Below are 1,153,433 nucleotides of genomic sequence, written 5' to 3'. Positions count from 1 at the left end.
GCTGTGAGACTCCATTGCTCCATTGCTGTATGTCAACATTACACAATAGCTGTGGGACTCCATTCTTCCATGGCTGTCTGAGCCCATTACTCTATTGTTGTGTGACTCCATTACTCCATGGCTGTGTGACTCAATTACTCCATTTCTGTATGACTCCATTACACCATTATTCATTGATACCTTTATTCCATTGCTGTCTGACTGCGAAACACCATTGCTGTGTGACTCCATTCCACCATAACGGTGCGAGTCCATTATTCCCTGGCCATGTGAATTCATTACTCCATGGCTGTGTGAATCCATTACGCCGTTGCTGTGTGACTCCATTATTCCATGGCTGTGTGTGTCCATTACTGCATCGCTCTGTGACTCTTTCACGCCATTGCTCTGTGATGCCATTATGCCATTGCTTTGTGATGCCATTACTCCATTCCTGTTTGAAGGCATTACTCCGTTGCTGTGTGAAACCATTACTCCATTGTTATGTGAATCCATTACAGCAAGGCTGCGTGACTCCATTACTCCGTAGCTGTGTGACTCCATTACTCCATTGCTGCGTGACTCGATAACTCCGTAGCTGCGTGACTCCGTTGCCCCATTGCTGTGTGATTCAATTACTCCATGGCCGTGTGACTCCATTAATCCATGGCTCTGTGAATCCATTACACCATTGCTGTGTGACTCCATTACGCCGTTGCTGTGTGACTCCATTATGCCGTTGCTGTGTGACTCCATTACTGCATTGCTCTGTAACACCATAACGCCATTGCTCTTTGACACCATTAAGCCATTGCTGTTTGATGCCATTACACCGCTGATGTGTGAATCCATTCCTCCATTGCTGTGTGACTCCATTAATCCATTGCTCTGTGAATACATTACTCCATTGTTATGTGAATCCATTACAGCATGGCTGCATGACTCCATTACTCCATGGCTGTGTGACTCCATTACGCCATTGCTGTGTGACTCCATTACTGCATTGCTCTGTAACACCATAACGCCATTGCTCTGTGACGCCATTACACCATTGCTGTGTGAGGCCATTACTACATTGCTGTTTCATGCAATTACTCCGTTTGCTGCGTGACTCCATTACTCCATGGCTGTGTGACTCCATTACTCCATGGATGTGTGACTCCATTACTCCATGGATGTGTGACTCCATTCTCTGTTGCTATGTGCCTCCATTACTCCATTGCTGTGTGTCTCCATTACTCCATTACTGTGTGACAACATTACTACATTGTTGTGAGACTAAACTACTCGATTGCTGTGTGAGTCTGTTACTACATTACTGTGTGACTCTATTACTCCATTGCTGTGTGGCTCCATTACTCCATTGCTGTGTGACTCCATTACTCCATGGCTGAGTGTCTCCATTATTCCATGGCTGTCTGACCCCATTAGTCCAATCTTCTGTGACTCCGTTATTCCATAGCTGTGTAACTGCATTACTACATTACTGTGTAACTCAGTTACTCCATTGCTGTGTGACTCCATGATTCCATTCCTCTGTGACTCCATGATTCCATGCCTCTGTGACTCCATTATTCCATGGATCTGTGACTCCATTATTCCATGGCTCAGAGATGCCATCACTACATTGGTGTGTGACTCCATTACTCCATGGCTGTCTGACCCCATTACTCGACTGTTGAGTGACTCCATTACTCCATTGCTTTGTTTCTCCATTACAGCACGGCTGCCTGACTCCATTACTCCATTGCTGTCTGACTCAATTACTCCATGGCCGTGTGACTCCCTTACTCCATGGCAGAGAGACTCCATTACTCCGTTGCTGTGTGAAACCATTACTGCATTGTTATGTGAATCCATTACAGCAAGGCTGTGTGACTCCATTCTCTGTTGTTGTGTGACTCCGTTTCTCCATGGGTGTGTGACTCCATTCTCGGTTGCTGTGTGACTCCCTTACTCCGTTGCAGTGTGACACAATTACAACTTTGTTGTGAGACTCCACTACTCGATTGCTGAGTGACTCAATTACTCCATTGCTGTGTGACCCCATTACTCCAATCTTGTGTGACTCCATTATTCCATAGCTGTGAGACTGCATTACTACATGGCTGTGTAACTCTATTACTCCATTGCTGTGAGACTCCATGATTCCATTACTTTGTGACTCCTTGATTCCATGCATCTGTGACTCGATTATTCCATGGCCCTGAGATGACATCACTACATTGCTGTGTGACTCCATGAGTCCATGGCTGTCTGACCTCATTACTCGATTGTTGTGTGACTCCATTACTCCATGGCTGTGAGATGCCATTATCCATTGCTGTGTGACTTCATTACTCCATTGCTGTGTGACTCCTTTACTCCATGGCTGTGTGTCTCCATTACTCCATGCATGTGTGACTCCATTCTCCGTTGCTATGTGACTCCATTACTGCATTGCTGTGTGACTACATTACTCCATGGCTGTGGGTCTGCATTACTCCGTTGCTGTGGGAAACCATTACACCATTGCTGTGAGAGTCCATTATTCCATGGCTGTGTGACACAATTATTCCGTTGCTGTGTGTCTGCATTACTCCGATGCTGTGTGTCCCCATTACTCCATTGCTGTGTGACTCCATTACTCCATGGATGTGTGACTCCATCCTCCATTGCTGTGTGACTCCATTGCTGTGGGACTCCGTTATTCCATTGCTGTTTGACACAATTACTCCATTGTTGTGTGACTCCATTACGCTGCTGCTGTGTGATTCCATTACTCCGTTGGTGTGTGACTCCATTACTGCGTTGCTCTGTGACGCCATTACGCCATTGCTGTGTGACTCCATTACTCCATTGCAGTGTGAATCCATTACACCATGGCTGTCTGACTCCATTACTCCGTTGCTGTGTGACTCCATTACTCCATTGTTATGTGAATCCATTACACCATGGCTGCCTGACTCCATTTCTCCATTGCTGTGTGACTACATTCTCCGTTGCTGTGTGACTCCATTACTGCATTGCTGTGTGACACCATTACTCCGTTGCTGTGGGAATCCATTACTACATTGTTGTGTGACTCAATTAATCCATGGCCGTGTGACTCCATTACTCCATGGCTGTGTGTCTCCATTACGCCATTGTTGTGTGACTCCATTACTCCGTTGCTATTTGATCCCATTACTCCATTGCTGTGCGACTCCATTAATCCATTGCTGTGTGACTCCATTAATCCATTGTCGTGTGACTCCATTATGCCATTATTGTGTGACACCATTATTCCATGGCTGTGTGACTCCCTTACTCCATTGCTGTGATACGCCATTAATCCATTGCAGTGTGACTCCATTACTGCATGGCTGTGTGACTCCATTACTCCATGGCTGTGAGACTCTATTGCTCCATTGCTGTATGTCAACATTACACAAGAGCTGTGGGACTCCATTCTTCCATAGCTGTCTGACCCCATTAGTCTATTGTTGTGTGACTCCATTACTCCATGGCTGTATGACTCAATTACTCCATTTCTGTATGACTCCATTACACCATTGTTCTGTGATAACTTTATTCCATTGTTGTCGGACTCAGTTACTCCATTGCTGTCTGACTGTGCTACAGCGTTGCTGTGTGACTCCATTCCACCATTACGGTGCAAGTCCATTACACCATGGCTGCCTGACTCCATTACTCTGTTGCTGTGTGACTCCATTACTCCATTGTTATGTGATTCCATTACACCATGGCTGCCTGACTCCATTACTCTGTTGCTGTGTTACTCCATTACTCCATTGTTATGTGAATCCATTACACTATTGTTATGTGAATCCATTACACCATGGCTGCCTGACTCCATTTCTCCGTTGCTGTGTGACTACATTCTCCGTTGCTGTGTGACTCCATTACTGCATTGCTGTGTGACTCAATCACTCCATTGCTGTGTGACACCATTACTCCATGGCTGTGTGTCTCCATTATGCCATCGTTGTGTGACTCCATTACTCCGGTACTTTGTGACACTGTAACGCCATTGCTCTCTGACGCCATTACGCTATTGCTGTGTGACGACATTACTCCGTTGCTATTTGATGCCATTACTCCGTTGCTGTGCGACTCCATTAATCCATTGCTGTGTGACTCCATTAATCCATTGTTGTGTGACTCCATTATACCATTATTGTGTGACACCATTATTCCATGGCTGTGTGACTCCCTTAATCCATTGCTGTGATACGCCATTAATCCATTGCAGTGTGACTCCATTACTGCATGGCTGTGTGACTCCATTACTGCATGTCTGTGTGACTCCATTACTCCATGGCTGTGAGACTCTATAACGCCATTGCTCTGTGACGCCATTATGCCATTGCTGTGTGATGCCATTACTCCATTCCTGTTTGATGCCATTACTCCGTTGCTGTGTGAAAACATTACTCCATTGTTATGTGAATCCATTACAGCATGGCTGCGTGACTCCATTCTTCCTTAGCTGTGTGACTCCATTACTCCATTGCTGTGTGACTCCATAACTCAATGGCTGTGTGACTCCATTACTCCATGAACGTGTGTCTCCATTTTCCATTGATTGGTGACTCCAGGACTCCTTTGCTGTGTGACTCCATTACTGTGTTCCTGTGTAACCCTATTACTGCGTTACTCTGTGACTCCATAACACCATTGCTCTGGAATGCCATTATGCCATTGCTGTGTGACGCCATTACTCCATTGCTGTTTGATGCCATTACTCCGTTGATGTGTGAATCCATTCCTCCTTTGCTGTGTGACTCCATTAATCCGTTGCTGTGTGAATACTTTACTCCATTGTTATGTGAATCCATTAGAGCATGGCTGCGTGACTCCATTACTCCGTTGCTGTGTGACTCCATTACTACATTGCTGTGTGACAACATTACTACATTGCTGTGTGACTCCATTACTGCGTTGCTCTGCGACGCCATTTCACCATTGCTGTGTGACGCCATTACTCCATTGCTGTTTGATGCCTTTACTCTGTTGATGTGTGACTCCATTACTCCATTGTTGTGTGACTCCATTACACCCTTGCTGTGTGAATCCATTACACCATGGCTGCCTGACTCCATTACTCCGTCGCTGTGTGACTACATTCTCCGTTGCTGTGTGACTCCATTACTGCATTGCTGTGTGACTCAATTACTCCATTGTTGTGTGATGCCATTAGTCCTTTGCTCTGTGAATCCATTACACCATTGTTATGTGAATCCATGACACCATGGCTACCTGACTCCATTTCTCCGTTGCTGTGTGACTACATTCTCTGTTGCTGTGTGACTCCATTACTGCATTGCTGTTTGACTCAATTACTCCATTGTTGTGTAATGCCATTACTCCGTTGCTGTGTGAATCCATTACTACATTGTTGTGTGACTCCACTACTCGATTGCTCTGTCACTCTGTTACTCCATTGCTGTGTGACTCAATTACTCCATGTCAGTGTGACCCCATTACTCCATGGCTGTGTGACTCCATTACGCCATTGCTGTGTGACTCCATTACTCCGTTGATTTGTGACACCGTAATGCCATTGCTCTCTGATACCATTACGGCATTGCTGTGTGACAACATTACTCCGTTGCTGTGTGACTCCATTAATCCATTGCTGTGTGACTCCATTAATCCATTGTAGTGTGACTCCATTATGCCATTATTGTGTGACACCATTATTCCATGGCTGTGTGACTCCCTTACTCCATTGCTGTGTGATGCCATTAATCCATTGCAGTGTGACTCCATTTCTACATGGCTGTGTGACTCCATTACTCCATGGCTGTGAGACTCCATTGCTCCATTGCTGTATGTCAACATTACACAATAGCTGTGGGACTCCATTCTTCCATGGCTGTCTGAGCCCATTACTCTATTGTTGTGTGACTCCATTACTCCATGGCTGTGTGACTCAATTACTCCATTTCTGTATGACTCCATTACACCATTATTCATTGATACCTTTATTCCATTGCTGTCTGACTGCGAAACACCATTGCTGTGTGACTCCATTCCACCATAACGGTGCGAGTCCATTATTCCCTGGCCATGTGAATTCATTACTCCATGGCTGTGTGAATCCATTACGCCGTTGCTGTGTGACTCCATTATTCCATGGCTGTGTGTGTCCATTACTGCATCGCTCTGTGACTCTTTCACGCCATTGCTCTGTGACGCCATTATGCCATTGCTTTGTGATGCCATTACTCCATTCCTGTTTGAAGGCATTACTCCGTTGCTGTGTGAAACCATTACTCCATTGTTATGTGAATCCATTACAGCAAGGCTGCGTGACTCCATTACTCCGTAGCTGTGTGACTCCATTACTCCATTGCTGCGTGACTCGATAACTCCGTAGCTGCGTGACTCCGTTGCCCCATTGCTGTGTGATTCAATTACTCCATGGCCGTGTGACTCCATTAATCCATGGCTCTGTGAATCCATTACACCATTGCTGTGTGACTCCATTACGCCGTTGCTGTGTGACTCCATTACGCCGTTGCTGTGTGACTCCATTACTGCATTGCTCTGTAACACCATAACGCCATTGCTCTTTGACGCCATTAAGCCATTGCTGTTTGTTGCCATTACACCGCTGATGTGTGAATCCATTCCTCCATTGCTGTGTGACTCCATTAATCCATTGCTCTGTGAATACATTACTCCATTGTTATGTGAATCCATTACAGCATGGCTGCATGACTCCATTACTCCATGGCTGTGTGACTCCATTACGCCATTGCTGTGTGACTCCATTACTGCATTGCTCTGTAACACCATAACGCCATTGCTCTGTGACGCCATTACACCATTGCTGTGTGAGGCCATTACTACGTTGCTGTTTCATGCAATTACTCCGTTTGCTGCGTGACTCCATTACTCCATGGCTGTGTGACTCCATTACTCCATGGATGTGTGACTCCATTACTCCATGGATGTGTGACTCCATTCTCTGTTGCTATGTGCCTCCATTACTCCATTGCTGTGTGTCTCCATTACTCCATTACTGTGTGACAACATTACTACATTGTTGTGAGACTAAACTACTCGATTGCTGTGTGAGTCTGTTACTACATTACTGTGTGACTCTATTACTCCATTGCTGTGTGGCTCCATTACTCCATTGCTGTGTGACTCCATTACTCCATGGCTGAGTGTCTCCATTATTCCATGGCTGTCTGACCCCATTAGTCCAATCTTCTGTGACTCCGTTATTCCATAGCTGTGTAACTGCATTACTACATTACTGTGTAACTCAGTTACTCCATTGCTGTGTGACTCCATGATTCCATTCCTCTGTGACTCCATGATTCCATGCCTCTGTGACTCCATTATTCCATGGATCTGTGACTCCATTATTCCATGGCTCAGAGATGCCATCACTACATTGGTGTGTGACTCCATTACTCCATGGCTGTCTGACCCCATTACTCGACTGTTGAGTGACTCCATTACTCCATTGCTTTGTTTCTCCATTACAGCACGGCTGCCTGACTCCATTACTCCATTGCTGTCTGACTCAATTACTCCATGGCCGTGTGACTCCCTTACTCCATGGCAGAGAGACTCCATTACTCCGTTGCTGTGTGAAACCATTACTGCATTGTTATGTGAATCCATTACAGCAAGGCTGTGTGACTCCATTACTCCATAGCTGTGTGACTCCAATACTCCATTGCTGTGTGACTCCATAACTCAAAGGCTGTGTGACTCCATTACTCCATGAATGTGTGGCTCCATTCTCCGTTGATTGGTGACTCCATTCTCTGTTGCTGTGTGACTCCGTTGCCCCATTGCTGTGTGACTCAATTACTCCATGGCCATGTGACTCCATTAATCCATGGCTCTGTGACTCCATTACGCTATTGCTGTGTGATTCAATGACGCCATTGCTGTGTGACTTCATTACTCTGTTGCTCTGTGAATCCAATCCTCCATTGTTATGTGAATCCATTACAGCAAGGCTGTGTGACTCCATTACTCCATAGCTGTGTGACTCCAATACTCTATTGCTGTGTGACTCCATAACTCAAAGGCTGTGTGACTCAATTACTCCATGGCCATGTGACTCCATTATTCCATGGCAGAGAGACTCCATTACGCTATTACTGTGTGATTCCATTACGCCGTTGCTGTGTGAAACCATTACTCCATTGTTATGTGAATCCATTACAGCAAGGCTGTGTGACTCTATTACTCCATAGCTGTGTGACTCCAATACTCCATTGCTGTGTGACTCCATAACTCAAAGGCTGTGTGACTCCATTACTCCATGAATGTGTGGCTCCATTCTCCGTTGATTGGTGACTCCATTCTCTGTTGCTGTGTGACTCCGTTGCCCCATTGCTGTGTGACTCAATTACTCCATGGCCGTGTGACTCCATTAATCCATGGCTCTGTGACTCCATTACGCCGTTGCTGTGTGACTCCATTACTGCATTGCTCTGTAACACCATAACGCCACTGCTCTGTGACGCCATTACGCCATTGCTGTTTGATGCCATTACACCGCTGATGTGTGAATCCATTCCTCCATTGCTGTGTGACTCCATTAATCCATTGCTCTGTGAATACATTACTCCATTGTTATGTGAATCCATTACAGCATGGCTGCTAGACTCCATTACTCCATTGATGAGTGACTCCATTACTCCATGGATGTGTGACTCCATTCTCTGTAGCTGTGTGATTCTGTTTCTCCATGGCTGTGTGACTCCATTACTCCATTGCTGTGTGCCTCCATTACTCCATGGCTGTGTGACTCCATTACTTCGTTACTGTGTGACAACATTACTACAATGTTGTGAGACTCCACTACTCGATTGCTGTGTGACTCCGTTACTCCATTACTGTGTGACTCTATTACTCCATTGCTGTGTGGCTCCATTACTCCATTGCTGTGTGACTCCATTACCCCATTGCTGTGTGAAGCCATTACTCCATTGCTGTGTGACTCCATTACTGCATGGCTGTGTGACTCCATTACTCCATGGCTGAGTGTCTCCGTTATTCCATTGCTGTGTGACTCCATGATTCCATTCCTCTGTGACTCCATGATTCCATGCCTCTGTGACTCCATTATTCCATGGATCTGTGACTCCATTATTCCATGGCTCTGAGATGCCATCACTACATTGGTGTGTGACTCCATTACTCCATGGCTGTCTGACCCCATTACTCGATTGTTGAGTGACTCAATTACTCCATTGCTTTGTTTCTCCATTACAGCACGGCTGCCTGACTCCATTACTCCATTGCTGTCTGACTCAATTACTCCATGGCCATGTGACTCCATTATCCCATGGCAGAGAGACTCCATTACGCTATTGCTGTGTGATTCCATTACGCCGTTGCTGTGTGAAACCATTACTCCATTGTTATGTGAATCCATTACAGCAAGGCTGTGTGACTCCATTACTCCGTAGCTGTGTGACTCCAATACTCCATTGCTGTGTGACTCCATAACTCAAAGGCTGTGTGACTCCATTACTCCATGAATGTGTGGCTCCATTCTCCGTTGATTGGTGACTCCATTCTCTGTTGCTGTGTGACTCCGTTGCCCCATTGCTGTGTGACTCAATTACTCCATGGCCGTGTGACTCCATTAATCCATGGCTCTGTGACTCCATTACGTCATTGCTGTGCGACTCCATTATGCCGTTGCTGTGTGACTCCATTATGCCGTTGCTGTGTGACTCCATTACTGCATTGCTCTGTAACACCATAACGCCATTGCTCTGTGACACCATTACGCCATTGCTCTTTGATGCCATTACACCGCTGATATGTGAATCCATTCCTCCATTGCTGTGTGACTCCATTAATCCATTGCTCTGTGAATACATTACTCCATTGTTATGTGAATCCATTACAGCATGGCTGCGTGACTCCATTACTCCATTGCTGTGTGACTCCATTACTCCATGGCCGTGTGACTCCAATTCGCCATTGCTGTGTGATTCCATTACGCCGTTGCTGTGTGACTCCATTACTCTGTTGCTCTGTGAATCCATTCCTCCATTGTTGTGCGATTCCATTACTCCGTTGCTGTGTGAAACCATTACTCCATTGTTACGTGAATCCATTACAGCAAGGCTGTGTGACTCCATTACTCCGTAGCTGTGTGACTCCATTACTCCATTGCTGTGTGACTCCATAACTCAATGGCTGTGTGACTCCATTACTCCATGAATGTGTGGCTCCATTCTCCGTTGATTAGGGACTCCATTCTCTGTTGCTGTGTGACTCCGTTGCCCCATTGCTGTGTGACTCAATTAATCCATGGCTCTGTGACTCCATTATGCCATTGCTGTGCGACTCCATTACGCCGTTGCTGTGTGACTCCATTACTGCATTGCTCTGTAACACCATAACGCCATTGCTCTGTGACGCCATTACGCCATTGCTGTGTGAGGCCATTACTATGTTGCTGTTTCATGCAATTACTCTGTTTGCTGTGTGACTCCATTACTCCATGGCTGTGTGTCTCCATTACTCCATTGATGTGTGACTGCATTACTCCATGGATGTGTGACTCCATTCTCTGTTGCTGTGTGATTCCGTTTCTCCATGGATGTGTGACTCCATTCTCCGTTGCTGTGTGCCTCCATTATTCCATGGCTGTGTGACTCCATTACTCCGTTACTGTGAGACAACATTACTACAATGTTATGAGACTCCACTACTCGATTGCTGTGTGAGTCTGTTACTCCATTGCTGTGTGACTCCATTACGCCATTGCTGTGTGACTCCATTACTCCATTGCTGTGTGACACCGTAACGCCATTGCTCTCTGATGCCATTACTCCGTTGCTGTGTGTCTCCATTACTCCATTGCTGTGAGACTCCATTAATCCATTGTTGTGTGTCTCCAGTACGCCATTGCTGTGTGACACCATTATTCCATGGCTGTGTGACTCCCTTACTCCATTGCTGTGTGACGCCATTAATCCATTGCAGTGTGACTCCATTACTGCATGGCTGTTTGACTCCATTACTCCATTGCTGTTTGACTCCTTTGAACCATTGTTGTGTGACACCATTATTCCATTGCTGTCTGACTCAGTTACTCCATTGCTGTCTGACTGCGCTTCACCATTGCTGTGTGACTCCATTACAGTGCGATTCGATTATTCCATGGCTATGTGACTTCATTACTCCATGGCTGTGGGTCTCCATTACTCCGTTGCTTTGGGAAACCTTTACTCCATTGCTGTGTGAGTCCATTGCTCAATGGCTGTGTGACGCAATTACTCAGTTGATGTGTGTCCGCATTATTCCGTTGCTGTGTGTCCCCATTACTCCATTGCTTTGGGAAACCTTTACTCCATTGCTGTGTGAGTCCATTGCTCCATGGCTGTGTGACACAATTACTCCATTGATGTGTGTCTGCATTATTCCATTGCTGTGTGTCCACATTACTCCATTGCTGTGTGACTCCATTATTCCATGGATGTGTGACTCCATTCTCCGTTGCTGTGTGACTCCATTATTCCATTGCTCTTTGACTCCATTACTCCATTGTTGAGTGACTCCATTTTTCCATGGCTGTCGGATCCCATTACTCTGTTCCTGTGTAAATCTATTACTCCAAAGCTGTGTGACTCCATGACTCCATGGCTGTGTGACTCCATTACTCCATTGATGTGTGACTGCATTACTCCATGGATGTGTGACTCCATTCTCTGTTGCTGTGTGATTCTGTTTCTCCATGGATGTGTGAAGCCATTACTCCATTGCTGTGTGACTCCATTACTGCATGGCTGTGTGACTCCATTACTCCGTTGCTGTGTGACTCCATTACCCCATTGCTGTGTGAAGCCATTACTCCATTGCGGTGTGACTCCATTACTGCATGGCTGTGTGACTCCATTACTCCATGGCTGAGTGTCTCCATTATTCCATGGCTGTCTGATCCCATTACTCCAATCTTCTTTGACTCCATTATTCCATAGCTGTGTGACTGCATTACTACGTGGCTGTGGAACTCCGTTGCTCCATTGCTGTGTGACTCCATGATTCCATTCCTCTGTGACTCCATGATTCCATGCCTCTGTGACTCTATTATTCCATGGCTCTGAGATGCCATCACTACATTGGTGTGTGACTCCATTACTCCATGGCTGTCTGACCCCTTTACTCGATTGTTGTGTGACTCAATTACTCCATTGCTTTGTTTCTCCATTACAGCACAGCTGCCTGACTCCATTACTGCATGGCTGTTTGACTCCATTACTCCATTGCTGTTTGACTCCTTTGAACCATTGTTGTGTGACACCATTATTCCATTGCTGTCTGACTCAGTTACTCCATTGCTGTCTGACTGCGCTTCACCATTGCTGTGTGACTCCATTACAGTGCGATTCGATTATTCCATGGCTATGTGACTTCATTACTCCATGGCTGTGGGTCTCCATTACTCCGTTGCTTTGGGAAACCTTTACTCCATTGCTGTGTGAGTCCATTGCTCCATGGCTGTGTGACACAATTACTCCATTGATGTGTGTCTGCATTATTCCATTGCTGTGTGTCCACATTACTCCATTGCTGTGTGACTCCATTATTCCATGGATGTGTGACTCCATTCTCCGTTGCTGTGTGACTCCATTATTCCATTGCTCTTTGACTCCATTACTCCATTGTTGAGTGACTCCATTTTTCCATGGCTGTCGGATCCCATTACTCTGTTCCTGTGTAAATCTATTACTCCAAAGCTGTGTGACTCCATGACTCTATGGCTGTGTGACTCCATTACTCCATTGATGTGTGACTGCATTACTCCATGGATGTGTGACTCCATTCTCTGTTGCTGTGTGATTCTGTTTCTCCATGGATGTGTGAAGCCATTACTCCATTGCTGTGTGACTCCATTACTGCATGGCTGTGTGACTCCATTACTCCGTTGCTGTGTGACTCCATTACCCCATTGCTGTGTGAAGCCATTACTCCATTGCGGTGTGACTCCATTACTGCATGGCTGTGTGACTCCATTACTCCATGGCTGAGTGTCTCCATTATTCCATGGCTGTCTGATCCCATTACTCCAATCTTCTTTGACTCCATTATTCCATAGCTGTGTGACTGCATTACTACGTGGCTGTGGAACTCCGTTGCTCCATTGCTGTGTGACTCCATGATTCCATTCCTCTGTGACTCCATGATTCCATGCCTCTGTGACTCTATTATTCCATGGCTCTGAGATGCCATCACTACATTGGTGTGTGACTCCATTACTCCATGGCTGTCTGACCCCATTACTCGATTGTTGTGTGACTCAATTACTCCATTGCTTTGTTTCTCCATTACAGCACAGCTGCCTGACTCCATTACTCCATGGCTGTGTGACTCCATTACTCCATGCATGTGTGACTCCATTCTCCGTTGCTATGTGACTCCATTACTGCATTGCTCTGTGACTCCATTACTCCATTGCTGTCTGACTCAGTTACTCAACTGCTGTCTGAGTGCGCTACACCATTGCTGTGTGACTCGATTATGCCATTACGGTGCGATTCCATTATTCCATGACCATGTGACTTTATTACTCCATTACGCCATTGCTGTGTCAATCCATTACGCCGTTGCTGTGTGACTGCATTACTCCGTTGCTGTGTGACTCCATTACTCCATTGTTATGTGAATCCATTACAGCATGGCTGCATGACTCCATTACTCCTTAGCTGTGTGACTCCATTACTCCATTGCTGTTTGACTCCATAACTCTTTGCTATGTGACTCCATTACCGCATTGCTGTGTGACTCCATTACTGCGTTGCTGTGTGACTCCATTACTGCGCTGCTCTGTGACTCTATAAAGCCGTTGCTCTGTAATGCCATTATTCCATTGCTGTGTGACGCCATTACTCCGTTGCTGTGTGAATCCATTACTCCGTCACTGTGTGACTCCATTATTCCATTGCTGTGTGACTCCATAACTCCTTTGCTGTGTGAATCCATTACTCCGTTGCTGTGTGACTCCATTACTCCATTGCTGTGTGACTCCATTACGCCGTTGCTGTGTGACTCCATTACACCGTTGCTGTGTGACTCCATTTTTCGACGGCTGTCTGACCCCATTACTGTATTGTTGTGTGGCTCCATTACTCCAAGACTGTGTGACTCCATTACTGCGCTGCTCTGTGACTCTATAAAGCCGTTGCTCTGTAATGCCATTATTCCATTGCTGTGTGACGCCATTACTCCGTTGCTGTGTGAATCCATTACTCCGTCGCTGTGTGACTCCATTATTCCATTGCTGTGTGACTCCATAACTCCTTTGCTGTGTGACTCCATTACTCCGTTGCTGTGTGACTCCATTACTCCATTGCTGTGTGACTCCATTACGCCGTTGCTGTGTGACTCCATTCTTCGACGGCTGTCTGACCCCATTACTGTATTGTTGTGTGGCTCCATTACTCCAAGGCTGTGTGACTCCATTACTCCATGGATGTGTGACTCCATTCTCTGTTGCTGTGTGACTCCATTACACCGTTGCTGTGTGACTCCATTTTTCGACGGCTGTCTGACCCCATTACTGTATTGTTGTGTGGCTCCATTACTCCAAGACTGTGTGACTCCATTACTGCGCTGCTCTGTGACTCTATAAAGCCGTTGCTCTGTAATGCCATTATTCCATTGCTGTGTGACGCCATTACTCCGTTGCTGTGTGAATCCATTACTCCGTCGCTGTGTGACTCCATTATTCCATTGCTGTGTGACTCCATAACTCCTTTGCTGTGTGACTCCATTACTCCGTTGCTGTGTGACTCCATTACTCCATTGCTGTGTGACTCCATTACGCCGTTGCTGTGTGACTCCATTCTTCGACGGCTGTCTGACCCCATTACTGTATTGTTGTGTGGCTCCATTACTCCAAGGCTGTGTGACTCCATTACTCCATGGATGTGTGACTCCATTCTCTGTTGCTGTGTGACTCCATTACTCCATTGCTGTGTGACTCCATTACTGCGCTGCTCTGTGACTCTATAAAGCCGTTGCTCTGTAATGCCATTATTCCATTGCTGTGTGACGCCATTACTCCGTTGCTGTTTGACTCCATAACTCCTTTGCTGTGTGACTCCATTACTCCGTTGCTGTGTGACTCCATTACTCCATTGTTGTATGACTCCATTACGCCGTTGCTGAGTGACTCCATTACTCCATTGCTGTGTGACACCGTAATGCCATTGCTCTCTGACGCCATTACGCAATTGCTGTGTGACACCATTACTCCATTGCTGTTTGATGCCATTACTCCGTTGCTGTGTGTCTCCATTACTCCATTGCTGTGAGACTCCATTAATCCATTGTTGTGTGTCTCCAGTACGCCATTGCTGTGTGACACCATTATTCCATGGCTGTGTGACTCCCTTACTCCATTGCTGTGTGACGCCATTAATCCATTGCAGTGTGACTCCATTACTGCATGGCTGTTTGACTCCAGTACTCCATTGCTGTTTGAGTCCGTTAAACCATTGTTGTGTGACACCATTATTCCATTGCTGTCTGACTCAGTTACTCCATTGCTGTCTGACTGCGCTACACCATTGCTGTGTGACTCCATTGCAGTGCGATTCCATTATTCCATGGCCCTGTGACTCAATTACTCCATGGCTGTGTGACTCCATTACACCATTGCTGTGTGACTCCATTACGCCGTTGCTGTGTGACTCCATTTCTCCGTTGCTGTGTGACTCCATTACTGCATTGCTGTGTGACGCCATTACTGCATTGCTCTGTGACGCCATTACGCCATTGCTGTGTGTCTCCATTAATCCATTGCTCTGTGAATCCATTACACCATGGCTGCCTGACTCCATTACTCCATTGCTGTGTGACTCCATTACACCTTTGTTATGTGATTCCATTACACCATGGCTGCCTGACTCCATTACTCCGTTGCTGTGTTACTCCATTACTCCATTGCTGAGTGACTCCATTATTCCAGTGTTTTGTGAATCCATTACACCATTGTTATGTGAATATATTACTCCATGGCTGCCTGACACCATTACTCCATTGCTGTGTGACTATATTCTCCATTGCTGTGTGACTCCATTACTACATTGTTGTGTGACTCCACTACTCGATTGCTCTGTCACTCCATTACTCCATTGCTGTGTGACTCAATTACTCCATGGCCATGTGATTCCATTACTCCATGGCTGTGTGTCTGCATTGCGCCATTGCTGTGTGACTCCATTACGCCGTTGCTGTGTGACCCCATTACTCCGTTGCTGTGTGACACTGTAACACCATTGCTCTCTGATACCATTACGCCATTGCAGTGTGATGACATTACTCCGTTGCTGTTTGATGCCATTACATCGTTGCTGTGTGATTCCATATATCCATTGCTGTGTGACACCATTATTCCATGGCTGTGTGACTCCCTTACTCCATTGCTGTGTGACGCCATTAATCCATTGCAGTGTGACTCCATTACTGCATGGCTGTGTGACTGCATTACTCCATGGCTGTGAAACTCCATTGCTCCATTGCTGTATGTCAACATTACACAATGGCAGTGGGACTCCATTACTCCATTGCTGTTTGAGTCCGTTAAACCATTGTTGTGTGACTCCATTCTTCCATGGCTGTCTGAGCCCATTATTCTATTTTTGCATGACTCCATTACTCCATGGCTGTGTGACTCAATTACTCCATTTCTGTATGACTCCATTACACCATTGTTGTGTGATACCATTATTCCATTGCTGTCTGACTGCGCTACACCGTTGCTGTGTGATTACATTACGCCATTACGGTGCGATTACATTATTCCATGGTCATGTGACTTCATTACTCCATGGCTGTGTGACTCCATTACTCCGCTGCTGTGTGACTCCATTACTGCATTGCTGTGTGACTCCATTACAGTGTTGCTCTGTGACTCTATAATGCCGTTGCTCTGTTACGCCATTATACCATTGCTCTGTGACGGCATTACTCCGTTGCTGTGTGACTCCATTATTCCATTGCTGTTTGACTCCATTACACCATTGTTGTGTGACTCCATTCTTCCATGGCTATCGGACACCATTACTCTATTTTTGTGTAACTCCATTACTCCAAAGCTGTGTGACTCCATTACTACAATTCTCTATGACTCCATTCCACCATTGTTGTGTAACACCATTATTCCATTGCTGCCTGACTCCATTACTCCGTTGCTGTGTGACTCTATTACTCAATTGTTATGTGATTTCATTACACCATGGCTGCCTGACTCCATTACTCCGTTGTTGTGTGACTCCATTACTCCATTGCTGTGTGACTACATTACTCCATTGTTATGTGAATCCATTACACCACTGTTATATGAATCCATTACTCCATGGCTGCCTGACTCCATTACTCCGTTGCTGTGTGACTACATTCTCCGTTGCTGTGTGTCTCCATTACTACATTGTTGTGTGACTCCACTACTCGATTGCTCTGTCACTCCGCTACTCCATTGCTGTGTGACTCAATTACCCCATGGCCATGTGATTCCATTACTCCATGGCTGTGTGTCTCCATTGCTCCATTGCTGTGTGACTCCATTACGCCGTTGCTGTGTGACTCCATTACTCTGTTGCTGTGTGACACCGTAACGCCATTGCTCCCTGACGCCATTACTCCATTGCTGCGTGACTCCATTAATCCATTGTTCTGTGACTCCATTACGCCATTGATGTGTGACACCATTATTCCATGGCTGTGTGACTCCCTTACTCCATTGCTGTGTGACGCCTTTAATCCATTGCAGTGTGACTCCATTACTGCATGGCTGTGTGACTGCATTACTCCATGGCTGTGGGACTCCATTACTCCATTGCTGTTTGACTCCATTACTCCATTGTTGTGTGACTCCATTCTTCCATGGCTGTCTGACCCCATTACTCTATCGTTGTGTGACTCCATTACTCCATGGCTGTGTGACTCAATTACTCCATTTCTGTATGACTCCATTACACCATTGTTGTGTGACACCATTATTCCATTGCTGTCTGACTCAGTTACTCCATTGCTGTCTGACTGCGCTTCACCCTTGTTGTGTGAATCCATTACGCCGTTGCTGTGTGACTCCATTACTGTGTTGCTGTGTGACTCCATTACTGCGTTGCTCTGTGTCTCTATAACGCCTTTGCTCTGTGTTGCCGTTGCTGTGTGACGCCATTACTCTGCTGCTGTTTGATGCCATTACTCCATTGATGTGTGACTCCATTACTCCTTTGCTGCGTGAGTCCATTACTCCATTGCTGTGTGAATCCATTACTCCATTGTTATGTGAATGCATTACAGCATGGCTGCGTGACTCCATTACTCCGTAGCTGTGTGACTCCATTACTCCATTGCTGTGTGACTTCATAACTCCATGGCTGTGTGACTCCATTACTCCATGGATGTGTGACTCCATTACTCCATGGCTGTGTGACTCCATTTATCCATGGCTCTGTGAATCCATTACGCCATTGCTGTGTGACTCCATTACTGCGTTGCTCTGTGACTCCATGATTCCATGCCTCTGTAACACCATTATTCCATGGCTCTGAGAAGCCATCTCTACCTTGCTGTGTGAGTCCATTACTCCATGGCTGGCTGACCCCATTACTTGATCGTTGTGTGACTCCATTACTCCATGACTGTGAGATGCCATTACCCATTGCTGTGTGACTCCATTACTCCGTTGCTGTGTGACTCCATTACTCCATGGCTGTGTGACTCCATTACTCCATGCATGTGTGACTCCATTCTCCGTTGCTATGTGACTCCATTACTGCATTGCTGTGTGACTCAATTATTCCGTTGCTGTGTGACTCCATTACTCCATTGTTGTGTGACCCAATTACTCCATGGCTGTGTGACTCCATTTCTCCATTGCTGTATGACTCCATTAGTCTATGACTTTGACACTACTATCCTTCATCTGCTACAAAGCTCCAATGATGTCCAATCTATACCCAGGAAACAGCATTACTTTTCTTGTCTAAGTACAAGTCAAAACTTGGGGCTAAGTATTGAGTTTAACAATTTGAAGTAATAGTATATTTTTGTGCTCTTTTCACAAACAAGGCTGTATATTACTGTTTCAGTTTGTACCTCTTTTATTTGACTCTGTCTTAAGCTGTATATTTCTGAAGTAATTGTTTACTTGACAACTTTGTTCTGCACGATATCACAGAGAAATGTTCTCTCAAGCACTCCTGCTGGTTTACAAGTAGAACCGAGATATACAGTAGATAAACAATATGAATTAACACTGGCAAGATATTAATGTTGCAACTGACCATTAGGGAACTTTTCATAATTCACTCATTGTTGATAACATCTCAAAATAACAGAATGATGTATGGAAAGTGGATTGATAGTTCCTGGGATACTGTCAGAGTATGATGCCATGATGCCATTGAATCATAGTACTTTTTAATCTCTCTGATAACCGTGGAAAACATTCTCTGTAATTTGGTCCTTTCCACTCTCCTTCTGTGATGGGGTTAAGACAAAACTATGCTCTCTTCTCACTGCTGCCATCAGGAAGGAGGTACAGGGACCTTAGGTCCCAGACTACCAGCTCAGAAACAGTTAGTAGCCCTCAAGCATCAGACTCTTGAACCAGAGTAGATATCTTCAGTCATTCCAACACTGAACTGATTTCACAACCAATAGAGTCACTTTCAAAGACTCTTACAACTTCAGTTCTCAGTATCTATTTATTTATTTGTTTGTCTGCTTGTTCATTTATCCATCCGTTTGTTTTTTTGCTTATTTATTTATCTATCTATTTATTTATTTATTGTTTGGTTGGTTTTGTTGTTTGTTTACTTATTCATTTATTCTTTTTTGTATGTGCAGAATTTGCTGTATTTTGTAACTTGGTTGTTTGTATGTCATTGTGTGCAGTTTCTCATTGACTCTGTTGTGTTTTTTGCATTTACTGTGCACAAAATTGAATCTCAAAGTCCTACATGGTGACATATATATTCTTTGAAAATTTACTTTGAACTTTGAATATCTGTGGTCACATGCATTCCACTGGAAGGTGTAGAACAGTTGGAGAAGGTCAGTATAATGAAGAGACATCATAAGGCAGAAGGATAAGCAGCGGAGGTAGATGGATTAATGGAGATGTTATGAAAGATGCAAATATGAAGAATGAATGTGAATGGAGTGTATATGGGTTTGTGGAGTTCTGCAACAGATTTTGCTCAACCAGGCAAAATGGTGGAGGTGGGTGAGTGAATGCATACTGAAAGGTTTAAGGACATGAGCAATATTGTATGTCTTTCTTAGCCAAACAGGGTCCTTACTGTACTAAATTCAGGAATATGGTATAATCTGCTGCCAGCTGAACACTGGTCATGTTTTGTTTATCACAACAGCAAGTTTCCCAACCCTTTGCCATGAAAGGTATCTCTGACTCACCATATCTCAATGATATCCTATAAATATCCTTTTGATGATCATCTTTCATTCCGTGCCAAACCAATTATTTGTGGTTTGTGTATCAATTATCAAACACCTGTAAGGGCATTTAGACCTCAGCCTGTGAGCACCCTGATCACATTTAAACACTGGCCATTTCGTTGTTACCCTTAACACTCCTCCAATCTCATTTTTTTAATATTCCAGTTAAAAGTGCATCATATGGGTTTGTATCACATCCATTGCTGTCTTCTGACAAAAGACCTGGAGGTAACATTTTAATAAGTTACTTGCATTAACATTCCATGGGCAAGTGCACTGAAATTAAATTGAATTTCCTAAGGGAGCAAAATATTTGATCCATTACCAACCACAAGTGCCACCAAAAGAAATTTAAAAAATATAAAACTTAGTCTCAGGTGGAATAGCAGAGAGCTCCAGGACACTTCAGGAGAAGCTACAGAAGTATTTGACGGGTGAATTGAAACACTGAAATTTTGAGACAAATGAGACAAATAAATTGGGCGTTTGTGTTTGGGACATGTATGTTGGGATTAACAATCTTTTTTCTGTGTTATAAGTTCCACATAATTCCATGCAAGTTTTTGTATCAATGAGAAATCATATATCCTGCAAAAATGGCAACTTTTATGCATAGAGATGCCATCTGGAAAGTTAACTGCTCAGCCACGTTTTTTGATATACAACTGGTGTTCTTCCCAAATCTCTAACTCTTGACAAAATATTTGTTACATGCTTGCATGTATATTATATGCACACACCGAATGTCTATAGTACAGTCAGTTAGAAATATCAAATCCTGATGTACAATTGCTGTGATTTTTGCTGTTGACACTGGGTCGAACCCATTTTGCTGATCTCCTCTCAGAACCATGTGTGCTCTCAGCAGTATTCATCCATCTACTCAGTCAGCTGGAGTTTATTATGTATTGGATAGGTTGTCAGGTCATTCATTGGGGCTGTGGTGTTTAGTATTGATCAAGGAAAATAAAGAAACAGTATCAGAGGACCTTTCCCAAGCAGAAATGGAAAAGCATTTGTGGTCCCATTTGATCTCTGTCGTTACTGAGGAGGAGGAGATAAACAAGGAGAAAAGGCTCAATAAAGCAAGGAGATTCTGCCAGGAAGACTAAACTGGAGAGGGAAAAAAATTCTGTCATGAAGCGGCTTCAGAGAGAAGAGGCTCCAAGGGTCTTCAGAGAGCAGAAATGTTGGACGAATTTTCCACTGCCGCAAAATCATTGTCCTACTGTCCCTAAAACATGCTGAATGTTCCAATATAGTCCCCAGTGCCATCTACTCAAGTACTTCAGTCTGGATAAGTGCAACCCAAGGGCTGTCTCAGCAGGGGTTAATTGTAAGCAAAATAAAAAAAAACAGAGGGTATTGAAGGATGCATATCAAATTAATTGCAGTAGAGAGCCTATGAAAAGAATATTTAAAAAGACCATGTTGCCTGAGTTAGCATTACCATTTTCAGATCATAAAGCGAATGAATTTCAAAGACGAGAGGATACTACTGTGAGTAGGAATAGCAGAGAAGATAAACACCAGGGAAGAATATTTTACTTGAAGTTGTCAACAGAGAACAATCAAAGTAGGGCAGAACTCAAGACAGTGCTATTATTGTGATTGTAGCAAGCCTTACAAAGTGGAATGCCCTGCTGAGTGAATGCATTTGCAGGTCATGTGGAAAACTCAACTTCTGAAAGATTTTGTCACTCAGCAAACTCAGTATGTCAGTTCCTATCAGATTCTACAGTAAGTGTCAATGCCAATGTAGAGGTCAACAAGCATTTTAATAACCTTGAGCACATATTTCTATTCACCCCACTCACCAGGTTAGCCAGTCACAGATACAGTAGATGTGATTTGACATTTTGGCTTATACAGCTGCATTTGTTAATATGAGAAATGGTCAAACCTTCAACAATCGTTCCTGTTGTTCCACTCTGTATCAGCCAAGAGATGCCAGGGCCTTTTCCTGAAAGTAGTTTTCCGTGTTTGACAGTTCCAGAAATGCTTTCATTATAAATTACATTCAAGTATAAAGGTATATTCTCTGTAAGCTCAGATGATCATGATACTCCTATCCATTTTGACAGTCTCAGCTCTTCATGTTGTGGGCATCACATGTGTTGTGCCTATAATTGACTTAAATAGTAAAGAAAGAAAAGTCAGTAATAGCATACTGACTCTGAAGAATGAAAACATTGTCTGAAATTATGGTACACAGCAAAACTGAAGCTGCAACGAAGCAAGATCTTGTTCTTCCCTTACGTATAACAATAGTTTAATCACAAAAATGGAAAAAGATCGTAGATGTACCCACTATTGATGTTGCAAGGGCTTTGAAACAGTTGTATAAATTTTGTGATGAGTTTGTAACTGGATGTACTGCAATTCTAGTGTAACAAAGTGATTGTATTGTTATCCTATAGTTGTTATTGGAACACATTAAACTTATGGCTTAGGAGACCCTTTAAGGAACTGAAAAAATATACTAAGCAATAGTTATAGAAAAAATTATAGTCCCTTGGAAAAAGTCAAAGGCAATGGTTGAGCTTAATGTCATATGCACATGTACTGTATATGTGCACATAGGTACAAGGAAAAACTTACTTGCAGAATCAGGTTAAATATCACTGGCATATGTCAGGAAATTTGTTGTTTTGCAGCAGCAGTACATTGCAATACGTAATAATAAAAACTAACTATACAATAAAAAATATATTGGAAAAAATGATTAAATATGTAGTGCAAGAAGAGAGCAAAAAAACATTTTTGTTTTTTTTTTACAAGCTGTTCTGAAAATGTTGGGTGTGAGTCTTCAGGTTCTTGTACTGAGAACATGTCTTGAGTGACAGGGGTCCCTAATGATGGATGCTGCTTTTTTGAGACATTGCCTTTTGAAGATTTCTTTAATGCTGGGGAAGGTAGTACCCATGCTAGAGCTGGCTGAGTTCATAACTTTCCACGGTGTTTTCTGTTCCTGTGCAATGACTCCTCCGTACCAGATTGGTGATGCAACCAGTTAGAGTATTTTCCATGGTACATCTGTATAAAATTGTTAGTCTGAGGTGACATAACAAGTTCCACAAACTCCTAATGAAATTTAGCTGTTCTCATGCCTTCTTTGTAATTGCATCAATCTGTTGGGCTCAGGATGGATCTCCAAGGACGTTGACACCCAGGAGCTTAAAATTGCTCAGCCTTTCCATTGTTGGACCCTCGATGAGGACTGATGTGTGTTCCCCTGACTTCCCCTTCCTGAAGTCGATAATCAATTCCTTGGTCTTATTAACACTGAGGGCAAGGTTGTTGTTAAGGCTCCACTCAACCAACTGATCTACTTAAATCCTATGTGCCTCCTCTTCACCATCGGAAATGATGACAACAATAGTCAAATTGGCAAATGGTGTTTGAGTAGTCATGGGTGTAGACAGAATAGAGTAGGGGGCTAAGCAAACATTCTTGAGGTGTTCTATTGTTGATTGTTAGGGAGGAGGAGATGTTATTTCTGACTGTGGTGTCCCAGTGAGGAAATCAAAGACCCAGTTGCAGAGGAAGGTGCAGAGGCCCAGGTTTTGGAGCCTATTGATTAATACTGATGGTATGGTATTGTTGAAGGCTGAGCTGTAATCAATAAACAACAGCCTGACGTAGGTATTGCTATTGTCTAGGTGACCCAAGGCCCGGTGGTGAGCCACTGAGATTGCATCCGCTGTAGACCTATTGTGGCAATAGGCAAATTGCAGCAGGTCCAGATAGTTGCTCAGGCAGGAGTTCATTCTTGCCATGATCAATCTCTCAAAACACTTTATCACAGTCAATGTGAGTGCTACTGGGCAATAGTCATTGAGGCAGTTCACAGTGCTCTTCTTGGGTCTTGGTATGAAGCTGCTGGAAAACTTTGACTGCAGCAAGCAGAGACTGAAGCACTCCTTGAGCACTCCTGCCAGTTGGTTGGCACAGGTTTCCAGAGCCCTCCCAGGTACAACCTCAAGGCCTGATGCTTTGCAAAGTTTCACCCTCTTGAAAAATGTTCTGACTTCGGCCTCCGAGACTGAGATGACAGAGTCACCAGATGCTGCAGGATTCACAAAGGTGATGTTTCAAAGTGTGCATAAAAGATGCTGAGTTCATCTGGGAGTGAAGCATCACAGCCATTCCTGATGTGGGTTTTGCCATGTTCTAGGAACTAACAGCCTGGAGACCATATCAAAGCTGATGGGTATCTGATTCCGTCTCTAACCTCAATTGGGATTGTTTTTTCACTCTTAATGTAGCCTTCTGTAGGTCACACCTAGACTTCTTGTATAGTTCTGGATCACTAAGCTTGAGTGCCACAGATCTACCCCTCAGCAGAATTTTGGTTTGTCCACAGATTTTGGTTTGAGTATGACCAGTATATTCTCAACAGCACACAGTCATCCACACGGGTCTTGATGAAGTCAATGACAACTGTGTTCATTCATTCAGATTTGAAAATGAATTCCTGAATATTGCCCAGTCCACTGACCCAAAGCAGTCCTATAAGCATTCCTCAGCCTCCCTTCACCATATCTTCTTGGTCCTCAGCAGTGGCTGTGGTCTTTAGTCCCTGCCTTTACACTGGGAATAGAAGTACAAGCAGGGTGATCAGACCTACAAAAGTGCAGACATGAAATAGCACTGTAAGCTTTTTTTAATAGTAGCATTACAGTGGTGAAATCTGGTTCCACAGGTGATATGTCAGTCGCAGTTGTTCAGCAACTTCTTCAAGTGGGCCTGTTTGAAATCCCCCACAATGATAAGGAAGGCATCAGGGTGTGCTGTTCTGTGATTACTGATCATGGTGAAAACCTTCTGAATATCTGGATGATTATAACAAAATGGAATCAAAACTAAGATATGCAGCATGTATGTTTAATCTAATTTAACATCAGTTGGGTTAGAGCGTTCTTATTTTTTTCACAGATCTCCGTTTCAAGAACACTTTGTGTATGTCTTCTTTAAAACATTACATTTTCCTAAGGATGTAGAGTACCTAGGGTCTGGTAATCAAGAAAGCAGCCATTGTTCTACACGTTACTGCAATGAGTCTGTTTAATTAATTACATATTTCAGAGATTTACCAGTCACAGTTCACAATGACTACCTTTACAAAGGTAGTTGGGGATGATAATTAAGTAGGGAATTACCAGAGATATTTACATTCCATGAGTGGAAAATGATGAAGAGGAAGTAATTTCCTAATTTCCCATCACACCAAAGTTCCCTTAGCTTTCATCTGTCACTGATCATCTTGGCAATGTTAGACTACCAACTGTGAATACAAGATCCATATCAGTGTGCCAAGAGACACCTAAAAGCATAGAAATACTGATTGCTTGATGTTTTTTTCAAAGCCATTAATTCTTATTCACTCAATTCTCATATTCCTTCTCTTTTTATCTCATCCTCTCTCTCTCTCTCTCTTTTTAACTTTCTCTTAATCTCTTTCTCTGCAGAGATCATCTGCTGAGCAGTGCTGGAGATCAGGGAAGTGGAGACTTTGATTCACAGGGACAGTGTATAACACTATAGATGTAAGAGGATTATCATTCACAGATGCAGATTTGAAAAAGCGTTCACTTCCTGAATTACAATAAAGTTCAGAATATTTTTATTTTATTATTTTGCATAGGTTTATATTTCAAATTTGCTAAGAATTATGCTATTTTGTTAGAGAGGGAATCCACTTTGACTACACACAAGCACTTTATGTTCAACACTAATTTACTTGTTTAAGTGATACCGTATCCCACCCACCCACATACCCACACATACAAATAGTCCTCCAGTCGTACAACAGGCCATTTTTGTCCTCCAGCCTCCAGGCCTTCGACTTCCCCAATGGTCGCGCAGAGGTCCATACACTCAGAACTGTGGCATAGGGCCTTGACTTCCAAACATTTGTCTGCTGGGCCAAAATGTGACTGCGCATGTCCTTTGACATGCATCTTCTTCACAGACCATCAAACGCAGAACATGGGGAGCAGAGCAAAGGACTAGAGTCTGGCCTCTCCACTAACTCCCCCATGACCTTGTCCCTAAATGCAAACCTGGCTCTTAACTCTCCTCTCTGATCTCAAAACCAACCCACAAACCTAAAAAAACAACTAGAACACTGTTAAGGCTGAGCCACAACCTCGCAGAGAATGCAGCCTCAGCTTCATCACAGCTTCAGTCCTCTACCTCTTTCATTTACCAGCTCCCAGCTTTCTCTTTATTGCCCCCTCCTCCACACACCCGCCTTCCTCCTCACCTGGTCTCATCCATCAGCTGCCACTTTGTGCCCTCACCTTCCCCTTACCATTTTTTTTCTGGCTTCTGTTCTCTTCTTTTCCAATCCTGAAGGAATGTTGATTGTTCATTCAACAACATAGATGCTGCCTGAGCTGTCATGTTCGTCCAACACTTTGTGCATGTATTGCTCTCTTTTTTACTGATACAGTGTCTTCAGTTTGAAGCATGTACAATTTTTCTTCCACAGGTGTATTTCTACTATGTTTATTTTATTCTTCATCTTCTTTTCTTCCTATTCACCTTCTTGCAGGCTTTTAGAAGCTGTTTGCTACAGTCACTTGTCCTATTTATGACCATTAGGCTCTAGGTAGATACTCAGAAGAAATTTTAGGTGGATGCAAGTTTTGGAGGGAAAATAACAGGCGCATTTGACGCACCTTGCTGACAACACAAATTTTACATCTATGTGGATTTAAAAAGTAAAAACAAAACACATAAAAATTAAATCAATAAATTTGTTCATTGGTTTCAGATGTGCCTAGGTAGTGTGAAAAACTATTCTTTTGCATACCATCCCTTCATTTGACTACAACAGTGCATTTAAGAAGTACAAGTGAAAACAATAATAAAATAACAGTCTCTGGCACTGAGTCCGATGCTGTAGCTCAAGAGAAGAGAGGTGAAGGGGACAGCAGTGGTGATAGGAGATTCCAGAGCCAGAGGAACAGAGACAAGATTCTGTGGGCAGAATAGAGATGCCCAAATGGGACGTGGCCTCCCAGTTGCCAGGGTCAGAGGTGTCTCGAATCGGGTCCATGCATTCTAAAAGAGAACATGAGAAGCCAGACGTCTGACATACAGGGGTAGGAAAGGTGAGGAGGTCCTGAAGAGAGGTTATAGGGATCAAGGTAGAAAGATGAAAGACAGGACCTCCAGGGTAGTAATCTGTGGATGTCACATGCCAGTGAGTGTAAGGATAGTATGATTTGGCAGGTAAGTGCACGGTTGAGGAACTGGTGTAGGGGCAGGGGTTCAGGTTTATGGATTATTGGGATCTCTTTTGGGGAAGGTACGAACTGTGCAAGAGCGATGGGTTTACCTGAATCAAAATGGACCCACCTTGAGGGTGGGTTTGCTAGAGTTGTTCAGGATGGTTTAAACACATTTGGCAGAGGGATGGGTGCTGAGGATGAGGTAGCTTTTTACAAACAGAGGCAGTGTGCAGTGAGACTGCTAGCAAGGAGAGGCTGCTGACACGGCAAAACTGCAGTGAACAGGATGAGTTGCAATGTAAAAGGTGGACAACATCGAAAAGGGTGAATACAGGACTAAAGGTGTTATATTTGAATGTATGCATTACATGGAATAAAGTAGATGATCTTGTAGCAAAGTTAGAGATTGGCAGGTATGATATTTTGGCATCACTAGGTTGTGGCTGAAAGAAGATTATAGCTGGGAGCATAACATTGTATCAAAGGGACAGGCATGTAGGCAGAGAAGGTGGCCTGGTTCTATTGGTAAAAAAATGAAATCAAATCATTAGAAAGAGGTGACACAGGATTTTAAGGTATTGAATAATTATAAGTAGAGCTAAGGAACTGCAAGGGTAAAAAGACCATGGTGGGTGTTATATATAGACACCCCCAAACAGTAGTACGGATGTGGTGTACAAATTACAATGGGAGACAAAAAGTGCATGTCAAAAGGGCAATGTTATGATAGCCACAGGGGATTTCAGTGTGAGTAGATTGGGAAAATCAGGCTGGTGTTGAATCCCAAGAGAGGGATTTCTAGAATGCCTATGAGATGATGGTGTGTGGTGAGTGCGTGGAATGTGCTGCCAGTGATAGTTGTAAAGGTGGATACAATAGGGTCTTTTAAGAGACTCTTACATGGAGCTTAGAAAAATAGAGGGCTATGCAATAGGGAAATTCTAGGCAGTCTCTAGAGTAGGTTACATGATCGGCACAACATTGTGGGCTGAAGGGCCTGTAAAGTGCTGTAGATTTCTATGGCATTTTAAGAGCAGCTCATGGTTGAGCCCACTAAGGAATCAGCTATTTTGGATTGGGTGTTGTGCAATGAACCAGAAGTGATTAAAGAGCTTAAGGTAAAGGAAGTCTTAGGGGCAAGTGATCATAATATGGTAAAATTCACCCTGCAATTTGAGAAGAAGAAGCTAAAGTCAGATGTATCAGTATTATAGTGGAGTAAATGGAATTACAGGGGCATAAGAGAGGAGCTGGCCAAAATTTCCAACAGGACTGACAGCGGAATAGCAATGGCTGGAATTTCTGGGAGCAAATTGCAAGATGCAAGATATATACATCCCAAAGAAAAAGAAATACTATAGAAGTAGGATGGCATAACCATGGCTGACAAGAGAAGTCAAAGCTATCATAAAAGCCAAAGAGAGGGTATGCAATGGAGCAAAAATTAATGGGAAGTTAGATGTAGAAGCTTTCAAAATCCAACAGAAGGCAACTAAAAAAGTCATAAAAAAGGAAAAGAAGTAATATGAAGGTAAGCAGCTAATAATATTAAAGAGGATACTAGAAGTTTCTTCGGAAAAATAATGTGCAAAAGAGGGGTGAGAGTGGATATTGGAAAATGGAAAATGATGCTGGGAAATAATAATGGGGGGAAAGGAAATGGTGGATGAACTAAGTAAGTCTTTGCATCATCTTCACTGTGAATGACACTAATAGTATGCCAGAAGTTTGAAAGTGTCAGGGGATAAAAGTGTGTGAAGTTGTCATTACTAGGGAAAAGATTCTTGGGACTGAAAGGTTTGAAGATAGATAAGTCACCTGAACCAGGTGGTATACACCCTAGGTTTTGAAAGAGGTGCATGAAGAGGCTGTGGATGCATCATTAATAATCTTTCAAGAATCAATTGATTCTGGTATGGTTCTGGAGGAATAGAAAATTGCTAATGCCACTCCACACTTCAAAGAGGGAGAAAGGCAGAAAAAAGGAAATTATATTCCAGTTAGTCTAACCTCAGTAGTTGGGAAAATGTTGTAGTCAATTTTAAAGGATGTGGTTTTTGAGTACATGGAAACACATGATAAAATAGGCCACAGTCAGCATGGTTTCCTTAAGGGAAAATGTTACCTGACAAATCTGTAGGAATTCTTTGATGAAATAACAGGCAGGATAGACAATGGAGAATTGGTGGATGTTGTATATTTGGATTTTCATAAGACCTTTCACAAGGTGCCACACATGAAGCTGCTGAACAAGTTAAGAACCCATGGTATTACAGGAGAGATACTAGCATGGATAGAGCATTGGCTGATGGGCAGGATGCAAAGAGTAGGAATAAAGGGAGCCTTTTCTGCTTGGCTGCCAATGACCAGTGATTTTCCACAGGGTCTGTGTTGGGACCACTTATTTTAATGTTATACAATATGTCAATGATTTGGATGGCTTTGGGGCCAAGTTTCTGGACGTTATGTGAAGTTACATGGAGGAGCAGATAGTTTTGAGGAAGTGGAGAGGCTGCAGAAGAACAGAGATAGATGAGGAGAATGTGTCAAGAAGTGGCAGATGGAATACAATGTCAGGAAGTGTAATGTCATGCACTTTGGTAGGAAAAACAAACATGTAGACTATTCACTAAATGGAGAGAAAATTCAAATATCTGAGGTGCAGACTGACTCTGGAGTCTGTGTAGGATTTGCTAAGTTAACAAATTTCACGTTACATACCAGTGATGATAAACCTGATTCTGATTCTGATTCTGAATCTGAAGGTTAATTTGTAGACTGAATTGGTGATGAAAAAGGCAAATGTGATTTTAGCATTCATTTCAAGAGAACAGAAAATAATCAGAATCAGAATCACTATTAGGTTTATTATCATTGGCATGTAATGTGAAATTTATTAACTTAGCAGCAGAAGTTTAATGCAATACATAATCTAGCAGAGAGAGAGAGAAAAAAGTAATAATAAATAAAATAAAACATAATAATAATTAAACAAGTAAATCAATTACATGTATTGAATAGATTTTTTTTAAATGTGCAAAAAACAGAAATACTGTATATTTTTTAAAAAGTGAGGTTGTGTCCAAAGCTTCAATGTCCATTTAGGAATTGGATGGCAGAGGGGAAGAAGCTGTTCCTGAATCGCTGAGTGTGTGCCTTCAGGCTTCTGTACTTCCTACCTGATGGTAACAGTGAGAAAAGGGCATGTCCTGGATGCTGGAGATCCTTAATAATGGACACTGCCTTCTTGGGACACCGCTCCCAAAAGGTGTCCTGGGTACTTTGTAGGCTAGTGCCCAAGATGTAGCTGACTAGATTTACAACCTTCTGCAGCTTCTTTCAGTCCTGTGCAGTAGCCCCTCCATACCAGATAGTGATGCAGCCTGTCAGAATGCTCTCTACGGTACATCTATAGAAGTTTTTGAGTGTACTTGTTGACATGCCAAATCTCTTCAAATTCCTCATAAAGTATAGCCACTGTCTTGCCTTGTTTATAATGACCAGGTTATCTTGACACCGAGGAACTTGAAGCTGCTCACTCTCTTCACTTCTGATCCCTCTACGAGGATTGGTATGAGCTCCCTCAATAAAAGCCATGGATGAATCAGGAGGTGCATTGTCTGCTGGAAGGTAGATTGGTGGCGTTCAAGTCTGGCAACCTAGACTTGTATCAGAAAACCAGGTTTGACTTGTGGAGGGCTATTTCAAGGGCAGAGAGAAGATTTCAAATGATGTTGGAGGCGATATCAGATGCATGGCAACTCTGGCAGAGTCTGCAAGATATTACTTCCTACAAAGCAAAACCCAATAGTATGAATGGCAGCGATGCTTCACTACCAGATGAACTTAATGCCTTCTATGCACGCTTTAAAAGGGAGAAGATAACTACAGCTGTGAAGATCCCTGCTACACCTGATGACCCTGTGATCTCTGTCCCAGAGGCTGATGTTAGACTGTCTAAAAAGAGAGCAAACTCTCGCAAGGCAGAAGGTCCTGATGGAGTACCTGGTAAGACTCTGAAAACCTGTGCCAACCAACTACCAGGAGCATTCAAGGACATTTTCAGCCTCTCACTGCTATGGGCAGAAGTTCCCACTTGCTTCAAAAAGTTAATAATGATACCAGTGCCTAAGAAGAATAATGTGGTCTGCCTTAATGACTATCACCCGGTAGCACTCACATCAAGTGATGAAATGCTTTGAGAGGTTGGTTATGACTAGGCTGAACTCCTGCCTCAGCAAGGACCCATTACAATTTGTCCATCATCAGAATAGGTCAACAGCAGACTCAATCTCAATGGCTCTCCACACGGCTTTAGACCACCTAGACAACAAAAATACCTATGTCAGGATGTTGTTTATCGACTATAGCTCAGCATTTAATGGCATCATTCCCACAATCCTGATTGAGAAGTTGCAGAACCTGGGTGTCTGCACATCCCTCTGCAATTGGATCCTCGACTTCCTAACCAGAAGACCACAGTCTGTGCCGATTGGTGATAACACATCCTCCTCGCTGACGATCAGCACTGGCACACCTCGAGGTGTGTGCTTAGCCCACTGCTCTACCATTTCTATACCCATGACTGTGTGGCTGGACATAGCTCAAATACCATCTATGAATTTGCTGACGATACAACCACTGTTGGTAAAAACTCAGGTGGTGACGAGAGGGTGTACAGGAATGAGGTATGCCAACTCGTGGAGTGGTGCTGCAGCAACAAGTGTTGAGGCATTCCCTGAAGTGCTGTGAACCATTTTGGGCCCCTGGAGTGGTAAATCTGTGGAATTCTTAGCCACAGATGGCTGCGGAGGACAAGTCATTGGATTTATTTAAGGCAGAGGCTGATGAATTCTTGATTAGTCAGGGCATGAAGGGATACACTGAGAAGTCAGAAGATTAGGGCTGGGAGGGAAAATAGATCAGCCACGTTGAAATGATGTAGCGCACTCGATAGGCTAATTTGCCTAATTCTGCTTCTGTATCTTATAGTCTTAATACAGAGCAATGAGTTACAGTTATAGAGAAGGCATAATGCAGGAAGGCAATGAGGTGCAAGTCCATAACTGAGGTAAATTGTGAGGTCAAGAGTCGATATAAAAGGAAACCATTCAATAGTTTTTTTAATAGCATTATAGAAGCTGTCATTGAACCTGGTGGTATGTGCTTTCAGTCTTTTCTATCTTCTGCCTGATTGAGGGGAAGACGAGATAATGTTCAGAGTGAGTGTGGTGTTTGATTATGTGCCCCTTCACTGAGGCAGTGACAAATGCAGTCAGAGTTAATGACCATCTCCTGAAGTCAACAACTAGTTATTTTGATTTGCTGACATTGAGGGAAATGTCATGACACCATGTCATTAAGCTCTCTATTTCCTTCCTGTTCTTGTTATTTAAGATTCTGCACAGTACACTGGCATCACCTGTAAACTTGTAGATGGATTGAGATCACATTGTCATGAGCGTATGGGAAGTAGAGTAGGGCTCTGAGGATGCAGTGTTTTGGGGATAACGGTGGCAGAGGTGTTGCTGTCTAACCTTATTGATTGTGGTCTGTTGGTCAGGAAGTCAAGGATTCCATTGCAAAGGGAGGTGTTGAGCCCCAAGTCTAGGAGCACAAATTAAGAGCACAAGTTTTCCCCTTACCAAGATGGCTGATCTGATTGTAAGCTCAACTCTGCATTCTTGTCCACTTGCAGTAACCTTTCAATCCCTTGTTTATCCAGAAAATATCTACTGTAATTTTACCTTAAAAATACTACTGATCTAGGATAAATAACATTTCAAGGACTCATGAAACTCCAAGTTAAGTTTTAAATCATTGCTATTTTAAATGTTTTTAAATTATTTTAAATTATAATTGTAAATATAAATTATGAGCTATTTTTAAACAATAACCCTACTTCTTAATTTTCCCAGAAGTGAAGCATTCTCTCTTGCATTCACCCTGTAAAATTCCTCAAGAATATAATAGGTATCAGTGAAATTATCTCTGGATCTAAACATGTTCCTCTAAGTTATTAAGGTTGGATTGGAATGGCTAGATACCCATCTCTTCTCACCAAGAAGAAAAAAAGCAAAGAGTTAGGTATTTGTAACTGATAGCAAATACCATTTAAGAAAATTAGAATTAATTTGACAGTAAGAAATTCTTATCCAGTTTCTGACTAATATTCCTATACTTCAATTTTTTGCAAGGTTAAGTGGGTTCAGAAACTACTGTGCACTTTGGGAAGACTGTTATTCTTTGTTGCAAACTATGATTGAACTGAACTTCCATAGCAGAGGAAATATCAAGTTTAAGGCAACCCAAATATATCAAATACAAATTGTTGCCTTTCATCTTAAGAATAGATACAGGGCATGAAAGATTTTAACATCTTTCTGCATTTACAATTAAAAATACATTTTGACAGGTCGAAAGGCCCAGTAGATAGGAGTCACCACAGATCTGTTCCTTTTTGGTCTTAATTGGCATTACATTTGGCAGGGGATGTGATTTGGAGTCTGTGAGATGAAAGTGTCATTTTAGTGGAAAGATACTGCACAACTACAACTGGAGACAAATCATATGTAATTAAAAAATGAATAGTTTGTATTGTTAAGAGAGTTCTGTATTGTAGATGAATAATGTAATTACTGACCTGTTTTGTGTGATGCTGATAATATGCAAAGTGGAACGAGACGTTCTGTTCTTCAGTACTGCTATCTTGTGCTTTAATGAGCATTCAGTGCTGATATATGGACTTTTTCAAAAGGGGCAGAAAAAGATTCAGAAGAAAATTCTCAGTAGAGAATCGTTAACACTTTTTATCGTCAATGTAGTTTCAGAATAGCCGATAGTTTGCAGATGCAGAAGTAAGTAAAATACCATTTTTAAATCAATTAATTGACTCTAACCTTACCACAACAAACTCACATAGGAAACATATTGACCACAATCATGCACACAAGCTAACAAGGTTCAGAGAGCTGAAATTGGGTTCAAGTTCAGGCATAAAAGATAAATAACATCTTATTTTATTAGCTGGTCAGGTGATATCTCAGAATATCTCAGAACTTTCCTATTGTGAATTTCATCTAAAAATCGACACGATAGCAAATTATGCTAAGAATAATCAACTTATCCATTATTTCACTGCTGTTAAATGGATGGTATTGTAATTGACATTTGGATTCTGAAAATCAGGTACGCCTTCATCTGATATATCACTCTGTGCCCAGAGAGCCCTGGGAAATCCACATCATCCTGAACAGAGATATACTGCACATCTGGCTCTTTAACCTTAGGTCTGCCATTTATTGTAGTGCAACCCCATTCAGCACATTTAATGTGGTTGATGATCTTCATTAATATTATCATTTTTGCTAAGATATTAGCTTATACTGTTTTTATTTGTCTATGTATGTTTTATTTAACGTATTTACTTTTTTGAAAGGTTATGTCAGGGTCCCTTCTGGCACCTGGCTGGCTTACTCAGGAATTGGGCCTTTAATACCTTATTAGTTCCCAATCTATTCCCAGGCTCCAATAATTATGAACACCTGCATTCCATCAAGCAGTAGTATAAGAGTCCTGTGACCATTACTAGAAGGTGCCAGTTGTTTGATCAGTTCTTGTATGAGGCTTTGTTCCCTGTTCTGATGAGAACCAGTAGTTCTAAGTTCTGATCTTGTTTCTAGAGAGTCCTTGTGAATCCTGTCTCCTTGTCAAGATCCCTCTGGTTTCCTGCTCTACATTCAGGTCTACACCAGACTCTCCAATTGAGTTGACGTGCTGGTGTCCTCTATTTGGGTTCTCCTCTGTTGCCCCCGTGTAACAGGTTATTATTTCAATAATTTTTTGAATTATCTAAATTTATTTCAACTGTTTGTAATCTATGACCAGCAGAGACAATGAAAAGCATTTCTAAAGAACTTTGGTAGCATAATATGTCACAAGCTCACTAGGATGCCCTGGGTTAGTTAGACCTGAGATTCCACTGCCTGAGTGGAATAGTGAAATATGTGGAGCACTCCCATTTCTGTAACACCCACAGTGGTGATGCTGTCAATAAGTGTACAGAGAAACTAGATGTCAGCACTGCTAACTTGTGCTTTTCAGAGTGTTCTCAGTCATTGGGATCCAAGCAACTGTAAAAGGCTGATTGCACGGTGTGAATATGGTGAGGGGAGGGGAGAATCCACAGTAACAAATATAATTCAGGTGATTATCTCATCATCCTTAAAGTACATTCAGGGTTCCTAGATGTAAATTGGAAGTTCTAAAATTAAGTTTATATAATTCCAACCATTCCTACAGGCTGTGGTTAACATTTTTGACAGCATTTTGTTAAACATGACTCTTGAGAAAATAAATTCAAAAAGAAAAGGAAGATCATACCAGGGAGAATCTCAAGGACACACTGGGATGGCAGAGAATACAGCAAAAGCATACATTTGGAGTGAAGCAAACAAGCTGGTTGATCTGCAGGCACATAATGCTACATCATATTAAGATGGCTAACTCGTATAAAAGGACATAAGAAATAGAAACAGCAGCAGATTTTTTCATCTCCTTGTCCCTCTTTTTCTCTTTCAGTATCTTTGCCAACCTTTTCAGCAGCACCTCTTTCCTCTTCTGAAGCATGTCTGGCCATTTTAGAATTATTCACCAATAACAGATATAAATAAGGGGGAGCACGTATCCTCATAGAGATCAAGGGTAAGCTGAGTAAAGAGCAATTGTAGTAAGGATTTGTGTAGAGAAGAATTTTCTTCTGTAGGTGGTTCAAAGAATGTGACAAGTGGAACATTTCTAGGGAGATAGGAGCAACAATATCAAAAATCATATTTATGAAAAGGAGCAAAGACAATAAATATTTAACTAGAAGAGGCTGAATTTAAGGGAGTTAATAAAGAATTTCGCTTAAACACAAGAAGAGGCAGAAGAAGGACAACAAAAGCCAGAATTCATGGTTGACAATTGTTACGGAGAATAAAATGACAGAGCAGAAACAAACCCATGATGAATATTAGGCTAATGACCTGACAGAGAACCAAATATGTAGCAGATAGTGTCGCATGAAAGGAGAAGGTTACAGGCTGAAAAATTCATCTTGTTTTGGAACACAACATGATGTGAGGCTCATGATTCACACGGTGCATCATGAAAGTAAGAAAATGTAGAAAATCAAACAGTGGCAATTATAGATTTAACCCTCAGGTTCTGTTGGCTGTGTAAGTCTCAGGAAGACGATCTCTGTCCACACCAGACGTGTGAAACTGAGGTGTCAAACCCCCTGTTTGTGTGGTTGGTGTGTGATTTGTTCCCCTATTGCAAAGCAGTACCACAAAATAACAGACAGTACACCATATGCAACTAAATGATTTAGCTGTATAATTCTTAAGTTGATAAAGGGTTAGTAAAGAGAAACGAACAGAAAAGGACCCATTTTAATGAAACAGTCTTATGTGCACAAGTTGAAGCTCATGGTTTCCCCTTCACCAATCCTCCTTTAATTTCCCTGGGCTTTGTCCACTGCTGGCTCCACTCCAAGTCCACACCTTTCTGGTGTCTATGACCTCTCCTTTCTGGCATCTTCCGCTGAACAAAGGACCCAGATCACCTCAGTGTCAGGCACACAGCACAAAAACACACTCTCCTCATTGGACGGCTCACATTCCAAAGCATCCATTATCTCTAACCATAACCCAAACACTACCTCTACAGAAAGACCATTACATTACCTGTAAAACCTTTCCCAGGGTGTTACATAGGTAAAGTACATGCACATACAATGATAGCATTTCCTAAGGTAGAAATATCATCTAGCATAGACTAGACAGGTCCTATTCTGCTGACATGTATAATGTTGTCCCTCCTGCCTGGACCTACCCCGCTCCTCAAACTCACCACCGTCCATACAGTATACTTAAAATAATTGTGAATTGTATAAAAAAATTGGAAGCTAATTTTCTTTTCCAATAGTTTCCTGAGCAGGACTAAGTCACTGTTGAAAATATGTAAACTGTATAAATGCTGAAGCTGGATAATTAGAACATGACAGAAATAATAGAAGTCAGAAAGAGAACAAGAGATAAAGTTTCTGTTCAAAAATACACCTTCAATGCAACTTCCTTCACTACATTTTCTTTGTTTCTTAACAAATGTATCTGACCTGTTGAGTATTTCCAGCAATTTCTGTTTTTATTTGTGAAGTCACTTTTGAATATAGATACATTAGTTTGGACCTTTGTCATGATTTAAAAAAATCAAGGATATTCCCTTCAGAAATACTGTGCATTGGTTCTGCTTTAACAATTCTTTGCTTAACTTCAAGAATATTTTCAACTTGATATTTTTCATGCTTCCACTTGGTACTGTGCACTAGAAGCAAGCCATCTGCAGACATTTCCCTAACACTCTACAAATTTTTACATGAATTTCTGAAAACTATGGATAGGTCAACTTCCCTCAATATAACTTCATCTATTTTTGACCTGCAGGATGGTTTCAGTGGAACTCGTTTCCTTGTGGCTTGTGATGCTGTTGTTTGAACTGCTGTTCATTGGGCTGGGAGTTACTCAGCCATGCTCTGACACTCCTTTGCATTAGCAGTGCTGATGAACTCTATCCCGTTTTGGGGTGTGTCATTGTTTATAACGCAGGAGTAAGTGCTGCAATTTATGCTTTATTGTGGTGTTCAATTGACCTCTGATGATCTGCTGTCATCATTAATTATTTATTGTGCAATCTGACCATCTCTTTTGAAACTGTATGGTAAGGAATGAAATGGTGCTTAATTCTCCTGATGAAGGGTTTCAGCCCGAAACGTCGTCACTACCTCTTCCCATAGATGCTGTCTGGCCTGCTGAATTCTGCCAGCATTTTGTGTTTTTATTGGTGCTTAGTTCTATTGCTTTTCATAAATTGTACTAACTGGGTTGTTATCTTCTGGAGTCCTGTCTGAGAAAGACAGATTTTAGCTCCCCATTGTGCATTCTGCTGTTGTATGTAACCTTATGTTTTACTTATAATCACTGAGAATGTTTTTTAATTAATATTACAAATGCATACAAACCTCTTTCACAATAACATACATGAATGTGCTGCGAGAAATTGAAAGCTATATCCACACCTGCTGAGTTTAGAGATAGTGTTCTGCAGTCCTGGCATGCTGCATATTTACTAGCTGTGTCTTGTAAATCATTGACTACATAATGCCAGCAAACAAATGCTCAAGACACTTAATTCATATTTGCTATGCCGAAAAGTGGTATATGGAATTCTTACATAATCTGGCTAAGCAATTCCTTCAGTATCACTATTCTATGTGTCCAGTTTATGCATCTTTGGATTGCGGTTAATTTAAAGCATATAGAATGGAAGAGTGTCGTGACTTCATTCCACTTCAAGTGTGTTCATATTCTTGCCTCAATTCTGACCATTTTATATGTATCTGGCTATTTCCAGTAAAGTGAAAGCAAAATTGTTTTCTACAGCTTGTAATTTTGTTGTGTTCTGTTCCTCCTTCATAATCATAAGAATTTGTCTGCTGCAGCAATTTTGTTTGATGTTATAAATGTTTTGCACGGACTGGTGGCTTGTCTCTGAATTCTTGGCTCTGCCACAATGGGGGAGGTGGGGGCAAATGAAACTCTAGAATGGCCAACAAATTCTTGTGCGTAGTATCTGGTGGGAACCAATGAGAACTGGCAGATCCTTTTAACTCCATATGGAATTGTAATGCTTCATTCTCCATGCACAGCTTTTGTTTCTTTGCCGGCACATATAAGAATTTAGCAATAGGTTTCTTGTGGCCATTGTCCAAGACATGTCTAGTCACTGTTTGAACTCTCATATTAGAAGCTTTGGAAAACCAGTTTTATGAAACAGATGTTGGTGTAAAGCAGTAGAATTCACCGCTGAGATTTTTTCTTGCCCAGAATGGCTTTTGCTGACCTAACTCCACAGTTGTGGCTCCTTTTCCCGTAAGTTATGATAAAGTGCAGTTAACACTGAAATTATAACAATACACTAAATACACAACCAATGCAAAACTGCTGGCAACATCTTATAAATTTTTTGCTTAATATTTTTATCCCACATGAGATTGTGTTTATATTGAAGTACTTGGGGACTTTAGTTGTCAGGTATTGATAAATTTCTTCAGCTGGGCATAAGTTTTATTTCGGCGATGACATTCATTCCTACTTATTCAGACTGCAAGTGTTGAGAAGTGGGCAGAGGATACTGTGCCCCTCAGTTATGGATGACTTCATGGCCTTCACAGAAATGCTTATCATTATAAGATGGAGGAAGGCCATTCTGCTGATCAGGTGCTTACCATCTCCCAGAAGAACAATCCCATCAGTGCCATTCACCCTCTCCTTACTTCCCTGTAGCCCTGGATCTCATATACCCATCATCTCACCTTTAATTATTTCTACTACTTACTTACCCACTCTGAGGGGCATAGTTAGCAATTTATCTACTTGCACGTCTTTGGGACACAGCAGTTTCTTGAGCAGTGAGGTTTCACTGAGGTTGTTGTAGAGGAACCTGCCAAAAGCATCAAGTTGGATTTTGCCCAGTTAGTCTATCATAATTTCACCAATATATCATCCCATTTCAATTTGGCTATGCTTTTCTTGGCTTTCAACTCACTTAGGTCTCAGTCTAGGTTTAATACTTTTCTGTGACGGGTGCTTCTTAATGGCTGTGCGTGCATTCTTATTTAAGCATGGTTGTGATCATGTTTTTTCTAAATCCATTCTGATCAATTTCAGCTGATCTATCCCTGAAGTGTTATTTTGTTTGCCATTAGCCACTATAATCTTGAGACTTGTCCATGACAGAGGACTTTATATTCTATTTGTCCTAATATTTCCAATATCTCTGTGGAATACATTCTCATCATTTGTATGCGCCGTTTTCTGCAAATCTTGTAATCACAGGCATTTTCTTCCATAGTAAAATACCCATTTCCTGTTTCAATGCCCAGACCAATATATTGATTTTTAATCTTCAATTATGAAATTACTATTTTCTTGTTGATGCTAGTTGCATATATAACACTTCAAATATACTCTATACTTAAGTTTTGCACTGTTATGTGAAGTTTCTTTCAAGAGTTTTCTACTGTAGCTGTTTCTGTGGAACACTATATGGCTGCTACTAATCTGGCTTGTGGTTCTTTTTTGCCACTGCAAGCTTTTGTTTCCTACATCTTGTCATTCTGACTTCAGCTGATTGACTCGGGTTGCAATGGAGGTGAAGACTCTAATCTCATGCCAATCACATGTAAAAGACTCAGAACTGATGTTATATCTCTCACCCGTACTCCATTATTGGTCTGTAAGCTTCACCTACTCTAATGTTCCATATCATTCAATATTGTTTCACATTTTAATAGGCCACTTCAATAGATATGTGAATCTTGTGTATCCATTTGAATGGTGTCTCTAGCATGTTTGATAATTTATGTATTAATCCAAATGTTCTTGGCAAAACCAATTGAAGAATACATCAATGATGCATTGCCACCATAAATTTATCAAGATGACTGCATAATCACTAATCGTCTTTCCTGACTTCATGGGTAAGTACATAGTGTTACGAACCCCGTAACTGGGTTACTTACCAGCAAAGATGGAGACATCTGTTGAAGTCTGATGATACTATTTTTAACAGTATTTATTAGTAAAAATACACAAAAATAGTATCAATGCAAATATACAGATAATATACGTCGTCGATACTAAATCTAAAAGTGCGGGTATAATAATCATCAATAAGAAATAAGCTCTATTGTTGTCTAGGAGATAATGTATTGTCCAATGGAAATAGAAAGTTCACTCAGTTCATGCAGGCTGCAGCCTTTGGGGACCGCTGGGTTGCAATGGTTGGAGAGAGAGAGAGATTTGGAGAAAAACTTGCCGATTCCTTTTCTGATTTCGATCCGTCGGAGTCTCGTTGGTGTGGCCATTCACTTGTGGCCTCTCCTTTAGCTAAACTGTTCTTCCGTGATGAGCCCGCTACCCTGGCAAGGGAGGACGCACACGGGCCCTCACCGGTGTTCGCTATAAAACGCTGTCACTGGATTTTCAGCGTTTCTCCTGGTGCGTCTAAAGGGGTTGTTCCCCAGACCCTCTTTTATCCTTACTCACAGGGTCTCAGATGTCAATCAGGTTGGGATGATGCAATCCCTCAACCAGCCCACTCTGGTTGTCCCCTGAGTGGTTTCAATGAATAGTACAGTACTCAATACACAATTCCGTCTCCAAGAGATAATGGCCGTTATCCGTGGCTTTGTCTTGCGGAGGCCAGGACACATTCCAAAACCTTGAGGATTCTCTCTCATTTCCTGGGTCCCAGACCTGAATTAATAGCGATCTTGCAATTCTCAAAAAGGAGGGGGCGACTTTGTTCCCTTCGGCCCCTCAGAGTTGCGTCACATTCGTAACCAGCAGAGGGTGGGGACCATAGTCAAAACAGCAGTGCTCATTACCTAACAGCAAATGATCTCAGGAACATTCAGAAGGAATTGTCATCATTTTCATCCAATTAAGGATAAGACTTTTAACAATGTTGATTGATGGTGCTGTACCATGCCCAACAGCCCCTGTGCCTGAACTCATTATACTCACATAATGAGATTTTCCAAACAGTAGTGTGTATTTAGATATGGCACATAAATATGTTATAGAAGTTCCAACCCAATAATTTTCATAAAGAAATTTCTATTATGTTCTGATTACCTTTTTCTCCTACGAGCTCAGTTTATGGGCATACTTCAGAATTCTTCTCAGTATACTTGCCGAAGTACCACAATTTAAAGCTGAAATTGAATATAGGGCTGGAGCAGTGAAGACTATTTCTAAATTTAAGCAATTAATCTGAGTTCTGCATACTTAGGATTTCATTACTGCCTAGCACTATGATGCATAATGTGCACAGATGGTAAATTTATGGGTGAGTTGCAGTACAAGATCTATTCAGAGCTGCAAATAGTCTTTTTCAGCTTTCTTATGAACTCGTGGTGGAGTTCATTGCAAGCATTCAGGAGAGAATGGTCAGCTTCCATGGAGAACTGAGCGAGTAATTGATTGCAAACCTCAGATGGAGAATACTGAATCCAGCCTACCCTTCCAACACACCATATTCTGTCTCTTATGGTTTATGTAATGCTTGCAGTGTACAAAGGATTTTATGGCTAATACTGAGACTAAACATTTCACAAAGTATTATGGGCCTGTGATGGTAGCAGATGTGTGATTAACACATCTGAATGGCTTTCCTCTGTCTATTATTTATTTTTATGTAGGTTAAGCTCATTATTAAAATACTGAACAGATGAATGCCATGCAACCATATAAATCATTCATTTACAAATTTGACCAGTATTCTTTTATGGCTTCATGTGCTAAAGTAAGTTTGAAATGGACAGCTGTTCCAACCATTTCCAAAAGGAGAAAATAAAGATCAGTGTTTGAATGTGACCCTTCAGCGGAACTTAGTTCTAATTTGACTTCAATAATATTGACTCAGTATTGGTTCGGCAGCAGCTTGAGACTGAAAGTGATGTGTTCAAGACTGATTACAATGATTTAAGTACATGATTCAGAGTGGTGCACTACTGAAAAAACTTTTCAACTTTTAATACGACTTACATGAATGCTATAAAATCCATTAAAATCTTCAAGGGTTCATATTTGGGCTCAAGAATTGTAAGATTTTTGGGGCAAAGTTCAAGAAAATTTTAGCCTACCAAAATGCGATTGAAATCCAAATGTTTTTTTTTAAACTCTTTACAGAACAGATTCCATCATTAGTGCATTGACTATAGATTATATATCTTTTTTAATTACAACGGCTGAATAGTGAACATCTAAGTGGAAGCTATCCTGAAATATCCAGAGAAAAATGGAAGTGGACACATACAGGAGAATAGGCAAACGTAAGGAACAATTTTATTACTTTCTATACCAAAAATTTTAAATTCTATAACTCCTCTGAAGACTGAGTTTCTATGTTAAATTTTATCTTTTCATATTGTTTAGACGATCCTCTGGCCAACATCTATTCTTTCTGCTGAAGGCAATCTATGTAGTTCATAAGCTTACCAAGCATGGCAGTTATTCTTTTCCCAGGGTCCAAAGGATTTTCTGCTATTTAAGGAACTGAAACAAGATGTGACAATCAAAGCACGATTGTCATCTTGACATCAGATGATAAATCCTATCTGGAGCAAGCTAAAATACCGGATTATAATAAGGAAATTTTCCAAGTGTATTCACCTGTCACTGTATACTTATCTCTAGCTATCAAGCATGCCATACAAATTATTGTAACAGTCCACTTTTCTTTACTGCTACTAATTACTCTAAAGAATCTTTAGAGGTGATGTTGAGGACCGAATTCAGTAATGCCAGATAGCACGTATAAGATGATCAGCATCCTTGAATTCTAGTGCCAGAACAAAAGGATTAAGAACTATTCTAAGTTCTTTTGTATTTGAATGCAAGGGCAAATTAACTGGATTGATTTCTAACATGTAAATTAATATCTCCTTCTAACTCCATGCCTCAATTTTTTTATATTTGCCATTATTTTAGGGAGGAAGTTTCACAATATGTCATTAATCCTTTGAAATATTGGTTTCAGATGTTGTGTTTTGGTGATCCTTTGAGATCAATAATGATTTACATTCTGAACTACTGATGAATGCTATATATCAATAGACTTTGTCACAGGTAGGGCAAGTGGTGTTGGACAAGAGAAGTGGATAGATGGCTTGTAGACTTATTTTGCTGTTTGCTGTCAGATTATTTTAATTTCTTCAACACTATTACTTTACCATTTAACCTTCTGTACTTTAGGGTATGCAGTGCTAGCTGTACAAGATATAAAATATATAATCCTTCTCAAATTCTCCAAAATTTGACCTAAACTGCTCCCTCTCGTCCAGCAGCTGCTCCCACACCTGCCACCAAGATGAATAAGGGAAACAATTTTGAAAGACTGGATTCAGGGGGAAAAGTACACTTGTCCTGAGGAGTGTGGTGTGTTGATTGGTGTTGTGGGGGGGTCACAAAATTAATTTACATTATTTATAAATAAAATTCACAGCCATTTAGGACTGAGATGATGAGTATTTTCTTCACCCAGAATATATGGTGAATCTGTTGAATTCTTTACCATATTCACCAATGTGTAAGGTGTGATGTCTAGAACTGTGTGCTGTTTTCTGACCCTGCGCAGCTGTAACACAACTTCAGTGCCTTTCATAGCCTTCTTAAATAAAGTCAAGTATGCTATCAGATATTTTAATTATGATTTTGTAGCTGACCACTCGCACTTAGAGATTTCTGTTCTTACACCTCTAATTTCATCATTAATTCTACTGCTGCCACAAACAGCAAATTTCACATCATGTGCTAATGAACCTTACTCTGTTTCTGAAATTTAAAAAAGCTGATTTGTTTTTTTAGTTGCAAAATACATGAGCTTACATTTTCACATTTTAATTTTATTTTTTGTTTGTCACAGTTTTGTACATTTAACTAATCTATTTCCTTTGAAACTTTTTATTTGCATATACACTTCATGTTGTCAAACTGAGATATGTAGTAAAATTCTCTATTCCTTTGTTACAGAACAACACAGTCATATCTTGTCATTATGGGCACATACACATTATTGTACCTCTCCATCTCTTTCCTTCTGATCAATTTTGAACTCAGCAGATTACATGCAATTCCATGTGCATCATTTTTGTTTTTGAAGGGTTTCGGCCTGAAACGTCATCACTACCTCCTCCCATGGATGCTGTCTGGCCTGCTGAGCTCTGCCAGCATTTTGTGTTTTTATTGTTTCTCTTTACTTGTTTTTTCATATCTGGGAATGGGTGGCAAGGCCAGCACTTATATGCACAATTCAAATTGCCCTTGAAAGTGATAGGGTACCATTGCCTTGCACCACTTTTTGCTGAAGGCTGGAGGACAATATATTTTCAGTATTTATGCAATTCCTAATCAGTAATGTCTGTAACTGATGGAAACCTGCTGATAGTAGTGTTCCTATGCATTTGTTGCCTTTGCTGTTTTTGGTGATAAAGGCTGTGTATTTGAGGGATGTTGTCAGAGAAGTTTGCATGAAAAATGCAATGCATTGGGAGATGGTATCAGTGATGAATGTTCAGAGTGCTTGATGAGATGTCAGTCAAGTGGATTGCCTTTCTTGAGTGGTGTCACACATCTTCAGCATTGTTGAAGGTGCACTTGGCTTGGCAAGTAAAGACTTGTTCATCATGCTTATGACTTGTGCCTTTTGCGAAGACTTCATGGTGTCATAAGTGAGTCATTTACTACGGGATACAGGATAACTAATGTGTTCTAGTAGCACTGGTATTTAATTGATTAGTCTGTTTGAGTTTTTGGTCAATGGTGACTTGTAGTTTATCAATGGTGAATACTCAAAATGGTAATACTGTAGAATGTCAAAGGCTGGAGGTAAAATCTTCTTGCATTTCAGCTGTGTGAGAGTTATTTGAATAGTGTCCAGATCCTCTTACCCAGAATTTAGCTTTGCAAGCAAATATAAATAAAATACTATTCCTTATCCACCATCTTATTTATATATCTAAAATTCAACCAGGCATTTTTTAGAAAGTATTTACCTGTTACATATTTATGCAAGCTCCATCTGATCAGCTCCTATTCATACAATTATTAGTAACATTGTCCTTAATAATAGATTATAATTTTTTTCACAGATCATGTACACAAACAAAGCAAGGTAGTTTCAAAGTTTACAAAAGATGGATGCAAGGTGTAATGTAGAAACTAAGATTTACAAAAGACAAAGCAGACATGCAGAAAAATCCAGTGCCTGCTGTTGAACAATTGTGCCAGTCTAATGCTCCCCCCAGCAAGGAATTTTTCAGTAATGTCTGGGTGTGAAAATTGCCCAAAGTACCATAGCACAGTGAGTTATTCAAATAGAGGGTGAATAAATAAATACAATAAACATAGAAGAAATCCTAGCTGGAGGTGGGGGTAGGGGGGGTGGGGACACAGATGTTGTCCTCTATTGTTAGGACAGAGTATTGTCTGCCTAGTGCTCAGATTAAGGATATGACTTCTGAGTTGGAGAAGAACTTGATATGAGAGAGGAAGGATCCATTTGACATGGTGCATGTGGGCACTAATATAAATAGGACAAGAAGAGATGTTATAAAAGGGAATTTGTAGAGAATGGGGTAAAATTTAAAAGGAGAATCACAGGTGTGATAATATTTGGATTATTACCTGAGACATGTCAAAGGTTATAGAATAGGCAAATATGTGGCTCAAAGCATGATATGGTAGAAAAGTGTACCAATTAGAGCCATAGAGCATTACAGCACAAAAACAGGATCTTTGTCCCATCTAGTCTCTGCCAACCTGTTTTTCTACTTCATCCCATTTCTACACTCAGGCCGTATGCCTTCTGTCCACCTCCCATCTTTGTACCTATCCAATTTTCTCATAAATGTTGCATTTGAACCCACATCTACTAGTGCCACCAACTTATTCCACACTTGCACCACGCTCTGACTGAAATAGTTTCCCTTCAGGTTCCTCGTAAATATTTCACCTGTCACCATAAATCTATGACCTCTTGTCCTAGTCTCAACCAAAGCCTTGCAAGCTTTCACCCTATCTGGAGCCCTCATAATTCTGCAAATTTCTGTAAAATCTCCCCTCATTCTCCTATGCTCCAGTGACACTGGAGAAGGACTGAACTTTTCAACTGGGATGTGCTTTACTTGAACTGTGCTAGGACCAGTGTTCTGGAAAATTGCATCAGTAGAATTGTAGAGTGGGCTTTAAAATAAATAGCAGGGAGAAAGGCTCCAAAAAATGAATTATTTAATGCAGTGGTCGCCAACTCGTTGATCATGATCGACTAGTCAAGCTTTGAGACTTTCCCAGTAGATCCTGGAAAAAAAAAAGAAAAAAACACACACAAATACTGTTGAGAGATTGTTTCCGGGTTGCAGGGTTTTAATTCTGTTCTTTCTGCCTAGTGTGCATGCGTGTAGCTGCCCTGCACTACACAGTGTACTTCATTGGTCCCCAAGCACTGGGCCATGAGGAAACGATATGAGCCAGCTGCACCTTTCCTCATTCCCTGTCACGCCCACTGTTGAACTTGAACCCACGTGAGGTCATTACCCAAGCGTGTCAGGGATCACTGGTTGGCCTCGGGTAACCGGACACTTCTTGCAGCTGGTGGAAAGTGCTGTTGCTACCAGCCTGGAGCACGGACAGATGGGCACTACCTCTAAACCTGTTTAGCACACCAAATGTTTGTGGGGAACCTGGTGCTAAAATATTCACAGACCTCATCCGGTCTCAGGGTTTCATAAGCAGCAGGGCAGCTACCTCACTGTGATCTACTGAAACAAACTTTTGTCGGCCGATAGATCCTACAAGGGGAGGGGGGGCGGGCAGGCACCCTGTCGCGGTCCTCGCTCGGTTGGTCACTCTCTCCGGACTGCAACCGCTGCGGCCCCTGGTACGGAGACCTCCAGCCCTGACCTTGCCCTCTTACCCCACCCACAAGCAGCCATACCTGGCCAAGGCGTCTGTCAGCGGGTGGGCGGGAGGCTGGAGCTCAGGCCCAGAGGCTGTCTAATGAGGCAATGAAGCCTTCAAAACTTCTTCGTTACCCTGAGTCCAAGCACCCTGCACTTAAAAACAAACCCGTTGTGTTTTTTTCTAGCAGAAAAAACGCAAGCAAGCAGGACAGAAGCTGAGAGCCACGTAAACTAAATTGCGGAATAGACTGGACAAGTTGACAAGAATTTCCTTTGTCTTGTTGACATTGAAGAAAAGGTTATTTGCTTGGCACCAGGCCTTGTGCTCTTCTACTAATTCGCTGAAACCTGTGTTATCATTATTGGTGATGAATCCACCACTGTCGTATCATCGTTGCACTTGAGAACGTGTTTACTCAGGTGTTTGGCTGTGCGGTCGTGTGTGAACAGTATGTACAACAATGGGCTCAGCACAGAGCCCTGGGAGCACCCATGTTGAGGATGATGAGGAGGCAGGAATGGTTGATTTCTATCAGTGCTGCTGGTTGGTAGTCATTTAGTTCTAAAGGTGTAGAGTTCTTTGGTGCAGGGATGATCAAGTCAAGTCACTTTTTATTGTCATTTTGACCATAAACTGCGGGTACAGTACAAAGTAAAAATGAAACAACATTCCTCCAGGACCTCCTCCAACAATCCTGCAGGGCAGTACAATAATTGATTAACAAATAAATAATTAATAAACAAGACAATAGGCACAGTAGAGGACAAATTTCAATATAATAATAAATGATGTAGACTCTGGGTATTCAGGAGTCTGATGGCTTGGGGGAAGAAACTGTTGCAGAGTCTGATCGTGAAAGCCCAAATACTTTGGTAACTTTTGCCAGATGGCAGGAGGGAGAAGAGTTTGTATGAGGGGTGCATGGGGTCCTTCATAATGCTGTTTCCTTTGCGGATGCAGCGTGTGGTGTAAATGTCTGTAATGGCAGGAAGAGAGACCCTGATGGTCTTCTCAGCTGACTTCACTATCTGCTGCAGGGTCTTGCGATCCGAGATGGTGCAATTTCCGAACCAGGCAGTGATGCAGCTGCTCAGGATGCTGTCAATACAACCCCTGTAGAAAGTGATGAGGATGGGGGGTGGGAGATGAACTTTCCTCAAACTTTGCTGAAAGTAGAGACGCTGCTGGGCTTTCTTTGCTCTGGAGCTGGTGCTGAGGGACCAGGTGAGATTCTGGTGCTCTTGTTGTCTTGGTGCTCTTAACGATCTCTACTGAGGAGCCGTCAGTGTTCAGCGGGGAGTGGTTGCTCTGTTCCCTCCTGAAGCCAACAACCATCTCTTTTGTTTTGTTCAGATACAGGTTGTTGGCTCTGCACCAGTCCATTAGCCGCTGCACATCCTCTCTGTATGCTGACTCATTGTTCTTGCTGATGAGACCCACTATGGTCATGTCATCAGTGAACTTGATGATGTGTTCGAGCTGTGTATTGCTGCACAGTCATGGGTCAGCAGAGTGAACAACAGTGGACTGCGATTGGGGGGGCCCCCTTGCTCAGTGTGATGGTGTTGGAGATGCTGCTCTTGATCTGGACTGACTAAGGTCTCCCAGTCAGGAAATCTAGGAGCCAGTTGCAGAGGGAGGTGTTCAGGCCCAGTAGGCTCAGCTTTCCAATCAAGTGCTGTGGAATGATTGTGTTGAATGCTGAACTGAAGTCTATAACAGCATTTGAATGTACGTGTCTTTTTTGTCCAGGTGAGTGAGGACCAGGCGGAGGGTGGTGGCGATGGCGTCGTCTGTTGAGCAGTTGGGACAATATGTGAACTGCAGGGGGTCCAGTAAGTGGGGTGACAGGGTCTTGATGTGCCTCATGATGAGCCTTTCGGAACACTTCATGATGATGGATGTGAGTGCAATGGGATGGTAGTCATTGAGGCAGGACACTGAAGACTTCTTTGGCACGGGGACAATGGTGGCAGCCTTGAAGCACTTTGGAACGATGGTGCTGCTCAGGGAGATGTTGAAGATGTCAGTGAGAACATCTGCCAGCTGGTGTGCACATCCTCTGAGCATTCTGCCAGGGATTTTGTCTGGTTCAGCAGCCTTCCGTGGGTTGACCCTGCATAGAGTTTTCCTCACATTGGCCACGGTAAGACACAGCACCTGGTCATTGGAAGGAGTGGTCTTCCTTGACACCACGTCATTTTCTGCCTCGTGATGCGCATAGAAGTTGTTCAACACATCTGGGAGGGAGGCATCACGAACACAGGCAGGTGATATCCTGAACGCCCTTCCACATGTGCCACTTGGATGCTGGTGGCTGATTTGAAGCATGTGAGGACAGAAAACTGGATGACTGAAGTGTTGATGATGTCCTTGGAGACATCAGTTAACTGTTTGAAGGGAACCAGTTTGAATTGCCATGAAACTCTTAATCTCTATTTTGATTGGATGAACCAGACTAGCAATGGTATTACAGAAGAATTTATAGAGTGCATCAAGAATCGCTTCTGAACAATTGCTCCTCGGGCCTGTTTCATCATTACATATAGTCACAGCTGTTCTGTGCTGGCCTCAACTCCACCGTGTCAACTATCATAACCATCAATAACCAGTTATCATTTCCTTGTCTCAGGAAATACCCCGGTGAATCCTGTCAGCTGCCTCCAATGTTAGGTAAGAACACCAGACTGTGCAGAATTCAGCTGTGGTCTCACCAACATTCTGTACGTTGGACAAAATGTCTCTATTCTTAAACATAAAACCCTTCGCAATGAATGCCAACATGCCTCTTAGTTGTTTGTTGAACCTGCCAGCTAAGTTTCTTTTATGATTAATGTATCAGAACACCTACAGTAAATCCCTCTGAATTTCACTCATTTTGTGTCTATCCTCTTGAATAGCAATCTACCTTTTGATTTCTCTTACCAGAAGACATGACCGCACACTTCATTACATTCAACACCACTTGTAAAGTTTTCTCCCTATCACTTAATCTATCTATATGCTGATATAGAATAATAAAGTCTACATCACAACAGGCCCTTACACCTATTTTCTTATCTTCCGTATACTTGGAATACTTACATTTCATTCATTCCTGCAGGTTATTAATATAAATAGTAAACAATGGAAGACCAAGGGATGATACTGGTGTACTCCATTAGTTACGCCCCCTCAGACAGTTAAGGACCCATTTATTATGACTTTGTTTTCTATCCAACAGCCAGTTCATGCTATTTATGCTAACCTACCTCCCTGCCCCAATACCTCAAGTCTCTTAATTTATGCACCTGTCTCTTGTGTGTCAGCTTGTTTGATGCAATTTGCAAACTTAAGTACATTACTTCTACATGTTCTCTTCTATTAACTCTGTCACAAAGAATTCAATCAAGTTTGTCAAACGAATTTAGCTTTCATTAAATCACATTAGCCAAGTTTTTAGCTTTCCTAAATTACCCAAAGTTCAAAACCATTGTTATGCTTTGTTATGAGCTCTTTAGTCTTTCACAGCTGGACTTCACAGTCTTCTGGCCTATGCCCAGCCTTTGCCACTTGTCCCCAGTAACCTTCTTTGTTAACCACAGATTCTGTTTCTTTCTTATGGAATCCCTCTTTGTTACTGGGGTAAATCCCTTCTGAGTATTATGGACTGTTTGTACAAGTCATAATTCATTTAATGACTTGTTTCTTTTCCCTATACCTCTTATCATAATAATTGTCCTTAGTTAATTTGAAGATGATAGTTACCAAAGGAGTTCACCCTCAAACACATGTCTGAAATTCTAACATATTGTTTTCACTACTTCTGAGGGGATCACTAACCACATCACTCTTCCAAATGCTTTCTCATTACTCATCAACAAATCATAAATAGCCTGTTTCTGGGTAGGTTCTGTTGCATATTGCTGCAATTGTTCAGAAGTGATTCTTGATGCACTCTTATAAATTCTTTCTTCTTTCCTGGGAGTGTAGTGTCTCTTGAATTCAGGTCAGCAAGCAATATCCAGTTCTCTATGAATCAGTGAGGTCTGATTTCACTGCTTCAGGCCACAGCACAGAAAAGTAATAACCCCTTGTGCCACACTCCAGACATCTTACCAAAAGACCCCAAACCAGACTATTGTCCTTCAGAAAACACTTCCCCACAGCTTTTCCGAACCTTCTCTCACAGCCCTCATTCCTGCTTGGCTGACCCAAATTCTTAAGTTGGACAACATGGCTCCTTATCTAAGCTGAGGCCAAAATACACTTTCTAACATGGCCCACTGCTTTTACAGAAACTTCTGATATAAACTACCTGGGCATTACAGATGTTTCAAAAAGGACAAAGGCATTTCCCTTCTTAGTGTTGAGTCACCTGTGCAGCAAAGAATGTGATTCATCTCCTGGACCACTGACCAATGAAATACCTGTGTAACTCGGCATTCATTTTCTCCATCCCATCCTGACATCAGTGATGCAATACCCTAAAAATATGCTGCATCATCTCAAATCCTGTGAAATTTGGACTTTTCCTGCACCACTGTGATCCTATCCCTTACATTAGGAGCTTCCAACCTTTTTTATGCAATGGACCTATACCATTAACTGAGGAGACCATAAAATCACAAGACATAGGAGCAGAATTAGGCCATCTGGCTCATTGAGTCTGCAATTCCAGTCCATCTTGGCTGATCCTTTTTCTCTATCTCCTCCTCAACCCCAGTTCCTGGCCTTCTCCCTGTAACCTTTGATGCCATGTCCAATCAAGAACCTATTCATCTCTGCCTTAAATACACCCAATGACAGCTGCATGTGGCAACAAATTCCACAAATTCACCACCCTTTGGCTAAAGAAATTTCTCCACCGCTCTGTTTTGAAAGAGTGCCCCTCTATCCTGAAGCTATGCCCTTTTGTCCTAGGCTCTCCTACCATGGGAAACATCCTTTCCACATCTACTCTGTCAAGGCCCTTCAACATTCAAAAGGTTTCAATGAGATCCCCCCTCATCTTTCTGTATTCCAATGAGTACAGACCCAGATCCATCAAACATTCCTCGTATGATAACCTTTTCATTCCTGGAATCATCCTTGTGAACCTTCCCTGGATCCTCTCCAATGTCGGCACATATTTTCTAAGATGAGGGGTCCAAAACTGTTCACAGTACTCAAGGTGAGGCCTCACCAGAGCATTATAATGTCTTAGCATCACATTCTTGCTCATGTATTAGACCATTTGAAATAAATGCCAACATGGCATCTGCCTGCCTCACCACCGACTCAACCTGCAAGTTAACCTTCAAGGTGTTCTGCACAAGGACTTCCAAATCCCTCTGCATCTCAGATTCCTGGATTTTCTCCCCGTTTAGAAAATAGTCCACACATTTATTTCTACTACCAAAGTGCAGGGCCATGCATTTCCAACATTGTATTTCATTTGCCACTTTCTTGCCCATTCTCCTAATCTGGCTCAGTCCTTCTGCATCCTACCTGTTTCCTCAACACTACCTGGTGCTCCACTAATCTTTGTATCATCTGCAAAACTGGCAACAAAGCCATCTATTCCATCATCTAAATAATTTATATACAGCACAAAAAGAAGCAACTCCTGCAGAACACCACTAGTCACTGGCAGCCAACAAGAAAAGGATCCTTTTATTTCCACTCGCTGCCTCCTACCAATCAGCCAATGCACTAACCATGTTAGCAACTTCCTTGTATTACCATGGACTCCTAACTCTTAACTTATGTGTGGCACTTTGTCAAAGGCCTTCTAAAAGTCCAAAATATAAAACATCCACTGCATCCCTTTATCTATCCTACTTGTAATCTCCTCAAAGAATTCCAACAGTTCATCAGTATTTTCCCTGAAGGAAACCATTCTGACTTGGTACGATCTTGTTCTGTGTCACCAAGTACTCCATCACCTTATTCTTAATGAATGACTCTAACATCTTCACAATCACTGAGGCCAGGCTAACTGGTCTATAATTTCCTTTCTGCTGCCTTCCTCCTTTCTTAAAGAGTGGAGTAAGATTAGCAGATTTCCAGTCCTCTGGCACCACATCAGAGTCCAATGATTTTTGAAATATCATTTCAATGGTACCACAATCTCCAACTCTACCACTTTCAGAATCCTAAGGTCTAGTTCCTCTGGTCTGGATGGCTTATGTACCTTTAGATCTTTCAGCTTTGAGCACCTCCTCTCTTGTAACAGCAACTGCACCCACTTCTCTTCCTTCACACACTACAATATCAGGCATAGTGCTAGTGTCTCCCAGTGAAGACTGATGCAAAATACTCATTTAGTTCATCATCAATCTCCCTGGCCCCCGTTATTATTTCTCCTGTCTCATTGTTTAGTGATTGTATCTCCACTCTCATTTCTCTTTTATTTTTAACATACTTGAAAAACGTTTACTATCCACTTTGATATTAGTTGCTAGTTGAGTCCATGGATGCCTGGTTGGGAACCCCTGCTCTACAAAATCCTCCTGACTAATATACACAAAATTTGCACTCTTTCAAATTCTCTGTGCCATTTGATTATACAAACAAATATACCCTGCAAAATTTGGGCTTGCAATCATTTGCAGGCATGGAAATAGTTGACACATTTAGAAGGGGGAGGGAGATGAAAATATAACTTGACAAGGCTAACTTACCCTGTTTTCGTCAGGTCACTGAATATCTTCTCTCACTGGTCTGACAAAGATGGAGATGCAGTTCAAATCAAGTCAAGTCACTTTTTCTTGTCATTTCGACCATAACTGATGGTACAGTACATAGTAAAAACGAGACAACATTTTTCAGGACCATGGTGTTACATGACACAGTACAAAAACTAGACTGAATTATGTAAAAAAAAACACAGAAAAAAACTAAACTAGACTACAGACCTACCCAGGACTGCATAAAGTGCACAAAAACAGTGCAGGCATTTCAATAAATAATAAACAAGACAATAGGGCAGTCAGATGTCAGAGCAGACTCTGGGTATTGAGGAGTCTGATAGCTTGGCAGCGTGTAGTGTCAATGTCTGTAATGGAGGGAAGAGAGAGCCTGATGGTACTTTTATGCAACTAAGAAAACTGAGAGCTGACTAAATAATGAGGCTTGCATATCATGGGAAGCCTTGATGGAGAAAACAAGAACTTATTATTTTTAGATAGGAAGCTAATAAGAAGGAAATGTAGATTTGATAATTGGAGAACAATCAGAAGGGAATTAAGGAAAACCTGGAACTCATTGCCTGAATGAATGATGGACTCAGCACACTTAAATACATCTGGATTTGCAGCTGAAGAGATATAATCTAAAGTTTGGAAACCAAGAGCTTGAAAGTTGGAATTTAAAGAGCAACAGCTTTTGTTGTGGTTTCATCTGTACTGTAAACATCCATGATTTCAACACTCGGTGTCTCTGTAAACATTGAAGAATGAAATTTCCTTTCATCTCTCCACTGACTGTACAAAATTAGTTTCACAGTGAGAAGCTGAGCAGTTTGATCCATCTTCCTTCATCTCATCCAGGAATGTATGAACTCGCATGTCATGACATTTAAGGCCATCTTCTTTGTAATGTTCTGCTGTGAGTCTGTTATCAGTTTGAAGAGAAGAAAATGGAATTGTAGAAGCTTGGCAAAGAACAAGGGTACTATTGATTAGTTTTATGCTACAACTTACTTTCCATTGACCACCCTCATTTCACACAAGCAACCCCCCCCCCCACCCTTACATGCAGTAATCTCTGTCTCAGAATCTTGAGGCTGCACTAGCTGCATTTCAATTAATTTAAATCTAAGTTCATCAGTTACATTATTTTGTCTATGTATATGTTCCAACATATTCTGTAAATGAAATTGACAACTAACATGACCATAAAATGGTATGAGCATAACGAACATAGGAGTGGACATTGGTTTCAATCAAACTTCTAGCCCAACGTCTGTTGGAAATCCCAGGCCAGCAGTTATACAAGAAAGTTACATTTCTCTGGTCTGATGATTAATTAGTCTCCTTTAAGATTTATAGGTATCATTATGGTTGATTGACAGTGTTAATTTCAAATTGTTAATAATCCCCAGTCTGGAGATAAAACAAACACTAACTGACAGCTAGCATAATTAAAACTGCTTAAAAACTGGCACCAGGTAACTAGCTTTTAAATTCAGTGCTATTTGCTACATTCCTAGAAAGCATTCATGACAATCAGTTCAATATACTGCCAAATTTGTTACTTCTAATATATACAAATTAAAAACACGTGCAAACCCTGGACAACATAGGACTTTATTGATAATATCTTAATATTTCTACAAGTGTAACTAAGATCTGTCAAAGTAATGTTGTGTCCTTACCATTAATCACTTATGTCCATTGCAATGTTTGAAAATATTCAGAGGCAAAGAAACATAAATTCTTAAAGCAATTTGAATGTTGAATTATTTCAGGTCAACATTCTCTTGGCAGTATTTCTCAATTTGTTGCATTATTTTTACATCTACAAACAAATTTGAAGTAAAAGTTGACTCTCAGCCTCTTAAGCCTGCTTCATTAGTCAATGGCTGATAAGTTCATGATACATGAATATCACCAGCAAGCTCTATATTCAATGCTCTGTACCAATGACTCTTGAGCTGAACAGTCTAGTTAGCTATTTAAGAGATAATCATGTTGCTATTTAAGAGATAAATGTGAACTGGAATCTCATTTATATCTGACGGTGTCAGAAAGGCAGATTTCTTTCCTAAAAGGACCATAGTGAGAAAAATCTTCTTAAATACTAAAGTGATTACTTTACATTCCCCATTACCTAAACTTGCTTTATAATTCCGATCTTATTTAATTAACCAAGTAAGATACCCAAACTGTTGCAATGGGATTTGAACTAATACATCCAGGACATAATTACCTTTGAAGATTACCAGCTGAGCAATTAACTATAGTGCCATAACTCTACTTCCTTGCCTGAGCTTTTTCTTCTTAGCTTTCTCTGCTTTGTTACCTTTTACTCATATTCCAGTATTCAGGCAGTTAGTTTCAGGTTCACATTCTGGTGGGCTGCAAGACCAGCCTCACTCAAGGCCGATACACCTGGCGGCACAACCAGGTGCTCTGGTGTCTTACAACAGTGCTGGAAAGTTGGCGGATGAACATCAACGCTCTCCCTCCCCCTTCATCCTGCTGGCCGTTAATAGTATTTGTCTGGGAGGGTGAGGGTCAAGCCAGATTTTCGACATCAAGACCAGACACTGGGCGGCTCGGTGGGGCACGTGATTGGAAGATGGTGGCAGACTTGGGCCAGAGACTCTGCTTCCCAACTGAAATCGCAGAAACCAACCTCACACCAGTCCTGTGCTCTGGTCGGCCTCACTCCATTTTGTTTACATCAGCGAGCTTACCGTGCCCTGGGAGGATGCAGTGGAGGAGGCCTATGAGCACAAGGAGCTGAGATACGCTGAGCTTGCAGCTGAAGTGCAGCAACGTGGCTGGAAAGCAAGGGTGCGGCCGATCGAGGTAGGCTGCAGAGGATTTGTAGCCACATCAACATCAAGGCTTCTCCAGGAGCTGGGAGTGTGAGGGAAAACACACTGACAAGCAGTCAAAGATCTCCCCAGAGCTGCTGAAAAGAGTAGTCTCTGGCTCTGGATGAAGATAAAGGATTCCATCTGGGCCCCCAAGTGAGTGAATGGCATCCAGGGGTGAGCCCAGGAAGCCAGGATTCATTGCTGAACCCTCTGGAGGTGTCATGGGCCTACCAGGAAAACACTGAGGAAAGAGGGTGCTCACTTGATAACCCAGGAGATGCCACCACTCATTTGGCTACCTTGCAGAGTTTAGACAGCATGTCGCAGGTGTGAAAATAAGGGATATTAACATCTAGTCCTACATAAGATACCATTCTCTATTCCCCTTGAGAGTGTGCATTTTTGCATCAGCCAAGATCATTTCCCTGGAAGGTCAGACTGTGTCTGTGGAAACCACTGCAGTCTGTATATAATGTTAGTTCACTTGACAGCCATTATCCTTTTGAATGTAAGCTAAATCCATGTCCAATCAGGCATTTTTCATTAATTAATGTAATCCCAATTTAAACCCCTCGAAGAATCTTATGCCAAGAAACTTCCATAATAGTGCTAGACTTAATGAATTTACTTTGATTCCTTTAACCTTGATTGGCTTTTGGAAATTCTGCAATATCAGATTTTAGCAAGTTTGCTGGAAGGTATCTCCATACCATGGCACTCAATATTAATTATAACTAAGTTATTACTGTAATTCTAGTTGGGCAGTTGTATGATGTTGTGACAGTCTCCAGCTGGAGAAGCATGTTTATCATCTGTTACAAGTGTGAACCTCAATAATAGTGATTTGTTACGCACAGAGAGAATCTGTGTTTACTGACAAGTACCTTCATTGGGTCAGTTCAAAATCAGATGAATTTACACACCTGAACACCTATGTGCATACCCCATAGATTTCCCTAACCCTTCATTGTCAGTCAAAGAAGAGAGAAGTTAGTAACTGGGAAAAGGAGAAGGCACTGGCCAGGTGTTATTCTTGATCCCAAAGTAATCTTCACTTTTCCAATATGGGGTCATCTATTTCTGTAATGGTTGGCCATCACAGAGTTGCTGCTGCCTTTTCTCCCAAAATTCTCCATTCTTATTCTTTTCCTTATCGGATCAATTACCTTTCAATTTTGATGCCTCAAGATCATCTACCTGATGTGTGCAAGTTTTGTTTTACTGGATCTGACCCAAGAATACAAGCAGTATTACTTTACGCCTCTTTCTTCAACCTTTTGCCTCAGTTGACTTCTCTTACATAAAGTGGTTCAAACCAATCTAACCAGTTCAGCCAAATACTGACCCGATAACAGGCTGTTCCTTCTGCAAGCCTGCTACTTTATATAATAAAAACCTGCCTAACTGTGAATGTACACAGATTTAGCGGATAACAGCAGTAAACATTGTGATCACGTTCAGTTACTCTGATTAAGTTGTCTTTCAGCAGGAAACAGTTCACAAAATGGCAGCTTCAAAAACAGTCTCACAAAATGGTTATCTCCATTCTGCAACTACATAGCAAGAACAAAGACTTTTGCTTTGTCTGTTTCACTGCTTTGCCTCATTCCTGTTCACTAATTTGTAGATAGTGGTTCTTTCTGGCCAACACATTAAAAAACTAAAGCAATTTCACATTATCCCCTGCTATTTAATTGTGCCACATCGATGGATTTAATATGGTATCATTTCAGTTCCTTCTTTACAGCAAGGCCATTATTTTTTGTCTACTGGTACCTATCCCCAGAACTAGATGGATTGTTCAACTATTTCAAAGGGCAGTCATGAGTCAACTATCTTAGTGTATCTGGGGCTACATTTTTGATTTGCTGGGTAAAGATAGATAGATTTCCTTCCGTGAGAGAATATTAGTAAGCAAAGTGAATTTTTATGACAACGTGGTCACCATTACTGCAAAAGATTTCTAATTCTAGACTAATTGATTCAATCAAATTTAAATCATTGGTGGGATTTTAACTCAGTTCTTAAACAATAATCCAGCCTTAATTACCACTGAGCTATCATACCCTATCTGTTGTATGCCAAAAGAATGGAAAGAATGAATCAGGATTAAAGATCGTGATTTAATATTAAACTGAATTTATATTTAACATTGTCTTAGGCTTTAAGTATGTAATATATATTCTGTGTATTGTAACCAAATGGCTCAAAATGCTAAATTCATGTCTTTGACATTGAAAACCAAAGGTTCCACGCACTGGTCAAATGGTGTTAATGGTTACCATTGACTTCACAAAATGTAAGAGTTTTCCTTCATGTTAAATTTATAAATGTGTGTTTCAAGGTGAGAAAGGAGACACAATCAGATTTCTTGTTGATTGGGTTCCCAGAGAATCATCATGATTTACAGTACAGGAGAAGTTCTGCTATCAGCGCGCACCATTAGGGTGTACTTGGTGTTGATTTAATTCTCATTTGATGTCTGATGACAGATTTTTGGAATGCTGAGACAGCAAGAAGCCCTTTTGAATAATGGTGCACAACAACAAGGAGTCTGTTCTCTCCCCCCCCCCCCACCCCCAAACCCATCACTGTCAGAAATTCAGTGACTTCTGTTTGTGTTGAACCGGAAATTGATGTGGCATGGGAGGGATTGATTGGAGAAGCAACTGAATCCTGAGAAGTCTAGCTGCAGGGAATTGTGTCTACTGGTACACTGGAGATGACTCTCAAGGAGCAGAGCCATTAACTAATGCTGGAGAATTCCTCATCATCTCAACTCTTATCAACCTCACTCATACACTTCTGCCAGTTTCAGTTTCAATGTTAAGAAATGCAGCTGTGTTGACAGTCCTGTAGACTGTACTTTTGGAAATTATTAGGTGGCCTACAGGGAAGAAGTCATCTCTCTGACACAGTGGTGCCAAGGAAACAACCTCTCCCTCAATGTCGCAAAAACAGAGGAGCTGGTTGTGGATTACAGGAGGAATGGAGATGGGCTAAGCCCTATTGACATCAATGGATCTGGTGTTGAGATGGTAAACAACTTTCTCGGTGTCCACATCACTGAGGACCTCACATGGTCTGTGTACACTAGCTGTATGGGGAAAAAGGTACAACAGTGTGTCGTTCACCTCAGACAGCTGAGGAAGTTTGGTATGGGCCCCCATATCCTAAGAACTTTCTACGGCAGCACAACTGAAAGCATCCTGATTGGCTGCATCACTGTCTGGTATGGGAACTGTACCTCCCTGAAATGCAGGATTCTGCAGAGTGATGTGGATAGCCCAGTGCATATGCAGTTGTCTTCTTCCCATGATTCAGAACATTGACAAAAACAAGTGTGAATAAAGGGCTTGTAGGATCACTGAGGACCCAAGTCACCCCAACCACTATCTATTTCAGTTGCTACTGTTACATATCCCATAACTGGATAATTTACCAGCAAAGATAGAGAGGTCCGTTGAAGTCTGATGTCACTATTTTCAAACGTTTTTATTTATAAAGGGGCACAAAGTAAGGTTAATACAAACATTCAGATAATGCACGTCATCAATACTCAATCTAAAGCGCGGGTATAGTAATAATCATCATTAAGAAATAATCTCAACTGTTGTCTAGGGGATAATATTTTGTCCGTTGGAAATATAAAAGTCACTCAGAAGTCTGCAGACTTTAGCCTTTCGGGGAATCGTTGGTTTTCACGTGTTTTAGAGGGATCAGTGAAAAACAAAAAAAACTTGCCTGGGTCTTTATGAACCCACTCCGTAAAATCAGGGGAACATTGTTTCCCCGTTGTTAGTTCAAAGTCCTTCTTGGTATTATCAGCCACCCACTCCCCAGGCAAAGGAGTTAGGAGCACACGTGGCGTTGAGTGGCTTCCAGCTATTACGGAAGCACACTGAGCGAGGGTGTCCTTCTGGTGCGTCGCTTGGGTACTGCCTCCTGCAGTCCCCTTTTATCTTGACTTGCAGAGTTGTAGATGTCCATCAAAGTAGGGTGATGCAATCCCCACCCCCACATTGCCCGAGGGTGTCCATATCCATGGTAGCTGTCACGTAGCAGGGACATGCACGTCACACAGGTGCCTCTAAGAACAATGGCCAAAACCATTGCATTGTCTCTCACTTCCTGGGTCCGAGGCCCGAATTAATAGCGATCTTGCGATTCTCCGGAAGGAGGGGGCTGCTCCCGCCCCTTCGGCCCCTCAGAGCTGTGGTACATTCATAACACCTCCCCTCTAAAAACAGCGTTTTTTACCAGCAGTTAAAAACGGAGTTGTACAGTGTCTTACAGGATTTTTAATCTAACACAATACACAGAATACTACCGTTATACATTCAAGTCAGTATCTAAATAGTTAATGATTACAGTGTCCCTTTCTTTAATATCTTAACATCGCGCACCATACTAAAGTCTTGTAGCATCAGACTTCAATTCAATAACCACCTATTTATTTTTTTTTGCAACAAAACTAAGGAGGTGTGACCTTAGCTTAGGTGCATTTACAAAAGTTTATGCGAATACTGATCATTTCAGTTGTTTTACATAACCGGCAGGTCTCCAAAGGGGCTGTCTTTATTATTCACAGGCTTTGGCACAAACCCGTTCAACCTGCTTGGCTGTTTAACAATGGCATCTCCATTAACCGTCGCCTCTTTTCCGGCGAGCCCCCCCGTGGGGAACTTGAGTAATTTTTCATGGTGAACTCACACCAGCCTCGTTCATCGGGGTTATTTTAGCAACACCATGCCCCAAACTTAGACCATTTCCACCCAATTCTTTGATTTTACCCAGGTGGCTGGCCCTTTTATCAGTCCCCTTCAGGCTATTGGTGTTTGATTCGAACTCTTCACTCAAGTAGCATTTCGAAAGTGGCCCCTTCACACCCCATCCTGGCATAACAATAGAGTGGGGGGCCCCGCTATCTCCCGGCTCACTCTGTAAGCGATCTGCCAGGTTTAAGATTTCTTCCTTCGACTTGGAAACTATAGACTTTCCGTCTCCTTCAATAACAATCCTCATCCCCCCATTCTTAAATTCTGCGTTAACTTTGAACCCACCTTCGAGTACAAATACCGGGGAACTCACACTTCCCCGGTTACCAAGGTTAACCCTTTTCCCACTGAACCAAGTCTATCTGACCCACAAGGACGGCCGCCCTGTTCCACTGAATCAGATACCTCAGACTTCTTCTGAGCTCCGTTACCAGGTTCAGCACCCCATGCATCCCCATCTCAGACACACTCAAACGGGACATTTGCCTCTTCCAGGCTTTCAACACCCGTACCTTTTTCAAATTCTAACTTCCCCCGATCCTCCCAGTTACTCTCTGGGCAGCTCCCACCCGGGGAAGGCGCAACCCTGCGAGCTGAAACAACCTCCTCGGCCCTTTCAGCAGACTCCTTCGAGGCAAGGGTACCCTTTCCATCTAGGACTGCCCTCACCTCATTATCGGGAACACCTTTAGAACTCTCAAGTTCTTCAAACAATTTTGCCAAACCAGACAGATCATCCATGTCCAACTCTGGACCTTTCAACAGCTTTATCTGTTTCTCATCTTTATCTCCTATCTTTAGGACCTTTCTCTTCGCTAAGGGCAGATCTATCTCCTCTCCCTTACCCCCTTTCACTTTACTACTCTTTGTCTTACCACCCTCTAAACACTCGTGGCACAGGGTCAGCAAAGACGTCTCGGCCAAGTCAAAACTGGCCAGATTTAAACTGCTCTCATTTTCAGCTGTCTCTCTCGACAGGCTGCGAGTGACCGCACCTGCGAGATAGTCCTTGGGCGCTAGGGGCGGGGCCACCACACTCGCCGGTCGCCAGGTCGGCAGCATTGCTGACCAAACCTTACCCCCTGCTAAGTAGTTTCCCAGCAGGATGTCCACGTCATCTCTCGGGAATTCTGATGGCACCCCTATTTCAACTGATCCATACACCAGCTCACAATCCAGAATGACTTTATGTAAGGACACCATTTCTATCCTTTTATTTATTCCTTCCACCTTTACCATGCCCGTTTTCCGACCAAATTCTAGTACCTCACAGCTAATCAGAGTCAGCTCAGCCCCCGTGTCTCTCCAGATTCGTACGGGAACTGGTGTGTCTCCCTCCGTCACAGACACCGTTCCGTGGGAGAGACAACTCTCAGAGCCTTCTCGTACTCTGTCTACCCTCGGCTCTCTGGTCGATTTACTGATTACCACGGCACACCTGATAGGGACTGCGGCTTTCCCTCTTCCTATCTCTTTCCTCGGAGCAAAGCATCGAGATGCAATGTGCCCCTCCTTTCCACAATTAAAACAGGTCAAACCCGGAAACCTCTGGCCGTCTTGCCTTTCCCCCTCAACCTTACCGCTAGCTCCCAGTGGGTCCTCTGCCTCCCTCGTCAGACTTTCTCCATCGTTCCCACAGTCTCTCTGGGGACCTTTATTCGAGGAAGCCTTTGTCTTGTGGGTTAGGGCATATTCGTCCGCAAACCTGGCAAATTCTGAAATGGACTTATCCGGCTTCTCATTCAAATACATCCGGATCTCCTCCGGAACACAACTTTTAAATTCCTCAATCGAAAGTAACTCCCTGAGATGCCCATAATCCTCGTCCATCCTTTCCGCGGTGCACCAACGGTCCAAGAGCACCCCCTTCTCATGGGCTAGCTCGGTATACGTTTGATTCCACCCTTTCCTTAAATTTCTAAACTTTTGTCTATAGGCCTCAGGTACCAATTCGTAAGTCCGGAGAATGGCCTCCTTTACCTCATCATAATTCTCCGCGTCTCCCTCCTCCAGGGACAACACCGCATATGCGCGTTGGGCCTTCCCCTTTAACACACTTTGTAACAACGCCACCCACTGCTCTTTTGGCCACTTCTGATTTACTGCCACCTTTTCAAAAAGCAAGAAATAACTATCGACATCTGTCTCCTCAAACGGGGGCACCAATCTCAATTCCTTACTAACATTAAACCGCTCCGCTCGGTCTAACCCTGGATCTCTTTGCTCGTTCCTCATCTTCTCAATTTCCCGGTCATGTTGCCTCTGTTTCTCTTTCTCGGCCCGTTCCCTCTCTTTCTCAGCCTGTTTCCTCTCTTTCTCGGCCCGGTCCCTCTCTTTCTCGGCCCGTTCTTTCTCTTTCTCGACTGCTTCTATCTCCATTAGCGGAATTTCATGCCGTCTTTGCCTCTCAGCCGCTTCCAGCTCTTTTAACTTAATTTCATGTTCCAACCTTAATTTTTCCACCTGTAACTGAACCGTCCCACTTGATGGTACCTTTGCAGGGATATCGTCCAATACCTCAGCTCCAAACACATTCTTCCCAATGTAATACTGAGTTATGGCCCTTCACACCTCCCGCTTTTTCATGGACGACCTCACTTCTGCGAGGTTCAACCCCTTTGCCAAATTTAACAAGTCTGATTTGGTGGCCGCCTCTAGCGCCCCCACCGTCGGGTTTTTCATAAACTCACCCACGTCCATCTTTGCTGGTTTCCCGTCTGGCTACCCGCGTAACCAGATTCAAGTTTTGGACTTACAAGCCCGATTCACTGGCCTCCCAATTTGGTGTCAAATCCCGAGACGAGAAACCCAAGTTGTTACGTATCCCATAACTGGATAACTTACCAGCAAAGATAGAGAGGTCCGTTGAAGTCTGATGTCACTATTTTCAAACGTTTTTATTTATAAAGGGGCACAAAAGTAAGGTTAATACAAACATTCAGATAATGCATGTCATCAATACTCAATCTAAAGCATGGGTATAGTAATAATCATCATTAAGAAGTAATCTCGATTGTTGTCTAGGGGATAATATTTTGTCTGTTGGAAATATAAAAGTCATTCAGAAGTCTGCAGACTTTAGCCTTTCGGGGAATTGCTGGGTTTCACGTGTTTTAGAGGGATCGGTGAAAAACGGAAAAACTTGCCCGGGTCTTTATGAAGCCACTCCGTAAAATCAGGGGAACATTGTTTCCCCGTTGTTAGTTCGAAGTCCTTCTTGGTATTATCAGCCACCCGCTCCCCAGGCAAAGGAGTTAGGAGCACACATGGTGTTGAGTGGCTTCCAGCTATTACGGAAGCACACTGAGCGAGGGTGTCCTTCTGGTGCGTCGCTTGGTTACTGCCTCCTGCAGTCCCCTTTTATCTTGACTTGCAGAGTTGTAGATGTCCATCAAAGTAGGGTGATGCAATCCCCACCCCCACATTGCCCGAGGGTGTCCATATCCATGGTAGCTGTCACGTAGCAGGGACATGCACGTCACACAGGTGCCTCTAAGAACAATGGCCAAAACCAATGCATTGTCTCTCACTTCCTGGGTCCGAGACCCGAATTAATAGCGATCTTGCGATTCTCCGGAAGGAGGGGACTGCTCCCGCCCCTTCGGCCCCTCAGAGCTGTGGTACATTCATAACATTACCATTCGAGAAACAGTATCGCAGCAAAAAAGCCAAGACTAACAGGCTCCAGAACAGCTTCCCCCACCAGACTATCAGACTGATTAACTCACGCTGATTTGACTGTATTTCTATGTTATATTGACTGTTCTATTTAATATTAATTATTATAAATTACTATGGTTGCAAATTGCACATATGTGTGAAGGATGTAAGAAATAAAGTCAATTTAATTCAATATGCCACTATCAACCATCTTGAGAGCAGTATAAGTAAAAGAGGTTTCATTTTCTTGCAGGCATTCACAGGAAAACAAAGAAATACAATAGAATCAGTGAAAAGCTACATAGACTAAAGACTAACAATCTGTAAAAGAAGACAAAGTTGTCAAGTAAATAAATAGCTAAATTAATAAATAAACAAATACAGACATGTGTAGATATATACATAAATAACACTGAGAAGGTGAGTTGTAGAGACCTTGTGAGTCCATAGGTTGTGGAAACAGTTTGGAGTTGAGGTGAGTGAAGCTACTTCTTAGTTCTGGCATGCTAAGAGAACAAAGTGCATGTATTATTATTAAAGTATGTATGCAGTATACAACTATTCACTATCCCTGTGTACAGCCACAAAATCAACAAAAACCATGAAATCCATTCAACGAAAAACATCAAACCCCCTCCCTGCCACGAGCAAAAAAAAAATCAAATAGTGCAAACTGCAGTAAAAAGAGCAAAAATACAGAATACAGAACAGAAAATCAAAGCAGTCCAGGCATATTCAGTTCAGCTCTGGGTTTATTATCTGTAGGCTGCACCAATTCAAAATCGCCCAAAATAGCATTAAAATAGGAGCTACCAGAAACACATTATTAGAAACATAGAAAATCTACAGCATAATACAGGCCCTTCACCACAAAGCTGTGCTGAAAATGTACTAACCTTAGAAATTACCTGGGGTTACCACAGTCCTCTATTTTTCTAAACTCCATGTACCTATCCACGAGTCTCTTAAAAGACCCAATCGTATCAGCCTCTACCACTGTTGTTGGCAGCCTATTCCATGCACTCACCACTCTCTGTGTAAATAAAAAAAAACTTACCCCTGACATCTCTTCTATACCTACTTCCAAGTACCTTAAATTGTGCCCTCTCGTGCTAGCCAGTTCATCCATGGGGGAGAAGCCTCTGACCATCTGTATGATCAATGCCTCTCATCATCTTATACACCTCTATCAGGTCACCTCTCATCCTTCGTTTCTCCAAGGAGAAAAGGTTGAATTCACTCAACCTATTCTCATAAAGCATGCTCCCCAATCCAGGCAACAACCTTGTAAATCTCCTCTGAATCCTTTCTATGGTTTCCACATCCTTCCTATAGTGAAGCAACCAGAATTAAGCACAGTACTCCAAATGGGGTCTGACCAGGGTCCTACATAGCTGCAACATTACCTCTTGGCCCCTAAATTCAATTCCATGATTGATGAAGGCCACAGAGTTTTAGCAAAGTTTAATTGTTTAAAAGTTAACCACAGAGTCAACCTGCATAGCAGCTTTGAGTGTCCAATGGACTCAGACCCCAAGATCCCTCTGATCCTCCACACTGCCAAGAATTTTACCATTAGTAATATATTCTGACATCATATTTGACCTACCAAAATCAACCACCTCACACATAACTGGGTTGAACTCCATCTGCCACTTCTCAGCCCAGTTTTCCATCCTACCAATGTCCTGCTGTAACCTCTGACAGCCCTCCACACTATCCACAACACTTCCAATCTTAGTGTCATCAGCAAATTTACTAACCCATCCCTCCACTTCCTCATTCAGGTTATTTATAAAATTCATGAAGAGTAGGGGTCCCAGAACAGATCCCTAAGGCACTCCACTGGTCACTGGTTTCCATGCAGAATATGACCTATCTACAACTACTCTTTGCCTTCTGTGGGTAAGCCATTTCTGGATCCACAAAGCAATTATTATGTGAACTATCGAGTCTAAGCCACAAACCGCACCAATTAAACTTTGCTAAAACTCAGAGCTCTTACACTAGCCTCCAACACTATTGAGGGAGAAGGGAATTATTCAAACAAAGGGACTCATTTCCACTCGCATTCCACACTTGCCTCAATGATTTCAATCTTCCTCAATGCTTTAATCAGCGAGATCAGTGAGAAATGTAGTCAATCATGGGCACTCCAGGTTTCTTGATCTTGAGGCTGCCTCACAGAATTTCCTTGGAGACAGCAAAGTGCCAGATCATTCAATCAGCCCAAAAAAACATAATCAAAATGTAGATCACAAACTCCAACAGTAGCAGAACCACATTTGAAAGAAAAGGAAGAAGTGAAAGAAGCTGTTTCATGAACTGTTTGGAGGATGTTGTTACTGGTCACTTTGTTCACTGGCATTTTGCTTACCCAATCCTGGATGTCAATGGTGATCAACACTGATGGAACCCAGGTCTAAGTTAAACATGGACAAGAACAAAGGGAACAGATAGATCTCGTTGTTCAGATCTTGAATGAATGTCTGCTTGAATGATCAACTAGTCCTGGGCTGGGGTACAAACAAAGACAGCCTTCAGAACATTGGAGGAATCTCATTAAGAAGAAGGAACTTCAAGCATACCAGCAGTAGCAAGCTGGAAACAACCCACTCAAGGGGGAGCTCAGAGAAAAGGGAACTTCAGTAGAGTGAAACTGGCCAGTTTCATTTCACAGTATTTAAATCAAATCCAGGAGTTTTGTGGTTTAGTCTAAGAAGTAGTAAGTTGGAAAAACAAATCAAATGTGAAATTATTAGGAATCAGTGTCATGCATGCATGCTTAAGTAATCCAGGTATTAATGACAGTTAAATTGTAGTAAAGTTTGGTTTATAGGCTCTTTGTTTGACATGTCAGTTGATGCATTAAGAGTTAACAAGGTCAATACCACATACACACCATCCCAAATCCAATTAACGCCTGCTTCAGTGTGAATGGCCATGACCATCAATTTTTTTTGATGGCATGATATTCTTTAATTTTCTTTTTTTGGCTGAACTGTTGCAGCACTCCACTCACGGAGTCTATTTTTGGGAACTGTATCTATAGCTGCAATGTAGAGCTTAATATTTGTCAAGTCTACAGGACAGTCAACTTATCTTACAATGAAGTAATTCTAAAGAGTAATCACTGCTACTTTGTGAAAACACTGAACTTTGGAATTCATATAACGAGATGTGGCAAACAGCAGTGATAGAATGGCTGCACAGTAAATGTTTGTCAGGATTCTAGGCAGAGACAGCTTCCCTTTTTACAAAACTGCTATTGCAGCTTTCTTTAATTAATTTACCCATCCCTGCATGTCACTGTTCTCACTGATCCTTGTCCGCCAATGTTCTTGTCAATCTCTGACCAAGAACTTTCCTACCAACCTCTGACAACAAATTTTTCTACAAATCCTAGCCCATCAGTACTTCCATTTTTCACTCAATACTAGCGCAGCTGATACCCCTGAGAATCTCAAATTTTTAAATAAATATATTATCAAAGTATATATATGTACACCACTGTATACAACCCTGAGACTCATTTTCTTACGGGCATACTCATAAAATGTATAGAATAATAACTATAACACAATCAATGGAAAACTGCCCCAACTAAGGTATTCAAACAGAGTGCAGAAGACAATAAACTGCACAGATACAAAAAGAAGCAATAATTATAAATAAATAAGAAATAAATATTGAGAACATGAGATGAAGAGTCCTTGAGTCCCTGAAAGTTAGTCCATTGGCTGTGGGAACATTTCAATGAAGGGGCATTTGAGGCTGAATGAACTTATCCCCTTTGGTTCAAGAGTCTGATGGTTGAGGGTAGCAACTGTCCCTGAACCTGGTAGTGCAAGTCCAAAGGCTGATGGCAGCAGCAAGAAGAGAGTATGCCCTGGGTGGTGCAGGTCCCTGATGACGGATCCTGTTTTCCTGTGCCATTGCTCCATGTAGACACTCAGTGGCTGTAAGGATAAACTCATGATGGGCTGGGCCGTATCTACCACTTTTTGTAGGATTTTTCACTCAGGGCATTGGTGTTTCCATACCAGACCAAGATGCCACTAGTCAATATACTCTCCACAACATATCTATAGAAGTTGGTCAAATTGTTAAATGTCATGCCAAATCTCTACAAACTCCTAAGGAAGTAGAGGTGCTGTTGTACTTCATGATTGCACTTATATGCTGGGCTCAGAACAGGTCCTCCAAAATAATAACACCCAGGAATTTAAAATTGCTAACCCCTCCACCTCTGAACATCTGAGGTAAACCCTTGTAAGCTGACAGACTCCAATGGAGTACCTAATAAGGCTTTGAAAATTTGTGCCAATCAAGTGACGGGAGTATTCAAGAACATTTTCAACTTCTCACTACTATGGTCAGAAGTTCCCATCTGCTTCAAAAAGGCAACACTTATACTAGTGCCTAAGAACAGTAGTGTATAGTACCTTAATGTCTATCATCCAGTAGCATTCACATCTATGGTGATGAAATGTTTTGGGAAGTTGGTCATGTCTATAATGAACTTCTGCCTCAGCAAGAACCTGGAGCCACTGAAATGTTCCTATCTTATGGATCTCTCTATAATCAGCTCCTTGGTCTTTTTTACACAAATCCTTTCCTATGATCTCAGACCACCATTTCCTCAGCCTATTACAGCTCACTCTCATTGCTGTCTTTATCCCTGGTAAACAATGCCTTTTCAAATATATATAACCAAATCTCCCTTCTACTGTCTGCCTAATGAATCCTACTCCCACTCAAAGATGATGTCACCATCCACTTCCAAATACCTTACCATATCTATCCCTTGAGACACAAAATGAGACTTACCAGATTTCCTGTCCTGCTCCAAAGACAAAATTTCTACAGAAAACAACGTTGTTTCTGCATTTTAAGTTTTGGGCCTCATGAGTTACTGTACTTTTCAGCAAGACCTCTCAAGCATTGCCCTGCCATAAAAGATTCTTTTCAATTTCTCATTCTTGCAACATTTCTTTCAAAACTACAATGGAGTAAATTCTTTGTGCAGTGGAGTCACAATTAGCAATGGATACCACTGAATCAAAGCTGATAGAAGAGGAAAGTTTCTTTTGAACACATTGATACAATTATACAGTGCTGCTGCAGCAAAACAAGAAATTCACAGCATAGTTCAGCGATAAGAAACCTGATTCTGATTTTAGAGAGTACATATGTGATCTTTTAATTTAACATATCGCTTGAAAAACTTTTCAGGGACGCAGTGTTAAGGTTACAAATTTTGTCCAACGTAGGTATGATATATGACGTGAATTTTGGTGAGCAATGATAAGATGTGTTTGATCAGCATCAATGCAACTTGGAAGACAATTCTATACCAGGATTAGATTTGAATACTACCTATCATTAGAACTTTTGGATTTGGAAATATTATACTGAAATGATATTGTTGAGGAGTTGCTTTTCTGTGCTTTAAGTAAAAGTAAATATATGACAGAGAATTCACTGTATTATGCAATGATTGGTAATGTTAAAATACAGATCTGAAATGTTCTTTCATATAGGAAAAAGAGTTTTTAAGTTAGAATATATATACAGGATTCTCTCCTTATTGTTACAAGGAGTGACAGGGGGCAAACCCAAATGCTGGACACAGACACGAAGACAGGTTTGAGAGGTGCTTGCACAGTCACGAACGTGGAACAGATAACCAGGTAGAATCTTGACACGGAGCTCTCATATAGAATCTTGACACGGAGATGGGGTTTTCATGCAATAACTTAAAACTGGAACGGGAAATGAGGTTAACACATGGGAATCAACCAACGAACTGGCGACCCATGGTTGTGACATCAGAATTCTTATCCTGCAGTCTTTGATGGAAACCATGTGTGCTGTAATTAAGTGAATTAGCAGCTTGAGTCAAACCGTCATGGGGTTGATAATACTTTCAATCTCGAAAGGTCCCAGGGAGCAAGGTGCAAGCTTCTTGTGCTCATTCTTGAGAGGAATGTCTTTAGACGAGAGCCACACCTTCTGCCCGGGTCGATACTCAGGTGCAGGAGTCCTATGGCGATTGGCACTCCTCCGGTTGCAGTCGGCTGAGCGGAGCAGGGCCTTGCACATGTCTTCCCAGACCTTGCGGCACTGGTGGATGTGGGCCTGAACAGAAGGCACCGCAATATCCTCTTCCTGAGCGGGAAACAGCGGGGGTTGGTAACCAAGAGTAATTCAAAAGGAGATCTTCTAGTGGTGGTGCTGACCAGACAGTTGTTGGCATACTCTACCCAGGTGAGGTGGTTGCTCTGGGTAGACGGGTTTTTGGCTGTTATGCGATGTAGCGCCACCTCCAAATCCTCAAAGTCTCTCAGCACATTGTTAATCAAGGCTTGAAAAACAGCGGGAGCATTGGTGAGGCCAGTTGGCATGACCAAGTATTCGAAATGCCCTAGGGGGGTATTAAATGCCATCTTCCACTCGCCCCCCCCCCCTATTCTGACCAGATGGTAGGTGCTTCGTAGGACCAACTTCGAGAAGATGGTGGCTCTGTGAAGTGGTTCAAACACCTAATTTATGAGGGGCAGTGCTTACTTTTTAACGGTTCTTAAAGCCCCGGTAATCGATGCAGGGGTGTAGTGACCCATCCTTCTTCCCTGAAACAGGAACCCTGCATCCACCGGGAAGGATGAGGGCCGAATAATGCCCACCGTGAGAGACTCACTGATATACTTCTCCATGGCTTCTCTCTCAGGCTGGGACAAGTTATACAACTGACTGGTGGGTAACGAGTCCCCAAGGAGAAGGTCGATAACACAGTCTTATGGTCATTGTGGGGGCAGGGAAAGAGCCTGTTGTTTACTAAATACCTGTCCCAGGTCGTGGTACTCTGCTGGAACTCTGGGCAAGTTGGGGGGGGGGGGTGCGGGTTTCCACGACAGGCGAGACTGCAGTGACCTCCCCAATGGATAGGGCCGACTGAAGACAGATGGAGTGATGAAACAGGCTCCAGCTGACTATCCTCCCAGTAGACCAGTCCATGTGGGGACTATGGTGGCTCAACTGGGGTGTCCCAGAACTATAGGGGCTTGTGGAGAATGGATTAGATTAAATTGTACCCACTCCTGATGGTTTCCAGACAGAATCAAAGTCAGGGGTGGCGTACAGTGGGTGACACGGGTGAGAAGTATTCTGTCCAGTGCCCAGGATTCCAGAAGTACTTAACGGTTCCCGTGGAACTCCAGCCCGGGAGGCTACGTCCTCAGCCGACAGATTTCCCTTGGCACCAGAGTCTACCAAAGTGGATAGAAACAGGGACCGTTGGTGGTAGTTCCCAGTAGCTTGGATCTGCATCTGGGTTTGGGCAACTGAAGGGAGTGTCATCTGGCTCACCAGGATCGTGGAAACAGTCAGAATGGGATCTATGCTAGGAGTGGAAGGGGGAGAGAGTTTGGGGCTGGTCAAAGATGATAAAACAGGCCGTGGGGTGACCAGAGGAATTGGGCAACCAGTTTTCTCTCTCTGACATTGAGTCGGTTATCTATCCTGATGGCTAGAGAAACCAAAGAGTCCAAGCTGTTTGTGTCATCCCGCGCCACCAATTCATTTTTTATCCTGTCACAGAGGCCTTGTCAAAACTCTTCCCGGAGTGCCTCGTCATTCCACCCCGAGTCAGCTGCTAGTATCCGGAACTCTATGGAATATTCCGCTACACTTTGTGAACCCTGACAGAGAGTCAGCAGGCGTGTCAGCGGTGTCCTTACCATGAATGGGATGTTCAAAAGTCTTCCTCATTTCAGAGGTGAAGGTAGGAAAAGAAGAGCAGGTCTCTGACTGGTTATCCCACATCGCAGTGGCCCACACTAAGACATTCCTTCGCAACAACCCCATGATGTACACCATCTTTGATCTGTCCATGGCGTACGTATATAGCTACTGCTGAAAAACCAAGGAGCATTGCAGTAAGAAAGCCCGGGACTTATCTCGGTCCCCAGTGTAGGGTTCCAGTTCGGGTATGTGTGGCTCTCTTGGTGATCGTGTTGTTGGCCCATCAGGCATTGCCATCCCAGGCTGTGCGGGTTGGTCAGACCCGGTTCTCGGAACGGCCAGAGTAAGAGGAGCGGATATTCAGTTGATCTGCTCACTGACCTTCTTTACATTCTCGGAACAGGGCATGGAGATTCTCCATGACATCTCTGAGCAATTGATCATGTAGGCTCAGTCGGGAACCCTGGCTGGCGAGGGCCTGTTGCAGGGGTTTGTTTCTGCTGGGTTCATTCTTGACCAGTTTGTTCTGTTACACAGAGCGACTGGGGCCAAACCCAAGTGCTGAATACAGACATGGAGACAGGGTTGAGTGGTGCTTGCACAGTCGCAAACGTGGAGCAGATAACCAGGAGGAATCTTGACGCTTGAATCTTGAATCTTGACTCTGATATAGAGTCTTGACACAGATGGGGTTTTCATGGAATGACTTGAAACTGGAGCTGAACTTAGAACTAACGTTTCTAAGTGGTCAGGAAACAAAGTTATCACATCGGAATAGACCAACAAACTGGCGACCCGTTGTTGTGACACCCGAGTTCTTATCCTGCAGTCTCTGATGGGAACTAGGTATGCTGTAATTAAGTGAACTAGCAGCAATTGGGAATCAGACGACTGGAATTAAGGCATAATCAATGAGATAGGACTGAGATGGGGAACAGCCAGTTGGGACCATGACAGCTCTCCAAAAGTAGGGTCCTATGAAACCTTTCATAAGCTGAAGTGGTGTAAAGTGAAGAAGCAATTACCATTAATCTGTATGGGAAAATTTTTTGAGCATTCCCAGACCCAAAAAAAACTGATCAAATCATACTGAATAGCACATAAAACCTAAAATAACACAAACATATAGTAAAAGCAAGAATGATATGACAAATACACAGCTTATATAAAGTAGAAATAATGTATGTACAGTGTAGTTTAACTTACCAGAATCAGGATTTAGCCAAAAACTGATTTGTAGAAAAAAATTGGCACGTACACACATGCGAACACACCTGCCCGCACAAGGCTTCACGGTCATGCTAGTCTTTTTCAGGGTAAACACAAGGTTAAAGCAGTCGCCTTTTTTCGTAAAAGCGAAAATCCTCTTCGGATATCTTTTGGTTAGTGAAAACAGGTACTAATGTAGGTCTTTCATAAAAGTGAAGTGACTGAAAGTGAACTTTCATAAAGTGGGGGACACCTGTATCGGCAATCTGAGATAATTATAATCTTGTTCACTCAGTACAGCTGTGATTTTGTATTTAGACTGATAGCTAGAAGCATATATCCTATTTTCAGCAACTAAAAGAACATTCACTTGGAGCCAAGCAATGAAATATACTCCTCAGAGACAAATGGGTTGCAAAAGACATAGCACAAGACCATCTATGACATTTCAAAGGTTTCAAAGGTACATTTAATGTCAGAGAAATGCATACAATATACATCCTGAAATGCTTTTACTTTGCAACCATTCACAAAAACAGAGTGCTCCCAAAGAATGAATGACAGTTAAATGTTAAAACGCCAAATGCTTTCTATTTTTCAAGACAAGCAAACAAAACTGCTATATGCAGCGATGACAAACAATTAGATGAATCGAAATATCAGTTTCAACTATGTTCACAACATTTAAAAATGATTTTATAATATTGTATTATACTTTAACTTGGGTTTCAATCTCTTCTTCAAAAGATGACCATCAACATTATTTTTAGAAAATAGTTAAAATGGCCACATCATGAACCCAATTGTATTTCATCAGTGTTTTATTTTTCACAAAAATACCATTCTTAAACTTATCAGATAATTAGTGAAATGAATTGGACTAATCATCCAGAGATTGAAGTCCAAATTCCATTTTGGGAACTGAAGAATTTAAATACTATTAATTAAAAAACAGAACAAAAGTGAAAGAGCTGATTTCAGTAATGGTGATCATAAAACACAGGATTTTTGTTAAAAACTCATCTGATTTATTCATCTATAGTACCTGTTGGAAGAAAGTCTGCCAGCCTTACCTGGCCAATGTGCAATTCCGGACCTCCTCCATTTTTTGGTTGATTACTAATTGCCCTCTGAAATTGCAAGCCATTCAATTATATCAGGCTGAACAGAATTTGATTGCACAGAAGCACAATAAAAATGCATATGGACTCTGAGAACAAATGAAGGTCTGCTTCAGACAGCAAAGGCACCTGAACAGAAGGCCTTACAAATTTCTCCTCACAAACATCTGCATCTGCTCTCTAGACTGAAAGTTTTGCCCTATTTATCAAGCCATTGTCAGAAATACTCACCTTCACAAAAATGTTGCTTTCTGTACATTTTCCTTATTCTACATCACGATTCCAAGCAGTGTCCTGTCCCATCGAAAGGCTCCATCCATCGGAGGTATCATCATGGTAGTATCCTGATACAAAGACAATTTCCAGTAATGGCCAAGACTGATAATAAATTAAAGGAAACTTCATTTCTTAATAATGGTTATCAATATGGGCTGAAACCAGTTGTATCTGCACAGAATCACAAGGGGCTGCAGAAGGTTGTGTATTCGGCTAACTCCATCATGGGCACAACCTATCTTACTATAGATGACATCTTCAAGAGGTGATGACTCCTGAAGACTCCCTCCATCACAAAGGAACCTCAGTATCTTGGACATGCCTCCTTGTTAAAGAAGAATGACAGAACCCTTTGTACATTGGCTGTTTGTCAGTTTTTGTTCGTCTGTAGTTTTTCATTGTTTCTATTGTATTTCTTTATTTCACTGTAAATGCCAGCAGGAAAAAAATCTTGAAGTTGTAGATGCTGAGCAATACATACTTCAATAATAAATTTGAATTTTGAAAACATCTATTCAACAATTAAGTAGCAGCTTCGTCCCCTCTGTCATCAGATTTCTGAACAGCACATGAACACTGCCTCTTTATTGCTTTTTCTGCACTATATAATTATTTTGTAATTCAGTGATTTTTTGTCTTTGCACTGTACTGCTGTCATAAAACACCAAATTTCACATCCTGTAAGATAGTATTTTCTTAGTGATATTTGCCTTCTGCTTGTAATATGCTTAGATTAGGAATATACAGTCGGCCCTCCTTATCTGTGGGTTCGGCATGCGCGGATTCAAGCAACCACAGATCGTGAAAACCCGGAAATTTTCTCTCCAGCACTCGTTGTTTGAGCCAGTACAGACTTTTTTCTTCTAATTATTCCCTAAACAATACTGTATACCAACTATTTACATAGCATTTACACTGTATTAGGAATTATAAGTAATCTAGAGATGATTTAAAAGTACAGGCAGTCCTCGAGTTATGAAGGAGTTCTGTTTCTGTGTCCATCTTTAAAACGGATTTGAAGTCAGAACAGGTACATCTGGTATTATTTAGCGTCAGTTAGTCAAACCTTTGTCTTAGTATATAGTATATATATTACCTTTCTATGCACATAAAACATTTAAGAAACGTATGCATTTCAATAATCAAACCACTGCATTGCTTAGTGATAATTGTAGCTTTCATCTGGGCAGAGCCTTTCACATTATCCATTAAAATTGTTCCTATCGTTGACTGACTGTAGTCTAATGCTTTTCCAATGACCAATGACCTCTTTCTGATCTCTTTATTATTTTCACTTTATTTTCAATCATGATCGTGATTATTTTTGTGAACAGAAACACTGCAGATTCAGAGCTGCACTGGGTCCTAAAGACCACTGCATTGAGACAGGTTAAATAAGGGACTTGAGCATCCACATTTTTTGGTATCTGCAAGGGGTCCCGGAGCCAACCCCTGCGGATAAGGAGGGCCGACTGTAGAACGCTTAATGTTAAGCTTTGCCCTTTATACAAAAGTGCACAAAACTTAAGGATGAATGAACTATTCCGTATTATTTTAAATGGCCAAATATGGTTTATCATACCCTTTAAGTATATATTAGGAGATAACCCACCCTGAAGATTGAAGCTATTTAAAATAAATCTGTTAATTTATTCATTCTGACTTTGCTTATTGCTTAAAAAATCTGAATATGTAGTTTTATTTTGTTTATTGAATATATATCTGTATATTTTCCTATTCCATAAAATCTCCCAGTATATTATCAATTTGGTAGTTTTCTGTGGAATGAGCGAGATAAGGAAAAATACATTTACAGACTTGTTAAGTACAGTATCAAAATCTTTTCAGTTTAAGCTATAATGGATTTTTGATGGTTAGAGATCATGAGAAAATATTCTTTATAATGCAGATGCAAGGCATAAAAACAATCTACTCTTCCAATTATTTCTTTTTATCAAAACCATTTTTCAAAATGAGTTCACAGTGCATAGCAACACACACAAGATGCTGGTGGAACACAGCAGGCCAGGCAGCATCTATAAGGAGAAGCACTATCGACGTTTCAGGACTGAAACGACAGGACCGAAACGTTGACAGTGCTTCTCCCTATAGATGCTGTGTTCCACCAGCATTTTGTGTGTGTTGCTTGAATTTCCAGCATCTGCAGATTTCCTCATGTTCACAGTGCATAGTGACTGATCTATCAGAGTACTGAAGAGTTCACAGCTGTGTTGACCCAGAAACTGGTGCTCTGGATCAAGTAAGAAAGCAGGAAATTTGTCTGCATACATTTTAAAAGATGTAAAATAGTAAGACAGTGGTTTTACAAATTTACATCAAGGAACAAGATATGTTACACCTCAAAGAATTTTTATTATAGTTATGACTCTCAACTCTCATAAAGACAAGTAATTCCACAATCAGGCACGATGTAAATATTATTCAGATATCCACTGTCGCAGTCTCTGTGGTTTCATTTTCTACAATTCAACAATAATAGGTGCGATTTAGATAGTGTACAAATTTTTAACGTCCAAGATTTTATCACTGAGGCACTAGCAGGGAATAAGGAAAAATGGAGTTGGTGTTTGACAGTAATAATAAAGTGGGGAAACTGTGCCTGGTTGATATGAAACTGCTTTCATGTTATAATTTACCTTCAAAATGTGGTATTGTTAATTCCATTAAAAGTGAAGATCAGGTGTGGAGTACAATACATAAATTTAGCACATGTGACTCAGGGCAAATTTCTACCCTAAGTACAAACAAAATAGACTTTAATATCATTTCTTTCATCTATTTTTCCCTGATCTTTATGCACTGAATATTATTCAAGGACTCTGCCCAAATTCATTCTTTTCAAATTCATTCCAATTGGAAGTGATACATTTTGCAACTGATTCATCAAAGAACAAATTAGCATTAGCTTCCAACCATTTTGTATTTTCCCTTCCGATTTAAATTGATTAAAATAATCAAAATGTACAAGTCAAGTATCCTTGCTTTGTTTTTAAAGCGCCTTTCGTTTTGTGATGAAAAAATGATCTACAAATAGAGTTCAGAGACAGATATTTCTATGAAAAGCTTTCTGCACCAGCTGATTATTAAGAAAAAGATCATTACAAAGGTTTATAGATTAATTGCATCGATAATTCTCTCTCTTTGATCTGTAAAGTATGTACGAATCATGTTAATGCATGTTGGATATTCAGTAGGCAATTAATTCCCACAGTGGATGGGTATCAGTTGAAAACATTTGAAAGTTTGAAATTCAGACAAATTTCAAAGAGTTTGGATGAAAATGTGGAACATTCGTTTGAATATTTTATCATGACATGCGCCTCAGATTTTATCAGCATCTAAAATCAGATTTAATCCAGTATGGATATCTTGCCTTGTTAAAGTTCAAGGACTTGAATGGTTCTCAGAAATAATATACACCCAGTTGGCTACCTTATTAGGTACACTTGCTCATTAATGCAGAAAACTAATCAGCAACTAAAAGTGGTAGAAACTCCATATATAAAAAACATGTAGAAGTAATCAAGAGATTCAGTTGTTGTTCAGATCAAACATCAGAATGGAGAAGAGATGAGATCTAAGTGATATTAACTGACGAATGATTGTTGGTAGTTTGAGTATCTCCAAAATTGCTGATCACCAGGATTTTCACCCATAACAGTGTCCAGAATTTACAGAGAATGATGCAAAAATACATGCAGTGAGCAGTAATTCCGTGGGTGAAAACATCTTGTTAATGAGAGAGGTCAAAGGAAAATGGCTAGGCTAGTTCATGCTGCCAGGAAGGCAACAGTAACTCAAAAAAAAACACATATTACACAGTAGTGTGCAGAAGGGTACCTCTAAACACACAACACATCGAACATGGGCATGGGCTCCAGCAGCAGAAGATCGCACAAAGATACAGAAATTCTCTCGGGGCCACTTTATTAGACCGAACGTACCTAATAAAGTCACCACTGAGTATATTTGATGAATCAAAAGGCAAAATAAATCTATCAGGACAGGTGGAATATATTTATTTTATGTACCTAGACTGATTAATAAAGTATCTAGATGCCTAATGATAGTTGTTTTTGATGCTACCTTAAAAATGGATTATAACTTCTCTTCTTTAACTAAAATTTAAGCCTTTATGATAAAATGAACTTGCTCAGCTGTATGTCCTGCTCTAAACTTCTATTTTGTGCAAGTTGAAAAACCTTCATTATTTTTCTGAGAAGATTCTGTAAGTGGGATGAAGGTCATTAGATAAAATTTTCTAAGAGCCTGTTTTATGGACAGGCATTCTGCATGCAGAAGGAATTACTGAAAAAACAGGGTTTGCCGCTCATGATTTTCAAAACACCAAGGAACTGTCACAGTCAAGGAGATTTTTACGACATCAAGACGCTACAGACTACTCGAAGTAATATGATGGCTCTTATAGTGTGACAAATATTTGTTATGATGCGTCTGGTGTGGTACTATAAGTGGGTAGTACTTGTCGCTCTTGCCACAGGCTAGTGGTCTTGCAAAAAGGAGAGCTGAATGTCTAAGTCTTTCCTTGCCAGTACATTGGTCCCCGAGAGACAGCCTCATGAAGTGCTTCCTCGTTGGTGAATCACGGAAGCTGAACACCTTTTTGACTCAGGCTGAAATGCCCTGGTGCACACAAACCACATCCCCAGCTAAGGGTAAATAGTTGCTCTGACTTGTGGAGAGCCTTGGGAGAGATGAAGGCTATGGGAGTACACCCAGTCAGAAAATCCAGAGTGGACAGCCCCAGGGTGATTGGACGTCATGAACATCCTTCTGCTAGCTGATGCCTAACATATTGCTTTTCTTTCCTTTTGACTACACTGGTGAGGCCAAGAGGGGGATCTTGATAACTGTGCATCCCAGGATCTCCATAGCTTCTGCCCAGACTTGTGCCCTGGAGATGCCAACAATCAATAGTGTTATCCAGCAGCCCCGGTTCAGATGTCTTAAACAAGACACTTTCACACAGCTTTTAAAACTACTGCAATTTAAAAACCTAGGTTTGTACTCATGCCTAGTGAATTACAAATATCAGTTTCACTCTACTTCATAAAAGTAAACATGAATTCGCAAAAAAAAGATCTTATTTAGTAATTCAAAGTTTCATATAACCATATAACAATCACAGCACGGAAACAGGCCATCTCGGCCCTCCTAGTCTATGCTGAACTCTTAATCTCACCTAGTCCCACCTACCCGCACTCAGCCCATAACCCTCCACTCCATTCCTGTCCATATACCTATCCAATTTTACCTTAAATGACACAACTGAACTGGCCTCTACTACTTCTACAGGAAGCTCATTCCACACAGCTATCACTCTCTGAGTAAAGAAATACCCCCTCGTGTTTCCCTTAAACTTCTGCCACCTAACTCTCAAATCATGTCCTTTCGTTTGAATCTCCCCTACTCTCAATGGAAACAGCCTATTCACGTCAACTCTATCTATCCCTCTCAAAACTTTAAATACCTCGATCAAATCCCCCCTCAACCTTCTATGCTCCAATAATAGAGACCTAACTTGTTCAACCTTTCTCTGTAACTTAAGTGCTGAAACCCAGGTAACATCCTAGTAAATCGTCTCTGCACTCTCACTAATTTATTGATATCTTTCCTATAATTCGGTGACCAGAACTGCACACAATATTCCAAATTTGGCCTTACCAATGCCTTATACAATTTTAACATTACATCCCAACTTCTGTACTTAATGCTTTGATTTTTTAAAGGCCAGCGTTCCAAAAGCCTTCTTCACCACCCTATCGACATGAGACTCCACCTTCAGGGAACTATGCACTGTTATTCCTAGATCTCTCTGTTCCTCTGCATTCCTCAATGCCCTACCATTTACCCTGTATGTTCTATTTGGATTATTCCTGCCAAAATGTAGAACCTCACACTTCTCAGCATTAAACTCCATCTGCCAACGTTCAGCACATTCTTCTAACTGGCATAAATCTCCCTGCAAGCTTTGAAAACCCACCTCATTATCCACAACACCTCCTACCTTAGTATCATCAGCATACTTACTAATCCAATTTACCACCCCATCATCCAGATTCAAAGTACATTTATTATCAAATAATGTATAAATTATATAACCTTAAAATGTATTTGCTTACAGGCTGGCACAAAATAAAAATTGGAAAAAATCCACATAATAAAAAATAAAGGCCAACACCCAATGCACACAGAGAAAGAGAGAAAAAAAACTATAAATCATGCAAACAATAGAAGCAAGAAACAGCATTCTGAACCAAATTGAGGCCTTGGATCTGGATCCCTGGAGCAGCCCGGAGTAGACTCAAGCCTCGGTCTCAGTTCATCACATTAGTGGGCAAATTGCCCCAATGCTCACAGACATGAAGCACAGCAGCTGGGACAGTCTCAGAGCCTTAGCATTGTGGAGAGAGGAGTGAGCATCATGGCAAAGTGAGTGAAATCAGCCTGACTCTCGCCTCCAGTCTCAACACCCCTGCCTTGCCAATCTATCTGGGCCAGTTTTTAAATTGTTCAAACAGTGGATTGTGCTTCCCATTAGGTCCTAGGCCCCACTGCAGTGTAACACTCTGGGCAACACCATCCAACCCAAAACCTCCAACATGGCTCAGCACTTAGAGCTATCCAAACTTGCACCCAATTTTGCAACGCACTAGTGAATTTGCTCTCCACTTCATTGTTTGCAGTGATAGTTTGCCACAATTTACTTCAGAAAATGTGGTGTTAATAATGCTTTCAGTTGAATTTCTTGCCTTTTGGACTACCTCAGTTGTCACTCGCCTCAGTAGCACCATCTTAAACTAGAAGTTTTTATAAACGTTATGCTACTCAGACAATGCACATAAGAATGAAATGTAGCTAGAATGATTATGTACCACTACATTGTAGTTCTCAACGTTAGAAGTAAAAACACAGATGAATTTTAATTTGCTGTAAGTCGCAATGATCCCTTTGGGATCTGCTTAATATTCAGATTATCAATGACTGGATTCCAGCTGTGCTGAGTTTCTGATATAACGACTTTCAATTTCTTTTGTTCGTAGACAAAAGAGCAAGACTGAACAGTCTTGGAAAACATTATTTACATTTTGCTGTATTTTTAGCATGTTTGTTAAAATGCACAAAATAAATTGGCTTCAGTAGATATTCTGTTGTGAATTTAACTCCTATCCAAGGGAAAAAAGTTCATGCCACATTTTTTATGATCAGACTGTCACAATATTCATCTTAGATGTGAAACTTTGTGTGTTATTTACAGTGATCTAGATATGCTACTATGCTAGATAAGCTAATACTGGATATCAGAGAGATTTCTTTGCAGTAACAGAGCTTTTTTCACTGTGACACATTATGCCACATAAAATGTTACAGCACAAGATCAAGGTTAATGGTATTAAGATAGCAGAATGGGTAGAGGGCTTGCTATCTGCCAGGAAGCATTGAGTAAGGTTATTTCCAAATTGATATTTGTAAACAGTGAAATAACTCAGGGGTCAATGCTGGGAGACAGCTACTTACAATCTACATTATATTAATTATTTTAATAAAGGGTCTGGGTGTTTTCTATCCAAGGTGACTGAAAGAAAGATGAAATGTAAGTTGTGAAACATGAATCAAAAGTCTACAAAAGGATATAAACAAGAGAAGTACTTGGATTTTATAAGTGGTGATGCAATACGATGAGAGGAAATGTGAAGTAGTCAACTTTGGAAAAAGAATATAAAAGTATAATGTGATTTAAGTGGTATGAAGCATACCACTTTTAGTGCTTAGAAAGATCTGAGTGTCCTCCCATAAAAAAGCACATGAAGTTGGCACAGTAGTACTGCAAATAATTAGGAAGGCAAATATTGGTCTTTATTCCAAGGAGTTTAATATAAATTTTACAGAACAGTACTGAGCTCATAACTGCACGTCTGCATATTAGTTTGTTTTCTTTATTGAGAGTCTGAGAAGGGCTGCTGAAGGCTTGTAATGACTGCAGATGCTCGACAGGGTAGTTCTTCTATCCACTCCCAATTTTTTTAGGTCTCTTTTGTGTTCCTTCACCAGCGGCAACAACGATCTGTGGATGAAATAAACGCTTGTCAAATAGGCAAGAGCAAAGCATTTCCAGAAGTCAGAAGACAAATGTGGAACAGAGGATAAGTTATTGGTGTGGAACACTTCATCCATTTCCACAGCATCACTGGAGGAATCCACTGTTGGAATATGAACGGTGAATAGCGATGTACAAATGTAGAATTTTCATATTTGTGCACGTATTCATAGAAGCTCAATTATTCAATGATTCAATTTTAATATTAGAGAATGTATATTGTATACGATTTGAAATCCTTGCTCTTTGCAGACGTCCACAAAATAAAGAGAAAAACAGAGAATGAATGGCGGAAAAATGTTAGAATCCAAAGCCAACCTCCTTCCACACACAAACAGCAGCAAAAGCTTTAACCCTTCCCCCTCTCACTCCCCCACTCCTGATTTTCTCAAGCATCAGCCCCTCCATCACTTACCATGCAATAACAAACTCCCACGCACCATGATCTAAAAGTCCATCAAAGACTACTGTCTATCATAACACTTTGACATCACAACAAGCTCTCTCACTCACTAGTAAGGGAGAGGGAGATAGCACTCCTGCCACAGTGAGAGAGGAGACCAACAACTGGCTGTTTTGATGTTGCAGTCTGCAGCATTGATCTCCCATAATGGTTCAGTTGGTGACATCGCAAGGAATTGGGTCATCCACAGGGCTGCACAAGGCCACACCCTGAAAGCACACACCTTCCTAACCGCTCCTGCAGATAGCAAAGCACAAGCCATTTAGTGTGTTTCAATGACTGAGAACCTTCCATTGGTGAAGAACAGAGTTTGAGCAAAGCTGCAGATCATGGACTCGACAAGACCCCACCACCGTGAAAGGGAATAATGAGACATGAGAACAGAAAATTATCGCAGGTGAACTTGAACAGGTTGCCCAGTTCCACAAAAACAGCTGGCACAGTCATTAGTCCCAAATATGCTGGCATTTCTCTGCAAAATCATGACCAAATGTAAGGATTTCATCACCTTGTATTCTTGATGCCTAAGAATTCTTGATGTATTCTTGTATTCATGATTCAACTCATGGACAGCACATTTCTAGAACTGTGCTTCTAGTTCTCATCTCAATGCACTTTTAGGTTCTTGATTTCCACTCTTAAAGTGGACATAGAATAAAATGATATTCAAATCCAAGTGCATGCACTGGATTAGTCTGCAGTCAGCTCTTCTCTGATATCTTCATCTGCCTATCACACCACAGAAGAATAGAGTGTGCAGAAGGTCAGATGCCAACACACCTGACATCCTGCTCTATTAAAAGGGAAAAACTCAAAGATGAAGCTGAGTTTGCTGAACAGAAGGTTAAAAGGCATTTTACATTTGGCCCCTACAGTCCATTTGAGAGAGGCACTAACCGGGATGAAAATTGTTTCTTATCAGTTGGATGTGTTGTAAAGATTTTTAAATATATTTTTCAGTAATTTAAAAATATCTTAGTTGTTTTTTTAAAAAAATTATTTAGTGAGAGGCATTTAAAGAACAGCTAATAAGGCATGCTAAGTCAGCCTGAGTGTAAGGCCACATGATGTGCTGCCTGAGGCCTTGTTACAGCTCATGGACTATCACTTGTTAGAGTTGCAATATCTACAGCTTATTGAATCTGTAGGGCCATGAAGAGCTAATACATTTATGGCAACATTTCCAGAGAGTGAGGATAAGACAAGATCACGAGAAGAACTGCTTATCTTCAGTAAATGTCTGACTTATGATGGAATGATAATATCTATCTGAAAATGTAGGACTTTCTCCTCATTCACCTTGAAATGTGTGTCACTGTTGAAAAGGTACAGCTTGCCAGAGCTTGTTGATCAAGATTAATAGGGAGACTGCCCAGTCTAAATTGCTAGAAGAGACTTTGGCATACCTTGAGAATTATTGCAGATATTCCATAAATATTTAACCATTATATTCTGCATTATCTTTGATGCATCAGAGTTCAACACTTTTACTGATTTCAGATCCAACTGCTACACAATAGGCTTCACATTGAGAAACCTACTTTGCATGATTTATGTCCTTAAGGAGGAAGAAAAACTGCAGGCATCTATTAGTGAAGCCAGATTAATCAGCCAGCACCAGCTAAGAAATGGATCATTCTAGCCACACATATATATACTGAAGCAGTATATATAGACCCAAGTACCCTATTCAAGACCTTTTCTGTGAGTTTTGTCTCAAGAGGCCATGCTTTGATTATGAAGTATTTGAAGAGCTTCAAAGCTCCTGCGAGTTTTAAAATCAATATACTTCTGACTACAGTTGAAAAGTGACTGACACTAATGCTGCAATTTGATTTCATGAAATTTACATGTTTTTTTTTTGCTTTTAGATTTGATTCCTAATATTTATAGAAAAAGTCCACTTAACCTACATAAAATTTCTGAAATGCCAAAGTTCCATCTTGTTCTGTGTTCATCCTAATTCTTAGAAGCTTTTATTCTGATATCCTTCTGGAGGCTGTGTTAACTATCACCCTTCACAGTACTTGAAATCATGAAGTAGGATTCCCACCATTGTCTCTTGGCAGACATTGCCCTGTCCCCCTTTAGTATAAATATGCTGCAACACTTACACCTGTTGTCCCTATCATCCTACACTTGGGTTCATGGATTGTACTTCAATAGAAAGATGTCCAATATAATCCAACTATTAACACCCTGATGCCCAGATCCTTCTCTACATCAATATTTACCATTGTCTTACCTTTTTGAAAATACTCAATGTTATATTATTCCAAATAAAATGAATACCTCACACTACACTATACAATTTCTTATCAGGTTCTTTTGTAGACTCTATGTGCCCTTTCCACAAAATACTTTCTGTCACAAAGTTATGTGGCACAGAAACAGGGTCTTCAATTCACCTCATTCATGACAATGTTTTTGCCTTTCTACACAAATCTCATTTCCTCACGCATCCTTCCAAGCATTTGCTTATTTAAGCGCCTATTTTAAATGCACTGCACTTATGTGATTCCACCACCTCCTCTGGCAGTGAGTTCCAAATATCAACTACTCTGTGTTGAAAAAAAAAACCCTCAAGTTCCTTTAAAACTTCTCCTCATTTTAAATCAATGTCCTTTTTTTTGCTACCTCATTTAAATTTTCATTGTTAAAAACGTGCATAATTAATTCCTGTATTTTTTTCAAATACATTGTTAATTTAATTTACCAAAGAAGTATCTCAGGATCTGAGATGACTCTCCTCAGTTCTGTGGGTTGTAAGGTGACAGATGAAGCCAATATGGAATCCATTGCCTCTACCATAGACAAAGAAGAAGGTGCCTGATGGGATGGGCAGATAAATGGCATGTGAAGTGATGTAATGTTGCCTTTATGCTGGTGGGGTGGTAGGAGAACTAAGCCTACACTGGTGTCAATCCCCCACTTTTCATATGCTACGTTGACAACTGCAATGGTGCCCAACATAGCTAACAGACATTTGGCAGAACTGGTACTTGTCCAGGGAAAGTTTTAACCCTTCAGCTTTCAGGCAGCCCAGCACCTTTATCAGCCTCACTTCATGTTCTTTCAAGGTGGATCCAAACACTCTGAGTTCATCCAGCAAGTTCAGAACTTCTAGCAAGTTCATATCCCTCACTGTTTTCTCCATGACCCGCTGGAAGGTTTCAGGGGCTCCTGAGATGCCTTAGGGCATCCTTTTGAACTGGAAAAATCCCAGGGGACATATAAATGCCATCTCCTCTTTGCCGGCCTCACTCATGGGAATCTGGTAATATCCATTCCTCAAGTCCAGCACACTGAACGACTTTGCACTGCTCAGGCAGGCCAGCGCATCTTCAAACCTTGGGATGGTATACTGATCAGGAATAGTGTGCCTGTTCAGAATCCTATAGTCCACACACATCTGTACCATCCCATTCTTCTTTCGGGCCACTACTATTGAGGTCGCATAGGGGCTTCAGGACTCAGTCATGATCCCAGTTTCCTTCAACTTACACAAATGCTGCTGAACATCCTTCATCTCTGCAGGGCCCAGTCTCCACAACCTCTCTCTAAACGGGGTGTCTTTGGTCACCTGGATAGTGTGATGAGTGTTCTTGGAGCAACCCACGTCAAACTTGTTGATAGAAAAGATACTTTTCAGCTTCAGCATCTTCTCTAGCAACCTCCTCTTCCAAACCACAGGAACTGGGGAGCCCCCGAAGTTGAATGACTCAGTGGTCAACTTTCCCCCTTTTTCCAGCAGTTTCTCCCTGGCTTGTCTCACAGGGACACTAATCACTACCGTCACTGGGAACAAATGTGCCAGGGGCATCCCCCCTTTGAAGGTGACTTCTCTCTTCCTAGTGTTCCTGACAATCACTGCCATCCTGTATGCCTGTACAACTGAGGGCTTCTGCAATTTGGGCCTCACCAGTACCCAGCAGAAAATCCCGTCTCCCCCTCATGGTCTTCCAGAGTGTCCACTAAGCTGGCCTTGCCCTCAGGCAATCCGGGAAATTTGGGGGTCGGTCCGTGAACAACACAGTCCCTCATCTAAATTCGGTACCGGCCTAATGTAGCCACGCACTTCCTCTAAAGCAATGTGAAACAATGGGTACACAAACAATGTTCCCAGTAAGCTCTCACCAGCCATCTCCTTGCAGGACCCATGAGCCTCCTCACAAGAGGGATGTCGGTCCCCACCAGAATTGAAACACCACCCTTGTCAACAGGGTCTGGGCAAATCAGCACCAAAGTATCAAGGACCTCAGGCACTCTCACATCAGCCTCCGAGAACTCCAACCTCACTGACAAATAACCATCGTATGGATAATCACTAACACTAAGCCCCCAGATCTCCAGTGCTCTGAATGGGGTCAATGATAAATGCTTCAGATACCGGTTGTAAGAACGAATAGTACAACAATTTGACCTGCGACCCTGTGTCGAGTATGGCTTTAGCATAAATACCCTCTATCCTTAGTGACGCTCTGGAGCAGGGTCCCATGAAGCCTTCAGGAATTGGGCCTTTTGCTTTTGGGGATTCCTTGGTACATTGCTGGGAATGTGTTCCCCCAGAGACACCAGGCCGTTCCCTCACTGGGTCTCCTCCAAGTTTTCCCAACGACTCTCCCTGCTGAGGTACCCAGAGGCTCACTTTCCTTCTGGCCAGCTGTCTTCCGCATTGTTCGTCCCCCTGGGGAATCTGCCCCCCCCCATCAGCTTCATCATATGGGGGGGGGGGTCACACCTGCTGATAACAGCCGACATATCTCCATTCTCAACTCTGCCACAATCTCCTCTGCTGCTCCCCGGGGTAGGCTATCTGTGGTCACTTCACCACAGGGGATTACTACCGAGGACTGTACCCTGCTGACTGAGTCCTCCCGCACCTCCGATACATTCTCCTCTTCCCATACATCTCTGATCAGCTAAACAAAAGATGGAGGGGGGTGCGTCTTATGAGACTGTCGGAGACCCCACGCAATCTGGTCATGGGACTGGGTGCTCCTGGCTACCTGGTCCACTCTTAACTGATCCACTCCAGCCACTTGAATGACCCCTCTGCGCCGCAAGCAATTTAGCTGTCTCTCTGGCAGAAAGCTCCCCCTTCTAACACGTGTTCTGAAACCCCTCCATGAGCTCCACTGGGCTTCCTTTTGGGCCAAAAGCATTGTCCAGTGCTTGCAGATAACTGATAGCTGTCGCTATGGGAAACCGCAACCTGACAGCTCTTACAACATCAGCCGCCTGCCCATTCAAACTTTCAACCAACCTCTGGCGCTTTATGTCATCAGAGCACTGCCACTCATCTTACAACTGGACGTCGGGTCCACCCAAGTTTCATACTCCTCTTCCCCTTTAGGGGTGGGTGTTATTCCAGAGAATAGGTGACGTCTACCATAGCTGGGACTTTCAACCTGGGCATTTCTCCCTTTGATTGTGTGGCACATGGCCAAGTGGTTAGGGTGTTCGACTAGCGACCTTGAGGTCATGAGTTCAAGCCCAGCCAAGGCAACGTGTGTGTCCTTGAGCAAGGCACTTAACCACACAATGCACCAGTCTAGAAAAATGGGTACTGGCAAATGCTGAGGGTCAACCTCGCGATAGACTGGCGTCCTATCCGAGGGTGAGTCTCGTTCTCTCAGTCGCTTCACGCCACAGAAACTGGCATAAGCACCAGCCTGATGAGTCACAAAGGCTTGGGACAGGACTTTGACTGATTTGTCCCTTTATTCACCAGAGAGATACTACCTCAGAATTCTCTCTTCTCCCTGGGGGACTAACTACTCTTTCCAAATCTGACCACTCATTCCCTTCACTCCTCAGAAATGATAGAACCCTATCTTTGAAACCCTATCTTACGGCTACCTCAGCGCTGCTCTGCATTAAAACCAGCTGCACCCGCCATTTTATCAAACCTCCACCCACAATCACAACTTTAACAGTACTTAACAGGTGAATTAACAATTCATCCGGAGTATGAATATCTACCCCACTGGTTCAATGCTCAGGATAATCACACAGCATCCAACAGAATCAATCCCAAACGTAGTCTCCCACAATTCTAATTCTTGGTTTGGTTAGCAGCTTAATCTTGGGAATGATAGACCCCGGCTCGGTCAAACTTAAGAAATCTCTTTTGGGTGAATGCTGTGCAATGTGTCCCCTGTTACAAATCAGTACCATAAAATAACAAACAGTACACAATATATGATTAAGAGATTGAGCATTATAATTCTTAATTTAACTATATGGTTAGTAAAGAAATAAAACAAACAAAAGGGCCCATTTTCATGAAACAGTCTAGTGTGCAATGTTGGAGCTCGCTGTACAGTCCGGTGGTTTCCTGTCTTCTCTTCTGCTCTCTCCCTGGCAAAAGACTGCAAAATCCCTTCTCCCAGACGCACAACAAAGAATAACACTCTTCTCATTGGCTAACATACATTCCAAAGTCCCCATTACCTCTAGTCATAACCCAAATGTTGCTGCTACAGCAAAACCATAACCTTAGCCTTAGCAGTGAAACATTACAGAGAGGCCATTACATTAGCAGTGAAACCTCACAGCATGTTACATGCACATCTGCTCTTATCCCATACTCCTGTCACCCAAGCAGGGATAGAGTTCCTCTTGTCCTCATCTACCACCTGACCAGCCTCACTGTCCATCATGTAATTCTCTGGACCCTCTGCCATCTCCAATGGGAACCCACCACTGAGCACATCTTTCCTTCCCCCCCTTCCCACTTTTTGCTTTCCACAGGGATCCTCCCTCCTGACACTTATCCTTGCAAGCGGAACACGTGCTACACCTATCCCTACACCTCCTCCCACACCACCATTCAGGGCCCCAAACAGTCCTTCCAGGTGAGGCGATACTTCACCTGTGAGTCTGTTGGGTCATATACTGTGTCCGGTGCTCCTGGTGTGGCCTCCTGTATATTGGTTAGACCCGGCGTAGATTGGGAGACCATTTTGCTGAGCACCTGCGCTTCATCCACCAGAAGAATTGTGACCTTCTATTGGCCACCAATTTTAACTCCACTTCCCATTCCCATTCCAATATGTCAATCCATGGCCCCCTCTACTGGCACAATGAGGCCACACTTAGGTTGGAGGAATTTCACCTTCTCTTCCGTCTGGGTAGCCTCCAACATGGTGGCACGAAAATCGATTTCTCAAACTTCCAGTATTACCCCCCCCACACATCTCCTTCACCATTCCCCTTTTCCCTCTATCACTTTATCTCCTTGCCCACCCATCACCACCCTCTGGCGCCCCTCCCTCATTTTCTTTCTTCCATGGCCTTCTGTTCTCTCTTATTGGACTCCCTCTTCTCCACCCCTGTATCTATTTCACCAATCAACTTCCCAGCTCTTTACTTTATCCGTACCCCTCCTGGTTTTGCCTATCACCTTGTGTTCATCCCTCCCCTCCCTCACCTTTTAAATTTACTCCTCATCTTTTTTCCTCCATTCCTACTGAAGGATCTCAGCCCAAAACGTTGATTGCACTTTTTTCCATAGATACTCTGGCCTGCTGAGTTCCTCCAGCATTTTTCATATTTTACAATTGCCCAATAAACCATTCTTCAAATGCTCTTTCCCTCAATGGACTAAATCTGTGCAGATGTACTGAAAACAATGGTGAATTTCCTGCTCAGCATCTGTCTTCACTGAGAGAAGGCTCCCTACATGTGGGAAATAGTCCCATATTTTCTGTTCTCTGGTCCTGGACCATTACTGTCAGCAATCAACATTGTATGGCAAGGGCAGTATGGTTAAAGATCTTTGTCTTTTGGATATTAATTATACTCTTTTGTATTTTTCAGTGAAAAAATCAATGATGACATGGACTTTGTTTGCCAAGGGCACATTCTTGAAGTGTTGTCTGTCAACTACAGTTTGACTACTGAAGCTCAAGTAACCTAGGATCTGGTATGCAGTATTTAACAGTTCACCATTAGACCAGTAGTGGGAAACTTGCTGCAGGGAAGTACAGCTTTGTTGCTGGAAAGTGTGAAAAAAGTGAAAAAAGTGTTACAGCCTGGCCTGACATGTTCTTCACTGTAACTCGCTCTGTGGTAGACCAGATGCTGAGGCAAAATTGGACAGTCGAAGTGGAATTTCAAAATTTGGAAGTCGATAACCGAAACATATATGAACAGAACAGAGGGGTCTTAGCAGGTTGAATGTGCAGAGGATATTTCTTTTGTGCAAGAATTGCATTGTATCACACTTGGTATCTCAGATAACCACTGGACTAACTATTGCTTAACCTGTTCTTTACTTCCATCGACCTGGGCCGAGAACTCTAATATCAATGGAGATTTTGCTGAAAGATGATCAATGTTAAAGCTTCAAAAGACCTCACAAAGGTAATTCTTTCTAGACAGTGGTAGCTGCAGAGTATATTTAACATACTAATGTCTACATGATTAACAGCTTCAGAGAGAAATTGGCCAGCCTCAATGAGAATGACCAGAGATCTAGGAGCTAATTAACTCAAGACATTGGCTATTCAAGAAACGATTATCTATCACCTATGGTGATCCTTAAAATGGATATTAGCAGTTATGATGGCATTGGTGAAGCACAGCAAAGCCTTGCTGGCAGCAAACAAAACTACTAACAACTATGAATCACAATTTCCCTGGAAAACGATCTCTACAATCAATAGCTTGTAACTTCCTTTTCGGAGTTGAGCTTTTTTAAAATTAATTTTCTTTATAAGTTTCTACAATGCAACAAAAAAACAATAAAAGAAGAGGCTTATACAGTGCAAAACAAACGTATCAAATGTACAGTTCATAACAGTTAAGGAAAAGCACCCACAGTAGAATCGTATAAAGTTAGTTACCACCCCACCCTCCCACTACCCAACTCCAAGCCAACCTTGCAATATATAAAAAAGTTAATCAGAACTTTATGACCACAGAGCTGTATTTATAAAAAGAACGTATATTGCCTACTACCTGAGCTATAATATGTTTACACATTAAAAAAAATGTAAATCTTAACCAAAAGAAGCTGAAAGTAAGGGATTTAAATGCAAAAGGAAAAAAAGGAGAGATGAACCCTTAATCTAAGCGTAAATTATAAAAATATCCAAGAAAAGGTCCCCACACCTTTTGGAACTTTATGTCTGAATTAAGAAGTTAAGAATGAGCTTTTGAACTGCCTGTATGACCTGGCACTTCTGTGGTGTGAACTGAAGTCTGGAAGGTGCAGAACAATTGAGACATGACATTGTGGACTGAATTGGTGCGGCAGGGCCCTTGCTACCATTGCTAGAGCAGGTTTGGAGCTAATTTGAAATAGCAGGTGAAGTGAGGCAGTGGGGTCCAGGGCCAAGAGCAAGGAAAAAACCAATGTTCCACCAATTATGCACGGGGCCTGATTGGAAAGGTTGGGGACAGTTTGAATTGAGGCGGTGGAGCCCAGGCACTAGAGCATATCAAAATGGCAGGACCTGGGTCTAAGAGTGAGGACCGACTTGAGGTTTGGCTGATTTAAGCACTAGACCAGATTGACAAGGTTAGGGTATTGGGGTCAGAGGTGAGAGACAGGATAGTGTTCAGCTCACTGCTTGGCGAGGCTTACTCATCTCTGCCCTGAACTGAGGTTGTGGCCTGCAGCTAATAGGCTCCTGGACCAGCAGCAGTGATGACTTAGGATTATGGCTGTGAACTCACTTTTGTTAACTTGTGTTCTAAATATGATTTGCTTACTTTTTATTGTCTGCAGTTTGGGTGCTTGACAGTCTTCTGTATTTTATAGGTTCTATTAGGTTCTGTGGCTGCCTATAAGTAAGCTAATACTAAGGTTGTATATAGTATACATTCTTTTGAGAATAAATGTACTTGAACTTTGAGCTTAGAATTAGCATGCCCTTTCCTCTTGTTGGAAGTGACCATCTTCAGCTTCTTTAATACCCACTGTTTCAACTCGTTGCACTCAGCTTAGAAGTTTCTCAAGGGCTACAGCACAACCTTATTGTAGCTGTTTTAATGTAACTTTAGTGGGTAATTCAATGCTTGCAGTGGTGCTTGGTGAAGTAATTCTCCCTAAACGTAACTGAGTCACTATCGTAGAGTTACACTTTGAGAGATAGAAGTCAAGGCAATGTCTCAGCATATGCTGGTGGCGTACAGATTATAAAAACTAGCGTTGAAATCAACTTTCTCTCAAATTAGAGGACTAATTCAATAATCAACTCTAGTTCTTATTTTTTTTGTTTAGTTTGTACCATTTGGAGGTATTTTACATTATTTTCCTATCTGTTTTACTTTTATGTCAATCGCTCTTTAAATTCATGTTAGTTTTTTTCTATAACAGGCACCAGTTTAGAAGAATAAAGAGAACCTGAGCATTAATATAGTGAATATGTTAGCATACAATATGTTAAATTTGATTTGATTAAATGCACAATAGGTCTCTCACTTTCCAGTACATCTGCTCTCCTTGCAGGTTCTCTTCTGTAATATTAGGACTGGTGCAACTTCATTGCAGGCTGAAAAAATACCTCTGAGTTACAGTATTCTTGTACCTGTAAGTGCTTTTTAATGAGGGTTAGTTTTAAAGCTCCAAATATTCTGTGATTCATTGATGCATTGATACTGCTGACAGGTCTGTTGAAACTGATGGAAGTAAACCAGCACACAGCCAAACAAATACTTAAATCCAAGGAGAATTCTTCAGTCAAGGGTAATGGAAAATGTAGGGTAAGACTTTAAAGTTATGACAGTGAAATATCCTTGCAATTCTTTGGACTCAAGTATGGCAAAAGTGTCTGCAATCAGACTGAGTTTGCCAGTGTCCATTTACCCTTGAGCAATGACCCTGGCAAGTTGTATGCTTTAAACCGTGACGTACTTCTTCAAGGGCAGATGAGACAGAAGAAGTCTTGAAAAGTGAGTGGATAATGTAATTTTTAAGTGCTTGATGATATTTAGGTGTAACAGTGCATTTACAGTTTAACTTGGCTTCCACTGGAAACTCATATTCCTTCAAAAGTGAAATTCTCTATTTATAACTTCCCCAATCAAATGATTTTAGGATCTCATATTTAATACAAAGAGAACAGATACATAAAAAAAAACAGGGCATTTCTCATTTTTCTATGCACTTAATAAGCACCTGGCTGCTAACACTATAAAAACAGAAAAACAAATCTATGGGTATCACAGAAGTATTTTTGTCCAAACATCTAAAATCAACCAGTGGACTGATAGCTTAGCTTTACTGAAATTTTACAAATATCAAAGCAAGGCGGTGTGTACAAGAAGCAAGGAAATTTATGAGATAAATACCACTGGACTATAACTTTAACCAAGAATAATTCCAGATCTACAATCACTGGAGAACAAATCTGAGCACCCCAGTGCCCGATTACTGTATTGGAAGGAAACGAAGGAACATAGACACATAGAAATCTACAGCACATAACAGGCCCTTCAACCCATAATGTTGTGCCGACCATTTAACCTGCTCTAGAAACTGCCTAGAATTTCCCTAGCACATAGCCCTCTATTTTTCTAAGCACCATGTACCTATCTAAGAGGCTCTTAAAAGACCCTATTGTATCCGCCTACATCACCGCCACTGGCAGTGCATTCCATGCACCCACCATTCTGTGTGTGAAAAATTTACCCCTGGCATCCCCTTGGTACCTATTTCCATGCAACTTAAAACTATGACCCTTCATGTTAGCCATTTTAGCCCTAGGAGAAAGGCTCTGGCTATCCAAAAGGTCATCATCTTACTCACCTCTATCAGGTCATCTTTCATCCTCCGTTGCTCCAAGAAGAAAAGGCCAGTTCACTCAACCATTGATGCATTCTGTGTTTCGTGGAGCTATGGCTCACTCTGAACATGATGGATTCAGCGATCAGACTGTAGGGCTTCTCAATACAAAGGATGGAACAAACTGCTGATTCAGAGAAGGCAAAAATGGGTATCTGTGATTCATGATAAGCTTTCTGTGGTGCTTGGACACACCAGTCTTGGTCTTGCTGCATCATCTTCCACCAGCCTGGAACATCTAATGATGAAGTGCTGACCATTCTACTTACTAAGAGAGTTCTCTGCTGTGATCATGATCACAGTTTACATTCTGCCAAAGGCCAACATTAACCAGGCACTCGATCACCAACTAAGAAACTTCCCACCCTGATGCAGTTCAGATCACAAACAGGGACTTCAGTCAGGCTTGATTGAAGAAATCTCTGCCTAATTATCCTCAGCACATAACCTGCATCACCAGAGATACCAACATACTATACCATTACTATACTATGATTAGGAATGCCTACCATTCCATGCCTAGACGATATTTCATAAAATCTGACTACTTGTTTGACTTTCTCCTTCCAGCATTCAGGCAGAGGCAAAAGATCAAGGTTCCAGAAATAACAGTAACAAAGAGGTGATCGAAGGAGACAAAGAAAATGGATTGCTTCAAGTCAGTGGACTGGACTGTGTTCAATGTATTTATCTCATTGAAGAGATTCACTATCTACTGAGGGCCAGATCAGTGGCATTCAGATCTGGTGACCAAGTAAGATACAAGAAGACCAGATACAATATCCAGAAAGCCATCCCACGTGCAGTGGCAATTTCATACCAAGCGTGAATCACTGAAGGGTGCTTGACAGCTATGGCAGGGCTTGAATGCTATTACCTCTTACAAAGTGAAACCATGTGACATAGATGACAACAAGGCTTTACTCCCAGACGGGCTTCTATGCTCTCTTTGACCATCAAACCATGGAGGAACAGGCACAAACTCCCACAGCCCCTGATAACCTTGTGATTTTAGTCTCTGAGGCTGATGGGAAAGCATCTTTTAGGATGGTGAACCATGGAAAGCATCCAGCCCAGATGCTGTATCTGTCCGAGTCCTAAAGGCCTGTACTAATCAACTGGCTGGAGTGTTCATCTTTAACCTCTCACTTTGGCAATGTGAGGTACCCACCTTTTTCAAGCAGGCTTTAATTCTAGTGGTGCCTAACAAGAACATGGTAACTTGCCAATGACTATTGTCCAGTAGCACTTACATCCACTGTGATGATGCACTTTAAGATGTTGGTGATGAAACATATCAACACTTGCCTGAGAAGCGACTTGGATCCACTCTAATTTGTCTACCAGTGCAAAAAGGCCAAAACAGATGCTATTTCATTGGCTCTTCACTCAAGTCTGGAACACCTAGAGTGAAGATCCATACATCAGGGTGTTCTTTATTGACTAAAGCTCTGCATTCAATACTATCATCCCATCAAAATTAATCAATAAGCATCAGAACCTTGATCTCAATACCTCCTTGTGCAACTTGATCCTGTATTTCCTCACTTGAAGACCCCAGTCACTTCAAATTGTCAAAAACATCTCTGACACAACACCCATCAGCACAGGTGCACCACAAGGCTGTGTGCTTAGTACCCTGCTCTGCTCACTTGATATTTATAGCTGTGAGGCTAAGCACAGCTCCAATGCTGCATTGTTGTGACAAATCAGCATATAGGAGGGAGACTGAAAACCTGGCTAAATGGTGCCACATACCAACAACTTATGCAATGTCAGTAAGACCACGGAGCTGATTTTTGACATTAGGAGGAGGAAACCAGAGGTCCATGAGCCACTCCTCATTGAAGGATAGGAGGTGGAGAGGGTCAGCAACTTTAAATTCCTCAGAGTTATCATTTCAGAGGATCTGTTCTGGGTCTGTATGTAAGTGCAATTATGAAGAAAGCATGACAATGCCTCTACTTCCTCAAAGTAGAGGCATTCCTCAAAGTAGATGCAAAGTTTTGGCATGACATCTAAAACTTTGACAAACTTTTATAGGTGTGGTGGAGAGTTTATTGACTATTTGCATCACAGCCCGACAAGGAAACCCCAATGCTTTTGAATGGAAAATCCTACAAATAGTAGTGGATACAGTCCAGTCTATCACAGGTAAAATCCTTCCCACCACTGAGCACATTTACACAGTGCACTATCATGGGAAAGTAGCATTCATCTTCAAGGACCTAGGCCATGCCTTCTTATCACCACTGCTAACAGGAAATGGTACAGGAACCTCAGGACCCACAGCACCAGGTTCAGGGACATTTCACATGTAATATTACTTTATTCTGCTATATTGAAATTTCACCATGGATTAAAGAACAGTTTTTCATTTTGTCACATAACATGAATAAATCTTCAGAAATGTAGAATCATTACAGCATAAATAAAGATTGGTGGACCTATTAAATTTATGCCCAGCCCTTTGCTCCGTTTGTCCCATTTTCCTGCACTTATAGCTAAACCTGCAAATTATTTTCCATAACTCCCTATCCAAACTCCTTTGAGAAGACTTATGGCAAACTGAAAACAACCAACATCTGTTGGTCAATTACCAACCAATCCCAGGCTGATTTTCTCTGATTGGTTGTTGTTTTGGACAATGTCTAGAATTTTGTTGGTAATAGTCATTGTCTGGTTGCACTGTTGAGTTTAGCTGAGTGGTTTGTTGAATAAAGTTTCATTCCATATTCCAGCTTTGTTCTTCCTCAGCTTCAGGGTTTCATCAGTAGTTTTAGGGAAGCAAATGCAAAAAAAGATTCAGTTTAATCTATTTCCATTGATGTTGCCTATTTCAGTATTTTCCTCTGCCTGCATACATACTGCAGATCACCCTCTGAGCCCTTAATTGGCCCCAGCCCTTCACTCACGATACACTTAACATTTACGTGGTAACACAATACTTTTGGGATTTCTTTTCTGCTCATGGCTATTCTTCTACTCTCCCTTTGCCTGCTCTTATTTTTTTTCATCTCTGCTCTTGACTTATATTTAATCTTGTTATCTTTTGAACAATTCAGTTGACAGGCATTTTATCATATTCTCCATCTGCTTTTCCTATAAATGAGATTTGGTTTTGGCTCCACCTTTTCCTTTACCTTTTCCTATCATAAATTTATTTGGGCCATACCCGGCATATTTCAACTTGCAAGGGGGTTTCAATAGAAGAGCAAAAATGTCATCCTGTAGTAACTATAGGGCTCTGGGAAGGGAACGTATTGAAGATCCACTAGAATGATTTCTGAGGAAGCATGCTTGGAGCAATCTGTTCCAAAACTCTCTTAAATTTAGAAGAATAAGATGTGACCTGAACATATTAAAGGGCTGAGAGTCACTATTCAGACATTTAAGATATGGAATAAAATTTGCTTTTTCTGCATGGAAAAAGATAAATTAATCAACATAAAATGCAAAAAAACATTTTATCTATTTTTATTTTTATCAATTTACATTTCTTGACCCAGGCACAGTTAATGTGGAGACAAAGGATTCTGCAGAGTCTGGTTATCTTGAGCAACGCACATAATGTGCTGGAGGACCCAACTGTTCAGTATGCACGGAGAAAAATAAACAGTCAACATTTTGGACCTCGACCTTTCATTGTCATGGGAAATCAAGGGGGCAGAGGCCAGAATAAAGTGCTGAGGCCAGACCTTCAGGAAATGGAGGAGATTTGGGAGAGGGCAACGTCAGTGGCAATCACCAGGAAACCCATTTTCTGGAAAAAAAGAGGAAATTTTTGGATGTCCTACAATGGAAAACCTCATTCTGAGAATAACTGCAGCAGAGGAACAGAGAGAAAGGAATCGCGGCTATCCAAGTGATGAAGACAGAAAGGTTACGAAATGGACGAGAGGTATCAAAAAAGGATCAAATAAATTTGAAGGCAGGGTAGACATTGGAAACTGTGGTGATTTGTTGGTGTAATAACTTTAGTTTTCTGTTTGGCAGTTTATTTTCAAGACTTCTCTGTGTTACCTACCCTCAAAGTGCCTGAAACAGGAACATAGCAAAGTTAAGTGCAAGTTGTGAACCTAAGTGACCATAGTTAGGAATTCCACTGGATATAAAACTTAATATTTTACAAAGTTTTGACATTGGAGTGAAATTTAGTGCAATGGTTTAAACTATGGATTTGCTTGAGTCTCCAAATACAACTGCTGGCTATTTAAGAGCTTTGCTTTAGAAACTGACAAGGCAATCTCATAAGTGGCTCCAACCATGAACCTGTAGCTGTGGTACTAGCAGTACCATTGAGATTTAAAAAAAAAACATCCTTTAGGAATAAATCTGCACTTATAGCATGGGATTCAATGAAAAATTGTTTAGTTCGATGGAAATGTGGATACTATACAGACAGTGCAGGGGAAATTTACAAGGATGCTTCCTGGATTATGAGACTAAGTTGAGTGAACTTGGCCTTTTCTCCCTGGAACGATGGAGGATGAGAGGTGACCTGATAGAGGTGTATAAGATGACGAGAGGCATTGATTTTGTGGATAACTGGAGGCTTTTTCCCAGGGCTGAAATGGCTAACATGAGTGGCATAGTTTTAAGGTGCTTGGAAACAGGTACCGTGGAGATGTCAGGGATAACTTTTTCACACAGATAATGGGTACGTGGAATGCACTGCCAGCAACAACGGTGGAGGTGGATACAATAGGGTATTTTAAGAGCCTCTTAGATAGATACATGGAGCTTAGTAAAATAGAGAGCTCTGCACTAGGGAAATTCTAGGCAGTTTCCAGAGTAGGTTACATGGTTGGCACAACATTGTGGGCTGTAGGGCCTGTAATGTGCTGTAGATTTCTATGTTCTTTGCTCTATAAAATCTGTAATGAGGACTTTTCTCTAGGAACACAAACCTTCCAGAACTCAGGATTACCTCTATTTACTGTATTTAGTTTCTCTATTTCCTGCTATCTATGCTGCCTAAGCTTTTATGTTCCTGTTTCTTACACTCAATTGGCTATTAGTTCCCTTGCTGGTTACAGTAACTTTTAATTGTCTGCTTCACAGATTCTCACTTTCCCCCTATTCTGACTGTTAGGGTTTATTTGTACATCTTTAGGAGTTATGGAATAGTGAAGCAGCTAGTTAATTTAAACAATCATTCCACTGATATCTTAAGTCTAATTAAAGCAGTCATCGAGTGCAGGATATTTTGATTCTGTACTGCTGTAACTATAACAGGGATGAAAATAAATTAATTTCTGTTAATTGGCCCTCATTGAAAACCCTGAAATGAGATCATAGAAGACATTCTGAGACTATTTTCTATAAAAGCATATCATTAAAGACATAGCCCTACCACTTTGTGTACATATAACGGTATGTCTGCTTAATCATATAACTTTTGATAGTGATATATGTAAATAACTTGGATGAAAATGTAGATGGGTTAGTTAATAAGTCTACAGGTGACACAAAATTAGTGGGCCGTGGACAGTGAAGATGGTTGGCAAAGGATAAAGCAGGATAGAAATCATTTGCAGATATGGGTAGAGAAATATGGGGTGTTTCATTTCGGGACATCAAATGTAAGCAGAAGGTATGAAGTTACTGACAGGGCTTTTATCAGCACTAATAACAGAAGGATTTTGGGACCCAAGTCAATATTCACTGAAAGTAGTAACACAAGTAGTTGGGGTATTAAGTATATGAGTCAAAAAGTCACAAGTTGATGGTGGACTTCAGGAAGAGTAATTTGGGGGAACACTCACCAGTCCTCATTTATGCATCAGCAGTGGAAAGGATGAGCACCTTCAAGTTCTTGGGCATTATCGTCTCAGTGGATCTATCCTAGGCAATAACAAATAATGCATGGTAATGGCTCTGCCTCATTAAAGATTTGAAGAGTTTTGGTACGTCACACAAGACTCTTCTCTTTTGCCATCAGATATCTGAATAGTCCTTGAATACTATCTCACTATTCCTCTTTCACATTATCTATCTATCAACAAAGTAATTTTTATATCTTGCAATGTATTGCCACAAAACAACAAATTTCACAACATATGCCAATGGTTATAACCCTGACTCTGATTTTAATTCTAAGTTTGCAGTTTTATAAATCTTTGGTTAGGCTGTTTGATGGAGAAGTATAATAGATTGATTCTAAGCAAATGTTAAACATTCTGGGGAGGACTTCGTAGACATTATCAGGGTTCAATAGACATAGTATTTATGTTACACCTATGAACAAGTTTTTATAACAGTTGTGTGTGTTAAGATGCTTTGAATGAAAGATCACCACACAGTGTAAATGAGCTGAGAGTGATCATTAAAATAATTTGAATTACCATTGCCTCTTAAAAAGAGAATGTTATCTCCTGGAAAACAAAGATAAGTCTTAGATATTTTGGCTATGGATCCATTTTGACAGTGAATCATGATCTTTTGGATAACAAGGCCCAGAGGATAAGATAGCACAGCAAATGAAATCCTAAATCCACAATCTCATGGTCCACATCTGGGAACCCAGCAATGCAGTATTCGTGACCATCTTCAAGAAAGGAAATTTGTCCAGATGTGCTGACTAAAGCAAGGTCATCTTCTACACGGAAAGTCATCGCTATAATTTCATTCCTTCTCCCAATGAGCCAAAGATCTACTCTAAGAAATACAAGGAGGATTCCACACAATATAAAGACATTCATGAACATGATTTTACCATATGCCAATGTCAAGAAAAACATAGATCTACCAATTATACTGTACATCACGGCCTTCATCTTTGCTAAAGCCTTCATCTCCATCAGTCAAGAGTGACTGCGACACCCTCCTCAGATCCACTTGCCCACAGAAATTCATCTCCATCTTTCTTGTGGTTCACAACAGCATACAAACACTAATAACTAACAATGGACCTAATCTCAATGAAGGGCAACATCAGTCAATTTTCTCAACCCTAACTGACACTGTGTTGCACTTAACCTTCAACAAACTCCCCATAGGATTGGAGTTGATCTCTAGAACTAGGCTGAGCTCCAAGATGTCACTGACATGTTCATTGAAGTGCACAAGAGTTTATTCATTACACTCTGCATTTCCAAGGCATGTCCCTATTGCCTCACACTAGAAACTTTACCTTTATATGTGCTTTGCTTTATGTTATTACTCAATTCAAGAGTGAGGCAGTTGCATATCCCTCTCTCCCAGTTTCATTGCTTTCTCTGCTTCTCCTTTTGGAAGTAATGATTAGGAATATGTTTAAAGTTCAATGTAGATTTATTATCAAAGTACACATACAAAGTACACATCAAAGTACACCAGCTAGAACCCTGAAATTCATTTTCTTGTGGGCATACTCAATAAATCTATAGAATAATAACCATATGAGAATCCATGACAGACAGCACAACTTGGGTGTTCAACCAAAGTTCAGAAGAAACTGTGCAAGTACAAAAAGAAAGAAATAATAATAGTAAGTAAATAAAAATAAGTATCAAGCACATGAGATGAAGAGTCTTTGAAAGTGAGACCATTGGTCGTGGGAACGTTTCAATGATGGAACAAGTGAAGTTGAGTGAAGTTTGGTTCAAGAACCTGATAGTTGAGGGATAGTAACTGTTCCTAGACCTGGTAGTGTGAGTCCTGAGGCTCCTATACCTTCTTCCTGATGACAGCAGTGAGAAGTGAGTGTTGCCTAGGTAATGAGCTCCTTGCACATGAATGCTGATTTCCTGCAAAAGCACTTCATGTGCTGAATGGTGAGGAGGGCTGTACCCATGATGGACTGGGCCACATTCACTACTTTTTGTTGGATATTCCATTCAAGGGCAATTGTGTTTCCATACCAGGCTGTGATGCAACCAGTCAATAAACTCTCCACCAAACACCTATAGAAGTTTGTCAAAGTTTTAAATGTCATGCCTATTTTCTGCAAACTTGCAAGGAAGTAAAGGTGCTGCTGTGCTTTCTTCATAATTGCATATACATGCTGTGCACAGGACAGGTCTCCTGAAATAATGACACCGAGAATCTTAAAATTGCTGACCCTCTCCACCTCTGATCCTCCAATCTGGACTGGTTTCTGCACCTCCGGCTTCCTTCTCCTGATGTCTATAATCAGCTCCTTTATGTTATGGAGTGAATGCCAAATAAGGTGCAGTGGAGTGCAATGTTCTGATGAGCAGGCATGAAAAGCAAGGGAGGAAGGAAATGGTAGTGTTGGGGCGATAGCAGGTGGTTTAGTTTTCAGCGCATTGCAAACAATTCGGGAATATGAATTTTACCTTCAAAGCTCTGCCAGACTTAAAACTGTCAAGTTTTAATGCATGTAGGATTATTATTGCCACTGTAGTTTGCCCTTACTAGGAAGGGGAGATACTTTGAGAGATAAAGTTATATTTTAGCTACAGTACTCTGAAAAAAGACCCAATATTTGCCACACCAAACCACATCTCTTATGACAATTGTAATTTGCCTTTAAACAGCAACAGACCCTGCCAACATTGAATGTTTGCCTTAAGTAAAGTAAAATTAGCACCATTGGGTGTAGATTGACTATTAATCCCAAATATTGCAAATCTCGCCCTCCATGTAGGTTGTTCTTCTTTTTGGTCCAATCCCTTTTCGATGCCTTTTTCTCCAGGCTCCGTTTTCTGTACTTTTGAACTCTCCTTGCGATTCATAGGATTGGTTAAATCAAAGAAAAATGAAGTGATATATTGCTATGTGCTTAATATTCAATGCCCATCTGGATTTCATTATTCTCTCTACATCTTTTTAACTGACTAAAATAATTATCTGTCATTTGTAAAACAAATTGTTCAATTAAGAGTCAAATAAATAAGGTTAATTGCATTTGTCAGTAATCAGAAAAGGAAAGAACTCATTATGGATAATATACTTAGATGTGATTAGCACTCCAAGAATTCATTTTTGCAGCTTGTATAAAAAGTGGACACATTGCATTTCTAACAAGTTATGAGATTTGATTGTGTAAATATCATTGACTTTGGAGCATAAGTACCTTAACTTGTCATAGTCTTTGCATAAAAGTTGAAAGTAAAATTTTCATAGGACAATATTTCAAAGGTTATTAACAATTTGATAGATTCTCCTGATGCCCGGAGACATGATATAAATGCTATCATTTTCCTTAATGGGTTACCTAATTGAATTTCAACATGATCACTGTTATCTTATGCCACCCTTCAATAATTAGCGCTGTTACGTTGTCATCAAACTAGTTTCACCTGTAGCAACAATTACAACCTATTAAAATTAATTTTTAAGACTTTTTTTTTGAAATTTGGACATTGCTGACTAGGCCAATATTATTTTCTTTGAATTGTTGCTGACTGGTTGCCTCCTTAGTGTAGTGATGATATTCCTACAATGCATAAGGTATACAGTTGCTGAATTTTGAGCCAACAGCAATGAATGAAAAGCAGTAGTTAACCAAGTTAGAGTACTCTATGGGTTTGAAGGAAATTTGGAAGTGACCATACATCTGAGAACCTGCAGACTTTGTCATTCTAGGTGTGGAACTCATGGTCTTGGCAGATATTGTTTAGAAAGTCTCAGTGTCTGAAGCTAGCACCATAAAACCATTAGATAGAGGAGCAGAATTAATCAGTTAGACCTATTAAGTCTGTTCTACCATTCTGTCATGGCTGATTTATTATCCCTCTCCACCCCATTCTCCTGCTTTCTTTCCATATACCATTGCTAATCAAGAACCTATTGATCTCCACTTTTAATATACCCTTGGCTTTTACAGACATCTGTGGCAATGAATTCCACAGATTTATCAGCTTCTGGCTAAAGAAATTCCTCCTCATAGAACATGGAACGTAACAGCACAGTACAGGCTTTTCAGCCCATGAAATTTTGCTGACCTTTGAAAATAAGATCAATCTAACCCTTCCTTCCTATATAACTTTCCATATTTCTATCACTCATATGCTTATATAAGAGTTTCTTAAATGCCCCTAATGTATCTGCTGCTATCACCACCCCTGGCAGGATGTTCCACATACCCACTACTCTCTGTTTAAGGAACATACTTCTGACATCCCCCCCCACTATATTTTCCCCCAATTATCTTAAAATTATGCCCCCTCGAGTTAGTGATTTTTGTCCTTGGAAGATATCTCCAGCTATCCACTCTATCAATGCCTAATCATTTTGTACACCTCTATCAAGACATCTTTTCTCCTCCTTTGCTCCAAAGAGGAAAGCTCCAGCTCGCTCAATCTAACTTCATAAAACATATCCTCTAGTCCAGGCAGCATCCTGGTAAATCTCCTCTGCACCCTCTATAAATCTTCAATATAATTCCTATAACAAGGGACTCAGAATTGAACACAATAACTCAAATGTAGTCTAACCAGGATTTTATAGAGCTGCAACATTATCTTGAGGCTCGCGAACTCAATATGTTGACTAACGAAGCGCAACTCGCCATGCACTCTCTGAATCACTCTATGTGCAGCAAATTTGAGGTATTTTTCTTTTTGCCCATTTACACAGAATCCTACTTTGGCTGCTTTTTAGCAACTAACGTAGCTCAAAGAACATAGGATATGCACACACATGGATCACAATTGAAGCATAATAATATGACTAACTTTCTCTTTTGTTCTCCTTGTTCTATAGCACAAACCAATAAGGAATCTTACTAACACTTCTTCTCTCTGAGTTGGTGAAGAGAATTTTCCTCCTTCTAGGCATTGGAATTCCATAGACCAGACTCTCTGCTGCAAATTGTATAAAAGCTAAGCAAGTATATCTGGAATCTTTAGTGTGCCTATAGCTAGTCTCTGGATACTTTCCAGTCCAGTCTTGGCCCGAATCATCCACTATCTAGACTTTTCCACAAAAACTACCTGACCTACTGAGTTCTTCCAGCATCTTGTGTGTGTTGATTGGATTTCCACCATCTGTAGATTTTCTCTTGTTTGAGCTGAAGCCTAGATGAATGATCTTGACCAGAAATATTGACTGTCCAGTTCCATCCATAGATGCTGCCTGACCTGCAAAATTTCTCTTTTAGTGGTTCGGATTAGTAAGAAACCAGCTGTGTGCATCCTCTTTCAGCAAGATATTGGAGGAGAAGATTAGGAGTGGGGTGATGAGGTCAACCAAATCAAAGGCTCCTGAAATAAGAAAATGTGGAATAGTTTATTATGGTTCCATCAAATGGGATGTAATTTTTGACAAGCATAAGAGCATCTTTATTATTGTTGCAAGAGCAAAACCCAGCTTTACAATCCTGGAAAAGATGGACACAAATTTTGGAGCTGATAATGCTTTCATGTGTTTTAACAATGTGTGATGTTAATCTAATTGGAAACTGCGGCAGGGCAAAAAATTAACAATTAAAAAAAACCCTCTCAGAGCTCAGCCAAGATGATATCATAAGGTGGAAAGCCACATTTAGCATTAAGTCAATTCCAGTTAATCCATGAGATGCAGGGTTGCCTGAGAGGTGATGACTAATCTTACTAATGGAGTCTGAAAAATTAAGAGACTGAAATGTGTGATAACATGATCAAGTCATACAAAGAACATATCCCTTTAAAACAATATTTCAAGTAGACTTGGAAGACGAGATTCCACACAGTTTCTCCACCAGAGGAGGACAGTAGCTGTGAGTAATAATACCTTTTGAAATATATATTTAGTTTCTTTTTTAGCTGAAGTTAGAAGTTAAAATCCCAAAATAACATTTTTTTTTAAATCCAGGGATGTGGATGTTTTTCAAGACCACTCTCTCAAATCCTCCACGATTAAAACATATCATTTCAGCATATTTGATCCTGGTATCATGGTTCCTAAGAAAAACAAAGAGAGTTGTATTATTATTTATGGTCATAAGAGCAGTGCATTGTCAAGTCACTATCTGGCTAATGATTTTAAGAAAATACTGAATAACTAGTTTGCAATCAATTTAGTGCTGGGAGTCAGTATTGCGTTTACTATCAAACAGTGAGACTCAAAATTGCGAGTGTAATTTCAATTACACCTTTGGAATAAGCTTCTGACATCTGTTGTCCTTGCTAAGGTAACTCTTCTATTGAAAAAATGACATTGTTCTGCAACTTGTTGTCAAAGGAGATTTCTTTTATATAAATTGCTGTAACTGGTAGGCACAGGGGCACTGATCATTTCTGAGTAGAGTAAGACTAACTTAGTTTCATAGAAACAAGGTTTTGTAGAGTTGTCTTTCAGTCGTTGCACAACATGGTGACACATTAGCTTCAGGAAAACCCAGGTTTGATTTTGACCTCAGATGCAGTCTATGTGGGGCTTGCCTCTTCTCCCTGTGATGGTATGGGTTTCCAAAGCAGCACAAACAAAATGCCAGAGGAACTCAGCTGGTGAGGCCTGAAGTATGGTCTCGGGCTTGGAACGCTGACTGTTTACTCTTTTCCATAGATGCTGCCTGACCTGTTGAATCCCTCTAACGTTTTGCATGTGTTGCTTTGGATTTCCAGCTTCTGCAGGTTTTCTCAAACATGTGATCCAGTTTCCTTCCAAGTCCCAAAAATATGCCAGTAAGTTAACTGATATGTAGAAATTACCTCTTAGTGTAGGCAAGAGGCAAATGAACCAAAGTGAAATTGATGGGAAAAGGATTAATAGATTTTTCAGCTAGAAGCTGACAAGAATCGGGGTAAAATGGTTCCATTCTAGTGGAACAATTAAAATTCACTCATTAACAAGGTAGAGCAAACTAAACACTATTTTCAGCAGTTGGGCAGAGTAGCACCATGCAAACAGGATGCAAGTTGTAAATTAGAATGCTTTGTGAGATTTTCCACCCTAAGAAAGGAGGAGACATGTTATAGCCTATGCTGTACATTGAATGATTATCAAAAACTAGCAAGTGACAGTGGCCATTAGCTAAACAATATACACATTATGAATCTGTATGGACCAAGGTAAGTATAGCATTTTGGTAAGACCTAGTGGTAGATGCATTCTTAAAAAAATTTACTTGTGGAGACAATGTGTTGAATTCAAGCAGCTATTCAATAGTTCTGTTGTTATACTGACTGAGCTGGCCTGATGACAACTCACAAAATTTTCAATTGCTTTTCCAATTTTACAGGTTCCAGCCTACAGAAATATAAATAAAAGGTACACATTTCTTTTCATTTCTGAAATCAGCACATTGACACTAAGAATGAATAAACCATGCTTGCTTTGCTCTAGACGGCTATAAAATAACCAAGTATTTAATTTATCTGAACAAATGTCTCTGAAATTGAATTTATTGTATATGTTTAATTAAATATATCTCTTTTGCACTTAATATTTAATAATATAATTGGAATTTTATTGTAAATTCTACAAATGTTCACAGTAATTATTTCAGTAGCGATTGATTTACTTTTTAATCAAAGAATCATGGAAAGATTGTGCCTCACTGAGTGAGCAATCCAATTAGTCCTATTTCCTGGCTCTTTCCCTAACTTGCACATTGGATGACATTATCACTCATGCAAAGCTTCTTTAGAGCATCTCCTGAGTAATTAGGTTACATTGTTGTGAGGAGGTGGATTGTTAGGCACTCCCTGTAGAACCATATTTTCATTGCACTTTTGCTACTTCAGTAAGCCCGATTAAAGGGAGCCCACTTGGACAGGTCCCAGAGAAGTGCTAACAACCCCACTCACATATATTCTCCTTTCATTATGTATAACTTGCCTCCCGTCTGACCACAGTGAGCTCCTAATAACCACAGAGCCATGTACCTTCCAATGACCTCCCACCAGCTTCAATCTGTGATCAACTGCTCATGAGGCTCCAGTCTACGGTACAACATTACCCAACCTCCATCCCAACATGCAACATTCAGACCCTCAGCTTTTACCTCAGGCTTCCCAAGGCTGTGATTTCCAGGAATATACTGCCGGATTTTAAAGAGGGCTTCAAGTTGGAGCATTCCTTCCCAGTTGTTAAACTTTATATCTTCAAGCCTTGTCTGAGAGATGAGAGCTTTTCTGTGTGAATTCGTGCCATTGGCAATGCATGAAAGAAATGATGCAAAGCTAAATTAAAACTGTCTGAGGTCACTAATAAGTTTTACAGCAGTCAGTCCCTGATCAGAATTATCACTGGAATGTTGCAAAATGTCCTTTTTTTGTGCAAAATGATTTCTAGTTTCCTTCTTTTGGTAGAAAATGGATCATCTTGAATCTGCTATTGTTGTCATATTTGCCACAGGTTTGCATATTTGGTTAATTTATTAATATTTCTTGCGTTCATCAGTCCTGTAAATATTGTTGTGCAAGAGAGAGTGTGTGAACTTCTTGCAATTAATGTGGTAATGAAACAGGGAAATCAGCTCATTCGATGGTATGATGGGTAGTGGCATCATCTAGTTCCTTTCTCCTAAAAAAAAGTAATTTTTAACCATTACTAAACTAGGTAGGATCTATAATTCTGATGTTATAAACTAATAGGTTTGCCCCACTTCTGAAGGAAGTACCAATGATAGTAATAGGGAACAAACTAATTTACATGGCTTTTTAGAAGAAGAACAATAGCCCTTCACTCAGCAGTGGAGTTATCGGAGAACTGCCATGACAGTGTTTCCCTAGCAAGCTATTCTTGTTTTTACAAGGCCGAGTTGCTAGTTCAACACTCAGCTGGACTTGGATTTGAACTCAGGAACCTTCGCTCCAGAGTCCGGCGCTGTTATTATTGCACCACCAAGCGGGACAAGGTTTTATAAGCATTCACTATTTCTGCCTTTCTCAGGATTATGCTTTGAGATATTAAGTCGTCTCAGTGCTAAGTTTGATAATTAAAATTCAAGAGGATTTGGATTATAAATTTTCCATGCAGAGTCTGATACCCACTTTCTCGAAATAGAGAATTCTGATTTGGTACAAAAATATAAACACCAGAATCTAACTGTAGTTGCAGATTTTTTGACCTCTTATTGCCTATTATATGATTGTTGCCATTATGTATTTGACATTTACTTACCTGGAAGTGGAGCTGGGAGGATCAGGAGTGCTCATGCTTGTAAAAGGTTAGTTTGTGTATATCGCAGAGCTCCTCTGGAACAGTGAAGGCTATAGAAAGATTGCTTGTACAAGGTTATTGTATTACAATGTTAGTTTTGACAATATCAAACTCCCAATGTGGTTCTTCAACTATATGTGGGTTCTAAAGAGATTCTGCTTCAAGGATGGAATGATTTTTCCTCAGATTTTTCCAGTCTTCAAAATGGGCTGGATAAACTTAAAAACTGGACAGTGAACTAGCACTAGATTTTTAAATCTTTGCAGGCCACAGGCAATGTGGCTGATTATTGGAGGATAGCAAATGTGGTACCCAAATTCTGGAAGGGTACAAAGAATAAGTTAGGTTATTACATGACTGCGAGTACAGTGAACCTGATGGAAAAATAATCTGAGAAACATAATTCATCTGCATTTGGAAAGGCAGTGATTAATCAAAGGTAGTCAATATAGTTTTATGGGGGAGATCCTGCTTGACTGATTTGATACAATTTTTTGAAGAGATAATAAAATGTATCAATGAGGTCAGGGAACTGAAGGAATCTGCATGCATTTTAGTAAGGTATTTGACAAAGTCTTTGATGGGAGAATGATCCAAATAGTTACAGTTATTGGAACCAGAGCCAGTTGGTGAATGGGATTGAAAATTGGCTTGCTAATAAAAGAGTATCGGTAGTGGGTTGCTTTTGGGGTTGGAAGTCTGTAACCAGCTACTGTATGTATCAAAAGGATGAATGCTGGGACCCTTACTGTTTATTATATACATTAGTGATGCAATATGAATGAAAGAGGTATGGATCATTGCAGATAACACAAAGTTGATAGAAAGATAGTCACAGGCTATATAATGGTACTGATCAATTATTAAGGAAATGTTAGCCTGAGAAATGCTCAATAATGAATTTTGGAAGGACATGAGGCGTCTAGATAAACTGAAGAATGTAGTGTCCTGGTTAAAGGTGAAAAAGAGGCATATACAATATGTTTCTTCATTAGCTAAAGCATGGCATATAAGAGTAGGGAAGTTACAATACAAGTTTATGAATCATTGGCTAAATCACAATTAAGTAATTAAACATTTCTGGTCAAATTCACTACATGAAATATGTGTTTGAATTAGAAGGTTTGCAGCGGAATTCACCTAGATTTTACCTTGGATTTAGTGTTTAAGGTATAAAGAGAGACAGTACAGGCTGGGCTTGTTTCTCTTGCTTCCTTGGAGAAGAGAAGGCTCAGACAGAGACCGATGGAAGTGTACACAATTATGAGAGGCATAGAAAAGCTAAGCAGGAACAAACCTATTCATAACAGTAACCCCTGAAACTAGAGAATATTGGTAGAGGGAAAGTCATTAGAAGTTCTAATTGATTTGAGGAAGAACTTTTTCATGCTAAGGATAGTTGAAATCTGGAATGTAATGGCAAAGTGGAGTCAGCATTGTCCAAGTGATCACTGCAAAAACATTTTCAATTATCTAGAGCTAAAGAGAAGTGTATGTAACTATTAATTAAAGCTTAAGGGTAGCTTGCACAGAAAATGTGGACAACAGTATTCCTCTACACAAATGGATATGAACTTCAAGTATTCTGATGTTGGAGTTGCTTCAGGGAGAATTATGTGAAGTTTCTGTGTAAGGTCATGTAAGTACCAAGAACATTGTAGAACATAGCATTTTTTTTTTTGTTTGGTAGGTTCCTTCCATACATTACACTGTTAGTGGAGCTTGATTTTATTTTTGTAATCTCTTAAATTTTAAGAGTTCTGTGTTGTGGTGTTCAGAACTTTGACAAGGCCAAACTCAAAACTATATGTGTAAGAAAGAATAAGTTACACTTAATGGAGATTTTTTTTTCAATCAGCAGCATTTCTATGGAATCTATCTGTGAAGAATGATCTTAACGAGGATGGTTAGGACCAATTGCTGGAGTGTCTGAGGCTGGAATTGGGACACAATATATGATAGAAATCGAAACTGAGTATTTAACTAGACCATAATCCAAGTAGAGTTCACAATTGAGCAGTGAAGCCCTGTTCAGAAATTCTTTAAATACTGAATTCTTGTTGCCAAAGCATGATTGCCAATTAGCAAGATGGTCCTGAACTGTTAGAGGGGCTGCTCCAGCAATCAATACACTGGAGAGTTAGAGTGTCTAAACCCCGGAAGCTGGTGTGGTTGTAACAGGAACCCTTCCCCCAAGATCAACTCCTGATATCCCTGCAACACACACAAAATGCTGGAGGAACTCAGCAGGCCAGGCAGCATCTATGGAAAAAAGTGCAGTCAACGTTTTGGGCTGAGACCTTTCGGCAGGACCCTCCTGATAACCCTGGCTGCTCAGAGAGATGGTGGTGATTGTTGTGGATGAGAGCCGGATCCAAGAATCGGATCAGGCACCCAGCACCTTTTCTCAGCTCCGAATCCTTCCAAGTCCATGACGTTTTGTTGAACACCCCAAACAGTTCATGAGTCCAAAATTATTCTTACCGTGAAGACTTGTTATCCATCACTAAACCTGGATGGTGGTGGGGCTAAGGGGCTGGTGCTGACAGATTTTAATTTGGAGACATGGAAGGTGGGATTGATTTGCAGGGTCTTGGGGAGCTGCAAGATATAAGCCACCAGATTTACTCTCCTGAGGACCTTGAAGGGTCTAATGAACTTGAATGTCCACTTTTTAGACTCCATCTTGAGAGGTAAATCCTGAATGGGCAGCCAGACCTGTTGACCAGGCTGCAAAGCAGTTCCCTGCCTTCTCCTTTGGTCTACTTTGGTTTCCATTCTCCAGGTAGAAACCAGCAAAAGCTCCCTTGCACTAATCCATTTTTGCATGTAGCATTGAATGAAATCTTCGGCCACCAGAACCCCAAACTCGGCCTCCTGCTCAGGAAAAGGTGGGTAGGGAATACCTAAGTTGGCACTTGAACAGTGGCATCCCATCTGCTGAATACTGTAAGGTGTTTTAGGCAACCTCTGCCCATGTCAAATGGTCCCACCATTCATCTTGTTTTTTCCAAGGCTAGGCATCTAGGGGTTGATCCAAATCTTGGTTGACCCACACTGTCTGCCTGTTGGGCTGTGGGTGAAACCCAGAAGAAAGACTCACTTTTTCCCCAATCAGTTTACAAAATGCTCTCCAAAAACATGATGTGAATTGTGAACCGTGATCCGTGACTATGTCCACTAGAAAATCATTGATTCTGAGGTCCTGGTCTAGGACAATTTCAGTCATCTCCATCACAGATCGTAGCTTGTCCAAGGAAATAAATCTGCAGACCATTGTAAACTGATTGAGAATTACCATGATGACATTCTTCCTCTTGGAAGGCAGAAGACCCATGGAGATGTGTGCCCATCGTCTGTCTGGAACAGGCAGAGGATGGAGGAGCCCTTGAGGTTGGATGCAGGGCTTCTTGTTCCAGCACACACCTCACATGCCTACACATATTGTCAAACCTCTTTTGCCATTCTGGGTCAGAAATACCTTCTCTTGGTGAACTTGAGGTTCCTAGTAATCCCAGTGTGAGTGGTCATTCTCGATAACTGTCCCCACTGGAGTAGCTGTGACCCATGCCAGTATCTCTCCTGTAGTGCTGATAACCCAGGAAGAGGCTCAATTGTCTGCATTTAGGAGCCTTCCCTTTAGTTGGTACATGGCGACTGGATCCCCTGGGCTTCGGAATACCTCGCACTGAAGTCTGTCCCCTTGTTGGTTAATGGTCATGGGAGAGTCTGTGGGTCAGAACTACATGCTGCAAACATACCCTCTTACAATCACTGGACCAAACATGGTTCTCCCTTCTCCCCAGTCTACAGACGGGTTATGCTGGAAGAGCCAAGGGTATCCATGGATCAGGGGTGTGAGTGGTGAATCAGTGATGTAGAGACTAATGTCTTCTACAAGATCCTCAGTCTTCATCTGCAAAACCACAGTCTGTTGCTGGATATGGCCAGAATCCAGTGGGCGGCCGTCCAAGTCAGTTGTGGGCATGGTCTGGCTAAACTCTTGCAGTGGTATGTCAAACTGACGGGCATTTCCTAAGTCCAGAAAATTATCTGCTGCTCCAGAGTTCACAAAAGCCTTCACCTGCCTTGAGTTCTTAATCCAGGTGAACTTTGCATTCAGCACAACCAGAATCTGTGCGATTGGGAGTAGTATCTTCTACCGTCACAGTCCCCCCTACACTGGATGGTCGTAATGGTTCGCCAGGTGGCCGCAGCTTTGGACATTTGGCCCACAGGTGACCTACTTTCCCACAGTAATGGCAGCAGCCTTGGTTCCGACACTGGGTCCTCTCATCGGTAGAGAGCCTCATGGAACTGATCTGCATGGACTCGACAGAGTCCTGAGCATGAGATGGACTGGTCATAGTCTGAATGGGGGGGTTGTAGAACCACAATGGGATGAGGCCTGGCTTGGGCTAGTGCTCTTTGGCCTCATGATATGGTCCCTCTTATGGTCTGCCAGATGATTGTCAAGGTGGATGGACCGGTTGATGAGGACCTCTAAGTCCACTGCTGGCTCTCACCAGGTGAGGGCATCCTTTCGTTCATCCTGGAGTTTGTGGTGGTATAGAGCAGCCAAAGCTTCCCATTCCAACTACTCTCTGGAGCCGAAGTTCAGAACTTGATAGCATAGTTGTACGGTGACCTATTTCCTTGATGCAGATTCATTAGACTATCTGAAGCTCTGTTTGCAACAATGGGATCCAAATTTATGCAAATCTCCGACCTTCATTCCCAATGTGCAGTGACCCACAGTCTCCCAGTCAGGAAAGAGATCATGAAGGTTACTGTTCTGTGCCCCAAAGGGAAACAGGGTGGCTGGAGTCTGAACCTCAATTATCACTAAGTGAAGAAGCTACGGCAAGGATCCGAGTCTCCATTGAATCTCTCCAGGGTCAGAAGCTATACTGGCTCTGCAGAAAAACTGACAGCCTCATGAGATCAATTCTGCCATCTTCCTTGCAATAGCTGGTGCACTGTGGCCTGAAGGTTATGTACCTCCAGGTTCTGTCTGAAAATCCTCTCACCGTGGCTGGCCATGGATGCCGAGAGACTCTGATACCCCACTGGAGCCATATTGGCTCAACCATCCTGGGATGAAAAACTTGATTTGCACCCAAGTGCTGCAGTATCTGAGGCTGGAATCGAGACGCGATACTAGATAGAAATGGGAACTGAGTACTTAAGACACTAGACAATAATCCAAGCAGAGTTCACAATTGAGCACTGAGGTTCTGATCAGGATCTCTTTAAATACTTAATTCTTCGTGCCAAAACATGATTGCCAATTAGCGAGATGGTCCAGAACACTTTAAAAGGGCAGCACCAACTATCGATACCCAGAGAGTGAGGGCTTCTAAACCCCAGAAGGTGGCATGGCTGGGTGCATCTCGTAACACCCTCCATTTGCCATTTTTGAAATGTGAGTATTTTGGAAGGGATTTCACTGCCACGCAATTGGAATGCTTCCTTCCATTCTGAGTTTTCATGCATCCTTCTTACTGGTTGAAGTGAGTTTTAAGGTTGTATCGGAGCAACCTGGGTCATTTCTTCAGTGCAGAAATGGAAATAATACACAATGCAGCTAAAGAATAAATCTGAGCCAACAATTCTGGCAGCAAAACAACTCACTTGCTTCCATGGGTGCATTGGGAGAAGAGAAGTTTATGTACATTAACTTCTGGTGTGTTCTATAACAAGAGAAAGCAATACCATCTGGAGACCCTAGAGGACTTTGCTTGATGTCATTTTGATAGATCTGTCTTTTCAGATCTATAGTTTAACATTTACGCTATGAGGTTTCCATATCATGCTATTGGTTCTGTGAACCTTTAAAAGCCTTTACATTAACTCTTACTTTCAGAGTATATTCAGACCTGTTTCTCTATTTCATTCACACTGTTTGCAGAATTTTCACATAAAACAACTAATTTCACCTTTCTAGTATAGCTCTACTTTACTGATCCTGCTTCAGTGATTTGATTAATTATTGTGAGCTTTACTTTGATCTAGCACAAACTTAGCAATTCCATCCTTGTCACATCCTTGACCTACAGATCCAAATCCAACAACTATATAGCTTTTTTCCCATTTCTGCTACCACACATTCTTATGACCATTCAAACAAAAAATTTTGAACCTGACCTTTCTGCCTCTCAAATATCTTATGACTATGCTCTTTCTACGCTAATTTCCTGATAGAGTATTCTATTATTTTCTCGGGAATTCGTTTACACAATCTAGGAAAGATTCCAGATGTCCCTATTTTTGAAATATAATTGCCAAAATTATTAGAATCCACTAGAAAATAGACACATGATTGGGACCACAAAGTGAAAGATATCAATAAATATCAAAATAAAGATATCAAAAAGATAAATAAAGATATCAATAAATTAGAGAGAGTGCAGAGACAATTTACTAGAATGTTACCTGGGTTTCAGCAGTTAAGTTACAGAGAAAGGTTGAACAAGTTAGGTCTCTATTCATTGGAGCGTAGAAGATTGAGGGGGGATTTGATCGAGGTATTTAAAATTTTGACAGGGATAGATAGAGTTGACGTGAATAGGCTGTTTCCATTTAGAGTAGGGGAGATTCAAATGAGAGGACATGATTTGAGAGTTAGGGGGCAAAAGTTTAAGGGAAACACGAGGGGGTATTTCTTTACTCAGAGAGTGATAGCTGTGTGGAATGAGCTTCCTGTAGAAGTAGTACAGGCCAGTTCAGTTGTGTCATTTAAGGTAAAATTGGATAGGTATATGGACAGGAAAGGAGTGGAGGGTTATGGGCTGAGTGCGGGTAGGTGGGACTAGGTGAGATTAGGAGTTTGGCACGGACTAGGAGGGCCGAGATGGCCTGTTTCCGTGCTGTGATTGTTATATGGTTATATGAAAGAAGTTTATTTAGGTTATGTCATTCACCTGCTAGAAATACAATCAATACTTTTGCCTGGATGACTCAGTCCCTTACATTATTTTATTTTTACTGATCCCCAACATTGCTGGCATTTACTCCATATAATTAAACCAACCTTAGAGTAACAGTGTATCCATAGCAACTATTGATTTCAGGGCATGACAGCTTCAGATTGTCATCTTGCTGGTTGATTTCTGATCTCAAGTCCACTTGTCATATTGGCTTGGAAAGGATGAAATATTGGCCTTCTCTTACTGGTCTCCAACTAAAGTTTTGTTCAGGTGTTGTTGATGTCATTGGGCCTTTACATAGAAACATAGAAAACCTACAGCACAATACAGGCCCTTCAGTTGGCAATCCTGTGCTGAACATGTACTTACTTTAGAAATTACCTGGGGTTACCATAGCCCTCTATTTTTCTAAGCTCTATGTACCTATCCAGGAGTCTTTTAAAAGACCCCATTGTATCTGCCTCCACCACCATCGCTGGCAGCCCATTCCATGCACTCACCACTCTTTGCATAAAAAACTTACCCCTGACATCTCCTGTGTACCTACCTCCAAGCACCTTAAAACTGTACCCTCTCATGTTAGCTATTTCAGCACTGGGAAAAGCCTTTGACTATCCACAGTGATCAATGCCTCTCATCATCTTATATGCCTCTATCAGGTCATCTCTCATCCTCTGTTTGTACTAGGAGAAAAGATTGAGTTCACTCAACCTATTCTCATAAGGTATGCTCCCCCTCCTTGCAACATCCTTGCAAATCTCCTCTGCACAGTTTCTATAGTATCCACATCCTTTCTGTAGTGAGGTGACCAGAACGGAGCACAGTACTCCAAGTGGGGTCTGACCAAGGTCCTATATAGCTGCAACATTACCTCTTGGCTCTTAAACTCAATCCCATGACTGATGAAGGCCAATACACTGTACGCTTTCCTAACCACAGAGTCAACCTGCATAGCAGCTTTGATTGACCTATGGAATCAGACCCCAAGATCACTCTGATTCTCCACACTGCCAAGAATCTTACCCTTGATTCTATATTCTGCCATCATATTTGACCTACACACCTCACACTTATCAGGGTTGAACTCTGTCTGTCATTCTCAGCCCAGTTTTGCATCCTATCAATGTCCCGCTGTAACCTCTGATAGCCCTCCACACTATCCACAACACCCCCAACCTTTGTGTCATCATCAAATTTACCAACCCATCCCTCCACTTCCTCATTTATAAAAATCACGAAGAGAAGGAGTCCCAGAACAGATCCCTGAAGCACACCGCTGTTCACCAGCCTCCATGAAGAATATAACCCATCAACAACCACTCTTTGCGTTCTGTGGGCAAGCCAGTTCTGGATCCACAAAACAATGTCTCCTTGGATCCCATGCCTCCTTATTTCCTCAATAAGCCTTACATGGGATACCTTATCAAATGTCTTGCTGAAATCCATATACACTACATCTACAACTCTACCTTTATCAATGTGTTTAGTCACATCCTCAAAAAATTCAGTCAGGCTCATAAGGCACGACCTGCCTTTGACAAAGCCATCCCTACTATACCTAATCATATTATGCCTCTACAAATGTTCATAAATCCTGCCTCTCAGGATCTTCTCCATCAACTTACCAACCACTGAAGTAAGTTTCACTGGTCTATAATTTCCTGGGTGATCTCTATTCCTTTACTTGGATATGAGAATATCTGCAACCTTATAATCCTCCAGAACCTCTCCCATCCTCATTGATGATGCAATGATTACTGCTACAGGCTCAGCAATCCCCTCCCTCACTTCCCACAGTAGCCTGGGGTACATCTTTTAAGGTCCCAGTGACTTATCCAACTTGATGCTTTCCGAAAGCTCCAGCACATCCTCTTCCTTAATGTCTATATGCTTAAGCTTTTCAGTCCACTGTAAGTCATCTCTACAATTGCCAATGTCCTTTTCCGTAGTGAATACTGAATCAAAGTATTCGTTAACTTACCTCTACCATCTCCTCCAGTTCCATACACACTTTCCCACTGTCACACTTGATTGGTCCTATTCTCTCATATCTTATCCTCTTGTTCTTCTCATAATTGTAGAATGTCTTGGGGATTTCCTCAATCCTGCTCACCAAGGCCATCTTATGTTCCCTTCTGGCTCTCTTAATTTAAATAGATCTTACAGCAGGTGCCCCCCTTACGTACTGGGAAGAGGAGACCAACATTATAAACTTTGGGAAGGATATAGGTACAAAGCTACAAAACTGTTTTATTTGTTCAGTTCCTGCTTTTAAACAGTGAATACACTAAGCTGCAGGCTGTATATTTCCATAGTTCCGCCTTTAGGGAATAGATTTGCAATTTGAAATTTCATTTTTGGAGAACAAACAATTCAATTTACATTTTAACATGCTGCAACATTGAGTGGTACTGAAAGTATACTGCAGCAGAGAGGAAAGCTCTACACTGGGTAGTCAAAACTGCCCAAAGCATCACTGGCACCAACCTACCCACCATCAAGGACCTACAGTACGAGGGGTGATTGATACGTTCGTGGCCTAAGGTCGAAGGAGTCAGTTTTAGAACACCTAGTGTAAATGTAGGAGGGGACTATATCGAAAAATAAATGTGCTAGGTTTTCTAAAATTGACTCCTTCTTCCGTAGGCCACAAACATATCAATCACCCCCGTATATACAGAAAGGTGCTAGGAAAAGGTCTGTGCAGCATGAAGAATTTCACCCTCCCTGCTCATGGACTGTCTGTCCCACTCCCATTAGGATGGAGGCTATGTAGCATCCATAGCAAGACCACCAGACTGAAAAACAGTTACTTTCCCTAAATGGTAAGGCTGATCAACATCTCAAACTATTAGCCCAGTCCACCACCTCATCCCAATTATTACCACTACTTTACCATTTACTGTCGGAGTCACCTTATGTACAGATACTCCTGTACCTAGTGTCACTTTATGGATATATAATCAGTCTATGTATATAAGCTATCTTATGTATTTGTTTTACTATGGTTATTGTGCTCTTTGTTTCAATGTGTTTCATTTGGTACTACGTTCGATCCAGAATAACAATTATTTTGTTCTCCTTTACATTGGAAGTGACATTAAACAATCTGGAATCTCAGACTTTAAAATTGAGTAAAATATATTTTACCATTACATGTTGCCCCAACACCAGATGCCCATCATTCTGCAATACTCATTTTCTTGAAGCAGTTTTGGAGATGTCCATTTTACAAACTTCCAGATAAAAATAAACAATAGTTAAATGACAGTCAGAAATCAGCATCTCAAAATGTCAGTAAAATTTTTTGTACTTTTCCTTTTGATCTTTGAGTATCAAAATGATCGTGCACTTTCTTCTTGAAGTAAAACAATGCAGTTTTGCATGTTCAGTTGTAATGGGTATTTGCTTGCATCTTTGGCACATTGTATCGGCATCAAATACTGAGTCAGAATCGCAACAGATAATACACAAGTTAAGTTTTTACTTGCCTGCCTTTCTCCAACATCTCAGCTCCATAATGATGGTGTTTCTTATTTAACACAGAGGTAATCTTCTTGGCCTATGCACAAAATGTTTAATTTAATTCTGAATTAAGTATAACTTTAGCTGTTGGCACTAACCTGAAAAACTGAGTTGGAACTGCAACAGAGAAAATCAGACTACAAACATTTTTGATTCCAGCCCCAAAGATGAAAGTCAGTGTATTATTCACTGTGCTGTTTGTAATCTTTGAAGCTTCAAATGGGAGAAAATTACTTCTTGGAAATGACAAAAGAACATGCACATATTAGCAACATAACATCTTGTCACAATCAAACTTAAGCTCCTGAACTGGCATGGATAACATCATAAAATGCTGATATCACTATACACAAAGAGCTAATGTAGCCTGGAACATTTCCTTCCTCTAAAGATTTGAGATTTATTTCCACATTTTGTTTGTTTTGTAAGCAAGAATATTTTGCATAAATAATTTTATGCAAAACAACACATAAGTTGACAAAGAATGGCAGACAACCAATGTGCAAAAGTAGACAAACTGTGCAAATAAAATAACACTGAGAACATGAGTTGTAAGTCTTTGAAAGAGAGCCTGTAGGTCATATCATCAGTTCAGAGTACTGATGAAGGATGTTATCCATGCCAGTTCAGGAGCCTAATGGTTCTAGCGTAGTAACTATTCCTGAACCTGATGCTGTAGGACCTAAAGCTTCTGTAGCATCCTGCCTAATAGTATTAGGGAGAAGATGGCCTGGCCTATATGGTGGGGTCTTAGATTATGCATGCTTCTTTCTTGAGGCAGTACTCCATATAAATGTACTCAATGGTGGGAGGGGCTTTGCCTGTGGTTGACTGGGCTGGATCCATCACTTTTCTGTAGTCTTCTCAATTCCTGGGGACTGGTGCTTCCATACCAGACTGTGATAACCATCTAACAATTACAGCACAGAAACAGGCCATCTCAGCCCTTCTAGTCTGTGTTGAACGCTTACTCTCACCTAGTCCCACCGACCTGCACTCAGCCCATGACCTTCCATTCCTTTCCTGTCCATATACCTACCTAATTTTATTTTAAATGACAATATCGAACCTGCCTCTACCACTTCTACCGGAAGCTCATTCCACACAGCTACCCACTCTCTAAGGAAAGAAGTTCCCCCTAGACGCAGGGGTCAGCAACCTTTACCACTGAAAGAGCCACTTGGACCCGTTTCCCACAGAAAAGAAAACACTGGGAGCCGCAAAACCCGTTTGACATTTAAAATGAAATAACACTGCATACAACGTTTTGTTTTGCCTTTATGCTATGTATAAACAAACTATAATGTGTTGCATTTATGAAATTGATGAACTCCTGCAGAGAAAACGAAATTACATTTCTGCATGCAACAAAAACATTTTGAACTCCGAAAAAAAGACGTTGGGTTGAAGGTTATTTTTAAGTAAAATACTCAACGTCTATTTGAGTCCTTCTTGTATTTATGAAAAACGCCAAACTTAAATTTGCCGCCAGCAGCAAACCAAAAATAACGTCAGTCAGCTGTCAACCTGAAAAATAAAAGGACTATTTCACTGAACAATGAAAACATATGAATATACGTAAAATAACAGGCAATTAAAATATTTATCATACTTGTTCAGGTTGACTCACACCTGACAATGCAGTCGTATTCAGTAGGGATGGATCGATGCTTAGGGGACTGACCGGGAAGGATAATGTGTTTTTTTCCTCTCTGAACTCACAGAAGCGTTTCCCAAACGATGTTTGCATTGCGATGATTGCAGAATGTAAATACTCCGAATTTATCATGTCGTGACCTTGTTTGAACTCTCTCAAATTGGGGAAGTGAGACAATGTGCCTTTCTGTAAATCTCTGGCAAGCAACGTCAACTTGCGCTCGAATGCCAAAACATCCTCCAACATGTGTAGGGCTGTACGTCCTTACCCCGTTGAAGAGCTGTGTTCAGCGTGTTCAGGTGCGCTGTCATGTCTACCATGAAGTGTAGATTTTCCAGCCACTCTGGCTGTTCCAGCTCAGGAAAGTTGAGCCCTTTGCTGCCCAGGAAAGTTTTCACTTCTTCCAGACACGCGACAAAGCGTTTCAGCACCTCCCCTCTGGACAGCCAACGATAAAAACACGTTGTAGCGGTGTGCTACACGCAGTCAGTAAACTGCAGTCAAAGATAGCTTTATTCGAACTAAACAGCCTTGCTTTTAAGCCTCCCTCAACCCGCCCCCCATGGGCGCAGATGCTGCAAAAGACACGTACTCACAAACCCCCGTAGGCTATCTCCCTTAGCCTGAACGCTGGCTAAATGTGTCAGGAAATGGGTCGCCACAACGTCTTATTTAGATTTTACTAGATCACCATAATCTTCAAATTTAGATTTACATTTCAAAAACTAACAAACTAACATAAAATACATTTTAATTAAATACTGACCATGTAGCGGTGTGCTACATGCAGCGCTAAAATTACGACACGGAGTCGGTAACTGCAGTCGAAGGAAAAAACTTTATTCGAAATCTTCAGCCTCACTTTTAAGCCTCCCTCAACCTGCCCCCCCCCCCATGGCGCAGAGGCTCCAAAGCTCTGTGCTCGCAAACCCCCGTAGGCTATCTAATTGTGAGCCGGTTCGGATGTGCCAGGAAAAGGGTCGCCACAACCAATTATTTCCCAAAGCAACAGGGAGCCGCAGCACAGACGTAAAAGAGCCACATGTGGCTCCGGAGCCGCGGGTTGCCGACCCCCGCCCTAGAGTTACCCCTAAACTTTTGCCCCTTAACTCTCAATTCATGTCCTCTTGTTTGAATCTCCCCTACTCTCAATGGAAAAAGCCTATCCACGTCAACACTATCTATCCCCCTCATAATTTTAAAAACTTCTATCAAGACACCCCTTAACCTTCTATTCTCCAAAGAATAAAGACCTAACTTGTTCAACCTTTCTCTGTAACTTAGGAGCTGAAACCCAGGTAATATTCTAGTAAATTGTCTCTGTACTCGCTCTATTTTGTTGACATCTTTCCTATAATTTGGTGACCAGAAATGCACACAATACTCCAAATTTGGCCTCACCAATGCCTTGTAAAATTTTAACATTACATTCCAACTCCTATACTCAATGCTCTGATTTATAAAGGCCAGTATACCAAAAACTTCCTTCACCAGCCTATCCACATGAGAATCCACCTTCAGGAAACTATGATGTCTGGTTCCATTTGGAACCACTACTCTCTGCTGTGCATCAATACATGTTTGTGAAAGTTTTTGAAGACATGCCAAATCTATGTAAATTCTAAGAAAGTAGAGGTGCTGCTGTTCATTGTGACAGCACATACACATGTGCTGGGAGGAAATCACGTTATTTGTCACTTCCAAGTAAATTTAGGACCTAGACACAAAAACTGAACTGGACAGTTCTTGTCAGAACTAATCATGTGGTATCTGATACAGTATATTCCCATAATCATTCATGGGTGTCATAATGAACACAGAACACTTTTATGATTAACAACTTTGGACTAGATATTGCAATTTCCCTCCCCCCCCCCAGGAAAAGCCATAATTCATAACGCACAGATTTGTATTTTTTATGCTTAAAATTATGTTGAAGTAATTTTCCACATGAGTATAACATTTTCCCTCCTCTGTGACTCTGTTTAAGACGTCAAACTGATTGCACCAACAGTGTTTGGCCATCTTCAGTCAGTATCCTGTCTTATATTTAGGCAGGTGATTAACCCCAGACAGTAACTTAATACGAGTTTACACAATTCATTTATTTTCTAGTTTATGGTAATGCTATATCCTTGCACTGAAATGCTGTTGTAAAACAACAAATTTCACAACACATCAGTGATAATAAACCTGATTCTGATTATCATACATTGTGGGAATTATTGCCAATTGTTGACTTCCTTCAACTATATAAAGCTGGATGTCACACAATTATTGAGGCATAGACAAAGAATTTTGCTCAACATTATAAGCGTGGGATGGCAAATACTGTATTTTCTGAATTTTACCTAAACTCACTTGAATGGAATAAAAATTAGTCAGGAATACAAAACAGTTCAACTCAGTGTTCTTTTCTTCATTTTTTTCACTTACAAATGCCATACAACTATTAATCTGGTATCTTCTGTAATTGTAAAGGTGAGAAGGTGGTGTGGCAGGAACTTTTACAATATTTAAGATGAAGCTATTGGAGTACTTGAATTTGATTTGTTTATTTTTATTTAGAGATACAACATTGTAATGGACCCTTTCATCCCAACGAGCCCACACTGCCCAATTACACTCATGTGACCAATTAACCTACTAACCCACTCAACTTTGGAACTATGGATTGTGGGATGGAGCCAGACTACCCAGAGGAAACCCATGTCAACATGGTGAGAACGTACAAATTCTTTACAGACTGTGGGAGGAGTTAAACCTGGGTCACTGCCACAGAAATAGTCTTATGCAAACCGCAGTGCTACTGTGCTTGCCAAGGCATAGAAGGATATGAACCAATGGTGGTAACTGGGATTATTATTCTGGATCAAACGGCTTGTTGCTGAGCTGAAAGCTCCTTGACACATCTACAATGCAGAAAGACACAACAAAAATTGTAATAAACACAACAAAGAATGAGTAAAAATTAAAAAGGAGGGACAAATTAGAGAATGAGTTAAAGCTACCCAAATCTTTGAAAACAATAATAAAGTGTTCTTTAGATGTGTTAAAGTTAATGAAGTCAGAAGGTGAATCTCTGGGGACTTAATGGAAAATTAGGACATAGCAGATGAATTGCAGATAATTTTGTTTTGGTCTTCACTATGAAAAATAAAGATAACATCCTGAAAAACTAGCTGAAGTACTTGAACAATACACACAATGTGCTTCAGGAGCTCAGCAAGTCAGGCAGCATCTATGGATGGGAATAAATAGACAACGTTTCGGGCTGAGACCCTTCATCAGAACAGGAAGTACTGGAAATCAGTAGGGAGAGAGGGAGGAACTGAGGAAAGTTACTATCACTAGGGAAATGGCACTGAAGAAACTATGCGTCTGGTGCTCCAGGTGTGTTATTTTATATATTGGTGAGACCCGACGCAGACTGGGAGACCGTTTCGCTGAACACATACGCTTGGTCCGCCAGAGAAAGCAGGATCTCCCAGTGGCCACACATTTTAATTCCATGTCCCATTCCCATTCTGATATGTCTATCCATGGCATCCTCTACTGTCAAGATAAAGCCACACTCAGGTTGGAGGAACAACACCTTATCTACCAGCTGTGTAGCCTCCAACCTGATGGCATGAACATTGATTTCTCTAACTTCTGTTAATGTCCCTCCTCCCCTTCTTACCCCATCCCTGATATATTTAGTTTTTCCCCCCTCCTCCTTTTTTTCTCTCTTTCTGCCCATTACTCTGCCTGTTCTCCATCTCCCTCTGGTGCTCCCCTCCCCCATTCTTTCTCCCTAGGCCTCCTGTCCCATGATTCTTTCTCTTCTCCAGATCTGTATTCCTTTTGCCAATCACTTTTCCGGCTCTCAGCTTCACCACACCCCTTCCGGTCTTCTCCTATCTTTTTGCATTTTCCCCTCCCCCTCCTACATTCAAATCTCTTACTATCTTTCCTTTCAGTTTGTCCTGACGAAGGGTCTCGGTCCAAAACATTGACAGTACTTCTCCCTATAGATGCTGCCTGGCCTGCTGCATTCCACCAGCATTTTGTGTGTGTTGAAGAAACTATGGGCTGTGTTTTCACCAAGGGTCTTAGGTGACTCTTGAAAAGGTTGATGGGGTGGTTTCAATTTTCCAAAATACTAGAAGTTCAAATAAGGTTCTATGAGGAAAGCAGCAAATAGAAACCTTGAAACTCTTCTCAGCCTTCCAGTTGGGTACAAGTATCAATTATAACGGACGTTTTGATGACAAACCCACATCAAGGAGCACAGGAGGTGTATCCATTTGGTTATCTGGAGAAAACAGCAGCTGCAGAACACTGCATTCACTATGGCTATAGGATTGACTTTGACAGCACAAAACTACTATTACATGCCAATAGCTTTTGGGACTGCCTGGTAAAGGAAGCCATTGAAATAAAGCTCGAGGAAAAAAAAATTAACAAAGGCAAAGGTCTTGCTTTAAGTAAGACTGGAATTCGATTGTAAGGAAGGTGGGAGAGTGAAAACCTGAATGGATGAGGACTAACTGATCAGGAGGGATGGAATACAGGGGTATAAATACCAGTGGACTAGACATAATCAGGAATCATCCTTTAAAAATGTAGCAGAGTTTGTCATCGAAATGTTGGTCATAATTGATACGTACCCAGCTGGAAGCCCAAGAAGAGTTTATTCATCATAAATACTCGGATAGCACTAGGTCCTTTTTCAAATATAAACCTTTCATTCAAAAACGGAGGGAGACAGAAAGCAGGAAACCATATGCTAGTTAGTTTAACATCTGTCATGAAAATGTTGGAAGCTATTTTTAAAGGAATTATGACAACACACTTGGAAAAAGATGAAGACAACCAAACAGTCAACATGATTTAAGGAAATGCAAATCATGGTCAACTAGTTGAACAAAGTGTAACATGTGTTATTGATAAAAGGATATCAAAGGATGTACTAAGATTTCCAGAAGGCATTTGTCATATCAAAGATTATTGTCGAAAATAACAACTCATCGTGTAGGAGGCAATATACTGGCAAGGATAGAACATTATCTGGCACAAAGCAAACAATATACTTAAATGTTTTTGTTCTGCATGGCCAAATGTAATTAATGCTGTGGCACAGGGAACAGTGCTGGGCCTTGACTTTTTACTTGGGTAAAGACACTGAGGCTATAGTTGCTGAATTTGGATAGGTTGGATAGCAAGGAAATTCAGTCATTGAGAGGGCATAGATATAGATGTCAAATAAGCGAGCTTGGATCTAAAAATATTGAGAACAATGTATGAAAATGTTCAGTTATAGAAGCAACAAAAACCATATTGTGGCAAGCATTTGGTACATGATGACAAACAAGAAGAGCTTGTCATCTCAACTGCCATTTTTATTGTGATGAGCACTTAACAGACAGGGTGCCATTGCTCAGTGAGAACCCACTCATCACGTACAGACAGGAGGTGATTATTACACACCCTGGTTACAGTCAGGGTGGCACACAAATGCACAAGTGAACAATGCAGCCACACCTGATATACCACATAGGAAATTCGGTCGAGCACCTCTGCCGGCCCCTTCCACTGGCTTCTAAGTTTGGGGGATAGTCCTTTCTTCTGGGTGGGGCAGTAAACCTATTGTGGGACCCCCACAGGAACTGCTGCATTGGTGCCCTAGACTGGCATCCTGGCCCCTTCTGGGACGTAGAAGCATCACAGCAGTGCACAAACAGCTCCACGTGCTGCCTGCACCCAGACCATTAGAAGCATTCTTGCATCTTGCCCAACAATTTTGCAGCCCTGAAATAGCCTGTCCCCACCAGCACTGTGGTGTGGAGTCCCCGGGAGGCCACGAGCAGCAGGAGATGTCTGTTGTTGTTGGAGAATGGCCACGGCTGGAACAGCAACCTATCATGCCCCACTGAGAGTATAGGGCTTGTTCTCTGGATCCAGGGTGGAGACATTTGTCCTCTCTGGTCAGCGTCCCACGCTCAACCATTTCCTCACCTGGGCCAGCACAAATTCACTCTCCTGCTTGCTGCCCAGCTGCTGGTGATCAAGGGTGGGGAGGTCTACCTCACCACCGGCTGCCACCTGAAGCATCAACACCATTGCTTGCTTCTGAATCTTGGATGTTGTGTTGGGTCACAGCGAGGTGTGTAGCACTGTGGTGGGTTTCTGAGAGACCGATGCGCCGGGTCTGGTCAGCTTCCTGGAGCTGCCCTGCCGGAGAGCCACGGCTTCAACACTGAGGAAGAGTGTTGCTCCTGGTACATCCACGTGGCTACCCCCACCCCCTCCCAGCGGAACAGCAGGATCCAGGTCAATGAAGCTTGAGGCCTGAATGTTGGCAAGCCACTCCTCATTCTCCACCATGTTTTCCCCACTGCAATGCACAGCCACCTCTTCCCTCTCATTGCCTCACACTCACAGGTGACCGTAGCCGGCTGGACCACCATTGTTGTCCACCCAGGTGGGGATGTCTGGTCCGTGTTGGGCAGGACACCCAGACTGATGATGGTGATGATTGACCCCATGTCCACCAATTCACGGCATCTGATGCCCTCCACCACACAGCCCACATACAGCATAAGCCTTGCTCTTCACCCTAACAGTCCAGCTGGAGAAGCAACAATGGAGGGACTCTGTTGGAGGTCTCGGGCAGCGTTGCCTGCTTGGCATTTCCTAACAGCCGCACTGGTTGGTTTGTGGCATGGTGCTGATGTGAGGCTGCTCAAGGCCATATGGCCTGCTCCATCACACCAGGGTACACGGTGGGGCCAGCCTGGCTGTGGTCATCCCTCAGCTCCTCCCCGTCACTTTCTTCTTCCACCTCAGTGACACAAGCCCGGGCTTCCGGCGTGCGGGGCGACATTGGACTGTACTGGGTGTTAAAATTGCTTCTTCCCTTTCTGCCTCTGCCAGTGCCTCAGCCGAAGACGTTGATGTTAGACAAACATGCGGCCGAAGGCGCTCCAGCGTCAGTGCCTTTACAGAGCAGTGGAGGGCAAGCACTTCCTGGGCCGCTGCAGGGAACTGGGAGTAGGCTTTTCTCCACGTGGCACCATCTGCTGCCCAGCTGTGCCCTCACTGCTTCCTCCAATGGTCTCTGCTTGAATTGGCCTCCAGTGCTGCTGTGGGCCCTGTATTCATGCTGCTCAGCCAGTGTTAGATCGAGGAGGGTGCACAGGGCAAACCCTCCAGCACCAGGGCAAGGTTCACCACTGTCTCGCTGGTGCTCCTCCCATTGTGTCATGCAGGGCTTGCACCAGGGAACTCTCTGGGTAGCTGGTAACATTGTATCTGGGAGCTTCAAGTTGGTCTTTGTGGCATTAATTGCTTGGGCCTGCTGGTCCTCACCTTTCTCCAGCGGTGTTAGTGGTGCCTGTTCTGCCATGGCTGGGTGGCATCTCGGCTTCCCCGGTGCAGGCTACGAAAAAAGCCGCTGGTGCACTCCGCCGTGTACCCCAGGTACACGGATGAGCCTCCATGTTGGCATCCTATCTTCAGACGCACAGCCCAGGGGTTCGGGGGGACGCAAACTGCTGAGTCCTTCAACTTATTCTCTGGCTGTTAAGGTGCTCCATCCGAAGTCGTAGTTCCTCAATTTCACTGTCAATTTTTAACCCCACTCCTGAACATTTAGTCCTTGATGACAGACAAGAAGAGTTCATTTATCTCAACTGCTGTTTTTATTGCAAGAAGCACAATAACAGACAGTGCCATTGCTTGTTGAGAACCAACCCAGTTACATAACTGGGGAGTTGATTATCATACACCCCAGTTACAGTCACAAACGAACAACTGTATAATTTGAGCTAAAATAAGTGAACATATACATCTTACCACAACTCTACTGACACACACCACACTTTTTATAACAAGAACAATAAGTAGTGCTCCCCACTAGGAATACTGGAGCAAGCTGCCGACCATATCCCCAGAGTGCCGAAATATTATCTAATTGCTGAGTCTTCACATAGCTCAGAGACGCTGCGTGACCTGTGTGTTCTTGTACATGATTTATGAAATGCTGTTGTGCAGGTATGACAAGAAAGTATAAGAAAGCAAACAGATTGAGATAGTTTATTGCTGGAGTGGGGAGCACTGATTGCAAAAGTAGAGAGTACTTCAACTACACAAAGCAGTGGTTAGACCATGAGTGAAGCTTTGTGGGTTGTTTGGGTTCCCTTCTTTTATGGATGATGTCTGATTCAGAAAGATTTAATAGTATTATACCTGGAATGTGTGGGTTGTCTTGTGAAGAAAGGTTAGCCAGCTTAATTTTGTATCCATGAGGGTATGAATATTTTAGAAGTAATGTATAAGAACCTGAGGGGTATATTGTTGAAAGCAAAAATGATAGTTTCTCTTTTGGGACAATCTAGAACTAAGATATATACTCTCTATAAGATATTATTTAAGAAAACAATGAGAGATATTTTTTCTCTAAGAGAGTCACAAATATCTATCTATCTAGATTAGTATAAAACCCAACATGGAACAAAATAAAATCTGATTGCAGATGTAAGTGGCAGGTGACGAGGAGGGGGATCTTCCTAATCCATTTAATCCCCCCCACCATCTTCAGTCTCCAAGCACCACCTGTCCCTTTCCCCCACCCATCAAACACCCCCTCACCTGGTTCTACCAATCATTTGCCTTACCCTGCCTCACCCCTCCCTCTGCAATCTAAATCCTGATGCAAGCTCTCAACCCAAAATGTCAAATATTGCTTGGTCTACACAGGTTCTGCTTGACCCATTGAGTTCCTCCAATAGAACATAGAACAGTATCGATGAGTATGGGCCCTTCAGTACATGATGTTGTACCAGTCTATGTAAAGCTACTCTAGGATCAATCTAACCTTTCTTTCCTACACAATCCATAACTCTTAATTTTCCTTACAAAGTTTTTTTAAATGTTCCCAATACAGTATATCAGCTTCTACCACTACCATTGGCAGTGCATTTCAGACACTCTCTGCTCTCTGTATTAAAAAATAAATACCTCTGACATCTCCTCTGATCTTCCCCCCACTCACCTTCAATACATGTTTTCTGAAATTGACCTTTGCCTTCCCAGGAAAAATATATTGGCTGTCCACTTATTTCTCCAACTAATGAAGACTAGCACATCAACAGTCTGCTTAAGCACCCTATCAATGAATGGCAATTTTGAGAGATCTGTTGATTTGGACTGCAAATTCCCTCTGTACCTCCATGCTGCTAAGAATCCTACCATTGTCCTTGTATTCCACCTTCAAGTTTGTTCTTACATAATGTAGAATATAGAACATAGAATAGTACAGCACAGTACAGGCCCTTTGGCCCACAATGTTGTGCCAATCCTTAAACCCTGCCTCCCATATAACCCTGCACCTTAAATTCCTCCATATACCTGTCTAGTAGTCTCTTAAGTTTCACTAGTGTGTCTGCCTCCACCACTGACTCGGGCAGTGCATTCCACGCACCAACCACTTTCTGTGTAAAAAATCCTTCCTCCAATACCCGCCTTGAACTTTCCACCCCTTACCTTAAAGCCATGTCCTCTTGTATTGAGCAGTGGTGCCCTGGGGAAGAGGCACTGGCTGTCCACTCTGTCTATTCCTCTTAATATCATCTCACACTTCTCTGGATTTTAACTGCATCAGCTTCTTCTTCTGCCCATCTATCCAAGCTGTCTATATCCTGTTGAAGCCTATGAATACCATCTACACTATTCATAATCCTTCCAACCTTCATGTCATTTGCAAACTTACTAACTCATCCCTCCACTTCCAAATCATTTATAAAAATCGCAAAGAGTAGAGGCCCCAGAACATCTAACAGGTAACACTAATAGTCACAAATCACCTGGTGGAATTTACTCCATCTACTTCAGCTTACCATCCTTTCCCTGCTTCAGTGGGATGAACCTATTCAGAACCCCATACAAGCATCCCTAAACAATCTCCACTATTTGCTTCACACTACATCATTTGTTGTCCCTGTGCCTCTAAAGCTTACCTCCTGTGTCCCTATATAACTAATTACTTCTGCATGTTGTTCAACTTACAGTCTGTTAAAATGAAAAGCATTTGAAAATCCTCTTGATTTTTTGTTGGGATATAATTTTGGATCAATCCCATGGAGATATGAAACTTGCTTTCCAGCACAACTGCCTTACAGATTTAATGACAGTTTTCTTTGAGTTAAGTGTATTTATTTTGTTCCATGTCTAGCTATGTTATCTACCACTCCTTTAAGAGCTACTATAATCTCCAGTGAGCTGAACCAGCTTACTTGCTCTATCACAGTCGCTGTTACTCAGTTACTTTGTGACACATTCACCAATCCCCTTTGTGGGTTGTATTTTAAATTTGTAGGTGTACAATAGATTTGTTTGACATTTGCTTTGATACATATATGAGCTTGGCACCCTTCAACAACCATGCATAAATTTTTAACATATTTTCAGATTATTTCAGAAGCTCCGTTAAACATGGCTATGAGGTATTCTGGCTAAGTATTCTTTCCATTGCATTGGTTTGTTCACATAAACAGCCACTATAATTAGCAGCTTTGATGATTGCCTCTGTGTTGAGGACTACGTAATCTAACATTCTCAGGGTCTCACCAGTTTTGGTTAACTTTAATATGCTTCTTGCTAATGGCATTTTCCTGAAACTTTAATTAAACATTACTTTCTTATAGATGGAAGTGTCTGGAGCTGTTTAAGTATGCATATCAATTCCTTAGCTATTCTTAACTTTAATTCTGGAAATAATTTTTAGCTAACACCATTACTGGCATACAGTATACACTATTTCAATGCACTCCTCTCATTGCTTGTCCTTAACCATGTTAAATGAATCTTTTTCCTAGTTTTGTTCTGTAATTATTTCTCATCAGGAGGGACATTGATTAATGTTTGTCACCTTGACTTGCTAGAGGTTCTCCCAGGTTAGGAACAACAAAGTTATGAACACCCCAAATATATAAACAAGTACACAGGAGACTGGCAGGCTGGTTGGGAATGGATTAGCCAGCCACTGTGAGGCTACAGGCATCTTCCACCAGATGAGAACAGGGAATTTTTCAGGTGACTTTTCTCCATTCCCACCCGTTCTATCCTCAACTCTTACCTGAGCCAGGATAATTGGAAGCTGGGTCAAGTCAAGCAAAGCTGGGCGCCCTGAACAAACTCAGTTGTTTGTTTGGTTAGTGAGGCCAGCAGGCAACCTCTTTTCTCACATCCACTCACTTTCCTATCACAACTGTTTGGGTATCTTCCCCCACACAGTAATTTTGTTCATTTCCAGCTTATGAAGTGCTCAGGTTATGATTAGCTTTCAGGAAGGTGGGGTTTGCCTGTGTTCTTTGTTACTGTATGTCTTGTATACAGAGCACAAGTCCTTGCTTTCTACAAGTGAAATATCCTGCAACTCTGAAATGACACTTGTGCCTTTCAGTGGTAGCAGAGCCTCTTGACATGTATACGTGTGAGTCATTTACAGATGTGTGAGCCAGACTCATTGGAGCTCCTGCCATTCACCTAGCAAGAGATTGATCTGCATACCAGTTTTTTGGAATATCGCTCAGTGCCAGCCAAAGATTTATTTTGCATATTTGAGTTTTTGACTGAAATGTCCATGGATACAAGTATCTAGCATGACTGTACAAATGTTAGATTTTGTTGCTTTGGTAATTTGACCATCATGCAGTTCAATAGCATATTGAAATAACATCACCACAAAAGATTTGATAGATCAATCATGTAATATTTTATTATTTTTCCTGATCTCTGAGCATGGAATTCTGTAATAGGCATTATGGAGTGCGAACTTTTAACTCTGTACCATCGTAAGTTTGAAATAGTTTTCTAACTTTCTGATTACTTTGTTAAATTCAAAATAAGTTTCCCTACAGTGCACAGATAAAGCTGATTCTGCATCTGACCCTTTTTCTTCTGAAAGGCATTTTCCCAGGGCTGAAATGGCTAACACGAGGGGCCATAGTTTTAAGGTGCTTGGAAGTAGGTACAGAGGGGATTTCAAGGTAAATTTTTCACACAGAGTTTGGTGGGTGGTAGAAGTGGATACAATAGGGTCTTTTAAGAGTCCTTTAGATGGGTAATGGAACTTGGAAAAAATAAAGGGCTATGCTCTAGGGAAATTCGAGGCTGTTTGTAGAGTAGGTTACATGGTTGGGGCGAAGGGCTTGTAATGTGCTATAGATTTCTATGTTCTATGTTCTACATGGACTAATATAGAGGATACACAAAGAACTCAAACAAAATGCATGTATTTTAATGAAGGACCCTTCATAGCATGTTGTTAAATATTGTTTTAACTTTGTTTCAACCCAGCCCAGACACAATTATTGAAATTATTTTTCACAACCAAAAATACATAACCGGTTGCCATTTCAAAATGGCTAAGAAGTGTTATCGTAACCAATACAGTAACAGACTGTCAACGCAATGTTATGAATAAAGTGTTAACTTTAGAACATTACATGGTGTTAGTTATCGCTGATCTTTTATTTTGTCATTATTTTATGCTCTACCTCCATACCCCATGATTTTCCTGAATAGCTCAATCTCAGTCTTGAATGGAATGAATAACTCATTCTTCATAGCCATCCAAAGGTGAAGAATTCTAAAATCTCACTATCCACTTAGAAAAGAAACATCTCACACAACCCTCATTCTAGGTGTCTGACCCGTGATCCTAGATTCTAGACCCTTCTGATAATGAGAGCATCATCCCTGTATCTACTATGTCAAATATCCTAGGTATTTAGGACATTTGATTAAGGTAACCCTTCACTCTTCTGAACTATAAAACATACAGATCTAGCTTACTCAATCTACCCTCAGTTGACAGAGCTGACACCACAGGGACTAGTTTACTAAATCTTTAATACATTTTTTCTACGGTAAGTATATTTGTTTTTGGAGAGGGAGGTCAGATTTGTAATCAGTAGATATGACATGATCCCACCAAGACCCTATAAGACACCTCTAATCTTATACATATATTTGTAAGAAAGAAGTCTAGCATACAATCAGCTTTCCTAATTGCCAACTATACCTGAAAATTAGCAAGAGACAGCCAGATCCCATATTCCTATCTGTCGACTAACTAGAATAATCTCACATTAATCCACTCTATCAATAAGCTGTCACTCACCTTACTTGTCTGTTACTTCTTGGGGTCTCTTTGTGTCCATATTACTACTCACATTCCTACTTTGTTTCATGTCATCAGTGAGAATTTGATCTCTCAGCTAATGTGAACAACTGGATCCCAAGTACCAGTCCTTAAGGTACCACACTGGTCTGTCATCCTGAGAAAATTTATTCCAAACCTTTATAACATATCAATTAATCAATTTCTAACCCTCTTTAGTGGGTTATTCTCAGTTCCTTGTGCTTGAACTCAGTTCAGCAATATCACTTATGTGGACCTTATCAAAAGACTGAAAATCCATATACACCCCATTCTCTAATTCCTGCTTACTAACATCATTATTTGGTATGTTTCTGTGAACTCCATATAACACCACATTTTCTAATTCCAGCTTATCACTTGAGACGTTTTCAATAAATTTCAATAGATTAAGCAAACTTAATATCTGTACATTATAAATTCTGTTGATTATTATAATTTGAATTGTTAATATTATCATTACTACTAGTAATCAAAACACAGTGAAAATGTAGTTGCTTTTTTCTTATGAATGGCAGAAGTATGCCTATAGCATACGCATAGATTTTTGTCCTGAAACAGTTGTACACAGAGGGGATTCATGCCTCCCTAGTTTTATGCACCTGCTCATGTCAACGTAGATACTTACACATGGGTGGAATCATTAGGTTTTTAACTGGTAACTTGCACTACACAAATGATCAAGAACAGATGGTAGTGATGGGGTAGCAATGGAAAACTATATCAGGGCATAGAGTTTTGCCAAGCATTGTTCAGATGGACCCAGATGTCAGTGAATAGCAAAGTAATTAAGCGGCAAACAGCAGTGATGCAACATTAGGTTTTGAAACATTATTTCAAGGTTTGAAACATTACCTATAGGTTGAATATGAGACAAGGCCAATCAGGAGAAGGTGAATCTGGTCATCATTAGTTATCTTAGTTTTAGGTCTAGCTACAAAGTCTGCCTTCCAATTCTAAATGTAGTGAGCATCTCTAAAGTAGGGAAACATAACTGAACTGTGTCCATCCCCCAATCAGTTTGTCATTATTATTCAAGAAGGGAAATAGGGATAATGCTGGAAACAATGGACCAGTAATTCTCACATCAGTTGTAGAGAAGTTACTGGAAAGGAATCTTAGGGATAGGATCAATGAGCAATTGGAAAACCATGGCCTAATTAGGGACAGTCGCATGGCTTTGTGCAGGATGCCATGTCTTACCAATTTGATCAAGTTTTTTGAAGAGTTATTGAAGATTATTAATAACATAAGAACATAAGAAATAGGAGCAGGAGTAGGCCATCCAGCCCATCGAGCCTGCCCCACCATTCAATAAGATCATCTGATCTGTCCATAAACTCAGCTCCATCTACCTGCCTTTTCCCCATAACCCTTAATTCACGTACTGTGTAAAAACCTATCTAACTGTATCTAAATATATTTAGTGAGGAAGCCTCAATTGCTTCCCTGGGCAGAGAATTCCACAGATTCACCACTCTCTGGAAAAAACAGTTTCTCCTCATTTGGGTCCTAAATCTTCTCCCCTGAATCTTGAAGCAATATCCCCTAGTTCTAGTCTCACCTACCAATGGAAACAACATTCCTACTTCTATCACTGATAACGGTATATCAGTGGATGTTGTCTACATTCACTTCAGTAAGTGGTTAACCAAGGTTAAGATGCATGGGGTCCAAAGTGAATTGGCCATTTAGATTCACAATTGGTTCATTCATAGAAGCCAAAGGCTGGTGGTGCTTGCAACTAATTCTGGATAAAGGTTTGTGGCTAGTGTCATTCTGCAGGGAACGATACTGGGACCTCTGCTTTTTGGGAGATCAAATCTAAAGACACAGTTCACTGTTGATTTGAAGAGTGTTAACAGTGCTTTTGTGCAGAGGGATATTAGGATCCACGTCCATAGCTCCCTGAAAATGGCTGCACAGGATGGTGGCATGGTAAAGAAGGCATTTGGCATGATTGCCTTCATTAGTTGAGGAATTGAGTACAAGAACCAGGAAGTTATGTTGCAGCTTCATAAAACTCTAGTTAGACAGCATCTGGAATATTGTATTCAGTTCTTGTCACTCCAGCCCTTTTCACACACCTCTCTTTGTAAATGTCCTGATTACTGGAAAGTTCACATCTGCAGATGCGCTGAGCTGTCCGCACTACACTCAGCAGGGTCCTGCAACTGAGGAAAGTGCAGTTCCCATACCAGGCAGTGATGCAGCCAGTCAGGATGCTCTCAATTGTGCCCATTGTAGAAAGTTATTAGGATTTGGGGCCCCTTATCAAATTTCTTCAACCAGCTGTGGTGAAAGTGGCACTGTTGCGCCTTTTTCACCACACAGATGGTATGTACAGACCAGGTGAAATCCTTGTTGATATTCATGCTGAGAAGCTTAAAGCTGTTCACCCTCTCAACCCCAGATCCATTGATGTCAATAGGGGTTAGCCCGTCTCCATTCGTCCTGCAGACCACAACTAGCTCATTTGTTTTTGCGAGATTGAGGGAGAGGTTGTTTTCTTGACACCACTGTGTCAGGGTGATGACTTCTTCTCTGTAGGCTGCCTCATTACTACTTGAGATTAGGCCAATCAGTGTAGTATCATCAGCAAATTTAATTAGCGGATTGGAGCTGTGGTTGGCAACACAGTCATGGGTATACAGTGAGTAAAGGAAGGGACATGACAAAGCTCTGAGGGGCAACTGTGTTGAGCGTCAGAGGGGCAGAGATGAGGGATCCAACTCTTACCACCTGCCAGTGATCTGACAGGAAGTCCAGGATCCAGCTATGAAAGGTAGGGTGACGGCCAAGGTTTCTGAGCATCTTGTCAAGTCTGGAGAGAGTCATGGTGTTGAATGCTGAACTGTAGTCCAAGAACAGCATTCTCACATACGCATCCTTCTTCTCCAGATGCATAAGGATGGTGTGTGATGCTGTGGCTATTGCATCATCTGTTGATTTGTTGTATTGGTAGGCGAATTGTAAGGGGTCCAGTGTGGGTGGTAGCATGCTGCAGATGTAATCCTTGACCAGCCTCTCAAATCATTTCCTTATTATTGAGGTGAGTGCGACAAGAGGCCAGTCATTCAGATATGTTACCTTGGTCTTTTTAGGTACAGGAACAATGGTGGATGCTTTGAAGCAAGAGGGCACTACACTGGGAGAGGGAGAGATTAAAGATGTCTGTAAGCACAACTGCCAGTTGTGCCGCGCACACTCCAGATACTTGCGCTGGGATGCCATCCAGTCCTGCAGCCTCGCGACTGTACATACATTGGAAACATTTGTATGTTCCAGCTTCAGAGATGACCAAGCTGCACGTCACTTCAGCTGTAGGTCTGTTGGCAACATCGAATCCAGCGTAAAAAAAGATTTAGCTCATCTGGGAGAGAGGCAGCAATGTTAGAAACTCCACTGCATTTATCTTTGAAGTCTGCAGTAGTGTGCATCAGATTAGTCAAGAAAGTCCAGTCGCTCAGCATTCAAGATGAATTGGATTAAGCATTGGCTTCATGGGTGATGCCAAAGAGTGAAATTAGGTGGCTGGCTCTCTGACTGGAGGCCTGTGACTAGTAAGGATTGGTGCTGTGTCCATTGCTGTTTGTGATCTATATCAACAATCTGGATGATAATGTAGTAAACTGGGTCAGTAAATTTGCAGATGACATCAAGATTGTGGGCATGGAGGTCAGGGAGGAAAGCTATCATGGCTTGCAGCGGGATACGGACCAGCTGGAAAAATGGGATGAAAAATTGCAGATGGAATTTATTGCAGCCAAGTGTCACACTTCAGTAGGGCCAACCAGGGTTGGACTTACACAGTGACCAGAAGAACACCGAGGAGTGCAGTAGAACAGAGGGATCTGGAAGTACAGATCCATAATTCCTTGAAAGTGACATCACAGGTAGATACAGTCATAAAGAAAGTCTTTAGTACATAGGCCTTCCTTCATTAGTCAAAGTATTACGTACAGGAGTTGGGATGTTATGCTGAAGTTATCTATAGACTTTAGTAAGGCCTAATTTGGAGTATTGGGTACAGTTTTGGTCACATACCTATAGGAAAATTGTAAATAAGATTGAAAGAGTGCAGAGAATATTCACATGGATATTGCCAGCACTTGATGACCTGAGTTATAGGGAAAAGTTAGGACTTCATTTGCTAGAGTGTCGAAGAATGAGGGGAAATTTGTAGAGGTCTACTCAATTATGAGGGGTACAAATAGCATAAATGCAACAGGCTATTTCCACTGAGGTTGAGTGAGACTAGAATTGGAGGTCATGGGTTAGGGGTGGAAGGTGAAATGTCCAAGGGGAACGTGAGGGAGAACATCTTCACTCAGAGGGTGCTGAGAGTGTGGAATCTGCTGCCGGTGGAAGCGGTGGATCTGCATTTGATTTCAACATTTAAGATCATTTGGATAGGTACATGGATGGGAGGGGTATGGAGGGCTATGGCCTGGGTGCAGGTTGATGAGATTAGGCAGATTAATAGTTCGGCATGGACTCGAGTGGTCAAGGAGACTTTTTCTGTGCTGTAGTGTTCCACAACTCTTTGAATATGTGTGGGGTATTTTTTTTTACATAGAGATTGGTGGGTGCCTGGAATTTGCTGCCTGGGAAAGTGGTGGAAGCAAATACAATAGGGGTATGTGGCAACCCATTTCCTGGCACATCTGAACTGGCTCACAATTAGATAGCCTACGGGGGTTTGCGAGCACAGAGCTTTGGAGCCTCTGCGCCATGGGGGGGCAGGTTGAGGGAGGCTTAAAAGTGAGGCTGAGGATTTCGAATAAAGTTTTTTCCTTCGACTGCAGTTACCGACTCTGTGTCATAATTTTAGCGCTGCGTGTAGCACACCGCTACAATTGGTGACCCCGACGGTCCAAACGATTTTTGGACCAGAAATGAACGACGCCGCCTCTGTTCATGCGGTTTCGTTGAAACTGCCGGGTTTCTGGACACAGCGACTGAACCTATGGTTCCAGCAAGCCGAAGCCCAATTCCACGTTCGCCAGATCACCTCAGAAGACACCCGCTACTACTACGTGGTGAGCTCCCTCGACCAGGACACAGCGGCCCAGGTCGCGGAGTTCATACAGTTGCCCCCGGCAGATGGCAAGTACACAGAATTCCAAGCCCTGCTCCTCAGGACTTTCGGACTCTCACAGCACGAGCGGGCTGCCCGTTAACTGCACCTGGATGGCTTGGGCGACAGACCTCCTTCGGCTTTAATGAATGAGATGTTGTCTCTGGCCGACGGACACACACCCTGCCCCATGTTTGAGCAGGCATTCCTGGAGCAGCTGCCCGAGGACATACGCCTGCTGCTGTCTGATGCGGATTTCAGTGACCCCCGGAAGGTGGCAGCCCGGGCGGACTTGCTGTGGAACGCCAAAAAGGTGAGTGGGGCGTCCGTCGCACAGATCTCCCAGCCAGGCTCCCAGCAGCAAACCAGTCTAGGCCCGGCCGCAGAGCCCTCCAACCCCCGGCCCAATGAACACTGGTGCTTATACCACCAGCAGTGGGGCGCAGAGGCCCGCCGTTGTCGCCCGCCCTGCAAGTTCCCGGGAAACGCCAGGGCCAGCCGCCGCTGATGGCTACGGCGGCTGGTCATCGGGATAGCCGCCTGTATGTGTGGGATAGAAGGTCGGGACGACGGTTTTTGGTCGACACTGGTGCCGAGATCAGCGTTTTACCTCCGACGAGTTACGACACCCACAGCAGGGCACCGGGGCCCCCCCTGAGGGCCGTGAACGGCAGCACAGTAAGGACCTATGGCACCCGTCAGGAGCAGCTACAGTTCGGCTCCAGCCAGTTCACATGGGACTTTACACTGGCCGCCGTAGCCCAACCGCTTCTGGGTGCGGATTTTTTGCGGGCTCACAGCCTACTGGATGACCTGCCCAGGAAGAGACTGGTACACGCCGAGACCTTTCAGACATTTTCCTTGGGTGCAGCCTAGTTGCCAGCCCCTCACCTCGGCTCCATCACGCAGTCCGACAACGACTTCACCAGGGTCCTGGCGGATTTCCCATCGGTTCTGGCGCTGCAGTTCACAGCGGCCATGCCCTGACACGGCGTACAGCACCACATCCCGACCCAGGGACCACCCCTCCACGCCTGCGCTCGGCGGCTTCCCCCGGACAAGCTCCGACTGGCGAAGGAGGAGTTCCAGAGGATGGAGGAATTGGGGATCATCCGGCGGTCCGACAGCCCATGGGCCTCCCCCCTGCACATGGTGCCCAAAGCGACGGGAGGCTGGAGACCGTGCGGCGACTACCACAGGCTGAACGAGGCTACCACACCGGACCGCTACTCTGTGCCGCACATTCAGGACTTCGCAGCAAACCTGCACGGCGCACGGATCTTCTCCAAGGTAGACCTTGTCCGAGGGTACCATCAAATCCCGATGCATCCTGACGACGTCCCCAAAATGGCTCTCGCCACCCCGTTTGGCCTTTTCGAGTTCCTCCGCATGCCGTTCGGTCTGAAGAATGCCGCACAGACGTTCCAGCGGTTAATGGACGCGGTGGGACGGGACCTGGACTTCGCGTTCATCTATTTGGATGACATCCTCATAGCCAGCAGCAGTCGTCAGGAGCATCTGTCCCACCTCCGTCAACTCTGCGCCCGACTGAGTGAGTATGGTCTTACAATCAACCCCGCCAAATGCCAGTTCGGACTCGATAGCATTGACTTCCTGGGCCACAGTATTACTAAAGACGGGGCAACCTCTCTGCCCACTAAGGTAGATGCGGTCCGCTACTACCCCCGACCCACCACGATCAAAGGCCTTCAGGAATTCGTAGGTATGGTCAATTTCTACCACCGCTTCCTCCCTTCAGCTGCCCGGATCATGCGCCCCCTGTTCGCCCTGATGTCGGGTCCGAGCAAGGACATTACCTGGGATGAGGAGTCCGCCGCCGCTTTTGTTCAAACAGAGGAAGCTTTGGCGAATGCCGCAATGCTAGTACATCCCAGAATGGACGCCCCTACCGCCCTCACAGTGGATGCATCTAACACGGCAGTCGGTGGGGTGCTGGAGCAACTCATCGCAGGTCGCTGGCAACCCCTGGCGTTTTTCAGCAAACACCTGCGGCCACCCGAGCTCAAGTACAGTGCTTTCGACCGGGAACTGTTGGCGCTCTACCTGGCAATCCGGCATTTCAGGTACTTCCTAGAAGGTCGGCCCTTCACCGCGTTCACGAACCACAAACCGCTTACCTTTGCGTTTACGAAAGCATCCGACCCCTGGTCGTCCCGCCAGCAACGCCACCTGTCCTACATCTCTGAATATACGACAGATGTCCGGCACGTCTCGGGTAAGGACAATGTCGTGGCGGATGTGCTCTCTCGCCCTACCGTTCATGCCCTTTCCCAAGGGGTAGACTTTGAGGCACTGGCAGAGGCGCAGCAGGCAGGTGAGGAGATTCCGAGTTACAGAACCGCAGTCTCCGGTTCGCAGCTCCAGGACCTCCCCGTGGGCCCGGGTGAGAGGACCCTACTCTGTGATGTCGCCACCGGCCAGCCCCGTCCCGTCGTCTCGACAGCCTGGCGGCGCCGTGTTTTCGACTCCATTCATAACTTGGCACATCCCTCCATCCGGACGACTGTCTGGATGGTTTTCAGCAGGTTCGTTTGGCACGGACTCTGCAAACAGGTCAGTGAATGGGCCAAAACGTGCATGCACTGCCAGATGGCCAAGGTGCAGCAGCACACCAAAGCACCACCGCAGCAGTTCCATCCCGCCCACCGGCGTTTCGACCACATTCATGTGGATATCGTGGGCCCCCTGCCAGTGTCGCGCGGAGCGCGGAACCTCCTGACTATCGTGGACCGGTTCACAAGATGGCCAGAGGCGGTCCCGCTCACCAACACCACCTCCGAATCTTGCGCCCGAAGGGGCGGGCATCGGCCACCGCTGCAGCGGCCATACGAGGGGCCGTTTATGGTGCTCCGGAACAATGGGTCCAAGTTTGTGCTGGACGTTGGGGGGAAAGTGGAGGTTTTCACAGTAGACCGCCTCAAACCGGCCCATGTGGACCTGGCGCAACCGGCCAAGTTTCCGGCGCCTCAGCGCAGAGGCCGACCTCCCAAGCAGGTTCCGGCCCAGACTGTGGACATCGGGGGGTGTATCGCCGGTTCTGGGGGGGGCTTATGTGGCAACCCATTTCCTGGCACATCCGAACCGGCTCACAATTAGATAGCCTTCGGGGGTTTGCGAGCACAGAGCTTTGGCGCCTCTGCGCCACGGGGGGGTAGGTTGAGGGAGGCTTAAAAGTGAGGCTGAGGATTTCAAATAATGTTTTTTCCTTCGACTGCAGTTACCGACTCCATGTCATAATTGTAGCGCTGCATGTAGCACACCGCTACAGGTGTTCATGAGGCTCTTAGGTATGAAAATTAATATGTAGGAAATTGAAGAATATAGACATTGTATTTGCATTTGATTACTATTTTAATTATCTCGACACAACATTGCGGACTGAAGGACCTGTCCCTCTGTTGTACTGTTCCATGTACTCTTATTATTGCCTGTAGTTCCTTCTTATTATGCAAGAATGAAGAAAACATGCTAATGAGAGGCCAGAAATGTGTTTCACTGTTTGGTTAAACATTTGGCAATGCATCCTATCTCCCCTCTTTGTTGAAAACATAGGGATAATACTTTGACAGCAACTTGCAACATGAGTTGTGTTGAGGAGCCTGATTCCATGCTATATTACTCTTTGACTCAATGAGTTGTATTTGGGATCTTGGGGAAATGGTGTGCAATTTATGTTCATGCTTTATTTTGTGAATGTACTTTATTTAATACCAGGCGCCTGGGATGTTTATTTTATTGCACTTGTGCATATAACAATAAACTTTACCTTGACTTGGATTTTTGACTTTGAGGGTGATGACTGTTTTTCCTGGATTAGGCAGAGTACAATTTACTTCTACATAACTTTAATTTCTGTACTGGCAACCAATTAGTCTCCTATAACATGCAATTAAACTCCTGATCTCTTCCTTCATTCTCAAAAGTTTCTGTTTTTTTTTCCTTGTATTGTATTTAGCTTCATGGTTTCAAATTGCCAAAAACTGCTTCACTTTTCAGAGAAGTCCAATGCAGAATAAAACAGGGTGTTGTATAGTGCTTGCTTTGAAACTCCCTTGGTGTTTAAAGCAAGTGATTGGAACTTACGGAATAAACAGTTTGTTATGTATACAGGCATGCTGTACAATTTGAGAACTAATGGTAGTGATCAATCATATATTGGGCAATTTTGGTTTCCGTTTACCAGTGATTGAATTAAATTTCACTTATGCTTCAGCTGTTTGCTTATGTTATTATTTACATTATTTCCAGAAACATTGTCAGGACTGTTGGTTTAATTATTAATTGACTGCAATTTATTAATTATTTTTATTATTTCTGGATAATTATTAAGATCATCAAATTTTGTTAATGTCTGTCACACCAGTTTTATAGCAGATGATGTTTAATGGGAATATTATATTTAATCTACTGAAGAACCATGTTGAGTAGTATTTTCTGAAAAAAAATTATACTTTTTTTTGATTCTTCAAAACGCATATGCAATTTTTCTATTTTTCATTACATTCAGCATATTCCTATTTCATTCTCCATTATTCTTGCTTCAAACACTAAACAATTCCTGCAGCAGATTTGGTGCATGTTGGGAGGAAATATAGTCACTATCCTTTCTTTTAATTGCTTTAGGTTAGTTTGGAAAACAAGTAAGGATTTGAAAGTCAAATACTGAAGAATGTGTAACCATAAAAGAAAAAAAGAAAAAAAATAGAAATATTTAAGAATATTTAGTAAATCTGTATAGGGAAACTGGATTAATAATTGATGTCATTAACTCTTGCTTTTCTAATCATTGGTCTTGGAAAGCGCTAGGGTTTAACTCTCTATATTTGTACAGTATTTCAGGCTGGATAAGATGCTTATTGGCAGTTGTGAGGACTGAAACTTGGTTCAGTGTGTAATCAGTAGGAATGCAGGATAAGGGAAAAATTGAAAAAAGATTTTGTCTCAAACGGCATGACATTCCAATAATCTCCATATGGTGCTCAATGAGCAGACTTGGTGGCAGATTGAAGGCCTAGAGTCACATTGGACAACAAAGATTGAGTGCAGTTAGAAGTCTCATAGGGAAGGTTTAATGGGAGGGGGAAATCAGAAGCATTGAGGGGAAATGAAACAGAAGAAATTTTGCAGATGCTGGAAATCCAAGCCAACATACAGAAAAAGCTAGAGCAATACAGCAGGTCAGGTAGGATCCATGGAAATAAACAGAACCGTCAAAGGTTCAGGCTGAGACCCTTCTTCAAGGAAAATAAAGCATGGAGAAATTGGCAGGGAAAAGATGGAATGTCTGATTTGTATAATTTTGCAGCATATTTCTTTTACTAACTATTAATTCTGTCACAGCAGTTATTTATTTTTGGTATGTATTCAATGCACAAGTCAGTATAATTGTAAATCAGATGTTTGCCATTAGGTTCAGAATAAGATTCCATTAACCAGAGGGAATAAAACTCTTCTGATTGCTGGTACTTATCTTAAATTTGTTAAACATCTGCTATCTAATTACTGTTGTAATGTTTAACCTTTTACAGATACAATTTTCACACTTGGAATAATCATATTGTCACAATACTAATGCCATTCAATGGCTTAAATAAGAAATTGGTCTTATGAAGAATCATAGAGTAGCTTAATAAGCTGCATATGAAGCTGGATTAAGTATCTGTTTTGTAAATTTTCCAAATCATACCATTTTACAAGACCAAACTCAAAAGAAACACATTTTCCAAATTAATGGACATATTTAGTTATTCATTGTTGAATTATAATTTGTTAACGTAACACAATAGGAAACTATATTGTTATAATTTGTGAAGAAAATAAACATTAATTTCTCTGGTCTTGTCTGTCACCTTGGAATATCCCAATGCAATTCTAAAGCAGAACAATACTGAAATGCAGAAAGATAGTAGCTAGATTGTGTGCAATAAGTTCCCACAAGCAGTGATAAGTTAAATAACCAGATAATCTCTTTTAGTAGAGTTCACTTGAGCAGCAAATAAGTTTTTTGCTACTTTAGACAAAATATCCCAGGTATTTCTTCATATGACAGAAAACCTGTTTGAATTTTCTTATAAACATGAGATCACTCTGAGGCTATTATTTTAAAACCCTGTGTGTTCAGTTTACATCTAATTTCTGAAGAACTCGTTTGAAAATTGATCTCTCCAATCACAAAATTTATAGTCTTTCACTCAACAGATATGAATAAAATGAATGTCCAATTGTAATGTTACTTTCAGACACCAGTAACTTTATTTAAGTTTTTGCAATTCAGTGAGATCCCTTCAGCCTTTTCTCCACATAAAATAGATCCAATCTATCTATTTCTTCATTTCTGAAACATTCCATCCTGGCAATATTCTGGTGAAGTTCCCTTGTCTTTTCTCCAGTGCAATCACAGTCTTCCTACGAAATAGCAACCAGAATTGCACAGTCCTCCAGCTGTATCCTAACTAATGTTTTAAGACCATAAGACCATAAAACATAGGAGCAGAATTAGCCCATTTAGCCTATTGACTCTGCTCCAAAATTTCATCAAGGCTAAACCAATTTTCCTCTCAGCCCCAATCTCCTGCCTTCTCCCTGTATCTCTTCATGCCCTGACCAATAAAGAATCTCTCAACCTCTGCCTTAAATATTCATTAAGACATAGCCTCCACGGCTGCCTGCAGCAAATAATTCTATAGATTCACCACTCTCTGGCTAAGGAAATTCATCCTCATTGCCATTCTTAAAGGATGCCCCTCTATTCTGATGCCGAGTCCTCTGTTAGACTCTCCCACCATAGGAAACATCCCCTCCACATCCAAGGTCTATCAAGGCCTTTCACTATTCAATAGGTTTCAATTAGAACACCCCTCATTCTTCTGAATTCTCATGAATACATGCCCAAAGCCATCAGGTGCTCGTCATATGACAAGACATTCCATCCTGGAATCATTTTCATGAAAATGATTTTGAACTCCTTTGAACCCTCCCCAGTTTCAGCACAGCCTTTCGAAGATAAGGGGTCTAAACCTGCCCACAATACTTCAAGTGAGGACTCACCAGTGTTTTATAAAGTTTCAACATTATATCCTTGCTTTTATATTCTCATCCTCTTGAAATGAATGCTAACATTACATTTGCCTTTCTCATTCCAGATTCAGCATGCAAATTAACCTTCAGGCAATCCTGTACAAGGACTCCCAAGTCCCTTTGCACCACAGTTTTTTGTATTTTATTTCCATTTAGAAAATAGTCAACCATTTTATTTCTTTTACTAAAGTGCATGACCATACACTTCCATCTGCCATTTCTAAGTCCATTCTCCTAATCTGTCCAAGTCTTTCTGTGGCCTCTCTACTTCCTCAAAACTACTTGCTCTTCCACCTATCTTCATATTGTCCGGAAACTTTACAACAAAGTCATTGGTACCCTCATCCAAATCTTGTAGTACCTCAAACTCTGTATTCTAAGTATCCTATCATTATTATTTATAGATTTGGTGATCTACAAAATCCATCAATTCACATTTTTCAGTATTAAACTCCTGTCATGCTCTGCCCATGTTACCAATTCATCAATACCATTTTGTAACTGAAGACTACCCTTCCCAATATCAACAGCAGCATTAACATTCATTTTATCTCCTACACTCATATTCAGATTGTTAATAAATATTAAACTAAATCTCTAACATTGGTGCCTGCAATATACCATTGGTTACAGGCTTCTATTAACAGAGCAAGCTCTCCTTTAGGTCTATCACAAAACCAGTTATGGATCCAGTTTTCCAATTGGCCTTGGATCTTATGGGCTCTTAATACTTGGACAAATTTCAAATGTGAGGCACCATTGAGAAATTTAAGTGTTCTTATTCGTCTCAGGATATTCACCTGTACTATCACAATCTCCAACTTAGCAGAGTAGTAGGTGGCCACTCCAGTAACTATTTTAAAATTTGTTACTCGTATCATCACACAGGTGGTGGAGTGGAGATATGTCTTTGCCAAAGGAGGAATAAGGCACTCCTTCCCTCCACTAGCCTACAGGTCACCCTTGGTCAAAGTGTAGCAGTTGCTTAACTCCCCTGCTCAGGCTCATGTGAAGCCATGGGAGAAGGTGGTGGGTGTTGCATATCACAAGTCCTGGTTATGTGACAGCTGGCATGGACATGAATGAATTAGACCCAAGGGTTCCCAACCTGGTGTCCATGATTCCCTTGCATAATGATATTGATCCATGGCATAAAAAGGTTGGGGACCTTTGCTCTAAAATTTAGAGTGATATAGGCCAAACATTTGAAAATGGGACTAGCTTAGAAGGGAAGTTTGATAGGCCTGGACCAGTCAGGTCAAAGGTTCTGATTCAGTGGTGCATTACTCAATGGCTCTATAACTTGCACAGAACTGAACAAATTTTGATAGATTTTAGCAAACTTAGCATGTAAGTTAAATAAATGAGCTATACCTTTATATTGGAACATATATGAACTGGCTGCATCACAGTTCAGTGTGGAAACATACTGTCCTTAAATGGAAAATCCAAACAGTGGATACAGCCCAGTCCATCACAAGTAAAGTCTAAACACAAGGAAATCTGCAGATGCTGGAAATTCAAACAACACACACAAAATGCTGGTAGAACACAGCAGGCCAGGCAGCATCTATAAGGAGAAGCACTGTTGACGTTTCGGGCCGAGACCCTTCGTCAGGACTAACTGAAGGGAAAGGTACTAAGAGATTTGAAAGTAGTGGGGGGAGGGGGAAATGCAAAATGATAGGAGAAGACCGGAGGGTTCAGGATGAAGCTAAGAGCTGGAAAAGTGATTGGCAAAAGAGACACAGAGTTGGAGAAGGGAAAGGATCATGGGACAGGAGGCCTCGGGAGAAAGAAAGGCGGGGGCGGGGGGGAGCACCAGAGGGAGATGGAGAACAGGCACAGTGATGGGGAGAGAGAGAGAAAGAAACAAACAACTAAATATGTCAGAGATGGGGTAAGAAGGGGAGGAGGGGCATTAACGGAAGTTAGAGAAGTCAATGTTCATGCCATCAGGTTGGAGGCTATGCAGCCAGTATATAAGGTATTGTTCCTCCAACCTGAGTGTGGCTTCATCTTGATAGTAGAGGAGGCCATGGATAGACATATCAGAATGGGAATGGGACGTGGAATTAAAATGCGTGGCCACTGGGAGATCCTGCTTTCTCTGGCGGACCGAGCGTAGGCGTTCAGCGAAACGGTCTCCCAGTCTGCGTCGGGTCTCACCAATATATAAAAGGCCACACCGGGAGCGCCGGACGCAGTATACCACACCAGCCGACTCACAGGTGAAGTGTTGCCTCACCTGGAAGGACTGTCTGGGGCCCTGAATGTTGGTGAGGGAGGAAGTGTAAGGGCAGGTGTAGCGCTTGTTCCGCTTACAAGGGTAAGTGCCAGGAGGGAGATCGGTGGGAAGGGATGAGGGGGGACAAGTGGACAAGTCCTATCATTTTGCATTTTCCCCTCCTCCCACTACTTTCAAATCTCTTAGTACCTTTCCCTTCAGTTAGTCCTGACGAAGGGTCTCAGCCCAAAACGTCGACAGTGCTTCTCCCTATAGATGCTGCCTGGCCTGCTGTGTTCCACCAGCATGTTGTGTGTGTTGCTACAAGTAGTCTTATCACCATTGAGAGCATCAACATGGAGCATTGTTATGGGAAAGCAGCATCCATTACCAGTAATCCCCCACCACACAGGCGAAGCTCTCTTCTCACTGCTACCATCAGGAAGGTACCGGAGCCCAAGGACTTACTCTACTAGGTTTAGGAACAGTTATTACTCCTCAACCATCAGGCTCTTGAATCAATGGGGATAACTTCTTTCAATTTCACTTGTCCCATTTCTGAATTGTTCCCATAACCTATGGATTCACATTCAGGGATGCTTCATCTCATGTTCTCAATATTTAGTGCTTATTTGTTTATTAGAATTATTATTTGTTTTTCTCACTTGTATTTGCATAATTGTATCCAGAGCTGTGCCTGTCATGTGACAGCACTGCCCTCACCTAGTCGGAGGTCACACCACCTGCCAGTCAACATTTCGCCCCTCCCAACTAATCAATGCACACTTAACCATTGGCCACCTTAATTGGATTAACCTGTCTAGCACCAAGCCTTTGGCCCCCTGACCAATAAAGGGTGCTACATGTGCTTGGCTCAGTCTCTTTTGCCATCTTCGAGGGACCACCCTGCTTCACTCCAGGCTGAAGACCGCAGAACAGCACGGGAAACATGTGGGTCGTGGGAGTGTTTATTGTTGTCCCTTTAGCAAAGAGCCGTACTTGCCCTAGCCAAGGGGGGAAGGTATTGTAGTTACTTTTCCCTTGCTTGTATGTGTACTTGTACTCCATCCCCACACCACTTTCCCCATGTACTGTACTACAGACCCGACATTTCCCACACTCCTCTATTCTAAGCACATTTGAGTGAATATTGTAGCAGTTTGTGTTGTTCCCAAGCCTTTTCTCCCCTTGTAAATAAACCCCTTATTATTAAAACTGTGTGTCCAGAGCTCTTGCCTTCGAGACTCAAAGAATCTTTCTCATTTCCATCACAACAATAACATTATCATTTTGCATGTCCTGGTTGGATGCAGTGTTCCACTGATCCACTTCTGGTTATTGGATTTACTGGGTATGCTTGCAAGAAAATGAATCACAATGTTGCATATAGTGACATATATGTTCATTGGTAATAAATTTACTTTGAACTTTGAAATTTATGATTAACTAAGTTACTCAACCACATAAAAATTGTGCTGCTTGAAGCACAATTCTTTGCACAATGCAGAGACAGGAATCCCCATTGTCCAACAGCACTAGCTTTGGTTTGCTTGGATGCCCCATGTTGTATCATGTTTTAATTCAAATTTCTACTTATAATTTAAAATCTTTTATTCCATTGGATTAAAACATAATGTGGATCAAATCTAATTAATTTAATGAATTGTGTAATTTACTAATGCTTATATGAAATGTCCCACATTCAGAATAGAGATCAGAATGCATATATTGTAAATGTGCATGTGAAAACTATCATCTATATTTCATCATGTTACAGAATACCAATTAAAACAAGAATATAATCCACAGAAGTATGTAATGACATCATCCATTAGCTCTAATTAGTCTTGTTCATTTTATGTAGTCAACTTCATTAGCATTGTACTTAATCAGGACATTATTTGGAAAGCGGGCATTCAATAGTGCAAATACAGCATTTAGCTGTATAGAGGGTAAGTGAATTGAAGGATACAGAGTGGGTTCTTTACAGCTATGCTGTTCAACCTGTTTGATCTTTTGATGATCTGTAGTATTAATGTGCAGGTGCTGGAAAAAGTTCCATTCATTTTCAGTGTATTGCTCATAATGCCTCAATAACTCTGCTAATAGACCAATAGACACAATAGCAAAATGGTAGGGGAAATAAAAAGGGTTTTTTTTGCTGTCAATATAGTTAATTTGCTACTTTGTTCTGCATGCAATCAAGAAAATATTAGTCGCTCGATAATGTCTGAAGCACATTTCATAGGACATATTTGACGTGCAGTACAATATTTCCCATTGATATTTATGGTTCAAAATAATCCATGGTGCTCAATATTTATTCATAAGATTCCTTTGTTCATAGCTTAATTCTGCACTTGTTAAACTGATCAGATTTCTTTTGAGAAAGCTGGAATAGTTTGTGATTATTTGTACAGATAAATGAATGCTTTCCTTTGCCTGAAGGCTTCTTTGCAATTCTCTGAAACTCTGTTTATTATAGTCAGCTTTTCTTGTTGTTCCACAATGAGGCCATTAAATCATTTTTGATATTGTAGGGCATTGTGGATTTTCTTGAAATGCTGCACACTGTCTCATATATCAAGCTCCCTGGATGGATTTGCCCTTTCACAATGCAGAGGTAATATAATACCAAAGCAAACATTTCTGAATTTCATGAATTGTTTAATTTGAGCAAATATGTTTGCATCAGTAAAGTGCCTTTGCCATTGTGTTGCTTCTTTATGGCAAATTTTACCATTGCCAACAGCTATTAAAATATATTAGCATACCCAGAGCAATGATGCTGTTCATTGAAGTGAAATAACTGCATCACTGCCACTAATGGTGATGGAACGTTTTGACCCTGATTCTTTTTGTAGGTCCAGAAACAATACATGTATCTTTGACTTTTATATATAAAAAAGTTTCCTAGTCAATATCTTAATGTCTCTACTCAGATGACAGAAATATTTTTACTACAATATAAGCACTTTCAAATCATTAAAATTTTCACTTGTTCTGTTCCATCCTCTTATTCCTTTGTTCTCTGTTAAGGGAATCAAGTAATATGAGATTAGTATCTCTGAAAGAAAAGCTCAATTAGATGAATGAGGAAGCATTGAATTACAAAAGAAAGACAAAATTAAAGGGGAGAAAATATAACAAAATAAAATTAGAGTTAGAAGCAGGCACATGCCATTTATTCTTTCATGTCTGTGCATCTACTTAATGAGATTCAGTCATGAAAGAACAAATGACAAACACCTGCTTCTAACTCTATCTATTGCTATATATTTTTTCCTCTTTAATTCTGTTTTACTTTGGTTATTTAGTATTACCTCCCTCTTCTATATGAACATAACCTTCAATAATTCTGACCCTGTGTGAAGGTCTCTGTGAAGGTAAGATTTTGGATGTGCTACATGGTTTACCCGGGTTTGATCTGCATTTCAGCAATTCTGCAAACTGGCATCATGTTACAATTTGTCAGACTGAATACACCTATTTAGAGTTAACTCAAATTAGAGTTAGGAATGATGTTTGTTGCAGATGTAGCAAGGCCATGGGCACAGGATTTGTGTTGAAGTTAATGGGATTAAGAGTGAGTCTGCTGCTGAAAGATCATGGGCTGAAGTTGGAATTCATATGCTATAGTCATAGGATTGCGGCTGGAGTTGGATTGATGTAATAAGCTCTTGGATTTGGGACTGAAGTTGTAAGGTAATGAGTGGAGTTTGTGGTGATGGATGCTTCCCAATTATGATGGTTTAACCACGATGATGTAGAAAACATTTTTATTTCACTGACCTTCTTTGGTTATGATGAGTTTGCATTGGAAGAGGGGCTTAGAATTTGGATTCTATGTGAGAAATATTGGGAGGGAGTTAAGCAACAATTCCAGTGTTTAGTTTGTGAAGGTTAGGTGACGTTAATAAATTTGTTGTCCACTCCTTACAACAGGGTTGGGTGAGAGAGGGAAATGATTGACAACAACTAAAGGTTTTGAAATCTTAGTATCAAGCAAGTATCTGGGAGTGCAGTTAGATGAGAAGCTAGACTGGACTGCCAACACAGATGCCCTGTGCAGGAAAGCACAGAGTTGACTGTACTTCCTCAGAAGGCTGACATCATTCAATGTTTGTAGTGAGATGCTGAAGATGTTCTATTGGTTAGTTGTGGAAAGAGCCCTCTTCTTTGTGGTGGCGTGCTGGGGAGGCAGCATTAAGAAGAGGGACACCTCACGTCTTAATAAGCTGGTAAGGACGGCGGGCTCTGTCATGGGCACAGAACTGGAGAGTATGAAATCAGTGGCAGAGCGGAGGGCGCTGAGTAGGCTACGGTCAATTATGGAAAACCCTGAACATCCTCTGCACAGCACCATCCAGAGACAGAGAAGCAGCTTCAGCGGCAGGTTGCTGTCAATGCAATGTTCCTCAGACAGGATGAAGAGATCATTACTCCCCAACGCCATTCAGTTCTACAATTCAACCACCAGGGGCAAGACATGCTAAAGTGCCGGGGTTAGGACTGAGCTTAAGTTACCACTCAATGCGCTTTAGTAAACTATTTAAGAACTTTTTTAAAAAGCTATTTATTAATGCTTTTTGGGAGGGTGATTTTAGATGCATATCATAATTATATTGAGTTAAATACTGTATGTAATTAGTTTTGCTACAATAAGTGTATGGGACACTGGAAAAATGTTGAATTTCCCCTTGGGGATGAATAAAGTATCTATCTATCTATTTGGGAAAGTTTGGATGAATGAGATAAGACTTGGTGAGTAGGATGGATATGGAGCCACATTGAGCAAGCAATTGAAATTGATCTGAATCAATACACCATAGTTATAATGGACATTACTAAAACAGTTGCTGACGAGTGTGTCCCCACAAAATCATTCAGCGTCTTCCCCAATCAGAAGCCCTGGATGAACAATGAGATCCCCAATCAGCTGACAGCCAGATCAAAGGCAATTAAAGCTGGTAACCAAGAGTATTACAAAAGGTCCAGGTATGATCTCCAGAAAACCATCTCATGGGTAAAGTGGCAATTCTGGACAAAATGTGAATCAACGAAGGATGCTCTACAGTTGTGGCAGATCTTGAATACTATCACCTCTTAGAAAGCTTAATCAAGTGACATAGGTGACATGGGGCTTCACTTACAGATGCTCAATGCCTTTAATATTTGCTTTGACCATCAAAACATGGAGGAACCATCATAAATTCCCACATCCCCCAATGATCCTGTGATTTCAGTCTCTGAGGCCAATGTGCGAGGATCCTTCAGGAGGATGAACTCATGAAAAGCATCTGTCCCAGAGGGGATGCCTGGCCAAGCACTAAAGATCTCTGCTGATCAACTGGCTGGTGTGCTCACTGAGATCTTTAACCTTTCACTTCGGCAGTGTGTAAAGGTCAATTATACCGATGCCCAAGAAGAATGTGGTGACCTGCCTCAACGATTATTGCCCAGTAGCAATTACATCCACCATGGGATGAAGTGTCTTGAAAGGTTGGTGAGGAAACATGTCAACTCTTGCCTAGGAAGAGACTTGGATCTGCTCCAGTTTGCCCACCAGAGCAACACATCCACAGCAGATGCCATATCATTAGCTCTTCACTCCTGGAACATCTGGACAGTACCGATGCACACATCAGGATGCTCCTTATTGACTACAGCTCAGCTTTCAATACCAGTATCACTATCCCTTCAAAATTAATCAATAAGATCCAAGGCCTGGGCCTCAGTACCTCCTTGTGCAATTGGATCCTTGATTTCCCCACTTACAGTTAAGAAAAAAACATGGCAATGCCTCTGCTTCCTTAGGAGATTGTGGAGATTCAATATGACATCTAAAACTTACACAAACTTCTATAGATGCTGACTGGCTGCACACAGCCTGGTATGGAGACACCAATGCCCTTGAACAGATAGTCCTACAAAAATTAATGGATACGGCCCAGTCCAACACGGATAAAATCCTTCCCTCCACTGAGCACATTTACATGAAATGTTGTAGCTGGAAGGCAAAATCCATCTTCAGGGACCCCCATCACCCATGACATGCTCTCTTCTTGCTGTTGCCACCAGGGAGAAGATGTAGGAGCCTCAGGAATCGCATCACCAGGTTCACCTCTCAATCATCATGTCCTTGAATCAAAGGGGATAGCACTCAATTTCACTTGCCCCATCATTGAAATGTTCCCACAACCTATGGACTCATTTCAAGGACTTTTCATCTCATGTTCTTGATACTTAATTATTTATTATTATTTATTTCTTTTTGTCTTTGCTTAGTTTGTTGTCTTCTGTACTCTGGTTGAATGCCCTAGTTGGCTGGTTTTTCATTGATTCTATTATGGTTGTTATTCCATAGATTTGTTGAGTATGCCCACAAAAAATGAAGCTCAGGGTTGTATATGTGACATATATGTACTTTGATAATAAATTTACTTTTAACTTTGAACTTTGAGTTTTGAAATTGACCATTGAGTTGTCTGTGTAGGAAGACAATTTCAGAGGAATTACTTGTACACCACTGAATAAAATATGGAATTTTAAAATATTTTAATTACATAGCATGTCTTATTACTTCATCCATCTTTGCAACTTAGACTTGATTTACAACTGAGCATTCATAGAACTGAATTTAGGGTATTTAAGGCAGTAATTTCACAATCCTGCCTAGTTCCAAACAACTTCTCACACCTTGGCTCATCGAGAATCTATCCAATTTTGCCTTTAAAAATTTAAACTGGGATACCACCAGGAAGTAAATAATAAAGATCATGGTCCTCTGAGGGAAAACAAAAATCTGCTTTTCTGTGTCTTCAATGGGCAATCTCTTATTTTTAACTGTTTGAAATATTTATTCTACACACACAAAGTGCTGGAGGAACTTAGCCGGGCAGTAGCATCTATGTAAAAGAGGCCCAAAACGTCAACCATACTCTTTTTCATAGATGCTGCCTAGACTGCTGAATTCCAGCATCTACAGATTTTCTCTCGCTTGTAAATATCTATTCTGTTAAGAATCAGGATCATATTTGTTCCTGTTAGGTTGCTGAAACTTCAGTGGATACAAAACCTAGCCTGCCTTACCTTTATTCAGAATACAACTTGCCTATTGCAGATGGCAATCTGATAAAACTTACCAAAAGTGCATCCAAAACCTGTGAATCCTTCTTTCAATAAAGAAACCATCAGACAAAACTATAGATATTGTCCCTGAAGGGCACTGCATAGCTGAATCATGATTTCCTTGTATATATTCAATGCTCTTACAGTAAACAATGTCATTCTGTGAGCTTTATTTAAATTACTTGCTTCATTCATGTTAGGGTTTTGTGAAGCATGCACCTGAGAATTGAGATCCCTCTGCTTCTTAGAACCCTGCAGTCTCTCTGACCATTTAAATAACATGCTCTTTTTCCACCAAAAATGGACAACTTCCATTTACCCAGATAATGCTTGATTTGCCAGATCTTTACTCATTTACTTAATCTCTCTACATTGCAGTTGAGCCTCCTCGGCTTCTTCACAGTTTCACAGCTCCAAGCTATCATTGTCTATGCAAATCCAGCAACCTTATCTTTCATGTGTTTGCTGGTGCTCCTCCACCTCCCTTCTTTCTCCCTACACCTCCAGTCCCGTTATCCTTTCCCTTCTCCAGTTGTGTATCCCTTTTGCCAATCACCTTTCCAGCTCTTAGCTTCATCTATCCCCCTCCTGTCTTCTCCTATCATTTTGGATTTCCCCCTCTCCTTCCCACTTTCAAATTTCTTACTAACTTTTCTTTCTGTTAGTCCTGACAAAGGGTCTCAGCCCGAAACGTCGTCTGTACTTCTCCTTATAGATGCTGCCTGGCCTGCTGCGTTCCACCAGTATTTTGTGTGTGTTGCTTGAACTTCCAGCATCTGCAGATTTCCGCGTGCTTGAGGTGATACTGATGAGTAGTCTATGTGACAGTAATGTAATATAACTGAGGAGAGGTGTATGTGATATCTCACTCTTTTGAAACACAGTTGTCAGATACACCAACACTCAATTTATGTTCAGGAAATAATTTATTTTAACAATGTGTGTTGTGTTGCCTTGTGTTGCCTCTCATGTGTTTGCCTCTTCTCAGAATATCTGGTCCCAACATATCAATGTAATTATGAAGAAGGCAAGAGAACAGCTATACTTCATTAGGAGTTTAAAGCGATTTGGCAAGTCAACAAACTCACTCAAAAACTTCTGTAGTTGTACCATGGAGAGCATTCTGATAGGCTGCTCTCCATGTCTGGTATGGAGAGGCACAGGACTGAAAGAAACTGCAGAAGGTTGTAAATCTAGTCAGCTCCATCTTGGGTACTAGCCTACAGAGTACCCAGGACAAATTTAGGTGTCTCCCTAAAGGCATTATACAGAACCTCCAGCACCCAGGACATGCCCTTTTCTCACTTTTACAATCAGGTAGGAGGCATAGAAGCCTGAAGGCATACACTTGGCGATTTAGGAACAGCTTCTTCCCCTCTGCCATCCAATTTCTAAATGGACATTGCACGTTTTTAAAAATCTATTCAATATACATAATTGATCTACTTGGTTATTTTTTATTTATTATTATTATTATTATTATTATTATTTTCTCGGCTAGATTATGTATTGCATTGAGCTGCTGCAGCTAAGTTAACAAATTTCACATCACATGCCGGTGATAATAAATATTCTGATTCTGAAATAGCTGCAGGCGTTGGCTGACATCTTTGTTGCTTTTCCTGCTGCTCAGTCTCCAAGTCCAAAGGGAGGCCAAAAATATATCTATTATTTCACTGAGAATGAATGAGTGCGATACATACCCCTGGAGAGCTCAACACATAGTGCAGTTAAGATTGCTGCTAGCTCACCAGCATTCATAAACAATTAATCTGAATAAGGATCTATCAAATAACAAGGCGGCATCCTATTTGTTAACTGGATCCCCTCTCTCACATCAGAAAAATATCTATCAGTAGATGAAAACTCTTAGTTCAATAAATCTTGTGTGACAATTGAATTCAATTTAACAACTTGTACATTTGTGGGGAGGTGTGGTGCAGAGGCTGTGCCTGAGAGAAAGTGTAGAAGATATTGAGTGAAAATATCCCACAAATTTATTCCTCTAGGAGTCTACTGTGAAAGCAAAGGAGGGACAGGGGTTTGAATGATTTCATTCAAGTCAATTTTAAGGATTACTTGAATGAGCATGGGGCATTTTTAAGAGATGCTGTTTATAATGTATTTTGACATTTTCAATTTTGGTAATTATGTCACTAGAGAAAACTATATGAATTAGTGTGATACTTTTAATGTAGCCATTATTTTATATGAAAAATGTTACTTCTATTGATATTTGTAGGTAGGTCTCTTTAACAAATTATGGCGGCAGTTGAAACAACCTTAAGGAAATATTTTACGCATGGTGGTTAAGTTCATTATTGGAGATTTATTGTTGGTTCCCAGCTCATAATTAAATATAAATGTTCAGTATTCGCTTTTGTGCTTCTTGCTACCTCCTAATTGTTACTTGGTTCCTGCTTGAGCTGATCAAGACCTTGTCTCTTCAAAATCTGAGTTCTGATTGTATGACCTTAGCTCACATCTTACTTCAAGTCTTTTTATTTGTCTCAGGTGTGATATCCAAATGGTGCTGATAGCCTTTAATATTTGTTACCTTGCATGCTGTTTATATGTGATGCAGACCAAAGGTATCATTGCATTTGAGAAAGCTGAGGTTGAAATTAAAAGTTTGGTGGGCCCATGTTTACTGTTTGAGAGCCGCTTCTAAACCTACGCTAGGTTTTCAGGGGTATAGAGGAGGATATGGTTGGTGGGGAGGGGCATATTTCCACCATCCAGATTGTTTGTCTTATTCTGAGGTGATGCTTGCATTTGGGTATCTTTGGAAAGAAATCCATTGTATTCACTGGAATGCACAAGGATTTCTGCATTAGCAGGATGCCACAGGAAGCCTAGATCAAGATCTTAGTGTATATTTTCAATTACTTAAAATAAATTTACCAAAAAAAATACAAAAAGCTGTGACCAATAGTTGTAGGGATTAAATCTGTAAACTTTCAGTCCTGCATATACGATATCCAATCAAGGCTGCAGAATAGTTTGATTCCCATTGAGGCAGAGCACTGGCAAACATCAGAGTACATTTTTGTATAATAGATAATTAGTTCTTCATTCACTCAATGAGGATGCTACTACCAAAGCTGTCTTGTATGCCTCAGAAATGAGGTGCCCATTAAGGGTCAAATACCTTGTTGATCTGGAATTTCATTTAAGACAAAGTGTACAAAGATGTAAGATTTATTTTAAAGTTCAAAGTACATTTATTATCGATGTATACTATATACAATCTTGAGATTTGTCTCATTACAGTCAAACAAACCCAAAGAAACCACTTAAAATGGAAGATTGTCAAATTCCCAATGTGCATAAAAAAACAAATTGTGCAAACAATAAAAGTAAGAAAATAACAGATAGAACTGAGATTCGTGAAGGTGAGTCCACAGCCATGAAGCCGGTCATCACTACAGCCTCAGTTCATCACAGACAAGTAGACCTCATAGAGCAATGAGCTGAACACCAGTCCGTCCCTTCCCTCCAGCCCCAATATCCTGACCTATTCAATCTGGTCTGGCATTTAAAATTGGCCAAACATTGGATCGATCCTTGCTCTTGGGCCTGGGTCCCACTGCCTGAATTCGACCCATACCCAGCCTTTCCAGTTTGGGCAGGCATTTAAAACATTGTGTCTTTCCTTGCACTTGGGCCTTAGCCAAGGCTCCACTGCCTTAACTCTGCCTTGCCTCGGTTCTGAAAGAAAAAAGTGAATCAGATGGTTTTACTATACATAATTTTAGGTTGCTGACACTATTTTTTTTATTAAATTCCAGATCTGTACTTGAATATAAATTTGAGTCTCCAGATCAAGGGCCTAAAACTCTAGCTGCTGTTCCAGTAAACAAAGTGCATCTTTCCTATTCCCTTACTCACTTAGGATTAAACTGTTTTCTTTTGGTGATGTACACTAGGTAATTTAGATCAAATTAAAAGCAATTTGGAAAACTTAACTTTTTAATCGTGTATTTTCTCTGTCATTGAGGATGGATGATTATTATTACTCTTTCATGTTATAATGAACTCTGGAAGCATTTTAGCATACAATATTTCCTTATCTTCTTTAAAATAATGATCACAAGTTGGCACTAGGTCCCAGTTGCAAGCAGGTTTTATCAGTTTTACTTTCCTAATTAAAATTCCATTCTGTGATATACAGCAAATCCACAGATAGTTTCTTTTTTTCCAGTGAAGATCTGATCATTCCCTTAGACTTAGTCAAACTTGTTATGTAATTTTTAGAAAAATAACAAATTGCATTGAATAGATTGAATCTAAGTGTCTGTAAGGAAACATCTTGATTTCAAATCATCATCACACTGTTTTATTTAATACCTGCTGTTGATTCTTCTCAAGACCTCTGGCTATGCTGTCACTACTGACTGTTACAATGGCAACACTAAACAAGTTACATTATTTTGTTCTGTCCCCAGATGTCTCTTGATCATTTCAGAAAACTAGAAAATAAAACTGAGTATACTGGAGAAAATAATTTAATTATCAAAATTTTGCTCTAAACAATAACAATCACCTAGCTGCAATCTAAATTATTTTAAAACCAGACCATATTATTTTAATACCATAGAACTTAAGCTTTTAGGGTATGTCATATGCCTGTAAAACAAATACTCAAGCACATGGAAAAACCACACAGCTTAAATTTATTTCAAACTAAATCTTGATTTAAGTATCTCAAAGTAATCTACACTTACACAACTGAATATTTCCAACAACAAAGACAAGACTACAGAGGATTGACTTTTACATTACAGAGTGATTATTACATTACACAAACAGTCGCTTCTCTTTAAAGATATGCATTCAAGCAAATATTTATTGGGCAAATATGCAGTCATTCTTTCACACAAACTGTATTATGCTTACTTTCACTCACACACTCTTCATGTTATATTTTTCTTTTACATCTAGATTAAAATAAGACTGAGGGGCAGATTGTGGTGGTGATAATGACCTCTTGGGTATATGTGATCAGTTACCAACTTCATCTTTGTCACTGTCAATCTACTTCTGTTACTTGCTTGATAGCCTCCATCTAAGTGAGCAGGTATATTGCATTTCTTCAGATGATTTACTGTACAGGGAAGGTACAACAAAGGGAAAAAATACCACTTGTGCTGTCCCAGCCTGGGCTAAGGTTATCTGCTCTAATCCTGAAACAAGAGTCCACAGCTGTTCATCTATGTGTTGGACTTCTTTCACGCACTTGGCATGACCCACCTTGAGGGAGGCAGCGGTGTTTCTGGGCTATTTCTCTCACTGTATCTTCAAATGTATATTCAATTGCTCTGGCTGAACTGCAATTTTCTCACTGTAACTGTTCTTTTTGTTTCAAAAGCTATGTATTCACTCATGAGCCATCCAATCCTAACATAATAAGTCAAATTCCTGACCAAATACACAGCTTTTCTATTACCCCTTTTGGTCATTGCAATATTTTAGTGTAGCCACACACACAGCAGCCCACAATACCAGCATCTTTACTTCCATTTAAATCTTCATTGCTGAATGCCATCTGCAGGTTTATCAAGTAGACATTCAAACATTTGCCTCAGCTTCCCATCTCAGAAAGAATTTTAAACTGAATTCATCCCACATTCCATGAGAAAGAATCCCTGCTCAGGCATCTACATTCCTCTGAAAAAAGAACTTTATTCTCTTCTTGGAAACTGGTTCTCTTCAGCCTCCTGATCAACCTTAGACCAAAATGTGACTCCTCTCCAATGGAGAGTTTTACAGTTTTTACACCAACAGTATTTGAAATATTCACTCTTTATTTTCTGAGACTCCAGATGTCTCAACTTGCAGCTTGTTGTCTGAACACACTCACTCTCATCAGTGTGTCAAATGACAAAGTATATTGACTCATGGAAATGTGAAAAACACACAAGAATTCTTATTCTCAATCCTACCCTTGTCACCACTGTACGATGTTCATTCTATCTCATCAGTGAATACCCTGACATGGCTGCAAATTAGTGTGTTTTATTGGATCAACACAGTTACACAAAATAGACAGTTAACACATAACAGATGGAGTTGGATAATGACCGAATTGACTCAGTTGGTGGCATTTTGTAGCAGGAAGATATACAGCCTCATTCAATTGCCTGATCTGTTCTATGTGACTATGAAAGCATGATCTTATGAAAGTAACACCTGCTCTGAATGTGTGAGGCTCTGCCAAGTTGCCAGTAGGTGCCTGTGACCAACTAAAGGATAGGAATTAGTGCTGTGACCACTGCTCCAGCATGAATTCAAAACTGACCCTGCGGGTCATTTGCATGGAATTAGTACACTCACCCTTTAACTATGTTGGTTTCTTTCATTTCTTAAAGAATCAGAATCGGGTTTATAATCTCAGACGTTTGTCATGATATGTATTGCTTTGTGACAGTAATGTGCAAGATAAAAAACATAAACATTGCAAAAGAGGAAAAGCAACTTGATTTCATGGACTATTCAGAATCTGATGGCAGAGCAGAAGAGGTCATTCCTAAAACATTGATTGTGGGTCTTCAGGCTCCTGAGGTTGAAAGCTTCAAGTTACCAGAAGTAAACATTGCCAGTGATCTGCCTTGGTCTAAATACATAAATGCCATGACCAATTGTGCTGATCAAAGTCTCTTTTTCCTTGAGACTAAAGAAATTTGGTATGCCTCTATCACCATTAAACAATTTTAATTAATGCACCATAGAAAACATCATATCTGGATGCATCAGTTTAGTATGGCAGCTGTTCTGCCCGTAAATACAAGAAACTGTAAAGAAATGTGGACACAGCTCAGCAGATCATGAAATCAATATTCTATCCAGGGACGGTGTCTATAATTCTCACTGTTTCAGAAAAGTAACCTGCATAATCGAAGACCATCCATCCCAGACATTCCTTCTTTTCCCCTCTCCCATCATGCAGAAGACACAAGAGCCTGAAAACATGTAACACTGGGCACAAGGATGGCTTTTACTCCAGTGTTATAAGACTAATGATAAGATGGAAACTTGACTTCACAATCTACCATGTTATTATCTTGCATCTCATTGATTACACTTTTTCTGTAGCAGTTAAACTTCATTCTTATTTCTCTAATGCTTTACCTTCATCGACTCATGCACTGTGCAATGATTTTATCTGTATGAAAAGCATGCAGGAAAAGCTTTACCTCTGTGCGTGTGTCAATTATAAACCAATTTCAATTACCTACACCCCGATGGTAGCACGATTTCAAGTTCAAGTTTGATTTTCATTGAACATACATGAATACCCATGAACACAGCCAAACAAAACAACATTTATCCAGGTCATCTTGAACAATGTTCTCACATTGGTCTCCAAGATAGAGATCACAGGGTTACCAGATGCAGTGGGAACTCACACAAGCATAGTGTTATTTATTCTCCATTTCAGCCAGTTACATGAAGGGCATTAATGTAATTGCCGAGTGAAGCACCATGCCATTTTTTGCTGTTAGGTTTAGCCTTATAAGAAGTAATAGCATTCAAGATCTGTCACAGCTGTCATGCAGCCCCTAGGATTTCAAACTTCTCATGGAATTGCCTTTTCACTTTCATGATCCCTTTCTATAGGTCATACCTGAATTTCTTGAAGGGTCTGGATTGCAGGCCTTGACCACAGCAGATCTAGCCCTCAGCTGACTGAGGTTCTTCTGATTCTCTAGGACTTCTGGTGTGGAAAATCTCAGTATGTTCTTGAAGGCACACACACAGTCACATACATCTAGATGAGGTCAGTGATGGCAATGGCATCATTTAGATCTGAATCCTTGGATACGGTCCAGTCTACTGATCCATAGAAGTTCCTTAAATGCACATCTGACTCCTTTGTCCACTCCTTTGTGGTCCTCGCCACTGGTGTTGTGTTCTGCAGTCTCTTGCTGTATGCTGGGAGTAGAAATACAGTCCGGTGATTGGATTAGGCAAAGTTCGTGGCATGGGATGGCTCTGGAGTTATTCTTGATGGTGGTGATTGAGTGTGCAGTCTCCTTTAGTTCCACAGGTGATATATTGGTAAACGTTTTGCCAAGGCTACTTCAAACTGGTCTGGTTGAAATCCACCTCAATGGTAAGAAAGACATCAGGGAACACTGCCTCATGATGGTTGAACTCAGTGCTCAGCCTCTCCAGTACCAGCCTGATGTCTGTCAGGGATGGAATTGTATGCTGATTATTATCCCTTTAAGGTAGGTAAGTGGCAAAAAGGAGTTGTTAGAATGTGAGAGAGAATAATTTGGAGGGAAACATACAAATAAAGAGAAGGGAAACTGGGTTTCATGTGATTGCTCTGATAGGAGCTGTTGGTGACCCAATGGGCCAAATGCCTCCAAAATAAATTTGTATTTGTTAGTTTTATCAACTTGTAAATAACATTAAGACAACAGAGGAAGGGAACTATGGAAGTTTACTGCCCAACTCTTTTCCACAAATGCTATAAATTGCATACAAGAGTGGCACTAGATATGACAATAGACTAAGTTTGCCATTCTCAAGGGGTAAAAAGGAGTTCCATTCACACAATCTGTAGGTTGAATTCTCAGAGATGAATGTCCAACATGCAGGTGCAAGAAGTGCAATTGGCTTAAACATTAAAACTCACCAATTCAGCATATTTCACATAAATATCACATAAATGGATGAATTATTAAAGTCATGGCATATGTTGCTTTTTTTAGACTCATAAATCCACTGTGTGAGTTAAAAACCCTTGAGAGCACTTAAAAAGAAACCCCAAAAAAAGCTGGATGATTCCAAAAAGAATAAACATTTCAGCTTGACAGACATGATTTTCTGGAGTATACACCCCAATCATAAATAGAATCCTAACTGAATGCCATTTCAAAACATTAATGAGAAAACAAGTAAAAATTATGAAGTTAATTCATATTTGCTAGAGCAATTGCATAGTGTGGGGTCTCTTATAGAACAATAAGGTGGATGTTTGAGATATGAGATGCTGGAAATCCAAAGTAACACATTACAAAATGCTGGAGCAAATCAGCAGGCTCAGGAGCATCTGTGGAAAGAAAGAAGACTGTCGAAAGCCAGGGCCCTTCATCAGGACTGGAAAGGTAGTGGGAAGGTGTCAGCTAAAAAGTTGAGGGATCGGATAAAAAAAGTACAAGGTGTAAAATAATGCAGGACTGAAGCTGCTGTATTTAAATGCACACAGTACTCAGAATAAGGTGGATGAACTCATGACACAATTAAAGATCGGTCGGTATGATGTTTTAGGCATCATTGACTTGTGGCTGACAAAAGGTCATAGTTGGGAGCTTAATACTAAAAGATATATCTTGTATCAAAAGACAAGACAGGAAGGTATAGGCAGTGGTGTGTCTGCTGGTAAGAGATGGAATTACATTTTCAGAAAGAAGTGACAAAGGGTCAGAGAATGTCAAATCTTTGCTGGTGGAGTTAAGAAACAGTAAATATATCAAAAAAAAACATTATGGGTATCATTATATAGGCCTCCAAATAGCAGCCAAGACATGGGGCTGAGATTGCAAAGAGAGCTGGAATGGGTATGTAATAAGAATAATGTCACAATTGTAATGGGGAACTTCAATATGCAAGGGAGTTGGTAAAATCAGATGGTGTCAGATCACGAGGGAGAGAATATGTTGAATGCATATGAGATGGCTTTTTAAAACAGCTTCTGCTTCCGCGTACTTGGGGAAAAGGCTAACTTAGATTGGGTGTTGTGTAATCATCCAGATTGTATGAAGGAGCTTAAGGTAAAGGAACCCTTAGGACACAGTGATCATAATATGACTGAATTCATGCTGCAATTTGAGAGGGAGAAGCATAAGTTGAATGTATCAGTATAACAATGGAATAAAGGGAATCACTGAGGCAAGAGACAGGAACTTTCCCAGGTGGATTTGAGGGAGATACTGGAGGGGATGATGGCAGAGCTGGCTGATAGGCAGGTAATCAGGTAAGGGAAGAGAGGGAAACAAATACCCCTGGTGTGGCTTCCTGTTTATTGTTGAGACGATGTAGATTAGGAGATTGCTTCATTAGGAGCTTTCCCAGGTGGATTTGAGGGGGATATTGGAGGGGATGATGGCAGAGGTGGGGGATAGGCATGTAATGAGGTAAGGGGAGAGAGGGAAACAAATACCCCTGGTGTGGCTTCCTGTTCATTGTTGAGAGTTGATGTAGATTAGGAGATTGCTTCATTGAGTATCTTCACTCCATCCACCACAAAAAGTGGGATTTCTCAGTGGACACCATTTCCCATTGCCATTCTGATATGTCAGTCCATGACCTCCTCTACAGCCACAATGTGGCCACACTCAGGTTGGAGGAGCAACACCTTGTATTCCGTATGGGTAACCATCAACCTGATGAGATGAACAATGATTTATCAAACTTCCGGTAATTGTACCCCTCCCCACCTACTTTTCTTCACCATTCCCCATTCCCGTTTCCCTTTCTCACTGTATCTATTTACCTGCCCATCACCTCCCTCTGGTGCTCCTTCCCCTTCCCTTTCTTCCCTGGTCTTCTGTCTTCTCTTATCAGATTCCCCCTTTATTTCTTCCCTCCCCCTCTCCTGATTTCACTTATTATCTGCCACCTTGCACTCCTTCTTAGTCTGACTCCTTCCCCTTCCTTTCAAGTCCTGATGAAGGGTTTCTGCCCAAAACATTGAATGTTTACTCTGCCATAGATGCTGCTTGGCCAGCATTCTGTGTGTGTTGAAGGTGGATAAGTTGCCAGGACCTGATAGGATGTACCTCAGGTTACTAAGAGAGGCAAGAGATGAGATTTCCAGAGCTGCGACTAACATCTTTATATCCACTCTAGCCACAGTAGTTAATGTTCTGGTTTTCACCTAAATGCAGTTAAAGAACAACATGTCAGACTCAGCCTTTCAACTCGATGGGATGACTCTGTTCTGTGTGGATAGGAGCTTCCAGTTGGGGAAATCCAAAGAAGGATCACTCAGCATGTAGATGAACAAAGGTCAGAGCATAAAGATAACTGTAGCTGGTAGTCACCATGGCAAAGGAACATCTTAAGATTAAATACCAGTCGCATTACCTACTTAAGGAGTTTACTGTTGTGTTGATCACCACTGTCTACATCCGCTGAGCACAAATATCATATATAGACTGGGAGAGCTTTACAATATCATTATCTCTTTACAAAACAAGCATCCAGTCAGTCTCGTCATAATTCCAGGGACTTCAATTATGTTAACCTGCAGGACATTTTATCCACATTCCACCAATATGTCACCCTGACCACTGGGGGACAAATAGATTCAGCCATGTTTTTGCAGTGTTACGTACCCGTGACACGTGACAGTGGTACCCTTGTCGTGTGACTGGGGTTGAAGCTATACTGGATTTGAGGTAATGGTCTTGTGTTGGTGGAGTGACATAATTTTCCCGCAAGTAAAGGTCATGTGACAGGTTTTTTTTACAGGGTATAAAAGGAGGACCCCTCCCTGTGAGGAGAGGCAGTTCGTGGCTGGATTTGCCATGTTGACTTCATGCCACTGCGTGATTTAATGTTATGACGCAGTTTAGTTGAAAGATTAAGTTTTATCTAATGCCTAAAATTTAAAAGGTCATTGCCAGCAGTTTCTTTACAATACTGCTAGTTGAGAATCAGTGGAGAGTGAAGATCGGAGTTCGGGGTTAAAAGATCAAGGAGAATCGATTTCGACAGTGAAACAGGTTCAACCTTGTTTGATCCTTATTCGGAAGGAATTTGTTGACTGTTCTCGTGTTAATCCCTGTGAAATAGCAGAAAGGATTGGGAACAGTTCTGTAAAGGAAAGGTCAGTGCCTTTAAGCCATTCCATTTGTCCATCTACGTAAATTCGTCGTGGGAAAAGTTCGATTTGGGAACCGAAGCAACACGACGTGAAAGAGAATTTAAATCATCTTAAAAAGTCTCTCCCTTTAATGGACTGTAAGCATTTTTAACTTTTGCAATACTGCTTTGAAGAACTGTTTTTTCAACATCACCTTAAGAACTGCTTAAGCTGCCGCACAGCAGCTGATTTCCGGTTACGTGAGTGGTTTGTTTACTTTTGGGGGTTTGTTTTAAGTGTTTAATAAACGTGTTATTTGTTATAAAACCCCTGCCTAACTCATATATTTATTGTTGCTTGAATCCGTAACAGCGGACACAGTACTTACAAAACCACCCCATGGTCTCCTCTTGGCCTTTCTGACCTCATCTCCATAATATTAATTCTAACATATCGATAGCTGCGGAAAAAGGAAAATCCAGTCAAAAGAATCATCACTGTATGGACTAATGAGGCAAACTGGATTTCAGGTCGGTTTTTAAATGGACTTACTGGCAGAAGTTCAAGGAGACTGCCACAAATGGACAAGACCTAAGGAATATGCCTCATCTGTCACTGGCTACATCTGCAAATGTGTGGACAATATCAGTACCTCAGGAATGGTTATCTCATGGCCCAAACTGAAAACCTTGCTGAATGCAAAGGGGCACTACCTACTAACAGCCCATGACACCACTTTCAAGTCTGGTGACAGAACATCTCTCAGAGGAGCCAGGAGAAATATCATCCCAGCATCAAGAGGGCAAAGACCACCAATACAAAAAAAAAAATAAGGGAAGTCGTCCGATGACAACCCCTAGCATATGTGGCTGAGCATTAAAGGCATGACTGACTATGCAGGGAAAACAGCATTGACTACACCAGTGAATCCTCCCTCACCGACACTCTAAACAACTTTTATTCATGTCTGAAGCGTGCAATATAACATCAGCCATGAAAGCCACCAGATGTGAGAAGGGCTCTGCAGAGAGTCAACCTCCAATCATAGGTCGAGTTCTCGGAGTGTGCACACCAGCTCACTAACATCTTCATGGACATCTTCAACATTTTACTCATCCAGACTGCTGTTCTCACATACTTCAAATCAGTTACCATCATCCCTGTATTAACAAACTCTACATTTTCAAAACAAATCGAATACTGCCCAATGGCACTGATGCAAAACATCCTGAAGTGCTTTGAATAACTCCATTCCTGTCACACTGGGCACCCACCAATATGCTTACAGACAGAACTGCTCTACGATTGATGCCAGAGCCATGCAGCCTGAACACATGTTGAATCATGAAGGTGGCATTCTCACATGCTGATGGGAGCTTGGGGAGAGCAATGAAGTGGGCAGACTTGGAGAAACAATCACAACAATCAGAATGGTAGTATTTCCATTAGATGGGGGCAGAGCAATGATGAAATCCACCAAGTGGTGGGACCAGGGGCAATGGAACACATGCCGGATACTGGACACAAGTGGGACAGGCAGAGATGAAGTTGTGGACATCCAGAGCGAAAGACGACCACCAAAATAGTCTCCTGATCAATTATAGGGTCCACTGAATTCCTGGATGTCCAACCAGATAGGAGGAGTAACCCCATGAGGACACTCAGTGCTGCACCATGGCAGGGACAAACAGCCAGTTGGGAAGTCCCCCACTGCGCCTAGATCCAACTGTTCAGTGGTCCTCACCTCCCCAATGAACAGGCAAGGAAGAATAGGCTTGGGTTGGCATTGTCCCCAGACATGTCATACTGCTGGGAGACAGCAGCAGCCTTGTGTTCATGCTGTGAGGTCAAAATTAAACCAAATGAAGAAGAAGGTCCAATGGACTTGACAGAAGTTGAGTCCCTTGGGATTCAAAATGTAGAAGAGATACTTGTGACCTGTCCATACCAAAAAGGGTTGTCTACCATCTCCAACCATGGTTGCCAAGCTTCCAGCACCTCCTTGACAGCCAGAAGTAAGCGTTTCTGGTGTAGCTCAGCTCAACAGAAGTCAAGCAATGGGAGAGAAAGCCACAGGAGTGCAGCTGATTAACCACAGAAGAGTGCTGGATGACTACCTGATGCATCCAGCTCGATGATGAATGGACAGAATGGGATGGGTCTGGGTGCTACAGCAGCAGGGCAGTGGTAAATCATCCTTTCATATCTGAGAATGCTTGGTCTGCTTCACTTGTCCACAGGAATACTGCAGAGGTCTTCTTCTTAAGCGCATTATGGGGGTCGCAAAGGAACTCAAGTTGTTAATAAAAGTTTGCAAAACCCATGAAGCACATCATCTTTTTGAACGTAGGTAGATTGGACCACACAATGACTGCCTGAACTTTACAGGGGTCCATTTGAACACTGGAAGAGGTGAGGATATAACTCAAAAATGACACTTGCTCTTTATGGAATTTACATTTCTCTGGCTTGGCATTGAGGTTATTGTTGAGGAGCTGTCTGAGAACCCAGTGGACATATTCCAGGCATCAAAATTTTAAAAAAATGAAAACAATTCCTGAGAAAGTGCTGACATACGACTGGAAAATGTAGAATCGTTGTGGATAGAGTTAAGAAACTGCAAGGATGAAATTACCCTGAAGGGAGTTATATACATACTTCCAAACAGTAGCCTGGCTGTGGGCTGCAAATTACAATGGAAGATAGAAAATGCATGTGAAAAGGGCATTATGATAGTCATGGGGGATTGCAATATGCAGGTAGCTAGGAATCAGTATCTGGTTTATTATCACCAGCATGTGTCGTGAAAATTGCTAACTTAGCAGCAGCAGGTCAATGTAATACATTATAGAGAACAAGAAAAAGTTTAAAAAAATAAATAATTACATCAATTACAGTATATCATATTGGAAATTAAAAATGATGCAAAACAGAAATAATATACATTGAACCCGCAAACACTATCTCATATTTTTCAATGTCCATTTGGGAATTGAATGGCAGAAGGGAAGGAGGTGTTCCTGAATTGCTGAGTGTGTGGCTTCGGGCTTCTATATCTCCTACCTGGTAGTAATGAGAAAAGGGAATGTCCTGGATACTGGAGGTTTTTAATAACGGACAGTGACAAACAGGTGTTTAAAACACCTCTCCATGAAGATGTCCTGAGTACTTTCTAGGCTAATGCTAAAGTTGGAACTGACTAAAATCAGTTTGGTGCTGATTTTTGATCCCAAGGGAGATCATTTATAGAATGCTGACAAGAAGGCTTTTTAGAGCAGCTTGTGGTTGAGCACACCAGGAGATCAGTTATTCTGGTTTGGGTGTTGTGTAATGAACTGGATTTGATTAGGGAGCTTAAGGTAAAGGAACGGTTAAGAGACAGTGATCATAATATGATAGAGTTCACTGTGCAATTGGAGAAGGAGAAGTGAAAATCAGATGTATCAGTAATACAGTGGAGTAAAGAGAATTACAGAAGCATGAGAGAGGAGCTGGACTGAGGTGTTCAGAAGGAGACACCAGCAGAGATGATGGCAGAACAGCAATGGCTGGAGTTTCTGGGAGCAATTAGGAAGGCATAGGAGAGATATATCTCAAAGAAGTGTAAGTATTCTAAAAGGAGGATAACACAACTGTAGCTGACAAGGGAAGTCAAAGTCAACATAAAAGCAAAAGTGAGCAGATAATACAATAAAAATTAGTAGGAAGTAATTGGATTGTGAAGCTTTTAAAAATCAACAGAAAGTAAGCAAAAAAAATCCATAATGAGCAAAAAGCTGAAACATGAAGGTAAGCTATCCAATAATATCAAAGAGGATATCAAAAGATTTTTTTCGATATATAAAGAGTAAAAGAGAGGAGACAATAGAATTTGGACTACTGGAAAACGATGCTGGAGAGGTAGTAATGAGGGACAATGAAATGGCAATCAAAATGAATAAATATTTTGCACCTACCTTCACTGTGGAAGATAGAAGTATGTTCGATGTTCGACAATGTCAGGGGGCAGAACAGATTGCAATTGCTATAGCTAGGGAAAAGGTGCTTATTAAACTGAAAAGCCTTTAGGTAGATATGTCACTTGAACCAGATAGATTACCCCTGCGGGTTCTGAAAGAGGTAGCTGAAAATGTTGTGAAGGCAGTAGTGATGATCTTTCAAAAATCAGAAGTTTCTGGAATGGTTTGGGACGACTTGAAAACTGTGAGTGCAATATCACTCTTCAAGAAGGTAGAGAGTTAATTAGCCTGAATTAGGTGAATGGGAAGAATTGGAGTCAATAGTCAAGCATGACATTTTGAGATACTTGGAGGCACATGATAAAATAAGCTGAGGTCAACATGGTTACATTAAGGGAAAAATCTTGCCTGACAAATCTGTTAGAATTTTTGGAAGAAATAACAAGCAGGATAGACAAAGGAGAATCAGTGGATATTGTGTACTTGAATTTTCAAAAGGCCTTTGATAAGGTGCCATACATGAGGCTACTTAGCAAGCCAAGAGCCCATGGTATTACAGGAAAGATACTAGCATGGATAGAGCATTGGCTGATTGGCAGAAGGTAAAAAGTGGGAATAAAGGGAGCTTTTTTGATTGGCTGTTGATGTCTAGTAGTGTTCCACAGGGTCAGTTTTTGGACTGTTTTTACAATGTATGTCAATGATTTGGATGATGGAATTAATGGCTTTGTGGCCAAGTTTGTGAATGATACTATACTATACTATAGTACTATAGGTGGTAGATTGAGGAAGGAAGAAGGCTACATAAGGTGTTAGACAGATTAGGTGAATAGGCAAAGAAGAGGCAGATGGAATACAGTGTCAGGAAGTGTATGGTCATAGACTTTTGCAGAAGAAATAAAAGGGGAGACTTTTTTCTAAATGAAGAGAAAATTCAAAAATATTAAATGCAAAGGGATTTGGGAGTCCTCGTGCAGGATTCCCTAAAGGTTAACTTGCAGGCTGTGTCAGTGATGGGAAGTCAAATATAATGTTGGTATTCATTTTGAAAAGACTAGAATATAAAAACAAGGATGTAATGCTAAGGGTTGATAAGGCATTGGTGAGGCCTCACTTAAAGTATTGTGAGCAGTTTTGGGCTCCTTATATAAGACAGAATGTGCGTTGGAGAAGGTTCAAAGGAGGTTCACAAAAATGATTCCAGGATTGAAATCCTTATCATATGAGGAACATTTGATGGCACTAACTCACTAGCAGTTAGAAGAATGAGGGGGGAATCTCATAGGAACATAGAAATATAGAAAACCTACAGCACAATATAGGTCCTTCAGTCCACAATGCTGTGAAAATCATGTACTTACTTTAGAAATTACCTAGAGTTACCCATAGCCCTCTATTTTTCTAAGCTCCATCTACCTATCCAAGAGTCTCTTTTTAAAAAAAAATCATATCTGCCTCCATCACCATCGCCAGTAGCCCATTCCATGCACTCATCACTCTCTACGTTAAAAAAAACTTACTCCTGACATCTCCTCTGTCCCTACTTCCTAGCACCTTAAAACTGTGCCCTCTCATGTTAGCCACTTCAGCCCTGGGAAAAGGCCTCTGACTATCCACATGATCAATGCTTCTCATCTTATACATCTCTATCAGATCACCTCTCATCCTCCACCGCTCTAAGGAGAAAAGGCCGAGTTCACTCAACCAATTCTTATGAGGCCTGCTCCCCGATCCAGGCAACATCCTTGTAAATCTCCTCTGCATGCTTTCTATAGTTTCCACATCCTTCCTGTAGTGAGGTGACCAGAACTGAGCACAGTACTCCAAGTGGGGTCTGACCAGGGTCCTACACAGCTGCAACATTACATCTTGGCTCCTAAACTCAATCTGATGGTTGATGAAGGCCAACGCACCGTATGCCTTTTTAACCATAGTCAACCTGTACCGCAGCTTTGAGTGTCCCATGGACTTGGACCCCAAGATCCCTCCGATCTTCCACACTGCCAAAAGTCTTACCATTAATATTATATTCTGCCACCATATTTGACCTACCAAAGAGAACCACCTCACATTTTAAAACGTAAACACGAGGAAATCTGCTGATGCTGGAAACTCAAGCAGCACACACAAAATGCTGGTGGAACGCAGCAGGCCAGGCAGCATCTATTGGAAGAAGTACAGACGACATTTCAGGCCGAGACCCTTCATCAGGACTAACTGAAAGAAAGGATAGTACGAGATCTCTTACTATCTTCTCTTTCAGTTAGTTCTAATGAAGGGTCTCAGCCCAAAACATCAACTGTACATCTTCCTATAGATGCTGCCAGGCCTGCTGCGTTCCACCAGCATTTTGTGTGTGTCACCTCACATTTATCTGGGTTGAACTTCATCTGCCACTTCTCAGGCCAGTCTTGTATCCTATAAATGTCCCGCTGCAACCTCTGACAGCCCTCCACATTATCCACAACACCCCGTAACTTTGTGTCATCAGCAAATTTACTAACCCATCCCTCCATTTCCTAATCCAGGTCATTGATAAAAATCACAAAGAAAAGGGGTCCCAGAACAGATCCCTGAGGCACACCACTGGTCACTGATCTCCATGCAGAATATGACCCATCAACAACCACTCTTTGCCTTCTGTGGGCAAGCCAATTCTGGATCCACAAAGCAAGGTTCCCTTGGATCCCAAGATTTTCAATCGGTTGTAAGTCATCCTTACAATCGCCAAGATCCTTTTCGATAGTGAATACTGAATCAAAGTATTCATTACGTACCTCTGCTACCTCCTTGTATGAAGAGATACCGGCTACGTGACAGACGCACTGCCACCTGGCTGGTCAGAGGACACACCACATGCCAATCAACATTTGGTTCCTCCCAACTAATCAATGCACACCTAAATTATTGGTCACCTTAATTGGATTATCTCGCCCAACCCCATGCTATAAAAGGTGAGACTTGTCCCTGGATCGGCCCCTCTTATAGACCACCGCATTGGAGGGAAGTGCATTGATTAATGTTTGGGAAGGTCTATCGTTTGTCCTGGTAAGGGAGCTGTAGTTATCCAAGGTCAAGCGGGATAGCTGTTGTAGTGCTTTTTCCTTGTTCTTTGTATGTGTAACCGTACCCTGTCCCCACACCGCTTCCTGTGTATTGTAGTTGCTTGTGTTGACCCGACTTCCCCTTTAATAATAAATTCCTTATTATTAAAACTGTGTGTGTCCAGGCCTCTACTGTTTTCCATCACAACACTCCTCCAGTTGCATACAAACTTTTCCACTGTCATACTTGATTGGTCCTACTCGCCTACATCTTATCCGCTTGCTCTTCACATACTTGTAGAATACCTTGGGGTTTTCTTTAATCCTGCTCTCCAAGACCTTCTCATGGCCCCTTCTAGCTCTCCTAATTTCATTCTTAAGCTCCTTCCTGCTAGCCTTATAATCTTCTAGATCTCTATCATTACCTAGATTTTTGGACTTTTCATCAGCTCTTCTTTTCTTCCTGATTAGATTTTCAACAGCCTTTATACACCACAGTTCCTGTACCCTACTATTCTTTCCCTGTCTCTTTGGAATGTACCTATGTAGATCACCATGTAAATATCCTCTGAACATTTGCCAAATTTCTGCCATACATTTCCCTGAGAACATCTGTTTCCAATTATTATTACAACTTTCCAGAATCTGTCTCTATCTGCTCCTCAATGTCCCTGTTACTACTGGGTGGTCTATGTAAAAAAATCAGTAGTGTTACCTGCCTGTTCCTAACTTGCATCCACAAAGACTCAGCAGACAATCCCTCCATGACTTCCTCCTTTTCTGCAGCCGTGGCACTATCTCTGATCAACAGTGCCACACCCCCCACCTCTTTTGCCTCCCTCCCTGTCCTTTTTGAAACATCTAAAGCTTGGCACTCTAAGTAACCATATGCACAAAAACAAATTGATTCCACAGATCCCGGAGCACATTGTTCACCAGGGCTTAAAACATAACAAAGGCCATCATGAGGCCAGTAGAGATGTTGAAGGCTTTCTTCCACTCATCCCCTTCTCAGATATGAATCAGGTTGTCAGCATTGTGCAGATCTACCTTGGAAAATATAATTGCTCCCAGGAGGTGTTTGAATGCAGAGCCGAGCAGGGGAAGAGTGTAGCTTTTCTTTGATGTAATGTTATTGAGGAGCTGGGAATCAATGTAGGGATGGAACTTGCCATCTTTCTTGCTTACAATAAAGAGGCCAGTCTCTGTAGGTGAGGTTGACGGACAGCCATTACCTCCTTGATATACCCTTCTATGGGGACTGTTTCAGGATGACTGAGGGAAAGTGTCAGCCCTAGGGAGGACTAGTCCTGGGTAAGAAGTCAATGGCGCAGTCATATAGCTGATGTGGAAGCAGGAATGTGACCTACTTTTTACTGAAGACCTCAGGAAGGTCAGACAGGTTCACACTAGCAGAGGCTTGAGCTGGACTCCGATAGGTACACGAGCATACCAGCCCCACTCTTGGAGAGCCTTTAGGGAGCAATAAAACTGTGGGTTGTGTCCAGACAATCAGGCAAGGCCAGTCGCCAGTGGCAGTTCAGGCAAAACAGCCATACAGTAAGACAGCTCCTCCTGGTTGCCTTCTAACACAAGTTGAAGGGGTTCTCAGTAAAGGTGGATCTCACCGGTGCTCAGAGGCTAACCACTCGGAGTCTTGACGTCAATATTCTCTCTCGTTTGGCGAGTTGTAACTCCCCTTTGAGCCAGAGAGATATCCATGAGGTTCCCAGTTGCCCCAAAGTAAATAAATGCCTGAAACACATGGGCCTGAGACCCCATGTCAAGGAAGCTGGGAGTATTACCCAATTAGGGGAAGAAGCTCGCAGGGAGAACCAGCCTGCCAGAGCCTCTCTTCCTGCTGACGGGTATCCTCTTTTACTGGGTGACTGGGACATGAAGCCTGGAAGTGTTCTGAATAGCCACAATAGAGACAGGAACCTGTTCTCCTGTGCCAATCTCATTCCTCCTGAGATGGATGCTTGTGCCCTGCCTACATAGACTCCTCCACGGACAATGTACTGGGTGATGTGATGTGGGACAGGGTGCAGACAGACTGTGATTGAAGGAGTAAGAAGCCTGGGGCATTCTTTCTCTGCGCAAATCAGTTGTTGTTTGTCAATGCAGATGGCTATCCATGTCATTAGGTCATCCGGGCTGTCCTGCTTATCGCGCACTGTGATCTTGTGACTGGCCCCTAGGCTCAGTCCCCTTTGGAAGGCAATGATGAGATAGCTCTCGTTCCACCCCATCTCCACAGCAAGCAATTAAAACTTGACTGCATTGTCCCTCAGTGTCCCTCTACCTTGGAACAGGTCTAGGAGTTGGTGGGTGGTGTTCTGACCTCCTAATGGAAGATCAAATGTTCTCTTGCATTCAACAGCAAATTGCTGAAATGACTGACTGCAAGAGAGAGAGAGAAAAGCAAATCAATAGTTCACTGACATTAACAGGAACTGTGCAGAAATACAGAAAAAACAATACTAAACATTAGACATCCAGCCATTAACTAGGACCTTCAAAATAAAGCTAATGCTGAGTAGTAGTAGTAAACCACTCCAGAATAACATCTGTTTAAACAGTGCTCTTCTTTCCCAAAAGTAGGGCAATAGTAAGCAGGGAGCAGTGACATTACTGTTCTTTTGGCCAAATCTTGACAACACTGAAATGAGAGGAAGGGAGTGGAATACCATCACAATGAAACACTAATTGGTTGGAATGTGCATACTCAGGAGTGTGATAGCCAAATCTGTTCCATAGCCTTCCTGTGAGGGTGCACAGACACTGCAGCAGAGTCCATGGTTTTGATACTTGTACAAAGCAGTAAGGCTGATCAACAACTGCACCCAGTAACACACTCACCACACCCCCACCAGCACTACTTTATAATTTCCTGTCCATGTTACCTTGGATACAGACGTTCACTTTATGCACTGTATTAAACATGGCATGTGTTCATCTTCATTGCCTATTTTTATTTTTGTGTTCTTTATTTTATTGTTCTTCATTCTGTTATGATTATAATAACAATTATTTCATTCTCCTTTAGGCTTTTGTGCTGGAAATAACATGATACAACCTTAAGGCTTGAATTTTGAATTGGTGAATCCCATATGACTACAAGAAAAATTATGGTGAAGGTTCCACAAGACAAGAAAGAATTTGCTCCTGAGTACTTTTGAGTGTATCTTACTGATTTCTGGTTTTTGGTTGCTGATCATGAAAATCACCATAAAATTTGTGTCAATTAAAATGTTGCCCACAATGTAATCTATCACATCCAGGCATGCCTGGGCATGTGGCATAGCAGGGCAGGATTTAGAAAGTCTATAAGAGCATCATGCATGCACTGTTCTATGCATTGCGTTTACATGTATATCAGTTTGCAATAACATTGATGTGGATGCTCTGTGCATAGCATATTGGGTGTACTCATACAATAGTACGAGTACTATATACAATAATAAAGTAATTGTATATTCAGGAGTATTCATGATAACAAAATGTCTCGCTAGTGTTGCAACATCACCGATACTTTCTGTTATATTTGTGGCTTAAGTCTCAAAGACAAAGTCTCATGACTCCTCTTCTTACCAAAACCTAGGGTTATGGTGCATGTTGATGGGAGTAGGCAATTTAAATGGTTTTGACATGGACTAGATGGGCTGAAGGGCCTGTTTCCATGCTGTACTTCTCTATGACTCTCTATGAGCTCCACTTTGGTTGTAAAACTGGCAAACAAGGCAAAGCCTTGGCTCCCCACACTTGTGCATCACGTGCTGTCGATCTCAGAGCCTGGCTTAGTGATACGCAAAAATCAATGCTGTTTACTATCCCAATGGTACGATGAGATCATGTGACACATTGTCTGACCAGTGTGTCAGGTTTCTCTGCTAAAAACAAGAAATAAATCGAATACTGCAATTTTCCTTCATCCATGAGACCTGTGCCACATGACATCAGAAAGAGAAAGAGAGAGAAAGAGAAAGAGAAAGAGAGGCAGCAACTGCCAAGAGTTCACACTGGATAAGAGTAAGTACAGAGTTATTATTGTGTTTTCTTGTAGATACCATTTTGTAAATATTGGCAATTTTCTTTTTACTATTTTCACTGAGTCTTGTAAGTTTGATTTTGATGCTCCCCATAAACACCCTTAAACTAAAGTCCTAAACGACTCCAAACAATTTTTCTTTGGTCACAGCCCACATTTCTAACATATGCTATAAAGAAAAGTTGGACAAACATGTGAAACAATCTGGTTCTGTTGGCTGCATAAGCCTAGGGAATGACGAGCCCTCTAAATCCCCCTATTTGTGTGGATGCTGCATGATACTGTGATGCTCTGGGTGGAGGGGGGGGGGGTGGCGCTGGCATAGTCAACAGCCCGCCCCTGTTTTTCTAATGACCAGTACTGTTCGTTGTTCTTGTGTTAAAATGCTTTTGCGGGATTATCACAAGTCAAGTCAAGTCGCTTTGTATTGTCATTTTGACCATAACTACTGGTACAGTACACAGTAAAAATGAGACAACATTTTTCAGGACCATGGTGCTACGTGAAACAGTACAAAAACTATACTGAACTATGTGAAAACAGCACAGGAAAAAAAAACACAAGACTACAGACCTACCCAGGACTGCATAAAGTGCACAAAACGGTGCAGGCATTACAATAAATAATAAAAAGGACAGTAGGCACAGTAGAGGGCAGTAAGTTGGTGTCAGTCCAGTCTCTGGGTATTGAGGAGTCTGATAGCTTGGGGGAAGAAACTGTTACATAGTCTGTTCGTGAGAGCCAGAATGCTTCGATGACTTTTCCCAGATGGCAGGAAGGAGAAGCATTTGTCTGAGGTGTGCATGGTGTCCTTCATAATGCTGTTTGCTTTGCGGATGCAGCGTGTAGTGTAAATGTCTGTAATGGTGGAAAGAGAGATCACAATGATCTTCTCAGCTGACCTCACTATCCACTGCAGGGTAGATGCAGGAAGATGTTGTGTAACATCTACATTTTTTATGTAAAAAAGACTACAGAGCTGGTGATGGACCTGAGGAGGGCTAAGGCACTGGTGACCATTGTTTCCATCCAAGAGGTCAGTGTGGACATGGTGGAGGATTACAAATACCTGGGGTTATGAATTGACAATAAACTGGACTGGTCAAAGAACACTAAGGTTGTCTACAAGAAAGGTCAGAGCCGCCTCTACTTCTTGAGGAGACTGAAGTTCTTTAACATCTGCCGGACAATGCTGAGGATGTTCTACAAGTCTGTGGTGGCCAGTGCTATCATGTTTGCTGTTGTGTGCTGGGGCAGCAGGCTGAGGGTAACAGACACCAACAGAATCAACAAACTCATTCGTAAGGCCAGTGATGTTGTGGGGGTGGAACTGGACTCTCTGACGGTGGTGTTTGAAAAGAGGATGTTGTCCAAGTTGCATGCCATCTTGGACAATGTCTGCCATCAACTCCCTAATGTACTGGTTAGGCACAGGAGTACATTCAGCCAGAGACTCATTCCACCGAGATGCAACACTGAGAGTCATAAGAAGTCATTCCTGCCTGTGGCCATCAAACTTTACAACTCCTCCCTCGGAGTGTCAGACACCCTGAGCCAGTAGGCTGGTCCTGGACTTATTTCCACTTGGAATAATTTACTTATTATTATTTAATGATTTATGGTTTTATATTGCTATATTTCTACACTGTTCTTGGTTGGTGCGACTGTAACAAAACCCAATTTCCCTCGGGATCAATAAAGTATGTCTGACTGTCTGTCTGTCTGAAGATGTCAGTGAGAACATCTGCTAGCTGGTCTGTGCATCCTTTAAGCACTCTACCAGGAATTATGGTGGGAAGTTCCAGTTTGTTTATTGTTACATTTTGGCCTGGGTTAAACAGTTATTTGCTTCTTTATTTATGGGTCACCCTATCCGTAACCGGGGTGTGTGATGGTCACCTCCCCCAGCTGTGTGAGACTGGTTGGGTTCACTCTTTGGGTCATGGTGCCTGGTATTGTGTCTGTTACAATAAAATGGTTGTTGAGTTAAAGAGCTTCTTCGTCTGTCGTTATGGACAAAATGCTTGCCACATTGGTGTCAGGAGTGGGATGCGAGATTGACAACGAGACTGAAGAGCTACAACAGCAGATAAAGTGCCTTAAGGCCCAAGGAATAAGATGAGGGACTGAGCAGCCTCTCCCACACCCTCGGGCAGGGCTTGTACAGACAAGACTCGGAGGGAGGACCTGGGAACCGAGCATTGTGCCTTCCCAGAGAGCCCTGACAAAGCGAGCGTACCCAGGCTCCTCAACCCGGGGGAAAGGGTGGAGCACATCACTCACCTCCGTAGTGATCCGCACTGGAGAAACCTAGATACCGCAACCATGGGAAGATGGACACCATGGCAGATGCCTCGACCAAAGGGCCTCAACAATTTGCTCATCAAGGTCAACCCTGAAGGTCTCCTGATACAATGGTACCAGCTGCCTGGAGCTGTACCTGGCACAAGTAAAATTTGCTGCATGGCATAATGGGTGGAGCCCCACTGAGACGGTGGTGCACCTTGCACTGGCAGTGGAGAGAGATGCCCTGTCGGCCCTTCTCGACCTAGTGCCAGTTGAGCAGAGTGCCTACATGGCCCTCGTAGTAGCACTCAAGTGGCGATTTGAGCAGAGGCTGTGGGCAGAAGCAATGCAGCAGATCTTCGCCACTGTGCTCGGTGTGGCGACCCCGAGTTCCTTCCCGCGGCCCAGGAGGAGCTTGCCCTCCATGCCTTTGTAAAGCTGGTGCACTTTGACAGCATGCTCACCTGACGTTACCATCATAGGCGCTGGCTGAGGCAGAGAGAGCAGAAGTGATCTTAGCACCAAAGTGTTCCAGCATCACCCCACATGCAGCGAACCCGGGCTTGTGTCACTGAGGCGGAGGAGGAAACTGACAAGGAGGAGCCCATGAGACAGGTCCAGCCAGCACCGTGCCAACCCCATCGCGGGCCACGATGCTACCCGTGTGGCGAGGCTGGTCATGTGGCCTGGGACTGCCCCACACAGGCACCACACCACACCTCAGCACAGCCATTGGGAAACGCCGATGGTGCAGCATTGCCTGAGTCCTCCAGCAGAATCCCTCTGTTGTCACCCCTCCGGGTGGGCTGTTTGGGTGAAAAGTAAAGCTTATACGTGGACTGTATCGTGGAGCGCATCAGATGCAGTTTGTTGGTGGATACGGTGGTCAACCATCACTCACATCCATCCCGGTGTTCTCCCCAACAAGGACCAGCCGTCCCTGCCTGGGTGGACAACGGCAGCAGTCCAGTTGGCTATGGTAACCGGCGATGCGAGGGAAGAGGAGGCTGCACATCGCAGCAGGGAGAAACACAGTGGAGCTCGAGGTGCGGCTCATCGACATCCGAGAGTCCTGCATCCTTGGCCTGGACCTGCTGGGGGGCCCCGTGTGGATGTGTCAGAGGCAACACTTTACCTTGGTGCCAAAGCTGTGGCTCTCCGGCAGGGCAGCTCCAGGAAACGGTCCCAGTGGGAGCCACAGCCACTGTCAGTTTCACAGCGGCCCGCAGCACTGCAGCATATCCAGCAGTGGCCCAACGCAACATAGCTGAAACATGGGCAAGCAACACACACAGTGCTTCAGGTGACAACCAGCAATGACCTCCCGACCATGAACCACAAGCAGCTGCACAGTGAACAGGTGAGCGACCCCATGTTGGTCTGGGTGAGGGATTGGCTGACTGGGACAAATGCCGGAGTGGGCAGAGGTCTCCACCCTGGACCCAGAGACCAAAGCCCTGTACTCGCAATGGGGAACGCTTGAGGTTCACGACGGGTTGCTGTTCAGGCGGTGGAAGTCATCTGATGGTGACAGACTCTTGCAGCTGGTGGTCCCCAGGGGCTCCGTGCAGTCGGTGCACAGGCTGGTGGGGGCTGGCCACCTCGGAGCAGCAAAGCTGCTGGGTAGGCGGCGTGAACATTTCTCCTGGCCTGGGTACAAGCAGAACGTGGCACTGTTCGTACACTGCTGCCATGCTTGCACATCCCAGAAGGGACTAGGCCGCCAATCTCGGGTGCCAATGCAGCAGTACATGGTGCGGGCCCCAGTTTGGGTCTAAAACTCCTCACGGAAGAAGGGACTATACCCCTGGTTTGGAAGGGGCCAGAAGAGGTGCTCGACTACATTTCTGATGTGGTATATCGGGTGCGGTTGCCTGAGCAGTGGAAGGTCGTAATGCTGCACTTGGACCGATTGGCACCATGTCAGGCCTTGGCCACCACTAACCCAGCGAGGCTGAAGGAAAGAAGTGACACTCTGGGTCCCCTGGCTCTTGCCTCACACAAATAGGTGAGAGTTTGGATCTCTTCTCTCTGGTGTTTTCTCTCTTCTCCCCAAACATATCCCCAAGCCTAACGTTAGTGTCCCTCACCAGAGAAACCTCCCCCAAATCTGGCCATCCTAATTGGATGGGATACTATTCTCCTATTCCTTATCTTCAACAGTAGCTCAAACAAGCAGCATATGCAGAACAGAACAGCATAACAGAGAAAAACTATGCACCTTTTGAACCAAGGTATTACACTCGAGATGTTTTCTCTGAACAGGAGAGGCTAAGGGGAGATTTGATAGAAGTTTATATGATTATAAGAGAGATAGGTAGAATAGCCAGCCTTTATCATCTCCCAGAATGATGGTCTAATAACAGAAGGAATTCATTTAAGGTGAGATGGGTTAAATTCAAAGGAGATGTGCAAGGTAAGTTTTATTTTACACAGGATGTGCCTGACAAGTGCTGCTTGGTTGGTGGTGGAGGCAAATATGATAGTCCAAGAGGGCCTTAGATAAGTACATGAATGCAAAGAAAATGAATGGATGTGGACATTGTGTAAGCAGAAGAGAATAGTTTAGTTGTGTATCTGTTTAATAATTTAATTGTTTTGTCACTGCACGGTGGGCTGAAGGGCCTGTTCCTGTGCTCTGCTTTTCTATGTAGTTAATGTAATTCCATGTATAATGTTATTTACAATCTCGAGAATTTCATTTTTAGACAGCAAGTTATTCAGGAAACTTTACACAAAAATTCCATGCACACAACAGTTAGTCCTGGGGATGATGGAGAATTTGTGGATGTCAGTTCAAGCTTGGCATTGATTGACATATCATTGAATTGACCTATGTCATTGATGTAAGGGAGCCATGGATTTTCTTCAGAGATTTTTCCCTTCCACTGAATTATGCTCTAGTATTTTGCAGCAGTAGTACTCTGGATCAATTAAATCATACAACGTTTTAACAGTGGAAACACCATCCCTCTCTTTATCTTCTCTGGTAGACTCAGAGGAGTAGTTCAAGTCTGCAGCCAACTGCCTAATTTGATCAAGTTAGCTCCAAAAACTCAGTCACAGGGGGTTGAATGTCGAAAGTTATCAAATATGTTGGAACAACAAGCACTGTCCATTTTTCTTTTTAATGATTGGAAATATAGGAAAATGAATTGTTCTGATTGAGCAAACTGTACCACTCATCATAAACTTTATGTAAATAAACTCACCAATGATCCTTTTAAGATGCTCTTTCAGCCTATCTTCCGGTGGGAGTGGAGATTTCATATGCCGATACATATCAGTTGGAGTGGCTGAATTAAACTGCAATGGTCCCTTGATTAATTAGACATATGTTGGTATGGCACACAAGTTAAATTGCTGAACTAATAACCCTAAGGTTGTGCTCAAATCCTGTCTAGATTAGTTATCAAATTAAATTCAATAAATCCATTCATCTTAGGCCACTACTAGAAAAGCTTGTTCTGAAAATCCAGTCTTTTATTCTTACCCAACGTGGTTTTGATTTAGTTTATAGTTCAAAAAAGTTCCAAGTCATTTTAATGAATCAATTGTAAAAGAAGTTCTCATCAAGAAGGGAGTTATCTGGTCAGTACATCATTAATGAATTGAGCATAGGGTCAGAAGAAAACACAAGCAATCTCTATCTTATCAGCCCTAGATATTCATTCATGTGAATGCTTGAGAGCTGGTATGTAAATTAACAGAATGTCTACCGACTAATGCAGTAGCAGATAGAGGTGATTATCATAAAGTAATATTTATTTCAGATAGACAATTTTGGTAGTTACCTTGTTCTCATTTTGTGATTGTAAGAAGGACAATTCAGAGCTGAGGGTACTGATATATTGAACCAGTAGACAACATAATCTCAGACTCCTTGATGTTTCATGATTTTGTGCTAAATATGCCAAAAGAATTTTGTTGCTTTTCAATAACCATCTCCCTTAAATGACCAGTTCAATCCTATTCTGAAAACCAATTCACAAAAGCTCTGAAGAAAGCAAGGGTACAGAATGTATTCACTGTCGAAAGGGACTTAGTAATGTAGATTTCTACAAATAAAATGACATGAGGTATTTTATGTTTAAGAAAAACTGCAGCAACTCATATACTGAACAACAAAAATTGAACTCAAAACACAGTAAAAAAGAACTTCACATAATTACATCACATCAGACCAGCCTCTTAAAGTGAGCCCCAACTCAATGTCAGTAGTTGTGAATTATGTACGTTCCTCAATTACAGTACCCTACAAAGGCACCCAAAAATACACTAAAACTGGCACTGTAAGCCTGTCCAGAGCTCCGACGAACCACCTGGCTCGGGTCCTGTGTTCCATTGGTAGAGGAACAGCAGGTGCCTCTGGCCCATCCAGAAGCTCTTTGATACGTTCATGGTGATGTTGAGACTGCAGCGGCATTGTAGCAGAATCTTCCAACTCTTACCGCTGGGTTAGTAGCTTGGTCCTTTGCCATACCAGCCTAATCAAGTCCTATGTGTGTGTCCTCAATGGCTGGCTGTGAAAGGCAATGAGCCACGGTATTACTTTTCCCCTTGATATGTTGTATATCAGTTTGGATCTCGGATAGGTAGACCAGGTGGCGTTGCTGCCATGCAGAACAAGGGTCTGACATTTTGGCCATTAAATACACAAGGGGTATGTGGTCAATGATAACCCTCTAGAAGAAAATGAAAGTGGTGGACAGCCAGATAGAGCCTGAGAAGCTCATGGTCAAATGTGCTGTACTTCCTTTCAGGGGGATGGAGGTGCCAGCTGAAAAAGATGATTGGCTGCCACATGCTTCAGATCAACAGTTCGAGCACAGCATAGCCTGAAGCATCAGTGGTTATGGCTATGGGTGTGTTGAGGAGTGGCTACACCAGTAGAATTGCTTTGGAAAGAACTAGTTTGGTAACATTAAATGTTCAGGTCATGTCCACCGAGCAGTCAAGCACTTGACTGGAGGTATTGCCTTTAAGCACAATATAAAGGGAACATAAGTTCAACAGTTCGCAGAATGAAGCGGTGATAGAAATCCACCATACCTAAAAACTCCTGTAGCTTTTAATTGTGCATGACAGTGGGAAATCAATAATAGTGGCTACTTTTGATGGGAGTGTCTTCACACCTTTTGCAAAGATGTGATGGCCAAGAAAGTCAACGGTTGGCAACCCAAACTGGTATTTAGTAGGCTAATAATCAATCCAGGTTGGCTTAAGTGCTTGAACAAACTGCAGAGATGAGATGCATGTTCAGATATGACTGCACTGACAACGAATTTGTCATCCAAGTAAACAAAATGAAAATCTAAGACTTTGAGTACAGAACCTGTCAGCTGTAGAAAGTCTGTGCTGCATTTTTCAGCCCAAATGACACACACACAAACTCAGAGGCTAAATAGAGTTATCACTGCCATTTTGAATCGTTGACAAAGCATACAGGTGACTGGTGCTAGCTCCTAACTACAAATGTAGATCAGCTTTGGGAAAAAAAATAACTTTCTGGCTGAACATGCCAAAAAGGCTTAGATGGGTGGAAATGGGCAACAATCTCGGGGTGATGGCCTTGTTAGGACATAGTAATTGGCACATAGGCAGCAGACATCGGAATTAGGGACCATATGGCTGGGTGAAGCCCAAGGGCTATTCATCCAGTGTCCAGTGCCAAGTCTTTCCATGTTGGCAGATTGAGACTTTTTGGTTGCTAGTTTTTCTGGATCCAGTCTACACGTGTGGTCATGGACTAGCGGGCCAGCTGTGGAAATGTGGTGCTTGACCCTCATGTTTTGTGACTGTCTTGGAGAATGTGGGCTTGGTGAGGTTTAGGAATTCGTCCAGTAGCTGAGTAAGTTCACATGCAGTGGTGCATGAGCTTGACAGAGTCATTGTGGGGAACTTACTGGGTGAGTAGGAAAATGACTCAAAGTCCTTAACGTCCACAAACAGACAGGTTTTAAGATTGACCAATAGTCCTTGGTCACTCAGGAAATCTGCTCCAAGCAGAGGTCTAGCCCCTTTAGTCATGATGAAGTCCCATGTGTAAGGCAGTCGGCACCTCCTAGGATTCGTATCAAAGCTGGCCTAGTCTGTTTCACGGCATTAGCTTGTAGCCTATTGTGTGTGCTTATGTTGGAGGTCTTGCTGACTGGACCTGCTGAGGTAGGGAAAAGTTAAGGAATTATGTACTTCTGTCTGGCTGAGTGGAGACTATCCACCATTTTATCAGGCTCCCTGTAATCCTTCACAGGTGCATTAGTGAGGGCTATGCAAACTCAATCAGGCATTTGCTGCATGAAAATTTCTTTAAAATTAAAACATGGATGATATTTTGCTAAAAGAGACAGCATATGGTCCATTAACTCCAAAGATTTTGCATTGCTGAGGTCAGGCAAGGAGAGCAATTGATTGGTGCACTCACACCCTAATAATCTAAAAGTCTTTAAAAGATGAGTTTTCAGCAAATGTATTTATTGTGTTCATGTAGGTTTTCTAGTAGACTCACCACTCTCGCTATCATGGATTTTCCAAGCAGCACTACCACGTAGTAGAATTTGATGTCATTGATGGTGATTGCTCGCAGTGTGAATTGTGCCTTGGTTTGGACAAATTAAACAACGGTGTTTTGCTTTCAAAACTCTGGCAGTTTCAAAGTGACTGTGTTGGCCAACATGTTCAATAACTCTGGAATTATTCTAGAGCATTGGAGTCATCAATGTAGGCTTTCACAAATAAAAGTGAGGCATCTTATATTTAAGAAAAACCGTAGCAACTCATTTACTGAACTCCAAAAACCTGAACTCAAAATGCAGTAAAAGTCCTTTACATAATTACATCATCACATCAGACCTAACTCAACGTTGGTGGTTGTGAAGTTTGTGTGTTTCCATCAATGACATTATCCTACAGTAATATCAATGATGACCTAGTCCTTAATAAAACAACTGCTACTCAAAATGCTGTTACATGGTGAAGGAACATGATGAAAGAGCAACTGCATATCTTTAACCCTAAACAGAAATATATGTTTATTACATATATTAAATTGTATTTGCTAACCAATCATCACTCCTTTCTATATAATTACCCAGTCTAGCTTTGTTAACTTGCCCCTCCAGTCCCTTTACTTCATTCAAATGTAATAATCTTGTTTTGGCCTTATCAAAATCCGCAATAAAGGCAATTTGAAGTTCTAACATGTTGCGAACACTCTTTCCCAGCTACCCAATAACTGCAGTGTTTTAAATGATTATTTTTCATTGTACGTCTTATTATTGGATATAAGATAGCCAGCTCCTTAATGGATCTTCAGCATTATCATTGAGAAAAATATTCATGAGCTCATTTTCTATAATGTTAGTGCAAATTTGGTAAGCCTAGCCTCTATGAAGATTTAATTGTAGTATATTCACAATACTTCCCTCATTAATTGCAGCTTAATGTCATAATATATCCTACAGCAATCAATATATACATAGTATTAATGGCCTATAAGCTATTCCCATTAATATTTTAAGAATTTTTTTAGTAACAAGATGATATAAGATGAATCTTGGGCTTTCTTCCTATTGCATTTCCTGTGTTTTAGTGCAACAAAATAAATGTTGACTTATTACAATATAATATTTTATCAAGTATACTCATTAATATTGCTATTTATTGAATTATTATGGCATTGATTAGAATATTTTTGAAAAATAATTTATATAAAGTATTTCATCTAATATACTGTATATTTACTAATAAACTAGAGAAAATACATCTTAAAGAATATAGAAAAATTGAATAGAATTGAATTGAATTTCGGTTTATTGTCATTTAGAAACCACAACTGCAATGCAGTTAAAAAATGAAACAACATTCCTCCAAAATGATATCACAAAAGCATACGACAAAACGGACTACACCAGAAAATCCAGAGTCCGGAGAGGCTACTGCGTATTAATATCATGCTACCATCTTAACGCGTTTCCCGGAAAGGAGCTCCAAACCCACCAGACAAAACAAGACTACCCAGACACACCAAGTCAGGAGACCAACTCTACCACCCAACAAACCAAAAACAAGACCTACAAAAACCACATAGTTACAACAGTACAAGCAATACCATAATTGATTTAAAAAAACCGACAATGGGCACAATAAAAAATAGTCCAAAGATGTTAAAAGACTATAAGTTTAAAAGAAGCCACCACACAGTTTCCACAAGTCTTCAGGGTCCCGAAAGACTCGTCATCCCATGCAGGCGGCAGACGGGAATTCCCGCGCTATGGATTTCCACGGCGCTGTCAGACTCAGCCTCGCAGATGCAGCACACAGTAAAAGCACCCCGACCGCAGCAGACTCCACGTCCATCGAACCTCTGAGACTCCGACCATCCCCTCCGGCACAGCCTCTCTGAGCATCAACTTCTGCCAAGTGCACTCGACGCCCCCACCACCCACCGACAACATGACCCCGAGGACTGGGGGCCTGTTCTTCTCATCAGAGACCCAGATTTCGCAGTAGCAACGAAGAAGGCCTTCCTGGAGATTTCCAGATGTTCCTCCGTGCTCCCTCTTACTTTATTAACTTACTTTATTAAAGATTTCTTTTTCAGCAGCAGTTAAAAATCACAGCTGAAGTAACTATTGCCATGATTATTCTGGATAAATATATAAATATATATAGGATAGAAGGAAATTTTAATTTGACAATGGAAAAGATGATAAAAAAGTAAAAATAAGGCATTTGATGGAAGGTAAGGAGGCACTGTGGAACTGTAACTTTTGTTTGAACATTTTCTATTTCTATTACTGCTATTGCTTAATTTTTTTGTGAGCATAACTAAACGAGAATATAATAAGTAGTAATATGACTATGTTCACACTGCATTGTTTTGTATTTCCCAACTACTAAATAATCATAAGGTTCTCATTTCTCAATGTAATTATTTGCAAAATTATTGTGCTGGATGACTAAGCAGAGAAAATAAGTGGAATCAAATTTACCAAGATTTGGAGCTTGCTGAATTGTTAAAGCAAAATTATAATAAATGTCAAGCAAATCCGAAATAGATTCATCGGACTGGTTAATTAGTTCATTGATACTGATGGCACTAATAGTGAAGGTCTTTATCTAATGGATAAATTCATCTTTCCTCTGCATTGTGAGTTAATGTGCTGCCAAACCATCTTCAAAAATCTGCAGATCATACTTTATGTTTAGCATGGCTTCCAGAGGGTGAGATTAGTCAAACATATTAAAATACACAGATATAATTACTTTGCCATTAATACTTTTAAAATGGGCCCAACTATTCACATGCTCAAAACAAGATTAGTTTTATTTTAAGTCCTTTGAGATATATTTTGTGAAACATCAAACACCTGATGAAAGCTGAGCTGCATCACATATACATACCATAGCTTATATATAAGATATCATAGATATACATTATATCTTTGTCTTAATTTTCTCAAGTCTATGCTCCAAATTTTTATTTCATGCTTGTTCGCCTTGTATTTCTTGTATTTACATTGTATTTCTTTATCTTTCTTTGACAATTTGACGGCAAAGCTTTCTTTATACATGGTTAATTGTTTTCCTTATTGAAAGAAATAGTGGCTGACTGCTGAAATAAAAACAAAATTGTAAGTAGATAGCAATTTTGAGTGATCAGTTGTTGCAAAGAAGTCAGAAATATAGAACAGTTAAGTCTAGTTAAAATTAATATCAATAAAGGTATTAAGGCAAAAGAAAGATGAGTTGTAGAACTTGACCACTTAATTGGAGCTAAGAAAAGTTGGAGATTTAATGAGAAAATAAATAAATCATACAAATGCAAACAGGGCAATAAATGTAGCATTTGATCATTAAATTGGAGAGTATAAGAAAAAAATAAGAACAACCAAGCAATCAGTAATTAAATTGGAAATCAAATGAAGGGAAAGGGCCATTAAAAAGTACATTAGCTAAGGTTTAACACAGTTACTGCAAAGTGAAATAAATGTGTCGATAACAATACCAAACGTGGGATCTAAAATATGGTAAAAGATAGTAATAATGATCTTAAATTATCAATAAGAACAACCCTTGTTTTGTTTCAATATAGTTGACTGAGATATTCTAGGTCAATAAAATCATCAAAGAATCTGAGGGCAAATTCACTGGGAAGAATAGGCATTTTAACTGTCTGGATCAGGAAGAAATTAAGTGAGAAATTTTATCCACCGACGTCTACTACAAACCTACTAACTCCCACAGCTACCTAGACTATTCCTCCTTCCACCCTGTCTCCTGCAAAAATGCTATCCCTTTCTCTCAATTCCTCTGCCTCTGCCGCATCTGCTCTCAGGATGAGGCCTTTCATTCTAGGACAAAGGAGATGTCTTACTTTTTTAAAAAAAAGGGCTTCCCTTTGTCCACTATCAACTCTGCCCTCCATCGCGTCTCCCGTACTTCATGCACCTCTGCCCTCACCCCATCCCCCCGCCAGCCCACCAGGGATAGAGTCCCCCTGGTCCTCACCTATCACCCTACCAGCCTACAGATCCAACGTATAATCCTCTGTAACTTCCGTCACCTCCTACGTGATCCCACCACCAGCCACATCTTCCCCTTCCTCCCCCCAACTCTCGGCTTTCCGCAGGGATCGCTCCAAACACGACTCCCTTGTCCATTCATCCCCCCCATCCCTCCCCACCGACCTCCCTCTGGGCACTCATCCCTGCAAACAGAAGAAGTGCTACACCTGCCCCCACACTTCCTCCCTCACCACCACCCCAGGCCCCAGACAGTCCTTTCAGGTGAGGCACCACTTTACCTGTGAGTCGATGGAGCAATACCTTATCTCCTGCCTAGGTAGCCTCCTACCTGGCGGCATGAACATCCGACTCACAGACCTCCGTTGATACCCCTGCTCCCCCCCCTTACCCCAATCCCTATCTATTATTTTAGTCTGGTTCTCTTTGTCTCTCTTTTTTTATTCCCCCCTCACTATAATCTCCCCCCAACCCTACCTTTCTTTCTTTTATTTCCCATAATTCTCCACCTTCCCCCTAGCCTGTTTCCCTCCAGCCTATCACTTCCTAGCTCTCTACTTTATCCCTCCCCCCACTTCTTATCCCCCCTCGACCACCCCATGTTACTTCACTCCTGATGAAGGGTTTTGGCCTGAAATGTCGTCACTACCTCCTCCGATAGATGCTGTCTAGACTGCTGAGTTCTGCCAGCGTTTTGTGTTTTTATTTTTGAGAAATTTTATTTGTCTTTTCTTCCTAACCTAAAGAGAATAGAAACTATGTTAGTTACAGTTGATTTGTTTTTATGCTATTGAACCAATTAGTTGCCTGAATATGATAATTTTCATAGTAAAGTGTAAATTTATTCTGCCACCTATGAAGATCAGAGAATTTCTATGATATCACATCACATTTCACTAGCTATGTGCTAATAAGTTTTCTTGGTTGTAAACTTTGGGTCTGACTTAAAACCCAAACAGTTTTTGCCTCTTATTACAGCCAATCATGCAACCAATATATTTTCAGAAATTCATCAGAAAATAGTACAAGTTCTAGCCCTCATTTTTATCTATTATTGTTACAGAAACAATATTGTCTGGTAGTATGAAGTATATATTTTTGCACCTGATCTGCTGAAATGTCAAATCAGTGATGTTCACCTGTTAAATGTCTGTAGAAATCAAGGGACCAAGCGTATAGAGTTACTTAGGTCATTTTAAGGACACAAACTTTAGTTAAAAGACAATATACCTGCAACATCCTTCATGTGTTTGAAATTTCTCTTCGAGAAGATGGTTTGCAATGGACACGTTACAGATATCCTGAATCGGGATTGTGCAGTACCACATATCTATGTGTTAAGCAATTCAATTTCACTGAGAAATCATCCATAATGGAAAATCATAATTTGACTATGAATTATACAGTCTGAGTATTTCATTCTGTTTATTCCGTGTTTCTCATAGAGTAACATGCAAAGGATCCCATACATGGAGTAACATTTCAAGTTATTTGCTTCAAAAATGATTTTTGTACCTCTCAGATGTCATGTCTGCCCATGGATGGTGTATGCTGTTCACACAGGGTCAGGCCTTGAAAAGTCTTTAGCTTAGTAAAGGAGAATTAAAACAGAAAGTGCTTCAAGGAGACTTGCCTACATTTTCTTCTGAGAACCAGCTATATATCTAAGTCCTATTTAATAAAATATTTACACCTCATAACTGCTCTGTCTCAGACACCCGCTGCCCACAGTGGTTGTAAATCTGCCCATCCAACTAATCCAACTGAGTTATGTTTCCTTCTAGTCTGTGATGTTTAGAATCAGACCTTAATGTTCATCTCATTCTTTATGTTCTTTCATAGAATGAGGTAAACAGTTTGGTCTCATTCTCCACAGTGGGACAGCATATGAACAACCATCTATGAAGGAAGAGGAAGCTTCATTTAGGAAACTTTTAAGACCAAAAATCCCATTAGGGTGGAACAAATAACTGAGGCAGGAAACATAGTGAATTTGAACTCAACTTGACAATAATTGTCACTTGTAATTCACTACCGTAAACCTTAAGATTTAGACGTGATCATTGATTGGATCACCTTGGAGTTTTAGTTCATGAACTTTAGTCATGTGCACAGCAGCACAGTGGTGCAGCTGGTAGCTTTGATGCCTCCTGGCTTCAGCAACACATGCTCAATCCTGTCCTAGAAATTTCTCCTTCTCCCTGTCAGTTCTCCCTAGGTGCTTTGGTTTCCTCCCACATCCTAAAGATATGTGGATTGATAAATTAATTGGCCTCTTCAAATTAAAGGTGTGTAGCTGAATGCTAGAATTTGTGAATAAAATTATATCAGTGACAGATAAGCGACTGTGCTTGATAGCTGATGTAGACTTAAAGAGTTGGGCCTGATTTTGTGCTCAATAGTTCTATAGCTGACCAAGCAACCTGATTCCAATTTCATTGTGTGCAAAAACTGTCTAGTATATCCAGAGGATGTTGTCCAAGAATTAGTCTTGATCAAGTAAAGTTTGGATCACTACAGGAAAGTTCTGGCATCTACTGAACTGGAGATGTTTTTGTCAAGCCTTTCAGATTCGTAGTTTCAACTTCTTTGTAAAACCCTGAGAAAATATGTGACTGATGGGATTCAGCCAAGGAGTCCGATGATTCCTAAAAGGCAATGCAGTTGGACGTGTAATCAGGTCTTGCAGTCCAGCATGAACAGTGCATACAAGTGTCAGCAAATGTGAATAGTTGACAGGTTTCTTGATTGTCTTCACCGATTTGGGCATTCTTCAGTATTCTAATTAGTTTGCTAAGGCTCATTCTCATTGTAGCTGGTTGGTTTGGCAATTTGCCAGTAGACTGCATCTCAAGATTTTAATGCAGAATAGATGAGTACTCCATTTCTCTGGGTCACAGCTGAAGCCATGGAACTGTTCAGCACAGATAAATGCTTTCTGATTCACCACATCCATGCTGATGTTTTTTTTTGCCAATCTGCAATGATATAATTAACCACACTAGATCTCTATCCTTCTTTTCCTTGATAATATAAGAATCTGCCTAAGAGTCTCTTAAACACAGTGATTGTAACACCTCTTCTGGGAGAGATCCAGATATCAATCACTCTCTGTGTGGACATATTTTCTCTTCAAATTCCCTTTAAAATTTCTTCCTCTCATTTTACATATGCCCTCTTATTTTTGATATCCCTGCCATTGGAAAAAGATTCTGACCATCTACCCAATCGATGCCTCTTATAAACTTCCGTCAGGTCACATCTCTGGTTTCTTCATTCCAGGGAAAACGCGTCCAGCATAACCAGTCTCACTCCTTAACATCATTCCAGACATCATCCTGGTTAATTTCCTCTGCACTCTCTCCAGTGTAACAATACCCTTCCTCTCATATGGCAGCCAGAACCAAGTGCAGTTTACCTGTGCTTTGTAAGATTGCAATATCCCCACATTTTTATGCCACAGTCTATGAAGACATACATGCAAAATGTCACCTTCAGCTCCCTTCTTACCCATGTTACTCCTTTAGGAACTATGGAATCGAATCCTAAGATCCCACATTTTGTCAACATTCTTTTGTACACTACCATTTACTGCATGTGTCTTACCCCTATTTGACATCTCAAAATGAAGCACCTCGTATGTGCTGAGATTGAATTTATCTGCCCAAATTTCCATCTCATCTACATTGTCAATAGACAATAGACAGTAGGTGTAGGAGTAGGCCATTTGGCCCTTCTAGCCAGCACCGCCATTCACTGTGATCATGGCTGATCATACACAATCCGTACCCCGTTCCTGCCCTCTCCCCATATCCCTTGACTCCACTATCTATAAGAGCTCTATCTAACTCTCTCTTGAATGCATCCAGAGACTTGGCCTCCACTGCCTTCTGGGGCAGAGCATTCCACATATCCACCACTCTCCGGGTGAAAAAGTTTTTCCGCATATCTGTTCTAAATGGCCCACCCCTTATTCTTAAACTGTGGCCTCTAGTTCTGGACTCACTCATCAGCGGGAACATGCTTCCTGCCTCCAGCGTGTCCAATCCCTTAATAATCTTATATGTTTCAATCAGATCCCCTCTCATCCTTCTAAATTCCAGTGTATACAAGCCAAGTTGCTCCAATCTTTCAACATATGACAGTCCCACCATTCCGGGAATTAACCTTGTGAACCTACGCTGCATTCCCTCAATAGCAAGAATGTCCTTCGTCAAATTTGGAGACCAAAACTGCACACAATACTCCAGGTGGGGTCTCACCAGGGCCCTGTACAGCTGCAGAAGGACCTCTTTACTCCTATACTCAATTCCTCTTGTTATAAAGGCCAGCATGCCATTAGCTTTCTTCACTGCCTGGTGTACCTGCATGCTTGCTTTCATTGACTGATGTACAAGAGCACCTAGATCTCGTTGTACTTCCCCTTTTCCTAACTTGACTCCATTTAGATAGTAATCTGCCTTCCTGTTCTTGCCACCAAAGTGGATAACCTCACATTTATCCACATTAAACTGCATCTGCCATACATTTGCCCACTCACCCAACCTGTCCAAGTCACCCTGCATTCTCATAACATCCTCCTGACATTTCACACTGCCACACAGCTTTGTGTCATCGGCAAATTTGCTAATGTTACTTTTAATCCCTTCATCTAAATCATTAATGTATATTGTAAACAACTGCGGTCCCAGTATCGAACCTTGCAGTACCCCACTGGTCACAGCCTGCCATTCCGAAAAGGACCCATTAATCGCTACTCTTTGTTTCCTGTCAGCCAGCCAATTTTCAATCCATGTCTATCTATACTCTGCCCCAAATACCATGTGCCCTAATTTTGCCCACTAATCTCCTATGTGGGACTTTATCAAAAGCTTTCTGGAAGTCCAGGTACACTACATCCACTGGCTCTCCCTTGTCCATTTTCATAGTTACATCCTCAAAAAACTCCAGAAGATTAGTCAAGCATGAATTTTCCCTTCTTAAATCCATGCTGACTCGGACTGATCCTTCTACTGCTATCCAAATGTGTCATAATTTCCTCTTTTATAATTGACTCCAGCATCTTTCCCACCACTGACGTCAGGCTAACCGGTCTATAATTCCCTGTTTTCTCTCTCTCTCCTTTCTTGAAAAGTGGGACAACACTAGCCACCCTCCAATCAGCAGGAACTGTTCCTGAATCTATAGAACATTGGAAAATGATTACCAATGCGTCCATGATTTCTAGAGCCACCTCTTTAAGTACCCTGGGATGCAGACCATCAGGTCCCGGGGACTTATAAGCATCCAGACTCAACAGACTATCCAACACTGTTTCTTGCCTAATATAAATTTCCTTCAGTTCATCCTTTACCTTAGTTCCTTTGGCCACTATTATAGCTGAGAGATTGTTTGTGTCTTCCCTAGTGAAGACAGATCCAAAGTACCTGTTCAACTCATCCGCCATTTCCTTGTTCCCCATAATAAATTCACCAGTTTCTGTCTTCAATGGCCCAATTTTGGTCTTAACTATTTTTTTGCTATTCACATACCTAAAGTAGCTTTTACTATCCTCCTTTATATTCTTGGCTAGTTTACCTTTGTACCTCATTTTTTTTTGGCGTATTGCCTTTTTTGTTATCTTCTGTTGCTCTTTAAAAGCTTCCCAGTCCTCCAGTTTCCCGCTCATCTTTGCTATGATATACTTCTCATTCTCACTCTCTATAACAGCATCAACTTTTATGTCACCCACAAACTTAGTAATCATTCCTCTTATATTCTCATCCAACTCATTGACACATATCACAAATAACAAGGTCACAGCATTGATCATTGTTTCACACCATTTGTCACAAACTTCCATTTAGTAAAAATATCCTTCCACTATTACCTACTAACTTCAGGACATGTTTGATAATAATATACCTAATTCCAAGTCCTGATCTATGTTCTAAGCTTATCTGGAAGACTCATTGCATCAAAATAAATTCAAGTGAGAGTGCCAACCCTCTCATAAGAATATAACAACTGGGAGCAGGAGTAGGCCATCTGGCCCATCAAACCAGCTGAACTATTCAATAACATCACGGCTGATCTGACCATGGACTCATCTCCACCTACCTGCCTGTTCTCCATAACCTTTAATTCCCCAACAATGACAGAATATATCCAACCTTTGTCTTAAATGTATTTACAGAGGTAGCCTCCACAGCTTCATTGGGCAGTGAATTCCACAGATTCACCACTCTCTGGGGAAAGCAGTTTCTCCTCATCTCCGTTCAAAATTTACTCCCCCAAATTTTGATGCTGTGTCCCTTAGTTGTAGTCTCACCTGCCAGTAGAAACAATTTTCCTGCCTCTGTTTTATCTATCGTTTTCATAATTTTAAATGTTTCTATAAGATCTCCTCTGATTTTTCTGAATTCCAGTAAGTACAGTCCCAGGCCACTCAATCTCTCCTCATAGTCTAATCCATCATCTCTGGAATCAACCTGGTGAACCTCCTCCGTACCACCTCAAAACCCAGTATATCCTTCCCCAAATAAGGAGACCAGAAATGCACACAGTACTCCAGGTGCGGCCTCACCAGCACAGCAGCATGCTGCAATTTTTTTTAACCATTTAAATAATAATCTGCTCTTTCATTTTTTTTGCTTCCAAAGTGGATGACCTCCCATTTACCAACATTGCACTCCATCTGCCAGACCCTTGCCCACTCACTGAACTTATCTATATCTCTCTGCAGACTCTCCGTATTTTCTACACAATTTGCCTGCTAATCAGCTTTGTCCGTCCTGCCCATGAATTTTTTGATTTAGCCTCTTCATTTTTGTCCTCACCTGCTGCACTGCTATTATGCTTTCTGCCCTCATGTCAAATTAGTTTGCTCATGAGTAGTGTGAGTAAATCGCCCCGCAAAGATATTGGCCCTTTTCTAATGAGGATGCAATCTATCCTTGTTCAGATGCCACATACTCTAGAAGTATTTACAAAGATCCAAGCACCAAAAGCCGTTTTTCCTATACCAGTTCTTCAGCCACACATTCATCTGTTCTAATCTCCTATTTCTACCCTCCCAAAGACATGTGTGTCATAGTGTAAATTGACCATTGGAAATTGCTAAAATGTAAGTGGTAGGATTTTGGAACAGTAAGAAAATACAAGATTAGTTTCAATGGGTGTCTGATTATGAGTATGGAATTGATGAGCTAAGTGTTCTAATTCTCTGTGGTATGATTCAACATGGCTATCAGCTCATCAAAACTGTTCAAAAAGCATTTGAACCAAACTGCAGATATTCTTCTGTGAACTCATGCTTTTATCTGAAAGTCTCTTTTTCTACTGCAACTAATTTTCTTTTATCACTAATATCATGCTGCTTATAAGTTTAGCAAGTTAAATTGCTGATTTTGTATAGTTAATAACCTAAATTTTAGTCCATTCTATGGTTGAAATTTTATAAGGTTAAATTGCATCAGTCAGCTGTCCCAGGTTACAGGCTTAAAGTAACTAAATTAAAATATGTTTTAGAGGCATTTTTTATTTGATTTAATGCAAGACAGTTCATTTTAATTTAAGAGGGATGCAGCAATGCATTTTCTTAACTGTTGTCAAGATAATATAAATGACTTTAAAACCTAATTAATTGAAAAGCACTTTGTTTAGAATTGAAGGCCACATCTCATCTATAAAATCTCTTAATTTTTCATAGCTATCAAGAGGTCCCTCATTAAAATAAAGTATGTAGTATTCATAATTAATAACTGTAACCTTTACCCTTGAAAAGTTCTCTCAAGGCTGAGTGAATGATTTAAAATAATAACAAATTAAGGAAAACAAATATCCCTGCATATAATTTAGAATTAATTGTGCATGTAAAAGGTTAGGAACTCTAAACTTCTTCAACTTTCAGGAAGTGCTTCATGGTTATCAACTCACAAAATTTCAAATAACTTTCAATTATCTTTCATGAATAATCAAGGAATAAGGATGAACTTTAATTGTCATGTACTGTACATTTACATGTATTGGAAATTTGCTGTGGTGTACTAGTGCAAAATGCAACAAAAACAAAATTAAGCAATTATAAAGAATAAAGGATTATTTTCAAGTGAGTTGGATTGAAGTACAGATATGGAATAATATGTGCATACTGTAAATATATAAATATTGCTAACTTCACAAATTGTTTTCATTCTAACTACGAAGAATTCTCTCTCTTTTCTCATTCACCCTGTCTTATGTTGCCACTTAGGACAAATTACCAGGCATTTTCTGTGCCAAGCTTCCAGAACAATTTTACAGTTGGCAATTTCTTGGTGAAAATCGTGAATATTAACTTGCGGACTGGTGGCAATGATTTGATGTTTTATAGTCTGTGTTTTTCACTCAGTTTTTGCCATTTGCACCATTAGTTCTGTTTTTTCATATTGGGTGTTGATGTCTTCTTTGAATGGACCATAAGATGAGTTCTAGGAGCAGAATTTGGCTATTTGTCCGATTGACTCTGCTCCACCACTTCATCATGGCTGATTCATTTTCCCTCTCAACCCCAGTCTCCTGTCTTTGCCCTGTATCCCTTCATGCTCTGACCAATCAAGAATTTATCAACCTATGCTTTAAATATACATAGACGTTGGCCTCCACAGCCAAGTGGCAATGAATTCCACAGATTCACCATTTTCTGGCTAAAGAAGCTCCTCCTCATATTCAGTCTAAAGGATCTCGTTCTATTCTGAGACTGTGTTCTCTGGTCCCAGACTCTCCCTCCTTATGGAACATACTCCCCACATATATCGAGGACTTTCAACATTCCATAGCATTCAATGTGGTCACCCCTCATTCTGAATTCTAGTGAATACAGGCCCAGGGCCATCCAAAGCTCTTCATATGACAAGCTGTTCAATCCTGGAATTATTCTCATGAACCTTCTTTGAACACTCTCCAATATCAGCTCATCTTTTCTAAGATAAGGGGACCAAAAATGCTCACAGTACTCCAAGTGAGGCCTCACCGGTGCTTTATAAACCTTCATCATAACGTCATTGCTAGAATAGTCCAGTCCTCTTGAAATGAATGCCAACATCACATTTGCCTTCCTCAGCAAATTCCTAATTAACATTTAGGGAATCCTGCACAATGACTCCTAAGTCCCTTTGCACCTCAGAACTGTGAATTTTCTCTCCAGTCAGCCCTTTTGTTTCTTCCCCCTAAGTGCATGACCATACACTTCCAAAACTATATTCTCTCTGCCACTTCTTTGCCCATTATCCAAATTTGTCTATGTCCTTCTGTAGTCTCTATAATTTCTCAAAACTATCTGCCCCTCTGACTATCTTAGTATCATCCACAAACTTTGCAACATGCTATCAATTCCATCAACCAAGTCATTGACATATAATGTATAAAGAAGTAGTCCCAACACAGGCCCCTGTGAAACACCACTAGTCACCATCAGACAACCAGAAAAGCTTCCTTTATTTCCACTATTTGCCCCCATCTATCAGCTGCTGCTTTATCCATGCTAGCATCTTTCCTGTTTTCTATTTCCTGACTGTGGGAAGATGAATCTCAGGTTTGTATACTGCTTACATATTTTGATAATAAATCTAATTTGAACTTTGAACTTTATAACTGTGGATCTCAGAGCTTCCTATTTTAATATTTCATCTTTCATTTCCAACTATAGCTTATTCTGTGACTGTTCAAGCATCATCAGTAATCTGTCCTTTTAAGATTCCATTTGTATGTGGGTCCTGACAATGAATGTGTCATATATACTGTATATGATTCTTCCTGTTCAATACATGCAAACCCATCTATTCTTTGGGGAAAATATTTTAGTTATACTCTTTTTAAGCAGATTATCCTTTCTTTTGAGATTTTCTTGTCCAATTCAGCATCCTATTTGGATCTTCCAAACTATAATGTTAAACTGTAAAGAGGTGATGAGTGGAAATTCCCCAATGTGTGGAAGAAATAACTCAAGCAGAGAATATAACGAGCTTCAGTCCAGATAAACACACAAAGGTTCAGCACAGCTGCATAGAATTATAGAATATTTATAAAATAGAAGGAGGCCTTCTAGCTCATCTTGTCTATGCCAATCAAATATGTGCTACATAATTCAATTTAAAACACTAGATCGATGATCTTGCAGATCATGGCTCTTTCATTACAAATAAAATAATATTCTTCCTATAGATGCTGCCTGGCCTGCTGCATTCCACCAGCATTTTGTGTGTGTTGCACATAGTCTAGGACAGGTATGTTCCAGTCAGAAGGAAGGACAAGGCCAGCAAGGTAAGAGAACCTTGGATATCAAGAGAAGTGATAAATTTAGAAAAGTTTTAAAAAAAGGAAACATCTGTAAATCTTAGAAAGCTAGCACCAATCAATCAGAGCCCATGGGGATTATAAAGAAGCCAGCAAAGATCTCAAGAAGGGAATTAGGAGGGGCCATAAAAAGCCCTTGGCAAGTAGGATTAAAGAGAATCCCAAGGCAGTCTATGCATACATCAAGAGCAAGAGGATAAAGGGGGAAGGAATAGGATCACTCAAGGATAAAAGGAGAAACATTTGACTAGATATGGAGGATGTGGGTGAGGTACTTAGTAATTACTTTGCGTCAGTATTTAACAGGGAGAAGAACATGGAGGGCAGGGAGATTAGTGCTGAGTCTATTGCTTTGGCTGGGCATTTTAAAGTTGAGAAGCAGGTAGTGTTGGGTCTCTCAAAGAGCATTAAGGTGAATAAGTCCCCAGGGCCTGAAGAAATATACTAAAGGTAATTGAAGGAAGCAAGAGAAAAGATTGTTGGGGCATTGACCAATATCTTTGTGTTCTCTCTAGCCTGATCACCAGAAGAGATCCTGGTCGACTGCCAAGCATCTAGTGTTACATTATTCTGGAATGGAACAAGGGGTAATCCTGGAAACCATACATCAGTGAATCTCGAGTCAGTAGTAAGGAAGCTATTGGAGACAATTATTAGCGATAGCATTTATAGGCATTTGGAAAACCATGGCCTAATTAGGGAGAGTCCGCATTGTTTTGTGTGGGATAAGTCGTGATTTACTAACTTGATTGAGTCACTTGATGAGGTTACAAGGGTGATTGATGAAAGTAGAGCCATGGTTATTGTCTACACAGATTTTGGTAAGACATTTGACAAAGTCCTTCATGGGAGGCTCATTGAGAAGATTAAGATGCATGGAATCCATGGTGAATTAGCTGTATGCAGTTAGAACTGGCTTGCTCATAGAAGGGCAGTGGTCAAAGGAACTTATACAAGCTGGAGGACTGCGATTAGTGGTGTTCTGCAGCAATCAGAACTGAGACTTCTGTTTTTTATGATGCATATAAATGATCTGAATAAAAATGTAGATGGATGTGTTGGTAATTTTAAAGATGATATGAAGATGGTGATGTTGTGGATAGTATAGTAGACTAGTAAAGGCTACAGTGGGATATAGGTCAATTACAGATATGGGTTTAGAAAAGGCAGATGGAGTTTAAACCAGAATAACATGAAGTGTTGCATGGTAGGTCAAATATAAAGTGGCAGTATGTTGTTGAGTGCAAAACCCGTAACAATGGTTGTTCTGTTCTATAACTCTCAAAGCATTAAACTAATCAGAAGGAAAGCAAAAGAGTTGGGAAAGGAAGCCTGACTTCATATTTTACACTATGCAATTTGCACATGCATCACATGGTAGTGTCATGATATATGCAATTCACTTATTTTTACTATAACCTGTAATAAATTAGCTAAGTGAACAAGAAAGTTTAAACAAACAATATACTGTATTTACATTACTCAAATAGTAGTGTATTATTGAATACACACCACTCCTCCCTGCTTAGCCATAGACTCCATAGAGAGTGCATCAGCTATATACACAGTATACTGTATAACACAAGTACTACATACAGATATCCAAGGCATAGTAAGTTTAAATTGTCCCATTCAGGCCGAAAGATTTAATTGCTGTGGAGGCTTTTTTACTCTTGGGGTTACCATCCTTCCTTGCCAGGGGAATCACTCTGCTTGGCAGGTGAGACTTGTGGCTGTAAAGCAATCTCACGTTCTGGGGTCTGGCCTGTGGCAGTTCTAGGAGTTGACTCTGGGACTGCAGGAATTGCAGCTCTGGCCCCCTTTCTTCTCTAACTAATTACTCTTCTCTCCTCAACTGATTGATGTGTTGTCTCCAGATGATATCAGATGCAATTACCTCTGTGTTGGAGAGTGTCCCAGTGCTGCCTTTAATCTTTCTGAGTACTGACTTGTGATCAGCTCTGTAGTCCCTCACTAGGCCTGGAGTGAAACATCGAATCTCCTTGATAATGGAGCTCTCAATTTGTCTCCGCTATTTCTCATGCATACTCTTTCTAAGATAGTGTTTGTAATGATACAAGCATCAATGCAAGAGACAACCCGGGAACTGCTTTGCTGGTGAGTTGTTGATTGTGGAGTGTGATGCATTGAGATATGTAAGAAGGAAGTTGGCAAAGTTCCGATTCAGTGTCAGTGTCGTGTGTTCTGCTGATATGGCTCACAGTGCATTCCTTAGATTCTGAACAAACATTTCTGTCAAACTATTCATTAACAGATGTAATATGTCTTATTCCATTCATTTTCAAAAATGCCTGAAAATGTTCTGCCACAAGCCGTGGTGCTTTGTAACTGAATAAGTGTTTTGGAATGCTAGTCCTTGCAAAGCAGCTTCTCAACGCATCAACGGTGTACGAGGCTGTTCTGGAGACTACTGGTTACACTTCTAGCCATTTTGTAGATGCATTAACTACTACCAAGAAATTCGTGCCCATGAATGTGTGTCCAGCAAAATCCACGTGAATTCTCTTCCAAGGCAATGCAGGCCATTCCCAGGGATGGAAAAGCACTTGTCTTGGCATTTTCTGGATATGATGTCATTCCACACAGTGCATGGCAAGCTGTTCGGTCTACTCATCTGTTATGGGCCCCCAAATCTCTGCGAGCTAATGCTTTCTTTTTAATCACACCTAGCTAAACAGCATATATCTCCTCCAGCACTTTAGCTCTCAGCTCTCATCTCAGAGCTGTTAAAAATGGGGGAAACAGAGTTTCTTCTGGACATTCCAGATGTTTTATGTGGCCATATAGAGTTTAGACAGTGAGGGGGTATTTTCTGCATTCCCTTTGGATTATCTTTACTGTAATAGTGAGACTTTTGTTCCGCATTAGGGAGAATATGTCAAGAGGAGTGTTCTCTTTTGTAAGTATTTCAGGTATTTCCTTTCCCAAAAGTAAACATGGCAATATTTCTGTGTTACCATGCTTAGTCATCCTCTTGAATTTAATTTTTTGAATTGATTCCTCCAAGAAACAAAGACTTTCTCTGCATTTGTGTTTCTTCTGTTAGTGGAATACCTTTCTGTGGAATGAACACTAGTGATTGGTGATCAGTAACAAGGGCAAACTCTCTCCTATACAAGTAATGGTTGAAATGTTTTATACCCTAAAACAGACTCAACAAACTGTCTGCCAATCTGTGCATAATTTTCTCTGCAGCGATAAGAGAATGTCATGTAAAGGTTATGGGGCTGTCATGTCCATCACTGATAACATGTGACATGACTGCACCTACACCATAAGGCAACACATCAAAGGCAAGCTTCACTGGACAATGTGAATCATAATGTGTGAGTGATGTTACCATTTCCTTTTGTTTTTTGAAAGCCCACTCACACTGTTTTGTCCATTACTATTTCTTCCAGATCGGTGGTAATGAGTTCAAGGGGTGTGCGTGGTAAATGATGCTTGGTTTAAGGAGTTAACGCTTGTTGCATTGTTCTCTGAGCCCATAATCTTCTAAACATTTTAACACTGTCTTGCGATTAGGGAAATGTTTTTTATCATCCTTATTGGTGAAAATGAATGCCTGGACAGCCTTGCAGCACCTGGTCCATAGCTTTCTGACAGAATGAGGGTGCAGATGCTGCTCTAAAAATAGGCCTATTATAGCAGTAAAGCTGTTGTGAGTGTTTATAGTGAGAAACACTTTGGACCCTTCCTCGATCTCCATCACTATGTAGGCCATATCTGTCTACTTTGCTGAAGAGTTTCCTTCCAGGAAGGTGTTTGAAGATATCCTCTATCCTGGCCAGAAGGTTTAGATTTACTTTCAGTACTGGGTTGATGGTGACCATGAAATCACCACAGATCCTGATAGACCCATTTTACTTGGCTAATGGGAATATCGATGTTGACCAAGGGCTCCAGTCAACCTTGGAAAGAATTCTTTCAGCCTTCATATGATCTAGATCACTGCCTGCTTTATCATGGATGGTATAAGGACCAGAGAGCTTTGCTTAACCTGGGTGCGGCATTTTCATTTAACAATATTTTACCCTTGATATGTTTGAGTTTGCCAATGCCATCCTTGAACGCTATTGTGTACCATCCAGTTTAAATAGCTTTCACTTGGCTTTTTTGCATGTGGCATGCAAATTGTGGAAAGATTTCCAATCAAGTTGTAGTTGTTTCAGTGACTCATGCCCTCAGAATGCCAGTCCTCCTTTTTTTGTAATGATTTTTGCATGACAGATCTCAGAAAAGTGTATCTGTTTTTTAAGTCTGATGAGTCAATTTTAGCCCTCAATCCTGGGGAAATTGGTCCGGAAGAGGGAAATGTCATTAATTTGCTTTTTCTTCTAGTGAGTTTGGTTAATTTTGAGGAGAGATCAGTGGTGGTAGTTTTTCTGTTCCATAAGATGTCCACTGTAGGCAGTCCAAATCTCAGAAGCACGTCAGCGGACTGTAATCATCGCTGCCTAGTTTTGTAACTGGACTGAAGACTTGATCTGAGCACTGAAGACTGTGCTGTTGCCTTGAAAGTGGTACTGAGTTTCATCAGCAACGTTTCCGTTCACCAAGTAGTGGCTCCTGAGGAAAAGAAATGGTCCCATAATTCCAGAATCCCTCCATGATTGGCGGAGAGCATTTTGCCGTGTTTCATGGTATCTGCAGTGCACAGGATCACAAGAAGCTACAGAGGGCTGTAGACTCGGCCAGTTCCATCATGGGCACAGCCCTCCCTGCCACTGAGAATATTTTCAAAAGTTAGTGCCCCAAGACAGTAGTGTGCATCATGACAGACCCTCACCATCTCACTTATTGTTATCATCACATACTTCCTTCTCATTACTACCATCAGGGAGGAGGTACAAGGGCCAAAGGCCCTGTACTCAATCATTTCCCCTCTGCCATCAGATTACTGAGTTGCCCATGAATTCTTAACACTACCGTATTATTCCTTTTTTGCACTATTTATTTATTCATTGTAATTTATAGATTTTTATGTCTTGCACAACACCACTGCCACAAAACAATAAATTGCACACCATAGATCAGTGATAATAAATCTGATTCTGATCCGAACTTTTCTGATCTGAACTTTTCCTGCTCGAGGGTAATGTGTCAGAGCGGACACAGTTTGATTGAAATCTTTGGAATGAATGTTGAGAATAAAATCCATCCTCTTTTATGCTTCAATGAATGTGTCAACATTGCCATGGAGCTCAGCTTCCAACTATGCTCTGCAGACTCTAGCATAACTGCTGACAAAAGGATGATCCTGGCTTTGGAATGTAATCAGTATAGATTGATCAATTTCTCATTATTTCTGAAGATTATTTCAATGCGTATGGGTAGAGCCTAGGGAGCACAGCACCAGTGGTGTGGATCGGAAAGCAGTGGTCAAGGGAGACAGAGCAGAATTTTCAGTACTGCGTTGAATCAATAGACTGGAAAATGCTCAAGGGATTCATTTTCTAATCGAAATAAATGTGCCACAGCTGTCACTAACCTCATTAAGACTTGTGTGGATGAATGTGTTCCTTCAAGAACATACCGAGTTTTCCCAAAGCAGAAACACTGGAGACCCAGGATATTCACAGTGATCTGAAGGCTAGATCAAAGATTTCAAAGGTACAATTTAATGTCAGAGAAATGTATACAATATACATCCTGAAATGCTTTTTCTTCACAACCATCCATGAAAACAGAGGAGTGCCCCAAGAATGAACAAAAGTTAAATACTAGAACCCCAAAGTCCCCACCCCAAGTTCTCCTCCCTCCCTTGTGTAAGTGACAGCGAGCAACAAACCCCTCCCCACCAGTAAAAATGAAGCACACTCGCTACCAGCACTCAAGTGTGACCAAAGCAATAGCAAAGACACAGACTTGCAGTGGCCCCAAAGACTACATTGTTCACGCAATAACGCTGCAGGCTCTCTCCTAATAAGGAACAAAAAGGTGACTTCATTTTCCAACAAGCAGAGAAACATAACAAACAACTGGCTGGTTTACGCTGTTAAAGGTCTGTTACGTCACTTTTTCGAGCTCTGTGCCTGGAGATCACAAATAATGGCCAATTGTGGAACCCCAAGAGCAGGTCCAATTCCCGCAAAGAACAGGGGTCAGCATGTAACTCCAGGTCAGGGTCTTCAAAAGAACCCTGAAAGGGAAAAAATAGAGATATTAAAGATGAAAATAGAGCTGTTTTTGAAGATACAAGCAAAAGATTCGCCGTTGGGTGCCATAACTACTTAGCTCTGCCTCCTCCAGGTCTGTGGTATTCACAATTAGTGATCTAGACCTACAGGAAATTGAGATATGACCTATGCAAGGGCATCATGTGAGTAAAAAGGCAACACATATAGTTTACCAAAACCAGAAGCCTTGGATGAAGCAGGAAATCTGCAATACCTGGTTATCAAGACAAGCAGTTCAGAAACTCCTCCATCAGATTTCTGAACAGTCCATGAATCCATGAAAGCTAACTTATTATTGTCCCGATGTGCTATTATTTATTTTTGTAGCTTATAATAATTTTTGTGCCTTTTACTGCACTGCTGGCACAAAACAACAAACTATACAACATAGGTCAGTGAAAATAAACCTGAATCTGATTAAGAAGTTCAGGTGGAACCTACAGAAGGTTATTGTGTGGGAATGAAAAGGCAGTATTATGTGAAATTCGAGATACAATTGGATGCATGGATGCTGAGGCAGGGTCTGCCTGCCTTTACTTCCTATAAAGTGAAAACTAAAAGAATAAAGGGCAGTGATACTTCACTCTTGGATGAGCTCAGTGCCTTTTATGCAGTCTTTGAAAGCGAGAATAATGCTATTCCTATGTGAACCCCACAGTATCTGAAGATCCGTAATCTCTCTCAGAAACCAATGTCAGAATATCCTTCAGGAGGCTGCACCTTCATGAGCTCATCAGGTCCTAAAATTATAACTAGCTGGGTACTCAAAACCTCTGTTCTCTAATTGCTTGAACTGTTCAAGAATATCTTCTGCTTCTCAATGCTGTGGTCTAAGGTCTCCACCTGCTTCAAAAGGGCAGCTATCATACTGGTGCCCAAGAAGACAAGGCTGAGCTGCCTCAATAACTAACTAGCTGGTAGCACACACTTCATCCGTAATGAAGTGATTCAAGAGGTTGCTCATAGATAGAATTAACTCCTGCCTGAGCAAGGATCTAGGCTCATTGAAGCTTGCCTACTGAGGCAAAAGGCCTACAGTGGAGCCAATCTCATTGACTCTCCACACTCCTTTGGAGCAACCAGATAACAGCAAAATGTATGTAGAATGCTGCTTATTGATTGCAGCTCAACATTCAATTCCATCGTCACATCAGTATTAATGACCTAGCTTCTAAGCCTGGTCCCCCATTGCTCCCATGGCAGATAGATCCTTGGCTTTCTTGTTGGGAGACTATAGTTGGGAGTGTGACGAGATCTGAAAGATTATTCTAAAGAGGACTGTTCCTTTAAAAAAGAGAGAGAGGGAGCGAACAGCTTGTGTGCTATTTCTTGGAAACTGAAAGGCGGAGCTATATGATAGACAGCTCATGTTCAGCACTTGTGAGATATATACAAGGTCAGTTGGCTTTTTAATCAGACACACCAAAGACACATGACACATCAGAGACAAGGAAGACACTGGTGAACTTTGTGTGCCCACGACAAGGGTAGGGTTGTTGCTCACAGTGTGGACAAAGGAGTGACCAGTGAGGAGTGATCGGTGTGTTTAACCCTTGTCTGGGTTGATAGCTTACTGTGGAAAACTGGCATTCCTCTTTTTGTGGTTACATGTCAGTGATTGTAAGTTTTGGGAGCAGGAGGACGATGTGGAGGATTGGCATCAACATCGGCACTGGGAAGACAAAACAACCCCTGTCTCTCTCCAACTCTACTCAAATCAACTTCCAGAACTAAACTGACTACTTGCCATACCACCGTAAGACTGTATCACCTAACCACCTGAGCTGGGGGAAGCTTGGAAATCTTATTTACTCACTTATATATGCATTTACTCTACTAACCTGTTTAACTTATCTTGTTTTATACCACTTTATCACGTAGTTACTAATAAAATAGAGTTTATAATGGAAGACTCAGATGCCAGGTGTGTCCATTTCTGCCGGTTCTTTTTAACCCGTTACAGGGTATGTAACAGTAGATTAGTGAGAGCATCTCCTCCTCATTGACAAAAACACAATTGCACCTCACGGATGTGTGCTTAGCCCACTTCTCTACTCTCTGTAAGCTCAGGACTGTGTAGCTAAGCACAGCGCAAATGCCATTTATATATTTGCCAATGATACCATTGCTGTTGGTAAAATTCCAAACAGGAATGATGCAGCATGCAGCAGTGAGGTATGCTAGCTGGTTGAATGCTGTTGAAACAATATCGCACACAATGTCAGAAAGTCCAAGGAACTGATTGCAGTTTTAACAAAGGGTAAGTCCAGAGGACATACTCTCCAGTCCTCATTGAGGGGTCAGTAGTGGAAAGCGATAATGTCTATGAACCCATGAACAGTAACTCATTGTCCTTTTTTAAAGAAGATATATTTTGTGATTTATAGTAATTTTGTCTTTTCAGTCTACTGGAACCACAAAGCAACAAACTTCATGTGAACCTGATCCTGATTCACTCCATCTAATAGTTGTTCCTCACCAGTCTGCTGAATACCTTCATCTTATTTGCAGCAGTGTAACAACCAATGTTGCAATGCAGTTGATGGAGAAAGCAAACTCAAGACATCTGCTTTCACCCAGAAATCCTGGAATGTACTTCTAGACATATTGCCAATAAAGCAAGAACTGATATCCAGAAGTCCAGAAATACTGACAAATAGTTATATGAAATCTGTGATTTCATTTTGGAGTTTGGAGCAGACTCGATGGGCCAAATAGTGTAGTTCTGCTCCGATATCTTCAGAATCATTGTGTTATGCATCGTGAAATTTGTTAACTTGTGTAATTTGTTATGGGTAAGCTTATGTTGCCTGTGAGAAACACATCATTTAGAAATATTGTAAAAGCAACAATTTAATTTTTAGGGAGATTGTCAGGACGGGTCCCTTAAATGGTGAGTCCAAAAATGTTGTCAGTAGTGGAAAGGAAGGAAAATGTAAGAGAACTGAAGAAATTGAAAGACTCAGATACTCTCAAGAGAGACGAGAGTGCTAAGCCATATAATGTCTGGTGCTTACTAGTCCAGTCAAGATATTGCCAAGCTGCAGTCTCTCTTGAAACTTAGTTGTCTTTTGTGTATTTTTTAGCCTCGTAGAGTTGGTTTTTGGGTCTGAGAGGGGGTTAGGGATCAGGTAAGGCTTCAGGGTCAGGGATGAAGAGGAGCTGGTGCATAGGCCAGAGTCTAAGCTTCCTCTCCACATACCAAGGCCAGCGATGAAGACATGGTTGGATATCGAGCCAGCAGACCAGCAAGGATGTAGTAGGTGGTTCGTCACAGGTCCGGAAGTCATTGGCATGTTTTTGGAATTGGAATTTCAGGCTTTCAGGAGGCATGAGTAATGGTGAACCCCTAAATATGTGAAACAGTGAGACTGGATTAGAGTCTTAGTGTTTGAGGTTCTGTCATTGGTGAGCCCGGAGTTCAAGTCCTGAAGTTCAGGTCCTCGTCCAGGGTCCTCAGTTTGTTATCATTGGCGAGTCCTCGGTCGATACCAAAGATCGAAGCCCAGAGTACAATCAGAAGTCCAGATCACAGACCAAAGTTCAATTAGCCTAATATGGCACTGCACAAAAGTAATGGTAAAAACCAGAAAGTTGTCAGCAGTATCTACAAAGAAATCATGTAACCACATCTAGAGACATCCATAGAATATACAATGATCAAACCTTTAAATTTGTATTCATTTTCAAGCTAGCAATGCTCATAATTATTGTCAAAGCCTAAAGTTTTCATTAGATTCTCATTAGCAAATATGAAATAAGATTCCCTTGGATTTGTATGGACAGCTCAGCTGCAGTCTAAAAAACAGGATGTAAATGGCTTTTTAGTAAATAATCCACTCATCCAAATAGTTCCTGTAATTTGTATTACATAATTGTAATGTTATTTGCTGAGCCAGAAAAATAAATTGAATTCAGGGCAAAAATGGAACACAAGTCTTTAATGTTAGCTCTCCATTAAAAGAATGTTGTGTCTTGCATATGAAACTGCTCAATTTGGGGCATGTGTATTTAATTGTTAATAGGGATAAAATTGAATTTTTAAATGAATTTTATGCAGTTTTCTCTAAAGCAAATAGTAGAATTCAATTCTTCAGATTCTTACATTTTTCAAAGTAACTGTAGTCATGTGATGCACGTGATGAATAACAGCAGCATTTAAGAAAATGTTATTGTCCACAAGTGGAATACGTCTAAACATGTGAAGATGAGGTTGTTGACTGGCAAGTCTCTGTAAAGTGTATCTGGTGGGGATGACAGTGGGAGCAGTGGGAGCTCAGTTGGTTTGTGATGACTGGGCAGCTTTTGTGTAACGGGGCAGGTGACGGTTTGAGCTGAGAGTTTCGATTGAAAATTGGAAATGGGAGGGAGAGGACACTGAGGGGAGGGAGAAACCTCTTGGCAAGTTAATATTTAATCACAGGACCTATGTGAGGCAGGCTCCCAGCATGAGACTTAGTAGATTTCCATAAAACAAAGACAGTTGTATAAGCAATGTGAAGATCTGCATCAACATTTGTGGCCTGATTGACTTACAGAATCACATAGGTCTAGTTTGATATCTTATTACTGTGCATGTCCAAGCACCTCCTCATGCCCACATATCATATACTCAGAAGACATAGAAGGAAAATTACCAGGTTGTGTAATCCGTGGTAGATCCACCAATCTCCTTTCTTCTCCAGCCCTTGACCTTTCCCACCCACCTGGTTTCACCTATCACTTTATGGCTAGCCTCTTTTCCCTTCCCCACCTTTTTATTCTGGTGTCTTTCCCTCTTCCTTCTCATTCCAGAAGAAGGGTCTCAGCCTGAAACATTAACTGGTTAATCTTTTCCATGGATGCTGGCTGACCTGCTGAGTTCTTTCAACAATCTGCGCATTTACTTTTTTAAATTGATCTTTTCATTGATATTGTTTCACAAGGTGACAACTTGATTTCTAGAGAATATAATTTTACTACTTTTCTCTGGTAGATACAAGTAGCAGTAACCTTTTTTGGCAAACAATGAAATATGAGGGAAAAGAAGAAATATGAGGGCAGACTAGCCAATAATATAAATCAGGGTACCAAAAGTTTTTTCAGTTATATGAAGAGTAATAAAGAGGTATTAGACCACTGGATAATGATGCTGGTGATGTCATAAGGGGGTGTTGGGAGCAGACCCAAATGCAAGACACAGTCACTGAACTACCAGGAACAGGACTAGGCATGAGAAGGAAGCAAGGAAAGTGGGGAAGAAAGGACACTGGACATGACATGGGCCCTGGATGAAACAAGAATTTTGGGCCTGGGCTAGGACTTGACTAGGATAATGGAAGCAGGACATGGAACTGGGAACGAGGAGCCTGGGCTTCGACTCCGAGCGTGAGACTGGACCGGGACCCAGAACCTAAGTCTTGACTCGGGCTCGGACTCCAGAACTAGGCGAGGACATGACGAGGCTTAGGTATGGACGAGGAGATGCAACAGGAATGGAAGTGAGACTCCTGGACAGGACAAGGGAACCCCAGTACAGGATGAGGGAATCCCAGCACCAGGCTGGGCAAAGTACTCCTGGGTTGGGCGAGGCACATGGACAAGACAAGAACACAAAACCATTGTTTGGACAGGACAAGGTTCTTGGACGTGGCTAGGACTGGACGAGACCCCAAAGACTTGATTTGGTCGAGGAAGAGACAGGAACGCAAGGCACAGAGCCGGGACCCTTCCTTGGAAACAGGATGTAGGGCTGGGACTCATCACGCAGAATGCAGAATACAATGAGATGGTTCCCAACACAAGGTAGTGGCAGATGGCCGGACCTACTTAGCGAAGGCGTGGACACAGAAACAGTTTCTTCCCCCAAGCTATCAGACTCCTCAACACCCGAAACCTGGAGTGACACCTTGCCCTATTGTCCTGTTTATTATTTATTGTAACGCCTGCACTGTTTTTGTGCACTTTATGCAGTCCTGTGTAAGTCTGTAGTCTAGTGTAGCTTTCTCTGTGTTGTTTTTTATTTACATAGTTCAGTCTAGTTTTTGTACTGTGTCATGTAACACCATGGTCCTGAAAAACATTGTCTCATTTTTACTATGTACAGTACCAGCAGTTATGGTTGAAATGACAATAAAAGTGATGACTTGACTTCACTTGACAACGAAAGACAGTTCCTATCTTGCTCCGGTGGTAGAACTTGACAGCGGTGAAGGCAAAGCTTCAGGCGAGGCAAGGCAGGGCTCCAGGAGGAAGGTGAAGGGAAGGGATACAGACAGGGAGTCTGGACAGGAAACAATCCAGCCACCAGAGGCTGAATCCTGAAACTATTTATGAAGCCAGCCCAAAGGAGAATCAGCTGCTTCAACAGAAACTGGGGAATACCATAAAACCTGGAATAAGGAGAAGGGATCAGACTGCGAACCGGAATGCAGATTTCACGGACTGGACCATGACAAGTGAGGTAGTAATGGGGGCAAAGAAATGGCAGATGAAATTAACAGGTACTTTGCAGCTGCATTCACTGTGGAAGACACCAGCAGTGTGCCAGAGGTCAGTGAGTATCAGGGAGGAGGAGTGAGCACCATTGCTATTACAAAGGAAAAAGTGCTAGGCATACTCAAAGGTCTTATGGTGGATAAGTCACCTGGGCCAGATTGACTACATCCCAGAGTCTGGAGAGAGGCTGCTGAAGAGATAACAGATGCATGATCTTTCAAGAATCACTTGATTCTGGCATAGTCCCAGAGGACTGAAAGATAGCAAATGACTCTCCATTCTTTAAGAAGGGAAGAAGGCAAAAAGAAAGAAATTATAGGCCAGTTAGCCTAACCCCAGTGGTTGGGAAAATGTTGGAGCCTATTACTAAGGATAAGGTTTTGAGGTACTTGGGGACTAATGATAAAATAAGTCAAAGTCAGCATGGTTTCTGTAAAGGAAAATCTTGCCTGACAAATCTGTTAGAGTTCTTTGAGGAAGTAACACACAGGGTGAACAAAGGAGAGGCAGTGGATGTCATGTACGTGGATTTTCAGAAGGCATTTGATAAGGTGCCACACGTGAAGCTGCTTAACAAGATAAAACCCTATGGTGTTACAGGAAAGATTCTGGCATGGATGGTGGAATGGCTGACAGGCAGGAGGCAGTGAGTGGGAATAAAAGGGTCATTTCAGGTTGGCTATCAGTGACTAGTGGTGTTCCTCAGTGCCAGTATTGGGATTACTGCTTTTCACATTGTTTGTCACTAATTTAGACAATTAAATTGATGGGTTTGTTGCAGAGTTTGCAGATGATAATATGATGAGAGGAGTGGTAGGTAGTGCAGAGGGAACAATGCAATTGCACCAGGACTTAGACAAACTGGAAATATGGACAAAAATGTAGCAGATGGAATACAGTGTTGGGAAATATATGATAATGCATTTTGGTAACAGCAACAATAATGCAGACTATTATCTAAATGGGGAGAAAGTTCAAACATCAGAGGTGCAGAGGGACAATTCCTCATGCAACACTCCCAGAAGGTTAATTTACATGTTGAGTTTGTGGCAAAGAAGGGAAAAGCAATGTTGGCATTTATTTCAAGGGTTATAGTATATAAAAGCATGGAGATAATGCTGATGCTTTATATGACACTGGTCAGGCTGCACCTGGAGTATTATCAACAATTTTGAGGCCCATCCTAAAGGATGTCTTGTCATTGGAGAGAGTCCAGAGGAGGTTCACAAGGACAATTCTAGGATTGTAGGGGTTAACATATGAGAAGCATTTGGCAGGTTTTGGCCTGTACCTACTGGAATTTAGAAGAACACAGGGATTTCATTGAAACCTATCAAATGTTGAAAGGAGGAGATAGGGTGGATGTGGAGAGTATGTTTCCTATGATGAGGGTATCCAGAACGAGAGAGCACAGCCTCAAAACTGAGGGGTGACCTTTTAAAATAGGGGTAAGGAAGAATTTGTTTTAGCCATGGAGTAGCTCTGCCACAGTCTGCAGTGGAGGCCAAGTCCATATGTACATTTAAGGCAGAAATTGATTGTTTCCCAATTGGTCAGGGCATCAAAGGATGTGGCAAGAAGGAAGGTGTATGGGGTTGAGTAGGATCTGAGATCAGCCAGGATGGAATGGTGGAGCAGATTTAATGGGCTTAATGGCCTAATCCTGCTCCTATATCTTGTGATCTTATGATGCTTTGCAATCATAACAATCAGGCAAATGGAGAACCAGAATGAAAAAGGTAGAATAAAGGAGATATAACAGGGAAAGTAAGGCAAGGCAAGTAATTAAAAGATTATGAGATACCATGAAAGGCAATCAGTAAACTGATTGCAAATATAGAAAAGAATCAGGTGCTCAGAGGAACATGCTGTTCACAACAGTCATGAAAATCTTTGGAGGCAAAGCTCAATAACAAATTATCTTAAAGTTGCAGGTGTAGAAGCTTCTGAAGACATTAATCTGAGCCAAAATTACTTTCAATTCAAAAAATCAGGAATAATATATGAGCCAAACTTATTCTGTTTGAGACCACCACTTGATTAAATTTTGTTTGATTGAATGAGGAAGTTGGTTGATGAAGAATGTTAAATTGATGTGTGTTTGGGTTTTCTGCATTTTACTTGACATTATATTATGTTATAAACTTACACGTTAGATTGAAGCCCAGGGAATTTCAACAGCATTTCTGAACATTGGCTGGGAGACAAAACAGAAACAACTGTTTACATTCAAGCTAGAAAGAAGTACAGAGTGGCATCTCCCAGATGGCAACATTAAGGTTACATTTTTTCTTAATATATATCAGTGAAATGGATTTGATGCGTACAGAGATTTGTTTCATAGTTTGCAGATGACACAAATTTTGGAAATAGAAAACATGAGGAGGACATGGACAGACGTGAAATGTGTATAAAGACATGGTAGATACATTTAACATGGAGAATTAAATGTAGCAATTTGGAAAGAAAAATAAGTAATAAATGGATAATATTATAAACAGTTGAAAAAGTAGTGAGATCTAGGGCTCCAGATATAAAAATTGATGAAGGTCTAAGGACTAATTGATGAAGCTTCAAAAATGCATAAAAGTCCCGTGGTTTTATAGAAACTTGGAGTAAAGAAGTAAAGTTAAAATAAACCTTTATGAGTCTCTGCTTGGATCGTAGATAAAGTATCATACTTATTAAAGAAAATTATGATTCAGAAGCATGAACAGAAGAGCTTTGTAACTTCATTATGCTACATGAGGGTTCTGAGATCATAGAATCTTAAAGCAATAAGTACCCAATAGTTGGTAAAGATTGTGAAAGGCCAATATTTGGAAAAACATTTAGTTATTGTAGAAAACAGTTGTTAGACCCAGAGATTGCCCAAGGTCTTTTGATCTATGTGCAACACAAGGCTCTGGTCTAAGAAATGATAATGAGCTGTGAAGATTCTGAACTACAAGTATATGTATGAGAACATTTCATTCAATATTAAATCAGGCAGAGGACTTGAAATAAAATGTGAAAATACAAGATGAGATAAAAGATAATATATATATGCTTAAAGCAATATTTAAACATTATCAGTTTTAAAACTTCCAACAAGGAGGTATCAAAGTCAATATGTAAAATGTATGCTTTCAAAGCTTGAGAGGTCAGGTACCTATAACCAATTAAACATCATTTGTACTTGACTGAATAAGGCTTATCTCTTAGCAGTATGGTCAATGAAGACCTAATTGGTTTATTGCACCATTGAGAGGTTTGTCGAGGTGCACAACAATTACCTGATTTTCTTATTTAACTGTATGAATGCTGAAATTTTCTGTCCAGTTTATTCCATACACATGAGTTCAGATTCAACTGTATTCATGGGCAACTTTAGTCTACATAGTGTGCCTATAAAAACTATTTACCCCCCCCCCCCCCAGTGTATACATGTTTTATTGTTTTACAACATTGAATTGCAATGGATTTAATTTGGCTTTTATGCAAGACTCTTGTGTCAAACTGAAATTAGATTTCAAAAAAGTGATCTAAATTAATTACAGCTATAAAACACAAAATAATTGATTGCATAAATATTCAACCCCTTCAAGTCACTATTTAGTATTTGCACCTTTTGCAGCAATTAGAGCCTGTGTGGATAGGTCTCTATCAGTTTTGCACACTGCAATTTTTTCCCCTTTCTTCTTTATAAAGCTGCACAAGCTCTGTCAGATTGTATGGGATCTTGAGTGAATAGCCCTTTTCAAATCTAGACACAAATTTTCAATTGGATTGAGGTCAGGACTCTGACTTGGCCACTCCAGCACATTTACTTCATTGTTTTATTCTTGTGCAGCTTTGGCTTTATGCTTGGGGTTATTGTCTTGCTGTAAAGCAAATTTTCTTCCAGGTCTCAGTTCTCTTGCAGACTACAACAGGTTTGCCTCCAGGTTATCCCTGTATTTTTGCTACATTCATTTTACCCTCTACCTTCACAAGATTTCTAGGGCCTGCTGCAATGAAACATCCCCACAGCATGATGCAGCCATCACCATGCTTCATAGTAAGGATGGTGTGTTTTTGATGATGTGCAGTGTTTGAATCACACCAAACATAGTTTTTAGTCTGATGGCCAAAAAAAGCTCAATTTTAGTTTGATCAAACCATACAACCTTCTTCCAGCTGACTTCACAATCTCCCAGATGCCTTCCGGGAAACTCTTGCCGAGATTTCATGTGATTATTTTTTCAACAATGGCTTCCTTTTTGCCATAAAGCTGTAACTTGTTAAACACCCCCCCCCCCCCCCAACTCTCCCATCTCAGACACTGAAGCTGTAACTCCTTCAGAGTTGTCATATGTCTCTTGGTGGCCTTCCTCACTAGTCCCCTTCTTGCACAGTCAACAGTTTTTGAGGATGGCCTGCTCTCAGCAGATTTACAGTAGTGCCATTTTCTTTCTATTCCCATTTCTTAACGACAGACTTAAGAGTACTCTAAGGGATATTCCGTGACTTGGAAATTTTCTTGTATCCATTTCCTGTCATGTATTTTTCAATAACCTTTGCACAGAGCTGTTTGGAGTGTTCTTTTGTCTTCACGGTGTAGATTTTGCCAGGATACTGACTCATCAGCCTTTGGACCTTCCAGATACAGGTGTTGTTTTACTACAATCAATTGAAACACCTTGACTGCACATTAGTCTCCAAAAACAGATCTCAATTTACCTAATTATATCACTTCTAAAACTAATTGGCTGCACTAGTGATGCTTTGGTGTGTCATCTTAAGGGGGGTATGAATACTTATGCAATGAATTATTTTGTGTTTAATATGTGTAATTAACAGATCACTTTGTAGAGCTCTGTTTTTATTTTGACATGGAAGAATTTTTTTCTGTAGTTCAGTGTCAAAAAAGCCAATTAAGTCAATGTGATTCTATGTTGTAAAAGAATATGGTATGAAAAATTCCAAGAGGGGTGAATACCTTTTATAGGCAGTGTACATTGGTTAAGTCAATGGAATTGAGTAGGAGGAATCTTTAAAGTATGCATATAGTGTATTTTCTGAGACTAATACATGGAGGAATTAATGAAGGATTGGGTTGTCCTAAACCAGGTATTGTTACAATGAGAAAGGAATAATCAACAATCTTGTTGTGTGTGTGGTCTTTTAGGGAAAAGCAACCAAAAATTCATCATAGAAAAGAGACTGAAGTAGTAGAATCAGAAATCAGAATTCCAAATATGAGCAAAGTAAATCCAAATGGTTTGAGGCACAATATGGCTACAGTAGACTAAGGAACTTTATGGAATGGGTTGATGGAGGATAGCAACAAATATATGAATTACAGCAATTCATTCCTGCATAGCTCTAATCTGTCATGTGAGAAGCTTAAACATGGCTTACAAAGGAAATTACAGAAGCGTTAGATCCAAAGAGAAGGTGTATAACATTACCAAATAAAGCAATAGGCTAGAGGATTGTACATGATTTAGAATTTCAAAGGTTTCAGAGATACTTTTAATGTCACAGAAATGTATACAATATACATTCTGAAATGCTTTTTCTTCACATCCATCCAGGCAAACAGAGGAGTGTCCCCAAAGAATTAATGACAGTTAGATGTTGGAACCCCAAAGTCTGCCCCAGCTCCCCTCCCTCCTGTGCGTAAGCGGCAGCGAGCAACAATCCCCCCCTCCCCACACTAGCAAAAAAAAAAGCTTGGGCATCTGGCACCAAGCACTCAAGCGTGAGCAAGGCAACAGCAAAGGCACAGACTTGCAGTACTCCAAAGACTATATTGTTCACCCGGTATTCGACGTACCACAGGCTCTATCTCTCTCCCTAATAAGGGAGAAAGAGATGTCTTTGTTTCATATCAAGAGGGGAGACATAACAAACAACTCACTGGTTTATGATGTTAAAAGTCCATTGCGTCGATTTTTCTGAGCTACGTGCTCAAAGATCTCCCCCACCATCTCCAGAGCCATGAAAACTCGGTTCTCCAAAGGCGGGCATAGCTCTTAGGCCGAACCTTTTGCATGCCGAACAGCGGCCCATTGTGAAACCCCAAGAGCAGGTTCCATTCCCGCAAAGAACTGTAGTCAGCATATAACTCCAGGTCAGGGTCTTCAAAAGAACCATGAAAGGGAAAAATAGAGATATCAAAGATAGAAATATAGTAGTTTCCGAAGATGCAAACAAAGGAGTCGCTGTTTGGCAAAGAAAGATATAAAGATATCCTAAGAGGAAGAAGACAAATACATATATACAAGTCTGGGAAGACAATGTACATCCATATAGTCAGAAATGGGGAAAATTATAAATGAGAACAAAGAACTGACCAAAAAATTAAACACATATTTTAGCCTTGCTTTCACAAAGATAATCATAATAACCTCCTAGATATATTTGGGAACAAAATTCTAGAGAGAAGAACTGAAGAAAACCAGTAGAAGAAAATGTGCTGGCTAATTAGTCTCTAAATTATTCATAATTATTAATTTCTAATGACATAGAAAGAGGATGTTTAAGTACAAGGACCTTCCCATCAGCTTCGTTCCTCCACTATTTTCCTTGTGTCTTTCTCTTTCATGTGCCCATAACCTCCTCCTGATTCTCCAGTTACTCATGTGGGGTAAGTTATATTTGGTAATTACTAGATAGATAGATAGATACTTTATTCATCCCCAAGGGCAAATTCAACATTTTTCCAGTGTCCCATACACTTATTGTAGCAAAACTAATTACATACAGTATTTAACTCAGTATAAATATATGCATCTAAAATCACCCTCCCAAAAAGCATTAATAAATAGCTTTTAAAAAGTTCTTAAATAGTTTACTAAAGTGCATTGAGTGGTAACTTAAGCTCAGTCCTAACCCCGGCACTTTAACATGTCTTGTCTATCATGTCATGTAGGATGTGGGCGGGAATCAGAACACTGTAGAAAACCTATATTGTCAGAGGGTAAACATGCAAACTTGCTACAGATACCTACAGTATAGGTTGCCTGTACTGTAGTTGTGTGCTCCAGGGGGAGCACATAGAGTCTGGCATTGAGTCCAATGCTGTAGCTCAGAAGAGCAGAGAGGTGAAGAGATCTCCAGTGTTGATAAGAAATTCCACAGCCAGAGGAACAGAGAGGGAGTATGAAAAAGAGTTACCTTTTCAGTCAAGTTTTAGAAGGCAAAGCTTTGTGGCAGTTTCTTTGAGTTGTGTAATGATCATTAAATATATAGGGATTCATAAGAAAGGTCAAGTAAAAGTATTGCAGGTGCAAATGGAGCAGCCATTCATTGAGTGGCAGTTCTTTCAATTGTGCTAGTCTTTAGAATGGCTCTGGCAAATTAGACTTGGATGAGGTAAAGTATCTGGTGACCAACTCTTTTTGTTCTTATTTCTTCATTCCTCGTCTATTAGGGGACAATAGTGTGGTGAGAATGGCTTCGGAGTCAGTGTTTTGTGTGGGTGTGGGAAGTTCGGGAGACTAGGGGTCTCCTGGGTAAACAAATCTGCACCAGGTACACCGAGCTGCAGCTTCTGAGAGAACATATTAAGAAACTGGAGCTGCAGCTTTGATGACCTTCAAGTCATACAGGAGAATGCGGAGGTGATAGATAGGAGATACAGGGAGGTAGTCACCCCTAGAATGCAGAAGGCAAGTAACTGGGTGACTGTCAAGAGAAGGAAGGGAAATACACAGCCAGTGTAGAGTACATCTGTGGCCAATTCCCTCACTAATATGTATACAACTTTAGATACTGTTGAGGTGGACAACACACCAGGGGGAGTACATGAGTCTGTCATTGATTCCAATGCTGTAACTCAGAAGAGCAGAGAAGTGAAGAGGTCTTCAGTGTTGATAAGAAAGTCCATAGCCAGAGGAGCAGATACAAGATTCTGTGGGTGCGGTAGAAACACCCAAATGGTATGTTGCCTCCCTAGTGCCAGAGTCAGTGATGTCACAGATCAGGTGCATAGGGCAAGGGTGTGCAGCCAGAAATCTTGGTGCACTGTGGCATCAAGCACATAGGTAGACAAGGTGAGGAGGCCCTGAAGAGAGATTTTAGGGAATTAGGTAGAAACCTGAAAAACAGGAACTCAAGGATAGTAATCTCTGGATTACTGCCTGTGCCACGTGCTAGTAAGAACAGGATGATTGTCAGGTGAATGCGTGCCTGAGGAACTCATGTCGAAGATATCGGTTCAATTTTATGGAACATTAGGATCTATTCTGAGGAACGTATGACCCGTACAAATAGACGGTTTACACCTGAACCTGATGGATCCAGTATCTTTGCGGGCAGGATAGCTAGAGTTGTCCAGGAGGGTTTAAACTAATTTGGCAGGGGTATTGGAACCAGAATGATAGTGCTGAGGATGAGTTAACAAAGGCAATCTGTAATAATACTCCTAGCAAGGAGAGGCTGATGGCAGGGCAAAATTGCAGGTCAACGAGTTGCACTGTAAAAGGCAGACAGAATCAAAGAAGGAGAATTGCAAGTGTTATTGCAATATGAATATGCACAGTATATGGAATAAGGAAGATGAGCTTGTAGCACGGTTATGTATGATGTTGTAAGCATTACTGAATCATGGCTGAAAAGAGATTATAGCTGAGAGCTTAATATCTAAGGATACACATTGTATCAAAAGAACCGGCAGGTAGGCTGAGGGGGTGGTAAAAATGAAATCAAATCATTAGAAAGAGATGACATTGAGTTGGAAGGTGTTGAATCGTTGTGGGTAGAGCTCAGGAACTGCAGGGTAAAAAAGAGTTGTATACAAACAGTAGTAAGGATATGTTCTACAAATTACAATGGGAGATAGAAAAAAGTATGCCAAAAGGACAATGTTACAATAGCAATGGGAGATTTCAATAAAAGGTTCCAAAGTTCATTTAATATCAAAGTATACAACTCTGAAATTCTTTTTCTTCAGATAGATATGAAGCCAAGAAAGAAAAGAACTAGCATAATCATTAATCCCCAACTCCCTTCTCCCTGCACAAAAAAAATGAACAAAATGGAACAAGGTCATTGACCTGCAAACCCCTTTCCTCCCACACACCAAAACGAGAAAGATCAGGTGAAAAACATAGAATATATTAAAAAAAATTAAGACTGAAAATAAAGTCTATAGTCCAAGTCTATATCCAAAATGCAGAAAACCTGGGCAAAATTCTCTGGTCATGGAGGCATGCCTTTCCCTCTCCAGCACTAGTGGGAAGTTCAAGGATTGGAAAGCTTCCAAAAACCAACAGAAGGCAATTAAGGTATTCATAAGAAGATGGAATATGAAATTAAGCTTGCCAATAGTATTGAGGATAGCAAAATTTTTATCAGATACATAAAGAGAAAAAGAGAGGTGAGTGTGGCTATCAGACTACTGGAAAACAATATTGGAGACGTAATAATAGGTGACAAGGAAATGGCAGACAAACTGAATAAGTATTTTGCATCAGTCTTCACTGTGGAAGACACCAACTATATGGTAAATGTCTTGAGCATATAAAATCTGCTGGAATCCTTTGAAAAAATAACAAGCAGGATAGACAAAGGAGAATCAGTTGATAGTGAGTATATGGATTTTTATAAGATCTTTGGCAAAGTGTCAGACATGAGGTTGCTTAACAAGTTAAGAGCCTATGGTAGTACAAGAAAGATGATAGCATGGAGAGAGCATTGGCTGATTAGCAGGAGGCAAAGAGTGGGAATAAACTGAGACTTGTCTGGTTGGCTGCTGGTGATTAGTGGTGTTCTTTTTACGTTATATGTCATTTTCAACTTCTCACAGCTACAGGAAGAAGTTCCCACTTGCTTCAAAAAGTCAACAATTAAACCAGTGCCTAAGAAAAATAATGTGAACTACATTAATGACTATCGCCCGGTAGCACTCAGATCAACAGTGATGAAATGCTTTGAGAGGTTGGTTATGACTAACTGAACTCCTGCTTCAGTAAGGACCTGGACCCATTGCAATTTGGCTATTGCCACAATAGGTCAATGGCAGACGCAACCTCCATGGCTCCTCACATGGCTTTAGACCACCTAGACGACACGTGCACCTACGTCAGGATGCTGTTCATTGACTATAGCTCCATATTTAACACCATCATTCACACAATCCTGACTGAGAGATTGCAGAAACTGGGCTTTTGTACCTTCCTCTGCAATTGGATCCTCGACTTCCTAACCGGCAGACCACAATCTGTGCAGATTGGTGATAACATATCCTCCTCATTGACGATCATCACTGGCACACCCACTGCTCTACTCTCATGACTGTGTGGCTAGGCATAGCTCAAATACCATCTATAAATTTGCTGATGATACAACCATTGTTGGTAGAATCTCAGGTGGTGACAAGAGGGTGTACAGAAGTGAGATATTCAAGTTAGTGGAGCGGTACTGCAGCAGCAACCTGGCACTCACTGTCAGTAAGACAAAAGAGCTGATTGTGGACCTCAGGAAGGGTAAGGTGAAGGAACACGAACCAATCCTCATAGAGGAACCAGAAGTGGAGAGAGTGAGCAGTTTCAAGATCCTGGGTTTCAAGATCTCTGAGGATCTAACCTGGTCCCAACATATCAATGCAGTTATAAAGAAGGCAAGACAATGGCTATACCTCATTAGGAGTTTGAAGAGATTTGGCATGTCAACAAATACACTCAAAAATTTCTATAGATGTACCAAGGAGAGCATTCTTTCTTACTTTTTAAATCTTTTTATTAATTTTAAACAAGCATAAGAAAAGAAAACATTGATTACGAAGAGCTTGAGAGTACATAATTAATAGGCTAGAGTGCAAATACAATTAATAATTCATATAAAATAGTCTCCCAAACTCACAGTAGGTTGCAAAAAAAGGACAAATAAAAAAAACCCCAAAAAACCCAAAAAAAATCTAACCTAACCAACATGGGCTATTGTATCATATCAAGTATACACAGTAGTGTCAATAACTCCGCACCTCTTTCCAAATACTGAAAGATGATGAGAAAAGAGCATTCTGACAGGCTACATCAGCATCTGGTATGGGGTGCTACTGCACAGGACTGAAAGAAGCTGCAGAGAGTTGTAAATCTAGTCAGCTCCATCTTGGGTACTAGCCTACAAAGTACCCAGGACATCTTCAGGGAGCGGTATCTCAGAAAGGCAGCGTCCATTATTAAGGACCTCCAGTATGAAGGGCATGCCTTTTTCTCACCATAACCATCAGGTAGGAGTTACAGAAGCCTAAAGGCACACTGTCAGCGATTCAGGAACAGCTTCTTCCCCTCTGTCATCTGATTGCTAAATGGACATTGTACCTTTGGACATTACCTTACTTTTTTTTAATATAAAGTATTTTTTTTTTGCATGTTCTTTTAATCTATTCAATATACACATACAGTAATTGATTTACTTCTTTATTTATTATTATGTTTATTTCATTTTTTTCTCTCTGCTAGATTATGCATTGCATTGAACTGAATTGAACTTAGCTGCTGCTAAGTTAACAAATTTCACATCACGTGCTGATAATAATAAACCTGATTCTGATTCTAATTCTGATCCTGACATGGATAATGGAATTGATGGCTTTGTTGCAATGTTTGCAGATGATATGAATATCGGTGGAGGAGTAGGTAATTTGAAGGAAGTAGGCTACAAAACAACTTAGACAGATTAGGGGAATAAGCAAAGAAATAGCAAATGGAGTACAGTGTTGGGAAGTGTATAGTCATGCACTTTGGTAGAAGAAATAAAGTGGGTTGACTATTTTCTAAACGGAGAGAAAATTTAAAGAAAACATTGAGGTGCAAAGAGTCTTGGGAGTCCTTGTGCAGGATTCTCTGAAGGTTAATTTTCAGGTTGAGTCTGTGGTGAGGAAGGCAAATGCATTCATTTCAAGTGGACTAGAATATAAAGCCAGGATGTAACTTTGAGGTTTTATAAGCCCTGGTGAGGCACATGGAGGGTTGTGAGCAGATCTGGGCCCCTCATCTTAGAATGGACGTGCTGACACTGGAGGGTATACAGCAAGTTCATAAAAATGATTCTATATGAAGAGCATTTGATGAATCTGGGCCTGTAGTCACTAGAAACAGAAGAATGAAGATTCTAAACCAAAAATTAATTCTCAGATCCGAACCTTGGAGCAGGCCACAGATGGGCCAAAGGCTTACTTTTCAGTTCATCATATTAGTGGGCACAGAGCACAGCAGTTTCAGTGCCATAGCAATGACCATCATAGAGAATGAGGAATATCACCTCTTGCCCTGACAAACACACTGTCTTTTTAGACTGCCTGGGCTGGCATTTAAATTGACCGAACAACGGAACAGTAAAATGATGAGGTACCCCAGAGAGAGCAGTGAAGATCGCAGAGAGCAAGTGAAATTTTCTCTCAACTCCAATCTGGGCCAGTATTTAAATTGTTTATTGTGCCTTGCACTGGGGCCCAGGCACCGATGCTGCGATAAGCCTCAGGTCTATACCACACTCTCCAGTGACTTGCACTAGTTTTGTAGCCCAGGCCAAAGCTGCTCTCAAAAATTAACTTCCCATCCAAATGTGCCGAAAAGTCTTGAATGTGTAAGGCTGGGTAGCATTTGGGGGTGGTGACCTCGCTAAGGCGCTGGTAATCACCTCATGGACGTCAACTATCATCTGACCCAGGGATCATATGGAAGGATGAAGTCCAGGGACTATTCTGCCATCATACAATGCCAAGCCTTTCCATGTTGGCAAACTCAGCCTTCGCGGTTGTCAGCTTTTCTGGGTCCACTTTAGGTATGCAGGCCAGTTGTGGGAATGTGGTCTTCGACCCCATGTTGTGGAAAATGTAGGCTTGTGAGATTTTGCAATTTGCCCAACAGTCGAGTAAACTCAATTGCGGTGGTATGTACACTTGACAGAATCATTGTGGGGATTTACTGGAGAAGCAGGGTAATGACCTAACATCCTTTTTCCTCCACAAGCTGGCTGTTCTTATAATTGACTAACGATTCTTGGGCACAGATGAAGTCTGCACCAAGTGGGGTGTCTAGCCACTTTAGCCAAGATGAAGTCTCATGGGCAATGACACTCCCTGAAGCAGACAGCCACCCGTCGTAACCCGTGAGTCCGGATTGTCCAGCCACTGGCGACCTCCATTGAGGTTCTGTTGCTCTTGGTCACCTCATCAATAGGCATTGCCACAGCACACTCACTTGAGCACACATGTCACATAAGATGCGTCACTCTAAAAGGGTGTCCGTAATGAACAGGAGGCGATCGTGGCAGCTGGAACCAATGCTGTTCACAGACCTCTGATATCCTGATGTGATGGAACTATTGATACTTCAAGGCAGTCGGCTCTTCCTAGCGTTCCTACCAAAATGAGCGTGGTAAAAGCACAGGCCGGGTCATCTGTTTCACAGCTGTGGGTTTCCTTATGTTGGGGGCCTTGCTGACCAGGTTTATTGAGGTAGAGAAAGGAGGAGGAATAAAGCATAGCTGTCCAACTGAGTGCAGACTATCAGCCAATTTAGCAAGTCCTCTGTAGTCATTCACGGGTGCATTAGCAAGGGCTCCGCGAACTGGATCAGGCATTTGCTAATGAAGAGTTCTTTAAAAATAACACAAGGATGGTGGCTTGCCAGGAGAGAAAGCATGTGCTCCTTTAGATCCGAAGGACTAGCATCGCCGAGACCGTGCAAGGAGAGCAACTGTTTGGCGCACTCAAGTTCCAGTAGTCCAAAAGTCTGTAAAAGGCGAGTTTTCAGTGATTGGAGTTTATCACGTTCAGCCAGGTGTCTAAGCAGACTCACCACTCTTACAGCCGTGGAGTTTCCAAGTAGTAGAAGTTGGTGTTATCAACGGTGATTTCTCGCAGAGCGAACTGGCCTCAACTTGTACGAAAATTTTGCTCCCAAAACTCCAGCAGTTTTAAAGAACTGTGTTGGCCTATATGTTCAATAACTCCGGAATCATCCTAGTGCATTTGCAATGTAGGTTTTCGCAAACAAAATGAAGTGAGTTGTTTTATGTTTAATGAAACCCATAACCTATTTTATTGTACTCCAAACCTAAACTCAAAAGCACCCTCAAAATCCTTATGTAACAATGTCATCACATCAGACCAGCCTCTTAAAGTGAAACCCTAACTCCATGTTGGTGGATGTGAGTTATGTACATTTCACCCAATTACATTAGCCTACACTACAATTGACTTTGCATCTACTGCTTCCATTGGCAGCTCGTTCCACACTCACAACATTGTCTGAGTGAAGAACTTCCATCTCAGATTCCCCTTTAATGCTTCAATTTAAACCTATAACCTTCAGTTCTAATCTCACCCATCCTGAGGGGAAAACGCCTACAAGCATTCACCTTGTCTATACCCTCATAATCTTGTGGTATTCTACTTCTATAAAATATCACCTCATTCTCCTGCACTCCAGGGATTAATGTCCGAACCTATTCAACCTTTCACTATACTGTAACTCAGGTCCAAAAGTATCAGCAACATCCTTGCAAGTTGTGTCAGCACTCAGCAGACTCAAAGACGACAAATGTAACCAGTCTATTTGAAAAAGAAGGAAGAGAAAAACAGAGACTTCCAGACCTGTAAACCTGAAGTGTCGTGCCAATGTTGTTGGAATCTATTACAGAAGATTAAGTAACAGACTGGAAATTATTAACAGGATTAGACAAATTAATTATGTAATTCTTCTGAAGATATAACTAGTAAAATAAAAACTGGAAAACAAAAGGAATGGACGTGTTTGGACTTTCAGAAAGCTTTTGATAATGTCCCACATACTGTATAAGGTTAACCAGCAAAATAAACATGTCAGATTGAGGATAATGTACAGGTCTGGACTGTGATTTATTTGACAGCCAGGAACCAGAATGTAAGAAGGAACTGATTATTTTTCCAGCTGGCAGGTAATGACTGGTGGATGCTGAAAGGAACCAGCCCTTGGGTTTCAGTTACTCATGATGTGTATCAGTGATAATGGATGAAAGAACTAAATGCAGATTCCTGTTTCCTGTAGTGGAGGTTGAGCTGTGGGAAAGATGCAAAGTCCAAGTTTAATGATACAGGCATACATACCCAGTGTATAAATGCCATGGAAATCAGCTGTTTGCAGAAGCATCACTGTACATTACAAACATAGCAAACATACAGTAAATTAACACAAACTTAAATTAATATTACGTGAATTGACAAATTTAAATTTACATAAATTATACATAATACAATGAAGCTATTACTTGATTAAAGCAAGATGGGTGAGTGGACAGAAGTACGGCAAATTGGTTTGGGGCAGATAATTGTGAAGTTATCTCAGCAACAAACAAAAATGCTGGAGGAACTCAGCAGGGCAGGTAGCATCTGTGGAAAAGAGCACAGTCGATGATTTGTGTTGATACCCTTCATCAGGACTGGAGAAATAAAAGATAAGGAGTAGAGTTTAAAGGTGGGGGGGGGAGGTAAGTGAGAAACAGAAGGTGATGGGTGAAACCGGAAGGAAGAGGGGTGAAGTAAAGAGCTTGGGAGTTGATTGGTGAAAGGGATACAGGGCTGGAGAAGGAGGAATCTAGTAGGAGAGGGCAAAAGACCATGGAAGAAAGAAAAGGAGAGAGGAGCACCAGAAGGCAGTGAGGGCAGGCAAGGAGATAAGGTGAGAGAGGGAAAAGGGGATGGGGAATGGTGAAGCAGGGGAACAAGTACCACATCTGCCGCTACACCTCCTCCCTCACTTCCATTCAGGGTCCCAAACAGTCCTTCCAGGTGAGGTGATATTTCACTAGTGATGGGTTTCGGCCTGAAACGTCAACTGTTTATTCATTTTCATAAATGCTGCCTGGCCTCAGAAATAACTAACATGTGGTACACTTTACCACAGACGGCGGTAGAGGCAGAATCATTAAATGTATTCAAGAAAGAGGCAGATATTTTCTTAAAGAAATCAAGAATTTAGCAAGATGGTGAGAAAGAAGCTGAAGTGAACAATCAGCCATGGTTATGCAGAGCACTAGAGCAGCTTGAGTGCTTGAATTGGCTTCCGTCCCTACCTACAATGCTATGCTTTTATGTTTCTCCCATTATTCATAACATACATAATGTTCTGAAATATGGCTAGCAATTTCTATTCTAAATAAGGCATAGATAAAAATATTTTTCCCATTCTAATTGCATCCCTACCTCTTCTGAAACCTGCATCTTCTTTTCAATCTCCAGTTGCTGTGAGCCCTACAGCCTTGTGCACCTGTAATTGTTAATTGTTGCCTTATCTAGATTCATTAAACTCGTGTGTTTTCTATTTAATCTTTTTTCCTTCCTCTCTTTATACTTGCTCAGCTAGGACAGTAGAGGTGCCAGGCAGGATAGTGGAATGCTCCTCTTGCAGGATGTGGGAAATCAGGGAAACCTCCAGTGTCCCTGATTATTGCAACTGTGAGGAGTGCATCCAGCTGCAGCTTCTCGCAATCTGTGTTAGAGATAGAGCTGGAACTGAATGAACTGAATGATTCAGCTGGAACTGAATGATCATTCGGGAGGCTGATGGGGTAATAGATAGGACATATAGAGAGGTAGTTACACAAAGGTGCAGGACACAGGAAACTGGTTGACAGGAAGGGGAAAGGGGTTAAGGAGCCAGTGCAGACTACCCTTTTGGCCATCTCCTCAACAACAGGTATGTCACTGTTGTGGGAAATGAACGAACAGAGGAAAGTCGCAGTGGTCAGGTCTCTGGTACTGAATCTAGCTCTGTGACACAGAAGGGAGAGAGAAGAGACATGTTGTAGTAGGAGAGGATTCTTGAGTTAGGGGAATAGACCAAAGGTTTGCGGCCAAGAACAATATTCCGAGGCGGTATGTTGCCTTCAGCGTGCCAGAATCGGGACACCTTGGATCAAGTCCTCAGCATTCATAAGATGGAATGTGAACAGCCAGACATTGTGGTCCATGCATGTACCAATGACATGGGTAAGATGAGTGATGAGGTTTTGCATAGGGGGTTCAGGGAATGTGGTTCCAATTTAAAGGGCAGAATCTCCAGGGTTGTGATCTCAGGATTGCTACCTGTGTCACATGCTTGTGGGGTCAGAACTAGGAATATTATACAGTTTAGTACGTAGCTAAGGAGTTGGTGTAGGAGGGATGGCATAAGATTTTTGCATCATTAGGGAAGGAGAGACCTGTATAGGACCTGCATTTGAAATTGAGGAAAACTAATATCCTAGCAGGAAGGTTTGTTAAAAAGCTGCACAGTAGAGTTTAAACTAAAGTTGCAGAGGGATGGGAACCAGAGTACTAGAACAGTTAGGCCCTAACTGTTAGGGGACAGATTGTGGAGGCAGATGTTGATAAAACCTCGGACCAAGTCAGGGATCAAAAGGTTGAGCATGGTGCGACTAGTGTCCTGAGCTGCATATATATCAATGCAAGAAGCATTGTCGGAAAGGTGGATGTGTTCAGGGCATGGATCAACACCTGGAATGATGACATTGTAGCCATTATTGAGGCTGGTTGCAGGAGGGGCAGAACTGGCAGCTCAATATTCTGGGGTTCCATCATTTTAAACGTATCAGAGTTGGAGGGACTAAAGGGGGAGGGGTGGTATTACTAGTCAGGGAAAATATCAAGACAGACTGGAGAACTAGTGAGACATTATGGGTAGAGTTGAGAAATAAGAAAGGTATGACCACATTAACGGGACTACATTGTAGACCCCCAACTATCCTAGGGATTTGGAGGAACAAATTTGTAAAGAGATTGCAGTATATTGCAAGAAACATAAGGTTGTTCTAGTAAGTGATTTTAACTTTCTACGTATTGCCTGGGACTCTCATACTATAGAAGGACTAGATGAGATAGAGTTTGTCAAATATGTTCAGGAAATTTTCCTTCATCAGTATGTAGAACTCCCAATGAGAGAGCATGTGATATTGGATCTGCTATAGGGAATGAGAAAGGGCAGGTGACAAAAGTTTGTGTAGGGGAGCACTTTGCAACCAGTGACCACAATACCACTAGTTTCAAAGTAAATATGCAAAAAGAAAGGTCTAGTCTGTGGGTCAAGATTCTAAATTGGGAGGCCACTTTTGATGACATCAGAAATGAAGATTCAGAGGAGATTTGATAGAGCTATACAAAATTATGAGGGGTAGAGTTAGGGTAAATGCAAGCAGGTTTTTTTTCCACTGACGTTGAATGGGATAACAACTAGAGATCATGGGTTAAGGGTGAAAGGTGAGAAATTTAAGGGGAACATGAGGGGAAACTTCTTCACACAGAGGGTCAGGAGAGTGGGGAATGAGCTGTCAGCACAAGTGGTCCATGCAAGCTTGACTTCAACATTTAAGAGAAGTTTAGATAGGGACATGGATAGTAGGGCTATGGTCCCGGTGCAGGTTGATGGGAGTAGACAGTTTAAATTAGTTTGGCACATGCTAGATGAGCTGACAGGCCTGTTTCTGTCCTATGACTCTATTTCTCAGCAATAATAAACCTGATTCTAATTCTCAACTCAGGAGAGAAATAGCTCTCACCTTTCTTAGCAGCAGAATATTCTGCAGGGACAGTGAGAGGAGGATGCTGGTGGATGCTGAAATTCCACTCTACTTTGAAAGAGGTACCCTGAGCAACATGCATAGTCAGTAAGATATAACAGCTGGAAGCATTTCTTAGTAAAAGACTCTTGCACCTCAGGATCTTTTCCTGCACTTACTTCCATCTTTCCTGCACAATGCATGACAAACTATACTCAATTTCTCTCACCATGCTTTTGTCACAAGGTAATCTTGTAATTTTGGATGCTGAAAACATGGTGATACAATGACCAGTTGAAGAAAAAAACACCAGGTTTCTCAATGATACATCAGTCTACATCACGGAAGCAGCTGGTCAATGATCAGCAATGAGCATCCGCCCTGTCTCAGAAAGACTGCACAGAAATTAGCTTGACGTGCTGCAGATGTAGATGTCAGGCTACTAGCTTACCCGAAAGTAATGCTTTTCAGGCTCCACCATGTGAGGGAATTCAGCAGGAATTATCTTGTGGCAACCAGATTCTGAATAACTCTTGTATGAATCTATCATGGATGAATAACTGCAATAAAGAGTGACTTGTAGGAAGAATGCCATTCTATTACAAAATAGACTGATTACAGTGGAATTTGAGAGGGTAGAGTTCTTCCTGTCAGATGATGACAAGGAGCTTCTGTTTCTGGGACAAGCTGTCAGCAAGAAGGGAACAAATGAAGGTAGATGAGCAAACAGCTCCCAATACCTTTGTACAAATGGTAAGCATAAATCTGCTGAGCATTAAATCTATTTGATATAAAATACCATAGATAAATCATCAGAAAATGATGTGTTCCTAATGGTATGTGGAGATTAATATAGCTGACAAAGTGCTAAAACTGAAGTTGGATCATTTTGAAGGACAATAGAAATTCAAGGAGATTGTATTTGATTAACGAGAACAGAACAAATCTAAAAGCTCCTTTCCATCACTTGTTGTTTCCTGCATGAAAACTTCAACACCTCTTTGACATCTGCTGCTGAGCATGAAAATAATATTAGCAAAAATGCAAAATGCTGCTACCATACCTAAGAAGATAGTGAAAAATTTAAACATAAGAGATTTTACAGATGTTGGGAATCCAAGGTAGTACACTCAAAATGCTAGAGGAACTCAGCAGGTCAGGCAGCATCTATGGAGAGGAAAGAACAGTTAATGTTTTGGGCTGAGACCCATCATCAGGACCTTCCTCCTCACCTGGTCAACCTGTCACATGCCAGAAGGTAAAGATGAAATCTGAAAGTAAGCTGGCCGGTAATATTAAAGAGGATACCAAGAGCTTCTTCAGATACATAAAGTGTATAAGAGAAGCAAGAGTGAATATCGGACTGTTGGAAAACAATGCTGGAAATTGAGTAATGGGAGACAAAGAAATAGCAGATGAACTGAGTAAGTATTTTGCATCAGTCTTCACTGTGGAAAACACTTGCAGTATGGTGGAAGTTCCAAGTGTCAGGGGTCTTGAAGTATATGAAGCTACCATTACTTGGGAGAAGGTTCTTGGGAAACTGAAAGGTCTGAAGGTAGTTAAGTCACCTGGACCAGATGGTGTACATCTCTAGGTTCTGAAAGAGGTGGCTGAAAAGATTGTGAAGGCGTTAGTAATGATCTTTCAAGAATCTCTAGATTTGGGAATGGTTCGAGAAGACTGGAAAATTCAAATGTCACTCCACTCTTCAAGAAGGGAGAGAGATAGAAGAAGGGAAATTATAGCCCAATTAATCTGACATCAGTGTTTGGGTAGATGTTGGAGCCGAATGTTGAGGATGTGGCTTTGGACACATGATAAGATGGGCCATAGTCAGCACAATTTCCTCAAGGGAAAATCTTACTTAACAAACCTCTTGGAATTCTTTGAAGAGATAACAAGAAGGAGAGATAAAGGAGAATTGGTTGATATTGTGTGCTTGGTTTTTCAGAAGGCTTTTGACAAAGTGCCACACATCAGGTTGCTGAACAAGCTCCGAGCCCATGGTATTACAGCAAAGATTCTAGCATGGATACAGGACTGGTTAATTGGTTGAAGGGAAAGAATGGGAATAAAGGGAGCCATTTCTGGTGGGCTGCCATTGACTAGTGGCGTTCCACAGGTGTCTGTGTTGGGATTGATTATTTTCACGTTATATGTCAATAATTTGGATGTTGGAATTGATGGCTCTGTTGCAATGTTTGCAGACAATATGAAGATAGGTGGAGGGGCAGGTAGTTTTGAGGAAGTAAAGAGGCTACAAAAGGTCAGACAGAGTAGGAGACTGGGAAAAGAAATGGCAGATGGAATACAGTGTATGGTCATGAGCTTTGGTAGAAGAAATGAAAAGGCTGACTACTTTCTAAATGGAGAATATATATAAAAAACTGAGATGCAAAGAGACTTGAGAATCCTTATGCAGAATTTCCTAAAAGTTAATTTGAAGGTTGAGTCTGTAGTCAGGAAGGCAAATGTAATGTTAGCATTCAATTCAAGAGGACCTGAATATAAAAGCAAAGCTATAATGTTGAGAAATACACACAAAATGTGTAGGAACTCAGCAGACCCTTGCTTACGACAAAAGGCTGAGCAAGGAATAATGGTTGGAAGCTTAACTTACTCATAAACAACTCTTTGACATCTGGAAGAGTCAACTGCCGTATTAGAAAGCTGAATTTGGCAAAAAAAGTCTCAGGCCCTGGACAGTGATTATGTATCGCATCAATAGACCTTCAATGTTGTCATGCAAGATAATAGGGTAGTTAAGAAAGTGTATGGTTTGCTAACCTTCAGTTGGTGGGAGATTGAGTTCAAGAGCAGCAAGGTATTGTGGCAGCTCTATAAAACTCTGGTTAGACCACACTTGGAGTATTATGTTCAGTTCTGGTTACCTCAACATAGGAAGCGTGTGGAAGTTTTAATGAGGGTGCAGAGAAGACTTACCAGGATGTTGTCTCTATTCCAGAAAAAGTCTTACGAGGAAAGATTGAGCAAGCTATCTCTTTAGAGTGATGGAGGATCAGAGGCGACTTGATGGGGTGTGTAACATTATGAGCGACATAGATAAACTGGACAGCCAGCTCCTTTACACTGTTCCCCCAAGGGCTGCAGAGACTAATCCCCGAATGCATCCTTTAAGGTGTGTGGAAGAGATTTTATGGAAGATGTTATGTTCAAGCTAGATTTTAACACAGAATGATAGGTGATGCGCTATCAATAACTCTAGGAGACTGGAAATAGAGTACAAAATGATAGGCTTTTATTAACAGCAAAAACGAGCACGACCATGTTGAAGACTGTGGAAGGAGCAGTGCCCCAATCACCTTTATCCAGGGGTCTGTGGCAGGAGCCACAGGAGCAGTCAGCAGAGGGGTGTGTCCAGACAGGTATACATAGTTTACCACATTCACCCCTCCTTTTTTTTTAAAGCAAGTCCCCACAGGGCGATGCTTCTGACAAGTATATTTACAAGTCAAGCCTATCAGGCGGTCGAGTCCGTTGCTGCGATTTATTATGGGACGGTGGTTGTGCTGGCTCCGGCCTGACTTGAGGTGCCAGCCCATTAGGCATCGGTAACCCCTCATGCATGTGCGTGTGCTTCACACCCAGTATGGGAGTGTTGTGAGGAGTCTGTGTAGGGCTTGGCGTGCGCGCTGTCTTGTGGGTATATACATCGGTGGGTACAGGGTTCATAGTCACCGTGGAGTGTTCGGGGTAGGGGTCTGGTGTTCCTGCGGGCACCAGGTCGCGGATGGAGACCGTGTCCTCCCGTCCATCAGGTAAGACCACATAGGCATACTGGGAGTTCGCATGAAGTAGGTGAACCCTCTCAACCAGCGGAGAGTATTTATTGCTCTTCACATGTTTCCGGAGCAGCACTGGCCCTGGGGACGTCAGCCAAGCCAGTAGGGTTGTCCCGGTGGTCGATTTCCTGGGAAAAGAAAAGAGTTGCTCATGAGGGGTGGCATTGGTGGACGTGCATAACAGGGAGCGGATGGAGTGGAGCACCTCAGGGAGGACTTCCTGCCAGCGAGAGAACGGCAGCCCCTTTGACCTAAGGGCTAAGAGTGAGGCCTTCCACACTGTGGCATTCTCCCTCTCCATCTGTCCATTCCCCCTCTCCATCTGTCCATTCCCTCGGAGATTATAGCTCATGGTCCTACTAGTTGCAATGCCCCTAGCCAGCAGTTACTGGTGCAGCTCGTCACTCATAAACGAAGACCTTCTGTCACTGTGGATATAGCAGGGATATCCGAACAGAGTGAAGAGCTTGCGGAGGGCCTTTATGACAGATGCGGCAGTGGTATCGGGGCAGGGGATGGCAAAGGGGAACCGTGAGTACTCATCGATCATGTTAAGAAAGTACACATTGCAGTCGGTGGAGGGAAGGGTGCCCTTAAAGTTGACACTCAGTTGCTCAAAGGGGTGGGTGGCCTTGATTAGTTGTGCCTTTTCAGGACAGTAGAAGTGAGGTTTGCACTCTTCGCAGACTTGGCAGTCCCTGGTCATCGACCTGATCTCAAGGGAGGAAGGCAGGTTCCGGGCTTTCACGAAGCAGAAAAGCCGGGTGACCCCCGGGTGGCAAAGGTCTGCATGTAGGGTGTATAGCCGGTCGATCTGTGAGCTGGCACATGTTTCCCAGGATAGGGCATTGGGGGGCTCATTGAGCCTTCCAGGCTGGTACAGGATGTCAAAGTTGTAGGTGGAGAGTTCGATTTTCCACCTCAAAATGTTATCATTTTTGATTTTGCCCTGCTGATGGTTGCTAAACATGAACACAACTGAGTGCTGTTCCTCAGCAGGATGAACTTTTTGCCGGCGAGATAGTGCCTCCAGTGCCTAATAGCTTCCACTATGTCCTGGGCTTCTTTCTCCACTGTGGAGTGCCGGTTTTCGGGGCCCTGAAGGGTATGGGAGAAGAATGCTACCGGTCTTCCTATCTGATTGAGGGTAGCAGCCAGCGCAAAGTCGAAGGCGTCACTCTCTACTTGGAAGGGAATTGTCTTGTCCACCGCATGGACTGCTGCTTTGGTAATGTCCCCTTTAATGTGGCTGAAGGCCAAGTGGGCCTCGGCTGAGAGGGGAAAGGTGGTGGACTTGACCAGGGGCAGGCCTTGTCAATGTAGTGAGGGAGCCATTGGGCATAATAGGGGAAGAAGGGAACTCCGTTCTGCACAACATATCCAAGAATAGCAAGTCAGGTGGTTCCGAATATACACTTGTCCCTGTTATAGGTAAGGTTAAAAGCTTTGGCCACCTGGAAAAATTGTTGGAGGTTGGTGTTGTGATCCTGCCAGTCGTGACCGCAGATGGTGATGTTACCCAGATATGGGAACGTGGCCTTCAGTTGGCACTGATCCACCATCCTGTCCATTTCCCTCTGGAAGACAGAAACACCATTTGTGACGCCGATAGGGACGCGCAGGAAGTGATAAAGCCTGCTGTCCACCTCGAAGGCGGTGTATGGGCGGTCCTCCGGGCGGATGGGGAGCTGATGGTAAGCGGATTTTAGGTCTATGGTTGAGTACACCTTGTACTGATCTATCTGGTTGACCATGTCTGCGATGCGGGGTAGTGGGTACGCTTCAAGCTGCATGAACCTATTGATGGTCTGGCTATAGTCCACGACCATCCTATTTTTCTGCCCGGTCCAAACAATGACCACCTGTGCCCTCCAAGGACTTGTGCTTGGCTCAATGATCCCCTCCCTGAGCAGCCGCGGCACCTCTGACTTAATGAAGGCCCTGTCCCCCGCACTGTACCTCCTGCTTTTAGTTGCCACAGGTTTACAGTCAGGGGTCAGGTTGGCGAACAGCAGTGAGGGAGGGATTTTGAGGGTGGAGAGGCAGCAAGTGGCATGGTGTTGGGTGGGATGTGCGTGTCAGTGTGTGTGTGTGTGTGTGTGTGTGTATGTGTGTGTGTGATCAGTAGCAGGGTATGTGATGAAGTCCCACAGAACTGGGGATTTTTGACAGTGATTGGTGGGAGGGGCCCGTCATACTCCATTATCACACTTTTCAGGTGGCTCTGGTAGTTGAGCCCCAATAGCACAGGGACACACAGTTGAGGCATGACCAGCAAGATAAAGTCCCAATATTCTGTGCCCTGCACCACTAGTGTCACTACACAACCCCCCCGGATGTCTGTTGTATGTGACCCAGAAGCCATGGAGACCCTCTGGCTTACCGGCTGTGTCACGAGTCCGCAATGCTGCACCGTGTCCGGGTGAATAAATCTCTCAGTGCTGCCCATGTCAAACAGGCAGCTAGTCCTGCGCCCCTCCACCAGGATGTCCATCATTGACCTTGCAAGCTGGAGAGGAGCGCTTTGGTTGAGGGTCACGGAGGCCAGAGTCGAATTGCCGTCCTGGTCCCACGTGGTGGGTAACCTGGTAAGCACCCATGGGTCGTAGGCATTGCGAGGAGGCGCTGACCGAGATGGCCACCCCCGTGCCCCACACGGGCGCTGCTTGACCCCGCTTGCGGCATGGACTTACAGGCCTTGGCGAAATGGCCCTTCTTTCCGCAGTGCCCCAATCACCTTTATACAGGGGTCTGTGGGAGGAGCCACAGGAGCAGTCAGCAGAGGGGCATGTCCAGTCAGGTATACATGGTTTACCACAATAGGTGCCCAAGTGCACTACTGGGGCTGATGTTAGAGGCTGATACAATAGGGTCGTTTACTGTAAAGGACTGATAGATGGAAGAAAAATGGAAGGCTATGGGCTGAGTAGAAGGACAGGGTTAGATTGAGCATTTTTATTTGGTTGTCACAACAACAAGGAGTTAAGGGCTGATACTGTGCTTTACTGCTCTATGGTCAATAGAAAACATGACGCCACATAGACAAGGAATTTATTTTTAGAAAAAGCCATGCTGATCTCAGTTTTATATGCAGCAATGCTTTAAGACATGTAAATTGATGCAGTTCAATTTCTAGGCACATATCTCTTAACAAAAGCATTTGTCTTCAATAGAAGAAATATTGAAGCAGATCAATGAAAAATCCACTAGTTTAATGATACCTCATTTCCGTTTTCATTTCTTGTTCATCCATTTCTGTATATTGTAAGAGAAAAATATTAGTTTGAAAAATCAAGGTACAGCACTCTCCTTCAAATGGATCTTCACTTCCACACCTTGAGCACTTTCAAGTTCGTCACACATGTCATATACCATGGGCAGCACACTATCATAGCAGTGAGTGCTTCGATTTACAGCACCAGCCAACAATCAGCGACAAGCTGTTAATTCTGCCGTTATCTCTAAGGAGTCTGTCCATTCTCCCTGTGACTGCTGTAGTTTCTTCCTGCATTCGAAAGATGTAAGGTTTAGCATTAGTGATTTGTGGCCATGTTGGCACCGAAAATATCATGACACTTGCAGGTTGCCCAGCACAATCCTTGCTAATTTGATTTGTCACAAATGCATACTTTGGTTGGGGACTGGCCCTTCACACTGGTGCTGCACTCAAGTGTTTGCTCAGCACTGATGTCCAGTGTTCGCTCAGTGGTCTAACAAGCTGGAGCAGGAAAACTTTCCATCAAATCCACTAAGGGGTTTGGGCTATATTATTTTTTCCTTAGTGAATGGATGTTTTTCTTAACTATGTGTGCTATTTGCACAATGTGCTGTTTGCTGTTGATAATATGTTTTGCACCTTGACACCGGAGGAATGCTGTTTTGTTTGGCTATATTCATGTATGGTTGAATGATAATTAAACTTGAAACACCGGAGTCACTACTTTCTTTTATTTCAAGTCACTACTTGTATGTACAGACATACAAGATTTTTTACACTCTATCCCAATTGGTTTCACACTAGTTGGTTGCTTGAGTTTGCCATGGTCCTTTGCTTTCTTGCAATCTGCTGAAAGATCTTTTTGATAGTACAATTAGTTCAAACACATATTTCATGTTTGCATTCCTTAAGACCATAAGACATAGGAGCAGAATTAAACCACTTGGCTGATCATGTCCGCTCCACCATTTCATCATGACTGATCCAATCTTCCTCTCAGCCCCAATCTCCTGCCTTCACTCCATATCTCTTCATGGCCTGACCAATCAAGAAGCTATCAACCTCTGCTTTAAGTATACATAAGGACTTGGCCTCCATAACTGCCTGTGGCAAATAATTCCACAGATTCACCACTCTCTGGTTAAAGGAATTCCTCATCATCTCTATCCTGAAAGGTCACTCCTCTGTTCTGAGCTTGTGTCCTCATGCTAATGTCACGTGTTATCTTAACAATAACATCTCTTTAGGTGGTTATTCCCTTTTTCAAAAATGCATCAGGGGCTAGGCTTCAGATTACGGAGTGATGTTGTATATACATCAATCACTTAACAATTATCTCCTTTGCAAGACAACATTAAATGCTTGTTATTTATTTTTTTCTTACTATGCAGGCTTCATAAATCCACACATTACAGATTTTACAATCTTTTATTTGCGATGAACCCCTAGGTATATCTTGCCGTGGACTGTCATTTTAAAACGTCAGCCGCCAGCTTTCTTGACTCCTATTTAATTCTGACTAACAGAGAGAGAGGGGCGGAACTATTTGACTCTGCAGCTTGTTTTGATTTAAGCAAGGACACTCACTTACACACAGTCAGTTGAAGTTGGAGTCAGACAATGGAAGGAAGCCAGTGACTAAGGGGTCACTGGTTGGAACTTGCGAGTGCCCACAAGGATGGGTTGAGCATCGAAGATAAACCTTTCGCATCAAACTTACTCCCTGAATCCTGTTGAAACAATGAAGGCAAAAAAGTCCCTGACAAGTCATCATCACCTAAATCCCGATTTCAGCTATCCTGGGCATCAGAACTATGCTGCACAGAACCGTCTGCATTTGCAGACTTTTTAGTCATGCTTCATGTTACTGCTCAGGCAGGAAAAATATCAACATCCATCTGTGGGTCATCGGTGGCAGGCTTACTTGTCAGCTGCACTGCTGGATAGACTTCACTCCCTGCTATGTCAGTTCCTAACAACAAAGAAACATCCTTCATCAGTAACTTGGGTTGGACCCCTATCTTGACAGGTTCAGAAAACAATCCAAACTTCAAAATTACCTTATGCAAAGGTACAGAAACAACACCTTTCCCAATACCTTTAATAAGATTTACCTCACCAGTTTTAGTCTCATCACCAAACTTTATAACGCTGTCTAATATAAGTGACTGAGAAGCCCCAGCACTGGTACCAGGGTTGACCCCTCATTCACTGACACCAATCCCTTCTTAACACAGTCTGCCTTCTAAGTCCATAACTGAGCCTCAACAGAACGCTCAGAACCCGATGGGTTTTTAGGTGCTTTGGCATTCTGAACACAGGCATTTGGGACTGCCTCCTTTTCTTTTTCCCTTCTCTTCTTCAGAACAGAAAAAGTAGTCATCATGTGACCAGCTTTCTTACAATAGTAACAAGTAAGACCAGAATATTTCTCCTTCGACTGCCTCCCTTCATCCTTACTTTTGTCACAAGTTCTCAATTTAATTTCTGGTTTAACCTGTGGGTTATCCCTGCTACTCTTTTGGAAGCTCTTATTTGGGGTAAACTTAGCCTTGTGGGTTAAAGCAAATGCATCTGCTAATCTAGCAGACTCTTGTAAATTGGCAGCATCCTTTTCATTTAGATATGTCTTTATATCATCAAGGGTGCACCTTTTGAATTCTTCAATCAAAACCAACTCTTTCAAGCTGTTAAAATAAGCATTTACATTCTTAGATGTGCATCAATGATCAAAATACACAAGCTTCTCATAGGAAAATTCCACATAGACTTCTTTAATTTTCTAAACCTTTGTCTATAAGCTTCTGGAACCACCTCATAAGCTTTAAGTACTGCCCATTTCACAATATCATAATTAGCTGCACCTTCAAGTGATAAGGTAGAATAAGCTTGTTGGGCTTTACCCTTAAATACACCTTGTTACAAAACAGGCCAACTTCGATTCGGCCAATTTTGACTTTGAGCCACCTTTTCAAAATGCAGGAAGTATTTATCAATTTCTGCTTTGTCAAATGGAAGTACCAATTTAACCTCCCTACTGGCACTAAACCCCTCACCAGGGTCTAGCACTAGCCCTCCTTGCTGCAATCTCTCTATCTTTTCCAGATCAAACCACCTCTGTCTTTCTGCTTCCACTGTCTGTTATTCTGCCTCTGCCCTCTGTTTTTTCCCACTTCCAGCCTCTGTTTTTCTGCTTCCTCAGCCTCAGACTGCCTTCATCTGTCCTCAACCTGCCTTTGCCATTTTTCAGCCTCTAACTTTTATAACTTTATTTGTTCTAACTGTAACTGCTACTCAGGGTTAACTGGTTTACTTTCAGGAAACACCTCCAACTCCTCCATTTTAAACACATCCATAGGTACTTAATACTCAGCTATTATCCTCTGAATCTGTGCCCTCCTCATTGTCGATTTCACCTTAGTAAGTTTTAACTTTTTAGTAATACTCAACAACTCAAACCTTCTGGCATCCTCTAATGCCTCAGAGGTTGGCGCTTCCAGAAATTTATCAACATCCGTTGCTGCTAATTTTCACACCCAAGTAAATCAAAAGGGATTTCCCCAATCAAATTGGTATTTGATCAATCAATAAGCCGCCAAATTTGTTCATATCCTGGACGAGTCCCCAATTTTGTTACAAACCTATAATGGTTTAAATGAACCAGCAGCACTAGATCACACCAGGAGTCTAGTTTTGAAGTTAAGACCATTAACTTTATTAGCATCTACTTAATATAGTAACTTAAACAATAATAATCAAAAGTTAATAGTGTTATGAGTATAAATATGTGTAAATATAACTCCAAAAACTATTGAGCTCGGGGGTGGGGACACCAGCTTAAAATCTTGAGATGGTAAGGTATGAAAGTTCAGTTCATCCACAGATTAAATGATGTGAGAGAGATATTTGTAATCCAAGGTGAATGTCGAGAGAAGGAATTTATGTCGTATTCCATAGGTGCCATGATGGTAAAACAGGATAACAATTGGCATAGGTTTTATCCATTGTCGTTCCAAATTCACTTACAAATTTTCACCAATAGCTTATCACAGGGGTACCATCTTCAAAGGGAACTACCACCCAGGCAAGGGTTAACACATAGGTAGATTCCCTAATTTACCCCAATCACACAACGTGATAGACACTTATCTTTGTCTAGGAAGGAGTTTGCAGGAGTTTGCAGCAGAACAAAATCAATATCCTGAGATTGAAGCTTTAAAAGAAACAGATCACTCAGATGGTAAAGTTAAAAAAGTGTCAGTAGGGTACTATCTCAAGGATCAGATCTTGATGAGGAAGTGGTGACCACCTACTGCACCTGTGAATGACGAATGGGCAATTGTTCACCAAGTTGTAGTTCCTAAAGTCTATAGGACTGAAATTTTAACTGTGGCTCATAGTATACCTTTAGATGGACATTTTAGGGTGAATAAAACAATAAACAGGTATAGGAAAGAATCTTACTGGCCGAATCTGAGGAAGGATATTGTGACCTTTTGCAGAACCTGTCACACTTGTCAGGTTGTGAGTGAACCTAATCAAACCATCCCAGTAGCCCCACTTTGGCCTGTAACTGCATTCAGTGAATATTTTACCAAAGTTATAGTGGATTGTGTTGGCCCATTGCCAAAGCCAACAGCTGGTGATCAGTATCTGTTAACCATTATGTGCACTGCATCCAGATTCTCAGAGGCAAACCCTCTCAGAAATATTAAAGCTAAACTGTGGTGAAGGCTCTCATTAAGTTTTTTACTTTGTTCAGTTTGCCTAAAGAAATGCAATCTGATCAAGGCAGTAATTTTACATACATCAGGATTATTCCAGCAGGTAGTTTGTGAACTGGGAGCTAAACAAATTACATCATCTGCATACCATCCAGAATCACAAGGAGCTTTAGAAAGATTTCATTTTACCCTGAAAGCAATGATTAAGACATACTGTATTGAGAATGAAGAAGACTGGGATGAGGGGGTATATTTGCTCCTATTTGCTGTAACAGAATAGGTGCAGGAATCACTGGGTTTTAGTCCACTTGAACTGGTATTTGGTCACAGAATGAAGGGACCTTTGACCTTGCTGAGGGAACAGTGGACTGATGAAAAAGTGCATGTCAACTTGTTAAGCTATGTTTTGGAGTTCAAAAATAAATTACAGCAAGTCTGTAGTCTAGCAAGACAAAACTTGAAGGCTTCTCAAGACAAAATGAAGCGTTATTTTGATAAGCGAGCTCAAGAAAGGACATATCATGTGGGAGACAAAATATTGGTGTTATTTCCAATGTTGACAAATCTACTCCAAGCAAATTTTAGCAAGCCATACAAAATGATCTCTAAAATTGATTCTTTGAATTTTGTTATTAAAACATTCAATCAAAGAAAACCCACACAGGTGGTACATATAATTATAATAAAGCATTATTTTGACCCAGAGGTGCCATCTGTGAGTGTTGTTGTGGAAACATGTGAAACTAGAGGGCCTGAGAATGGGATAACTGACTTGCCTGCGAATTGTAACAAGCCAAATATAGTCTCAATGAGGCTTATGAACTCAAGTTATTTTGGAAAACATTGATAACAAATTGGTCCATTTGCTGTCAAAGCAACAACAACAACTGAAAGAAATAATTCTAAAGTTTGAAGACTTGTTTCCCAATGTACCCAAACAAGCAGACCCAATTAAGCAGCACCCCTATCGCATGAACGTAGATAAGAGTAAATTGGCTGAGCAAGAGATTCAATATGTGCTGAAAAATGGTATTATCAGGCTGTCAACATCAGGTTGGGCTCATACTATGTTATTGTGCCCAAACCTGACGGTAGTGTTAGATGTTATACTGATTATAGAAGGTAAATGCAGTGACAAAGACAAATGCTTACCTTATCCCTGGGGTGGATGATTGCATTGATAAGGTTGGAAAATCTAAATTCCTTACAAAGATTGATCTGTTAGAAGGGTATTGGTTTGTTCTATTGATGGAGAGACGCTGAGAAATCTCTGCATTTTTTGTCACATTCTGAATTGTATGAATATAGCATTTTGCTATTTGGAATGAAAGTTGCTCCAGGAACTTTCAAAAGAATGATTAACTCTGTAATTCGAAGGTTAGAAAATACCGATACCTATATTGATGACTTAGTCATAAAGAGTGACATTTGGGAAGGACATGCCTCGGCAGTAGAAAAGCTGTTTGACAAGCTTTCCAAGGCCAACCTAACAGTCAACTTAGCTAAGATAGAATTTGGCCATGCCACTGCGATCTATTTTGACTATGTAGTAGGTCAAGGCAAGTTGGCTCCTGTTCAGTCAAAAGTCCAAGCAATTGCTGAGGTTCCTGTTCTAACACATAAGAAGGCTCTTAGAAGGTTTTTGGGAATGGTTGGATACTTCCGTAAGTTTTTAAGAACTTTGTTGATATTGCTCTTCCCCTAACTAATCTCCTACAAAAGGGTGAGAAGTTTGTTTGCACCAAGCCTTGTCAGGAGGCATTTTATTGATTAAAAGCTATTCTATGTTGTCAAGCTGTACTCAGAGCACCTGATTTTACAAAGCCATTTTCTATAGTTGTGGATGCCAGTGACAAAGCTACTGGGGTAGTGTTATTACAAAAAATGATGATGATTTTGAACATCCTGTAGCTTACTTTTTGAGAAAATTTAATGAACATCGAAGGAATTATTCCACTATCAAGAAAGAGTTGTTGTCACTCATTTTGGCTTTACAACATTTTGATATCTATGTTTGTCCTGTGCAGAAACCACTTGTGGTTTACACTGATCATAATCCGTTAGTGTTTCTGAGTAAAGCAAATGACAAAAACAGAAGATAGTTAAACCGGAGTCTGATTTTGCAGAAATGTGATATGGTAATAAAGCATGTGAAAGGCGCAGACAATATCATTGCATATTGTCTGTTCAGATGTTGAGCTAAGTTCAAGAAAAAAAAAACTGGTATTTGTATACGCTTCTGCAATGTGTTACATGATAATCACATATATATTGTTTTACACTCTATAGTTTTGTGGTTAAAATTTTCTTTTTGGGGGGCAAGTGTGATGAACCCTTAGGTTTATCTAGCCGTGGGCTGTCATTTTAAGACATCAGCTGCTAGGTTTTTCAGCTGCTGTTTAATTCTGACTGACAGAGAGAGAGGGGCAAAGCTATTTGACTCTGCAGCTTGTTTTGGTTTAAGCAAGGACACTCACTAACACACCGCCAGTCGCAGTTGAAGTCGGACAATGGAAGGAATCCAGTGACTAAGGGGGTCACTGGTTGGAACGTTCGAGTGCCCATAAGGGTGGGTTGAGCGTCGACCCAGCACATCAATAAGTGTCTATCATGTTGTGTGATTGGGGCAATCTTGTGGAACCTACCTATGTGTTAACCCTTGCCTGGATGGTAGTTCCCTTTGAAGACAGTACCCCTGTGATAAGCTACTATTAGTGATAATTCATAAGTGGATTTGGAACAATGACGGATAAAACCTAAGGTGATTGTTATCCTGTTTTACCACCATGGAACCTGTGGAATACGACATAAATGCCTTCTCTCGCTTCTCTCGACATTCACCTTGGATTATAAATATCTCTCTCATATCATTTAATCTATGGGTGAACTGAACTTTCATACCTTACCATCTCAAGATTTTTAGCCTGTTGTCCGCCATCCCTCAGCTCAATAGTTTGGAATTTACATTTATACATTTGTATACTCATAACACTGTTAACTTTTGATTATTCGTGTTTAAGTTGCTATATTAAGTAGATACTAATAAAGATAGTGCTTTTAACATCAAAACCAGACTCCAGTTGTGGACTATTGCTGCTGGTTCATTTAAACCGTACGTAACATATTTAATGTTCATCTTCAGCTCTGGCCATTGATGGAAAAGCCATTTATTACCCATCTATAACTTTCCTTGAAAAAGTAGTGTTCGGCCACATTTTACAACTTTTGCTGTTCCACTGGTGAAAGCAATTTGGGAGTGTTCCTAGAGAGTTCAGGATTTAGACCTTGAATAGGTCACAGGTTTAACTGCAATGTTGTCCTAATCAGGATCAGAACAGTGTCCGACTTGGAGAGGAATGGTACTTGTGGTGGTACTTGTCCTTGTTGGTACTAAAGATTGCACATTTTGGAGGAGATATCAGAGTAGGCTGTAAGACTAAGCACAACACACTTTGTAAATAAAGTCATTGTCATACAGCACAAAATCAGACTCATTGACCCACCAATCCCACATTGAGCAGCAATGCACACTGACTTTGGTTCTTTGCGGAAATGGGGCCCGCTCTCAAGGCCTCACAATGGGCTGCTTTTTGACATGCCAAGGACGCAGTCTGGAAGACTAGTGTGCCTTTAGGGTGCCAAATTTTCATGTGTCTGGAGGCAGGCGGATTCGAAGTTTGTGCTGCCACCTGATGTGCTGTGGAAGTACACAAAGGATTATAGCAGTATACAGGCTGCTCGCTGTATGTCCAGAGACCTGAGTTCTTTGGGCACAGAGCTCAGAAAAGGAGATGCAACAGACTTTCAACACCATAAACCAGCAAGTAGTTCTGGTATGTCCCCCCTCTTGCTGTGAAACAGGGACACTTCTTTTTTTGCTTATTAGTATGTCAAATTACCGGGTGAATGAGTAGTCTTTGGGGCCCTGCAAGTCTGTATCTTTATTGATGCTTTGCTGCTCACTTGAGTGCTCGGTGGAGGGCGCAGATGCTTTTTTGTTGGTGAGGGGGGGTTGTCGCATTGCTGCTGCTTATGTGTGGGAGGGGGAAGCTGGGGGCTTTGGGGTTCTAACATTTAACTGTCATTCATTCTTTGGTGCACTCCTTGTTTTCCATTGATGTTTGCGAAGAAAAAGAATTTCAGGATGTATATTGTATACATTTCTCTGACAATAAATGTACCTATTGAAACCTATTGAAGTGCTCATTTACACTAATCTTACCATGCCTCTTAGTCTCCCACAATTCATATCAATTTCCCTTAAATCTTTGCATATCCACACTCTCAGAACAACTAAGTTTCCAGTCTTCCTACCAACCCATGGATCTTTGTAGTGTAGGTGGAAACCAGAGACACTGGAGGAATGTTGTGGAGAACATGCAGACTCCACACAGGCAGAATTAAGGGTCGGGCTAGATTGAATTCACTGAACCTGTGAGGCAGGAAGTATACGAGCTGTACCGTTGTATCAGCTTTATCAGCTCTACTTGCCATTTACATTTACACCTATTAGTAACTTGCTGTGGCATGTTGGTGCAACATGCGTAAAACACCAACAATTATAATGAATATTGAATTATATAAAAAATAAATTCAGAAATGGGCAAATGAAATAAATGTCCATAATTACCAGCATGTACATACACTGTAAACAGTATTGTAAAAAGTAGCTTGAAGTGTTTACAGTGACTTAGGTAATAGACAGAGAGGATTGTGGGGGGTGTGGTAGTGTTCTAACTAGAATTGCTGATCAGGTTAACTGTCTGGGGATGAATTTTTTAACATTCCATGAAGTTTTTGTTTTAATAGCCCTATAGCTCTATCCAGAAGGGAGTTTTTGAGGAAAAAAGAATCAATTTGTTGGGTGGGTAATATCTGCAATGATATTTCCTGCCCATTTCTTTGTCTTGGACCCATGCAACTGCTGCAGTGATGGTAGTCAGCAGCCAATGATTTTTTCTGCTGTACTTTTGCTGTACTTTTCCTAGATTAAGTGAGGATGGTGCACCAAATCAGACAGTAATGGCTGACATGAGAATGTTCTGTCTGATGGCAATGTAGAATTATACCAATATGTTCTGGGGAAGATGGAATTTTACCAATTGTCCTTGCGGTAGAAGGACTGAATGTTATGGGATGCCAGTCAACCAGCCTTGCTAGTCCATGATGGTCCTGTAGTTCCTCTAAACTTGGACCATTATTTACCTGGTTCAGCATCCGCCTCAAATCTGCAACAACATTTAAGTGTTAATTCTGTCTGATAAAGTTGTGCCATTGAACTACAGGAATGGATGCTTGGAACTTGCTTAAACCAATTCCACAAGTATCTTGCATCCTGGTAGCTGCAGCCAACAAGGCTGCCATCAAATTTTATGTCTGAAGATGGAAACAGAAATAGGTGACACCCTCTGTCTGTCACTTGCAACAAAAAAAACATGGATTTCTTTCAACATATTCCATCCATGGCTCAATTATACTACTTATGAATTGTAACTGTGGCCACTTAACTTGTATTGCAAAATGTACTAACACTACTTTGTCACATGTCATGCCAAAAATGTCACTGGTGACAACCATGATAAAGCAACAGTTCACAGTGTGATTCACATTAATTCTAAAAACTTCTGAGCACAAAGACAAGTCTTGCCAAACATCCTTCTTTTTAACCACAGCTTTGTGAGGGGTAGCCCTTTGGATACACAATCACCCCATGTATTGATTAAAGAAAACAATAGAGCTACCACCATGCTTGGATTGGATTGCTAAATCGAAAAATAGCGGGAGTTCGGAAGTTCCCATAATCCCATTCTGGATTTGGAGATGGAGTCATTCCTTCATCTATGCCACAGATAAACTAACATTTAGGATGTGTAACATTTGGTTCAAATGCCTCTCAGTTCACAGAGCATCATGAAATGTGTTATTTGGTAGCAGCAGCACAGTGCAATACATGATGCACAGTATACAATGAATTATAGACTCCTCGTGGCCTTTCACTTTGAGCCAGGAACCTACTCCCTGCACAGACAATAGTGTTTGTTCAGGTAACTGACACTGTAATCTCAAAAATAATTATTTCATTACATTTATAAGTTTGAAGGCTGGTTCTTTTTATTAATACTTAATATTTCCCAGTTACGAATGTTGTTCCATAACACCCAGTAATCTACTGTTGCACGAGTGATACACACATCTGACTCATACTTGACTGCAGTCACATCACAGCTGGAGGCCTATTTAGAGAACAATCCCTACCACACATTACCTGCTTCCTTGGGCACATCGGCTGTGTTCTCCACTTTCTTTACAATGACCTTTCAGCTGAAGTTCATACCACTCTGTCATCCTAGGCAGAGGCTGCGAATCTTTCATTGATTCTAAAATACCCAAACCTCCTGGCCTTGTGTACAACAGAAATCACCTAAAACCATTTCTTGTTGCACAAGACTCAAGGGAAGTTCCAAACTGTCACGATTTTGCCATTTAGCAATTTAAACGCAGTCATAAGATTCACAGCTCTGGTACTACAACTCAATAAATCACCAACCTGCAATCAAATCCTACCTCATGCAAGGAATAGACTAAGTAACTCTAAATGTCCTTCAGCACACATTGTTCTGTCTTTATTCTGTTTGTTTCTTATAAGCCTGTGAATGGGTCAATTTCGTGAACTAGTCCAATGGAGCAACTGGCCATTAAGCAAGTGTAATTTCATTGATTGTTGTACATATCGACTTACAGATTTCTTGATGGGAAAGGTTCTGGGTTTGTCATTATATTGATTTCTTAATGAATGGATTTCATTTCAACAAGGATATTTCCAAAGGAGTTTTGGTATAAGACCATATCTGGTGGAACGACAGTTGGTACTTTTTTGTGGATTTGCAAGTCTTGTGAATACCTAGACGTCGGGCGTGGGGGTTCTTAATATTACTGTCAGCTCACAATCTGTTTTAAATATTTATGTAGAAGTTCTTCAATACTCAAAACAAGCCAGAACATGAAGTCTTGTTAAATTTTATGTGTGAAGGCCATACAACTGCCTCTGCAGAACAACTATCCAAATTCTTTAAGGTTGATAATCCATTTTAGTTGCAAGCTTGGCTACAGAATGTGTAAAGGTCAGAACAAGTTTCGATCTTAAAAGTATACCAAAGATAAAGATGCAGGCTGGGGAGGATAGAGATCATGATGGAATACAATATAAGCAGGTGACAAAATTGGTTCACTTGAAGATCAGTTCTGCACGAATCAAAAGAGATGGGGGGGGGTGGTGGAGATCTTAAATGGATTTTTGCATGTGTATTTATTTACAAGATAGACACAAAGTTTACAGGAATGAGGCAAAATAGTAGTAAGCTCATGGACTACATTTGGATTACAGAAGAGGAGGTGATTGCTGTCTCAAAGTAGATTAGGGTGGATAAATTCTAGGGCCTGACAAGGAGTCCCCTCAGACCTTGTGAGAGGCTAGTACAAAAATTGCAGGGGCTATGACAGAGATAATTAAAACATTCTTAGTCACGGGTGAATTACCAAAGGACTGGAGGACAGCTAAAAGTGTTGGTTTGCTCAAGAAAGGCTGTAAGAATAAATAAGGAAGTTATTGGCCAGTGAGCCTGATGTCAGTAGTGGGTACATTATTCAAAGGTAGTCTCAGGATATATTTGGATAGATTGAAGTATTTGATTTGATTTAGTCAATGTGGCTTGGTGTGTTGAAGGATATGTCTAATTAATCTTATTGAATTTTTCAAGGAAATAATCAGGAAAGTTGATAAAGGAAAAACAGTAGATGTTGCCTGCATGCAAGGCCTTTGAGAAAGTCCTGCATGGGAGGCTGGTCCAGAAGATTCAGTCATTTTCATTCAGGATGATGAATTAATTAATTGGCCTAATGGGAGAAGCCTGAGAGTGGTAGATGATGCTTGCCTCTCTGACTGGAGGCCTGTAACTGGTGGTGTCACACAGAGATCGGTGATGGGTCCATGCTCACCCCCAACAATTTCTCCTTTGGCTCCTCCCACTTTCTCCAGACTCCAGTGGTAGCCACGGGCCCCAGCTATGCCAACCTTTTCATTGGCTACATAGAAGAGTCCACGTTCCAAGCCTTCCTCGGTAAAGCTCCCCAACTACGCTAATAACTGCAGTGCTACTGCTTCCTGCACCCATGCTGCTCTCATCAATTTAATTAACTTTGCCTCCAACTTCAATCTTGAACTTAAATTCACTTGGTTTACTTCTGACACCTCGCTCCCCTTTTTCAATCTGTCTCCATCTTTGGAGATAAAATGTTGACTGACATCTTTTTTATTGTAATTTATTTTTTATTGAAGTTCATCATCATCAAACATTTTCATAAGATGTATTTCAGATATTGTACAGTCATATATGCCACAAATCTCCACATAATATTTATCTGAGGTATACACTTAAAGAAAAGAGAGGAAAGAACAAACAAGCGAAAGGAGAAAACTATGTACTAGTAGGGAGTGATTTTTTATTTTACAACATATTCATTGATTTGTGAGAATAAAATCAGGCCTATGAGGCATTATGTAGTTAAACCATTTTCCCAGTATGAATTAAGTTGTTCCAGCTTATGATTAACAGATGCTGTTATCTTTTCCATTTTGTAAATGTCCATTATAATATCCATCCATGCACTTAAGGTTGGGCTCTCCTGTGATATCCATTTCCTTGTAAGAGTCTTTTTACCAGCAACCAACAGGATATTGATTAAATATTTATCTCTTTTCAACCATTCTTGAGGTATATACCCAAAATATATGGTCATACTTTCTAAGGGTATTTCACATTTAAAGATGTCTTGTAGGGCATTGTGTATCCCACTCCAATAGTCTTTGATAACTGGGCATTCCCAGAAAATATGATAATGGTTTGCATTTTGATTTCCACAATTTTTCCAGCAAATGGGAAGGTTACTATCATAATGGGATTTTTGAGAGGGTGTAATAAAATACCTTATCAAGTTTTTTTCATCCGAACTCCCTCCATTTCTGTGAACTGTACACTTCCACTGTACACTCCATATTATTGACCATTCTTCCTCAGATATAATTATCCCTCCTTCCTTCTCCCATTTTGTTTTAATGTATGAAGTCGAATGTGTTTTAAGATTTGACAAACCCTTATACTCACTTGAAATGATTCTACTACTGTCATCTGAATTATATGCTTTTCTAAATAGCTCTATCAAACATGTGCTTGCCTTGGTTACATTTTGAACCATTATATTAACATACTGTCGCATCTGTAAATACCGATAAGAGTCTTGTTTTTCTAATAAATGTTTCTCTTTAAGCTCTTCAAAACTGAACAGTGTTCCTTCTTTCATTATATTGCAAAGAACTATTATTCCTTTAGCTGTCTAATCCTTAACTCTAGCATCCAGTTTATTCAGCGTAAAATCTGAGTCATATGCACACCATTTAAGAATTGCAATATCTCCCACTAGTTTATATTCTTTTAGAATAGTTTTCTATATTTTAAGAGTCCATTTCATCCTTTGGTTATCAATAGTATTTATGTAACTTGGTAGGTTGTTATCAGCCAAAATTGGCTGTATTGGGGATGGGAAGTACCCACTCCTCAATGTTTTTCCATTGAGCATCATATGATGGGTTGCACCAGCACATCACAGCTCTCAAGTGTGCTACAAAATAATAATCTCTAAGAGAAGGTAGGCCCCATCCCCCCTTTTCCTTGGCTAATTGCAAAGTTTTGAGATGAACTCTGGGCCTTTTACCTTGCCAAATATATCTTGATAACATCTTGTTCCATTCATTGAATTGATTTTGATTAATCTCTATTGGTAGGGTTTGAAAGAGATATAATATTCTGGGCAGTATATTCATTTTAATATATTCAATCCTTGAACTGAAATTAAAAAAAGGAATTAGGTTCCATCTTGTTATATCTTCCTTTATTTTTTTACTGACATCTTTTTTTTAAAACCTACAGATTACCACAATTATCTTGACTATACCTCTTCCCACACTGTCTTCTGTAAAAACACTATTCTCTTTACCTTTCCTACCCACCTGGCTTAATCTATCACCTTCTAGCTATCCGCCTTCCCTCCCCCCACATTTTTGTTTTGGCATTGTCCCCCTTCTTTTCCAGTCCTGAAGAGGGCTCTCAGCCCAAAATGTCAACTATTCATTCATTTCCATGGATGCTGCCTGATCTGCTGAGTTCCTCCAATATATTGTGTGTGTTGCTTTTGCTCCACTGTTTTTTGTCATTTATATCAATGGTCTGGATGATAATATGTTAAACTGGATCAGCAAATTTGTTGGCGACTCCAAGATTGCGCATAATGGACAGCAAGAAAGCTCATCAGAGATTGCAGTGAAATCTGAACAAGCTAGAAAAATGGCATATAAATTTAAAGCAGGGATGTGTGTGGTGTTGCCCCTTGGGAGGACAGGCTAGAATGGGACATACATAGTGGGCCGTAGGACACAGAAGAATGTGGTAATTCCAAATACAGATGTAGATCACTATTCCTTGAAAGTGACATCATAGCTAAATAGGATCATAAAGTGAGCTTTTGGCACATTAACCTTCATAAATCAGAGTGTTCAGAAGAAGAGCAGGAATGTTATTTTGAAATCATCTAAGATATCAGCAAGGCCAAATTTTGAGTATTATTTGCAGTTTTGGTTCCCTACCAATAGGAAATATGTCAACAAAATTGAAAGAGTACAGAGAGAATTGCAAATTGCAGAGAAAAGGATGCAGTTGGGACTTGAGGATTGATTTACAGGTAAAAGTAGAATAATTTAGGTACTTCTGGTAGGATGACAGTGCACTCCGATGCAGCGGCCACTCGGTCTGTCGTTCATCTTTTAGGTCTCATTTTTGCGACTGCAAGTCACTGCTGGATACCTAGAGCATCAAGTTCTGAAAGGAAATTCCATCAGCAAGTTTCTGAATAGCAATGGAGCTGAGTTATTGCGTATCATTGTTCTGCTGTTGCCCGGACTTGTTGCATACCGTTGCGCCGACACAATGTGCAATCCAACAGACAATGAGTAATCCAACCGGAGCACGTGATTACCTTGGATGTTGTTATTGGGATCATAAAACTGTGTTGGACATCGGTATAGAGATGGACTTACTATGTATTATTGTTGTGTTGTCGCTTGGACATGTTGCGTATTGTTTTGCTGAAACAATCCATGATCCAACAAACCGAGGAAGTGATTATCTTCAAGGCTTTGATTGGTATTGTAAGACCCTGTTGGACATTGATAAAATAATACTGCAAGTCTGTTTATTGGTGAGGCCAACAGCGGGGGAGCTGCTTTGCCTCGACTGTCGCAAGAACTAGGTCTCAGCAATGGGGTTGCCTTGGATGCAGCAACTTGTTGTAGACACCCAGAGGAGAGAGCAGGCACTTCCACTGGTTGCATTGGAATCAGGCTGTGTTGGGGCTGGCCCACCTGTTGGCACTACTCTCTGAGGTTAGCTTGGTTCTGCCATCCCGTGTTCACTCAGTGGAAGAACAAGCTGCACCAACACGAGAACAGTCATGCCATTCAGATACTTGGGCTATATTACTTTATTCTTCTTTTGAAGTCATACCCATGTGTGCCATTTGCAGCTACCTCTGTTCTGTTGGCAATTTACTTTGCACCTTGGTCCCTGAAAAATGCAGTTTCATTTTGCTATATTCATGTAAGGTTGAATGGTAATTAAGTGAACTTAAACTTGATTTTAAACCCTGGAGCATAGGAGACTGTGGGAAGATTTGATAGAGCTGGGAAATGTATAGATAGGGTAACTGCAAGTAGGCTATTTTTACTGTGGTTGGAAGAGACTAGCCTCTAGAGGTCAAAAGTTAATGGTGAAAGATGAAATATTTATGAAGAACTAGCGGAAGAACATTTTCACTCTGAAGGTGGTGTGAGTGCAGATAATGCCGCCAGTAGAACTGGGGGATATGGATTTGATTGCAACATTTAAGAGAAGTTTGGATAAATAGATGGACGAGAGGGGTATGGCCCAGGTGTAGTTCAATGGGACTAAACAGAATAACAGTTTGGCATGGACTACGTGGGCTTAGAGGCCTATTTCTGTGTTGTAGTTGTCTATGACTATGATTCTATGACTCTAAGGAAGTTATTAATATTTCATATACATATAAATCTTACAGAAAGATGGCAATGCATTCAGATTCAGCAGTCTCATCCAGGCCAAACAAAGGTGTTTTTTATTTTCTTTGTTATATTTTTTTTTTATGATTGCAGAAATATACAGGACTCCAAGAACTTTGGGTACTACAGGTCTGCCCATCGGTGAGCTTCTTGTTGATAGGAGGAGCTGGATGGGTTGATGGAGGAGCAGAAAGGAGCATGAGAGGAACTGGGCTGGACTCGGAGGAGCTAGACTGAGTGTTAGAGGAGCTGGACTCAGTGCAGACCATGTTGCTACAAGGTACAAGAAGGCACCGGATTTGGGGCATGAGGGGCACGGGCAGTGTAACCATGGGCGATTGTCTTGGGTGTTTCTCTTGCAATCACATGTTGAACAGTGATTTTGCAGGATGCTGCAAGCCTGCAACCCACTTTTGGCAGGGCAACAGACAGCAGGGAAGCTATGTGGCCTCGGTAGTAGCAAGGACTAGGCCTCGAGCCACGGAATTGCCTGTTGCTGCAGCACAGGAGAGGAGATGCTGGAAGTGGTGGACCACGCTCATTTGGGGGCTTAGATGTCCTGTAGGTGCCGCCCTCTAGTGTTCAATTGATGGAATGACAGGAGGGACTGCAGGGGTTGTGCACTGCCAAGAACCGCACCATCAATCTGCAGGACATGTTGCTCAGGGACTTGGGCTAAGCTATACATGTTTCAGTTTAGCGTGACTATTTTTTCTTTTGCTTTCTATTTTGATTTAAGTGCTGTGTATGTTTTTCACCTTGGTTCCAGAGGAATACTGTCTCATTTGGTTGAATTCATGTATGGTTGAATGCTAATTAAACTTGATCTTGATCCTGATTTGATTGATTACAAATGCCTGTGCAGCTGGGATTCTGAGTGTAATATTAAATTTGTTCTGATATGCTATATAATTACAGGAAATTTTCTTGTTAGCTTGGGGAGGTGCCACTGGACCCTGATTCTGAGAGCTCCTCAAAATATGAAGAAATTTTTTTATCAAAACTTGTTCTCAATTATCCCAGACAAAACAAATATGGTTGTATTGCAGGAAATATTTTGTCAATGAATTGTAATGTTTTTGTTAAGCTCAATTCCAAATTCTCAGTCATTCTGGAAAAAAATCAAGAAATAAACATGTATTTAATAATCTGTCAGTCAACTTCAAACCGTTAGTTTATGGTAATCTTAGCAAATCACTGAAGTATCAAGTAAATTATACTGCAAAGAGCACATGGTGACATATGATGCATTACAACTTTTTCCAGGCTTTTAACTCTTTGTTCTGTTAAAAAAATATAATATTTGATAGCAATTAAACCATCAGCTTGAAGCATAAAGCTTCTCATCCGTGGAAAACACCTTGCTGAGAAAAGCACGCTATTGAACATCTGCTTTTCAAAACCTAATTAGGTGTTCTTGTTGTTACTTATGTGGTCAGGCATAAATAACAATCAATAAATAGATTTGGAACTGTTAGCTACAGAACAGAATTTAGCTTTATTGTGTAAGTGTTTAAATAACTAACAGAACTACAGAATATGCAAATAAATAAGGATCATTTGGCATTAGGAGATGATTGTTGTAATAGGCATTTCTCTTTGCATCAGTGGGTCTAAGTAAGGTTATATGGGATGAAATTATGTGGTGTGCAAGTGAACTCGTGGTGTTTTGTTAATTGTTGGTAGCCAACTTTCTCACAATTTTTATTTTCTCTTATGACATTGTATGTGGTCATTCACCTGCTAGCTGTCAAAACAATTACTCTATTCCATCCTATTTATTGCCTTGTAACCTCGTCTGTCACATGCCCATCAAATTCACTGTGATTCTCCTACCAACTAAGGTAATTTATCAACCAACCAGCAAATTCTTGGGATGTGCACAGAAAGTGGGAAAACTCAGGGGTGGGGGGGGGGAGGGTGTGGAGAAATAAATCACACAGTCAAAGTGAGACCATACAGATTCCACACAGACAGCACTGAAGATTGGCATCAATTCAGGTTCCTGAAAGATAATTAAGTCCAGAGAACTGTGGACGAATACACTCAAGATAGAAACAGAAACATATTAATTAGCATGATTTACAAAAGGATATAGAAAAAGAAATACTTCTGTTTGCAAGAATAAACTGGTGCCTGCCAAAGGAGATTCAATGTGATTAGTCACAGAAAAATGCATTCTGGGCAGAAGAGGCCTCATATTCATTGCTGGAGAACAACTAGGGAATTAGTAAGGGGATGATATCACAACTCAATTCAGCAGGAATAGCAATGAAAGTTAATAAAGCTATACAAAATAAATCAAACTAGGGTTCTTTTCTAGAGGGAGAAAATTGAAAAGCAGAAAACATTTTAAGGTGAAATTGAACATTGTTTAGGGCATGTTGGAGTGTTGTGAACTAGATTCATGAAGTCATAGAGCAATACAACAAAGATACAAGCCTTTCAGCATGAGGCCACACTGACAATGGCACCCATGCAGCTATCCCCAATATCCTGTATTCAACTAATATCGCTCTCAGCCCCAACCCTTCATGTACCTATCCAAGTTCTTCTTAAATGGTAGTATTGCATCTGCTTCAACCACTTGCTCTGCCAAGTCCATATACGGACCACTCTCTGTGTACAGTCGACCCTCCTTATCCGCGGGGGATTGGTTCCGGGAATACCAAAATTTGCGGATGCTCAAGTCCCTTATTCAACCTGTCTCAATGTGGTGGACCTTAGGACCCAGCAGAACCCCAGACCTTATTTAACCTGTCTCAGTGTGGTGGACACTTAAGACCCGGCACCAGAGCTGTGAATCCGCAGTGTTTCTGTTCACGAAAATAATCACGATCACGATTGAAAATGAAGTGGAATAAATAAAGCTATCGGAAAGAGGTGAAATGCCATTGGTCATTGGAAAAGTGTTAAGCTACGTCAGTCAACGATCGGAACAATTTTAAAGGATAAAGTGAGAAAGGCTCTGCCCCGATGAAAGCTACAAAGTTACTAAGCGATGCAGTGGTTTAATTATTGGGTTTGGGGGATTCGGGTTTTTGATCCTCCACAGTGGAGATTCACTCAGAAGCGGTCTGTCACTGGATCGAACTTGGGATCTTCCTGAGCCCGGCGCTGAAACATACGTTCTTAAGTGTTTTATATGCATAGAAAGGTAAAATATATACTATACAGTATACTAAGACAAACATTTGACTAACTGGCACTAAATAATACCAGATGTACCTGTTCTGACTTACTTAGTAAGAGAACATTCATTTTTTTTATCCCAATCCACGATAACCCACGCACATCCTCCCATATACTTTAAATCATCTCTAGATTACTTATAATACCTAATACAATGTAAATGCTATGTAAAAATTTGTTATACTGCATTGTTTAGGGAATATTGACAAGAAAAAAAAGTCTGTACATGCTCAAACAACAAGTGCTGGAGAGAAAACTTTCGGGTTTTTGCGATTCGCAGTTGGTTGAATTCGTGCATGTAGAATTCATGGATAAGAAGGGCTGACAGTAAAGTAATTGCCCCTCAGATCCCATTTTCAGCTTTTCCCTCTTGCCTTAAACCTAAGTTGTTGATTCCCTTTCCCTGGGGGAGAAAAAAAGACTCTGAATTCTCCCCCTCGATGCTCCTTATAATTTTAGACACCTTAATAAGATCACTACTTATTTTCCTAGGCTTTAAGTTAAAAATTCACAGGTAGGCCAACTTCTTCCTACTACTCAAGCACACTAGTCCTAGAAACAGGCTTGTAAATATTTGCTGTATTCTTTGCAGTTTAACCACATCTTTACTATAACAGTTTTGGTGACCAAAACTGTATTCAGTATTCTAAATGTAGCCTTATTGACACCTCATACAACTGCAACATAACAGCCCAACTCCTATACTTAGCACCCTGACCAATGAAGGACAGCATGTTAAATGCTATTTTTACCACCCTATCTACTATGGTGATGCCACTTTCAATGAACTATGCCTAAGCTCCCCTAGTCCATTGTACTCCTTAGTGCCCAACCATTTATAGCACAAGTCCTACCTCAGTTTCCAAAATACATCAATCTCATACTTATCCATATTGAAATCTTTTTGCCACTCCTCAGCCCACTTCCTTAAATAATCAAGATTCCCCTGTAATCTATAATAACCTTCTCCACTATCAACAACATCTCCTCATATTGTATCATCTACAGATTTTCTAATAAAGGCTGATGCCTCCGTATGCAAATCACTTATATAAATATATACAAATTTCTCCATTACTGATGGCAGGATGATCAGTTCTCTGGGTTGACGTTGCCAATAGAAAAACATTAACTACTTTCCAGTCTTAGAGTATGCATGAGGAAGCAAGTATCACTGCAAGGGCCTCTTCTCTAGACTTCCACAAAGTCCAAGGATGCACTCAGTCAAATTTGGGGATTTGTCAGTCTTAATATGCAGCAAGACTGCACATACCTGCTGTATAGTAATATGAATGTCTTCCAAAACTTCTCCAATTGTTTCTCTTTTCTCTTGAGCAACTATAATGTTCTTTTTGGTTAACACAGAAGGTATTTTGATTAAAAATCCCACTCTTCTCATGCAGTGCAAGAAATAGGCAGCCTTGCTGATTTCCAAGGGGACCTGCTCCCTCCCTAGACACCCTTTTACTCTTAATATAGTCATAGAATTGCTTAGGATTTTCCTTAAATTTACCTGCCAGATCTATCTCTTACCCTCTTTGCCTCCTTGATATCACTCTTAAGATTATTCTTAACTTTTTTTTTCTCAACATCAAGGGATTCACTCAATCCCAAGCACCTAAACTCAATGTATGCTTTCTTTTTTTTGATCAGAGCATGAAATAACTCCCATCAGTCAATGTTCCCTAAACTTGCCATGTTTACCCTTCACTCTAACAAGAAGATGCTACGTCTACACACTGTCTATCACACTATTAAAAGCCTCCTGCTTGCCATTCATTCATTTTGCTTCAAGTGGACTCATCCAATAAACCTCTGCTGATCTTTTCTAATCCCACCAAAGTTAGCCCTGTTTATTTTCGGACCTTAACTTGTAGACCTGGCCTGTCCTTTCCATCACTGTCTTAAAAATAATAAAATTGTGGTTGGTAGAGTCAATGTAGTTCTTGACAGCCACTTCAGTTATTTGCCACGACATGTTCACCAAGAGAAGGTCCAGTATTCCAGCCCCTCCCAAAGGGGGGGGGAGGGAGGGAGGGGGGGGGGAGAGAGAGAGAGAGAGAGAGAGAGAGAGAGAAATCCTTCCTGAAGTCTACAATCAATTCCTTGGTCTTACTCATATTGATTGAAAGGTTGATGGTGCAACACCATTCAATCAGATGATCTATCTCTCTCCAATATGCCCCCTCATCACCATCTGAAATTCTGCCAACAGTGGTTGTGTCATGAGCAAATTTATAGATGGCGTTTGAGCTGTGCCTAGCCACACAGTCATGGGTGTAGAGATAGTAGAGCAGTGGGTTAAGCTGTGTTGGTTTTCAGTGAGGAGGAGATATTATTTCCGATCTGCACTGACTGTGGTCTCCCGGTGAGGAAGTCAAGGATCCAGTTGCAAAGGGAGGTACACAGGCAAGGTTTTGGAGCTTGTTGATTTGTACTGAGTACGGACACGCCCGCTGCTTAGGCAGCTGTGATTACCTCCACCAGTTCCTCGGGCCTCTGCTTCAGGTGTATTATGGTGTTAGAGGGTTAATTCTCACCACACATTCTGTAATTTATAAATGCATTTGACACAGAACTAATGCTTCTGATATGAAGGCATGATATAACGATCAGATGCTGTCAGTATCCATTAAAATGCTGACATTGTTACAGCATTCATGTATTGGGTCATAAACCTCACAGGTCATCACTGAGGAACAAGATATCCACAACTTATTTTATTGATTCAAAGGATGCGATCTTTGCAGGCTGAGGCAGCATTTAAATGCCCGTCTCTAGTTGTCCCTCTTTGAGAAGTTGGTGCCGAGTTGCATTACTTGAACAACTGCAATGCTTGAGGTATGCTCACAGGACTGACAGGAAGAGAGGTCCATGTTTCTAACCCAGCAAAAGTAAAGTAAGAATCAAAGACAGAAGGTCCAAGTCAAATTGGTGTGCGTCTTGGAGGGCAATTTCCAGATGGGAGTATTCCCATTCTTTTACCCTTATACCATTATTTAAGGTGGTGACAAAGACATGGAATTTTGCATAGTGGAAGAAGGCTGTGAAAAGTTACGAAGGGACCTTGATCTGCTAGGTAAGTGAACTGAGATATGGCCAATGATTTGCCACTCAGAGGAGTGTGTGATGTTGTATTTTAGAAAAATTAAACCAGATTAGAAATTTCACTGTGAACCAAAGGGCACTGGAAAGTGTTATAGAACACAGGGACTTACGAGTGCCCTGGATGTGGCATCATAGGAGGAATATGTGGTGAAGTAGTGAGTTGACATAATGGCTTTCATTAGTCAAGACAGTGGGCATAGAAGATAGGACATAAATTTGCATATGTACAAGGCATTGATGAAGTAGCACATGGAGTACTGTATACAGTTTTAGTTACCCTGGTATAAGACAGACGTACAGAGTGAATATGATAGGACACTGAGGCATGTGGTAGAGCAAACTTTTAAAACTTAGAGGGAACTTGTTTACTTAGTGGGTGCTGTGAGTGTTTCCTGGAAGTGGCATCACAGTGAAAAAGTGATAAATGTGACCTCACATGTAAGAGAAATTTGACTAGGTACTTGATGAGAGAGGTATGGAGGGCTATGGTCCAGAATGGGACTGGGCAGGACCAAGCTGACACCGCCTAGATGGGCCAAATGACCTGTTTCTGTGCTGTAGTATCTATAACTGAAAAAAAAGTGCAAAAACTTACTACAGTACTGCCAAGACTCAAGGGCCTGAGCTACAGGGAGAGAGAGGGTAGGCTAGGACTTTATCCATTGCAGCATAGGAAAATATAGAGTGATCTTACAAATGCGAATCGAATTCTGAGGGGCATAGGGAGAATTCAGACAGTCTTTTTCACAGTGAAGCAGATTCAAAATCTAGAGTGCATAGGTTTAAAGAGAGGGGAAAGATTTAAAAGAGACATAAAGGACAAATACTTTACATAGTGTGTGGTCTGTATTTGGAGCCATCAGAAGTGGATGAGGCAGGTACAATAACATTGAAATGACACATGGCAGGTCCATGAATAGGAAAGGTTTAGACTGGGAGGTTTACGCTATTGACCCCTCCATTAACTGAGGAGTCCATGGACCGCAGGTTGGGAACCCCTGGTTTAGAAGGATACAGGAAAAATGTGAGCAAATGAGATGATCTTAGATGGTTGTCTTGGTTAGCGTGGACTCATTGGGCCAAATGACCTATTTCTGTGCTGTATTAGCTGATGACTATTTAGTTGAGGACTGCTTCATTATCTACAGAGTCACATATAATGCTGAACATTGTACAATCATCATTAGCTACACTACTTCTAACTTATAATTGAAGGAAGGTCATCAATGAAGCAGCTGAAGATGGTTGGGCCCAGCATTCTACTGCAGGGATAACACACAGTGATGTCCTGGGGCTGATTTCAGAAACTAATGAGCAAGAAACACTTCTGTTCTATTAAAGAGCTGTTTGTGAGTGATCACAAGTGTATCGTTGCTCTATGCCAAGTTTCAATTGAAATGTACCCATTATCATAGAACAGCAGAGATTGGCTAAAGCAGGAGAAAGCACTACTCCCCGCATAGGAGATGTAAGACCTCCCTGCAGTTGCAAAATTTCCAGAGTGACAAAGCATAACTGAGCCAAATGAACCATGACAGTGATAATCAAACGGCCAATTAGTTCTCCACAACAAAGACAGCATTGCATAGGCAAGTGAGAGGCATCACTTCACCGCAGGTATCCATTCAGGTTCAGGCATGGATGTCATGCCATGCTAATAATTATCCCTGATACATGGAGGACTCATATTGAGCACTCCATTCCTGCTGAATGATTCTGGCAAATGCAAAAGCAAAAAACAAGAACATCGCCCTTTATCAATACATTAACGCTCTAATAATGTCATTAAAATTACTGAAATAATCATCGTGTGCAGGCACACAGATAAACTTCCCCACTTGCAGGGTTCATCAATATATCCAAAGTGGACCTAGAGCCCAGATGGGCATATGCAAGTTTCAAATTACAGTCTTTTTTCTCTCTCAAACAGACAATTAGGTTTCAACAACAAAGATAGCATTGCATAGGCAAGTATGAGGTTACACTTCACTGCAGGTATCCATTGTGTTTCATGCATGGTTGTCATGCCATGCTAATAATTATCCCAAATACATGAAGGACTCATGTTGAGCCCTCCGTTCCTGTTTATCATTCTAAAAGAGGATCCCTCCAGGGATGCTTCCTGCTCACCCTGATTAACATTTCCAGCACTTTCTCTTTTCTTCAGTTTCCTGGAACCTATAGATCTTTGGTTTTGATCACCTTTGAAAGTTACTCACGGATTGCCAGCTTCTACTGAGGCAGAACTAAATGTCACAAGAAATGGGCTCCTGTGTGCTGAGATGAGTAGGGTGAAAATAGGTGATAAAACTGAACTCATTGCACGTTACCAGAAAAATAAGGCATTTATCAAAGAATCAATGAAAATCAGGAAAACAGGTTAAGGAATGATTGTAGGAGGCAGAGAATAGACAAGATCAACAGCTACAATCAAAATTTAATTTGTTAATTTGTTTGTATTTGTCAATGGAAGCAAGCAGCTGCCACCATATTTTTTTGTAAAAGCATACAGTATTTCCCTATCCAATCTGTGAGGCATCAAATGACTGTTTTTATTTCACTCAACAAAACTACAAAAATATTTATTTTCTAATAATTATTTCTTCAATTGCATGACAATGGATATTAATTCATTTCAGATCCTCATTTCTCACATTTGTGTGAATGCTAAAAAATTGGAACCAGGTATATTATCACTGACATGTCATGAAATTTGTTGTTTTCCAGCAGCAGTACAGTACAAGACACCAATATATAAATAAATACCCACAGTGATGAAGTGTTTTGAGAAGCTGGTTTGAAGCACATCAGCTTCTGTCTGAGTGGCAAATTGGATCTGCTCCAATTTGACTCCCAAAGTAACAGGTCTACAACAGATGTCACCTCAGCCATTCACACAATGCTGGAACATCTGGACTGCAAAGATGCATACAGCAGGATGCTCCACCTGCACGGGTCCCAGTCATGCCTGCCTTTTTGTTGGCTTTGTGGAACAGTCCATATTCCAAGCCTATACGGGTATCCATCCCCCTCTTTTCCTTTGCTACATCGACGACTGTATTGGCGCTGCCTCCTGCACGCATGCTGAGCTCGTTGACTTCATTAACTTTGCCTCCAACTTTCACCCTGCCCTCAAATTTACCTGGTCCATTTCTGACACTTCCCTTCCCTTTCTTGATCTTTCTGTCTCCATCTCTGGAGATGGCTTATCTACTGATATCTACTATAAGCCTACAGACTTTCACAGCTACCTGGACTATTCCTCTTCCCACCCTGTCTCTTACAAAAATGCTATCCCCTTCTCACAATTCCTCTGCCTCCGCCACATCTGCTCTCAGGGTGAGGCTTTTCATTCCAGGACGAAGGAGATGTCTTCCTTTTTTAAACAAAGGGGCTTCCCTTCTTCCACCGTCAACTCTGATCTCAAACGCATCTCTCCCATTTCCCGCACAGCTGCCCTCACACCATTTGCTCACCACCCCACTAGGGATAGGGTTCCCCTTGTCTTCACCTATCACCCCACCAGCCTCCAAGTCCAACATATAATTCTCTGTAACTTCCGCCACCTGCAACAGGATCCCACTACCAAGCACATCTTTCCCTCAGATGTGAGATTGGGAGACCGTTTCGCTGAACACCTACGCTCTGTCTGCCAGAGAAAGCAGGTTCTCCCTGTGGCCACACATTTCAATTCCACGTCCCATTCCCATTTTGATATGTCTATCCATGGCCTCCTCTACTGTCAAGATGAAGCCACACTCAGGTTGGAGGAACAACACCTTATATACCGGCTGGGTAGCCTCCAACCTGATGGCATGAACATTGACTTCTCTAACTTCCGTTAATGCCCCTCCTCCCCTTCTTACCCCATCCCTGACATATTTAGTTGTTTGTTTCTTTCTCTCTCTCTCTCCCCATCACTGTGCCTGTTCTCCATCTCCCTCTGGTGCTCCCCCCCCCCCGCCTTTCTTTCTCCCGAGGCCTCCTGTCCCACGATCCTTTCCCTTCTCCAGCTCTGTGTCAGCTTTGCCAGTCACTTTTCTGACTCTCAGCTTCGCCCCACCCCCTCCAGTCTTCTACTATCTTTTTGCATTTTCCCTCTCCCTGCTACTTTCAAATCTCTTACTATCTTTCCTTTCAGTTAATCCTGACGAAGGGTCTCAGCCCAAAACGTCGACAATGCTTCTCCTTATAGATGCTGCCTGTCCTGCTGTGTTCCACCGGCATTTTGTGTGTGTTGTTTGAATTTCCAGCATCTGCAGATTTCCTCATGTTTGCTCCACCTGTGTTCACCTTCTCTTCCTTGCACTACTTCCCTGTAATCTTACATCCCTCTCCAGTCCATCAATGGCCTCTGAGCTGTTTCTTAGCAGTTCCCTTACCCTCTCTCTGCTGGCCATTTCACCTATCCACTCTCAGTCCTAAAGCAGGGTTTCAGCTGGAGATGTCATTTCTTTTCTCCCATAAATGCCACTTGACCTGCTGAGATCTTCCAGTGGATTGTGTGTTGTATTCATAATCATGTACAGCAGAAGTCATACCCCTCATCCACCTTGGCTTCCCCCAAGATCCCTAGCAATACAGATGCCAGTATTCAGCCAATTCATTCCCAAGGACTGATGAGAACTTTGAGTGGAGAAGGCAGCTATTCAATCCAGTTGGATCAGTACCAATCCCCAGAAGACCAATCATATTAATCCCATTACTACTCACCTTAATTCCCTGGAAGTCATTTTCTCTCACAAATACACATCAACCCCACTTTGATTGGTACAATCTTTTGCCATTATGAGACAACATGCAATGGACAATTAACTCATCAGCCTATCTGATCGATATATGAAGACAGAAAAGCACCTGATGAATGCAATTTCAACCAGAGAAAGATTTAATAAAGATAACACTTAATGTCAGAATAGATTCTCGATCCCTGAATTCGTGTTGCGCAGGTTTACCAGCAGGGGATCTTGGCTATTGCAGCGGATGGAGCAAAAGCACTGACAGTGAGGCTGGGCACAGCTCAAACACCATCTATAATTTTGCCGATGATGCAGTTATTGTTGGCATAATTTCAGATAGTGCTGACGGAGCATACAGGAGTGAGATAGGTCAGCTGGTTGAGTGGTGTCACAACAACAGCCTTCCACACAACATCAGTAAGATTAAGAAATTGACTGTGAACCAGGAAGAGGAAATCAGGGGAACTCACACCCGTCTTTATCGAGGGATCAGCAGTGGAACGGATGAGCAGTTTCAAGTTCCGGCGTATCAACATCTCTGCAGATGCTGGGTCTAACGTGGTGATGCAATTATAAACAAGGCACAACTGCAGCTATATATCTTTATGAGTTTGAGGAGACTTGGCACGTCATCAAAGGCGGTGGAGGTTCAAAATCAGAGTTTTCTATCTCCAGCAAGTGGTACAATCACAGTATTATACTTACGGCATATCAGCCAGGTAACTCCATCCCCCTTTTGCAAAGTATGGTGGAGGTAGCATCATGCAATGGGGATGCTTTTCAGCAGTCGTGACTGGAAATACAGTCAGGATCGTTGAGAAGATGAATGCTGCTAAATACTGAGAAATCCTGGATAGAAAACTGCAAGCCTCTGCCAGAAAGCTTCAACTGGGGAGGAAATACATCTTTCAGCAGGATAACAACTCAAAGCACACTACATAAGCAACCATGGAGTGTCTTCAAATAAAGAAAATTGATGTCCGTGAGTAGCCCAGTCAGAGTTCTGTCTTTACCATTATCATTTATCTCTGGCAAACCCTCAAGATTGCTGTCCACTGCCTCTCCCCAACTAATGTTGCAAGGAGAAATGGGCAAATCTTGCTCCATCACATTGTGCAAAGCTGATACAGATTTATCCAAAAGGACTTCCAGCTGTAATAGTTGCAAAAGGTGGCAAGAAAGTGCCTAGAAAGCATTCACCCCCTCCCCCGGAAGTTTTCATGTTTTACTACATTGCATCACAGTGGATTTAAAATGACTGTTTTAATACTGATCAACAGAAAAGACTTCCAGGTAAAAGTGAAAAGAAATTTCGACAAATTGGTCTAAATGTATTAATTATTAAAACACAGAATAATTGATTGCATTATTACTCACCTTTTCAAGTCAGTATTTGGTAGATGTACCTTTGGCAACAATTACACAGATGTCTTTAAACTAAGTAGTGGGGGAAGGAGACGAACTGGGAATATAAAGATGGAGTTAAAGGGAAAGAGAGGATAAGAGAAGTTAAGAAAGACAACAGAATTACCGGGGCAGAAAGATCAAGAAGGAATCGAAGAGTATGGTCAAGTGCAATAGGAATCAATGTAAAAGGTGAGGGGAGAAATAGATTAAAAGTATTATATATGAATGCACAAAGTATAAGAAATAAAGTGGATAAGCTTGAGACTCAGTTGGAAATTGGCAAGTATGATGTTGTAGGAATAACAGAGACATGGCTGCAAGTGGACCAGGGCTGGGAAATGAATATTCAAGAGTATACATCCTATCAAAAGGACAGACAGGTGTGCAGAGGGGGTGGGGTGGTTCTGTTGGTGAGGAATGAAATTCAGTCCCTTGTGAGGGGTGACATAGAATCAGGAGATTCAGTATGGATAGAACTGAGAAATTGGAAGGGCAAAAGGACCCTAACAGGAGTTATCTACAGGCTCCCAAACAGTAGCCTGGATATAGGGTGCAAGTTGAATCAAGAGTTAAAATTGGCATGTCGCAAAGGTAATGATACAGTTGTCATGGGGGATTTCAACATGCAGGTAGACTGGGAAAGTCAGTTTGGTACTGAACCACAAGAAAGGGAGTTTGTGGAGTGCCTCCGAGATGGATTCTTAGAGCAGCTTGTACTGGAGCCTACCAGGGAGAAGGCAATTCTAGATTTAGTGTTGTGTAATGAACCGGATTTGATAAGGGAATTCGAGGTAGAGGAGCCATTCGGAGGTAGTGACCATAATATGATAAGTTTTAATCTACAATTTGAGAGAGATAAGGGAAAATCGGAAGTGTCAGTATTACAGTTGAACAAAGGGGACTATGGAGCCATGAGGCAGGAGCTGGCCAAAGTTGACTGGAAAGATACCCTAGCAGGGATGACAGTGGAACAACAATGTCAGGTATTTCTGGGAATAATAAAGAAGGTGCAGGATTAGTTCATTCCAAAGAGGAAGAAAGATTCTAAGGGGAGTAAGGGGCAACTGTGGCTGACAAGGAAAGTCAAGGATAGTATAAAAATAAAAGAGAAGTATAACATAGCAAAGATGAACAGGAAGCCAGAGGATTGGGAAACTTTTAAAGAGCAACAAAAGATAACTAAAAAGGCAATATGGGGAGAAAAGATGAGGTACGAAGGTAAGCTAGCCAAGAATATAAAGGAGGATAGCAAAAGTTTCTTTAGGTATGTGAAGAAGAAAAAATTAGTTAAGACCAAAGTTGGGCCCTTGAAGACAGAAACGGGGGAATTTATTATGGGGAACAAGGAAATGACAGATGAGTTGAACAGGTACTTTGGATCTGTCTCCACTAGGGAAGACACAAATCTCTGGACACTATTACATCTCCCAGATGTAATAGTGACCAGACGACATAGGGTGACGGAGGAACTGAAGGAAGTTCACTTTTGGCAGAAAATGGTTTTGCGTAGACTGATGGGACTGAAGGCTGGTAAATCCCCAGGGCCTGATGGTCTACATCCCAGGGTACTTAAGGAGGTGGCTCTAGAAATCGTGCATGCATTGGTAATCATTTTCCAATGTTCTATAGATTCAGGATCAGTTCCTGTGGATTGGAGGGTAGCTAATGTTATCCCAGTTTTTAAGAAAGGAGGGAGAGAGAAAACAGGGAATTATAGACCAGTTAGCCTGACATCAGTGGTGGGGAAGATGCTGGAGTCAATTATAAAAGATGAAATAGTGGCACATTTGGATAGCAGTAACAGGATCGGTGTGAGTCAGCATGGATTTACGAAGGGGAAATCATGCTTGACTAATCTTCTGGAATTTATTGAGGATGTAAGTATGAAAATGGACAAGGGAAAGCCATTGGATGTAGTGTACCAGGACTTACAGAAAGCCTTTGATAAGGTCCCACATAAGAGATTAGTGGGCAAAATTAGAGCACAAGGTATTGAAGGTAGGGTACTGACATGGATAGAAAATTGGTTGGCAGACAGGAAACAAAGAGTACTAATTAATGGGTCCCTTTCAGAATGCCAGGCAGTGACTAGTGGGGTACTGCAAGGTTCGGTGCTGGGATTGCAGCTATTTATAATATACGTTAATGATTTCGATGAAGGGATTAAAAGTAACATTGGCAAATTTGCAGGTGACGCAAAGCTGGGTGGCAATGTGAAATGTGAGGAGGATGTTATGAGAATGCAGGGTAAGTTGGACAGGTTGGGTGAGTGGGCAGATGCATGGTAGATGCAGTTTAATGTGGATAAATGTGAGGTTATCCACTTTGGTGGCAAGAACAGGAAGACAGGTTACTATCTGAATGGTGTCAAGTTAGGGAGAGGGGAAGTACAACGAGATCTAGGTGTCCTTGTTCATTAGTCACTAAAAGTAAGCATGCAGGTACAGCAGGCAGTGAAGAAAGCCAATGGCATGTTGACCTTCATAACAAGGGTAGTTGAGTATAGGAACAAAGAGTTCCTTCTGCAGTTGTACAGGGCCCTGGTGAGTCCACACCTGGAGTATTGTGTGCAGCTTTGGTCTCCAAATTTGAGGAAGGACATTCTTGCTATTGAAGAAGTGCAGTGTAGGTTCACAAGGTTAATTCCCGGTATGGCGTACTGGGCTTGTATACACTGGAATTTAAAAGGATGAAGGAGATCTGATTGAAACATATAAGATTATTAAGGGATTGGACACACTAGAGGCAGGAAACATGTTTCCGAAGTTGGGGGAGTCCAGAACCAGAATAAGGGGTAGGCCATTTAGAACGGAGTCGAGGAAAAACTTTTTCACTCAGTGAGTTGTGGATCTGTGGAATGTTCTGCCTCAGAAGGCAGTGGAGGCCAATTCTCTGGATGCTTTCAAGAAAGAGTTAGATAGAGCTCTTAAAGATAGCAGAATCAAGGGATATGGGGTGAAGGTAGGATCAGGGTACTGATTGTGGAGGATCAGCCATGATCACAGTGAATGGTGGTGCTGGCTTGAAGGGCTGAATGGCCTACTCCTGCACCTATTGGCTATTGTCTATTGCCTAATTACAGCCTTGAATCTGTGTGGATGGGTCTCGATCAGCTCTGTGAATCTGGACAGTGCAACTTTTTCCATTCTTCTTTACAAAACTGCTCAAGCTCTGTCAGATTGCATGGGCAACATGAGTGAAGAGCCTTTATTAAGTCCAGCCACAAATTGTCAATTGGATTGAGGTCTGGACTCTGACTTGGCCACTCTAGGACATTAACTTTATTGTTTTTAAGCCATTCCTGTATAGCTTTGGCTTTATACTTGGGATCATTGTCTTGCTGGAAATCACATCTTCTCCCAAGTTGTAGTTTTCTTGCATTAGGTTTTCCTCCAGGATTTCCCTGTATTTTGCTGCATTCATTTTACTCTCTATCTTCCTAAACCTTCCAGGACCTGCTGCAGTGAAGCATCCCCACAGCATGATGCAGCCACCACCATGCTTCACAGTAGGGGTGGTGTGTTTTTGATGATGTGCAGTGTTCAGCTTACATCAAACATGGCATTTAGTTTAATGGGCAAAAAGCTTAATTTTGGTTTCATGAGACCATAGAATCTTCTTCCAGCTGATTTCAGAGTCTCCCACATGCCTTCTGGCAAACTTTAGCCAAGATTTCATGTGAGATATTTTTCAACAGTGCTTTCCCTTTACCACTCTCCCATAAAGCTGTGTCTGGTAAAGCACCTGGGCAACAGTACTTGTATACACAGTCTCTCCTATCTCAACCACTGAAGTTTGTAACTCCTCCAGAATCATCAGAGATCTCTTGTTGTCCTTGCTTACTAGTCCCCTTCTTGCTCGGTGACTCAATTTTTGAGGACAGCCTGCTTAGGCAGATTTACAGCGGTGTCATATTCTTTCCATTTCTTGATGATTTCCTTAACTGTGCTCCAAAGGAAATTCAGTGACTTGGAAATTTTCTAGTATCCATTTTCTGACTTTAACTTTTTTTGCAGAGTTGCTTGAAGCGTTGTGTTGTCTTCATAGTGTAGTTTTTGCCAGGGTACTGACTCACCAGCAGTTGGACTTTCTGTATACAGATGTATTTTCACTACAATAAATTGAAACACCTTGACTGTACACAGGATCTCCATTTAACTAATTATGTGACTTCCAAAAGCAATTGGCTGTACCTGTGATGATTTGGTGTGTCATATTAAAAGGGGTGAATACTCATGCAGTCAATTATTTTGTGTGTTATATTTGTAATTAATTTAAATCACTTTTTAGAGATCTGTTTTCATTTCCATGTGAATGGGTCTTTATCTGCTGATGTGTCCAAAAAAGCCAAATTAAATCCACTGTGATTCAATGTTGTAAAACAATTAAACATGAAAATTTCCAGAGGAGGAGGAGGTGGATACTTTTTATAGGTACTGTAAGTACTGAGCAAAGGGGGATGAATACTTTTGAAAGACTAACATTTTAGTTTTGGAATTTTTAGATTTTCACGCTTTGCAATTTTTTCCTGTATTTTGGGCTCTACTGTGAAAAAAGCAGCATGTGACTCATAAATAAAACTTGTTAGTTAAATTGATCAGAATCCCTGATTGTAACATCATATGAGGCGTGATTGATAAGTTCATGGCCTAAGGTAGAAGGAGTGAATTTTAGAAAACCTCGCACATTTATTTTTCAACACAGTCACCTCCTACATTTACACACTTAGTCCAGCGGTCGTGGGGCATACAGATCCCTTCTTGGCATCTTGGACTTCCCGAAATGGTCCACAGCATGGGATGATAGATAAGTTTGTGGCCTAAGGTAGAAGGAGATGAGTTTTACAGCTCTCCTTACATGTACATGCAGTTCAACTCCTTGAGTGATTATAAAGAGAGTTTGAAGTTAATAACTCATCTCCTTGCATTAATTCTCACCAATATAGAGGAGGCAGCACTGGGAGAACCAGATGCAATAATTTAAACCAATGAATTTACATGTGAAGTGCTGTCTCACCTGGAAGGACTGTTTATGACTCTGAATAGTGATGAGGGAGGAAGTTTATGGACAGGCGTTGTTGCAGGGATAAATGCCTGGAGGATGATCATTGGGAATGATGAGCCAACAAGGGCAAATGAGGGAAAAGAAATTCCTGCAGAAAGCAGAGAGTAGAGGAGAGGGAAAGATGTGCCTGATGATAGGATCCCATTGGAAATGTCAGAAGTAGCAAAGAATGACGTGTAGGATGTAGAGGCTCATTGATAAGTAGGTGAGGACAAGGATGAGGACTTATGTTGTATGGGGGAGCGATAGGGTGAGGGAAGATGAGTGGGAGGAGATGCAGGTGAAGGCTGGATTGACAACAGTGAATAGGAATCCCTGGTTTCTGAAAAGACATCCTGAATGTCCTGGAATAGAATGCCTCATCATGAGAACAGATGTAATGGAGATGGAGGAACTGAGAGAAGACAACAGAACCTTTGCAAATGGCAAAGTGAAAAGCACGCTTAATCAAGATAACTGTGTGAGTCAGTAGATTAATAAAAGAAGGTGAGAGCCTGCCTCCAGAGTTGGGGACAGAGAGGCCAAGAACGGGGAAAGAAGTGTAAGAGATGGACTAAGTGAGTTTGAGGGCACGATGGAATTTGGAGACAAAGTGACTGAAATTGATGAGCTCAGCATGTGTGCAGGAAGCAGCAGCAATGCAGTTATACATGTCATAAAAAGAGAGCTGGGGTGTACTCCCAGTGTCAGTTTAGAACATGGACTGCTCCACATAGCTGACAAAAAGGCAGCCATAGCTGGGGTCCTTGAGAGTGCCCACAGCTGGAGAAAGTAGGAGAGGTGGAAAGAGAAAAGTTGCTGAGTCAAAGAAGGTTGGTGGTGGAGGGCAACTGGTTGGGCTTGTTGTTAGGAAAGAACTTAAGAGCTCTCAAACCTTGTTGTTAGGGAATGGAAGTACACAGGGACTGGATTTTCCCGCTAAAAAAAAAGCAGTCAAGGCCTAGAAACTGAAGGTTGTTGATGTGATAGAGAGTATATGAGATGTCACAAGGTCAATTGGAAGGGACTGAACCAAGGAGGAGAAAATTGACTCAAAATATGAGGGCAAATGCTCAATGGGGCAGGAACAAGCAAAAGCAATGAGCTAGCAGGACAGTTAAGTTTGTGGAACTTGGGTAGGTGGTAGAAATGGGGAACTATAAGGTTAGAGGCTCCAGGTGGACAATTCTAGAGGTGATGAAGTCAATGAAGGTGCGGGAGACAATACCTTAATACTTTTCAGTTAGGGGTAAGTAAGTGGAGGTATCTGAGAGCTGTTTTGTTGATAGAAATGAATTATTTCAACCCCTGGACATCACTCCAGGAGTTCTGCAGGGTAGTCTCTAGAACCATCATCTGGTTCTTCAATTATGACCTTCCTTTTTCCATAGTGTCAAAAGTGAGGATGTTGTCCAATGATTTTAAATGAAAATATTTATGACACAGGTGTGCCAGACAATGAGTAGTTCCAAGAGAGAATCCAACTACCTACCCTTGAACTCCCCCACCATCAACATTTTAGGGACCGCCATTGACGAGAAGCTCTTCTGGACTAATTAAGTAAATACTGTGGGAAAGCACTTGCCTGGACAACACATTTTGTATGACATCATCCAGGATGAAGCTACTCAATTGAATGTAATATCCCAGCCATCACATTACATATTCCTTCTCCTCCTTACAACTGCATGGATCCACCCTTGTGTTTTACTTCTAAATACAATAACTGTAATGTTCAAACCCATGACCTCGGCCAGCAAGAAGGATAAAGCTATCTGGAGCATGAGTGTACCACTTCCAAGATACACAATGTTCAAATTCGGAAATATGTCACCATTCCTTCATCATCACTGAGCCTGTCCTAGAATCCAAATCAGATTTATTTTCACTGCCATGTGTCGTGAAATTTGTTAACTAAGCAGCAGCTGTTCAATGCAATACATGATCCTGTAGAAATACAAAGGTAAATAAATCAATCACAGTAAGTATAAGTATGTATATTAAATAGACTGAAAATAGTGCAAACATAGAAATAATATATATATTTAAAAAGTGAGGTAGTGTTTATGGGTTCAATGTCTATTTAGAAATTGGATGGCAGAGGGGAAGAAGCTGTTCCTAAATCACTGAGTGTGTACTTTCAGGCTTCTGTACCTCCTTCCTGATGGAAGCAATGAGAAGAGGGCATGCCCTGGGCGCTGGGGGTCCTTAATAATGGATGTCGCTTTTCTGAGGCACCGCTCCTTGAAAGTGTCTTGGATACTATGGAGGCGAGTACCCAAAATGGAGCTGACTATTTTTACAACTTTCTGCAGCTTCTTTCAGTCCTGTGCATAGGGACCAACTGCCCACACCAGACAGTGATGCATCCTGTCAGAATGCTCTCCACAGTACGTCTTTAGAAGTTTCCAAGTGTTAAATACTGAGCTAGAGTATAGTTAACAGACAGCATCCTGACATTGGGATTTGTATTGTCCAGGTGATCTCAGGCTATGTGAAGAGTCATCGAGATTGCAACTACCATAGACTTATGGTGCCGATAGGCAAATTGCAGAGTGTCCAGGTCCTTGCTGAGGCAGGGTTGACTCTAGCCATGAGCAACCTCTTAAAACATTTCGTCACCATAGATGTGAGTTCTACTGGGAAATAGTCATTAAGGTATTTCACACTACTCTTCTTAGGCACTGATATATTTGTTGCCTTTTTGAGGCAGATGGGAACTTCCAACCATAGCAGTGAGATGTTGAACATTTTCTTGAATACTCCTGCCAGTTGGTTGGCACATGTTTTTAGAGCCTTACTGGGTACTCATTCAGGGCCTGCTGCCTTATGATGCTTCATCCTTCTTAAAGACAGCCTAACATTGACCTTCAAGACAGAGTCACCATGTGTAGCAGGGGATCTTCACATATTCTCCCTATCAAAGTGGGCATAGAAGGCATTGAGCTTATTTTGTAGTGAAGTATCACTGCCATTCATGCAACTTGGTTTTGCTTTGTAGGAAGTAATGTCTCCAAACACTGCCAAGGTTAACATACATTTGATGTCGCTTCCAACCTCACTTGGAATTGTCTCCTCACTCCTGAAATAGCCCTCAAAATATAATTTCTGGTTTTCTTGTACAGACCTGGGTCACAGACATAAATGCTACAGATCTCGCCCTCAGCAGACGATAAACTTTTTGGTTCATCCACAGATTTTGGTTTGGGAATGTACAACGAGTTTTCATAGTTTCCATGGAATTCTCTATCCAATAACATTCACCAGCAAGAATACTGCTCAAGGGCAACTAGAGATAGGTAATAAATACTACTAACATTTCTATCTCAAAAACAGAATAAAGAGTAAAGATTTTTATTGAATATTATGGAAGTATACAGTGTTTTGCCAGTTCTGGAATTTATAATATGTTTTTCTTCACTGTTAGTATAGTCTATGCTCAGTTTCTGTAGATTTTACATTGTTATATCTGATTTTTTTTCTAGTGTTGCTGTTGTCAGCTCAGCTCTACCATATGCTGCCACCACTATGTTGTTCATTGTTTTTTTTTGCAGTTGGTTATTTTGCTGCCAGTTTCTGCATTGACAAATCCTGCATTATTATACAATTAATTGATGTACTTTTGTAAAATGTTATGAAAGGAAACTTATTCAAGCCTTTGGTTCCTCTGAGCACACATAATTTATTTCATCCAATTTCACTTTATAGTACCTGAGGGTTCCACAAACCTGTTAAAACATTTCGTAATTAAATCTGTGTAGAAGCCCAAAATCTTCCCTTTTGTTAGCAATGCTTGCTTTTCTAAAATAAATATTCATTTTACATTTTTTCAACAATTCTATTGGCTCTTCTATTTTCTTTGAACTTAAAATTAAGCTTCATTTTTAATTTAAATTTGGTATTTTTTTCCAGTTGCAACTTGTTCTTCGGATCTGATCTACCATTTCCAAACAGGGAGCTCATTTGAAATACACTGTAGTTATGCTCTTCTTAGGACTAATACTGCACCATGAGAATGCTTTACTTAACGAAGTGGATTCCTTAAACCACCTACAAAGCTGGGAATGGTATTTGTCATTTACTGTTTTTTTAAGTGGTGTTTCCACATACCCTTCTTTTATTGATCTATTGTCTCCGAAGCATCTCAACTTCTTTCATTTTAAATCTAGAATGGAAAATTGCTCAACTAACTTTGGGATAGGTTTGAACTCCAATGCCCACTTAATTCATCATGAAATGAACACCCCATGAATGATTTATTGTTGGTTCTCAGGATATACAATCATATAATTGTCTAAATTATTTTTAATACTGTTCACCTGGTTTTGATGACTCTGTTATTTGAATCATCCTACAGGTGGTTAATATGTCTCATTTTATGCATGTTTTTTCCAAAGACTGGGCAATTTTTGATTCTGTGGCACAATCTACACAATTTTATCTGTTTCTCTGCATCATTTGACAGATTATATTTCAGATTTCTCAGCTGAATGCTTCTTCAGCTTGTTCTTGTACATCAACTTAATGATACTTAATGGTGCACTCTTTGGCCTTCATTTTAATGTTCTTTCTTTATGCTGTCAAATCAAATACAACATATTTTTCTCACGGTTTCTTTTATCTAAGCAAATTGTCTGATTTTTCACAAATGATTCTGTCCTTCACATGTTATTCAGAATTCTTGTTAATTTGTTTGGCTTTAATTTCTGAATGTAAACTTCAGTTGCCAATTTTGGCCTCCAATTTTGGCTAACTTTTCATGTTCATTACAAGCCCAGAGGAATTCAGTATTCTACAAACTATGTATTTATTTAAAAAATCATGACAATGTTTTATTCACAAAACAGGTGCACAGAGAAAGATGTCGAGCTCTAGAAAAGCTGCAAGAGTGAACAGTTTAACTACAATCACAAGACAAATTTAGTGAAATGCCACTGCCAAGACAAGGACTTAATAAGCTAAGCACACTTGTTTCAATGTAGAATGATAGTTTTGATCTACAATTCATCATATAAATACAAACTTAAAGTACTTTCTAAAGCTTTGACACCATTATAATAATGTGCTCTCATGCCTGTTTTATTCTGATTAATTTGACTTTGATTGCAACCATCATAATGTCTTTCAACATTTGCTTTCCAGCGTGAAGTAGTTTAGTCATCTCCACCTGACTTCTTAACATAAAATGTGTCTTTAGTCTTCAAAACAGAATTCAAAATTCAAAATTCAAAAACAGAACATGCTCAAACATCCAGTAAGCCAGGTGCAAACTGTGGGAAGAGAAACAATAGTTAATGTTTTGGGTTGAAGCTCCATCAGAGTGTTTGAATTGAAGAACTAACCATCACAAGAAAACTCTCCCCACCACTGAACACATCTACAATGAGTGCTACCACAAGAAAGCAGCATCCATCATTAAGGACTTCAGTCATCCAGGCCATACTCTCTTCTCATTGCTGCCATTGGGAAGAAGGCACAGGACCCTTAAGTCCCACATGACCAGGTTAATAAACAATTAACCAACTATCAAGCACCTGCTCTAGAATGGATAACTTCACTTACCCCAACACTGAACTAATCCCACAACCCATGGATTCACTTTTATGGACTCTACGACTCATCTTCTCAATATTATTTATGTTTACCTTTTCTCAGCTCAAGCTGCTAAAACCTGAGGTATGGGCATAGCCAAGCACATCATTTCACAATTGCTAGAATTATTGGACTACTCTGGTAATATTTAGTACTGTGGCTTTTTGGAGATTTACATCAATATAGTTTTGTAGACCTAATTATTTAGTGCAATTTTTTTTAGCAATGAAGCAGTGAGAAGGCCACCTTTCACAAAAATTATATGTCATCAAATGTTGTGATGCTCTGGTTAAAGAAAGCTCAATTTGAGCAAATCTTGTGTAAGTACTGCCCATACATCTCTGTCGCATCCCACATAAAATTATAAAGACAGTATATTTACAAATTTCAGCTTTTTCAAACAGTTAAAGGAAAGGGAAAAGAAAAAAGGGCTCACTACAGTTAAACAACTCCAATGTGTGCATAAAGTTGGAGCTAATTCTTGAGTTTTCTTTGCAAACGAGTTGGACCCATGGTCTGAGTGAAAGCACACACCACATTCCAAACTTCGCTCGACATCCATCTTGAACAACTACTCTCTCTTTCAGGAGTACTGGCACTTTCTCCTTGGAGCCATTCATCTGCACCAAGTACATTGTGCAATGGGAACTTGCCTTCCAATGGCATTCCACGGCATCTTCCCTTCTCCACAGCTCTCACCAAAAGCCCCGTGAACCAGACTACCGTCTTTCAGAAAATACTTCCCCACAGCTCTCTAGAAACTTCTCTCACATCCCACAGACCTGATTAGCTGACTCACATTCCTAAGTTGGACAACATGTGTTCTTATATTTAGACAAAGCCAAAACACACTTTCTAGGATGCCACACTGTTTTTACAGATAGCTGCTAATATAAACTATCCTGCAGCTTAGCAGTAGAAATCTTAACCAGGGTATTATAGTACATATCATATAAAGTATATACCTTGATAATAAATTTTAAATTTTCTTTGAATCTTCAATCTGAAATGTCCACTCTGTTTCTCTTTCTGTCTTTAGTTTGAAATATTAACCCCAAAGATGCTGCCTTATAAGCTATAAGCTTTCAGTATTTTCTGTTCATTTCACTTCCATAAATAACTACACCAAACTGAAAAGCAATATTCAGGATCATGACACTTCCAACATAAATATTGGCTCAGTTTTTTATGAAGCAGACATTTGGTAGCTAATTGATGGCACTGTAGTTTCAAAAGGAGATAGACGTCTTGGCCACGATGAGGCTGGGATGAAGGACAGCAGCTGGCAATTGACTACCCCTCTTGTTGTAAGTGGAACAGTGCTTGTTTTACTTTAATCGAAAAACTGCTGGAGGAGCTCAGCAGGTTGAGCATGGAGAAAGAAAGAGCAATGACACACCATGCACTTACTTAGTCTATGGTCAGAATGGGGTAAAACAGTTGCAGAAGGGTAACAGTTTTATCCTAGGCCATTACCATGTATTCATCCATAGAAGACAACAAAAGCAAGACAAGAAAAATGCTGTAAAGGCAGTCTAATCTTTTTCCTCTGTGATGAGGAACATTAGTTCTAGAAGGGGTCATGGATTCCAGTTGCCCGAGATGTTATCACAGCCCCCAATACAATCAAGAGAAAACCATATTCCTGCTCAGATATTTGCTCTCTTACAAGTAGATGATCCATTTCTTTAACTTTGCTTTGAAAGGTTACTCTGGATGTAAAGGGTCTCCTTTGTAACTCCAGCTCACAACATAATCTTGGCTGATCCCTTACCTCAAGTTCACTTACCTATTCAATCCCCATATAACTTGATTCCCTTGGTAACCATTCACTTTAAAATCTCAGCCTTGAATGTACTTAACAGTTGAGTGTGTTCATTGAAATCCCTTTTCTCACCACACCTATCACCAGTATCTTTCCAGTAATGAATCTAAACTAACTATATTGCACCTTCTCTAAAGAATCTATTCTACCTTAGGTACAGAGGACATAGCTGTACCAAGTACTCCATCTTCATACTTATTGAGAGAAATGTCATATTTTGTGTGACTTAGAAAGTGCTCAGAAGAGGTATTCCAGAATCTTAAGTTTTCAATGTTGCAATCTTTCTTTCATTCATTGTGATAGCAGACAGAGCAAAGGAAGATTTCAATAGGGAAAGATCAATAATCAGACCTATGTGAGTAGTATGCCCTTCTGAAAAGTGCAGCGAGAAGGAACTTTGCACAGGGAATATGATGTGTTGGCATCCATCTGTCTCAGAGAACATTGGAGTAGTGGCACTGGAATGACCTCCCCAGGGCACTAGCCTGGGTGGAAACAATGGAGATCCTTCGATATCCAGTCATCAACATCCCCCCCCCCCCCGCCCCTCGGCCTCACCAGTGTAGTCCAAGGGAGAGTGGAACAATACATTTGGCACCAGCTTGGCCGCAGGAGTCTGAACTGTCTGAACTGCAGCTACAAAGTTAGTGTGAAGGTGGCAGAAACTGTCTGCAGCCCTCCAGCTGCGAACAAATTCACACTGCTGGTTTCCCAACTGGTTGCTTGCATATACAGGCTGTGCATAAGCTGCCTGTATGTATACTTCAGAGGACCTGTATATGGGGTTAAGAAGGAATAATATTATTCATCTGAATTTCTTGGCCCATGGATATCTATGTAATATTGGTTTTGCCAGTTAAAATACAAATTATGTCTATTGCTAGAGGATCACTGGTTTTGGATCCAAATCCCTACTACATACACTCATAATTGTTCCCATTTGTCTCTGTTGTTGAGTTCTGCACTTCAAATTTAACACATAAGCTGGAAGTATGAAAAATACCCACTACTCCTGTAGGGAACTGTTTGAATGAATATACAGCAATATTCGAATTCAGGTCATGGGAGATGATTCTCCTGGGTGCCAATGCATATTAAAGACCTAACTGCATTTTCTTCCCAAATTCCCAATATCTTGTGCTGTCTGGAGTTAAGCTGACGATGGGACAATGTACAATATAATGTATTTTGAAATGTCCCTGAATATCACTTGTGGGCTCCCACTGAATTTGAGGTTAAGCTATGTGCAATGCAGCAGCTCATTGATATCAATGGAAAGAGAGAGTTGATAGAATAAGGGAAAGGTTCCCTCCCCTTTCTCAATCTAATTCTGACTCTTCCCTTCCCTTTCTCAATCTCTCTGTCTCCATCTCTGGAGAGAAACTGTCAACCAACATCTTTTATAAACCTACTTATTCCCATGGTTATCTTGATAATAACTCTTCCCACCCTGTCTCCTGTAAAAAATGCTATACCCTTTTCTCAGTTCCTTCGCCTCCGCTACATTGGATCCCAGGATGCAGCCTTCTGTTCCAGGATTTCAGAGATGTCCTCTTTCTTCAAAGAACAGGATTTCCCTTCCTCCACAATTGATGCTTCCCTCACCCACATCTCCTCCATTTCCCAAACGTCCATGCTCACCCCATCTTCCCACCACCTTAATAGCAATGGAATTCCTCTTGTTCTTACCTACCCCCTTATCAACCTCTGTATCCATCACATCATCCTCTGCAACTTCAGCTATCTCCAATGGGATCCCACCACTAAACCTATTTTTTTCTCCCCCTTTCACTTTCTGCAATGATATCTCTCTCCGTGATTTCCTTGTCCATTCGTCCCTTCCCACTAATCTCCCTCATGGCACCTATCCCTGCCAGCAGCCTAAGTGGCACACCTGCCTATACATCCCCTCATTCATCTCTATTCAGGGCCCCAAACCATACTTCTAGGTGAGACAACACTCCACCTGTGAAAATGCTGGGGTTGTCTATTGTGTCCATTTCTCCCAAAGTAGCCTCCCCTACATTGATTAGACCTGCTATAAATTGGGAGACCACTTCATTCAACACCTCCACTCAGTCCACCAGAAGCACAATTTCCCGGTGGCTAAGCATTTCAATTCCAATACCCATTCCCAATCCAACATGTCAGTCCATGGCCTCTTCTTGTGCCACCCTCAAGGTGGAGGAGCAACACCTTATATTACGTAAGGGTAACCTCCAACCTGATGGCGTGATTATCAGTTTCTCGTTCTGGTAAAAAAAAATAACCCCCCCCCCCACCCCGCTCCCATTCTCAACTCCAAACTTTTACCTCTTCTCACCTGCCCATCACTTTCCCCTGGGCCCCCTCCTCCTTCCCTTTCTCCCATGGTCCACTCTCCTCTCCTATCACGTTCCTTCTTCTCCAACCCTTAACCTTGCCCACCCACCTGGCTTTACCTATCACCTTCCAGTTAACTTTCTTCCCTTCCCCTACCTTTGTATTCGGGTGTCCTTCCCTTTAAGTCCTGAAGAAGTGTCTCAGACCAAAATATAGACAGCTTATTCTTTTCCATAGATGTTACCTGACCCGCTGAGTTCCTCCAGCATTTGGTCTGTGTTGCTAAGGTTTTGTATTTGTTGCATGTTAACTTCCTTTTAAACAGAACAAGACATTTCTAATTTATTTTGTTTCTTAAGTGTTTCCAATAGTTTGTGAACATCAAAATTATTCATAAACATCCAATATCAGTGGCAGCTTTGACATTCAGTGAGAGGTAGAACATGGCCTTAGCAGCAAAACCATTCTGTGAGTGCAGCTTGCCAATTATGCTCTGCAATTCTCTGCATTCAGCAACATCTTGCAGATGTGCTGGGCTCCAGGTTTTAATGGAAGACCGCATTTGGCATGAGTCTAGACAGACAGCACCAATATATTACACAAATTTCTCTGCTGTTTTGCAATTTTTTTGATTAATATTTATGAAAATTGTTCTCAGTTGCCATGAGCAGTAAAATGTGATTAAAACAAATTCATGAGAAATTTATTACTAGAACAGTATTAATCACTAATCAACATCAAGAATGTCGTGTTTACTTCCAGTAAGTCCAGCTTTATAATTTCCTAGCTTTTGTGTCAACACCAAACAGTGCAAAATTTAGATGAAAGCTTTATTTTTTCAACAATGTCCATCAATCTTACCCTGAGAAGATTGTTATCAGGTATCCCAATATGACATTTAAAAAATCATGGATATTATCTGTGAAAGAGTGTCAATTAGTGTGGTGCTGATGTTTTTTTCTTTACTTTATCAATATTTTTTATTGATTTCTAACAAAAAAGAATACAGAGTACAGGAGGATGTGTATCATATATCAATTACAATATATGTGAATCACACTTATCATTTCATTACCCCATATTTGTGTAAATTAAATTGAATCGTAATATTGAAAAGTAGTAATTTTATTATTATACAAAAAAATCTAAACCCACTACCAAGAAAAGTTGTTTGTTAAAGAAAGAGAAAGGAAAAAAATCCTTATCATATAGTAAAACATATTATTAGCCAACATCTGTAATTGGTAACAAATCAAAGATTTTAAAAGTAATACAAAAATAGTCCCCACAATGTTATTAAGTCTTGTCTTGATTCAGAAATTGAACAACAAATCTTCTCTAAATTCAAGCATGACATAACATCGCTTAGCCATTGAGCATGAGTAGGTGGTGCAACATTCCTCCCTCCTAGTTCTAAGTGAAATAAAAGCCAAAATGTGCAAATCAGGTGTCTCCAAGATGATATCTTTCCCTCCAACAATACCGAATAAGGCAGTCAAAGGGTTTGGTTTAAAATTTTCTTTAAAAAGCACAAAAAAACTTTGAAATACATCCTTCCAGTATTTTTCAAGGCTCGGACATGTCCAGAACATATGAATTAATGAAGCCTCTCCATTGTCACAATTGACACAATAGGGAGATATATCCAAATAAAAATGAGACAGCTTATCTTTCGTCATGTGGGTCCTATGGACCACTTTAAATTGTAGGAGGGAGTGACAGGCACACAAAGATGAGGTATTAACCAATTTAAAAATTTCATTCTAAGTTTCCTCAGAAATTGAACTTTGTAAATCTTGTTCCCAGAGCTTTTTGATTTTGTCTAAAGGAATAATCCTCATTCCCAACAACATACCATAAATATTTGATATTGATCCATTATGTAAAGGTTTCAAATTAAAAATCACATCTAATAAATTTTTATCAAGACTTTTAGGAAATGTATGTACTTCAGACCGCAAAAAGTCTCTAATATGTAAGTATTGAGAAAAGTGGGTTTTTGATAAGCTATATTTAGTTGACAACTGCTCAAACGAAAAGAGACTTCCTCCAACAAATAGATCCTGGAAGCTTTTAATACCCAGTCTATCCCAATCTTTAAAAATTACATCAGTCATAGAAGGTTTAAAAAACAAATTAGAAAAATGGGACTTGAAAGAGAAAATCTCAGTAACCCAAAATACTTTCTAACTTGTACCCAAATCCTCAAAGTATGTTTAACTACAAAACTGTCAGTTAGTTTACTTAAAAATAAAGGAATTGAGGATCCGAGATGATAGAAAATTTATTAACAGAGTTAGCTTCTAAAGAAACCCAAATGGGGCAGTCCTTTAATATAACCAAATATAACCAAAGCATAAGATTCCATGTATTGACTACCCAGTAATAAAACCTAAAATTTGGTAAAGCTAAACCTTCATTCTATTTTAGCTTTTTGAAGATGAACTTTATTTGGTTAAAAGTGCTTATTTTTTTGGATATATTAAGATATGATAGAATCAAGAGAATCTAAAAAGGATTTAGGAATAAAAACAGGTAAGGCCTGAAAAAGGTATAAAAATTTAGGCAAAATATTTATTTTAATAGAATTAATTCAGTCAATCAAAGATAATGAATGGAGCAACCATTCTGATAGTACCCTTTTTACATAATTCAGCAAGGTAAAAAAAAATTCTTTAAATAAGTATTTAAAATTCTTAGTCATTGTTATACCCAAATAAGTAAATTGATCTCTTACAATATTAAAAGGAAGGTTAGTATTAATTGATACCAATTTTTTCAAAGGAAGAAGTTCACTCTTATGAAAATTTAGATTATTTCCTGAAAACTGACTAAAACAGGATAGTAAAGAAAGTACAAAAGGTAATGAAGTCTCAACATTAGAAATATCAAGCAAAAGATCATCAGCATAAAGCAAAACTTAGTGAATTATACCTCTCCTTAAAATACCAGTGATATCATTAGATTCCTGGAAAGCAATAGCTAAGGGTTCTAAAGCCAGATCAAAGAACAAAGGCCTCAAGGGACAACCTTGTCTTGTTCCACATTGAAGTTTAAATGGTTTGGAATTCTGAGAGTTAGTAAGAACCCAAGTAGAGGGAGATAAATAAAGTAATTTAATCCATTGAATAAAATACTGCCTAAAATTAATTTTTTCTAAGGTTTTAAATAAGTATATTGTTATATGGTTATATGTGGGACTAGGTGAGAGTAAGCGTTCAGCACGGACTAGAAGGGCTGAGACAGCCTGTTTCCGTGCTGTAATTGTTACATGGTTATAAGTAATTCCATTCAACCCGATTGATGTTTTTTAAAATTTTTTATTCAATGATACTAAATTCAAACTAACCAAAGTCATTGAACCTCAGGTATACAGTTGAGGTTGAGAATGGACATTGAGAATCTCTGTTCATCAAAGCTTAACTCATACTGAGTTTTCCAGTTTACGGCACCGTTTGATTTAAAGAGGCTGCTGTTTTCCTAAATGTGTTCGTTGTACAAATTTTAGAGTAATTTTTTCAAGTATATTCTGGTTTGTTGTAAAGGTGCTTCATGCTCCCTGATATTATCTGGGAATTAAAAAAAGTCTGTTAGCTGGAGTTCAGAATCAGTAAAGGGGTATATCAGTGTGATAGTGCTTAGCTAATCCTCCATGAAATTTATTGTTCATTTTGGGAAAAGTTACTTGGTCTCTTCTATTATCCTTCTATTCCCCTTCCACTCCCATAAGTTATGTTAATACCAATAGGAGTGGGATGAACTGTTATACAGCTGTCAGTGATGACATTGAGTTAGGACCAGACTCATCCCCAAGAGTGTATTTAGCAGTTGCATGACCTTTTCTAATCACCTTGGTATCTGCTTAGGTGTTCCAATTACCACTTCAAACCAGCAAGTAAAAGGTTTTCCCCGTTAACATTCACCAGTTTAATGTAACACAACTATTAAACTTATTATCTGGAAAATGTTTATACTTCAAATAATTTGAATTGTTGCAAATACAGTGTTATATATTCCTGAAACTATTTCTTGTAATCTTTGAGTGACTGTGAGTGTTAGATATTGATAGTGAAAAGTGAAATTAATTGTTATTCCTAGCAACAACAGTTTTCAAATCTTTGTCAATCATTTAAAACTTAATTGAGCATTAAAAACTTAATTGAATATTAAAAGAATAGTTAAACATTAATGGCATAACTGAATATTAAAAGAAAATAGAATGAACACTACAAATTAAATGCCATAAGTCCTCTGTTTGAAGTCTTTTGAAAGTAAGTGATAAAACTGTAGGGTTACATTGTTGAAGTATGTTATCCAAATACTGTTGAATGAATTACTAAAACATTAAAGTATGCACTTCTCTGATGAGGATACTCCAAGTTCTATTCAGGTCTGAATTGCTTTCTTTTTGAGGCACCACATTATTAATAAGTACAAAAATTCATTTTTTGTTTCGATTGCCACAAACTTCTAATGGTTTATGGCATTTCACATATCATAAAGTATTACATCATTAAGCTTACGTGCAAACAAAAGCCAGGAGGAAAAAATAAGATTCTGGGATTGTTTGCCTGGCATCAGTGGAGACATAATCACGTAACCCTGATCAGAGGGATCAAGCAGGTGCTATACCTTGTCCAGGGGTGGCCTGCAGACTAGTGGAGGGAAGGAGTGCCTTATGCCACCTTTGGGAGAGATGTATCTCCACCCTGCCCCCAACAGTTATATTATACTATTATGAAGAGCTCATTACAATTATATTGGGACATTGTGACAATATCTTCATTCCTGAAAAAGAATATACTTACCTCAGAGCAGGGGTTCCCAACCTGGGATCCACTGACCTCTTGCTTAATGGTATTAATCCATGGCATAATAAAAGTTGGGAACCCTGGTTTAATGGAATGAAAGGAAAATAATAGATTAATTACTTGGATAGAGAGAAGGTCAAATGGGCTTTTATTAGAAGAATGAAAGTTAATCTTTCTAACACATTTGCAATGCCTAAAAGACTTGAGCGTATAGAAAGATGTTCTCTCCATCAGGTAAGTATAGAATTTGAGGGTGAGTGAAGAGCCTGGGCTGATGTGGAAGTGGAGTCACAGCACATTTTCAAGAAGCATATTTTCATATTTTCAAGCAATTTGTCTTTAAGTGTAAGCAAGGTGAAGTCATAATTCATGTTTAACATTAAAATCTATGAGATTAATAAATTAATTTCCATTTTTGAAATCTGACAAACTGCCAATAAATTATTCACAAACTGCATTTGCACCATTAAAGCCATAAACGATGGTGAATCTCAAAGTGAAAACAAATGGTTGGAGACAATTTGACTCATCTTTCTTGAGCTGGAAGATTAAAGATAGGGAAATGTTTTGAGTGTGGATTCATCTAAAATGAAAAGAGCAAAGGCCTACATTAGTTATTTGCAGGTGGAATGACTTCTAAACTATTTGCTATCAAAGTACATAATAATAGAAAACTTATTAGACCAAACCATAAATCTTAAGTTGATGGAAAAGTATTAGAAGAGCAAAAGAGTCCTGCAACATGGGTGTTTTTTTTACAGGTGGTTTTTCATGATATTTTCAACACTGCAAGGGAAAGATGCTTCTCTTTCTTGGTACTTGCATACAAATGGAATACAAGCAGTTGCACATATATACACATACATACACACTCATGTACACAAATGTCAGGTCTACTATTACAGATTTAATAGTGGTTGCAGGGAGGTGGCGATATTAATCACCAAAAGAATGCAGTTTATACCACCTGATGTAATCAGTGACCCTAATGGTTGCTTTATTATAGTTTCTGGATCTCTCTTTCATTACCTGTCATTTTGGTAAATATTTATGCTTCTAATTGGGACGATGTCTACTTTGCAAATACGGTTTTGTCATTAAAACCTAACCTGAATAAACACGAGCTAATCTTTTCAGGAGATCTGAACTGTGCTATTGACCCACTGCTTGATAGGTCTAGCTCTAGAAGAAAAACTTTTGGTATGGCAAAGGCCTTCTCGATGTTTATGAAACAAAATGGTTATATAGACCCTTGGAGATATTTGAATCTATCAGTTAGGCAATTCTCTTTCTTTTCTCATGTTCACCACTTCTATTCCAGGCTAGACTATGTCTTTATAGATAGCTCCTTGATATCAATGATTAGACAAATTGAGTACACTGCTGTAGTTATATCTGATCACTTACCCGTGAAACTGGACCTATATTTTCCTTTAAACATTAGAGAATGGCCTCTGTGGAGATTTAATCTCCTTTTGCTTTCCAATGAGAAATTTTGTGATTATATATCAGCTAACATTGACACATTCTTCGAGACTAACTAAACTGAGGCAGTATCGTACACTTTACTTTGGGAAACTTTAAAAGCTTATTTGAGGGGTCAAATAATATCTTCTACTTCACATGCCAATGAAGAGCCTAGGAAGGAAATGCAAGTGTTATCACAATCTATTTTGGACCCGGACAGGCAATATTCTGAGGCACCCACTGCGGAATTATATAAAAGCTGGGCTGATTTGCAAGCGAAGTTTAACTTTCTACCTACAAACTTATCAGAACAATTAATTCTTAAGACACATGGCCTCTGTTATGAATATGGTGACAAGACGAGCCGACTTATGGCTCATCAGTTGAAGCGTCAAGCTGCATCACGAGTTATTCCCCAGATAAGAGACACGCAACAAAACTTGACAAGCAATCCAAAAGAGATTAATAACATCTTTGCAACTTTTTATTCCTCTCTGTATACTTCAGAGTTTCCCTCAGATATAACAAATATGGAACTTTTTTTTAGATAATTTGGAACCAGATTTGAACCAGAGGAGGTGGAGAATTTAGATTGGCATCTTGGGTAGGAAGAGATTAAGAATGCCATTATGGATATGCAGAGTGGTAAGTCTGCAGGTCCTGATGGTTATCTGATAGAATTTTATAAGAAGTTTAAGGATAAGCTCATACCAGTTCTTCTAGAAGTGTTTCAGGAATCATTGGAGAATGGTTCCTTACCCCTTACTCTTTCACAGGCATCTACTTCACATCTTCTTAAAAAGGACAAGGACCCGACTCAATGTGGATCATGTTGCACCATCTCACTTTTGAATGTGGATGTAAAAATTTTGGCTAAAGTGCTTGCATGCCCTTTAGAACGGCCCCTTCCCAAGATAATCTCAGATGATCAAACAGGTTTTATTAAAAATCGCCATTCTTTTTTAATATCCATCAACTGGCTGATATGGTTTATTTGCCCAGTGATTCTCTGAGTCCTGGGGTTGTTATCTCCTTGGACATGGAGAAGGCGTTTGATAGAGTGGAGTGGGGATACTTGTATAATGTTTTGGAGAAATTTGGATTTGGCAGAATATTTGTAGCCTGGGTTAAGCTATTATATCACTCGCCTTTAGCGTGTCTACAGACTAATTATTTTCAATCTATTTCCCATTTACACATGACACTCTCCAAGGCTGCCCATTGTCCCCTCTTCTTTTTGCAATTGCAATGGAGCCTCTTTCTATTGCACTTCAGTCAACTACATTATTTCAAGGTGTTCGGAGAAGGGACATGGAACATTGTGTATCCCTATATGCTGACAACCTCTTACTTTATGTTAGCAACCCTGTGGTTAGCAGTTCTGCTATTGTGTCATTATTAGGTAAATTTGGAGCCATCTCTGGCTATAAACTGAACCTTCAAAAATGAAAATGCTTTCCCATTAATAACTTGGTCCTACAGATCCAACAGGAATCTTTGCCTTTTCCTTTATCTCAGAATGTTTTTGTATACTAGGAATACACATTACTTTCTCTGTTTGAAGCTAACTACAGGCCTCAGATTAGCCAAATGAAGGCTGATTTTGAGAGATAGCACAGTGTACCCCTTACTATAGCTGAGAGAATTCAATCGGTGAAAATAACTATATTTCCCAGATTTCTTTACTTGTTCCAGTGCTTGCCAGTTTTCTTACCCGAGTTATTTTTCAAATCGGTCGACCAAGCTATCACCTCCTTTATTTGGGAAAATAAGGACCCAAGGGTTAATAAGCACATTCTCCAAAGAGGTTGTGACGTAGGTGGAATGGGCCTTCCTAGCTTTATTCATTATTGCTGGGCATCAAACATTCAAAAGATATTATTTTGGCTTCACCGGCCAGATATAAACTGGTGCTTGCTTGAGATACGGTCTTGCCACACCTTGTCTCTCCCAGCTTTAGTGTGTTCTTCCTTGCCATTGAGATCCTCTCAATTTACATCTAACCCGGTTGTGCTCTCCACCCTCAAAATTTTTAGTCAATTTCACTGCCACTATAAGTTCACATCAGCTTCAGTTTTGGGTCCCATTCATAGAAACCATCTATTTCTTCCCTCCACACTCGATTCAGTTTTTAGACGATAGGGTTTGAAAAGTCTTCTGCACATTAAGGATTTGTACACTGGTAATATATTTGATAGTTTTGATAACCTGTGCAGTAAATTTGGCCTTCCATGTAATCACTTTTTTAAATATCTGCAGATTCACCACTTTGTCAAGGAAAAATTTCCCTCTTTTCCTGATCTGCCACCTGCTATGTTGTGGGAAAAACTAACTCTTAGCTTTAATAATAAAGGGCTGATCTCTGTACTATACTCTCAGCTGATGTCTTTGGAAGTTCAAGATTTAAATAAAACTAAGAGTAGGTGAGAGGATGACCTTGGTATGGATCTGGCTGAGGAATATTGGCCAAAGCATTGAATAGGGTTCATTCCTCATCATCATGTGCTAGACTGGAGCTCATATAATTTAAAGTTTTACACAGGGTACATTTAAGTAAAGCCAGGATTGCTGACATACACCCCAGGACAGACGCTGGCTGTGACAGGTGTTCCTTCTCTCCGGCTGGTTTGGTGCCTGCGTTTTGTTCTTGCCCTCGGCTTGATAGCTATTGGGCACTGGTTTTTAAAATTATCAGTGAGGCTTTGGGGGTGACACTGAGACCTTGCCCGCTTATAGTTGTATTTGGTGTGGGGGATGATGCTTTGGGTTTAAATACAAGCCAGTCAGATATCATTGCATTTACATTGCTTTTGGCCCATAGGAGAATCTCGCTGGGCTGGAAATCTGCCACTCCCCCATCTGCTGCTGCTTGGTTAGAGGATGTAATGTTTTTTTCTGAAATTAGAAAAGATTAAATTCACTTTGAGGGGGTCTGTGAAAAAGTTCTATTCGAAATGGGGACCTTTCTTGTCATATTTTGGGAGTCTTAAGGAATTACCTACAAGTTGAGGGCATCTGATTATACTTGGGGAGTTGCCTCTCTTTTAACACACATATGGTTTACCTCACAGGGTGGTTGATGAATTGTAATATGAGTATATTCTGGATCATCTGACATGTTGTGGATGTGTGTGGGCCTTCATCTTGAAGAAAAGTGGGGGTATGGCTGTGAAATGTCTGAACTCTGTGCTGGTTTCCAGACACTGCTCATCGCTAGTGGAGTTTGTGGCAGTTCGATGCAGACCATTTTATTTGCCACGTGAATTCACCTCTGTCCTTATATTCGGTGTGTACATGCCCCCCAGCGCTAATGCTAAGGAGGTGCTCTGTGAACTGTACGGGGCTATTAGTGAACTGCAGAACGCACACCCTGATCGTCTGTTTATTGTCGCTGGTGATTTTAACCACACCAACCTTAACTCAGAGCTCCCCAAATTCCATCAGTATGTGGACTTTGCAACAAGGGGGGAGAACGCATTGGACCTGGTTTACACAAACATCCCCGATGCATATCGGGCAGACCCCTGCCCCCACCTCGGTTACTCAGACCACATCTGTGTTATGCTAATCCCAGCATACAGACCGCTTGTCAGGCGCTCCAGACCAGTTCAGAAGCAGGTGAAAACCTGGCCAGCAGGAGCCATCTCTGCTCTTCAAGACTGCTTTGAGCACACTAACTGGCACATATTCACGAAGGCTGCAACCGATGGTGACTCCACCAGCTTAGGGGAGTACACAGCATCAGTGACCAGCTACATCAGCAAGTGCATTGATGATGTTACTCTGTCCAAGACCATCACTACACGTGCCAACCAGAAGCCATGGATGACCGCAGAGGTGCGTGCGCTGCTGAGGTCCCGCGACTCTGCCTTCAGAGCAGGCGACAAGGCAGCTTTAACAACAGCAAGAGCCAAACTGTCCCGGGCCATCAGAGGGGCAAAGCGTGCACATTCCCAGCGAATCCACAGCCACTTCCAGGACAGCAACGACATGCAGCACCTGTGGAAGGGCATCCAGGACATCACCAATTACAAGACAACATCACCTGACTGTGCAGGTGATGCCTCCCTCCCAAATGCGCTGAATAACTTCTACGCCTGGTTTGAGGTGGAAAATGACATGGCGGCGAAGAAGTCCACCCCTCCTACAAATGACCAGGTGCTGTGTCTCACCTTGGCTGACATGAGAAGAACCCTGTGCAGGGTCAACCCACGGAAGGCTGCTGGACCAGACAACATCCCTGGTAGAGTGCTCAGAGGATGTGCAGACCAGGTAGCAGATGTTCTCACTGACATCTTCAACACCTACCTGAGCAGTGCCACCATTCCAACATGCTTCAAGGCCGCCACCATCGTCCCCGTGCCGAAGAAGTCTTCAGTGTCCTGCCTAAATGACTACCATCCCATTGCACTTACATCCATCATCATGAAGTGTTTCGAGAGGCTCATCATGAGGCATATCAAAACCCTGCTGCCCCCTCACTGGACCCCCTGCAGTTTGCGTACCGTCCCAACTGTTCAACAGATGACACCATTGCCATCACCCTCCACCTGGCCCTAACCCACCCGGACAAAAAAGACACATACATTCGGATGCTGTTCATAGACTTCAGTTCAGCATTCAACACAATCATTCCACAGAAACTGATATGAAAGCTGAGCCTACTGGGCCAGCCCTCTGCAACTGGATACTAGACTTCCTGACTGGGAGACAGTCAGTCCGGATCGGGAGCTGCATCTCCAAAACCATCACACTGAGCACGGGGGCTCCCCAGGATTGAGTGCTCATTCCACTGCTGTTCACTCTGCTGACCACGACTGTGCTGCAACACACAGATTGAACCATATCATCAAGTTCGCCGATGACATGAGCGTGGAGGGTCTCATCAGCGAGAACGGGGAGTCAGCTTACAGAGAGGAGGTGCAGCGACTAACGGACTGGTGCAGAGACAACAACCTGTCTCTTAATTTGAACAAAACAAAAGAGATGGTTGTTGACTTCAGGAGGGCACAGAGCGACCACACCCTGCTGAATATCGACGACTCCTCTGTAGAGATCGTAAACAGCACCAAATTTCTTGGTGTTGTTACGTACCCCGTAACTGGGTGTCTTACCAGTAAAGATAGAAGTGTCCATTGGAGTCTGGTACTATTTTCAAAACAGTGTTTATTAGTAAAAATATACAAATCAATATCAACAATGCCTATATACAGATAATACGTGTTAGCAATACTAAACCTAGAAGTGTGGGTATAATAATAATCAATAAAATACAAGCTCCATCATTGTCTAGGGGATATTGAATTGTCATATGTGAGTATAAAGTTCAGTTCAGTTCATAAAGGCTGAGGTAGTTGTTGGTCGATGTGTTGTAATTGTTGGAGAGAGAGAGAGAACGAGCAAACAGTGACAGCTATTGTCTTGCAAACCTTCCTTTACGATCTTGATCCATCGATGTGTTGTTGTGAACATTCAGGTATGACCCCTCTGTCCTTTAGCTAGACCGTTCTTCTATGCTGGACTCGTCACCCAGGCAAGGGTGGACACACACACAAGCCCCCACTGGCCTCGCTATAAACACTGTGATTTAAATTTGACCGTTCCTTCATTCGGTCTCCGATGCCCCACACTTTTCTCGTGGGTTCCAACACTTAAACAGTGCTCACTAGTGTGTCTCTTGGTGCGTCTGAGGGGTGTCTCCTCAGACCTCACTTTTATGCTTACTCACGGGGTCTCAGGTGTCAATCAGTTCTGAATGGCTTAGCCCATCAAACCAGCCCACTCCAGCTGTCCACTGAGGAATTTTAATGAACAGAATAGTACCAAGTAAACAGCCCTCTCCGGAGCCGTGAGTCTTACAGGAGTCATAATATGGTCTCTCTCCCCCGGTGTTATCTCGCCCTTGTCTGAATCAAATGTTCCAGTCCCAGTATGTTTTGTTCCATCTCTTTGTCTCTCATTAACAGCCTGGCAACAGTAACGGTTTGTAATTCTCCCAGGGGAGGGGGACATGGGCAACCTTGCACCCTTATGCCCATCAGAACTGTTCATCCTTCATAACAGTGTACACCTGATGGAGAATTTCACCTGGACCCTCAACACCAGCTCCATAGCAAAGAAAGCCTAGCAGCGTCTCTACTTTTTGCGAAGGCTGAGGAAAGTCCATCTCCCACCCCCTATCCTCATCACATTCTACAGGGGTTGTATTGAGAGCATCCTGAGCAACTGCATCACTGCCTGGTTCGGAAATTGCACCATCTCGGATCGGAAGACCCTGCAGCGGATAGTGAGGTCAGCTGAGAAGATCATCGGGGTCTCTCTTCCTGCCATCATGGACATTTACACAACACACTGCATCCGCAAAGGAAACAGCATTATGAAGGACCCAATGCACCTCTCATACAATCTCTTCTCCCTCCTGACGTCTGGGAAAGGCACCGAAGCATTTGGGGTCTCACAACCAGACTATGTAACAGTTTCTTTCCCCAAGCTATCAGACTCCTCAATACTCGAAGCCTGGACTGACACCTTGCCCTATTGTCCTGTTTATTATTTATTGTAATGCCTGCACTGTTTTTGTGCACTTTATGCAGTCCAATGTAGGTCTGTAGTCTATTGTAGCTTTCTCTGTGTTTTTTTTTATTACGTAGTTCAGTTTAGCTTTTTGTACTGTGTCATGTAACACCATGGTCCTGAAAAATATTGTCTCATTTTTACTATGCACTGTACCAGCAGTTATGGTCGAAATGACAATAAAAGTTGACTTGACTTGACTTGGTTTGACTTACTTGTATTTGTGAATTGTTGTATAGCAAATACATTAGCTGCCATGGTATGTTCGGGGAGGGAGGGTGAGGGGAGGTTTGTTTAGGGGTAATATATAAAAGCAAAATGGAGGAAAATGTAATCCATTATGTATTCTGTATTGTGTCATTCCTTTAATAAAAATATATTAAAAAAATGTACACATACACAAGTACAAGCAGACACACATACACACATAATGTTCTGCATTAATTAAGTAGAATATAAGGGAACATTATAGAAGCTAAAACAGTAACATGAAAGAAAATATGGCAATTATAAAAATAAATAGACCAGGAAATTCAACAATATAGCACATGGTTTTCTTTACATAATACAAATGATTTGAAGTGCAAAATCATCTGTGAAATATAATTACTTATTCCTTGTGATCAATGCAAATTTTATTCATGGCTTTTCCTGTATGTGAAGTCTTTCTCTATTCACGGTCACCACTAAGTGTGCAGCAATGACATCAATCAAAATGCAACACATGATTGACATTGTTGTTGTAATATTAGAGTGTGAGACATACTGAACGAATTCCATAGTTCTCAACTATAAATGCATGCCTTAATGACAGAACATAGGACTACTTGAGCATAATTTAAAAGAGCTATCCTGACATGGGTTAATATCAAGGTGTCACTTATTAAAATCAGCCATAGATTTTTACCAAAGCACTAGGTGACTCCAGCTTCAAAGTAAGGCTTTCTTCTTTCTTAACAGCAGGCCTGGCTATATCAATGCTTCCTTAGACAACCACCTCTGATTATCCTTTACGGATTACTACCTGCTTGCATATGTAACCTCCACAGCTGGTTCAGGAAATGTATTTCAGTACTATAATTAAAGTGGCTGTTTGTATTCAGGACCATTGCTTCAGGACTCCTTGACATAGTGAAGCATAAGACCATAAGACATAGAAACAGAATTAGGATATTCGGCCCATCGAGTCAGCTCCACCATTTATCATGGCTGATCCAGTTCCCTCTCAATGCCATTTCCCGGTCTTCTCCCCGTAACCTTTCACACCCTGACTAATCAAGAACCTATCACCCTTTGCCTCTGCAGCTGCCTGTGGCAGTGAATTCCACAGATTCACCAACCTCTGGCGAAAGACATTCTTCCTCATTGCCACTCTAAATGAACATCCTTCTATTCTGAGGCTGTGCCCTCTGGTCCTAGACTCCCCCACTATAGGAGATATCCTCTCCACATCCATTCTACCTAGATTTTTCATTAGGTTTCAATGAGATAACCCCTCTCTTCTAAGGTCCAGCAAGTAAAGACTCAGAGACGTCAATCACTCCTCATACGATAAGCCTTTCATTTCTGGAATCACTCTCGTGAACCCCTCTGAACTGTCTCCAATGCCAGCACATCCTTTCTTAAATATGGGGCCCAAAACTGTTCACAGTACTCAAAGTGAGTCCTCACCAGTGCCTTATAAAGCCTCATCATTACCCAGTCTAGTTCGCATTTCACCTGGAATTGTGTTCTTCTATTGTGGGTAAGTGAATCAGAATCAGATTATTATTACTGAATTATATGTTGTGAATGTTGTTGTTTTGCAGTTCAAAACTTAAAATGACTACAGCTTACAGAAGTAACGCAAAAGAGGAATAACAATGTTCATGGTTAGTGGAACTTTCAGAAATCTGGTGATGGAGAAGAAGATGCTGTTCTTGAAATGTTGATTGTAGGTCTTCAGTCTTCTGTTCCATTTCCCAAAAGGTAGAACAAGAAGATGGTAGACCCCCAGATGGTGATGCCTCTTAGTGGTGTTTGCTGCTTCTCAAGTTTCCACCTCTTGAAGATGTTCTGAATGGTGGGGAAGGTATTGTCTATGGTAGAGATGACTGAGTCCATAATTCAATGAAGCCTCTTTTGATCCTCCACATCAGAGTATCCATACCAAGCTGTGATGCAGACAATCAGATTGCTCTCCACCTTGCAAATGCAGAAATTTGCAGGAGCCTTTAGTGACATTCCAAATCTCCTTAAACAACTGATAAAGTAGGGTCACTAGCATGCCTCCTTCATGATTGCATCAGTGTGTTGGCCCAGGATAGATCCTCTGAAATGTTGATGCCCAGGAACTCGAAGCTGCTCATCCTTTGCCCTACTGACCCCTCAATGAGGAATGACGTGTGCTCTCCTAACTACTACTTCCAAGGTTCTGAAATTATTTTTTTGGTCTTGCTGATGTTTGTGTCATCAGCATATTTATAGATGGAGTTTATCTAACATAGTCATAAGTTTGAAGTAAATTTATTATCAAAGTATGTATGCTATATCCAACCTTGAAATTCATTTTCTTGCAGGCACCTACAGGAAAATAAAGAAATACAATAGAATTGATGAAAAACCATACATAACAAAGATAAACTCCCAGAAAGTAGGCCTGCTGAAGGGTCTCAGCCTGGAACATCAACAGTACTCTTTTTCATAGATGTTGCCTGGCCTGCTGAGTTCCTCCAGTATTTTGTGTGTGTTGTCATAGGTTGGGTAATCAGTTCAGCGCTGAGGCAAGATCCAGGAGCCGATGCCGATCCAGGAGCCTGATGTTTGTAGGAAAAGAACTGTTCCTGAACCTGGAGGCATGAGCCTCAAGACTCCTGCACATACCATCCGATGGTAGTAGAGGGAAGAGAGGGAGATGGGTCTTACATAGGTAGATGGGTTGCGTGGGGGATCTTGGCTGGCACAGAGTAGTAGGGCTGAACATCAGCAATTTCTACCCTTGGGTTTTAGCACTTTAATCTGCCTCAATGCCCTCTTTTCTGGTGATAGCTGAACTTCCTGTGCTTCAATGTGTCATAACTGCATTCCTGAGAGTCCAGTTTGCCATATCCTTCAGGGGATCATAAAATCATTTTTTCATTTACTCAGATGATTGCAGCGATTGTAGTTCAGAAGAAGTATATCAGATAAAGTGTCTAATAGTTAGACTGTAGAGAGAGTAGAGCAGTGGGGTCTCAGCATGCATCCTTGTGATAAGCCTATGTTGATTGTCAATGAGAAGGAGATATTATTATTGCCAATTTCTACTGGTCTCGGTCTCCTGTAAAGAAAGTTGAGGATACATTTGCAGAGGGAGGTACAGTAGCCCAGGCTTTGAAGCATGTTGATTAGTACTGAGGGGATGATGCTGTTGAACACCGAACTGTAAATGATAAGTTGGAGCCTGATGTATGTTTTGCTGTAATCTAACTGCTCCAAAACCAAGAAGAGAAACAGTGAGATTGTGTCTGCTACAGACCTGTTGTGGCAGGAAGTGAACTGCAGCAGGTCCAGTACCTTGCTCAGGGCAGAGTTAATTCTAAGCATGACCAAACTCTGAAAACAATTCATCGCAGTGAATGTGAGTGATACTGGATGATCGTCATTAAGAACACCCTCCCTGGCCCAATCAAAGGTGATGATGAATCAGCATATAGGAGAGAGATTGAAAATCTGGCTGACTGGTGCCATAAGAACAAACTCTTTCTCAATGTCAGCAAGGCTAAGGAGCTGATTATTGATTTCAGGAGAAGGAAACCAGAGATCCATGAGCCAGTTCTTATTAGAAGATAAGAGGTGGAAAGGGTCAGTACCTTTAAATTCCTTGTTGTTATTCCTCAGCATGCCCTTTTCTCACTGTTACCATCAGGTAGAAGGTACAGAAGCCTGAAGGCACACACTCAGCAATTCAGGAACAGCTTCTTCCCCTCTGCCATCCAATTCTAAATGGACATTGAACCTTTGAACACTACCTCACTTTTTTAGTATATATTATTTCTGTTTTTTACATGGTTTTTAATCTATTCGATGTATGTACACTGTTATTTATTTATTTATTTGTTTGTTTGTTTATTTATTCTGGTTATGTATTGCATTGAACTGCTGCTGTTAAGCTAACAACTTTCATGACACATGCCAGTGATAATAAACCTGATTCTGAATTCTGAATTATTATCTCAGATACCTGCCCTGGGCTCAGCACATAAGTGCAATTATGAAAAAAGCATGGCAGTGCTTCTTCATCCATTGAAGTTTTGCATAGATTTGGCATAACATTTAAAACTTTGATAAACTTCTATAGATGTGTAGTGGAGAGTATATTGACTGAATGCATCACAGCCTGGTATGGAAACACCAATGTCCTTTCTTTTCTTTTACAATATTTTTATTATTATTATTATTAATATCAACATAATAAGATTAATACATAGATAATGGGATTACAAACATACACATTTCAACTGAACATGAAAGAATACATAAGCAATAGTTACAATATAAATGAGTCTTCCCAAATCATGGATGATACAAGTAACATATAAACAAAGCAAACCTAGGTATATTATAATATATATTTTAAAAAAACAAAAAAGAGAAAAAGAAAAAAAATTATGCAAGAAAAACTAATCTAACAATCTAATAACTAATAAGGAAAAAAATTGAAAAAAGAAGAAAAAAAAGGAAAAAAAATAATATGGAAAAAAGGGCTGTTTATAATATCTAACAAGAATACAAAATCATCAGTGTCGTCAACTCTGATCCTCTCAACGTATATAAAATCAAAACTGGAAAAACAAATAGGCTTGGAACAGGGTCACATTACATCATATGAAAATATTGAATAAATGGTCTCCATATCTTTTCAAATTTAATAGAAGTATCAAATACAACACTTCTAATTTTTTCTAAATTTAGACATAACATACTTTGAGAAAACCAATGAAATATGGTAAGAGGATTAATTTCTTTCCAATTCAACAAAATAGATCTTCTAGTCATTAATGTAAGAAATGCAATCATTCGACAAGCAGAGGAGGATAAATGGAGTGAGTCCTTCATTGGTAAACCAAAAATTGCAGTAATTGGATGATGTTGTAAATCAATGTTCAATACCGTGGAAATAATATCAAAAATGTCTTTCCAATATTTTTTCAAAAGCGGACAAGACCAAAATATATGAGTTAAAGACGCTATCTCAGAATGACATCTGTCACAAATAGGATTTATATAGGAATAAAAATGAGCCAATTTATCCTCGGACATATGAGCCCTATGCACAACTTTAAACTGTATTAATGAATGTTTAGCACATATAGAAGATGAATTAATTAATTGAAGAATTTTATCCCAATTCTCAATAGGGACAGTAAGGTTAAGTTCTCTTTCCCAATCATTTTTAGTCTTATAGAAGGGCTCTGAATGTATCTTCATAATTATATTGTAGAGTTTTGATATTAGCACTTTCTGAGAAAGATTTAGTTCAAACAAATTCTCCAAAATACCTGAAGACACAAGATTTGGAAAGGTAGGAAGTACATTATTTAAGAAATTCCTAATCTGTAAATATCTAAAAAAATGAAATCTAGGCAAATTATATTTATTAGTTAATTGTTCAAAAGACATAAAACAATTATCCAAAAATAAATCGGAAAATCATAGTAATCCTTTAGTCTTCCAAGTTGAATAAGTTTGATCTATAATAGAAGGATAAAAAAAGCAATTGGATACAATAGGAATATTTAAAACAAACTGAGTCAACTCAAAAAATATCCAAAATTGAAACCATATACGTAAAGTATGTTTAACTATCAGATTGTCAATTCGTTTCTGCAATTTAGAAAGAGCAAAGGGAAGAGAAGACCCTAAAATAGAACCCAATGAAAATCCTTGTACAGATTTAATTTCCAGGTTCACCCAATGAGGGCTAAAAGATAAATCCCAATCCTTTAACCAACATATCAAATATCGGATATTGACTGCCCAATAATAAAATCTAAAATTAGGCAATGCCAATCTACCTTCCTTCCTTGCCTCCTGTAAATATTTTTTACCTAATCTAGGTTCTTTATTCTGCCATATATATGAGGAAATTTTTGAATCAACATTAGCAAAAAAAGATTTCGGAATAAAAATTGGTACCGCTTGCAATATATATAAAAACGTGGGTAAATTAACCATCTTAATAGCAATAATCTGACCTATCAGAGATAAAGATACTGGTGACCATTTAGTAAACAAACATTTAATCTGATTGATTAGGGGTAAAAAATTAACCTTAAATAAGTCCTTATAATTTTTTTAAATTTTAATCCCTAAGTAAATAAAAGAGTCATTAACTAATTTAAAAGGTAAATTTCCATAAATTAGAACCTGTCTATTTAAAGGAAACAATTCACTCTTATTAAGATTTAATTTATACCGGAAAAATTACTAAATTGAGCCAACAATGATATAACTGCAGGAATGGATTTCTCAGGATCAGAAATAAATAATAATAAATCATCTGCATATAATGATAGCTTATGTATATCCGTCCCACAATTAATGCCAAAAATGTTCTGTGATTCTCTGATAGCAATTGCCAAGGGTTCTAAAGCAATTTCAAATAATAATGGACTAAGAGGACAGCCTTGTCTAGTACCCTGAAATAAACGAAAAAAGGGAGATCTTTGATTGTTAGTTAACACTGAGGCTACTGGAGTATGATATATCAGTTTAATCCAGGAAATGAATGTCAAACTAAAATTAAACTTCTCAAGCACAGTAAATAAGTATGGCCATTCAACTCTATCAAATGCTTTCTCTGCATCTAATGAAATGACACATTCTGAAGTGCTATGTGAAGGAGTATAAACAATACTCAATAATCTCCTAACATTGAAAAAAGAATAGCGATTTTTAATAAAATCAGTTTGATCTTGCGAGATAATTTGAGGTTATACCTTCTCCAGCCTGAATGCCAGTAACTTGGAAAAGATCTTGGAATCTACATTCAATAAGGATATTGGTCTATAGGATGCACAGTCAGTAGGGTCTTTATCTTTCTTCAATATTAACGAAATGGAAAATCTAGAAAAAGATTGTGGCAGATTACCCACTCTAATTGCTTCTTCAAAAACCCTGCATAACCAAGGAGAAAGAGTAGAGGAAAAACATTTTAAAAATTCTACTGTATACCCATCTGGCCCTGGTGCTTTCTCAGAATTCATAGAGGAAATAACCCCTTTAATTTCTGCATCTGTAAAAGGAGTTTCTAATATTGAAAGATCATCTGATGATAATTTTGGAAAATTCAATTTCCCAAGAAAATCACACATGGTATTATAATCATGAGGGAATTCAGAATGATACAGGAAGGTATAAAAATCTTGAAAAGATTTGTTTATCTCATCATGGTTAACTGTCAGATCTCCATTCTGCTGATGAATCTTAGTAATTTGGCGTTTAACCAAAGCAATCTTCAATTGACTAGCTAACAGTTTACCCGATTTATCACTATGTATATAAAAATCAGATCTGGTTTTCATTAATTGATTTTCAATCAAAGATGTAAGTAATAAACTATGTTCCATTTGAAGTTCAACCCTTTGTTTGTAAAGCTCCTTACTAGGAGCAGTCGAATATTTCTTGTCAATCTCTTTAATTTTATCAACCAATAAAAGAGTTTCCTTCTTAATGCGTTTTCTCAAACCAACGGAGTAGGAGATAATCTGTCCACGTATATATGCTTTAAAAGTGTCCCAAAGTGTTCCGCAAGAAATATCATCCATGGAATTAGTTGAAAAGAAGAAATCGATCTGTTCCTTCATAAATTTAATAAAATCCAGATCTTGCAGTAAGTTAGAATCAAATTGCCATTGTCTAGCACTAGAAGCTGTATCCGTAAATTTAATAGAAAGTTTTAATGGAGCATGGTCAGAGATGGCTATAATATCATAATTACAATCAATTACCAATGGAATAAAACAAATCAATAAAAAAATAATCAATTCTCGAGTAAGAATGATAAACATGTGAGAAAAATGAAAACTCTTTGTCCTTCAAGTGCCGAAATCTCCAAATATCAAAAATTCCATTATCAGTCAAAAAAGAGTTAATATAAGTGGCCGACTTATTAGGTAAAGTCTGAGTAGATATAGATCTGTCCAACAAAGGATTTAAACAACAATTAAAGTCACCATCCATTATTAAGCTATATTCATTTAAATTAGGTGGAGAAGTAAATAAAGACTTAAAAAATCGGGATAATCCACATTTGGAGCATAAACATTAACCATAGCAATCTTTTTGTTAAAAAGTAACCCAGTAATTATCAAAAATCTACCATTCAGATCCAAAAAAATATCGTGTTGGACAAATGCAATAGAGGAGTCAATAAAAATTGAAACTCCCTTTACTTTAGCATTCAAATTTGAATGGTACTGTTGATCCCTCCAAAACCTAAAAAAAAAATGATTGTCCTCTTTCCCCACATGAGTTTTTTGTACAAAAATAATATGTGCATTCAGTCTTTGGAATACTTTGAAAATCTTTTTCCATTTAATCGGATGGTTTAAGCCTTTAGTATTCCAAGAGACAAAATGAATGGTCTGAGCCATATTTCTGAAATCAACCCCTTGATACAAAAAGGGTTAACGAAATTATGAACTCATGCACCCGGAAGTGGAATAAAAAATAAGGGGCGGACCCAGAAATGACGACATTGTGATGACATTTTAGTAGTTTAAAATCAGCCCAAATGAAAAAACTAAAAAAAAACTGATATAAAGAACATAAGATTTAGAAAAAAAAACGCACCCCCCACCCAAGAGGAGAAAGTTCCTCCGCAGCCAGGAGAAGGCTGGGAAAAAAGTGAAATGAAACTAAATCTACCCCCATATCAGCAGAAGGCAACTATGTATATAAAGGAAGAAAAAGATCCACCCAAACTCTAAAGAAATAATGATCACTATACTAAAACCAAACTTCTTAATATAATTGCTAATAAAAAAACAAAAAGAATATAATCACTAGTAACTTATAAATTGGGTTAAAACCCAAACAAACCAAAAAATATTTAAACTGTGATAAGAAATGCATTATAGGAAGAAGACAAGAGAAAAAAAATGGTGAAATCAAAAAAAGCCAAAAGTATTTTAGAGAAGAAACTGCCATCTTAGTAAAAAAAATCGCCTTTGAAGGATTAATAATAATGACCAAAGATAAAGTACAGTGATTGAAGTAAGTAAAACAAAAGATTAATACGTCAAAAAAACTTTAACTAGAGTATGAAATATAGACCAATGTCCTTGAATGGAAAATCTAACAAAACGTAATAGATTCCACCCAGCCCATCAAAGGTAAAGCCCTCCCCACCATTGAGCATATCCACATGAAATGCTGTCATAGCAATGCAGCATCCATCATCAAGGACCCCCACCACCCAGGACTCGCTCTTTCCTCATTGCTGCCATCAGGAAGAAGGTACAGGGGCCTCAGGTATATCATTAGGTTCAGGAACAGTTATTATCCCTCAATCATGAGGTTCTTGAATGAAAGAGGGTAACTTCACTCAACTTCACTTGCTCCATCATTGAAATGTTGCTGCAAACTATGGACCCACTTTATCTCATGTTTTTGATATGTGTTGTATAGTTATTATTATTAATTTCATTTTGTATTTGCACAGTTTGTTGTCTTTTGTGCAGTGGTTAAATGCCTAAGTTGATGTAGTCTTTCATTGATTCTGTTATGGTTATTATTCTACTATGGATTTATTGAGTATGCCCACAAGAAACCGAATCTCAGGATTGTTTAAGATGACATATATGTACTTTGATAATAAATTTACTTTGAAGTTTGAGCATGGGTATGACTGCTGATCTTTTTAATGCAGATGGGAATCTTTAACTGCAGGAGTGTGAGATAAATAGCTGGAATTTATAACATGTGTATAATTCCCTCCACTTTTTGCATAATAGATATCAAACATCCCCTATGTGGGTCCATTTTAGCATGCTTTTCAATGTATTATATGGTCCTCTGCCCAGAAATGTAAAATGTATAAAGAAGGCATTCAATTTATTATGGCTGGGCCTGGTCTTTTTAATCATCCTCCCCTACTTTTTTTTAACAAGTCCTCATCCAATTCTCTATGAACATATTGAATGAGTATGCTTTCATTCCCTTTTCAGACAGTGTGAAAATTACTTATTCATTATTTCATAACTGGTCAATATTTTGAGCATGTCTAATGAAATCCTTCTTCATCTTCCATATTCTAAGAATCACTAATCTCTCCATTTAATTGAAGTTGTTAAAGCCTGTTATTTATCTAGTAAATCTCCTCTGTATCCTTATTCACAGAGACACATTGTGAATCATCTGCCCATTATAAGAAACATCTGTTCCTTATTATCATTCAACCATATTGAAATGAGTATCTCTGCTTTTTTACAATGGCAGCAGATTTGCAAAATCAATCACACCGCCAGGTGGCATTTTGAAATTCTATCCCAGAGAATCTATAAGGTTATGGGTAAGGGAAATTGAGAAGGAAGCCTATAAAAGATGGCCAAGTAGAAATTCCAATGGGCATTTCTTTGGAAAGGAAGGAAGTAGACTGGCATTAAGGCAGCCAGATTGGCCTATTTCACCAGTGTAATTTGGTCAACAACTTACTGGTTAGCTATTGAGCAGAGCAGTGGATATTTTACCTTTTACCTTCCTTTCAATAACAGGATTATCTTTTTTTTTCCTCTCTGCACTTTGTTCTTCCCCTCCAATGAAGAAAGAATCACACCTAAATATTTAGCTGTCTTTTTCTTTTGAAAAATTTTACTAAATTTGGTGTTCATTTCTAATTTCATTTTTGATTGCCTGTATATAATAGTTTTTGTTCGTTGAATTCTTAGATTTCTTTCTTTTAATTAATATATCTTGTAATAAAGTTTTACATTGAACAGGCCAAAATATAACAGACAATTGCATATTGAAATAAGTTTGTCATACTGCATTACAATGACCTTGCTGCGATACAAGCTTTAATTGGAGTCTACCCTCTGTGCAGTTACTGCAGTCTTTGGGCTAACAGGATATGCTTCAGTGGCTGCGTTACTATAAGGTACTTTGAATATCACAAATAATTCTATAATACAATGGATTTGTAAAGTTTTATAATGAGTTACTTGGAGAATCAATTGCATAATAATTTTTATACATTGAAATATTTTTTCGTATCTACAGCAAAGAATAATCCTTTTTACCTTCAATCCTTTTGGAGATTGATGACAATGAATTGTATGTAATATTTTGAATTAGCCTAAAAAATATAATTTTGCTATTTTGGAAATAAAATGTGTGCCCTCACCTTCCACCCCAATAGTTTTCACATTCTACCACTTCTATTTTCAATGAGATTCCAAGAACAAAATCATATTGCCTCCTCTCCTTTCAATGAGAGGTTTCCCTCATGAATTACTGGTCTGTTCTTCCAGTTTTCTCCACGGCATATTCCCATATAACATTTAGATATCATTGCCTTTTTATTCCTTGCTCTTACACCATCCAAGTATCTAAACAGTCATTCCAGGTAAGAGAACAATTCACTTGCATTTCTTCCAGTTTAGTTTCCTGTATTCAATGTCATAGATTGAGTAACTGCTTTGTAAAACATGACAATTCTGTCCACAACGGTGAGCCTGAATTTTCAGTTACTGTCTCTTGCATTCTCTGTGCTGCTCTGACTGAGTTCTCTGCCTTCAGTTTCCTGCTCTTCTTCAATGATTGTCCAATGTTGTCTCAAAGAACAACACTCGTCTTTCATCTGAGTATGTTACAGCCCTTGGAAGTAAATATTGATTTAATAATTTCAGGTCATTCTTTTTCATCCCTTTTTTCACAAATATTGCTATATATTTATGTTTTAATTTGTTTCTTTGCTCTCCTGGCTAATATCAATTGCCTGATTTATAGTAAATGCTACCTTCACAACTTTATTTTACACCACTTCATAAGTATTCCCTTTATTCTCTCTAATCTAATCCCCTCTGTAACTTCAAGAACCTTTTGTTTTCCCATTTTTCTAGTTATCCTAAAATGCAAACTTTATTTCCCTATTCATAAATGCTTCTCATGCATCCAGTATATAATGTTTTAGAAATTTCCACCATCTGAAGCTTTTTTTTTCTCCAAGCACACTCAATTTTCCTTGATCACTGCCATCGCAGGGTTCACTTGGCAAAAGTGAAAAAATAAATGCTCCACAAATTAACATCCCAAATATATATATCAAAGAATGCATGTTGCATTAATCACACTGCACCCCACCTCCTCCCCAAAGCTTGCATTTTTTGCAGCTTTGCTAATCCTAGTGTTTCTACACAATGCAAACCTAGGGCTATACTACAGAGTTTCAGTAGAGGAGGCAGCAAATATCAGTGTATGATGATCTCAAACAGGTTTAGCCTAGAGTGGTAGTAGATCACGTAACTCTTGACAAGCAACACAAACATAATGACATGGTGAGGGCTGGAGGATTCCAGAGAGTACAGCAGATTCAAGTTACATGAATCCCTTGAGTGCCCCTTCTCATGTAGGTGCCTTAGCATCCCTGTGATCTACAGGCAGGCAATTTGTGAAGTGCTATCACACATAATGGCTGTGGACCGACAGTATATTGGTTTAATCTGGTCATGCCTGACAGCAGTCTAGCCATATACTGAGACACCGAGATAGTGATGAAAGTTGATGAAAGTTAAGACTTCAGATGTTGAAATTTTAATATCAAATTTAAAAGTCTAAAGAAATGAAACTCCATGCTTATAAAATTTTCAATGACAATGAGGTTAATTGTAAATAACTAAGACCTGAAAGAAAGAAAACAAGCTTAATATGTTTTCCCAACTTGACAAAATACCTTATAAGCAATAAAGAAAGATATGATAACAGTATGTCTTAATTATTAAACATTTCCTTATAATACTCTTTTCAGAAGAAGTACCATAGATGCTGAAAATCTAAAGTAGGAAAATAAATTGGCATGCAGTATCTGTGGAGAAGACATGAATGGAAAGAAATTGGGCTGTGTAATGTCTATAATTTTAAACAAAAATAAGCTTTCTACATTTTTGAGAATGGAATCAAAGTAATACAAACAAATGGAATGTTTATAAAGGGATTTACATTTGGATTCTAATGTTGGAATGAGATGCAGAACATAGCGAGAACATTGACATTGGTCTAAAATAGTGATATTATCCAATCTGCTTCATTTATTAATGCAATGTAATATGTGAAACTTAGATTGTTTATATACTACTGATGTGGAAGTGGCTACTGTGTTAAACAGCATAGTTAAACGTTTGCTGTTACCAAGAATCCAGAGCAGCAGGAAGAATATGTGAATATTGTGTTGCTCGAGAACCCTTTTCTTCTTGATTAATTGAAAGGATTTTCCTTTTAAACTATGGTCATGAGTGGTATTAAAAGCTTTTCATGATTCTTACGTTTGCTGTCACTACGGGTCTCCAAAGAGGGCTATGAGAGTTGAATCAGAGACAGGTTTATTATCACAAGCATAGGTCATGAAAATTGTTGTTTTGTGGCAGCAGTACAGCGCAAAACATAAAGTGCACTAGAAATTACAATAAGATACTACAAATTATAATAAAGTTTTAAAGGGAAAGCTGTTTTCTCTTGTTGATTGTAAAGCAAAGCAATTTTCTCAAGCATTGACTGGATCAGAATCATATTGGGAATAAAACAGTATTTTGCTGCAAATGCCTTCTGGTAACGTGTAAGCAGTCATATTCTGTCAGTTAGTGCAGTACTGCTATTACAGTATTAAAATGACAAACTATCAACTAGAATTCATCTTAACCTTACATTTTTGAATACAGCAATTAACTATATGTAGGAACACTGGGTCAATGCTATTTAAAAAGCTGAAGCACTACTCAAAGGGTGGCTAATAGATTAATTCCTTTAACCCCTGGTGCAATTTGTTGCTATTTTGTAACTGACAAAGGTGGAAGGTTTCTGAGTGCTTTGACATTCATTTTCCTGCAGCAGCGTTTTTGCCATTTTGGGGCCAGGATAACACATATGGCAAAGGCAGTATTTAGCTCAGCAGGTAGTAACACCTGTCAGGACATGAGCGACTGATGCAGAATCTGAATTATGCATGTTAGGGAGAATTGTGGAATTGTGACTTAAAAAGTAACAACATATACATGGGGACAGGGTGGTCTGATCTTTTCCACATATGTTGCCCTAAATGGAACATAACAACACAGCCAAATTCATGAGGTCATGTGCTTGAAATATCCACTTACTTTCATGATGCACAGAAAACATCTCACCCTTTGGCAACATGATTTCCTTGCTCGGTAATCAGCACACCTACTGTATGTCTTGTCTTTCCATGTATAGGTCCCACTTCCGCCCTTTGTTGATCTCTGGCCTGCTGGAACTTGGAGCAGTGTTTCCTCATGCATGTGGGTGTTCAGAGGGGGGACACCAGCTGACATGGAATGATGACTTCAAATAAGATGACAGCTCGGTCTTGCTGGTTGGCGAACAATACAAAAGCACTGGAGTGCCAAGATTTTGAGATTCTGGAAGAGTTCAGCAGCTTCATGTGCTTTTCATTATTTTCTTTCCAGCCCCTCCACTTATTTGCACTCCCTTCCTCCTTCCCTTTCTGGAACAATCCACCCACTCTGCATACACTTCATAATCAGCTTCACCCACTCCCACAACCCGAAATCCATGCCTATTTGTATTTGCCTTAATCCATCTTGCTCAATTAATCACCTTCCTTACTTATCAGGTTCCAGTGCAAAAGCCTGCTGAAGGAATTAAATGGGTCAAGAAGAATCTGTGGAGTGAAATAGACAGTCAGAATTGTAGGCCAAGACCATTCATCAGCATAATGCACTCAGTTTCTCCAGTAGACTGTGTTTGTTTTTGTTTGCCTGAGATTCTAGCATCTGCAGTCACCTGTGCATTTATCAGTGGTCTTTGTGTTGTCTCCATCTCTATCTATCATCCCTGACTCAGTCTAGCAACTCCACCCCTCCGCAATATCACTAAATATCCACTCTGCTTTGAAGTACCTGGGCAACAGCAGTATAGAAGTCGGGCTGCTGTTTATTGATTACAGCTTGGTATTCAACACCATCATCACCTCAGTATTAATTATCAAAACTTTCAAAACCTTCAAGCTTCAAAAGCTGGGCCACTGCAGATGGATCCTCGACATACTCATCACAAGCCCACAGTCAGTGCAAGTTGGTATAACATCTCCACCTCACTGACAATCAACAAGAATGCATGCTTAGCCTGACTCAGTATAGTCTCCACACTCATAACTGTATGGATAAGCACATTTCAAACACCAACTCTAAATTCACCAATGACCCCATTGTTGTTGCTAAAATCTCAAGGTTCAAGGTTTGTTTTCTTGTCAAAGTCTGCATGTCCAATACAACTCTGATATTTGTCTTCTCTAGATAGCCATGAAATGCACATGAAAAGGTAAAGGAAACAAAACTCGTAGACCCCAGAATCCCCTACCCCATCTCTGCAGAAAAATACAGTGGCATTAACAATCGCCAACTCTCTCCTCAACAGGAAAAAACAGCAGCAATAGAATTCCTGAACCCCTCTACACCCCCAGAAAAAAATACCAACAATACCATTCCTGACCACAGGAAAAGTCAGCAACAGTAACAGTCCCCAACCCTCTCCCTGCAGAAAAAAATCAGCAATAATAACAATCCCTGACTTTTTCCCTGCAGAAAAAAACAGACACAATAACAATCCCCAACCCTCGGCTCTACCGAGAAAAAAACAGCAACAAAGCAATCCCCCAAATCCCCACTCACAGAAAAGTAAGTGACAATAACAACACATCCCCAACCCCTCCTCCACAGAAAAAACAGTGACCAACCCCTCACTCGCAATAAAGGATAATGGCAATAGTTTCAAAAATCCCAACCCCACCAACACACAAAGAACGTGTAAATCACCCACCTGCTAATTGGCCACAAGAAAGAAAATGCCAGAAAGCTGAAGGAGACCAATATAAAGTACAACTCAGTCATATAGATCTCAGAATATCGAACAGTCCTTACGCAGTTGAGAATTTAAGCCTAGTCCAAATGGTGGCCTCTGCTGGGAGTGATCACTGACCCCCTGACCCAGTTGGGAGTGATCGTTGACTCTCTAGCCCCATCAGGAGTGATCTCTGACCCTCTGACCCTTTCAGGAGTGATCTCCAACCTTCTGAGCTCGTTGGATGTAGTCTCTGACCCTGTCAGGAATGAACTCCAACCCTCTAGCCCTGTTGGGAGTGATTGCTGACCCTCTGATCCCATTGGGAGCAATCTCTGATACTCTGACCTCTTGGGAGCGATCGCTGACCCCATTGGGAGTAATCTCTGACCCTCTGACAATGTTGGGAGTGATTGCTGACCCTCTGACACCATTGGGAGTGATCTCTGACCCTCTGACCTTGCGGGAGTGATCTCTGACCCTCTGACCCCATTGGGAGTGATCTCTAACCCTCTGGCCCTGTTGGGAGTGATTTCTGACCCTCTGACCCTGTTGGTAGTGATTGTTGACTCTCTGGTCCCATCGGGAGCAATCTCTCACCCTCTGACCCTGTTAGGAGTGATCTCTGATCCTCTGACCCCTTGGGAGTGATCTCTGACCTCATTGGGAGTGATCTCTGACCCTCTGACCTTGCTGGGAGTGATCTCTGACCCTCTGACCCTGTTGGGAGTGATTGTTGACACTCTGACCCCATCAGGAGCGATCTCTGACCCGATTGGGAGTGATCTCTGATCTTCTGACCCTGTTAGGAGTGATCTCTGATCCTCTGACAATGTTGGGAGTGAATGCTGACCCTCTGACACCATTGGGAGTGATCTCTGACCCTCTGACCTTGCGGGAGTGATCTCTGACCCTCTGACCCCATTGGGAGTGATCTCTGATCCTCTGACCTCTTGGGAGCGATCTCTGACCCCATTGGGAGTGATCTCTGACCCCATTGGGAGTAATCTCTGACCCTCTGACAATGTTGGGAGTGATTGCTGACCCTCTGACACCATTGGGAGTGATCTCTGACCCTCTGACCTTGCGGGAGTGCTCTCTGACCCTCTGACCCCATTGGGAGTGATCTCTAACCTTCTGGCCCTGTTGGGAGTGATTTCTGACCCTCTGACCCTGTTGGTAGTGATTGTTGACTCTCTGGTCCCATCGGAAGCAATCTCTGACCTTCTGACCATGTTAGGAGTGATCTCTGATCCTCTGACCCGTTGGGAGCGATCTCTGACCCTCTGACCCCATTGGAAGTGATCTCTGACCCTCTGGCCCTGTTGATAGTGATTGTTGACTCTCTGGTCCCATCGGGAGCAATCTCTGACCCTCTGACCCTGTTAGGAGTGATCTCTGATCCTCTGACCCCATCAGGAGCGATCTCTGACCCGATTGGGAGTGATCTCTGATCCTCTGACCTTGCGGGAGTGATCTCTGACCCTCTGACCCCATTGGGAGTGATCTCTAACCCTCTGGCCCTGTTGGGAGTGATTTCTGACCCTCTGACCCTGTTGGTAGTGATTGTTGACTCTCTGGTCCAATCGGGAGCAATCTCTGACCCTCTGACCCTGTTAGGAGTGATCTCTGATCCTCTGACCCCTTGGGAGTGATCTCTGACCCCATTGGGAGTGATCTCTGACCCTCTGACCTTGCTGGGAGTGATCTCTGACCCTCTGACCCTGTTGGGAGTGATTGTTGACTCTCTGACTGCATCAGGAGCGATCTCTGACCCGATTGGGAGTGATCACTGATCCTCTGACATTGCAGGAGTGATCTCTGACCCTCTGTCCCCATTGGGAGTGATCTTTAACCCTCTGGCCCTGTTGGGAGTGATTTCTGACGCTCTGACCCTGTTGGTAGTGATTGTTGACTCTCTGGTCCCATCGGGAGCAATCTCTGACCCTCTGACCCTGTTTGGAGTGATCTCTGATCCTCTGACCCGTTGGGAGCGATCTCTGACCCCATTGGAAGTGATCTCTGACCCTCTGACCCTGTTAGGAGTGATCTCTGATCCTCTGACCCCTTGGGAGTGACCTCTGACCCTCTGACCTTGCTGGGAGTGATCTCTGACCCTCTGACCCTGTTGGGAGTGATTGTTGACTCTCTGACCTCATCAGGAGCGATCTCTGACCCGATTGGGAGTGATCTCTGATCCTCTGACCTTGCGGGAGTGATCTCTGACCCTCTGACCCCATTGGGAGTGATCTCTAACCCTCTGGCCCTGTTGGGAGTGATTTCTGACCCTCTGACCCTGTTGGTAGTGATTGTTGACTCTCTGGTCCCATCAGGAGCAATCTCTCACCCTCTGACCCTGTTAGGAGTGATCTCTGATCCTCTGACCCCTTGGGAGTGATCTCTGACCCCATTGGGAGTGATCTCTGACCCTCTGACCTTGCTGGGAGTGATCTCTGACCCTCTGACCCTGTTGGGAGTGATTGTTGACTCTCTGACCCCATCAGGAGCAATCTCTGACCCGATTGGGAGTGATCTCTGATCCTCTGACCCTGTTGAGAGTGATCGCTGACCTTCTGACCTTGTCGGGAGTGATCTCTGATCCTCTGACCCTGTTAGGAGTGATCTCTGATCCTCTGACCCGTTGGGAGCGATCTCTGACCCCATTGGGAGTGATCTCTGACCCTCTGACCTTGCTGGGAGTGATCTCTGACGCTCTGACCCTGTTGGGAGTGATTGTTGACTCTCTGACCCCATCAGGAGCGATCTCTGACCCGATTGGGAGTGATCTCTGATCCTCTGACCCCATTGGAAGTGATCTCTGACCCTCTGGCCCTGTTGATAGTGATTGTTGACTCTCTGGTCCCATCGGGAGCAATCTCTGACCCTCTGACCCTGTTAGGAGTGATTGTTGACTCTCTGACCCCATCAGGAGCAATCTCTGACCCCTTGGGATTGATCTCTGACCCCATTGGGAGTGATCTCCGACCCTCTGACATTGCGGGAGTGATCTCTGACCCTCTGACCCCATTGGGAGTGATCTCTAACCCTCTGGCCCTGTTGGGAGTGATTTCTGACCCTCTGACCCTGTTGGTAGTGATTGTTGTCTCTCTGGTCCCATCGGGAGCAATCTCTGACCCTCTGACCCTGTTAGGAGTGATCTCTGATCCTCTGACCCGTTTGGAATTATCTCTGACCCCGCTGGGAGTGACCTCTGATCCTCTGACCCCTTGGGAGTGATCTCTGACTCCATTGGGAGTGATCTCTGACCCTCTGACCTTGCTGGGAGTGATCTCTGACCCTCTGACCCGTTGGGAATGATCTCTGACCCTCTGACCCCATTGGAAGTGATCTCTTACCCTCTGGCCCTGTTGGTAGTGATTGTTGACTCTCTGGTCCCATCGGGAGCAATCTCTGACCCTCTGACCCTGTTAGGAGTGATCTCTGATCCTCTGAACCCCTTGGGAGTGATCTCTGACCCCATTGGGAGTGATCTCTGACCCTCTGACCTTGCTGGGAGTGATCTCTGACCCTCTGACCCTGTTGGGAGTGATTGTTGACTCTCTGACCCCATCAGGAGCGATCTCTGACCCGATTGGGAGTGATCTCTGATCCTCTGACCTTGCGGGAGTGATCGCTGACCCTCTGACCCCATTGGGAGTGATCTCTAACCCTCTGGCCCTGTTGGGAGTGATTTCTGACCCTCTGACCCTGTTGGTAGTGATTGTTGACTCTCTGGTCCCATCGGGAGCAATCTCTCACCCTCTGACCCTGTTAGGAGTGATCTCTGATCCTCTGACCCCTTGGGAGTGATCTCTGACCCCATTGGGAGTGATCTCTGACCCTCTGACCTTGCTGGGAGTGATCTCTGACCCTCTGACCCTGTTGGGAGTGATTGTTGACGCTCTGACCCCATCAGGAGCGATCTCTGACCCGATTGGGAGTGATCTCTGATCCTCTGACCCTGTTAGGAGTGATCTCTGATCCTCTGACCCCATTGGGAGTGATTGCTGACCCTCTGACACCATTGGGAGTGATTTCTGACCCTCTGACCCTGTTGGTAGTGATTGTTGACTCTCTGGTCCCATCGGGAGCAATCTCTCACCCTCTGACCCTGTTAGGAGTGATCTCTGATCCTCTGACCCCTTGGGAGTGATCTCTGACCCCATTGGGAGTGATCTCTGACCCTCTGACCTTGCTGGGAGTGATCTCTGACCCTCTGACCCTGTTGGGAGTGATTGTTGACTCTCTGACCCCATCAGGAGCAATCTCTGACCCGATTGGGAGTGATCTCTGATCCTCTGACCCCATTGGGAGTGATCTCTAACCCTCTGACCCTGTTAGGAGTGATCTCTGATCCTCTGACCCGTTGGGAGCGATCTCTGACCCTCTGACCCCATTGGAAGTGATCTCTGACCCTCTGACCCCATTGGAAGTGATCTCTGACCCTCTGGCCCTGTTGATAGTGATTGTTGACTCTCTGGTCCCATCGGGAGCAATCTCTGACCCTCTGACCCTGTTAGGAGTGATTGTTGACTCTCTGACCCCATCAGGAGCAATCTCTGACCCCTTGGGATTGATCTCTGACCCCATTGGGAGTGATCTCTGACCCTCTGACATTGCGGGAGTGATCTCTGACCCTCTGACCCCATTGGGAGTGATCTCTAACCCTCTGGCCCTGTTGGGAGTGATTTCTGACCCTCTGACCCTGTTGGTAGTGATTGTTGTCTCTCTGGTCCCATCGGGAGCAATCTCTGACCCTCTGACCCTGTTAGGAGTGATCTCTGATCCTCTGACCCGTTTGGAATTATCTCTGACCCCGCTGGGAGTGACCTCTGATCCTCTGACCCCTTGGGAGTGATCTCTGACTCCATTGGGAGTGATCTCTGACCCTCTGACCTTGCTGGGAGTGATCTCTGACCCTCTGACCCGTTGGGAACGATCTCTGACCCTCTGACCCCATTGGAAGTGATCTCTTACCCTCTGGCCCTGTTGGTAGTGATTCTTGACTCTCTGGTCCCATCGGGAGCAATCTCTGACCCTCTGACCCTGTTAGGAGTGATTGTTGACTCTCTGACCCCATCAAGAGTGATCTCTGACCCGATTGGGAGTGATCTCTGATCCTCTGACCCTGTTGAGAGTGATCGCTGACTTTCTGACCTTGTTGGGAGTGATCTCTTACCCTCTGACCCTGTTAGGAGTGATCTCTGATCCTCTGACCCGTTGGGAGCGATCTCTGACCCTCTGACCCCATTGGAAGTGATCTCTGACCCTCTGGCCCTGTTGGTAGTGATTGTTGACTCTCTGGTCCCATCGGGAGCAATCTCTGACCCTGTTAGGAGTGATCTCTGATCCCCTGACCTGTTGGGAGCGATCTCTGACCCTCTGACCCCATTGGGAGTGATCTCTGACCCTCTGACATTGCGGGAGTGATCTCTGACCCTCTGACCCCATTGGGAGTGATCTCTATCCCTCTGGCCCTGTTGGGAGTGATTTCTGACCCTCTGACCCTGTTGGTAGTGATTGTTGACTCTCTGGTCCCATCGGGAGCAATCTCTGACCCTCTGACCCTGTTAGGAGTGATCTCTGATCCTCTGACCCGTTTGGAATTATCTCTGACCCCGCTGGGAGTGACCTCTGATCCTCTGACCCCTTGGGAGTGATCTCTGACTCCATTGGGAGTGATCTCTGACCCTCTGACCTTGCTGGGAGTGATCTCTGACCCTCTGACCCGTTGGGAACGATCTCTGACCCTCTGACCCCATTGGAAGTGATCTCTTACCCTCTGGCCCTATTGGTTGTGATTGTTGACTCTCTGGTCCCATCGGGAGCAATCTCTGACCCTCTGACCCTGTTAGGAGTGATTGTTGACTCTCTGACCTCATCAAGAGCGATCTCTGACCCGATTGGGAGTGATCTCTGATCCTCTGACCCTGTTGAGAGTGATTGCTGACTTTCTGACCTTGTTGGGAGTGATCTCTAACCCTCTGACCCTGTTAGGAGTGATCTCTGATCCTCTGACCCGTTGGGAGCGATCTCTGACCCTCTGACCCCATTGGAAGTGATCTCTGACCCTCTGGCCCTGTTGGTAGTGATTGTTGACTCTCTGGTCCCATCGGGAGCAATCTCTGACCCTCTGACCCTGTTAGGAGTGATCTCTGATCCTCTGACCCTCTGACCCCATTGGGAGTGATCTCTGACCCTCTGGCCCTGTTGGGAGTGATCTCTGACCCTGTTGGGAGTGATTTCTGACCCTCTGACCCTGTTGATAGTGATTGTTGACTCTCTGGTCCCATCAGGAGCAACCTCTGACCCTCTGACCCTGTTAGGAGTGATCTCTGATCCTCTGACCCGTTTGGAATGATCTCTGACCCCGCTGGGAGTGACCTCTGATCCTCTAACCCAGTGGGAGCAATCTCTGACCCAGTTGGGAGTGATCTTCTGACCCTGTTGAGAATGATCGCTGACCTTGTTGGGAGTGATCTGTGACCTTGTTGGGAGTGATCTCTGACCTTGTTGGGAGTGATCTCTGGCCCTGTTGGGTGTGATCTCTGATCCTCTGACCCTGTTGAGAGTGATTGCTGACCTTCCGACCTTGTTGGGAGTGATTTCTGACCCTGTTGGGAGTGATCTCTGGCCCTGTTGGGAGTGATCTCTAATCCTCTAACCCATTGGGAGGGATTGTTGACTCTCTGGATCCATCGGCAGAGCTGGCTAACCAGGTTTGAACGTGTTTACCTCGATGCTTCAATTTTCTTTGCCTCTTCAAGATGGAGTCATTCATGATCATTCATCCCAGTTTTGTTTTTTTTTCCACAAGTCAGCTTGTGTTCTTGGCCCTTTCTGGATTCTTGACTCTGATCTCCACAAGGCATCTCTCTGGACATTACATAGTGCTGGATCCTTTGATCACGATCCAAACTGTAAATCTCAGGCACCAACAGTTTCCCTAACTCAAACAATACAAAATGAACAAGCAGAAGGCATAGAAAAAGTGAAATAATTTAAAATGTTTGCTATCTGACAGATGTCACCCAAGGAATTGCAGATAGTGACAAGGAGGTTTAAAGGGGAGAGTTAGATTAGCTCGTTAAATGATGTCAGAGAACAACTTCACACTCAGTATAAGCAAGACCATGGAGATGACTGTGGACTTCAAGAAGGGAAACTTAGGGACCAGCATTAAGTTCTTACATCCAACGCATTGAGGCAATCAGGAAAAATGGCTGGCCAGTGGCTGTACTTGATGAGAAGTTTGAGGAAGTTTGTTATGTCACCAAATTTCTATATATGTGCAGTGGAGAGCATTCTGACTTAGCGCATCACAACCTAGTACAGATGTTTCAGTGTGCAGGATCACAAGAAGCTGCAGACTGTTGTATATATAGCCAGCTCTATCACGGGAACAACCCTCCACACCATCAAGGGCATCTTCAAGGAGTGGTGCCTCAAAGTGGAGCCATTCATCACTAAGGATCCTCGCCACCCGGGATTGTTTCTTACCATTAGGGAGGAAATACAGTGCAGGGGCCTGAAGATCCATATTCAATGATTCTTTCCCTCTGCCATCTGAACAGTTTATGAACAGCAGGTCAATATTCCTTTTACTGTATTTATTTTTGTAACTTCCAATAATTTAATATCTTTACACAGTAATGCTGCATAACAATACATTTCGCATCAGTGATAATAAATCAAATCCTGACCTCTACTCTACTTGCTAGTCGTGCTTCACCAACTCTTCTCACTAATCAGCTTAGAGCCCCTGCACTGCCAATTATCCTTGTCATTTTATACCTACGATTTCCCCCCGCTTCACTCTCAGTCCTGCTATAGGGTTTTGAACTGAAGCACCTCCTCTGATGCTGCTCAACTGCCTGAATTAATGCAGCACATTTTTTTTTACATTTATTTATTTATGGGAGGTGGGCATTGCCAGCTAAGCCAGCATTTGTTGCCCATCTCTTCGTCAGTCCTGACGAAGGGTTTCGACCCAAAACCTTGACTGCTTCTTTCAACTGATGCTGCCCGACCTGTTGAGTTCATCCAGCTTTTTTGTACGTCTTTGTTGCCCATCTCTAGTTGCCCTTGAGAAGGTGGTGATGAGCGGCCTTCCTGAACTGCTGCAATCACTGATGCGTAGGTACACCACAATACTGTGGAGCGGGAATTCCATGATTTTGACCCATGACAATGAAGGAACGGCGATATGTTTCCAAGTCAGTTTGCTGCTCTACGTTCCAGCATCTGCAACTTCATGTCTCCAATCTTTGAATAGCTGTCTGTATGCATAAAGTGTAAGTTATTGATGTAAGTGGTTTGTAAAGATGAAAGAAAACAGATAATTTTAGAGTCAAAACCTTTAAATGAATTTTCTTGGTAGGTGTTATATTGGATTAGTGAACGCAGCAGCATATCAGCCTAGTCACACAATTGATCTGATGTGCCCTTTGAAGTAGAATCCACCATAATATGATTACATTTCTACATGCAATGCATGTATGTTTCTGGGGTTTTATGTTTGTTGTACTTCCTACTGTTTATTGATTGCTTGCTGATTGACCACTTACCCCACTGATGTTAGTAATCTCCCTCTGTCACCATTTCTTCCACCAAAACTGCAATTACCTGAAAAGTTCAGTATTCAGTCTCTTGAATGATTTTCCATTGCTCAAGAAATAACAGCCCAAAATGACGAAGACTCCTATGATTCCCAAGGTATTGGTCATACTTCATTGGGAGTACTGTGAGCAGTTTTAGGTCCTGTATCTAAGGATGGAGGTGTACGCCATGGAGAAGGTTCAGAAGAATGACCCCAGTAATGAAAGGCTTCGTGTATGAGAAGTGTTTGATATCTCTGTACCTTTACTCGGTGGAATTGAGGAGGATGAGGGGAGATCTCATTAAATCCTTCCAGATATTGAAACCCTTGAACAGAGTGGATGTTAAGAGGATATTTCCATTATCAGGAGAAATTAGGATCTGATGGGCTTGCCTCAGAATAAAGGGACACACTTTTAAAACTAAGATAAGGAGGAAGTCTTCAACCAGTGAATCTGTGGAATTCATTGCTAAAAATGGTTGTTGAGCCCAAGTCATTGAATGTATTTCAGTCAGAGATTGATTGGTTCTTGATTGAAAAGGGGATTAGGGATTACAGGGAGAAGGTGGGAGAATGGGATTGAATGAAACAACACATAAACAGAGCAGATCATAGGAGCAAAATTAGGTAATTCAGCCTATGTCTTATGGACTGCCTTCCCACCAGTGCACTGACATTTAACAAGTACTGGCTACCTTTAAGTAGAAAAGCCTCTCACCATCTTGAGCATGTTGCTGGTGCTGACCACCAATGAGCAGCATGAGAAGTGCTGCAGCAAGCAGCAATTATTTAAGAAAGACAGCACCAATTTACTGCGCTGCTTACAATGCAAAGAGCAGCCACTGTTAATCATGTAACTCACATGATCCTTGCCTTCATTTTGTGGGAAATGGCTTTTCTGTTCATTGAATCTTTTGTTTTCAACTTCAGCAATATTTGCTTCAATAAATTTCAAGGAAATTTGATCCAGATTACAGAGTCTGCAGTCTTTTCTGTCTGCTAGAAAGTTTTGATTGAAATTATGGCATTTTCTGAAATCAACGCAGCATGCATTTTGACGTACTGCTCTAAATTCATTTGAACTTTACGTAGTTGTGCATTTCATGTATTTGAATTACTGTGCATAGTTGATTCCTGTTGTTATTATAACCTTTTTAAAAATCATGCCCATAATCCAATTTTCTCAGTAGCATCCTGCTGACAGTATTATCCTCAGACATATAAAACTAAAACAACCACATATTTTATGCACACAGAGGTTTATAATGATTTAATAAAAATAAACATGATTGAAAACCTTCATTCCATCCACTGTAACAGCCAGGATCTCCTGGCAGCTGGCAATTTTAATTCTACTTCCCATTCCCACAGTGACATGCCTGTCCATGGCCTCGTCTATAGCCTCTTGAACTGTCACACAGATTGGAAGAGCAACCTTGGCATTTTCCACCCTGGCAATCTCCAACCTCACAGCATCAATGTCAATTTCTCTAACTTCTGGTAACCACCTCCATTTGTTTTCCCTGATCCCTGACCGATCAGGCATAAAAGAGGACAGATGTGGAGTTGAAGGAGGTAAGGGAGGGAAGCTCTTAATGAAGACTATCTCATCAGTGAGAGGGACCTTTGTAAATGTGAGATCATCATAGAACAGGCTAATATGCCTGAAGATATGAAGGTTAAGAAAGAGGGTGTGTTGGAACTTTTGAAAAACATTAGGATAAGTCTCTGGGAAGCAAGGGAAGAAATTTCTGTGTCTTTGGAGATGGTCTTTGCATCCTCAGTGGCAGCTGGATTAGGACCAAAAGACTGAGGGGTAGCAAATATTATTCCTTTTGATGAAGAAAGGTAACAGGAAGAATCCTGGGAACTTTAGACCAGTGAGGCTAACATCAATGTTAGGCAAACTATTGGAGGGGATTATTAAAAGCAGGACTTATGAAGATTTGGAGAAGCATAGACTGATTAGGGATAGTTGGCATAGCTTTGTGAGGGGCAAGTCATGTCTCACAAATTCTTCAAGACTGCGATGAAAAATGATGAATGTAGAATGGTGGATGGGCTGTATATTAATTTTAGTAAGGCATTTGACATTATTCACCTTGGTAGAATCATTCTGGAAAATCAGGAGACATATGGTCCAGTGAAAATTAGCTGCATGGTTTCAGAATTGGCTTCTACGAAGAAGGCAGATGGTAGTAGTAGTTGGAGTATATTCTGTCTTAAGGTTCTTTACCAGTGGTGTTCTGCTGGGATCTGTTCTGGGACGTCCTCTATTTGTGATTTTTTAAAAATGACTCATTGACGAAACGGACAGCCAGCACCTTTATCCAGGGCATCAATGGCTATTACAAGTGGGCATTATTTTGAAGTGATTGTAGGGAAGTCCTGGGGTGGGATATCAGAGGCAGGATAGAGTGGTAAATACAGTACATGAAACACACTGATATTGATGTCTTGCACATATTGTCTGCCAGCCTCTGTGTTCAATAGTCAGGATATTGAAAGCTGCATTATTGATTGTCCCTGCACTGTTCAAAGCCGTTTTAAAATGTCACATCAAAGTTTTGCTCTCTGTCCCCTTCATCTTCGCACACCTTGCAATGGCAAGGGACCGCTGGCCACAATGGAATTGGACTGATGGGCTGCCCACACAGGCAAAGGAAATCATCAAGTTTCACCCTGCCCAAATCTTAGCCGATTTCCATGGCAACCTTTTACACAGCTTTTCTACGGCTGCCATGGAGAATTCACCTTTAAATCCTGTCGCTTTTCTTTGTGGTCAGCATGACAATGATTTGGCAGCTGTGAGCTTTACAAACAGCTCCTACTGGGAACTGGTTCAAAGACCTTCGCTGTCAAAGTTTACAATCTCTTTTCGGGTGGTCCAATTGGGCGACAACATGCTCCTTAGATTATGCCTGTTATGCTAATAGAGTGTGAAATCCTAAGGTGTAGGCAAGTGTGTGAGACGTCGGTGCTGAGATAAGGATGTCTCACTGTGTATCTACCATCTGTTCCAACTCCAACTGCAGATTCAGAGCAGAGTAAGGGTCACAGTTCCAACGGCTCGCATGATCAACCTGACTTTCTAGGGAGGGACAGGAGATATACGCAGCAAATCGCTGTTGCATAAATAAGGTCCTTGATACTCTAAATACAAGGAGAACCAGCTTCACATCATTCCCTCTTGCCATAGAGGAGCACATGATTCTAAGGTACAGATGGTGCAGTGGCACAGTAGTCAGTGCTGCTGTCTCACTGCTCCAGTGATCCACGTCCAGTTCTGACCTCTGGTTTTTAATACTTCCCCTGTGACCACAATAGTTTTCCCAGCTGTTCTAATTTCTTCCCAGGACATGCAGTTATATTGGTTGACTGTGTGAATTACCCCCGGAATAACAGAGTAGTAGAAGAATGGGGAATAGTTGATGAATATATGAGAGACAATAGGCTAAAGGGAAATAAAGGGGGAATAGCCTAAGAGGAATGAATCCTGGGGCAGATCAGGTGCCATCGTGTTGAATGGCAGGCAGGACTGAGGGCTCAGGTGGCCTTTTCCTGTTGCAATGAGCCCCAGCTCAAGCTTGGGGAACAACACCTCATCTCTTTGCAGCCTTCAGGAATCAATTGTGAATTTGTCAATATCACGTAGTTCAATCTTTTTTTTTTGCCTGTATTAGAACTGGTTGTTTTGGCCTGCCATTTATTTTAATTCTGATTTTTATTCTTTTGCATGGTTTGCCCTACTGGACCTTATGGTCAGCAATACTTCATATAAAAAAAGGCATTTAATTTGATTTTAACTGCTCTTTAACTGCCGCATTAAGTAGGCTGGTCTCACACTATGAGAGAATCAAATAGCATGGAAACGCTGCTCGACCCATATCGACTACCAACCATGCTTTTTGCACAAGGACTACACTACTCCCATTACTCTTGTAGAGGTTACCATAAAATAAAGGGACTAACCCAGGAGATCAACACTGTATAGCACGCTTCCAAATAACAAAGCTCCACAGTCCAAGAAGGTACTTTTGATACTTTATTATGAAACCAGCAAAGTTGAACAATCTTATAGCAATAAAAAGCTAACGAAACTAAATTTGTAATATTGTGATCATAGCGTTCAAATCAGCATAACTAAGCATTCTAATTAGCAATATCAGAGTTACCATTCAATTTGGCTTTAAGCGAAGTTAGTGATGTAGTTAGTGTTCCAATAATGTCCCGATTATCAGTCGACAAAAAAAATATTTTCAATGGCTCAACCCTTCGCCACCTGATTAAGCTAGACAGTTAAGTAAGCACAAGTGTGAATACGTAGCTATACTTATTTCTACCAAGCCCAATCCATGTGACAGATTACCATAATGAACATGCTGCAAAGTACAACACAGACAGAATATAGATAGATACATGGCTCCAACAAATAGAAAATAGACACATGGCTCCGACAAATGTAATAGATGTTCTCTGTCCAGGGCTGTGGGACATTTTGCAAATTCAACTTTCTAACAATATAGCTAATACTTGTAAAGATTAAAGAGTTGTTTTTGAGTAAGTTAAGTTTTCAACCAATATTCCTTCACAAACAAGTTAATATCTGCAGGTGCTGGAAATCCAAGCAACACACACAAAATGCTGGAGGTCTGTACTCATTTCCATAGATGCTGCCTGGCCTGCTGTGCTCCTCCAGTATTTTGTGTTTATTGCAATCAATATCCCTTATTCAGCTCTTGTTATAAATGGGAGGGCAACTTCAGTTGTTAAAGTAATCAATCCAAAGTTAAAAGGACAGATTTGCAATCAAACAGCACTGTCTATAGAGCAGAGACTAGTGGTCCATAGCACGAGACTTATTGTTTAAGAGATTCACTGTAAGATAATGGGGTTGTGTTCATTAGGCCTGTATCAAGCCAAACAACACTGGCTAAGTTATTTAGTTCAAAGAAGCTGGGAGACCAGATTGACACTATCACTTAGTACATCAAAGTTCAAAGTAAATTTATTTTCAAAGTACATATATGGCACCATATACAACCCTGAGATTCATTTTCCTGTGGGCATACTTAATAAATCCATAATAGAATACTAACTGTATTAAAATCAATGAAAGACTAGACCAACTTGGCTGTTTAACCAGTGCAGAAAGAAACAAACTGTGCAAATAGAAACAGATAGAAATAAAAACAAAAGATAAAAAGCAATAAATATGAAGAACATGAGATGAAGAGTCCCTGAAAGTGAGTCCATAGGCTGTGGGAACACTTCAATAATGGCGTTAGTGAAGTTATCTCCTTTGGTACAAGAGCCTGATGATTGAGGGGTAATAACTATTTCTTATTCTGGAGGTGTGAATCCTAAAGCTCCAGTACCTTCTACCTGTTGGCAGCAGCAAGAAGAGAGCATGAACTGGGTGGTGAGGGTCCTTGATGATGGATGCTGCTTATCTGGCATAGTGTTTCATGCAAAAGTGCTTAGTGGTAGGGAGGGCTTCACTTGCGATGGACTGGGCTGGATACCAGGCTGTGATGCAGCCATTTAATATACTCTCTACTACACATCTTGTTATGTTCCAGTCCGGAGCCCGCATTCTGGTTCTTGATCCGGTCCACGGACTCCTGACTCCGGGTCTTGTAGCCGTCCTTCCTTTCACACTTGAGCCCAAGTAGTCACACCTGTGGATCATCGTGGCTTGTTGGGGATCAAGGAGGCACACCTGATGCCCATTGGCTGGCGGTGTATATAGGGGGCTCTGGGACTGAGTGGAGTTGTCCTGGTTTAGAGTTCTTTGAGTAAGTCTGGTGGTCACCCTAGACCTAGTTCCCGTCCTATCCCTTGCCTCTATTGGGCAAGCCTGGCCAGACTGCTGTTGCCTGGTGGGGGACTCTGCCACTTTCCATCCCTTGCTGCTGATGGGTTGTGACCTGCTCAGGCCCCTGTGTTCCTGCCTAGGAGTTATGCAGCCAGCCCAGAGTACTCTGTCCCTTTCCTATCCCTTGCTGCTGATGGGTTGTGCCTTGCAACCTACCCAGGTGCCCTGTGACCTGTTCAGGTCCCTGTGTTCCTACCTGAGAGATCTGGGCCCTGCCTATGAGTTATGTGGCCTACCCAGGGAACTCCTAGAACATGCCAACACTCTGGGATCCTGCCTTGCCTGCACTCTGGAATCCCACATCGCCTGAAATCTAAGACTCTCCTGGAACCCCAGAATCACCTTGAATGTCACATCCCTCATGCACACCACAGTCACCACATCTTGTCTATCATTTAGTTGTTCCTGTCCTGCCCCTAGTACCTCTGTGCCTGTATCCTGCACTTGGGTCCAGCCTCCTGTCCCTTTATGATGCATCTACAGAAGTTTGCCAAAGTTTTAGAGGTCATGCCAAATCCTCACAAATTGATTGTAGAGGTACTGCTATATATTTCCTTGTAATTGCAGTTGCGTGCTGGGCATTGGACAGGTCCTCCAAAATAACACTGAGGAATTTTAAATTACTGACCCTCTGCATGTCTGATCCCTTGATGAGGAATGGTTCATGGATCTCTGGTTTCCTCCTCCTGAAGTCAATTGGGCTGTTGGGCTTGCTAACATTGAGTAAGAGGTTTCTGTTAAAGCACCAGTCAGTCAGCTTTTCAAACTCCCTCCTATGTGCTGAATCATCAACACCTTTGATTTGTGATGTCATCAACAAACTTGAATATTGTATTGGAGCTGTGCTTACCCACACTGTCATAAGTGTTAAGTGGGTACAGAGGGAACTAAGCCCCTGTGCTGATGGAGATCACAGAGGAGATGTTGTTTTCAATCCGAACAGACTGGGCTCTGAAAGTGAGGAAATCAAGCATCTGGTTGCACCAGGAGGTATTGAAGCCAAGGTCTTGGAGCTTATTGATTTGTTTTAAAGGGATGATGGTATTGAATGCTGAGCTGTAGTTGATAAAGAGTATGCTGATGTATGCATTTTTGCTGTGTGGACATTCTAGGCCTGAGTAAAAAGCCAATGAGATAGCAACTGCTGTAGACCTGTTGCTTCAGTAAGCAAATTGGAGCAGATCCAAGTTACTTCTCAGGCAGGAGTTGATATGTTTCATCACCAGCCTCTCAAAAACACTTCATCACCATGGATGTAACTGCTTCTGGACCATCATCATTGAGGCAGTTACCATATTCTTCTTAGGTACCAGCTAAGAAGCCAGCTTGAAGCAGGTGGATACCTCAGACTTCCAAAGCGAGAGACACCCAAGTGGCAAAAAAACCCAGTATCAGTGTTAGAAAACAATCAGGTTAGTTAGGGATGGTCAAGCAACAGCAAGAAGAGGACCGAAAGCTGGGATGACTAGAATCCATTCCTCTGCCTTCGATCTGCAACTTGCTGGTAAGTCTTTTTTAGCATATAGGAATTGTACCGGTGTTTTGGAAATCTTTCTTGTATTAGAAATAGTTCGTAATTTGGAAATGTTTTATAAGATAAAAACATCCGTGATTTTAAATGTGTTTTAAGAATTTTATCCATGTTTAAATGTTTATCACTAAAGATAAATGAACAGTGTTTAAACTACTTTGTTAGCTGGCGGTATCTTCTCTTTGGTAGGTAGGGGGTCCCTCCACTCAAATAGTGAGCAGCTAAACTCATCATGGAGAATAAACCGGGAAGTGAATTAGTCTTTGAAAAGTAGGTGGCTACAGTACAAACTCCCTTTAGTGAGGGAATGCATAGCTATCTGTATCAGAGATTAGAACCTCAGTCAGTAAACCCATCATCATCACAGTTGGCACTCAAAATGATCACGTTGTACTAAAAGTATTATTTTAGGAAGTATTATTATTTACCAATAGGCCAACTCAGAGAGTTCTCTGCAGTTGTTATGGCATTCCACCTAGTACTTCAACATGGCTAATATCCTAGTTCCAGTCGTGCAGGCAAATGCTGATTGATATTATGAATGTGTTAATAATGTAGCAGAAATATGGGATAACACCCCAAATGCTCCCAAAGATTGACATGGTAAATATTTTGTTCTTTATGTCAGAGACTGGGATGATTAAGGCGTAGAACATAGAATCGGATGCAGATTAAACAGACCAACCTCTGCTGTTTGATCCTGCTGATTTGATACAGATGTAGATATTTCAATGCTAAATTCTGATATTACTCAAGGTGATAAACTAGAGGAGCTGACAGGGAGAACTAAAATTGTAGGCATACATGAAAACAGAAGAACATCCAGCTGATTAAGTTCCTCTGCCAGTTTACGAGATTAAACATTAAACAACTATTCAAGTAGCCATAAAGCCTTTGTGCCAGCTTTCCCCAGATTCTACAAAGCTAGAATTTCTGAACCAATGCTTCTGTTGGCTTTCAACAACCGATGCAAACATACCAGACGAACAAGACATACAAATTCAGAAACAGTTAGACCATCAGGATAAAACCATCAAAGCAAAATTTAAAAATATTTTTACAATATTAAGACTATCTACAAAATCCTAACTGTGGGATGGTAGATACTGAACCAACTAAATTAGGATGCAATCCTTTCCCACACATATTCTCAACCCTAGAGGAAAGCAATAGTTACAGAAAACTGTAGACTCACTCTATAAACAGGATGTTTTGATAAAAGAAAAATCCTTGATTTAACTCACCCATGTTCAGTGTAGGATAACCTCTGGACAATGGCAATTGGTCATCATCTACATTGCCCTGAGTAATCACACAGAACCTAATTCAGCCCAGCTATTTTAACAAATGTTGCAAGAAAAACTCATTTAAAAAGTATAAATCTTACCAATGGCTTCTGGGCATGCCCAATTCTAGATGTGACAGATATTACACAGCCTTTACAGCATCCAATCGCTCACAATATCAGAGGACCAGATTCCCACAAGGTTTTTGGAGAAGTCCACAAATATTTTCTACAGCAGTCACTTGGACCCTATGGGGAATTCCAGACATTTGTGCATATGTTGATGATGTTTACTGCACAAACGACACATTGGACAAACACTTTAACATAGATTGAATCTGTCAAGAAAAGGTTGACAAATCGAGGTTATATAATTAACATAAATATATCTAACTCTGTTGTGCAGAAGTAAATTTACTAGGTAAAACAATTAACACTCAAGAAAATGGTTTAACCCCTGAATTTAGACAAAATATTTCTCAAGTAGGCACATTCAAAGACCTTAAAAGCCTTACAATTAACCCTGTGGTTATCGAAATATGCCAGTGCTTTCATACCTGACTGTGCTTGATTGTCAAGACCATAATACAACAGATGTGCACCAAAAACTGAAACCTTTGATTTTTACCCAACAAGATTATGAGGCACATACTAAGGTAAACAACATCCACATTTTTCCACATGGAAAAATATTTATGAATTATTATTGACACGATCTTTAGTATAGGTTTTAGGCATCCCGAGCTGTACTGCAAGTCACTTACACAACTATGATGATAAACAAGTTGATGAGCAAGCAAAACAAGATGTCAGGATGGACTACTATGGGAGGGGAGTCCAGGATTTTGGTAAGAACTAAGTAACAATTTAAAAAAAAACAAACAAGATGATATTTTATAAACTCAATCCCAAAGGATTTCCAACACAGTACAAATAAGAAGCTGATGGTGAAGGTAAGGTTTGGTCATGTTTCCCTAAAAGAAGATATGAAGCAAATACCTCCCACCTACAAACAAGAAGCACTGACTTAAGAACTCCACCAAGGGTTTGGACATGATCATCATGGTGGATCAGGTAGTTATACAAAATTAGTCATGTTATACTCATGGCCTTGCATTTTGTGTGATTGTAAGCAATTTGTTGCAATTGTAAAGAATATCTGTCCTATAATAAAGGAGCAGTCACAAGACCACCTCCTATAAAATGTACAAAGTCAAATGGACTGTTGCAAATATAGCATTTTGATTATGTATGCCTATTTCCACCCATCCCAAGGCAAATCACCTTATTGAAAACATTATAAGTATATTCTTGTGAGAGTTGTTCTTTGGTCATAAAGTCACAGAATTATAGAAAAGTACAACACAGAAACAGGCCCTTCAGCCCATCTAGTCCATGCTGAACCATCTAAACTGCCTACTACCATCAACCTACACCGGGACCTGAGCCCTCCATATTCCTACAATCCATATATCTATCCAAACTTCTCTTCAACATTAAAATCAAGTCTGTAAGTACCACCTGTACTGGCAGCTTGTTCCACACTCTCACAACCTTCTGAGTGAAGAAGATTCTCCTCATGCTCCTCTTAAACTTTTCACCTTTCACCCTTAACCCATGACCTCTAGTTGTAGTCCCACCAACCTCAATGAAAAAAGACTGCTTGCATTTGCCCTTTCTATATCCCTCATAATTTTGTATACCTCTATCAAATCTCCCCTTAATTTTGTATGTTTCAAGGAATAAAGTTCGAACCTATTCAGTCTCTCCCCATACGGTAACTTAAACCCTCCAGTCCCAGCAATTTCCTTGTAATTTTTCTCGGTGCCCTTTCAATCTAATTTACATCTTTCCTGTAGGTAGTGACCAAATGTGCACACAATACTCCAAATTAGGCTTCAACAACATCTTCTACAACTTCTTCATAAAAACCCATCTCCTGTATCTTATGCTCATACAGGAAAATGGGGAAGTGATACATGGGAACTCTTGGGAGCCAGTCACTCCTAAGATGCAGAAGGCAGGTATCTGGGTGACTGTCAGGAGAGGGGAAGGTTATAATAAGTATATTGCATTGGATACTGTTGGGGGTGGGTAGGAGTAAACTAACGGGGAAGCCACAGAGACCCTGTCTTTGGCACTGAGTCTGACTCTTTGGCTTAGAAGGGAAGAAGGGAGAAGAGGTATGCAATAGTGATCAAGGATTCCATTATTACAGGAGCAGAAAGCAAGTTCTATGTACGTGAAAGAGACAGCCAGGTGCTATATTGCCTCCCAGTTGCCAGGGTCAATGATGTCTTGGATCAAGGCCACTGGGGAGGGTGAACAACCAGATGTTATGGAACCAAAAACGTATTTTGGAAAAGGGAGCCAATCCTAAAGAGAGGATATAGGAGGTTGGGTAGAAAGCTGTACAACAGGACACTAAGAGCGGTAATCTCTGTATTGCTCCCTGTGCCATGTGCCAGTACAAATAGGATGACTTCACATATGAATGAGTGGCTGAGGAACGAGGTTTCAGATTTCCCCAACACTGGGATCTCACCTGAACCTTGAGGGGACCAACATTCTTTCAAGAAGGATTGCTAGAGCTGTGGGGGAGGGTTTAAACTTATTTGGCATAGTGATGCAAACCTGAGTCATAGGGCTGAGGATGGTGCTGGATCACAAGTGAGGGAATTTCTAGCATTGCCTTTGTGACAGCTTTCTAGAGGAGCTTTTGGTTGAGGGGAGCAAGAATTCTGGATTGGGTGTAGTGTAATGATCCAGATTTGAATAGGGACCTTAAGGTAAAGAAACCCTTAGGCTGCAGTGATCATAATATGATGCAATTCACCCTGCAGTTTGAGAAGGAGAAGCTAAAATCAGATGTAGTATCAGATTACAGTGGAGTAAAAGGAATTACAGATGCATGAGGGAAGTGCTGGCCGAAGTTGATTAGAAGGAGACACCGGCTGAATGGTGGGGGGGGGGGTGGGATCTCAATGAAACCTATCAAATATTGAAAGGCCTCGATAGAGAGGATGTTACCAAAACAAGCAGAGTCCAGATGGCACGGCCTCAGAATTGAGGAACATCTATTTAGAACGTAAGACCATAAGACAGGAGCATAATTAGGCCATCTGGCCCATCGAGTCTGCTCCGCCATTCAATCATGGCTGATCCTTTTGGTTCTCCTTCTCAAACCTAGTTCTCGGCCTTCTCCCCGTAACCTTTGATGCCATGTTCAATCAAGAACCTATCAACCTCTGCCTTAAATACATCCAACGACCTGGCCTCCACAGCTGCATGTGGCACCAAATTCCACAAATTCACTACGCTTTGGCTAAATAAATTTCTCCACATCTCTGTTGAGAAATGGTGCCCCTCTATCCTGAGGCTGTGCCCTCTGGTCCTAGACTCTCCCACTATGGGAAACATCCTTTCCGCATCGACTCTGTCCAGGCATTTCAACGTTTGAAAGGTTTCAGTGAGATCCCCTTTATCCTTCTGAATTCCAGTGAGTCCAGACGCAGAGCCAATCAATGTTCCTCATATGATAACCCTCCCATTCCTGGAATCATCCTTGTGAACTTCCTCTGGACACTCTCCAAAGCCAGCACATCTTTTCTAAGATGAAGTGCCCAAAACTGTTCACAATACTCAAGGTGAGGCCTCACCAGTGCCTTATAAAGCCTCAGCATCACATCCTTGCTCTTGTATTCTAGACCTCTTGAAATTAATGCGAACATGGTATTTGCCTTCCTCACCACTGACTTGACCTGCAAGTTAACCTTTAGGGTTTTCTCCACAAAGCTGCTCAAGTCCCTTTGCATCTTAGATTTTTGGATTTTCTCCTCATTTAGAAAATAGTCCACACATTTACTTCTACCGCCAAAGTGCAGGACCATGCATTTTCCAACATTATATTTCATTTGCCACTTTCTTGCCCACTCTCCTAATCTGTCTAAGTCCTTCTGCAGCCTGTCAGTTTCCTCAACACTACCTGCCCCTCCTCCAATCTTCGTATCATCAGCAAACTTGTCAACAAAGCCATCTATTCCATCATCTAAATCATTTATATACAGTATAAAAAGAAGTGGTCCCAACATCAACTCCTGAAGAACAGCACTAGTCACTGGCAGCCAACCAGAAAAGGATACTTTTATTCCACTCGCTGCCTCCTACCAAACAGCCAATCATCTAACCATGTTAATAACTTTCCTGTAGCACCATGGGCTCTTAACTTGTAAGCAGCCTCATGTGTAGCACCTTGTCAAAGGTATTCTGAAAGTCCAAATATACAACATCTACTACATCCGCTTTATCTATCCTACTTGTAATCTCCTCAAAGAATTCCAACAGATCCGTCGGGCAGGATTTTCACTGAAGAAAACCATTCTGACTTTGTACCATCTTGTTCTATGTCACCAAGTACTCCATCACCTCATCCTTAACAATTGACTCTGACAATTGTTAACAAGGTCAGGCTAACTGGTCTATAATTTCATAGAAACATCGAAAACTGATAGCACAATACAGGCCCTTCGGTCCACAAAGCTATGCCAACCCTGTCCTTACCTTAGAACTACCTAGGCTTACCCATAGCCCTCTATTTTTCTAAGCTCCATGTATCCATCCAGTAGTCTCTTCAAAGACCTTATCGTTTCCGCCTCCAACACCACCGGCAGCCCATTCCACGCACTCACCACTCTGTAAAAAGTTTATCCCTGAAATCTCCTCTGTACATACTTCTAAGCACCTTAAAATAATGCTCTCTCATGCTAGCCATTTCAGCCCTGGGAAAATGCCTCTGATCAATGCCTTTTCATCATCTTGTACACCTCTATCAGATCACCTCTCATCCTATTCGCTCCAAGGAGAAAAGGCCGAGTTCACTCAACCTATTCTCATAAGGCATGCTCCCCAATCCAGGCAACATCCTTGTAAATTTCCTCTGCACCCTTTCTATGGTTTCCGGAATTTCTTTTCTGTTTTCTTCCTTTCTTAAAGAGTGGAGTGACATTTGCAATTTTCCAGTCTTCAGCACCATACTAGAGTCCAATGATTTTTGAAAGATCATTTCCAATGCCACCACAATCTCTAACACTACATCTTTCAGAATCCTCGGGTGCAGTTCATCTGGTCCAGGTGACTTAATGTACCCTTAGGTCTTTCAGCTTTTTGAGCACCTTCTCTCTTGTAATAGTAACTGCACCTTCTTCTCATCCTTCACACACTTCAAGATCAGGCATACTGCTAGTGTCTTCCACAGTGAAGACCGATGCAAAATACTCATTTAGTTCATCAGCCACCTCCTTGTCCCCTGTTATTATTTCTTCTGCTTCATTTTCCTAGCGGCCACTCTCATCTCTCTATTATTTTTAGTATACTTGAAAAAAACTTCTACTATCTACTTTGATATTATTTGCTAGCTTGCTTCCATATTTCAACTTTTCCCTTCTCTCTGTAGGTTTTTAAAAACTTCCCAATCATCTAACTTCCTACTAATTCTTGCTTTGTTATATGCCCTTTCTTTTGCTCTTACTATTGCTTTGACTTTGCTTGTCAGCCACGGTTATACTATTTTATCATTTGACTATTTCTTCATTTTTTAAAATCTTATGTCCTGCACCTTCCTTATTTTTCCCAGAAATGTACACCTTTGCTGCTCTACAGACACCCCTGCCTGCAGCTCATTCCAATTTACTTTGGCCAACTTCTCTCTCGTACCACTGTAATTTCCCTTACTCCACTGAAATACTGCTACATCAGACTTTACTTTCTCCCTATCAAATTTCAAGTTGAACTCAATCATATTGTGCTCACTGGTTCTAAAGGGTTATTTCACCTTAAGCTTCCCAATCGCCTCCGGTTCATTACATAGCACCCAATCCAGTATAGCTGATCTCCTAGTGACACACTGCTCTAAAAAGACATCTCTTAGGCATTCAAGAAACTCACTCTCTTGAGATCCATTACCAACCTGATTTTTCCAATCAATCCACATCTTAAAATCTCCCTTGACTATCATAACATTGCCCTTTTGACTTGCCTTTTCTATTTCCTGTTGTAATCTGTGGTCCACCTCCCAGCCCCAGTTGGGAGGCCTTATTTCATCAATGACCTTTTACCCTTGCAGTTTCTTAACTCAGCCCACAAGGATTCAACATCTCCTGATCATATATCACATCTTTCTACTGATTTGATGCCATTCTTTACCAGTACTAACACACCACCCTCTCTGCCTATCTTTGTATTCCTCCGATACAATGTGTAACCTTGGACATTCAGCTCCCAACTACAATCATCCTTCAGCCATGATTCAGTGATGGCCACAACGTCATACTTAGCAATCTGTAATAGTGCAACAAGATCATCTCCCTTATTTCTTATACTACGCGCATTTAGATATAACACCTTGAGTACTGCATTTGCTATCCTTTCTGAGTCTGCATCCCTAATGTTTTGATACACAGCCAGTTGGCTGCAACCCAAGTCCCATCACCTGCCTGCCCCTCCTGACAGTCCAACTGCATGCCATCTTTACTTTTTTTTATCATCTGTCTTATCCTGAGTCCCTTCACTCCGATTCCCACCCTCCTGTCGAATTAGTTTAAACCCTCCTGAACAGCTCTAACAAACCTAGCCACGAGAATGTTGGTCCCCCTTGGGTTCAGGTGCAACCTGTAACTTTTGAACAGGTCAGACCTTCCCCAGAAGAGATCCCAATGATCCAAGAACCTGAAGCCCTGCCCCCTGCAGCATCTTCTTAGTCGTGCATTTATCTGTCAAATCATCCTGTTTGTACCCTCACTGGCACAGTACTGAAATTACTACCCAAGATGTCCTGTTTCTCAGCTTTCTACTTAGCTCTCTCAATTCTCTTTTCAGGACCTCATTGCTTTTCCTTCCCACGTCATTTGTACCAATATGTATCAAGACCACCTGGCTGCTACCTCTCCCTCTCCAAAATGTTGTGCATGTGATCTGAGACATCCCTGACCCTGGTACCTGGGAGATAACATATCATCCAGGTGACCCATTCACGTCCACACAATCTCCTCACTACTGAGTCCCCTATCACTACTGCTTCCTTTTTTTCTCATTTTCCCGACTGCACCATGTTCCCATGCTCAGTGCCTGTAACCTGGTCTCCATGGCATTCTCCCGGAAGGTTATCCCCCACAAAAGTATCCAAATTGGTATACTTTTTACTGAGGGGAATGACCACAGCTGTGCTCTGCTCTAACTGCCTGTTCAGTACAGAGATGGAAAAAGATTTCTTCAGCCAGACGTTAGTGTATCTGTAGCATTCATTGCCACAAACAGTTGTGCAGGCAAATTCATTGGGTGTATTTTATGCAGAGATTGATAGGTTCTTAATTAGTCAGGGTGTCAAAGGTTATGGGGAATAGACAGGAAAATGGGGTTGAGTGGAATAATAAATCAGCCATGATATAATGGTGGACCAGACCATTCAGCTTGATAGGCCGAATAGCCTAATTCTGCTCCTATGTCTTATTGTCTTATTTTTTTTAAAGAAGACTCTTCTACATTGGACAGATATCTCATCACACTTTACCTTTATGACCAACAAGTATATGAACATACCTACTGTAAACATCTCAAACATTTCCTTTTCTCCAACTATGGCTGCTATTTCACTTCATTGTTAAAGGTCAAGGTACCATGACAATTTTCTGCATTACTGGCCTATATTCCAAATGCTTCACCGAAACCCTTGATCAGATTTTTGCATTGGAAGATAAGATGGAAAGACGCACTGAAGCAGATGTTAAAATAAAATGAAAATGTTTATCTCCCTTGTTAACTGAAATTGATAAGTCCAATAACCTTCATGGAGATTGTAGTCCCATAACTAGTGGATCTATCCAGATTTCCTATTTACTCTGAATAAAACAGTTGTGAATAGTTCATTTTGTGCTGTGAATACTACTTTACAGCAAAAATTACTTTCTGTTCCATACATACATTAACAGTGTGGTGGTCTTACATTTCCAATTGACTTCAATTACAAGTTGACAAAAAGAGTAAACAAGCCTATGCCTTGACAGTGCTCATCATAACACTGATGGGATCCTTCAGTTCACCCAGGTGGAGATTTCTAATGAAAAAGGTTGTTTGGACATACACACTTTTAAAGGCTTAGAAAAGAAATGAATCGGAAAGTAATCCAATTGGTCAATTTATATTGTGTATCTCAAGAAATGCAAGTCAATTTTTATAGAACAATTTGGATTTGGTGCAATGAAGAATATTCCAGAAGAACATAATATTCATCAACATGGGCTAGAAGAAACTCAGTCCAATCAAAAGAATAGTTCTCAATATACGAGAGTCTCTGCACTGACACAATCAGATGAATGAGGCACCTCTTTTCACAAGTTTCTTTTGCAGACCCATACCAAGCCCCTGACTGGCAATAGCCAAAACCTTTCCAGCTATGGCAAATATAACTTACACAGCAGCAAATACAGTCCTCTCCTTCACCATTCCCTTGTCCCATTTCCCCCTCTCATTTTATCTCCTTCCAAGCCCATCACCTCTCTTTGATACTTCTCCCCCTTCCATGGCCTCTGTCCTCTCCTATCTGATTCCCCTTTCTCCAGCCACTTGTCTCTTTCACTAATCAACTTCACCCCTCCCCTCTGTTTCACCCTTCACCTACCACCTTGTATTTCTCTCTCCCCTCCCCCACCTTCTTGCACTGACTTCTCACCTTTCTTCTCTAGTCCTGATGAAGGGTCTTGAAAAAAGGTTGAACAAGTTAGGTCTTTATCCTTTGGAGTGTAGAAGGTTGAGGGGGACTTGATAGAGGTATTTAAAATAATGAGGGGGATAGATAGAGTTGATGCGGATAGGCTTTTTCAGTTGAGAGTAGGGGAGATTCAAACAAGAGGACATAGTTGAGAGTTAAGGGGCAAAAGTTTAGGGTTAACGCAAGGGGGAGCTTCTTCACTCAGAGAGTGGTAGCTGTGTGAAATGAGCTTCCAGTGGAAGTGGTAGAGGCAGGTTCGATTTTGTCATTTAAAAAAAATTGGATAGGTATATGGACAGGAAAGGATTGGAGGGTTATGGGCTGAGTGCGGGCCAGTGGGTCTAGGTGAGAGTAAGCGTTTAGCATGGACCAGAAGGGCCAAGATGGCCTGTTTCCATGCTGTTATGGTTATATGGTTATATTTACCAACATTGTACTCCATCTGTTAGACCCTTGCCCACACACTTAACCTATCTATATCTCTCTGCAGACTCTGTGTCTTCTGCACAATTTGCTTTTCTGCACAATTTAGCATCATCAGCAAACTTAGAAACACTACACTCTATCCCCTCTTACTGTTAATGTATGTCATGAACAGTTGTGGGTCCAGCACTGACCCCTGTGGCACACTACTCACCACTGATTGCCAACCAGAGTAACACCCATGTATCCCAACTCTCTGCTTTCTATTAGCTAACCAATCCTCGATCCATCTAATACATCACCCCAACTCTATGCATCCTTATCTTTAAATGATAGGTCTTTTATGTGGCACTTTATCGAATGCCTTCTGGAAATCCAAGTAAATAACATCTATCTGTTCCCCTCTATCCATTCTGCTCATTATATCCTCTAAGAACTTCAGTAATTTAGTCAAACTGGACCTGCCTATGCTGAATCTATGCTGCATCTGCCTAATGGATTCATTTCTTTTCAGAGGCCTCGCTATTTCTTCTTTAATGATAGCTTTAAGTATTTTCCCAATACAGATGTTAAACTAACTGGCCTATAGTTACCTGCCTTTTGCCTACATCCTTTTTTGACTGTTCATTCTTTTCCATTGATCCTGCCTGACCTGCTGATTTCCTCCAGCATTTTGTTTGTGTTGCATGGAACATCAGTAAACTTGAGTGGAAAATTGTACAAAAGTAGTGGATATGGCCCAGTCCATCATGGGTAAAGCAATCCCCACCACTGAGCACAAAAGCATAGAGCGTTGTTGCAGGAAAACAACACCCGTGATCAGGGACCCCCATCACCCAGGTCATGCTCTCTTCTTGCTGCTGCCATCAGGAAGAAGGCACAGGAGCCTCAGGACTCTCACCACCATGTTGAGGAGCAGTTATTTTCTCTCAACTATCAGGCCCTGAATCAGAGTCGATAACTTCACTGAACTGTTCTCACAACCTGTGGAATCATTTTCAAGGATTCTTCACCACATATTCTCGATATTCATTTCTGTGTACTTATTATTATTAGTTTTTTGTATTTGCATAGTTTGGTGTCTTTTGCGCACTGGTTGTCTGCCCTGTTGTTATGGTCTTTCTCTGATTCTGTTATGGTTATTGGACTTATTGAGTATGCCCACAAGACAATGAATCTCAGGGTTGTATATGGTGTCATATATGTACTTTGATAATATACTTACTTTGAACATTGGACTTTCCCTTTAAGAGAGGCAACTGGTTTGAAGAAGGACCGCTGGGTCTTAACTGGCTTTTACTACCCTGTTACTCTCTTCCTGCTGCAACTTGGATGCAGTGAACAGTGTAGTTTCTGCTTACTGCAATTATAATCATATAAGTTCACTGACAACACTAAAGAGGCCAGATGCCTTCAGGCCCATTGTTGAGGGCTATCCAGTGAAGCTCTTTGCATAATTTCTATCCATTGTACAGGCCAGCCTCCAGCTTACAAGACATCTATGTATACAAAAAAACCTCACATAGTGTCTAACTTCAAAATTCCAGAGTATGTGTGTACTGTACATTCACTCCTGTGAAACACAGAGCTCGTTTCTCTCCCTCTCCCTTTCCCTCTCTCCAGTTTTAGCAATTGATATTTCTTATCAGTCTTACGCAATTTTGATACCATTCATTACAACTCTGTGGAGGCATGGTTCCCATTATCAAATAATCTTCATTTACTTTATGGGAGGTATGGACAAAATTGATTTAAGGACGTTTGTAAAAATGGAATCCATTTGTTACATAGGGACATTCTGTAATTGATTTCATGAAAATACAATATTGAAGGATGATGCCCTTTTATTGAGTGAGAAATATTACAGGTTGTTTTGTCATTGTCAAGCATTGTATAATTTGCATGTGCAATCATCATGTCTGGTACAAGTTTACACTGAGTAATGATTCTTATTGAGAATCTTATTTCCATCTGAAATGTAGATTATAGAAAAGGTTGTATGATGATCGGGTCTACCCTGAAGATTATTTGATGTACTGTAAGTTACTTGTTATGTCACTAAGAGAATTCTGCTTAATATTTAGAATGCCATTTGGGTATTGTGTCTAGATAATGACTGTTCTTGTATAATTTTTCACCTGATTTGCATTGAAAATATATTATTTTTGCTCCGTAAATCCCTGGTTCCATGTGTTGAAAGCACAAAAATAACAAGGGATTTCATTTAATTCCTTTCTGAACAGAGATTGATTAAGAAAGTATTGTAAAACTGCCACTTATTTGCGGTTGATGGCATTTCTTCCTTTGCATAATTTCAGGTATACTTAGCAGATTGAAACAGTAGAAACCTTTTTCAATTATACATTTTTGTCAACTAAATGATAAACTTCCTCAGATAAACATAAATAAATTAGAACATCTTGGGTTGTAGCATATACAGTACTTGTGTCATTATCTGTGTTCTGTTTGCATGCTCTATCTTGTTCATGTTCCCTCATATATTTAGTTTTATTGTTGCCTTCATGTTAAACTGTCTCCCAAAGGCATCATTCCTTGTGCTTGCTATTATCAGGTTATGCACCATTTACTTATTTACTACCTTTTGCTTTATATTTCTTTTTCTATATTACACTTGTTCTGCACATTACACTTAGTGTTGAAATTCATCTTTTGTTGTTTGAGTTTTATGCATAAAAGTGTGGGCCACCAATTGTTCTCATCTTAGAACTTATAGCTCCATAAATTTCATCAAGATAGAGTGTTGTGGGATGAGAGCAATGGCAATTAATGCTTATTTGTGTTTAGTGTGGGCAACCAAAGATAATTTTCGCTAGCATTGCATGAAAGGACATTTGGATAAGAAAGGTTTAGAGGGATATAGGACAAATATAGGAAATAGGACTAGTTTGGAGGGGCATCATGGTGAAAGGACCTCTTTCTGTGCTAGAATATCTTATAATACTATCTTCACCTCAGGTTCTTAATAATAATGTAACATCCTCTGAGTTGGTTTGGAAAGGAGCTGGGTAGCACTTTAACTTGGTTATAATAGTAGGTTCAGATTGAAGTGTTTCACAATTAGATTGTTCAGACCCCTGATCCACCAGTAGTAATTAGTCTGCAAGTATGTGACCACCTTTGGTGATGCTTTTTGGCAATTAAAATATGAAAATAATGATTTTCTGGTGACCAACATGCAACAGCTAAGAAACCAGTGTAAGATACTGCTGCAAAATTTTAAAATAAATGCATGGTTGTTGGATATTAAATTGTTAGCAGCATGCTGTTCACCCATGCACACATCTCATTAAGGTTTTAAGCTTTATTCAGCCATTTCCTCCAGATGAAATATGAAGGTAAGATAGCCCATAACATAAGAGTGGGTACAAAAGGTTTCTTTTCAGTTATATAAAGAGTAAAAGAGAGCTGAGAGTGGACTATTGGAAAGAAAGACTTAGAGAGATAGTAATTGGGGACAATAAAATGCCGGATGGACTTAATAGGTATTTTATATCAATCATCGGTATGGAAGATGTGAGAACAATTTCAGAAATGTGAACATGACGGGGGCAGAAATGATAATTTTGATGATAACTCACTTGATGAAAACAATGTGCATGTTTTTGACATGGAGGACAGGTGCTTTGAAAGAGGGGTTTAAGATGCCATCTTTGTCAAACTAGAAAACACATCCCTGAACTGAGGGTGTGCGTTACAACATCAGCTACTTACAATGCAGTCCTAACATCTCTACCCTGGTGACTCCACAATAGTTCACACCTCCATTCATCCAAAGATATGACCCTCATGTGATTGCTATACCTTTAAACAACTCAGAGTTTAGAAGCCAGAAAACTTCCCAACATGGATCAGAACTGAAGAAGCCTCTCAGATGAGAGGTGAAATGTCTTCTAGACAACACAGCAAGTCCAGTAGACTTGCTTTACTACTGCTTGATATATAATGACTTGGCTGACTGAGAACCTTCATAGACACACCAAGGAGAAGCAGGAGAAAATCTGCAGATGCTTGAATTCGAAGTCCTGCTGAAGGGTCTTGGCCTGAAACATCAACTGTACTCTTTTCCATAGATGCTGCCTGGCCTGCTGAATTCCACCAGCATTTTGTGTGTGTTACTTGGATTTCCAACATTTGCAGATTTTCTCTTGTTTCGAGTGTGTTACATACTAAGGAGAAGGTGCTTGGGAAACTGAAAAGTCTGAAGGTAGATAAATCACATGAACCAAATGAACTACATCCCAGGGTTCTGAAAGAGGTAGCTGAAGAGCTTTTGGAAGCATTATTAATGATTTTTCAAGAATCATTAGATTTTGGAATGGTTCTGGAGGATGGGAAAAATGTAAAAGTCACACAACACTTTAAGAAGAGAGAGAGGCAGAAGAAAGGAAATTATAGGCCAGTTAGCTTGACCTCAGTGGCTGGAAAGACGCTGGGGTACTTGGAGGCACTTGATAAAATAGGCCAAATTCTGCATAGTTTCCTTAAGGAGAAATCTTGCCTGACAGATCTGTTGGAATTCTTTGATGAAATCACAGGCAGGATAGATAAACAATTGTCTACTTGGATTTGTATACTTGGATTTTCAGAAGGCCTTTGACAAGGTGCCACACATCAGGCTGCTAAACAAGATAAGAGGCCAGGGTATGACAGGAAAGAATGGCTGCTGGTGACTAGTGGTGTTCCACAGGAGTCTATGCTGAGATCATTTCTTTTCACGGTGTTTGTCACTGATTTGAATGAGAGTGTGTTGCCTTTAATACATTCATTTAGTTTATTGTATTTTTACTTTAGTAATTCATTTGTAATTATTTTCTGGTTAAAGTTAAGGCTGTTGAAAGTAAATTTGTTGTCTGTGATGTATCGCGGCATACAGTGACATCACACCCAGTTTCGCCGCATCTTGTGTGAGAATACCGGTTTGGAGAAAAGGGAAGGAGGGGCTTGTGTGTGCAGGATCAGCACAAGAAAAGTTTCTTTCTACGCACTAAGAAACATCATAGAAGCAACGCCGTAAGTTCATAAGATAATCAATATGTTGAAGTAAAAATATTAACACTGATTCTGTTAAAAGTAATGACGGTTGATAAAGTTTATGTTCTTTGTTATTGAAAGAGTTGCTGGATAGTTTGTGTTGAACTGTATTTAAAGCCAGTTGATGGCGTAAGTAGATTCTGACTGTATGTTGTACTTTAATGTAATATAGTTGTTGTAGTTTTACTTTTGCAAGTATTTATGATGTAAATGTAATGTCAAGAAGGAAACAAATTCTGTATATATTTTGTATTATTTTATCAGCAGTTTTCACCATACGTTAATGTGGAAGAGTGAACAGTAAATGGTTAATCTTACTAGGATCCTGCTTCATTGACTACGGTTTACCTCTGTGTTTAGTTCAGAGTTCTTACACCTGAATGAGAACACTACAGAGAGAATTGATGTCTTTGTGGCCAAGTTTGTAAGCAATACAAGGATAGGTGGAGGTGCAGGTAATGTTGAGGAAGCAGGATATCTACAGAATGACTTGGGCAAATTGGGGGAGTGGGCAAAGAAGTGGGAAAGGGAATATAATGTATGGAAGTGCATAATCATGCACTTTGGCAGAAGGAATAAAGAAGTGAAATATTTTCCGAATGGAGGAAAAAATTCCAATAATCATAAGTGTAAAGGAACTTGGGAACCCTCATGCAAGATTCCCTAAATGTTACCTTGCAGGTTGAGTCAGTGATAAGGAAAGTAAATGCAATATCAGCATTCATTTTGAGAGGATTAAAAAACAAAAGCAAGGTTTAATGCTGGGGCTTTATAAGACATTGGTCTGACTGCACTTGGAGTATTGTGTGCAATTTTGGGCCCCTTGTATAAGAAAAGATGTGCTGGCGTTGTAGAGGGTCCAGAAGATGTTCACGAGAATGACTCCAAGAATGAAAGTTTTAATGAATGAGTAACATTTGATAGCTCTGGGCCTGTACTCACTGGTGTTTAGAGGGAGAATCTCATTGATTCCTATTGAATAGTGACTTGTCTAAATCACGTGGAAGAATACATCTTTGACGTTCATGTGTGTTAAATGTCAAGGAGATTCTTTCTTAGCAATCTGCAATGACTGTGGTCTCCTGCTCATGAAGTCAAGGAATCAGTTACAGAGGCCCAGGTTTTGATTTTTATGTTGATTTGTATTGAAGGGATGATGGTATTGAATGCAGAGCTCTCTTTGGTAAATGGCAGCCTGATGTATGATTTACCATTGTCCAGCTGCTCCAAAGACAAATGGACAGCTGGTGAGATTGAATCCACTGTAGACCTGTGATGGTGATAAGCAAATTGCAGCAGGTCAAAGTCCTTGCTCAGACATGAGTTACTTCCAGCCATGACCAAACTCTCAAAGCAATTCAACACACTAAATGTGAGTGCTGCTGGTTAATAGTCATTGAGGCAGTTCACCTTGCTCTTCCTGGCCAGCCAGTATTATTGCTGCCTTTTGAAGTAGGTGGCAATATCCAAATGAGCAGACAGAGGCTGAAGATGTTCTTGAACATTCCAGCCAGCTGGTTGGCAGAAGTTTTCAGTACCCTGCCATGTACAGAGTCAGGGCCTGACTCCCTGCAAGAGTTCACCCTCTTGAAGGATGTTCTGACTTTGGTCTCTGAGACAGAGTTCTTAGGGTTTCCAGATGCTCTGAGATTTTGCACTGGTGAAATGTTATTTTCCATTTTGAAACACGCATAAAAGTGGTTGAACTAATCAAGGGGGTGATGCATCACTACAATAATTCCGTTAGATTTCATCTTACAGGAAGTAATGAAAACTAATGGAAGCTGGTGTGCATCTGATTCAGAACCTCACACAAAATTCCCTTTTCGGTCATGTTTTTCTTCCATAGGCTATACCTGAATTTCTTCTAGGATTCTGCATAGCTAGTGTCAAACACTACAGATCTAAGCTTTAGCAGACTGTGAAATCTCCTGGTTCATCTAGTGCTTCTGGTTTGATATGTTCTCAAAGACAGTGACACAACTACAAGTTTTGATAAAGTCAGTGATGGCCGTGGTTCATTCTTCAAAATCCAAAGATGAATTCCCAAATGCAGTCCAGTCCACCAATTTTAAAGCAATCCTGTAAATGTTCCTCCATCTCCCTCGGTCCTCATCACTGTCGTTGTGATCCTCAACCCATGTCTATTTGCCGCAAGCAGAAGTACAGCCAGGCAACTGGACTTGGCAAAACATTGGTCTGGGATGGCATGGTTTAGTTGATGACATGTTGGTGATTGTTTGTCCAAGACTTCCTCAAGCTGGCCTAGTTAAACTCTCCCACATTGATCAGGAAGGCATCAAGATACACTGTCTTGTGGCTGCTGATCATGGTTCTCAGCTTCTCCAGTGCCACTTAATGTTTGCCATGGGTGGATTGTATATTGAAATCAGGATAAAGGCAGAGAACTCCCTCAATACATAGAACAGCTGACACTTGACCAACAGATATTCCAGTTTTGGAGAGCAGGTCTGAGACTGAACTGCCATGTCTGCACACCATGATGCGTTAATTATGAAGCAAACACTGCCACCTTTGCCTTTACCTGATTCCACACTTTGGCCAATGTGGTGCGTGGGAAAGTGTTCAGGCTGCAGTGTTGTCTGGATTGCTAGCTGTGAACATATTTCTCTGAAGCAGAGTACACAATAGTTCCTCAAATCCTTCTGGTATTCCAGTCTTGGTCTGAGGTCTTCAATTCCATTTTCCAGAGCCTGTGTACAGTGAAATAGCTAGGTGAGTGGGGGGTAGGGGTTGGTGGTTAGTAGTACGTTAAGTCCCTGTGTTTCAGTTTTACCTGCAGACCTCTCCTGTAATGTTTCCTGAGCTTCCAGCTACTCAACTCTCTCCATGAGTATTCTGGAGTCCCAGGCCTGCAGATTCTGAAGGATGCTAGATATTTTAAATATTTTGAAGCAAAGTTACTTTTGAGCTAAGAGTGTGTGGCTACAGATTTAGCTGTAGTAATTGCAAATAGGAGCATTTAATGATTTCCTTGGGAGCTGCATACAAAATGTCGTCCCTCCCCAGTGATTTTTTCTTTCATGCTTCATTCTTATCATACTGCTAGAGAACAACACTGTGAACTTTGGGGCACGATAATGCAGCACCTATGCCGGTTCTTACCGCTCTGGGCTCAATATTAATCTCTGTTCTCTGTGTAGAGTTTGCACATTTCCTCTGTGACTCTGATTCTCCTCTCTCTGTTGTGGTTGTCTCATATATCCCAAAGCCAGGCACTTTGTGGTTTAATAGCCTACTGTAAATCAGTGCTGGTGTACGGCTGGTGAATCAGGATGAAGTTTGTTGGATAGGAAAGCGTCAATTGTCAATTGTGAAGGAATGGGATTGAAGAAATTACTGTGAGAGTCTGCATGGAAGAAAGGGGCTGAATGTCCTCTTCCTATGTCATAAGAAAATCTATGTGAGTTCAGTGATCCTCCACAATGTGAATGCAGAAGCATCCATTGACCAATGTTAGGTGTGAATCACTTTGCATTCATTCTGCGTGGAAATTACCAGACCCACGTGGATTCATTTGATTGCATTGCCTTATGGTGAGGATGGCAAGCTGCTTTGCCAGAGCCCAGTTAAAATGTTCCATTAGCACATCACTCTGCGGGTGAAAGGGGGTGGGCCGCGTTTCGGTGATTCCCAGCCACCTGCTGAACTCACCAAACACCTGCACCTCAAAGTTGAATCCCTGGTTGCTGTGGAGTTCGTCCGGGATGCCGAAATGGCAGACGAACTCCTCCAAGAGTCTCCCAGTGGTGGTGGTAGCGCTCAAGTCTGGGACCATCATGTAAGCCTCTAGCCGCTTTGTGAAGTAACCAATGGCTATGAGAACGTAGCGGTTCCTGCGTTAGTGCAGGAGAAAGGGCCAAATGTCCATCCCTACACATTCCATTGGGGCCCCCATCAGGTACTGCTGCATTGGTGCCCCAGGCTGGTGGCCCGGCCCCTTCTCGGATCCGCAAGCATCAGTGCATGAACAGCTCCGCATACTGTCTGCACCCAGGCCAATTGAAGTATTCACACAGCTTTCTCGTCGTCTTTGAAACTCCGAAACTGCCCACTCCCACCCTCCCATGCGCTGACCTCAGCACCATGGTGCAGAGCCCCTCGTGGACCACCAGGTTTAGGAGATGTCTGTCACCTTCGGGAAACTGTCACTGTCAGAATAGAACCCAGTCACGCACAGCCAGTGAGCCCACTGAGAGTATAGGTCTTTGCCCTCTGGATCCAGGGCAGAGGCCTCCCCCCGTTCCCTGGCCGCCAACCCACGCTCAGCCATCTCCTCAGGCAGGTCTGCATGGGATCATTCTCCTGCTCACTGAGGTCCACTTCACCTGTGACTGTCACACGACGAGCAGCCACCACCGCTTGGCCCTGGTTCTGCTGTGTGCGTTGGGCTGCTGTGGGTAGCGCTGCGCGGTGGCGGGCCACGGTGAGACCGGTGCTGGTGATTGCTGCAGCCACGTGGTCCACTTTCTGGAGCTGCCCTGCTGGAGAGCCATGGCTTCGGCACTGAGGTGGCGCGTTGGCATCGGCACATCCGCACGGGCCCCCCAGCAGGAGTGCAGGTCCAGCCCAATGACGTCAGCAAGCCACACCTCATGCTCTGCTGTGCTGTTCCCCACTGCGATGTGTAGTCATCACCTCCCCCTCATTACCGCTCAGTCACCGGTGCCCACAGGCAGCTGGATTGCCATTGTTATCCATCTAGATGGTCCGTGTTGGGAAGTACACCCTTACAGATGATGGTGATGGTCCACCCCCTGTGGCAGGGCCAGTGCGCATTGGTCGGAACTGCCTCAGGGGCCCCTCCTCATCAGTTTCCTCCCCCGCCTCAGTGACACAAGCCCAGGCTCACGGCATGCAGGCTGATGCTGGAACGTGGCGGGGGACTAAAATTGCTTCTGCCCTCTCCACCTCTGCCAGCGCCTCATCCAGCGATGGTCAAACATGTTGCCAAAGGCACCCCGGCATCAGAGCTTTTATAAAGGCATGGAGGGCGTGCTCTTCCTGGGCCTCGGGACAGAACTGGGGGTAGCCATGCCGAGCACAGTGGCTGACATCTTCCGCTAATGCCCCCAGACTTTCTCCCATATGACGCTCAAAACACTGTTCCAGCACCACTCCAAGGGCTCTGTGGTCTCGCTGCTTAGCCAGCATTAAGTCGAGGAGGGCCCACAGGGCATTCCCCTCCACCGCCGTCTCATTGGGGCTCCACCCACTGTGCCACACAGCAAATTTGACGTGCCAGATAAGGCTCCAGGTGACTGGTGCCGTTGTATTTGGGGAGCTTCACAGTGGACTTTGTAGCTTTGATTGGTGGGGCTAGTTGGTCCTCCACATTGCCAATCCTCCCATAGCTGCGGCGCCCTGGACCCCTGCAAAGGAGGCAAGTGAGGCGCTCCACCAGGTATGGGGGGCCAGGGTATGCTTGCCCCATTGGGGTTCTTTGGGAAGGCATAATGCGTAATGCTCGTTTCCTAGGTTCTCCTTCCAGGTCATCATCCTGTCTTTGGAAGCCTGGGTCGGGGGTGCAGGAAAGGCATACCACTTGGTCCCTCAACTTGTTTCCTGGTTCTTAAGGTGCTCCACCCAACATCGCAGCTGTGCAATCTCACCATCAATGTGCAATCCCACTCTTGACACCAATGTGGCGAGCATCCGGTCCATGATGACAGACGAGAAGAGCTTGTTTTTCTCAACTGCTGTTTTTATTCTGACAAGCACAATAACAGGCAGAGCTCCATTGCTCGGTGAGAACAGCTCAGATAGGGGAGGTGATTATTACATAACTGGTTAGAGTCAGCGTGACCTACAAACATACAATCAAATAGCTGCAAAATCCAAGCTAAAATGTAACAATAAATGAACTTGAACTTCTTCAGCCAGAGGGTTGTGAGAGTGTGGAATGAGCTATCACTGGATGTGTTAGAAGTGGGTTCAATTGCAGCATTTTGAGAGAAGTCTGGATAGATACATGGAGGGAGAGATATGGAGGACTGTGGCTCACGTGCTGTTAATGGGACCAGGCTGTAAACCAGGCTGGCATGGACTAGATGGGTGAAGATCGGTGGTCTTTGTGCTGCAGTACTCAATGGCTCCAATTTATTTAATTGCAGATGTTATGTGGAATCTCTGGAAAGATGGTCAAAGAATACAGTTGACAGCTCTTTGGGAGTGAGGCTTATAAATTTGTTGCAAATTTTCCAATGCAGTTAAATCATTATTTGATTCATCAGGGGCCCTCATCGTGTGATATCTGTGTCTGTCTAGCCGAGCTCAGCAAGGGTATTGTTATTTCCCACCATCACAGTGTGCTTATTTTTAGTTGTGGATGATGAGCTTTTAGATGCAGATGTAGATGACCACTTCAGCTCTCTGAAGAACGACAAAATGTCAGTTCTCCACCAGAAGCAGCTTGCTCCTTCAAAGGCAGGTTGCTTGAGAAATCCAAAATGGAGGCCAGGAGGCAATGAATGATGTGATTAGTCCTGACTGAGTATGAATTTAGTAATTTACCAAGTGATCATGTTTTCTCACTGAAATCACGTCAACATGACTGAGTATTGTATGTTGTGTGAATCACCTCTATTTTGCCACCTCCTCACTGTGATCACTCCCTTCTCCCTTTGCCAAGAGGTAGAATCCCAATAATCTTCAACAATTTTTCATTTGTACAGTGTTGGTTAGTAAATCTGGGGAAGACTATCTCCATTTGCCTTATTATCATTTAGACATTAATATGCTGCACAAACTTCACATTTATCTACAGAAAGTGCAGGTCGCTGACTTCAATCATGGAAGAGAACTATCAGCCGGGAACGTAAACTGCTTCAGGATCAAAATGAGTGGCTGTAATAGATGGAAAGAAGAAATCATGAAAAAGAATGGAAAAAGAAATTATCAAACTGACAAGTGTGTAGGAGGAGGGCTGTAAATTGCTGAATTTAACAGGTGTTGTAAGGAAAATTGGTTAATGTGCATATTAGTATGTAAATTATTGTGTAATTTTACCCATTTTCCTAATATGCCTAGGCTAATTAATGTAGTCCTCTACTGATTTATTACCATTCTCTCCTACTTTTGCATTAATTGAATCCCTCCACTAATTCTACAAACGTTTGTCCTCAGCTATTTACAATATGTTATTCCCTGATTTTGGAAGTCCGGTGAAGCCTGCAGCTTCCTGACCTGAATTAGATCTCTACTGAGCAATGCCTCAGTTTAAAAATTCTGAATTCAATTCCCTGGATAGGTCTGACTGTCTCTCCATCTTTGGAATCTTTTCTAGACTGATAATTCATATAGATACCATGGTTCATTCAATTTTGGGCTCTTGAATGTCAAAGAATTTAATCATTTCATTTCAGTTCCATGACTCCAAGTGTTGAAATACTCTAATTTTCTGCCTCTCTCTCTTCCATTACAACCTACAAATTAACTTTTTCTGTGGTTTGCAGCATATTTTTTGTTGCTCTGCATTGGAAAATATTTTGCCTTGTGAAGGACTGGCAGTATAGGAGTAGGTACATTTAAAATTCTGAAGCAAAATGGAATACTGCAAGTATTTCCTTAATGCAAGTACAGCAGAGTTTTAAAATTTCTAAAGTAGATCATTATTTCCAATGGGCTTTTATTTTACTGTGATTGTTGTTCAGCTTGTACGAATCATGAACTCAAAGATGTAATCAGCAAGTGTGAGAGATCAAGCCGGATCATCAGTACACATGCACAGAGACAGCAGCAAGAGGTAGAGATGATGGTGGAAAGAAAAGGGAACACTTGTGAGGCCAGAACTAGGAAGATTATACAGTTTAATGCATGGCTAAGGAGATTGTTTAGGAGGGTGGACATAAGATTTTTGGATCATTGGACTGTCTTCTAGGGAAGGTGGGACCTGTGCAGAAGTGATGATTTGCAGCTGAAAAAGCCGGGGACTAAAAACCTAGTGGGAAGTTATGTTAATTCTGCATGGTAGGATTTAAACTCGAGCACCAGAATAGTTAGGAGGCAGATTTTGTTAAGACCCCAGACAAAGTTAGGACTCAAAAGGTTGAACATAGTGTGACTAGTATCCTGAGCTGTGTATACTTCAATGCAAGAAGTATCGTAGGAAAGGCAGATGATAGTGCTGAAGATGAGGTAGCTAGTTTACAAACAGATGCGATGTTTAATGAGGAGAGGCTGTTGATAGGGAAAAATTGCAGTCAACAGGATGAGTTGCAACATAAAAGGCAGACAAGATCATAAGCAGTGAATACAGGATGGAAGGTGTTATATTTGAATGTGCTCAGTATATGGAATAAGGTTAATGACCTTGTACCATAGCTACAGATTGGCAGATTTGATGTTGTAGGCATTGCTGAATTATGGCTGAAGGAAAACTTAGTTGGGAGCTTAACCTCTAAGGATACAAGTTGTATCAAAAGGGTAGGCAAGCTGACAGGGGCCAGCTTTGCTCTGTTCGTAAGAAATGAAATCAAATCATTAGAAAGATGTAACATTGGGTTGGAAGGTGTTGAATCATTGTGAATAGAGCTGAGGAACTGCAAGGGTAAAAAGACCCCGATAGGAGTTGTATACAAACCCCCAAACAGTAGTAAGGATGTTGACTACAAATTCTAATGTGAAATAGAAAAAGCATGCCAAAAGGGTAACGTTACAATAGTCATTGGGGATTTCAATATGCAGGTAGATTGGGTAAATCAGGTTGGTACTGAATTCTGGGAGATAGAATTCCCAGAGTGCCTATGAGATGGCTTTTTAGAGCAGATCTTGGTTGAGCCCATAGGAGATCAGCTATTTTGGATTGGGTATTTTGCAATGAAATAGAAATGATTAAGGAGCTTAAGGTAAAAGAACCCTTAAAGAAAAAAGATCATAATATGATCGAATTCTTCCTAAAATTTGAGAAGGAGGAGCTAAAGTCAGAGTATCAGTAGTGGAGTAAAGGGAATTACAGCAACATGAGAGACAGGAGTTGGCCAGAATTGATTAGAAAGAACACTGGCAGGAATGGTGGCAGAGCAGCAATGGCTGGAATTTCTGGGAGAAATTCGGAAGGCACAGGATATATACGTCCCAAAAGAGAAGAAGTATTCAAAAGGCATGGTGACAAAACTGTGGCTAACAAGAGAAGTCAAAACCAACATAAAAGCCAAAGAAAGGGCATATAATAGAACAAAAATTAATGGGAAGTTAGAGGATTGTGAAGCTTTTAAAAACCAGTAGAAGGTAACTAAAAATGTCATGAAGAAGGAAAAGATTGAATATGACAAAAAGCTAGCCAATAATTAATATACCAAAGAATACCAGAAGTTCCTTCAGCTATATAAAGTGTACAAGAGAAGCAACAATGAATATTGGACTGCTGGAAAATGATGCTGGAGAGGTAATAATGTGGGAAAGGGAAATGGCAGATGAACTGAATAAGTATTTTGCATCAGTCTTCACTGCGGAAGACATTTGCAGTATGGTGGAAGTTCCAGGTGTCAGGGGTCATGAAGCGTGTGAAGATGCCATTACTAGATAGAATGTTCTTGGGAAACTGAAAGGTATGAAAGTCATAAGTCACCTATACCAGATGATATAACCCCATGGCTCTGAAAGTGGAGGCTGAAGAGGTTGTGAAGGTGTTGGTAATGATCTTTCAAGAATCACTAGATTCTGGAATGGTTCTGGAGGACTAGAATATTACAAATGTCACTCCATTCAAGAGGGGAGAGATACAGAAGAAAGAAAACCATAGGCCAGTTAGACTGACCTCAGTGGATGAGAAGATGATGAAGTCAATTGTTAAGGATGTGGCTTTGGGGTACTTGGAGGCACATGATAAAATAAGCCTTAATCAGCATGGTAAATCCATTGGAATTCTTTGAAGAATTAACAAGCACGATCAACAAAGGAGAATTGGTTGATTATATATACTTGGATTTTCAGAAGGCCTTTGACAAGGTGCCACACATGAGACTGCTTAACAAGCTATAAGTCCATGCTATTACAGGAAAGATTCTATCATGGATAATGTTGTGGCTGATTGGCAGGAGACAAAGAATGGGCATAAAGGGAGCCTTTTCTGGTTGGCTGCCAGTGTCTAGTGGTGTTCCACGGGTGTCTGTGTTGGGACTCATTCTTTCTATGTTATATGTTAATGATTTGGAAGATGGGTTTGATGGCTTTGTTACAAAGTTTGCAGACAATATGAAGATAGGTGGAGGGGCAGGTAGCTTTGAGGAAGTAGAGAGGCTACAGAAGGACTTAGATTAGGAGAATTGGCAATAAAATGACAGTTAGAATACAGTGTTGGCAATGAAAGTGTTGACTGTTTTCTAAGTGGAGAAAACATACAAAAAATCTGATGTGCAAAGGGGCTTGGGAGTCCTTGTGCAGGATTACCTAAAGGTTAATTTGCAGTTTGAGCCTGTGGTGAGGAAGGCAAATGAGATACGAGCATTCATTTCCAGAGGAGTAGAAGCACTACTGAGGCCTCACTTGCAGTACTGTGAGTAGATCAGGGTCCCTTATCTTAAAAAAAGGATGTACTGAAACTTGAGAGGGTTCAAAGGAGGTTCATGAAATTGATTCTAGGATTGAATGGCTTGTCATATGAAAAGAGTTTGATGGCTGTGGACCTGTATTCACTAGAATTTAGAAGAATGAGGGGTGACCTCAGTGAAACCAATTGAGAGGTGAAAGGCCTTGATAGAGTGGATGTGGAGAGGATGTTTCCTATGATGGGAGAGTCAAAGACTGGAGGACACAGCCTCAGAATAGAGGGGCATCCTTTTTGAACGGAGATAAGGATTTTTTTTTTAGCCAGAGAGTGGTGAATCAGGAACTCTTTGCCACAGGCAGCTGAGAAGGCCAAGTCTTTGTCTTTATGTATATTTAAGGCAGAGACTGATAGATTTTTGATTGGTCAGGGTATGAAGGGATACAAAGATAAGTCAGGAGATTGGGATTGAGAGGAAAATTGGATCAGCAATGATGAAATTGTGGAAAAGATTTGATGGGCCAAATGGCCTAATTCTTCTCCTAAATGTTATGGATTTATAGCAAATAGACAAACAAACAGAAGTTGTGTCTAGAGGAAGTATACTGTATACAGAGATAGCAGAGTCCCTATGGTTAGTAATCATCTGAAAATATGGGAGCAGTTGTTTTAATCTGAAATGAGTAGAAGAGTCAAATACATTATTAAAGGATACAGCTACATGATGTCTTTGAGCTACATTAACTTTTCTCAAGCTTCTTAAACTACAAAACTTATGGTCTTATTTTATCCCTTCTGCTTTTCACTATTCCTTATTTTTATAATTGTATCATCCTTCATTCCCCATTATTACAGAGCTTCCTCCCTGTTCTTTCTTCCTCCATTCATGCTGAGACTAGAAATTTTAAAATTGCAGATACTGGAAATCTGATAGAAAAATGGAAAATGCCGTTGAAGTTCATTAGGCCAGGCAACATCTGTGGAGAAATATATTGTTTGTGTTTTGTTTGAATGTCATTGATTGGAAGTAGGAAACTGAGAAAGTTAAGAGGGTTTTAATATGCAGACAGGGTGAGGGAGGGGATGTACAAGACAACGGGAATATCTGACATAGATTGAGACCAGGACTGATAAAATGATTAAATACTTAGGAAGCCAGACGAGTAACAGCTTAAGGATGGAAGTTAAGAGGGTCAAAATAAAATTATACAATTCAAATTATGAGGGGGATAGATAGAGTTGACGTGGATAGGCTTTTTTCCATTGAGAGTAGGGGAGATTCAAACAAGAGGACATGAGTTGAGAGTTAGGGGGCAAAAGTTTAGGGGTAACATGAGGGGGAATATCCTTACTCAGAGGGTAGTAGCTGTGTGAAACGAGCTTCCAGGAGAAGTGGTAGAGGCAGGTTCGATATTGTCATTTAAAGTAAAACTGGATAGGTATATGGACAGGAAAGGAATGGAGGGTTATGGGCTGAGTGCAGGTCGGTGGAACTAGGTGAAAGTAAGCATTCAGCACGAACTAGAAGGGCTGCGATGGCCTGTTTCTGTGCTGTAATTGTTATATGGTTATAAAATAACCAAAGGGGTGTATTAAAGCTGTGAAATGCAAATTAGAAACAACATTCAATCTTAAACCAAAAAGAGAATGTTGGAAGTGCCAGGATGTGAAGAGAGAAAATACATTAATATTATAGTCGGACAAACTTGCAGCAGAAATGACCAGTTCTGATACATAAGACTATAATTATGTAAGATACACAAATAGAATTAAGCCATTTAGCCCATTGTGTCTGCTGCACCAATTTGTCATGTGTGATCCATTTCCCCTCTTAGCCTCGGTCTCCTGCCTTCTCCCTATATCCCTTCATGCCCTGACTGATCCAGAATCAATAAAACTTTGCCTTAAATATATCCAATGACTCGGCCTCCATAGCTGCCTGTGGCATAAAATTCCACAGATTCGCCATTCTCTGGCTAAAGTAATTCCTCCTCATCCCTGTTCTAAGAGGATACCCTGATATTCTTCTGAATTTCAGTGAGCAGAACCATCAAACTCTCCTCAAATGAGAAACACCTTCAATCCAGTAGTCATTTTCATGAACCTCTTTCCTTCTTCAATGTCAACATTAGATAAGGGGTCCAAAACTGCTCACAATTCTCCAACTGAAGCATCACTAGTGCTATATAAGACCTTCTCTTCTTGAAATGAATGCTAATATCACATTTGCCTTCCTCAACACTGAACCCACTTGGAAATTGGCCTTTAGGGAATCCTGCACAAGGACTCCCAAATCCCTTTGCACATCAGTTTTTTTAAATTTATTTCCATTTAGAAAATAGACTACCCTTTTATTTCTTCTATCAAATATATGACCATATACTTTCTGACTCTGTATTCCATCAGCCACTTCTTTACCCATTCTCCTAATCTGTTTAAGTCTCTTCACTGACCTTTGTATCATCTGCAAACTTGGCTACAAAGCCATCTATTTCCTCATTCAAATCTCTGAAATACAACATTTAAAACAAGAAGTGGTCACAGCGCAGACCCCTGTGGAAAACCACTAGAAACCAGCGGCCAACCAGAAAAGGCTCCCTTTATTCCTCTTCTTTGCCTCCTGCCAATCAGCTATCCACCTAATCTTTCCAGTAATAGGATATGGGTTCTTAACTTGTTAAGCAACCTCATGTTTGGCACTTTGTCAAAGGCCTTTTGAAAATTGAAGTATTCAATATCAACCAAAGTACTCAATACCAACTAACTCCCCTTTGTCTACCCTGCTTGTTATTTCTTCAAAGAATTTTAACAAATTTGTTAAATTTGATTTGTTAAATTTGTTAGAATGATGCAACATACTTAATGAATTCATCCACCATTTCTTTTCCCCCATTATTGCCTCGCCACCAATATTTGCCAGTGGCCAAATGTCTTCTCTTGCCTCTCTTTTACACTTTATATATCTGAAACTTTTGGTATCCTCTTTATTATTACTGCCTAGCTTACCTTTGTATTAATTTTTTTCCTTCTCTATGGCTTTTATAGTTGCCTTTTGTTGATTTTCAAAAGCTTCCCAATCCTCTAACTTCCTACTAATTATTGTTCTACTTTATGCCCTCTCTTTGGCTGTATGTTGGTTTTGACTTCTTGTTAGCTGTAGTTGTGTTATCCTGCCTTTAGAATACTTATTCCTTTTTGGGATGTATATATATCCTGTGAGTTGCTCCCAGAAATTCTAGCTATTCCTGTCCTGTTGTCACCCTGCTGATGTCCCTTTCCAATCAATTTTGACCAGCTCCTCCCTCATGCATCTGTAATTTCCTTTACTCCACTGTAATATTGATATATCCAACTTTAGATTCTCCTTCTCAATTTTCAGGGTGAATTCTATTGTATTATGATCACTTATCCCTAAGAGTTCCTTTATCTTAAGCTCTCCAGTTTCATTAAACAACCCTAATATGGAACAGCTGATCCCCTAGTAGGCTCAACCATGAGCTGTTCTAAAAAGCCATCTTTTAGGCATTCTAGAAATCCCACTTCTTGGACTCCAGCACCAACCTGATTTTCCCAATCTACCTGAATAATGAAGTTCTCCATGACTACTGTAACATTGCCCAGTTGGCATGCATTTTCTATCTGCAGTTTCAATTCTTAGACCACATCCTTACTACTGTTTTGGAGTCCCATAACTCCCATAAGGGTCTTTACCTTCCTTAGCTCTATCCACAATGATTCAACACCTTCTGACCTTATGTCACCTCCAACGGTTTGATCCTTTTTTCATTTTTGATTTCTTTTTTTTTTCACCAACAGCGCAATGCCACCCCCTCTGCCTTCCTGCCTGTCCTATCAATATAATGTGTACCCTTGGACATTACGCTCCATTGATAATTTTCTTTCAGAAATGATTCAGTGATGCCTACAACATCATACTTGTTAATCTGCAACTAAGCTGCAAGTTCATCTACCTTATTCTGTATATATAACACCTCCAAATATAACACCTTCAGTTTTGTATTTACCCTTTTTGATTTTGTCTGCTATTTACATTGCAACCCAACCTTTTGACAGCAGTTGAAACCCTTTTATCAGCCGCTCCTTGCTAGCAGTCTATACAGAGAAAGTAATTTACCTAAAATTATTGGATTTAGTATTAAAACTTGAAGATTGAAATATTTGCAAACTAATGATGAGTTTCTGTTTCTGAAACTTACATTGAATCTCATCGGAAATGTACACAAGGCCACAGATGCTTAAATCAGTCTGACAGTAGGGTGGAGAGTTAAAGAGACAGGCAAGATTATGTTCAGGGTCATCCCTGCCGGCTGAACAGGGGTGCTCCTCAAAGCTTTCACCCAAGCAGCATTTGATCTCTTCATTGCAGAGGAAACCAACAAATCCAATGTATTATTTTGGAGGAGGTTTAAGTAAATTTTCACTACATCTGAAAGATTGAATGTTTCAAGGTAAAAGCATATCACCTCCTGTGATTGCAGAAGTGCAGCTGGTAGAGATGTTGGAACAAACCAGAGAATTACAAATAAAGTAGCCCCTTGGAATGCTGAAAGGTTAGGAAAAGAGAAGATGTGCTTGGTGATAATATTTCATTGAAAGTTGTAGAAACTGAAAATAACAAACTGTTGTGATTTAAACTGGTATAGAAAGTGAAGATCAGTGAACTATAACTATGCTTTGGCCAGAAGAGGAGGAGATGAAAGGAAATAGATGCAAGGTAATATGAACTCATATTTGTCTCTCTCCCAAGACATTGATTGATGTGTTGGGCATGTCCAATAGTGTTTCAGTTTAAGGCTTGGCATTGGCCCATCTGTATTTCACATCTTTATAATATTCCTTTGTTTCCTTTCCCTCCAACAGCTTTCATGAATCTATTAACCTTTATCACCAGAAACAATAAAATCACCATGGCAACCCTGGCATCATCCTATTACTCTCACTTCCCCAGTTCTGATGAAGGCACTTTGACCTGAAACATAAACTCAGTTTCTTATTCTACAGGCACTTTCTGATCTACTGAGTGCCTGAAGCACTGTTTTTTTTTTCATCTGCCACTTAATCCAATTCAACTGAAAAAGGATTGATGTGAAACACTAAACTCTGCTTCTGCTTCTACAGATGCTTCCTAACCACAGCTTTTTCTAATTACGTAGCTTCTCCCTGGTTTTTGTTGGTTCTGCTCTGATTTAAAATTATTTGGACATTATGTCTCTTAGTTTTAAAATTAATTGAGAACAGTTAATAGAAAAGTCATTTTATCACCATTCAGAACTAGAACGCTTGCTTTTCTCGTGAGCACTTCAAAAATGACTATTATCATAGAATAGATAGAATAATTTATTCTTTAGGTATTGAAACAAAAATAAGCACTAGTTAGAAGAGTCAAAAGCATATTAATCAAATCATGTCCTTGTCATTTTGAAACATCAAACAATTTTCTGTCAATATTAGGAAATGTTGCTGAGCAATCATTCAGCAGATTGGATCTTGGACATTTCCTTAGATTCATATTAACGTAGAGAAGTTTAGTTATAAATGGTGCTTGTGAGTAATGAGTGATGGTGGAGAAGGTTTTCAGCTACGAGAATGCAAAGGAAAAGAAATATAGTTAGTTTATAGCATAGCTCTAAGTTGTATGTCTTTACAGCCAAAGATATAGGTCAGAATGATGTGAACACTTATCCCACAACTCTTTAGTGTCAAACTATGCCACTTATATTGACTATTTGGTGGTACAGGCTTTATCTTAATACCTTGTACATATTTTTCAGCTGCAACTGCAGAAAAAACCACTAACTCAAAAGAAAATGAAGATTGAAAAGGGTCATGTCTCTGTAATGCGAAGGCACTTCTGAGATCTTCAAAAATAAAGTTGACCAAGCTTCTTCCTCGGCATGTAATAAGGAATCAACATGTCATTTAAATAAATTCTTAGCACCATGCTAAGAGTGGACAGGAATTAGTTATACTCAGAAACAGACAGAATGGACTATATACTAACCCAAAGAGTGAGAGTATACACATATATCTGTGTAAGTTTCAAGCTTTGCCTTTCATCTCTTAGCTCTGTGCTCTGGCTGTCTAGAGAGATTGCAAAACCACTGAGAAGTAACAACTTTGGTACAAGTATGGATTTATGCACGAAAGTCTTTGGAATTGTTAATGCAAAGTTAATGCTGGAGTAAATTCCATTCACTAGCCTTTCAAATTATTGATAAAACTAGAATTTTCCCCATTAAATGCTCTTTTATATGATAATAATCAAACAGAAGAAAATCTATTAAAACAAAAACCATCTTTAAAGCTTCTTCCCCCAGGCAGGTAATCTGATCAACCACTCTAGTTAACACTCCCCCATCCCCTCTATCTATTACCTCAGACGCTGCACTGTAAGTAGTTTAGTAATGCTGTTAAGATTGAAAGTTATCTGTATGTTATCTTCAATGTTGCTGCTGAGTTCAATTATGCCAATTTGAAAACAGTTCTGCCAATGTTCTACCAACCATATCAACTTCTCAGCCAGAGGAGGGAATGTATTATACCTGGTTTATACCATGTTCATGGAGCCACAAGGCCATACCCCTCCCTCAGATCACATATCTATTTTGCTAATCTCTGCATACAGTTCACTGGATAAACAAGTCAAATCAGTTCACAGGGAGATCAGGACCTGGACAGAAGGTGCCAATTCAGTACTGCAGGACTGGTTCTAAAGCATGGACTGAAGCATATTCTGGAAGGCAGCTACCTACAACCACCACATCAACACTGGTAAATATACAGAATTGGTAACAGGCTACATAGGAAAGCATTTTGAGGACTTTACTGTGATTAAACATTACATTTCTAGGGCAAACCACAAGGCTGACTGCAGAGGTTTGTGCACTGCTTAAGGATTGGGTCACTGCCTGCAGATCAAGAGACAGATGACCCTAAGATTAGAAAGATTTGTGCTCTCCTGTGCCATCAGGAAGGCAATGCATGAGAATGCACAGGAATCCATGGACATTTTTGTGACACCAGGGACAAGTGGCACATGTGGCAAGGTATACAACCCATAACTGATTATAAGACTACCCTGTGTATCAAAGATAGAGGCAACTTCCTTCCTGATAGGCTGAATGCTCTCTATGTAAATTTGACAAGGTGAATGACATGAGTCCCCTCTCTTCCTGAGAGAGTAAACCAGGGTAAACCCATGCAAACTACAGGGACAGACAAGGTACCTGGTCAGGTGCTGAGGAACTGTGTGGCACAGCCAGCAGAGGTCCTAACAGTTAACTTTAATACTTCTCTGAAACAGTTCTGTATCCTTTCAGGCTTCAAGGTGGTCACCATCATTCTGGTGCCCAAAAGAGCAACAGTAACCAGCCTAAATGATTACCACTCATGGTGTTGACTTCAACAATTATGAAGTGCATTCAGTGGCTGGTAATAGATTGTATAAATTTCAACCTTCAGGCAACATCAGACCTTTTCCAGTTTGCCTACTACTCAACTGGTATACTAATGATGCCATAACCTCTGACCTCCACTACGTCCTGTCCTACCTAGAAACCAATGCCTCATACACCAGGATGTCATTCATTGACTTTAGTTTAGTATTTAACCTGATTATCCCTCAGAGACTGGGAGGTAAAGTGTCCTCTCTGGAACTCAACACCCCTCTCTGTAGCTGGATCTTGGACTCTTTGATGAAAATATTCCAGTCTATCGTAGTTGGCAGCAACATCACAAGCTCCATCAGTCTAAGCATTGGTAACCCCACTGCTGTTTACACTGCTGACTCACAACTGCACTGCCAGATCCAGCTCAAATCACATCATCAGGTTAGCTGATGATAGAACTTAGAAAATCTACAGCACATTACAGGCCCTTCGGCCCATAATGTTGTGCCAACCATGTAAACTACCATTGAAGCAGACAAGGACCACTACAGTGGCAACAATCATGAGTTGGCATACAGAGAGAAGATAGAAATGCTTGTCCAATGGTGTGAGAATAACAATCTGAGACTCAATGTGGACAAGACAGAAGAGATGATTGTGGACTTCAGGAAGGCATAGACTGACCACTTTCCATTGCTCATCAATGGCTCAAAAACCTATACTCACAGCACCTTATCACTAGTCAAGAAGGCACAGCAGTGTCTACAGTTTCTGAGGAGACTGAGCCATTCTAACAACTTCCTGCAGGCGCACCATCAAGAGTGCTTGTCTGGTTGCATCATTGTGTGGTATGGAGCTGTCAGTCATTGGACCACAAGGCCCTACAGAAAACCTGAGAAAATCCTCAGTTGTGAGGATTATCAGAGTCTCCTCCCCACTATCTGTGGCATTTACCAAGAGCTTTGCAGATGAAGGGCTCAAAGTAATGTTGAGGATCCCTACCATCTATCCTGTAATCTCTTTGACCCACTGCAATCAGGAAGGAGGTACAGAAACATCAGAATTAGGACTGCCAGTGTGGTTAACAGCTTCTTCCTTCAGGCTGTGAGACTAATGAATAACCTGCCAGCATGGAGGTCTCATCACTAAAACAGTGACTGTTTATTCTTTATGTGCTGCACTTTACATGCATTTTGAATTATATTTTATAAGCTTATTTAAAGTATAATATTTTGGTTTTGTGCGCAGTGTGTGATATATATTTTATGGGTGCACTGTGGTCCAGAGAAATATTGTTTCATTTGGTTTATATATATAGATATATATATATATACTCTCAGATTACATTAAAACTAAACTTGAATTTTTGTATTATGAACATTTTATCAGAATCAGGTTTATTATCAGCGGCATGTAACATGAAATTTGTTAACTTAGCAGCAGCAGTTCAATGCAATACATAATATAGCAGAGAGAGAAAAATACAATAAATAAACCAGTAAATCAATTACATATATTGAATAGATTAAAAGAAAAAAAATGTGCAAAAACAGAAATACTGCATATTTAAAAAAAAAGTGAGGTACTGTCCAAAGATTCAATGTCCATTTAGGAATCAGATGGCAGAGGAGAAGAAACTGTTCCTGAATCGCTGAGTGTGTGTCTTCAGGCTTCTGTATCTCCTACCTGCTGGTAACAGTGAGAAAAGGGCATGTCCTGGGTGCTGGAGGTCTTTATCAATGGATGCTGCCTTTCTAAGACCCTGCTCCTTAAAGATGTCCTGGGTACTTTGTAGGCTAGTGCCCAAGATGGAACTGATTAGATTTACAACTTCCTGCAGCTTCTTTCGGTCCTGTGCAGTAGCCGCTCCATACCAGACAGTGATGCAGCCTGTCAGACTGCTCTCTATGGTACGATAGAATTTTTGAGTGTATTTGTTGACATGTTAGAAATACAGAAAATCAATCTCTGTCTGTACTTTTAACTTTATTTTCACATAATTATTTTTCTTTATATAATTATTGAATGTTGTTTATTTGTTGCATTTAGCATCAAGACGCCATTGCACATTCTTAATGCATATAAATATTTATGATAGATAAACTTAATCCTTGATACTTTGAAGAAGAATTAAGAGGACGATAGCATTCACTGGAATGAAAAGCACCATTTGATTTAATAGCAAGTAACAAGACTGCTATAATTACACAATAAAAAAGATGGAGAATATATGAATGTGTTTAGTGTCAATCAAATTTTACTGATGTGACTCTCAACTTGTAAAGAAGGAATATACGTGGCAAACGAGCAGCTTGCAAGAGAACTGCAGATGGGATTATCTGTTCACATGGGGAATCTGATTGATCATGTGTGAGTACTGTTCAAAATCATCTTGTATTAAAGAGAATTTTATGTGTAATATTTAACGTTGGAATGGAACTATGTGTCAAAAGGAATAGAAGATTGGGATTTGTGTAAAGTCTGTGAGTATTATAAGCAATTAAAGGAATGCTGAATTGAACTAGTTTCTAAGCCTGGATGAGTGTTGCCTCATCTTTATAGCTCCAGGTCAAATTCAGGAATTATAAATTGGTTGGGAAGTGATAAGTCTTCAACTTATATTATTGTTGTCCACTGCATGTCCAATCAAGGAAAACAGAAGAGAGGATAGGGCAGTGCTGGGCATAAATTCAAGTCATTGCAACTGTTCCCAATTCCTTTAAAAAATGTAGAATCACACATTTTGTATTTACAAATGACAGCTGCAAAGGTGGGCTTTGTTACACCTGAACCCAAAGGGGACCAATATCCTGGTTGGAAGGTTTAATAGAGCAGTTAGGGAGGGTTTAAACTAATTTGGTAGGGGAATGGGGACCAGAATGATAGAGCGGAGGAGGGGGAAAACAGAAATAAATCTAAGATAGTTAGCAGTAAAGATGTCAGAAAAGACAGGCAGGTGATGGGGCAAATTTGCAGCCATTGGGATGAGTTGCAGTGGGAGGGATAGGCAAGTAGGCAGAGGGGGTGACATGGCTTTATTGGTAAGAAATGATATTAAATCATTAGAAAGAGGTAACATAGGATTGGAAAGTGCAGAATCTTTATGGGTTGAGCTAAGAAATCGCAGGGGTAAAAGGATTCTGACGGCAGCTATATACAGGCCTCCTGACAGCTGCAGTGATGTGGACTACAAATCATAACAGGAAATAGAAAAGGCTTGCCAGAAGGGCAGTGTTATGATAATTGTGGGGGATTCTAACATGCGATTGGATTGGGAAAATCAGGTCGGCACTGGATCTCAAGAGAGAGAATTTGTAGAATGTCTACAAGATGGCTTTTTACAACAGCTTGTTGTTGAGCCCACTAGGGGATCGGTTGTACTGGATTGGGTGTTGTGTAATGAACCAGAGGTGATTGGAGAGATTGAGGTGAAGGAACCTGTAGGAGGCAGTGATCATAACATGATTGAGTTCTCTGTGAAATTTGAGAAAGGGAAGCAGAAATCCGATGTGTAGGTATTTCAGTGGAGTAAAGGAAATTACAGTGGCATGAGAGAGGAAGTGGGCAAAGTTGACTGGAAAGGGACACTAGCGGGAAGGACAGCAGAGCAACAGTGGCTGGAGTTTATGCGAGAAGTGAGGAAGGTGCAAGACAGATATATTCCAAAAAAGAAGAAAATTTGGTATGGAAAAAGGATGTAACTGTGGCTGACAAGAGAAGTCAAAGCCAAGGTAAAAGCAAAGGAGAGGGCATTCAAGGAAGCAAAAATTAGTAGGAAGAAGAGGATTGGGAAGTTTTTAAAAGGTTACAGAAGGAAACAAAGAAGGTCATTAAGAGGGAAAAGATGAACTATGAAAGGAAAATAGCAAATAATATCAAAGAGGATACTAAAAGCTTTTTCAACTATATAAAGAGTAAATGACAGGTGAGAGTAGATATAGAACCGATAGAAAATGATGCTGGAGAAATTGTAATAGGAGACAAGGAAATGGTGGAGGAACTGAACCAGTATTTTGCATCAGTCTTTACTGAGGAAGACATCAACAGTATACCGGACACTCAAAGGTGTCAGGGAAGAGAAGTGTGTGAAGTCACAATTACGACAGAGAAAGTACTCAGGAAGCTGAATAGTCTAAGGGTAGATAAATCTCCCAGGCCAGATGAAATGCACCCTCATGTTTTGAAGGAAGTAGCTGTGGAGGTTATGGAGGCATTAGCAATGATCTTTCAAAAGTCAATAGATTCTGGCATGGTTCAAGAGGGCTGGAAAATTGCAAATGTTATTCCACTATTTAAGAAGGGGGCAAGGAAGCAAAAAGGAAATTATAGACCTGCTAGCTTGACATCGGTGGTTGAAGCGTTGTTGGTATCAATTGTCAAGGATGATGTTACGAAGTACATGGAGGCATATGACAAGATAGGCCAAACTCAGCATGGTTTCCTTAAAGGAAAACCCTGCCTGACAAACCTAGTACAATTTTTTGAGGAAATTATAAGTAGGCTAGACAAGGGAGATGCAGTGGATGTTGTGTATTTGGATTTTCAGAAGGCCTTTGGCAAGGTGCCGCACTTGATGCTGCTAAGCAAGATACGAGCCCATGGAATTATGGGAAAGTTATATACGTGGATAGAGCGTTGGCTGATTGACAGGAAACAGAGAGTGGGAATAAAGGGATCCCATTCTGGTTGGCTGCCGGTTATCAGTGGTGTTCCACATGGGTCCATTTTGGGGCTGCTTTTTACGTTGTATATCAACGATTTGGATTATGGAATAGATGGCTTTGTGCCTAAGTTTGCTGATGATACAAAGGTAGGTGGAGGGGCCGGTAGTGCTGAGGAAACAGAGAGTCTGCAGAGAGACTTGGATAGATTGGGAGAATGGCAAATGTAATACAATGTTGGAAAGTGTATGGTCATGTACTTTGGTAGAAGAAATAAATGGAAAGACTATTATTTAAATAAGGAGAGAATTCAAAGTTCTGAGAGGCAATGGGACTTGGGAGCCCTTGTGCAGGATACCCTTAAGGTTAACCTCCTGGTTGCGTCGGTGGTGAAGAAGGCAAATGCAATGTTGGCATTCATTTCTAGAGGAATAGAGAATAGGAGCAGGGATGTGATATTGAGGATCTTTCAGGCACTGGTAAGACCTCACTTGGAGTACTGTGTGCAGTTTTGGGCTCCTTTTTTAAGAAAGGATATGCTGACATTGGAGAGGGTTCAGAGAAGATTCACTAGCACGATTCCAGGAATGAGAGGGTTAACATATGCGGAACGTTTGACCACTCTTGAACTGTACTCCTTGGAGTTTAGAAGAATGAGAGGGGACCTCATAGAAACATTTCAAATGCATAAAGCATGGACAGAGTAGATGTGGCAAAGTTGTTTCCCATGGCAGGGGGAGTCTAATCCAAGAGGGCATGACTTAAGGATTGAAGGGCGCCCATTCAGAACAGAGATGCAAAGAATTTTTTTTTAGCCAGAGGGTGGTAAATCTGTAGAATTTGTTGCCACGGGCAGCCGTGGAGGGCAAGTCATTGGGTGTATTTAAGGCAGAGATTGATAGGTACCTGAGTAGCCAGGGCATCAAAGGTTATGGTGAGAAGGCGGGGGAGTGGGACTAAATGGGAGAATGGATCAGCTGATGATAAAATGATGGAGCAGACTCGATGGACCGTATGGCTGTCATCTGCTTCTTTGTCTTATGGTCTTATGATAAACTTTGTATGGAATCCAAAGAGCAGACCTTTTAGACTGGATGAGGTGAATTTGGCTAAACCAGGCAATATGTTGAGGAAATTGGAAAGTACAGAAGGGATGATCCATTAATAAATATGGCACAAGCAATTCATGGAAAGGAAAACTGCACTGAATGACTGCTTGCAGTTTGTGGCCTAATTATAATGAAAGACAAGCAGGAGTATCACTGAATCAGTTGGCAGGAGACAATCTCCTCTGATGATGAGGAACTCTTTTAACTTGCAGTTAATCAAGTACAAATTTAATTGTTATTCAACCATACTTAAGCACCCATGAATATAGCAAAACAAAATAGCATTACTCCATTGGCAAGGTGCAAAAACATAGTACCACCAGTCTTATATAACCCAAGACACATATAGCACAGGTAAAATAGCAATCATATATAAGATAGCAAGCATGTAAGATATAAATAAAATACAGTCACACAAAAATATATATATAGTCCAAGACACTTTGTCCATGAATGTTGCAGAAGTCTGCAGTTGAACATAATAAGGCTTGTCTTCTGCCGAGCAAACATTGGGAAGCAACACCGTCTCCAGCTTTGACACTGTGCCACAACACCCCCAGCTCTCCAGTATATATCAATGCCAAAACTGGATTTGGGAGACCCAGCTATGGCAGATCTTTGAGCACAATCAATGCTGACCATGTTTTGTGACGATAAACAAGAGGGATAGGAACAGAAGAAGGGAAAAGAGAGGTGCATAAAAAGACAACTCCCTGGTAGGGTGGAGGAGGTGGGAGGCAGTGATGATACAGAGAAGGGAAAATAAAATGCAGGTAACCACCTGGTAAGGAAGGTAGAAATATTGGTCATGTGGTTTACAGTAGCAAGGAACAGGGAAGGATGGAAGTCCTGGAAATGGTGGGTCTCAAGATCTTACAGTACAACTGTCCCAACATTTGGAGAAGATGTCGTTCAGTCTGCTGGTAAACACAAGGAGGCAAATGGTGGGAAAGCTAGGCTATAATGAAGCAAACAACCATCATAGTTTTGCCCACTGATTACAAATGTTACTAAGGATTAACTGTGGATTTAATACCATAAAGAAAGAAAATAAAATAACCTGAAAACTACAGGGATGATGCATGCAATGTTTCATGTAAAGGATTCACAAAAAGATCTTCACTGTAGTGATAAATTTTTTTAGCTTGGAAGGATTGATAAGAAATTTGATGGCTGGTTACAGTATCAAATTCTCTTTCTACATGAATGGGGTTGGTATGCATATTAATAAACTGGGAGAGGGTGGATTAAAAGTCAGGATCAGACTGTATGGAAGTAAATGGGTTAATAAAGAATCTAGTTAATAATGAATCAAGGAAGGACTGTGCTTTCTGCTAGGTGAACAAGAAAAGATATGTGTGATATTTGAAAAGGAGCAATGTGACTCTGGCATGAGGTAAAAGAAACATGAAATGGATAAAAGCCAATATTTAAAAAAAGGAAGCATCTGCTAGATGCCAATAGGAATGTGGCAGAGATTGTGGTAGCCATGTTTTAACCCTACTTAGTGAAGCTATTCAGAGATAGGCAAAGAAACTAACCAAACTAATCAAAGAAGGCAAGCTGTGATTGACCATAGAGTGAAGCAGGGAAAATAGGAAGTTCGAAAGAGGACCAAGCCTGTTGAAGGAGTGTAGGGCAACAAGCCAGCACATCAGATTTGGAGAAACATGAGCAGGCTGAAAAAGCAGAGAGGGTGGAGATCCTGAGGTCTTAAGGAAGACAGAGGGGTGATGGCCAAACTGGACATAAAAGGGAAATGACCAACCAAAAAGGGTAGAGCTCATGTGGACCTGAAAGGAAGATGGCAGCTTCGCGCTCAAGCAGATGTTAAATTGTGATGGGAAGAAAAGGTGTGCATATGAGATGTATGAAAAGAAGAACATGACTCTGAGGCACATGGGCGAAATTAATAACCTGATGTGGAGTAAAGCGAATGTAAAAAGACAGTCATCTGCCAGACACAGACAGGAATGCAGGGGATGGCCAGGAGCAGAGATTCTGGTAGCCATGCTAAACCCCAATAGCAATATAATATCCCCAAAATAGCAGAGGAGGAATGAAGTTAGTGGTATAGTTCTATAAGAATCAAAGTTGGAGTTCAAGTCAACCTAGAGCAAAGAGAACCTGGTGGAGCTCAAACAGGCATGAGAAGGTGGAAAGTATAAACTTGTCATTGGTCTTTAAAGAACAGCAGTGCCAATGGATGTGTCTGCCACAGGGGGTTCCATAATAGACAATCTATATTCCATCAACAAATGCCTAAGTGCTTAGAAGTATTCTCCAACAGAGATAATCCGATTCAGTGTATGGATGACTTATCATTACTCACAAAGTTTGCTAAGGAGCATATGGTGCTGTTGGAAGAGTTGTTACAGCTCCGAATATAACATGGATTAATAAGTAAGTTCTTCAGAAAAAATAAAAGTTCTCAGATAAAGCAAAGGAGCTACAGATTTTTGGGATATCTCCATGTCTTTGATAGCTTATGCAGACATAACAGACTTTACATGCATTGACACAAACACTCAAGGAAATGTATACAAACAGCTTCAGTTGGGAACAGAAAACACCAAACAAAATTTCTGACTAGAATATCTAGCTATGGATTTTACATGTGCTGTACTGTTACAATTGAGGCATCACTAATTCTGGTAGAGTTGGAAGACATCTATTAGCTATGTATTTATTGGTCAGTTAAGCATTTTGCTGTTTTTACATGAATCACTAAGAAGATCTTAACACTTGGTATTCCCTGATGAGATATTGGTGGAGATATTGGGGCAGTGCTTTAATTTTAGTCAATCAACAACTTCCTTGAGATAAAGTTTAATAATGCAGTTAGCCAACCATTGCAGCAAACATTAAGTACATGGGACAGCCACAGCAATGTATAGTAAAAGGCTTGTCAAAAATATAAGAAAGAATTAAGAAGGGCATTTATCTGCATGGATGAGATTTTTGTAGTCATAAAGAAAATGGAGAAAAACAAAAGGGATGTGGAATTTGAGATTTGTGTCACTGGAATCATTTGAGTGCACAACAAGCGAAGTCAGATCTAACGACTCAATTTGGTTCGGAATGATGTTGCTCACATAATTTCTGTATTTTTCTCTTTCTCTGTGCATTGGGTGTTGGTCAGTTTTTAAAATTAGGTTCTTTCAGGTTTCTTGCTTTGTGGCTGTCTGTAAGCAGACAAATCTCAAGGCTGAGACACATACTTTGATAATAAATATACTTTGATACAAAGCCAAAGTGGAGAGGAAATAGGAAAGCAGATAGTTTCACCATTAAATAATTACAAATTGCAGCTGTGAACAAGTTAAAACAGGTAGTTCTTTTATTGGCTTAGTGACTGTTCTGCAAACAAACTTTTAAAAAAAAATTTTTAAAAATTTGGTCAGTTATAATCTGCTTTTATTATATTGCATGCAAATTATAGTAATTTTGATTGATACAAATTGGCATATTTGTTAAAACACAATTTAATTTAGATACTAGGATTTTGTCAAGTGAGGGTAATTGGCAAAATAGATTGATCTGTGAGCAAAATAAAACCTTTATACAAACAAGATTTTGTGCTGAGTCTACTACTAATGAAACACAAGATGCTATGAGCATTACACCTAGAAATAGAAGCTTGCATTGATATATTTGACCGATTCTATAATATGAACATGAAAAAAAATTAGCAAATTTAGTTATGATATTGATTATCTTGAATGGGAAATTCTGGCTAAAATGATTAAGTTACTTACTGCCCATTATGCCTACTGCTGTTTAGAGCAGCAATGATGGTCTTCCATTGGTGGTGTTCAGGACTTCCTTCATTGTGCCATTTGCCTCCTCTTGGTTTCCACAACTGTCGGCCATGCAGGTCCTGGGTGGAGACTCAGGAGCACTGCCACACATAGGAGTGGCAGAATTCTTCGTTGATGTTTCCACAACAGTGTTTTTTTTTTACCAGTCAGTGTTGTTAGCTCTAAGCTAAAGGCCTGAACCTGGAGGACCAGTGGACCACTCTTAGTCTAGATTTTAACCTGTTTGGAATAGGTAACCCTATCAAGAGCCAAAGCATTTAGCCGTGACTCCAGCAAACAAAGCTCTCTGAGTTATTGAGGCAAGCAAGACTCCAAACCACAAACAGGTTGTGGTCCTCTTTGCAAAAATAACTACACTATTAACTGGCTTTGATATGTCCTAACACAAATTAGAAAAAGAGAAAATGAAATGAGGAAAAATGTATTAAATATCAAAATTATTCCATGCCAGTAGAAATAATAGAATTAGGAGATACAGCTGAAGAAATAATTAGATTTGAGTGGAGTCCATGAATTGGTTGTAATCCAATTGATCATTTGTTCTATCTGTTGGTGGCAGGGAAAATGCTGTAAAAGAGGAAACAGCAAAAGTTAATGCATGCAGTCTTAGTTCAACGATGACTGGAGAAATTGATCTGGAAGTGACTGCCTCCCTCAGAAGTCAGGAGTCAAGGTAAAAGCATTTGCTGTGGTTAGGCCTATGACAAGAATGTATCTAACTTGATGAAAACCAACAATGAACTTATCTGGGAGCTTCATGTAAAGGTTGTTTTATGGATTTCACACATTTGACCAACCCTCATTTTCTTGCAGATGGTGAGAAACCAACTGGACTTTTGAATGAGCTTATAGAAACAGGTTGAGGTAAAACGAATGCAGAAGTAACTATACAAACCAAGACCTAAACACAGTAAACTCCATGCTGACTTAAAAAATAATCTGAACACAGAGTGACCTGTATTTCTTTAAAATGAACCCTAGTTTTCTGACTTATAAATCCTTGCAAACTAAGAACCAATGTTCTAAGTCTCAATTTATCAACACCAGCTCTGAGAATTATTGAAGCAAAATCATTTCTCGAGTGAAATCCATTCACTAGCTTTTCAAAATTCTGATGAATCTAGAACTCCTGTTAACATTATGGCAGAAAATGCTAGAAACAGAGACACCTCTTTTTCCCTTATTAGCGACAGAGAGAGCCTGTGGTATGTTGAATTACTGGGTGAATGAGTAGTCTTTGGGGTACTGCAAGTCTGTGTCTTTGTTGATGCTTTGCTGCACGTTTGAGTGCTCGGTGGGGGCACCAGTGGTTTCTTTGCTGGTGGGGGGGGCTTTGGGGTTCTAACATTTAACTGTCATTCATTCTTTGGGGCACTCCTCTGTTTTGTGGATGGTTACGAAGAAAAAGAATGTCGGGATGTATGTTGTATACACCTGTGAAACCTTTGAAACACTCAGGAAGTCAGACCACATCTATGTAAAGGGAAGCAGATTGTGTTTCAGCTGAAAGATCTAGCTTCTGATTTTCTTCCCAGAGTTGTAGTCTGACCTACAGAGTTGTTCTAGTGCTTCCAGTTACTTTATTTTTCCAGCAATTTGAGATTTTATTTTGATTTTTCCCTTCAGAACACTTTTACATGATATTGATTGAGCAAGAAACTGGATTGCCTTCCCTAGAAAAGACGATGGACTAACCAGTCCACTGAGAAATATATTTTCACAGCAGTATAGCATACATAGATGATTAAGATAAAGACAATATGGCCAATGGAAAGATGCATCAATCAAACTGTCACAGCCCACAGAAAGACAAAGTTACATCTTATGTCATAATATTACAATGTATTTTTTGAGATGAGTAACAATGGGATATTTGATTAAGTTTGCTTTTCATACTTCTAGTTTACTTTGCCACTGCTGAGGGTAAGTGACAACTTACCGGTGTTTAACAAAACAAGAAACACAACTAAATATTTATTTGATAACATTTTTTCAGTAAAAATAATATGGTAAATGATCACTGCGATCTCTGAAGAGGGAAAAATGAGCAAGCCCAAGTCAAGGGGCAAAGAGAGCGGGTGCAAGGCAAGGTCGAGCCATGATTGAGGAGAAGTCGTATTCAAGATAAAGTTAGGTCAAGCAGAGCAGAGCAAAGGGAGCAGAAGAGAAGCAGATTTGGGGCCCATCTTCCTAAACCAAGAGCGAGGTTTGATTGATCTAAACGCCAGGCCAAATTGGAAAGTGTGGGTACAGGCCAAAATGTGATGGCGGGGTCCAGGCCCAGAGGGTATCGATGCGACAGGGCCTGGGTCTGAGAGTGATGAACGACCCGATGTTTGGACAATTTAAATGCTAGGCCAGTTGCATTTAAACAGGTGAGGTGTTGGGACCAGAGGCAAGGTTTGGGCTGGTTTTGCTCACTGTTCTGTGCCATTTATCCACTCTTCACAGCACTGTGGCTGAGGCTGTGGCCTGCTATGGGCTTTGTGTATATGGACTCTGTGACACTTACTCCGTTATGTGCTGTACTAAGGCTGAGGCTGTGGGCTTGCTCTAGCTGCTCCGTGCTTTATGTCTGAGGACTTACATCATTCCAATGCTGTTTCCTTACTTCCATTGTTTGTATATTGGGTGTTAGTCTTTTTTTTTATGGGTTCTTTTGGGTTCCTTGTTTTGTGGCTGCCTGCAAGGAGACGAACCTCAAGGTTGCATAATAAATGTACTTTGATTTTTGAACTTCGAAAATTGTTTATTTACCCATAATCAGAGTGACTACTACCTTCAATAGATGAGGCCATTTAGGATACATTTTTAAAACTGAATCAAAGATGGTGTTCTTCAGTCAGTCCCCAGGTCTTGCTACAATTATTTTGATAGTGTATGAAAACTGACTAGGTGATGGATACAGCTAACATTAGACTATAAATTGCATATTGGACATTTAGACCGAGACGTAACATAAAGATTTTAACTCCTCGTATGTGAAAGATGTAAGTAATAAAGTCAGTTCAATTCAATGCTCTGCATTACACCATGGTCCAGGGAAAAGTTTTCATTTGACAGCATACATGTATATAGTTAAATGACAATAAACTTGACTTGACTTTCAAATCCATCCACATCCTTACCTCCAATGTTTTCACTTCTTGACCAATTTAGCCAGTTTTCTGGCTATAAATTTAATTTACATAAGCGTGAACTTTTCCCAATTAATAAAGAAGCACAAGTATTAGCATTTTGTGACCTCCCCTTTAAAGTAGTTTATAATCAATTTACTTACCTTGGTATTACTGTTACAAGGAAGTTTAAAGATCTTTTTCGTGAAAATTTTGCCAATCTTTTATACACTACAAAACAGTCTGTCACAATGGTCACCTCTATCTATGTCCTTGGTAGGTTGTATTAATGTTATTAAAATGTACGTTCTCCCTAAATTTTTATATTTATTTCAATCTATCCTAATTTTTATTTCTAAAACCTTTTTTGATTCCTTAGACTCTATTATTTTGTCCTTTCTGTGGAAGAATAAGCATTCCAGAATTAATAAAGTTTATCTTCAAAATCTAAAAAAGAGGATGGCATGGCATTACCTAATTTTCGTTTATACTACTGGGCAGCTAACATTCGTAGATCTTTTTATCGATAATCACTTCGCATCCTTTCAACAGCTCTCTGCTAAGTTCAATCTGCCTAATGCCCATCTCTTTGGATATCTCCAAATCAGACACTTTATCAATCCATTAATTCCCAACTTCCCTGAAATGCCCAAGAAAAATGCTACAGATTTATTTATTTCTATTAATCCACTGGGTAAAGGCTTAATATCCTTTATCCATGATAAATTAATATCCTCACAGCATGCCCCTGTGGATAAAATTAGAATGGTTTGGGACCAATGCTTAAATATCCCTTTATCTGATGAGATTTGGGACTTGATTCTCAAATCAGTTAATTCAACCTCTCTGTGTGCTCGCCACTGCCTTTTACAGTTTAAGATTGTTCATAGAGCCCATATGTCCAAATCTAAATTATCTTGATTTTACTCTAATATTAGTCCTCTTTATGATAAATGCAAAAGTGGCGAGGCTTCTCTTATTCATATGTACTGGACCTGTCCTAGCTTAGAGAAATTTTGGAAAGATGTTTTTATAACTTTATCCTGTATTCTGAATCACCACTTAGAACCCAACCATTTAATTGCTCTATTTGGTTTCTTGGGTGAGACAGATATACGCTTGAGTTCGACTAAATGTCAAATATTATCTTTTGCTTCTCTCCTGGCTAGACGTCTAATCCTCCTTAGATGGAGAGATGTTGCCCCGCCCACGCATGCTCAATGGTTTAACGATATCATGTCCTGTTTAGACATTGAAAAAATCCATTATTCAATTCTTAATTCGGATATAAAGTTTCATAAGGTCTGGGGACCTTATATTGAGTATTTTCATAGTTTTCCTCTTAATTAAGTTTTTTTTCAGTCCCTTGCTTTCAGTTTTTTTTTGGTAGTAGGCATTATTATCTTCTGTTTTCAAGTGTATTTACAGTTTTGGGGGGGTTGAATATTCTGATTTATATTTTCTCCATTTTGTTTTGGTTGGTCTGGAGTTTTTTTTGTTGTGGGGCTTGGGGAGGTCATTAACTTTACATGACTTCAACTTGGGTGTTTTCTCAATTACCTTATTTTGTATTATATTACTATTGTATGCTTATCTTGCACTGTACTAATTTTCTACTTTGTTTTGGGTTTTTTTTATTTGTAGTGTTGTAGAAAATATGTTAAAAAATCAATAAAAAAAACTTAACTAAAATAAAGTACTGTACATCATGTCCCAGTTTAACACAAGTTTGATAGTCAACACAAAAGACTAGATATAAACATTTTCCTTAAATATTTAATTTCTTTATTCCAGAAGGTTTAATTATATTCAATCCATTGGTGATCTTGAACTAGCATTAATCTTAGAACACCCTGTCAGGAGGCAGCATTGACTCCTGTAGAGTGTTCTACTTTTGTCTCAGAGTTTCAGATCATTTATGAGAAATATACTAATAGGTCTACGTTAATGTAAAATTACAGCAGAGTCCTGCAGTAGATTCCATGAAGGCAAGTTCAACAATAAAAAGTATTTTTTAAGAATGATTTATTTTGCCTTTTAAACCTTAAGGCTCTCTAGAGTAAATGGGTTGTATGAAGTAAATGAAACTTGGAAGTAAATGGAAAATAAGTGCTATTAAAGTTTGTAGATGTTCAGAACATTTCAAGTTCAGAAAAAAAACAGTAAAATCAATTCAGTTTAAATTTGCAAATATTATTTTTCCTTTTTTTTCAGTCATGATTAGATAGGCTATAAACCTACAGGGCAGAGGGCTATAAGGTATAAGGTTAAATGTTTTTCAAGGAAGTGGGCATATCACCTAATTTGAGACTTCAGTGTTTTACCAAGGTATGACAGATTTGTTGTTGTACATTGGATGTATTTGGGTTTAACATCAATGTCTAATGTTAGCTACATCCATTAACACATAACACACAATAACTTAGGAAGGTAAGAATAATATCCACAAATTAATTATGCATAAATAACCAAGTGTATAAATTAAGTATTGTAGGGTACGGAGCAAATTAACTGGTGATATTTTATATTCTAGTCCTCTTGAAGTGAATGTTAACATTCCGTTTGCCACCAGCTCAATCTGCAGTTTAATTTTTAGGGGATCTTGCACAAAGACTCTGAGTCCGTTTGCACCTCTGATTTTTTTTAATTCTCTTCCCATTCAGAAAATAGTCTACACTGTTATTCATTCCACCAAAATGCATGGCCATACAAATCCCTGAACTATATTCCATCTGCCTCTTCTTTGTCCATTCTCCAAACCTGGCTGTCATTCTGCAGACTCCCTTTTTCCTCAGCACTACTTGTCCCTTGTCCCACTATCTTCATATTATCCACAAACTTAGCAACAAAGCCATCAATTCCAAATCATTGACATCTAACGTGAAAAAAGTGGTCCCAATACTAATCCCTACAGAATACCACTAGACACCAGCAGCCAAACAGAAAAGGCCTCCTTTCTTCCCAGTCTTTGCTCTTGTCTAGACTAAAATACTACAGCACAGTACAGGCCCTTCAGCACTCCATGTTGTGCTGACCCATATATCCCTTTAAAAATATACTAAACCCACACTACCCCGTAACCCTCTATTTTTCTTTCATCCCTGAGCCTATCTAAGAGGCTCTTAAATACCCCTAATGTTTTAGCCTCCACCACCATCCCTGGCAAGTCATTCCAGGCATCCACAACCCTCAGTGTAAAAAAAAACTTACCCCTGATGTCACCCCTGAACTTCCATCACTTAAGTTTGTACATATGCCCTCTGGTGTTTGCTATTTGTGCCCTGGCAAACAGGTACTGGCTATCCACCCTATCTATGCCTCTCATAATCTTGTAGACCTCTATCAAATCCCTGCTCATCCTTCTACGCTCCAAAGAGAAAAGTCCCAGCTCTGCTAACCTTGCCTCATGAGACTTGTTTTCCAATCCAGGCAACAACCTGGTGAATCTCCTCTGCACCCTCTCCATAGCATCCACATCCTTCTTATAATGAGATGACCAGAATTGAACACAGTACTCTAAGTGTGGTCTCACCAGAGATTTGTAGAGTTGCAACATGACCTCTCTACTCTTGAACTCAATCTCCCTATTAATGAAGCCCATAGGCCCTCTTAACTACCCTATCAACCTGTGCAGAGATCTTGAGGGATGTATCGATTTGAAACCCAAGGTCCCTCTGTTCATCCACACTCTTAAGTAACCACCCATTAACCCTGTACTCAGCCTTCTTGTTTGTCCTCCCAAAATGCATCACCTCACACCTACCTGGATTGATCTCCATCTGCCACTTTTCTGCCCAACTCTGCATCCTATCTATATCCCCTTGTAACCTTCGACAACCTACAGCTCCATCCACAACTCCTCCAATCTTCATGATATCTGCAAACTTACTCACCCATCCTTCCACCTCAACATCCAGGTCATTTATAAAAATCACAAATAGTAGGGGTCCCAGAACAGATCCTTGCAGCACTCCACTAGTCACCGACCTCCAGTACTACCACTCATTCCACTACTACCCTCTGCTTTCTTCCTTTAAGCCAAATTTTTATCCAAGCAGCCAAGGTTCCATTTATCCCATGCCTCATGACCTTCTGGATGAGTCTCTTGTGGGGGACCTTGTCAAATGCTTTGCTAAAGTCCATGTAGACCACATCCACTGCCCTACCCTCATCAATTTCTTTTGTTACCTCTTCAAAAAACTCAATCAGGCTCGTGAGGTACGACTTTCCCTTCACAAAGCCATATTGACTATCAATGAGTAGACTGTACTTCTCCAAATGCTCGTAGGTCAATAAGACAATAGGTGCAGAAGTAGACCATTCGGCCCTTCGAGCCTGCACCACCATTCTGAGATCATGGCTGATCATCTACTATCAATACCCGGTTCCTGCCTTGTCCCCATATCCCTTGATTCCCCTATCCATAAGATACCTATCTAGCTCCTTCTTGAAAGCATCCAGAGAATTGGCCTCCACTGCCTTCTGAGAAGAAGTTTTTCCTTAACTCTGTCCTAAATGACCTACCCCTTATTCTTAAACCATGCCCTCTGGTACTGGACTCACCCAGCATCTGGAATATATTTCCTGCCTCTATCTTGTCCAATCCCTTAATAATCTTATATGTCGCAATCAGATCCCCTCTCAATCTCCTTAATTCCAGCATGTACAAGCCCAGTCTCTCTAACCTCTCTGCGTAAGACAGTCTGGACATCCCAGGAATTAACCTCGTAAATCTACTCTGCACTTCCTCTACAGCCAGGATGTCCTTCCTTAACCCTGGAGGCCAAAACTGTACACAGTACTCCAGGTGTGGTCTCACCAGGGCCCTGTACAAATGCAAAAGCATTTCTTTGCTCTTGTACTCAATTCCCTTTGTAATAAAGGCCAACATTCCGCTAGCCTTCTTCTCTGCCTGCTGCACTTGCTCATTCACCTTCAGTGACTGATGAACAAGGACTCCTAGATATCTTTGTATTTCTCCCTTACCTAACTCTACACCGTTCAGATAATAATCTGCCTTCCTGTTCTTACTCCCAAAGTGGATAACCTCACACTTATTCACATTAAATGTTATCTGCCAAGTATCTGCCCACTCACCCAGCCTATCCAAGTCACCCTGAATTCTCCTAACATCCTCATCACATGTCACACTGCCACCCAGCTTAGTATCATCAGCAAACTTGCTGGTGTTATTCTCAATGCCTTCATCTAAATTGTTGATGTAAATTGTAAACAGCTGTGGTCCCAATACCGAGCCCTGTGGCACCCCACTAGTCACCACCTGCCATTCCGAGAAACACCCATTCACCGCTACCCTTTGCTTTCTATCTGCCAACCAGTTTTCTATCCATGTCAATATCTTCCCCCCAATGCTATGAGCTTTGATTTTACCCACCAATCTCCTATGTGGGACCTTATCAAATGCCTTCTGAAAATCGAGGTACAGTACATCCACTGGATCTCCCTTGTCTAACTTCCTGGTTACATCCTTGAAAAACTCCAATAGATTAGTCAAGCATGATTTGCCCTTGGTAAATCCATGCTGGTTCAGCCCAATCCTATCACTGCTATCTAGATATGCCACTATTTCATCTTTAATAATGGACTCTAGCATCTTCCCCACTACTGATGTTAGGCAGACAGGACAATAGTACTCTGTTTTCTCCCTCCCTCCTTTCTTAAAAAGTGGGATAACATTACCAATTCTCCAATCCTCAGGAACTGATCCTGAATCTAAGGAACATTGGAAAATGACTACCAATGCATCCACAAATTCCAGAGCAACCCCCTTTAGTACCCTAGGATGCAGACCATCTGGAGCTGGGGATTGGTTAGCTTTCAGTCCCGTCAGTCTACTCATCACTGTTTCCTTCCTAATGTCAATCTGTTTCATTTTCTCTGTTACCATATGTCCTTGGCCCATCCATACATCTGGGAGATTGCTTGTGTCTTCCCTAGGGAAGACAAGATCTAAAGTACTTATTAAATTCTTCTGCCATTTCTCTGTTTCCCATAACAATTTCACCCAATTCATTCTTCAAGGGTCCAACATTGTTCTTAACTATCTTCTTTCTCCTCACATCCAAGGATGTGAAGGATCCTAGCCTTAAGAATTATTTCCAGTAGTTTGCAGACCACCAACTAAAGACTCACTGACCTATAGTTCCCAGGTTTCTCCCTATTACCTTTTTTAAACAAGGGAACTGCATTTGCCATTCTCCAGTCCTCCAGCACATCCCCTGTAGCCAAAGAGGATTCAAAGATCATAGCTACTGCTCCAGCGATCTCTTCTCTCATTTCTCACAGCAAGCTGAAGTATATCACATCTGGCCCTGGGGATTAATCAATCTTGATGTTTTTAAGAAGATCCAACACTTCTTCTTCCTTAATTTCCACATTGCCCAACACACAGGCCTGTTCTATTTTGACCTCACCCTGATCAAGGTCCTTTTCACTTGTGAATACTGAAGAAGTATTCATTTAGGTCCTCCCCAACCTCCTCTGCCTCCAGGCACATGTTGCTTTCTTTATCCTTTAGTGGCCGCAACTTCATTGTTGTCATCCTTCTGCTCTTCACATATGCATAGAATGTCTTGGGGTTCTCCTTAATCCTACATGCCAAGGTCTTCTCATGCCCCCTTCGAACTCTCCTAAGTCCTTTCTTAAGCTCATTCCTGGCTACCCTATATTTCTGATGAGCCCCTCCTGCTTCCTGCTTCTTGTATCTAACATATGCTTCCTTCTTCCTCTTGACAAGTTGCCTCATGTGTTTCATCAGCCACGGTTCCCTTTTCCTACCACATTTTCCTTGTTTCAGTAGGACAAACCTATCCAGACCTAGCACAAGTGGTCCTTAAACTTCCTCCACATTACTTCTGTGCTTTCACCCTTGAACATCTGTTTCCAATTTACTCTCGCTAGTTCCTGCCTCGTCCCTTCATAATTAGCCCTTCCTCAGTGAAGCACTTTCCCATTTTGTCTGTTTTTGTCCTTTTCCATAGCTATGCTGAAGCTAAGGGAGTTGTGGTCACTCTGACCAAAATGTCCCCAACCAAGAGGTCTGTCACCAGGTTCATTACCCAGAACTAGATCCAGTATGGCCTCTCCTCTCATTGGCCGGTCCACATACTGTGTCAGGAATCCTTCTTGAACACACCTGACAAATTCAGCCCCATCTATCCCCCTTGCAGTCAGGAGGTGCCAGTCAATATGAGGGAAGTTGAAATCACCCATAACTACAACCCTGTATTTCCTGCACCATTCTAAGATCTGCCTGCTTATCGTCTCCTCTGTTAGCAAATCAGAGCATCCATGCTTGTATGGAATCCATATTGAATCTATTGTTAAGAAATAGCATTGTAAAAAAGTTCTATTGTGATGAAACATTTAATACAATCAGATGGAAAAGATGAAGAATCTTTTTTCTGCTCCTATATTAACAAGAATGGTTCTTGAACTGTGCAATGTTTGAGTGTATATCTGAGAGTTAAGCTACCATGGAGAACATCACCTTTGAGTCTGTTGTGTAATTCTAGTACATTCACTCACTGAGAATGCAGATTGGGAACCCAGATGAGTCTCTCTCTTTATTATTGAGACCAATCACTATCTAAAGTATATGTGTGGATGGATCTTGGCATCCATACTTGTTCCAAGATATAATGGTAATCACCCTTACCTTGTGATTCAGTGCAGAACCTGTGGTTATTTTCTGTTCCTATTCAAAGTATTGCTCCAGCTTTCTCTCTACTACCTCGTCTCCCTTACCAACTCACCAGCTTCTGCCACTCACTACATTGACCATTGCTTATTCCTAAAAACTCACTTCTTTTACCATTGACTTCACCAAGTTTTTGGTATTGTTATGTACCCCGTAACTGGGTGTCTAACCAGCAGAGAAAGAAGAATCCGTTGGAGTCTGGTGGTACTATATTTAAAGGTGTTTATTAATAAAAATAAGCAAAACCATATCAATAATGCAAATATACATATAAAACAAGTTAGCAGTAATAAACCTAGAAGTGTAGGAATAATAATAATCAATAATAAACAAGCTCTATCGATGTCTAGGGGTAAATGAATTGTCATAGAAAAATATAAAGTTCATTTCAGTTCATGAGTGCTGACGTAGTTATGGTTGTTGTATTGTAATCATTGGAGAGAGAGAGAGAGAGAGAGAGAGAGAGAGAGAGAGCGAGCGAGATGTAACAGCTACAGCAGCCAAACCTTCCTTTGCTTTCTTAATCCGTCGTATCATTGTGGTCATTTAGTTATGACCTCTCCGTCCTTCTGCTAGACCGTTCTTCTGTGGTGGACTCGTCACTCTGGCATGAGTGGAGACGCACACAAGCCCCCACCGGCCCTGCTTTTACACTGGTAGGCTTACTGACTGACCTCCTGGTTCAGTCTTCAAAGCCCCCACCTTTCTTGTGGGTTCCAACACTCAATCAGTGTCCACTGGCGTGTCTGGAGGGTGTCTCTCCAGACCTGTCTTTTATCCCTACTCAGCTATCCATCAATTCTGAATGACTGCGTCCATCAAATCAGGCCACTCCTTCAGTCCACTGAGGAATGTTTATGAGCAAACAATTGTCCTTGCAGCGAAACAGTAATCAATTCAAAAAGGAATCACAATACAGTTAATCAGCAATTTCCCCCCTCTCTTATCTGTCGCAGATGTTCTTGCCTATTTTTCGTCTCTCTTTCTCATGGTCAGGATAGCAACAGTAATAGTTCATGGTTCTCAGGGGGGGGATGGTTAACTCTGTACCCCATTGTCCATCAGGTCTGTTCATCACTCATAACAGTATCCTTGGTATTGAATGAGGATTTATTTCCTCATAACCTAAATATCTACCAGTAGCCTATTATAACATCAGGGATCAATCAAAACCCAATCTGATCTGACTTATAGTGAAGATCTAGAAAAATACTTGCTGGGTAATTCAGTATCTAAAAAAACACAAGTTTGATGTTTTGAGCTTCAACAAAGAGCTCTAAATGGAAGGGCTTCCTGTAAATGCTGTTCAATTCAAATTCTAAATTTCAAGTTCAAAGCAAGGGTGTTGACTTAAGACTCATAAGTTCATTCCCTGAAACTTCACGTTCCAGTAGGAATAACCTTGGAGGGTATAGGCAGCTAAACCTCCTGGGATTGCATAATAACCCTGCAGAGTTTCAGGGTTAAAATGTTAGAAGGAATATGATGCATAACAGCTAAAAATCAATGCCTCAAATACCATCCTATTCCTCTATGCAACGTTATTTCAAACACATGGAAACGAAGTAGGTCATTCTGATCGATACTAAAACCACCCAGCTCTAAAAAGACAATCAGAGCTGTCCCTACTCATGACTAGGGAAAATATTGAATTCTCGATTTAAGGGCATAATCATGAATCAATCATGGTTTTTTATAAAATAAAATATCTGCCATAGGGGTCAAATTTCTGCTTCATAAGTGTAGATCTTCTCAAACCAGCAAGAAGTGCAACATGTTCCTGCAGATCCGTATTTTGATGGACCTTACTAATATTGCAGAGACTTTTACCCTGTTCTGTTTTGCTTCAGTAATGGAATGTCAGGTCAAGCAAAATTGAAGCAAGCACAAGGGAGCATTTAGCATTCCAGTCCCCTGAATGTCTGCCAACTTGTCTGAATAGAAGGAATATTCTAGGTATGTTCTACTGTCCCCTTTATTTGAAATGGATTTGCTGTAACATTATCAATGCCAACCTGTATTTGAACAGTGAGGCCCACAAGTACCAGTAAGGTTGTGACTCCCTCAAATCCTTGATCTTCCAGAAAGTCTCTTGCTAATGTTTCTTTTTTCCAGTGGGGAACCTGATCAAACATCCTATGTCAAGTTAGGCTTGGTACATCCATTTCAATAGAGGAGAGTAGCTGTAATGTTCAATTCGTTTAACTTACCTAATTTATTGCTTTTTTTTTAATCATTCAGAACCATTTCAACAGTCTGAACATATTTAAATGTGTTCTGAATTTTTTTAAATGTTTCGGAATATCAGAAATATTCAAGTGTTTTCTCAGTTTGGCAGCAGTATATTTAGTCCGTTGTCTTGATTTTAGCAGTATCTTTATAGAATCATGAAAAATTATAGCAGAGAAACAGGTCCTTTGGCCCATCCAGTCCATGCTGAACCATTTAAACTGCCTACTCCCATCAACCTGCACCAGGACCATAGCTTTCCATAACCCCACCAACCATGTACCTATTCCAAACTTCCCTTAAACGTTGAGATCGAGCTTGCATGCACCACTTGTGCTGGCCGCTCTTTCCACACTCTTTCCACCCTCTATGTGAAGACATATCCCCTCATGTTTCTCTTAAACTTTTCACCTTTCATCCTTATCCATGACCTCTGGTTGTAGTACCACCCAACCTAAGTGGAAAAAAACCTGCTTGCATCTACTCTAACTATACCCTTCATAATTTAGTATACCTCTATCAAATCTCCTCTCAATCTTCCATGTTCCAAGAAATAAAGTCCTAAGCTATTCAATCTTTCCTTATAACTCAGGTCCTCCAGACCCAGCAACATCCCTGTTAATTTGTTTTGTAATCCTTCAAACTTATTTACATCTTTCCTGTAGGTAGGTGATCAAAACTTCATACAATACTCCAAAGTAGACTTCACCAATGCCTTATACAACTTCAACATAACATCCCATCTCCTCTGTTCAATATAGGCAGAACATTATTCTAACCCACCCTTCCCCCATCAAATTGGAAGAGATGGCTTCATGGATGGTCCTGCTGAGCTTCAGTTGACTGTCTGGTGACTTGTCCTCTGGTGATCAGCAAAACGTTAGCTGTAGAACAAAACTGAGTTTGGGCAGCTTGCTGTAGACTACAGTCTCAGAACAAATGTGTTTTGCCTTCCATTGATGATACTCAGTCAATATGTCCTGCACTTATTTTTTACTCCATGTTTTCAGCTTCAGCAACATTTTAACTTTCCAAAGTGGGTCAGTAATACATCTGCATTTTAGGATTGCTCCCTTGTAGCACATAATGTACAAGACCAACTCTGCATTCTTTTCAGCCTGTTTCACTACAATATTGTACTGCACATCCCAACAATTTCCCCTTGTGAGAGAAGAAAACATAATGTGCAGAAATGTTGGGGAATTGTTGCTTGTGTTTACATCTGCTCTGAGATCTAGAGTCCAAGGCAACAAGAAGATAGCCCTAACAATACAGTCCTTCATCAATCTGATTTTGCTGCACCACGTTGCCCTGGAAAGCACTGATCATTCCCACATTTCAAGAACAACCTTTCACTGAAGGTAGGCATCAATAATGGAATCTCAGTGATTTCAATCTGCTAACATAGATTTGATCAATTGAGAAAAAGGATACCTGAAGATCACGACCTTGGACCTGGCAGCAGTGATACCTACCCTTTCAAATATTTATGAGACCAGGAAAACCTACAGCAGGCACCCCAAGACACTGGAAAATTTGTATTATTCTGTGTTAACAAACTCCTCCAAATTCACTGGAAGGTTAAGTTATCCAATGTGCATGTTTTCTCTCTCAGGCCAACAGTCCCACATTCAGCCGCACTTGGACTGAATTGGCTATGCTGGACAGGCTTCAAAGGAAGAAAGTTGCACCGGCGAACAACACTAACAAGGGTGACATCAAACTGGATCATGAAGCAACTACTTTCACTTTTATGTCTCATTTCTCCTTCAAATATTGTTGTACTACTTTTGGAGCTTGTGATCTGCAGTTCAGCGCCTGTGGTTTACTTTCTGGCAGTAGGTTTTCGAGGCAATTGAGCAGTCTGGAGCTCTGCTGTCTACGAGAGGGATTGATGAATCTTCAACCATGGAAGCTAAGAAGCCTAGAGAAGCCCGTGATCAACTCCATCTTGTTGATTAAAGGGCCGAGGAAGATTAAAATGATCAAGGTGAGTGTCGGAGGCGTTCAAGTGTTCAGTGCCATCTACCAACGTTGAGCTTGCTGCTGCCAGAGGAAGTTGTCTGAGGTGTCTGCGTGTGACAGCCTATCTCTCCTTTCCGCTCGCTGCTCCTGAGGGAAGGTCCTTGCGTTTGAATGATCCCTCTCTCCCTCACTGCTTTCGGAGTTTGGTGCTGGAGCAAGGTTTAATCGACGCTGTTGTGGATTGGACTTTGTAGGTCACGTAATGATGTGTTTCTTGTTTCTGGTCACTTCTTTTCCTGTGGCTATTTTGAACCCAGGCAGTCTGCAGTTATCAAACATGGAGTTGAACTGAAATATGCCTGGAATCTATTGATTTTGTATTTTATATTTCCGTGTTTTTCACTCTATTTTTTTTGTTGGCACTTATGAGATTTCTTTGTCTTTGCTCATGGGGTGGGATGCTGATATTGTTTTTTGAACAGGTACCATGGTTTTTCTTTGCTTCTTGGTGGTTTGTGGGGAGGGCAAATCTTAGGGTTGTATACTGCATTCATACCTTGATAATAAATGTACTTTGAATCTTTGAATCATTTTCATACCAAAACTCCCAAAGCAGATGCTCTGTTCTGAATACGGTCACATGTACCAATATATACCAAGGCACCTGGCTGCTCTCCCTTCCTCTCCAAAATGTTGTGAATTTGTTCTGAACCATCCCTGACCCTGGCACTTGGGAGGCAACATAACAGCCAGGAATGGCGGTGTCTTAGATGATGAGAGGCATTGATCATGTGGATAGTCAGAGGCTTCTTCCCAGGGCTGAAATGGCTAGCACAAGAGGGCACAGTTTTAACGTCCTTGGAAGCAGGTACAGAGGAGATGTCAGGGGTAAGTTTTTTTTACACAGAGTGGTGAGTGCATGGAATAGAGTGCCGGTGATGGTGGTGAAGGTACATGAAGGTCTTTTAAGAGACTCCTGAACAGCTAAATGGAGCTCAGAAAAATAGAGGGCAATGGGTAATCCTAGGCAATTTCTAAGGTAAGGACATGTTCGGCACAGCTTTGTGGCCTGAATGGCCTGTATTATGCTGTAGGTTTTCTATGTTTCTATATGACAAGATTACTGGATGAACAGAGGAAAAAAAAGATTCAAAGATGTAGCCAAAATCCCTTGAAAAAATGTCACATTCTCACTGATTCCAGTGAATGTCTGGCCCATGAAAGCTCAGTGTGGAGAAGGTGCATTAAAAGAATGGCACTGAAGAGCTTAACTCCATGCATCTGCATCACACAGTGATCCTGTGCAACCAGCAGTAGGAGCACAGCATCACCATCTTCCACTCACCCATCAAATACCTTTCTGTGGAAGAGTCCTCTGCTCGTCTATTGGTTTCTTTAGAATCCTCACAACTCCCAAAGCCAGAGTGGATTCTAGTAATCCTCCATCTTTAATAAAGAAATAAGTTAAATACATAAGTAGTTATCTAGCTGTAAATGTAAATTGGATAGATTTTCTGTGTGCAAGACTTCTGAAACGGATAATCTGCCTTTTTCAGAAGTATATTTAGTTCCTTAAATTACAATGAAAATTAATGTGTCAAATCTAAGTTAACAAAAAATTTACAGTCATATTTTGAATGATCTCTAACTAAACTCCTTTCCTATCTGTCTCCCTACAACTAGAGTGCCTGACACTGTGAATTTTCATTATTCTTTCAAAGAGATGTATGGTTTCTGCTTACTAATTCTTTACAGCAGTATGGCTAGCATGCGAACTCAGTTCAACTGAGAACATATTGATTTGACATAAAGGTACTTTTTAAAATGTACCACCAACTATAATTATATACAAAGAGCAGCAAGATTTCTTTTAGAAAGTAATGACAGCATAGCTTCATATTATTCAAACGAATTGGATCTGAGAGACTTCCTCACACTTGTTTCCATCCAAATCTATCAATACATCATTGCGTATATATGAAGTTAACAAGGTGCATTGTGAGGTATATAGCAAGCAGGGTGTAGTTGGCTCTGGCAGCTTATACATGTCCATCCGCCAGGGGTATACTGGATTGAAGGTAGAGGGACATAGTTGATAAGGTATCTTGAATGCACTTAAAGTGAGAAGGACCAAGTTGAAAGGAGACATGTTGGGCAAGTCTTTTATGCATCAAATGGTGGATGCCTGGAATGCACTGCCAATGATGGTAGCATATTCTAGGCACTCACCACTTGCTGTGTAAAAAATGATAGAAGTGTTTAAGAGTTTCTTGCAAAAGCATATGCATGTGTAGGTAATGGAAGCAGATGGGAATTTCATAGGTAGAAGGAATTAGTTTAGTTAGGTACTTAAATACTAGTTTAACTGATTTGGCACTTCATTGTGAGATGAAGAGCATGTTCTGTGTTTTGTAGTCTAAAAGTTGTTGGCTTACTTGTTCCTTGTTTCGGCAAGTATATCTGCAACGTGATATACTTTTTGCTCATTTATGAATATCATTTCAAAAAAATATGCAGTGATCTTCAATCCACCAGTAAAGGAATGAGATTCTCAAGGGTTGTTACATTTGAGTTAAATATAAAATCCTACCCCTTGACAAAAAAAAATCATAAGGCCCTGGAAACTCTGGACCATCTCCTCTATCCTGGGAACCATTGCTCAATGAAGACAAGCACTGATGTTAAAATGCACCATTGTTCCAGTGCATTTTTACACTCTTTAACTATGAAAGAAGAGTTCAATAATCATTATAAACGTGGCACAAAGCTCATGGTCAGTGATTTAAGCATCCCATAGTCTGAGGATGCTTCTGCAAAGTTCTTTGTGTCTACTGAAATAAATGTCAGTGCCCTCTCCCAGCCCAGCATCCCGTCTTAAACCGCTAATTGCATTTAGCTGACTCGGATGGACAGATTACATCATTCACGGACGTGGCCTCTAACTCCCAAACAGGGGTTGTATGCTTACCTCTGTCACCGCAAAAGGTTATTTGGATATTGGAAATGCTTCATGACATTCTCAAATCCTCCTTGATAAAGTGTAACATACTCAGTGACTCAAGGGAGAACCCAGCAGTTACTGCTAAAGATGGAGAAGGTGGAGCAGAACTTCAAGGAATATTGACAGGAGCTTGGAAAGGCCAGGAAAAACTGCAAAAATGTGGCATCACTTCCCACAAGTGGTTGGGAAATACGTTACTACCTTTTAACTACTTTTTTATAACTTTAACAATGATAATTTTGGGATGCCCTAACACAGGGGTGTCAAACTCATTTTAGGTCACGGGCCGGATTGAGAAAAATGCGGCTTCATGCGGGCCAGATCAGTTGTGCATGCGCGAATGCACGCGCGCATGCTCCCACAGCTTTCGTTGCCTTCATTTTTTCAACCTGCTCTAATGTGTCTCAGTCTCTGCTATATCTAAAATTGTTTCACTTTACGAATTTCATTTTTTATGAAGCAGATTGCCTAGCAAGCATTCTTTTTATGATTGGTATTAACTTACAGACATAGATTACAAGAAAGTAGGCAACGAGAAAGAAACAATGCTCTTTCGGCTAAGATTGTTTTGGGAGCCATACCTTTTCCATTAATAAACCGTTTGAAATCAAGCATTAGCAAACACAAATGTAGACTTAACGCAGGGGTGTCAAACTCAAATATACAGTGGGCCAAAATTTAAAAATCGGTACAAGTCGAGGGCCGGACTGGTTCAGTGTTTATTGCAAAACTTATTGAAATGAATTTATTACACATATTAACCTGGAACTAACAAAGCTTAGGTTATTGCCTACAAAAACAACATTGAACATTAAATAAATAAAAAACTCAGTTGCATTTATTTCTTATGGCTTTATCTGCAGCTTTTCCGGAGTAATTTCTAATGAAAACATTTTTCCACAGGCCAACACTCTGTGATCCACACTAGTCTAAGCCAGATACTTGGCATCTCATCTTGGATGCAAGTTCATCAATGTTTGGAGTCAGGCTCTGAGCTGAGGAAATCCTCAGAATTGAGTGAAGGTGTTCATCAGAAAGACGACTCCTGTGTGATGTTTTCTTTATCTTCATCAAAGAGAACAGTTGTTCACACAGATATGTGCTGCCAAACATAGAGAGCATTTGAGCAGCTTGGGTACGTAGCTGGGGCATTGTGTCGGGAATGAAACGTAGAAACTGTGCTGCGCCCACCGAGTCATACTTTGCCTTGAGTGTGTCACTACATTGGAGTTCAATCAGCTCCATTTGTATGTTGGTTGGTGCGCTTTCCACGTCAGCTGCAAATGGATTACTGAGCAGTTCAAACCTGCTTTTTTGGGCTTCAAAGTCGGCAAATTGCCGTGTGAAGTCGGCACCAAGTATGCTAAGTTTTTCAGCAAAGTTTGCACGTGGGAACACTGCGGTAGAAACCTGCTCTTTCATAGTTTGGCAACACGGAAAATGGCTCAAGTTTTCTTGCTGCATCTGCATCTCCCACAGGCGCAGCTTGGTGTTAAAAGCCCTCACTGCAGCGTACATGTCTGTGATCACACGACCCCGCCCCTGAAGCTGCAGGTTGAGTGCATTGAGATGGCTCGTGATGTCACACAGAAACGCCATTTCACAAAGCAACTTTTTATCCCGGAGCTCTGCTGTGTCTTTCCCTTTGCTTTCCATGAACTGACAGATCTCCTCACACAACTCGAAACATCTTTTCAGCACTTTTCCTTGGCTTAACCATCGCACCTCTGTGTGATAGGGCAAATCATTATACTCTGAACCCAACTCCTCCAGAGACAACTTGAACTCGCGGTGATTTAAACCTTTGGCTCTTATGAAGTTAACTGCTCGTGTTATGGTGCTCATTATATGTTCCATTTTCAAGGCTTTGCCACACAACGATTCCTGGAGTATGATGCAGTGATAAGCTGTCAGCTCACCTGCGCTGTTTTCCTCCCGCAGCTTCTCCCGGATCCTGCCCACCAATCCACTCTTTTGACCGCACATCACGGGCTTCTGTTTCTTGTCCAGATGCTTGTATTTGTCGTGGTGTTTCATTTCATAGTGTCGTCTTACGTTATATTCTTTAATTACAGCCACACTGTCTCCACACACAAGACAAACAGGTTTGCCCTTTATATCTGCGAACATATACTCTGCCTCCCACCTGCCTTGAAAACCCCTGTTTTCAAAGTCCACCTTTCGTTCAGCCATTTTTGGGGTGAGGGATAGCTGAAAGTTGACCACACGTGACTAGCGCCATAAGGATGCTGATGAGAGAGTAAGGCAAGCGCGAGCAATGCTCTGGCAGTGCATTGTGGGATTTGTAGTATTAGTGGTGCATGCAATATACCGGCGGGCCAGCTCTAATAGAAAAAAAATTATTCATTAATGATATTCAGGAAATAAACCAGGGAAACCGAATAAACACTAAAAACCCTGAAAACCTGGTACCTGAATAAACTCAGCATTAGCCATATCATACGCCATAGGCGCTTCGATTACTGGGGCCAGCTTTAATAGTAATTAGATATTATCTCGCGGGCCAAAGATAATTCCACCGTGGGCCGGATTTGGCCCGCAGGCCTTGAGTTTGACATATATGCCCTAACACTACGTGGAAGTCCAAAAATCTTCAGTTTGACAGAAATGTTATCAGATGGGTCAATTTCAGCATGTTTTTCCACTATTAATCGATTTCAATTCCTCACAGCTGCAGATATTGAGTGTTGTGCACTTAATCTCTACAAATATCTCTCAAAATTCAATACAAATAAACACACCAATGTGCCTGCTACAAAAGAGTGCTGTTACCAAATTAATTGATATTTGAATAATCAGTCAGAATTGAGAAAATGCTCCAAATATTACAGGTAGATGCACAGGCTGTGATTAACTTCAAATTCAAGTTCAATTGTCATTCAACCATACATGAATACCCGTGAATACTGCCAAATGAAACAACATAATTCAGGGGGTATGGTGCAAAACTCAATACCAACAGTCGTACACAGTAGAAGGTACATATAGCCCATATAAGACAGCAAATATATACAGTTTTAAGATAGCACGCACATATAAGACAGCAGTAAAATACAGTCACACAAAAAATATAGTTCAATTGCCTGTGTCCATGACTCTGCAGTTGATTATAAGACATCTTGAGCGAACACCGTGGGTGGGGGACAGCACAGACTCCAGTAGCTTGAGGCCTCGCCCCTGCTACAACTAAGGCCATGATTAATAGTGTCCATAAGAGACAAATATTTCTGCAAAGGTACTACTGAGAACCACACCCCTTCCCCTCCTCCCCCACAGCGAGAATCAGGTTTTTTCCAATAGAGGGTAGTCAAGGATGTCTCTATGATGGGCTTCAATGTAATCTATAAATGTCTGCATTTTGGGTGTCTGCAATGCAGACAATACTTTGTGTCTGAACCTATGTGAAAAATAGATACAGCAGTAAGCTGAAAACCAGGAAATGTAACAGAGATCTGTGGCAGCACCTTGAAATTCTCCTGAATCTAAGAAACTGAGAGTGAATGTGATGATGAAATTCATTGACAAAGGAATCCAGGCACAGGTGGAGAATGTACAGTTGCGTCCCAGGAGGTTGCAAGTCTTAGTAAGGACTAGGGATGCATTTTCAGCAGTGGCATTTAATTAATTTTATTGAAGAAACTTGGTTGTTCTGCGAGGAAAGAAAAATATTTTTCAGAGTGATCAGGTTGAAAACCTCACCAAAGATTAATTTTCAGTGTAGCACTGCTGTGATGATATTTGAAGGAATGTTATGTTCGAGAAATGAAAATTCCTTCAATGGCGATGGTTCTAACAAGCTGAGAGGTGCCCAGAAATAAATGCTCTATTGGTTGTTTCTGCGTTAGTCTGCTGCATTAGCTGCTCAATATTACTTTCTTTTAAGTTGTGCAAAGGAATTTTTTGACTTACATTTGCTCTCTATCCAGGGACATAGTCTTTTAAAGTTCAAAGTAAATGTATTATCACTCTATAGTATCCGCTATTTACTTGCAGGCATTAACAGTAAATACAAAGAAACACAATAGAATCAATGAAAAACTGCACACAACAAATACAGACAAACAACTACTGCGCAAAAGAAAACAAATTATGCAAATACCAAAAAAGTTAGAATTAAATAAATGGGTTACAGAGAACGTGATTTGTAGTGCCCTTTGGTTGTGAAATCAGTTCAATTTTGTGGTGAGTTAAATTATCCACTCTGGCTCAGGTGCCTGATGGTTGAGGGGTAATAGTTATTCCTGGACCTGGTGCTGTGGGACATAAGGTTCCTGTAGCTCTTTGCTGATGGCTGCAGTGAAAAGCAAGCATGGCCTAGATGGTTGGGGTCCTTGATGATGGAAGCTGCTTTCCTGCGACAGCACTCTTCCTTGCAGATGTGCTTGATTCTGTGAGGGCTTTACCTGTGATAGACTGTGTAATGTTTCTTACAAGCAAGTGTCCATGGGTTCTGCATTCCAAAACTCTGTTGCCACTGGGAGCTGATAAGCTGATTGGGAGCTTACCTGCTGCTGGTAAGGACACAATTTCTCCCTCTACCTACTTCCCTGGAATCCTAGATCATTAGATCAGTTTGGAATCTGTTATTCCCCTCATTTACTGCTGCCATTATGCATAAATTCAAAGTGAAATCAGAAAATCCATCAATGGAGAATACAGCTAACACTGTAGGTCTAGGACCTTTCAACAGAGCAGATTATATTTTAAACCCTTTCCAATAGTTTCTCCTTTGTTCCATTGTTTTAAAAGGGAAATATGGTAACAATGGACTGGTGGATCTCATGAAAGTGGTGCAGAATCTTTTGGAGATAATTCTTACAGGATAGACATTTGGACAGTGAACACTTAATTAAGACATTTAATATTCAATACATACAAAATACTGAAAGTATTCAACAAGTTAGGCAGCATCTCTAGAAAGGAGAGGAAGAAATAGTTGTCATGTGGGGCCGAGACATTTCGTCAGCATGCCTTTATACCTCTTGTACCTAATAAAGTGGTGACTGAATGTATGTTCATGGTCTTCCACTCTGTAGCTTATCCACTTCAAGGTCTTATGCATTCAGAGATAATGTTCTAAACAACAATGTTGTAGTGCATGTTTTTTTGGGGGTTACAGTCGTCTTCCTGTCAGCTGAAACCAATTTGGCTATTCCCCTCTGACTTCTCTCATTAACAAAGCTGTTTTGCCCACAGAGTTCCCTGAATGTTTTTGTTTCGAGTCCCATTCTCTGTAAACTCTAGAGACTGTTACAAGTGAAAATCCTAAGAGATCAACAGTTTCTGAGATACTCAAACCACCCCATCTTGGTACCAACAATCATTCTATTGTCAAAGTCATTTAGGTCACATTTCTTACCCTTTTTGATGTTTGGTCAGAGCAACAACTGAACCTCTTGACCATCTTTGCATGTTTTTATGCATTGAGTAGCTGCAACAAGATTAGATATTTGCATTAATGAGCAGCTGGACAGGTTATAGGGTCATAGAACACTACAGCACAGAAACAGGCCCTTCAGCCCATCTAGTCTGTGACAAACTATTAATCTGCCTAGAGCTTTTGAACTGGATATTCACCATCTATGTACCTATACAAATTAATTCTAAGTGTTGAAATTAAACACCACTTCCGTAGGCAGCTTGTTCCACACTCTCAACACATTCTACGTGAAGATGTTTCCCCTCATGTTCCGCTTAACCATTTCTCCTTTCACTGTTAACCCATGGCCTCCTGTTCTAGTCTCAATGGAAACAGCCTGCTTGCATTTATACTATCTATACTTTTGACGATTTTGTGTACCTTTATCAAATGTCCTCTCTTCCTCCTACATTCTAAGGAATAAATCGCAAGCTACTCAACCTTTCCCTATAACTCAGGTCTTCAAGTTCTGGAACATCCATGAAATTTTCCTCTGTACTCTTTCAATTTTACTGATATCTTTCCTGTAGGAAGGTAACCAAAACTGTAGACATTACTCCAAACTAGGCCTCATCAACATCTTATGCAACTTCAAATTAACATCCGAACTGCTGTACATTGATTTACGAAGGCCAATGTGTCAAAAGCTTTCTTTATGACCCTCTCTACCTGTGATGTCACTTTCAAGGCATTACAGATCTGTATCCCTAGACCTTCTGTTCTGTCATCCAGCTCAGAGCTTTAATTCCTACCCTGGTTTATCTCCAATAGTACAACACCTCACACTTCTCTGAATTAAATTATATCAACAATTTCTCAACCCATTTTTCCAGCTGAGTTAGCAAGCATTGCTAGTCTTCCTTGCGGTCCATTACACCCCCAATACTGGAATCATCTGCAAATTTGCTGATCCAATTTACCACATTTGTTGAAATAGATGACAAACAACAATGGACTAAGCACCGATCCCTGTGGCACTCCACTAATCACAGGCCTCTAGTCAGTGACATAGCCATCTCCTACCACTCTCAGGATTCTTCTGCAAAGCCAGTGCTTAATCCAGTATACTGTTACCTTGAATGTCAAGCAAGTGAACCTTTTTGACCGACCTCTTGTGCGAAGTCTTGTGAAATGCCTTGTTAATCTCCATGTGGACAACATCCACTGTCTTGCCTTCACCAACTTTCCTGGTAACCTCCGCAAAAAAACTCTATCAGATAGTTTAGACATGACCTACCACACACAAAGCTATATTGACTATCCCCAGTCAGTCCCTGTCTATTCGAATATTTATATATCTTCAAGAGAGCAAACACTTCCTCATCTATAATCTGTATATGGTCCATGACCATACTGCTGCTTTGCATCAGTCCTATAAATGTTGTGTCCATTTCTATTGTAAATGCAGTTGCAAAAAATCATCTTATAATCTTCCCCATCTCGTTTGAGCCCATGGATAGATATCCACTCTGATCTTCTAGAGGGCCAATTTTGTCCCTTGCTATTCCTCTAGTCGTAATATATCTGTAGAAGGCCTTAGGGTTCTCCTTCGCCTTGTCTGTTAGTGCAATCTGATGCCTTCTTTCTGCCCTCCTGATTTCCTCCTTAAGTGTTCTCTTGCATTTCTTGTACTCCTAAAGAACCTTATTTGCTCTGTCCTGCTTTTACCAAATATGCAGCTCCCTCTTGTTCTTAACCAGGACATCAATATCTCTCGAAAACAAAGGTTCCCTACACCTGTTATCTTTGCCTTTTATTCTGACAGGAACATACAAAGTCTGTACTCTCAAAATACCATTATCAAAGGCTTCTCACTTACCAAGTACCGTACACCTTTGCCAGAAAACAAGCCGTCCCAGTCCATACTTGTCAGGTCCATTCTGATATCAATTTAGAATCTCAGTCCAAGTATCAGGCCTATCCTTCACCATAATTATCTTGAAACTAATGGCATTATGATCATTAAGTGTACCTAATAAAGTGGCCACTCGGTGTAAATGACTTGGATGGAAATGTGGATGGGTTGGTTTAGAAATTTGCACATGGCATAAAGATTTGTGTTGTTGTGGAGCAAGATTTAAGTTTATTTATTACCTATTCATTGATGAACATCAGTAAGTCATTTTCTTTAATAACAAACACACCTGAGGATGTGCTGGGCACAGTGTGCTGGCGTTGCCACACATTCCAGCACCAACATAGCATGCCCATAACGCTTGGCAGAATAACACTGTCTTGGTGGAAGTCAGAAATAGGAAAGGATCAATCACTGTGCTGGGAGTAGTCTATAGGCCCCCAAATAGCCCTCAGGACATTGAGGAGAGGATAAGCGGGCAAATTTTAGAATGGTGCAGGAAATACAGGATAGTAGTTATGGGTGATTTCAACTTCCCTCATATTGACTGGCACCTCCTGACTGCATGGGGGATAGATGGAGCTGAATCTGTCAGATGTGTTCAAGAAGGATTCCTGACCCACTATGTGGACCGGCCGATGAGAGGAGAGACTATACTGGATCTAGTTCTGGGTAATGAACCTAGTCAGGTGAGAGACCTCTTGGTGGGGGAGCATCTTGGTGAGAGCGACCACAACCCCATTAGCTTCAGCATAGCTGTGGAAAGGGATAAAATCAGAGGAAATGGGAAAGTGTTTAACCGGGGAAGGGATAACTTTGAAGGCATGAGGCAGGAACTAACGAGAGTAAATTGGAAACAGATGTTCAAAGCGAAAAGCACAGAAGTAATGTGGGAGACATTTAGGGACCACTTGAGCTGGGTTCAGGATAGGTTTGTCCCACTGAGGCAAGGAAAAAATGGTAGGAAAAGGGAACCTTAGCTGATGAAACATGTGAGGCAACTCGTCAAGAGGTAAAAAGAAGCATATGTTAGATATAAGAAGCAGGAAGTAGGAGGGGCGTATGAGAAATATAGGGTAGCCAGGAAGAAGCTAAAGAAAGGACTTAGGAGAGCTTGAAGGGGGAATGAGAAGGCCTTGGCATATAGGATTAAAGAGAACCCCAAGGCGTTCTATGCGTATGTGAAGTATAGGAGGATGATGAGAACAAAGGGGGGGACTGCTAAAGGATAAAGAGGGCAAAATGTGTCTGGAAGCGGAGGAGATTGGGAAGGTCCTAAATTAATACTTTGCTTCAGTATTCATAGGTGAAAAAGATCTTGATCAGGATGAGGTTGAAGTAGAGCGGGCCTGTGTACTGGACAATGTGGAGATTAAGGAAGAAGTAGTGCTGGATCTTCTTAAAAACATAAGATTGATAAATCCCCAGAGCTGGATATGATATTCCCCAGGTTACATAGAATAGTACAGCACATTACAGGCCCTTCGGCCCACAATGTTGTGCCAATCTTCAAACCCTGCTTCCCATATAATGCCTCACCTTAAATTCCTCCATATACCTGTCTAGTAGTCTCTTAAACTTCACTAGTATATCTACCTCCACCACTGACTCAGGCAGTGCATTCCATGCACCAACCACTCTCTGAGTGAAAAACCTTCCTCTAATATCCCACTTGAACTTCCCTCCCCTTACCTTAAAGCCATGTCCTCTTGTACTGAGCAGTGGTGCCCTGGGGAAGAGGCGCTGACTGTCCACTCTGTCTATTCCTCTTAATATCTTGTACACCTCTATCATGTCTCCTCTCATCCTCCTTCTCTCCAAAGAGTAAAGCCCTAGCTCCCTTAATCTCTGATCATAATCCATACTCTCTAAACCAGGCAGCATCCTGGTAAATCTCCTCTGTACCCTTTCCAATGCTTCCACATCCTTCCTATAGTGAGGCGACCAGAACTGGACACAGTACTCTAAATGTGGCCTAACTAGAGTTTTATAGAGCTGCATCATTACATCGCGTCTCTTAAACTCTATCTCTCGAATTATGAAAGCTAACACCCCATAAGCTTTCTTAACTACCCTATCTACCTGTGAGGCAACTTTCAGGGATCTGTGGACATGTACCTCCAGATCAATCTGCTCCTCCACACTACCAAGTATCCTGCCATTTACTTTGTACTCTGCCTTGGAGTTTGTCCTTCCAAAGTGTACCACCTCACACTTCCCTGGGTTGAACTCCATCGGCCACTGCTCAGCTCACTTCTGCGTCCTATCAATGTCTCTCTGCAATCTTTGACAATCCTCTACACTATCTACAACACCACCAACCTTTATATCATCTGTAAACTTGCCAACCCATCCTCCTACCCCCACATCCAGGTCATTAATAAAAATCACAAAAAGTGGAGGTCCAAGAACAAATCCTTGTGGGACACCACTAGTCACAACACTCCAATCCGAATGTACTCCCTCCACCACAATGCTCTGACTTCTGCAGGCAAGCCAATTCTGAATCCTCCTGGCCAAACTTCCCTGGATCCCATGCCTTCTGACTTTCTGAATAAGCCTACCACGTGGAACATTGTCAAATGCCTTACTAAAATCCATGTAGATCACATCCACTGCACTACCCTCATCTATATGCCTGGTTACCTCCTCAAAGAACTCTGTCAGGCTTGTTAGGCATGATCTGCCCTTCACTAAGCCATGCTGAATGTCGCTGATCAGACCTTGATTCTCTAAATGCCCATAGATCCTATCTCTAAGAATCTTTTCCAACAGCTTTCCCACCACAGACGTAAGGCTCACTGGTCTATAATTACTTGGACTATCCCTACTACCTTTTTTGAAAAAGGGGACAACATTCACCTCCCTCCAATCCTCCGGTACCATTCCTGTGGACAACGAGGACATAAAGATTCTAGCCAGATGTTCAGCAATCTCTTCCCTTGCCTCATGGAGCAGCCTGGGGAATATTGCGTCAGGCCCCGGGGACTTAACCATCCTAATGTATTTTAACAACTCCAACACCTCCTCTCCCTTAATATTAACGTGCTCCAGAACATCAACCTCACTCATATTGTCCTCACCATCATCAAGTTCCCTCTCAGTGGGGAATACCGAAGAGAAGTATTCATTGAGGACCTCACTCACTTCCACAGCCTCCAGGCACATCTTCCCACTTTTATCTCTAATTGGTCCTACCTTCACTCCTGTCATCCTTTTATTCTTCACATAATTGAAGAATGCCTTGGGGTTTTCCTTTAACCTACTTGCCAAGGCCTTCTCATGCCCCCTTCTTGCTCTTCTCAGCCCCTTCTTAAGCTCCTTTCTTGCTACCCTATATTCCTCAATTGACCCATCTGATCCTTGCTTCCAAAACCTCGTGTATGTTGCCTTCTTCCACAAGACTAGATTTTCCACTTCACTTCTCACCCATGGTTCCTTCACCCTAACATTCTTTATCTTCCTCATTGGGACAAATTTATCCCTAACACCCTGCAAGAGATCCCTAAACATCGACCACATGTCCATAGTACATTTCCCTGCAAAAACATCATCCCAATTCACACCCCAAAATTCTAACCTTATAGCCTCATAAATTGCCCTTCCCCAGTTAAAAGTTTTCCTGTTCTCTCTGATTCTATCCTTTTCCATGATAATGCTAAAGGTCAGGGAGCAGTGATTACTGTCACCCAGATGCTCACTCACTGACAGATCTGTGACCTGACCCGGTTTGTTACCTAATACTAGATCTAGTATGGCATTCCCCCTAATCAATCTGTCAACATACTGTGACAGGCGTCCATCCTGGACACACTTAACAAATTCTGCCCCATCTAAACCCTTGGAACTAATCAAGAACCAATCAATATTAGGGAAGTTAAAGTCAGCTATGATAACAACCCTGTTATTTTTGCACCTTTCCAAAATCTGCCTCCCAATCTGCTCCTCGGTATCTCTGCTGCTACCAGGGGGGCCTATAGAATACCCCCAGTAGAGTAACTGCTCCCTTCCTGTACCTGACTTCCACCCATACTGACTCAAAAGAGGACCCTGCTACATTACCCGCCTTTTCTGCAGCTGAAATAGTATCCCCAACCAGTAATGCCACTCCTCCTCCCCTTTTATCCCCCCTCTCTATCCCTTTTAAAGCACTGAAATCCAGGAATATTAAGAATCCATTCCTGCCTTGGTTCCAGCCAAGTCTCCGTAATGGCCACTACATCATAATTCCATGTATGTATCCAAGCTCTCAGTTCATCACCTTTGTTCCTGATGCGTCTTGCATTGAAGTACACACACTTTAGCCCTTCTACCTTACTACCTTTATACCCTTTATTCTGCTTCTCTTTCCTCAAAGCCTCTCTAGATATTGGATCTGGCTTTACTCCATGCACTTCTTTCACTGCTTTATTGCTCCGGGTCCCATCCCCCTTGCAAATTAGTTTAAACCCTCCCGAACCATGCTAGCAAACCTACCAGCAAGGATATTGCTCCCCCTCGAGTTCAGGTTCAACCCATCCAATCTGTACAGGTCCCACCTTCCCCAGAAGAGATCCCAATGGTCCAAAAATCTAAAACCCTGCCCCCTGCACCAACTACTCAGCCATGCATTCAACTGCCATCTCCTCCAATTCTTACCATCACTATCACATAGCACTGGCAGCAATCCTGAGAACGCCACCCTTGAGGTCCTGTTCTTCAGCCTTCTGCCTCGTTCCCAAAACTCACACTTCAGGACCTCATCCCTCTTCCTGCCTATGTCGTTGGTCCCAACATGTATCATGACTTCTGGTTGCTTTCCCTTTCGTACCAGGGTGTCATGCACCCGGTCAGAGACATCCCGGACCCAGGCACCCGGAAGGCAACAAACCATACGGGTTTCCTTCTCACGTCCACAAAATCTCCTGTCTGCTCCCCTGACTATAGAGTCTCCAATGACGACAGCTCTCCTCTTCTCCATCCCATCCTTCTGCACCACAAGGTCAGACTCAGTGCTAGAGGACCTGTCACCGTGGCTCACACCTGGTCAGTCGTCCTCACCAACAGCATCCAGGACGGTAAACATATTATTCAGGGAAATGGCTGCAGGTTGTTGTGGGAATTGAGAGAAGAGATTGCAGGAGCATTAGCTATGATCTTTGAATCCTCTTTGGCTAAAGGGGAAGTGCTGGAGGTTTGGAGAATAGCAAATGTAGTTCCCTTGTTTAAAAATGTAATAGGGAGAAAACTGGGAACTATAGACCAGTGAGTCTTACGTAGGTGGTCTGCAAACTACTGGAAAGGATTCTTAAGGATAGGATCTACAAGCACTTGGAGAAGTACAGTCTACTCATGGATAGTTAACATGGCTTTGTGAAGGGAAGGTCGTACCTCACGAGCCTGATTGAGTTTTTTGAAGAGGTAACGAAAGAAATTGATGAGGGTAGGGTAGTGGATGTGGTCTACATGGACTTTAGCAAAGCATTTGACAAGGTCCCTCACAAGAAACTCATCCAGAAGGTCATGAGGCATGGGATAAGTGGAACCTTGGCTGTTTGGATAAAAATTTGGCTTAAAGGAAGAAAGCAGAGGGTAGTAGTGGAAGGAAAGTATTCTGCCTAGATGTCGGTGACTAGTGGAGTGCCACAGGGATCTGTCCTGGGACCCCTGCTATTTGTGATTTTTATAAATGACCCTGATGCAGAAGTGGAAGTATGGGTGAGTAAGTTTGTGGATGTCACAAAGGTTGGAGGAGTTGTGGATGGAGCTGTAGGTTGTCGAAGGTTACAAGAGGATATAGACAGGCTGCAGAGTTGGGCAGAAAAATGGCAGATGGAGTTCGATCCGGACAAGTGTGAGGTGATACATTTAGTAAGGACAAACCAGAAGATTGAGTACAGGATTAATAGTCAGTTACTTAAGAGTGTGGATGAACAAAGGGACCTTGGGGTTCAAATCCATACATCCCTCAAGGTTGCTGCACAGGTTGATAGGGTAGTTAAGAAGGCCTATGGGATGCTAGGCTTAATTAACAGGGGGATTGAGTTCAAGAGTAGAGAGCTTAAGTTGCAACTCTACAAATCTCTGGTAAGACCGCACTTAAAGTATTGTGTTCAATTCTGGTCACCTCATTATAGGAAGGATGTGGAAGCTATGGAGAGGGTGCAGAAGAGATTTACCAGGAAGTTGCCTGGTTTGGAGAACAAGTCATATGAAGCAAGGTTAGCAGAGCTGGGACTTTTCTCTTTGGAGTGTAGAAGAATGAGAAGGGACTTGATAGAGGTCTACAAGATTATGAGAGTCATAAATAGGGTATATAGTCAGTACCTGTCTCGCAGAGCATGAATAGCAAACATCAGAGGGCATATGTACAAAATTAAGGGAGGGAAGTTTAGGGGAGATATCGGGGGTAGGTTTTTTACAGAGGGTTGTGAGTGCCTGGAATGATTTGCCAGGGATTGTGGTGGAAGCTAAAACATTAGGGGTATTTAAGAGCCTCTTGGACAGGCACGTGGATGAAAGAAAAATGGAGGGTTATGGGGTAGTGTGGGTTTAGTACTTATTTTTAAGGATTATATGTGTCGGCACAACATGGGTCTGAAGGGCTTGTACTGTGCTGTAGTGTTCTCTGGTTCTATAACACAGAACATAACAGGCAACAAACTGACCACAGCAAAACAAGCATCTTTCTTCCCTCACACTCCATCCTTTAAACCCAGAACAGGCCTCCAGCAGACTCGGACTAGTAGACATTGCGCTTTGACTTCCCCAACAGACTTGAAGAGATTTTCAGATGGGCCTTGACCTATGGACTAATAATTCAACCCTTGGGGATTTGATCCTCGCATCAGGACACATCCATTACCAAACACAAGACCTTGGACTCCAAACTCACTGATAACCTAGAACCTGATCTCCAGTTTTGCTGATTTGCAAACCCAAGGGGTTCAGTGAAATTCAATCCTCCTGCCCACGCAGAATTCTGACTCCAGAACCTGCTGACAACACACTGACTTGGGTGGACCCTTGTCCACTTTCTCCTAGCCTGACATCTGAGATCTGATCATGAATGTCCCACATCCATGTCACTAACCTTTAAATGTGAAGCGGAGGCTTAGACTCTAGACTGACTTTTAATTCCCCTATCTCTGTGTCTCTAAAGCTGAACCTGCCACCTAACTCCCTCTTCTGTCTTAAAGCCTCCTTTACAAATCTAAAATCATTTTTTTAAAAAAAACTAAATCTGAGCTACAACTAAACAGATATTGCAGCTTGGCAGTATATTGCCAGAACTTGTGTTGTGTAGAAGAATGTGAAAGGATGCAATGAGATATAGATCAGTTGCAGATATCAGCAGAGAAATGAAAACTGGAGTTTAATCCAGTCAAGTATGAGATGCCGTACGTTAGGAGATTAAATATAAAGGGACAGTACACAGTTAATAGCAAGACTCTAACAATATTGTTCAGAGGGATCTTGGGGACTGAAGTTCATAGCTTCCTGAAACTTGAGTAAAGAAAGCATATAACATGCTTGCCTTCATTAATTGAGGCATTGAGTTCAAGAGTCAGGAAGTTACGAAACTTAAAAAACTGAGCTATAAAACTCAGGTAGGCCACATCTGGAGTATTGCACTCAATTCCTGTTGCCCCATTAGAGATGTCTTTGGAGACGGTTTACAAGGATGCTGCTAGGATCTGATGAAACATGCTATGAAAATAGGTTGGGCAAGCTTGATTCTTTTTCCTCTAGATCAGCAGAGGCTGAAAGGAGACCTGATCGAAGGGTCAGCAGTGGAAAGGATGAACATTTTCAAAGTCCTCAGCATCAACATGTCAGAAAATCTATCCTGGCTTCAATGTTGTGATTTAATCACAAAGAAGGCGCTCCAACAGCTGTACTTCATTAGGAGTTTGAGGAGATTTGGTATGTTACCAAATGCTCTAGAAATGATCCTGATTCCGATAGAATTTTATAAGATTATGAGGGGCATAGATATACCAGATAATCAGTACAATTTTTCTAGGGGCAAATTGACTTATTCCAGAAGGCATGCATTTAAGCTGAGAAGAGCAAGCTGGGGGTGCAAATTTTTCAAGCGAGGTAGGTGCATGAAACACTTTGACAAAGGGGGTAATAGAGAAAATATGATAGTGGCATTTAAGAGACTCTCAGAGAGGCAGATGGACACACAGAGAATGGAGGCATTTGGAAGTATAGGTAGAAGGGACTAGTTTACTTGGCTTTTTATTGCTAGTTTAATTGTGAGCTGAAGGGCTATTTTCTACTTAATTAATACGGAGCTTGAGTTCAGCTAAAAAGCAATCAATTGGTAACAAAAGATGGTTGAGTTACTTGAATAGAAATAAAATGTTCCTTTGCATAACTTACGCAAGCCAAAAAATGCACAATAGTTATTGGCATAAGAAGTACTGGACATTGATTTCGTAAGAAATGTAAGGTCTGCCTTCTGGAGATACTGTCAGGCCATTTTATTAGGAAACTGCTCTTCCAAATCACATAAAATTGCATTACAGTATTGGCAGTGAGTATTGAAAGTCACAGAGTCCCTCGCATTACTCCCAATAGCTCAGGGGTATTATTGTGATAAAAGATTTGTCAAAGTTATAGTGCAAAATGATTTATTCCTTTAAAGAACTGGGTGCCTCAGGGTTGCACAATCCCCTGGAGATGGATGGTGCTGCATAGAATGGTTTTAAAATGGCTTTAAAGTATTAGAAATTTCTTTATAAGTGTAAACTGTTTGTGAGTTACTTGTCAGTTAGCTGGATGTCAATGGAAACTTGCAGCTGAATAAGCGGTGGCTGCAGTTTATGCAAAATCCATAATGCATGCCTCCACACAATTCAGGTTTACTTACTAATAATGCTTCAGTAATTTTTTTGTGTTTATAAAACTGTTGAGTCATATTTCTGGGAAGAGGAATAAGCCACTTGATTGTCAATCTCTTTTTGATATTTTACAAAACCTGGAAAGCCCATGGACTAGAAATTTCTTGATGCATGAAAAATATTCAATAATTTTATGCAGGGAATCTGTGTCAATCGAAAGTGAGGCTGTGGGGTCATAATTATACATATACTGCACTGGGATGTCTTGAACACAATGAAATTCACAAAGCCCATGTCTCCGAAGTAAACTATGTGCAAAATGGCGGCCAGTAATGAACAAAGCACAAACTCTGCTGTTCAACATCCTATTGTGGCAGGGGCCCTTGAAGTATCAATTCCTCTTGTGAACTATCCCATCACATTAATTGTACCACTTTGGGCCAGATTTTTCCCTTGGTTGATGAGAAGAGAGTATGAGGTTACTTAACACATGCATGCTATGCCGTTGAGGTTATCACATGAACAGAGGTAGGGATAGGGGCACAGGGATCCTGATTGGTAGTGCCACCTGCTAAAGAAATTGCTAAAAATTATGAAAAATTGTGACCTCTGTGCGGATAAAAGTGTTCCATCTTTCCCGACATAAAATCCTTTTTCCTGTGTCTTCAAAGCTTCAGCTGATACCAAGACTTCACACCAGATAAGACTAAGGACCTTGAATAATTCAGGTGCTAAACTTTGTCCAGTTAAGACCTACTGCAGTATTGAAGGTAAATCTACTGATATTCTGCACATGTATTGTAGAATTCGGCAACTATGAAGAAAATCTTTAGCGATACTAAATCTTTAGTGTGTTGAAAATGGAGAAGGTTCAAAAGAGTTCACGAAAATGATTCCAGGATTGAATGGCTTGTCATATGAAGAACGTTTGATGGCTCTGGGCCTGTATTCACTAGAATTCAGAAGAATGAGGGCTGACCTCATTGAAACATATCCAATGGTGAAAGGCCTTGATAAAGTGAATGTGGAGAGGATGTTTCCCATGGTAGGACAGTCTAAGACCAGAAGACACAGCCTCAGAATAGAGGGACATCCTTTTAGAATGGAGATGAGAGGGAATTTCTTTAGCAAGAGAATGATGAATCTGTGGAATTCTTTGCCACAGGCAGCTGTGGAGGCAAAGTCTTTATGTATATTTAAGGCAGAGGTTGATAGATTCTTGATTGGTCAGGGCATGAAGGAATACAGGGAGAAGGCAGGAGATTGGCGCTGAGAGGAAAATTGGATCAGCCATGAAGAGATGGCTGAGCAGACTCGATGGGCTGAATGGCACAATTCTGCTCCTGTATCTTATGGTCTTATGATTCACTGGATTGAAGTTCTTAAGCAATACTCTCAGCATCAGGAATTCAGAAGTCCATTTCTCTGCATAAAGCTCAATGGGACAAAAGTAATAAGATGAGCAAGCAGTGTGTGAATGTGCGATGAAAGAAAAGGTGGTATGAGTTGGGAAGGTTGTGGGTGGTGGAAAATTTTGGAGTAATTACAAGTAATTGTTGTCTGTAGCATGGACAAGACACAGGTGCTGCTTATACATCTACACTTTAACGTGGTTAAATAAAATGAAATGGTGGAAATATAGTGATAGTTGCTGAAAAAAGGATGGTGAGGATAAATATTTTAGGGACAGTTTCTGACAAACATGAGTGAACAGAGTGTTGCTTTGGAAAAGAAAAGAAATAATTGAAAAGAGTTTAAAATAATTCTATACCTTTAACAACGTGGAAAGGTGTGACTAAATGGTATCTCCAGTATATCAATGCCATCCAATATTTTTTTTTGTCAATGGCAAATTCACACAGTCAACAGAAGTTGTCAGCTGGACAGAGAAGCAGCTATGTGCACCTTGTCTCCAATTAAACAATACTCTAATTTTTCTGTTCTCACATTTTCTTATTTCATTGTCCAAGTGCCAGATGAAATCTGATTCATTTGAATAATGTCTGATGATGGAAATTAACCAAGTAGGTGATAATCGAAAGTGTCCTGCTACAAAATCAAGAACACGAACAGAGATTCAGGTTGAGCTGGAGGTTCTTTACAGCCAAAATGTACAGCAGATGGTTATATCTCAGGTGACATGTAGAACAAGTGTTAGAATAAGCTGTAGAAAAAGATTTGCATGATCACAAGGGGTCTGCATGATGAAGCAGCTTTGGAATGATTTTTTTAAAATAGTTATTATGAATTACTGGATTAACTGATGTAAGTACTGATTAGTTCCCTGATAGGACAATAGGGAACAGATATTATTCCAGCGTTCAGCTTCATGATTATGATGTTATAGGACATTATGAGATAAGTAAGGATGACATTTTGGTACTGTAGAGAGGCTGGTGCAATGAAACTACTCCATAATTAACTAAAATTTCAGAAAATTTTGCTGAACACATTCCCTGATGCTGTTAGAGATTATTTTTTCTGCCAGTCCATTGAAACTTTGACTACTGCACCTCTATTGTGGGACCTATTCTTGATAGTAGCAGTTTATTATCAGCATCTTTCACATCTTTCAAGATATCCATCATCAGACATTTTCTGATAAGTACACTGTGGAGTTTACAATTAGCTGCTACAGGTAAGGGATTCAGTGGAAAGGTATGAAAAGTTCTCATTGGTTCTCAGAATATCAAAACTCATATGGAGGAAAATATGTGTAATTGGGCAACAGAAAACTTTGCGTCTGATGTTTAAGATATGAGCTTCATAAAACTGCAGTTGTACAACAAAAAATCCAACAATTGTGGCATTCTGAAAATCAACATTGCACCCTCAAGCACTTACATAGAACGTAGAACAATACAGCACAGCATAGGCCCTTCCACCCACAATGTTGTGCTGACCCTTAAACCCTGCCTCCCATGTAACTCCCCACCTTAAATTCTTCCATATACCTGTCTAGTAGTCTCTTAAATTTCAATAGTGTATCTGCCCCCACCACTGACTCAGGCATGCACCAACCACTCTCTGAGTAAAAAAACCTTCCTCTGATATCCCCCTTGAACTTCCCACTACTTACCTTAAAGCCATGTCCTCCTGTATTTAACAGTGGTGCCCTGGAGAAGAGGTGCTGGCTATCCACTCTATCTATTCCGCTTAATATCTTGTATACCTCTATCAAGTCTCCTTTCATCCTCCATCTCTCCAGAGAGTAAAGCCCTAGCTCCCATAATCTCTGATCATAATGCATAGTGTCAAAACCAGGCAGCATCCTGATAAATCTTTTCTGTATCCTTTCCAATGCTTCACATCTTTCCTATAGTGAGGTGACCAGAACTGGACACAGTTCTCCAAGTGTGGCCTAACCAGAGTTTCATAGAGCTGCATCATCACCCCGCGTCTCTTAAACTCTGTCCTTCGACTTATGAAAGCTAACACCCCATAAGCTTTCTTAACTACCCTATCTACCTGTGAGGCAACTTTCAGGGATCTGTGGAGATTTACCTCCAGATCCCTCTGTTCCTCCACACTTCCAAGTATCCTGCCATTTACTTTGTACTCTGCCTTGGAGTTTGTCCTTCCAAAGTGTACCACCTCACACTTTTCTGGGTTGAACTCCATCTGCCACTTCTCAGCCCACTTCTGCATTCTATCAATGTCTCTCTGCAATCAGAAAATTCTATGAACTAACTGACTCCAAAGAAAAGTGTTGATGAATTCTTTGTACAGTTATTCGTCTTGAATTAGTTGACCCATAAAACTCCTTTGTGGATCTCAGTAAAAGGTGCAGAAAATGTTAAAGCTCTCGAAACATTTTCCAGCATCTTCTGATCATCTGTATTGTGGAGCTGGATGCAGATCAGCTTATACCAATGGGATTAAGCCTATAACATGGTTACAGTCATAAGACCCAATTCATGTAATATTTCCTACAAATTACAGCTAATTGATTTTTAGCATTAGCAAAGGTCTATTTGTCTTCTCAGGTTGTCAAGTTAACTTAGTTTCTGCAACTTTTGCTGTACCTTCACTTCCAAACTACAATAACGAGTAAAATTAAACATTTTAAGTCAAGTCAATTTTTGTTGTCATTTCGACCATAACTGTTGGTACAATACGCAGTAAAAATGAGACAGTGTTTAGCAGCACCATGGTACTACATGAAACAATACAAAAGCTACACTGAGCTACATAAAACAACACAAAAACTACACTGGACTACAGACCTATCCGGAACTGCATAAAGTGTACAAAAAAGTGCAGGCATTACAATAAATAATAAACAAGAACATAGGCACAATAGAGGGCAGTAAGCTGGTGTCAGTCCAGTCTCTGGGTATTGAGGAGTCTGATGGCATGGGGAAGAAACTGTTACATAGTCTGGTCGTGAGAGCCCGAATGCTTCGGTGTCTTTTCCCAGATGGCAGGAGGGAGAAGAGTTTGTATGAGGGGTGCATGGGGTCCTTCATCATGCTGTTTGATTTGCAGATGCAGTGTGTAGTGTAAATATCCGTAATAGTGGGAAGAAAGACCCCGATGATCTTCTCAGCTGACCTCACTATCCACTGCAGGATCTTGTGATCTGTGGTGGTGCAATTTCCGAACCAGGCAGTAATACAGCTGCTTAGGATGCTCCCAATACAACCCCTGTAGAATGTGGTGAGGATGGGGGGTGGGAGATGGACTTTCCTCAGCCTTTGCAGAATGTAAAGATGCTGCTGGACTTTCTTTGCTATGGAGTTGGTGTTGAGGAGACCAGGTGAGATTCTCCGCCAGGTGAACACCAAGAAATTTGGTGCTCTTAACAATCTCTATGAGGAGCCATTGATATTCAGCAGAGAGTGGTCACTCTGTGTCCTCCTGAAGTCAACAACCATTTCTTTTGTTTTGTTCACGTTCAGAGACTGGTTTTTGGCTCTGCACCTGTTTGTTAGCTGCTGCACCTCCACTCCATATTCTGATTCATCGTTCTTGCTGATGAGACCCACCATGGTTGTGTCATAGGCGAATTTGATGATGTGGTTCAAGCCGTGTAATGCTGCACAGTCGTGGGTCAGCAGAGTGAACAGCAGTGGACTGAGCACACAGCCCTGGGGGGACCCCGTGCTCAGTGTGATGGTGTTAGAGATGCTGCTCCCAATCCGGACTGACTGAGGGCTCCCAGTCAGGAAGTCTAGGATCCAGTTGCAGAGGGAGGTGTTCAGACCCAGTAGACTCAGCTTTCCAATCAGTTTCTGAGGAATGATTGTGAAGTCTATAAACAGCATTTGAACTTAAGTGTCTTTTTTGTCTAGGTGGGTTAGGGCCAGGCAGAGGCTAATGACAATGGCATCATTTGTTGAACGGTTGGGATGATACACGAACTGCAGGGGTCCAGTGAGGGGGTAGCAGGGTCTTGATGTGCCTCATGACAAGCCTCTCAAAACACTTCATGATGATAGATGTGATTGCAATGGGACAGTAGTCATTTGAGCAGGACACTGAAGTCTTCATAGGCACGGGGGCGATGGTGGTAGCCTTGAAGAATGTTGGAACGATGGCGCTGCTCAGGGAGATGTTGAAGATGTCAGTGAGAGCATCTGCTAGCTGGTCTGCACATCCCGTAAGCACTCTGCCAGGGATATTGTCTATTCCAGCAGCCTTCTGTGGATTGACCCAACAAATTATAGCTATCAACAAATTGCTCTTTACGTCCGTGGCCTAAGGTAGAAGGAGATGAGTTATTAACTTCAAACTTTCTGCATAATCATTCAAAGAGTTGAACTGCATGTGACTGTAAAGAGAGCTGTATAATTCATCTCTTTCTACCTTAGGCCGTGAACTTATCAATCACCCCTCATATAATATAACAATTAGCAGCCTTTTCTGCAAACTAGATTTTCTATCTTACTCAGTATTTCCTGGCTATTGCATCTGCTTCCAATACTATACAAGGACATGCGTAAAGGTTGAATCACGGAGCTTAGAAAGATGACAAGACCCTGCACTCAACTTGTGACTTGTATGTCCAACTCTACCTGCAAGTTGCCTTCACTTCAGATTTATGCTCTTTCTTGACTAAGGATCTTGGAATTCTAAATTCTGTTACATGCCTTGAGGTGGATAACCTCTTATTTTTCTATATAATATTCTCGGTCATGTTCTTGCCCATTCACTCAGCATGTTCCTATTTCAATAGACAATAGACAGTAGGTGCAGGAGTAGGCCATTTGGCCCTTCTAGCAAGCACCATCATTCATTGTGATCATGGCTGATCATACACAATCAGTACCTCATTCCTTGCCTCTCCCCATATCCCTTGACCCCACTGTCTATAAGAGCTCTATCTAACTCTCTCTTGAAAGCATCCAGAGACTTGGCTTCCACTGCCTTCTGGGGCAGAGCATTCCACATATCCACCACTCTCTGGGTGAAAAAGCTTTTCTGCATCTCTGTTCTAAATGGCCTACCCCTTATTCTTAAACTGTGACCTCTAGTTCTGGACTCACCCATCAGCGGGAAAATGCTTCCTGCCTCCAGTGCGTCCGATCCCTTAATAATCTTATATGTTTCAATCAGATCCCCTCTCATTCTTCTAAATTCCAGTGAATACAGGCCCAATCGCTCCAATCTTTCAACATACGACAGTCCCGCCATTCCGGGAATTAACTTTGTGAACCTATGCTGCACTCCCTCAATAGCAAGGAAGTCCTTCCTCAAATTTGGAGACCAAAACTGCACACAATACTCCAGGTGGGGTCTCACCAGGGCCCTGTACAGCTGCAAAAGGACCTCTTTACTCCTATACTCAATTCCATTTGTTATAAAGGCCAGCATGCCATTAGCTTTCTTCACTGCCTGCTGTACCTGCATGCTTGCTTTCATTGACTGATGTACAAGAACACCTAGGTCTCATTGTACTTCCCCTTTTCCTAACTTGACTCCATTTAGATAGTAATCTGCCTTCTTGTTGGTGCCACCGGTGGATAACCTCACATTTATCCACATTAAACTGCATCTGCCATACATTTGCCCAGTCACCTAGCCTGTCCAAGTCACCCTGTATTCTCATAACATCCACCTGACATTTCACACTGCCACCCAGCTATAATTTCCTCATTATATCCTCCAGAGTATTCAATTCTACTTAGTTCAGTATCATGTTTAGAATGTAAGGTGGTTGTGAAAAGAGGTCTGCTTTTACAGAGTCAGCTTAAGCCTCACTCCTTTTTACTTTCTGATCTAACAAGCCACAGTGACAAACTAAGAGAGCAGCTAAGCCAACATACTCCAGTGCAGTAAAATGGGAGATTTCTATTGTCAAAGGTATCACTTTTTGGATGTGACATTAAGCAAGAATCATGTTTTCTCATTTACATTAATGTAAAAGCTCCTATTGAATCACTGAACATTTTCAAAGTGGAGACAAATAGATCCTTAAATATTAAGTACTTAGAGGGTGAGGGGTAGTTGCAGAGTTGTTGCCAATTAAATGAATTCTAAAAACTCACATTCATTCCTCATTCACACTTCACTTACTTGTGCACAAGAAGGACAGCATGATTCCTGTCACCATGCTGTTCTGAAGTTGAACAAAGAAATACAATTTTATACAGAAATGGACGAGTTTGATACAGATACTGAGCAATTGGTAACCTTCTGCATGTTCAAATTCCCTATTTGAATAAACAACCACCAATCACGCTAACCTAATATAAGGATGAATAACCAATAGAATCTCAAAGTAAAAGTCCAATAATAGTTTAGAATTAGTAAAGTAATAGACTGATAGTGTCATCATAAAACCCTTCGTTTGCATCTTTATCTTGCCTCCGTATGTCAAAAGGCTCAAATCCCCTGCTCTGCAAAGGGAAGTCATGTTTTTCTAAGTCCTTTCTTAGAGTTATAGAGTCATAGAAAACAACAGCACAGGAACAGGATCTTAATCCCATCCAGTCCATGCTGAACCGTAGAAATTGCTTAGTCCATCGAACTGCACCCAGACCAGAGACCTACATACTCTCCTCATCCATGTACCTATCCAAACCTCTTTTAAGTGATGAAATCAAAATTCAATCCACCACTTTTGCTGGCAGCTTGTTCCACACTCTTATCAAACTCTGAGTGAAGAAGTTTCCCCTCATGTTCCCCTTAAACTTTTGCACCTCTAGTTGTAGTCCAACCAACCTCCCATGCATGGAAGGTTGGTCAAGAATGTCATTCGTTTGGCATTCAAGTTGAAGTTATAAATTTGATTAGACGTGTTCTTTGTGGGAGAAGCCAGAGAATGGTATTAGATAGTTGATCTTTGACTGGAGGCCTGTGACTAATGGAGTACTGCAGGGATTGGTGTTGGGTCTGTTGTTGTTTATCATCTACATCAATGATCTAGACGATAACTGGTTCAGCAAATTTGCGGATGACACCAAGAGGATGTAGAGGACAAGGAAGACAATCAAAAGCCTGTAGTGGGAACAGAACGGGACTGAAAAATGGCAAATAGAATTTAATGCAGACAATTGTGAGGTGTTACATTTTGTTAGGATCAACCAGGGTAGGCATTGCACTGTGGTGTGATGTAGAACAAAGGGATCTGGGAATACAGGTCCATAATTCATTGAAAGTGGTGGTACAGGTAGGTATGTTTGTAAAGAAAGCTTTTGGCATATTGAATATCATAAATCAATTTTTGAGTACAGGAGATAGAATGTTATGCTGAAGTTATATAAGACATTGGTGAGACCTAATTTGGAGATTGTGTGCAGTTTTGATTACCTACCTACATGAAAGCTGTAAATAAGGTTGAAAGTGTACAGAGAAAATTTATAAGGATGTTGGTGGGACTAGAGGACCAGAGTTATAAGAAAAGATTAAATAGTTTATGACCTTACGCCTTGGAATGTAGATGATTGAAATGAGATTTGAGAGAGGTATACAGAATTATCAGGGGTATAGATCAGAGGTTTGTGAGAGTGTGAAATGAGTTGCCAGCACAAGTGGCGCTTGCAAGCTCAATATCAACATTTAAAAGAAATTTGCATAGTTACATGGTGGGCTACGGTCCTGGTGGAGGTCAATGGGAGTAGGCAGTTTAAATGGTTTGGAACAGACTAGATGTGCCAAACAATCTGCTTCTGTACTATACTTTTCTGTGACTATGACTATATTCAAAGGGTAGTATATCTTTCATAAAATGAGGTACATAAAGTGATCATGCATTTACCTAACGGAGATCTGATTTTTGCACTATATTACTTCATATTCTAATATTCTAATGAAGTGTTCGGAATCTCATGTCTTCTTGATTTTTCTTTAGATTTGATAAACAGTAATTCATTATGGCATGTAAAAGTGTCCTAGAATCCCTCTAGTCATGAACTTCTGTATTCAGACACTCCTATCCCAGTCCAATAAAGTCTATTTTATTCTGTATATCCTTCCTCAAGTTTTACATCTTCATTTTCATTTTATGAATAGCAACAATTCAGTTTTATCTACCATGAATTTTTAGAGAGCAAATTTGTGAACAATGCCTTTCTCAATGTCTCCGATGGAGTATCTTACTGAATATCTCTTGAAGTACAGTAGGTATGACATTCATTGATCCTTCCTGATTTGCCATTCAACTGACTTTGTAGAAGACAGATCCTACCTTACACAACTATTCCGATTCTTTCTTCAGCTGCTCCTATTCTTTATGAAGATGGATTGTGGTAATTATCTCATTTATTTATTCTCTGCCCGCTAGTTCATTGTAATGTGCTTTGTACATTTCTCCTTTGAGGATATTGTAATATTTGCTACCTTATTGTCTTCTACAAGATCAATCAATTAGTTAACAGTTATGTGGAAAGGAAATTTTTACTCTTATCAATATTTTATTTGACTTTTCTCCCATTTTTTGGAAGATGAGGATTCATGGATCATTTTCATTATGGTGGTGTCATGAATTCTGACCGATTTGACAATACACTTCAACAGTTAACATTTGCAACCTAACGTTACTGATGACATGCTCCTTTTCTGGAATTAATTGGGTTCTGCATCAATAATAAGATAGTTCTGAACAGATGGGAAAGGATTGTGCTACAAATCCACTTAAAAAAAGACAGATTTGTAATCACTCATGTGAATCATCTACTTTCTTTCTCCCCAATTAAGAGGACTATCTGGTAAACAAGTACTGATGTAATGAAGATTCATGTTCCCTGGTGAGCTCAACATAATTACAATTACCTCCAAGAATTAAAAGGATATTATCTCTTGCTATTTTTGGGAAAAAGTTTCTGAAAGAACTAGGAAAAATCTTTTCTAAACAGTCCATTTTATAGCTTGAGGTTCTCTAAAAACACAAAGCCTGCTATGCAGATTTTACTTGTTATAGGAAGAAAGGTTTGATTAGGAATATTTTCCAGACTTGAGCAAATGAATAAAACATGAAGTGTTCAGAAAAATTATAGGAAGGAATTTAAAATTATAGAACCTGCTGAAAGAGCCTTAAGGAAGAGATGAAACAGCAATATGAAATTGTCTTCCAAGACTTGAATGAATGGTGTATCCAGATGAGGGAAGAAACTTCTGCCAGATTTAAGAAAAGCAGCATTGAAAATGCAGACTATCACTCAGAGGGAAGAAAATATTTATATTTAGGCAGGAATGAATTGTTTAAATGCAGACAGGGAGCGGGACATATGCAGTTTGACAGGTGAAGCTGAATAGTTCACAGCAAGGGCATCTGTATAAAATAAAATTATTATGGCAAGAAATTCTCAGGATAGAACTGAAAGCAATGGGAAATTGTGACAGTATAATGGGATGCTAAACTTGATATACAATCGCTTAAGCAAAATACTGAGGTACATTATGCATGAAAAGTCATATAAACCAAAAGATACTTAAAGAGGAACATTTGCAGCTGCAAGATATAAACTGGGCATGATCCCAACACACAAGCATAATAGAAAAATCTTGTTGAACGTCAGTTTGAATGTCAGATCCAACCTGAGGGTTCTGACTTGCATAAAAGATCAGTAGAACAACTACTTTTCCCTTTTCATAGGTCAATCAGAAAATAAATCCCTTGAAGCGTCAAAAAACTCACTTAGAGGACAGGCGTAAAAAGCTGAGAGCAAAAGCCAATTGATTGGTGCTGACATGGAAGATAACCTCTGAAACTAGGCAGGTGTGGCTGGGGAGTCCAAATCACTGCCTGGAGAAATAACACAACTCAAATATAAATATAATTTGATATAATTGACATTTCTTGGCTGCTATACTGTCTAGAACATTAAGTCTATTGTTTCTGCTAAAACAGGCATCATTCCAATTTACTGACGCTTGGTTAATTGAATGATAATTGGCCATTTTAGTTAGGAGCACTTTGCACAATATGACAAATGTTTCTCACTGGACAATTTCTAATGCTTACATGCTTCTTAATTAGTCTAATAAAAAACTGGATTGGTTGAAACGTCTGCAGACTAATTTGTGGGACACAGTTGACTATAATTTGTGATTCTTGGGTCAAGAATCAAAGAAAAAAAAATGAGTTGAAATGCTGGGAAAATGCATGCACCTTTCCCAGTATGTGATCTATCCTGAGCTAGGAACGTTCACAAAACGTTTTACCCGTATTTATTGAGGAGGTGCATTAAGATTTCAGAAGTTCAGGAATGCCGGGACAGGGATGAGTGCTTGATATCCAGGGAGATCAGAAGTTTGTTTGATTCCTGTGAGTGGGTGTTCAGCCTAGATGTTTTGTCTTTTGCCCAGTCTACAGAAGCCAGGGTCATACAATCATCTCTACTCAAGGAATTAAGGGACCCAGGTCAAAAATACAATTTGAAGTAGTTCAAGTTCAGAGAAAGGGGAAGTCATAGAATCGATTCAGGACATTCAAAGACTCTGAAGTTGACTTTCCTTCCAGCAGCTCAAAGAAACAATCATTCCTCACATAAGGTCTGTTCAGTATAACATAATAGCCTTTGGCCTCAAAAATATTCCCAGAGATAGGCTATAAAAAAGATACTCACTGGGCTGCCACGACCAACCTTTCAAATTAGCTCAACAGCCACTGACATTCAGAGTGGGGCAGAGGGAAACCTTCCAGTTACTGGGTGACACTATTGATAATTAATAACTTAAATGTCATCGGCTGCTACGTGTGAAATGGTCGACTTGACTGCTGATAAGCAGACACAGACGCAGTATCCTGCAGGTCACTGAGGGAAAGCCGATTCTCTGTGTTGCCGCACAGCTGTACAAAGAGATTTTCAAAACGTCTCAATGCATTTATAGAGAGACTGATACAGACGAGCTCAAGCATGAGTGGATTGATACCACCTGGCGCATCAGTGATGCATCATACATGGACAGAATGACTAATAGACCTTACTCAAGGTATGATTGTGTCTTTCAGACTTTGGAAAAAGTGTCAGCTTCAGAGCAATTGAGTGTCCTTAATCTATTCTGTGACATGATTTTTCTGAATTCTGACGGCTTCAAATCACATCATTGGCTTGGCTCCTTGTCTATTCAGAGATACAGCACAGTAACAGGTCTTTCTGGCCAACAAGCATATACCACCCAATTACACCCAGGTGACCAACTTACCTACCAACACATATGTCTTTGGGATGTGAGAGGAAACCAGGGCACCTAGTGGAAAGCCACAGAGCCATGGGCAAAACAATAAACAATAGACAATAGGTGCAGGAGTAGACCATTCGGCCCTTCGAGCCTGCACCACCATTCTGAGATCATGGCTGATCATCTACTATCAATACCTGGTTCCTGCCTTGTCCCCATATCCCTTGATTCCTCTATCCATAAGATATCTATCTAGCTCCTTCTTGAAAGCATTCAGAGAATTGGCCTCCACCGTCTTCCGAGGCAGTGCATTCCAGACCCCCACAACTCTCTGGGAGAAGAAGTTTTTCCTTAACTCTGTCCTAAATGACCAAACCCTTATTCTCAAACCATGCCCTCTGATACCAGACTCTCTCAGCATCTGGAACATATTTCCTGCCTCTATCTTGTCCAATTCCTGAATAAATCTTATATGTTGCAATCAGATCCCCTCTCAATCTCCTTAATTCCAGCATGTACAAGCCCAGTCTCTCTAACCTCTCTGTGTAAGACAGTCCAGACATCCTAGGAATTAACCTTCTGAATCTACGCTGCACTTCCTCTACAGCCAGGATGTCCTTCCTTAACCCCGGAGACCAAAACTGTACACAATACTCCAGGTGTGGTCTCACCAGGGCCCTGTACAAATGCAAAAGGATTTCTTTGCTCTTGTACTCAATTCCCTTTGTAATAAAGGCCAACATTCCATTAGCCTTCTTCACTGCCTGCTGCACTTGCTCATTCACCTTCAGTGACTGATGAACAAGGACTCCTAGATCTCTTTGTATTTCTCCCTTACCTAACTCTACACCATTCAGATAATAATCTGCCTTCCTGTTCTTATTCCCAAAGTGGATAACCTCACACTTATTCACGTTAAACGTCATCTGCCAAGTATCTGCCCACTCACCCAGCCTATCCAAGTCACCCTGAATTCTCCTAACATCCTCACTGCCACCCAGCTTAGTATCATCAGCAAACTTGCTGGTGTTATTCTCAATGCCTTCATCTAAATCGTTGATGTAAGTCGTAAACAGCTGTGGTCCCAATACCGAGCCCTGTGGCACCCCATTAGTCACCACCTGTCATTCCGAGAAACACCCATTCACCATTACCCTTTGCTTTCTATCTGCCAACTAGTTTTCTATCCATGTTAATACCTTCCCCCCAATGCTATAAGCTTTGATTTTACCCACCAATCTCCTATGTGGGACCTTATCAAATGCCTTCTGAAAATCGAGGTACAGTACATCCACTGGATCTCCCTTGTCTAACTTCCTGGTTACATCCTCGAAAAACTCCAATAGATTAGTCAAGCATGATTTGCCCTTGGTAAATCCATGCTGGTTCAGCCCAATCCTATCACTGCTATCTAGATATGCCACTATTTCATCTTTAATAATGGACTCCAGCATCTTCCCCACTACTGATGTTAGGCAGACAGGACAATAGTTCTCTGTTTTCTCCCTCCCTCCTTTCTTAAAAAGTGGGATAACATTACCAATTCTCCAATCCTCAGGAACTGATCCTGAACCTAAGGAACTTTGGAAAATGATTACCAATGCATCCGCAATTTCCAGAGCCACCCCCTTTAGTACCCTAGGATGCAGACCATCTGGACCTGGGGATTTGTTAGCCTTCAGTCCCATCAGTCTACTCATCACTGTTTCCTTCCTAATGTCAATCTGTTTCATTTCCTCTGTTACCCTATGTCCTTGGCCCATCCATACATCGGGGAGATTGCTTGTGTCTTCCCTAGTGAAGACAGATCTAAAGTACTTCTTAAATTTTTCTGCCATTTCTCTGTTTCCCATAACAATTTCACCCAATTCATTCTTCAAGGGCCCAACATTGTTCTTAACTGTCTTCTTTCTCTTCACATACCTAAAAAAGATTTTGCTATCCTCCTTTATATTCCTGGCTAGCTTGCGTTCGTACCTCATTTTTTCTCCCCGTATTGCCTTTTTAGTTACGTTCTGTTGTTCCTTAAAAATTTCCCAATCATCTGTCCTTCCAGTCCTGACTAAGGGTCTCAGCCTGAAATGTCAACAGCGCTTCTCCCTATAGATGCTGCCTGGCCTGCTGTGTTCCTCCTGCATTTTGTGTGTTATGAAATCCCGTAACTGGATCACTTACCAGCAAAGATAGAGAGATCCGTTGAAGTCTGATGGTACTATTTTTAAAAGTCTTTATTTATGAAAGGGGCACAAAAATAAGATAAATACAAACATTCAGATAATATACGTAGTCACTACTCAATCTAAAAGAGCGGGTCTAATAATAACCATCAATAAGAAACAGCTCGATCGTTTGTCTAGGGGATAACATATTTTCTGATGGAAATATAAAAGTCACTCAGTTCCTGCAGGCTTCAGCTTTTGGGGACCGCTGGGTTTTCACTTGTTGGAGAGAGAGAGAGATTGGTGAGAAAAGAAACTTGCCCGAGTCTTTTATGAAGCAAATCCATTGAATCAGGGGAGCAGGCTTCCCCATTGTTAGCTAAAAGCGGTTTTCCGTGATTCCAGCCATGGATTCCAGGCACGGAATCCAACGCATGTGGCTTCTTTCAAATGGCTTCCCGCTACCACGGGATCGTTAGCATTTCTTCTGGTGCGTCTGAAGGGGTTGTTCCCCCAGACCCTCTTTTATACTTCCTCATGGGGTCTCAGATGTCAATCAGGTTGGGATGATGCAATCTCTCTCTCAACCAGCCCACTTTGCCCGAGGGCTTGCACGTAGCCTAGTCCCCAATCCACAAACGTGGTCTCCAGGAGACAATGGCCAGGTCTCTCTCATTTCCTGGGTCCTCTGAGCCAACCCAATAATACTCTTGCAATTCTCACAAAGGAGGGGGCTCCCCCGCCCCTTCGGCCCCTCAGAGCTGTGGTGCATTCATAACAGTGTGTGTTGTTGTTTGAATTTGCAGCATCTGCAGATTTCCTCGTGTAAACTGTAGACATAATCATTCCACCCTACTCAGTTAGAATGATCCAATATTTTAGCCCTATTGGTCAATTTCCTATTTACCAGGAACGATACATGGCTCATGGAAAGATGATTACAAACAAGGATGTGCAGGCACTCCAGTTAAAATGGTATCACTTCCCTCCCATTACCTTCCACCAATCCAGCCAACCCATAATTGTTTACTCATTGCCTAATATGCTATCTTAACTCCTCAAAGACCAAATATGTTCTTATACAGCCTCAAATGGAGCCTCTTTGGTAAAGCCTAATCTTATTTTAATATGACATGATTTATAGGAAGATAGGAATTGATTGGAATCAACAGAGTGGGTAGATACTTATCTGCAGAACTGCTTCACTTCACTAGATTTGCTGATGACAGTATGAACTTGTAATGAGAACAAAATAGTGTAAATATAGTGAAGAAAATACATCAGAAGTGGAATTCAAAATGTGCTTATCATCATGTTCTACAACTGCCACTGAAGATGGACTTCCATTAAATGGAATCAAATGCTGTGGTCCACTGAGTTCACAATGACCACTGAACACCTATATACAATCAGTGGCCACCTGGTTAAGTAATTTACTAGGTATGTTCATGGGCTTCTGCTGCTGTAGCCCATCTGTTTCAAGGTTTATCATGTTGTGCATTCAGAGATGCTGTTCTGCACACCACTGTGCTAACGTGGTTATTTGGGTTGCAGTCATGTTCCTTTCAGCCTGAACCAGTATGGCCATTCTCCTATGACCTCTCTTATTAACAAGGCTTTTTCACCCACAGAACTGCCACTCACTTGTTTTTTTTGTTTGTTTTTCACATCATTCTCTACAAACCCCATGGACTGTTTTGTGTAAAAATCCAAAGATATCAGCAGTTTCTGGGGTACTCAAACTACCCCATCTGGCACCGTCCATATGCAGAGTTGCTTATATCCCATTTCTTCCCCATTCTAATGTTTGACCTGAACAACAACTAAGCTTTTTGACCTTGTCTGCGTGCTTTTATGGATTAAGTTGCTTCCACACAATTTGCTGATTAGATATTTAGTATTAGCAAGCAGACATACACTAACAAAGTTGCCACTGAGAGTATATTCATTCCATACTAATCCCTTTTTCCTCTCCTCAAATTCCCATCTACCCCTGCAGATTTTACCTTTCTCCAACATATTGGGGGAATTCCTGTAGCCAATTAACCCACCAAACTTTCATACCTTTGGGATGGGGAGGAAACTAGATCAGACCTAAATGCAGTGAGAATCTTCAAACTCCACACAGATAGTATCGGAAATCAAAATTGATCTAAGGTCAACATTGCATAACCTGCAAAATGTTTCCTTCATTGACATTGCATTCGGCAACTGTGCTTCACAAACCTTGTGATAATATAGCTAGACTTTCTTCGGTACTCAAGGGATATATTGGACTTCTTTATGGCCTTCCCACAATATGTTGCAACCATTGCAATTAGATATTAGCATGAATATATCTGGAAATAAATAGTTAAAATGTCATTCTATTTAATTGTATTATTTCAGCTATTTTTAAAACAATTCTTACTGGTTGAAAACTTAAGAATTAGAAATCTTTCCATGCTATAAATACTACCAAATTATGTACCTACATGAAATCTCCCTACAATAATTCCTCTATAATGCAATTGTTGGCTCACTTCATCAAATCCTAAGATTCAATCCAATTAAAAAGTAAATAATGCTCTTACTATCTTTTAACATTCAAATATTTGATGCAAAAATATTGTTAGAACTTCAGAGAGCTCTAATTGTTCTAATGCATTTGACTGTCATGATCATTTTGAAAGCTTAATAGCAAATTAAATGCATAAACAGCCATAATTGCAGCAATTAAATAATTGTTTTGACTTTCTTTAATTTTTTTAGTCCCTTTCATTTTTTCATCATGTTATCCTTTGGCAAAACAATGAAGTTTATGTTCCAGTTATCATCCTTTCGTAGATCTGTGTCTACTTAGAAAGCCAGCATGGTATTTCCTGTGGCACTTAATTTGATGCTGTTCTGACTTTCCTTTGGAGGAAAAGCCATGTAATACAAAGTAGTTCTGTATACGAAAGGGCATTAATGTGTTTTAGATTAAGATATGGCTTGGCTTCATTGATCTATTCATTTGGACTTGATTCAAAAAAATACTGTCATGGAAATATTAGACATGTGGTCTGGAGTAAATCCATTGCTGTATCTAATGATAGTCAATCAATTTATCAACTACACTGCTATATCATTAACATAATTTATTTCCAGTCATCCAGCTAGATCTAAGTATTTTCAATCTTTCCACAGATATCACTCAAGGTTGAATAGAAAGATAATCAACACCATTGCACTGATGTTGCAACCCGGAAGCAATGATGGATGCAGTTCTGTGATAACCCATGCATGGTCCACAAGTGCCTATTTTAAGGACTGCTGAATTCTTCAACCATTATTGATATTAACAATTAGACTGACGAACTGAAATAATGAAAGCCTTCATTCCGATATTGAAGGTATGGTTCTTTACAATTCAAGGGGCACGTTTTCTAAATTTATTCAGATAGGATGATACTTATGCCATACAATTACTGAATGTTTCCCATTTTGCGCAAGTGCCCTTTAAACCTTAAAGGTCCGGAGATTTACAGTGGTCAGAAATTTGGAGCCCATTAAAGAATCTACTATAAGTAATACACAAAATGCTAGTGAAATTCAGCAGGTCAGGCAGCATCTTTGGAGAGAAATTAAAAGTTGACATGTTGGACTGAAGCCCTTCATCACGACTGAAAAAGGAGAAGTATAAAAGGCCAGAGAGTGGGGTGGGGCAAGAAGTGGCAAGCGATAGGTGAATGCATGTAAGGGGAAAAACAGGTACCATGCCTATAAAAGGTACACAAACCCCCTGGGTTTACATTTTTTATTGCTTTACAACACTGAATCACAGTAGATTTAATTTGGCTTTTTTGACATCAATCAACAAAGAAGACTCTTTCACCTCAAAGTGAAAACTGATCTCAAAAAGGTTATCTAAATTAATTACAAATATAATACAAAAATAATTAATTGCATAAGTATTCAGCTCTTTCATGTGAGTACTTAGTGGATGCACCTTTGACAACAATTACAACATTGAGTCTCTCTGTATAGTTCTCTTAGCTTTGCACATTTGGACACTGCAATTTTTCATCATTCTTCTTTACAAGAATGCTCAAGCACTGTAAGATTGCATGGGGATCATGAGTGAACAGCCCTTTTAAAGTCCAACCACAAATTCTCAATTGGATTGAGGTCTGGACTCTGACTTGGACACTAACTTTGTTGTTTTTAAGTTATTCCTCTACAACTTTGGCTTTATGCTTGTGGAGGGTTGTCTTGCGAGGAAAAAAAATCTTCTCCCAAGTCACAGTTCTCTTGCAGACTGCATCAGGTTTTCCTCCAGGATTTCCCTGTATTTTGCTGCATTCATTTTACCCTCTGCGTTTACAACCCCTCCAGGGCCTGCTGCAGCGAAGCATCCCCACCAGCCACCACCATGCTTCACAGTAGGGATGGTGAGTTTTTGATGATGTGCAGTATTTGGCTGATGTCAAACATAGAGATAAGTCTGCTGGACAAGATGCTCAATTTTGGTTTCATCAGACCATGGAACCTTCTTTCACCTAACTTCAGAGTCTCCCACATGTCTTCTGGCAAACTTTAGCCAAGATTTTATATGAGGTTTTTTTTTCAATCGTGGCCTTCTCTTTGCTACTCTCCCATAAAGGTGCGACTTGTGAAGCACCTGGGCTACAGTTGTTGCATGCACACTTCTCCTATCTCAGCAACTGAAGATTGTAACTCCTCCAGAGTTGTCATAGGTCTTTTGGTGCCCCCCCTCACTAGTTCCCTTCTTGCATGGTCAATCAGGTCTTGAGGATGGCCAACTGAAGGCAGATATACAGCTGTGTCATATTCTTTTCATTTTTTGATGATTGACTTAACTGTACTCCAAGGTATAGTCAGTGACTTGGAAATTTTCTTGTATCCATTTCCTGACTTGTGCTTTTCAATAACCTTTTTGCAGAGTTGATTGAAATGTTTTTTTGTCTTCATGGTGTAGTTTTTGCCAGGATACTGACTCACCAGCTATTGGACCTTCCAGATACAGGTGAATTTTTACTACATTCAATTGAAACACCTTGACAGCAGAGATCTGGTCTCCAAAACCAGATCTCCTTTTAACTAATTATGTGATTTCTAAAACCAATTGCTGAACTAGTGATGATTTGGTGTGTCATATTAAAGGGGGTGGATACTTATGCAATCAATTACTTTGTGTTTTATATTTGTAATTAATTTAGATCACTTTGTAGAGATCTATTTTCACTTGGCCACAGAAGAGTCTTTTTTGATTGATCAATGTCAAAAGAGCCAAATCAAATCATTGTAATTCAATGTTGTAAAACAATAAAACATAAAAACTTCCAAAGGGGTGAATTTTTTTTATAGGTACAATATATGGGGAAAAGGGAGAGTCCGAATAATGTAAGATAGCTGGAAGTGACAAAGGGCTGAAGAAGGTGGAGTCGGCTAGGAGAGGAAATACCATGTACTACCATGGCTAGACCATGTAATAAATGGAGAGTAGTGAAGAGGGGAACTGAAGGAAGGAATAATTGGGTAATGGGAAGATTGAGAAAGCAGGGGAGGGGAAAGAGAAGAGAAGTGGTGATGGGTGGTGGGATAAGTGAAAACAAAGAGAGACCGGGAGGGGGGGGGGAGAGGCTACTTGAAGTTAGAGAAATAGATGTTCATATTCTCAGATTGGAGATGATCAAGGATGAATATCAAGTGTTGTTTCTCCATTCTATGCCTTTCATGTCTTGAAATGGAAGATCAGGAGTGTTCTTTCACCTTCCATATTATGATGATGACAGATTTCCTGCTGGCTGGATAGACTCTTAACAATGATTGAAAACCATTCCTCTTAATAATACTGATTTTACAATATTTCTGTTTATCTTCTTCTACATCAGCTGAATGATTATTAATCTACAGAATTATTCACTCCAGAAATCCATGCTTTGGCTTTGTTTGTACATGCTAACCAAGTTGTCTCCCTGAGCCAATCCCATTTACCTACATTTGGTCTACACCTCTTGAAATATTTCCTATTCATGTACTTATCCATTCCAGTCCCGCCACTTTGATAGGAATCTCAGGAGATTTGGAATGTCACCAAAAACTCCTGCAAATTCCTACAGATGTACAGTGGAAAGGTTTCTAACTGGCTGCATTACAGCCTGATACGGAAGCTCCAATGCACAGGATTACACGAGACTGCAGGGGCTGTAGATTCAACCAGTTCCATCACAGGTACAACTGACCTCTGCATTAGAGGTGCTGCCTCAAGAAAATGACATCATTCATTAAGGACCCTTACCTTCACCATACAGGACATGCCATCTTCTCACTGCTACAATCAGGAAGGAGGTACAGGAGCCTACAGACTCTCACTTAATGGTCTAAAAACAGTTTCATCTCTTCTGCCATCTGATTTTTGAGTTATCCTTGAACCATCACACTACCTCATTATTCCTTTTTAAGTATGTGTTTATTTTTTGTAATTGTAGTAATTTTATGTCTTTATAAATGACTGCTGCTGCAAAACAATAAATTTCAGTTCATTTAAGTTTATAAACCTGATTCTGAAACTGTCTAAATATCCTTTAAAAGTTTTAAACATTGTAATTGCATCCACCTCCGCCACTTACTCTGACAGCTCATTCTTGCCCTGAAACCTATGCTTTCCAGCTTAGACTCCCCTACTGTGGGAAATATTCTCTAACCCTCTATCTCCTCCTCCTCTTCTTCTTCTTCTTCTTCTTCTTCTTCTTCTTCTTCTTCTTCTTTGATTGTCCATTGGAATATGATGACAACATCCACTCCTTTAATGGTGAGATCTTTGATGACAATACAGTCCTATCCTAGACCCACAAGTTCTGTTGCAGGTGGGACATGTATATGTGGTAGTGGTGATAGTGATGGCAACCATGGCTGCATTTCTCCTGGCTCTCTTCTGCTGCCTTCTGGTTGTTCTTTCCATCTCCAGAATATGAACCCTGTCCCTACACAGTTGTCTCCAAGTGTTACAGTCAGCAGCAACACCCTCCAGTTCCTCGGGTCTGATCTTGCAACACCTCCTCTACGCCTCTCATGATTTTATTAGACATCAACACTTTGGGTGTCATCTGTAAAATTACCAATCATGCCAACTGCATTCTCATCCAAATTGCTAATATTACATACATAGTGAATTCTAGTTGATTAGGACAGATTAGAACTAATACATATGGCCCAAGTAAGCAGCTCCCCCAATTAGCCAAATTTTCATGGAAGTAGTTTAAAAGGTATGAAAAAAGATGAACTGAGTCACACATTATGTATTTTAATGAAATACAGAAGAAATAGGAATGCTACCAATAGTATTACAGTCCTGTACCCCTGTGTATTAACAGATATTGATGGATACTGCTGTGTTTTTCTGATTGACCGTAAATGATCAAAATCAGCGCAGACACCTAGTGCAGATAAGGGACTACTTTCATACAATCCTCTCAACAACTGCATGCTCCAAGACCTAAGTTTCATTGAAACATTCAAGGCAATTGTCAAAAACTTCAAATTCTTTGTAGATCATAACCTGCTGAAGTGGTGAAATCTTTTCATTTTCATTCTTGGCCATTTCTAGCATCTCCAAGCCTGAATGCTTGAAACAGCAGTGAGAAAAACAAAACTGCTGAGAATTGTCTTGTGCCTTATTTCTTGGCAAGTTATCAGTGACAAAAATCACTGCTTTTTGAACACAAGCACATACAACTGGCTCTATTTAAACAAGTGTTCGCTCTCAGCACAATATAACACCTAACTACCACACAACATGCACACAATGCAGAAATTGTAGTAAATTCAAAGATAGTTGCTTCCTATGCTTAAATTTATTTGTAAAAATAGCAATACTATTCACAATTCCTTCATCAAATGATTTCCATTTGGATGAAAATACATTATTACAGGGCTGAGATGCAGTAAAATATTGTATTAAATATCAATCATTTAGAACTTTATGAATAACATTCAATCATCCTTGGAATTGTACAAATGTGAAGGAAGGATTAATTGTGGCATTTCATTATAAGTAATAAATATGATTCAATATTGGGATAAAAGTAATAGTAAATTATTTCCACTCTTTTGTGAAAGTTAAATATTTATTCCTGAGTACTTTGTGTATTCAATACTGAAGCCTCGTTGTGTAATCAATCATAAAGCATTGACTTCCATACCTAGTATTAAAAATTCCCAATCAGCAGCTCTTCCTGATATGGCTCTTCCTTGTGTGTGCTGGAAAAATAGATGCAAAGACATTGAATTCTTAATGGGGATTACTTGTAAAAGATGACCTCAAGCATATTTTTGGGTGGCGTATATTTTACCCACACTCGGCTATAAAAGGGCTAGTGTAAATAAAGGTCCATTGCATACTTCAGTGTGATACCACAATTTTCAACCTTCTCTCCATTGTATTTATTCTAACTTACTGCCCATTATGTCACTAGTTTTTAGGGCAGAAATTAATGTCTTCCATCTCTGGTAGTGTTCCTTCATCATGCCAGAAGCATCCTCTCCATTTTCACTGCTGTCAGTCATGCATGTCCTGAGTGGACACTCAGGAATACCATTACTTATAGAAGCAGGATTCTTCATTGCTGTTTCTATAACAACTATGTTTTACCAGTCAGGGTTGTTAGCCCTGAGCTGAACCCCCAAACCTAGAGGACCAGCAGACCACTCTTATTCTGGTCTCTATCCTTTGACTGTTTGATATGGGTCACCATACCAAGAGCCAAATCATAAAGCCCTGACTCCAGCCAATGTAGTACTCCAGGTCATTGAAGCACATAAGCCTCTTACCACGACAAGGTTGTGGTCCCCTTGGAGGATTTATTCTAAAACCTACCATAAATCTGAAGCAAGAAGTACTGTGCCAGCATTATTCCATGCCTGGAATCAGCTTTGTATCTGATTTGTCACTCTATTAGTGATTTTTCTGTTTATTTTGGCTTCCACAGTTGAAAGCACCAAATATGGCAACTTGACAGCCTGGGCATCTTTTCAAAAAAATCACAATTGTGCATCCTAGGTTACCATAATTGCTAGAAGACCAAAAGAGTGAACAACAAGGCTGAAGTTAACTTCAGCGAAGTGGAAAATTGGGAGATAATGATCTTATCCTACTCTTGCAGGACAAGAGATTTCAGTGAGGAGCAGCATATACCTTAACTCTAATTCACCACTGAGGAATCTACCAATTGTTTGTACCCAGCTGTTGAATCAGGTTTCAGATCTCATTTGGTAGAGAGCTGCCACCCCGAATTTCTATGTCAAGGCATAAGCAGCATTGATAAATTTTATGTTCATTCTGAAATCTAACAGTTTATTGATATACTCTTTGCTGAAGTAGATATTTGCATTACATTACAAACTCTACGTCCTCAATTCTTGCAGATTCAGCCATTGTTCAGCACTGATCTCCTTTAGAAGAAAATATAACAAATTACAAAAAAGGATTTAGTTCTTTCCTGGCATATACGACGAATCAACTCTTCTTGGGCTTACAGGTGGATACAGATATCAATTATAACCAATATTTCATTGACATACTCTGCCATCTTCATCAGGGATGATGTCTGGTCCAGTGGTATTTATATCCCTACAGGTTGGTTAGTCCTCATCCAATTATGCTTCTTCTCTCCCACCTTGTCTACAATCAAATTTCAGTTTTTACTTAGAGTGAGATCTCCATCTTTGTTAAAATTCTTTTCCCCGAGCTCTATTTCAACAGCTTCCTTTAGCAGGCCTCTCCTAAAAGCCATTGAAGTGGCACAGTAGTTTTGTGCCATCAAGTTAATCCTATGGCCATTACATATCCAATACTGTACAACTGCCGATTTCTCTGGGTAACCCAAACAGATACACCTCCTGTGGTCCATGGTGTGGGTTTACATTGTACATCCTATCTCGCCAATATACGCTGCTCCACATTCTCAAGGAATCCTGTAAACATCAGCTGACCTGAGTCCCAGTTCATCTTTGACTCACATAAGCTCTGAGTTGAGCTTTCTTAAGGGTTTATGTTGCATCAATAGCTTTTGACACTACCTGGTAAAGAATGCCATTGGAATAAAACTAGAGGAAAATAATTTTAACCAAGACTAAGGTCTTGTTCTAAGTAAGAACTGGAATTCGAATTGTAAACAAGATGGGAGAGCAGAAACATGATTGGATGAGGACTATCCAATCAGGAGGGTTGGTTTCCAGGGGCATAAATGCCATCAGACTAGACACACCCAGGCAACATCCCTGATGAAGATGACTGAGTTTGTCATCGAAACATTGGTTCTAATGGATACCCATGCCTGGCTAGAAGCCAGAGAAGATATTATTCATAACAAATTACCCCCTGATTTGAGTGTCTTGTTAGCTAATTTCAGGGGACAATTAAGAGTCAACCACTTTTTTACACACAAGGATAGTTGTACTTGTTCCATGAATGATATTACTAAACCAAGTAGCTTTCAAGACCCAAACCATCATTCCTGACACCAGACAAGAGTTTATTCAAATACTTGAATTTTATTTCTCCAGCAGCCATTGTGAAATTTGCTCTCATGTCTCTGGACATTGGACCAGGGAAGAGAGGGCTGTATCAGTGAGTGTCACAGAATATGTCTGTGTTCTGTAGCTTTCACAGTAGAATACTGCCAGGATGTATAGACTATGACATGATATGTGTCTGAAATTTGCTCAGTATTTGAGGGTGTGAATAAATGAGTAATCAAGTTCTGATCAGAGAAATCGTTGATAGATGGGTAATGGCAACGATGGGATATTGCGCATTAGTGAGGCAAGTTGCACAGTTGGTAGAACATGGAATTTAATGCTGTACTTACTTAAATATGGCCACTTTTGATATCAATGAATACTCTGGCTCATAACATCAAGGTCTTGAAGTTTACCATCATGATTACCCTGTTCCACTGACCTATGAAAATTCTTCTTAAGCTTTTGTGGTTGCATGTCTTCTCCTCTCTCCCTCCATCACCAAGTCTTCAGTGTCATCAGAAAACCATAGACCACACTCCTTCCCACAATGTGTTCATATTTTTTATGTCAAAATAAATTCCATGAATTCCATCATCTGCTCAAACCTTAAAACAGTCTGGCTTTAAGTTATGTGTGCTGATCATAAACGTGCACCCTGTGCTGTGGTTTACAGCAACATCAGCAGTGTGGATAGTACAGGCTGGATGTTACAATCATATTACATGGATGAGTAGATTGTGTATTGGAAACATAGCATACTTGTTCAATATACATTATGACCTTGCTATCACGTTTAGACTGCAAAGTATTTATGTTTGGCTATTATTGTAGCACTGAATGCCTATTTCACCAAGAACACTATCTATCAAGCTGGACATGAGAACAGCTAATCATTGTATTTGTTTTGTTAAATTATTAAAAATCTGGGAATTGTTATTGCAGCTACAATTAGCTGTGGCATTTTGACTAAATAATAGCCCAATATGAAGCCAGCCCTAGGCTGCAAATTTCTTTGCATTCTTTATCCAGCTTCTGCTTCTATATATTTTTTTCATCATAAATTTAGGATGCAAATCTGGAGTAGCTACATTAATTCCCTAAAGAATAACCTTCAGCTGTTTTAAATTTATTAATTGTATGTTGTAGAGATATTGTCACATTTCAGCTGGCTGGTTGCAGTGCACTTTGAACGTTTCCGATTCTAATTTTCTGACAATTCACCAAACAGGTTTTCAGTCACCTGTAAATTGATTTATATTCAATGCATTTGCATGCCACTATCTATTTAGTTGTGTGCACTTTTAGAAAAAAACAAGCTTATCGTAGAATAGAAAAATGAATACAGTGATATGCAGAATCATTTGAATCATACATATCAAGTTCATCATGTGCAATTTTCTGACTATGTAAGATGATTTGAAAATACACAGAAAATCTATTATATGTGACAATGTTGTAAAATCAAGTATAATATTTTGGTTACAAAGTACATTCAAAGAATTTCCAATCATGTTGCCCACTGATAGTGGTAAGGTATAGTGTTCCAGAAAGATGTTAGACTTATGGAGCATGCTTAGGAGAGGGATTTATATTTCACTGAAAAAATTTGGGAAGGATTTGATAGAAGGTGTTTTAGGAGAAACTGATTCTTGGACAAGAGAAGCCCACTGCATTGAGACAAAGTAAATGTTTTCTCTACGTATCAACTGCACAAATAATTCCTGGCATGCAGTGTAGAAGAGAAGTGCTGCTTTAGGGCTTCTCAGCAGCACACCATTTATCCTCCCCAGAAGAATAATATATGGGATCTTTGTGTGTTTTATTGCTAACCATAAATAGAGAGAATGTCTGACTTGAAAGAGACTGTTGCGATTACACTCAAGATCCACATGTATCACCTGTCTAATACCAGCATAGCAACAGTATGCACCATCTTGTCCAAATCCTGATCTTTCTCTGCAGCACTTAGGTCTTGAGAGGTTTCTGGTTGCGCTAGAGTGGAAGTTGACATGTTGGCCATGAAAGGAAAAATCTGAATATGCATGAGTAGCAATATTAGTTTGTGTATAATAATGCAAAAATATATAGTAAAACTAAACTGTTCTTCTGTCCCCTTATACTTCATTTGTAGAGCTCAAAAAGGCTAGGTGTGCAGGTAAGGAACATGCAGTCAATTAGAATGCTTTCTTACATATGACAGGTATTACAGGAGTACCGAAGTGTCTCCTTTGTGATTAGAGACAACTGTGCAACTATTGGCAGGTAGGTGCAGTGGGAAAGGCACATGGTCCACTTAGCAGTTGAATCCATTGAAGTAGCTGGGTTTTTGTGTCACAGTGAATCCAATTGTTAGGGTTGTCGTGCTAGAAAACTTACCCACAGCTGAACACCTAAATTCCACCTGTATTTCCTAGAAGCCTCATGTCCACCCATGTCTGGAGAATTTTCCATCTCTCCCCTCTTTTTCATCCAACACCTAGGTCAACAGATGGGTTTTCACACTCACCAGTGTTTTACTGCTTCTTATTGCAAGCCAGACTGACCACTTGAATCACCTCATCAGCTCCTGTATCCACAACCTATCCTCCCCACCCCCCAATCCCAGCCATTAAATGGGACTGTCAGGCCTTGATCACCAGCCAGTCACAACACTGAGCCTCAAGGTAATGTTCTGAGTCAATTACAGTTTGAGAGTACCAAACAGCACAGGTTTTGTGCATCACTGTCATAGCCCATGTTTTTCAGTGCCATCCCATTTCCCTCCTATGGAGTGACAATGCACTGAGGAGACGATTCAGGTTTTTGATGAAGCTGGTTTTTGTTATGTAGGACTAGATGTTAATATCCCTTATTTGCACTCCTGTGACATGCTGCCTAGACTCTGCTGGGTAGCCAAATGAGTGGAGGCATCTTCTGGGTGCGCACCCTCTTTCCTCAGTGTTTCGCTGGTAGGCCCATAACACCTCCAGAGGGTTCAGCAGTGAATCCCGGCATCCTGGGCTCACCCCCAGATGACATTCACTCACTTGGGGGCCCAGATGGAATCCTTGCTTTTCATTCAGAGCCACTGACGACCCTTTTCAGCAGCTCTGGAGAGGTATTTTGACTGCTTGTCAGTGAGTCTTCCCTTGCGCTCCCAACTCCTGGAGTAGCCTTGATGTTGATGTGGCTACAAATCCTCTGCAGCCTACTTCGACCGGCCGCACCCTTGCTTTCCAGCCACGTTGCTGCACATCGGCTGCAAGCTCAGCGTATCTCAGCTCCTTGTGCTCATAGGCCTCCTCCACTGCATCCTCCCAGGGCACGGTAAGCTCGATGATGTAAACAAGATGGAGTGAGGCTGACCAGAGCACAGGACTGGTGTGAGGTTGGTTTCTGCGATTTCAGTTATGAAGCAGAGCCTCTGGCCTAAGCCTGCCACCATAAATGGCCTTCTTTTTCACTCTGTTGGGATTTTTATGAGCACAAAGTTCAAACAGAACTAGCAATTTCCCAACCATGACTGGGTGAATTTACATTTGTGATATTAAGGTGCAAAATTGCCTACAAACTCTTTTAGCTGCTAATGAAAAAAAAAGATACACTGAAGAGCTAGTAAAGCTGTTGCTATTTGCATAACAGATATTTGTTTTAATTGTTGGCTTTGTGGCTTCAAGGGAGATGTTGATACAGCCTGGTCAACGGTGTAAGTGGTGGTGCAGGGAGGTTCAAGGGGAAATAGAGACCCTCAGCAAACTGGTGGGAATATTATGCGGAAAAAGGTCAACTAAAATGTATAATGGTAGAGCAATTCAGGATGTTAATATGCAAATAGAGCAGGAAATTAGGAAGATAAATTAGATGATAATTCTTATTCCAAGATGATTTGTATGCAAGAGTAAAATTGTCTTTTTGGAATGGAATACTGTGCACTGGCCTGTTTTCTTTACCTAGAGAAAACATAATTGCAAAATTAGGAGAGCAACAAAGTTTCATCAGATTGATTCTGAGGATGAGGATGGGATTTTTCTCTGAGGAGAACTTAAGTAGACTATAGCCGTTCTCTCTGACTAGAGCGTTCGGATTGAGGTCACCTGTCATTGTTCTGCCGGGAATCTAATTGAAACATACAAGGTTTTTGGGTACTTGTCAGGATAGACGTAGGAAAGGTATTTTCCTTGTTTAGATCTAAGGTCACTGTTGTATATTAAGAGAGTAATCATTCCAACGAAAGATGAAAATTTCTTCATCCAGACCATAATGAGTCTTTGGAATTCTCAGCTCAAGAAGACATTGGAGGTGTATTACTTGAGAATATTGAAATAGAGAATAATGCATTTTGAGTATAATGGAATCAAGGAATATAGACCGAAGAGGAAATGAATTAAATATTGGTGGTCATCTGTGTACTGAAGCAGGCAAAAGGGACCACATGTCCTACTCCTGCTTCTATTGCTCATGTCCTTAAAGGAAAAAGTTCAAAGAAAATAGTTTTTGAAATGAAAGAAATGTCAAAGAAATCTCACAGAAAATATAAAATTGCATGTCCAACAATTACATAGAATAGCCTTCTCATTTTCATTATGTGAAGCTTCAAAAAGAGATTTCTATTAAATATGCTGGACAGAGTTCAGTTCTGAAATAATGACTGCTATCTGTCTTTGTGCTTCAATGGAATGAAGGAATTATATTCCAGAGAATAGTTTATCTGTAGCAGAATCTAAAACAAAGCTATTGAATAAGAAAAATAAGGAAATGAAAATCTGCCATTTTCAGTCTGCAACAGTTAAGAATTATACAGGTTAAAAATAATCTAATTGATTCATGACACATTAAATTTCTTACACCTTTCCTTCCATTGTTGACTACAATTAGTGGAGCTCTTCCCGTCATAAAATTCCTGGACTATACCGTAAGCAGTGAATCAGTTCTGTGACGATGATGCTAAATCAAAAACCATCTGAATATCTGTCTGTAACTTTAAGCAGATAAATCAAATACTTGGAATGAGACTTGATAGACATCAAACGTTTTAAAATGCCTTTATCTGGACATTTAATACCAAGCTTTTTTTCCCATTGTTAATAACAAATTACAACTTAAGAGACTACTGAGAGAGCATTGAACTAAATTGTGATGTAAATCTCAGCAGATGAAAATGCACACAAGTGCTTAGACTGCTCACTGGGGCTGTAGATAACTTCACAATTTATTAGGGAGAGTTTATTTTATAAAAGGAAAAGGACATATACAAATACCTTGAAATGGAAAACTTTCATTAACCAAGTGGAAGATAAGAACGACCAGACATCCAAATTCTCAACTACTTATTATTTATGATTGTAGTTTTTGCCAAATTGGCTTGGTCTCTGTGATTGTGAGTTTAGTCAATTGATGCATTGAAGTCTTGACAGTCATGCCATCTCACATCTGTTATTCATCTTCTGACCAAAATGGTGTCATGGTCCCCACCGTCGATTTCTCATATTCTCCTAATTCCCATTTCCCCGTGTTCTCCCGAGCTCCTTGACTGTGGCACACCTGATTCTCAGCTAAACCTGCAACATAAGTACCTCGGCTCTGCATCCACTCATTGCCAGATCATTGCTTCAGCCAGTGTGGTAGTTCACGTTCCCCGCTGCTTAGAATTGTGTATGCTAAGTTTTGTTTTAGTGTTGTTGTTTGCTTGTGTTAACTCTGTATCTCCGTGTCAAGAGTAGCATTGCCTATCGCCTGCCTTTCCGTTCATCCTCCTGTTTGCCGTTCAGCTCCAGCCACGCTCACGCCCTCGTCTGCATCCCAACTCTACCTCCATGCCAGGGTTCTCCTGTTCGTCTCAGCAGAATGATCTGGCCAACATGGACCTAGTGGACACAAACACCCTCCGACAAGCCCTCGCCAACCAGGGTTCCCTACTGGGGCAGCATGACCAACTCCTCCGGGAGGTCACGGAGAATCTCCGTTCCTCGTCTGCGCCAGATCGGAAATCAGGTGGACCGTGTCTCCACGCATGTCACTTGACCCACACCTGGAACCCAGCCTGGTCACCCCAGACAGCCTATAGCAGCAACTGCCCCAGCTTCACCAACATCCATGCCTCCAAAGGAACCTCACACAGCAGAGCCGGAGCATTACGCTGGAGACCTGGGGAAGTGTCGGGGTTTTCTCCTTCAGAGCTCCCTGGTGTTCGAACAGCAGCCATCGACCTACTCCACAGGTAAGTCTAAAGTTGCTTATGTCATGGGGTTGCTATGGGGGAACACATTAGCGTGGGCCACAGCAGTTTGGGACAACCAACTTGATATCTGCTCATTTGTCAGCTTCATCGTGGAGATGAGAAAGGTCTTCGACCACCCAGTCCAGGGTAAAGACGCCGCCAAGCACCTACTGGTTCTCCACCAGGGCTCCCACAGTGTTGCCAAATATTCAGTGGAGTTCCAGACATTAGTAGCCGACTCGGGGGGGGGGGGAACAATGAGTCACTCCAGGGGGTATCTCAGAATGGACTTTGTGACCTGCTGAAGGACGAGTTGGCAGCAAAAGACGATTCCAAGAGCCTGGATACCCTGATCTCCCTGGACACCAAGCTGGACAATCTGGGAGTGCCGTAGAGAGAGAACTGGTCGTCCACCACCTTTGGCCACTCCTCAGCTCTCTTTACTGCTTCCTGCCAGAACAAGGATCTCTCCACCTTCTGCACCATGAGTTGCTCCCAGCCCTGCCGTTTCGGCCGCCCCGGGAGACAGACCCATACAACTGGGATGGAACTGCCTTTCTCCCGCTGAACATCTCCAGAGAATGAGAGCGGACGAGCGTCTATGTTATGGCCAGTCCAGCCACTTCCTTGCCACCTGTCCCCTTCGGCCAAAAGCGGGGATGGGCTTGCCAGTAGCTGTGGGCACCCTGTGGGGAGCCACACAACCTTCCCTTTTGTTCCCCTGCCCTGGATGCAGCTTCAAGCCACTCTGTGTCTTAATCACCAGTCCTTGCCTCAGTTAGCACTAGTGGACTCCAGCGCAGAGGGAAACTTCAGGGATGAATACCTTTCCCTCCAAGCCGGTATTTCTTATGAGGTTCTATGTACCCCACTGGATGCCAAGGCACTAGACCGTAGACTCCTGGCCTGAGTCATGTACTGCACGGAACCCCTGCTTCTCCTCTCCAGAAACCATCAGGAACAGGTACAATTCAATCTAATCTCCTCTCCTCAAGGTCCTTTAGTTCTCAGCCACCCTTGGCAAAGTCGTCATAACCCCCACATCGACTGGCCCACCGGGAAGAGAGTCAACATGAGCTCGTTCTGCCATTCCTCTTGCCTGCAATCAGCCCTTCCGCAAGTGGAGGTCACTGCTAGCTCGTCCGCCTCTGAGCCCCCTGACTTGTCCACCGTTCCCGTAGAATATCATGATCTTGGAAAGGAGTTTAGTAAACAACGGGCCCTTTCTCTGCCTCCACATCTCCCTTACGATAATGCGATTGACTTTCTCCCCGGAGCCTCATTACCCAGGCTGTATAACCTGTCCCGTCCAGAAAGAGAAGCTATGGAGACGAGCATAAATGACCCCCTCACGGCTGGCCTCACCCAACCCTCACTTTCCCCTGTAGGTGCTTGTTTCTTCTTTGTGGTGAAAAAAGATGGCTCGTTACACCCATGCATCGACTGCTCTGGCCTGAACAACATTACCATAAAGAATAAGTATCCCCTTCCCCTGATCAACTCAGCATTTTAGACCCTTCACGGAGCCACTGTATTCTCTAAATTGGATGTGCGGAATGCCTATCACCTGTTCAGGATACGGGAGGGAGATGAATGGAAAATGGCTTTTAACACCCCCCTCAGCCATTTTGAATACCTGTTTCTGTCTTTCAGCCTGACCAACACTCCCACGGTGTTCCAGGCTCTGGTCACCGATGTCCTTAGGGACTTTTTCAAGTGATTTGTTTTTGTTTATCTGGACGATATCCTAATCTTCTCCCGTAACCTCCAGGAGCACACCCTCCATGTCTGCCAGGTCCTTCAGAGTCTCTTGGAGAACAGACTATTTGTTAAGGCCGAGAAGTGTGAATTCCATGCCTGTTCTGTCAGTTTCCTAGGGTACATCATTGATCCCGAAAAGATCCGGGCAGTGGCAGTGTGGGCCAAACCCACAACACTTAAACAATCCAACGATTTCTGGGATTCGCCAGTTTCTACCATTGCTTCATTAGGGACTACAGCTGGGTGGTAGCGCCCCTTATCCAGCTCACCTCTCCTGCGACCCCCTTCCACTGGACTTCTGAAGTGGACTCAGCCATCTCAGAGCTTAAGAGGCATTTCACCTCCGCTCCCATCCTGGTCCAACCCGACCCATCTCGTCAGTTCATAGTGGAGGTGGATGCCTCCGACACTGTGGTGGGGGTGTTCCTCTCTCAACGCTCCATCCCAGACCAAGAGCTCTATCCCTGCGCCTTCTTCTCTCACAGTCTATTCCCTGCTGAACGGAACTATGACTTTGGGAACCATGAGTTGCTGCCTATCAAACTCCTCTCGGAGGAGTGGAGGCACTGGCTGCAGGGAGCAGAACACCCATTCATCATTTCAATGGACAATAAGAACCTGGCATACATACAGACAGCTAAATGCCTTAATTCCCGCCAAGCCTATTGGGCACTTTTTTGCTTTTTTGGCCGCTTCAATTTCACCTGGTTCCAAGAATGTGAAGCTAGATTTTCTCTCTAGCCAGTATGTCTCCAAGGAGGACCCTTCCAATCATGATACCCTCCTTCCACCGTCCTATGTCGTGGCGCCCTCACCAAGGAGATCAAGTCCGTAGTTAGAGAGGCCCAACAGACCCAGGCAATGGCCCCCACAATCGTCCCATCCTGCCTGATTCTGCCTGTTCTCAGGTTCTCCAGTGGGGGCATACTTCCCAGTTCACCTGCCATCCTGGAATTGGTCGAACCTTGTCCCTTTTGAAGCGACATTTCTTCTGGCCCAACATAGATGCTGACACTCACTCCTTCATCTCCGCCTATACTGTGTGTGCCCTCAGAAAAGGCTCCCTTCAGCCACCTGTTGGGCTGCTTCGTCCCCTACCTGTCCCTGGCCACCTTTGATCCCATATAGCTCTCGATTTCATCACTGGTCTACCCCCTTCACATGGTAACACAGCTATACTTACAGTTGTGGAACATTTTTCCAAAGCCGTGCATTTCATAGCCCTTCCCAAACTCCCAACAGCCTGTGAAATTGCTAACTTCCTTGTCCAACACATCTTCCACCTTCATGGAATCCTCTCCAACATTGTTTCTGACTGGGACCCCCAATTCATCTCCTAAGTCTGGAAATCCTCCTGTCAAGCCCTCGGAACTTCAGAGAGTCTGTCTTCCGGTTTCCATCACAGCCTAACAGTCAGACGGAGCGAGCCAAAAAGGACTTGGAAGCAGCATTGCTTTCCTGTGGCATCTCTCCTTGTCAACACTATGGTTAAAGATCGGATTAGAGGGTGGAGATCCTACAATGATGACTCATCTCTTGACTCACCTCAACACTTCTTTTACCATCAATGAGCTACATTCCTTGAAGAAATATAAAGTTCTCACAGAACTTTTCCATATTTGGATTGTGGCAGTTCAAAATGGCAATCACCACACCCCACACCACTCTCAAGGACAGAGATGGGTGAGGAATGTTTTAAGGCTTTGTCAGCTGTAGAGATGATCCAGCAGTGATAGGAGTTGGAAATTTCATGAGATAACTCAATCCTAAACTACCATCCATGAGCTAGCCCATGCCTTCCTCTACAGCCATGATGAGGCCAAACTCAGGACGGGTTACCAACACCTTATATTTCGTCTGGGTAGCCTCCAACCAAAATCAGATTCAGATGCATGTTGCTTTAACCACATATACATAGAAACATAGAATGAAATGCATCTCTTGTGTTAACAGCCAACACAACCTAAAGATGTACTGGGGACAGCTCACAGACCTCACCACACATCCTGGCACCAACGTAACATGCCAATACTGTTCAGCAGGATAACAGAAACTGCAACAAAGCAATAGCAACAAAACAAAATAAGTCCCTTTCCTCCCTCCCACACACCCACTTGCATTCATCAACAAGCATCCAAACCAAAGACAGTCCACCTACAGTCCTCTACCTGTAGAGGACATGAATATCTCCAATTTCCAGTAATTTCTCCCTGCCCTCCTCTCTTTTCCCTTTCCCCAATATGGTTACCCTCTTACTCCTTCTCATCACTTCAACTACCTATCACCCCCTTCTGGTTCCACTTCTCCTTCCTTTTCTTCTATGGGTCCATTGTCCTCTCCTATTCACTAAAGGATTCTTTACCTTTTTCACCTATCCACATCCAAATTCTTACTACAACCCCCTCCCACACCAGCCCACCTACCTCCTCACCTGATCTCATCTATCACCTTCCAGCTTGTCATCCTTCCCCTCCTCCCACCTTCTTATTCTGGCTTTTTCTCCCTTCCCTGGCATCTCCGCCCAAGTCATTGAATATTTATTCCCTTCCATGGATTTGTATGATTTGTATGCTGAGTTCCTCCAGCATTTTGAATGTGTGTTGCTCAAGATTTCCAGAGTCTTTTGTGTTCCTGAACAGTCATTCAGTCTGCTTGTGAATGAATGTAAGTGGTAAAATTTAAGTATTGGAAAATATTTTAAACAAAACTAATTCACTTAAAAATTTCACTCACTGTCATGGAGATGCCAACATCAAGCGATTGCTTATTTGTCAATTTAAGTGGTTGAGTTCATTGAAAATAACAGAAGCAATAGACCTCAAAACTTCAATGTTGATGACCTATTCAACAGAACTAAACCCTTCCTAGCCAAACTATTCCAGCACAATTATGATATTCATACTGAATGTACCCAGCAAATATTTATAAATGCTTAGGCTACCCTTAGTATGTGAAATTTATGTTTCCAATGAAAAGAAGTAGTTATGGTCAATACATCAGCCAGCACTTGCACACCAATATCTGTTTACAGTATTCAGTTCATTCTCTACAACCATTCAAATCCAGTCCCTAATGCAAGGACTAATATCTGAAGTAAAATGAGAGTAACTACATCTACCTTGTGTTTTATTAATATTTAAGACAAAGTTCAGTTCCTAATTAAATTCTAATTCCAATTGTGAATCACAAATGTCAACAAATTAAATATTAACTGTTGTCTCTGGGGGTTATGGCAATAGTTCTTAATCACATAAACGCAATTATTGCATGATTGAAAAACATCACCAGCCTTGAAGCATTTATTTTATGGTTGATCATTATCTTTCATACATTCTAAAAAATAATACATTGCAGCTGCCACTGGTTTTGCAATGCAGTCTTGCTGACTTTGAAAGTTCAACCCTCAGTGCTGCAATGTAAATGACATAGCATAACTGTAAGCAGAAAAATACAAGACATTTCTCCCTAATCTGATAGAAGCAATGCCATCAACAGCAAAAGAGAATGTTTATTCTTAACGGCATTAAAACAGCAGTCAATATTGTACAGACTTGTGTGAGCTGCAAGTGTACAAATGCTCTTGCTGACTAATACAGTATGTGATCAACTCGGAATTGTTATGGCCCAGTCCGGAGCCCGCATTCCGGTTCTTGATCCAGTCCATGGACTCCGGACTCTGTGTCTTGTAGCCATCCCTCCTTTCACCCTCTCACCCAAGTAGTCACACCTGTGGATCACCGTGGCTTGTTTGGACTCAAGAAGGCACACCTGATGCCCATCGGCTGGCAGGGTATATAGGGGACTCTGGGACTGAGTGGAGTTGGGGGGTTGTCCTGCTTACCCTGTTCCTCTGGTTGCCCTGGCTGGAGTTCCCCTCGTTAAAGATGAGTTCTTCGAGTAAGTCTGGCAGTCACCTTGGACCTAGTTCCCTTCCTATCCCTTGCCTTCATTGGGCAAGCCTGGCCGGACTACCGTTGCCCGGCGGGGGACTCTGCCCCTTTCCATCCCTCGCTGCCGATGGGTTGTGCCCCGCAACCTACCCAGGTGCCCCACAACCTGCCCAGGCCCCCTTGTTCCTGTGTGGGAGGTCTGGGCCCTGCCCAGGAATTATGCGGCCCACCCAGTGTACTCCTAGACCCTGCCTAAACTCTGGGATCCTGTCTTGCCTGAACTCCAATAAAACTTTGAAAGGAAGAGAAAGGATTTGAAAATGCCAGAAATACTTGGCACATCAGGCAGCATCTGCAGCAAAAGAAACAGGGTTAATTTTTAGGGTGAAGTCATTTCCAGGGTGGCTGAGAGCTTCAAGTTCCTAGTTGTGAACATTACCAATCACATTGAAGTCATGGCCAAGAAATCTCACCAACAATTGTACTTCCTCCAGAAGAGAAAAAAATTCAGCATGTCCCCATCGATGCTTACTAATTATTATTGATGCACCATTTGGAAACCAAGCAGTCTGGATGTATAATGACTTGGTATGGCAACTGCTCTGCACGTGACCACAAGGAACTGCAGAGAGTCGTGGACACTGATCAGCACTTTAAAGGAATCAATGTCATCCAGTCCCCCATCTATGGACTCTGTCTATTCTTCTTATTGTCTCAGTAAAGCAGCCAACATAATCAAGCACCTTACCCACAAAGGACATTCTTTCTTTGCCCCTTTCCCATCGGGCAGAAGATACAAAAGCCTGAAAGCATGTTCTGCAGTGTATTTAATATTTCAGTAATATTTGAGTAATATTGTAAACATTCTTTTATTGAGAATTCTTTATTTGTTTACATAATTCATTATAGGTTATATATGTGAGCCCCTCACTAAAGAAACCCAGGTAAGCAAATAACCCAATTCCTGTGTTTTTCTTTTGATTGGGTTTTGGAGTTACAAACATAACATGTAGCACCAGGCTCAATGACAGCTTCTATCCCACTGTTATCAGACTCTTGAATGGACCTCTTGTACGACATGATAGATTCTTGGCCTCTCAATCTAATTTGTTATGATGTTGCACTTCCTTATTAACTTTTTAGTTATTTTACACTTCATTCTGTATTGCTATTGTTTTACTTTGTTCTAGCTCAATGCACTGTAAAAGTATGCAAGACAAGCTTCTCACTGTATTTTGGTACAGATGCGAATAAAACACCAATACCAACACCTTTCATTCTTCAGTACCTGATTTGAATAAGATGGTCCTCACTTTGAGGAATTTGATGATAACAGGATCAAAGGGTGAAGAACAAAGGTAAGCCGTATTGATGAGAACAGCTCAATGCAGCCGTCAATTTGAAAGTGCAATGGTGCAGCTTGAACACTATGTCAGTGATAGGGAAGTAGTTGACTCGTGAATAAGCTAGACAACTACAAGAAGCGTGTCCATTTGTAGCAGCTTGAACTCTGAGTTTGGCGTTGGTTTGACAACTAAAGTCACTGAAGTACTTCTACAAATCTGAATGCTCTGGATAGCTTGTTTAGACAAGTACTCACATAGCAGTTTTTTGAAGTTAATGCACCGAGAGGAAATGGGTGATGGCCAGGCATAATAGGAAGAGCAGAATCCCCAAGCTCATCTTACTCATAAATGGATTTTTGTATTTGGATACTGGTGGTTCCTCAGGGAAGACTGATAGATCACTATAACAGAATGGGTCTGAGAAGAGTGAGAGAGTGGTACTGATTCAGCATTTGATAATTGGCAACCAGATGGGCATTTCTGTGGCATGTAATAAGAGTCCAGTATGAAGAATTGACTTTCTGGCTCTAAGATGTCACTGAACAGTTGCAAGACAGCTGAAGCATATGGGTAAAGTATGAATGACAGAGCTAGAATGAGGGATGTGGTTCTGCCAGCAGATTTTAGTGAGCTAGGGAAGAGATTAAGCGAGGGAAAACCCAAGTGGTTGAGAGTTCAGCATTAGTTCCATTAACAAAGTGCTAAGATGTTCAGAAGCCTGAGAAATTAAACACGAGTCATGGTCCGGATCAGTTCCCCTTTAAATTTACTTAGGTTGCATTATGATCTGAACCATTGACTCCTTGTGCCCTTCTAATTTCCTGTTTCACATGTCCCTCAAGCTTGGCCATTAAGGTAATCTACTCTCGACCAAACCGGCAGTTTATAAACCCCCGGCCTTAGCCGTTCGGGGTGAGCGTGTTAAGGAGCATTGGCAAAGTCACCATCGCTACTACAAGCCAGAGTCATCCAGCTGGAGCTGACTACGTTTCTTGCAGAAGCAAGCCAGGTCCTTTCCCACAGCAGAGTGTCAGCAATTCGCCTTCCCTTGCCAGAGTGGGTCCAGGTAAGGTCAAACTGCCAGAGGTGAGTTAAGAGCTCCCGCAGCTTGGAACTTAACTTGGGTCCAGTGTTCATGTCCTGTGTGTGTATCTGTGCTTTGAAGAAGAGTCCCAGCTTGATGCCTGACCTAAAGGCGGAGTCCCGGCTTGGTGTCCATATTCTGTGTCTGCGTCTGTCCTTTGAAGAAGAAGAGTCCTGGCTCGATGCCTGACCTGAAGGCAGAGTCCTGGCTCGGTGTGTCATGTCCAAGTGTCCAACTTCTGGCTGCGGCGATCCAAGTTCCCAACGTCCAAGTCCTGGCCACGGCGATCCAAGTTCCCAGTGTCCAAGTCCTGGCCACGGCGATCCAAGTTCCCAACGTCCAAGTCCTGGCCACGGCGATCCAAGTTCCCAACGTCCAAGTCCTGGCCACGGCGATCCAAGTTCCCAACGTCCAAGTCCTGGCCACGGCGATCCAAGTTCCCAACGTCCAAGTCCTGGCCACGGCGATCCAAGTTCCCAACGTCCAAGTCCTGGCCACGGCGATCCAAGTTCCCAACGTCCAAGTCCTGGCCACGGCGATCCAAGTTCCCAATGTCCAAGTCCTGGCCACGGCGATCCAAGTTCCCAGTGTCCAAGTCCTAGACGCGGCGATCCAAGTTCCCAGTGTCCAAGTCCTAGACGCGGCGATCCAAGTTCCCAGTGTCCAAGTCCTGGCCACGGCGATCCAAGTTCCCAACGTCCAAGTCCTGGCCACGGCGATCCAAGTTCCCAACGTCCAAGTCCTGGCCACAGCGATCCAAGTTCCCAATGTCCAAGTCCTGGCCACGGCGATCCAAGTTCCCAGTGTCCAAGTCCTGGCCACGGCGATCCAAGTTCCCAACGTCCAAGTCCTGGCCACGGCGATCCAAGTTCCCAGTGTCCAAGTCCTGGCCACGGCGATCCAAGTTCCCAGTGTCCAAGTCCTGGCCACGGCAATCCAAGTTCCCAGTGTCCAAGTCCTAGACGCGGTGATCCAAGTTCCCAGTGTCCAAGTCCTGGCCACGGCGATCCAAGTTCCCAGTGTCCAAGTCCTAGACGCGGCGATCCAAGTTCCCAGTGTCCAAGTCCTAGACGCGGCGATCCAAGTTCCCAGTGTCCAAGTCCTGGCCACGGCGATCCAAGTTCCCAACGTCCAAGTCCTGGCCACGGCGATCCAAGTTCCCAACGTCCAAGTCCTGGCCACGGCGATCCAAGTTCCCAACGTCCAAGTCCTGGCCACGGCGATCCAAGTTCCCAGTGTCCAAGTCCTGGCCACGGCGATCCAAGTTCCCAACGTCCAAGTCCTGGCCACGGCGATCCAAGTTCCCAGTGTCCAAGTCCTGGCCACGGCGATCCAGGTTCCCAGTGTCCAAGTCCTGGCCACGGCAATCCAAGTTCCCAGTGTCCAAGTCCTAGACGCGGTGATCCAAGTTCCCAGTGTCCAAGTCCTGGCCACGGCGATCCAAGTTCCCAGTGTCCAAGTCCTAGACGCGGCGATCCAAGTTCCCAGTGTCCAAGTCCTAGACGCGGTGATCCAAGTTCCCAGTGTCCAAGTCCTGGCCACGGCGATCCAAGTTCCCAGTGTCCAAGTCCTAGACGCGGCGATCCAAGTTCCCAGTGTCCAAGTCCTAGACGCGGCGATCCAAGTTCCCAGTGTCCAAGTCCTGGCCACGGTGATCCAAGTTCCCAGTGTCCAAGTCCTAGACGCGGCGATCCAAGTTCCCAGTGTCCAAGTCCTGGCCACGGTGATCCAAGTTCCCAGTGTCCAAGTCCTAGACGCGGTGATCCAAGTTCCCAGTGTCCAAGTCCTGGCCACGGTGATCCAAGTTCCCAGTGTCCAAGTCCTGGCCACGGCGATCCAAGTTCCCAGTGTCCAAGTCCTGGCCACGGTGATCCACGTTCCCAGTGTCCAAGTCCTGGCCACGGCGATCCAAGTTCCCAACGTCCAAGTCCTGGCCACGGCGATCCAAGTTCCCAGTGTCCAAGTCCTGGCCACGGCAATCCAAGTTCCCAGTGTCCAAGTCCTAGACGCGGTGATCCAAGTTCCCAGTGTCCAAGTCCTGGCCACGGCGATCCAAGTTCCCAGTGTCCAAGTCCTAGACGCGGTGATCCAAGTTCCCAGTGTCCAAGTCCTGGCCATGGCGATCCAAGTTCCCAGTGTCCAAGTCCTAGACGCGGTGATCCAAGTTCCCAGTGTCCAAGTCCTAGACGCGGCGATCCAAGTTCCCAGTGTCCAAGTCCTAGACGCGGTGATCCAAGTTCCCAGTGTCCAAGTCCTAGACGCGGTGATCCAAGTTCCCAGTGTCCAAGTCCTGGCCACGGCGATCCAAGTTCCCAGTGTCCAAGTCCTGGCCACGGCGATCCAAGTTCCCAGTGTCCAAGTCCAAGGTCCGCGTTCCTTCCGGTCTCTAAGTCCAAGGTTCGTGTTCCTCTTTGCCCTCCCTGATCTTCCTGTTTTCCGTGTAGAGAGTAATAAACTCTATTTTATTGAACCCCAGAAAGACGTGTTTGTGTCCTGATTTCGGGTCCTCCTTGAGCATCCTTGCCCCCAACCTTGTAACAACACACGCATGACAGGACAAAAGGTTTCAAATTCTGAGAATTGAGCACACATTCTAGGACTGCTAGAGCCCTGTATAGAGTAGACCGGGATTATCGTGATGGACTGTGGTGGGGGAATTTTGTTTGTGCTTTTGGCAAAAACTTAAAGTACCATGGCTTGTGCCAGAGGCAATTCAAGATGATCAATGCTGGATGTTATACATGTTATAGGAAAAATAAATAGGCAATGGAAACAGGCTGGCAGAAAATACTGTTGACAAACAGGAAAATGTTAGAAACAGATAAAGGTACATCAAATGTGCACACTACTTCTGTAAAGTGGCTCAGGAAATATGTATGTTATGATTGTCATCACAGGTATACATCTTCAAGATGATCAAAGCTCGAAAATACATTCAGCAGGGAATTCAATATCCTGAATGGACTGACAGAGGGGAAAAGGAAGTGCGATAGTACTATCAGTGAGGATGACGTCCACAGTGTATTTATAAAAATCTTGGCTCACAGATTGCCATATAGAAGTTGGGATAATAGAACTAAGAAACAGCAGGGAAGAAATAATATGTGGGAATTGTTAATGTAGCACGCTGGGAAAGGTTTCACTGCTAACATAATGGTCTTTCTATAGAAGCGGTATTTGGGTTATAGTTAGAGATTATGGGTGGTTTGGAATGTCAGCCGTCCAATGGGGGGAATATGTTCTTGTGTTGTGTGCCTGACACCGGTGTGAGCTGGGTCCTTTTGTTCAGTGGGTGATGAAGAGGGAAGACGCTGGGGAGAACCGGTCGTAGGGTATGACCCGGTGGGAGACCCGTTTGTTCGAGATGGATTGCAAACGAGGTTCAGAAGGTGGCGTGTACTTTCACATAGACTAAGGACCCAGCGTGTGAGTGACAGAGAAGTTCAAGATGAGCTCCAACTTGTGCACATTTTACTGTTTAATTAGAATGGGTCTTTTTGTATTGTTCTTTCTTTTCTTTACTACCCCTTTAGTTAAGTAAGATTCATAAATATAATTCCTTTAATCATATGCAGTGTGATGTCTGTTTCTTCTTGGCACTGAGATGTAACAGGATAGCAAATTAGACAGCAGCCACACAAACTTGGGTTTGGGGTGGGAGAGCCATCTGAATCTCATGGGTTTCGCGGGACCAGAGTGTGTTTTCCCTACACTTACGCAGCCAAGGAAACCAGGTGGCTTCATTACAAATCTCCAAATTAGAGTTGTGATGAAGGGAGCAAAAGAATGAATAGCATGTGTAATAGGAATAATAGAGTAACTGTAGGGTACATTAATATTGATTGGCAAATCAAATTGGTACAAAGAGTGCAGAGGGAGAATTTCTTGAAAACAAATGAAATAGATTTCCAGATCAATGCATTGATTAACTGATTGAGCCATTTTAGATCTAGTAGTGTGTGATGAGAAATTACTAATTAATAAACTTGTTCCCTTCAAAAAGATTTCCAGAAGTCAGTGATTATTTGCCACATTGAAAAGTTATTGTGGCAAATGAAAATGTGGTATAAATGATAATATAATGTGGATGAAAAATCATTGGCTGGTAAACACAAAACAAAGAATCCAACAGTGAGTATAAATGGCTCCTTTCTTTTGGCTTGGAAGGATTACAGCTGGGGCCTTAACATTTTATAACTTATACCAATAATTTGGATGAAAGGATTTAAGTAAGCATGTTAAATTTACTAATAACACAAAAACAGGTAGAAAAGCATATCTTGAAGATGACATAAGGTCATAAACAAGTTACAAGAGTGGACAAAGTTCTATGACATAAGCATAATATGGAAAACATGAAGTTGTCTATTTTGCCAGGAAATATGAGAAAAGCATATTATGTAAATAGAGATTTCTGGAGCACACTTGCAATCTCATTCAGAATTCAGAAAAGACTAATATGCAGATAAAACAAATAATTAGGATAGCTGAAACAATATTATTGTTAATTGTTGGGGTAATTGAATAAAATTAAAATAAGATCTTTCTTCAGTGATATAAGTCATTGGTAAGACATCTGTAGGATTGTATAATGCTAGTCATATTTAAGGAGCCATGTTAGTATGTTGGAAGCAGGTCAGAGAAGCATTTTTAAATTAATACCTGGAATGGGCAGGCAGTTCTTTGAGGGAAGCTTGTACAGATTGTGCTATATCTGCTTTACTAAGAGGAACTTTGATTAAGGTATATGGAATGATGAGATGTATAGATATGGTAGGCAATAGGAAACACTTAGATGTGAACAAAACTAGATGTAGATTAAGGGTAAGGGTTAAGAATTTAGAAGAAATCTGAGGGGTACCTTTACACCCAGAAATTAGTGAGTACCTGGAACAGACTGCATTACAGAGTGGTGCTAAAAGAGTTGCTGAAACTATTTAAGAAGTGTCTGGGACAAGCGCTCCTTCTTCCCCTCCACCATCAGCTTTTTGAATGGATCATTAACCCTACCTCATTTCTTGCACTATTTGTTCATACTAACTAGCTGGAGCATAGCAGTTAGCATGGATGCATTATAGTTTGTGGAGTTCAATTCCAAACCATGTATAAAGAGTTTGTATGTCCCTCCCTGTGAATGCATGACATTCATCCAGGTTCTCTGGTTTCCTGCCACATTCCAATGACGTACTGGTTAGTAGGCTATTTGTCATTGTAAAAGTTCCTGTGATTGGAATAGATAATAGTTGGGTTTCTGGGTGGTGTGGCTTGTTGGGCTGGAAGTAATTTTATATATATAGTACTGTACAGCTTTTAATTTTTTAATATATTGTACTGTACTGCTGCAAAACAATAAATCAATAAAACAATAAATCTCATGATATTTGTCAGTAATAATAACCATGATTCTGATTCCAATTCAGCTTCAAGGAAAAGCACACTGCAGGCAAACAATAGTTTGTGAGGTCAAGAGTCCATCTTATTGTACTAGGGAACTATTAGAAGTCTTATTAAGTTGGGTTATAAATGATCATTGAGACCAGTTCTATGTATTTTCAGGCTTTTGTACCTTCTGCATATTGAGAGAGGGGAGAAGGTAGTATTTCCAGGGTGGGTGAGGTCTTTGATTATCCTGAGACAGCAAGAAGAATAGACAGTGTGCATTGAAGGAAGGCTGGTTGCCATGGTATGCGAAACTGTGTCCAAAACTCTCTGCACTTTCTTGCTGTCACATGGAGAAGAGTTACCATACCAAACCATTTGAATGCTTTCTATAAGGCATTGACAAAAATTAGTAAAGGAATTGCTTAGGCATAGAATACTATGTGCCAAGTGCTGGAAGATGGAATTAATAAGAATATGTTCCCACTGATCTTCACGGAAATTAGTAAGTCAAATAGTATACTTTTGTGCTGTATAACTCTAATGATAGCATGCTCTAGCAGAAGTACATTTAAGTATTTTGTACAACATTGATCTGTCTATCTGACAAAGGATTTATTTGGTATTGTTACGTACCCTGTAACTGGGTCACTTACCAGCAAAGATAGAGAGATCCGTTGAAGTCTGATGGTACTATTTTTAACAGTATTTATTGATAAAAATACACAAAAATAATATCAATGTAAACATACAGATAATATATGTCATCAATACTAAATCTAAAAGCGCGGGTATAATAATAATCAATAAGAAATAGCTCTATCATTGTCTAGGGGATAATGTATTGTCCGATGGAAATATAAAAGTCACTCAAGTTCATTCAAGCTGTGGCTTTTTGGCTGGAGAGAAAGACGGAAGTTTAACTTGCCCATTCCTTTTATGATGTCAATCCTTCGAAAGTCATTGGGGGCTGATTTCCCCTTTGGGGTTAGCTAAAGCCGTGCTTCCGTGGTAAAGGCCCACCAATTCCGAGGCAAATGGAAAAGGACACACATGGGCTTTTCCACCGGCTTTCGCTATTACGCTGTTACAGGAGTTCTAGCATTTCTTCTGGTACATCTAAAGGGGTTGTTCCCCAGACCCTCTTTTATCCTGACTCACAGGGTCTCAGATGTCAATCAGGTTGGGATGATGCAATCCCTCCACCAACCCCCCCTCGGTTCATTCCCTGGGGGCTTCGATGAATCATACAGTATTCAATACACAATTCCATCTCCAAGAGACAATAGCCATTATCAATGGTTCCGCCTTTCGGAGTCCAGGACACATTCCAAACTCTTTGTGGATTCTGCATGTCTTTCTCTCATTTTCTGGGTCTCCTGACCTGACTTAATAGTGATCTTGCGATTCTCAAAAGGAAGGGGGCCATGGGTGTAACACCCCCTTTCTTCAACGCGTTTTTTACCATTAGAAAAAAATTAAGTAATACAAAGTCTTACAGGATTTTAGAATCTAACATAACACCAAAGTTCTTTTCTACAGAGTAATACAGTTATACATTCAATTCAGTATCTAGATGGTTACCGATTGCATTGTCACTTCCTTTAATACCTTAACATCTTGTACCTTACTAAAGTCTTGTAGCATCAGACTCCAATTTAGTAACCAACTATTTATAGGTCTTATTTTTCTTTAGCAAACAAAAACTAAAGAGTTGTGATCTTAGCTTACGGGTATACTACAAAAGTTCATGCAAATACTAATTTTTATGTTGCTTTCAAACTTAACAGGCAGGCTTCCATGGGGTTGTCTTTATTATTCACATGCTTTGTTCGAAATCCTGTAAAACCAGCTTTTGCTATTTAAAAATGGCGTCCCCATTAACCCTCGCCTCTTTTCCAGTTAACTCCCACGTCGGGAGCTTGGGCACCCTGGCGAAATAGGCTTTCGTCCACTCCTTCCATAGGAGTTATTTTATCAACAATGTGTCCCAAACTTAGACCAACTTCTGAATTTCCACCCAATTCTTTAATTTTATGCAAGTTGCTAGTTTTCTCTTCAGGACCCTTCAGGCTATTAGTTTTCAGTTCAAACTCTTTGTTCAAACAGCATTTCAAATTCTGCCTTTTCACACCACAGTCTGGAATAACAGTAGCGTATGGGGCCCACAACTCAACCTGTAATTGATTCACAGGCGTTGTGGTACCAAGCCATTGTCCCTGTAGCCTGATTGCTGCTCTCAATATCAGTCCAGCCTTTAAATTTTCTTCCTTCAATTTGGGAACCACATATTTCCCTTTTCCTTCAATAATAATATTCATCTCCCCACTAACTTTTAACACACCTTCAAGCACAAACACCTGGGAACTCTCACTTCCCACTATTACCAAGGTTAACCCTTTCTTCACTGAACCAAATCTATCTGACCCAAAAGGACTGCATTCCTTTTCAACTGAATCAAATACCTCAGACTTTTTCTGAGCTCCATTACTAGGTTCAGTACCATGTGCATCCACATCTTGGACACACTCAAATGGGACATTTGCCTCTTCCAGGCTTTCAATACCCGTACCCCGTCCAAATTCTAAATTCCCCTGATTCTCCCAGCTACTCTCTGGGCAACTCCCTTCTGGAGTAAACTCAACCCCGCGGGCTGAAACAACCTCATCTGCCAACCCAGCAGACTTCTTCAAGGTAATGGCATCCTTTTCATCTAGGACTGCCCTCAATTCATTATCGTGAACACCTTTAGAATTTTCAGCTTCTTCAAACAGTTCCGCCAAACCAGACAGATCATCCATGTCCAACTCTAGACCTTTTAACAGCTCTATCTGTTTCTCATCTTTATTTCCTGTCTCTAGAACATTTCTCCTCACTAAGGGCAGGTCTACCTCCTCTCCCTTACTCTCTTTCACTTTACTACTCTTTGTTTTACCACCCTCTAAACCCTCGTGGTACAGGGTCGGTAAAAACGTCTCGGCCAAATCGATACCGGCGGGATTTAAACTGCTCCCTTTCTCAGCTGCCTTTCTCGACATGCTGCGAGTGATCGCGCATGCGGGATAGATCTAGGGGCGGAGCCTCCACCGGCTGTCTTGTCAGCATCATTGCTGACCAAACCTTACCACCAGCTAAATCATTATCCAGAAGGACGTCCACGTCAGTTCTTGGGAATTCTGATCGCACCCCCATTTCAACTGGTCCAGAAACGAGCTCACAATTCAGAATGACCCTATGCAAGGGTACCATTTCCGTCTCTTTTCCTATTCCTTTCACAGCTACCATTCCCGTCCTGTGACCAAAATCTAGTACCATACTGCTAATCAATGACAGTTCAGCGCCCGTGTCTCTCCAGATCCGCACGGGAACTGGTGGGTCTCCCTCCCTCACAGACACGGTTCCATTTGACATACAAGTCTCAGACCCTTCTCATACTCTGTTTACCTGGGGCTCTCTTGTTGATTTACTGATTAGCACGGCACATCCGATAGGGACTGCTGCTTTCCCTTTTCCTGTCTCTTTCCTCAGAGCAAAGCACCTAGATGCAATATGCCCCCCCTTTCCACAATTAAAACAGGTCAAACCCGGAAATCTCTGGCCGTCTTGTCTTTCCCCCTCAATCTTACCACTAGCTCCCGGCGGGACCTCTGCCTCAGCCGGCGGACTTTCTCTATTGTTCCCATAGTCTCTCTGGTAACTTTTATTTGAGGAAAACTTTGTCTTGTGGGTTAGGGCATATTCATCTGCAAACCTAGCAAAGTCTGAGATGGACTTATTCGGCTTCTCATTCAAATACATCCGGATATCCTCCGAAACACAATAAATTCCTCAATCAGAATTAATTCCCAGAGACGCCAATAATCCTCTTCCACTATTTCTGCTATGCACCAACGGTCCAAGAGCACACCCTTCTCATAGGCAAACTCAGTATATCTGATTCCACCCTTTCTTTAAACTTCTGAACTTTTGTCTATACACTTCAGGTACTAACACATAACTCTGGAGAATGGCCGCCTTTACTTTGTCATAACTCTCCTCCTCTTCCTCCTCCATGGACAATGCTGTATATGCTCATTGTGCCTTCCCTTTTAACACACTTTGTAACAACGCCACCCACTGCTCTTTGGGCCACTTCTGATTCACTGCCACCTTTTCAAAAAGCAAGAAATACCTATCAACATCCGTCTCCTCGAACGGAGGTACTAACCTCAACTCCCAACTAACATTAAACCGCTCCTGTCAGTCTGACCCTTGATCTCTTTGCCCTTGCCTTAACTTCTACATCTCCAAGTCATGTTTCCTCTGTTTCTCTGCCTCCTTCTCCTTCTCGGCCCTCTCTTTCTCTTTCTCAGCTGCTTCCAGCTGTTTTAACTGAATTTCATGCTCTTTGTTTCTCAACTCTTTCCTGCTCCCGTTTCACCTCTAACTCCTTTAGCTGGTGCGCATGCTCCCTTTCTCTCTCGGCCCTTTCTTTCTCCTTCTCAGCTCTTTCTCTCTCCTCTCCCTCTCGGCTCTTTCTTTCTCCTTCTCAGCTGCTTCCAGCTGCTTTAACTTAATTGCATGTTCCAACCTTAATTTCTCCAACTCTAACTGAGCCGTCCCACTAGCTGGTACCTTTTCAGGGATATTTTCCAATACCTCAGCTGCAAACACATTCTTCCCAATGTAATACTGAGTTATGACCCTTCGCACCTCCCGCTTTTTCATTGACAACCTCACCTCTGCGAGGTTTAGTCCCTTTGCCATTTTTATCAAGTCCGATTTGGTGGCCACCTCTAGCACCTCTAGAGTCGGGTTTTCTATAAATTCATCCACGTCCATCTTTGCTGGTTTCCTGTCTGGCTACATGCGTAACCAGATCCAAGTTTGGACTTACAAGCCTGATTCACTGGCCTCCCAATTTGGTGTCAAATCCCGGATGAGCCCCCAACTGTTACGTACCCCATAACTGGGTCACTTACCAGCAAAGATAGAGAGATCCATTGAAGTCTGATGGTACTATTTTAACAGTATTTATTGATAAAAATACACAAAAATAATATCAATGCAAACATACAGATAATATACGTCATCAATACTAAATCTAAAAGCGTGGGTATAATAATAATCAATAAGAAATAGCTCTATCATTGTCTAGGGGAAAATGTATTGTCTGAAGGAAATATAAAAGTCACTAAAGTTTATTCAAGCTGCAGCTTTTTGGTTGGAGAGAAAGACGGAAGTTTAACTTGCCCATTCCTTTTATGATGTCAATCCTTCGAGAGTTGTTGGGGGCTGATTTCCCCTTTGTGGTTAGCTAAAGCTGTGCTTCCGTGGTAAAGGCCCACCAATTCCGAGGCAAATGGAAAAGGACGCACGTGGGCTTTTCCACTGGCTTTCGCTATTACGCTGTTACAGGAGTTCTAGCATTTCTTCTGGTACATCTAAAGGGGCTGTTCCTCAGACCCTCTTTTATCCTGACTCACAGGGTCTCAGATGTCAATCAGGTTGGGATGATGCAATCCCTCCACCAACCCCCCTTGGTTCATTGCCTGGGGGCTTCGATGAATCATACAGTATTCAATACACAATTCCGTCTCCAAGAGACAATAGCCGTTATCAATGGTTCCGCCTTTCGGAGGCCAGGACACATTCCAAACTCTTTGTGGATTCTGCATGTCTTTTTCTCATTTCCTGGGTCTCCTCACCTGACTTAATAGTGATCTTGCGATTCACAAAAGGGAGGGGGCCACGGGCGTAACAGTATAGAGAGTGCAGTGACATTTCATCAGACTGTTTTCTGGAACATTGGATATGACAAATAATGAGGAATGGAGTCAAGGGTTCTATTATCCAGAGTTTAGAAGAGGGGGTGACCTTTTTGAAATGTACCAGACTCTTAGAGGCTTTGACAAGGAGATAGAATAGGGATATTTTCCTTATCTAACTCATCTAGAATGTGGGACCAGCATCTCAAAAATAAGGAGGAAACTAGATGGGTTGAGGTGAAAGTGACAAGGGGGCATAAGGGGTGAGTTAAATCCGCTCACTGAGTGGTGTCACAACAACTTTGCGCTCAATGCCAGTAAGACCAAAAAATTGAATGTGAGCTTCAGGAAGGGGAAGTCGAGCAGTCAGCAGTGGAAATGGGCAACAACAAATCTCACCGCATACACTCGGTGGCCATTTTATTAGGTACATCTGCACAGCTGCTCGTCATGCAAATATCTGATCAGCCAATCATAAGGCAGCAAGTCAATGCATAAATGCATGCAGACATGATCAAGAGTCTCATTTGTTGTTCACACCAAACATCATAATGGGAAAGAAATGTGATCTAAGTGGTTTTGATCATGGAATGGAACATTACACAGTGATATGCAGAAGAGCATCTCTGAATGTACAACATATCTAACCTTTAAATGGGTGGGCTACAACAGCAGAAGGCCACAAACGTACAGTCAGTGGCCAATTTATTAGGTACAGGAGGTGATCATAAACCTGCTTCTGATTCCAAAATGAAACAAAGGGAAATAGCTTCACTCAGATGCCAGGAGATCTTTTGAGCTCTCTATCCCAGATGGCTGTGGAAACTTAGTTATTGACACTATTGAAACATAAAGCAATGGATTCTGTTTGTTATCAGCATAAAGCGATGTTGAGATAGGGCAGAAAAATAGCATTGAAGTAGATTAGACACAAACTTTTTGATTGGTGGAGCATTAAGGGGACAAATGGTGTATTCTTACCCCATTTTCTTACTTTACTATAATGTTTCAGAGCAATAAATATTACAATTTCACTTTCTGGTTTAGAATTTGTATGTTCCAGCAGTTCTTCTGTTTGAATGTTTCTGGATTCATAATTCCTGGTTTAACTATGAAGATCACCACATTGTTCTGACAGTCAGAAAACTGAAAATCACAGGTTAAAATCTCAAAGAATTTCAGTGGGCTAGTAAAATTTAGAAGTTCAGAAGAACTTATTTTCTGCTGATTGCATTATTTGGGCCAAACAAACTTGAATTGTTAATGCCCAGTTGAATTAAACATCTGGTCATTCAGAGCTTATAAAAATTGTTAAAATTTATAGTGTTGTGCAAATAGTCAAATGGTGATGCCGAAAAACTGCCTCAAATAACCCTAACCCTAACAAATTCACGACTATAATATTACCAAGAGGTGACCTACATACAGACAAGTAGAACTAAAAGTCCAAATTAGAAGTAAACAATAAATTATTTGGATCCAGTTTAATGTATAATGAAAAATGATTCAGTTTCTATGTGTGTTGGCATTTTCTAACCACAATGTGATGCAAAAAATATGCAAGGGAGTTTTATGGTAAATAGAAAGAGAAAAGCATTGAGCAGAGAGGTCTGCAAGAATATGTAAAATGGAGAGCATTCATGAAGAAAGCATATCAGCGGCTTTACGTTGTTAGGAGTTTGAAGAGGTTGGTACGTCACCGAAGATTCTTACAAATTTCTATAGATATGCAGTGGAGAGCATTCCGACTGGTTGCATCACAGCCTGGTAAGGAGTCTCCAATGTACATGATCACAAGCGGCTGCAGGGTTTACAAAACATAGCCAGTTCTATCCAGGCACAATCCCTGCCACCATCAAGGGCATGTTCGACAGGTGGTGCTTCAAGAACGTAGCATCCATCACTAAGAGCCCTCACTATCTGGACATAACCTCTTCCTGTTGCTATCATTAGAGAGGAGGTACAAGAGCCCAGAGAAACACAATCAATGATTCAGAAAGAAGCTTGTTCCCATCTGCCATCAGATTCCAGAATGAACTCATGAACAATACTGACTTATTTCTTTTTGTAATTTATACATTTGTATGGCATTGCTCTGTAGTGCTGCTGAAAGCAACAAATTTTATGTCACGTATACAGTATGTATATTAAAAACGAATCTAATTCTGAGTTGTATGGGAAAGTATAAAGAAGAAAGAGTGGGAAAAATATTGGATACAAACTAATACAGTCAATGAGGCAAAACTCTTGAGTTAGAGAGGAACTTATATTTGAGACAAAAAGATATTACTACAAAAAGTCAATTGAGAAGGCAAAGACTTGCAAGGAGAAATATAATACTGTTTTTAAAATTCCACATTATAGAGAAAAGATATATGTAAGTTTCAAAGAGTACCATACACTTAATTATGTTTTAGTAGTTTAATCTCAATCAAAATTGCCAATTTCCAAGAATAGCTCACATCATATTGTTTGGCAATTTTATTTGTTAAGTAAAAGCATGATTGCATTATCTCCAAAGGATAATGCATCATTTAGTTTACTGCTACTGCTTCATTTATTACTGATTGAAGGAAGATAAATATTTTATAAAAATGAGCTATGGATGACCAGTGTTGCTTTTGTATTGCAATGCTTAGTTTTTTTCAAAATAATGTTTTGATAGAATTATATCAGTTTCTTATCATCTTGCAGTCATAAAAGTTATTTATTGATTTTTTTTAAAGAGCTTTCAGTTAAACGGGAAATTTTGACTTTAGTTAAGAGGTATCTTGTGTTTTATGGTGTTTAATTCTAGGATTTAGGGCCATAAGAACAAATGACATTGTTGATACCTAAATAAAAGATCTGCTTTTAAAGTAACACATCTGTTGTAATGACTTCAGGAAATAAACCCATTCAGTTGAGTCAACCAACCAACAAATAAGTTTTGTGGTTTGAATTTCCTTGTACTGATGAGATTGTAGCAAATGTCGTTTTGTTTAACAGATTAATTTAGTTTTAATTCGTAAAAAAGTGGAAATTTGGATTGAAGGCAAGCTTTTATATGAAGGTCGATTTTATTAATTTGAGAAAAGAATAGATAAATTACTAAATATCAAGCTGTACACTTAGTGATTTGTTGTTTTTAAATATAGAAATTTTAGAGCTTGGTCAATTTTGTCCTCCTGCATTTGCAAGTGAATAGTTCAGATAAGTCCCTGTCATGGTCCCTTCTGGCACCTGGCTGTCTTACTCAGGAATTGGGCCTTTAATACCTCGTTAGTTCCCAATCTATTCCCAGGCTCCAATAATTACCAACACCTGCATTCCATCAAACAGAGTCTTGTGAACACTACTAGAAGGTGCCAGTTTGTTGGCTGACTCATGTACGAGTAACCTCACCCCATGGTCTTTAGGACTATCAGTTCTAAGTCAAGGCTTGTTCCTGAATTATAGACCAAGACTCTGTGTAAACCCCCCACCCCTTGGAACCCTTCCCACTCTAGCTACGATGGCAGCGTCTCCCTCCTCAGCCTCCACGCCTGTGTTCAGCACTTGGGTTTGTTCCACCGCCATGTCCTTGCAACAGTCCCTGAGTATTAGTGAGGTGATTTTATTTTGAAGATGATTCTGTAAATATGGTTCTGCACAAGTTGTGTCAGTTTGGTGATATTGTTTCTGTTTATTTTAGGAATTAAACAAAAATAGAAAAAGCATTTATATTCTTGTCTTTTAGGAAGCATAATGTTCTGCATTAATGTAACAATTAATAATGCTAACAAAAATTGCTGGAACTGCTCCACAGGTCAAACAACATCCGTGGAAGAAGATTGAAATAATATTTCAGATCTAAAACCATCATCAGCAAGGTCTGATGGGGGGGGTGGGGTTTGGACACAAAATAATAAGAATGTTTCTCTTTACATTCAAACTGTCTGACCTGCTGAGTGTTTTGAGTATTTTCTGTTTTTATTTAGATCTCCAGCAACTTGACATTCACTATAATACTATCTCGATTAGATATAATAATTAAATACTGTCAAGGTAGCTCTTTTGGATAGTGTAGCCTCTGTTCCTGCACTCTCCCAGATGATGCTATTGTTTTACTTTTATCCCAAATCCCTAATTATATGAATATTAAATATTAAATTTAATATCAGGTTTTTTTCTGTTTGTTTCTTTCTCAGTCCAAAGACCAAACTTTAACCCAGTTGAATAAGCTATCAAGGAAAGTCGAAGTAGAGCCCATGGACCAAGTAGGCTACTAAAGGAAGACAGCTGCAGATCTGATATTTCTTCTTTTGTGCAACTATCAGTTCAAAGCTGCTTTTTTTGCTTAGATTACCTCATTCCACTTTTAAAGCAACTCTAAAGAACAAATACATAGCTTTAAACAAGAAGCACTTCCTAACATGTGATAGCACCCAAATAACCATTCTCCATGACATTTATTTATAGAAAATAAGAGTGAGGCAAATGGAAGAATGAGCATGGAATTATTAATGATGTTTCTCTGATATAAATACAGTATATAGAAAATGACTGATAACAGATCTAGAATAATCATTATTTAATGCACTCAATTTATTTGAAAAAAAATTCTGACTTGCAGAAAAGTTTATAATGATGGAAAAAAAGCATGAGAACTGCTCTAATATTGTATTGTGCATGTATTAGAGAAAAAGGATTGAACAATGAGCTCCTAATTACTGTATATCAATTACTGGGAATTCTGTGAGAGACCCAATTTGAACTACTGTCCATCCTGAAAGAAGGAAGAATTCCCTTTGAACAAAAAAAAGTGTTAAAACAATCTAAACACAAGAAAGTCTGCAGATGCTGGAAACCCAAAGGAAAGCACACAAAATGCTTGAGGAACTCAACAGGTCAGACCGCATCTGTGGAAATGAATAAGCGATTGATGGTTTTGGCAGAGACTCTCCTTCAGGACTTTGAAGGGCTGTCCTGAAGAAGGGTTTTGGCCTGCAATATTGACTGTTTATTCATTTCCACAGGTGCTGTCTGAACTGCTGAGTTCCTCCAGCATTTTTGTATGTTGTTTTAAAAATATTTAAATTTGCTTATAGATTAATTAATGCTAATATCACAACAAGAAATCAGTTGAACAGTTAAATAATTAAAATACAATCAATTTCTGTGAAGTATTAATACATTATCAGATGCGTTTCTTACAAACCTGATGAAAATCAACATTTTGGATGAAACGAGCTGACTATTATCTAACCTTTCAAGTATAGTGTTCAAAGAATTCCTGGCAAAGATGGAGGAAAATTATTCAGTTCTCAACAGGTTGAAACTCCTCAGTAGCAGTATAGTAACTGTTGTATGGACAGAGATCAAAGTCTATCTAAAGATAAAAGAAACACCTATGTTCTTTCATGACCTCAAGGCATTGAATATTGCTTTAGGCCAAATGAAGTATTGTTGCCCTGGTTCACATTTTAATGTATTGCCATCTATATAATGTGTTAATGGTGTGAAGTGATAATGGGATGGCAATAAATCCCAATTAATTTTTCTTCAACAGACCCAAGGGTAGGTCTGTAGAAATAGATGTCAATCATGCAAAATTATTAAACCTATGAATTATTACAAAAATGTCTTCTATGTCACCTAGATTCAGAAACTGCTTGATGTTTTCAACATGTATAATCCTATTTCTAGCTAGAGTTCCAAAAGTTCTGCATTGTTCAATATACTTAGCGACTACAGGTGAGAACAAACCAAAGAAGGGACACACCTCCATCACTCACATGTCCTTCAAAATAAAGCTTTTCTCCCTATACTATTAGGAAAGGAATATAATGACCTTTTAACAAAAGATGAAGTACTCCAGGGGCTCTTGTGAAACTGAAATCTGAATATAAGAAGAGAGCTGGATTTTAGGGGTAAGTTACTAATAATCTCAGAATGCACGTGAGGTATGAAAGTCCTTTCAATCTCATTTACACTCTATAAAGCTTTATCATCCTCTTCCAGTTACAATGCTATCAATCTTTCATACTCTTCCTACTCACTCCCAAGCCAGCATACTACAAAAGTATAATTCATTCCAACTTCTTCTACTTGCCCACAAACATTATAATGTGATGATCAAAGCAGTGCTGTGGCTCTAGTCACATGCAGAGAGTGACAAGGCATCTTCAAGAAAAAGTAATCAATTACTTATCACAGCTAACTTTTCAGAACCAAGAAGACCTGAACCTCAGCAGTTGATTTCCAATGCGTATACAATGCTTGTATTTGTGCATTGGCAAAGACCAAGCTTCAAGCCATTATCAAATTATAACTTGAAACACAGTAGAGTATTTCCCTATGCTGAATATCCACAGGATTAAAAACCCTTTAACGACCTAACCCTGCTATACGGCACAGTTCTCCAACAATAACGGTTCATGGAAAGACCATGGAAAACATGGATAATTTCCCAATTTGTGGAACCTAGTTTTGTCAAATGAAGGTGTCAGTAATTCAGGGCAGTGTGGTGGCATAGCAGCTAGTCTAATGCTCTCCAACACCAGTGAATGGGTTTCAATTCCCACCACTATTTGTCAGGAGTTTGCATGCACTTCCTGTGGCTTTGTGGATTTCCTCCAGATGTTCCAGTTTCCTCCCACATTCCAGGGGTTAATAAGGGTTAGTAAATTTCAGGCATGCTATTGATGCTGGAAGCTCGGTGACACCTGTGGGCTGTCCCAGCATATCCTTGGACTGTATTGGCCATTCATGCAAACAATGCATTTCATTGTATATTCCAATGTTTTGATGTACATACGACAAATAAAGCTTATTTTTAAATCTAATCTCTAAAAATTCACCATATTGTGTCAGTACACTTTTTAGTCAATTGAGGTAGAGGGGATTTAAAGATTAAAGCATCAGACATGGCTCAAAGATGCATGGTTTACCAAGCAGCATTGATCCTGCCCTCTAAGACGTAAATTACTATTATCATCTCAAAGTAGTCAGGGCTCCATCCTTCACCTTTAAGGAGTAGTCCATACACTTACACCTGTTGTATAAATCATGCCATTTTCTAAATATTTTGGAAAGGAGGTATTAGAAGTCTAACAATGTAAAAACTCAGTAGTCACCTCTAACTATTCCAAGGCCTGAAGATATATGTTCAGCTACTTCTGACATCATTTTCATGGAGTGATAATTGTATTCCTTGAATACTTTTGCCCGTGACCAGCATTTTCTCTTCATAACACATTCTTTTGTTTCATTGAATGTATTAGTAACCATTCACATCTGTCTGGTAACAATTTGTGTTCTGTGATCCTCAGGACCCACAGCACCAGGTTCAGGAGCAGTAATTACCCCTCAATCATCAGGTTCTTGAACCAGAGGGGATAACTACATCAAATTTCACTCGCCCATCAACAGAACTGTTCCCCCAACCCATGGACTCAGTTTCAAGAACTCTTCATCTCATGTCCTTGATATTTATTGCTTATTTATTTATTTGTTTTTCTCGTTTTGTTTGCACAGTTTGTTACCTGTTTGCACATTGGTTGTTTGTCTTGTTAGACATGGTCTTCCATTGATTTTTTGGATTTACTGTGTATGCTTGTAAGAAAACAAAGCTGAAGGTTGTATATGTACTTTGATGATAAACTTACCTTAAATGTTAAACTTTTAATTCTAGCCACTGACTTGGGTGATTACCAACAATCCATTTTCTATTCTGTGAAGTCTGACTGTAACCATTGCTTAGAAGCTTCAGTTTTGTCAGGCCTTCTCAATGGTGCACATGGTCAAATATCATATTGCTATAAGGACAGGTATATTTACCACACTTGTTTACTACTTGATTCATATTTTGACCAAGGTTGTGATAACTGGATGGACTCCAAATAAATCCTAACTGGGCAAGTTTAAGAAGTTAGAATTGCTTGATAGAAATGCTATACTGTCAATGATAGTATCTATGATACTGATATTTGAAAGAAGGCTGATTAGGCAGTGATTTACTGGATTAGATTTGTCCTGTTTTTTTTGTGTGAATAGATCTTACCTGGGCAATTTTCCATTTTGTTGTCTGGCAGCATCCACTTTGTCGACTTTATAATTATATTAAAAAGAACAGACTTAATATAGATGCAAGAGAACACCACTATATACCTCTCTCCAGTTTGACCACTACCATTGCTCCTTGATTTCTGAAATAAAACTGAAAAATTCTGGCAATACTCAACAGGTCAGGCAGCATATGTGGAGTTGGAACCAGAGATGCTCACCTATACTGCACCTATTATTTTCAATTCACGAGATTTAATTTGAATAAATTCTATTCTGCTGCTATTTTTCAAATACCTTTGCAAGTCCATGTACTTAAAGTAATCTGAATTACATATAATATACTACCTTTAACAGAATTTAGTCAAGTTAATTTGTTTTTATAAGTCTGTTTGACATCAATTTAATAGTGCATGCATTTACAGATACTAATTAACTGTCTAGGTTTATTGTCATTGGAGTATTGCTTTCACTCTACCTTTTCAAATAATGGTCCAAACCTGTGGTGTCACACTTGACCAGAACTTTATCAGTATCCATGTTTATTTCCCTCAGTAACCTTGGATGTATTCCACTCCAGCCAGCTGTTATTGTCTACTTTGAAGACTGCCAGCATTTTAAATTTTCCAAAGTTGCCCTGGTGCTATGAATAATTATGAAAATAAGATTGCAATGGAGAATTTAATATCATATTTGCATGACCTTTTGGAGAGGATTTGCATCAGTTATCATCTCTAGAGAAATTATTTCAAACTGTACATGAAAATTGATCTACAAGGTCAATTGTGTTGCACAGTTGGCTTTGCTGAATGCTTAGGGAGCTAAATTCAATAGCCCCAGAAAACGAGCACTGAGATAGTGATGCACAATTAACCCACATCAGTTAATTGCAATGTAGGAAACATCATGCTATCTGCTCAGTACAAAGATTTCATCCTCTAGGAAAGGCAAACGATTATTTTAATTAGCTGATTGCATCAGCGAAAGCAGTAAAGGATGGATCCAAATTAGAAAGGTACTATTACACTGATGGGATTAAACCATACGCTCCTCAATATCCGCTAAGAAATGGAGGAATGGTAAGTAGACAGATTATGAAAAGGTGCAGGAACAACAGCTTTGTCATAATGTGTACTTTAACTTCCTTGTATTGATGAGAAGTTCCTTAATCCCAGAAGCTAGGGTGAGGCGGGATTTCTTCAGAGCATTCAAGGGGTTCTTGAAAGAGTATGTTGAGAGTGCAATGAGATGAGAAAACAAATTGGACTTGGTTTTGGCAAATAAGCCAGTCCAGGTGACAGACCTGACAATGCAGAAACATGACCACAATTCATGTTTTAAGATTGCTAAAGGTAAGGATAAAATTGGATCTTGCAGGTAGGAACTAAATTGAGGGACGGAAAATTATGACAGGATGAGACAGGAGCCAAATGTTATTGACTAGGAGAAGTTACCATCAAACAAGTTCACATCTGACATGTGGAAGTTTTTTAAAACTCTGAACTAATCAAAGTTCAGAGTTTACATGTTGGGAAAGGAGAATGGACAAGAACAGTAAGATAAGGGATTAATGGATGACCTAAATCTTGTCTTGTCCATACTGCACCAACCACCGCCACTGGGCTATACTGCAGGAGCAGTGTGTGTTTAAATGCCTTGCTCAAGGACACACATGCTGCCTCGGCTGAGGCTCGACCTAACGACCTTCAGATCGCTAGACCGAAGTCTTACCACTTGGCCACGTGCCAACACACCACTTGGTCATAAGTTTAGTCAGGAAGAAAAAAGAAGCATAGGTTTAGGAAAGTAAAATCACACTGGTCCCTTTTAGAATATAAAGATAGCAAGAAAGTGCTCAATGTAGAAATTAGGAAGGCCAGAAGTGGTTGTGACATGTCTTTGATGAGTAGAATTGAGGAGAATCTCATGGCATTTTATACTTACATTAAGGAAAATGGATAATTAAAGAAAGAGTAAGTCTACTTAAGAATAAAGGAGGAAAATTATGCTTAGAGTTGGAGCAGTCTGAGTACTTTGTATCAGTATTTAGTGAGGAGAAGGGTTTGGAGGATAGTGAAGACAGAGTGGGATATGCTAAGAGGAGGTAATGCTGCACCTTCTAAAAGGCATTAGCGTGATTAGTACCCTAGAACATGATGGTACGCTGTATATCCCAGAATATTGAAAGAAGCAAGTGATGAGATTGCTGGGCTTTGCCAAAGATCTTTATGCCACTACTCGTGCAGACAAGGTCCCAGAGGGCTCAAGAGTGGCAAATGTGTGTTTTGTTCAAGTGACAAAAGAGAGATAATTGAGGTATTAATGTTCACTGAGCCTCACATCAGTTGTAAGAAAGCTATTTGGGGAAGATACAGAGGGATAGGATTTATCCACATGTGGACAGGGATGGGCTGCTTAGGGACAGTCAACATGAGTTTATGCAAGACAGGTCATGCCTTACCAACTTGATTGAATTTCTAGAGGAGGTGACAAAGGAGCATGATGAGGATAAGGTGGTGGATAAGAAAGTTATCTGCATAGCGATTAGAATTAAAACTTGAATTTTATTTCATACTTCCATCTCAAAAGATGAGAGAGTCATTTTTTTATGTTGTGCCTCCATCGCTGTGTTCAAGTGCTAAGGAAGGGAAATGTGAAAGGATATTACCCAATCACTAAGATTGTATACATAATTGTTTTATATACATGTATGTACAGTCTGATATATAATCAGATCAATGTAAATTGATAAATCTGATGGCCTGGTGAAAGAAGCTGTCCCTTAGCCTGTTGCTCCCAGCCTTCATGCTGTGGTACCATTTGCCAGATGGAAGCAGCTGAGGCAGCCTATAGTTGGGGTGGCTAGAGTCCCAGATAATCCTCCAGGCCCTTTTCACCCACCTGCTGCTGTAAATATCCTTAATAGAAGAAAGTTCACACCTACAGATGCACTGGGCTGTGTGCGCTACTCTCTGCAGTGTCCTGTGATTGATTATAGTACAGTTCCTGTACCAGGTGGTGACACAGCCAGTCAGGATGCTCTCGATGGTGACCCTGTAGAAAGTCAATAGACAATAGACAATAGGTGCAGAAGTAGACCATTCGGCCCCTCGAGTCTGCACCGCCATTCTGAGATCATGGCTGATCATTCACTATCAATACCCAGTCCCTGCCTTGTCCCCATATCCCTTGATTCCCCTATCCATCAGATATCTATCCAGCTCCTTCTTGAAAGCATCCAGAGAATTGGCCTCCACCGTCTTCCGAGGCAGTGCATTCCACACCTCCACAACTCTCTGGGAGAAGAAGCTCTTCCTCAACTCTGTTTTAAATAACTGACCTCTTATTCTCAATCCATGCCCTCTGGTACTGGACTCTCCCAACATCTGGAACATATTTCCTGCCTCAATCCTATCAAATCCTTTAATTATCTTAAACGTTTCAATCAGATCCCCTCTCAATCTCCTCAATTCCAGCATGTACAAGCCCAATCTCTCCAATCTCTCTGCGTAAGACAGCGCTGCCATCCCAGGAATCAACCTATTGAATCTACGCTGCACTTCCTCAATTACCAGAATGTCCTTCCTTAAACCTGGAGACCAAAACTGTACACAATATTCCAGGTGTGGTCTCACCAGTGCCCTGTACAAATGCAAAAGAACATCTTTGCTCTTGTATTCAATTCCCCTTGTAACAAAGGCCAACATTCCATTTGCCCTCTTCACTGCCTGTTGCACTTGCTCATTCACCTTCATTGACTGGTGAACTAGGACTCCTAGGTCTCTTTGCATTTCTCCCTTACCTAACTCGACACCGTTCAGAAAATACTCTGCCCTCTTGTTCCAGCTTCCAAAGTGGATAACTTCACATTTATTCAGATTGAATGACATCTGCCAAGTATCTGCCCACTCACTCAGCCTATCCAAGTCTCCCTGTATTCTCCTAACGTCCTCTTCGCATGTCACACTGCCACCCAGTTTAGTATCGTCAGCAAACTTGCTGATATAGTTTTCAATGCCCTCATCTAAATCATTGACATAAATTGTAAAGAGCTGTGGTCCCAATACAGAGCCCTGTGGTACCCCACTAGTCACCTCCAGCCAGTCTGAGAAACACCCATTCACTGCTACACTTTGCTTTCTATCTGCCAACCAGTTTTCTATCCATGTTGAAACCCTGCCCCCAATGCCATGAGCTCTGATTTTACTCACCAATCTCCTATGTGGCACCTTATCGAATGCCTTCTGAAAATCTAGGTACACAACATCTACTGGCTTACCCTAGTCTAACATCCTTGTTACACCCTCAAAAAACTCCAACAGATTAGTCAAGCATGATTTGCCCATGGTAAATCCATGCTGGCTCGGCCTAATCCTATTTCTGCCATCTAGATGTGCCACTATTTCGTCCTTAATAATGGACTCAAGCATCTTCCCCACGACTGACGTTAGGCTAACAGGGCGATAGTTCTCCGTTTTCTCCTTCCCTCCCTTCTTGAAAAGTGGGACAACATTAGCCACTCTCCAATCTTCAGGAACTGATCCTGAATCTAAGGAACATTGGAAAATGATTACCAATGCATCCGCAATTTCCTGAGGCACCTCTTTTAGAACCCTCGGATGCAGACCATCTGGACCCGGGGATTTATTAGCCTTCAGTCCTACCAGTCTACTCATCACAGTTTCTTTCCTAATGTCAATCTGTCTCAATTCCTCTGATATCTTATGACCCTGGCCCATCCATACATCTGGGATTTGGGGACTCATGACGAACTTCTTCACCTGACTGAGGTGAAAAAGGCACTGTTGTGCTTTTTTCACTCCACAGCCAGCATGTATAGTCCAGTTAAGATCGTTGGTTGTGTGTACACTGAGGAACTTGAAACGTTAACAAGGTATTTGATAAATTCCCTCATGGTTAGTTGATTCAGTAGATAAAGATGCATGGGATCCAGGGTGAAATGCAAGTTTGCTTTCAAAATTGGTTTGCCCATAGAAGACAGAGTTGGAGTGGAAGTCTGTTACTCTATGGGGAATCCTATGACCAGTGGTGTTCCACAAGAATTAGTGTTGGAAGCTCTGTTGCTCATGATACATATTAATGATCTAGATGAAAATGTATATGGGTGGATTAACAAATTTGCAGATTATTAGGAATCATTCTAGAGTTATGAAATTATAAATAGCATAATTAGCATAAACAGCATTAAAGAAGAGGAAGTACTGGCGCTTTTAAAGAATATAAAAGTGGATAAATCCCCAGATCCAGACAGGATATTCCCTAGGACCTTGAGGGAAGTTAGTGTAGAAATAGCAGGGGCTCTGACATAAATATTTCAAATGACATTAGAAACGGGGATGGTTCTGATGGTTCTGGAGGATTGGCGTATTGCTCATGTGGTTCCATGGTTTAAAAAGGGTTCTAAGAGTAAACCTAGCAATTATCGGCCTGTAAGTTTGACATAAGTGGTGGGTAAGAGAGATCTAGGCCAGTTAGAGTGGGCTGAAAGATGGCAGATGGACTTTAAGGTTGATAACTGTGAGGTGCTACATTTTGCTAGCACTAATCAAAGTAGGACATACATGGTAAATGGTAGGGCATTGAGGAATGCAGTAGAATAGAGTGATCTAGGAATAATGGCGCATAGTTCCCTGAAGATGGAATCTCATGTGGATAGGGTGGTGAAGAAAGCTTTTGGTATGCTGCCCTTTATAAATCAGAGCATTGAGTATAGGAGTTGGGATGTAATATTAAAATTGTACAAGGCATTGGTGAGGCCAAATTCAGAGTATTGTGTGCAGTTCTGGTCACCGAATTATAGGAAAGATGTCAACAAGTTAGATAGAGTACAGAGGAGATCTACTAGAATGTTACCTGGGTTTCAGGACCTAAGTTACAGAGAAAGGTTGAACAAGTTAGATCTTGATTCTTTGGAGTGTAAAAGGTTGAGGGGGGACTTGGTAGAGGTATTTAAGATTATGAGGGGGATAGATAGAGTTGATGTGGAGAGGAATAAGAATGAGTCTTCAGGAAAAGACATCTGTAGAAAATTTAATGGGACATAATGATTCTGTGCCTTTGAAGTTTCATAGGGGAAGACAATTGATGAATTTTCCTGTTAATAACATAATAGTAAAGGGGTATCCCTATTATAGCACAGATCAGGATGGGTTTGCTTTGTGACTCAACCCTCTGGCTAGTTATATATTCATGCAACTATATTGTGGGTGTCTCCAGTTTCTCTTAGAGGCTTTTGGAACCAGCACCATAATGGGCCCCAGAACCCCATCATAGAGAGCATCGTCAAAAGTTGATGCCTCATAAAAGGTGGCATTCATCATTAAGGATCCTCATCACCCAGAACATTTCTTCTTCTCATTGATATCATCAGAGAGGAAGTGCAGGAACATGAAGACACACACTTAATATTTTAGAAATCGCTTCTTCCCCTCACCATCAGATTTCCGAACAGACGATGAACCAACCCACTACCTCATTATTTTTGTCTTCTTTTTGCCTTTTTTATACTCTTGCTGCAAAACAACAAATATCACAACACAGTGGCATCTGTTAGTCTTGCTAGACCATGGGTCTGCACCTGGAAATGTCATGGTCCAGATCAGTTTCCTTTAAAATTATCTAGGTTGTGTTATGATCCGGACCATTGACTCCTTGTTCCCCTTTAATTCCCTGTTTCATGTGTCCCTTGAGCTTGGTGATTAAAGTAATTTACTCTCGACTGAACCAGCAGTTTATAAGCCCCTGGCTTCAGCTGTTCGAGACGAGAGCGTTATGGAGCATTAGCGAAGTCATCGTAGCTACCACGAGCCAAAGTCATCTAGCCGGAGCCAACTAAGCTTCTTGCCGGAGCAAGCCAAGACTCCTCCCGCAGCAAGTGCCAGCAATTCACCTTCCCTTGCCAGATTGGGTCTGGGCAAGGTTAACCCGCAAGGTGAGTTAAGAGCTCCAGCAGCTTGGAACAATCTTGGATCCAGTGATAATACCGTCCGTTGTTTTGTCGTTGTGTATCCAGCGCAGTAGGCAGGCCGTTTGCTGCTACTCGCATGGTCTGTCGTTGTGTGGTCTCTGTATCCATGTCCTGTCTAAAGAGGGGTCCCGGCCCTGTACCCTAGAAGGGTCCTGACCCCGGTGTTAAAGAGTCCCGGCTGCGTGCCTGGTGTGAGTCCCGGCTCAATGTTTCATGTCCTGTGTCTGAGTCTGTCCCTCGAAGAAGAAGAGTCCCAGCTCCATGCCTGGTGTCTGAAGGCAGAGTCCTGGATCATTGTTTCATGTCCTGTATCAAGTCCTGGCCCTGGTGTTCCAAGTCCAAAGTATCAAGTCTTGGCCATGGCGTTCCGAGCCTCCAAGTCCTGGCTGTGGCGTTCCATGTTCCAAGTCCTGGCCGTGGCCTTCCATGTTCCAAGTCCTGGCCGTGGCGTTCCATGTTCCAAGTCCTGGCCGTGGCGATCCATGTTCCAAGTCCTGGCTGTGGCGTTCCATGTTCCAAGTCCTGGCTGTGGCGATCCATGTTCCAAGTCCTGGCCGTGGCGATCCATGTTCCAAGTCCTGGCTGTGGCGATCCATGTTCCAAGTCCTGGCCGTGGCGATCCATGTTCCAAGTCCTGGCCGTGGCGTTCCGTGTTCCGTCCTGGCTGTGGCGTTCCATGTTCCAAGTCCTGGCCATGGCATTCCATGTTCCAAGTCCTGGCTGTGGCGTTCCATGTTCCAAGTCCTGGCCGTGGCGTTCCATGTTCCAAGTCCTGGCCGTGGCATTCCATGTTCCAAGTCCTGGCCATGGCGATCCATGTTCCAAGTCCTGGCCGTGGCATTCCATGTTCCAAGTCCTGGCCGTGGCATTCCATGTTCCAAGTCCTGGCCGTGGCATTCCATGTTCCAAGTCCTGGCCATGGCGAACCATGTTCCAAGTCCTGGCCGTGGCATTCCATGTTCCAAGTCCTGGCCGTGGCGTTCCATGTTCCAAGTCCTGGCCGTGGCGTTCCATGTTCCAAGTCCTGGCCGTGGCATTCCATGTTCCAAGTCCTGGCTGTGGCGTTCCATGTTCCAAGTACTGGCCGTGGCGTTCCATGTTCCAAGTCCAAGGTCTGTGTTCCTCAAGTCTCCAAGCCCCAGGTTTGTGTTCTATCCTTGCATCACAGTTCCCCCTGTAAAGTGTAATAAATTCTATTTTAGTTAACTTGACAAAAATGTGTTTGCGTCCTGCTTTTGGGTCCTCCTCGAGCACCCTTTCCACCCCACCTTGTAACAGGAAAGTCTACTGGACTGTCCTCTCCAGGGCGCAGGCCTGGGCAAGGTTGTATGGAAGACCAGCAGCTGCCCATGCTGCAAGTCTCCCCTCTTCATGACACCGATGTGGCCCAAGAAAAGGGTGAAGGCTGATACAGCTTGGCTCCGGTGTCATCGCAGGAGTTTCCAGAATGAGGTTGAAGACAACGTCGGACTGCCTTAGAGACTCCAGCACCGGATTTGTCCTCAGGGTTTACTCCCAAATCCTTTCCCATGAGTGGGTATGGCCGCATGGCAGCGGAGGTTTGAAATCAGAGTTTTCCCTCTTTTAGATGGAGTGCCTTCACAAGCTGATGAGCTCCATCTACCTGGGTATCACAACATATGCCAATGAAAAACCTGACTCTGATTCTGAAAGGCCTAGCATTAGAGGATTGTTTGAAGACTCTGGGCCTGTACTCACTGGCGTCTAGAAGAATGGGAGGGGGTTTTCATGGAAACCCATTGAATGTTGAAAGGTCTAGATAGAGTGGACATGGAGAAGATGTTTCTTACAGTGGGGGAGTCTAAAGCCTGAGAGATTAGCCTCAGAATACAAGGATGTTGCTTTAGAACACAGATGAGGATTAATTTTTTTAGCCAGAGAGTGGTGAACCTATGGAATTCATTGCCAGAACAGCTGTAAAGGCAAAATCAGTGGGTATATTTGAAGGTGGATGTTGATGGGTTCCTGATTAGTAAGGCATCAAAGGTTGTGAGTAGGAGGCAGGAGAATGGGGTTAAGAGGGATAATAGATAAAAAAAAATATTTTATATTTCCTTGTTACAGCTTTCATGTAACTCAGTTTTCATCAGTCACAACAATTGGGAGCTCATCCAGCATACATTAATGAGCTACAACATGGCCAGCATTATAGGAGCATCTCAGCATTATAGGAGGTTGAATATTTTTCAGTCTAGCACCCCACACTTAGCTATGTTCAGGTCAATGACCAAAGGATGATCACAAGGTGTCAAAAATTACAGCTGAGAGTTGAACTGGTAGAGATACTGGTAGTTATGATAAAGGATCTTGGCCCGAAACGTTGACTGTTTACTGTTTTCCATAGATACTGCCTGGCCTGCAGAGAGTCCCTCCAGCACTTTGGTGCATTGGTACATATAGAAGTGTGTGTGTGTGTGTGTAGTCATCAGACAGTGATTGGTGGTGACAGAGCCACCAGCTGGGTCAGCAAAGGAGTGCATGTATATTCATTCAGGAAACTGTATAGTAGTATGCTTGTTCATGATTGTTAAGAATAAGCTTGAAACTTTGGGATAACAGAGTTTTAATTGAAAGGGAATACAAAAGGTATTTCTCATGTGTTTTAAGTTTGTACTGTTTTTTTTTATCCTTCCTTTGCTTATGCTTAATATGTAAATTAGAGTGGAAATATTTGAAGGAGACCATCAGGTCTGAATTCTGATGCCACCAGACAGCCCTTGGCCATTGATACGCTGCCATTGTAAATTTGTAATTCTGGAAATTTAACTGACTGTATTCAAAATGCTGAAGTAGGTGATTAAAGCTACTGAAGCTATAGTTAATTGTTTATTATTATCTTTGTCTGGAAGAAGTAAAGAATGTTATATCAAGAGGAGTGAGATATTCTTGGATTCTCCTGGACTCTCACTCTTGGAGATTTGTTGTGTGTAAAAGGACTTTTATATTTCCCATTTGGAACTTGCATGTGACTATTTTTCATTAGTCATAACATTTACCCCTTTGAAAATTCAAATGATACTTAACCCAAAGGAATCTGAGTATAAACTGCAGACACCCTAAATATATCTTTTGTTGTAGTGTTGAAGGACGGCTTCATGAATATAGAACTAACTAGATGTTCCGTGACAAAACAGACCTGTCTTGAGCTATGCACTAAGTGTCACGGATACATCTTCAACAATGTGCTAATAGCAGGACCATTCATCTACTGTCTTCCCCGATGAAGTTCCAACGGGATAGAAACAGAAGGTCCCATTACATTTTGTATAGGATTTATTTCTTAAGACTTTTCTTATTTTGGTTAATCTATAATTATGCTATCCATAATTTCATAACTCCAGATTGATGTATGTTGTGTTTAATATATCAGTAGTGTTTGAGTAATATTTTAAATATTTTGTTTGATTAAACATTCTTGTTTATTTGAATAATTCATTTTGGATTATATGTAAAAATAAGTGAAATGCATACAATGTGCTGTGTACATACCTTGCTTAAAGTAATACCCAAGCTTAGAATTGCATTCTTAGCTCTGTCATTTTTTCGCAATTATTTTACTATCTTGAAGTTAGAAAACAAAACAGTGGTGATGAAATATTTTAAAAACAAACCCAAAATAACCACCAGCCTGTGCAATCACAGTGGGACATTTGAGTTTAAAAAAAAGACACAATCAACTTTTTTTAAAGCAGAAAACAGAAGAACTTATGAGTTCATAAAGAGTGAGCATCCGGTGATAATAATCATAACTAAAAGCAGAAATGGCTAGCTACATTGGAAATATAGATGTGTTCAATTGCTCTTTGGTTACCAGGGTCATGTGTACTGAGCTAATTGAACAGCATTTTGAAGCAAATGAGAAACTAGTACCAATTTATTCTAAATGCATTGGGATTAAAGGCATACAATTTGCTTCAAATTTTAACTACTCCAGCCAAACCAGCTGAAATGAGCTTTGTTGACATTGAGAAAGAAATGCAGGAACATATTGAACCAAAACCATTGTTAATCACAGAAAGCTTCAGGTTTCATAATGGAATCAAAAGGAGGGGAACTCCATTTCAACATCTGTGGCTGAATTAAAGAAATTGTCTGAACATTGTCAGTTTGGTCATGAGTTTAATGATGCACTGAGAGATCATTTGGTTTATGGAATCTTACAAAATCAGCACAACCTATTTAAAAGAGAATTTGAAATCACTGTGTTAATCAAAACTGCAGAGACTCAATTGAATTGTAATTAGAAATGCAAGTGAGCTTGAACAAGGTTGCAACATCCAAATAAAACAAATTGTGTTATCACTGTGGAAGGGCTCACATATACAAGACCAATGCAGATTGAAATGTGAAACTTGCAGCAAATACAACAAAGTAGAACATACAAAGAGCATGTCAGGCAGACAAAAATAAATAGACTGTTCAGGGAAGAGAAAAAATGAAAATTCAAGTTACAGTTTCACAAAGAACACTATCTGCGCGTTGTTGATGAAAAATCTGATAATCATGGAAGTTATTAGGACTGCCTAGACTTGAGATTTATATTTTGAAAACTAACAGGAGACAAGCAATATGGCTTACAGCAGAAGTAAATGGCAAATTAATTAAAATGGATTTGGACACTGGCTCAGCTGTTGCACTCATTCCAAAAAAAATGAGTTTGAACAGTGTTTCAAAGGTATTAAACTAAAACCTGCAGATACCTAACTAAAATCTTGTACTAGAGAAAAGATAATTCCTATAGGAATGACATTCTTACCAGCGAAATAGATTAAGCATCAAGCCACATTGGGCTTGTATGTGAAAACAGGAGGGCCAGCATTTTGGGAGCATGCTTGGCTGCAACCCACAAAAAAAATATATAGCCTAAGTCCCTGAATGACATGTCCTGTATTGATGGTGCATGGGTGTTATTGGCACTAACACTAGCAGTCCACAGATGAACATACGTACAGGTGCAATCCAGCATGTTGTTCTATCAATCTAACGTCCAACCCAGCATGGATGCCGTGCTACACCAGCTCTGATATCTCCTCTCCAGGACTGATGCAACAGATAGAGGCCTAGTCCTGACTGCATCTCTCCACCATCTGTTCCGCCAATAAACAAGGGAAATGGATTTGTAGCATTTTGAATTATTAATATCCAACAGAGTCTTCAAGTGATAAGGGCAACATGCAAGACATTCACTCGCTATTAGACTGCTCTCCACCTTCGTACACTGACTCCAATGCTTTTCTGTAATGGGTAATGACACTGTCCACACAAAGTCCAGTTGCTCCAGCTTCGTAGCTGAGGAACAGCCTGTTGATGGGGTAGACCTGCAGTCCTTGAAGCTCTTCATGTTCAATAATGTCTTATAATCAAAAAAAAAAGTTTAAAAAAGACAAAAACACCTTTGGTTGGCCTCTGAGATGCCGCTGCATCAGAACGTGCTGCAATCTTCCCCAAAGTCAAATGGAAAGAGGTCTAATGGAAGGAGAAAGTACACCATTAATGATGAACCCCTAAGAATATTCAGGTATAGAGGGATTTTGTGTTTCAAATCCATATTTCACTCAAAGTGGCTACACACTTAACCAATGCGGGTAAGAAAAGACAAATGGCATGGTCAGACTATTGAATAATGAAGTGCTGAGTGCTGAGTAAGAGTAATGAAGTCATGCCTCAGCAATATAAAACTTTAGCCAGACCACAGTTGGAATATTATATGCAGTTTTAGTTATTGATTATAGGAAGTGTGGACACTATAAAGAAGGTGCAGAAGAGACCCACAAGGATGCTTCCCGCATTAGGTGGAATAAGGAAAGGTTAGAAAAAATTGGGCTGTTTTCTCTGGAGTTAAGAGAAACCCAATAAAGGTTTTTTTTTACATTACAATGTCTATAAAAAGCTTTCACCCCTCATGGAAGTGTGCATGTTTTATTGTTTTACAACATTGAACCACAGTGGACTTAATGTGGCTTATTGACACTAATCAACAGAAAAATATCCTTTCATGTTAAAGTGAAAACAGAAAAACAGATCTCTGCAAAGTGATCTAAATTAATTGCAAATATAAAACACAAAATAACAGATTGCAGAGGTATTCATCACATTCAAGTCAATATTTAATAGATGCACCTTTGGCAGCAATTACAGCATTGAGTCTGTGTGGATAGGTCTCTATCAGCTTTGCACATCTGTACACTGCAATTTTTCCCCATTCTTCTTTACAAAACTGCTCAAGCTCTGTTAGTTGGCATGGGGATTGTGAATGGACAGCCCTCTTCAAATCCAGCCACAAATTCTCAATTAGATTGAGGACTGGACTCTGACTTGGCCACTCCAGGACATTAACTTTGTTATTTTTAAACCATTCCTGTGTAGTTTCAGCTTAATGCTTGGGGTCATTATCTTGATGGAAAATAGATCTTTTCCCAAGTCACCATTCTCTTGCAGATTTCATCAGGTTTTCCTCCAGGATTTCCCTGTATTTTGCTGCATTTACTTTACCCTCTACCTTCACAACCCTTCCAGGTCCTGCTGCAGTGAATCACCCCAACAACGTGATGGAGCCACCACCATGCTTCTGGGTAGGGATGGTGTATTTCTGATGATGTGCACTGTGATTAGTCTGATGGCCAAAAAGCTTAAAATTTAGTTTTCGTCAGATCATAGCATCTTCTTCCAGTTGGCTTCAGAGTCTCCCACATGACATCTTGAGGGACATTGCCTCAAGATTCAGGGGAAAAGATTTAAGACAGAGATGAGGAGAAACTGTCTTTCCTGGAGAGTGGTGAATCTGTGGAATTCTCTGCCCAGGGAAGCGGTTGAGGCTTCCTCACTAAATATATTTAAGAAACAGATAAGTTTTTACATAGTAAGGCAATTAAGGGTTATAAGGAAAAAGCAGGTAGATGGAGCTGAGTTTATGGACACATCAACCATGATCTTATTGAATGGTGGTGCAGGATCTATGGGCCAGATGGCCTACTCCTGCTCTTTTTTCTTAAGTTCTTAAGTTCCTATGTTCTTCAAGCAAGCTCTAGCCAAGATTTCATGTGAGTATTTTTCAACATTGGCTTTTTCTTTGCCACTCTCCCATAAAGCTGCAACTGGTGAAGCATCCAGGCAACAGTTGTTGTATGCGCAGTCTCTCCCATCTCAGCTACTGAAGCCTGTAACTCCTCCAAACATTGTCATAGGTCTCCCTCATTAGTTTCCTTCTTGCACGGTCACTCATTTTATAAGGACTGCCTGCTCTAGGCAGAGTTACAGCTGCGCCATATTCTTTCCATTTCTTGATGATTGAATTAAATGTACTCCAAGAGATATTTTGCGACTTGGAAATTTTCTTGTATCCATCTCCTGACTTGTGCTTTTCAATAATCTTTTTGCAGAGTGGCTTGGAGTGTTCTTTTGTCTTCATGGTATAGTTTTTGCCAGGATACTAACTCACCAGCTATTGGACCTTCCAGATACAGGTGTATTTTTACTACAATCAATTGAAACACCTTGACTGTATACAGGTTTCCAAAACCAGATCTCCATTCAACTAATTATGTGACTTCTAAAGCTAATTGCTGCAGTACCAAAAAAGCCATATTAAATCCACTTTGATTCAATGTTGTAAAACAATAAAACATAAAAACTTATGGGTGGGGGGAATGAATACTTTTTATAGGTACAGTATAAGAGGCACAGATAGGGGAGACAGTCAGAATCTCTTCCTCAGGGTACAAACGTTAAATACCAGAGGTCATGTTTTGAAGATTAGGGGAGGGAGTTTAAAAGTAATGTGATAGGCAAATTGTTTACAAAGTTTGTGGCAGGCTCCTGTAAAAGGTAGTGGAAGTAAGTTTTTTTGGTGAAGTTCTGGAGACTTTTAGATAGAAACATGAATATGAATAAAATGGAAGGATGTGGATGATACATTGGAAGAGGACATTTAATATAAATTGCCATCTAGATTTGTACAATGCTGAACTTTACAATGCTGAACTGTTCTTTGTTCTAATATTGTGAATGGTTGTCTCAATTTAAAGCTAAACTGCATTAGTTCCCCTTGAAAAATAGGTACATCACCTGGAATATTTGCTGGCAGTTGTTTCACCAATCAGCCTAATCAGAGAAGAGTGGTATAATGTGGAAACATTGGAAGAAGTGGAAAGAAGTAGAAACAACCAATTGCTTCATACATTGTTAAGAACACCAGATGAGTGTGTTGAACTAAATAAATGTGGATGAATCTAGCAGTAATCTTCCACAATTGTTTGCAGAGGAGATTGGATTTCTTCCTTCCCAGTTCTGTCTTGAACTTTACACAGCCAGCCACAATTCAGTATCAGATAAGGGTATAACAGCTTCCATTGCAGCACAATCAGAAACTACCCAATGCCTGGGCATTGTGGTAGAAGTCCAGACCTGCTGTCATTATGGATATCTTGTTCAAATTTTTCTTCTGGTGGCTCAGAATTCAATAAAGCTTATGGCAACTCATAGCTGTGAAGCTTCTTTGCATACATTAAGATTACTGAGCCTCTTCTTGAGGAACGTGAAACCACTATCCTGATTCAAAATGACACCATCCATCTTCGCACTAATGCACATTATCACCCAGCCAACCAGAATTAATACCACCCATAAAAATGCAGTATGCAGTCAGGCATTCAAGGTTAGAATTGATTAGACTATTCTTCACTGCAGTTTCCCAAGTCAAAATTCTTCCATAGTCGCCATGCTACAAACAAGCCATTGTATGACTAAATGAGTATCCTTATATGTTCACTTTTTTTTTAAAGTCCCAGAATATTTCACAACAATGTTTTTGGTTCCAGTTATAAACTTAGTTTGGAATATTTACTTTGTCTTTATTTTTAATTTTGTGCAACCCCCTCACCGGGTTCATATGCAAACTTGGCTCATTAATCAGCTCTGCTAACAGGTATGGTACATAACAGTGAGAAGGCCAAGTTTCATAAACAATATGTATCTAGGGTCAATGACATTTGTGGTTCAGACAAACAGGAACATAGCTTTGTTCCAATTAAAGAAACATCAATTTGAGCGAATACTGCCAACATGCAATTGTCAGTGGGCACCAAATAACAGATCATACACTGTATAAAATTTTTAAAGAAGATATATTTGCAAACTCCAGCTTTATCAAACAGTTAGTAGGAAAAAGAAAAGGAAAAAAAAAGCATAAAAGAACCCATTTCAGTTAACCCTGTGGAAGTGGGCACATAAAGTTGGAACTCATATTGCAGCTGTCGTTTTTACTTTTGTGCTGGATCAATGGTCTATGTGAAAACACACACCACATTCTGAACTTCAATCGAAATTCATCTTGAACCAACAGGCTCTCTCACAGGACTATGGCCCTTCCTCTTGGAGCCATTCAACTACACAAAGCACTTCATGCAACAGGGACACTTCTTTCCATGGCATTCTTAACCATCTTCCCTCCTGTCCTCTCCTTGCCTCCTGCCAAAAAATTATCTCGTGAACCACACTGTCTGTCACAAAATTTCTCTCCACCCCACTCTCTCGAACACTGCTGATTCTACCATCCTGACTGGCTGACACAACTTTCCCAAGTTGAACATCATTGCCCCTTTTCTTTTAGACAAAACAAGAACATCCTATAAGCAGAACACACCACTTTTACAGAACATCTAAAATAAAGTACCCTCAGCATAGCAATGGAAATTTTAACCAAGGTATTACACTCTCCCACCCCAACCAAAAATAATGTCTTCATGACCTTGGAACTTATTAAACCATTATTAATAGCACAGTATTCAAATAAATTGTGTCTTTCCAGGACACTCAATCCATTTGTAAATGGAATTAGCATGCCTCACCATGGGAATGGACATAACATGCCATTTCCCAAGTGTATCATCTGCCAGCCTAGATACGGGTTTGCTAACTCTCAGAGACCCTCTTATCTCATCTTCAGCCTCTCCTGCTTCAACCAATCCTTGTAGTTCTTCCTGTCGACTAGAGGGTGCCTCCTCCTTTTTATCACTCATACCTCCCTGCGGCTCAGGTCCCCTACTCCATGACTGAACTTAACTTCCTTCAGTTTAAGCAGGTGCTGCTGAATAACTTTAACTTCCACTGGTGCTAACCAGTGAGACCTCTCTCTGAAAGAGGTGTCCTCGGTCACTCTACTAGTGTGGTAAGTGGTATTGGAGCATTCCTTTTCCATCCCTCAGGCATCTGTGAGTCACCCAAGTCACACACCCTCGATGTTGATGACCTCGATCCAGGAGACTGCTTCTCTTCCATTTCTGGAAAATTCCTGGAAAACTGGACAATACTATCACAGGGAAAAGAGGGGTAGTCGACACCCCATGTCTGAGGATACCTTTCTCCCTGCGATGTTCCTGACAATCATTGTCGTCTTTATTGCATAGACAGCTGGAGGTTTCTGCAGACCTGGTCTCACTGGCACTCCTGTAGGTAAGCATGACACTTCTTTCTGATCATCAGGAGCATCCATCTGGCTGGCTAGGGTGTTGGGCATTTCAGCAGATTTGGAGGTTCCAGTCACTCTAGCTACTCCTCTTGGTTGTAACATGACAGGTTCGGACTGGGTGTACCACACAGTCCCTCGTTTCGGCTCACTATCCTGCTTAGGAGGAGCTCGTACCTTCTCAAAAGCAGCTCTGAACACAGAGTGAATGTTAAGGTTTTCAAAATGTTCTCTCCATTTCTCTCCTTGCATGCTCCCATGAGCCTTCTCACAACAGAAGTAATTGTTCCCACAAGAAAGGAAGTTCCAACCTTTCCGACTGAATCCAGGCAGACTAATACTTGTGTGGCAATAGTCTCAGTTACTCCAACAACTGCTTCAGAAAACTCCAGTTCCAACAACAACAAAATAATGTACTAAGCCCTCAAATCCCAAGGGTGATGAGTGCTATCAATGGTAAACGCGCCAAATACCAGTTGTAAAAGGATCTATGAAGCAAAGTAACTTGAGAACCTGTGTCAAGTATGGCTCTAAGCATAAACAGCTTCAACTCATATGGATACATCAGAGCTTGGTTCCACTAAACCCTCAGGAGTAGTGTTCTGCACTTTGCCATTTCCCTTGATACACTGAATGGAACATATCCTCTCCAAAATGCCAGACCAATCCTTTACTGGGTCCTTCTATAGTTTTGGTCTCTTTTCTTCTCTGTTTGATGAATCACTGACTTACTTTTCACAGATTTTCCTGACCCCCACAGTCTCCTTGAAAAGTCCATCTTCTCCACAGTTGTAACAGAAAATACCTGTCGTCTCTTTGGTCAAGCAGTACTTTTCAGCAGCAGTCTGCTGTGTCGTAAATCTTAGAGGTGGTTCAGGTTACCCAACGGATGTGTCACGTTACTTCCTCAAATGATCTATCTCCATGGAATCAGGTGCCACTTTAGTAACAGAGGTTACCATTGATGACTCTGCTTGGATTTTAGAAACGTCCCACTTCCAAATCATATTTTCCTTCTCTCTAACTTCTCTGAGTAACTGGGTAAAGATGGAGGAGGGCGCATCTTGCAGGTCATTCAAAGACGTAGAGCAATCATGTCATGTGACAGTGTGTCCTTCACAACTTGCTCCATTCTCAAGCAACTTCACTCAGGCAGTTGAATGCCCCCTTTGCGGCAGAAACAAAACAGCAATTTCTCCAATCTGAAAATGCACACAGACAGCATTTCTCCTTTTCCTGGAATGTGTACCTAAACGTCATCTAAAAATTGGCTGCACTTTCAGCAATGCCAAAAGCATATTCCAGAGTTTGCAGGTAATTAGCTGACATGGCTAATGGGTTTGTGCCTTTTGGAGCCTCACTATATCAGCCACTGGCCCATTTAAACTATCTGCCAGTATCTGTTTTTTTCATATTATCTGAGCACTGCCATTCATCCAGTCATTGAGATGTCTGCTCTGCCCAAGCCTCATATTCTTCTTCCCCATTGGGTGTGGGCTTGACCCCAGAGAACACTCCCAACCTATAATAACTTTGGTTCTCTGGAGAAACAATTCTGCCTTTATCAACCAGTGATGTAATAGCCAAAATCTGCTCAGAATTTAAATGAACCACAATCAGCTCAGAATTTAAATGAAGGATCCTTTAGACCTTTCACATCAGTCAATTCTTTCCACTCACTAAACAGAAATGAGGACAACTTGTCTTTAAAGTCTTCTCCTTCAACTACATGCTCCCCTTCTCTAAAAATATAGACTGCCCATTGCCCCTGCTCTCCAGGGGCTCCCAACCTATCAGGCAGTTATAGTTACCTACACCATAGCAGTAAAAATCTTAGCTGTGACATCATATTTCCATGATGTTAATATTCTGATGTTCAGAGACAGAGAGAAGGGGTTACCTGGAACTGTTAAAGTGAGGAATAGGGAGTTACAATTACTAGTATCAAATTCAAATGAGTTCACACTTCTATATCTACCAGTTCAGCTCTCAGCTGTGTTTTGTGACACTTTGCGATCCTTTGGTCATTGACCTGAGCACCTCTAAGCAAAGGGTGCTATTCTAAAACAAATTCAACCCTTTAGAATGCTGAGGGCACTGCTCATGTTGTGCGTCAATTATTTATGCCGGATGAGCCGGCAAATGCTGTGACTGATGAAAACTGAATCACAAGAAACGTGTATCTGGTATCAAATCCAGATGGCTGGAAAGCTGCTTGGTCCTTGTATTCTGCTGATCAGTGTGTCAGCTGATCATTGCTCTTCATTTGAACGCTGCCTGGGGTTCTTTCCTCCTCGTGCCAAGGATGTGCAGCATGCAGGAGGCAATTGCAACCCTCAGCCCTGATCTGTGAAATACTGATCTATGCTGCCACATTATAGACAACATGCTTCTCATGATACTGCATGTATAGACTACTCATGCAAAGCCTTAAATGGATTAACCAACCTTCAGCTTGCCATGGTAGCTCAAGTGTAGCTGACACACTGGCACAGATGAAGACATCATGACTGCTGTTAGGATACTGGGCGTCAAGGTGCATGTTACATTCCATCAGCGTTCTAAGGAGAGAAATTTAAATCAAGTTTGTTTCTAAAACAGGGCAAAATTAACATTTTACAACTGCTCCAGACATGCCTAGGCATCATCCTTGATGAAGATAGCAGAGATTGTCATCAAAATGTCAACAAAAAACGATACCTGTACCCGGCTGGAAGCCCAAGAAAAGTTTATTCAAATTAGCAGTAACTTTAAGTGTTTTAAAACATTTAAAGGTGCTTTGACTGTGAGGGATCTATAATCCTAGCAAATCTAATTCCCCAGCTTCTTTCTATCAAAAAGACAATAAATATTCTCAGAGCACAGAATACAGAGCATAGGAAAGTGCAACACAGCAACAGATCCATCTGATCTCAATGTCTGTGCTGACCATGATCTCAATTTAAGTTCATCCCATCAGCTTGCTGATGGCTTAACTCCTTCCAAACACTGCCTATTTGTGTGCCTGTCTAAATTCCTCTTAAACTTTCCTATTTTATCTGCTGTACCACATTCCCTGGCAACATATTTCAGGCTCTGTGTAAAAAAACATACTTACCTTATAAATTTCTTTTAAATACTCCCCCCCAACACACAAAAAATATATTCTTTTATATTTGAACATTGTCACCCTGATATAAGGACTGTTTACCCTATGTATGTTTCTCATAATTTTATGAACTTCCATCAGGATGCCCATCAACTTCCAACTCACCAGAAAAAGCAACCCAAGCCTGTCGGAGAAAACATATGCTTGAATCAAGTTTATACGTATTGTGCCAACATTGAAATTATGCTTCCAGGTTAGGAAAATAATCAAGAGTGAAAAAGGATCTCGTGCTTTCCCGGTGTATATGACAAATAAATGGTGAATAAAGCAGTTGAGATAAAACTAGAGAAAAATAACTTCATCAAAGACAAAGGTCTCACTCAAATTAAGAACTGGAAGTAGATTGTAAACAAGGGTGGGACAGCAGAAACCTGATTGGATGAGAACTAGCCAATCAGGAGAAACAGACAGCGGGAGTTAAGTACATATATCACCAGGATGGACATGCTTAGACATCATCCCTAATGAAGATGGCAGAGTTTCTCAACAAAGCATCAGTTAAAATTAATACCTGTACCCGGCCTGAAGCCCGAGAACAGTCTGTTCAAATTAAAAGTAACTTTACTTCCCAAAGTTCGGTTTTCCTAGTAAGATCTTAAAAGTTATTTGGGAATGTAAGCTGTTTTCACTTTGCACCTTTAAGACTGATCAACACAAGTTATTTAATTGTATAATTAAAGTAACTTAACAAAAGTTTACCCTTGTGAAACAGCAGATAAAATGAGTGCAAGTTATTGTAAAATTTATTTTGTCAAGATTAGTGAATCTGAGCAGCATGTGCAATAGGGACTCATCTATCTTTCAGAAATGAAAGATAATGGCACCATTGTATCACAATTATTTCCTTTCTGGCTCTGGTCTTTCGGCTATGAATGTTGTCATAGGTATAAATGTAAATTAAGTTTGTGAGAGAAATAGAACATGGGTTCATGCAAATAATAGGGCCAATGTTCGCCTTATACAAATTGAGATTGTATTGTGGCCGAATAGGATGATTTGAAAGAGAACTGGATCAGTACTTGAAAGAAGTAATTCATAGATTAACAGGGAGAAGTCAGGGGAGTGGGACTGCTGGAAGGCATTCAACACCAACTTGTTGCATTGAATGACGTCCTTCTGTGTTGTACCCTTTGTGCCCTGTTACTCTGTAATTCTATAGCAGGTAGTTCTAAAAGCTTTATTTATTTTAATGTTTGCTGAATATTGGAATGATTCTTTCACTGGAACAGTAGTGAACTTCTGTAATAAATTTGAGAGATGTTAATAATTGTACTCTGTTAATGTGCTGGATCTTGATTTTGTCATTTCCACAGGGACTACTGCATCAAAGTTATTTGAAGATTTGAGGCTGTAAGTATTGAATTGGGAAGAATTTCATACAAAAGAAAAACTAAATAGAATTGCCTTTCAGTTTAGCAGTGATGCTTCATACTGCTTTAAAAAGTAATCAAATTTTTTCAGCATCTTTCACAGTTTTAGATGAATCTCCCCTAAAGGGATCTACCTTCTTTTCAGTTATTCTACAAATATCAATTTATGTATTATTAATAATATCATCTTTGAATTCTACAACTCAGTTCCTTTGTTAGGCTTAGGCACTAAAAGAAATTATTTTGCCATGTATTGGAATCATGCTGATGAAAAGACATGGGAAGGATATTCTGCTTTTGTGCTGGTGAAGTGGATAGGAGTTGAGATTGAGGTTAATGAAATTGGGAATGAAGAAAAAAGATGGATAGTGTTACATACCAGCAGTGATAGAACACAAATGGTGTCTGGTTTTGATGTTAAAATCACTATGTTTATTAGTATCATAGAATATCAAATGAAATAAACAGAAGTTAACAGTGGTGTGTGTGTGTGTGTGTGTGTGTGTGTGTGTGTGTCTCTCTCTCTCCCAAGTCAAGCTTAGGAACAATTATTTAAGTCTTAAGATTCAGACGGCAAAGTAGAAAGGTTCAGTAATCCAAGGAATAAATGATGGAAGAGAGTTATAAATTCATGTTAAAATGTAGAGAGAAGGCAATTACGAAAAATTCCACAGATACCACGCTGGGTAAACAAAATAACAGTCATCGAAGATCTTATCCGTCCAGTTGTTCCGAAAGTCACTTAGAAATATCACAAAGTGACAGTCACTTTAACACAAGTGGTTACTACAGCACACCCAAATCCAGGTAAGGGTTAACAAAAGTGGTCGCCACAGAATACTCCAACAGAATCCACATATGAATCATTCTAAGTGACAGTCACACATTCAGTCTATTAATCAACCCAATCTTTTGGGCATGGGAAGGTAACAAACTTTACCCATTTACAACAAGTGCTGGAGGCACTTGCAGTCCAAAATCTCCTCTCTCTCTCCCTCCCTTCTTACTCAAAGTTGCAGAGGTCCGTTGCAGCTTGTTATACTGACATCATAATCCTGCCTTATCCAAGCGTCCAGAGTGAACAAGACCTGTGGTCACGTAACAATAGCTTGCATAGCCTTCAGCTGGTGATGGACCAAGGTGCTGCAATGTGGTACAACAGAACATTGAGGAGGGGGCATGAACTTCAGACAAACAGAAGAAAGACCTAAAAAGGGAAAAAATAATGAAGCACAGTAGAAAAAAAAAGAGAAGCAGAAAAATGAGAATACCAGAAGTCTATGGAACATGGAGAATGACATTAAAGGAACAGGAACAGAAAATATAAGAAAAAACATGCAGATCACCAGAAATTGTAAAGTGAATTGAAATGGATTAATGTACAGATCCAGAATGCAAAAGTCAATGGGAAGGATGTTGTAGTTTGTTGCCATTAACTGTTCTCATTCCTATTCCATCAAGCTGCCAAGATCTTTCCCTTGTCAAGAAAGGTGTGACAATAGGGATGTTGCAGAAGATGCTAGACTGAGACCAAGAAAATAGAAAGAAAGAAATATAAAATGCAAAAACATCAAGGCCACAAGAAAATGTAAGAATGAGATTGAGCAAATATGATAGAATATCTTTCAAGATACTTCATTAAGCAACAATTCCTTTTGCAATGTAATAACTTTTTTCAGGGACCCACTTGTGCACAAACATCCACAAGTAACCTTGGCAAAATGATCCATTTATCTGTTAATATAAAACATTTCCATTCAAAATAGAACAAAATAAATTGTTCCTACCAAGATAAGTTTTTAAAGATAAAGCCCCAAATATAGAAATTCATAGTTGGGTGAATCAAATGAAGACAGCGACCATACATAATTCTTATAATTTTCTAATGATTGAGACGTATTTGTCAATAATACATAGTAACCTGTGCTACTAGAACTCACCAACCAGTCTATAAAAGTCAGCAATGATAATTTTGTTGACACTTCTATCTGTGGGATAGTAAAGATACAGCATTTTTAGCAATGTGTTTACATTGATCCAAAGATGTGACAGTTCAGACGGCAAATTACCTTCAACACCTTCAAATATCTCTAATGGCTGGAAATATTTAAAAGATATACATATGGAATGAAATCATTCATATTTAATATCTAATAAAGGAGTGCGGGGGGGGGGTGTGGGTGCCTAAATGCACCAGCTTCGGAACTGAAGTGGTTTTGAACATTCATGCTTACTCTAGTACGTACAAGTATGAATATTCATATATTAACTTCCCATCATTATGTTCTCAGTTTTGTAACTCCAGAAATGAGTCAAAAGAAAATACCGGAGCCAGAATACTTGTGTGCTTAGTTTTACTTTTCTTCTTTTAGTGAGGTGCTCAGGTATGATGTGGTGGCATAATAATGTATGCTATTCAAGTGCTTCTGACATATACTCTGCTGGTTACCAGTGGAGTTCCACAGGGGTTGGTGTTGAACCACTGCTTTTTACAATGTATGTTAATGATTTGGACTATGGTATTTATGGATTTGAGGCTAAATTTGCCTATGATACAAAGATAGGTGAAGGAGTGGGTAGTGTTGAAGAAACAGAGAGCCTGTAAAGAGACTTACATAGCTTAGGGGAATGTGCAAAGAAGTGGTAAATGAAATGCAATGTTTTAAAGTGTATGGTCACGCACTTTGCAGGAAGAAATAAACAGGAAGACCATTCTATAGATAGGGAGATAATTCAAAATGCAAAGATGCAAAGGGACTTGGGAGTCCTTGTGTAGGATACCCTAAAGGTTAACCTCCAGGTTGAGTCGGTGGTGAAGAAGGCGAATATAATGTTGGCATTCATTTCTGGGGGTACAGAATATAAGAGCAGGGTTGTGACTTTGAGGCTGTATGAGGCACTCATGAGACAACTCTTAGAGTATTGTATGAAGTTCTGGGATCTTTATTTTAAAAAGGATATACTGACATTGGAGAGGGTTCAGGGAAGATTCACGAGAATAATTCCAAGAATGGAACCGTTACCGTATGAGGAACGTCTGGCAGCTCTCGGGCTGATTTCCTGGAGTTCAGGAGAATGAAGGGGGATCTCATAGAAACATTCCGAATGCCAAAAGGCCTGAACAGATTAGATGTGGCAAAATTATTTCTCTTGGTAGGGAGTCTTGGACTAGAGGGCACGACTTTAGGATTGAAGGACGTCATTTAGAACAGAGATGTGGAGAAATTATTTTAGTCAGGGTGTGGTAAATCTGTGGAATTTGTTGCCACGAGCAGCTGTGAATACCAAAACATTGGGCGCATTTAAGGCAGAGATAGATAGGTTCTTGATTAGCCAGGGCATCAAAAGGTATGGGGAGAAGGCAGGGGACTGGGGATGACTGAAGGAATTGGTTCAGCCATGATTGAATGGTGGAGCAGACTCGATGAGCCGAATGGCTTACATCTGCTCCTATATATTATGGTCTTATGGTCTAATGAAGAAAGTTATTGGCTGAGATTTTTGGTCGTGAAATGTTGACGATGAATTACACAATGGATTGCAAACAGACTTGGAATTTCATTTATCATAAATGCCACTAAACCAGCATGCCAACTTGTCATATATATATCCGTTGCACAAGAAATCATGTTCCTAATTGGAATACTTTTATCCTTCATATACATTTTGATCTTGTCATAGATTGATTCTCCAATGATATGTTCTTTTAACTTTTTACAAAATTTAATCTCTTCATAAACTTACCATTTTTGATAAACTGTACATAAGACATTAGCAATGCCATGTTGTCTTACACAGTTGATTCATCCAGTTGTATCCCAAATTCAGTTTTTTAACGTTCTGTGCCTAGTTGATTCTCAATGTCTTGCCTCATTTCATCAGTATGATGAACTACAGAGTCATTATTCAGGGGAATTGATTTTAAAATACTGGTATCCATTTTGAGAACAGTGGTGAGCACTTCTGGCACAGTAGGTTCACCAATAATCTGAGAATTTCCACACTTTGCTATCATTTTGGAGATGTTATAAGAAACAATGAGATCACTATCAGGGTCATTTTTAGATTCCTTGGCAATTGTCTCAATTGTGCAACACGTTTCAAAAGCTTCTTTCATCTTCTGGAATTGTTAGCATGAGTAGCCTTTTCAGGGTGCCTTTTATGGAAGCGAACATGCAATCTTGATGGTTTTATGCTTGAGTAGACAATATAGCATTACAAATAAGACACATGGGTCATCACTGAATTGATGGGAATGAAATAAAACCATACTCCAGGTATGTAACCTTGTATTGATGCACTTTCTTAGCAGGATTAGAATTCAAGGCTCGATCTGTGCCATGAATCAAGGGGAACTGTTGGGCACCCTGGCTTCTAATCTATACATCCCCAATAATGTCTGTTTGGTTTGTAAGTCAAATGAGATTGCTGAGTTACAGACATGTTGTAAAAGTCACCACCTGGAAAGCTGTAGTTCTTCCTGTGTTCCAGTGTTTCATCCAATTTTTTGGAAGTGCCTGCTCTACTACTGGTAGGTCAGGTCTCATGCCTCAAGTTAGGATGCTGCTTACTGCCCCCAACCCCAATTGCCCACCGATGACTTCTATTTCCCCTAACATCCCCTTTAGACATTTAATGGCACCTTTGGGGGAGTGGTGGTACTGCCCCCATTAGGAATCACTGTATAATAGTCATTGTCAAATCCCAAAAAAAAGGACCACAACTGTAACACATTCTTTGGCCTTGGAGAATCCACCACAGCTGGAATCCGTAGTTCTTGGGTGTCAGTGGTGTGACCACAGTAAGTTATGCTTGGTTTAAGAAATCACATTTTTCCCATGGTGCTCTGAGTCCACAATCTTCTAATATTTTTAACACTGTCTTGAGAATTTGAGATGTTTCTTGTCATCCTCTCCGGTAACAATGATGTCATCCAAGTAACCCTGAGTGCCTGAGCAACTTTGCAACATTTGGTCCCATAGCTTTCTGCCAGAATGCAGGTGCAGATGCTACTCCAAAAGTAAGTCTATTACCGCGATAAAACTTGTTGTGTATTTATGGTGAGAAATACTTTAGACACTTCTCCCATCTCCATCTATAGATAGGTTTCAGCTAAATCTACTTTGCTGAAGTGTTCCCCCCCCCCAGAAAGGTTTGCAACGATATCCGCAACCCTGGGCAGAAGGTATTGATCTAATTTCAGTACTTGGTTGAGGGTGTCCTTAAAATTGCCACAGATCCTAATAGTCCCATCCTTCTTGGATACTGGGACTTGGCATTGCCTATGGGCTCCACTCAACTTGGAAAGAATTCCTTCAGCCACTTGTAGTTAACTGGCTACCTTTTCATAAATCGTATAAGGAGCCAGATAGGGTTTGGAAACCTTGGGTGTAACATTTTCATTTAACACTATTTTACCCTTGGTATCTCTGAGTTTTCCAATCTCATCTTTGAATACAGCTGTGGCATCATCCAGTACCTTTCTAAATTCACTCACAGTTGATTCGTTTGCAGGGAATATGCCATGCAAATGGTGGATGGATCTTCAATCAAGCTGTAGTTGTCTCAGCCAGCCAGTTGGCCCTCCTGTTTTTGCTATATACAAGCCCAATATGGCTTGGTGGTTGTTCTATTTCACTGTAAACATCATTCTCACAGGAGTTGTCACTTCCTAAGCGTAGGTTCTTAGTTGCATATTTGCAGGCTTCTGTTCAGTATCTTTGAAATGCCATTCAAGCTGCTTTTTTTTTAAATGATTGTAACAGCCAATCGAGGGTCCAATTCCATTTTAATTAATTTGTTGTTCTCTCTGTGTAAGCCACATTGCTTGAATAACCATATAACAATTACAGCACAGAAACAGGCCATCTCGGCCCTTCTAGTCCATGCCAAATGCTTACTCTCACCTAGTCCCACTGACCTGCACTCAGCCCATAACACTCCATTCCTTTCCTGTCCATAAACCTATCCAACTTTTTTTGAAATGACAAAATTGAACCTGCCTCTATCACTTCTACCGGAAGCTCATTCCACACAGCTATCACTCTCTGAGTAAAGAAGTTCCCCCTTGTGTTCACCCTAAACTTTTGCCCCTTAACTCTCAACTCATGTACTCTTGTTTGAATCTCCCCTACTCTCAATGGAAAAAAAGCCTATCCACATCAACTCTATCTATCCCCCTCATAATTTTAAATACCTCTATCAAGTCCCCCCCTCAACCTTCTATGTTCCAAAGAATAAAGACCTAATGTTCAACCTTTCTCTGTAACTTAGGTGCTGAATCCCAGGTAACATTCCAGTAAATCTCCTCTGTACTCTCTCTATTTTGTTGACATCTTTCCTATAATTCAGTGACCAGAACTGTACACAATACTCCAAATTAGGCCTCATCAATGCCTTGTACAATTTTAACATTACATCCCAACTCCAATACTCAATGCTCTGATTTATAAAGACCAGCATACCAAAAGGTTTATTCACCACTCTATCCACATGAGATTCCACCCTCAGGGAACTATGCATCATTATTCCTAGATCACTCTGTTCTACTGCATTCCTCAGGGCCCTACCATTTACTATGTATGTCCTATTTTGATTATTCCTACCAAAATGTAGCACCTCACACTTATCAGAATTAAACTCCATCTGCCATCTTTCAGCCCACTCTTCTAACTGGCCTAACTCTCTCTGCAAGCTTTGAAAACCTACTTCATTATCCACAACACCACCTATCTTAGTATCATTTGCATACTTACTAATCCAATTTACCACCCCATTATCCAGATCATTAATGTATATAACAAACAACATTGGACCCAGTACAGATCCCTGAGGCATGCCACTAGTCACCGGCCTCCAACCTGACAAACAGTTATCCACCACTACTCTCTGGCATCTCCCATCCAGCCACTGTTGAATCCATTTCACTACTTCAATATTAATACCTAACGATTGAACCTTCCTAACAAACCTTCCATGTGGAACCTTGTCAAAGGCCCTACTGAAGTCCATATAGACAACATCCACTGTTTTACCCTTGTCAACTTCCTTAGTAACCTCTTCAAAAAATGCAATAAGATTTGTCCAACTTGACCTTCCACACACAAATCCATGTTGACTGCTCCTAATCAAACCCTGTCTATCCAGATAATTAAATATACCATCTCTAAGAATACTTTCCATTAATTTACCCACTACTGACATTAAACTTGCAGGCTGATAATTGTTAGATTTACTCTTAGAACCATTTTTAAACAATGGAACCACATGAGCAATATGCCAATCCTCCAGCACCATCCCCGTTCCTAATGACATTTGAAATGTTTCTGTCAAAGCCCCTGCTATTTCTACACTAACATTCCTCAAGGTCCTGGGAATATCCTGTCAGGATCCAGAGATTTATCCACTTTTATCTTCTTTAAAAGCTCCAGTACTTCCTCTTCTTAATCATCATAGTTTCCATAACTACCCTACTTGTTTCCCTTACCTTACACAATTCAATATCCTTCTCCTTAGTGAATACCGAAGAAAAGACATTGTTCAAAATCTCCTCCATCTCTTTCGGCTCCACACATAGCTGTCCACTCTGATTCTCTAAGGGACCAATTTTATCCCTCACCATCCTTTTGCTATTAATATAACTGTAGAAACCCTTTGGATTTATTTTCATCTTACTTGCCAAAGCAACCTCATATCATCTTTTAGCTTTTCTAATTTCTTTCTTAAGATTCTTTTTTACATTCTTTATATTCCTTGAGCACCTCAATTACTCCATGCTGCCTATATTTATTGTAGATCTCTCCCTTTTTCTGAACCAAGTTTCCAATATCCCTTGAAAACTATGGCTCTCTCAAACTCTTAACCTGTCCTTTCAACCTAACAGGAACATAAAGATTCTGTACCCTCAAAATTTCACTTTTAAATTACCTCCATTTCTCTATTACATCCTTCCCATAAAACAAATTTTCCCAATCCACTCCATCTAAATCCTTCTGCATCTCCTCAAAGTTAACCTTTCCTCAATCAAAAATCTCAACCCTGAGTTCAGTCCTATCCTTCTCCATAATTATATTGAAAGTAATGGTATTGTGATCACTGGACCCGAAGTGCTCCCCAACACATACCTCCGTCACCTGACTTATCTCATTCCCTAACAGGAGATCCAACACTACCCCTTCTCTAGTTGGTACCCTTATGTATTGCTGCAAAAAACTATCCTGCACACATTTTACAAACTCCAAACCATCCAGCCCTTTTACAGAATGGGCCTTCCGGTCTATGTGTGGAAAATTAAAATCTCCCACAATCAAAACCCTGTGCTTACTACAAATATCTTCTATCTCCTTACGAATCTGCTCCTCCAATTCTCGCTGCCCGTTAGGTGGTCCATAATACACCCCTATAACACCTGCACCTTTCCCATTCCTCAATTCCACCCAAATAGTCTCCCTAGATGAGCCTTCTAATCTATCCTGCCAAGGCACCGCTGTAGTATTTTCTTGGACAAGCAATGCAACACCTCCCCCTCTTGCCCCTCCGATTTTATCACACCTGAAGCAACGAAATCCAGGAATATTTAGTTGCAAATCACACTCCTCCTGCAACCATGTTTCACTAATAGCTACAACAGCATATTTCCAGATATCAATCCATGCTCTAAGCTCATCCACTTTTCTTACAATGCTCCTAGCATTAAAACAGATGCACTTAAGAAACTCTCCAACTCTTCCTCTCTGTTTATCTGTAATGGTGCAAACAACTTTATTATCTTATTCTTCCTTCTCCCCTGCATCTTTGGTCCGAGCGCTCCCCTTCTTTATCAGCTGCCTATCCTCCCTCACACACTGTCTACTAGCTTTCTCTATTTGTGAACTAAGCTCATCTCCCCTAGTCTCTACAAATTGATTTCCACCCTCCAACCATTCTAGTTTAAAGTCTCCCCAGTAACCTTAGCAAATCTCCCCACCAGGATATTGGTCCCCCTAGGATTCAAGTGTAACCTGTACTTTTTGTACAGGTCACACCTGCCCCAAAGGAGGTCTCAATGACCCAGAAAATTGAATCCCTGCCCCCTGCTCCAATCCCTCAGCCACGCATTTATCTCCACCTCATTCCATTCCTACTCTCACTGTCGCATGGCACAGGGAGTAATCCTGAGATTACTACCTTTACAGTCCTTATTCTCAACTTTTTTCCTAACTCCCTATATTCTCCTTTCAAGACCTCTTCCCTTTTCCTACCTATGTCATTGGTACCTGTATGTACCACAACCTCTGGCTCCTCACCCTCCCACTTCAAGATATCTTGGAAGCGATCAGAAACTTCCTGGACCATGGCACCAGAGAGGCAAACTACCATCCAGGTCTCCTAATTGCGTCCACAGAATCACCTATCTGACCTCCTAATTATCGAGTCCCCTATCACTACTGCCTTCCTCTTCCTTTCCCTACCCTTCTGAGCTACAGGGCTGAACTCTGTGCCGGAGACAGCCACCGTTACTTCCCCCAGGCAGGCTGTCCCCCACAACAGTACTCAAACAGGAGTACTTATTGTCAAGGGGTACAGGGGTACCTGACTCTTCCCCTTCCCTCTCCTAATCGTGACCCACTTGTCTGCCTCCCATGGCCATGGATCTTATAAGTTTACACAATGTAATTCTCAAGGCTTCTGTGTCACTCATAATTATTGGACATTTTATCAATGGCATGCAGATAGTGCTCTTTTTGAATAGCAACTTGACATTTTATCTTTTTCTTTTCCCTGTGCGGTCCATTTATTTTTGTCTGTCCAATATGCTCCTTATATTGCATGGGCAATTGCATTTTCTGCAGGGTTCACCCTTAAATCTGCTTTGGTCTGGTGTATATGAGCCCCTGGTAACACAAATTGTTCAGCCTCATGAGTTTCTGTTTAGGCACATTGCAATTTTGTTCATGCTCACTTCCATTCCTAACTGTAGCTAAATTGTGTCTCAGTCTGCTGTTTCTATTGATAGAGCATTTTCAACTGCTCTTATAAATGTGAGTTGTGCTTCAGTTAGGAGACATTTTTTAACATTTTCTCGTAAGATCCCACAAACTAAATGATCTCTCAGTATATTGCTAAGTACTTCACTGAACTGACAATGCTCGAACAATTTCTTCAATTCAGCCACATAAGCTGAAATGGACTCCACTCCCTTTTGATCCCATTTATGAAACCTAAGGCGTTCTGCAATCAGCATTGATTTCAGTTCCAAATGTTCCTGCATTATGCTCACAATATCAACAAAGCTTATTTCAACTGGTTTGGTTCGAGCAGTTAAATGTCTAAATAAACAGTATGTTTTCCACATTTTGAACTCAGAAACACAGACACTTGTTTTTCATTGTCTATTTCATCTACTTGAAAATAATGCTCAATTCATTCTGTACACATCATCTAGTTATTTGTTGTACACTTGAACACATCTACCTTTCTGATGTAGCCTGTAAATTCTGCATTTTTATCATTACCATTCTTATCATCTGGTACTCACTCTTTTTGAACCCATCACTGTACTCATTGTTTGTTAATTTCATCCATTTTCTGCCTTTTGTTTTAAACATAAATGTCTCTCTCCCTTTCCAAAGAAAAACGTGCTGAACTTCAGCAGGTATGTAACCATCCAGGTTTCATTTTAGTACTTCCTCATTGCCACAGTTATGTGTTGTAACTCCAGAAACTAAAAACACAGGAGCCAGGATACTTGTCTACTGTGTGTTTCTTTTATTTAATAAGGCGCTCATTAAATATATGCTGCTGTAATGACTTGTGCCATTACAGGAGTAAGTCACCCCAAGTCTGCAGGAGTTAGATAAGTGGGTGATTGTCAGGGAAGGGAAGGGAAGAGCTCAAATAGTAGAGAACACCCCTGTGGCCATCCCCCTCTGTAATTGTTATCTTATTTTGGATGCTGTTGAGAGGGGTGACTTGACAGAGGACAACCATGGCGATCAGGTCTCTGGCACTGAGCATGGTTCCATGGTGCAGAAGGGAGAGAAGAAGGTGAGGAATGCAGTAGTCATAGGGGATTCCATATTGAGAGGAACAGACAGGAGGTTCTGACAGCCTCAAAAAGATACCCACATGGTGGTTGCCTCCGAGGTGCCAGGGTACGGAATCTCTCGGATCGGGTGCAGAGTATTCTGAAGGGAGAGGGTGAACAGCCAGAAGTCTTGGTACACGTTGCTACCACTAACATAGGTAGAAAAAGGGAGGAGGTCCTGAAGATTGAATTCAGGGAGTTGGGTAGGAAGCTGAAAAGCAGGACCTCCAGGGTAGTAATCTTGGGATTGCTCCCTGTGCCACATGCTAACGAGCACAAGAATAGCATGACCAGGCATATTAAAGTGTGGCTGAGAAACTGGTGTAGGGGGCAGGGCTTTTGGTTCCTGGATCATTGGAGCTTCTTCTGGGGGAGGTACAACCTGTACAAAAAGGACTGGTTACTCTTGTACCCAAAGGGGTCCAATATCCAAGCAGGCAGGTTTCATAGAGCTGTTTGAGGAGGGTTTAACCTAATTTGGCAGGGGGATGGGAACTGGAGTGATAGGGCTGAGGAAGGAGTAAGCAGAAATAAATCAAAGATAGCGTACAACAGAGATGACAGAAAGGACAGGTCGGAGATAAGGCGAGTGGCATGAGATACAAGGCAATAGAGGCATGGTTCAGTTAAAACAGAAAGCAACAAATACTGGACTGAAAGGTTAGTATGTAGAGAGGGTGTGGCCCTGTGTATAAGAAATAATGTTAAATCATTAGAAAGGAATGACATAGGATTGTAAGGTATAGAGTCTCTATGGATTGAGTTAAAAAAATGGCAAGGGTAAAAGGACCCTAATGGCAGTTATATACAGGCCTCCAAACAGCAGCTGGAATGTGGATTACAAATTACAGCAGGAGATATAAAGGGCATGTCAGAAGGGCAATGTCATGATAATCGTTGGGGATTTTAACATGAAAGTGGATTGGGAAAACCAGGCCAGTACTGAACCTCAAGAGAGAGAATTTGTAGAATGTTTGACGGATGGCTTTTTATAATAGCTTGGAGATGGTCTGTGCTGGATTGAGTATTGGGCAGTGATCCAGAGGTGATAACTGAGCTTAAGGTCAAGGAACTGTTAGGGAACAGTGATCACTATATGATCAAGTTCACTTTGAAATTTTAAGAAGGAGAAACTAAATTCCAATGTGTCGGTATTTCAGTGGAACAAAGGAATTTACAATACCATGAGAGGGGAACTGGCCAAAATTGACTGGAAAGGGACATTAGCAGGAAGGGCAGCACAGTAGCAATGGCTGGAGTTTCTGAGAAATTAGGGGGGAGTGCAAGACAGACATATTCCAAATAAGAAGAAATTTTTGAATGGAAGAAGGACACTACCGTGGCTAAAAAGTGATCATCTCCCACCTCCCATCCTCATCACATTCTACAGGGGTTGTATTCTGAGCTTCCTGAGCAGCTGCACCACTGCCTGGTTTGGAAATTGCACCATCTCAGATTGCAAGACCATGCAGCGGATAGTGAGGTCAGCTGAGAAGATCATTGGGGTCCTTCTTACCGCTTTTACGGACATTTACACCACATGCTGCATCCGCAGAGCAAACAGCATTATGAAGGCCCCCACGCACCCCTCATACAAACTCTTCTCCCTCCTGCCATCTGGGAAAAGGCACTGAAGCATTCGGGCTCTCATGACCAGACTATGTAACAGTTTCATCCCCCAAGCCATCAGACTCCTCAATACCCAGAGCCTGGACTGACACCAACTTACTGCCATCTACTGTGCCTATGTCTTGCTTATCATTTATTGTAATGCCTGCACTGTTTTGTGCACTTCATGCAGTCCTGGGTAGGCCTGTAGTCTGGTGTAGATTTTTTTACATAGTTTTTACATAGTTCAGTGTAGTTTTTGTACTGTTTCATGTAACACTATGGTCTTGAAAAACGTTGTCTCGATTTTACTGTGTATTGTACCAGCAGTTATGATCGAAATGACAGTAAAAAGTGACTTGACTTGACTTGAAGTCAGAGCCACAATAAAAACAAAAGAGAGGGCATACAAGGAAGCCAAAGCTAGTGGGAAGATAGAGGATTGAGTAGCCTTTAAAAACTTTCAGAAGGAAACTAAGAAGGTCATTAGGAAGGAAAAAATGAATTATGAAAGGAAGCTGACGACTAATATCAAAGCAGATACTAAAAGTTTTTTTTAAGTATATTAAGGGTAAAAGAGAGTTGAGGGTAGATATGGGACCAATAGAAAATGATGCTGGAGATGTTGTAATGAGAGATGCAGAGATGGCAGAGGAACTGAATGCATATTTTGCATCCCTCTTCACAGTGGAAGACATCTGCAGTATATTTGACATTCAAGAATATCAAGGAAGTGAAATATGTACAGTGAAAATTATGACTGAGAAAATGCTCAGGAAGTTTAATGGTCTAAGGGTGGATAAATCTCCAGAACTTGATGGAATGCACCCTCGGGTTCTAAAGGAAGTAGCATGACAGATTGTGGAAGCATTAACAATGATCTTTCAAGAATCGATCGATTCTGGCATTGTACCGAATGACTGGAAAACTGCAAATGTTATTCCTCTATTTAAGAAAGGTGGGAGGTAGCAGAAAGGAAACTATAGATGTGTTAGTCTGATATCAGTGGTTGGGAAGTTGTTGGAATCGATTGTTAGGGATGAGATTGCAGAGTACCTAGAGGCACATGACAAGATAGACCAAAGCTAGCATGGTTTCCTGAAAGGAAAATCCTGCCTGACTAAACTACTGAGAATTTTTGAGGGAATTACATGCAGGGTAGACAAAGGAGATGCAGTAGATATGGTGTACTTGGATTTTCAGAAGGCCTTTGACAAGGTGCCGTACATGAAGCTGCTTAGCAAGATAAGAGCCCATGGACTTACAGGGGAGTTACTAGCGCAGGTGGAGCATTAGCTAATCGGCAGAAAACAAAGAGTGGAAATAAAGCGATCCTATTCTGGCTGTCTGTTGGTTACCAGTGAAATTCCACAGTGGTCAGTGCCGGACTGCTGCTTTTTAGATAGTTTAGGGGAATGGGCAAAGAAGTGGCAAATGAAATACAATGTTGGAAAATGTGTGGTCATGTACTTTGGTGGAAACAATAAACACTCAAACTATTATTTAGTTGGGGAGAGAATTCAAAATGCAGAGCTGTAGAGGGACTTGGGAGTCCTTGTGCAGGATACCCTAAAGGTTAAACTCCAGGTTGAGTCAGAGGTGAAGAAGGCAAATGCAATGTTGGCTTTCATTTCTCGAGGTATAGATTATAAGTGCAGGGATGTGACGTTGAGGCTGCATAAGTCACTTGTGAGTCCACACTCAGAGTATCATGTGCAGTTTTGGGCTCCTATTTTAGAAAGGGTATACTGACATTGGAGAAGGTTCAGAGAAGATTCACGAGAATGATTCCAGGAATGAAAGGATTACCATATGAGGAACATTTGGCAGCTCTTGGGCTGTATTCCCTGGAGTTCAGGAGTTCAGGAGAATGAGGGGTAATCTCATAGAAACATTCCAAATGTTAAAATGCCTGAACAGATTAGATATGGCAAAGTTATTTCTCAAGGTAGGGAGTCTAGGACAAGAGGGCATGACTTCAGGATTGAAGGATGTACATTGAGAACAAAGATGTGGAGAAATTACATCAGTCAGAGGGTGGTAAATCTGTGGAATTTTTTGCCAAGAGTGGCTGTGGAGGCCAAGTCACTGAGTACATTTAAGGCAGAGATAGGTAGGTTCTTGACTGGCCAGGGTATCATAGGGTATGGGGAGAAGGCAGTGGAGTGTGGATGACTGGAAGAATTGGATCAGCCCATGGTTGAATGTCAGAGCAGACTCGATGGGCTACTTCTGCTCCTATATTTTATGGTCTTACGGTCATACGTACTTCTTTCACGAAACCCATAATAATGTAAACACACAAAGAATGATTAATCAAACATCACTAAATATCGAATACACTACAGCCGTGTCTGATTTATTGGTTCTACACATAGCCACAGCTTGTCAGTCAGCTCAGTTCAGCCTTTCATCCTGCATGCTGAATGTGCCCATTATGGTTAATCGCAGGGAAAAATCAATACGCGATAAACTAACACATGATCCTGAATGAGTGTCTGAAAAGCACTGAGGCTATATTTGACCTCTACTTAACCCCAACGGTTAGCAACCTGCAGAGGTTCATGGATTTGAAATATTCACAACAACATCAGGTTAACAAATAATGAAGAAATTATTCTCCATCGTTCTCCAAGTATTACACTGTCCATAAACAATTCTGCAGAAGAAATCTCAATCAGATTTCTTTACCTAATACACTCTTGATTTCCATTTTTCTGCATCACTTTGATTTCATTTATGATTTTGTAACAAAATTAGATTGGCTAAGTTAAGGATGATTACATTAGATTGTGCTGATTAACCTTTTCTGTACAAATCTATACTGACTGCCTTTAATTTCCCTAGCCTTTTAAAATATTTAGTAGCTTAATCTTGTAAAATAGATTCTGCAAATCTACTTGCATTGAGTAAGTATAGGTAACTTAATGAGCTGAATCTGAAATCTCAAAGATAGTTGAGTTCGAGTCACATCAGAGGTTAAACTGGAGAATATCTGAAATTGAAACTGAAACCACCACCCATTTCAAATATTAATACAAGAACATCAAACAATACAGCAAGGGAATAGGCATTTTGACCCACAAAGTCTGTGCAAACCATAATGCCAATTTCAACTAATCCAATCTGCATACATGAGGAAATCTGCATGCACATGGTCTCTTTCCCTTCATCTCTGTCTGTTTTGTGCCTCTCTGAATGCCTCTTAAATTTTGCAATTGTATCTTTCTCCATTGCTGTCCTGGCAGCACTTTCTACGGACCTAGAACTTGGTGTACAGACTTGTTTCACAAGTTTCCTTTAAATATTCCCCATCTCGCACTAAATTTGCGCTCTCTAAGGTTCTTGAGGTAATCGTCCATTGAGGCTGTATGGATAGAACTTAGAGACAAGAAGAGGATGGTCACTTTGACAGGATGTTAATATAGCTTCTCACCCTTCTACTCCCCACAACAATAGTCAGCAGAAATTGAAGAAGCAGGTAAGTAGAGAGACTTCAAATAGTTATAAGAGACAGTGTATTATTAGTGGGACATTGTAAATTACCTCATATTGACTGGGTCTACCATTGTGTAAAAGTCTTGAATTGAGTGGAATTTGTAGAATATGCACAAGAAAGCTTCCTTATCAATATATAGAGTGGATGGAACGCTGGACCTCCACCTGGAAAATGAAGTAGGACAAATGATGGCAGTGTCTGTTGACAAGCATTGGGTCCAGTAAAGTATATGAGTGGCAGGAATGCGGATGGCTATGGTCACGATACATGTCAATGGGACTAGGCACATTAAATGATTTGGGAAATTCCAGCTGACAAAAGGTATTGGGGCTAGTAAGAAAGAAAAGCAACACACAATGCACACAATTGGGAACAATTGAATCTCTTGATAACTATAAAAAATTTAGTAGACAAGCTAGGAGGGCAAAAAGAAGATGTAAGCAAAGTGAGAAAACCCCAAGACAATCTATAGGTATATTAAGAGTAAAAGGGTAGCTCAGGATGGAATAGGTCCCCATAAGGATCAGTATGGCTGTCTGTGTGTGGAACCAAAGGAAATGGGTGGTATTTTTAATGAATATTTCTCTTCAGTTTTTACTGTGAAGAAAATGATTGAAGCTAAGCAAATAATAAAAAAGGAGTAGTTACCTTGTACCACATACAAATTAGGAGGGAGGAGGTATTGGAGGCCTTAAAGTGCATTAAGGTAGATAATCACCATGACCTGAGCTAATGCATTCACAGACCTTGCGGGAAGCTGGAGAAGAAATTGCCAATGCCCTTGCTTAGACTTCTGCTTCAACTCAGGCCACAATTTGAGTTCTAAAGGATTGAGGAGTGGCTAATATGGTACTCTTATTGAAAAGGAGGGAACAAATACATGCCGTGAAACTACAGGCAGTGAGACTGACATCAGTGGCATCAGTAAATTGCTGGAGGAGATTGCGAAGGACAGGATTGATCAACATTTGGAGACACAGTGTCTGATTGATGGGAGACTGAGGGATGACCGGATAGAGGTGTATAAGGTCATAAGGGGTACAGACAGGGTGAAAGCACATTGTCATTTTCTGAAGGAGGGAATACTTCAAACAAGAGTGCATAAGTTTAAGATCAGAGACAAGAGATTTGAAAGGGACGTCAGGGTTAGTTTCTTCACACTGATGAAACTGTGTATTTGAAATGAGCTAACAGAAGTAATGGTTGATATGAGCACATTAGCAACATTTAAGATGCATCTATGTAAGTCCATGGATTGGCGAGGTTTAGACAGTTATGGACCAAATGGGGGGGGGGGGGAAACAGGACCAACTCACTGGGCAACATGAATGACTTGAACTGAAGAGACTTTCATTCTGTATGATTCTATAACTCTGACCATCTACTCCATCTATGCCTCTCATAAATTTAATGATGTCTATCAGGATTCCCCTCATCCTCTGAAACTGCAAAGAAACAATCCAAGTTTGTCTAATCTCTCCTCATAGCTAATACTCTCTATTCCAGGCAAAATCCTAGTTAATCTCTTCTATACCATTTCCAATGCCTCCATATCTTCCCTGTCAAGTAGTGGCCAGAACTGATATGGTACACCAAAGGGGCCCATTCAAAGTTTAATGCAGTTGTAACATGACTTCTCAACTTTTATACTCAATGCCCCAACCAGTAAAGACAAATATGCTTTTGCTTAGTTTAGAACCCCATCAATTTGTATCATCATTTTCAGGGAACTACAGACTTATACCCAAGATCCTTCTGACTATCTCTGCTCCCAAGGGCACTTCTATTTACTGTAGACTATATACTTTCATCTGACATCCTAAAGCACCATTCCTTACATGATATCTCTATAAAACTCTATCTGCTATTTCTTGATCCATATTTCTAGCTGTTCAATATCTTTTATGTATACTTTGACAATGTTCCTCAATAGTCACAACTCCACCAATTTTCATGGCAACTAAAATCAACTTGGGCTACATCATCCACACAGGCCTTTTAAGATGGGAAGGTGACCTTTCCGTTTTTAGGATGCAGTTTGGACCCTTGAATATGACCATGAGGAAGCCCTATTTTCACTTTAACCAATGAACTTTCAGATTTCCACAGCCATAGGAATCCAGAGGATGAAAGCAATATTGACTGTTCTGATAGTCTGCCTTACTGATGTCGGTGTAATCAATTTCAGGACCTATATTGCAGTGTAGCGCATAAAGATCAAATTTCTTCCCATTTTCCCCCCACAACATGCTGAATTGAATGATAATAAATGAATCAGTATTATATGGGATAGCCATGTTTGACATGAAAAAAGTATTTTCCATTATAGTACTGCCACACAGGAGACCAGAAATTCCAATACCGAATACAAAGCTTACTGCGGATTTGAATTCAATTGATTGACTTTGTCACATGTAGCTGATTTGGCAAGGTATGGTTATATATCAGGCTAATGATATGTCCCCATAAAAAGGACCTTCATTGCAAAATATCTCTAAATATAATCTGCTGGACTAAAGAAATGAGTTTGTTCATGTACAATTAGGCACTGAAAGCAGTGAAGTCAGTTTTTCATGCTGCACTCATATTCTTTTAAAATTCAATTTTCATGTTCTTTGGCTGTTCTAATGCATTACTGTCATTCTAATGCATTTACTGCCATTCTTCCAATTTCAATTACAAAATGGACTCCTTCATGGGTATGAACTCCTATCCTTTCTTACCTTATAGTTTTACCTGTTAATTTTTCAATAAAATCCATGTTTTTTGCTTTGCACTAATGCAAGTCATTTGAAAAATTAGACCTATCCATTACACAATGAAATTTAGAAACTCTTCTTCAAACCATGGTAAAGGACTGAAATTTTCTTCTTTCAATGGTAATTGATAATGCTAAATCTAAAATAGTTATCCCTGTATTAATCCAGGCTTTCAAAGAGTAGGGCTCAAGCCAAGTAAAGTACAGTATATGGAGGTAGGTTACAACATAGTGAAGTTCAGATGGTTGAGTTGACAATCTGGATCCAAACTTTGCTTGGCAATAGGAGGTAGAGGATGATGGTGAAGTTTGTTTTGTGATTGGAAGCCATGGATCAGTGGTATATCCCTGGGATTAATGCTGGGAGTCTGACGATTTGTTAATAACATGAACAGTTTTGATGAACCAAAGGGAATAACTTCACTCAACTTCATTGACCCCATTGTTAAAATGTTCTCAAAACCCATAGACTTACTTTCAAGGACTCTTCATCTCATGTTCTCAATATTTATTGCATATTTTTATTATTATTATTGTTGTTGTTGGTATTATTGTTATTATTATTATTATTTATTTGCACATTTTGTTACCTTTTGCACACCAGTGGAATGCCCGAGCTGGCATGGTATTTTACTGATTCTATTATGGTTAATATGGATTTGTTGAGTATGCCCACATGAAGATAAATTTCAGGGTTGCATATGGTGACATGTATGTCCTTTGATAATAAATTTACTTTGACTTTTCAATGTAGGATGTAACATTAGGAAGGCAACAATGTTATTCAGCAGGAATGATCCCTGCAAAAAGCAGAGAGGGGTAGAGAGGGAAAGATGTCCTTAGTGGTGGGGTCTTGTTGAAGGTGGCGGAAGTTGCGGAGGATAATATGCTGGATAATATGCAGTTCCCTCCACAACTGCCTGGTCCACACATCCCTCCCCGCAGATCTCCCAACTGGTACTTATCCCTGCAAACTCAAATGCTATACCTGTCCTGACACCTCCTCTCTTATGACCACTCAGGGCCCAAACAGTCCTTCCAGGTAAGGCAACACTTCACTTGTGAGTCTGTTGGGATCATCTATTGCATCCGGTGCTCTCGGTGTGGCCTCCTCTACATCGGCGAGACCCGACGCAGATTGGGGGACCACTTAATTGAGCACCTCCTCTCCGTCAGCAACAACAGACATGATCTCCCGGTTGCCACCCACTTCAACTCTGCTTCACATTCCCATTCGGATATGTCCATCCATGGCCTCCTCTACTGCCCTAATGAGGCCAAACTCAGGTTGGAGGAGCAACACCTCATATACCGTCTGGGTAGTCTCCAGCCCCTTGGTATGAACATCAAATTCTCCAACTTCTGTTAATTCCCTCCCTCTCCTTTCCCCCATCCCACTTTCACTCTGTCTCCTAGCTTTCACTCTGTCTTCTAGCTGCCTATCACCTCTCTCATGATTCTGCCTTCTTCTACTACCCATAGTGCTTTCCCCTTAGATTCCTTCTTCACCTCTCCTGCCTATCCCCTCCCCCACCCCTTGATCTTTTCTCTGATTGGTTTTCCACACTCCCGCCACCTTCTTTATGGGGCCCCTGCCCCCTCCTTCTTCAGTTCTGGCGAAGGGTCTCGGCCCGAAACGTTGACTGCTCATTTCAACGGATGCTGCCCAACCTACTGAATTCATCCAGCTTGTTTGTACATCTTGATTTGACCACAGCATCTGCAGTGTTCTTTGTGTTAACAATGTTATTGTTAGTGAAGAGGAGATTTAGAGGCTAAAGATGATATTGCCCATTTGTAAGGTGGGCAGACCAATGATATATAGAATTTAATCCTGTTTAAGTACAAAATGATATACCTTAGAAGAATTGATAAAGACAAATGCAACAAATGCTATCTCCTTCAGATTATTGAGAAACAGAGGATTGTAGCACAGGTAGATAAAAGGTGACAAAGAAAGTACATGATATAATTGTCTTCATTAGCTGCATTTTATAAAATGAACAGGAAGAGTATGATACCATTTTATGAAACATTTGGATAGGTCACAGTTGAGTATAATTCTGTTTGCCACACTATGGGAAGGATGTGCTTGCACCAGGAGAGTACAGAAGTGTAATTGGGTACAGCATTTCAGTTATGAGGAGAGACTGGAGAGTCTACGTTTGTTTCCTCTGAAGCGAAAGAAGCCTGGCGGTTACTGGATAGACACACAGCAATTTGAGAGACATAAAGTACATAATTGTATAGCAGGAAAGTCCCCTTCTAAAACTGGAGCATTGGTTAAGGTCATGGGTAAGAGGTTTAGAGGGGACCTAAGGAAGAAACATTTTTAATCAGAGGGTGGTTGGAATCTGGAATACACTGCCAGAGGTAGTTATTGGAGGTAAGTACTCCCACAATATCTAGGTACCTAAATGAACACTTGAATCATCAATGCAGAAAATGCTGTAAAATATTGAAAATGGCAATATGTTTGGTACTTAATGGTAAGATTGAGTAGGATAGCTGAAAGGAACTGCTTCTCTTGCTATGACACAGCCATGATCTTATTAAAGGTAGAACTAATCCGAGGGGCTAAATTGGATTACCCTGTTCTTACGTACTTGAATATTTCCTCCAGGCTATTTATACAATACTGGCAAATGGGAGTAGATTAGATGAACATTTACATTAGCATGGACAAATTGGGCTGAAGAGCATATTTCCATGCTGTATGAATCTGCTTCTTGTCCATATATTTTACCATGATTTTATCATTTCTTAGATATATTATTCTATCCTCCATTTCCTTTTTAATCAGCATTATATTCCCTTTGTCTGGATCAACAGATAATAATAGGTATAGCATTGTGCTCTTCCTTATCTGCCCCTTGTTCTGGCAGCTGGGGTGCTGGATGCATTCCATTCACTTTCTGTTTGACTTTTTTTTTGCAAGTCACTCACTTATCGCACTTTGGTAGCCAAAACTCATTTTGTCAATGCAGTCCAGAAACCAAATGGCTCAATGCTTGTTTTTTTATGTTCAAAATGTGTTTAAATATGACTTTATGTCAGTTAGATCAAGCAAGCAATCATTTCTGGGTGAATTATGGAGAGAGTCAGCAATTCCTCCATGTTAACATTTCAGAGGATCTGTCCTGGGTCCAGCATGTAAGTGCCATTACAAAGAAACCATGGCATCACCTCCAGTTTCTTAGAAGTTTACGAAGATTCAGCGAGCCATCTCAAATATTGACCAACTTATATAGGTGTGCAGTGAAGAGTATATTTGCTGTTTGCATAATGGTCTAGCATGGAAACAACAATGCCCTTGAACAGAAAAGCTTACAAAATGTAATAGGTGTAGCCCAGTTCATCATGAGTAAATCCCTCCCCGCCATTGAGCACATCTACATGCAACGCTTTCACAGGAAAGCAGTATTCATCATCAAAGACCCTCACTATCCAGGCTATGCTCTCTTCTTGCTGCTATCAGGAAGGCAGTACAGGAGCCACAAGACACACACCACCAGGTTCAGGAACAGTTATTACCCCTCAACAATTAGGTTCTTAAATCAGAGTGGATAACTTCACTCAACTTCACTCATCCCATCACTGAACTGTTCCCACAACCGATAGACTCACTTTCAAGGACTCTTCATCTATGTTCTTGATATTTATTGTTTGTTTATTTATTTATTATTATTATTTTCTTTTTTTATTTGCACAGTTTGTTGTTTATCTGCACGTTGGTTGTTTGTTTATCTTGTTGGATGTGGTCATTCATTGTTTCTCTCTGTACTTATTGTGAATGCCCACAAGAAAATTAATCTTGAGGTTGCATATGGTGACATATGTACTTTGAAAATAAACTTCCTTTTGAACTCTTTTGAGCTTTGGATTTTTGAACATTTATAAATTGACCAGGCAGATCAGTGTGCAATTCACATTAACAAATCGTACATCTTCTTGCCATCACTTACACACTAAATAACATCACTGAACATGCACAGCATGTCTCTTCTCTAATCAGCCTAAATTCAAACGGTGAGTGAAACCTCCAATTGTCATTGGGTAGTCACAGAACAGCATGGAGTGCACCACTCTATTTATTCATTCTGCTGCTATTGACAGACCTGACTGTTCAGCTTCAGATGTAACTGCATACAGCTCTAATAATTTGCAAAATTCACAATACTGCCTCCCAAATTTCTCCTTCTTCTTCTTTTAGTGTTGTTTTATAGCGGTTGGCAAACCAGCTTTAAGGTGCATTACCACCACCTACTAGACTGGAGTGTGGATCGCTTGATAAGCAGGAGGAAGGAAAAGGATTGCATTCCCTAAATTGTATATAATAAACCAGCATCGTTCAGATACTTCATGATATAGGTCTGTATTTCTCTTGAACTCCCAACTAAAATGTATTTTATACCCACAGCAGTTTTTTTTGTTTATCTGAAGCGCTCCTATCATCTTCACTCTTTCTCTTTCATACTTCTTACATTTTATCAATACATGTTCAACTGTTTCTGGTTGATTACAGTATTCACTCAACTCAGTTGGATGTTTCCCTATTTTGTATAATGTGTAATTAAGACTTGTGTGACAAATTCTTAAACAACTGATGATCTCTTCTATCTTCCTATGCCCACCTGATACTCTTTGGTATCTGACTTGCCTTTGTATTTTGTACAGTTGTCTCCCTGTTTCACTCTCATCCCAGTGCTTCTGCCATGTCCCCTCAATACACGTTTTTATACTGCTTTTGACTTCTGCTTTGCTTCGAGGGATCTGGACCTCTATGATAGATGATTTGAGTGATTGTTTATCTATAATGTCCACTTTTTCATTACTCTCCACACCACAATGAGCAGGAACCCAAAGGAAGCTTACTTCTACCCCATTTTTGGTCAATATATACAACTTGCTTAGAATCTCCAATAAAATATCGTGTCTACTTTCTGATTTTCTTGATTTGATAGAGATTAATGCAGACAAATTGTCTGAACAAATTACAGCCTTTTTAACATTATTTTCTTCTATCCAAGATAATGCACCCAATATTGCCATTAATTCTGTTGTATACACTGATAAATGGTTTGATGTTCTTTTCCCAATGCTAGTTTTGCTCTGAGGAATGTAGACTGCAATACCAATACTGCCTCCCAAATTATAACCAGCTACTTTTGTAAGCAGATTACTACTGTATTAAGATAATCATTCAATGGATGACTCAGTGGTAATATATGACTCTGTTACAGAAGATGTTATCTGGCTGTGTCTCTCCATGCTGGATGAGTTGAGAAATGTGAGGCTGGAAGTAAAGCCATATTCACCATATTCAGTAGCAAATGCCTACTCCTACAGAGTCAGCAGAGATACCACATCAATCCAGACCTCTCTGAAGAACAGTCCAATTGTGGACTTGTGAATTATGACAGAGAAATGTGGGACAATCTTTAGCCGTACTTTTTGCCTGGACTGTGTTCTCAGTGGAATTCAAGAAACCATCCACTTTCAGCTTCCTCATTACAGAATCTGTCTAAACAGCTGCAACAGATATGTTTTTTTCCTGAAGATCAGTAATCTGCCACAACTACCAATTTGTGCATCAGCAAGATAACCCAATGTATGTGGACAGGATGAGTTAATATATTTGATTTCAGAGGTCACTAATGCCATTTCAGAAGTTTGTATTTGTTTAATTACAAACATCCCACTAGTGCAGGTAACATCGACTGTATTAATGTAACTGTGATGTCCCTTAATTACCCAGACCTTCTCTTGAATGGAAAAGATTTTCCACTCCCACAATGTAGACCATATACAGGTTTTCTCCTCAGCAAATATCATATCACTAGGAACCATGTTTAATGACTTCCTCCTCAGTAAGTCAGAAATGCCTGAGGTTTTCTACAGCCATCTTGCCTTGGGCAACCTTTTACTTCTTTGGCTCCAGCACCAGTTTTTAAGTGCTTCTGTGGATGCTGAGCAGCAATACGTTGGAATCAGTGAAATAGTAGTGGAGAATGCCATTGGTCACACAAAAACAGATTTGCTGAACTTTTAAACAACACACACAAAATGCTGGTGGAACACAGCAGGGCAGGCCGCATCTATAAGGAGAAGCACCGTCGACATTTTGGGCCAGGAACCTTCATCAGGACTACCTGCAGAAACAAAAGTGCAGAACCTTTGACAGGCTGGCATTTCCAGTAGTACACACACAGCAAGTACAGAGGCTTCATCTTTGTGTACTGTATGCTGCACAACCTGGCAATTTATGCAGCTCAGGCCTCGGGAAGAAAAAAAAGGGAAACCAGGAGACTGAGGGACATGAATTGCAGATTGAAGAATGACAGGAGTCAGTGGAATAGGAAAATAAGGAAGATTTCCATTCAAATTCCCAGCAGAACACAAACAGGCTCAATTCCCAGCAGTGGCTGCACACAACATGAAGGGTGATGACAGAGAGACATATTCTATACTGAATCTATAAAGTGATAACCTTCAAACCAGACTGGGTCATCTTCTCCACACTCCAATTCAATGAGCATCCACCTTAGCTCAGAGGGTACAAAACGATCACACTACAGTGAATGAATCTCTGAGCTCACTGTAACTCTTTACAGTGGTGGGCTGTCCATTCTGGTAGAACATGTCTGTGAATGCTTCTGCCCAATCTTGCTCAGGATGTTCTTCTGACTTACTCCTCCTATTAGCTCTTTGTCTACCACCAACGACAGCTAACAATGAGGAACTTTGATCCAATCCATTGGCTGTGATATTACAAGTCTTTTGAATTCTTTACTTTGATGTTTAGCAAGCAGTATTGTGGGTTCACCATATTGGTTTATCATGTCTAGTAACCTATAGCAGGTTTTCTTCTCAAAATGACATTAGTATACCATGTTGATTATTATGATAATCTAGATGCTTTGTCCAGAAACAATTTCATTCCAAGATGGTGAGATTCAAGCTCATGTCTCTGAAGAATTATTCAAAACTACAGTAATGTAACCGTTCATTTATCTTACTCCCTCCTCTTCTTTGATTAGCTTTCATCTTACATTGCTCAAAATCCCTGTCACTATTAACTCAATTGCCCTAAAATGTTCCATCCTTATTTTCCCTTCATATTCAACTGCAACATACACTCAGTGTCAATTTTGTTAGGTACACCAGCGTTTCTGCTCGTTAATGCACATCGCTAATCAGCCAATTATTAGGCAGCAACTCATTGCATAATATCATGCAGATGTTCTCAAGAGGTTCAGTTGTTGTTCACATTATACATCAGACTGGGGAAGACATGTGATCTAAATGACTTTGAGTGTGGAATGATTGTTGGTGCCAATTGGAGAGGTCGAAGATCAGAAACTGCTGACATTCTGGGATTTTCATGCACAACAGCTTCTAGGATTTACAGAGAATGGTGCCAAAACAGAAAAAAAAAAACATCCAGTGAATGATAGTTCTGTGGGTGAAAGCACTATATTAACGATGGAGGTTAGAGGAAAATGGCCAGACTGGTTCAAAATGTGAGGAATGTGGCAATAGCTCAAATAACCACATGCTACAGCAGCAGAAGACCACTGCCATATACTTAATGGCCATTTTATTACATACAGTGGTACCTAATAAAGTAGTCACTCTGTATAGTGTGTGATTTGAATTACACTTTGATAATAAATAACTTTCTGTAAGAGATCATTCAAAACAAAGCAATTGCCTATAGGGACTATATTTTGAATAAACACCATTTAGATTAACAACTGGGTTGGTATTGGATCCTTGTTCAGGAATAAAATTAACAATTTATATACATAACAGTGACAAACGAAGTAATTTGGAAATGACTGCTAAAACTGATGAGATGTCACAAACAAGCAAATTGATAAAAACAAGGCAAATTTCATGCTGGATGAATTATTTTCATTGTGTAAGTGATAGAAGACTTGCGTGAGCAATCAGTATAAGTTGTTTCTGCAACAAAAGGCAATGTAATACAACTGATGTAGAATAATCATCTCATTAAAGCATTACATCTTTACCCTTGCTTTTCACATATAGAAAAAAATGGCTCTCGAAACCAGCCAACATTCTGTGAGCTCCACATTAATTTGAGAAAGTTAATTTAATGTGTTGTATTTCTGAGCTTAAAGAGTAACAACGTGACTTATACCACTTTATACTTGCATATTTATGCCTTCACATCACCATAAATCATTCGCATGAAATAATGGGAAGAATTGCAAGAGCTGCTCAATCTGGCAAAAACAACGTAAACAAAATTTTAAGCAGTGCATTTAATGAAAGCCCATCCACCAGGTAGGCTAAATTTGTGACATTTCATCAGTCTTCACATAAATTGTCTTTACAGAAATGGGTTGAAATTAAAGATGACCTTTAACTTACAGCATGCTTACACCAATCTAAGTTTAATTAAATTACAGTATATATTGAAAAGGCTGACCACTGATTCACTGACTCCTATTCATATCTTGTTCTGAGTTGCTATTCTATTCAGATTATGTCAACACGGCTTAAGTCAATGACACACTCCATCATGAAAGTATTCTCCATGAAATTAATTCCATTGAAAGAAAAATAATAAACTGATACAGTATATCCTTTATTTGTAACTTCTCTCAAAATCTGTACTCCTAATTAATGAGTAAACATACATTTATCTGCAGTTCACTTACCTAGGGCAGTAAAATTCCTTAATCCTGGTAACTTGCCTTTTTAGTCCCCCCTGAAATTGAAATCTGAGAAACTAATTGAATCTCCTGACCATAGCGTTGATTTCACATTAGATCTAATCTATGCTCACACATGCATAACCAAGTTCAAAACTCTGGTGCTTGCCATATCACGAAGCATCTTAAATTAGATAACTGGCTATACTATAAAAGCATATGGGTACTTTAGTCATAAGGCTCAGTAACTCCTGTACATTAATTCAAAGTTCATTTCTAAAGTTTAGTGGCCTCCATCTAGAGCAAGTATCATGTTAAGCCAATTAACAAAATTACACATTATTCTTATAATAACCCCATTACTTATCTGTAATCCATCATTTCTAAGATAATTACTGGAACTTCCTTTGGAAACAACCCATCTTAAAGCTGCAAATATTATATTTCCAATCCTTAATAGCTCAATTTTCTCTACTCTCTGTGTCCTACTGCTGGGACTGTTCTCATAGTCACCAAGTTACTTTCCTATCCAACATATTACTTCTTCTTAATTGCACCATATCCTTTCCCACCCTGACCAAATCCTATTCATGTTCTTCATTCTTATTCAGATTTCTAAAACCTGGTTCAGACCCCACTTGGAGTACTGTACTCATTTCGGGACGCCTCACTACAGGAAGGATGTGGATACTATAGAAAGAGTGCTAAGGAGATTAACAGGGATGTTACTGGGATTGGAGAGTGTGCCTTATGAAATAGGTTGAATGAACTTGGCCTTCTCTCCTTGGAGTGACGGAGGATGAGAGGTGACCTGATAGAGGTGTATAAGATGATGAGAGGCATTGATCATGTGGGTAGCCAGAGGCTTTTTCCCAGGATTGAAATGGCTAACACAAGGAGCATAGTTTTAAGGTGCTTGGAAGTAGGTACAGAGGATATGTCAGGGGTAAGTTTTTCACACAGAGAGTGGCAGGTGCGTGGAATGCACTGCCGACAAGAGTGGTGGAGGTGGATACAATATAGTCTTTTAAGAGACTCTTAGATAGGTACATAGAGCTTAGAAAAATTGAGGGCTATGTGGTAGGTAAATTCTAGGCTGTATCTAAAGTAGGTTACATGGTCGGCCCAGCATTATGGGCCCAAGGGCCTATAATGTGCTGCAGATTTCTATGTTCTATGTTAATCCTTCTGATGCTGTCTGTCCAGCTGCTACTAGTTTAATTGCACGGGCTATCATTCATAGTTCAGAAGCAAGACAGTTGGCAGCTTATAGATATTAAATTCATACAACACTGTCAAAAATTGGAGAGGAACAAAGTGCCAATTGACTGAACAGCTCTCACCTTCCTCGTCAATATTTTACAGAGCCCAAATGTGCTTGGATTTGCATCATTATGCCAAGGGATCCACCTTTGTGATCTTAGATCTGCTAGAGCTGTTGCTGGGTTAGAAACCCCAGTCTTTTCAACTCGGTGTTCCAATAAGCAAATGAATAAGGAAAGGGAAAGTTCATGATTATTATACTTCACAGAAGGACTTTCTATTGGCTCTGAGTTTCATGTTTTCCAAACACTGAAAATTGTTTTAGGTGTCTCAGAATATCAGAGGCATTTTAATAAATCTTGTAAAGTGCCTTATGTATTGATTAGAGCTGAGTCTCTGCTCCCAGCATTGCTCCAAACAAAGGCTACCACGAGGAAATCTGCAGATGCTGGAAATTCAAGCAACACACACAGAGTGCTGGTGGAACGCAGCAGGCCAGGCAGCATCTATATGGAGAAGCACTGTTGATGTTTTGGGCGGAGACCCTTCGTCAGGACTAACTGAAAGGAAAGATAGTAAGAGATTTGAAAGTAGGAGGGGGAGGAGGAAATGCAAAATGATAGGAGAAGACCGGAGGGGGTAGGGTGAAGCTGAGAGCCAGAAAGGTGATTGGCAAAAGGGATACAGAGCTGGAGAAGGGAAAGGATCATGGGACGGGAGGCCTAGGGAGGATGAAAGGGGGAGGGGAGCAACAGAGGGAGATGGAGAACAAGCAGAGTGATGGGCAGAGAGAGAGAAAAAAAGGGGAGGGGGAAATAAACTAAATATATCAGGGATGGGGTAAGAAGGGGAGGAGGGGCATTAACGGAAGTTAGAGAAGTCAATGTTCATGTCATTAGGTTAGAGGCTACCCAGCCAGTATATAAAGTGTTATTCCTCCAACTTGAGTGTGGCTTCATCTTGACAGTAGTGGAGGCCATGGATAGACATATCAGAATGGGAATGGGATGTGGAATTAAAATGTGTGGCCAGTGGGAGATCCTGCTTTCTCTGGCGGATAGAGCATAGGTGTTCAGCAAAATGGTCTCCCAGTCTGCGTTGGGTCTCACCAAGGCTGTAAAGGTTTTGCAGTCTCATGCCTCAGTAGTAATCTGGCTCTGGCCACATTTCGCAGTGAACAGTAAGACCCTGGGGTGTATTGTAAAACAGAGGGAACAAGGAGTACAAACACATGGTGCCCTGAAAGTGGCATCACATGTAGACAGAATGGTGAAGAAGGCATTTGGCAAGATGGCCTTCATCAGCCAGGAATGCTCTGACTGGCAGGAGTTGGGATAGTATGTTGCAGTTGTACGACATGAAAGTAAGGCTATATTTGGAATAATGTGCTCATTTTGGACATCCTACATTTGGAAATGATGCCGTTTGGCTGCAGAGAAGATTAATGAGGACGTCACCTGGACTTGGGGGACTGAGTTACGGAGAGAGGTTGAGCAGAGGCATAGGAGAATTGGGGGTAGGGTGCATTCAAGTTCGATTTCAACGTTTAAGAGAAGTTGGGATAAGTACATGCTGTAGGGGTATAGAGAGTTGTGCTCCTGGTGCAGCTCGAAGGGAGTAGGCAATTTAAATGATTCGGCACAGAGGGTGAGATAGGGTAAGAACCTGGAGCCAACTTTTTCACCCTGAAGATTTCTGTATTTGGAATGAGCTGGAAGAGGTCCGGTTTAGGAAGGTACATTGACAACATTCAAAAGGCATTTGGACATAGAGAGAGGTTAGTCATGCTGGAACTTTATTTCATGGAGCATAGGAGAATGAGGGGTGACCTCACAGAAGTTTATAAAATCATGAATGTTATGGAAAAAGTATATGGTCATAGACTTTTCTCCATGGTTGGAAAATCCAAAGCTACAAGACACAGATACGAGATGCGAGGAGAGAAATTTAAAAGACTTTAGAGTTAACCACATAGAGAAACTTGTGTAGCTGGAATTCCAGAAGGCAGGTGCAATTGCAACTTTTAGGCAAAATTTTAATGGGTACATGCTTGAGGAAGGGGTCGGAGAATTATGGGATTAACATGGGCAACTGGGACAAGCAGAGAGGATGCTGTAGAGGGGTCTGAAGTGTTGGGCTAGACGGCCTATTTCCATGCAGTATTACTTTATGACTCTTTGACACTATGACAGATACATAGATAGGATAGGTTTAGAGGGATATGGGCCAAACAGGAGCAAATGAGACTAGCTCAGCTCGGCATGGTCAAGATGGGCCTGTATCCTCCCTGTTTGATTTTATGATTCGAAGTTTCCACTGCACTTCACTGTATAGGTCATAGATTAGGTGATGAGGGGCAGGAGCCAACTAACAGAAAAAGTTAACAACAGATGTCAGAAGAGTGCACTGTTCTTATATCTTTTCAAAGCATCTGCAGGTCTGCTACTTTATTTCAAAGAGCTGGCAAAGTCATCATCACCCACCACCATCTTCATCTGCCTGAACAAACAGCACTTCCTCTACCTGCACACACTTATTCTTGCTACTTAAAGACTGAAGGGACTTACAACGTTCTTTACTATTGAGCTCTGGAGAAAAGACAACAAAGTTTCTCTCTTGTTATCTCGAGCAAAGATTGCATTTCTGGCAGTTTTTGATGAGTTCTTTTCATGCTTCTCCCTTCATTACTCAGAGCAACAAATGTTTCCCTTTTGTCTGCCTATCCATACAATGAACGACCTTTTTCCACCATTTTCACCCAATTATTAAATGATAGATAGCGATGTAGTGAAAACATATCTAAGAGTATTGTGTATGTAGCCCTCTCTCTGGAGCTTGTATACTGACTTGGTTCATTAAGGAACTCTGCTAACAGCCACGTGACTCAGCAGTCAGAAAGCCACCCTTCATAAACAATTTGATTTTATTTGGGGTTCAACCAAACAAGAATGTTGTGATGTTCCAAATAAAGAAACCGCAATCTGAGCGAGTACTGTGTAAATACTGCCTATACACAGTTATCAGTAGCCCAGAAATGACAGATCATACCCCAGGATAAAATTATACAAGAAGTATATTTACCAAATTTACAACTTAAACAAACAGCTCACGAAAAAGAAAAGAAAAATATAAGACCAAAAGATACAGGAGCAGAATTGGGCCATTCAGCCCATCGAGTCTGCTCTGCCATTTCATCATGGCTGATCCAATTTTCCTCTCAGCCTCAAGCTCTTGCCTTCTCCCCATATCTCTTCATGCCTGACCAGTCAAGAATATATCATCCTCTGCCTTATATATACACATAAATACTTGGCCTCCACAGCTGCCTGTGGCAAAGAATTCTGTTGATTCAGTCCTTTCTGGCTAAAGAAATACCTCCTCATTTCAATTCTAAAAGAATGTCCCTCTATTCTGAGGCCCTGTCCTCTGGTCCCAGAGGCCCATTACAGTTAAATCAGTCCAATGTGCATGTAAAGTTGAAGCTCATACTGGATTAGTCGAATATGTATAAATTTATTCATGCGCTGGACTCACTGTCTGTGTGAGACATTCTAAACTCCCCTGGAAGACCATCTTGAATGAACTAGCTCTCTTGGGAGTATTGGCCATTCTTCCTTGGAGATATTCATCTGCACAAAGCACTTCTTACAACAGGGACTCTTCTTCCAATAGCATTCTGTGCCATTTTCCCTTGTGTCCCACTTAGCAGCTCCCATCAAAAGAGCCCAAACAAGACTATTGTCCTTCAGAAAACTTTTCCCCACAGCTCTCTAGAAACTTCTCTCACATCCCACAATCCTGATTGGCTCACTTGCTTTCAAAAGCTGGACAACAAGGGTCCTTAGCCAAAGCCAAATCACACTTTCTAGCATGGCACACTGCTTCTACAGAAAACTGTTAATATAAATTACCTCACAGCATAGCAGAAGAAATCTCAGCCAGGGTATTTCATGTATAACACAATAGGCAAATGCAGGCTTTGATACTTCGTGTGTGTGCTTGGCTGAGGAGCCAGTACTATGAAACCGCCCCGTCAAACACTGTGATTGAAGTCAGAATCCCTGGTAATCATACCAGGAAATGATGTATTTGCTATAGAGGAAGTAAAGAGAAGATTGAATACACAAGATGCCTGGCATATTAAATGCAGTGAAAGTGACCTCCATTTGCCAGAGTACAGAAAAGCAAGCAGTGGCTTCATTCAAGTGAAAGGCATCCTAGAAGTACTTGACATGAAGATGCAGAGATGATGTTTTCCCTAACTAGAATTGGTCACTTGAAATTGAGATAAGAAGAAATTTCTTCACTCAGGGTGTAGCAAATCTTTGCTCGAGAGGCCCATAGAAACTTAGTCAATGAGTATATTTAAGACTTAAAGAGAAAGACTTTTAGATAATAAAGGAATCAAGAAGATGAATCTAGTGCAGGAAGTTGACACTGAAATAAAAGATCAGCCATAATCTTATTGAATGGTGCAGCAAAACTGAGAGGCCTATCAGCTTACTTCTATGTCTGTTTCCTACATTAGCTCTCTAAAGGACCCACTGTCTCAATCATGCAATTACTCACTCTAATAGTAAACAGATGCCCATAAGACATAGAAGCAGAATTGGATCATTTGGCCCATTAAGTCTGCTCTGCCATTTGATTTTACTCTCTCCTACCTTCTCCCCATCTCCACATAACCTTTGACAGACTGATTAATCAAGAACCTTCAACTCCTGTATTAAATACCCAAAAATATGCTCTCTACTGCCAAGGAATGTCCTTTTATTTTGAGGCTGTGTTCTCTGGTCCTAGGTCCCCCCCCCCCCACCCCGCACTATAGAACAATAGAAAGTTTTGACAAGAACAGGCAATTTGACCCAACAAACTTGCAAACTCCTATACACATAGTGTGTTGAAATTACAATCAAGTTTAGATTTGGATGTCTCTAAGGCACTACTCTTGACTACACAGCCAGGTAGTTTGTTCAATGTGTCCACAACTCACTGTGAAAAGAAATGCTTCCTAATGTTATTCTGAAATCTTCCTTTAACTACTCTCCACCAATGGCCCCGTATCCTCATTGATGAATTATTTTTGAAATAGCAGCTGGCATTCACATTACGTATACTCTTAATGATTCTGAACACCTCTATCATGTTTCCTCTCATTCTATGTCTACTTAGGTTAAAAAGATTTAATTCTTTCAATCTTTCTTCATAGCACACAGCCTGCAGACCTGGAGTGAGTCTCATTGGCCTTCTCTGAACTCTCTCCAGTGCCTTCAAATCCCTCACAAAATTTGGAGACCAACATTATACACAGTACTCAAGGTTTAGCCTCACAAGCACCTTATACAGCTGAAGAAGAACGTCTCTTGATCTGAATTCCAATGGGCAGATGATATAGCCAACATTCTATTAGCCTTCTGAATTTTTTCTGTGCATTGTCTAGATGTTGATAGTGATGAATCTACCCCAATGCACTTTTTAACTCAAGAACCACCCCACTGCATATTTATGTCTAATGTTTCTGCTTCCTATATGTAACATTTTACATTTACTTACATTAAAGTTCCTCTGCCATTGATCTGCTCATGTCTGGATTTTGTTTAGATCTAACTGTAGACTTGTTACCTGTATGTGATCAGCAACCCCCCCCCCCCACCCCGCCCAGCTAATTTTGTGGCTTCTGCAAAGTTTACTAGTTTATTTGTTATGTGCTTATCCAAATCATTCATATAAATAAAAATCCACAATGGCCCCAAAGCTGATCCCTGTGGAACACCATTTTTAATATAGATTTGAAAATGAACCTCTCATCATAACTCATTGTTTTCTGTTTTTTAGTCAATTCTGCACCCATTTGCACACCTTACCCTGAATCCCTACCTCCAGTAATTTTGATTATGAACCTCTTATGGGGTACTTTGTCAAAAGCCTTCTGAAGGTCCAAGTAAATGATATAAACTGCTCTATTGTTATAAATTTTATTCACCTCTTCTTAGAACTCCAGCATGTTAGTAAAATATGATTTCCCCTTTCTGAACCAATGCTGGCTTTCTGCTAACAAGTCTGTTCTTATCATCTACTTTTCCAACTCATTATTCACTAAGGGTACATAAGTCATTTGGGCCATATGAACTGTACCTAGGGTTCTGAAAAAGATAGCGGCAGTAGAGATTGTGGTGGTATTAGTAATGATCCTTCAAAAATCATTGGACTCTGGTGTGAAAATTGCAAAAGTCACACCACTTTTTAAGAAAGGAGGAAGGCAGCAGGAAGGAAATTATAGACCAGTTAGCCTGACCTTAATATTTGGGAAGGTGTTGGAGTCAATTGTTAAGGATGAGGCTACAGAGTACTTGGTGACACAGGACAAGATAGGACAAAGTCTGCATGGTTTCCTTAATGGAAAATCTTCTCTGATGAACTTGTTGGAATTCTTTGAGGTGATTACAAGTAGGATAGATAAAGGGAATGCAGTGGACGTTGCATATTTGGATTTTCAGAAGCCCTTTGACAAGGTACCACACATGAGGCTGCTTACCAAATTAAGACCCATTGTATTACAGGAAAGTTACTGGCATGGTTAGAGCATTAGCTGATTGGTAGGAGGCAGTGAGACCCTTTTCTGATTGACTGCCAGAGACTAATGGTGTTCCGCAGGTGTCAATGTTGGGACCGCTCCATTTAATGCAATATATATCAATAATTAACATGATGGAATAGATGGCTTTGTTGCCAAGTTTGCAGATGATATGAAGACTGATGGAGGGGCAGGTAGTGTTGAGGGAACAGGTAGGCTGCAGAAGGACTTTGACAGATTAAGAGAATGGACAAGAAAGTGTTAAATGAAGTACAATGTTGGAAAATGCTTGGTCATGCACTTTGGTAGAAGAATTAAACATGTAGACTATTTTCTAAATGGGGAGAAAATGAGAAAATCCAAAAATCTGAGACACAAAGGGAGTTGGGAGTCTTAGTGCAGAACAACCTAAAGTTTAACCTGCAGGTAGAATCAGTGGTGAAGAAGGCAAATGCAATGTTAGCATTCATTTTAAAAGGTCTAGAATACAAGAGCAGGGATGTGGTGCTGAGGCTTTATAAGGCACTAGTGAGGCCTTCCCTTGAGTATTGTAAACAGTTTTGGGCTCCTCATCTAACAAAACATGTGTTGGCATTAGAGAAGGTTCAGAGGAGGTTCCCAAGGGTGATTCTGGGAACAAAAGTGTTGTCCCATGGTGGAGGAGTCGAGGACAAGAGGGCACAGCCTCAGTATAGAGGGGCATCCATTTAAAACAGAGATGTGGAGAAATTTCTTTAGCCAGAGGATGGTGAACTTGTGGAATTTATTACCACAGGCAACTGGTTGGGTATACCCAACCACAGGTTGTTGGGTATATTTAAGACACAGCTTTTGATTGGACATGACATTAAAGATTACAGGGAGAAGGCTGGGGAGTGGGGCTGAGGAGAGGAAAAAAAGGATCAGCCATGATTGAATGGTGGAGCAGACTCGATGAGCCAATTGACCTAATTCTGCTCCTGTCTTAAGGTCTTATGGTCTTCATTAATGCTTTCATTATCTTACCTACAATACACATTAAGTTACTGATCTATATTTACCAGAGTCAATGTACTCACCCTTTTTATATACCAGGAGAACGTTAGCTCATTTCCAGTTCTTAGGGATTTCACCAGTCTTCACTGACTTTTGAAAAATACATGTTAGGGATTTGTATATATTATCATGAACCTCTTTGTACCCTTGGTACCAGTGGCCACATGAGCAAATATAGGGGTAGGTAACATTTCTCTCATTCAACAGTTAACAGTAATTAAAAGACGAACATTAGAAATAATAAATAGCACATTAGAGTAGTTTAAAGAAGTTTACAACAAATAGTTAAACCCTCAGTCTTCCTTAAGAAAGAGACCATGAGACTTGCTTTTCTGTTTTAGTTTTGAAAACTGTTTGTGCCTTAGTGTTAATAAAACCAATTATAAGTCTTTACCTTCTGAGCACCCCCCCCCCCCCCACCAAGGAGAAAGGAATAAATCCCACACTCCTTCATTGCTGTATCTACCATAAGAAAAAGTGTTAACTGTTCAAAACTGAGATGAGGCAGACATTCTTCTCTCAATGGCTTGTAAATCTTTGGGATTCTCTTCCCAAGGATTCTGTGCATACTGAGTCATGAGTTATTTCTAAATCAAAAACAGACAGATTTTTGGACTTGAGAGGAACCAAGTGTTAAAGGGATCAGGTAGGAAAATGGAATTAAGGCCAAAGATTTTACTGAAGTGAACAGTAGACCTAAGGGGACTACGCTTACTAATATTAATTCTATATATTTTGCTTTATAGATAAAAATTGCACTTTCTGCTTGTCATCATGCTGGCAGTATTTCTTTCAAAGTGATATCTTATGATTTAATATTGGTATCTCTTCTCTCTACTCCCTAGTTTCATTGCTCATTCTTCATGTACTGCCTATCAGGATCATTCTTTGACCTTTACATCTTTGACTACTTTGTCTCATATTAATTTTTTTATGGTTTCACAATTGTACGCTGCTTCTTCTTTACTGCAATAACTTCTTCCTTGTTGGATTATACAATGTAAACTAGAGGTGAAATTTGTACTGGGTAGTTGGCAGTAGACACATGCTAGAATATTGGCTATTGGTTGCACTCAGCCCTGCACATCTAGTTTTATACATCAAATAGTTTTTTTTTCTCTTCAAAGCATTCATTTGGGATCAAGAAGGAGTCAATTCTACTGCTGTCTTCTGGGTTCTGAGGTCACATGTAAGGCCATAGTAAAAGCAAATGTCTCACTGACGGTCAGAGCTAATGGGATGAGCAGGTAGTTAAATTGTGTGGCGGTCTGCTCATTTCTTACTTATACAGAGCATCTGTCTGGTTTCAATGCATAGCCTTAGATTCTCAATAGCATCTTCAAATGCTGTTTCACCAGTTTGAATAGTCATGGGATAGATATTCAGAAGAGTCAGCTGCGGATTTTACACTGAGATGAGTACAAATAGGGCCAATCCACTCATTTGAATTTAATGGCAGTGATGCAAATTTTGAGCTAAAATGTCTATTACATATCCACGTGCTTAGTGTCATTTACTGTTCACATAGTTCAATCATTCATTTTTAGCTTACAGCTCTCTAAGTTCTTTGTCCTTTATTGCTTATGAGTTTTCTGTGGGAGTTCATTTTTGTTTAGTAAGTGTTTATCTTTTCTCAAATACTGTTGAACACTTGCCTGAGGAGCAGAATAAAACAACACTTTATGAAGTGTTTCGACCAAAGCTTATTCAAGTAATTGGATTACTAATATGTTAATAAAATACTTATTTCACTAGCCTTTCATCACCATCAGCCTGTTTAGAAACCCTTTATTCATTGTGTTCAAACTGGATTTGCTACTCTAATGTCGATATGCTTTGTGCTCACACATATGCATGTTCAGATTTGAGAACCGGCAAGTCAGTGTCCCTCTTATATGCAAGATCACCAGGGTAGAAAATTATTTATCATAGGATATGTACAGCATAATTTCTAAATTATGACTGGAGATAAAAATTTCCAGTTGTTAACCAATATATAGGCCCTGAAATTGCACTCAGTGGTAAAGCAAGATCATTTGTTAATGACCTTGAGGAAAGTTTCCCTGAGAATTCTAGCATTCTTTATGGTCCTTTTCTAATCTGTGCTGCTGCCAAATTCATTTCATAGGATCTCTAGTATTCAGCAGCAGTCATATCATCAACCCATCACATTAAGAATACTTACAGAAGGCAAATCAGAAAGTAAAGAGTATAATCTTAACTTTTGAAGGGAATGCAGTATTAATACATGAGATTATAGGTAAGGCCAATAATTGTAAAATTACACTATTAAAAACCTCACTTGGCATTCTGGGAAAAAAAGAAGAATGATTACAAGGTATTTCACTGCAAAAGCTAGTTCCTAATAATTGAAATTAAGATCAGTTTTTGTTTTGGAGAAGTCGACAAAAAACAATCTGTAAAGATATTATGAACTATTAACACCAGCTTCAGCATTTCCATATTAAATATGCAGACATCCCAGAAATTCTGCTGACCAAGACTGAACACAAAGTCTGGTCCTTAATTTGTAATTGCATAGTTCTAGCCTTTGTTTTGTTGTTATACACTTAAATCCACATTAAACATCTCATGTGCACATCATGAGCTGTCTAATACAGATATAAATATATCATCCCCAGGGTGCAAATTGTAACTCTTCTCTGCTCAAAATACATTGATTCTTGAGGAGCTCAGGTGAATATCAATAGCATTCTGGTATTTGAATTTATAATGGAAGCAGTATGACTTGGAAAATAATAGCACATAGAATTATTGAAATGTAGGTGCTATTAAACTCTCCTTAACTCCATGTGAAGTGAAAGTTCAAATCATCTGAATGATTTAATAAGCATGAAATAATGATTCTGTATCATTGTAATCTTAAGTATAACTGCAAAATAATAAGCAGTGAAAGATAGGTACACGTTTACTTTATTTAAGACAACTGAGAAGTTAAAATAGCAGAATCAAAAGTGAATATAAGTTGACAATGTTATAAACTTTAAGCAGAAGATATTCTGCAGATGCTGGAAATCCAGAGTATCACATACAAAATGCTGGAGGAACTCAGCAGGTCAAGCAGCATCAATGAAAAGGAATAAACAGTTGGCTTTTTGGGCCCAGATTCTTCATCCATCTCAGTAAAGTGTCTCAGCCCAAAACATTGACTATGTATTCCTTTTCCTGAATACTACCTGAAATGCTGAATTCCTGCAGTATTTTGCATTTATTAACTATCCAAATTTTCCTTCGTATCAGGAAATCTCACTTCTGGTACTTAACAACCCTGTATTTGTCCCCTTAGATTTTCAGGTATCTGGATGCCTTTTATTTTGAAATCCATCATCTAAATGCATTTGTAAATCTATCCTATGGGAAATCTTTAACTGAGGGCATAAATAGTTTATGAGTTATTATAATTGTGAAATGTTGAATCATAGAAAAATGCCTTTGCTAAAAACTGTAATGCATGATTTTTTTTTCTCTCAGTAAATTAAAATTATGGATTAAACACAATTTATTTTTAACTTTGTACACAATAATATCAAAATGAATCTTCCCATTGGACTGTCTTTTGTGTCCATTCACCTTAATTAACCTGCTTTCCTCAAACAAATATTTGACTTCGGGGAAGCTACAGAATCTCTCAACTACATCTATGCATTCGGAATATATGCAGGCTTCAGAACTTCTCAAAAAGTAACCTGTTCATTCTGGCAGGCTTCTGTTTGGGGAAGACACTGAATAATGTTGTGGGGCCACAATCGTCTACATCTGACTTTATACAGTTGGCAACAAGCATGGTGTATTTATTGAGGTTTTTTGATGAGTCCTTGAACATGGATAATCTCGTGCCGACAAGCCCAGTCTCATCTGGAGAAACAGGTATTGCCACAGCTGTTCAACAGCTCACCGCAGATCTTTGGAGTCAGATGTCCGTGACTTCCGCTCTCATGGCCACTGTCTGTGAACTCACTGTGGACATCCAGCATCAGCTGACAGCCATTAGCGTTCGTGTGAATGCTGTTCAACAGCCTCTGGCCGCATCAGTCCCACTTGCAGCATCTTGCAGCGCTTCCTTTTCTGCTGCCCCAACAACCTCTACCACTAAAGCTCCCGCTTCTGCACCAAGAACCCCACAGATACCCACATCAGCACTCCTGGAGACTCCTGTTTTTGGACCTCCACAGACTCCCCTGTCCATACAGGAACCACCAGGCAGATCCCAATGGCTGCAGGCATTTTATTACCCAATGTGAGCTGACATTTCAAGCCCAGCCTGGTCATTTTGGTGATGCACAAAAACTGGTGTACATGGTCAATCTCCTAGATGGAACCCCACTCATCATATTCAATGTTTTATGGGAGCAAGGATATCTCACAGCCCAGTTGTTCAAACATTTTGTTGCAGAGTTAAGGAGGGTTTTTGACCTTCCAGTACAGGATCAGGAGTCTGCCCACAGACTCTTGGACCAGCGCCCAGGCAGAGAGACAGAGAGAGCCTATGCAGTCAAATTCCACACACTTGCAGAAGATACAGGATGAAATGAGAGACCTTTTGTCTCTGATTTCCAGTGTAGACTGAACACAGGGGCCTGGCATGAAATTGCTGTCTGTGATGAGTGGGATAGTCTAGATGACCTGATTAATCTGGCTATTGGAACTGACGGCCGGATAACTGAGTAACACAGGGAGGGAATGTCTCAAGCTTTCTATGTTCAGCAACACAGTCCCCTCGAGAGCCTTACATACCCAAGCCCAAACCCTACGCTGAGGACCTTGGGAGGTGCTAGGCACTCCTGTTACAATGCTCTCTGGTCTTTGAGCTGTAGCCACGTACCTACACTTCAGAAAAATCCAAGATTGCATACATCATGGGGCTCTTACGAGGGGATGCCTTGGCTTGGGCAACTGCGATATGGGATAACCAACCAGAGGTTTGTTCCTCCTTCCCCTACTTTGTTGCTGAAATGAGGAAGGTCTTTGAACAACCCATTCGCTGTAAGGACACCGCCAAATGCTTGCTGACTCTCTGTCAGGGTTCGCAAAGCATAGCAAGGTTTTCCATCAAGTTCTGAACCTTAGCCGCAGACTCAGGGTGGAGTTACAAGGCCCTGCGGGAAGTGTTTCGACAGGGCCTCTCAGACAAGATAAAGGATGAACTGGCAGCAAGGGATGACACAGACTGTCTGGACTCTCTGATCTCGCTAGCCACTAGATTAGATAATCGACTTCAAGAATGGCTGAGAAAAAGAACCAGTCACCCTGCTCTTTAGAGAAGCCCATGGTCCACCTTATCAGTCCCAGCCAGCCTACCTTCCCCAGCCACTCCAAGTGTAGCCCCTGCTTCGACAGTCCCCACCACCCTGGGGGAGGAACTGATGCAGTTGGGATGGGACAGGCTCTCCCCAGCTGAACGACTTTGGAGGTGGAGAGCTGGGGTTTGTTTCTATCGTGGCCAGCCAGGACATTTCCGGGATACCTGCCCTCAGCGGCCAAAAGGGAGGGTTCACCAGTGAAAAAGGGGTCCTGGTGAGCTGGACGATACTCCCTTCAGCCGCCCAGACTCGGATGCAGATCCCGGCTACCGCGAATTACCAATGACAGTCTCTGTCCCTATCCACTTTGGTGGATTCCAGTGCTGAGGACAATCTGCTGGACGAAGACATAGCCTCCCAGGCTGGAATACCTCACGAGCAGCTAACTACTCCCCTGGAGGCCAGGGCCCTGGACGGAAAACTGCTGGCTCGGGTGACCCACTGTACGCTGCCCCTGACCTTGATCCTATCCAGCAACCATCGGGAAGAGGTACGATTCAGTTTCATTCGTTCACCTCAAGACCCAGTAGTTCCAGGGTATCCATGGCTGACCCAACACAATCCCCACATCGCTTGGTCTATAAGGAGGATAGCCAAATGGAGCCAGTCTTGCCACGCCAACTGTCTGCAGTCAGCCCCATCTCCCAGGGAAGCTACCGCGATTCCACCTGTCCCGGAACCCTTTGCTTTGTCCCTAGTCCCCACCGAGTATCATGAACTGGGACTGGTATTCAGTAAACAATGGGCCCTTTCCCTGCCTCCGCACCACACATATGATTGTGCCAGTGACCTTCTCTCTGGGGTCTCACTGCCCACCAGTCACCTTTTTAAACCTGTCCCAACCAGACAGAGAAGCCATGGAGAAGTACATCAGCGAGTCCCTCGTGGCGGGCATTATCAGACGTGCATCTTCCCCGGCAGGCGCCGGTTACTTCTCTGTAGGAAAGGGCTGGTCACTTCATCCTTGTATTGACGACAGAGGCCTAAGCAGTATAACCGTTAAGAATAAGTACCCTTTACCCCTCATTAGTTCAGCTTTTGAACCACTGCATGCAGACGCCATTTTTTCATAGCTGGAACTTTGAAACGCATACCATCTGGTCAGGGTGAAGGAAGGGGATAAGTGGAAGATGGCCTTTAATACACCTCTGGGCCACTTCAAATATTTGGTCATGCAGTTTGGCCTCACCAATGCTCCCGCTGTTTTTCAAGCCCTCAGGGACTGAAGGACATTATTAATCAGTTTGTATTTGTTTACCTTGATGATATCCTGATATTTTCTAGCACCCCCCCAAAGAACACGTTCACCACGTCCGTCAAGTCCTCCAGAGACTGTGTGAAAACCATGAAGGAAGGGAAATGTGAGTTCTACGTCCCTTCACTCAGCTTCCTGGGTTATATCATCGAGAGCGGGCAGGTGAGAGCAGACCCCGATAGGATCTGGGCAGTGGGAGAATGGCCTAGGCCCATGACCTGCAAACAACTTCAATGATTCCTGGGGTTTTCAAACTTCTACCGCCGATTTATCAGAGACTACAGTCAAGTGGCAGCCCCCCCTTACCCGGCTTACCTCGCCTACTACTCCCTTCTGTTGGGACTCCGAAGCTGACTCGGTGTTCACTGACCTGAAGAGGTGTTTCACCACTGCTCCCATCCTGGTCCATCCGGACCCAGCCCATCAATTCATTGTTGAGGTGGACGCCTCTGACTCTGGGATAGGAGCAGTCCTGTCCCAATGATCAAGTTTGGATGAAAAGCTTCGCCCTGCGCCTTCTATTCTCGCCGACTGTCCCCTGCCGAGTGGAATTACGACGTGGGGAATCGGGAACTCCTGGCGGTCAAACTAGCATTGGAAGAATGGAGGCACTGGCTGGAGGGGACCGAACAACTGTTTGTGGTATGGACTGATCATAAAAAGCTGGGGTATATTCAGACCGCCAAACGTTTGAACTCTCGCCAGTCCCGTTGGGCGTTATTTTTTGGACGGTTCAAATTTTCCCTCACATACCATCCAGGGTCCAAGAATGGGAAGCCATACGCGCTTTCCCGCCAATATGACTCCAAGGAGGACACTTTCAGCCCAGGGACTATCCTCCCACCATCCTACGTTGTGTAATTGCCACCCTCGCTTGTGAGATCGAGTCCAAAGTAAAAGAAGCCCAGCGTGATGACCCCAACCCCAGCAATGGACCTGGCGATCGCCTATATGTGCCCGCTTCTGTAAGGTTTCAGGTTCTTCGATGGGCCACACGTCTGAGTTTGTCTGCCACCCCGGGAGTGATCGGACCATAGCGCTCCTGAGAGAACACTTTTGGTGGCCGTCAATGGAGGAGGATACTTGTTCCTATGTCTCGGCATGTTCCATCTATGTCTGGGGAAAAGCTTCTCATCAGCCACCTGCAGGTTTACTTCATCCTCTGCCTGTCCCTGGTTATCCCTGGTCACACATCGCCCTAGACTTCATCACCGGTCTACCCCCTTCACAAAGGAACACCACTGTAGACCGGTTCTCCAAGGTGGTGCACTTCGTAGCCCTCCCTAAACTCCCATCCTCTCAAGAAACTGCAGATCTTCTCGTCCGCCACATCTTACACCACCACAGAATCCCCGCAGACATCATCTCCGATCGTAGTCCCCAGTTCGTCTCACAGGTATGGAAGGCCTTCTGTCAAGCCTTAGGTGCATCGGTCAGCCTGTCATCTGGCTTCCACCCCCAGACAAATGGGCAGACAGAACGGGTCAACCAAAACCTGGAGGCGACGCTACGTTGTGTAATGGCAAACAACCCGTCGACCTGGAATAACCACCTCCCATGGGTTGAGTACGCCCACAACTCTGTAGCGAGTTCGGCCATTGGAAGGTCCCCATTTGAGTGTTCCCTGGGGTAACAACCCCCACTGTTCTCTGCGCAAGAAGAGGAGATTGCGGCACCATCCGTTCAGGACCACATCGATCGGTGCCTTAAAGTTTGGGAGGAGACACACACGGTCCTACTCAGATCAGCAAAACACATTAAGAAGACGGCCGACTGACACCGGACTCTGGCGCCTGAGTCCCAAGCAGGGCAGATGGTGTGGCTTTCCTCCAAGGAAATCCCGCTCAAGAATGAGCATAGAAAACTCACCCCTCACTTCCTGGGACCATTAAGGTCAAAACTGTTATCAATCCCACAGCTGTCCGCCTAAAATTGCCAAGATCTAAGCACATCCACCCAACTTTTCACGTTTCCCAACTAAAGACAGTCTACATCAGCCCCTTGTGTCCCCCCGGCTGAGACTCCCCCACCTGCCTGTATCATTGACAACCAGCCGGCATTCACCATCTATACATCAACTACTGGAGGTGTGCTGTGGGGGGCAGGGGTTTCCAATACCTGGTAGACTGGGAAGGGTAAGGTCCAGAAGGGCATTCCTGGGTCCCCCGCTCCTTCATCCTAGACCCTTCCCTCATCCAGGATTTTCATCGGGACCATCCAGACAGGCCTGGAGGCTCCGGTTGAGGGAGGGGTACTGTCATGGTCCCTTCTGCCAATCCCCTACCTTGCTATTTACCTCAGGAATTGGGCCTCAATCCCCTCATTTAGTTTTCAATCATTCCCAGGTTCCACTAACTACACACACCTGCTTTCCATCAGCAAATGCAGGATAAAGGTCCTGTGATCACAACAGGGAGCTGCCAGTTTTTTTTGGTTGACTCCAGTGTGAGTAACCTCAGTTCATGGTTCTCAGTTCTGCCAGCTCTAAGTCTAGCATTGCTCCTGGATAGTGATTCCATGCTTGCTACGTCAATAATGCCTCCCGACACTGTCTCTGTGCCTGTGTTCTGCACTTGGGTTCGTCCACTGCCATACTCATCTAACAGCCTTTTTTGAGGATGTAACTAAACACATTGATGAAGGTAGAGCAGTAGATGTATATGGATTTCAGCAAGACATTTGATAAGGTACCCCATGCAAGGCTTATTGAGAAAGTAGGGAGGCATGGGATCCAAGGGGACATTGCTTTGTGGATCCAGAACTGGCTTGCTCACAGAAGGCAAAGAGTGGTTGTTGATGGGTCATATTCTGCATGGAGGTCAGTGGCCAGTGGTGTGCCTCAGGGATCTGTTCTGGGACCCCTGCTCTTTGTGATTTTTGTAAATGACCTGGAAGAGGAAGTGGAGGGATGGATTAGTAAGTTTGCTGATGACACAAAGGTTTGAGGTGTTGTGGCTAGTGTGGAGGGCTGTCAAAGGTTATCGATAGGGACATCGATAGGATACAAAACTGGGCTGAGAAGTGGCAGATGGAGTTCAACCCAGATAAGTGTGAGGTGGTTCATTTTGTTAGGTCAAATAGGTTGATATAATATTAATGGTAAGACTATCGGCAGTGTGGAGGATCAGAGGGATCTTGTGGTCCGAGTCCACAGGACACTCAAAGCTGCTGCGCAGGTTGACTCTGTGGTTAAAAAGGTATGCAATTCTTTGTCCTTCATCAACTGTGGGATTAAGAGCTGAGAAGTAATGTTACAGCTACATAGCACCCTGGTCAGACCGCATTTGGAGCACTGTGCTCAGTTCTGGTCGCCTCACTACAGTAAGAATGTGGAAACTATAGAAAAGGTGCAGAGGAGATTTACAAGGATGTTGCCTGGATTGGGGAGAATTCCTTATGAGAATAGGTTGCGTGAACGGCCTTTTCTCCTTGGATTGATGGAGGATAAGAGGTGATCTGATATAGGTGTATAAGATGATGAGAGGCATTGATCGTGTCAGCGTCTTTTTCCCAGGGCTCAAATGGCTAATACGAGAGGGCTATTTTAAGGTGCTTGGAAATGGGTACAGAGATGTCAGAGTTAAGTTTTTTATGCAGAGAGTGGTAAGTGCGTGGAATGGGTTGCCGGCAATGGTAGTAAAGGAAAATACGATAGGGTCCTTTAAGAGACTCTCGAATAGGTACATGGAGCTGTGGTGAACTACATATACCTGTCTGGACACGCCCCCCCGCTGACTGCTCATGTGGCTCCTCCCACTGACCGTGGCTCCTCCCACAGACCCAGGTATAAAGGCGATTGGGGCCTGAGCTCTGCCTCTCAGTCTCCAGGATGTAGCATGGTGGTCAATTGCTCCTTGTTCTTTCTTCCAGTCAATAAAAGCCAATATCTCGCCTCACGTCTCGGTGCATCAGGAGCTTAGTGAAATAGAGGGCTGTGGATAACCCTATATAATTTCTAAAGTAAGTACATGTTCTGCACAGCATTGTGAGTGAAAGGCTTGTATTGTGCTGTAGGTTTTCTATGTTTCTGTTGTATGTGTGTTGCTTGGGTTTCGAGCGTATGCAGACTCTCTATTGTTTGTGATTCCATAAAGACCAGGTGTCATTTTTGGTCTATATACTTACCCCATCCAGTGTTCAAATAGACCCTAGTAAAGTTCAGGCAGTCATAGTGGCCCAAACCATCTACAGCTGTATAGGTTTGACGCATCATGGGGTCTTCTAATTTTTATCACCACTTCATTTGGAATTTCAGCTCTATCGTGGCTCCCATAAATGCACTCTCCAGGAAGACCTCTGCAGGATTCCATTGGACGGACAATGGTGACCAAGAATTTTGTGGAGTTGAAGCAACATTTTAACGATTCAACATTTCACCATTGCCCCTGTGGTTTTACCCAGACCCAGCAAAACCATCCATAGTCCAGGTGAATGCATCCAATGTCAGCATTGGAACTGTCCTCTCTAAGCACTCTTCTGTGGAGAGCCAGCTGCACTTTTGTGCCTATCTTTGCTTGACTCTGGCTGAGAGGAACTATGACGTTGGGAAGCTGGAAGTTCTGGCTCTCAAGGAGACCCTAGAGAAATGGTGAAATAGGGCAGAGCATCCTTTCTTAGTGGTTTGGACAGGACACAAGAACTTCTCCTACATGCAGGATGTAAACAGATTCAACTCCTGTCAAGCTTGGTAGGCTCTCTTCTTCACCCAATTTAATCTCATCCTCTCATATCTTCCTGGCAGCAAGAGTACCAAGACCGACACTCTCTCCCACCAGTTCGATAGATCTGTGGAAAATGCTGATCCAGAGCCCATTCTTCCTTGTTCATGTATTGCTGTTCTGGTGATCTGGGGAATAGTGGCAGAGTTGACAATCACCCAATAGTCAGACTCAGGCTCTGGTGTTGGACCTCCCAACCGGCTGTTTGTCCCTGCTGTGGTGCACTCCAAAGTGTTGGCCTGGGGTCACTCCTCCTGTTTGGTCAGATATCCGGGAATTCAAAGGACCCAGGAGTTTATAAAGAGACTATTTTGGTGACCATCTATGTCCCATGATGTCCACGACTTTCTATCTGCCTGTCCCACCTGTGCTCAGAACAAGACATCAGGCCGGTGTCCTGTGGGTCTGCTTTGTCAGCTGCCCCTGGAAACAATTCTCAGTAGATTTCATCTCTGAACTGCCCAAGCCTAATGAAAACACCACCATTTTGGTCATTGTGGATTGATTTTCCAAGATTGCCCACTTCATTGCCCTCCCCAAGCTCCCATCGGCTTGTGAGACTGCCATATTCATGGTTCAACATGTGTTCAGGCTCCATGGTTACTCTCAAGAGATAGTGTCTGATCATTGACCATAGATCACTTCCCACTTTTGGAAGGCTTTCTGCTTTCCTGTCGGAGTCACAGCCAACCTCTTGCCTGTTTCTCATCCCCAATCCAATGGCCAAACTGTAAAAGTGAACCTGAAGTTGGAGATAACCTGCGCTGCCCTGTCTCCTACAACTCCATGTCTTGAAGCTCCCAATTGGTTTGGGTCATGATCGCCCACAATAACCTTCGGTCATCCTCCATGGGTGTGACACCTTAGAATGCCAGAAAGGATTCCAGTGACCAATTTTCCCTGATCAGGAGATTGATGTAGGAGTTCCTGTTGCTGAACAGCTGATCCAGTGCTACAAGTGCACATGGTGATAAGCCAGGGCTTCTCTGAAACAGCATGCCCAGCAGACTGATCGGCTCCCTCGAAAGGCAAGGCCATTCAAGCCAGGAAAGGAGGTCTGGTTGGTATTGACAGATCTTCCCCTGAAAGTCATGAGCTGCAAATTGGCTCCCTTTGTAGTGGAAAAGGCTGCTAACAAGGTCTCATATAGATTATCTACCAGCATCACTGATGACCCACCCAGTATTCCATGTTTCCCAGCTCAAGCCAGTTATGACTTCTCCCCTAGCCCCATTCACCCCACTTCCCCTCCTCCTCACTTGGTCGATGGTTCTCTGGTCTATACTGTATGGTGCCTTCTGGCATCTTGCCGGGTACGTGCTAAGGACCAGAACCTTGTGGATTAGGAAAGATACGGTCTTGGATCCCACTGAAGGACATTTTGGACAAGTCACTCATCCATGATTTCCAGTCGGCACAGGTCTGTGGTGCCTCAGGAGCTGCGCCTAGGAAGGAGGGCGCTGTCACAACCACAGACTCGGCAGCACAGCAGGTTCAAAAATTGTGCTGGTGAAATGTACACGTTAGTTAATTATTATTTTATTATGGTGGTATTTAACTCCCTTCTTTTCGTTGTAGTGCTTGTTGAGACTTGAGCGAAGTACGGCAATGTTGCACTGCATGCCTGCATCTGGCTTTACCTGAGAAAGTGGACTGTCAAGTCAACTGATGCTGAAGACTAGCGGTATTTGTTTTACAAACATGAGGAAATCTGCAGATGCTGGAAATTCAAGCAACACACACAAAATACTGGTGGAATGCAGCAGGCCAGGCAGCATCTATAGGTAGAAGCACTGTCGATGTTTCGGGCAGAGACCCTTCGTCCGGACTAACTGAAAGGAAAGATAGTAAGAGATTTGAAAGTAGGAGGGGGAGGGGAAAATGTGAAATGATAGGAGAAGACCGGAGAGGGTGGGGTGAAGCTGAGAGCCAGAAAGGTGATTGGCAAAAGGGATACAGAGCTAGAGAAGGGAAAGGGTCATGGGATGGGAGGCCTAGGGAGAAAGAAGGGGGAGGGGAGCACCAGAGGGAGATGGAGAACAGGCAGAGAGAGAAAAAAAAACTACATATATCAGGGATGGGGGAAGGGGAGGGGCATTAACAGAAGTTAGAGAAGTCAATGTTCATGCCATCAGGTTGGAGACTACCCAGCCGGTATATAAGGTGTTGTTCCTCCAACCTGAGTGTGACTTCATCTTGACAATAGAGGAGGCCATGGATAGACATATCAGAATGGGAATGGGACGTGGAATTAAAATGTGTGGCCACTGGGAGATCCTGCTTTCTCTGGCGGACCGAGTGTAGGTGTTCAGCGAAACAGTCTCCCAGTCTGTGTCGGGTCTCACCAATATATAAAAGGCCACACCGGGAGCACCGGACGCAGTACACCATACCAGCCGACTCACAGGTGAAGTGTCACCTAACCTGGAAGGTATTTGTTTTATATTTAATTATTCCATTCAGCCACTATGTTGGCATCTAGCTTTCCATTTGAGAGTTTTAGTTCATGACCATCTTTGGCCTAGCATTTATTGTTTTTCCTTTCCCTTAAATCCCTGTTCTCATAAAGTCTCTGAAGTATAGACACACTTTAGTGCCTCTCTCTCCCTCCGCACTTGGGCCATGTTCCAATGAACTGACATCCTGGTCTTTCCAAACTTGGTCCCCCTTTTCAAGTCATGCATACAGTCCTGTCTTTGTAATATATCAGTGCTCCTTCACAGAGTTTTTAGAGGGTAGGGTTCTAAATTAGTAGAGTAGTCCTACAAAAAAACTGTAGCATTTCAAAAAGAACATTTTAGACAATAACTTAAGGCCATTTGGAGCTTCCAATAAATGCTGATGATACCTTTATCATCTGAAATGTTTTATATAATTATATTAAAGAAATAGAAACACTCTTGTCTCATTTTTCTATGATAAATTTAATAATTTACCATGTTGCTGCCTATATCAATGGATGGATGTTCACATTCTCGTTTAAGATCATTCTTCTGCAGGATATAGATCTACTTCAGCGGCATTTTGTGCATGTATGATTGGATGCAAAGGTAAAAGATTTCAGTAGCTGAAATGAAGTAGCCAAAAACAAACTTAAAGATCACACTACTTTGAGTACGTAGATAGAATGCCCCAGGTGTTTTGTATGTAATGATGTACCTTGAAGTGGAATTATTTCTATATACATTAAAAAAGTAATGTTTTCATCGAGCAATTTTGGCTTAAAATATTAAGTTGCTACATTCTAAATCCATAAATGATCATTAATACAAAAGTCAGATTTTGGTCTTTTGGAATTTTAGGAAGATTTATCAAATATTGAAATGGCTAGGCAATAGAACATTCAAGGACATTATAGCTTTGAGAAATAATTTGTTGGATCTTTAAAAGTATGGAATGAAAGCATTAAAATGGTGGGAGAGTTTTGCTGAATGAATCTATAACTTGGCTCATTTAAACCAGCTATCATTGCACTTAATCTGCATGTTCAACTAGAAACATATCTTCCTTACCCATTTCCCTGCCACATCAATCCTTGCATTGTCAGTATTTGACTGTATGTATAAAAAAATCAATGTGTAAAGGGATATTATGAGCAATAACTTCTATTTTCTGAAACAAAATGAATGGTGGGAGCCATGAGGAAGAGGAGGTGGGGGGAGTGGAAGGGGGAGGAGGGAGAGGGATATATATATATATATATATATATATATATGAAACCTTTGTCATTTATGGAAAAGGAGTAAACCTTCACAGAGTGTACACAATTCCTTGATTAGATAATAAGGCCGTAAGTTATTAGACCATTTGGCCCATAAAGTCTGCTCCACTATTTCTTTATGACTGATTCAATTTTCCTCTCAGCTGCTATTTCCTGCCTTCTCCCTGTATCCCTGCATGTCCTCACCAATCAAGAATCTATCAACCTCTGCCTTAAATATACATAAAGTCTTGGCCTCCACAGCTGTTTCTGGCAAATAATTCCACAGGTTTATCATGCTCTGGCTAAAGAAAGACCTCCTGATCTCCGTTCTAAAAGGACACACCTCATTTCTGAGACGGTGTGCTCTAATCTTACACACCACCATTGGAAACATCCTCTCTATGTTCACTCGATCAAGGCCTTTCACTATTCAACACATCTCAACAAGGTCATCATTCATTTTTTCAAATTCGAGTGAATACAGGCCCAGAGCTATCCAACAGTTTTCATATGTCAAGCCATTCAATCCTGAAATCATTTTCATGAACCCCTTTTTGAATACTCTCTAGTTTCAGCACACTCTTTCTAAGATATGGGGTCCAAAGCTAATTACAATACTCCAAGTGCAGCCTCACCAGTGCTTTATAAAGTCTTAATATCACATCCTAGTTTTCATATTCTAGTTTTCTTGAAATGAATGTTAATATCACCACAGACTCAGCTTGCAAATCAACCTTCAGGAAAACCTGCACAAGGTCTCCCAAGTCCCTTTGCACCTCAGTTTTTTGTATTTTCTCTCCATTTAGAAAAAAGTCAATCTTTTAATTTCTTCTATCAAAGTGCATGACCATGCACTTTCTGACACCGCATTCCGTCCACCATTTCTTTGCCCATTCTCCTAATCTGTCTCAGTCCTTCTGTACCATCTCTACTTCATTAAAGCAACCTGCCTTCTGTCCACCACATCTACATATCATCTGTAAACTTTGCAAACAACCAATTCCATCATCCAAATCATCGACATATAACATAAAAAGAATTGGTCACAACACAGACCCCCATGGAACACCACTAGTCACCAGCTGCCAACCAGAAAAGGCTCTTTTTTTCCCACTTATTGCCTCCTGTATATTGCCACTATATATCCATGCTAGAATCTTTCCTGTAATACCATGGGCTCATCGCTCATTAAGCAGCCTCACATGTGACACCTTGTCAAAGGCCTTCTGAAAACCAAAGGACATCAACATATTCTTCTTTGTCTATCAAAAGATTTGTCAGGCAAGATTTTCTCTTAAGGAAACCATGGTGACCATGACCTATTTTATCATGTGCCTCCAAGTACCTTGAGACTTCATCTTTGATAATCAACATAACATTTTCCCAACCACTAAGTCCAGACTAACTAGCCGATAGTTTCCTTTCTTCTGCCTCTCTCTCTTCTTGAAGAATGGATGGAAAATTGCAAATGTCACATCTCTGGAACCATTCTAGAATCTAGTACTTCTTGAAAGATCATTACTAATGCCTCCACAATCTCTTCAGCCACCTCTTTCAAAACTCTGGGATGTACAACCTCTGGTCCAGGTGACTTATCTACCTTCAGTTTCCCAAGAACCTTCTCTCTAGTAATGATAACTTCACACACATCATGATGCCTGACAGCTGGAACTTCCACCGTACTGCTAGTGATGATTCAAAATGCTCATTCAGCTCATCTGCCATTTCCTTGTCCCCCAACCTTCCAACCCTATGCCACCTCTCTCTAATGATCTGATTTCATTTTTTACCAACAGAGCAATGCCACCCCTTCTGCCTCACTGCCTGTCACTTTGATTCAATGTGGACGTTAAACTCTCAACTATAATCTTTTCATCCATGATTCAGTGATGCCAACAATATCATACATGCCAATCAGCTTAAACTTTTGATTCTTAACTTCATCTGAGGTCTAACCAACAACTGCCTTCACAATCTCTCCACTAACTCTTCTGAAACCCTGGTTTCCATCCCCCTGCAACTCTGGTTTAAACACCACTGTGCATTATTAACAAACCTTCCTGTTAGGATATTAGGCTCCCTCCAGTTCTGGTGCAAACCATCCCTTCTATACAGGTCCCACATTCCCTGGAAGATTACACAATGATCTTACCAAAAATCTTATCCCTCCCTCCTATACCAACCACTTAGTCATGTATTGAACTGTATAATTTTCCTGGTTCTAGCCTCACTAGCATGGGGCACGGGTAACAATCCTGAGATCACAACCCTGGATATCTTGCCCTTTAACTCAGCACCTAACTCTCTGAACTGCCTATGCAGAACCTCTTCACCTGTCCTACCCATGTAATTGGTACTTACATGGCCCACGACTTCTGGTTGTACACCCTCCCATTTAAGAATGTTGAGCACTCGATCCAAGATATCCTAGATCCTGGCACCCCGAAGGCGAGATACTATCTATGAATTTTGTTCTTGCCCATAGAACTTCCTGTCCATTCCCCTAACTAACAAATCTCCTATTAACACAGCGTGTCTCTTCTCCGCACCGTCCCTTCTGATTCACAGAGGCAGACTCACTGCCAGAGAGCCAACTGCTGTGACTTTCTTCTTTCAGATCATCCCTGTTGTTGAGGGGGATGGCCACAGGTGTAATTTCTCCTCCTGACTGTCTCCCAGTCCCCTGTGTCCTGCATCTTGAGTGTAACTATCTCTCTATATGTCCTATCTATCACACCCTCAGCCTCCCAAATAATTCAGAGTTCATCCAGTTCCAGCTCCAACTCCTCAACACTGATCTTTGGAAGCTGCAGCTGGATGCACTTCTTGCAGTGTTAGGGCCACTGGAGGTCTCCCTGCCTTCCTACATCCCGCAAGAGAAGCATTCAACTATCCTGCCTTCAGTTATAATCTGTCTACAGAACCAACATCAGGTTTGACCTGCTCAAGGTAATTTCAGTTGAGTATAAATGCAATGAGAGAAGTAGACAAGTTATTTATTAGTTAGTTTACTCCTTAAAATTAATTCTAACAGCATTTTTGGTGTTGAGCCATTTAATTACTGAAAACATTTTCTGATAATATTTCAGTATTTTCACATTTTAATAAGCTGTTTAATTTTTAATAGATCTTATTATGCTTTTGAATTTTTATGCATACTGCAAGCTGTTCCGAACTCCGTAACTGGGTAACTTACCAGCAAAGATAGGGATATCCGTTGAAGTCTGATGATACTATTTTTAACAGTATTTATTAGTAAAAATACACAAAAATAATATCAATGCAAATATACAGATAGTATACGTCGTCAATACTAAATCTAAAAGTGCGGGTATAATAATAATCAATAAGAAATAAGCTCTATCGTTGTCTAGGGGATAATGAATTGTCCAATGGAAATATGAAGTTCACTCAGTTCATGCAGGCTGCAGCCTTTGGGGACCACTGGGTTGCAATGGTTGGAGAGAGTGAGAGAGAGATCTGGAGAAAAACTTGCCGATTTTCCTTTTATGATTTCGATCCGTTGGAGTCTCGTTGGTGTGGCCTCTCCTTTAGCTAAGCCATTCTTCCGTGATGAGCCCGCCACTCAGGCAAGGGAGGACGCACACGAGCCCCCACCAGCTTTTGCTATAAAATGCTGTCACTGGATTTCCAACGTTTCTCCTGGTGGGTTGTTCCCCAGGCACTCTTTTATCCTTACTCACGGGGTCTCAGATGTCAATCAGGTTGGGATGATGCAATCCCTCAACCAGCCCACTCTGGTTGTCCCCTGAGGGGTTTCAATGAATAGTACAGTACTCAATACACAATTCTGTCTCCAAGAGACAATAGCCATTATCAGTGGTTTTGTTTCACTGAGGCCAGGACACATTCCAAACCTTGTGGATTCTCTCTCTCATTTCCTGGGTCCCAGACCCGAATTAATAGTGATCTTGCGATTCTCAAAAAGGAGGGGGCGACTTTGTACCCTTCAACCCCTCAGAGTTGCTCCACATTCATAACAAAGCAAACAAGCTGAAAATCTGTTGCAAGATCTCCAACCTGAAATGTTAAATCTGTTTCTCTTCTCACACATGTGGCCTGACTTGCTGAATATTGCAGCATTTTCTATTTTTCTTTTAGATTTCCTTCAGCTGAAGTGTTTAGTTTTATTTTCATCAAGCCTCTATCACCTGGCTATTTCAATGTGATTGATGATCAGCCAAGTCGTGAGCTGCTCAGGACTGTATCACACAGTCTGAAATCATCTTGCTGAAAAGGTTTGTACTGTGGATTCTGTGGGCATTAGGTTGAATTAGCAGATGGGTGATTAGCAACTGTGGACGGTGGAAATTTTGGGCTAATATATGTGATAAAGCCTTTCTTTTTATTTATTTAGTAATTAGATAGCTGTTATTTTTGCACGCAAGTAACAAAATGTATTGAGAGATGTAAAATGATGCAGGAACAGAACAGTTGTGGAAGTATTCAGAAAAGGAGAATGAATTATGGTAGCATTTTATTCACATGCAAATGCATTAATGATCCTTTAGAGAAATCTAAGAATGTGGTCATTCATAGCCAGCCTCCAAAAAAATAGTATGAAAGCTTTTCCTGCAGATTCAAGTTAACTGTGATTCCCTGGAGTATTAACCTGAGAAACTGCTCTGAAAAGCACAAAATCGGAATAAGCCTTCTGCAGATATTCTACTTAAGTGATTTGGTGACTTGGAATTGGGAGGCTTAATGATAAATGTACAGAGGCTCCTCTTATACCCAACTTTGAGTCAAAGCCAATTCAGGCTGTGTAAGGATAGGATTAAAAAAAAGACAAGATTATGCCTCAGGTCTTCAACTGCACTACATTGCTGGAAAGCAAAGTAAAATCCACACCAACTGGCACATGCACTTTTTTCATTATTACCAGCAGATTGTTTGCTGCTCTAGCTTTCAGAATCTACTGTGTGAACCCATTAGTTAAAGTATACATTTTTCAATGAAAGAATACTTACAGAATATTAGTTTTAAACAAGAACATTTTGATTCTTCTTTGTTATTAAAATTAGTAAATTCAAGCTCTAATGAATGAAATGAACTTCAAAGAAACACAAATCCAGGATTTTTATTTAAAGAAACTGTGTTCTAGCAATAAAGCCTTGTTTGAACATTTAGTTAAGAGGGATGTAGAAAACGTGGATAGTTATAGTCTTCCGAATAGTTGGGGAGTCCAAAACAAGAGGATGCAGATACAAATCAGAGGGGTGAGATTTTGCAAAAAGATCAGAAAGTTATCTTCTTTACACAGAGGACTGTGAGAACTGGAATGATCTGCCAGAGGAATGGTCGAGGCAGGTACAACTACAATGTTTAAGAGCCATTGGGAGTGATACATGGAAGGGAGAGGCAGGGAGAGCTATGGGCCGAATGCAAGCAACTAGGATGAGCAGGGAGGATGCTGTATCCACATGGAGCAGTTCAGCTAAAGGGGCTGTTTCCATGCAGTATTAATATACAAGTAACACCACAGAAGCTGATTATTAGTCAACTGTTTCAACATCAATCTCAAAATTTTTCCAGTGCATCTTCTGATAGTTGTTTTGACTGACACTTAAAAGAACTTTCACAGATCCAACTGAAGTCATGTCTTCAATAAAACATCTGTTAATGGCATTGAAGCAATTATCAGAGGCAGACAAGAGCAATTCATGGATGAACTCAGTTGGGAGGTTGACGTGATAAGCTTGACTTGAAGCATAATCTTTTGCATTAATATATGTGACTTCCAATAGAACATCACATTGTTAATATTAGCAACATGCTCACAAATGAGAGTTATCTATAATGTAATGTACTATAGAGTACAGAAAGTTTGGCAGAGTAATTAGAGATAGTTAACTTTAGTTCAAAGCATTGATTTTAAACTATATGCCTGAAAAGATTCTTTTAAATTTTTTCATTTGTTTGGCTTCTAATAATGCCTTATAATCCAATTGCTTTCTCCACTTTCTCTAATTTTAGATCGACTTAATGAACTATAAGATTTCACAATCTTCTGAAGGACTCAGCAAACTTAACTCTAAGCAAGCAGGTAAGTGAATGAAGGTTAATTGCCATGGCCAGAAGCAAGGCAAGAGGGGGTAACTCCAAGCCAGGCTAAAACACAGAGAAATGCATCCCCCTCTACCCAGCATCTTGTGGTAAATGTACAGTCACTGGAGAACAAAATTAAGGACCTGGGGGGGTGGGGGGGGGGGAAGATTGCTGTATTGGAGGGAAGTGAGAGATTTTGTATTCCTGAACTGATCAGATATGGCAAAGTTATTTTCCATGGTAGGGGAGTCTAGGACAAGAGGGCATGACTTCAGGATTGAAGGACATCCATTTAGAACAGAGATGCAGAGTAATTACTTTAGTCAGAGGGTGGTAAATCTGTGGAATTTGTTGCAATGAGTGGTTGTGGACGCAAAGTCATTGTGTGCATTTAAGGCAGAGATAGATAGGTTCTTAATTAGCCAGAGCATCAAATGATATGGGGAGAAGGTAGGGGAATGGGAATGACTGGAAAAATTGGATCAGCCCATGATCAGAAGCCCCATAAGAACCATGAAATGGGCAATCTGCTGAGGGCCAAATTAGAGGCATTCAAACCTGGTGATCAGGACAGTTACACAAGGTCCAGTTATGATCTCCTGGAAGCCATCTCACAGGTGAAGTGGCAATTCTGGACTATACTTGAACCAATGAAGGATGTTCAACAGAGGTAGCAGGGTTTGAATATTATGCCTCTGATAAAGTAAAATCAAAAGACATAGCCAACAGGGCTTCACTTCCAGATGAACTCAATGCCTTCTATAGAAACAAAGAAAACCTACAGCACAATACAGGCCCTTTGGCCCACAAAACTGTGCTGAACATGTCCCTACCTTAGAACTATCGAGGCTTACACATAGCCCCCTAATTTTCTAAGCTCCATGTATCCATCCAGGACTCTCTTAAAAGACCCTATTGATTCTGCCTCCACCACCGCCACTGGCAGACCATTCCACGCACTCACCACTCTCTGCGTTTTAAAAAAAAAGCAACTTACCTCTGACAACTTCTCTGTACCTACTTCCAAGAACCTTAAAACTATACCCTCTTGTGCTAGCCATTTCAGCCCTGGGGAAAATCCTCTGACTCTCCACATGATCAATGCCTCTCATTACCTTGCACACCTCTATCAGGTCACCTCTCATCCTTCATCGCTCCAAGGAGAAAAGGCCGAGTTCACTCAACCTATTCTCATAAGGCATGCTCCCTAATCCAGGCAACATTCTTGTAAATCTCCCCTGCACCCTTTCTATGGCTTAATTGTGTGTTTGACTGTCAAAACATGCAGGAACTGTCACAAAGTCCCACAGTCCCGAATAATCCTGTGATTCCAGTCTCTGAGATCAAACTGCAAACAACCTTCAGGAAGGTGAACCAACAAAAACGTCTGGTCCAGATAGGGTACTTGGCCAAGTACTAAAGACATGTGATGATTAACTGGCTTGATAGTTAACTAAGATCTTTAACCTCTCACTTTGGCAGTCTGAGGCACCCATTTGCTTCATGCAGGTTTCACTTATACCAGTGCCCAAGAAGAACGTGGCAACCTGCCTCAATGACTATAGTCCAGAGGCATTTACATCCACAGTGATGAAGTGTTTTGAGAGGTTTGTGCAGAAACATATCAAGTGTTGCCAGAGAAGCATATTGAATCTGCTCCAATTTGCCTACAGGTACAACAGGTCCACAGCAGATACCATCTCATTGGCTCTTCACTCAACTCTAGTCTTCTGGATGGCAAAAATGCATACATCAGGATGCTCTTTATTGACTACAGCTCAGCATTCAATACAATCATCTGCTAACCTAATCAATTAGCTTCAAGACCTTGGTCTCAATACCTCCTTGTGCAAATGGATTCTTGATTCCTCACTTGTAGACCCCAGTCAGTTCGGATTGACAACAAAATCATCTCTGTGAACTCCATCAGTACAGTTGCATCACAAGGCTATGTGCTCAGCCTCCTGCTGTATTCACTTTACACTTATGACTCTGGCTAAGCACAGCTCCAATGCAAACTTCCAGTTTGTTTTTTCATCATGGTTGAAGGCTGAAACAAAGGTGGTGATGAGTCAGCATGCAGAAGAGAGATTGAAATGCTAGTTGAGTAGTGCTATCACAAAAACCTCTTACTCAATGTCAGCAAGAGCAAGAAGCTGATTATTGCCTTCCAGAGGAGGAAGTTATAAGTCCATGAGCCAGTCCTCATCAGGGGATCAGAGCTGGAGAGGGTCAGCAACCTTACATTCCTTGGTGCTATCATTTGGAGGCCCTACTGAAGAATTATGAACAAAACACAGCAGTGCTTCTACTTCCTTAGGAGTTTGTGAAGATTCAGCATGATGTCTAAAACTTTAAAAACACCTATTAGATGTGTGGTGGAGAGAGTATATTGATCGGCTGCATTGCCACCTGGTAAGGAAGCACCAATACCCTTGAATGGAAAATCCCCCAAAAACATGTGGATAAGGTCCATTCCATCACGGGTAAGACCCTCCCAACCACTAAGCATATCGACGTGGAGCGCTGTCACAGGAAAGCAGCATCTATCATCAGGGATACCCACACCCCCCCCCCCCCCCTCTCAGGTTGCTCTTATCGCTGCTGCCATAAGGAAGCAGCTACAGGCCTCTCAAGACCAACACTGACAGGTTCAGGAACAGTTATTACCTCTCAACCATCAGGCTGTTGAACCAAAGGGGATAATTTCACCCAGCTTCACTTGGCCCATCACTGAAATGGTCCCACAACTTGCTGACTCACTTTGAAGGACTCTATCTCCTATTCTTGCTTATTTATTGTATTTTTTTAAATGTTACAGTATTTGTTTTTACTTTTGAATACTTTGTTGTCTTTTGAATACTAGCTAAATGCCCTAGTTAGTGCAGCCTTAATTATGGTTATTATCCTATGATGGATTTATTGAGTATGCCCACAAGAAAATGAATCTCAGTGTTGTATATTGTGACGTACTTCGATAATAAATTTACTTTGAACTTTGAACATGATAATATTGTTGACACTGATACATTTAAAATATTAATTGATTTTTGAGGCACTTGTTTCTTGGCTTCTTAATGCAATTGCTCTCCTTTTCTAAATCTCTGACCTCATCATATCTTATAGCTTCTTCAGCCCGTCTATCATTATGTGACTACACATATTCAGCACATTTAAATACTACTTTATGCAATAAAAGTTAATTGCTGGAGAATTGCTCTGGCAATTTAACTTATATTTAACCTTTCTCTGCACTGATCTACAAAATGGTCTATCAATGCAACATACATGTTAATTTAATGCCAAGGTCAAGTTTTATGTCATATGGACATGCTCATATACAAAGTTGTATTGAAAAAAAATTACTTGTGTTTGTGAGTTGTCCACATAGTATCATATAAGCAGCATTCACAAGACAAGCAGAAATTAATCATAAGCTATACATAATTTTTACAAAAATCATAATTAGAAGAAAATAACTCAGTTTTCATAAACAAGAGAAATTCTGCAGATGCTGGAAATCCAAGCAACACACACAAAATTCTGAAGGAACTCTGTAAGTCAGAAAGCATCTATGGAGAGAAAAACTTTGATATTTGGGTGTGAGGCTCTTCAGAACCTGAAAGGAATGGAGCAGAAACTGGAATGAGAAGGGAAGAGGGGAAGGTATACAAGCTGGCAAGTAATAGGTAGAATCTGGTGAGGGGGAAAGGGAGGGGTTGAAGTAGGTGGGTGGGGTAGGGGTTGAAGTAAGAGATGGGTGGGAGAGAGTTTGAAGTAAGAGGCTGTTGGAAAAGGAAAAGGGCTGAAGAGGAAGGAATCTAGTAGGAGAGGACAGAAGAGCAAGGGAGAATAGGAAGGAGGAAGGGAATCAGAAGGTGTTGATGGGCTGGTGAGGAGAAAATGAAGGGTAACCTGGATGGGATTGGAAAAGCAAAGAAGGCGGAGGATAGAGAAACTATCAAAAGTTAGAAAAATCAGTATTCAAGTCATCAGATTGAAGGCTACTCAGATGGAATATGAGGTGTTGCTCCTCCAAGCTGAAATAGCAGACAAGGGAAGTCAGAATGGGAATCGGTTAGCCTTTCCTGCCTTTTGTGCTAGACTGTAGTAATTAGGGAATTACTGGTTGGTTCAAGAACCAACTAATTGAATGGAAATACTTGAAACTGACTAAGTAGGACTTCAGGCTTCTGTGCTTCCTGTGCAATAGTTATAGTGAAAGATGGCGTATCCAGGTTAACAGAATAATTCATGATATATATTGTCACAGGACCAATGATGGGGAGTTTGTGCACATGATGTATTGTGCTGTGTCCACTATTCTCTGCACCTGCATGTATTCCTGCACATTCAAATTGCTGCACCAGTCCATGATGCAACTAATCTGGATGGCTCCAATAATACATCTGTAGAAGTTTGTTGGAGTATTCTGTGACAAGCTGAATCTCCTTAGTCTTCTTAATCAATTAAGGGATTGTAGATGCTGGCACACTTTTCACACAATCTGGGCGCAGGACAGATCCTCCAATATTCTAACACCAAGGGATTTAAAGCTGATGACCTGCTCTAGCTGGGGCGAATGGCTACCCCTTGAGTCTGGAGAAAGAGGGAGGAACTGAAGGAAAAATTGTTGAGGGCGAGGTCCAATTCTGTCATATGGAAAAGGGTGGCAGAAGTATGGATGAAAGCTTCAAGAAAATTTGCACACAGATAAGGGTCATGTTGAATAATACTGTAATGCAAAAAGTAGCTGGTCTTTCAAATACTTCCATAACATTTTCTAGTTGAATGATTGGAAATGCAGGAAGTGTCATTTTACAATGATTTAGAAACTTAGAGGTAAAATTATGCTTTTAATTACCATTGTTACACAACAGTTATGGTATCAGTGTTCCTCAGGCGGTCAGTTCTATGGTAACCTCTTAGTGTTTCTGCCTCAATATGAATTTTTTCCCTTTCATATTTCATCCACATAATAGTGCTCTCACAGTCTTTTCCTTCATGTTATCTATCCCCACATTACTATTTCAATAGTGATAGCAGAATTTCTTAATAGATGTTTTGAGACCATGACACCCTCCTCTGAACATTGAAACGTGTTCCATCTGCTTGCACTGCATTAATTATTAATCCCTCACAGTGTACATATTGACATTCTTACTGTAGCACTTCAGCAGCAACTACCTGAGCAACAAACTGTTCCATCAGCACCTACCAAATGTTGATATCCCGAAATTTAGCAAGTTGAGAAATTATCTGCAAACATTCTTTCTACTATTTTAAACTCAGGCTCACCTTACCTGATTAACAATTCTTTGCGAAACATAAATGAAAAAGCACTTTAAACTTACACTTGTGTTACCAGAATAGAAGCTGATAATGCTGAGAATTTCTGTGATCAGACCACAGAGCCAGATATATGAGATAAAACAATATTACTGCACACAATGATACACATGAGAAACAAAATGGCCCTGTTAAGTTAACATATTGAAGTATATCATCAGAATTTCTCATTTTAATTCATAAAAATGCAAGACATTGATGAGTTCTGATAATTTGTAGACTGTTTGAGAACTTGCATTTCATTGTATGGAAAGTTAGCATCCCAGAAAAGATTAAGGCTCTTTCTATTATTTGTGAATCTCCCTGGGACACTTGGATAGCTTAATGATATTTGCTCGTCTTGAGTAGAACTGGGGAGAGTAGGCAAGATCCAAGATGGTGGCGTGATGCAGCTTGCAGCAGCCATTCTGAAGCTGATTATCTGTTATTTGTGAAGCAGGGTGCCTTGCACAATCATAATCGGTTGAAAACGGACGTGGGAGCACGGAGGAACATCTGGAAATCTCCAGGAAGGCCTTCTTCGTTGCTGCTGCTGCTGTGAAGTCCGGGTCTCTGCTGGGACGAACAGGCCCCCAGTCCTCGGGTTCGCTTTGCCGATGGCCGTTGGTGGGGGCATCTTAATACGCTCGGCAGAGGATGGTGCTCGGAGAAGCTGTGCCGTAGGGGATGGTCGGAAGCTCCGAGGTTCGATGGACTCAGAGTCTGCTGCGGTCAGGGCGCTTTCACTGTGTGCTGTGTTTGTGAGGCTGGGTTCGACGGAGCTTTCATTGTGTGCTGTGTCTGCGAGGCTGAGTCGGGCGGCACCATGGAAGTGCATAGCAGGGGTATTCCCTTCTGCTGCTGGTGTGGGATGACGAGTCAAATTGGGACCCTGAGGACTTGTGGAATCGGTGTGGTGGTTTCTTTCAAACTTATAGTCTTTTAATATCTTTGGACTATTTTTACTGTGCCCATGGTCTTTTTTTTATCAATTATACTATTGTTTGCACTGTTGTAACTATATGTTGTAACAATGTGGTTTTGTGCAGGTCTTGGAGGTTTAGTTTTTGGTCTTGTTTTGTCTGGTGGATGTGGAGCTCCTTTCCGGGGTACGTTCTAAGATGGTAGCGCAATATTAATACGCAGCAGCCTCTCCGGACTCTGGATTGGGGATTGCCAAACGTTATGTGGATTTCCTGGTGTAGTCTGTTTTGTCATACGCTTTTGTGATATCATTCTGGAGGAACATTGTCTCATTTTTTAACTGCATTGCATTTGTGGTTTCTAAACGACAATAAACTGAATCTGAATATAAAGAGGCTTTGAGAAACAGAAAGAGAATGAAGGGTGTAAAGGTAGTAAGGAAGAAGGACTAAAGTGCATGTACTTCAATGCAAGAAGTATCAGGAACAAAGGTGATGAACTGAGTGCTTGGATACATACATGGAATTATAATGTAGTGGCCATTACAGAGACTTGGCTGGCACCAGGACAGGAATGGATTCTCAATATCTCTGGATTTCAGTGCTTTAAAAGGGATAGAGGTGGGGGGGAGAAAGGGGAGGAGCGGTGACATTACTGGTCAGGGATACTATTACAGCTGCAGAAAGGGTGGGTAATGTAGCAGGATCCTATTTTGAGTCAGTATGGGTGGAAGTCAGGAACAGGAAGGGAGCAGTTAATCTATAGTCTCCCTGGTAGCAGCAGGCATACCGAGGAGCAGATTGGAAGGCAGATTTTGGAAAGGTGCAAAAATAACAGGGTTGTTATCATGGGTGACTTTAACTTCACTAATATTGATTGACACCTGACTAATTCCAATGGTTTAGATGGGGCAGAGTTTTTCAAGTGCATCCAGGACAGATTCCTGTCACCGTATGTTGACAGGTCGACTAGGGGAAATGCCGTACTAGAACTACTGTTTGTAGTATTAGGTAACGAACTGGGTCAGGTCACAGATCTCTTAGTGGGTGAGCATCTTGGGGACAGTGACCACTGCTCCCTGGCCTTTAACATTATCATGGAAAAGGATAGAATCAGAGAGGACAGGAAAAATTTTAATTGGGGAAGGGCAAATTACGAGGCTATAAGGCTAGAAATTGTGGGTGTGAATTGGGATGATGTTTTTGCAGGGAAATGTACTATGGACATGTGGGCAATGTTTAGGGATCTCTTGCAGGATGTTAGGGATAAACTTGTCCCAGTGAGGAAGATAAAGAATGGTAGGGTGAAGGAACCATGGATGACAAGTGAGGTGGAGAATTTCTTCAGATGGAAGAAGAGAGCATACATAAGGTACATAAGCATACATAAGCAAGGATCAGATGAGGATAATAGGATAGCAAGAAAGGAGCTTAAGAAGGGACAGAGGAGAGCAAGAAGGGGACATGAGAAGGGCTTGGCGAGTAGAGTAAAGGAAAACCCAAAGGCATTCTTCGATTATGTGAAAAACAAAAGGTTGACAGGAGTGAAGATAGGACTGATTAGAGATAAAGGTGGGAAGATGTGCCTGGAGGCTATGGAAGTGAGTGAGGTCCTCAATGAATACTTCTCTTCGGTATTCACCATTGAGAGGGAATTTGATGATGGTGAGGACAATATGAGTGAGGTTGATGTTCTGGAGCATGTTGATATTAAGGGAGAAGAGGTGTTGGAGTTTTTAAAATACATTAGGACAGTTAAGTCCACGGGGCCTGATGGAATATTCCCCAGGCTACTCCACGATGCGAGGGAAGAAATTGTTGAGCCTCTGGCTAGGATCTTTATGTCCTCGTTGTCCACGGAAATGATACCGGAGGATTGGAGGGAGGCAAATGTTGTCCCCCTGTTTAAAAAAGTTAGTAGGGATAGTCTGGGTAATTATAGACCAGTGAGCCTTACGTCTGTGGTTGGAAAGCTGTTAGAAAATATTCTTAGAGGTAGAATCTATGAGCATTTAGAGAACCATGGTCTGATCAGGGACAGTCAGCATGGCTTTGGGAAGGGAAGATCGTGTCTAACAAGCTTGATAGAGTTCTTTGAGGAGGTGACTAGGCATATACATAAAGGTAGTGCAGTGGATATGATCTACATGGATTTTAGTAAGGCATTTGATAAGGTACCACATGGTAGGCTTCTTCAGAACATCAGAAGGCATAGGATCCAGGGAAGTTTGGCCAGGTAGATTCAGAATTGGCTTGCCTGCAGAAAGCAGAGGGTTGTGGTGGAGGGAGTACATTCAGATTGGAGGGTTGTGACTAGTGGTGTCAGTTCTGGGACCTCTACTTTTCATGATTTTATTAACAATCTAGATGTGGGGGTAGAATGGTGGGTTAGCAAGTTTGCAGATGACACAAAGGTTGGTGGTGTTGTGGATAGTGTTGAGAATTGTCAAAGATTGCAGAGAGACATTGATAGGATGTAGAAGTGGGCTGAGAAATGGCAGATGGAGTTCAACCCAGAGAAGTGTGAGGTGGTACAATTTGGAAGGACAAACTCCAAGGCAGAGTACAAAATAAATGGCAGGATACTCAGGCGTGTGGAGGAGCAGAGGGATCTGGGGGTACATGTCCATAGATCCCTGAAACTTGCCTCACAGGTAGATAGGGTAGTTAAGAAAGCTTAGCTTTCATAAGTCGAGGGATAGAGTTTTTAGAGTCATAAGGTAATGATGCAGCTCTATAAAACTCTGGTTAGGCCACACTTGGAGTACTGTGTCCTGTTCTGGTCGCCTCACTATAGGAAGAATGTGGAAGCATTGGAAAGGGTACAGAGGAGATTTACAAGGATGCTGCCTGGTTTTGAGTGTATGCATTATGATCAGAGGTTAAGAGAGCTAGGACTTTACTCTCTGGAGAGAAGAAGGATGAGAGGAGACATGATAGAGGTGTACAAGATATTAAGAGGAATAGACAGAGTGGACAGCCAGCACTTCTGCCCCAGGGCACCACTGCTCAATACAAGAGGACATAGCTTTAAAGTAAGGGGTGGGAAGTTCAAGGGGGATATTAGAGGAAGGTTTTTTACTCAGAGACTGGTTGGTGCGTGGAATGCACAGCCTGAGTCAGTGGTGGAGGCAGATAGACTAGTGAGATTTAAGAGACTACTAGACAGGTATATGGAGGAATTTAAGGTGGAGGGTCATATGGGTGCAGGGTTTAAGAGTCAGCACAACATCATGGGCTGAATGGCCTGTACTGTGCTGTATTTTTCTCTGTTCTTTTGTCTTCTCAAATTGCTGAAGGAGGGAAGAATGAATTACTGAAATGGTAGGATGTGTCGCATTACATAATAACATTCAGTACCCTACATAGGAAAAAGGAGCAAAAACAAAAAATAATGTGTTGGAAACACTCAATAGTTGAGGCAGCATCTGTGGAAGGAAAAACAGAATAAATGATGGAAGCATTTTGTCAATTTTCAAGTTTGCTGAAATAATACCAAAGATGTGGTGCTTCCTTATTCTTTATGTAAACATGGAAACATTTTCTGAGTGAACATCAGCAATCTGGATTTCCAGTTTAGTTCTTCATGACAAATGCACTATATTCCAAGATTTATATGATCTCCCTAATTTACCATGTTTGTTTGATTTCAGCATACTGTGAACTTCTGATAATGTATCATAATTTCGAGTGGTAGGACTGAAACTCAGGTGGCAGGGTGGAGATAGGTCTCTACCAAAGGAGGGGTAAGGCACTCCTTCCCTTAGCTAGCCTGCAGGACACCTCTGGACAAGGTGTAACACCAGCTTAGCCAACACCCCCTCCGCACCCCAATCAGGGTCATGTGAAACTATATGATGGATGGTCGTATGAGCAGCTGGGGCATATCATAAGTCCGGGTTATGCAATCACTAATGCCAAACAGACAATTTCTGAAGAGTATTGATAATGGCTCCAGTCACCTATCTTGTAAAGTCACTGCCCAGAAGAAGGCAATAGCAAACCACTACTCTGGGAAAAAATTACGAAGAACAATCATAGTCATGGAAAGACCATGATGACCAATGTCCTATGGCATGGCACATAATGAATGAATGAGGCCTGAAATGGATTTCCCAGTCTGGATATGTGTTAAAGATTGAGTATCTACGTTATTGTCAGGTAGTTGGGCATGATAGAATTGAAGAGAATATAAAATCATGAAAACCATACACAAGGGGAGATAATTAGACTCTTTTTCTCAGAGGGGGGTGTCAGGTACAAGAGGACAGAGGTTTAAACAGAGTGGGAAAAAGTTTAAAGGATATTTGTATCTTTTATTTCCACAGAGAGTGGAAGGTACCTGTAACACACCAGCATGGAGGTGGTAGAGGCAGGTATGATAACAGTGCTTAAAAAGTATTTAGACAAACACACATATAGAGGGTAAAAGTCCATGTGGCAGATGGGAATAAAAAGAATGGTATTATGGGCAGCACAACCATGGTGGGCAAAAGGGAAGATTCATGCTTCTGATCTGTACTATGTTCTGTTGTATTTTCATCGATGTACTCCCTGACAGAAGCACTTTAACTTGAGTGACTAGGCTGTCTTCCTTTTATTATGATCTACTCCTGCAGTCAAACTCCATACATATTTTTGAATGGGGCAAAGCACTCCAACATTGTCATTATGCCTACTGTATATTGCACATTAATTGATATTGCTGTTGAGTGAAGTTAGCAACAGCCATCTATATCACCTGAAATTGTTAGTCATATTTCTCAGCGAATTTGGTGATTTAAATCAACTGCATATTACAAAATAATGGTAGTCATATATTAAATTGCAGACTCTTGAATTACCATTAAAATTGAAATCAAAAAAACATTTTAAAATACACAGAATAAAAATTTAAATGTAGCAATTATGCTTTACTGAATTGTAGTTTCACTTTTATGTATTAAATCTTAATTATGTTTTTGTGAAACACTAGCATTGGAAGATCATGAAATTAGCCTTTCTGTCCTGACACATGCAATTGGTGAGGCAAAAATTAACTTGATTAATGAAAAGTTGAAGGGTCTGTCATTTTACACCAAAAGAATGCAGACTTTGGGGAGTTTTGATCCAGGTATTTAAGATAATGAAGGAGACAGCTATGCCCGTTTGGAAAAAAAAACTATGCTGTATCTGGCAGAACCTGGGGATTTCTGTATATGTAATGTAAGCACTAAAGTATATCAGATCCATAATGATAAATGATACATGTTTAATGATATTACATAATTTGTAGTGACATGTTTTATTTGATTCATGTTGTAGTTCCCACATGTCCTTCACCACTTCTCATCTTTAGGTATTATGTCTATATGCCTCAAGGCTCTGAATTTAGGCCCAGGTCAAGGTAAAGCAAATACATTATTCAATCCCGAGACCAGTGATGTTGTTCCTTCTCCTTTTGGTACAGCAAGTTCACTCCCCAAATACCTTTTGCAAACATTCATCATATAATCTACCTTGTCTTAGTTTTTACTCTGAATTTCCAATTCCTCGTCATTTTAAGCCTAAAATATCTAACTTACTGCTAAATTTTGTCACAGCTTTATTTGGAATGCTATTTCAGACCAAAATCAAGGAGTATTTTTAGTTGGGCTTTCCCCAAGGTGCTTGTGGCTAAATAGATTAAAATAAAGCAATGAGGTACAACATTAAAAATATGATTTAACACAAATCTTGAGAAAAATATTATTTAAGTCTGGTTTTCTAAAGTAAATCATTAGATTGAGATCATTCAATGGAACTTTACTGTACCAAAAATATTTAATTTATAGAGGAAATGAGACATGGCTTTCAGAACTACTAATATAGTTAAGGAGTACTATATTTTACAAATCTATTAACACTATCCCACTGTAATTAGCAGAATTAATATAACTGAGTTAAGAGAAGCCAGAACAAAGAGTAATACAATAAATGATGTTCAAAAATGAATATCTAAATACAAAATGGCTCGAAAGATGCTTTAGAAATAATAGTGTGGCTAATGATACAGTTTAAATTGACTAATAACTATAGTCTATTTCATCCATACAATTAAAGTGGTGTGGTTACTTCTCTCATTCAGAAGCTATGCCATAAATGTATCTTGGCATGAGACCCAGCATTGAAACACATACAATGGAAAAAGCTTATTTGAGAACGTGGTTTTTCTACTAAGTTCACCAGAAAGTATTAAAGCTATTCCCCGCCAGTTGAGCTATTTTCCTACATATCAAGTCACTTCCAATCAACCCATCTGTATAAAATTTTAATTACAGTATTTTAAAGCAATATCATTCTATTTATTAAAATATGAATGCAGAATTTTTGCTTGGCACATTGCACACTTCCCTGCTCAGGCAGATCACATAAATAATTCCTATTACCTCCTTACAGACAGACATCCATTTGCAATGTTTTCTGACAGAGGCTAGAAATAACTCACTTACACTTTAAGTAAAACAAACCAAATCTCCAAGCAAAGAAAATTAAGAAAATCTCCCTCCAGATAAGTTCACTTGTACACCTATACAACCCAGAGCAAGGATCATGTCCTATCTTCCTCATCTCACTTACTCCAGAAGATAAAGAATGCAATTTGTAGACATTTTAGAAACAATTTATTCTTAGAATTATTACTAAGCTGCAAATCCCTCTATAGTGTACATCTAAGAATCTTAACTAATTAAGGCATCACTATCATTTGCATATGCTTGGTCCTTTAAGTCAGATTCTTAATTGGTTAGTCCTTCATTACTAAGTGGTATTCCCATTCATCAACAATGCTAAAGCTGAGGTCACTGATTGGACTTCTAAAACGGCTATGTGACTTCACAAAGGGTAACATTATTAATCCATCATGATGTTCAAACATTGCCAGGAAATGTAAGCCAAATCCTGGGAACAGAAGTCCTATGGGGTGTTTCTAACCATGAATGCATTTGAAAATAATGAAGTTAATTCAATCCATTAAGTCAGAATCAGGTTTATTATCATCAGCATGTGACGTGAAATTTGTTAACATAGCAGCAGTTCAATGCAATACATAATCTAGCACAGAGAGAAAAATAATAATAAATAAACAAGTAAATCAATTACATTTATTGAATAGATTATTAAAAAATGTGCAAAACAGGAATACAATATATTAAAAAATGTAAGGTAGTGTCCAAAGCTTCAAAGTCCATCCAGGAATCGGATGGCAGAGGAGAAGAAGCTGTTCCTGAATTACTGAGTGTGCGTCTTCAGGCTTCTCTATCTCCTGCATGATGGTAACCATAAGAAAAGGGCATGCCCTGGGTGCTGAAGGTCTTTTATAATGGGCGCTGCCTTCCTGAGATACCGCTCCCTGAAGGTGTACTGTGTACTTTATAGGCTAGTGGAGCTGACTGGATTTACAACCTTCTGCAGCTTCTTTCGGTCCTGTGCAGTAGCCTCTCCATACCAGACAGTGATGCAGCCCATCAGAATGCTCTCCATGATACAACTACAGAAGTTTTTCAGTGTATTTGTTGAAATGCTGAATCACTTTAAACTCCTGAAGGCTGTCTTGCCTTCTTTATGACTACATCAATGTTTTGGGACCAGGTTAGATCCTCAGAGATCTTAACACCCAGGAACTTGAAGCTGTTCACTCTCTCCACTTCTGATCCTTCTATGAGGATTGGTATGTGTTCCTTCGTCTTACCCTCCCTGAAGTCCACAATCAGCTCTTTCGTCTTACTGACGTTGACTGCCAGGTCGTTGCTCAGGTACCATTCCACTAGTTGGCATATCTCAGTCCTGTACGTGCTCTCATCACCACCAGAAATTCTATCAAAAATGGTTGGATCATCTGCAAAATTGTAGATGGTATTTGAGCTATGCCTAGCTGCGGAATCATGTGTATGCAGAGAGTAGAAGCAGTTGGCTAAGCACACACCCTCTGAGGTGTGCCAGTGTTGATCATCACCAAAGAGGATATGTTATCACCAATCCACACAGTCTGTGGTCTTCCGGTTAGGAAGTTGAGCATCCAATTACACAGGGAGGTACAGAGGCCTAGGTTCTGCAACTTCTCAATCAGTATTGTGGGAATGATGGTATTAAATGCTGAGCTGTAGTCAATGAACAGCATCCTGTTTGTGCATCATGAACAGCATCTTGTTTGTGTTGTCCATTTGGTCTAAGGCCATGTAAAGAGCCATGAAGATTGAATCTGCCGTTGACCTATTGTGTTTGATAGGCAAATTGCAACGGGTCCAGGTCCTTGCTGAAGCAGGAGTTCAGTCTAGTCATAAACAAACTCTTAAAGCATTTCATCACTGTAGAAGTGAGTGCTACTGGGCGATAGTTGTTAAGGCAGCCCACGTTATTCTTCTTTGGCACTGGTTTAATTGTTGCTTTTTTGAAGTAAGTGGGAACTTCTGCCCATAGCAGTGAGAGATTGAAAATGTCCTTGAATACACCAGTTAGTTGCTTGGCACAGGTTTTTACAGCCTTACCAGGTACTCAATCGGGACCTTCTGCCTTGCGACAGCTCACTGTTTTTAAAGACAGTCTAACATCGGCCTCTGAGACAGAGATCAGAGGGTCATCAGGTGCAGCAGGGATGCTCACAGCTGTAGTCATGTTGTCCCTTTCAAAGTGTGCATAGAGGCCGTTGAGTTCAGCTGGTAGTCAAACATCGCCGCCATTCATACTATTGGATTTCGCTTTTTCGGAAGTAATGTCTTGCAGACCCCACCAGAGTTGCTATGCATCTGATGTACCTTCCAACCTCATTTGAAATTATTCCTTCTCCCTTGAAATAGTCCTCTGCAAATCATACCTGGTTTTCTGGTACAGGCCTCATTGCCAGACTTGAATGCCACAGATCCAGCCTTCTGCAGACTTCGTACCTCCTGGTTCATCCACAGCTTTTGGTTTGGAAATGTACAGTATGCATTTGTAGGCACACACTCATCCACACAGGTTTTAATGAAGTCAGTAACAACTGCAGCATACTCATCCAGACTCAAGATGAATCCCTGAATGCAGTCCAGTCCACTGATGCAAAGCAGTCCTGTAGGTGCTCTTGTGCTTCTCTTGTCCAAACCTTCTTGGTCCTCACTGCTGGTACTGCAGTCCTCAGTCTCTGCCTGTACTCAGGAAGCAGAAGTACAGCCAGGTGATCAGACTTCCCGAAGTGAGGGTGTGGAATAGCACGGTAGGCATTCTTGATAGTGGTCTAACAATGGTCCAGTGTGTTGTTTCCTCTGGTATTGCAAGTTATCTGCTGATGGTAATTGCTTAGTGATTTTTTCAGACTGGCCTTGTTAAAATCTCTCAAAACGACAGTGAAAGCATTAGGATGTGCTGTTTCATGCATGTTGATTCCATTGCTCAGATTATCTAAAGCGTGCTTGACATTGGCCTGAGGTGGAATATAAACTGCAACCAGGATGATCCCAGAGAACTCCTGTGATAAGTAAAAAGGACGACACTTTGCTGCTAGATATTCCAGGTCTGGTGAGCAGAACTGGGACAGCACTGATATATTCATGCACCAAGAAGAGTTGATCATGAGGCATACTCCTCCACCTCTGCTTTTGAGAGACTCTATAGATCTACCCTGGCAGTGCATAGTAAACCCATTGATCTGAATTGTTGCATCTGGCACAGAAGGGGTTAACCAGGATTCCATCAAACGAAGGACTCATGTGGTCCTAATGTCCCTCTGATTCAGCACCCTGGCCCTGATGACCATTGATCTTTGATTTGCACGTTTGTCAGCAAGATTGTCAGTATAGGGAGCTTAAAACCCCATTTCATTAAACGCACTTGTAATCCTGATCTTCGCTCATGCTTTCTCCGACGTTTTCTCTGTGGGCCCTTCTGCCCACAGACTGTTGTTTCCATTGGTTTTAAGCAGCAATAGTTCATTTAAGTGCTTTAAAACATCTTTATTATTAATTATTTAACATAAAGCATGATATGCTACATACTGTATAGTCAAGGGAATCATCAGTGAGATATTTAAATTATTTCCTATAGACAATTTTCTGTGACTTCTACCCCAGTACTTAAAAATACCTTGAAGCCCATCCAAGTTCCTGGCTGAGATTATATGAGGCCAAAATGGAAAGATATGTAGATACATTGATGAATTGTTATGATTAGTGGATTGCAATAGTCAAGGGTTTCTTTTAAAATCAAGATATCTATCAATTTTACTTTACATATGAAACTATCTGCAAGTAAATATACTTCATCTCACTGACTACCGTTAAACTTTCTGCATTCACGTACCACTTTTAGAATGCATTTTTGTATGGAGATCCAATGCAATTCTTGCTTTTGAGTAACAAAAGTCTATACTTGGTTGAGTGACTGCAATTCTTGCTGACTGTATAAAATGTAATGGGCAAGAAATACAATCAAATTCATAACTGTTCTAGATATTTTAATTCATTCTCAAAATCTAGGCAACACGAGCAAGGTTTTTGAAGTTGTTGGGAAGCCAACTTCTTGAATCAGTATATACGTTAAACTCTGTTACAGTTGATATAGGCCATGTTAGAGGGCAGAAGGATCAAGCACAGAGATGGGGAATTAAAGTTCCAAGTAGATTTCCATCTCTAAAGGGCATTTGTGAACCAGGTGCATTTTTATAAGAGTTTTATAATAACATTTATTTTAAAAATTGATTTCCAATCTTCAAACTTTCATATTCAGATTTGAGCTCACACTCGGTGTAGTAACTGCACACTCATGAACTGGGACTGGTAAAAACCAAAAGAAATGCAAATATAACAGTCTTTGAAGAATAATGTAGTGACTAACTTGAAATGAGTGTGATTCCAGCATTGACACAGACACAGATTGTTACAGAGAAATTGTGGTGAGTATGAAATATTTAAATGGCCTTTAAAATATTTAAGATATTGAATATATTCTGTGTTTTTCAGAATTTCAAAAGTGAACCTCTAGTTGGAGAATGTAGGAACCCCTGGTTACACTTTTGAAGTACCATCTGACATTATATCTCATTACCTGCTATTTTTCTTCCATGGTTTTCTCACTGATAGCTCTGATTATTCCATTGTACTCTTGTCCATCTTTTATGTTCCACTCAATAAATCTGAACTCAACCTAAAGACTGCTCTCAGTGTTCTCTCTAATTGGGGCTTGTTCACCCAATAAACCTGACCTGATTACCTAAACTGCTCTATGCTAAGTATTGAAGATTTTGTATGCCTAGATTTTGAAAACTTCTGTTTTACAATCTATCTGTCCACTTTGTATGCCTAGATTTTGAAAATTTCTGTTTTACAATCTATCTGTCCGTTTAACTCCCTATACTTATGTCCAGATGCAGGTCAGCTACCATTAAAATGCTCTGTATTCCTTCTGCACTAACCTTTTATGGATTTTCTATCTTAACAACTCCACCTTTGGCAGTGATGCCTTCAGCTGTCAATAGTATTAGAACCCAAATTCCCTGTTTGACTACTTCTCCATATTCACTTTCCTTGCTCAAGATGCTTCTTAAAATCCACTTCTTCGATTTAACCTTTGATCATTGGCATTAAGGACTTTCAGTGTGCTTTGATGTCATACGTTGTCTGCTCGAACTGCTGTGAAATATCCTGGGATGCTTTACTATATTAAAGTGCTAAATAAATTCATAGTTGTTGGTTTTACTCATCTGTCTTTACTCTATGCCATTTCTCAGAGGTGAAGCAAAATACAGTCACGGCATAATCACTCAATATTTAAAAGCAGAACTTAATTGTTGTAACTTAATGAAAATCTGTATTTTCTTTCCATGTTAACACTACATTTGTATGTGTGGCACTTCCTTGGAAGATGTTTTTCCAGTTAATTTTCATTTGCCATAGTTACATTGGTAGAAAGGCACTTATGGACATTGTTATTGTTATATTCTGTGCACAGCTATATATCAATTAAGTAAAAGCACACTCATGGGAGATTGCCTTAACTGGCAAATGCTGGAAACTAGAGCAAAAACAATCTGTTGGAAGAACTCAGTATAGATGAATCATCTGTTGAGGAAAGGAATTGTTGACATTTTGGGTTGACAGTCCTGATGCAGGTTTTTGACAATTCCATTCCTCCCTCAGATGCTGCTCGATCCAGTGAGTTCTTCCAGCAAACTGTTTGATGTTTGATGCTTCTATTTAGTTACATTCATTTGAATAAGTCCTGAAACAAAAGATAGCTTCTTCAATTCTCAAACTGGGAAGTGATTCCCAAAGGACATACATCTTGTAAAACTGCTAAGAAAGACAATTCCAAACCTGCTATTTTGGGACAGTACAATTGATTTTGAAGGACCAAATTTTCATTTTGTTAAAAATGTACATCCACTACCCTTTTCATACTTCGGAATATAAACTCTGACAATGTGTCTTTTTATTAGTTTGTTATAGCTAAATTTTTATCTCTTGCAATATTTTGCATTTTCAATGGAAAACTTTATTTTACGCATAGTCCAAACTTAAATGAGATGACTCATTTAATCTCTGACTCTTGCCTTCCTTTCCTCACCTATCCCATCTCTGCATCTAATGATTGGTCAACAACCAATATTCCCTCCAATCCTACTGATTTCAATCAAACTGAGCACACTTGCTCCCAAACGTCTTATTAGGTCTTTGGCTCTTCCATGCTTTTTCTTTGTCCTTGTTAGGTTAGTACTGATAATACTACCTTCTGTACCAATGTGTTGATTTTTTTTATTCCATCTCTCTCAAATTAGGACTCTGCCACTCTATGTAGTAAGTCCATCAGCTATTCCACTCCACTTTCCTTCTCTTCTCTCCTTCTTTACCTTTCCTCTTAACTACCACAGCCACATTATTGCCCTCACTGACCAACTAACCACCCTGCCTATTAAATAGGTACTCCTCCAGCTGTATAATGCCACCATCAAAAATATTTTCTCCTAGCATTTCTCAATATTCCTTTGTATTATGCCCCTATTGAATGCTTCCAATCAACGTTTACTCAAAAGTATATTAAAAGGAAGTTTTGTCCGGGTAAGCACTCCTCCTGTTCAAATTGTCCAAGGGCTCAAACGTATTTTCCAGGTGAAGACTGATGTACTTACACTTTGGTCATTTTATTAAGCAGTATTTGTTGCCTAGCATATAGTTTATCTGTATAGGAGAGAACTAATGCAGATTACTTTAGAGACTATCTCCATTCACTTCACAATCTTTTCCTTGACCTTCAGTTCTCATATTAATGTGATTTCCTTTCCCATTCATGCTCTGACCTCTTTATTTTCTGCATCCTGTTCTTTCTAGTGAAGCCCAGTGCAAACGCAAAGAATAGCATCTCATGTTCCAATGGCAGATATTATCAGACTGAGGATTCAGCATTTGACTTCAACGATTTCAATTAATACTTGTCTGAGACTGACTAAAAAGAAAACAATTGGTTGTATCCTTGCACTAGGTCAGGGATTGTTTGTTGACTTCTGTGCCAATGTATTGCAACTTGGGAATACTGATACTAGGGTGCACAGAGGTGATGCACAGAACCTCCTGCTCTGCTGCTGCACTTATCACTAGATTGTTTTCAACTGACAGGCAGAATACATTTTGCATCAGTCCCTTTATAATACATGAGACATGGCTAGCAAATGGAATGAGACTTCAGTCTACCATAAACCTGAAGCTGCTGGAATCACAAACAAAAATAGCAAATGTTAGAAGACAAGCAGAATCATTCCAGGATTTTCTGCTTTTTTTTTCTAAAATAAATGGGATCACCAAACTTCATTTTAAGGGTGCAATGAGGAATCTGCTAGGGGAACTCAGCCGGTTGAGCAGCGTTTGTGAGACCTGATGCAGGGTTTTGATTCAAAGTACAATATCAACAATTCCTTTCCTTCCACAGATACTGCTTGACTTTTGAGTTCATCCAGCAGATCATTTGTTACTCCAAATTCCAACATCTAGAGTCTCTTGTGTCTCCATTCAGTGTAAGTGAAAGTTACCTATTTTTGTTTCTTCTCTTTAGTTCACTTTATAATTGTTCTTTTAAAATATTACAGTAGTTTAATGCACTGCAACTAGCTTTTCTATTCTTGTGTTTGATTTTTTTTGAATAAAATAGGTTATATAATTATCATATTTCAACTGCTTATAAATGCTTCTGAGCAATGGAGACACACAGAGACACTGTTGATTAGGCTAAAGATCACTAGCTATAAATATGTTGTTCGGACCATCATTGGACTGGGCCAAAGATTTGATGTCTGAGGCTTAGATTCGCGGCAGCAAAGCCCAAAGGGCATTGGGAACAATACAAATACAAAAGGTAAACATATCCCTGGGACCAATGTAGACAGTTATAATTGTAATTTATCCATGATCATGACAGTTTCTTTTCACCTCCAGTCCTTATCTCAATTTCTTTCCCCTCCATATGCACCATCAACCTTTCCATCATCTAACATTTCTCACTTTTCAAGCTGCCACAAATCCACCCTTTCTTTCTTTCATTACCCTCCCACCACTTACCTATGTCTTAAGACTTCTTCCAGTTCTGATGAAAGATTATCTACTTGAAACATTAACTCTGTTGCTCTTTCAACATTAGCTGACTGAATTGTTGAGATTTTCAAACAGCTTGAAACAGTAAAGTTGTAATAAATGGAGTCATTAAACACTTACCTTTCATTCTTCTGGCAAGATCTTTAAAGCTTTTCTCACACTAAGCTCAGCTATTTCAAAGGTTCATTTTATTATCAAAGTATGTATTCAACATGCAACTCTGTGTCTTGTCTTCTCCAGATAGCTACATAAACAAAGGAAAACCATGGAAGTCATTGACAGAAAAATACCCCCCCCCCCACAAACAATAAGAAACAACCAGAAACTCGCAAACCCTAAACCCCCAGCTCCCTCCCTCACACAAACACTAACAGATCACCCACAGGAAGAAAAAAGCATCTAGACTATCAACTCCAAAATCCCCTAACCCCTCTCTCACACAAAAAAACTATCATATGACTCACAAGGAAAGAGCGAGAAGAACATCAACCCCACCCCCAAACACCTAGTCCCCCCCGCACAAAAAAAGCTAACATATCGCCCAAGCAGAAAACAACTTCAAGGATGTCAAACCCCAAACCCCAACATGCCAATCAGCAACAAGAAAGAAAACACAGAAAACTGAAGGAGATCAATATACTCCAGTTAGTTTTAATTATATTTGAGGTGATGTCACATGGAAATCTTCTGCAATAGTTGTTACAGGCCAAAAAGGGGTTAAAATTCATCTGTGCAGTTTAGGAAATAAAATGGAGAATTAAAAAATAATCCATCTATTACTTTACTACATTGAAGATGCTCTGTATGAAGTATTTATACTACTTTTAACAAAAGCAGCATTCTATATTGATCAGAAAAACAATTGACATAAATTACACCTGTATATCAGATGGAATGCATAAATTGATGGAAATTTAACCAAGATTGAATAGAATTAAGAGAACATAATACAACCCAATGTAAAAAGCAGAGCGTGAGGAGAAGTTCTAGTATTCATATTTAAGACCTGTTCAGTAAAATTAAAAATAAGAACAGCCAGTAGTTCAAAAAGTGTTTATGAAAAGAGATACATAATTAACATGGGAAACCAAATGCAAAAAGAGGGTATATAGTATATGGCAGGACCCTTAGAAACATTAATGTGCAGAGGGATAGTGGAATACAAGTCAATAGCTCTCTGAAAGTGGCACCACAAGTGGATAGGACAGTAAAGAGAATATGAAGCAAGGCCACCTTCTTTGGTCTGGGCATTTAGTATAAAAGTCAGGAAGTCATGATACAGCTTGTATGCATTTTAGTTAGACCCCATTTGGAATATTGTGTGCAGTTCTCGACAGAGGGAAGGATACTGGTGCTTTGAAGAAGGGGCAAAAGAGGTTCCCCTATGAAGTGAGGTTGAACAAACTTGCATTGTTTTCTCTGGAGTGTAGGAGGTTGAAGAGTAGGCTGATATAATTATGAGAAGCAGAAGTAGAGTAGATAAAGATATTTTCCCATGGTGGCAGGAGATATAGATGCCTTAAATCCCAAATGAGCAGGTTCAAACTATTTACTTCAACCATTTTTTCTTCAACCAACCAGTAAAACCCCAATCACTATAGCTTAGCAACACTATTGCCACTTTGCATTAAAATAGACTTTTCTTTTTTAAAATTCTAATTGTACTTTCTTGTAAAGATTGTGTATAAGTTATAATGAATTGATTTTTTGTTCGTTTGAATGCTGCTTATCTGATATGATACACCTGAGAGGCTGCTGCAAGTAAGTTTTTCATTGCATCCGTGCATGCATATGACAACAAACTTGACATTGGACCATGATCAAGCAGCTAGGATGAGTAAGGTTGCAATGATGGTCAATGTAGATGTGGTGGCCCAAAGAGCCTGTTCCTGTGTTATCTTCTACTGGTCTATGTTCCATGTCTTTGTTCTATTTCTGAAATACTTCATTAGAGAAAAAGAGAAAAAAAAATAGTTTTTAATTGACACACACACACACAAAATGCTTGGAGGAACACAACGGGCCAGGCAGCAACTACTGGGGGAATAAATTGATGTTTCACACTGAATTTCAATTGACAGAAGGTTATGAGGAATGGATAGAACAAAGAGAAAAATTCTGATAGGCCGAAATGAAACAGGTTAATGTAGCAGTTAGAACTTCTTTGTTGGTACAGTGTGTTGTTAACAACAAGCTGTGGAACACATCTGGTGAAGAGAGGAAAACTGAGCCAAAATGGTAGATAGATAATTGGTGGAAATGGTTGGTTCTGATATAGACAGAAAGAAGGGTAGAGAATTCACTGTTGAGTAAGGAATGCCGTAATTTTCCCATATGGAAGATAAGACTTTGTTTCTCAAGCTTACATTGAACCCTGTTGTAACAGTGCAGGAGGCCATAGACTGGCAGGTCAGAAAGAGGATAGGATGTTGAATTAAAGTGGTAGATAACCTGAAGATCAGCTCGCTCTTATGGATTGAGAGCATGTGCCCCACATGGTGGTCATTCTATCTACATTTGTTTTCTCCATCACAGAGAAGACTGCATTGTGAATACTGAATGCAGTACTCTAGATTGGAAGAAATATGAAGGAATTGCTGCTTCTCCTGGGAAGACAGGTTGGGTCTCTGGTGGTGCAAGACAAGTGATTGCATGGGAAGTAGCATAAGACTGTGAATAAGACCGTAATACCATACAATATAGGAGCAGAATTAAAACACTTGGCCCATTGAATCTGCTCCACTATTTCATCATAATCCATCTCCCCCCTCCACCCCCATTTCCTGCCTTCTCCCCGTATCCTTCCTTATTGCCATTCTAAAAGGATGCCACTCTATTCTGAGGCTGTCCCCTCTGTTCTAGAGTCTCCCACCAAAGGAAACAACCCCTCCACATCCAATATATCGAGGCCTTTCTATATTTGATAAGTTTCAATTAGACCACCTCTCATTCTTCTGAATTCCAGGGAATATATACCCAGAGCCATCAAACATTCTTCAAATGACAAGCCGTTCAATATTGGAATAATTTATGCAAACCTCCTTCAAACATTCTCCAGTGTCAGTAATCCTTTTTTAGATAAGGAGTCCAAAACTGCTCTCAATACTCCAAAAGAGGACTCACCAGTGCTTTATAAAGCCTCAACATTACATCCTTGCCTTTATTTTCTGGTCCACTTGAAATGAATGTTAACATTGCATTTGCCTTCCTTAGCACTGAGTCAACCAGCAAAATTGAGCTTTAGAGAATCCTGCACAAGGACCTACAAGTCCTTTGCACTTCATATTTTTGAATTTTCTCTCTATTTAGAAAATAGTCCTCCCTTTTATTTCTTCTACCAAAACCCATGACCATACACTTCCTGACACTGTATTTCATCTCCCACATCTTTGCCCATTCTCCTAATCTCTTCAACCCTTCTGTAGCCTCTCTGCTTCCTCAAAACTACCTACCCCAATCTGTATCTTCGTATTGTTCACAAACTTTGCAAAAACACCATCAATTCCATCATCCAAGTCATTGACATATAACATAAAAACAATTGATCCCTACGCATACCCCTGAAGAACACCACTAGTAAACAGCAACCAACCAAAAAAGACTCCCTTTATTCACACAATTTGCCTCCTGAAAATAAGCCAATGCTTTATCATGCTAGAATCTTTCCTGCAATACCATGGGCTCTTAACTTGCTAAGCAGCCTCATGTGTCACAACCTTGTCAAAAGCCCTCTGAAGATCCAAGTACACATCAACCAATTCTCCTTTGTCCATCCAGCTTGCTACTTCTTCAAATAATTGCAACAGATTTATCAGGCAAGATTTTCCATTGAGGAAATATGCTGACTATGGCCTATATATCATGTGGCTCCAAGTACCTGAAACCATATCTTTAACAATCAACTCCAACATCTTCCCAATTATCAAGGTCAGGCTAAATGGCCTATAATTTCCCTTCTCTGGCTCTCTCCCGTCTTGAAGAGTCAAGTGACATTTACAATTTTCCAGTCTTCCGGAACCATTCCAGAAGCTAATGATTCTTGAAATATCATTTAGTAATCCACGATATCTTCAGCCACCTCATGGATGTAGTCCATGTGCTCCAGGTGACTATCTACTGTTACGAAGGATGAACAGCTCTGATGGGCAGAAGGGTACAGAGTTGCCCATAATCTCCCCCCCCCCCCCATTGGGAGAATCACAACCTGTTACTGTTACCACGCTGTTAATGAGAGAGAAAGAGAGACAAAGGGAAAAACATACTGGGACTGGAACATTTGTTTCAGAAAAGGGAGAGATAACACTGGGAGAGAGAGACTTGTTGACCCACCATATTATGACTCCTGTAAGACTTATGGATCCAGAGAGGGCTGTTTACTTGGTACCATTCTGGTCACTAAAATTCCTCAGTGGACAGCCGGAGTGGGCTCGTTTGATGGACTAAGCCATTCAAAACTGATTGACACCTGAGACCCCGTGAGTAGGGATAAAAGTGAGGTCTGAGGAGACACCTCTCAGACACACCAGGAGATGCAACAGGAGACACTAGTGAGCACTGCTTAAGTGTTGGAACCCACGAGAAGGTGTGGGGCATCGGAGACCGAACAAAGAATCGGTCAATTTTAACTCACAGTGTTTATAATGAGGCCGGTGGGGGCTTGTGTGTGTGTCCACCTTTGCCTGGGTGATGAGTCCACTATAGAAGAACGATCTAGCTAAAGGCAAGAGGGGTCATACCTGAATGGCCACAACAACACATCGACGGATCAAGAACGTAAAGGAAGGTTTGACTGGCTGTCACTCTTTGCTCGCTCTCTCTCTCTCTCTCTCTCTCTCTCTTTCCAACAATTACAACACATCGACCAACAACTACCTCAGTCTGTATGAACTGAACTGAACTTTATATTCACATATGACAGTTCAATATCCCCTAGACAATGATAGAGCTTGTTTATTATTGATTATTATTATACCCACACTTTTAGGTTTAGTATTGCTAATGTGTATTATCTGTATATTTGCATTGTTAATATTGATTTGTATATTTTACTAATAAACACTGTTTTTAAAATAGTACCAGACTCCAACGGACACTTCTATCTTTGCTGGTAAGACACCCAGTTACGGGGTACGTAACACTACTTTTAGACGTTTCAGTTTCCCAAGAACCTTTCTATGCAGGAAATATAGGAAAGGCAGATGTGTTCAGGGCATGGATCAACACCTGGAATTATGATATTGTAGCCATTAGTGAGACTTGGTTGCCGAGGGGCGGGACCGGCAGCTCAATATTCTGGGGTTTAAACGAGATAGAGCAGGAGAGATTGAAGGAGGAGGGTTGGCATTACTAGTCAGGGAAAATGTCACAGCAGTGCTCTGTCAGGACCGATGGGTGAGCTCATTTTGTGAGGCGTTATGGGTGGAACTGAGAAATAAGAAAGGTATGATCACGTTCATGGCGCTATATTAAAGACCACCCAACAGTCCAAGGGATTTAGAGAAACAAATTTGTAGAGAGATTGCAGACTGTTGCAAGAAACACAAGGCTGTTATTGTAGGTGATATTAACTTTCCACATTCTGACTGGGACTCCCATGCTATAAAAGGACTTAATGGAATAGATTTTGTCAGATATGATCAGGAATGTTTCCTTAATCATGTATAGAGGTCCCAATGAGAAAGTGTGTGATTCTTGATCTGCTACTAGGAAATAAGACAAGGCAGGTGACAGAAGCTTGTGTAGGGGAACACTTTACAGCTAGTGATCACAATGACATTTGTTTCAAACTAAATTTGGAAAAAGATAGGTCTGGTCCGCAGACTGAGATTCTGAATTGGAGAAAGGCCAATTTTAATGACAAGTCTGGATTGGGACAGGCTGCTTTTTAGCTAAGGTGCACTTTGTACATGGCAGGCCTTCAAAAGTGAAGTTCTGAGAGTGCAAGTCTTGTATGAGCCTGTCAGAATAAAATAAAATGATAACAAGTGTAGGGAATCTTGGTTTTCAATATATTAAGGCCCTGGTTAAGAGTAAAGAGGAGGTGCATTGCCGGTTTAGGCAGGTAGGAACTAATCAGGTGCATCAGAAATGCCAGAGAACACTTAAGAAAGAAATCAAGGGGGCAAAAAGAAGGCATGAAGTTGCCCTAGCAGTCAAGGTGACAGAGAATCCTTAGAGATTCCACACATAAGTTCAGAGCAAAAGGATTGCTAGCGTCAAAATTAATCCTCTGGAAGATCAGAATGGTAATCCACGTGTGGAGCCAAGTAAGATGATAGAGAAATTTAGTTAAAATGTTTGCACCTGTATTTACTATAGAAGTGAGACAAAATAGTGCCAACTTTATGGACCCAGTACAAGTTACAAAGGAGGAGGTGTTTTCTGTCCTGAGGCAAATCCGGGGGGCATGAATCCCCAGAGCCTGACACCGTATTTCCTTGGTTCCTATGGGAGGCAAATTTAGAAATTGTCAGGGCCCTAGCAGGCTAAATTAAAACATCCTTAGTGACAGGAGAGGCACCTGAGGATAAGACAATATCCAATGTTGTTCTGCTGATTAAGAAAGGCTCTAAACATAAACCAGGAAATTATAGACCAGTGAGTCTGAAATGAGTTGTGGAGAAGTTATTGGAAGGTATTTCAAGGGACATGATATATATAAAATATTTGTATAGACACGGACTGATTAAGCATAGTCAGCATGGCTTAGTGCGTGGTAGGTCATGACAAGCCAACCTTACAGCGTTTTTTGAGGAAGTTACCAGGAATGTGGATGAAGGCAAGGCAGTGGATGTTATCTACATGGATTTAGTAAGACACTTGAATCAACAAATTTGTGGATTATACCAAGATTGGGGTTGTAGTGGACAACGAGGAGGGCTATCATGGCTTGCAGAATGATTTGGTTCAGGGTAGGCCTTACACAATGAATGGTAGGGCACTGAGGATTGGGGTAGAACAAAGGGATCTGACAAATACATGTTCATAATTCATTGAAAGTGGCGTCACAAGTAGATAGAGTCATAAAGAAAGCTATTGGCCCTCATATTTCAAAGTATTGAGAACAGGAAATGGGATGTTATGTTGAAGTTGTACAAAACATTGGTGAGTTTTAGTTTGGAGTATTGTGTGCAGTTTTAGTCACCTATTTGCAGGAAAGATGTGAATAAGTTTGAAAGAGTACAGGGAAAATTTACAAGGATGTTGCTGGGTCTGGAGAACCTGAGTTATAAGGAAAGATTGAATAGATTAGGATTTTATTCCTTGGAACATGGAAGGTTGAAAAGAGATTTGATAGAGGTATACAAAATTATGAGGGGTATAGATAGGATAAGTGCAAGTAGGGTTTTCTCCACTGAGGGTAGGTGGGAATACTATCAGAGGTCATGGGTTAAGGGTGAAAGGTGAAAAGTTTAAGGGAAACTTGAGATGAAACTTCTTCACTCAGAGGGTCATGTGAATGTGAAATGAGTTGCCAGCACAAGTTGTGCATGCAAGCTCGATTTCAATGTTTAAGTGAAGTTTGGATAGTTACATGGATAGTAGGGGTATGGAAGGATATGGCCCCAGCACACGTTAATGGAGTAGGCATATGAAATGACTTCATTATGAACTAGACAGGCCAAAGGACCTGTTAGTGTGCTGTACTGTTCTATAACTCTAATGTTCCACCTAGTAAAGGCACACACTTCTGATCCCTGACACACTTGAACTTCCAGCATACTGCTAGTGTCTGCCTCAGTGAAGCTTGATGCAAAATACTTATTCAATTTGTCTGCCATGTACTTTTCCCCCATTCCTCTCCAGCATCATTTTCAAGTGGTCCAACATCCACGCTCAGCTCTCTTTTAAACCTTATGTATCTAAAGAGACTTTTGGTATCCTCTTTAATATCATCGGCTAGCTTACTTTCAGATATCATCTTTTCATTCCTAATTTCAAACTAGATTGGAGGTGACATCGGATGCACGGCAAATCTGGCAGGGTCTGCAAGACATTACTTCCAATGAACTGAAATGGCAGCTATGCTTCACTATCATATGAATTCAAAACCTTCTATGTATGCTTTGAAAGGGAGAACACAACTGTGAAGATCCCTGCTGCACCTGTTGACTGTACTTCATCTGGTATTGGGAAATGAACCTGGTCAGCTGTCAGGTCTCTCAATAGGGAACATTTTAGAGATAGTGATCACAACTCCATCTCCTTTACCATAACATTGAAGAGGGATAGGAACAGACAAGTTAGGGAAACGTTTAATTGGAGTAAGGGGAAATATGAGGCTATCAGGCAGAAACTTGGAAGCATAAATTGGAAACAGTTGTTCTCAGGGAAACGTACAGAAGAAATGCCACAAATGTTCAGAGGATATTTGCCTGGGGTTCTGTGTAGGTACGTTCCAATGAGACAGAGAAAGGATAGTAGGGTACAAGAACCGTGCTGCAAAAAGCTGTTGTAAATCTAGTCAAGAAGAAGAGAAGAGTTTATGAAAGGTTCAAAAAACTAGGTAATACTAGAGATCTAGAAGATTATAAGGCTAGCAGGAAGAAGCTTAAGAATGCAATTAGAAGAGCCAGAAGGGGCCATGAGAAGGCCTTGGCAAACAGGGTTAAGGGAAATCCCAAGGCATTCTACAAGTATGTGAAGAGCAAGAAGATAAGATGTGAAAGAAAAGGACCAATCAAGTATGACAGTGGAAAAGTGTGTGTGGAACCGGAGGAAATATTAGAAGTACTTAATGAATACTTTGCTTCAGTATTCACTATGGAAAAGGATCTTGGCAATTATAGGAATGACTTGCAGAGGAATGAAAAGCTTGCAAATGTAGATATTAAGGAAGAGGATCTGCTGGAGCTTTTGGAAAAAATTAAGTTGGATAAGTCACCGAGACTGGATGGAATGTACCCCAGGCTACTGTAGGAAGCAAGGGAGGAGAATGCTGAGCCTCTGGTAATGATACTTGCATCATCAATGAGGACGGGAAAGGTTCCAGAGTATTGGAGAGTTGCAGATGTTGTTCCTTTATTCAAGAAAGGGAGTAGAGATAGCCCAGGAAATTATAGACCAGTGAGTCTTATGTCAGTGGTTGGTAAGTTGATGGAGAAGATCCTGTGAGGCAAGATTTATGTACATCTGGAGAGGCATAATATGATTAGGAATAGTGAGCATGGCTTTGTGAAAAGCAGGTCGTGCCTTATGAACCTGATTGAATTTTTTTAGGATGTGACTAAACACATCGATGAAGGTAGAACAGTAGATGTAGTGTATATGGATTTCAGCAAGGCTTTACTAAGGAACCCCATGCAAGGCTTATTGAGAAAGTAAGGAGGCAGGGGGTCCAAGGGGACATTGCTTTGTGTATTCAGAATTGGCTTGCCCACAAAAAGCAAAGTGGTTGCAGATGGGTCATATTCTGCATGGAGGTCAGTCACGATTGGTATACCTCACGGATCTGTTCTGGGACCCCTTCTCTTTGTGATTTTTATAAATGACCTGGATGAGGAAGTGGAGGGATGGGTTAGTAAATTTGCTGATGACACAAAAGTTGGAGGTGTTGTGGATAGTCTGGAGGGCTGTCAGAGGTTTCAGCAGGACATTGATAGGATGCAAATCTGGGCTGAGAAGTGGCAGATGGAGTTCAACCCAGATAAATGTGATGTGGTTCATTTTGTTAGGCCAAGTATAATTTCAAAATATAGTATTAATGGTAAGAATCTCAGCAGGGTGAAGGATGAGAGAGACCTTGTGGTCCAAGTCCATAGGACACTCAAAGCTGCTATGCAGGTTGACTCTGTGGTTAAGAAGGCATACAGAGCATTGGCCTTCATCAATCATGTGATTGAGTTTAGGAGCCGAGAGGTAATGTTGCAACTATATAGGATCCTGGTCAGACTGTGCTCAGTTCTGGTCACCTCACTACAGGAATGATATCGAAACCATAGAAAGGGTGCAGAGGAGATCTGCAAGTATGTTGCCTGGATTGGGGAGCATGTCTTGTGAGAGTAGGTTTGGTGAACTTGGCCAAAAGGATCCTCTGAACGATGAAGGATGGGAGATGACCTGATAGACGTGTACAAGATGATGACAGGCATTGATCATGTGGATAGTCAGAGGCTTTTTTCCCTGGGCTAAAATGGCTAGTATGAGAAGGCATAGTTTTCAGGTGCTTGGAAGTAGGTACAGAGGAGATATTGGGGTAAGTTTTTTTTATGCTGAGAGTGGTGAGTGTGTGGAATGGGCTGCTGGTGATGGTGGTGGAGACAGATTAGATAGGGTCTTTAAAGAGACTCCTGGATAGGTACATGAAGCTTAAAATGATAGAGGGGTATGGGTAAGCCTAGGTAATTTCTAAGGTAAGGACATGTTCAATGCAGCTTTGTGGGCCTAAGTGCCTGGTATTGTGCTGTAGGTTTTCTATGTTTCTATGACCCTGTGATCTCTGTCTCAGAGGCCGATGTTAGGCTGTCTGTAAAGAGAGTGAACCCTCACAAGGCAGAAGATCGTGATGGAGTACCTGGTAAGGCTCTGAAAACCTGTGCTCACCAACTAGCGGGAGTATTCAATGACATTTTCAACTTCTCACTGCAATGGGTGGAAGTTCCCAGTTACATCAAAAAAGCAACAATTATAGCACTGCCAAAGAAGAACAACGTGAGCTGCCTTAATGACTATTGCCCGGTAGCACTCACATTGACAGTGATGAAATCCTTTGAGACATTGGTCATTACTGAACTCTTGCCTCTGTAAGGACCTGGACCCATTGCAATTTCTTGTTGCCACAATAGGTCAATGGAAAATTCAAACTCAATGGCTCTTCACATGGCTTTAGATCACCTGGACAACACAAACACATATGCAAGGATGTTGTTCATTGACTATAGATCAACATTTAATACTATCATTCCCACAATTCTGATTGAGAAGTTGTGGAACCTGAGCCTCTGTACCTCCCTCTGCAATTGGATTCTCAGCTTCCTAACTGGAAGTCCACAATCTGTGTGGATTGGTGTTAACATATCCTCTTCACTGACAATCAACACTGGTGTACCTCAGGGGTGTGTTCTTAACCCACTGCTGTACTCTCTATATATACACACGACTGTGTGGCTAGGCCTAGCTCAGATACCATCTATAAATTTGATGATGATACAACCATTGCTGGCAGAATCTCAGGTGGTAATGAGAGGGCGTACAGGAGTGAGATATGCCAACTAGTCGAGCGGTGCTGCAGCAACAACCTGGCACTCAATGTCAGTAAGACGAAAGAGTTGATTGTGGACTTCAGGAAGTGTAAGACGAAGGAACACATACCAATCCTCACAGAGGGATCAGAAGTGGAGAGAGTGAGCAGCTTCAAACTTCTGGGTGTCAAGATCTCTGAGGATCTAACCTGGTGCCAACATATTGATGTGGTTATAAATAAGGCAAGACAGCGGCTGTACTTTATTTGGAGTTTGAAGAGATTTGGCATGACAACAAATACACTCAAAAACTTCTATAGTTGTACTGTGGAGAGCATTCTGACAGGCTGCATCACTGTCTGGTATGGATGGGCTACTGCAGAGGAATGAAAGAAGCTGCAGAAGTTTGTAAATCAAGTCAGCTCCATCTTGGGTACTAGCCTACAAAGTACCCAGGGCATGTTTAGAGAGCAGTGTCTCAGAAAGGCAGCATCCATTATTAAAGACCTCCAGCACCCAGGACATATCCTTTTCTCACAGTTACCATCAGGTAGGAGGTACAGAAGCCTGAAACACACACTCAGTGATTCAGGAACAGCTTCTTCCCCTCTGCCAATTGATTCCTAAATGGACATTGAATTTTTGGACACTACCTCACTTGTTTTTTAATGTACAGTATTTCAGATTTGCATGTTTTTTAATCTATTCAATATATGTAATTGATTTACTTGTTTATTTATTATTATTATTTTATTTATTGTTATTTTATTCTGCTAGATCATGTTTTGCATTCAACTGCTGCTGCTAAGTTAACAAATTTCACATCACATGCCAGTGATAATAAACCTAATTCTGTTCTGATTCTCTGATTCTAATGACTTTTTTAGTTGCCTTCTGTTGGTTTTCAAAAGCTTTCCAATTCTCCAACTTCTCAATAACCTTTGCTCTATTTTATGTCCTCTCTTTGGCTTTCATGTTGGCTTAACTTCACTTGTTAGCCATGGTTATATCATCTTGCCTTCAGATTACTTTTTCCTCTTAGGAATGTATATATCCTGTGCCTTCCAAAAACTCCAGCCATTGCTGCTCTGTCATCATCCCTGGGAGTGTTCTTCTCAAATGAAGTTTAATCAACTCATCTCTCATGCCTCTGTAATTCTCTTTACTCCACTATAATACTCCACTGATACATCTGATTTCACTTCTCCTTCTCAAATTTCAAGGTGAATTCTATCATATTATGATCACGTTTCCCCGAAGATTCTTGTATTTTGTGTTCTCTAATCACTTCTGGTTCATTGCACAATATCCAATCCATAATATCTGATCCCCTCATGGGCTCAAACACGAGCTGCTCTAAAATGCTATCTTGTAGGCACTCCGGAAATTCCTCCTCCAGTAATCCACATTGACCTGATTTTCCTATTCTACCTGCATATTGAAATCCCCCATGACTATTGTAACATTGCCCTTTTGGCATGCATTTTCTATCTGCTGTTGTAATTTGTAGACCACATCCTTACTACTGTTCGGGGATCTCCCAACAGGGACGGTTTACCTTTGCAGTTCCTTAGCTCCACCCACAACGATTCAACACTTTCCGACCATCCTGTCACCTCTTTCTACTGATTTGTTTTCATTTTTTACCAGGAGTCGTGCCTCCTTCCCTGCCTCCCTGCCTGTCCTTTCGATACAATGTATATCCTTGGATGTTAACCTCTCAGCTATAATCTTCTTTTACCCATGATTCTGTGATGCCTGCAACAACATACATGTCTATCTGTAACTGTGCTACAAGTTCATCTAACTTATTCCATCTATTTGGCATATTTAGATTATGAGGACACTCAGTCCTCATTTATTGTCATTTAGAAATGCATGTATGCATTAAGAAATGATACATTTGTAGCCGTATGCTACACGCAGCGCTGAAATAACGACACGGAGTCGGTAAACTGCGGTTAAAGAAGATTTTATTCGAACTTCACGGCTTTGTTTTAAAGTCTCCCTGATCCTGCCCTCCCCGGGCTCGGATGCTGTAGGGGGCACGTACTCACAGTCCTGCGCAGGCTTTTCTCTTTGTTGGTGAAGCAGACCTGGCACCCTTTTGGGACTGTCCTTTATGCCGGCGCGCTGGCTATTTGTGAGCCGGTTCAAGTGTGCTAGGAAGTGGGTCGCCACATAACCCCCCCCCCCCCAGAACCGGCAATACACCCCCCAATGTCCACAGTCTGGGCCGGACCCTGTTTGGGAGGTCGGCCTCTGCGCTACGGTGCCGGAAACTCGACCGGTTGCACCAAATCCACATGGGCCGGTTTGAGTCGGTCCACCACGAAAACCTCCTCTCTCCCCCCCCCAACGTCCAGCACGAACATGGACCCATTGTTCCTGAGCACTGTAAATGGCCCCTTGTAGGGCTGTTGCAGCGGTGGCCGATGCCCGCCCCTTCGTACAAACACAAACTTACAATTCTGCAGGTTTTTGGGTACGCAGGTCAGGTTCTGCCCATGCTGCGAAGTGGGTATGGGGGCCAGGTCACCAAGCCTCTCGTGTAGTCTGCCCAGGACTGCTGCAGGTTCTCCCTCTTGCCCCCTTGGGGCTGGTATGAACTCCCCAGGGACGACCAGGGGTGCGCTGTACACCAACTCAGCCAATGAGGCATGCAGATCATCTTTGGGCGCTGTGCAGATGCCGAGTAGACCCAGAGAAGCTCGTCCACCCAGTTGGCTCCTCTCAGGTGGGCCATGAGAGCCGACTTTCGGTGACAGTGGAAACGCTCCACCAGGCCGTTCGACTGTGGGTGGTAGGCAGCTGTGTCCTCAAAAGGCTGGCCATAGCTGACCACAGGCTGGAGGTGAACTTGGCGCCTCTGTTGGAGGTAATGTGGGCTGGTACACCAAAGCGGGACACCCAGGTGGCGATCAGTGCCCGGGTGCAAGATTCGGAGGTGGTGTCGGTGAGTGGGACCGCCTCTGGCCATCTTGTGAACTGGTCCACGATAGTCAGGAGGTGCTGCGCTCTGCGCGACACTGGCAGGGGGGCTCACGATACCCACATGAATGTGGTCGAAGTGCCGGTGGGTGGGGTGGAACTGCTGCGGCAGAGCTTTGGTGTGCCGCTGCACCTTGGCCGTCTGGCAGTGCATGCACGTTCTGGCCCATTCACTGACTTGCTTGTGAAGACCATGCCAAACGAATCTGCTGGAGACCATCCGGACGGTTGTCCTGATGGAGGGGTGCGCTAAGTTATGAATGGAGTCGAAAACGCCAAGGTGCTGGGACGACGGGACGGGGCTGGCCAGTGGCGACGTCACAGAGTGGGGTCCTCTCACCTGGGCCTACGGGGAGGTCCTGGAGCTGCAAACCGGAGACTGCGGTTCTGTAACTCGGGATCTCCTCGTCTGCTTGCTGTGCCTCTGCCAGCACCTCAAAGTCTACCCCTTGGGAAAGGGCATGAATGTTAGGGCGAGAGAGCACGTCCACCATGACATTGTCCTTACCCGAGACATGCTGGACATCTGTCGTGTATTCAGATATGTAGGACAGATGGCGCTGCTGGCGGGACGACCAGGGGTCGGACACCTTCGTGAACGTAAAGGTAAGCGGCTTGTGGTCCGTGAACGCGGTGAAGTGCCTACCTTCTAAGAGGTACCTGAAATGCCGGATTGCCAGGTATAGTGCCAACAGTTCCCGGTCGAAAGCACTGTATTTGAGCTCGAGCGGTCGCAGGTGTTTGCTGAAAAACGCCAGGGGTTGCCAGCGACCCGCAATGAGTTGCTCCAGAACCCCACCGATTGCCGTGTTAGATGCGTCCACTGTGAGGGCGGTAGGGGCGTCCATTCTGGGGTACACTAGCAACGCGGCGTTTGCCAAGGCTTCTTTCGTTTTAATGAAAGCGGCGGCGGACTCCTCGTCCCAGGTAATGTCCTTGCCCGGACCCGACATCAGGGCGAACAGGGGGCACATGATTCGGGCAGCTGAAGGAAAGAAGCGGTGGTAGAAATTTACCATACCTACGAATTCCTGAAGGCCTTTGATTGTGGTGGGTCGTGGGAAATGGCGGACCGCGTCTACCTTAGCAGGCAGAGGGGTTGCCCCGTCTTTAGTAATCCTGTGGCCCAGGAAGTCGATGGTGTCAAGCCCGAACTGGCATTTGGCGGGGTTGATTGTAAGACCGTACTCACTCAGTCGGGTGTAGAGTTGACGGAGGTGGGACAGATGCTCCTGACGACTGCTGCTGGCTATGAGGATGTCGTCCAAATAGATGAAAGCGAAGTCCAGGTCATATCCCACCACGTCCATTAACCGCTGGAACGTCTGTGCGGCATTCTTTAGGCCAAACGGCATGCGGAGGAACTCGAAAAGGTTGAACGGGGTGATGAGTGCCATTTTGGGGATGTCATCCGGATGCATCGGGATTTGATGGTATCCCTGGACGAGGTCTACCTTGGAGAAGATCCGTGCGCCGTGCAGGTTTGCTGCAAAGTCCTGAATGTGCGGCATAGGGTAGCGGTCTGGTGTGATAGCCTCATTCAGCATGCGCTAGTCGCCGCATGGTCTCCAGCCCCCTGTCACTTTGGGCACTGTGTGCAGGGGGGAGGCCCATGGTCTGTTGGACCGCCGGATGATCCCCAATTCCTCCATCCTCTTGAACTCCTCCTTCGCCAGTCGGAGCTTGTCCAGGGGAAGCCGCCGAGCACGGGCGTGGAAGGATGGTCTCTGGGTTGGGATGTGGTGCTGTATGCCGTGTCAGGGCATGGCTGCCGTGAACTGCGGTGCTAGAACCGATGGGAAATCCGCCAGGACAGGTGAAGTCGTTGTCGGACAGCGTGATGGAGTCGAGGTGAGGGGCTGGCATCTGGGCTGCACCCAGGGAGAACATCTGAAAGGTCATGGCGTGGACCAGTCTCTGCCTCGGCAGGTCGACCAGCAGGCTGTGAGCCCGCAAAAAATCTGCACCCAGAAGCGGTTGGGCTACAGCGACCAGTGTGAAGTCCCACGTGAACCAGCTGGAGCCGAACTGTAGCTGCACTGTACGGGTGCCATAGGTCCTTACTGTGCTGCCATTCACGGCCCTTGGGGGGGGACCCGGTGCCCTGTTGCGGGTGTCATAACTTGTCGGAGGTAAGACGCTGATCACGGCACCAGTCTCGACCAAAAAATGGCGTCCCGACCTCTTGTCCCACACATACAGGAGGCTATCCTGATAGCCAGCTGCCGCAGCCATCAGCAACAGCTGGCTCTGGTGTTTCCTGGGAACTTGCAGGGTGGGTGATGATGGCGGGCTTCTGTGCACCACCGCTGGTGGTAGAAGCACCATTGTTCGTTGGTCTCCCCACCCCTGCCTCTGGGGTTAGCGGCTCTGCGGCTGGGCCTGGACTGGTTTGCTGTTGGGAGCGGGGCCTGGTGATCTGTGCGACGGATGCCCCACCCACCTTCTTGGCGTTCCACAGCAAGTCCACCCGGGCTGCCACCTTCCGGGGGTCGCTGAAATCCACATCGGACAGCAGCAGGCGTATGTCCTCGGGCAGCTGCTCCAGGAATGCCTGCTCAAACATGAGGCAGGGTGTGTGTCCGCCGGCCAGAGACAACATCTCATTCATTAAAGCCGATGGAGGTCTGTCGCCCAAGCCATCCAGGTGCAGTAAACGGGCAGCCCGCTCGCGCCGTGAGAGTCCGGAAGTCCTTATGAGCAGGGCTTTGAATTCCGTGTACTTGCTGTCCACTGGGGGAGACTGTACGAACTCCTCAACCTGGACCGCTGTGTCCCGGTCGAGGGAGCTCACTACATAGTAGTAACGGGTGTCCTCTGAGGTTACCTGCCGAACGTGGAATTGGGCTTCTGCTTGCTGGAACCAGAGGTGAGGTCACAGCGTCCAGAAGCTTGGCAGTTTCAATGAAACCGCATGAACAGATGCGGCGTCGTTCATCTCCGGTCCAAATATAGTTTGGACCGTCAGAGTCACCAATTGTAGCGGTGTGCTACACGCAGTGCTGAAATAACGACACGGAGTCAGTAAACTGCAGTTAAAGAAGATTTTATTTGAACTTCGCAGCTTTGCTTTAAAGCCTCCCTGATCCCACCCTCCCCACGCGCAGATGCTGTAGGGGGCACGTATTCTCAGTCCTGCGCGAGCTTTTCCCCTTGTTAGTGAAGCAGACCTGGCGCCCTTTTGGGACTGGCCTTTGTGGCGGCGCGCTGGCTATTTGTGAGCCGGTCCGAGTGCGCTAGGAAGTGGGTCGCCACACATTTCTATTTAAGTCGAACACGTTCATTTCCACATTCATTCTTTTTGATTGCATCCACTATTTAAATTGCGACTCTTCCTGTTGACTGCAATTTTTTCTTATCATCAGCCTCTCCTTGCTGGCAGTCTCATTACACACTGCCTTGTTTGTACACCAACTACCTCATCCTCAGCACTATCGACCCCCAGCCAAATTAGTTTCTTTTTTTTTCTTTCTAAATCTTTTTATTATTAGTAGTAATATGGACAGAATACAAATGATATATTGATAAAGCAATTACAAACATACAAATTCCATTACATATGAAAAAAACATACATAATAGTTACAATATAAATGAGTTTACCAAGACATAAGCCATAAAATATATGTATGAACATAGTAAGTCTAAATATTTCATAATATATGATATAAAAAAACAGAAAAAAGAAAATAAATTTTAAATATATATATATATATATATATATATATATATATATATAATGCAAAACTAGCTAATCTACTAATCTAATAACTAATAACTAATATGGAAGAAAAAAGAAGCAAAAAAGGAGAGAGAAAAAAAAGGGGGCTGTTTATAATATCTCACAAGAATAAATATTCATCAATGCCGTCACTTTCGGTCCTCTCAACATACATAAGCTAAAAGCTGGGAAATCAAATGAACTTGGCACAGGGTCATATTACATCATATGAAAATGTTGAATAAATGGTCTCCATAACTTTTCAAATTTAATAGAAGTCTCAAAAACACCACTTCTAATTTTTTCTAAATTTAAACATAACATAGTTTGAGAGAACCAATTAAATACAGTGAGAGGATTAATTTCCTTACAATTCAACAATATAGATCTTCTAGCCATCAGAGTTAGAAATGCAATCATTCGACGGGCAGAAGAAGATAAATGCAGTGAGTCTAACATTGGTAAACCAAAAATTGCAGTAATAGGATGAGTTTGTAAATTAATATTCAAAACCGCAGAAATAATATCAAAAATATCTTTCCAATATGTCTCCAAAAATGAACAAGACCAAAACATATGAGTATAAGACGCAATTTCAGAATGACATCTGTCACAAATAGGACTAATATGAGAGTAAAAAATTAGCTAATTTATCCTTGAACATATGGGCCCTATGTACGACTTTAAATTGTATTAATGAATGTTTGGCACATAATGATGATGTATTAACTAATTGAAGAATTCTATCCCAATTCTCACTAGAAATAATAAGGCTAAGTTCTCTTTCCCAATCCTTTTTAGTCTTATAAAGAGGCTCTGAATGTGTCTTCATAATTATATTATAAAGTTTTGAAATAAGCCCTTTTTGAAAAGGGTCTAATTCAAATAAACTCTCCAAAATATCTGAAGGCACAAAATTTGGAAATGTAGGGAGTACAGAACTTAAAAAATGTCTAATCTGTAAATATCTAAAAAAATGAAATCTAGGCAAGTTATATTTGTTGGATAATTGCTCAAAAGACATGAAACAATTGTCCAAAAATAAATCAGAAAATCTTAGTAATCCCTTAGTTTTCCAAGCCGAATAAGCTTGATCTATAATGGGTGGAAAAAACAATTAGATACAATAGGACTATTTCAAACGAATTGAGTCAACCCAAAAAATCTCCGAAATTGAAACCATATACGCAAAGTATGTTTAACTATTGGGTTGTCAAATCGTTTCGGCAATTTAGAAAGAACAAAAGGGAGAGAAGTCCCTAAAATAGAACCCAGAGCATAAGCTGATACAGATTTAATTTCTAAACTCACCCAACGAGGGCCGAAAGATCCACCCCCATCTTTCAATCAGCATAACAAGTATCTAATATTAACTGCCCATAATAAAATGTGAAATTAGGTAATGCTAACCCGCCTTCCTTTTTTTGTCTTCTGTAAGTATATTTTACCTAACCTGGGATTTTTATTCTGCCATATATATGAAGAAATTTTTGAGTCAACATTAGTAAAAAAAAGATTTTGGGATAAAAATTGGTATCGCTTGAAAAATATATAAAAACTTAGGTAAAATAACCATCTTAATAGCATTAATCCTACCTATTAGGGATAAAGATAATGGTGACCACTTAGTAAACAAACCTTTAATCTGATCCATTAAGGGTAAAAAATTAAATCTAAATAAATCTTTATGGTTTTTTGTGATTTTGATCCCTAAATAAGTAAAAGAATCATTAGCTAATTTAAAAGGTAAATTTCCATAAATTGGGACCCGTTTATTCAAAGGAAACAATTCACTTTTATTAAGATTTAACTTATACCCAGAAAACTCACTAAATTGAACCAATAATGATAAAACTGCTGGGATGGATTTCTCCGGGTTAGAAATGAATAGTAATAAATCACCTGCATACAAAGATAACTTATGAATGTCTGTCCCACGATTAATACCCAAAATATCCTGTGATTGTCTGATGGCAATTGCCAAAGGTTCTAAGGCAATGTTAAATAGTAATGGACTAAGAGGACATCTTTTTATAGAGCTTCCATTTCTCTAATATTGAAGAAAGATAAAGACCCTACTAACTGTGCTTCCTATAGACCAATATCTTTATTGAATGTAGACTCCATGATTTTTTCCAAGTTACTGGCATCTAGATTGGAGAAGGTATTACCCAAAATTATTTCAGATGATCAAACCCGTTTTATTAAAAATTGCTATTCTTATTTTAACATTAGGAGATTGTTGAATATTGTTTATACTCCCTCACATGACACTTCAGAATGCGTGATTTCATTAGATGCGGAGAAAGCATTTGATAGAGTTGAATGGCCTTACTTATTTAATGTGTTGGAGAAGTTTAATATTAGTTCGATATTTATATCATGGATTAAATTGATTTATCATACTCCAGTAGCCTCAGTGTTTACCAATAATCAAAGTTCTCCCTTTTTTCGCCTATTTCGGGGCCCAGCCAAATTAGTTTAAAAACACTTAAATACTAGGAAACCTGCCTGCAAAGATTAGTCTCCCTCAGATTCAGAAGTAACTCATTCTTTTTGTACAGTCTTACATTCCCCAGAAGAGATTCTCAATGTTCCATAAATCTTAAACCCTGCCCCCCGCACCAGTTCCTCAGCCATACATTCAACTGCCAAATCATCCTATTCTTACCCTCACTGGTGCATGGCACAGGCAGCAGTCCAGAGGTTACTACCCTGGAGGTCCTGATTTTCAGCTTTCTAGCTAACTCCTTAATTTTTTTTTCTTCAGAACCTCCCCACCTCGTCCACCTGTGTCATTGATGCAAATCTGTACCAAGACTTCTGGCTGTTCACCCTCACCCTTGAGAATGCCATAGGTCCCATCCTTGACTCTGGCACCTGGGAGGCTACATACCATCCACGGGTCTCTATCACGCCCACAGAAGCTCATCTCTGTTCCTTGGGCTATGAAATCTCCTATCACCACTCCAGGAATGATTGGTGAGGGTGGATAGGGAACCAGAGATCATGAAGGGAACAATTCCTTCAAAATGCCGAGAGGGCTATAGGCATCTGTTGGTGGAGAATTGCAAGAACTGGTGGAATGCAGTCATAGAACAACCTCTTACTTGCAAATGCTGGTGGGGAAGATAGGAAACAGGTGAACCCTATTACAAGAGGAGGGAGGGTGAGAGCAGAGATGACGGAAGTAAATGAAATCAGGTCAAGGGCTGTTGATGGTAGATGGGAGATACATAGTCATGGTTCAGGAAATAAAAGTTAGGCTTTGGACCACACAAATCTTGTGCATCACAGATGAGGAGTCCTTCTTCTCGTCTGCCGAGAAGAATATTCTTTCGCCTTTACAAATATCAGTCTTCCTTTTTCTCTTCACTATGTCATTATTTGAATGGGCTGTACACAAAGCACTCTGTCCAGTTGTCTTTCAAAATCTCACTGAGGTTTCATGTACATTATCAGATTCTGATTAGCCCACAGCTAGGATATTCTCACCCCAGCCTGCGTGCAGGAGGTGGGAAGTGGAGTTACCTTAACACCTTACTTACACCAGAAGGAAGCATAAAAATTAGCCTTCTAGGATTTAAAAAAAAGACTAAGATAATCAAAACATAAAACTTTAATCAAAACTGACAGATCAAATACCTGAATGGAATCAGTATTAATAAGTGATGCTTTGGGGAAAAATGTGTCAGTGTGCAAATTGTAGCAAAATGTTAGCACATTTAGAAAGAACAAGGCTCTAATTTCACTGCAGCTACAATATCTAGAGGAGATTTCTTCTGTCAGCCATATCACTACCTATTTTCACAAATACTTTATGTTTTGATAGCTGCAATTCACTTACTGATTAGCAAGTACGAAGTGTTACCGAATAATTTTATGGCTCTCTAGTCAATTAGAAATTCCATTAATATCACAGCATTTAAACACTACTTTATACTGTAACAGAATCTGAAGATCAGTCTTTCATGTTTGTATTATCAAGTGCAAAAATCTGATGCAGGAGTGACTTAAAGTATTAAGACACTGTCATAAATTCTTACTAGTGTAAGGAATCAAATGCACCCTTTGCCCTCTTTCCAGCACCATAGCAACAGTCATTACTTTCCCATGCTATCAAGAGAATAAGGCAATTAATACTATCATAGAACATGTAGCAGATGGACCGAAACAAAATATGTCATAGTAGGTAACCACACTGCCAAACAAACTAGACAATTTTTAAACTATTAATTATATGATTTTCATTTTGGAAGAATCTAGGAAAATCTAGTAGAGCTATGAATATGTATTTGATAATTCATTACTAAAATATATACCGCCAATTTACAAGTGGTTAGCTAAGATAATTATAAAAATGAAAATCTCCAGCAAATGGTAATGCGTCAATATAAACAACACTGTGGGAAAAATAATGAAATCCCTAATAAATGTGAAAATATAAAGAGCATCTAGGTATCAAAAATATAATAATTTCTCATCATGAGTTTCAATAGAAAATAAACTCTCTTGGCCAATTTCATTACATTACCCTAAAAGGCAGCAGATTGTGAACATAGGGATTATTTACATTTCTAAGAAGTCCTCACATGATGAATACTATATAAAAAGAATTAGGTCAGAAGACAAGTAGTGAAATGGATGGCTAACTGGCTGCAGTATAGAAATAAGAAAATATAGCCTTTGATTCATTATTCAGAATGGCAAAAAAAATCAGACGTAATGAAGATCACTGTTGTCTATCATTCCATCACTTAAGCACCTTCTTTATGCATTTTGTAAGATACTCAGAATAGTTGGTAATTGACACTTTCATAACAGAATAATAGTTTTTTAATGGACCAATATCAAACAGAGGCAATGTGTAATGAAGTGAGTTTTTGATAGGGGAAGATTGCAGTCAACAGGATGAGTTGCAACGTCAAAAGCAGACAAAATCGAAAAGGGTGAATACAGGACTGAATGCAGGAAGTATACGGTATAAGGTAGATGAACTTGATGCACAGTTTTAGATTGGTATGTATAATGTTTTAGGCATCACGGAATCATGGCTGAAAGAAGATTATAACGGAGTAGTGTTACTCTGTGGGTAAAAAGATGAAATCAAATCTTTAGAAAGAGGTGACATTGGGTTGGAAGGTGTTGAATCATTGTGGATAGCGCTAAGGAACTGCAAGGATAAAAAGACCCTGAGGGGAGATGTATACAAACCCCCATACAGGAGCAAGAATATGGTCTACATATCACAGTGGGAGATAGTAAACACATGCCAAAAGGACAATATTACAATAGTCAAGGGGAATTTCAATATGCAAGTAGATTGGGGAAATCAGTTTGGTGCTGGATGGCAGGGGGCGGGTGAGGGGGAAGAATTCTAGAGTGCCTATGGGTTGGCTTTCTGGAACAGCTCAAGGTTAAGCCCACAAAGTGATCAGCTATTCTGGATTGGGTGTTGTACAATGAACCAGAATTGATTAAAGACCTTAAGTTAAAAGAGCCCTCAGGGGCAATAGAACATAATATGATTGAATTCACTCTGAAATTTGAGAAGAAGAAGCAAGAGTCAGATGTATCAGTATTACAGTGGAGTAAAGGGAATTTGAGAGGCATGAGAGAAGATCTGGACAGAATTGATGGAAAAGAATACTGGCAGGGATGACAGCAGAGCAGCAATGGCTGGAATTTCTGAAAGAAATTTGGAAGGCACAGGATATATACATACTAAAGTGGAAGAAATATACTACAGGAAAGATGACAAGAGCAGTCAAAGCCAGCACAGAAGTCAAATATGGGGCATATAATTGAGCAAATATTAGTGGGGTGTTGAGAGATTGTGAAGCTTTCAAATGCCAACTGAAGGCAACTATAAAAGTCATTAAGAGGTTAAAGATGGAATACAAAAATAAGTTAGCCAATAATATCAAAGAGGATGCCAAAAGTTTCTTTGATACATGAAGTATAAAAGAGAGGTGAAAGTGGATATCCGACCATGGAAAAACAATGCTGGAGAGCTAGTAATGGGGCACAAGGAAATGGCAAATGAACTGAGTAAATGTTTTGCATCAATCTTCACTGTGGAAGATACTAGCAGTATGGTGGAAGTTCCCGGCATCAGGGATAATGAAGTGTATGAAGTTACCATCACTAAGCAGATGATTCTTGGGAAACTGAATGATTTGAAGTTAGATATGTCACCTGGAGCAGATGGTTCTCTAACAGGTGCCTGAAGAAATTGTGGAGCCATTAGTAATGATCCTTCAAGAATCACTGGATTCTAAAGACTGAAAAATTGCAAATGCCACTGCACTCTTCAAGAAGGGAGAGAGAGAGAGGAAAAGGAAATTATAGGCCTGTTAGCCTGATCTCAGTACTTGGGAGGTTGTTGGAGTCCATTATCAAGGATGATGTCTCGGGGTACTTGGAGGCACATGATAAAAAATAAGCTGTAGTCAGCATGGTGTCCTTGCCTGACAAATCTGTTGGAATTCTTTGAAGAAATAGCAAATAGGATGGACAAAGGAGAATTGGTGGATGTTACATACTTGGAATTTCAGAAGGCCTTTGACAAGGTGCCACATGAGGCAGCTTACAGTAACAAGCTATAAGCACATGATATTAGAAGAAAGATTCTAGCATGATAAAACTGTGGTTGATCAGTAGAAAGGAAATAGTGGAAATAAAGGGAGCCTTTTCTGCTTGACTGCCAGTGACTTAGAGGTGCTCTGCAGTGGTCTATGTTGGGATCAGTTCTTTTTATGTTATATGTTAATGATTTGGATATTGGAATTGATAGCTTTGTTGCAAATTTTGCAGATGATATGAAGATAGGTGGAGGGCCAAATAGTTTTGAGGAAATAGAGAGACTACAGAAGGCATTTGGTTAGAAGAATGGGAAAAGAAATGGCAGAAGGAATACTGTGTTGGGAAACATATGGTCATGCATTTTGCTAGAAAAAAATGAAAAGGTTGACTGTTTATTAAATGGAGAGAAAATACAAAAAAAAAGTCCTTGTGCAGAATTTCCTAAAGGTTAATTTGCAGGTTGAGCCTGTGGTAAGAAAGGCAAATGTAATGTTTTCATTAATTTCAGGAAGACTAGTATATAAAAGCAAGAATGTTATTTTGAAACTCTATAAAGCACTAGTGAGGCTGCATTTGGAGTATTGTGATATTGGGAGAGGCTGTCAGCAATAAGGTGTCCAAGCCTCCAATTTACTTTCAAAAGAGCCACTATTCCCTTGTCTTGAAAGCTTCAACATCTTCATCCCATCTGAACCTGTGTGCTCTTGGGTAGTCAAGAGGGAAGCCCAATGTTCACTTGGTCCTCAGTTCATTCCTCATTCAAAGAATGTAATGAAAACAAACATCTGAATTTATGTTAAACCTCTCACTTCCTTTTCAGAAGATCCTAAAGCATTCTACATTCAATGTAGTCATTGCCGTGAGGAACATATCAAAGCAATTGCACAAATCAGGCTCCAACAACTCCCAATAATAGATAATTGGTAGTTCTTCGGATTCGAAGAAGACAATAATAGATAATATAAACATATATATTAAACAGGAATTTTGATTCAAGGATAAATATTGGCCAAGACACTGGGGATAACTTCCTAATCTTTTTTGGAATAGTACCAATGGATCTTTCAGCTTCCACTAGGAGAGAAAATGAGGCACTGATTTAATAGAGATCGCATTTCCTACAGTGTTACATCTCTCTATACTTTACAGTGGTGCCAGCCTTGATCTTTGTGCTCAAATCTCTCGAGTAGGATTTGAGAAATCAGTTCCCTAATTCAGAGATTACTATCTGCAGTGTGCTGGCCAGAAACATAATAAAATGCTGGATAGTTAAAATTGATATGATTCATTTTGCCAAAGACAGGAAATTAATTCACCAGTGTGGTTTCCCACAAGTCAGAAATTAATTGAAAAACTGTGGCAAGCTCCCATTTTTATCTGCTTAATTTCTTTGTTCAGTCAGATCACCAGACAATCATGACAGCAGTAAAATTCACAAAGATCCTTTTGAGAATTGGAGCACGTCCATAGGCAACCATTAGCTCAGCAGGCTTCTTATGATTCAGACAGCAGCAATAGATTCATATCTGAAAATGGCAAATATTTCTCCATTAACACATCAATTTCAGTTTACACAAATTTAGTAGATAAATTTCCAGATAAACAAGACCCGAGAAATGTCTGTTATTTGCACCTGTGCAATATTTTGCAATCTAAATTGTTGTACTAATCTTATATAGGACAAAGGTTAATTTGTTTTTACCTCAACCTTCAGCATATAGTTTCCATTGACTGAATTATGAACTTATATAATTAGCTGCTGCTTTTCCTCAAAAAAGTTACTGCATTTCTGGAAAGGAACTCAACTCGATGTTGGGCATATTTGCACATAGAAGCAATTTTCTGCACAACAGAATGTGCTAGCAGACCAGTTAGATTCCTGTGCACTGAAATGGATTTGAGTATTTCTGCATGTAATTCACTTTAACATGGCTGATATTTGCCCATTTTCAGTCGCAAACCTAATGACAGCATCACATTGACATCGGTCTCTTGCATTTACTCATGTAAATTGATACATAATGGTGCAGCTTATGATGTTCATTTATCATTTGGAAAACCAAGAGTCAAACCCCAAAGCAGATTGACAATGATGTGAATTAAGGGTCAATAAAACAGCATTAACCTGCAGCCTCTGCCAGACTCAATTTTTATCAGTGGGAATGTAAGCAGAAGCAGCACTTTGTGTTCTCACAGTGAGTGCAGAGCTGCTATGTCACACATCTCAGTGCCAAATGATACACAGCCTGTTGGATTCACCCAGCTCATGTTCATTTGAACATGGAGGCACTCTTGGTGGGGGGAGGAGGAACTGGGGCACTAGATTGTGCAGAAGGTGGGTTTAGGTGTCACCCTCACTGGAAATGTAAGAGTGGCTTAATGCATTTTTTTCCTCAGTTCCTTAACAGCCTTTCCTCAGTTTTTCTGTGTCACAAAGGAAAGTTCTAAGAGTCTGACTTCCTTCCCAGACTTTAGCAGACCAAAACTAAGACAGTTGTCAGTCCTTCATAGAGCTGTTGAGAACAATGCATGTAAAGTTTTTAATACCTGAATCTGGATGGAAACCACCCTCTTAATCATTTTACCTTTGTGTGCCCTATTTTTCAAATTCCTGCAGTTCAACGTTCAAAGTAATTTACTTATCAAAACATGAATATGTCACTATATACACCCTGAGATTAATTTTCTTGTGGGTATTCATGTAAAACAAAGAAATACAATTGAATCAATGAAAAGCTACGCACAAACAAACAACCAATGTACAAGAGGACAGACTGTGCAAACACAAAAAATGCAATAATAATAAATAAATAGTAAATACATAATGCTGAGAAAGACTTGGAGGGTCCCTGAATATGAATCCACAGGTTTTGGAATCAGTTCCGTGTTGTGAGTGAACTATGCATGCTGGTTCAGGGGTTTGATGGTCGAAGGTTTCCTAAACTTTGTGACGTGGGACCCAAGTCTCTTATACATCTTTCCTGTTGGCAGCAGTGAGAAGAGAGCATGGCCTGGATGGAGAGAGTCCTTGATGCTGGATGCCTGATGGACCTGTGTTGATGATGATTATGGGAAGATATTGCCAATCCAAACTGACTGGGATCTACAAGTGAAGAAATCAAGGATGCAGTTGCATAAGGAGTTATTGAGGCCTAGGTCTTGGAGCTTATTGATTAGTTTTGGGGGGACGATAGTGTCACTAAGCAGAGTATCAATGCACTATGTAAGAGTATTAACAAATTTCTAACCAACTTTCTTTAACATTGTCTTTTACAATAGTGTGTGCAATTATTACATGCTTCTTCTTCTTCAGCTCTCCATCGATTTTGATGTTAACTGTGCTGAGAGTTTAGTCTCTGCAGGCATGTTTATGGGCCCCAGAAACTCTACTCCAACACGCCTTGCACAGTAATAAGACAGACCGTGACGTGCCCTCACCATACAGCCTCTCTGGGCTTCCAAATTTGATGCTAAGTGGTACACAGGAGTGTAACAGACTTGGCAGATAAGGAAGCTGCCCCGCAGTGACAACTGACTAGTCTAGTGATGCCATCCATTGACCAGCACGCTGATTCCCTCCGCATAACACCCAGGTGGCTGTACCATTGACAATTATGGATTCACCTCCCACAGACACCATCAGATGCCCTGCTGCCGGCGTCCTGGTTGGGTGCACCCTTTGCCTGAAGAGGCATAACCCACAAAGTAGCAAAGGCATGCTTACCTCCTTGACTTAGCTGGCCATGATCCTACAACTAGAGCTACTCTAGTAGTATACCGATGGATCATCACCTTCACGGCTAGGTTAGACCTGCCAGAGAACGAATCTCTGCCGTACTTCGCTGATGTTCAGCCAGTGTCATTCCTACGCCACAGTGAGGTACCAAGGTAGGATTTTGTAGGAGATTACATGCTTATAGTCATTCTAAATGCAACTTTTACAGCTAAGAGTTTTAATTTAATCCAAAATCATTTTCTAATATAAGATAATTATTCATCTTAGATTTATGAAGAGTCTGAAATATGTTGCCATTGATTATATGGATTGAAATATTGTTGCTAGGTGTGGTTTGAATCTTGGATAATACCTCTGCCTGAACTGTTAAGGTAATAATTGTTAACTACCTAACTGTTTTAAATGCCACGTTTGTGAGATTCAAAAAGAACAGATGTTCATTGTAACAGGGAAATTTTTACAATGCTATAAAATGTAGTTTTCTTTGCAAGTTACATAGAACATAGAATAGTACAGCACAGTACAGGCCCTTTGGCCCACATATTGTGCCGACCCTTAAACCCTGCACCCATATAACCCTCCACCTTCAATTCCTCCAGATACCTGTCTAGTAGTCTCTTAAATTTCACTAGTGTATCTGCCTCCACCACCAACTCAGGCAGTGCATTCCACACACCAACCACTCTCTGAGTAAAAAACCTTCCTCTAATATCCCCCTTGAACTTTCCTCCCCTTACCATAAATCCATATACTCTTGTATTAAGCAGAGGTGCCCTGGGGAAGAGGCCCTGGCTATCCACTTTATCTATTCCTCTTAATATCTTGTATACCTCTATCATGTCTCCTCTCTTCCTCCTTCTCTCCAGAGAGTAAAGCCCTAGCTCCCTTAATCTCTGATCATGATGTATACTCTCAAAACTAGGCAGCATCCTGGTAAATCTCCTCTGTACCCTTTCCAATACTTCCATATCCTTCCGATAGTGAGGCAACCAGAACTGAACACAGTAATCCAAGTGTGACCTAACCAGAGTTTTATAGAGCTGCATCATTACCCTGTGACTTTTAACCTCTGTCTCTCGACTTATGAAAGCTTACATTCCATGAGCTTTCTTAACTACCCTATCTACCTGTGAAGCAACTGTGGACATGTACCCCCAGATCCCACTGCTCCTCCACACTACCAAGTATCCTGCCATTTACTTTGTACTCTGCCTTGGAGTTTGTCTTTCTAAAGTGTACTGTTACGCACCCATGGGTATCTTGTACCTGTCACGTGACCATGATGTAATTGAAGCTATGCTGGGTATGAGATAATGGTCTTGTGATGGGGGAGTGACATAATTTTCCCGCCAGTGAGAGGTCATGTGATAGTTTTTTCCAACCGGGTATAAAAGGAGAAACCCACCCTGTGACGTGGGCAGTCTGTGGTTGAATTTGGTAGTGACTCCATGCTGCTGTGTATTCCGATGTTATGATGCAGTTTCATTTAAAAGTGGTGTTTTACTTTCTGTTTTAAGTCTCAAAATTTAGTGCCGGCAGTTTCGCTATAATACTGCCAGTCTAGTCTGTGGAGAGTGAAGATTTTAAAGGAGTTCGGAAATCCCAAAGGATCAGAAAAGTTGGTGTCAACGGGGAAACAGATTTGATCTTTGTTTAATCTTCGCATGAGGAATTAGTAACCTGTGTCCGTGTTAACTTCTGCTTTGCCAAAAGATCAATGAGTTGGATGCAAAGTTTCATCAAAGAAAGGTCAGTGCCTTTAATCCGTTTTATTTCCTTCGATCATAAATCCTCCGGGGAATAACATACTTCGACTAGGAACAGCAGTAACGCAACGAAAAAGAATTTATTATCAAGGAAAGCCTCTCCTTTAACAAACTGTAAATCATTTTGGACTTTTGCATTACTACTTCTGAGAACTGTTTTTGCATTATCGCTTTAGGAACAGTTCGAGCTGCCGGATTGCAGCTGACTTCCGATTGTTGGTCATTTGTTTACTTTTTGTGTTTTTTTTAGCAGTGTTTAATAAATGGTTTATTTGTTGTAAAACCCTATTTCAAGCATATATTCATTGTTGCTGGATTTTTAACAGTACCACCTTATACTTCTCCGGGTTGAACTCCATCTGCCACTTCTCAGCCCACTTCTGCATCCTATCAATATCTCTCTGTAATTGTCGACAATCCTGTACACTATCCACAACACAATCAGCCTTCGTGTTGTCTGCAAACTTGCCAACCCACCCTTCTACCCCCACATCCAGGTCATTAATGAAAATCACAAAAAGTAGAGATCACAGAACCAATCCTTGTGGGTAACCACTAGTCACAACCCTCCAATCGGAATGTACTCCCTGCACCACGACCCCCTGCTTTCTGCAGGCAAGCCAATTCTAAATCAACCTGGCCAAACTTCCCTGGGTCCCATACCTTCTGACTTTCTGTATAAGCCTACCGTGTGGAACCTTGTGGAAGTTTCACAAATAAATTATTTAAACATATACAAAGCCTAATTTCCTTGCCTTTAAGGTTAATATTGTGTTCTGTTTAATGTGCATTATACTTGCACAATATTATTTTAACAGATGTGGGAGGAAATAAGATACAAATAAGATCTGACCTAAATTGTGAAATTAACTTCAAAAATTATGGCTGAGTTTTGGACTATAGACAAATTTAGTTTTGGTGGTTCCAGTGGTTTAAGAAAAGCCAATAGGCCTACAAGTTTCTGAGGTTATCAGTTTAAACTTTAAAACATTTAAATCATGGCATAAAATCAAGCTTTTAGATTTATTTACCATTATAAGCCGCTTCCTTTCAATAAATATCCTTTGGCATATTGCAATTCATTGCTCCAATCCAGGTGTATGACTGGTTTGCTTTGTCAGGTTTATTGCAGAAATGGTTTCTTCAGGTTTGTTCAGTATTGGGCAGACTGAAGTTCTGTGAGTGACTAAGAAGATCAGAGACCTGAGGAGTGCAGTGATCCCACATTTTCCACAAGCTGGCAAATTAGGTAGTAATACACACAAAATGCTGGAGGAACTCAGCAGGCCAGGCAGCATCAATGGAAAAGAGTACAGTCAACATTCCAACAGGACTGGAGAAAAAAGATGAGGAGTCAGAGTAAAAGGGTGGGGGAGGGGAGGGGAGGGAGAATCACTAGGTGATAGGTGAAACTGGGAGGGGGCAGGGTGAAGTGAAGAGTTGGGAAGTCGATTCATGAAAGAGATACAGGGCTGGAGAAGGGGGGGGGGGAATCTAATAGAAGACCATGGAAGAAAGATAAAGGGGAAGGAGCACCAGAGGGAGACGATGAGCAGGCAAGGAGATAAGATGAGAGAGGGAAATGGGAATGGAGAATACAGAAGTGGGGTGGAGAGGCATTTCCGGAAGTTTGAGAAATCAATGTTCATGCCATCATGTTGGGAGCTAACCAGAAGGAATATAATGTGGTGCTCCTCCAACTGGAGTGTGAACTCATCACAACAATAGAGGACATGTCGGAATGGGAATGGGAAGTGGAATTTAAATGGGCGGCCACTAGAAGATGCTCTTTTTCTGGTGGATGGAGAGTAGATGCTCGGTGAAGTGGTCTCCTGATCTATGTCGGGTTTCACTGCTGTACAAGGATCCACACCGGGAGCACCAGCTACAATAGATGACTGCAAAAGCCTCGCAGGTGAAGTGTCACCTTACCTGAAAGGACTGTTTGGGGCACCTTGGGTTCAGGTATAACCCTTCCCTTTTGTACAGGCTGTGTCTTCCCCAAAAGAGATCTCAAAGATCCGTAGACCTGAATCCTGCTGCACCAGTTCCTCAGCCACACATTCATCTGCCAAATTCTTACCCTAAAATCCTACTCTTACCCTCAGTGGCACATGTCACAAGCAGCAGTCCAGGGATTACTACCTTGGTGGTCCTGTTTCTCTGCTTTCTATCTAGCTCCCTAAAACCGCTCTTCAGGACCTTCTCACTTTGTCTCTCTATGTCATTGATGCTAATAAGTATCAAGACTTCTGACTGTTCACCCTTCCCCTTGAGAATGCCATGGACATGATCCAAAACATCCCTGATCTTGACACCAGGGAGAAAACATACCATTCAGGTGTCCCTATCACACCCACAGATCCTCGTCTTTGTTGCTCTGACTAAGGAATCTCCGATCAACACTGTAGTCCTCTTCAGCCCTCTGCCTCTTCGGAGTCTCCCCCAGGTAGGTCAATAGTATCTAAAGTTACTGTATATAATTATCATTGAGGGGGATGGCTACAGGTGTACTCTGCACTTGCTGCACATTTCCCCTCCTGTCTCCTGCATGCTAGCAGTAACTACCTCCCTGTAGCTCCTGTCTATCACCTTCCCATTCTCCTGAATGAGTCGAAGGTCATCAAGCTGGAGCTCCATTTTCTTAATATGTTCTCTCAGGAGCTGCAGCTGGTGCAAGTCTGTTTATCTGGGAGACTGGATGTCTCCCAGGCTTCCTACATCCCATACAGAGTACAAAACACTGCTCTTGCAGCCATTATCACTAAACTTTTATACCCTAACAGATGAGGAATGAACAAATAAAAGCAGAGAGAGGGTAACTGAAAGGACAATCTACCTCGCCCAAGCCTCATCTCACCTAAACACGATAAGCCATAACCACTCTAAAGACTGGCACACAACAAGAGAATGACCACTCAAAGTATATCTGCTCCAGTTGCACTTGAATTATTCTTATTGGTCCTTTCAAAGGAATCTTTCTTGTTGATTGGTCACTCCACAAATCAGAGAAACCACTGTGAAACTCTGCCATCAAAATCTTGATCACTACCCTGCTTAAAAAGTAGTTCTATTTATACACCCCTGGTGTGGGTTGTCAAACTCAGAGCAAACTGTGTCAACGCTCTGCTTTATAAGTCTTGCACATGTACTTGACTGAAAGGTAGCTCTTTCTACGTATCTCCTCTTGCTGAATGGTCACTCCTCAAATCAGAGAAATTGCCACAAAACTCTGCCTTCAAAATCTCAATCACTTCCCTGATTAAAAAGTAGCTCTTTTTACTGGTGGACATCGTACAATGGCTGAGCAGCAATGGCTGAAATTTCTGGAAACTATTCAGAAGGCATAGGATACATACAGAGCAAAGAGGAAGAAGTACTCAAAAGGCAAGATGACACAACAATTACTAACAAGAGAAGTCAAAGTCAACATGAAAAGCAAAGAAAGGGCATATAATAGAGCAAAAAATGACTGGATTGGGAAGCTTTTAAAAACCAACAGAAGGTAACTAAAAAGTCATAAAGAAGGAAACAATGGAATAGGAAAGTAAGCTAGCCAATAATATTAAAGAGGATACCAAAAGATTCTTCAGATACATAAAGTGTAAGAAAGAGGCAAGAGTAGAAATTGGACCTTTGGAAAACAATGCTGGAGAGGTAGTAATTGGGGACAAGGAAATGGCAGACAAACTGAAGAAATATTTTGTATCAGTTTTCACTGTGAAAGGCACTAGTAGTATAGTGGAAGCTCCAGATGTCAGGGGTCATGACATGTGTGAAAATACCATTACTTGGAAGAAGGGAAACTGAAAGGTATGATGGTAGATAAGTCACCTGAATCAGATGATGTACACCCCAGGGTTCTGAAGGAGGTGGCTGAAGAGATTGTAAAGGCATCAGTAATGATTTTTAAAGAATTACTCGATTCTGGAATAGTTACAGAAGACTGGAAAACTGCAACTGTCATGTCACTCTTCAAAAAGAGAGAGAGGCCGAGAGAAGGAAATTATAGGCCAGTTAGTCTGACCTCAGTGGTCGGGAAGATGTTCATTCATTTTGAAGGGGAGAGTGTGAGACTTATAGTAATGTGGAGCAGAGTAAAGGACACTGGATAACCCCCCTAATTTTCATATATGATGGTCATATTATTTTTATTGCTTTGGTTTGTTATTTTGTTTATTCACAAATTGATTAATTTCAGTTGCACTAGCAATGGTAATATTTTAGTAAGTTAATTGATGGTTACGAGCTGCAAAGCTTATACAGGCAATTGGGGGCAGCTGAGGGGTCCTGTGCGCATGTGATCGAGTATTCCAGAATGGCCCCGCAGCATGTTTGGTAAGCCGATGTGCTTGTGTTCCGGTATTTCCTGAAAGGAAAATAAAGACATTATTTTAAACTTCGGCACGCCTGGAAGTCCCTTTTGTGTCCAAGTGTGCAACAAATTTTGGAGGCACCGCTGGGATTATTAATATCGCGCTCAGTGTGGCAACAACAAGGATACGGATCGCCATTGATTGATAGTGTGAGCGCGCAGCTTTGGGGCGTGGCTATACGAATGGATTCGGAGGAGTTGGCAGAGGCCTTGTCTCAGAGACTATGGCTTTTGCAACTGGATCAGCTCAAAGAGGTGTGTGTGGAAGCTAAGATCCCATGTAAAAGTGTTACCACAAGGTGAATGTTAATTAGACTAATTACTGAATCTGTGGACAATGTAATTAATGAGGAAGGGGAGGAGGTTGTGAAGTATTATCTAAGGACAATGATGGAATCAGTTGAGCAAATGAGAGGAAATACCGGAAACACTGGTAATGGGAAAAAAGCAGACAATACAGCACAAAGCAGCCAGAGAACAGCTGAAGAAACGAGCTTGGCAGAAAAATACAGCTCCAGCTAAATAGTCACGCTCTGCAGGATGAGGTTAGGAGGCTGAATGAAAGAGTGAATAGTGCATCTTCAAGTCAAGCTTCAGCTCCACAAAATGTGTTGCCTGCAGCCGCAAACTGTTCTCCCGGCAGTGACAATAAGGAGAGAATTCAAGATCTGGGTTCAGATCAGGGAAAAAGGAGAGAAGGACAAACTGTCATACACAAACCTAATGCATCAGGTTGACAGGGGCCTGAGTAGGGGATACAGTGAGGCTGAGGTCATGGAAGTGGTGATCAAGTCAATCAGTCCAGGTTTGAGTATTCGTGATATGCTCGTGATAAAAAGTGACCTTACCCTTCCTCGACTGAAGACAATATTAAAGGGATATTTCAATGAGGACAGCTCTATAGATTTATATCACAGACTGGTAAACATAACACAAGACAGTCGTGAGTCTCCCCAAAATTTCCTCTTTAGAGCAATTGAGTTAAAAGAGAGGCTGTTACTTGCTTCAAAAGAAGTAGGATCAGACGAGCTGTACAGTCCCGAGCTCATTCAGTAGAGGTTCCTGAGGTCAGTTAGTACTGGGCTGTCGTGACCATATCAAGTTTCAGCTTAAGCCTTATCTCGACGATCAGAGAGTGACAGATGAAATACTCATGGACAGGATGAATGAAGCAGCCGGTGTTGAATCAGAAAGACAGACCAAGCAGAGAAAGAATACAAGCAGCAGAGTCCTAAAAGTAAATGAGTAATAGACAGAAATGCAGAGCAGTCAGCAGAGTCAGGGTGCAGCCGAAGCCAGAGTGGAGGTTCTAGAGCATGCAGATGAAGTTGTGAAGCCCAAGAGCCATAAAGCACCTGTTATAGCTAGTTCAAGAGACACAGAGCTTGATGAAACAGTCAGGCTGCTGAGAGAAGAAATGGCTGAAATAAGGAAAAGCATAGCTAACTCTCAAGGACCCACCGGGTAAGTAACAGTGAGTGTTAGGAGAGGATGTAAAGCATGTCGGGAGCAGGGTACGGGTGATCAGTGTGAACACTGTTTCAAGTGTGGGCGGGCAGGGCACCTCTCACAAGGCTGTAGACGACAAAGAAGGCTGGCAGGGAAATCTGACGGCAATGTGACAATCCGGCCTGTCACAATCCCAGAACCATCACTCCAAGCCCAGCTGGACCAGATGACAAGGAGCATGAGCTTCTTTGTGAGAGAATCAGGCAGCTGGAGGCGGAGTTAGAGAAAATTGGAAGGGAAATTGGTTTAGGGTGGTTATCCCCATCACTAACAAGAGCAACCATGACATTACTCTCACCCCTTGCACAGTGCTGGGACAGCTACAACAAATTAAGGTTATTTACCCAGTGGATATAAGGCCAGTCAATGCCAGTGTAAACACAGCAAAAACAGCCAGCACTAGTGAAAACACTGCCAGCACAGCCAGCGCTCCTGAGAATCACAAAGAGAAACGCAGACAGCTGGACACATGCAAACATGAGACATGGGACCCTCCAGTGTCTGTTGATCACCTGACTCCAGACCAGCAGGAACAGGTGAGACAGATGCTGTGAGAAGAGTGTGCTGCATTTTCAAAAGATGAGAGTGATGTGGGATGCTTTCCATCTCTGCAGTTAAAAATCAGACTGAGAGACACGACTCCTGTAAGGCGCACCTACACTTCTGTACCCAAACAACTCCACAAGGAGTTGAAGGAGTATGTGGAGGACCTACTGAAAAGAAGATGGATTCAAAAATCCTGGTCCCCATACTCATCACCAATAATCTGCGTTCGTAAGAAGGATAGGAGTTTACGTCTATGCGTGGATTACCTTGAGCTGAACCGAAAATCCATCCCTGACCGTCACCCTGTCCCTTGAGTGCAAGACATGTTGAACAGCCTGAATGGGAGTGTATGGTTCTTGGTCCTGGATCAGGGCAAGGCGTACCATCAGGGTCCCCTTAAGGAGAGTAGCAGACCACTTACAGCCTGAAGGATCCCACTCGGCCTGTCCGCGTCCCCAGCAGAGCTCCAGCACAGTACGGAGGAGTGCCTCGTGGGTTTGAGGGATGAAACATGACAGCCATTTTTGGAATACAATCTTGTCCCCAGCCAGTCTTTTGAAGACCATCTGCGGGATATGAGAGAGGTGTTACGTCGCTATCTAGCACATGGGGTAAAACTGACAGCTATAAGGTGTGAAGAGTTTAAAGACAAAGTGAAATTCCTGGGAAAGATTGTACCCAAAGATGGCTATTGCATGGATCCTGCTGAGAAAGCACCAGTACAAGCACTCAAAGACCGCAAAGCTGAGACTGTGGGAGACCTGAGGAGAATGCTGGGGTTTCTATCATAAAACTGACCATATATCCCAAACTTCTCACGCATTGCCAAGCTGTTGTACAGTCTGTTATCTACCGAGAAGACCCCAGGAAGTAAGGTCCAAGGATCAAGTGTAAGTAGGAGTAAGGGGAAACGCAGGGTGACAGACCAGCTACCCTCATGCCAACTAATCACCTGGACCGAATAACACCAGGAAATATTCTGCCAGCTGTTAGAGTACTTGATGTGCACACAACTCCCAGGTTACCCCGACTTTGAGAAGCCATTTGTGTTGCATTGTGATGCCTCTCAGGAGGGGCTGGGTGCAGTACGGTACCAGAGACAACAAGGCAAGCTGGTCGTCATAGGTTATGGGTCGAGAACACTAACTGCACTAGAATAGAATTACCACCTCCATTCTGGAAAGTTAGAGTTTTTAGCAATGATGTGGGCCATTTGTGGAAGATCTCGTGAATATCTATATTATGTGCCCTCATTCACTGTCTACACTGATAATAATCCTTTAACCTATGTGTTGACCACCGCAAAGCTGAACGCCACACCACACTGGTGGATTGCGGAGTTAGCCGACTTTAATATCTCAATCAAGTATCGGCCTCAGGATTTCCGGTGGCTGTAATGGAGTAGGTTGCAGTAGCTACGTGCTCCGAAATTATTTGCTTACTTTGCTGTTTAAACCTATCTCAGTGAGAGCACCATAAGTAGAAAGCAGTCAAAAAAAGAGACTACTTTAGAGACTTTGACTGAAATGTTTCAACAAATGTCAGAGAAACTCGAAAAATTGGATAAACTGGATGACTTGGAATCCAAGTTTGACTTGTTACAGAATTCCTTCGACCTGGTTAAATCTGAACTGAAAATGCTTAATCGGAAACTTGGAAGTATACAGCAGACTGTGAATGACTATGAAATTCGTATTAAGCTACACGAAGAATCTCTGCCGGTGTTGGAGAAGGATATCGAAGGTTTCAAGAAAATTTCTAAGGAACAATTTAAAAAATACGACATGTTACTGAAGAAACTTACAGATTTGGAGACCAGGAACCGAAGGTGCAATGTCAGAATTCTTGGGCTTCCTGAAAAACTAGAGGGTAATCAACCTATCGATTTTTGTGCTCAAATGGTGAAAGATTTATTCCCTGATATATTATCAGAACTACCAAAACTTGAGCATGTTCACCGAGTTACCCCACCTAATTGGGATCCTGCCAAACCTCACTCTATTATCATCCGCTTTTATGACTATCAGATTAAAGAACAGATCCGTCGTGAATCAAGGAAGAAACGTATATTACAATTTCGTGATCAACAGTTTCAGATCGTTCAAGATTATCCACTGGAAGTTCTAAGAGCTAGATAGGCTTTTAAAGAGGTCATGTCTGATCTTCTTAAGCTTAGCTGTCGTCTTTCTCTCAGAGATCCTTGTAAACTCAAGGTTACTACTTCTGATAATAAGGTTTCTTGGTTTACGAAGCCTGAAGAAGCTAAGAAACTTTTACATATTCTCCTTGCTTAAATTCAACCTTGAGTTGTTTTATGTTAAATGTTTTAATTTCAGGTGTTCAATCAAGTAATTGGCACTTTGTTGATAACAAGGTTTCTTGGTTTTACGAAGTCTTATTCATTTGTTTGATTGATTAACTGGCACCTTGTTATCTTTCAAACTATGAAAAACATGCAGGCAGACTGCATCCATTTTCTCTTTTGCTGTTTTCTGCCTTTATATGGGTCCTCTAATGTTACTTTTTCGCAGCTCTTTTTAAACAATACATTATATTCTCTCAGTGTTATGTTGGTTTTTACCTTCCTTTTAGTAATTTGACTGAAAGTAATTATGTAGGGTGTACATGTAGTAATTACTGAGGAATGAAACTATAGGGTGTTTTGCTTTAAATTAAATTCACTCAGATTTTTCCTATCTTTTGATTATTTATATACCTTTCAGTCTTTTACTGTTTTTCAATAGTATACAATATTCTATATTTCTTATTGCTGGTTTTTGGTTTTTTTCATTATTTTGCCATTTTATCCTTTTTTTTTCTCTCCCTTGAATGCCTTAAATTAGTCATGTAGGAAGCTATCTAAACTGCTTCCCTTTTTAATTATCTTCTATTTGTTTCTTTACACTTTTTTTGTACCCACGAGTATATGCTGTTTTACTTACTGATTTTCCTTATTTGATTTTCCTTATCTGTCTTTCCTTTTTTACTGAGACTAATACTTATATTTTCCCATGGTTTTTTTTGTAATTAGCAAACTTATTTACTTTGATATTTTGTTTTTGTATGTATATATATATATATATATATATATATATATATATATATATACATATTTACAATTGTTTATTCAGCACAGCTATACATATATATTTTCTGGAGCCACCAGAGCCTTAGTCTCCAGCCTCCCTTGGCTGATTTCTCTCTTTGGAGAGGAGGAAGGGGGGAAATGGGGAAATGGGTTCTTCTAAAAAGCTAATAGGATGTTTTTATTGTTTTACTTATTCACTATCTACATGTCTGTGATTACCTTTTATACATTACTAAAGGATACTTGATGGATTCTTTTATTAATATACTCAGTTTTAATGTGAAAGGTCTAAACAACCCTGTTAAATGAAATAAGATATTCTCTTATATCCGGAAACTTAAAACTCATATAATCTTTCTCCAAGAAACCTATACTCGTAAAGATGATAATTCATGTTCTTTCAAAGGATGGAAAGGTATAAGTTTTCACTCACACTCTCAATCTAGATCGAGAGATGTCACTATCCTGTTTGATCAGAGTGTATCCTTTATTCAACATAATGTAATTTCTGATACAAAATGGGCGCTTTGTTATTGTTTCAGGTAGTCTTGAGAATAAACTGATAGTATTTGCGAATGTATACGCTCCAAATACAGATGACTCCTTGTTCTTTGAACGTCTTTTCTCTTTTCTGCCTGATTTGAATCGGTATTGCTTAGTGATGTGTGGAGATTTTAATTTTTGGCTTGACCCTATATTAGATTGCTCTTCAAGTAAAACCCCTGTCACTAATAAATCAGTCCTACTTTTTAAATCTTTTCTATTTCAATGTAGTATTCTCGACGTTTGGCGTTTTTACACCCCCAAGAAAGGAATATTCATATTTCTCTCAGGTTCATCATATGTACTCTCGGATTGATTATTTTTTTATAGATAGAAACTTGCTTCCACTGGTACGATCCTGTGATTATAAGGAGATTGCTTTGTCTGATCATGCACCTGTGCTTCTGGCTTTAAGATTACCTGTTTACTCTGTACCAAATAGAAGTTGGCATTTTAACTTATCATTGTTTTCTGATAAAAATTTTCTAAAGTTTTTGGAAAACCATATTACTTTTATCTTTAAAGAAAATTTTAAAGGAGATACTGCTGGTAATATAGTCTAGGATACTTTTAAAGCATATATTCATGGAGAAATTACCTCTTACTCTACCTATATAAAGAAAAAAGCTGACAAAGAAAGGTCTGACCTAGCAGTTATATTAAAAGATCTTGATCAAAAGTATGCCCTATCTCCAGATCCAAGTATATATAATAAGCATATTGAAATCCAATCCAAGTATAACCTTCAATTGAATGACAGCTATTGAGAGATAAAACTCAATTTTACATTAACGGGGATAGAACTGGTAGTTTATTAGCCAATCGCTTAAAATCTTTTACAGTTAATCGTCAAATCACAGAAATTTTTAAAGATAATGGAACTAAGACATCCGACCATTCTGAACTTAACAATGTATTTAAAGATTTTTACCTTAAGTTGTATCAGTGTGACTCTTCTTCAGATGATACCTATATGAATGCTTTTTTCATTAATATCAACATTCCTACATTGTCTGCTGATAGTCTAACACAGTTAGATCAGCCAATTTCCAATGAAGAAGTTGCTGAGGCTATACATGCTTTACATTCTGGTAAGACCCCAGGACCTGATTGCTTTCCTGGGGAGATTTATAAAACTTTTACTACGTTACTTACACCTTATTTATCCTCTGTTTTATCAGAGTCCTTTAAATCAGGTAAACTCCCTCAATCTTTTTATGAAGTTTTTATTTCTCTTATTCTTAAAAAAATAAAAATCCAGCTGAATGTTCTTCATACAGACCGATTTCTTTATTAAATGTTGATGCAAAAATTTTATCCAAAATCTTAGCTCGAAGACTTGAAAATATTCTACCATCTATTAAACCACATGACCAGACAGGATATAGTTACTCACATTTTAATATACGTTGGTTATTGAATGTGATATATTCACCATCCAAAAAAATATCAAAGTTTATATTATCCTTAGATGCAGAAAAAGCCTTAGATAGGATTGAGTGGAATTATCTTTTTAAGACCTTAGAAAAGTTTAATTTTGGGCCTAATTTTATTCATTGGGTTAAATTAATCTACTTGTCTCCTACCACTCAGGTTATTACTAAATCCCAAATTTCTAAGCCCTTTAAATTACAGCAGGGAACTAGACAAGTTGCTTTAGCTATAGAACCCTTAGCATTAGCACTTCGAGAACCTAAGGACATTTCTGGTATACTAAGGGAAGGTATGTCTCATAAAATTTCATTATCGCTGATGATATTTTACTTTTTATCTCTAATACTGAAACTTCTTTACCTTTGGTTCTTTCTTTAATCTCCCAGTTTAGTTCTTTTTCAGGATATAAGCTGAACCTACATAAAAGTGAGCTATTTCCTTTAAATGACTTAATGTCGTCAAATGCCAAATTTCCATTCTAAGTCGTTACAAGTCAATTTGCATATCTAGGTGTAACAATGACTAAAAACATCAAGAATTTATTTAAAGAAAACTTAAACCCCTTATTGAATTATGTGAAAAAGACACTTTCTAAATGGTCCCCTATTTCTTTATCCCTAATTGGCTGAATTAATTCGATTAAAATGAAGATTCTTCCTAAATTTTTATATCTTTTTCAGGCCTTACGTATTTTTATTCCTAAGATGTACTTTGATTCTTTAGATTCAATTTTAACCTCTTATATTTGGAATAATAAACAAGCTTGTTTAAGTATAGTTTACTTACAAAGAAATAAAGAGATGGGTGGACTAGCCCTACCCAATTTTAGGTTTTACTATTGGGCTGCCAATATTAGGAATATTACTTTCTGGTCCTATTATATTTATCATAAAGATTACCCATCATGGGTCTCCTTAGAAGTTAATTCTGTAAAAAATTCTTCTATTGTCTCTCTTCTTGGATTATATTCTTATTTTTCAGCAAATAAGACAGCACATAACATAATTGTTAAGCAAACTTTAAGGATCTGGTCTCAATTTAGAAAATTTTTTGGTTTATTGAATTTTTCATTATCATCTCCCATTCTCCTTAATTATTTTTTTATCGCTTCCATGACTGACAAAGTCTTTAAAGATTGGGTTGAACTAGGTATTAAGTGTTTTTGGGACCTGTTTATCTCAGGATCTCTTGCTTTATTTGATCAATTGTCAAATAAATTTGCACTCCCAAAATCACATTTTTACAGATACCTTCAAATTAGAGATTTTCTACGTTTCCAATTTGCTACTTTTCCTTTCAGTACTGATAAAAATTTACTGGACAATCTTTTAAATTTAAAACCTTTTGTTAATAGTTCTATTATCGGTATCTATAACTTGTTGATTGATTCTAGACAAGACTTTTTAGATAAAATAAAAAAAGCTTGGGAGGATGACCTAAATTGTCAGATTTCTAATGATAGATTGAATAAAATTCTTAAACGGGTTAATAAATCATCTTTCTACGCTCATCATTCTCTTCTACAATTTAAAGTGGTTCATAGAGCTTGCATTTCTAAACAGAAGCTGTCCAGTTTTTACCCACTTGTTTTTCCACTTCGTAATAAATGCATCTCTGCTGATGCCTCTTTAATTCATATGTTTTGGTTTTGCCCTACAATTGAAAAGTTTTGGCGGGAAGTATTTTTCCTTCTCTCAACTTTTTAGGGTCCAATTTGACCCAAGTCCCCTTACTGCCTTGTTTGGTATTATTCCAAATGAAGATATAACTTTAAATACTCCTAACCTACAGGTTTTAGTTTTCACCTCTCTTTTAGCAAGAAGAGCAATCTTGCTTAAATGGAAGGAGTCTACCCCACCTACACATCTTCAATGGCTACGTGATATTATGTCCTATTTAAACTTAGAAAAGATCCGCCGCTCAGTCTTAAATTTGAAACAATCTTTTTATGATATTTGGGGACCTTTCCTAAATTACTTTTCCAATTTATAAAGTTTAACAGTGCACAGACTTTTATGTATATTTTTATCTTCTCTTCTTAAGTGAATATGTTTTTTTTTCTAATTATCCATTGTCATTCATCAGCTTTTTTCTTTGGTAGTTGGTAGGGGGTTGACTTTTTTTATATAAAACTTTCTTTTATGATGTATGACTTATCTTTAAATTTTTGATTACAGAGTGGTATACCTTTATGTGTTATGCTATAACATTTTGATCAATTTTATTACAATATATGAATGTACACAAGTTATGTTAAGACGTATCTATGTGTTGCACTCTGTAAATCTTGTTTTTTTTTCTTCTGAATAAAAATATTGTAAAAAAAAGTATCGGCCTGGGAAAGTTAACGGAGACGCGGATGGCTTGTCACGGATGCCACTTGATATGGAGCAGTACATCCGCACATGCTCACAGGAAATGGAACCAGAGATAATAACAACTGTCACACAGGCACTCCAACTCAAATCACATGGACATGATCCCTGGTTGTGTCATCACTGCAGCATGTACTGATGTAGAGCAGGAAAGACTAACTTCCACAGTGGCAGAAATCTCCACCAAGAACCTAAAGAAATCACAAAAGGATGATCCAGTCATCGGCAAGGTGCGGGAGTATGTCATGGCAGGACAGTGGCCTCATCAAAGGGGAAGAGACTGGCACCTCTGTTCTGGTAAGGGAGAGAAACAAGTTGTATCTCAATAAAGGCGGCATTCTATACAAAAAGTTAGTGGCTCGAGATCAACTAGTGTTAACCTAAATCATTCCATCAGCTGATATACAAGGAGCTGCATGAGGAGATGGGATGCCTCAGAGTGGAGCAGACACTCAGCCTGATCCGTGATCGATTCTATTGGCCTCATATGCAAAGAGATGTGGACCATTATGTGACCAAGGTGTGTAGCTGCCTAAGGTCCCAGAGTCCAAACAAGCCAACTAGAGCACCACTGGTTAATGTTGTAACCACATGTCCTTTTGAGATGGTTTCAATAGATTACTTGCATCTGGAAAGCTGTAAAGGAGGTTATGAGTATATCCTGGTTGTCATCGATCACTTTACGCGCTTTATCCAGGCATACGCATGTACCAACAAGTCAGCAAAAACTGCTGCTGAAAAGATCTTTGGAGACTTTGCGCTCAAATTTGGATTTCCGACCAAGCTGCATCATGATCAGGGCAAGGGGTTTGAGAATAAGCTGTTTTACAAGCTGGAAGAATACTGTGGCATTCAGGGCTCACGCACAACGCCTTACCACCCGGCAGTAAACGGTCAGGTTGAGAGAGTTAATTGAACACTCCTCTCCATGTTGAGAAACTTGACAGAGGAAGCCAAGTCAGATTGGAAGAGCTCCTTGGCCAAGGTCGTACATGCGTATAACTGCACGCCCAGTGAAGCGACGGGATATGCCCCATACTACTTTCTCTATGGTCGAAGTCCCAGGCTACCTGTGGATATTATGTTTGGCCTGACACCAAGTGACCAGAGCATCTCTCACAGTGAATATGCCAGTAAATGGAGAAAGCGGATGCAAGAGGCATACAGGCTGGCATCACAGACAGCTCAGAGGGAGCAAAATAGAGCAAAGCAGCAGTATAACCGGAGGACTTATGGAGTGGAACTAAAACCAGGGTGTAGAGTATTAGTGTGGAACTTCAGGGACAGAGGACAACCCCAAAAGCTCAGGTCTTATTGGGAGGAGCAAGTCCACATTGTAACCGAGAGGAAGTACAAGGACAGTCCGGTCTACGTCGTACGACCTGAGAGAGGCCCAGGAAAGACTAGAGTCCTACGCAGGAACCTGCTACTGCCCTGTGACTTTCTGCCCGTGGAAGAAGATGAGCAGGGGAAAAGGAAAATTCGAAAGAAAAAGCCAAACCCAGATAAGATGAGTGAAAGGCAGGAAAAGCAGAAGGAGAGAGACCCGTACAGTGGTTCAGAGGATGAGAGTAACTGGAGATTCCTCAACACACAACCAGCAGAGTCATTCGACCCGTTTCGATGCCAGCCGAGAGTGGAAACAGAGGAGTTCCAACCACAAGCCATTGATAGGGAACTGGAGCAAGGCGGAGAGGAAGGTGAGGGTGAGGAAGGTAGGATGGAACCAGAGATGGAGAGTGGAGAAACTGCAGGGGCTGAGCGAGAGGTGTCATCTGATGAAGCAGACAAGTTGGATTTTGAGCAGCGGTCAACTCCAATAAGAAAGTGTCCTTTCCAACAAAGAAACCCAGCCAAGATACTCACTTATAACACATTAAGCCAGCCATCAGTCGAACACAGACCACTGATATATAGAAGGACACTGGAACAGGTGTGGGGCAGACAGTAGCACGTGTGGGTCTGTGTAATGGGTTATGGGGTAGACGTGGGTTAAAACTTTCAGTCCAAGATACATAGCCCTCACAAGTAGCGGAGTAGCACTTGAGATATCATCTGGCCAGTGAGGCTGGTTGCTGATACATGACATAAAGAGGGAGATGTATGTCATGCCAAAGACTGTTGCTGTACAGAGAGTATCTCAAAAGACTAACTCCTTTATAACCTACCACTATAACTCACCAGTTGAAGACATGAGTACCCTGGGAAATCTATCATGTCAGGACGACATTCATTTTGAAGGGGAGAGTGTGAGACTTATAGTAATGTGGAGCAGAGTAAAGGACACTGGATAACCCCCCTAATTTTCATATATGATGGTCATATTATATTTATTGCTTTGGTTTGTTATTTTGTTTATTCACAATTTGATTAATGTTCAGTTGCACTAGCAACGGTAATATTTTATTAGGTTAATGGATGTTTACGAGGTGCAAAGCTTATACAGGCAATTGGGGGCAGTTGAGGGGTCCTGTGCGCATGTGATCAAGTATTCGAGGATGGCCCCACAGCATGTTTGGTAAGCCGATGCGCTTGTGTTCCGGTATTTCCAGAAAGGAAAATAAAGACGTTATTTTAAACTTCTGCACGCCTGGAATTCCCTTTTGTGTCCAAGTGTGCAACAGATATTAAAGATGGAAATAGAGCTGTTTCCAAAGATGCAAGCAAAAGAGTTGTTGTTTAGCGCCAACTTAACTCTGCTTCCATCTCTCCAATTCACACAGCAAGATCCTGAAGCTTCCCGGATACAATAGTACCAGCCGCCTGGACCCTTACCTGGTGCAAGTTACATGTTGCATGGCACAACGGGCGGATTCCCATTGAGAGAGCGGTGTGCATTGTCCCGACACTGGAGGTCGATGACCTGTGGGCCCTCCTCGATCTAACACCGGCTGAGCAGCGTGACTACAGGGCCATCATAGATGTGCTGGAGTAGTGCTTTGAGAAGAGACCATTGGGGAAGCAATGAGGGAAGATCTGGGCAGCAGCCAGTGCTGTGTGGGAGAAAGCCTGGGGGCATTCATAGCAGTTATCCGCCGCTGTTCTCAGTATGGCTACCCCCAATTCCCTCCTGCTGCCCTGGAACTGCTTGCCCTCCACACCTTTGGAAAAGCACGAATGCCGAAGCATGTTCAGCAGCATGTTCTCATGGCATCGCCATTATCGTTGGCTGTGGTGCTGGCAGAGGTGGAGAGGGCAGAAGACATTTTATCCCTTCAAGGCATATCAGTATAGCCCTGCATGCCAGCAAGCCTGGGCATCTATCACTGAGGTATTGGAGGAAACTAATGAGGATAAGCCTGTGAAATTGATCCGACCAGTGCCGCGCTGGACATGTCGTGCTATGAAGCAATTTCTGCTACCGATGTGATGAGGCAGGCCATGAGTTCCGGAACTGCCCTGCACTGGTACCACGCCACAGCCCAGCACTGCCATCGGGAGATGATGAGCGGGCAGCGCCACCTGATACCTCCAACAGAATCCCTCCATCGTCACCTCTCCTGGTGGGCCGTTTGAGTGAAGATCAAGGCTTCTACATGGACTGTGTAATCAGATGCCATGTTTTGGTGGTCCTGGGGTGAACCATCACCATTGTCTGTCTGGGTGTCCTCCCCTACACAGACCAGCCATCCCTACTTGGGCTGACAATGATGGCTGTCCAGCAGGTTGTGGTTTCCGGTGACTTTGCAGCAATGAGAGGGAGGAGGTCGCTGCACATTATAGTGCGGAGAAAAGCAGCAGAGCATCAAGTGTGGCTAGCTGACATCTGGCAGTCCTGTATCCTTGGCTTGGGCCTGGTGTTCCATTGGGGGTCAATGTAGATGTGTCAAGGGAAGCACTCTACCTTGGTGCTGAAGCCATGGCCCTCTGGCCGGGCAGCTCCAGAGAGCAGACCTGCTGGATGCGGCAACAACCTCCATCGGTCTCCCAGCAGCCCACCACGGTGCAGCTCTGCCCGACCCAACACAGCGGAACCAGGGGCAAGCGGCAGTGGCGGTGCTTCAAGTTGCAACCGCTGGCGAGGTAAGCCTCCCCACCATTGACCAGCAGCTGCTGAGCGATCCCGTGCAAGCCCATGTGCGGGGCTGGCTGAGCGTGGTTTGGTGGCCGAAGAGGGCAGAGGTCAACACCCCGGATCCAGAGACCAAAGATTATATTCTCATTGGGGCATGGTGGAGATGCGCGACAGGTTTCTCTTCTGGCATTGGCCATTTTCTGATGATGACAGACATCTCCTGCAGCTGGTTGTCCCTCATTGGCCTGGATGCAGACAAGGATTGGAGCCGTTCATGCACTCCTGTGATGTCTGCATGTCCCAGAAGGGATGAGCCACCAGTCTAGAGTGCCAATACAGCAGTAACTGATAGGGACCCCGGTAGGGGTCTACTGCCTCATTCAGAAGAAGGGACTATCTCCAAACTGGAAGAGGCTAGGAGAGTTGCTCAACCACATCTCTGATGTGTATGTCAGGTGTGGTTGCCTGAGTCATAGAAGGCAATTGTGCTGCAGCAGGACTGGCTGGCACCCTATCGACCCTTAGCCACCAACAACCCAGCGATGCTGTAGGAAGGAAGTGACGCTCCCAGTCAATTTGTCTCTTGACTCAATAAAAGAGTTCCTCCCCTGGGGGAGGGGGTGCTCCAGAAATGCTCCCCCCCCCCCAGCACCTCAGGTGGCAGCCTCAACCACCAACAAAACTTTTGGACTTGGTTGTGGTCTCTGGCATTGCCGGAGGGTGGCTGACTCCTCAGGTGGGCGCAGTATGGCACACTGGGAGGTGAGGTCATCAGCCCAGCCCTGCTTTCCTAATGACTAGTGCTGTTTATTGTTCTTGTGTTAAAATGCACTTGTGGGATTAAGGTGGGAAGTTGAAGTTCATTTATTGTTACATGTTAGCTTGAGTTATACAATTACTCACTTGTGTGTTTGTAGGTAACCTTGACTGTCACCGAGGTGTATAATAATCACCTCCCCCATCTGTATGTGACTGAGTGGGTTCTCTCCCTGAGTCATAGCACCCAGTCTGTGTTTGTGCTTAGCACAATAAAAATGGCTGTTGAGTTAACCTAACTTTCCTTGATTGTCATCATGCACCAAAAGCAAACCATAATATTTTTGGCTTCAGTATGACAAAGACTAAGGCATCTTTAAATAGTTACCAAAGATACTGTGGATAATCGCGTAAAGGCTAAACTATGATTCAGCTTTGGAAGTGTAACTACTTTCCAATCAGTAAATTTTATTGTGTGGTTTATTGGTAATCCCATGCCTTATAGAACAGTAAAAGCCTAGAGTATGATTGTATCTAATCTTGTTTTAAAGATAATGAAACCCCAAGGATTATTCAGCTCCAAATCTGGTTACAAACATCAATACCCATCACTAAATAGAAAACTCTATCCACTACCACCCTTCAGCATGCTAAACATTCTTCCCAAACTATATATAAAAGACTGAACACAAGAAGCTATCAATCAAATCCCATAGGAATGATACATAGTAATAAAAGTGCAAATATCTGATTAATTGATTGACGACTTTTGTTTATGTAGCCATTAATAATACAAAGCCAGAAGAGGTCATCAGCTTCAGTGTGAGTTCTCTAATGTATATAAACTTGGTGGACTGTAAAGCAAACAAGGTCAAAATAAGTTTTACAATATGAGCAAAAACATATCTGCACCAAATATTTGGATGACAGAAACTACATTTTAATGTATAGTAATGAGATGGGCTTAAGTCCCTCAGAGGTTTGGTAGTGAATCAGTAAAAATGTCATGTCCTTTGAAAATTTAATGTATTGGACATTTATTAAAGTTGAAATTTCTTGTTAGATCTCTACGGAGCAATTTTAACTTCTCACCAACAAAAAACACGTGCATAATTAAAATTAACGTACATGACTTAGCATTTCATTTACACCCTTTGGCATCTTAAACAGGTACACTTATTGCATTCCCCAGATGCATACCTGAATTCAGCAAGAGCCTTATAAATATATGCTAAATGGGAATGTACAACACACATGGGAAAGCAGTGATATTTTAGGTCCTAAAAATTATGAATCCTGACAAGATAAAAAGAAAGGACCTTTAAGAGAATTTTTTTTTAAATTCTTAGTGGAGACAGAAAAAGCAGGATGCTTCCCTGTACACCATAAAGGATTCTGTTTCCTCACACACTTCAAGATTCATTTGGAAATTAAACAATGACCGATAGGTGCTTAGGTTTTGACCTTTTCAAACAGAGCTTTTTAACTGTTTCTGTTTATTTACTTTAGGTAGGAAACTGGCTGTTGGGTGTAATGTGCGGATCTATTCCCCCCCCCCCGCCCCCGCCCCCAACCAGCACTACCTATTGATCTGACAGTTACTGGATGAAACAACGAGAATCAAGTGGCATGGGAAGTCCACCCCAGATGCTAACAAACGCATGAGCACAGTGCAGAGCATCAACGAATGACACACTGAATTTAAAGTGAAAATGACTTGGTGATGGCTTCAGTCGGGGAAAGTTGATGAGTTTGATAATGCTAATGAAGGCTGGGAATTGTGTATCAAGAGGGTTGAACTGTATTGTAACGTGAACAATGTACAGGAGCAAAATAAATCCCCTCTGCTTCTTAGCTTGCAAGAACATACACTCTTACGCAAGCTAGTAACCCCTGAAAAGCCAGCGAGCAAGATGTTCAATGAAATTGCTACAATGTTACAAAATTACCTGAGCCCTAATCTGCTGATAATAGCTGAGTAATTTAAATTTTACAGAAGGAACCAGTCAAAAGATGAAAGTATTTCTGAATACATTGCAAAACTGCACAAAGTTTCCAAGTACTGTGACTTCAGAGATGGACTTTCTGATGCATTAACAGACAGGCTTGTATGTGACATACATAGTCAAAGCACTAAAAAGAGACTATTGTCAGAAGGAGACCTAATCTTAGAAGGGGCATTGACCATTGCATTATTGTTAGAGACTGCAACAAAGGATGCAGCAGAACTACAGAAATGGAGGTTAGAAGGTGAAATGCACAAAATGTCCCTGAATGGTGTAAAAAGCCAAAAATGTTATCGATGATGCAAATGCCTGTTGGTTCAAAGAAAAAGACTGTAGAAAGTGTCACAGACAAGGTCACATGGAGACAATGTGCAAAGCAGACAAAAAGCACAATCGGGTGAAAAGTCTCAGACATAAAATTAAGCAAATGCATAAAGATACCAAATATAGAATAGAATCAGACAGCATCAAGTCTGAGAAAGGTAAACTGTCATGCCCAGAACTGCATAGTAAAACTGAAGCAGATCACAAAATCATCTGGATCACAATTGATGTGTCTGATGTAAAACTGAAAATGGAGCTGGATACAGGGTCAGCTTTGTCCATAAATCCAGAGGTTGTTTTATAAGATACCATTAGCGAAGACCTCAGTGATACTAAGGGACTGCACAGGCGAAAAAGTTTCTCCCAAAGGCAACCTGAAAGAGAAGGTGATGTATGGAGGCCAAACACAGCAGAAAGAGCTTTATGTTTTGAAAAGTGGAGTGCCAACACCTTTTGGAAGTGAATGGATGAGAAAAATCTATCTAGACTACATTTAATCAAAGCTCTCAGTGTGGCATCAATAGGCAAAGGCAGCCCAAAAAGTTGCATTAACCAGAGACTGGCACAGCTGCTTAATACTAATGAGAAAATGTTCGAGAAGGGGATTGGTAAACTCAAAGGCATGAAGGCCAGAATTGAACTGAATGTAACAGCAACACTAAGATTCCATAAAACGTATCCAGTGCCTTACTCACCGCATCCTAAAGTGGATGCTGAATTACAGAACTTGGAGGCATTTGGCATTCACTCCAAGGTTGAGTGGAGTGATTGGGCCATGCCCATTGTCCCAATGATCAAGTAAGGGAAGGCCAGAGCTATTTGCATATGTGAGGATTTCAAGGCGAGCATCAACCTGGTTCTCTGTACTGTGCAGTACTCCCTGTCATAAATAGAAGAAATTTTTCCCTCATTGGCAGGTGAGAAGAGATTGACTTGTCACAAGCCTATCTGTAAATGGAGAATGAGGACTCAAGTAGGAATTTCCTCACAATCAACACTCACGAGGGACTGTTCCAGTTTAATCATTTCATCTTTGGCATCAACATCAGCTCCAGCAATATGGAAAAGAGCAATGGACCAAGTGCTCCAAGATAACAGAATGTAACCTTGATGACATCATCGAGACTGTCAAGAATGATGAAAAGCACCTCCAGAATCTTTGTAAAGTGACTACCAAGCTGAGTGTGTATGGTCTGCAAGCAGGGAGAGAAAAATGTGAATTTTTCAACAACGAAATCTCATATTGTGGGCCTGTATTTGACAAACATAGCTTGCATAAGTCACTAAAGAATATTGAAGCAGAACTGCAACCACCTGAATTGGAAAATGTGTCACAACTCTGGTCACATTTGGGCCTTGTAAACTACTATCTCAAGTTTCTCTCAAACCTTGCCACAGTGCTGCACACAGTGAATGCATTGTCACAGACAGGAGCAAAGTGGAAGTGGTCAGAAAGATGTGAAAAACATTCAAGTAAAGAAAGAGACTAATAACATCAGATGAATTACTCACCCATTATGACCCATCAATGGCCATCAGACTGGCATGCAACGTCACACATTATGAAGGTTGGATCTGAATGTCTGATTGCATTTGCTTCAAGGTCATTGATGAGCACAGAACACAACTATGCACAGATCAACTGAGAGGCCTTTAGTCTAGAATGGGGAGCAAAAGAGTTCCACCACTGCCCCTACGGACCAAAATTTACTCTAGTGTAAAATCGCCATCCCCTTGTATCTATCTTCAATCTCAGGAAGGGAATCCCAGTGATATCTGCTACCCAGTTGGAACATGGGGCACTTCTCCTAGGAGGCCACTCTTATGACATAGAACTTAAGGGTACCAGGCAACAGAGCAACGCTGACAACTTGTCACATCTTCCACTATTGGCAACTGAAGAAGAATAGTAATCCTGTTTCCAGAGTTCTCAGTAAGATGAGACCAATTGTTTGAATGTCAAAGGACACTGATATTTGGATGTTGTGTTATGGTTCCTTTGAAATTGCACACTGGACTGTTAGAGAATCTATGTGAAGAACACCTGGGTACATTCAAGGTGAAGAGTTGCACCTGGAGATAAGTGTGATGGCCAGGAATAGATAGACAGATTAAAGACTTGTCCAAAAGATGATCAGGACACCACAAAGTTCAAAATGCACCCCCACAGGCACCTTTACATGAGTGGGAGTGGCTGTCATCACCACGGCAAAGAGTGCATATTGACTTTGCTGGGCCATTCATGAACTCCATGTTTCTGATTGCTGAACATTCTCATTCAAAGTGGCTAGAGGTCATACCAATGAAGTCAACCACCTCAGCATAGACTATTTCTGCTCTGCAGACTAGCTTCTCCACAAATACTTACCTGAATAAATTGTGAGTGACAACAAACCACAATACACATCAGAAGACTTCAGACTATTTGTGAATAAAAATGGCACCACCCAGCAACAGATGGGCTAACTGAAAGGTTTGTCCAAACCTTCAAGAAATCCATTAAGGCAATGGACAAGAGGAATATTTCTTTCCTCCACAAGGTGAACAGCTTCCTTTTTCTATATTGGAATTCTGTTCATGTGACAAATCAAACACCTACAATGCTGTTCATGAGCAGGAATCTGAGATCTCACAAAGACCTCCTGAAACCAGATATATGGAGGTAATTGCAGAATAATAGTTCAGCTAGTTGCCAAGTGAAGCAGTAAGGAACTTCGAGATTGGACAAGAAGTCTTAGCGCATGATTACTAAGAAGACAAGTGGACACCTGATAAGAGAGCTACAATAACTGAATTGCTGATGTACACGGAGGATGTTGGAGACCAAACATGGAGATGTCATGTGAACCAGATACTGAATACTCAACTGAAGAACACACCTGAGTTGATTACATCCAACAAATTGAACACATTACAGTCACTGGACTTTTCTCTCAGTGATGATGTCACTGACAGCAATGTGACACTGGAAACTGAGACATTGTCTTAGGCAAGACATCTACCAAGCCTGATGCCACTCCACATGTCCAGAAGTGTTACAAGAATGTTATTGTTGACAAGACACCTGCCAAACTTGATGCCACTCCGTAGGTCCAGAGGCATCATCCTGAAAGGAATAGAGTGCCAACAAAAAGGCTGAATTGTTTGGAATATGGGTTTATGAAAGGAAATTGAAAGTTTTGTACATAAGCAGTTTTATGTTGCATTAATCTAAAGGGGAAGGAAGTGTAATGCATGGAACTATTTTTTCAGAGCAATCGCCCCCTCTTCTAGTGCTCCATGTTGATCTGTTGTCTGCATATGCGCTGTTATTCTTGCAAGCGCATTGTTCTGTCTCTCTCATTGCAATGTGAATATACCAGTTAAAGCCATCTCCCACATCTGTGCTTTTATTTAATTGATTATGTAGTTCTGCACAGACGCAACACTGGGATATAAATGTTAAAATATGTTAAGTCTGAAAAAACATTGTACTTACATATAGTTGTAGACCTTTGTATTATTCCCTTAAGAATAGTTTATTTTTATTGGTGTTTCACTACACCAGACTGTTTTCAATAGACGGAATGTCAAAAATTCTGGACCTACTTTATGGATAAAAATATCAAAACTAATGATGAACATGCTGCATATACTTTGGCAAGAATTCAAGGCCAGTGCTCAAAAAATGTAAGTGTCAACCAGTAAATGAAATACACTGATGCAAGGGACTTTGGTGCACATAAAAATTGATACCTCTATCTACCACATTTTCCCACTTTAATATTCATGCAGGTCTTAACTATCAACTGCTGTGCTGTTGTTTTTCTTGTTTAAATCTTTACAGATACAAGAACTCACCTTAAACAATAGCGTGAAATTGTAAACTAAGTAATGTAGGACTGTCAGTCTCAAGCTGATCTTGAGCCATTAGTTTTGTTGTGTCCTTATTAACATTTTCCTCCACGGGGATCATTGGGCCTGTGGTGTCTATACTGAAATCAGAACACTTCAGGTGGAGTTTATTATCATCAAAACGACTTTTTTTGCAGAAATTCTTTATTTTTAAATCCTTATTCAAGGAAGGTTGGTTTCCTACACTGAGCTAGTCCTAGATTGGTGCTCTAGAAGCTTGGACTAATGATCCCAGGCATGAATTCAAATACCACCATAGCAACTAGTGACTAATTGCTCACTGTGACACAGAGAGAAGTCAATCAGCCCCAGCAGAGCAATTCCAACATTTCCATTCCCATTTCCTTGTTTCTCTGTTGTGCTGAAACTTATTCTCTCCCATACAACTATCAACTTCCTTTTTATGCTTTTTTCCCCTCACCTACATTGATTGGTAATTAATTTACCAATATATAGGGGAAGAATACCATAGCACCCAGAGGAAGCCATGCAATAATTGGAAGAATGTATATGTTCCACACAGAGAGCACTGATGGTCAGGATTGAATCTGGATCACTGCCACTGTAAGACAGCACCACTACCTTCTGTGCCAGCCCACCAATGAAGTTAAATTCAGTAATTAAATCAATTCTATCAGAGTGTTGTAAAAGGCCAACTGGTTTATTGATGTCCTTTGTAAAAGAGCAATAGCTTTCTTTATCTATTCAGCCTGCACATATCACCAGACCTATAACCCTTGCTTCCTGAAATACCGAAGTAAATCTTTCAGTTCAAGAACAAGTAGGAACTGGCAATAATTGTTGACCTTGCTCGCTTCCTGTAAATTAATAAAATCTTCACAGCATGAAACCCTGCACCTTTTGCACTCCCTGGCAAATCCTAAACACACACAGTGTGCAGAGCTCTTTAGCTGTTTATATTTACTACACCTAGAGGACTAATAATGTTGGATTGTTTGATAGTAATTTTTTTCCTGATTCTCCAGAGCTGTGATTTTTTAAATATCTCGAACCTTCGAAGTCAGTTGCTTGCTCAGTCATCAAGAAGAATCAGAAGAGTATCATGTATTAGATCAAGGAAGACTAGGGGTCCCATTTGGCCCTTACATAGATTTAGGGAAAGCTCACCCCAGAATTCAGCCTTCTGTACAGTATTTTAATGGTAGGATATTTTCAGCCATGCAATTAGTGCTGACTTATAAGCTGTAGCAGCAGCTGTGCAGATTTCAAAATGTTAGAGTGTTAGTAGTTAGAGGCTAATAGCCCATTAGCCACAAGCCCAACTGTTTCCATTACCATTAAGTCTGAGTGGTCAAGCCATCTAGCATTCACCCATAACAGCTATATGGGACCGCTTTTTTTTCAAGCTGCAGCCCTGAGGAACTTTGCTTACAAATAGTAGGTCATCCAAAGACTGCCGGAAGGTTGGCACAAAAAAAAATCTGCAGGGGCAATCACTGTTGTACACTGATGTTATTGAGTGCATGTAGAAGCACATTGTTGCTGTGGAATTTCTTTGTTCCTGATTCGAAACTCTTTACTCAATAGTTCTAATGGGTGTTTGCTGTTACAGGAAGGTCAATATTTGGTGATCGTGCTGTTTCTCTGTTGATAAGGCAATCCCATCCAATAGTTTCAGCCTGTCAAATTGAAAATGACCCTTTCCGAATGTCTCTTGAAATTTTAAATGCACTGCATCTATTGTTTGGCTTCAATCTGTATTGCCAGTCACATCCTCAAAGAACACTAATGAATTTGTCAAAAATGAGTTCCCTTTCTTAAAACCACATTGATAAATTGTGCAATGATTTTTGAAACATCTTGCTACAACTTTCTTAATAATAGATTCCACGCCTTGACTGGTAGAAATTCCGGTCAAGATGGTGCCTGCACTCAATGCTCTTTTGGTCAACATTGTCTGGATAGATCTTGAAACCACAAATTTCACTTCTTTTGTGTATTTTACATTTGTTTATCATCTTGAATGTGATTCTGGAACTGCTGGACTCTGTAATTTGAAGTTTGGAGATTGTTTGGATGCTTCAGTGCTCTGAAGCCTCCGGGAGGATTCCGGGAGACAGAGGCAGCTAGTGCGAACCTTGTGTGGTGAGCAGGATATAGGACAACGTGCAAACCAATGTTGAACTCCATTTCACTGATTAAAACTTCCATTGATCATCGATTAAAGTGCTGAGAGACATTGAAACATTGAGGCAAATGTGAAAGGTGAGTGCTGGCTGTCTGACTTTTGATCGCTAGTGGGATCACTCTGCTATGGGGAGGGGAGACAGCCTTTTGATCGCCGGTGGGATCACTCTGCTACGGAGAGGAAAAGGCCTGCTGCTGGGCCTGGAGAATGTTAGCCAGGTTTTCTGCATTTTGGATATGGACTTAGACTGTTTTTTATATTCTCTGTTTTTTGCCCAATCTTACTCGTTTTTTTTTGTGTGGGTTGGAAAGGTATTTGGGGTCTGATGTGCCTTTTCCATGTTTGCTCGTTTTTTATGCAGGGAGGAAGGATTTGGGGGTTGATGATTGTGCTGCCCTCCTTTTGTTTCTTGGTTCCGTGTCTATATCAAGAAGAAGAATTTCAGAGTTGTATACTTTGATAATAAGTGAATGTTTGAACCTTTTATTGAAATCCCTCATTGCCCTTTTGGCATGCATTTTCTATCTAGTGTTATAATTTGTAGACCACATTGTTTCTACTGTTTAGGGGTCTGTATTCAACTTCTATCAGGGTCTTTTTACCCTTGCATTTTCTTAGCTCTACCCAAGATTCAACATTTTCTGACTTATCATCACAAGCATGGGCAGAAGGTAAGGAGATCCTGACACGTCCAGTCATCAAGATCCTCCTCTCAGCCTCTCTAGTGTCATACAAATGAAAGCTTGTGAAGCCATAAATTTGGCACCAGCTTTGCGGCAGGTGCTGCCAGAAGAATGTTCAGTGATGTCCTGCTGCCTTAGGGGCTCTACTCCAGATTTGCTGTCTGGGTTCACTCCCGTAGCTTTCATCTCTCATGTATTTGCCCACAAGGTAGTGGGTCTGTTTACCCATAGCAGGGGATCTGTTTCACGAGCACCGGGGCATGTACGTGCACCAGTGGGCCTGTGTGCTATGTGTGCAGGGGCCAGACCTCCTCTGTCCTCTTTAGTTCAGTTTGAGACTGAAAGCAGTTTGGTATCTGTGTGTTGCCAGTGAGGAGGCACTATGTGAGATTTGCTGTTGGAGAGGCTATGTACTGGCAGGAAGAGACTTACACATTCGACTCCCCTTTTTGCAAGTCAATGAGCTAGTGGTGGAAGCTGAAAGTGACAGCAACAACCGTTACCCACTACACCACCACACTAGACGCATCACAACAACCATTTTGACACCAGAGTTGTATACTTTGATAATAAATGAACCTTTGAACTTTTGCATTGACAAATGAAACTCTAAGAGAGTTTTTGTGTGTATGTGTGTGTGTGTGCTCTATCTCCCTCTCTTTCTTGTATGGAGCATTACATCTGTAGTTTTTCAGTCTGCTGGTGGATCTTTCCATAATGTGGAAACTTTGGAAACTAATAACCAATCCATCCATTATTCTTTCAGCAATGATTAAGACCTTAGAGTGTAAGTCATTAGATCCAGAGGAGATCTCATTGTTGGTCCAGCCACATCAATTTGCCTAATGCTTTTTCTTGCTAGAGATGATGAATGGTTAAATTTCTCCCTTTTTTTTCTCTATGGATTTTCTACTGTTATAAGAATGCAATTCATTTCTACTTTGAAAGCACACACAAAAAATCTGTTTGCCTTTGCCAGCTCCTTAACAATTTCATTATTAATTTTCTAGTCTCAACTTTTATGGGACCAATGAATACCTTAGCTATTATTTCTCATATATTGTAAAAAAAATCTTCCATTGATGTTATATTAATTGCTATTTTACTCTTATAATTTATGTTTTCACTCTTTATATCATTTTAGAAATCCTTCACTCTTACCTAAAATTTCCTATTTTCTGCCCTATCATATCATTTATCAACACACCCAAAATGCTGGAGGAACTGAGCAGGTCAGGCAGCATCTATGGAGAGAAATAAACAGTCAATGTTTCGGGCCAAGACACTTCCTCAACACTGGAAAGGAAGGGGAACATTGCCTGAATAAGAAGATGGGGGGGGGGTGAGGAAACAGAGGAAAAGCTGCTAGAAGTCAGCTGGGTGGGGAAGCTCGGAGGTAATAGATGGAAAAGATAAAGGACTGGAGAAGAAGGAATCTGAAAGGACAGCAGAATGGACCATGGGAGAAAGGGAAGGAGGTGGGGCATCAGGGCAGATGAGGAAAAAAGGTAGGATGCCAGAATGGGGAATTGAAGAAGAGGGAAGAGGGAGGGAGAAAATGACCAGAAGTTGGACAAATTGATGTTCATGCCATCACAAGTCAAGGCAACATAAACAGTGTGTGACAAGTTGCTTTTCCAACCTGAGAATAGCCTCATCATGGGGATAGGAATTAAAGTAGTTGACCACCGAGAAATCTTGCTTTGAGAATGAAGCAGAGGTGGTGGACAAGATGGTTGCCCAATCTACATCAGGACTCACCAGTGTAGAGAAGGCTGCATTGGGAGCACTGGATACTGTAGAGGACCCCAAAAGATTCACAGGTGAAGTGCTGCCTCACATGGAAAGTCTATTTGGGGCTCTGAATGTAGGTGAGGGAAGAGATGAATGGGCATGTGTAGCACTTCTGTCACTTGCAGGGAAAAGTGCCAGGACAGAGATTAGTAGGAGGGATGAATGTTCAATGGAATCATTGAGGGAGAGATCTCTATGGAAAGCGAAGAGTAATTTTGTTCACATGTGACACCATCCTTAACTATTATAGCCATGATTGACACTTTCTCTTGGCACCTTCATTTCTCAAAAGATGAAAGACTTCCATAATAGTCTGCTGTTACTTATTCAGAGCTGCTGCTTCCAATCTATTTCCTTTGTTATAGCCAGCTCTTTTCATACCTTTGTAACTGCTTTTATTTAAATTAAAGACACATATTTACTGCCCAAGATTTTTACTTCTAAACTCAAAGTGAAGCTACCATGCTTTGATCTCTCTTTCCAGAGAATCTCTTATTGCGATTCTCATTTGATATGTGTCCACCACCTGGCCAACAGTAAAATACCCCATTTCCTGATTGATCTTCATATACGTATTGTCCTTGAATACCCACAAATACACTTTACAGATTCTTCTTCAAAATCATCTTTGTCAATTTAATTTGTGCAGCTATTATGAAGGTTAATATCACCAGTCAACGTTGTGCATTTCTGACAAGCTCACATTATTTATTAATTTTAACACCCTATCCAAACTAGTATACAGGGGCTCCTAGAGTATTCCCAACAGTGACTTCTGATCTTTGCTCTTTCTTACTTTCATCCAGACCTACATCTGTCATCCAAGTCCAGGTTCTTTCACACTACTGCACTGATCTCAGCACTGTCCTCACTGTTCGTCCTCTCTTTGAAAAATGTCAATTATCACAAAATCTTCAGTTGCCAGCACTAGCTCGCACTGTATTAATGTCTTTGTAATGATGATCAAATCATACCTATTTGTTTTCCTTTGCACCTTCAATTCATCTATCTAGTTGAGAGTGTTGTGAGGATTCACATAAAAAAGCTTTCATTTTTGTCCCTTTATCATTTTTTCAGTCATTACATTTCTATGCTCCATCTATTTCTGATGTATGTTCATTGTCATTACTCACTCTACACAATCATCTTGTCCTTTCTCATGTACTAGAAATCCTCTTACACAATCCTCACCCATCAGTACCCCCCAAAACTCCCTCCCCCAAGCCTTTTGCAACAATTTGCAAATATCTCTTCAGTGAATCAGCAATTGATTAATGACTTTATTGAAGGAACATATATAGGTTTGGACCAGGTCATCCTGTGGACAGCCCATTGTGTTGATTACCCTTTAGTAATTCAATTTTGCAAGGAAGCCTTGGATAGCTCATTGCAGCGTGACTAATGCCACCCATACATAGAAATGTGACACTCATCGAATGACCAAAGCAAACTTTTATTGCACTATTAGTTGGCATTCGTGGTTGATGAATGGCTTAGTACTTGATATCAAACTGACAGTACTTCAAAAGAATGCACCATGTAACTGACATTACAGGATAACAGATTGATTCTGGAAAACATTGTAATTTAATTCAACATGTATTATAACACTGTGGCTTCAGACTCTACAAGTTGGTTGAATTAAAAACAGCTTTTGTTTAAAACGTAAGTGCTGAGTATGTGCAGCAATTATGTGTTTTATTGAAATTGATGTAACTTGTGCATCTCCTAATTTTCCCTTTTTGCATCTCCTCATAAGTCCTCATGATATATCTTCTGCATATCATGTGACATTATTCATTGTAATTATTCTTTAAAAACATCTCACTTCTATCTATTGTAACATGTTACATTTTTGAATATATTGTGCAAATGCTGCTTTCTGTTTGAAATGAATGTTAACTTACTGGGCTAGACAAAATGATACAACAGATGAAGTACATATTTAATCTCATGGCCTGAAATATGGCATTTCTTATTGGCTGACGTTGCACTGAGTTACCCCTCAAAATCCTACTTAAAGAGCCAACACTCAAACTGCATTCTTTGTGATCACTCTGATGCCATGTGACCTTATAGCCATGGTGGTCAGGCCATAGGACCATTCCAATTTGCTGCTGACCTCTGCCACATCCATAGATTGGTCCTCACTGCTACATCATCTAAACCCCATTCTTTGTAGTGCACCTGCATTCAGACTGCAAAGGAGACCTTAAGCTTTCATTTATTTATCATTTTAATTCCCCATGCACAGTGACCTATTTGTCTGTGATCTCAAGCTCTGTTTCAATGAGGCACAGTGTAAGATTAAGGAAAAGCAGCTCATCTCCTATCTGGCCATTGTCCACCATTTGGATCTGGATCTAAATGTTGACCTCAACATTTAGAGATAATACACATTGTCCATTGCATTAGAACTGGCTAGTCTGCTGTGAAGTTAGACATCTGTACTATTTGATTAAGGAGCTTGAGGTAAAGGAACCCTTAGGAGATAGTGATCATATTATGATAGAATTCAGCCTGCAATTTGACAAGGAGGACATAAAGTCATGTGTGTCAGTATCACAGCGGAGTAAAGGGAATTACAGAGGCAGGAGGAAAGGAGCTGGCCAAAGTTGATTGGAAGGGGATATTAGCAGGGATGACAATGGTTGGAGTTTCTTGGGCAATTCAGAGTGTACAGGATAGATACATTCCAGAGATGAGGAAGGATTCTAAGGAGAGGATGAAGCAACTGGTGCTAACAAGGGTAGTCAAAGACTGCATAAGAGCAAAACAGAGGGCATTTAATATAGCAAAAAATAGTGGGACATTAAAGGTTCAGGAAACTTTTAAAAACTAATAGAAGGCAACTGAAAGCCATAAGGAGAGAATAGATGAAATATGAAGGTAAGCTCACCAATAATATAATAGAGGATACCAAAGTTTTTTGTAAAAAACATATAAAGAATAAATGAGAGGTGAGATTGATATTAAACCATTGGAAAATAACGCTGGAGAGGTAGCAATGGGGGACAAAGAAATGACAGACAAACCTAATAAGTGTTTGCGTCAGTCTTCACTGTGGAAGATGCTAGTGGTATGCCAGAAATCAAGGATATCAGGGGCCAGAAGTCAGTGTTATCGCAATCATTAAGGAGAAGGTGCTTGGGAAGATGAAAAGTCCGAAGGTAGATAAGACACCTGTAATAGATGGACTACATCTCAGGGTTTTGAAAGAGGTAGCCAAAGAGATCGTGGAGGCACCAGTAAAGATCTTCCAAGAATCTCTAGATTACGGAATTGTTCCATAGACTGGAAAATTGCAAATGTCACAACACCCCTTAAGAAGTAAGAAAGGCCAGTTAGCTTGGCTTCAGTGGTTGGAAAGATGTTGGAGTCCATTATTAAGGATGAGGTTTAGGGATACCTGGAGGTACATGATAAAGTAGGCCAACATCAGCATGGTTTCCTTAATGCATTGATAAGTCAATGGTTCTTGAATAGACAGGGCATTAATGGTTACAGGGAGAAGGCAGGAAAATGGGGTTGAAAGAAATAATAGATCAGCCACGGTGGAATTGCGGAGAAGACTTGATAGGCTGAATGGCCTAATTCTGCTCGTATGTCTTATGGTCTTATATGCTGCTGGGATTCTCCTAGAATGACCTTTTGGTTTCAGATTCAACAGCATCTTTGACTTTCATTTTCAGCTTAATATGTCCCTTTGCTTGTAGTCTGCCCTGCTAACTTTCCTCATTAATCTATTGATCAGATGCTGTAGCTCAGTAAACATTGGAATCATAATTGATCTCTGCCTATCAGAGAAATTTCTTCCATCCCATTCATCCCTCTTCATCCTCTCAGCAACTTTTTTTTTAATTTCCCAGTTCAAATGAAGGGTCTTTGTTTTAAACAGTTACTTTGCAAGGCTTCTGAATGTTTTTGTTTTTTTGTTCTTAATTAAAATTATAGCATTTGTAGTTACTTGATTTTCTATTTAAATTCCTATTTTTCTTCAACAATAATAATCTTAAAAGTCATTCTATTAGCTATGTTTATTTTACTGTAGCATAACCTTTGAAAACACTAAACAAGTCCTTTTACTATGAGCTGCATTATCCAATCATCTAATATCTTATATTACCTATTTCTCCACATGGGAATATGTTCTAAATTTATTTCATCATTCCTGTTAAAATGCACAACATAAATGAGAGGAATTGTAGAAATGTTCCCATGACAACTCCTCAGCTAGCAAAAAATGTGCAATGGAAAGGGAGCTTAAACCATTAATAAGTAAATTCCTTTCAGCAGTCATGACAATAATTTACAAATATTAACAGAGACTGATACCAGCACAACCACTACTTAAAATGAGAAAATTTAGTGCTTGTAAACATAACAATTCCAAAAAAAGATCTTAATGTTTTTTGTAGATATAAAACTGTAGTCTAACATTGCACAGGTAGATTTGGATATTGTAGGAAATTGCATTAAGAGCATGGAAATTTTCATAACATGAAATACCAATGTTCAATATTTGAATAATGGAGATTTTGAGTAGAAGCTGCTTTAGGCTGAGCTATTTTAGACACTTTTAGTAAAGATAAAATGGAATCATGCCTCTGCTAAATTCATCAGGTCTCTTCTCAGGCATCTGGATGACAGCCTCAGAGGCTTACTGCCTGTCTATGTGGTAAAGGACCATAAAACTCCAGTAGTTTGTAACATGCAGTGAAAAAACATCAAACACTCTTTTCAACAGAAGTAAGAAACACAAATAATGTACCTCTATCACTGAGAATAGAGATCACAATCATTGTCTCCCTGTCACTGGGAATAGAGATCAACTTTAACTAATGGTAACTTCAGTCAACCCCTTAGCAATAATACTTAAACTATGACCTCAAAAAGACCCTTAGGGGGCATGACAGGATGGATGTTGAATTGTTTCAACCAGTGGGAGACTCGCAGATAAGTGGCTAAAGTAACAAGCTAAGTGAGCAGCTATTACAAACTCAGGAGTTTCTTCTTGCAGAGGGTGAACCTCTGGAAATCCCTACGCTGCAGAATTATCGAGGATAGCTCAATAGGGGCATTTAGAGAAGAGGTAGATAGATTCGTGAAAAATCAGGTTTTAGAAGATTGTGAATCTGGTGCAATGGATGAGCTGGGATCAGGTTAAGATCACATGGGAAGAAAGGTACTATGGCCTGAGATACTATGTGGTCTTCTCATGCTTTCATTTTCCTTCCAAACCAGGTTCTGAAAGTCACACATTCATAATCTGAAATTATCCATTTCAGAAGAAAGCATGGGGAAATAGATGCTGTTAGCACCAGATCTCATAATTGTGGAGAGTCAAATCAAACCTTGCTCTCACTATACAGTTGTTTCACTATAAGATCTGACCAGGATCTCTGATAGCTGATGTGTTATGGTATTGGGTTTTCTGACAGTGATGTTCTAAACTTTAGTATCTGATATAGAAAGCTACGGGTACATGCACTAAAGGGAGGTTATACTGTAACTATCCAATCTTCAAAGACTAGTTCCATTCCCTGTTCATTCTACATAGTGAGATTAGAGGCCGTACTCACTATTTGAGTAGTGTGTTCTCCCCCACCACCCCCGAACAAGGTGGAGATATCTCCAGCTAACAACTGGAAGTAATAAGTAAACGTAGTTTATTTATTTTTTATTGTTACATGTTTAAATCTAGATAACTTTTTAAAATACATTTAAAACACACAGAGGATATCTGTCCTATAAAAGACTTCCAAATTACAAACTATTTCTAAAACACAAATGATTTGCAAAACACAGGTACAATTCCTATAAGTTAAAATGACATATACATGAGCCCCAAAGACATACACACTAAGACCATTCCTAAAAAGAGTGGGGCTGCTCTCTAAATTTATAAACACAAGAAATTCTGCAGATGCTGGAAATCCAAAGCAACACACACAAAAGGCTGGAGGATCTCAACATGATGTCCAGCAGCATCCATGGAGCTGAACAGTCAATGTTTCAGATCAACACCCTTCTTCAGGACTGGAGAGGAAGGAGGAGAATGCCAGAATAAAAACTTGGGGGGTGTGGAAGAAGGAAAACTAGAAAGTAATAGGTGGTGCCAGGTGGTTGGGAAAGGTAAAATTCTGGAGATGAAGGAATCTGATAGGAGAGTGGACCTTACAAGAAAGGGAAAGAGGTGGGGCACCAGGTGGAGGTGAAAGGCAGGTGAGAAGATGTAAGAGGCCAGTGAGGGGAATAGAAGAAGAGGGGAGAGGGAGGGATTTTTTTTTACCAGAAGGAGAAATCACTATTCATGCTATCAGGTTGGAAGCTATCCAAACAGAATATGAAGTGTTGTACTCCACCCTGAGGGTGGCTGCTTCATGGCACAATACTAGGGCATGGGCCAACATGTCGGAATGGGAATGTTAATTGAAATTGAAATGTTGGGCTGCTGGGAAGTTTTTGGCAGATGGACTGAAGGTGCTCAAGGAAGCAGTCCCCCAGTTTACAATGGGTCTCAACAATGCAGAGGAGGTCACATTGGGAGCACTGGATATAATAGACATCTCCAGTAGATTAGCAGGTCAAGCGCTGCCTCACCTGGAAGGACTGTTTGTGGTCCTGAATGGAGGTGAGGGATGAAGTACATGGGCAGGTGTAGCCACTTGCAGGGATAAGTGTCAGGAGGGAGATTAGTGAGGAAGGACAAATGGACAAGGGAATCACAGAGGGAGTGATACCCTGCAGAAAGCGGAGACCATTGGAGGAGAGGTAAAGCTGTGTCTAGTGGTAGGATCCCATTGGAGATGGCGGAAGTTGCAAGAGAATGATGTATTGGTTTCAATGGCTCATGGGTTAGTAAGTAAGTGCAAGAGAAACTCTATCACTGGCAGGAATATGGATTGAGCGCAGATATCCAGGAAATGGTGGAGATATAGGAGGACAAGTCGAGAGCAATACCAGGAAAGGCTTGGAACATGGACTGCCCTGCATAGCAAACTAAAAGGCAGGCATAGTTGATGTCTGATAGGGTGCTCATGACTCCCACATGAGCCCTAGCTAAATTTATACTGTTTTCCTGCAACTTGGATGACTTCACACTCATGCAATATTTTTTTCAGATATGTACCTTTTAACACAAGTGGTTTAAAAGCTTCTGGAGACAAATTTCCCAGGTACCAATAATTAAACTGACTATTTTGAGTATATAAACTTTCCAAGTATTAATAGTTCAGTGATTGATTTGCTAAGTGATATTACCAGTTCAGTCTGTAAACTTAGCTAACATTGTCTGTTTTGAAACATGCTAAATTAAATAATCCATTGGTTTATATTGCACATCTTGAGCACTTCACCTAGGTGCTGTGGAACTAGGAAGTCTGTGGCTCTATAGACAGTGCTTGTTTGCAACACTATCCTTTTAATTTCAAACTGATTACTGCTTGCTATTTACATATTTACATTCAGAGCTAATGATTGGCCCCCACTTGCCCAATCAGCTAAACAAAGAACACTGGTTTGAAGTTTAGCTTACTCAAAGACAACACTTTGATCTTTAAAAGTTTACAGATGCTGATGAGCTTGGCATAAGAGAAAAAATAGACCCCATGACCCCCGGGACAGTGAATCTATCGCAATTGGTACTTGATTTTCCCATGCCACTATTATGGGGATAAGAAGAAGACTGCAACATACTTCAGCTCCATCTTTCCTTACACAGCGCCTTATCACATCTAATACTACATATCCAACTTTGGACCCTCAAACCATACATTAGAACAGGTGAATTTGCAGCAAAGTTAATATAAAATAATTATTTAACGTAGTGTATGCTGATCTTCCACACATACATGAAAACTGTTCATCTAATGTTCATCACATTCAATGAAAATCAGAATCAATTGGTCTGAGAGTGTCAATTGAAAAGTCTTTAAAATAATTGGTAGCCCTCTTTTTCATGTTGACTATTGCACTTAATTGTTGATGAATAGAAATACTAGAACCATAAGTTCATAATAGATTGTTTTGTTGTTGAAGCCTGACTGTATGTACATTTCAAGTCGAAATTTCTGTCTGGCATCACATTTTGTGAATCAGTTGTTTTAGCACACCTGTCCCACTCTGCTGGAACTTTAACCCAGTTCCCCAGACACAAAAGATCTGATCTATGTTCTCATTAGTCGTTCAGCTGTTAAGATGGATCAACCAACTGGCAGTAATGGAATCACATTGGCGTTGGTTGTAGGGAAATTTGGAGTGATTCTGTAGCAGCAAGTTATACCTCTGTGAGAAAGGAATTAAGAACTGTTAAATTAATAGAGTTGTGATAGCTATTGTAGGAAGGTGTGTAGGTAAATATAAAATGGACACAAGGAATAAGGATAGAGGATAATAACAGAAAATAATTTAACAGAAAGGGCACCACACTGCAAAAAAGCAAACCAGTTGGAGAATATAAGCTAAACCAATTGGAAGGGAAAAGAATGATTCTAATAGCTTTGCTTTAAGTAAAAGAGACAACTTTAAACATCAGAAGATAAAATGCTCTACTCTAGTGCCCTAATTGGCCAAACAAAACAAGGAGAAATTTCATTCCTGTAATGAGAGATGGTGAGTGACCCAAAATTTGCAGTTGTACTGTCAGCAATTACTATCATCTCTCTGTAAAACGATGGAAACCTCTGGTGTCTATACCTGCACACTTAAACCAGAAATATGATGTTATGTTGGTGATATCTACTCCTCCATACAGTGCACCATTGCAGCTTTTGCACATGAAATCAATATATCGTAAGTGATCATACACACACTTCAATAGCTTTAAATTCACTACAAAAGCCTTGAAAATTTTATTTTATTTGAAGAGGTGTAACTGAGGATTTACCAGAATATTAAATATAGTTTAATGAAATGAAATAGAATTTGTAATAACACACGATCATTATGGACATTAGCAACTTCTCTAGTCCTGATAAGCTAATTTTATCAATGTGTAGTGCCACCTTATATTGAAAATGCTCTATAGTTTAAAACAATAAAAATGTCATTTTTGATACTTTTCAAAAAAATTTTCCTAACTTATAGCTTCTACTTTAATCCCATGTGTAAGTACCATTTTTACATTTTACTTTTTATAAAATGATTAAGAAATAATCATAATGAATTATTTTTACTCCCTGATTAATTCTTTCCATCTTTCTGCCTGCCTAGCCTACATAATGACTTCATTATTTCCTGATTTTATAGATACCCTATAAAACCTTAGATAATGGCACAAAGCCAATGAATTATTTATGGACAGCTTTCTCATATTTTCACAAAATGCAGAAAGAGACAATAAAGTCTGTGTAGGTGCTCAGAACAATCCTACTTCCCAACATAATTTCTTGTAACCCATTCTCATTAACATGCACATCAATTCCAGGAAGCTTCTCCTACGACCCATCTATGTCAAGGGGAAATTCCCAAAACAGATTAAGCTACAAACCTGCACATAATATGCAAATCCACACAGACAGAACCAGAGGTCCGGATTGAACCCAGGTCATTGAGACAGCAGCACCTTTCTCTATGTCACTGTGTCACTTGAGATCAGTGATGACTGGTGTCCTTTCATTCACCACTGATCACCAATTTTGCCATAGTTCATTCACCACTGATCACCAATTTTGCCATAGTTCATTCACCACTGATCACCAATTTTGCCATAGTTCATTCACCACTGATCACCAATTTTGCCATAGTTCATTCACCACTGATCACCAATTTTGCCATAGTTCATTCACCACTGATCACCAATTTTGCCATAGTTCATTCACCACTGATCACCAATTTTGCCATAGTTCATTCACCACTGATCACCAATTTTACCAAAGTTCTCTTACCATAGAACAGAAACAGAAACTTGTCTACTGACTAATAAGAGGAAGGTAAGGTAATATTTTCAGGAGTGAAAGGACATATCATGCAATAGTAATATTTAAAAGTAATTCATACCAACCTCTGCCATAAAGTTTGTATGGCTACAACAAGAAATGATGATAGATTTGCCCTTCTCACGGCACTCCCTCCTCACTGCCCCTCCTACAGTGTGAATCTCCTTTCTCACCACTCTTCCCATAACGAAGCACTCACTCATCCTCAGTGCAACATTCCCTCCTCACCACCCCTCCCAGTGCAGCACTCACTCATCACTGCCCACCCCACCTTACCCCCACTCCCACAGTGAAACACTCCTTCCTCATCACCCCTCCAACAGCACGGTACTCCCTTCTCACCGCCCCTCCCACAGCACATCACTCCCTCCATTAGAAAATGAGAAAATCTATTCCATTATGCAAATCTGAGCAATAAATACATAGGATATGACATAATATTCAGACTTAAATTTAAAATAGGCTCGCATATAATAAGGTCAACAATTTGAATGGACCTGTTTAAGAAAAGTGAGGGTGAACTATTTCTGGTGAGGAAGAAAAATATTCTGGCACAGTAATTAAAAATTGGATATTGTTTTTGAAAGCAAATATTATACCTCAGTTTTAGGGTAGCTTTCTGGGACTCTGGATGTGCAAAATGTTTCTTCTCACACTGAATTCTCCGACCAGAATGTGGAAATCACAGCTGCTGAAATAGTTGCTTTTTTCCTTGTTTTTGTGCTACCATTCTTGCAAACTCCATTTGTGCAGTGGCATAAAGGCACCATTGAGAGATTAGATTCAGAGATGATTTGGCTTATCATACTAGACCGCTCTAAACTGACGGAGAGGACCCCTGGAATTGTCTGTGATTGACAGTTACTTTTATGCATTGCTAATAATGTCTTTTATGAGAATTCAGAAGAGTTGCCTACTTGAAAATTACACACTAACAACAGCAGGAAAATCTGGAATTTGTATTCTGAGCAAAATCATTTTAACTCATATTTGAACTTCCAGTACATTTTTTGCTGAAATGGTGTAGTAAATTGTAAAGTTTATTTTTGATTAAACAAAATCCCCTCTGGTTTCTTTTCAATTTATATGAATTTAACACATGCATTAAGATTGATTCTTATCTTTTGAAAAAAATTGCTTATGGAGTCTTGTGTATGTCCACAGTTCTATTAATTGCTTTGTCTGTAACCTAGTTGTTCCTGAAATTAGTTTCCAGATTTTCCGGGCTCATTTTTTTCACATGTGGCCACATTTCTTCATTTGATTTATCTTTAGGATGTTACCTGAAGATAAAAACACTGCAGACGATGGAAATCTAAAAATAAAAACAGATAATAATGGAAATGTTTTGGACATGTCCCAGTCTTGGAAAATATTGGAAAGAAGTTTTTCAAACCTTTTCAAAACTTCAAGCCTGATCCTTTGACTGCTTTATCTGATATTGTTGGAGGAAAGGATATTATTTTGGAGCCATCTGATTTGCACATTTTGGATGTTATGTCTCTTATGACCAGCAGGATGCTTTTGCTTCAATGGAAAGATGTGGCCCCTCCTATTCACGCCCAATGGTTATGTGATGCGATGTCATGTTTAAATTTAGAGAAGATTCAGTGTTCAATCTTTGAATCTAGTAAAGACTTTCAAACATTGTGGGGACCTTTTCTGAATTATTTTCAAAACCTTTGATTTGCTGTTAAAGCGCAGACGATGACTAACAATCATTTTTCTTTTCTACTAATTAGCTTCAGTCTTGGTAGTAGGTTAAATTTTTTTAATATAATAAAATTATTATTTTTCAATGTTACAAACTAATTTTGTACAAATATAGGGTAAGGAGTCTTAATATGTGATTTAGTTTAATGTATTGACATATATATTTTTTCTATTTACTCTGTATTTATATATAATATTTGAAAAGAATAATGAAAATGAGTAAAAGGCCAATGACCTTTCATGAAAACCTGAAAAGATGATGAGTAGTGATTTTTAAACAAACATTTCATTTCTAATGAAGGGCTGTTGATTGAAGCATTGACTCTGCTCTGTTTTCATTGATACCGCCTGACCTGTGTTTCAGGCAATTTCTGTTTTAGTTAGTATTTTACTTCCTCATCCACTATTGAACTTCCCCTAAGCTTACTTTGCTTTCAATCACAATTTGTGTTTCCATACTCCTCCTAAGCTTTTATAATTACCTAACTTACCAGCTGATTAGTTCTATGAAAGTAACTTTTAATTACTTTGTTCAAACATCTATCAATGCTTGGGAGCTGCCATTCAAACTACTATGTAATGATTAGAAGCTGTTTGTTATGCTGTGTCAATTTTGCCAGTGTTCACATACATCAGGAGGTTTTTATTGGCCATAAGCAATTCCCTGCACTGTTTCTGTTGCATTTACCCCATTTTCAAGTTCTCATTCCTGTTAGTGCTCTTTACTTTGGATGCAAGAACAGAATATTAACAGGTTGAATTTGCAAATAATACAGTTAGGAACGAGACTGCATCAACTGAAATATCCACAAATCAGAAATTGTAGAGTCAGTATGTCAATGCAACAGTTAAAGTAGAGACTGGCAATTACTATCCACAGGGGTACTCCACTAAAAGACTGATGCCATTTCAAAGAAAGTATGGTAGCACCACTGTTTTCTTAGAGGTTTTCACACACTTGGCATGTCTTCTGAAATGCTGACAAACTTCTATAGATGCACAGTGGAGAGCATCCTGTCTGGTTGCATTATTGGAAATACCAATGTCCAAGAACAGAAAAGCCTACAAAAAGTGATGGACGCAGCCCAATGTATCACAGAAATAGCCATCCCCACCATTGAGCACATCGACAAAGAGTGCAGCCACAAGAAAGCAGCATCCATCATACATGCTCTGTTCTCTCTGCTACGATCACCACGTCATTACCCTTTAACTATCAGGCTCCTGAACCGTTGTGGACATCATCAACACCCAATTTATCATAGTATACAACCTATGGACTCTACAACTTAAGTTTTTAATATTTATTTATTTGTTTGTTTTTTATTGTTTCTTTTTGCATTTTCCCAGTTTGTCGTCTCTTGCACATTGTTTGCTTGTCAGTTTTTGAATGCAGATTTTTTATTGATTCTATTTTACTTCTATTGTACCAGGTGAGTTGAGCTGCAGCTCCTTAGGGACCGTGTTAGGGGACTGGAGATGCAGCGTGGTGACCTTTATCTGGCCAGGGAGAGTGATGAGGTGACAGAAAGGAGCTATAGGCAGGGAGTCACGCTGGGGACTGGGAAGACAGATAAAGTGGGTAACAGTCAGGAAAGAGAAGGGGAGGAGTCAGAGGCTAGAGAGCACCCCTGTGGCTGTACCCCTTGACAATAAATACTCTTGCTTGAGTACTGTTGGGGGGGGCTACCTGGGGGAAGCAACAGTGGGTGCGCCTCTGGGCACAAAATCTGGCTCTGTGGCTCAGAAGGGATGGGAAAGGAAAAGGATGGCGGTAGTGATAGGAGACTCTAGAGGTAGGGGGGTAGAGGATCAGATAGGTGATTCTGTGGACGCAGGAAAAAAGCATGGATGGTAGTTTGCCTCCCAGGTGCTAGGATCTGGGATGTTTCAGATCACATCCAAGATATCCTGAAGTGGGAAGGAGAACAGCCAGAGGTCATGGTACATATTGGGACCAACAACATTGGCAGGAAATGGAGGAGGTCCTGAAAGCAGATGGCAGGGAGTTTTGAAGGAAATTGGGTAGCAGGACCACCAAGGTAGTCATCTCAGGATTACCTGCATGTGCCACACAACAGTGATAATAGGGATAGGATGAGGCAGAGGATATATGCATGGCTAAGGGATTGGAGCAGGGGGCAGGGATTCAGATTTTTGGATCATTGGGACCTCTTTTCAGGCAGGAGTGACCTGTACAAAAAAGATGGGTTGCACTTGAAGCTCAGGGGGACCAATATCCTGGCAGGGAGGTTTGTGAAGGCTGCTGGGGAGAGTTTAAACTAGGATTGCTGGGGGGTGGAAACAAAACTGAAGAGACAGAGGAAGAGGCATTTGACTCACAGATAGAGAAAGCTTGTAGACATTGTGAAAGGGAGGATAGGCAGGTGACAGAGAAGGGACGATGATTTGAGCTGTGTCTATTTTAATGCAAGGAGTATTATGAACAAAGCAGACGAGCTTAGGACGTTGATCAGTACTTGGAGCTATGATGTTGTGGCCATGGTAGAGACTTGGATGGCTCAGGAGCAGGAATTGTTACGTCAAGTGCCAGGCTTTAGATGTTTTAGAAAGGACAGGGAAAGAGACAAAAGAGGTGGGGGCATGACACTGTTGATCAGAGATAGTGTTGCGGCCATAGAAAAGGAGGAAGTCATGGAGGGATTGTCTATGGAGTCCCTGTTGGTGGAAGTTAGGAACAGTAAGGGGTCAATAACTCTACTGGGTGTTTTTATAGACCACCCAATAGTAACAGGGACATCAAAGAGCAGATAGGAAGACAGATTCTGGAAAAGTATAATAATAACAGGGTTGTCATGCAGGGAGTTTTTAATTTCTCAAATATCAACTGGCATGTCCCTAGAGCAAGGGGTGTTTGTTAGGTGTGTTCAAGAAAGTTTTTTGACACAATATGTAGATAAGCCTATAAGAGGGGAGGCTGTACTTGATCTGGTATTGGGAAATGAACCTGGTCAGGTGTCAGATTTCTCAGTGGGAGAGCATTTTGGAGATAGTGATCACAATTCTTTCTCCTTTACCATAGCATTGGAGAGGGATAGGAACAGACAATTTAGGAAAGCATTTAATTGGAGTAAGGGGAAATATGAGGCTATCAAGCAGAAACTTGGAAGCATAAATTGGAAACAGATGTTCTCAGGGAAATGTAACAAAGAAATGTGGCAAATGTTCAGGGATATTTGCGTAGAGTTCCAATGAGACAGGGAAAGGATGGTAGGGTACAGAAACCGTGGTGTACATGGCTATTGTAAATCTAGTCAAGAAGAAAAGAAGAGCTTACGAAAGCTTCAAAAATCTAGGTAATGATAGAGAGCTAGAAGATTATCAGGCTAGCAGGAAGGAGCTTAAGAATGAAATTAGGAGAGCCAGAAGGGGCCATGAGAAGGTCTTGGTGGACAAGATTAAGGAAAATCCCAAGGCATTCTACAAGCGTGTTAAGAGCAACAGGATAAGATGTAAGGGAATAGGACCTATAAAGTGTGACAGTGGAAAAGTGTGTAAGGAACCGGAGGAGATAGCAGAGGTACTTAATTGGTACTTTGCTTCAGTATTCACCACGGAAAGGGATCTTGGCATTTGTAGGAATGACTTACAGTGGACAGAAAAGCTTGAGCATGTAGATATTAACAAAAAGGATGTGCAGGAGCTTTTGGAAAGCATCAGTTGGATACATCACCAGGACTGGACAAGATGTGCCTCAGGCTACTGTTGGAGGTGAGGGAGGAGATTGCTGAGCCTCTGGCAATGATCTTTACTTCATCAAAGGAGACAGGAGAAGTTCCAGAAGATTGAAGGGTTGTGAATATTGTTCCATTATACAAGAAAGGGAGCAAAGATAGCTCAGGGAATTGTATGCCATTGATTCTTACTTCAGAGGTTCGTAATTTAATGGAGAAGATCCTGAGAGGCAGGATTTATGAACATTTGGAGAGGTATAATATGATTAGGAATAGTCAGCATGGCTTTGTGAAAGACAAGTCATGCCTTATGAACCGGATTGAATTTTCTGAAGATGTGACTAAACACATTGATGATGGTAGAGCAGTAGATGTATTTGTATATGGATTTCAGCAAGCATATGACAAAGTACCCCATGCAAGCTTTATTGAGAAAGTAAGGAGGCATGGGATCCAAGGGGACATTACTTTGTGGATCCAGAACAGGATTGACCACAGCAGGGAAAGATTGGTTACAGATGGGTCATATTCTGCATGGAAGCCGGTGACCAGTGGTGTGTCTCAGGGATCTGTTCTGGGACCCCTACTCTTGGTCATTTTTATAAATGACTTGGATGAAGAAGTGGAGAGCTGGGTTAGTAAATTTGCTGATGACACAAATGTTGGAGGTGTTGTGGATAGTGTAGAGGGCTGTCAAAGGTTACAGCAGGACATTGATAGGATGCAAAAATGGACTGAGACGTAGCAGGTGGAGTTCAACCCAGATAAGTGTGAGGTGGTTCAAATTGGTAGGTCAAATATATTGGCATAATATAGTATTACTGGTAAGACTCTTGGCAGTGTGGGGGATCAGAGGGATCTTGGGGTCTGAGTCCATAGGACACTCAATGCTGCTATGTGGGTTGACTCTATGGTTAAGAAAGTATACAGTGCATTGGCCTTCATCAATCATGGGATTGAGTTTAGGAGCTGAGAGGTAATGTTGCAGCTACATAGGATCCTGGTCAGACCTCACTTGGAGTACTGTGTTCAGTTCTGGTCATCTCACTATAGGAAGGATGTGGAAACCATAGAAAGGGTGCAGAGGAGATTTACAAGGATGTTGCTTAGATTGGGGAGCATGCCTTATGGGAATAGTTTGGGTGAACTCGGCCTTGAGTGCTTAGAGGATGTGCAGACCAGCTAGCAGGTGTTCTCACTGACATCTTCAACATCTCCCTGAGCAGCGCCACCATTCCAACGTGCTTCAAGGCTGCCACAATTGTCCCCATGCCAAAGAAGTCTTCAGTGTCCTGCCTAAATGATTACTGTCCCGTTGCACTCACATCCATCATCATGAAGTGTTTCGAGAGGCTCATCATGAGGAATATCGAGACCCTGCTGCCCCCTCACTGGACCCCCTGCAGTTTGTGTACCGTCCCAACCGTTCAACAGATGATGCCATTGCCATCACCCTCCACATGGCCCTAACCCACCTGGACAAAAAAGACACATACGTTCGTATGCTGTTCATAGACTTCAGTTCAGCATTCAACACAATCATCCCTCAGAAACTGACTGGAAAGCTGAGCCTACTGGGCCTGAACACCTCCCTCTGCAACTGGATCCTAGACTTCCTGACTGGGAGACTTCAGTCAGTTTAGATTGGGAGCAGCATCTCCAACACTATCACACTGAGCATGGGGGCTCCCCCAGGGTTGCGTGCTCAGTCCACTGCTGTTCACTCTGCTGACCCACAACTGTGCTGCAACACACAGCTCGAACCACATCATCAAGTTCACCGATGACATGACCGTAGTGGGTCTCATCAGCAAGAACGATGAGTCAGCTTACAGAGAGGAGGTGCAGTGGCTAACGGACTGGTGCAGAGCCAACAACCTGTCTCTTAATGTGAACAAAACAAAAGAGATGGTTGTTGACTTCAGGAGGGCACGGAGCGACCACTCCCCATTGAACATCAACAGCTCTTCGCTAGAGATCGTTAAGAGCACCAAATTTCTTGGTGTTCACCTGGCGGAGAATCTCACCTGGTCCCTCAACACCAGCTCCATAGCAAAGAAAGCCCAACAATGTCTCTACTTTCTGCGAAGGCTGAGGAAAGTCCATCTCCCACCCCACATCCTCAGCACATTCTACAGGGGTTGTACTGAGAGCGTCCTGAGCATCTGCATCACTGCCTGGTTCAGAAATTGCACCATCTCGGATCACAAGACCCTGCAGCGGATAGTGAGGTCAGCTGAGAGGATCATCGGTGTCTCTCTTCCCGCCATTACGGACGTTTACACCACACGCTGCATCCGCAAAGGAAACAGCGTTATGAAGGACCCCACGCACCCCTCATACAAACTCTTCTCCATCCTGCCATCTGGGAAAAGGCACCAAAACATTCAGGCTCTCCCGACCAGACTATGTAACAGTTTCTTCCCCCAAGCTATCAGACTCCTCAATACCCAGAGTCTGGACTGACACCAACTTACTGCCCTATTGTCTTGTTTTTTATTTATTGTAATGCCTGCACTGTTTTGTGCACTTTATGCAGTCCTGGGTAGGCTGTAGTCTAGTGTAGTTGTTTTTTTTTTCTCTCTGTTGTTTTTTACGTAGTTCAGTCTAGTTTTTGTACTGTGTCATGTAACACCATGGTCCTGAAAAACGTTGTCTCATTTTTACTATGTACTGTACAAAGCAGTTATGGTCGAAATGACAATAAAAGTGACTTGACTTGACTTTCTTCCTTGGAGCGACAGAGGATGAGAGGTAACCTGATTGAGGTGTATAAGATGATGAGAGGCATTGTTCATGAGGATATTCAGAGGCTTTCCAGGGCTGAAATGGCTAATATGAGAGGGCACAGTTTTAAGGTGCTTGGAAGTAGGTACAGTGGAGATATCAGGGGTAAGTTTTTTATGCAGAGAGTGCTGAGTGTGTGGTATGAGCTGCCTGCGACAGTGGTGGAGCCAGATATGATAGCGTCTTTTAAGAGGCTCCTGGACAGTTATTTGGAGCTCAGAAAACCCTAGGTAATTTCTCAGGTAAGGACATGTTTGGCACAGCTTTATGGGTCGAGGGGCCTGTATTGTGCTGTAGATTTTCTATGTTTCTTTGTTATACGGGGAATGCCTGCAAGAAAATGAATCTCAGGGTAGTATTTGGTGACATATGCGTACCTCGATAATAACTTTGTTTTGAATGTTGAAAAGACTATTGGCATCTTGTTTTTTAAATGGCTTGAGTTTAGGTATTAACGCTGAAGCCTGCTTCAACAGAGGCTTGTGCTCCCCCTTGTGTCTATTTTGAGAAGTGACCTTAAAGAACCAATAATTTTTATAACATTTAATATCCAATGTGATGGCCTCTTAGATTTGACCCTACGTCTACTAACTATTGCACTGCTAAACCATAACTTGAAAAAAGTTTGTGTTTAAGAAAACAGAAGTTCTCTTATTTTGAGTAAACAGATCAAGGTCTTAATTTGTAGTCCTTATTGATTCTGTGAACCACCGGCCAGAGAAAAAGTGTTTAAGCTATTTAATGATTTGAAAAGGTCTATCATTTACATCTATAGACTCAAACTGAACATGTAGAAGCCAGATCCCAGCTTGAGAAAAGCAACAGTTATAATATTTTGACCTGTTTTGAACGATTGCACAAGAGTAAATAGTTTGGTATATAAAATACTTTCATAAGGTCATAAGAAATAGCAATAAAATTAGGTCATAGATAACCTTCCATATTAAATCTTATCCTTTGAGTTGTTATATAAATGATGTAAAATGGTTAAACTATAGATTGAATAACGAGCCAGAAAATAAGTGTATCAACATTAAATTCCCCAGAATCAGCTTTAATGGTCAGAATTCCTTCAGTGTTTAGTTTGCTAAAGGATCTACAAGAAAAGCCTGAAATCTTATAAAAATCAGATTACTTACTTATTAAATCAATGACAGAATGCAAAGGATACCATTAAGTCCATGCTAGCTCTAAATGGAGCAATCTCATTGGAACCATTCTCTTTCTTATTACTTTAATTCATGCTTTGAATCAGAGTAAAGTTCACAAATGTTTACAGTCAAACTTGGCATTTCTCATGATGTATTTTAATAGGCTATCCAGTTTTGGCACCCCAGTACAGTTTACTAATTGAATTATCTGCACGTTCTCACCTATAAAATGGTAGAGTTGCAAATAAGAGTTCACATAAATCACCATTTCAACTCTTAATTAATTTCAGGATTTACTTGTGTGTGGCAGAATACATACGTCATTCCAAATGAGGGTTTTGGTATATTCTTCTGAAACACAGAACTATGGATGAAAAATAATACTATAATTGAAGTATGACCTACTAAATCCGAGATTTATTTTGTCCATGAGTTGGCTGTTATGATCTCTTATAGTGCTTATTATATTGTAAATATTACTGGTTATAACACATTTTAAATATTCTCATCTGTACAACGTTCATAAACCCTTTTTATTTGTATTTTCTTAGGAATGGAAACTATAAAAAATATCAACATCTTATAACAATAAAAGTCATGTAGGTGTAATTTCTAGAAATATTATTCAATATAAGATCGTAAGTAGATATGTTCCTTATGCAAGATAACTTTAATTGCGTTTATGAATTCTATGCATCGGGGGGATGCTACTTATGTAATATCTTTATATAGAGATACAAGCATAATTAGAATGGTCATTTTTAATATTTCATCTTCGGGAAAGTGGTTGGAATTAATCTAGCAAGTTTTAAAAATATTTGGTAATGTTTATTACAGCAATGCTGTCTTGAAAACATGGCGATATAAACTTGATAAAGCTCAAACAGTTTAGAGTAAAATTCCTAAAGGATTGACAAGGGTCATTTAAGTGAAGATGACAGTTTTGTTTAAATCTCTGATGGACATCAGATAGCCAGATGGATTTACATGAAATTTAACAGTTCTTTTTCACTTGATCATTCAATCACTGATGCAAGCAATTCTATGGTCACAAAGTCTTTATTTACATCTTTTCAACAAATTTAAATTCTCAAACTGTTGTAACAGAACATGATCTTCAGTTCACTAACTGACTAATCTAGGAAATTGAAAGAATACTTTGATCATATTAAAAGAAGTAAAAGGTTTACACATATCAGTCATCTTGCACAAATGCTTTAGAATTTATGAGATACTTTTGAATTGTAATACTGATGAAAGAGAAAACCAAGTCAATTCAAAATTTTGAAGTTCAAAGTCACACATTACAAGTAGCAAAAAATTGAAGTTTTAAAACAAATAGATAATGAATTTTAAATTATTACTATGGGCCAATATTTCAAGGAGTAATATCCTATTTATCCTTAAATTAATGCTATGAAAGGTGACATGATTGACAGTTTCAAACAATGCATCACTAATAATGCACCACTCCCCTAGAATTGCACCAAAATTTTTTATATTTAAGCCTCTTTAATGGAACTTTGAATGTAATACTATGATTTTCAGCACTTGTTCTGGAGGTCCAAACATCTGGACACATCAGTTGCCAAGGCATGTAGTTTTAACATTATAAAGAAATAATCCACATATTTACATGTTAGGCCTTTAATGATTTTTACTTTATTCTTCCATGATGTTGATTTTTAATTTGTCATTGGCTTTGTCCCTCTTTCTTCAGTTATTCTCTCTTTCTGCCTGTTGATCTCCTTCCCAAAGCTTTTCCAAGGCACACACCTTTAGCCGATTCATCTAATTCCATAAACCTTCTGACTATGTGCTTTTCTCTATTATTAAGCCAGTTGACTCTATAAATAGCTTACCCCATGCAAGCATCACCTGAAAATTCCAAAACTGAAAAAAATCCCTTGAAAGAGCTCATATTAAAAACATTACCCTCAATGCACCTTCTCTCATTCTAAACCTTTGCTGTGCTTTACTATTCAAAGACTCTTTCATGTCTCTCACAGTTTCAATCAGTCCAAGAAAATCTAATTTCTTACCACGCATAGAGATGATGCAAACAAAAGTCATACACAACATTCCTTGGTAACGTCCAATCTCTTCATATCCTGCCTGAACTTCCTTGGTATAATTCAGTACACAATCTTCTTCCAGAAGGCAAGGAGCCCAGAAGCCTTCAATATTCAACTTTAGAGATCCCACTACAGACTGCAAGCTTAATTACTCAAATGTCACCAGAAGCCTCTGCAACAGTACTCCTTTTCCTGAATCTTCTCAGAAAAAAATTGCTCACTTCTGTCCTCATTTCAACATCCGATGCTATTTCTTGTAATGGTTATTTCAATGCTCCATAGATGAATCTACCTTGCACTGCTCCCAACTCCAGCTTACTCAAAGCTCAGTTTCACTCTTTCAATCATACACCATGTTCTGGTGGGCGTTTAATATTGCCATTGTGCATGTGTTGGTCCCCGATCTCCTGTTTAAATTAAAATTTCTATGATCTTATCTATTATCTTGGAACTCTCCATATTTCTAACTCTGGAAATTTGTGCATCCACTCAGCCTTTTATCATTTATTGACAGCCAAATATTGAGCATCAAATATTTTAGCATTTTGTGATGAAATTTCTTCAATAAATCTTCTTTTCTAATCTGGATCTCTTTCTTCTGTAAAGAAATAACATTGAACAAGTTATGGTGATTCCTTTTAATGCCTTGTAACAGTATTAATTTCTTTTTCTTATACATTCATGAATGCTCTTAAGAATTTTGTCTATATTAACTACTATTTGTTATTTGTGCCATTATTCCAGCAATGATAAGCCATACAATTGATTGTGGTTAGATTCTCTCAATTTTCTCCTAATCCTCCTTGAATTGGATTTCTAAGGAAGTCTGATACATAAACACAACTGGATTATCTAACAGAAGACACATACACTCGGAATTAGATACACCACCATCAGGCCTTCCTCACATATTATAAAGAGAAAGAGAAAACCAATCCAGTGGAGGGAGCATGCAAACACTACACTGACAGCAGCTATGCTAATTCTTCCTCACTGCTGCCATCAGAAAGAAGGAACAGGAGCATCTGGACCCCTACCACCAGATTCAGGAACAGTTATTACCCCTCAACCATCAGGCTTTTGAACCAGAGGAGATAATTTCACACATCCCATTACTGAACTGTCCCCACAACCTATGGACTCACTTTCAAGGATTCTTCATCTCATGTTCTCAATTTTTAATGCTTGGGTATTTGTTATTATTATTATTTCTTTTTGTATTTGCACAGTTTGTTGACATTTGAATATTAGTTAGTAGTGGTCTTCCATTGATTCTAAGGTGTTTCTTGTATTTACTGTGAATGCCTGCAAGAAAATGAATTTCAGGGTTGCATATGGTGACTTCATATGTACTTTGATAATAAATTTACTTTGAACTTTGAAATTTGAAAATAATGCATCCAACATATTAAATAACCTAAGAAGGACCATTTTATTGCTTCATGGCTGAAATTTCTTCGTAATTTTTTACTCCCTGAAACTTTTTGTGTTCAAGATATTTTTGAGGTATTGTAAATCATACAATATCTAGAAATCTCACAGTAGAGAAAAGGACCCTTCTGGCCATAATATCCAAACTGGTCTTTTTGAGCTTTTATATTAATCCTATTTATCTGCATAAGACCTATATCCTCCAATACCTTGCCTATATAAGTGTCTGCCTAAATGTATCTTAAACAAGGCAATTGTATCCAATTTCACCAATGTGTGAAATATTTACCCCCTAAGATCTCCTTCATACCTTTTACCTCTCACCTTGAAAAATATGCACTCAAGTTTTTGATACATTTAACAAATATTTATTTATCTGTCAAAGGGAGTTCAACTTTTCTCAGTGGCCCCATTCTCATTTTGTCCAAACTGCTTTATAAACAATATATTCAAAATGTTTTCCCTCATCACTGCATCTCTTCTGCGCTTAATCACCTATGCTGCCAATTCTACATTATGATTCGTGTAGCAGAAGAATACTGGAACTCCTTAGTAGCCTGCATAATTTTAGTCTTTCTGCTATTTTTAGATTATTTTTATTGATTTTTATGTATTTCTACAACACTGCAGCAAAAAAAAACCCAAGACCAAAATAAAAGATTAATGCAGTGCAAGATAATATGATTCAAAATAATAATAAAAAAGCACCAAAACTAAAGTCATGTAAAGTTAGTACTCACCCCCACCACAAGAAAAAAAAAACTCCAGACCAACCACAGAAAAATGTAGGAAATATACATCAGATCATTCAAACCCCCAAAACTGTACATGAAAATAAGAACAAAAGATGATGATGCCTAATACCAAGAAAATAAAGCTGAAAGTAAGGGACTGAAAAAAAAACTTAGTCTAAGGAAAAGTTATGAAAATATTCAAGAAAAGGTCCCTACACCTTATGAAACTTTATGTCCGAATTAAAAAGTGAGTAGTGAATTTTTTCAAGGTCTAAACAGGACATAATATCATTAAGCCATTGAGCATGCATGGGTGGGGCAACATCTCTCCACCTAAGAAGAATTAACCATCTAGCCAGAAGAGAAACAAAAGATAATGTTCGATGTTTAGTCAGACTCAAGTGCATATCTGTCTCAGCCAAAGAACCAAAAAGAGCAATCAGAGGGTTAGTTTCTAAGTGGCAATTCAGAATATGGGATAAGTTTAGGAAAACATCTCTCCAAAATTTCTCTAGACTAGGACAGGTTCATTCCATATGAATAAGAGAAGCATCACCACTTTTGTACTTATCACAAACAGCACTTATGTTAGCGTAAAATCATAACAATTTAGATTTGGACATGTGAGCCCTATGTACAATCTTAAACTGCAAAAGACAGTGGCGAGCATAAAGAGAAGCAATCAGAGGGCATGCAAACTCTACACTGACAGCAGCTATGCTAATTCTTCCACACTGCTGCCATCAGGAAGAAGGAACAGAAGCATCTGGACTCCTACCACCAGATTCAGGAACAGTTATTACTCCTCAACCATCAGAAGGTGGCATAGCTTTACCTAATTTTTGTCTATAATATTGGGCAGCTAATATTAAATGTCTTATCTTCTGGTCCTTTTTTCATAGCCAGTCTGACTGCCCTAAATGGGTAGCAATGGAGTCAAACTCTTCTAAAGATCTCTCTATTTCTGCACTTCTTGGATCTGCACTCCCTTGTAGTTTGCCTAGACTAATTGTTAACCCTCTTGTCAGACATACTCTGCGAATATGGGTCCAGTGTAGGAAATTTAATGGTTTCCATGGTTTTTCCCTTTCTAGTCCTGTTTTACATAATCATCTTTTTTTTTACCTTCTATGCACAATTCAACATTTCATGATTGGTACAGAAAGGGCATTAGGCATTTCGAAGATCTTTTCATTGATAATCGCTTCTCATCTTTTCAACAATTCTCTGCTAAGTTTAATCTACCTAATGCCCATTTCTTTAGGTATCTCCAAATCAGACACTTCATTAATCCTTTATTACCCAACTTTCCTGAGATACCTGAGAAAAACGCTGTGGACTTGTTTCTTTCTATTAATCCACTGGGTAAGGGCTTAATATCTTTTATTCGTGATAAATTAGTGTCTTTACGGAGCGCCCCCTTTGATAAAATTAGAATGGCATGGGAGCATGACTTAAATATTTCCTCATCTGATGTGGTCTGGGACTCAATTCTCAAGTCAGTTAACTCAAGTTCTATTTTTTAGATTATTAAAAGGCGCTAGTTTCTTCGGCCAGGGTCTACCAAGATATTTTCTGGATTTACTGGCCAAGTTGGCTTTTCGGTACAATTCCAAGGTAAAGCAAATCTGGGTAGATTTAAACCAGTTCATTGAATGTGCATATGTGCACGGGTGTCTGTTGAATATTATGGACTACAGAAGAGAAATCCAAAGTTCGTGTTACTCGTTCTTTAACGGTGCCTGAAGAGAGTTTTATCCAGCTTTAACCGGAACGTTGCTAACTCAGTATCAACCGAAGAACGTATTTATATCTCAGGCTGGACTTCTTCCATTTTGTGAGTTATCGCACTGAATTACTTCTGGCTTTGTTTCTCACCTGCCAAATCCATTCAAAGGTATATCATGAATAAATTGTCTTTCATTTGTCTAAATAGTATTTTCAGATGACGTCATGTGAAACGAGATCAATAGAGCAGTCTCGGCTATTGATCCTTCCCCATTGGTGCAACAGAAAATGCCCATTAGTTACTAAGTTTGTTGCTGCCTATTTTAATTAGTGTGCCTTCGTCCCCAAATGACGAGATTGCGACCGCTATATTGCACAAGATTCCTATCGTTGTTTTTTGATCTCTCTGGTTTTTCAATTCGAACTGTAACTCATTCAAGTAAACGCGTATTTTAAATGAGGAACAGTAACACAAACGTCTTCTGGGGGCTAAGCGGTCACCAAAGCATAGAAGGCGTTCAGTGTTTTCAACATGCCCGCTTTGAATGCTGCTAACAACCCATGACGAGTTTCACATGAACCCAAGGCATTTCTGCGTGTCCTATTCCGGAAAATGCTGCATAACGTCAATTTTACTAACGCAAATGGAAGATATTGGCAGTCAGTGCCGCTCATTGCTGTGTGAATGCAAGCTATCTGGCGGCTCATGTTTTTGACCGATTTAAAGCAATGATCTGAGGAGAGAGAGGCGGCTCGTACCTCCGTTTCCTTGCCGAGCTCTCTTCACACAGCACAACGCACGAGAGACGAATAGTCTCTGCAGACGGGCTGCAAGTGGATATTGCACTGTTACTCCGCTCTGGCTGCTCGGATTTCGGGTATCATGGATTTTTCGCCTCTGACTGACATTGAATTTGTAGCAACCAGTTACGGTAAAATACATTTGTTTTGCAACATCGTGAACGGCGAGCAGGGAAGTAACGAAGCTGCCCTTGCTGAATCGCGCAGATTTCAGCTGTAGTTTGGTTTACCCTATCGTCACTTGGTGTTTTCAGTCTTTGGAAGAGTGAAATCGAAGGACACGTTATGTACATGTTATTTATTTTTAAAAATGCAAGCAAAGTTCTAGAAGTGGATTGTCAAGCAAGAAATAGGCCGTTTCAATAGAAGAAAAGGTTTTAATTGATCAATACATTTAGATCACAAGGTTTCGCTTTCATGTTATGTGCTTTATGCAGCGGATATCGGCTGTCTTCAACTGACAGTATAAAGGAAATGGAAGTTTTCGCCGCGCTATTTGTGTCCATCGCTTGGATCTTATGTGCCGACACTGTAGCCAGTGATTCTATCATTCACATAGGTAAGGAAGCACTTTGTTTGTCTTTTTAATGGTGGCAAACGTAGTGAGGCTGCTTTCCACGAGTAGAATGAGCATTTATTTACGTCGTACGTTGCCAGCAATCCAAGATCTAAACTAGCACTGGTCTTTAATACGGATTATAATTTAGTCTGTATGAAAGTCACTGTATCGCCCAATCAACGCACAGACTAATTGATAATTCTGCTTTATAGTTGCTATGTGGAGTTTCAATATTGAGGTTTCTTCGTAAACTTGTGGCAAAATATAGCTATCAGTGTTTTGTGTGTGTGTGTGTTACGTTGTATTTTAGATAAATTGGTAGGTTAAAATATTGAATCAGATTCTGTAGCAGTTCACAGAACGCATTAAAGTGTTGGGAAATCCCCTTGGATATACACTTCATTAATGCGTGTACGTATTCAACGTAGCTGGAAAATAGAATAAAGATCTGGTGCAAGTTGAGAAGGTTAATTTTTCAATGGCTCGTGCTTTACGAGGTGCTGATTGCACAAGGTGAACGGGGCCTGGAGTTTTCCAAACGGAGATCGATAGTCAATGGAGAGCTCTGAATTGAGTAACCGGGCCTCGTCAACTCCATTGCAACTGCCGATCATGCAAACACAAGTCGAAAAGCAAACTGAAGCGGAAAGGAGAGGGAGGAAAAAGCGGGTGAGATTGGAGAGGACTGACGCAGCTGTCTTCTGCTGAGATCGCTGTACATTTTTACAGTAGGCAAAGTAAGCGGCCGGTGCATCTCGCGTTAGAAGTCCGGCGCTTCGGTGAATGCGGGCAATTCAGTGCGAACCCTTGCACAATGAGAGCGGGACAGCGCAGCGTTCAAATCCTCCCTATGCGTACACCGAAAGTGGGGTACAAGTATAATATTTCATAGGAAAAGGGGACCGCTGGCTCTTGTTTTATTCATTCGGTTATCGGCTGTGGATGTCATTGCTGAAACACGGAACCGACCCCAGTTACCCTTGAAGGTGGTGGCTGAGCGGTCTTCTGAACCGTTACGCTCAGCCAGTTTAAGGTATCCAAGCTTAACTTGTTCTGTAGGGGAGAGAGATCGTGGATATAGAATACTGTAAAGGAAAAGCGACGTGATCCAAGTTGGAGAGATTCTGCGAGAACTGATTCAGCGCTGCTGATGTTCTCATGCGCCTTCTGCCCTTTATACTGTTTCTCCGGTGTAGCTTTCAGTTTGCGAAGTGCTGTAGACAAAGCCCAGGAGTTCCGTGTAGTGCATTTAGTGGAAAGTACTGCTGTAATACGAATGCTAACATAATGTTCAGCGATAAAGTTGTAGGTGGAGCTCGGAGTGCATAACAGCCAATTTATAACAGCACGATTTATAATGAGCCGAATTGTCTGCTGTAACCAAACATGCATGAAATGACACTGAGTAAAGGAGAATAAAAAGAGTAGCTACCAGATTTCAGAAATTTAAAATGTCAGACGTTTCCCACTCCAAATGCTACGAGTCGTCGAAAGAAACCAAATGTTTGATGAGTACTTGGTAAATAGTTAAGATTCCATTCTCATCCCCAACGTTTATAACAGTACAGAACTGGAGGTAAAATAATAACAAATGTGGAAAAGGAAAACAAATAATTGTATAAAATAATTAATTGGTTAATTAATGCACGTTAAGGATGGTAAGATAAAGGATGCATCATAGGTGCAACATATGGGAGTTTACAGGTGACTGACTCTGTAATCCAGCGCAAACACCCTTGTGCCACGTCTTTGTGGCCTGAGGGATTTTGCCTTGTAATTGATTGCAAAATACCTGGAAGAGCACGATTCACCTTGATGTTTGGATGGACTTCAATGGGTCTTCTGAGTTCATAAGTGGTTAAGGGGTTTGATTGCAAGTGAAATGGGTAAGAGAACCAAGAGGATAGGATTTGAGCACCTCAGCAATTGCAATGGTCCCAACAGAGTTGAGGTTCTATTGGCTGCAGGGTGGATGAATTGGCTGACCATAACAACACACTGGAGGAAGCCATTGAAGAGGAGAAAAAAACATGACTGTTAGTAAGGTCAGTGTAGGGAGGGGATAAACTCTGTTCTCTGCAGTAAAGAGTAATACTGCAGATGGCCAACCTCCAACCTGTTAGATATTTGCTTAAGTTTGGGGCAGGAAGATCCATTCATGTGCTGCTAACCCCAAGAAAGAGCCTCTGCACAGTTATTATGAAGATCTAGACACCAAAAACAGTGTCAATTCAGATACTTTCTACATTGTGACCTGGCCCATATACAGTTGGCAAAGGAGAATAAGTTGGAGAAAAGGCTGGTGTGGAAATGGGCTTTAGTTCATGGAACATTGGCACCAGTACTAGTGAATGTGGAAGCTGTACAATTGAGATTGTCCATATCATGCTGGGCCAGCACTAGAAAGTCACATAACTAGGGCTGCAAAGGATATCTAACATTTTAAAATAAATGGATCAATGTTGGGATGCTCTCATAAAGTATAAGGGAATGTTAATGCAAAAGAGGAAGCCATTAGGATGGGAAATGATAAAGAGAATTAAACAGGAAGAATATCAAATGTATATATTTCAGCATAATTCAGCAACCAGACTACAAAGATTACAAAAATTAAAGATTAAAGAGTTTGTGCTTTCATTTCATCTGTTCTAAAATAAAACAGATCAAATGAGCGCACAACAGAAAGAAGTATGATCTGATGGCCATAACAAAAAATATGTTTGCAGCATAACATAATTAGGACCTGAATACTGAAGGACACATGATTCTTAAGGGGATGGAAAGTTATAAAAGATGGCAGAGTGGACCTGCCTCACAAAAGAGAAGGATAACCAGAGTTGAAGAAACCAGGATGCAGAAGTGGTTTTAGGTGGGGATGCAAACTAGATCAGTTTAGAAGTTGCTTGTGGGTGTGTTGCATAATAACCTCACTGTAGGTCAGAAGGAAAAATAAGTAAAGATAATTTATTAGAAAGTTAGGACAATAATCACCATCAACTTTGATCTCCACATATACTAATAAAAATTGATGACAAACAAGAGAATATCTGCAGGTGATAGGAATCCAGGCAACACACACCAAATGTTGGAGGAACTCAGCAGGCCAGGCAATATCTTTGGAAAGAATAAACAGTTGACATTTTGGACTGAGACCCTTCATCACAACTAGAGAAAGAAGATGAGGAGTCAGAGTAAGAAGATGGGAAGAGAGGAAGAAATACAAGGTAATAGGTGAAAGGTGAAACTGGGAATGCAGGAGGGGTGCAGTAAAGAGCTAGCAAGTCAATTGATGAAAAAGATAAAGGGCTGGAGAAGGGGGAATCTGATAGGAGATTGATGAGCATGGATAAGAGTTCATAACTAATTTAGATAATTTCGTAGCAGTATTGTAAAATGGCATGAAATTAACTAAAATCTCACAATGAAGGAGTTTGTAGGTAACAATAAAGATAAGATGATTGAATTTTACACTTAGATTGAAAAAGAGGAGAATGTGTCTAAATCTAATATTTTGAGCTTAAATAAGAGCATTTATGAGGCTATATAATCAGAACAAACTGGACAAAATTGGCAGTTTAGGCTGAGAGACTGGTCAATTGAGATGCAATGCAGCCATTTAAGGGGAACTTTGCAAATTCACAGAATAGGTATACAATATTCCTAATTCCATAGCCCATGCATAATTAAAATTTTTAAAGGGAAAGCAGTTATATGAGCTAAATCAGGTGGCAGTCCAATAAACTCTACAGAAAGTAAAAGCAGAAGAGACTGACTAAGAGATTAAAATGGGTGGAAAATTGGAATGAGACAAAGGTGGCCAGAAATCTGAATATTGACAGTGAGAGCTTGTAAATCTTGAGAAGAAGTATCAGAATTGACAATATGAGCTTTGGTCTGAGAGTGTGAGTCTGGGAGAGGAATAATAGAAAACAGTGGGTGAAATAGGTTTGTTGCATCAGTCTTCACTATGGATGACACATGTAATGTCCTAGAGATAACTGTAATTCTGAAATTGGAAGGCAAGAGTACTCAGGACAATTGCAGTTGTTGATTATTTTCACATGTACCAAGCTACAGAGAAAAAGATTGTCTTGCATACATGTCAGTACCTCCAGTTGAAATCTGTTTTTGTGTATTTCCCCCAAGCTGTCAGCCTGTGGTTTTGTATTGCCATGTGCTCCTGTCCCTGCTCCTGCTCTACTCCGGTCCCTGTATTACTGAGTGCGCTGTCTCTCATCTGTTTCTCATTATTACCTGTATTGCTGCCACCTGTGACTCATTGTGCTCCACCTATCATCTGCTTCTCTTCATCTGCTCAGTGGATTCCAGTCCTGTGATTTCACCTGTTTGTTGCCTGAGCCTTTCCAGCATTCAGTTCTGTACTCTGTCCATCTGAATATCAACTCTGCCTCTTTCCTGATTCTGATTTTTGGATTTCTCTGGGTGTTTTGATCTCTGCCTGAACTTTGTTGCTGACTTTGTTTGCACCTCGGGATTTGTTACTCAATTAATATCACTGTGTGCACAGTACTGGGTCTGTGATTGGATCCCTGTTCCAGCGCCTTGACAATACTTCATATAGATCAAATTATTAAGCAGTGCATTGAAGCAATAAAAGGTAAATTAATAACATAATGCAGAAAAAACAGTTACGGATGATGTGCAGTGTAGATGAACTATAAGGTGAAAGATCATAATGAGATTCATTGTGAGATCAATAATCCATCTTAACATGCTAGGGAAACAAAGTTCAAAAGTTCAAGTTGAAAGTAAATATATTATCAATGTAGATACTGCATATGTCATCATATACTACCCTAAGATTCATTCACTTTAGAACAAATCCTAAACTCAATGAAAAGCTACATACACAGACTGACAAACAACCAATGTATCAAGGAAGATTATCTGTACAAGTACAAAAATAATAAACAAACAAATAAATAAATAAATATTGAGAACATGAGTTGTTGAGCCCTTGAAAGTGAATCCGTTATTGTGGAATCATTTCAGAGCTGTGGTGAGTGAAGTTATTCACGCTTATTCAGGAATCTGATCATTGAAGGGTAATAACAGTCCCTGAATCTGGTGCTGTGGGACTTGAGGATCCTGTACCTCCTTCTCGATGCAAGTAGCGAGAAGAGACCAAAGGCTGGATGGTAGAGGGGTCCTTGATGATAGATGCTGCATTCTTGTGGCAGTGCTTCTTGTAGATGTGTTCAAGGACAATAGGACATAAGATCAGAATTAGGTCTTTTAGCCCATCATGTCTGTGCCAAATGGTGAAGAGGGCTTTGCCTGCAATGGATAGATTGGGCTGTATCTCTCAATTTTTGTAGGCCTTCTCATTCCTGGACAATGGTGATTCCAATCTAGACCTTGTTGCAACAGTCAGGATACTCTGCATCTATAGTAGTGTGTCAAAGTCCACATGTACGAAATCTGAGTAAACGTCTAAGAAAGTAGAGGCACTGCCATGCCTCCTTTGTAGTGACACTTACTGCTAGTCCCAGGACAGATCCCAATATGATAATGCCGAGGAATTTAAAGCTGCCAACCTTATCCACCTCCTATCCCTTAATGAGAAATGGGTCAAGGACCTTCAGTTTCTCCCTGCTAATAATCAGCTCTGTGGTTCTGCTGACGTGGGGTGGGAGGTTGTTGCTGCAGTAATCAACCAGATTTTCAAGCTCCCTCCTTTATGCCAGTTCATCATTACCTTTGATTCAGCCACAATAGTGGTGTTGTCAGCAAACCTAAATATGGCATTGGAACTGTACTTAGTCTCAGTCATTGCTATATTGTGAACAGAGCCAGGGGCTAGTTACAAAGCCTTGTGGTGCATGTATACTGATGGTAATTGTGGTTAGAGAATGCATGTTTATGAAGTAAGTAGGAATACTGTCAAAAGGGCTATTGCCAGAACAATTGAATATAAAAGTGGGAGGTTATGCCTCAGTTAGATAGCATTAGTGTCCACACTATGATGCACTGTACAATGATCTTTGTGTTATGGCCATTTGTAGTATGGAAATTTGACCTTACAGAATTCACAAATTGCAGCCTAGAAATCTAAGATATGTTTAAAAATAAACACAGGACAGCAATTTTTTTTGAAAGTGTTGCTTTGTTTTGTTTATGATAGCTTGAAGCGGAACACAAATATAATTTCAGACTACTTGCATCATGTGGGAATTTGAAGAAACAAGAAATTAACTTTTATTGAATATAATGTGTTTAATTGCATTACCACGCTGATGCTTTGCAACAGTTCAACTAAACTAAAAATGTTTTGTTGATGATTTTCACTTGTACTTGGTGCTTGAGGCTTCTCGGTTAAGTGTCCAACAATAATTTGCTTGCATTGATGGATTCCATTTGCCTTGACGCTGTTTCTTCATGATCACAATGCCCTGGTGAAAACTTACACCATACACGTCATTGACAGTGCCAAGATTTGCAGGAATGAAGTCTAAATGGCAATGCAGAAAATCAGTCTTTGGTGACATGTTGCATTTCATGGCTTTGTATGCTTGAAGCATGTTGTCAACCAGCTGCATGTAGTTTGGTGCTCTGTAGTTGCCAAAAAAAAATTCAACAACATCCTTGAATGCCTTTCATGTGATTTTCTCCAGTCCCACTAGAAGTTCTTCAAATTGCCTGTCATTGATGTCCTGTTTGATTTGTGGACCAACAAGATCCTTAATCTTAGCATCAGTTATCTGACTTGAATTATGAATTGAATTAACAAATACAGTTGTTTTTTAAAAAACATAGTGCGTGATAGAGAAATTCCATAGTGATTTTCATGATCAGCAGCCCAAAATCCATAAGATACATGCAGAAGTGTTCAAGAAGCAAAATTTTTGTTTTCCAGTGTAACAAAGTAATAAAATTCACTCTCTTGGAATTTCTGTGGAAAAAAAAAGGAAAACACAAAATTTAACTTTTTACTTACTTCCCTTTCTTGATGCAGTGATGATCCCCAGGTTTGATTTTATGATGGCAAGAAGATCATCAAGAAAGTAGTAGCAGGCGGTCATTCATGTTCATTGCTGATCTGAAATGTATCTATTAAAAAAGTTGTAAGTAAATTTATTATCAAAGTTCATGTATGTCAACATAATAAATCCATAGAATAATAATCATAAGAGAGTTAATGAAACATCGCACCAACTTGTAAACGAAAAAGTCTTCAGATGCTGAAAATCCAAAGCAACACACACACAAAGTACTGGAGGAACGCAGGTGAGGCAGCATCTACTGAAATGAATAAGCAGTCAACGTTTCAGGCCGAGACATTTCTTCAAGACTGGAATGGAAGGGGGAAGATGCTAGAATAAAAAGTTGGAGGGAGGAGAAGGAGGATAGCTAGAAGGTGATAGGTGAAGCCGGGTGGTGACTGGTGACTGGTGAGAAAGGAATCTGATAGGAGAATGGACCATAGGAAAAAGGGAAGGAGGAGTGGACCCGGGGGAAGGGATAAGCAGGAGAGAAGAGGTATGAGCCCAGAGTCAGGTGAGAAGAGGTTAAGAGCCCAGAGTGGGGAGTAGAAAAAGAGGAGGGGGAGAGAAAAATTTCTTTACCAGAAGGAGAAAACAATATTCATGCCATCAGATTAAAGGCTACCCAGATGGAACATAAGGTGTTACTCCTCTGCCCTGAGGGTGGTCTCATCTTTGCACAAGAGAAGGCCTTGGACCAACATATCGGAATGGGAATGGGAATTGGAATAAAAATATTTGGCCACCGGGAACTTCAGCTTTTGGCAGATGGAGCAGAGGTGTTTGATGAAGCAGTCCCCTAATTTATGATGGACCTCATCAATGTAGAGGATGCTGCATCAGGAGCACCGGACACAAAAGAAGATAGCAGCAGATTTGTAGGTGAAGTGTTGCTCACGTGGAAGGACTGCTTGGGGCCCTGAATAGAGATGAGGAAGGAGGTAATTAGGCAGGTGTAGCACTTGGGCCACTTGCAGGGATAAGTGCCAGCAGGGAGATTAGTGAGAGGGACAGATACTCAAGGGAACCATGGAGGGAGGGAAAACGGAGGGGGGAACGTTAAGATATGTTTGGTGGTAGGATATATTTGAAGATGTGGAGAATGATGTGCTGGTTGCAGAGGCTCATGGGGTGTTAAGTAAGGACAAGAGGAACTTTATCACTGTCAAGGTGGCAGGTAGATGGGGTGAGCATGGATGTTTGAGGATTGGAGGAGTTGTGGGTGAGGGCAGCATCAATAGTGGTGGAGGAGAAACTATGTTTGGTAAAGAAGAAGGATGTCTTTGATGACCTGGAAAGGAAAGCCACATTCTGCCAATAGATGTGGTGGAGACAAAGGAGCTGAGAAAAAGGAATAGCAATTTTATAGGAGATAGGGTGTGAAGGGGTATAGTCAAGATAACAGTAAGAATTGGTAAGTTTACAAAAAATGTCAGTTGACATTTTGTCTCCAGAGGTGGAGACAGTGAGATCGAGAAAGGAGAGGGAGGTGTCAGAAATGAAAAAAAGTAAATTTAAGGGAAGGGTAGAAGTTAGAGGCAAAGTTAATGAAATTGACGAGCTCAGCATGGGTATAGGAAGCTATCAGTGTATTAGAGGAAGAGTTGGGAAGCATTACCAGAGGAGGCTCGGATCATGGACTGTTCTACATAAAACCCCACTGCTTTCCTTGGCTGTGTAAATCTAGGGAAGATGCACTCCAGTCCAGTCAAACCTGTGAGATAGAGACGGCTCTCCCACACTAAACACTGGTTTGTGTGGATGCTGTGTAATTTGCTACCCTGTTACAACTCAGTGCCAAGAAATAACAGACAGCATATGGCATACAATTAAAGGAATTATATTTATGATCCTTAACTAAAGAGTTAGTAAAGGAAGAAAAATACAAAAAGGCCATATTATAATTGAACAGTCAAATATGCACAGTTGGAGCTCAACTCTTCTAAAAGTTCTTATTCACTAATCCTCAGTCGACTGTTGCACCTTGCTGCATGGAATTACAGACCCCCACCAGGTCGAATCCTACAACTGGTTGTCTCCAGTGTCTTCACTCTTCATCTCCCGCTGAAGAAAGGACCCCAGCTCACACTGGTGTCAGGCATACTACACAAAAACCCGCTCCCCTGATTGGATGGCTCACATTCCAAAGCATCCATTATCTCTAACCATATTCCAAACTTTGCTTCTACAGAAAAACTATTCTGTGAGCAGTGAAACTCTCCCAGGCTGCTGCATACAGAGCCTACAAAATGGCAGGCATAGCTGGGACCCATGCTGGTGCCCATGGCTACCTCTTGAGTCTGGAGAAAGTTGTGGAGCTGAAGGAAACTTGGGCATCCTACCAGTGTGCTAAAGACAACTAACTGTGCAAATGCAAAAAGAAATAAATAATCAATAATAATAATAATAAAAATAAGCAATAACTATCAAGAACATGAGATGAAGAATCCTGGAAAGAGAGTCCATAGGTGTGGGAACATTGGGGCAAGTGATGTGAGTGAAGTTATCATTTTTGTTTCAAGAGCCTGATAGCTGAGGGGTAATAACTGTTCCTGAACCTGTCAGTATGAGTCCTCGGGCTCCTGTACCTTCCTGTTGACAGTAGTGAGTAGAGAGCATGTCCTGGGTGGTGAGAGCATCCTGGGACAGAGACTATTCATCTCTGTCAGTTAGAACCATCCTCCTTTTGTCTGTTATCACATCAGTTTGTAGAGATTCCTCACCCGAAAGAGAGTGTAATATGCTAAGCAGCAGGGAACTTCCTTGATTATATGAGTTGATATCATGAAATTTCACAAGTTTTTGTAGATGTCCAATGCCAGTTGTGCTCCACTATGTATACTTGGTTATACAAGTATTCTAAAATAGGTGTTTTCGTGCTCAGAGAGAAAAGAGATTAATAACCTGGGGAAAAGCTAGAAATGAGATTGCAATGCACTAATATTTAAAGGAAAGTTGCCTGAGTGTACATGGATGAATATATGAGACAGCTGTAGGGAAAATCTGAGAAAGCAACCATGGGAAAGAGGGAAAATCCTTTGATTGTTCTTTGATAGTAGATGTATGGAACTGTCTGATGTTATTTCAGTTCATGTACTGTTTGTATCTGCATATTGAATCAGGATTCAAGTTGGTTGGTCCCTGAATGTCTTTTTCTTACTACATTTCACGTTCTTTTGTGCATAAAATTCTGTCTTACCTCTGTTGATTGCTTTCTTACTTCTCCTGTGTTCTGGCTGTATTCTCGATATAAATCCCTTTAATGTTTCTCTGGAGTGTAATAGATTTACTCAGCTTTTGAAAAAACTATTACAAATACAGGCCAATGTACTTTGCATTTCAGCCAAATAAATAAATGTGTTCGCTATGCTTTCCAGTAGTCAGACCCCATTCATGTAAAATAAAATGGAATTCTATTAAGTTTCAATAATTGAATGGGTTGATTATTACTGTTAGTGGACAGCTGTTGTGTTCATTAGTTAATTTTTATACTGTTTACATCCTGCAGCACAGAGGCAATGTAGCTGTTGCTTAACAATTCATCTTGACTGGAATTTTTAAGAACTCACCTGCGAATATATTAGATGCTTACTTTAGAAATTGATTCATGTACAGTACAGAGCAAGCTTGATTTACAAACAGAAAGAAGCAGAAATTTAATCTAATAGATCCAAAATCCATTCACAAAAAAATTGACTCTCCAAGGAGTCCTTTTTTGAAGAGCCAATATGGATTACTTTTATATACTTTGGGATTCTATATTATATGTAGATGAAGTGATGCAATTGAACCCATGTCTTCATGGCAGAAGCACTGATTAACGTATACAGTTGAATGTTTGTCATGTAGAAATTGCCTCATTGTAAGATCACTTGTTTAAAAGATGCCAACTTAGCAAAGATATTCTGATGCTGCAAAAAAAAACTGTCATGGTTTTACCTTTGCCTTTTTCACTTTATTCTTGTTTTGGAAATTCTAAAATGAGAATTGCATCAAGGCCAAAACAGTGGGACCACAGCAAGATGTACACTTGTGTTCCACATTTTGGGCATGAAGAGAGTACCTGCTGGTATTTTCTAATCTCTTGTATGTCTAACGGTTTTAGCAAATGGTGAGAGGTTGGAGATTGGTGTTTTAAGTCAGGAAATGTTGACCAGGAGCAAGATACATAAGCTAGTTGAGTGGTGTCACAGCAACAACTTTGCACTCAACACCAGTAAGACTAAGAACTGATTGTGGTCTTCAGAAAGGTTAAGACGAGGGAACATACTCCAGTCCCCATAGAGGAATCAGAAGTCAAGAGAGTGAGCAATTTCAAGTTCCTGGTGTCTATATCTCTGAGGATCTATCCTGGACCCAACATATTGATGCAGCTACAAAGAAGGTATGACAGTAGCTATATTTAATTAGGAGCTTGAGGAAATTTGGTGTGTCACCAAAGATACTTGCAAATTTCTACAGAAGTACCGTGGATAGCATTCTAACTGGCAACATCACTGTCTGGTATTGGCATGGGGGAGCTACTGCAGGGTTTTGTAAACTTAGTTGCATCATGGGCACTAATCTCCATAGTAGCCAGGACATCTTCATGGAGCGATGCCTCATTAAGGACCCCCATCATTCAGGTCATGACTTCTGTGTTCTTGTTGCTACCATCAAGAAGAACGTAGAGAAAGAGCAATGCTCACAATCGTGATTCCGGAACAGCTTCTTCCCTTCTGCAGTCCAATTTCTGAATGGGCATTGAACCTATGAATACTACCTCACTACATTTTTATTTTTTCTATTTTTGCACTACTTATTTAATTTAACTAGTATGTATTTATGTGTGTGTATGTATGTATACACACACACACACACACACACACACACACGCACACATATATATATACACACACACACACACACACGTGCTTTATTTCACACTTTCCTCTATTATTATGTATTGCATTGTACTGCTGCTGCGAAGATAACAAATTTCGTGACATATACTGGTGATATTAAACTTGATTCTGAGGAAGTTAAATATTCAAATTGCTTATCTAAAACACTCCGTAGATGTTCTTTGGTTGAGGTTCTGCTTTCTTGAATGCATCAGTATTGTCCATCTATTCAGGGACGGAATGGAGATGCTTATTTTTTAGAGGTAGATTTGGAATTAATGTATAGGTAATGTAAAACAGCGATTGTGATCTTACATGTGAGGATATATTTATTAGAGAAATAAAGTGTGCTATTAGCTCCTGATTACAGATCCTACTGGATTTTTCCCTGCACTATTGCCATCACAATTCTCAGCAATTTTCATTGCAGCTCTAAAACCAACCACTTTGAAAGGCACCACTGTAAAGTAAACAAACTCCCACTGATGTGATTCAATTACAGCACTTTCATGATTACTCTGATAGTTGTTTAAAGGTACTTGTGTTGATGAAGTAGAATCCTTTGTGTGTTTAAGCCCTAGTACATTTATAGGTGTTGATCAGCATCTAGTAACAAAATCCAACTTGTTTGAAAAACAGTAGGATTTTCATCTTGACCACCTGTTGGAAACATAAGTCTTGGTGCTGACAAACACATCCTTTAATATATACACCAATACTGTTGATTTTATGGTTGCCTGACCTAAAAAAGACTGACTGGCATAGAGGGCAGATGTTACTATCCTTCACTGCTATCATTATTCCAGTAGCAGTGAAGGCTTGGTGAACTGACAGCAAGAAATAGCAAAATCCTGTAGTTGTCTCTCAGCTGTAGCATTAATGGAGACATTGTTCTGCTTCCGTGTCCAGATAAATGTTAGGTGAGTTTTTAACATCTCTTTGTGAGAACAGGGGTAAACAGTGGCCTCTCTAATTTGCTTATGTTTGCCCTGGTGACTGTGCAATTGATCATCTTCAAGTTCTCTGATAAAATCAATATGCATAAAGGTTGTTCAACTTGTGTAAGGGGTGGCTGATGCTGATTGCTATGAAATTCTTGCTGTAATTGATAAAAAAAACAGATAATAAGCAGAAATAAAATGAGTTTGGTGTGTGAATATGGTAGTTCAGTAGCAAGGCTGCTGCACTGATAATCAAAGGAGCATAACTTTATGCCGAGTAGTTGCATTTGTAAATTTGAACTTCTTAAGAAGTTTACTCTTAAGCTGGTACCCATAAATGAAACTTAAGTTGTCTTTTGTAATTAGCAAAAAAAATCTATTGATTGATGTCCATTGTGGAATGGAACCAAATGCTGTTTCTCAAAAATGTCCACATATGACTCCAATTTGTTGGGAAATGTGATCTAACTTGGCTAATTAGACATTTTTAAAACAGTGAGTGATGATAATAAATGTTAGTTTTGCTAATACTAAAATAACATTAATACGTATATAACCATAATGAATAAAGCATACCAATAATAAACAATAAGTCAGATAACATCCAAGGAGGGAAAAACAGCTGATATTTGAGGTTGATGACTTATCAAAAGAATGACAAAGAACAGTCTCAGTTCAGATGAGACTTATCAGGCTGAACCACAAACTGTTTATTTCTGTACGTCTATTGTTTGACTTACTGAGTAGCTGTGGGATTTTCCATTTTTTTTTTCAGGATTCCATCATCTACAATATTTCAAGTGCAGGTGGTAAGGGAAACTGAGGTTCAATGAAGCAATTGAAAATTGCAGTGCAAGTGATGCAATAACAAAGGGAGAAACAAATGCCCTAAAATGAAATGTTATGCATAAAATTGTACATTTGTTATTTTACAGAGAGTGGTGAGTGCTTGTAAACCACTTCCGTGAGTGCTGATGAGGCAGATGCATCAGGGATATTTAAAAGACTTTTAGGAAGGCCATAGATGAAAGAAAAATGGAGGGCTATGTGGGAAAGAAGGGTTTGATTGATCTTGGAGAAGAGTTGATTGATCGGTACTTAATGATGGGCTGAAAGGCCTGCACCGTGCTGTATGTTCTAAATTCTATGAGATGGATTATACTGCTGACTACAGCTTTGTATATATACATTCAGATGTCTTGAAAGGATATGGATGGAATGTGTCATCACTACATTGTGGCATTTGTTTCCCAGCAATTTTTACATGGTCACTAATCACTGGAGTTGTACTTCAGGTGAGAAGTAAAATAACTTGAAGCAAAGTAAGGATTTCTTGTCATGAAGTGGTATGCTGTGCTCTGCAATGTATTGTCTGAAACAATGTTAAAAGAAAATTGAACTGTCCATTTCTAAAGGGAATTGGATATGTACTTGAAAGGAAATAAAATGGCACAATGAAGACAGGCAGTAGAGCTACCATGGTCTATCTTTGATTCTATAATAATAAAAAGGTCCAATCTGCTTATTTGGTAATGCTTCTAGAAAATGGGCATTTTTTAAGTAGTCATATCACTGGTTCCAAGCTTGCCTTTTTATATGCAAGAAATTATTTAAGCATCTTATCACAATATTTCATTGTACATTGGGAATGCACAGATTGCCTGCCTTTTTTCCTAGGCACTGTGCAAGACAGGAGCATAATATGTGTGTCTGTATAAATTAACCAGAAACCATTGAAATGATTTATTCACAACAATCATAACTTTTTTTGGAATAAAAATGAGGCAGCAAGATGGTGCTAGTGAAAATACTACATTTAAAAAATGGAACAACATTATATATGACCGCTAGGCCAAACTTCCTCCAGTGTCTGATAATCACAAGTTTTTCAGGTGAGAATCTTATGTGTGGGTGAGACAGTGCCCTCCTCCCACTAGGTGAACTCTAAATGTCAGCTTCTGAAAAACGGGGGTTTAAAGTTGAACTCTGACAAGGGGGGAGTGATACCTCACGTCTCTCTTTAGTGTCTCTACCATAGAATGCAAATCATAAGATTAAACGAATCTCATGGTTTGGAGGGTAATTATATTTTTCAAATGTATCATTCAGATTGAAGAATATAAATGGCCTTTGGCTGTTCATTTGCTTTGTTTAGTAAGCAAGGCTTAGCCTAAGCCAGTATCATAAAGTGCATTTGGCTTTGTTTTATTTTCTCTCAAAGCTGAAATGCTTTCTTTTATTAACCAATTAACAGAGTTAATTAATTGGGATATCACCCAATGGCAAACTCAGTCACACAGCTCCAGTAATCTGAGTTCAATCCTGACCCGACCGGTGCTGCCCATGCGCAGTTTACATATTGTATGTGGACCTTGGCTTTCCCCTGAGAGGACCAGTGTCCTGCTTAATATGGTATCCAGCTGCAGTAAATAGCATTTAATAAACAGGTGAATGCTAGAACCTGGGGGAGGGGATTATGTTATAAAAATGTGCAAGTATAAAATGTGTGTTGGGGGGTTGGTCTGGATGGTGAGAAAAAGGCCTGTTTCTGTGCTTTGTGTCTACTTGATAGCGTAAGGAGGTTATTCGATTTGCCAAAGAACAATCCAGCCTGTCCCCCTCTCTGCCCTCTCCCCATTGCCTTGCATTTTTTTTACTTTTCAAATTATTTTTCAGCTCTCTTGAACCTGTCTATATACTACTATCTCTGTGATGCACCATCAATAACTCTCCGAGATGTGTGGCGAGATATAGGCTTTTATTGGCTGGAAGAAAGAACAAGCAGCAATTGACCACCATACTACATCCTGGAGACTGAGGCCAGGGCTCAGGGTCCAATTGCCTTTATACCGGGGTCTGTGAGAGGAGCCACAGGAGCAGTCAGCGGGGGGGTGGTGTGGTGGGCGTGACCAGACAGGTATATGTAGTTCACCACACCCTGGCAGTGCAATCCAGATTTTGCTACTCACTGCGTGAAAACAAAACAAAATCCTCATGTCCTTGGCAATTTTCTACCAGTCGCCTTGAGAATGTTTCCTGTGGTTTTAAACCACTAACTTGTAGAGTCACAGAGAGACACAGCATGGAAACAGACACTTCAGCCAGACACTTCAACGCTCCAGGCCTGTGCTAACCATACACCATCCATTTACACCAGTCCTATATGATCTCTCATTTTTTTATCTTCACCACATTCTGTTTAACTCACCCCAGATTTTACCATTCACCCACACTCTAAGGGTAATATATAATTAACCTACTGTCCCATGGGTATTTGGGACTTGGGTGGAAACTAGAATAACAAGTGAAAACCCACATAATCACAGGGAGAATGTGTCGACTTCACAAGCTCAGGATTGAATCTGAGTTTCTGATACTGTGAGGCAGCAGTTCAACTAGCTGCACGATGGTGCGGCACATCGTTGCAATATTAGCTCCCATAAAAATCTGGAGATTAGTGCAACAGTCTTACTACAAAATTATGAGACACTTTAACCTTCAGATTGGTTAAATCAACCTTAATAAGCTGGACAATAAATTTAAACAGCATTGAGGAATTGGTGGGAAGATGGGCTACTTGATTTGTTCACTGAGAGTTTTTAGGTACCGCAGTAAAGGAAAGAGCTGCAAGTGTAGGTCCTTCACAGGAGAATTTGTCAAATTTATAAAATGCCAGATGAATTAAATAATTACTTGAGTCAATCTTTACAAAAGAAGACATGCACAAAGTCCATATATATTAGAGAATTAAGGAACTTCATCAAAAATATGTACTAGAGAAGTTGATGAGTTGGAAAGCGGTTGAATTCAAAGGACCCAGTGACTGACATCACAGAATCTTAAAAGAAGGTAGTTTTAAAGATGATGGAACCTATGGCTGATCATTTTCTAAGAAATAACACTGCATATTAGAAAGAGGATTGAGCAGAGCCAGCTTGGATGTATGAAAGGAAAAATAAAACACCGGTGATTAAACAGATAGCTCTTTGAGGATGTAGAACAGATGAGTTTGAATCAGAGGTTGTGGTGCATTTGGACCTTTGGAAGGCATTTGCTAAGGTCCTAAATAGTAATACATGGAAATGCACTGTCATGGATTGAGAATTGGTTGTTGTACAGAAAACAAATATTGGGAATAAATGTATTGTTTTCAGGTTATTTGGCCATGAATTGCAGAATGCCACAGTGATTGATGCTTGGACCCTAGCATTTCATAATCTCTATCAATGATTTGCCTGAGGGGTCCAAGCTTACTGGCAATAATAAACCAATGGAATTGTGAGTACAGAGAATGTGAAGTGGCTTCAAGGGGATAGAGACAAGCTAATTAATTGGCAAATGGAAAATACTGTTGAAAAATGTGAGGTTATCAACTTCAGTGAAATAGAGTTTTTGTTAAATGGTGAGCGATTTAATAACGTAGGGCTTAATTGCAGGTATAAGAAGTTGTATTATCTTCCACCAGTGAAACCAGTTTCCCTCCATCTACTCGAAGTTTGCTCTTCATAATTTTAAACACATCAGATCCTTCTCATAGCTCCTTCTGTTCTGAGGAAAACAGTCCTAGCTTCTCCAATCTCTGCATTAAAGTCACTCATGCCTCAAATAATTTTACACCTGTTAAAGCCTTTGCACCTTTCCTAAAGTGTTGCATCCAAAAAGGGACATAATATCTATCTTGTGATTGAACTGCATAGTTATATAAAGATTATTCATGACTTCCAAGACTCTGTGCCTCTATTTATAAAGCCAATGATCCAATAGGCTTTATAAGTACTTCAATGACTTGCCCTGCTAATCTGAGCTAGACATATAGTCTCACAGTGCTCTCTGTTCTCGAATCATTTTTTAGTATTGTGCCATCTAGGTTATATTGTGTTTTCTCATTCTTCCTTCCAAGTGTAACACTTCACGAATCTCAGCATTAAATCTATCTGGCACTATTCAGTAAGTCTGTCTGCATCTCCTTGAAGGTTATTATTATTATTCTCCTCACTGTATACACTGTATCCAAGTTTTGCATCATCATCATCATCAGAATTTGAAACTGTGCCCTATACATCCCAGTACAGATCTTTAGCACATATTAAGAAATATGGTAGAGCTAGTACCGACTTCTGTGGAATCCTGCATTCAGTTGCCATGGGCCCACTAAATAACATTTCACTTCTGTTGTTTGTTTCCTGTCCAGCCAATTTTCTGCACAATCCTTTCTATTTCATGAACTATATAACATAAATTATTATATCCATTTTAAAAACAATTTGTAATTAATATCAAATGAGTGTGTTATAGCATCCTTATGATTATAATATTAGAGCTGAAACAGAGTTCAAATTCAACCAGTCAAGTAAGCTGTGGTAGCAGTTTGCTGCAGAAAGTGACACTCTTGGGGTAATAACTGATAACAATAAGGTCTGGTAATGGTCATTTACCAAATAAGAAAATGGAAGAGTTGTAAAAAAAAATTGTAAGATGCAATGTAAGACTTATAGGGTGTGAGAAATTAATAGAATGAATAGGTACATTTAATGTCAGAGAAATGTATACAATATACATCCTGAAATTTTTCTTCTTCGCAAACATCCACGAAAACAGAGTGTCCCAAAGAATGAATGACTGTTAAATGTTAGCACCACAAAACCCCCCTTCCCACACATAAGCATCAGCAAAGCAGTGATCCCTTCCCTCCCCAACCAGCAAAAAAGCATCTGCACCCTCCACCAAGGACTCAAGCATGCAGCAAAGCATCAATAAAGACACAGACTTGCAGTAACCCAAAGACAACTCGTTCACCCAGTATTCGACATACTACAGGCTCTTTCTCTCTCTCCCAAATAAGGGGAAAAGAGGTGTCCCTGTTTCACAGCGAGGGGGGATACATAACAAAGCAACTCATTGATTTATGGTGTTAAAAGTCTGTTGTGTCACTTTTTCCGAGCACTGTGCCCAAAGAACTCGGGTCTCTGGGCACACAGCCAGCAGCCAGCTCACTACATACAAACTTCCATCTCCCACGATGTAGCAGGCGGCAGCAGCACCGGCCCTGAACCCACTTGCCTCCGGAGACATGAAAATCTGGCACGCTGAAGGTGTGCTTGTCTTCCAGGCTGCATCCTTGGCATATTTAAAAAGTGGCCAGTTGTGAGGCCCTGAGAGCGGGTCCCATTTCCGTAATGTAACTCCAGATCAGGGTCTTTAAAAGAACCTTGAAAAGGAAAAAAAGTGATATCAAAGATAGAAATAGAGCTGTTTCTGAAGATGCGAGCAAACGAGTCACCGCTAGACGACCTCGCCATTAATCAAGCTCTGCCCTTGATTAAGGTAATTAAGGTAATTTCTAAGAATAGAGTGTAGAATTTAGATTGGAGACTTGTGTAGGAAATACCTTTGTGCACAATGGGAAAATGCAATGTCTTTTCATCTCTAGGAATATAATTCAAACTCAATTCACATTGATGTACTGAACAGTGGATTTCAGTTAATTGGGACACATCAGGAGCAGTACATTTTGCCCCAATTAAGCGGCTGCCTCGCTTAGCCAAAGTTTCATGGAAGCAGTTAAAAAGGTATAAACAAGGTAGACTGTTGTTTAACTGAGTGAAAAATTAAGTATTTAAATTAGCTACAGAACAAATTAGAATACTACTGATACTCCTACAGTACTATAAAAATATGTATTAGTTCCTGATAGTTATCAATAAAGGAATTCATCCAGTATATGCTGTCACTACACGGTCACTTGATTGACTGTAAATGAACAAAGTTAGAATAGATTAATTGACTGCCTTCATACATTGTTTTCGATGATTGCATCCTCCAAGTATTCATTTTCATTGTAAAATTCAAGATCATTGTTGGTCCCTTCAAATTTTTATAGTTCTAATTTGTTGAAGCAGTAAAGTTGTTTCATTTTCTCCCTTGTCCGTTCCTGCCATCTTCAAACCTGAATAAGACCATAAGACTTAGGAGCAAATTTAGGCCATCCGGCCCATCGAGTCTGCTACGCATTTCAATCATAGCTGACCTTTTCTTCTATCTCCTTCTCAAACCCAATTCCTAGCCTTCTCCCCCTAACTTTTGATACCATGTCCAATCAAGAACCTATTAATCTCTGCCTTAAGTGCACCCAACAACCTGGCCTCCACAGCTGTATCTGGCAACAAATTCCACAAATACACCATCCTTTGGCTAAAGAAATTTCTCTGCATCTCTGTTTTGAAATGGCACCCCTCTATCCTGAGGCTGTGCCCTCTTGTCCTAGTCTTTCCCACCATGGCAAACATCCTTTCCACATCTACTCTGTTTAAGCCTTTCACCATTCAAAAGATTTCAATGAGATCCCCCCTCATCCTTCAGAATTCCAGCAAGTACAGACCCAGAGCCATCAAACATTCCTTGTATGATAACCCTTTCATTCCTGGAATCATCCTTGTGAACCTCCTCTAGATCCTCTCCAACGCCAGCACATCAGGTATATGGAGGAATTTAAGATGGGGGGTTATATGGGAGGCAGGGTTTGAAGGTCAGTACAACATTGTGGGCTGAAGGGCCTGTAATGTGCTGTACTATTCTGTGTTCTATGTTCTATCTTTTCTAAGGTGACTGTCCCAAAACTATTCACAATACTCAAGGTGAGGCCTCACCAGTACCTTATAAAGCTCTTGCTCTTGTATTCTAGACCTCTTGAAATGAATGCTAACATGGCATTTGCCTTCCTCACCACCAACTCAACCTGCAAGTTAACCTCCAGGATGTTTTGCACAAGGACTCCCAAGTCCCTCTGCATCTCAGTGAGCAAAGCAGTTCTGAATTGTCTGACCGCTTACTTCTCACCTACTGTCAATGACAAAAATCACTGCTTTTGAACACAAACATAGCAACTAGTGCTATGTTTAAAAAAGGGTTCACTCTCAGCACAGTGTAGAATCCAACAGTCACACAAGTGCATGCGACTGACGGTAGTTAGAAACTGTTAGGCACAGTCTCTTGTCCCAATTGAGTGCATAGTGTCCCAAATAAACAATGGGAATCCTGACTATTTTCTCAATTAGTTTTTTCCTTTAAGAGTTGTCCCAAATAAACGGCTTCTCCGATTAACGTGAATCCACCAGAATCCGCTATACTAAAAACAAGCACTCTCTTATGCAAGTTTGTTAATTTAGCTCTTAATGCTGATAGTACAAAGTTTCTCCTGGTGAACACGTAAGAATGGGTTGTAAAATTAAGCGCAAACTTAAAGAACAGCTGTAATTCGCTATTCAATTACATAACTATTTCATGATGCGAATGTATTAACAGTTCTGCACACAATCATTATTTGAAATTTTCCATTGAATTACTTTGGTGTTGAGCACTGACACCCGACAAGTGACTGCAATCAAAGGATGTAATGGAAATATCAATAAATCTGCAGATTATATTTCACAAATTTTACATAGATCTTAATGCATCATTGAGAAGAAATACAACTGCAATATATATAACATCATTAACGTTGTAACTGTGCAGTGCATTTTTGTGTAAGACAGCCTTTAAGACTGAATGGCCTTGATAATTTTTTGTGCTGGACACTGCTGTTGGTTGTGAGTTACTGCCTTCAATAAAAGATGTTCTATTGATAGCATCCTATTTATTTATTTGTGCAAGCAGCAAAAAGAAAACTACATCTACTATATTGATGACAAGTTTGAGACGTTTCTGCTTCAAGGAGGAATAATAATCCATAGTAAAGGAAAAAAAGAATGGGGCAATGGATGTGACAGCTACGTCAGTGAGCCAGAGAGGGCTGAGTTAACCCAACCATATAGCTTGTCAGTGGAAATGCTCTCAAGGCAAGTGGTATTGTTGAGGTCCCATGGGAGAATACGGAACAGAGTGATGTTATTTTATATGGGAAGAAGAAGTTGACATTAATGCTGGTCATCCGGTTAAAGATATGAAATTATGTTGAGTCTACTACTGCCAGGAAAACCAGAGGCCCTATGTGAGGATCAGTTGAAAAATAAGTTGGGGTGTTTTATTCCAGGATTTAAAAAAAAATTGAGTGACTCACAGTCTAAGTTTGAAAGGTCCATTCAGCGGCCAGAGAAAGAGATGGTTTGTTTAAAGACTGACAAAAAGTGCAATCTCTGTTATCTATAGACTGGTCAATATTGGGTTAGTAAATGTGCCTATTGGCAAATGGGAGAATTGAGATAAAACTATTTAAAGTTATGGTAATGCTCCCCAACTCTTCCTGCCCTACATTTATCTGGTGCTGCTTTATTTACAGCTTGTCAATTTCATTAAATTTTTCTCCAGCTTTCACTCCATCCTTAAATTCACTTAGTCCATTTCTGATATCTCTCTCTCCCCCTCTCCCCCTCTCCCCCTCTCCCCCTCTCCCCCTCTCCCCCTCTCCCCCTCTCCCCCTCTCCCCCTCTCCCCCTCTCCCCCTCTCCCCCTCTCCCCCTCTCCCCCTCTCCCCCTCTCCCCCTCTCCCCCTCTCCCCCTCTCCCCCTCTCCCCCTCTCCCCCTCTCCCCCTCTCCCCCTCTCCTCCAGGTTATCAATTCCTACCGCTATTTTGACTATACCTCTTCCCACCCTGACTCCTGTAAAAATGCTATTCCCTTTTCTCAGTTCCTTTATCCCCACCACATCTGTTCCCAGGACCTGGCTTTCCTTTCCAGGGCATCAGAGATGTCTTCCTTCTTCAAAGAATAGCTTTCCCTTCCTCCACTATTGATACTGCTCTCACCCGCTCTCCAGTGCTCACCCCATCTTCCCGCTGCCTTAGAGGGATTGAGCTTCTCTTGTCCTCCCCTACCGCAGCATGAGCTTCTGCATCCAACATATTATTCCCCTCAACTTCTAATATTTTCAATGGGATCTTACTACCAAACACATCTTCACCTCCCCCACATTCTCCACGTTTCACAGAGATCACTCCCTCCATGATTCTCTTTTCCATTCATCCTTCCTCACCAATCTCCCAGCTGGGATATAACCTCGCAGGTGACAGATGTGCTACACCTGCCCGTTTACCTCCTCCCTTATATTTATTCAGGCCCCAAACAATCCTTCCAGTTGAAGCAACACTTCACCTGCGAACCTGTTGGGGTTGTCTATTATATGCAGTTCTCCCTTTTCAGCCTCCTGAGCATTGGTGAGACGCAGTGTATACTGGGGGACCACCTTGTCGAGCACCTGAACTCCAGCCGCCAGAAGTGGAAATTCCCAGTGGCCAAACTTTTTAATTCCTATCCCATTCCCATTCCAACCTGTCAGTCCACAACCTCCTCTTCTGCCAAGCTGAGGCCACTCTCAAGCTATCCACATAACCTCAAGCACAATTGCATGAATGATGATTTCTCCTTCTTGTAATTCTTTCCCTCTCCCTTCCCTGTTCTTCTATTCCCCATTCTGGCCTCTTCTTCTCCTCACCTGTCTATCACCACCTTCTGGAGCTTCCTCCTTTCCTTTCTCCTGTGAATCACTCTCTTCTTCTTCTTCTCTAGCCCTTTATCTTCCCACCCACCTGGCTTCACCCATCACCTGGATAGTCCTCCATCTCCTTCCCTACCTTTTACTCTAGTGTCTTCCCCCCTTCCTTTCCAGTCCTGAAGAAGGGTCTTGGCACAAACATTGATTGTTTATTCTTACAGCATTTTGTGTTTGTTACTCTGGATTCCAGCACATGTGTTAATGCTGTGGACATTATTTGAGCAAATAAAATAGCTACAATAATAAAGATAGAGCTTAAAGGTAAGAGGCATCACTGGTCTGGATACACTTCCAAAGTATCATGACAATGTGCAGTTTATTGTTATTCCTGTGACTTGTACGGGTGCCTCAGAATGACACAATCGTTCAAATCTCATGAGTGTACAATGTGGAAGATTGTGGGTTACGTGGGTGCAAAACGTGAGTGTCTCTGCTGTGAGCATTAGTAGAACTACCAAACTATTGAATGACTATTTAAAATGGCACAAAACTACAAATGTCAGAGGGTGGGCCATGATGAACAGGAGATTAAGAGTTTAATAAAGATGTTGTCTTCAAATAGCTCAGAACCAAAGAACAAATCTGTTAGATTATTATACTGTGCTGATGAGAATACTTAATGGTATCTATTACACCTCTGAGGAGATTGATAAATTCACCATCTCTAAAACTACCTTTTTCTTTGATGAAGCATAGATATATGTATTGTCATACATTTTGTGAAGACAAATTACCATTGGCCGGAAAGTGTACCAGAAATGGTTCAACCAATTTCAATTAAGGCAGAGCAAAGTAGTGATGGGTACATAGGCGGGAGGGTTCTTAATAGTTATGAGGAAAAGTAATGAGTTGTGATGGTGGCGGAGCTGAATGAGTCATCTACCATGGTAACAGGATATGAGTGGTATACCTGCAAGCATCGGAGTGGATTGGAATATAGGAACTGTGTTTCTGAGGAACACAATATTAGCACCAAGGAGAACCAGGAGCCATTCCAATTTCAGATTCAGAGAGGCCATTTGTTTCCTTCTGAAGGAATATTCTCTGTCAATATTATTTACTCTCTTTGAAGACCAGTTGTTCAGGTAGACTTGAAGCTGCTAAATGTTCTCCAGATGACAGCAGATGAAAATAAGTCAGAGGCACTAGCTACTGCCTGAGTTGGTTAACTACAGAAAAAGAGTATAATGCAATGATGGTCATGCACCTATAAAGAGCAGTGAAGAGAAAGTACAATCTAAATGAGAAAGCATAAATGCCCCCATGAGGTCAGCTACAGGTAATGTTGCATTTACACCAACACAAGTGTAATATAACAATGGATTCAGATTCAGAAAAACACACAAAATGATGGACGAACTTGGCAAGTCAGGCAGCATCTATGGAGGGAAACAGACAGTTGACGTTTCAGGGCCGAAACACCAGCTGCTTACACTTTATTACATACACCTGTACGCCAGTTCATTAATGCAAATATTGAATCAACCAATCATATGGCAGCAACTCAATGCATAGAAGCAGGCAGACATGGTCAAGAGGTTAATTTGTTGTTCTTACCAAACATCAGAGTGAGGATGGAATGTGATCTAATTGCCTTTGAGCTTGGAGTGATTGTTGGTGCCAGACGGGGTGCTTTGAGTATCACAGAAGCTGATGATCTAATGGAATTATCATGCACAGCATTCTGTGGAGGTTACAGAGAATATAGTGAAAAACAAAAGACACATTCACTAAGCGACCGCTGTATGGGCAAAAATGCCTTGCAAATGAGAGAAGTCATAGGACAGACTGGTTCAAGCTGACAGGAAGGCAACAGTAACTCAAAGAATCACACATTACAACAGTTGTGTGCAGAAGGGCATCTCCGAACGCACATGTTGAACCTAGAAGTGGATGGTCTACAGCAGCAAAATACCACAAATATACACTCAGTAGTTGCTTTATTAGTTTCCTCGTATACTTAATAATGCAGCCACTGTGTGTATTTCCCTTCATAGGTGCTATCTGACCTGAGTTCCTCCATCATATTGTGTGTGTTGCTCAAGATTTCCAGCATCTGCAAAGTCTTTTTTTAAATCAGATTCAGATTGGTTTATGGTCAATTATACCAGGAAGTGATGAAATTCCTTGCTCACATCAAGCTTGCAGAGTAAGCAGTCTACATCATAATAAGAAATACAATAAGTATGGTGACACAGACAAAACAGATCACCTGAATGAAGAAGGTGAAGCTTGGGCTGAAAAGGAATCCAGCAGGTATCTCTAGAAATAAGTTTGCAAAGGGAGCGGATAGAAGGGTACTCCTTCAGAAACAAACGGCACGCTGAGTGCACAAATCCTGTGAGAGTCATATATTTTAGAGTGATGGCTGGCAGTTATGTACTTTAACATGGTTAGCAAGCGGAACCGGTACAGTATCATGAAGGTAGGGAAAGAAGAGAACAACTATGAGTTTGAGCAACAGTCTTTCAAAGCAAAGTTAAAAAAAACTTGTCAGAGAATTAGGTGGGAGAAAATCGCCAGTATAAGACAAACCACCATTAAGGGTTGAGGCAAATGCATGAATTAAACACTGTCTTGGCCATTCATCTCAGAATAATGATGTGATTGATTGCAGTGGCAGGCAGTTTGGAAGATGTGCCAGTAATCTGTGTGCGAGAGAGTTCACGGAGTGCAAGGACAACAAATGTCCCACAAGCAGAAAGCTGAGAATGAGGTGCGGTAACATTGATGCAGTTCAGCAAAGGTGACACTGATAGAGAAGATAAGACAAGGTATGTTGTGGGAAACAGCTCCATATCTACAATGTTGTTAGTTTCTATAGTTTTGCTGGATTGACTGAATCTCTTGGAGATTGCGTGTATATGCTTTGAGAGGGAATTACATTAAAATGTGGGTGAGTTCCAAAGCCTTGAAGATCCTCTGAAGGATATTGCAGTGGATATAGAGTTATTAGTGTCAGCCAAATACATCAAGCAAGCATGCAACAAGAGAGATTGAAAACAATTATGTCAGAATCAAAAAGTCTTAGAGAGGATTCAGAAAAGGAAAGCCAGAGGGGATGACTTTATGACTTCAATGTGACAGTGGAAGCAGAAAATAATGAGTCAGAAAAGCAGTCAGAGTGCAGAGATGAGTGGAAAGAGGGGCAGAAAAGTGGGGATGGCTTTATAAATTAATAAACATAAGTTTCTAGTGCTATCCAAATACAATGTATATTTTTATTTCATTAACAGAATTTACAATCTTAGTTTATAGAAGTAGCTTTTGAAACAGAATGCATCAGGCTGTATCACATTTTGCTTTGCTATACATCCTAGTTAACTCTATTATAATATTATTTTGTTCTTTATTCTGAGCTCTGTCATGTGAAGAGTCCACTAGTTGCACAAAGAACAAGAACTGAGGATCTGTTCAAAGCTTCCCAGAAGTGCAAAGTTCCCACTCATTCCTAGGAACCTTTGGCCTAAGATTGCTCAAAGTGCAAAGGATGATTCAGAACTTTGATGCCATGTATTAGGACTGCACAAACACTCTGTACAAGTGGCAGAATGAATGGACCACTTACAGCTGGCCCATCCATCTGCCACACCAGTCACCTTCTCCATCAGAGGAAGTGTGTGTTGTTCCCATAGTGGCTTCTTCAATCACCTCAAAATCCACAAAAATGGAGAGGAAGTAAGCCTTCTTTGATCTCAAGAGACTGCCTAGTTGGAGGCAGAAGAGGAAGACTGGCTTCAAAGAAGGATTCTTTCTCTTATTTGCTATTGAAACTGTATTATAAAGGAACGTATGGACATAAAGCATGACTTTCAATGAAGATATTTAAGGTTGAACAAGAGAAATGAATTGGATGGGCATACAAAACGTTAGTATGCAAGTGCAGCAGGTGGTCAAGCAGGCCAATGGAATGCTGGCTTTTATTGCTAGGGGGATGGAGTATAAGAACAGGGAGGTCTTACTGCACTTGTACCAGGTATTGGTGAGACCACACCTGGAGTACTGCATGCAGTTCTGGTGTCCATATTTAAGAAAGGACATACTGGCTCTCGAGGCAGTGCAGAGAAGGTTCACTAGGTTAATTCCGGGGATGGGTGGGTTGATGTATGATGAGAGGTTGAGTAGATTGGGACTCTACTCATTGGAGTTCCGAAGAATGAGAGGCAATCTTATTGAAACATATAAGATTGTGAAGGGGCTTGATCGTGTGGATGCAGGGAGAATGTTCCCAATGATGGGTGAAACTAGGACTAGGGGGCATAATCTTAAAATAAGTGGATGCCGTTCCAGGACTGAGATGAGGAGAAATTTCTTCACTCAGAGGGTAGTGGGGCTTTGGAATTTACTGCCCCAGAGAGCTGTGGAAGCTACTACACTCAATAAATTCAAAACGCAGATAGACATTTTCCTGGATAAAAGTGGCATTAGGGGATACAGTGAGCGAGCAGCTAAGTGGACATGAGGCTAGGTTTAGATCAGCCATGTGATCTCCTGGGCCAGTTTTCAATGGCCTGGATGGGTCGGAGAGGAATTTTCCAGATTTTTTCTCCTCAATTGGCAAATCGTTTTTTTTTTCCCCTGGGTGATCACATGGGTTTGGGCGGGATGAATAATAAAATAAAATGGGAGGCATGGTGCCCTGTTGGTCGGCACTGTTGCCTTGTGGGATTCGGTGAAAACTAGAATTAAGATTGGATCAGCCATGATCTTGTTGAATGGCGGAGCAGGCTTGAGGGGCCGATTGGCCAACTCCTGCTCCTATCTCTTATGTTCTTATATTGACATGATGGTACATTGCAATCATACAGACCTGTTATTATTACAAAATGAGCTTGTGATCTTGTGCATTTGATGGCCATAATTACTGTAACAGCTTTGGCAGCCAGTGAGTGAGTGATTCTGGGGTTCTGGTCTTGCCAGAATGTCAGATAGTTCTGAGAGTCCAGTGAGCTGCCTGTTCTACAACAGCACCTACACTGTTCTAGACTGGGCTGAAATACAGGGAACCAGACTTCTAGTGGAAGGTTACACCAGGGTCAATGCTGGAATATTCAGTCTGACATACAATGCTTTTGAGGCAACTAAAAATCCACTGCAATTTTTATTTCACCTAAAGGTATGATTCCAACCTCCCCCGTAGAAAAGATGTAGAGCTCTGCATTCCTTTATTTATGCATTAAGCACTGATAGGGTCTCAGTTACTTGTAAAAAAAAAATCCTCATTTATTTATTTGGGTCTATCAACTTCAGTGAAAATCTGCAGATATAACAACCCCCAGAATCAAAATCGGGTTTATTAACACTGACGTATGTCGTGAACTTGGTTGCTTTGTGACGGCGGTATAATCCAAAACATAAAAATTACTATAAGTTTAGAAAAATAAATAAATAGTGCATAAGAGAAATAACCAGATAGCATTCATTGTCCATTCAGAAATCTTATGGCAGAGTGGAAGAAGCTGTTCCTAAAATGTTGAGTGCGTGTCTTCAGGCTTTTGTATCTTCTTCCTGTTGGTAATAATGAGAAGAGGACATGCCCCAGATCGCATGGGTCCTTATTGAGGCTCTGCCTCTTGAAAAGTTCCTCGATGGTGGGGAGAGTTGTGACTTTGATGGAGATGGCTTAGTCTACAATCTTCCACAGCCTCTTTCAATCCTGCACATTGATGCCTCCATGCCAGGGGTTGATGCAAACAATCTGAATGCTCATCTGTAGAAATTTGCTAGAGTCTTTAATGATACACTAAATGACTTCAAACACTTAATGAAGTAGAGCCACACTTGCCTTCTTCGTCATTACGTTGATATGATGGGCCCAGGATAGACCCCCTGAGATGCTGATGCTCAGGAACTTGAAACTGCTCACCATTTTCACTGATTACCTCGATAAGGATTGGTGTGTGTCTCCCAATTAGCCCTTCCTGAAGTACGCAATCCATTCCTTGGCTGATGTTGAGTGCCAGGTTGTTGTTACAATACCACTTAAGCAACCAATCTACCTCTCTCCTGTACGGCTTTTCATCGCCAACTGAGATTCTGCCAACAACAGTGGTGCCGTCAGTGAATTTATAGATGGTATTTGAGCTGTGGTCAGCCATTCAGTCATTACTGTAGTGAGTAGAGCAGCGGGCTAACAGACATCCTTGTGCTATGCCTGTTTTGATATCAGTAAATACGAGATGCTATTACCAATCTGCATTGACTGTGGTCTCCCAATAAGAAAGTCAAAGATCCTGCTGCAGAGTGAGGTTCAGAGGCACACGTTTTGAAGCTTGTTGTTTGGTACTAAGGTGATGAAGTGCCAAACTTTAATTAATAACTGGGAGACTGTGGCTTAAACTGCTGCATGTCGAAAATATATCTCCTGCTCCTTCCAATGTATGTTTGAACATCTATTTGCCACCTTGTAGAAATAACATTGGCAAGATCTAGGCTGGACTTAATGGTCTCAATAACATTCTAAGCTTTATTTTAATACACTTCCACTTTTATTTCCAACTTTAGTTAATAAAATATAGACCCAATTAAACAAATAAAGCACTTTAACACCACAATTGCAATTAGAAATTGTAACAACACAGTTTGAAATTGTAACACACAGTCAGTGCAGATTGGTAACAGGTTGTCGTGATGGGAGATTTTAATTTCCCCAGTATTGACTGGAATCTCCCTAGAGCAAGGGGTTTAGATGGGGTGGAGTTTGTTAGGAAGGTTTTCTGACACAATATGCAAATAAGCCTTCAAGAGGAGAGGCTGTATTTGATCTGGTATTGGGAAATGAACTTGGTCAGGTGTCAGGTCTCTCAGTGGGAGAGCATTTTGGAGATAGTGATCACAATTCTATCTCCTTTTCCACAGCATTGGAGAGGGATAAGAACAGACAAGTTAGGAAAATGTTTAATTGGAGTAAGGGGAAATATGAAGCTATCAGGCAGGAACTTGGAAGCATAAATTTGGAGCAGATGTTCTCAGGGAAATGTATGGCAGAAATGTGGTAAATGTTCAGGAGATATTTGCATGGTGTTCTGCATAGGTACATTCCCATGAGACAGAAAGGATGGTAGAGTACAGGATAAGAGTGTAGAAAATCCAGTCAAAAAGAAAAGAACTTACGAAAGGTTAAAAGAAATAGCTAATGATAGAGATCTAGAAAATTATAAGGCTAGCAGGAAGGAGTTTAAGAATGAAATTAGGAGAGCCAGAAGGGGCCATGAGAAGGCCTTGGTGAGCAGGATTAAGGAAAACACCAAAAGGCAGTCTACAAGTATGTGAAGAGCAAGACAATAAGACGTGAGAGAATAGGACCAATCTAGCGTGACAGTGGAAAAGTGTGTATGGAACCGGAGGAGATAGTGGATGTACTTAATGAATATTTTTCTTAGGTATTCACTACAGGAAAGGACCTTGGTGATTTTAGGAATGATTTACAGTGGACTGAAAAGCTTGAGCATATAGACATTAAGAAAGAGGATGTGCTGGAGCTTTTGGAAAGCATCAAGTTGGATAAGCCACCGGGACCAGACGAGATGTACCCCAGGCTACTGTGGGAGGCAAAGGAGGAGATTGCTGAGCTTCTGGTAATGATCTTTGCATCATCAATGGGGATGGGAGAGGTTCCGTAGGATTGTAGGATTGCAGATGTTGTTGCCTTATCCAAGAAAGGGAGTAGATATAGCCCTGGAAATTATAAACCAATGAGTCCTACGGCAGTGGTCAGTGCCTGAAAGGCTGGATTTATGTACATTTGAAGAGGCTTTGACAAAGGCAGGCCGTGCCTTATGAGCCTGATTGAATTTTTTGAGGATGTGATTAAACACAGTGATGAAGGTAGAACAGTGGATATAGTGTACATGGATTTCAACAAGACATTTGATAAATTACCCCATGCAAGGCTTATTGAGAAAGTAAGGAGGCATGGGATCCAAGGGGACCTTGCTTTGTAGATCCAGAATAAGCTTGCCACAGAAAGAAAAGAGTAGTTGTAGACAGGTCATATTCTGCATGAAGATTTGGGACCAGTGGTGTGCCTCAGTGATCGGTTCTGGGATACCTCTTTGTGATTTTTATAAATGCCTTGGATGAGGAAGTGGTGGGATGGGTTAGTAAATTTGCTGATGGCACAAATGTTGGAGGTGTTGTGGACAGTGTGGAGGGCTGTCAGAGATTATAGTGGGACATCGATAGGATGCAAAACTGGGCTGAGAAGTGGCAGATAGAGTTCAACCCAGATAAGGTAATTCATTTTGGTAGGTCAAATATGATGGCAGAATATAGTATTATTGGTAAGACTGTTATTTCTTCAGCACTTTGAATGGGGCACAACTGCGTAAGCGCATGGAGGTCAGCCAGTGAGAACAGTGGGAAGAGTTTAAAAAGAAGTCAGATTTACAGAGTGGGCAATGGAGTAGTGGGAGACAGTAAGAAGGCTTTGGCTCAATAGGGCTTCGTCGAAACATGGTTGAGGCGAGGTAGGTTATCTGTTTAGAATAAAGACAGAAAGTGTGTGTGTGTCAGGCCGGTTTTCTGTGCTTGGCGTCAGATGTGAGAGGTCCAGGAGACTCCCGGCCTACTGGAAAACCACATCTGCACCAGGTGTGTCGAGCTGCAGCATCTTAGAGACTGTTTCAGGGAACTGGAGCTGCAGCTCGATGACCATTGTCTGGTGAGGGAGAGAGAGGAGCTGACAGAGAGGAGCTATAGGGAGGTAGTCATCCCAGGACCCAAGAGAAGTGGGTAACAGTCAGGAGAGGGAAGGGAAAGAGGTAGATGCTAGAGATTTCCCCAGTGGCTGTCCCCCTTAACAATAAGTACTCCTGTTTGAGTATTGTTGGGGGAGACGGCCTGCCTGGGGGAAGTCTGGCCCTGTGGCTCAGGATAGGGAAAGGAAGAGGGTGGCAGCAGTGATAGGGGACTCTATAGTTAGGGGTCAGATAGGCAATTCTGTGGACATATGGAAGAAACGCAGATGGTAGCTTGCCTCCCAGGTGCCAGGGTCCATTATGTTTCTGACCATGTCCACGATATCCTGAAGTGGGAAGGAGAACAGCCAGAGGTCGTGGTACACATTGGTACAAAGGACACAGATAAGAAAAGGGAGGAGGTCCTGAAAAAAGACTACAGGGAGTTAGGAAAGAAGTTGAGAAGAAGGACCTCAAAGGTAGTAATCTCGGGATTACTGTCTGTGCCACATTACAGTGAATATAGGAATAGAATGAGGTGGAGGATAACTGCATGGCTGAGGGATTGGAGCAGGGGGGCAGGGATTTAGATTTCTAGATCATTGGGACCTCTTCTAGGGCAGGTAGGGCCTGCACAAAAAAGATGGGTTGCACTTGAATCCGATGGGGACCTATATTCTGCCGGTGAGGTTTGCTAAAGCTATTGGGGAGAGTTTAAACTAGAATTGTTGCGGGGTGGGAACTGAACTGAAGTGACAGAGGAAAGGAAGGTTGGCTCACAAAGAGGGAAAGCTTGGAGACAGTGCAAAAGGGAGGACAGGCAGGTGATAGAGAAGGGACACACTCAGTCTGATGGTTTGAGATGTGTCTATTTTAGTATGAGGAGTATTATGAATAAAGTGGATGAGCTTAGAGTGTGGATCAGCACTTGAAACTATGATATTGTGGCCATTACAGAGACTTAGAAGGTGAAGGGGCAGGAATGGCCACTTCAAGTGCCAGGCATTAGATGTTTCAAAGATGTTTCAAACTTTACAACTCCTCCCTTGGAGTGTCAGACACCCTGAGCCAATAGGCTGGTCCTGGACTTATTTCCACTTGGGAAAATTTACTTATTATTACTTAATTATTTATGGTTTTATATTGCTATATTTCTACACTATTCTTGGTGCGACTGTAACAAAACCCAATTTCCCTCGGGATCAATAAAGTATGTCTGTCTGTCTGGATAGGGAGGGAGGCAAAAGAGGTTGGGGCATGACACAGTTGATCAGAGATAGTGTCACGGCTGCAGAAGTTGAGGAAGTCATGGAGGGGTTGTCTACGGAATATCTCTGGGTGGAAGTTAGGAACAGGAAACCATCAATAATTCTACTGGGGGTTTTTATTGACCACCCAATAGTAACAGGGACATCGAGGAGCAGATAGGGAGACAGATTCTGGAAAGGAGTAAAAATATCAGGGTTGTTGTGGTAGGAGATTTTAATTTCCCAAATATTGATTGGCATCTCCCTAGAGTGAGAGGTTTAGATAAGGTAGAGTTTGTTAAGCATAATCAGGAAGGCTTCTTGGCACAATATGTAGATAAGCCTACAAGAGGAGAGGCTATACTTGATTTGGTATTGGGAAATGAACCTCGTTAGGTGTCAGATCTCTCAGTGGGAGAGCATTTTGGAGATAGTGATCACAATTCTATCTCCGTTACCACAGCATTGGAGAGGGATAGGAACAGACAAACTAGGGAAACATTTAATTTGAGTAAGGGAAATATGAGACTATCAGGCAGGAACTTGCAAGCATAAATTGGAAACAGATGTTTTCAGGGAACTGTATGGAAGAAATGTGGCAAATGTTCGGGGGATATTTGCATGAGGTTTCAAGTAGGTACGTTCCAATGAGACAGGGAAATGATGGTAGAGTACAGTAACTGTGGTGTGCAAAGGCTGTTGTAAATCTAATGAAGAAGAAATGAAAAGCTTACGAAAGGTTCAAAAAACTAGGTGATGATAGGAATCTAGAAGATTATAAGGCTAGCAGGAAGGAGCTTAAGAATGAAATTAGGAGAGACAGAAGGGGCCATGAGAAGGCCTTGGTGGACTGGATTAAGGAAAAACCCAAGACATTCTGCAAGGATGTGAAGAGCAAGAGGATAAGATGTGAGAGAATAGGACTGGTCAAGTGTGACAGTGGAAAAGTGTGTATAGAACCGGAGGAAATAGCTTCAGTATTCACTACAGAAAAGGATCTTGGCAATTGTAGCCATGACTTGTAGCAGACTGAAAAGCTTGAGCATGTAGATATTAAGGAAGAGGATGTACTGGAGCTTTAGGAAAGCATCAAGTTGGATAAGTCACCAGGACCGGACAGGATGTTTGCAATACTACTGTGGGAAGCGAGGGAGGAGATTGCTGAGCCTCTGGCAATGATTTTTGCATAATCAATGAGAATGGGAGAAGTTCCGGAGGATTAGAGGGTTGCAGGTGTTATTCCCTTATTCAAGAAAGAGAGTAGAGATAGCCCAGGAAATTATAGGGCAGAGGGCCTTAGTTTAGCGTTTGGTAATCTGATGGAGAAGATCCTGAGAGGCAGGATTTGTGAACATTTGGAGAGGCATAATATGAGTAGGAATAGTCAGCATATCTTTGTCAAGGCAGGTCGTGCCTTACGAGCCTGATTGAATTTTTTGAGGATGTGACAAAACACATTGATGAAGGTAGAGCAGTAGATGTGGTGTATATGGATTTCAGCAAGGCATTTGATAAGGTACCCCATGCAAGGCTTATTGAGAAAGTAAGGAGGCATGGGATCCAAGGGGACATTGCTTTGTGGATTCAGAAATGGCTTGCCCGCAGAAGGCAAAGAGTGGTTGTAGACGGGTCATATTCTGCATGGAGGCCGGTGACCAGTGGTGTGTCTCAGGGATCTGTTCTGGGACCCCTACTCTTTGTCATTTTTATAAATGACCTGGATGAGGAAGTGGAGGGATGGGTTAGTAAATTTGCTGATGACACAAAGGTTGTGGGTGTTGTGGATAGTGTGGAGGACTGTCAAAGGTTACAACGGGACATTGATAGGATGCAAAACTGGGCTGAGAAGTGGCTGGTGGAATTCAAACCAGATAAGTGTGAGGTGATCCATTTTGGTGGGTCAAAAATGATGGCAGAATATAGCACTGATGGTAAGACTCTTGGCAGTGTGGAGGATCAGAGGGATCTTGGGGTCTGAGTCCATAGGACACTCAATGCTGCTGTGTGGGTTGACTCTGTGGTTAAGAAAGCATACTGTGCATTGGCCTTCATCAATCATGGGATTGAGTTTAGGAGCCGAAAGGTAATGTTGCAGCTATATAATACCCTGGTCAGTCCCCATTTGAATACTGTGCTCAATACTGGTCGCCTCACTACAGGAAGGATGTGGAAACCATAGAAAAGGTGCAGAGGAGATTTACAAGGATGTTGCCTGGATTGGGGAGCATGCCTTATGAGAATCGGTGGAGTGAACTGGGCCTTTTCTCCTTGGAGCGACAGAGGAAAAGAGGGGACCTGACAGAGGTGTAAAGATAATGAGAGGTATTGATCATGTGGATAGTTAGAGTCTTTCCCCCAGGGCTGAAATGGCTAATACAAGAGGATATATTTTTAAGGTGCTTGGGAGTAGGTACAGAGGAGCAGTTAGGGGTAAGTTTTTTAATGCAGAGAATAGTGAGTGCATGGAATGGGCTGCCAACTGCAGTGGTGAAGGCGGAAACTATAGGGTCTATTAAGAGACTCCTGGATGGCTACATGGAACTTAGAAAAATAGAGAGCTATGGGTAACCCTAGATATTTTCTAAAGTAAGTGCTGATTTGGCACAGCATTGTGGGCCAAAGGGCCTGTATTGTGCTGTAGGTTTTCTGTGTTCTATGTTGAAGAGCTGCTGATTGGTAGAGCCTCTGCCAGTTTTTGTCAAGCTTCCCAGGCTGAGATATTCTGTTGCATCCCCTGATTAGTGCATGGTAGATCAGGCATTACACAAAGCTTTTCCTTTCCAATTGCCTACCATTGCAATTAGTGGAATTCCGTGAGGAAGTAATTAACTTTGGAGACAAGATATCATTGAAATGTAGCAGGGAATTGGCAGAAGATAGCAGGATGTGTAGGGTATAGTTCCACACAGACAGAAATAATAGGTTGCAAGTTGGAAAGTTGTGGTTGGGAATTTAGGAAAGCGCTGGTTGGGGAAGGGGCCCGTGAGAACATCAGCACCCAGGATGGATGGATGGATGGATGAGGGACTGATCATAAAGAAAGCAAACCTTAAAAAGGCCATAAGATATAGAATCAGAATTAGACCATTTGAACCATCAGGTCTGCTCCACTATTCGATCATGGCTGGTATATTTTTTTAACCCCTTTTCTACCACCTTCTTCCCTTAACTCTCTTAACAAAGAACCTATCAACTTTTTCTTAAATACACAAAATAATTTGGCCTTTACAGCCCTCTGTGACAACAATTTCCACAGATTCACCACCTTTTTCCAGAAGAAAGTCCTCCTTGTCTCCATTTTAAAGGAATGAGGAAGAGAAGTAGATGTCTCTATCTCTCTGATGGCATTCTAGAAAGGATCATTCCTTTTCTTTGAAGCACTACTGTTAAGAATTCATATGCACAATATGGTTTAGTGTAGTAATGCTACAGTTATTGTTACATGCCACATAACTTAAAGTGCCCACAGTCTCTGTGTGCATGTGTGATATGTGGTGAATTCACACCTGATTCACATTTACCAATTCAGTTCTCTTAACATAAGAATATTTTTTGTTTGCAAGTTAAAAATTAAGCTAAAATTATTCTCTTTTCTGAATATCTGTAAGTAGGACTCATGATAACATCTCTCCTACTGCCTTTCATGTAACTGGAGGCCCTACTGAGTATTGACTGCAAGGCTGCCTGTTCAGAAGCAACTTTTTTTAATATTGTGAAATAAATTATTTTTATTTAATATATCTGAGAAATTATTTTTGTTATTTTATTCTTCTTGTTTTTTGAAGGATGTGGATATTGGAGCACAGGGATTGCTGTGGTGTGTGGGTGTGAGAGTGTGGGATGGAATATTGAGGTAGAGCTGATTTGACTGTATTTTTCAAAAGGACACAGTGAAAAATTGTCAGTACCCACTTGGTATTTCCTCCTATTAAAATAAATAAAAATTTCCACAGTTTGCTTTTGAAAACTTTGCTCCCAACATGATTGCACAATTCTAAACATAGAATTTGTAATGTTGCAATCATGCAATTGGTATGCATGCACAAATGCTGCATGTATCATAAACGATCAGAATCAGGTTTATTATCATCGGCATGTCACGTGAAATTTCTTAACTTAGCAGCAGCAAAGTTCAATGCAATACATGATCTAGGAGAGAAATAAAAATAAAAGTAATAATAAATAAGCAAGTAAATCAATTACAGTAAACATTTATTAAATAGATTTTAAAAAGTGCAAAAAACAGAAATACTGTATATTAAAAAGTGAGGTAGTATCCGAAGGTTCAATGTCCATTTAGGAATCAATGGCAAAGGGGAAGTAGTTGTTCCTGAATCACTGAGTGTGTGCCTTCAGGCTTCAGTACCTCCTACCTGATGGTAACAGTGAGAAAAGGGCATATCTTGGATCCTGAAGGTCCTTAATAATGGTCGCTGCCTTTCTGAGACAATGCTCCCTGAAGATGTACTGGGTACTTTGTAGGCTAGCTCCCAAGATGGAGCTGACTACATTTACAATCTTCTGCAGCTTCTTTTGGTCCTGTGCAGTAGCCCCCTAACCCCCACCATACCAGACATTCTGCCTGTCAGAATCCTCTCCACCGTAGAACTATAGGAATCCTCTCCACCGTAGAACTATAGAAGTTTGCAATTGTATTTGTTCCATAAAACACACAGAAAATGCTAGTGGAACACAGCAGCATCTATAGGAGAAGCACTGTCGATGTTTCGGGCCGAGACCCTTCATCAGGACTGAAAGGAGAGATACTAAGAGATTTGAAATTAGTGAGGGGAGGGGGAAATGTGAAATGATAGGAGAAGACCGGAGGGGATGGGATGAAGCTAAGAGCTGGAAAGGTGATTGGCGAAAGTGATACAGAGCTGGAGAAGGGAAAGGATTATGGGATGGGAGACCTCGGGAGAAAGAAAGGGGGAGTGGGAGCACCAGAGGGAGATGGAGAAATGGCAGGGTGATGGGCAGAGAGAGAGAAAAAAAAACAAAGAACTAAATATGTCAGGGATGGGGTAAGAAGGGGAGGAGGGGCATTAACAGAAGTTAGAGAAGTCAATGTTCATGCCAGCAGGTTGGAGGCTACTCAGCCGGTATATAAGGTGTTGTTCCTCCACCCTGAGTGTGGCTTCATCTTGACAGTAGAGGAGACCATGGATAGGCATATCACAATGGGAATGGGACGTGGAATTAAAATGTGTAGCCACTGGGAGATCCTGCTTTCTCTGGCGGACCGAGTGTAGGTGTTCAGCGAAACGGTCTCCCAGTCTGCGTTGGGTCTCACCAATATATAAAAGGCCACACCGGGAGCACCGGACACAGTATACCACACCAGCCGACTCACAGGTGAAGTGTCGCCTCACCTGGAAGGATTGTCTGGTGCCCTGAATGTTGGTGAGGGAGGAAGAGTAAGGGCAGGTGTAGCACTTGTTCCGCTTACAAGGATAAGTGTCAGGAGGGAGATAGGTGGGAAGGGGTGGGGGGATGAGCGGACAAGGAAGTCGCGTAGGGAGCAATCCCTGCGGAAAGCAGGAAGGGGGGGAGGGAAAGATGTGCTTGGTAGTGGGATCCCATTGGAGGTGGCGGAAGTTACAGAGAGTTATACGTTGTTCCATGGAGCTTTGCACTACCATCATGTTAATTTGAACATATTTGGTTGATAAGCTACTTATATTATTTTGTTTTTTTTTACTTTTGAGGCACTTTGGCACTTTTTCATATTCTGAAAATGATTCAAGACTTCCACAATATTTTCCACATATTTACATGAACCTTGCAATCTGGATGAAACATTTGGCAATGCTTCCAGAAAAATTACTAGAGAATTTGCCATTCCCAATTACTTTTAAGCTTTGAGAATCATTTGTATGCTACATAAGCACAATCTGCTGTTTCAGTAAATGAGGAAGATAACATCAAATTGCAGTCCTATTTAATTTGCTAAATAAAGGAAGAATAAATATGTAGTGAGAAAAATATATAAATCCTCTTTAAAGGAAAAGAGCAGAAGGGGGTGAATATAAATGCCAATCTGCTCCTCTATAAAAAAAACTCCTGTGATACATCACATTATCTCTGTAGAATCTAATCAAAATCTTTAATAAATTGAACAAGCTATGATTGTATTTATACTATATTAACTCTTCTGCTGCCTCTAGATTCATAAGAAATTTATTTGTATATATAACATAAAATGCATCTATTTTTGGCCATTTTATTTCAAAGCATTTTTGGAAAAAATACATTCTTTTAACTAGTAAAATATAGTGTACTCATAAGATTAAATATATGAAACTTTAAGGTACCAGTGAATTAAACAAAGAGATTGTTCCAAATAACAGTAATTTCTATTAATATCTTATCTTGAATGTAGAAACACAAACTCTCAGTGCTTCATAGAGGTGTTAGCAAACAAATGTTGGCTCTGATCCACTGAGGAAATATAAAAAAAAAACAGTGACTAGCATGATAAAGACATGCTGCAACGTGTTTCATTGGAGGAAATAGGATCAGAGGTTGAGAGAAGTCTTAAACAGTGGGAGCTCTCTACAAATTAAGGTTGTTGAAATTGAAGGGATATGTGCCAAAGTATTGAAGGGATGTATGCCATTTTGGATTGGCTGCCAGGGACTCGTGGTGTTCCACAGGAGTTTATATTGGAAATGCTTCTTAAGTTGTATGTCAAAGATTTGGATGTTGAATTTGATGGCTTTGTGGCCATCATTGCAGACAATATGAAGATAGATGGAGGCGCAGGTAGTGTTGAGGAAGCAGAGAGGCTGCAGAAGGACTTAGACAGTTTAGGAGAATAGACAAAGAAGTGGCAGTTGGAATACAGTGTCGGGAGGTGTACGGTCATGCACATAGATAGAAAGAATAAAACCATAGACCATTTTTAAACATGGAGAGAATTAAAAAATCTGAGGTGCAAAGGGATTTGGGAATATAAGGTGTTGTTCCTCCAACCTGAGTGTGGCTTCATCTTAACAGTAGAGAAGGCCATGGATAGACATATCAGAATGGGAATGGGACTTGGAATTAAAATGTGTGACATATCAGAATTCCGTCTGGGTAGCCTCCAACCTGATGGTATGAACATTGATTTCTCGAATTTCCATTAATGCACCTCCTCCCCTTCTTACCCCATCCCTTATCTATCAATTTGTTTATTTATTTATTCCCCACCCCTTCGTTTTCTCTCATTCTTTTTTCCCTCTCTGTCGCTCTCTCAATCACTTCTTGCCTGTTCTCCATCTCCCTCTGGTGCTCCCCTCCCCCTTTCTTTCTCCCTAGGCCTCCCATCCCATGATCCTCTCCCTCTCCAGCTGTGTATCCCTTTTGCCAATCAACTTTACAGCTCTTAGCTTCATTCCACCCCTTCCTGTCTTCTTCTATTATTTCAGATCTCCCCCTCCCCCTCCCACTTTCAAATCTCTTACTATCTTTTCTCTCAGTTAGTCCTGACAAAGGGTCTTGGCCCAAAACTTCGACTGTACTTCTCCCTATAGATGCTGCCTGTCCTGCTACATTCCACCAGCATTTTGTGTGTGTTGCTTGAATTTCCGGCATCTGCAGATTTCCTCGTGTTTGCAAAGTTAACACCGTATCTCCTTTCACACATTATGCCTGACTTGTCATGCCTTTCAATACTTTCTGGGTAATTTTAATTTCTAGCAACTGCAGTTTTTTGAAGTTCAATTTTTGATAGCATATTGCCTAGGCCATTTTTGTTCTTATCCAATTAAAAATGGCCTTTCAGCAACTGCCTAATTTGGAGTAGTCTCAGTACTTTTGTATAGTTTTTTTAAATGTCATAGTATTGTCACAGTTTACTAGCTACTTCCTTAACTATACTTGCTCCATTTGACCTGTTTTTTCCCCTCTTGGAATCAAATCTAGCAATGCCACATTCTTCATTGAGGCAGAAATCTACTGATTAAGAAAGTTCTACTGAGCTCATATTAGAAATACCTCCTTAACTTTATCCCTAATATATTTGCTAAGCAAGTCTGTACAGTATTTGAATAAATAAATTTGTTTTATCACCCTCCCTTTATAGCTTTGTCTATATCACTTTAGATTCAATGATATTTAGCTTTTCAGCATCCCCACACTATTTGGCAGCTTATGGAATAGTCTCAGTAGTATTAGTGATGCTGTATTGTTTTGTAATTTTAAATGTTAGGTACTTACTCTGATTATTTCAGGACATTCTTTCTAGCACGGCAGTATACTTTTCAACCAATAGTACCACTGGTTTTGCTTTCTTCGTTTCCCGAAAACTTTTCATCCGGTGCCATTGAAACTCATTCTTGTACCTTTTATTGTCCAGGTTTGTTTTTGCCATGATGTTTGACCAATGTAGTTTATAGCACCTGTAGTCTACTGTCCTTGTTATAAACATTCCTTGTATTTATGTAAACTTATATTAGATCTTGTTGTACTCTGTCTTAGAATGTTCCTGTTTAGAAACCTATTCCTCGTTCTGGTGTTATTTAAATCCTGTTTTAACTGTTAATCTCTGTTTGCCCATACCCATATCAAATTGGAGGCTGGTGGATCTTCCTGTGATAATACTCTGAGCTGCAGTATGTCCAACACATTGTTTCACATTGTTTCAAGATCAGGTGCTAGGAGAAGCTGCACATTCTAAAGTCTTTGATGCAAAACATGATTCCAAAAGCTTTATTCTCTATTCAGGCATAATTTAATGCAGCATTCATCAATGAGCAGGTTGGAAGAATGGTAAGCTTCTCCTGCCAGTCACTCATTACATGCACTGTATCCTGAATAATCACACCTAACCGCATTCCATGACTTGGTGTCACATTGGACAGGCAGAGCTTCACTACCTAGCTGTGTCTCAATGTTATCATGAGCACTCTGTTACATTCTTGCCTGGTCATATTTTGTTTCTTTTATAAGTGAGAAGCAGCAAATGTATGGTTGCCAAATCTCTCTGAAAATGGAACAGTACAGCACAGGAACAGACCCCTTGGCCCATGATGTTGTGCTGAATTAGTTAGATAATAACACCTAATTCCTCTTGTCTTCACATGGCCCACTTACTTCTCTGCATAGAGGAGCTAATTAAATGTCTCTGTAACACCTCGGTAAAGATTTTACTGCTAATGTTGTAGGGTATTCACATAATAGTTTTCTGTAGAAGTGTGTTCTGCTGGTAGTGTTTGGGTTAAGATAAGGGATGCTTAAGAATGTTGTGGCATTCAATCAGTATTGTCTGTTACAACTGTGGTGAGGAGGGACATTTTGGGCCTGAGTGTGAAGTTAAGGGCGGTGTGAGGTTGGGGGGACATGTTCTGATCAATGTATCAATGAAAATACTAATGTGCAAAAACCCTAATCCTGAAGGTGAAGCTCCAGTGTATGCCCATGGATTGAGGGTATGTATGCGAGAGCCATACTTGACACTGGTTCTCAGGTTACTCTGCTGTACAGAGTATTCTACAACTGGTTTTTGATGTATTTACCATTAACACCACTCAGTGCCCTAGAGCTTTGGGGGCTTAGTACTGCTGACTACCTGTATGATGGTTAATTGTTACTGAAGCTGGAATTTTCAGAGGCAGATGTGGAAGTAACTGAGGTCCTTGGTATGTTAGTGTTGGCCTGTCCAGACCTGGTTGAGGAGGGAGAAGCTTCGATTCTTGTGAGAACAAAATACTCCTATCGTGAGGAGGCTAGTGGGAGCTTTCAAGGGGAGAGCTTTCTGAAAACCTTGTCCATTCACCCTGTGTTCAGAGCTGTTTCTGAGAAAGTGCAAGTCCACCCTAGTCCGGATGATGAGCACAAATCAGGAACTGTGTGGTACATCCAGTCCAAGCCACCAGCCTGGGGAAGTAGCTAGAGTGATGGGAAACCCTAAATTTCCTGGAATGCCTGATGCTGTGGCCCTCCTGGTGGATACACCGGAAGGCCATGGAGGGGAGTCATGCTTACCTGCTGGGGTATTAGTGAGGCTCAAACTGCAGAATCTGTTCGTTGTATGGGTGAGCAGGTTGCCAGTTGTTGTCAGGAACGTCTCTGAGAGGGAGGTCACCCTCAGGCGGGGAATGCTGATGGCACATCTTTTTCTGCTGACTATAATGTCTAGTTCTCCTGTGAGAAAAGCAGGAGAAAGACCACTTCCTGGAAAGGGAAAGGTGACTTCCCAGTACCTGGAGTCTGGAAAAGGAGACAGACAGAGAAGATATTAAATTTTGAAGATGCTCTTTCAATTGATGAATTTGATGTGAGTTGTTCCTAGAGTACTCACTGCACCATCTGAGTGACAGAGGACACCCCTTTCAGAGAAAGGTCTCGGCGACTAACACCCACAGAGGTGGAGGACATTTGGCATCATCTGTTGAAGCTAAAGCAAGCTGGGATTATCACTGAGTCACGGAATCCCTATGCATCACTTATGGTGGTAATGAGGAAGAAGAATGGGAAGGTACGAATGTGTGTTGACCATTGGACACTGAATGGACATACAGTACCTGACTAATATACAGTTTCCTGGATTGAAGATGCTCTGAATAGAGAAAAATGGTTCAGTGCATTGGACTAAAGAGTAAATATTACCAGATACCAATGAGTGCAGTTGACAAAGAGAGGGTGGCATTTACATGTCCAATTGGATTCTTTCAGTTTGAAAGGAAACCTTAGGGCATATCAGAACCTCTGGATACTTTCCAATGTGTCATGAAGAGGACTGTTGGGGATATGAACTTGCTTGAGGTACTGGTGTACTTGGATGATCTTATAGTGTTTGGGGCCACCCTGGAAGAACCCAAGATGAGGCTGCTAAAGGTGTTAGACTGCCTGAAAGCTGAATGGTTAAAACTGTCACTGGACAAATGCCAATTCTGCAAGACATTGTTCAACGACATTGAGCACATAGTCTCATGTGATGGAGTAGCTGTGGATCTGTCAAAGATAGAGGTAGTGACCACATGTTCAAGGCCCCAGAATGTGAGTACTCTACGCTCATTCCTTGATTCTGTGGGTACTGTCAGAGGTCCGTGAAAGACTACTCCAAATTGAGTCACCCTTTGAATCAGCTTCTGTGTGGTTACCCTTCCTTGGGGAAGAAGGGGAGTTGAACAAAAGGAGAAGATGGTAAATTTTATCATAGCCCTTTGGAGCCTTTTGGAGCAAGAAGGGACACAAAATGTAAAGAAGCTGTTTAGTGTTGGCTTTTGCAAACTCCCATTTGCCTTATGTGTTGCATAAAGACCAGCCATGAGTGCATGGGGGCATTCTATATCATGATCAGGGCACAAGGTTAAAATCTATCGCTTTTGTCTGCTGGAGCCTGTCATCTTCTGAGCAGAACTACCCCAAGCACAAATTGGAGATTCTAGCATTGAAGTAGGAAGTGATGGCGAAGTTAAGTGATTACCTATACAGTGCCAAGTTCGAGGTGAGGACTAACAATGATCCATTGATTTATATCCCAACCTCAGCAAAATTGGATGCCACAGGCCAGTGTGGGTTGGCAGTTGTTGGTTGGTTGTCTGCCTATGATGTCAGCCTGAAGTACAGGATGGGGAGTCACAACAGATACAGATGCATTGTCCCAATGTGCACATGAAGGGCTGGAAATGAATGGAGAGTGGGAGAGTGTTCCTGCACTTGGAGTTAAAGTAATGTGGCAGTTTTCTTCCCCAGGGCATTCAGAGGTGAGGCTGGGGCAGGATAGAGCTGTGGATCATTTGGGAGCTTCTGGTTGTGCCATTCCACTAGCTTACTGCAACTTGACTGCTCTGAATACAAAGCAGTTGCTTGCTTTGAGTCATAGGAAGTGGCCGCTGCTCAGCGAGATGACCCTTCTATAGGTACTGTTTGGTCAGCTGTTGTGAAAGGGGATTTGGCCCAAGCTGAAACGACGAAACACTCTGCTATACCTCAACAACTGAGAGAATGTAACAAACTGGATTGAGGAACTAGGTTCTATACTGGGTCTCGTCTCCTCAAGACAGGTCTTGGTGTTCCAGTTGGTTTGGCCTGAGAAGCATTGGACGATTGTATTGAAGTCACTTCATGATGATTCAGGTCATTTGGGCTTTGACAAAATCTATGAATTGGTCCAAGATCAGTTCTACCGGCCCAAATGAAGTCTGGCAATGAAGAGTACTGTAAGTTGTGCATTCAGTGTATTCAGAGCAGGATGCTGCCTACGAGGACTGTTCCTTTATCCCATTTGCAATATGCGGGGCCACTTGATATAGTAATTATGGATTTCTTCTCCATAGTGCCTGATTCCAGTTTCACTGCGAATGCCTTGGTTATTGCTGATCGTTACAGCAGATATACTTAAGCCTTCCCTATAAAGGATCAGAGGGTGTCCACCATGGCTAAAGTGTTATGGGAAAATGATTTTGTTCATAAGGCTTTCCCAGATGGATACACAGTGATCAAGGAAGAGATTTTGAGAGTAGGCTTATACATGAGTTACTGAGCATGTTTGGAGTCGAGAAGTCGAGAACTACACCTTATCACTCTCTGGGCCTGAGAGGTTCAACCAGACATTGCTAGACATGCTTGGAGCCTTGGATATAAGCAAGAAGAGCAAATAGAGTCAGCACCTTGGGCATCTGGTCCACTGCGATAACTGTACACAGAATGAAGCTACTGGATACTTGCCATATTATTTGATGTTTGGGCACAAAGTGAGATTTCCTTTAGACCTCTGCATTGGGACTAGTGGGGAAGACTTACCTTAACTATGTGTTTGACAAGAGGAGGAAACTGCAAAAGGCTTATGAACTAGTAGTGGTCTCTGCTACCAAGGAAAGAAGAGGAGATACAATCAATAGATTGAGTTCTCCTACTGATGCCCAGAGACAAAGTTCTAATAACAAATTTGGGGCTACCAAGGAAGCATAAGGTGGCTTACACTAGGTGGCTATGTCTTACGTAGTGGAGAGTCAGGCCCAAATATTCCAGTTCCTTTTGGTGAAGCCAGAAGACGGGAGTGAGCCTGTCAGAATACTCCTTTGGAAACACCTCTTACCTCTAAGACAAGAAGTATGTGTTGGCTCAGAGCCTGACATGGACCCTACACAAAGTAGGAGGAATCCGTAGTGAAGAAAGACAATTGTACAGCGACCTGAGGGGGACCCAACCCAACCACTGAATATTGTACAGAATTACAGGATGAGGAAATGGGGTTGCAGTATCTGCTACTTTATGCAAACTCCCTAATAATTGATGAAGAAGTGCCTGAACCGCCCCATACTGGGGGTGGGGGCAGGTGGCAATGGACAAGCAGGCTTGTGGCTGGACAATGAAGGGAAACTGGGCTCCTAAATAACTGGGGATGATGCTGAGCTGAGTCGAGTGACAGAGGGACCGGAGTTGCAGGAAGGCACTAGTGATGGACAGAGGGAGGTCCTCCAAGGAGGCAGGAAAGATTCCAGGGAGTGTCTGAGACTGAAAAAGTGGATGATTGGATAAGGAGTTCTCAAAGAGTCAGGAAACCCCCAGATAGGCTGGCCTATGACACATCAGGGAAACAGAGTGTTGTGTTTATTCCCCTAATGAGATATGTCACTCCCATTTACAAGTGGATTGGAGATCCTGACATCATGAAATTCCTTTGAAAACTATATTATTAATAATGGGTTGAATAAATAGGACATGACTATTTTTGGTGGGAGGAGAGTCTTTACTGGTAACGACTTTACTGCTAATGTTGTAGGGTATTTCAAGTAATGGTTTTTTGTAGAAGCAGTGTGTTCTGCTGGTAGTGTTTGGGTTACCGTTAAAAATAAGGTATGCTTAGGAATGTTGCGTCATCCAATTAAGATGGTGGAAATGGGTGAATGTTCCAGAGTACGCTAGAGGAGAGATTTTGTGGCAGCCACTGAGGTGGGGTGAGGGCTTTTTTTGGCGGGGGATGGACAAAGAAGTAGCTCAAGAGAACCAGCTGTAGGATTTGATATGGCAGGAAGGCAAGATACGACAGAGCCCAAGAGGGGGAGTTCTACTAGGGATCGGTGAACAGAAATTGGCACTGTGAGTACCTCGGACACATTGGCTTTTGGGGGATTTGAGATCCAACCTGCGCATGTTTGATTGTTTAATTATGATAGCCCCTTTTGTTTTTTTTTCCCTTTTTTTCCTTTAACAACTGTTTGGTAAAATTAACATTCATACATATAATTACTTTGTAATTGTATGCCGTGTACGGTCTGTTATATCTTGCTGATGGGTGGTTGCATCGGAGTAGTAAATTACACAGTATTCACACAGATCAGGGTTCGGGTGGAAGAGACATCCCAACTTCCCAAGTTTGGTGGGGCCAAAGTCATTTCAACCCTAGATGTATAGAGTCTGACAAAAGGTGGTTCTCCCTGCTGAATCTGGTGGCTCTCAACGAGGAGATAGCAAGCCGCATCTCTGGAGATACACAGTGAAAAGGGGTTTCACCTCTATCATATCTGGCTCCAGCATCACCCAAGGGAACATATTTCTCACACCCACCGCTCTTTGTCTTTTCCTTTTCCAATATTTTTAATAAATTTCATATACACAAATACAGAATTCATAAGGACACTTATTATAAATCAAAATAAGATAGCACAAAATGCACTATATATAAATCACACTGATACAATCACGGTATCCCATATTCATGATCAATCAAATAAAATAAATTGAACTTTGAAATACAATAATAATATGGTTAATTATATTATAAAAAATCTGCACCCACTACCAAGACAAAGCTGGTTGGTAAAATAAAACAAAGAAAAAAAGAGTACTTTACCATATAGTGTTTTATAATAATAGCCCAGATCTATATTTTAATAACAATAGCAATTCAAAGATTTTTAAAATAGTTCAGAAAGTGTCCCCATAGCATTTGAAAATTTTGAGGCTGAATTTGGAGTATTGTGTGCAGTTTTGGTCACCAAATTACAGGAAGGATATTAATAAGTTTGAAAGAGTCGAGAGAAGTTTTACAAGGATGTTGCTGGGACTTGAGAAACTGAGTTACAGAGAAAGGTTGAATAGATAAAAACTTTATCCCCTGGAACATTGAAAAATGAGGGGAGATTTAATAGAGGTGTATAAAATTATGATGGGTATAGATAGAGTGAATGCAAGCAGGCTTTTTCCATTGAGGCTAGGGGAGAAAAAAACCAGAGGACATGGGTTAAGGGTGAAAGGGGGAAAAGTTTAAAGGGAACATTTGGGGGGGCTTCTTCACACAGAGAGTGGCGGGAGCATGGGATGAGCTACCAGTTGAAATAGTAAATGCGGGCTCACTTTTAACATTTAAGAAAAACTTGGACACATACATAGATGAGAGGTGTATGGAGGGATATGGTCCAGGTGCAGGTCATTGGGACTAGGCAGAAAAATTGTTTGGCACAGCCAAGAAGGGCCAGAAGGCTTGTTTCTGTGCTGTAATGTTCTATGGATCTAACAAATCTTCTCTAAATTTAAACATGACATAACATCACATAACCAATGAGCATGTGTGGGGAGGGGCAACCTCCTTCCATTTAAGCAAGATCACCCTCCTAGCCATAAGAGAAATAAAAGCCAGTACCCGCAAATGAGAAGGCTCCAAAATTATAGTTCTTTCCTCAACAATACCAAATAAGGCATCAGATTGGGCTTAAATTTGACTTTATAAAGTATGGAAAAAGTTTGGATACATCTTTCCAATATTTTTTCTAGCTCAAACATGACCAAAACATATGAATTAATGAAGCCTCTCCATTATTACATCTGTCACAAAAAGGAGATATATCTGCAAAAAATGAGAGCGCTTGTCTTTAGACATATGAGGCCTATATACCAGTTGAAACTTTAGGAGGGAATGATGAGCACATATGATGAAGAATTAAAATTTTGAAAATAGCCCTCCAGGTCTCTAAATCATTTTCCCAATCTTTTTAAATTTTCTCTGAAGGAGCCATTCTCAATCCCAACAACAGACCATAAATAATATACTGAGCCATTAGCAATAGGTTTCAAATTAAAAATTACATATATTATGTTCTTATCCAGGCTAGTAGAAAATATACGTAGTTTAGATCTTACTTGTGGGTATTTACTAGGTTATATTTCACTGAGAGCTGCTCAGAAGAAGAAAGAGTCCCTGCAACAAACAGATCCTGAAATTGTATAATGCCTAATCTGTCCCATTCTCTAAAAAATAGATCGGTCGTAGATGGTTTAAAAAAAATTAGAAAAAATAGGACTAGAAAGGGAAAATTGCAATAAACGGAAATGTCTAAACCAGGGGTGTCAAACTCTTTTTAGGTCACGGGCCGGATTGGGCAAAATGCAGCTTCATGCGGGCCGGATCAGTCGGGCGCGTGCGAACGCAGCTTTCATTGCCTCCGTTTTTTCAGCCTGTTCTCATGTGTCTCAGTCTCTGCTATAACTACAAAGTGTTTCACTTCACAAATTCCGTTTCTTATGAAGAAGACTGCTGAGCAAGCATTATTTTTATGATTGGTATTAACTTTCAATCATAGGCTTCGTATCGCCGGGCCATTAATAATTAAAATAATAGGTCTATCTTAAATGATCTCACGGGCCGGATATAATTGTACACCGGGCCGGATATGGTCCACGGGCCTTGAGTTTGACACCTTTGGTCTAAACTGTAGCCAGATCCTCAAAATGTGTTTGACCACCAATTTGTCAGTTAATTTATTTAAAAATAAAGGAAGAGAGGATCCAAGAAGAGATATAATAGAAAATTTTGTATCAGAGTTGGCTTCCGAAAAGACCAAAATTGGACAATCCTCATGGTTAATATAATATAACCAGAACGTAAGATTTCGTATGTTAATTGCCCAATAATATAACCTAAAATTGGGTAGAGCAAGGCCTCCATTCTTTTTAATTTTTTTAAGGTGGGCTTTTTAAATCGAGGTTTTCTGTTCTTCCATATACAGGAAGAAAGAATTGAAGCAAAAGAATAAAAAAAAGACTTAGGAATAAAAACAGGTATGGCTTGAAAAAGGTATATAAATTCAGGTAAAATATTCATTTTAATAGAATTGATTCAACCAATCAATGATAAAGCAAGAGGTGACCAATTAGAAAGTGACTTTTTCACATAATTCATTAAGGTTAGAAAATTTTCTTTAAATAGATCTTTATAATTCTTAGTGATTGTTACACCTAAATATGTAAATTGTTTTCTTACGATTTTAAAAGAAAGATTAATATCGATTGATATCAAATTGTTTAAAGGAAACATTTCACTGTCATGTAAATTCAATTTATATCTTGAAAACTGAATAAAATTAGTCAGTGAAAGAAACATAGAGGGTAAAAGACGTTGTAACATTAGATATAAAAAACAATAGGTCATCAGCATAAAGCGAGACTTCATAAATAGTACCTTTCCTGAAGATACCAGTGATAACTTAAGACTCTCAAAAGGCAAATGCTAAAGGTTTTAATACCAAATCAAAAAGCAAAGGATTCAATGGACATCCTTGTCTGGTTCCATGTTGGAGTATAATTGGTTTAGAAATCTGAAAATTAGTAAGGACCTGAACAGAGGGAGATAAGTGTAAAGGGGTTTCTTCTTTTTTCTTTGTTTCTGTTGGGAAAGGGCTTCTTTGTTTTGTTAAAAGCAGGAATGTTTCTTTGTCGCGAGAAAGTGCTGGGAGAATTGTATTCCTTTGTAAACCAAATGGGGATTAATGTTCTTTCTTCTGAGTCTGTAAACTTTTGTTGACGGGCTTTTGGGGAGATCGGCGCGAGGGGGTTGAGAGAGAAGACGCAATGCTGTAAGCTGGGTGAGGAACGGACCCCAAGCGGGGGTCTGAGGCCAGGAGGTACTCCGAGGGGGGGGGGATGAAGCTAGATGTGCTTGGTTGACCACTCGGAGGGTCCTGAGCTGCGAGTCGAGGAGTTCGGAAGGGATCGAATGGTGGCAAGAAGACTTCAGTAATTGAGCTCCAACGGTTGTGCACGAAGTGGTTTGGACTTTGATAAGTTTGGCGCCTTTTCTTTATTTTTTCTCTTCATATATACTGTATCGTTATTAATCACTTAGTTATAGTAACCTTTATAATTTGTACTCATTTAATCGCTTATGGTGTACTGTCTGTTTTTGGGCGAGGCGGGGACATCACACAGCATCTACACCAGCTGTTTACCCAGTTTGGCAGGGCCGAAGGCTGCTCCCCCTAGACGAGAACGAGCTGAGCGAGCCTGAGGCGACCCAGGGGGTTACATTGTGAGGTGCTCGTCTGGGATTGATTTCTGTGGAAGCTGTGTGATCACCCTCTCTAAATTGTGTCTGTGGCGAAGAGCTGGCGTGCCTTTGTGGGTGTGCGATTGCTGGTTATCACTGCGTGTGTGTTGGGTGGGGTGGCTGCTGTTGGTAGCCTGGAGGTCATTGTTCGAGTTCCGACTAGTGCTGACGAAATGGTGGTGGGAACATGGGCTGTCCGTACTGCTTGGAGAGTGAGGAGTGACAGGTTGGGATGTTTCAGCAGCGGTGAGCTCCGCCTGGTTGTTGGAATAATGTCCAGCCCTAAAGGGGCGGAGGCGTGGGCGGAGCGGACCCCTCAGTTGTTGGGTGAGTGGCAGTGCTTGGCTGAGGAAAAGCGACAGGGATGGGTTGAAAGTTTGAGTAGGCGGGCTGGTGACTTTGTTAGAACTGTCGGGCGCAATTACCTCGAAGTGACAGCTGCCAGTTCTGGGAAAGTGTGGGAAAATGCGTGTGGTTCGACTGGAAGTCAAATGCCGCAGCTGGGGGGCTTATCATATCTGTGGCAGGAGATTGATGGAAAGTTTTTAGGGTATCCATTTTGCCTAGGGGAGCAGGTAAATTGCTTGTGGTGCCAAGGGGATCTGTCAAGGGGATCAGTTGTTCCGTTGATTCGAGAGGTGTCAGGAAACTTAGAGGAGGCCCATTGGGGGAACGGCTTGGGGTCACTGGGGGAGCACGTTCCCAGCAATGTACCAACAAACTCCCGAAAGGAACAGACACTATTCCTGAAGGCTTAGAGGGACCAAGCGCACAGGTGTTGTTACGGATAGATGGAAGTCAAGTTAAAGCCATCCTCGGCACCGGGGCGTCAGTTAAGTTGCTGTACAGTTTGTTTTATAACCATTATTGGAAGCATTTACCCTTGATGACATTGAGGACACTGGAGATTCGGGGTACCCGTGCCATTGATTATCCAGACAACGGTTGTTGGTCAGTGAAAATGGAGTTCTTGGAGGCAAAAGTGGAGGTGACTGAGATTCATGAATCGTTAATGCTGAAGTGTCCGGACACTGTTGAGATGGGCAGCGGTTCTGTTCTAGAGAGAACCAACATCCTGCTGGTGCACTTGGGGGCCTGCCCGGAGGAGGCGGGTGAGCGCTGTTTGGAGGCATTGTCGATGCACCCAGAGTTTCGAGCTGCTTGTGCGGACGTGTGTAGCATTATTGGGCCGATACTGAATTCAAACAAGAGCCAGTAGTGGTACGGCCTGGGGGTAGTATCTGAGGGTGAGAACCTCTTAATGGACACTGTGAAATACCACGAGGGAGGGGAGTTGAATGCTGAAGACACCTCAGAGAGAAAGAGATTGCGGCGACTGGCCCCTGAAGCCGTGGAAGACGTAATGTGTGTGGATTATATTGCGCTGAAGAGGTGCACTGTCAGTGACCAGAATATGGCCCAGAAGGCCGAAGAGGCGATGGCCTGTCTGAGTGGTGCGATGTGGTTTAAGGTGCTGGATCTGAGGAGTGGATGTTGCCAGATCCCAATGAGTGGGGCCGACAAGGAGAAGACAGCCGTTATAAATTCCCTAGGAGTCTTCCGGTCAGAAAAGATGCCACAGGGCATATCTGGAGCCCTTGCAACCTTCCTGCGGGGCAGGTGGAAGACCATAGGGGATGTGGAGGCGTTTGGAGTTTTGGTGTATGTAGATGATCTCTTGGTATTTGGATTTGCCTCAGGAGAATATGAAGTGAGGTTGTTGCAGGAGCGGCTGAGAATTACAGAGTTAAAGTGTTTTCTGGACACGTGCCAGGGCTGGCGAAGGTCGCAGCTCATGAGTGACTGTCTCTACAGAATCAAGTTTGAAATGAAGACGGAGAGACTGGAGAAAGTGATCTGGAATCATTCGGAAGACTTACAAGTTGGAGAGAATGAAGAAAGTTGTCTGACTGAGGGCAATAGCAAACTGAGAACCTGGAGAGGGGATTTTGCGGAGGTGAAGAAGTTACAGACAAATCTCAGAAGAGAGAAGCGGAAGCTTAAAGGGAACCTGAAGATGACCATCAACAGTTCAAATGAAGTGCAAAACCTGAAAGTCGATCTGGAAGAAGTCATGAGGAAGAAAAAGCTGGAGAGAAGTACAGTGAATACTGAACAGGAGGCTGAAGAGACTGCAGGAGCAGTGCAGGCCATTTGTTTCCGTTTGGAGAAGATCAAACAGCAGCTACCGATTGCAGAAATGAGGAGGAATACAGATTTGATGGATAATGTGCTGGATGTGTGGTACATGCTGCCTTTTGCTGACTTTCCCTCGATTGAGGAAGAGACCTTTGGCCTTTCTCCCATTGAGTCAGGTGTAGCGGGGAGGGTTAGCTGTGTGCAGTGTGGGGCATGAGTGAGAGGTTGAGAGAGGAGTTGGTAGTGGGCCCGAGGTATCCCCAGTTGTGTCCAAGCCTGAAGGGTTTAGGTGAGGGGGTACAGAGGTCTCAGAAGGGTTAGAGAATTCACAGATAGTTGGCCTAAGTAGCGCCTGAGGAACAGGGCGTGAGGTTTACTGTGTGGGGAGGAGATGTCACTCTTTGTGCTTGGGTTACAGTGTGTTGGCAGGAAACGTGGCGAGTTATTTAATAGTCATGAGGACATGACTTTTATTTGGTGGGGGGAGAGTGTAAAGGGGGTTTCTTCTTTTTTCTTTGTTACTGTTGGGAAAAGGCTTTGTTTTGTTAAAAGCAGGAATGTTTCTTTGTTGTGAGAGAGTGCTGGGAGAATTGTATTCCTTTGTAAACCAAATGAGGATTAATGTTCTTTCTTCTGAGTCTGTAAGCTTTTGTTGATGGGCTTTTGGGGAGATCGGCGCGAGGGGTTTGAGAGAGAAGACGCAATGCTGTAAGCTGGGTGAGGAACAGACTCCATGCGGGGGTCCGAGGCCAGGAGGTACTCCGAGGGGGGGGGGATGAAGCTAGATGTGCTTGGTTGACCACTCGGAGGGTCTTGAGCTGCGAGTCAAGGAGTTCGGAGGGGATCGAATGGTGGCCAGAAGACTTCAGTAATTGAGCTCCAACGGTTGTGCACAAAGTGGTTTGGACTTTGATAAGTTTGGTGCCTTTTCTTTATTTTTTCTCTTCATATATACTGTATCGTTATTAATCACTTAGTTATAGTAACCTTTATAAATTGTACTCATTTAATCGCTTATGGTGTACTGTCTGTCTTTGGGCGAGGCGGGGACATCACAGAGCATCCACACCAGCTGATTACCCAGTTTGGCGGGGCCAAAGGCTGCTCCCCTTAGACGAGAATGAGCTGAGCGAGCCTGAGGTGACCCAGGGGGTTACATAAGTAATTTAATCCAATGAATAAAATTGGGCCCAAAATTAAATTTTTCTAAGGTTTTAAATAGGTAATTCCAGTAAACTTGATCAAAAGCCTTCTCTGCCTCCAGAGAAATCACACATTCTGATATTTCCTTAGATGGCAAATGCATAACATTTAACAGTTGCCGTATATTAAAATGAGAATATTGATTTTCAATAAATCCTGTCTGATCATCAGATATTATAGAAGGATTAGGATTTTCAAGTCTGTGGGCCAGAACATTAGATAGGATCTTAGCATCAACATTGAGTAAAGAGATTGGTAGAAATGAAGAACATTCAGTGGGATTTGTATTCTTTTTAAGAATAAGTGAAATGCAAGCTTCATAATAAGACTGTGGCAACCTACCCACGTTGAAGGAATCAGTAAGAGTAGAACATAAGTAAGGTATAAGCAATGAAGAAAACGCCTTATAAAATTCTCCAGAGAATCAGTCAGGTCCCGGAGATTTCCCATAATGTAATGAATGTATAGCCTCAGTAATTTCCTCCTGAGTAATAGTTTGATCCAACTGCTTTTGATTATCAAACAAAAGTCCAGGAAAATTTAATTGGTCAAAAAATTGTTCATTGCAGTATTATCTTTAACAGAATCAGAACTATAAAATTTAGAATAAAATTCTCTAAAAGTATAATTTATTTCAAAATGGTTAGTTGTCATATCACCATTGTTTTTGCAAATTTCTTTAATTTCCCATTTAGCTATAGAGGTTTTCAATTGATTAGCCAATAGTTTACCAGTTTATTCTCCATGTATAGAGAATTGGCTTCTATCTTTTAAAAGTTGGCTTTCAATTGGAGATGTTATAAGGAGATCATATTTAGTTTTAATTTCAATGCATCTTTTGTATAATTCAGGGTCTGGTCCCAAAGCATATTTCTGGTCTTATTGTTTTAATTGATTAACTAATTCAGTTCTCTCTTTATTAGTTTTTTTTCTTAATATATGCAGTATAGGAGATAATTTGTCCTCTATTATATGCCATAAAAGCATCCCAAATGATAAGACTAGAAGTCTTTTCCAGCGCATTTTCTTTAAAACAAAGGTGTAATTTGAGTCTCCAGAAATTTTAAAAAGTCCTTATCAGATAACAAAGTTAAATTAAAATGCCAGGATCTGTTCATGTGAGTGAAACCAGGAAGCTTTAAAGATAGAAATACAGGAGAATGGTAGGATAGAGCTATTTCTTTATATTCAGTGGATTGAACTAACTAAATCATTTGACTATCAATAAAAAAAAAATAATCAATCCTGGTATAGGAATGATGGACATGAGAGAAGAATGAATACTCCCTTTCTGCTGGGTGAAAAAAATGCCAGAAATCAATAATATCGCACTTTGTTAGAAAGGATTGAATAAATAAAGCTGTCTTATTAGGTGTTGCTGATTTAAGAAAAGAATGATCTAATACTCGGTCTAGACAACAATTAAAATCTCCTCCCATCACTAAAGAATAAAAACTCAAATCTGGCAGGAATGAAAAGAAACACTTAAAAAATCCTGGGTCATCCACATTAGGTATTAGCAAATACAATTAATTTATTATCTAGTTTCCCTGACACTATGATGAATCACCCATTAGGGTCAGAGACAACTTTATGTTGAACAAAAGAAATTGGTATTATCTATAAAAATCAAGATCCCTTGAGAATTTGCTCTGAATGAGGAATGAAATTGTCGACCACTCCATTGATTTAAAAAGGCATGCGTTATCACAACTATGTACATGCGTTTCTTGTAGAAAAATGACGGGGGCTCTTAACTTTTTAATATAAGCAATAATCTTATTCTGCTTTACAGGATGATTTAACCCTTTCACATTAAAACTAAGTAAATTAATATTTTGATCCATTATATATTCTAATTAACAAATGAGTTAAAAGATCTGACCATAAATTATTAGAACCAGATAATGAACTATAAAATAATTCACTCAAACAGAAAATTTGATGGTAGCCCAACCCAGCTTCCAGAGAAAAAAGAAAAAAGAAACTCCACCCCTCCCCCTCCCAAAGCCAAAAAGATGGCCAAAAACAGTCGGCATGCTAAACCCTAAAGACAACCCTCACAAAGAAATCCCACTGGCAAAAGTCCAATCATCCAAGGTTATTATGTTCCTACCAAGACAAAACAGAAAGTAAACTTAGATCAACAATCCAAAACCATAAGAGGATTCATTTTAACAATTTCAACAAAATATATATAGAAAAAACACAAAGAAAGAATAAAGTAGTAAACAAAATCAAAGAAAATATCATAAAACAAGATATATAAATGGTCAAAATGTAGGCTTATTAAAACCTTATTCAATCCAACATTAAAATGATAATTGCTCTTGTAAGAGATATAACGCAATTAATCTTCTGCTTTCAAAAACTTCTGTGCGTATTCAACCGATCCCAGCCATTTCCGCTCACCGTTTTTCAGAACTATTCAAAGAAATGCGGAGACACAAAGAGAGAGCTTAAATCCTTTATTATAAAGCAGCGACATGACCTCTTTGTACTTAGCACGTTCAGCCATAACCTCCAGTGTATAGTTTTCCACGAATCTGATCATCTTCCCATTGTAATTGATTATTCCTACTTGACGGATATGATGAACTAAAAGCTGCTCAGTATGAAATTCATGAAAACATAAAATAACTGACAGAGGATGCTCTCCCAACTTTGGTTTGGGGGCCAGTAACCGACGGGCGCAGTCCAACTTGGGCACAGACGGCAATAAATCAGGGAATAGCTGCTTCAGAAAATTTGCAAAGAACTCCATGGGGTGGGCACCTTCTATTGATTCTTCAAGACTCAGAATACCTAGATTGTTCCTTCTGCTTTTGCTTTCCAGGTTGGTAATCTACTTTGTTAATTTTTCATTAGATAATGATAATTTTTTTGCAGAGCTTACTCATGTCTTCGAAGTCCACTTCCAGTATCGACAAAGTTCTTTTACTCTCCTTAATTCACTTTTCATTTTTGATTAAAGTTTGTTGAATAGTGTCCAACTTAACAGTAAGATGTTGAACTTTCTCAGATAGTTCCATTCTTTGCTTTTTAAGGAAATCTCCAAATGATTCCAAAATGGTTGAAGAATCATCATCTTTTTCTTTTGCAGAGGATTTTGTCTTTCTCAAAGACATAATAGAGCAATATTAAGGTTTATAATAAGGTTTCAAAAAACTGGTAGGAAACAAAAAGATAGATGAGGTATGAGCAAGTTCAAAAAGATGTTGCCCCATTGGCTGCCTGTAGAGCTGTGTGGCGGCTCTTTCAGGAAAAAGAACACTTATTCCGCACATCTCATTTGAATTTTCCCTGTGAAAAAGATACCAGGTTTCTATCTATAGCTTTCATTTTTTTAAAAACCTCTTTCAGGTCTGATTACAGAATTTTTGTGACTAGTTATTAAATGTATCCATAATATCCTTTGGCCTTAACCATCACATACTTACATGTACTTATTACAGCATTTCAGCGGTAAACCTGACTGTCTTCCTCATGCATATTTGACTTGTGCTTGAGAAAGAAGGTCAGGCTCACACTTGAAACATTGCAATCAGTATCTGTCAGGGTGTGACTGTTAAGGGCAAAGGACGGTATGGATAGATCCTTTCAGGTCTCCCATCAGCACCCACCACTCCAGAGAAAGCATCCCTCATTTGTCCTGTAATGTATTCAATATTTCAGTAATGTTTGAGAAATATTGCAAATGTGTTGTTTGATTAAGCATTGTTTGCTTGTTTACATAATTTATTATGGGTTATACGCAAGAAGTATGCAAACAGCATCCATCATTACACCACCTCATCATAGCTGAGTGCCTCACTAAAAGAAAAACTGAGCGGACAGAATTTCCTGGCTCCCATGTTTTCCTTTTGATTAGTTTCTGGAGTTACAAAACATAACAGTGGTGACAAAAAACTTTTAAAGCTAATCCAAAATGACTACCTACCTGTTGAAGTGCAGCACCTTTTTCTTTGAAAGGAAACAGAACCTCTCGAGTTTAAAAACTAGGGCAACAAATAGCTTGGCAGAAAGGTTTGTGCAGCATCTAAAGAATGTACTTCAATCAATGTCAGCAGAGTAAACTACATTGAATCAGAAGCTCATTGATTTTCTCTTTGCATATTACAGTGTAGCACACTTCACGACCAACCACTCACCAGCAATGCTTCTACTGAGTTGTCCCTTGTGCTTACACTTTGATCTCCTCAAACCCATCTAAGAAGGACTCTGACTGGGCCACTCAAGGGCATCAATTTTCCTCATTTGAAGCCACTCCCTGGTTGCTCTGGTAGTGTGCTTTGGGTCATGGCCCTGCTGAAAGATGAAGTTCGAGCCCATTTAAGCTTTCTGGCAGAAGCTAGCGGGTTTTTATCCAGGATCTCCCTGTATTTAGCAGCATTCATCTTCCCATCACTTCTGACCAGATTTCCATTGCCTGCTGCTGAAAAGCATCCTCCTAGCATGATGCCACCTCCACCATGCTTTACAGTAGGGATGGTGTTACCTGGCTGATGCACAGTATTACATGTACAGTACATGCTACATGTATTACATGCACAGTACATGCTACATGTACTCCTTAGTGTTGAGACTAAAAAGTTCCACATTAGTCTTATCCAACCTTTCACATCTTTACAGAATTTTCTAAGTGAACTTTTGCAAATTCTACACAGTCTAGGTTTTCTTTTTAAGCCTGGGCTTCTTCTTTGCCACTCTTCCATAAATCCCCTTTCTGTGCAAGGCCTTGGAGATTAAGGAGTGGTTGCAGCCACTGACTTTGCAGCTCTTTCAGTGACTGCTGGCATCACAGTAGGTTCTCTTTATAAGTGCCAATTTTCTCTGGGTACAGGGCAGTCTGGCCTAGGCAGTGTGGCTGTGGTTTCATATTTTTCCACTTTTTCATGATGGACTGCACTGAGCTCCAAATTACATTCAGTGCCTTTAGGGTTGTCTAGTACCTGTCCCCAGATTTGCGTTTCTCTATTAGAAAGGAGATGAATACTTTTTCAGACTGGGTTTTGGTTTTTAATAACTAGTAAAATTTTGACAGGTTTTGGAATTTTTCTATTGATTTGACCTGATACACAATGTTTTATAGGTTAGCTCAAAAATCCTACTTCAGTATATCTAAAATTTTGAAAATGAGACAGTAAAATGTGAAAATAGTTGTGGGGGCTGAATATATATGATAACTAGATAGCAATGTATTACGTATTTGAGATGAGATGCATTTTATATTTGGACTTTATAGCTAAGTAGGAGGGAGTGGAGTGCATTCAATATTTCAATATTGGACATTTATTGTTTGATTTGTTTATCTGCATAATTCATTATAGATTATATGTAAGAAGTACATGAATGGCATTAGTCCAGGTTGCATCCTAGTGCAGTTCTTCTAAACTCTCTCCATAGCCTCTACATACTTCCTCTAATGTGGAGACCAGAACTGAATGCCAAAATCCAGATGCACCCTATTTGGCTGCAAAATAACTTCCTAACTCTGAACTTAGTGCCTTGATTTATGAGGCAACCATGCAATATGCTTTCTATATTACCATGTCAACTTGTGTGGCTACTTTCAGGCAGCTATGGGCTTGGATCTCAATATCTATCTGCACATCAACACAAATAAGTGTTTTGCCTTTAACTGTTTCCATTGATATTGCACAGTTCCCAAGAATAACCATGATTTAACCAGTCTCCACTTTTAAGGTCTTTATAAGGGCATGTACTTCTTGTTTAACAGACTGAAAACCAGATGCATCCATTCTTATACCAAGATTATCTGTATAATGTTCTCACTAACGGTGTGGCTACCCATCTCCTCTAGCACACTCTGAAATTTCTCCTCTTCATTACGCACAGCAATCGAGAGACCTTCAAATTACACCAACAACTTTAAAGTGTTATCCTTGGTGTTTAGTGGACAATTTAGCAATAGGAAGTCCTTTATATATGTTGACAGTTATGTATTGTTGATTATAGTGCTGAATGCTGACTAGCATCAATGCATGAGTCTGAGCAAATTTTGTAAATGCCTTTACACCAGTCAGAAAGTATATAAAAAAAATCTGGAAGCTGGAACTCTGAAATAAAAACAAAATGCAGGAAGCACTCAGCAAATTAGTCAGCATTCATGGTGAGAGAAACAGAATGATGCTCCCTCCCAGCTGAAATGCTGACATGGTCTTTCCCCAAACTTGCTGAGCACCTCCACTATCTCCTGCCCTTCTACCAGAACTGGTCAGTATTGACACAAATAAGAAAGCTAGAAATCCAGCGATCCTAGAAAAGTAGACTTTAAAGTTTACCTTAGAAATAGAAATAAATTGCTCTCTGTTAATGTTGCAAAGTAGAATACAGCATGGCTCATTTTAAGAATGTGTTATAATTTATTTCCATCTTCAAAACACTTCTGTTTTCAATTTATTTAGCTAACTGGGGACTCTGGAGACTCCAGATGCTGAAATCTGGGATAAAACCAAATACTGGAGGAACTTATCATGGTGGAACAGCATTGGAAGGGAAGAGAATTGCTGAGGTTTCAGACTGAAACCTAGCAAAGCCAAACATTGCTGTACTTCCACAGATGCTGTTCAACCCACTGAGTTCCTCCAGCAGTTTATTTTTAGCTAGCCAGCTTTAGACTTAGATCTCCCCACAGGTAGCAAATTCAAGGCAGGCAGTCACTTGTACCTTGCATTTTCACCTTTGAAAGAAACATTGTCACTTCCAAACCTGTCAGTGTAAGCTGTGCAGCAGACTCAGTCTGTTGAGCCATTCTTTCTTGTGCAGTTTGAACAGGTGCTGTCATAAGTATTCGTCTGTATGAGGATCTGATGATCACAGTGTTATGGAATCCATGTTGAGTAATGAGAATACACTTCTGAATCTAAATTTTTTACAATTGTCTGTTGTCCATATTTTCCAATCCAGTTTCAACAATACTTCTTAATCCCATAGATATTCCTGTTGCATTGCTAAACCAGCGGGGGCTTCCTCCCTGCTGTTAGTTTGAATGTTTTTTAACCATATAACCATATAACAATCATAGCACGGAAACAGGCCATCTCGGCCCTCCTAGTCCATGCCAAACTCTTAATCTTACCTAGTCCCACCTACCCGCATTCAGCCCATAACCCTCCACTCCTTTCCTGACCATATACCTATCCAATTTTACCTTAAATGACACAACTGAACTGGCCTCTACTACTTCTACAGGAAGCTCATTCCACACAGCTATCACTCTCTGAGTAAAGAAATACCCCCTCGTGTTTCCCTTAAACTTCTGCCCCCTAACTCTCAAATCATGTCCTCTCGTTTGAATCTCCCCTATTAATGGAAACAGCCTATTCACGTCAACTTTATCTATCCCTCTCAAAATTTTAAATACCTCGATCAAATCCCCCCTCAACCTTCTACGCTACAATGAATAGAGACCTAACTTGTTCAACCTTTCTCTGTAACTTAAGTGCTGAAACCCAGGTAACAATCCTAGTAAATTGTCTCTGCACTCTCTCTAATTTATTGATATCTTTCCTATAATTCGGTGACCAGAACTGTACATGATTTTCCTATAATTCGGTGACCAGAACTGTATACAATTGATTTAAAATTGATTTTAATGCAATAAAGTAAGGTGTTGTAGGTATTTTAAATGTAAAATATATCATAAACTGTTAAACACTTTGTTATTCATTTTTGGGATGGAGGGGTCCGAGCAGGGCAAAAATTTATTGCTCATCTCTAATTGCTCTTGTGAAGATTGCAGTGAGCCACATCTTGAATTGCTGGCATCAATTGAGTGAAGTTGCTGCTGTAAATTGCCAGAATGAATGTGTCCTAGTTTTTGAGAGTCGGATATATTGGAGAAATTTACCACAGTGTAGGTTAGAATAGCTCAATTAGAGGTACAGCTGGCTGTGGAGTGCGAATCTATCGCACTGGGATGTTGTTTTGTCCTAGTCTCTCATATCCAGTGTTTTAAAATCACTTTTTAAACTCTTGTGAAGTGAGTGAAATTGGATAAAGATTGGTTGCTGTGGTAATAGGGATCTCAGGAAGAAACCAAGGTGGAACATCACTGGGTACTTCTGGCTGAAGAGTATTTTAAGCACTTCTACCATGTCTTTATCACTTGTGTAGTGGGCCCAAATATCATAGAAGATAGTGATATTTTGGGAGCATCATATTCCCTTTTAGCTGATTAATTGTCAAAGATATTAATGAATGTTAAATATGTCTGAACTTATATGAACAACTTTGTCAGTTTCTCAATGACAGAGGAAGCCTCACTGTTAATGTTATTCTGTGAATTAAACCCACTTTCTGTGATAAAGCAGCCCCAGGCTAAGGCAAATCTCAGCTGGGCTCCCAGTAGAAGCTTGTGTCTGGGTCCAGGCTGTTATTCATGGTGTAGCCCAAAGATAGGGCAGTCACTGATTTCGTGATAATAGAAAATCTGCCCCATTGATTTATTTCATCACCATTATTAAATTTGGCAACTGAACTGCTACAGTTGTCAGTTTTCATGTATTTAATTTCTGTTAGAAAGGTTGGAGCTCTATTGATAACCCATGGGTGAAATGGACTCTTAAAATGTGGAAAACTATTATAAAAGAATATAAACTAGAGGGAGATATTGCAATTCTTAAATGGTGAGCATATGACTCGGATCTAACGCTGAATTAACTGGACGCTAGATTTAAGGACTGGACAGCTAAAGGAATAACAGTTCTTTGTAATATAATAAAAGAAGGAACACTGTTCAGTTTTGAAATGCTTAAAGAGAAACACTTATTAGAAAAACAAGACTCATCGCTATTTACAGATGCGACAGTATGTTAATAGGATGGTTAAAAATGTAACAAAGGCAAGTACATGTTTGATAAAGCTACTTAGAAAAGCATATAATTCAGATAACAGTAGTAGAATCATTTCAAGCGTGTATAAGGGTTTGCCAAATCTTAAAACACATTCGACTTCATACATTAAAACAAAATGGGAGAAGGAAGGAGGGATAATTGTATCTCAAGAAGAATGGACAACAGTATGGAAGTATCAATGGAAGTGTACCTGTACACAGAAGTGGAGGGAGTTTTGATGGAAAAACTTGATAAGATATTTTATTACACCCTTTCAGAAATCCCATTATGATAGTAACATTCCTCTTTGCTGGAGAAATTGTGGAAGTAAAAATGCAAACCATTATCATATTTTCTGGGAATGCCCAGTTATCAAAGACTATTGGAGTGGGATACAAAATCCCCTACAAGACATCTTTAAATGTGAAATACCCGTAGAAAGTAAGAGCATATATTTTGGGTATATACTTCAAGAATGGTTGAAAAGAGATAAATATTTAATCAATATCCTGTTGGTGGCTGGTAAAAAGACTCTTACCAGGAAATGGCTATCACAGGAGAGCCCGACTTTAAACACATGGTTGGAAATTACAATGGACATTTACGAAATGGAGAAGATATCAGCATTTTTTAATCATAAGTTGGAACAATTTGATTCATACTGGGAAAATGGTCTAATTATGTAATACCTCATAGGCCTGATTTTATTCTCACAAATCAATGACTATGTTGTAAAAAAGATCGTTCCCTACTTGTACATAGTTTTCTCTTTTTGCTTGTTCTCTCTTCCCTCTCTTTTCTATAAGTGTATACTTCAGGTAAATATTAAATGGAAATTTGTGGCAAATATGACTATATGATATATATGTGTAGTATCTGAAATACATCTTATGGTAATGTTTGTTTGATGATGAACTTCAATAAAAAATAAATTACCAAAAAAAAAAGAAAGATTGGAGCTCACTGTTTAGAGATTATTGGACATTTGTGTTTTTAAAACTGTGTCCTGCTGTACTAGTAAAATAAATGCCCACTTTAGACTTTGCAACTGAATGCATCAATTATCTGGTAGTATTCAAAATTATTTCTCATTTACCATCTTCCTTGTCCCTCTGGCATTATTAAATGTGAGGCATCCTTAGTTTTCTGGCTTCCCCTGTGATCTGTTAAGTAAATTTGTATTTATTATGTACCTGTTGAGAATAATGCTAATTAAAACCTTGTGATGCACAAGAGTTTGTGATGTAAGGGATGCCCCAAACATTGCACTAATTGGTTTTTATGCCTTTTTTGCCTTTGCTGCATTTGCACCAGGAGGAAGTAATTGGTTTAAGAGAGCTACAGAAAATGCAAACAGATTAATCTTCATAGCGGGTTCAATAGTACCTATGAAAATCTTTATGCATTAAAGTATCTCAAGCTTTTAGCAAACGTGTAGGTAATAAACTAAAGAGGGATTGACTGGAAAGTCTGACTGAAAATTTGATCAAAATTTGATTGATTTTAAGGAGGGAAGGTGATAGAAGAATAGAGAAATCTGGAGCAGATGATCACATGACTAGAAGTGTGGAACTAGGGTCAAACTATTGTTTTGGAAAATGCATATTTGTGGGTCCTGTAAAATGAGGAGGGGCTGTCAAGCAATATTTTTTTCACATGTAGTGGAGAACCTTTAGGTCTGCAGTGCAATGAACAGAGAGCCAGTGCAGTTTGGCTGTGGTGGCAGTGGTACTAATCACTCAATGGAAAACAAAGAGCTGAGATTTTGAACAGTCTGTTGTTTGTGAAAGATGGAAGGCAACTTGGTGAGCTTTGGAGTCAGTCGATGGCAAATGTTAAAGTAAACAGTTACAACAGAGAGGATATTGGGTTGAGAGCACACAGGGATGCAAATATTCCAAATTATTCTGAAAGGGGAGAAAATGAAGCTGAACCAATTTTTTAATGGAGATAATGTTTTCAGCATAATACTCTATGAAAATTCCATGAGAATTCTCAGCATAATATTCCACAAGATTTGTTTCTAACCATATTAATTTGGTTCTGTTGAAGTTGTTTGGCCAGAATTTGGAAGCAGAATGCAACAGTGCATTTACTATCAAGATTCATGTTTAATACTTGTGACTGAATGTACAGTTTTGCTTAGGTATTGCCTACTCTTTAGTGAATAATAGGATGCTGTTACTTCGAGGTTGCAAATTTTAAAAAGTACTGTTGGAGGAATTTAGCAGGGGGCATGGTTGCTATGATATAATTCCATCAGCATAATGGCATCTACCCTCTTTCTGAGCTCTTCCCAAGTTGTCACTGTGGATGTCACTTTAGTGTGTCCTCTCTGAGTACTGCTGTGACATTATGCTTTGTCAGAAGTGCAACCCCTCCCCCTCCTTTACCACCCCCCCATATCACATCTGAAATAACAAAACCCAGGAACAATGAACTGTCAGTCCTGCACCTCTCACAACCAGCTCTCTCTAATTGCAACAACAACTTAATTCCATGTACAGAACCAGACTCTGAATTCACTCTCCTTACCCATAGTACTCCCAGTGATGAAATGAAGACATTTCAGCCCATCAGTCCCACCATTTTTCTTAGCCTATCCCTTACTGTCCTTCCTTTCAGCCTTACTCATCACACCATCTTTCTTGCCCTGTTGCCCTGCTACTGTGGTTCCCATTCACCTGCTACTCTAGCTTAAACACTCCCAAAATAGGGGATTTGTTTCCCTCTAGTTCTGTTGAAAATAATCTTGTTTAAGGAGGTCCACCTACATGGGACAAAAGCCCAATAATCCATAAATCTGTAGCCCTCCCTCCTGTGCCAGCTTATTTACAACATATTGAACTGCACTGTGTATCTATTTCCAACCTCATTGGCACATGACGTGGGTCGAAATCCAGAGATTACAGCTCTGGAAGACCTGCTCTTTTAACCTTTCTCCCTTGCGTCCTAAAGTCACATTTGGACTCACAACTTCTCTTTGCATACTTTATCTCAGTCAATATCTATACAGTTGAAAACCTAAAATATCATTTAGCCTGTCTACAAGTTGTTTTGGAATTAAAAGTTGTTTTGGCATGTAGACCGAGGCACTGAGTACAACAATTGGGAACTCTGCTATATGAGTAGGACAAAATAACAGCTTTCTTCAGAGTTTCTTTGGGTGTTTTGATTCTGAAAGAAAGACTACAGGAGAAATTTATTGTGAAAATGGACATTGGGAAGCTAGTTATATCAGTAGAGAAATGATCTGGATAAAAATGTAAGCGATTTAATAGGTTTGTTGAAAATTATGATGACTTTTGATGATGTAGTCAGGAAAAGAACTTCCATTAGTTTGTGATTTAGCAACTCAGGAATATCCATTTAAGATCATCAAAAATAAAACAAAGAAGAGGTTAAAGGAATTGCCACATTGTGTTATGCCCTATCTGAACACTAATAGCAAAAAAAAATCTTATTTTTGGAAAGTAGACATATTTAATATGTCAGACTTGAGTAATCAGGAAGCAGGTTATTATAAAACAATATGGATTAGAAACATTAAATCTGAAGCCTGATCTGCTGAATATTTTCAGCAAATTTTGCTTTAATCAGATTTCCAGCATGTGAAATATTTTAATTTTAAATTAAACTGTCATTGTGAGTCTGGCAGCAAAAAAATATATATATATATTCCAATTTGTTTGCATGGAACAAGGCAATTTTATTTTCTCAATGAACAGCTCTGCCAATGTACTGCTGAAAGATGTTTGCTCCAGTATCATCCATCAGTGTTTGTAACAAGATACTCTTAAGTAATGAGCATCTAAAACTAGCAGGCACAGGCTGTGAGAATAAAGGAGAGTGTAATAGGTTCTGTGGAAAAAATTTTATCATCCAGAGTGCAGTTGGAATCTGAGTGAGTGGTGGATGCAAGTGCTGTCTCATAAAAGAAGTAGTTGAGTTGCCTTGGTGTGGAAGGCTATAGTTGGTAAAGCAAGTTTATTATTATTTGTCACTGTGTGCTGTATCATATGAAGTGGGCAGTCTCTGTCTTATGACCATGATTGTCCTTGGCGAATTTTTCTGCAGAAGTGGCTTGCCATTGCCTTTTTCCTTACAAGACAGGTGACTCCAGCCATTATCAATACTCTTTAGAGATTCTCTGCCTGGTGTCAGTGATCGCATAACCAGGACTTATGATATGCACCAACTACTCATACGACCATCCACCAGTTGCTCCCATGGCTTCACATGACCCTAATTGGGTGGGGGTGAGCTAAGCAAATGCTACACCTTGCCCAAGGGTGACCTGCAGGCTAGCAGAGGGAAGGAGCACCTTACACCTCCTACACCTCCTTTGGTAGAGAGTTATCTCCACCCTGCTACCGAACTGAATAAGAATAGCTAATACCAATGGTTGGCATGGAAGTGGACCAAGGGGCCTGGTACTATGTTTATGACTCACTCTATGATTCGGAATGATATAACTGAGTATGGAATGACATAAATTCCAATCCTATTCAAAACAAATGCCAGGTTCCCCTAAGTTCAAGGTCCATGGTGAAAGGCCACTGGAGCCTTTTTAGACCATAAGACAGAAGAGCAGAATTAGGCCATTCCATCAAGGCTGATCATTTTCTTCCTTCCTCAGACCCACTCCCCAGCCTTCTCCCTGTAACCTTTGATGCCGTGTTCAATCAAGAACCGATCAAGCTCTGCCTTAAATACATGCAACAACCTGGCCTCCATAGTTGCACAATTCTGTAAAGCGGGCTTTGTCCAGTTTTAATGAAAATCAGTTCCTGTGCACTTTCACAATGTATCGTTACATTTTGTGAAAAAAACAAATTGGCTGTCAGAATTCTGGGTCTCGTGATCAGTGATCACATTCAGGATCAAATATGTGAGGATCAGTAAATGGATACGGTGTAAGGGTCCCTGAAAGAAAGTTATCACAAGGTTAAGTATGGAACTTCAAGGGGGAAGTTAATGAAAAAGGATCGAAGTTCAAAGGTTTAATGGTTTATTTATTATCAAAGTATACAACTCTGACTTTTTCTTCTCCAGAAAGCCACAGAACCAAGAAAGAAAAGAATGCCAGCACATCATCAACTCCGAGATCCTTATTCCCCATTTAAAAAAAACCCACCAAAAACAGAACAGACACATCAACCCCCAAATCCCCCTCATCCCCAGACAAAGAAAAGAGAAAGATTGGGCCACAAAAAAAAACAGAAGTCCACAGTCCGAGTCCACATCCAAAATGCAGAAAACCTGGGCAACATCTCCCTCTCCATAGCAGAATGATGTTACCAGTGATAAAAATGTAGTCTCTGCTCTCTGCAGCAGAGTGATCCCCCAGTGATAAGAAACAGGCACCTGGCATTTCAGTCTCCTTCATTGTTTTAATCAGTGAGCAATTTAAGCTGTAATCAGTGAAATGGAGCCAAACATTAACTCGGTGTCTTCTTGCCAAGAGGTTCCTGCATGCTGCCTCAGCCTCCCAGAATTCCTGCAGAGACTGCAGAGTGTTGAAACAACCAAACAATCTCCAAACTACAAATCACGGGCTCCAACAGTTCAACAATCATATTCAAGGTGATACACCAAAATACAAGGCATAAGGGAAATGAAATATATGGTTTCATAATCTATCCAGAAGATGTAGTTGAAGGAGTATTGTATGCAGGTGCCATCTAAGCCAGAAGCTCAGACTTGAGACCCTTCACTTCAGTTCAAAGTAAATTTATTAGCAAAGTACATTAATATCACCAAATACTACCCGAGATTCATTTGCTTGCAGGCACACTGACTATATCCAATAACCACAAACCAGCGAGCAGACAGACAAAAAACTGTACAAATACAAAAAGAAAGAAAAAAAAGTATTAACAATAAATAAATAAATAAATAAATAAATAATAAAGATCGTATACATGAAATGAAGAGTCCTTGAAAGTGAGTCCATGGGGTGTCGGAACAGTTCAGTAATGGGCCAGGGGAAGTTATCCCCCTTGGGTCAAGAACCTGATGGTTGAGGGATAATAATTGTTCCTGAACCTGGAGGCTCCTGTACCTTTCTCCTGATGGCAGCAGTAAGGAGAGAGCATGACATGGGTGGTGGGGGTCACTGATGATGGATGCTGCTTTCCTACATCATCACTCCATGTAGAAATGCTCATTGCTGGTAAGTGCTTCATCTGTGATGGACTGGGCCATATCCCACTTCTTCCTGTAGGATTTTCCATTCAAGGGCATTAGTGTTTCTATATCAGGCTATGAGGCAGCCAGTCAATATACTCTCCAACACACATCTATAGAAGTTTGTCAGTGTTGTAAATGTCATGCCAAATCTTCGCAAACTCCTAAGGAAGTAGTGGTGCTGCTGTACTTTCTTCATAATTGTAGTTAAATTCTGGGTCCAGAACACGTCCACTGAAATGATAACACTGAGGAATTTAATGTAGCTACCCCTCCCCACCTCTGACCCCCAATGCAGACTGGCTCATGGACCTCTAGCTTCCTCCTCATGAGATCAACAACCGGCTTGTTAATCTTACTGACATTGAGTAAGTGGTTGATATTTTGGTACAATCCAGCCAGATCTTCAAGTTTCCTCCTCTGTACTGATTGGTCATTATCGTTGATTCAGCCTACGACAACAGTGCCATCAGCAAACTCAAATATGACATCGGAGCTGTGCTTAGCTATGGGGTTATAAGTGTAAAGCTAGCAGAGCAGTGGCTATGCACACAGTCTTGAGGTGCACCTGTGTTGATGGAGATTGTGATGGAGGAGTTGTTGCCAATCTGAACTGACTAGGGTCTGTAAGTGAGGAAATCAAGGATCTAATTCCACAAGGAGGTATTGAAGCCAAGGTCTTGAAGCTTATTAATTAAACTTGAGGGGATGACAGTATTAAATACTGAGCTGTAGTCAATAAACAGCATCTGGATGGATGCATCTTTGCTGTCCAAATGTTCTAGGGATGAGTGAACAGCCAATGAAATGGCATCTGCTTTGACCTGTTGCACTGGTAGGCAAATGGGAGCAGATCCTAACTGCTTCTCAGGCAGGAGATGATAGGTTTCATCACCAACCTCTCAAAACACTTCATCACAGTGAATGTAAGTGGTCCTGGGTGATGAGCATTGAGACAGGTAACCATATTCTTCTTAGACACTGGTATAATTGAAGACTGCTTGAAGGAAGTGGGTATCTTTGACTCCCAAAGCGAGAGTTTAAAGTTCTCAGTGAAGACTCCAGCCAGTTGCTCAGTACAGGTCTTTAGAACTCAACCAGTACCCATCTGGACTGGATGTTTTCCATCAGTTCACCCTCCTGAAGGATGGCGACCTCAAAGACTGAAGTCAATGAAGTATCAAAGGCTGTGAAATAACATGATGGTTCCTTCATATTTCTACAGTCAAAGCGAGCAAGAATGCAATGCATTGAGCTCGTTGGGAAGCGAAACCTGTGGCCATCGATGTCACTTGGTCTCACTTTGTAAGAGGTAATAGCATTTAAGCCCTACCACAGGTGTTAAGCATTTTTCATTGATTCAGGTTTAGTCCAGAATTGCCACTTTGCCCATGAGATGGGTTTCTGGGGATCGTACCTGGAACCTTTTGTAAATGCTTATTCACCAGACTTGAATGCCTCAGGCCTGGCCCTCAGCAGATCGTGGATCTCGTGGTTCAGCTCGGGCTTCTGGTTAGGAAAGACCCTGAATGATGTTGTGGAGACCCACTTGTGTATGGCTGATTTTAGTAAGTTTGAGACAACCATGGTTTATTCATCCAGATCCACAGATGAGTCCTTGAACACAGCCACCAACTCAAAGCAATTCCGTAGCTGCTCCTTTGCTTCCTGTGATCACCTCTTTGTTGTCCTTATCCCTGGAGCCTTGTTCTTTAGCCTCTGCCTGTATGCAGATAGGAGAAGGACAGCCAAGTTATTAGATTTACTGCAATGCTGTCTGGGAATGAAATCATATACATCATTTGTGATGGCCACAATAAACTGCGGATTGAGACTTGGTATTGTTGGAGGTTAGGGTCTAGGCATGGGGAGGATTTGTTAGGGTTGGAATGTTGGCACTGGGTGGAGATTTACAGTTTATCTCCATTCCTGATAGAAGCTGTGGAAAAATAGCAAAAAAGGTAAATATGCATCTTTCTTTAGTAGAGGCTCAGTCTGTTCTTTGGACAATCTTTCAAAAAGAAATGTTGAAAGAACTATGATGTCTTTGGATGAGTGGATAATGAAGAAATCACTTCTGACTTGCCAGTGAGATACAGGCTGAGAAGGGTGTCCTTGAACTTCTAGAGTGATATGAAGTGATCTGGAAATGGTCATGATTGTGCTTCACCATGTAGTGAATTCATTCTTGATTTTGTGCTCTGAAGTAAATTGCACCATGCAATCAAACTCTACGTCAAAATCATCTCAACCTTTGCTTTACCTGCCTCTTAAAAATGAAAATTGTATAAAACACACAGTTAAAAATTGCTAGCATCTTTTGCAGTTTAAAGCTCATTGTTTTAATTAGTATAGTTGTTTTTGTTCTAACATGGAAGAGAAAAGATAGCAGGTGCTTGCAGTGTGGTCTAATCTCTGCTTCATTGTCGGGCAAGATGCCAACCAATCACAATATAAATCAAAGTGGAATGAAACAACTGTACAATCTATTGGTTTAGGTTGAGTAGTATAAATAATTGTCAGACTATCAGCAATCAGTTATTGAAGTGAAAGTGGAAGAGCAATATCTGGTAACTGGACGTGCACCATTAAAACACAGTTAGGAGGTTAGTGGTTGACTTGAGAATTGGTCTTCGAGAATATTTCTGTGACGAAAAGCACTCGGTAAATGTACTTCTTACTCATACATCCAAACATCGTCTCGTCATACTGCTGTCATTGCACTGAGTGTGCGTAGTTCAATGCCTTTCCTGGTATATTCTCGTAATGGGTCCTAAACCCAGCTGATGCACTTGGGATGGCTTTGTGTCACCTTTCCTGCAAATACAGTGGAGTATTTAGTAAAAGAGATATGTAACTACATAGACGTTGTTTGTATACCGTATTTAATGTCGATGCTTATGTTCATTTTGTAATATGAATGTAATTACATTGTTGGGTGCATTAGGAGGGGTGATTGATAAGTTAGTGGCCTAAGGTAGAAGGAGATGAGTTATACAGCTCTCGTTACATGCACATGCAGTTCAACTCTTTGAGTGATTATGCAGTAAGTTTGAAGTTAATACTCCAAACTTAATCGCATGAAAGCATTTTGAAACAAGAACAATAAATGATTCTGGCCCCTAGGAATACTGTGGCGGGTTGTCGAGCACTACAGTGGCCCCACCTGAATGGTCAGCCATTCCCTGAGTCCACAACAAACTCCAAAATTCCCAGTAGTGGTCGACACCAACGCCTGGGCACTGTGGAGTGTCAGTAGCCTCCCCTCACAGGAGGCACTGTTTGCTGAGGCAAGAGGCAGGGCACCTGGATTGTCACTCCTTCCTTCAGCTTTACTAGGTCAATGGTGGCCAAGAGCCGATAAGGTGCCAACTGGACCCGTTGCAGCACGACTGCCTTCCACCGCTCAGGAAACCACACCTGGTGTAGCACATCAGAGGTGTGGTCGAGCGCTTCTCCTGGCCACTTCCAATGTCTTCTAAGCTTATGGGATTGTCCCTTCTTCTGGGTAAGCCAGTAGACCCATACTGGGGCCTCCACTAAGTACTGCCTATTGACACTCTAGACAGTTGGTCTGGCCCCTTCTGGGACACGCAGGGGACCGCAACACTGTGATGTGGAGCCCCCAGAGGCTACCAGCTGCTGAGGTGTCTGTCATTGTTGAAAAACTGCCAGCGCTGGAATAGCAACCCATCGGACACCTTCAGCATGCCACAGTGACAGTATCAGGCCTTGGTCTCTGGATTCAGGCTGGACACCTCTGCACACTCTGGCCGCCATCCCACATTCAGCCAGGCCAGCACGGGATCGCAGTCCTGCTCACTGCTCAGCCCCTGGTCATTGGTGGGGAGGTCTGCCTCGCCCCCGGCTGCTGCTTGAAGGGCCGCCACCGCCACTTGTCGTTGGTTCTGCTGCATTGCGTTGGACCTCTGCAGGGTGTGCTGCACTGTGAGACAGGTGGTGCTTGTTACTACTCCTACCAGGTCCACTTCCAGAACTGCCCTGCTGGAGACCCTCGTGTTCCACTGTGTTGTGCTCCACGTCCTTCCTCTCCTTGCCGCACAGTCGCCGATGACTACAGCCAGCTGGCCCGCACAGGCGGGTATGGCTGGTCAGCGTCGGGGAGGACACCCAAACGGGTGAAAGTGATGTTTGATCCCGTATCTGTCATGCACACCATCTGATGTCCTCCACCACTCACTACATGTGAAAGCATTGCCCTTCACCCAAATGGCCCACCCGTATGGGCGACATCGGGAGGGGGGGATTCTGCTGGCAGTCTCAGGAGGCACAGTCAGGTTGGAATTACCTGATGGCTGTGACATGGCACTAGTGCGGGGCAGTTCCAGGCCACATTGCCTGTCTTGCCACACCAGAAGCAGAGATTGCTGCATGGCACACTACAGGTCCAGTACTGTGCTGAACAGACCTATCTCACAAGCTTATCCTCATCAGCTTCCTCCTCTGCCTCAGTGACACAAGCCTGGGCTTGCAGCATGCTGGGTGATACTGGAACACCTTGGGGTCTAAAGTGGCTTCTGCCCTCTTCGCCCCTGCCAGCACCACCACCAATGATAACAGTGTTGTCAGGTAAACGTGCTGCTGATGGCGCTGCAGTGTCAGTGCTATTACAAAGGTGTGGAGGACGAGCTCTTCCTGGGCCACGGAAGGGAAAAGGGGGTAGTCTTGCTGAGCACAGTTGCGGAGACCTACTGCAAATGCCCCCAGACTTTCTTCTCCCATATGGCGTGGTCTGCTGCCCAGATTTTCCCTCATTGCTTCCTCCAACGGCTTCTGCCTGGAACGCCGCTCTAGCTCCACTACAGGGCCCCGTATTCACACCGCTCAGCCGGTGTCAGGTTGAGGAGAACCCACAGGGCAACTCCCTCTGGCACCAGGGCAACGTGCACCACCGCCGCAGTGGGGCTCCACGTATAATGCCATGCGGTAAGTTTGAATTGCACCAGGTAAGGCAAGTGGTGGGGCTGGTTGAGGCCATGATGGCAGTATCCATAGTCCTCTGCCGCTGTGTCTATTAAGAATTGTCGTCTTCATATTCTGGTGGAGTTATGATCGGGTGAGGATTGACCATTTCAGAGTGGTTGATAATTGAGTTGGGCAATGTAATTAGTGCATTGATGTGGCGATCACTCCAAGATCAGAAGTGGGATGAGTATTGGGTGACAAGTGCAGATTGGTGGGGGAAAGTTACAAGCTTTTGAGCAAGACTGTGGGAGGTTAGGGGTCTATGTCAAAGCACAAGGGATCTAACTGAATTGGGTTATCAAAGCTGGATTCAGTATTACAGAGAAAGACTGCTTTCAATATTACTATCTCAGTAATTCTGTCACTTTCTAAAACTTATAAATCTTCAACTTGTAAACACATAAGTAGAGGAGGAAACCGAAGGTCCATGAGCCAATCCTCATTCTGAGATCAGAGGTGGAGAGGGTTAGAAAATTAAAATTCCACTTCAGAGCATCTGCTCTGTATCCAGCACATAGTGCCATTGCAAGAAGGCATGGCAGTGCTTCTACTTTATTAGAAGTTTGCACAGATTGGGCATGCCGTCTAAAACTTGTGACAGACTTCTGTAGAAGTGTGGTGGAGAGTATACTGATTAGTTATAACATGACCTAGTATGAGAACATGAATACTGTTGAATGGAAAATCGTGTAAAAAAAAATAGTGGATACAGCCCCTGCCCATCACAGGTAGGGCTCTCCCCACTATTGAGTACCATTACAAAAAGTGCACTGCAGGACAGCCTCATCCTTTATCAAGGACCCCCACCATCCACGCCATTCTCGCTCCTCACTGTTGCAATCAGGAAGGAGGTACAGGAGCCTTTGGTCCCACACCACCAGCTTCAGGAATGTTTATTACCCCGCAACCAGAGGAAATAACTTCAGTCATTTCAAAACTGAACTAATTCCGCCAACTCTTAAGCACTCTACAACTCATCTTTTGATATTTCCTATTTATTTATCTATTTATTTATTTATTTATTTATTTATTTGTTTGTTTATTTATTTATTTGTCTGTCTATCTATCTATTTATTGATTGATTGATTATTTATTTATCTATCTATCTTTTTTTTGTATTTTCCCAGTTTGTTGTCTTTTACATATTGGTTGCTTGTCAGTCTTTGTTTTTGCCTGGAGTTTTCATTGATTCTATTGTGTTTCTTTGCTCCTATTGTAAAAGCCCACAAGAAAATGAGTCTCAGGGTTGTATATGGTGACATATATACACTTTGATAATACATTTACTTTGAACTTTGAATATAAATTTGAAGAAATTATGCTGAGGTTGAGTTTTATACCTTTCATATCATAGTGAAAATGAATGGTAGACCTTTTAATTGAGGATGGAGTTCATAGATTAGAATTAGTAAACCTAATTGACGTTTGTTGAATTACATTATTATTCTGGCTCACTATTATCAATTAATTAAAACTTAATGTTACATTATTGAAGATTGCCCATATCTTCAAGTGTAAAAGTGCTTTGCATCTCCTTCACACTTTAACCTCATTAATAAATCTGATATTCTTCTTTCTGTATACCTGTCCAGATAACTTAAAAGAAATATAGAATACTTATGAAACACTCTGGTTTCCCCGGCTGTGTAATTCTAGGGAAGATAATCTCTGGCCCCACCAAATGTGTCAGATTCAGGTGGAAGACCACCCCCCCCCCAAACCCTCTGTATGGATGCTGTGTAATTCGCTACCCTGTTACAAAGCACAAAATAACAGACAGCATACGCTGCATATGAATAAGGGAATCATATTTATGAATTTTAACTAAAGGGTTAGTAAAGAATAACCAAAAAAACAAGGACCCATTCTAATTAAACAATCAAATGTGCACAAACTGGAGCTCATCTTGAGTTTCTCTGTCACTCATGCACTGGACTCTCAGTCAATGTAAAAGCATACTTAACCTTCTGAACGTCGCTCGCAATCCATCTCGAAAAAACGGGTTTACCACCAGACTGTGTGCTATGACCAGTTCTCTCCAATGTCTTCTCTCTTTATCTCTTGAACAAAAGCCCAAGGCCAACATTATTGTCCCTCACCAAGAAAACATCCCACTAACTGGATGACACACACTCCACATCATCCCTTATCTTCAACAATAACCCAAACAGGCCGACAGCAGAACAAACAGCTCTTAAAGAGTTGCTAAATGAAATACCAACAGCATTAATGTAAAGGTGTGAACCAGGGCACTGCACTTTTACAATAAATTTTTTTGCCTATTACTGCAGTGTTTGGTCAATGTTTGTGTAAAAATTTATGAGAACAAAGTCACTGAGAGTACAAGTTTTACCAAAATATATCTAATGTTAATATTTATGGTATGTTGTTGGGAATAAGAGAGGCTCCCTTAGACAAAATTAAAAATGCCTGGGAACAAGATTTACAGATTTTATTTTCTGAGGGGACTTGGAATGAATTTTTAAATTAGTTAACACTTCATCACTATGTGTTCGCCACTCCCTTCTACAAATTAAAGTGGAAAAACAGGGCCCTCATGTCTAAAGACAGGCTATCTCGTTTTTATCCGGATATATCTCTCTATTGCAATAGATGTAACAATGCAGAGGCTTCACTAATCCATATGTCTTGGACATGTCCAAGTCTTGAAAAATACTGGAAGGAAATACTCTAAACTTTTTCTGTATTTTTTAAAAATAAATTTTAAGCCTAACCCTTTGACGGCCTTGTTTGGTATTGTTGGAGAAAAAGGCATAACTTTGGAGACATCTGATTTGCATATATTGACTTTTATTTCTCTTATAGCTAGGAAACCACTGTTGCTTAAATAGAAGGATGTTGCTCTGCCTACTGACGCTCAATGGTTACGTGATATTATGTCATGCTTAAATTTAGAGAAGATCCGTTGTTCAATTTCTGATTCTAACCAAGACATTGTGGGGACCATTTTTGAACTACTTTCAAACCTTTGATTTGGTGTTGAAATGCAGTTGTTGGCTAATAACATAAATCACTTTGTGATAAGGATTCCTTTCCATCTTTCTTTCTTTACCAAACAGTTTCAACTTTGGTAGTGGGTTTAGATTCTTTTTTTTTAATAATAAAATTATTACAATTCAAATTACAATTTAATTAATGTACATGTTTGATTATGAATATAGGGTTCTGCGATTGCAAGTGTGATTTAAGTATAATGTATTTGGTACTATTCTATCTTTTTTTGGATTCATAATATATATCCTCATATACTGTGTATTCTACCTTGTGAAAAATAATAAAAATATTGAAAAAGAAAAGGATTATTGTGCTTTACTGTAATTTGAATGCATTAGTTATTATATGCTTTACCTAAGGCGAGGTGATTAAGTAGGTTTATTACTCAGAAAAATTTATCTCTTTTTCTCCCAATTCTCCACCTCATTTAATGGTTGGGTCTTTAATTAATGTAGTAATTGCAACTGTAGTTACTGCTATTGGTAGTTACCCAGAGCAGCATCACCACAAGAACTAAAGCGAGTCAGAAGCTATCTGGATGTAATTGGGCATGTGACTTTTGATTTTTTTCCTCATCTCATAAACAAAGAATTGCTAATGAGATATGCTACTGCCTATGATTATTTATCAAACTCCTGCCTCTGATATTTAACTAAGACTCTGGGTACTCTTAGTTAATTTTTGACCTCCTATTCATTTGTTTAATTCTTGTCCCCTCTGTTATTTATTTGCTGACAATATTTATTTAATTCATAAGCTGCCCACTCCACCCAGGATGTGTCATTGTTGACTTGTTTAGTTTGAACATCTTAGATTAATTACTGTTTTACCTTGACTCGGCAATGGATTAAGAGATTCATGTAACTTTCCTATACTTCAGAATGTAGTGTATCCTCTGACTTCAATATATGCAAAGCCGTGAGGGAGTCCAGTGGTACATATATATATTGAATAGAGAACAAATCTAATCCTTTTACCAATCTCCAAGACTTGCTTCTAGCAATCACAAGCTTGAGAAGGATTTGTTGGCTACTTAATTTTACAGACTGCTATTCAGGTCTATTTTTATCCATACTTCTATCAAATTCTGTATGCCAAGAATCCTAATTACTTTCAATAAATATATTGTGAGATGATTTAGTATTCCTTGAAGATCTATGGAAATGTATTTATTCATTCACTTCAATAATGTATTATATTATTTGCTTCAATAAAGTTCTGTATTGGTCACTAGGCATGACCTCTCTTTGCTTGATGCTGATTCTTGTTTAGCTCAATCCCTCCCACCTACCTATTCATTCCATTTTATCTCTAATTTGTTTAAATATTTAGGATGCAGAGTGGTGTGACTGTTTATTTTTTGCTTGATCATCAGGTTTGCTATCACATCGAATGTCCTTTAGATAAAGCCAAACTGAACAAATAGAAAGGGAAAAAACTGCCAAGAAAGCAGTAAGGAAAATGTAAAACCTCCTTTTGAAATGCCTTGATAATTTTAAAAAGATTACATTTCAGCTAATGGAGATACTGTATAATGAGTGGGCATTGGCTGGCGTAGTCATCAGTGGTGTCTTCCCATGTGTGCTGGCATTCAAAGCAGGGCTTGATTGAGATCTTGAAAGGGAATAAAATTACAGTATGCCCTTTTGGCATGAGTAAACAAAGTGAAAGATTCAGCTCTCTTTCTCCTCCCACCAACATTTTCTGGATTTTTCTTTCATGGCTAAAACTGCTGAAACTGCTGAAGTTTGTCATACAATCAGTCCTTATTTTTGACGATTGAGGAAATGCCAGCTGATGGATAACTGGCTGGATTCTCAAAGAGATTTAAGCAAATATATAACATTTATCATTCTCCAATCTTTTAGCACACTTGTATTGCTTACAAACTTTGAAATTTTGTTCCAATAAAGGCTTTCCCTCTTTATTCTGGCATCTTAATTTTAATAGAATCTTTTCCTGCCTGAGACTTGAATCCTTATCAGGCAATCAAAGGTATTTTTAATAAGTATTTGACTTTCTACCTGTTTCTGCAGCATCTCTTTTTATCTGATTTCAGTTTACTGTTTTATTAAGTACATGTCCTTGTTTGTCTTCTGTAAGTGCAGTGTTTGTTCAACTCTTGCATCTGCCACCATGTTTGGATGAGTTTGAATTGTTAGAGTTATGCAAGAAAAAAAGTGAGTTACACACTTAGAACATCAGATTCTGGTGATGAATTTGTGATTTGTCCTGACGAAGGGTCTCGGCCCGAAACGTCGATTGCGCTTCTCCCTATAGATGCTGCCTGGCCTGCTGCGTTCCACCAGCATTTTTTGTGTGTGTTGTGATTTGCTGACTGGTTTTATGGTGCTGTTACAGAATAGGTGCAGAAAAGGTGAATTCTAGATTTTTTTTTTTGTGGTTCTTCAAATCATGAGCCCATCCTAATACATGGTCTTTCTAACTCAGTTGGTAGTCTTTAGAGCTTCATACTGGGCCAATTCAATCCCCTGAGGTTGTATTGAAGTAGTCATTTTCAATCCCAGGCATCAACAATCTTAAGTGTAAAGTCTGTTTTGCTTCCACAGATGCTGTTTGATTTGCTCTGTACCCACAGCATATCTTGTTATTTCAGCTTTCTAGCATCTGCAGTTATTATTTTTGCAGATAATTAATTCAGTTAAGGTTGGGATTGAAACTGGCCTTTTTCTTTTCATTCTTGGGAATTCAATAATCTGAGTTAATTTTATTTTTTTTTGCTTTTGAAGATGAGATACATGCAGTGTAATGCCTTGAAGTGGCTACCATAGTGGTTAGCATAACACTTTACAGTACTAGTGACCTGGGTCAATTCTCGCTGCTGCCTGTACAGAGATTGTACATTCTCCCTGTGACTATTCTGCTCTGATTCTTGGACTTCCTCCCACGGTCCAAATGCATACCAGTTGGAAGGTTAATTGGTCACTGTAAATTGTTCTGTGATTAAGCCAGGGTTAAATTGGAGGTTGCTGGATTTCGTGGATCGAATGAGAATGTGAAGAGGGTAAGGGGTACGTGTAGAGGGGGTGGGTGAGGGGTAAGTGTAGCAAAATATGTAGACAGGACAAGAGGGAGGTACGTCATTGGGGAAGTAAGGAGAGGTAGCTAAAATAAGGTGCAAGGCCAGATGTGGAGACCACAAGGAAAAGGGAACCTACAACCACAAGACAATGTGCTTGGCAAAATATTTTGAGGATACCTATTTCAAGTGTTTTGAAGTACATCAGTATTAATTCTAGGTATTACGCTTTAACCTTTGCTAAATTCTGAGTATTTCGCATGCTTAGCTAAGCAATAGCCAATCAATTGATGAATTCGAATCGGTGACCATATTTGTGAATGTAGTACCCTGCTTTTGGATATAAGTATGACCTTTGTAAACTGACAAATTGGGAGTTGGCTACATTACGCCCGAAGTGCGTGGGGCTGTGAACTCCTCTCTGAATAAAAACCGTTTTAGAGGTAATTTTGTGTCTCTGGTGTTTTTCCTCAACTGAGCAGGTAACAGTTAGTGATTAGGCCAGGGTTAAATTGGAGGTTGCTGGATTTCGTGGATCGAAGATCTGGAAGACCCTATTTCATGCCGTATCTCAATAAATAAATAAATGAGGTAAAGCGGTGCTTGGTGAAATGTAACCTGATTTTATTACTCCTCACCTTCCAACTCACACTTAAACTTGCACTTCTCTCCAGGCCTTCTCACACTTTTGAAATTAAGCCCAACCATTTCTGATTTAGCAGGGCGCATTGTTTGGTGAAACTGAAGAGCTTAAGACTGGACAGGTAGCTTGATACCTCAGCCAACAGAGAGCTTGTCAAAACACTGGGGAAAATAATCAAACAGAAAGAAATAGTAGCCTCAGAATTGTGAAACAAGGAAAAATAATATTATTTGTAATAACATTGAGCAAATTGGAAATAATAAAGGCCATTGTAGAGAAGTGCAGCCTCAGTTGTAAGTCATTCTGGTGGGTGGTAACAGTCAATGTGTGGAATGTGACCTGATTAACTGAGGAAAAAGTATGGTGCAGAATTTTTGTCCACACTAAGACTTGTACTTACCTATGAACAGTCCCTGAAGTTTTGAACCAAAACTTGTTTGGACTAAATAATCGATTGTCAGCTTCTTTCGTAGAGCATTTGAACCAGTTTGATGAAGGCAAGTAACCAGTCAGGTAGAAGAATCTTCAACAAGCAATCTATGAAACAGGAAATTAGAGCCTGAAAAGGATCGATATTTGGGTACAAGAACACAAATAGAGCAAATTGTATTTACAATGCTTGTGAAAGGTTAATGCCTGATAGATTAGAAATTGTGGATGGAAATGTGGAAAATAAGGTGGGGATCTTAATGCTCATAGTACTATATGGGGTTGTGGTGACAAATGTGAATGGGACAGTGGTGGAAGACTTTCTGGAAGAAAAGTGTTTGGTGAGCTTGAATGGTGCAAGAATAAATCTTAATTACAAACCTGTTTCTGTTATAGACCAGATGCTGGTATTTGAAGATATAACAAGTGAATTAACTGAGAAGTATATAATGATACAACTGTGGGGAGTGATCATTTCCCCATTATCTGCTCAATAGGAATTGATGTGTCTGAGAGGAAAGGTGCTCATATCCCCAGATGGAATTTTTAAAAAGGCGAATTGGGATGTATTTGATAACTTATGTGTAAGTGGATCTCCAGACCATTTGTTTTTGGAGGATATCAAGCTGAGTAATAATACCTTGTGCTGTGTACTTAACTCAATAGCTGAGGAATCAATCATTGGGAGATAATGAAAGGGGAGCTGTTAGCTGATGGATGGATGAATGTAAAAGAGCAGGATAAAGTATTTAGGAAAGTTAGGCAGTGTTAATCCTATTCACCTTTCAATCAATATTTTAAAAAAACTCAATCTATAGTTCAAAATATAGTGAGAAGAGCAAAAAAAATATATTGGAAAACATGCTGTGATAGTATTGGAAAAGGAATCCAGGTGGAAACGATTGGGGTTTCATATGGAAAATGGGAGGAGTTAGAAAACTTGTTGTATTACTGGTGTTGTATTATGCAGAGAAGATTGCAGTTACTGACTCTGAAACAGCAAAATTATTAGCAAAAGCATATGTCAGTGTACATAGTTCAGCCAATTTAAGTGAAAAGGAGAGAAACAATTTTGGCAAGAAATCCTCAGATTGCTGAGAAAAAAAGAATATTCCAGTTCCTGCTTGGATGTTGATTTTACATTGACTGAACTTAAAAGGACTATTAATGATGCTGGTCTGACATCACCTGTGAAAGATTATATTTGTTTGAATATATTTACATGGTTATCATATTTGAAGCTTATGTTGGCTTTGAAATTATTTAATATAATATGGGTTGAAGGGTGACTTACTCCTTCCTGGAAATTAACAGTTGTTATTCCAATATTGAAACCCAGTAAGGATTAATGAGATCCTTCTGGTTAGGAACCTATTTTGCAACATTCAACATGTATGTAAGATAATGGAGCAAGTGGTTAAAGCATGGCATTCTTATTTTGCGGAAAGTAGTGGAAAATTTCCTGCATACTAATCTGGATTTTATAAAGGGAGAATGAACATGCACGCAGTATTAATTTTGGAATCTGATATTTGTAAGGCACAAATTAATAAAGAATCAGTGGTAGCAGTTTTCTTTGATGTAGATAAAGATTATGATATATTATGGACACAAGGGTTGCTGGAAATGATGGGAAAAGGTGGTAGAAAGTTCAGTTAGGTTCAATGTTTTATTGTGGTAGATACAACTTAGGGTGGGAACAACATTCTCTGAGTATGAGAAAGAGAATGATAATTCACAGAGAGTGTGTGCAGCCCACTCCTTTTCAAAATTATAATTAGTGACATTTTCTTAAATGTTGGCTCAGACATTTTCAAATCTGTATAGCTGGTAACTTTGCAGTGTAGACAAGAGGCAGGAATATAAATTATGTAGTTAGGAAAGTGCAGGCAGCTGTTAATGAAGTAGAGGAATGCAGACATCAGTGGGGGTTTAAATTTTCTATAACAAGGACTGAAGTTATTCATTTTTCTAAAAGGAATATTGTATCCAAAATTGATCTCAAGTTATATGAGATCATCTCTTCAGTGGTGATAGGAGATTCCATAATCAGAAGAGTAGAGATGAGATTCTGTGGGTGTGATAGATACACCCAGATGGTATGTTGCATCCATGGTGCCAGGGTCAAGGGTATCTCAGATTAGGTACAGGGCATTCCAAAGGGGGATGGTGAGCAGCTAGAGGTCTTTGTACCTGTTGGCACCAAGGACATATATAGGAAAGGTGAAGAGGTCCTGAAGAGTGATTTTAGGGAGCTAGATAGTAAGCTGAAAAAGTGGACCTTCAGGGTAGTAACTTCTGAATTGCTGCTGGTGCCATGCACCATTGAGATTAAGAATAGGATGATTTGGCAGAGGAATGCGTGGCTGAAGAACTGGTGCAGCGGGCAGGAGTTCAGATTTCGGAATTATTGGTATCTTTTCTGGGGAAGGAACAACCAGTACAAAAGGGATGGGTTGCACATGAACCCGAGGGGGACCAATATCCTTGTAGGCAGATTTGGTAGAGCTGTTTGGGAGGGTTTAAGCTAATTTGGCAGGGGGTTGGGAACTGGAGCAATAGGGGTGAGAATGGGGCATTTGGTTTACAAATGGGGCAGTGTGTAGTGAGACTGCTAGCAAGTTCAGGCTGAGGAGATGGCAAACAGGATGAAATGCAATGTAAAAGGCAGACAAAATCGAAAAGGGTGAATACAGAACTGAAAGTGTTATATTTGAATGCATGCAGTATATGAAGTAAAGTAAATGAACTTGCAGCATAATTTTGACATGTATGATGTTGTTGGCACCACTAAATTGTGGCTGGAAGAACATTGTAGCTGGGAGCTTAATGACGAAGGACATGTTATATTGAAAAGACAGGCAGATAGGCAGAGGGGGTGGGGTGGCTCTGTTGGTAAAAAAAATGAAATCAAATCATTAGAAAGAAGTGACATTGCATCAGAATGTATAGAATCATTTGTGGGTCAAGTTAAGAAACTATAAAGGTAAAAAGACCCTGATGGGAGTTACGTGCAGAACTCTGAACACTCGCAGTTAAGATTTACAAATTATAACTGGATATTAAAAATGCCTGTCAAAAGGGCATTTTCCTGACAATACTCCTGGGGAGTTGGATTGGGAAAATCTGGTTGGTGCTGGATCTCAAGAGGGAGAATTTGTAGAATGCTTATGAGGTCACTTTTTAAAGGTCTTTTAAGAGCTTCTTAGATAGGTACATGGAGCTTAGAGAAATAGCGGGCTCTGCGGTAGGGAAATTCTAGGCAGTTTCTAGAATAGGCTACCTGATCAGCACAACATTGTGGGCCGAAGGAGATGTAACGTGCTGTAGATTTTGATGTTCTATCTTTTAGAGCTGCTCTAGAGGATCAGCTATTCTGGATTGGTGTTGTGCATGATTGATTAGAGACCTTAAGGTAAAAGAACCCTTAGGAGGCAATGATCATAATATGATAGAATTCATCTTGCAATTTGAGAGGGAGAAGCTAAAGTCAAATATATCAGTATTATAGTGGAGTAAAGGGAATTATGGAGACATGGGAGAGGAACTGGCCAAAATTGATTGTAAGGAAATGCTAGGAGGGATAACAGTAGAGCAGAAATGGTTGGAATTTCTGAGAGCAGTTCAGAAGATGCAGGATAGATACACCCTAAAGAAGAAGAACTACTCTAAAGGCAGGATAACACAAGAATGGTTGACAAGAGAAGCCAAAAGCCAACATAAAAGCAAAAGAGAGGGCATAAAATAGAGCAAAAATTAGTGGGAAGCTAGAGGATTAGGAAGGTTTTAAAAAGGCAACTAGAAAGTAATAAAGAAGGAAAAGATGAAATACACAGGTAAGCTAGCCAATAATATTAAATAAGATACCAAAGTTTCTTCAGATATACAGAGTGTAAAAGAGAGGGGAGAGTAGGTATCAGACCACTGGAAAATGATTTTGGAATGGTAGTACTCCAGCAGACGACTGAATGAGTATTCTACAGCATTTTTTTACTGTAGAAGACACTGGCAGTTTGCTGGAAGCTCAAGAGAGCCAGGAGCCATAAATGAGTAAAGTACCACTACTAGGGAGAAAGTGTTTGAGAAACTGACATGTCTGGAGTTAGATAGGGCACTTGGACCTGATGGTCTACACCCCAGGGTTCCAAAAGAAGTTGCTGAAGAGGTTGTGGAGGTATTAGTAATGATCTTTCAAGAATCACTAGATTCTGGCATGGTTCTGGAGGATTGGAAAATTGCAAATATATCTCCACTCTTCAGAAGGGATGAAAGGCAGAAGAAAGGCAATTACAGGATCGTTAGTCTGACCTCAGTGGCTGGGAAGATGTTATAATTGATTGTTAAGGATGTTGTTTCATGATCCTTGGAAGCACATGGTAAAATAGGCCAAAATTTATCATGCTTTGCTTAAGGGAAAATCTTGCCTAAAAAATCTGCTGGAATTCTTTGAAGAAATAACAAGCAGGTTAGACGAAGGAGAAAAGATGAATGTTCTTTACTTGGATTTTCAGAAGGCCTTTGACAAGATGCCACACATGAGGCTGTCTAACAAAATGAAGACCCCATGGTAGTACAGGAAAGATACTAACCATATTGGCTGATTGGTAGGAGGTAAAGCATGGGAATAAGGGTGTTTTTTTTCTGGTTGGCTGCTGGTGACTAGTAGTGTTTCGTAAGACCATAAAAGACATAGGAGCAGTATTAGGCCATTCAGTCCATCGAGTCTGCATCACCATTCCATTCCATCATGTCTGATCCCAGATCCCACTCAACTCCGTACATCTGTCTTCTTGCCATATTCTTTGATGCCCTGACTGTTCAGGAAATGGTCAACTTCCCCCTTAAATATACCCACTGACGTGGCCACCACAGTCTGTGGCAGAGCATTCCACAGATATACTGCTGTCTGGCTAAAAATATTCTTCATTACAACTGTTCTAAAGGGTTGCCCCTCAGTTCTGAGGATGTGCCCTCAAGTTCTAGATCCCCTTGCCATAGGAAGCATCCTCTTCACATCCACCCTATCTAGTCTTTTCAACATTCGGTAACTGTCATTGAGATTCCCTCCCCCCACCCTGCATTCTTCTAAGTTCCAGTGAGTACAGGCCCAAAGCTGTCTAAGGCTCCTCATATGTTAACCCTTAATTCCTGGAATCACCCTCGTGTAAATTCTCTGTACTCTCTCCAATGACAACATACCTTTTCTGAGATCCTGACAGTGTACAGTGAACCCACCAATCTGAATCGCTGTGTCCAGCACGGAAGGTGTCAGCCAAAATTCCATAAAGGAAGGGAGGCGCGGTTCTAATGTCCCTCTGATACAGCACCCTAACTCCGAGGTTGGCAATTTTATTTACCAGAGACAGTAGGTTTGCCATCAAGATGGTCAGTACTGGTAGTCAAAAACTTTGTTTTTTTAACACCGCTTGTGTTAAGCCACAGTCACATTTCCAATAAGCAGTCCTCCTAACAAGGATAGTACAAACACCGTCGTCGTTTCCATCGGTTTTAAGCAGTGATAGATCATTCAGTCATATTAAAACATCTTTATTAACTAAATAGACCTTGGATGCAGTGGTAATTCTCAGCTATAGCAGATTGAAACAGAAAGATTTAATCGTATCCATCAAGCTCGCCACTTCAAGTTTGCCCATGTGAAGATGGCCCAGAAGTAAAGTGTATTTGTAAGATATTCAGTTTTGGGTGGATGGGAAATGAAAGGGCACAAAATCTTGATTCGTTTAATGTGGAATATGATCCCAGTGTACTCCTTCCTGTCACTTTTCCATGGTTTTTCCCCTTTGCCTGTGGTTGATTTAAGCCTTCGGGGAAAGATCAAGATGAAGAGTGATTGTATATCAGTATCTCAGATAGATGAGCAATATTATGGCTTGGTACATATCTGCACAGGTGGTTCAAAAGATCCAGTTACAGGTCATCCTGATATTTCTGTTTATGTTCCAAAATTTCAGGTGACTGTTAAGAAATATTATCAAGCAAAGTATCAGTATTCATGTCTGAGATGGTTGCTATCATTTTAGCCTTGGAATGAGTCGAAGAAGTATGCCCTGAATATATACTTCTGTGTTCTGATTCATTTTCCATTTTGACATCTATTGAAACAGGTATTTCAAATTGCCGGCCAGATATTCTTCTTGAGATTGGACAACATCTGTTGAGGCTGCAGGGTCTAGGCTTCTGAATATATATTTTTTATCAGTCTCTGCCCATGTTGAGGTTCAAGGAAATGAGGTGACAGCCTTTCTAGCCAAGTAATCATTTAAAATTAAGTCTATAAATGTAGTGGTTCCTTTGCATGAAGGGGAGGTGAAAGCCATAATTAAAAAGTCTATTCAATCACTATGGCAACAAAGTTGGGTTAAAGAAAAGAAAGGACGGCATTTATATAAAATTTAGAGGATGATTGGAACTCTACTAGAAGGATACCAAAGGAGGGAAGAAGTTTTACCGTACTTATATGTTTACGTATTGGACATAATAGGTTGAATAATTCCTTTGTCAGGATTTATATGCATGATACAGGCATTCATAGGGAGTGTACTTATCAGAAAATGGTGTAGTATATATTATTTGAAAGCAGTTCCTATTAGGTACAAAGGAAACATCTACTTGCTAAATTGAGATCTTAGGACAGACATAGTTTAGCATGGTAAGTTTGTAAGGATATCACTGCCATAATGTATATGTGATCATATGACTTGCTGAAAAGCATTAAACTTTTTGATATTATCTGAGTATTTTGTGGGGGTGAGGGGTGGAGGGTGAATTCAGTCGGTATACTTATTGTCTCTTTGCGCCACACTCCACTCAGTAGGTGGCGGTAATGAACCTTATGTTTGTCTACCAACTGCCATTAAACTTTACAAGAAGAACAGAGAGAGAGAGAATGAAAGATAGGATTGAGAGAAGTTAAAAAGAGTCAGAGAAGAATAAACAAAATGTATGGCTATTTTAGATTTTACGTTTTTAAGATTCTGTAATGCAGTTAAAAGCTGAATCAATAAGACTTCACAATTTGTAAAATTAATTCTCATTGCCAGGGAGATTGTTTGATAGCAATGTAGAATCCTTAGTGCTGGTCTAGGGAAAGCCTTACACTTACAGTTTTAGTGGAATGTTTCAGATAAATAAAGCAACTACATACTGATTAAATGGGGTGCTTGTCTGCCTCTTCAGAAAATTTATGGAAGAACTGGTTGGCTTTAAGTGTTTTTTTTGGGCTTCTGTCTTTCATTGTTCAACCTGCATGTAAATAAGAAGCAACACACACAAAATGCTAGAGGAACTCAGCAGGCCAGACAGCAGCTATGGAAAAGAGTGTTGTTGATGTTTTGGGCCGGAACCCCAAAACCTGTTGGAGATCCCACCGCCAAGCAACTTCCGCCATCTCCAATGGGATCCCACCACTAAGAACATTTTCCCCTCAGCCCCACTTTCTGCACTCAGCAGGGATCGCTCCCTGTGCAACTCCCTTGTCCGTTCTTCCCTCCTCACTGATCTCCCACCTGGCACTTATCCTTGCAAGCTGAACAAGTGCTACACCTGCCCCTACACCTCCTCCCTCACTACAATTCAGGACCCAAAACGTGCCTTCCAGGTGAGGCGACACTTCACCTGTGAGCCTGTTGAGGTCATATACTGTGTTCGGTGCTCCTGGTGTGGCCGCTTGTATATCAGTGAGGCCTGACATACATTGAGAGACCACTTCATCAAGCATCTATACTCCGTCTGCCAAAACAAGTGGTAAATGCCAGTGGCCATGAATTTTAATTCCACTTCCTTTTCCCATTCTGATATGTCCATCCATGGCCTCCTCCACTGTCAGGATAAGGCAACACTTAGGTTGGAGGAACAACTCCTTATGTTCCATTTTGGTAGCCTCCAACCTGAAGGCATGAACATGGATTTCAGGAACTTCTGGTAATGCCCTCCCCCCCCCCCTTTTCACCATTCCCCATCCCCTCTTCCCTCTCTCACCTTATCCCCTTGCCCTCCTGACGCTCCTCCCCTATTTTCTTTCTTCCATGGCCTTCTGTCTTTTTCACCTATCAACTTCCAAGCTCTTTACTTCAGAATTCACTTTATCACCTTGTGCTTCTCTCTCCCCTCCCCCCACCTTTGAAATCCACTCCTCAGCTTTTTATCTCCAGTTCTGCAGAAGGGTTTCAGCCTGCTACATCAACTATATTCTTTTCCATAGATGCTGCCTGGCCTGCTGAGTTCCTCCTAGCACTTTGTGTGCAGTTGCTTGGATTTCCAGCATCTGCAGCTTTCCTCTTGTTTGTGATGTAAATAACAAGTTATTTTACCTTTGCCCTTAATCTGACAGAAAATTCAGACCAGCTTGTGAAACTGTATTATTGAGAAGTATGTTTTCTCTGGAGTGAGATGTCCCTAAAATTATATGGATGTGGCTTAGACCTAAAATGGTTTGAGTGGAGAATTCCATAGAGTCATGGACCCAAGTAAGTGGTATAAAGAGAGTGGTCCTTTGGTCTATTAAGTCCATATTGACCATCCATTAATACCAATTACCTCATTCCCTATCTTTCCAGCCTACATTCTCAACAGCTGCAGCCCACTTATCTATGTGTAGTAGCTGAGTAATCCACAATTCCACACATCTTTGGGATGTGGGAGGAAGCCACAACATCCATGGTTAACCCACTCAGTCACTGTGAGGATGTAGCTACTCCATACAAATATTACAGGAAGTCTGATGAGCCTGTATCCCTGTGAAGTGGCAGCTCTACCACCTCCTAAATAGAAGCTGATGCCCTTGATGGGATTTGATATGAAAACTGAAGTAGAGGGTAAAAGATTAAAAATATAGAAGGAACAGAATAAAATTAAGTTCACTGCAGAGGTTTTAATCTCATGCACATTTCAGATATCCCTAGTCTTGTAATTAATGGACATGATTGTAAGTTTTCTACATAATTAATATCAAATGCCTTGTTGAAAATATTCAGGTAATTTTTTTCAAAAATACTGCATAGGAATAAATCAATGCACCATTGATATCCTGAGAAGAAAATGGTCAGTGTGACTAAATGTTAACAATTATTGCAAATCAGGCACCATATTTGAATGCTAGTACAGATTGTGTTATCGGTTTCATTCAAATGCATGGAGAGACTGTCAAATTCAGATGCTTAAATTATTTTAAATGTTTCCTATTCTCATTGTCTAATCAGACTCAAATAGATGGGCTTACGTGAATTTGTTTTCCTTCTTCAGGTGCAATTTTTGAGGAGACTGCCAGAAAGGATGACAAAATGTTTCGATTAGCCGTGGCTGAAATGAACATGAATGAAGAAATATTACAGAATGAAAAGATAACATTCTCCGTCAGATTTGTTGATTCCAACAACCCCTTTCAAGCTGTTCAAGAGGGTAAGGCAACAGTTTTTCAGCCAATTATATCAATAGTCTTCTGTTCAGGAAGATTATTCCAGGTTTTGTCATCTTTATTATTGTTACGGTTGCCTATTGTTTGAAATGAACTTTAATAATGGACATAATATCTATGAAGGTTAAAAGTAAACTTCAAACATGAAATTGATGAATTGTTGAAGAAATAATTTGGTTTTGTATGTTTTAGTTTTAGTCTGATTAGTTGAACATTTGGAGTTTGATGATTGAACTACAGGCTTCCATTTTGCTTAATAATATCAATACAACTTTGTGAACCTTTAACCTTAAATTCAACCTTCAGTAATAACTTTCATGTAGATGTTTAGTCTTTCAGATCTTAGTTAAAAACAAGTTCTGTTCCTGAATCGTGATCTGCCTCTTTATCTTTATTTGAAAATATTGTGAAGAGTAAATATTCAAGCTAATTTAACTTAAGATGATATTATTAAAGCTCTCCATGAATTGAGCCCCCCATCCTTAAGTTCCTCCATGCTATGCATAACTGACTGAGAATGCCATTGCTTCTTTTCTTTTAATGTGATTAGTTGTAACAAGAGAATTTCCAGTGAGGGATTTTCTTGTTTCTGTAGTCTTATCAAAAGGATCCTCCCAAAAGTCTGTTTAGATTCATATTTCTGAGCAGCATATTGCTGCTTGCCAATAGTTCAGGAGCCATATGTGAACTTATTCCACTCAGCTCTGCCTCATCAGCAACTCTCCAAGGTGTCTGTCTGTGTTTTCAGGCTGTTTGTCCAGGATCTAGTCACTACTGTGCTGCAGTTTTCTCCAAATGAATGCTGATAGATGTTTGGGTCCAGTGACAAGTTCTGCACTCTTACCTCCATGTTGCTTTTCTCTTCCCTGTTCCTGACTCATAAGAGCAAGAATGATTGCAGTTTGTGGAATTCTATTTGATTTCAGTTGATTTTCTGACCCTATCTCATAGACCATTGTTCATTTCAATCCTCGACCCTATTGCTGGTACCCTCGTGTAATTTCCTGTTACCTCCAGATGCGATTACCCTAATGCTTTTATATTTCCCACAGTCTCCCACCTTCCAATAATTTCAAGTGATCAGAAGTCCCACACATTTTATTGACTCCCAAATATCAAGTCACCCAACTTTCTTAATGTTTTTCACTCTTGAGTTGTTTTTTGTTCCGCTCTTGTGCTCTTATCCAGGCAAATGTGACTCATCAGCTGTGGTTGGCAGCTCATCTAGGAGAAGGAAAGCTCTGATCTCAAACCTCCGCTGTTTTGTGGTTATACTCACTCATGGGGAAAGCTTCGTGAGTAAACTCTAAGGAAAAATCCAGAGCTGGAGTCTCTAACACAGACCTAGCTGAGTTCAACTGGCAACTCCTGCGATGATGCAGGTGTCAAACTGTATCAGTTTGTGACATTCCTTTGGAATCATCCGCTGCATGTAGAGGAGGAGCTTGCTCTACATGTCGTACTGCCTTGGCTTGTGTAGACAGCTAGGCTGCAGCATCGATGGTCAACCCCAACCAACGAAGGATCTCTCCCTCTCACCCTCTCTCCCCTCCTCTCCCCTCCCCCTCTTCCCCTCTCTCTCCCTCTCTCTTTTTTTCTCATCCCTACATGCATTAGCACCTCCTGATTTTCTAACATCCTCCAGTCCCGTAACACATTAAGAACTCTGCTCTGCTCTTGTTCTGCATGCCTAGATTCCTTCATTGGTATTTTGGACCCTCAATAGAAAATTTCTATCTTAAACCTCTTGTCTCCAATTTATAAGACAGCTCTTAAAATTTAGCTCTTCTAATCAAGTTCTTGAAAGCCAGTGTTGCTACCTCTCTCCTTGGGCTAAATGTTATAACACTTCAGCTTAGCCATATGATAGTAACAACCCTTGCATTCTTATATTGCAGAGAAGTGAGGGGGAAAAGAGTTCTCTCCTACACTGATATTGTCACACAAAATCACTTTTCCCTTTGGCATCTTTAATTATAGATATGATATGTATAGAGAAAGAGAGAACTGGTAATTTGTTCAGTAACTGCACTCTGCACAATTTCCCTTATCTTTGAAATTGGAAGTGATGACAGCGAATAAAAGTGCCACTAATTGCTTATACATTCAGACATTCATGTTGTTTCCCCTCCACTGAAAATTTCCACTCTTACTCGTGTATTCCCATACCTGAGGGAGAAAGAAAAACATAGTTTACAGCCAGTGTGGCATGAATAACGACAGAGAAATATAATTGTATCTGGATAAAGATGTGCTGTCCAACTGGTAAAGATGTCTTTAACATCTTTTCAATTGGATTTCATCTCCCACAGCATTTCCACAATAATTAGAGAGTTGTGGGCGGATCTTTAGGCCCACTATGTGCAGGATCATACATTAAAATGATGATTTTAACTGCCAACACAGAGGTGATAGGAGCTGTTGGCATTGCACACCTCAGCAAGCAAATTTTAGCTATTTGTGACCCAGCAATATCAGTGGAAAGCTTATGATGAGCAAAGTCAGTCTGGGTGCCGGGGTGGATTTTACTGGGGCAGGAGACTGAGGAACAAGATGTAAAGGCAATCTGAGGCAACCATCTGAACTTTGCTTGTGAATCCTTTCTGTGGATGGAATGGTTGATCCTGACCCCTACTCAGGTAGCATACTTTATGGAATTCCACATGTAACATGGATCCTTTTTGACCTCTGGCAAAAATAAAGTTTGCACTCTGGTCTGAGATCCAAAGCCTGTTGTTAGCAGATCCAGAGCATCATTTTGTATGTACCGGAAATTCAAATGAAGAAGTTTCTAAGTGGTTGTGGCTATTGTTGGATAAATGCTTCTAGTGGCTTTGTAGGTAAAGGGGATGTGTTTAATATTTCAGATGCTTAGAGTCCTTCAGAGCAAGTACTACCTCTTTATTGAAGACAATAGCATTGTAATTACATATCAAGTGCAATTATGTCATTACATTGAATTCTTATGCATTTCATTTACATATTTCTACACAGATATACCACACTACATTTTCTCTTTGAAAAAGTGCTTCTTAACATGTACAAGAATTTCATTTTTAGTATGTTGGCTGGTTTTGTTAGATTCTTGACAACCAAAACAGTTTTTGGATCTCTGAAATCCATTTCTGTAAAAAGTTTGTGATCACACATTTCTCCAGTGTGTCTCTCACTGTAATCATTTTGTCAGTGTGCTAGCTTCTAGACTTCCTCCCTGCACACCATGCACAAGATATTGTTTATAAAGTGTACAGATCTATTTCTTTTAGCACAATGACTCCCGTTAGCATTAACTATTGACTGATAACTTACCTATGCACATTGATTGGTTGCTCTCATTGCAAAGTCAATATACAAGTGTGTGCTTTTAATTAATCAATGTGTTTGTACAGACACAACAAATTGTCAAAAAGTACGAGCCTGAATGTCAGCAAATATTAGCAACTGCACTGACGATTATGAGATGTCAGACCTCAGAAGATGGGAGAGAGGCAGCAAGACGAAAGAGTGAACCAGTACCGAGAAGGCAGTTCAAATGGTAGCACAAAGTTGTGTGAGTGACAGTACAGAGTGAGAAATGCACAACTAGCAAAGCCGGAGTGAACATAACATGATGATGGCCTTAGTCGGGAAAGTTGCCAAATTTAATAGTGTTAATGAGGACTGGAAATTGTATGCTGAGAGGCATGAATTCTATTGTAATGCCAATGATGTGGAGGAAGAAAAGGAAGTCTCTATACCTCTTAGCTTAATGGCTGCTAAGACGTACAATCTCTTAAGCAAATTATGAACTCCTGAAAAGCCAGAAAACAAGACATTCAATGAAATTGTTGAAATATTACAAAATCACTTGAGCCAAAATCAACTAGTAATAGCTGAAAGATGTGAATTTTACACAAGGAACCAGTCAAAGGATGAAAGCATTTCAGAATGCATTGCAGAATTGAGCAAACTTTCCTAAAACTGTGACTTTGGAGATAGACTTTCTGATGCATTAAGGAACAGGCCTGTATGTGGATGCATGACATACAGGCTTGTATGTCAAAACACTCAAAAGAGACTATTGTCATAAAGAGATCTAACTTTAGAATGGGCATTGACTGTTGCAATGGAGACAGGAGGAAAGGATGCATCAGAACTACAGAAAAAGAGTTTAGAATATGAAATGCACAAAATGTCCCTGAATGGTGCAAGAAGCCAACAATGTTATCCATGTGGCACCTCCTCCCATGATGCAAATGACTCTTGGTTCAAAGACAGATTTTGCAGAAAGTGTGATAAACAAGGCAACATAGACAGAATGTTCAAGTACAGCAGAAAGAACAGCAAAGAGATAAACCACACATAGGAATAAGTTTCAAACACAAAAGTAAGGGAATGCATAAAGTAACTGAATATGAAACTGAATCAGACAACACATAAGTCTGGCAAAGGTGAGTTGTCAGGCCTAGAACTGCATAGCATTACTGAAACAGAATGCAGAATCATATGGATCACAGCAAGATGTGCCTGGTGTAGAACTGAAAATAGAACTGGATGCAGGGTCAGTTTTGTCTATAAGTTCAGAGGCTGATTACAACAGACAGTTTCCCAAGCTACTATTAGAAAAGACCACAATGATGCTAAAGACCTACACAGATGAAAAAGTGTCTCTTAACGGCAAAGTGAAAGTTAATGTGATGCTTGGATGTCAAACACAACAGTTAGAGCTTTATGTGTTGAAAAGTGGAGGGCCAGCACTTTTTGGATGTGAATGGTTGAGAAAAATCCAACTAGAATGGAATACAATCAAAGCTCTCAATGTGTCATCAACAGGCAACTGCAGCCCAAACGTAGCACTAAGCAGATACATCACTGCTGCGTAATATTAATGAGAAGGTACTTGAGAAGGGTATTGACATGAAGTCCAGAATTGAACTGGATGAAGCAGTAACACCAAAATTCCATTAAGCGGTCCAGTGCCTTACATACTATGTCCTAAAGTGGATGCTGAACTTCAAAGCTTGGAGGCATCTGGCATTCTCTCTATGGTTGAATGGAGCAATTAGGCCATGCCCATTGCACTGGTGATCAAGAAAGGGAAGGACAGAGCTGTTCGCATATGCAGCGATTTCAAAGTGAGCATTAACCCTATGCTGTGCACTATGCAGTATCTCCTGCTGTAAATACGTCTTTGCGTCTTGACAGATGGAGAGGGGTTTACAAATACTGACTTGTAGCAAGCCTATCTGCAAATAGAGATTGAGGAGTAAAGCAGGAGATTCCTCACAATGAACACTCAGAAGCTACTGTTCCAGTATAATTGTCTCGTCCTTAGCAGTACATCAGTTCCAGCAATTTGGCAAAGAGCGATGGACCAAGTGCTCCAAGATATCCCAAGAACATAATGTTACCTTGATGATATAACTGTGACTAGCTAAAATGGTGAAGAGCACTTCCAGAACCTTTGTAAAGTGCTTACCAGGCAGAGTGAGTATAGTCTGTGTGCAAAGAGAGAGAAATGTGAGTTTTTAGCAATATAATCTCATATTGTGAGCTTGACATTGACAAGCATGGCTTACATAAGGCATAAGAGAAGGTTGAAGCAGTGCTGCAGACACCCAGACCGGAAAATGCATCACAACTCTGGTCGTACTTGGGCTTTGTAAACTACTACCACTGGTTTCTCCCAAACGTTCCTACAGTGCTGTACCCATTGAATATACTGTTGCAGACAACAATAAAGTGGGAATAGTGGTAAAGATGTGAAAGAACATTCAAGTAAACAAAGAGACTAATAACGTCAGATGATCTGCTTACCCATCTTGACTCATCTCTGCCCATCAAACTAGCGTGTGATGTGACCCCTTATGGTATTGTTGCCGTTTTGTCACACACTATGAAAAATGGATCTGAACATCTGATTGCATTTGCTTCAAGGTCACTAATTAGAGTGAAGAACAGATCAGCCGAGAGGCCCTTAGTCTAGTATGGGGAATAAAGAGGTTTCACCACTACTTTATGGACAAAAGTTTAATCTAGTGACAGAGCAACAGTCCTTTGTGTCTGATTTCAGTTCCAGAAAGGGATCTCAGTGATGTCTGCTACCCAGTTGCAACATGTGCCACTTTTCGTAGGAGCCCACTCTTATGATGTAGATTTCAAGGGTACCAAGTAACACACCAACTCTGACGGCTGGTCACATCTTCCACTGTTGGCGACTGAAGAAGAAAAGTCTTTATTCTGAGACCTGGCAGAAGTGTTCCACACAGCATTTGTGAATCAGCTGCCAGTAACAAATTCTGACATACAAAGAGAAACAAGGAATGACCCAACAATTTCAAAAGTCTATGACATCACTCTACAACAATGGCCTGCTTATGGTAGTCCTATGTTTCCAGAGTTCTCATTGAGATGAGGCCAATTGTTTGTATGTCAAAGAACTCTGATATTTGGATCTCGTGTTGTGGTTCCCTCTAAACTGTGCGCCAGAGTGTTTGAGAATTTGCATGATGGACACCTGGGTACAGTCAAGATGAAGAGTCTCACCTGGAGCCACATATGGTGGCCCGGGATAGATAGACAGATTGAAAAATTCACCAAAAGCTGTTCAAATGCTACAAAGTTCAAAATGTACCCTCACAGGCATCTTTACACCAGTGAGAATGGCTGTTTTCATCATGGTAAAGAGTGCATATTGACTTTGCTGGGCCAATTATGACTCCATGTTTCTGATTGCTGTCAGTACTCATTTAAAGTGGCATGAGGTCATACCAATTAAGTCAGCCTCCTCACAAAAGACTGTTTCTGCCCTGAGGCTATCTGCACCAGAAATGGCTTACCTGAACAAATTGTGAGTGACAACAGACCACAATACATGTCAAGAGTTCAGACATCTCATGAAGTAAAATAGCATCAACATTTGAAGTCAGCTCCTTACCACCCAGCAACAAATGGGTTAGCTGAAAGGTTTGTCCAAACTGGACAAGGAGGACATTTCTCTACCGCACAAGGTGGACAACTTTCTTGTTGTGTATCGGAACTCTGTTCATGTAACGACAAATCAAAACACCTGCAATGCTGTTCATGAGCAGGATTTTGAGGTCTCACATAGACCTTCTAAAACCAGATCTACACTGGGCATGCAGAATAAACATTTTATCCAGTTTCCAGTTAAATTAGCAAGGAGATTCAAGGTTTAATAGAAGTCCTAGCCAAAAAGACAAGTGGACACTGGTAGGATAGCTGCAAGTACTAGACCACAGGAGTAAATGGTGGATGTTTCAGATCATACATGGAACTGTCATGTGGACCAGATACTGGATGCTCTGCTAAACAAAAACGGAGTTACCTGTGTCCTATAAGACAGACTTACCTCTCAGTGAAGATGTCACTGACATCAACATGAAACTTTCAACAGAGAAAGTTGTCTTTGACAAGAGACCTGCCAAGCTTGATGCCTCTCCATAGGTCCAGAGTTGCTCTCCTGAAAGAAAGAGAGTGCCACCCTGAAGGCTGGATCTTTAGTATAGTGAAGTTAGTTATGGATAGTTATTAAAAAGAAAAAAAGAAAAAAATCATGCACTTATTGTGAAAACATGTTTATTTGACCATAGACTGTTAAAGAGAAATTGAATGCTTTGTTACATGAACAGTTTTATGTTATGTTAATTCAAAGGGGGAGTAAGCTTAGTGTACAGACTTATTTCTTTTAGTGCAGTGACTCCCCTTAGTACTAATTATTGACTGATAACCTACCCATACACATTGATTTGTAGTTGTACAGACACAACATTTGAGTCTTTAAGATTTGTACTATTCACCAATATACAACTTTGGCATGTTACACTCGTTTGGCAGTTAGAGTACCTTCAGTTTCTCATGTTGTTGAGCTACTTTACTGTACCTCTTAATGAGTTGGTAGGAGGTAAATCAGGAGTTTATTTTTCTGTTTTACATCCATTCTGGGCTATAGTAACTATCTATGTTCAAATCTGTGATACATCGGCAACTCTCAAAACTGGAAAAATGGAGAACTGCATGAGTTGCAAGGATGTAAGATAGAAAAGATGCAGAAAAGGTTCACAAGGATGTTGCTGGGACGAGAGGGCTTGAGGTATATGGAAGAAAGACTTCTTGGAGCAAAGGAGGCTTAGGGTCACCTTATAAGGTTTTATAAAATCATTAGGAGTTGATTTTTCGGTTTTGTTGTCCCCGGGGAAGCGGAGTCTGAAACTTGAGAGCTTGGACTTAAGATTAGAGGATACACATTTAAAGGGTACTTGTAAAGCAAGCTTATCATACAGAGTGTTGTGGGTATATGGACTGAAGTGCCAGTGGAAGTAGTGGAGGTGGGTAAAATTTGTCAACACCTAAAAGACATTTCATGAATTGGGAAGATTTAAAGGGATATGGCCAAATTGTGGAACTAGCTTAGAAAGACATCCTCATTGGTGTGGATGTTTGGCCAAAGGGCCTGTTTCTGTGCTGTATAACTCTATGACACTAAAGGGGGTCTTGGGTGGTGGTCCTGCTCTCAAGAGAGAGAGTCTGTATTTGTTGTAATGGCACATTCTAGCTCTCTGTCCATAGCTTATGATTCTATGAGCTTATTAGAACTCCTGTCATATTTACTGTACTAAATGTATTCCATCTTAGGGTTCTTTCATGCAGAAATAGAAACAGTAAATGCACGGTATACTCAATGGATCATCAAGTATATATCGAAGGAGAAGGAATGTCCATATTTTAGATTGATGCCCTTTCATCAGAACTGTAGAAGTGAGAGCACGTTTTAAGTTGCAAGAGTTGGGAATGAATAGGAAAAATCTGAGAAAGAATGTATTTTTTGCTCTCATCTATGTTCATTCATCTCCTTCTGATTATACCCTCTCCAGATCAGCTATCAATTATAAGACTTAACCATCTTCTTTCAGACAAAGTGAACAGCAAATTCATTTGATCTCTACCCTATCACAGATCTCCCGTTTGTTCCCTCCATCCATTATCCTTCTTTGAAAAGATAAATCCCAATTCTCTCTCCACTGCCTGACCCAAGTTTATCGTGTATTTTGACGTTTTTCATCAATGGCAGTTTCTTGCTTTCAGACTCCATTTCTCTGAATATTGGAATTTTCCCGCTGTGATCAGTAGATAATGTGTGTCTAAAATAATAGAATTGTTGTGCATCCAAGTTTGGATTGGAATCCATTATTTCAGAATTTGCTCATGGATTCTACTGTGTGAGTTCTGTATCCATGAAGGGAAATATTTTGTCCACCAGCAACAAAGGTATTTTTAAAGAAAAATTCAGGCATTTTCACTAACCACACAGAATTATTGTGCGGCAGTCTGGATAGAACATCTGCTTGGTCAGTAAGTTGCTCAATGTAATGGGCTGCGTTGATCAGACCCAAAAGACCCAAAGCAATTTGCGTGTCCTGAAGATGTGCTAATGAGCACACAAGCACAACTTAAGCCTAATTTATTACCATAAAATAGAAAGTACAAATAAACCACGCAAAATACTACGTAGTAACTTACAAAGATTTCAGGGCTCACAATTCATAGTCTCCAATTGATTGTTCTGTTGTCAGTGGCTTGATTGGTGCTTCTGTCAGCAGAACTCTGAATTCAGACTCGTGAAATCACCCCGGGTCTGCTGTATGCACGAATGATCATGATTCCTCAGTCTAGGTGAAGTCCCAAGAACCAAGCGAAAAGTGCCTCAATAATTAGGGGTTCAATCCACAAGCATAGCAGGACATGCAGGGTCTGATCAACTCTTAGGTCTTTTGTTCTCACAGATAATAGCTTGCTCTCTATATCACACTTTCCCTGGCTTGTGGCGGTTAGGACTCAACATCCATCCTTCTCAGAATCCACTCTAAGAAACAAAGAAAGCTGGAGCTCCACATGAAGAGAGAGGCACGTTTGAAAGAATTCTTGCGCTTCTGATAATGCTTGCAGATCTGGAGCATAAAGAAGGAATGGTGCGTGCATGGATTTATTTCCCTGGAGAGTGTGTAACATAGCTGTTAGACGGAATTACCAATCAACTGCTAAACCTTCACCTTCACCACATTTGTTCATTAAACTGCTTCAAACATAACTCAGAAAGGACATAACTAATGTCAGTCAATTTGTTTTCATGTTTTCAGTCAACTAGTGGCATTTGCAATATTTACTATGGGAAATACATTCATCATTTAAAAGAACAAAACTAGAGAAACCATTTGTATCTGAGATGTGCAGTGATTGCAGACTAACACCAAGTCATTGATGCCATGGTCTGCACACATCATTTTGTAGATGCTGTCGATACATTGCAACTGACTTTATAAATCACAAGGCTCTCTTTTAAAACATACAACCAGTGTATAATGGACAACGGTTATTGATCCTGGATTCGGTCATTAGTTTGAGTTGCTTTATATACTGTATCCATTATACCTTTCTGCTGAAGGAATTTTCATTGTAGAGGGACAGTTGAATGCTGCTGCATGGGGATGAGGGCTAACCTCTTCATTCATGGTTTATATCCTGCCTAGGGAACTCACACATTGCAGTAGACTTCTTATCCATTGTGGATGTTCCACAAACTGCTCCCTAGTTGAATCGGAAAGCCTCAAGACTTTGCCGGATGTTCTGATGAATACAGCTTTCTGTATCTCTATAGGTTGCTCCCCTATTTAGTCTGCAATAAATAAAATCTTCCCTTTAAACTGTTTCAGGCACATTCAGTAGAATGATCGGATTTCTAATCAACAAATTGAATATGGGAAACAATTTACAATGAACTGCTTCAGCTATATGAATGACAAAGGAACTGAAATATGACAGATTCCCTGTCGGTTTTCCTGGGCAGTTATTACTCCCATTCTGTCCATTAGTTGCAAGTTTTATAAAATGATGCCATAAAATGTTTTATCGAATGATTATTTCAGCATTCCTGTCCCCCCACTGAACATTACCCCTTCTGAAGACACTGTCTTCCACTCTGTCTGCACAAATTTCAAACTTAACATCAAACAGCACCAAAAGGGTGCTGTTGTAATGTGGCAGATTGACCTCAACCCTGCAGAGCAACTCTCAGAAACCTCCTCATGCCTACCCTTTGAAGAGAACCCCACTCCTGACCATCAAAAAGTTGTCTCCAACACCATCACTGACCTTATGAACTCTGGGAAACTTACATGTACTGCCACCAAACTCAGTTCCCTTACCCAGTACTGCTCGCTTTTACCTCCAACCCAAGATCCACAAACCTGATTGTCTGGGTAGGCCCATTGGTTCTGCCTGCTCCTGCCCCTCTGAACTTGTGGCCTTATACTTCAACATTCTATTCACCTTGGTTCAGTCCCTTCCTACTGACATCTGTGACCCTTCTCATGCTCTTAATCTCTTCACTAACTTACAATTTCCTGGCCATGCATAATAGAACATAGAAAACCTATAGCACAATACAGGCCCTTTGGCTCACAAAGTTGTGCCAAACATGTCCCTACCTTAGAAATTACTAGCTTACCCATAGCCTTCTATTTTTGTAAGCTACATGTACCTATCCAAAAGTCTCTTAAAAGACACTATTGTATCCGCCTCAACCGCCGTTGCCGGCAGCCCATTCCACACATTCACTACTCTCAGTGTAAAAAAACTTACCTCTGACATCTCCTCTGTACCTTCTCCCCCAGCACCTTAAACCTGTGCCCTCTTCTGGCAGCCATTTCAGCCCTGGGAAAAAGCCTCTGACTATCCACATGATCAATGTCTTTTATCATCTTATACACCTCTATCAGGTCACCTCTCATCCTCTGTCACTCCAAGGAGAGAAGATTGAGTTCACTCATCCTGTTTTCATAAGGCATGCTCCCCAATCCAGGCAACATCCTTGTAAATCTCCTCTGAACCCTTTCTATGGTTTCCATATTACTTCCCGTAGTGACGGGACCAGAACTGAGCATATAACTCCAAGTGGGGTCGCATCAAGGTCCTAGATAGCTGCAACATTACCTCTTGGCTCCTAAATTCAATTCCATGACTAATGAAAGCCAATACACCATATGCCTTCTTAACCACAGATTCAAACTGCACAGCTGCTTTGAGCATCCCATGGACTCGGATCCCAAGATCCCTCTGATCCTCCACACTTCCAAGAGTCTTACCATTAATACTATACTCTGCCATCATATTTGACCTACCAAAATGAACCACCTCACACTTTTCTGGGTTGAACTCCATTTGCCACTTCTCTGCCCTGTTTTGCATCCTATCAATGTCCCACTGTAACCTCTGACAGCTCTCCAAGCTATCCACAACATGCCCAACCTTTGTGTCATCAGCAGACTTACTAACCCATCCCTCCACTTCCTCATCCAGGTCACTTATAAAAATCACGAAGAGTAAGCGTCCCAAAACAGATCCCTGAGGCACACCACTGGTGACCAACCTCCATGTGGAATATTACCCGTTGACAACCATTTTTTTTCCTTCTGTGTGCAAGAGAGTTCTGGATCCACAAAGCAATGTCCCCTTGGATCCCATGCCTCCTTACTTTCTCAATAAGCCTTGCATGGGGTACCTTATCAAATGCCTTGCTGAAATCCATATACATCTACTGCTCTTCCTTCATCAATGTGTTTAGTCACATCCTCAAAAAATTCAATCAGGCTCTTACGGCAGGACCTGCCCTTGACAAAGCCATGCTGACTGTTCCTAATCATATTATACCTCTCCAAATGTTCATAAATCCTGCCTCACAGGATCTTCTCCATCAACTTACCAACCACTGAAGTACAACTCAATGGTCTGTAATTTCCTGGGCTATCCCTACTCCCTCTCCTGAATAATGGAACAACATCCACAACCCTCCAATCCATCTCCTGTCCCCATTGATGATTCAAAGATCATTGACAGAGGATCAGCAATCTTCTCCCTTTCCTCCCACTGTAGTCTGGGATACATCTCGTCTGGTCCCAGAGACTTATCCAACAATGCTTTCCAAAAGCTCCAGAACATCTTCTTTCTTAATATCTACATGCTCAAGCTTTTCAGTCTGCTGTAAGTCATCACTACAATCACCAAGATCCTTCTCCATAGTGAATACTGAAGTACCTCTGCTATTTCCTCCAGTTCCATACACACTTTCCCACTGATACACTTGTTAGGTCTTGCTCTTCACATACTTGTAGAATGCCTTGGGGTTTTCCTTAATCCTGCCTACCAAGACCTTCTCATGGTCCCTTCTGGCTCTCATTGTTTCCTTCTTAAGCTCCTTCCTGTTTGTCTTATAATCTTATAGATTTCTAACATTACCTAGCACTCTAAACCCTTGTAAGCTTTTCTTCTTGACTAGATTTATTACAGCCTTTTTACATCACAGTTCCTGTACTCTACCATAATTTCTCTATCTCATTGGAACTTACCTATGCAGAACTCCACACAAGTATCTCGTGAATATTTGCCACATTTCTTCTGTTTCTTTCCCTGAGAACATCTGTTCCCAATTTAAGCTTCCAAGTTCCTGTCTGATAGTCTCATAATTCCCCTTACTCCAATTAAATGCTTTTCTAACTTGTCTGATCATATCTCTCTCCAATACTATTGTAAAGGAGATAGAATTATGATCACTATCTCCAAAATGCTCTCCCACTGAGAAATCTGACACCTGACTAAGTTTATTTCATAATACCAAATCAAGTACAGTCTCTCCTCTTGTAGGCTTATCTACATATTGTGTTAATAAACCTTCCTAAACACGCCTAACAAAGTCCAGCCCATCTAAACCCCTTGCTCTCGGGAGATGCCAATCGATATTTGGGAAATTAAAATCTCCCATCACAACAACTCTTATTATTACACCTTTCCAGGATCTGTTTCCCTATCTGCTCCTTGATATCCCTGTTACTATTGGGCAGCCTATAAAAAACACCCAGTAAAGTTATTGCCCCCTTCCTGTTCCTAACCTCCACGCACAGAGACACCGTAGACAATCATTCCATGATGACCACCTTTTCTGCAGCCGTGACACTATCTCTGATCAACAGTGCCACACCCCCACCTCTTTTGCCTCCCTTCCCATCCTTTCTGAAACATCTAAAACCCAGCATTTGAAGTAACTATTCATGTCTCTGAGCCATCCAAGTCTCTGTAATGGCCACCACATCATAGCTCCAAGTACTGATCCATGCTCTAAGTTCATCCGCTTTATTCACAATACTCCTTGCATTAAAATAAACACATCTCAAACTGTCCGTCTGAGCGCGTCCCTTCTCTATCACCTCCCTCACACACAGTCTCCAAGATTTCTCTATTTGTGAGCTAACCGCCTGTTCCCCAGTCTCTTCAATTTGGTTCCCACCCTCCAACAATTCTAGTTTAAACTCTCCCCAGTAGCCTTAGCAAACCTCCCCACCAGGATATTGGTCCCACTGGGATTCAAGTGCAACCCGTCCTTTTTGTACAGGTCACACCTGCCCCAACAGAGGTCCCAATGATTCGCATTTCTACCATGGATGTCGAGTCCCTATACATTTCTATTCTCCATCAAGGAGGCCTCAATGCTCTCTGCTTCTTTCTCAAAGAAAGAAGCACCCAGTTCCTCTCCACCATCACCACCTTCCTCTGTCTGGCAAAACTGGTCTTCACACTCAACAATTTTTCCTTCAGCTCCTCCCACTTTCTACAGACTCGAGAGGTAGCCATGAGAACCTGAATGGGCCTCAGCTATGCCTGTCTTTTCTTTAGCTATGTAAAACAGTCCATGCTCCAAGCCTTTCCCAGAAATGCTGCCTGACACTTTCTCCACTGCATTGGTAATGCTTTATGCACCCATTCTTCATCAACTTTCCCTCCAAATTCCACCTTGCCCTTATATTCTCTTGGTCTCTTTCTGACATCTCTTTTCCTTTTATTAATTGCTCTTGTCTTCAGCTCTGGAGACAAAATGTTGGCCAACATCTTTTATAAACCTATTTGATTCCCACGGCTATCTTGACTATACCTCTTCACACCACGTCTCCTGTAAAAAATGCTTTTCCCTTTTCCCTCTTACTTTGTCTCTGCTGCAACTGTTCCAGGAATGTGGCTTTCAATTTCAGAACATCAGGGATGTTGTATGCATTCTCCACCATTCTTTTCTTCCTCCACCATTTATACTGCCCTCATCTGCATCTCCTCTACTTCCCAAACATCCATGTGCACCCCATCTTCCTGCTGCCTTAACAGTCCTAACCTCCCACCCCATAAATCTCTGTATTCAACACCTCTTTCTCCACAACTTCCACCTTTTCCAAAGGGATCCTACCACCAAACAAATCTTTACCCTCCTCACCTTTTTGCAGGGGAATGGAGGTGAGGGAGATGGTGCCCATTCATCTCCACCCTGATCCCCATTCAGGACTACAAACAGTCCTTCCAGGTGAGGCAACATTTCACCTAAAAATATGTTGGGGTTGTAACGGTGTGCTACACGCAGCGCTAAAATAACGACACGGAGTCGGTAAACTGTAGTCAAAGATAATTTTATTCGAACTTCACAGCCTTGCTTAAAGCCTCCCTCATCCCGCCCTCCCCGGGCGTGGATGTTCCAAAAGACACGTACTCACAAACCCCCGCAGGCTTTTCTCCCTTTGTTGCGGACCTTGCCTTTGTGCCTGCACGCTGGCTATTTGTGAGCCGGTTCGAGTGTGCTGGGAAGTGGGTCGCCACAGGGTCATCTACTGCATCCTGTGCTCCTGTTGCCACCTCCTGGACCTGTCATAAATTGGGGAGCTGCTTTGTAGAACACTTCCACTCTGTAAGGCAAAAACATTTTGATCCTGATTCACCTTTCCCTTTCCGACAAGTTGCTCCATGACCTCCTGTTGTGTGATGATGAGGCCACTCTCAGTGTGGAGGAGCAGTACCTTGTATTCCAACTAGCTTGTCTCCAGCCTAATAGCATGAATATCGATTTCTCTTTTCAGTAGAAAAATAATTTCCTCCCCTTCCTCTCTTCTTCTACTCCCCACACTGGTGTCTTACCTCTTCTCACCTGCTTATCACATCCTCCCAAAAACCACCACCACCCCACCCCCACTGGTTTTCTCATCCTTCTCTTTCTCCTGTGGATCACACTTCTCTCCTATCAGATCCCTTTCTCTCCAGCCATTTTTCTTTCCCTCTCACATGGCTTCACCTGTCACCTTCTAGCTATCCTCTTTCCCCTCCCTCAACCTTTTTATTCTGGTGTCTTTCTCCTTCCTTTCCACACTTGAGCTGGAATCTCGCCTGAAGCGTCGATTGTTTATTCATTTCTATGGATGCTGCCTGAGCTGCTGAGTTCCTCCAGCACTTTTTGTATGTTGCTTTGGATTTCCGAAATCTGCAGAACTCCTTGTGCCATAATTATAATCCTACAGGGAACAAAACAAATATTCATAACTGCATGAAGTACATTTTCATGCAGCTAAATCATTTTATTTTTGAAAGTCCTGATGAAGGGTCTTGGCTTGAAGTGTTGACTCTACTTCCTTTCCTTAGTTGCTGGCTGACCTGCTGAGTTCCTCCAGCATTTTGTTTGTGTTACTTTGGATTTCTAGCATCTGAAGGATCTCTTGTGTTTATATTTGAAAGTATTTTGCTCAGACACTTGCATCCTCGTGTTTGATTGCATATACTTTTTTTTCTGTAGGGTTGCTTTGCCATGTTCAATTAGAAACTTAATAGAGAGAGAGAGTTCAATAATAATTGATTTCCTTTTCAGCAGCAGTTCCCTTCTAAGTTATTTTGAAACTGTTTTTATTGAATTATTTTAAAGAGCATTTTAGAAATTGTGAATAGAAATATTATACACATAATTGGAATAAAATAATTCATTTTAAACTGCTTATCTTTCTTTTAAATAACTAAACCTTTTAATCTGTGGCTTTCTTATAGCATTGTTCCAAACTTGAAGTTTTCCTTGAGTGTGCAGTTTTTAAGTTTAAAACATAGAAAACCTACAGCACAATACAGGCTATTTGGCCCACAAAGTTGTGCCGAACATGTCCCTACCTTAGAAGTTATTAGGCTTATACGTAGCCCTCTTTTTTACTCAGCTCCATGTACCTATCCAAAAGTCTCTTAAAAGACCCTATTGTATCCGCCTCCACCAGCATTGCTGGCAGCCCATTCCATGCATTCAACACTCTCTGAGTAAGAAAACTTACTCCTGACATCTCCTCTGTACCTACTCCCCAGCACCTTAAACCTATGTCCTCTTGTGGCAACCACTTCAGCCCTGGGAAAAAGTTTAAATTGCATTCTAGTTCTAAACTGAATTCCCTTTTTCTCATTTGCCCATCTGCTCTTGCACAACATTTTTTAGCATCCCAGCATGTTTATTTTTATATATCTTACAATACAACCAAGTCTTTATCGATTATTGCTTCATTACACATTAATTGTTCCAGAAATCATTCTGATGAATTGGCTTCTGTCTAAAACCAATATGTGCTGCTTATAGTGGGTTGTCAGAATTTTCCTTGTTATTCCTAATGAGCTCAAACCTGTTTTCCAGATAGTGACACTTATATATTCTTGCTTTAAATTCAAAATGAAAAATGCTGAAAGCCCTGTATCCTATTATTGGTTTGTTCCTTGAGTTTAGTGACTCATCCACCTCGAATTCTAAATCCCATTATTCATCTCTACCTCTTAGAATTTCCATTTTATCCCTATTTTAGTCCAAAACTCAGTTCCTTCATCTATTTATGTTCAGCTCAGTAATTTTATCTACTTTGTATACATCTATTCATCTAGCTGATGTCAACAAATATAGGTGATTGTCATTAAATCTTGGAATAATATAAGAAGGAAAGGGATCCCTAGGTCCACCATTTGCTAGTACATAGAAGTCAAGTATTTTTCTGTGCTCCATGCAGAGATACTCTGGCCTCTAGTTGTACATTCCAGATTCCATACACCTACTAGGTAGAAAAAATCCTCTTCCAATTTCCTCTACAAATCTTACTTCGTACATTAAAGCACCTGCAATGAGCAGAAGGCTTGGGACACCATGTTATAATTGTACAAGACATTGCTGTGACCACATTCAAATGTTGTGTGCAGTTCTGGTAGTCATAGTGTAAGAAGAATGTGCTTTAGTCAGTGGATGTAGAGACTATTTACAGAGATGTTGTTGGGAGTTGGGTTGGTGGTGTCAAGGGCACGGGTCCGGTACTTGAGATATAAGGATAGACTAGATAGGCCAGACTATTTTCCATGCAGTGAAAGAGGCTGAGGGGTGATCTTATAAAATCATAAGGGGCAGTGATGAATGGTTACAGTCATGTTTCCCGGGACATGGGAGGTTAAAATCCAAAGGGCCTAGCTTTAAGACGAGAGGGGAAGATATAAGAGGACCCTCACTCAGAGGGTGGTGGTTATAAGGAACAAGCTGCCAGTGGTATATACAGGTACAATTACAACATTTTAAAAGATGTCAGGAAGGTGCATTGATAAGGAGTGTTGAGAACTAGGTAGGCCAAATGCAGTAAAATGGAAATAGCTCAGAAAAACACTTTGGTTGGCATAGATGAGGTAGGCAAAAGAGACCGTTAATAATTGGGATATGAATTTTGAAAGTATGATTAGTAATTTTGTAGATAACATGAAAATAGGTAGTATTTCTAATGAGGAGGATAATCATAGACTGTAGGATGATACTGCAGTTGATACAATGGGCAATGCTGTGACAGATGCAATTTAATTCTATTAAGTGTCATAGTACATAGACACGTATTGCACATTACAGGGCCTTCAGTCCACAACATTGTGCCAGCCATGTAACCCTAGGATCTGCCTTGAATTACCTTCTCTATTTTCTAAGCTCTGTGTACATATCTAAGAGTCTCTTAAAAGACCCTATTGTATTCGCCTTCACCACCGTCACTGGCAATGTATTCCATGCACCCACCACTATGCGTGAAAAACTTACTCCCATAATGTCCCCTCTGTACCTACTTCCAGTTGCTTTAAAACTTGACCAGGTCACCTCTCATCCTTTGTCACTTCATGGAGAAAAGGCCCAGTTCACTCAACCTATTCTCATGAGGCATGCAACATCCTTGTAAATCTCCTCTGCACTCTCTCTATAGTATCCACATCCTTCCTGTAGTGAGATGATCAGAACTGAGCACAGAACTCCAAGTGGGATCTGACCAAGGTATTATATAGGTGTAACATTACCTCAGAGCTCTTGAACTCAATCCCATGGTTGATGAATGCCAACACACCATGCACTTTCTTAACAACACTGCTAACCTGCACAGCAGCTTTGAGTGTCCTGCGGACATGGACTCCCAAGATCTCACTGATCATCCAGACTGCCAAGAGTCTTACATTTAATACGATATTCTGTCTTCAATTTTTACCTACGTCATACTTATCTGGGTTGAACTCCATCTCAGCCCAGTCTTGTATCCTATAGATGTCCACTCTGACAACCCTCCAGACTATCCACAACACCCCGAACCTTTGTAACATCAGCAAACTTACTCACCCATCCTTCTACTTCTTCATCCATGTCATTTATAAAAATCATAAAGAGGATGAGTCCTAGAACAGATCCCTGCAGAACAGCACTGGTCACTGACCTCCATGCAGAATACGAGCCATCATTAACCACTCTTTGCCTTCTGTGGGCAAACCACTTCTGAATCCACAAGGCAAGGTCTCCTTGGATCCTGTTCCTCCTTATTTTCTGAATGAGCCTCGCATGGGGAACCTTAATAAATGCCTTACTGAAATCCATATACACTGCTGTACCTTCATCAATGTGTTTTGTTACATCCTCAAATAATTCAATCAGGCTCATAAGGTTTGACCTGCCCTTGACAAAGCCATGCTGACTATTCCTAATCAGACTATGTCTCCAAATGCTCATAAATCCAGCCTCTCAGGATCTTCTCCAACAGCTTGCCCACCACTGAAGTAAGACTCACCGGTCTATAATTTACTGGGTTATCTCTACTCCATTTCTTGAACAAAGGAACAACATTTGCAACCCTCCAATCCTCTGGTACTTCTCCTGCCCTATTGATGATGCAAAAGTCATTACTAGAGGCTCAACAATCTCCTCCCTCACTTCCCACAGCATCCTGGGGTATATCTTGTCTGGTCCTGCTGAATTATCTAACTTCATACATTTTTTTAAAGCTCCAGCACATCCTCTTTCCCAATTTCTCTACTCTCAAGCTTTTCAGTCCACTGGAAATCAACCCCACAATTGCCAATGTCCTTTTCCCTGGTGAATACTGAAGCAAAGCATTAATTAAGTACCTCCGCCATCTCCTCTGGCTCCATGCACAGGTTTCCACTATCACGCCTGATTGGTCCTATATCACACTGCTTATCCCCTTGCTTCTTCATTGTAGAATGCCTTGGGGTTTTCCTTAATCCTTCTCATGGCCCTCTCTGGTTCTGCTAATTCCATTCTTAAGCTCCTTCCTGGCAACCTTGTAATTTTCTAGAACTCCATCAGCACCTAGTTTCTTGAACCTTTCATAAGCTTTTCTTCTTAACTAGATTTTCCACATCCTTGGTACACCATGTTTCCTTTACCCTACCATCTTTTCCCTGCCTCAGTGGAACATACTTAGGCAGGGAGAGGATGGTAGTGTGAAAAAAAAAACACGGTGGTGCACTTTGGGTATGTCTTACCATTATTAGTATTTGCAGTAAATTTTAGGGCATTATTGAAGAACAGACAGACCATGGTGTGCGAGTCTATGGATTTAGAAGGTGCAGCAGCAAAGGTAGTACAAAGTGTGCATGGGGAATAAACAGGTGTTTGGGCAAATTGTGCGACTGAGGAAGTTCAAAGAAGGGGATGAAGACAACTGGAAGCCTGACAATGATGATCAATATTCCCCACACTCAAAAAAAAAAAAGCAAGGGTCAGTCAGAGGGAAGTTTGGCTTGTGATTACAACAATGGGATTAAAAGCCAGAGTAAATTAAACAGGGCATGGGATGTGGTGAAATAGGGCAGCTACTTCGATAGGCATTTGCTGTTTTATGAGGAGCCATTTGGGCATCTATTAGGGGACCTCATAGAACATTTCCAGTGAAGGACAGGTGGGTAATGGGAGACCTGCTGAAAGTGTAGATTCAATGTTGAGTCTTTCACAAACTCCGTAAGCTTTGATTAAATACAAGAAACTTTCTTGACTTTTTATTTAAGATCTGAGTCTTAATGCTCATTTAACCAGCTTCAGTTCAATTACATCATTGTTTTATTTACTTCTGTTAATTTGTACTCATATTTCTTTTATAAACTGTAAAATGCATTATAATTGTTCATTGATCTTTCAGCCATGCCAAATACCTGTATACTATACATCCTATTATCTCAGTTCTCTGGGTTATAAGCTTGTACCTACAATATAAAGTAGGGTGAGGTATTGAATAAGTGACTAATCCAATTCTTGCAGTTTCCCCAGTGAATGGGTTGAGTTTAAAAATGACTGGCTATTTCTAACTCACTGTGCTAAGTCAATTGTACCTTATTTTTTGAATTAGATTTAAATGGTCTGCTTTAGGCAATACATTTGATTAATGAAAATACTGTATTTCTAATTCATCATCTGGTACTCTTTTTTTATTCGAGGCTGTATGGGACTCAAAATATCTCAGCAACAGCTTTGTAAAATTAAATTTACTACCCTGGTGCCTCTCGTACACTCACCAAGTTCAAATGGAATACACCAGCTGGAAGTTTTAGTTTATCTAGGGGGAGAACCATGAAATTTATCCTAATGTGCATTTGACATTGCAGGTAACAACTGTGCTTACAGTAAAACAACAATAATCCCTGTCAAAGCGTTTGAAAATCCTGATAGCCTGGCAGTGACTGCAAAACGTCCTGATTCCTGCACTCACTTTAACATACACTGAGCCCTTGCTTTCCATAATTGCTTGGAATTCATTGGGACTCTGGTTTTTGTGCTCTTCTGGAAGTTACTTGGTTCAGCATTCCCTTGAAACATGCTAGGGTCACCAGGAACATTTATTATATAATAGTATTATGTAATCATGTAACAAATGTGAATGAAAATAATGCTTAAAATTATCATCCAAAAGACCAGAATCTGCCAGATTGGAATCATAAAAATCCTGAGCCTGCTGGATTAATGCAATTGTTAGTAAAGCAGAAATTTAAAATCTTCTTTAAACAGTGTAATTGCCAACCATAATAGAACTTAGCCATTCATTGAAGTTTCAGATACAATGTATTAATTTATCTGAAAGACCCCATCCATTTAAGAAGTATGGCCATGGATGGCTTCATTCCAAAATGTGAACATTTTTAATATCTATCAATGTGGATCTACCAAGCTGGACAAGACTAGGGATGTTGCGGACACGTGTCGGGACAGAGCGGCATGGAGGGAAATCGTATGCCAACTGGAAATTCCATATGTAACCTAACTATGATCAAAGTGTAGCATGATTTTAAGAGGAGCTCTATTTATTATTTTTCAGTACTATTGGGAACAAAAAACTTTAACAACAGATCTATTTATGCCTATGTATCAAAAAAATTAATGCCGTTTGAAGAAACTTCAGTGATAAATGCACTTTGGACAAACATAGATTTGTGCTCTTGGGTTGCAGTCTTTTTTAGTGTGGGACATGGTCTGTTGAACATAGTTTAGAACCAGTGCAAACATTGGAGAACACCAAACATAGAACATTTTGTCAATGGTGTTTCAAATTCCATTTCTTTTTGCCTTTGTTTAATCCATTCCCTCAGGATAAATTAAAGGTCATAGTAAGTTTATTGAAGTGTGATGTTCTGAAAAGGAAAGCCTCATCCTGAGAACAGATGTGATGGAGGAAAGGAGCTGAGAAAAGAGGTTAGCATTTTTACATGTGATAGGGAGGGAATAAATATAGTAAAGTTTTCTGTGAGTGTCAGTAGTTTATAAAATATATCACTCATCATCATTATGTGCTGTATAACATGGGCAGTTATGGTCTTTCAACAGTCTTTAATCTGAGAAGTTATAATAAACTCTTCAAAACTTTTGCCTGTCCCTTACTTGATGTAACGCGCTGTTGACTGCAAGTATTTCTTCCATCAATTTTTCCCATCACTGCGAGACATTCAAGCTTCTTTACCCTTAGTACATATCCCAGAAGGTCCAGCTGCCATTTCCTGATTGATGATATCAATTCTCTTCTGTTTCGAGCTTTTACCCACACTTCCTCAATGTTACTCTGTCCTTCCATGATATTTTCATCATTCTTCTCAAAAAACATACTTCTGCAGCTTTAATTCTTCCCTCATTTTGCTTTGATAATGTCCAATATTCACCTCCATATGTTAAAGTGGAATGAATGCAGCACCACAACACTCTGTTTCGTACCCATAGAAATTGTATTATTCTTTAATATCTTGCTCAAATGTGCATTTAGCAATCACAATCCTTCTTCTGATTTCAATATCAGCCCTTTCATCAGAATTATCATGCTCCCTAACTAATTGAACTCCCATGTTTGTTCAATTGTTTCGATGCTAACTTTCAGATTACATTTTTGGTATTTATTTCTTCCTTGTGAGAATCATACATTCGTTCTTGCAGTTGGTGGTCAATCTTTTCTTTGAACTTTCTTCAACAACTTTATCTAGTATTTCTTGGAGCTTCATTTTGGAAGTAGCTATCAGCACTGTGTCATCTGGGTATCGTAGGCTATTTAAATTGTATCCACCAATAATCATGCCTAGAATATTGCTGATTTCTATTAGAACCATCTTGCTATAAAGGTTGAATAGGTCTGGAGTGAAAACACAATTCTGTCTGACTCCCCTCTTAATCTGGACAAAATCATTGTCTCATTTTTAACTCTTATTCCTGTCAATTGTTTCCAATAGAAATTTCTGATGATTCTGAAATCTTTCTCATTAGTATCCAGGTGCTGAAAGATTTTTATAAGCTCTTCCTGCTCACCTTATCAAAAGCTTTGGTATAATCAAAAATATGGGTATAGGTCCTTCTGGACCTCTAGGAGATGCTTACAAATCATTCTAAGGATGAAGATTGCATTTCCCATTCAACTATCTTCCACTATTTTCACATTCCACACAGCTCTTGCACAATCTCCAGTTTCATACTTTTTTTTGCTCTCATCATGATGACTTGTAGTAGGACTTTCACAAGATGACTCATCAAGCTAATTATGTGGTGTAACTCTCATTGAATTGCTCTGGGTTTTTTTTTCCAGCAGTGCAATGAATACTGACTTGCTAATTTCATCAGGAATTTCCCCACTATCATATATTTCATTCAACAAATTTGTCAACCTTTCAATCCCAAAATCTACCAGTGCTTGAATCATTTATATAGCAGTGCCATCTGGTCCTAATGCCTTATTTTTCATTCTCCTCGCTGCTGCTTTAAATTCTGATTTCATAATCAGTGGGCTATCCAAGTTCTTAGTAATTATTGGCTTCTCACCTCTGGTATCTTCAAATAAGTTGGCAATGTATTCAGCCAGTCTAGCCAGTATATCTACTTTTCCATGAGTATAAATCCCTCTCTTGCATTCAAACACCCACTAAATGTACAAGAATAAGCACCTGTGAGCATCCTAACCTTCTTGTGCACATTGTCAAAACTTTTCAGTTTTTCCACCTCTTTGCATTCTCCATTTATCCATTGTACTTTCCCAACATTTTTGCTTGATTTCATGGTTCAAATATTTATATTTGTCACTGTTCTTTGGTACGATTTTATGTCTTCCCATCATTAGATCCAGAATTTCATCTGTCATCTATTTTTTTCTTTTTCTCTTTTCTCCTTTTCAGTACCACTTCATCAGACACATCCACCACTAAGTTTTTTTTAAACCAGCTTGCTATGTTCTTCACTGTCAGAGCTTCAAATCTGTCCTTCACTGCTATAGATCTTCATGTCCAGATCTTTCAATCAAGCCAGGTTTAATTTCATTTCACTCTTACCTTCTTTAACCGTCTAAGGTTAACCTTCAGCTTGCTTATCACTGGAACATGATCACTCTCATAGTCCACTCCTGAATATGCCTTGGACTAAAGCATGGCAATCCTGAAATGCTTGTTGATTATGATGTAATCTATTTGAGTGCAGTACTGATCTTCTGGGCTTCTCCCAGTCCACACCTTCCTTATGTGCTGCTTGAACCATCTGTTTGTTATTATCCAATCATTCATATAACACCAGTCTCTGAATTTCTCACCTCAGTTGTTCCTGGTTCCCAACCCAAATAAGCTGACAATATCACCATCTTATTGTTGTCCAACTTTATTTCATATTCCCTACCACCATAATGATACCTTGTGATTTGCAGTGGACCTTTATTTCTTGTAAGATATTATAAAAACGTCTTCACGACTCCCAGCGGTTAGAGCATATATTACTGCGATTGAAAATTTTATAGGTTGCTCCCGGAGTTTCAACGGCAGTACTTTGTCCAATAATGGCCAGATCCTTAAGGCTTTTGCTCCTTTCAGCATCAAGTGTTATTCCTACATTACATTCCTATTTATCACCATCTGAATAGATCAGTTTATATTCATCACAATCCAAACATCCAGTCCTTTTCCACCTTGTCTCACACAGTCCCATGGTGTTGACTTTAAAATGTTCCATTTCTTGCTTCACATCTCTAGCTCTCCAACTTGATCAAGAATTTCCATGTTGCTACTTCGATGGTATCTTTGTTATGAACAGTAGCCTGATGATGGTTGAGTCTCAGCTGTTGTAATGAATGTCTCTGCTGAGCAAGGGAACGTTGCCTGTGAGGAAGATCCCCTTCACGCTGTTGTCCTTATTCTTCCTTGTATCTATCATCATGACTGTTCTTGACAATTTTTTTTGCTGAAGTGGTTTGCCATAGCCTTGTGATGAGCACCAGCTGCTCAAACGACAATCTACCACCTGCTCCCATGGCCTGATCGGGGGTGGAGGGGTCTAAGCAGGTGCTACACCTTGCCCAAGGGTGACATGCAGCCTAATGGAGGAAGGAATGCCTAACACCTCCTTTGGTAGAGATGCATCTTCACCCCGCCACTCAAATCACTAGACAGTCTTTCACATTAAGGTGCTTAAATTTTTGTCAGTACAATGCAAGTAACACTTTGTTTACAATTACAAAAATGCAAATATAGTTTTTTCCTGGAGGTACTAATTTACCCTTTCTATTAGTTAAAACATTGCAGTATTAATTGTCGTATTTTTCTAAATGTAGGACCATAAGACATAGTATAGGAACAAATATAGGCCATTTGGTCCATTGAGACTGATCTGCTACGATGTCATGGCTGATTAATTATGCTCAACCACTGGAGGAAACATTTACTCCTCACCCACTCTTTTGAGGCCTTTCAATGTTTGATATGCTTCAATGATATTCTTCTTCATTCTTTTAAACTCCAATCCAGTACAGGTCTAGAGCTATCAAGCCTACTACAAAATAACCATTTCATATTCAAAATCATTCTCGTGAGCCTCCTCTAGAACCTTTCCAATGCCAGCACATCTTTTCTTGGATAAGGGGCTCAAAACTGCTCACAATACTCTGAATGTAGTCTCAACAATGACTTCTAAAGCCTCAGTGTTACATCCTTGCCTCTTGTATTTTAGACCTCTTGAAATGAATGATAACATTGTATTTCCCTTCCTTACCACTTTCTCAACCTGCAGTCGATCAGTATAGGCCCCTTTTATTCCCACTCATTGCCTCCTGGCAGTCAGCCAATCTTGTATCCGTACTAGTATCCTTCCTGTAATACCATAGGATCTTGTTAAGCAGCCTCATGTGTGACACCTTGTCAAAGGCCTTCTGAAAATCCAAGTAAGAAAGATTCACTGATTCTCCTTTGTCTATCCTGCATGTCATTTCCTCAAAATCAGGTAAGATTTCCTTTCACAAAACCATGCTTACTTTGGCCTATTTAATCTTGTGCCTCCAAGTAGTTGAAACATTTTCCTTATTAATGGACTCCAACACATCTTCCCAACCAATGAGGGCAAGCTAACTGGCCTCTAATTTTCTTTCTTCTACCTTCCTTCTTAAAGACTAAAAAGATTGTATTCTTGAACGACTATTACTAATACCTCCACAATCACTTCAACAACCCTTTGCAGAACCCTGGAATGTAGTATATTTGGTCCAGATGACTTACCTACTTCAGATCTTTCAGATTCCCAAGCACTTTCTCCTTAGTAATAGCCTCTACACTCATTTCTGACCCCTGACATTCCAAAATTTCTGGCATACTGCTAGTGTTTACCACAGTGAAGACGGGCTCAAAATCCTTAATAAGTATAAGTAAGAACTTAATACTTATTATGTTTGAAATATAAAGAATTGGGATCCTCTTCGATATTATTGGCTATCTTACCTTCATATTTCATTTTTTCTCTCATGTGTATTTAGTTACCTTCTATCGAATTTTAAAAGCTTCCCATTCCACTATTTTCCCATTAATTTTTGCTATATTATATGCCCTCTCTTTTCCATTGATGCCGTCCTTGATTGCCCTTGTCTGTCATGATTGCCTCATCCACCCTTATGAATACTCCATCTTGAGTATGTATCTATCCTGTGCCTTCTAAATTGACCCCTGAAACACCTACTATTGGTGTTCTGTCATCCCTGCTGGTGCCAGCTTCCAATCAACTTTGGCTAACTCCTCTCTCATGCCTCTGTAATTCCTTTCACTCCACCATACTACTGATATATCAGAATTTATCTTCTTCTTCTCAATCTGAAGAGTGAATTCCAACATATCATGTTCACTGTCTCTTGAGGGTTCCTTTATTTTAAGCTCCCTAAACAAATTTGTTTAATTACAATACACCCAATCCAGAATTGCCATTCCTCTAGTATGCTCAGTCAAAACCTGCTATGAAAAGACATCTCTTAGGCAAATTCCCTGCCTTGGGATCCAGCACCAGCTTGATTTTCCCAATCTATCTGCATGTTGAAATCCCCCATGATTAGTTCATGTTCAAGCTCAAGTTTAATTGTCATTCAACCATGCATGAATATCCATGGATACAGCCAAGAAAAACAGCATTCTTCTGGGGCCAATTTGCAAAACATAGTACTAACAGTCATACACAGCACAAGACAGATATAGCACATAGAGGACAGAAATACAATATACATTCTTTTTGTTTTAGCATTGCCCTTTTTATGTGCCTTTTCTATCTCCTATTGTAATTTATGTCCCATATCCTGGCTACTGTTCTGAGGCCTGTATATAATTCCCATCAGGATCTTTTTACCTTTGCATTTTTAACTCTACCCACAAGAATTCTACATCTTCTGTTCCTATGTCATCTCATTCTAAGGAGTTGACTTAATTATTTACCTTCAAAGACATATCACCTCCTCTGCTCACCTGTGTGGCCTTTCAATACAATGTGTATCCTTGGATGTTGAAGTCCAAATCATGATTTTCTTTCAGCCAGTACTCAGTGATGCCACGTCATCCCTGCCAGTCTCTAACTGTGCTACAAGGCCTTATCCTGTATACTGTATGTATTTAAATATAACACCTCCAGTCCTATATTCATCACCATTTTTAATATTACCCCCATGCAACACTTCAACTCATCCCACTGACTGCCTGTCCTTTCTCACAGTCTCACTACTCACTGCATCTACTTGTATACCAACTGCCCCATCTTCCACCCCGTTACTCTGGTTCCTATCCCCTACAGATTAGTTTAAATCTTTCCGACAGCTGTAGCAAACCTACCTGCAAAGATATTGGTCCCTCTCAGGTCCAGGTGTAAACCATCCTTTTTGTAAAGGTCATAGCTTCCCTAGAAGTGATCTCAGTGATCCAGAAATCTGAAATGCTGCCCCCTGGCACCAGGTCCTATGTCACTCATTCATCTGTACTATCTTCCTCTTCCTGCCCTGCCTAGCAAGTGGCACATAGATTAACCTTCAGCTCTTCAGCATCTGTACTATCATCTTATTCCCGCCTTGAATAGCATGCAGCACTGGGAGTTATCCAATCTGCTTTCCCAACTCCCTATAGTCACTGCACATGACTTTGTCACCTTTTCTGCCTATGTCATTGGTGCCATTGCTCATACACTTCTTGAGAAGAATATTCTGCAGCTGCTCTGGGACATCCTGGTCCCTCACACCTGGGAGGCAGTGCATTATCCAGGCATCTTTTTCATGGTTACAGAGTCTCCTGTCTGTCCCCCTTCTGAGTTGCCTATCACTAAAGTGCTACATGATCTTACCCTGAACTCCAAGCCAGCTGCAGTGCCATTGGCCTGATTGGTCATACCCACTGCAGTATCCAAAGTGGCATGTATATTTGTAGCTAAGGTAAAGATCCCTGAACTAACTGCTTATGCCATTTACTTCACCTGCTGGCCACACATCTACCTTCTGAAGCCTCTACTCTGGGTGTGACCACCTCAGTAAAAATCTCATCTCGGTGGTTTTTGCCTCCTGGAAGGTTCTGATTACATCCAGTTCTGACTATAGCTCCTTGACCTTTTCAGTCAGGAGCTGAAGTTGGGTGCATTTCCTGCAGGTGTAATCAGTGAGATCATTAGAACCCCTGCAATCCCACATCTCACAGGAGGATATTGCACTGCCCTAACTACCATCCTACCTACGCATTGGCTCTAACTTATTAAGATTAAGTTTTACAAATCAATTAAATGACTCCAAAAGTCTCAGCATCTTTAGCATATGCCTGTTCTCTCCAAAGCCTGACCACTCTAACACTGGTCCGCTCAAACAATGGCCGCTCCCCAGTCGCAGCTCCGTTTGCATCTTTTTTTTTAAATTGGCTCAAATAAGACTCACTTCTGATGAAAATTACTGTTTTCAAATGGCCTCCACCCTGCAAGATGTTGTCATGCCCTTTCTATTCTATTGTATTTTTCACTCATCAACTTGAAATTTGTGTCATCAGTGTAACCCTCTCAGCGGGCTCCTACGCAAACTTGGCTCGATAGCTAACTGCCTCGTGGCTCAGCATTGAGAAGGCCACCTTTATAACAATAAGCATCTACGATTGATATGATTTGGGGTTCAAACAGCAAAGTTGGGATGTTCCTATTAATGGAACCTCGATTTGAGCAAATGCTGTGTAAATACTGCCCATACAGAATTACTGGTTGCTAAGAATGGACAAATCATATACTAGCATGATATTTACCAACTTCAGCTTTATCAAACAGTTATTGAGAGAAAGAAAAATAAATAAATGAAAGTCCCATTAGTTAGACCAGTCTGAATGTGTAAATGACCGTTGGAGCTTATCTCTTCCAAGAGCTGCATATAGTTGTTACAGCACTGAATTTTCATGGCAAAAATTCCCATTCTTAGTTTCTTTTATCTTGTTTTCCTTGCACCAGTGTCTTCCCGTCAGATTGGATCCTACAGGCAGCTTGCCAATCTTCTCTTCTCTGCATCTCTCACCAAAAGACCAGGAACCCAGCACCATTCATCACAAATCTCTTTCTGCCCAGCTCAGTCTGGAACCTTCTCCTGATCCCACCATCCTGACTGGCTGACACAGCATTCCTAAGTTGAACAATATGTTTCCTTATCTTCAGCCAAAACCAAAATGTTTTATCAATGCGAAACATCCTGTTTTTACAGAAAACTACTAAAATGAGATAACTCATAGCATAGCAGAGGAGTTTTAATCAGGGCATTACATTCTCCCCCACCAAAAATAGTATGTCCTCATGACTTTGTAACTTATTAAACCATTACTAATAACACAATAACCAGATGAATTTCATGATTTCAGTACCCTTCCCAATTTATTTGTAAATGGCAGTAACATATCTCACTATTGAAATATATGCAACAGTTTCTTTCCCCAGTATGTCATAAGCCTGTCTATTTGGGGGTTTCCTGGTCTATGAGACCTTCTTATTTCCTCTTCAGCTTCTTCAGCCTCAGGCACACTTTATGACTGTTCCTGATTACTTGGGGATGCCTCTCCTTCCATCACTTGTGCCTTCCGGCAACTCAGGTCCTCCATCACCTGACTGAGCTCAGCTTCATCCACAATTGCATTGGAGCCCATTTTCCCCTCACTTTCTATCATCACATCTGTCTGTTTACTGCTAGTCCTCCCCACTGCATTTGAGTCAAGGTTGGGAGATTCAGAAATCCCTTCATCAATTCTTGGGGAGTTTGCATAAGGTAACATAGAGCACACTCCCATTTCCTCATCCTCTGAGTCCATACAGAATTTATGCGATTGGGTGCTTTTCAAGTGTTTCTGCTGATTGCCTTTCTGTTCTCCTGCTTCTGTGCAGAATTCTCCATCTAGGTGTAGATTCCACGTCAAACTCTGGGTTAACATAACTCTTACCCTATAAGCAAAATGTAATTATGATGGAGAATTTTGACAGGGCCATTCCCATCTTCTGGCTTCACCTCGAAAACTGGCACGTTTAGCATCTGGATTTCCATTACATAAGGCATAGACACCCAGCAGTCAGCCAGCTTATGCTTCCCTGGTAGCCCCTAATATTTTATAAAATCTCTGGCTCCAGTCATCAGTTGAAAGAAGCTAATCTTTTGATCATATTACCTCTTGTTTCCTTGATTTTGCTTGGTAGCAGTAACTGCTGCTAGCTCATAAACCTTTTGCAGTTCTCTCCCCATGTCAGACTCATACTTGAGATAGGTTTTCTGTGGCAGGCCTTCACTGCCGGCTCAGAGATCTACAGGCAACCTCACTTTGAGTATCCGATAGTTTCATTCTAAGTACAGTCGTAGCAGTGGACCAAATGACCAACATGCTGATTCCATTTGTTCCTTTTGCTGATCTCCATGTTTCTGAGCATGTCTGACAATCTCCGGTTGAACTTTTTAGGCTGGAGATCACCCTGAGGGTGATATGACATAGTCCTCGACTTCTCAACTCCAAGCTTGTATTGACCAGTATGTATCAACCGACTTTCAAAATTTCTTCTCTAATCACTGTGTATTCTTCTTGGGAGACCATAATAATCAAAATACTTTTCCCATAACACTTTGGCAGCTGTGGATGCCCTCTGATTCTTTGTCGGAAAGGCTTGAGCATATCTGGTGTAGTGATCAGTGATGACCAGGACATTTGCAGAGTTGCTAGAATCAGGCTTCATGGAGAGGAACTCCACACACACTAAATCAAGGGATCCCACACATTGTAAATGAGATAATGGAGCAACTCTTGTAGGCAGTGTCTTCCATCGAATACGTTGGATGCAGAACAGTACACTTCAACTCAGGCTTCATTTGGGGCCAATAGAAGTAATCTTCGACCAATCCATAGGTCTTATCAAACCCCAAATGACCTGAATCTTCATGCAAGGAATTTAACATAATCCTCCGATGCTTCTTAGTCAAAACCAACAAGGAATGCTGAGTTCTGTCTGGAGGAGACTTGACCTTGTATAAAACCTGGTTCCTCAACTCCATTTTGTCCCCATTCCCTTATCAGTAGGGGTATGGTAGGATTTTTCATCTTTTCCACTTGGGCGGTATCCACTTTGACAGCAGATGACTAAGTGGCATCTATATAAGCCCAGTTGTCTCACTGGGCTGCTACCAATTCTGCAGGGCACATGGCAGGCAACTGCTTAGTATCTAGAACAGTCAAGTTGCAATATGCTTGTGGAATGGCACAACAAGGCACTCCCAAATGATACACAGCTCTATCATGCCATAGCTATGTCTCTGATTTCCCCACTGTAAAAAACTAGCACATTGCTATAACACCAGAGGCAGGAATGCCCTCCCATTCTCTACTTCCAGCACTTCATGCTCAAGGGTGACATACTCTGGAGTAATCCTACATAGATCTCCAGTAGTACCCACAGAATCCGAGGAATGAGCATAAGGCAGTCACCTTCTTGAGCTTTAGCCATGTGGTCACTGCTTCTTTCTTGGTTTTATCTGTTGCTATTCCATGCTGTGACACTATGTGCCTGATGTAGTTGACTGACATCTTACAGAACTGGCATTTGTCTAGACATGGTTTTAAACCTTCAGATCTCAGGCAGTCTAGCACCTTCTGTAGCTTCATCTCATGCTCCTCCAGTACAGACCTGGACACTATGAGACCATCCAACTACACCAGTTCCTCAAGCAAGTTCATGTCCCTAACAGTCGGCTTCATGACATGTTGGAAAGTCGCCAGTGCTTCTAATGTGCCCTGGGGTATTCTTCAAAACTGAAAGGATCCAAGTGGATATATAAATTCCATCTTCTCTTTATCAAGTTCATTCATGGGGTATCTGATGATTCCATTGCTTAGGTCCAATACACTGAACCATTTTGTGCCAGTCAGGCAGGCCATAGTCTCCTCGACCCAGGGAACAGCATATTGATTGGAGACTATACATTGGTTCAGTGTCTGACAGTCAACACACAACAAACTTCCCATTTTCCTTCCACACCACCACTATGGGTGACACATAGGACCTCTGTGACTCATCTTCCTTCAGTTTCAGCACATGCTGACGAACATCTTCCACTTCCACTGGTGCTAACCATCGAGGCCTTTCTCTGAAAGGTGTATCCTCTGTCACTCGGATAGTATGATGAGTCTCTTGGACGAGTCTCTCCATTTCTCTCCTTGCAAGCTCCCTTGAGCCTTCTCACAATGGCAGTATTTGTTCCCACAAGAGTGGAAGCTTTGCCTTTTTCAACTGGATTAGGACAGACTAACAGTAGTATATCAAGTGCCTCAGCTACACCAACATCTGCTTCCAAATACTCCAGCTTCAATGACAAGAAACTATCAGACAGGTAATCATCAGTACAAAACCCCAAGTTTCTAGGGCACTGAGTGGCGTCCATGCTAAGAGCATCAAACACCAGTTGGAAAAGGATCTGTAAAGTAGAGTAACTTGAGAACCTGTGTCAAGTATGGCTCCAGTTTAAGTACCCTCGATCCATATGGATGCACCCCAGCTTGGTCCCACTAAGCTTTCAGGAATAGGGTTTTGTGCTTTAGTGTTTCTCCTGATACATTGATTGGAACATGTTCTCTTTGAGCTGCCAGGCCATTTCATTACTGGGTCTCTCTGAAGTTTACCAACTTCCTTTTCTGCTTAAGTAGCCATTGGGTTACTTTCTGAAGGTTTCCCTGTCCTTCACACACTCGCTTCAAATGTCCATCCTCAGCACAGTTGTAACAGGAAATTCTGAGCTGGCTTCAGCGGTTAAATCACTTTTCTTGACAAGAGACTCCTGTCAGTAGTAGCTCTCTGCTTCGTATGACCTGCTGGTGGGTCTGGTCTCCTATTGCAGTGGTCCGCAACCACCGGGCCGCAAAGCATGTGCTACCGTGCCACGAGGAGATGATATGATTTGTCGACATGAAACTATATGAGTCAGCTGCATCTTCCCTCATTCTCTGTCACGCCCACTGTTGAACTTGAATGCACACGAGGTCATCAGTGGCCTAAACACAGTGACACCCTTGCTGCCAAGGATCACTGGTTGACCTCGGGTAATCGGCCGCCTCACACAGCTGGTGATAAGTGCCGTTGCTACTGGCTTGGAGCGTGGACAGATAGGCGCCACCTCTAAATCTGTTTAACACACCAAATGTCCATGTGGAACCCGGTGCTAAAATATTCGCAGACGACCTAATTCGGGCTCAGGGTATCGTAAGTAGCAGAGCAGCTACCTCGCTGCGATCTACTGAAAGTCATGCCTCAAGCCAAACTTCTGTCGGCTGATAGATCCTACCTACCTACAAGGGGGATCGGGCATGCGCCATCACACTCGTCGCTTGGTCGGTCACTCTCTCCAGGCTGAGACCACCTCGGCCCTGGCACGGGGACCTCCAGCCTTTACCTTGTCCTCTCACTGCTGTGTTGCGATAATTTTATATGATCATACGAGGAAAATATGCGCTGTGTATTTAATATCCAAATGTTACTTAAAATGTTATGATGCTATTTTCTTATAAGTGAGTTATAATTGACTTATCACTATGTTCATGTGAGGAAAATATGCGCTGTGTGTTTAATATTAAATTTGTTAGATAAACCCTTTTAGAAATGAAATTGAGTGTATTAGACATCTATAAGTGACTTATAGTTGACCTATCACCTATATTCCGGTCATTATTAACAACCACACCACCCCCCGTCAGCCAGTCTGCAAGAATACTGTCAATATTAAACCGGTCCGTGGTGCAAAAAAGGTTGGTGACCCCTGTCCTATTGGACTTGTCATACTTGGTGGCAGCACCAGCCAACATCTACTGAGATACCTTTGCTTGCAGGTTTTCACTACATCCTGCAAAACCCCCACTCGTGTGGATCAGGGTTTGCTTCAGCAACTGATCCTGAGGACTTAGTCCTGCTGATGGAGGCCTCCCACTCCTCCATTGTATGTTCCTCCTCTCTTACTTCTGCCATCAGCTCAAGAAATGAGGGAAGGGGATGCGTCTTGTGAGCCATTCGAATGCTTAAAGCAATCATGTCATGTGACAGCGTACCCTTCAGAACTTGCCCCATTTCTCCATTTCTCTCCTGACAATCACTGCCATCCTGTTTACATGTACAGCCGAACGTTTCAGCAGTTCATTGGCTTTATCTCAGCCAATTGAAATGCCCCTTTACAGCACAAGCAATGCAGCTGACTTTCTAGCCTGAAATGCAGGCAGAAAGTTTCTCCCCTTTCTCCTGGAATATGTGCCTCAGCTTCATCATAAGCTCCACCAGGCTATATGTTGGGCCAAGAATGTTTTTTCTAATGCTTGCATGTAGTTCATGGCTGTGACCAATGGGTTTTCTGCCTTTAGGGATCTCACCACATCAGCAGCAGGACCTTTTAAACTCTCTACCAGTCGCTGTCTTTTCATATTATCCTAGTACTGACAATCATCCAGTAACTGAGATGTCTGCTCCACCCAGTCTCATATTCTGCTTCCCCATCAGATGTGGACATGTCTCCAGAGAACATTCTCAGCCTACAATAACTTTGCTTCTCCGCAGGTACACTATGGCAGTAATCAACCAGTGATGTAATTGCCAAAACCAGCTCAGAATTTCTGTCAACCACTGAAGGACCCATTAGACCTTTCATATCAAACAAGTCTTTCCCCTCACTTCACAGAAACAAGAACAACTTATCTTTAAAGCCTTCACCCTCAGCTACATGCCCCCTTCTCAAGGAATATGGACTGCCCATGGCCCTGCCTCTCCAGGTACCCCTATTCTATCAGGTAGCGCAACTTCAGTTTCTTCACTGCCAGTATGGACTAACACAGCATCCTTACCAGCCAATTAATCAAAACACTGTTCATCCAGTTTCCCCAATACTTTTACAGAGCTCAGCACTCAAAATAGCAGTTCATCAGGGCATCTGATATCCACACTGCTCAGAACACATTATTTGTGAATAATTTCTTCGAATCACACCGAACGTTAATCACTGCGGCATCCATAATAAAGTACCTTAGTCACTTCCCTGACACTAATTTAAACACAGGTTTAAACACACAAACCGCACAATCAATTCTTACACAACATTCACTGAAACCCGAAAGGGCATCCCACGAATGTAACGCTCTCACTGGGCTTTCATGCAAAACTGGCTCGCTACCTAACTCGGCCAACAAGCCACATCTAGGATCAGTATGATTTGTTTTCAACCAAACAGGGAAGTTGGGATGTTCCGATTAACAGAACCTTGATTTGAATGGATGCTGTGTAAATACTGCACATACTAGTTGCCAGGAAATGACAAATAACAGAGTTTACCATGGAAAATATCACAAGAATATTTCACAACTGGATGCATTATTGGTTCACCGTGTTGCAGAAAACATTGGGAAATGCAGAGTTGTTTGAACTAATGGCAGATTCCTGATTCATGGTAAAGTTAAACCAATTTAAAGGACAGCAAAAAATGTTGAGAATCAGAATGTCACATCCATGTGCAAATACAGGTCATGTAGTTGTGCCCTACAATTAATTACACTTTCATCAGGGGAATAAGGATGGAGTTAAAAAGTAGAATAGTTACTTTGTTTTAAAAAAAAAATCCAGCCTTCATTTTGAAATTAAAGCTCCAAGAACATCATCAGTCATGGAAACCATTTTGCTTGTCAACTATTCTGTTGATGTTAGCAATATTAGATGCAAGAGCCACTTTAAAATCTCTTGAACATGGGCTGGATGATCACGACAGCTTGTACCTTGTAAGATTTCTGTATAAAATTTCTTGTCATGGTAAAGGCAATGCTTTGAATGCATAGAAAAGATTACAATAAAATTGCATTCAATGATATTGTAGCAAGCCTTATGGAAGAGACTGTTTAAAGCAGGGGTTCCCAAACTTTTTTTATGCCATGGACCAATACCATTAAGCAAGAGGTCTGTGGACCCCAGGGTGGTTTTAAGGTAATAAAATGCTGTTTTAATTGTAACCGTGTGAAATAGGAGCTTAGTGAAGGAAATGAAGTTTATTTATTTACATAATAGAGTATGTTATTTAAAAATATTTGATATCAATAATCTCTGGGAGGTCTGGAATGGAGCCAGTGCAGATAAAAGCAGATAATGGACAGTATAGAAAATGCTGACATGAGGTGAATGGATAAACCGATGAAAATATGATTGGTTAGCTTCTGGAGCCAAATTGCCACCAGGGAAGCAAAGTTATGATCTGCTACAGAAGACAAGAGCCTTTGACTGGCATTGATCCTGAAACACTGGTAATCAATGCTCAACTGGTGCAGTCACTCATATCAGAAATGTGATCAAAAGCCTTACTGTTATGATCATATTGTTGACTTTCCAGTAGCTGTTTTAAATAAAAGTTAAATTGATTTAAAAAAAAGAATATAGGAATGTGTTCCTGACTGACTTGATAGGTATGAAACCAAGTCATATTTATAATATATATTTTGATCAGCATCCATGATATCACTATAATTATCTGCATTACATTCACCTGTGCTGGTTCTTGCTTCAATCAGAAATGGGAATAGGTTGATGATTAGATGTTCTATTTACTTCTGAGAGCAGAAAATGGGATATAATGACAGCTATTTTCATGTCTTTGTACTAACTGTTGAGCTTAAAAGTGAGGACTATAAAAGCAGAAATATCTTCTTAAGTGAACATGGCAATGAACAATTGTGAGCCACTTATTATGATTTTCAGGTTCTTTCTTTCTCATTGATCAAAGTTCCTGCAAAGAAATAGACCGGTGTTTTTATTAATGTATAGCAATGAGGGATGATAATATAATCTTGACACTTCCCATTAGTTTTGCTTGCTTATCTTGCTACTGTTCCTCAGTCTGCTAGTCCATGAATTGTGAAAGTTTGTAGGCAGCCTTGTTTAATGATATTTAAAAGCATCATCATATGATCTTTGACAACTTTGGGACATGTGTCCAAGTAGAAAATTATTCTGCACTGCTAAGAGGAATACTATGATACTCATTTCTATCAATGTCCAGTGTTGCTGAGTATTTTTGACATGCTTAATTCTATATGGGATTTGATTCTGCAAAAGGAAAGGAATGCACAACAGAGGAAATAGAAGCAATTGCAGGGAAACAAAAAAATTCCTGGAAATCTTGGCAATTGTAATAAGGTATTAGATCCTGGTTAACATACTTGCTGTTGCAGAAAAGTTATGGTAATGTTGAAAGCTTTTTTATCCTACTGTCAGCACAGTTGTTCGTTTGGGGTCACTGATGCCTTGTCTAGTCGAGTAGTCATTTTCATACTTTTTCCTATGATCTTCATAATCGTATACTCTTTCTTTGCCAATAATGTCCACTTCTTCTACTGATGTGTCAGTAGGGTGATATAATATCTTATTCCCAACCTCATTTCTGTTGTGTTCCAGCTGCTCCCGTAAAATGTGTGGAAGTGAATTAATGTGGTCATGTTTATGGGTTTCCAAGATTTATGAGGCAGTTTAAGTGCTGCCTCTTCTTTTCATCGTCTACTCTACATTATAGGCCGAATTTAGGCATAAGTGGAAGTAGATGATTTCCTCAGATTTCCTCAAGTTTAAAAAAAAAGAAGTGAAAACTATGCAAAATTGGAGGGTTAAGCAGAGTCTTAACTACATTGTGGCCATTTCTTGAAAATCACAGTGTTGGCATTGACATTTTCTATAGATGTCTGATATATTTATGCACCCAGTCTATATGCTATTTCATCAGAACATTCAGTGAAGAATATTTAAAGTAATTTTTGCTTCTTATTTCTATTGTACATCTCTAAGTAGGTAAATATTGATCCCTGTATATCTTTGCATGTATTCATATTATGATCCCTTTGAGCAGGAGAGCTACCTGGTGTACCTCCTTTTATTAGCTGATACTGCCATAGGCATTCAGTCTACTACCTTAAAAACTCCATGCTGCAGCTGAGGCCAGTGAAATGGACACACAGTACTTTACATCAACAATATCCAACAGGGTCTTCAGATCACAATAAAAATGTCCAAGATAGTCATTTGTTGGATCATGCACCACGTCCTTTTCTTCTACCACACGGTGTGCATCAAGTCCATCTTCACCGTGATTAAGCAACTCACTGGTGGGGTAGACCTGCAGTACTTGGTATTTTTAGTATCTAGCAATATCTTGTGATTGTAAAAAAAAAGACATAAAGAAAGAACAATTATATCTTTCTTTGGACCCAGAGAGGCCACTGTGTCCAAATGTGCCCCCATGCCATTAATGTCTCTTTAATTGGTAAGCTATATCTATTTAACATATTTCACACTGAAATCTTGTTGAATTAAGACAAATTAGATGAAGCTATGAAAATTAAATGTCAATTCCTTCTCATTGCCATGGTACACAATGTTTAATACCTGCTTTGATGTGTATTTCCTAAGTTCATAATTCATTTAATTTAAGTGAAGTGTTAATATTACACTAACCATGCATGTTGAGGTAACATACTGTGAAAGTGTAAAAGTGTAAAAGATATGTTCCATAACATAGCCTTCAGTTATCACACTTACAATTCCTTGCAATTCATTTTCCCATGTAATTAGGCATTTAAGTTACAGTATATCGTACCTGTCTGTTCTACAAAGGCACAGGACTTTTGGAAAACTTGAAAATGGTTAATGATTGATCTTGTTACCTCCTTCAAGGTACAAGAAAAGAAGTGCATAACATCAAGAAATAAATGGTCTTTTGTTTGCAATTACTCTAAGTTGATCAGTAATAACATTTGAAGGAAAATAAGTGGCTACTGGTTACTTCAAATGGGCTGAATTATGTTGGCAGAACTTGTTGACTTCAGTCACTATGTGTGGACAGTGCCTAGATTTCACTTACAGGTATAACTCTGGGACATACTGACTGACAAATGTTACTTTTATTTTGCCCTAAATCCTGTTTTCCTGAGATCTTCTACTACACAAATTCCAGGCCAATCAGTTATTTATATATTTTTACATTAATGTTTTTGATTAGTTCAGTGTTTTAATGTATTATTAATTTTAGTTTTCAAAAGTCCAGAATATTTTTAAATATTTTTTTAATTAAATAGCGTGTTTATTTACTCTTCATTTGCATTCCGGGATTGGAGATTGTAGTATTTCATTAGTCCTGATTGGTTCTGAACCTTTCAAGGCAGATTCCATGAAAGGCTATCAGGGTATTGTGGGATGGGACCTTGCCATTCTGCCTCCTTAGGCATCATCACCATTGAGTTCAGGATGTCCGTTTGATTAGCCTTCCGCATCTGGCCCATTTATGAAAGCTGTCGGGAGACTACAAATGTTGAGTCTCGACAGCTACAGAGCAACCAATTTACGTAATTTTGAAAACCATGCATATGCAGTGAACACTATATGGGATTATATAGTCATATACAGTCAGATATGGAGATGTGGTGCTTGTTCACTGTGTATAAATCAAGGTGATAATTGAGTTCCATGCAATGACTTCGTAAGCAAGGTACAGTAAATTTGACGTTCCAGTAAATGAACAAGGTGTCTTAACAGATGTGCTTTTTGTATTATAAATTGAAAGTATTGAATTCTTCTCCAACAATTTTCTAGCATTACATTTGATGAAATGAGCATTTATCTTTCATTTCAAATTTTGCAGAGATTAGATACTGTCCTTTGAGTAGGTTAATGCAAATTGACTTAAAACATTAAGAAATAGTGGTTTACATTGCTAATGATTGATGTAGAATAATTTGTGAGAAGTATTCATGGGGAATAAACTTGCAACATCTAACTTCATAATACAGTTGTGTACTTCTGCAAGAATAAAAAAAAGTTAACTTGTGAACACAGTATTTATAATGCAGCTTTATAGTCTTATGTACCTTGGTGTGCATTTTTTTATTTTTATTGGTCTTTCAGCTATTTTCTTTAATGCTTTAGGTAACTGTTAAAAGGAACAAATATGTAATTGTGATTTCTAAAATGAAGATATAGATTTGGAATCCTGTAGATTAACAATTTGAATATCCAAATAAATATATCTACCACTCGACAAGATACTTTAAATATACTATGTAATTTCATATCACTTCTTTTACATTTAGGATGTAATGCTAGAAATGGAGCATTTTCATTGCCAGGTTTATGTAACTCTTCAGAAAATTCAATAAACATTCTTGACCAGAAATCATACAACTCATAAAAAATGTACTAAGTCTGTGGAGAATCCATGGTTCATTGCTGTGCAGTCATTGAAAATCATCAAGGCCAAAATAGCAAGTCACTCTGATGAAATTGCAACAAAGATCAAACTTCAGTACAAAGAAGGCAAGTAACAACATCCCAGAGACAGCTCTTAATAGAGAATTGAAAGGGAGGGAGGAATTCAGGAATATTACATTCAACAAGAAGGTTGTTGGAGTTTGGGAAATCTGAGCTGAATAATCTTATGAGTCCTGAAGAAGTTTAGCTTTCAGACATAAAACAAATACTAAGTGAGAATGTTGATGTATTAATTATCTAAAATATCCTACATTTGTGGAGGTTCCATTGAATTAAAAAATTAGCAAATACATGTATAGCTCTTCTATTAAAAAAAGGGAGGGAGGCGGAAAGCAGCAGATTAATCAGTTCACTTAACATCTGTCATAGGGAAGCATGTTAGAAACAATTATTGAACAGATTTTAGAATTATACCTAGGAACGTTCAAAGCAGTAAAGGAAAGTCATCATGGTTTTATGAAAGGGAGGTCATACATGGCCAATTTATTTGAGTTCTTTAAAGAAGAATTTTATACATTCTGTGGATAAATGGTTATTAGTGAATATATTGACCTTAAACTTCCAGATGGTATTTGAACAGTTGGCATGTCAAAATTAAGTTAATGCACAAAAAAAGATTGGCCGATCAGCAGGACACATAGTTTGGACATAACTGGGTCTTTTTTTCTGGTTTGTAAGTTGTGATTTGTAGTATTCCAATGGGATTGATTGTATGGCCTCAAATTCCCAGATTTTAGATAAATGGCATGAATGAAGGTGTAGTTGTTAAATCTGCTGATGACACAAAGGTTATGAGAAAGTAAATTGTGAAGAGAACATAAAGAAGCCACTAAAAGATATAGATGACTGAGAGAGTGGGCAAATGGAATATAGTGAAGAGAGATGTGGAATTGTCTGTCATGGCAACACAAATCATCTAAATGCTGGAGGATTGCGGAGTACTGAGACGCAGGCACATTTCAGCATTCTTTTGTGCACAGGTTGCAAAAGAAAAGTGTATTGGGACAACAACTAATTGGAAAAGTTTAGCAAATGTTGCCAGTTATTGTGAGTAGAATTTTTACACAAAAATAGAGAGGTTGTACTTTGGTAAGACCTCATTGTATTCTGTATTGATGTTCTTATTGAAAATGGTTTGTAATGCATTGGAAGCTGTTTCAGAAAAGATTTACCAGCTTAATAACTGGAAAGGACAGGTTGTTTTGAGGAAAGTTAGACAATTTAGTTTTGCTTACATTGTCATTTAAATAAAGCAAGAGAGACCTTGATTGAACACAAAAGATCCTAAAACATCTTGACAAGGTAGAATGCTGATAGTGAGAAAGCACAGTCTTTTTCCAGAGTTAAGGAAATCCAGAACTAGAGGTCAAAGGTTTAAGGTGAGAGGGAAGAAATTTAATAGTAACCTGAAGGGCTACTTATCCTAGAGAGTAGTCAGTATGGGTAGTGGTCGAGGCAGGTCCATAAACAATATTTAAAAGGTACTTCAGTCAGGGACATGGATTGGACAGTTTTAAAAGATATATGGGCTAAAAGTGGATATATGGTACTGGAAAACATGAACCTGTTGGGCTAAAGAGCCTTTTGTCTGTACTGCATGATTCTATGTGGTGAAGTTAGTACCTCTTATAGGGAATTAGAAATTCTAGAACTGGGGTCATTGTTTCCAAAAAAAAAAAAATAAGGGTTCACTCACTTAAGGCTAAATTAAGTGTTTTTTTTTTAAAGTTAAAGTTCAAGTTCAAGTTTAATTATCATTCAGCCATACATGAATACCTATCAATACAGCAAATGAAACAATGTTTCACTGGAACCAAGATGCAAAACATAGTACCAAGAATCATACCCAGCACAAGGCACACATAGCACATATAAGATAGCGATCAAACACACAGTCACACTAAAATGTATATAAAGCCCAAGTCCCTGAGAGACATATCCTGTACATTGATGGTGCATGGGTGTTATTGGTAAGAACAAGTGGTTCTCAGCAGTCAGCAGACAAATGCACACAACCCAGCTTGTCTTCTACCCAGCAAACACTGGAGGGCAGCACCAACAGGAGGGGCCAACACCCAAATCAGCACAGATGCCATGACAAACCACCTCCAGTGACTTCTCTCTTGGATTGTTGCAACAGGCAAACCTGCGGCTTGAGGCCCAGCAGTTCCTTCACTGACTGTCTAGTCAATTCACTGAGGAAACAGGCATGCAGCATTTTACATTATCAATATCCGACCGGGTCTTCTGATATACTGCCACTGCTTTCATGTATTAACGCCAGCACCTTCCTGTAGCAGGCAGTAGCATGGTCCACACCAAGTCCAGCTTCAAGTCCTAACTACACTCTGAAGATAGTGAATTTTTGGATTTCTCTTCCTGAGGATTAGTGAAAGCATTTTATAATACAGTTTTGATAAGTACAGGGAAAAAAGATTGCCTAGGTTATGTGGAAAAGTGGAGTTGATTTGATAGTTAGATCTTTTGAATAATGGTCATAGTTAGGGAACCAAGTAACACATTCCTGCTTCTAATTCATATATAATGATCAGTGCCAAGTGCCGTATGCCACTGATGTGACCATGATCCCAAAAATTTTGTGTGGCAATGATTAATAATTCTATCTGCCAATAAAAGTATAGTTTTGCTTGCATGGTTACTGGCTGCTTCAAAACGCACATACATTCAGAGGCCACTCTATTAAGTACATGGATGGAAGCTGGTGCGGTCTTCTGCCGCCACTTCAAGGTTTGATGTGTTGTACATTCAGAGATGCTCTTCTGCACACCACTGTTATAATGCGTAGTTATTTGAGTTACTGTTGCTTTCCAGTCAGCTTCACCATACTAGCCATTCTCCTCTGACCTATCTCATTGACAAGACACTCCCACCACAGAACTGCTGCTTACTGGAAAATTTTTATGCTTTTTGCACTGTTCTCTGTGAACTCCAAAGACTGAAGTACGAGAAAATCCCAGGAGATCAGCAGTTTCTGAGATATTCAAACCACCCTGGCTGGCACCAACAATCCATGATCAAAGTTACTTAGATCATATTTCTGCCCATTCTGATACTTGGACTGAACAGCAACTGAACCTCTTGACCACGTCTGTGTGCTTTTATTTATTAAGTTGCTGCCATATGATTGGCTGATTAGATAGTTGCATTAATAAGCAGGCATACCTAATAAAGTGGCCGCAAATGTAAATTTTAGAGATCTCATACTCCTACAGCTATTGAACCATGGCAGCAACTACATCTAGTTTTCAATATTCTTTCCTTTTGCTGGACAAGCCTGTTAGCAGACTTTGAAAGGACCCACCTTTTTCAAAGGCTCATTAATTTGGCAGAAAGGATTAAGCCATGAACAGCACAGCCTCACAGTGAACAACTGAAAATCCCAGTGCACATGAGGTATTTTGAAGTAACCCCACTAGACCTTCTCTCACGTACTTCATAGCGTATTGTGCTATTTATATCATTTAGCAATCCTCCGACACTCATCAGTTCAGATTCACTAGAGACCCACTTGTTAGAGCTCTCCCCATGTGAATCACTGGTGTAAGGAAGATGACGAAACCGTACTGTTACTCCTATCCACAAGCTCAGCTCAGATCCTGGCACCTTGCAGAGCATGGGGGATAATGCAGAAGTACAGCTAGCTTTGAAATGGGAAAACCTATGGCAAAAGTGGGCAGCTGCTGGGCAAGAGAGAAAGTTAGTTCATGCCAGCTTTCTGGAGAATTAAGCTGCAGACCAGTTTGCCACACTGGTGCAGATGTGATGTAATACCTACCCCTTGTGCTTAGCCCCCAACAATATTCTTATGATTGTGTGGCCAAATACAGCCTCAATAGCATATTTATTTGATATGTCACCTCTGTTGGCCAAATTAGAGATAGACATATAGGAGGGAGATTGGAAATCTGGTTGAGTCATGTCACTTCAACAATCTCTCACTCTACATCAGCGAAGTCTAAGGGTTAATTGTTGATGACAGGAAGAAGAGACCAGAAGTCCAGGAGCCAGTCTTCATTAGGGGAATGGAGGTGGAGAGTGTCAGTGGGTTTAAATTCCTTGCTGTCAACATATTAGAGGATATGTTCTGGAACCAGCGCATAAGTGTCATTGCAATTAAGGTGCAACAATGTCTCTATTTTCTTCATAGTTTGCATAGGTTCAGCATATTACCCGAATCTTGGACAAGCTTTTATGTGGAAAGTATCCTAACTGCTCCGCAGCCTGGTATGGAAACACTAATGTGCAGGAAAGGAAAAGGCTCAAGAAAATAGTGGATACAGCCCAGTCCATCACAGATGAAGCCCTCTTCACCACTGACTTCATGACTTGGAATACTAACACAGGAAAGCAACATCCATCATCAAAGACCCCACCCACTTCACCATTCAGACCATCCCTCTTCTTGCTACTAACATCAGGCAGGACATACAGAATCCTTAATTCCCACACCACCAGTTCAGGAATAGTTATTACTCTACAACCATTATAACCACCTGAATTGCTGTGGATAACTTAATTCACCATTACTCTGCATTGATTCGACAGCCTACCGACACACTGTTGAGGACCCTTTAGAACTCATGTTCTCAGTATTTTAATTTGCATTGCCTGACTTCTTTCGCACACTGCTGTTTCTCAGTGTTTGCTTATGTACAGTTTTTCATAAAGCTCTATTGCACTTATCTTTTTCCTGCAAGAAAATGAATCTCAAGTATTATATGGTAACATATATGAAATGCACTTTGATAATAAATTTACTTCAATTAGTATGGCAACTTAAGTAGAAGTTTCATAATGTCTTGTGGCTTTGAAAGCTCAGTCATCTGCCATCTTGGCTCTTCTTTCTGCCAGTTAGGCACTGATTGCTGTCAACTAGCTGGTCAGAAAACTTTGCCAACCATGAACAGACTGCTACTGCAGTGATGCTGGATCCATCTACAAATAGGTGATCACTTCTTGTCAACATTGACTTGGCAACCCTTGCATTGCTTTGCTGAAAGAATGGGAATAGAACATGGCTCTCTGAGGAATGAACTACTTTGGCAAGATGCCTTCATCCCCTTCTCCTCTCTTCTGCTCTGAAAATTCACCTGAATTCAAAACCTTCCTTCTTGTTCTTGATCATCCTGTGGATCAATAAAGGTAAAAACAAAAAAAAAAGTAAAAATACCAATTCACAAGTGTCCATTCTTCTGCTTATTAGTCTGGGTCATCCAACTTTGCTGCAAAAGGCTCTTCAATAAAGTAGCAAGTTATTGATCTACCCCCTCCCCCATTGTAAATAGCACATACTAACAGAATCTGTTTTCTTACACATGCTGTATAACATTGTCTATCAATTGAACTTCCATGATAAATTTTACCAGAGGAGATCCCAATAAGCATTGAATGGGAACAAACATCATCCATGTTTTCACATCATTACCCATGTAACAAATGGCTGATTAAAATTTGTGTTTTAATTGCATTCTCATCATTCTTGTGGGTTACAATGAACTTAGTACAACAAATTACTCACATACCACTTGACAAATGAAGGAATTTCAGTTGTCTGACCACTCCGCAAAGGCATGTGATAATTGTGCTAGAAGCCTGCAATTTGATTTATACAATTGAATATAATCAATGTGTAATTGTGTGCTAAAGGTCCAAGTGTGACTGGAGAGGCATTCTTCATGTTAATATCTTTAAGGTGACAAGACCATAAGACATAGACCAGAATTAGGCAATTCAGCCCATCAAATCTGTTCTATTATTCCATTAGCGCTGACTTATTTTCCTTCTGAACCCCATTCTCCTGCCTTTTCCCAGTAACCTTTGATGTCCTGATTAATCAAGAAACTATTAACCTCCTCTTTAAGCATGCCCAATAATGTGGCCTCCACAACTATTTGTGGCAATGAATTCCTCAGATTGACTACCCACTGGCTGAAGAAATTACTCCTCATCTCTGTTCTAAATGGATGTCCCTCTATTCTGAGGTTATGCCCTCTGTTCCTTGATTCCCCATTGTAGAAAAATCCTCTAGCTCCGTTGACAATTTAACGTACTATGTTCATCATTATTTTGCAGCAGAATATCTTGAATTTCATCTGACAGTACATACATTACCTATGAAATTGTATATTATCTTTAAGGTACAATCATCTTGGATTTTATTGATTTTAGAAAATTGTGAAGTGTGGACTATTTTGCAAGTCGAGCACCCTTGGGAAATAGTTTTTATCTGATTTTATCTGTGTTACTATTATTTCATCTGCTGTTCCCTGATTTTTGATAGATAACTATGCAATCAATGAAAATATTTTAAAAATCATCTTGACCATTTGCTATATTAAATCTCTGCATAGGAAAAACATCAAAACAGACTAGTTTGTCTAAGACTGCCTTGTACCTTCTGCTTTCACGAGTTTGTTTGCAAACACAATGTCGACTGATAACCAGATTGTTGAATAAGCTGCTTCTAGAAGTAATTGGCAACCAAAAATCTAAAATTAATTTTAGAGGTACACAGCAACTCTTTCAAGTATGTGAAATAGAAGGATGTAGATCTGATTTCCATTGTCCATGTACAACAAGTATTATGATTGTTTTGTATAGGCAAAAGTCATTACTGGAGTCATGTAGCATGAAAAAATCCCTTTGGCCCAGCAAGACCCTGCTGAATATCAAGAACCCATTTACACACCCTTCAATAACCATATTTTATTCTGCCCACATTCTAAACAAATCCACCAGATTTTACCAAATGATATACACACTGGGATAAACTTCGAGTGGTCAGTTTGCCTATGAATCCACCAGTCTGTGGGATGCAGGAGAAAACCACATCATTTGGAGCAAACTCTTCATAACCATGAAGGTGAAAACAAACCCAAGTCAGTGGAAATGTGAGACAGCAGCTCCACCGGTGGTGCACCTGATCTTACAATATAGTTTTAAGCACTAAATAAAATTCCAGTATAAAAGGATAATGTTGAATAGTGGTACAAGGTATTGAGAGGGGACATAGCCTTGACCACAACATGCCTGTTCGGCGATTACAGTATATAACTGGAAAATGGTGCATTAAGTGAATAAAATTGTAAAGATCAAAAGAGTTATCTTGGTATCTGGAATAGTATTTAACTCTGAACTTGATGACTAGTGGGCTGCCATGGTAGTGCAGCGCTATTTCACCTTGGGATGTTGGACTTGAAGTTCAATCCCAGCCCGCTCTGTCAGCAGCTTCTACATCTTCCCCAGAACCATGTGGTGCTCCAGTTTCCTTCAATTATCCAAAAACAGTTAGTAAGTTAATTGGTCATTGTAAATTGTCATGTGATTAGGCTAGGGTTAAATCGGGGATTGTTGGCAGCACAGTTTGAAGGACTGGAAGGGCTTACTCCACACTGTATCTCTAAATAAATATATTGTGACATATGACATTTCTAGCATAGATTCTTTCATAATTCCACTCTTGATTGGGCTTCGTATAAAACCATCACAGTTAAGGAGATTACAATGTAGCCCTGTGGCAGTGGCAGACCAGTGGCACTGACCTCACATGTTATAAAATCATTAGAAAGACTGGTCCTGATATACCTCTGGACCATTGTAAATCCATCACTGGATCACCTGCAGTTTGCTTACCAACCACACATTGGAGTCAAGGACACCATTATCTTTCTTCTTCAACAGGCTTACACCCATCTGGATGAGCCAGGCAGCACTGTGAGAATCATGTTCTTTGATTTCTCCAGTGCTTTTAACACCATATGACCTACCTTACTGGGGAGTAAGCTCACGGAAATGTGGGTGGATGCTGCACTAGTGTCCAGGATTACAGACTACCTGTCCAGATAGCCACAGTGTGTGAGATTGCAGAGCTGTGTATCAGATACTGCAGTTGGCAGCACAGGGAACTGCCCTGTCCCCCCTGTTCACCGTCTACACCTCAGAATTCAGATACAACTTGGAGTCCTGCCACCTGCAGAAGTTTTCAGATGATTTGGCAGCTGTGGGCTGTATCAGTTGGGGTCAAGAGTCTAAGTACAGAAGAGTGATGGAAAACTTGTTTGAGTGGTGTGGCTGAATCACATGCAGCTCAACATCAGTAAGACACATAAGTTGGTGGTGGACTTCAGCAAGATGTATAAACCTTGCATTCCATCACCATCAAGGGGCTAGGTGTGGAAGTTGTCCAGGACTAGAAATACCTGGGAACGCACCTGGACAATAAACTGGACTGTACTGAAAATACAGGAGCTCTGTACAAGAAGAAACAGAGTCAACTGTACTTCCTGAGGAGGCTCAGGCCTGTATTCCTGTGCTGCAGATGTTCTACGACGCAGTGGTGGCGAGTATTGTATTCTACGTTGTAGTCTGTTGGGCCATCAGGGTGAGAGCAACTGATGCCAATAAGATTGATAAGCTTGCCAGGAAGACTGGTTCTGTTCTGGGGGTGGAACTGGATTCCCTGGTAGTTGTTTCTGAGAGAAGGAAGCTGCAGAAGCTGTGGAGCATTATGGATAATCCCTCTCACTCCCTTCATGACATACTGGACAAACAGAGGACCACCTTTAGTACGAGACTGATTCCACTGAGGTGCACCACAGAATGCCACAGGAGATCCTCTCTCCCTGTGACTATAAAACTCTACAACTCTCCTCAAGTATATAAGCATATGGTTACATTGCACATCTGTATTTTGCCCTATTAATTCTTAATGCACATTTTTGTACCTCAAAGCTTATATTTTGTACTTTAAAATATATATTTCTGACTAAGCAATCTTGCAACAATAATTTCCTTTGGGATTTTATCTCATCAGTTCTTTGCCTGTTAACGAATTGTCGACAATTATGTGCTATAATTCATGGCATGTAAGCTTAACAAAAACTCTGAAAATCCAAATGTACAAAATACTAACCTAACTCTCTTCAGTGGAACCCTTCAATGGTCTGCAGCTTTTTTTTTTATTGCCTTTGGTGTCCAAATAATGCTATGAAAAATGTTATTACTTGCTCTATAATTAATCACTGCTACTTTTCCCTGCAGCCTTAAGGCTGCTTTAATGGTAAATTTGGTTAAATATAGTTAAATTGAGCAATTTCTTTTTTCCAAGCCTCTCCTATATTAATAAAAATAACCCCAGTGTTTGATTTGCCTTTTTATGGCCTTATTAACCTGAAAATTTACTTTTAATCATTCTAGTATGTGCTGCTTCTAGATACTTAAGCTCTCAGCTGTTTAGGGTTAGAACTTCATCAAAGTCAATGCAATAAAATCATCTAAAGTGCTCTTTGTGCAGTTTCTTTTAAAACAGTTGCTCCCTTTTTGGTGCAACTGTTAATCACCATTTTCTGTCTTGTAGAGTCTTTACCAAGCAGTACATAGATTCCTTCTTATAAGATTGGATGAGATTTTATAGTGTGAGAGCCAAAAATGTTTGACCAGTGTGGGGCAAGAGTGAGACATCTGATCAGTGGAGTGAAGGCATCAAACAGCAGATTGTTTAGGGTGGAGATGTACCGGTGCTAGATTTGTGGTAGACCGTGTTGACCATTCGTCAATGGAAGTAAATTCTTTGAGTTGTACACTGTAGTTCTTTCTGGCCAACAAAATTCTCATGAGAAAGGAATGTGGGGAAGTTAATTTGGAGAGTGTGTGTGGTTGGAAGGGTGTGGGTGGCTGCTAATGAATGAATGTTAGTGTTTGAGACCTGAGAGAAAATTATCTCAATGTTTAAAAATTTTATACTTAGTGTGGGTTCTCAGCACTGCTCTCCAAGGCATGGAACCTATTCAGGAATATCTTATTAAGTAAAGATCTTGCAAGGCTCACAAGTGCCCAAAAGGCATTGTCTGTTATAGAACATTATGTGTTATCCAGAATCTGAGAAGCAATATCCAAACGTTTCCAGGATAATATCCATGGACTTAGTAGTACCTGTAGTAAAGCCATCATGTTCCTTAGTGGATCATTAATGAATCACTAATGGCACAGCAGGTTGCATCATTTAATCCAGTATGTTGGACTTCATACCTGAATACCAAATATGTCAGCTATGTATTTCCAGGGTTGGCAATTTTTGCTTGCCTCTTGTTGTTGGAACTTTCAGTAAGGTCCTGCCATCACTGGTATTCACTCTGTCCATTATTCTAACAGAAATTAGAAGAGTGTGTCAAATAAGTATTCCATCAGAATACTGAGCCTTTCAAAAAATTGTGTGACATGCTACAATATAAAATCATTATATTCTATTTCATTAGTTGTGGGGTCCATTAAACATTTACTGTTCACGTAAAACAGAATATAACATGAAAAATCTAATCCTACAGACACAGGGTCGGTTATTAATTTTTCATTTGTTGAAATTCCATACTCCACTGCTTATTTTGAAGTGGGTCAATGACCTGCAGTATTTCACCTTAAAAAGTGCCAAAACTCAAACTTGCCAATCTAATTTGTGGCAAAATAGATTCTAAAAGAAATTGTATTCTGAATAAGCCACATTAACATTTTATGGAATGATTCTAGTTTTATTAATGTAACATCACAGTACATCTTTTAGCATGTTATTTGTTCTGTAATTGCAAGGAGATCAATTCTAGACCATAAGACATATGAGCAGAATTAGGCCATTCAGCCCATTGTCCCATTCTTCTCAGCCCTATTCCCCAGCCTTCACCCCCGCCCTGTAACCTTATATGCTTACTAATCAAGAAGCTATCAACCTCTACCTAAACATACCCAATGTTTTGGCCTCCAAGGCTGTCTGTGGCAGTAAATTCCACAGATTCACCACCCCTCCTGCGAAATAAATTCCTCCTCATCTCTGTTTTCTAAAGTGATGTCCTTCTGTTCTGAGGCTGTTCCCTCTGGTCGTAGACACCCACACAATAGGAAATATCACCTTCATTTCCACTCTATCTAGGCCTTTCAATATTTGTAGGTTTCAGTGAGATCCCATCTTCTTCTAAACTCCAGTGACTATAAGCCAAGTGAATTTTAACAGTCTTCATATGTTTAAATCTTTCATTCCCAGGAGCATTCTTCAGAACCTCCTCTGTTCCCTCAAGCAGCTTTAATCTATGCAGATCGATCAAATAGAGTACGTTCTGTCCTTTTGATATGACAAGGATATAATTCCACAGTAAGGGCAACTATAGATGGGACATTTTGGTTAAATATTAGTAATAGAATCATAGCTGAGCCAGCTGCATGAAACCCTCTTGCTTCATGAGCAGGTGAAATGTGGGTACGCTGTGGTGAGTAACTCACATCTAAAAACCTGCCCACCATTAACAAGCCACAGACCAGGAGTTGAAGTACTTAACACATTCTGTAATTTTAGATAAGTGCTCTTCAGAGAGTGACTCACCCTCACAAGGGCAGTCAGGCATATCCATCTGTTGGTCCCACCAATGTAGCCCACATCTTGAAAAACTAACAGGTAACCAAAGCCTAATCCTTGCACAGAGTGAATGCATTCAGTATTTTCTCAAAGTCCCAATGAATTCAGATTTCTTTAGATCTTTAGACCCATATTTGGTCCCAATAATATGCAGACATTGGAGTGCATAAATTTCTAAAAAAATTGGTTAAGAAGTTTTATTAAAATGCATTAACCACCATGTCAATCAAGAACACAAATTTAAGTGAAATAAAGAAGAACAAACAAAAATTTCAACTTTTTCAACAAAGACCAGTGAACAGCAGCACCATTAGGAGCCATCACTTCTCAGCCCATTTCTGCCATCTGCATTACATTGCACAGATATGGAAGCTGAAGACATACTAAACATCAGAGGGTGAACCATCATGCATCAGTTCTCCATCCAACCTATGATTAACCTATGGAGCTTTTTGTCTGGGTGTAAGCAGACAATACGATGGCCTAAGCTGTAACAGAAAAATCTAAATGAGATGCAAAATTGAGCTGCAGTACCCTGATAGTAATTGGATACAATGTCTTACGATGTAATTCAAATGCCATATCAATTAAGTTGTATTGTAAAAATGTTCATTTTAATCCCTGATGCAACATGTTCAGTTATTAATTTAAATCTTTTTCTGAAATCTACCTATTAAGTAAATATAAATTGGTCTTAAACGCCCATAACATTAGGACTGGTCCTGCTTAGTGTGTATTACCAACATGAGAAAATCTCCACAGATTATTTAAATATCTGAGATTTGAAATACAGATGGAACGAGCTGGAGGTAATCAGTTTCTTAGAATTCTAGCTGCATTGAAGGCAATTGTGGTGTTAGCATTCATTTCAAGAGGACTAGAATATAGAAGCAAGGATGTAATGTTGAAACTTTACAAAGCACTGGTGAGGACTCAATTGGAGTATTCTGAGCAGGTTTGGGCCCCTTAGGAAGGATGTGCTGAAACTGGAGAAGGTTCAAAGGAGTTTCACGAAAATGATTCCAGGATTGAATGGCTTGTCATATGAAGTGTGTTTGATAGTTCTGGGCCTGTATTGACTGAAATTCAGAAGAATGAAGGATGGCCTTATTGAAACCAATTGAATGGTGAAAGGCCTTGATAGAGTGGATGTGGAGAGGATGCTTCCTATGGTAGAACAGTCTAAGATCAGAGGACACAGTCTCAGAATAGAGGGGTGTCCTTTTAGAACAGAGATGGGGAGGAGTTTCTTTAGCAGAGAATGGTGAATCTGTGGAATTCTTTACCACAGGCAGCTGTGGGGGCCAAATCTTTATGTATATTTAAGGCAGAGATTGATAGATCCTTGATTGGTCAGGGCATGAAGAGATACAAGGCAGGAGATTGAGGCTGAGAGGAAAATTGGATCAGCCATGATGAAATGGTGGAGCAGACTCAATGGGCCAAATGACATAATTTTGCTTCCATATCATATGGTCTTACAATTAACTGGAAATGTTAATTCTTTCTGTTGTTCCTCATAGTTGTTGGCCTTAACTGTTGGGTATTTCAAGTGGAAAATTGTGTTTGTTGTGGTCTATCGCACCATCAGAGACCGCTGTTGTTGTGATTGTTGTTACTGTACAGTGGTTGCAATAATGCAGTTTTATGCTGAAAATAATTCTGATTATAATTTTGATGAGAGACATGACCTGAAACATTAATTATTTTCCTTTCTGTATAGTTGCTGTCTGACCTGTTGAGTATCTCCTGCATTTTCAGATTTTCAGTCTTGCTTGCATTTTGGTTTTCCCTTCTGCAGAATTCTGTTAATGTACATAAAAGGACAATTAACAATTATCTTTGCTCTCATGAGTGGTTCTGCACTGTACCCTGATGTCCTGATTTATGAACTGATCCAGAATTTTATAAATTGATCACAGGGTGCTGTTCATATCAGCATTGCATATTTAAAAATGAATATTGCATTCATTTTTGTGCATTGAAGTGTGATACGACAGCTTCCAAGTCATAGAGTCATACAGTACGGAAGCACATGTTTTGGTTTAACTAGTCCATGCCAACCAAGATTTCTATCCAGACTAGTCCCATTTGCTTGTGTTTGGCTCATATCCCTGTCACCCTTTTCTATCCATGTTCCTGCCCAACTCTCTTTTAAAAGTTAATGTATCTGCCTGAACCACTTTGTCTAGCAGTTCATTTAATATATACACCAACTCCATGTTAATAGAAAGTTGGCCCTCAAGTTTTTAGTAAATCTTTCCTTTCTCACCTTAAGTGTATGCCCTCTAGTTCTTCATTTCCCAATCCTATAAAAAGATTAAGTGTATTCACACTAGTTAGGCTCTCAGGATTTTATGCATCTCTATAGTGTTACCCCTCATTAGTTAGCATAGGAGAAAATCCCAACCTGCTCAACTTCCCTCTGTTGTTGAGTCTCTGAAGTCCAGTCAACATCCTTGTAATTCTCCTGTGCACTCTTTCCAATTTGATGGCATCTTCCCTATAGAAGTGTGGCCAAAACTAAACACAATATTCAGAGTGTGAACTCTCCAATATCTTGTATAACTGCAATATAACATCCTAACTTCTGTGCTCAGTGCCATGACTGATGAAGGCTGGCATTACTAAGGCCTTCTTGCTGTGCCGTCACTGTCAGAATACCTGGTACTTGTGCTTTGTTCCTCTGATCTGCAATGTTCCCATTTACACAGTGTCTTTAAATCCAATTCTGGTGTCAGACATGCATCAAATAACTTCAAATCATGTGTAATACTTGGATGATAGCCAGTCCATCTTGTCCCAAGATTAATCACCAAAGGTCACCTGGGGGAGCTGTCTTTAATTGGGCACTGTTGGATTAAGATTCCACCAATTTAAATCCCATGCTTCTATCCTTTTTCCCCATCCAACATACTGCCAAGATCCTTATTCTTCAACTACAGTAATGCAGTCATGATCCTTTGGGACCCTGGTCCTCCATTTTCTTGGTCCTGTTGCTGAACTGATTACCCCTCACATAGATAGTGAATTTTAATGGTCATGTTCTCTTGCACAGTGGAGAAATAAGTGACATTTTGTTCAAAGTGCATACAATATCTTTTGATCTAAAAGCACAAGTTTGGGTGAGTTATATAATTCCTGATATCAATAATATGATAATACTATGAATATGTCACTAGACATGTCTTAAATTGGGTCTATCCTTTTCAAAGGGGAAGGAACCTCCAAGGGTTTGTTCTTGAGGCAAATCATGATACAATTGACATTATGCTAAGATTATGTTAGGCAAACTTTACCAGGAGCAAATAGGTTTCTTGCCATTTCCAAGTAAATGATTCAATTCAGTAAAATAAATTAGATTGTTGTCAAATCTTCTGCATTTGCTGAGCTTAAAACCATTCACTTTAAAGACAAAATACTTTGTTCTACTCTGTTCATTTTTGTGATTGACGTAGACACTTACTGACAATCCAGTAATGTCAGATAAAATATTGTTGTGGAAGGAAGTTTTAAGCTTGCAGCAGTCTACTTGTCAAATGCTCTTTTCTTGATGTCTTCAATAATTTATCAAAGTTTATTTTCATTTGACATTTACCTAGCCACTAACTTTGAGTCTTCTCTCTGATCTTATTTTTTAGTTTTTCTATACTTGCTCAGTCCAATCTCTAATGTTAACATGCTGAAAGTGTTTTAAACATTGTTTATTTTTGGAGAGATTTGCCTCCACTTCAACATGACCCTTTGTCTCTCCTTCATAATGTTTGTACCTACTGAGAGTGAAAGTGATATTACATGCATATAAAATACCAAGCTACACTAGCAAATTAGCAAGCTTGATAGAAGTTAGAACTGAGATGTATTCATGTATAAATCAGTGTTGAATTATTAATGCACAGTACACCATGATGAAATTTAATTCAGGTAATTGTAATGCAATGTATTTTGGTAGAAAGAATGGAGCAAGTTGGTAGAAATAAGATAGTAAAGCTTCAAAAAAGATACAGGCAAAAAGAGACTTGGAGGTTCAAATATATAAATCTTTGAAGATCGTAAGTTGATAAGCCTATGACATCCTTGGTTTTATTAGTGGAGCTGTTGATTTTATTATTAGTCCCCTTTTCTGAGCAGGAAAGGTTTGTTGAAATGTTAAATAATCACATTAACTAAACATGGCCATAATGAAAGATCGCTTCACTGGCATGATTAAATTGAAACCTTGTGAATTATTTAGGTTAGGGACTGCTGTAGGATTGGATGCTGTTGCATCGGTTTACCCGGTATCAAGAAACTAGGCAGTGTAAAGAAGTAAAAGGATAAGAATCTGCTCAGTGTGGTTAGATCTGAGTCTTCTGGGTATTAATGTTATCAATTATTCACACTGACTCATTTAGTAATCAAAGAAATAGCTTTCAAGAATTCCAAAAGTGATATAATGCTTGTTAAATGAAAGGCTGCTAGACCATAATAGTAGACCATTTAAATATCAGAGAATAAGATCATGCAAATCTTCAGCTTCTAGTCAACAAGAAGAAAGCATTGCTTAGATATTTATTCCTTACTGTGGCACACAAGCTCAAAATACCTCCATGGTAGAGCAAAGTCATTGTACTCCTTCTATAAATATAGGATAGTTTCTGCAAGTATGACTACCAGACTAACCAGGAGCAGAGTCCATTTTTGTCCGCCCGGTAATGTATCAGCTATATCCTTAATATGAACACGCTTGTTGAAGTAGAGAAAAAACAAGGACATTTCTGAGCACGTGCCGACCTGGAATTTCTGTTCAGTGGGCTTTCTGGACTCAGTTATCAACATTGTCCAAATCATATGGCAATTTTATGGTGGTTATCCAAAGATTTTAGATGAAACAGGTTTACTTCATTAATGTTTGTATATTTTCTAGGTGTTCATGAGGCTTATTCTTTGATGTGGAAATATATTGTGTATACCATGATTGCCAAATAATGAGATTGTTATCAAAATCAAAATCAATGGATGAAAGGGTCACCAAGAAAATGCATCTAGATTAGACTGAGACTCAAAACAGTGAGTGGTAATAAATTGCTATTTTAATGATTAAAGTGCAGAGAGGTGTTGAAGGAATTTGGTCCAATCATTATTGAGAGAGAACACAGCCACTTTACTTTGGTCCTTGTTCCCCACACTGATTTAGTAACTAGCAGACTTCTCAATCATATTAACCTGCTGATAAGATCAGAAGGCATAGGGTAGAATTAAGCCATTTGGCCCATGAAATCTGCTCTACTGTTTCATCATGGTTGATTTCTTATCCCCCTTAACCCCATTCTCCAGCATCCTCCCCGTAACCTCTGACACCCTTATTAATCAAGAACATGTCATTCTCCGCCTTAAATATACACAATGATGGCCTACACAGTCATCTGTGGCAATGAATTCTACAGATTCACCACCATCTGGCTAAATAATTTTTTTTCTTTTTCTTTTAATTTTTTTCTTGTTTTTCTGTTTTAAATGCGTTCCCCCTATTCTGAGGCTGTGCCCTCTGGTCCGGGTCTTCCCCACTATAGGAGACCTCATCCCCACATCCACTCTATCTAGGCCTTCCAATAGTCAATGGGTCTCAATAAGATTCCCCCCTCATTCATCAAAACTCCAGCAATTACATGCCCAGAGCCACCAAGTCAAGGCACTATTTTATTGTAATTTTCACCATAACTACTGGTACAGTACACAGTAAAAATTAGACAATGTTTTTCAGAACCATGGTGCTACATGAAGCAATACAAAAACTACACTGAGCTATGTAAAAACAACACAGAAAAAACTACACTAGACTACAGACCTACCCAGGACTGCATAAAGTGCACAAAACAGTGCAGGCATTACAATAAATAATAAACAAGACAATAGGCACAATAGAGGGCAGTAAGTTGGTGTCAGTCCAAATTCTGGGTATTGAGGAGTCTGATGGCTTGGGGGAAGAAACGGTCTTGAGAGCCCAAATACTTCGGGGCCTTTTCCCAGATGGCAGGAGGGAGAAGAGTTTGTATGAGGGGTGCGTGGGGTCCTACATATTGCTGTTTGCTTTGTGGATGCAGTGTGTAGTGTAAATGTAATGGTGGGAAGAGAGACCCCGATGATCTTCTCAGCTGACCTCACTATCTGCTGCGATCCGAGATGGTGCAATTTCCGAACCAAGCAGTGATGCAGTTGCTCAGGATACGCTCAATATAACCCTTGTAGAATGTGATGAGGATGGGTGGTGGAAAATGGAATTTTTTCAGCCTTCGCAGAAAGTAGAGATGCTGCTGGGTTTTCTTTGCTATGGAGCTGGTGTTGAGGGACCAGCTGAGATTCTCCACTAGGTGAATACCATGAAATTTGGTGCTCTTTACAATCTCAACCAAGGAGCCATTGATGTTCAGCAGAGAGTAGTCGCTTCAAGCCCTCCTGAAGTCAACAGCCATCTCTTTTGTTTTGTTCACATTCAGAGGCAGGTTGTTGGCTCTGCACCAGTCCGTTAGCTGCTGCACCTCCTCTCTGTATGCTGACTCATCGTTCTTGCTGATGAGACCCACCACGGTCGTGTCATCAGTGAACTTTATGACGTGGTTTGAGCTGTGTGTTGCAACACAGTCGTGGATCAACAGAGTGAACAGCAGTGGACTGAGCACACAGCCCTGCGGGGTCCCCGTGCTTAGTGTGATGGTGCTGGAGATGGTGTCGGACTGACTGTGGTCTCCCAGTCAGGAATCTATTATCCATTTGCAGAGGGAGGTGCTCAGGCCCAGTAGGCTCTGCTTTCCAATCAGTTTCTGAGGAATGATTGTGTTGAAAGCTGAGCTGAAGTCTATGAACAGCATTTGAACGTACATGCCTTTTTTTGTCCAGCTGGGTTAGGGGTAGGTCGAGGGCGATGGCATTGGTGTTGTCTGTTGAATGGTTGGGATGGTACGCGAACTACAGAGGGTCTAGTGAGGGGGGCAGAGGGGTCTTGATGTGTCTCATGACGAGCCTCTCGAAACACTTCATGACGATGGATGTGAGTGAAACGGGGCAGTAGTCATTGAGGCAGGACACTGAAGACTTCTTTGGTACAGGGACGATGGTGGTGGCCTTAAAGCACGTTGGAATGATAGTGCTGCGCAGGGAGATGTTGAAGATGTCAGTAAGAATATCTGCTATCTGCTCTGCACATCCTCTAAGCACTCTACCAGAAATATTGTCTGGTCCAGCAGCCTTCCATGGGTTGACCCTGCACAAGGTTCTCCTCACATCGGCCATGGTGAGACACAGCACCTGGTCATTTGGAGGTGGGGTGGACTTGCTCGCCCTCACATCATTTTCTGCCTCAAAACTATCATAGAAGTTATTCGGCGCATCTGGGAGGGAGGCATCACCCGCACAGTCAGGTGATGTCCTGAATGCCCTGCTACATGTGCCGCGTGTCACCGCTGTCCTGGAAGTGGCTGTGGATTTGCTGGGCATGTGCACGCTTTGCCCCTCTGATGGCCTGGGACAGTTTGGCCCTCGCTGTTTTTAGGGTTGCCTTGTCGCCTGCTCTGAAAGCGGAGTCACGGGTCCTTAGCAGTGCACGCACCTCCGCTGTCATCCATGGCTTCTGGTTAGCGCATGTGGTGATGGTCTTGGACACAGTGACATCGTCGATGCACTTGCTGATGTAGCTGGTCACTGATGCTGTGTACTCCTCTAAGTTGGTAGAGTCGCCATTGGTTGCAGCCTCCCTGAACATGTGCCAGTCATTGTGCTCAAAGCAGTCTTGAAGAGCAGAGATGGCTCCTGCTGGCCAGGTTTTCAAAAGCTCTTCATGCGATAACCCTGTCATTCCTGGAATTATTCTTAATAACTGCCTCTGGACCCTCACCAATGCCAGCACACCTTTTCTAAGATATGGGTCCAAAACTGCTCAAAGTACTCCAAATGCCTTATAAAGCCTCAGCATTGCATCCTTGCTTTTGTATTATAGTCTTCCTGAAATGAATAACATTGTACTTGCCTTCCTACCAACTGACTCAACCTACAAGATAACCTTTAGGCCTCACTTGTTCCTTCTGCCAAAGTGCACTTTCCTACACTATATACCATCTGCTGCTGCTTTATTCATTCTCCCAATCTGTACAAGTCCTTCTACAGACACTGTTTCCATCACCCCACCTACCTTTGTACTAGATGCAAACTTGGCTGCAAAGCCATCAAATCTGTCATCTAACTCATCGACATGTACCGTGAAAGGAAGCGGTTCCAGTACTGAACCCTGATGATCACCATTAGTCACTGGCAGCCAACCAGAAAAGGCCCCCTATATTCTCATTATTTGCCTCCTGCCAGTCAGCTAATCTTTTTTCCAGCTTATTAAGTGGCCTCATGTGCAGCAGCTTTTCAAGGCCTTTCTGAAAATCCAAATAAACAGCATCCACTAGCTCCCTTCTGTCAATTTATTTGATATTTCGCAAAGGATGTCAGTAGATTTATCAAGTGTAATTTCACCATACTGACTTTGGCCTATATTGTCATATGCCTCCAATTATTCTCAAAGCTTATCCTTAATTATGGACTTTAACATCTTCCTGACCATTGAAGTCAGGTTAACTGGCCAATAATTTCCTTTCTTCTCCTCTCTTACCTCTTTAAGGGTGGAGTGACATTTGCAATTTTCCAGTCATCTGCAATCATTCCAGAATCTTCACTAATCCCTCCACAATCTCTGAGGATATAGTCCATCTGGTGCAAGCAACTTATCTACCTTCAGACCTTTCAGTTTCCCAAGCACATTCGTTTTAGTAGTAACAACCACGCTCACTACTGCCCCATGACACTCATACTTCTGGCATTCTGCTAGTGTCTTCCACAGTGAAGACAGATGTGAAATACTTATTAAGGGAATCCAGCATTTCTTTGTTTCCCCATTACTACCTCTCCAGCATCATTTACCAGAGATCTACTCCTATCTATCTTTTACACTTTATACATGGAGAAAACTTCTGGTATCCTCTTTTATATGATTGACTAGCTTATCTTCATATTTCATCTTTTCTCACACTAAGGCTTTTTAATTGCCTTCTGTTGGTTTTTAAAAGCTTCCCAATCCTCTAACTTCTGATATACTGTTGATGTATTATATGCCCTTTCTTTTCCTTTTATCCTTCCTTTGTCAGCCATGGTTGTCTCATCCTCCCTTCGGAATACTTCTTTTTCTTTGGTATGTATCTTTCCTGTGCCTTCAGAATTGTTCTAAGAAATTTCAGCCATTGCTGTTCTGTCGAAATCGCTGCTATGTCCCCTTTGAATCAAATTTGTCCAGCTCCTGTCTCATGCCTCTGTAATTCCTTTTACTCCACTGTAATACTGATGCATCCAATTTTAACTTTTCTTTCTCAAGCTGCAGAGTGAGTCCTATTATATTATGATCATTGCCTCCTAAGTGTTACTTCATCTTAACTCCCTTATGAAATCCGCGCCATTGTATAATGCCCATTCCAAAACTGCCATTCCCTGGTGAGCTCAAACACAACCTGCTCTAAGATCCTGATGAAGGGTCTTGGCCTGAAATGTTGACTGTACTCTTGTCCATAGCTGCTGCTTGACCTGCTGAGTTCCTCCAGCATTTTGTGTGTTGCTTGGATTTCCAGCTTCTGCAGATTTTCTCTTGTTTTTAAAAAGCAATTTTGTAGGCATACTGCAAATTCCCTCTCTAACCTGATTTTCCCAATCTACCTTTATATTGAAATCCCCCATGACTACTACAACATTGTCCTTTTTACATGTCTTTTCTGTCTCCTATTGTAGTTTGTAGTCCATGTACTGACTACTGCTTGGAGGCCTGTATATACAGTAAGTCACAAGATCTTTTTATTCTTGCAGTTTCTTAACTCTACCCATAGGGATTCTAGATCTTTCATTTCTATGTCACCTCTTTCTTAAAACTTGACTTCATTTTTTGCCAACAGAGACACCCCACCCCCTCTGCCTACCTGCCTACTCTGCCGATACAATATGTATCCTTGGATGTTAAGCTCCCAACTATGATCTTCTTTCAGCCATGACTCAGCAATGCACAAAACTGCCAATTCCTCGGTGCGGTACAGGAGCATCTTTCTTATTCCGTATATTGCGTGCACTCAAGATTCAAGATTCAAAAACTTTATTGTCATTCCAACCATACATCAGCTCTGCAGGGCAGAATGAGGCAGCGTTTCCCAGGGGCAAGTGCAATCATAACATAACAAACGCAACACTAAATAATAAACACAACAATAAATAGTAAAACACAACAGCCACATGTCATTTAAAATCAAGTTATAAGTGTCCAATGCAAGTTAAAAGTGTCCAAAGCAGTCAGGTAGAGCAGCTATTTAGCAGTCTGACTGCCTGTGGGAGGAAGTTGTTTAGTAGCCTTGTGGTTTTTGTTTTGATGCTTCTGTAACGTTTGCCTGATGGCAGAAGGACAAACAGTGTGATGGGTCTCAAATATAACTCCTTGATTTTGGCCCCCTGTTACACTGTAGTTCATTCTATTGACTGCAATTTTGGACCATCACCTGCCTGTCCCTCCTCACTGTCTCACTGCCTACTGCATCTAGTTGTATACCAACTGCTCCATCTTCAGCCCAATCACACTGGTTTCCATTCTCCTGACAAATTAGTTTAAACCTTTCCCAACAGCTCAAGCAAACCTGTCTGCAAAAATATTGCCCCCCACCCCAAGTTCAGGTATACTCGTCCTTTTTTTACAGGACATATCTTCCTCAAAAAAGATCCCAATGATCCATATATCTGAAACTGTGCTCCATGCACCAGTTCTTCATTCACACATTCATTTGTCAAATCATCCTTTTCTTACCCTCACTGGCATATGTCACAGGAATCAATCCAGAGAATACCTCCACGGAGGTCCTGCTTTTCAGCTTTCTACACAACTCCCAATATCCTCTCTTCAGGAACTCATCCCTTTTCTTATAAATGTTGTTGATACCAGTATGTACCACAACTTCCAGTTGGGATCACCAACCCACCAACAATATTACATTGAAATAATACAAAGGTGAAAGAAGAACAGAGTGCAGAATAAATTGTTCATTACGTAGAGATAGTGCAGGTAGTGTACAAGGTCATAACGAGGTAGATTGAGAGGTTAAGCGTCCATCTTATTGTGCTAGGAAACCATTTAATAGTTATAGAACTGCTGAACAGAAGTTGTCCTTGAGCCAGACGGTATGAGCTTTTAGGCTTTTTTTTTATCTTCTGCCTGATGGGAGAGGGAATAAGATTCATCCAGAATGAATTTGATCTTTGATTACGCTGGCTGCTCACACTCTCATCCTTGTCTATCTGGATCCAGTGGCAAGATGAGAGTCAAGACGACTGGAGATAGGTCAGGATGCAGTGGATGACCAGGGTGATCTACATGTCTTGCTGTGCTCTTTGCGCTCCACAATACATGCTGGGACATGCCTTCCCACCCATCTCAGCATGACGTTCAGTGTGATGTTGACTGATTCATTCTGGGGCAGTGATCCTGGATTCCACATCAGATACAGGATGGATGGTAAGCTGTTCAACCAGCACAGGCTTCAAGCTGTTATTTAAGTCAAAAAGGCAGTGCTGAGAGACTTACTGACGACTGTGCTCTCAACATTATTGGCAAATTTTCCACTGCATGTGACAACTTCAGTCTCACCATCAGCACCAAGAAGACAGAAGTCATGCATCAAGCAGCCCCAGATCAAACCTATGTGGAGTCGTCCATCTCAAGGCAGCAGAGGAGTTCACATATCTTGTCAGCACCCGCTCAAGAGCAGTTGACATTGACAAAGTGGTCAGCATCGCCAAGACTGGTGCCAATTTTGGGAAACTAAATGACACTGTTTGGGGCGAAGGGGAATTACTCTGAAGATCAAGCTGAAAGTCTACACATTCTGTCATCCTCCTCTAAGTGTGTGAAATGTGAACTGTGTACATAAGACGTGCACATAGACTGAAGCAGTTCCACTTGTCATGCCTATGGAAGATCATCAAAATCAACTGGCAAGACAGAGTTCCTGACAGAGAAGTGCAGTCTGCAGCAGATGTAATCACCATCCACACCTTGCTGATAAAACATCAAGTCAAGTAGACAGGCCAGGTTGTCAGGGTATCAGATGATTGCATCCCCAAGCAGTTGTTCTTCAGGGAACCGTCCATAGGGAAATTCTTTTGTGATGGTCAGTGAAAAGGATTCAAGGACGCACTCAAGACTTTGCTCAAAGCTTTTGAGATTGATCAGTCTTCTTGGGAACGTACATCCTTCAACCACTCATCCTGGCAGAGCCTTCCCAATAAAGGTTCTACCAAAGCTGAAAAGAATTGTAATGCCGAAGCAAAAAGGAAGCGATAAAAGTGGAAAGAACAAGCAGCTACAGAACCTTCGCACACTTACCCCACATGTGGGAGATACTTCCTAGCACGGATTGGACTCATCAGTTGCCGCTGGAGACACAAATGACAAACACACCCACCCAAGGATGTTGGTGGTCCTTGTGGCTCGTGATGGATGCCCACACACATGCTGGCTGCTTTGACAAGGCAGTGAGGTATAGACAGACGCTATAGAGGTGGAGGGGGGCTCATTTCTGTGTCCACAACTCCCTGCTGTTTCTTGCAGTCATGGGCAGAGCAGTTGACATACCAGAGCCATGATGAATCTAGTTAACGTGGTTTCTGCAGTTCATTGATTAACAATTGGTGAGGGTTAAAGGACATGGAAAATTCTTTTAACCTCCTGAGGAAGTAGAGACACTGTTGAGCTTTCTTGGATGTAGCTCCAACATGTTTTGAGCAGGACAAGCTATTGATGATGTTCACTCCAACGAACCTGAAGCTCAACCCTATCAACCTCATGACCATTGATGTAAACAGGTGCATGTGTACTCCTCCCAGTCCTGAGGTCAGTGACAACAGCTTTTGTTTTGCTGACACTCAGAGAAAGGTAGTTGTTATGACACTATGTCACTCAACCTTCTCTATGCTTCCTGTACTCCAATTCATTTTTATCCAAAATATTATACACTATAGTAGTATCATCTGCACTATTGTAAATTGGAGATAGAGCAGAATCTAGGTGCAGACTCATGAGCAGGGGCTGAGGATGCAGCCTTGTGGGGCACTAGTGTTGAATTAATTCATGGTGGATGGGTGACCTATCCTTGCTGTCTATGGTCTGTTGGTCAAGGATCCAGTTCAAAAGGGAAGTGTTGAGTCTTAGGTCTACGAGTTTGGAGATAAGTTAGCTTGGAATTATGGTACTGAAGGTACAGCTGTAGTTAATGGGAATCAAAATTTTACTGCCTTGCTGTTGGCTTCCACCCAGTCTTCTGAAATTTTGACTTCAGAAATTTATGCTAAATTCTTAGCCCAAACCTAAGCCATGTCTGCTAGTTGTTTCTCTCCTCTTACAGGGTATCCTGATGAAGGGTTGGCCTGAACTGCATCAACTGTTCATCTTTCTCCATAGATGCTGTCTGAACTATGGAGTTCCTTCAGCAATTAGTGTTTTTGTTCAAGCTTTCCAGCATCTGTCAAATCCATTGTGTGTGTGTACCCAGTTTGGGTTATTTTCAACATGCCATGCTAAGTTTTCATTACCAAGCCATTTTTGTAATAGCAGACTCCTCTGTGACTATTGCATTTCAGTACTTCACTATGTGCCATGTATGGTCAGTTGGTCCACAGTCCCATGGATTGGCCACAGCATTGATAGTACCTTCTGAAAATGTTGAAAACCAGTTTGAGTACCACAGTCACAAATCATTCCTCATTTTCTACCTTCTTCCTACTTCTCAGATAGCCAGCCAACCTTACAGTCATTCAAATTTTCTGAAGTTGTACAATAACCAATTCAAGAAATTCTCAGCTGCTCATTTGCTCACAATCTCTAATTTTGAGCCTGAGCAGTCGGAAGCACTTCGCTTCTCTATGATTATCCAGAACATGTGAAGCAATCTGGAGTTTCCACATGCACTGACCTCCTTTCCATATTAAACAAAAACACCTCATTATTTATTATTTGACTACACCACATATAAGATAAATTCAAAGTAAATATATTATCAAAGTAGATATTGTCACCCTATACTGTCCTGAGGTTTGTTTTCTACAAAGAACACAATATGATCAATGAAAAACTACACACAGAGACAGAAGAAAACTAACATGCACAAGACAACAAATTGTGTAAATACAAAAAGAAAAATAACACAGTAATATTAATATATGGTCATTATAAATTGCCTTGTGATTAAGCTAGTGTTAAGTAGATGGGTTGCCTGCTGAGTGGTTCATAAAGCTAAAAGGGCCTGTGCTGTGCTCTATCTCTAAATAAATAGCATGGTGATGGATGGCTCTTGGGAGAACAGGTGGAGGCTCTCAGAAAGTGTCTAGTTTTTTTTCTCCTTCTTTGTCTATTAGTAGATACAGTATCTAGTGTGTCAAGAATGGATCCAGGGTTATTGGTATGTTCTTCATATGAGATGTGGGACCTGTGGAAGATCCCCAGTCCCTCTGATACATTTTGCAGTAAATGCATTCAGTTATCTGCAGCTCCTTAGAGACTGTGTTGAGGAACTGAAGCTGCAGCTGGATGACCTTTGGCTAATGCTGATAAATGAGAAAGTGATACCTAGGAGCTGGCTCCTTAAGGTTGTCATAGCTGGGAGAGGCAGTGGGGATAAGCTCCCACTATATTAAATGCTCCCAATGGCGTATGTCTCAAATAATCTCTGACAACCAAGTCCAGCTCCTGGACTTTATGTATGGCTTAGTTAATATACCTGGTGGAACTGATCCTACTGCCAGGAAAAGGAGCAAAGGCCTTAAAAGAGTCAGTTCATCCAGATGGGGCTCATCAGCCATTGTTGCCAGCTCATCTAGGAGAATGAAAACTCTGATCAGAAACCTCCACTGACTTGCAGCTACACCCACTCATAAGGAAGGCTTTAGTAGTAAACGCCGAGAAAAAATCCGGACCTGGATTCTCTAAGGTAGCCCTGTGTTGAGCTCAACACTTACTCGCACCACCTGTGACATGGCTGGTGCCAAGCTGGATCGGTCTCTGCCGTTCGTTTGGATTCATCATCTGTGTTGGCGGGGGGAGGGGGGGGGGTTGCCTGCTGCATGGGCAACAGCTTGTTCTCCATGTCATATTGCCCTGGCTTGCATTCTGATTGGCATATCACACAGACAGCTGGGACGCAACATCCATAGTCGACTTCGGCCTCAAGATAGGAACTCTAGGAAGGTAGTCACCTCTAAGTTGCAGGAGGAAAGTAGCAGTGTGGCTGTCAGGGGAGGGAAAGGGAATAGTCAGCCAGTGCAAGGTACTCTTGTGGCCATTCCCCTCAATAACAGATATTCTGCTTTGTTTGTGGGGGGACAGGTGTGGAGGATTGACCTAGCAGGGAGAAGCTGCAGTGACCAGGTCTCTGGCACTGAGGCTGGCTCTGTGACAGAAGAGAATGGATGGGTGGAAAGGAGGGGTGCATGAGTGACCGGGGAGTCACATAGATGACTAGACAGGAGATTTTGTGGACATGAAAGAGATACCTGGATGGTATGTTATCTCCCAGGTGTCAGTGTCAGGGATATTCACAGCATTTTAAAGAGGGAGGGTGAACAGCCCAAAGTCATGGTACATATAGGTACCAATGACATGGGTAGGATAAAGGATGAGGTCCTGAAGCGAAACTAGAGGACGTAAGGTAGAAAGCTGAAAAGCGGGACATCAAGGGTAGTCATTTCTGGATTGCTGCCTGTGCCATGCACTAGTGAGGGTAAGAATGGGATGATTTGGCAGATAAATGGATGGCTGAGGAATTGGTGCAGGGAGCAGGTGTTCATATTTCTGGATCACTAGGATCTGTTCTGGGATACGACCTGTCCAAAAACTTACACCTAAGCTTGAAGGACAGCAATATCCTTGTAGGTAAGTTTACTGGACTGTTGGGGAGGATTTAATGGTTCCCAAAGTGTGTGATATCACCTACAGGGGGCAGTGGGGGATTTTAAGGGGGGGGGACTCCCGGGGTCAGACACAGAGTGATTATTCCTCTACACGGTCCCATCAAACACTACCGGGATCAGTGAGAGGGGGTGCACAGTAGCAAGGGGACAGCTAAGGGATTACACCTTAATTTAAGAAATTAATTACTTGTTATAAACATTTTTTCCTCAGTGCCTCATGATTGTTGAAAAGCAATATGACTCTCATGTATTTGGCCTAACTTAGAAATCTGGACTGAAGAAATTGTGTTTTTCCAGGCCCATTCTGTGCATTATTGCCATTCACTAATGTAGTACAGTGTCTGCTGGTATGATTCCCGTAGTCTTAATTACGGAGTGAAGCAACTCCTGTGAATTAGGGAATGACATTCAATGCAGTAAAATTCAGAATCTATCCTTCTAGCCCATGGCTCATTTGAGATATCACTACCCCACCTTCAGGCAGAGAATCAAGTTTTGCCTGGGCTATTATGATGTCAGAACTTTCTCCTTTATTGATCATAGCACTTGAGGTTTGATTTTAACAATAGGCGATTGACTGTGGTCATTAGTCCAAAATGAAAATGACAGAAGCAGACCAAATGAAGAAGAAGTGTAGACAGCATTGTGTGGAGTATCTGTAATATGAATTTATACCAGCACCAAGCAACCAGCAGCAGCCAATGTGTTGTGTGAAAATTGTTTTCAAATAAAGAAAATGAACCATCTAGGCTTCTTGAACATTTGAAGAAAATGCACTTAGATAAAGCAAACAAGAGCTTGGCTTATTTTCAGTTGCTTTGTGAAAACTTTCAGAAATGGAAAACAATTCAAAGCATGTTTGCCAGCACTTCACAACAAAAGAGCGATGGTTTGTGTGCTTTATACAATATTTCATTGTTCATTACTAAATCTAGGAAGCTCCATACAATTGGAGAATTAACTGATTCTGCCAGCAGCAAGAGGGGCTCTGAGTCCGGTTTTTCATCAGCCACCAGTAAAAATGATTAAAGCAATTCCAGTCAGTGAAATTTCTGTTCAAGGAGATATCTGAGAATGTAGTGACTGGCAACAATGTGTCTTCTAATGTAGTACAGTGTCTGCTAGTACGATTCCCATTGTCTTACGTTGGACAAAATAATTTGCTTTCCAGTTGGATGAGTCAGCTCTGCCAGTCAATGAATCTTTGTTTCTTGGTTAAGTTTGCTTCATAAAAGATGAAAGCATGGTTCAAGAGTTGTTATTTCCAAGGGGACTAGAAGCAGATGCAAAGGGGAATTCAATATTTCAGAGAAGGACATTCTTCTCACCAATGTTCTTGGTCGTGAAACAGATAGGTCACCATCAATGGGAGAATGTCACCATGGGGTTATTACTTTCTTGAAAATCATATCAAGACTTTTGGCAGCAGAAATAAATCTCTGAATACTTTCTTGCACTTTGGAAAAAGGTCAATATGTTTTTTATTGCCTTTCCAACATCACATTTAGTGAAGTATGGTTTCAGTGCAGTCACCAAACTTCTTCCAAAGCACTGAAACAGTCTTCAAATTACCGAATGCGAGGTTCTGAGACTCAATCTGAGTGACGTTCAGCCTGATGTTGAGAAGCTGATATCACTGTACCAAGCCCGTCCATCTCATTGAAAGATGAAAGAGCAATGAAGGAGTGAAAAGTTGGACTACTAATGTACACTCTAAAATTGGTGATGAAATGATATTTTACACGAATTAACTGAAGGAATAATTTTATTTGTAGCTATAGATTTGAATATTTTTGGAATTATTAGTCTCTGTGTGTCTCAATGTGGAGGGGCAAAGCTGCTGGAGGAGGACCCAAATTCAGGACACAAACACGTTTTGTAAGGTTAACTAGAGTTTATTACTATTTACAAACAGAGTCGTGACGCAAGGACAGAACAGAGAGAAATCAAGGAGAGCAAAGAGGAAGCAGGAATAGGCATAATGGACAGGGACTCGGGCCCGGGACTAGGCTGAGACTCAGGGTCTGGGGGCTAGGACTTGGAGCTCGGGGATCAGAGCCAGGGCTCGGAACACGGACCTCGGAGCTTGATACTTGATACGTGGAACAACAGAGCCAGGACTTGGAATACCAAACACAGAGCTGGGACCCCTCCTTGGGAACAGGACGTAGGGCCAAGGCTTTACCCAGAGTCAGGTCCCCTCGTTGGGGACAGGACCTAGGGCCAGGACTCGTATATGGAATACAAATGACAGTCCATTCAAGCAGCAGCAAACAGCCTGCCTATTGAGCTGGTTATGAGATGACAAAACAATGTCAGTACACTCGAGTAGCGGCAAATGGCCTGCCTACTGAGCTGGATACGAGACGATAGAACATCAATGGACGGTACTATAACTGGGCCTGAGTTTGCTCTAAGCAGCAGGAGCTCTTGACTCACCCTGGCGGGTTAACCTTACCTGGACCCGCTCTGGCAGGGGAAGGCAGCTTCCTGGCACTTGCCTCAGGAGGAGTCTTGGCTTGCTCCGGCAATAAACTTAGTTGGCTCCGGCTAAATGACTTTGGTTCATGGTAGCTACTGTGACTTTGTTAATGCTCCGTAACGCTCTCGCCCCAAACGGCTGAAGCCAGAGACTTGTAAACTGCCTATTCAGTCGAGAGTAAATTGCCTTTAGTCACCAAGCCCGAGGGACATGGGAAAACAGGGAAATAAAGGGAAACAAGGAGTCAGCGGTCTGGATCGTAACACAAACAAAGTAAATTTAAAGGGAACCCAATCCGGACCATGACACTGTGCTTAATTTGCTTTTCCTGTTTCCATACACTGTACATTGTATCAAAATTCTTTATAGTTTTTTATGTAATGGCAGGAGCGGAAGAAGCAGGTGCTGGGGTTGTGGTCTGTTAGCCATGAGGACGGTAACTCAAAAAGGTTTAGGAACCACCAGTTTAAACTAATTTGGCAGGGAGATGGAAATGGGAATGAGAGGGTTGAGGATACAGCAGTTAATGTAAAAGCAAATGCTGTGTGTAGTCTGACAGTGGGGAAGGACAGGCAGATGACAGGGCAAAATTGCAGTCTATGGAATGAGTTGAAATGTAATATGGAGGCAAAATTGAAAAGGATGATTAAAACAGGACTGAAGATATTGACTGAAGAACAGGACTGTGCATGCACAGGGTATACAGAATAAGGTAGATGATCTTATAGCGCTGTTAGATATTGGCAGGTATGGCATTGTGGGCATCACTGAGTTGCAGCTGAAAAGATCATAGTTGGGAGCTCAGCCTTGAAGGATATGCATTGTATTGAGAGGACAGATAGGTAGGCAAAGAGGCTGGAATGGCACTGTTGGTAAAAAATGAAATCAAATCCTTTGAAAGAGATGACATACGATCAGAAGATGCAGAGCTAAGAAAATGCAAGGTAAAAAGACCCTGATGGGAGATACATGTTGGCCTCCAAACAGTAGCCAGGATGTGGGCTACAAATTATAATGGGAGATAAGAAAGCCATGTAAAAAAGGAAATGTTATGATAGTCATAGATTTCAATTAGCAGGTAGATTGGGAAAATCTGACCGATGTTTGATCCCAAGACAGAGAATTGGTAGAGTGCCTACAAGATTATTTTTTTATAGCAGCTTGTGGTTGAGCCCAATAGAGAAAAGGTAATTTTGGATTAGGTGAAACAGATTTGATTAAGAAGCTTAAAGTAAAGGAACCCTTAGGAGACAGTGATCATAAAATGATAGAATTCGCCCGGCAGTTTGAGAAGGAAAAGCTAAAAGTGGATGTATCAGTATTAGAGTGGAATAAAAGACATGAAAGAGGAACTGGCCAAAGTTGATTGTAAGGGGACACTAGCATGGTTGATGGCAGAACTGCAGTGGCTGGAGATTCTTGGAGCAATTCAGAAGGCACAGGATAGAAACATCCCAAAGAAGAAATAGTATTCATAAGGGATGAAGAGGCAACAGTGGTTGACAGGGCAAGTCAAAGGCAGAATAAAAGAAAAAGAAGGATCTATAAGGGCACATAATAGAGCAAAAATTAGTGGGCAATTAGAGGATTAAGAAATTTTTAAAAATCAAAAGAAGCCTTAAGGAAAGAAACGATGAAATATAAAGCTTAGCTAGCCAATAATATAAAAGAAGACACCAAAATGATTTTCAAATATATCAAGAGTAAAAGAAAGGTGAGAATGGATATTGGACCACTGGATATAACATAGGGCAAGTAGTAATGGGGTAGTAAAGAAATGGCAGATGAACTTAACAATATTTTGTGTCACTGTGGAAAACACCAGCAGAATGCCAGAAATTCAAAAGTATCGGGGGCAAAAGTGAGTGTAGTTCCTTTCATTTAAGGAGAAGGTGCTTGGAAAGCTGAAAAGTCGATAAGTCGATAAGTCACCTGGACCAGATGAACTACACTCTAGGGTTCTGAAAGAAGTATCTGAAGAGATTGTGGAGGCATTTGCAATGATCTTTCAAGAATCACTTGATTCTGGAATAGTTTAGAAAATGGCTAAGTCTGATCATCTGTGTGCACATCTACATCCAGAATATAGGCTGAGTCTAAAGACAGCAGCATCAGTGGTACAGAGCAGGAAGGTATGGTCAAGGGAGATGGAGAACATCTTACACCTTTGATTAAGGACAATATTCAATATTTAAGGATTCATCATGGTTACATCACAGTTGTCACAGACTTCATCAAGATCTGTGTGGATGAGTGTGTGGCTTCAAGAACATACCAGATATATGTACCTAAACCAAAAGCAGGAGATTCATAGTCTGCTGAGTGCTAGATCTATGGCATTCAAGACCTCTGATCCAGAAATATATGCGAAGTTCAGTTATAACCTAGCTATTTTAAGGGGAAGGAAACAATTCCATTTGAGAGTAGAGACAGAATCAAATGCATGTCAGCCCTTTCAGGGTTTGTAGGCCATTATTTCCACAAAAATAAAACCTAACATCATGAATGGCTGCAATGCTTCACTCCCAGATGAGCTCAATGCCTTTTATGCACACTTCGAAAAGAAGAATAAAACTACGTGTGTGCGAATTCCTGCAGCATCTTCTGACCTCGTAATCTCTGTCTTGGAGGCCGACATCAGAACATATTTCAAGAGGGTGAACCCTTGCAAGGCTTCAGACCCTGGTGGGGCTCTGAAAACCTGTGCCTACCAACTGGTGGGAGCAATCAAGGATATCTTCCATGTCTTGCTGCTGCAGTCGGAGGTTCCCACCTGCTTCAAAAGTGCAACAATCACACTAGTGCCCATGAAAAGTAGGTTGAGCTGCCTCAACAACTATTGCCCAGTGGTACTCACATCTACTGTGAAGTGGTTTGAGAGGTTAGTCATGGCTAGAGTCAACTGCTGTCTAAAGAAGGACCTGGACCTACTAGTCAGAATAGGTGTACAGGGGATGCAATCTCCACTTGGCCTTGGATCACCTGGATAATATCAATACTTATGTTAGGCTGTTGTTTGTTGACTACGGCTCAGTGTTCAACAAAATCATAACCACCAAGCTGCAAAATATGGCCTCTATATTTCACTCTGCAGTTGGATCCTTGACATCCTGACTGGGAGACCACAGTCTGAAATAGCATCCCCTCCTCGCTGACAATGAGCACTGGAGCAGCTCAAGGTTGCATGCTTAGTCCACTGCTCTACTCTCTCTACACCCACAAGTGTGTGGCTAGTCAAGGCTCAAACATCATCTATAAGTTTGAATGCTCCAGTTTCCTCCCACAGTCCAAAGACCTACCAGTTGATTGGTTAATTGGCCATTGTAAATTGTCTCATGTTTAAGCTAGGATTAAAATTGCGGGATTGCTGGGCTGCATTGCTTGATGGGCCAGAAGGGCCGATTTCAAACTGTATCTCAATAAATAAATATTTTCTCTACAAAGAAAGCAATTCAGAAACCAAAGATGCAACTTTAGTCCCCTCATGCAGAATGCCTTAAAGGTTAACTTGCAGATGGTAACAAAGGCAATTGCAATGTAAGAATTATTTTTCGGAGGAGTAGAGTATAAAACCAAAGATGTAATGCTGAGGCTTTGTAAGGCATTGGTTAGACCACATTTGGAGAATTGTAGGCAGTTTTGGGCCCTTTATCTAAGTAAAGATGTGCTAGCATTGGAGAGGGTCCTGAGACGGTCACTGAGAATAATTCCAGCAATGACAAGATCACCATACAAGGAACGTTTGATGTTTCTGGGCCTATATTTACTGGAGTTCAGAAGAAGAGGGGTGGGGTGAGGAATCTCATTGAAACCTATAAAATATTGAAAAGTCTAGATAGAGTAGAAGCGGAGAAGATGTTTTCTTATGTGCGGAGTCTACAACCAGAGGACACGGCCTCAGAATAGAGGGATGCTCAATTAGAGAAAAAAAAAGATGAGGAATTTCTTTAATCAGAGAGTGGAGAATCTGTGGAATTCAGTGTCATAGAGAGGTTTGAATGCCAGGTCACTGCATATATTTAAGGTAGAACTTGTTAGCTTTTCATTTCTCCTTGGAGTGACAGAAGATGAGAAGAGACCTGATAAAGGTGTGTAAGATGATGAGAGGCATTGATTGTGCGGATAGCAAGGAACTTTTTGCCAAGGCTGTGATGGCTAACATAAGGGGGCATAGTTTTAAGTTGCTTGGAATTACGTACAAGGAGGATAACAGAGGTAAATTTTTCACACAGAGAGTAATGGGTGAGTGGAATGCATTGCCAGTGAAGGTGGTAGAGGCGGATACAATAGGGCCTTTTAAGTGATCCCTAGATAGGTACATGGAGCTTAGAAAAATAGAGGGTTTTGTGGTAGGGAAATTCTAGGCAGTTTCTAGAGTAGGTTATATAGTCGGCACAACATTGTGGGCTGAAGGGCTTGTAATGTGCTGTAGATTCCTATGTGTCTATGTTTCTATGTCAGGGTGTCAAAGGTTATGGGAGAAGGCAGGAGGTTGGTTTTGAAAGGGACAATAAATCAGCCATGATGAAATTGGGGAGCAGCATCAATGAGCTGAATGTCCTAATTCTGTTCTTATGTCATATGGTCTTATGGATAGATAGATAAATAAATACACAATATCGAGAGCATTTGTAGTGGAGTCCTTGAAAATGAGTCCATAGGTCATGGAATCATTTTATCGTTGGGATGAGATCTCCCCTCTGTTTCAGGATCTCGATGGTTGAGAGGTAATAACTGCTCCTGAACATGATGGTGTGGAACCTTATGTTCCTGTACCTTCAAGCTGATATTAGAGAGAGAGAGCCTGGATGGTGGGCTTACTTGTAGATGGATGTGGCTTGTCTGTGACAGTGCTCCCTGTAAATGTGCTCAGTTCTGGGTGGAGGTGGGGGTGGGCTTTACCTGTGATGGATTGGACTGTATCCACTACTATTTGTAGTGCTTTCATTTAATGTTATTATTTTTAATGGTTAACCGCTTATGGTTTAAAGTAATTTGGATCCGGTTTAATGGTGGTATATTTTGCCTAATTCATTTTGTCTTGATATTTAATTAAATGCTCTAATTATTTGTTTACTGTTGTCTTGTCAATTGAATTAATTCTTGTTATTCTCTGAAATCAATTTCAACTCTCATGAAAATCCACTGACTGTTTTACAATGATTCCCATTTTAATCGCCAACTTCTCTGCTTTACATTTCTCTTCAGACATGATTTTCTTAGCTCTCCACTGCAATCTTTGCAATTCCAATGATATCTGCTGACGATTTTCTGATATTGCTTCCTTAGGCAAAAAATTGTGATGGAACATTTCTTATTGAAAACTATAACTCTTAACTACACAGACATATCTGCCATATTATTACATCAAAATCATATTCATACAACTCTTAAAGATATAAGTACACAAACATCTAATACACTGCTCTCCTTTTAAAATAAAAGCAAGGAACCTTTCAAACAATCATAAAATCTTGGGACCACCAAATATAGAAGCAGAGTTAGGCCATTTGACCCATCAAGACTGCTCCACCATTTCATCATTGCTGATCTATTTCTCTCTCAGCCTCACTCTCCTGCCTTTACTCCATAATACTTTGCGCCCTGACTAATCAAGAATCTATCAACCTCTGCCTCTAATATACCAAATAACTTGGCCTCCAGATCTATCTGTGGCAATGAATTCCACAGATTTGCTGCTATCTGGTTAAATAAATTTCTCCTCATCTCCATGCTAAATGAACACCACTTTTCCAAGGCTGTGCCCTCTAGTCCTAGATTCCCCAACATAGGAAATATCCTCTCCACCTCCACTCTATCAAGGCCTTTTAACATTCAATAAATTTCAAAAATATCTCCCCTCATTCTTCTGAATTCTAGTGAGTACAGACCCAGAGAGATTGAAAGTTCCTCATAAAAGCCTTTCAATCCCAGAATCGTTTTATGTACCTTCTTTGAAACCTCTCCAATGTCATTGCATTCTTTCTCAGAAAACTGTTCACAAACCTCCAAGTGAGGCCTCACCAGTGCCTTATAAATCCTCGACAGTACATCCTATATATTCTAGTCCTCTTGAAATGAATGCTATCATTGTATTTGCCTTCTTCACCACTGAGTCAATCCTCAAACTAATCTTTAGTGAATTCTGCATGATGACTCCCAAGTCCCTTTGCACCTAAGATTTTTGAATTTTCTCCCCATTTAGAAAATAGTCTACATTTCTTTTCCTTCCACCAAAGAGCATGACTTTACACTTCCCAACACTATATATACTCTATCATTTCTTTGCCCATTCTCCTCATCTCTGTAAGTCCTTCTGTAGCCTCCCTGCTTCCTCAACACGACCTGTCATTCCACTTATCTTCATATCATCTGCAAATATGGCCACAAAGCCTTCAATTCTGTCATTGAAATCATTGGCATATAACATAAGAAGAAGTGGTTCCAATATAGACTCCAGAGTAACACTTGTATTCACTGAGAACCAACCAAAAACGACTCTCTTTATTCCTACTCTTTGCCACCTGCAAATTAGCCAATGTTCTATCCATGCGAGCATCATTTATAATTGATAACTAACTGTTGCTAATTATTTATGTACCTGAAATTCTACAGACAGTTAATTATTTACATAAATATGGAGCTGTAATTTAAATGAACTGCAAAATGCTCCATCTCTTGGTATTTTTGTTCTTGTATGCTTCTCTGCAAGCTGCAGCTGACAAGTGCAAAGTGGTCCCAGTGATAACATCTATAGATAATTTTACACATATCTGATCGCATATTCTTTATTGCAGTTGTTGCTTCAAAATAGTTACATTCAAAACTGAATACGTTATATTACATATTTTTGGATCACCATCTTCTTGCTGACTCCAGAACATATAATAAATGTCCAAATGTCACTCACAGAGTTTTGTAGCATTTGTTATTATCTAATGGTGTATTTTGTTACTTATATACTACTGGAAGCCATGAACTTGATAGCTGCAATTTTTACATTGGTTGCTGCTTAAAAGTTTCCATCTTTGTGCTTCTGCTTCATTTTGACTCGCCATTGAGAAAAGACCTTTCCACTCTCTTGGCATTTCATTTAAAATTATGAAATCATCCTCTCTGACTTTAACACCACTGTGATTTTCCAGTGTATTTTGTTGCTAACTGGCTATGCTGCTCTGGACTGACATTAGTCAGTATAATTTATTTTGATATCTAGCAAAGTATATTTGGAGGTTTTCAACTCAATCCATGTTATAACGTGGTCCTTTCAAAGCATACAAATCACTATGCCATTAATTCATTCTGGTCAGCAATTCTGAATGCAATAATCGACTCTAGTATAAATGTATCTCATCAATGCTAGAGGTAATGTCAATTGACTCACCTTGTGATGATTCTTTTGTTTCCTGTTTGTCTGCGGGCACATGTAGTGCCACAGCCATTGTTCTGAAACTCATGAACTAGCTCTCTCATAGCATTGAAACAGATTATGTGACTTCCTCTGAGAGGCTTATTTTTGTTGTTGTTTTTAAAAAATATATATATATATTTATTTATTTATGTATTATATTTTAGAAAATTACAAAGAATAAATGTGATGATAAATAGTGAGAAGAATAATATTAACCCTCCCCCCTCCCCTTAACCCTCCCCCCTTACCCTTATCTAAAGAAAGAAAAAAAAGAGAAAGATTGCCTGGATATCGGAGGATCCCCACATGCTCCATGGAGTTCAAAATAATTTTAATATTTATTTGTTGTTTGTGAATAGACCTGTCCAAGTAATGCCCTTGACTTAAGCTTTTCATGACGGACTGACTCTTATTGGCCTTGGACTCCAAATGTCTTTTCAACTGAGGTGTCATAGACAGATCCAATTCTCTGACCAGCTTGGAATGTTACCAGCTTTTTCCTCAACCTCACAGATGCTCCTGTAATTGACACCATCTGCCCTAGTCATTCATTGCCATCAGGATGCAATAACTGCTTTAGTTGTTGAAGCAGCATGAAAGATGCATGTCTAGTTATTACTAACTTATATGCGCAGCACTGCAAATCTTTGATATTTGAAGAATATATTCAATATTCCTTTGAGGTTTCTAATTTTTCTGAGATAATAATACTCACTATCATTGAAAAATCATTCTGAAGGTGTCACTTTTCCATTCACTGTCAGTGCTTTGTCAGTGTGTCTCCATATTTCTTTCCCTCAATTTCTTAAAATGCGTAATCTTCATATTTGGACAAGGTCTTGTGTTTAACTTCTTACTTGTCCCTTGAGATCAAGCTTCACATTATTATCAGATAGTCTGTTATCAGGTTCCATTTACAATGTTTGTTAATCATTGCTACTCCAATCATCACTCCTGATCTCAAGGAAAGAATAGCCTATAGGCACTCTAATATTAGGATGTACTTCATCACACTGTCTCTGCTAGCTGTATAGTAATAATTGAGCTATCATTTTTCATCTTTATTTCTTAAGCACTACATCTTCTAATCTACATCTGCCTCTGTCAGTTAGTTGAAGAAGTCTCCAAGGCACCAAATCTTACTTGACTAGGGCCAGTGCAAAATGTGAAGGCTCCTGAATTTTCTTGGTGCCCAAGTCCACGATCCTTTCAAAAACCCACTTAGTATGTTGGTCTTGACTTTATCCACTTCTATAATAACAAATGTATACTTGTGGGTGGTATTGTGTATTAGCAACACAATGGTTCACCTACCCTTAAGTCAGTGCCTCTTCAAATCAAAATTATTTTGCACCATATCAGTAGAAAATAAGATACGTATCTTGGCTTATTACAGACTGACATACCACTATATTGATGTACTTAATAACGATTGCTTTCTAAGTTAATGTTCTTAAATGTACAGTACAGTCATAAGTACTTCCCTGGGTGTTCCTTAGATAATGTTTAGCGTATGATAGTTGTTAACCTTGTGGGACATGAGGTCTCATGTTTTGCCAGGCTCACTTTCTAAACACAGGAACTGCTACTTGTAAGATCAAAACAATGCAAATAAACTTCAAACTAATATTGCTTTGTTTAGCTTCTAGTCATAAATGAGAGTCTTTCCTCAGTTCTTAAAATGTAAATGGCAAGTGGTAATCAACTTGACATTGAAACAGATTTTGTTTGTGGCTCATATTATGGAGCTAACTGCTCAAAGAGATGCAGAATAAGAGAATGGGTTATTTCATTTGTGTTGGTTCAAAACCAACCACATTGACTACATTGCTTATTTCAAAGAAGCCTGCAGACAAGATGGGCAGTATAATTTAGCATATAAAATAACTTATCTTTTAATGTTGGGAGTTTCTTGTATTCAAGGATGTTAGCTTTACAGCATGTGAACTGTGAACGTTAAGCTGAGAATTGTGTCCCCGAGATGCTTTTGGACCAGATAACAAAATATCTGGACCTTTTCTGTAGAAAGGGTATCTGATGAAATATTAACTGTGTCTGAAATCACCCAAGTTGGAAAGAAACTGCAGAAATGTGGAGAGCAGTTCATGTTTGTTAAGAATGTGTTAAGGAACATCAAGGATCATAGAAGAAACATGGGGTGAATTAGATCCCATTACTCTGACTTTGATTTCTGCGATGGTTGATTTGTTCATCTGCGTCATTGATATGTCTTTATAGGAATTATACCTGCGTTTTGGAAATCCTTTGACTTTTGTCTTTACAAAATGCTTTGTGTTTTAGAAATGGTTTTTAATTTGGAATTATTTAAGATAGAAGTCCTCTGTGAGTTTTAGATGTGTTTTCAGAATGTTGTCTGAATTTAAATACATATTGCAGAACGTAAGTGAACTGTGTTTTAAGCTGCTTTGGTAGCTGGAAGCAACTTTCCATTGCTAGGGTGAAGGGACCCAACACTTGAATAGTGGGTATTAGCAGCTGAACTCGCCATGGAGAATAAACAGGGAAGAGAACTAGTCTTTGAAAATTGGATAGTTACAGTGTTATCTCCCTTTAGTGAGAGCTCTTGTGGTTATTTATATCTGATAGGGATTAAAGTCTTTGAGTTTAGAACTTTGAGGGTAGTAAATCCAATACCAACACAAGCATTCCCATTTCCACCTCACTATCTACCATGTGTAAAATGCTCCAGCCCAGTGTTCTACTTAACTAGTCCTTTGCATATAAGGCCAGTGGGGATGACTATCTTCAGGAATGTTTACACTTTACCTTGTATTATTCGTTGTACTGGGTCATTTTGAATAAATATTCTGAGCTTTGCAACTTCCATATGGCAAAGTATTTTTACAGACTACTTTTGAACTTTTATCAAATCATATGACCTAGTTGACAATTTGCTAACCCACTGGTAGGATCCAGGTTACTCAACTATTGGAGAACACCACACTACTATTACCAATCAGATGATTTTTATCTGAATTCCATATCAAAATATCCAGCTATCTCTGAAGAATGAACATTCTGTTTTCCAGAATTAATTACCTGTTCAAGAATTTTAGATCCAGGGTATCTAGCAACAGTGATAAAGTCAATTTACTGAGAGTGCAATCATTTTAAGGAAGTCTACCAGACATCAAATCAGAATGCAATAAGCACAATTTAACGTCTATTTTTACGCATTTGGAGAGTGTTAACTAAAACTGAAAATGTCACTAAAGATTAATTGCAATCTAAAATATAATAACCAGTTTATGGAAAGTTATTCTGTAAAATAGTGTATACCATAGATACTTAAAAATATAATGCATCTGCATAACTGAATTTATTAGCTTCAGAGGATGCTTAATATATATGGCTAAGTGTATCATTAAAATGTGCTTATCCTTGTGCTACCAAGTGTAACATTTTTAGGTACATCAACAGTGGTGATGCATCATTACAACCTGTTCTTATCAATCATTCAAGTCCCCTGATTGCACTGGAGACTCTGAAAAATAATGTTTGCTATATGCAAAGTGGGGATCTCTGACATGACATAAATCTCTGAATAATTCTATTTAACTGCACATGCATACTAGAAGTTCCTGTCAGTTTCCGAGCCTGATAATGGTGAACGCTGAATATTTTACCCTCATTAGAGACAAAAATCAGAATATTAGTCCTTACCATTTGTTACAAGCTGCATCTTTCCAGACATTGCCTGTGATTGAATTTATGTTCTGGATCGACACTTTTTTGTTAATGTCCCTTCATTGTTTTCTAATTTGAGCTACAGAACAACTGATTTCATGTAAGTAAACCAGATTGATCAGTATCACTAAGACTTTTTTTAGTGGAGTAGGAGATAGCAGAGAAGTACTGGTTCTGACACAGGAAATCTTTTCATTTGATTTAGTTTCTACATTATTTTGCCATTTTTTGTAAGCTTCAGTGACTTCTTGCTCTATGTATTCACTACTCTGTGCAGAAAATGTTGCAACTTAGGTCCTTTTAAATCTTTGACCTTCCAAGCTAAATATAAATCTATGCTGCCTAGTTTCAGATTCCTCTACCTCAGAGAAAAGACTATTATTGTCCACCTTATAATGCCCATCATAATTTAAACATTTCTACAAGGTCTCCCCTCATTCTCCTATGCTGCAAGAAATAAATACCTTGGCCAACTTCTCCCTATAAATCAGACCCTGTAGTCTTGGTAACATCCTTGTACATCTTTACTACACTCTATCCAGTTTAACCATATACTTCTTATAACAAGGTGGCCAAAACTGTACACATTACTCCAGGTGCACTCTCAACAACTGATAAAATTGCAACATAATGTCCCAACTCCTATTCTCAATGCCCTCACTGATGAAAGCTAGTGTGATAAATGCTTTTCCCATCACCCTGTCTAACTGTGACACTGCTTTAGATTAACTGTACACTTTTCCTCCTAGATTTCTCTGTTCCATTCCATTGTCTAGTGCTGTACCATTCATAGTATAAGTCTTTCTGGTTTGACCTTCCAAAATGCATGACATCACACTTATCTGTATTAATATTTATTTGCCACTCCTCAGCCAACATCCCTAATTTATCAAGATCCCTCGGTATTCAAAAATAACCTTCTTCACTATCAACAACACCTCCTTGCTGTCAAGCATTGTGCCTTTACATCCATATCATTTTTATGTAAATAACGATTAACGAGTGTCCCAACACTGAACCCTGTGGCACATCAGTAGTCACTAGCCTCTACTCAAGAAGCAACTTTCAACCACCACCCTCTGTTTCCTATCTCTGAGCCAGATTTGACACAGGATTCCATGAACTTAACCTTTCAGGCTAACCTACCATGCAGGATGTTGTTGAAGAAGGCCTTGCTGTGGTCCAAATAGACAGCATCCCCTGCCCTACCCTCATCAACCTTTTCTCTTCAAACAAAAATCTCTAAAATATTTGTCAGAAATGACTTCCCGCACATAAACCCATGCTGACTCTTCTAAATCAGACTGTTTATGCAAATGCTGATAGATCCTGACCCTCAGAATTCCCTCTGTAACTTTTCCACTACTGGTGTCAGGCTGATAGTCCTGTACTTGCTACATTTTCAAACCAACTGACACCACATTATTCACCTTCCATTCTTTGGAATATTCACCATTGTCTAATGATGTCACAATTATTTCCATAATGGCATCTGCAATTTCCACACCAGCCTCCACAAAATCCAAGGATGCATTCAGTCAAGCCCTGGGCATTTGACTACCTCAATACGCTGTAAGGTGGCAAATACCTCCTCCCTGGTAATGTGAATGTCCTCCAAAACATCTCCACATGTTTCCCTTATCTCAAGAGCAATCATGATCTTCTCCTCAGTAAACACTGAGGACAGATATTTCTAACAAATATATCTAACTATATTTCTTGTAGTTCAATACATAAGTGAACTCTAAAGGGACCTAGTCTCTCCCTAGACACCCTTTTACTTTTAATATAGCTATAGAACTGTGTGTGATTTTCCTTAACCTTACCTGCCATATCCACCTCATGTCTTTCCTTTGCCCTTCTGATTTCCCTCTTAAGATTTGCTCACTTCCAAACTCCTAAACCCAATGTAATGTTTCCTTTTTTTTCTTGGTGAGAACTTCAGAATCTCCTATAAACCAAAGTTCCATAAGCTTGTCCATATTTACATTTCCCCTTATCAGGAACAAACTGCTTCTGCACTTCTGATATCACATGCATAAAAGCCTTCCACTTGCCATTTGTTCTTTTCCTATCAAATAGTTTCATCCAATCAGTCGCAGCTAGATTCCACCTAGATTCTCTCCAAGTTAGTGGTGCTCCATTTAGGATTCTAACCCATGGACTTGTGGTATCCCTTTCCGTCTTTCTTAAAACTAATAGAATTATGGTCATGAGAGCCAAAGTACTCCCTGATTGCCACTTTAATTATTTGCCATGCTTGTCTGGCCTTGCATCCCCTGTGTATTGACTTGGGAAAATTTCCTGCACACATTTCACAGGTTCCACCTTGTTTAGTTTGTTAATACTGTGGGTGGCTCAGTCAATACTGGAGGAATTAAAATCTCACACGAGTAAAATCCTATTACATTTACTTGAGGAGCAGAGTTACAGAGTGAATTCTTTACACACCTGCTGCTCAAATTCTTGCTTACTGTTAGAGGGTGTCTGTAATGCATGCCACTCAAACAAGTCTTCTTGTTTTGAAGCCTACCCATGTGCTGCACTGGACAATCCATCAAAATTGTCATCTCCAAGTACTATATAACCATATAACAATTACAGCATGGAAACAGGCCATTTGCGGCTCTTCTAGTCTGTGCCAAACACTTACTGTCACCTAGTCCCACTGGCCCACACTCAGCCCATAACCCTCCATTACTTTCCTGTCCAGATACCTATCCAATTTTACTTTAAATGACAATACCAAATCTGCCACTACCACCTCTACTGGAAGCTCGTTCCACACAGCTACCACTCTCTGAGTAAAGAAATTCCCCCTTGTGTTACCCTTAAACTTTTGTCCCCTAACTCTCATGTCCTCTTGTTTGAGTCTCCCCTACTCTCAATGGAAAAAGCCAATCCACGTCAACTCTATCTATCCCCCTCATAATTTTAAATACCTCTATCAAGTCCATCCTCAACCTTCTACGCTCCAAAGAATAAAGATCTAACTTGTTCAACCTTTCCCTGTAACTTAGGTGCTGAAACCCAGGTAACATTCTAGTAAATCTTTTCTGTACTCTCTCTATTTTGTTGATTTCTTTCCTATAATTCGGTGACCAGAACTGTACACAATACTCCAAATTCGGCCTTGCCAATGACTTGTACAATTCTAACATTACATCCCAACTCCTATACTCAATGCTCTGATTTATAAAGGCCAGCATACCAAAAAATTTCTTCACCACCCTGTCCACATGAGATTCTACATTCAGGGAACTATGCACCATTATTCCTAGATCACTCTGTTCTATTGCATTCTTCAATGCCCTACCATTTACGATGTATGTCCTATTTGGATTATTCCTACCAATATGCAGCACCTCACACTTATCAGCATTAAACTCCATCTGCCATCGTTCAGCCCACTCTTCTAACTCGCCTAAATCTCTCTGCAAGCTTTAAAAATCTACTTCATTATCCACAACGCCACCTACCTTAGTATCATCTGCGTACTTACTAGTCCAATTTAGAGGAAATCCAAAGGGTTTTCCTCCTCTTTAATCACCATAGTTTCCATAACTTCCCTCCTTGTTTCCCTTACCTTAAACAATTCAATATCCTTCTCCTTAGTGAATACCGAAGAAAAGAAATTGTTCAAAATCTCCCCCATCTCTTTTGGCTCCACACATAGCTGTCTACTGTGATTCTCTAAGGGACCAATTTTATTCCTCACTGTCCTTTTGCTATTAATATAACTGTAGAAACCCTTCAGATTTATTTTCACCTTACTTGCCAAAGCAGCCTCTTATCTTCTTTTAGCTTTTCTAATTTCTTTCTTAAGATTCTTCTTACATTCTTTATATTCCTCAAGCACCTCATTTACTCCATGCTGCCTATATTTATTGTAGATATCTCTCTTTTTCCTAACCAAGTTTCCAATATCCCTTGAAAACCATAGAATACATACACAACACTGGAAGAACTCAGCAGGCCAGGCAGCATCCGTGCGAAAAGAGTAGCCAACGTTTTGGGCCAAGACCCTTCATTGGGAATGGGGGGAAGAGAGGGCTAAAGCCCAGTACTAGAGATAGGGAAGGGGGTAGGGCTTAGAGGTGCCAGGTGGAAAACCAATCAGAGGAAAGATAAAGGGGGGAGGGGATAAGCATGAAAGAACTGTAGAGATAAAGAAGCAGAAAGTTGAAAGGGGAGAGAGGCAGAGAGGGACCTGGGATAGAGGAAGGGGGAGGGTGAGGAAATTACCAGAAATTGGAGAATTCAATGTTCATACCACCAGGCTGGAGGCTACCCAGACGGTAGATGAGGTTTTGCTCCTCCAACCTGAGTTTGGTCTCATCATGGCAGTAGAGGAGACCATGTATGGACATATCTAGATGGGAATAAGAGGCAGAGTTGAAGTGGGTGGCAACCGGGAGGTCCTGTCTATTGTGACGGACGGAACGTAGGTGCTTGACGAAGCAGTCCCCCAATCTGCGTCAGGTCTCCCCGATGTAGAGGAGGCCGCACTGAGAGCACCGGATGCAATAGACAACTCCAGCAGACTCTCAGGTGAAGTGTTGCCTCACCTGGAAGGACTGTCTGGGGCCCGGAATGGTGGTAAGGGGGGAGGTATGGGGACAGGTGTAGCATTTGTGCCAGGTGGGAGTTCTGTGGGGAGGGACATGTGGACCAGGTAGTTGCGGAGGGAACGATCCTTGCGAAAAGCTGAGAGGGGTAGGGAGGGAAAGATGTGCTTTGTGGTGGGGTCCTGTTGAAGGTGGCGGAAGATGCAGGGGATAATGTGTTGGATCCGGAGGCTGGTGGGGTGTTAGGTGAAGACAAGGGGAACACGGTTCTTGTTGTGGTGACGGGAGGATGGGTTAAGGGCTTAAGTGCGGGAAGTGGAGGAGCTGCGGGTGAGGGCACCTTTGATGATGCCAGAAGGGAAACCACGATCCTAAAAGAGAGAGGATATTTGAGAAGTCCTGGAACGGAAAGCCTCATCCTGGGAGCAGATGCGGCAGAGATGGAGGAACTGCCTGGAACGCTTGCTTGCATCCCTTGAAAACTATGGCTCTCTTAAACTTGTAACCTTTCCTTTCAACCTAACAAGTACATAAAGATTCAGTACCGGCAAAATTTCACCTTTAAATGACCTCCATTTCTCTATTACATCCTTCCCATAAAACAAATTGTCCTTCCACATCTCCTCAAAGTTAGCCTTTCTCCAATCAAAAATCTCAACCCTGGGTCCAGTCCTATCCTTCTCCATAATTATACTGAAACTAATAGTATTGTGATCACCGGACCCAAAGTGCTCCCCAACACATACCTCCGTCACCTGACCTATTTCATTCCCAACAGAAGATCCAAAACTGCCCCTTCTCTAGTTGTACCTCTATGTATTGCTGCAAAAAACTATCCTGCACACATTTTACAAACTCCGAACCATCCATCCCTTTTACAGTATGGGCTTCCCAGTCTATGTGTGGAAAATTAAAATCTCCCACAATCACAACCCTGTGCTTACTACAAATATCTGCTATCTCCTTGCAAATTTGCTCCTCCAATTCCAACTCCCCTTTAGGTGGTCTGTAATACACCCCTATAAGTTTTACTACACCTTTCCTATTCCTCAGTTCCACCCAAATTGTCTCTCTAGATGAGCCCTCTAATCTATTCTGCAAGAGCACCACTGTAATATTTTCTCTGACAAGCAATGCAACACCTCCCCCTCTTGTCCCTCAGATTCTATCACACCTGAAGCAACGAAATCCAGAAATAATTAGTTGCCAATCACACCCCTCCTGCAACCATGTTTCACTAATAGCTACAACATCACATTTCCAGGTATCAATCCATGCTCTAAGCTCATCCACCTTTCTTACAATGCTCCTAGCATTAAAATAAGAGCATTTAAGATATTCTTCACCTCTTCCTCTCTGTTTATCTCTAACAGTATAAAGAACTTTACTGTCTTCTTTTTCTTCCTTCTCCCATACATCTGTTCCTACACTCTGGTTCCCTTCCCCCCTCGTATCAAATTTAAATCCACTGGAGCCTCTCTAGCAAACCTACCTGCAAGAATATTTGTCCCTCTCCAGTTCAAATGTAAACCATCCCACCAGAACAGGCCCCACCTTCCCTGGAAAACTGCCCAATTATCCATAAATCTGAAGCCCTCCCTCCTGCACCATGTCTTCAGCCACGTGTTGATCTGCACTATCTTACTATTTCTAAACCCGCCTGCATGTGGCACTGGTAGCAATCCTGAGATTGCTATCCTGGAGGTCCTGTCCTTTAACTTGGCACCTAGCTCGCTAAACTCATCTTTCAGGACCTCCTCACTCTTCCTACCCACATCATTGGTCCCTACATGGACCACAACATCCAGCTGCTCACCCTCCCTCTTGGGAATACTGAGAACTCGATCCGAAATATCACAGACCCTGGCACCAGGGAGGCAACAGACCATCCGGGATTCTCGATCTCATCCACAGAACCTCCTATCTGTCCCCCTAACTATCGAATCCCCAATCACTACCTCTCTCCTCTTTTCACTCCTTCCCTTGTGAGCTGAGGGTCCAGTCTCGGTGCCAGAGACACAAACACTGCAACTTGCCCCTGGTAGGTCATCCCCATCAACAGTATCCAAAACTGTATACTTATTGTTGATGGGAACGGCTACAGGGGTGCTCTGCTCTTCCTGTCTATTCCCCTTCCCTCTCCTGACAGTCACCCAACTACCTGTCTCCTGACTCCTAAGGGGTGACTATCTCCCTGAAACTCCTATTTCTGCCTCTGCCTCCCGAATGATCCGAAGTTCATCCACCTCCAGCTCCAATTTCCTAACACGGTTTTCCTAACAGGAGCTGCAGTTGGATGCATCTTTTGCAGGTGTTGTCATCAGGGATAGCTGTGCTCACCCTGACTTCCCACATACTGCAAACGGAGCTCTCAACTGCCCTAACTGCTGCCTCCATTACCTACTCCTAAACTAATCAGATTAATTAAAGGAGCTTACCCGGCCTCACCTCACCTGGAGTGAAGCTTGTCCTCAGCCCTCTGCTCGCATTTTAAATTCCCCTGCTGATCTCAGAGGCCAACTTTCACATCCCTGCACGGTCTAGCCTCTTTGCCCTGATCAGTTAAAAGAAAAAACAGCTTTTCTCCGAGCTTCTTTTACCTCTTCCCTCTCCGCCTCTTGCTTCGATTTAAAAGACAGTTGAAAACTTCCTCTCCTTGTTAAACCTTTGGTGTGCTATATCACACGCCTGCGTGGTCTAGCGTCTTTGCCCCGATCAGTTTTTTTTTAAAAACAGCTTCACTCCGAGCTTCTTTTACCTCTTCCCTCTCCACCTCTTGCTTCGATTTAAAGATTTACTGCTGTTAATTCCTCCCTTATCAAAAAGGCTGCATCCCTCCTTGCTAACCTGTACCTCTGATCCCGGCATTGAGCTGCCAGCCCCGCCTTTCTCTCAGCCATGCTTCTGTTATGTCTATAATACCCCACTCCTCAGAGCCAATCCACACTCTGAGTTAGTCTGTTAAGCATTGGATTAAATGGAGTTTTACATGACTATCCATCTGAATGATGTAAATTCAAATCCTGGCACAAATTTGAGTTTAGGTTTATAAAATCTGGAAATATGTATCAATTGTTAAAAAATATAAAAATATGGAGAGAAGTCGAGTGAAAACAGGTTGCTGTACTTTTTCAGTACATATTCAAATGCACCTACAATTCAATTTACATCAACCCACCCCCTCACTTATTTATTAATTACACAACCATTGCAATCTAAGGATCCTTCTCTATACTGTGACTTGTAGAGTTCTTAGTGCTTCTGATTAATACAGCACCTCTACTTTTGTTAAAACAATGTATATTCAGTAAATTAGATAGATATTCAGGAAAATTGGAATGTATTGGAAAAGCACAATTGCAAGTGTAAAGCCTTTAGAGGTCTGGGAGAAGAAAGGGAATCTGATGAATGGTACAAAGGAGTCCATTTTAAAGAAGAAGAGGTAGCATTTCATTGAAGGATGATATTCAAACTCTAACAAAATCACTTACATTTACTTCAGTTATTTGTCTTAGAAATGGAAAAGTATATTTGGTGTACAAACCCCATTTCAAGAAAAGTTGGGATATTTTCCAAAATGCAATAAAAACAAAAATCTGTGATATGTTAATCCATGTGAACCTTTATTTAACTGACAAAAGTACAAAGAGAAGATTTTCAATAAGTCTTACTGACCAACTTAATTGTATTTTGTAAATATACACAAATTTAGAATTTGATGGCTGCAACACACTCAACAAAAGTTGTGGCAGAGTTAAAATAAGATTGAAAAGTGCACAAAATATTCATGTAACACCGGTTTGGAAGACTCCACATTAAGCAGGCTAATTGGTAGCAGGTGAGGTAGCATGACTGGGTATAAAAGTAGCGTCCATCAAAGGCTCAGTCTTTGCAAGCAAGAATGGGTCGTGGCTCCCCCCTTTGTGCCAAAATTCGTGAGAGAATTGTTAGTCAGTTCAAAAGGAACATTTCTCAATGCACGATTGCAGAGAATTTAAGTCTTTCAACATCTACAGTATGTAATATTGTGAAAAGATTCAGAGAACTCAGAGACATCTCAATGTGTAAAGAGTAAGGTCAGAAACCATTGTTGAATGCGCGTGATCTTCGAGCCCTCAGGCGGCACTGCCTAAGAAACCGTCATGCTATTGTGACAATTACAGCCACCTGGGCTCGGGAGTACTTCAGAAAACCATTGTCACTTAACATAGTCAGTCATTGCATCCAGAAATGCAACTTGAAACTGTATTACTCAAGGAGGAAGCCAAACATCAACTCTATGCAGAAACGCCGGCGAGTTCTCTGGGCCTGAGATCATCTCAGATGGACTGAAAGACTGTGGAACTGTGTGCTATGGTCAGATGAGTCCACATTTCAGCTAGTTTTCGGAAAAAACGGGCATCGAGTTCTCAGTGCCAAAGATGAAAACAACCATCCTGATTGTTATCAGCAAAAGGTGCAAAAGCCAGCATCTGTGATGGTATGGGGGTGCATCAGTGCCCATGGCATGGGTGAGTTGCATGTATGTGAAGGTACCATTGACTCTGAGGCATATATTAGAATTTTAGAGAGACATATATTGCCATCAAGGTGACGTCTCTTTCCGGGACGTCCATGCTCATTTCAGCAGGACAATGCCAGACCAAATTCTGCACAGGCTACAACAGCGTGGCTTTGCAGACACAGAGTGCGTGTACTTGACTGGCTTGCTGCCAGTCCAGATCTATCTCCTATTGAAAATGTATGACGCATCATGAAGAGGAGAATCAGACAACGGAGACCACGGACTGTTGAGCAGCTGAAGTCTTATATCAAGCAAGAATGGACAAAATTTCCAGTTGCAAATCTACTACAATTAGTATCCTCAGTTCCAAAACGATTAAAAAGTGTTATTAAAAGGGAAGGTGATGTAACACAGTGGTAAACATGCCTCTGTCCCAACTTTTGTTGAGTACGTTGCAGCCATCAAATTCTAAATTTGTGTATATTTACAAAATACAATTAAGTGGGTAGGTAAAAGTATTGAAAATATTTTCTTTGTACTTTTGTCAGTTAAATAAAGGTTCACGTGGATTAACATATCACAGATTTTTGTTTTTATTGCATTTTGGAAATTATCACAACTTTTCTGAAAATGGGGTTTGTAGATTGATCTTGTGTGGAAAGAAGCAAAAGGGGGTTTGTAGATCTGCGAGGGGGTTTGTGAAAGAGGGGGGTGGGAGAAGGGAGTTCAAGGCTACACAGCAGAAGAGGAGAAAGATTTAGTGTGATGAACAAGACGATGGAAGGAATCAGCAAAGCACACTGAAGGCTCTGTCCGACTTGCTTAATATTAAAAAGTATGCCACATTTGTTTCAAAAATTTGAGTGGGCAGGGTACAGAAGAGGAATTTGCTAGTTATTAATATTCTGTGATTAATACCTTCTTTTGTGATGTGAGACGTGGATTTCTTCATCGGAAGAGCATATTTTTCCTGGGTTGCCTATCTAATCTTCAATCTTATCGAATTTATGGAATAAAGGAGGAGGACTTACTCAGCATTCACTCAGAGGGGGTTGATACAGTAGGGAGTGCCAACATTTGTGAAAGGGAAGCATTATGCCAAGAGTTGGGAGCTTATATTGTTGGAGATCAGGGAATTCAGTATATCAACAGCCACACAGTTGTTAAAATGAATCATAAGCCAAAGCAAGCATGTCAGTATAGTCAATCACAATAAGATAATGGCTGTCACAATCTTGTTTGCAAGTGAGCAGCTTTGTTTGCCCACTATTTTAGAGTGCACTGCCATTAGCCGGCTTCAAAAATATTAATAAATCCTTTCAATGTTGAATGAAGCGTGACATCCAGTCTGCAGCTCTGGTACATCCAAAAGGAAATAATTCCTTCCCTGTCATGTGTGTGCTTGTTTGTGTATGTTTGTGTGTGTGTGTGTGTGTGTTTGCATATATAAAAATAACTAGATAAATAATATAGTTCCTGTGCAAATACTTCCCTTTATGGCTTATTTTGTAATATGGATTGATAGGGTTTGCAATATAGAGCACTGACAGCTCTCTTGTGATTTTTCTCCCAGTTCAACTGTTACTGGTGGTCTCGTGAATGAGTTAAGTTTACTTCAGATCTTTCTAGGATAAAGAGTACACCACCTAGCACTACTGATATTTTCCATACCAGATAAAATTTTATTACTCAGAATCAGAATCAGGTTTAATATTGCCAGCATATGTCTTCGCAATTTTACAGCAGCTGTACAATGCAATATATAATAATAGAAAAAAACTGTGAATTACAATTAGTGTGTGTGTGTGTGTGTGTATAGTGTGTGTACAGTGTGAGTTTAAATTATAGAAGTAGAAATAAAAAAATTGTGAGGTAGTGTCATGGGTGCAATGTCCATTCAGAAATCGGATGGCAGTGAGGATGAAGCTGTTCTTGAACCACTCAGTGCAAGTCTCCTTCCTGATAAGAAGAAGGCATGTTCCGGGTGATGGGCGTCCTTAATGATAGATGCTGCCTTTCTGAGGCATCACTCTTTGAGGATGTCCTGGATACTATGGAGCCTAATGTCCATGATGGAGCTCACTAAATTTACAATGCTCTGCAGCTTATTTCAGACCCTTGCAATAACACCCCACTCCTACCCCCATAATAGATGGTGCTACAGCCGGTTAGAATGTTCTTTATGGGACATCAGTAGAAATTTGTGAGTGTTTTTAGTAAGATACCAAATCTCCTCAAGCTCCTAATGATACAGCCTCTGTCATGCCTTCTTTTAGTCAAGAAGTAGTCTTTTCTAGAATTTAATTAAATTTATTTTTATTAATGAACCACTGTTTTATCATATTATTATTATTGATCAAATAGTGTAAAACATTCAATTTTTAATGTACTTTGAGATTGAAGTTTCTTATATCAACAAAGATTTGATAACATACTCCAAAGATAAATTCTATTCTAATGTAGAATTGATATGAATTGCTAATGGAATTTCCATGTTAGAAGTGAGTAAAATTGGAATGAAGTTTAAATCAGGCACAGAAGATGCATGAAAAAAATGTATGGTCTCAAAATAATGAAAAGACATTCTGGAAACATCTGAAAAGGTACATTCATAATTCAGATTTTTCCCTTCACATTTATTTTCACATAGACTACTTTCATAATATTATAATAATTAGATTATTGATTTCCATCCTGTACATTTCTAAGCTTACAAAGATAAAACTGAAGGCTTTTAATGGATTAATTTATTATCTCCTGATCTGTAATACTAGGAGGAAGCCCTCCATTAGTTGGGGTCAAACATGACTCTGCCATCCCAGCTATCTATGTGATATGCAAGCCAGGGCTGTACGCTCTGGAGAATGAGCTGTTATCCATGTAGCAGGCTCTCACTCTCCAGGCAGCTGATGAATCCAAAGGAATGGCAGAGGCTGATACAGTTTTGCACTAGTATCATCGCAGCAGTTACCAATCAGCAAGGGACTGCCTTAGGGACGCCAGTTCTAGGTTCTTCCTCAAGGGTTTGTTTTGTGGCTGTCTGTAAGGAGACGAATCTCAAGGTTGAAAATAGTATGCATGCTTTCATAACAAGTGTACTTTGAACTTTAAACTTAGAACTTTGAAATTTGAGTGACGCCATACAACGTTCTCAGTACTTGGCTGATGCTGAATTTGAAAGTCATTGGCCAGTCAGGTGATATTGTTTGAGACTGTAACATACAGTATATTCTGTCGATTCATCAAGTACAGGTTTGTGGTAGAAGTAAAGCATTTGAGGGGCCGGACACTGAGTCCCTTTGGGTGGAACTCAAGAATTGGGTGCAATCGTGCTGATGGGATTGTACTGGGGACGTCCTAAAAGCAATCGGGACATTGAGCATCAGATACAGTTCCTATAAAAAGTATTCAGCCCCTTTGGAAGTTGCTTTGTTTTACAACACTGAATCACAGTGAATCTAATTTGGCTTTTTTGACACTGATCAACAGAAAAAGACTCTTTCGTATCAAAGTAAAAACAGATTTCTACAAAGTGATCTAAATTAATTACAAGTATAAAATGCAAAGTAATTGGTTGTGTAAGTATTCATCTTCTTTAAAGTGACACACCAAATCGCCTTTGGTGTGGCTGACTGGTTTTAGAAGTCACATTAAATAATTAAATGGAGATATGTTTTTGGAGACCTATGTGCAGTCAAGGTGTTTCAATTGATTGTAGTAAAAATATACCTGTATCTGGAAGGTCAAACTGCTGGTGAGTCAGTATCCTGGCAAAACTACACTATGAAAACTTCAAGCAGTGCTGCAAAAAGGTATTGTAAAGCAAAAATCAGGAGAAAATTGCAAGAAAACGTCCATCACTGAATATCCCTTGGAGTACAGTTAAATCAATCATCAAGAAATGTGGCACAGCTGTAAATTTGCTTTGATGTGTGCAAGAATAGAACAGCAGTTGTCTTGAGGGACATTAATATGCATGTAGATTGGATGAATCAAGTTGGTTCATGGAATCTTGAGGAGAACTTCATAAAACACACCAGTGATAATTTTCTTGGACAGCATGTTACTGACCCTGCATGAGAACATGCTAGCTTAGATCTGATCCTGTGCAATGAGAAAGGTAAAATTAATGATCTTGTAGTTAAGGATCCTCTTGAAAGATTGATCACAAGGTCATTGAATTTCTCACACAAGCAATAGTTTGATCTAACACTATCAAAGTTGATCTGCTGTAGACAGCAGACACGCTAAACAGCTCAACCACTTCCACTTGAGCTACCTCCGCAGACTTCTCCACATACGATGGCAGGACAAAGTCCCAGACACGGAGGTCCTGGAGCGGGCTAGCATCCACAGCGTCTACACCCTCCTACAGAAAGCCCAAGCCAGATGGGCTGGCCATGTCGTCAGGATGTCTGACAGTCGACTACCAAAACAGCTGCTGTATGGAGAGCTGAGCCTGGGCAAGCGCTCAGTTGGAGGGCAGTTTCAAAGACTGCCTCAAAGTGTTTCTCGAAGACCTCAACATCAATTCCAGTAGCTGGGAATTGCGTGCTCTGGACCGCCCAACCTGGTGGAGCAGGACCTCTAAAGGGGCGTATGCAGCAGAAATCAGACGCACCACAGAGGATCAAAGGAAACGCGCCGCGCGCAAGGCTCGAACTGCCTCCACTTCCACTGCAGCACCTACCCTCATGTGTCCCACCAGGGCCCGGATTGGCCTCACCAGTCACCTCCGGACCCACAGTCACAAACCCTCCACCTGACAGAATTCGTGGTCATCTTCAACTCCGAAGGACGAACAACAAAGAACATCAAAGTTGACCATAGTAGATTGGGAATGCAGGCTATATAGTGAGACAGTGGAAGACTTTCAAAGTGATTTTTCACAGTGCTCAACAGGAGCATATTCCATTCAAAGTGAGGACAGTAAGGGTGGAGAGAGTCAGTCTTGGATTACTGAGGAAATGAAGACATCAAGTTAACAAGCTCATTCACATACAGTCAGCAAGAGATGTAGGAAACTGGAAGACTGGAAAAACTTTAAAAAGTAGCAAAGAATCCAGGGCACCAACACCACTGATGACCTGACCGGCATCTCACATTGAAAATGATGGAAATCGTCAAATGTTCTAGTTTAGCCTGCTTGTGCTGAGGACTGTAACTGCATCAATGATGAGTACAGGCGGCGATGAGGTTTTAATCCCATTGAATGATCTATCGCTGCTTAAAACAGATAGGAACAGACTGGACTGTGGCTGGCACAGTGCCCCTTTAAGAAGCCACTGGCAAAAGAGTGGTCAACGTGCTGGTCTGATGGTGCTTTTTAAAAAAAAAACAAGGTTTTCGACACTCGACACAAACTATCTTGCTGACAAATGTACAATCTCTTGTAAACAAAATTAATGATCTCAGAACTAGGGTGCTATACCAGAGGAATGTCAGGAACACCTGCGTCTCTTGTTTTATGGAATCTTGGTTAACCCTTTCCATACCAGACGCAGTGATTTGAATAGATGGGTTCACGATACACTGGCAAGATAGGTCGGTCGAGTCTCTCAAAACCACAGGTGGAGGTTTATGCCTCAGGATCACCTCATGATCAATTCCTTGTGGTGTACTATTGTGCCGGTGATGTCTCAATATTGCTTACCAGACTTGGAATACCTCACAATTATATGCTGGCTATTTTAGCTGCCACAGGAGATTTCAGCTATCATTTTGCTGTTGGTGTATGTTCCACCTCAGGCTAATGTCAAACAGACTCTAAATAAGCTGAGCGATGTAATCAACAGGCATGAAACAGCACATCCTGATGCCTTCCACATTACTTTGGGGGATTTTAACCAGACCAGCTTGAAAAAATCACTAAATGATTGTTATTAACAAATTACTTGTAGTGCTAGAAGTAACAACACACTAGGCCACGGTCACACTAAGATCAAAAGTGCCTACTGTACTATCTCACGTCCACACTTTGGAAAGTCTGATCGCCTGGCGGTATTTCTACTCCCAGAGACAGAAGACTGCAGCACCAGTAGTGAGGACTGGACCAGCGAGGCATAGGAATGCTTACAGGACAGCTTTGAATCAGTAGATTGGACTGTATACAGGGAGTCATCTTTGAGTCTGGACAAATATGCTATGTTTGTCACCGGCTTCAATTAAACCTATGTGGATGTATGTGTGCTTGCAAAATTTGCTGTGCATTCCCAAACCAAAAGCCATGGATGAGCCAGGAGGTTTGTTGCCTGTTGTAGGCTAGGTCTGTGGTATTTAAGTCTGCTGAGCCAAGTTTCTACAAGAAAACCATGTATGACTTGTGGAGGGCTATTACAAGTACAAAGAAACAATTCCCAGTGTGGCTGAAGGCGACATTGGATGCACATCAACTCTGGTAGAGTTTGCAGGGCATTACTTCCTACAAAACGAAACCCAAAAGCATGGACGGCAGTGATGCTGTACTACCAGACATCTCCAATGCCTTTCATGCCTACTTTGTGAGGATCCCAGCAGCATCTGATGACTCTGTGACCTCTGTCTCGAAGGCAGAAGTCAGGCTATCTTTCAAGAGGGTGAATTCTCGTAAGGCAGCAGGCCCCAATGGAATACCTGGTAAATCTCTGCAAACCTGTTCCAACCTACTGGTGGGGGTATTCAAAGACATTTTCAATCTCTCGCTGCTACAGTGAGAAGTTCCAGCAATTATACTGGTAAACAAGAAGAGCTACCTCAACGACTATTGTTCAGTAGCACTCACATCTACAGCTATGAAACGCTGTGAAAGGTTGGTCATGGCTAAAATCAACACCTCTCTCAGGAAGGACCTGGACTTATCACCCCAATAGGTCTACAGCAGATGTAATCTCAATGACTTGCCACCCAGCCTTGGATGACCTGGACAATGCAAATACATATCCCAGGATGCTGTTTATTGACTATAGCTCAGCATTTAACACCTTCATTCTTACACTACAGATAGAAACTCTACAGAACCTGGGACTCTGTATCACCCTCTGCAACTGGACCCTTGACTTCCTAATCAGAAGGCCACAATCTGTGCGGATTGGAAGAAATATCTCTCCTTCGCTGACAATCAACACTAGCACTCCAGAAGGTTGTGTGCTTAGCCCACTGTTCTGCTCCCTCCACACCCTTGATTGTGTGGCTAGGCAGAGCTCAAATCTCATCGATACATTTGTTGATGAACCATTGTTGGAAGAATTTCAGATGGTGAGAAAAGGGTGAACAGGACTGAGATATACCAGTTTGTTGATTGGTTTTGCAGCAACAACTGTGCATTCAACGTTAGCAAATCCAAAGAGCTAATTGTGGACTTCAGGAAGGGTCAGATGAGGGAATACAAACAAATCATCATAGTGGGATCAGTAGTGGAGAGAGTGAGCAGTTTCAAGATTTTGGGTGTCAATATCTCTGAGGACCTAACCTGGATGCAAAATATTGATACAGCTACAAAGAAGGCAAGACAGTGGTTATATATTTCATTAGGAGTTTGAGGAGATTTGGTTTGTCAACTAAAACACTTGAAAACTTTAATGTACTGTGAAGAACATTATGACTGGCTTCATCACTGTCTGGTGTGGGGGAGCTACTGCACAAGATCAAAATAAGTAGCAGATGCTTGTAAAATTAGTTCCATCATGGGTACCAACTTCCTTCGTATCCAAAACACCTTCAAGGAGCGATGCCTTAGGAAGGCAGCATGGATCTTTAAAGATGCTCTTCATCCAGGACATGCCCTCTTTACACTATTACCACTGGGAAGGAGATACAGATAAAGACACACACAAAGTGATTTGGGAACAGCTTCTCCCCCTCTGCCATCTGATTTCTATATGGACATTGAACCCATGAACTTTACCTTACTACTTTATAGTTCTGTTTATTGCACTAGTTATTTTAACTTAACTATTTTATATATATATATATATACACACACACACACTTAATGTAACTCAGTTTTCTTATGTATATTTATCATATATTTCATTGTACTACTTCTGTAAAGTTAACAAATTCCACAACATATGCCAATGATATTAAGTCTTATTCTGATTTTGAGAATCACTAAGCAGTCAATAAAAGAGGGAAGATAGATTATGAGAGTAAACAAGCCCAGAATTTAAAAAGAGAAATTAAGAATTTTTATATAAAGTAGAAAAGGGTAGTTAATGTGAATGTATGTCCTTTGGAAAATGAGAATGGAGAATTAATATTGGGTAATGTGGGATGGTCATTTTGTCAGTCCTCATGGTGCAGGACACATCTCCTTCATTGTCACAAAAACAAAGGAGCTGGTTGTGGGTGACAGGAGGATTAGAGACAGGATAACCATTTTTGACATCAATGGATCTGGACTTGAGAGGGTGAATGGCTTTAAGTTTCTCAGCATACACATCACCAAGGATCTCAACATGGTCTGTACGTGCCGGCTGTATAGTGAAAAAAGCACAACAGTGCCTCTTTCACCTCAGATGATTGAATAAGTTTGGTATTGGTCCCCAGACACTGAGGACTTTCTAGTGGGGCACTACTGAGAACATCCTGACTGCCTGGTATGGTAACAGTACTTCCCTGAATCGCAGGACTCTGCAGAGAGTGGTGCAGACAGTCCAGTACATCTGTAGATCTGAGCTTCCCACTGTTCAGGACAATTACAGAAACAGCTGTGATAAAAAGGCCCAAAAAATCATTGGCAACCCAAGTCACCCCAACCACAAACTGTTCCTGCTGCTACCATCGGGAAACATTAAAGCCGGAGTCAACAGCTTCTTCCACCAGGCCATCAGGCTGATTAATTCACGCTGATACAACTGTGTTTCTATGCTATATTGACTGTCCTGTTGTACCTACTATTTATAACAAATTGCTATACATTGCACATTGCACATTTAGGTGGAGATGTAACATAAAGATTTTACTCCTCATGTATGTGAAGGATGTAAATAATAAAGTTAATTCAATTCAGTTCAATCTAATATGCCAAATTGAGTAGAAAAGCAAATTGGGCAGACAATGTGAAGAGTTTGTAGAGAGATATAGATAGATTAAATGAGTAGGCAAGGATCTGACAGATGGAGTACAATCTTGGAAAGAAAGTAGATCAGATTGTTATTTAAATGCTGAAATGTTTCAATATGCTGCTGTGCAAAAGGACTTGGGAACAACTCAAATTTCAAATTAAGTTTATTATCAAAGTACATATATGTCACCATATATAACCCTGAGATTCATTTTCTTGTGGGCATTCACAGTAAGTGCAAAAATAGAATCAATGAAAGACTGTACCTAACGGGGTGTACGATCAACCAATGTGCAAAAGACAATGAATTGTGCAAATAAGAAAGAAACAATAAGTAATCAATAAATATCAAGAACATGGGATGAAGAGTCTTAAAAATGAGTCAATAGTTTGTGGGGACATGTCAGTAATGTGACAAGTAAAGTTAGCCCTTCTGGTTTAAAAGCCTGATGTTTCAGCAGTAATAACTGTTCCTAAACCTGGTGTTCTGTGTCCTGAGTCTCCCGTCCCTTCTTTCTGGTGTCAGTAGTAAGAAGAGCATTGTCTGGATGGTTGTGGTCCTTGAAGATGGATACTGCTTTCCTTCAACAGTGCTCCACGTAGAGTGCTCAGTGGTGGTAGGGCTTTAGCCGTGACAGACTGGGTCCTAACAACTACTTTATGTAGGCTTTTCTGTTCAAGGGGATTGGTGTTTCCATTCCACCCTGTGATGCAGCTAGCCAATATACTCTCCACCATACATTTATAGAAGTTTGTCAGTGTTTTAGATGACATGCTGAATCTTTACAAACTTCTAAGAAGATAGAGGCACTGCCATGCTTTCTTTGGAATGACATTTATGTGCTAGATCCAGGACAGATCCCCATATATGACTCGTGAAAGGTTGATGTGCAGGTGCAAAAGGCTATCTAGAAGGTGAATGGAATGTTAAACTTCATTGCTAGAAGGACTGAATTTAGGAGCAGGGAGGTTTTGCAGTAACTGCAGAGGCTGCAGCTGGTTACACATATAGTTGTTGCCTCCTTACTTGAATAAAAGTACACTGGCTTTGAAGGTTTTAGTCTATGTGGAGAGATTGAGTTGCATGGGGTGATATTCTCTGGAATGCAGAAGAATGCGAGAGATATAAATAGGACAGATAGATAAGAATAGATGAGACAGAGGCAGAAAAGTTGTTTCCTCTGGATGAAGGGACATAGTCTCAAGATTCGGAAACATGGGTTTAGGACAGAGATGAGGAGAAGCTGCTTTTCTTCAGAGAGTGGTGAATCTCTGGAATTCCCTGCCCAAGTTAACCACAGAGGCTACCTTGTTAGATGCATTTAAAACATAGTTAGATAGATTTTTGCATAATAGGTGAATTAAGGGTCATGGGAAAAGACGGATTGATGGAGTTTGTCCATAACCAGATCAACTATGACACATTGAGTAGTGGAACTGTCCTGATGGGCCACATGGCCAACTCCAGCTCCTATTTCTTATGTTCTAAAATTAATTTTGTGTTTACTTAAAGCATCACGGGTGGAAACAAAACCTTATTGATTAGTGAATTATAAAACAAGAAAGATCATGCATAATAGGAAGCAATTTAAACACTGCAGCTTGCATCTGACATTTGATCAATTTATTATTCTTAAAGTAGGTATAACCATTACTGCGACTTTTTAATGTAGTTGAATATACAACAAAATAAAATAATGAGGTAAAGAATAAAACATAATTTGTATTAAATTCAATAAATTTACCTGTAAACTTTTTATTAGGGATCACAATAGAAAGATTCAAAGATTGAATACTATCTGTGAGACAACAATAAAGCCAAAATAACTGCATATAAATCTCAATTTTAGAAGTAAAAATAAAGTGAATTGTCAGGCAGTTTACAATAAATGAGACTGTGGATATTTGAATCTTCATATTAAAAAATTATTAAGTAAATTTACAGCATTGAAACAACCTCTATTACTTAGCTAATTTCACTTTCTCTTCCTTTCTCCCTTTTGTACTTACTTATCTTTCCCTTTAATTATATGCAAACACAAGGCTAGAGCTTCTTACATTTTGTAAATTAGGAAAGATCACACAGTTATAGCTCAATTGTTATACAATCATAACATCATAAAATATTACCGTATTTTATCCCCAGTAAATCCACAGAGGATGTCTTCTGCTGAGAATGTATTATTCTGAATAGTTATTATGTCTATATCTTTTATTGCTTGCTCGAAACATACAGCTGGACTTTCAGTATTTGGCTCCTTTGAACTTTGGACTGAACAGAGCATGCATGTGTATGAGTTTAGTATAAGTGATATGTATAACTATAATTTTATAAAATGAGTTAAGTAAAACCTTGTGAAAAAGGAGCATATTCACAAGTTCTGTTGGAGAAAGGACCACTGAATGTTACTGAACTCTGGTAAGCTGTTACAAATGTGGAGTGGAAAATGTAGGCTCACACTGCTGCTGGTACATCAACCACTACTCAGGCAGTCCACTGAAATTACTAATAATCTATCTTCACTACAGTTTTGTGCATCTTGAGGAAGTTATTGTAGAAAGTGCAGATTATTCCATAGTGTAGGTGGGTCGAGGCCACAGGACAGGCAATCAGGGAGTTTGTAAAGTGGTTCACCCCTTTTAATGTTTATGCAATTTCGGTATACTCCCAGTGTATGGCCATGTTTTCTAAATACCAACTAAACGCTTCTCCTCCACTTCCACCAAGACGGTGCTGATGCTGCAGTTCTTTGAGAAGTCTTAGACCAGTTACTTCAAAGGTTTCAAAGGTTTAAAAGGTACATTTAATGTCAGAGGAATGTATACAATAAACACCCTGAAATGCTTTTTCCTCACTACCATCCACGAAAACAGAGGAGTGCCCCCAACGAATGAATGACAGTTAAATATTAGAACCCCAAAGTCCCACCCCAGTTCCCCTCCCTCCTGTGCGTAAGCAGCAGGAAGCAATGGTCCCAATTAGCATCAGCACCCGCCACCGAGCACTCAAACGTGAGCAAAGCAACAGCAAAGACACAGACGCAATACTCCAAAGACTATTAGTTCACCCAATATTTGACATACTACAGACTCCCTAATAAGGGAGAAAGAGATGTCTGTTTCACAACGAGAGGGGAGACATAACAAACAAATCATTGGTTTACAATGTTAAAAGTCTATTGTGTTGCTTTTTCCAAGCTCTGTGCCCAAATAACTTGGGTCTCTGAGCACCCAGCCTCAGATCTTCCATCTCCCATGACACAGCAATCTCCTGCCTGGACCCCGACCTCTGATCCCCCATCTCCAAAGCCTCAAGCTCTTGACCCTCCGAAGGTGAGTGAAGCTCTTAGGCCGTGACCTTGGCGTGTCAAATAACAGCCAGTCGTGAAAATCGAGAGCGGGTCCCATTACTGCAAAGAACCATAGTCAGCATGTAACTCCAGGTCAGGGTCTTCAAAAGAACCCTGAAAGGGAAAATAGAGATATTAAAGATGGAAATAGAGCTGTTTCCATCTTTAATAAATAAAGTGTTGTATAACTGGGGTAAATTGCTCTTTGATGCTTTTCAGCAGTCTCCTGATAGGCACGCTATTCTGTGTCAAACAATTACCAAAAAGATTCAAGAATGGGCTCAAAGCCTCCTTAATAAAAAGTGTAACATTTCACCTGCTTGTGGGTGTCAATGGCCCATTAGAAAACAAGCAGTTATGATGCCACTGAGAACCTTAAATCAGTTTGTTGGGAGCAGAAGCAAGCTTTGCGTAAATAGTGGAAGTAACTCAATTCATATTGTACTACAGAGCTGTCCACGCACTCAAGCAGCTCCTATAGCAGAGACTGTGGGACCTGAACTGGCCTCATTAACCACTTAGGAACACACAGAATTAGAGTGGCAGCATAAAAGGCCAATCACACTCAGCTCAAAGGGACCTGAAAATCAGTCTGTAATGTTTCTAATGTTGGCTTTAATATGCTGTATTCTTCAGTGCTGGCCAAATAATCCCCCAAACCAGACTTGACCACATCTAAGCTGATAATGTCTGCACAGGTTAATACTGTGTTCATTTTCCTAAATGGAAAGTTGTATAGTCGGCCTTCCTCATTCGCGAGGGATTGGTTCTGGGACCCCTCGCGGACACCAAAAAACACAGATGCTCAAGTCCCTTATTTAATGTGTTAATATGGTGGTCTTTAGGACCCAGCGGAACCCCAGACCTTATTTAACCTGTGCCAGTGCGGTGGACATAAGGACCCGACGTCGGAGCTCTGAATCCGCAGTGTATCTGTTCACGAAAATAATCGCAATCACAATTGAAAATAAAGTGGAAATAATAAAGCGATCAGAAAGAGGTGAAACGCCATTAGTCATTGTAATAGCATTAGGCTACGTCGGTCAACAATCAGAACAATTTTAAAGGATAAAGGGAGAAAAGCCCTGCCTCGATGAAAGCTACAATTATTACTAAGCAACACAGTGGTTTAATTATTGGGTTTTGGGGTTTTGAGTTTTTGATCCTCCACATCAACCCGGCACGAATAGAGAGCGCACTCGATAGCGGTCTGTCACTGGATCGAACTCGGGAACTTCCGTTTCTGAGCCTGGCGCTGAAGCATATGTGTTTTATCTGCATAGGAATGTAAAATATATACTGTACACTAAGACAAACATTTGACTAACTGACGCTAAAAAATACTGGATGTACCTGTTCCGACTCACATAGTAAGAGAACTTCCGATTTTTTTCGATCCCGATCCACGATAACCCACGCATATCCTCCCATATACTTTAAATCATCTCTAGATTACTTACAATACCTAATACAATGTAAGTGCTATGTAAAATAGTTGTTATACTGCATTTTTAGGGAATAATGACAAGAAAAAAAAGTCTGTACATGCTCAAACAACAAGTGCTGGAAAAACACTTCCGGGTTTTCTCGATTTGCAGTTGGTTGAATTCGCAGATGTGGAACTCGTAGATAAGGAGGGCCGACTGTAATTTGAAAGTAGGATAAAGCAGTTGTCTTATCTGTTGTCTTTATAGAGTATCTACCTTACGTGAGAGAATGAAGCTACATATTCCAGTCAACAGAGTTCCACAGTAACATAAATTCTACACTTGACTGAGTAATTTTCACATATCAACTTTTCTTATTATCTGTATTAGGTTAAAATTTAAAATGTGAGGTGGTAGCAGCATCAATAATCTTGTACCTGATATAAAAGTAAGAGACGCATCCTGGAGCAATGTGGAAATGAATTACTGCTATCTTACAAGTTTGATGAAAGATTGTTGAGAGCACCACGCACACTGTACCCAGTACTGTTTTATCATATCTGCCTTCTTGCTCAAATTTACATTAGAATAGATAATGTCCATGGTTACTCTACAACTTGCCTTAGGAGGTTTGGCTGTGTTTCAAAAAATCACCACAGTTACAGAGAGGAAAAAAGAATATATATGTATTCTTTTTGTTACTGTTTTGTTATTTTTCTGGATCTCCTTCAGTATTCTGTAATTTCTAAATCTTATTTATAAGGAACACATTATCACACATGCAGCAAGACAAAAACCATAGTCCAGATGAAGGGACTCAAAACATTGAATGTCTATTTCCCTCCATAGATGCTTCCAAACCCACTGAGTTTTTCCAGGACTTTGTGTGATAGTCACACTTCCCTTGTCTTCATGAAGGATTCTAACTGATTAATTTTGATTGCTGACAAAGATGGTCAAAATTTATATTCTGATTTATTTGAGTAGATTAAGCTATTTCTTTTGTTGCTCCTTTTTTGTGCCTTATGGTGCATTGGGTGGCATTTTTGCCGTTTCCATAGTGATTTTTATGAGGCTGAGTTGCTGAGTTGCTAGCTTGATGCTTGACCCAGCACAGGTAGAAACCATGCAAGAAGCTGGACAGATTCACACCTGGGACCATTCACCTTGAAGTCTGTTGCCGATGCTAATACACTACCAACCAGAAGCTATTTGGTTTGGTGAGTGAAAATTAAATCTTGTGAAGAGAGGAATTAGATATTAAATCTAAGATTAGAAGCTGAATATGAATCAGTGGCTTTAATCTGGCTTGAGTATATGATACTATACTGTATGTAGAAAATGCATTCAGGTGAGGCATAATCAAGTTGAATACATTGATCTCTGAGTTGAAAAGCAGTTCATGAATTTAATGTAAGGCATACTGATTTTGTGAGCTTTCTCAAACAGGCCATTAAAGCCATTATCAAGACTACATTAACAACAGATATGAGTTAATAATCTGACATTAAATAGTGGTGTCCAGCACTGAATCTGTGGTAGGCTTTCTTCAGAGGAGTTCTGCTGGTTCTTCAGTCTGAAAGAAAGTTCGGAGAGTATTTGTACAACTCTTCAAATTTCTGTTGCTCACTTCAGCCATTTATAAACTGCAGATTTGTTTATTGCCACATATTTGTTAATGGTTGTCACATATGCAACAACACAGTGCTTACTGGGTGATAGCTGGAATGGACAATGAGAGAAGCTCAAGAAAATCTGGACTGTGTCTAATGGGACACCAGAATGTGAGTCTTCATGGATTTCCACTACATAGGGCACTGTACTTTGCCTAAATACTCTGTACTTCTGTTAGTAATGCAGGTACAAATCACTTAGGAATATTCATTAAGTGGAAATACATAAAGGAGATCTTTACAGAAGTTTGTGCATGTTTCTTCAGTAGTGGCCATGATCGATTTGCCTTGCAGCAAGCTACCTTCCCTGTTGTATTTAGACCTCTAAGCAAAATAGTCTGGCCACTCAATCTAATTATTGACCAGAACATGGTGTCAAAAAGTTTATTTTTATGCAAGTCTGGTCACCAGAAATATAACACTGTGCTTACAGCTATGCAACTACTACTTTCACTTTTCAATGTTGAAGATTCAGTCTGTTCTCAGTTTTGTTTGTACTGTTAACCCATCTTCCACATTAGCATGACCAGTATCAATTTGTGATTTTTGACCTGCCACATAAAGCCTCAGATGTTAATAATGCATGGAAAATCTTAAAATTTTGCTGATAATTTTAGAGTTAATGAAGTGTGACATTGTGCAATTGACCCTTTAATACAATTACCATGGGATCATTAATGTCTCATTGAGGCAGTAGTTGTAAATAATTGTAGCTGCTGATTTATTTTAAACTGAATGAAAAAAATATTGTTGTAGTATTTGAAAACTTTGTAAGATTCCTACTTCTGTAATAAATCAAGGTATAAGATACTATATTGACAACATGAAAATGAAGAGATTGTATTTCCTCTGGTATCAGGCAGCTTTTAATGTTAAAAGGAAAGGAAAGAAATAAATGTTAGCATTTATGTAGCACATTTCATGACATTCCAACCAATGAAAGTATGTAAGGAAGAATCTGTTATGATGAGCCAAAACAACCAATTTCTGTTGGTCAGCTGTCAACCTATACAGGATGACTTTCACTTATAGGTTGTTGTTCCTATCAATATCTCAAATGCTCTTGAGTAAACCATTTAAATAGCTATGCTTTGGGATGTACTGTTGAGTTTTGAGATTATTGTTGAATAAAGATTAGTTTTGTGTTCCAGCTATGTTCTATTTTCTGGCTTGGGATCATTAGTACTTATAGGTGAGCAAACACAACAAATGACAAGCTGCAATATTATGTTGACATGGCCATTTTAGCAGAAGACTTAAGTGCAGTTCTACAACAGCAGCAAGCTAAATTGGGGGCAGCCCAGGTGGAGTTAATCAAAACATTGACCAGCAGGTTATCTGTAAGATAATGACATTGGTGTCAAACACTGAACCGAACTCAAGTGAGTCAGTTGTTGCATCCATTACCAACTTCCAGTTCAATGCCACTTCAGGAGTTACGTTTGTTATGAAGGTACAGTATATTTAGGGTTGAGTTCGCCAGTAAAGACAACTCGTGGAAGGCATGAACTTTGTGGGTACTGCTGATCGTGAACAGTAATTCAACTTCATTCTACCTAAGAACCTTCATAGCCTATCATTTGATGAATCTGTTCAACAGCAAACAAGCATTTTTGAAGAGCAGTCTCCTTTCTTCAGTGTTTGCTACCATTGTTAAACATGATGCCAGTGACTTAATTACATATGCCAGTATCATCAATTGTGAATATGAGAAGTTCAAGCTGGGTAACGTGATTGAATCAGAGTTCAAGTGTCTGATTTTTATTTGAGGAATTCAGACACGTGGTGATGCAGATATTCACAAACAGCTCCTGGTCAGACTGGAGCAAGACTCAGATCTGACTGTACAAACTGTCGCTCAAGAATGTCAGTGTTTGATCAACGTGATACAGGAATGGTAAGATGAAGGAACACATACCAATCCTCAGAAGTGGAGAGAGTGAACTATTTCAAGTTCCTGGGTGTCAAGATCTCTAAGGACCTAACTTGATCCCACCATATTGATGTAGCTATAAAGAAGGAAAGACAACGACTATATATCATTAGGAGTTTGAAGAGATTTGGTATGTCAACAAATACACTCAAAAACTTCTGTAGATGTACCGCGGAGAGAATTCTGACAGGCTGCATCACTATCTGATGTAGGAGGGGTTGCTACTACACAGGTCCAAAAGAAGCTGCAGATACTCGTAAATTTAATTGGCTCCATCTTGGGTACTAGCCTACAGAGTATCCAAGACATCTTCAAGCAGTGATGTCTGGTGTCTCAGAAGGCAGTGTCCATTATTAAGGACCTCCAGTACCCAGGGCATGCCCTTTTCTCACGGTTACCAAACCCTGAAGGTACACATTCAGTGATTCAGGGACAGCTTCTTCCCCTCTGCCCTCTGATTCCTAAATAGACTTTGAGTCCATGAAGACTACCTCACTATTTAAATATTTATTATTTCTGCTTTAGCGTGATTTTTAATCTTTCCAATGCATGTATACTGTAATTGATTTACTTTTTATTTATTTTTGTCTTCTATATTATGTATTGCATTGAACCAGTGCTGTTAAGTTAACAAATTTCACGACAGATGCTGATGAGAATAAACCTAATTCTGATTCTGATTCTGAATCCAATCTGTTCGAACAGGACAATGTCAATACAGTTTCCAATGGCTCTGATATCATCATGCAGCAGGTCCCCAAGTGGCCAAATGCAGCTTGTTGAACTGTGATGTGTGGCATTACACAAGAAATTGCGAACACAAGAAACACATTTGCAGCAGTTCAATAGCTGGTCACAAAGGCCTTCACAGACTCCTAGGCCAGAGGAGCACAAAGGAAGAAGTTTCAAAATCTACAAGGAGTTTAGTGATCATGTTCCAAGTTGACTTTGCCTCCAGGAGAGCATCAACTCTATAAAGTGTCAGACATCACCATTATCTCCAAACTCACATGGCAGGCACGGGTCCCCATCAATCAGATCAGCTCATCACTCCATCTGTAGTGCATCGAGTGAAACACTGCAGCTGATTCGTGAACTGCACTACACGTTGAACAATAACCATGTCAACAGTGTGTGCTAACTACCAGAGAATACCATTGGCATTGACTGGATTGACAAGCTTGATCTCAGGATGAGGTATATACGAGGACATTGGCCATTCAAATCATGTCAGTCGCACTATACGACCATCAATACATGAGAACATTCAACAACTGCAACAGTATTTCAAGAGATCTAGGTTGCTGCATCAAGCTGCAAGTAGAACTCCATTTCCATACAAATACAAAGCAAGATATCTGACCCAAAAGATCGATTCCATGCACAGCCTTATCAATCATGGAGCAAGACCTAGATTGCTTGCAACAAGCTGTTGTGATCAAAGCTGTCAACTACTCACGTTGGGCACCTCCAATATTATTAAGAAAACCATTGGTACAGTTTGGTTGTGTACAGACTTCTCAACTTGTTTCAGTGTGGCTCTGGAGACATTACCGGTTTCAGCAAATCTCTTTGCAAAACTGAATGCTACTTTGCGGAGTTGGCCTTTGCTGACATCTACCTTCAGGTAGAAGCGGCAGAAAATTTACAGGAGCTTCTCACCTTTACCACACAGAAGGGGTTGGTGCCCTTCTTCCAACTGCCTTTTGGAGTAAGGGCAACTCCTTCAATTTTCCAACAGCTTATGGACATCATGATGAGTAGTACTGATGGTGTTGCTCTTACCTCAATGACATCATTGTTATGGGCATGGATTAGATAGGACTATGCCAATGCCTGCACCACATCTTGAACTGACTAAAAGACTTCGGACAGAAAAATCAAGCCCCCCTGACATCTTCAATCATGTAACTGAGATTAATCACATATGATCATAGTTGTCACTGTATTTCAAAAACATCATTGCTATCAGATGTCAGCACTTTATGATTATTTTTGGACATAATCAGTCATTATTCAGCATTTCTGGTAACAATCACCAGCTGAGGGAGCCACTCATTGCCCTACTAAACACATGGAAGTAGTCCAAACAATGCCATGGGGCTTTTGATCAAGTGGAGCATATGCTATCACATGAACATCTCTCATTGCATTTCAACACAGCATTGCCAAGCATCATGGTGATGGAATGGTCCAACTACAGAGTGGTAGCTGTCATATCCCAGACCCTGATGGTTCTGAAAAAGCTGTCATGCATGCAGCCAGATTACTGACTGCAGCAGAAAGGAACTGTGGACAAATCTAGAAGCAAGCCTTGGGTATCACCTTTGTTGTGAAGAAATTCCACAAGGTGTTTTCTGGCAGACACTTCACACTCATTCCCGATCACAAGCCACCATTGTTCATCTTTGGGTTTAAAAAAGGCATCCCGATTTAAACAGCTAACCATTTACAAAGGTGACCATTGATGTACCTAACTTATGAATTTAAAATGAAGCACACATCAACCCAGGAACTTGGTCAGGCAGATGCCCTTTGCAGATTTATGAATTGGCAGGTTACTAAAAATGAAGATGTAGTTATGGCTGTGATTTCAATTGATTGCAAAGTCCACTGGGTTGTAACGGATGTTGCTGAAGATCTTCCTGTCACAGTTGAGAAGATTTAAGCAGAAACAGCTGAAGATTCTTTTCCTCATCATATCTCCAATTACCTTAATGATGACCAGTCAAGATTGAGGAATGCGTTGTATCGTTCTCAACTGGGAACTCCAGCTTAATGTTTGGTGACAGATCAGTGTTTCCATGAACACTTCAACCAAAAGTATTGAAACAATTCCACTGTGGTCACCCAGGCATCAGTCACATGAAAGCCCTGGTAAGAACTTTTGTGTACTGGCCAGGCATAATGAAGATATCACATCCATTTACATGCAGTGTACTCAGTGCTCCATGGCAGCAAAGAGTCGAAGTAGAGCCTATCCACTACCATGGCCTCAGGCTACCAGATCTTGGAGTCAAGTACATATTGACTTCACTGGCCCAAACAATGGATTTCTCTATCTTGGCCTGGTTGACGCCTATTGCAAATGGCCAAAAGATTCATCTTTGAAGTCAACAATGACAGAGGCTACCATTCAAAAGCTGCTGCAGATTTTCAGATGCTTTTGGATGCCAAAAGCTTTTCATGACATTGGCTATGCTCTGGCAGAGCAGTCAAATTATTTACATTTGCTCACCCCACATAATCCAGAGTCCAAAGGCTACTGATTACTGCAAAATTCCATAAGAAGGAAATACCTTATTATGCGACCCCCTCCCATATCAGTCTCCACAAAGCACCTTGTTGTGATGTGCCATTATTTACCCGAATAGCTGGAGTTATGACTTGAGCAGGAGATGCTCCTCGGGACTGTCCCTGCTCAAAGGTGTGGTCTCTCGGATATGGGAGATGGCTATGACTGATGAAGAATGACCATGTCTTCGAATCTGGAATTGGCCATTAAAGAGATCACCTGACAGTTTGTTACCAAGTTCATTAAGAGAGAATGTAAACAGGTATTATTAAGGGGCATTTGTGAGTTTATAATGAAAGCAGCAGTGGGTATATAATTGCAGTATTGTAATGACTGCAGTAGCTTGTACTGCCACTGTCTAGTGTGTGTCTGTTGCTGGAGAACTAGATAAATGTCTGCTCTTGTGGAGATCTTTTTAGTATAGTGATGAGCAGCAAACAAAAATATATCAGACGTTCTGGCCTGAACTCATCCTAGAGCTAGAAGTGAGCTTGACATGGAGGATGAAATAGCCTTTACCTTGATTGTGAGATGGATTAAGCAAGTGATAGAGCTTGTAAATAAGACTTCAGAAGTTTTCAGTTCTCAGTGTTGCCTACCTTGTGGAAGTACAGCCTGCTCCTTCAAGTAAAGGAGACAAATGCACAATGCCATATAAACCTTGGGTGAATAATGTCAGTGATGGGCCTTTGTCTACTTCCCGTGATGGATATGCAAGCATGCTGGGAGATATCTGCTGTTACATCCTTGTCATCTGTTAGGCGTGGTCTATCAAGACAGATCGTCAGTTGAGTTTGCCTTCCAACAGAGATGTAATGAAGGTCGGTCTTTGGGTGAGCAGTGTCGATTGTGAGCTCAAGATTGAGGAGTAAAGGAGAACAATCTGTTTTGAGTGCAGATTGATTTAATTGGCCTTTTAAATATATGTTCCAAGTGATCAACAAGAGGAAAAGCTGATTGGTCTGTGTGTGAATGTTGTGTGACATTTTCAAACTGATGTGTTTAGAAACCTTGCTGATGAGAAAATTATGCTGTTATTATGCATTTCACACAGGCAAAGATCACGTCAGAAGTAAAGTGGTAGTGAATGTGAAAGTCATGCCTAGACGTTACGGTGTGGTGGGGTGCAAAGCTACCTAGAATTGTATATAAACTAGCTTCACTCTGTATTTACCTGGATTTTAACAGCAGTGGTTTGGTTTTGCAGTTGTGTAAATGAACTGTTTGTGCTAATTTCTCCATAGAAACCATGCTTTTCAGGATTTTATTGTCAAGATCTAATAAGAATACTTATGTGTATCTGTGCAGTAATGTTATTGCAGCTTATTTGCTGCAAATCTGTGTTATTTTTTGTAAATGCTTTAAAGTTAATTAAAGGGGATTATTGGAGCATTCATTAGGCAATGGAAAATATCAGTCTCCATTTTGTCATTTTGTTGTTATTTCTCCAATGCTTTTTTTCCACTTTGTTTACAGATCAACTTCACAAGCCATCTGTTTGCTTCATTGTGGGTTGAAAATGGAACTTTTGGCCTTATCAGTTAAATTACAGAAAAATGCCTGGAGCATTGATAGTTACATTGATATGAAACTAACAATACTTGAACCTATGTGACAGCTTGTTAGCGTTTTCATTGAGATTAAAGATTGTCAACATGAGCAATCACATTACTTCGAAGGCACAATTGGATTTTTCAGCAACAATTGAATCAGTTGAAGATTGGGCCTAAAAGCTGCTACAACCGGTGAAAGAGGTGTCATTTTCTCACAAGGTGATTTTTACCGAAACAGGAGTAAAACAGCATTTCCTACCTGTCAGAAATTACTTCCTGTCTTACAGCACAAGTTATTAGGTCTGATATGGATCAGATATTAGCATAATACAATCACTCAGCTTCAACATTTTATGAAAAATGTAATATTAAAATAGATTGTTTTATGCAAGTATAAAGGGATATGAAGCTGAGGTGCCAACAGTGTGGAAGAAATTTTTTGGCTGATTTGTTGCGTAGGACTCGTTTCTGACATGAATAAAGTGGCTGGAATTATAATTTGAATGGAACATTCAGGTGCTGAGGAAACAGTTCTCTTGGCTTCACAGTTTGCCCTGTTATAATCTTGCACTTTATTGTTTATCTGCACTGCATTTTCTCTGTAACTTTTACACCTTATTCAACATTGTTATTGTTCTACCTCAAAGCATAATTTAATGTGCAAGACAAGCTTTTCACTATATCTTGGTGCATGTAACAATAGTAAATCAATGCCATCTGTTCTGTTTACCTCCGGAGCTCTCATCCATGACTTTCACTGGAATTTACGTAACACCAACAGCTGACTATGATCAAGCTCTCACGTTACTGCATGATGTCTTCTTCAAACAAGAAACAGTCCATCCTGATGCATTTCAAATCACAGTTGGAGACATCAACCAGGTTTGAAGAAAACCCTGCCCAATTACCATTAGCTTACAACCTGTAACACCAGATGTCCCAACACACTAGACCACTGTTATACTAAGATAAGGAATACCTTCCATTCTATGCCCAGACTGCATTTCCAAAAATCGGATCAGGAAGAAAGTAAAAGAGCCTTAGGACCTGCACCATCAGATTCAGTAACAGTTACTACCCTCAACCTTCTGGCTTTTGAACCAAATGGGCTAAATCCACTCAATTTTAATTGCCCCATCATTGAAATGTTTCCACAGACTTTCAAGGACGCTTCATCTCATACAATCAATATTTATTGCTTATTTAGTATTATTATTATTATTTTTTGTATTTGCAGTTTGTTGTCTTCTACACTCTGGTTGGACGCCCTTGTTGGGTGGTCTTTCATTGAATCTGCTATGGTCATTATTGTATAAATTTATTGAGTATGCCCACAAGAAAATGAATTCCATATGGTGACATATATGTACTTTAATAATAAAATTACTTAGAACTTTGATTACCAATATCATTTTTGAAGGATTTTAGGCATGATGGTCCCTTTATACTTCATCCTATTTCCACTTTCTTAGTAACATGGCTTTTGTTTATGTCTGACTGGATAAACAATCTCCAGCACTACAATAATGTAGTGGTTAGCACAATACTATTACAGCTTGGGGAATTGGCATTGAGAGTTCAATTCGGGTGTCCACTGTAAAGGGTTTGTACGTCTTGAGGAATGTGTGAATTTCTTCCAGGTGTTCTAGTTTCCTATTCGTCTGTACACTGTTGACCTCGCTCGATCCATTGATTAATAGATAATAGGGAAATGTGCCACCAAGCTTTCTAGCATGGGTAACAGTGTGTATTCCTGAAAACCACGTGACACTGCCCAGCCCTGTTATGGTCCACAGCTCAAACAGTGGAGTGCAGTAGTACTCTCCTGTATGTTGTACTTTTAGTGAAACGTTCTGCAACACTATTTCAACAATGTGCTATATTTAGGACTTTAAGCATTTGATGCAAGGTTTTGCTATTTGCTGAAAAGTTTAAGCTACTTGTGCTTTATGAAATAATGCAGCTCATTCATCTGACGACTTTGTTTGCCATCAAGAAAGTGATGGTGTAAGAATAGGAAAAGATAGAAGACAAGATAGTATGACTCATGTAGCCAGAAAATACCTAATCTATTTATTGTGTCAGCTTGACTACAAATTATCGAACACCATCCACCTATTTCATTTAGTGTCAAAGAAAGTTGTGTTCTCTTTCAGATCACTTGGAAGATTACAACAACACACACAAAATGCTGGGGGAATTGGGCAAGTCGGGCAGCACCTATGGGAATTAATGAACGTTTCAGAATGAGACTCTTCATCAGGATTGGAAGCGAAGGGGGTAGACGATAACATAAGAAGGTGGGGGGGAGGAAGAAGGAGTACAAACTAGTAAATAATAGGTGAAGCTTGGTGGGTGGGGGAAGGGGATGAAGTAAGAAGCTGGGTTGTGATAGATGGAAAAGGTAAAGGGCTGGAGAAGAATGATTCTGATAGGAGAGGAGAGTGTATCATGGGATAATGGAAAGAAGGATGGGTATCAAAGGGAGGTGGTAGGCAGCTGAGAAGAGAAGAGGTACAAGGGAGGCTGGAGTGGGGAATTGAAGAAGAGGCAAGGGTGGGGGAGGGAAATTACAGGAAACTGGAGAAATCAATGTTCATGCCATTAGGTTGGAGGCTACCTAAATGGAATATGAGGTGCTCTTCCAGCCTGAGAGTGGCCTTATCATAGCAGTAGAGGCTGCCAAGGATTAATATGTCAGAATGGAAATGGGTTAACAGCATCTGTTTTAGTCTTCTGTATATCTCTTCCACCAAGTCAACTGCTTTGTCTGTGATTGTGAAAGTGACAATAGCATTTAACATTAATAGGTATGCAGATGTTAGGTGGTATTAATGTCACACATAACTATAGATCTGAAAGGAGCTACAACTTAATGAGAATGTTGCTTAATTTCCCAAAAGGCAGAATGTGAAAAACATACATTGTTTCTTTGTTTCTGAATGGCCACTGCCTGGAGCACATTGTTTACCCGCTAATATTTTAATTAGTCAACCAATGGAGCAAATTTGCCAATCTCTGCTGGTAACTGGGTGTTTACAAGTTTTCTGATGATACAAAACCAGGTGGTGGTGTGTGGAGGGAGTAGGCTGTGAAGAGACTTTAAAAGGACATGAGCAAACTGGAGGAGAGGATCGAAACAGGTGCAATATAATTTGGGGAAAATCTGTGTTGTTATCCTCATTGATGCAAAAACTGGAATAGTGTCTTTCTTTTACTGGTGAGAGAGTCAGTAGTTCTAATGCTTAAACGGATCTGGTTATTTTGGACACAAATTACTGAAAGCTAAAATACAGATGCATCAGAGTCAGGTTTATTGTCATTGACGTGTTATGAATTAGGTTACAAGAATCAATAAATTTCTGGATATGTAGAGTATCAAAGGATACAGTGACAATGCCAGAACATGGTTTTGAGACTTGAAAATCAGCATTTATCTCCATAAATGGAGGAAGCTTCAAGCCCCAACTGGCCAGTTCAGGAACAGTACTCAATTTATTGTGTGGTCCACCTAATATTCAAAAATGGTCAACATTTTGGTCTAGTACATACATCGTTATTTCATTATATTGAAAATGACATAAATGCAGAAACTATACCTTGTTTGTAATTTCATTAAACATTTTCTTACAATGTGTAGAAAAATGGTGATTTCTATGCTCATAAAGGTTACCACAACCACTCTTGGCTAAATAAAGAAGTTCTCCCCTTCAATCACTTATTTTTCTTTTTGTACAGCATCTGTCAAACGTTTTCAATGAATTATTCAGGGGAAGAGTTAAGATTGAAAAATCAATTCTTCCATCCAATTTTGTTCTTTCTCAAGCTTTTTTCTATAGATTTTATTCTCATGTATTGAGTTGACTCCTTTAAAAACAATATGACAAAATATTTCAGTAAACAATGTCATACTGTTGGGAAATTCAATGATAGAAGTGCATGTTTTTTAATATTGCAGTCCTATTTTTCCTGTGTATTTCCGCAGACTTTTTTTTTACCTAGTGTATAAAAAGATTTACAATATAGAGAGGTAAAGTTTTTGAATGGAAAATTAATTTAATTTAATTTGTTAATAGCATTCTGTAGTTATAGTCCATCACTGGTCACTGAAGTAGACTTCACAAGGCATAAAGTCATTTATTTCTTCTCAGGTCTTAATGGACCATAACTTTAAATTGTATTTTCAAACAGAGGCACATGATCAGATTGTTGGAGTATTGAACACACTGCAGCTACATATTGTAAATTACTATGGATGTTAAGCTAGTGCTATAACACAAATTAACCAACAAAAGTAAATTCTCAAATTAAATATGGAAGTGGGATACAAGGGAGTGTATTGATTACACAGAGGTGTCTGTCATCAGAAGAGATCCCAAAAAGGAAATTACTACTTATTTGAAAGTAATAAATTATCCTGGTCACTTATGAGAAAGGATCATTGTATGGCACAGCAGAGAAGAAAGTAATTTGGTTTGTCATACCAGTGTTGGGTCTTGAGCTTTTCAAGTGGCTGTGCTATTATGCTCTCTCCCCGAAGCTCTAATATTTTTTTTATATTACTACTTGTGCCCTATTCTTACAATTGTATCTACATTCATAGCCCTCTTCAGCAGTACACCTATACACTCAGATTGAAATAACTTCAATAATATACTCTACCTTCATATCACTTCTCATCCTTTAACAATCAGTGTCCTCTGACAAATGACATGTCTGCCATTAGATGTCTTTTCCTTTCTTATTTTATTAAAGTCTTTCATGATTTTGAGCACCTGCTCAAACCTCTTCTCAGAACTTCTCTTCCTAATGTGCATTCATCCTGGTTTCGACAGTCTCCACAAAATAAAGGTCTTCACACCAGATCTATTCATAGAACATAGAACAGTACAGCTCTGAACAGGCCATTTGGTCCACAATGTTGTGCTGACCCTCCACTTCAAGATCAATCTAACCCTTCCCTTCCACTTTTCTTTCATTCATGTGACTACCTAATTGTCTTTTAAATGTCCCTAATGTATCTGCCTCTGCATCTTCTATGCACCAAATACCCTGTGTGTGTGTGTGTGTAGTATAATATACAACTTTTTCCGAATCCCACTTTACAATTTACTCCCAACATCTTAAAGCTATGGCCCCTTGTATTAGCCATTTCTGCATGAACAAAAGAAATCACAATCTATGTCTCCTATCTTGCCTCTTATTATCTTGTTTACCTCTAATTCTCCTTCTCTCCAAAGACAAACACCATAGTTCATTCAACCTATTCTTGTAAGACATGCTTTTAAACTGGGCATCATCCTGGTAGATGTCCTCTGTGTTCATTCTAGAGCTTCAACATTATTCCTTTAACAAGCTGACCAGAACAGACCTCATGTAACCAGTGTTTTATAGAGTTTTATGGAATTGCAACATTACCTCATGGTTCTTGATCTAAATCCCATGACTACTGAAGGTCATCCTGCCATATACCTTCTTAACTACCCTATCAAGTTGTGCTGCAGCTTTGAAGGATTGATGGACATGACTCCCAAGATTCCCATTTCTCCATGGTCATAAGAATTCCAAGATTTACCCTATATTCTTCCTTCAAGTTCAAATTTCCAAAGTGAATCACCTCTCACTTTTTCAAATTGAGGTCCATCTACCACTTCTCAACCCGGCCCTGCATCCCATCAATGTCCCATTGTAACATGTGACAACCTCCTACACTATCCACAAGACCACCAATCTTAGTGTCATCTGGAAAATTATTAACACAGCCTTCCACTTCCTCATCTAAGTCGTTTATAAAAATCACAAAGAGTAGGATTTCCAGCAAAACCGATCCTTGCAGAACACCACTGGTCATTGGCTTACAGGAAGAATAAACTCATCTATTACTACCCTCTAGTTCTGTGGGCAAGCGAATTCTGGATCCACGCAGCCAGGTTGGATGGATTTGAGGCATCTTGACTTTCTGATTGAGCCTACTGTGGGGAGCCTTATCAAATGCATTACTGAAGTCCGTATACACCACATTCATCACTCTCCCTTCATCAATTTGTTTTGTCACTTCCACAAAGAAGTCAGGCTCACAGACCTCACAAACCCATGTTGACTATTACTAATCTGACTATGCTTCCCTAAATGCCCATAAATCATGTTATGCAGAATTCTTTCCAATATTTTTACCACCACTGATGTAAGGCTCTCTGGTATATAGTTCCCAGTATTCTTACTATTACCTTTCCTAAGCAAAGAAGCAATATTTGCTGCCCCCACTCCAATCAATCCTCTGACACTACTTGTTTGGCCTGTGAGGACACCAAATGCACAGCAATCTCTTCCCCATTTTCTCCGAGTAACCTGTGTTATCTCCCGTCCGGCTGCAGGGACTTGTCTATTCTAATTCTTTTCAAAAGTTCCAGCACATTCATCAATAAATGTTGACATGCTTCATCATATCATAGCCTGTTCTACACTGACCTCACATTTGTCAAGGCCCCTCTTACTGGTGAATACTGAAGCAAAGTATTCATTAAGGATCTCCCCTACCTCCTGTGACTTCAGGTACATTTCATCTTTTATCCATGATCAGTCCTTTCCTCACTCTTGTCATCCTCCTGTTCTTCACATACAGTCAGCCCTCCTTATCCACGGGTTCCATATGCGCAGATTCAACCAACTGCGGATCGGAAAAACCCGGAAGTTCTCTCTCCAGCACTCGTCATTTGAGCATGTACAGACTATTTTTTCTTGTCATTATTCCCTAAACAATACAGTATAACAACTATTTACATAGCATTTACATTGTATTAGGTATTATAAGTAATCTAGAAATGACTTAAAAGTACAGGCAGTCCCCGGGTTATGAATGAGTTCCATTCCTGAGTCAGTCGTTAAGTCGGATTTGAAGTTGGAATAGGTACATCCGGTATTACTCAATGTCAGTTAGTCAAATGTTTTTCTTAGTATATAGTATATATTTTACCTTCCTATGCATGTAAAACACTTAAGAAACATACGTATTTCAATAATTAAACCACTGCATTGCTTAATAATAATTGTAGCTTTCATTGGGGCAGGTCCTTTCACATGCTCCATTAAAATTGTTCCGATCGTTGACCGACTGTAACCTAACGCTTTTCCAATGACTGATGGCATTTCACCTCTTTCTGATCACTTTATTACTTCCACCTTATTTTCAATCATGATCGTGATTATTTTCGTGAACAGAAACACCGCGGATTCAGAGCTGCACCACCAGGTCCTAATGTCCACCACACTGAGCATGTTAAATAAAGTCCGGGGTTCCGCTGGGTCCGAAGGACCACCGCACTGGAACAGGTTAAATAAGGGACTTGAGCATCTGCAATTTTTGGGATCTCGGAACCAATCCCTCGCGGATAAAGAGGGCCGACTGTGCAGAAGGCTTGAGATTTTCATTAATCCTACTCTCCAAGTCCTTCTTGTGCTCCCTTCTAGCTCTGTTAAATCCATTCTTAAACTCCTTATTGGCTACATTGTAACTCAAGAGCACTATCTGATCTCTGCTCCTTTCTTTCTCTTGACTAGATGTTCCACATGTTTTGTCAACCATAGTTCCTTCAACTTACCATCCTTTTCCCTGCCTCCAAGGGACAAACTTATCCGGAGCCACGTGCAGGTGCTCCCTAAACAAACCCCACATTCCTTTCTGTGTTTCCTTGAGTACATCCATTTTACATTTATGCACCCAAGTTCCTGCCTAATAGCATCATAATTCCCTCTTCTCCAAATAAATTCTTTGCCGTACCATGAGAAAATCTGCAGATAGCTGGAAATCCGAAGCAACACACACGAAATACTACAGGAGCTCCGCAGGCTAGGCAGCATCGATGAAAGATTAAAGAGTCAAAGTTACGACCCAAGACCCTTCATCAGGACTCCCCAGAGTCCTGGGGACTCAGCCTGGCCTGCTGACTCTCCCATACCATCTACCCCAATCCTTCTCTAAGGCTATGGTAAAGGTCAGGGTTCATGGTCACTATCTCCGAAACATTCAAGTCAAGTGAAGTTTATTGTCATTTCAACCATAAACTGGTGGTCCAGTACACAGTAAAAATGAAACAACTTTCCCCCAGGACCCTGGGGCTACATGAAACTCAAAACTACACTAGACAGCACAAGGCTACACAAGACTACATAAAACAACATAAAAAGCTGCACTAGACTACAGACCTGCTCAGGACTACATAAAGCGGACAAAACAGTGCAGGGCAGTACAATATTTCTATAAACAAGACAGTAGGCACAGTAGAGGACAAATTACAATATAACAAATAATGTAGATGTCAATCTGAACTCTAAGTATTGAGGAGTCTGATGGCTTGGGGGAAGAAACTGTTGCACAGTCTGTCTGTGAGAGCCCAAATGCTTTGGTACCTTTTGCCAGATGGCAGGAGGGAGAAGAGTTTGTGTGAAGGGTTTGTGGGGTCCTTCACAATACTGTTAGCTTTGCGGGTGCAGCGTGTGGTGTAAATGTCTGTAATAGCGGGAAGAGAGACCCTGATGATCTTCTCAGCTGAACCCACTATCCGCTGCAGGGTCTTGCGATCCAAGACAGTGCATTTCCCGAACCAGGCAGTGATGTAGCTCCTCAGGATGCTCTCGATACAACCCCTGTAGAATGTGATGAGGATGGGGGGTGGGAGATGGACTTTCCTCAGTCTTTGCAGAAAGTAGAGATACTGCTGGGCTTTCTTTGCTATGAAGCTGGTGCTGAGGGACCAGGTGAGATTCTCCGCCTGGTGAACACCAAGAAATATGGTGCTCTTAATGATCTCAACACAGGAGCCGTCAGTGTTCAATGGAGAGTGGTCCCTTTGTGCTCTCCTGCAGTCAACAACTATCGCTTTTGTTTCGTCACATTCAGAGACAGGTTGTTGGCTCTGCACCAGTCTGTTAGCTGATGCACCTCCTCTTTGTAAGCTGACTCGTCGTTCTTGCTGATGAGACACACCACAGTCGTGTCATCGGCAAACTTGATGATGTTATTCGAGCTGTGTATTCCTGCACAGGCATGGGTCAGCAGAGTGATCAGCAGTGGACTGAGCACACAGCCCTGGGGGGCCCACGTGCTCAGTGGGATGGTGTTGGAGATGCTGCTCCCAATCTGGACTGACTGAGGTCTCCCAGTCAGGAAGTCTAGGATCCAGTTGCAGAGGGAGGTGTTCAGGCCCAGCCAATTCACCAATTGGAAGATCTGACACCTGACTAGGTTCATTGGCTAGAAACAGATCCAGTATGGCCTCTCCTCTAGGCCTGTCTACATACTGTGTCAGGATCAAAGGACTCAATCTGGTTCGGAATGCTGTCTTTTGTATCTATTGTTTGCATGAACAATATTGTCACCGATGACTTTAATTGAGCATCGCTGATGAAAGTCTCTCTGAGGGTTGTCAGCACATCCAGGTGAGCACTCGTGGAGATAAAATACTTAACCACAGTTACACTCCCTTTGACAATACTTCCAAAGCTTTTCTTCGCCCAGCTTTTGGAAAATCAGATCACTCTTCGATCCTGCTTTTGCCGATGTACAGGCAGAAGCTGAAACAAGAGGCGGCAATAGTTAAAACCGTGAACTGTTGGTCCGACCCAACGGCCTCCATGCTGCTGGACTGCTTCAGTGGCGTCAAATAGAATGTCTTCCATGATGAGGATGTCTCCAAGACACTGATGGACTCACGTGCTTCATCCAGAAGTACCTCGACGATGTTGTCCCCCAGAAGTCGGTCAGGTTCTTCCTGAACCAGCGAACCAGAAACCCTGGATCAATAGTTGCGTGTGAGCAGCACTTACAGCACAACATAGAGCTTGCATTGCTGACGGTCAGCTAGAGCCCAAGAAAAGTAACTATGATATGTACAAAACTAGCAAAGCTGCAAAACAACAATACAAAGACAAGATTGAGTCAAGATTCACAACAAGTAGTGCACGTGACTTGTGGTGAGGGCTGCCTACCATCGCAGACTTCAAAGCTAAAGGTTGTGGTGCCACCAACTTTGCGGCCTCTCTCTCAGATGATCTCAATCGCTTTTAAGCTCGGTTCAATGTTGCTAACTCTGAGTCTCCAAGGAAAGCCACCGCTACAACCTGCAACCTGGTCATCTCTGAGGCTGAAGTATGCAGATGTTTCCAATAAGTAGATAGTCGCAAGGCTGCGGGACTGGACGGCATCCCAGGGCTCAGGATGTGAGCAGCACATCTGGCAGGTGTGTTTACAAACATTTTTAATCTCTCCCTCTCCCAGTGTACAGAGCCCTCCTGCTTCAAATTATCCACCATTGTTCCTGTACCAAAGAAGACCAAAGTAACATGCCTGAACGACTGGCGTCCTGTTGCACTCACCTCAATAATAAGCAAGTGCTTTGAGAGGCTGGTCAAGGATACTTTGATCAATTGAATTCTTCCTGTGCACACCTAATACCCCATCTAAAACTTTTATATTATGGGGAGTCCCAAACAAAGGTCAAACGTTCTTTTATTATCAAAGTAAACAGCTCTGAAATTCATCTTCTCCAGATAGCCATGAAATCAAGATGGAAAAGAATGGCAGCACGATCATCAACCCTACCCCAAATTCGTCCTCCCTGTACAAAAAAAAAAGAACAGACACATCAACTTCCAAATTCCCCTGACCTGCACACACAAAAAAAAGAGAAAGATTGGGTGAAAAACACAGAATATAAAAACTCTGAGACTGCAAAAAAGTCTGTTGTCCAAGTCCACATGCAAAACACAGAAAACCTGGGCAACGTTCTCTGGGCACAGCAGCAGCCTGTCCTTTCCTCTGATAGCAGTGCGATCCCCCAGTGATCAAAAGGCAGTCTCCTGCTCCGGTAGTGAATGATTCCCTAACAATCAAAAGGAAGTCTCTCTTCTCCTGTAGCAGAATGATCCCCCAGTGATCAAAAAGCAGTCTCCTCATTCCCATAGCAGAGCAATTCTCCAGCGACCAAAAGGCAGTCAGCCCATTCTGATAGCAGAGCGATCCCTCAGCAATCAAAAGGTAGGTAGCTGGCACTCTCCTTCCACATTCGCCTCAATGTTTGAATCTTCCTTGTAGCTTTAATCACTGAACAATGGAAGCTTTGATCAGCAAAATGGAGTTGAACATTGGCTCCAATATTCAAAATCCATTATAAAAAATAATCAGTATTAGGGAAGTTGAAGTTATTTTTGTACCTTTCCAAAATCTTTCTCCCATTCTGCTCCATGGTGTCTTTTGCATTTGGGTGGTCTAGAGAATACCTCCTTTCTGATTCATACTTACAAAAACATTGAATCCGTAGGTGATCTCTCCAGGATGTCTTCCCTTTCTGCAACTGTGATGCTATTCCTGAATAGCAATGCCACTCCTACATCTCTTTTGCCTCCCTTATTATCCATTTTGAAACATCTGAACCTCAGAACATTCACCAGACATCCTTGCCTTTGTGACTGCCAAGTCTCTGTAATGTCCCAATGTCGTAGCTCCATGTGCTGATCCATGCTGTACTTAATCACTCTTGTTCCTGATATTTCTTACAGTAGATTAGACACATTTCAACCCATACAACGGGCTGTAATTATGTCCTTTCCACTGTCTTTGCTTCCTGACATTTGCTCTATAGACTGTATCTCTTTTACAACTGCTCCATTTTCTGCCTGATCATTCTGGTTCCACTAAGCTAGTGTAACCCCTCCCTAGCAGCTCTAGCAAACCCACCTGTAAGGATATTGGTCCCCCCTGAGTTCAAGTGTAACCTGTCTTGTGTCTACAGGTCATATCTCCCCAGAAGAGATCCAACTGATCCACAAACCTGAAACCTTGCCCCCTACAACAATTCTTCAACCACACATTCATCTGCCAAATCATGGTATTCTTACCCTGAATAGCACGTGGCACAAGCAGCATCCCAGAAGTTACCACCCTTGAGATCCTCCTTTTCAGTTTCCTAACTAGCTCCTTATATTCTCTCTCATCCTAAAAACATTTCTAGCTATGTAATTGGTACCAATATGTATGTACCACCAATTCTGGATGCTCGTTCTAGCCCTTAAGAATACTGTGGACCCAATCTGAGACATCTCTGACCATGGAACCAAGGGGACAACATACCATCAGAAGGGTTTAAACTAATTTGGCAGGGGGATGGGAATCAGAGTTATATTGCTGAAGATAGGGTATCTGGTCTATAAATAGAGGCAATGTGTAGTGAGGAGAGGCTAAAGTTAGGATAAAAATGCAGTCAACAGAATGAGTTGTAATGTAAAAGGTGGACAAAATCGAAAAAGGAGGAATACAGGACCGAAGTTGTTATATTTGCATGCACACAGTTTACAGAACAAGGTAGATGAATGCAGTACGGTTGCAGATTGGCGGGTATGATGTTGTAGGTATCATTGATGATTATAGCTGGGAGCTTAGTGTCCAGAGATAACACTATATCGAAAAGAGAGACAGGCAGGCAGAGGGAGTGGCATTTCCCTTTGTTAAGTAAAGAAATCAAATCACTAGAAAGAGGTGACATAGGGTCTGAAGACATTGAATCATTGTGGACAGAGCTAAGGAACCGTAGGGGTAAAAAGACCCTGATAGAAGTTGTATACAGACCACAAAAAGTATTAAGGATGTGGTCGACAAATTACAACAAAAGATAGAAAATGAATGCCAAAAGGGTAATGTTACAATCATCATGGGGATTTCTATATGCAGGTAGATTGGGATAATCAGATTGGTGCTGGATCCCAAGAAAGGGAATTTCTAGAATGCCTACAAGATGACTGTTTAGAGCAGCTCATGGTTGAACCTACTTGGCTATCAGCTATTCTGGATTGGGTATTTTATAATGAACTGAAATCTATTAGAGAGCTTAAGGTAAAAGAACCCGTAGGGGTGAGTGATCATAATCATTGAATCCACCATGAAATTGGAGAAGGAGAAGCTAAAGTCAGATGTTTCAGTATTATAGTGGAGTAAAAGGAACTACAGAGGTACATGAAATAAGTTGGTCAGAAATGATTGGAAAAGGACACTGACAGGGATGATGGTAGGTAGCAGTGGCTGGAATTTTTGGAAGCAATTCAGAAGGCACAGGATATATGCATCCCAGAGGAAGAAGTATTCTAAAGGCAAGGTGACACAACCATAGCTACTAAGAGAAGCCAAAGTGAGATTATATAATAGAGCACCTATTAGTGGGAAGTTAGAGGATTAGGAAGATTTTAAAAACCAACAGAAGTCAACTGTAACTTTCATTAAGAAGGTAAAAATAGAATACCAAAATAAATTAGCCAATAACATTAATGAAGATATTAGAAGTCTCCTCAGGTGTAAAAGGGAGTGGATATAGGACCACTGGAAAACAATGCTGAAGAGGTAGTAATGGGGAATAATAAAATGTCAGATAAACTGATGAAGTACAGGTATTTGCATTTTTTCTTCACTGTGGAAGGCACTAGCAGTATCGTGGAAGTTCCGTGTGTCAGTGGTCATGAAATGTGGGAAGTTACCATTACTAGAGAGAAGGTTCTTGGGAACTGCATGCTCTGAAGGTGGATAAGTCACCTGAACTTGATGGTGTACCCCCAGGATTCTGAAGGAGGTGGTTGAAGAGATTGTGGAGGCATTAGTAATAATCTTTCAAGTATTACTAGATCCTGGAATGGTTCAGGAAGATGGGAAAATTGCAAATATCACTCCACACTTTAAGAAAGGAGAGAGGCAGAAGAAAAGAATCTGAAAGCCAGTTAGTCCAAACTCAGTGGTTGGGAAGATGTTAGAGTCAATTTTTAAGGAGGAGGACTCAGGGTACTTGGAGGCACATGCTAAAATACACTGTAGTCAGCATAGTTTCCTCAAGGGGAAATATTGCCTGATATATCTGTTGGAATTCTGTGAAGAAATAACAAGCAGGATAGACAAAGTAGAATCAGTGATGTTGTGTACTTGGATTTTCAGAAGGCCTTTGACGAGGTGCCATGTATAAGACTGCTTGGCAAGCTATGAGCCCATAGCATTACAGGAAAGATTCTAGCATGGATAAAGCAGTGGCTGATTGGCAGATGGTAAAGAGTGGGAATAAAGGGAGCCTTTTCTGGTTGGCTGATGGTGATTAGTGATGTTCCACAGGGGTCTGTGTCGGGACAGATACTTTCTTACATTAATGTCAAATGATTTGGATGATGGAATTGATGGCTTTGTTGCAAAGTTTGCAGATGATATGAAGACAGGTGGAGGAGCAGGTAGTTTTGAGGAAGTAGAGATGATGCAAATGGGGTGATTTGGAGAACAGGCAAATAAGTAGAAGATAGAATACAGTGTTGAGAAGTGTATGGTCATGTACTTTGTTAGAAAATACCCCTTTCATTTCTTCTAAGTGGTGAGAAAATACAAAACCCTGAAGCACAAAGGGACTTGGGAGACCTTGTGCAAGATTTCCTAAAGGTCAATTTGTAAGTTGAGTCTGTGGTGAGGAAGGCAAATGCAATGTTAGCATTCATTTCAAGATGACTTGAATATAAAGGCAAGGATGTAATGTTGAGACTTTATAAAGATAGGACATCACTTGAAGTATGGTGAGCAGCTTTGGTCCCTTATGTTTGAAAGGATGTGCTGACACTGGAGAGGGTTCAAAGGAGGTTCATGAAAATGATTCCCTGATTGAATGGCTTGTTATATGAAGAACATTTGATCGCTCTGGGTCTGTGTTCACTAGAATTCAGAAGAATGAGGGGTGACCTGATTAAAACCTATCAAATGGTGAAAGACCTTGACAGAGTGAATGTGGAGAGGATGTTTCCAATGGTATGAGAGTCTAAAACCAGAGGACACAGCCTCAAAATAGAGGGACGCCCTTTTAGTACAGAGATAAGGAAGAATTCCTTTAACCAGAGAATGGTAAATCTGTGGGGAATTCTTTGCTAAATGTGGTTGCAGAGACCAAGTCTTTTTTTTTAATTTAAGGCTGAGGTTGATAGATTCTTGATTGGTAAGGGCATGAAGGGATACAGGGAGAAGACAGGACATTGGGGCTGAGTGGAAAAATGGATCAGTGATGATGAAATGGCAGTGCAGTCTCAGTGGGCAAAATGACCTAATTCTGCTCCTATATTTTATGGTCTTATGGTCTAATCTGAGAGTCTCTTTCAGATATGCAGAATCTTCTGCTGGTTCCTTTATTTTTCAGTCCCTCTCCTTTTCTCCCCCTTCCTTTCTGAGCCCTGAGACCTGGCTGCTAATCCTCTTTACCTCTCCTGATGGTCATACAGTTGCACCTTAGGTGCAGCTACGTCCTTGTATCCCCTGTCAATCAACCTCTGAGCCTTCCAATCTTATCCACTCTGGAGTTCATCCAGCTCTAAGTTCCCTAACGTAGTCTGGAGGAAGCTGCAGCTGGATGTATTTCTTGCAGGTGTAGTCTAATGTATTCTCAAATAAACCTGCATTTTTGCTAAAGCCAAGCCATTTTCCCAAAGTCTGATGTTCAAAACTGAGCATAAATATCTACATGAGTCCCATCTACTATTTTATAAAACTTTAGCATAACGTCCTTGCATTTTCACATGATATGTTACCTGAACCACAGATCTCAAATAAATTTACATCCATGCTCCCCTCGGTTTCTCTGTTCCTATACTGCTTTTAATAATACTGTCACTGGTTTACATCAATTATTTTCATTCTTTTCTTTGAATAGATTATCCCTCTCGTTGCTTAGCATGAAGCTTCGCGTGCCAGCTCACCAGCCTGACTATCCTACTCCTGAAGTCTTTTGCTGTCTTCCTTGAACTCAGACTCAAGGGTAATGGCTTTGCTTTGACCATCAGTGAATCACTAGCTGTAGAAAATATTACCTCTGAAAAATATTTTGGAATTTAGTCTTCTTTCATGTACCTCCAAAATACTACATCATTACAGGAGCAAGTTATTTTCTTTTATTCCAGATAATTTTGTCTTATGAATAATAAATGTTTTAATTGAAGTGTAAAACACTTCAAAAATGGGAAAAGCAAATGAAATCAGATGGATAAAGTCCCTTCCTTGTGTGCTTTAAATTTTTTATCCAGTGAACTCATCAGCCTTGATTTTTAAAGCTGATGTTTCAGAACACCTGGAAGAAAAAATTATTTAAACACTGTTGCTTAATGTTTAATTTTAAGTTGGATGTTGAGTTGAACATTTATTCGGTATGATCTTAATGTTGTGTTTGCACCTACTTCTTAGTGTCATTGCTGCTCAGTCCGAAGTCCCAGAGTGTTTATTTGAGTTGTCTAGTTCGTCTGAGTAACCTGCTGTGTTGTTGCAAAGTTTACAAACGATTGGAGTCATCCCCACTTCTAACACACAAGTGCACAGTAGTGTAGATGGTGCAGTCATCTTACAGAGAAGCATGCTTTAACAGCTGATGTAACAGCTTCAGTGATATTTAATGAGACATGCCAGAATGTGGTGCAAGAAACCATGCAAGATAGATCTGCTTTAAGTTTACATGACCCTTACTGTGTCTTACTCAGGCCTCGCAAGAACTCAGTCTTCTTTCATTGCCCCCTTAACCTCAAAGTTTTCAAAAACCTATACCACCTTACCCTCTCCCTCTCAGAATTGAAGAGTTCAAAACTCTTATCACCCTGAGTTTGCTAGGTATATTTAATTGCCATCAAACTCATTTATCCACCAGCACTGCAGTATTTTGTAACTACAGCCCTTGCACAGAATGGGCTTGCTTATTTAACATCACTTTAACAAGGGAAAAAATTAGACCAAAGTATTCCAGAGTTTAGGCCTCATTTTGAAATGCATGATGAGCTGTGGTCATTATATTTGGTGGTCATAACTCACTATTGGAAGCTTATGTAGACTGAATACGAAGTGCTTATGGAACAGGTTTGAAATTGAATGAAAATAAGGGTTGCTCTATTATGTAAAATGAAAACCCTACTCATATATCTCTAAATGTTGCTCCTTTTAAAAGATATGTGTGAATTTTTATATTGGTACCATGAATTTTCATCTCCTGTAAAAATTCTCTTATTATAAATTGGACAATAATATTTCAGCCTGCCGCACAAGCATTCAGGATAAAGTTAAGGCTTTTAAAATTATTCTTCGTTCACTCATTCAATCTGCATTGAGCCTGCAAGATTCAAGTACATTTATTATCAAAGGGTGTATAAATTTTACAACCTTGAGATTTGTTTGCTTACAGGTAGCCACAAAGCAAGAAACCTGAATGAACTCAAAGAAAAAAAGGAATAAAAATAAAAGACCAACTCCCGATGTGCAAGAGAAAGGGGGAGAGAAAAGCACAAGTCATGCAAACAATTGAAGTGAACAACAACATTCCAAACAAAAATTGTGTCCTCAGATCCAAACCCCAGAGCAGCTCAGAGTAGGCCCAACGCCTCGCTTATCAGGTCATCATATTCGCAGGCACAGGAGACACTGGCCAGGGCAGTCTTCTTATAGCCTCAGTGCCACGGAGAGAGGAGCGGCCATCGTGATGCACCAATATATTGATGGGTAATTAATGGTAGCTTGATCAAAATTTAAGGGCTCATATTCTAATGATGGAGATCTAATGCACTGAAATATATTTGGCATCCACACTCTGTTACCATTAAGTATAAATTCAAAGCATTCAATGCACCTAAAATGCTGCAAAGAAGAAAGCAGCTTAAAGGACTTGCAGAATTCATTGCATGACAGTATTTATTCAATTCACGTGCTGTTCTATAGTGCAAAGTCATTGGAAATGATTGAGGTGTTTTTGGATAACAACATCCTGGCAATATGCCCAGAAATATAAAATATTTGAGATGATTGATGACATTTTTTATTTGATGTGGTATAATTTCCAAAAAGCATCTGCTCTTAGCTGGGCATTTTTCACCCTTAGGAATACTTAAGACTTTGTGGCGTAGTTTATTCCTGTACTTTGTTTTGCAACTTTTTTTGTAACTTTACCCCAATAATGTAACAATAAGAGATGTGTACAGAATTAGATGCAGGCAGGATGAAGGGGGAAAACCAATGTGTCATTTCTGATTATCCCTTTTGAGAAGATTTAAAAAAATGTCTGCAAACACAGAGACTTGGATTAGCCAACTAATAAGAATGCAGCTGAGGCAACTGACAATTATTACCTTAATTATCAGGTGTAAGCCACTTGACCTATACAAATGAAATTTTCAAACTCCCCAGAGGTGTAAGGAGTAGATAATAGCATTCACAGCAGCAATTCAAATTCTGTACACTACATTTATGCTTTGCAGTGAAACAAACCACAGAATTTCACATTATATTTCTGACAGGAGAAACTTCTAACTATATATCCCTGGGCACTAAAAGCCAACATTGAAGATCATTAACATGATTGGGATATTATTGTCACAAAGCAGAGCTAAAACCCTCCTTTATACCTTTGCTTTTCAGATTAGATTCCAGAAGAAAGGCAGTCATGAAGTAGCTTCTGGCATTTACATGACTAAATTAAATTTTTATCCAGGGGACTGGTTTGCAGGCCCTGCAGAAACTACCTGCTAAGATTCGGCTGTAATATGAGATGGAATATAGCACTGGAAATTCTGGAAATTGACTTCCTGGCACTTGAAGCAGTCCACTCATCAACTAATAAAAACACATCAACAAAAATACTTTACACTTGAAAGTAAAACAAAATCGATTTAATATTGCAGCATCTAATGAATGATGAATTTTGGTGTTTATTCTTCATGTTTCTTCAAAGATAAGAGTATATCACATTTTACCATTCAGTGTTGCAATGCTTCTCCAGAATAGGTTAGAAAATCCCTGTGGCACAGGTTCTCAAGAATAAGCAAGTAATCTATTTACCATTTTTCTCTAGGTTACTTTAACTTTGTTATCTCATTCAAAGCTCTTATAACATTTCAAGTCTTAATTGCTTTGATCATCATAAACTTTTTCTATGCCTGCTCTCCCTAAATAAGAAATAAATTGGGCTCCTCCTGTACTCTGGCCATGCCACTTTGATTTAAGTGAATTAATTGTAATTTCAATGAACCCATAGACAGCTCTTAACTGCCAGTGTGCTGCTTGTTATCTATCCATTTCTTTTGTACTTAATGAACGTGCTCGATTTTTGAACTGACAAGAATACTTTAAATCCCATCATTCATGGGACGTTGAAAATTTGGCCGAGTGCTGTCATAACAACAGCCTCTCACTCAATGTCAGCAAGACCAAAGAACTGCTTTTAGACTTTGGGAGAGGGAAACCAGAGGTCCCTGAGCCAGCCCTCATTGGAGGATCAGAGATGGAGAGGATTAGCAACTTTCGATTCATGGGTGTTACTATTTTAGAGGATCTCCCCTGAACCCAGCACGAAAGTGCAATTGCAAAAAAAGCATGGCAGTGCCTTGACTTCCTTATGAGTCTGCGGAGAATCAGCATGACATCTAAAACTTTGACAAACTTTTACAGATGTGTAGTGGAGAGCATGTTGACTGGCTGCATCATGGCCTGGCATGGAAACACTTTTGAATGGAATATCTTACAAAAGGTAATGGATTCGGCCCAGTACATCATGGGTAAAGTCCTCCCAACCACTGAGCACATCTTTAGGAAACACTGTCGTAAAAAAAAAACCAGCATTCACCTTCAGAGATCCCCACCACCCACACCATGCTCTTTTCTCACTGTAGAAGATATAAGAGCTTCAGGATTCACAACACCAGGTTTAAAAACAGTTACTACCCCTCAACCAGCAGGCTCTTGAACAAAAAGGGATAACTACACTCAATTGTCCACCTATTGAGATGGCTGCACAGTCAGTGATCTCATTTTAAGTACTCTTTATCTCATGTTTTTATTATTTATTGGTCTTTATTTATATTTGCATTTGCACAGTTTTCTGACTTCTGAACTCTGATTGATCTTTCATTCACCCTGTTACAGGTACTATTCTATAGATTTGCCGAGTATGCCCACAGGAAAATGAATCTCAGGATTGTATATGGGGACATATATGTACTTGGACAATAAATTTACTTTGAATTGAATTTACCTCAGTTATTTTCCCACAGAAAAATAGGAGCAGGATTGGACCACTAGGCCTTCTAAATTTGCACAACCATGGCTGATCAATGCTAGCTCGCTTCCTTGCTTCATATGTTCATTTATCTTTGCCATGACTATATCTGATGATATGGCTTCCACCACCCTCAAGCAGAGAATTCTGAATTTGCTATCTTTTGAGTGAAGAAATGTCTGTGCAGCTCAGTTAAAAATGACTAGCCCTTATTTTGTAAATTTAAATACAAATACAAATACTTTAATTACAAATACAAATTGACACTTGTTTGACAGTTTTTGACACTTGTTTTTGACTCTCTCACTAATGAAGACATCTCAACATCTACTCAGTGCAACATTTTTAGAGTGAATGAAGTCACTCCTCATTCTTCTAGACTCCAAGAAATATAGACTCCAACAGTCTAAGCCTTTATTGCTAGGACAACTTTCTCATACCAAGTACTAATCAGATGTATCTTATTTTAGCTGCCTTGAAAGCTACTGTATTCTCTCTTAAGGAGACTAAAAGAATGCACAGTATTCTAGATGCAGCTTCACCGACACTCTGTAACAGAATCTCCCTATTCTTAAACAATCCCTTGGCAATTAAGGCCATCATGCTAATTGTCTTCCTGTTGGACCTGCATGGTAATATTTTGTGATTTATGCACCAGAACACCTAACTTCCTCTAATTTTTATTCATTTGTAGACTCCCTCCATACAGATAATCATTTGTCTTTCAGCTCCACTGAACTCTGCCAGATTGTTTGCCAAACCATTCAATCTATCTCAAATCGATTGCAGAATAAAAATTTCCTTATCACAACATGCCCTCCCAATACTGAATGCAAGTAATTAACATGAATATTGCAATGATAATGATTTTGACTGAGAAATATGTAAACTGACACCATCCATGCATAAACCTCAGGAAAGAATGGCCTTAAATTTTCATAATCCTATAAAGGCCTGTAACCATGAAAGCTGTAAGCATAACTAGTATAACCGTCCTCAGAAACTGAGTGACCATGCAAGAAGGGAAATGGTGAAGGAGGCCACTGGAGGAGTTACAAGTTTCAGTGGCTGTGATGGGAGAGACTGTGCATTCAACAGTTGTTGCCTGAGTGCTTCACCAGCCACAGCTTTGTGGCAGTAGGGCAAAGAGAAATCCACTGCTGAGAAACAGTTCACTTGAAATCTTGGCCAGAAGTCAGCTGGAAGAAGGTTATATAATCTGATGAAACCAAAATTTAGCTTTTTGTCATCAGACTAAATACTATGTTTGGCGAAAGCCAAATACCACACATCATCAAAAACACACCATCCCTATCATGAAGCATGGTGGTGGCTGCATCATGTTGCAGGGATGCTTCACTGCAGCAGGCCCTGGAAGGCTTGTGAAGAGGTACAAGCTAAAATGAATGCAACAAAATACGGAAATCCTGCCGGAAAACTGGATGCAGTCTGCAAGAGAACTGCAACTTAGAAGAGGATTTGTTTTCCAGCAAGACAATGACTCCAAGTATAAAGCCAAAGCTTCAGAGGAATGTCTTAAAACAACAAAATTAATGTCCTGGGGTGGACAAGTTAGAGTTGAGATCTCAATTCAAATGAGTATTTGTGGTTGGACTTGAAAAGAGCTATTCGCTGATGATCCCCAAGCAATCTGACAAAGCTGGGCAGTTTTGTAAAGAACGGGGACAAATTGCAGTGTTCAGAAGTGCAAAGCTGTTAAAGAGCTATTCGCACAGACCAAAGGCAGCAATTGTTGCTGAAGGTACATCTACTAAATACTGAATTGAAGGGGTGAGTAATTATACAAACAATTATCTTGTGTTTAATAATTGTAATAAAATTAAGACCAATTTGTAGAAATTTGTTTTCTCTTTGACATGAAAGACTCTTTTCTGTTGATCATGTCAAAAATGACAAATTAAACCCACTATGATTCAATGTTGTAAAACAATAAAACATGAAAACTTTTAAGGGAGGTGAATACTTTTTATAGGAACCGAATATCTTGCTCCTGTACTCCTTCTCGTCACTACCTGAGATTCTACTAACAAATGGTTTTATCATCAGCAAATCTATGGACGGTATTTGAGCTATACCTAGTCACAATGTCATGTATATAGAGGGAGTAGAGCCGTGGACTAAGCACGCACCCGTGAAGTGAAGTGTTGATTATCAGTGAGAAGGAGATAGTATCACCAATCCGCACATATTGTGGTCTTCCGGTTAGTAAGTAGAGTATCCATTTGCAGAGGGAGGTACCGAGGCTTAGGTTCTGTAGCTTATCGATCAGGGATCAGTCAGAATAGGGAATAGAGGAAGAGAGGAGGGGAAGGGATTTTTTTTTACCAGAAAGCAATATCAATGTTCATGCCATCAGGTTGGAAGCTACCCAGACAGAATATAAGGTGTTGCTCCCCCACCCTGAGGGTAGCCACTTTGAGGCACAAGGAAAGGCCATGGAGTAACATGTTGTAACGGGAATCTTAACCAGAATTAAAACGTTTGGCAAATGGGAAGATCCAATTTGAGTGGACAGCACAGAGAAACTCAACGAAGCCATCCCCAAATTTATGATGGGTCTCAACAATGTAGAGGAGGCTGCATCAGGAGCACCATATACAATAAATGACCCTGCAGATTTGCTGATGGGAGATTGTTTAGGGCCCTGAATGAAGGTGATGGAGGAGGTGAATGGGCAAGTATAGCAGTTTAGCTGCTTGCAGGGATGTGCCTGGAGGGAAATGAATGGGGAGGGTCGATTGGACAAAAGAATCACCGAGGGACCGATCACTGAAGAAAGCGGAGAATGGGAGAGAGGAAAGATATGTTTGGTGTAGGATCCCTTTGGAGATGGGGGAAGTTGTGGAGAATGATGTTTTGGATGCAGAGTGTCGTGGTGGTTGTTAAGGACAAGAGGTACTCTATTTAGAGTGGTGGGAAGAGGAGGTGAGCACAGATGTCTGAGATACAGAGGAGACTGGGTGAGGGCACCATCAATGGTGAATTGCAACTCTGCATCCAAGCCTTGTGAACAGTTCCTAATCATGTTTTTTTTTAAATTTCTAAGACAACATCCTCATTGCTATTTATTTCTGTAAACAATCCTTTTAATTACTTGATCATTAAGTGGTCATTATTTTATAATTATGATTAGTAATGCGGCTATTCAGTAGTTCAATGGCTCCATGTAATATCAGAAAATGTATACAGTATACAACCAGAAATTCTTGTTGTTCACAGGCATCCACGGAAACAGAAGAGTGCCCCAAAAACATCAGAACCCCCAAAGCCCCCTACATCTCTCTCCAATGCACAGGCAGCAGGAAACCAATGAATTCCCCTCCCCCACTCACTTCAGCAAAAACAGCATCATGACCATCCACCCTTCAAGCAAGCAATAGCAAAGGCCCCAAGAAAGTCCTTTTACAAAAAAAACTAATCGTTCACCTGACAGTTTGACATGCCACAGCCTCTCTCTCTCTCTCCCACCCCCCCCCCCCACACACACACATACACACACACACACACACACAAAGAGGTGTCACCCTTTAACAGCAAGAAGGGGGACTAACAACTCACTAATTATGTTGTTAAAGCCCCCCACATTGCTTTTTCCCAAGTTCTCTGACTTGAGAATCAGCAACAAACTCTCCCCACCAAGGGAAAGAGAGCGTGCGTGATTTGCCAAGTACAGAGCCCTTGACTGCTGATCTGCTGTTCCTGACATTCTCTTTTCTCCTGCGACAATTCTATGGTGGCACCAGCAGAGAGTCGGCTCATCCCCAGGGCTGCAAAGCCTCAGAACTCTGAAGACTGTGTCCTTGGAATATTGTAAAAAAACGGACCATCAATGAGCCCCGGGAGTGGGTCCATTCACCGCAAAGAACCGAAGTTTGAGAGTAGCCCTAGGTCAGGGTCTTTGACAGAACCCCAACCATCTTGAAAGGAAAGAGTGACATTAAATTAGGTAGAAATTAAGCTGTTACCACAGCTGAGCTCAAAGAAGTCATTGTTGAGTGCTAGGTATGGCATTGCAGTAACTAGCTACTAATGCATTTCCAAGTATTACCACGTTTGGTGTATTCAATAACAAAATCAGAAAGATAACTTCTAGATTGCCCATTTCAACAATGTAGAGCATCCCAAACTGCAGTACAAAATGCTATATCTTGTAACTTCAAAACATTTAAATAATTTCAAGGAAAATACTAGTGTCCAAACATGTCGGTGTAACTTTGAATTTACTTTCAGCAAGGTGTGCACATATCATGTGATAGTGTGGTGACATATGCAATTAATGTGTTTTACATATAACCCAGAGCCGGCTGGTGGCGTAGTGGCATTGGCGCCGAACTTCGGAGCGAAGGTTCCCGAGTTCGAATCCAGCCAGCCCCCTTGCATGGTTTCCATCCGTGCAACTTGACCTTGTAAAAGTAAGAAAGCCTACTAAAAGAACGCTGTCACAACAGTGTCTCAGTAACTCCACTCAGAGTTAAGGGCATTCCTCTTCTTCTTCACATATAACCCATAATTAATTACTTCAGCTGCCAAGAATGCTTAATCCATCAATATATATACAAGATTACTCTAATGTTATTAAAATATCAAATACATGACACTCCTCCCTGGTTGGCTATAAACTCCAACTCAATCGAGAGTGCAACTCAAATATACATAGTATATGATGTAATTCAACTACTATATCCAGTCATCTACAGCATAGTAAATTTTAAATTGTCCCATTCAGTCCTAAAGATTTAATCGCTGTGGAAGATTTCTTACTCTTATGGGATAATGTCTTTCCTGACAAGGGGAATCACTCTGCTCGACAGGTGAGACTTGTGGCTGTGAAACAACCTCACGTCCTGGGGACTCCCCCATGGTGGTTGTAGCAATTGATTTTAAGACTGTAAGAAGTGGTTCTGACAGCGGTAATGATCTTCTTCTTCTAGTTTTGTGCATCTTGATCTTGGGAAGGTCCATTTAGTTCACTGGAGTATTCTCTTCTATTGCTCCCTTTACAATCTGATCTCTCCCCTTTGTTTCCTCATCCACAGTATCATCTGATGAATCCTCTGATTTCGTATCTCCATTGATTCCTTTCTTTTTGGCCTTCCATTCATCCCTCTGAGCTTTGGTCTTTGCATCTATTTTTACATACAGAATTCTGTCTCCCACTTGAAGTTCATGCAATAGCATTACGGCATGCCGAGTAGATTCTGGTTTCCGATACTCACTAAAAATGAATGCTCGTAACTTTCTTGGTGCTGCTTGAACGCTCTTTCAGCTTAAAATCAAGCCACATTTTATACATAACTGCCTGATTAACTTATCAGAAGCTTCTCAGATACATTGACTATGAAAACTGTTGTAGTCGGACCACGGCTTTTGTCTCTTTTATTATTCATCTGAACAACATGGTTTTTCCCTGGTGCAGTATGCTTTCCAACTAGAGGCACAGAGGATGATACCATACCCATTTTGTTATCTGTTGGGCAATGATTCATGGTGTTTGGCATGAAGATAATTGTGGCATTATTCAGTACATTTCTTAATTTGCTTTCAGCTGGCTTCATGGTAGGGGATGTGGCATGCAAATGATGAAGGGATTGACAATCAAGTTATAATTGCCTCAGCAATCATGCCCCCACAATGCTGGCCCTTTTGTTTTTACCAGATACAAGCTCAATGTGGCTTGTTGGTTGTTGTATTTCATAATTACTGTTTGGTTATTCCTACCGGCATTAACTTTTCTCCTTTATAAGTTCTTAGCTGGATATTTGCAGACTTCAGTTTAATATCTTTGAAATGCCATTCAAGCTCATTTTGTGAAGTGACTAAATCAGCCAAACCAGTCTCTAATTCCATTCTAATTAATTTGCTGTTCACTTCTGGCGTATGCTGTATTGATTGTCTATTGTTAATTTTCACACTCTAAATTTCAAGGCTACACAATCCTGTCTCTCTTGCATCACTATCAGCTTTTTCATCAGCAGCATGCAGATTAGTGCTCTTTTGTGAAACTACAACTTGATCTTTTTTTAATCTTTTTCTCTTCTCTGCACAGTCATTTAATTTTGTCTGTCTGACATGCTCTTTGTATCCTTTTTTTTGCATTTTTTGCAAGTTTTGTTTTTAAATCCTCATCTTGTTTGGTGTATGTGAGCTCCTCCTACAATTGTAACACAATGAGTTTGGCCAGGATGGTTTCTATTTAGATGATGCAATTTTGTTCATTCTCACTTTCATTGCTGACTTGCAACTCACTCGCATCTGTCTGCAGGTTCCATTGAAACAGCGATTTCGTCTGCTCTTTGAAATGTAAGCTGTGTTTCAGTTAGGAGTTGTTTTTGAATGCTTTCTTTTACGATACCACAAACTGTTCAATCTCTTGGTGTATCATTAAGTCAATTACCACACTGACACTGCTTAGGCAATCTCTTCTATTCAGCCACATTTGTTGAAATGGACTCCTATTTGATTTTGCTTATGAAAGTTAAAGCATTCTATAGTCAACAATGGCCTTGGTTTGAATTGTTCCTGCATGACTTTTACAACAGCAGCAAAGCTCATTTCTGATGATTTGGTTGGAGCAATAAAATATCAAAGCAAACTGTATGCCCTTGAAACAAATAAATTCAGCAAAAATGGCACTGACTTTTCATTGGCTATTTCATTTGCTTCAAAATACTGTTTCATTAGCTCAGCATACATGAGTCAATTACATATTGTGTAATCAAACTGGTTAATTTTTCAGATGAAGCCAGCCATTTCTGCTTTTCTTGACAATACTGTAAATGGAAGAATTCAGGGCTCTTACAGATAGAGTATCACCCAGTACTCCATCTGTAAGAGCCCTGAATCTTTCCATTTACAGCCTTTTATTTAAAAAAAAGCTCAATCACCTCTCAATCTAGGCTGTTTTGTTTAGATTTGAATGTTCCTCACTTTTTTTTAGTTCAAATTAACAGGTCAGTAGCCACCTCAGATTCATTTATAAATACCAATGTTTTATTTGTAACTTCAAAAAAAATTAAACTAATTCCAAGGAAAACACAGAAGTCTGAAAACGTGGATGTAACTTCGAATTTACTTTAAGCGAGGTGTGTGTGTATCATGTGGTAGCATAATTTATTAAACAAGCAACAATGTTTAATCAACCAATATGTATGCAATATTACTCAAATGTTATTGAAGTTTCAAATACACAACACATAGTGTGTTATCAAATTTTGATCTGAACCACAATAGGGCAAGCTAAGAAAATTTTTGTCAAATTGGTAGATTTTAAGAAAGTTTCAAAAGGAAGGAAAGGAAGCTACAGAAGAAGAGAAACAGTGTGAATTCAAGAGCCGAAGGTCATGGCAATTGAATTGACTAGTAACAATAGTGATTAAAATTGGCTAAATAACTCGTATGTATGCTGGCAAGAAAACTCTATTGTCAGGCAGGTTGTTGCCAGTTGTGTCCACATGCTGCTGTTACCCTTGTCACCCTGATCCCTCTCTGAGTTCTGGACTCCCTGAACAAAATCCAGGCCATTACTACTCTACATCTGAGAATGATTGACCAAATAACTCTTGAAAGTACAGACCAGTGCATACTCAGGTTAGCTTGACAGAAAAACATTTATATCTATTTGTTTTGCTAATGTATTAGCCACTTTTTGAGTAAGATTTCAAGTGGAAGCACCTTTGATGCATATTACCTTGTGAGCAGTTCCTAATCATGCTATGCTTTATTTCTGAGACAACATCCTCAATTGCTATTTGGTTAAACAATCCTTTTAATTACTTGCAAGAACGCAAATTGCTGGAGGAACTCAGCGGGTTAGGCAACATCTATGGAAAAGAGTAAACAGTTGACGTCTCACTCCGAGACCCTTATTCAGGACTGATATCCAGCAACTGCAAATTTTCTCGTGTTTGCCTTTTAATTACTAGCTCATTTTTAAATCACTTCCCCGCATTCCCTGACAATTCATCCGATTTACTTCCTACATAGCACGATTTCTCTCAGCCGCATTACATTTTATATGCATGTGATCACATCATATAATGGAATAGAGATCATGATGAATCCATGAGTTAATTGTTTTTGCCTCAAACGTGTGATTGTTTAAATCATTGGCTGAATTTATTTTCTGATATATGGGATCCTGGCATTTTCTTTAATGAGTCTACAGTTCAAGCTTTTACCACGATTGATGCACGTTAAGTTATTTGCCTTCAGGTTGTTGCCAGAAATATGAAAAATAATAGTTTAATTACTTTTGATTAGAAATGAGTAAAATGTCAATTCACATTGTAGCTCTTATCAAATATTCAGGCAAATATTCAGGCACACAGTTATTGTCCCTTTCGGGGCAACAATCATTTCATCAAAGAAAGAAATATTTCCATTAGATTTTAAATTTAATTAGAAATTGAAATTTGGAAACCAAATTTATGAAGTGAAGAGGGAGTGCCTTTCAAAGTTCAGTGCCACTGAAATGGGTCAGTGGAACAATTTGTTTCAACATATTTATCATCAGGGCTGCATGGAAGTGTTTCAGAGAAGCTAATTCATAACCTGTCACAATTCAGCAGTCAGAGGATGTTAGCTCAGTGAAGTGCCAGTCTTTAATTGACATCTAATTTCCAGAGGATGGAGTAGAATGGGTGAGGGAAAGGATGTGTAGCTGTAATCAGGGGCGGTGGAGCAATTGGCATTTGAAGACGTTGGAGGTCACTGGGAGGTATTGTTGAGATTAGTGGAGGTGACAATTTGAGTGATCAGTGAGGGTCACTACATTTGGGACCTGTGATTAAATTAAGAATGTAGAGAATAGAGACATACCAGATACAAGTATCTGGGAGTGCAGTTAGACGAGAAGCTAGACTGGACTGCCAACACAGATGCCCTGTGCAGGAAAGCACAGAGTCTTAAGGACTGAGCTTAAGTTACCACTCAATGCACTTTAGTAAACTATTTAAGAACTTTTTAAAAGCTATTTATTAATGCTTTTTGGGAGGGTGATTTTAGATGCATATCATATTTATACTGAGTCAAATACTGTATGTAATTAGTTTTGCTACAATAAGTGTATGGGACACTGGAAAAATGTTGAATTTCCCCTTGGGGATGAATAAAGTATCTATCTATCTATCTATCTATACCTGAATTAAATTAGAACCTACTCAGATAATTCTCCTTTAAGTTGTACAAAATCAAGTTTCACTGGTATGTTGAAAACCTGCATCTTCAAAGGGACTGTAAATCTAGTGCAGCTGGTTAGAGACCCTTGATATATCACAGATCAAGTTGAATTTTAGTGCTTGTTTGGTTGGCCTCCAGGCTATCATTTTCAATTAGCCTAGAAAAGGACGTGTGAGAGAGAGAAAGAAAATGAGTATCTGAAGTTTCAGTACATGCTACAGGCTTTTGAGATGGGAAGAATAAAGCTTACAATAGGCTGTTGGAACTGCAGTATGCATGGAAGTGTGAAGAAGCTGCAACCTTAATATTGTTTGAAAATCTGTCTGAAGAAAAGTCACTGCTCTGTGGTGCCATACCTTGTCTAATATTTACACCTGGAATAATAAATGAATTACTTTCGTAAACTAGTTTACAAGTCTTGTTCCATTATCACCCACTCAGCTTTATCTCAACATCTCAGCTGAAGTTGTCTAGGCCAGTTTTTTTTATAAAGCAGAAAGTTTTAAACATTGTATTTTCCATTTGAAGAGTTGATTTATTGTAGCATTTGTCATCATCACCATGTAACCAGTGGAAAATCCAGGAGCCACACTTGTGCAATGAAATGTGACTATCCAGAGGTGACTGCAATCAATTCCATGCTCCACTGCAGGCCCTAAGTCACAACCTCCTGCAGAATTCCAGCTCTTTGTTGAAAGGCTCGTGTGACTATGCACCACCATAAGACCATAAGACATAGGGGCACAATTAGGACATTTGGCCCATCAAGCCTGCTCCATCATTTCATCATGGCGTTTCCATTTCCCTCTCAGCGCGTTTCTCCTGTATTTTCCCCGTAATCTTCTGTACCCTGACATAACAAGAATCTCCCAACCTCTGCCTTTAATATTCTCAATACCCTGGCCTCCACAGCCACCTGTGGCAATAAATTTCTCAGACTCACCAGCCTCTGGCTAAAGAAATTCGTCCTTATCTCTATACTAAATGGACATCCCTTTATTTAGACTCCCTCACCAAAGAAAACATACTCTTCGCATCCCGTCTATCCAGTGCCCTCTGGTCCTAGACTTCCCACCATAAGAAACAACCTCTCTACGTCCACTCTATCTAGCCCTTTCAACATTCAATAATTTTCGATGAGATGTCCTCCCATTCTTCTCAATTCCAGTGAATACAGGCCCAGAGCCTTTAATTGCTGCTCATATGATAACCCTTCCATTCTTAGAATCAATCTCATGTACCTCCCCTGAACTGCTGTTATATTCCAGTCCTCTTGAAATGAATAGTAACCTTGCATTTGTCTTCCTCACCACCGATTCAACGTACAAATTAATCTTTAGGGAATCCTGCATGAGGGCACCCAAATCCCTCTGCAACTTGGATTTTGAATTTTCTCTCCGTTCAGAAAATAGTCTCAGCTTTCATTCCTTCTAACAAAGTGCATACATTTGCTGACACTGTATTCCATCTGCCACTTCTTTGCCCATTCTCTTAACCTGTCTAAGCCCTTCTACAATCCCTCTGCTTTTTCAACACTACCTGGCCCTTCACCTATCTTTGTCCTTTCTACAAACTTGGCCACAAAGCCAGCAGTTCCACCATCCAAATCATTGACATACAATGTAAAAAGAAGTGATCCCAAAATAGGTTCCTGTGGAACACCACTAGAAACCAGCTGCCAATCCGAAAAGGATACCTTTGTTCACACTCTTTGCCTCCTGTGAATCAGCCAGTGCTCCATTTTAGTATCTTTCCTGTAATACCCTAGGATCCTATCTTGTTGAGCAGCCTCAGGTGCAGCACCTTGTCAAAGGCCTTCTGAAATCCAAGTACACAACATCCACCGATTCTTGTTTGTGTATCGCGCTTGTTATTTCTTTAAGGAATTCCAACAGATTTGTGGAGCAAGATTTTCCCTTAAGAAATCCTGACTTTGGCCTATTTTGTCATGTACCTCCAAGTACCCCAAAACCACATCCTTAACAATTGCTTCCAACAGCTTCACAGTCATTGAGGTCAGGCTTCTTGGCACATCAATCCCTTTCTTCTGACTCTTTCCCTTTTTGAAGAGTGGAGTGACATTTGTGATTTTACAATCCTATGGAACCATGCCATAACCTATTGCTTCATGAAAGATGATTACTAATGCCTCCACAATCTCTTCAGCTGCCCCTTTTGGAACACTGGAGTATCAGCTATCAGGTCCAGGTGACACATCTACCTTCAGACCTTTCAGTTTCCCAAGCACCATCTCACTGGGAATAGCAACTGCTCTCACTTCTGCACCCTGACACTCTAGAACTTCCACCATACTGCTAGTGTCTTCCACAGTGAAGACTGATGCAATATACTGATTCAGTTCATCCGCCATTTCCTTGTCCCCTGTTGCTATCTCTCCAGAGTCATTTTCCAATAGTACAGTATCTACTTTTACCTCCCTTTTACACTTAAAATATCTGAAAAGAATTTGGTATAATTTTTGATATTATTGGCTAGCTTGACTTCATTTTTCATCTTTTCCCCTGTTATGGTATTTTTGTTGTTTTTTTTATATCTCCCAGTCCACTAATTTTTGGTATATTATATGCCCACTCTTTGGCTTTTATGTTGACTTTGACTTCCCTTCTCAGCCATGGTTGGACCATCCTGCTTTAAGAATACTTCCTCTGTTTGGGATATATCTATCTTGCACCTTCCGAATTGGTTTGAGAAACTCCAGCTATGGCTGCACTGCCATCCTCCCTTACGGTGTCTCCTTCCAGTCAAATTGCCACCACTACCCTCTCCCACCTATTAGCAAGCTAAGTTTTGATCCAATTTGCCAACCATGTAGAACCTTCCAGATCTGCTCCATATTGTCAGTATGCCCCTCCCTTAACTGTTTCAGCTTCTAATGAATACAATTTGAAACATTCATTTAAAATACAGTCTGCAAATTCAACCAATCATGAACTGGGATAGGAAAAAAAACAGAGGTTCTCTCTCCAGCACTGGTTGTTTCAGCATTGTTCGCTTTGTGTCTCATTCGGTCCCTACTTGTGTTGTGTGCACCCTTTGTTTCTGTGAAAAAATGGCTCTTAAAAAGCAATTACATAGCATTTCCATTGTATTAGGTATTATAAGTACTGTAATCTAGAGATGATTAAAAGTATTACTCGTTGTTTGAGCATGGTTCGCCTCACGTCTCGCTCATTCGCTACTTCTGTTGTGAGCGAGAGAAAGGAGTTTAAGGCTAGTAAGGGATGGATGGCTGGCTAGCTATGTAAAGTGCTACAGCCTCAACAACTTAAAGATCATGGAACTTAAAGGTCATGGGAGAATCGGCATCGGCTGATGCCGAGGCAGCATCGGCAGTCCCAGAAGAACTATGGTGGTTGTCTGTATTGAACGTGTACAGACTTTTTTGTCTTGTTATTATTCCTTAAACAATACAGTGTAACAACTATTTACATAGCATTTACATTGTATTACGTATCTAGAGATGATTTAAAGTATATGGGAGGATGTGCGTAGTTTATATGCAAATACTACGGTTATTTTATATACGGGACTTGAACACCCATGGGATTTGGTATCCCTGTGGGGTCCCGGAACTAAACCCCTGCAGATATGGAGGGCCGACTGTAATGCATATATTCTTTGGCTCCATTTCAGATTATACCTCTGGTCCCAAGCTTCTGCTTCTAAGATATACAAAAGGCTCAATGATTATTAATTGTTCTTACCAAGGCACTTTCATGGCCTCTTTTTGTTCTCTTAAATTTTCTTAAGTACTCATCTGCAACTCAAGTGATTCATTCAGCACTAATTTCCTGTCCCTGACACGTTCTTCCTCCTTTTCCCTGATCGAACGTTCAATATCATTCCTTAACCAAGGTTCCTCAAACATACCATCTTTGCTTCAATGCGAGAGGAATGTGCTTGCTCTGATTTCTTATTATATTGTTTTGAAACACCTCTCAAATATTTAATGTTGTTTTCCCTTATAGCAGCTGCTCCCAGTTTATTTCTGCCAGGTCCTGTCTTGCTTTATCAAAATCTGCCCTCCCTCAGTTTCAGTCCCTACCTTTCTGCATGACTGTCCTGAAACTTACTGAACTATGGCCACTGTTCTCGAAGTGTCCCTCCACAGACACAACAATCCTTATTCCATAAGGTAAGATCAAGTACAGTCAACCCCTTACAGTTTTCTTCACACACCGCTTCAGAAAAGCATTTTGAATGCATTGTATAATTTCCTCCCCATCTTAACCCACTGAGTTAAGGCAATTCTGGTCATCTTTGAGGAAACTTACAATCCCTCACTATTATAACCTTTTACATCCTTATGCAATCTGCCTATTTCCCACTAACAGTTGAGATGTTTGTTGTATAACCAGCCTTCTCTTATTCCAAAATTCTACATACGTATTAGAAAGAAGCTGGCATCCCTCACCATCCAGAACATGCCCTCTTTTCATTACTACCATTGGATAGGTGGTACACTCGGCAGTTTAGAAACAGCTTCTTCCTCTCCATCATCACATTTCAGAATGGTTCATAAACCTGTCTCACTGTTCCTTGTTTGCTCTATCTATGTTTTATAGCTTGTTGTATTTTTTTTTTTTTGTTTTACTCTGTACTCCTGCCACAAAACAACAAACTTCATGGCATCAGTGATAATAAACTTGATTCTGGTTACTCATTGGCTGATTCCGCCTGGATATCTTCTATGAACACTGTCATAATATTGATCAGTTTCCTGCTGATATCTGTAAGGAATTTGTACGTTCTCCCCGTGACATCTTGGGTTTCCTCCGGATGCTCCAATCTCCTCCCACAATCCAAAGACGTAGGTTAATTGTTCCGTGATTAAGCGAGGGTTAAACATCAGATTGCTGGGTGGCGTGGCATGAAAGGTCAGGAGGGGCTATGTCTCAATAGATAAAATAAATAAAGCAGCCACCAAATATTTAGCACTCCCATTATACCTGAAACTACTTAGTTTTTACAGTTGTCTCACTTATCAGCAGAAATCACTGAATTGATGAAAAAAATCATGCATTTATCATGTGTTTTTATACCCTTCAGATTTTAAGCCACCTTGCAGTTTCAATGGTGTTCTCAGACTTAGTTATGAAATCTGCAATGACACGTCTCGTCGAGCCACTGCATCACAATGCCAGGGATATGGGCTCAGTCCTGATCTCAGGTACTGCCTGAGTAAAGTTTGCACACTCTCTCTGTTACTGCCTGATTCTTCTTCAGGAGATCCAGTTTCCTCCCACCTCCCAGTGGCGTGCAGGTTACTTGGCTGCTGTAAATTTCCCCTTGATTTTTAGTGAGTGCCAGAAACGTGGGAAATTAATAAGAGCAAAAAAAAGAAAATTCTGGAGGAACTCAGTGGGTCAGGCTGCATCTGTAAATGGAAAAAGACTGTTGATACCAGTCAGGACCCTTCATTTGGACTGGAATAGGAAATAGAAATGGGCAGTGTTGGGTTGGGGAACTATCAGGATGGAGGCTGTGGAGGGGAGAGCTCTTGAATGGATGAAATTTGTGGTATGGGAGTCAGTGCCTTGATAATGGTTGTTGGGTCAGGGTGAAGGGGTAGTTAGGAGGTGTCTGAGAGTTGTTGCCTAGCCTCTGCATGGTAGCGGTTAGTCTGCTAGAAAGTCTGTGACCTTGGGAGTTGGTGCAGAGTAAGTGGAATGCTGTGCACAGGGAGGGACTAAGCTTGGAGCAACTGACGAGAGTGCAGACATCAAGAAGGTTGTTACCATGTCAACAGTTGGAATGAAAAGGTCGAGAGAGGGTAAAAGGTTAATGTAAGATTATTGTAAGTGTGTAGTTGTTGGTTAGTGTGAACTTAGTAAGCCAGCAAACCTTATTCTATATTATATTTTACTGTGACTAAATCTTTAAGCTCTGACCCTAAAATAGCAGTTATATGTGAGTGGATTGCAATCCCTTTCAAAACGGTTTATTAAAGGCCTAAAATGTACTTTTTAAAATCTTCCCCTTTAATATATATTGTATAAAAAAAGTTTGTTTTAAAAGTATTTTTCACTGTTTAGATTGGTGGCTTTGAGAATTCCTCAGCGACTTTGATGTTATCACTGTTGCTGGACAGCATTGATTTTAAACAATTGGGTAAAAAACAGAAACCTGGATTGAAAGGTATCTCTGAATCTCTTAGACAGCTTTTTGTGAGGTTGGCAGTGAATGCCTCATTTCCCAGATGACAACAAGGTGCAGGCCCACATTAGTAACCTATATATACATCAGGAGACAATCTAGAATACAGAATAGTTCTGTGAACAAGCAATGATTAATTGTAAAATTCAGGGTATTATTTCAAAGCTTTTAGATATAATTATGAAACTAATGCTGATAACATTGCATTTCAAATCACCATTTGTTGCAGTAAGCTTTTTTAAAAATTCCAACAGTGATTTCTTCAGCCAATTAAGCTGATGAGCAGCTAATTCCAGATTTTGGCAACTCTGCTTGTAACCAGTTTTGATGAACATTATGATGGTGGATCAATCAACTTATGCTTTTCTCGTCCAGTAGTTTTGTTTGTGATTTTTTTCCCCAACCCTCACCCTCCACATCTTCTTCCATTGTATCACCTCTGCCTAAGAAGTTCAGAATGAAAAAAACAAGGCTGTAGCCTTTTGTTGTCAATGTAGAATAGTGTATCACATTGCCCTTTCTTCCATATAAGTCATATCACATTGTCCATTATTCTTATCTGTCTGTAAAAACTAAGTGTACTTTGTAATACCGCATGAAATAATCAAGTAATCTGCATAAATATGTAACTTTAAAACACTAGCTTGCTAATTGTGTTATTTTGTGTATTTCTCCAGGTTTGTGATAGAAATTTAAATTCCTGAAGATTTTGAAAACATTAAAAAAATGCTTATATGGAGTCTCCACATATTTTTACATTCATATATTTTTACAATTAAAACCTAGTGCACAATTCTTTGAAACTTGATTGCATGCAGTGAGTTAGAAACCAAATAATGCAGGTTCACCCCAGGTAATGGCTAAGTTCCATTCCAATGAGCAGTTCGTAAATTGGAAGTACAGCCATGATCTCCATGCCCAGACTGCAGAAGGTGCCTGCAAGTTCACCCCACTTGTTTCCCAGATGCTTGTTCGAATGTACAGGCTGTACATATGTTGGACATTTATAAGCTGGAGAGGACCTGTAATGTGTTATTTCAACACAACAGTTGCAGTATCTAAGATGTTTCTGGTTAAGATCATTCTGTAAAAATAAATATATAAAGCCTATAACCTAATAATGTTATTAGTCACCTGCACACATTGAAATAATTAATTATCCAGGCATATCCTCTCCTTTTTTCTGGTTTTCTAGAAACATTTGGAATTCATTCTGAGGAAGTTTTTTCATGGTGGGAAATGTGCTGTATGTGATGTTACTTTCAGTCAGTGATCATGCATTGAGTGGGTAAAATACCACTGAAAATATCTAATATGTTAATGCCAACATATTATTGTTAAAATTCTGCCTCTGTTTTTAGATGTATGGACATAGAAACTGGCCACTTTGTTTGGTTTTAGACACCATTGCAGATCACCCAGACATTGCTTGAGTTAGTCCCATGTAGTCCAGGTCCTACAGCTGCTAGTTTTACAGAACAATATTGTTGGATTTTCCTGCTTAAGTTGGCATTGTTAGCTTTTGCCCAGTATTCTAGTATTGCAAGTTCTCACAGTTGCCTGTATGTTGTTGCATATTTCTGATCTTCACAAGAATTTGTAAAAAGAATATGCCATGATCAAAGCAAGTTCTTCCATCTACAGGTACTGCTTATTTTGAGTTAATGGGAACAGTAATACGCAATGGGAAGATCCATAATGTACAGGTGAAGAATGATTCAAATGTGAAGCATGTTTTTCTACATGGAGTGCACCAGAGATTCTTAAGGGCTGTGATCTTGAAGGAGGTTGCCACAAATTCACTTCAAGGGCATGAATGCAAGCTATAAATGTTTTCCTTTTTTTAACAGGTCTACAATTCATGTGCTTGTTTCAATGAGGCAATATCTTAGTGCATCAAGGAGTTGTGAACTGAGCTGGGCCACAGAACCCTGAGTGAACCTGGTTCTGGGAACCTGAGAATGAGAAACAGAGGAACTTAGAAGGGCAGGTACATAGTTCATAAAAGTGGCCCCACAAGCAGACAGGATGATGAACAAGCCACTTGGCACATTAGTCTTTATCGGGCAGGCAATTGGAGTTATCTTGCAATTGTACAAGATGTTTGAGGCAATGCCTAGAGTATTATGTATAGTTCTATCTACTCCATTGTAGAAAAGGTGTTACTAAGCTGGAAGGACTGCAGAGAATATTTATGAGAATATTGCCAGGCCATGAGGGTGTGAATTATGAGAGGTTGGAGTTATATGAAAGGGTAGAGCTTGATTTTTCGAAGTGAAGGAGATTGAGGGGTGACCTTATGGAGGTGTATGAAATCATGAGGAGCATAGATAGGGTGATATGCCTTTTTCCCCAGAAAAAGAGAATCAAAAACTAGAAGGCATAGGTTTAAGGTGAGAAATTTAAATTGGAGCTGAGGGTCAACTTGTTCACACAGAGGGTGGTGAGTATATGAAACAAGCTGCCACAGGAAGTGGTTGAGGCAGGTGCAATAACAATATTTAAAATATACTAGGACAGGTAAAAGGATAGGAAAGGATTAGAGGGATGTAGGCCAAATGGAGGCAAGTGTGATTAGCTTAGATGAACATCAACTTCAGCATGGACAAGTTAGGAAGCAGGGTTTGTTTCTGTGCTGTATGAAGCTATAACTGTGACTTTATGATTCCCTCAATCTTAATGAATATAGTAGTCAAGACACAAATATGTATCTAAATCTGAGGCCTTCGAAGCTCACAATTCTCAGTGAGATGAAAAAAAGCCGGTCTAAACGATGGTCCTTTGAATAACATAAACCTAAAGCAAAAACTAACAATGAAAGAGAACTGACTGTTTTCAGATCCATGAATAAATACTTAATTGCAGGAAAAAAATACATTTTGTATTACTGCTGACACCATTTGCTAGAGTTTTACACCAGAGACACAGCACCTAGATGAGGGAATATTCCAGCCTACCAAATGCGGGGATATACTTTGCTGCAATCAATAAAAGAAAAATATGAACCATATTGCTCTTCTCTGAGTTTAGCAGGTTTTGAACTGCAGAATGCTGCTTTTTCATGTGCAAATTTGAGTTTGCAAATGAAGTTTTAGCCAATTGAATTACATTTTGTAACATTTGTACAGAAGGGGACGGAGCTCTAATTCTTTACCCTTTAATTTTACAACATTGGCTGCAGTCTTACTGTGCAGCATTGAACTTGTTCATACCTCCAAGCTCCAGAAGTGGGTTTCTCTTTTAGTATAATAACTCTTGCCTAAAGGCCTAAAACAGGCAGCAGGTATTAACTTCACAAGCTGAGATATAGACCTGCAGGAGGTTCACTGAGTTGCTGTACAGGGATTCTGAATCTCTGGAAAGCAAATCAGAATCGGGTTTTTTCTCATTGACATATGTTGAGAAATTTGTTGTTTTGCAGTAGTAGTACAGTGCAACAGATAAAAAATTACTAAAGGTTACTAAAATAAATTGAGAGAAAAGGAATAACGAGATGGAGTTCATAGGTTATGGTCAGTTCAGAAGTCTGATGGTGAAGGGGAAGAAGTTGTTCTCCAAACATTGTGTGGGCTTTGGGGTCCTGTACCTCCTCCCTGATGGTAATAATGTAAAGAGGGTAACATCCCGGATGGTGAAGGTCTTTAATGATGGATTTTGACTTCTTGACAATGCAAGTTATAACTATTGACTGCATTAGAACAAAAGTCCTCATTGTTGCAAGTTCTGTGATGTGTTTAGTTGCTAGCATATTTACTTATGTGTCAAACAATTATCAACTTAAGTGCAAATAACTTTGAGCAGAATCCTTAAGCCGATATTTCATCGCAGTACTGGTTTGCTGCTCCACTGCAGGCTTTATCTTTTACTGGAGATACTAAATCAAGTTTTTGCTTGCCTCTCAGCTGGTAAGTCATCCCATGGTATTCCACTGAATTTGGAATTTGATTATCATTTAGTCAGTAACTTGAGCTTTTGCACTCTTGCTGAATTTCCAACCTAAGTATGTAGCCTCGAAATAATCCACTCATCTCAATCAAACCGTAATGACATTTGTGAACACAAAGTGCACTGCAGAAAGTGTTGCAGTGACATTTTGTGATCTTATCAAGCCAGCACCCATCCTCCCACTTGCTTAATTTTCTCTTAGTCACTTTGTCACCTTCATTTCCTCTATCTAGTCTATTGTACATGAACTTAGCATACCCTTTCCTTCTACTCAGCATTTTCTTTGTCACTGCTTTTACCAGGAAATGGCCAAACATTTTAATTCCAATTCTTATTCCTGTTCCAACATGTCGGTCCATGGCCTCCTCTTGTGCCAAGATGAGGCCATTCTCATGGTGGAGGAATATTCCACCTGGGTAGCCTCCACTCTGGTGGACTATTGATTTCTTCTTGTAAAAACGTTTCCCTTCCCTCCCTCTCATCGTCTATTTCACACTTTAGCCTTTTGTCTCTTCTGGCCTGGTTATCACTTTCCTCTAGATCCCCTCCTCCTTCCCTTTTCCTATGATTCACTCTCCTCTCTTGTCAGTTTCCTCTTTCTCCAGCCCTTTACCTTTCTGACCCACCTAGCTTCAGCTATCACCTTCTAGCTAGCCTCCTACCCCCTCCCCCACTTTTTTATAATGGTAATTTCCCTCTTCCTCGTCATCCCTGAAGAAGAGCCTCAGCCTCAAATGTTGACTGATTATTAATTTCCATAGGTGCTGCCTGACCTGACGAGTTCAACTAACATTTTCTGTGTGTTGCTCTGGATTATTTGAGCTTTGTTGAAAATAGCATCAATAGCTCCCATCGCTATTCTTTATCATTATTGTGCATTTTATTTTCCCAAATTCTATTCCAAGCGCTTGTCCACAGTCAGATCTCTGTTAGTCAAGTGCCCTCTTCTGAGATTACCTGAATCTATACAGTATATCATGACCCTATTGGCTAGATGTAAAATCAATTCTGCTAAGTGCCAAAAACAAATTATGAGCAAAGTTATCCATTAATATCAAGCCACTATTTATTGCAGAGTAGTTTGTGATTTAGCTGTTCTGTGGTTGTAACTGCTAAAGATAATTCATGAGAGCTTCAACAAAAAAATGCTCTGAAGGAAATAACTCAAATAATTAAAGCAAAAGCATCATACAAATGAGAATGTACTGAACTGTTGAGCATCTTAGACACAGAAAAAGAAATGTGTATTTATTGTACATCTGTTGATTGAAAGGAGAATGTATGGCAGCTGCCTGCTCATTTCCATTATCTCACCATTGATCATGAACTGGATGCATCAAAGGGCAGATTTACTTGACGATAGTCTATCCTGCTTAACGGACTGTGACTGCGGCAAAAGGCGGCTGTTATGCTAGAAGGAATCCAACCTGGAAAATCTGGAAACATCTTGCACTAAAAAAAGATGTGTTTATTTATATCCTAATAATATTTTCTTGTAAAATAAAGTGTATAAATGATGTGCAAGCTGATCATATGGCGCTGTGTCCCTGGATGCTGCTGGAGGTAAGTTTTTCATTGTACAAGTACGTGTGACTAAAAAGTGAACTTTATGCATTGGGAAAGAGCAAACATCAAGTTTGAGGAAGTGCAGGTCAATGAAGAAATCAAAGTTGGCAGTAGCTTGGACCATTTTTCACTTTATTCAACACTCTTTAATAAAGGAGATGAGGTAAGCATTGCTGCCAAAACCAAGAGTGGAGTCCAGTTGATCCAGATGTAGTGATGTTTTGTGGAGTGTGATATCAAAGTTCTGCAGTAACACTGAAGTCAGTGGGAGTTATAAAGAGAGCTCTCTGCTGGTCAGAATGAGATTAGTACAAAGGAAGTTGGGTTAGATTGTTGGAAGCCAATCAGCTAGGCCTCAATAAATTAGCACACGTGTTTCTCAATACAAATTTGACAGAACTACTTCAGCTTCTTTATCAATAATCAGAAATCCAACATAACATCCAAAATGGGGATGATTGTTGAAAGCAGTGTTCATTTCCATTCTCAGTCCATCAGCCAGCCCACGATAAGGAAAACAATCAGATTTGAGCTGAAAAATAATTTGCATCCAACTATGTCAAGTATTCATTGCTTCCCACATGGAAGAGTCGAGATTCAATGACATTATCATTGTTATATCACTCTTTCTAGTGGGAGGATGTAATTATTGACTAGAAATGACTCCCTGACTCTAAATTCAATTGAATCATTGCATTAAAATATTGTAGCTATAGCAGCAGGCCAGTGAATAGTTTTTTCTGTGAAGCATGTCTCATCCTTTGATTTCCTGAAGTTTTCTCAATATCTAACAGCACAATGGAATGTTCCGGACCTGCTTGATAAGTACAACCCCAGCAACCTTCAAGAGGCTTTTTCCCATCTAGGACAAAACACCCACCCATCAGTCACCCTCAGTCTCCACTCCCAGTGCACCATAATAGCAGTGCCTGCCATTTATAAGATGCACTGTGACATCTCATTTGGGCTTCTTTGATAGCAACTCTGAAACACAACAGTGAACAGGTTGCACACAGTTGTGCCTTAGAAATTTGTCAGTGGACCAAATCCCTGTAATTCCCTACAAAACAGTTTTGTGGAAACATTTGGATCACATGAATGACATAGAACAAATCTGAAATGCAAAATGGCTTATCCTACTCTGTGAATAACCCTGTGCTCCATGTCTCTAACACTCTCCTTACGGTTGTTTATGGCAAGAAGCGATGAACTGTATTTCCACTGTCATGTACAAACATACAATATATGTGAATAGCATTTGTGAACATATGCTGAGAAGTTAGAGAATTAAATAAACAAGATACACGTGCTTTAGCAACTGTTCACTTTTATTTTCTATATTCCCTGAAGTTATAGAAAATGAACCTTTTTTTGGAGAAAGAAGAAACTAACCAAGTTAAGCACTCTTTGCATAAATACCCAGTCTCAGGCCTGCTGCAATAGCTGCAATATCTTTTAGCATTACTTCAATTGAATTTAGTCAGAGACATTTCTAGTCAGTAATCACACCATCCCACTGGAATAGGTTTACATAACAATGGCAATAACATTGAATGTTGAGTCTTGCAGCTAGGTATCGAAACATGCAAGGTCTTGAAACATGAATACTATGAGAAGGAGATATTTGCAGCCTTCAAGGCCTGACCAAGTGCACCACCATATCTTACAGGATGCCAGGCAAGTTATCACTAAAGCCAATTTAGAGGTTATTTCCTTTGTCTTTACCCAAAAGGCTGAATGATGGCTAATGCTTCATTTTTCAAAAAAGGTAGCAAAGATTGGACAATGAGCTACAGGCCAGTGAACTGAATTCAATTAAAGGTACGTTACTAGAGGGAATCATGAAGGACAAGATCTAGCAATCACTTGGATAGCCAAGGCCTGATCAGGCATCATCATCATGGCTTTCTACATCACAGGTCATGTCTAACAAATCTTTTGGATTTTTTTTCTTTGAAGAGGTGACTTAGAATAGATGAAGGTAGGACAGTGGATGTTGTCTGCATGGACTTGAGTAAGGCCTGTGATGAGGTCTGACATGGCAGGCTGATCTGAAAGGTTAGGTCACATGGGATTCAGAATTGGCTAAATGTCAGGAAGTAGAGACTGATGGTTGAAGGTCAATTCCCCATCTGGAGGTCTGTGACAAGTGGGGTGCACAGGGAGTCAGCGTTGGGGACCTCTTATTCATTATGTATGTAAATGACTTGTGTGTGAACACATATGGCATGATTAGTAAGTTTGCTGATGATACTTATGGGGTTTTTTTGGTTACAGTGCAAATGACAATGAATTACAAAGAGATCTTAATCAGTTAGGGAGATGTGCAGAGGAATTACAAATAGATTTCAACCTGGGTATGTGTGAAGTGATGCATTTTGGACATTCAATTCAGAGTAGGACCTATATAGTGAATGGCTGAGCACTGGCAAATGTTTTGTAATAGAGGGATTTGGGAGCATAAAGTGCATAGTTCACTGATAGCAACCATGCATGTAGATAATGTGATGAAGAAGGCATTTAGTATACTGGCCTTCTTCAGTCACGACTTTGAGCTTAGAAGAAGGGGATATTATGTTTCAATAATATAAGTCATTGGTGGGACTGCACAAATTGTAAGTGTACAATTTTGGTCACCCTGTTGTAAGAAAGATAACAGCTAGATCAAACCTAAAAGGGTGCTGAAGAGATTTGTGAGGATGCTGCTTGGTTTAGAGGGTGTGAGTTAAAGGGTAAAGTTGGCCATACTGGATCTTTCTTCCTTGGAATGGAAAGTAATGAGAGATGACCTCACAGGTGTTTATAAAATCATGAGAAGTATGGATAAGGTAGACAGTCACATTCTTTCCCCAGGGTTGAGATATCCAAAACAAGAGGGCACAGATATAAGATAAAGGGGAAAGACTTAAAAGAGACTTGAGAGGTGACTTCTTTACACAGAATGTAGTGAGTACCTGGAATGAGCTGCCAGAGCGAGTAGTCAAAGATTCAAAGTACATCTATTATCAAAGTATCAAGGTTGGTATAATTGTGAAATTTATGAGGCATTTGGCTAGGTACATGCGGAGGAATGGCTTGGAGTGTTGTGGGCTGAGTGCGGGCAGTTGAGACTGGCAGGGTGGACGCTGTGGTTGGCATGGAGTAGTTGGGCTGAAATGCCTACTCCATAATGTATGACTCTATGGCTAAGATCTACAGAGTGGTGATTACAGTGATCGTCTTTGTTAATCAGTGTTCAAATACTGTATCAGCTACAATTGGTCATTTTGTTTGCTGAATATTGTAGCTCACATATTTTATCTAGCTACTCGGTCATAATGAATTCATCTGAATTCATTTTGTATGTATTCAGGTTACTCTTCATTGTCATCAGTCGCAAATCCAAATCCTTATTCGTCAGTGAGTTACCTGCTTCCATATCAACACTCATAAGGATGTGTGAATTATTTAATCTCACTCTAGTCCTGATGTCAATCTGCATTCTGCCATTTGCATTGGTTGTGTAAACGTCTAGATGTCTGATGCTCCATTGTTCACTTCAGCTTTAATACTGCACAGAGTTTTTCTCTCTGCTTTATTGGTATAAAAATGTCTCTGCTGTGATCTCTACTGTCTCTACTGTGTAACTGCTGCAGTTACTTTGATTAACTATTTTAGTTTTATTCTTGTTAAAGATCTGTGCTCATTTTTTTCTGACAGTTAAAATGTTTGCCATTTAAGTTGAGATATGTGCAGTGAATGACTTTGCTACAGCTATGAATAGTAATTCACACCAGTATTACCCAAATGCTTCAGGTTCTTATTGAAATGCCAGCCTTTGTTACTGCTTGAAGACCTGTATTTGGAATCTTCAGCATTCCTCGATGCTTTATACTGTTTGCAATTTTTTGTACAGGATAAAATATGTGATTCTGTATATTTTGTCATTTTGATTGAATTCATTCATCAATTAGAGCTCAACAAACTTGGTGTGCAGTGCACAGTCAACAAAAGCACTAAATTGCAGTGCTGACAAGTCCTTGAAGTAGACAAAATATTCTCTTGACAGTCTTGCCTGACTACTGATTTCCTAGTTTCATATGTGTAGCTCCCCAAAATTCAGATGATTTAGGAATGAATTAATCCTGTGATATTTATATTATCAGTAATTGGAACATACTTTGCTTTCTCTGCCATTAAAAGATTAGCTAATGCACTAAAGGCTCCATAGCCCTTTTTAGTTAAAATGTACTCCTTGTGCTCCCACAGATCATCATTATGTGTAGGCACATTCCCACAGCAGCATCTATTTCCATTATGTTACTTATTCTAAAAATATATTTTTATGCTTCCCATGTATCTTGGCCCCTTGTCCCTTTTCAACCATTCAATGAGATTATGGCTGATCTTTTAACTCAGCACTAGTTGCCTGCATAAAATCTGTTTATGCTAATTCTCATAAAACTTAAATATCTGTCAATTCTTCCTTCATTGTACCCAGTAACTGATCCTCCATAGCTCTCATAACTAAATAATTCCAAAGATTCTCTATCCTCTTATTTTGAGACAAGAAAATCTGCAGATGCTGGAAATCCAAGCAACACACACAAAATGTTGGAGTAACTCTGCAGGCCAAGCAGCATCTATGGAAAAGAGTAAACAGTCAATATTTCGGACTGTGACCCTTCATCAGGATTGGAAAAAAAAGAGAAGTTAGAGCAAGGGAGAGTGGGGGAGGGGAGGATGAAGTACAAGGTGGTAAGGATAGGTGAAACCAGAGAAGGGATGGGGGAGTAAAGAGATGGGAAGCTGTTAGGTGAAAGAGATAGAGAGCTGGAGAAGAGGAAATCTGAAAAGAGAGGTTAAAAGGCTATGGAAGAAAGGGAAGGGAGAAGGAGGGAAGTGATTGAGCAGGTAAGGAGATGAAGTGAGAGAAGGAAATGGGAATAGGAATGGTGAAGTGGTGGGGGGGGGGGGGGGGGAGGAGGAGATAGTTACCAGTAGTTGAAGAAATGGATGTTCATGCTGACAGGTTGGAGGCTACCCAGACAGAATATAAAGCATGATCTCCCAGTGGCCACCCACATCAATCCTACCTCCCATTCCCATTCCAACATGTTGGTCCATGGCTCCCTAATGCTACTACAAGGCCACACTCAGGTTTGAGGAGGAACACCTTGTATTCCATCTGGGTGGCCTCAATTCCTTGAACTTACAGTAATTGTCCACCCCCTTCACCATTCCCATTCCCTCTCAGACCTCATCTCCTTACCTGCTCATCACCTTCCTCTAATGCCCCTTCCCTTACTTCCGTGGTCTTCTACCAGACTCCCCCTTCTCCAGCTCATTATCCCTTTCACCAATCGACTTCATTACTCCCACTCCCGGTTTCACCTGTCACCTACCACCTTGCACTTCTTCCTCCCCCCACTTGTTGCTCTAACTTCTTATCTTTTGTTCCAGTCCTGATGAAAGGTCTCAGCCCAAAACGTTGACTGTTTACCCTTTTCCATAGATGCTGCTGATCTGCTGAGTTTCTCCAGTATTTTGTGTGAATCCCCTATTTTGAGAATGTGATACCTAGTCCAGTCAAGGGAAAAATAATCTCTGCATCATGGAAAAGGTTGATCAGTCCACTGACCATCAGATACTAGAGTTAATGAAGAAACCTTTTCCCTTTCTTTCCTGTTTGGGAGTTAGCTGGATGGAACACTGGCCATTTGCTGGAAAGGCTGATCTGCTGTGCTCCTTGTATACCCAGGTATTTTTTTGCCAAATAGAACAGTTGTCAAAAGGTAAATAAAAGTAGAATTACCCTTTTTAAATGTATTCCTCTCAAATGATTGACATTGGAATAGGTGCTTAGTTTATTATTGTATCATTTTTTGGGGTACAGTGAAAATCTTTGCTTTGCATGCAGTCCATACAGAATTCTTCAACACATCATTACATCAAGGTTATACAAGGAAAAACAATAACAGAGTGCAAACTATAGTGTTACAGACACAGAGAAAGTGCAGTGTAGGTGGATAATAAGGCGCTAGGCCATGGCAAGGTAGACTGGGAGGTCAGGATTCCATCTTATTGTGCATTCAGCAGTGGGATTGAAGCGGTCCTTAACTCTTCTGGTATGTGCTTTCAGGCTTTTGTATCTTCTGCCTGAAGAGAAGAGGCAGGAGAGAGAATATCCAGAGTGAGAGAGGTCTTTGATTTATGTTGGTTTCATTTCCAAGGCAGAGAGCTGTTGACCGCGTCCACCAGAGGGAAGCTGACGTTTGTCATATGCTGAACTGTGTTCACAACTCTCTACAGGCCCTTGCAATCTTCGACAGACCAAGTCATGATGCATCCAGATAGGATGCTTTCTTTGGTGCATATATATTTTAAAAAACTGGTGAGGGGCTTGCTGTGCTTAGTGATATTTCTCAAATGTGTCCTTTTCTGAAGTGAGGATTTGGTATGAGGCTATTCCCCATTGTAAATAACACAGCTCAGTATCACCACCAAGGAGCTGCGAAAGAAGTAAAGCGATGTCTGTAGGGAGTGAGACAGAAGATTATAGGATCTTTCCTGTACAGCAGCATTGATGAATAACATGCGGTTTGGTGCAGGGTCAGCCTGCAGAGCTAATTCTAGTGTTCGGCAGATCCATCTGTTCCTCGAACAGTGAATAGCACATCTGCATGCTAAATGGTGACTGAGAGTCGGAGAGGGTGTTTGGCCCTCCTGAGTACGCTCCAGATAATCCAGTGGGGAATGTGCAACAAATCAGAATCACATTTTATATCATCGACACATGTTGTGAAATTTGGCAGCAGTACATGATAAATAAATATAGATATAAATAAATATAGATTCTACTGAGTTAAGTCAAAAAGCGATCATTTCAAAATCAAGGAGTGGATAAGTTGTATGCAGTGGAACTTCCTTTGACATGGTAAAAGATGCAGAAAATATGAATAGGCTAAATCTGTAAATCGAAAGAAATCATTATTTGATGCCAGAAATGAGGATGCCTATGTGTTATACATAAATGCATCATGTACGCATACAGACAAAGCAAAGACAAAGTTGGAGAGCTGGCTAAACAAGATGCACATGGTCTAGCAGTTCTCCATATTCTCACTCTCCTTACACTATCCACCAATATGTAAGATGCACAGGGTTGCATCTGTTGAATTGTTTCTCTCTAACCTAGAGCAGTTCAAAGTACTCTATCCCATGTCTGTGGACGACATAAGAACTGCTGCAAGCAGTGTCACCTCCACTTTGACAGAAATTACATGAGGTTTGCACAGATACTCTGAGATCCGTGATTACCTCAGTCACAGTAGTCACTTGTAACACAGTACTTATGTTCTGAGTTTGTGGTTGTGGTGGCAGGTTTCTATAAGGACATTGTTATACAATTGCAGATGTCTTGTATATTTTTCTCACTGAAGTGGAAGAGGAACTCCCTGTTCAGCTTGAGCAAATCTTGTCTTTTCTCCAGGGTTCTTCCTCTCCTCTTCCCTTTGACAGCATCTTGTCATTTTGTGTGTGAGCTCTGATAATTTCCCCTGCAGTTAGTTTCTGCAGAAATTTTGCGATGACAAAAAAATTCTTACAGCATTTGCCACTGCTCTCCCTGTAGAATTGAAGCAAATATGAAAAGCACAGCAACTGAGAAAAATATTAACTGGCAATTACAGCATTAGATATAGGGACATAATCAGGCCACACACCCCATCAAATCTGCTTCGCCATCATGGCTTACTTATTATCCTTCTCAGCCCGATTCTCCTGCCTTCTCTCCACATCCTTTGACATCCTGACTAGCCAAGATACTATCAACCTCTGCTTTTAATATTCTAAATGACTTGGTCTACATAGTCATCTGTGGCAATAAATTCCACAGATTCACTGCCTTCTTGCTAAAGAAATTTGTTCCCATCTTTGTTTTAATTCTGAGGCTGGGCCCTCTGGTCATAGATTCATACACAATAGGAAATGTCCTCTCCACGCACCCTGTCTAGGCCTTTCAATATTTGACAGGTTTCAACAAGGTCCACCCTCATTCTTGTAAACTCCAGTGAGTATAGGCCCAGAGCCATCAAATGCACCTCATGTTAACCCTTTCATTCCCAGAATCATTCTTGCCATCCTCTTTTGGACTCTTCCAATGCCAGCTCAACTTTTATTAGATAAAGGGCGCAAAACTGCGCACAATACTCTTTAAGTGCAGTCTGAACAATGCTGTATAAAGCCTCAGCATCACATCCTTGTTCTTACGTTCTAGTCATCTTGAAATGAATGCTAACATTGCATCTATTTTCCTTAACACTAACTCACCCTGCAGCTTAACCATTAGGGAATCCTGCCACTTTGATTTTTTGAATTTTCTCCCTGTTTAGAAACTAGTCAAAGTTTAAAGCCTTTATTCATTCTACTAAAGTCTATAACCATACACTTCCCTACACTGTATTCTATCTGCTCCTTTTTTGTGAATACTCACAATTGGTCCAAGTCCTCCAGCAGTCTTCCTCCTTCCCCAACATTACTGCCCCTCCTCCTATCTTTGTATTGACTGCAAACTCGGACACTCAATTCTATTATGCAAATCGTTGACCTCTAACATGAAAAGAAGCAGTACCAATACAGACTTCTGCAGAACACCATTTGTCACTGGCTGCCAAACAGAATAGGTCTCCTTTATTCTGTCTCTTTGCCTCCTGCCTGTCAGCCAACCTTCTACCATGCAAATAACTTTCCTGTAATATCATAGGCTCTTATCTTCTTAAGCAGCCTCATGTAAGGTACCTTATCAAAGTCCTTCTGAAAATCCAAGTAAACAACATCCACTGACTCTTCTTTGGCTATTATTTCCTCCAAGAGTATCGACAGATTTATCAGGCAAGATTTCCCTTAAGGAAACCATAGTGACTTTGATCTACTTTAATATGTGTCTCCACGTACCTCAAAACTTCATCCTTGATAATGGATTCTAACCTCTTCCACTGAAGTTAAGTTAACTGGTGTATAATTTCCTTTCTTCTGCCTCCCTCTCTTCTTAAAAAGTGGAGAGACATTTGCAATTTTCCTTTCCTCCAGAACCAATCCTGAAACTAGTGATTTTTGGAAGATCATTCTTACTGCCTCCATAATCTCTTCAGTTATCTCTTTCGGAATCCAGGGGTATCGTTCATCTGGTCCAGATGACTACCTTCAGACCTTTCAGCTTCTCCATAGTAATAGCAACAACACTCATTTTTGCCCCCTGACATTCTCAAATTTCTGGCATATTGTTAGCATCTTTCACAGTAAAGATAGACACAAAATACTTGTAATTTAGTTCACCAATTTTTTTTATCCCCATCAGCACCTATCTAGTGTCATTTCCTAGCAGTCCAATATCCACTCTCACCGCTCTCACTATTTATATATTGGAAAAAAAAAGATTTGGTGAACTCTGATATTATTGGTAATATTTGATATGTTTATCTTCATAATTTCATCTTTTTCCTCTTATGGTTGTTTTTTAGTTGCCTTCTGTTGGTTTTTAAGTGTTTCTCAATCCTCTAACTTACTTCACTAATTTTTGCCATATTATATGCCCTCTCTTTTGCTTTTATGCTGTCTTTGACTTCCCTTGTCAGCCATGGTTGCCTCATCCTCGCTTTAGAATACTTATTCATCTCTAGTATGTATATATACTGTGCCTTCCAAATTGCTTCCAGGAGTTCCCGCCATTCTTGATAATAGTGTCCGCTTCTAATCAACTTTGGCCAGCAACTCTCTCGTGGCTCTGTAATTCTCTTGACTCCGCTATAATACTGAAACATCTTCTCCTTCTTAAACTGTAGGGTGAATTCTTTCTCATTATGATCACATCCTCCCAAGGGTTCCTTTTCCTTAATTAAGTTCCCTAGCTAATCTGGTTCATTACCCAACACCCAATCTAGAATTGCCTTTCCTCTTGTGGGTGCAACCACAAGCTGCTCTGAAAAGACACCTCATAGGCATTCGGCAAATTTCCTCTCTTGGGATCCAGCACCAATCTCCCAATATCCCTGCATATTTAAAAACCCCTTTGACTATCCTAACATTGACCTTTTGACAAGCATATTTCCAATTGAATGTTATAGCTGCATCCTGGCTACTGTTGACGGGCCTGTATATATCTCCCATTAGGGTCTTTTTACCCTTGCATTTTCTTAACTCTCTTTCATCTCTTTCTAAGGATTTGATTTAATATTTACCAATAGACATACCCTACCCCCTCTGTCAACCTGCCTGTCTTTTCAGTACAATATGTCTCCTTGGCTGTTAATCTTCTAATTATGATCATCTTTCAGCCAAGACCACTGATGCTCACAACATCATACCTGCCAATCTGTAACTGCTCTCCAAGGTCATCTACTTTATTGCTTATACCGCATGCATTCAATTATACCACCTTCAATCTTGTATTCATCACCATTTTCAATTTTGCCCTTATGTTACACTTTGCCTCATCCCACTGACTGCAATTTTGCATTATCATCTGCCTGTCCTTCCTCACAGTCTCACTACACACTGCAACTACTTATATGCCAGATTTCCCATCTTCAGCCCTATCACTGTGGTTCCCATCCCTCTGACAACTCGGTTTAAACAGTCCACAACAATTCTAGCAAACCTGCCTGCAGTGATATTGGTGCCTCTCAGTTCAGCTGTAATCTGTCCTTTTTTGTACATGTCATACCTTCCCCAGAAGTGATCCCAATGATCCAGCAATCTAAAACCCTGCCCCTTGCACCGCCAACTCAGTCACACATTCGTCTGTACTGTCATTCTTTTCCTATACTGACGATCACATGGTACTGAGAGTAATCCAGAGATAAGACCTTAAGATATAGGAGCAGAATTAGGCCATTTGGCCTATCAAGTCTGCTCCACCATTTTATCATGGCTGATCCAAATTTCCTGTCATCCAAAGATGACTACTTTGGAGGTCCTGCTCTTCAGCTTTTTATTAAATTCTCTATACTCACTGCACAGGACTTCTTCTCCCTTTCTACCAATGTTATTGGTGTCACTATGCACCACCACCTCCAGCTTCTCACTCTCCCTCTTGAGAATCTTCTGCAGCCTCTCTGAGGCATCCTGCACCCTACCACCTGGGAAACCGCACACCTCATCCAGGCTTCTCTTTAGTGGCCACAGAATCTGCTGTCTGTTGATTTCCTCTGGAAAGAAAATTGATGGAGAGCAGTAGTAATTAAGTTACCATCCTGTTGTTGAACAGGCCTTTAGTTATGCAGGTTAAGAGATGGCATCAGCTGTGGAAGCAAGCTACAAAATTCTAGCACAGCTTCATACTGGGGAAACCTGCCTACTGTGCTTACTACCATTGAATTTCACTTGGCTTCATAAATGCCCTCACTAACATGGCATTCATTACATTTTTTCCTACAAACGTTTGTAGAATATTTACTGTATGTCCCCGACAGATTTAATTTCGGTTCTGGGGATAAGTGAGACTCAAAACAAAAGCACTCAAGTTCAATTTCTCCCAGGTTGAATCATATCTTTAAGTCTTTTATATGTGAGCAATTGCAAGACCTCAGATGATAGATACATTTTGCTTATTGATGTTGGATATGCAATACAGTATTCATAATAACGTTTAAGGATCATTACACCGCTTTTTAAACTGTTCGTATACCCTAGAGATTAAAAACTGATTTGTAGTAATAAAATTTAAAGCAAGTAATATATTGGAAATACAAGAAATTAATGTAATAAAATGAATGAAATATAATAAGATTTTACTGATTTTAAAAACAGTTTACATAGTGTCATTATGCACAGTAAATTATTACTTGCATGTCTCATACTTAAGCAAATCTTTTTTAACTCAAGTATATTTCACATTATTTATTTAATTTTTCTCTGCATTGCTATCGTCTTTCTAAAGCACAAGTATTTCAGTTCACGACGGTAAGAACCACAATCCTAATACATTCAATGAGGTATGTAGCTAATCTGTAAAGACCAATATGAGGCAAATAATAATTAGCATAAAGTAATATTAATCATTAATTTAAACAGCATTATCAAAACTGAAGTACTTTAAAAAAAAATTTAATTATTACATTTATACTGATAAATCTTACTATTAAAACTCCAGTGATTACTTGGTTCTAATTTGTTCTGCATTTCTCCTTTGCTTTTATAGAGTAATTCTTCTCATCACCATTCCCATGATTGAGAAACACTTTAACAAAAGGTCCATTATTCTTCTCAAGTAAATATCAGCCATGCATTCACTGGACCAATAAATTGTACTCTCTTTGTAAACAATGTATTTTTATTTGAGATAATAATGATTAAATATATCAGTATTAGTGTTCGTCTTTCTTCTGTTTTCCAATTTCACACAGCTGTGGACCTGAAAGAACAAGTGGGGGAACCTCCTGCATGCGATTTCTCCTTTGCAGTTTTTTTTCAAAAATGCACTCACACAATTTTTTTTACAAATTATTCATAGCTTACTCACTTTGCATTCATTCATAGAGTAGGTGAGCCAAATAAATCAATCCATGTCTCTAGGCAAGCCTTCAGTTAAACTCTCTCGTTTCACATGTTGAGAATATTGTTTCTAGGTGTCTATGATGTTATTATACTGATAATCATTGTCATCAGAGCCACTTTGATGAGCAACACGTTGGGCATCTGTAGAACATGTGCATCTTCAAGGACTAGGTGACCTAATGATTCATCATTTAATAACATACTGTATGTCAAATTTGAGTTAGACAGTCAACATTGAGTTTATTGTCATAAGCACAAGTACAATGGAAAAACTTGTAGCAGCTTCACCAGCACATAGCATTAGGGACACACAACCACCCCCACTCCCCGCAAACAATTAAACATAAATCATACAATAAAAAAACAGGATTGAAACAAAAAAGTCCACTGTAGTGCGAAGTGATCATGGTGTAGCTGGGCTGATCTAGTGATTAGAGTTGTGGAGCTTAGTTCAAGAAGCAAATGTTTGAAGGTACATGATGTAATTCAAAATGTATATGCTGTGCGATAAGCTATGCACTAAAGCAATTCTTGAACTTGGTGGCATGAACTCCAGGCTTCAGTACCTCTTGCTCAATGGAACACGGCATAGCCTTGATGGTGTGGCTATTTTGACAATCAATGTTGCCTTCTTGAGACAGCACCTCATATAAGTATGAATACATAGGCAACCCTTGGCAGTTTTATTAAAGACCCAGAGAGTGCAGCATGATGTGCCATGTGCTATGCACTAAAGATGGAATCCCACCCTATGACACTGGATTGGATTCCTGATCATTGGAAGAGAGCCTCCAGACAGACATCACCGACATTAGGGTCTTCACCAACAGGTTATTCTAGAATGTCAACCCCCGGCCTAACTAGAATGAATTAAGTTGTGATTTTTCTTATGCACTCCTCAATGATGGAATAAATAGAAGTGAGTCCTCCAAGTGACTGGGTTTAAGGTCTCTCTCTCTCTCTCTCTCACACACACACACACACACACACACACACACACACACACACACACACACACACACACAGAGTGTATGTTCATTCCACAATATTACAATAATTTTTCAAATGATCTCCTTGCACAGATTAGTCAATAAAAAAAATCCTGGAATGCTTTGAGCATGCACAGAATTGCCTATTTCAACTACTGTAAATACTCTCAGATACTCTGATACTCTGATATCTCAGATACTCTCAGAAGCTACAAAGTTTTTTTACACTACCTGATAGGGTTTCACCTGACATTGATAGCTGTGCTGCATGAATAAAGAACCTCTGCACCAGTATTTTAAAGAGGAAAATTAAGGGAAAAATGACAAAAATCTCCAGATGTGTTTACTTCCTCTTGTGTAATCAAAGAATCAGACGTCTTCATGGGTGCCATTTGTTTGATGAAGCTGTGGTGGTGAATCTACAGTACTACATGGGAGAATAATCTTCCCATAATCTATTATTAAATATTTATATCTTTTTGATATTCAAACATCATTTCATAATATGTGAAGAGATCTTAACCACAGTGTTTTATTTGTCAGCTCATAGCACACTAATGGTCATATATCACTACACCATGGATTTCCTTCCTTCCTTCTCATAGTAAAGTAAGAGTTAAGAACATGCTTCTGCAACTTGTAACATCAATCTATAAATACAATATCAGCAGTCTGAAAATGTATAATATGCCGCTTACTGTGATACAGGACATTTTATTAAATAGGAACCTTCACTTCTGGGTTTAAATTTTCAGTAGTGCAGAATGCAGTTGGTACTGTGAAACATGGTGATCAGTGATAATTTCAGATTTGGCTTTTTTAAATGTCAATCCAACTACTTAGAATGAGCCACAGAGCACCAATGGCATCAGTCATTGGAGATTTATTTCCATTTTTTTAAATGGAATTAGTAATGGAATTAGTAAAATTACCAAACACAAGAGATTCAACCCATGATTCAATGGTGGAGCAGACTCAATGGGCCGAGTGGCCTACTTCTGCTCCTATATCTTATGGTCTTATTCAGCAGATGCTGGAAACCTTGAAAATGCACACAGAAAAAAATGCTGGAGGAACTCTGTGCATCAGGCAGCATATATGAAGGATAATAAACAATTGACATTTCAGGCTTAGACCCTTCATCAGGACTGGAATGGAAAGGAGTAAAAACTGGCAAATGATAATTGAGACCAGCTGAGGGGTGAGGTGGGTTGATGGAGGAGGGGGATAGGTGGTAGAGATAAAGGACTGAAGAAGAAGGGATCTGATAGGAGAGAGGACAGTAGACCATGGAAGAAAGAGAAGGAGGAAGGGCACTGAAGGGAGGTGATGAGCAGGCAAGGAAAAGGAGTGACAGGGCAACCTGAAGGTTGAAGGGAGTGGAATTTAACAGAAGTTGGAGAAACCAATGTTCATGTAATCTGGCTAGAAGCTGCACAGATGGAATATGAGGTGTTGCTCCTCCCCATTGCTTGTTCTGACCCCATCTCATCCCTTTTCTTCTCCTCACTTGCCTGCCACCTCCCCTTTTCCATGGTCCATTGTCCTCTCCTATCAGGTTCCTTCTTCAGCTCTTTATCTCTTCCACCTGTCACTTCCCACCTTCCTCCTCACTTGGTCTCTCCTTTCAGCTAGAAGCTTGTACTCCTCTCCCTCCCCTCCTCCTTACTCCAGCTCTGCCCCTTTCTTTCCAGCCCAGATGTAGGTTCTCAATCCAAAATGTTTATTGTTTATTCACCTCCATAGATGTTGCCTGACCTGCTGAGTTCCTTCAGCGTTTTGTTTGTGTTTAATACAATTCATAACGGATTTTGTTTGTATTCACTTTTGAGTTATAAATTTATTCTTTTATCATTCTGGCGTTTTATCTCCTAATCTGTATCTGTGAGTAATGCATAGTAATTCTTCTTCTCAGATAATTTAAGAGAATTATATTTTATGATTTTTGGAAGCTATTAGTATTTTGTTAGCTGTGGATCGAGAAGCTGTTGCACAGAGGAAGAGCGAAGCTGTCCTCGTGGGAAATTGTGCCTATGACAGAGCAATGGCAGTCTTACTTTAATTTTTTCAAATGGAACTCTTTATTTAGCAGCTCTATCTGGGAATAACAATAATGTGAGTCATACATCAATGTCACAATAATGCAATTCCTTCTAGCAGGTAGACACTTATTAGCATTGCTCTGCCTTTTTTATTATGTGGAGATGATACTGCCAGAATTTGCTGACAGCTAGTTATTGCTGGCAAAAGAGCAGTTATAAAAATCACTCCGGTTGCCTTATTAATTATTGCCAAATATTATACGTGAACACTTAAAATAATATTTTTTTTTCTAGAAGTCTGAAGTGAAGAGACCAGATGGAAAAGTATCAAGTGAAGAGTGAAGGACTGATGATAAAGGCCACAAGGGAACATAGGATCTGATTAGAAATACTGCAGAGGAGACTGGTTAGGAAGAGCACGTAGAAAACAAGGCTAGAACAAAGTTTGAAGGTCACACTAGAAAGGCAAGGGACTAGTTAGGGGAGGAATACATTTACTTAGAGTTACTCCAGCCATTTCTTGTGCAACCTGCCAAGAGATATTAATTTAAATGGAATTGCTGACCTGAGTTAAAAATATTAACTAAGGTGTTAGTGCTTTATGTTTTGTACTTGTTTCACTCTATGTTTATGCCTTTAATTAAGAGAAGTATAAATAAATTTATCTTCTATCTTTATCAGTATCTTTAAGCTGTGGATGGAAGCCCCAGAGTACACTATAAAGCTCTGTCATTACCCAAAATCCTATCAACTTGTTAAATAGCCATGAGGCTTGAGGTTAGAGGTTGTTGGGAGTAAGTGGTTTGTGTGACCACAGGATTGTGCATAAAGTCAGTCAAATGTGAATGGTTCATATATTACTATCCTTAATGTTGAAACTTACAAATTAAGTCGCTTAGAGATTACAAAATAATGATAATAAATTATGCACTACTCCTGATTCTGTGAACTTTTGTGTTGTGCATTAACTTTTTATGTGGCACATTATGAAGTGCCCCTAGAAATTCTTGAATAGGGATGTTATATTTATAGCTTTCCAGTTGCTGAGTCCCATCGAAAATCTTGTGAAATTTAGAAGGTTAAGACCTATACATTTATTATATCCACAGTCACATTTTAGTCACCCTATGATGTAAGCTGTATCCAGAATTATCAGCCTTTAGTTCTATTAGCTTATTACCTTTTCACTAGCAATAGTAATTGTTTAACATTTCATCCTCTCCTTTGTCCTTGGAAGTTTTACTGCTGTAGAAGCTTATACTGTAAAGGCAGACAAAATAAATGCAAAAATCTGTTCTTTCCTAATTTTCCATAATTAATTTCACCGTCTCATCTTCTGAGTGATTTGAATTTACCTTAAGTATCTTCTTTTTATGTAGACCTTCTGTCAGTTTGCTTTTATCTTTCATGATTGATTAAATCTCTAATCTCTTTTTCTTAATATTTTATTCTGCTAGTTTGTAAAAAAAAAGCTCTAGCAATTCAATAGTTATTATCTCTCTTAGTTAGCTATCATTGACTCTTCTCTCTCGCAGCGTCTTTATTTCTCAATGAAATACGTCTCTGCAATGCATGCAAAATGCTGGAGGAACTCAGCAGGTCAGGCAGCATCTATGGAAAAGAATAAACAGTAGAAATTTTGGGCCAAGACCCTTCATCAGAAGTGGGAAAAAAGGATGAGAAGTCAGAGTAAGAAGGTGGGTGAAGTGGAGGAAGAAGTACAAGGTGGTGGGTGAAAGGTGAAACCAGGAGAGGGAGAGTGGTGTACTAAAAAGCTGGAAAGTTGATTAGTGAAAGAGATAAAGGGCTGGAGAAGGGGGAATCTGATAGGAGAGGGCAGAAAACTTTGGAAAAAGGGAAGGGGAGGAGCACCAATGGGAGGTGATGGGCATGAAATGAGATGAGGTGAGGGAGGGGTGTAGAAATGGAAAAGGGTGAAGGACAGTGGGAGGCAATTACCAGAAGTTCAAGAAATCTATGTGCATGCCATCAGATTAGAGGCTGCCCAGACATAATATAAGGAATTGCTCTTCCAACCTGAATGTGGCCTCATTGTGGCAGTAGAAGAGGCCATGGAATGACATGTTGGAATGGGGATGGGAAGTAGAATTGAAATTGGTGGCCACTGAAAGATCCTGCTTTTTCTGGCAGACAGAGTGTAGGTGTTCAGCAAAGCGGCCTCCTAATCTATGTCATGTATCACTGATATGCAGGAGACCATACAGGGAGCATCGGATACAGTAGATGATCCCACCTGATTCACAGGTGAAGTAGTGCCTCACCTGGAAGGATAGTTTGGGGCCCTGAATGGAAGTGTAGAGGCATGTGTAGCACTTGTTCTGCTTGCAAAGATACAGCAAGTATCAGGAGGGAGATCAATGGGGAAGAACAGTTAGAGAAGGGAGTGGCATAGGGAGCGACGCCTGCAGAAAGCAGTAAATTGGGAGTAAGGGAAAGATGTGCTTTGTGGTGTAATCCCATTGAAGATGGCGGAAGTTATGGAGAATTTTGTGCTGGACAGGGAGGTGTTCTCACCACTGTGTCCTCGCTTGTCACCCCACTGGCCTCTGCGTCCAGCAGTGAATTCTCTGTAACTTCCACCATCATCAATGGGATCCCACCATCAAGTACATCTTTTCCTCCCCACTTTTGGCTTTCCATAGGGATCACTCACTATGCAATTCCCTTAACCATTTGTCCCTCCTCACTGATCTCCCTCCTAGTACCTGTCCTTGCAAATGGAACAAGTGCCACACCTGCCTCTACATCTCCTCCCCCAAGACCATCCATGGCCCCAAATAGTCCTTCCAGGTGAGGTGATATTATACCTGGGGTGGTGGTCATCTACTATATCTGATGCTGCTGGTGTGGCCACCTGTATATCGGTGAGCCCTGACGTAGATTGAGAGACCACTTCACCAAACGCCTACACTCTGTATCCCAGAAAAAGCACATCTACCGGTGGCCACCCAGTTCAATGCTACCTCCCTTTCCCATTCCGCCATGTTAGTCCAGGGCCTCCTCTACTGCCACAGTGAGGTCACACTTATGGTGGAGCAGCGACACCTTATATTATGCCTGCCTAGCCTCCAACCTAATGGCATGTACATGGATTTCTCCAAATTCTGGTAGTTGCGCACAACGCCACCCCCCCCCCCCCCCGCCTTCACCATTACCCATTCCTGTTTCTCTCTCTCTCTCACCTTATCTCCTAACCTAACCATTATCTCCCTCTGTTGGTCCTTCTTTCCCCTACCCTTTTTTCCATGGACTTCTACCTTCTCCTTTTAGATTCCCCCTTCTCCAGTGCTCTGTCTCTTTCACCAGTCAATTCCCAGCTCTTCATCCCTCCCCTTCTTCCGATATCACCTATCATCTATCACCTTATATTTCTTCCTTCTCTCCCCCCCACCTTCTTACTCTGACTACTCATCTTTTTTCCCAGTCCTGATGAAGGGTCTCTGCCCAAAACATCAATTGTTTACTATTTTCCATAGATGTTCTCTAACCTGCTGAGTTCCACCAACGTTTTGTGTGTATTGTTTGGATTTCCAGCATCTGCAGATTTTCTAATGTTTGAAATATATCTCTGCTGAAATCTATAAAGTATCTCCATAAGTACCTGCTGTTGTCTGTTGTCTTCAGTCTATTTAACTGACCATATTAGTTCCCTCTGTCTTTTTACCTTTGCAATTAACTTTGTCTTTAACTAAATTTCAAATGCTAGTTTCAGACTGAAGTTTCTTTCAGAACCAGAGTATGAAATTTTTATGTAACGATATCAGCCCTTGCCCTTCCCTTGGACAACATTGGTGGCGTGGAGAGGGGAAACTTGCAGCATGGGCAACTGCTGGACTCATACAACCCTGCCCAGGCCTGCACCCTGAAAACTTTCCAAGGCACAAGTCCATGGTCTCTCGAGAGAAACAGATGCCTATCCTTTATCTTCCCTGGAGAATCCTTTACTTTGATATCATTAATTAAGTCTGTGCTTTTAGATATGACCAGTTCTGAAATATCCTGTTTTCTACAAAACAATATTTTAAGTAACTATCCAAAATGCACTCTTTGAACTCATCCTCTGGCTACTTTGTCAACTTATCCTATCAAAGATAGAAGTCCACATATACTTCAATATCATTCTTGTAAACCTCATTATTCTTTGGTATTTATTGAAATATTTATCAGCAGTGTGTTTGATCCTTAAAAGAATTATCCAAGGGCGTCCTAACTGATCATTTGGCACCCAAGAAAATGAAATAGAGGATTCAACTATGGTTGCTTTGGACTGTATAAATCAATCTGATCATGAATTTTAACACACCTGTGCTGACAAGCTGCCAACATAGTCTCACAAAAGCAGATTATGAAATCTGAACACACTTCATAAAAGTAGGTTGTGCAAAAGTTTCCACTGCCTTGCACTGTTAGAACTCACCAGACAAATCAATCTTGCTGCAAGTTATTTATTAGGTGTTGAAATACTCAACAGGCTGTGACAATCATTTAAATTGACATAATTCCTGGGCAAAAGCATAGTCAAGTATGTTCACTGTGTTATTACTGCAGTGAAAATTACCCCAACCTGATAAACAAACCACAAACAATATCCTCCTCATTTCACTCTGTTAATTAGCTAATGATAAATTTGACTAAAATATTCCCTGTGATACAATGTTCTGAGTGTGTATCTGTAAAAATATTGACAGTGAAAACCACATATTGTTTAGCAGCCTCTACAGTTTTCAGTTCTGGCTGCTATCATACATAATTTATTACTACTTGTTCATTTGAATTTTCAAATTTAAAGAATGCCATGAATAAAACTCTGCTTTTGTTTTTTTTCCCTGTTCCGTTAATATGAAAAGATAATTATTAGTTTTGCGCCAAGTAATAGAAAAAATGCCTTCATAGACCAAAACAGCAAACTCAAGCTGAGAAAAGCTGAGCTTAGTCCAAAGGAACAAACTGGTGCATTTAGTTGCAGACCTTAAGCATTTAAAAATCAAGCTCATGCATTCATGTTAAAGATAAAACAGGATGCAACTGAAGAAATAGATGAAGAACATGATTAAGAAATTGGGAGAACCCCTCACTTCAACTATGACATATCTATATCATATATACAGACATAAATATGTATAGGATACACTATGTTGCTAGAAATAGGTGTTGTTTTTGACATACTAATAATGTAGCATATTTGCCAGTTTCCTTTCCTTCACATTTTGAAATACTGTTGCAATTAATTTAATATTGATAACACTGTAGTTTAAAACTAACTGAGGCAAATGGTACTAAAATTTTTAATCTTTCATTTAGTTTACTGCAGGAAAAACAACCAGTTTTAACTAAGCCCTTACAGTAAAGACAAATGTGGTGTTGGAAAAGGGAAAGAAATCCTGAAGTGATTGCTAACCTCCATTACTGACCAGAAACCATATGATTGATACTTAATCACTGCAAGTGGTAGAAGTGCTACACCGGCCCATTCACCTCCTCCGTCATCTCCACTGAGAGCCACAAACAGTCCTTCCAGGGGAAGCAACACTTCACCTGTGGGTCTGTTGAGGTTGTCTACAGTATCCGATGCTCCCAATGAGGCCTCCTCTACATTGGTGAGACCCAACGCAAATTGGGGGACTGCTTTGTTGAACGACTCAGCATCGGAAAAAGCAGAATTTCCCGGTGGCTAACCATTTAAATTCCTACCTCCATTCCCATTCCCATTCCCAATTTGACTTGTTAGCCCATGGCCTTGTCTTCCACCACAGCAAAACGAAAGGAGCAACACCACATATTCCATCTAGCTGGTCTCCAAACAGATGGCATGAACATCAAATACTCCAACTTCTAGTAATTTTTCTCCTTCCCTATTCATTTGCTTGCTCTGGCCTCTTACCTCTTCTGCTCACCTGCCTGTCACCACCCTCTGTTGCTCCTCTTCTTTCCCTTTCTCCCTTAATCCACTGTCCTCTCCAATCAGATTCCTTCGTCTCCAGTCGTTTGCCTTTTCCATGTATCACCTCCCAGCTTCTCACTTCATCCCACTCCTCCTCCACCCAACTGGCTTCATCTATCACTATCTAATTTATCCTCCTCTTCCTCCCCCCCACCCCCCCCCCGCTTTCTTATTTTGGTATCTTCCCCATTGCTTTCCAGTCCTGATGAAGGGTTTTGGTCAGAAGGGTTTTAGCTGCCTGGCCTGCTAAGTTCCTCCAGCATTTTGTGTGTGTTACCACCACAATGTTTCATTTCCAATGATGCTGCCTGACCTGCTAAGTTCCTCCAGTATTTTGTGCTCATTGCATTGGTAGCATAAATGTACCTTTTTTTTGCCCTTTCTTGTAATCAAATACCTTTTCAATTTGAATACAATTATGATGTATAGCTGGTGTACAGAGTAGCCAAAAACTTATTATGCAGACAATAGTTATACAAATATTATCTCCATCTCATAGCTATACAAGAAGCTTACCTAAGATATGAAAGGGTGCCAAGATTCCTTAACAGTTCAAAGAGTGTCTTTGAAGAAATTCAAAACAGCTTTGCAGAGTACTAGTTACCTCTGCCAGATAACTTGAACTCTATACAACAATAAATTAGTTGGACTTAAATGGATTACTCCACATACTGTCAAATGTGAATGCATTGTTGCATAAACAGCACAATCACAATTCTGAATGACTTCTTTAGGTATCATCAACAAATAGTAATATAATTGGACCTGGAACTTAACAGATTTCATTACATTTGCAAGCATCAAATACTTGATTTAGAATAAAAGAGCAAAACAACTTAAGAAATAGAAACAGAAATTCGTCATTCAGTTTCATATGCCTATTTTGTTATTCATTAAATTCATGGCTGATCTTTTAATTCTGTACCACTTTCTTGCACTATGCCATATCTCTTGATTGACTAAATATCTAAAATTCTATCATGCTCTCTCTTGAATGTGCTTAGCAACTGAGCTTTCATAACTCTCTTGTACATAGAATTCCAAAAATTCACTGTTACCTAATCGAAGAGATTTCTTCCCCTTTCTTTTCTGTATAGCTGGTTCCTTGACATTGTGACCCGTAGTTTTGAACACAGCAGAAAGGACAGACATTAAAACTGCATCTGCCACTCATTCCCTTCAGTGATTCTGTATGTTTCCATGACATCATCTCTCATTTTCTAAATTCCAGAGAATACAGGCCAAAATCTCTTTAATCACTTTTAATGTGGCAAACATGTTATCCCAGGAAACCTTTCCTATACTCCTTCCAAAGTAAGTGTTTTCTTCTTTCATTAGGAACAAACCTGTACATAATTTTCCAGATGATATGGCGCCATGTCCCTATATAATTGGACTAAAGCATTTCAGATCCTCTTCTCATAAAAGCTAAAATTCTGTTTGCCTTCTTAAGTGCTCAACGCATCTTCATGTAAACCTACAGTGATTCATGTACTCAGATATTTTGATCCTTCTGAACACGCTCACCAATCTTTAATCTCTGTAAATCAAAAGACTGCAGGTGATGAAATCAGGAACAAAAACATAAAATGCTGACGTTATTCAGTGAGCCAGAAGCTTCATTTTCTCTTTTGTCAGATTCTACCAGAACTGTTTGTACCATTTTCTGATTATCTTTCAATCTGTTACCCTTACTCTTCTTTTCTACCAGATGTATGATCTCAGTTTTTCCACATTATACTTAATCTGCCAATCCTTTCCCATTTACCTAACCATGTTTATATCCTTTGAGGTCTTCTACCTTTTCAAAGTTCATATTGCCATCTTGCTTTGTATATTAGTAAATCTAAATATGTAAATCTGAATATGTTCTCATTCTTGTCATGGAACTAGATTGAGTACTCTGTGCGCCAGCATTTATCCCTGTGCTAGCAGGTTAATCACAGTGTTTTATTCCTACCCTCTATTCCCTGTCTGTTTATCGGTCTTTATAAAAGGGAATATACTGTAAGTTCTAATTTTGTTAAGCAATGCATTGTGTGGCACTAAAAAAGGTTAAACTAGTTGATGTGATATATTTGGACTTTTAGACAGATCATATATATATGATTATTTGATCCACCATTATATTTTCTGCTAATTATGATCTCAAACAGATTTATCAAACATTAATTCCCTTTTATAAATTAATGTCAACTCCGTTCAATTCTATTATTATTTTCTATTTTTACCACCTCATTAACACTGATGTCAAGCTAACTAGTCACCCTTTGTCTCCCTCCTTTCTGGGAAGAATGAGTTTCATATGCTATCTTCCAATCTATCATTTGTACATTTTGTAAAATACCAAACCTTTACATGCACTATCAACAGAATCAATTCCTTCAAAATGCTGGGATTCTGATCATCAGGTGTTGGAAATAGTTTGTTCTCTTTCAGTCCCATCATTTTTTCCAATGCTAGTTCTTTCAATAATACCAGTTTCATTCAGTTCTTATTTCATGCTAGACCTCTAATCACTCAGTAGTTTTGAAAGGTTTTTCTATATCTTTGACGTTAATGGACACAAAATACTTGGTTAATTTCTTTATTCCAAATATAATTCCTCCTTTCTATGTCTGCAAGAGGCCTACATTAACTTATCTCTTGCCTTTTACATAGCTGTAGAAATTTTACATGCAATTTTCATGTTTCTTGCTAGAGTATTCAATATGCTTTGCAAAATTTCAAAAGCTTCCTGAACTTCAAGTTTATTTTTATGATTGTCAATGTTATACCTCTGTTCCTCTGATTTAATGGAACACTTAATTTCCCTTGATCATCACAACGGAATCACTTTTCCTGATCAGCTACTTTTGTTTTAAGGAAACATGTTATTGTAGTATTAATTTTTAAATTGTTAACTGTTTGTTAGTATCAAAACTGTTAATGTAATTTCCCAAATTACCAGAACTAACACCTTATTATTACAGTATTCATGTTTAAGGTAGGAATTTCAGATAAAATTGAATTTTTTTAGAAATTCCATCATGCTATGACTACTATTCCCCAAACTCCCCTTACTAATATTTTATGAATTATTATCTATCACAAAACAGCAAAGAATTTAATTGTGTTTACCTATTGAAAATATTATATTCTTGTTCCCCTTTATTGGATTACTATTTTAAGAATGCTATAAATTACTGCAATAGTTAAAATTAGTATGACATTAACTGAAAGGGAGTTCAAACTGAATTGACAATATATTTAATAAACTTACCACTATTGTCAATGATCATTTTCCTGCATTGTTCTATATTTATTTTCTATTCTCAATTGTTTCTTTAATAGAAGAAATAGGGAACATACAAGGATGAGACGGATCAGACTGCAGATTACAAGCTATGAGCTGAACTGAATATGCTCTTTTGTTCCCACTTGCACAGCTTGTTATTTTGCATGTGGAGGTGGTTGATTTTTTTTTCTTTGAACAGGTTCCATGGTTCTTTGTTTCTTGGCTGTCTATGGTGAAGTCAAATCTCAGAGTTGTATACTGTATACATAGTTTGATAAAAATGTACTTTGAATCTTTGAATAGCAGTTTTTGGATGATTGAAGTTCGATGACACACACTGGCTGTCTTCATTTAATTAGTTAGTCCTGGAGAGTAATAATAAGCAGGGAAAAACAAACACACTGAGAAATTATGGAAAAGGAGGACAGTCCAATTTTCCTCTTAACTTCGAAATAGGAAGGATCCAGGATTAAATAGACTTCACTAGAGCACAATTAAAATAAATATGGGTTGAGCAGTCTCCACCTTGGTCGATTCTGGTCCAGAGGGGAGTTTAATTGACTCCGGCTTGACTGCCCAGTGGGGGTTACCCACATCTGCTCTCCATTCGTCATTGATGGCCAATGCCTTGAACAGTCAGAGACTGGCTAACATCACCCATGTCACAGTCCCGGTGAGTCTCTGTTTATCCAGCAACCATCATGAACAGTTACCTCTTTATGTTATTGACTTTCCTCAAGTTCCCGTTGTCCTGGGCCATCCCTGGTTAGATAAACACAACCCCCATATTGACGAGCTCAGTCGTAAGATTGTAGGCTGGAGCCCATTCTGTCACTCCCAGTGCTTCCACCCTTCTTGGATCTCCTTGTCTCCAAGCCCAGATCCCCCTTGAAGAATTTCCGGATCTTACTGCCATTCCTCCTGAATACATGGACCTCAAGGCTGTGCTGAGCAATCCCGGGCCACTTACCTGCCACCTCATCGTCCATATGACTGTGCTATTGACCTCCTGCCTGGCAATCTCCGCAAAGGGGCCATCTGTACTCCCTGTCTGTATCTGAAACAGAAGCAATGAGTAAGCATGTTCAAGAGTCTCTGGCTGCAGGCATCATCCGGCTTTCTTCCTCCCCTGCAGGTGCAGGTTTTTTCCTTTTTGGAAAGAAGGACAGCTCCTTACGTCCATGCATTGATTACCGGGGCCTGAATGAAGTCACTGTTAAGAACCATTACCCTCTTCTGCTCATGACCTCGGCATTTTAACTACAAGGAACTTCCGTTTTCACCAAGGTTGATCTCTGTAATGCCTATCATTTTGTCTGTATCCACAAAATGTATCCACAAGTGGAAGATGGCCTTCAACACCACCTCAGGCCTTTATGAGTACCTAGTCAATCCATTCAGTCTCACCAAGTCCCCCGCCACCTTCCAAGCCCTGGCAAATGACGTTCTCAGGGACATTCTGAACAAATTTGTTTTTGTGTTTTTCACCGACATTTTGATTTTTTTCTAAGTCATCTGCAGAGTTCTCTATCGCCTTCTGAAGAACCAGCTCTTTGTGAAGGCTGAGAAATGTGAGTTTCATCACAATACAGCTCCTTCCTGGGATATGTAATTTCAAGCCGTTCCATTCAGATGGACCAACAGAAGGTCAAGGCGATGGTCAGATGCCCCCAATCTTTGACTCGGGAGTTGCAACTTTTCTTGGGCTTTGCTAACTTTTATTGCTGCTTCATCAGAAATTACAGTATACTGGCTGCACCACTCACTGCCCTTACCTCATCTGCTGTCAGATTCTCCTGAAGCAATGTTTCACCTCTGCCCCCATCCTGATTCACCCCGACACCGACCAGTTCATTGTGGACGTAGCTGCATCTGACATTGGCCAAGGAGCTGTTCTCTCTCAGCACTTGGCCAAGGATAAGAAGGTACACGCCTGCACCTTCTCTCACTGCCTCACTCCCATGGAACAGTATTACAGTATCGGAAACCGGGAGCTGCTGGCTGTGAAGCTAGCTCTGGAGGAGTGGAGACATTGCCTGCATGGAGACATGGTGCCATTCTTGGTCTGGACTGATCACAAGAATCTGGAATATATCTGTACTGCCAAGCATCTCAACTCCCGTCAAGTTCGTTGGTCCCTGTTTTACTCAAGATTCAATTTTACTCTGTCCTTCCGCCCCAGTTCCAAGAATGGAAAACCTGATGCCCTCTCCCGAAGATTGCCCTCTCCTGAGACTCCTGAGGTAGCCGATATCATCTTTCTGCTCCCTGTCTCGAGGGTGCAGCACAATGGAACATTGAATCCATTGTGCAGGCTGCTCAACGGAGTGAGGCAGCCCCTAGTTAATGCCCACTAACCATTTTTACATTCCCAGCTCTGTCCACTCACAGGTATTGCAATGGGGTCATTCTTCCTGGTTATCCTGCCACCTTGGAACCAAGTATACTCAGGCCTTCATCAGTCAGTGGTTCTGGTGACCTTCCATGGGAGATGAAATCCGCAACTTCATCTCAGCCTGCTCAGTCTGTGCTCAAGGCAAGCATTATAACTGGTCACCCATTGATCTGTTACAACCCCTGTCTATTCCCAAGAGACCCTCATCCCACATTGTCCTAGATTTTGTCACCAGTCTTCCCGCATCATATAGTAACAACACCATTCTCACAGTAGTTGTTTGCTCTCCAAGTCTGTACACTTCATTCATTTACCTAAACTCCCTTCTGCCAAAGAAACAGCCAAATTACTAATATTGCATGATTTCAAATTACACGATTTACCTGTAGATGTTGTGTCAGATGGGGGCCCTGAATTCACATCCAAGTTCTGGAGGGCATTCTGTAATCTTCTGCGTGCCTCTGTGAGTCTGTCTTCAATTGCCAGACCGACGGGCCAACCAACAGCTAGAGACAGTATTGCGGTGTCTGGTCTCCCAGAACCCCTCCTGGTGGAGTCAGCAGCTACCCTGGGCCAAGTATGCCGTAAACTCTCATCCATCAGTCTGTCCCTCTTCAAGTGCTGCCTTGGCTACCAACCTCCACTGTTCCTGCCTAGGAGGAGGAGGTTGGCATTCTCTCTGCTGAGGCATTCATCCGCCGTTGTCAGTGGAAGTGGAGGCACACTCACTCTGCCCTCCTCCGTGCCTCAGCTAGGATCAAGCGTCAAGCTGGCCACGTTACTGTCAGGGACAGCTTTTGTGGCTTTCAACCGGAGACCTGCCCCTCAAGGTAGATTCCTGCAAACTCCCCCCCCCACCACCTCAGTGGCCCCTTTCCCATTTCTAAGCCCTGCTGCCTTCTTTCTCAAGCTCCCCTCCGCTCTCTGCCGCATTCATCCCACCTTCCACATGTCCTGCATCAAACCTTTCCTGAGCCATTCCAGCATTCATATCTAACCTCTGTCCTTCTGAGTATCAACCCTGCCTGTTTGCTGACCCTGATTTCACCTGTTTATTTTGATTGGTCTAGTTTTTAACTCTGCCTTTTTCCTGATACTGACTCTTGGATTTTTCTGGATGTTTTGATCTCTGCCTGAACTTTGGTGCTGACTTTTGTTGCCCCTCTGGATTTGTTACTCAATAAATTTGACAGTGTGCACAGTACTTGGTCTGTGATTGGGTCCCTAATCCAGCACGCTGACAATAGATGCTTTGCCCCAACTGTAAAGGATGCCCAGGCCCTGAAGGGAATAGTGTCGTAAGGAAAAAGATGATCATGAACACATCTTAACCTAATATTGGAGTGTGTGTACATTTGGTGAAGATGTTGTAAGACATTGCACCCTGTCTCCAGTTATGCATGAGAATGCCACTTTCTGTATAAACAGGGAGAAAGCAGGAACCATATTCTCCCATTTGCAAGTGTGAGATTTGTTACAGTTTGTGACAATAAATTTACTTCCAAAGAATAGATATTGTGAGTGATTTGTATCATCGCAGCAGTTACTGAGTAAATATCACCTGTTATTCCACTAAAGTTGCTTATAATAATGCACAATAATGCTTGTAATTTAAGAATATCCTTTTTAAACACATTTATTTTTCATGAATAAAGTTTAACTTCGGAATCAGTCAGTTGTGTGACCAATGTTATTTCCACAGTAGAAGGAACAATCATTTTCTGGGAGTGTTTACAGTTATCTCCTGCTTACAGTTCATCAAAATAAATGACAAATTTAAATAGCAATTACTTCTGACCCATAAAATAAATAAGAATTATAGCTCTTGGATTTTGTGAAATTTTCTTGATTCATAGGAATATTACAAACATGGTAATTTAATATATATTGGTATTAAGAGGGATAAATCACAGAAAATCAGAATTAGGTTTATTATCACCGGCATATGACATTAAATTTGTTAACTTAGCAGCAGCTGTTCAATGCAATACATAACCTAGCAGAGAAATAATAATAATAAACAGGTAAATCAATTAGATATATTAAATAGATTTTTAAAAACATGCAAAAACAGAAATACTCTATATTTTAAAAAAAAGTGAGGTAGTGTCTAAAGATTCAATTTGGGAATCAGATAGCAGAGGGAAAGAAGCTGTTCCTGAATAGCTGAGTGTGTGCTTTTAGGCTTCTGTACCTCCTACCTGATGGTAACAGTGAGAAAAGGGCATGCCGTGGATGCTGGAGGTCCTTAATAATGGACGCTGCATTTCTGAGACACCACTTCTCACTCAACGTCAATAAGACGAAGGAGCTGATTGTGGACTTCAGGAAGGGTAAGACGAAGAAGCACATACCAATCCTCGTAGAGGGATCAGAAGTGCAGAAAGTGAGCAGCTTCAAGTTCCTGGGTGTGAAGACTTCTGAGGATCTAAGCTGGTCCCAACATATCGACGTAGTCATAAAGAAGGCAAGACAGTGGCTATACTTTATTACGAGTTTGAAGAGATTTGGCATGTCAACAAATACACTCAAAAACTTAAATAGATGTACCATGGAGAGCATTCTGACAGGCTGCATCACTGTCTGGTATGGAGGGGATACTGCACAGGACCGCAAGAAGCTACAGAAGGTTGTAAACCTAGTCAGTTCCATCTTACTAGCCTACAAGTGCAAGGAATTTTAGTGGCTTATTCCTCTAATCCTAGCAATTATTGTTTCTTCATTGAACAAACAAGTTCAAATAACAAATATTCATGTAATTGCTCTTATGCTGACTATTTCAGTGGTGAAGTGTTAAGTTAGGTGATCTTTCTTGTACCAAGACAACTAAGGTACTGAACTATTGGCGCCCTGTCACACTCACCTCAATCATAAACAAATGCTTTGAGAGGTCAACTGCAGCATGCTGGCATCCACATTGGACAGCTCCTTTCCCCATGTATCTTTCACATTGATCTGATTGTGTATCAGAATGCAGATACATGTATACACAACAATTATGTATACAGTCTTAGTGACTGGGCAATATCCTCCCACATTTCCCTTCCGTATTTCTTATACATAGCAATAGAAATACAACTTAAAAATTTTTGCTGCCTCATCTTGTGAGATGGATGTAAGAAATAAAAGATTCTAATTCTAGTTCTTTTCCCCACTCAAATAGTAGGTGTGCCTGTTCTCACTTGATGCAGCCCTGCTGTCATTAGACTATATTGTGGAGCAACATCAGTTTATGGTCTGTATTAGTGGTCGCCAACCCTTTTAAGCCCAAGGTCCCCTACCTCAGCCTCAGTGAAAGGCAAAATCAACCCCAGATCGATTAGTTACATGCATGCGCACCGGGGCAGAAAAGACCGGAAGTAAAACCCCGCAACCCAGAAATAGAATTAATGTATAAATACCAGGGGTCACCACCCTTTTTTGCTCCGCGGACTGATTTAATATTGACAATATTCTTGTGGACGGGGGGGGGGGGGGGGGTGGTGGTGTTAAACATGACTGGAATACAACAATACTCGAAGAGGGTTCCTTATGTCCAGTCTATTCCGCGATTTAGTTTTCGCGGCTCTCTCGGCACTTAGCTTTTGTCCCGCTTGCTCACGTTTTTTTTCTGCTGAAAAAAACACAACACATTTGTCTTTAAGCGCAGGGTGCTTGAATTCAAGGTCCCAAAGCAGTTTTGAGGGATACATTGCCTCATTAGACAGCCTCCTGGCCCGAACTGCAGCTTTCCGCTCCCCTGCCGCCAGGTGTGGCTGGTCATGGGTGGGGTGGGAGGACAATGTCAGGGCCGGAGGTCCCCGTACCAGGGGCCGCGGTGGTTGCAGTCCGGAGAGAGTGACCGACTGACCGAGGAATGCGACAAGGCACCCGCCCGCACCCCCTTGTAGGATCTATCGGCCGACAAGTAGTTTGTTTCAGTAGATCGCAGCGAAGGAACTGTTTGACTACTTACGAAGCCCTGAGCCTGAATTAGGTCATCTGCAAATATTTTAGCAGCGGGTTCCTCACAAACATTTGGTGTGCTAAACAGGTTTAGAGGTGGCGCCCATCTGTCCGTGCTCCAGGCCAGTAGCAACGGCACTTCCCACTGGCCTCGTGAGGGAGCCTGTAATCCCTGCCACGAGGGTGTCACTGCGTTTAGGCAACTGATGACCTTGCATCTATTCAAGTTCAAGGGTCAGCATGACAGGGTATGAGGAAAGGTGCAGCTGACTCATATATTTTCTTTGTGGCCCGGTGGCTGGGGACCACTGAATTACACTGTGTAGTGCGCGGGAGTAACACGCATGCGCACTGGGCTGAAAGAATGGAACTAAAACCCCGCAACCCGGAAACAATCTCTCTACAGTATTTGTGCATTTATTTTTCTTTTTTTTCGGGATGTACTGGGAAAGTCTCAAAGATCAACCAGTCGATCGCAATCGACAAGTTGGCAACCACTAGTCTATGTGTACAGTGGTCAAATTCTGTCCTTTTTAATGTCTATTCACAAATTATTCTTTTAAATTCCTGGACAGTTCATATCAGGTGCACTCCATACATGGATCATTTCCAGAATCAAGAGTTTTCATGCAGTTCTAGCTTTTGTTAATACTTAGTTAAGATTTGGAGTAATAGCTTAGCTCTCTGAATATCTTTCATTCCACTTATGAAGCCACCAGGAGAATGTGTTCATCTGTTATTTGATCTAATCTGTCTCCACGTATGGTCATTTAGTATACTGTTCAGTATTTATGAATACACCATTTCGTTTTCCCCATCCAGTTTCTTGTTGAGTCTTTAGCATAAATTAGACTTTGTAAACAGAAAGATGTTAATGTGCACATTACAATATAGTTGAATACGCCATTAGAACCAACTCCATATCTAAAATCGTATTTTCCAACAATGTGTCAAACTGCAAATTTGGAGCATCGGTGCTAACAATATTGAAGTCTTGGTTGAGTTGTTTCAGCCTGTGTCTCCCCAATGAAGTTACAGTTTGCAATAAAGTTCAAAGTAAAATTTATCAGAGTACATACGTGTCACCACATGCAACCCTGGGATTCTTTCTGCAGGCATACTTAGCAAATCTATAGAACAGTAACTGTAAACAGTTACTGTAAACAACAAACTATGCAGATGCAGATATAAATAAATAGTGTTACGAACCCCGTAACTGGGTCATTTACCAGCAAAGATCGAGAGGTCCGTTGAAGTCTGATGGTTCTATTTTTAAAAGTCTTTATTTATAGAGGGGCACAAAAATAAGATTAATACAGACATTCAGATAACATACATTGTCAATACTCAATCTAAAAACGCGGGTATAATAATAATCATCAATTAAGCAATAGCTCTATCGTTTGTCTAGGGGATATTGTATTGTCCGATGGAAAGATAAAAGTCACTGTCCTTTCAAGCTGCAGCTCTTTGGGTTTAAGAGAGACGGTTTTAGACTTGCCCGGGTCTTTTATGAGGCCAATCCGTTGCTTCGGGGGAGTTGGTTCCCCGTTGTTAGTTCCAAGTCGTTTTCCGTGGTACCAGCCACCAGCCCCCAGGCAAGGGAACCGAACGCACATGGCTTCTTTCAAATGGCTTCCCACTATTACGGGATCGCTAGCGTTTCTTCTGGTGCGTCTGAGGGGTTGTTCCTACAGCCCCTCTTTTACTCTGACTCGCAGGATCATAGATGTCAATCAGGTTGGGGGTGATGCAATCTCTCCCTCAACCAGCCCACTTTGCCCGAGGGCATTCACGTAGCAGAGCATCTCAATCCACAAATCTGTCTCCACGAGACAATGGCCATGTCCCGTAACTTTACATCGCTATGGGGGGGGGGGGGGGGGGAAGAAACGTGACATCCTGCACATCTCCACCTCATGTCTTGGGCCCCCTGTTTGACTCAACCCAACAGTGATCTGGCGATTCTCAGAAAGGAGGGGGCTATGAACGTAACAATAGCAATATATAATGAGCATGAAATAGTGTGATAAAGAGTCATTAAATGTGTGTAGCCATCCCCTTTTGTTCAAGAGCCTAATTTGTGAAGGGTAGTAGCTGTTCATGAACCTGGTGGCACGAGTCCTGAGGCACTTGTACCATATACCTAAAGGCAGCAGCGAGAAAAGAACATAGCCAGGTGGTGAGGATCTTTGATAATGGATGCTGCATTTCATGTAGCACAATGGTTAGCGGGGTTTTACCTACGATGTACTGGGCTGAATCCACTATCTTTTGTAGGATTTTCCACGCAAAGGTATTGATGTTCCCGTACCAGGCCATAATGCAGCCAGTCCGCACACTTTTCCCGACACATCTATAGAAGTTTGCCAATGAGAGATAATAGTGCTGATAGAATGTTGTGTTGTACAGTATATTCCATTCGTCTGCGAAACCTCTTCAATGTAGGATGCTTCTCTCTGTCAATGGTATCTGATTGAACTTGCTAGTGTAAGTGTCTTGACTAACAACCACTGGTGCTATCAATTCATCTGTCAATGCATTGAATGCACTCAAAAACTCAGATTTTCCTTCCTGAATACTTTTGGGTGTAACTTATTTATTTTGGGCTGCTGGTCATGAAAATCACCATGACATTTCTCTATCTAGCACCATTTTTTTGAAATTGCCTATATTTGTTATTTCTCTTCATTATTCAAGTCAATTAAAATGTTGCTCACAATGTAAGCAGGAAGGTTCTCTACCTCATCTCGGCATGCCTAGGCAGGACAGATGCTGCATAGCATGACAGATTTTAGAAAGGCTATAAAAGCATCACACACATATCGTTCTATGCATTGCGTTTACATGTCTATTGGTTTGCAATCACATTGATGTGGATGCGCTACGTGCATAACATAATGTGTGTACTCTTTATAATAAAATAATTGCATCTTCAGAAGTATTTGTGATGGCAAAATGTCACGCCATTGTTGCAATAGCCCCGCTACTTTCAATTATATCTGTGCCGAGTATACGCTTAAATCTCAAAGACAGAGCATGATTCCTCATTAAGAAAGCCTATGAGCTCTACTTTGGGTGTAAAAGTGGTGACCGAGACAAAGCCTGGGTTCCTCACATTTGTTGTGCAACATGCACTGTTGATCATAGAGCTAGACTCAGAGGTACTAGGAAGTCAATGCAGTTCGCTGTCCTGGGGATATAGCAAGAGCAGAAGGATTGTGTTACAGACTACAACTTCCTTCTAGCCAGTGTGTCTGGTTTCACTGCTAAAAACAAGAAACCTATCGAATACCTCAATCTCCCTTCAGCCCTGAGGCCTGTGCCACATGATAATAGTCTTTCAGTACCAAAGCCACCAGAGACATGGAGTCTAGAGGAGCCAGACAAAAATACCATGATGCACAAGCCAGGAATGGAAAATAACACTGATAATGATACAGATTTTGAACCCTTTATGTTGAGTGATCCTCATCTAATGAATAACTCATTAGATCTGGTCACAGATTCAGGTTTGTCAAAGCCAAAAGCAGAATTATTGGGTTCAAGATTGCAAGGATAGAATCTGCAGCCATGAACCCAGTGAAGGTTTTTGATATTTGAGACAGATGATTCCCAGAATAACTGATGCCAAGATTAAGGAAGGCATTTTTTTGGTCCACAACTGAAACAGTTGTCAGTGACAGGCAATTCAAAGATATTCTAGTGGGGCCAGAGAAAATCGCATGGAAAGCATTCAAGAATGTTGTTGAAATTTTTCTTGGCAAATACAGAGCTCCAAATTACGTGCAGCTGGTTGACAACATGCTTCAAACATACAAGACCATGAAGTGCAACATATCACTAAAGGTTCATTTAGACTTCTTCCTTGGAAATCTTGACACTGTCAGTGACAAGCATAGTGAAAGGGCATTGTTGTCATGGAGAAATGGTATCAGGACAACAGATATCCATCAATGCTAATTGTTTATTATTGGATACTTAAGCAAGAAGCCACAGACAAACGAAAATCATCAACAAAGCATTTTTAGCTTAGTTGAACTATTGCCAAGTGATGGAACCGTTATGCAATTAAATGCATTATATTCAAGAAAAGCTACTTTCTTGTTTCCCAAAATTCCTATGTGATACAAGTCGTCTGAAATTATATTTGTGTTTAGCTTCAAGCAGTCTATCATAACCACATAGAAATTTCTGAGGAAGCAAGACTTATGAAAAAATTGCTGCTGTGTTATTAATAGACACTTTCATATTAATATCTCTTTGTTATCATTTTCATTAGTGACAAAAAATTTACCATTGCATTTACAGTTGGCTCAGTGCTTTACAGCACCAACTGTAAGATTAAGGTTTAATTCCCATTGCAGTCCTAAGGAGTTTGTACATTCTCTCCATGAGTGCATGGTTTTCCACTGAGTGCTCTGGTTTCCTCCCACATACTAAATGATACTCATTTGGATTAATAAGTTACGGGGATGCTATATTGACACCAGAAGTGTGGCGAATTTTCAGGCTGCCCTAGCACATCCCCAATACTAGCAATGCTTTCCACTGTATGTTTCAATGTTTCATATAAAACTAATCTTTTTCTTTAATCTTGCTTCATTGTCCATATGAGCTTCCAATCTAGGAACCTCCTGTCTGATCGCATTCTGAATTCATTGAAATTGTTTTTGCACATGTTCTATCCCAGGATCTGTCAAATGTGACTTTGGCCACTGAAATACTTGACATTTCAAAGCTGACAGAATTATTGTCAGCAGCAACCATTGAAGTAATAGCAAATGACTGAAGCGTTCTCAGAAGTAAACTCAATTTCATTGCTTTGAATTATCGGATAGCACCATGATAGTGGACTATATAGCTACAATAATATTTTGTGGTGAATAACATTTTCAAGCATTTTTGTTTGCCATTCCCATCAATATGGATTTTTTTAAAAATTAGTATTCAATCCTAGGAAATGGATGTCAATGGCAGTATTAGCACCCATTGTCCTTCCTTAATTACCCACAAACAAAGGGACAGTTAAGAAAGTCAACCACTTGAATGGATTTAGAGCCACATGGAAGTCAGATGGTATAAGGATTGCCTGAAGGATATTAGTGAACCAACAGGGATTTTAAGACATTGTGCTTCATTACTCCCATTACCACATTTTAGATATATTTAATTATTTGAATTTTAATTCCACAACTACTGTGTTGGAATTCAGATTCTTTCTTGTGGATAAATTTTTCAGAGCTTTAGCTGTCATCCAATAATTGAACAAAAGTGCTGCTTAACAGGTAACATGCAATCTGGAATGTTATCTTGTGCATACTTAACTATACATGTGTATATTTCTCTATACATATTTCTAAGGACTGTTTAATAAGGAAACTAAATTTGCACTGTAAGAATAGCTTCGTTAACTTTCTGACCATGCTGCTGGCTCTTTGTCCTAAACTTCATTTTCATTTGTTCAAGTATATGTTATTAATTTGCCTTCATTCCATAGCTTTTATGCTGTTTTCTTGCTCTCTCTTTCTAACTTCCCTCATGCACCTATCAACTTGATTGACTCATCCATAACAAATCTCGACCAATGCTGTCAGAGACATGCCCTTTTTCCTGTACATCTCTTTGTCACCCACTTATAAATGACCACTAAATGACTTTCTCTATTTTCCAATTCTGACAAAGAATCTTTAACCTGAATTGTTAACGCTGTTTCTCTTTGCATGGAGGCTTGCAGACCAAATAAATGTTTCTGTTTTTTTCTGTCCTTATTTCAGACTTTTAGCATCTCTGTATTGTTTTTTGTACCATAGGACTTTCTGGTCCAATTGGATCACAATATGAAAACTCACCCTGAAAGAACTGCATGGTCAGAGTAAAGTTGGAGAACATTGTACAATGTTAAACTAGAAATTGGATTTCCCTCACATTTGGTGCATTCAATGTGTATGGCCTACACTAAAATGGAAGTTACCAAAAAAATAATCCATTTGGGATGTCCTTGTTCAATGAGAAATTTTGATTGTGGCTTACTCTCGTTAAGAAGTATCAAAAGCTGAGCTGTACATTTCACAGCTGTGATGGTCAGTTGGTTACAGCTTCTTCCATGTGCTGATCCATGGGAAATGGGGCACCATTCTTGAAGTGAACTCTCAATTTGTCATAGATGTGATATCAAGCCAGGAGTCATAGGCAGCTGTCCAAAATGGGAGGATAAGGGAGAATGTGGAAAGAAATAATGGCACATTAGTCTACTGGTGGAGGGACCCACTGAGCAGAATGATCATATCTCGTGTCCCTCTGGTCAGCATATTTGCATATAGAGGCATCTCTACACTGCAATTATGAGCTCACAAAAACCTTGGTCTATACAGCAGGTTGGCAGAAATGAGTTTTTATATAAGTAAAATGACACAGGATGATAGAGAAAACAATGGCCATGACTTAAAATTGCACACAGTTCACTATTTTTAGCACGATGTACACCTCTTTGAACTGTGACTAAATAACAGAAAGGTACAAGTCACAAAGTACTGATCCACTTCAATGAATACTTTGCTAGTCAACGATGCTATCGTGTGCAGGGCTGATGAAGGTGATTCAGCACTCATGTTAGAATGAGCAATGACAGGATGTGCCTGGTCTAACTTTTGATGGGCAGGACTTCAAAAGGAATTGGGGTCAGGCACATCAAAATATGCAAAAATCATGTTTAATGTGCAATTTATGCATTTATAAAGGTCAAAATAAATCTAATTTATTGTCATTGAACATCTTACTTCAGAAAAGTCGCACTTGCTTTAAAGGAAATGCAATGCAAGTTGGTGAGGGATTGGGGATGGGAGTATGAGGAAAGACAGGATAAGGTCATCCTATATTCTTTTAGGGTTTGAAAAATTAGAAGTCCTATGATTGCAGCATATAATAAGATTCATGTACATTACAAGGTGCTGGGTGGCCTCTTCCCCTGACCATAGAATATAAAATTAGGATCATTATCACTGGACAAGATTTTGAGACTGAGAGGATGAGGAAAATCTTCCCGCAAAGATTATAAACTAATGGACAATCATGGATGCTCAAGCAATACACTTCCTGTGGCCATTTTATTAGGTACATCTGTATTTTTGCTTGTTAATGCAAATATTAATCAGCCAATCGTAGCACCAGCTTAACGCATAAAAGCATGCAGACATGGTGAAGAGATCAGTTGTTGTTCATAACAAACATCACAAACGGGGAACAGATGTGACTTTGACTGTGGAATGACTGTAGGCTGCATGCTGGATGGCTTTGAGTTTTTCAGAAACTCTGACTGGGATTTTCACACACACCAGTCTCCAAAGTTTACAGAGAATAGTACAAAAAATCCAACAAAAAAATCCAGTGAGCATCAGTTCTGTGGGCAAAAATGCCTTGTTAATGAGAGAGGTCTGTGAAGGGGGGCCAGACTGGTTCAAGCTGACAGGACTCAAATAAGCATGTGTTATAACAGCAGTGTGCAGAAGAGCATCTCTGAGTGGACAACACGTCAAACCTTGAAGTGGATGGGCTATGGCAGAAGAAGTACTTACAGGAAGTACCTAATAAAGTGGCTTGAGTATATGCATTAAAATTGAGTTTGATCAGGTTTCTGGGCATTAAAAGAATCTAGTAATAAGAAGAGTGATGTTAATGTAGAATTTGATCATGACATTATTGAATACTTGAGTAGGCCCACGAGCCTTCTCTTGCTTTACTTCTGGTCCATTCAAGTGTATGATAATTCATCTAGGTTTAGTTGCAATTACAGAGTTTTAATTATTTATTTCCCATTCAGTTCATTTTTTCATATTTCATTTTCATGTATTTTATCACTTTTATTTGGACCTTTTACTTGATTTAGAATTTGAATTAACCTGTTCAGATTTATGCAGACTTCTATATTTAATCTCACTATTACTTATTTTACTCAGTTTAAGTAATACTCTTTCGCTCTCAGTCAGTTTTCTTCTCACACTTTAAGCAGTCTGTCACACAATAATGAAATTCTGAGCAAAGTATTAACTAAATGACAATGTCATTAAATTCAGTCTCACAAGAAAATTTAAAACATTACATTCTAGAATGGCCCTTCTAATTTTTTTATATGTTTTTCAGTTCAACTTTGTTTTTTTTTCCCTTTAGTTGTATTTGAAGATTGAATTTAAATATAATTTGCTATACAATAAAGTAAAATTTAGTGAGCAATTCCAAAAGTTAGTGTGAATAAATGTAAGAATTTCAGACAGATTGCTATATGATTATGTCTACTGGAAAGTAACTGAACTGAATAAAATTCTTTACATACTTTCAAAAGTCAGTACTCCAAATTAGATGACATGATAAAAGTAAAAGTATTGCTTAAGAGTTAGTCATAACTATCCATTAAATATAATAGCTATGAAGACAGATTTGGCATGTTAACAATTTTGCCATTGTCGTTAACTTATGTTATAAAAAATTCTCAAAGGAATAAATGTTAGAAGCTTTGATAAGTGCAAAGTACTTTGAAACCTTAAGAGAAGTAAGTAAATAGTTGAGACCATATTATGACATTTGATTAAATGCTGAGGTCTTAAAAGACAATATGCATAATCTTCCTATAGGAAGTGAACAAAGGACAATGAGCAAGGACATTATCCATTTCCCTTCACTTTTACTTCAAGCTAAGGTCAATAATTCTACTTCATAGTTTTGTACTCCTGTCATAATTCAGTTCATGTCTTTCTATAATTTTCTGCAGAAGAAAAACTAATAGCCACCATTACGTAATCTTGCTTTAGCACAATTCATCTTAAATAAAACAATATGGCAGTTTCCTAGCAATATGAACTAATAACATCCTGGCAATGCAGGTAGTTTCTGGGACATGCAGTAGATGCAAGCATCCATGTATATCCGTAAACAAAGAGGCTGAATGGTTATGAAATTACAAGTGCAAGGACATAAAGATGAGTCAGTGAGCTAGAGGAAGATATAAAAGTGATTAAAGATTAGAACAAGAGAGAAAAAAGACAAAATAAAATAAAGTACTATTTTATATTTGTCATTAAATTTTACAGCTATTAAGATGTGTAAAGATACGAATAGTTGATTTTCAGTGTTTAGAATAGTTATTATTTCTCAAATAGATTGAAGATAGTTTCATCAAAGTGGCTAAGACCTAATTTTTACTTGGTGAGCTTATATTTCATATACCTCACAAATATGGGGGCATCACATTAGTAAATTCTAAGATCCAAATAGCTTACAATTATTCCAGTATTTACACACAGAAATCACCATAAACCTCATGGCTATTTTAATAGCAGATTATGGAGTATTTTTGTTACCTTGATTTTTTGAAATTTATGATTTTGTCAGATTTTTGCATTCTTGTATTTGTCTTAATCTTCATCTAATTTCATTATGTATGTTATGAAAGTGTACCTCTTAAGTGTAATTATTATTGTTCTCATTGGGGAGGAATATTTCCTCCATGCCTGGAGTCTTTCCAGAAGGTAGAAGAAAAATTGCATATTTCCATATTACATATTTCACAACAAGCATATTATTCCATGATTTCTTAATCTTTGTTCTTTTATTTCTGTAATGTTGAACATAATTATTTCATCCATTCTTTAAAATATGAAGACATATTTGATTTTTTATTTTGCTTATATATCTAATAATCTATTACTGTTCACATCTTAAAAACCTTTTAAAGTTATTTAAAGGGTGCCAGCAGCTCCTATAAACATCTGGCATCCCAGCATTTTTTGATTCAAAGTAAATAAACCACAACATGCTGAAAGGTACAATTTAAATTGCCTAAGCGTCTCCTCTAATGAACAAAATATATAAAATATTTGGTTTTGGTTTTTGACTTCTTTGCTATAATGTTGTTTAGAAACCTTGGGCAAAGGAATTGTAGCAACATAAATACTAAACCTTCAGTTTATAGGAAAAACCAGAAATTCTCCTGCAGAATTTTTACCCACTTTGTATTCTGCCTTCTAATCTTTAATGATCCTGATAAATACTTGTATAATAAATTCAGTTAAAGCATGTATTTATTTAAGATTGTTGATTTTATTGATTCAAGGTCTTCTAATTTCCCCTTATAGGATTTTTATAGAACTCATGAAGGACAAAAAAACTTATGGAGAAAACAGCCTTTGTAACTGCAGTTTATAAAAAGCTAAACATATATCTAACAAAATGTTTCCTTGGAATGTGATTGCTTTCAATAAAATGCTAAGCAAGTTAAAAATAATATACAAATTATAGTGATTATTAAATAAATCTTTTCATATGGTTAGAAAACAATAATGTTATGTATTTATATGTTCCTTATACATCAGCAATAAAATTTTATAGTCCTATTTTACATTTGCTTTCTATCACACTGAATAAACTAGGTGTAGAAAAACTCTGGTTTAGAACTTGCGTCAGCAACAAGCCACTCATTCTCACCATTAACCTGTGAACAAAATTACATTTTTGAACAAAAACAAAATCAGCAGTCTATGAAGGTCAGCTTGCTTGTGGAAGCCGTCTCTGAACTCAGCAGAGAAATACAGCTGAAGAATCGGTGTATAAATTCTTTCAAGTAGAGTATGAGGGCAATTGGGTAAGAGGGCACATAACATGTCTGCCCATGAAATTGCTAAAAAAGCTTCAATGGACAATTTTATCATGCTGACAGCTAAGCTAGGAGCCAACATTTATTGAATCTTTCTGACAACAAAAAGATTGAAAAATGTCACTCGAATTACAAAAGAAATGTTAAGAACTAGTAAAAACAGAGACCAAAATACATATACATCTATTTGTCCTCTATTCTTTCAATACCTCACCTATGTAAGTAACTAATGAAGATACAGCAATCTCTGCCTGCAGGACCTCAGCAATCTACTGCCTAGTTTTCAATAACAGCATGCGACCTTTACAATGTAGAAGTAAACTTTTAGCCTAACAGGTGCAGCATAATCTGTTCACCTTGCCCATCAGCATGTCATGTTAACACTCCCATACGTGTATAAGTTCTACCATTCCTAGAATCAGGTTTATTATCACTGACATGAGTCATGAAATAGGTTGCTTTGTGGTACCAGTGCAGTGCAAGGTATAACAAATCATTAATGGTTACAGTAAAAATATATAAATAGTGTGAAAGAGGTGATATTCATGAGCTCATAGACTATTAAGAAATCTGATGACAGAAGTGGAGAAATTGTTCCTAAAATGTTGAGTTTGGTTCTTCAAGCACCTGTACCCCTTTCCTTCTGGTAGTAATGAGAATTGAGCATATCCTGCATGATGTGGGTTCTTAATAATAGATGCCACCTTTTCGGGTAGATAGAGCTCGTCAGCCTGGGAAGGCAGTCTATCTAAGAAATGGAAAAATCTGATATTAAAACTCCACTACCTTGCAACCATGCCAACTCATGGGAAAGGCTTTGGGAGTAAACCCTGAGGACAAATCTGGAGCTGGAGTCCCTAAGGCAGTCCGATGTTGCCTTCAACCTCATTCTGACAACTCCTGGGACACACTGGTGCCAAGCTGTATCAGCCCTTGCCCTTCCCATGGACAACATCAGTGTCGTGGGGAGGGGAGACTTGCTACATGGGCAACTGCTGGTCTTCCATACAACCTTGCACAGGCCTGACCTCTGGAAACCATTCCAGGCGCAGATCCATGGTCTCCCGAGACTAAAGGATGCCACCTATTGAAATGTCCTCAATGGTGGGGAAGTTTATGATGGAGCTGACTGAGTCTACAACCTTCTGAAGACCTCTTATGACCCTGTATATTGGTGCCTCCATATCAGATGACAATACGACTAGATAAAATGCTCTACCGTACATCTGTGGAAATTTGCTGTAGTGTTTGGTGATATTTTGTGAAGAGACTATGGAGGTGTAATGATCTTTCAAGGATCACTAGATTCTGGAGGAAAGTAAAATTGCAAATGTTATTCCACACTTCAAGAAGGGAGAGAGGCAGAAGAAAGGAAATTATAGGCCAGTTGCCATGACTTCAGTTGTTCCAAAGATACTAAAGTCCATTATTAAGGACAACGTTTTGGGATTTTGGGGGCACATGATGAAGTAGGCCAAAGTCTTCCCTGACAAATCGTTTGGAATTCTTTGAGGTAAGAGCAGGCAAGATAGACAAAGGAGAGTTCATGGATATTATGTACGTGGATTTTAAGAAGGCCTTTGAAAAGGTGCCTCACATGAGGCAGATTAACAAGATAAGAGCCCATGGTATTATAGGAAAGGTAATAGCATAGAGAGAGGATTGGCTGATTAGCAGGAAGCAAAGAGTCAGAATAAAGGGGCCTTTTTCTGATTGGCTGATGACAAATGGTGTTCCACAGAGGTCGGTATTTGGAGCACTTCTTTTTACATTATATGTCAGTGATTTGGATAAATAAATGATACACACAAAATGTTAGAGGAACTCAGCAGGCCAGGTAGCATCTAGGAAAAGAGTACAGTCAATGTTTTGGGCCGAAAGCATTTGGCAGGACTGGTGTGTGTTGCTCGGAATTCCAGCATCTGCAGATTTTCTCCTGTTTGTGATTAGATAACTGAATGGATGGCTTTGTGTCCAAGTATTCAGAGGATACAAAGATAGGTGGAGGGGCAGGTAGTGTTGAGGAAGTAGGGAGTGTGCAGAAGGACTTAGACAGATCAGGAGAATGGGCAAAATATTAGCAGATGGAATATAGTGTAGGGAAGTATATGGTCATGTGCTTTTGTAGAAGGAATAAAGACATAGACTACTTTCTAAATGGGGAGAAAATTTCAAAATTTGGGTATGTAAAGGGACTTGGAAATTCTCATGCAAAATTTCCTGAGGATTAACTTACAGGTTGAATTGGTGGTAAGGAAAGCAAATGTAATGTTAGCATTCATTTTGAGAGGACTAGAATATAAAAGCAAGGGTGTAATGCTGAGGCTTTTTAAGATATTGGTCAGACTGCATTTAAAGTATCGTGAGCAGTTTTGGGCCCCTTATCTCAGAAAAAAATGTGCGGACATGAGAGAAGGTCCAGAGGAGCTTCACGAGAATGATTCCAAGAAAAAAAAAATTAATATAAGACGAATGTTTAATGGTCTGGGCCTGTACTCATTGGAGTTTAGAGTAATGAAGGAGGGATCTCATTGAACCCTATAGAATATTAAAAGGTCTATACAGAATGGGTGTGAAGAAGATGTTTTCCATAGTGGGTTAGTCTAGGACCAGATAGTGCAACCACAGAATAAGGGGATATCCATTTAGAATAAAGGGGTGGAGGAATTTATTCAGCCCATGGTTGATGAATCTTTGGAATTCATTGCCACAAACCTCTGTGAAGCTCAAGTCATTGTGTATATTTAAAGTAGAATATGGTAGGATCTTGGTTTGACAGGGCATCAATAGTTACAGTGAGAAGGCAGGAGAATGGTGTTGAGAGGGATAATAAATCGGCCATGATGGAATGGCAGAGCAGAGTCAATGAGCCAAGTGGACTAATTCTGCTCCTATGGCTTATGGTCTTAAATCAAATCTCCTCTAACTCCTAATGACGTACAGCCATGGGTGTCACTTCTTCATGATTCCATCAATATGGTGGGCCCAGGATATATCCACCCAGGTACTTGAAACTGCTCACCATTTCTACTGCTGACCCCTCAATGAGATTTGGTGCATTTTCTCCCAATTTTCCATTGCTGAATTCTACAATCAATTCCTTGGTCTTGCTGATGTTGAGTGCAAGTCTGTTAATGTGATACCACTCAACCAGACAATCCATTTTGCTCCTGTACACCCTCTTATTGTCCTCTGAGATTTACCATCTGCAGTGGTGTGACTGGCAAATTTATAGCTGGCACTTGAACTGTGCCTAGCCACACAATCAAGAGCACAAAGCATTCCACCTTCATTTGTCTCAGGTAGATCCTTTCAGGTTTCGTATTTTGTGTTTAAGTGGAGAGGAATTTTGAACCAAATGTGAAATGCTTGTTGGATTCTGTGGTTAAAAAAGAACTCATGTAGGTGCACTCTTGATAGTCTCTGGGACAGAATATGTGTTCTGCAGGCAGTTGTGATTTATTTTGTACTCGATTAAATTACATTTGCTGTCAACAACATAAATTGATTTTCTGAGGAAAGTAACAGTCTGGTCGTCTCTCTTTCATGCCCTGTTCTGACCAAAATCCCATAGAATTTACCAGTAAATCAGCTTGGGGAGATTGCGCTGAATATACTTACAGTATATGATCACTGCTATGCACCTGCACTACAAGCCTGAAATCAACTGTCCAAGTTGTATCTCTATCCTTCACCTTTTCTGCAAAGAGGGTTAACAGGATGAGGGCTTAAGTATCCCTGATGAACTCTAGGAGAAAGGGGTTGTATAAAATCCATGACTCCATTTTCTTTTTCTTTGCAGAAAAGATCACTGTTGATTGGTGTCATCCAGCAATATCAATTGATTAGGGAGTTACTTTTGCTCATAGACACAAGAAAGTTAATGTCTCCTTGATTTTTTTTTTGAAATGTGAAGTGAAGCTCTTACATGTAAATGTTTAGCCACAGAATAACTTTAATCAAGGTAAGCTATCTCTAGTTAATATGAGCATAATAGCAGCCTAATCTGATTAGTCTGATAGGTTAATGACATGACTCAGGAAATACAGCAGAAATCTTAGGAAATATGAAGTTGATCCCTCGCAAATTCTTATTCAACAGTGCCAAATGATAAAGGTTGGTAACTTAAATAGAGTTAATCTAATCTTAAATATTTTAAATCAACATTTCAGGTCGCTTAATGCTTTGAAAACCCAAAAAATTGCGATGGGAGAATTGGAAAGAGGAGGTGTTAACCTTGAAATAAAAGATAACACAAATGCAGTTGTGAGGAATGATCTTGCCTCAGAAGAAAAGAATGGAAAATAAGCACAGATGATGATAACAGCCCCTAAAGAAATCCCTAATACTTTCTACACAATAGGAGAAAGCATTGTTTGAAATCTTGTGTATGATCACTACCGCTAATGGCATGAACTTTCTCTTTCTGTGCTGTAACCATTCTGCGATTCTGTGAATGAATGAAAGTAACTCCTGTCATTGCGCTTGTTCAATTGGACTAGCAAGAAGGATTAGCTCACTCAAGAATATCTGTAGTGCCAATGAATTTTGCGTTTGGTAGAATGGTAAAAACGTAAGGATGTTTATTACTTTCTTTTTTTGAAAAGGGAAAATAAATCTCTAATATTACTTTGTAAGTTGACCAATTTCACTAAATGCAAAATGGAAGTCCCAATGTCAGCTCATGTGCTATTTGTCCATAAGTCAAAATATTTTTCTTCTGAAATTATTTTAATTGTTTTTCTTTAGTCATACACCGACTCTAAACCTGCTACATGTTGTTCACCAGAGATTTATAACATTGATCATCAGTTGATTCATTCTTTCCTGTAAACTAGAGTGGATTTCATAGAGCGCATCTGTTATTAGTACAGTTTATTCTGCAAGAGCTTCTGACAGATTAATTTTGAAATGAATGTAATCATTTGGTGTACTTGATAGTGACTGAGCAACTGAAGTATGAAGGAGCTCTCATGTGACAAGTGCATGAACTATTGTAAGAATTTTCTTACATCCAGTGTGCTTTTGGTGGTGTAATTACAGAAAGCCCACTGATGTGTCTATTAGATGGTAAAAAAAGATTGCAAATGAGAATAATTGAGTTATGATTTTTTTTTGTGTCCTGATTTAGAGCAATGTGTGAGTCAGTCTACAAACTACTGAGATTGATTGAATAAATAAAGGATTGTGAGTGCTTTAAGTTTTAAAATGCTGATTCACCTTCTTCGTGTCTTCTAAACTTCTTATTACACAATGTATTGGAACAACTGAAAAATGTGTTTTTGAGGATTATGTCTTATGACAAGGCATCACATAGGGCTTTGTTTTAAATCAAAATTTAATTCAGTCAGTAACCATTCTGGATATCATTCAGAGTTTAATAAAAATTTAATCTAAAATACAAGAGATGTGCCCATATTTAGTTGTTATAAATTGTGGAATGGAAAAATAACCATTATTCATATGAATATTACATTGGATTTTAATTCTAGATCAATTAAAATTTAATGACAACATGATTGTGAAGAATATTGCAATATAAAATAATAAAATAAACATAATAATTAGCAACCTAAAGGAAAAGAATATTCCCTTATGTCTAATTGACACTTTACATTTCAACACATGAATAATGTCTTTGACTAAGGAGGTGAGATGTAATGAATTTCCATGCAACAAAAATTTTATAACAGTATTGCTAAGAATATGAACTTTAAGAAAATTTACTCTATTGGATTTCTGGTTTGCTTTAATAGCACAAATAAAACTATCCATAAATGACCGTTCATTTCTTAATCTCAGAATGAATGTTCAGCAACTACAAACATGGCAGTGCCCTTGCACACCCATTCTGAATGCACTTTACAAATATATTACCCCCAAGCAAGCAAGTAGGATGTGAAAACTATGCAAGTTTAAGGCCTACAGTTATAACATGATGGAACCACAAATCAGTACTATTTTCCACACAAGGAACCAAACTAAGTCTCTAGACAGTGTTTTCTCCTGTTTTTTGGAAATTGTTTTAGTGTGAGGAGGAGCACTGATACTTGAACATCTACAGTACATATGATGCTCTACAATTTACCTATGCATTCAGCCATCTGCACCTTCTTCCACAGACATAACTTACTTTATAGCCAGGTGCCAATTACCGAATCACTTTTGCTCTTGACTTTTTGTCTTTTTCTCTTCCCGGTGCAATCCATTTTATTTTGTCTGACATGCTTACTTTGGCTGATTTGGTTGGAACAGTTAAATTTCTAAGCAAACTGTATGCTTTTCCACCCACTGCACTCAGCAACGCTGGCATTCGTTTTTTCATTGGCTTTGTTTACTTCAAAATTCTGCTCAATTCATTTAGTATACATCATCCAGTTATCAGTTGTGCATTTAAACACATTTATCTTTCCAATGTAGCTAGCTGTTTCGGCTTTTTTAAAAATGAATAATTATTATCACCTGGTACTCACTGTTGATGAACCCATGGTTGTTTTTGTTGCTTATTAATTTTGTCCATTTTCTGCCTTTCTTTATCATGAACATTTCTGTCTCCTTCTGATGAAAAACATACTATGCTTCAACATGTAGGTAAACATCTCAGGTTCATTTTAAACTTTACTCGTTACCATTATTATATTTTGTAATTCCAGAAACTAATTGAAAGAAAACTACAGGAACCAGGATACTTGTCTACTTAGTTTTCTTCCCCTTTCACTTTTCCTTATGGTGAGAAGTTCACATATGACATGATGGTATAATGGCTTATGCCATTCACGCACTTTTTACATATAACCTATAAGAACTATGTAAACAAAGAAAGAATGCTTAATCAATTTACATACAATATCACTCAAATATTCCTGAAATACCAAATATATTATAGTTTTCTTATTCATTTTCAAAATAAAGCAATAGCTCACAAGCCCACTATTTATTTTTAACCAAAATAAATGTTATTTATTATAAAAAAAAGATTTACAAGAATAAACCATGCAATGCTTTTTGCATTCTTACATTCACAGACAATGTCTTATGTTGTGTCCAATTACATTTTTAAGAACTATTATCATGCATATGGTCCTCTGGAGTGGTACACTACTACAGTATTTGTGGGGCTTTCTCACCCATCCTGCTGCTAAACATCCAGATGTGGAAGAACCCTTTGCTGTGGTCCTTCCCCAGAAAGCCCTTCTGGTGGCTGCACTGAGCTTCAGATCATCCATCACCACTTACTTCTGCAGCCTGGAATGTACCATTCAGTAGTCTTCCTCTGCAACTATCTCAATGTGTTGGCAGACCAACATGCTCTGGGCAGACCAAAGGGCATCTTTCAGAGCTGTTGATTCTCCTGCAGTACTTGACATCCATTTCTCTGCATGTCTCTGGGAATAGCTTGTATATCAGAAGGTCACACAGTTGCTCGAGATGAAATACGACACAGCTACTTGCATCTTACTCCACATTCTCTTTGCAAACCCATAGTCCGCAATGAGATGAACTATGGTCTTGTCCTCAACAAAGCCACCATTTATTGCCCACCTGCTAAAGTGGTGGTGAGCTGTCATCTTGAACTAATTTTGAAACTATGTTGGGTGGAACGTTATAGGACTTAGAACCAATGTAGGCAAACTTGCATGTGGTATCTTTTCTGTATATCTACAGCTCTTAACTTTCATTGTTCTTGAGGCAGTGGGTTTAGGATATGTTGTTGAAGTAGCTTTGGGACAGTGCATTTAATTGCTGGTGCACTCTACATTCACAGTGGAGAGAGAGAATGTTTAGTTGTGGATAAATATAGATGCAATGTAATTGACTGCTTTGTTCAAGAGGTTGTAAGCTTCTTTGTTGTGTGAGCTGCTCTGTGTAGACTTACATATATAAATTTGGCAGATTTGCAGGTTTAACTCAAGGCACCTATATATTTATGTGTGCATTCATGTGCCTTTAATTAACACTGCATTCCTATGTATTAAAAAGAACAGATCATTTACTGGCTACCATATGAAACATGCCACAAGCTGATTTGAATTTGAAACTACTTATGACATTTGGATTTAGCTAAATCTGCTCAGCATCAAAGCAAATGTGACAGCCTAAGCTTAGCCTATGGATATATTTGCAACAGCAAAAAAGTGCAATGAATTGAAGGATGTAACATAAATAAGCTTCTTTAAATCACATCTTTAATATTTTGTGTCAGTTTTCATAGCAACGGAAGAGGACAATGTACCTGACATTCAGAAAAACTAATAACGAATCAGGGATGAAATTCTGTTATTGACATAAGCAAAAAAAAATTAGAAGGTTGTGACTAGTGAGTCTGGATATTAACAAGAATGGAGAAAGGGGAAGAGCCTGGGTTATTTTAAATTCACAGCATGTTTTTTTCCTCTATCACAGATTAATGGTGTACCGATGGATCAGTATTGGAAGTACAGTGAAAAACTTTGTTTTGAATGTCTTTCATACAGATCTTTTCACTGCAGCATTACATTGATATAGTACAAAGGAAAACAATGACTGACTGCAAAAACAGTGTAGCAGTTGCAGAGAACGTGCACGTCCAGCCAAACAATAAGGTGCAAGGCCATAATGAGGTAAACTATGAGGTCAAAAGCACCTTTTAAATTTACAGCTTCAGAAGGATCAAAGCTCCCAAACAAAATTTGTCATAAGGGTGCTCAGTTATAACTCCTCCCTGGAATAATATGACTTAATTTCCTAAACAACTGTCCAAAAGAGTATTGCACAATAATGATGCAAATATCATGTCAGATGTGTTAGGGTATTTCTGAGTGGAAATGGCTGGCCAAATTCTTGAAGTGGCATTATTCAACCTGGACCTGGCCACAGTTGCATTACACTCTGGAACAAAATGACTTCAGGAGTCGGAGTGCTGACAAAAAGTGCCACACAAGAGTTTCTAGATCTGCTTTTCATTAGCAGTAGTTCTTTAGAGTGTAATTGATTTGGTTTCTGTTCTAAGAGACAACAACTTATGTAGAAGTTGTTTCATGCCCATGTTTCAGTCTCTATTAACTATGAAGATTCCCACATCTTGTGCTTTGCTCATTGAGGTTTTTCATATCTAATGGAACTATTCCTGGCATGAAAGAAGAATGGATGAAAGATATCAGCATATTAAGAAACATACACAATGGAAAGCAATTCAGAAGAGATTTTTTTGCTTTTACCAGATATAAGTCTGTATTCTCTGGTTTTAGGAGGAGACTTCAACTATTGTTTAGACCCTGTTTCAGATCGCTCATTGTTTAAATGATTGACTTTTAGTATATCTGCCTCCTTTATTCAATCTTTTCTAATGAAATATGATATCATTGATATTTGGCGCTTTTGCATCCAACAGATAAAGAGTATTTTTTTTCACATGTTCATCATACATATTCCAGGATTGATTATTTTTTGTTGATAGTCAATTGATTCCATTGGGTCGATCCTGTGAATATAAAGAAATTGCTGTTTCAGATCATACTCCTGTGTTTTTATCATTAAATCTTCTGGGTTTCTCCCAAATAAACAGATTCTGGCATTTTAGTCCAAATCTGTTATCTGATAAGGATTTTTAAAAATTTTTGGAGAGACAAATTACTCTTTTTTTGAAGAGAATATGCTAGAAGAGACTTCCAGTAATATTTTATGGGATGCTTGTAAGGCTCATATTAGAGGACAAATTATTTCTTTTACCGCAAGTGTTAAGGAAAAAAGCTAATGAGAGAATTGAATTAGCCTATCAGTTGAAACAATTGGACCAAAAATATGCTTTGGCTTCAGATCCTGTTTTTATAAAAGATGTGTTGAAATTAAAACTAAATATGATCTGCTTTTAACTTATCGAATTGAAACTCAACTTTAAAAAGATAAAAGTCAGTTTTATGTTCATGGAGATACAACGGATAAACTATTGGATAACCAGTTAAAGACCTTTATAGTTAAATGACAAATTAAAGAAATTTATAAAGCTAATGGTGATAAAATATCTGATCATTTAGAAATAAATGATACTCCTGGAGAATTCTATTCTAAACTTTATAGTTCTGATCCTCCTAAAGGTAATACTGTAATGAATAATTTCTTAGATTGCTTAAACATTCCTACACTTGCTGATGGTAATCGAAAATTGCTGGATCAATCCATTTCTTATGAGAAAATTGCCAAGGGTGTTCACTCTTCGCACTTAGGGAAGGCTCCAGGTCCTGATGGTTTTTCTGGAGAGTTTTACAAGGTTCTTTCCTCTCCGTTAATACCTCACTTATATTCAGTCCTTGCAGACTCTTTTAAATTACGTAGGTTGCCACAATCTTTTTATGAAGCCTCTAGTTTGCTTATTCTTAAAAAGAATAAGGATCCAACTGTATATTCTGCTTATAGACCAATTTCCTTACTTAATGTTGATATTAAAATTTCATCTAAACTTTTGGCTCGTAGGATTGAAACTATTTTGCCATCTATTATTTCTAATGATCGGACCGGATTTATCAAAAATTGATACTCACACTTTAATATTCATCATTTATTGAATGTTATTCATTCTCTTTCTAACGTGATATTGGAATGTGTGATATCCTTAGATGCCAAGAAAGCCTTTGATCTGCTTGAATGGAATTATTTATTTAAAACTTTAGAAAAATTTAACTTCGGGCCCAATTTTATTCAATGGATTAAATTACTTTAATTATTTCCTCCACTCAGGTTCTTACTAAGTCTGAGAGTTCTAAGCCATTTAAACTTAAGTGTGGAGCTAGACAAGGTTGTCCTTTAAGTTCTTTGCTTTTTGATGTGGTCTTAGAACCTTTAGCAATTGCTTTCCAGAAATCTAATGATACGCTTGGTATTTTAATGAGGGGTATTATCCATGAAGTTTCACTTTATGCTGATAATCTTTTGCTCTACAATTCTAATGTGGAGTCTTCTTTACCTTCCGTACTTTCTTTACTCTCCTGTTTTCGTCACTTTTCAGGATATAAACTTAACTTTCATAAGAGTGAACTTTTTCCTTTGAATAATTTGGTGTTAGTTAATACTAATCTTCCTTTTAAAATTTTAAGAAATCAATTTACTTATTTGTGTGTAACAATTACTAGGAATTATAAATACCCTGTTAAAGAAATTTTTTTACACTTCAGAATTATGTTAAAAGGCACTGTGGCGACCCACTTTCTGCACAGGCAAACCGGCTCACAAATAGCCAGCATGCCGGGAGAGACCTTGGTAATGTACCCCAGATGTCATTTCTGCCCAGAGAGGGCGGGTACTAAGGATTAAATGCCAGCACCGCGAAGTTTGAATAAACTAGTCTCAAAACGACTTACCGACAACATGTCATTATTTCAGTGCTGTGTGTAGCACATCACTACATTGGTGACCCCAATGGTCCAAACAGGATTTGGACCAAAGATTATCGACTCTTCATCTGTTCACGCAGTTTCGCTAAAACTGCCGACTTTCTGGACGCTGCAACCACGCGTGTGGTTTAGCCAAGCAGAAGCCTAGTTCCAGATTCGGTAGATATCCTCTGATTCCACGCGTTACTAACACGTCGTGAGTGCCCTTGACCAGGAGATGGCCGCCCAGGTTGCGGATTTCATACAGTTGCCCCGGAAGAAGTAAAATATGAAGCATTCAAAGTCCTGCTCATTGAGACCTTTGACCTCTTACAGCATGAGCGGGGTGGCCACCTGCTTCACCTGGACAGTTTGGGAGACAGGCTGCCGTCAGCATTGATGAATGAGATGCTGGCCCTGGCTGACGGACACAAGCCCTGCCTCATGTTCGAGCAAGCATACCTAGAGCAACTGCCCGAGAACATACAATCTGCTGCTGGCTGATGCAGATTTCAGTGACCCCCGGAAGGTGGCGCCCTGGGCAGACGCGCTGTACAAAGCCAAGAGGGACAGCATGGCATCCGTCGGTCAGAATACCAGGCCACGCGCCAAACAGCGGACCAGACCAGGCCTGGCAGGGGAGCACACACAACACAGAGGCAAGAGTGAGGAGGACAGTGAACAGTGGTGTTTCTACCACCAGCATTGGGGCACAGAAGCCCGCCATTCTGGGGGGGGGGGGTTATGTGGCGGCGGCCCACTTTCTGCGCAGGCGAATCGGCTCACAAATAGCCAGCACACAGGGAGAGACTTTGGTCATGCACCTCTGATGTCATTTCTGCCCGGAGAGGGCGGGAGCTAGGGATTAAATGCTAGCGTGGCGAAGTTTGAATAAACTAGTCTCAAAACGTCTTACCAAGTGCGTGTCGTTATTTCAGCGCTGTGTGTAGCATATCGCTACAGCACTATCAAATTGGTCAACCCTCTCTTTATTGTTGATTGGCTGAATTAATTCTGTTAAAATGAATATTTTGCCTAAGTTTTTATATTTATTTCAGGCTGTATCTGTTTTTATTCCTAAGTCCTTTTTTGATTCTCTGGATTCCATTATATCCTCTTACATATAGAAAAATAAGATTTCTTGATTAAATAAAGTTCATCTTCAAAAAGCTAAAAAGAATGAAGGTTTAGCCTTACCCAATTTTAGGTACTATTACTGGGCAGTCAACATATGGAATCATACATTTTGGTTATATTATATTAATCAAGAAGTCTGTCTGGTCTGGGTTTCTTTAGAAGCTAATTCTGTTAATAAATTTTCTATCATTTCTCTTCTTGGATCCTCATTTCCTTTATCTTTAAGTAATTTAACTGATAATTTTGTAGTTAAACATACGTTGCGGATTTGGGTACAATTTAGAAAATATTTTGGTTTATTGAGTTTTTCACTTTCAACATCCATTTCTTCTATTTTTCTAAACCTCCTATGACTTAAAGAGTGGAATAGATTGGGTATTAAATGTTTTCAGGATTTGTTTGTTGGAGATAGTCTCTCTTCATTTGAACATTGTCAACTAAGTATAGCCTACCCAAAACCCACTTTTTTGATATTTACAAATTAGAGACTTCTTGTGTTCTCAAGTACATACATTTCCTAGAAGTACAGATAAGAATTTATTTGATTCAATTTTTAATTTGAAACCCTTCCACAATGGATCTATATCTAATATTTATGGTATTTTGTTGGGAATGAGAAATATTCCTTTAGACAAAATTAAAAATCTCTACGAATAAGATTTAGAGATTCCAATTTCTGAGGATACTTGGAATGAAATTTTTAAATTGGTTAACATCTCGTTGTTATGTGCCCGTCATTCCCTTCTGCAATTTAAAGTGGTTCATAGGACCCACATGACTAAAGATAAGCTGTCTCATTTTTATTCTGAGATACCTCCCTATCGTGATAGATATAACAATGGAAAAGCTTCACTAATTCATATGCTTTGGACTTGTCCGTGTCTTGAAAAATATTGGAAGGAAGTATTGCAAACTTTTTCGATGCATTTAAAGTAAATTTGACTGCTTTATTTGGTATTGTTGGAGGAAATGATAATACTTTGGAGACACATGATTTGCACATTTTGGCTTTTATTTCTCTTATAGCCAGGAGGGCATTATTGCTTAAGTGGAAGGATGCCACTCCGCCTACTCATATTAATTGGTTTAATGCTGTTATGTCATGTTTAAATTTAGAGAAGATTCACTGTTCCATTTCTGAAATTAGACAAGATTTTTTTAACATTCTGGGAACCTTTTTTGAATTTTTTTCATAATCTTTGATCTGCTATAAAGCACAGATGTTTCTTAATAATATGTTTTACTATATGATAAAGATTTTTTTTCCTTTTCTTTTTTTTAACCAAGCAGCTTTTTTTTTGGTAATGGGTTAGATTTTGTTCTATAATAAAGTTATCCTTTTTCAGTATTATGTTTAAATTTAATTTATATGGATCTGGGGTAATGAGACTATATTTATGATTCCAATATATTGTAATCAATATATATTATATATCCTACTGTACTCTGTATTCTTTTATGTAAGATACCAATAAAATATTGAAAAAGAAAAGAAAAAGTCCATTACATTGGACTATGGGATCATTTACTCATCTTATAAAATTTGAATAGAAAATGTCCTTGAACTTGGTCATATATGCTTTCAGGATTTTATACCTTATACCTAATGGGAGGGCAGAGAAGAAAGAACATCAGGGGTGTATGAGGCTGCTTAACTGAGGCAATGAGAAGTGTAGGAAAGGAAGCTAGTTTTTAATGCTGTATCCAAAACCGTCTGGAATTTCTTGCAGGTTTAGGGCAGAGCCATTGCCATGCCAAGCTGTGGTACATCCATGTATGTATTAAAGTCAATAGAATATATGCTTTGTCACCTTGACCCTGGATGTTAGATTTGTGCATTATAAACCAAAAAGGGTGGAGATTGGAGACATGTTGGTTCATGTTTGATATATTTTAAAAGATGTTAATATTTTGTTTTGTATCCTTCTGTCTCAAAAGATGGTGGATAAAAAGATGGTGGATAGCACACAGGAATAGTCAGCTCTTGGTAGTGCACTTCCTAGAGTGGCTGAGGAATTCCACTGTGGATTGGCAGTCTCTTCCACATTGGGTGAAGGAAGACGGGTATCTGGTTGGAGCCGCCCTCTCCTTCCGTAAGCTCTCTTGGCAGCCAGCTTGTTAATTAGAGTACTTCCTGCTCTTCGAGCAACTTTTCGAACTGCAAGTCTTGAGGTGGCCCGGTTATCTGCTATGTCTTCCCAGTTGCTCACATCTAAGTTGGCCAGCTTCAGGTCCTTTTACAGATGGCCTTGAAGTGAAGCTGTGGGAGACCAACTGGGCATGCACCCATTGCTAGCCGCCCATACAGCAGGGTTTTTGTGAGTCGAGTAGAGCCCATTCGTCTGACATGTCCTAATCATCTGAGCTCACTCTGGTTGAGAAAATAGAATATGCTGGGGATGCCTGCACATTGTTAGACCTCTGTATCAGAGGCTCTGTCTGCGAAGGTACATGCAGCATCCATCGGAGGCTATGCAGGTGAAAGCTGTTTAGTTTCTTCCCTTGGCTGGTACAGATTGTCTAGGCTTTTCTGCTGTAAAGAAGAGTGCCAAGAACACAGATCTGATACACGTATAGTTTGGTATTCACAGTCAGATGGCTGTCGGCTCTGTTGCTCCACACTCTCTTGTTCAGCCTAGCTACGACACCTGCAGCCTTGCCTTTTCTTTTGCTTAGCACAGCTTCAAGAGACAGTGTTTGTGATGGTTGACTCAAGGTAAGTGAAGGAGTCAACTACCTCTTGAGTGTGACCTTTGAAGGTGATGGATGGGAGCGAGCCAGTATCCCGGGCCATGACATTGGTCTTCTTCAAGCTGATGGTCAGCCTTAACTCCTTGCAGGCATTGGACAGGTGGTCACTGAGACACTGCACTTGGGCTTCTGTGTCGGAAGTCAGTGCTGCATCATCAGGAAACAACAGCTCGAGAATGAAGACCTCTTGGATCTTGGTCTTGGAGCAAAGGCAAGCAATGTTGAAGAGTTTGTTGTCAGCTCTGGTATGTAGGTAGATGCTCTCGGTGCACTGAGAAGGCATGAAGAAGAAAATGCCGAAGAGTGTCAGTGTGAGAACACACCCTTGCTTTATTCCACTTCTCACTGGGAAGGCTTCCGAAGTTGTGCAATTAAAGCAGACAGTACTGTGCATGTCCTCCTGGAAGGAAGTGGTCATGCCAAGCAGTTTTGGAGGGCAGCTTATCTTCTGCTGCAACTTGAAGAACCCATTTCTGTTGACCAGGTTGAATGACTTCATCAAGTCAATGAATGTGATGAAGAGTAGTTTTTGCTGCTCTTGACATTTCTCCTACAGCTGGCATAGTGAGAAGATCATATCCACAGTGCAGCTGCTTGCTCTAAAGCTACCCTGTGGCTCTGGGTAGTCTCTGGTATAAATTGATACTTATAACTAGACATATCCTATTCCACATTTTTGAGTGTCTTTGAGAATTTGTACTGACTTTTAATTATTCATTATCATTCATTAATGTATTGGAAAATCCACTGAGCTAAAATTAAGGCTTTTATGATGGCACAACAATTAATAGCATAATAGTAATGTGTGAAAGTGCATACATCTATGAAAAGGAATTAATAGATAGAACAGGCAAGTTAATGGTAGATGAATTTGAGCATGGGTAAGTATAACAGTTATAGATGAAATATATATATATATATATGATAATGCTTAAGATATGAAAATTTGTGAGTAACGGGTCTAAAGATATTTTAGTCCATATATACAGATTTCTAAAAGTATATTGATCAAGCATAAAGAAAATCATAAATTCTATTGATACATTAGGCTTTGTGCAGGGAGAGTTGGAATATAAAAGTGAAACCGGTTTATTCAAAATATACAAACCAAGTGGTATTGTGTTCAGATATAACACCACATCTTAGGAATAAAAAAATGGCCTTGTAATAAATACTGTGATAGTTATCACAAAGTTCCCAGAGATCTGGCTTGCTATCTGTTGAATACAGAAAATTAAGGATTGTATGGATTAACATTTTTAGGTCTTTGAGGTAAGTCAACTGAATGGACAAAATGTAATGTTTTGCTGCTTGAGAAGTCCCAGAAAGAAACATCTTCAAATTAGTGGTAGGTTGCTCAAATGAGAATCTTGGATTTTTTTGTTTTAAGACTGGTGAATAAGAAATAGGTACCAGTCTGATGAATAATTTTAAAACTGAGATTATTTATTTTGCAAGTATGTGATTAATGGATATGAAGGGAAGTCAGGGAGATGAAGTTACAATGCAAAGCAGTCGTGATCTTAATGAATAATAGAACAGGCTTGATGTGTTGCCCTGATATTACCAATTGAAAATTTGCTTCGCAGTACCGTTACGGTGCATCAGCAAGAAACTTTATACAAAGTTAGTTGGATGGTTTAAAAAAAAATGAGAGGAACGAATCAACTTTGTTCCAAACTTCCACTTAACTGTGCCCCATCCATTATTGCTTTTAAATTTAGATGTTGGCTGGTGGCGGTTATTGACATTGTGCTATCTCAGAGGAATTTATTCCATCTTAATCTTCTGGCCTCAGGTTTTCACAGTGGTGGGTAGGAAGTTGGGGGCATCTGAAGTACAGCAGGAGTTTGGAGATGTTGAGCCTTGACAGCAAGCCATGTCTTAATGTATTCATTTATCCCTACAGCATCTTACCTTGTATCGACCATTTTACCTGTCATTTAAAATCTCCATGGTATTTACTAGTTCTAAAATTGTGCCATTAATTCTCCTGACAAACTGATGTCACCCTTTATCCAATCTGTGACAAATTTATTGTTCTCCTGCATTCTCTACATGCTAGCTCTTTATATTTAGTCCCCCAGCTTGATTATGATACTTTATATATATCAATGATTTTGGCTCCCAGTTTATTGGGGAGGTTTACAATAAGAGGTTCAGGTGCTGGAATTATTTTCTTTTGTCTGTTACCAAATAACTCAGCCACATCTTTACTCTATCTTTCTAACATTGAAGAAAAGATCATGGATTTCATTTCTCCAAGATAAAAGTTTAATCATTTTGCTACATGCATCCTTCCACTTTCCAGTTAAATACTGAATATTGAATATTGAATAGTTAAATATTGAATACTCTAATGACTAAAATTTGAACCATTACTGGAAAATGCTTGCCTCTTCTTGGACAATTTCTCCTGAAGTTTCAAAGGCAGTTTTGTCATGACCATCAGCTACTTAGCTCCATATCCTCTGAAATAATTTTCTACAGTACTCTATCCCCACAAAATCCTTCCAAACCCCCAGATATCCTCTAAGACCCAGCCCTTCAAGCAGAAGTTCTTGTCCTTTGGTTCAAAGTTCTGTTGAAATCCTTAGGCTTTTGCTCCGTGTTTAAGGCAATAAATAAATGCAATTTTAATTATTTGTTGTTAATTATATTAACAGAAAATGTTTTTGTTTCAGCCTGTGATCTTGTGTCGCAAGGGATATTGGCTCTTGTCAGTTCCACTGGCTGTGCACCTTCTGCCTCACTTCAGTCCTTTGCGAATGGAATGCATATTCCTCACCTCTACATTCAACGAACGCCAGCCGGAACTCCACGCTCACGATGCTCCATTGCGAGGAATGCTAGAAGCAATGATTACACACTTTCTGTACGCCCTCCTGACTACTTTAATGAAGTCGTCCTTAAAGTAATCTCTGAATTTTCTTGGCAGAAATTCATGATCTTCTACGATGATGCATATGGTAACAACCCAAGCTTATTTCCCTTCTAATTGTCACTGATAAATAAGGAATTTATAGCATTGACTGCAATCTAACATTCCCATGATACTTAAGTTTAAATCTGATTGTTTGATATACATTTTAACGAAGTATAATTAAAAGCTAATGACCACATTATCTTTTCTGTATTGTAATACCAAAATTCAATAATTCAGATCAATGCATTTACAAGAAAAGGTGAAAGAAGTGAAAAGTACAGCTTGTCACATAGGAAATATGGTACCTTTATTTTTATGGGAACTTTCAGTGATGTGTAAATCTGAAGGAACTTCTTCCTCTCCTTCTATAATGTAAATAATTAATATCATATCTGCAATGTAAAAATTCTTTGGGTTGTTTTGCCAATATTATGGTAACATATCAGAGTCACTGTAACGGATCAAGGTGTGAGTTGCAATAACACAAAACTTGGGTGCACAACCCTCTCGAGGTTTCATTGTGCTTCCCATATTCAGCATCTGCTGCTACATTTTGCTGCATTCAGAATGGACATAGTGATCAAGCTAACAAAAATATTATGATAATAATATAACATGACCAGCATCTCATAAAAGGAAAGAAATTAACTTGATTTGTTTTGGTTTTGGTGAACCTTTCCTATTCTTAAGGCAGAAATTTCCCTGCTGGTTGTTGAAGGCAATTTTCTAGTAAGCGGTTCTTTTGATGTGAAATTATCCTCTATTGCGATTACTTGATTGGACATCTCTTCATGAATACGTTCTTTGGGATTTAATTTCCTTTGGGTGCTCCCTCTAGCATCTGGTTAACATGTTTGCATTAGATTCCAATGCAGTTCATAGCTAATTTCTGTTGCATGGATTATCAACTGCAATAAAGTAGCACAAGGTATAATTTAGCAACAACATGTAAACCGATATACTAAATAGTTCACAGGAAACCCTGCTGAACATGCAGATTGTAGGAGTAGTGGTGTACTAGTGAATTGGTTATTACTCCTAGTATCTGCCACATGTAGGATGCGCCATTAACTAGCTGTGCCACTAAATTTCTCATATCACTAGGTAGCATGATTATATTACTGATTAACTTGTTTCTTTCTGGGTGAATTGGCTGCTTGTAAAAGTACTAAGCTGTGATTATTACAGTTGATCCCTGATTTGTTGGCTTATATATCTTCAAAGCTGGTATCATCATACTGCCAACCTGAGAATGCACTAATTGGAAACCAAATGCCGAGTAAATTTATTTTCCATTATGGATACTTGTAAATAGCATCACCTCTACCACCACTGAATTATCTATTGTTCTTTAATTTACTGTTAACAAATTCATCTGCAAGAGGAATAGACAACATTTCACCCTAATTAGCTCATACCACAAGAGACAATCAAACCATTAATTACAAAGAATATTTAAGGTGAAGAGTTATTGGTTTTGTGATGATATATGAATGGTGGATCCTTTCAGTTATTGTATGCAACGAAGTCATAAAACAGTTAACAAGAAAACTAAATTTGCGTTAATACTTAATTAGTTGACCCAAATGAGTTCTCACACTTAATTATTTTCATCATGAACAGACATTCGTGGTATTCAAGAATTCTTGGGTCAAGCTGGACAGCAGGGAATAGAAGTCTCACTTCAAAAGGTGGAAACCAGCATAAATAACATGTTTACTAGTCTCTTCTCTACGCTTGGTTTCGATGAGCTCAGCCGATTTCGAGACATGCTTCGAAGAGCCCTACTTTTTCTCAATCCACGTACTGCGAAGACATTCATTAGTGAGGTAACAGATCTAATTTCTGTCTGAATTTGTCTCATAAATATTGATATTTGACTTTCAGCCTGAATAAATCTGTGGAAAAACACAAGAAAACAGTTGTTAAAAGTCAGAGATAAAACAACAAACTTAAAAAAAAGCACAAAAATTTATCGGAAATTAAGCTGATCATCATTCTTAAAAAATGTTGACCGAGGAATTATTTTAGTGACTGAAACTGAACTTCGCTGCTTGGTTAAGACCTACCTTAACATTAGGTGACAATTTACACTTGTCTTTGGCTGGTGCCGGACAGTCCAAGGTCTAATTTTCCTCAGGGTTAGTTCCTTTATAACTCTTCACCCCTTGTACAGCAAGTGGTCTACTGCCCCTACTGATTCTACAGCGCTTCTATGTATACTTCTAATCAATTTCACATTAGAATACTTAGTTATCTGATAGTAATAGTCATTTTCAGCAGTCTAAATGAATGCTACATTATAACCATAATGTAACATATTTATTAATTAGAAAAGGTTGTGTATCAAATATATAGTTACTTGAAAAAGGTTACCATGATAGATGCCAGCATTGAGAATATAGCGACCGGAGAAGTACTGCAGCAAAATACCAAAATGGATTAACATATGAAGTAGTAGGAATTTCACCAAATTATCAATGGAATTGCAAGCTTGAATTTAACACATGGCGAAGTTTACAATTTTTTTGTCCTAACCATTTAATTTCCACTACTTTCCATTCAACTAAATCCATCCACATATATTTCTATTCCATTCCCATCTTTTCCACAGCTGTTTCTGTACTGTTCCTCCTTTGGTAGAAAGTTGCACATTCTCATTCTTCTCTGGATTAGTGTTCTTCCTGAATTCCATGATTGATTACTTGCTGACTACCTTAAAATAACCTTTAGTTTTTACCTTCCCAAAAGTAGAAAATCTCTCTGTGTCAATCATATTAAAAACTTTAATAATTTTAATTATGTTTATTAGATTACCTCTCAGATCTCCGTTCTACAAAGGTAATGGTACTCAACTCTGTGCAACCTTTCCTGAAAGATTTAACCTCACAATTTTGGTATTACATTTCTAAGGTTATTTTTTTTTTGCTGCAATCAACATTATTTTTATGAGAGACAATGAAAACTGAATGCAATGCCACAATTGTAGTTGAACTAATGTTTAAAACAAGTATCATGTATCTTCTCTAATTTTCAATCCCACTACTGGAAATAGCCTTATTGGAGTAAGTATTTTTGAGTAATTTTATCAGGATTTCTAAGTTTTTACTTCTAGATCATTTTGTTCCTGAACTAATTTGAATTCTTATTTCCTGAGTAACATTTGACCTCTTACTATTTTTTGCCAGAATTAATACCTCACAATTATCTGAATTGAAGTAGTTTTTGGCTTGTTCTGTAAGTTATTCATGTAAATTTATAATTTGTTATAATTCATCTCTGTATTGACTACTTCCAATTTAACACCATTTAGAAATTTAAAAATTTCATTTTGATTTCAGAATCAAAATCATTAATATGAATATTACCAACACCAGCAATGCTTTAAGACTATTCACAGCTTCCCGCCATATGGGCTAGCTAATTATTCATTCCACTCCCTGTGCCATGATACCATACGCTCTGACCTTATTGATTTGTCTGTTACTAAATAGCTAATCAAAGGCTTTTCATAATGCAGACAAATTACATTTACTGCATTATCCTTGTTTGCCCTCAAAGTTAACATTTCAACTAATTTAATGAGTATGGCAAGACTTCTCCTTTTGAAACCTGCATAGTCTGCTTGTTATATTTCTGGCTAATTGATGTTGTTTTGTTCTCAGCTTTAGAAAAAGTTCCATTATTTTTCCATCATTGAGACTAATCAATTATTCTACAATTCCAGAGACATCTTCTATCTCTTTTCTTCATTATAGGTTTAACTTTAGTGTTCTGGGACTGTACATTTTTCTAATGAAATATTTAACATGTATCTCTACTGTCTCATCCATGGTTCCTAAATATAAGCTGTCGAAACCAAAAGATTTTTTCTGAAAATGGTTTATATAATATTTCTATTTAATTTTAAATGTAATTTCCTCACTATTGATTTCTAATTTTGTTTTCCATTCTTAAGCTTCTCTATCCTTTTCACTGTTTTTCAGCATAGTATATTATTTTGATGTTTTTATATAATTTAATTGTCCTCTTCGTTTTCCAAATTAAATTCTTTTTACTTTTCATCAAATGTCTTTGTATCTTGCAATATATCTTGTAAGAACTTCAATGCTTCTTTCTTCTCAAATTTCTCATTAGTTCTCTATTCAGCTGTGGTGCCTATTTAGAATACAGTTTGCCTTCTTTGTAGAACATATTTTGCTAGCTCTATTTTGGTTTTCATATGTTCCTGCCTTGTTCTATAATATTGTTTGATAATATTGTTGTCCATTCTATCTTCCTACCTATAGATGAGAAACATCTCCTCTTACACCTTTTATAAATGGAGTCAAAAAGAATATCTGAACACTTTGCAGAAATTTCATACCGTTATTCCCTTTTATCTCCTCCTTCTGACCATTGAATGTCAGCAAGGCTTATATCAACCACAATTACTATTTTTCAATTTTTGTTTATTCCCCCCAATTTGTGACTTTTTTTTCATTTTTCTTCCACTGTTCAGTGGAACCTCAATTAACCTGATTGGTTGGATATTAGCTGAAATATTTCATGATACAACACAGATTTTTGTTCAGAATTACATAGTTAATACACATTTCTGGAAGGAAGCATGTTGACAACATATCCTGCTAATTTAGAAATCAGCTTGGCACTTCCACCTGATTCCCACTATTACATGCTAATATGTTTCTAGGAACACCAATCCACATGTTCATTAGTTTTTCAGCCTCCAAAGTGAAATTAGTCAGATTGTGTTAAAAAGCAACAGGTTTGGAACACAAAAAGTTTTCTGTAGTGCTGTTTGCACCACAGCAGCTTAATTTAAAGAGACAGTCACATATTCATTTGTAACTTGCTCCTCTGTACTCAGAGACATTCTGAGAGCTGCTCTTTCATTATAGGAAGTTAGACTGCCATTTTAGTATGAAGAAACTACATACAGAGGTGCTTGTGTAGCACCACTATTGTTATTAGAAGAATTACAGCTGGATTAGCTGAATGCTTTGGAGCACCTCACAAATTACAAGGTTTTTCACTCCCTTGCTATTTTGCTTGTGGTTGACTGATGCACCATCAATAACTCACACTGAGACGTAAGGCGAGATATCGGCTTTTATTGACTGGAAGAAGGAACCAGGAGTGAGTGTCCATCATACTATGACCTGGAGACTGAGGCCGAGCGTCAGGCCTCAGATCGCCTTTATACAGGGGCCTGTGGGAGGAGCCACAGGAGCAGTCAGCAGGGGGCGTGTCCAGACAGGCACATAGTTCACCACATTGACCATCAGCAAAAGTTCCTTATACTCAATGCTGGAAAACCACAAATCCCTTCATTCTCAAATTTCAAAGTAAGCTTATTATCAAAGTACATATATTGCCTTAAGAAGGATTTACCCTCTTTGAAATGTTCATGTTTACTGTTTTACAACATTGAATCACAGTGGATTTAATTTGGGGTTTTTTTTGATACTGATCAACAGCAAAAGACTCTTTCATGCCAAAGTGAAAACAGATCTCATCAAAGTGATCTAAATTAATTAATATCAGAATGGGAATAGGAAGTAGAATTAAAATGTTTTGCCATTGGGAGATTCTGTTTTTTCTGGCAGATGTAGGTGCATGGTGAAGTGATCTCCCAATCTGTGTCCGGTCTCATTGATATGCAGGAGGCCACACCGGGAGCATTGGATACAGTAGATGACCCCAACAGACTTACAGGTGAAGTATTGACTCACTTGGAAGGACTGTTTGGGCCCTGAATGGTAATGAGAGAGGATATGTAGAGATAGGTGTGGCACTTGTCCTGCTTGCAATGATAAGTACAAGGAGGGATGAATGGACAAGGGAGCAATTCCTACGGAAAGCAGAAATTGTGGGAGGAAAAGATGCGCTTGAATGGCAGGGTCCCTGATGATGTATGCTGCTTTCAGAATCAGAAACAGGTTTATTATCATGGCATGTGTCGTGAAATTAGTTAACTTAGCAGCAGCAGTACCATGCAATAAATAATAATATAGAAAGAAAAAAATAGAAAATAATACATAAATCAATCAATTACAGTAAGTATGTATATGTATATTGAATAGATTTTTAAAAAGTGCAAAAACAAATAATATAGATTTTTTTTAAAGTGATGTAATGTTCATCGGTTCAGTATCCATGTAAGAGTCAGAGGGCCGAGGGGGAGAAGGTGTTCCTGATCCACTGAGTGTGTGCCTGCACACTTCTGTGCCTCCTTTGTGTTGGTAATGATGAGAAAAGGGAATGCCATGGGTGATGTAGGTCCTTAATAATGGACATCGCCTTCCTTTAGCACTGCTCCTTGAAGATGTCTTGGATACTATGGAGGCTAGTACCAAAGAGCTGACCAATTTTACAACTTCCTGTCACTTTTTTCAGTCCTGTGCTGTAGCAGTCCCCCAACACCAGACAGTGTTGAAACCTGTCAAAATGCTGTCCACAGTACACCTATGGAAGCTTTTGAGTGTTTTAGTTGAAAACCAAATCTCTTCAAATTCCTAATGATATATAGCCACTGACTTGCCTTCTTTATAGTTGTATCAATATGTTGGGACTAGGTTAAATCCTAAAAGCTCTTGACACCCAGGAACTTCAAACTGTTCACTCTCTCCATTTCTGATCCCTCTATGAGGATTCATTCATGTTCCCTCATCTTACCCTTCTGAAGTCCGCAATCCGATCTTTCATCTTACTTGCATTGATTACAAGGTTGTTGCTGTGACACCACTCCATTAGTTGGCATATCTCGCCCCTGTACTGCCTCTCATCTCCATCAGAGATTCTACCAACAATGGTTTTATCATCAGCAAATCTATAGATGGTATTTGAGCTATACCTAGCCACACAGTCATGGGTATAGAGAGAGTAGAGCAGTGGGTTAAATACACAGTGTTGATCAACGGGTTGCACCAGTGTTGATCGTCAGCAAGGAGAAGATACTATCACCAATCTGCACAGAGATGGTGGTCTTCCAGTTAGGAAGTCGAAGATCCAATTGCAGTGGATGTAGGGCCGTGCAGGATCTATTCCAGATCAGGACTGTGGGAAAAACGGTGTTAAATACCGAGCTACAGTCAATAAACAACATACTGACATATCTGTCGTACCATATCCAATACGGACATTGGTGACCATGGTTTTCCATACAGATCTATTCATTGTTTCTTTGGATGACTTCCATTTCCTCGATGTGCAGCCACCTGTCTGGGCTTTTGACGTACATAAGCCGAGGTCTTCCTCTAGGTTTTCTCCCCTTGATCTTTCCAGAGAGTGTGAGTTTTTCTAGTTCATCTTTCGCATGATGTGTCCTAGGAATCTGAGTTGTCTTTCTCTTATTGTAGGTATGAGTAATCTAACTACTTGGGTTCTTCTGAGAACTTCTTCATTTGATGTGTGTGTAGTCCCTGATATTTTTTACATTCTCATGTAGAACCATAGTTCAGCTGCTTCTAGTCTCTTTTCCATTGCTGGGGAAATGGTCCAGCATTCACTTCCATAAGTCAGGATAGAATAAATGTAGCACTGCAGTATTCTGTTTTTAGTGTACATGCTCGTCTTTCTGTGTTAATATGGTCTTCATTTTCTGGAAAGCTTCTTTCACCATTGCTATTCTGTATTTGATATCTGTGCCACACCTGCCATCATTTGTTATTTGGCTGCCAAGATATCTGAATTTGTTGACGTGTTTGATGTTTTTATTTCTGATCTTGATCACACATTTTGGGATGTTTGTCTTTCTGGAGAAGTCCATGCTTTCTGTCTTCTTGGTGTTGATTGAGAGGCCTCCGCGATTACTTTCTGCTGCCACTATAGCGAGTAGTTCTTGAAGTTTTGTTTCTGAGTCAGCTATTACGCTGACATAGCTGTTTGTATTGCCCAGGTGATTTAAGGCCATGTGAGAGCCATTGAAATTGCATTTGCAGTAGACCTATTGTGGCGATAGGCAAATTGCAGTGAGTCCAGATCCTTGCTGAAGCAGGGGTTCATTCTAGCCATGAACAACCTCTCAAAGCAGGTGGGGAACTTGAGAGCTTGAAAATGTCCATGAATACTCCTGCCATTTGGTTGGTGCATGTTTTCAGAATCTTACCAAGTACTCCTTCAGAGTCTGCCTCCTTGCGAGGGTTCACCCTCCTTAAAGACAGTCTAACATCAGCCCAGCCTCCAACACTGGCAGGGTTGGAGTGGGTCAGTGGGTGCAACAGGGATCTTCGCAGCTGTAGCTACATCCTCCCTTTTTAAAGTGGGCATACTGTAGAAGAAATTGAGCTTATCTGATAGTGAGGCATCACTGCCATTCATGCTATTGGGTTTCACTTAGTAGGAAGTAATGTCTTGCCAACCCCACCAGAGTTGTCGTACATCCGATGTCACCTCCAGCCTCACTCGGAATTGTCTTCTTGTTCTTGGAATAGCCTTCCACCAGTCATACCTGGTTTTCTTGTACAGACCTGGGTCACCAGACTTAAATGCCACATATCTAGCCCTCAGCAAACACTGTACCTCCTGGTTCACCCACGACCTTTGGTTTGGGAATGTACAACAAGTTTCTGTAGGCACACACTCATCCAGTAACATCTAGTCAGTAACATCTACAGCATACTCCTCCAGATTCAAAGATGAATCCCTGAGTACAGTCCAGAACACCAATTCAAAGCAATTCTGTAAGCACTCCTGTGCCTCTCTTGTCCATACATTCTTGTTTTTCACCACTGGTGCTACATTCTCCATTTATACTCAGGGAGTAGAAGTACAGCAGGTGATTACACTTACCAAAGTGTGGGCGTGGGATAGTACAACAAGCATTCTTGATGGTGCTGGTGCTACAAGTGATTAATGGTTGATGGTAATTATTTAGTGACATTTTCAGGCTGGCCTGGTTAAAATCCCTCAAATTGATGGTGAAGACATCAGGATGTGCAGTTTCGTGTATGTTGATCCCATTGCTCAGATGATCTAGAGCCTCTTTGACATTGGTCTGAGGTGGAATGTGCACCACTACCAAAATGATTGCAGAAATCTCCTATGGCAGATAAAATGGACAACAATTATCTGCAAGATATTCCAGGTTTGGTGAGCAGAACTGGGACAACGCTTATACATTTGTGCACCGAGGAGTTGCTCATGAGCCATACACCGCCACGTCTGCTTTTGAGAGATTCGACAGTCCTATCTTGACGGTGTATAGTGAACCCATCAACCTGAATTGCTGCATCTGCCATGGAAAGGGTTAAACAGGATTCCGCAAAACAAAGAACGCAGGTGGTCCCAATGTCCTAATGATACAACACCCCAGCTCAGATCTTCGATTTTATTTACTAGACAAAATATGTCTGCCAACAAGATAGTCTTTATTGGGAGTCTAAAGCCCTGTTTTCTTAAAGACACCTGTACCCCTGACCTGCAGCCATGTTTCCTACAAGGAGTCCTGTGAGAAGTATGGCCACAATTGGTATTGTTTCCATCGGTTTTAAGCATCAACAGTTTATTCAATTGCATTAAGATGCCTTTATTAACTGTACAGACCTTAGAAGCAGTTGTCATTCTCAGCTGCATCAGGCTGAAATGGGAATATTTAATTGTACCCATCGAGCGGTGCCCCGGAAGTAGTTACTGCAACAAAGTTCTGTGTAGATGTGCTGACTGGTGGCGAGAGCTTTACCTGTGATGGGCTTTTTGTAGGATTTTCTGTTCAAGGACATTTTTGTTTATGTACCAGGCAATGATGTAGCCAGTCAATATACTCTTCACTACACATCTATCAAAGTTAGTAAACATTTTAGATGTCATACTAAATTTTCACAATCTTCTAAGAAATTTGTGAAAAAAACAGTAGTGTTTAACAGTAAACAAATGTCTTTTTTCATTTGAGGACACATTGCCTTGATGAATTAAAATTTTAACTGTAACAGCCACTTGCTCCTCACTTGTGAACTCTCCATCTACTGCAGTTCAACATCTTTAGACTGAAAGGCATGGAAGAAGCATATTAGGCACTAAGGTTGTTCTATCCAAAATTGCAAGTTTTCTGTCAGCATTTCAGGAATTCTATTCAGTAATTCTCAGAATTACTATTTATATTACTATTTCTGAACAAAAACAGAAATTGCTGGAAAAACTGCAGCTCAGGCAGTATCTGTAGAAAGAAAAACATATCATTTCAGATCCAGGAACCTTCATCAGACCTTGTTTGATGAATGTTCACAGCCCTGAAGCATTACTGCTGCTTCTCTTTCCGCAGATTCTGCTTGGCCTGTTGAGTCTTTCCAGCATTTTCTGTTTTTAATTTTAAATTTCCAGCAGCTGAGATTTATTTTATTTATTCCTACTTCACCTTTGTCTAGTGGTTGGGGAAATATTGGATATAGGTAAACAAAGCATTCATCTATCTTGGGTCCAACACATGGATTAATGTAATCCTGAAGAAGGTACATAGCATTCTATTTATTGATTGATTTAGGCACACAGCACAAAACAGGCCCTTCCTGCCGAATGAGCCACAACACACAGCAACTTACCAAAGTCATAGTAGCCTAATCACAGGACAATTTACAAAAAACAATTAACTCACTAACCAATCCGACTTTGGGCTGTGGGAGGAACCCGGACCACCCAGAGGAAACCCACACAGTCGCTGGGAGAACACACAAACTCCTATCAGATGTCACCAGAGCTGTACTCCGAACTCTCAACGCCCCAAGCTCCATTAGTGGTGCACAAATTGATACACTACCATGGAACCCTAAAGGAGAACATTTATTAGGTGTTTCAGGAGATGATTAGTGACCATCATCTTGAGCAAATTTTTACAGATGCACAATGGAGAGCACTTTGACTGGTTACATTACTAACTGGTATGGAGGCTCCAAATGCACGTGGGGACAAGAGGCTGCGTCTAGTTGCATCACAAGCACAATCCTCTCCTCCTTTTTACAAAAGGCACTGCCTCAAGAGAACCGCATCCATCATTATGGATCCTTATCATCCAGGACATGCCCTTTTCTCATTACAGCCATCAGGGAGGAGGCACAGGAGTTTGAAGTTACACTCTCAGTTTTAAAAGAACAATTCCTTCCCCTCTGTTATCAGATTTCTGAATGATCCATAAACACCACCTCGCTATATCTCTTTTGCACTATTTATTTTGTAACTTACAGTAATTTTATATCTTGCACTGTACTGCTGCTGTATGTCAGTGGTAATAAAACCTGATTCTGGAGAACCAAGAAACAGGGCTCTATTCCCAAGTTCATTCAGTTGTCTAGAACAGTGCTGGAGACCAACCTTCTGCAAGCACTTGCTTAGCATCATTGCCGTGAGTCTCACACACATAAAATGCTGGAAGAATTCAGCAGGTCAGGCAGCATCTAGGGAAATAAATAAGCCGTCGATGTTTCGGCTCAAGACCCTTCTTCAGGTTATCTAGAGGGCCTCATATCCAACTCCTGATGAAGGCCTGAAACATCAACTGTTTAGGTAGATACTTTATTAGTCCCAAAGGAAATTACAGTGTCACAGTAGCATTACAAGTGCACAGATATAGATATCAGAAGAGAAGTATGTAAGAAAGAATTTTAAAAAATATGTTACCACAAACAGTCTAACATGAGGGACCATCACTTCCCCAGCTATAGGTTGACTCACTATAGAGCCTAATGGCTAAGGGTAAGAATGACCTCATATAGAGCTCTTTGGGGCAGCACAGTTGTCTTAGTCGATTACTAAAAGGGCTCCTCTGTTCAACCAAAGTGGCATGCAGAGGGTGAGAAACATTGTCCCGAATTAGTAGGATTTTCTGCAAGCTCCTTTGTTCTACCACAGCCTCCAGTGTGTCCAGTTCGACTCCTATAAAATAGCCAGCCTTTCTAGTCAGCTTATTGAACCTGTTGGCATCACCCGTGTTGATGCCATTGCTCCAGAACATCACCGCATAGAAGATTGTATTGGCAATAACAGACTGGTAGAACATGTAAATGGGATGGCAGGACTTTCATATGAAGAAAGACTGGATCAACTAGGCTTATTCTAACTGGAATTTAGAAGATTGAGGGGGGATCTTATTGAAATGTATAAAATTCTAAAGGGATTGGACAGGCTAGATGCAGGAAGATTTTTTCCGATGTTGGGGAAGTCCAGAATGGGTCACAGTTTAAGGATAAAGAGGAAGCCTTTTAGGACCGAGATGAGGAAAAACCTCTTCACACAGAGAGTGGTGAATCTGTGAAATTCTCTGCCACAGGAAACAGTTGAGGCCTGTTCATTGGCTATATTTAAGAGGGAGTTAGATATGGCCCTTGTGGCTAAAGGGTTCAGTGGGTATGGAGAGAAAGCAGGTACAGGGTTCTGAGTTGGATGATCAGCTATGATCATACTGAATGGCAGTGCAGGCTTGAAGGGCCAAATGGCCTAGTCCTGCACCTATTTTCTATGTTTCTATGTTTCTAAAGGAGAGGTCTGCATACTCCAAAGGACCCCAGTTTCCTCTGGAAGTAGAGACAACTCTGGCTTTTCATTTCCATAGATAGTGCCTGACCTGCTGAGCTCCTCCAGAATTTTGTGTATTGCTCTGGATTTCCAGCATCTGCAGAATCTCTTGTGTTTATTATTGTCTTCAGTCACCTAATACCTTGAATTCCTGTTGATTGAAAGTTCTGAGACTTCAGGGTGACACAAAGATTTTGTATGTCCTTTGCTTTATGAAGCAGAAACCCAACCACTGTGTTCACAATGGCCAATACAGAAGTGTGCATCACTTCCAGAGTAGAAGAGCGGTTTGACAACACTTCATGTGGAATATTTGAAGTGCTTCATGTGCAGTTCTGGTCACCTACTTCAGCAAAGATATAAATAAGCTTGAAAGAATGCAGAGAAAATTATGAGAATGTTGCCAGGACTTGAGGATTTGTTTTATAGGGAAAGGTTGAACAGGATAGGAATTTATTACTTGGAGCATAGGAGAATGAGGAGAGATCTTACTGAAGTACAAACTTATGAGGGGTATTGATAGGAAGAATTCATGCAGGTTTTCTCTGCTCAAGCTTGGTAAGAATAGAACTGGAGGTCACAGAGTAAAAGGTGAAATGAGAGGGTAGTGGGAGTGTAGAACAAGATGCAAGTGGAAGTGGGAGATGTGGGATTAGTTATAACATTTATAGCATCCGTGCCCCCAATTTACCCCTGTTCGCTTACGGTGAACTGCTGTTGCCCCACCAACAATGCGATACTTAAGTGTAAATACGGTGTACTGTCCCCCCAGTACATGCATGCAACACAAGTATCAGGCAATACAGCAAAAGCGAGAAAATGATTACAACTTTATAGTTTTTTTCTTAGTGATGAGTTAGTAGAAACAGATAACCTAAAGGCGCCAAATCAAGTCAAGTTACTTTTTTTGCCGTTTTGACCATAACTGCTGGTACAGTACACAGTAAAAATGAGACAAGGTCTTTCAGGACCATGGTGATATATGAACAATACAAAAACTACACTGAGCTACGTAAACCAACACAAAAACTACACTAGATTACAGACCTACCCAGGAGTGCATAAAGTATACAGAACAGTGCAGGCATTACAATGAATAACAAACAAGACAATAGGCACAGCAGAAGTCAGTAGCTTGGTAGTCCAATGTTACATAAATAATCAGCTGAATGGCGGCATCTGGGAGTTCTGTCCGTTTCTGTACTCCCTCCGAGTATTTCGTTGCCACAGATGTAGTCCAATTTAATGTCCATTGGAGAGCAGAATGGACGGGAGAGCTGACCGGCTAGGGCTTGCTTTTTTCCTGGTACGGATTCCTGCCCATTCACCTTGCTTCCGCTTCCTTGCACGCCGCTTACACTGTCCCCAACTCTGACCACCGGCATGAGCTGACTCCGAGGACTGCAGGCCCGATTCCCTCAGCAAGCGGACATTGGAGAGCAGAATGGACAGGAGGGCTGGCCAGCTAGGGCTTGCTTTTCTCCTGCCACGGACTCCTGCCCGCTCGTCTTGATTCCGCTTCCTCGAACACCGCCAATGACATCCCCAACTCTGGCCATCGGCATCAAGTGACTCCAAGGACTGCAGGCCCAATTCCCTCAGCAAGCTGAGGTCGCACAATGTACCCAGCAGATCTTCATGAAGGTTTGTTTTTGGGCGAACTCTGTATTGTAGCAGTAACTGGCAATAGTAGATAGCCACTCTGTTATCCATTGCCCTCAACCCTAATTGTGCCTTAAAATTAAATTTTAATTTAAGATTAAATTCAAAAAACTAAATTAAAGTAGCACCAGATCCGAAAGGCCGCTGCTGCCATGTAAGCTTATCAGTTTGTGCACATAATATTTTAATACGTTGGAGCTCACGCCTCCATCCACAACGTTCCATCCACAACGACCTTCCGAGCCTTCGGCCACTGTACGAACCGCTGACTTCCAGCGTCCGCCGCCCTGGAACCGCTGTCCACTCCTCACACGTACGTCCTCCTCGTTCGCCTCCTGACAAAGACCGCGTACTCACGCTCAGCTCACACATACAAGGTAGCATAACAATTCTCCATTGGTTAGTTTCCCCCCTTATCTGCAGTTATAACCCAAACATTCCAGCTACAGAAACCCATTACAGCATTAAGTAACATTACAGAGAAACCATTTCATTATACCAATACAGAGAAGCTATTTTGTTAGCCTGTACGGTTAACACCACAGTTAATGGTACTGAGAGCCCTACACAGTTAAGAGCAGTTTGAAAAGATACATGGATGAGAGGGGTCTGGATGACTCTGGTTCAGGTACAGGTAGTTGAGTCTAGGTAGACCAGGCTAGCATGAACTAGGTGGGCTGTAAGGACTGTTTTTGTGCTGTGGTGGTGCAGAACTCTAAATAGACCCTCCATATGTCGAGCCAACTTGTGTATTCAATCTGACAGGAAGGACAATATACCAAACATTTCACTGTGTATCCTCTCTAGCTCTTTGAATCATTCCATCTTATGGAGAAACTAGTCAAAGCCACTACCTTGCTGAGCCAGAGACACATGTTCAATCCTGACTGAGATGCTGTCTATGTTGAGTTTGCATGTTCTCCCTGTGATTGTGGATTTTTGCCAGGTGCACCTGTTTCTTCTCACATCCAAAAAACATGCGAGTAAGTAGATTAATTGTTAGAATCTGAGAGAAGTTAATGAGAATGTGGTGAGAATAAGAAAGGTGATCCTATTGAGATTAGCGTAAATAGGTGGTAGATGATTAGTACGTACTAAGTGAGTCAAAATGTGAGTTTCCATGTTGTGTATACGACTCAACCAATTCATTTGGGCCAATGTTACTGTGTGGAGTCATCCTCCAGTGAGTTGCACATGGACATTTCTTTCTGGAGTTCTAAGAGATCTAAGATGTATCTGAGCAGAGCGAGAAGGTAGATGTCCTGCTCTGCAATTAGCTGATGGGTCTCTATGCACTTCCTGAGCAGCTGTCAGTGTGTTACTTTTTCACAGACTTTATAATGTCTATTTCTACTATAGATTACTTGATAAATGTGCCATTTTTCTGACTTATTTTATGCTAACTCTAATAAAGAGTTACTCCATCTCCTCTTTGCCCTCTCTGTAATTTCTAAATATATTGTACCTCATAGTATTGAATTTCCACTCCTGCATTAAATTTGTTGAAATTTTGCAAACCCAATTCTATCTGATCTCTTGCAACTTATTGCTTTATCCAGTTTCTGTGTTTATTTAGTATAGCCTGTGCATTAATGTACAGACAGTTAAATGCATTTCAATAATTGTGCTTATTTTAACTATCCTTTTATATTTCTGTCCACTGATTCTATGTATGTCCTCACTACTTATTTCTTGAGATTCTGTCTATTCTGTCATATTTATTTAAAGCCTTTGAAACTTCCCATTTACTCTTGCCACAAGGACAGTGGATCCATTCAGATCAGTCAGAGCCACTCCACTGTTGGAACTGTATCCTGCTCTGTGGTGCCAGAGTTTCTTGAAAACAACTCTTCTTCATGCCATCTCTTTAGAGCCTTGTAAAATTCCCCAATCTCTCATTTTTGAGATCAATTTCTTTGTGATTTAGGCACTAGTTTGGAGATTATTACGTTTGAGCTAAATTGAGAGTAAAATACGTTTTAACTCTTGACATTCTCAACAACATCTCCTCTCTATTATGAATGGATCTCATCAACTTCAGTTTTCCTCATTCACAAACTTCTGTCCCATTGTCACAAGATATTCATAAATCTGGCATCAGATTGATGACAATAATCTTTGGAAATGTTTCATACTTACAAAGACTCTAGCCTTGGGATTGTCTGGTAGCTTTATCTAAACCTAATTCATTTCATTGATAAATTCACCCTTCCCTTTCACTCAAGATTAAGTGGAATTTTTGCATTTTAATTTTGAAAAAATGGTAAAGACATTTTATACACAAGCTGCACCTCATTTATACTGTAAGTGTTAAACAAAGCAACTTTTTCCTTTGTAATTCCAGATTTTAATCTCATCATGTTATGAATCCCACCTTATTTAGTCTCCACTCAACCAAGTAATCTGGGGTCACTGTCTGCTCCGGTGGAAGTTTATGCATTTTCTGCAGGTTGATGGCTCCAGGAAATAAATGGCTTCCAGGTTTCTATTAGTTTGTTTTAATGACTTGAACCCTTTTGTTAGCAATTGTTAGGATGGGAGATGAACACTGATTGCTTTTGTCATATAAAATTACGTATTATGTATCTTTTGTAACCTTGGCTTTAGCTGCAGCCTCTTTGTGTTACATTTTAGTTAGTTGTTAAAAGGTGCTTCAGAATAATGCAAGTTGATTTATATTCCATTTTCATTTGCACCTTCTGAGAATGTACTTAACCTCTGCTCAGCCTCATGATTCAGCTGAAGCCAAATCTTGATGTCAGCAAATGATATATAAATGTGCTAGATCACCAAGACAATTTAGTGCAGTTTTCTAGCCACTATGGACAAAAATACAAATTGGTAGAAGATTAAAGGATCAAATTTTACTCCCAGGCTGAGAGTTAGAGACACAAGTAGCTATCTTGGCTACTCAAAATACTTAAAAAGGGGAAAATACAATTTGCAACTCCGTTCAGGCCTCAGGTATAATAAGTTGAAATAATTGCTGCATACATGGTGGCCCCCTACTTACTTAAGTGTGGACTCAGTTGCATTTGTCCAAACGTCCTTGCAGTTTGCAGTTTAAAACTGCATTCATTCAAGCCAAGCTGGTAACAGATTGTACACATACATAGGCATAGAGTCATAGAGAAGTACAGCACAGAAACAGGCCTTTTGGCCCATCTTGTCCATACCAAAATATTTAACCTGCCTACTCCCATTGACCTGCACTGAGACAATAGCCTTGCATATCCTTACCATCCACGTACCTATCCAAACTTCTCTTAAAAGTTGAAATTGAGCTCACATGCACCACTTGTACTGGCAGCTTGTTCCACTCTCTCACCACCCTCTGAATGAAGATGTTTTCCTCCATGTTCCCCTTAAACTTTCACACTTAACCCATGACCTCTAGTTGCAGTGTCCCAACCAAACTCAATGGAAAGAGCCTGCTTTCATTTACCCTATCTATACCCTCCATAATTTTGTATTTGTTGTTCAGTTGTTAAGTCGAGTCTGACTCTTCATGACCTCATGGAATTTATCCATAAGGTTTTCTTGGCAAATTACTGGAGTGGGGTGCCATTTCCTTCTCCAGTGGACTATATTTAGTCTGACCTCTCTGCCATGACCTGTCCATCTTGAGTAGCTCTAAATGGTATAGCTAATAGCATTACTGAAATAAACAAGCCCCCTCACCATGACAAGGTAACAATCCCTGAGGAAGTAATTTTGTACACCTCTATCAAATCTCCCCTCAACCTTCCTCATCACCAGAACTCACCAACAGGCACCAAGACCTTTCTTAGCTGGCAGGAAGGTATGCCTTCAGAATCTTACTCCCAGTGAATATTGCTCTTGGGACAGTTGCAAAGAGGAGGAACCAGTCATTGATGTCTTAGTGAATTGTGTATTTGGAAATCTGGAGACGAATGCGAGGTGCCTTTTCATGGTTCATTCTGAGCAAGTGTATAGTCAAGGTTTCTCAGACCTATGACTGCTCCCAGGGATATTCACAGAGACAGAAATTAAGTGTTGCTGAAAGATCATCAACTTAGCGAAGGATGTTCTTTAGTCTACCCAGAACTTGCTGGTTGTCCAGCACGATGTGATTCTATAAGGGAATACTGCTGACTAGTATGTTCCAAGCTGCAGGGTTAAGTGCTGAGGGATGTTCAGTTCAGCCAATCCAAAGGAGCTGTTGGAAAGCACTGCTTCCTTGAGATTCCTCAGCCACTGGATGTTGAGGGGTTTGGTCCAGTGAGGTGACCCCTCAAGAAAATGCAATTGTATAATCCAAGAGGGCCACATGAGTGACAAAGATAGTATGTACACAAAAAAAATGCCAACACTACTAATGTAAAGAACCAATAATACTGAATGTATGGACTGAATAACACTCGAAATGTCACTCGCAGAGTTCTTAGCTTTGTACTTGTATATATTTTTTATATTATGATTAAAATTTGACAAAAACCCTTATGGTAGGCTGATCAGGAAGGTTAGGTCCCTGCGAATCTAGGGAGAGCCAGTTAGGTGGATTAATCATTGGCTCAGAGGCAGGGAGCACAGTGTGGTGTTTGAATATTGTTTCTCAGAATTGAGCCAATAACTAGCAGTGGGCTGCAGGGGTTAGTATTGGGACCCTTGTTTGTTATTTAAATAAATGATTTGGATGTTAATGCACAGGGCTTGGTCAGTAAGCTTGTAGATGATATGATATTAGGAGGTGTTGTTGACAGTGAAGAAGTTTATTATAGGTTACTGGGATCTTGCTAGGTTTGGGAAGTGGGTTGAGAAGTGGCAAATAAATTTCAATACAGGCAAGTGTGAAGTTAACTCTGCTACACATTTGCTCAGAGTGAAGCATGACAAAGCATTTTGGAAAGTCAAACCAATGTAGGGCTTGTATTATTTATTACAAAGCACTATAAGGTGTAATGGAATAAAGGGACTGAGGTGTATAAGTGTAAAACTCATTGAAAGTATCATCACAGTTAGTCAGGATGATGAAAAAAATCCATTCAGCATGCAGGCATTGAGTATAGGAGTTGGGCCATTATGTTTTAATTGTCTGAGGTTGACCACACTTGGAGTAGTGGAGTACGGTGTATACTTTTGGTTGCCCTACTGTAAGAAAATACATGGTTAAACTGAAGAGTGCGGGGAAGATTTATGAGAATGTTGCCAGAGCTAGAGGCTGTGAATTAAGGGATGGACAGGCTAGATCTTTCTTCCTTTTAATGTGGAAGAACAATGGTTGATCTTGAAATAATGAAAGGAATAGATAAGATGGATATCAACAGTCTCTTCCCCAGGGCAGGCAAGTTCAAAACTAGGAGGCATACTGTAGCTTTAGGATGAGAGGGGGGGAAAAATGAAATTGACCTGAGGATCAACTTTTTCATCCAGAACGTGGTGAGTATATGGTATGAGCTGACAGGGGAAGTGGTTGAGGCAGGTACAATAGTATCATTTAAGAAGCACTTGCATTGGTACATGGAGGTTTAGGGCTTGGAGGGATATCAGCTGAACACTGGTAAGCTTTTGGCATGAGTGTTGTGCTAAAAGTGCCTGTATCTGTGCTGTATTGCTCTAGGACTCTTAAAACAGATAAGATCCCTGCTGTTACTTTCACTGCTTGCCTAATGTTATATTAAAATCAGTTCTGACATATTAGCATACCAAATTTAATGAAGTAGATTTTCATCCAGCCTACTTACATGCATATGCATCAAAAATGTGAAAAGCAGCTGAGCATGTGCAATACACTTTAAATGCTGCATTCATGGAATTGTGTAACTTTTGTCATTTTATGCTGTGTTCGTCAATTCATCCAATTAAGATGCATTCGGCAAGGAACTGTTGTATAACAATATTAAAGATAGATTAGCTGGAATCCTGTAAATTCTTTAATGTTTAATAAATTAACTAATGTTTGCAGGTAGCCAGGAATGATAGTGTTTTTTATTTACTTTGGTGCAGAGTGTCCTGTTTTTTTGTGTTCGCAGATCTGGATTTATGACCACAAGTGTGATACCTTGGTAAGGTTTGCACAGAGAGAAAAAAACCATGTAGCAGCGGTGAGATCAGAGTTGATTGCTCGCTGTACAAAATTTTCATGCAATGTAAGACTAATTCACAATGCAGAGTTGCTTCATTCCACTTTGAGCTAATCCTCTCTCTGTTGCTGTTTATCATAGAGCACCAAAGTACTTAAATGACCACTATAAAGCAACTTATCATTCCAGTGAATGATATTTTCAAGTATGTGTGAACAGATTGAAAGACATGTTTTATGATGTTTCTGAGGACACCTTTGTTGGATCCAAGCTGACAGAGGCTTCTGTTCCCATCAAATTGTTCAGTTTGTATAGAATGTAATTACAATTTAAAACCAAAATAAATAAGTATGCCCATAGATAAATAAAAATTTTAACAAAAGAATTAAATGCTCCAGACCATAATGAAGGCTAATTCTATAGATGTTATCATGGCTTTGCATGAAGCTCTTCTTATTTAAATACAATTTTAGATTTTAGCCATTCTCTTTAAAATTTTATCCAAAATGAGTTAATTGTCTGCTTAGTAAAGCCTTCAAACCAAGTTACTTTTGTCAGACTGTTGTAGGAATATTAACTATAATGTGATCAATACACACAAAGTGCTGGAGGAACACAGCAGGCCAGACAGCATCTATGGAAAACAGGGCAGTCAAAAATTTGGGCCGAGACCCTTCAGCAGGACGCTGCAGATATCCTCTTGTTTGTAACTAGAATGTGAGTTGTGATGGAAGGTAAGGAAGACTAGAGGAATGGGGATGAAGTATAGATGAATGAGAGCATGCAAAGTCACATCTATGAAAGGCTGATTTAGGAGATTGGGAAGTCACTGTGAGGATGGCTTCAAGTTTTGATCGCAGTTGTTCTCAGAAATGTGCAGCACATTCAGTTAACTGGGTATACTGTTATGTTTTGTAACAACAAACCATAAAATTAACAAAAAACAACAAAAGTGCCTGAAATGTGAGTTTAAGTTCATTTTTGTCGTATGCCATTGAAGTACTTTTACAGAAAATCCACAATGCATTATATAAACAATAAAGAATGCTTAATCAAACAAAATGTTTCCAATCTTACCCAAATATTACTAAAATATTAAATACGTATACAACACTGCTTAGCTATAAACTCAAACTTAATATAGAATGCATATCAACTTGTATACAGTATATAACAAAACTACTGTATAGATATCAACAGCATAGTAAATTTTAAATTGTCCCACTCAAGCCAAAAGATTTAATTGCTATGGAGGATTTTTTACTCATGTGGGAGAACATCCTTCCTAGCAAGGGGGTCGCTCAGCTTGGCAGGTGAGACTTGTGGCTGTGAAACAATGTCAGGTTTGGTCTCTCTTTCTTATTGGCTGTAGGAGATGTGTCTTAGACTGTAGGAAGTTGTTCTGACAACTCTGGACACCTGTCTTCCTCTTCCTTTTTCTTCTAGTTTGTGCATCTTGATCTTGGGAAGGTGCATTTAGTTTACTGGAATATTCTCCTATTAATCCTTCTATTGTCCCTTTATGATCTGATCTCTCCTCTTGGTTTCCTCATCCACAACATCATCTAATGAATCCTGTTTTCATACCTCCATTGAATCTTTTCTTTTTGGTCTTTAATACCTCCTGCAATCTTTGGTCTTCACATCTTCTTTTACAAGCAGCTTTTTATTTCCCACTTGAAGTTCTCGCAATGACCATAAGGCATGCAGAGTAGACTCTAGTTTTCTATGCTTACAAACATCAAATGGTTGCAACTTCCCTGAAGGTTGTTGAATTCTCTTCCAGCTTAAAACCAAGCAACATTTCTCAAGTAACTGTCTGATTAGCTTATCATGCTTACAAAAACTGCTGTAGTCAGACTACTGTTTTCGTCATTTTCACAATTTATCTGAGTGGCATGGTCCTTCCTTGTTCCAACCTGAAGCACAGAGGTTGGCACCAACACCTATTTACCTTCTGTTGGGTAACGGATTATAGTGTACAGCATGGAGACAGTTGTGGCATCATCCAGCCCCTTTCTTAAATTGCTTAGAGTTGACTCTATTTCAGGGGATGTGGCATGCAAATGGTGGCTGGATCGCAAATCAAGTTGTACTTGTCTCAGACAATCATGACCCCACAGTGCAAATCCTCCTGATTTTTACCACATACAAGCTGAATGTGGTTTGTTGGTTATTGTATTCACTGTTATGAATGTCATTCCCACAGGAGTTATCTTCTCTCCAGTATAAGTTCTTAGCTGGATATCTGTTCAGTCTGGTAGCTTTGAAATGCCATTCAAGCTCATTTTGTGGAATGTCTGAAACAGCCGAGCCAGTGCCCAATTCCATTTCAATTAATTTGTCACGTCCTTCTGGTGTAGTCTATATTGCTTGTCTATTGTTAGTTTCACATTGTACATCTAAAGGCTACCCATCTGGAGTCACCCAAGTCAAGTCAAGTTTATTATCATTTAACTATATACATGTGACCCTCTGGGTCTCCTCAGGCTCGCTCAGCTCGTTCTTGTCTAGGGGGAGCAGCTTTCGGCCCCACCAAACTGGGTAATCAGCTGGTGTGGATACTGTGTGATGTCCCCGCCTCGCCCAAAAACAGACAGTACACCATATGCGATTAAATGAGTACAATTTATAAAGGTTACTATAACTAAGTGATTAATAACAATACAGTATATATGAAGAAAAAAATAAAGAAAAGGCGCCAAACTTATCAAAGTCCAAACCACTTCATGCACAACCATTGGAGCTCAATTACTGAAGTCTTCTGGCCACCATTCGATCCCCTCCGAACTCCTCGACTCACAGCTTAGGACCATCCGAAGTGGTCAACCAAGCACATCTAGCTTCATCTCCTCTCCTCGGAGTACCTCCTGGACTCGGACCCCGCTTGGGGTCCGTTCCTCGCCCAGCTTACAGCATTGCACCCTCTCTCTCAACCCCTCATGTCGATCTCCCCAAAAGCCCGCCAACAAAAGCTTACAGACTCAGAAGAAAGAACAACATTAATCCCAATTGGTTTACAAAGGAATACAATTCTCGTTATCAGTAAATTTTAACCTAAACAAGCTTCCAGCACTCTCTCACAACAAAGCATTCCTGCTTTTAACAAAACAAAGAAGCCATTTTGATTACATACACAGTAACAAAGAAAAAAGAAACCCCCTTTACAAACATGTATATAATGTACATAGAAGGGAGACCACATTTCTCCAAATCAGGATGTAAAGATCAGTAGCACACATAATACACAGTAACTTTAAGGTAAGGATAAAATCTACAGATGAATCCCACATAAATAACAAACTAAAGTGCATTAATATTAAATATTGTAAGGTATGGAACAGATTAACCAGTGACACTTCAAATATGATGGAGCAGGGAGTTCAGAAACATAATGGCCTGGGATGGAAAATATTTCTTATCCTGACCATTCTTGTTTTTATGCATTGTCATCTCCAGCCTGATGGTAGAAAGTCAAAGAGGATGATGGATGGGTGGGATCCCTAATAATACTAAGGGTCCTACATAAACTGCACCCCAGATAAATGTCCCTGATAGATGGTAGGGTGTCAGGAACGGGGCAGGATTGGACATGACAGAGGCAACAGATAGTTAGGGGCAGAACCCCCACCAGGCAGCAGCAGTCTGGCCAGACCTGCCCGACAGAGGCAAGGGATCAGAAGGAAGCTGGGTCCAGGGTGAGCAGCAGGACTACCGTCATACACCGGGTACATTGGTAAAGGCAACCGACAGCACGGGCAAGGCGAATAAGGTGGAACAGCAGGACCAGCGCACAGGAGAGAAGCAGGGGAACAAGACCAACTGGATAGAGCATATACAGAACAGGCCAGTAACCAGGGCAGAACAGGATTCCAAGCAGGGCGGCAACCAGGGGAGAACCGGATCTGGAGCAGGTGAAACAGGTACAGACAGGATTCAGAGCAGGACAACCCCACAACTAGGCTCAGTCCCCGAGCCCCTTATAAACACCTGCCCTCTAATAGGCAACAGGTGTACCTCCTTAAGCCAAGATGATGCAATGGCTCCATGTGACAGGAGGGTCGGCTGCAAAGCCCAGAGTCCGGAGTCTGGAGTCCATGGATCAGAGCAAGACCCGGAAGGCGGGCTCCGGACAGGATCCCAACATAAGGAGATCCCTGTGATCCTCTCAGCTGTTCTTACAGACCTTTGTAGGGACTTCTGGTCTGATACTTGACTGCTCCCATACCAGATGGGATGTTCTCAATGATGCTCCTGTAAAATGCAGTTAAGATGAGCTGGGGGGTGGGGGAATTTTGCTTGTCTCAATCTTCTTAGGGAGTGGAGGCATTGCTGTGCCTTCCTGTGAGAGAGGTGATATTAAGGGACTAGGTGATGTCATGGCAATGTGAACTTCCAGGAACTTGGTGCACTTAATTCTCTCTATGGTGGAGCCATGTATTTACAGAGGGGGCTGGTTTGTGTACACCTTCCTGAAGTTCACAATAATTTCCTTTGCCTTCTCCACATTCAGGCTTAGGTTGTTCTTCTCACACCAATCCACAAGCTGCTCTCATCGTTATCAGATTTCTCATCAACAGCATGCAGTTTATTGCTCTTTTTGAAGCTGCCACTTGGCTTTTTTATCTTTATCTCTTCCCTGTGCAGCACATTTATTTTTATCTGCCTGACATGCTTTTTGTATGTGTCCTACTTTGTTGCATTTTCTGTAAGTTTTCCCTGTAAATCTACATTGGCCTGGTGTATGTGAATTTTGCCACAATGTTAATTTGTTTGGCCAGGCTGATTACTGTTTTGTCACTACAATTTTGTTGATGCTCACCTTTGTTCCTGACTCCAACTCAACTGCATCTCTGGCTGCTGTTTCCATTGAGACAGCTATTTCAACTGCTCTTTTAATGGTAGGCTGTGCTTCAGTTATGAGCTGTTTTTGAGTGCTTTTTTTGTAAGATTCTGCAAACTAAACTATCACTCTGTGCATCATTAAACCCATCATTTAACTGAATCTCTGCAATTCAGCCACATGCAGTGAAATGATCTTTTTTTTCATTTGATTCTGCTTATGAAACCTAAAGTGTTATGTAATCAACAATGGTTTTGTTTCTCAATGTTTGTGTATTACTTTCACAATATTAGCAAAGCTCATTTCAACTGGTTTGGTTGGAATAGTTAAACATCTAAGCAAACTGTATGTCCTTAAGTCCAATGCACTCAGCAAAATTTGTACTCATTTCTCATTGGGTAATTCATTTGATTTAAGTTACTACTTAATTTGCTTCATATACATGAGCCAGTTATTCATCAGCATTCGAAAGTGTCTTTCCGATGTAGCCAAACATTTCTGTTTTTCTTTTTATTTATAATTATCAGCCAGTAATCACTGCTTATGAACCTGTGAAGTTGTTCATCTTTTGTCTTTTTATTTACTTGTACTGTGCTGCTTTTATTTAACTCATACGTTTCTCAATGCACTTTTTTTAACTTGAACGTTTCCTGCTACTTTTTTTTAAGTCAGACATTGCTGTGCACTTCAACAGGTAGGTAATCATCTCAGGTTCATTTGAAACTTCTTCATCACCACTGTTATAGTTTGTAATTCCAAAGCACTAAACAACTTGAAGGGAAAAGATGGGAGTCTGAAATGTGAATATAAGTTCATTTTTTACTTTAAGCAATGCATGTACATATCACATGGTGGCATGATGACATATGCCATTTACAGATAACTCACAAGACATTATGTAAACATTGAGGAATGCTTCATCGAACAGTATATTTACAATATTACTGAGATATTAAATAAACTACACATACCAGTTGTGTTTTCCATTATGTATGCAGGATCTCAGATTGCATACATCACAACATGAGGCTTGCTTCAACCTTGTTAGAAGTCTATCTAGGTTTAGTCTATGGAGTCTGACATTGAATTGCTACATCCAGAAGATCTTCCTTAGGTGTCATAACTTGGCATTAACTCTTCCTTCCAGAACACCTCCCATGTGGATCTCTCCACAACTGTCAGCTTAATCATCAGCCCCCTTCCACACTGCCAATCACTATCATGACCTTTACTTTCCCTGATGAATACTCAGAATGTTTCTCTCCCACTCACTGTTTTATGTCCATCTCCCACCAATCTTATCTGATTACAGCTTTAACCCATATGAACTGCCTTTATTGCAAGCCCTATATTTGCCCACAACCTTGCCTACCCATTCAAATCCTCAACCACCCCTCACCTTGATTAGCCAGTAAAACCCCCCACCATGAGAACCCAGCAGAACTCTCAAGGAACCCAGTAACCCCAATGAAACTTCTGTCCTTCCCTTTCTCAGCTATGAAATGTCTGCACCATAGCCACATCACGTTGATGTAGCATATGAAGGTAGTGGTACTGTAAAAGGCTAGATTCGTAGATCAAGATCTTGGCTAAGTTCCACTAGGTAGTTTTGCAGTGGCCTTTCAAAGAAAGTGTACATTCGCATGTTGTGTACTGCATTTTAAATATGCCTTTCCTAAAGAATTGACAATAAAATGTACAAAAAGAAAGCATAAAAAGCCTCAATTTTCCTGATGTTGGGAAATATTGTTTCCTCTAAGGAAAGAAAACTAAACAGATGCTAATCTGGGAAATCTTCCAACTGAAGCAGTAATTGGCCTCAACTGACCTCAATATATGTCTGTTAGAACCGCTACGCCAAGGGAAAGCCCCTTCAAAAAAAGGATAATCAGTAGGCGTTAAATAAAAAAATAATTATCCTACTGGAATGTTTTCTAAGCTTGGTTATCTGTAACCAGATTCCTGGAACAGATAAAGGTACATGTAATATTTGAGTTTCAGTGTTAAACAGGGCAATTTTAGAAAATTCTAAACTAACTAAAAATACATTTTCCCAAATAGCCAAATGAAAGAAACGATATCATAAAAACATTAAAAAATTAAAACCTTCAGAGAAATAGAAATTAAAAAGATGTAAGAATTCAAAGTAAACGAGGATAAAATATGAAGGCAATAAAATCCAAATAAAGTCAAGCTGAAAGTTGGAGAAGCTAGAAATTGGAGCTTGTGGTAAACATACTGTCCATTTCAAAGCACTCAGTCAGTTTACAATGTGCTTTTCACTCAATATTTGCAAATGCAAAAGATATAACCTGAGGATGTAACTATAGTACCCTCTTGTGGAACTGTGGGGAATCTGAGGTGAAAGAGGAAGGGTATGTGAGGTTACTGTTCAGCAATTGTGCAAAAGAATATCAATATTAAAGTGAAAAGTGAAAAACATTAAATATAGTTACAATGACTAGCAAACATATTTTTGCTATAACAATCAAGCATAGTTATAAAACAAACATCTGAAACTCACATATGATGCAAGGAGATTTGTTGGCATTGGTGAATATTGCAAACATTGCACATAAGCTGGTCAGCAAGTAAAGGAATATATGTATGAGATATAACATAATGTAACAATGCAATAATGTCAGATTGTTGGAAGGGAAATTTTATGGTTTGTTATTTCCATTATAGAACTTTGGTTGTTACTGTGTCATATCAATGCACTTAATTTTATTTGTTTAATTTTCTTTAAAGCTGAAGCGTCATTATTTATTGCATATAAATTTGCTTGGCTAGAGCACTAAACAATCACCATGGTTGTGGCCTGGTGCTTGAGAGCTTTTTTTTTCAATATACCTTTTTAATCATTTTTTCACTGCTTTGCACTGCAATTACAGTTTATAAAATAACTTTAAAACTCACTTTACAAAATGAGGAATATGGGAAAACTAAAAATATTAATGAATACAATTTGTAATAATTGTTTCACGTACCTATCTGTAACTTATTGATTTTAAGTATCATTAAATTAAATTATAGTGTTCATAAAGTTCTCTGTTGTGAAGTAGTGTCTTTCTGGTTAGGGCTATGAATTAAATAATTCATCTGAATTATCAAATTAAGTTTTCTAAAAAGCAATCTGCTCAATCTGGTTTTATAGTCATTTAGAAACCTCTGAAGAAACTCTCAAGTCAAAGTGCAAATTCTAAAACCAATCTGCCCATCATTCTACGTTGTGTTTTCTCTTCATGCTTACCAGGAAACTTCATGTAGCTTATCTACTAAAGTATCAGAAAATTTAATCAAAACTCTTCTCATCTGACATTAAACACAGTGATCACTTGAGATTTAAAAAAAAGCTTAAATTTTAAGCCCAGGTTTTTGTTTGAAGTCTGAAGTAAAGATCACAAATGAAGGTACTCTGAGATAAAATGGTCATTTATTGTAAACTCATTTGGTGTTGCTGTCTTTGACAAAATATCTTATCCTGAGGTTCAGTCTGATGAGAAATCAACTACATTTACTTTTTTTCCACAATAAGTATTTCAAGTTATTTGTTTGGTCAACTTGGCTGACTTCGGAGATACTACCCATGACTAAGGTATAATGTTGTTAAATTTAGGTGTCATTTAATTAGGTGAAACTAATTTAGATGGGGGAAAGAATGCTACAGAAACACATGTGTGCAAATAGTAATCATGATACAAAGATAAGCTAACTGTTACATACCCTGTAATTGGGTTTACAGGCCAGCAGAAACTGAATGATACGTTGGAGTCTGGTGGTACTGTAACTAAAGGTGTTTATTAGTAAACTAAACAATACAGTATCAAAAATGCCAATATACATATAAAACAGGTTAGCAATAATAAAACAGAAGTGTAGGAATAATAATCAACAGTAAAAATCAAGCTCTATCAAAGTCTAGGGGTAAATGAATTGTCATAAGAGAATATAGAGTTAAGTTCAGATCGTGTTGAGGTAGTTGTTGTGTTGCAATGTTGGAGAGAGAGAGAAAGCGAGCAAGAGATGAGCAGCTGCAGCAGGCAAAACGTCCGTCGTCTTCTTGTTCCGTTGTACCGTTGGAGTCACCGATTATGACCCTTCCGTTCCAGGCTAGACCGTTCTTCAGTGATGGACTCATCACCCAGGCAAGGGCGGACACACACACAAGTCCCCACCGGTCTGCCTTCATCCACCGTGCTCCAGACCGATTCTCCTGAACCGATCCTCCAGGCCCCCACCTTCCTGTGGGTGCACAACACTCTTTCAGTGTCCACTGGTGTGTCTGAGGGTGTCTCCCCAGACCCATCTTTTATTTCCACTGACGGGGTATCAACTATCCATCAACTCAACGTATCCATGTCCATCAAACTAGGCCATTCCCTGCTGTCTCCTCAGGAATGTTAACGAGCAAAGAAGTGTCCTTGTAGCAAAAAGTAAATAATCAGTGAAGAAGCCATAATACATAAATCATTTGTCTCTCTCTCTCTCTTATCTGTAGCAGATGCCTCTATCTCTGTTCTTCATATCTCTCTCTCTCTCTCTCTCTCTCTCATTAGTAGCATAGTTCCCGAGGGGTGGGGTCAGCCCGGGACCCCATTTCCATCTGGTTTGTTCAGCAAACATAACACTAACCCAGTGATCATGAGCTCAAGACCTACTTGAAAAAAATCATTAAAATGAGTATGTTTGGTAATTGTCTGGTGACACAAGAGATTGAGTGTGAGAAGTGATCGAATTATCATAAAAGCTCTGCTGGTTCAAAATTGTCTGTAGTGAAGTGAACTTTTTGTTCTTATTTTGAATTGCATGTGATCTTAATACATTTGATGATGATGATGGCATCCTTTAGTCTCGCAAGACCACGGATCTGCGCCTGGAAAGTCTCGCTTCAGTCTGTGTTAGTAGAGCAGCGTCTGTTGTGGCTGTAGAAGCCCACACGTGAGTGACAGTCTCGGCTGCAGCGACTGTACTTGAAGGCGCTGTCCTCCAGTGTTGTCTTGGTGCTGTTTTTTCAGCGAGTGTGCTTTTCTTCAGCAGCAAGCCTCAGCTTCTCTTCTCCTTTGTTTAGACCTTTGTGTAGTTCCAGCCTCCTGCGAGAGTGATCGCTTGCAATGTCCTCCCACCTCTCGATGTTCATGTTCAATGACTTCATGTCCCTCTTGCAGACATTGTTGAAACAAAGATGGGGCTGCCCTTGTGCTGTCTTGCTAGAGGCCAGTGCCCCATACAGGGGCACTTTCATGATCCTCCCATCTGACATGTGGTGTACGTGGCCCAGCCAGCGGAGATGGCGTCGTTGGACCAGGGTGAAGAGGCTGGGTATCTGGGCATGGGCCGGGACCTCATTGTTGGTGACTCGGTCAATCCACTTGATGTCCAGGATGCGTCTCAGGCTGCGAAGGTGGAAGACGTTGAGACGCCGCTCTTGTCTGAAGTAGAGGCTCCAGGTCTCGCTGCCGGAAAGCAGTGTGCTGAGGACGCAGGCCCTGAAAACTGCAATCTTGGTGTGCGTCATCAGCTTTTAATACATTTACAGAAAGCCTAAACACCCATTTAGTTTTGAAAGGCTGACAATGCTCGTTGTGAAACCCCATTCATTCATGTTTGAAGAGGCAGAGAAAAAATCCTATGCCCATCAGGTTTCATTAATCCATCAACTGAGTCAGGACTCCTCCACATGGAATACAAAGGCAATAAACTGTGTACTATGTGGAAGACTGACTCCATGGATCTGCCACCACCCTTTAGTGATATCCTCATTGACCAAAGCATTGCAAGCAATTATCCTAATAGCTTTAAACCAATACAATTACAGCATTTGCTGTCTGCATACTAAAGACAAAAGGTAACAATCCATTATGTCTATTGAGCACTGCAAAAACTGATGAATCACTGCAAACTCTGTACCTCTACTATGTCCAAAGCTAATGGCAGTGATGAAGCAGACAAATGAAAGAGCAAACAATTATCATCATCAACCATGGCGGAGAAACGGAATGCAACAGACTAGGTTGATCAACTGCCAATATTTTCAACCAGGACTGCTGTTTCAATGATACTATTTGGCTCCACTATCCTATATGTCAGTATTGAACCAGTTCATTTGACTACAAATGGTACTAAATGGGGGCTAAGAAGTCTGGTCCTAGCAAAAGCTATGAAGCTCTTTTGAAGCCCTTTGCCTTGAAACTCTCCAGTTAACCTGTGATTCTGGCATAATCAAATGTGTGAAAGATTTCCTGGGGAAGATATAAAATATACTTTAAATATAAAACATGCTTTATGGTTTAAGAAGGGGAGAGAAAACATAATGGAAGATCTATGTATAGGCTAGAAGTCAATAACAATCTAATGACAAAGGTGACATTAGGGGAAGGTGAAAGAGGATACTACAGGGACAAGTAAAGAAACAAAAGGTCAGTCTTAAGAATGTATAAATGCAGAATAATAATATGAAATTCTCAGAGGAAGATGGACTGAATGTTGAAAATCTGAAATAGAAATGCACAATCTGAAATTGTTCATCTTGATGAGTGGAAAGGTCTATGGAGAGTTGGAAGAAAAAACATTTTGCAACTTTTAATGCTATATCTTAAAAGGTGATGGATATAGATTCTATTTTGATCTTCAAAGCAAATTGTTGGAAAAAATGTAAGAGTGTGAGAAAAGAACAAGTGATTGTTATTCTGCTAAGAACCAGCCAAGGCTCTTTTGATTTAGCTTGCTTTCTGCTGCATCAAATCTATTCTTTGAAAGATTGCCCTAGACTCCAAATATGTCAACCATATATCTTGTATTCCCAACATGTCCCTGTAATAACCATGACCTCTACTTACCATGAATTTCCTACAAAGATGCTACAATCCATGACCTTCAGTAAAGAGGGATCAGATTAGTAGATTAAAAGATTAATCGGAGATCATTTTAGTTGACTGATGCCACCTCGCTCTATCTCAACACCACCTGCTCATTGCCTCTAGGTATCATATTTCTTGACTAATAGCAACGGATGAACAGAAATTTCTTTCATTTGACTTCTAAGAGGGGCAAAGCTTTTTCTTTTGGTTCCTATGACAATGTCTAGTAATTGACTATAACTGAAATGTGATCCCTCTCTCATGCCCTATCTGACATCAAGAGAAGCTTCCGAGAGCATATCTACACATCATTATGACTGCCCTTTATTTCCCTCTGCAGCAACCAAATGACGTTCTTGCTGAAAGCTCTCTGCTGTTAAAACCACATCTGGACATTTGTTCCTTGGGTTTGACTATGCTAGTGTTCTTCTTCTTCTAGGACTTCATAACTCTGCTGTTTTTATCTTAATTTGAACCAAATCTCAGTAATTCAATACTCTATTGCTTGCTGAGATATACTGTATTTATTCCTTGTTAAAGAATCCCATTATTGGCATGAACTGTAATATCTCTGGAATTTCTTCCCACCCCACAAACATCTGAGCCTTTGTCTGTCTTTTGGTTCAAATCTCCTTTATCTTTGTGGTTGAGCTCTTGTCTGGCAAGAGCTTCCCTCTATAACTTCCTTTCCATGCCTGTCCAACCCTTACAATGGTAAGGAATATGTTCTACATTTTTGATGGAATAATTTGCAAACAGTTAAAACTTCATTAAGAATTCATATATTATAACTGTAACTCCACTCAAAAATGCATTCATTGTCTGTAAATTATTTGTAATATCCTGAACATATGAAAAGTGCTAAGCAATTTATTCTACAGATTTGGCAGAAATTTCCAGGAAATGTTAAGCAAATGTACAGTAAATCAATTATAGAATCTGCAGAATATATGTCTTCGTTTTTTTTCTTATCAATTTCTCTCATGGGAGTTAATGTTTGAGGTAATTTTTTTGTGGTGTGGCATAATCAAGAAAATTAAATCATTAAATATTTTATTCATCTTTGAAATATGTTTCAAGACATAGAAAATATAAAGCAAGGTTTAATAACAGTTAAATTTAAATCAGTCATGGGAAACTCTATACACAGTGATTTTAGTCATACCAGTCAGAGGTACACATCAAATTCTGATTTTGGTACACTGATATGTTTGGGTAGCTTAGTCCTTAATGTCGAGTTAGTTGGTGCAAGAAAATTTGAATGCAAAAATGATTGCAACAATATTTTAATGAGTTTGACCAAGTTTTTTACATTTTGATCAGTAAAAGAAATTAATGCAAATATTCTGCATCTGCCTTACTGAATCTGTAACCTTCAACAATTCTTACAAATCTGATTCTACTTGTTGTGAAGAAAAGTTATCCCTGACAATGCATACTGCCCCTCATTAATTCTTTACGGCATATTATTGTGAACCAACTTTCAAATAAGCAAGTTACCTCTTACAAAATGCCAGATGCCAATTTGTTTACTAAATAGAATGTCACTAATTGACTTGAATTACATTTTTTTAACCTCCTGTCTGAGATTTCCCTTGACAATCTTGTTGTACAACGTGGACATGAAATTGTCGATAGATATAAATCATACATCCTACAGCCCAGATCCTGAGAAAGCTGAACAGCACTATCAGCTAAATTATGCACTCATACACTGAACCATCTGAGTGAACAAATTAGATTGTGTAGATCGCATCCTTAACTATTTGTATAAAATTTAAAAAAAAACATTTGGGAGTTAAATCAAATCCTAATCCAATGCATATGTACACAATAGGGCATCTTAGCCACACTGAAGGGTTGCATTGGCAGAGATTTCAATTAAGTTGATACAAATGAGACTGGCAAAAATAAGCACAGTATTAAAAATGACTTTAAGTCATTTACTTTGAAATTCTTTTTGATCTTGCACTGAAAATCAATGCCTTGCAGTGTTGATGCTTTGGAATTGGCACAGGTTTCAAACCATCATATAAAGGGTAAGTAAAAGAAACTGAGAGGAGGACACAAAAATCAAACTTATTTACTTCACTCTTTTACTCCTTCCTGAGCTAGAAAACCTATTGCAGAAATTATTCATAATTTACAACTGAAATGGTAAAATACTGTCAGCATTTGTCATTATGCACTGAGAATCTGAAAACAATTTCCAGACTGTAACAGTGAACTCAGGGTCGCAAACCCAGGCGGGGAGTATCTAGAGATTCGAGTACACAACCACAATGAGAGTTTATTTACAAAAGTATCAACAAAGGTACACAGTTCACTTGGAATGAATATCAACGTGGAAAGGTTAAGTTAAGACTGAAAGACCTGTGCTCAGTGCATGTAACTTAAAATAGTGCAAGGTCAAATGAGAAAACTGCAGTTTACAATAAGCAACACAAAACAAATCTTGATGGAGCAAATAACAGGTAAACAAGCCACAATTAGGTAAATTAATGATATACAGGTGAAGTAGCACGCCAAGGTCTGGGGATTTTGGGGGCCACCTATTGATTCAAAAGGTTCTTGACAATTCTGTCCCCACCCCCCCACCTCCACTATGGGTGGGTCCTGACTGCCTAGGGTGATCTGAATAGCAATTATGGAAGTCTGTTATAATTCAGAATCTAAAATGTCCCGAGAAAGAACCCAGCACCACTACTCCATAACATATCCTTCCTAGTCCACCAAATATTGCATCTTGTCACATGCCATACACTAGTGGTCGCCAACCCATCGATCGCAATCAACTAGTTGATCTTTGAGACTTTCCCAATAGATCCCAAAAAAAAAGAAAAATAATTACACAAATACTGTTGAGAGACTGTTTCTGGGTTGCGGGGTTTTAGTTCCATTCTTTCTGCCCAGTGTGCATGCACGTAGCTCCCCGCCAGGCACTACAGTGTACTTTAGTGTCCCCAACCACCGGGAGGCAAGGAAACGATATGAGTCAGCTGCACCTTTCCTCATTCCCTGTCACGCCCACTGTTGAACTTGAATGCACACAAGGTCATTACCCAAGCAGGTCAGGGATCACTGGTTGGCCTCGGGTAACCGGCCGCTTCATGCAGCCGATGAGAAGTGCTGTTGCTACTGGGCTGGAGCGCAGACAGATGGACGCCGCCTTTAAACCTGCTTAGTACACCGAATGTTCGTGGGGAACCCAGTATTAAAATAGTCACAGACCTCATTCGGTCTCAGGGTTTCATAAGCAGCAGGGCAGCTAGCTGCGATCTACTGAAACAAACTTCTGTCGGCCAATAGATCCTACAAGGGGGGGCGGACGTGTGCCCTGTCGCACTCCTCGCTCGGTCGGTCGCTCTCTCGGGACTACAACTGCCGCAGCTCCGGTGCGGGAACAGCCGCACCTGGCCAAGGTGGCTGGCGGCGGACGGGCGGGAGGCTGGAGCTCGGGCCCGGAGGCTGTCTAATGACTGTCAATGAAGCCCTCAAAACTGCTTCGGTACCCTGAGTCCAAGCACCCTGCATTTAAAGACAAACCCGTTGAGTTTTTTCCCAGCGGAAAAAACGTGAGCAAGCGGGACAGCAACTGAGAGCCGCGTAAACTAAATTGCGGAATAAACTGGACATAAGGAACCTGCTTCGAGTATCGCTGTATTCCGGTCCAGTTTAACATCTCCCCCCACCCCCCCACCATTTGCCGGTCCGTAAGAATATTGTCAATATTAAACCGGTCCACGATGCAAAAAAAAGGGTGGTGGACCCTGGTGTTCATACATTATTTCTACTTCCGGGTTGTTGGGTTTTACTTTCAGTCTTTTCTGCATCAGTGGGCATGTGTGTAACTAATCAATTTGGAGTCAATCCTGCCTTTCACTACGGTCGAGGTAGGGGATCTTGGCCTTCAAAATGTTGGTGACCACTACCATACAGGAATCCAACAGTCGCCAGGCGGTATACATCGGCTGTCCATCAATAATAAAGGGAGAAGCATAGGGACCTGGAGACAGGATCCAGCAGGCTAGGAAGTGCACGTTTAAGATGGGACACATGAGAAGTAGGGTGGATGTGCATGGTGCGCAATCATTCTGGATGATAAGTAACAGAATTGGTCCAACAAAGGATCTTAAATGGACTTGATATAACGTAGAAGTAATTTCCGGGATGCAATTCTTTGATTGATAGCCACATTCACAGTACAGAATTAAAGGCTGGACCTTGCCATCTGTGGCAGTTAGCAAATTGTTGTTGTTATTGAGAACTGGCCAACAGGGTTGGCCTGTCCTTCAACTTTCTTGCATCTTGGAACTTATTGGGTGGCTGACGGAACACCTACTTCAGATTCACGCTCTGGAAATAATGGATTGTAGCTGAATTTGCATTCAAAAGGTGACGATCCGATGGAAGAATGTTGGAGAGTATTAAGAGTAAACTCAGCCCAGATCAAATGGTTGCTCCATGTTCGATAACTCCCTGAAACCAGACGACCTAAGGTTTCCTGCAATCTTGGTTAACCCTCTCAGTCTGTCCATTGGTCTGTGGGTGAAAGCCAGTGGCCCTATTCTTTCTAAATACCTCTAGCAAGTCAAAATAATTAGGGGGCATTTGAGACAACTAGGTGTCAAAGAAATTTGGAGAGTATTCATGAGGATTAGGAGGTGACTCAGAAGAGCTTACAGGCAATTCAGGAGATCTTGCAGGCAACCCGTCAGGCACTCAGCAGATTGGGAAGCAACTCGGAATTCCTAAGATTCCAAATCCCAGCTAATAGTAACTTCGAGAGGAGAGGTAAGAAAACAAATTTGCCCCAGCACCAATGGTCTTCCATCCAGAACTATGGTGAAGAATGACTGGTCTGGATGGGAAAATAAGTCATCTGCTCAGCCCAAGATCTAGGAAATTGTCCAGAGCATCAAAATCAACAAAGGCTCCAAGGGCATGCTGATGTTCCTTCCACGGTAAGAGAGAAGGTAGCTCCACCCCAGAAGTAGCAGAGCCAGGAGAAAAGTTAGAGACTGTCACAGTCCTCCCCTTCCTGAATGGTCCTGGGAGTCTTTCTGATATTTCAAGGCAAGAAGAGCGATAGTGGTCAACCTCTCTGCAAGAAACACAACACTTCTCTCTTCGTCATCTCTCCCACTCAAATGGAGAGAGTCTGGTTCTGCCTAGTTACATTTGTTCCTCAGAAGGAGGAGGTGATGGAGGTCTGGGTGAAGTCCTTGAATGTGTGGACGAAGATGATGTTGAATCCGTGTGAAGGAAAGTTCTTTTGAAAATTCACCATGTCTTTCTCACCTCCTTTCGGATAGTCAATAATTAATACGGTGTGCCAGGGCTATGAGAATCTGCAATACTTCAACTGGGTCTTAGGCTGCTAAAATGTCCTTAAGGCTGTTATTAGCACCCTGGTGAATTATGGTGGTCAGTGTCTCCATATTCCAGCGACTCTCTGCAGCCTAAGTGTGGAGTTCTCTGGAGTAGTCCACCACAGACCATACTCCCTGATGTAGGTAGAGGAGCCTATTAACTGCCTCCTGACCACCAGCGAGTTGATTGAACACCCTCCTCCTTCTCCAGTAGTGCCGTTGCCCAGAAGAGGACCCAGCCTGAATACAGTGAGATGATGTATGCCTCCTTACTTCAATCCGAAGGGAACTCGGAAAGCTGCAACTCAAAACCTAAGGGGCATTGTATCAAAAACTCCCAGCAGGAAAACTTCTTCAGTGAGGTTAGCATCTCCTAGAGCATGTGTTCATATCTCTCAACAGCTTCTCCTTGACATGGTAATGCCATTCGCAGCTGTTTACACTCCACTGGGTCCATGACGGCTCAATCTTGCTGACATGGTGAACTCAGGCTAGAGAACCCTGGCACAGAGTAACTGGAGATCCACATATAAAACACCAACAAGAGTTTATTCACTAAAGAATCATTGAAGGTACACTGGTCACTCTGAGTGAACGTCCCTATAGAAAGGTTATTTCAAGTCTCAGCGCGCGTAACTTAAGTAGTACAAGGTGGCAGAAGAAACCGGCCATTATCAATAAACAGCACCATATAAATTCAGAGAGGAATTAACTGGTAAAGCAAGCCACAGTTAGGTCAGTTAACAATTTCGAGGTGAAGTAGAGTACCAAAGTCTGGGGCCATCAGGACCTCCCACTGATCCAAAAGGTTCATGACAGCAGACTATACAAGCTCCAAGGCCTGAACCTCTGCAGTTGAATCCTCAGTGTCCTCACTGGAACACCAGCATTAAAAAGAATTGGAGATCTTATGTCCTGCTCACTGACCATCAACACAGATGCATCTCAATCAAGGCTATGTGCTTATTCCTTTCCATACCTACTGCGACTCTACCATGCCATCCACGATAGCTTCTTTGCCAGAATCAGAATCAGGTTTATCATCATAGGCTAGTATGTCGTGAAATTGGTGATTTTGTGTTGGCAGAGCAATGCAAAGGCACAAAAATTACAATAAATTATTATATAAAGAAATAATGGAGTGTGGTTCATAGATTTGAAACCATTCAGGAATCTGATGCAGAGTGCAATAAACTGTCCTAAAGTCTAGTGCTTCTTTAACTTCTCCCTGATGGTAGTAAAGAGAAAAGGGCACGCCCTGGAGGGCATTGCGAGGGTCCTTAATGATGGACACCGCCTTCTGGATGTTCCACCTCCTCGATGGTGGGGAACACTGTACCTGTGATGCAACTGGCCCTGAAGCCTGCTGAAGGACCCACTGCCATCAGGTTCTTGTATCAACCTGCAAAACCATCACTCTGTCTCAGATAATATTTCCCTCAACTTGCACAAATGTACTTACTTTATTGTTGTTTGCTTTTGTTGTGTAATTTATGTACAATTTATGGTAATTTAAGTTTTATGTAATTTATGCTTGTCATGTTTGTAATGTACTGCCCTGCTACTGCAAAAAGCTAATTTTTATAGTATTTACACACTGGGTGTTTATGCCCATGTCAATAAACTTGAACTTGAAATTGCGTGACAAATGCTTGACTCCAGAAGGTAGCTATTAGTGATTCCATGTTTCACACAGTGGGCACATTATTGCAGCATTTTTCAGGAATAAACATTTCAAATTATAATGCGCTGAAGTAAACTCAGAAAATGTTTAATTTTGTTGTTTGAAAAGTGAATTTTACCACCTGAAGAAGCTAATTTTATTCCTTGAAAAGCTTTCTGCCCATAAAATAATTATTTGACTAGTGCAGATTATAATCCACTCTCATTAAATGACTTAATAAGAAACGTGTGCTTTATGAAGAAATTGAAATTTAAGTACTGAACTGTTTGTGGCACAAGTATCCATGTAGAAAATGTAATTTGCCTTTACTAAAACCTTAATAGATTCAGTCTCTCCTTATTATCAAACTGTGACAGTACTGCTGTTCCCTAATTAATAATAAAAAAAAATGTTTACTTGGTATATTGTGGAGCCATGGTGTGCTTACAGAAATGGTTTTAAATTGCTTAGTTGCAGATGAAAATTGAAGGTATTTTTTTCTCCTTGTCAGGTATAAAGCATCCAAATTGCGGGCAGAGCCATCTGTCAATGAAAAATGAATCAGCATTTGTTGTGTTAATGAGGTGCCATTCTCACTATCAAAACACATCCCATTTAATGATTGGAAAGATGCAGACATTTTATTTACTGTAGCTAGAATTTCACTTGCTGATTAATCCAAGTTCTCTTGTGCGTTTTGCAATAATTTTAGATTACATTTTAGTACTCTGCAGGATTGATGTGCACAGAATGAGCAAATTTAGTAATTGGAAAGTGAATCAATTTATAAAAGGAGTAAATGCAAAGCAACTGTAATGTGTTGCAGACACAATTGTTTATTTCACATCAAATAAATCAACATTTCACAACAATGAAATGTATGTCAACAAATATATAAATGAATACCTAACAAAAATTCAATTAATCTGAAGCAGCACACCTCAGTAAGACTTGGTAAAATCGACATATACGTTTTCTATTACCATTATTTATCTTTATATCTTACTTTTTTTAGAGCTTTATAGGTATGTTATTCAGATTCAGAGGTGAATTTGGCAAATTTTAAGCATTAAGACATTAATTCATTTTAGACATTAATTCAGAAAATCACAATGTTCACAGTGTCTTTCATCAGAGGACCATCTCTTACATTTCTCTGAAATCCTCTTCAAGCATGGAGAAAATTATAAATGCAAGTGATAAAAATAGCACAGGGATGCAGTGATAAAAATGATGATTGAAAGATTATGCAGTATATTGAGCAATCTCATTGGTTCCTCCACTAACTTTTCATTCTTCATTACTAGCTTCAATGCCAATGTTTTTAATATAATGAAAATTGTCTTTAAAAATATGAAGATCAAAACAACTCTCCCTGTTTTCTAATGGAAATAGTTAAAAGGGCTCAAACTGTGAATTGTAAATGATTATTCCAAGTTGAAGAATGCAGTACATAAAATGAACAGCAATGGAACATCAATTTTAATCTGTAGAGAAGTATTTCTCCACAGTATTTCTAATGTAATCTTCCTAATGGAAAACTTAAGCCTCTAATTCTCTAATTGTTTACCGCAGTGAACACTGTTGAGTTGATACTTTTTCCTGATTTGGGGCTGTTGACTAAATGATGTGCATCCTACTGTATAACTATGATTTGCATTTTTCATGATTGCCATTTTGATGAATGTAGCTTCTCAGTAATCATGATCTTATCAATATGGACATATGGTTTAAACATTGGAAAAGTTAAGTTTAAAATAGTAATCAGTCTTGAAATTTTATAAAGCAAAAAGTGTAACATAGACCTTGCTTCTCACCACAGTCCAAACGACAATTGGAAAAGAATCACACAAGTTATAGTACATGACTGGGCCATTTAATTTAATGCTGTTGTGTCAACTCTCTGAGGGTATATTTACAATTCCATTTTCTTGTCCTTTCTTATACTTTTTCAATCTTTGTTTTTCCAATGTAAATCCTATACCCAGGCTTTGAAAAGCAGTTTTACCATTATTAGAAAAAAAAATCACTATTTTTGATCAATTTATTTTATTTAGTTAAAGTTGAAATGATTTCTTCCAGAGTGCTGCATTTTGCAGATGGTCACACACTGTGCCTTTGTAACAATGCCATTGCAACAATTGAGTTGATTTGAAGGTGATTGCTTTCCAATTATTATTCAGAAAATTAACTGTAAAGGTGCCAATTTGTTGGGGCAAATTGCAAGAAGAACATCTGTGCTACTAAATATTGCGAACCAAACACATTTGCACCATGGGAAAGTTGTTTATTTGATTTGGACAACTGGAATGTTTGTTTATTGAACTGTTAAATCTTTGGGAGGTAAAGTGCTAAGTTTGTGACATTGTTTATGTCATATCAAGTTTCTAATCAATATTTTCTTACTATAAAATATCAATATTTCCTGAAACCTTAATTCTCATTTGCCACAATGTCATAAATTTGAAGTCAGTTGTCTGACAGGTGCAGTGAGCTGAATGTCTATTTGATGTCATTTTGAGTATCTGACAAATGTGCTGCATACAAAAATGAGCACCCATTGATAGTAAAATACAGATATGCTGCCACCATATAAGGTGGGGAGACTACAAAGTGAACCCTAAAATTTGTATTCTCTACCTTCTCCATGTTGCGAAGTTCACATTGGCATCTCAAAACTCCTACACTGCTACATTACCCATTCATTCTGTGGGACATTCAGAACATGTCCTCTTCTGATTAGTACCTTCAGGGAGGAGGTACAGGAGTCTGAAGACCCACACTCATCATTTCAGAAACAGCTTCACCTCTGTCAGATTTTGGAACAGTCCATGAATCCATGAATACTACCTTACTATTCTACTTATTATTTTTAATTGTAACATAATTTTAATATCTTGCATTGTATTGCTGCTACAAAATAACATATTTCACAACATGCTTCCCTTTTGCAAGAGCAACTGCTAGCAGAGAGCTCAAGGACATATACATGAATGTGTGACCTAAGACTTACAGGAGGGGAGGTAACTACAGTGATGTACAGATATAAATACATGGGCACAATGCCTAGGCAACAGAGGGAACCAGAACTTTAGCTTCTTCAAAGCCTGTCAGATAAAGAATGGTAAAGGGAAATGTGTTTCCATTATCGCATGCCTCAGTAATTTTCAGTTTCAGATGAGCATTATTCAAAGTGTGCCATCTGAAATTGAGACCAAGCCCAGAGTTAGAAGAAGTAGGAACAGCATTCAATGGACGTGGAGCAGAGTCAGAGGTCAAGTTGTCAGTGCAGAGATAGGAACAGTGTTCTTGCATTTGAGCCAAGAGTTGACCTGCAAGAATTGGATCTGGGGTTAGTGGCAGTAAATTGTGAATTTAGTTGAGGTTGAAGCTTCAACCAGAGATATAGGGGATTGTAAGAGCATTGAATACAGTGGCTTTGGAATGGATTTTAAAATTAAATCTATCCAAGTTGCCCGCTTCACCTTGAAACAATTGCTGACATTTCAATTTTTTTTTAAATTCCTCTGGATTGTCATTCATAACATCCTCCTTGGAATCAAAATGTTGTGTCCTTTGTGACTTTAACATCCTATCTGTAGTGAGATTGTTGGTGAGGCAAGACCATAGATTGATTCAGACACAACCACAAGGTGGGAACAATATTTGGAATGGAGATTTAGTAATTGTTCTGAAGGTTGGTTGTGGAAGGTGGGCTAAAGGAGAGAAGTGTGCGAAGTGGGTTAAGGTGGTCTGAAGAACCAAAATAAGTCATTTACTTATATTTACAAAATAAGTCAGGGATCCCACTCTATTAATAAAACCTGACTTTCCTGAGAATAATTTGATAAATGGCTAGTCTGTTCATTTTTATCCATCTCAGTACAGAAATGACATCAAAGTCTTGCAGCACTTAGATTCCTGTGGTGATGTTATGAATATCAATATGTAGAAATGAAGAAAATGTTGCGATACTTGGACTATTTCATCTCGAGGCTAATAGAACAACTTTGATAGATATAGATTTCTTTTTAAATGATTGATCATAAATTTTAATGTTGCCATTAGAAAGAGCGAAGTGGGAGAACTGAATAAATATATTTATCTAGAGAATTCTGGGACCAAGAAGAACTTTGCCACAGGGAGTGATTGAAGATGACCATTGAATCTTCTAATCGAAAATTGGATATCTGGTTGAAACCGATGAAGACTGATTGCAGGGAGGGAACAAAACTACAGGATTACTTTTGCAGTAGCAGTGTAGAGTCAGCAAAGATACAATAAAGCAAATGCCTGCCTTCTGGACTATAAATTCCCCAGATTGTTCTTTTTATCAACCTTCCACTGTGCTTAACACCATTAGCTTAGTCATTTATACATTTAGAGAAAATAATCAAGACTATAAATTCCATACAGCAAGTTTTTATCTTAATATAACAAAGGTGTTAAACTTTTTTTAGTCATTGTGTAATTATAAACAATAAAGGATCTTTGTCTTGAGTTTTATAATCTAAGAACCACAATTTTTACATTAATTTATGTTTTGCATATTGGAATTGGAACCCAATTCTGACTACTTAAGTCACATTGTCAGTGGAATATGTCTAGTATCTATTTTTATACATATTGTTAAACATTTGGATTCATTTGTTTTCATCAAGTGAATCTTATGCTTCATTGCATGCCAGAATTAATCATTGCTTTTTATAGTCCTTACAATTCGTAAAATTTGTAGGTCTTTTCAAAACATGATGGAGTGAACATTTATGTCGCTGTCCTGCCAGAATGAACTGAATTACTTGTTGAAAAGGTGCAAACTAAATTTCTAAGTAATAGATTTTGTATTTTTAATGTGCCTGTATGTTTATATATTAAAATGCAAATGCTTGAGAAGGTTTAGACCTCAAAATGAAAAAATAAATTATAGCCTGTGAGAGATGGCCACAAGTTGTTTTCTTTGTTGTTGGTTAAAATTAATTTGTTAATTATTAGTTTGAATGCCTTAAAGAGTAAAAGTAAGCCTGATATTATATGTCTTAAGTGGAATAAAATAGCCTGATAACATATAAAAAATGTTGTATAACTTGTAAATTATTGCTTCCCATTTACAGGCTGTTGATACCAATTTGGCAGCTGTTGATAGTCACTGGATCTTCATAAATGAGGTAATTGAAATTGTGTGGAATAGTCATACAGTGCATCAGAACTTTGTCAAATATGATGTAAACTTTATTTCTTGTTTATATTTGTACATGTACAGATGCATAGCTTATTTACCAAGAAACCAGTTTTATATCCCAATAACATATGAAAAAGAATACTCACTGAAGAAAGATTTATTATACATTGTGTTAATTTTATGCCAAAGGTGAATATATTCAATGATTACTTTATTAAGTCCAGTGTGTTTCATTAAGAGATATAAAGTGAAATAGGTACTCCTGGTCCTTTGAGGCCCAGCCCCTGACACCCATATTTAAAACCCTATCTTAATCAGGGGAAAATTTACAATGACCAGTTAACCTACCCAGTACCTCTTTGAACCTGTGGGAGGAAATCAGATCACCTGGAGGTGATCTATGCTTTTCAAGTGAAGATGTACAGAGACTCCTTACAGACGGTGCCGGAATTGAACTCCAAACATCCGACACTCCAAACTGTAACCGTGTCGCACTAACCGTTATGCCACCATGGTGTCCCAAAAAAAAGGGAACATTGTTGAACAGATTTGAGTAATTTATTAAATGGTACAAAATATAATTGTACTATTGCCAAAAATATCTGATTTCTACTTGGAGCTGTAGATCATACATATGTTTGATCAAATTTATCTTTTGCAATATAAGAACGGGAATTGACTTTTCAAGCCCCTTGAGCCTTTCAACTATCGATTTAGGTTACGATATATTTACAACAACATATTTTACTTTCCTGAGGTTCACACACCTGAATATACTTAACCATTTTAAAGCAATCATTTAGAGTCTTGAAAGCTAGAAATGGCCCTGCATGAAAAACTGATGAGGGATGAGAGTTCTACATTCCTGTTATGCCCTCTCAGAAAACAGGTTTCACACCTGGTTTGTTATGCAGGATTTTGCCATCACTTTCTCCTTAACACACCTTTAAATTGTTTTATCAGATTAAGTATCTCAATTATACAACTTTCTACAATATAGAAATACAATATATGGAAATGCTGTGCTTTGAATTTGTGATGGAATTCATAGTTTATTTTTATTTTGCATACAAATATTATTGCAATTTGCAGTATTAAAATACTGTACTGGATACCAACTAAGGAAAACATCAGTAACATTTATAAGTATATGGTCGATGTCAATAGAGTACATAACAGATTTCCAATTGAAATATGATTGTTTTTGCTCTCAAGTAGCTAATAATTTTGATGTATTACTTTGAAATTGAAGTGCACCCTCTTGTCCCAATCCACTTAGCTATATTAACTCCACCCACATCATCAAGCCTTCTTGCTGGTGTAGACCATAACTCAAGTTGCTTTCCAGCTTCATCAGAGCTTGGGTTTAAAAACTTGGTGGGTGAGGAAGGGAGAAGTGGAGGTGAAGGACAGAAATTAGGAGGGAGGGAGAGTGAGAGAGAGAGAGGGAGAGTGTGTAAAGTTTAGATTTAGGGGCAGTATCAAGTTATGGGGTTGCCCAAAGGTGGGGGATTGCAAGGAGAAGCAGTGGGATAGAGTGGGAATTCAACGTAACTTAATGGCACTTGGTGAAATATAGCATTACAATTTAGGCTAGAATCAAAGAGAGTGAGGTTTGAGAGGGAGCAATCACTATGCTCACATTGTAAGGGCAGTAGGTAAATCAAGGACTGGAGTGAGGTTGGGAAAGATTTCCCTTCCACTTGTCTTATTCTAAAAACAATTTAGCTTTAGCAAGTACAACAGCTCCCATTGGCTTTTTTGTGGCCTGTGAGGAATCCTTTCAAACCTCAACCCATAGAAATTATATACAGGATCCCCCACAATCCGAAGGAAGAGCATTCCTATGAAACTGTTTGTAATCTGAAATGTCATAAGACGAAGAAGCAATTACCATTAATTTATATGGGAAAATTTTTTGAGCGTTCCCAGACCCAAAAAAATAACCTACCAAATCAAAGCAAATAACACACAAAACCTAAAATAACACTAACATATAGTAAAAGCAGGAATGATATAATAAATTTACAGCCTATCTTAGGTATGGTGTAGTTTCACTTATCAAACTCGGGAAGGCAGCGAACCAAAATCGATTTGGAGAAAAAAAGATCAGCATGTACACGCACACATATGCACGTGCATACACACATACACGCATGTGCAAGCAACTGCCCGCACAAGGCTTCACGGTCATTGTAGTCTTTTTCAGGGTAAACACATGCATAAAGCGGGCGTCTTTTTTTCATAAAAGTGAAAATCCTCTTTGGTTAGCGAAAACCGGTACAAATGTAAGTCTTTCGTAACAGCGAGTTGTCGTAAGTCGAATGTTCATGAAGTGGTGGTCCCCTGTACCTATATCCTCTTGACTCTCCAAACAATACTTATTCATTATGTTGGCTTTGCTTCACCATTGTCACAGATTCCAAATTCTATTTTTTATATTCAGATTTCTTCATTACTTCTCTGCACATCCACCAGCTTCCCTGCCTGTTATCTTGCCCATTAACAGCTACACAACACTCTCTTTTCTGCTCTCTCACTGACACTTGGTTCATGTGAAATTTACCTCTTTCTGTCTAATATTAATGAACAGTCCTTCAACTGTAAAACCATAAGATATTGAAGCAGTGTTAGGCCATTTAGCCCATTGAGTCTGCTGTGGTGTTTCATCATGGCTGATGCATTTAACCTCTCAGCCCCAATCTCCTGCCTACTTCCCATCTCCCCTCATGCCCTGACTAATCAATAATCTATCCATCTCTGCCTTAAAGATTCTAATGCATTATTTTGTTATGAAATTTGTTGTTTAGCTTCATTTTGCATTTCATCCTCTTGATCAAAACATTTAAATAGGGAAGTATTAAAATACATACATAGCCATCCCTTCTCCTGACCCCTATCTAGCAACCTGAGAACACTTACTTCAATCGGCTGTTCTTTCAACTATTATGTTAAATACCAAATGTTGGGAATGGACACATAAAACTTAACATGCCAACAATGCACTGGATGCCAAAATATCAGGAGCCAGGTCATTACCATAGCCAGAACAATAGCTGCCAGTTTAGTCAGTAAGGTTATGAATACAGCTGCATGGAGAACATTTTCTCTGGGAATCTGTCCACCTCTGATTGAATATAACAAAGTTAAAAGCAGATTTGTCACGATGGGCTCCCTTGTTGCCTAAAATGCTTCTTTACCTCTTTTCAAAGAACCCGTACAAATGATCTCATGATGACATACAGTGCAGAATCCCTCGGGTGTTCAGGGTCATCATCCAGACACATACACCAGAGCTCATGCCAAACTGATTCACTCTTAACCTATACAATGTAGAGGTTACATAGCACCACATAAGTGTCCAGGTCTTGAAATTGACTAAAGCAGTTAAGTTAATATAATATTTGAAGTAAGTGCCTTTGTTATCTGTGTTACATCTTGGGTGCTCTCCAACAAAGTGCCTGCATTCTTTCACAACATGTGGTGTGTAAAAGTGCATGCACTGTTACCTTCTCCCTCCTGTTACGAAAAAAATTGCCTCATTTTCCCAGTCCTACCTCTGTGCAGGCTACTATAACAAATTTTAGTTTTTTTATGTAATGATAGTTCAGGACACATACTTCTTTAACCACTATATTTTACAGCCTTTCACCCTTCTATCTCACTAGCTAAATCCAATTTCAAGCATTATGTGAGGATAGGAAGACATTATTGTACCAGTCCATCCTGCCCCACCTCTTCCAGTGTCAGTGACCTTGGCTATTCTCTTCAAATGGAAGTACTGAGCTGTTGATGAAAACAGGGAATGCTGGATATACTATGCAGGTTATTGTTGTTCCGTTTCGCACCCTTGCAGCTTATTGGGCGGTGTTTTTGCCGTTACCATAGCATTTGACTGTTTTTTTACTAGGTCAAGTTGCTAGCTCAATGCTCAGCACAGCACGGATAGAAAACATGCAAGGAGCCGGATGGATTCAAACTCGAGACCATTCACCTCAAAGTCCATTGCTGATGCCACTATACCATTGGCCAGCTATACCATGCAGGTAGAAGAAAGAAACAGAGTTTATATTTAGAACAATGAACTTAGGTGAATTCTTTACTGGGAAAATTAAATCATAGCCTGCATCTTGAAAGGCATTGGTTTTCAGAACAAGCTGCAATTATTGAGAATATATTAAGTTGTGAGCTCTGAAACTTTTCCCTTGCTCCTGTATAATATTCTCACAGTCTGGACGATCAAGTGGAAGAATTTAGTGTGGGATGTGATTTCTCTGGATTTCCCATGAACCAATGTGCAGATTTATAGAAATGGTTATGAAGTGGAGAGGATGGTGTTGGTCAGAGATAATGCATCATGTTTCTATTGAAAGGACTTGGAGAAGTCCAGTGATATTTCCAAAGTAGAATTGTCTCTTTCTTTAAGCAACCCTGAAGTATGTCTGCATGATGTACTTTAACTTATTACAGTGCAAAAAAAATGGCTGGGATCCACAGATTCCTTCCTAACAGCAGCAAGGTTGTGGTAGGTCTTTAGAAACATTATTTTCTTCCCTTTCTGGATTAAAATAGTGTGCATGATAATAAATGATAATAGTCTGCTATTCATGGTGTTAGCATATCATCAAAAAGTCAATCTGCATCCACTTTTATGCAAGTGATCCTAAGATGACTTTAAATTTGGTCACCCCAGAGGAAAAGGCAGCCCGCATTGTAGGCCACCAGAACGTTATCAGACATCTTTGCCTGATGATTGTTGGTGTGCGATTTGAACTTTGATCTCATTCCGGAATACTGTATGTTACATTTCCTGGCAGGGTTAGAGCTTTCAGGGGCTGATTCATTAAACCAACATCTTCACATTTTACATCAGAATAAGATGGGTTTTGTGGTGCTCTTGAGATGGCTATCCTTTGAGTATCAAAGTTCTGATCTTTTTGTAAATGCAAACCAGAACCAAACCAGTGTGGTATACCAGTGGTTAATCTGAACATAAGCTGCTGCCTTTAAAGGCACAGCTTTGGTGATCCTTTTGCAAAAGGCCTGCTCCACTATGGTGGCAAAGAATTTGTTCATGAAGCAGCAGCATTATTTCCCAGATAGAGATAATGAGCCAGAATAAAGCATGGCAGCGGATTTGTCCAGATGGAGATAATATGCCAGTATAAAGCATGGCAGCCGATTTGTCCAGATGGAGATAATTTGCCAGAATAAAGCATGATAGCAGATGAAAAAGAACAAACCAAGTTCTGGAGTTCTCCAGCACCTTCTATATGTTCCTCAAGATTTCCAGCATCTGCAGAATCTCTTATGTTTAGAATGAGAAATAAATTATCTTAGAATCTGCCAAAGTAAGGTTGTTCGCACTTTGCCTACTCTTGTGACATAGCATTCGACTACATGAAGAAAGTACTTCACAGTAAAATTCTGCAGTATCACAGAGGAAACTTGTTCAATACTTCTAATCATTTTTTTAGGCAAGCCCATATTTTGTAAAATCACAAAATGCTGGCAGAACTCAGCAGGCCAGACAGCATCTATGGGAGGAGGTAGTGACAATGTTTTGGGCTGAAACCCTTCATCAGGAGTGAAGTAACATGGGATGGTCGAGGGGAGATAAGAAGTGGAGGGAGGGATGAAGTAGAGAGCTGGGAAGTGATAGGCTGGAGGGAAATGGGCTAGGAGGAAGGTGGAGAATTATGGGAAATAAAAGAGAAAGATAGGTAGGGCTGGGGGGGAGATTACAGTGAGGGGGGGAGAAGAGAGAGAAAGAAAACCAGACTAAAATTATAGATAGGGATGGGATAAAGGTGGGGTCAGGGGTATCAATGGAGGTCAGTGAGTTGAATGTTCATGCCGGCAGGTAGGAGGCTACCTAGGCGGGAGATAAGGTATTGCTCCATCGACCTGCGTGTGGCCTCATCTTGACGGTAGAGGAGGCCATGGACAGACATATCGGAGTGGGAGTGGTCTGTGGAATTGAAGTGTGTGGCCACAGAGAGACTCTATCCCTTTCTCTCAATTCCTCCGCCTCTGCCGTATCTGTTCTCAGGATGAGGCCTTTCATTCTAGGACAAAGGAGATGTCTTCCTTTTTTAAAGAAAGGGGCTTCCCTTCGCCCACCATCAACTCTGCCCTCCATCGCGTCTCCCGTATTTCACGCACCTCTGCCCTCACCCCATCCCCCCGCCAGCCCACCAGGGATAGAGTCCCCCTGGTCCTCACCTATCATCCTATCAGCCTACAGATCCAACGTATAATCCTCCGTAACTTCCACCACCTCCTACAGGATCCCACCACCAGGCGCATCTTCCCCTCCCCCCCACTCTCGGCTTTCTGCAGGGATCGCTCCCTAAGCGACTCCATTGACAATTCATCCTCCCCCCTTTCCTCCCCAGCGACCTCCCTCCAGGCACTTATCCCTGCAAACGGAAGAAGTGCTACACCTGCCCCCACACTTCTTCCCTCACCACCATCCCGGGCCCCAGACTGTCCTTTCAGGTGAGGCACCACATCACCTGTGAGTCAACTGGGGTGATGTACTGTATCTGGTGCTCCCGATGTGGCCATTTATACATTGGGGAGACCCGCCGCAGACTGGAAGACCGTTTCGCCGAACACCGGCACTCAGTCCTCCAGCAGTGGCGGGATCTCCCTGTGGCCACACACTTCAATTCCACAGACCACTCCCACTCCGACATGTCTGTCCATGGCCTCCTCTACCGTAAAGATGAGGCCACACGTAGGTCGATGGAGCAATACCTTATCTCCCGCCTAGGTAGCCTCCTTCCTGCCGGCATGAACATCCAACTCACAGACCTCCATTGATACACTGCCCCCCCCACCCCATCCCTATCTATAATTTTACTCTGGTTCTCTTTCTGTCTTTTTTTCCCCCCTCACTACAATCTCTCCCCAGCCCTATCTTTCTTTCTCTATTATTTCTCTTAATTCTCCACCTTCCCCTTAGCCCATTTCCCTTCAGCCTATAACTTCCCAACTCTCTACTTCATACCCCCCCCCACACTTCTTATCCCCCCTCGACCATCCCATGTTACTTCACTCCTGATGAAGGGTTTCGGCCCGAAACATTGTCACTACCTCCTCCCATAGATGCTGTCTTGCCTGCTGAGTTCTGCCAGCATTTTGTGTTTTTATTTATTTCCAGCATCTGCAGATTCACTCGTGTTACCCATATTTTGTAGTTTATTTGTATGTCTGCCAGACAGGTGCACAGGTAGAACCAGAATACATGTTTTGAGCAGCAAGCACAAAGTCAACACAAGTCACCCAAGTGCAGATATTTGTATTTTTTACTTAGATGATTAAGTGGTTATGTGCTTCCTTTATTGGTTAATATCTTTAAAATGTTAAGTGGTCAGGAGTGTACAAGTTTCTCACTTAGAGGTTTTCAAGAACAGAAAGAAAATTGGAGGACCCCCGCCCTGCCCGACATATTCAGGGATTGAACCCTCCATAATTTTCAAAATTCTTTAGCGTCCATGTTAATCTAACCTCTCTAGCAAGAATGGTTTAGTTTGGCAAACTACCTTCCTCCCCATCTAATGGAGTGTAAAATTACAACCATAAACAGGCCTTAGGCTTGATTGCTCTATGTTAATGTTTAGCTTTTCATAAAGCTTCTTTCACTTTAGCTTCCTCTAATTCTATCAGCATATCTTTCATAAACTGACATTTTACCCTGAAACTACCCCATTGCCTATCTAATGCAGCATTGTCCACTAGCCTGGAAACAGTTGTTAAAACATTAGAGTACAATCATGGCACTGGTATATCTGTGTGCATGGTTTGATAAAATCACCCTCAAGTAGTGGGTATAGTGCTACTAACACCAGGATGAACTACAACAGGCATGTCAAAGTATTCGAAAGATATCACCAACACTGTCTCTGTAAACTCTTCCAAGCTCATTGGAAAGATACACAAATGAGCAGCAGTGATTTCTCTTTGGACAGCTCCCAATATTTATACCTACTCAGCTGGCACTGGCTACATCACTCTCTACCCAACTCCAATCCCCTGAAAGATACACTCTATACTGAGGACTGTCATGGGTAGAGATTATTCATGCCTCCTTAAAGAAATCCAACATCTCCTCTGACTTCAAAGAATCTTAAGCCAAAGATCACTCCAAGTGGAGAAGGAACATTCAGGATGGTATTGAGAACCATGCATCTGGAGCACACAGAAGCCTTGTGTAAGTGGCGGAAGGAGCAGGCCCAGTCACACACACTATCTGCAATTCTAGAATCCACAGAGTGGGAATGAGAGGTTTGTTGATTTATTGAGATAGGCCCATCCAGCCCTTGGAGCCACACTGCCCAGCAAGCCTCAGCTTAACCCTAGCCTTATCTCGGGACAATGTACCTGCTAACCAGCTCGTCCTTGGACTGTGGGAGGAAACTGGAACACCCGGAGGAAACCTACAAGTTCACAAGGAGAACATACAAACTCCTACAGTCAGCGGTGGGAATTGAACCCAGGTTGTTGGCACTGTAAAGCGTTGTGCTAACCACTATGCTACTGTGCCTACATCATTGATCCTGAGGAATTGCATAAGAAGAAAGAGAACAAGATGGTATAATGGTTGTGATTCAGAGGCTGACTTCTAGACCCATGAGTTGTTCAAATGCACATAAATAAATCATAAATAAAATTCTGCCTCCGTTAATGTAAATCATGAAAACACAGCATCACTGCTAAAAAGCTTCTATGTGTGACTCCTGACTGACAAGTGTGAAAGTCTTCATGGTCAATTAGAAAAGAACACATTTCCTTCTTACCAGTGACATTAGTTTTACAAATATTTTGTCAAATTTCTTAAGATTGTTTCTTAGCCTTCACTCTTCCCTAAAATATTGAATTCCTGACCAACTCTGGCCTGCCCATCCCCACTCTAAAAATCAATAACAAAATGGAGTGCCTAGATATAACGCCTTTGGGCCATTGCTACTGCTTAAGATGCAGCAAATTGAAATGAGACTGATAGGGGAAATATAGAAGAATAGGTTATGACACATTTAAATGAGGCATGCTAACTTTAGACATTACAAAACAATTACAAAATCAGCATTCTTTGATTAAATTATTCATCCCAGGGCAAACATTTAGAAACAGAAATTAGCACAACCGGCAACATTAGTTATATTTATTTAACTGATCTATTGAATAGTAATAGAGAAATGCATGAAGTAGTTAAGTTGCCTTCTGGAGTGGTAACTTGTTATATTGCCTTTGAAATTATATTTTGAAATCAGCCATGGATGAAAACAAACACTTTGCAACATCCACTGATCACAGACGAAAGCTGATAACATAGTAAGTTTTACAGAAGAACTGTTTTTGTTTCCCTTTGTGGCAATATTTATTCAATGTACATCACTGTCTATATATTATAGCAACTAACTGTCAGAGATAGATAAATATTGACCAGAAGAAGTGGTTCAATAAAATTAAAGTTAGCTGTGTATTCTTGAACTCCCTAACTATTTGATAATGATATGGTGTTGGTACAGCTGTCTAGCTGAGCTCCTGATCTACTGCTGAGCTCTCTGTGGCATGCTCTAATTATTTTTCTTACAGATTTTGAAATTAATTTGCCACTGGAGGATGGTGTAGAACAGCTGTCTACTTGTGCTATTTGTTGCCAGTTTACCCATTGCAGCCAATTTCAGGCCATTATCATGCCTCATTATCTAAATGTTTGTTAAGAGGCTGTGCTACCTGCTGAAAAGAATTCTAAAATATACAGTATGCTGATTCCCACCACTGACTGTAAGGAGTTTGTTGTTCTCCCCATGACCGCGTGGGTTTCCTCTGGGTGTTCTGGTTTCCTCTCACATTCCAAAGATGTACCAGTTGGTAAGTTAATGGGTCACTGTAAATTATCCCATGATTAGGCATGGCTTAAATAGGAGGTTGTTAGGTGTCATGGCTTGAAGATCCACAAGGGCCTTCCCTGCTCTGTATCTCAATAAATAAGTAAAAAAAGTCCAATATTTGCCACAGTGTGTGCATTTCTTACTGCTCTGATGGCAAGGCCAGGCTGTGTCCGTTGAATCATTCAGGAAAAAAACAATTGGTGAAAAAACTGACCGAAGAAGAATGAACAGGCTCCTTTGATTAAAATTTGACAGGACCTATCTATGAACTCATTGTAATTGCTCTTCATGGTGCTGCGTTATTTTGTGAGTAGACAGAACTAACTGCAAATTATGAAGTTACCAGAGAACACTTTCCATGACCATGATTGCATGGACAACGCACTGATTCTAAGGTTCTCTTGCGTGAAAACTCAGTGTAAATGCTAAAGCCAGAGTTGGATATCAGATTGAAAGCTCAATCACAAACTCTGGAGATAACATGCTTCAATCTCTAACAGGCTGTCTTTTTGGCATTTATCAAGCAGAGAATCTATAAGAAAGTGCTGGAAACACAGGTCTGTTACCCTTCATTAAAGCCAGGGAAGAGAAACAAGTTAGCTTAGATGAGGTGGGAGAAGCAGAGGCTTAGAACCATGGCAAATCTCTGATAGGGTGTAATTAGGTAAAGCAAAGTTAAGATCTTTTTTCAGGTTGTGTCTGTGTGATGTGTTGTTAATGGCGACTACACGCTTAGTGGGCCAGAACGTACAAAAAACAGAAATAAGAAAAAAACTGACTAAGAATGATGACAGACATAAGTAGTTCTGACACAAAGCAAACGAGGAATTGGAAGTTCAGTATTGAGATTTAGTATTTTTTGTTCTAATTAATGTTTTCCTTGTGATTGCTGCATGCCTGTGAAGCTGTGGCAAGTTTTCACTGCACCTCTGCATGCATGCACTTACGCATATGACAATAACCTCAACTTCAACTTTGACTGTGAGTCCTCAAGTCCACAGTATACCGAGGTAGAAAATGAGGTGTGAAGAAGGGTCTTGGTCTGAAACCTCGACTGTTTATTAATTTCCATAATTGCTTGCTGACCTGCTGAGTTCCTTCAGCATTGTGTGCAAGTTGTTTTGGATTTCCTGTTATGGTCCGGTCCGGAGCAAACATTCTGGGTCTTGATCCGGTCCGTGTACTCCGGACTCCGAGTCTTGTAGCCGTCCCTTCTTTCACCCTTGAGCCCAATTAGTCACACCTGTGGATCATCATGGCTTGTTGGGGCTCAAGGAGGTGCACCTGTTGCCCATCAGCTGGCAGGTGTATATAGGGGGAGCTCTGGGACTAGTTTGGAGCTTTCCTTGTTAATGATGAGGTCTTTGAGTAAATCTGGCAGTCACCCTGGACCTAGTTCCCCTTCCTACCCTTTACCTCCAGTGGGCAAGGCTGGCTGGACTGTTGTTGTCTGGTGGGGGACTCTGCCCCTTTCCATCCCTTGCTGCTAATGGGTTGTACCCTGCTACATACCCAGGCCCCGTGTTCCTGCCTGAGAGGCCTGGGCCCTGCCCAGGAGTTATGCGGCCTGCCCACTGAACTCCTAGACCCTGCCCTGCCTGAACTCTCTCTCGCAGAATCACCTTGAACATCATGTCCCTCATGCTCACCACGGTCACCACATCTTGTCTATTGTTTAGTTGTTCCCGTCCTGCCGCTAGTACTTCAGTGCCTGCGTCCTGCACATGGGTCCAGCCTCCTGTCCCCTTATGACATTTCCAGTATCTGCAGAATTTCTTGTGTTTCTTTTGTTCTTCAACTTAGTGTCAGGCCTTGTTGTAATGGTGCAGAAGCTGCAGGCAGGAAGATGGGAATGGGAAGGTTCAGCAATTGGAAGAACAGAGTCTGAACTTAGATGTGCTACAAAACAAGCATACACTATGCATTTGGTTTCTCCAATGAAGAGGAGCCCACAAAAAAATCAATTGGATTGCAAATCAAAGGATTTGATGCTTCACCTGAAAAGACTGTTTGGGTCCCTCAGTGGTGGATAAAGAAGAGGTGAAAAGGCAAGTTTTACACCTAAAGCATTTGTATGAGAAAGTACCATAAGAACGGGAGTAGCAGTAGGGAAGGGAAGAGTGGAGCAATCCTTTTGAGTGCTGAAAGGGATTGAGAGCAAGCTTAGAAAATTTTAAATAGACTTTTACTAATTTAATTACCACCCAATGGCATGCTGATACACAAATTTGTGGATTATTTAAAGGACTGTAGAGCTGCAAGGAGTATCAAGGCAAGGCAGTGTTTGGCATCCAAATGCCAAACCTAAATGATTTCATCTGCAGCAAAGAAGTACAGACTCAGCCAGTTATTGCAACCATTACTGAGTGGTATTGGTTTCGTATTGTCATACGTATTTATTGAAATGCCGCAGGGAATAGACTGTTCTGGTCCTTCGAATAGTGATGCCCAGTAACCTCCAATTTAATCCTAGTCTGACCAGGGGAAAATTTACAATAGCCCATTAACTAACTGGTACATCTTTGGACTTTGGGAGGGAACTGGAGCACCCAGAGGAAACCAACATGGTGACCAGGAGAATGTGCAAACTTCTTACAGGCATCTGCAGGAATTGAATCCCAGTTGCTGGAACTGTAAAGCATTGTGCTAATCACTGCACTACTGTGCTGCCTGAAAAGTTTACCTTGTGTGCTGCTTATACAGATCACATCATTCCAGAATGCATTGAGCTAGAATAATGTTAAATCTTAACAATGCAGAATAAAGTGCCAATGTAGAATAAAGAATAAACTACCAAACAAAAGCACATTGCAGGTAAATGATAAAATGCAAGATCATAACAAGCTAGAATGTGAGGCCAAGAGGACCATTCAAGTGTCTGATGACATTGGGATTGAGCTGAACTTGAGCCTGGTGGTACATGCTTTCAGGCTTTTGTATCTTCTGCCTGTTGGGAGAGAGAAGAAAAGAGAATGTCCGGCATGAGTGGGCCTTTGATTAAACTGGCAGCTTTACTGAGGTGCCAAGGAGTACAGACAGAGTCTATAGAGGGAAAGCTGGTTCCTGTGATGTGCCTAGCTTGTACACAGCTCTCTGCAGTTTCCTCAGCTCACATGCAGAGCAGTTAATATACCAAACTCTTGTGTATCCAGACAGAATACTTTCAATGGTGCATTGATAAAAATTGTAAGTTGACAGAGACATGCTAAATTTCTTTAGCATCCTGAGGAAGTAGAGATGGTAGTGAGCTTTCCAGACTGTGACTTTTATGTGTTTGGACCAGGACAGACTTTTGGTGATCTTCAGAACTGGGAATTTGAAGCTCTCAATCCTCTCAACCTCAAACTAGATGATGTAGACAGGAGCACGTGGACCACTGGAGTTCAGTGATGAATTTTATTGAAGGAGAACTATAGTCAATAACCAGTACTGTAGTCTGATGTTGGATTATTTACTTGCCAGATGCTTCAGAGAAGTGTGCTGAACCTGGGAATTTGGTGTCTTCCATAAACCATGTTCGGCGGTAGACAAAATGAAATAGTTGGAGGTTGTCTGGAAAGTTGGAAGTGATGCGTACCATTTCCAGACTCATCATAGGGCATAGGACCAGAATTGGGCCATTTGGCCTATCAAGCCAGCTCCACCATTCCTTCTCAATGATTTATTTTCCCTGTCAACCCCATTTTCCTGTCTTCTGCCATAACCTTTGAAACCCTTAGTAATCAACCTCTTCTTTAAATATATCCAATAACTTGGCTCCCACAGCCATATATGGCAGTGAAATCCACAGATTTACTATCTTCTGGCTAAAGAAATTCCTCCTCATCTCTGTTCTAATGGTTAGGGTCCTTGAATACACTTTCCTGTATCCTGAGGCTGTACCCTCTTGTCCTAGACCTAGTCCAAATGAAGAGTCTTTGCCCAAAGTATCAGCTGTTTATAGCCCTTCATAAATGCTTGACTTGCTGAGTTCTGCCAGCATTTTGTGTGTGTTTTGCTCAAGATTTTCAACCTCCGCAGAATTCCTTGAGTTTGCTTATCTTATTGAAGTATTCATGTTCCTAAATAGGAATAGACAAGATAATCGTAAATATTTCAAAATAGTGATTAATTATATTTGGAGTTCATATTTGCCTAGTTAAAGGAAGCATTAGTTGACAGTCTAAATATAATAATTTATGAACGAATGTTTGGAATGCATTGCAAGAGAGGAGGTAAGTTGGAAAAACTACTCATGAATAATAATTTAGTACAAAATTATGGGAAATCAGACATCTTAACCAACACAAACACCATCTTAAACAGACTTGTACTTGCTCTAACGGGATAATAAGATCCTGCATCCTCAACAGGAAATATTTGCTGATCAGCTTGTACAATGTCACATCAGCACTGATTGTAAAAAAAAGATATAACACTGGGAAACCAGGTGTTCACCTATGATTGTGCCTGATGCAGGATTGTCAAATGGTCTGATGAAGCAACAGGTAAGGATCACACCAGGAGGCAATTTGTATGTTGATGGTAACTTTGCTCCTTCATTTTTAAGTAGGTAAATATATTTATCTCAGAGGCAGCTTAAGTATTACGGGTGTATACTTCACATTCACACAGGATATAAAGAAGCTTGTTGAATAAATGTCTTGTCTTGAAATAAGACTTTGAAATATGGCATCCAGGACCTACACAAAACCATGGGGTTGGGTTGATTTTCTCTCAGGACACAACTTAATGCTCTTTTTAAATTATACCTCTCACTTCCGATCATCACATTGATCAACAACAGGCTGCATGGTAGTAATTATATATTTAATGTTAATATTAAATTTAAGTTGGATCTATACTCGAGAAGGAAAATAAAATGTAGCCTATGGGAAACACAGATGGCTGTGAGGATTGTTAGATGGCTTTTACAAAGGACAGACACAATCAGATGTGCTAAGTGCCTTTCTTTAATGCCATATCAACCTCCCTTCTTGTATTCAGGCCTCTTACCTGCCTACCACTTCCCCTGGGCCCCCTGCTCCTTCCCTTTCTCCTATTGTCCACTCTCCTCACCAGCCCTTTATTTTTCCTACCCACCTGGCTTCACCTATCAACTACCTAGCCTCCTTCCCCCTCCCCTCCCCCGGCTTTTATTTTGGCATCTTCCCCCTTCATTTCCAGTCCTGAAGAAGGGTATTGGCCCAAAGCGTCCACTGCTAATCCACTTTCATTGATGCTGCCTAACCTGCAGAGTTTGCCCAGCATTTTGTGTGTGTTGCTTTAGATTTCTAGCAACTGCAGAATTTCTCATGTATGTGATTCTATGACTCTTGATCTGCTTCTGTCATACAAGCTGTGGTACATTCTCATATCCTTAGAGTCAGGATTCAAATAATGTCTTTTTGAAGATAGGAGAGACAAATGCAGAGATCAGCATATTAAAACATAAGCGACTACAATAGTGATCAGTTACTTTGTGATCTCACTTGTGTTAGTACTAAATGATGGTTCTGATTCATGAATTTCATAGCATCTACATTTAGCACTTTGAATCACTCAAGTGCAGATACTTGTTTGGAGAAGTTTTATAGAGCACAGCAAGCCATAACTAGCTGTGAAACATTGGGAGCTGAATTGGATAATCTCTGGAACTAAAGCACGTATCACTAACCTCTGCCAGTTAATTGCAGTGCAGGCAGTGTGCCAATTCCATGCTGTCTTGCTGCAGTCGTTATGAAAATAAATTTTGTTTGAAGCCAAGGCTAACTGCAAAAATTAAAGGGATGCATGCTTCTTAACTTGCTAGCATCAGCACTGCTTTACGCTTGCCTATCTTTTATAAAGGCAAAATGCATTATTGCTGCACCCAGTTCCATAAAGCAGGATCTGAATTTGTCCAGGTAAACAAGAATGATGCAAGATGGAAGACAGGAGACAAAAGATACCGGACATGGCATTGAATGCCTTGAAGAGGAGGCAGAAAGAAGAAGAGGTGTTCTGTAGCTATGATGAGCATGTCATCCAGACACACCTCAGCAGCAGTAATGAACAGATAACCATGGAGGTGCAATGCATTACCCTAAATAGTCTAAACTTGCCTATCAATATTCTCAAATGATACTGCATCTCTGTATTTTAAATAATAGAGAATGATTTGTTTTATTATTAATAAATCCTTTGTGGTGTGAGATGGTCATCAATCTACCAGGCATAGTCAGAAGCAATCTAAGAGGTATTCAACGTGTTCCCCTAAAAGCTGCAAAATAATTTTCTCATCTGAAATGTCATTACAACTTATTACAATCTCTCCATTCAATGCTACCTGTTTCAGTTGATCTTGACAGTTACCGTGACTGAGTGCAATATATTCATTAGGTAAGACAATATCTGCCTTCAGCCCTGGATTCCAACATAATAGTGCTAAATAGCAGTTAAAAAGGTGATTTTTCACTCTTAAAACATTTCTGAACACACAGCTAGCCCATTTAGTCTACAGCTGAAGATTAATGAATCTGCCTATATAATCCAATGGCCTGTTTTTTTTTATGAACCAGGTTGACTACTTCAGTGTTGGATTTGATTTATGCTCCAATCACTGGCAAACAGAAACAATAGAAGTCTAGCTTCTCTTTTTTTCAGTTCAATGTTAACCTTTAGTTTCAGATTTATTAGTTATGTTTGTTATTGTTTGTGCAGAATAAATGCAAGCAAACTATTGTATTGTTTCGAGAATCTGAGGAAATCTCTGTTTAGCAAAGTACTATTACTACTAGTATGATACCATCATCACTTACAATGATAGACATAAAAACATATTAGAACATTTGCACATAAAATAAGGACATGAGAAATATGCTCTTCAAGTGCACTGTTCATCAGAATCACTTCCTAAAACATTTTGCTGCATTATCCTCATATTCCTTGATTACCTGGACATCCATCAGTATCTCCGTCTCTGGAATAAACTCTATAGCTAATCCTGCACAGTTATCTAAGATAGAGAATGCCAAAATACAGACTTTCTTCCTGACTGCTCACCTCATCTGTATGTTTACACTGACGTGTGCGACAAGAATGCCCAGGTGCCTATCACAATCTACTTTCACCAATTTAAAAATACTCAGCATTTTCGTTTTGTGCATCTTTGAGACTTTACATGTTTCTACATTATATTCCCTCTGATGTGCTCTTGCTTGTTCGCTTAGCTTGTCTATTTCCCCTTGAAGGATTTTTATGCTCTTACCCTTCCTCACAATTCAGCTAGGTCCTGTATCATCAGCAAATTTGGAAATTTGACATTTGGTCCCCTCACCCAAGTCATCGACATAGATTGTGAATAGGTTTTGTCCAGATAAAGAGCCCTACTAGTCGCAACCTGCCAACCCGAAAAAGGTTCTATTTTATTCCCACTCTTAGAGTTGTGCCTGAAAACTAATTCTCATTCCAATGCACGCCTTACGCTGAATTCCATGTGGTCTGACATTGTTGACCATCGTCCTGCATGCAAATTTATCAAAAGTATTCTGAAATCCAAAAGCACCACATACATTGATTCTTCCTTATCAATTCTACTCATCTTACTCAGAAAGTGTTCCAAGTAATTAGCAAGCATAAATTCATGACCGCTATAATTATGTTTAGAAATTCTAACACACTCTGGGCAGGGTGTGGTGAGGGGGGCACTAATTTCAGGCCCAAACCTTTCTGTATCACAAACATAAGTATGACTGAATTTATAAATGATACTGTTTTTAAAAACAATTAACTAATTTGTTATTCTTTGTTAACTTAAGGAAATAAATGATGCAGATATTCGGGAACTAGCAAGAAGATTGACTGGAAGATTGACTGTCATTCGGCAAACTTTCCCTCTGTCAGAAAGCAAGAGCCAGTACTGTTTAAGAAGCAATCATAGGTTTTCTTCAGTGATGTGTAATCCTAAAGACCCCTTCACGCAGCATATGGAGGTAGCAGATTTAGCTAAAGCATTTTAATAATGTTTCTCTTTAGGCAATATAAAATTTAGATGAAAATGAAACTAAGTGGCTATGGGAATATTATACTATATGAAAACCAAATTAATATTCTGAAAAATATTTAAAGCTGACCTGTTTGAATGTGCATGTAAATGATATTTTCAAATGTTACTATTTTAAGCTGAAAAGACTGATAGGTAAATGATTTACATTAAAACAATATATAAAGAGAGATTCATTTGTATAAAAAGTCAAAGAACTATGAAAATCATAGGATAGGGTTTGAATTGTGATATGATTGCAAGAGTTGTATAGGCCTGGAGGAGTTTTACGATAGGGTCATCTGAATCAGAGCACTGACTGCAGAGACAGGTGCTGAATTTCTGTAAGTGAGCAGCATTCTTCTTTGCACCTATAGCTCTGGGATTAAAAAGAAACTCTCTTCCACAATTCCTTAAAATGGCAATTTTCAAGCAATTTCCATATTATTTTAATAGAGCACTCTTGCATGTATTATCTAATAATCCTAATAAGATCTCAGAATAGTTGTGGATTATTTAAATAAATGCTCAATTCAGTTGTATTTTTGCCCTTAAAAGGACTTGAGTGAAGCTTCACAAGATAGGTTTTATTCAGAGTTTGACATTAGCTACAATGAATTCGAAAATGGACCTACTTTTTCTGTTATTTTCTGGTCAGCAGCAATATGAATGCTCATATACTAAGATAAACCTATGATGTGATTTATTGGCAATTATGCCAACATTCTCATTGCCTTCAAAATCTATGTGGAAATGATGCACAAAAAAAATTTGCTATGTATGTATTTCAGAGAACATTGCAGTTAGATTATGTCTAGATGCCTAGTTTCAGCCTGTTACAAAGACTGGCAGATGTTCTATGAGCTGTACATGGACAAATAAAATAATAGTGTTTTAGTAAAGTAGGACTGAAATGAAAGACAACATATTTAGTTCGCAGTTATGTGACTGAATTTATACTGTAGTGCATAACCCACTTGGAAACTTCTTTCAGATTTGCTTGTAAACCTGCTTTAAGAAACCCATGAAATGCAACATACTTGGGGCATTCGAATGATAAAGATCTAGTAATTAACTACAAAATGCATGAACGCTTGATGAAGCTGTTCATTATAAAGGAGATTTTTAAGTTAATTTGACATTGCAAAACACAATTGAGAAGATGATCTGCAGTTTTAGTCATAATATGCATCATTATTTATCAATAACCACAAAATGGATGCTATCCCTTTATTGGCTATAGGAAGCATGCTTTTCCAGGTGCTAACAAAAATGGATCTAGAGATCATGTCATTTTTGAGTTTTATTACAGTTTTATTACATTAACCTGTTACAAAATGAAAACAAGAATGAATGTTTTAGATAAAAAGTTTTTTGTGTCTGTAGGCCAATTGACAAAAGTTAAACAATATTTTTGCTATTTGTGAAGTTTTTTATTGTGTTATTTTGAAAGACTAGATTTGTATGTTTCAGATTAAATAAGTTAATAGACAATAAGAAAATAAAAACAAGTAATTCATTGAAAAGGCAAAATGCTGCAAATCTTGAAAGGTAAAGCGTGGAAACATTTGTAGAAAAGAAAACAAGAATTTTGACAAATTAAATTTTAAAGGAAAATATTAAAGCATTTAAATTTCTTTGACATTTTTACACACTTTTAAAGTTTTCCATAATTTTAATTTTAGAATGACAAACTTCTGATGTGTTTGTTCTATTGTCTGGATCATACATTAATCATAATATCTTAAAGCTCACGTAATGTTGGTAAAGACACAAACATTAGAATTTTAGAACCTGTCCTCTACTATAAACTGAATACAGACTGAAACTGAGAGCTAGTAGGTGTTCAAATTAAGTAGCTGTCATCTCAGTAATATTTAAGGAGCACTTGTTGCCTGCATTTTTTCCCCTATATATAATACTTACTTTTCTTTTCTTCATTGGCACATACGTGTTAGGAATGACTTAACTTCAGTAGGTAATTGGCAAGACTTGCGAGAATGGTGTTGCTCGTATTTTGTTCAATCCTCATTTGTATGCTGTCAATGAGCTGTGTGATCCAAGTAGGCCCTTCTGGACTTTCACCAGGAATCCATAAATTATTAAAAATCAATCGATTTTGCTTTTTATACATGATATACCCACAAAAAAGCACAAGGTAATTTCCACACAAAACAATTTGCCAAGTTATATAGAGAAGCTACATGATTAGGTCAAAATGACAGGCACAGTACATTGAGGGAAACATGAATTATCCATTTTGGTAGGAGAAATACTAAAACTGTATTGTTTTAAATGAAAGAGACTCAAGGACGTTGTGGTACTTGATAACTCGATATCTCATGCATGGAATGAAGGTTAGTCTGTAAATGCATCAAATAATTGGTAAGGCAAGTGGAATGTTGGCATTTATTAAAAAGACAATGAAGTATAAAAATATGCAAAATATTACAAATGCTGAATTCAGTGAAACTACATCTGAAGCTTTGTATAGTTTACGTCTTCTTATTGAAGAATGGATATAGTCACGATGGAGAGAGTGTGGAATGGTTGCTTCTTCATGGGAAGGGTTTGATTTTATGAGGAACAATTTTTTATCATCCTTCAGAGTGTAGAAAGGTGAATGGTGATTTTGTCAAAACATTTGAGTTCTAAGGGGAATTGACAGAGTTGAAATTGAGCACATGAACTGGCAAGTAGAGTGGTTGAAAAGAAATTTCTTCTCAGAGATCAGGAACCCTTGGAGTTGTTTACCCCTGAAAGTTATGAAGGGAGAACCACTGAATATATACAATGCTGAGGTCATCAATTTTTTTTTAAGGAGAAAAACATGGTTATTTGTGTGAAAACAGTGGGGAAACCAAGATCAAATAACTCAAGATGAACTGTTGCTCTTATTTCCCATGTTAACAAAGAAAGTTCAATGTGCCTCAAGGATCTGTTCTGGGACCATTACTCTTCATGATTTTTATAAATGGATCTCAATGAGGAAGTGGAGGGGTGGGTTAGTAAGTTTGCTGATGACACAAAGATTGGGAATGTTGTGGATAGTGTGGAGGGCTGTCAGAGGTTGCATCAGGACATTGATAGGATGCAAAATTAAGCTGAGAAGTGGGATTGAAGTTCAATCCAGCTAAGTGTGAGGTGGTTCATTTTGGTAGGTCAAATATGATGGCAGAATATAGTATTAATGGTAAGACTCTTGGCAGTGTGGAGGATCTGAGGGATCTTGGGGTCCAAGTCCATTGGACGCTCAAAGCAGCTGCGCAGGTTGACTCTGTGATTAAGAAGGCATACAGTGTATGGGCCTTCATCAATGGTGGAATTGAATTTAGGAGCTGAGAGGTAATGTTGCAGCTATAAAGGACTCTGGTCAGACCCCGCTTGAAGTACTGTGCTCAGTTCTGGTCACTTCACTACAGGAAGGATGTGGAAACCATAGAATGAGTGCAGAGGAGATTTACAAGGATGGTGCCTGGATTGGGGAGCATGCCGTATGAGAATAGGTTGAGTGAACTCAGCCTTTTCTCCTTGGAGCAACAGATGATGAGAGGTGATGGGATAAAGGTGTATAAGATGATGAGAGGCATTGTTCATGTGGAAAGTCAGAGGCTTTTTCCCAGGGCTAAAATGGCTGCCACAAGATGGCACAGGTTTAAGGTGCTGGGGAGTAGGTACAGAGGAGATGTCGGGATAAGTTTTTTACTCAGAGAGTGGTGAGTGTGTGGAATGGGCTGCCAGCAACAAGTGGTGGAGGCGGATACGATAGGGTCTCTTAAGAGACTTTCGGATAGGTACATGGAGCTTCAAAAAATATAGGGCGATGGGTAACCCTAGTAATTTCTAAGGTAGGGACAAGTTTGGCACAACTTTGTGGGCCAAAGGGCCTGTGTTGTGCTGTAGCTTTTCTATGTTTCTATGTTCAAAGTAAATTCATTATCAAATTCCATATATATCACCATATACTACCCTGAGATTTATCTTTTTGTGGGCATACTCAATATATCTATAAAAGGATCAATAAATGACTGCACCAACAGGGCATTCAACCAATATGCAAAAGACAACAAATTGCAAATATAAAAAGAAAGAAATAATAATAAATAAATATCCAATAAATAGCAAGAACATGGGTGACTTTAACTTCCCTAATATAAACTGGGACCTTTAGAGTGCAGTGCAAGAGACTTGCTATATAGACTACACATCAGGAGAAAGATGATAACAAGGGAGAAGGTAGGACCAGCAAGGATAAAAAGGGAACATATGCTTGGATGCAGAGGATGTGAGTGAAGTCCTTAATAAGTACTTTATTTCAGTATTCACTAAGGAGAAAGCCATGAATGATAGGGAGATCAGCAAGTATTAATATGCTCGGGTATTTCAAAGTAAAGGAGGAGGTAGTGTTGGATCTCTTAAAGAACATTAAGGTGGATAAGGGATTGGGCAGGCTAGATGCAGGAAAATTGTTTCCAATGTTGGGGAAGTCCAGAATGAAGGGTCACAGTTTAGGGATAAAGGGGAAGCCTTTTAGGACCAAGATGAGGAAAAACTTCTTCACACAGAGATTGGTGAATCTGTGGAATTCTCTGCCACAGGAAACAGTTGAGGCCAGTTCATTGGCTATATTTAAGAGGAAGTTAGATATGGCTCTTGTGGCTAAAGGGATCGGGGGTATGGAGAGAAAGCAGGTACGGGGTTCTGAGTTGGATGATCAGCCATGATCATACTGAATGGCAGTGCAGGCTCAAAGGGCCGAATGGCCTACTCCTGCACCTATTTTCTATGTTTCTATGTTTCATAAGTGAGGAGATTGGTGCGGCTTTGACCAATACCTTTGTGTCCTCTTTAGCCACAGATGAGATCCCGGAGGAGAAGTGATTAGCTAATGTTGTTTCATTATTCAGGAAGGGAACCAAGGATAGTCCTGGAAACTATAGACTGGTGAGTGTTACAGCAGTGGTGGGGAAGATACTGAAGGGATTCTTAGGGATTCGTTTCATGAGCATTTCAATCCCCAATTCTTAGGGATTGGTTTCAAGAGCATTTAGAAAAACATGGTTTAATTTGGGAGAGCCAGCATGGCTTTGCACAGGGCAAGTTATGTCTAATTAACTTGATTGTGTTTTATGATGATGTGACGAGGGTTGTTAATGAAGGCAGAGCTATGGATGTTGTCTACCTGGATTTTAGTAAGGCACTAGACAAAATTCCTCATGGCAGGCTCATCCAGAAGTTTAAGATGCATGGTGAATTGGTTGTTTGAATTCAGAACTGGCTTGCTAAGAGAAAATAGAGGGTAGTGTTGAAGGATCCCATTTTAGCTGGAGGTCTATAATTAGTGCTGTTGTACAGGGATCTGTACTGTACTGTTTGTTATGTATATAAGTAACCTGGATGAAAATATAGATGAATGGGTTTGCAAGTTTGCAGATGATAGACAATTGGTGGCTTTATTGTTTTATGGTAGATGACAAGCAAAGAATAGATATAGGTCCATTGCAGATACGGGTGGAATAAATGTGAACTTTTGCACATTGTTAGGTAAAACTTAAGGAGAGTACACTGTTAATGGTGGACCCTTAACTTTGTTGAGGAGCAGAGGGACCTTGGGGTCTAAGTTTTTAGCTCCCTGAAAGTGGTGAACAGTTTTAAAGGGTGATTAAGAAGGTATATAGCATGCTTGCCTTTATTTCTTGAGGCATTGAGTTCAAAAGTCAGATAGTTACGTTGCAGCTTTATAAAACTCTATTTTGGCCGCATCTGAATTATTGCATACAGAACTGATCTCCCCATTTTCAGAGGGATGACAAGACTTTAGATATGGTGCAGAAGAAGCTGATAGGTAAACTGTCTTGTTGGCTCTCAATACCGCTCTCTGTAACTAGATCTGAACTTCTTTACAGACAGGTCACAATCAGTCCTTCTTGGCAGAAATACCTCGTACTCCATCACAACGAACACCAGTGCCCTCAGGGCTTCATGCGCGGTCTACTCCTGTTCATGTTGGCCTCTTCAACAATGATGATGAAACGGCGTACAGACAGGAGGTAGAGAAGCTGTTAGAATGGTGCGAGCACAGCAACTTGAGATTAAATGTGGACAAGACCAACAGATAATTGTGGAAACACGAGATGCTGGAAATGCAAGCAACATGCACAAAATGCTGGTGGAACGCAGCAAGCCAGCCAGCATCTATAGGAAGACGTACAGCTGACGTTTTCGGCAGAGACCCTTTGACAGGACAAACTGAAAGAAGAGATGTAAGATTGTGGACTTTAGGAAGGTGCAGTTGACTATTCCTCACTGCACATATACTGCACCTCCATGGAGAGATTCAGGAGCAGTAAGTTTCTGGGAGGGCACATAATGGATGATCTCATGGACCAGATGATGATCACGAAAGTACAGAAGCATTTCCATTTCCTGAAGAGACTAACAAGTGAGGCTACCATTCCCCCACCCCCATCATTTTAACCAATCTTTACAGGAGCACCATCCTGTTCAGCTGTGTCGCCATCTGGAATGGAAATTGCAAAGCATCTGACAACAAATCCCTACAAAGGACAGAGAGAGGACTGCTGAGAGGATCATCAGAGTCTCTCTTCCACCCATCAGAGATATTTATCAGAAGCGCTGCATACTCAGGGTCTTTTGCATTGTCAGTGCTCCCTCACATCTGTCCAATGGTTTCTTTGACCTCCTACCATTAGGAAAGAGGCACCGTAGCAGTAGGACAAGAGCTGTTAGTTTGGGAGACAGCTTCTTCCCCCCCAGGCCAGAAGAGTACTGAACCCCCTGCCATCACCTATTTCATCACACATGAAGTGCCAGCAGCATTATAATGTTTGCCTTTTAACCTGTGTCACCTTATTATTTGTTAATTTACTTGTAATATTACCTTATATGTTACATGTGTGATTTACATGTACAGTGTTGTGCACCTTGGTCTGGAGGAACATTGCTTTGTTTGGTAGTATACTTGTGTCTGATTTAATGACAATAAACTGATCTTCAACTTGAAGAGGTTTACCAGGACGTTGCCTGGATTAGAGGGCATGTGCTATGACAAAGAGGTTGGGCAAACTTGGGTTGCTTTCTCTGGAGCAGCGGAGGCTGAAGGGAGATCTCAATGAGATTTATTAGCTTATGAGAGGCATAGATGGAGTAGATGGACAGTATTGTTTTCCCAGGGTTGAAATATCTATAACCAGAGGAGAAGCATTTAAGATGAAAGGGGTTAATTTCAAATGTGATGTGACGGACAAGTTCCTTTTCACACAGAGAGTGGGGGATGCCTGGAGTGGTGGTAGAGGCCAATAAATTATGGACTTTTAAGAGACGCTTGGGTAGGCACATGAATGTGAAGAAAATGGCAGGATTTGGACATGTGAAGCCAGTGGGATTCAGTTTAGTTGCCCATTTGATTGCTAATTTTTTTGATCTGACACAACATTGTGGGCCAAAGGGCCTGTCCCTGTGCTGTAATGTTCCAAGTTCCACGTTGTCTCCCTTGTTATCATCTTTCTCTTGACGTACAGTCTATATAGCAAGCCTCTTGCACTGCACTCAGAAGGTCCCAGTTTATATTATGGAAGTTAAAGTCTCCCATGCAACAACCCTGTTGTTTCTTGTTAAACTGCCTGTATGTTCCTTGGTGTTTGGATGGTTATTGGGGGTGGTTGGGGGTTTGTAGTACAATTTCATCAGAGAGATTGCACTCTTCCTAGCTTTGAGTCCTACCTTTATAGTGGATGAGTCGTCCATTATGTCCCCTCTGAGTGTAGCTCTGATATTGTCACTGATCAGTAGTTCAACTCCCCTGCCTCTTTTACTTCCCTATCTATCTTTCTTTAAATATCAAAACCCTAGAAAATTAAGCACCCATTCCTGCCTCTCTTTCAACTAAGTCTCTGTCATGGCCAAGCATTATCATTGCATGTACTGATCCATGTTCAAAGTTCTTCGCATTTGCCCATAAGTGTCACAGTGTACACTGGCAAGACTGGACCCAGTTGCAGAGGAATGGCAGACTGTGTCACGAAGAGCACTGGCAACGACTCAACCCAAGGGCGGAGGAGTGGCAAACTGTCCTTGAAGAGATGGAAACAAAAGTTAGACATTGGAATACTAACAGAGTATTGGTAACATAATTGACCGAAAGTGTGAGACAAATCATTTTCCACAAACACAAAGACTCCACTATCAGCACTAATCAAGAGTCCAAATTAAATAATCATAGAATGCAGAAAACCAGTGCCAGTCTCAATTACCTTGACAAGGTTAAACAGAAAGCATGAGAGCTTAACGACTCTACTTCAGACAACAATTAGTAAATTTAGGTGTTCAAGAAACTTACCAGCTCAACATTTAATGGAAAGCTGCAGAGGCCCACAGGCCTCATGACAATAATACTCTGAGCATTAAAATACACACACTTCAAACTATCTGTCCCATTACATCTATTACTTTGCTCTTAATGCTATTAACTCCTGTTATATACCTATATCTATTATTACTGCTTCAATAATTATTACTTTGTTCCTATCATCTGTCACTGGCCCTGGTATTTACCCTCCTCTCCATCCTTCCACTTTCTGACATGGTGCACTGGTCCTCACCCCACTCCAAACCAGCTTAAACACTCCCAAGCAGCACCAGCTAACCTCCCGGCCAGGATATTGGTTCTCCTTCAGTTGAGGAGCAACCTGTCCTTCTTGTACAGTTCACTCCTGCTCCAGAAGAGATTCTAGTAATCTAACAAGCTGAAACGCTGCCCCTGCTCCAGTTCCACATTCACTCATTCATCTGTACTATCATCCTATTCCTACCCTGATTAGCACATGGTACTGAGAGTTATCCAGAGATTACCTTGGAATTCCTGCTCTTCATTCTCTTTTCTAACTCCCTATACTTTGTGTGAAGGACCTCTTCCCCCTTTCTGTTCCTGTCATTGGTGCCATTGTGCATCACAACATCTGGCTGCTCACCCTTCTTGAAAGTATTCTGTAGCTGCTTTGAGACATCCTGGACCTTTGCACCTTGGAGGCAACACACCATCCTGCTATCTCTTTTGTAGCTACAGAATTTCTTGTCCATCCCCCTAACTATCAAGTCTCCTTCACTATCGCTCTACCTGACTTTATCTACTCCCTGCTGAGTCTCAGAGCCAGCTACAGTGCTACTGACCTGGCTGCTGCCACTGTGCCCTGATAGGGCATAATGTCAGCAGTATCCAAAGGGATATACTTGTTGTTGAATGGAATGGCCTCTGGGAATTCTGCACTAACTGCTTAATCCCTTTAGTTCTCCTGGTGATCACTCATTTACTGCCAGATACCTGCACTCTGGGTGTGACCAACTCAATAAAAGTTTCATCTTTGAGATTTTCAGCCTCTTGGATGGTCCGAAATATATCCAGCTCCAACTCCAGTTCCTTCACCTTGTCAGTGAAGAGCTGAATTTGGGTGGACTTCCTACAGATGTAGTCACAAGGGAGACTGTTGGGTACCCTGAAACCCCAATCTCAGAGGAGCAGCATTCCACCACCTAAACCATCCTGCCCACACTGAGTGAAGGACTAAAGATCTGCAGACAAAAACAGAAGCCTAAAACCTTTAAGTTTCCCATAGGTTACTTACTCAGCCTCTTCCTGCTGTTTATTATACCTTGGCTTCAACTTCTCAAGCCTGAGTTTCACTATTAAAAATGAGACAGCAGCCTTAGCCTCCACCTGGTCTTGCTGAAGTCATGTTCTTGTATTTCAGGTGATTATAAAGGGTGGATAAAATATGGATAGTGGACATTGCTCTTGCTTCACAACCTGGAATCAGAATTTCCTCTGAAGCACCTTTCTCCTTTTCTGATTATTTACAAATACATTTGAAAGATGGGTTTAAGTTCCTAAACTATTTCCCACCCATTTGTCTGCCTTTGTAGGCCAATAGAATCAAATCTCTTTGGTCCATGGTAGCGCTGAAGTTAGCACAACACTTTTACAGCTCAGGGTGTCAGAGTTCAGAGTTCAATTCCAGTGTCATTTGTAAGGATTCTCTGTACGTCCTCCCGCCGGATTGCATGGGTTTTCCCCCAGTGCTTTGGTTTCCTTCCACAGTCCAAAGACCTACTGGGTAGGTGAATTAGTTATTGCAAATTGTCCAGTGATTAGGTTAGGGTTAAATCAAGTTGTTGGGGGTTACTGGGGCAGCAGAGCTCAAAGGGCCAGAAAGGCCTATGCTACAACTGTAACACCGAATAGATAAAATAAAACAAAACATAGTTTTAGGTCATATTTGTCTAATGGGATAGAGTCTTTCCTTCCAGATTTACATACTTAGTTTTGACCTTGACCTTCAGCCACCAATTTGTTCCACTCTTCAAGATTTTGTAATGTTTAATGTCACCCTTATCTGCCTTATCTTGTAATGTTTAATGTCACCCTTATCTGCGACAGTCCCAGTACAGTCCTAATACGTTTGCTCTCTTTTCATTTGTCACTGGAATGCATCTTTGGGAAGCCTTCAGAAAATGGGGCTTTGATCATGACAGGATCAGTGTAGCAATTGGGATGCTGCTTTGAAATGTTTGGAAAAAGAGCTGAAAAATCCTATCAATTTTCTCTTTTGACATGTGTTCTTTTTTCTCTCTGAAGCCACCACATTTTTAAAAGGTTAAAAATCTACTGTCTTAGACTCACAGAGATTAGACAAAGTTCCTGTCTCTTCAGTCATAAAATAATTTAAATTGATCAATATTTCCATAAGTTGCCTTAATGTAGAGGCTACCTTGACTAAAAATCAGATCAGATTACACGTAAAACCACTTAAAGCAAAATATTGATTAATACATTGACTAATTGCCAAAGTCCTTATAATGATTTTTAGGTGTTCTAATGAGGGTTTTCTAGTGAGTGCACTGGTTGGTAAAAATATTTGATATTATTAATGCACTTGGTGTAGACTTCTCATAGACCTTTAATGGTGTTATCCATGTGCTGCAGCAGAGGATTGATAAATTTTCAAACAATTTGTATTGATGTGAGGGGAAGAATTCATTAGAGATATTAAATGCTGTTCTTTGACTAAAGAGTTTCATTAATCTGCAGTTTCCTTGTATCGGGAACTCATCATTTCAAAATTACTTTTTTTTAGCTGAAAGTTATTCTTTGATCTAATCTATGCAGATCTCCAATCTCTATGTATATGACAGTGTTTTGCTGCTGGCTGATGCCTTCCATAAGAAGCTTGAAGATCGAAAATGGCATAGCATGGCTAGTTTGACATGCATAAGGAAAAACTCCAAGCCATGGCAAGGTGGAAAGTCTACATTTGATGCAATTAAAAAGGTTATGCATGTTTTATTTCAAAATTCAATAATATTATACCCATATAAGTATAAGTTGTATGCAATAGCAGAGTTAGAATCGATTCACTCTCTTTACTAATTCATTCACTTAGGAATGTAGCCATGCAAAGTGAAAATAGAGAAAGTTTGCAGGCACAAGTGACTTACCTCCTTAAGGGCACACCAGGCATGTTAAAAAAGACATGATCTTATTTCTAGTTTACTCTCTCTCAGGCTTCTAATGTGCAAGAAATAGTCCCAAAATTGTCCCTAACTGCACTGATTTTATTCCAGTAAAAATGGGTGACATTTCATATCAACAAATTTAAACTTCCCCTGAATCTCTAAAAATATGAAGGCAACTCTATTGTTCATGTCCTCACGGAGTTCATAGGAAAAAAATCCACAAACAAGAGAAAATCTGCAGATGCTGGAAATCCAAGCAACACCCACAAAATGCTGGAGGAACTCAGCAGGCCAGGCAGCATTGATGGAAAAGAATGCAGTCGGTGTTCTGTGCCTGAGACCCTTCGGCAGGACTGGAGGAACCTAGCTGAGGAGTAGATTTAAAAGGTTGGGGGAGGTGAGAGAGAAACACAAGGTGATAGGTGAAACCTAAAGGGGGAGGGATGAAGTAAAGAGCTGGGAAATTGATTGGTGAAAGAGATATGGGGCTGGAGAAGTGGGAGTCTGATTGAAGAGGACAGAAAGCCATAGAAGAAAGAACAGGGAGGAGGAACACCAAAGGGAGGTGATGGAAAAGCAAAGAGATAAGGTCAGAAAGGGAAAAGGGGATAAAGAAAAGCTAAGTGGAGGGGGAGCATTACCGGAAGTTCAAGAAATCCGTGTTCATGTCATCAGGTTGGAGGTTACCCAGAAGGAAAATAAGGTGTTGTTCCTCCAGCCTGAGTGTGGCCTCATCACGACAGTGGAGGAGGCCATGGATAGACATATCAGAATGGGAAAGGGAAGTGGAATTAAAGTGCGTGAGGATTGGGAGATCTCGCTTTTTCTGACAGATGGAGTGTAGGTGTTTGCCAAAGCAGTCTCCTAATCTATGTTGGGTCTCACCAATATACAGGAGACCATACCGGGAGACCAGACACAGTATATGAGCCCAACAGACTCTCAGGTGAAATGTCGCCTCACCTGGAAGGACTGTTTGGGGCCCTGAGTGGTAGTGAGGGAGGAGGTGTAGGGGCATGTGTACCTCCAAGCTATCTGTTATCCATCACTTACGTGTTAAGTCATAGAATCATAGCACAGAAACAGGCTCGGAGTGTTAGAACTTTATTTGTTTCTGATATTTGTATGAAAGTAATTTGATCCTGAGAATGCTAAAGCCCCTATTTAAAAGAGAAGCAATAGTGGAAAGAGCATTTAAAATGATTAAGGACTTGAAAATGTATGCTTGCAGCAAACAGCCTGTCTTCTGACTAGGAGTGAGTTACTGAGTCCTTTTAAGGTTATGCCTGGTACTCTGTTTTTTTTAACGTTGCTGTGTCTTATACTATGTTAACTGTGAAAGTAGAATTCTATGATCAAGGGAATGATGATACTGGGCCTGCATTAGAGGATATTTGTGTTCATATCCCTCTATGGGAAATTGTCAAATTGAATTTTATAAACCCAATGATTTGTGCAATATCAGTGATTAGATCCCTAATGTCCTAACTGTCTAGCCCGTATTTGATTCTAGTCCACATTACTGAAATGACTCTGAATGACGGTTTAATAATGCATGCATCCAGGCTGTAGGCAAAAACACTAAATTCAGCAGATTTGTTCAGAAGATTAGACTGTCCTACAAAAATCACCTCAGGCTCCATATCACAAAAAATTACTGGTAATCTCAGCCCATTCAACCCTGAGAGTGTTCCATACTAACAACAGAATATTACGATTCAAGATTGTCTTGAAGGTAAGGCATGCAATGATTTCACATAATCAGTCTTACAGATTAATAACCAGTCATCAACGACATAGATTCCTCCAGTACAATATATGTACACTATTGAGTCTAACTTCTATGCAGTTGGCAGGCTGGCTGGAGCTGATATTCCTAATCAGCCATTGCAACTCCAACTTGTCACTGATTATACCTAAGTGTTTTAATGAGATTTAAATGAATGCCATTTTACATACTTCTAATGTCTTTAATTTTAATTTTCTTTCAGTTTCATGTGTAATACTTTTCAATGGTCTCTTATGACTCAGAATTAGAACAGCTTTGAGAGCTCTGAAAGATGGCAAAGTTCTGCCTCCATATTTGCCTCCTTTCAAAGTTTGTTGGAGATTTTCTATGGGTGATGGACTCTGCCAGACACCACCTGAGGCCCAATTGCTGTGTTGTTTTGTTGCCTAGGAGGTCAGGATGGGTTTCCCTGCCCAGTCCAGGTGAACGCAAGTATCCAGTGACTGTGCGTGTCAGGCTGGATCGAGCAGAATCCATTCCCACAAGGTCAAAGGAGATTTTTTTGCAAATTATCCACTATAATCTTTTATCCAAAGGCATATATTCTAAAGTCACCGCTCCTCTCCTCATTAATTGAACACTTGGAAATTCATTTTGGGTGAGGGATTTCCCAGTGGTGCATGAATTAGGCATGCATGCTGTAGCATTAGTTCACTGTACTCTGCTTCCAACATACAATACCATTGACTTCCACTTCAGAAGTGAAGCACGGACTATACACGTGTGTACCTTTAGCCCAGCCTATTGAGAGCAATGTTGTAACAACATTTCCCTGTGACGTTAAGAATTCACTAGACTGTACATTCATCTTTGATCTCATGTACTGAGCATCAAATCCAATATTCAAGCAACCGAACATTTTTATCAAGTGGAACCATACCCATGTCCTTCTTCAAGTTGCAAGGCATTGATGGCCGTCCCTTTTACAGTTCTCTAAGATGACAAGCACCGTTGTGGAATGAAATCCTCTAAGCACCAATAAATGCCAAAATGTCTTTCTTCATTTTTCATGCTGACTGTTTATGTGGACTTCAAATTTCAAATTCTACAAATTGTTTCTTTCTTTTATAGGGAAAAGTGAGTGGATTAACTGGAATGCTCAGTTTTAGGGATGATGGTACAAATGCAAATGTCCTGTTTGAAATTCTTGGTACCAGTTACAGTGAGGAAAAGGATAAAGGCATTCAACGTGTGAGTAACATTTCAGCATTTACAGTTAAGAAGAGGGGATAAACTATGCTACTTCTAATAAAGTATTTTACCCTGAACTTCAATTGGTTTAACGGCTATTTAAATTAATGTACTATTTGTTATGAATTTTCTCTTCAGATGCATCTTCACCTTGTAGTGATAGTATTTCAAGTGCAACTCTCCTACTTTTCATGAAAAATTCTGCTCCAACCTCAACAGAACTTTGGCCGATAAAAACAGACCAGAAACCAGTACCTCAGAGCTTCTGCCCCAGAGTGTACATTTTGCTGTTTTTAGTAAAGAGAACAATGTGTAGATTTGCAACCAGACCCGTCCTATTGTTAAAGGAACACCTTAAAATGATTTCTTAAGCTTTAATAAGAATTCTTTCTTCCCAGATCCTTACAGTTGAATGACAGCATAGATCATGCTAAGGCATCAGACAAGCCAGAATGTCCTGCATAGGTTAAACAGGATAATTTCCAAAGTCACCTCACACAATCTTCCATCATTGCACTCTACTTCTGAGATTGCCATTACACTGGTTCAATGTTCTTGGCAATGCATTGTGGGATTGTTTGAGGGCAAGTAGTTGTGATCATTGAAATGTTTGTGCTATATATCATTATAATTCTTATAACTTTCAATGATCCCTGGGTCTACACTTCTGGGAAAATTTACTGTCACCCCAACACTTTTCTAGTCATGGACATCTTATAAGAGAATTCTACAGCCATGCAGTCCTTATATATTAAATAATAAAAGTTCTGTAAAATTTAGTGGAAAGTACAAAATGTACATGTTAAGGACATCCAATATAAATAATAAGATTCTCTTAGCTAAGTTTGGTTCAACTGATAAAACCTAACAGGACTGAACAGGTAACAAGCTATGAGAATTTAGTGTATCATATTATGTTTAATTCAGGGAAACAAATAAATATGTCCCATTCATTGTATTTGAATTTCAACAATGACAAAAGCAAAGCTGCATAATTCTGTGAATAAATTCATGATGGTGTATGGCTGAGAGCTCTGGCAAAGCAAAAGTCAAACTTCACTCTCAGCTCTGTCCTGTTTCCAGGCAGGATAAACTGCTTCTGGGCCACAAAATGTAGGAAGTTGAATAATTTGCCATGGTTTCATTGTGTGAATTATTTTTGTGCTAAATATGATGCAATTACTTTGTGGGAAATATCGATTTACAGTTGTGTAGTGCAGAAGACACCATGACTTACTTTGATACATTATCTCTCAACTCCTGTGTAATATAAATATGCCTCAAAGATCTTTGGAGATTTCACAGATCCAGCTGGCAGTGTATTGGTGTAAATCAGGTGAAAGTAGCAAGATTTCTATTCCATTGGAACTGTGCCCAGTGTAATTTACAACAGACTGAAGATGACCCATTCACTTTTAGTGTGACATTATGTGTCTCATACACTTATCCAATTTCGAGTTGGAAAAAATTGCAAAAAGATGAAATTAAATTTTGAGATCTTCAACCAGGATTGGCTGCTGCTTATTTCCTTAAAATACCAAAAACCTTGTGGAGTTCTACTGAAAGAGATAAAGGATTCTTTGTAAGTTGAGATCAAAGTCATAATTTGTATTCCTACAGATCAACTCCAGAATGTTTTCTTAGATAAAGCTCACGAAATTTCCCATTGCCACATTTACACACTATTTGTTTTCACAGGAACAAACAAAACTGTCTGAGCCCATAACAAACTGGTATCCTTGTCAAAGTGACTGAAATCTTCAGAGGGATTTAATCAAGGTTTAACTCAATACTAACCAGAAGAGAATGACAGGATGGAAGTGACTACAATGTATCAAAGTCTTTAATACCATTAGACTTTGTGGTGTCCTTCAAAAACTACAGAACTATCTACATGGCAAAAGCAAAATACCACTGCCGCAGAAAATCTGAAAAGTAAATAGAAAATGTTGAGGATACTCAGCATAAATGGGTATCCTCATATTATCTAAATATTCACTACTTAAATACTAAATAGAAAGTTAATATTTAAGGCAGATGACCTTCTGTCAGATTAGTTCTATTGCCTGAATCTTAAATTGGCTGAATCACACTAGCTGCGCCCAAACGGAACTGCTTGCATTCAGCATGGACTTACAGCTATAGTCTGTAAAATACAGTGATCCATAAATTACTTACAGATTTGAAGGGCCAAATCTGACAGTTTAGGTCACCACTGAATTACATGGGAAATTTAACGGTGTGGCCCATATTTGCTGGGGCTCCCCTTCATTATGTTACTAAATTGGCAAGGGCACAGGAGTCACAACTCCATTGATTTCCGTAGATATGTCGGATCCAGAGGGGAAGCATAGCTGAAGCTAAGTCATTTATTAAAAAAGAATGTTTTCCTTTAGTTTTAAAATCAGTAATTATGATTTTTACAACATAATTTCATTACTTAGTTTTACTTTAATGGTTTTAAGTATTTTTTCTAAATGTTGCGTATTTATAATTATTTAAAAAGTTAAATTATTTATTTCAGTTTTAATGATTATCAAATAACTGAGAATCATAGGTATTTGAAATGTTAAAAACACGAAACAAAGCTCCACTGCTACTCTGCTTGAAGTTGCTGGTGTTATGGAGGCACAACAAGAAAGAAGGGTCTCGGCCCAAAACGTCAACTGTCCTTTTTTCCATAGACGCTGTCTGACCTGCTGAGTTCCTCCAGCATTGTGTGTGTGTTGCCCTTCTTTCCAACGTATGTTTGTTGATACCTGTGCAGATGATGCAGTTTACCATTATAAAAAAATTGTGAAGAAGCCTGTTTTCTATGAACACACTCTTCCACACACTTAACATGGGGGTCACCTGTATAGTATTTCTGTGCAAGGAATCATTAAATGCTATTCTGGACACTAACTGAGATGCAGCTACATTTTCTCTGCAACAGCATTATCATTGATAAGCCTCTCACTGTATTTGAAAGCTCAACAACTGCCACACAGTCCATTTTACCTCTAATGCTGTTTGGTGCCGCCTGTACAGTATATTCACACAGATTTTTCTTACTATTGTGCTTCCAATGGTGATAGTACATCAAATGCGAAATCAAATTATGCACTTAAGCATTTATGTAAAATCTATAATGCTACTTGAGGGAAAATAGTGTATCAGGTAATTGCCTTATTTCTGTGCGTGAGCCTCCTGTAACTCAAGGAGTCCTTTCTTAATAGCAGATCTGCCAAATTCTTATACACCACTTAGTCCCATATCATTTCTGCTGAATATGTATGCATGTAACGGGGCTACTTAAGTCTCATTTAGTGCCTGATAATTTAGCTGCCACAATCCTTTAAGTTACACTGAATCAAAAAGAGATTTAGTATCACAGAGTTGTATTTCATGAAACTCGTTGTTTTGCCACAACAGTACAGTGCAAATGCATTAATTTACTATAAATTTTAAAAGAACTAAATGAATAGTACAAAAATGCACAAACAAGAAGAAGAAGGCAGATTATATAAGGTTTAGGAAGAGCACACTTAATTACGGTCTCGAAGAAGGGTCTTGGCCCGAAACATCAACTATCCATTCATTTCCATAGATTTGCCTGACCTCCTGAGTTCTTCCAGCATTTTGTGTATTTTACTTAAATAAGGTTCTTGGAAGCAAGGATCAGACAAAGCTCCTGAGACTGATGAGAAAGCCAGGCAGCAGCTTAAGAAGCAACCTTGGAGGGCTAGAAGGGGGCATGAAAAGGCTTTAGTGAACAGGATTATGGAAAACTTCAATGCATACTTACACATACATGGAGAACAGGAGGATGATTAGAGTGAGGGAGGACTAATCAAAGATAAAAGAGCAAATATGTGCCGGTAGACAGAGGAGGTAGGGGAAGTCCTTGATCAGGTACTTTACTTTAGTATTTATCAGTTAGAGAGACCTTGATTAATGTGAGTTCAGCATTGAACAGGCCGATATGCTGGAATGAATTAATATTAAGAAAAGATGAGCTGGAACTTTTGAAAAACATTAGATACTTAAGTCCCCGGGGCCAGAGAGAATATACCTTAAGTTGGTCAGAGAAGTGAAGCAAGAGATTGCTGTGGCTTTGGCGATGATATTTGCATATCACTGCCCACAGGAGCAGTACCAGAAGATTGGAAGGTGGCAAATATTATTCATTTGTTTAAGAAAGGTATTAAGGATAACATGGGATGTCTTAGATCAGTGGTGGGCAAGCTATTGGGGATGATTTTAGAGAGTTTAGATAGGAAGGATGTGGAAGCTTTAGAGTAAATACAGAGGATATTTAGCCGGGCATTGGTTGGAATAGAGAACTTACCTATGAGGATACGTTGAACTGACTAAGGCATTTCTCTTTAGGATGACAGGGGACTTGATAGAGGTGTATAAGATGATAAGAGGCATAGAAAAAGTCAATAAAGAATGCCTGTTTCCCAGGGCATAATCTTAAAATGAGTGAAGGAAAGTGAAGTGGGGAAGTCAGAGGTAGATTTTTTTTAATGGAGAGAGTGATAATTGAACGGAACGCACTGCTGGGGTTGGTGGAAGAGCTAGGTTTATTGGGATATTTAAGAGACCCTCAGATAGGCATGTGGGGTGGCATGGTTGTGTAGCAGTTAGTAGAATGCTTTACAATATTAATACCTGGGTTCGGTTCCCACTGCCGCCTGTAAGAAATTTGTAAATTCCTCCTGCGACCACATGGGTTCCTTTCGGATGCTCCGGTTTCCTCCTGCAGGCCAAAATGTGCCAGTTGGCGAATTAATTGATTATTGTAAATCCTCCCAGGAGTAGGCTAGGATTAAACCGGGGAATTGCTGGCCAGCATGGCTTGAAGCGCCAGAAGGCCTATTCCAGGCTTTATCTCAATAAATAAGTAAACTAAAGAATATTGGAGGACTGTAGATTGATAGTGGAATAAGTTAAAAAGGTTGGTCATCATTGTATCTAAAAGGACTGTACTGTGGTGTACTTACTACGGTACAAAAGAGAGGGCATATAATAGAGCAAAAATCAGTGGGAAGTTAGAGGACTGGGAAGCTTTTAAAATGAACATAAGGTGACTACAGAAGTCAATAAGAAGGTAAAGATGGAATATGAAAGTAAGCTAACCAACAATATTGAAGAGGATACCAAAAGTCTCGTCAGATATATAAAGTGTAAAAGAGGTGAAGGGTGTCCCAGGTGTCAGGGGTCATGAAGTGTGTGAAGTTACCAATACCAGGGAGAAGGTTCTCAGGAAACTGAAAGGATCTGAGGATAGATACGTCACCTGGATCAGTTGGTGTATACCCAAGGGTTCTTCAAGAAGTGACTGAATAGATTGTAGTGGCATTAGTAACGATCTTTCAAGAATCACTAGATTCTGGAATGCTTCAGAAAGACGACAAGCATTGCAAATGTCACTCTACTCTTCGGGAAGAGAGAAAGGCAGAAGAAAGGAGATTACAGGCCCATCAGCCTGACGTCAGTGGTTGGGAAGATGTTGGAGTCAACTTCTAAGGACGAGGTCTCAGGTTACTCAGAGGCACATGATAAAGCAGGCTGCAGTCGGCATGGTTTCCTTCAAGGGAAAATTTTGTCTGACAAATCCAATGGAATTCTTTGAAGAAATAACCAGCAGAATAGACAAAGGAGAATCAGCTGCTATGTACTTGGATTTTCAGAAAGCCTTTGACAAAGTGCTACACATGAGGCTGCTTAACAAGCCATGTGCCCATGCTATTACAGGAAAGATTTTAGCATGGATGATTGGCAGGAGACAAAGAGAGGGAATAAAGGCAGCCTTTTCTGGTTGGCTGCTGGTAGACGAATGGTGTTCCACATGGGTTTATGTTGGGACCAATACTTATTATGTTAAATGTCAAGGATTTGGATGATGGAATTGATAGCGTTGCTGCAAGTTTTCAGATGATGTGAGGATAGGTGGAGCGGCAAGTAGTTTAGAGGAAGTAGAGAGGCTACTGGTTAGACAAGGATATATACAGATTAGGAGAATGGGCAAAGAGGGCACATAGAATACATTGTCGGGAAGTGTATGGTAATGCACTTTGGTAGAAGGAATGAAAGGATTGTCTAATTTCTAAATGGAGAGAAAATATATTAAAAGTACTGAAGCGCAAAGGGGCTTGGGAGACCTTGTGCAGGATTCCCTAAAGGTGAATTTGCAGGTTGAGTCTGCAGTGAGAAAGGCAAAATGCAATGTCAGCATTCATTTCAAGAGGACTAGTATATAAAGGTCAGGATGTAATGTTGAGGCTTTATAAAATACTGGTGAGGCCTCGTTTGGAGTATTGTGAGCAGTTTGGGGCTTTTTATCTTAGAAACTAGAAAGAGTTCCAAGGAGGTACACGAAAATAATTCCAGGATTGAATGGTTTGTCATATAGAAACATAGAACAAACCTACATCACTATACAGGCCTCTCAGCCCACAAAGCTGTGCCAATCATGTCCTTACCTCAGAAATTACCTAGGGTTACCAATAGCCCTCTATGTTTCTGAGCTCCATGTACCCCTTAGAAGACCCTATCATATCACCGGCAGCCCATTCCACGCACTCAGTACTCTCTGTGTAAAAAAACTTACCCCTGACATCTTCTCTGTACCTACTTGCAAGCACCTTAAAGCTGTGCCCTCTCGTGCTGGGAAAAAGCCTCTGACTATCCACATGATCAATGCCTCTCATCATACACCTCTATCAGGTCACCTCTCACCCTCCACCGCTCCAAGGAGAAAAGGCCGAGTTGATTCAATGTATTCTCATAAGGCATACTCTCCAATCCAGGCAACATCCTCGTAAATCTCCTCTGCACCCTTTCTATAGTTTCCACATGCTTCCTATAGTGAAGCGGCCAGAACTGAGCACAGTACTCCAAGTGGAGTCTGACCAGGGTCTTATAAAGCTGTAACATTACCTGTCGACTCTTAAACTTAATCTCATGATTGATGAAGGCCAATGCACCGTATGCCTTCTTAACCACACAGTCAACTTGCACAGCAGCTATGAGTGTCCTATGGACTCAGACCCCAAGATCCCTCTGATCCTCCACACTGCCAATAGTCTTACCATTAATACTATATTCTGCCATCATATCTGACCTACCAAAATGAACCACCTCACACTTAGCTGGATTGAACTCCATCTGCCACTTCTCAGCCCTGTTTTGAATCCTATCAATGTTCTGCTGTAACCTCTGACAGCCCTCCACACTATCCACAACATCCCCAACCTTTGTGTCTTCAGCAAATATACTAACTCATATGCTGACTTTGGTGACATAATAAATCTCCTTAAATTCCTGATGAAGTAAAGCCATTGGTGTGCATAATGGAATATTTTATTATACTCCTGCTTCCACAGGTGAACTTTCAGTGAAGGATATTTGCAAAAACAGCAGCTTATGTTAGTTACTTCAGTAAGAATGCCTACAAAAATCACATTGCAATCAATGTATGGGTTGTCACGTGTTTTTATCCTGTCTCTGCAATGTTTTCATCAAGGAACAAGCCTAACTGGAAAGTGTGAACTTTACTCTGTAGAATTACAAAGAAGGTATTGCTTTATTAAAGAAACTCATAATTTTTTATTACAAGATGATGAGTCTTTTAAATCTACACTGTAATGCACCCCATAACCTGCTTTAATTGTTTGTGCATGTTTTTCACAGTCCTCATATTGAATTGCATACTCAGTTGCCTGTACTAGACACAGAATATAACATCTGCATAAATACTCTGTTTCTGAGGTTAATGGAGCTGAATTTCAGAAGCAGAATTCAGAAATACAGTTTGGTCACTTGCTTGAGCTTGTGGTGAAGGATGAATGTCAGTTTGTGAGCTTATTAGTTAATCATACATACTGTCAGTATTCATAAATAATAATTTCAGCTTAATAACCGAGTGGCATAGTAATTACTTATGGTTTTCTAAAAATGATTTTGTAAAAAGAAAGCTGTTAACTTTTAAGACTGTACCAAGTTGTGAACTTAGCTGCGCGGCAATAATTCTCTGGTTATCACTACTAAGTTTATCATATAATAAGAGCAGCATATGAAAATCATGGAAGCTAGCACTGAACGTAATGCTACCACTAAATAATAGTGCATTTAATGTAATTGACTGGAGATCAATTTGTAGTCGGTACCTTTAAAGAGACTGACTCGACACAAAACACAGCTTCAGCAGAACAGCAGTGTGCTACATGATGTGATTCCTGTAACTCTATAAAATACATATTTTTTCAATTTTCTGTGACCAACATTGCAAAAGCCAAATGTAATTTTATTTACAGTATAATTATATATGAATTGCATTATGTTGTCATGATCTTGATGGTATAATGAGCTTTGACAAATACAGAGCTTTAGGAATGTAAAACAGTAAAATTATGTTATAATTGAACTCCGCAACATTAAATATAACATTGCTTATTTTCTATGACCCATAGCTAGGCCTTTGGAGTCCAACTTCTGGATTGAATGGGTCGCTAGTGGACCAGAAACTGGAAAACAGTATGGAAGGAGTAACATTGCGTGTTGTAACAGTGCTGGTAAAGTTAAAATCTTTGCTTCCATGTTCATTTGAATATTATGGCATGTTCAAATATACCAAGTATTTGCAGCTGCAGTTTAGCATTGATTTGAAGTTTAAGACAAAAAGAATCTAGGCGAATTTGAGGAACAAGTCTGAGAGAGAACCTGTTGCAGAGATAAGGAGAAAGGGACTAGATCTAATGGGAGTAACACACACAAAATGCTGGAGGAAATCAGCAGGTCAGGCAGAATCAATGCAAAGGAATGAAGGATCAACATTTCAGGCCCAAAATGTTTTGGGCTCCATTCCTGCCTGACCTGATAAGATCCTCTGGCATTTCATTTGCGTCACTGTAGATGTCCAACATCTGCAGAAATGCTTGTGTTTAGATCTAATAGGATTGCGCATTCAGCAGCTGGTATGGACCTTTAAGCCAAATGGCCTCCTTGTGTACTGTCACAAGAATAAGCAACACTAGAAATAACAAAATTAATTCAATAATCTGTAGTCTTTTTATATTATTAGAATTCAATAATCATTTTAAAATTCTAAGCATATTTTACGTACCTTTCCATATTAAATAATTTACTTGCCTAACTAAAATATATTAGAAAATGAATACATTTTAGACTAGTCCAATGTATGAACTGAGCATTTGACCATTGGACTTTGTCCTTTACCATGTTTAGATGTCTCTCTCCTCTTGTCCCAACACTTTACCTTGTAACCTGATCATGGAGGTTATTCTTGAACGCCTCCATCTTTCCAGCATTAAATAGTTAGTAGTTACAGTAAGAAAGCCAAGACCAATTAGTGGTCAACCTACCATTTTATACAAAAAATATAAAAGTTTTATCTAATTATATGCTTCAGTATAACTGGTAGGTCCTAAGTGGAGTTTCTGTGCCCATGATTCCTGTAAGATAAGCAAGTGAGCACCTTAATGCCTTCCAATACCTCCATATTACTGAGGGCCATTATCCTTTATAAGTAAAACAAGCTCTAGATCCAGCAACTATGGGAGCCTCTTGACTCCACAAAATATTTAACCAAACCTCCCTTGCCTTTTCCTATAAATGTAATCTCTGTTCTAGGCAGATATTCATCATTTATATATTTTTTGAAGAAATTATCACAGTTGTTTTTGCTCTAACTCCTGATTTTTTTCTTGCTATCCTCTGACCCCTCTCCATTTATCTTTGCTTTTGGAAGTAAGGTGTGCAAAATAATTGAATATGGCCTTTTTGGTATTTGAGGTAACATTTCGACCTATCTTCAAGAGTCAGTTTGCATTGGTTTTGCCAAAGGCGGCCTCACATAGAAAGCATTGTGAATTTTTCAGATAATTTTCATCCTTTCTACTCAACTATTCCTCACATTAAATTACTTACTATGAAAGCATCTCTTTCTCACACTGTGTTTAATTTCCCTAGATTTGCTTGGTTTAATTTTTTTTTTAACCTCTTCACATGGTTTGATGTTATCATAAGCAAGAGCTCTATAATCTAGTAATTTCAGACAGAATGAATATTCCCTTTAAAAGCTGGTAGATTTCATTACAATTGCTGATATTAAGTCAAGAAGTTGTCAGGAGAAGCTGAACTGCATTTCAATCTGTCCAATAGTGCTGAGCAGTCTTACAGACGTCAGAGTAATTCAATACAAAGTTAACTCTTTAGGTCTACACAATCAATTAAAAACCTTATTTTAAGCATATTTTAGACCCTCATCCGCTGGCAAAACTGGTCCTCACCCTCAGCAATTTTTCCTTTCACTCCTTCTTTTCCTCCAGACTTGAGGGGTAACCACGGGCACCCGCATGGGCCCCAGCTTGGTCTGACTTTCCACTGGCTATGTGGAACAGTCAATATTCCTTGCCTTTCCCGGTAGTACTCCCCACTCCTCCACTGCATTGATGGGGTTGCTTTATGAATCCACACTGAGCTTGTCAATTTTATCCACTCTGCTTCCAGCTTCCACTCTGCTCTTAAATTCACTTGGTCCATTTCGGACACCTGTTTCCCCGTTCTTGATCTTTCTGTTTCCAACTTTGGAGACAAACTGTCGACCGACATCTTTTATAAACCTAGAGATTCTCACAGTTATCTTGACTATACTTCTTCCTACCCTGTCTCCTGTAAAAATGCTATTCTCTTTTTGCAGTTCCTTTGTCTCCACAGCATTTATTCCCTGGATGTTCCTTTCCTTTCCAGGTCATCAGCGATGTCCTCCTTCAAAGAATGGGGTTTCTCTTCCTCCACCATTGATGCTGTCCTTCCCAAACTCTACGCTCACCTCATCTTCCCGTTCTCTTATCAGTGATAGAGTTCTTGTCCTTACCTACCACTTCATGAGCCTCTGCATTCAAAATGCCATTCTCCAAATCTGCCATCTCCAAGGTAATCCTACCACCAAACATATCTTTACCTCCCCCCCACCACTCTGCTTTCCACAGGGATCACCCCCTCCATGATTCCCTTCCCACTAATGCCCCTCATGGTACTTATCCCTGGAAGCGGCCAAAGTGCTACACTTGCCCGTTCAGCTCCTCATTCATCTCCATTCAGGGCTCCAAAAAGTCCTTCCAGGTGAGGCAACACTTCACCTGCAAATCTGCTGGTGTAGTCTATTGTGTCCAGTGCTTCTGATGTGGCCTCCTCTACTTTGGTGAGACCCATTATAATTTGGGGGACAGCTCCGTCAGGCACCTCTGCTCTGTCTACCAAAAGCAGAACTTCCTGCTTTTCAAACAATTTAATTCCATTTCCCATTCCCATTTTGACATGTAGGTCCAGGGCCGCCTCCTGTGCCATGCTGAGGCTAACCTTCAGGGTGGAAGAGCAATACAGTATATTCCATCCGGGTAGCCTCCAATTGGATAACATTAATATTGATTTGTCCTTCACCTAAAATTAATTACTGTCCCTCTTCCTTCTTCTGTTTCCTACTCTAGCCTCATACCTCTTATCACGTGCCTGTCACCTCCCCCTAGTGCCTCTCCTCCTTCCCTTTCCCCTATGGTCCACTCTTGTCCCCTATCAGATCACTCCCTCTCCAGCCCTTTACCTTTCCTACCCACCTGGCTTCACCTATCTCCTTTTAGCTATCCTTCTTCCTCTCCCCCACCTTTATTTTATTTTGGCGTCTTCACCCTACCTTACCAGTCCTGAAGAAGTGTCATGGCCAGAAATGTCAAATTCCATAGCTGCTGCCTGACCTGCTGAGTTCCTGTAGCATCTTGAGTGTGTTGCTTTGGATTGCCAGCATCTGCAGAATTTCTGATATTTATATTTTATACATACTTATTTTGCAGCTTAGACTTGAGGTTTTTACACTGACATGATCATTGCAATGGAAAAATATGGTATGGTAAGAGAGGCGACAAAGCTTTTAGTGGAAACTCATTTGTTTTTCCTGTCCAGGAAGTGTTTTTTTCAGCAATTATTCTATGAAAAAAAATCTGGTGGATTATGAAAAACGATGTCCCTTTGCTTCAGCCTAATTTTTGAACGCTTCTTGAAAAATCATTCATGTTAGTCTAACAATCCATAATCCTGGTTTGAATATTTTGATGGGAAGGGTTAGAATGTGAGGTAATAGAGTAAATTAAAAATGTTCTGCAAACATTAGGAAACAAAATTAATTACTCATTTATTGTGACCAGAAAACATTGCTAAATATTAATTAGCTGGGTAAAGAGAAATCATTCAATTACTAACCATACTACACTAATAGTTAGAGAAATGTGCTTTCATGAATATTGGCTACTCATTACAATAAACTGGTAATATTATTTAATGTGTAATGACCCTAATGTGATTTATCTTTTGAATTTGCAAATGAAATACAAATTCAGATGTAAGATTAGGTTACAATTTGAAACTCGTGCGGAGTTCCATTAATATGACAATATTTATAGAAGCCAGCAACTGCATTGTATTCAGCCGTAGGGAAGCAAGTCAGCCAAATTTATAGCTTACCGGTATCAGTATGAAAACAGTCCTTCAAATAGTTGACATTTCTTGACCAGCACATCTCAGAACACATTTATGATCATCATATATCAAGGTCTAAACATGTTTCCATTTACAAATCTTTATAAATAGAGAATACATGTATAAAGAATGGCTATATAATGGAAAACCATACCTGTATGTTTTAAGCATTCTCTCTTAAAAGTAAAAGTAGACCCTTTTATATTATTTATATTAACCACTGTATCAATGAAGGCATAGCAGATATAAATAAGTTAAAATGAGATTTCGGAATGCAAAGTAACAGGAAAGCTTGATTCGGTTTTCCAGTGCTGATTTTCAGCTCTTTTATTGCCAGGCAGATTTTGATAAAAGAGGTAAAAGAAAATTGCCAATACAGATGATCTGAGAAATTATGAATCTGCTGAAATGGAGTAATCTTTTAGGGACTGGAGCATTGTTGTTTTGGGAAGTCATGGATAGGAAAGGATCATTTAGCTAACCTAAAGTCCTCTGATGCCATCAATGCAGTATCGTTGCTGTTCCTAAATGTGCCTCATAGGGAATTGTCTCCTGGAGTTTGTTACTTATTATAGTTCTTATCCTTAAGTTACAAGCTTAAATTTAATGGTTTGTAGTATGCTACAGCAAAAATAGATCAGCAATTTTATGTGAATGATGTTTAATGTGCAATGAAGTCCCTGTCTAATTGTTCTAAAGAACACAATCCTTAAAAATAACAGTGGTCCAGAATTTCCTTGCTATCCAAGCTAACAACTTATAAACATGTTCCTACCTTGCGTGAATTTGATTGGTGAGCTGAAATATTCTACTCTCAGTTTACTCAGCTGAAATACTCTGCCACTTGTTTACGATACGAAAAACTGTCAAAACCACCTTGGTTATTCACAGATTATTACGAATAAAACATGCCATTAGCACTCTTAAAGTAATTAAACATATGAAAACCTAGAAAACATTTGAAAACAATTAAAATATTATATTTAAATCTAAATATGACAATTGCTGAAGCCTTTCTCCTGTACAGACATTCCTCTCCATTAAAACTTGCATATCAGTATTGGCATTGTTTTTTTTATCGTTATATGTATCAGGATCCAGAGAAAATGCTGCTTTGCATACTGTTTATACAAATTAAATCCTTACACATAGCATTGAGGTTCAATGAGGTAAAACAGAAACAACGCAGAGTAAAGTGTAAAAGCAACCGAGAAAGTACAGTGCAGATGAGCATTAAAGTGCAGGTTAATGATAATGTAGAGTGTGGTGCCAAGAGTCCAATTATTGTCAAAGAGGTCCATTCAGGAGTCAGATAACAGTGGGGTAGAAACTGTCTTTGAATCTGGTGATATATGATTTCAGGTTTTTTATTTTGTGTCTGAAGAGAGATCGTCTGAGGTGGGTTGGGACTTTGATGATGATTGGCAGCGAGAGGTATAGACAGAGTCATAGAGGGGAGGCTGGTTCCTGTGAGATACTGAGCTGTATTGACAACTCTCTGCAGTTCCTTGCACTCACATGCAGAACATTTGTGATACAGAGCACTTACCCATCAGAAAAAATTTTTTTGCAATGCACACAAAATGCTGGAAGAACTCAGCAGGCCAGACAGAATCTATGGAAAAGAGTACAGTCGAAGTTTCAGACCAAGACTCTTCATCAGGACCAGAAAATAAGATGAGGTGTCAAAGTAAGAAATGGGGGGGGGAGGGGAGGAAGAACCATAAGGTGAGAGGTGAAACTGAGGAGGAGTGGGAAGGATTGAAGTAAAAAGCTGGGTAGTTGATTGGTGAGATACAGGTCTGGAGAAGGGGGTATCTGTTGGAGAGGACAGAAGGGCATGGAAGAAAGAAAAGGAGGAGAAGCTCCAGAAGGCTGTGATAGGCAACTAAGGAGATAAGGTGAGGGAGAGAAATGGGAAGGAGGATTGGTGAATGGTGGGGGCATTACTGGAAGTTTGAGAAATTGATGTTCATCCCATCAGACTGGAAGCTACCCGGACAGAATATAAGGCATTGCTCCTCCAACTTGAGTGTGGGTTCATCGCAACAGTAAGCGAGGCTGTGGATTGACATGCCGTAATGGGAATGAGAAGTGAAATTGAAATGGGTGGCCACTGGAAGATCCTGCTTTTGACTAGAATTGTTGCTCACTGCTCCAGAGATGAGTGTATGGCCAGGGAGGAGGCATCTGAACTGGTCAACGTTCAGCTCTGAGGAGCTGCAGGGTGTTTATACTTCACCATTGGATTCCAAAGTCGAAGTACAACTGGAATAACACCAGCAATCAGCTCTAGGACATCTGGGACTTCCACATTTGGGGAAGTTGTGTGGGAGTTCAAAACTTCCTTCCAGCTTTGGTGGTGAAAGACTCAGTTCCATGCAGAATGGCCATTTTTTTGTAGAAATTTCAAGCCATTGAAGACTTATTGATTGAGCTTACAAAAAAGCCAACAGTGTGTATTCTCCATAATGAACGGATGTCAGATAAGAAAATGCAGCAACATGTAGGCATGTTATTAAATTCTGTAGCAGTGATGGTTGACCTCTGTAATATATTTAGCAGTTGGATTTGAAATTGAGCTTTTAGAGGAAATAGACAATAATTAAGAGTCAGGATTCAGGACCAAATTGGAATAAGAAAATGTAGAATAAATTGCGCTTGTTGAGATATTAGTTAAAAATAATAATGTGTTAACTGATGAATAGCCTGATTTTTCTGAGTAATTATTTTTGCCAATGGTGACGGATGACTTCAGTAACAAGCTACTTATTAAATCTATATCAAAGTTATGATGGTCAAGCTTGATTTGATTTGATTTTTATACATAAATTCTGTTCTTGGATTGGTTGACTTTGCTGGTTGAGTGGATTTAATTAGTGTGCAGGCAAGAAAAAGCAATTGAGCTGTAAGGAGGCTTTACGTAGAGGGAGTTTGACTAGAACTGCTGCTCAATGCTGAAGCCCAGTTGTCCCAGTTCTGCAGGATTAGCAGCTACATAGGAATTCAATCCAAACAATTAATTTGCAGGGTGGCACAGCTGTTAACAGTATAGAAATGGTGAATTTGGGAGATGGATGTTACCCAGGAGCGTAAAATGTGCATGGAGGACATGGATACAAGAAGTGAAAGTAGTGTTTGTTGATTGATCAATGGAGTCCTTATCTAAAGGACTGGTTAAGATTTTTCTATAGCCTGTTGAAAGAAGAAGTGTTGTAAAAAGTGCAAATAATCAGCTTACTGAAAGAAAAATATAATGAGAAATTGAGTGTCACTTAGAAGAAAGACTCTAGATTTCCAGAAAGCATTTGATAAGATTCCACATTAAGACTGATTTATATGCTTATTTCTTTACTCAGAGAGTGATAGCTGTGTGGAATGAGCTTCCTGTAGAAGTAGTAGAGGCCAGTTCAGTTGTGTCATTTAAGGTAAAATTGGATAGGTATATGGACAGGAAAGGAGTGGAGGGTTATGGGCTGAGTGCGGGTAGGTGGGACTAGGTGAGATTAAGAGTTCGGCACGGACTAGGAGGGCCGAGATGGCCTGTTTCCGTGCTGTGATTATTATATGGTTATATGCTATATGGTTAATTACTGTTCAAGATAAGAAAGCACCTGTGTGTGTGAAATATTCTGTTAATAACAGAAAACAGGAGAAATAAGTGATTTTCAGATTGACATTTAGTGAGGATCAGGATTCAGGGTCAAGCTGGAATAAGAAGATGAATCATAAACTACATTTCCTCAGATATTAATTAAAATTAGTAATGGGTTTAACTAATGACTGAGCAGCTTTTTTGAGTAACCACAGAGATCAGTGTTGGGACCTCAGCTAATTATGATCTATATAGTTGAGTTTAATGAAGCTGTCAACAAATTTTCTGACGCTACAAAGGTGAATTAGCAAGTTGTGAGGAGGGCATAAAGAACCTTAAGACTGATTAAATTTAGTGAGTGGACAAGCTGACACATGATGTACAATATGGGAATCTGCGAGGTTATTCAGTTCAGAAGGAAAACTGAAAAAGTAAATTGATTACTTAAGAAGAATGGAACTATAAAACATTGCAGTACAAAAGGATCCACGGTCCCAGAACATGAAGTGCAGAACATTAGCATTCAACTTTAGCAAGTTAATAGAAAGATTAATGGAATATTGACCTTTAAAAGAGTATAAAAATAAGGATGTTTTGATGCATCTTTACAGTGCATTAGTGAGACAACATAAATACCTCTAAATATTCTGTGGAAATTGCTTATTGAGACAGTGTATTGTGCATTACTGTGACTGATTTATATGCAAGCTCAGGCTTAATTATCATTGAGTCATACATGTGTACTCCTGAATAAATCCAAACAAAATAGTATTCCTCCAAGGACAAGGTCCAAAATATAGTACCAATAGTCATACACAGCACAAGGGACATATAAAGTACATATAATTATGATAGCACAAACATACAGTCATAAAAATATAGTAAAATCACCCAATCCCTGAACGTCATATCCTGTAGTTTGATGGTGCATGGATGTTGTTGGAAAGAATAAGCATTTGGCAGCCTGATCATCACGCACTAGTGCAGCTGCAGATGTATGCAATCCAGCTTGTCTTTCACCAAGTGAACACTGGAGGGCCGCACCAATGGGAGGAGTGAGTCCCCACCCCAATATAAATGGTCACCCAGCCAGGTTGCCTCTGCTGGCTCCTCCCCTGGGCAGGTACAGGTGACCCCAAAGCATAAGGGTCTGGTCCAGGCGACAACTGAGGCAATGCAGCTCCCCTACCATCAGTCTTGCCAACGAACCTGTCAATCAGGCTTGCCCTTAATTTCTGACAGATTAAATAATTTTTCATTGTCTACTGAAGACAATATCCAGTGGCATTCAAGGGCATGTGTAACTCCGGAAATATCAGTTTTAATTAGCGAATAACATTCACTGACGAAACAAGGGTTTACTGTCAGAATCAACTCTTTCAGTTTTAACGGATAAACTTGCATTGAAAGAAAGAAGACATTTGCAAATATATGACATCATAACACATGTCTAAAATATGTTATAAGGCAATTCATATTTCATTATTTGTTTTGATGTGCAGACAGTGTAATGTATAAGCAGCAGCAAAATCCTTGCATTTACATTGCTTCACAAGCTATTTCTTCTGTAATAAAAAGAGAAAATGATGGAAACACTCAACATATCAGACAGCATCTATGAAAAGAGAAACAGCATTGGTTTCAGGTCACTGACCCTTCATCAGAACTTCCTTCCAACATCTGTAGTTTTTTAAACTTTTGTTATTGTTTCAATCATTGCCGCTATCTCCATCTCCCATCATCTGCTGTTATTTTGATTTTCAAATACTTACTCTGTATTTGATAATATTAGTCAATGCAAGTTTACCTGGCCATTTCAAATATATGGTCACCAAAGATCTTTTTAATATTCATATTGCTATATTACATCATGGATAGTATGCAAACTCTTTGATCCCTGCAGCATCACACTGAAGTATTATTTTCTTGTCAGAGTTTAAGGCACCTCTTCATTGGAGACTATCATTCAAACCTTCTCTCTCAGCAATTACCTTGAGCATAAGCATTGTAGTTAAAGATAGTGATAGTCATGATAACTGGATTGCCATTTATGTTGCTGATATTTTCTGCAGATCTTCCTTAGCAGATGAACATCAAGGAAACGATGGGTCTTTGTAATGATCATTTTCTTCCCACTTAAATAAATTATACGCAAACCAAACAGCTGAATGGTAGAAAATTCTAATTCAGTTTTTTTAAAATTATTTATTTATCTTTTATTGTTTTAGATAAGAATATTTCTAATGCACATTTATCTTATCTAGATTAACTTGTAGATAGTTTTCTTTTAAAAATATACATTCTCTTTATGAATATTTGAAAAGAAAATTAAAGCATTTTGGAGAAAACTGCAACTAATTTTAGTTAACTGCATGTTTTGAGTATTAAGTCCCTGTGAAAATTAACACTGAAGGTTACTTTTTTAAAGAAAGGAACAGGACACTTTTGATCTGATCCTTTTCCTTTATCTTTTTTTTGCAGGTGGCTCCATTTGTTATGGTATCAGAGAACATGTTTGGTCAACGTAAAGAATTCTATGGTTTTTCTATAGATGTTCTGAATGCACTTTCAGAGCATCTTGGCTTTAAGTATCAAATCTATCAAGCTCCTGATAATCAGTATGGTAAACTATTAAGTAATGGAAAATGGGATGGAATGATAGGAGAACTCATTAACAAGGTAAGTAGAGCACTGTTGAAACTTTAATATAGTATTAATATATTATTCACATATTAAATAAAACTGTTATCATAATAAATTTAAAGCTGACTTTTGGAACAATACCCTCTTCTTGCATTTGATTTTTCATCAGCTTGCTATATTTTAGTTCATGCTTCACAGTGACCCACAATGCTTTTTCCAGTACCAAGCTTCATGTCTCCAATGTTACTCAAATGTCTTACAAATATACCTCTACTGACCAATGCTTACTTTGACATTAGTCCATTCACTCAGAAGAAGAGATTGTCAATGGTTATTACAATCAATTAATGGTTATTTAATAAAGAAATATCTTCCGATTATTGGAGTTCATTCAGTGATTGTCAGTTAGTGATAAAATACTGTCTCATTGTACTCAGTGACAAAATATTGTATTCACTAAATGACCTGTAAGTGCTTGTACCACCTTTAGTGTTAGGTAAATATCTATTTATTATCTAAGTACATGAGAGTGGCATGAATATATTTATGTGTATACGTATTTTAGTCCATACCACAATTGTACAACAATAATGTTGATTATATCATTTTCATATAGATGATAAAATTTCAGTCAAAATTGACTTTCTTTATTTCATCAAATCTGTGTTTGGATCAGTTCATCTGTAAAAAATGTTATAACATGTTATAACATATCTTGTTTGCAATCTGCACCTGAATTCAGAGATGATTATTAAACTATGACGTCTTGAAGCTAAAATTCAAAACAGTATTTAATTGATTTACAGCTAATTCCTTTTCAGAAATTTAGAGTGAAAGATTTATATCCTGAAGTTTGAAATCATGCTATAAATAAGGAATTATATTTGCAGAATAAAATCACCATATCTGCACAATCAGAAATGCTGCATCTTCACAGTATTTTAATTTCATCAAAATCCTGCAACATTCCATTTTATAAGCATTGGATGGCAGAGTGGTGCAGATAGTTCTGACACTGCTTTGTAGTGGCGATGACCTTGGTTTGATAAGCATCCCTAGTGCTGGCTGTGTGGAGTATGCTCATGTTACCTGTGACAATGTGGGTTTTCTCCAGGAGCTCCAATTTCCTTCCAAATCCCAAAGACATGCAGGTAAGTAATCAGTTGATCACCATAAATTGCCCTTGGTGAATAGTAGAATCTTTGGGCATTTGGAGAATAAAATGGGATTAGTATTAATCTGTGTTTGATGCTCAATTGGGTTCTGTGGGCTCAAAGGCAAGCCTTTGTGCTGTAAAATTCTATGACTTGATAAACAGCAAGCAACCTATCTCCATTTATCCATTTATTGTTGTGACTTTTAGCTAATAATATAATTGATTTAGTTTATAAAGAATAATCGTCTGAGCATCAATTTGAAGTGAGGAAAAAGAAATTTCAAATCTTTACTATTCTGTACATATAACAATCACAACTTAAAGCTCTCAGTTTGTCCATGAAAGCTTAGTACTGAGCTCCCTTAACAGCATTTTTCTATTTATTGTATCGGGTTGTTTTAATACTAGAGAATTTCAATACAGTCACCCACTGGCATGAATTCTTAGGAATAGAATGCTAATTTTTATTTGCCCACCTCAAGACTTAACCTAAATGAAGTCCAGGATAGTGAAGCCATGTTCCTAATGTATCATAGCTTGGTATAGGAATAGTTGTGCCCAAGACCACAGTAATTGCAGAGAGTTGTGAATGTAGCCCAACCAATCAACATCCCTTACACTGATATTCACGCGTCCGCAGGAAAACAGATAACATCATTTAGAACCCCCACTTCAATCGTTCTACCTTCTCACCTTTTCCATCCGGACAAAGATAAAACAGTCTGAGAGAGCAAACCACAATGACTCATGGGCAATTTCTATCCCAATTATATCAAACTCTTAAATGGAGTTCATTAATTCATTCAGATACAGTACATTGAAAGATACACTCTTGGTCTCCTAACCTACATCAACAGGGCCTTACACATCATTTGTTAACCTGCACTGAACATGTTCTGTAACTGAAACATGATATTCTGCATTCCATCTTCTTGGTTTAATAATGTATGGCATAATCTGTTTCTGTGGCAGGCAAAACCAATGCTTTTCATTCTGTTCGGATACATGTACCGATAATGTGCGAGAGCAATGTTAGCTTTCATTTCAAGGGAATTAGAATACAAAAGCTGGAATGCAATTTCAGCAAGACATTTGATAAGATACCCCATGCAAGGTTTATTGAGAAAGTAAGGGGGCATGGGATCCAAGGGGATGTTGCTTTACCAATCCAGAATTGACTTGTTCACAGAAGGCAAAGAGTGGTCGTAGGTGGGTCATATTCTGCATGACCAATGGTGTGCCTCAGGGATCTGTTTTGGGAAACCTTCATTTGTGATTTTTATAAATGACCTGGATGAAGAAGTGGAGGGATGGGTTAGTAAATTTACTGATGATGCAAAGGTTAGGGGTGTTGTGGTAGTGTGGAGGGCTGTCAGAGGTTACAGCAGGACATTGATAGGATGCAAATCTGCACCAAGAAATGGCAGATGGAGTTCATCCTAGATAAGTGTGAGGTGGTTCATTTTGGTAGGTCAAATATGATAGCAGAATATAGTATTAATGATAATGCTCTTGGCAGTGTGGAGGTTCAGAGGGATCTTGGGGTCCAAGTCCATAGGACACTCAAAGCTGCTGTGCAGGTTGACTGTGTGGTTATGAAGGCACACGGCGCATTGACCTTCATCAACCATGGAGTACGGTGCTCAGTTCTGGTCAACACACTACAGGAAGGATGTAGAAGCCATAGAAAGGGTGCAGAGGAGATTTAAAAGGATGTTGCCTGGATTGGGGAGCATGCCTTATGAGAATAGGTTGAGGCCGTTCCTCCTTGGAGCGGCAGAGGCTGAGAGGTGACCTGATAGAGGTGTATAAGTTGATGAGAGGCATTGATTGTGTAGATAGTCTGAGGCTTTTTCCCAGGGCTGAAATAGCTAACATGACAGGGCACAGTTTTATGGTGCTTGAAAGCAGGTACAGAGGAAATGTCAGGTGAAGTTTTTTTTACACAGAGTGGTGAGTGCGTGGAATGGACTGCCGGCAACGGTGGCAGTGGTGGATACAATAAGGTCTTTTAAGAGACTCCTGCATAGGTACATGCAGTTTAGAATAATAGAGGGCTATGGGTAACCCTAAGTAATTTCTAAAATAAGTATATGTTCGGCACAGCATTGTGGACCACAGGGCCTGTATTGTGCGGTAAGTTTTCTATGTTTCTAACACTCCATTAGCCGTTATGTTTATTTTCTGTGGGTCCTCTTTACAGGACATGTAGTTGGATCCCTAAATTTGCTTGGAGCATTGTTTTAGCTTTTTGTGATTAGGAAATATCTGATCTAAAATAGCCACTGACTTGTCCACATCCTTGTTCTACTGAGACTATTTTAACTTGTTCTTCCTCTTTCACTGGCAAACTTAAATATGTAAAGCCTGTTTTAGTTTAATTGGCATACTTGTATATGTGGCTTTCAATCCCATTATCTCAGTGGATAATTTAATAGCCAAAACACTAATGTAGTCCCTTAGGAGAACTCCAGCCACATCTTGCCAATCGCAGTAACTATCCATTATTCCTATTGTCAGAATCCTATTACTCAGACAATTTCCTTCCAAGATCAATAATCTGACATCAGGTACTCAACTCACCATGACTCTTTAAATTCCTTCTGAAGACCCAGATAAATAACAAACACACATTCTTTCTCTATCCATTTTCCAAAAAAATTCAACAGGTTTATTAGGCTTTATCCCTGAAAGTGAACTTTGAACAAATGTTGATAGGGTGATCAAAGAAGGTTTATAGCACGCTTATCTTTATTATTTGAGGCATTGAGTTCAAAAATCATGAGTTTACGTTGCAGCTTTATAAGCATCTAGTTAGGCCACATCCGGAGTATTTCACACAATGCTATGTTGCCCCATCACAGGAGGATGCTAAGACTTTGGAGACGGCACAGAAGGGGTTTACCAGGATGCTGCCTCAATTAGAGGTCACGTAATATAATAAGTAGGTAGACAAACTTGGTTATTTTTGTTGGAGTGGCGGAAGCTAAGGGCAGATCTGGTTGAGGTTTATAAGACAATGAGAGGCATAGATAGAATAGATAGTTTCTTTTTCCCAAGGTTGAAATGTCTAATAGCAGAGGGCATGCATTTAAGGTGAAATGGATAAGTTTGAAGGAGCTCAGAGGAAAGTTTATTGTAACAGACTGGTTGGTACCTAGAATGCACTGTCAGGGTCGTGGGAGAGGCAGAAACATTAGGGACTTTCAGTGGAAGGATGTGGATGTTGCGTAGGCAGAAATGATTAGTTTAGTTGCTCATTTGATTGCTAATTTAATTGGTTCAGAACAACATTGTGGGCCAAAGGGTCTTTTCCTGTGCTGTACTGAACTATGTTCTATGATAACTCAATGGGTACAATTTATGACCATAAGACGAAGGAGCAGACTTATGCCATTTGGCCCATCAAGTCTGCTCCGCCATTCAATCATAGCTGATCCTTTTTTCCCCTCCTCAACCACATTTCCTGCTAAGATTTTTGAAATACCCAGATACACCATTCTTCACTACTTCCTGGCAATAGATATTAAGTGAATTGATTTATTGTTTCCTGATTTGCCTATCCTAACTTTCTCAAATAATGGAGTAGTTACAAATTTCTAGCCTAATTTAAGAAAAAGATATGAATTGAGGAATTGAGGATAATTCTGGATAATATCCTCAGCAGCACAATTTAAAGCCAATGCTTGGGAATGATCCACTCCTAGGATCTGTCACCATTAAGCACCATTATTTTTTATTGTTGTTTTACATATTAAATGTTCTTTTCCCATGTCTGAGGTTTCTGGCATGCATTTGGGTTAATAAATCACTTCATATCTAATAAATATTGCTGCAGAGTAATCATCCATCCTAAGAATTTTCTTTATGGAAATCCAATGGAGGGGGGGAGCTTGGCTCCTTGATAATAATTTTTTCTTATAACTAATTGTAATACTATCCTGTAACTATAGGGTTACATTGCTCCTGACATCACCAGCAAGTGATTGGTATTTCTGCTATTTTCTTGCCTTTATAAATGTCTCCTTTTATTTCAATATCATTAAAGTAAATTAATTGGTGGGAAGATGTTGGAGTCAATTATTAAGAATGAGGTCTCAGGGGACATGGTTGGATTGCACATGATAAAATAGGCTCTAGTCAGCATGGTTACCTCAAAGGAAAATTTTGCTTGACAAATCTGTTGGAATTCTTTGAAGAAGTAACAAGCAGGATAGACAAAGGAAAATCAGTTGATGTTGTATACTTGGATTTTCAGAAGGCCTTTGACAAGGTAACACCTATGAGGTTGCTTAACAAGCTATGAGCCCATGAAATTACAAGAAAGATTCTAGGATGGATAAAGCAGTAGCTTATTGGTAGGAGGCAAAGAGTGGGAATAAATGGAGCCTTTTCTGGTTGGCTGCTGGGTGACTAGTTATGTTCCACCAAGGTAGGTGTTGGGACCGATTCTTTTTACATTATAGGACAATAATTTGGATGATGGAATCAATGGCTTTTTTGCAGTGTTTACAGATGGTATGAAGATAGGTGGAGTGGAAGTAGGTTTGAGGAGGTAGAGAGTCTACAGAAGGACTTAGACAGATTGGGAGAATAGGCAAAGAAATTAAAGGTTTTACTATTTTCTAAATAGAGAGAAAATGCAAAAAACTGAGGTGCAAAGAGACTTGGGAGTCCTTATGCAGGATTCCCTAAAGGTTAATTTGTAGGTTGAATCTGTGGTGAGGAAGGAAAATGCAATGTTAGCATTCATTTTTGTCAGATTATAAAAGCATGGATGTAATGTTGAGACTTTATTAAGCACTGTTGATGTCTCATTTGGAGTGCTGAAACTGGAGAGGGTTCAAAGGAGCTTCACAAAAATGATTCCAGCATTGAATGGTTTGTCATATGAAGACCATTTGATGGATCTGGGCCTGTATTCACTAGAATTCAGAAGACTGACGAGTGACCTCATTGAAACCTATCGAATGTTGTAAGGCCTGGATAGAGTGGATATGGAGAGGGTGTTTCCTATAGTGGGATAGTCTAAGACCAGAGGATACAGCCTCAGAATAGAGGGGTATCCCTTTAGAATGTTGAGGAGGAATTTCTTACACCAAAGAGTGGTGAGTCTGTGGAATTCTTTGCAACAGGTAGTCGTAGAGGCCAAGGTTTTATATGTATTTAAGTTTGATAGATTCTTGATTGGTCAAAGCATGAAGAGTTAAGGGGAATAGGCAAGAGATTGGGGCTGAAAGGAAAATTGGTTGGGCCATGATGAGATCGTGGAGCAGACTGATATAAATGGCCTAATTCTGCTCCTAAATCTTATGCACTTATGGTCTAATGACATTTGCAGTTTAAAAACAAGTGCCTAGTTTCTCCTCAACATTTGTTTGCAACACACTTCATCCAAATGGAAACTTGTGCTTCAGCAAATAGATTTCCTTTCCAGGTCATCAGAGATGTCCTGCTTCTTCAGAGAACGGGGTTTCCTTTGTTTCCACCATTGATGCTGCTGTCTTCACAGTGATTGAGTTCCCCTTCTCCTCATCTACCACTGCATGAGCCACAAAACACATCTTTACCTCCTCTCCTACCCACTCTCCACTTTCTATGGGGATTGCTCCCCCTGTGATTCCCTTGTCCATTTATCCCTCCCCAGTAATCACCCTCTCAGCACTTATCTATCCCTGCTAGCGGCCAAGGTGCTGCACCTGCCCATTCACCTCCTTCCTCACCTCCATTCAGGGCCACAAACAGTTCTTCCAGGTGAGGCAGCACTTCACCTGTGAACCTGCTGTGGTCGTCCATTGTTTCCAGTGCTCCCAATGTGGTGTCCTCTATGTTGATGAAAAGTTGAGGACAGCCCTGTCAAGAATTTCCAAAAGCAGAACTACTTGATGGCCAAACATTTTAATTCTACTTCTTATTGCTGTTCTGACCTGTCAGTCAATGGTCTCTTTCTTGTGTAATGACGAGGCCACCCTTAGGTTGAAAGAGCAATACATTATATTCCATCTGGGTAGCCTCCAGCATGATGGCATAAATATTGATTTCTCCTTCTAGTTAAAAAAAAACCATCCCTTCCCCTCTCCTTCTATTCCCCACTCTGGCCTCTTACATCTGCTCACTTGCTTATTACCTCCCCTGGGTGCCCCTCCTCCTTCTCTTTCTTCTATGGTCCAGTCTGATCTCCTTTAAGATTCCTTCCTCTCCAGACCTTTAATCTTTCCCATCTACTAGCTTCACCTATCACCTTATAGCTATCCTCTTTCCTCTCCCCCCATGTTTTTATTCTGGTGTCCTTCCCTTTCCTTTATCATTCTGAAGACAGCCTGGAAAATTGACTGTTCATTTCCATGGATGCTGCCTGACCTGAATTGAATTCAATTGAATGATCTTTATTGTCATTATACATAGGTACAATGAAACTCTGTTTGGCCTCCTCGCAGGCAATCAAACAAAGTGGTAGATAAAAACAAGACAGTAATAGAAAAACAGTATTAGATAGATAAGTAGCAGAAAATAAGTTTCAGCAGCACCAGAATATCACAGTAGTGCACAAAGTGCCATTAGTGCAAGTATTTGAGTCCTTGTGTGTGCTCACAGTTTCAGTCTTGTTCTGTGGGAGTGGTGTGATGGAGGCCACAGCTCTGGGGTAGAAGCTGTTCCTCAGTCTATTTGTTCTGGCTTTTAGTGTCCTGAACCTTTTGCTGGATGGCAGCGGGTCAAACAGGGAGCGTGGTGTCTCTGGTTATCTTGATTGCTTTCCTCCTGAGTCTGCTGTAATAGATGGTGTCCAGTCCTGGGAGCCCCATCCTGACAATTCGCTGGGCCGCCTTCACCACAGCTCAGCGGCTGTGAAACCTGGCTTACCACACTGTGGTGCTGTTGGTCAGGATGGTTTCTGCTGAGTTCCTCCAGTATTTTGCCTAGTTTCCTCCTTACTGGCCTTCCCTTTCACACCTAATTGCTTTGTAATAATGGCTTTTAATTCAACCATCATTGTGGTTGGACTTGGACAGGATATTGGTTATACTCAAACCGAGAAACTTAAGGCTCTCAACCTTTTCATCCTCAATACTGTAGATGTAGACAAGAGCATGTACACCACCACCCCTCAACTTTCTGAAATCAGTGTTGACATTGAAGCAAGGCTGTTGTCATGACACTGTATCAGTAAACTCTCTATATACTTCCTCTAATCTGACTCATCATTGCTTGTGATGCAGTCCATCACAGTGGTATCTGAAAACTTGTAGTTGGACTTAGAGCAAAATCTGGCAACACACTCCTGAGTGTGCGGGAAGTAGGGCAAGGGACTGAGGATGCAGCTTTGAGGAGCACCACTGTTGAGAATAATTGTGATAGATGAGTTGTTATCCTTACTGATTGTGGTCTGTTGGTCAGAAAAACAAGGATGTAGTTGAAAGCAATAACACCCAGGGTGCAGAGTTTTGTGATGAGTTAGCTTGGGATAACTCCCAAGGCAGAGTTATAGTCTATAAACAGTAATCTGATGCTCCAGATGCTCCAGAGATAAGCGTAGGGTCAGGAAGACTGTATCTGCTGTAGACCTATTTTTACTGGTAGTAAATTGCATGTCAAGATTGTCTGGAAAAATGGAGTTGAAGTGTGCCCTGAACATCTTCTCAAAAAACGACATAATGGTTAAAGTTAGAGCCTAAACTTTGGTTAGGCTGCCCTTAGAATATTGTGTGCAATTATGTCCAATCCATTACAGGAAGGATATGGAAGCTTTGGAAAGGGTACAGATAAGATTTATTAGGATTCAGCCTGGATTAGAGAGTACGAGCTGAAAGGAAAGGCGGCACAAACACAAGTTATTTTCTCTGGAGCATAAGAGGCTGAGGGAAGACCTGTTCAAAGCCTTTACAATTAAGAGAAACATAGATAGGGTTTTCCCCAGAGTAGAAATGTCATCATGCATTTAAAGGACATGCATTTAAAGTAAGAGTAGGAAAATTAAGGGAAGATGTGCACAGCCGTGGGTTTTTTTACACACAGATTCTGGTAGGTGCCTTGAATGAGCTGTCAGGGATATTGATAGAAGCAGTTACAATAGTAGCATTTAAGAGGCTTGTAGACAGATGCATGAACAAACAGGGGTTGGAGGAATATGGAACATGTCCAGGCTGATAACATTTTGTTTAGGCATCATGTTCAGCATACATATTGTGGGGCTGAAAGATCTGTTCCTGTGCTGTATTGTTCTATATTCTACGTGGAACATAGATGGTTTGATTATAATACCACAAATAGTAAAAGTGGATAATTTGATTTGTCTGTAATGTTGAAACTTTGATTAAGGTAAAAAAAATGACAGTAAAAAATTGGAGTTTTCCTGTTACTGACACTGAAGTTATCATTAAATTTTAATTCCAACCCACTCAAAGCTACACTCATAAAATAATACATTTATAATGATTCTTCATTTTATAAATTGTCATAAATTACAAGTACTAATGGTAATGAAAGCTTGGAGAGAATAACAACATAAATATATTCTGCATGAAAAGCACCATGGTGGTAATTTTTGTCATAATTTGTTTGCATTCAAACAACAATTTCTAAATCTAAATGATAACATTCCATAATCTCTGCAAATTCTGTTTCTCCCCCAAAACTAAATTTCTAATTGTGCAATTTTCTGCATTAGCAGGATTATAGATTGACAATAGTTGCTTTGGGTTTCAGAACATCTGCAAACATCAATTCTAAGGCTGGAACTTCCTGAATAAATCAGATAAAAACTGTATTAAACTGATAGAACATTTGAAAAAAACTGCATGGATTTTGATTAGATTAACCATCTAAAACTAACATTGAGAGCAGAATTAATGTGTTGGCTTATTATTTTCATTAGTTTTCTCAATTGTTTTGACAGTTATTTTATATTATTCTTTCATAATTAAGGACATCTTATAAAACAAAATATTTTAAAAGGGACATTTGTGTTCCATGAATATAAGGAAAATATTCATTCATATTAAGAGCAACATTTTTCCTTTCTAAAATTTCGGTGAGGCTAACAGAAGTAATCTTGTGATTTACGCAGTGTATTGAGAATTTTCCGATTGTGCATTAAATCTCAGAAAGCAATGAAGAACCAATTCAGTCTATGAAGTCTATGATTGCTCAGTATAAGAGCAATCCAGCTTATCAAGTTGCAGACCCTCCCTCACCAGCCCCTATAATCCTGAAAACTCTTTTCAGCGGTAGCTGCGTGATGAGGGACCTGGTGGACCCCATTGTGGTTCCTGGTGACTACATCTGCAGCAAGTGTTGACTGCAGGAAGATCTCAGGCTCAAAGCTGATGACCTGGAATCTGAGCTTCAAACACTGCAGCACATCAGGGAGGGGGAGAGTTACCGGGATTCTCTGTTTCAAGAGGTGGTCACACACATTAGATCAGCTGCCTCATATTTGGTCTGTGGTCAGGGACCGAGAGGGTGTGACTGTGAGTGCGGCGGGTAGTGACAATGCTGGAGGAGCCTCAGCCCTTGAGCTTGTCCAACAGGTCTGAGATTCTTGCGCCCTGTGTGGATGAGTGTGGGGGCTATAGGAAGGAAGAACATCCTATACATGGCACTGTGGTTCAGGGAGCCACTCAGGAGGAGGGGGAGGGAAGAGAAATGTAGTGGTAATTGGGGATAGTATAGTCAGGGGAATAGACAGAGTTCTCTGTTGTGAGGATAGAATGTCCCGAAGGCAGTGTTGCCTACCTGCTGCCTGGATTCAGGATGTTTTATCTGACCTGCAGAGGAATTTGCAGTGGGTGGGGAAAGATCCAGTTGCCGTGGTCCATATGGGTACCAACAACATAGGTAGAATGAGGAAAGAGGTTGTACTGAGGGAATTTGAACAGCTAGGGACTAAATTAAAAAGCAGAACCAAAAAGGTGGTCATCTCTGGATTATTACCTCAGCCATGTGCAAATTGGCATAGGGTCAAGAAGATTAGAGAGTTTAATGTGTGGCTTAAGGATTGGTGTGGGAGAAGTGGGTTTGAGTTCATGGGAAATTAGCACCAGTATTGGGGAAGGAAGGAGCTGTTCAAATGGAACGGGCTCCACCTGAACTGTGATGGGACCTGGATCCTAGCAAATCGTATAACTGGGGCTGTGAGTACGGCTTTAAACTGAATAATAGGGAGGTGGGTTCAACATGATGGAGAAGTATGGATAAAGTATAAGAAAAAGCAAAAGATAAAAAAGGGAAAAATAAGAGTGGAGTAAAGATAATTCAAGTGCAAAAGAATAAAAGATTACATGATTTTAAAAGCACAATGAGTGTAAGGGTACTTAATTTGAATGCCCATAGTTTTTGAAACAAGATCAGTGAACTTGTGGCTCAAACCTGTACAAAGAGGTATGATTTAGTGGCCATTACAAAGACGTGGTTGCAGGGTGAAGAGGATTAGGAATTAAATATCCAAGGATATCAGGTAATTCAGAAACATAGGCAGGAATGTAAGGGAGGTGGGGTAGCACTCTTAATTAAGGATCAGTTCAAGGTGAGAGACAATACAAGATCTAAGGAGCAGAATATTGAATCCAACTGGGTAGAGATTAGGAATAGTAAAGGGAAAAAAATCACTGGAGGGTGTTGTCTGTTGGCCACCAAATAATGACATTGCAGTGGCACAGGCAATAAACAGAAATATCTGAGGCCTGTAAGAATGGAACAGCGGTTATCATGGGGGACTTCAACTTACACATAGATTGAGTGAATCAAGCTAGTCAATGCAGTTTTGAGGAGGACTTCATAGAATGCATCTGTGATAACTTCCTCGAACAGCATGATACTGAACCTACAAAATGAACATGCTGTCTTAGATCCAGTCCTGTGCAATGAAACAGATAAAATTAGTGACCTTGCAGTTAAGGATCATCTAGGAAGAATGATCACAGTATGATTGGATTTCTCATACAAATGGGGGTGCAATAATCTGATCTAAAACCAGTGTATTATGCCTAAACAATGGAGACTGCAATGGGAAGAGGGAGGATTTGGCTAGTGTAGACCGGGAACACAGGCTATATGGCAGGATGGTTGGGGAACAGTGGAAGATCTTCAAAGAATTTTTCATGGTGATCAACAAAAGTATATTCCAGTTAAAAGCAAAGACAGCCTTGGATAACTAAGGAAATAAAAGAAGGCATCAAACTAAAAGCTCGTGTATACAAAGTCGCCAAGAGCAGTGGAAAACTGGAAGATTGGGAAAACTTTAAATGTAACAAAGTACCACTAACCAAGCATTAAATAAAGGGAAGCTAGATTATGAAAATAAACTAGCACAAAATATAAAATTGGATTGTAATTTTTTATAATTATATAAAGCAGAAACGGGTTACTAAACTGAATGTAGGTCCCTTGGAGGACGAAAAGGGAAAACTGATCATCGGTAATGAAGAAATGGCCAAGGCTTTGAATGACTATTTTGTGTTAGTCTTTATGGTGGAGAACGCACCTAACATGCAAAAGAATGACATTATGGATGCGATGGGAGGTGAAGACCTTGATACAATAGTTATCATAAAGAGGTAGTGCTGAGCAAACTTGTGGGCTTGAAGATAGATATGTCCCCTGGTCCTGAAGGACTGAATCCCAGGGTACTGAAAGGAATGGCAGGTTATAGTAGAAGCTTTAGTGATGATTTAGCAAAATTGTCTGGACTTTGGGCAGGTCTCGGTGAATTAAGAAGATGGTGAATGTCACATCACTGTTCAAAATAATTTGTAGATAAAAGGCAGGCAACTTTTGGCCAATTAGTTTAACATCTGTAGCTGGGAAAATACTTGAAGCTATCATTAAGTAAGAAATAGCAAGTCATCTAGAAAGAAATTGATCCATCAGGTAGACGCAGCATGGATTCAGCAAAGGCACATCCTGTTTAGCAAACTTACGGGAGTTCTTTTAGGATATAATGAATGCAATGGATAGAGGGGAACAGATGGGTGTTATTTACTTGGATTTCCAGGAGGCGTTCAATAAGGTGCCACATAAAAAACTTATCCATAAGATAAGATGCGTAGAATTGTGGCTGATCTATTAGCATGGATAGAGGATTGGTTAACTAATAGCAGAGAAAGCAGAGAGTTGGGATGCATGGGTGTTACTCTGGTTGACAATTAGTGGTGAGTGATGTGCTGCAGGGGTCAATGCTGGGCCTGCAACTGTTCATGAAATGTGTTAACAATCTGGAGGAGGGGACCAAGTGTAGTGTATCTAAGTTTGCTGATGATACTAAATTGAGTGGAAAAGCAAACTGTGCAGAAGAAACGGAGAGTCTGCAGAATGATATAGAAAGGTTAGGTGAGTGAAAATGGAGTATAATGTTGGTAAATACAAGATCATCCACTTTGGAATGAAAAATGAAAGAACAGATTATTATTTAAATAGTAATAAATTGCAGCAAGCTGCTGTGCAAAGGGACTTGGGAGTACTTTGCATGAATCACAGTAGGTTGGTTTGCAGGTGCAGCAGGCTATCCAGAAGACAAATGGCATGTTGGCTTTCATTGCTAGAGGGATTGAATGTAAGAGCAGGGAGGTTATGCTGTAACTGTACAAGGTACTGGTGAGGCCACACCTGCAGTACTGCATGCAGTATTACTCTCCTTACTTGGGGAAGGATATACTGGCTTTGGAGGCGGTGCAGAGGAGGTTCACCAGATTGATTCAAGAGATGAGAGGGTTAGCTATGAGGAGAGATGGTGTAGCCTGGGATTGTACTCGCTGGAATTTAGAAGAATAGGAGGAGATCTTGTAGAAACATATAAAATTATGAAAGGGTTAGATACAGTAGAGACAGGAAAGTTGTTTCCACTGGTAGGTGAAACTGGAACTGGGGACATAGCCTGGAGATTTGGTAGAGTAGATTTAGGACTGAAATGAGGAGGATCTGCTTTTCCCGGAGAGTGGTAAATCTGTGGAATTCTCTCCCTCGTGAAGCAGTGGAGGCTACCTCAGTAAATATATTTCAGACAAGGTTGAACAGACTTTTGCATAGTAGGGGAATTTAGTGTAATGGGGAAAAGGCAGGTAGGTGGAGATGAGCCCATGGCCAGATCAGCCATGATCTTATTGAATAGCGGTGCAGGCTCGACAGGCCAGATGGCCGACTCCTGCTCCTATTTCCTATGTTATGTTTCCATTCAGATACACTTTCAGCTCCCTATCAAATGCAACAATTGAATCGTCTTTGACTAGCACTCTCAGCAATTCATTCCAGATCCAGCTCACTTGCTTTGTTACACTTTTGAACTACTGCCTTTTCTGTTCATATATTGGTTTGGCAAGCCATAGTTAGTCAGGATATAGTGCCCTGATGGAGGTAATAGGCTATCTCTTATAGTTGACTGAGTGGAACTAGCTTGATGAGAGATGTATTCCAACTATAAAAACAATTAACAAACATTAAGCATACATTCCCTTTTCAAAAACGTTCATCTTTGTAGAAAATACATTGCTTCATCTTGAACTAACAGCAGCTTCTGGTAATTAGATTTATTAACTTGACATAAATGCCGGAACTTTCACACTCCATTAGGGGTGTTAAGCAACTGCTGAGTTTCAACTAATGCCTAATAGGAAGATCTGTAAAACATCTTTGGAATGATTTACCTTGGTAGCTGTGTTAAAATGAAAACTGCAAGGTTCTCAAAAATAATTGCCTGCAGAGATGAATAAGAGCCTGCAAAGAATCTGGTGAAGCAGGTCATGGCTTTAATGAAATCCCTTCACAGCAGATATGGCACGGTATAACAGCATGTAAAGTTACCCTGAAAGTAAGAGAAAGCATGGTGTATGGGAGTCATCATGGACAAGTTTTCAATGTGTGCCACGAATCATCTGATCCTTACGATCACCCTAACAAATTGATTCCCATACAGAATGTAACCCCACTTCACTATAAAGCTCATTATTCAAGCAGAGATTGCTGCATCTTTAGGGTAAGCATTATAGAATTGTGAGGTCAAGAAAGAATGTGACAAGTATTGCAACATAAAAAGTACTGTAACATAACTTTTTATTAATTCAAAAGTAAGACTTAATACAACAGATGTCCTTCACAAATTCATTAAGACTTTTAAGTCTTATGCTGTGATACTGGACAAATTTCTTCCAAGAAGTTTGATAATACAAAAAAAGTTATTAATAGGATATCCTTATTGTACATTAATGTGCAGATTTAAAGATAACGTTTATTTCACATGCATGAAAATATATGAATATCATTTAGTCAGTTTTTTTGAAATTTGTATTTCTAATAACTTGGGCAAGTTGGATTATTATTGTCACATATAGTAAGGATATAATGATAAACTGTTCTACAGCTTATCCATAGAGATCATTTAATTATAATCATGCATTGAGGTAGTTCAAAGGAAAACAATAACAGTATGCAGAATCAAATATTACAGTTACAAGGAATGCATTGTTGGCAGACAAACAGGTGTAAGACCTTAATGAAGTAGATTGTAAGCTCAAGATTTCATCTTATCACATTAGGACACTGTTCAGTGGTCTGAAAAAATAAGTATAGAAGCTGTTCTTGAACCTGGTATTATCTGATTTCAGGTTTTTGTATCTTCTGCCAGATGGGAGGAGATAGAAAAAAGACTGTCCAGTGGCAGAGTGGGTCTTTAAGTAAATTGGCTGCTTTCCCCTGGCAGCAAGAAGTGTAGACAAAGTCCAGAGAGGAAAGGCTAGTTTCTTTAATGAGCTGACTGTGCAACTCTGTGATATTTCTTGCAGTCATGAGTAGAGCAGTTGCCTTACCAAGCTACGATGCATTGAGTAAGATGCTTTCTATAAAATTTAGTCAGGGTCAAGGTGGACATGCCAAATTTCTTTAACCTTCTGAGCAAGTAGAGATGCTGGTGCGCTTTTTGGCCGTGCATTTATGTGGCAGACCAGGTCAGCCACTGGTAGGAATCTAAACTCTCATCCCTCTCAACTTCAGCACCCCCACTGATGTAAAAAGACTGTGTACACTGCCATCTTCCTGAAGTTAATGATGAGCTCTTTTGTTTTGCTGATATTGAGGGAAAAGTTGTAATGATGCATGCCACTGGGTTTGTCTTCTCCTTGTATTGTGACTCATTCTTCGAGAGTCAGACCAAAGTGATGGTGGTGGCTTCTCTGAATGTGTAGAAAGAGTTAGAGCAGGATCTGGTAACATAGGTTTGAGTGCATGGGGAGAACAGGGAGAAGCAGCCTTGTTGAGCACCAGTGTTGAAAATAATTGGGGCATTGGTGTTGTTGCCTGTCCTTACGCACTGCAGTTATCAAAACAAGATGGTTCTGGAGCAAGGTGACTCATTGGAGATATACTCATTAATTATTTTTCCTTACTCCTTTTGCTACATATCTTGGCATAATCTAATCTACTTTCTCATTATTTTATCTACAAAAGTAATTAATTTTAAAACACACAACACATTAGTTTTATTTTCCTCCTGACTCCGATGATCTTCTTTGAGCAACTTCAAAAAGGACAATTAAATTCAAAGTTGCTAGTTCGGTTTATCAAGACAGGAAGTATTGCCATTCAATGATAAAACACATTGAATTCAAATGCATCCATAATGAATAAATTCATCTACAATGCAGCAAGGATTGAAATAATAGATCAGATTTAATATTTTGGAAAGAAGCAATAGAGGATGGATTATGAATGTAACATTCAGAAGTGAGTCATGCCTCCTATTTAATGGTAATAAAATACTTGACTGCCTGCCATATTCTACTTAAATATTCTATCTGCATCTGCCCTTGCTGAAGTTGAATTTGTTTTTTTTTGCAGTTTTACTATTTATATCTCTATTTGAATTCTTTCCAACCAAGTTGGAATGCAAATGTTTGCTTTCTAATCTAATTTCATTATGGATCAATCAACATATTCATACTCAGAAATATATTAATTTTTTCTTTTTTTTTGTTTATTTACTTTCACCTATTAAGGCAAATAAATTATTAGTGCTTATTAATATACATATGTGCAGATATATTGTATTATTTGATTAGATATATCAGTGACCCGAAGCACAATCAGGTTCATGAGAAATCATGAAAATCAGTACAATTCATGAAAAAAAATAGACTGCTGAAAATTTGGATCACAGGATGATAACATCACACTGTCAAGTAAATGTATTAAATCTTTAAAATGGCACCACATTAGATGGTTCCCAGAACTTACTGTAAGTCAATGAATGGTTTATGTTGTTGTATTGAGATGAAATGACTGTAGGAGCTTACTAATAGGCTGACATGTCTACTTTGTCTGTATTTGTAAATTAAACGAAGCCTTTTTATAAATTTAAGCTTTCATGCCAATGAAAAGTGCTGAGAAAGAAAAGTAGCATTTTGTCCTTGTAAAGTGATGACTAAATGAAGAGTATTGACCCAAAACATCAGTTGTCTATTTCCCTCCATATATGCTGGCTGACCCACTGAGTTCCTCTGGTACCGTTTCACACATCAACAAAACTGGTACTAAAATCTACACTATTAACTTAAAAGTAATTGTTTCCAAATTAAAATGAGATTTAAGTTGTCACATCTCAATATTTAATGCATTTCATTGTCCACTTATTCAACCATCATTTTATCATTTAATATCACCACAAAGGAAATGGCTAATGCAACTTAAGTTGAATTTTTTAACACATTTATTTCAACACTCTCATTTTCCAGGGAGGAAGGCTACATTTGTATGTTACTAGAGTGTCCAATGACAAAGTAACACAAGATATGAAGTTAAACAAGCTGTGATCTTTACTCTCATTTTCCTTAATTGCTTTAAATAAGTAGAGATATAATTCAGTCTCTTTGAAAATAATTTAATGTTAAAATACATCAATCATCTCAGAAGCAAAACATGTTGACAGTGGAAACCTGAAGTAAAGTTAAAATATACAGGAAGATTTCAGGAGTTTTGCAATTTCTGTTCTTTATCCCCCCCACCACCAAATTAACAGATATAGAATGTCCTACTTTTGCACTTTTGTAAAGAAAACAATATGGTGGTGTATTATTTTAATGTTGATAGATTTAGAAAAGCTGATGTATGATGGGATGTGGATAATCTTACAGTACATATTAGTTACCAAAATCAAACATGCAGGGGAAACTGGTAGTTAAGAAGTCGAGTCATATGTTAACACTTCTTACAAAAAGTGTTAAGTGTTGAAGAAAGGGTATCTTTCTACTATTACATAAGGTTTTGTTGAGACTAGCTGTAGAGTATTTTTTGAAACTTGATCTTATCTAAGAAATGACATACTTGTTAAAGAGAGCAGAAGTTTATCAGAACATTTCTTGGGATGATAAACAAGTGTATGAGGAGAAATTAACTTGACTATATCTCTATCCACTTGAAAATGTGAGCAAATCTCACTGAAGCATACAAAATTTTGAAGGGGCTAGATTATTTGGATGCAGTAATAATCAGTGGGTCTGAATGAGAAGAGGGTTACATTTGCAGGATACTGGGATGCAGAAAAAGGGACATAGTAAACCTGCAGAATTCTCCACCATTAAATGCAGGTACTAACTATATTTAAGCATGAGGGGGATGATTTTCAAGTCAAGTCAAGTCAAGTCACTTTTACTGTTATTTCTACCATAACTGCTGGTACAGTGCATAGTAAAAATGAGACAACGTTTTTCAGGACCATGGTGTTACATGACACAGTACAAAAAGCTAGACTGAACTAAGTAATAAAAAAAACAACACAGAGAAAGCTACACTAGACTACAGACCTACACAGGACTGCATAAAGTGCACAAAAACAGTGCAGGCATTTACAATAAATAATAAACAGGACAGTAGGGCAAAGTGTCAGTCTAGGCTTCAGGTATTGAGGAGTCTGATAGCTTGGGGGAAGAAACTTTTACATAGTCTGGTCATGAGAGCCGGAATGCTTCGGAGCCTTTTCCCAGATGGCAAAAGGGAGAAGAGATTGTATGAGGGGTGCATGGGATCCTACATAATGCTGTTTCCTTTGTGGATACAGCATGTAGTGTAAATGTCCATGATGGCGGGAAGAGAGACCCCGATGATCTTCTCAGCTGACCTCTCTATCAGCTGCAGGGTCTTGCGATCCGAGATGGTGCAATTTCTGAACCAAGCTCAGGATGCTCTCAATACAACCCCTGTAGAATATGATGCGGATGGGGGTGGCATATGGACTTTCCTCAGCCTTCGCAAAAAGTAGAGACGCTGCTGGGCTTTCTTTGCTATGGAGCTGGTGTTGAGGGACCAGGTGAGATTCTCTGTCAGGTGAACACCAAGAACTCTGGTGCTCTAAAAATGTCAACAGAGTATGGGAAGAGAGTAGGAGTGTGGATCTGCTGTGATTGTTTTGAAAGGTGGAAGTGGCTCAAGGTATTAAATGACCTACTCCTGCTCCTGTTTTCCACATTTGTAGCAGTAAGGGTTGGAGTTAATATTTCTGGCAGTAAAATAAAATACTTAATTTTAATCTATGTCAGTATTTACTTCTCTTTTAACAAATAATAAATTGTTTATCTTACAAACTAACCTGGCCTACAGTATGTTTAATATCACTGACATATATCACAAAATTGGTTGTTTTGTAGCGGTAATACAGTGAAGTACTTCAGTGCAGAGAAATTACTTTAGTTTGAGGAGGAATTACTTTAGTGCAGAGAAATTACTTTAGTCAGAAGGTCTGTGGAATTTGTTGCCAAGAGCAGCTGCGGAGGCCAAGTTATTGTGTGTATTTAATGCAGAGATAGATAGGTTATTGATTAACCAGGTCATTAAAGGGTATGGGGAGAAGGCAGGGGAGTGGGGATGACTGGAAGAATTGGATCAGCCCATGACTGAATGGCGGAGCAGACTTGATGGCCAAATAGCTGCTTCTGCTCCTGTATTGTATGGTCTTATGGTCTAAGTACTTAATAAGGAAAAATTATGAATTATAATAATTACAATGAATATACACATACAGTGTGAGTATGTGTATATATATGGAGAGATAGTTTTATATATATATATAAATAAAATAGTGCAAAAAGAGAGCAAAAATAGAAACAAATAGTCAGTGTTTTCAAGGGTTCAATGTCCATTCTGAAATCTGATAATGGAGGGGAAGAAGTTGTTCCTAAGCCATTGAGTGTGTGTCTTCAGGTTCCTGTACCTCCTCTTTGATGGGAGCAATGAAAAGAGGACATTTCCTGGGTGATGGGAATTCTTAATGATGGATGCAGTTTTTTTGAAGATGTCTTTGATGAGAACTGGGCCCATGATGGAGCTGGCTGAGTTTACAACTTTCTGCAGCTTTTTCTGATCCTGTGCAGTGGTCCCTCCATAGCAGGCAGTGACGCAACCATTAAGAATGCTCTGTGTCATACATCTGTAGAATTTTGCAAGTCCTTCTTGACATGCTAAGTCTTCTCAAACTCCTAATGAAGTACAGCCACTGCCATGTCTTCTTTGTAATTGCATCAAAATGTTAAGCTCAAGTTAGATCTTCAGAGATACTGACACCCAGGAACTTGAAACTGCTGATCCCTCAATGAGAACTCAAACTTCCTTTCTGAAGCCCAGAATCAATTCCTTGCTCTTTCTGATTTAGAGTGCAAAATTATTGTTGCAATACAACTCAACCTATCGCAGTCCTGTACACCTCTCTGTTACCATCTGAAATTCTGCCAACAATATTATTGGCAAATATATCAGTGGTATTTGACCTGTGCCTAGCCTTACAGGGGAATAAATGTTCTGACTGATACATTTCTGTGCCTTTATAAAACATTAGTTGTTATATAAAGCTTTATTGTTGATATAGAAAACACAAATTTATTTTCTAAATGAAGACGATTTAATTTGTTTGATATATATATATATATATATCCATTTGACATATTTGACTGCATCAATATGTAATATAATGCCTTGATCTAAATGCCATTGACTATTAACCAATAGTAATATTAATAGCTCATGAATTGTGGTGTCTGCTAAATTTGTTTATTATCAGAATAAAAATGAGGTAAATTGTCTGGATATTTTATTGTAATACTTGAAAGATCAGTTAGATAATTCCATTATCATTCTCACCAACATAATAAATGAGCATAATATGTTTTGTTTTGTTTTAAATTTTCTTTTAGAGAGCTGACATAGCAGTTTCTGCCCTGACAATTACCCCAGAGAGAGAGAATGTAGTGGACTTCACTGGTCGATTTATGGATTATACTTTAGGATTTCTACTTAAGAAGCCAGAACAAAAAGTGGATATGTTTACCTGCCTAGAACCATTTGATCTAACTGTGTGGGCTTGTATTATTGGCACTCTATTTATAATCGGCCTGCTTGTCTGCATGTTCAGTTGGGTAAAGCCATCTCCACTTCAGATAGGATCTGTGACATCTACAACATTGTACAATGCTGCTTGGCTTGTGTATGGATCATTTGTACAACAAGGTAAGGATCTTTATGTCTTAACATGTCCCATCATGATCCGTACAGAATAAATTTATGTAATGTAGATACTAGCAATCTGTTAACTTATCTTTTAGTTTGTTATCTTCTAAGTACTGTTAAACACCTGACACTCCCTACACTAGTACCGCTGAATCCAATATAGCTTCATGCCCCTTCCATCTTAATTTTCTATTCAGTGCCAATGTAATCGGCTTGGTGATTGTCAACTTCGTTAAAATCAAAACATGTTTGAAGGGGTAATTTGTTCGGAGTGTTTCTGCGTCCATAGCTCCTCCATTGAATACACATTCAGTACTACCAGTGTTGTTGCAGATTAACTGATCTCTGAAAATTTGCATTCATTCCTCAGTTACACTTAATTTATGTGTGTACAAGGCAGACAGCATGGTCCCTGTGACCAAATATTTCTGAAGATTGAACAAAGAAATGCCTTTTTAATGCCTAATTGACTAGTTGGATACAGATATTGACTAACTGGTAACCTGGTACATGTTCAATTTCCTTATTTGCATAATTAATCACCAAGAGCACAACAATAATGTAGGTACTGTTAGCCAATAAATTCCCTACAGTAAAGGTGAATAATACTTCAGAATTAGTCAAGTAACTGACTAATAGTGTCACCCCAGAATCTTTCATTTGCATCCTTGTCTTGGATGCTGCTGAGCCAAGGGAAGCTTTATTCTTCAAAGACTTCTTTTCAAAGGCCTCACTTGCTTGAGTTGACTGCGGATTATCAGTAAACTGATCTTCCCAGCACATTATCTTAACCCTTGCTGCAACTTTCACACCAGCCCACTTACGTTTTAACAGAAGCAATTACCTCTGAATTGTTTACTCTAGCAATTTTTCTCCTTCCTTGATATGCAAAATGATAGTAAAATTTCATGGCTGTTAACACAACGGAAATGTATTAAAAAGTTAAAAGTTATATATTTTAAGGTTTATTTTGAGCAATATATATGCCGGAGACATTACTATAGCAATTTCTTCAGGAGTATTAAAGTTGCTATACTGTCAACCATGACAAATGTGAATGTGATGATAGCCATTCATTCAAGTGCACGAATATTTGCAACCACCTGTCAGTTATCAGATTACTTATGTATTATTTATTCTGCGGCTTCTAGAAAAACCCTGGATGAGTCTTCGATTTTTTTTAGGCACCTACAACTAGGCTTAATGCAAACTGTGCTAGTACTAACACAAGTGCTTGAGGCAAATTTTCATAGCATTAAAACAAGTTTTTATGTGGAGACACATATTTTATTGATACAATGTGAATGGGATAAATATCATTTGAAAGCATCTAAGTAATGGAGAGGAGTGTTAAGTTTCATCCAGCTTTCAACTTCAAAACTTCACCCTACTGTTGTAGTCATTTAACACTACTGCACAGAAACAGGCACTTTGGCCTATCTAGTCTGCTGAAACATTAATCTGCATAATTCTATCGACCTGCACCTGAACCATGGCACACCATACTACTGCCATCCGTGTGCCTATCCAAATTCCTCTTAAACTTTGAAATCAACCTCAGTTCCATGACTTGCAATAGCAGCTCATTCCACACTCTCATCACACTCTGAGTGAAGAAGTTCCCCCTCATGTTCCCCTTAGACATTTCACCTTTCACCCTTAACCCATGACCTGTAGGTGTAGTCTCACTCAACTTTTAGCCTGCCTGCATTTACCCTATTCATACTCCTTATAATTCTGTATACATATATCAAATCTCCCCTCAAACTCCTATATTCTGGGGAATAAAGTCCTAACTTATTCAATGTTTCCTTATAACTCAGATTGTCAAGACCCAACAATATCCTTGTAAATTTTCTCTGCACTCTTTCAATCTTATTTATATCTTACCTGTAGGTTGGTGACCAAAACTGGACACAATACTGCAAATTAGGCCTCAACGAAGTTTTTCAAAATTTCAACATATCATCCCAACTCCTGTACTCATTACATTAAATTACAAAGCCCAATGTTTCAAAAGCTTTCATTAATGCCTATCTGTGACAACACTTTCAAGGAATTATGTAACTGTATTACTAGAACCTTTATTCTACCACAGTCTTCAGTGCCCTACTGCTCACCATGTAAGAGCTACACCGGTTGGTCATCCCAAAGTGTGGTAACTTGAACTTGACTGCGTGAACTCCATCTGCTAATTTTCAGCCCACTTTTTTCAGCTGGTCAGATCCCACTGCAAGCTTTGATAGTCTTCCTCGCTGTCCAATACACTCCCTAATCTTGATGTCATTCACAAATTTGCTGATCAAGTTTACCAGATTATCATCCAGATTTTTGATATAGATGACAAGCAAAAATTGACCCAACATCGATCCCTGGGGTACTCCGCTAGTCAGAGACCTCCAGTCGGACAGGCAGCCATCTACTACCACTCTCCGGCTTCTCCTGTGAAGCCAATATATAATCCAATTTACTACCTCATCCTGAATGCCAAGCAACTGAACCTCTCATGCGGGACGTTGTCGAAGTCCATGTAGGCAACATCCACTGCCTTGCCTTTACTGGCTGATAATTTCATTACATTCTTAGATCCATTCTTAAACAACATTAGCTATCCTCCATTACTCTGGAGCCTCACCTGTAGCTAAGGATGTTTTAAATCTTTCTGCTAGGGCTCCTTCAATTTCTAAACTAGCCTTTCATATGGTCTGAGGGAACTCATTGTCAGGCCCTGGGGATTTATCTTCCAGAATTCACCTCAAGGCAGCAAACAGTTCCTCCTGGGTAATCGGTATAAGGTCCATGACATCACTGCAGCTTTGCCTCACTTTTGTAGACTCTGTGTCCATCTCCCATATCTCCAAATGCAGATGCAAAAAAAACATTTACGATCTTCTCCATCTCTTTCAGTTGCATGCATAGATGACCACTCTGATCTTCCAAAGGACCAATTTTGTCCTTTGTTATGCTTTTGCTCTTAATATATCTGTGGAAGGCCTTACGGTTCTTCTTCACCGTGTCTGCTAAAGCCACCTCATGTCTTTTTTTTAACACTCCTGATTTTCTTCTTACATGTTGTCTTGCATTATACTTTTCATGTACCTCAATTGTTCCTACCTGCCTATACCTGCCATGTACCTCCTTCTTTTTCTTAACCAGAGCCTCAATATTTCTCGAAAACCAAGGCTCCCTAAACCTGTTATCCTTACCATTTATTCGAACAGGAGCACATAAACTCTGTACTCTCAAAATTTCACTTTTGAAGGCCTGCCACTTACTAAGTACACCTTTGCCAGAAAACAGCCTGTCCCAATTCACACTTGTCAAATCATTTCTGAAACCATCACAATTGGCCATTTATCCAATTTAGAATCTCAACTCAAAGACCAGGCCTATCTTTTTCCATTATTACCTTAAAACAAATGGCATTATCATTACTAGATGCATAGTGTTCCCCTGCACAAACTTCTGTCACCTGCCCTGTCTCTTTTTCCTAATATATCTAGTACCGCACTCTCTCCTCGGGACTTCTATGCACTGATTAAAGAAATTTTCCTGAACACATTTAACAGGCTCTTTTCCATCCAGCCCATTTACAGTATGGGAGTCTCAAGCAATATGTGGAAAGTTAAAATCACCTACTATCACAACCTTATGTTAGCACAACCTGTGATCTCTATACACATTTGCTCCTCCCATTAATGTGGTTATACTTTTCTTATTCCCCATTTCTAACCATAAACCCTCACTAAATGAACTCTCCAGATTTTCCTGACTGAGCACTACCATAACATTTTCCCTGAATAGTATTGCCACCCTCCTTTAATCCCTCCCACTCTATCACGTCTAAAACAACAGAATCCTGGAACATTAAGCTGCCATCCTACCCCTCCAGCAACTAAACATCACTAATGACTACAATCTCATAACGTGCTGATCCTTTCCCTAAGATCATCCACCTTTCCTACAAGACTCCTTGCATTGAAATATTTGCAGATCAGAACATTAGTCCCACCATGCTCGACTTTTAAGTCATGAATTTGTATGTAGGGTTGACAACATCCTTCTCCACAGCCACTCTCTATCTATTTTAGTGCTCTGATCCCCTTCCCCTTGTAACTTTTGCTTAAACTCTCCTGTGCAGTAGTATCAAACCTTCCCACTAGGATATTAGTCCCTCTCCAGTTCAAGTGCAAACCACCGCTTCTGTATAGGTCTCACCTTCCATAGAAGAGACTCAATGTTGGAAAAATATGAAGCCCTCCTGCCTGCAGCATCTTCTTAACTACATTTCAAACTGTATGAGTTTTCCTATTTTTGGCCTCACTAGCATGTGGCAGGGGTAACAATCCTGAAATCACAATCTTGAAGGTCTTGTCCTTTAATTTAGCACCTAACTCCTTGAACACACTTTGCAGGACCTTGTCAAGCATCCCACCTCTGTCTTTAGTTACAACATTGGCCAAAACTTCTGGCTGCTCACCCTCCCACTAAAGAATGCTCCAACATCGATCCAAGATGTCCCTGACCTTCCATTCAGGAGGCAACAAACCATCCAAGAATCTTGTTTTCATCTGCAGAACCTCCTTTCTGCTCACCTAACCAATTAATCCTCTATCATGACATCTCGACTCTTCTCCCTCCTCTTTTGAGCCACAGAACCAGACTCAGTGACAGAGACGTAACTGCCGTGGCTTTCTTCTGCTAAGTCATCCTCCCCAACATTATCCAAAGCAGTATACCTGTTGTTGAAAGGAACAGCTACAAAATATTCTGCTCTGTCTGCCCATCCCCATTCGCCCTCCTAATGGTCACCCAGTTAACTGTGTCCTGCACTTTGGGTATAACTATCTCCCTATATGTCCTGGCTACCAACCACTCAGACTCTAAAATAATCTGGAGTTCAACCAGTTTCAGCTCCAACTCCTTAACATGATCTATTAGAGGTTGTAGATGGAGGCATTTTTTGTAGCTGTAGTCTTCAGGGATTACACCTACTGCTGGTCTCCCTGCCTTCCACATCCCACAAGAAGAGAATTCCAGTATCCTGTCTGACATCCGCACTGCTCTAAATGTACAATAGGAAATACAGAAAGAATAAATAATGATCTATCTACCGCCTTCGTCTTTCCTTGCCAAAGCTTCAATGAGCCAAAGCCTCAGCTCCCTATTCTAACACTGGCCCACTCACACAATGGCAGCTCTGATTAAACCTAAATTCTTTATCATTGGTCCATGCCAAGCGCCTGATTATACACAATCCAATGTCTCCTCGGAAATTGTGACACGCAAACAAATGCCCTGTCCCCATTTGTTTCTTTTAAACTCTCTCTCCCTCTGTGCACCCTGCTGAAGATAGGCAGGATAAACTGTAGCAGTATGAAACCTGACTGCCCTGATGCATTGTATTCTCAGAGGCACAATTTAATTCAATGCACAGATTTTTTCATGACATTCCTTTGCACTGCACTATTGGGACATTATCACATTGTTATGATAAGATTCAAAGACACAACAAAAACCAAGGTTGTGTCACATGGAAAGTTGAGAACCCTTCTCTTGTGACAATGTTACATTATGCACTTGAGTACTTTCAGATTTATACATAATTGCCAAAAAATTCATTGATGGTCAGTGTTGTTAAATCTATTGCAATTTGTTGGCTGCAATGTACAATGTATTTCTGAAAATTGATTCCATTGATGCAGAGTGAAACTTTAGTCTACCTTCAGGCTATTCTCTACCAATATACTAGGGTAAAAGAGGTATCTCGCAATGGGATTCTGTTTTCAGTGAGCATACCTGCTGATATTCATAACTTCTTGCACCTGAAGTGATGTACTCAGCACTCTCCAACTTGTGCTAGCACCTACCCCTCTCCCCAGAATTAGTTATTTAGTTTTTACCAATATTTATTGATTTAGGCAATATGTATTCCTACACTAGTACCAACTTCATTTTGCAGTCTAAATGATTAATTTCTCTGTATGTAATCATCATCAGAGCTTGTTGCTCTTAACTTTACAAAATATTCACTCATATAAGCACATTATACATTTTCAACAGTTTGAGATAAGCACTGGTATTTTGCTTCCAGGCATTGAAAATGTACATAATTTATAAGAAAAAGCCTACAAGAGAAGAGGCTGTACTTGATCCGGTATTGGGAAATGAACCTGGTCAGGTCTCAGTGGAAGAGCATTTTGAAAATAGTGATCACAATTCTATCTCCTTTACCATAGCATTGGAGAGGAATGGGAACAGATAAGTTAGGAAAGCGTTTTAATGGAGTAAGGGGAAATATAAAGCCATCAGGCAGAAACGTGGAAGCATAAATTGGGTACAAATTTTCTCAGGGAAATGAATGGCAGAAATCTTACAAATGTTCAGGGAATATTTGCAAGGTGTTCTGCATAGGTATATTACAATGAGACAGGGAAAGGGTGGTAAGGTACAGGAATCGTGGTGTACAAAGGCTGTTGAAAATCTAGTTAAGAAGAAAAGGAAAGTTTACGAAAGCTTCAAAAAACTAGGTATTGATAGAGATCTGGAAGATTCAGAAGACTGTAAGGCTAGCAGGAAGGAGCTTAAGAATGAAATTAGGAGAGCCAGAAGAGGCTATGATAAAGACTTGGTGAGCAGGATTAAGGAAAACCCCAAGGATTTCTAGAAGTATGTGTAGAGCAAGAGGATAAGACGTGAGAGAATAAGACAAATCAAATGTACAGTGGAAAAGTGTGTGTGGAACCGGAGGAGATAGCACAGGTACTTAGTGAATACTTTGCTTCAGTATTCACTATGGAAAAGGATCTTGGCAATTGCAGGGATGAGTTACAGCGGATTGAAAAACTTAAGCATATAGTCATTAAGACAGAGGATGTCCTGGAGCTTTTGGAAAGCATCAAGTTGGATAAGTCTCTGGGACCAGACAAGATGTACCCCAGTCTACTGTGGGAGGTGAGGGCAGAGATTGCTGAGCCTCTGGCAGTGATCTTTGCATCATCAATGGGGTTAAGAGAGGTTCCAGAGGATTGGAGGGTTGCAGATGTTGTTCCCTTATTCAAAAAAGGGACTAGCCCGGGAAATTATAGACCAGTGAGACTTACTTCAGTGGTTGATAAACTGATGGAAATGATCCTGAGAGGCAGGAGAGGCATAATATGATCAGAAATAGTCAGCATGGTTTTGTCAAAGACAGGTCGTGCCTTACGAACCTGATTGAATTTTTTGAAGATGTGACTAAACACATTGATGAAGATGGAGCAGTAGATGTAGAGTATGTGGATTTCAGTAAGATATTTTATGAGGTACCCCATGCAAGGATTATTGAAAAGTAAGGGGGCATGGGATCCAAGGGGATGTTGCTTTGTGGAATCCAGAACTGGCTTGCCCACAGAAGGCAAAGAGTGGTTGTAGACGGGTCATATTCTGCATGGAGGTCAGTGAACATTGGTGTGCCTCAGGGATCTGTTCTGGGATCCCTACTGTTCATGATTTTTATAAATGACCTGGATGAGAAAGTGGAGGGATGGGTTAGTAAATTTGCTGATGACACAAAGGTTGGGGGTGTTGTGGATAGTGTGAAGGGCTGTCAAAGGTTACAACGGGACATTGATAGGATGCAAAACTGGGCTGACAAGTGACAGATACAGTTCAACCCAGATAAGTGTGAAGTGGTTCATTTTGGTAGGTCAAATATGATGGCAGAATATAGTATTAATGGTAAGACTCTTGGCAGTGTGGAGGATCAGAGGGATCTTGGAGTCCAAGTCCATATGACACTCAAAGCTGCTGTGCAGGTTGACTGTGTGGTTCAGAAGGCATTGGTTGCATTGGACTTCATCAGCCATTGGACTGAGTTTAGGAGCCTCGAGGTAATGTTACAGCTTTATAGGACTCCAGTCAGACTTCACTTGGAGTACTGTACTCAGTTCTGTTCGCCTCACTACAGGAAGGGTGTGGAAACTATAGAAAGGGTGCAGAGGAGATTTAAAAGGATGTTGCCTGGATTGGGGAGCCTGCCTTATGAGAATAGGTTGAGTGAACTCAGCCTTTTCTCCTTGGATGGTGATGAGAGGTGACCTGATAGAGGTGTACTGTATAAGGTTATGAAAGACATTGATCGTGTGGATAGTCAGAGGCTAAAATGGCTAGCATGAGAGGGCACAGTTTGAAGATGCTTGGAATTAGGTACAGAGGAGATAGTTTTTTAGGCAGAGAATGCTGAGTGTGTGGAATGGGCTGCCGCAACAGTGGTGGAGGCGCATACAATAGAGTCTTTTAAGAGACTCCTGGATAGGTAGATGGAGCTTAGAAAAATAGAGGGCTATGGTAATTTCTAAAGTAAGTACACTTTCAGCACAGCTTTGTGGGCCGAAAGTTTTGTGCTGTAGGTTTTCTATGTTACTATGCTCCTAAAATATTTTATTTATGTTTTTGTAAATTATGTTTAAATTTTAGCAATCATTATCATGCTATTTAATTTAAGAGAGTGCAGAAAAGATTTGCAAAGATGTTGCCAGGACTAGCAGGCTTGAATTGTGATGAGGCTGGATAGGCTGGGACTGAGTACCCTGGAATGGAGGAAGCTGAGAAGTGACCTTATGGAGGTTTATAGTATCTTGAAGGTCAAAGATTAGACAGCTACAGACTTTTCCCCAGGATGGGGAAGTCTAAAACTAGAGTGCAAGATTTATGGTCAGGAAAAAAGATTTAAAGATCGGCAAGTATTTCAGACAGACAGTGGTGGATATATGAAGTAAACAGCAAGAGGACATTGTAGAGCTCCAGTTACAAAGATGGAAGACTTTTAGATAAGTACATGGAGAGAATCAGTTGAGTTCAGCATGGATGAATTCTGCCAAATGGCCTGTTTCTCTGCTGTATAACTTTAATTTCATGAATACCGTGACTTGATAATACAAATGGACATCTTATAACAAATGATATTTATAGCTGTTTTCTGTAACAACTGTTACTCCTTTCATTGATTTATGTGAGTTCCATGCTATGTCAGCAAACAATGAACACAGCTTTTTTACCAGTTACTTTATTGAAATCTATCCTAAGTTTTGTTCTTAAAGCTTCTTCTTCAATTGAAAATGACTCCAGTTTGTCCTTTTAGTTAAAATGCCCCATATACTGGAATCATATGAGTGAACTTTTGCTGTCCTCCATTATTACATTCTGTAACTCTAAAATGTAAAACTAATCAAAAGAAAAACATGTAGCCATGGATAAATGTGTTTACTTCATTTTTACTTTAGAAGGGAGCTCAAATATGGCTTATGCCATTTGTGTACTTTTACATATAGCCCATAGTGAATTATGTAAACAAAGAATGCTTAATCAAATAATGTATTTACAATTATTACTCAAATATTATTGAAATATTAAATACAAACACTTCTCCAACTCGATATAGAATGCCTCTTAACCTATATACATACTTATATACAATAGAACACACTTTGTAGTACAATTTTCTCTTTGTTATTTTGTACATTATTATTGCATATTATTGCACATTGGTAAATATTATTATGTATATTATTATTCTGTACTTTATTATTAGGTAATATTATTACTATTATTTATTATTATTGATAAGTGTGTTTTTAAATGTTGCTGCTGTAATGAAATTTCCCACTCGGGATCAATAAAGTACTTACTGTATACAGTATATATAAGTGTAGTAAGGTTCTGGGGCTTCTCCTGTGGTAGCTGTAGGAGTTGATTCTGGCGCTGTAGAAAGTAGTTTTGACAGCTCTGGACACATTCTTCTCTAACAATTGACTCTGCTATTGTCAACTGATCAATGTGTCACCTCTAGATGACATCAAACATAGTCACTCTGCAGGAGAACGATCCAGTTCTGTCCGTAATCTTTCCAAGTATCCACTTTTGATCACCTCTGTAGTTCCCTGCCAGGACTTGATTGAGGAGTCCTGAATTTGTCTCAACTGTTCAACCCACAAAGCCCCTCTGAAATTTGTTTTGTGGCGAGTCAAGTGTCAGTGTAAGGGACAACCCAGGAACAGCATAGCTGGGAGTTATTGGTTGTGGGGTATGCTGCATTGTGATAGGCAAGGAGGAAATTGACGAGTTTCTGATTCAGTGTGAATGTGATGTGCTCTGCTGTCATTGCTCGCTGTGCATTCCTTAGAGTCTGGACAAACCTTTTCACCAAACCATTTGTAGCTTGGTGATATGGTGAACATGTAATAGGTCTTATTCCATCCATTTTCAAGAATTACTGAAACTCTTACACAATAAACTGTTGTCGATTATTATTAACTAATTGTTCTGGAACAACAATCCTTGAGAAGAGTCTTCTCAACACATCAGCAGAGTGTGTATCTGTACTGGAGCCTATTAGGAACACCTCTGACCATTTTGTAGATGGATACTCTACTGCCAAGAAATGTGACCCATCAATGGCCTGACAAAATCCACATGAATCATCTGTCAGGGCATTGCAGACCATTCCCAGGGATGGAGAGGCACTGCTCTTGGTATCTTCTGGACGTGTTGGCATCCCAAACAGATCATTGCAAGCTGCTTGATCTGCTAATAAACCTTAGAACACCAGACAAAGCTTCAAGCCAACACTTTTATTTTGACCGTACCTAGATATGTGTGTAGCATGTAGCTCCTCCAACACTTTAACTCTCAGCTTGGATGGTACAATAACTCTCAATCCCTACAAAAGGCAACCCTGTCAAGGGCAAAATCATCCAGGCACTGGATAAAATAAGGGAACTGAAATTTCAGCCTTTATGGATGGCCATATAGACCTGACACAATGTTGGGTCTTTTCTGATTTTGCTTTGAATCACGTCTACTATAAAAGGGAGATTTGATTTTATTGAGGAGAATACATCAAGAGGAGCATTCTATTTTGTTAATTTGAGGTATTTCCTTTTCCAAGGATAAATGAGAATATACATAGGCATTTCCATGATTTGCAATCCTCTTGAATTTGATCTTGTAATTGTGCTTTCCAAGAAACAACCCGTCTCTGTATTTGTGCTGCTGCTGTTAGTGAAGCACCTGTCTGTAGGTTGAAAATGGACGCTAGAGATTGATGATCAGCACTCTTTCCAATTCAAGTACTGGATGAAACTTCTTTCAGCCCAAACGAGACTCAAGGCCTCTTTGTCAATCCATGTGTGAATTGTCTCTGCAGTGGTAACAGAATGTGATGCAAAGGCTATGGGTCATTCATTGCCATCACTTGTAATATATGACATGACTGCACTTTGCCATAAGCTGAGGCATAACAGCAAGCTTCAATGTATAATGTGGATCATAGTGTGTGAGTACAGTGTCTGATGTCACCATTTCCTTTGCCTTTTGGAAAGCCATCTCACACTACTTTGTTCATTGCCTTTTCTTCCCAATCTGCAGTAATCAGTTCAAAGGCTGGAGCACATTAGCCAGGTTTGACAGGAACCTATTGTAGTCATTGACAAATCATGAGAAGGACCACCCATTTTTTGGCCTTGCAGCATCCACCACTGCTTGAATTTTCTCAGCAGACTTGTATAATTCTTGTGCGTCAGTGGTGTGATCACATAAGTAATACTTGGTTTAAAGAATTCACACTTGTTGCATCGTACTCTGAGCCCATAATCTGCTAATCTTTTAAAAAATGGCTTGAGATTTTGGAGATGTTCCTTGTCATCTTTACCAGTAACAATGATGTCATCCAGGTAACACCAAGTGCCTGACATTCCTTACAGCATCTGGTCCTTTACTTTCTGCCAGAGTGTAGGTGTAAATGCTACTCCAAAAATAAGCTGATTACAGTCCTTTGTGAATGTTTATGGTGAGAAGCACTTTGGACTCTTCTTACATCTCCATCAATCGGTAGGTTTCAACTAAGTCCACTTTACTGAAGTGTTTTCCTCCTGAACAGTTTCCAAAAACATCTTCTATCCTGGTCAGAGGGTATTCAGCTACTTTCAGTACTGGGTTAATGATGACCTAAAAATTATGACTGATCCTGACAGACCCCATTCATCTTGGATGTTGTGACCACTGTCATTGTTCATGAGCTCCACTTCAATTCCTATTCTTTCCCTTGATATGTTTGAAATTTCCAATACCATCCTTGAACACTCCTGTGGCATCATCCAGTACCAGTCTTGATTTGTTTTCAGTTGATTTTATTTTAGGTGGTCCTGTATGCAAACACTGAATGGATCTCTAATCAAGTTGTAGTTGTTTCAGCCAATTTCATTGCCACAATGGCGGTGCTTCTGTTTTTACCACATACGTGGCTTATTGATTGTTGTATTTCACTGTTATGAATGCCATTCCCATAGGAGTTTTCTTTTCTTTGATATAGATTCTTAGTTGGATATTTGCAGGATTCAGTTCAGTATCATTGAAATGCATTTCAAACTCATTTTGTGGAATGACTGACGAGCAGACCCAGAGTCCAATTCCAATTTAATTGATTTGCTATTCATAGCTGGTGTGAGCTATGGTGCTTGTCTCTTGTTGGTTTTGATATTATAAATCTCAAGGCTACTCAGTCCTCTGTCACTCCCATCAGATTGTTTCATCAACAGTGTGCAGATTAATGCTCCTTTTGAAGGTGCAACTTGACTCTTTACCTTTTTCTCTACCCTGTGCTGGCCATTTTTTGATTGCCTGACATGCTCTTTGATTGTAACCTACTTTATTGCGTTTTCTGCACATTTTACCTTGAAAGTTGCATTAGTCTCGTGTATCTGAGCCTCTGCCATAATGGTAACATGATTTGTTCAGCCAGGCAGGTTTCTATTTAGATGTTGCAATTTTGTTCATGCTCACCTTCATTCCTGACTGCAACTCAATTGTGTCTCTGGCTGAGGTTTCCATTTATACAGCAATTTCAACTGCTCTTTTAGATGTGAGTTGTGCTTCAGTTAGGCATCGTTTTTGAATGTTTTCTTGGAAGATTCCACAATCTAAATGATCTCTTAGTGCATCATTTAGCCCATTACCGAACTGACAATGCTCAGACAATTTCTTCAATTCAGTCACATATGTTGAAATGGACTCCTCTTCCTTTCGACTCCATTTATGAAACCTAAAGATTTCAATTATCAACAGTGGTTTCAGATCTAAATGTTTATGATATCAGCAATGCTCATTCCAGCTGTTTATTTGGACAGTCAAACTTCTAAGCAAACTGTCTGCTCTTCCACCAGTTACGCTCAGCAACACAGGCACTCATTTCTCATTGGCTATTTCAAATGCTTCAACATATTGCTCAATCCATTCAGTATAACATCCAATTATCTGTTGTGCAATTGAACACATCTTTCTGTTCAACGTAGCCAACCATTTCCACTTCCAGAGCCACAAAATCCCGAAACTCCAAAGGAGAGCCAATCTTCTAGGCTGTGTCCTTGGTATATCGAATAACAGCTAATTGTGAGACCCCGAAAGCAGGCCCCATTCCTCCAAAGAACTGAAGTCAGCATATAGCTCCAGGCCAGGGTCTTCAAAAGAGCCCTGAAAGGGAAAAATATAGATATTAAAGATGGAAGTAGAGCTGTTTTGTAAGCTGCAAGTAAAGGAGTTGCCATTAGGCACCATTGTCGCCTAAGCTCCACCCCCCACTTATTTAGCGATACAGTAAGCCCTTTCAGCCCATCACACCACACCTGATAAAAACTAATCTAATCAGGGAACAATTTACAATGACCAATTAACCTACTTGGTACATCTTTGGCCTGTGGGAGGCAGCTAGAGCACCCAGGAAAAACCAATATGTTCCATTGGGAGGATGTACAAGCTCCTTATAGATAGCTCTGGAATTGAAGTCTGAACTTCAGATCGCCCCCAAGCGTAATACAGTTGTCGTAGCCAGTATGCTGCAATGGCATCTATCTCTTGTCTGTCTTTCTCCTCCTTTCAAAGAAAAATGTGCTGCACTTTTTTTAAACACGAATGTCTCACTGTACTTCTTTTAACTTTAACATCTCTCTGCAAAGAAAGAAACATGCCTCATTCTGTTATTAATCTACCCTATATTACCACATTCCATTATATAATGAATCCATCTGTATGAAAAGAATGCAAGACAAACTTTTCAATGTAAATTGATACAGTACATGTGTCAATAATAAATCAATTTAATTTCCAGGACTAGGACTTTTCTGTCTGTGGTCCTTGCTGGCTTCACTGGCTGTTGCTGAGGTTCTTCACTGCCGACCCCCAGGATGTAGCTACTGCTGCCCTGGCTTGCCCTTTTTTTTTGCACTTTCAACTGGAACTTGCTGATGCTGGTTTGAGTTTGGCTGTGGCCCTTGTCTTTCCTAAGGATGTGGGAATGGCTTGCTGCTGGAGTTCAGTCAGATCCTTGCTCAGGCCTTCCAAAAATTGTTCTTGCCTTAACCAGTTGGGTGGCAAGGAAGGAGTGACACTATTAATCACTTCAGTGGATGCTGGGTTTTTGAGAAGCATTGGATGGAACCAGCAAATAAGTTAAAGGCAAGAAGCCAAGGCTCCATTAAGTCTGCTCTCTATAGTTTCTCTCTCCCTAGACTGATAGTTATGTTAAATATTCAGGCCCTAATCATGGACTTACATGTGGCCGGTAACATCTGTTGTTACTGTGGTATGACTAACCTGTGAAATCAGACTGAATCTCTGGCCCTGCTAGTTCTGTGGATTTGGAACTAGTCTGAGAACAGCTTGGCCAATGTTCCCATGATTCCAAGCTTGCTTTTTCTGGAGAACTGCTTGGTCACACATACATGCAAAATATTCAAAGTAAATTCTCTTGTTCAAGAGAAAATTGTGTGTGTCAATTCAAGGGCAGAAATGCACTAAAATTATTGTAACAAATAAGAACTACAGAATTCCAGAACTGAATATTTTCCATCAAAGCAACCTTAAAAGGAAGTTGGGGAAAATGTTGAAAGGGTTCCAATGATAACCTTTGAAAACATTTCTCGTTTTAATAACTTATCTTGTTTTCTTTTACGTTGAAAAATCATGCAAATGGAAGCAGCATATCAAGGAATTATGGACCAATTAACAATTATCTTGGGATATTGCTACAGTTTATAATTCAGGAAAAAAATGGTTGAGCATCTTGTAAGTGTCAGCATGGATTTGTAGAGAATGGACCAGAATACTGAATGTTTTTTTTGTGGAAAATGCATTATCTGGTTCATGTGCTATTTATTAGTGATGAGTATTTCTACCTCAATGCCGACCTATGCTCAAGGTTTGGAGAGGAGAGTGTACACTTCCATACTGATGGTTTTCAGAGCAATTCTAGGCACTACAAATTTGGAAAAAAATATTGAAAATTAACAAAATATCCTACAGATTTTGAAAACATGAAACAAAAGCAGAAAATGCTTGCCAACACACATGAAATGCAGGTGGAACTCAGCAGGTCAGGCAACATCGATGCAAATGAAGTTGAAGCAGTTGAAGTTTTGGGCTGAGACCATTCTTCAGGATTGGGGAGGAAGGGGGAATGTGCCAGAATATTAAGGTGGGGGTATGGGAAGGAGGATAGCTAGAAGGTGTTCGGTGAAGCCCAATGTGTTGGAAAACGAAAGGGCTGGAGAGAAATGAATCTGATGGAAAAGAAAAATGAACCATAAGAGAAAGGAATGGAGGAGGGGTCTCAGGGGCACGTAAGAGACAGGTGAGAAGAGGAAGGATGCCAGAGTGGGGAATAGAAAAAGAGGGGAGGAGGAGGAGGGTTTTTTTTTTATTGGAAGGAGAAATCAATATCAGGTTGGAGGCAACCCAAATGGAATACAAAGTGCTGCTCTTCCAAACTGAGTGTGGCCTCATCATGGCACAAGAAAGAGGGAATGGACTGACATGTTGGAACAAGACTGGGAATTGGAATTAAAATGTTAAGTCATGGGGAAGTTCCACTTTTGGAGGACGGAGCGATGTGCTCAATGAAGTGGCCCCTCCAATTTACAACAGGTTTCACCAATGTAGAGGAGGCCGCATCGGGAGCACCAGAAATAATAGACGACCCCAGCAGATTTGCATATGAAGCATTGCCTCACCTGGAAGGACCATTTGGGGCCCTAAATAGAAGTGAGAGAGGGGGTGAATCAGTAGCTGTAGCACCTTAGCTGCTTGCAAAGCTAAGTGCCAGGAGGGAGATTAGTAGGGAGGAACAAATGAACGAGGAAATCATAGAAGGAGTGATCCCTGTAGAAAGTGAAGGGATGGGGGGTTAGGATATGTTTGATGGTAGGATCCTTTTGGAAATGGTGAAAGCTGTGGAGAATGATGTGTTGGATGTGGAGGCTCATGAGGTGGTTAGTAAGGACAAGAGGAACTTTATCACTGTCACTGTGCCGGCAAGATGGGGGGAGCACCAATGTCTAGGAAACAGAGCAGATGCGAGTGAGGGCAGCATTTAATGGAAGAGAAAACCTGTTCTTTAAAGAAGGAAAATATCCCAGATTTCCTGGAAAGGAAAACCTCATCCTGGGAATAAATGCAGTGGAGTCGAAGGAACTGAGAAAAGGAAATAGTGTTTTTACAGGAGATAGTGTGGGAAGAGGTATAATCGAGTTAACTGTGGGAATCAGTTTGTTATAAAAGATGCTGGTCAAAAATTTGTCTTCAGCGAAGCAGACAGAGAGATTGAGAAAAGGGAGGGAGGGGTCAGATATGGACCAAGTGAATTTAAGGGCAGGATGGAAGTTGGAGGCAAAGTTGATTCAAAGATGATTAAATTGATGAGCTAAGTATGGGTGTATAAATTGACAAGCTAAGCATGGATGCATTAACAACCAATCCTGTCATTAATGTAGCAGAAGAATTGGGGAGAATTACTGGAGATGAATTGTTCTACGTAGCCAATGAAAATTCAGGCATAGCTGGGGCCATTGTGGGTGGCCATGGTTACTCCTCATGATGGGAGAAAGAGGGAAGAGCCGAAGGAAAAATTGTTGAGAGTGTGGACCAGTTTTGCCAGTTGGAGGAGTGTGTTAGTGGAGGGAAACTGTTTGGTTCTTTTATTGAGAGAGAAGTGGAAATGTTCAGCAAATTAGGCAGCATTCCAAGTGTTGAAATACAAGGAAAGTTTTAACAAGCAGATGCTGTGTTACATGGAATTTAATGGTTTGGAGATGGTTTGTTTAAAGTTTTCAATATTTATAAAGAGAGTAGATTATTGAGTGTGAAAAAAACTAATTGAAGAATTCAAGATTAGGATCACAATCAAGAAATCGATATTTTTCAAGATTCAAGATTTTTTAATGTCATTTCCACAACGCAAGTCTAAGGAAAACAAAATAATTGTTACTCCAGATCCGATACAGCACAAAAAATGATAAGATAAAGAACACAATAATAAAAAGACAAAAAATATTTATACACAAGATAGCATTATATCCAGCACATAGATTGAATGTACATCCATAAAGTGATGTTAGGCACAGGAGTGTCTGTACATAAAGTGACTCTGACAGTAAATGATAAAGTAGTGGTGGTGAAGGGTGTGCAGGTCTGGGTTAGTCGGAGGAGTTGTTGATCAGTCTTACTGTTTGGGGGAAATAACTGTCTTTGAGTCTTGTGGTCCTGTTGTGGTTGTTACCCAGCCTTCTTCTTGATGGGAGTGGGATAATAGTACATCAGCAGGTTGGATGGGATCCTTCATGATGTTACAGGCCCTTTTCTGCCACCATTCTGTATATATGTTCTTGATGTTAGGTAGGTTGCTGCTAGTGATGCACTGGGCAGTTTTGATTACCTGCTGTAGAGACTTACTCCATGTTAGAATGCTCTGTATTGCTTATCTGTAGAGGTCATGAATACTGAAGTCTAGCTTGCTTCAGGCCTAAAGTTGGAAAATACTTCTGCATACTGAATTGGATTGGAACTATCTTCTGTAAACAGTGATTAATGGTAGATTAATTGAGGCCTTCCATTAGTTGGAGTTGACCAAGGATATTGTGGCCTAGCTCTCTATGTTCAGTCTATACACAAGCCAATATACAAGTCTTGGCAGTGTGATATGGAGAGCAAGTTGTTGATGGATTAACTATAAATTGTTAATCAGTGATTTGTAAGTTTGTTTTTGGAAAGTCATTGAATGTTCCAAAGAAAAGTTGGTTGTATTAAATTTAGTTCCAGATCATCAATGATCACATTGATTGGAAGCATAGGCTAGAGTTGCTGTTTCCTCTTCATCACCAAATACCTAAATAATATTAAGAATAAATATTCTAAGTATTTGTGATCAGCTGTGAAATTTTGTAGCCAGTTCAATAGGTACATTTCATGTCAGAAAAATGTATACAATATACATCTTGAAATTCATTTTCTTCGCAAACATCCACAAAAACAGAGGAGTGCCCCAAAGAATGAATGACAGCTAAATGTTAGCACCCCAAAGCCAGCCCCCCAGCTCCTCCCTCCTACGTACAAGCAGCAGCAAATCAATAAACCCCCCCACCAACAAAAAAAGCATCGGCACCCCCACCGAGCACTCAAGTGTGCAGCAAAGCATCAATAAAGACACAGACTTGCAGTACCCCTACTCATTCTCCCAGTAATTCAACATACCACAGGCTCTCTCTCTCTCTCTCCCTAATAAGGGAAAAAGAGGTGGCCCCGTTTCACAGCGAGAGGGGAGACATAACCAACAACTTGCTGATTTATGATGTTAAAAGCCTGTTGCATTGCTTTTTCCGAGCTCTGTGCCCAGAAAATCAGCCCTGGAAAGGACACACAGCCAGCAGCTAACTCGCTGCTCTTGATTTTCTGTGTTCTCCCACGATGCCTCAGTCAGGGGCACCGACCTTGAATCAGCTCATGTCTAGAGCCACCAAAATTCAGCACCCTGAAGGCATGCTTGCCTCCCAGGCATGTCCTAGGGATATCAAAAAGCAGCTGGTCATGAGCCCCTGAGAGCGGGTCCCATTCCTGCAGAGAACCAAAGTCAGAGTGTAACTCCAGGTCAGGATCTTCAAAAGAACCTTGAAAAGAGAAAAAAGAGATATCAAAGATAGAAATAGGGCTGTTTCTGAAGATGCAAGCAAAGGAGTCACCGCGCAGTGCCATCGTGACTTTGCTCCGCCCTCCGATTTCACCTCTTGATGCACTTTTCCCTTCTGTTTCTCTCATGGATTCTACATTTGATATAGATTTCCTGAGTATCCTGTCCTTCCATCAATTACTGTATCAATCTGCCTGTAGATGCTCATGCCAATCATCTTTGAAGAGTGTCATAAAACCCCAATAATAGTTGCTGACAGGCAACCAGTTTAGATTACTGAAAGGAGTGTAGGATCTTTCAGGTTACTGCTTTCATAAACAAATATACAGAGAGAGCTTGAAAGGGTGCATACTTCATTGAAGGCAATTCCTCTCAACTAGCAGCAATATCTGGTACAACAATAGTCATATCACATAGTACACTCAGTTGTTCCAGGCATGTTTATATCATCTGCAACAAAATCTATTGTGCTCTGCTCGCTAGTAATCTTCAAACACCACTTAATTTTAAAGGATGGTCACTAATTTCCCTGCACATCAAATTATTTATTTTTATATTCAGGTTATACCAATCTCTATGCCAATGGGAATGCACTTCATTTCGACAAAGGTATTTTGCATCAAAATAACCTTCCAGGCTATTGGAGGATGCTATTATTTCACAATGGAGGGAAGCCATTGGAACATGTTTTAGAATGTATGTTATATAGCATCTATCTTATAGAGGGATGCCGCGGTAGCATAGCAGTTAGCACGGCGACTATTACAGCTTGTGGCGTCAGAGTTTGGAGTTCAATTCTGCTCTGTTTGTAAGGAGTTTTGCGTTCACCCCGTGAATGTGGATGTTTCATCCAAGTGCTCCAGTTTCCTCCCACCGTCTAAAGTCATACTGTTAGTAGGTTAATTGATCATCGTAAATTGTGCTGTGATTTGGCTGGGATTAAATAGTGGGCTGTTGAACAACATGCATTTTTGGGCCAGAACAGCCCGTTTCACACTGTATCTCTAAATAAATACATACATAAATAAATAAATTCTCTTTCTAAGGACATACTGTATTTGGAGCTTCTTCAGGTATTTAGATTTTGCTTTTGTACTTTGTAGCTTTCTTTATAAAATCTGTCCTTTTTGATTCTACATGTTTATCTTTTTCTCACTTTTTAAATGTGTGTTTCTAAATTTGGAAATATTGAGAAAAGAGTGTAAGCGTATTTCTGATATTACCCCTCCAATATATACAATATTGCAGAGAGTTCATTTGGGATTTATCTCACCATGAACCCAGCCACGTACATTTTATTCACTATTCAGAGTATAAATGTTGCAGGTGATTAGTGATGTAATTTTATTTTTATCAATAAAATGATATGTGCAGGGATTCCATATTTTAGCTTTCCACTTTTGAGCTAAATGTAGACAATTTTCAGGAAACAATGTACAACAGGGGCAGGTTGGTAATGGGTCTTTGGAACATAGAACATAAAACAGCACAGGCCCTTTGGCCAATGATTTTGTGCTGACCTTTTAACCTAGTCTGGGATTAATCTAACACTTCCCTCCCACGTAGCCCTCCATTTTTCTGTGATTTGAAGTTGTTTAGCTTAAGATCTCTATTCTCAGACACTTCAGTGAATGAGTCTACATTGACTTGAAACTCAGCCTGAGTGTGCACGTATACGAATATCCACTGTGTACCGCAGCTCAATGTCTGAAATTGGAGTCACATGGCTCTGGTGCGGAGACAACAAAAGATGATCATTTTTCTCATTCCACACCACTGAGGAATTTGTTGGAGATGAGGTGTAAGATTTTGGCAAAGAAGATTGAAAAGAGTGTTGAAGCAACGACACAATCTTCTTTAATCTTATTCTGCATTATTGGATTAAATCTGTGATGGGTGCATTAGTTAGTATTATAGCTTGAATTTCATCATGCAGCAGATAAGGATGAGTTTCTATGGACATTTGATAAGGATTCTTGATAAATGAAGCTTCTTGTGCAGTTGAAAAAGGCAGTGTAAGCTGGATAATGATGCTCCCTGCATTATTCTTGGGAACTTTCACACAGTTTAGATAATTTCTGTCGTCCCACTTGAAGAACGAAAATCACACAATGACTCAAGAAGCAATGCTTTAGCAGCTGGGAGGAGACAATTAAAAAGAATCTCAGAAAACAGCAGAGTCCCTGAATTCTTCAATGACATCTCATGTAACAAACCTGCTGTCACAGGAACCAGGCCAGTGAATTTTCAGTGCTATGACTTTGTGAAAATCATATCCATATTTTAGGCAAGGAAACCAAAAGTGCACATAATTCTCTCCAAAACTCTTATAATTACAGTAAAATGTTTTCACTCCTGTACCCTCATCCTCTTGTAACAGAGGCCAGCATGCCATTTGCCTTCCTAAATGCAAGTTATACCAGTGTATTGGCTTTCGGTAACTTGTGTCACTTTGAAACCAACAGATATAAAAATCTGTTATTATCTTGAAAAAAATAGATCTTTTCTCTATTTGTGCACTCAGGTGGATGATTTAACATTTTTCAAAATTGTATTTGATCTGAGATATTCTTGTCCTGTTATTTAGTTTATCTACACCCTTAAAGCCTCTTTACATCTTCCTCCCTAACTTTAATAACTCATAAGCATACAACATAAACTATATTATGACAATCAGTTCATACACCTTGACCTTGGAAACTATGCTTAAATCCATAATTGTCACCGTTTTGGATTGTGGGAATGACTCCAGTTGCAGTAATATGAAGTAATAAAGGTGATTTGTTATTGAAAACACTAATCAAAATAATTTTTTTTAACTAATTGTTTTATGTGGCAAAATATTTGTATTATGGCAGCACATACTAAACCAGAAATTACAAATCTGTTGAAACTTGAAAATATGCAAGTCTGAAAGGAGGCAACATAGAAGTTAGCACAATGCTATTGCAGTGCCTGCTACAGGCGACTGCAGTTTTATCTATTTTAATTTATTTTATTTAGTGATACAGCAAAGAGTAGGCCCTTCTGGCCCTTAGAGCCATGCTGACCCAGTAACATCACAACCCTGATTAACCCTAACCTAATAACAGGAAAATTTATCATGACCAATTAAACTACTCCGTATGTCTTTGAATTTTGGGAGGAAACCAGAGCACCCACGGAAAGCCCATGCATTCCACGAGGAGAACATACAGAAACTCATTACAGAACCGTGCCGGAATTGAACTGTGAATTCCAGAATGCTCCAGGTTGAAATAGTATCGTGCTAACTGCTATGCTATCCACTCATGGGTTCAATTGCCTCCCCTGTCTGTAAGGAGTTTGTTCATTCTGTTTCCTTCAGGTGCTCTGGTTTCCTTCTACATTCCAAAGATATCCACGTTAGTGTTAGTAAATTGTGGGCATGCTTTGTGGCACCAGAAGTGAGGCAACACTTTCAGTCAGCCCCTAGCAGGTACTTGGACTATGTAGGTCAGTGATGCAAAATGATGTGTTTCACTGCATGTTTCAATGTACATGTGACAAAGAAGTTAATTTTTATCTTCATCTTTAAACTTATTAATGAAGGTGCCAGAAGTGATGACTAGAGTTATTTTGTTTCCTTTATTTTTAGTCTGAAACTACATTTAGTGGATCTAATTTTATATGTGACCCATTAAGCAGTGCTCAAAGATTCCCTTACAGGATTGAGAGAGTAAGTTTCCAATGAAACAAGAAAGGAAAAGTTTACATTTGTGCAATTAAATTAGTCTCCCATGCCATGGATCTATAAACACTAGAGTTTAATGCAAAGGAGTACCCGAGATTCCATTTTCTGCACGATATCTTTCTAATATCACTCAATTCACCTTATGAGTGAATTACTATCCTGACACTTAAATCATTGAGCTAATTTAGAAGCATGCAAATACTAATTTGTACCATGTTTTTTTCTAGGCACAGGAGGTGAAGTACCCCTGAACACTTTGGCAGTTCGCTTGTTGATGGGTTTTTGGTGGCTCTTTGTGTTTATAATTATTTCAACATACACTGCAAATCTAACTGCCATCTTGACCAGTAATCGTATTGAAAACCCTGTACGGTAAGATATTTCTATTATTTATCAGTCCTGATGAAGGGTCTCGGCCCAAAACATCAACTATGTATTCCTTTCCATAGTGCTGTATCACCTTCTAAGTTCCTCCAGCATTTTCTATGCATTGCTCAGAACAGAAGGTGAGGAGAAATCTCTTTAGCCAGAAGGTGTGAATCTGTGGGATTCATTGCCACCGATGGCTGTGGAGACCAAGTCATTCAGTAGCTTTATAGCAGAGGTTGATAGGTTCTTGATTACTAAGAGCATCAAAGGTTAAGGGGAGAAGGCAAGAGAATGGTGTTGAGAGGCATAATAAATCGGCCGTGATAGAATGGTGGGGCAGATCCAAAGGGCTAAATGCCCTAATTCTTTTATGTTGTATGACTTTATGGTTATTTTATGGCACCAGAACATGTATATGACTCAGCTATGCTTTACACGTGCTTTGATGCAATTGTATGCTAGCAAATTATATGTCATGGGGCAGATTATGATGGACCTGGTCCCTATGTCCCTCCTCCTTTTCATTCTTGATTTCACTGCCGTCTAAAAGTGAACTGATAATATGGAATATTTCCTGAATGTATGGTTCCCATTTATGACATTCTAAATAATGTTATGGTGTTTATCTATAGTTTCTTAACAGATTGGCACTCTATTTTGCAAATAGTTAATAAATACTGGGCTCAAAATATATTTAAATTACACTTTGTAATTGAGAGGAATATTTTATGAATTCATTTTTACCTTGCCAGTCTCTATAATTATATGTATACAATACGAACTAACTTAGATTCATAAAAACATTAAAATAGAAGGAGAAGGCCATTCGGCCCCTCATGCCTACACTTCCAACAAATGGCAGTGAGGTGCATGTTTGTGCTTGAACATCTACCTCCATGTCCCTTTTCTGCATTAATCCCATATCCTTAATTCCCGAACAGTCACAATTGCGCTAAACTCTATTTTGCACAAATCTTTTAAATAGATCCTTTTTAAGATGGATTTGAGTAACTTTTTTGTCAGAACTTGTTTTAAAAAAACTACATGGAAATTTGAAAATTCTGGATTTACCCAGGAAGTGCTGCATTTCCAGTTAATGTCCCCACCTTCCGGTACTGTGCGAGATGAGTGGTGGGGTGGGGATATGTCTCTAACAAAGGAGGTGTAAAGCCTTCCTTCCTTCCACTGTTGTGCAGGTCACCTTGGGCAATGTGAAGCAGCTGCTTACCTCTCCCCCCACAGTTCAGAGTCATGTAAAGCCTGGGAGCAGGTGGTGGATGGTCATATGAGCAGCTGGTGTACATCAAAAGTCTGATTATGTGACCACTGATGCAGTCAGACAATCTCTGTGGAGTATTGATAATGGCTGGGACCATCCATTTTATGAAGACTCTGCCCAGTAGGACAATAGCAAACAACTTCTGTAGAAAAATTTGCCAAATACAATTATGGTCATGGACCACAGTTGCTCATGTCACATGACACGGCACATAATCAACTGTGCAAATATATATTTGCTGGGGTGCCTAAGAGTTTTACACAGTACTATATTTGTCAATATAGGATGGGTAATCAGTTTGTAAATCTGCTGGGAGCAAAGGATGTTGAGAATGAAAAGGTTGGCATGCTGCAGGAGGGGTATGGGACAGTTGGCAAAGGAAGAGTGCCAGGGACAGGAGGTGGCATGGGTGCAGACACACCCAGCTCTGAAACACCAGGCAAGGTCATTTGATTCCAGATGTTTGGTTTATTGAGCATTACAGATGTCTCGTTGATGCTTTCCGCTCCCTCCCCTCTCTCTTCCCCTTTTCCCACCCATGATTCCCCTCTCCCTTCCCACTGTCAGCCTACAACAGAGACCCATGTCACAATCAGGTTTATCATCACTCAGATATTTCATGATTTTTTTCCTGCAGCAGCAGTACAGTGCAATACATAAAATTACTACAGTACTATGCAGAGGGCTTAGATACTGTAGCTATATATGTGCCTAAGATTTTGCACAGTACCATGTATATTCAGCTCTTCCCAATAAATAACAGACTCCTCTTAATCCTCATACATTATGATATTCCCATTCTATTTAGCACTGAATACCATAATAAACCTGCACTAAATTTAGCGCTCAGCGAAAAAAACTGTACATACTCGTGGAAATATCTGTGCATTTAAAAGAAAAATGCTGTAATTTTTAACTCCTTCTTTCACTGATATTCTTGCTATGGAAGACATTCATATATAAAACAAACGCTTGAAAATATCCAGAAGCAAAATAATTAACTAGATCACACTAATGTCTAAGTGGTGGTTCTAAAAAGAAGTGCTTCACAGCTGTAGTGGTTAAATCAGCACATTTAGGACTTCCGTACTTTTGCTACAGTGTAGAAGTGCTCGAGATCAGTTACATTGAGCTTACAAGCAGTTCAAAATTGAGCGGAGAGGCCAGATATCTTTAACTTTGTAGCTGGCCCATCATCTTTATACTAACCATAGCTGGCACAACTAGTCTGATTGTGCTAATTTGATCTGTATTAAAAAGATTACAAAAAAAAAATAAATAGTTTCCTCCCTTTATCTTTAGTTAATTTTAATGTTTCAATTAATTTTAAGTTAAATAAATTTTTAGATTAATTTGGTTTTTTTTATTCTTTTCTAAATGTCTCTGACCATCAGAGACCAAGAATGAAAAGGAAAGAAACAGCAAAAATGTTGTTTGACAGCTTAAGCTGACTATTGGGGATCAGGAAGTCCAAGGGTAAGAACTTAGTTTTCATCACCTGCCAACTAGTCACTGTTTGTTCATGGTCAATCCAGAAAATGGAATGGCCTCAGTAACAAGGCCAGCAGAATGTCAGGAACCATGGGTGTGCAAAGTGCAAATATGACCGTGGGCATCATAGAAGAAGCGAACACTAGAATCCAAGATGGTGCCATGTACGGTGAGCTCTGTACCAACTTTATAGTGTACTGCTAATTTCTGCAATTTCCTTTACATTTCTTGTTCAAGGAGCTGATTGTCACAACAGATATGATTAACTGACTCTTCTGAACATTGGGAAGATGGCATTAACCCACAATTTGCTGTCTTTTCTATACTGGGAACTCCTTGTGCGATCCATGGGAGGCTTATTTATTTCACCGTCGGCCAGGTCTCCACGAAGCATTAAAAAATTACATTCCTTTGTTTCCTGTCAGATCACCGGCAGTTGGTAAGAGTGGGCTCCCACACCTCTGCCTCTCTGACCCTCGACACAGGTGCCCCTCAGGGCTATGTCTTGTGCCCCTCCTTTACTCTCTGTATATCCATAACTGTATATCCATATCACAGCTCCAATCTGCTAACTAATTTTGTTGACAATACTACATTCATTGGCCTTATCTCATATATCTCATATAATAATGAGGCAGCCTACAGGGAGGAAGCCATCACCTTGAAACAGTGGTGTCAAGAGTACAACCTTTCCCTCAATGTCACAAAAACAAAGAAGCTGATTGTGGACTACAGGAGGAATGGAGACAGACTAACCTCTATTGATATCAGTGGTTGAAAGGGTGAACAGCTTTAAGTTCCTTGGCATAACTTGATGGCATAAACATCACTGAGGATCTCATGTGCTCTGTAGATTCCAGCTGTGTGGTGAAAGAAGCAAATAGCACCTCTTTCACCTCAAATAGTTGAAAAGTCTGGCATAAGTCCCCAAATCCTAAGGACTTTCTACAGAGGTACAGTTGAGAGCATCTTGACTGACTGTATCACTGCCTGGTATGTGAACTGTACTTCCCTCAATCACAGGACTCTGCAAGAGTGGTGCAGACAGCCAAGCAGTCTGTAGATGTGAACTTCCCACTATTCAGGACATTTACAAAGACAGGTGTGTAAAAAGGTCCCGGAGAATCATTGGGTTGTCATGCCAATCACTAACTTTTCCAGCTGCAATTATCAGGGAAACGGTCCCGCAGAATTAAAGCTTGGACCAGCAGGCTCTGGGATAGCTTCTCCCACCAGGCCATCAGACTAATTAATTCAGGCTGATACACTTTTATTACTATGCTTTATGACTGTACTGTTGTACATATTATTAATTAGAAATTAGTATAAATTGCACATTGCACATTTAAACAGATGTAACGTAAAGATTTTACTCCACATGTATGAGAAGGATGTAAGAAATAATGTCAATTCAACTCAGTTCAATTTACTAGCTTCGTCAATATCTCTTCCAGTGACATAAAATATGGACTGATATATTTAAGTATATGTTTGCATGAAAATGTGTGATTCAATCCATGCAATTGTATCTGTCTCTATTGAAGAGAGAGTCCTCTACCTCCTTCTCTTCCATTCTTAGTTTTACTCATTTAATTTTTCCCACAATTTTATCAAACTATTATTTATAAGAGTTGCAACAAGCCATCTTTCCATGGGCATAACTGTTCTTAGCCTTACTTTGTGTTACCTGTAGTTGAATTTTATATAACAAAAGCTTAAATCATTCTTGAATATTGCTTTTATTGTCTTTGTATGTCAATTCTACAATTTGAAGAAAAGTATGAAGAATCTGGATCTGGGATTGACAGCAAGGTTAACCAGTGGATTATGCTCAGTTGGGAGTTGAGAGATGGAGTGAGATCAGGGCTTGGCTCCACTGATTGGGGTGGGGTCAAGGGGATGGGTTGTAATGCCCAAAGATGGGTTGCAGTTATGGGAGGGGAACTTTGCCATAGACGTCAAAAGATCATTTATGCAGTGAAGCTCAAAACATTCTAGAGTGGGTAGAAGAATGATTGCCCGAGGAGAGCAAAGTTCAAGGGGGCAAATTGGTTGTAATCTGCTTGCAGAAGCCCCTTTTAAATTTACAGCTTCAGAAGGAGCAAAGCTCCCAAACTAACATTGTCATAAGGGTGCTCAGTCATAACTGCTCCCTGGAATAATGTGACCTAATTTCCTAAACAACAGTCCAAAAGAGAATTGCACAGGAATAAAAATCATACCGTATATGGATGATGCAAATATCATGTCAAATGTGTTAGGGTATTTCTGAGTGGAAATGGCTGGTCAAATTCTTGACGTGGCATTATTCAACCTGGACCTGGCCACAGTTGCATTACACTCTGGAACAAAGTGACTTCAGGTTTTTCTTCTAAGAGACAACAGCTTTTGTCGAAGTTGTTTCATGCCTGTTGTTTCAGTCACTATTAACTATGAAGATTCCCACATCTTGTGCTTTTCTCATTGAGGTCTTTCACATCTAGTGGAACTATTCCTGGCATGAAGGAAGAATGGATGAAAGATGGCAGCATATTAAGAAACATGCACACAAGAGAAAGCAATTCAGAAGAGGTTATAATAGTAAAATGAAGAGATGCCTTGGAAGAGACATGCTAGGATTTAAATTTACATGCAAAAGCAAATAGGATATTAGAATTTTCAAGAATGAAGGTGACTTCAGCATTGTTGTATCCAAAGCAGGGGAAGTGAAAATCAAGGGTGTAGCTGGAGAAATAATTTCAGGGAATGAATGCGATCAAATTGCATATCTTCACCAGTCATCTGGCAGAGGTCCTTTCATAAGACTCCAGAAATGAAAGTATAGAGGAAAAAGAGCAAGAAGAGGAGCTAAGAAATAGACATTTGAAACTAAAGACCACCTTGGTGGGGGGATGGAGGACAGCAAGATGGCTTCAGCCACACTGCCTCTGGTGATCTCATTCATCATTTTAACAAGGATACAGATGATGTCATGTGTGACTTTGGCAAGGGTAATAGTGTACCACAGATGGAATTTAAACAGCTGGGAATCCGGGGAAAAGAAGCAGACAATAATTGGAGTGGGAGTTTTTTCAAAATGGTTAATAATGTTCCTTATCTAGTGCAAAGTGATATACAGTCTGAAACTGAGTGCATAAAGTTAGACAATAAGTATTTGGGAAGTGCAGAAGTAAGTCAATCCAGAGTTCAATACGAACAGATCTGGAAGGAGGTGTTGGGAGGGTTAATGGATGAAGCATAACAAAATAAATGAGGGATGGCTCTAACTGTGATTGAAACAATGAGAATAGTGAGGCCACATCAGATGCCACGATCAAGGATATTTCTGAGAATTTGTGTTGAAGCATTTGTTCTGAAGGAGAGACTGTAAGTTTAGGGCAGAAATTAAGCTGAATTGAAATGAGTGAATTCTATGAAGATAAGAAGTCACTAATTTCAGAGGTTGAAGGTGAACATACTCTTTATACATCAGAATCACTGATATATCGATCATAGAACAGTATAGCGCTCTACAGGCCATTTGGCCCATATTGTTTAAATGGTTCAAAATCTTTTCATTTAATGCTGGAGAACTTAAGCAATATACAAGCTGAAATTCTTGCTCTTCACAGAAATCCATAAAAACAGAATAGGAACCTAAAGAATAAGTGACGGTAAAACATGTTGGAACCCCAAATCCCCTCTTCTCCCCCCACGCTCACACACAGGCATCAACTCTCCCCCTCCCCCCCACATCCAGCAAAAAGCATCAGCGCCCACCACCCCCCGAGCAAGCAATAGCAAAGCCCTGAAAAGAGAGACCATGATCTGCAGTACAACAAAAACTATTCATTCACCCTGGTAATTCAACATGCCACACGTTCGCTGTCTCTCTAAAAAGAGGCAGAGAGGTGTCACACAGCAAGAGGAAAAACAGCTTGCTGATTGCCTGCCGCGTTGCTTTGTTACGAATGCTGTGACTCGAGAATCGGCAGCAAACTCTTCCCCACCATTGAGAAATGAGAGAGAGCATTTCAAGTACGGAGACCTCCAACAGCTTATTTGCTATATGCGATGTTCCATTTTCTGTGCAACGCTTCAGACAGCAACACCAGCTTGGAGTCGATTCATCCACAGAGTTTCAGAACCCTTAAGGCATGCATTTCTTCCAGGACGCATCCTTGGGATATCGAAAAACAGCCAGTTGATGAGCAGGAACCATCACTGTAAAGAACCGCACCATGAGTAGAACTGTAGATCAAGGACTCTGACAGAACCCATCCACCTTGAAAAGGAAGAAAGGAGAAATTAAAGGAAGAAATTAAGCTGTTTTCACAGATGAGCTCAAAGAAGTTTCCCGTGGCGCCATCTTAACTCCAAAGGTTTCCAACCCTTTAAACTACTCCATGGTCAACCTAACCCTTCCCTCCCAAAGAGCCCTCCTTTCCTTCTTTCATCCATGCACCTATTTAAGCATCTCTTAAGTGTCTCTAATTTTTCTCTGTCTAACTCCATCCCTGGCAGTGTGTTCCATGTACTTACCACTCACTGTAAAAAAAAACCTATCTCTGACATCTCAGCTATAACTTCCTCCTAAACACCTAAATGTTATGCCGCCTTGTATTAGTTATTTTTGCCCTAGGAAAATAGAAGCTGGCTGTTGAGTTTATCTATGTCTGTTATCAATTTGTAATCCTCCAGTATATCAAGTCATCTCACATTCTCCTTCTCCACAGAGAAAAGCCCTAAATTGCTCAACCTATCCTCTTAAGACATGCTCTTCAATCCAAGCAATATCTTGATAAATCTCCTCTGCATCATCCCTAAAGCTTCCACATCCTTTCTGTAAGGAGCTGGCCAGAACTGAACACAAAATTCCAAGCGTAATCTGAATTATACAGAGTTTTACCAAACTGCATTATTACCTTGCTGCTCTTGAACTCAGTCCCTCAACGAATGAAGGTAAACATACAATTCACCTTCTTAATCTCCCTATGATTTTGTGATGCAATTCTGAGGGACCTATAGACATGAACCCCCAAGATCCTCTGTCTATACTGTTAAGAGTCTTGCCATTAACCCTGATTTTTCGCTTCAAGTTCAATCTTCCAAGAGAAATAATTTCACACTTTTTTTGACTGGAACTCTATCTGCCACTTCATTGGACACAGAACACCACTGGTCACTGACTTCCAGCCAGATAACATTCCAGATATTGTCAGCTTCTGCTTCTGTGGGCATTCAATTCTGAATCCACACAACCAAGTTTTCCTGGATCTCTGGGTGAGCCTACCATGGATGAGGAAGCTTGCAAATGAACTTCAAGCTTAAGTTCTATTTATTGTCATTAAACCGTATACATGTATACCACCAGATGTAACAAATGATTTGAAAATACACGTGGACTAAGATGTTAACTGGCCTGTGCTATCATCAGTGGGATCATCAGTTGATCTGCCACCTGTCTTCAGGAGTTTCAGCCCGCTTATGATCAAGACTCCCTCGAGGTGGTGGGCCAGCAGTGCTGAAGCACCGCCTCCCACTGATGAGCTTAACAACTTGACATCTGCCTCTATCAGAGTTGTTGGTCACTTTCATCCAGCAGATTCCTCTAGACTAAAAGTTACACAACACAGTACATATAACTCACACACATAACACATAAAGTAATATCACTACTAGTACATTAACAAATAATAAGGTGCATTTATGACCTAATTTAAAAAGCAAACAGTATAATACTACTGGCACTTTACAATGATGAGAGCTGGTGGTGGCAGGGAGGTCAGTAGTCTTACAGCCTGGGGGTAATAGCCATTTCCTATCCTGTCAATTCTTGCCCTAATGCTTTGGTAGCTTCTGCCATATGGTAGAAGATCAAGGAAATTGTTGGACGGATGTGACGGATCATTGACAATGCTGAGGGCTCTGCGTACATAGCACTCCCGATAAATATCATTGATAAGTGGAAGAGAGACCCCAATGATCCTCTCAGGTTTCCTCACCTTATTATAATCCATATACACCATATCCACTATTCTGCCTCATCAGTATGTTTTGTCACTTCCTCAAAGAATTCACTCAGACTCATGAGGCATGACCTGCTCCTCACAAAGCCATGCTGACTAACCCTACTAAGACTATATTTCTCCAAATGCTTGTGAATCCTGTCCCTAAGAAGCTTCTCCAATAATTTGCCAGCAATGATGTAAGGCTCACTGGTCTATAATTCCCAGGATTATCTTAATTTCCTTTCCTGAACAAAGAAGTAACATTTGCCATCCTTCAATCCTTTTGCACTTCTCCTGTGGCCAGTGAGAACGAAAATATCATTGACAGAGGCGCAGGAATCTCTTCCCTTGGTCATTCTTGATATAATGCAGACTGAATCCAATTGGTAACGATTTTATGCTGGGTCGCCAATAATCTCAAGGGCCAACTATGATGCTCACCACTTCTAACAAACAGAAGTACCCAATTCATGTCTTCTGCTTTGAACTTTGTACTTTGAACTTTTCTGCCAATGCTACATATTAAGCAAGAAGGAATTTTAATTGAAATGCTCTGAGACCAACACTATTAAAGGAATAATAGTAACATGCAGCTAATTGCTGAGTTAACTAATTGTGTTTTCCATAATGCAGATCTTTTCAGGATCTTGCCAAACAAACAGATGTTCCATATGGTACTGTCCTCGATTCAGAAGTTTTGCAAATAATCAAAACCAAGGGTCGAAATCCATTTGAACTTGAACAAACATATGCTCATTTGTGGAACATGATGAACAAAACAAATGGTTTGGAGAATTGTGTAAAGAAAATTCATGATGGAATTCAAAGGGTGAGTGAACAAGTTCATTCAAGATTTTATTTGCTAAGAACATTTAAATGAAACTGTAAATTGGATGATAATCTCACCAACCACCCCATCAGACTCTGTAACCAGCATATCATTTTCCACAGCTTCCACCATCTTCAATAGGAGCCTAGCACCAAATATATCTTTATCTTCTCCTACTCTCCACTTTCTGCAGGTATCAGTCCATCTGTGATTCCCTTGTCCATTTGTCTCTCCCACTTATGTCCCTCCTAGTTCTTATCCCTGCAAGTGCAAGAAGTGTTACACCTACCTATTCATCTCCTCTCCCACCTCCATTCATCCTTGAACAATTCAAAACTTTAAAGTAAAGTTAATTATTTCTAAAAACAAAATCATTTTTTACTTGCCATTCTCGCTCACAGTCATTGCAATGCTTTCAGTTGATTGGATGTGCAGGGTCTCACAGCAGGAACTGTTCTGAGTGTATCTGCTGACACATATTAGAGAAAAATAGAAGACAGCAGGAACAATTTGAAGGAACTTGACAACCAAGTGAAGTATTGATATTAAAAAATAAACTTTGATCAACAAAATGCTCTAATTAAACAGAAATAAAATTTGGATAAATTCTTACAAAAGTACAAATAAGAAGTAAACACAAGTGATTCTGCGAATACTGGAAGTTTAAAGTAACACACAAAGTATTGGGGGAAGTCAACAGGTCAGGCAGCATATATGGAGTGGAATGAACAGTTAACATTTCAGACTGAATCCCTTCATCGGGATGGTGTGTGTTATAAATAAGAAGAGTATGTTATAAAGTCTAGGTTATGCTAACAAAGTCCAAAGTTTATTTATTATCATAGAACCGATGTGTCACCATATACTACCCTGAGATTCATTTTGCCAACATTCACAGTAGAGCAAAGAAATGCAATGGAATCAGTGAAAAACTACAATTGTTGAGAAACAACCAATGTGCAAAAGAAGACAACCCCTGCAAATCTAAATAATTCAAATAATAATAAATAAATAATACTGAGAACATGAGCTGTCGAGTCCTTGAAAGTCCTTGTAGGTTGTGTTCAGTGATCTGCGTTGAGGTGAGTGAAGTTATCCCCTCTAGTTCAGAAGCCTGATGGGTGACAGGTGATAACTGTTCATGGTGGTGTGGCACCTAAGGCTACTGTTCCTCCTTGCCAATGACAGCAGTAAGAAGAGAGCATGACCTTGGATCATGGGTGCTGCTTTCTTGTGGTAGCTCTCCTTGTAGATGTGCTCAGTGGTTGGATTGGGCTGCATCCACTGCATCTTTTGTACAGTAAGAACTGAAGAGGTTAACCATTATTCCATGATGCTTGTGAAGCAGAAAGCTTTTCTTCTATCTTGTAAGAGTGAATGCAAGATGCTGATATTTATAAAGATATAAATGCACAATGAATTGACTCATGGCTTTTTCTCTTAAATATAACCCTATTAATCAATTCATTTATCAACCTCTCTTAGTATGTACATAAGCTATACAATAGCTGATAGTTTCATGATGGCCAACTTGCTCATAGATAACAATCATTCTTTGGTTAGATGGCAAACAGTTAATACTAGCTGCATAATCATCTATTGTTTTACACATCCAAAAGACGTGAGGCTTCTTTTGTGTGCAGATTTTCAACACTGCATCACTGTCTGGTATGGAGGGGCTACTGCACAAGAGTGAAAGAAGCTGAAGAAGGTTGTAAATCTAGTCAGTTCCATCTTGGGTACTAGCCTATGAAATACCCAGGACATCTTCAGAGAGTGGTGTCTCAGGAAGGCAGCATCCGTTATTAAGTACCTGCAGCACCCAGGGCATGCCCTTTTCTCACTGTTGCCATCAGGAAGGAGGTACAGAAGCCTGATTCAGGCTTCGATTCACTCAACGATTCAGGCATAGCTTATTCCCCTCTGCCATCCAATTCCTAAATGGTCATTGAATCTTTGGACACTACCTCACTTTTTTTTTAAAACTACAGTATTTCTGTTCTTGTACGTTTTTAAAAATCTATTCAATATATGTATATTATAATTGATTTACTTATTTATTATTCTTTTTTATTTTATTTTTTTTAATTTGCTAGATTATGTATTGAACTGCTGCTGCTAAGTTAACAAATTTCACGTCACATGCCAGTGATAATAAACCTGATTCTGATTGTGAAATTTCTACAAATCAAAAGCAAAAGATGAATTTGGGATGTTTAGGATTAGTGTTCTTTTATTAAAGGTTTATACAAACTTAGAAAAGGTTACTGGCATTAATGGTAGAATATGAAATTTTAGTGGGATTTTAAAAGGCAAATGGAGTCAAGATTATTTGAAATAAACCAAAGAAACCTAGTTAATAAAAGGCATACTAGATTGAAAGTCTAAGATTCATTTTGATTGACATAATTCATCTTGTAATTAATTCATCAATGACACAACATATGTGGCTTAAACAGTACCTATTCAGACTGTTCAAAATAAACCATGGTTGCTGGCTGACTACATGGTAAAGGAGCTGGAAATTAGGAAGATTAATGCTTCAGCCAGGGTATGACCTTTTGAAAACAAAGACATCATTGCAAGAAAGTTTTATCTGTCAACATCTGAAGTCGTCATTCCAGAAAATATTGAGGTGCATTAAAGAAGTCAGCTAAGATCTGTTTAGACTAATATTATGTTGTTTATTAATATGCTGGGGATTTTTTAAGGAAGTTAAATCAAAGTAAATTTATTAACATAGTACATAGAGTATGTGTTACAATATTGTACTATAAGATTTATTTTCTTGTAAGCATTTAGAGAAAATAAAGAAATTCCATAAAATGCATGAAAAACTATACATAAAATAAAAACTAACAATCGATGTGCAAAAGAAGACAAACTGTGCAATTAAAAAAACTAATCTAAGAACATGAATTGTAAAGAGTCCTTGAAGGTGAGTCTGTAGGTAGTAGAATCTATTCGGAGTTGTGGTGAGTGAAGTTACCAAGGCCAGCTCAGGAGCCTGACAGCTGTAGAGTAATAATAGTTCCTGAACCGGTGGTGTAGGACCTGATGATTCTCTTCTCCAGCTGATGGTAGTAATGAGAAGAGAACATGGCCTAGATTGTGGGGTTGTTTGGTGACAGATGCTCCCTTTTTGTGATACTGCTTCATATAAATGTATTCAATGGTGGGAAGAAATTTGCCTGTGATGGACTAGCCCATATTCACCATTTTCTGTCATCTTTTCTGTTACTGGGTACTTGTATTTCCACACCAGGCTTTTATGCGGCTGGTTAGGATATTCCCTGTGCATCGATGGAAGTTTGCCAAAGTTTTTGGTGACATGCTGAGTTTAGGCAAACCTTTAGGAATGTAGGGGTTCTACTGCACCTTATTTATGATGCTGGTCCCAGGACAGATATGTCAACATAATGGAATTTAAAGCTACTGACTCTCTCCACTTCATGAACCTCCAGCTTCTTCCTCCTGTAGTCAATACACAGTTCACAGGGCTACAGGGGTTCATAAAGGTCTGGATAAGTTGAGTCCATGTTTTAGAGTCTTAGATAATTATAGCACAGAACCAGGACATTCAGCCAATCCAGTCTATGCCAAATTATTATTATACCTAGTCCCATCGACCTGCTCCTGGACCATACCTCTTCATACCCAAACTTGAATGTTGGGATTGAACTTGGTTTCATCAATTTTGTGTTCAGGTTATTCCACACTCTCACCACCCTCTAACTGAAGAAGTTTCCCCTCATGTTCCTTTAAACGTTATAATTTTCACCCTTAACCCATGACCTAGTTCTAGTGTCACCCAACCTCAGTGGAAATAGTCTGCTTGCATTTATCCTATTTAAATCCCTCATAATTTTATATAGCCCTATCAAATCTCACCTCATTCTCTTACAGAAATGAAATCCTAATCTATTGAACCTTTTCCTATACCTCAGATCCTCTACTCCCGGCAATATCCTTGTAAATTTTCTCTGCAAACTTTCAGTCTTACTGATAACTTTCCTGAAGGTCAGTGACTAGAACTGCATAAAGTACTTGAAAATAAGCCTCACTAATATCTTATATATCTTCAACATCACATCTCGACTCCTTTACACAATAATTCAATTTATGAAGGCCAATATGCCAAAAGCTCTCTCTTCAGCTTTTTCTAACCATGACATTACCTTCAAGGAATTATTGATCTGCATTCCCAGAGCCTCTGTTCTAACTGCACTCCACAGTGCCCTACTGTTCACTACTGTAAGTTCCACCCTGATTTCTCCTCCCAAAGGACAACACCTCATGCTTGTCTGTATTAAATTCCATCTGTCATTTTTCACCTTATTTTTCCAGCTGGTCCAGATTCTTCTGCTAGGTTTGATAGCCTTCCTTACACTCCCCTACATGCCAATCTTGATGTCATCTGCAAATTTACTGATCTAATTGTCTACATTATCATCCAGATTATTGATATAGATAATAAACAGCAAGGGACCCCAAACTGATCCCAGCAGTACACTACCAGTCTCAGGCCTCTAGTCAGAGAATTTACTCCTGGTTAACTGAAAATTCAGCAAAGTATCTGCAGAATAACTCTTGTTACTTGAAATGGAACCCAACAAATGCACTAAGTGCAGGCTAGCCATGTAATTGTACTTCATCCAGTGCAATCTCACTACATGATACTGCTGACCAGAAGCAATCTGACACGTTGAGATACAGACAAGAAAAAATTTGTAGATTCTGGAAATCCAAGCAAAACACATCAAATGCTGGAGGGACTGATCAGGCCAGGCAGCACCCATGGAAGAGAGTAAACAGTAGATGTTTCGGGCCGAGACCCCTCATCAGAATACAGACCAACCAAAGCCAGTTCTTGATGGTTTAATATTCCATTTGAATATTACAATGTTAGTCTAAAACTCTGGCGGGCATTTGCACAGATATTTCATATGGCTACTCTGTAGCTCATCTAGTATTAACTAATGGGTCTGAATTCAAATTGGTTGCACTTTACAGCAAACCCTGATCCTGTCTCTGATAACACAGATAATAATATTTTATTTTCTCTGATGCAATAATAAAATAATTTGTGGAAAGACAAAAAGCAGTTACAATAGCAGCAGAAATAAATAGAGTCTTAAATAGAGAAAGTGGATGTGATGACGATCAGCATTCAATGCTCATTCCTAACAGACCTTGAGAAGCTGACAGCAAACCACTGCTTAGAGTTTCTGGTGAAAATACTTCCATAATGCTGTTGGTTAAAGTATCTTATTTAGGAACAATGATGTTGTCATATTAGATAGCGTAGGATGTGGTGGATTAATAGATTAGTTCGATTTGACAGTTTTCCTCTTAATTCACTTTTGTAGCGTTGAAAAGTTGAATGATAGCTCAGAACCGTGCTGGTTGAATGATTAATGAACTGGTGGGGGAAAATGCTTGCCATCGTGGTATTTCTATTGCAAATAACAATATTATACAATTATTTATCAGAATGGATCATACATTTTCAAACAGGTGGAATACAGTTTCTCTGGAAAGTCAAATACCATTTGAATATTTATTTTGTTTTGGATTTGTTTCAAGGAGAATGCTTTTCTTTTTCTCAGTAAAAGATCCAGACATTTTTGTTGTAATTAAATATTCAGAACAAATTAGATCCAAACAAATCAATGGAACTAGAACTGCTGCAACAGAATGTGTTGTATAGAAAAGTAACTACAAAGGAAGAGAAAAGGAAAAAAGACCATGTCAATGATTGCCTAGTCACAAACAAGGGAAAAGCTGCAGATGCTGGTAATCCAAGTAAGACACAAAATGTTGAACACAGCAGGCCAGGCAACATCAATGGAAAAGAGTACAGTCAACATTTCCTTAAGGCCATAAGACATAGGAGCAGAATTAGACCTTTTGGCCCATTGAGTCTACTCCACCATTCAATCATGGCTAATCCTCTTTTTCTTACTCAGATCCACTCCTCGACCTTCTGCCTGTAATCTTTGATGCCACATCCAATCAAGAACCTATCAAGTTCTGACTTAAATACACCCAACAACCTGGCTTGCACAGCTGCTTGTGGTAATAAATCCCACAAATTCACCACCCTCTGGCGAAAGAAATTTCTCCACACCTCTGTTTTAAGTGGATGCCCCACTATCCTGAGGCTAAGCTTCTTGTCCTAGACTCTCCCAGCATGGGAAACATCCTTTCCACATCTACTCTGTCTAGGCCTTTCAAAATTCAAAAGGTTTCAATGAGATACTCCCCTCATCCTTCTGAACTTCAGCGAATACAGACCCAGAGCCATCAAACATTACTGATATGATAATGCTTTCATTCCTGGAATCATCCTTGTGAACCTCCTCTGAACCCTCTCCAATGACAGCTCATCTTTTCTTAGATGAGGAGCCCAAAACTGTTTACAATACTCAAGGTGAAGCCTCATCAGTACCTTATAAAGCCTCAGCATCACATCCCTTCTCTTGTATTCTACACTCTTGAAATGAATGCTAAAATTGCATTTGCCTTCCTTACCGCTGACTCTCCTTACAAGTTAACCTTTAAAGTGTTCTGCACAAGGATTCCCCAAGTCCCTTTGCATCTCGGATTTTTGGATTTTCTCTCTGTTTTACAATAGTTTGCAAATTTATTTCTACTACCAAAATTTATGACCGTGCTTTTTCCAATATTGTATTTAATTTGCCACTCTCTTGCCCATTCCTAATCTGTCTAAGTCCTTCTGCAGCCTACCTGATTCCTCAACACTACCTGCCCCTCCACCAGTCTTTGTATCCTCTGCAAACTTGGCAACAAAGCCATCTATTCCATCATCTAAATCATTGATATACAGCATTAAAAGAAGTGATCCCAACACCGACCCCTGCAGAACACCACCACACACCGGCAGCCAAACAGACAAGGATCCTTTTATTCCAACTCACTTCCTCCTACCAATCAGCCAATGCTCTAACCATGCCAGTAACTTTCCTGTACTACCATAGGCTCTTAACTTGGTAAGCAGCCTCATGTGTGGCACCTTGTCAAAGGCCTTGTGAAAGTCCAAATATACAGCAACTGCTGCGTCCCTTTTATCTATCATATTGTGTAATCTCCTCAATGAATTAAACAGGTTCATCAGGCAAGTTTTTCTCTTAAGGAAACCAAGCTGACTTTGTGCTATCTTGTCCTGTGTCACCAATTACTCCACAACTTCATCCTTCAAATTGACTCCAACATATTCCCAACCACTGAGGTCAGGCTAATTGGTCTATAATTTCCTTTCTGCTGCCTTCTTCCTTTCTTAAAGATTGGAGTGACATTTACAATTTTCCAGTCTTCTGGCACCATGCCAGAGTCCAATGATTTTTGAAGGATCATTACTAATGCCTCCACAATCTCTACTGCTACCTCTTACAGAACCCTACTGTGCAGTTCGTCTGGTCCAGAGTGACTTGTGTACCCTTAGGTCTTTCAGCTTTTTGAGCACCTTCTCCATTGTGATAGTAACTGCACCTACTTCTCTTCCCTTAATATCTGGCACACTGCTAGTGTCTTCCACAGTGAAGACCAATGCAAAATACTCATTTGGTTCATCTGCCATCTGCTTGTCCCCTGTTACTATTTCTCCAGCCTCATTTTCTAGCAGTCCTATATCCACTCTTATCTCTGTTTTATTTTTACATACTTGAAAAAGTTTTTAGTATCCACTTTGATATTGTATGCTAGCTTGCTTTCATATTTCATCTTTTCCCTTCTAATGATTCTTTCAGTTGCTCTCTGTAGGGGTTTAAAAGCTTCCCATTTCTCTGTCTTCCCATAATTTTTTGCTTTGTGTATTCCCTCTCTTTTGCTTTTAAATTAGTTTTGACTTCCCTTGTCAGTTGCACTATTTTGCTACGGGTATTTCTGTGTTTTTGGAATACATCTATCCTGCACCTTCCACATTTTTCCCAGAAACTCAAGCCATTGCTGCTCTGCTGTCATCCCTCCCAACACTTCCTTCCAATTTACTTTGGCCAATTCCTCTCTCGCTGTTACCTAAGAGTTCTTTTATCATAAGCTCCCTAATCACCTCCGGTTCATGGCGTAACACCCAAACCAATGTAGATGATCCCCTAGCAGGATCAATAACAAACTATTCTAAAAAGCCATCTGGCAGGCATTCAACAAACTCACTCTCTTAAGATCCACTTCCAACCTGATTTTCCCAATCGACCTGCATGTTGAAATCTCCCATGACTGTCATAACATTGTCCTTTTGACACGCCTTTTCTATTTCCTTTTGTAACCTGTGGTCCACATCCCAGCTACTGTAAGAGGGCCTGAATTTAACTACTATCAGGATCCTTTTACCCTTACGGTTTCTTCACTCAGCCCACAAGGATTCAACATCTTCTGATCCTATGTCACACTTTTTCTACTCAATTGATGCATTATTTACCAGCTGAGCCACACCACCCCCTCTGCCTATTGGATGTTTATCTCCTAACTACAACCATTCTTCAGCCATGGCTGTGATTCAGTGATGGCTACAACATCATACCTGCCGATCTGTAATAGTGCAACAAGATCATCCACCTTATTTTTCATACTTCACGCATTAAAATAGGACACTTTGAGTACTGTATTTGCTACCCTTTTTGATTCTGCATCTCTAATGCACTGATACTCACCCTGCTGGTTGCAATTATGTCCTATCACCTGTCTGCAGTTCCTGCCTGTCTGACTGCATGCTATCTTTGCTTTTTTTTTACCTTCAGCCCTCCATGTTGTGCCAACCCATATAATCCTTAAAAATAAGTACTAAACCCACACTACCCCATAAACCTCCATTTTTCTTGCATCCATGTGCCTGTCCAAGAGGCTATTAAATATCCCTAATGTTTTAGCCTCCACCACCATCCTTGGCAAGTCATTCCAGGCACTCACAACACTCTGTGTAAAAAACTTACCCCTAATGTCTCCTCTAAACTTCCCTCCCTTAATTTTGTACCTATACCCTCTAGTGTTTGCTATTGGTGCTCTAGGAAACAGGTACTGACTATCCACCCTATCTATGCCTCTCATAATCTTGTAGACCTCTATCAAGTCCCCTCTCATTCTTCTACGCTCCAAAGAGAAAAGTCCCAGCTCTGCTAACCTTGCTTCATATGACTTGTTCTCCAAACCAGTCAACATCCTGGTAAATCTCCTCTGCACCCTTTCCATCCATCCTATCTTGAGTCCCTTCACTCTGATTCCCAACCTCTGACAAATTAGTATAAACCCTCCCCAACAGCTCTAACAAACCAGCCTGTGAGAATATTGGTTCACCTCAGGTTCAGGTGCAACCCGTCACTTCTGAACAGGTCAAACCTCCCCCAAAAGAGATCTCAATGATCCAAGAACTTGAGGCCCTGCTCCCTGCACCAGCTTCTCAGCCACTCATTTATCTGCCATATCACCCTGTTTAATCCTCACTAGTGTGTGGCATAGACAACAATCCAGAAACTACTACCAGGGAGGTCCTGCTTCTCAGCTTTCTGCCTAGCCCTCTAAATTCCCTTATCAGGATCTCTTTGCTTTTCCTTCCTATGTCATTGGTACCAATATGTACCAAGGTATCTGGCTGCTCTCCCTCCCTCTCCAAAATGCTGTGGACACGATCTGAAATGTCCCTGCCCCTGGCACCTGGGAGGCAACATACCAGCTAGGTGTCTCGTTCATGCCGAAATCCTTCATCAGAACTGGAAAAGAGGATGAGTAGTCTGTGTAAGAAAGTTGGGGGGGGGGGGGGGGGTGGTAGAGCCACAGTGTGATAGGTGAAACTGGGAGGCGTGAAGTGAAGAGGATGTCATTGGTTGTCATTGTCAGTGACATTTGTAAATTAATAACTAAGGTCAATAAGATAATTCAAATTATAGAATTCAGTCCTGTGGTAAAAGAAATTGTAATTGGAGAAATAATTTTAAAAGTTTTATTAACTCTAAATGCTTTGATAAATGAACATTTTTAAAACTGTTTGGCTTGAAATCTAACATAAAAATAAAAACTGCTAAAAATACTCAGCAAGCCAGGCTGCAGTTGTGGGTAGAGAAACAGAGGTAATGTTTTAGGTTGAAGACCCTTAACCAGAACTGGAAAAGAGACAAAAGAAACACATTGAATTTCAGGGATGATGAAGCAACACTTCACTTGTGAGCCATTAACTGCATCGAATGTTCCCAGTGCAGTTTCCTCTACATTGATGAGTCCTGAAGTAGATTGGAGGAATGCTTTGTCGAGCACCTTTGCTGTGTCTGCAACAAACTGTTGATCAATCTGCCACAATAAATCTATTCTGAGGTTGGAGGAAGAACACCTCATATCTCGTTTGGATAGCCTCCAAACTGAAGGCATGAACGTCAATTTCTCTAACTTTTGGTAGTTCCTCCCAGTCGTCCTCTGTACTTTTTCCATTCCACTTTCTAGCTCCCATCTTACCCCATCTCTTCTCATCTATCTCACCTGGTGGTGGAAGCTCTCAAATGACGGTAGAAATTGCAGAGAATTTAATTTTAAATGTGGTGCCTAATGGGGTGAAATGTGAGGGCCAACAGAGCTCATCCTCGTTCTATACGTTGGGAGGGGGGTTGAGAGCAGAGACATCGCAAATAGGTGAGATGTGGTCTGCTGCTTTTTTTTTACCAATGATAAAGGGAAACCTACAGTTCGTGAAGAATGGGGGCATTTCAAAGGACCTGCAGAGGAAGTCTCATCAGTGGAACAAATGCGAAAGATAGGGAGGAATTATGTGAATGTAATTAACTTCTTACAGGAGGCAGGGTGGGATGAAAGTCATCAAGGTAGCTGTGAGAAATTACTGTATAATAAATATAATCTACCCATGACTATTTAAATTACATATAATTAGGCTAGCATTTCTAGTAATGGACATCTTTGGTTGGATGAAAGTAGGGAGTCTGCAAGTGTGATGTCACTATATGCTGCTTCCCCTGCGACATTGTCAAGTTTCGAAAGAACTCATAATGAAACATGCCATTGCTGCAGCAATTCACAATGGTGTCATGTGCAATTTCAATGACAGTCAAGATCATGTGGAATCACTTTTCATGATTGCATATGGTCCAGTTTGTCTTTGAATAAAATCATTAATGCAAATATGACCTACTATTTACAGCTACAGACAGATGCTGGCATCATGCTACTGTTGTTGTTCATACTAACAGTATTTCTATTACTTTAATATGGTAGTGAGTTGGAATCTGACATTTTATTGCTTATCTCAAACCAAATGTCTCATTAATAAGCCTGAAGTTACAAATCCCCTTAAGTTTGCTACTGGCAGAAATATAAATATTCCCTGTGCTTAGTTGCCTTCCTAATAAAAGTATTCATTATTGTCTGAGTCACTGGATTGAAAACTGGCAGTTCTACATTGCAGGATTATTTATATGTATGAAATGTGAAGATATATAAGGAAACTAAAGTGTGTCATTAAACATTTGATACATCTACTATTGTAAAATGCGGAAAATATGTAGATTCCATCTCTATTAATTCACACATTTTACATTAGTTGAATTTGAAAATTAATTATAAACTATAACTTTTTTAAATGTAAACATGGGGGCATTATTCTCTGTGTGTTATGTGAATGTGCTAGTGCACCATCGTATGGTTTTTGAAAGCCATAAATAGGACTGTTTATTGTGTAATCCACTTGGTAACACACTTTCATATTTAAAGGTGAAGTCTGGAAATTATGCATTCATCTGGGATGTTGCAGCTCTGGAGTATGTTGCAGAGAATGAACCTGACTGTGCCTTTGTCACAGCAAGGAATTCTAAAGTCGATAGAGGCTATGGCATTGCTCTTCAGGATGGCAGCCCTTATAGGGACATTTTTTCACAAAGGTAGGCTTCTTCTGTTACTAAACACATTAATTTTGAATACAGTACACACATTCTGATATATAAGAAAGTACTTTATACAGTTTTCAAATTAAATCACACTGTATTTTATTAATATTTTCCAATTTAACTGAAATATGCATGTATCAATTTAAATGTAAGTTAGGCAGCACAACATGTATTTTATTTTAGTGTGTTTGGCAAAGAAATACTAGGTTGCTCAGAATATCATTCTCAGAATGCTCATTTGTGTAAATTCACAAAGAGGAGATTTTTTATTTAATCATTTTCACTTGTCAGCTATGATAGCTATCAAAACTACCAAGAGGCGCTTTTTTCTTGAATCTACCATTAAGAAATCGCAGTTACCAGCCTGGGATTCCCATGCAAGCGTGTGCAAATGCAGAAACTATGAACTTCTGCACAGTTGATGGCTGGTCAGCTGTACTTCAGTGCTCCGGTCCTCATGGTGTCCAACAAAGTCAGGCAAACTTCCACAGCGTTCACATTGAATTAGGAAATCTAGTAATGCTGGTCTCCATGAAAAATACATGAAGCTTTTAAGTTTACCAAATCAGTTATGTTAACTGAAGGCAGATATAAATTATTCTACAGAAGATTTTTTGTTAAATTTAACATAGTTAATCCCTGAAAAAGATCTAGTGGGCTGCCAGAAGTATACGAATCAAGAGCTCTTGAAAGCTGAGGGGATAATAGAGTCATAGTTGTAGAACGTTACAGCACAAAAACAGACCTTGGGCCCATCTGGTCCATGCCAAACTATTAATTCCCATTCGGATATTTCCATACATGGCCTCCTCTACTGCCGTGAAGAGGCCAAACTCAGTTTGGAGGAGCAACACCTCACATACAATCTGGGTAGTCTTCAGCCCCTTGGCATGAACATTGAATTCTCCAACTTACGGTAATTCCTTCCCTCCCCTTTCCCCCATCCCAGTTTCACCCTGCCTCTTCCTCCAGCTGCCTATCACCTCTCTCATGATTCTGCCTTCTTCTACTACCCATAGTGCTTTCCCCTTAGATTCCTTCTTTACCTCTCCTGCCTATCCCTTCTCTGCTTCCTGTCCCCCACCCCTTAATCTTTCCTCTGATTGGTTTTTCACCTGGCACCTACCAACCTTCTCCTTCCCCTCCTCCCCTCACCTTCTTTATAGGGTCTCTGCCCCCTCCCTCTTCAGTCCTGATGAAGGATCTCTGCCTGAAACGTTGACTGCTCATTTCAACAGATGCTGCCCGACCTGTTGAGTCCCTCCAGCGTGTTTGTACGTGTTGATTTGCCCACAGCATCTGCAGTGTACTTTGTGTTTTTAATCTGCATAGTCCCATAGACCTGCACCCAGACCATAGCCTTCCATACCCCTCTGATCGACGTACCAATCCAAATTTCTCTTTAAGTGTTGAAATCAAACCCGCATTTACTACTTCCGCTGCCAGCTCATTCCACGCTTTCACCACCCTCTGAGTGAAAAGGTTCTCCCTCATGTTCCCCTTAACGATTTTAATTTTCACCCTTAATCCATGACCTCTAGTTGTAATCAAACCCAACCTCAGTGGAAAAGCAGACTTGCATTCACCCAGTCTCTATTCCTTATAATTTTGTATATATCCATTGAATATCCCCTCATTCGCCTACGCTCTAGTGAATAAAGTCCTAACCAATTCAACTGTTCCCTATATCTCAGGTCCTGAAGTCCTGGCAACATCCTTGTAAACTTTCTTTGCACTCCTTCAATCTTAGTGACAACTTTCCTGAAGGTGGGCGACCAAAAATGCATACACTACTCCAAATTAGGCCTCACCAGTGCCTTATACAATTTCGACATAACATCCCAACTCCTGTACTCAATACTTATGAGAAGGGATTGGATCGTTTTTTATTTGGAATCACCCCATTATAGTGATTAATCTGGCTACAAGCATATTCTTCCCTTCTTGCTGTATGATTGTTTTAATTGAACAGATTGTAACTTGATTTTTCTATGAAATATTGTTAGTAGAAATATTACAGATAAAGTTAATAAGAAGAATCTACATAAAATTCAGTGTGTTGTACTCATTCAATACAAAACCAAGGGAGTAAGATGGTTTCATCAAACATAGTTTGGGCTATATTATGAACAATTTGTATAACTCCTGGAACCCCATTATAAAAAGGACATTAAGTCATGGAGCAGTTCTTGCTGTATTCTGAACAAATGTGGTGAGAGCATGACAATCTGGTTATGGAGAAAAGTCTAAAAAGGCTTCTCTGTTTAGAGGACTAATATAATGAAATTTGAAAAGGTAAATATTGAAATAATGTGCCAACTGTGTTTGCAAAGTAGCACTAACATTATTCACTGTATATCTGCAATAGAATTACTGAGGGGAAATTAAAATAAGGCTTAATTGTACATGGGTTGCTTTAGCAGTGATTATTGAGAGAATAATTGAATACCGGTTCACAGTATTTGTAAAAGAATAATATGATAATGCAGGGAAAGGGCAGGAAAACTAATTAGAACAGATGGCTTCGGTCAAAGGGAAAGCACCAGATTTGGCAAGAATGACGAAACTGCAGTCATTTCCTTTTGTATCAATTTCCTAGAGATGATTTAACCCTTATATTACTTTCAAGAATGCTAAACTACAAATAAGATAAAACCCTCCGTTGTTGGTGAGCATCAAGAAATACGATCAAATGCTGGATTTGCATCAGACAGTTCTGCTCTATAAATTTTGAATCAAGATTAATTTGTCATAGGTAAATATCCATGATAATGAACCTTTTCAAGTGTCCTACCTTGAAAAGTTTTAGTGGTTCTTAAAGAAGATGGGTGAAAACAAATATAGAATATTTTTAATTAGATGATTTAGCAATTGTAATTATTTATTTACTGATTATTAATACAAAGTATCTAATCATAATAATGTTATTATGTGTTAATTCCTGGGAAGACTATGAAATATAGAAAGTGCTGCAGTAAGGAGAACAAATATCTGTCAAGATTACAGCCACAGTAAATATACATTTTTCATAGCAAGGCTGAACTCTTTTGTGACTTCAGTAAGGTAGATACTAATTTCAGTGCTCTCATGTTTACCGGTGCCATTTTATCAGCCCTTAAAGGAATTATAACCACAGAAAAGCATAATTATATTTTCCTAATGCATCACCTCCCTTCAGTGTGCCTATTTCTCTTTCAGGCTACTCCTTGCTGAGCTTCAGTTGCACCATAGCAACTGTTGCCTGGTTACATGATGAATTATTTTTAAAAGTTGCTTTTGCTAGTCTATTTGTAGAACCTACTTATATTTTTGGATGTAACACACATTGGATTTGTTAGTGAGGTTGTCTAATTTGTACTCACAAAATTTATAGATTTTTCTTCTTTGTTTAGACTGAGTAAAGAAAACTGATGGATCGTTTACTTTTAAATATTAAGACTATTGTCACATACAATGGATAATGAAGCTGCAAAAATAAGTGTGTTTCTACTTTAGAGATCAATTAGCTAAAGCTATTATGATACCCTTTTTATCTAGAAAGCTAATTGTCTGTGATCTTTAGCTCTTATACTAGATGAGACATTGCAGCATCAGGTTCACTGATAGCAATGCCAATTCTCATCCAGGTTCTGACAGACATAAATGAGAGAAAAATAGACAAGCTTTTGAACATACAGCATTCCTGGTATTGCTGATGAAAGATGCTATGAGGCAGAACATTAGTGGATCCAGGAAAAGACTAGGCTCTGGATGTTTCAGGGCTCAGGGTGCTTTGGGAATTCTTTATATTTTTGTGAGGCACAGCCAAGTAAAAGAGATCAGAATTATCAAGGTTGGAGTGCTAAACTTCTTGCGTAAGATTACATGTGGCTAGTGAGTGCCTAAGATTGGCAGGTGTTACCACAGGAGTGCATTGACTCTGGGGCCACTCGGAGGAGCATTAGCCAGTGAGCACAGTGCGACTGATGCATACTTTCTTCTTGTCAGCAAAACCAAGATATAGCAGCAGCTTTAGAGGAAAGTAAAAATTCATGTTAAAAAAAAACAAAATGAAGAGTCGAATGTATTTGAAAACCATGTTCTTTCATACCATGAACCACATGCGCTGTTTGCTGCAATGTTCCATCCTGCCTAAAAATTGTACTGAAAAAGACCATTTTGGACAGGCTGTGTGCTGCTGTATTGTGTACTATGTCTTAAATGTATTCCCAGTGAAATGCAGGGTGGATTTGACAACCAGGAACGGCTGCTATGTAATTTTGGTATGAACAATATAAAATTACGTCAAGGGTACACTTTTAAAGTAACATCTGTTAGACTGTAATGAAGAAACACTGTGAGGAAGAAGGTGAAATTCATATGATTGTGAGAGTTTCCAGGAGACTGAAGATAGCAGGAAACATCATGAATTTATTGTATTCAAATCTATTGAAAATGTATTGCTAGTTATTGACATAAATTGATAAATCAATTATATCATATGCTGTTCATCCTATAAAAAATAAATAATAAAGAAAAAAATCCTGTAGAAGGGAAACCTACTCTACGGCATTTCCCATCATTTTATGCATTTCTATAAAAATGAAGTAAACTTGAGGGATTTTTCCACGTCACATGAGGATCTTCATGCATGAGGAGCATTAGTTTTTAAAATACCAATTTGATGTGAATTTTATGGGCTAGTTAACAGTACTTTAGGACACAATAATTTAACATCAAAATCCTCACATTAATCTTCCTCTAATAATCTGCTGTGAATGGCATTTTTCAGTGGCATCAGTTAGAGTGGTATTACTGTTAACTGTATTTAAAATTAAAGAACTTTAGATTTTATAGTATAATATTCTAAGGAAACTGGACCAAACTAAATTAAAATTGAACTATTTAAAATTTAACCACAAGTTCCTAAAGAATACCCATGTGTAAGCAGAGAACTGACAAGGTTGAGGCACCTCAGTGGTCATCTTCAGTTTCATTTTAACTCTTCTTCTCCCTCCCACAAAGAGGTCAAACCTAAGCTGGAAGAACATTTCATATTCTGCTTAGATAGCTGATAAACTTTGAAATATCCAATTTCAGGTCAACCTTCTCCTTGGTGTTCTCCATGCACGTGTGAAGGCACGCACAGTCACACAACTGTTCTCCTAGGTTTTCTCTCCCTTTGTTCACTTCTCCCATCCCCTTGTATCTATACATGGCTTCATCTGTTCATCGATCCCTCCCCACCTGTTCTGCCTCTCACCTATCAGCTTCTGTTCCTTCCTTGCCTCTTACTGCTAAATAATGGAAATCTTGTGGCCTGTCCCCTAAAACCCTCACTAATTTTTATAGGTGCACCGTAGAAAGCATTCTTCTAAGGTGCATCACAACCTGGTATGGAAGTTGTCCTGTCCAAGACTGAAGTAGCTGCAGAAGATCGTGAACCTAGCCCAGCACATCACATAAGCCAATCTTCCATCCTTGGACTCACTTTACACCACACGCTGTCAGAGCAGTGCTGCCAGGATAATCAAGAATAAGTCCCACCCAGCTAACACACTTTTTGTCCCACTTCCCTCCACGAAAAGGTTCAGGAGCTTGAAGATATGTGCGGCCAGATTTGGGAACTGCTTCTTTCCAACTGTAATAAGACTGCTGAACAGATCCTGACCCAGATCTGGGCTGTTACTTCCAAACATCCAGACCTGACTTGCACTACTGTACTTTCCCTTTTCTATTTTCTAATTATGATTTATAATTTAAATTTTTATTATATTTCCTTCAATTTGTTCTTCAGGGAGCATGAAGCGCTGAAACAAATATCACTGATGATTGTACGCTTTAGTATCAATTGTTTGGTGACAAAGTATTTGTATTTGTATTTGATATGGAGAAGGATCTCAGCCAGAAATGGCAGCTTACTCCTTTTGCCCCTGTACCTGTTGCTCGACCTGTGGAGTTCTTTTAATAACTGCAACCTTTGACATAACCCCTATATCAAATGTTCTGAGAGAATGTGCTCATCTGCATTCTTGAATTTTGAGATCTATGTCCATCAGGATCCAATACCTTTTCTGCCCTGCATCCCATCAATATGGCAAAGTTATTTTCACAATTATCAAATGCTCCTCTTCCTTCTGTATTTGTTATCTGATAGATAGTTCCCATTCAGTGCCTTTGTCATGTTACTCATTACAGTTATCATTATTATGTCCGTCTTTCGGTGATCCTATTTTATTTATTTATCTTGTTCAAGTTCAAGTTCTGTTTATACCATCAAACAAAACAATGTTCCTCCAGACCAAGGTGCTCAACTAAGTACATGTAACTCTCACACTCAACATATAAAGTAATATTACTACAAGTAAGTTAACAAATAATAATGTGTGCTTACTTCACAAGTTAACAAGTAGCAATAACGTTACCAGTACTTAATATTGTAAGTCATGAGACCTGTATGGTAGCATGGAATTCAGTAGTCTTACAGCCTAAGTGAAGAAACTGTTTGTCATTCTAACAGTTCTTGTGCTAATGCTACCGTACCTCCTGCCCGATGGTAGGAAGTCAAAGAGATTGTTATGTGGATGGGAGAGATCATTCAGAATGGTAAGGGCCTTGGGTATGGAAAACTCTGGTAAAATAGCTCTGATAAGTGTTAGAGAGACCCAAGAGAGACCTATTTATAATAAAGGAGAAATTTACCTTCAGTCTCAGCTTTACATATGTTTTTTGATGGTCAGCAATGATTGTCCATCAGTAATTGCTTTTGAGAAGATGATGGTGACACGCCATCCTGAAATGCTGCAGTCCATTTGGTGAAGCTAATCCCTCAATGCTATTGGAAAGGAGTTTGGAGGTTTAGATTTGGCAAAAAAAGACTGTGATATATTTTCCAAGTGAAATCATAACAGGACTTGGGGGGGGGGGGGGACTGAAGGTGATATTGTCTGCTTCCTTGCCTTTGTCTTTCATGATGGTTTTGATCATGGGAATGAGGTTCCATCAGCTTAGCCTGAGAAACTGCAGTAGCTGGTACTGTTGTGCTTTGCAACACCAAAACATAAAACTAATTACAAGAAAAAGTCTGAAGCTTGAAGATGTGTCTTAGTATATACAGTATACTATATAATACAACTACCGTATAGGTATCCACAGCATAGTAAAATTTAAGTTGTTCTATTTGGGCCGAAAGAGTTAATAGCTGTATACAGTAATATCTTTCCTGACCAAGGAGGACACTCTGCTTGACAGGTGAGACTTGTGGCCGTGAAACAATCTCAGGTTCTAGGGCTTCCTCTGTGGTGGCTGTAGGAGTTGGCTCCGGGACTGCAGGAAGTAATTCTGACAGCTCTTGGTACCTTTTTCTGGACATGTTGGCATTCCAAACTGTGCATGGCAATCTGCTCAATCTAATGATCAATTCCACACCACCAGACAAACTTTGACCCGATGCTTTTATTTTGACCATGCCTAGATGGCCAGCACGTAGCTCCAACACTTCAGTTCTTAGCCTGTATGGTACAACAACTCTCAACCCCCACAACCTTTGTCAAAGGCAAATTCATCCTGGCGCAGGTAAAAATGGCAAAGCTAGGATCTATGTTACACATTCCAATCATTTTGTGTGGTCATGTAGACCTGAGACAATGTTTTTTCTTCCCTTGGTTTCCCTTTGGATCATCTCTGATGTAACAGGGAGACTTTCAATTTACATTAGGGAGAATACATCAAATAGAGTGTCCTGTTTTGTAAATGTTTCAGGTATTTCCTTTTCCAAAGGTAAACGGAACAATCCATCAGCATTTCCATGACTAGTTGTCCTCTCGAATTGATCTCGTAAATGTGTCCTCCAAGAAATAGAGCTCATCATAGAGTCATGCTGCTGCTGTTAATGGAACACTCAACTGTGGATTGAAAACTGGACACTGCTGGTCGATGATCAGTAACAAGAGTAAACTCTTGCCCATACAAGAACTGATGGAAACATTTTATACCCCAAACCAGACTCAAAGCCTCACTGTCAATCTGTGCCTAGTTTTTCTCTGCAGCAGTAAGGGAAAGTGACCCAAAAGCTATCCATGGGCGTTTACTTCCGTCTCTCATAACGCATGACATAACTGAACCTATACCTTGAGGTGAAGCATCACAGGCAAGCTTCACTGGATGATGTGGATCACAATGTGTGAGTACAATAGCTGACATTACCATCTCCATTACCGTTTTGAGTGCCACCTCACACTGCTCTGTCCATTGCCATTTCTTCCCAATCTATAGTCATGAGCTCAAGGGGTGGAGCATAGTAGCCAGGTTTGGCAGGAACCTGCTATAGTATTTGACTAATCTTAAAAAGGATGGACCATAACAGCATCACACTCTTTAACCTTGGGACATCCACCAAAGCTTGAATTTTCTCAGCACACTTGTGCAATCTTTGTGCATTAATGATGTGACATAGTAAGTGATATTTGGTTTAAAGAATTCACACTTATTGTGCTATGCTCAATATCTTCCAATCTTTTTAACACTGACTTGAAGTTTTGCAGATGTTCCTTCTTATCCTAAACAGTAAGAATGTCGTTATCCCCAAACACTGAATGCCTGGGCAGCTGTCGAGCACCTGGTCCATAGCTTTCTGCCAAAGTGCAGGTGTAGATTATTTTTTTCAAAAATAAGCCTATTATAGCAATAATGCCCTTTGTGAGTGTTAAAGGTGAGAAACACTTTGGACTCTTATTCCATCGCCATCTGAGGGTAGGGCTCAGCTAAGTCCACTTTGCTGAAGTGTTCACCTCCAGAAAGGTTTGCAAAGGTATCCTCTATCCTGGGCAGAAGGAATTGATCTTCTTTTAGTAATAGTTTGACGGTGATCTTAGAATCACCACAAATCCTGACACAGCATTCTTCTTGGCTTTTTGGACTGTCAGCATTGCCCATGGGCTCCACTCAAACTTACAAAAAATTCCTTCAGCCTCCATGCGATTTAGCTCTTGACTACTTTATCACAAGTGATGCAAAGAATCAAAAGGACTTTGTAAAACTTGTTTGTAACATTTTCACTTAATGGTATTTTACCCTTCATATGTTTGAGTTTTCCAATGCCATTTTTGAACACACTAGTGGCATCATCCAGTGCCTTTTGAAATTTGTTTTCAGTTGAATCAATAGCAGGGGACGTGGCATGCAAATAGTAAATGGATCTCCAATCAAGTTGTTATTATCTCAGCCATTCATGGCCCCCACAACGCTGGCCTTCTTGTTTTTACCAGATACAAGACCAACGTGGGTTGTTGTACTTCACTGTTAGGAATGTCATTCCCACAGTAGTTATCTTTTCTCCAATGTAAGTTCTTAGTTGAATACCTGCAGGCTTCAGTTCCGTATCTTTGAAATATCATTCAAATTAATTTTCTAAAATGACTGGAACAGCCAAGCCCGTGTCCAATTCCATTTTAATTTATTTAACACTCACTTCTGGTATAAGCCAAATTGCTTGTCTATTGTTAGTTTTCATATTTTAAATCTCAAAGCTACTCAGTCCTGTGTCACTCTCATTATCAGGTTTTTCCTCAAAACCTGCAGGTTAGTGCTATTTTGAAACAGAAACTTGACTTTTTCTCTTTTTCTCTTCCCTGAGCAGTCTATTTATTTTGTCTGGTGACATGATGACGTATGCCATTCATATACTTCATACGTAACCATACAAGAAAGAATGCTAACTCAAACAATATATTTACAATTTTACTCAAATATTACTGAAATATTAAATACACAGCAGGTACATACTGCAGCTCCAATGAGCTGGTGATGGAGGGAACTAATGCTCAAGGATGAGATACGAACCAAGCAGCCTATTTTGTCCTGGATGTTGCTTGGCATCTTGAATGAGATTAAAGCCCAACTCCTACAGACTGTTCTGTCATATTTATAGCTTGTTTCTTGTAGATGATGGAAGGAGTTTTGTATATCAGAAATTCGGTCATTTGTTACAATATTTCAAGCCTCTAACCCTTCACTAATAGCTATATTAGTTGTGTGACTGGTTTAATTCAATTTATTGTAAATGGTCACTCCCAGGGTGTTAGATTCACTGATGGTAATGGCACTGTATATTAAGATTAAGTAATTGAAATCTTGGTGGAGGTGTTCATTAGCTGAAACATTAGATGCAAATATTACTCACCACTTATTAGCTCATGCTTGAATATTGCTAGGTCTGGTCAGGTATGGACTGCTTCATTTCCTAAGGAGTTGTGAACTTTTTGCATCATCAGCAAACACCGAACTTCTTATTTACGATGGAAGCAAGGTAATTGAAGAAACATCAGGCATTGTTTGGGCCTCCTGGATATGGGATTAACACCAACAAAGTCACTTTCCTTTGTTACAATAATCGTTAGAGTATTTTCAGTTGCTACCAAAGACTTAGTTTTACTAGGATACCTTAATGTTGTACAGTGGATTCAGGTTAATTGGGCCATTGGTTAATCAGGGCAGCTGCTTATTTGGGAGAAATCTAAAAGAACAAAAACAATTTGAGAAAATAGCTGGGATTCCCTTTGCATATGTGAGACACTATGCTGCTTAATTGGGACAGGAGACTGTTGCCAAACATTTTCTAATTAGTGTCAGTTGCATGTCATGAGGCTGTTAGACACTGCACCATGCTTAGAGTGAATGGTTTTTAAATGGCGTCACTTGTGTGCCTGTGTTCAAAAACCAATGATTTTGTCACTGATAATTGGGGATAGTCAGAGGGATAATTCAAAACTGTACTGTTTTGCTCACTGCGATTTCAAGCATTTGGCCCTGGAGATGCCAAAAACAACTGGGTATGAAAATGGAACAGTTTCACTACAACAAGAAGTTAGGTACTATGAAGAATTTGAAGAAATTGACAATCATCTTGAATGTTACAATTAAAGTGAAGATTTGGAAGATGCAATTATCAAAAGCACTGTTTGAAGGCAGTCCACTATCTGCACTAGCTGTCTGTGCTGAATTTGATCACTTATAGTCAATCAAAAGAGCACGTCAGTTCCTCTGTTGATAACTATTTGGAATTAATACACTATTTTATAGTGCTGTAGTAATTTATTCTGCATTTCATTTAAAAACATAAATTTTTACTCAGTTAAATGGTAGCTGATCTTTTTTGTACCTTTTTAACTATTTCCATGAAACTTTCACCAATTGGGGCAGTTGCTTATTTGGGTCAAAATGTGCTGGTCTCAATGTGTCCCAATTAACTGGCATCCACTGTACTTGGCTAAATACCTTGGTGTAAGGGACAATCATTCTCATCTCCCAAGGCGATTCAGTTCCTTTATTCACACTGATTGTGATGAGGCCTAGAGCTAGATGTCCCTTGTGAAACCCAAAGAAGAGATTTGTGAGCAGAATATTAGTGTATAAGTATTGTCTAATAATACTGTGAATGACAACTTACGTCAGTTGTTTGACTGAAAGCAGACTGGGCAGTAATTAGCTGGACTGGATTTATCTAAACCTACCTGTGTAACTATTAGTAGTTGGCAGGGTTGCAACTAAACTGAAACAGCTTGGCTTAAGGCATGATTCATTCCAGACCTCGGAACTTTATACAACAATGAAGATGTTGTCTAGTCCCAGTCACTACTGTATTCAGTGCTCTCAGTTAGTTCTTCTTACCATGGCATGCACTGGATAAAATTGGCTTGATGGTAGGGTTCTCAAGAAGAAACAATGAAGTATCACTGAGCCCTGAATATGAATGCTAATACTTGTCTTCAGCATTCTTATGTTGTACCTCACCAATGTTAAGGATAGGAATATTCTTGAATTCCCCACCTTCCATTATCTGGTAAATTGGACAACTTATTAATGACAAAATGCAACATGACCACAGATCTTTGATCTGAACTATCGCTTAGCTCTATCTGCCGTATAGTACTTCGATTACATAACAGATACAAAGTCCTGTGTTGCAGTTTCATCATTTGGCACCTCACTTGTAGTACGGTTGGTATTCTCAGCACTTTTCCATGGACCAGAGTTGATTCTGTGGTTTGACTATCACTATAGAAGCTCAGTCTCCCAGTTTCAGATGTGATGGTGCACATTTCTGAAGGATGCAGTCAAGGTCAAATTGTTGGAAATTCATAACAGCTTCTCAGCACTTTAATCATGGAGCTTGAAATTCCATTGTTAAATCCTGAAAAGTAAAACGCTGTTTTGTCTGGTTTAGAGCAAAATAGCACACACGTCTAGGTACTGTATCAGAGCATCCACTGGGAACCTATCTCACTTTAAACTGGAAGAGAATTTTTTGTCCCCTTAAGAAATGGGTACAGAGGCCACAGCCTCTACTGGACTAATGCCAACAGCTATATTAACATGTAACATCAAGTGTCCAACCCTCCACCACCCACACACCTTTACCCCTAAATTCTACCCCAGCCATCATTACAATCACATTCTACCAGCGCCAGGCACAAGTTTACTTGTGTCTTGACAGCTTCATAACTCCTTTGGTTTAATCTATGAAAAGACACCCTCGGTGGAACCGCGCCCTCTCTTGGCTGAAGTCACACTGTATGCAGCACATCAAAGCAGTAGGAAGCATAATGTTATTTCACTTCACCAAACGTTTGAGCATGGCTGGTTTTGCTCACTCAATTCTGTGCAAAGATCAGACTGTTTCTGAGCTTGTCAAATATTTGTTTAACTGGTTTGTTGACACGGTGGTGTTCTCAGTAGCTGTAGGATGAGAACATCATTTTGTTGCTTGGCTAACAAGGACTAATTTACAAAGTTAGAGGCTTTTAAAATTATGTAGTATGACATTGGATGGCAGGGTGGAGATACATCTCTACCAAATGAGGTATAAGGCACTCCTTCCATCCACTAGCCTGCAGATCACCTGCAAAGTATAGCATCGGCTTAGCCCTCCACACCACTAGGAAAATTAATTGATAAATATGCAAAATTAATTGTTATTGCAAAAATTTAGATAAGAATAATCAGGGGCTCCTGCAATATTAATTACAATTAATATTGTAATCCGGGTGACACAAAGCCATGGGAGCAGGCGGTGGATGGTCGTATGAGCAGCCGGTGCATCTCACAAGTCCTGTTTATGCGACCACTGACGCCAGGCAGACAATCTCTGAGGAGTATTGATAATGCCTGGGGTTGTCCATCTTGTAAAGCCACTGCCCAGAAGAAGGCAATGGCAAAACACTTCTGTAGGAAAGTTTATCAAGAACAATCATGATTATGGAAAGACAATGATCACCCACGTCATATGGCACAACACATAATGAACGAGTATAACATTAGCACAACTATTTATTGGAAAAAAATGGTTGTAAAAGTTTATGTAGAATTTAATTCTCTGCAATATAATTTTATTATTTAAATCTCAAAGCTCTTTGCTGATTTTTTTTTTATTTTAATAGGACAGCTGTGTATTGGATATAAGACTAATTATACAGATCATATCAAGATTTGATCTTTGATATACACTATATATAATGTGGACTGACTTTACTTTTGATACCAAATTAGGGCTGTTAATTATGTTATTAACATATCTTTTTTTTTATTTGCAGCTGCTCCCTCTTGTTCATTTAATGTCAGGTTGCCTGAGCAATATCATTGAATGTACAAAAAGTGTAATGAATAAGCTCATCTGTATTTTACTATCTAGTTTAAACAATAAAATGTGTACACACCACTAGGAAAATTAATTGATAAATATGCCAAAATTAATTGCAATGGCAAAAATTTAGATAAGAATAATCAGGGGCTCCTGGAAATGATTCCTGAAATTGGAGAATTATTATGTGAGGAACAATTAAGAAGATTGGGTTTTAAATCCCTGGAGGCTAGAAAAAAAATAAGGAGTTTCATCTTTTGAGGAGGTTTGACAGGGTAGATGGTGTTGTGAGAATGTAGGACTTTTTGGCATGTTTCAAGACAGTTGAAAATGTGGTGTTGGCAGCTTACAGCTCTTTCACAGGGAGGCAGCGTTGTGCAGCCTTTCCTGGCATAAATTCAGCAATTAGTTATCAAAAAAATTATCACTGTAAAGAAATCCTGAAAATGTTACTCATTCGGATGACGTGAGGTTTTAATTGCTGCATAACAATCGTGTAAATCTAAAAACGTAATTTCATTTGTACAATTATTCCTTCACGTAAGTGTTTCAGAATTCTATACTGCTGAGTAAAATAGATGAAAGGTTACTTTGAAAATGATGCTTACTATTTAATAGGAGAAAGATAAGGATGTATGACATCATGGGTAAATTTATAAAAATGTATTCTCCTAACTAAAAAGCAGAAAAGATCAACAATCACTTAACAACCAATCAGTCGCAAAACAATAGATGGAGTTTGAGCAAGTAGTATAATCTGCCCACTACAGGAATCCCTCACTTACTTTAATCTTTACAGTTGGTGAACAATATTAGAGCATTTCAGAACACAAACTGACAGCAGATTACATCATTACAGATTGTGCGCCAAGTACTGAGTGTTAATTATGATTATTAAGAAATCATAATTGATCTTTACCAGAATGTCTTCAATTGAAAGTCACATAACAGTTTTATTGAAACAAAAACCTCTAATTTTAATAGGTCATATTAAACATTAAAATGTATTGTTTTATAATTTTGCTTAAATCAAAAATGTTAAACATAGCAGAATTACAAGGTAACTGTATCCCAAGGTGATTATTTAAATGTTGTATTTAAATTATTCATAAGTGTGAATGCTGTAACACTTCATCAGAATATCACTGAATATTTATTTGCAACACAAATAAAGGTGACACATCACAGCAGACAATGCTAACCATACAAATTTATTTGAAAGATCTGCTGAGCCCTTTGGAGAGAGGTCAGAAAATGCATGTTTCTTAATAGTTATGGCACTATTGTCCTGGCTAAGTAAAAGCAGTTCTAATGCTCTCCACTCTATGTCTCGTGACAGAGCACAGTTTGATGCCACTAGGAAATACACTAATAATAATCGCAAGTCAGTTACAATTACCATCGCACTCTGAAAAAGGCACATGTATAGTACTTGTCTTATTTGTGCCATAAAGTGAGCTGATTTATTTTTTCAGAAAATACCAGTCACAGAAGTCAAAACAGAGCAAATCAGTTTATCTGTTCCTCATACCGCAGAGATAACTCACAATAGTCTTACCTTTTCTTAGGAGGAATTATGGAAACATGAACTAAAGCACAGAAAAAGCTGGAAGCACTCTGGGTGTCGGTCAATGATGTTAGAGGACAGGGGTGATCAGTATCTTGGACTTAAACTTTCCATTGGATGTACTAAAATACAAGGAGTAAATGGGAATGTCATGATGAAGGGTCTTAGCCCGAACATGGAGTGTTTGCTCTTTTCCATAGATGCTGCCTGGTCTGCTGAGTTCCTCCAGCATTTTGTGTGTTGCTCTGCAAATCACAAAGTGGTTATCGATTGAAGAATTGAATACAAGAACCCAGTAAATTTGAGCAAGAGTAAGCCATCAGGGCCCTTCAAGCCTGCCCCACAATTAGATATGATAATTGCTGCTCTGTGCTGCCTTTAACTCCTGGATTGCAACCGGGATTAGAGAACATGTCTTATGAGGAAAGGTTGAGCGAGTTAGAGCTTTTCTTTCTGGAGCAATGGAGGATGAGAGGCAACTTCATATGATTATGAGAGGCATAGATAGAGTGGAGAGGCAGCACCTTTCTTCTGCGGCAGCACTGACTAATGCCAGAGGATATCCATAAAAGCTGAGTGGAGGAATATTTAGGGGAGAATTTAGAGGTATTTTGTTTGCACCGAGCATGGTGGTTGCTTAGAATGTACTGCTGGAGGTGGTGGTAGGGGCTGATACAATGTGATATTTAAAAGACTCTTAAATCACATCGACATAAGAACATGAAGAGTTAAGGGCTATGTATGAGAGAAAGGTTAGAGTGATTGTGGAGTAGATTTATATAGGTTAGCCCAATGGTTGTGTTGAGTTGTTCTCCGATCATGGCAATCAATTTGCAAGTGTTTCATCACCATACAAGGAGACATCATCAGTGCGTTGTTCACTTGTGGGGAGTCCTTCAAATGCTTGGTCTTTATATATTTATCAATCAGTTGATTGGTCATCATTACAGAAACTCAACTATAACACAGGTAGGGAGTTTTGTCGCTGATTGGTTGCATTGTGAACTCTGTGCATTGTTTGGAATTTTGGCTGCATTGGCTTTGGATCAAGGTCTAATCTGTTTTTGAATTGTTTGTGGAAAACCATGCTTCTTGGCTTTCTTTTGCACGTTCTTTTTGCTTGCATCATGACTTTTGTGGATGCCCAGTTGAACTTATGGTCCTCTCTGTCTTCATGGGTAGAGTCAAGGGAGGGTTGGTCATGCCACTTCACAGCCAGCTGATGTTCATAGATCCTTGTGGATAGCTTTCTCTCAGTTGGGATGACATAATATTTGCTGCAGTCCCTTGTAGACCAATGTCTCTGTTAGTTTATACTTGACCAAAATTCTATGTTCTTGGAGCAGTCAGGCTGTCATTTCTGAGATATTTCAAATGTATAGAGGGACAACTCATTTAGTTGGTGCGTTGTTGGCCTCATAGTGGACAACACGTAACAGAGACATGCGGCAGCATGATGGAGCTAAAGGATAAAGATGAGAAAGAGCTATTCAAAGTATTGACATGAAACAGAATCCACGTAACTTCATACAAAGTTGCTTACAACGTCACGCAAAAAAATCATGCATATAGTCCAAGACCCTGAGCGATATGTCCTGCAAATTGATGGTGCAGTTTTTGGCAATCCAGCTTGTTGTTCCACAGATCAAACACTGGAGGGCAGCCACCAACAGAGCACGGATGCCATGCTACACTGCTTCCTGCATCTCCTCACCTAGATTGCAGCAGCAGACAAGCTTGCAGCTTGATCCTAGTCCTCACTACAATTACGCAGCTCCCATGCTGCCTGTTTCACCACCAAACAAGGGAAATGGGCCTGTGGCATGTTACGTTATCAGTGTCCTACAGGGTCTTGCGATGGCAAGAGAAACATCCAAGACAATCATCTATGGTTACACTGCACAATGCCTTCGTGCACCAACCCCAAAGCCTTCAAGTAGCAGACAGTGACACGGCTTGTCTGGAACCCGGGCCAGCTCCTTCAACATATCGGCCGGCTCTTCCGGCAGCCTGACCGGGTCCTCTGGCACTTTGTCATTATCTGTCATTAGCAGAGTAATGGGAGATGTTATCAAGCAGCACTTTAATTATCAATAGCCTACTTACTTGGCAAGGCTTTATCAGGGCCACAGAGCTCAAAATTTCATCACAGCTTGATGTACAGTATACAGAACTTGGAATGGGAATAGTACAACTTAATTGAGGCCCTTTGGCCTACAATGTCATGACAACCTATGTAAACCTGTTTCATAATCAAGCTAACCCTTCCCTTCTACATGACTCATAACCCTCCATTTTCCTACATTCATGTACTTAAGAGTCTCTTAAATGTCCCTATTGTATTAACCGCTACCACCAATTCCTGTAGTGCATTTCAGGCACCTGCCACTGTTACTGTAAAAACCTACACCAAAATGTGGATCAAAGAACTGAATTTCAGAGATAGGATGGGATTGATTGGTGAGTACACCATCCATTGCACAGACCACATCATCAGTGTGCATTGGCTTCCGTGTGTACAGTGTGTACCGAGAATGCACTGCAGTTACTTATCTGGCCTATTTCCAAAGCTATGATGGTACCACCAAGTAGGTCAAGGCTAGCAGGTGCATGGGAACACCACTAGCTGCAGGTTCTTCTCCAGCTTGCATACCATCCTGACTTGGGAATTCATTGTTGGTTCCTTGCTGTCAACAATATGAGATAATCTTCACCAAAAGGCACGCAGCAGTTCAAGATGGCAGCTTACTATTACATTCTGAAGCACAAGGATGGGCAGATGATGTTGACCTGGCCCAGGATGTCAAGATATCCCACAAGAATTTTGAAAATAGTAAAAATATCTCATTTGTACCATTGATAGAAATGACCATGTTTTTTTCTAATTCAAGTACTTGAGTTATCCTTTTACCATACTACCACTCGAACGTACACTACAACCATTTTGATAGGCATGATTTAGTATCTGGTAAAGTGGAACTTTAAAGATTTGAAATTGATTTAATTCTAACTTGCAATAATGAGCTAGTATTGTAGTTGATGACCCTCAACAAATATATCAAAACAAAATCACCAGAATAAAAGATTGACAAAGCATCCATGAACTACAAACTTGATGCCTTAATCCAACAAGAATAGATAGTTATGCACTTTATGCATCTGTTACTTATCCGACCATATTCAGATGTTATTGTAGTAATATTCTTCATATACAGTGGCATGCAAAAGTTTGGGCACCCCGATCAAAATTTCTGTTACTGTGAATAGTTAAGCGAGTGAAAGATGACCTGATTTCCAAAAGGCATAAAGTTAAAGATGACACATTTCTTTAATATTTTAAACAAGATTACTTTTCTATTTCCTCCTTTTATAGTTTCAAAGTAACAAAAAAGGAAAGAAGCCCGAAGCAAAAGTTTGGGCACCCTGCATGGTCAGTATTTAGTAACACCCCCTTCAGCAAGTATCACAGCTTGTAATTGCTTTTTGTAGCCAGCTAAAGGAATTTCAATTCTTGTTTGAGGGGATTTTCACCCATTCTTCCTTGCAAAAGGCTTCTAGTTCTGTGAGATTCTTGCACTGTCTTATATGCACTGCTCTTTTGAGGTCTATCCATAGATTTTTGATGATGAGGACTGTGTCAGGGGACTGTGTGGGCCAAGGCAAAACCTTCACTTGCACCTCTTGAGGTAGTCCATTATGGATTCTGAGGTGTGTTTAGGATCGTTAACCTTTTGTAGAAACCATCCTCATTTCATCTACAGCTTTTTTACAGATGGTGTGATGTTTGCTTCCAGAATTTGCTGGTATTTAATTGAATTCATTCTTCTCTCCACCAGTGAAATATTCCGCATGCCACTGGCTGCAACACAAGCCCAAAGTATGATCGATCTATGCCTGTGCTTAACAGTTGGAGAGGTGGTCTCTTCATGAAATTTTGCATCCTTTTTTTCCCAAACATATCTTTATTCATTGTGGCCAAAAAGTTCTATTATTCCTTTGCAAACTTCTGATGCTGAATTTTATGGTGAGGACGCAGGAAAGGTTTTCTTCTGATGACTCTTCCATGAAGGTCACATTTGTGCAGGTGACGCTGCACAGTAGAACAGTGCACCACCACTCTGGAGTCTGTTAAATCTTCCTGAAGTCTTTTGCAGGCAAATGGGGATTTTGATTTGCTTTTCTTGCAATCCTATGAGCAGTTCTCTCAAAGTTTTCTTGCTCTTCCAGACCTCAACTTGACCTCCACCATTCCTGTTAACTGCCATTTCTTAATTACATTATGAATTGAGGAAACAGCCTCCTGAAAATGCTTTACTATTTTCTTATAGCCTTCTACTGCTATGTGGGCATCAATTATTTGAAGTTTCAGAGTGCTAGGCAGCGGCTTGAAGGACCCCATGGCTGCTGATTGTTGGGACAAGGTTTGAGGAGCCAGGGTTTTTATAAAGCTTTGAAATTTGCATCACCTGGCCTTTCCTAATGATGACTGTGAACGGGCCATAGCCCTAACAAGCTAATTAAGGTCTGAGATCTTGGTAAAAGTTACCTGAGAACTCAAAATCTCTTGGGGTGTCTAAACTTCTGCATGGTGCTCCTTTCCTTTTTTTCACTCTTAAAATTGTACAAAACCAAAAAATAATTCACTAATCTTGCTTAAAATGTTGGAAAGAATGTTTCATCTTTAACTTTATGACTTTTGAGATCAATTCATCTTCTACTCACTTAACTATTCACTCACAGTAACAAAAATTTTGACCGGGTGTGCCCAAACTTTTGCATGCCACTGTACCTCCCCATTTCATTGAATGTATTATATAGCATCTCCTTCCTATGCAACTCACAGAAGATTCAGTGAGTTACGTGAAAAAAATCACATCAATTATCAAAACTATGGTGTGTTTCAAGATTTATTTTGATCAGCAACACAAAAAATTTATAATGTTCGTTATTCATTGGAAAACTAAACAGACAACTATGTTCCTGCTGCAATTTTACATATCTGAGGCATGTTGACAGAGAAGGCAAATGCAGGCAAGCTCCTATTACAGCAGCACAGGTTATGAAGATTCACCCTGACCAAATTCACAAATCTCTATCAAAAGACAAACTTAGCACAGCAACAGGCTCTTTGACCCATGATGTCTGTGTTGAACACAATGCTAAATTAAACTAAATTTATTCTGCCTGTGCATTCTCCATATCATTCTATTCCTTGCATAGTCATTTGCATATCTAAAGCTTTTTAAAGACCACGGTCATATGTTTCCACCACTTCACCTGCCAATCAGTTGCGGACAACTGCCATTCTCTGCTTAAAATAATGTTACCATCCACACCTCCTTTAAACATTACCCTCTCACCTTAAAAGTGTGTCTTCTATAACTGGACATTTCAGTCCTGGGGAAAAGGATTCTGACTACTTATCGTATCTATTCCTGACATATTTATCCATTTCTCTCCTCATCCTCCAGAGAATACAATCCAAATTTGTCCAACCTTTCCTATAGCTCATGGACTCTAATCCAGGCAGCTTCCTGGTAAACCTCATCTGATCTCTTTCCAAAACCTCCACGTTCTTTCTGCAATGTGCCAACCAGAAATGCACACAATAATTTGAGATACAGAATAAACTTGCTCTTAAGAATTTCATGTAAGGAAGTACTGACAATAAATATTTTGTTTTACCTTGCATTTCTCAACACATACACAGATAATGCCACACCTGAAGGCTCACACCTCTGGCAAATAGTAGTGTGTTTAATCATCAATGTAGATTTTCATGTCTCTGGAATTGAATAAAAGGAACTGAGATTTCTCCAGTTAAGCTAGAATTTACATGTTGCAGCTGTTTGTTTCTTTTTATCCATACAAGCAGATACTGTTTTTAATATATATTGACAATGTGCAGTATGAAATATTTATGATGGATGAAAAAGAAATATAGTGAATTAAATGAAATCAACAGGTTGCAAGATTGCCACTGAACTGATCCTGAAATGAAACCTATGCTAGAAAGGTTCTGTATCCTTTGAAAGTGGAACTAATTATTAGTTCAGACAAAATGTCAATCAGAGAGAAATCTGTTTAGTTTTAGTTCTGTTCTGACAGCACAGTAATGTAAGACTTTTGTTTCTTTGAGCAAAATACTGAGTAATTGCATATGTTACCTACATAAGTAATCCAATAATATTAAGCTTATGGAACTTAAATAGTAAATAGTAAACAGTAAAAATATTCCTAAGTAATCTACTTGAATAGGAATATTCATTAAGACAAATAACAGTCTGTCGTAATTCCATTTCTGCATGAAGATAAAATATCATTTCTCTTTCTGAATTCACAGCCTGTAATATTCTAATCAACCATATGTATATACATTACATGTTTATATTTCCAAAGAACTGTCTGTTAAGATTCTATTCTCAGCATGTGTTGGTTTGTGTAATGTCCAAATTCTAAAAGATTTGTAAGTTGGTATATAACAATGAAAATGTCTAGTTAAATCTAGATCTGCCTTACAAGTAATATTCTTCATTAAAATCTTAACAAAATATATGGTGATTTGGCACATTTAAATGTGTGCTATTATGTGTTTTTTTTGCATTTTTGGTAAAAGTACTTCCTTTAGATGTTCTTTTCACAATGCATTATTCACTACAGACATATTACTATTCAAAATCAGCTAACAACTAAGATTATTTCACACATTTTGCTTAAATGATTCAAATGATCAAAAACATTCTGCCCTTTGAAGCATAAAAGAAATATTTTGCAATAAGTTAATATTCATAAAGTAGTTTAATCATTTTGCCCTAAGCTAATTAATAACCAATTAAAATTGATTTAATGGTAAATTAAAGTTATACACAACTAAGAAATCACTGTGAAATAAATAAAAGATAAGAGATTTGATGAAAAGTAGCATAACGTTTTGATGAAACTTTGTTACTGATTTCTATCATGTCCTGCAATTCCTGAACTGCCTCAGTTAAGTCAGTTTCCTTTACCTAAACACTGGGTTGGCCGTGGCCATAGTTTTCCCCCTGCCTCCCTCTTCCCAGAAATGCTGTTTCTTCACCCATGCTTTACTAAATTGGTAAAATTGTTTATTATTGTAAACCATTGTACTGTGGTACAGTGAAAACGTTGTTTTGTATGCCTTCCATACAACTCATTTTCATCACATCGATGCATTGAGGAAGCCCAAGGGAAAACAATAACAGAATATAGAGTAAAGTATTACAGTTACAGAAAAAGAGCAATGTGTGCAGACGATAATGTGCAAGGGCATAACAAGGTAGATTGTGAGGTCAAGAGTCCATCTTATCATACCAGGGAACCATTCATTTACTACATCAAGGTAGAAGGTGTCCTTGAGCCTTGCTGGTAAGTGCTTTCAGGCGTTTGTATCTTCTGCCTGATTGGAGCTGGGAGAGAATGTCGATGGTAGGTGGAATCCTTGATTAAGTCAGAAGCTTTATCAAGGTAGCAAGAAGAAGAGACAGGAGTTCATGGAGGTGATACTGGTTTTCCTGAGGTGCTGAGCTCTGTTTACAACTCACTGTAGTTTTCTACATTCTCAGGCAGAGTTGTTGCCATATATTCTTTCTATGAGCATTAACAAGTGTTGATGTGGGTCGTAGTTGACATGCCAAATTTTTTTGCCCACTTGTAGAAGCAAAGGCCATGTGCGATTTTTTTTTTTGTTTGTGCGATCTACATAGTTAATCAGGAAAATAATTGATAATGTTCACTCCCAGGAGCTTGTGCTCTCAACCTTATCAATATCAGCAACGTTGATGTAAACAGGAGCATATCTATTGCTTCCTGCTCTTCCTGAATGGACTTCAGTTTAAACAAGGAGCTCGAGAAAACTGCACTTCCAGTGAGATTCAGTACAGCCTTCTAAAAGCAATGTAGAAATGAAAATATTAGATAATGTTTCTGCTATCCTCATTTACATCTACAATTATTTTTAAATTTGTCACACCACCGTGCGTTGGCTTTGTGTCATTTGTTATTTTATTTCTTTGTTCTCCTGTTTCATCTCTTTGTTGTTTTGTTTACCCTCTTCCCTTTCCATACATCTGATCTCTAAACATTTATACTCTGATGAAGAATTACCTACATATTCCTACATTTTCTATTATGCCATCATAGAGCATACTGTCTTGAATTTCCTAACCCATACCAGCCCTTATTCTTTCTCAGTTTCTGTGATCACTCTTTGACTCCCACAACTCAAGCTTACATGTTAAATCTTCTCATCCCTTTGCTTAAATCTCTTCATGTAGTTACCCTTATCTCTGTGGCCTTCTCCAGCACTGCAAATTTGCATAAAGACTATTACATGAGACATGTGCATCATTGGCATTCAACACAGCAGCACTAATGGCTATACTTTCTTCTGCCTTTGCTGCAAGGCTTAAAATTTTCCAATTCCAACACTCCCTAATCTTTTTTTTTCTCTGTTTTAAGCTCTCTCTTACAAATAGCCGCTTTGATCTAACCTTTACTTGCATCTTTTAATATCTATATTTTTATGCCAATGGTATAAGTTCTTCTTTAATGAAGCTTCTCTTAAGTGCCTTCAGATGCCTATCTTTGTTACGAAAGCTGTGCAAATACAAGTTTAATCTAAAAATGATGCAATTGAGTTATTTAAATAGTTCATTTTTGAATAACATACATTTCTGTATTTTTAATGCAGCCTTCTAGAACTTGAGCAAAGTGGTGAACTGGATGGACTAAAGCAGAAGTGGTGGCCCAAATCTGGGAAATGTGATTTGCAAAGTCAAGCTAAAACACATGGAAAAGGGGGACCAATGGACCTACAAAACTTTGCTGGAGCCTTTGTTTTTCTTGCTGTGGGTGTTATTTTGGCTTTCATTGCTGCCATGGTGGAATCTTGGTGGAAAGGCAAAAAGAAAGCAGATGCTGTTGGGGAGGTAATATTTTGATTTTAGACCTCTCAAAGATGATTTATTTTATTGAAACTAATTGAAAATATAAGAAAATATGGAATTACAATCTAAGCTATCATTGGTATCTTTTTACACACAAAACAATGAAATTAGATTCTTTTCACTGTATCCAAGATTCAATTACGGTATGCGGCATTTAAAACCCAAATCTATTAAAGAATAATTAACTTCCGGATATCTTATCTCCTCTTTGTTTTAAATGCTACTTTATCTTTATTCTTGGTAAGCATTATTTAAGACTATGATGAGCAATCAAATAAAACAAGAAATTAATGGCTGTGATATTATGAGAGAGAGATTAAAATATTAATCTCAACTCATCAAAACATTGGGCTGAATTGTGTTAGGGTGTGGATGGTGGCTCCAATCCACAGGGAGCACCCGTTCTCTTGTTCGGTGTGTTTTCAACCTTCACATATATGCACTGCGACAGAAATTCAAATCCTTTGGGAAAGCGGACTTTGCATACTGAGCTCTCATTTTACCGCAATATCCAGTACTATATTTCAGAGTGGAGCTCAGATATGCAAAACTGGATAGATTCTCGGTCAATTTCTCAGCTTTATGCCAAATACTGCTGGTGTATGTTGTAAGACCCTTTTCATTTGATGTAGATTCACTGTCCAGGATGATAAAGTTAAAAAAGGACAAATATTTCCTTTATATTAAATTAATATTAATGCTTCTGATTAATTAGAATCGATTAAGTCTGTGAATCCGATGATCAAGGACAAGTAGAAACCATTGGTAAGACTGTCAAAAGTCATCAGAGCAATTTTGAGGCTAGTCATGCCTCAGTATCGGCCTTCTTAGGCCTAGTACAGCTGGTGGTCCAATCTGCTTCCTGGGTGACTACCGAAATAAAACCTTGAATTAGTTTAGACCTCTAGATGCTCAAGAAGTTAGAAAACCCATAAGGATTATGCAATGATAAACATAAAATAGGGGAATGAATCTAGCATGATACAGCCAACAAAATCACCTTTAATCATTGATAATGCAGCTGAGTTATATTATTAGGTGTATTAATCCTTCAGAATGTCTTTATCAATTATATTACTTGATTTGAAATCAGTATTAATGATGAGCCACAGACTGGTATCTTGTGAAGATACGTGCATCTATATAATATTGTTACAGATACAACAAAAAGGGCAGCCAGGATCCTTTGACCTTAATCACAGCTTACCTAGGAACAGCTACACTAATGAGTGGTGCTTTATCTTTCTGTCTTAAATAAATGAAACATCTTGAATTTGCCTGAGTTAGCACCTGCCCAAAAGCGGATCATGACTGTTAAGCCCTGCAATTTTATGGCCACTTTTGTGTCAATGATAAATTCAGCAATATAGCTTAGGCACCCAGCTCTTAATCATTCATCTCTCATCAACTTCTCTTTACAACCTTTCGGCTTTTTCTTCTGCATCAAAATGTGCACTCATCTTGCATCTTTGAAAATTTAATTAGTATGCATTGCTACAGTAAAAAGGTGTAATTTATCAGCTTTGGACATTCAATTCTATCCATGTTCACCAATATTGTATTATGGCCATCTATTTTTTATTTAATTTGGACGGGTACTAAAATCTCACCCTTTGTGCCCTCATTTCTTTATTTATGATGCAAGATCTGTATGTTAACAAACTTGTTTTAGTAGTCTAGTCAATGGTAGATATAAAAAATTATTGAATTTGTACTTTGAGAGATTCTTTTGGTACAGCTCTTCTTCCATGTTAGTTTTAAATAGCATCAGTTGCATGTGTTTGTGTTCAAAAAGCAGTTATTTTTGTCACTGGTATTTGGCAACAATTTGGAACTGTTTTGCTCACGGCAGTTTCAAGCATTTAGGTTTGGAGATGCCAGAGATGGCTGGGAGTGAAAATGAAACATTTTCACTATTTCAATGTTAGGTACTATGAAAAATTTGAAAGTATGGAAAATCATCTTGAATGTTACAATGAAACAGATGATTTGGAGGATGCAATCATCTAAAGAATTGCATGAAGACAGTCCATTATCTGCACTAGGTGTGTACATAGATTTTGTTCATTTACTATCAAACAAAAGAACACAGCTAATGAATTCTTCAATCTTTTCATATTAGAACTAATATACGGTTAAATAGTACTGTAGAGGTATTGGTAATGTTTTAATTTGTTCTCTATTTAATTTAAATACATAGATTGTTACTCAGTTAAATAATAGTTTGTTTTATTTATATACTTCTTAATTATTTCCAAGAAAATTTGGCTTAATTGGGCCAAAATGTACTGGTCCTAATGTGTTACAGTTAACTGGAATCCACTGTATTTCAATGTGCACTGAATTTGAAATACAGTGCCTATAAAAAGTATTTCTCCCCCTTTGGAAGTTTTCATGTTTTATTGTTTTACAACATCGAATCACAAAGGATTTAATTTGGCTTGTTTTGATACTGGTCAACAAACGAAGACTTGTGTCAAAGTGAAAACAGACCTCTACAAAGTGATCTAAAGTAGTTACAAATATAACACAAACAAAATTGATTGCGTAAGTATTCATCCCCTTTAATATGGCATACAAAATCATCAATGGTGTAGCCAAATGGTTTTAGAAATCACGTAATTAGTTAAATGGAGATCACCGTGGGTAGTCAAGGTGATTCAATTGATTGTAGTAAACATATATCTTTATCCGGAGTTGCTGGTGAGTCAGTATCCTGGCAAAAGCTACACTATGAAGACAAAAAAAAACTCCAAGCAACCCTGCAAAAGGGATATTGAAAAACCCAAGTGAGGAGATGGATACAAGAAAATTTTCAAGTCACTGAAGATCCGTTGAAGACAGTTAAATTAATCATCAAGAAATAGAAAGAATATGGCAAAGCTGTAAATCTGCCTAGAGCAGTCCATCCTCAAAAACTGAACGATTTTGCAAGAAAGAGGACTATTGAAGCAGGCCACCAAGAGATCTATGACATCTCTGGAGGACTTACAATGTTCAGTGGCTGAGACAGGAGAGGCTGCACATACAACAAATGTTGCCCAGGTGCTTCACCAGTCACAGATGTATGGGAGAGTGACAAAGAGAACACACTGTTGAGAAAAAACTCACATTAAACTTGGCTAGAGTTTGTCAGAAGGCATGTGAATGACTCTGAAGTCAGCTAGAAGAAGGTTTGATGGTCTGATAAAACCAAAATTAAGCTTTTTGGCCATCAGACTAAACACTATGTTTGGTGTAAGCCAAACACCACACATCATCAAAAACACGCTGCTGTGAAGTATGGTGCTAGCTACATCGTGCTGTAGAGGATGCATCACTGGAGCAGGTCCTAGGAGGCTTCTGAAGGTAGAGGGTAAAATGAATGCAGCAAAGTACAGGGAAATCCTGGAGGAAAACTGATGCAGTCTGCAAGAGAACTGCAACTTGGGAGAAGATTTGTTTCCCAAGCATACTATTAAGGGAAAGCTACACAGTAATGGCTTAAAGGCAACAAAGTTAATGTCCTAGACTCGCCAAGTCAGAGTTCAGACCTCAATCCACTTGAGAATTTGAAAAGGGCTGTTTTCTCGTGATCCCCATGCAATCTAACAGAACTTGAGCAGTTTTGAAAAGAAAAATCTGGAAAAATTGCAGTGTTCAGATGTTCAAAGCTATCCACACAGACTCAAGGCTGTAATTGCTGCCAAAGGAGCATCTACTAAATACTGACTTGAAGGGGGTGAGTAATTATGCAATCAATTATTTTGTATTTTATATTTATTATTAATTTAGATCACATTATAGAGATCACTTTGACACAAAAGTATCTCTTTCTATTCATCAGTGTCAAAAAAAGTCAGATTCAATCCATTGTTCTTCAATGTTGTAAAACAATAAAAGATGAAAACTTCTAGGGGGGGTTATAAACTTTTTATAGACACTGAATATTCCCAGAAATGAAAGGAGATAACATCTTTCATTGGACATTGACTGCATAGCTTGGCAAAGTGTGTAAACAATTGCCATTGGTAAAGACTCTCTGACAGAATGTTTAAAACAATGCTATAGTAGTATATAGCTAATTTTTTTCCTCTTTTTCTTATTACAGGAGGGCAATGAAATTGAAATTGGTCAGTTTCAGAAAAAGGCAGACAGCATCTCTAAAATCGATGAACATTCTCTTAAATTTTCACCATCCTTTGTAGACTTAAATTCTTTTGAACTTTCTATGATACCAACTGGTGAAAACCATGAAGAATTTAATGATTTCAGGAACACTAATTTGACCATGTCAACTTTCATACCTGAGCAGATGCGGAGGACAAGCACATGTAGCTTATCGGCTAAGACTTTATCTGGAATGCCATTGAGTGGCTCATCCCAACAAACTGCACAATGTGTATGTACACCACAAAATGAGAGGGACTGTAGCAGTCCTTCATCTTTTCTTTGAACTAATTAAACTACAGCCCTATGAAGTGTGAGTTTCTGAGTATTGTAAGGCAAATTCTTTTTTTAGAATGATTTATCACATGTTGTTATGTTTTGTTGGATCAGAATGATTACGTTGCCAACATACTATCTGGAAGGTTAGCAAGCTCTTGCAATTTCTAATCACTGGATCTGGGTTATTTCTGATTTGTGTGTACATGTTTGATGTAGCAGTCTTTCATTCTTTATTCCTAGTTTAAATATTTTCCTCTGCCTATTGTCTAATTCTTTTCCTATGAACCATTTACAGCCTAAGAAAGTGGAAGGTGACCTTCCTTAGCTTCTGTTAGGATTGTGCTAGGGCAAGGTGAAGAAATGCCTGCTGAGGAAGTGCCTGGTCTTAGATATTCAGTAGACAATGAAAGTAAGCTATGTTCAGCAAACAAATGTAAAAATAAAAATTAGAAATGAATGAAATAAAAAACAGATACATGAATTAAGATACATGAACCAAGAGAAGGAAGGCAAGATGAAAGTTGAAAGGAAACTGACTTTACGACATATTACGACCTACTTGTGTCCTAATCTGTTTGAAATTATAAAGACAGAGAATATTGTGTACTGGCCTATTTTGTGTGGATTTACATGTGCTGCTTAGTTACTTACGTCTAACTGAAATGCTTCAAACTAAAAGAAATGTATATTACATGAGTTCTATAATGGTTCAAAATGATGCACTTTAAGGAAGGTAACAGAAGCAGTGTTAGTTTTAACAGTTTTATAATAAATGAGATATAAATGTTATAACAATGAATTAGCTTCACTGTAATATGAGGAAAATAAAACTGCAAACTCTACTGTTCATTATCAACTGACAGTATGTGATCCGATGGTCATTTTTAGCTAAGTAGCTTTGCAAGAATTTTTGAAATATTTTCTATGAAGCACAACTTAAAAGAATTGATTTATCTGGTTAAATTAAATAGTGAAAGTCCTTTCCTTATTCAACAGTGTCAAATGCAGCAATTTTTAAAAAATCCCTTTACAGTACCATCAACTGAACAGTGCTCTGCCTCTGATGATAAACTCAATTGGGTGAGCTAGGGGGCAGCATGTTCCTATACAAACCCCATATTCCAATTCTGTCAAATTATTTGGGAAATCTAGCCATATTATTATTTAAAACCTGCAGTCATAATCTTCTTGTAACTTTAAAGTCAGTTTTATGTGTTTAATAGTGATTCATTTGTAATAAACCAACTTGATGTTTTTTTTTATTAAAAGAGAATGTAGACAGTAAATTAATGCAAGATGATTACAACTATTGGACAACAGAATATAAGTTAATAGTGGCTTCAAGAGATGGTTACAAACATTCAAAATTATTCATTATTTTTCCGGTTGCTTTGTTGATAACTAAAAGTATGTATAACTTTCAGAGAAGAAACTTTTGCATATGACAACTGTTTTTATACATCTTCATCTGTACTTTGGAATTTTAAATAAGTAACACATAGATGTCACTGCAGTCTTGCAAAGAAGTGCTGCTTGGTACTTATAACTAATATAGGTATATCACTAAAATTATGTGCTTAATGTTAAAATAAATATACATTATTAGGTGCATCACATTTTGTTCCATGTAAAATATAAGAGGTAGAGCATAGCTTACTGAATGTTCTAGGGAAACTGTAATGGCAAAAGAATAACATTTCCAAGGGCAAGTGGGTTCCATCCCAGGATTTTGAAGGAAATAGGTGACAACATTGAAGATGCCCTATATTTAAGAGTTGAAAATAGAATGGTAAATTTATTTGCATAATGTCTATTGGAAGGGAAGTTTAGTAACAAGAATTTAGATTGAAGACAGGTTGATTGAATACTAAAAAGTTTCCACAACAGGAATCAATCCTAGATTAGTGACCAATTTTAAGTCTTGAATTTTTCATTTGCCAAATTACTTATGGATATGTGAAAATGCGGGTATTCAGAAATAAGTTACAAATAAAATTTATTCTTAAGGAGAAACAGAATAATGTCTAGGGACTAAATTATCTAGTCTGACACCTTTATCTTGTCTTGTAAAATACATTTTCAGTCCTAGATATTCAGGAAGCTCTAGTCTCTATGACAAAACATGTTCATACAGCCAGAATACATTTTTAAATTCTGATTTACGTAAAAATTAGTTAATTTGCATGTTAATTTTCCTATCAACTCTTTGAAAGAGATGAGAGGAAAACAATTGTTACTTTTCACCATGCTAGAATAGATGGAAATGTAAATGAAGAGTAGAACTACATTATATTTTAATCTTTGCAGATCTTAATGTCACTTGTTAATATTAAATATTGCAGCACACTGGAATTTTAACAGAACTCAGTTCCTGCCATTTTAAATGATATTGCAAATTTTATTAACCTTGAAAGAGACTGGGGCCTATGATTATTAGAATTCTCATCCAGTAGTGCAGTAGTGACTGTTCTTTTGAAATGCCAACAAAATCATTGTGTAGAATACAGCTTCTCTTGGAATACTGTGCAACCACTGGACTATAAGATTGCATTTTATGAAATGCCTGGTT

The 1,153,433-nt window shown here is 40.4% G+C and overlaps 1 protein-coding gene across 1 annotated transcript; it reads left to right on the top strand.

Moving 5' to 3' along the window:
* The first annotated feature begins 653,901 nt into the window (after nt 1-653,901).
* LOC132405150 (glutamate receptor ionotropic, delta-2-like) lies at nt 653,902-1,151,655 on the top strand. The gene is made up of 16 exons (XM_059989852.1): nt 653,902-654,370; nt 745,626-745,781; nt 960,543-960,827; nt 962,408-962,613; nt 1,004,844-1,004,897; nt 1,022,592-1,022,765; nt 1,033,998-1,034,159; nt 1,037,205-1,037,324; nt 1,045,784-1,045,885; nt 1,055,941-1,056,138; nt 1,077,418-1,077,730; nt 1,100,658-1,100,802; nt 1,110,193-1,110,388; nt 1,122,116-1,122,282; nt 1,146,181-1,146,418; nt 1,150,527-1,151,655. The coding sequence occupies exons 1-16, from the start codon at nt 654,229-654,231 to the stop codon at nt 1,150,869-1,150,871; spliced, it is 3,003 nt and encodes a 1,000-aa protein (XP_059845835.1). The 5' UTR covers nt 653,902-654,228; the 3' UTR covers nt 1,150,872-1,151,655.
* The last annotated feature ends 1,778 nt before the right edge of the window (nt 1,151,656-1,153,433 follow it).

The sequence above is a fragment of the Hypanus sabinus genome, chromosome 15 (genome assembly GCF_030144855.1).
Source record: "Hypanus sabinus isolate sHypSab1 chromosome 15, sHypSab1.hap1, whole genome shotgun sequence".
NCBI classification, from domain to species: Eukaryota; Metazoa; Chordata; class Chondrichthyes; order Myliobatiformes; family Dasyatidae; genus Hypanus; species Hypanus sabinus.
The sequence above is the reverse complement of the archived record's forward strand: the minus strand, read 5'-3'. Positions and strand labels throughout refer to the sequence as shown.

What these genes read in the sequence shown, in the direction of transcription:
- LOC132405150 (XM_059989852.1), top strand. Translation starts at nt 654,229, where the DNA reads ATGTTATGTGCTTTATGCAGCGGATATCGGCTGTCTTCAACTGACAGT. An exon ending in TGATTCTATCATTCACATAG is followed by an intron (nt 654,371 to 745,625) that starts GTAAGGAAGCAC and finishes TTCCTTCTTCAG; the next exon opens with GTGCAATTTTTGAGGAGACT. An exon ending in CGAAGACATTCATTAGTGAG is followed by an intron (nt 962,614 to 1,004,843) that starts GTAACAGATCTA and finishes TCCCATTTACAG; the next exon opens with GCTGTTGATACCAATTTGGC.